This window comes from Pelmatolapia mariae, linkage group LG18 (genome assembly GCF_036321145.2).
Source record: "Pelmatolapia mariae isolate MD_Pm_ZW linkage group LG18, Pm_UMD_F_2, whole genome shotgun sequence".
NCBI lineage: Eukaryota > Metazoa > Chordata > Actinopteri > Cichliformes > Cichlidae > Pelmatolapia > Pelmatolapia mariae.
Genome location: NC_086243.1, coordinates 4,512,493 through 5,665,925, shown reverse-complemented (window position 1 = coordinate 5,665,925; position 1,153,433 = coordinate 4,512,493). Strand labels below are relative to the sequence as shown.

Below are 1,153,433 nucleotides of genomic sequence, written 5' to 3'. Positions count from 1 at the left end.
CCAAGACAGTGCGTTCCTCGCTATTACATGCATTTGAATGGAGTTCTCGCTTGAAACAAAGTATAGGTTTTCATTTTGTGAATAACTTGAAAATCTTAGCTCAAACAGCTGCAAAACCTATTTCCCCAGCACAGAAATGCTGAATTCTATAAGGCAAAGCCTTAAATATCTGTGTCCGAGTCTTCTATCAAAAGTTACAGCTGTCTTTATGAAGTTAATGAAAAGAGCTTTATTTCGCCAAGACAGTGCGTTTGTCCTTATTACATGCATTTGAATGGAGTTCTCGCCTGAAACAAATTATAGGTTTTCATTTTGTGAATAACTTGAAAATCTTAGCTCAAGCACCTGCAAAACCTATTTCCCCAGCACAGAAATGCTGAATTCTATAAGGCAAAGCCTTAAATATCTGTGTCCGAGTCTTCTATCAAAAGTTACAGCTGTCTTCATCTAGTAAATGAAAATCGCTTTATTTCGCCAAGATAGTGCGTTCCTCGCTATTACATGCATTTGAATGGAGTTCTGCCTGAAACAAAGTATAGGTTTTCATTTTGTGAATAACTTGAAAATTTTAGCTCAAGCACCTGCAAAACCTATTTCCCCAGCACAGAAATGCTGAATTCTATAAGGCAAAGCCTTAAATATCTGTGTCCGAGTCTTCTATCAAAAGTTACAGCTGTCTTTATGAAGTTAATGAAAAGAGCTTTCTTTCGCCAAGACAGTGCGTTTGGCGCTATTACATGCATTTGAATGGAGTTCTCGCCTGAAACAAATTATAGGTTTTCATTTTGTGAATAACTTGAAAATCTTAGCTCAAACAGCTGCAAAACCTATTTCCCCAGCACAGAAATGCTGAATTCTATAAGGCAAAGCCTTAAATATCTGTGTCCGAGTCTTCTATCAAAAGCTACAGCTGTCTTTATGAAGTTAATGAAAAGAGCTTTATTTCGCCAAGACAGTGCGTTTGGCGCTATTACATGCATTTGAATGGAGTTCTCGCCTGAAACAAATTAAAGGTTTTCATTTTGTGAATAACTTGAAAATCTTAGCTCAAACAGCTGCAAAACCTAGTTCCCCAGCACAGAAATGCTGAATTCTATAAGGCAAAGCCTTAAATATCTGTGTCCGAGTCTTCTATCAAAAGTTACAGCTGTCTTCATCTAGTAAATGAAAATCGCTTTATGTCGCCAAGGTAGTGCGTTCCTCGCTATTACATGCATTTGAATGGAGTTCTCGCCTGAAACAAAGTATAGGTTTTCATTTTGTGAATAACTTGAAAATCTTAGCTCAAACAGCTGCAAAACCTATTTCCCCAGCACAGAAATGCTGAATTCTATAAGGTAAAACCTTAAATATCTGTGTCCAGTCTTCTATCAAAAGTTACAGCTGTCTTCATCTAGGTAATGAAAATCGCTTTATGTCGCCAAGACAGTGCGTTCCTCGCTATTACATGCATTTGAATGGAGTTCTCGCCTGAAACAAAGTATAGGTTTTCATTTTGTGAATAACTTGAAAATCTTAGCTCAAGCACCTGCAAAACCTATTTCCCCAGCACAGAAATGCTGAATTCTATAAGGCAAAGCCTTAAATATCTGTGTCTGAGTCTTCTATCAAAAGTTACAGCTGTCTTCATCTAGTAAATGAAAATCGCTTTATTTCGCCAAGACAGTGCGTTCCTCGCTATTACATGCATTTGAATGGAGTTCTGCCTGAAACAAAGTATAGGTTTTCATTTTGTGAATAACTTGAAAATTTTAGCTCAAGCACCTGCAAAACCTATTTCCCCAGCACAGAAATGCTGAATTCTATAAGGCAAAGCCTTAAATATCTGTGTCCGAGACTTCTATCAAAAGTTACAGCTGTCTTTATGAAGTTAATGAAAATCGCTTTATTTCGCCAAGACAGTGCGTTCCTCGCTATTACATGCATTTGAATGGAGTTCTCGCCTGAAACAAAGTATAGGTTTTCATTTTGTGAATAACTTGAAAATCTTAGATCAAACAGCTGCAAAACCTATTTCCCCAGCACAGAAATGCTGAATTCTATAAGGCAAAGCCTTAAATATCTGTGTCCGAGTCTTCTATCAAAAGCTACAGCTGTCTTTATGAAGTTAATGAAAAGAGCTTTCTTTCGCCAAGACAGTGCGTTTGGCGCTATTACATGCATTTGAATGGAGTTCTCGCCTGAAACAAATTAAAGGTTTTCATTTTGTGAATAACTTGAAAATCTTAGATCAAACAGCTGCAAAACCTAGTTCCCCAGCACAGAAATGCTGAATTCTATAAGGCAAAGCCTTAAATATCTGTGTCCGAGTCTTCTATCAAAAGTTACAGCTGTCTTCATCTAGTAAATGAAAATCGCTTTATGTCGCCAAGGTAGTGCGTTCCTCGCTATTACATGCATTTGAATGGAGTTCTCGCCTGAAACAAAGTATAGGTTTTCATTTTGTGAATAACTTGAAAATCTTAGCTCAAACAGCTGCAAAACCTATTTCCCCAGCACAGAAATGCTGAATTCTATAAGGCAAAGCCTTAAATATCTGTGTCTGAGTCTTCTATCAAAAGTTACAGCTGTCTTCATCTAGTAAATGAAAATCGCTTTATTTCGCCAAGACAGTGCGTTCCTCGCTATTACATGCATTTGAATGGAGTTCTGCCTGAAACAAAGTATAGGTTTTCATTTTGTGAATAACTTGAAAATTTTAGCTCAAGCACCTGCAAAACCTATTTCCCCAGCACAGAAATGCTGAATTCTATAAGGCAAAGCCTTAAATATCTGTGTCCGAGTCTTCTATCAAAAGTTACAGCTGTCTTTATGAAGTTAATGAAAATCGCTTTATTTCGCCAAGACAGTGCGTTCCTCGCTATTACATGCATTTGAATGGAGTTCTCGCTTGAAACAAAGTATAGGTTTTCATTTTGTGAATAACTTGAAAATTTTAGCTCAAACAGCTGCAAAACCTATTTCCCCAGCACAGAAATGCTGAATTCTATAAGGCAAAGCCTTAAATATCTGTGTCCGAGTCTTCTATCAAAAGTTACAGCTGTCTTCATCTAGTAAATGAAAATCGCTTTATTTCGCCAAGACAGTGCGTTCCTCGCTATTACATGCATTTGAATGGAGTTCTGCCTGAAACAAAGTATAGGTTTTCAGTTTGTGAATAACTTGAAAATTTTAGCTCAAGCACCTGCAAAACCTATTTCCCCAGCACAGAAATGCTGAATTCTATAAGGCAAAGCCTTAAATATCTGTGTCCGAGTCTTCTATCAAAAGTTACAGCTGTCTTTATGAAGTTAATGAAAATCGCTTTATTTCGCCAAGACAGTGCGTTCCTCGCTATTACATGCATTTGAATGGAGTTCTCGCTTGAAACAAAGTATAGGTTTTCATTTTGTGAATAACTTGAAAATCTTAGCTCAAACAGCTGCAAAACCTATTTCCCCAGCACAGAAATGCTGAATTCTATAAGGCAAAGCCTTAAATATCTGTGTCCGAGTCTTCTATCAAAAGTTACAGCTGTCTTCATCTAGTAAATGAAAATCGCTTTATTTCGCCAAGACAGTGCGTTCCTCGCTATTACATGCATTTGAATGGAGTTCTCGCCTGAAACAAAGTATAGGTTTTCATTTTGTGAATAACTTGAAAATCTTAGATCAAACAGCTGCAAAACCTATTTCCCCAGCACAGAAATGCTGAATTCTATAAGGCAAAGCCTTAAATATCTGTGTCCGAGTCTTCTATCAAAAGTTACAGCTGTCTTTATGAAGTTAATGAAAATCGCTTTATTTCGCCAAGACAGTGCGTTCCTCGCTATTACATGAATTTGAATGGAGTTCTCGCCTGAAACAAATTAAAGGTTTTCATTTTGTGAATAACTTGAAAATTTTAGCTCAAGCAGCTGCAAAACCTATTTCCCCAGCACAGAAATGCTGAATTCTATAAGGCAAAGCCTTAAATATCTGTGTCCGAGTCTTCTATCAAAAGTTACAGCTGTCTTCATCTAGTAAATGAAAATCGCTTTATTTCGCCAAGACAGTGCGTTCCTCGCTATTACATGCATTTGAATGGAGTTCTCGCCTGAAACAAAGTATAGGTTTTCATTTTGTGAATAACTTGAAAATCTTAGATCAAACAGCTGCAAAACCTATTTCCCCAGCACAGAAATGCTGAATTCTATAAGGCAAAGCCTTAAATATCTGTGTCCGAGTCTTCTATCAAAAGCTACAGCTGTCTTTATGAAGTTAATGAAAATCGCTTTATTTCGCCAAGACAGTGCGTTTCTCGCTATTACATGCATTTGAATGGAGTTCTCGCTTGAAACAAAGTATAGGTTTTCATTTTGTGAATAACTTGAAAATCTTAGCTCAAACAGCTGCAAAACCTATTTCCCCAGCACAGAAATGCTGAATTCTATAAGGCAAAGCCTTAAATATCTGTGTCCGAGTCTTCTATCAAAAGTTACAGCTGTCTTCATCTAGTTAATGAAAAGAGCTTTCTTTCGCAAAGAGAGTGCGTTTGGTTTTATTACATGCATTTGAATGGAGTTCTGCCTGAAACAAAGTATAGGTTTTCATTTTGTGAATAACTTGAAAATCTTAGCTCAAACAGCTGCAAAACCTATTTCCCCAGCACAGAAATGTTGAATTCTATAAGGCAAAGCCTTAAATATCTGTGTCCGAGTCTTCTATCAAAAGTTACAGCTGTCTTCATCTAGTAAATGAAAATCGCTTTATTTCGCAAAGAGAGTGCGTTTGGTTTTATTACATGCATTTGAATGGAGTTCTCGCCTGAAACAAATTATAGGTTTTCATTTTGTGAATAACTTGAAAATCTTAGCTCAAACAGCTGCAAAACCTATTTCCCCAGCACAGAAATGCTGAATTCTATAAGGCAAAGCCTTAAATATCTGTGTCCGAGTCTTCTATCAAAAGTTACAGCTGTCTTCATCTAGTAAATGAAAATCGCTTTATGTCGCCAAGATAGTGCGTTCCTCGCTATTACATGCATTTGAATGGAGTTCTCGCCTGAAACAAAGTATAGGTTTTCATTTTGTGAATAACTTGAAAATCTTAGCTCAAACAGCTGCAAAACCTATTTCCCCAGCACAGAAATGCTGAATTCTATAAGGCAAAGCCTTAAATATCTGTGTCTGAGTCTTCTATCAAAAGTTACAGCTGTCTTCATCTAGTAAATGAAAATCGCTTTATTTCGCCAAGACAGTGCGTTCCTCGCTATTACATGCATTTGAATGGAGTTCTGCCTGAAACAAAGTATAGGTTTTCATTTTGTGAATAACTTGAAAATTTTAGCTCAAGCACCTGCAAAACCTATTTCCCCAGCACAGAAATGCTGAATTCTATAAGGCAAAGCCTTAAATATCTGTGTCCGAGTCTTCTATCAAAAGTTACAGCTGTCTTTATGAAGTTAATGAAAATCGCTTTATTTCGCCAAGACAGTGCGTTCCTCGCTATTACATGCATTTGAATGGAGTTCTCGCTTGAAACAAAGTATAGGTTTTCATTTTGTGAATAACTTGAAAATTTTAGCTCAAACAGCTGCAAAACCTATTTCCCCAGCACAGAAATGCTGAATTCTATAAGGCAAAGCCTTAAATATCTGTGTCCGAGTCTTCTATCAAAAGTTACAGCTGTCTTTATGAAGTTAATGAAAATCGCTTTATTTCGCCAAGACAGTGCGTTCCTCGCTATTACATGCATTTGAATGGAGTTCTGCCTGAAACAAAGTATAGGTTTTCAGTTTGTGAATAACTTGAAAATTTTAGCTCAAGCACCTGCAAAACCTATTTCCCCAGCACAGAAATGCTGAATTCTATAAGGCAAAGCCTTAAATATCTGTGTCCGAGTCTTCTATCAAAAGTTACAGCTGTCTTTATGAAGTTAATGAAAATCGCTTTATTTCGCCAAGACAGTGCGTTCCTCGCTATTACATGCATTTGAATGGAGTTCTCGCTTGAAACAAAGTATAGGTTTTCATTTTGTGAATAACTTGAAAATCTTAGCTCAAACAGCTGCAAAACCTATTTCCCCAGCACAGAAATGCTGAATTCTATAAGGCAAAGCCTTAAATATCTGTGTCCGAGTCTTCTATCAAAAGTTACAGCTGTCTTCATCTAGTAAATGAAAATCGCTTTATTTCGCCAAGACAGTGCGTTCCTCGCTATTACATGCATTTGAATGGAGTTCTCGCCTGAAACAAAGTATAGGTTTTCATTTTGTGAATAACTTGAAAATCTTAGATCAAACAGCTGCAAAACCTATTTCCCCAGCACAGAAATGCTGAATTCTATAAGGCAAAGCCTTAAATATCTGTGTCCGAGTCTTCTATCAAAAGCTACAGCTGTCTTTATGAAGTTAATGAAAATCGCTTTATTTCGCCAAGACAGTGCGTTTCTCGCTATTACATGCATTTGAATGGAGTTCTCGCTTGAAACAAAGTATAGGTTTTCATTTTGTGAATAACTTGAAAATCTTAGCTCAAACAGCTGCAAAACCTATTTCCCCAGCACAGAAATGCTGAATTCTATAAGGCAAAGCCTTAAATATCTGTGTCCGAGTCTTCTATCAAAAGTTACAGCTGTCTTCATCTAGTTAATGAAAAGAGCTTTCTTTCGCAAAGAGAGTGCGTTTGGTTTTATTACATGCATTTGAATGGAGTTCTGCCTGAAACAAAGTATAGGTTTTCATTTTGTGAATAACTTGAAAATCTTAGCTCAAACAGCTGCAAAACCTATTTCCCCAGCACAGAAATGTTGAATTCTATAAGGCAAAGCCTTAAATATCTGTGTCCGAGTCTTCTATCAAAAGTTACAGCTGTCTTCATCTAGTAAATGAAAATCGCTTTATTTCGCAAAGAGAGTGCGTTTGGTTTTATTACATGCATTTGAATGGAGTTCTCGCCTGAAACAAATTATAGGTTTTCATTTTGTGAATAACTTGAAAATCTTAGCTCAAACAGCTGCAAAACCTATTTCCCCAGCACAGAAATGCTGAATTCTATAAGGCAAAGCCTTAAATATCTGTGTCTGAGTCTTCTATCAAAAGTTACAGCTGTCTTCATCTAGTAAATGAAAATCGCTTTATTTCGCCAAGACAGTGCGTTCCTCGCTATTACATGCATTTGAATGGAGTTCTGCCTGAAACAAAGTATAGGTTTTCATTTTGTGAATAACTTGAAAATTTTAGCTCAAGCACCTGCAAAACCTATTTCCCCAGCACAGAAATGCTGAATTCTATAAGGCAAAGCCTTAAATATCTGTGTCCGAGTCTTCTATCAAAAGTTACAGCTGTCTTTATGAAGTTAATGAAAATCGCTTTATTTCGCCAAGACAGTGCGTTCCTCGCTATTACATGCATTTGAATGGAGTTCTCGCTTGAAACAAAGTATAGGTTTTCATTTTGTGAATAACTTGAAAATTTTAGCTCAAACAGCTGCAAAACCTATTTCCCCAGCACAGAAATGCTGAATTCTATAAGGCAAAGCCTTAAATATCTGTGTCCGAGTCTTCTATCAAAAGTTACAGCTGTCTTCATCTAGTAAATGAAAATCGCTTTATTTCGCCAAGACAGTGCGTTCCTCGCTATTACATGCATTTGAATGGAGTTCTGCCTGAAACAAAGTATAGGTTTTCAGTTTGTGAATAACTTGAAAATTTTAGCTCAAGCACCTGCAAAACCTATTTCCCCAGCACAGAAATGCTGAATTCTATAAGGCAAAGCCTTAAATATCTGTGTCCGAGTCTTCTATCAAAAGTTACAGCTGTCTTTATGAAGTTAATGAAAATCGCTTTATTTCGCCAAGACAGTGCGTTCCTCGCTATTACATGCATTTGAATGGAGTTCTCGCTTGAAACAAAGTATAGGTTTTCATTTTGTGAATAACTTGAAAATCTTAGCTCAAACAGCTGCAAAACCTATTTCCCCAGCACAGAAATGCTGAATTCTATAAGGCAAAGCCTTAAATATCTGTGTCTGAGTCTTCTATCAAAAGTTACAGCTGTCTTCATCTAGTAAATGAAAATCGCTTTATTTCGCCAAGACAGTGCGTTCCTCGCTATTACATGCATTTGAATGGAGTTCTGCCTGAAACAAAGTATAGGTTTTCATTTTGTGAATAACTTGAAAATCTTAGCTCAAACAGCTGCAAAACCTATTTCCCCAGCACAGAAATGCTGAATTCTATAAGGCAAAGCCTTAAATATCTGTGTCCGAGTCTTCTATCAAAAGTTACAGCTGTCTTCATCTAGTAAATGAAAATCGCTTTATGTCGCCAAGATAGTGCGTTCCTCGCTATTACATGCATTTGAATGGAGTTCTCGCCTGAAACAAAGTATAGGTTTTCATTTTGTGAATAACTTGAAAATCTTAGCTCAAACAGCTGCAAAACCTATTTCCCCAGCACAGAAATGCTGAATTCTATAAGGCAAAGCCTTAAATATCTGTGTCTGAGTCTTCTATCAAAAGTTACAGCTGTCTTCATCTAGTAAATGAAAATCGCTTTATTTCGCCAAGACAGTGCGTTCCTCGCTATTACATGCATTTGAATGGAGTTCTGCCTGAAACAAAGTATAGGTTTTCAGTTTGTGAATAACTTGAAAATTTTAGCTCAAGCACCTGCAAAACCTATTTCCCCAGCACAGAAATGCTGAATTCTATAAGGCAAAGCCTTAAATATCTGTGTCCGAGTCTTCTATCAAAAGTTACAGCTGTCTTTATGAAGTTAATGAAAATCGCTTTATTTCGCCAAGACAGTGCGTTCCTCGCTATTACATGCATTTGAATGGAGTTCTCGCTTGAAACAAAGTATAGGTTTTCATTTTGTGAATAACTTGAAAATCTTAGCTCAAACAGCTGCAAAACCTATTTCCCCAGCACAGAAATGCTGAATTCTATAAGGCAAAGCCTTAAATATCTGTGTCCGAGTCTTCTATCAAAAGTTACAGCTGTCTTCATCTAGTAAATGAAAATCGCTTTATTTCGCCAAGACAGTGCGTTCCTCGCTATTACATGCATTTGAATGGAGTTCTCGCTTGAAACAAAGTATAGGTTTTCATTTTGTGAATAACTTGAAAATCTTAGCTCAAACAGCTGCAAAACCTATTTCCCCAGCACAGAAATGCTGAATTCTATAAGGCAAAGCCTTAAATATCTGTGTCCGAGTCTTCTATCAAAAGTTACAGCTGTCTTTATGAAGTTAATGAAAATCGCTTTATTTCGCCAAGACAGTGCGTTCCTCGCTATTACATGCATTTGAATGGAGTTCTCGCCTGAAACAAATTAAAGGTTTTCATTTTGTGAATAACTTGAAAATTTTAGCTCAAGCAGCTGCAAAACCTATTTCCCCAGCACAGAAATGCTGAATTCTATAAGGCAAAGCCTTAAATATCTGTGTCCGAGTCTTCTATCAAAAGTTACAGCTGTCTTCATCTAGTAAATGAAAATCGCTTTATTTCGCCAAGACAGTGCGTTCCTCGCTATTACATGCATTTGAATGGAGTTCTCGCCTGAAACAAAGTATAGGTTTTCATTTTGTGAATAACTTGAAAATCTTAGATCAAACAGCTGCAAAACCTATTTCCCCAGCACAGAAATGCTGAATTCTATAAGGCAAAGCCTTAAATATCTGTGTCCGAGTCTTCTATCAAAAGCTACAGCTGTCTTTATGAAGTTAATGAAAATCGCTTTATTTCGCCAAGACAGTGCGTTTCTCGCTATTACATGCATTTGAATGGAGTTCTCGCTTGAAACAAAGTATAGGTTTTCATTTTGTGAATAACTTGAAAATCTTAGCTCAAACAGCTGCAAAACCTATTTCCCCAGCACAGAAATGCTGAATTCTATAAGGCAAAGCCTTAAATATCTGTGTCCGAGTCTTCTATCAAAAGTTACAGCTGTCTTCATCTAGTTAATGAAAAGAGCTTTCTTTCGCAAAGAGAGTGCGTTTGGTTTTATTACATGCATTTGAATGGAGTTCTGCCTGAAACAAAGTATAGGTTTTCATTTTGTGAATAACTTGAAAATCTTAGCTCAAACAGCTGCAAAACCTATTTCCCCAGCACAGAAATGTTGAATTCTATAAGGCAAAGCCTTAAATATCTGTGTCCGAGTCTTCTATCAAAAGTTACAGCTGTCTTCATCTAGTAAATGAAAATCGCTTTATTTCGCAAAGAGAGTGCGTTTGGTTTTATTACATGCATTTGAATGGAGTTCTCGCCTGAAACAAATTATAGGTTTTCATTTTGTGAATAACTTGAAAATCTTAGCTCAAACAGCTGCAAAACCTATTTCCCCAGCACAGAAATGCTGAATTCTATAAGGCAAAGCCTTAAATATCTGTGTCCGAGTCTTCTATCAAAAGTTACAGCTGTCTTCATCTAGTAAATGAAAATCGCTTTATGTCGCCAAGATAGTGCGTTCCTCGCTATTACATGCATTTGAATGGAGTTCTCGCCTGAAACAAAGTATAGGTTTTCATTTTGTGAATAACTTGAAAATCTTAGCTCAAACAGCTGCAAAACCTATTTCCCCAGCACAGAAATGCTGAATTCTATAAGGCAAAGCCTTAAATATCTGTGTCCGAGTCTTCTATCAAAAGTTACAGCTGTCTTCATCTAGTAAATGAAAATCGCTTTATGTCGCCAAAATAGTGCGTTCCTCGCTATTACATGCATTTGAATGGAGTTCTCGCCTGAAACAAAGTATAGGTTTTCATTTTGTGAATAACTTGAAAATCTTAGCTCAAACAGCTGCAAAACCTATTTCCCCAGCACAGAAATGCTGAATTCTATAAGGCAAAGCCTTGAATATCTGTGTCCGAGTCTTCTATCAAAAGCTACAGCTGTCTTTATGAAGTTAATGAAAAGAGCTTTATTTCGCGAAGACAGTGCGTTTGGCGCTATTACATGCATTTGAATGGAGTTCTCGCCTGAAACAAATTAAAGGTTTTCATTTTGTGAATAACTTGAAAATCTTAGCTCAAACAGCTGCAAAACCTATTTCCCCAGCACAGAAATGCTGAATTCTATAAGGCAAAGCCTTAAATATCTGTGTCCGAGTCTTCTATCAAAAGTTACAGCTGTCTTCATCTAGTAAATAAAAATCGCTTTATTTCGCCAAGACAGTGCGTTCCTCGCTATTACATGCATTTGAATGGAGTTCTGCCTGAAACAAAGTATAGGTTTTCATTTTGTGAATAACTTGAAAATCTTAGCTCAAGCACCTGCAAAACCTATTTCCCCAGCACAGAAATGCTGAATTCTATAAGGCAAAGCCTTAAATATCTGTGTCCGAGTCTTCTATCAAAAGTTACAGCTGTCTTCATCTAGTAAATGAAAATCGCTTTATTTCGCAAAGAGAGTGCGTTTGGTTTTATTACATGCATTTGAATGGAGTTCTGCCTGAAACAAATTATAGGTTTTCATTTTGTGAATAACTTGAAAATCTTAGCTCAAACAGCTGCAAAACCTATTTCCCCAGCACAGAAATGCTGAATTCTATAAGGCAAAGCCTTAAATATCTGTGTCCGAGTCTTCTATCAAAAGTTACAGCTGTCTTCATCTAGTAAATGAAAATCGCTTTATGTCGCCAAGATAGTGCGTTCCTCGCTATTACATGCATTTGAATGGAGTTCTCGCCTGAAACAAAGTATAGGTTTTCATTTTGTGAATAACTTGAAAATCTTAGCTCAAGCAGGGTCCGCTAGGGATAAACACGGTAATGCCGGGCCATGTTAGGGTCCGCTAGGGAAAAACACGGTAATGCCGGGCCATGTTAGGGTCCGCTAGGGAAAAACACGGTGATGTCGGTTCGGTTTATGTTAGGGTCCGCTAGGCTAGGGAGAAATATGGTTAGGTCGGGTCATGTTAGGGTCCGCTAGGGAAAAACACAGTGATGTCGGGTCATATTTTCCGCCCACCATGTCCTTTTATGTTCCTTATTTCCTAACCTAACCTGGCTCGTTTTTTTTATCTAACCAATCATGGGATTTTGTTTCTTTTTTTCTGTATGGGACCATCATAACCAGCAATGATTCATACACAGCACAGCTATTCAAACGGCATTCACTCCATAATGTAGCCGGATGGGCTACTCGCCTTTCTTTTTCTCTCTTTCTGGCTCGCTCTACCGCCCTCGCTCTCTCTTGCGCTGGCTCTCTCGGCTGCACAACTAGGTTAATTGGGAACCCACCTGCATATTGATTACAGGGTGGCACCAGCCCGTATAAAGTTAAGCCGGTGTTTCTCTGGATCATTCCTCCTGTGCGTTTGGTGCAAAGCAGCAGTAAATGCTGGCACAGTGTGACGGATTGATCAGCAAGCGAGTAGCTCATACAGCGCGGCCATCTCTGTTTAACTCCAGCATTGCGGAGAGAGGTGCTTGACTTATCCACACGAGTGAGAGTATAGCGCCTCTGGTCCTGGGGGTTTGATTGCTGCCTTCACATCTCCGTGGCAAACTGCCGGACCTTAATCGGAAGAATGAAACGCCTTTCCTGCCGCTGTTGTGAGGGCTCCTCGTTGGTGGAGCCTGCTGTCTTGTCTTGTCGTGAAACTGTTTTTATTAAGTGGGCTTACCTTTTTCTGGTTTGCCTGGTTTTGTTTTATTTTATTCTGGATTGTTGCTTGTACCCACGCCTCTGTGATCGGGCTGGAGCGATCCTCTGCCCGAGTGTCGTGCTGGGAACCTTAAACTGCCTCAGTTGCCGAACTCAGCCTGTGGAGAGCCAGACCGGCTCGTGATCGAGGCCTGGACAATTATCACCAGCACGAGTTGTAGTTGACTCTTGGGGCGTAAGCCTTCCAGTGGTGTGTGTGTGTGTGTGTGTGTGTGTGATTTCTTTTACTAAAGTTATTAAAGTTGTTTTTATTTTTTATGATCTGTAGCGAGCCTGACGCTCAGTGTCCTTTTATTCTTTTAACGTATTGCTCTATTTTATTTTAGTGAACGGAGGACATGCCAGTGGCCCTGGGACCTCAGGTGGTGGGTCGTTTTTACACTTTCCTTTGTACACCACTGGGTGGGCTGTAGTGATTTTTATTTTATTTTTTTCCTGTGTGATTTTCTTTTGGGTCCACGGCGGCTGGTAAGTCCAAGTTCCATGATTGTCTTATTTTAACTTTAGGACACTGTCAACAACGACACTACATTTTGTTTTCTAATATTTTATTTATTTTTACTATAAATAAAACTGTTTTAATATTGGAGCCAACCTGCCTCAGTGTGCATCCCTGAATCTTTGAGGCCTCTTTTTATTCCTTTTATCTATTTTTCTTAAATATATATTTCTTGGGGGTGAAACCCCATACACTGTAAATATATATACATACATGTGTGTATGTATATGTGTGTGTGTGTGTGTGTGTGTGTGTGTGTGTGTGTGTGTGTGTGTGTATATATGTATGTATGTATATATATATATATATATATATATATATATATATATATATATATATATATATATATATATATATATATATATATAAGATACTGCGCAGGACTGCGCTCTTCTGGACAGAGATCTCCGATGTTGTTCCCGGGATCTGCTGGAGCCACTCGCCTAGCTTGGGAGTCACCGCACCTAGTGCTCCGATTACCACGGGGACCACCGTTACCTTCACCCTCCACATCCTCTCGAGTTCTTCTCTGAGCCCTTGGTATTTCTCCAGCTTCTCGTGTTCCTTCTTCCTGATATTGCTGTCATTCGGAACCGCTACATCGATCACTACAGCCGTCTTCTTCTGTTTGTCTACCACCACTATGTCCGGTTGGTTAGCCACCACCATTTTGTCCGTCTGCATCTGGAAGTCCCACAGGATCTTAGCTCGGTCATTCTCCATCACCCTTGGGGGCGTCTCCCATTTTGACCTCGGGACTTCCAGGTTATACTCGGCACAGATGTTCCTGTACACTATGCCGGCCACTTGGTTATGGCGTTCCATGTATGCCTTGCCTGCATCTTGCACCCTGCTGTTATGTGCTGGATTGTCTCTGGGGCATCTTTACACAGCCTGCACCTGGGGTCTTGCCTGGTGTGATAGACCATATATATATATATATATATATATATATATATATATATATATATATATATATATATATATATATATATATATATATATATATATATGACTAAATTTAAAAATTAATTCATGTGAAAACAACAGACATTCCATTAACCTGATTACAGTTTTGCATTGTAAAATACAGTGAAACTGTATCAAATAAATATTAAAAAGTTAAATTTTACAGTAAAATATTGGCAGCTGTGGTCGCCAGAATTTCACCGTGGAAAATATAGTGATAATGCAGAATACATAACGGTATACTTGTTGATAAATGTAAAATTCACAGTGAACTTTGGTTTTTGTACAATTATTACATTGAAAAAAAAACTAATATAAAGTAAACCAGTTAAAATACATTTTATTAAGCTTGTTTACCGTCTTCTATTGACAGAGCACAGAAGAGCTGTATAATACAAAACATGCCTTTATTCAAAAGTTCATATTTACATGAAATTTTTGGCAGCCGTTGCAGCCAGAATATCGTCTAAAAATTTAGACGATTAAATTAAGGTCCAACAAATGAGGCAATAAACATAATAGGGCTAACTGGCACTTACATTCTTTGAATTTTTGTCGTAATTTGCTAGAAACATTAATAAAAACCAGTAGAGACAATGATTAAATTAAACAGTTAACATCCATCTGTTTCCACTTATCCTTTTTCAGGGTTGCGGGCGCTGCAGCCTATCCCAGCTTTCATAGGGCGAGAGGCGGGGTACACCCTGGAAAAGTCACCAGTCTGTCACAGGGCTAACACACAGGGACAGACAACCATTCACACTCAGATTTACACCTATGGGCAATTTGGATTAATCAATTAACCTATCCCCACAAACTGCATGTCTTTGGATGGTGGGAGGAAGCCGGAGTACCCGGAGGGAACCCACACAAACACCACACAGAAAGACCCCAGCCTGATGGTGGAATTGAACTCAGGACCTTCTTGCTGTGCAGCAACAGTGCTAACCACCGTGCTGCCCTAAACAGTTAATATTTAATAATCAAATTAATGACTAAAAAGACACTGATCTAATTAATATCAAACTTAATACAACCAAAAACAAATAAGTACATAATAAACAGTCAAACAAAATTTAAAACACTTGATACTTGGCAGTGGTTGGCAAAATTTCTTTTTCTCCAGATTGATAGTAGAGGGCTTTCAAAACAGTCTCTGATGGTGTCGGAGGATCTGGATCAGGTTTTGGATTCAATGTGCTGGAGGACTTGCATGTTGTTCTTCAGATACTCTGTGTAGATTAGCGTTGTTTCCTTGCAGTCTGAAAGCAAACTGCCCATTTCAAAAGCAAATATGCAATCTTACTTAATAGAGCTGACACAATTAATCTTATAATGATTTACAATTGTGATGCATTGCAATGCGGGAAAAAAAGCATTCTTAATCCATTCAGAAGAAACTAATCTATTATTAAATACAGTCCCAATCAAAAGTTTAAGACAACTTGAAAAATGGCAAAAAAAAAAAAAAAAACTTATAAGGTACAATATTCCTTACTAGTTATTAGTTCTTGGGGCTAAAGGCCCCCAGACTCCTTTTGATTACTTTGAAATAATAAAATAAATACTAAAAAGTAAATAGTAATCGAAACAGTCTTTTATCCATTATATCACCCATGTATGTGTTTACACCCTTGTGCTAAACAGGGATGAAGAGAGACTTTCTGCTGTGTGTGACTGCTGATTTTGCTGCTGCATTTTGTCTTTTTGTTATGTGTGAATGTTAGCGTAAGGTACAGATTTTGTTTTATGTATATGAGTTCATCATCTAAGGCTACATGTTAAATAGTATTTTCTTTTCTCAGATTTATTAGTTTTAATTGATGCTGCAGATCCTAAAAAATAATGTCCTCTCCATGCAGAGGAAATCCAAATGCGAAGTGTTGCTCACAATGAAGCACCCTGTGGTCAACTTCAGAACCAACAAACTGAACATCGTATAGAAATACCTTGCCAGTAGGAGCAGTTTCTCTGATATCACTCATAGTTTACTAATGATAATAAATCCAGTGATGTTTACATTTCATTGGAATAAACTAAATAACTAACTAATAACTAAACTTTCAGGTGCAGTTGTGGACGTTGTGACAAATTGTTCGTGTGCACAGTCCTCATTGCTGTTTCTGCAATCATTGCACTCTACGTGATCATTTTGCTCTTCCTTCATTACCACAACTAATTTTCATGACATAATCCACAAATGTTTAAGTAAAGTTCAATAAACGTTTTGTTGTTCAATGTCAAAGCACATTGTCTTCATTCTTACACGATGATGGATGATGAAAAAGAGAAATATGGGGCTGCATCAAGAGTTATGATATTCAAACTGTATGTAATGGAAAAAATAATGCACCTGAGTCAAAATGTGATGCCAGAAATATAATGTACTCATACATACATATATAGTGTTATTGTAGCCTTACCAATAAATTGAAACATTTTAGGGGACCACTTTATAAAAAGAATCCCCTTACAGATGGCCAAAAAACAGTTTATAGATATGTTATTAATTAAGCTATAAACACTTTATACATCATTAATATGTGATTATTATGCATCAATGAAGGGCGAGAAAAAGAAAAACCTGACTGGGTTTCTTGCCAAATAGTAATGTACATGATCAGGTCAATGAAATGAAAGCTATAACTTGACTGAACACAAGGCAAGACTTGCCCAAGACCCAGTCAGCTAAGCACCTTGTCCAGTGGACTAAAACTAGGGTCAGACTGAATTCATTCTCCCTCTTCACATAATACAGCATGGGAACACCTACAGTGGCTTGCAAAAGTATTCGGCCCCCTTAAACTTTCCCACATTTTGTCAAATTACAGCCACAAATATAAATCGATTTTATTGGAATTCCACGTAAAAGACCAATACAAAGTGGCGTACACTTGAGAAGTGTACACCACACAAGAGTATGGCACAACTGTATCCCTACCAAGACAAGGTCGTCCACCTAAACTCACAGGCCGAAAAAGGAGAGTGCTGATCAGAAATGCATCCAAGAGGCCCATGGTGACTCCAGACGAGCTGCGGAGATCTACAGCTCAAGTGGGGGGATCTGTCCATAGGACAAGTATTAGTCGTGCACTGCACAAAGTTGGCCTTTATGGAAGAGTGGCAAGAAGAAAGCCATTGTTAACAGAAAACCATAAGAAGTCCCATTTACAGTTTGCCACAAGCCATGTGGGGGACAGAGCAAACATGTGGAAGAAGGTGCTCTGGTCAGATGAGACCAAAATGGAACTTATTGGCCAAAATGCAAAATGCTATGTGTGGTGGAAAACTAACACTGCACATCACTCTGAACACACCATCCCCACTGTCAAATATGGTGGTGGCAGCATCATGCTCTGGGGGTGCTTCTCTTCAGCAGGGACAGGGAAGCTGGTCAGAGTTGATGGGAAGATGGATGAAGACAAATACAGGGCAATCTTGGAAGAAAACCTCTTGGAGTCTGCAAAAGACTTGAGGTTCACCTTCCAGCAGGACAACGACCCTAAACATAAAGCCAGGGCTTCAATGGAATGGTTTAAAACAAAACATATCCATGTGTTAGAATAGCCCAGTCAAAGTCTAGATATAAATCCAATCGAGAATCTGTGGCAAGATCTGAAAACTGCTGTTCACAAACACTGTCCATCTAATCTGACTGAGCTGGAGCTGTTTTGCAAAGAAGAATGGGCAAGGATTTCAGTCTCTAGATGTGCAAAGCTGGTAGAGACATACCCTAAAAGACGGGCAGGTGTAATTGCAGCAAAGGATGGTTCTACAAAGGATTGACTCAGGGGGCTGAATAATTACACACACCCCACTTTTCAGTTATTTATTTATAAAAAATGTTTGGAATCATGTATGATTTTCATTCCACTTCTCACGTATACACCACTTTGTATTGGTCTTTCACGTGGAATTCCAAAAAAATCGATTTATGTTTGTGGCTGTAATGTGACAAAATGTGGAAAAGTTCAAGGGGGCCGAATACTTTTGCAAGCCACTGTATATTGAGCTGAACAGGCCTTAGTCTTACACTTCGATATGGTGACTAAGTCAGTAAGTAAAATTTTCATTAAATAGCACCTTTCTAGATAAAAGATCACAAAGTGCTTCACACAGAGATTACAAAGTATAAAACAAAACATATAAAAGTTAACGAAATGCAGTTCTAAAAAAAAATGTGTTTTTAGTTGTCTTTTTTTTTAAAAAAAAGACCACTGAGTTCACAGATCTTAAGCTCACTGGGAGAGAGTTCCACAGACTGGGAGCTACAGTGGTAAATCTCTGTCTCCCTTAGTTCTTAGCCTTGTAAGCTGAATAACAAGTAGGCCTTGATCACATGACCTAGAGACATATGGTTGTAGAAGTTTAATGATGTAGGTTGGTGCTTGTCCATGATGAGCTTTAAAGGTCAGAACCAGAATCTTAAAATGGACTCTGAAGTCAAGTGATGTGATAAAAGCAAGACTGAACCAGAGATTTGACATGGACATCCAGATCAAAAATTACCCCTAGGTTCCTGATGTACGATTTCCCGAATGGAAGATTGTGTTGATTTCCTCCGGTACACTGCCATGCCTTTTGGGTTGCGAAATGGCCCCTGCCACATTCCAACGTCTTATTAATATTGTGCTGGAAAGCGTTCGCAATTGTGAAGTGTATTTATATGATATTGTCGTCTATTAAAACTCTTGGTCAGAGCATATGGAAAAGCTCACTGATGTATTTCATCGCTTGGAAAGGGCATCCCTCACCCTTAATCTAGCTAAGTGTGAGTTCAGCAAAGCCATTGTGACGTATCTAGGGAAACAGGTGGACCAGGGACAAGTGCGTCCTCTTTTGGGCAAATGCAGAATTTGAACCAAAGACTTATGAGATGTTTTCTCTTGGTGTGAGATTTTAATCTGTAAATTCGCCGTAAAAAGGGTACAGAGAATGTACTAGTGGATGCACTGTACCCAAGTTTCCTTTATTCCTAAATGTCAAAAAATCTACAAGGGAGATGCTTTGATCTTGGGAAGGGGGGTGTTACGGCCAGTGGCCATAAGAAGTCTGCGTTAGCTGTTGTTGTGTGTTTATGTACTGTTTCTTAAGAAGTGAGTGGTCCTGGGTTCAAATCCTGGACTAGCCCCCACTCTATGTTACGCAACCACTGAACTAAACATGGACCGCTTAATCCTCCAGCTAAATCCTTTCAACACTGTTCAGGCTACACCTCTTGAAACTGTTGTTGATGTTGCTTCACCCAAGTGCTGTGCTGCTTCCAGCCAGTTCATTCTGTGACTACCTGTGACAAATTTCATGTTCCTATAACCTCTCCTGAGTTAAAAATCACTAGCCCGGAGAATGCGAATTCAAAGTCTGTTTGTGTAACTCACTGTGAACTCTTTAACACTGTGCATTCTGTGACTGTCCAGGCTAAGAGCACCAAGGTGTCGTCTGCTAAGCTGGCAAAAGAACTTGGTTTAAATACTGCAGAGTTGGTTGCTCTATTTAAAGTCTTGGTTCCCCGATCTTGTCTGTACAACTCTGTGCGCCATGCCTTTCAGCCAGTAGCCCTGGACACTGTGTGTGCAACTTCCCAGGCTGCGTTTTGTAAGACTGTGTTTAATGTTGCTTCACACCCAGTTTCTTCAGATACCGCTTGTATGATTTCTCCAGCACCTGTGACTGCCCCTGAACTCATCTTTTCTACGACTGCTAATGTCAGCCTGGACGATTTAAGAATAGCAGTTTTACCAAGATCAGCCTGCCATAAGTCTCGGTTTTCTAGAACCATGTCTGAACTGCTTCTTCGTCGCCACCGTCTGCGCGGCCGGCCACCTGAACTGCTTCTTCGTCGCCGCCATCTGCGCGGCCGGCCACCTGAACTGCTGTGTGATGGGCTTTTGTGCCGTCGGCCTCCGGGCCGGCCTCCGGATCTAGGTGTTCTGATGTCTTGACGCCTATTCTGTTTGAGACTGTTACAGGATAGTAGCTCAGGTGAAGAGAACAGTTCAGATTAGGAAGAACATAATGATCCCTCACCAAGTAAAAAATTAGAGGTGTGGTGAAGGTGAAGGTGGCTTCAGCCAGCAGCACAGGCCATGGTGTGGTATAGGTAGTCTCAGCAAGAAGCACAGGCCCTGGTGTGGTGTAGTCGCCTCGGCCAGAAGCAGAGCACTGTTGTGGTGTAGATGGCCTCAGCCAAAGCCACAGGCCCTGGTGTGGTGTAGTTGGCCTCAGCCATAATCACAGGCCCTGGTGTGGTGAAGATGGCCACAGCCAGAGCCACAGGCCCTAGTGTGGTGTAGTTGGCCTCAACCAGCAGCACAGGCCCTGGTGTGGTGTAGTTGGCCTCAGCCATAATCACAGGCCCTGGTGTGGTGTAGATGGCCTCAGCCATAATCACAGGCCCTGGTGTGGTGAAGATGGCCACAGCCAGAGCCACAGGCCCTGGTGTGGTGTAGTTGGCCTCAACCAGAAGCACAGGCCCTGGTGTGGTGTAGTTGGCCTCAACCAGCAGCACAGGCCATGATGTGGTGTAGGCCTCAACCAGCAGCACAGGCCCTGGTGTGGTGTAGATGGCCTAGGCCAGAAGCACAGGCCCTGGTGTGGTGAAGATGGCCTCAGCCATAATCACAGGCCCTGGTGTGGTGAAGATGGCCACAGCCAGAGCCACAGGCCCTGGTGTGGTGTAGTTGGCCTCAACCAGCAGCACAGGCCCTAGTGTGGTGTAGTTGGCCTCAACCAGCAGCACAGGCCCTGGTGTGGTGAAGATGGCCTCAGCCATAATCACAGGCCCTAGTGTGGTGTAGTTGGCCTCAACCAGCAGAACAGGCCCTGGTGTGGTGTAGCTGCCCTCAGCAAGAATCACAGGCCCTGGTGTGGTGAAGATGTCCTCGGCCAGAAGCAAAGGCACTGGTGTGGTGTAGTTGGCCTAGGACAGAGCCACAGGCCATTGTCTGCAATGAAGGGTCTACATAGTCCATGTTGGGTTTTTACTCTTTGTATACGGCGAAGATGGCCTTCCAAAAGGCCCTGGTGTGGTGTAGTTGGCCTCAAACAGCAGCACAGGCCCTGTTGTGGTTTAGGTTGCCTCAGCCAGATCCACAGGCCCTGGTGTGGTGTAGTTGGCCTCAATCAGCAGCACAGGCCCTGGTGTGGTGAACTTGGCCTCAGCCATAATCACAGGCCCTGGTGTGGTGAAGATGGCCACAGCCAGAGCCACAGGCCCTAGTGTGGTGTACTTGGCCTCAACCAGCAGCACAGACCCTGGTGTGGTTTAGGTTGCATCAGCAAGAAGCACAGGCTATGGTGTGGAGTAGTGGGCTCAGCCAGAAGCACTGGCCTTGCTGTGGTGAAGGTGGCTTCAGCCAGCAGCACAGGCCATGGTGTGGTGTAGGTGGTCTCAGCAAGAAGCACAGGCCCTGGTGTGGTGTAGTTGCCTCGGCCAGAAGCAGAGCACTGTTGTGGTGTAGATGGCCTCAGCCAAAGCCACAAGCCCTGGTGTGGTGTAGTTGGCCTTAGCCATAATCACAGGCCCTGGTGTGGTGTAGTTGGCCTCAGCAAGAAGCACAGGCCCTGGTGTGGTGTAGTCGCCCCGGCCACAAGCAGAGCACTGTTGTGGTTTAGATGGCCTCAGCCAGAGCCACAGGCCCTGGTGTGGTGTAGTTGGCCTCAGCCATAATCACAGGCCCTGGTGTGGTGAAGATGGACACAGCCAGAGCCACAGGCCCTGGTGTGGTGTAGTTGGCCTCAACCAGAAGCACAGGCCCTGGTGTGGTGTAGTTGGCCTCAACCAGCAGCACAGGCCCTGATGTGGTGTAGTTGGCCTCAGCCAGAAGCAAAGGCCCTGGTGTGGTGTAGTTGGCCTCAGCCATAATCACAGGCCCTGGTGTGGTGAAGATGGCCACAGCCAGAGCCACAGGCCCTGGTGTGGTGTAGTTGGCCTCAACCAGCAGCACAGGCCCTGGTGTGGTGTAGTTGGCCTCAACCATAATCACTGGCCTTGGTGTGGTGAAGGTGGCTTCAGCCAGCAGCACAGGCCCTGGTGTGGTGTAGGTGGTCTCAGCAAGAAGCACAGGCCCTGGTGTGGTGAAGTCGCCTCGGCCACAAGCAGAGCACTGTTGTGGTGTAGATGGCCTCAGCCAAAGCCACAGGCCCTGGTGTGGTGTAGTTGGCCTCAGCCATAATCACAGGCCCTGGTGTGGTGTAGTTGGCCTCAGCAAGAAGCATAGGCCCTGGTGTGGTGTAGTCGCCCCGGCCACAAGCAGAGCACTGTTGTGGTTTAGATGGCCTCAGCCAGAGCCACAGGCCCTGGTGTGGTGTAGTTGGCCTCAGCCATAATCACAGGTCCTGGTGTGGTGAAGATGGCCACATCCAGAGCCATAGGCCCTAGTGTGGTGTAGTTGGCCTCAACCAGCAGCACAGGCCCTGGTGTGGTGTAGTTGGCCTCAGCCATAATCACAGGCCCTGGTGTGGTGAAGATGGCCTCAGCCATAATCACAGGCCCTGGTGTGGTGAAGATGGCCACAGCCAGAGCCACAGGCCCTGGTGTGGTGTAGTTGGCCTCAACCAGAAGCACAGGCCCTGGTGTGGTGTAGTTGGCCTCAACCAGCAGCACAGGCCCTGATGTGGTGTAGTTGGCCTCAGCCAGAAGCAAAGGTACTGGTGTGGTGAAGATGGCCTCAGCCATAATCACAGGCCCTGGTGTGGTGAAGATGGCCACAGCCAGAGCCACAGGCCCTGGTGTGGTGAAGATGGCCTCAGCCAGAAGCAAAGGCCCTGGTGTGGTGAAGATGGCCTCAGCCATAATCACAGGCCCTTTTGTTTTTTAGGTTGCCTCAGCCATAATCACAGGCCCTGGTGCGGAGTAGTGGGCTCAGCCAGAAGCACTGGCCTTGGTGTGGTGAAGGTGGCTTCAGCCAGCAGCACAGGCCATGGTGTGGTGTAGTTGGCCTCAACCAGCAGCACAGGCCCTGGTGTGGTGTAGATGGCCTAGGCCAGAAGCAAAGGCCCTGGTGTGGTGAAGATGTCCTCAGCCATAATCACAGGCCCTGGTGTGGTGACGATGGCCACAGCCAGAGCCACAGGCCCTGGTGTGGTGTAGTTGGCCTCAACCAGCAGCACAGGCCCTAGTGTGGTGTAGTTGGCCTCAACCAGCAGCACAGGCCCTGGTGTGGTGAAGATGGCCTCAGCCATAATCACAGGCCCTGGTGTGGTGAAGATGGCCTAGGACAGAGCCACAGGCCATTGTATGCAATGAATGGTCTACATAGTCGATGCTGGGTTTTTACTCTTTGTATACGGCGAAGATGGCCTTCCAAAAGGCCCTGGTGTGGTGTAGTTGGCCTCAAACAGCAGCACAGGCCCTGTTGTGGTTTAGGTTGCCTCAGCAAGAAGCACAGGCCCTGGTGTGGTGTAGTTGGCCTCAACCAGCAGCACAGGCCCTGGTGTGGTGTAGATGGCCTAGGCCAGAAGCAAAGGCCCTGGTGTGGTGAAGATGGCATCAGCCATAATCACAGGCCCTGGTGTGGTGAAGATGGCCACAGCCAGAGCCACAGGCCCTAGTGTGGTGTAGTTGGCCTCAACCAGCAGCACAGGCCCTGGTGTGGTGAAGATGGCCTCAGCCATAATCACAGGCCCTGGTGTGGTGAAGATGGACACAGCCAGTGCCATAATCACAGGCCCTGGTGTGGTGAAGATGGCCACAGCCAGAGCCACAGGCCCTGGTGTGGTGTAGTTGGCCTCAACCAGAACCACAGGCCCTGGTGTGGTGTAGTTGGCCTCAACCAGCAGCACAGGCCCTGGTGTGCTGTAGTTGGCCTCGGCCAGAAGCAAAGGCACTGGTGTGGTGTAGTTGGCCTAGGACAGAGCCACAGGCCATTGTCTGCAATGAAGGGTCTACATAGTCGATGCTGGGTTTTTACTCTTTGTATACGGCGAAGATGGCCTTCCAAAAAGCCCTGGTGTGGTGTAGTTGGCCTCAAACAGCAGCACAGGCCCTGTTGTGGTTTAGGTTGCCTCAGCAAGAAGCACAGGCCCTGGTGTGGAGTAGTGGGCTCAGCCAGAAGCACTGGCCTTGGTGTGTTGAAGGTGGCTTCAGCCAGCAGCACAGGCCATGGTGTGGTGAAGATGGCCACAGCCAGAGCCACAGGCCCTAGTGTGGTGTAGTTGGCCTCAACCAGCAGCACAGGCCCTGATGTGGTGTAGTTGGCCTCAGCCATAATCACAGGCCCTGGTGTGGTGAAGATGGCCTCAGCCATAATCACAGGCCCTGGTGTGGTGAAAATGGCCACAGCCAGAGCCACAGGCCCTGGTGTGGTGTAGTTGGCCTCAACCAGCAGCACAGGCCCTGGTGTGGTGTAGTTGGCCTCAACCAGCAGGACAGGCCCTGATGTGGTGTAGTTGGCCTCAGCCAGAAGCAAAGGCCCTGGTGTGGTGAAAATGGCCACAGCCAGAGCCACAGGCCCTGGTGTGGTGTAGTTGGCCTCAACCAGAAGCAAAGGCACTGGTGTGAGGAAGATGGCCTCAGCCATAATCACAGGCCCTGTTGTGGTTTAGGTTGCCTCAGCCATAATCACAGGCCCTGTTGTGGCGTAGTGGGCTCAGCCAGAAGCACTGGCCTTGGTGTGGTGAAGGTGGCTTCAGCCAGCAGCACAGGCCATGGTGTGGTGTAGTTGGCCTCAACCAGCAGCACAGGCCCTGGTGTGGTGTAGATGGCCTAGGCCAGAAGCAAAGGCCCTGGTGTGGTGAAGATGGCATCAGCCATAATCACAGGCCCTGGTGTGGTGAAGATGGCCACAGCCAGAGCCACAGGCCCTGGTGTGGTGTAGTTGGCCTCAACCAGCAGCACAGGCCCTGGTGTGGTGAAGATGGCCTCAGCCATAATCACAGGCCCTGGTGTGGTGAAGATGACCACAGCCAGTGCCACAGGCCCTAGTGTGGTGTAGTTGGCCTCTACCAGCAGCACAGGCCCTGGTGTGCTGTAGTTGGCCTCAGCAAGAATTACAGGCCCTGGTGTGGTGAAGATGGCCTCGGCCAGAAGCAAAGTCACTGGTGTGGTGCAGTTGGCCTAGGACAGAGCCACAGGCCATTGTCTGCAATGAAGGGTCTACATAGTCGATGCTGGGTTTTTACTCTTTGTATACGGCGAAGATGGCCTTCCAAAAGGCCCTGGTGTGGTGTAGTTGGCCTCAAACAGCAGCACAGGCCCTGTTGTGGTTTAGGTTGCCTCAGCAAGAAGCACAGGCCCTGGTGTGGAGTAGTGGGCTCAGCCAGAAGCACTGGCCTTGGTGTGTTGAAGGTGGCTTCAGCCAGCAGCACAGGCCATGGTGTGGTGTAGGTGGTCTCCGCAAGAAGCACAGGCCCTGATGTGGTGTAGTCGCCTCGGCCAGAAGCAGAGCACTGTTGTGGTGTAGATGGCCTCAGCAAAAGCCACAGGCCCTGGTGTGGTGTAGTTGGCCTCAGCCATAATCACAGGCCCTGGTGTGGTGAAGTTGGCCTCAGCAAGAAGCACAGGCCCTGGTGTGGTGTAGTCGCCCCGGCCACAAGCAGAGCACTGTTGTGGTTTAGATGGCCTCAGCCAGATCCACAGGCCCTGGTGTGGTGTAGTTGGCCTCAATCAGAGCCACAGGCCCTGGTGTGGTGTAGTTGGCCTCAGCCATAATCACAGGCCCTGGTGTGGTGAAGATGGCCACAGCCAGAGCCACAGGCCCTGGTGTGGTGTAGTTGGCCTCAACCAGCAGCACAGGCCCTGATGTGGTGTAGTTGGCCTCAGCAAGAATCACAGGCCCTGGTGTGGTGAAGATGGCCTCAGCCATAATCACAGGCCCTGGTGTGGTGAAGATGGCCACAGCCAGAGCCACAGGCCCTGGTGTGGTGTAGTTGGCCTCAACCAGCAGCACAGGCCCTAGTGTGGTGTAGTTGGCCTCAACCAGCAGCACAGGCCCTGGTGTGGTGAAGATGGCCTCAGCCATAATCACAGGCCCTGGTGTGGTGAAGATGGCCACAGCCAGTGCCACAGGCCCTAGTGTGGTGTAGTTGGCCTCAACCAGCAGCACAGGCCCTGGTGTGGTGTAGTTGGCCTCAATCAGAGCCACAGGCCCTGGTGTGGTGTAGTTGGCCTCAGCCATAATCACAGGCCCTGGTGTGGTGAAGATGGCCACAGCCAGAGCCACAGGCCCTAGTGTGGTGTAATTGGCCTCAACCAGCAGCACCGTCCCTGGTGTGGTGTAGTTGGCCTCAAACAGCAGCACAGACCCTGTTGTGGTTTAGGTTGACTCAGCAAGAAGCAAAGGCCCTGGTGTGGAGTAGTGGGCTCAGCCAGAAGCACTGGCCTTGGTGTGTTGAAGGTGGCTTCAGCCAGCAGCACAGGCCATGGTGTGGTGTAGGTGGTCTCAGCAAGAAGCACAGGCCCTGGTGTGGTGTAGTCGCCTCGGCCAGAAGCAGAGCACAGTTGTGGTGTAGATGGCCTCAGCAAAAGCCACAGGCCCTGGTGTGGTGTAGTTGGCCTCAGCCATAATCACAGGCCCTGGTGTGGTGAAGTTGGCCTCAGCAAGAAGCACAGGCCCTGGTGTGGTGTAGTCGCCCCGGCCACAAGCAGAGCACTGTTGTGGTTTAGATGGCCTAAGCCAGATCCACATTCCCTGGTGTGGTGTAGTTGGCCTCAATCAGAGCCACAGGCCCTGGTGTGGTGTAGTTGGCCTCAGCCATAATCACAGGCCCTGGTGTGGTGAAGATGGCCACAGCCAGAGCCACAGGCCCTGGTGTGGTGTAGTTGGCCTCAACCAGCAGCACAGGCCCTGATGTGGTGTAGTTGGCCTCAGCCATTATCACAGGCCCTGGTGTGGTGAAGATGGCCTCAGCCATAATCACAGGCCCTGTTGTGGCGTAGTGGGCTCAGCCAGAAGCACTGGCCTTGGTGTGGTGAAGGTGGCTTCAGCCAGCAGCACAGGCCATGGTGTGGTGTAGTTGGCCTCAACCAGCAGCACAGGCCCTGGTGTGGTGTAGATGGCCTAGGCCAGAAGCAAAGGCCCTGGTGTGGTGAAGATGGCATCAGCCATAATCACAGGCCCTGGTGTGGTGAAGATGGCCACAGCCAGAGCCACAGGCCCTGGTGTGGTGTAGTTGGCCTCAACCAGCAGCACAGGCCCTGGTGTGGTGAAGATGGCCTCAGCCATAATCACAGGCCCTGGTGTGGTGAAGATGACCACAGCCAGTGCCACAGGCCCTAGTGTGGTGTAGTTGGCCTCTACCAGCAGCACAGGCCCTGGTGTGCTGTAGTTGGCCTCAACAAGAATTACAGGCCCTGGTGTGGTGAAGATGGCCTCGGCCAGAAGCAAAGTCACTGGTGTGGTGCAGTTGGCCTAGGACAGAGCCACAGGCCATTGTCTGCAATGAAGGGTCTACATAGTCGATGCTGGGTTTTTACTCTTTGTATACGGCGAAGATGGCCTTCCAAAAGGCCCTGGTGTGGTGTAGTTGGCCTCAAACAGCAGCACAGGCCCTGTTGTGGTTTAGGTTGCCTCAGCAAGAAGCACAGGCCCTGGTGTGGAGTAGTGGGCTCAGCCAGAAGCACTGGCCTTGGTGTGTTGAAGGTGGCTTCAGCCAGCAGCACAGGCCATGGTGTGGTGTAGGTGGTCTCCGCAAGAAGCACAGGCCCTGATGTGGTGTAGTCGCCTCGGCCAGAAGCAGAGCACTGTTGTGGTGTAGATGGCCTCAGCAAAAGCCACAGGCCCTGGTGTGGTGTAGTTGGCCTCAGCCATAATCACAGGCCCTGGTGTGGTGAAGTTGGCCTCAGCAAGAAGCACAGGCCCTGTTGTGGTGTAGTCGCCCCGGCCACAAGCAGAGCACTGTTGTGGTTTAGATGGCCTAAGCCAGATCCACATTCCCTGGTGTGGTGAAGATGGCCACAGCCAGAGCCACAGGCCCTGGTGTGGTGTAGTTGGCCTCAACCAGCAGCACAGGCCCTGATGTGGTGTAGTTGGCCTCAGCCATAATCACAGGCCCTGGTGTGGTGAAGATGGCCTCAGCCATAATCACAGGCCCTGTTGTGGCGTAGTGGGCTCAGCCAGAAGCACTGGCCTTGGTGTGGTGAAGGTGGCTTCAGCCAGCAGCACAGGCCATGGTGTGGTGTAGTTGGCCTCAACCAGCAGCACAGGCCCTGGTGTGGTGTAGATGGCCTAGGCCAGAAGCAAAGGCCCTGGTGTGGTGAAGATGGCATCAGCCATAATCACAGGCCCTGGTGTGGTGAAGATGGCCACAGCCAGAGCCACAGGCCCTGGTGTGGTGTAGTTGGCCTCAACCAGCAGCACAGGCCCTGGTGTGGTGAAGATGGCCTCAGCCATAATCACAGGCCCTGGTGTGGTGAAGATGACCACAGCCAGTGCCACAGGCCCTAGTGTGGTGTAGTTGGCCTCTACCAGCAGCACAGGCCCTGGTGTGCTGTAGTTGGCCTCAGCAAGAATTACAGGCCCTGGTGTGGTGAAGATGGCCTCGGCCAGAAGCAAAGTCACTGGTGTGGTGCAGTTGGCCTAGGACAGAGCCACAGGCCATTGTCTGCAATGAAGGGTCTACATAGTCGATGCTGGGTTTTTACTCTTTGTATACGGCGAAGATGGCCTTCCAAAAGGCCCTGGTGTGGTGTAGTTGGCCTCAAACAGCAGCACAGGCCCTGTTGTGGTTTAGGTTGCCTCAGCAAGAAGCACAGGCCCTGGTGTGGAGTAGTGGGCTCAGCCAGAAGCACTGGCCTTGGTGTGTTGAAGGTGGCTTCAGCCAGCAGCACAGGCCATGGTGTGGTGTAGGTGGTCTCCGCAAGAAGCACAGGCCCTGATGTGGTGTAGTCGCCTCGGCCAGAAGCAGAGCACTGTTGTGGTGTAGATGGCCTCAGCAAAAGCCACAGGCCCTGGTGTGGTGTAGTTGGCCTCAGCCATAATCACAGGCCCTGGTGTGGTGAAGTTGGCCTCAGCAAGAAGCACAGGCCCTGGTGTGGTGTAGTCGCCCCGGCCACAAGCAGAGCACTGTTGTGGTTTAGATGGCCTCAGCCAGATCCACAGGCCCTGGTGTGGTGTAGTTGGCCTCAATCAGAGCCACAGGCCCTGGTGTGGTGTAGTTGGCCTCAGCCATAATCACAGGCCCTGGTGTGGTGAAGATGGCCACAGCCAGAGCCACAGGCCCTGGTGTGGTGTAGTTGGCCTCAACCAGCAGCACAGGCCCTGATGTGGTGTAGTTGGCCTCAGCAAGAATCACAGGCCCTGGTGTGGTGAAGATGGCCTCAGCCATAATCACAGGCCCTGGTGTGGTGAAGATGGCCACAGCCAGAGCCACAGGCCCTGGTGTGGTGTAGTTGGCCTCAACCAGCAGCACAGGCCCTAGTGTGGTGTAGTTGGCCTCAACCAGCAGCACAGGCCCTGGTGTGGTGAAGATGGCCTCAGCCATAATCACAGGCCCTGGTGTGGTGAAGATGGCCACAGCCAGTGCCACAGGCCCTAGTGTGGTGTAGTTGGCCTCAACCAGCAGCACAGGCCCTGGTGTGGTGTAGTTGGCCTCAATCAGAGCCACAGGCCCTGGTGTGGTGTAGTTGGCCTCAGCCATAATCACAGGCCCTGGTGTGGTGAAGATGGCCACAGCCAGAGCCACAGGCCCTAGTGTGGTGTAATTGGCCTCAACCAGCAGCACCGTCCCTGGTGTGGTGTAGTTGGCCTCAAACAGCAGCACAGACCCTGTTGTGGTTTAGGTTGACTCAGCAAGAAGCAAAGGCCCTGGTGTGGAGTAGTGGGCTCAGCCAGAAGCACTGGCCTTGGTGTGTTGAAGGTGGCTTCAGCCAGCAGCACAGGCCATGGTGTGGTGTAGGTGGTCTCAGCAAGAAGCACAGGCCCTGGTGTGGTGTAGTCGCCTCGGCCAGAAGCAGAGCACAGTTGTGGTGTAGATGGCCTCAGCAAAAGCCACAGGCCCTGGTGTGGTGTAGTTGGCCTCAGCCATAATCACAGGCCCTGGTGTGGTGAAGTTGGCCTCAGCAAGAAGCACAGGCCCTGGTGTGGTGTAGTCGCCCCGGCCACAAGCAGAGCACTGTTGTGGTTTAGATGGCCTAAGCCAGATCCACATTCCCTGGTGTGGTGTAGTTGGCCTCAATCAGAGCCACAGGCCCTGGTGTGGTGTAGTTGGCCTCAGCCATAATCACAGGCCCTGGTGTGGTGAAGATGGCCACAGCCAGAGCCACAGGCCCTGGTGTGGTGTAGTTGGCCTCAACCAGCAGCACAGGCCCTGATGTGGTGTAGTTGGCCTCAGCCATTATCACAGGCCCTGGTGTGGTGAAGATGGCCTCAGCCATAATCACAGGCCCTGTTGTGGCGTAGTGGGCTCAGCCAGAAGCACTGGCCTTGGTGTGGTGAAGGTGGCTTCAGCCAGCAGCACAGGCCATGGTGTGGTGTAGTTGGCCTCAACCAGCAGCACAGGCCCTGGTGTGGTGTAGATGGCCTAGGCCAGAAGCAAAGGCCCTGGTGTGGTGAAGATGGCATCAGCCATAATCACAGGCCCTGGTGTGGTGAAGATGGCCACAGCCAGAGCCACAGGCCCTGGTGTGGTGTAGTTGGCCTCAACCAGCAGCACAGGCCCTGGTGTGGTGAAGATGGCCTCAGCCATAATCACAGGCCCTGGTGTGGTGAAGATGACCACAGCCAGTGCCACAGGCCCTAGTGTGGTGTAGTTGGCCTCTACCAGCAGCACAGGCCCTGGTGTGCTGTAGTTGGCCTCAACAAGAATTACAGGCCCTGGTGTGGTGAAGATGGCCTCGGCCAGAAGCAAAGTCACTGGTGTGGTGCAGTTGGCCTAGGACAGAGCCACAGGCCATTGTCTGCAATGAAGGGTCTACATAGTCGATGCTGGGTTTTTACTCTTTGTATACGGCGAAGATGGCCTTCCAAAAGGCCCTGGTGTGGTGTAGTTGGCCTCAAACAGCAGCACAGGCCCTGTTGTGGTTTAGGTTGCCTCAGCAAGAAGCACAGGCCCTGGTGTGGAGTAGTGGGCTCAGCCAGAAGCACTGGCCTTGGTGTGTTGAAGGTGGCTTCAGCCAGCAGCACAGGCCATGGTGTGGTGTAGGTGGTCTCCGCAAGAAGCACAGGCCCTGATGTGGTGTAGTCGCCTCGGCCAGAAGCAGAGCACTGTTGTGGTGTAGATGGCCTCAGCAAAAGCCACAGGCCCTGGTGTGGTGTAGTTGGCCTCAGCCATAATCACAGGCCCTGGTGTGGTGAAGTTGGCCTCAGCAAGAAGCACAGGCCCTGTTGTGGTGTAGTCGCCCCGGCCACAAGCAGAGCACTGTTGTGGTTTAGATGGCCTAAGCCAGATCCACATTCCCTGGTGTGGTGAAGATGGCCACAGCCAGAGCCACAGGCCCTGGTGTGGTGTAGTTGGCCTCAACCAGCAGCACAGGCCCTGATGTGGTGTAGTTGGCCTCAGCCATAATCACAGGCCCTGGTGTGGTGAAGATGGCCTCAGCCATAATCACAGGCCCTGTTGTGGCGTAGTGGGCTCAGCCAGAAGCACTGGCCTTGGTGTGGTGAAGGTGGCTTCAGCCAGCAGCACAGGCCATGGTGTGGTGTAGTTGGCCTCAACCAGCAGCACAGGCCCTGGTGTGGTGTAGATGGCCTAGGCCAGAAGCAAAGGCCCTGGTGTGGTGAAGATGGCATCAGCCATAATCACAGGCCCTGGTGTGGTGAAGATGGCCACAGCCAGAGCCACAGGCCCTGGTGTGGTGTAGTTGGCCTCAACCAGCAGCACAGGCCCTGGTGTGGTGAAGATGGCCTCAGCCATAATCACAGGCCCTGGTGTGGTGAAGATGACCACAGCCAGTGCCACAGGCCCTAGTGTGGTGTAGTTGGCCTCTACCAGCAGCACAGGCCCTGGTGTGCTGTAGTTGGCCTCAGCAAGAATTACAGGCCCTGGTGTGGTGAAGATGGCCTCGGCCAGAAGCAAAGTCACTGGTGTGGTGCAGTTGGCCTAGGACAGAGCCACAGGCCATTGTCTGCAATGAAGGGTCTACATAGTCGATGCTGGGTTTTTACTCTTTGTATACGGCGAAGATGGCCTTCCAAAAGGCCCTGGTGTGGTGTAGTTGGCCTCAAACAGCAGCACAGGCCCTGTTGTGGTTTAGGTTGCCTCAGCAAGAAGCACAGGCCCTGGTGTGGAGTAGTGGGCTCAGCCAGAAGCACTGGCCTTGGTGTGTTGAAGGTGGCTTCAGCCAGCAGCACAGGCCATGGTGTGGTGTAGGTGGTCTCCGCAAGAAGCACAGGCCCTGATGTGGTGTAGTCGCCTCGGCCAGAAGCAGAGCACTGTTGTGGTGTAGATGGCCTCAGCAAAAGCCACAGGCCCTGGTGTGGTGTAGTTGGCCTCAGCCATAATCACAGGCCCTGGTGTGGTGAAGTTGGCCTCAGCAAGAAGCACAGGCCCTGGTGTGGTGTAGTCGCCCCGGCCACAAGCAGAGCACTGTTGTGGTTTAGATGGCCTCAGCCAGATCCACAGGCCCTGGTGTGGTGTAGTTGGCCTCAATCAGAGCCACAGGCCCTGGTGTGGTGTAGTTGGCCTCAGCCATAATCACAGGCCCTGGTGTGGTGAAGATGGCCACAGCCAGAGCCACAGGCCCTGGTGTGGTGTAGTTGGCCTCAACCAGCAGCACAGGCCCTGATGTGGTGTAGTTGGCCTCAGCAAGAATCACAGGCCCTGGTGTGGTGAAGATGGCCTCAGCCATAATCACAGGCCCTGGTGTGGTGAAGATGGCCACAGCCAGAGCCACAGGCCCTGGTGTGGTGTAGTTGGCCTCAACCAGCAGCACAGGCCCTAGTGTGGTGTAGTTGGCCTCAACCAGCAGCACAGGCCCTGGTGTGGTGAAGATGGCCTCAGCCATAATCACAGGCCCTGGTGTGGTGAAGATGGCCACAGCCAGTGCCACAGGCCCTAGTGTGGTGTAGTTGGCCTCAACCAGCAGCACAGGCCCTGGTGTGGTGTAGTTGGCCTCAATCAGAGCCACAGGCCCTGGTGTGGTGTAGTTGGCCTCAGCCATAATCACAGGCCCTGGTGTGGTGAAGATGGCCACAGCCAGAGCCACAGGCCCTAGTGTGGTGTAATTGGCCTCAACCAGCAGCACCGTCCCTGGTGTGGTGTAGTTGGCCTCAAACAGCAGCACAGACCCTGTTGTGGTTTAGGTTGACTCAGCAAGAAGCAAAGGCCCTGGTGTGGAGTAGTGGGCTCAGCCAGAAGCACTGGCCTTGGTGTGTTGAAGGTGGCTTCAGCCAGCAGCACAGGCCATGGTGTGGTGTAGGTGGTCTCAGCAAGAAGCACAGGCCCTGGTGTGGTGTAGTCGCCTCGGCCAGAAGCAGAGCACAGTTGTGGTGTAGATGGCCTCAGCAAAAGCCACAGGCCCTGGTGTGGTGTAGTTGGCCTCAGCCATAATCACAGGCCCTGGTGTGGTGAAGTTGGCCTCAGCAAGAAGCACAGGCCCTGGTGTGGTGTAGTCGCCCCGGCCACAAGCAGAGCACTGTTGTGGTTTAGATGGCCTAAGCCAGATCCACATTCCCTGGTGTGGTGTAGTTGGCCTCAATCAGAGCCACAGGCCCTGGTGTGGTGTAGTTGGCCTCAGCCATAATCACAGGCCCTGGTGTGGTGAAGATGGCCACAGCCAGAGCCACAGGCCCTGATGTGGTGTAGTTGGCCTCAACCAGCAGCACAGGCCCTGATGTGGTGTAGTTGGCCTCAGCCATAATCACAGGCCCTGGTGTGGTGAAGATGGCCTCAGCCATAATCACAGGCCCTGGTGTGGTGAAGATGGCCACAGCCAGAGCCACAGGCCCTGGTGTGGTGTAGTTGGCCTCAAACAGAAGCACAGGCCCTGGTGTGGTGTAGTTGGCCTCAACCAGCAGGACAGGCCCTGATGTGGTGTAGTTGGCCTCAGCCAGAAGCAAAGGCCCTGGTGTGGTGAAGATGGCCACAGCCAGAGCCACAGGCCCTGGTGTGGTGTAGTTGGCCTCAACCAGAAGCAAAGGCCCTGGTGTGATGAAGATGGCCTCAGCAATAATCACAGGCCCTGTTGTGGTTTAGGTTGCCTCAGCCATAATCACAGGCCCTGTTGTGGGGTAGTGGGCTCAGCCAGAAGCACTGGCCTTGGTGTGGTGAAGGTGGCTTCAGCCAGCAGCACAGGCCATGGTGTGGTGTAGTTGGCCTCAACCAGCAGCACAGGCCCTGGTGTGGTGTAGATGGCCTAGGCCAGAAGCAAAGGCCCTGGTGTGGTGAAGATGGCATCAGCCATAATCACAGGCCCTGGTGTGGTGAAGATGGCCACAGCCAGAGCCACAGGCCCTGGTGTGGTGTAGTTGGCCTCAGCCATAATCACAGGCCCTGGTGTGGTGAAGATGGCCACAGCCAGAGCCACAGGCCCTAGTGTGGTGTAGTTGGCCTCAACCAGCAGCACAGGCCCTGGTTTGGTGTAGTTGGCCTCAAACAGCAGCACAGACCCTGTTGTGGTTTAGGTTGCCTCAGCAAGAAGCAAAGGCCCTGGTGTGGAGTAGTGGGCTCAGCCAGAAGCACTGGCCTTGGTGTGGTGAAGGTGGGTTCAGCCAGCAGCACAGGCCATGGTGTGGTGTAGGTGGTCTCAGCAAGAAGCACAGGCCCTGGTGTGGTGTAGTCGCCTCGGCCAGAAGCAGAACACTGTTGTTGTTTAGATAGCCTCAGCCAAAGCCACAAGCCCTGGTGTGGTGTAGTTGGCCTTAGCCATAATCACAGGCCCTGGTGTGGTGTAGTTGGCCTCAGCAAGAAGCACAGGCCCTGGTGTGGTGTAGTCGCCCCGGCCACAAGCAGAGCACTGTTGTGGTTTAGATGGCCTCAGCCAGAGCCACAGGCCCTGGTGTGGTGTAGTTGGCCTCAGCCATAATTACAGGCCCTGGTGTGGTGTAGTTGGCCTCTACCAGCAGCACAGGCCCTGGTGTGGTGTAGTTGGCCTCAGCCATAATCACAGGCCCTGGTGTGGTGAAGATGGCCTCAGCCATAATCACAGGCCCTGGTGTGGTGAAGATGGCCACAGCCAGAGCCACAGGCCCTAGTGTGGTGTAGTTGGCCTCTACCAGCAGCACAGGCCCTGGTGTGGTGTAGTTGGCCTCAGCAAGAATCACAGGCCCTGGTGTGGTGAAGATGGCCTCAGCCATAATCACAGGCCCTGGTGTGGTGAAGATGGCCACAGCCAGAGCCACAGGCCCTGGTGTGGTGTAGTTGGCCTCAACCAGCAGCACAGGCCCTAGTGTGGTGTAGTTGGCCTCAACCAGCAGCACAGGCCCTGGTGTGGTGAAGATGGCCTCAGCCATAATCACAGGCCCTGGTGTGGTGAAGATGGCCACAGCCAGTGCCACAGGCCCTAGTGTGGTGTAGTTGGCCTCAACCAGCAGCACAGGCCCTGGTGTGGTGTAGTTGGCCTCAATCAGAGCCACAGGCCCTGGTGTGGTGTAGTTGGCCTCAGCCATAATCACAGGCCCTGGTGTGGTGAAGATGGCCACAGCCAGAGCCACAGGCCCTAGTGTGGTGTAATTGGCCTCAACCAGCAGCACCGTCCCTGGTGTGGTGTAGTTGGCCTCAAACAGCAGCACAGACCCTGTTGTGGTTTAGGTTGACTCAGCAAGAAGCAAAGGCCCTGGTGTGGAGTAGTGGGCTCAGCCAGAAGCACTGGCCTTGGTGTGTTGAAGGTGGCTTCAGCCAGCAGCACAGGCCATGGTGTGGTGTAGGTGGTCTCAGCAAGAAGCACAGGCCCTGGTGTGGTGTAGTCGCCTCGGCCAGAAGCAGAGCACAGTTGTGGTGTAGATGGCCTCAGCAAAAGCCACAGGCCCTGGTGTGGTGTAGTTGGCCTCAGCCATAATCACAGGCCCTGGTGTGGTGAAGTTGGCCTCAGCAAGAAGCACAGGCCCTGGTGTGGTGTAGTCGCCCCGGCCACAAGCAGAGCACTGTTGTGGTTTAGATGGCCTAAGCCAGATCCACATTCCCTGGTGTGGTGTAGTTGGCCTCAATCAGAGCCACAGGCCCTGGTGTGGTGTAGTTGGCCTCAGCCATAATCACAGGCCCTGGTGTGGTGAAGATGGCCACAGCCAGAGCCACAGGCCCTGGTGTGGTGTAGTTGGCCTCAACCAGCAGCACAGGCCCTGATGTGGTGTAGTTGGCCTCAGCCATAATCACAGGCCCTGGTGTGGTGAAGATGGCCTCAGCCATAATCACAGGCCCTGGTGTGGTGAAGATGGCCACAGCCAGAGCCACAGGCCCTGGTGTGGTGTAGTTGGCCTCAAACAGAAGCACAGGCCCTGGTGTGGTGTAGTTGGCCTCAACCAGCAGGACAGGCCCTGATGTGGTGTAGATGGCCTCAGCCAGAAGCAAAGGCCCTGGTGTGGTGAAGATGGCCACAGCCAGAGCCACAGGCCCTGGTGTGGTGTAGTTGGCCTCAACCAGAAGCAAAGGCCCTGGTGTGATGAAGATGGCCTCAGCAATAATCACAGGCCCTGTTGTGGTTTAGGTTGCCTCAGCCATAATCACAGGCCCTGTTGTGGGGTAGTGGGCTCAGCCAGAAGCACTGGCCTTGGTGTGGTGAAGGTGGCTTCAGCCAGCAGCACAGGCCATGGTGTGGTGTAGTTGGCCTCAACCAGCAGCACAGGCCCTGGTGTGGTGTAGATGGCCTAGGCCAGAAGCAAAGGCCCTGGTGTGGTGAAGATGGCATCAGCCATAATCACAGGCCCTGGTGTGGTGAAGATGGCCACAGCCAGAGCCACAGGCCCTGGTGTGGTGTAGTTGGCCTCAACCAGCAGCACAGGCCCTGGTGTGGTGAAGATGGCCTCAGCCATAATCACAGGCCCTGGTGTGGTGAAGATGGCCACAGCCAGTGCCACAGGCCCTAGTGTGGTGTAGTTGGCCTCTACCAGCAGCACAGGCCCTGGTGTGCTGTAGTTGGCCTCAGCAAGAATCACAGGCCCTGGTGTGGTGAAGATGGCCTCGGCCAGAAGCAAAGGCACTGGTGTGGTGTAGTTGGCCTAGGACAGAGCCACAGGCCATTGTCTGCAATGAAGGGTCTACATAGTCGATGCTGGGTTTTTACTCTTTGCATACGGCGAAGATGGCCTTCCAAAAGGCCCTGGTGTGGTGTAGTTGGCCTCAAACAGCAGCACAGGCCCTGTTGTGGTTTAGGTTGCCTCAGCAAGAAGCAAAGGCCCTGGTGTGGAGTAGTGGGCTCAGCCAGAAGCACTGGCCTTGGTGTGTTGAAGGTGGCTTCAGCCAGCAGCACAGGCCATGGTGTGGTGTAGGTGGTCTCCGCAAGAAGCACAGGCCCTGGTGTGGTGTAGTCGCCTCGGCCAGAAGCAGAGCACTGTTGTGGTGTAGATGGCCTCAGCAAAAGCCACAGGCCCTGGTGTGGTGTAGTTGGCCTCAGCCATAATCACAGGCCCTGGTGTGGTGAAGTTGGCCTCAGCAAGAATCACAGGCCCTGGTGTGGTGTAGTCGCCCCGGCCACAAGCAGAGCACTGTTGTGGTTTAGATGGCCTCAGCCAGAGCCACAGGCCCTGGTGTGGTGTAGTTGGCCTCAATCAGAGCCACAGGCCCTGGTGTGGTGTAGTTGGCCTCAGCCATAATCACAGGCCCTGGTGTGGTGAAGATGGCCACAGCCAGAGCCACAGGCCCTAGTGTGGTGTAGTTGGCCTCAACCAGCAGCACAGGCCCTGGTTTGGTGTAGTTGGCCTCAAACAGCAGCACAGACCCTGTTGTGGTTTAGGTTGCCTCAGCAAGAAGCAAAGGCCCTGGTGTGGAGTAGTGGGCTCAGCCAGAAGCACTGGCCTTGGTGTGGTGAAGGTGGCTTCAGCCAGCAGCACAGGCCATGGTGTGGTGTAGGTGGTCTCAGCAAGAAGCACAGGCCCTGGTGTGGTGTATTCGCCTCGGCCAGAAGCAGAACACTGTTGTTGTTTAGATAGCCTCAGCCAAAGCCACAAGCCCTGGTGTGGTGTAGTTGGCCTTAGCCATAATCACAGGCCCTGGTGTGGTGTAGTTGGCCTCAGCAAGAAGCACAGGCCCTGGTGTGGTGTAGTCGCCCCGGCCACAAGCAGAGCACTGTTGTGGTTTAGATGGCCTCAGCCAGAGCCACAGGCCCTGGTGTGGTGTAGTTGGCCTCAGCCATAATTACAGGCCCTGGTGTGGTGAAGATGGCCACAGCCAGAGCCACAGGCCCTAGTGTGGTGTAGTTGGCCTCTACCAGCAGCACAGGCCCTGGTGTGCTGTAGTTGGCCTCAGCAAGAATCACAGGCCCTGGTGTGGTGAAGATGGCCTCGGCCAGAAGCAAAGGCCCTGGTGTGGTGCAGTTGGCCTAGGACAGAGCCACAGGCCATTGTCTGCAATGAAGGGTCTACATAGTCGATGCTGGGTTTTTACTCTTTGTATACGGCGAAGATGGCCTTCCAAAAGGCCCTGGTGTGGTGTAGTTGGCCTCAAACAGCAGCACAGGCCCTGTTGTGGTTTAGGTTGCCTCAGCAAGAAGCACAGGCCCTGGTGTGGAGTAGTGGGCTCAGCCAGAAGCACTGGCCTTGGTGTGTTGAAGGTGGCTTCAGCCAGCAGCACAGGCCATGGTGTGGTGTAGGTGGTCTCCGCAAGAAGCACAGACCCTGGTGTGGTGTAGTCGCCTCGGCCAGAAGCAGAGCACTGTTGTGGTGTAGATGGCCTCAGCAAAAGCCACAGGCCCTGGTGTGGTGTAGTTGGCCTCAGCCATAATCACAGGCCCTGGTGTGGTGAAGTTGGCCTCAGCAAGAAGCACAGGCCCTGGTGTGGTGTAGTCGCCCCGGCCACAAGCAGAGCACTGTTGTGGTTTAGATGGCCTCAGCCAGATCCACAGGCCCTGGTGTGGTGTAGTTGGCCTCAATCAGAGCCACAGGCCCTGGTGTGGTGTAGTTGGCCTCAGCCATAATCACAGGCCCTGGTGTGGTGAAGATGGCCACAGCCAGAGCCACAGGCCCTGGTGTGGTGTAGTTGGCCTCAACCAGCAGCACAGGCCCTGATGTGGTGTAGTTGGCCTCAGCAAGAATCACAGGCCCTGGTGTGGTGAAGATGGCCTCAGCCATAATCACAGGCCCTGGTGTGGTGAAGATGGCCACAGCCAGAGCCACAGGCCCTGGTGTGGTGTAGTTGGCCTCAACCAGAAGCACAGGCCCTGGTGTGGTGTAGTTGGCCTCAACCAGCAGGACAGGCCCTGATGTGGTGTAGTTGGCCTCAGCCAGAAGCAAAGGCCCTGGTGTGGTGAAGATGGCCACAGCCAGAGCCACAGGCCCTGGTGTGGTGTAGTTGGCCTCAACCAGAAGCAAAGGCCCTGGTGTGATGAAGATGGCCTCAGCAATAATCACAGGCCCTGTTGTGGTTTAGGTTGCCTCAGCCATAATCACAGGCCCTGTTGTGGGGTAGTGGGCTCAGCCAGAAGCACTGGCCTTGGTGTGGTGAAGGTGGCTTCAGCCAGCAGCACAGGCCATGGTGTGGTGTAGTTGGCCTCAACCAGCAGCACAGGCCCTGGTGTGGTGTAGATGGCCTAGGCCAGAAGCAAAGGCCCTGGTGTGGTGAAGATGGCATCAGCCATAATCACAGGCCCTGGTGTGGTGAAGATGGCCACAGCCAGAGCCACAGGCCCTGGTGTGGTGTAGTTGGCCTCAGCCATAATCACAGGCCCTGGTGTGGTGAAGATGGGCACAGCCAGAGCCACAGGCCCTAGTGTGGTGTAGTTGGCCTCAACCAGCAGCACAGGCCCTGGTTTGGTGTAGTTGGCCTCAAACAGCAGCACAGACCCTGTTGTGGTTTAGGTTGCCTCAGCAAGAAGCAAAGGCCCTGGTGTGGAGTAGTGGGCTCAGCCAGAAGCACTGGCCTTGGTGTGGTGAAGGTGGGTTCAGCCAGCAGCACAGGCCATGGTGTGGTGTAGGTGGTCTCAGCAAGAAGCACAGGCCCTGGTGTGGTGTAGTCGCCTCGGCCAGAAGCAGAACACTGTTGTTGTTTAGATAGCCTCAGCCAAAGCCACAAGCCCTGGTGTGGTGTAGTTGGCCTTAGCCATAATCACAGGCCCTGGTGTGGTGTAGTTGGCCTCAGCAAGAAGCACAGGCCCTGGTGTGGTGTAGTCGCCCCGGCCACAAGCAGAGCACTGTTTTTTTTTAGATGGCCTCAGCCAGAGCCACAGGCCCTGGTGTGGTGTAGTTGGCCTCAGCCATAATTACAGGCCCTGGTGTGGTGAAGATGGCCACAGCCAGAGCCACAGGCCCTAGTGTGGTGTAGTTGGCCTCTACCAGCAGCACAGGCCCTGGTGTGGTGTAGTTGGCCTCAGCAAGAATCACAGGCCCTGGTGTGGTGAAGATGGCCTCAGCCATAATCACAGGCCCTGGTGTGGTGAAGATGGCCACAGCCAGAGCCACAGGCCCTGGTGTGGTGTAGTTGGCCTCAACCAGCAGCACAGGCCCTAGTGTGGTGTAGTTGGCCTCAACCAGCAGCACAGGCCCTGGTGTGGTGAAGATGGCCTCAGCCATAATCACAGGCCCTGGTGTGGTGAAGATGGCCACAGCCAGTGCCACAGGCCCTAGTGTGGTGTAGTTGGCCTCAACCAGCAGCACAGGCCCTGGTGTGGTGTAGTTGGCCTCAATCAGAGCCACAGGCCCTGGTGTGGTGTAGTTGGCCTCAGCCATAATCACAGGCCCTGGTGTGGTGAAGATGGCCACAGCCAGAGCCACAGGCCCTAGTGTGGTGTAATTGGCCTCAACCAGCAGCACCGTCCCTGGTGTGGTGTAGTTGGCCTCAAACAGCAGCACAGACCCTGTTGTGGTTTAGGTTGACTCAGCAAGAAGCAAAGGCCCTGGTGTGGAGTAGTGGGCTCAGCCAGAAGCACTGGCCTTGGTGTGTTGAAGGTGGCTTCAGCCAGCAGCACAGGCCATGGTGTGGTGTAGGTGGTCTCAGCAAGAAGCACAGGCCCTGGTGTGGTGTAGTCGCCTCGGCCAGAAGCAGAGCACAGTTGTGGTGTAGATGGCCTCAGCAAAAGCCACAGGCCCTGGTGTGGTGTAGTTGGCCTCAGCCATAATCACAGGCCCTGGTGTGGTGAAGTTGGCCTCAGCAAGAAGCACAGGCCCTGGTGTGGTGTAGTCGCCCCGGCCACAAGCAGAGCACTGTTGTGGTTTAGATGGCCTAAGCCAGATCCACATTCCCTGGTGTGGTGTAGTTGGCCTCAATCAGAGCCACAGGCCCTGGTGTGGTGTAGTTGGCCTCAGCCATAATCACAGGCCCTGGTGTGGTGAAGATGGCCACAGCCAGAGCCACAGGCCCTGGTGTGGTGTAGTTGGCCTCAACCAGCAGCACAGGCCCTGATGTGGTGTAGTTGGCCTCAGCCATAATCACAGGCCCTGGTGTGGTGAAGATGGCCTCAGCCATAATCACAGGCCCTGGTGTGGTGAAGATGGCCACAGCCAGAGCCACAGGCCCTGGTGTGGTGTAGTTGGCCTCAAACAGAAGCACAGGCCCTGGTGTGGTGTAGTTGGCCTCAACCAGCAGGACAGGCCCTGATGTGGTGTAGTTGGCCTCAGCCAGAAGCAAAGGCCCTGGTGTGGTGAAGATGGCCACAGCCAGAGCCACAGGCCCTGGTGTGGTGTAGTTGGCCTCAACCAGAAGCAAAGGCCCTGGTGTGATGAAGATGGCCTCAGCAATAATCACAGGCCCTGTTGTGGTTTAGGTTGCCTCAGCCATAATCACAGGCCCTGTTGTGGGGTAGTGGGCTCAGCCAGAAGCACTGGCCTTGGTGTGGTGAAGGTGGCTTCAGCCAGCAGCACAGGCCATGGTGTGGTGTAGTTGGCCTCAACCAGCAGCACAGGCCCTGGTGTGGTGTAGATGGCCTAGGCCAGAAGCAAAGGCCCTGGTGTGGTGAAGATGGCATCAGCCATAATCACAGGCCCTGGTGTGGTGAAGATGGCCACAGCCAGAGCCACAGGCCCTGGTGTGGTGTAGTTGGCCTCAACCAGCAGCACAGGCCCTGGTGTGGTGAAGATGGCCTCAGCCATAATCACAGGCCCTGGTGTGGTGAAGATGGCCACAGCCAGTGCCACAGGCCCTAGTGTGGTGTAGTTGGCCTCTACCAGCAGCACAGGCCCTGGTGTGCTGTAGTTGGCCTCAGCAAGAATCACAGGCCCTGGTGTGGTGAAGATGGCCTCGGCCAGAAGCAAAGGCACTGGTGTGGTGTAGTTGGCCTAGGACAGAGCCACAGGCCATTGTCTGCAATGAAGGGTCTACATAGTCGATGCTGGGTTTTTACTCTTTGCATACGGCGAAGATGGCCTTCCAAAAGGCCCTGGTGTGGTGTAGTTGGCCTCAAACAGCAGCACAGGCCCTGTTGTGGTTTAGGTTGCCTCAGCAAGAAGCACAGGCCCTGGTGTGGAGTAGTGGGCTCAGCCAGAAGCACTGGCCTTGGTGTGTTGAAGGTGGCTTCAGCCAGCAGCACAGGCCATGGTGTGGTGTAGGTGGTCTCCGCAAGAAGCACAGGCCCTGGTGTGGTGTAGTCGCCTCGGCCAGAAGCAGAGCACTGTTGTGGTGTAGATGGCCTCAGCAAAAGCCACAGGCCCTGGTGTGGTGTAGTTGGCCTCAGCCATAATCACAGGCCCTGGTGTGGTGAAGTTGGCCTCAGCAAGAATCACAGGCCCTGGTGTGGTGTAGTCGCCCCGGCCACAAGCAGAGCACTGTTGTGGTTTAGATGGCCTCAGCCAGAGCCACAGGCCCTGGTGTGGTGTAGTTGGCCTCAATCAGAGCCACAGGCCCTGGTGTGGTGTAGTTGGCCTCAGCCATAATCACAGGCCCTGGTGTGGTGAAGATGGCCACAGCCAGAGCCACAGGCCCTAGTGTGGTGTAGTTGGCCTCAACCAGCAGCACAGGCCCTGGTTTGGTGTAGTTGGCCTCAAACAGCAGCACAGACCCTGTTGTGGTTTAGGTTGCCTCAGCAAGAAGCAAAGGCCCTGGTGTGGAGTAGTGGGCTCAGCCAGAAGCACTGGCCTTGGTGTGGTGAAGGTGGCTTCAGCCAGCAGCACAGGCCATGGTGTGGTGTAGGTGGTCTCAGCAAGAAGCACAGGCCCTGGTGTGGTGTATTCGCCTCGGCCAGAAGCAGAACACTGTTGTTGTTTAGATAGCCTCAGCCAAAGCCACAAGCCCTGGTGTGGTGTAGTTGGCCTTAGCCATAATCACAGGCCCTGGTGTGGTGTAGTTGGCCTCAGCAAGAAGCACAGGCCCTGGTGTGGTGTAGTCGCCCCGGCCACAAGCAGAGCACTGTTGTGGTTTAGATGGCCTCAGCCAGAGCCACAGGCCCTGGTGTGGTGTAGTTGGCCTCAGCCATAATTACAGGCCCTGGTGTGGTGAAGATGGCCACAGCCAGAGCCACAGGCCCTAGTGTGGTGTAGTTGGCCTCTACCAGCAGCACAGGCCCTGGTGTGCTGTAGTTGGCCTCAGCAAGAATCACAGGCCCTGGTGTGGTGAAGATGGCCTCGGCCAGAAGCAAAGGCCCTGGTGTGGTGCAGTTGGCCTAGGACAGAGCCACAGGCCATTGTCTGCAATGAAGGGTCTACATAGTCGATGCTGGGTTTTTACTCTTTGTATACGGCGAAGATGGCCTTCCAAAAGGCCCTGGTGTGGTGTAGTTGGCCTCAAACAGCAGCACAGGCCCTGTTGTGGTTTAGGTTGCCTCAGCAAGAAGCACAGGCCCTGGTGTGGAGTAGTGGGCTCAGCCAGAAGCACTGGCCTTGGTGTGTTGAAGGTGGCTTCAGCCAGCAGCACAGGCCATGGTGTGGTGTAGGTGGTCTCCGCAAGAAGCACAGACCCTGGTGTGGTGTAGTCGCCTCGGCCAGAAGCAGAGCACTGTTGTGGTGTAGATGGCCTCAGCAAAAGCCACAGGCCCTGGTGTGGTGTAGTTGGCCTCAGCCATAATCACAGGCCCTGGTGTGGTGAAGTTGGCCTCAGCAAGAAGCACAGGCCCTGGTGTGGTGTAGTCGCCCCGGCCACAAGCAGAGCACTGTTGTGGTTTAGATGGCCTCAGCCAGATCCACAGGCCCTGGTGTGGTGTAGTTGGCCTCAATCAGAGCCACAGGCCCTGGTGTGGTGTAGTTGGCCTCAGCCATAATCACAGGCCCTGGTGTGGTGAAGATGGCCACAGCCAGAGCCACAGGCCCTAGTGTGGTGTAGTTGGCCTCAACCAGCAGCACAGGCCCTGATGTGGTGTAGTTGGCCTCAGCAAGAATCACAGGCCCTGGTGTGGTGAAGATGGCCTCAGCCATAATCACAGGCCCTGGTGTGGTGAAGATGGCCACAGCCAGAGCCACAGGCCCTGGTGTGGTGTAGTTGGCCTCAACCAGCAGCACAGGCCCTAGTGTGGTGTAGTTGGCCTCAACCAGCAGCACAGGCCCTGGTGTGGTGAAGATGGCCTCAGCCATAATCACAGGCCCTGGTGTGGTGAAGATGGCCACAGCCAGTGCCACAGGCCCTAGTGTGGTGTAGTTGGCCTCAACCAGCAGCACAGGCCCTGGTGTGGTGTAGTTGGCCTCAATCAGAGCCACAGGCCCTGGTGTGGTGTAGTTGGCCTCAGCCATAATCACAGGCCCTGGTGTGGTGAAGATGGCCACAGCCAGAGCCACAGGCCCTAGTGTGGTGTAGTTGGCCTCAACCAGCAGCACCGTCCCTGGTGTGGTGTAGTTGGCCTCAAACAGCAGCACAGACCCTGTTGTGGTTTAGGTTGACTCAGCAAGAAGCAAAGGCCCTGGTGTGGAGTAGTGGGCTCAGCCAGAAGCACTGGCCTTGGTGTGTTGAAGGTGGCTTCAGCCAGCAGCACAGGCCATGGTGTGGTGTAGGTGGTCTCAGCAAGAAGCACAGGCCCTGGTGTGGTGTAGTCGCCTCGGCCAGAAGCAGAGCACAGTTGTGGTGTAGATGGCCTCAGCAAAAGCCACAGGCCCTGGTGTGGTGTAGTTGGCCTCAGCCATAATCACAGGCCCTGGTGTGGTGAAGTTGGCCTCAGCAAGAAGCACAGGCCCTGGTGTGGTGTAGTCGCCCCGGCCACAAGCAGAGCACTGTTGTGGTTTAGATGGCCTAAGCCAGATCCACATTCCCTGGTGTGGTGTAGTTGGCCTCAATCAGAGCCACAGGCCCTGGTGTGGTGTAGTTGGCCTCAGCCATAATCACAGGCCCTGGTGTGGTGAAGATGGCCACAGCCAGAGCCACAGGCCCTGGTGTGGTGTAGTTGGCCTCAACCAGCAGCACAGGCCCTGATGTGGTGTAGTTGGCCTCAGCCATAATCACAGGCCCTGGTGTGGTGAAGATGGCCTCAGCCATAATCACAGGCCCTGGTGTGGTGAAGATGGCCACAGCCAGAGCCACAGGCCCTGGTGTGGTGTAGTTGGCCTCAAACAGAAGCACAGGCCCCGGTGTGGTGTAGTTGGCCTCAACCAGCAGGACAGGCCCTGATGTGGTGTAGTTGGCCTCAGCCAGAAGCAAAGGCCCTGGTGTGGTGAAGATGGCCACAGCCAGAGCCACAGGCCCTGGTGTGGTGTAGTTGGCCTCAACCAGAAGCAAAGGCCCTGGTGTGATGAAGATGGCCTCAGCAATAATCACAGGCCCTGTTGTGGTTTAGGTTGCCTCAGCCATAATCACAGGCCCTGTTGTGGGGTAGTGGGCTCAGCCAGAAGCACTGGCCTTGGTGTGGTGAAGGTGGCTTCAGCCAGCAGCACAGGCCATGGTGTGGTGTAGTTGGCCTCAACCAGCAGCACAGGCCCTGGTGTGGTGTAGATGGCCTAGGCCAGAAGCAAAGGCCCTGGTGTGGTGAAGATGGCCTCAGCCATAATCACAGGCCCTGGTGTGGTGAAGATGGCCACAGCCAGAGCCACAGGCCCTGGTGTGGTGTAGTTGGCCTCAACCAGCAGCACAGGCCCTGGTGTGGTGAAGATGGCCTCAGCCATAATCACAGGCCCTGGTGTGGTGAAGATGGCCACAGCCAGTGCCACAGGCCCTAGTGTGGTGTAGTTGGCCTCTACCAGCAGCACAGGCCCTGGTGTGCTGTAGTTGGCCTCAGCAAGAATCACAGGCCCTGGTGTGGTGAAGATGGCCTCGGCCAGAAGCAAAGGCACTGGTGTGGTGTAGTTGGCCTAGGACAGAGCCACAGGCCATTGTCTGCAATGAAGGGTCTACATAGTCGATGCTGGGTTTTTACTCTTTGTATACGGCGAAGATGGCCTTCCAAAAGGCCCTGGTGTGGTGTAGTTGGCCTCAAACAGCAGCACAGGCCCTGTTGTGGTTTAGGTTGCCTCAGCAAGAAGCAAAGGCCCTGGTGTGGAGTAGTGGGCTCAGCCAGAAGCACTGGCCTTGGTGTGTTGAAGGTGGCTTCAGCCAGCAGCACAGGCCATGGTGTGGTGTAGGTGGTCTCAGCAAGAAGCACAGGCCCTGGTGTGGTGTAGTCGCCTCGGCCAGAAGCAGAGCACTGTTGTGGTGTAGATGGCCTCAGCAAAAGCCACAGGCCCTGGTGTGGTGTAGTTGGCCTCAGCCATAATCACAGGCCCTGGTGTGGTGAAGTTGGCCTCAGCAAGAATCACAGGCCCTGGTGTGGTGTAGTCGCCCCGGCCACAAGCAGAGCACTGTTGTGGTTTAGATGGCCTCAGCCAGATCCACAGGCCCTGGTGTGGTGTAGTTGGCCTCAATCAGAGCCACAGGCCCTGGTGTGGTGTAGTTGGCCTCAGCCATAATCACAGGCCCTGGTGTGGTGAAGATGGCCACAGCCAGAGCCACAGGCCCTAGTGTGGTGTAGTTGGCCTCAAACAGCAGCACAGGCCCTGGTGTGGTGTAGTTGGCCTCAAACAGCAGCACAGACCCTGTTGTGGTTTAGGTTGCCTCAGCAAGAAGCAAAGGCCCTGGTGTGGAGTAGTGGGCTCAGCCAGAAGCACTGGCCTTGGTGTGGTGAAGGTGGCTTCAGCCAGCAGCACAGGCCATGGTGTGGTGTAGGTGGTCTCAGCAAGAAGCACAGGCCCTGGTGTGGTGTAGTCGCCTCGGCCAGAAGCAGAACACTGTTGTTGTTTAGATAGCCTCAGCCAAAGCCACAAGCCCTGGTGTGTTGTAGTTGGCCTAAGCCATAATCACAGGCCCTGGTGTGGTGTAGTTGGCCTCAGCAAGAAGCACAGGCCCTGGTGTGGTGTAGTCGCCCCGGCCACAAGCAGAGCACTGTTGTGGTTTAGATGGCCTCAGCCAGAGCCACAGGCCCTGGTGTGGTGTAGTTGGCCTCAGCCATAATCACAGGCCCTGGTGTGGTGAAGATGGCCACAGCCAGAGCCACAGGCCCTAGTGTGGTGTAGTTGGCCTCTACCAGCAGCACAGGCCCTGGTGTGCTGTAGTTGGCCTCAGCAAGAATCACAGGCCCTGGTGTGGTGAAGATGGCCTCGGCCAGAAGCAAAGGCCCTGGTGTGGTGCAGTTGGCCTAGGACAGAGCCACAGGCCATTGTCTGCAATGAAGGGTCTACATAGTCGATGCTGGGTTTTTACTCTTTGTATACGGCGAAGATGGCCTTCCAAAAGGCCCTGGTGTGGTGTAGTGGGCCTCAAACAGCAGCACAGGCCCTGTTGTGGTTCAGGTTGCCTCAGCAAGAAGCACAGGCCCTGGTGTGGAGTAGTGGGCTCAGCCAGAAGCACTGGCCTTGGTGTGTTGAAGGTGGCTTCAGCCAGCAGCACAGGCCATGGTGTGGTGTAGGTGGTCTCCGCAAGAAGCACAGGCCCTGGTGTGGTGTAGTCGCCTCGGCCAGAAGCAGAGCACTGTTGTGGTGTAGATGGCCTCAGCAAAAGCCACAGGCCCTGGTGTGGTGTAGTTGGCCTTAGCCATAATCACAGGCCCTGGTGTGGTGAAGTTGGCCTCAGCAAGAATCACAGGCCCTGGTGTGGTGTAGTCGCCCCGGCCACAAGCAGAGCACTGTTGTGGTTTAGATGGCCTCAGCCAGATCCACAGGCCCTGGTGTGGTGTAGTTGGCCTCAAACAGCAGCACAGACCCTGTTGTGGTTTACGTTGACTCAGCAAGAAGCAAAGGCCCTGGTGTGGAGTAGTGGGCTCAGCCAGAAGCACTGGCCTTGGTGTGTTGAAGGTGGCTTCAGCCAGCAGCACAGGCCATGGTGTGGTGTAGGTGGTCTCAGCAAGAAGCACAGGCCCTGGTGTGGTGTAGTCGCCTCGGCCAGAAGCAGAGCACAGTTGTGGTGTAGATGGCCTCAGCAAAAGCCACAGGCCCTGGTGTGGTGTAGTTGGCCTCAGCCATAATCACAGGCCCTGGTGTGGTGAAGTTGGCCTCAGCAAGAAGCACAGGCCCTGGTGTGGTGTAGTCGCCCAGGCCACAAGCAGAGCACTGTTGTGGTTTAGATGGCCTAAGCCAGATCCACATTCCCTGGTGTGGTGTAGTTGGCCTCAATCAGAGCCACAGGCCCTGGTGTGGTGTAGTTGGCCTCAGCCATAATCACAGGCCCTGGTGTGGTGAAGATGGCCACAGCCAGAGCCACAGGCCCTAGTGTGGTGTAGTTGGCCTCAACCAGCAGCACAGGCCCTGATGTGGTGTAGTTGGCCTCAGCCATAATCACAGGCCCTGGTGTGGTGAAGATGGCCTCAGCCATAATCACAGGCCCTGGTGTGGTGAAGATGGCCACAGCCAGAGCCACAGGCCCTGGTGTGGTGTAGTTGGCCTCAACCAGCAGCACAGGCCCTGGTGTGGTGTAGTTGGCCTCAACCAGCAGGACAGGCCCTGATGTGGTGTAGTTGGCCTCAGCCAGAAGCAAAGGCCCTGGTGTGGTGAAGATGGCCACAGCCAGAGCAACAGGCCCTGGTGTGGTGTAGTTGGCCTCAACCAGAAGCAAAGGCCCTGGTGTGATGAAGATGGCCTCAGCCATAATCACAGGCCCTGTTGTGGTTTAGGTTGCCTCAGCCATAATCACAGGCCCTGTTGTGGGGTAGTGGGCTCAGCCAGAACCACTGGCCTTGGTGTGGTGAAGGTGGCTTCAGCCAGCAGCACAGGCTATGGTGTGGTGTAGTTGGCCTCAACCAGCAGCACAGGCCCTGGTGTGGTGTAGATGGCCTAGGCCAGAAGCAAAGGCCCTGGTGTGGTGAAGATGGCATCAGCCATAATCACAGGCCCTGGTGTGGTGAAGATGGCCACAGCCAGAGCCACAGGCCCTGGTGTGGTGTAGTTGGCCTCAACCAGCAGCACAGGCCCTGGTGTGGTGAAGATGGCCTCAGCCATAATCACAGGCCCTGGTGTGGTGAAGATGACCACAGCCAGTGCCACAGGCCCTAGTGTGGTGTAGTTGGCCTCTACCAGCAGCACAGGCCCTGGTGTGCTGTAGTTGGCCTCAGCAAGAATTACAGGCCCTGGTGTGGTGAAGATGGCCTCGGCCAGAAGCAAAGTCACTGGTGTGGTGCAGTTGGCCTAGGACAGAGCCACAGGCCATTGTCTGCAATGAAGGGTCTACATAGTCGATGCTGGGTTTTTACTCTTTGTATACTGCGAAGATGGCCTTCCAAAAGGCCCTGGTGTGGTGTAGTTGGCCTCAAACAGCAGCACAGGCCCTGTTGTGGTTTAGGTTGACTCAGCAAGAAGCAAAGGCCCTGGTGTGGAGTAGTGGGCTCAGCCAGAAGCACTGGCCTTGGTGTGTTGAAGGTGGCTTCAGCCAGCAGCACAGGCCATGGTGTGGTGTAGGTGGTCTCAGCAAGAAGCACAGGCCCTGGTGTGGTGTAGTCGCCTCGGCCAGAAGCAGAGCACAGTTGTGGTGTAGATGGCCTCAGCAAAAGCCACAGGCCCTGGTGTGGTGTAGTTGGCCTCAGCCATAATCACAGGCCCTGGTGTGGTGAAGTTGGCCTCAGCAAGAAGCACAGGCCCTGGTGTGGTGTAGTCGCCCCGGCCACAAGCAGAGCACTGTTGTGGTTTAGATGGCCTAAGCCAGATCCACATTCCCTGGTGTGGTGTAGTTGGCCTCAATCAGAGCCACAGGCCCTGGTGTGGTGTAGTTGGCCTCAGCCATAATCACAGGCCCTGGTGTGGTGAAGATGGCCACAGCCAGAGCCACAGGCCCTGGTGTGGTGTAGTTGGCCTCAACCAGCAGCACAGGCCCTGATGTGGTGTAGTTGGCCTCAGCCATAATCACAGGCCCTGGTGTGGTGAAGATGGCCTCAGCCATAATCACAGGCCCTGGTGTGGTGAAGATGGCCACAGCCAGAGCCACAGGCCCTGGTGTGGTGTAGTTGGCCTCAAACAGAAGCACAGGCCCTGGTGTGGTGTAGTTGGCCTCAACCAGCAGGACAGGCCCTGATGTGGTGTAGTTGGCCTCAGCCAGAAGCAAAGGCCCTGGTGTGGTGAAGATGGCCACAGCCAGAGCCACAGGCCCTGGTGTGGTGTAGTTGGCCTCAACCAGAAGCAAAGGCCCTGGTGTGATGAAGATGGCCTCAGCAATAATCACAGGCCCTGGTGTGGTTTAGGTTGCCTCAGCCATAATCACAGGCCCTGTTGTGGGGTAGTGTTCTCAGCCAGAAGCACTGGCCTTGGTGTGGTGAAGGTGGCTTCAGCCAGCAGCACAGGCCATGGTGTGGTGTAGTTGGCCTCAACCAGCAGCACAGGCCCTGGTGTGGTGTAGATGGCCTAGGCCAGAAGCAAAGGCCCTGGTGTGGTGAAGATGGCATCAGCCATAATCACAGGCCCTGGTGTGGTGAAGATGGCCACAGCCAGAGCCACAGGCCCTGGTGTGGTGTAGTTGGCCTCAGCAATAATCACAGGCCCTGTTGTGGTTTAGGTTGCCTCAGCCATAATCACAGGCCCTGTTGTGGGGTAGTGTTCTCAGCCAGAAGCACTGGCCTTGGTGTGGTGAAGGTGGCTTCAGCCAGCAGCACAGGCCATGGTGTGGTGTAGTTGGCCTCAACCAGCAGCACAGGCCCTGGTGTGGTGTAGATGGCCTAGGCCAGAAGCAAAGGCCCTGGTGTGGTGAAGATGGCATCAGCCATAATCACAGGCCCTGGTGTGGTGAAGATGGCCACAGCCAGAGCCACAGGCCCTGGTGTGGTGTAGTTGGCCTCTACCAGCAGCACAGGCCCTGGTGTGCTGTAGTTGGCCTCAGCAAGAATCACAGGCCCTGGTGTGGTGAAGATGGCCTCGGCCAGAAGCAAAGGCACTGGTGTGGTGTAGTTGGCCTAGGACAGAGCCACAGGCCATTGTCTGCAATGAAGGGTCTACATAGTCGATGCTGGGTTTTTACTCTTTGTATACGGCGAAGATGGCCTTCCAAAAGGCCCTGGTGTGGTGTAGTTGGCCTCAAACAGCAGCACAGGCCCTGTTGTGGATTAGGTTGCCTCAGCAAGAAGCAAAGGCCCTGGTGTGGAGTAGTGGGCTCAGCCAGAAGCACTGGCCTTGGTGTGTTGAAGGTGGCTTCAGCCAGCAGCACAGGCCATGGTGTGGTGTAGATGGCCTAGGCCAGAAGCAAAGGCCCTGGTGTGGTGAAGATGGCATCAGCCATAATCACAGGCCCTGGTGTGGTGAAGATGGCCACAGCCAGAGCCACAGGCCCTGGTGTGATGAAGATGGCCTCAGCAATAATCACAGGCCCTGTTGTGGTTTAGGTTGCCTCAGCCATAATCACAGGCCCTGTTGTGGGGTAGTGTTCTCAGCCAGAAGCACTGGCCTTGGTGTGGTGAAGGTGGCTTCAGCCAGCAGCACAGGCCATGGTGTGGTGTAGTTGGCCTCAACCAGCAGCACAGGCCCTGGTGTGGTGTAGATGGCCTAGGCCAGAAGCAAAGGCCCTGGTGTGGTGAAGATGGCATCAGCCATAATCACAGGCCCTGGTGTGGTGAAGATGGCCACAGCCAGAGCCACAGGCCCTGGTGTGGTGTAGTTGGCCTCTACCAGCAGCACAGGCCCTGGTGTGCTGTAGTTGGCCTCAGCAAGAATCACAGGCCCTGGTGTGGTGAAGATGGCCTCGGCCAGAAGCAAAGGCACTGGTGTGGTGTAGTTGGCCTAGGACAGAGCCACAGGCCATTGTCTGCAATGAAGGGTCTACATAGTCGATGCTGGGTTTTTACTCTTTGTATACGGCGAAGATGGCCTTCCAAAAGGCCCTGGTGTGGTGTAGTTGGCCTCAAACAGCAGCACAGGCCCTGTTGTGGTTTAGGTTGCCTCAGCAAGAAGCAAAGGCCCTGGTGTGGAGTAGTGGGCTCAGCCAGAAGCACTGGCCTTGGTGTGTTGAAGGTGGCTTCAGCCAGCAGCACAGGCCATGGTGTGGTGTAGGTGGTCTCAGCAAGAAGCACAGGCCCTGGTGTGGTGTAGTCGCCTCGGCCAGAAGCAGAGCACTGTTGTGGTGTAGATGGCCTCAGCAAAAGCCACAGGCCCTGGTGTGGTGTAGTTGGCCTCAGCCATAATCACAGGCCCTGGTGTGGTGAAGTTGGCCTCAGCAAGAATCACAGGCCCTGGTGTGGTGTAGTCGCCCCGGCCACAAGCAGAGCACTGTTGTGGTTTAGATGGCCTCAGCCAGATCCACAGGCCCTGGTGTGGTGTAGTTGGCCTCAATCAGAGCCACAGGCCCTGGTGTGGTGTAGTTGGCCTCAGCCATAATCACAGGCCCTGGTGTGGTGAAGATGGCCACAGCCAGAGCCACAGGCCCTAGTGTGGTGTAGTTGGCCTCAACCAGCAGCACAGGCCCTGGTGTGGTGTAGTTGGCCTCAAACAGCAGCACAGACCCTGTTGTGGTTTAGGTTGCCTCAGCAAGAAGCAAAGGCCCTGGTGTGGAGTAGTGGGCTCAGCCAGAAGCACTGGCCTTGGTGTGGTGAAGGTGGCTTCAGCCAGCAGCACAGGCCATGGTGTGGTGTAGGTGGTCTCAGCAAGAAGCACAGGCCCTGGTGTGGTGTAGTCGCCTCGGCCAGAAGCAGAACACTGTTGTTGTTTAGATAGCCTCAGCCAAAGCCACAAGCCCTGGTGTGGTGTAGTTAGCCTAAGCCATAATCACAGGCCCTGGTGTGGTGTAGTTGGCCTCAGCAAGAAGCACAGGCCCTGGTGTGGTGTAGTCGCCCCGGCCACAAGCAGAGCACTGTTGTGGTTTAGATGGCCTCAGCCAGAGCCACAGGCCCTGGTGTGGTGTAGTTGGCCTCAGCCATAATCACAGGCCCTGGTGTGGTGAAGATGGCCACAGCCAGAGCCACAGGCCCTAGTGTGGTGTAGTTGGCCTCTACCAGCAGCACAGGCCCTGGTGTGCTGTAGTTGGCCTCAGCAAGAATCACAGGCCCTGGTGTGGTGAAGATGGCCTCGGCCAGAAGCAAAGGCCCTGGTGTGGTGCAGTTGGCCTAGGACAGAGCCACAGGCCATTGTCTGCAATGAAGGGTCTACATAGTCGATGCTGGGTTTTTACTCTTTGTATACGGCGAAGATGGCCTTCCAAAAGGCCCTGGTGTGGTGTAGTGGGCCTCAAACAGCAGCACAGGCCCTGTTGTGGTTCAGGTTGCCTCAGCAAGAAGCACAGGCCCTGGTGTGGAGTAGTGGGCTCAGCCAGAAGCACTGGCCTTGGTGTGTTGAAGGTGGCTTCAGCCAGCAGCACAGGCCATGGTGTGGTGTAGGTGGTCTCCGCAAGAAGCACAGGCCCTGGTGTGGTGTAGTCGCCTCGGCCAGAAGCAGAGCACTGTTGTGGTGTAGATGGCCTCAGCAAAAGCCACAGGCCCTGGTGTGGTGTAGTTGGCCTTAGCCATAATCACAGGCCCTGGTGTGGTGAAGTTGGCCTCAGCAAGAATCACAGGCCCTGGTGTGGTGTAGTCGCCCCGGCCACAAGCAGAGCACTGTTGTGGTTTAGATGGCCTCAGCCAGATCCACAGGCCCTGGTGTGGTGTAGTTGGCCTCAAACAGCAGCACAGACCCTGTTGTGGTTTAGGTTGACTCAGCAAGAAGCAAAGGCCCTGGTGTGGAGTAGTGGGCTCAGCCAGAAGCACTGGCCTTGGTGTGTTGAAGGTGGCTTCAGCCAGCAGCACAGGCCATGGTGTGGTGTAGTTGGCCTCAAACAGAAGCACAGGCCCTGGTGTGGTGTAGTTGGCCTCAACCAGCAGGACAGGCCCTGATGTGGTGTAGTTGGCCTCAGCCAGAAGCAAAGGCCCTGGTGTGGTGAAGATGGCCACAGCCAGAGCCACAGGCCCTGGTGTGGTGTAGTTGGCCTCAACCAGAAGCAAAGGCCCTGGTGTGATGAAGATGGCCTCAGCAATAATCACAGGCCCTGGTGTGGTTTAGGTTGCCTCAGCCATAATCACAGGCCCTGTTGTGGGGTAGTGTTCTCAGCCAGAAGCACTGGCCTTGGTGTGGTGAAGGTGGCTTCAGCCAGCAGCACAGGCCATGGTGTGGTGTAGTTGGCCTCAACCAGCAGCACAGGCCCTGGTGTGGTGTAGATGGCCTAGGCCAGAAGCAAAGGCCCTGGTGTGGTGAAGATGGCATCAGCCATAATCACAGGCCCTGGTGTGGTGAAGATGGCCACAGCCAGAGCCACAGGCCCTGGTGTGGTGTAGTTGGCCTCAGCAATAATCACAGGCCCTGTTGTGGTTTAGGTTGCCTCAGCCATAATCACAGGCCCTGTTGTGGGGTAGTGTTCTCAGCCAGAAGCACTGGCCTTGGTGTGGTGAAGGTGGCTTCAGCCAGCAGCACAGGCCATGGTGTGGTGTAGTTGGCCTCAACCAGCAGCACAGGCCCTGGTGTGGTGTAGATGGCCTAGGCCAGAAGCAAAGGCCCTGGTGTGGTGAAGATGGCATCAGCCATAATCACAGGCCCTGGTGTGGTGAAGATGGCCACAGCCAGAGCCACAGGCCCTGGTGTGGTGTAGTTGGCCTCTACCAGCAGCACAGGCCCTGGTGTGCTGTAGTTGGCCTCAGCAAGAATCACAGGCCCTGGTGTGGTGAAGATGGCCTCGGCCAGAAGCAAAGGCACTGGTGTGGTGTAGTTGGCCTAGGACAGAGCCACAGGCCATTGTCTGCAATGAAGGGTCTACATAGTCGATGCTGGGTTTTTACTCTTTGTATACGGCGAAGATGGCCTTCCAAAAGGCCCTGGTGTGGTGTAGTTGGCCTCAAACAGCAGCACAGGCCCTGTTGTGGATTAGGTTGCCTCAGCAAGAAGCAAAGGCCCTGGTGTGGAGTAGTGGGCTCAGCCAGAAGCACTGGCCTTGGTGTGTTGAAGGTGGCTTCAGCCAGCAGCACAGGCCATGGTGTGGTGTAGATGGCCTAGGCCAGAAGCAAAGGCCCTGGTGTGGTGAAGATGGCATCAGCCATAATCACAGGCCCTGGTGTGGTGAAGATGGCCACAGCCAGAGCCACAGGCCCTGGTGTGATGAAGATGGCCTCAGCAATAATCACAGGCCCTGTTGTGGTTTAGGTTGCCTCAGCCATAATCACAGGCCCTGTTGTGGGGTAGTGTTCTCAGCCAGAAGCACTGGCCTTGGTGTGGTGAAGGTGGCTTCAGCCAGCAGCACAGGCCATGGTGTGGTGTAGTTGGCCTCAACCAGCAGCACAGGCCCTGGTGTGGTGTAGATGGCCTAGGCCAGAAGCAAAGGCCCTGGTGTGGTGAAGATGGCATCAGCCATAATCACAGGCCCTGGTGTGGTGAAGATGGCCACAGCCAGAGCCACAGGCCCTGGTGTGGTGTAGTTGGCCTCTACCAGCAGCACAGGCCCTGGTGTGCTGTAGTTGGCCTCAGCAAGAATCACAGGCCCTGGTGTGGTGAAGATGGCCTCGGCCAGAAGCAAAGGCACTGGTGTGGTGTAGTTGGCCTAGGACAGAGCCACAGGCCATTGTCTGCAATGAAGGGTCTACATAGTCGATGCTGGGTTTTTACTCTTTGTATACGGCGAAGATGGCCTTCCAAAAGGCCCTGGTGTGGTGTAGTTGGCCTCAAACAGCAGCACAGGCCCTGTTGTGGTTTAGGTTGCCTCAGCAAGAAGCAAAGGCCCTGGTGTGGAGTAGTGGGCTCAGCCAGAAGCACTGGCCTTGGTGTGTTGAAGGTGGCTTCAGCCAGCAGCACAGGCCATGGTGTGGTGTAGGTGGTCTCAGCAAGAAGCACAGGCCCTGGTGTGGTGTAGTCGCCTCGGCCAGAAGCAGAGCACTGTTGTGGTGTAGATGGCCTCAGCAAAAGCCACAGGCCCTGGTGTGGTGTAGTTGGCCTCAGCCATAATCACAGGCCCTGGTGTGGTGAAGTTGGCCTCAGCAAGAATCACAGGCCCTGGTGTGGTGTAGTCGCCCCGGCCACAAGCAGAGCACTGTTGTGGTTTAGATGGCCTCAGCCAGATCCACAGGCCCTGGTGTGGTGTAGTTGGCCTCAATCAGAGCCACAGGCCCTGGTGTGGTGTAGTTGGCCTCAGCCATAATCACAGGCCCTGGTGTGGTGAAGATGGCCACAGCCAGAGCCACAGGCCCTAGTGTGGTGTAGTTGGCCTCAACCAGCAGCACAGGCCCTGGTGTGGTGTAGTTGGCCTCAAACAGCAGCACAGACCCTGTTGTGGTTTAGGTTGCCTCAGCAAGAAGCAAAGGCCCTGGTGTGGAGTAGTGGGCTCAGCCAGAAGCACTGGCCTTGGTGTGGTGAAGGTGGCTTCAGCCAGCAGCACAGGCCATGGTGTGGTGTAGGTGGTCTCAGCAAGAAGCACAGGCCCTGGTGTGGTTGTAGTCGCCTCGGCCAGAAGCAGAACACTGTTGTTGTTTAGATAGCCTCAGCCAAAGCCACAAGCCCTGGTGTGGTGTAGTTAGCCTAAGCCATAATCACAGGCCCTGGTGTGGTGTAGTTGGCCTCAGCAAGAAGCACAGGCCCTGGTGTGGTGTAGTCGCCCCGGCCACAAGCAGAGCACTGTTGTGGTTTAGATGGCCTCAGCCAGAGCCACAGGCCCTGGTGTGGTGTAGTTGGCCTCAGCCATAATCACAGGCCCTGGTGTGGTGAAGATGGCCACAGCCAGAGCCACAGGCCCTAGTGTGGTGTAGTTGGCCTCTACCAGCAGCACAGGCCCTGGTGTGCTGTAGTTGGCCTCAGCAAGAATCACAGGCCCTGGTGTGGTGAAGATGGCCTCGGCCAGAAGCAAAGGCCCTGGTGTGGTGCAGTTGGCCTAGGACAGAGCCACAGGCCATTGTCTGCAATGAAGGGTCTACATAGTCGATGCTGGGTTTTTACTCTTTGTATACGGCGAAGATGGCCTTCCAAAAGGCCCTGGTGTGGTGTAGTGGGCCTCAAACAGCAGCACAGGCCCTGTTGTGGTTCAGGTTGCCTCAGCAAGAAGCACAGGCCCTGGTGTGGAGTAGTGGGCTCAGCCAGAAGCACTGGCCTTGGTGTGTTGAAGGTGGCTTCAGCCAGCAGCACAGGCCATGGTGTGGTGTAGGTGGTCTCCGCAAGAAGCACAGGCCCTGGTGTGGTGTAGTCGCCTCGGCCAGAAGCAGAGCACTGTTGTGGTGTAGATGGCCTCAGCAAAAGCCACAGGCCCTGGTGTGGTGTAGTTGGCCTTAGCCATAATCACAGGCCCTGGTGTGGTGAAGTTGGCCTCAGCAAGAATCACAGGCCCTGGTGTGGTGTAGTCGCCCCGGCCACAAGCAGAGCACTGTTGTGGTTTAGATGGCCTCAGCCAGATCCACAGGCCCTGGTGTGGTGTAGTTGGCCTCAAACAGCAGCACAGACCCTGTTGTGGTTTAGGTTGACTCAGCAAGAAGCAAAGGCCCTGGTGTGGAGTAGTGGGCTCAGCCAGAAGCACTGGCCTTGGTGTGTTGAAGGTGGCTTCAGCCAGCAGCACAGGCCATGGTGTGGTGTAGGTGGTCTCAGCAAGAAGCACAGGCCCTGGTGTGGTGTAGTCGCCTCGGCCAGAAGCAGAGCACAGTTGTGGTGTAGATGGCCTCAGCAAAAGCCACAGGCCCTGGTGTGGTGTAGTTGGCCTCAGCCATAATCACAGGCCCTGGTGTGGTGAAGTTGGCCTCAGCAAGAAGCACAGGCCCTGGTGTGGTGTAGTCGCACAGGCCACAAGCAGAGCACTGTTGTGGTTTAGATGGCCTAAGCCAGATCCACATTCCCTGGTGTGGTGTAGTTGGCCTCAATCAGAGCCACAGGCCCTGGTGTGGTGTAGTTGGCCTCAGCCATAATCACAGGCCCTGGTGTGGTGAAGATGGCCACAGCCAGAGCCACAGGCCCTAGTGTGGTGTAGTTGGCCTCAACCAGCAGCACAGGCCCTGATGTGGTGTAGTTGGCCTCAGCCATAATCACAGGCCCTGGTGTGGTGAAGATGGCCTCAGCCATAATCACAGGCCCTGGTGTGGTGAAGATGGCCACAGCCAGAGCCACAGGCCCTGGTGTGGTGTAGTTGGCCTCAACCAGCAGCACAGGCCCTGGTGTGGTGTAGTTGGCCTCAACCAGCAGGACAGGCCCTGATGTGGTGTAGTTGGCCTCAGCCAGAAGCAAAGGCCCTGGTGTGGTGAAGATGGCCACAGCCAGAGCCACAGGCCCTGGTGTGGTGTAGTTGGCCTCAACCAGAAGCAAAGGCCCTGGTGTGATGAAGATGGCCTCAGCCATAATCACAGGCCCTGTTGTGGTTTAGGTTGCCTCAGCCATAATCACAGGCCCTGTTGTGGGGTAGTGGGCTCAGCCAGAACCACTGGCCTTGGTGTGGTGAAGGTGGCTTCAGCCAGCAGCACAGGCCATGGTGTGGTGTAGTTGGCCTCAACCAGCAGCACAGGCCCTGGTGTGGTGTAGATGGCCTAGGCCAGAAGCAAAGGCCCTGGTGTGGTGAAGATGGCATCAGCCATAATCACAGGCCCTGGTGTGGTGAAGATGGCCACAGCCAGAGCCACAGGCCCTGGTGTGGTGTAGTTGGCCTCAACCAGCAGCACAGGCCCTGGTGTGGTGAAGATGTCCTCAGCCATAATCACAGGCCCTGGTGTGGTGAAGATGACCACAGCCAGTGCCACAGGCCCTAGTGTGGTGTAGTTGGCCTCTACCAGCAGCACAGGCCCTGGTGTGCTGTAGTTGGCCTCAGCAAGAATTACAGGCCCTGGTGTGGTGAAGATGGCCTCGGCCAGAAGCAAAGGCACTGGTGTGGTGTAGTTGGCCTAGGACAGAGCCACAGGCCATTGTCTGCAATGAAGGGTCTACATAGTCGATGCTGGGTTTTTACTCTTTGTATACGGCGAAGATGGCCTTCCAAAAGGCCCTGGTGTGGTGTATTTGGCCTCAAACAGCAGCACAGGCCCTGTTGTGGTTTAGGTTGCCTCAGCAAGAAGCACAGGCCCTGGTGTGGAGTAGTGGGCTCAGCCAGAAGCACTGGCCTTGGTGTGTTGAAGGTGGCTTCAGCCAGAAGCACAGGCCATGGTGTGGTGTAGGTGGTCTCCGCAAGAAGCAGAGGCCCTGGTGTGGTGTAGTCGCCTCGGCCAGAAGCAGAGCACTGTTGTGGTGTAGATGGCCTCAGCAAAAGCCACAGGCCCTGGTGTGGTGTAGATGGCCTCAGCCATAATCACAGGCCCTGGTGTTGTGAAGTTGGCCTCAGCAAGAAGCACAGGCCCTGGTGTGGTTTAGTCGCCCCGGCCACAAGCAGAGCACTGTTGTGGTTTAGATGGCCTCAGTCAGATCCACAGGCCCTGGTGTGGTGTAGTTGGCCTCAATCAGAGCCAAAGGCCCTGGTGTGGTGTAGTTGGCCTCAGCCATAATCACAGGCCCTGGTGTGGTGAAGATGGCCACAGCCAGAGCCACAGGCCCTAGAGTGGTGTAGTTGGCCTCAACCAGTAGCACAGGCCCTGGTGTGGTGTAGTTGGCCTCAAACAGCAGCACAGACCCTGTTGTGGTTTAGGTTGCCTCAGCAAGAAGCAAAGGCCCTGGTGTGGAGTAGTGGGCTCAGCAAGAAGCACTGGCCTTGGTGTGTTGAAGGTGGCTTCAGCCAGCAGCACAGGCCCTGGTGTGGTGTAGGTGGTCTCAGCAAGAAGCACAGGCCCTGGTGTGGTGTAGTCGCCTCGGCCAGAAGCAGAGCACTGTTGTGGTGTAGATGGCCTCAGCAAAAGCCACAGGCCCTGGTGTGGTGTAGTTGGCCTCAGCCATAATCACAGACCCTGGTGTGGTAAAGTTGGCCTCAGCAAGAAGCACAGGCCCTGGTGTGGTGTAGTCGCCCCGGCCACAAGCAGAGCACTGTTGTGGTTTAGATGGCCTCAGCCAGATCCACAGGCCCTGGTGTGGTGTAGTTGGCCTCAATCAGAGCCACAGGCCCTGGTGTGGTGTAGTTCCCCTCAGCCATAATCACAGGCCCTGGTGTGGTGAAGATGGCCACAGCCAGAGCCACAGGCCCTAGTGTGGTGTAGTTGGCCTCAACCAGCAGCACAGGCCCTGATGTGGTGTAGTTGGCCTCAGCCATAATCACAGGCCCTGGTGTGGTGAAGATGGCCTCAGCCATAATCACAGGCCCTGGTGTGGTGAAGATGGCCACAGCCAGAGCCACAGGCCCTGTTGTGGTGTAGTTGGCCTCAACCAGAAGCACAGGCCCTGGTGTGGTGTAGTTGGCCTCAACCAGCAGGACAGGCCCTGATGTGGTGTAGTTGGCCTCAGCCAGAAGCAAAGGCCCTGGTGTGGTGAAGATGGCCACAGCCAGAGCCACAGGCCCTGGTGTGGTGTAGTTGGCCTCAACCAGCAGCACAGGCCCTGGTGTGGTGAAGATGGCCTCAGCCAGAAGCAACGGCCCTGGTGTGATGAAGATGGCCTCAGCCATAATCACAGGCCCTGTTGTGGTTTAGGTTGCCTCAGCCATAATCACAGGCCCTGTTGTGGAGTAGTGGGCTCAGCCAGAAGCACTGGCCTTGGTGTGGTGAAGGTGGCTTCAGCCAGCAGCACAGGCCATGGTGTGGTGTAGCTGGCCTCAACCAGCAGCACAGGCCCTGGTGTGGTGTAGATGGCCTAGGCCAGAAGCAAAGGCCCTGGTGTGGTGAAGATGGCATCAGCCATAATCACAGGCCCTGGTGTGGTGAAGATGGCCACAGCCAGAGCCACAGGCCCTAGTGTGGTGTAGTTGGCCTCAACCAGCAGCACAGGCCCTGGTGTGGTGAAGATGGCCTCAGCCATAATCACAGGCCCTGGTGTGGTGAAGATGGCCACAGCCAGTGCCACAGGCCCTAGTGTGGTGTAGTTGGCCTCTACCAGCAGTACAGGCCCTGGTGTGCTGTAGTTGGCCTCAGCAAGAATCACAGGCCCTGGTGTGGTGAAGATGGCCTCGGCCAGAAGCAAAGGCACTGGTGTGGTGTAGTTGGCCTAGGACAGAGCCACAGGCCATTGTCTGCAATGAAGGGTCGACATAGTCGATGCTGGGTTTTTACTCTTTGTATACGGCGAAGATGGCCTTCCAAAAGGCCCTGGTGTGGTGTAGTTGGCCTCAAACAGCAGCACAGGCCCTGTTGTGGTTTAGGTTGCCTCAGCAAGAAGCACAGGCCCTGGTGTGGAGTAGTGGGCTCAGCCAGAAGCACTGGCCTTGGTGTGTTGAAGGTGGCTTCAGCCAGCAGCACAGGCCATGGTGTGGTGTAGGTGGTCTCCACAAGAAGCACAGGCCCTGGTGTGGTGTAGTCGCCTCGGCCAGAAGCAGAGCACTGTTGTGGTGTAGATGGCCTCAGCAAAAGCCACAGGCCCTGGTGTGGTGTAGTTGGCCTCAGCCATAATCACAGGCCCTGGTGTGGTGAAGATGGCCTCAGCCATAATCACAGGCCCTGGTGTGGTGAAGATGGCCACAGCCAGAGCCACAGGCCCTGGTGTGGTGTAGTTGGCCTCAACCAGAAGCACAGGCCCTGGTGTGGTGTAGTTGGCCTCAACCAGCAGCACAGGCCCTGATGTGGTGTAGGCCTCAGCCAGAAGCAAAGGCCCTGGTGTGGTGAAGATGGCCTCAGCCATAATCATAGGCCCTGGTGTGGTGAAGATGACCACAGCCAGAGCCTCAGGCCCTGGTGTGGTGTAGTTGGCCTCAACCAGCAGCACAGGCCCTGGTGTGGTGTAGTTGGCCTCAACCATAATCACTGGCCTTGGTGTGGTGAAGGTGGCTTCAGCCAGCAGCACAGGCCATGGTGTGGTGTAGGTGGTCTCAGCAAGAAGCACAGGCCCTGGTGTGGTGTAGTCGCCTCGGCCAGAAGCAGAGCACTGTTGTGGTGTAGATGGCCTCAGCCAAAGCCACAGGCCCTGGTGTGGTGTAGTTGGTCTCAGCTATAATCACAGGCCCTGGTGTGGTGAAGTTGGCCTCAGCCATAATCACAGGCCCTGGTGTGGTGTAGTCGCCCCGGCCACAAGCAGAGCACTGTTGTGGTTTAGATGGCCTCAGCCAGAGCCACAGGCCCTGTTGTCGTGTAGTTGGCCTCAATCAGCAGCACAGGCCCTGGTGTGGTGTAGTTGGCCTCAGCCATAATCACAGGCCCTAGTGTGGTGAAGATGGCCACAGCCAGAGCCACAGGCCCTAGTGTGGTGTAGTTGGCCTCAACCAGCAGCACAGGCCCTGGTGTGGTGTAGTTGGCCTCAAACAGCAGCACAGGCCCTGTTGTGGTTTAGGTTGCCTCAGCCATAATCACAGGCCCTGGTGTGGAGTAGTGGGCTCAGCCAGAAGCACTGACCTTGGTGTGGTGAAGGTGGCTTCAGCCAGCAGCACAGGCCATGGTGTGGCGTAGTTGGCCTCAACCAGCAGCACAGGCCCTGGTGTGGTGTAGATGGCCTAGGCCAGAAGCACAGGCCCTGGTGTGGTGAAGATGGCCTCATCCATAATCACAGGCCCTGGTGTGGTGAAGATGGCCACAGCCAGAGCCACAGGCCCTGGTGTGGTGTAGTTGGCCTCAACCAGCAGCACAGGCCCTAGTGTGGTGTAGTTGGCCTCAACCAGCAGCACAGGCCCTGGTGTGGTGAAGATGGCCTCAGCCATAATCACAGGCCCTGGTGTGGTGAAGATGGCCACAGCCAGTGCCACAGGCCCTAGTGTGGTGTAGTTGGCCTCAACCAGCAGAACAGGCCCTGGTGTGGTGTAGTTGCCCTCAGCAAGAATCACAGGCCCTGGTGTGGTGAAGATGTCCTCGGCCAGAAGCAAAGGCACTGGTGTGGTGTAGTTGGCCTAGGACAGAGCCACAGGCCATTGTCTGCAATGAAGGGTCTACATAGTCGATGTTGGGTTTTTACTCTTTGTATACGGCGAAGATGGCCTTCCAAAAGGCCCTGGTGTGGTGTAGTTGGCCTCAAACAGCAGCACAGGCCCTGTTGTGGTTTAGGTTGCCTCAGCCAGATCCACAGGCCCTGGTGTGGTGTAGTTGGCCTCAATCAGCAGCACAGGCCCTGGTGTGGTGAAGTTGGCCTCAGCCATAATCACAGGCCCTGGTGTGGTGAAGATGGCCACAGCCAGAGCCACAGGCCCTAGTGTGGTGTAGTTGGCCTCAACCAGCAGCACAGACCCTGGTGTGGTTTAGGTTGCCTCAGCAAGAAGCACAGGCTATGGTGTGGAGTAGTGGGCTCAGCCAGAAGCACTGGCCTTGGTGTGGTGAAGGTGGCTTCAGCCAGCAGCACAGGCCATGGTGTGGTGTAGGTGGTCTCAGCAAGAAGCACAGGCCCTGGTGTGGTGTAGTTGCCTCGGCCAGAAGCAGAGCACTGTTGTGGTGTAGATGGCCTCAGCCAAAGTCACAAGCCCTGGTGTGGTGTAGTTGGCCTTAGCCATAATCACAGGCCCTGGTGTGGTGTAGTCGCCCCGGCCACAAGCAGAGCACTGTTGTGGTTTAGATGGCCTCAGCCAGAGCCACAGGCCCTGGTGTGGTGTAGTTGGCCTCAGCCATAATCACAGGCCCTGGTGTGGTGAAGATGGCCACAGCCAGAGCCACAGGCCATGGTGTGGTGTAGTTGGCCTCAACCAGAAGCACAGGCCATGGTGTGGTGTAGTTGGCCTCAGCCAGAAGCAAAGGCCCTGGTGTGGTGAAGATGGCCTCAGCCATAATCACAGGCCCTGGTGTGGTGAAGATGGCCACAGCCAGAGCCACAGGCCCTGGTGTGGTGTAGTTGGCCTCAACCAGCAGCACAGGCCCTGGTGTGGTGTAGTTGGCCTCAACCATAATCACTGGCCTTGGTGTGGTGAAGGTGGCTTCAGCCAGCAGCACAGGCCCTGGTGTGGTGTAGGTGGTCTCCGCAAGAAGCACAGGCCCTGGTGTGGTGTAGTCGCCTCGGCCAGAAGCAGAGCACTGTTGTGGTGTAGATGGCCTCAGCCAAAGCCACAGGCCCTGGTGTGGTGTAGTTGGCCTCAGCTATAATCACAGGCCCTGGTGTGGTGTAGTTGGCCTCAGCAAGAAGCACAGGCCCTGGTGTGGTGTAGTCGCCCCGGCCCCAAGCAGAGCACTGTTCTGGTTTAGATGGCCTCAGCCAGAGCCACAGGCCCTGTTGTCGTGTAGTTGGCCTCAATCAGCAGCACAGGCCCTGGTGTGGTGTAGTTGGCCTCAGCCATAATCACAGGCCCTGGTGTGGTGAAGATGGCCACAGCCAGAGCCACAGGCCCTAGTGTGGTGTAGTTGGCCTCAAACAGCAGCACAGGCCCTGTTGTGGTTTAGGTTGCCTCAGCCATAATCACAGGCCCTGGTGTGGAGTAGTGGGCTCAGCCAGAAGCACTCGCCTTGGTGTGGTGAAGGTGGATTCAGCCAGCAGCACAGGCCATGGTGTGGTGTAGGTGGCCTCAGCAAGAAGCACAGGCCCTGGTGTGGTGAAGTCGCCTTGGCCACAAGCAGAGCATTGTTGTGGTGTAGATGGCCTCAGCCAAAGCCACAGGCCCTGGTGTGGTGTAGTTGGCCTCAGCCATAATCACAGGCCATGGTGTGGTGTAGTTGGCCTCAGCAAGAAGCATAGGCCCTAGTGTGGTGTAGTCGCCCCGGCCACAAGCAGAGCACTGTTGTGGTTTAGATGGCCTCAGCCAGAGCCACAGACCCTGGTGTGGTGTAGTTGGCCTCAGCCATAATCACAGGCCCTGGTGTGGTGAAGATGGCCACATCCAGAGCCACAGGCCCTAGTGTGGTGTAGTTGGCCTCAACCAGCAGCACAGGCCCTGGTGTGGTGTAGTTGGCCTCAGCCATAATCACAGGCCCTGGTGTGGTGAAGATGGCCTCAGCCATAATCACAGGCCCTGGTGTGGTGAAGATGGCCACAGCCAGAGCCACAGGCCCTGGTGTGGTGTAGTTGGCCTCAAACAGAAGCACAAGCCCTGGTGTGGTGTAGTTGGCCTCACTCAGCAGCACAGGCCCTGATGTGGTGTAGTTGGCCTCAGCCAGAAGCAAAGGCCCTGGTGTGGTGAAGATGGCCTCAGCCATAATCACAGGCCCTGGTGTGGTGAAGATGGCCACAGCCAGAGCCACAGGCCCTGGTGTGGTGAAGATGGCCTCGGCCAGAAGCAAAGGCCCTGGTGTGGTGAAGATGGCCTCAGCCATAATCACAGGCCCTTTTGTGGTTTAGGTTGCCTCAGCCATAATCACAGGCCCTGGTGCGGAGTAGTGGGCTCAGCCAGCAGCACAGGCCATGGTGTGGTGAAGGTGGCTTCAGCCAGCAGCACAGGCCATGGTGTGGTGAAGATGGCCACAGCCAGAGCCACAGGCCCTGGTGTGGTGTAGTTGGCCTCAACCAGCAGCACAGGCCCTAGTGTGGTGTAGTTGGCCTCAACCAGCAGCACAGGCCCTGGTGTGGTGAAGATGGCCTCAGCCATAATCACAGGCCCTGGTGTGGTGAAGATGGCCACAGCCAGTGCCACAGGCCCTAGTGTGGTGTAGTTGGCCTCAACCAGCAGCACAGGCCCTGGTGTGGTGTAGTTGGCCTCAATCAGAGCCACAGGCCCTGGTGTGGTGTAGTTGGCCTCAGCCATAATCACAGGCCCTGGTGTGGTGAAGATGGCCACAGCCAGAGCCACAGGCCCTAGTGTGGTGTAATTGGCCTCAACCAGCAGCACCGTCCCTGGTGTGGTGTAGTTGGCCTCAAACAGCAGCACAGACCCTGTTGTGGTTTAGGTTGACTCAGCAAGAAGCAAAGGCCCTGGTGTGGAGTAGTGGGCTCAGCCAGAAGCACTGGCCTTGGTGTGTTGAAGGTGGCTTCAGCCAGCAGCACAGGCCATGGTGTGGTGTAGGTGGTCTCAGCAAGAAGCACAGGCCCTGGTGTGGTGTAGTCGCCTCGGCCAGAAGCAGAGCACAGTTGTGGTGTAGATGGCCTCAGCAAAAGCCACAGGCCCTGGTGTGGTGTAGTTGGCCTCAGCCATAATCACAGGCCCTGGTGTGGTGAAGTTGGCCTCAGCAAGAAGCACAGGCCCTGGTGTGGTGTAGTCGCCCCGGCCACAAGCAGAGCACTGTTGTGGTTTAGATGGCCTAAGCCAGATCCACATTCCCTGGTGTGGTGTAGTTGGCCTCAATCAGAGCCACAGGCCCTGGTGTGGTGTAGTTGGCCTCAGCCATAATCACAGGCCCTGGTGTGGTGAAGATGGCCACAGCCAGAGCCACAGGCCCTGGTGTGGTGTAGTTGGCCTCAACCAGCAGCACAGGCCCTGATGTGGTGTAGTTGGCCTCAGCCATAATCACAGGCCCTGGTGTGGTGAAGATGGCCTCAGCCATAATCACAGGCCCTGGTGTGGTGAAGATGGCCACAGCCAGAGCCACAGGCCCTGGTGTGGTGTAGTTGGCCTCAAACAGAAGCACAGGCCCTGGTGTGGTGTAGTTGGCCTCAACCAGCAGGACAGGCCCTGATGTGGTGTAGTTGGCCTCAGCCAGAAGCAAAGGCCCTGGTGTGGTGAAGATGGCCACAGCCAGAGCCACAGGCCCTGGTGTGGTGTAGTTGGCCTCAACCAGAAGCAAAGGCCCTGGTGTGATGAAGATGGCCTCAGCAATAATCACAGGCCCTGTTGTGGTTTAGGTTGCCTCAGCCATAATCACAGGCCCTGTTGTGGGGTAGTGGGCTCAGCCAGAAGCACTGGCCTTGGTGTGGTGAAGGTGGCTTCAGCCAGCAGCACAGGCCATGGTGTGGTGTAGTTGGCCTCAACCAGCAGCACAGGCCCTGGTGTGGTGTAGATGGCCTAGGCCAGAAGCAAAGGCCCTGGTGTGGTGAAGATGGCATCAGCCATAATCACAGGCCCTGGTGTGGTGAAGATGGCCACAGCCAGAGCCACAGGCCCTGGTGTGGTGTAGTTGGCCTCAACCAGCAGCACAGGCCCTGGTGTGGTGAAGATGGCCTCAGCCATAATCACAGGCCCTGGTGTGGTGAAGATGGCCACAGCCAGTGCCACAGGCCCTAGTGTGGTGTAGTTGGCCTCTACCAGCAGCACAGGCCCTGGTGTGCTGTAGTTGGCCTCAGCAAGAATCACAGGCCCTGGTGTGGTGAAGATGGCCTCGGCCAGAAGCAAAGGCACTGGTGTGGTGTAGTTGGCCTAGGACAGAGCCACAGGCCATTGTCTGCAATGAAGGGTCTACATAGTCGATGCTGGGTTTTTACTCTTTGCATACGGCGAAGATGGCCTTCCAAAAGGCCCTGGTGTGGTGTAGTTGGCCTCAAACAGCAGCACAGGCCCTGTTGTGGTTTAGGTTGCCTCAGCAAGAAGCACAGGCCCTGGTGTGGAGTAGTGGGCTCAGCCAGAAGCACTGGCCTTGGTGTGTTGAAGGTGGCTTCAGCCAGCAGCACAGGCCATGGTGTGGTGTAGGTGGTCTCCGCAAGAAGCACAGGCCCTGGTGTGGTGTAGTCGCCTCGGCCAGAAGCAGAGCACTGTTGTGGTGTAGATGGCCTCAGCAAAAGCCACAGGCCCTGGTGTGGTGTAGTTGGCCTCAGCCATAATCACAGGCCCTGGTGTGGTGAAGTTGGCCTCAGCAAGAATCACAGGCCCTGGTGTGGTGTAGTCGCCCCGGCCACAAGCAGAGCACTGTTGTGGTTTAGATGGCCTCAGCCAGAGCCACAGGCCCTGGTGTGGTGTAGTTGGCCTCAATCAGAGCCACAGGCCCTGGTGTGGTGTAGTTGGCCTCAGCCATAATCACAGGCCCTGGTGTGGTGAAGATGGCCACAGCCAGAGCCACAGGCCCTAGTGTGGTGTAGTTGGCCTCAACCAGCAGCACAGGCCCTGGTTTGGTGTAGTTGGCCTCAAACAGCAGCACAGACCCTGTTGTGGTTTAGGTTGCCTCAGCAAGAAGCAAAGGCCCTGGTGTGGAGTAGTGGGCTCAGCCAGAAGCACTGGCCTTGGTGTGGTGAAGGTGGCTTCAGCCAGCAGCACAGGCCATGGTGTGGTGTAGGTGGTCTCAGCAAGAAGCACAGGCCCTGGTGTGGTGTATTCGCCTCGGCCAGAAGCAGAACACTGTTGTTGTTTAGATAGCCTCAGCCAAAGCCACAAGCCCTGGTGTGGTGTAGTTGGCCTTAGCCATAATCACAGGCCCTGGTGTGGTGTAGTTGGCCTCAGCAAGAAGCACAGGCCCTGGTGTGGTGTAGTCGCCCCGGCCACAAGCAGAGCACTGTTGTGGTTTAGATGGCCTCAGCCAGAGCCACAGGCCCTGGTGTGGTGTAGTTGGCCTCAGCCATAATTACAGGCCCTGGTGTGGTGAAGATGGCCACAGCCAGAGCCACAGGCCCTAGTGTGGTGTAGTTGGCCTCTACCAGCAGCACAGGCCCTGGTGTGCTGTAGTTGGCCTCAGCAAGAATCACAGGCCCTGGTGTGGTGAAGATGGCCTCGGCCAGAAGCAAAGGCCCTGGTGTGGTGCAGTTGGCCTAGGACAGAGCCACAGGCCATTGTCTGCAATGAAGGGTCTACATAGTCGATGCTGGGTTTTTACTCTTTGTATACGGCGAAGATGGCCTTCCAAAAGGCCCTGGTGTGGTGTAGTTGGCCTCAAACAGCAGCACAGGCCCTGTTGTGGTTTAGGTTGCCTCAGCAAGAAGCACAGGCCCTGGTGTGGAGTAGTGGGCTCAGCCAGAAGCACTGGCCTTGGTGTGTTGAAGGTGGCTTCAGCCAGCAGCACAGGCCATGGTGTGGTGTAGGTGGTCTCCGCAAGAAGCACAGACCCTGGTGTGGTGTAGTCGCCTCGGCCAGAAGCAGAGCACTGTTGTGGTGTAGATGGCCTCAGCAAAAGCCACAGGCCCTGGTGTGGTGTAGTTGGCCTCAGCCATAATCACAGGCCCTGGTGTGGTGAAGTTGGCCTCAGCAAGAAGCACAGGCCCTGGTGTGGTGTAGTCGCCCCGGCCACAAGCAGAGCACTGTTGTGGTTTAGATGGCCTCAGCCAGATCCACAGGCCCTGGTGTGGTGTAGTTGGCCTCAATCAGAGCCACAGGCCCTGGTGTGGTGTAGTTGGCCTCAGCCATAATCACAGGCCCTGGTGTGGTGAAGATGGCCACAGCCAGAGCCACAGGCCCTAGTGTGGTGTAGTTGGCCTCAACCAGCAGCACAGGCCCTGATGTGGTGTAGTTGGCCTCAGCAAGAATCACAGGCCCTGGTGTGGTGAAGATGGCCTCAGCCATAATCACAGGCCCTGGTGTGGTGAAGATGGCCACAGCCAGAGCCACAGGCCCTGGTGTGGTGTAGTTGGCCTCAACCAGCAGCACAGGCCCTAGTGTGGTGTAGTTGGCCTCAACCAGCAGCACAGGCCCTGGTGTGGTGAAGATGGCCTCAGCCATAATCACAGGCCCTGGTGTGGTGAAGATGGCCACAGCCAGTGCCACAGGCCCTAGTGTGGTGTAGTTGGCCTCAACCAGCAGCACAGGCCCTGGTGTGGTGTAGTTGGCCTCAATCAGAGCCACAGGCCCTGGTGTGGTGTAGTTGGCCTCAGCCATAATCACAGGCCCTGGTGTGGTGAAGATGGCCACAGCCAGAGCCACAGGCCCTAGTGTGGTGTAGTTGGCCTCAACCAGCAGCACCGTCCCTGGTGTGGTGTAGTTGGCCTCAAACAGCAGCACAGACCCTGTTGTGGTTTAGGTTGACTCAGCAAGAAGCAAAGGCCCTGGTGTGGAGTAGTGGGCTCAGCCAGAAGCACTGGCCTTGGTGTGTTGAAGGTGGCTTCAGCCAGCAGCACAGGCCATGGTGTGGTGTAGGTGGTCTCAGCAAGAAGCACAGGCCCTGGTGTGGTGTAGTCGCCTCGGCCAGAAGCAGAGCACAGTTGTGGTGTAGATGGCCTCAGCAAAAGCCACAGGCCCTGGTGTGGTGTAGTTGGCCTCAGCCATAATCACAGGCCCTGGTGTGGTGAAGTTGGCCTCAGCAAGAAGCACAGGCCCTGGTGTGGTGTAGTCGCCCCGGCCACAAGCAGAGCACTGTTGTGGTTTAGATGGCCTAAGCCAGATCCACATTCCCTGGTGTGGTGTAGTTGGCCTCAATCAGAGCCACAGGCCCTGGTGTGGTGTAGTTGGCCTCAGCCATAATCACAGGCCCTGGTGTGGTGAAGATGGCCACAGCCAGAGCCACAGGCCCTGGTGTGGTGTAGTTGGCCTCAACCAGCAGCACAGGCCCTGATGTGGTGTAGTTGGCCTCAGCCATAATCACAGGCCCTGGTGTGGTGAAGATGGCCTCAGCCATAATCACAGGCCCTGGTGTGGTGAAGATGGCCACAGCCAGAGCCACAGGCCCTGGTGTGGTGTAGTTGGCCTCAAACAGAAGCACAGGCCCCGGTGTGGTGTAGTTGGCCTCAACCAGCAGGACAGGCCCTGATGTGGTGTAGTTGGCCTCAGCCAGAAGCAAAGGCCCTGGTGTGGTGAAGATGGCCACAGCCAGAGCCACAGGCCCTGGTGTGGTGTAGTTGGCCTCAACCAGAAGCAAAGGCCCTGGTGTGATGAAGATGGCCTCAGCAATAATCACAGGCCCTGTTGTGGTTTAGGTTGCCTCAGCCATAATCACAGGCCCTGTTGTGGGGTAGTGGGCTCAGCCAGAAGCACTGGCCTTGGTGTGGTGAAGGTGGCTTCAGCCAGCAGCACAGGCCATGGTGTGGTGTAGTTGGCCTCAACCAGCAGCACAGGCCCTGGTGTGGTGTAGATGGCCTAGGCCAGAAGCAAAGGCCCTGGTGTGGTGAAGATGGCCTCAGCCATAATCACAGGCCCTGGTGTGGTGAAGATGGCCACAGCCAGAGCCACAGGCCCTGGTGTGGTGTAGTTGGCCTCAACCAGCAGCACAGGCCCTGGTGTGGTGAAGATGGCCTCAGCCATAATCACAGGCCCTGGTGTGGTGAAGATGGCCACAGCCAGTGCCACAGGCCCTAGTGTGGTGTAGTTGGCCTCTACCAGCAGCACAGGCCCTGGTGTGCTGTAGTTGGCCTCAGCAAGAATCACAGGCCCTGGTGTGGTGAAGATGGCCTCGGCCAGAAGCAAAGGCACTGGTGTGGTGTAGTTGGCCTAGGACAGAGCCACAGGCCATTGTCTGCAATGAAGGGTCTACATAGTCGATGCTGGGTTTTTACTCTTTGTATACGGCGAAGATGGCCTTCCAAAAGGCCCTGGTGTGGTGTAGTTGGCCTCAAACAGCAGCACAGGCCCTGTTGTGGTTTAGGTTGCCTCAGCAAGAAGCAAAGGCCCTGGTGTGGAGTAGTGGGCTCAGCCAGAAGCACTGGCCTTGGTGTGTTGAAGGTGGCTTCAGCCAGCAGCACAGGCCATGGTGTGGTGTAGGTGGTCTCAGCAAGAAGCACAGGCCCTGGTGTGGTGTAGTCGCCTCGGCCAGAAGCAGAGCACTGTTGTGGTGTAGATGGCCTCAGCAAAAGCCACAGGCCCTGGTGTGGTGTAGTTGGCCTCAGCCATAATCACAGGCCCTGGTGTGGTGAAGTTGGCCTCAGCAAGAATCACAGGCCCTGGTGTGGTGTAGTCGCCCCGGCCACAAGCAGAGCACTGTTGTGGTTTAGATGGCCTCAGCCAGATCCACAGGCCCTGGTGTGGTGTAGTTGGCCTCAATCAGAGCCACAGGCCCTGGTGTGGTGTAGTTGGCCTCAGCCATAATCACAGGCCCTGGTGTGGTGAAGATGGCCACAGCCAGAGCCACAGGCCCTAGTGTGGTGTAGTTGGCCTCAAACAGCAGCACAGGCCCTGGTGTGGTGTAGTTGGCCTCAAACAGCAGCACAGACCCTGTTGTGGTTTAGGTTGCCTCAGCAAGAAGCAAAGGCCCTGGTGTGGAGTAGTGGGCTCAGCCAGAAGCACTGGCCTTGGTGTGGTGAAGGTGGCTTCAGCCAGCAGCACAGGCCATGGTGTGGTGTAGGTGGTCTCAGCAAGAAGCACAGGCCCTGGTGTGGTGTAGTCGCCTCGGCCAGAAGCAGAACACTGTTGTTGTTTAGATAGCCTCAGCCAAAGCCACAAGCCCTGGTGTGTTGTAGTTGGCCTAAGCCATAATCACAGGCCCTGGTGTGGTGTAGTTGGCCTCAGCAAGAAGCACAGGCCCTGGTGTGGTGTAGTCGCCCCGGCCACAAGCAGAGCACTGTTGTGGTTTAGATGGCCTCAGCCAGAGCCACAGGCCCTGGTGTGGTGTAGTTGGCCTCAGCCATAATCACAGGCCCTGGTGTGGTGAAGATGGCCACAGCCAGAGCCACAGGCCCTAGTGTGGTGTAGTTGGCCTCTACCAGCAGCACAGGCCCTGGTGTGCTGTAGTTGGCCTCAGCAAGAATCACAGGCCCTGGTGTGGTGAAGATGGCCTCGGCCAGAAGCAAAGGCCCTGGTGTGGTGCAGTTGGCCTAGGACAGAGCCACAGGCCATTGTCTGCAATGAAGGGTCTACATAGTCGATGCTGGGTTTTTACTCTTTGTATACGGCGAAGATGGCCTTCCAAAAGGCCCTGGTGTGGTGTAGTGGGCCTCAAACAGCAGCACAGGCCCTGTTGTGGTTCAGGTTGCCTCAGCAAGAAGCACAGGCCCTGGTGTGGAGTAGTGGGCTCAGCCAGAAGCACTGGCCTTGGTGTGTTGAAGGTGGCTTCAGCCAGCAGCACAGGCCATGGTGTGGTGTAGGTGGTCTCCGCAAGAAGCACAGGCCCTGGTGTGGTGTAGTCGCCTCGGCCAGAAGCAGAGCACTGTTGTGGTGTAGATGGCCTCAGCAAAAGCCACAGGCCCTGGTGTGGTGTAGTTGGCCTTAGCCATAATCACAGGCCCTGGTGTGGTGAAGTTGGCCTCAGCAAGAATCACAGGCCCTGGTGTGGTGTAGTCGCCCCGGCCACAAGCAGAGCACTGTTGTGGTTTAGATGGCCTCAGCCAGATCCACAGGCCCTGGTGTGGTGTAGTTGGCCTCAAACAGCAGCACAGACCCTGTTGTGGTTTACGTTGACTCAGCAAGAAGCAAAGGCCCTGGTGTGGAGTAGTGGGCTCAGCCAGAAGCACTGGCCTTGGTGTGTTGAAGGTGGCTTCAGCCAGCAGCACAGGCCATGGTGTGGTGTAGGTGGTCTCAGCAAGAAGCACAGGCCCTGGTGTGGTGTAGTCGCCTCGGCCAGAAGCAGAGCACAGTTGTGGTGTAGATGGCCTCAGCAAAAGCCACAGGCCCTGGTGTGGTGTAGTTGGCCTCAGCCATAATCACAGGCCCTGGTGTGGTGAAGTTGGCCTCAGCAAGAAGCACAGGCCCTGGTGTGGTGTAGTCGCCCAGGCCACAAGCAGAGCACTGTTGTGGTTTAGATGGCCTAAGCCAGATCCACATTCCCTGGTGTGGTGTAGTTGGCCTCAATCAGAGCCACAGGCCCTGGTGTGGTGTAGTTGGCCTCAGCCATAATCACAGGCCCTGGTGTGGTGAAGATGGCCACAGCCAGAGCCACAGGCCCTAGTGTGGTGTAGTTGGCCTCAACCAGCAGCACAGGCCCTGATGTGGTGTAGTTGGCCTCAGCCATAATCACAGGCCCTGGTGTGGTGAAGATGGCCTCAGCCATAATCACAGGCCCTGGTGTGGTGAAGATGGCCACAGCCAGAGCCACAGGCCCTGGTGTGGTGTAGTTGGCCTCAACCAGCAGCACAGGCCCTGGTGTGGTGTAGTTGGCCTCAACCAGCAGGACAGGCCCTGATGTGGTGTAGTTGGCCTCAGCCAGAAGCAAAGGCCCTGGTGTGGTGAAGATGGCCACAGCCAGAGCAACAGGCCCTGGTGTGGTGTAGTTGGCCTCAACCAGAAGCAAAGGCCCTGGTGTGATGAAGATGGCCTCAGCCATAATCACAGGCCCTGTTGTGGTTTAGGTTGCCTCAGCCATAATCACAGGCCCTGTTGTGGGGTAGTGGGCTCAGCCAGAACCACTGGCCTTGGTGTGGTGAAGGTGGCTTCAGCCAGCAGCACAGGCCATGGTGTGGTGTAGTTGGCCTCAACCAGCAGCACAGGCCCTGGTGTGGTGTAGATGGCCTAGGCCAGAAGCAAAGGCCCTGGTGTGGTGAAGATGGCATCAGCCATAATCACAGGCCCTGGTGTGGTGAAGATGGCCACAGCCAGAGCCACAGGCCCTGGTGTGGTGTAGTTGGCCTCAACCAGCAGCACAGGCCCTGGTGTGGTGAAGATGGCCTCAGCCATAATCACAGGCCCTGGTGTGGTGAAGATGACCACAGCCAGTGCCACAGGCCCTAGTGTGGTGTAGTTGGCCTCTACCAGCAGCACAGGCCCTGGTGTGCTGTAGTTGGCCTCAGCAAGAATTACAGGCCCTGGTGTGGTGAAGATGGCCTCGGCCAGAAGCAAAGTCACTGGTGTGGTGCAGTTGGCCTAGGACAGAGCCACAGGCCATTGTCTGCAATGAAGGGTCTACATAGTCGATGCTGGGTTTTTACTCTTTGTATACTGCGAAGATGGCCTTCCAAAAGGCCCTGGTGTGGTGTAGTTGGCCTCAAACAGCAGCACAGGCCCTGTTGTGGTTTAGGTTGACTCAGCAAGAAGCAAAGGCCCTGGTGTGGAGTAGTGGGCTCAGCCAGAAGCACTGGCCTTGGTGTGTTGAAGGTGGCTTCAGCCAGCAGCACAGGCCATGGTGTGGTGTAGGTGGTCTCAGCAAGAAGCACAGGCCCTGGTGTGGTGTAGTCGCCTCGGCCAGAAGCAGAGCACAGTTGTGGTGTAGATGGCCTCAGCAAAAGCCACAGGCCCTGGTGTGGTGTAGTTGGCCTCAGCCATAATCACAGGCCCTGGTGTGGTGAAGTTGGCCTCAGCAAGAAGCACAGGCCCTGGTGTGGTGTAGTCGCCCCGGCCACAAGCAGAGCACTGTTGTGGTTTAGATGGCCTAAGCCAGATCCACATTCCCTGGTGTGGTGTAGTTGGCCTCAATCAGAGCCACAGGCCCTGGTGTGGTGTAGTTGGCCTCAGCCATAATCACAGGCCCTGGTGTGGTGAAGATGGCCACAGCCAGAGCCACAGGCCCTGGTGTGGTGTAGTTGGCCTCAACCAGCAGCACAGGCCCTGATGTGGTGTAGTTGGCCTCAGCCATAATCACAGGCCCTGGTGTGGTGAAGATGGCCTCAGCCATAATCACAGGCCCTGGTGTGGTGAAGATGGCCACAGCCAGAGCCACAGGCCCTGGTGTGGTGTAGTTGGCCTCAAACAGAAGCACAGGCCCTGGTGTGGTGTAGTTGGCCTCAACCAGCAGGACAGGCCCTGATGTGGTGTAGTTGGCCTCAGCCAGAAGCAAAGGCCCTGGTGTGGTGAAGATGGCCACAGCCAGAGCCACAGGCCCTGGTGTGGTGTAGTTGGCCTCAACCAGAAGCAAAGGCCCTGGTGTGATGAAGATGGCCTCAGCAATAATCACAGGCCCTGGTGTGGTTTAGGTTGCCTCAGCCATAATCACAGGCCCTGTTGTGGGGTAGTGTTCTCAGCCAGAAGCACTGGCCTTGGTGTGGTGAAGGTGGCTTCAGCCAGCAGCACAGGCCATGGTGTGGTGTAGTTGGCCTCAACCAGCAGCACAGGCCCTGGTGTGGTGTAGATGGCCTAGGCCAGAAGCAAAGGCCCTGGTGTGGTGAAGATGGCATCAGCCATAATCACAGGCCCTGGTGTGGTGAAGATGGCCACAGCCAGAGGCACAGGCCCTGGTGTGGTGTAGTTGGCCTCAGCAATAATCACAGGCCCTGTTGTGGTTTAGGTTGCCTCAGCCATAATCACAGGCCCTGTTGTGGGGTAGTGTTCTCAGCCAGAAGCACTGGCCTTGGTGTGGTGAAGGTGGCTTCAGCCAGCAGCACAGGCCATGGTGTGGTGTAGTTGGCCTCAACCAGCAGCACAGGCCCTGGTGTGGTGTAGATGGCCTAGGCCAGAAGCAAAGGCCCTGGTGTGGTGAAGATGGCATCAGCCATAATCACAGGCCCTGGTGTGGTGAAGATGGCCACAGCCAGAGCCACAGGCCCTGGTGTGGTGTAGTTGGCCTCTACCAGCAGCACAGGCCCTGGTGTGCTGTAGTTGGCCTCAGCAAGAATCACAGGCCCTGGTGTGGTGAAGATGGCCTCGGCCAGAAGCAAAGGCACTGGTGTGGTGTAGTTGGCCTAGGACAGAGCCACAGGCCATTGTCTGCAATGAAGGGTCTACATAGTCGATGCTGGGTTTTTACTCTTTGTATACGGCGAAGATGGCCTTCCAAAAGGCCCTGGTGTGGTGTAGTTGGCCTCAAACAGCAGCACAGGCCCTGTTGTGGATTAGGTTGCCTCAGCAAGAAGCAAAGGCCCTGGTGTGGAGTAGTGGGCTCAGCCAGAAGCACTGGCCTTGGTGTGTTGAAGGTGGCTTCAGCCAGCAGCACAGGCCATGGTGTGGTGTAGATGGCCTAGGCCAGAAGCAAAGGCCCTGGTGTGGTGAAGATGGCATCAGCCATAATCACAGGCCCTGGTGTGGTGAAGATGGCCACAGCCAGAGCCACAGGCCCTGGTGTGATGAAGATGGCCTCAGCAATAATCACAGGCCCTGTTGTGGTTTAGGTTGCCTCAGCCATAATCACAGGCCCTGTTGTGGGGTAGTGTTCTCAGCCAGAAGCACTGGCCTTGGTGTGGTGAAGGTGGCTTCAGCCAGCAGCACAGGCCATGGTGTGGTGTAGTTGGCCTCAACCAGCAGCACAGGCCCTGGTGTGGTGTAGATGGCCTAGGCCAGAAGCAAAGGCCCTGGTGTGGTGAAGATGGCATCAGCCATAATCACAGGCCCTGGTGTGGTGAAGATGGCCACAGCCAGAGCCACAGGCCCTGGTGTGGTGTAGTTGGCCTCTACCAGCAGCACAGGCCCTGGTGTGCTGTAGTTGGCCTCAGCAAGAATCACAGGCCCTGGTGTGGTGAAGATGGCCTCGGCCAGAAGCAAAGGCACTGGTGTGGTGTAGTTGGCCTAGGACAGAGCCACAGGCCATTGTCTGCAATGAAGGGTCTACATAGTCGATGCTGGGTTTTTACTCTTTGTATACGGCGAAGATGGCCTTCCAAAAGGCCCTGGTGTGGTGTAGTTGGCCTCAAACAGCAGCACAGGCCCTGTTGTGGTTTAGGTTGCCTCAGCAAGAAGCAAAGGCCCTGGTGTGGAGTAGTGGGCTCAGCCAGAAGCACTGGCCTTGGTGTGTTGAAGGTGGCTTCAGCCAGCAGCACAGGCCATGGTGTGGTGTAGGTGGTCTCAGCAAGAAGCACAGGCCCTGGTGTGGTGTAGTCGCCTCGGCCAGAAGCAGAGCACTGTTGTGGTGTAGATGGCCTCAGCAAAAGCCACAGGCCCTGGTGTGGTGTAGTTGGCCTCAGCCATAATCACAGGCCCTGGTGTGGTGAAGTTGGCCTCAGCAAGAATCACAGGCCCTGGTGTGGTGTAGTCGCCCCGGCCACAAGCAGAGCACTGTTGTGGTTTAGATGGCCTCAGCCAGATCCACAGGCCCTGGTGTGGTGTAGTTGGCCTCAATCAGAGCCACAGGCCCTGGTGTGGTGTAGTTGGCCTCAGCCATAATCACAGGCCCTGGTGTGGTGAAGATGGCCACAGCCAGAGCCACAGGCCCTAGTGTGGTGTAGTTGGCCTCAACCAGCAGCACAGGCCCTGGTGTGGTGTAGTTGGCCTCAAACAGCAGCACAGACCCTGTTGTGGTTTAGGTTGCCTCAGCAAGAAGCAAAGGCCCTGGTGTGGAGTAGTGGGCTCAGCCAGAAGCACTGGCCTTGGTGTGGTGAAGGTGGCTTCAGCCAGCAGCACAGGCCATGGTGTGGTGTAGGTGGTCTCAGCAAGAAGCACAGGCCCTGGTGTGGTGTAGTCGCCTCGGCCAGAAGCAGAACACTGTTGTTGTTTAGATAGCCTCAGCCAAAGCCACAAGCCCTGGTGTGGTGTAGTTAGCCTAAGCCATAATCACAGGCCCTGGTGTGGTGTAGTTGGCCTCAGCAAGAAGCACAGGCCCTGGTGTGGTGTAGTCGCCCCGGCCACAAGCAGAGCACTGTTGTGGTTTAGATGGCCTCAGCCAGAGCCACAGGCCCTGGTGTGGTGTAGTTGGCCTCAGCCATAATCACAGGCCCTGGTGTGGTGAAGATGGCCACAGCCAGAGCCACAGGCCCTAGTGTGGTGTAGTTGGCCTCTACCAGCAGCACAGGCCCTGGTGTGCTGTAGTTGGCCTCAGCAAGAATCACAGGCCCTGGTGTGGTGAAGATGGCCTCGGCCAGAAGCAAAGGCCCTGGTGTGGTGCAGTTGGCCTAGGACAGAGCCACAGGCCATTGTCTGCAATGAAGGGTCTACATAGTCGATGCTGGGTTTTTACTCTTTGTATACGGCGAAGATGGCCTTCCAAAAGGCCCTGGTGTGGTGTAGTGGGCCTCAAACAGCAGCACAGGCCCTGTTGTGGTTCAGGTTGCCTCAGCAAGAAGCACAGGCCCTGGTGTGGAGTAGTGGGCTCAGCCAGAAGCACTGGCCTTGGTGTGTTGAAGGTGGCTTCAGCCAGCAGCACAGGCCATGGTGTGGTGTAGGTGGTCTCCGCAAGAAGCACAGGCCCTGGTGTGGTGTAGTCGCCTCGGCCAGAAGCAGAGCACTGTTGTGGTGTAGATGGCCTCAGCAAAAGCCACAGGCCCTGGTGTGGTGTAGTTGGCCTTAGCCATAATCACAGGCCCTGGTGTGGTGAAGTTGGCCTCAGCAAGAATCACAGGCCCTGGTGTGGTGTAGTCGCCCCGGCCACAAGCAGAGCACTGTTGTGGTTTAGATGGCCTCAGCCAGATCCACAGGCCCTGGTGTGGTGTAGTTGGCCTCAAACAGCAGCACAGACCCTGTTGTGGTTTAGGTTGACTCAGCAAGAAGCAAAGGCCCTGGTGTGGAGTAGTGGGCTCAGCCAGAAGCACTGGCCTTGGTGTGTTGAAGGTGGCTTCAGCCAGCAGCACAGGCCATGGTGTGGTGTAGTTGGCCTCAAACAGAAGCACAGGCCCTGGTGTGGTGTAGTTGGCCTCAACCAGCAGGACAGGCCCTGATGTGGTGTAGTTGGCCTCAGCCAGAAGCAAAGGCCCTGGTGTGGTGAAGATGGCCACAGCCAGAGCCACAGGCCCTGGTGTGGTGTAGTTGGCCTCAACCAGAAGCAAAGGCCCTGGTGTGATGAAGATGGCCTCAGCAATAATCACAGGCCCTGGTGTGGTTTAGGTTGCCTCAGCCATAATCACAGGCCCTGTTGTGGGGTAGTGTTCTCAGCCAGAAGCACTGGCCTTGGTGTGGTGAAGGTGGCTTCAGCCAGCAGCACAGGCCATGGTGTGGTGTAGTTGGCCTCAACCAGCAGCACAGGCCCTGGTGTGGTGTAGATGGCCTAGGCCAGAAGCAAAGGCCCTGGTGTGGTGAAGATGGCATCAGCCATAATCACAGGCCCTGGTGTGGTGAAGATGGCCACAGCCAGAGCCACAGGCCCTGGTGTGGTGTAGTTGGCCTCAGCAATAATCACAGGCCCTGTTGTGGTTTAGGTTGCCTCAGCCATAATCACAGGCCCTGTTGTGGGGTAGTGTTCTCAGCCAGAAGCACTGGCCTTGGTGTGGTGAAGGTGGCTTCAGCCAGCAGCACAGGCCATGGTGTGGTGTAGTTGGCCTCAACCAGCAGCACAGGCCCTGGTGTGGTGTAGATGGCCTAGGCCAGAAGCAAAGGCCCTGGTGTGGTGAAGATGGCATCAGCCATAATCACAGGCCCTGGTGTGGTGAAGATGGCCACAGCCAGAGCCACAGGCCCTGGTGTGGTGTAGTTGGCCTCTACCAGCAGCACAGGCCCTGGTGTGCTGTAGTTGGCCTCAGCAAGAATCACAGGCCCTGGTGTGGTGAAGATGGCCTCGGCCAGAAGCAAAGGCACTGGTGTGGTGTAGTTGGCCTAGGACAGAGCCACAGGCCATTGTCTGCAATGAAGGGTCTACATAGTCGATGCTGGGTTTTTACTCTTTGTATACGGCGAAGATGGCCTTCCAAAAGGCCCTGGTGTGGTGTAGTTGGCCTCAAACAGCAGCACAGGCCCTGTTGTGGATTAGGTTGCCTCAGCAAGAAGCAAAGGCCCTGGTGTGGAGTAGTGGGCTCAGCCAGAAGCACTGGCCTTGGTGTGTTGAAGGTGGCTTCAGCCAGCAGCACAGGCCATGGTGTGGTGTAGATGGCCTAGGCCAGAAGCAAAGGCCCTGGTGTGGTGAAGATGGCATCAGCCATAATCACAGGCCCTGGTGTGGTGAAGATGGCCACAGCCAGAGCCACAGGCCCTGGTGTGATGAAGATGGCCTCAGCAATAATCACAGGCCCTGTTGTGGTTTAGGTTGCCTCAGCCATAATCACAGGCCCTGTTGTGGGGTAGTGTTCTCAGCCAGAAGCACTGGCCTTGGTGTGGTGAAGGTGGCTTCAGCCAGCAGCACAGGCCATGGTGTGGTGTAGTTGGCCTCAACCAGCAGCACAGGCCCTGGTGTGGTGTAGATGGCCTAGGCCAGAAGCAAAGGCCCTGGTGTGGTGAAGATGGCATCAGCCATAATCACAGGCCCTGGTGTGGTGAAGATGGCCACAGCCAGAGCCACAGGCCCTGGTGTGGTGTAGTTGGCCTCTACCAGCAGCACAGGCCCTGGTGTGCTGTAGTTGGCCTCAGCAAGAATCACAGGCCCTGGTGTGGTGAAGATGGCCTCGGCCAGAAGCAAAGGCACTGGTGTGGTGTAGTTGGCCTAGGACAGAGCCACAGGCCATTGTCTGCAATGAAGGGTCTACATAGTCGATGCTGGGTTTTTACTCTTTGTATACGGCGAAGATGGCCTTCCAAAAGGCCCTGGTGTGGTGTAGTTGGCCTCAAACAGCAGCACAGGCCCTGTTGTGGTTTAGGTTGCCTCAGCAAGAAGCAAAGGCCCTGGTGTGGAGTAGTGGGCTCAGCCAGAAGCACTGGCCTTGGTGTGTTGAAGGTGGCTTCAGCCAGCAGCACAGGCCATGGTGTGGTGTAGGTGGTCTCAGCAAGAAGCACAGGCCCTGGTGTGGTGTAGTCGCCTCGGCCAGAAGCAGAGCACTGTTGTGGTGTAGATGGCCTCAGCAAAAGCCACAGGCCCTGGTGTGGTGTAGTTGGCCTCAGCCATAATCACAGGCCCTGGTGTGGTGAAGTTGGCCTCAGCAAGAATCACAGGCCCTGGTGTGGTGTAGTCGCCCCGGCCACAAGCAGAGCACTGTTGTGGTTTAGATGGCCTCAGCCAGATCCACAGGCCCTGGTGTGGTGTAGTTGGCCTCAATCAGAGCCACAGGCCCTGGTGTGGTGTAGTTGGCCTCAGCCATAATCACAGGCCCTGGTGTGGTGAAGATGGCCACAGCCAGAGCCACAGGCCCTAGTGTGGTGTAGTTGGCCTCAACCAGCAGCACAGGCCCTGGTGTGGTGTAGTTGGCCTCAAACAGCAGCACAGACCCTGTTGTGGTTTAGGTTGCCTCAGCAAGAAGCAAAGGCCCTGGTGTGGAGTAGTGGGCTCAGCCAGAAGCACTGGCCTTGGTGTGGTGAAGGTGGCTTCAGCCAGCAGCACAGGCCATGGTGTGGTGTAGGTGGTCTCAGCAAGAAGCACAGGCCCTGGTGTGGTGTAGTCGCCTCGGCCAGAAGCAGAACACTGTTGTTGTTTAGATAGCCTCAGCCAAAGCCACAAGCCCTGGTGTGGTGTAGTTAGCCTAAGCCATAATCACAGGCCCTGGTGTGGTGTAGTTGGCCTCAGCAAGAAGCACAGGCCCTGGTGTGGTGTAGTCGCCCCGGCCACAAGCAGAGCACTGTTGTGGTTTAGATGGCCTCAGCCAGAGCCACAGGCCCTGGTGTGGTGTAGTTGGCCTCAGCCATAATCACAGGCCCTGGTGTGGTGAAGATGGCCACAGCCAGAGCCACAGGCCCTAGTGTGGTGTAGTTGGCCTCTACCAGCAGCACAGGCCCTGGTGTGCTGTAGTTGGCCTCAGCAAGAATCACAGGCCCTGGTGTGGTGAAGATGGCCTCGGCCAGAAGCAAAGGCCCTGGTGTGGTGCAGTTGGCCTAGGACAGAGCCACAGGCCATTGTCTGCAATGAAGGGTCTACATAGTCGATGCTGGGTTTTTACTCTTTGTATACGGCGAAGATGGCCTTCCAAAAGGCCCTGGTGTGGTGTAGTGGGCCTCAAACAGCAGCACAGGCCCTGTTGTGGTTCAGGTTGCCTCAGCAAGAAGCACAGGCCCTGGTGTGGAGTAGTGGGCTCAGCCAGAAGCACTGGCCTTGGTGTGTTGAAGGTGGCTTCAGCCAGCAGCACAGGCCATGGTGTGGTGTAGGTGGTCTCCGCAAGAAGCACAGGCCCTGGTGTGGTGTAGTCGCCTCGGCCAGAAGCAGAGCACTGTTGTGGTGTAGATGGCCTCAGCAAAAGCCACAGGCCCTGGTGTGGTGTAGTTGGCCTTAGCCATAATCACAGGCCCTGGTGTGGTGAAGTTGGCCTCAGCAAGAATCACAGGCCCTGGTGTGGTGTAGTCGCCCCGGCCACAAGCAGAGCACTGTTGTGGTTTAGATGGCCTCAGCCAGATCCACAGGCCCTGGTGTGGTGTAGTTGGCCTCAAACAGCAGCACAGACCCTGTTGTGGTTTAGGTTGACTCAGCAAGAAGCAAAGGCCCTGGTGTGGAGTAGTGGGCTCAGCCAGAAGCACTGGCCTTGGTGTGTTGAAGGTGGCTTCAGCCAGCAGCACAGGCCATGGTGTGGTGTAGGTGGTCTCAGCAAGAAGCACAGGCCCTGGTGTGGTGTAGTCGCCTCGGCCAGAAGCAGAGCACAGTTGTGGTGTAGATGGCCTCAGCAAAAGCCACAGGCCCTGGTGTGGTGTAGTTGGCCTCAGCCATAATCACAGGCCCTGGTGTGGTGAAGTTGGCCTCAGCAAGAAGCACAGGCCCTGGTGTGGTGTAGTCGCACAGGCCACAAGCAGAGCACTGTTGTGGTTTAGATGGCCTAAGCCAGATCCACATTCCCTGGTGTGGTGTAGTTGGCCTCAATCAGAGCCACAGGCCCTGGTGTGGTGTAGTTGGCCTCAGCCATAATCACAGGCCCTGGTGTGGTGAAGATGGCCACAGCCAGAGCCACAGGCCCTAGTGTGGTGTAGTTGGCCTCAACCAGCAGCACAGGCCCTGATGTGGTGTAGTTGGCCTCAGCCATAATCACAGGCCCTGGTGTGGTGAAGATGGCCTCAGCCATAATCACAGGCCCTGGTGTGGTGAAGATGGCCACAGCCAGAGCCACAGGCCCTGGTGTGGTGTAGTTGGCCTCAACCAGCAGCACAGGCCCTGGTGTGGTGTAGTTGGCCTCAACCAGCAGGACAGGCCCTGATGTGGTGTAGTTGGCCTCAGCCAGAAGCAAAGGCCCTGGTGTGGTGAAGATGGCCACAGCCAGAGCCACAGGCCCTGGTGTGGTGTAGTTGGCCTCAACCAGAAGCAAAGGCCCTGGTGTGATGAAGATGGCCTCAGCCATAATCACAGGCCCTGTTGTGGTTTAGGTTGCCTCAGCCATAATCACAGGCCCTGTTGTGGGGTAGTGGGCTCAGCCAGAACCACTGGCCTTGGTGTGGTGAAGGTGGCTTCAGCCAGCAGCACAGGCCATGGTGTGGTGTAGTTGGCCTCAACCAGCAGCACAGGCCCTGGTGTGGTGTAGATGGCCTAGGCCAGAAGCAAAGGCCCTGGTGTGGTGAAGATGGCATCAGCCATAATCACAGGCCCTGGTGTGGTGAAGATGGCCACAGCCAGAGCCACAGGCCCTGGTGTGGTGTAGTTGGCCTCAACCAGCAGCACAGGCCCTGGTGTGGTGAAGATGTCCTCAGCCATAATCACAGGCCCTGGTGTGGTGAAGATGACCACAGCCAGTGCCACAGGCCCTAGTGTGGTGTAGTTGGCCTCTACCAGCAGCACAGGCCCTGGTGTGCTGTAGTTGGCCTCAGCAAGAATTACAGGCCCTGGTGTGGTGAAGATGGCCTCGGCCAGAAGCAAAGGCACTGGTGTGGTGTAGTTGGCCTAGGACAGAGCCACAGGCCATTGTCTGCAATGAAGGGTCTACATAGTCGATGCTGGGTTTTTACTCTTTGTATACGGCGAAGATGGCCTTCCAAAAGGCCCTGGTGTGGTGTATTTGGCCTCAAACAGCAGCACAGGCCCTGTTGTGGTTTAGGTTGCCTCAGCAAGAAGCACAGGCCCTGGTGTGGAGTAGTGGGCTCAGCCAGAAGCACTGGCCTTGGTGTGTTGAAGGTGGCTTCAGCCAGAAGCACAGGCCATGGTGTGGTGTAGGTGGTCTCCGCAAGAAGCAGAGGCCCTGGTGTGGTGTAGTCGCCTCGGCCAGAAGCAGAGCACTGTTGTGGTGTAGATGGCCTCAGCAAAAGCCACAGGCCCTGGTGTGGTGTAGATGGCCTCAGCCATAATCACAGGCCCTGGTGTTGTGAAGTTGGCCTCAGCAAGAAGCACAGGCCCTGGTGTGGTTTAGTCGCCCCGGCCACAAGCAGAGCACTGTTGTGGTTTAGATGGCCTCAGTCAGATCCACAGGCCCTGGTGTGGTGTAGTTGGCCTCAATCAGAGCCAAAGGCCCTGGTGTGGTGTAGTTGGCCTCAGCCATAATCACAGGCCCTGGTGTGGTGAAGATGGCCACAGCCAGAGCCACAGGCCCTAGAGTGGTGTAGTTGGCCTCAACCAGTAGCACAGGCCCTGGTGTGGTGTAGTTGGCCTCAAACAGCAGCACAGACCCTGTTGTGGTTTAGGTTGCCTCAGCAAGAAGCAAAGGCCCTGGTGTGGAGTAGTGGGCTCAGCAAGAAGCACTGGCCTTGGTGTGTTGAAGGTGGCTTCAGCCAGCAGCACAGGCCATGGTGTGGTGTAGGTGGTCTCAGCAAGAAGCACAGGCCCTGGTGTGGTGTAGTCGCCTCGGCCAGAAGCAGAGCACTGTTGTGGTGTAGATGGCCTCAGCAAAAGCCACAGGCCCTGGTGTGGTGTAGTTGGCCTCAGCCATAATCACAGACCCTGGTGTGGTAAAGTTGGCCTCAGCAAGAAGCACAGGCCCTGGTGTGGTGTAGTCGCCCCGGCCACAAGCAGAGCACTGTTGTGGTTTAGATGGCCTCAGCCAGATCCACAGGCCCTGGTGTGGTGTAGTTGGCCTCAATCAGAGCCACAGGCCCTGGTGTGGTGTAGTTCCCCTCAGCCATAATCACAGGCCCTGGTGTGGTGAAGATGGCCACAGCCAGAGCCACAGGCCCTAGTGTGGTGTAGTTGGCCTCAACCAGCAGCACAGGCCCTGATGTGGTGTAGTTGGCCTCAGCCATAATCACAGGCCCTGGTGTGGTGAAGATGGCCTCAGCCATAATCACAGGCCCTGGTGTGGTGAAGATGGCCACAGCCAGAGCCACAGGCCCTGTTGTGGTGTAGTTGGCCTCAACCAGAAGCACAGGCCCTGGTGTGGTGTAGTTGGCCTCAACCAGCAGGACAGGCCCTGATGTGGTGTAGTTGGCCTCAGCCAGAAGCAAAGGCCCTGGTGTGGTGAAGATGGCCACAGCCAGAGCCACAGGCCCTGGTGTGGTGTAGTTGGCCTCAACCAGCAGCACAGGCCCTGGTGTGGTGAAGATGGCCTCAGCCAGAAGCAACGGCCCTGGTGTGATGAAGATGGCCTCAGCCATAATCACAGGCCCTGTTGTGGTTTAGGTTGCCTCAGCCATAATCACAGGCCCTGTTGTGGAGTAGTGGGCTCAGCCAGAAGCACTGGCCTTGGTGTGGTGAAGGTGGCTTCAGCCAGCAGCACAGGCCATGGTGTGGTGTAGCTGGCCTCAACCAGCAGCACAGGCCCTGGTGTGGTGTAGATGGCCTAGGCCAGAAGCAAAGGCCCTGGTGTGGTGAAGATGGCATCAGCCATAATCACAGGCCCTGGTGTGGTGAAGATGGCCACAGCCAGAGCCACAGGCCCTAGTGTGGTGTAGTTGGCCTCAACCAGCAGCACAGGCCCTGGTGTGGTGAAGATGGCCTCAGCCATAATCACAGGCCCTGGTGTGGTGAAGATGGCCACAGCCAGTGCCACAGGCCCTAGTGTGGTGTAGTTGGCCTCTACCAGCAGTACAGGCCCTGGTGTGCTGTAGTTGGCCTCAGCAAGAATCACAGGCCCTGGTGTGGTGAAGATGGCCTCGGCCAGAAGCAAAGGCACTGGTGTGGTGTAGTTGGCCTAGGACAGAGCCACAGGCCATTGTCTGCAATGAAGGGTCGACATAGTCGATGCTGGGTTTTTACTCTTTGTATACGGCGAAGATGGCCTTCCAAAAGGCCCTGGTGTGGTGTAGTTGGCCTCAAACAGCAGCACAGGCCCTGTTGTGGTTTAGGTTGCCTCAGCAAGAAGCACAGGCCCTGGTGTGGAGTAGTGGGCTCAGCCAGAAGCACTGGCCTTGGTGTGTTGAAGGTGGCTTCAGCCAGCAGCACAGGCCATGGTGTGGTGTAGGTGGTCTCCACAAGAAGCACAGGCCCTGGTGTGGTGTAGTCGCCTCGGCCAGAAGCAGAGCACTGTTGTGGTGTAGATGGCCTCAGCAAAAGCCACAGGCCCTGGTGTGGTGTAGTTGGCCTCAGCCATAATCACAGGCCCTGGTGTGGTGAAGATGGCCTCAGCCATAATCACAGGCCCTGGTGTGGTGAAGATGGCCACAGCCAGAGCCACAGGCCCTGGTGTGGTGTAGTTGGCCTCAACCAGAAGCACAGGCCCTGGTGTGGTGTAGTTGGCCTCAACCAGCAGCACAGGCCCTGATGTGGTGTAGGCCTCAGCCAGAAGCAAAGGCCCTGGTGTGGTGAAGATGGCCTCAGCCATAATCATAGGCCCTGGTGTGGTGAAGATGACCACAGCCAGAGCCTCAGGCCCTGGTGTGGTGTAGTTGGCCTCAACCAGCAGCACAGGCCCTGGTGTGGTGTAGTTGGCCTCAACCATAATCACTGGCCTTGGTGTGGTGAAGGTGGCTTCAGCCAGCAGCACAGGCCATGGTGTGGTGTAGGTGGTCTCAGCAAGAAGCACAGGCCCTGGTGTGGTGTAGTCGCCTCGGCCAGAAGCAGAGCACTGTTGTGGTGTAGATGGCCTCAGCCAAAGCCACAGGCCCTGGTGTGGTGTAGTTGGCCTCAGCTATAATCACAGGCCCTGGTGTGGTGAAGTTGGCCTCAGCCATAATCACAGGCCCTGGTGTGGTGTAGTCGCCCCGGCCACAAGCAGAGCACTGTTGTGGTTTAGATGGCCTCAGCCAGAGCCACAGGCCCTGTTGTCGTGTAGTTGGCCTCAATCAGCAGCACAGGCCCTGGTGTGGTGTAGTTGGCCTCAGCCATAATCACAGGCCCTAGTGTGGTGAAGATGGCCACAGCCAGAGCCACAGGCCCTAGTGTGGTGTAGTTGGCCTCAACCAGCAGCACAGGCCCTGGTGTGGTGTAGTTGGCCTCAAACAGCAGCACAGGCCCTGTTGTGGTTTAGGTTGCCTCAGCCATAATCACAGGCCCTGGTGTGGAGTAGTGGGCTCAGCCAGAAGCACTGACCTTGGTGTGGTGAAGGTGGCTTCAGCCAGCAGCACAGGCCATGGTGTGGCGTAGTTGGCCTCAACCAGCAGCACAGGCCCTGGTGTGGTGTAGATGGCCTAGGCCAGAAGCACAGGCCCTGGTGTGGTGAAGATGGCCTCATCCATAATCACAGGCCCTGGTGTGGTGAAGATGGCCACAGCCAGAGCCACAGGCCCTGGTGTGGTGTAGTTGGCCTCAACCAGCAGCACAGGCCCTAGTGTGGTGTAGTTGGCCTCAACCAGCAGCACAGGCCCTGGTGTGGTGAAGATGGCCTCAGCCATAATCACAGGCCCTGGTGTGGTGAAGATGGCCACAGCCAGTGCCACAGGCCCTAGTGTGGTGTAGTTGGCCTCAACCAGCAGAACAGGCCCTGGTGTGGTGTAGTTGCCCTCAGCAAGAATCACAGGCCCTGGTGTGGTGAAGATGTCCTCGGCCAGAAGCAAAGGCACTGGTGTGGTGTAGTTGGCCTAGGACAGAGCCACAGGCCATTGTCTGCAATGAAGGGTCTACATAGTCGATGTTGGGTTTTTACTCTTTGTATACGGCGAAGATGGCCTTCCAAAAGGCCCTGGTGTGGTGTAGTTGGCCTCAAACAGCAGCACAGGCCCTGTTGTGGTTTAGGTTGCCTCAGCCAGATCCACAGGCCCTGGTGTGGTGTAGTTGGCCTCAATCAGCAGCACAGGCCCTGGTGTGGTGAAGTTGGCCTCAGCCATAATCACAGGCCCTGGTGTGGTGAAGATGGCCACAGCCAGAGCCACAGGCCCTAGTGTGGTGTAGTTGGCCTCAACCAGCAGCACAGACCCTGGTGTGGTTTAGGTTGCCTCAGCAAGAAGCACAGGCTATGGTGTGGAGTAGTGGGCTCAGCCAGAAGCACTGGCCTTGGTGTGGTGAAGGTGGCTTCAGCCAGCAGCACAGGCCATGGTGTGGTGTAGGTGGTCTCAGCAAGAAGCACAGGCCCTGGTGTGGTGTAGTTGCCTCGGCCAGAAGCAGAGCACTGTTGTGGTGTAGATGGCCTCAGCCAAAGTCACAAGCCCTGGTGTGGTGTAGTTGGCCTTAGCCATAATCACAGGCCCTGGTGTGGTGTAGTCGCCCCGGCCACAAGCAGAGCACTGTTGTGGTTTAGATGGCCTCAGCCAGAGCCACAGGCCCTGGTGTGGTGTAGTTGGCCTCAGCCATAATCACAGGCCCTGGTGTGGTGAAGATGGCCACAGCCAGAGCCACAGGCCATGGTGTGGTGTAGTTGGCCTCAACCAGAAGCACAGGCCATGGTGTGGTGTAGTTGGCCTCAGCCAGAAGCAAAGGCCCTGGTGTGGTGAAGATGGCCTCAGCCATAATCACAGGCCCTGGTGTGGTGAAGATGGCCACAGCCAGAGCCACAGGCCCTGGTGTGGTGTAGTTGGCCTCAACCAGCAGCACAGGCCCTGGTGTGGTGTAGTTGGCCTCAACCATAATCACTGGCCTTGGTGTGGTGAAGGTGGCTTCAGCCAGCAGCACAGGCCCTGGTGTGGTGTAGGTGGTCTCCGCAAGAAGCACAGGCCCTGGTGTGGTGTAGTCGCCTCGGCCAGAAGCAGAGCACTGTTGTGGTGTAGATGGCCTCAGCCAAAGCCACAGGCCCTGGTGTGGTGTAGTTGGCCTCAGCTATAATCACAGGCCCTGGTGTGGTGTAGTTGGCCTCAGCAAGAAGCACAGGCCCTGGTGTGGTGTAGTCGCCCCGGCCCCAAGCAGAGCACTGTTCTGGTTTAGATGGCCTCAGCCAGAGCCACAGGCCCTGTTGTCGTGTAGTTGGCCTCAATCAGCAGCACAGGCCCTGGTGTGGTGTAGTTGGCCTCAGCCATAATCACAGGCCCTGGTGTGGTGAAGATGGCCACAGCCAGAGCCACAGGCCCTAGTGTGGTGTAGTTGGCCTCAAACAGCAGCACAGGCCCTGTTGTGGTTTAGGTTGCCTCAGCCATAATCACAGGCCCTGGTGTGGAGTAGTGGGCTCAGCCAGAAGCACTCGCCTTGGTGTGGTGAAGGTGGATTCAGCCAGCAGCACAGGCCATGGTGTGGTGTAGGTGGCCTCAGCAAGAAGCACAGGCCCTGGTGTGGTGAAGTCGCCTTGGCCACAAGCAGAGCATTGTTGTGGTGTAGATGGCCTCAGCCAAAGCCACAGGCCCTGGTGTGGTGTAGTTGGCCTCAGCCATAATCACAGGCCATGGTGTGGTGTAGTTGGCCTCAGCAAGAAGCATAGGCCCTAGTGTGGTGTAGTCGCCCCGGCCACAAGCAGAGCACTGTTGTGGTTTAGATGGCCTCAGCCAGAGCCACAGACCCTGGTGTGGTGTAGTTGGCCTCAGCCATAATCACAGGCCCTGGTGTGGTGAAGATGGCCACATCCAGAGCCACAGGCCCTAGTGTGGTGTAGTTGGCCTCAACCAGCAGCACAGGCCCTGGTGTGGTGTAGTTGGCCTCAGCCATAATCACAGGCCCTGGTGTGGTGAAGATGGCCTCAGCCATAATCACAGGCCCTGGTGTGGTGAAGATGGCCACAGCCAGAGCCACAGGCCCTGGTGTGGTGTAGTTGGCCTCAAACAGAAGCACAAGCCCTGGTGTGGTGTAGTTGGCCTCACTCAGCAGCACAGGCCCTGATGTGGTGTAGTTGGCCTCAGCCAGAAGCAAAGGCCCTGGTGTGGTGAAGATGGCCTCAGCCATAATCACAGGCCCTGGTGTGGTGAAGATGGCCACAGCCAGAGCCACAGGCCCTGGTGTGGTGAAGATGGCCTCGGCCAGAAGCAAAGGCCCTGGTGTGGTGAAGATGGCCTCAGCCATAATCACAGGCCCTTTTGTGGTTTAGGTTGCCTCAGCCATAATCACAGGCCCTGGTGCGGAGTAGTGGGCTCAGCCAGCAGCACAGGCCATGGTGTGGTGTAGTTGGCCTCAACCAGCAGCACAGGCCCTGGTGTGGTGTAGATGGCCTAGGCCAGAAGCAAAGGCCCTGGTGTGGTGAAGATGTCCTCAGCCATAATCACAGGCCCTGGTGTGGTGACGATGGCCACAGCCAGAGCCACAGGCCCTGGTGTGGTGTAGTTGGCCTCAACCAGCAGCACAGGCCCTAGTGTGGTGTAGTTGGCCTCAACCAGCAGCACAGGCCCTGGTGTGGTGAAGATGGCCTCAGCCATAATCACAGGCCCTGGTGTGGTGAAGATGGACACAGCCAGTGCCATAATCACAGGCCCTGGTGTGGTGAAGATGGCCACAGCCAGAGCCACAGGCCCTGGTGTGGTGTAGTTGGCCTCAACCAGAAGCACAGGCCCTGGTGTGGTGTAGTTGGCCTCAACCAGCAGCACAGGCCCTGGTGTGCTGTAGTTGGCCTCGGCCAGAAGCAAAGGCACTGGTGTGGTGTAGTTGGCCTAGGACAGAGCCACAGGCCATTGTCTGCAATGAAGGGTCTACATAGTCGATGCTGGGTTTTTACTCTTTGTATACGGCGAAGATGGCCTTCCAAAAAGCCCTGGTGTGGTGTAGTTGGCCTCAAACAGCAGCACAGGCCCTGTTGTGGTTTAGGTTGCCTCAGCAAGAAGCACAGGCCCTGGTGTGGAGTAGTGGGCTCAGCCATAATCACTGGCCTTGATGTGTTGAAGGTGGCTTCAGCCAGCAGCACAGGCCATGGTGTGGTGTAGGTGGTCTCCGCAAGAAGCACAGGCCCTGATGTGGTGTAGTCGCCTCGGCCAGAAGCAGAGCACTGTTGTGGTGTAGATGGCCTCAGCAAAAGCCACAGGCCCTGGTGTGGTGTAGTTGGCCTCAGCCATAATCACAGGCCCTGGTGTGGTGAAGTTGGCCTCAGCAAGAAGCACAGGCCCTGGTGTGGTTTAGTCGCCCCGGCCACAAGCAGAGCACTGTTGTGGTTTAGATGGCCTCAGCCAGATCCACAGGCCCTGGTGTGGTGTAGTTGGCCTCAATCAGAGCCACAGGCCCTGGTGTGGTGTAGTTGGCCTCAGCCATAATCACAGGCCCTGGTGTGGTGAAGATGGCCACAGCCAGAGCCACAGGCCCTAGTGTGGTGTAGTTGGCCTCAACCAGCAGCACAGGCCCTGATGTGGTGTAGTTGGCCTCAGCAAGAATCACAGGCCCTGGTGTGGTGAAGATGGCCTCAGCCATAATCACAGGCCCTGGTGTGGTGAAGATGGCCACAGCCAGAGCCACAGGCCCTGGTGTGGTGTAGTTGGCCTCAACCAGCAGCACAGGCCCTAGTGTGGTGTAGTTGGCCTCAACCAGCAGCACAGGCCCTGGTGTGGTGAAGATGGCCTCAGCCATAATCACAGGCCCTGGTGTGGTGAAGATGGCCACAGCCAGTGCCACAGGCCCTAGTGTGGTGTAGTTGGCCTCAACCAGCAGCACAGGCCCTGGTGTGGTGTAGTTGGCCTCAATCAGAGCCACAGGCCCTGGTGTGGTGTAGTTGGCCTTAGCCATAATCACAGGCCCTGGTGTGGTGAAGATGGCCACAGCCAGAGCCACAGGCCCTAGTGTGGTGTAGTTGGCCTCAACCAGCAGCACCGTCCCTGGTGTGGTGTAGTTGGCCTCAAACAGCAGCACAGACCCTGTTGTGGTTTAGGTTGACTCAGCAAGAAGCAAAGGCCCTGGTGTGGAGTAGTGGGCTCAGCCAGAAGCACTGGCCTTGGTGTGTTGAAGGTGGCTTCAGCCAGCAGCACAGGCCATGGTGTGGTGTAGGTGGTCTCAGCAAGAAGCACAGGCCCTGGTGTGGTGTAGTCGCCTCGGCCAGAAGCAGAGCACAGTTGTGGTGTAGATGGCCTCAGCAAAAGCCACAGGCCCTGGTGTGGTGTAGTTGGCCTCAGCCATAATCACAGGCCCTGGTGTGGTGAAGTTGGCCTCAGCAAGAAGCACAGGCCCTGGTGTGGTGTAGTCGCCCCGGCCACAAGCAGAGCACTGTTGTGGTTTAGATGGCCTAAGCCAGATCCACAGGCCCTGGTGTGGTGTAGTTGGCCTCAGCAAGAAGCAAAGGCCCTGGTGTGGTGAAGATGGCCACAGCCAGAGCCACAGGCCCTGGTGTGGTGTAGTTGGCCTCAACCAGAAGCAAAGGCCCTGGTGTGATGAAGATGGCCTCAGCCATAATCACAGGCCCTGTTGTGGGGTAGTGGGCTCAGCCAGAAGCACTGGCCTTGGTGTGGTGAAGGTGGCTTCAGCCAGCAGCACAGGCCCTGGTGTGGTTTAGTCGCCCCGGCCACAAGCAGAGCACTGTTGTGGTTTAGATGGCATCAGCCAGATCCACAGGCCCTGGTGTGGTGTAGTTGGCCTCAATCAGAGCCACAGGCCCTGGTGTGGTGAAGATGGCCACAGCCAGAGCCACAGGCCCTAGTGTGGTGTAGTTGGCCTCAACCAGCAGCACAGGCCCTGATGTGGTGTAGTTGGCCTCAGCCATAATCACAGGCCCTGGTGTGGTGTAGTCGCCCCGGCCACAAGCAGAGCACTGTTGTGGTTTAGATGGCCTCAGCCAGAGCCACAGGCCCTGGTGTGGTGTAGTTGGCCTCAGCCATAATCACAGGCCCTGGTGTGGTGAAGATGGCCTCGGCCAGAAGCAAAGGCACTGGTGTGGTGTAGTTGGCCTAGGACAGAGCCACAGGCCATTGTCTGCAATGAAGTGTCTACATAGTCGATGCTGGGTTTTTACTCTTTGTATACGGCGAAGATGGCCTTCCAAAAGGCCCTGGTGTGGTGTAGTTGGCCTCAAACAGCAGCACAGGCCCTGTTGTGGTTTAGGTTGCCTCAGCAAGAAGCACAGGCCCTGGTGTGGAGTAGTGGGCTCAGCCAGAAGCACTGGCCTTGGTGTGTTGAAGGTGGCTTCAGCCAGAAGCACAGGCCATGGTGTGGTGTAGGTGGTCTCCGCAAGAAGCAGAGGCTCTGGTGTGGTGTAGTCGCCTCGGCCAGAAGCAGAGCACTGTTGTGGTGTAGATGGCCTCAGCAAAAGCCACAGGCCCTGGTGTGGTGTAGTTGGCCTCAGCCATAATCACAGGCCCTGGTGTTGTGAAGTTGGCCTCAGCAAGAAGCACAGGCCCTGGTGTGGTTTAGTCGCCCAGGCCACAAGCAGAGCACTGTTGTGGTTTAGATGGCCTCAGTCAGATCCACAGGCCCTGGTGTGGTGTAGTTGGCCTCAATCAGAGCCAAAGGCCCTGGTGTGGTGTAGTTGGCCTCAGCCATAATCACAGGCCCTGGTGTGGTGAAGATGGCCACAGCCAGAGCCACAGGCCCTAGAGTGGTGTAGTTGGCCTCAACCAGCAGCACAGGCCCTGGTGTGGTGTAGTTGGCCTCAAACAGCAGCACAGACCCTGTTGTGGTTTAGGTTGCCTCAGCAAGAAGCAAAGGCCCTGGTGTGGAGTAGTGGGCTCAGCAAGAAGCACTGGCCTTGGTGTGTTGAAGGTGGCTTCAGCCAGCAGCACAGGTCATGGTGTGGTGTAGGTGGTCTCAGCAAGAAGCACAGGCCCTGGTGTGGTGTAGTCGCCTCGGCCAGAAGGAGAGCACTGTTGTGGTGTAGATGGCCTCAGCAAAAGCCACAGGCCCTGGTGTGGTGTAGTTGGCCTCAGCCATAATCACAGACCCTGGTGTGGTAAAGTTGGCCTCAGCAAGAAGCACAGGCCCTGGTGTGGTGTAGTCGCCCCGGCCACAAGCAGAGCACTGTTGTGGTTTAGATGGCCTCAGCCAGATCCACAGGCCCTGGTGTGGTGTAGTTGGCCTCAATCAGAGCCACAGGCCCTGGTGTGGTGTAGTTGGCCTCAGCCATAATCACAGGCCCTGGTGTGGTGAAGATAGCCACAGCCAGAGCCACAGGCCCTAGTGTGGTGTAGTTGGCCTCAACCAGCAGCACAGGCCCTGATGTGGTGTAGTTGGCCTCAGCCATAATCACAGGCCCTGGTGTGGTGAAGATGGCCTCAGCCATAATCACAGGCCCTGGTGTGGTGAAGATGGCCACAGCCAGAGCCACAGGCCCTGTTGTGGTGTAGTTGGCCTCAACCAGAAGCACAGGCCCTGGTGTGGTGTAGTTGGCCTCAACCAGCAGGACAGGCCCTGATGTGGTGTAGTTGGCCTCAGCCAGAAGCAAAGGCCCTGGTGTGGTGAAGATGGCCACAGCCAGAGCCACAGGCCCTGGTGTGGTGTAGTTGGCCTCAACCAGCAGCACAGGCCCTGGTGTGGTGAAGATGGCCTCAGCCAGAAGCAACGGCCCTGGTGTGATGAAGATGGCCTCAGCCATAATCACAGGCCCTGTTGTGGTTTAGGTTGCCTCAGCCATAATCACAGGCCCTGTTGTGGAGTAGTGGGCTCAGCCAGAAGCACTGGCCTTGGTGTGGTGAAGGTGGCTTCAGCCAGCAGCACAGGCCATGGTGTGGTGTAGCTGGCCTCAACCAGCAGCACAGGCCCTGGTGTGGTGTAGATGGCCTAGGCCAGAAGCAAAGGCCCTGGTGTGGTGAAGATGGCATCAGCCATAATCACAGGCCCTGGTGTGGTGAAGATGGCCACAGCCAGAGCCACAGGCCCTAGTGTGGTGTAGTTGGCCTCAACCAGCAGCACAGGCCCTGGTGTGGTGAAGATGGCCTCAGCCATAATCACAGGCCCTGGTGTGGTGAAGATGGCCACAGCCAGTGCCACAGGCCCTAGTGTGGTGTAGTTGGCCTCTACCAGCAGTACAGGCCCTGGTGTGCTGTAGTTGGCCTCAGCAAGAATCACAGGCCCTGGTGTGGTGAAGATGGCCTCGGCCAGAAGCAAAGGCACTGGTGTGGTGTAGTTGGCCTAGGACAGAGCCACAGGCCATTGTCTGCAATGAAGGGTCTACATAGTCGATGCTGGGTTTTTACTCTTTGTATACGGCGAAGATGGCCTTCCAAAAGGCCCTGGTGTGGTGTAGTTGGCCTCAAACAGCAGCACAGGCTCTGTTGTGGTTTAGGTTGCCTCAGCAAGAAGCACAGGCCCTGGTGTGGTGTAGTCGCCTCGGCCAGAAGCAGAGCACTGTTGTGGTGTAGATGGCCTCAGCAAAAGCCACAGGCCCTGGTGTGGTGTAGTTGGCCTCAGCCATAATCACAGGCCCTGGTGTGGTGAAGATGGCCTCAGCCATAATCACAGGCCCTGGTGTGGTGTAGTTGGCCTCAACCAGAAGCACAGGCCCTGGTGTGGTGTAGTTGGCCTCAACCAGCAGCACAGGCCCTGATGTGGTGTAGGCCTCAGCCAGAAGCAAAGGCCCTGGTGTGGTGAAGATGGCCTCAGCCATAATCATAGGCCCTGGTGTGGTGAAGTTGGCCACAGCCAGAGCCTCAGGCCCTGGTGTGGTGTAGTTGGCCTCAACCAGCAGCACAGGCCCTGGTGTGGTGTAGTTGGCCTCAACCATAATCACTGGCCTTGGTGTGGTGAAGATGGCCACAGCCAGAGCCACAGGCCCTAGTGTGGTGTAGTTGGCCTCAACCAGCAGCACCGTCCCTGGTGTGGTGTAGTTGGCCTCAAACAGCAGCACAGACCCTGTTGTGGTTTAGGTTGACTCAGCAAGAAGCAAAGGCCCTGGTGTGGAGTAGTGGGCTCAGCCAGAAGCACTGGCCTTGGTGTGTTGAAGGTGGCTTCAGCCAGCAGCACAGGCCATGGTGTGGTGTAGGTGGTCTCAGCAAGAAGCACAGGCCCTGGTGTGGTGTAGTCGCCTCGGCCAGAAGCAGAGCACAGTTGTGGTGTAGATGGCCTCAGCAAAAGCCACAGGCCCTGGTGTGGTGTAGTTGGCCTCAGCCATAATCACAGGCCCTGGTGTGGTGAAGTTGGCCTCAGCAAGAAGCACAGGCCCTGGTGTGGTGTAGTCGCCCCGGCCACAAGCAGAGCACTGTTGTGGTTTAGATGGCCTAAGCCAGATCCACAGGCCCTGGTGTGGTGTAGTTGGCCTCAGCAAGAAGCAAAGGCCCTGGTGTGGTGAAGATGGCCACAGCCAGAGCCACAGGCCCTGGTGTGGTGTAGTTGGCCTCAACCAGAAGCAAAGGCCCTGGTGTGATGAAGATGGCCTCAGCCATAATCACAGGCCCTGTTGTGGGGTAGTGGGCTCAGCCAGAAGCACTGGCCTTGGTGTGGTGAAGGTGGCTTCAGCCAGCAGCACAGGCCCTGGTGTGGTTTAGTCGCCCCGGCCACAAGCAGAGCACTGTTGTGGTTTAGATGGCATCAGCCAGATCCACAGGCCCTGGTGTGGTGTAGTTGGCCTCAATCAGAGCCACAGGCCCTGGTGTGGTGAAGATGGCCACAGCCAGAGCCACAGGCCCTAGTGTGGTGTAGTTGGCCTCAACCAGCAGCACAGGCCCTGATGTGGTGTAGTTGGCCTCAGCCATAATCACAGGCCCTGGTGTGGTGAAGATGGCCTCAGCCATAATCACAGGCCCTGGTGTGGTGAAGATGGCCACAGCCAGAGCCACATGCCCTGGTGTGGTGTAGTTGGCCTCAACCAGAAGCACAGGCCCTGGTGTGGTGTAGTTGGCCTCAACCAGCAGGACAGGCCCTAGTGTGGTGTAGTTGGCCTCAGCCAGAAGCAAAGGCCCTGGTGTGGTGAAGATGGCCACAGCCAGAGCCACAGGCCCTGGTGTGGTGTAGTTGGCCTCAACCAGCAGCACAGGCCCTGGTGTGGTGAATATGGCCTCAGCCAGAAGCAAAGGCCCTGGTGTGATGAAGATGGCCTCAGCCATAATCACAGGCCCTGTTGTGGTTTAGGTTGCCTCAGCCATAATCACAGGCCCTGTTGTGGAGTAGTGGGCTCAGCCAGAAGCACTGGCCCTGGTGTGGTGAAGGTGGCTTCAGCCAGCAGCACAGGCCATGGTGTGGTGTAGTTGGCCTCAACCAGCAGCACAGGCCCTGGTGTGGTGTAGATGGCCTAGGCCAGAAGCAAAGGCCCTGGTGTGGTGAAGATGGCATCAGCCATAATCACAGCCCCTGGTGTGGTGAAGATGGCCACAGCCAGAGCCACAGGCCCTAGTGTGGTGTAGTTGGCCTCAACCAGCAGCACAGGCCCTGGTGTGGTGAAGATGGCCTCAGCCATAATCACAGGCCCTGGTGTGGTGAAGATGGCCACAGCCAGTGCCACAGGCCCTAGTGTGGTGTAGTTGGCCTCTACCAGCAGCACAGGCCCTGGTGTGCTGTAGTTGGCCTCAGCAAGAATCACAGGCCCTGGTGTGGTGAAGATGGCCTCGGCCAGAAGCAAAGGCACTGGTGTGGTGTAGTTGGCCTAGGACAGAGCCACAGGCCATTGTCTGCAATGAAGGGTCTACATAGTCGATGCTGGGTTTTTACTCTTTGTATACGGCGAAGATGGCCTTCCAAAAGGCCCTGGTGTGGTGTAGTTGGCCTCAAACAGCAGCACAGGCCCTGTTGTGGTTTAGGTTGCCTCAGCAAGAAGCACAGGCCCTGGTGTGGAGTAGTGGGCTCAGCCAGAAGCACTGGCCTTGGTGTGTTGAAGGTGGCTTCAGCCAGAAGCACAGGCCATGGTGTGGTGTAGGTGGTCTCCGCAAGAAGCAGAGGCTCTGGTGTGGTGTAGTCGCCTCGGCCAGAAGCAGAGCACTGTTGTGGTGTAGATGGCCTCAGCAAAAGCCACAGGCCCTGGTGTGGTGTAGTTGGCCTCAGCCATAATCACAGGCCCTGGTGTTGTGAAGTTGGCCTCAGCAAGAAGCACAGGCCCTGGTGTGGTTTAGTCGCCCAGGCCACAAGCAGAGCACTGTTGTGGTTTAGATGGCCTCAGTCAGATCCACAGGCCCTGGTGTGGTGTAGTTGGCCTCAATCAGAGCCAAAGGCCCTGGTGTGGTGTAGTTGGCCTCAGCCATAATCACAGGCCCTGGTGTGGTGAAGATGGCCACAGCCAGAGCCACAGGCCCTAGAGTGGTGTAGTTGGCCTCAACCAGCAGCACAGGCCCTGGTGTGGTGTAGTTGGCCTCAAACAGCAGCACAGACCCTGTTGTGGTTTAGGTTGCCTCAGCAAGAAGCAAAGGCCCTGGTGTGGAGTAGTGGGCTCAGCAAGAAGCACTGGCCTTGGTGTGTTGAAGGTGGCTTCAGCCAGCAGCACAGGTCATGGTGTGGTGTAGGTGGTCTCAGCAAGAAGCACAGGCCCTGGTGTGGTGTAGTCGCCTCGGCCAGAAGGAGAGCACTGTTGTGGTGTAGATGGCCTCAGCAAAAGCCACAGGCCCTGGTGTGGTGTAGTTGGCCTCAGCCATAATCACAGACCCTGGTGTGGTAAAGTTGGCCTCAGCAAGAAGCACAGGCCCTGGTGTGGTGTAGTCGCCCCGGCCACAAGCAGAGCACTGTTGTGGTTTAGATGGCCTCAGCCAGATCCACAGGCCCTGGTGTGGTGTAGTTGGCCTCAATCAGAGCCACAGGCCCTGGTGTGGTGTAGTTGGCCTCAGCCATAATCACAGGCCCTGGTGTGGTGAAGATAGCCACAGCCAGAGCCACAGGCCCTAGTGTGGTGTAGTTGGCCTCAACCAGCAGCACAGGCCCTGATGTGGTGTAGTTGGCCTCAGCCATAATCACAGGCCCTGGTGTGGTGAAGATGGCCTCAGCCATAATCACAGGCCCTGGTGTGGTGAAGATGGCCACAGCCAGAGCCACAGGCCCTGTTGTGGTGTAGTTGGCCTCAACCAGAAGCACAGGCCCTGGTGTGGTGTAGTTGGCCTCAACCAGCAGGACAGGCCCTGATGTGGTGTAGTTGGCCTCAGCCAGAAGCAAAGGCCCTGGTGTGGTGAAGATGGCCACAGCCAGAGCCACAGGCCCTGGTGTGGTGTAGTTGGCCTCAACCAGCAGCACAGGCCCTGGTGTGGTGAAGATGGCCTCAGCCAGAAGCAACGGCCCTGGTGTGATGAAGATGGCCTCAGCCATAATCACAGGCCCTGTTGTGGTTTAGGTTGCCTCAGCCATAATCACAGGCCCTGTTGTGGAGTAGTGGGCTCAGCCAGAAGCACTGGCCTTGGTGTGGTGAAGGTGGCTTCAGCCAGCAGCACAGGCCATGGTGTGGTGTAGCTGGCCTCAACCAGCAGCACAGGCCCTGGTGTGGTGTAGATGGCCTAGGCCAGAAGCAAAGGCCCTGGTGTGGTGAAGATGGCATCAGCCATAATCACAGGCCCTGGTGTGGTGAAGATGGCCACAGCCAGAGCCACAGGCCCTAGTGTGGTGTAGTTGGCCTCAACCAGCAGCACAGGCCCTGGTGTGGTGAAGATGGCCTCAGCCATAATCACAGGCCCTGGTGTGGTGAAGATGGCCACAGCCAGTGCCACAGGCCCTAGTGTGGTGTAGTTGGCCTCTACCAGCAGTACAGGCCCTGGTGTGCTGTAGTTGGCCTCAGCAAGAATCACAGGCCCTGGTGTGGTGAAGATGGCCTCGGCCAGAAGCAAAGGCACTGGTGTGGTGTAGTTGGCCTAGGACAGAGCCACAGGCCATTGTCTGCAATGAAGGGTCTACATAGTCGATGCTGGGTTTTTACTCTTTGTATACGGCGAAGATGGCCTTCCAAAAGGCCCTGGTGTGGTGTAGTTGGCCTCAAACAGCAGCACAGGCTCTGTTGTGGTTTAGGTTGCCTCAGCAAGAAGCACAGGCCCTGGTGTGGTGTAGTCGCCTCGGCCAGAAGCAGAGCACTGTTGTGGTGTAGATGGCCTCAGCAAAAGCCACAGGCCCTGGTGTGGTGTAGTTGGCCTCAGCCATAATCACAGGCCCTGGTGTGGTGAAGATGGCCTCAGCCATAATCACAGGCCCTGGTGTGGTGTAGTTGGCCTCAACCAGAAGCACAGGCCCTGGTGTGGTGTAGTTGGCCTCAACCAGCAGCACAGGCCCTGATGTGGTGTAGGCCTCAGCCAGAAGCAAAGGCCCTGGTGTGGTGAAGATGGCCTCAGCCATAATCATAGGCCCTGGTGTGGTGAAGTTGGCCACAGCCAGAGCCTCAGGCCCTGGTGTGGTGTAGTTGGCCTCAACCAGCAGCACAGGCCCTGGTGTGGTGTAGTTGGCCTCAACCATAATCACTGGCCTTGGTGTGGTGAAGGTGGCTTCAGCCAGCAGCACAGGCCATGGTGTGGTGTAGGTGGTCTCAGCAAGAAGCACAGGCCCTGGTGTGGTGTAGTTGGGCTCGGCCAGAAGCAGAGCACTGTTGTGGTGTAGATGGCCTCAGCCAAAGCCACAGGCCCTGGTGTGGTGTAGTTGGCCTCAGCTATAATCACAGGCCCTGGTGTGGTGAAGTTGGCCTCAGCCATAATCACAGGCCCTGGTGTGGTGTAGTCGCCCCGGCCACAAGCAGAGCACTGTTGTGGTTTAGATGGCCTCAGCCAGAGCCACAGGCCCTGGTGTGGTGTAGTTGGCCTCAATCAGCAGCACAGGCCGTGGTGTGGTGTAGTTGGCCTCAGCCATAATCACAGGCCCTAGTGTGGTGAAGATGGCCACAGCCAGAGCCACAGGCCCTAGTGTGGTGTAGTTGGCCTAAACCAGCAGCACAGGCCCTGGTGTGGTGTAGTTGGCCTCAAACAGCAGCACAGGCCCTGTTGTGGTTTAGGTTGCCTCAGCAAGAAGCACAGGCCCTGGTGTGGAGTAGTGGGCTCAGCCAGAAGCACTGACCTTGGTGTGGTGAAGGTGGATTCAGCCAGCAGCACAGGCCATGGTGTGGCGTAGTTGGCCTCAACCAGCAGCACAGGCCCTGGTGTGGTGTAGATGGCCTAGGCCAGAAGCACAGGCCCTGGTGTGGTGAAGATGGCCTCAGCCATAATCACAGGCCCTGGTGTGGTGAAGATGGCCACAGCCAGAGCCACAGGCCCTGGTGTGGTGTAGTTGGCCTCAACCAGCAGCACAGGCCCTAGTGTGGTGTAGTTGGCCTCAACCAGCAGCACAGGCCCTGGTGTGGTGAAGATGGCCTCAGCCATAATCACAGGCCCTGGTGTGGTGAAGATGGCCACAGCCAGTGCCACAGGCCCTAGTGTGGTGTAGTTGGCCTCTACCAGCAGCACAGGCCCTGGTGTGCTGTAGTTGGCCTCAGCAAGAATCACAGGCCCTGGTGTGGTGAAGATGGCCTCGGCCAGAAGCAAAGGCACTGGTGTGGTTTAGTTGGCCTAGGACAGAGCCACAGGCCATTGTCTGCAATGAAGGGTCTACATAGTCGATGCTGGGTTTTTACTCTTTGTATACGGCGAAGATGGCCTTCCAAAAGGCCCTGGTGTGATGTAGTTGGCCTCAAACAGCAGCACAGGCCCTGTTGTCGTTTAGGTTGCCTCAGCCAGATCCACAGGCCCTGGTGTGGTGTAGTTGGCCTCAATCAGCAGCACAGGCCCTGGTGTGGTGAAGTTGGACTCAGCCATAATTACAGGCCCTGGTGTGGTGAAGATGGCCACAGCCAGAGCCACAGGCCCTAGTGTGGTGTAGTTGGCCTCAACCAGCAGCACAGACCCTGGTGTGGTTTAGGTTGCCTCAGCAAGAAGCACAGGCTATGGTGTGGAGTAGTGGGCTCAGCCAGAAGCACTGGCCTTGGTGTGTTGAAGGTGGCTTCAGCCAGCAGCACAGGCCATGGTGTGGCGTAGTTGGCCTCAACCAGCAGCACAGGCCCTGGTGTGGTGTAGATGGCCTAGGCCAGAAGCACAGGCCCTGGTGTGGTGAAGATGGCCTCAGCCATAATCACAGGCCCTGGTGTGGTGAAGATGGCCACAGCCAGAGCCACAGGCCCTGGTGTGGTGTAGTTGGCCTCAACCAGCAGCACAGGCCCTAGTGTGGTGTAGTTGGCCTCAACCAGCAGCACAGGCCCTGGTGTGGTGAAGATGGCCTCAGCCATAATCACAGGCCCTGGTGTGGTGAAGATGGCCACAGCCAGTGCCACAGGCCCTAGTGTGGTGTAGTTGGCCTCTACCAGCAGCACAGGCCCTGGTGTGCTGTAGTTGGCCTCAGCAAGAATCACAGGCCCTGGTGTGGTGAAGATGGCCTCGGCCAGAAGCAAAGGCACTGGTGTGGTTTAGTTGGCCTAGGACAGAGCCACAGGCCATTGTCTGCAATGAAGGGTCTACATAGTCGATGCTGGGTTTTTACTCTTTGTATACGGCGAAGATGGCCTTCCAAAAGGCCCTGGTGTGGTGTAGTTGGCCTCAAACAGCAGCACAGGCCCTGTTGTGGTTTAGGTTGCCTCAGCCAGATCCACAGGCCCTGGTGTGGTGTAGTTGGCCTCAATCAGCAGCACAGGCCCTGGTGTGGTGAAGTTGGACTCAGCCATAATTACAGGCCCTGGTGTGGTGAAGATGGCCACAGCCAGAGCCACAGGCCCTAGTGTGGTGTAGTTGGCCTCAACCAGCAGCACAGACCCTGGTGTGGTTTAGGTTGCCTCAGCAAGAAGCACAGGCTATGGTGTGGAGTAGTGGGCTCAGCCAGAAGCACTGGCCTTGGTGTGGTGAAGGTGGCTTCAGCCAGCAGCACAGGCCCTGGTGTGGTGTAGGTGGTCTCCGCAAGAAGCACAGGCCCTGGTGTGGTGTAGTCGCCTCGGCCAGAAGCAGAGCACTGTTGTGGTGTAGATGGCCTCAGCCAAAGCCACAGGCCCTGGTGTGGTGTAGTTGGCCTCAGCTATAATCACAGGCCCTGGTGTGGTGTAGTTGCCCTCAGCAAGAAGCACAGGCCCTGGTGTGGTGTAGTCGCCCCGGCCCCAAGCAGAGCACTGTTGTGGTTTAGATGGCCTCAGCCAGAGCCACAGGCCCTGTTGTCGTGTAGTTGGCCTCAATCAGCAGCACAGGCCCTGGTGTGGTGTAGTTGGCCTCAGCCATAATCACAGGCCCTGGTGTGGTGAAGATGGCCACAGCCAGAGCCACAGGCCCTAGTGTGGTGTAGTTGGCCTCAAACAGCAGCACAGGCCCTGTTGTGGTTTAGGTTGCCTCAGCCATAATCACAGGCCCTGGTGTGGAGTAGTGGGCTCAGCCAGAAGCACTCGCCTTGGTGTGGTGAAGGTGGATTCAGCCAGCAGCACAGGCCATGGTGTGGTGTAGGTGGCCTCAGCAAGAAGCACAGGCCCTGGTGTGGTGAAGTCGCCTTGGCCACAAGCAGAGCATTTTTGTGGTGTAGATGGCCTCAGCCAAAGCCACAGGCCCTGGTGTGGTGTAGTTGGCCTCAGCCATAATCACAGGCCATGGTGTGGTGTAGTTGGCCTCAGCAAGAAGCATAGGCCCTAGTGTGGTGTAGTCGCCCCGGCCACAAGCAGAGCACTGTTGTGGTTTAGATGGCCTCAGCCAGAGCCACAGGCCCTGGTGTGGTGTAGTTGGCCTCAGCCATAATCACAGGCCCTGGTGTGGTGAAGATGGCCACATCCAGAGCCACAGACCCTGTTGTGGTTTAGGTTGACTCAGCAAGAAGCAAAGGCCCTGGTGTGGAGTAGTGGGCTCAGCCAGAAGCACTGGCCTTGGTGTGTTGAAGGTGGCTTCAGCCAGCAGCACAGGCCATGGTGTGGTGTAGGTGGTCTCAGCAAGAAGCACAGGCCCTGGTGTGGTGTAGTCGCCTCGGCCAGAAGCAGAGCACAGTTGTGGTGTAGATGGCCTCAGCAAAAGCCACAGGCCCTGGTGTGGTGTAGTTGGCCTCAATCAGAGCCACAGGCCCTGGTGTGGTGTAGTTGGCCTCAGCCATAATCACAGGCCCTGGTGTGGTGAAGATGGCCACAGCCAGAGCCACAGGCCCTAGTGTGGTGTAGTTGGCCTCAACCAGCAGCACAGGCCCTGGTGTGGTGTAGTTGGCCTCAAACAGCAGCACAGACCCTGTTGTGGTTTAGGTTGCCTCAGCAAGAAGCAAAGGCCCTGGTGTGGAGTAGTGGGCTCAGCCAGAAGCACTGGCCTTGGTGTGGTGAAGGTGGCTTCAGCCAGCAGCACAAGCCGTGGTGTGGTGTAGTTGGCCTTAGCCATAATCACAGGCCCTGGTGTGGTGAAGATGGCCACAGCCAGAGCCACAGGCCCTAGTGTGGTGTAGTTTGCCTCAACCAGCAGCACAGGCCCTGGTGTGGTGTAGTTGGCCTCAAACAGCAGCACAGACCCTGTTGTGGTTTAGGTTGCCTCAGCAAGAAGCAAAGGCCCTGGTGTGGAGTAGTGGGCTCAGCCAGAAGCACTGGCCTTGGTGTGGTGAAGGTGGCTTCAGCCAGCAGCACAGGCCATGGTGTGGTGTAGGTGGTCTCAGCAAGAAGCACAGGCCCTGGTGTGGTGTAGTCGCCTCGGCCAGAAGCAGAACACTGTTGTTGTTTAGATAGCCTCAGCCAAAGCCACAAGCCCTGGTGTGGTGTAGTTGGCCTTAGCCATAATCACAGGCCCTGGTGTGGTGTAGTTGGCCTCAGCAAGAAGCACAGGCCCTGGTGTGGTGTAGTCGCCCCGGCCACAAGCAGAGCACTGTTGTGGTTTAGATGGCCTCAGCCAGAGCCACAGGCCCTGGTGTGGTGTAGTTGGCCTCAATCAGAGCCACAGGCCCTGGTGTGGTGAAGATGGCCACAGCCAGAGCCACAGGCCCTAGTGTGGTGTAGTTGGCCTCAACCAGCAGCACAGGCCCTGAAGTGGTGTAGTTGGCCTCAGCCATAATCACAGGCCCTGGTGTGGTGAAGATGGCCTCAGCCATAATCACAGGCCCTGGTGTGGTGAAGATGGCCACAGCCAGAGCCACATGCCCTGGTGTGGTGTAGTTGGCCTCAACCAGAAGCACAGGCCCTGGTGTGGTGTAGTTGGCCTCAACCAGCAGGACAGGCCCTGATGTGGTGTAGTTGGCCTCAGCCAGAAGCAAAGGCCCTGGTGTGGTGAAGATGGCCACAGCCAGAGCCACAGGCCCTGGTGTGGTGTAGTTGGCCTCAACCAGCAGCACAGGCCCTGGTGTGGTGAAGATGGCCTCAGCCAGAAGCAAAGGCCCTGGTGTGATGAAGATGGCCTCAGCCATAATCACAGGCCCTGTTGTGGTTTAGGTTGCCTCAGCCATAATCACAGGCCCTGTTGTGGAGTAGTGGGCTCAGCCAGAAGCAATGGCCTTGGTGTGGTGAAGGTGGCTTCAGCCAGCAGCACAGGCCATGGTGTGGTGTAGTTGGCCTCAACCAGCAGCACAGGCCCTGGTGTGGTGTAGATGGCCTAGGCCAGAAGCAAAGGCCCTGGTGTGGTGAAGATGGCATCAGCCATAATCACAGGCCCTGGTGTGGTGAAGATGGCCACAGCCAGAGCCACAGGCCCTGGTGTGGTGTAGTTGGCCTCAACCAGCAGCACAGGCCCTGGTGTGGTGAAGATGGCCTCAGCCATAATCACAGGCCCTGGTGTGGTGAAGATGACCACAGCCAGTGCCACAGGCCCTAGTGTGGTGTAGTTGGCCTCTACCAGCAGCACAGGCCCTGGTGTGCTGTAGTTGGCCTCAGCAAGAATCACAGGCCCTGGTGTGGTGAAGATGGCCTCGGCCAGAAGCAAAGGCACTGGTGTGGTGTACTTGGCCTAGGACAGAGCCACAGGCCATTGTCTGCAATGAAGGGTCTACATAGTCGATGCTGGGTTTTTACTCTTTGTATACGGCGAAGATGGCCTTCCAAAAGGCCCTGGTGTGGTGTAGTTGGCCTCAAACAGCAGCACAGGCCCTGTTGTGGTTTAGGTTGCCTCAGCAAGAAGCAAAGGCCCTGGTGTGGAGTAGTGGGCTCAGCCAGAAGCACTGGCCTTGGTGTGTTGAAGGTGGCTTCAGCCAGCAGCACAGGCCATGGTGTGGTGTAGGTGGTCTCCGCAAGAAGCACAGGCCCTGGTGTGGTGTAGTCGCCTCGGCCAGAAGCAGAGCACTGTTGTGGTGTAGATGGCCTCAGCAAAAGCCACAGGCCCTGGTGTGGTGTAGTTGGCCTCAGCCATAATCACAGGCCCTGGTGTGGTGAAGTTGGCCTCAGCAAGAATCACAGGCCCTGGTGTGGTGTAGTCGCCCCGGCCACAAGCAGAGCACTGTTGTGGTTTAGATGGCCTCAGCCAGATCCACAGGCCCTGGTGTGGTGTAGTTGGCCTCAATCAGAGCCACAGGCCCTGGTGTGGTGTAGTTGGCCTCAGCCATAATCACAGGCCCTGGTGTGGTGAAGATGGCCACAGCCAGAGCCACAGGCCCTAGTGTGGTGTAGTTGGCCTCAACCAGCAGCACAGGCCCTGGTGTGGTGTAGTTGGCCTCAAACAGCAGCACAGACCCTGTTGTGGTTTAGGTTGCCTCAGCAAGAAGCAAAGGCCCTGGTGTGGAGTAGTGGGCTCAGCCAGAAGCACTGGCCTTGGTGTGGTGAAGGTGGCTTCAGCCAGCAGCACAGGCCATGGTGTGGTGTAGGTGGTCTCAGCAAGAAGCACAGGCCCTGGTGTGGTGTAGTCGCCTCGGCCAGAAGCAGAACACTGTTGTTGTTTAGATAGCCTCAGCCAAAGCCACAAGCCCTGGTGTGGTGTAGTTGGCCTTAGCCATAATCACAGGCCCTGGTGTGGTGTAGTTGGCCTCAGCAAGAAGCACAGGCCCTGGTGTGGTGTAGTCGCCCCGGCCACAAGCAGAGCACTGTTGTGGTTTAGATGGCCTCAGCCAGAGCCACAGGCCCTGGTGTGGTGTAGTTGGCCTCAATCAGAGCCACAGGCCCTGGTGTGGTGTAGTTGGCCTCAGCCATAATCACAGGCCCTGGTGTGGTGAAGATGGCCACAGCCAGAGCCACAGGCCCTAGTGTGGTGTAGTTGGCCTCAACCAGCAGCACAGGCCCTGGTGTGGTGTAGTTGGCCTCAAACAGCAGCACAGACCCTGTTGTGGTTTAGGTTGCCTCAGCAAGAAGCAAAGGCCCTGGTGTGGAGTAGTGGGCTCAGCCAGAAGCACTGGCCTTGGTGTGGTGAAGGTGGCTTCAGCCAGCAGCACAGGCCATGGTGTGGTGTAGGTGGTCTCAGCAAGAAGCACAGGCCCTGGTGTGGTGTAGTCGCCTCGGCCAGAAGCAGAACACTGTTGTTGTTTAGATAGCCTCAGCAAAAGCCACAAGCCCTGGTGTGGTGTAGTTGGCCTTAGCCATAATGACAGGCCCTGGTGTGGTGTAGTTGGCCTCAGCAAGAAGCACAGGCCCTGGTGTGGTGTAGTCGCCCCGGCCACAAGCAGAGCACTGTTGTGGTTTAGATGGCCTCAGCCAGAGCCACAGGCCCTGGTGTTGTGTAGTTGGCCTCAATCAGAGCCACAGGCCCTGGTGTGGTGAAGATGGCCACAGCCAGAGCCACAGGCCCTAGTGTGGTGTAGTTGGCCTCAACCAGCAGCACAGGCCCTGATGTGGTGTAGTTGGCCTCAGCCATAATCACAGGCCCTGGTGTGGTGAAGATGGCCTCAGCCATAATCACAGGCCCTGGTGTGGTGAAGATGGCCACAGCCAGAGCCACATGCCCTGGTGTGGTGTACTTGGCCTCAACCAGAAGCACAGGCCCTGGTGTGGTGTAGTTGGCCTCAACCAGCAGGACAGGCCCTGATGTGGTGTAGTTAGCCTCAGCCAGAAGCAAAGGCCCTGGTGTGGTGAAGATGGCCACAGCCAGAGCCACAGGCCCTGGTGTGGTGTAGTTGGCCTCAACCAGCAGCACAGGCCCTGGTGTGGTGAAGATGGCCTCAGCCAGAAGCAAAGGCCCTGGTGTGATGAAGATGGCCTCAGCCATAATCACAGGCCCTGTTGTGGTTTAGGTTGCCTCAGCCATAATCACAGGCCCTGTTGTGGAGTAGTGGGCTCAGCCAGAAGCACTGGCCTTGGTGTGGTGAAGGTGGCTTCAGCCAGCAGCACAGGCCATGGTGTGGTGTAGTTGGCCTCAACCAGCAGCACAGGCCCTGGTGTGGTGTAGATGGCCTAGGCCAGAAGCAAAGGCCCTGGTGTGGTGAAGATGGCCTCAGCCATAATCACAGGCCCTGGTGTGGTGAAGATGGCCACAGCCAGAGCCACAGGCCCTAGTGTGGTGTAGTTGGCCTCAACCAGCAGCACAGGCCCTGGTGTGGTGAAGATGGCCTCAGCCATAATCACAGGCCCTGGTGTGGTGAAGATGGCCACAGCCAGTGGCACAGGCCCTAGTGTGGTGTAGTTGGCCTCTACCAGCAGCACAGGCCCTGGTGTGCTGTAGTTGGCCTCAGCAAGAATCACAGGCCCTGGTGTGGTGAAGATGGCCTCGGCCAGAAGCAAAGGCACTGGTGTGGTGTAGTTGGCCTAGGACAGAGCCACAGGCCATTGTCTGCAATGAAGGGTCTGCATAGTCGATGCTGGGTTTTTACTCTTTGTATACTGCGAAGATGGCCTTCCAAAAGGCCCTGGTGTGGTGTAGTTGGCCTCAAACAGCAGCACAGGCCCTGTTGTGGTTTAGGTTGCCTCAGCAAGAAGCACAGGCCCTGGTGTGGAGTAGTGGGCTCAGCCAGAAGCACTGGCCTTGGTGTGTTGAAGGTGGCTTCAGCCAGAAGCACAGGCCATGGTGTGGTGTAGGTGGTCTCCGCAAGAAGCACAGGCCCTGGTGTGGTGTAGTCGCCTCGGCCAGAAGCAGAGCACTGTTGTGGTGTAGATGGCCTCAGCAAAAGCCACAGGCCCTGGTGTGGTGTAGTTGGCCTCAGCCATAATCACAGGCCCTGGTGTTGTGAAGTTGGCCTCAGCAAGAAGCACAGGCCCTGGTGTGGTTTAGTCGCCCCGGCCACAAGCAGAGCACTGTTGTGGTTTAGATGGCCTCAGTCAGATCCACAGGCATTGGTGTGGTGTAGTTGGCCTCAATCAGAGCCAAAGTCCCTGGTGTGGTGTAGTTGGCCTCAGCCATAATCACAGGCCCTGGTGTGGTGAAGATGGCCACAGCCAGAGCCACAGGCCCTAGTGTGGTGTAGTTGGCCTCAACCAGCAGCACAGGCCCTGGTGTGGTGTAGTTGGCCTCAAACAGCAGCACAGACCCTGTTGTGGTTTAGGTTGCCTCAGCAAGAAGCAAAGGCCCTGGTGTGGAGTAGTGGGCTCAGCAAGAAGCACTGGCCTTGGTGTGTTGAAGGTGGCTTCAGCCAGCAGCACAGGCCATGGTGTGGTGTAGGTGGTCTCAGCAAGAAGCACAGGCCCTGGTGTGGTGTAATCGCCTCGGCCAGAAGCAGAGCACTGTTGTGGTGTAGATGGCCTCAGCAAAAGCCACAGGCCCTGGTGTGGTGTAGTTGGCCTCAGCCATAATCACAGACCCTGGTGTGGTAAAGTTGGCCTCAGCAAGAAGCACAGGCCCTGGTGTGGTGTAGTCGCCCCGGCCACAAGCAGAGCACTGTTGTGGTTTAGATGGCCTCAGCCAGATCCACAGGCCCTGGTGTGGTGTAGTTGGCCTCAATCAGAGCCACAGGCCCTGGTGTGGTGTAGTTGGCCTCAGCCATAATCACAGGCCCTGGTGTGGTGAAGATGGCCACAGCCAGAGCCACAGGCCCTAGTGTGGTGTAGTTGGCCTCAACCAGCAGCACAGGCCCTGATGTGGTGTAGTTGGCCTCAGCCATAATCACAGGCCCTGGTGTGGTGAAGATGGCCTCAGCCATAATCACAGGCCCTGGTGTGGTGAAGATGGCCACAGCCAGAGCCACAGGCCCTGTTGTGGTGTAGTTGGCCTCAACCAGAAGCACAGGCCCTGGTGTGGTGTAGTTGGCCTCAACCAGCAGGACAGGCCCTGATGTGGTGTAGTTGGCCTCAGCCAGAAGCAAAGGCCCTGGTGTGGTGAAGATGGCCACAGCCAGAGCCACAGGCCCTGGTGTGGTGTAGTTGGCCTCAACCAGCAGCACAGGCCCTGGTGTGGTGAAGATGGCCTCAGCCAGAAGCAACGGCCCTGGTGTGATGAAGATGGCCTCAGCCATAATCACAGGCCCTGTTGTGGTTTAGGTTGCCTCAGCCATAATCACAGGCCCTGTTGTGGAGTAGTGGGCTCAGCCAGAAGCACTGGCCTTGGTGTGGTGAAGGTGGCTTCAGCCAGCAGCACAGGCCATGGTGTGGTGTAGTTGGCCTCAACCAGCAGCACAGGCCCTGGTGTGGTGTAGATGGCCTAGGCCAGAAGCAAAGGCCCTGGTGTGGTGAAGATGGCATCAGCCATAATCACAGGCCCTGGTGTGGTGAAGATGGCCACAGCCAGAGCCACAGGCCCTAGTGTGGTGTAGTTGGCCTCAACCAGCAGCACAGGCCCTGGTGTGGTGAAGATGGCCTCAGCCATAATCACAGGCCCTGGTGTGGTGAAGATGGCCACAGCCAGTGCCACAGGCCTTAGTGTGGTGTAGTTGGCCTCTACCAGCAGTACAGGCCCTGGTGTGCTGTAGTTGGCCTCAGCAAGAATCACAGGCCCTGGTGTGGTGAAGATGGCCTCGGCCAGAAGCAAAGGCACTGGTGTGGTGTAGTTGGCCTAGGACAGAGCCACAGGCCATTGTCTGCAATGAAGGGTCTACATAGTCGATGCTGGGTTTTTACTCTTTGTATACGGCGAAGATGGCCTTCCAAAAGGCCCTGGTGTGGTGTAGTTGGCCTCAAACAGCAGCACAGGCCCTGTTGTGGTTTAGGTTGCCTCAGCAAGAAGCACAGGCCCTGGTGTGGAGTAGTGGGCTCAGCCAGAAGCACTGGCCTTGGTGTGTTGAAGGTGGCTTCAGCCAGCAGCACAGGCCATGGTGTGGTGTAGGTGGTCTCCGCAAGAAGCACAGGCCCTGGTGTGGTGTAGTCGCCTCGGCCAGAAGCAGAGCACTGTTGTGGTGTAGATGGCCTCAGCAAAAGCCACAGGCCCTGGTGTGGTGTAGTTGGCCTCAGCCATAATCACAGGCCCTGGTGTGGTGAAGATGTCCTCAGCCATAATCACAGGCCCTGGTGTGGTGAAGATGGCCACAGCCAGAGCCACAGGCCCTGGTGTGGTGTAGTTGGCCTCAACCAGAAGCACAGGCCCTGGTGTGGTGTAGTTGGCCTCAACCAGCAGCACAGGCCCTGATGTGGTGTAGGCCTCAGCCAGAAGCAAAGGCCCTGGTGTGGTGAAGATGGCCTCAGCCATAATCATAGGCCCTGGTGTGGTGAAGATGGCCACAGCCAGAGCCTCAGGCCCTGGTGTGGTGCAGATGGCCTCAACCAGCAGCACAGGCCCTGGTGTGGTGTAGTTGGCCTCAACCATAATCACTGGCCTTGGTGTGGTGAAGGTGGCTTCAGCCAGCAGCACAGGCCATGGTGTGGTGTAGGTGGTCTCAGCAAGAAGCACAGGCCCTGGTGTGGTGTAGTCGCCTCGGCCAGAAGCAGAGCACTGTTGTGGTGTAGATGGCCTCAGCCAAAGCCACAGGCCCTGGTGTGGTGTAGTTGGCCTCAGCTATAATCACAGTCCCTGGTGTGGTGAAGTTGGCCTCAGCCATAATCACAGGCCCTGGTGTGGTGTAGTCGCCCCGGCCACAAGCAGAGCACTGTTGTGGTTTAGATGGCCTCAGCCAGAGCCACAGGCCCTGGTGTGGTGTAGTTGGCCTCAATCAGCAGCACAGGCCCTGGTGTGGTGTAGTTGGCCTCAGCCATAATCACAGGCCCTAGTGTGGTGAAGATGGCCACAGCCAGAGCCACAGGCCCTAGTGTGGTGTAGTTGGCCTCAACCAGCAGCACAGGCCCTGGTGTGGTGTAGTTGGCCTCAAACAGCAGCACAGGCCCTGTTGTGGTTTAGGTTGCCTCAGCCATAATCACAGGCCCTGGTGTGGAGTAGTGGGCTCAGCCAGAAGCACTGACCTTGGTGTGGTGAAGGTGGCTTCAGCCAGCAGCACAGGCCATGGTGTGGCGTAGTTGGCCTCAACCAGCAGCACAGGCCCTGGTGTGGTGTAGATGGCCTAGGCCAGAAGCACAGGCCCTAGTGTGGTGAAGATGGCCTCAGCCATAATCACAAGCCCTGGTGTGGTGAAGATGGCCACAGCCAGAGCCACAGGCCCTGGTGTGGTGTAGTTGGCCTCAACCAGCAGCACAGGCCCTAGTGTGGTGTAGTTGGCCTCAACCAGCAGCACAGGCCCTGGTGTGGTGAAGATGGCCTCAGCCATAATCACAGGCCCTGGTGTGGTGAAGATGGCCACAGCCAGTGCCACAGGCCCTAGTGTGGTGTAGTTGGCCTCAACCAGCAGAACAGGCCCTGGTGTGGTGTAGTTGCCCTCAGCAAGAATCACAGGCCCTGGTGTGGTGAAGATGTCCTCGGCCAGAAGCAAAGGCACTGGTGTGGTGTAGTTGGCCTAGGACAGAGCCACAGGCCATTGTCTGCAATGAAGGGTCTACATAGTCGATGTTGGGTTTTTACTCTTTGTATACGGCGAAGATGGCCTTCCAAAAGGCCCTGGTGTGGTGTAGTTGGCCTCAAACAGCAGCACAGGCCCTGTTGTGGTTTAGGTTGCCTCAGCCAGATCCACAGGCCCTGGTGTGGTGTAGTTAGCCTCAATCAGCAGCACAGGCCCTGGTGTGGTGAAGTTGGCCTCAGCCATAATCACAGGCCCTGGTGTGGTGAAGATGGCCACAGCCAGAGCCACAGGCCCTGGTGTGGTGTACTTGGCCTCAACCAGCAGCACAGACCCTGGTGTGGTTTAGGTTGCCTCAGCAAGAAGCACAGGCTATGGTGTGGAGTAGTGGGCTCAGCCAGAAGCACTGGCCTTGGTGTGGTGAAGGTGGCTTCAGCCAGCAGCACAGGCCATGGTGTGGTGTAGGTGGTCTCAGCAAGAAGCACAGGCCCTGGTGTGGTGAAGTTGCCTCGGTCAGAAGCAGAGCACTGTTGTGGTGTAGATGGCCTCAGCCAAAGCCACAAGCCCTGGTGTGGTGTAGTTGGTCTTAGCCATAATCACAGGCCCTGGTGTGGTGTAGTCGCCCCGGCCACAAGCAGAGCACTGTTGTGGTTTAGATGGCCTCAGCCAGAGCCACAGGCCCTAGTGTGGTGTAGTTGGCCTCAGCCATAATCACAGGCCCTGGTGTGGTGAAGATGGCCACAGCCAGAGCCACAGGCCCTGGTGTGGTGTAGTTGGCCTCAACCAGAAGCACAGGCCATGGTGTGGTGTAGTTGGCCTCAACCAGCAGCACAGGCCCTGATGTGGTGTAGTTGGCCTCAGCCAGAAGCAAAGGCCCTGGTGTGGTGAAGATGGCCTCAGCCATAATCACAGGCCCTGGTGTGGTGAAGATGGCCACAGCGAGAGGCACAGGCCCTGGTGTGGTGTAGTTGGCCTCAACCAGCAGCACAGGCCCTGGTGTGGTGTAGTTGGCCTCAACCATAATCACTGGCCTTGGTGTGGTGAAGGTGGCTTCAGCCAGCAGCACAGGCCCTGGTGTGGTGTAGGTGGTCTCCGCAAGAAGCACAGGCCGTGGTGTGGTGTAGTCGCCTCGGCCAGAAGCAGAGCACTGTTGTGGTGTAGATGGCCTCAGCCAAAGCCACAGGCCATGGTGTGGTGTAGTTGGCCTTAGCTATAATCACAGGCCCTGCTGTGGTGTAGTTGGCCTCAGCAAGAAGCACAGGCCCTGGTGTGGTGTAGTCGCCCCGGCCCCAAGCAGAGCACTGTTGTGGTTTAGATGGCCTCAGCCAGAGCCACAGGCCCTGTTGTCGTGTAGTTGGCCTCAATCAGCAGCACAGGCCCTGGTGTGGTGTAGTTGGCCTCAGCCAGAAGCAAAGGCCCTGGTGTGGTGAAGATGGCCACAGCCAGAGCCACAGGCCCTGGTGTGGTGTAGTTGGCCTCAACCAGAAGCAAAGGCCCTGGTGTGATGAAGATGGCCTCAGCCATAATCACAGGCCCTGTTGTGGTTTAGGTTGCCTCAGCCATAATCACAGGCCCTGTTGTGGGGTAGTGGGCTCAGCCAGAAGCACTGGCCTTGGTGTGGTGAAGGTGGCTTCAGCCAGCAGCACAGGCCATGGTGTGGTGTAGTTGGCCTCAACCAGCAGCACAGGCCCTGGTGTGGTGTAGATGGCCTAGGCCAGAAGCAAAGGCCCTGGTGTGGTGAAGATGGCATCAGCCATAATCACAGGCCCTGGTGTGGTGAAGATGGTGACAGCCAGAGCCACAGGCCCTGGTGTGGTGTAGTTGGCCTCAACCAGCAGCACAGGCCCTGGTGTGGTGAAGATGGCCTCAGCCATAATCACAGGCCCTGGTGTGGTGAAGATGACCACAGCCAGTGCCACAGGCCCTAGTGTGGTGTAGTTGGCCTCTACCAGCAGCACAGGCCCTGGTGTGCTGTAGTTGGCCTCAGCAAGAATCACAGGCCCTGGTGTGGTGAAGATGGCCTCGGCCAGAAGCAAAGGCACTGGTGTGGTGCAGTTGGCCTAGGACAGAGCCACAGGCCATTGTTTGCAATGAAGGGTCTACATAGTCGATGCTGGGTTTTTACTCTTTGTATACGGCGAAGATGGCCTTCCAAAAGGCCCTGGTGTGGTGTAGTTGGCCTCAAACAGCAGCACAGGCCCTGTTGTGGTTTAGGTTGCCTCAGCAAGAAGCAAAGGCCCTGGTGTGGAGTAGTGGGCTCAGCCAGAAGCACTGGCCTTGGTGTGTTGAAGGTGGCTTCAGCCAGCAGCACAGGCCATGGTGTGGTGTAGGTGGTCTCCGCAAGAAGCACAGGCCCTGGTGTGGTGTAGTCGCCTCGGCCAGAAGCAGAGCACTGTTGTGGTGTAGATGGCCTCAGCAAAAGCCACAGGCCCTGGTGTGGTGTAGTTGGCCTCAGCCATAATCACAGGCCCTGGTGTGGTGAAGTTGGCCTCAGCAAGAATCACAGGCCCTGGTGTGGTGTAGTCGCCCCGGCCACAAGCAGAGCACTGTTGTGGTTTAGATGGCCTCAGCCAGATCCACAGGCCCTGGTGTGGTGTAGTTGGCCTCAATCAGAGCCACAGGCCCTGGTGTGGTGTAGTTGGCCTCAGCCATAATCACAGGCCCTGGTGTGGTGAAGATGGCCACAGCCAGAGCCACAGGCCCTAGTGTGGTGTAGTTGGCCTCAACCAGCAGCACAGGCCCTGGTGTGGTGTAGTTGGCCTCAAACAGCAGCACAGACCCTGGTGTGGTTTAGGTTGCCTCAGCAAGAAGCAAAGGCCCTGGTGTGGAGTAGTGGGCTCAGCCAGAAGCACTGGCCTTGGTGTGGTGAAGGTGGCTTCAGCCAGCAGCACAGGCCATGGTGTGGTGTAGGTGGTCTCAGCAAGAAGCACAGGCCCTGGTGTGGTGTAGTCGCCTCGGCCAGAAGCAGAACACTGTTGTTGTTTAGATAGCCTCAGCCAAAGCCACAAGCCCTGGTGTGGTGTAGTTGGCCTTAGCCATAATCACAGGCCCTGGTGTGGTGTAGTTGGCCTCAGCAAGAAGCACAGGCCCTGGTGTGGTGTAGTCGCCCCGGCCACAAGCAGAGCACTGTTGTGGTTTAGATGGCCTCAGCCAGAGCCACAGGCCCTGGTGTGGTGTAGTTGGCCTCAATCAGAGCCACAGGCCCTGGTGTGGTGTAGTTGGCCTCAGCCATAATCACAGGCCCTGGTGTGGTGAAGATGGCCACAGCCAGAGCCACAGGCCCTAGTGTGGTGTAGTTGGCCTCAACCAGCAGCACAGGCCCTGGTGTGGTGTAGTTGGCCTCAAACAGCAGCACAGACCCTGTTGTGGTTTAGGTTGCCTCAGCAAGAAGCAAAGGCCCTGGTGTGGAGTAGTGGGCTCAGCCAGAAGCACTGGCCTTGGTGTGGTGAAGGTGGCTTCAGCCAGAAGCACAGGCCATGGTGTGGTGTAGGTGGTCTCAGCAAGAAGCACAGGCCCTGGTGTGGTGTAGTCGCCTCGGCCAGAAGCAGAACACTGTTGTTGTTTAGATAGCCTCAGCCAAAGCCACAAGCCCTGGTGTGGTGTAGTTGGCCTTAGCCATAATCACAGGCCCTGGTGTGGTGTAGTTGGCCTCAATCAGAGCCACAGGCCCTGGTGTGGTGTAGTCGCCCCGGCCACAAGCAGAGCACTGTTGTGGTTTAGATGGCCTCAGCCAGAGCCACAGGCCCTGGTGTGGTGTAGTTGGCCTCAATCAGAGCCACAGGCCCTGGTGTGGTGAAGATGGCCACAGCCAGAGCCACAGGCCCTAGTGTGGTGTAGTTGGCCTCAACCAGCAGCACAGGCCCTGGTGTGGTGTAGTTGGACTCAGCCATAATCACAGGCCCTGGTGTGGTGAAGATGGCCTCAGCCATAATCACAGGCCCTGGTGTGGTGAAGATGGCCACAGCCAGAGCCACATGCCCTGGTGTGGTGTAGTTGGCCTCAACCAGAAGCACAGGCCCTGGTGTGGTGTAGTTGGCCTCAACCAGCAGGACAGGCCCTGATGTGGTGTAGTTGGCCTCAGCCAGAAGCAAAGGCCCTGGTGTGGTGAAGATGGCCACAGCCAGAGCCACAGGCCCTGGTGTGGTGTAGTTGGCCTCAACCAGCAGCACAGGCCCTGGTGTGGTGAAGATGGCCTCAGCCAGAAGCAAAGGCCCTGGTGTGATGAAGATGGCCTCAGCCATAATCACAGGCCCTGTTGTGGTTTAGGTTGCCTCAGCCATAATCACAGGCCCTGTTGTGGAGTAGTGGGCTCAGCCAGAAGCACTGGCCTTGGTGTGGTGAAGGTGGCTTCAGCCAGCAGCACAGGCCATGGTGTGGTGTAGTTGGCCTCAACCAGCAGCACAGGCCCTGGTGTGGTGTAGATGGCCTAGGCCAGAAGCACAGGCCCTGGTGTGGTGTAGTCGCCCCGGCCACAAGCAGAGCACTGTTGTGGTTTAGATGGCCTCAGCCAGATCCACAGGCCCTGGTGTGGTGTAGTTGGCCTCAATCAGAGCCACAGGCCCTGGTGTGGTGTAGTTGGCCTCAGCCATAATCACAGGCCCTGGTGTGGTGAAGATGGCCACAGCCAGAGCCACAGGCCCTAGTGTGGTGTAGTTGGCCTCAACCAGCAGCACAGGCCCTGATGTGGTGTAGTTGGCCTCAGCCATAATCACAGGCCCTGGTGTGGTGAAGATGGCCTCAGCCATAATCACAGGCCCTGGTGTGGTGAAGATGGCCACAGCCAGAGCCACAGGCCCTGTTGTGGTGTAGTTGGCCTCAACCAGAAGCACAGGCCCTGGTGTGGTGTAGTTGGCCTCAACCAGCAGGACAGGCCCTGATGTGGTGTAGTTGGCCTCAGCCAGAAGCAAAGGCCCTGGTGTGGTGAAGATGGCCACAGCCAGAGCCACAGGCCCTGGTGTGGTGTAGTTGGCCTCAACCAGCAGCACAGGCCCTGGTGTGGTGAAGATGGCCTCAGCCAGAAGCAACGGCCCTGGTGTGATGAAGATGGCCTCAGCCATAATCACAGGCCCTGTTGTGGTTTAGGTTGCCTCAGCCATAATCACAGGCCCTGTTGTGGGGTAGTGGGCTCAGCCAGAAGCACTGGCCTTGGTGTGGTGAAGGTGGCTTCAGCCAGCAGCACAGGCCATGGTGTGGTGTAGTTGGCCTCAACCAGCAGCACAGGCCCTGGTGTGGTGTAGATGGCCTAGGCCAGAAGCAAAGGCCCTGGTGTGGTGAAGATGGCATCAGCCATAATCACATGCCCTGGTGTGGTGAAGATGGCCACAGCCAGAGCCACAGGCCCTGGTGTGGTGTAGTTGGCCTCAACCAGCAGCACAGGCCCTGGTGTGGTGAAGATGGCCTCAGCCATAATCACAGGCCCTGGTGTGGTGAAGATGACCACAGCCAGTGCCACAGGCCCTAGTGTGGTGTAGTTGGCCTCTACCAGCAGCACAGGCCCTGGTGTGCTGTAGTTGGCCTCAGCAAGAATCACAGGCCCTGGTGTGGTGAAGATGGCCTCGGCCAGAAGCAAAGGCACTGGTGTGGTGCAGTTGGCCTAGGACAGAGCCACAGGCCATTGTCTGCAATGAAGGGTCTACATAGTCGATGCTGGGTTTTTACTCTTTGTATACGGCGAAGATGGCCTTCCAAAAAGCCCTGGTGTGGTGTAGTTGGCCTCAAACAGCAGCACAGGCCCTGTTGTGGTTTAGGTTGCCTCAGCAAGAAGCAAAGGCCCTGGTGTGGAGTAGTGGGCTCAGCCAGAAGCACTGGCCTTGGTGTGTTGAAGGTGGCTTCAGCCAGCAGCACAGGCCATGGTGTGGTGTAGGTGGTCTCCGCAAGAAGCACAGGCCCTGGTGTGGTGTAGTCGCCTCGGCCAGAAGCAGAGCACTGTTGTGGTGTAGATGGCCTCAGCAAAAGCCACAGGCCCTGGTGTGGTGTAGTTGGCCTCAGCCATAATCACAGGCCCTGGTGTGGTGAAGTTGGCCTCAGCAAGAATCACAGGCCCTGGTGTGGTGTAGTCGCCCCGGCCACAAGCAGAGCACTGTTGTGGTTTAGATGGCCTCAGCCAGATCCACAGGCCCTGGTGTGGTGTAGTTGGCATCAATCAGAGCCACAGGCCCTGGTGTGGTGTAGTTGGCCTTAGCCATAATCACAGGCCCTGGTGTGGTGAAGATGGCCACAGCCAGAGCCACAGGCCCTGGTGTGGTGTAGTTGGCCTCAACCAGCAGCACAGGCCCTGGTGTGGTGTAGTTGGCCTCAAACAGCAGCACAGACCCTGTTGTGGTTTAGGTTGCCTCAGCAAGAAGCAAAGGCCCTGGTGTGGAGTAGTGGGCTCAGCCAGAAGCACTGGCCTTGGTGTGGTGAAGGTGGCTTCAGCCAGCAGCACAGGCCATGGTGTGGTGTAGGTGGTCTCAGCAAGAAGCACAGGCCCTGGTGTGGTGTAGTCGCCTCGGCCAGAAGCAGAACACTGTTGTTGTTTAGATAGCCTCAGCCAAAGCCACAAGCCCTGGTGTGGTGTAGTTGGCCTTAGCCATAATCACAGGCCCTGGTGTGGTGTAGTTGGCCTCAGCAAGAAGCACAGGCCCTGGTGTGGTGTAGTCGCCCCGGCCACAAGCAGAGCACTGTTGTGGTTTAGATGGCCTCAGCCAGAGCCACAGGCCCTGGTGTGGTGTAGTTGGCCTCAATCAGAGCCACAGGCCCTGGTGTGGTGTAGTTGGCCTCAGCCATAATCACAGGCCCTGGTGTGGTGAAGATGGCCACAGCCAGAGCCACAGGCCCTGGTGTGGTGTAGTTGGCCTCAACCAGCAGCACAGGCCCTGGTGTGGTGAAGATGGCCTCAGCCATAATCACAGGCCCTAGTGTGGTGAAGATGACCACAGCCAGTGCCACAGGCCCTAGTGTGGTGTAGTTGGCCTCTACCAGCAGCACAGGCCCTGGTGTGCTGTAGTTGGCCTCAGCAAGAATCACAGGCCCTGGTGTGGTGAAGATGGCCTCGGCCAGAAGCAAAGGCACTGGTGTGGTGCAGTTGGCCTAGGACAGAGCCACAGGCCATTGTCTGCAATGAAGGGTCTACATAGTCGATGCTGGGTTTTTACTCTTTGTATACGGCGAAGATGGCCTTCCAAAAGGCCCTGGTGTGGTGTAGTTGGCCTCAAACAGCAGCACAGGCCCTGTTGTGGTTTAGGTTGCCTCAGCAAGAAGCAAAGGCCCTGGTGTGGAGTAGTGGGCTCAGCCAGAAGCACTGGCCTTGGTGTGTTGAAGGTGGCTTCAGCCAGCAGCACAGGCCATGGTGTGGTGTAGGTGGTCTCCGCAAGAAGCACAGGCCCTGGTGTGGTGTAGTCGCCTCGGCCAGAAGCAGAGCACTGTTGTGGTGTAGATGGCCTCAGCAAAAGCCACAGGCCCTGGTGTGGTGTAGTTGGCCTTAGCCATAATCACAGGCCCTGGTGTTGTGTAGTTGGCCTCAGCAAGAAGCACAGGCCCTGGTGTGGTGTAGTCGCCCCGGCCACAAGCAGAGCACTGTTGTGGTTTAGATGGCCTCAGCCAGAGCCACAGGCCCTGGTGTGGTGTAGTTGGCCTCAATCAGAGCCACAGGCCCTGGTGTGGTGTAGTTGGCCTCAACCAGCAGCACAGGCCCTGGTGTGGTGAAGATGGCCTCAGCCAGAAGCAAAGGCCCTGGTGTGATGAAGATGGCCTCAGCCATAATCACAGGCCCTGTTGTGGTTTAGGTTGCCTCAGCCATAATCACAGGCCCTGTTGTGGAGTAGTGGGCTCAGCCAGAAGCACTGGCCTTGGTGTGGTGAAGGTGGCTTCAGCCAGCAGCACAGGCCATGGTGTGGTGTAGTTGGCCTCAACCAGCAGCACAGGCCCTGGTGTGGTGTAGATGGCCTAGGCCAGAAGCACAGGCCCTGGTGTGGTGTAGTCGCCCCGGCCACAAGCAGAGCACTGTTGTGGTTTAGATGGCCTCAGCCAGATCCACAGGCCCTGGTGTGGTGTAGTTGGCCTCAATCAGAGCCACAGGCCCTGGTGTGGTGTAGTTGGCCTCAGCCATAATCACAGGCCCTGGTGTGGTGAAGATGGCCACAGCCAGAGCCACAGGCCCTAGTGTGGTGTAGTTGGCCTCAACCAGCAGCACAGGCCCTGATGTGGTGTAGTTGGCCTCAGCCATAATCACAGGCCCTGGTGTGGTGAAGATGGCCTCAGCCATAATCACAGGCCCTGGTGTGGTGAAGATGGCCACAGCCAGAGCCACAGGCCCTGTTGTGGTGTAGTTGGCCTCAACCAGAAGCACAGGCCCTGGTGTGGTGTAGTTGGCCTCAACCAGCAGGACAGGCCCTGATGTGGTGTAGTTGGCCTCAGCCAGAAGCAAAGGCCCTGGTGTGGTGAAGATGGCCACAGCCAGAGCCACAGGCCCTGGTGTGGTGTAGTTGGCCTCAACCAGCAGCACAGGCCCTGGTGTGGTGAAGATGGCCTCAGCCAGAAGCAACGGCCCTGGTGTGATGAAGATGGCCTCAGCCATAATCACAGGCCCTGTTGTGGTTTAGGTTGCCTCAGCCATAATCACAGGCCCTGTTGTGGGGTAGTGGGCTCAGCCAGAAGCACTGGCCTTGGTGTGGTGAAGGTGGCTTCAGCCAGCAGCACAGGCCATGGTGTGGTGTAGTTGGCCTCAACCAGCAGCACAGGCCCTGGTGTGGTGTAGATGGCCTAGGCCAGAAGCAAAGGCCCTGGTGTGGTGAAGATGGCATCAGCCATAATCACATGCCCTGGTGTGGTGAAGATGGCCACAGCCAGAGCCACAGGCCCTGGTGTGGTGTAGTTGGCCTCAACCAGCAGCACAGGCCCTGGTGTGGTGAAGATGGCCTCAGCCATAATCACAGGCCCTGGTGTGGTGAAGATGACCACAGCCAGTGCCACAGGCCCTAGTGTGGTGTAGTTGGCCTCTACCAGCAGCACAGGCCCTGGTGTGCTGTAGTTGGCCTCAGCAAGAATCACAGGCCCTGGTGTGGTGAAGATGGCTTCGGCCAGAAGCAAAGGCATTGGTGTGGTGCAGTTGGCCTAGGACAGAGCCACAGGCCATTGTCTGCAATGAAGGGTCTACATAGTCGATGCTGGGTTTTTACTCTTTGTATACGGCGAAGATGGCCTTCCAAAAAGCCCTGGTGTGGTGTAGTTGGCCTCAAACAGCAGCACAGGCCCTGTTGTGGTTTAGGTTGCCTCAGCAAGAAGCAAAGGCCCTGGTGTGGAGTAGTGGGCTCAGCCAGAAGCACTGGCCTTGGTGTGTTGAAGGTGGCTTCAGCCAGCAGCACAGGCCATGGTGTGGTGTAGGTGGTCTCCGCAAGAAGCACAGGCCCTGGTGTGGTGTAGTCGCCTCGGCCAGAAGCAGAGCACTGTTGTGGTGTAGATGGCCTCAGCAAAAGCCACAGGCCCTGGTGTGGTGTAGTTGGCCTCAGCCATAATCACAGGCCCTGGTGTGGTGAAGTTGGCCTCAGCAAGAATCACAGGCCCTGGTGTGGTGTAGTCGCCCCGGCCACAAGCAGAGCACTGTTGTGGTTTAGATGGCCTCAGCCAGATCCACAGGCCCTGGTGTGGTGTAGTTGGCATCAATCAGAGCCACAGGCCCTGGTGTGGTGTAGTTGGCATTAGCCATAATCACAGGCCCTGGTGTGGTGAAGATGGCCACAGCCAGAGCCACAGGCCCTGGTGTGGTGTAGTTGGCCTCAACCAGCAGCACAGGCCCTGGTGTGGTGTAGTTGGCCTCAAACAGCAGCACAGACCCTGTTGTGGTTTAGGTTGCCTCAGCAAGAAGCAAAGGCCCTGGTGTGGAGTAGTGGGCTCAGCCAGAAGCACTGGCCTTGGTGTGGTGAAGGTGGCTTCAGCCAGCAGCACAGGCCATGGTGTGGTGTAGGTGGTCTCAGCAAGAAGCACAGGCCCTGGTGTGGTGTAGTCGCCTCGGCCAGAAGCAGAACACTGTTGTTGTTTAGATAGCCTCAGCCAAAGCCACAAGCCCTGGTGTGGTGTAGTTGGCCTTAGCCATAATCACAGGCCCTGGTGTGGTGTAGTTGGCCTCAGCAAGAAGCACAGGCCCTGGTGTGGTGTAGTCGCCCCGGCCACAAGCAGAGCACTGTTGTGGTTTAGATGGCCTCAGCCAGAGCCACAGGCCCTGGTGTGGTGTAGTTGGCCTCAATCAGAGCCACAGGCCCTGGTGTGGTGTAGTTGGCCTCAGCCATAATCACAGGCCCTGGTGTGGTGAAGATGGCCACAGCCAGAGCCACAGGCCCTGGTGTGGTGTAGTTGGCCTCAACCAGCAGCACAGGCCCTGGTGTGGTGAAGATGGCCTCAGCCATAATCACAGGCCCTAGCGTGGTGAAGATGACCACAGCCAGTGCCACAGGCCCTAGTGTGGTGTAGTTGGCCTCTACCAGCAGCACAGGCCCTGGTGTGCTGTAGTTGGCCTCAGCAAGAATCACAGGCCCTGGTGTGGTGAAGATGGCCTCGGCCAGAAGCAAAGGCACTGGTGTGGTGCAGTTGGCCTAGGACAGAGCCACAGGCCATTGTCTGCAATGAAGGGTCTACATAGTCGATGCTGGGTTTTTACTCTTTGTATACGGCGAAGATGGCCTTCCAAAAGGCCCTGGTGTGGTGTAGTTGGCCTCAAACAGCAGCACAGGCCCTGTTGTGGTTTAGGTTGCCTCAGCAAGAAGCAAAGGCCCTGGTGTGGAGTAGTGGGCTCAGCCAGAAGCACTGGCCTTGGTGTGTTGAAGGTGGCTTCAGCCAGCAGCACAGGCCATGGTGTGGTGTAGGTGGTCTCCGCAAGAAGCACAGGCCCTGGTGTGGTGTAGTCGCCTCGGCCAGAAGCAGAGCACTGTTGTGGTGTAGATGGCCTCAGCAAAAGCCACAGGCCCTGGTGTGGTGTAGTTGGCCTTAGCCATAATCACAGGCCCTGGTGTTGTGTAGTTGGCCTCAGCAAGAAGCACAGGCCCTGGTGTGGTGTAGTCGCCCCGGCCACAAGCAGAGCACTGTTGTGGTTTAGATGGCCTCAGCCAGAGCCACAGGCCCTGGTGTGGTGTAGTTGGCCTCAATCAGAGCCACAGGCCCTGGTGTGGTGAAGATGGCCACAGCCAGAGCCACAGGCCCTAGTGTGGTGTAGTTGGCCTCAACCAGCAGCACAGGCCCTGATGTGGTGTAGTTGGCCTCAGCCATAATCACAGGCCCTGGTGTGGTGAAGATGGCCTCAGCCATAATCACAGGCCCTGGTGTGGTGAAGATGGCCACAGCCAGAGCCACATGCCCTGGTGTGGTGTAGTTGGCCTCAACCAGAAGCACAGGCCCTGGTGTGGTGTAGTTGGCCTCAACCAGCAGGACAGGCCCTGATGTGGTGTAGTTGGCCTCAGCCAGAAGCAAAGGCCCTGGTGTGGTGAAGATGGCCACAGCCAGAGCCACAGGCCCTGGTGTGGTGTAGTTGGCCTCAACCAGCAGCACAGGCCCTGGTGTGGTGAAGATGGCCTCGGCCAGAAGCAAAGGCCCTGGTGTGATGAAGATGGCCTCAGCCATAATCACAGGCCCTGGTGTGGTGAAGATGGCCTCAGCCATAATCACAGGCCCTGGTGTGGTGAAGATGGCCACAGCCAGAGCCACAGGCCCTGTTGTGGTGTAGTTGGCCTCAACCAGAAGCACAGGCCCTGGTGTGGTGTAGTTGGCCTCAACCAGCAGGACAGGCCCTGATGTGGTGTAGTTGGCCTCAGCCAGAAGCAAAGGCCCTGGTGTGGTGAAGATGGCCACAGCCAGAGCCACAGGCCCTGGTGTGGTGTAGTTGGCCTCAACCAGCAGCACAGGCCCTGGTGTGGTGAAGATGGCCTCAGCCAGAAGCAACGGCCCTGGTGTGATGAAGATGGCCTCAGCCATAATCACAGGCCCTGTTGTGGTTTAGGTTGCCTCAGCCATAATCACAGGCCCTGTTGTGGGGTAGTGGGCTCAGCCAGAAGCACTGGCCTTGGTGTGGTGAAGGTGGCTTCAGCCAGCAGCACAGGCCATGGTGTGGTGTAGTTGGCCTCAACCAGCAGCACAGGCCCTGGTGTGGTGTAGATGGCCTAGGCCAGAAGCAAAGGCCCTGGTGTGGTGAAGATGGCATCAGCCATAATCACAGGCCCTGGTGTGGTGAAGATGGCCACAGCCAGAGCCACAGGCCCTGGTGTGGTGTAGTTGGCCTCAACCAGCAGCACAGGCCCTGGTGTGGTGAAGATGTCCTCAGCCATAATCACAGGCCCTGGTGTGGTGAAGATGACCACAGCCAGTGCCACAGGCCCTAGTGTGGTGTAGTTGGCCTCTACCAGCAGCACAGGCCCTGGTGTGCTGTAGTTGGCCTCAGCAAGAATCACAGGCCCTGGTGTGGTGAAGATGGCCTCGGCCAGAAGCAAAGGCACTGGTGTGGTGCAGTTGGCCTAGGACAGAGCCACAGGCCATTGTCTGCAATGAAGGGTCTACATAGTCGATGCTGGGTTTTTACTCTTTGTATACGGCGAAGATGGCCTTCCAAAAGGCCCTGGTGTGGTGTAGTTGGCCTCAAACAGCAGCACAGGCCCTGTTGTGGTTTAGGTTGCCTCAGCAAGAAGCACAGGCCCTGGTGTGGAGTAGTGGGCTCAGCCAGAAGCACTGGCCTTGGTGTGTTGAAGGTGGCTTCAGCCAGAAGCACAGGCCATGGTGTGGTGTAGGTGGTCTCCGCAAGTAGCACAGGCCCTGGTGTGGTATAGTCGCCTCGGCCAGAAGCAGAGCACTGTTGTGGTGTAGATGGCCTCAGCAAAAGCCACAGGCCCTGGTGTGGTGTAGTTGGCCTCAGCCATAATCACAGGCCCTGGTGTTGTGAAGTTGGCCTCAGCAAGAAGCACAGGCCCTGGTGTGGTTTAGTCGCCCCGGCCACAAGCAGAGCACTGTTGTGGTTTAGATGGCCTCAGTCAGATCCACAGGCCCTGGTGTGGTGTAGTTGGCCTCAATCAGAGCCAAAGGCCCTGGTGTGGTGTAGTTGGCCTCAGCCATAATCACAGGCCCTGCTGTGGTGAAGATGGCCACAGCCAGAGCCAAAGGCCCTAGTGTGGTGTAGTTGGCCTCAACCAGCAGCACAGGCCCTGGTGTGGTGTAGTTGGCCTCAAACAGCAGCACAGACCCTGTTGTGGTTTAGGTTGCCTCAGCAAGAAGCAAAGTCCCTGGTGTGGAGTAGTGGGCTCAGCAAGAAGCACTGGCCTTGGTGTGTTGAAGGTGGCTTCAGCCAGCAGCACAGGCCATGGTGTGGTGTAGGTGGTCTCAGCAAGAAGCACAGGCCCTGGTGTGGTGTAGTCGCCTCGGCCAGAAGCAGAGCACTGTTGTGGTGTAGATGGCCTCAGCAAAAACCACAGGCCCTGGTGTGGTGTAGTTGGCCTCAGCCATAATCACAGACCCTGGTGTGGTAAAGTTGGCCTCAGCAAGAAGCACAGGCCCTGGTGTGGTGTAGTCGCCCCGGCCACAAGCAGAGCACTGTTGTGGTTTAGATGGCCTCAGCCAGATCCACAGGCCCTGGTGTGGTGTAGTTGGCCTCAATCAAAGCCACAGGCCCTGGTGTGGTGTAGTTGGCCTCAGCCATAATCACAGGCCCTGGTGTGGTGAAGATGGCCACAGCCAGAGCCACAGGCCCTAGTGTGGTGAAGTTGGCCTCAACCAGCAGCACAGGCCCTAGTGTGGTGTAGTTGGCCTCAGCCATAATCACAGGCCCTGGTGTGGTGAAGATGGCCTCAGCCATAATCACAGGCCCTGGTGTGGTGAAGATGGCCACAGCCAGAGCCACAGGCCCTGTTGTGGTGTAGTTGGCCTCAACCAGAAGCACAGGCCCTGGTGTGGTGTAGTTGGCCTCAACCAGCAGGACAGGCCCTGATGTGGTGTAGTTGGCCTCAGCCAGAAGCAAAGGCCCTGGTGTGGTGAAGATGGCCACAGCCAGAGCCACAGGCCCTGGTGTGGTGTAGTTGGCCTCAACCAGCAGCACAGGCCCTGGTGTGGTGAAGATGGCCTCAGCCAGAAGCAACGGCCCTGGTGTGATGAAGATGGCCTCAGCCATAATCACAGGCCCTGTTGTGGTTTAGGTTGCCTCAGCCATAATCACAGGCCCTGTTGTGGAGTAGTGGGCTCAGCCAGAAGCACTGGCCTTGGTGTGGTGAAGGTGGCTTCAGCCAGCAGCACAGGCCATGGTGTGGTGTAGTTGGCCTCAACCAGCAGCACAGGCCCTGGTGTGGTGTAGTTGGCCTCAACCAGCAGCACAGGCCCTGGTGTGGTGAAGATGGCCTCAGCCATAATCACAGGCCCTGGTGTGGTGAAGATGGCCACAGCCAGTGCCACAGGCCCTAGTGTGGTGTAGTTGGCCTCTACCAGCAGCACAGGCCCTGGTGTGCTGTAGTTGGCCTCAGCAAGAATCACAGGCCCTGGTGTGGTGAAGATGGCCTCGGCGAGAAGCAAAGGCACTGGTGTGGTGTAGTTGGCCTAGGACAGAGCCACAGGCCATTGTCTGCAATGAAGGGTCTACATAGACGATGCTGGGTTTTTACTCTTTGTATACGGCGAAGATGGCCTTCCAAAAGGCCCTGGTGTGGTGTAGTTGGCCTCAAACAGCAGCACAGGCCCTGTTGTGGTTTAGGTTGCCTCAGCAAGAAGCACAGGCCCTGGTGTGGAGTAGTGGGCTCAGCCAGAAGCACTGGCCTTGGTGTGTTGAAGGTGGCTTCAGCCAGCAGCACAGGCCATGGTGTGGTGTAGGTGGTCTCCGCAAGAAGCACAGGCCCTGGTGTGGTGTAGTCGCCTCGGCCAGAAGCAGAGCACTGTTGTGGTGTAGATGGCCTGAGCAAAAGCCACAGGCCCTGGTGTGGTGTAGTTGGCCTTAGCCATAATCACAGGCCCTGGTGTGGTGAAGATGTCCTCAACCATAATCACAGGCCCTGGTGTGGTGAAGATGGCCACAGCCAGAGCCACAGGCCCTGGTGTGGTGTAGTTGGCCTCAACCAGAAGCACAGGCCCAGGTGTGGTGTAGTTGGCCTCAACCAGCAGCACAGGCCCTGATGTGGTGTAGGCCTCAGCCAGAAGCAAAGGCCCTGGTGTGGTGAAGATGGCCTCAGCCATAATCATAGGCCCTGGTGTGGTGAAGATGGCCACAGCCAGAGCCTCAGGCCCTGGTGTGGTGCAGTTGGCCTCAACCAGCAGCACAGGCCCTGGTGTGGTGTAGTTGGCCTCAACCATAATCACTGGCCTTGGTGTGGTGAAGGTGGCTTCAGCCAGCAGCACAGGCCATGGTGTGGTGTAGGTGGTCTCAGCAAGAAGCACAGGCCCTGGTGTGGTGTAGTCGCCTCGGCCAGAAGCAGAGCACTGTTGTGGTGTAGATGGCCTCAGCCAAAGCCACAGGCCCTGGTGTGGTGTAGTTGGCCTCAGCTATAATCACAGTCCCTGGTGTGGTGAAGTTGGCCTCAGCCATAATCACAGGCCCTGGTGTGGTGTAGTCGCCCCGGCCACAAGCAGAGCACTGTTGTGGTTTAGATGGCCTCAGCCAGAGCCACAGGCCCTGGTGTGGTGTAGTTGGCCTCAATCAGCAGCACAGGCCCTGGTGTGGTGTAGTTGGCCTCAGCCATAATCACAGGCCCTAGTGTGGTGAAGATGGCCACAGCCAGAGCCACAGGCCCTAGTGTGGTGTAGTTGGCATCAATCAGAGCCACAGGCCCTGGTGTGGTGTAGTTGGCATTAGCCATAATCACAGGCCCTGGTGTGGTGAAGATGGCCACAGCCAGAGCCACAGGCCCTGGTGTGGTGTAGTTGGCCTCAACCAGCAGCACAGGCCCTGGTGTGGTGTAGTTGGCCTCAAACAGCAGCACAGACCCTGTTGTGGTTTAGGTTGCCTCAGCAAGAAGCAAAGGCCCTGGTGTGGAGTAGTGGGCTCAGCCAGAAGCACTGGCCTTGGTGTGGTGAAGGTGGCTTCAGCCAGCAGCACAGGCCATGGTGTGGTGTAGGTGGTCTCAGCAAGAAGCACAGGCCCTGGTGTGGTGTAGTCGCCTCGGCCAGAAGCAGAACACTGTTGTTGTTTAGATAGCCTCAGCCAAAGCCACAAGCCCTGGTGTGGTGTAGTTGGCCTTAGCCATAATCACAGGCCCTGGTGTGGTGTAGTTGGCCTCAGCAAGAAGCACAGGCCCTGGTGTGGTGTAGTCGCCCCGGCCACAAGCAGAGCACTGTTGTGGTTTAGATGGCCTCAGCCAGAGCCACAGGCCCTGGTGTGGTGTAGTTGGCCTCAATCAGAGCCACAGGCCCTGGTGTGGTGTAGTTGGCCTCAGCCATAATCACAGGCCCTGGTGTGGTGAAGATGGCCACAGCCAGAGCCACAGGCCCTGGTGTGGTGTAGTTGGCCTCAACCAGCAGCACAGGCCCTGGTGTGGTGAAGATGGCCTCAGCCATAATCACAGGCCCTAGCGTGGTGAAGATGACCACAGCCAGTGCCACAGGCCCTAGTGTGGTGTAGTTGGCCTCTACCAGCAGCACAGGCCCTGGTGTGCTGTAGTTGGCCTCAGCAAGAATCACAGGCCCTGGTGTGGTGAAGATGGCCTCGGCCAGAAGCAAAGGCACTGGTGTGGTGCAGTTGGCCTAGGACAGAGCCACAGGCCATTGTCTGCAATGAAGGGTCTACATAGTCGATGCTGGGTTTTTACTCTTTGTATACGGCGAAGATGGCCTTCCAAAAGGCCCTGGTGTGGTGTAGTTGGCCTCAAACAGCAGCACAGGCCCTGTTGTGGTTTAGGTTGCCTCAGCAAGAAGCAAAGGCCCTGGTGTGGAGTAGTGGGCTCAGCCAGAAGCACTGGCCTTGGTGTGTTGAAGGTGGCTTCAGCCAGCAGCACAGGCCATGGTGTGGTGTAGGTGGTCTCCGCAAGAAGCACAGGCCCTGGTGTGGTGTAGTCGCCTCGGCCAGAAGCAGAGCACTGTTGTGGTGTAGATGGCCTCAGCAAAAGCCACAGGCCCTGGTGTGGTGTAGTTGGCCTTAGCCATAATCACAGGCCCTGGTGTTGTGTAGTTGGCCTCAGCAAGAAGCACAGGCCCTGGTGTGGTGTAGTCGCCCCGGCCACAAGCAGAGCACTGTTGTGGTTTAGATGGCCTCAGCCAGAGCCACAGGCCCTGGTGTGGTGTAGTTGGCCTCAATCAGAGCCACAGGCCCTGGTGTGGTGAAGATGGCCACAGCCAGAGCCACAGGCCCTAGTGTGGTGTAGTTGGCCTCAACCAGCAGCACAGGCCCTGATGTGGTGTAGTTGGCCTCAGCCATAATCACAGGCCCTGGTGTGGTGAAGATGGCCTCAGCCATAATCACAGGCCCTGGTGTGGTGAAGATGGCCACAGCCAGAGCCACATGCCCTGGTGTGGTGTAGTTGGCCTCAACCAGAAGCACAGGCCCTGGTGTGGTGTAGTTGGCCTCAACCAGCAGGACAGGCCCTGATGTGGTGTAGTTGGCCTCAGCCAGAAGCAAAGGCCCTGGTGTGGTGAAGATGGCCACAGCCAGAGCCACAGGCCCTGGTGTGGTGTAGTTGGCCTCAACCAGCAGCACAGGCCCTGGTGTGGTGAAGATGGCCTCGGCCAGAAGCAAAGGCCCTGGTGTGATGAAGATGGCCTCAGCCATAATCACAGGCCCTGGTGTGGTGAAGATGGCCTCAGCCATAATCACAGGCCCTGGTGTGGTGAAGATGGCCACAGCCAGAGCCACAGGCCCTGTTGTGGTGTAGTTGGCCTCAACCAGAAGCACAGGCCCTGGTGTGGTGTAGTTGGCCTCAACCAGCAGGACAGGCCCTGATGTGGTGTAGTTGGCCTCAGCCAGAAGCAAAGGCCCTGGTGTGGTGAAGATGGCCACAGCCAGAGCCACAGGCCCTGGTGTGGTGTAGTTGGCCTCAACCAGCAGCACAGGCCCTGGTGTGGTGAAGATGGCCTCAGCCAGAAGCAACGGCCCTGGTGTGATGAAGATGGCCTCAGCCATAATCACAGGCCCTGTTGTGGTTTAGGTTGCCTCAGCCATAATCACAGGCCCTGTTGTGGGGTAGTGGGCTCAGCCAGAAGCACTGGCCTTGGTGTGGTGAAGGTGGCTTCAGCCAGCAGCACAGGCCATGGTGTGGTGTAGTTGGCCTCAACCAGCAGCACAGGCCCTGGTGTGGTGTAGATGGCCTAGGCCAGAAGCAAAGGCCCTGGTGTGGTGAAGATGGCATCAGCCATAATCACAGGCCCTGGTGTGGTGAAGATGGCCACAGCCAGAGCCACAGGCCCTGGTGTGGTGTAGTTGGCCTCAACCAGCAGCACAGGCCCTGGTGTGGTGAAGATGTCCTCAGCCATAATCACAGGCCCTGGTGTGGTGAAGATGACCACAGCCAGTGCCACAGGCCCTAGTGTGGTGTAGTTGGCCTCTACCAGCAGCACAGGCCCTGGTGTGCTGTAGTTGGCCTCAGCAAGAATCACAGGCCCTGGTGTGGTGAAGATGGCCTCGGCCAGAAGCAAAGGCACTGGTGTGGTGCAGTTGGCCTAGGACAGAGCCACAGGCCATTGTCTGCAATGAAGGGTCTACATAGTCGATGCTGGGTTTTTACTCTTTGTATACGGCGAAGATGGCCTTCCAAAAGGCCCTGGTGTGGTGTAGTTGGCCTCAAACAGCAGCACAGGCCCTGTTGTGGTTTAGGTTGCCTCAGCAAGAAGCACAGGCCCTGGTGTGGAGTAGTGGGCTCAGCCAGAAGCACTGGCCTTGGTGTGTTGAAGGTGGCTTCAGCCAGAAGCACAGGCCATGGTGTGGTGTAGGTGGTCTCCGCAAGTAGCACAGGCCCTGGTGTGGTATAGTCGCCTCGGCCAGAAGCAGAGCACTGTTGTGGTGTAGATGGCCTCAGCAAAAGCCACAGGCCCTGGTGTGGTGTAGTTGGCCTCAGCCATAATCACAGGCCCTGGTGTTGTGAAGTTGGCCTCAGCAAGAAGCACAGGCCCTGGTGTGGTTTAGTCGCCCCGGCCACAAGCAGAGCACTGTTGTGGTTTAGATGGCCTCAGTCAGATCCACAGGCCCTGGTGTGGTGTAGTTGGCCTCAATCAGAGCCAAAGGCCCTGGTGTGGTGTAGTTGGCCTCAGCCATAATCACAGGCCCTGCTGTGGTGAAGATGGCCACAGCCAGAGCCAAAGGCCCTAGTGTGGTGTAGTTGGCCTCAACCAGCAGCACAGGCCCTGGTGTGGTGTAGTTGGCCTCAAACAGCAGCACAGACCCTGTTGTGGTTTAGGTTGCCTCAGCAAGAAGCAAAGTCCCTGGTGTGGAGTAGTGGGCTCAGCAAGAAGCACTGGCCTTGGTGTGTTGAAGGTGGCTTCAGCCAGCAGCACAGGCCATGGTGTGGTGTAGGTGGTCTCAGCAAGAAGCACAGGCCCTGGTGTGGTGTAGTCGCCTCGGCCAGAAGCAGAGCACTGTTGTGGTGTAGATGGCCTCAGCAAAAGCCACAGGCCCTGGTGTGGTGTAGTTGGCCTCAGCCATAATCACAGACCCTGGTGTGGTAAAGTTGGCCTCAGCAAGAAGCACAGGCCCTGGTGTGGTGTAGTCGCCCCGGCCACAAGCAGAGCACTGTTGTGGTTTAGATGGCCTCAGCCAGATCCACAGGCCCTGGTGTGGTGTAGTTGGCCTCAATCAAAGCCACAGGCCCTGGTGTGGTGTAGTTGGCCTCAGCCATAATCACAGGCCCTGGTGTGGTGAAGATGGCCACAGCCAGAGCCACAGGCCCTAGTGTGGTGAAGTTGGCCTCAACCAGCAGCACAGGCCCTAGTGTGGTGTAGTTGGCCTCAGCCATAATCACAGGCCCTGGTGTGGTGAAGATGGCCTCAGCCATAATCACAGGCCCTGGTGTGGTGAAGATGGCCACAGCCAGAGCCACAGGCCCTGTTGTGGTGTAGTTGGCCTCAACCAGAAGCACAGGCCCTGGTGTGGTGTAGTTGGCCTCAACCAGCAGGACAGGCCCTGATGTGGTGTAGTTGGCCTCAGCCAGAAGCAAAGGCCCTGGTGTGGTGAAGATGGCCACAGCCAGAGCCACAGGCCCTGGTGTGGTGTAGTTGGCCTCAACCAGCAGCACAGGCCCTGGTGTGGTGAAGATGGCCTCAGCCAGAAGCAACGGCCCTGGTGTGATGAAGATGGCCTCAGCCATAATCACAGGCCCTGTTGTGGTTTAGGTTGCCTCAGCCATAATCACAGGCCCTGTTGTGGAGTAGTGGGCTCAGCCAGAAGCACTGGCCTTGGTGTGGTGAAGGTGGCTTCAGCCAGCAGCACAGGCCATGGTGTGGTGTAGTTGGCCTCAACCAGCAGCACAGGCCCTGGTGTGGTGTAGTTGGCCTCAACCAGCAGCACAGGCCCTGGTGTGGTGAAGATGGCCTCAGCCATAATCACAGGCCCTGGTGTGGTGAAGATGGCCACAGCCAGTGCCACAGGCCCTAGTGTGGTGTAGTTGGCCTCTACCAGCAGCACAGGCCCTGGTGTGCTGTAGTTGGCCTCAGCAAGAATCACAGGCCCTGGTGTGGTGAAGATGGCCTCGGCGAGAAGCAAAGGCACTGGTGTGGTGTAGTTGGCCTAGGACAGAGCCACAGGCCATTGTCTGCAATGAAGGGTCTACATAGACGATGCTGGGTTTTTACTCTTTGTATACGGCGAAGATGGCCTTCCAAAAGGCCCTGGTGTGGTGTAGTTGGCCTCAAACAGCAGCACAGGCCCTGTTGTGGTTTAGGTTGCCTCAGCAAGAAGCACAGGCCCTGGTGTGGAGTAGTGGGCTCAGCCAGAAGCACTGGCCTTGGTGTGTTGAAGGTGGCTTCAGCCAGCAGCACAGGCCATGGTGTGGTGTAGGTGGTCTCCGCAAGAAGCACAGGCCCTGGTGTGGTGTAGTCGCCTCGGCCAGAAGCAGAGCACTGTTGTGGTGTAGATGGCCTGAGCAAAAGCCACAGGCCCTGGTGTGGTGTAGTTGGCCTTAGCCATAATCACAGGCCCTGGTGTGGTGAAGATGTCCTCAACCATAATCACAGGCCCTGGTGTGGTGAAGATGGCCACAGCCAGAGCCACAGGCCCTGGTGTGGTGTAGTTGGCCTCAACCAGAAGCACAGGCCCAGGTGTGGTGTAGTTGGCCTCAACCAGCAGCACAGGCCCTGATGTGGTGTAGGCCTCAGCCAGAAGCAAAGGCCCTGGTGTGGTGAAGATGGCCTCAGCCATAATCATAGGCCCTGGTGTGGTGAAGATGGCCACAGCCAGAGCCTCAGGCCCTGGTGTGGTGCAGTTGGCCTCAACCAGCAGCACAGGCCCTGGTGTGGTGTAGTTGGCCTCAACCATAATCACTGGCCTTGGTGTGGTGAAGGTGGCTTCAGCCAGCAGCACAGGCCATGGTGTGGTGTAGGTGGTCTCAGCAAGAAGCACAGGCCCTGGTGTGGTGTAGTCGCCTCGGCCAGAAGCAGAGCACTGTTGTGGTGTAGATGGCCTCAGCCAAAGCCACAGGCCCTGGTGTGGTGTAGTTGGCCTCAGCTATAATCACAGTCCCTGGTGTGGTGAAGTTGGCCTCAGCCATAATCACAGGCCCTGGTGTGGTGTAGTCGCCCCGGCCACAAGCAGAGCACTGTTGTGGTTTAGATGGCCTCAGCCAGAGCCACAGGCCCTGGTGTGGTGTAGTTGGCCTCAATCAGCAGCACAGGCCCTGGTGTGGTGTAGTTGGCCTCAGCCATAATCACAGGCCCTAGTGTGGTGAAGATGGCCACAGCCAGAGCCACAGGCCCTAGTGTGGTGTAGTTGGCCTCAACCAGCAGCACAGGCCCTGGTGTGGTGTAGTTGGCCTCAAACAGCAGCACAGGCCCTGTTGTGGTTTAGGTTGCCTCAGCAAGAAGCAAAGGCCCTGGTGTGGAGTAGTGGGCTCAGCAAGAAGCACTGGCCTTGGTGTGTTGAAGGTGGCTTCAGCCAGCAGCACAGGCCATGGTGTGGTGTAGGTGGTCTCAGCAAGAAGCACAGGCCCTGGTGTGGTGTAGTCGCCTCGGCCAGAAGCAGAGCACTGTTGTGGTGTAGATGGCCTCAGCAAAAGCCACAGGCCCTGGTGTGGTGTAGTTGGCCTCAGCCATAATCACAGACCCTGGTGTGGTAAAGTTGGCCTCAGCAAGAAGCACAGGCCCTGGTGTGGTGTAGTCGCCCCGGCCACAAGCAGAGCACTGTTGTGGTTTAGATGGCCTCAGCCACATCCACAGGCCCTGGTGTGGTGTAGTTGGCCTCAATCAGAGCCACAGGCCCTGGTGTGGTGTAGTTGGCCTCAGCCATAATCACAGGCCCTGGTGTGGTGAAGATGGCCACAGCCAGAGCCACAGGCCCTAGTGTGGTGTAGTTGGCCTCAACCAGCAGCACAGGCCCTGATGTGGTGTAGTTGGCCTCAGCCATAATCACAGGCCCTGGTGTGGTGAAGATGGCCTCAGCCATAATCACAGGCCCTGGTGTGGTGAAGATGGCATCAGCCATAATCACAGGCCCTGGTGTGGTGAAGATGGCCACAGCCAGAGCCACAGGCCCTGGTGTGGTGTAGTTGGCCTCAGCAATAATCACAGGCCCTGTTGTGGTTTAGGTTGCCTCAGCCATAATCACAGGCCCTGTTGTGGGGTAGTGTTCTCAGCCAGAAGCACTGGCCTTGGTGTGGTGAAGGTGGCTTCAGCCAGCAGCACAGGCCATGGTGTGGTGTAGTTGGCCTCAACCAGCAGCACAGGCCCTGGTGTGGTGTAGATGGCCTAGGCCAGAAGCAAAGGCCCTGGTGTGGTGAAGATGGCATCAGCCATAATCACAGGCCCTGGTGTGGTGAAGATGGCCACAGCCAGAGCCACAGGCCCTGGTGTGGTGTAGTTGGCCTCTACCAGCAGCACAGGCCCTGGTGTGCTGTAGTTGGCCTCAGCAAGAATCACAGGCCCTGGTGTGGTGAAGATGGCCTCGGCCAGAAGCAAAGGCACTGGTGTGGTGTAGTTGGCCTAGGACAGAGCCACAGGCCATTGTCTGCAATGAAGGGTCTACATAGTCGATGCTGGGTTTTTACTCTTTGTATACGGCGAAGATGGCCTTCCAAAAGGCCCTGGTGTGGTGTAGTTGGCCTCAAACAGCAGCACAGGCCCTGTTGTGGATTAGGTTGCCTCAGCAAGAAGCAAAGGCCCTGGTGTGGAGTAGTGGGCTCAGCCAGAAGCACTGGCCTTGGTGTGTTGAAGGTGGCTTCAGCCAGCAGCACAGGCCATGGTGTGGTGTAGATGGCCTAGGCCAGAAGCAAAGGCCCTGGTGTGGTGAAGATGGCATCAGCCATAATCACAGGCCCTGGTGTGGTGAAGATGGCCACAGCCAGAGCCACAGGCCTTGGTGTGATGAAGATGGCCTCAGCAATAATCACAGGCCCTGTTGTGGTTTTGGTTGCCTCAGCCATAATCACAGGCCCTGTTGTGGGGTAGTGTTCTCAGCCAGAAGCACTGGCCTTGGTGTGGTGAAGGTGGCTTCAGCCAGCAGCACAGGCCATGGTGTGGTGTAGTTGGCCTCAACCAGCAGCACAGGCCCTGGTGTGGTGTAGATGGCCTAGGCCAGAAGCAAAGGCCCTGGTGTGGTGAAGATGGCATCAGCCATAATCACAGGCCCTGGTGTGGTGAAGATGGCCACAGCCAGAGCCACAGGCCCTGGTGTGGTGTAGTTGGCCTCTACCAGCAGCACAGGCCCTGGTGTGCTGTAGTTGGCCTCAGCAAGAATCACAGGCCCTGGTGTGGTGAAGATGGCCTCGGCCAGAAGCAAAGGCACTGGTGTGGTGTAGTTGGCCTAGGACAGAGCCACAGGCCATTGTCTGCAATGAAGGGTCTACATAGTCGATGCTGGGTTTTTACTCTTTGTATACGGCGAAGATGGCCTTCCAAAAGGCCCTGGTGTGGTGTAGTTGGCCTCAAACAGCAGCACAGGCCCTGTTGTGGTTTAGGTTGCCTCAGCAAGAAGCAAAGGCCCTGGTGTGGAGTAGTGGGCTCAGCCAGAAGCACTGGCCTTGGTGTGTTGAAGGTGGCTTCAGCCAGCAGCACAGGCCATGGTGTGGTGTAGGTGGTCTCAGCAAGAAGCACAGGCCCTGGTGTGGTGTAGTCGCCTCGGCCAGAAGCAGAGCACTGTTGTGGTGTAGATGGCCTCAGCAAAAGCCACAGGCCCTGGTGTGGTGTAGTTGGCCTCAGCCATAATCACAGGCCCTGGTGTGGTGAAGTTGGCCTCAGCAAGAATCACAGGCCCTGGTGTGGTGTAGTCGCCCCGGCCACAAGCAGAGCACTGTTGTGGTTTAGATGGCCTCAGCCAGATCCACTGGCCCTGGTGTGGTGTAGTTGGCCTCAATCAGAGCCACAGGCCATGGTGTGGTGTAGTTGGCCTCAGCCATAATCACAGGCCCTGGTGTGGTGAAGATGGCCACAGCCAGAGCCACAGGCCCTAGTGTGGTGTAGTTGGCCTCAACCAGCAGCACAGGCCCTGGTGTGGTGTAGTTGGCCTCAAACAGCAGCACAGACCCTGTTGTGGTTTAGGTTGCCTCAGCAAGAAGCAAAGGCCCTGGTGTGGAGTAGTGGGCTCAGCCAGAAGCACTGGCCTTGGTGTGGTGAAGGTGGCTTCAGCCAGCAGCACAGGCCATGGTGTGGTGTAGGTGGTCTCAGCAAGAAGCACAGGCCCTGGTGTGGTGTAGTCGCCTCGGCCAGAAGCAGAACACTGTTGTTGTTTAGATAGCCTCAGCCAAAGCCACAAGCCCTGGTGTGGTGTAGTTAGCCTAAGCCATAATCACAGGCCCTGGTGTGGTGTAGTTGGCCTCAGCAAGAAGCACAGGCCCTGGTGTGGTGTAGTCGCCCCGGCCACAAGCAGAGCACTGTTGTGGTTTAGATGGCCTCAGCCAGAGCCACAGGCCCTGGTGTGGTGTAGTTGGCCTCAGCCATAATCACAGGCCCTGGTGTGGTGAAGATGGCCACAGCCAGAGCCACAGGCCCTAGTGTGGTGTAGTTGGCCTCTACCAGCAGCACAGGCCCTGGTGTGCTGTAGTTGGCCTCAGCAAGAATCACAGGCCCTGGTGTGGTGAAGATGGCCTCGGCCAGAAGCAAAGGCCCTGGTGTGGTGCAGTTGGCCTAGGACAGAGCCACAGGCCATTGTCTGCAATGAAGGGTCTACATAGTCGATGCTGGGTTTTTACTCTTTGTATACGGCGAAGATGGCCTTCCAAAAGGCCCTGGTGTGGTGTAGTGGGCCTCAAACAGCAGCACAGGCCCTGTTGTGGTTCAGGTTGCCTCAGCAAGAAGCACAGGCCCTGGTGTGGAGTAGTGGGCTCAGCCAGAAGCACTGGCCTTGGTGTGTTGAAGGTGGCTTCAGCCAGCAGCACAGGCCATGGTGTGGTGTAGGTGGTCTCCGCAAGAAGCACAGGCCCTGGTGTGGTGTAGTCGCCTCGGCCAGAAGCAGAGCACTGTTGTGGTGTAGATGGCCTCAGCAAAAGCCACAGGCCCTGGTGTGGTGTAGTTGGCCTTAGCCATAATCACAGGCCCTGGTGTGGTGAAGTTGGCCTCAGCAAGAATCACAGGCCCTGGTGTGGTGTAGTCGCCCCGGCCACAAGCAGAGCACTGTTGTGGTTTAGATGGCCTCAGCCAGATCCACAGGCCCTGGTGTGGTGTAGTTGGCCTCAAACAGCAGCACAGACCCTGTTGTGGTTTAGGTTGACTCAGCAAGAAGCAAAGGCCCTGGTGTGGAGTAGTGGGCTCAGCCAGAAGCACTGGCCTTGGTGTGTTGAAGGTGGCTTCAGCCAGCAGCACAGGCCATGGTGTGGTGTAGGTGGTCTCAGCAAGAAGCACAGGCCCTGGTGTGGTGTAGTCGCCTCGGCCAGAAGCAGAGCACAGTTGTGGTGTAGATGGCCTCAGCAAAAGCCACAGGCCCTGGTGTGGTGTAGTTGGCCTCAGCCATAATCACAGGCCCTGGTGTGGTGAAGTTGGCCTCAGCAAGAAGCACAGGCCCTGGTGTGGTGTAGTCGCACAGGCCACAAGCAGAGCACTGTTGTGGTTTAGATGGCCTAAGCCAGATCCACATTCCCTGGTGTGGTGTAGTTGGCCTCAATCAGAGCCACAGGCCCTGGTGTGGTGTAGTTGGCCTCAGCCATAATCACAGGCCCTGGTGTGGTGAAGATGGCCACAGCCAGAGCCACAGGCCCTAGTGTGGTGTAGTTGGCCTCAACCAGCAGCACAGGCCCTGATGTGGTGTAGTTGGCCTCAGCCATAATCACAGGCCCTGGTGTGGTGAAGATGGCCTCAGCCATAATCACAGGCCCTGGTGTGGTGAAGATGGCCACAGCCAGAGCCACAGGCCCTGGTGTGGTGTAGTTGGCCTCAACCAGCAGCACAGGCCCTGGTGTGGTGTAGTTGGCCTCAACCAGCAGGACAGGCCCTGATGTGGTGTAGTTGGCCTCAGCCAGAAGCAAAGGCCCTGGTGTGGTGAAGATGGCCACAGCCAGAGCCACAGGCCCTGGTGTGGTGTAGTTGGCCTCAACCAGAAGCAAAGGCCCTGGTGTGATGAAGATGGCCTCAGCCATAATCACAGGCCCTGTTGTGGTTTAGGTTGCCTCAGCCATAATCACAGGCCCTGTTGTGGGGTAGTGGGCTCAGCCAGAACCACTGGCCTTGGTGTGGTGAAGGTGGCTTCAGCCAGCAGCACAGGCCATGGTGTGGTGTAGTTGGCCTCAACCAGCAGCACAGGCCCTGGTGTGGTGTAGATGGCCTAGGCCAGAAGCAAAGGCCCTGGTGTGGTGAAGATGGCATCAGCCATAATCACAGGCCCTGGTGTGGTGAAGATGGCCACAGCCAGAGCCACAGGCCCTGGTGTGGTGTAGTTGGCCTCAACCAGCAGCACAGGCCCTGGTGTGGTGAAGATGTCCTCAGCCATAATCACAGGCCCTGGTGTGGTGAAGATGACCACAGCCAGTGCCACAGGCCCTAGTGTGGTGTAGTTGGCCTCTACCAGCAGCACAGGCCCTGGTGTGCTGTAGTTGGCCTCAGCAAGAATTACAGGCCCTGGTGTGGTGAAGATGGCCTCGGCCAGAAGCAAAGGCACTGGTGTGGTGTAGTTGGCCTAGGACAGAGCCACAGGCCATTGTCTGCAATGAAGGGTCTACATAGTCGATGCTGGGTTTTTACTCTTTGTATACGGCGAAGATGGCCTTCCAAAAGGCCCTGGTGTGGTGTATTTGGCCTCAAACAGCAGCACAGGCCCTGTTGTGGTTTAGGTTGCCTCAGCAAGAAGCACAGGCCCTGGTGTGGAGTAGTGGGCTCAGCCAGAAGCACTGGCCTTGGTGTGTTGAAGGTGGCTTCAGCCAGCAGCACAGGCCATGGTGTGGTGTAGGTGGTCTCCGCAAGAAGCAGAGGCCCTGGTGTGGTGTAGTCGCCTCGGCCAGAAGCAGAGCACTGTTGTGGTGTAGATGGCCTCAGCAAAAGCCACAGGCCCTGGTGTGGTGTAGATGGCCTCAGCCATAATCACAGGCCCTGGTGTTGTGAAGTTGGCCTCAGCAAGAAGCACAGGCCCTGGTGTGGTTTAGTCGCCCAGGCCACAAGCAGAGCACTGTTGTGGTTTAGATGGCCTCAGTCAGATCCACAGGCCCTGGTGTGGTGTAGTTGGCCTCAATCAGAGCCAAAGGCCCTGGTGTGGTGTAGTTGGCCTCAGCCATAATCACAGGCCCTGGTGTGGTGAAGATGGCCACAGCCAGAGCCACAGGCCCTAGAGTGGTGTAGTTGGCCTCAACCAGTAGCACAGGCCCTGGTGTGGTGTAGTTGGCCTCAAACAGCAGCACAGACCCTGTTGTGGTTTAGGTTGCCTCAGCAAGAAGCAAAGGCCCTGGTGTGGAGTAGTGGGCTCAGCAAGAAGCACTGGCCTTGGTGTGTTGAAGGTGGCTTCAGCCAGCAGCACAGGCCATGGTGTGGTGTAGGTGGTCTCAGCAAGAAGCACAGGCCCTGGTGTGGTGTAGTCGCCTCGGCCAGAAGCAGAGCACTGTTGTGGTGTAGATGGCCTCAGCAAAAGCCACAGGCCCTGGTGTGGTGTAGTTGGCCTCAGCCATAATCACAGACCCTGGTGTGGTAAAGTTGGCCTCAGCAAGAAGCACAGGCCCTGGTGTGGTGTAGTCGCCCCGGCCACAAGCAGAGCACTGTTGTGGTTTAGATGGCCTCAGCCAGATCCACAGGCCCTGGTGTGGTGTAGTTGGCCTCAATCAGAGCCACAGGCCCTGGTGTGGTGTAGTTCCCCTCAGCCATAATCACAGGCCCTGGTGTGGTGAAGATGGCCACAGCCAGAGCCACAGGCCCTAGTGTGGTGTAGTTGGCCTCAACCAGCAGCACAGGCCCTGATGTGGTGTAGTTGGCCTCAGCCATAATCACAGGCCCTGGTGTGGTGAAGATGGCCACAGCCAGAGCCACAGGCCCTGTTGTGGTGTAGTTGGCCTCAACCAGAAGCACAGGCCCTGGTGTGGTGTAGTTGGCCTCAACCAGCAGGACAGGCCCTGATGTGGTGTAGTTGGCCTCAGCCAGAAGCAAAGGCCCTGGTGTGGTGAAGATGGCCACAGCCAGAGCCACAGGCCCTGGTGTGGTGTAGTTGGCCTCAACCAGCAGCACAGGCCCTGGTGTGGTGAAGATGGCCTCAGCCAGAAGCAACGGCCCTGGTGTGATGAAGATAGCCTCAGCCATAATCACAGGCCCTGTTGTGGTTTAGGTTGCCTCAGCCATAATCACAGGCCCTGTTGTGGAGTAGTGGGCTCAGCCAGAAGCACTGGCCTTGGTGTGGTGAAGGTGGCTTCAGCCAGCAGCACAGGCCATGGTGTGGTGTAGCTGGCCTCAACCAGCAGCACAGGCCCTGGTGTGGTGTAGATGGCCTAGGCCAGAAGCAAAGGCCCTGGTGTGGTGAAGATGGCATCAGCCATAATCACAGGCCCTGGTGTGGTGAAGATGGCCACAGCCAGAGCCACAGGCCCTAGTGTGGTGTAGTTGGCCTCAACCAGCAGCACAGGCCCTGGTGTGGTGAAGATGGCCTCAGCCATAATCACAGGCCCTGGTGTGGTGAAGATGGCCACAGCCAGTGCCACAGGCCCTAGTGTGGTGTAGTTGGCCTCTACCAGCAGTACAGGCCCTGGTGTGCTGTAGTTGGCCTCAGCAAGAATCACAGGCCCTGGTGTGGTGAAGATGGCCTCGGCCAGAAGCAAAGGCACTGGTGTGGTGTAGTTGGCCTAGGACAGAGCCACAGGCCATTGTCTGCAATGAAGGGTCGACATAGTCGATGCTGGGTTTTTACTCTTTGTATACGGCGAAGATGGCCTTCCAAAAGGCCCTGGTGTGGTGTAGTTGGCCTCAAACAGCAGCACAGGCCCTGTTGTGGTTTAGGTTGCCTCAGCAAGAAGCACAGGCCCTGGTGTGGAGTAGTGGGCTCAGCCAGAAGCACTGGCCTTGGTGTGTTGAAGGTGGCTTCAGCCAGCAGCACAGGCCATGGTGTGGTGTAGGTGGTCTCCACAAGAAGCACAGGCCCTGGTGTGGTGTAGTCGCCTCGGCCAGAAGCAGAGCACTGTTGTGGTGTAGATGGCCTCAGCAAAAGCCACAGGCCCTGGTGTGGTGTAGTTGGCCTCAGCCATAATCACAGGCCCTGGTGTGGTGAAGATGGCCTCAGCCATAATCACAGGCCCTGGTGTGGTGAAGATGGCCACAGCCAGAGCCACAGGCCCTGGTGTGGTGTAGTTGGCCTCAACCAGAAGCACAGGCCCTGGTGTGGTGTAGTTGGCCTCAACCAGCAGCACAGGCCCTGATGTGGTGTAGGCCTCAGCCAGAAGCAAAGGCCCTGGTGTGGTGAAGATGGCCTCAGCCATAATCATAGGCCCTGGTGTGGTGAAGATGGCCACAGCCAGAGCCTCAGGCCCTGGTGTGGTGTAGTTGGCCTCAACCAGCAGCACAGGCCCTGGTGTGGTGTAGTTGGCCTCAACCATAATCACTGGCCTTGGTGTGGTGAAGGTGGCTTCAGCCAGCAGCACAGGCCATGGTGTGGTGTAGGTGGTCTCAGCAAGAAGCACAGGCCCTGGTGTGGTGTAGTCGCCTCGGCCAGAAGCAGAGCACTGTTGTGGTGTAGATGGCCTCAGCCAAAGCCACAGGCCCTGGTGTGGTGTAGTTGGCCTCAGCTATAATCACAGGCCCTGGTGTGGTGAAGTTGGCCTCAGCCATAATCACAGGCCCTGGTGTGGTGTAGTCGCCCCGGCCACAAGCAGAGCACTGTTGTGGTTTAGATGGCCTCAGCCAGAGCCACAGGCCCTGGTGTGGTGTAGTTGGCCTCGGCCAGCAGCACAGGCCCTGGTGTGGTGTAGTTGGCCTCAGCCATAATCACAGGCCCTAGTGTGGTGAAGATGGCCACAGCCAGAGCCACAGGCCCTAGTGTGGTGTAGTTGGCCTCAACCAGCAGCACAGGCCCTGGTGTGGTGTAGTTGGCCTCAAACAGCAGCACAGGCCCTGTTGTGGTTTAGGTTGCCTCAGCCATAATCACAGGCCCTGGTGTGGAGTAGTGGGCTCAGCCAGAAGCACTGACCTTGGTGTGGTGAAGGTGGCTTCAGCCAGCAGCACAGGCCATGGTGTGGCGTAGTTGGCCTCAACCAGCAGCACAGGCCCTGGTGTGGTGTAGATGGCCTAGGCCAGAAGCACAGGCCCTGGTGTGGTGAAGATGGCCTCATCCATAATCACAGGCCCTGGTGTGGTGAAGATGGCCACAGCCAGAGCCACAGGCCCTGGTGTGGTGTAGTTGGCCTCAACCAGCAGCACAGGCCCTAGTGTGGTGTAGTTGGCCTCAACCAGCAGCACAGGCCCTGGTGTGGTGAAGATGGCCTCAGCCATAATCACAGGCCCTGGTGTGGTGAAGATGGCCACAGCCAGTGCCACAGGCCCTAGTGTGGTGTAGTTGGCCTCAACCAGCAGAACAGGCCCTGGTGTGGTGTAGTTGCCCTCAGCAAGAATCACAGGCCCTGGTGTGGTGAAGATGTCCTCGGCCAGAAGCAAAGGCACTGGTGTGGTGTAGTTGGCCTAGGACAGAGCCACAGGCCATTGTCTGCAATGAAGGGTCTACATAGTCGATGTTGGGTTTTTACTCTTTGTATACGGCGAAGATGGCCTTCCAAAAGGCCCTGGTGTGGTGTAGTTGGCCTCAAACAGCAGCACAGGCCCTGTTGTGGTTTAGGTTGCCTCAGCCAGATCCACAGGCCCTGGTGTGGTGTAGTTGGCCTCAATCAGCAGCACAGGCCCTGGTGTGGTGAAGTTGGCCTCAGCCATAATCACAGGCCCTGGTGTGGTGAAGATGGCCACAGCCAGAGCCACAGGCCCTAGTGTGGTGTAGTTGGCCTCAACCAGCAGCACAGACCCTGGTGTGGTTTAGGTTGCCTCAGCAAGAAGCACAGGCTATGGTGTGGAGTAGTGGGCTCAGCCAGAAGCACTGGCCTTGGTGTGGTGAAGGTGGCTTCAGCCAGCAGCACAGGCCATGGTGTGGTGTAGGTGGTCTCAGCAAGAAGCACAGGCCCTGGTGTGGTGTAGTTGCCTCGGCCAGAAGCAGAGCACTGTTGTGGTGTAGATGGCCTCAGCCAAAGCCACAAGCCCTGGTGTGGTGTAGTTGGCCTTAGCCATAATCACAGGCCCTGGTGTGGTGTAGTCGCCCCGGCCACAAGCAGAGCACTGTTGTGGTTTAGATGGCCTCAGCCAGAGCCACAGGCCCTGGTGTGGTGTAGTTGGCCTCAGCCATAATCACAGGCCCTGGTGTGGTGAAGATGGCCACAGCCAGAGCCACAGGCCCTGGTGTGGTGTAGTTGGCCTCAACCAGAAGCACAGGCCATGGTGTGGTGTAGTTGGCCTCAGCCAGAAGCAAAGGCCCTGGTGTGGTGAAGATGGCCTCAGCCATAATCACAGGCCCTGGTGTGGTGAAGATGGCCACAGCCAGAGCCACAGGCCCTGGTGTGGTGTAGTTGGCCTCAACCAGCAGCACAGGCCCTGGTGTGGTGTAGTTGGCCTCAACCATAATCACTGGCCTTGGTGTGGTGAAGGTGGCTTCAGCCAGCAGCACAGGCCCTGGTGTGGTGTAGGTGGTCTCCGCAAGAAGCACAGGCCCTGGTGTGGTGTAGTCGCCTCGGCCAGAAGCAGAGCACTGTTGTGGTGTAGATGGCCTCAGCCAAAGCCACAGGCCCTGGTGTGGTGTAGTTGGCCTCAGCTATAATCACAGGCCCTGGTGTGGTGTAGTTGGCCTCAGCAAGAAGCACAGGCCCTGGTGTGGTGTAGTCGCCCCGGCCCCAAGCAGAGCACTGTTCTGGTTTAGATGGCCTCAGCCAGAGCCACAGGCCCTGTTGTCGTGTAGTTGGCCTCAATCAGCAGCACAGGCCCTGGTGTGGTGTAGTTGGCCTCAGCCATAATCACAGGCCCTGGTGTGGTGAAGATGGCCACAGCCAGAGCCACAGGCCCTAGTGTGGTGTAGTTGGCCTCAAACAGCAGCACAGGCCCTGTTGTGGTTTAGGTTGCCTCAGCCATAATCACAGGCCCTGGTGTGGAGTAGTGGGCTCAGCCAGAAGCACTCGCCTTGGTGTGGTGAAGGTGGATTCAGCCAGCAGCACAGGCCATGGTGTGGTGTAGGTGGCCTCAGCAAGAAGCACAGGCCCTGGTGTGGTGAAGTCGCCTTGGCCACAAGCAGAGCATTGTTGTGGTGTAGATGGCCTCAGCCAAAGCCACAGGCCCTGGTGTGGTGTAGTTGGCCTCAGCCATAATCACAGGCCATGGTGTGGTGTAGTTGGCCTCAGCAAGAAGCATAGGCCCTAGTGTGGTGTAGTCGCCCCGGCCACAAGCAGAGCACTGTTGTGGTTTAGATGGCCTCAGCCAGAGCCACAGACCCTGGTGTGGTGTAGTTGGCCTCAGCCATAATCACAGGCCCTGGTGTGGTGAAGATGGCCACATCCAGAGCCACAGGCCCTAGTGTGGTGTAGTTGGCCTCAACCAGCAGCACAGGCCCTGGTGTGGTGTAGTTGGCCTCAGCCATAATCACAGGCCCTGGTGTGGTGAAGATGGCCTCAGCCATAATCACAGGCCCTGGTGTGGTGAAGATGGCCACAGCCAGAGCCACAGGCCCTGGTGTGGTGTAGTTGGCCTCAAACAGAAGCACAAGCCCTGGTGTGGTGTAGTTGGCCTCACTCAGCAGCACAGGCCCTGATGTGGTGTAGTTGGCCTCAGCCAGAAGCAAAGGCCCTGGTGTGGTGAAGATGGCCTCAGCCATAATCACAGGCCCTGGTGTGGTGAAGATGGCCACAGCCAGAGCCACAGGCCCTGGTGTGGTGAAGATGGCCTCGGCCAGAAGCAAAGGCCCTGGTGTGGTGAAGATGGCCTCAGCCATAATCACAGGCCCTTTTGTGGTTTAGGTTGCCTCAGCCATAATCACAGGCCCTGTTGTGGTTTAGGTTGCCTCAGCCATAATCACAGGCCCTGGTGTGGAGTAGTGGGCTCAGCCAGAAGCACTCGCCTTGGTGTGGTGAAGGTGGATTCAGCCAGCAGCACAGGCCATGGTGTGGTGTAGGTGGCCTCAGCAAGAAGCACAGGCCCTGGTGTGGTGAAGTCGCCTTGGCCACAAGCAGAGCATTGTTGTGGTGTAGATGGCCTCAGCCAAAGCCACAGGCCCTGGTGTGGTGTAGTTGGCCTCAGCCATAATCACAGGCCATGGTGTGGTGTAGTTGGCCTCAGCAAGAAGCATAGGCCCTAGTGTGGTGTAGTCGCCCCGGCCACAAGCAGAGCACTGTTGTGGTTTAGATGGCCTCAGCCAGAGCCACAGACCCTGGTGTGGTGTAGTTGGCCTCAGCCATAATCACAGGCCCTGGTGTGGTGAAGATGGCCACATCCAGAGCCACAGGCCCTAGTGTGGTGTAGTTGGCCTCAACCAGCAGCACAGGCCCTGGTGTGGTGTAGTTGGCCTCAGCCATAATCACAGGCCCTGGTGTGGTGAAGATGGCCTCAGCCATAATCACAGGCCCTGGTGTGGTGAAGATGGCCACAGCCAGAGCCACAGGCCCTGGTGTGGTGTAGTTGGCCTCAAACAGAAGCACAAGCCCTGGTGTGGTGTAGTTGGCCTCACTCAGCAGCACAGGCCCTGATGTGGTGTAGTTGGCCTCAGCCAGAAGCAAAGGCCCTGGTGTGGTGAAGATGGCCTCAGCCATAATCACAGGCCCTGGTGTGGTGAAGATGGCCACAGCCAGAGCCACAGGCCCTGGTGTGGTGAAGATGGCCTCGGCCAGAAGCAAAGGCCCTGGTGTGGTGAAGATGGCCTCAGCCATAATCACAGGCCCTTTTGTGGTTTAGGTTGCCTCAGCCATAATCACAGGCCCTGGTGCGGAGTAGTGGGCTCAGCCAGCAGCACAGGCCATGGTGTGGTGTAGTTGGCCTCAACCAGCAGCACAGGCCCTGGTGTGGTGTAGATGGCCTAGGCCAGAAGCAAAGGCCCTGGTGTGGTGAAGATGTCCTCAGCCATAATCACAGGCCCTGGTGTGGTGACGATGGCCACAGCCAGAGCCACAGGCCCTGGTGTGGTGTAGTTGGCCTCAACCAGCAGCACAGGCCCTAGTGTGGTGTAGTTGGCCTCAACCAGCAGCACAGGCCCTGGTGTGGTGAAGATGGCCTCAGCCATAATCACAGGCCCTGGTGTGGTGAAGATGGACACAGCCAGTGCCATAATCACAGGCCCTGGTGTGGTGAAGATGGCCACAGCCAGAGCCACAGGCCCTGGTGTGGTGTAGTTGGCCTCAACCAGAAGCACAGGCCCTGGTGTGGTGTAGTTGGCCTCAACCAGCAGCACAGGCCCTGGTGTGCTGTAGTTGGCCTCGGCCAGAAGCAAAGGCACTGGTGTGGTGTAGTTGGCCTAGGACAGAGCCACAGGCCATTGTCTGCAATGAAGGGTCTACATAGTCGATGCTGGGTTTTTACTCTTTGTATACGGCGAAGATGGCCTTCCAAAAAGCCCTGGTGTGGTGTAGTTGGCCTCAAACAGCAGCACAGGCCCTGTTGTGGTTTAGGTTGCCTCAGCAAGAAGCACAGGCCCTGGTGTGGAGTAGTGGGCTCAGCCATAATCACTGGCCTTGGTGTGTTGAAGGTGGCTTCAGCCAGCAGCACAGGCCATGGTGTGGTGTAGGTGGTCTCCGCAAGAAGCACAGGCCCTGATGTGGTGTAGTCGCCTCGGCCAGAAGCAGAGCACTGTTGTGGTGTAGATGGCCTCAGCAAAAGCCACAGGCCCTGGTGTGGTGTAGTTGGCCTCAGCCATAATCACAGTCCCTGGTGTGGTGAAGTTGGCCTCAGCAAGAAGCACAGGCCCTGGTGTGGTTTAGTCGCCCCGGCCACAAGCAGAGCACTGTTGTGGTTTAGATGGCCTCAGCCAGATCCACAGGCCCTGGTGTGGTGTAGTTGGCCTCAATCAGAGCCACAGGCCCTGGTGTGGTGTAGTTGGCCTCAGCCATAATCACAGGCCCTGGTGTGGTGAAGATGGCCACAGCCAGAGCCACAGGCCCTAGTGTGGTGTAGTTGGCCTCAACCAGCAGCACAGGCCCTGATGTGGTGTAGTTGGCCTCAGCAAGAATCACAGGCCCTGGTGTGGTGAAGATGGCCTCAGCCATAATCACAGGCCCTGGTGTGGTGAAGATGGCCACAGCCAGAGCCACAGGCCCTGGTGTGGTGTAGTTGGCCTCAACCAGCAGCACAGGCCCTAGTGTGGTGTAGTTGGCCTCAACCAGCAGCACAGGCCCTGGTGTGGTGAAGATGGCCTCAGCCATAATCACAGGCCCTGGTGTGGTGAAGATGGCCACAGCCAGTGCCACAGGCCCTAGTGTGGTGTAGTTGGCCTCAACCAGCAGCACAGGCCCTGGTGTGGTGTAGTTGGCCTCAATCAGAGCCACAGGCCCTGGTGTGGTGTAGTTGGCCTTAGCCATAATCACAGGCCCTGGTGTGGTGAAGATGGCCACAGCCAGAGCCACAGGCCCTAGTGTGGTGTAGTTGGCCTCAACCAGCAGCACCGTCCCTGGTGTGGTGTAGTTGGCCTCAAACAGCAGCACAGACCCTGTTGTGGTTTAGGTTGACTCAGCAAGAAGCAAAGGCCCTGGTGTGGAGTAGTGGGCTCAGCCAGAAGCACTGGCCTTGGTGTGTTGAAGGTGGCTTCAGCCAGCAGCACAGGCCATGGTGTGGTGTAGGTGGTCTCAGCAAGAAGCACAGGCCCTGGTGTGGTGTAGTCGCCTCGGCCAGAAGCAGAGCACAGTTGTGGTGTAGATGGCCTCAGCAAAAGCCACAGGCCCTGGTGTGGTGTAGTTGGCCTCAGCCATAATCACAGGCCCTGGTGTGGTGAAGTTGGCCTCAGCAAGAAGCACAGGCCCTGGTGTGGTGTAGTCGCCCCGGCCACAAGCAGAGCACTGTTGTGGTTTAGATGGCCTAAGCCAGATCCACAGGCCCTGGTGTGGTGTAGTTGGCCTCAGCAAGAAGCAAAGGCCCTGGTGTGGTGAAGATGGCCACAGCCAGAGCCACAGGCCCTGGTGTGGTGTAGTTGGCCTCAACCAGAAGCAAAGGCCCTGGTGTGATGAAGATGGCCTCAGCCATAATCACAGGCCCTGTTGTGGGGTAGTTGGCCTCAATCAGAGCCACAGGCCCTGGTGTGGTGTAGTTGGCCTCAGCCATAATCACAGGCCCTGGTGTGGTGAAGATAGCCACAGCCAGAGCCACAGGCCCTAGTGTGGTGTAGTTGGCCTCAACCAGCAGCACAGGCCCTGATGTGGTGTAGTTGGCCTCAGCCATAATCACAGGCCCTGGTGTGGTGAAGATGGCCTCAGCCATAATCACAGGCCCTGGTGTGGTGAAGATGGCCACAGCCAGAGCCACAGGCCCTGTTGTGGTGTAGTTGGCCTCAACCAGAAGCACAGGCCCTGGTGTGGTGTAGTTGGCCTCAACCAGCAGGACAGGCCCTGATGTGGTGTAGTTGGCCTCAGCCAGAAGCAAAGGCCCTGGTGTGGTGAAGATGGCCACAGCCAGAGCCACAGGCCCTGGTGTGGTGTAGTTGGCCTCAACCAGCAGCACAGGCCCTGGTGTGGTGAAGATGGCCTCAGCCAGAAGCAACGGCCCTGGTGTGATGAAGATGGCCTCAGCCATAATCACAGGCCCTGTTGTGGTTTAGGTTGCCTCAGCCATAATCACAGGCCCTGTTGTGGAGTAGTGGGCTCAGCCAGAAGCACTGGCCTTGGTGTGGAGAAGGTGGCTTCAGCCAGCAGCACAGGCCATGGTGTGGTGTAGCTGGCCTCAACCAGCAGCACAGGCCCTGGTGTGGTGTAGATGGCCTAGGCCAGAAGCAAAGGCCCTGGTGTGGTGAAGATGGCATCAGCCATAATCACAGGCCCTGGTGTGGTGAAGATGGCCACAGCCAGAGCCACAGGCCCTAGTGTGGTGTAGTTGGCCTCAACCAGCAGCACAGGCCCTGGTGTGGTGAAGATGGCCTCAGCCATAATCACAGGCCCTGGTGTGGTGAAGATGGCCACAGCCAGTGCCACAGGCCCTAGTGTGGTGTAGTTGGCCTCTACCAGCAGTACAGGCCCTGGTGTGCTGTAGTTGGCCTCAGCAAGAATCACAGGCCCTGGTGTGGTGAAGATGGCCTCGGCCAGAAGCAAAGGCACTGGTGTGGTGTAGTTGGCCTAGGACAGAGCCACAGGCCATTGTCTGCAATGAAGGGTCTACATAGTCGATGCTGGGTTTTTACTCTTTGTATACGGCGAAGATGGCCTTCCAAAAGGCCCTGGTGTGGTGTAGTTGGCCTCAAACAGCAGCACAGGCCCTGTTGTGGTTTAGGTTGCCTCAGCAAGAAGCACAGGCCCTGGTGTGGTGTAGTCGCCTCGGCCAGAAGCAGAGCACTGTTGTGGTGTAGATGGCCTCAGCAAAAGCCACAGGCCCTGGTGTGGTGTAGTTGGCCTCAGCCATAATCACAGGCCCTGGTGTGGTGAAGATGGCCTCAGCCATAATCACAGGCCCTGGTGTGGTGTAGTTGGCCTCAACCAGAAGCACAGGCCCTGGTGTGGTGTAGTTGGCCTCAACCAGCAGCACAGGCCCTGATGTGGTGTAGGCCTCAGCCAGAAGCAAAGGCCCTGGTGTGGTGAAGATGGCCTCAGCCATAATCATAGGCCCTGGTGTGGTGAAGTTGGCCACAGCCAGAGCCTCAGGCCCTGGTGTGGTGTAGTTGGCCTCAACCAGCAGCACAGGCCCTGGTGTGGTGTAGTTGGCCTCAACCATAATCACTGGCCTTGGTGTGGTGAAGGTGGCTTCAGCCATAATCACAGGCCCTAGTGTGGTGAAGATGGCCACAGCCAGAGCCACAGGCCCTGTTGTGGTGTAGTTGGCCTCAACCAGAAGCACAGGCCCTGGTGTGGTGTAGATGGCCTAGGCCAGAAGCACAGGCCCTGGTGTGGTGAAGATGGCCTCAGCCATAATCACAGGCCCTGGTGTGGTGAAGATGGCCACAGCCAGAGCCACAGGCCCTGGTGTGGTGTAGTTGGCCTCAACCAGCAGCACAGGCCCTAGTGTGGTGTAGTTGGCCTCAACCAGCAGCACAGGCCCTGGTGTGGTGAAGATGGCCTCAGCCATAATCACAGGCCCTGGTGTGGTGAAGATGGCCACAGCCAGTGCCACAGGCCCTAGTGTGGTGTAGTTGGCCTCTACCAGCAGCACAGGCCCTGGTGTGCTGTAGTTGGCCTCAGCAAGAATCACAGGCCCTGGTGTGGTGAAGATGGCCTCGGCCAGAAGCAAAGGCACTGGTGTGGTTTAGTTGGCCTAGGACAGAGCCACAGGCCATTGTCTGCAATGAAGGGTCTACATAGTCGATGCTGGGTTTTTACTCTTTGTATACGGCGAAGATGGCCTTCCAAAAGGCCCTGGTGTGGTGTAGTTGGCCTCAAACAGCAGCACAGGCCCTGTTGTGGTTTAGGTTGCCTCAGCCAGATCCACAGGCCCTGGTGTGGTGTAGTTGGCCTCAATCAGCAGCACAGGCCCTGGTGTGGTGAAGTTGGACTCAGCCATAATTACAGGCCCTGGTGTGGTGAAGATGGCCACAGCCAGAGCCACAGGCCCTAGTGTGGTGTACTTGGCCTCAACCAGCAGCACAGACCCTGGTGTGGTTTAGGTTGCCTCAGCAAGAAGCACAGGCTATGGTGTGGAGTAGTGGGCTCAGCCAGAAGCACTGGCCTTGGTGTGGTGAAGGTGGCTTCAGCCAGCAGCACAGGCCCTGGTGTGGTGTAGGTGGTCTCCGCAAGAAGCACAGGCCCTGGTGTGGTGTAGTCGCCTCGGCCAGAAGCAGAGCACTGTTGTGGTGTAGATGGCCTCAGCCAAAGCCACAGGCCCTGGTGTGGTGTAGTTGGCCTCAGCTATAATCACAGGCCCTGGTGTGGTGTAGTTGCCCTCAGCAAGAAGCACAGGCCCTGGTGTGGTGTAGTCGCCCCGGCCCCAAGCAGAGCACTGTTGTGGTTTAGATGGCCTCAGCCAGAGCCACAGGCCCTGTTGTCGTGTAGTTGGCCTCAATCAGCAGCACAGGCCCTGGTGTGGTGTAGTTGGCCTCAGCCATAATCACAGGCCCTGGTGTGGTGAAGATGGCCACAGCCAGAGCCACAGGCCCTAGTGTGGTGTAGTTGGCCTCAAACAGCAGCACAGGCCCTGTTGTGGTTTAGGTTGCCTCAGCCATAATCACAGGCCCTGGTGTGGAGTAGTGGGCTCAGCCAGAAGCACTCGCCTTGGTGTGGTGAAGGTGGATTCAGCCAGCAGCACAGGCCATGGTGTGGTGTAGGTGGCCTCAGCAAGAAGCACAGGCCCTGGTGTGGTGAAGTCGCCTTGGCCACAAGCAGAGCATTTTTGTGGTGTAGATGGCCTCAGCCAAAGCCACAGGCCCTGGTGTGGTGTAGTTGGCCTCAGCCATAATCACAGGCCATGGTGTGGTGTAGTTGGCCTCAGCAAGAAGCATAGGCCCTAGTGTGGTGTAGTCGCCCCGGCCACAAGCAGAGCACTGTTGTGGTTTAGATGGCCTCAGCCAGAGCCACAGGCCCTGGTGTGGTGTAGTTGGCCTCAGCCATAATCACAGGCCCTGGTGTGGTGAAGATGGCCACATCCAGAGCCACAGACCCTGTTGTGGTTTAGGTTGACTCAGCAAGAAGCAAAGGCCCTGGTGTGGAGTAGTGGGCTCAGCCAGAAGCACTGGCCTTGGTGTGTTGAAGGTGGCTTCAGCCAGCAGCACAGGCCATGGTGTGGTGTAGGTGGTCTCAGCAAGAAGCACAGGCCCTGGTGTGGTGTAGTCGCCTCGGCCAGAAGCAGAGCACAGTTGTGGTGTAGATGGCCTCAGCAAAAGCCACAGGCCCTGGTGTGGTGTAGTTGGCCTCAATCAGAGCCACAGGCCCTGGTGTGGTGTAGTTGGCCTCAGCCATAATCACAGGCCCTGGTGTGGTGAAGATGGCCACAGCCAGAGCCACAGGCCCTAGTGTGGTGTAGTTGGCCTCAACCAGCAGCACAGGCCCTGGTGTGGTGTAGTTGGCCTCAAACAGCAGCACAGACCCTGTTGTGGTTTAGGTTGCCTCAGCAAGAAGCAAAGGCCCTGGTGTGGAGTAGTGGGCTCAGCCAGAAGCACTGGCCTTGGTGTGGTGAAGGTGGCTTCAGCCAGCAGCACAAGCCGTGGTGTGGTGTAGTTGGCCTTAGCCATAATCACAGGCCCTGGTGTGGTGAAGATGGCCACAGCCAGAGCCACAGGCCCTAGTGTGGTGTAGTTTGCCTCAACCAGCAGCACAGGCCCTGGTGTGGTGTAGTTGGCCTCAAACAGCAGCACAGACCCTGTTGTGGTTTAGGTTGCCTCAGCAAGAAGCAAAGGCCCTGGTGTGGAGTAGTGGGCTCAGCCAGAAGCACTGGCCTTGGTGTGGTGAAGGTGGCTTCAGCCAGCAGCACAGGCCATGGTGTGGTGTAGGTGGTCTCAGCAAGAAGCACAGGCCCTGGTGTGGTGTAGTCGCCTCGGCCAGAAGCAGAACACTGTTGTTGTTTAGATAGCCTCAGCCAAAGCCACAACCCCTGGTGTGGTGTAGTTGGCCTTAGCCATAATCACAGGCCCTGGTGTGGTGTAGTTGGCCTCAGCAAGAAGCACAGGCCCTGGTGTGGTGTAGTCGCCCCGGCCACAAGCAGAGCACTGTTGTGGTTTAGATGGCCTCAGCCAGAGCCACAGGCCCTGGTGTGGTGTAGTTGGCCTCAATCAGAGCCACAGGCCCTGGTGTGGTGAAGATGGCCACAGCCAGAGCCACAGGCCCTAGTGTGGTGTAGTTGGCCTCAACCAGCAGCACAGGCCCTGAAGTGGTGTAGTTGGCCTCAGCCATAATCACAGGCCCTGGTGTGGTGAAGATGGCCTCAGCCATAATCACAGGCCCTGGTGTGGTGAAGATGGCCACAGCCAGAGCCACATGCCCTGGTGTGGTGTAGTTGGCCTCAACCAGAAGCACAGGCCCTGGTGTGGTGTAGTTGGCCTCAACCAGCAGGACAGGCCCTGATGTGGTGTAGTTGGCCTCAGCCAGAAGCAAAGGCCCTGGTGTGGTGAAGATGGCCACAGCCAGAGCCACAGGCCCTGGTGTGGTGTAGTTGGCCTCAACCAGCAGCACAGGCCCTGGTGTGGTGAAGATGGCCTCAGCCAGAAGCAAAGGCCCTGGTGTGATGAAGATGGCCTCAGCCATAATCACAGGCCCTGTTGTGGTTTAGGTTGCCTCAGCCATAATCACAGGCCCTGTTGTGGAGTAGTGGGCTCAGCCAGAAGCAATGGCCTTGGTGTGGTGAAGGTGGCTTCAGCCAGCAGCACAGGCCATGGTGTGGTGTAGTTGGCCTCAACCAGCAGCACAGGCCCTGGTGTGGTGTAGATGGCCTAGGCCAGAAGCAAAGGCCCTGGTGTGGTGAAGATGGCATCAGCCATAATCACAGGCCCTGGTGTGGTGAAGATGGCCACAGCCAGAGCCACAGGCCCTGGTGTGGTGTAGTTGGCCTCAACCAGCAGCACAGGCCCTGGTGTGGTGAAGATGGCCTCAGCCATAATCACAGGCCCTGGTGTGGTGAAGATGACCACAGCCAGTGCCACAGGCCCTAGTGTGGTGTAGTTGGCCTCTACCAGCAGCACAGGCCCTGGTGTGCTGTAGTTGGCCTCAGCAAGAATCACAGGCCCTGGTGTGGTGAAGATGGCCTCGGCCAGAAGCAAAGGCACTGGTGTGGTGTACTTGGCCTAGGACAGAGCCACAGGCCATTGTCTGCAATGAAGGGTCTACATAGTCGATGCTGGGTTTTTACTCTTTGTATACGGCGAAGATGGCCTTCCAAAAGGCCCTGGTGTGGTGTAGTTGGCCTCAAACAGCAGCACAGGCCCTGTTGTGGTTTAGGTTGCCTCAGCAAGAAGCAAAGGCCCTGGTGTGGAGTAGTGGGCTCAGCCAGAAGCACTGGCCTTGGTGTGTTGAAGGTGGCTTCAGCCAGCAGCACAGGCCATGGTGTGGTGTAGGTGGTCTCCGCAAGAAGCACAGGCCCTGGTGTGGTGTAGTCGCCTCGGCCAGAAGCAGAGCACTGTTGTGGTGTAGATGGCCTCAGCAAAAGCCACAGGCCCTGGTGTGGTGTAGTTGGCCTCAGCCATAATCACAGGCCCTGGTGTGGTGAAGTTGGCCTCAGCAAGAATCACAGGCCCTGGTGTGGTGTAGTCGCCCCGGCCACAAGCAGAGCACTGTTGTGGTTTAGATGGCCTCAGCCAGATCCACAGGCCCTGGTGTGGTGTAGTTGGCCTCAATCAGAGCCACAGGCCCTGGTGTGGTGTAGTTGGCCTCAGCCATAATCACAGGCCCTGGTGTGGTGAAGATGGCCACAGCCAGAGCAACAGGCCCTAGTGTGGTGTAGTTGGCCTCAACCAGCAGCACAGGCCCTGGTGTGGTGTAGTTGGCCTCAAACAGCAGCACAGACCCTGTTGTGGTTTAGGTTGCCTCAGCAAGAAGCAAAGGCCCTGGTGTGGAGTAGTGGGCTCAGCCAGAAGCACTGGCCTTGGTGTGGTGAAGGTGGCTTCAGCCAGCAGCACAGGCCATGGTGTGGTGTAGGTGGTCTCAGCAAGAAGCACAGGCCCTGGTGTGGTGTAGTCGCCTCGGCCAGAAGCAGAACACTGTTGTTGTTTAGATAGCCTCAGCAAAAGCCACAAGCCCTGGTGTGGTGTAGTTGGCCTTAGCCATAATCACAGGCCCTGGTGTGGTGTAGTTGGCCTCAGCAAGAAGCACAGGCCCTGGTGTGGTGTAGTCGCCCCGGCCACAAGCAGAGCACTGTTGTGGTTTAGATGGCCTCAGCCAGAGCCACAGGCCCTGGTGTTGTGTAGTTGGCCTCAATCAGAGCCACAGGCCCTGGTGTGGTGAAGATGGCCACAGCCAGAGCCACAGGCCCTAGTGTGGTGTAGTTGGCCTCAACCAGCAGCACAGGCCCTGATGTGGTGTAGTTGGCCTCAGCCATAATCACAGGCCCTGGTGTGGTGAAGATGGCCTCAGCCATAATCACAGGCCCTGGTGTGGTGAAGATGGCCACAGCCAGAGCCACATGCCCTGGTGTGGTGTACTTGGCCTCAACCAGAAGCACAGGCCCTGGTGTGGTGTAGTTGGCCTCAACCAGCAGGACAGGCCCTGATGTGGTGTAGTTAGCCTCAGCCAGAAGCAAAGGCCCTGGTGTGGTGAAGATGGCCACAGCCAGAGCCACAGGCCCTGGTGTGGTGTAGTTGGCCTCAACCAGCAGCACAGGCCCTGGTGTGGTGAAGATGGCCTCAGCCAGAAGCAAAGGCCCTGGTGTGATGAAGATGGCCTCAGCCATAATCACAGGCCCTGTTGTGGTTTAGGTTGCCTCAGCCATAATCACAGGCCCTGTTGTGGAGTAGTGGGCTCAGCCAGAAGCACTGGCCTTGGTGTGGTGAAGGTGGCTTCAGCCAGCAGCACAGGCCATGGTGTGGTGTAGTTGGCCTCAACCAGCAGCACAGGCCCTGGTGTGGTGTAGATGGCCTAGGCCAGAAGCAAAGGCCCTGGTGTGGTGAAGATGGCCTCAGCCATAATCACAGGCCCTGGTGTGGTGAAGATGGCCACAGCCAGAGCCACAGGCCCTAGTGTGGTGTAGTTGGCCTCAACCAGCAGCACAGGCCCTGGTGTGGTGAAGATGGCCTCAGCCATAATCACAGGCCCTGGTGTGGTGAAGATGGCCACAGCCAGTGGCACAGGCCCTAGTGTGGTGTAGTTGGCCTCTACCAGCAGCACAGGCCCTGGTGTGCTGTAGTTGGCCTCAGCAAGAATCACAGGCCCTGGTGTGGTGAAGATGGCCTCGGCCAGAAGCAAAGGCACTGGTGTGGTGTAGTTGGCCTAGGACAGAGCCACAGGCCATTGTCTGCAATGAAGGGTCTGCATAGTCGATGCTGGGTTTTTACTCTTTGTATACTGCGAAGATGGCCTTCCAAAAGGCCCTGGTGTGGTGTAGTTGGCCTCAAACAGCAGCACAGGCCCTGTTGTGGTTTAGGTTGCCTCAGCCAGAAGCACAGGCCCTGGTGTGGAGTAGTGGGCTCAGCCAGAAGCACTGGCCTTGGTGTGTTGAAGGTGGCTTCAGCCAGAAGCACAGGCCATGGTGTGGTGTAGGTGGTCTCCGCAAGAAGCACAGGCCCTGGTGTGGTGTAGTCGCCTCGGCCAGAAGCAGAGCACTGTTGTGGTGTAGATGGCCTCAGCAAAAGCCACAGGCCCTGGTGTGGTGTAGTTGGCCTCAGCCATAATCACAGGCCCTGGTGTTGTGAAGTTGGCCTCAGCAAGAAGCACAGGCCCTGGTGTGGTTTAGTCGCCCCGGCCACAAGCAGAGCACTGTTGTGGTTTAGATGGCCTCAGTCAGATCCACAGGCATTGGTGTGGTGTAGTTGGCCTCAATCAGAGCCAAAGGCCCTGGTGTGGTGTAGTTGGCCTCAGCCATAATCACAGGCCCTGGTGTGGTGAAGATGGCCACAGCCAGAGCCACAGGCCCTAGTGTGGTGTAGTTGGCCTCAACCAGCAGCACAGGCCCTGGTGTGGTGTAGTTGGCCTCAAACAGCAGCACAGACCCTGTTGTGGTTTAGGTTGCCTCAGCAAGAAGCAAAGGCCCTGGTGTGGAGTAGTGGGCTCAGCAAGAAGCACTGGCCTTGGTGTGTTGAAGGTGGCTTCAGCCAGCAGCACAGGCCATGGTGTGGTGTAGGTGGTCTCAGCAAGAAGCACAGGCCCTGGTGTGGTGTAATCGCCTCGGCCAGAAGCAGAGCACTGTTGTGGTGTAGATGGCCTCAGCAAAAGCCACAGGCCCTGGTGTGGTGTAGTTGGCCTCAGCCATAATCACAGACCCTGTTGTGGTAAAGTTGGCCTCAGCAAGAAGCACAGGCCCTGGTGTGGTGTAGTCGCCCCGGCCACAAGCAGAGCACTGTTGTGGTTTAGATGGCCTCAGCCAGATCCACAGGCCCTGGTGTGGTGTAGTTGGCCTCAATCAGAGCCACAGGCCCTGGTGTGGTGTAGTTGGCCTCAGCCATAATCACAGGCCCTGGTGTGGTGAAGATGGCCACAGCCAGAGCCACAGGCCCTAGTGTGGTGTAGTTGGCCTCAACCAGCAGCACAGGCCCTGATGTGGTGTAGTTGGCCTCGCCATAATCACAGGCCCTGGTGTGGTGAAGATGGCCTCAGCCATAATCACAGGCCCTGGTGTGGTGAAGATGGCCACAGCCAGAGCCACAGGCCCTGTTGTGGTGTAGTTGGCCTCAACCAGAAGCACAGGCCCTGGTGTGGTGTAGTTGGCCTCAACCAGCAGGACAGGCCCTGATGTGGTGTAGTTGGCCTCAGCCAGAAGCAAAGGCCCTGGTGTGGTGAAGATGGCCACAGCCAGAGCCACAGGCCCTGGTGTGGTGTAGTTGGCCTCAACCAGCAGCACAGGCCCTGGTGTGGTGAAGATGGCCTCAGCCAGAAGCAACGGCCCTGGTGTGATGAAGATGGCCTCAGCCATAATCACAGGCCCTGTTGTGGTTTAGGTTGCCTCAGCCATAATCACAGGCCCTGTTGTGGAGTAGTGGGCTCAGCCAGAAGCACTGGCCTTGGTGTGGTGAAGGTGGCTTCAGCCAGCAGCACAGGCCATGGTGTGGTGTAGTTGGCCTCAACCAGCAGCACAGGCCCTGGTGTGGTGTAGATGGCCTAGGCCAGAAGCAAAGGCCCTGGTGTGGTGAAGATGGCATCAGCCATAATCACAGGCCCTGGTGTGGTGAAGATGGCCACAGCCAGAGCCACAGGCCCTAGTGTGGTGTAGTTGGCCTCAACCAGCAGCACAGGCCCTGGTGTGGTGAAGATGGCCTCAGCCATAATCACAGGCCCTGGTGTGGTGAAGATGGCCACAGCCAGTGCCACAGGCCTTAGTGTGGTGTAGTTGGCCTCTACCAGCAGTACAGGCCCTGGTGTGCTGTAGTTGGCCTCAGCAAGAATCACAGGCCCTGGTGTGGTGAAGATGGCCTCGGCCAGAAGCAAAGGCACTGGTGTGGTGTAGTTGGCCTAGGACAGAGCCACAGGCCATTGTCTGCAATGAAGGGTCTACATAGTCGATGCTGGGTTTTTACTCTTTGTATACGGCGAAGATGGCCTTCCAAAAGGCCCTGGTGTGGTGTAGTTGGCCTCAAACAGCAGCACAGGCCCTGTTGTGGTTTAGGTTGCCTCAGCAAGAAGCACAGGCCCTGGTGTGGAGTAGTGGGCTCAGCCAGAAGCACTGGCCTTGGTGTGTTGAAGGTGGCTTCAGCCAGCAGCACAGGCCATGGTGTGGTGTAGGTGGTCTCCGCAAGAAGCACAGGCCCTGGTGTGGTGTAGTCGCCTCGGCCAGAAGCAGAGCACTGTTGTGGTGTAGATGGCCTCAGCAAAAGCCACAGGCCCTGGTGTGGTGTAGTTGGCCTCAGCCATAATCACAGGCCCTGGTGTGGTGAAGATGTCCTCAGCCATAATCACAGGCCCTGGTGTGGTGAAGATGGCCACAGCCAGAGCCACAGGCCCTGGTGTGGTGTAGTTGGCCTCAACCAGAAGCACAGGCCCTGGTGTGGTGTAGTTGGCCTCAACCAGCAGCACAGGCCCTGATGTGGTGTAGGCCTCAGCCAGAAGCAAAGGCCCTGGTGTGGTGAAGATGGCCTCAGCCATAATCATAGGCCCTGGTGTGGTGAAGATGGCCACAGCCAGAGCCTCAGGCCCTGGTGTGGTGCAGATGGCCTCAACCAGCAGCACAGGCCCTGGTGTGGTGTAGTTGGCCTCAACCATAATCACTGGCCTTGGTGTGGTGAAGGTGGCTTCAGCCAGCAGCACAGGCCATGGTGTGGTGTAGGTGGTCTCAGCAAGAAGCACAGGCCCTGGTGTGGTGTAGTCGCCTCGGCCAGAAGCAGAGCACTGTTGTGGTGTAGATGGCCTCAGCCAAAGCCACAGGCCCTGGTGTGGTGTAGTTGGCCTCAGCTATAATCACAGTCCCTGGTGTGGTGAAGTTGGCCTCAGCCATAATCACAGGCCCTGGTGTGGTGTAGTCGCCCCGGCCACAAGCAGAGCACTGTTGTGGTTTAGATGGCCTCAGCCAGAGCCACAGGCCCTGGTGTGGTGTAGTTGGCCTCAATCAGCAGCACAGGCCCTGGTGTGGTGTAGTTGGCCTCAGCCATAATCACAGGCCCTAGTGTGGTGAAGATGGCCACAGCCAGAGCCACAGGCCCTAGTGTGGTGTAGTTGGCCTCAACCAGCAGCACAGGCCCTGGTGTGGTGTAGTTGGCCTCAAACAGCAGCACAGGCCCTGTTGTGGTTTAGGTTGCCTCAGCCATAATCACAGGCCCTGGTGTGGAGTAGTGGGCTCAGCCAGAAGCACTGACCTTGGTGTGGTGAAGGTGGCTTCAGCCAGCAGCACAGGCCATGGTGTGGCGTAGTTGGCCTCAACCAGCAGCACAGGCCCTGGTGTGGTGTAGATGGCCTAGGCCAGAAGCACAGGCCCTAGTGTGGTGAAGATGGCCTCAGCCATAATCACAAGCCCTGGTGTGGTGAAGATGGCCACAGCCAGAGCCACAGGCCCTGGTGTGGTGTAGTTGGCCTCAACCAGCAGCACAGGCCCTAGTGTGGTGTAGTTGGCCTCAACCAGCAGCACAGGCCCTGGTGTGGTGAAGATGGCCTCAGCCATAATCACAGGCCCTGGTGTGGTGAAGATGGCCACAGCCAGTGCCACAGGCCCTAGTGTGGTGTAGTTGGCCTCAACCAGCAGAACAGGCCCTGGTGTGGTGTAGTTGCCCTCAGCAAGAATCACAGGCCCTGGTGTGGTGAAGATGTCCTCGGCCAGAAGCAAAGGCACTGGTGTGGTGTAGTTGGCCTAGGACAGAGCCACAGGCCATTGTCTGCAATGAAGGGTCTACATAGTCGATGTTGGGTTTTTACTCTTTGTATACGGCGAAGATGGCCTTCCAAAAGGCCCTGGTGTGGTGTAGTTGGCCTCAAACAGCAGCACAGGCCCTGTTGTGGTTTAGGTTGCCTCAGCCAGATCCACAGGCCCTGGTGTGGTGTAGTTAGCCTCAATCAGCAGCACAGGCCCTGGTGTGGTGAAGTTGGCCTCAGCCATAATCACAGGCCCTGGTGTGGTGAAGATGGCCACAGCCAGAGCCACAGGCCCTGGTGTGGTGTACTTGGCCTCAACCAGCAGCACAGACCCTGGTGTGGTTTAGGTTGCCTCAGCAAGAAGCACAGGCTATGGTGTGGAGTAGTGGGCTCAGCCAGAAGCACTGGCCTTGGTGTGGTGAAGGTGGCTTCAGCCAGCAGCACAGGCCATGGTGTGGTGTAGGTGGTCTCAGCAAGAAGCACAGGCCCTGGTGTGGTGAAGTTGCCTCGGTCAGAAGCAGAGCACTGTTGTGGTGTAGATGGCCTCAGCCAAAGCCACAAGCCCTGGTGTGGTGTAGTTGGTCTTAGCCATAATCACAGGCCCTGGTGTGGTGTAGTCGCCCCGGCCACAAGCAGAGCACTGTTGTGGTTTAGATGGCCTCAGCCAGAGCCACAGGCCCTAGTGTGGTGTAGTTGGCCTCAGCCATAATCACAGGCCCTGGTGTGGTGAAGATGGCCACAGCCAGAGCCACAGGCCCTGGTGTGGTGTAGTTGGCCTCAACCAGAAGCACAGGCCATGGTGTGGTGTAGTTGGCCTCAACCAGCAGCACAGGCCCTGATGTGGTGTAGTTGGCCTCAGCCAGAAGCAAAGGCCCTGGTGTGGTGAAGATGGCCTCAGCCATAATCACAGGCCCTGGTGTGGTGAAGATGGCCACAGCGAGAGGCACAGGCCCTGGTGTGGTGTAGTTGGCCTCAACCAGCAGCACAGGCCCTGGTGTGGTGTAGTTGGCCTCAACCATAATCACTGGCCTTGGTGTGGTGAAGGTGGCTTCAGCCAGCAGCACAGGCCCTGGTGTGGTGTAGGTGGTCTCCGCAAGAAGCACAGGCCGTGGTGTGGTGTAGTCGCCTCGGCCAGAAGCAGAGCACTGTTGTGGTGTAGATGGCCTCAGCCAAAGCCACAGGCCCTGGTGTGGTGTAGTTGGCCTTAGCTATAATCACAGGCCCTGCTGTGGTGTAGTTGGCCTCAGCAAGAAGCACAGGCCCTGGTGTGGTGTAGTCGCCCCGGCCCCAAGCAGAGCACTGTTGTGGTTTAGATGGCCTCAGCCAGAGCCACAGGCCCTGTTGTCGTGTAGTTGGCCTCAATCAGCAGCACAGGCCCTGGTGTGGTGTAGTTGGCCTCAGCCAGAAGCAAAGGCCCTGGTGTGGTGAAGATGGCCACAGCCAGAGCCACAGGCCCTGGTGTGGTGTAGTTGGCCTCAACCAGAAGCAAAGGCCCTGGTGTGATGAAGATGGCCTCAGCCATAATCACAGGCCCTGTTGTGGTTTAGGTTGCCTCAGCCATAATCACAGGCCCTGTTGTGGGGTAGTGGGCTCAGCCAGAAGCACTGGCCTTGGTGTGGTGAAGGTGGCTTCAGCCAGCAGCACAGGCCATGGTGTGGTGTAGTTGGCCTCAACCAGCAGCACAGGCCCTGGTGTGGTGTAGATGGCCTAGGCCAGAAGCAAAGGCCCTGGTGTGGTGAAGATGGCATCAGCCATAATCACAGGCCCTGGTGTGGTGAAGATGGTGACAGCCAGAGCCACAGGCCCTGGTGTGGTGTAGTTGGCCTCAACCAGCAGCACAGGCCCTGGTGTGGTGAAGATGGCCTCAGCCATAATCACAGGCCCTGGTGTGGTGAAGATGACCACAGCCAGTGCCACAGGCCCTAGTGTGGTGTAGTTGGCCTCTACCAGCAGCACAGGCCCTGGTGTGCTGTAGTTGGCCTCAGCAAGAATCACAGGCCCTGGTGTGGTGAAGATGGCCTCGGCCAGAAGCAAAGGCACTGGTGTGGTGCAGTTGGCCTAGGACAGAGCCACAGGCCATTGTTTGCAATGAAGGGTCTACATAGTCGATGCTGGGTTTTTACTCTTTGTATACGGCGAAGATGGCCTTCCAAAAGGCCCTGGTGTGGTGTAGTTGGCCTCAAACAGCAGCACAGGCCCTGTTGTGGTTTAGGTTGCCTCAGCAAGAAGCAAAGGCCCTGGTGTGGAGTAGTGGGCTCAGCCAGAAGCACTGGCCTTGGTGTGTTGAAGGTGGCTTCAGCCAGCAGCACAGGCCATGGTGTGGTGTAGGTGGTCTCCGCAAGAAGCACAGGCCCTGGTGTGGTGTAGTCGCCTCGGCCAGAAGCAGAGCACTGTTGTGGTGTAGATGGCCTCAGCAAAAGCCACAGGCCCTGGTGTGGTGTAGTTGGCCTCAGCCATAATCACAGGCCCTGGTGTGGTGAAGTTGGCCTCAGCAAGAATCACAGGCCCTGGTGTGGTGTAGTCGCCCCGGCCACAAGCAGAGCACTGTTGTGGTTTAGATGGCCTCAGCCAGATCCACAGGCCCTGGTGTGGTGTAGTTGGCCTCAATCAGAGCCACAGGCCCTGGTGTGGTGTAGTTGGCCTCAGCCATAATCACAGGCCCTGGTGTGGTGAAGATGGCCACAGCCAGAGCCACAGGCCCTAGTGTGGTGTAGTTGGCCTCAACCAGCAGCACAGGCCCTGGTGTGGTGTAGTTGGCCTCAAACAGCAGCACAGACCCTGGTGTGGTTTAGGTTGCCTCAGCAAGAAGCAAAGGCCCTGGTGTGGAGTAGTGGGCTCAGCCAGAAGCACTGGCCTTGGTGTGGTGAAGGTGGCTTCAGCCAGCAGCACAGGCCATGGTGTGGTGTAGGTGGTCTCCGCAAGAAGCACAGGCCCTGGTGTGGTGTAGTCGCCTCGGCCAGAAGCAGAACACTGTTGTTGTTTAGATAGCCTCAGCCAAAGCCACAAGCCCTGGTGTGGTGTAGTTGGCCTTAGCCATAATCACAGGCCCTGGTGTGGTGTAGTTGGCCTCAGCAAGAAGCACAGGCCCTGGTGTGGTGTAGTCGCCCCGGCCACAAGCAGAGCACTGTTGTGGTTTAGATGGCCTCAGCCAGAGCCACAGGCCCTGGTGTGGTGTAGTTGGCCTCAATCAGAGCCACAGGCCCTGGTGTGGTGTAGTTGGCCTCAGCCATAATCACAGGCCCTGGTGTGGTGAAGATGGCCACAGCCAGAGCCACAGGCCCTAGTGTGGTGTAGTTGGCCTCAACCAGCAGCACAGGCCCTGGTGTGGTGTAGTTGGCCTCAAACAGCAGCACAGACCCTGTTGTGGTTTAGGTTGCCTCAGCAAGAAGCAAAGGCCCTGGTGTGGAGTAGTGGGCTCAGCCAGAAGCACTGGCCTTGGTGTGGTGAAGGTGGCTTCAGCCAGAAGCACAGGCCATGGTGTGGTGTAGGTGGTCTCAGCAAGAAGCACAGGCCCTGGTGTGGTGTAGTCGCCTCGGCCAGAAGCAGAACACTGTTGTTGTTTAGATAGCCTCAGCCAAAGCCACAAGCCCTGGTGTGGTGTAGTTGGCCTTAGCCATAATCACAGGCCCTGGTGTGGTGTAGTTGGCCTCAATCAGAGCCACAGGCCCTGGTGTGGTGTAGTCGCCCCGGCCACAAGCAGAGCACTGTTGTGGTTTAGATGGCCTCAGCCAGAGCCACAGGCCCTGGTGTGGTGTAGTTGGCCTCAATCAGAGCCACAGGCCCTGGTGTGGTGAAGATGGCCACAGCCAGAGCCACAGGCCCTAGTGTGGTGTAGTTGGCCTCAACCAGCAGCACAGGCCCTGGTGTGGTGTAGTTGGCCTCAGCCATAATCACAGGCCCTGGTGTGGTGAAGATGGCCTCAGCCATAATCACAGGCCCTGGTGTGGTGAAGATGGCCACAGCCAGAGCCACATGCCCTGGTGTGGTGTAGTTGGCCTCAACCAGAAGCACAGGCCCTGGTGTGGTGTAGTTGGCCTCAACCAGCAGGACAGGCCCTGATGTGGTGTAGTTGGCCTCAGCCAGAAGCAAAGGCCCTGGTGTGGTGAAGATGGCCACAGCCAGAGCCACAGGCCCTGGTGTGGTGTAGTTGGCCTCAACCAGCAGCACAGGCCCTGGTGTGGTGAAGATGGCCTCAGCCAGAAGCAAAGGCCCTGGTGTGATGAAGATGGCCTCAGCCATAATCACAGGCCCTGTTGTGGTTTAGGTTGCCTCAGCCATAATCACAGGCCCTGTTGTGGAGTAGTGGGCTCAGCCAGAAGCACTGGCCTTGGTGTGGTGAAGGTGGCTTCAGCCAGCAGCACAGGCCATGGTGTGGTGTAGTTGGCCTCAACCAGCAGCACAGGCCCTGGTGTGGTGTAGATGGCCTAGGCCAGAAGCACAGGCCCTGGTGTGGTGTAGTCGCCCCGGCCACAAGCAGAGCACTGTTGTGGTTTAGATGGCCTCAGCCAGATCCACAGGCCCTGGTGTGGTGTAGTTGGCCTCAATCAGAGCCACAGGCCCTGGTGTGGTGTAGTTGGCCTCAGCCATAATCACAGGCCCTGGTGTGGTGAAGATGGCCACAGCCAGAGCCACAGGCCCTAGTGTGGTGTAGTTGGCCTCAACCAGCAGCACAGGCCCTGATGTGGTGTAGTTGGCCTCAGCCATAATCACAGGCCCTGGTGTGGTGAAGATGGCCTCAGCCATAATCACAGGCCCTGGTGTGGTGAAGATGGCCACAGCCAGAGCCACAGGCCCTGTTGTGGTGTAGTTGGCCTCAACCAGAAGCACAGGCCCTGGTGTGGTGTAGTTGGCCTCAACCAGCAGGACAGGCCCTGATGTGGTGTAGTTGGCCTCAGCCAGAAGCAAAGGCCCTGGTGTGGTGAAGATGGCCACAGCCAGAGCCACAGGCCCTGGTGTGGTGTAGTTGGCCTCAACCAGCAGCACAGGCCCTGGTGTGGTGAAGATGGCCTCAGCCAGAAGCAACGGCCCTGGTGTGATGAAGATGGCCTCAGCCATAATCACAGGCCCTGTTGTGGTTTAGGTTGCCTCAGCCATAATCACAGGCCCTGTTGTGGGGTAGTGGGCTCAGCCAGAAGCACTGGCCTTGGTGTGGTGAAGGTGGCTTCAGCCAGCAGCACAGGCCATGGTGTGGTGTAGTTGGCCTCAACCAGCAGCACAGGCCCTGGTGTGGTGTAGATGGCCTAGGCCAGAAGCAAAGGCCCTGGTGTGGTGAAGATGGCATCAGCCATAATCACATGCCCTGGTGTGGTGAAGATGGCCACAGCCAGAGCCACAGGCCCTGGTGTGGTGTAGTTGGCCTCAACCAGCAGCACAGGCCCTGGTGTGGTGAAGATGGCCTCAGCCATAATCACAGGCCCTGGTGTGGTGAAGATGACCACAGCCAGTGCCACAGGCCCTAGTGTGGTGTAGTTGGCCTCTACCAGCAGCACAGGCCCTGGTGTGCTGTAGTTGGCCTCAGCAAGAATCACAGGCCCTGGTGTGGTGAAGATGGCCTCGGCCAGAAGCAAAGGCACTGGTGTGGTGCAGTTGGCCTAGGACAGAGCCACAGGCCATTGTCTGCAATGAAGGGTCTACATAGTCGATGCTGGGTTTTTACTCTTTGTATACGGCGAAGATGGCCTTCCAAAAAGCCCTGGTGTGGTGTAGTTGGCCTCAAACAGCAGCACAGGCCCTGTTGTGGTTTAGGTTGCCTCAGCAAGAAGCAAAGGCCCTGGTGTGGAGTAGTGGGCTCAGCCAGAAGCACTGGCCTTGGTGTGTTGAAGGTGGCTTCAGCCAGCAGCACAGGCCATGGTGTGGTGTAGGTGGTCTCCGCAAGAAGCACAGGCCCTGGTGTGGTGTAGTCGCCTCGGCCAGAAGCAGAGCACTGTTGTGGTGTAGATGGCCTCAGCAAAAGCCACAGGCCCTGGTGTGGTGTAGTTGGCCTCAGCCATAATCACAGGCCCTGGTGTGGTGAAGTTGGCCTCAGCAAGAATCACAGGCCCTGGTGTGGTGTAGTCGCCCCGGCCACAAGCAGAGCACTGTTGTGGTTTAGATGGCCTCAGCCAGATCCACAGGCCCTGGTGTGGTGTAGTTGGCATCAATCAGAGCCACAGGCCCTGGTGTGGTGTAGTTGGCCTTAGCCATAATCACAGGCCCTGGTGTGGTGAAGATGGCCACAGCCAGAGCCACAGGCCCTGGTGTGGTGTAGTTGGCCTCAACCAGCAGCACAGGCCCTGGTGTGGTGTAGTTGGCCTCAAACAGCAGCACAGACCCTGTTGTGGTTTAGGTTGCCTCAGCAAGAAGCAAAGGCCCTGGTGTGGAGTAGTGGGCTCAGCCAGAAGCACTGGCCTTGGTGTGGTGAAGGTGGCTTCAGCCAGCAGCACAGGCCATGGTGTGGTGTAGGTGGTCTCAGCAAGAAGCACAGGCCCTGGTGTGGTGTAGTCGCCTCGGCCAGAAGCAGAACACTGTTGTTGTTTAGATAGCCTCAGCCAAAGCCACAAGCCCTGGTGTGGTGTAGTTGGCCTTAGCCATAATCACAGGCCCTGGTGTGGTGTAGTTGGCCTCAGCAAGAAGCACAGGCCCTGGTGTGGTGTAGTCGCCCCGGCCACAAGCAGAGCACTGTTGTGGTTTAGATGGCCTCAGCCAGAGCCACAGGCCCTGGTGTGGTGTAGTTGGCCTCAATCAGAGCCACAGGCCCTGGTGTGGTGTAGTTGGCCTCAGCCATAATCACAGGCCCTGGTGTGGTGAAGATGGCCACAGCCAGAGCCACAGGCCCTGGTGTGGTGTAGTTGGCCTCAACCAGCAGCACAGGCCCTGGTGTGGTGAAGATGGCCTCAGCCATAATCACAGGCCCTAGTGTGGTGAAGATGACCACAGCCAGTGCCACAGGCCCTAGTGTGGTGTAGTTGGCCTCTACCAGCAGCACAGGCCCTGGTGTGCTGTAGTTGGCCTCAGCAAGAATCACAGGCCCTGGTGTGGTGAAGATGGCCTCGGCCAGAAGCAAAGGCACTGGTGTGGTGCAGTTGGCCTAGGACAGAGCCACAGGCCATTGTCTGCAATGAAGGGTCTACATAGTCGATGCTGGGTTTTTACTCTTTGTATACGGCGAAGATGGCCTTCCAAAAGGCCCTGGTGTGGTGTAGTTGGCCTCAAACAGCAGCACAGGCCCTGTTGTGGTTTAGGTTGCCTCAGCAAGAAGCAAAGGCCCTGGTGTGGAGTAGTGGGCTCAGCCAGAAGCACTGGCCTTGGTGTGTTGAAGGTGGCTTCAGCCAGCAGCACAGGCCATGGTGTGGTGTAGGTGGTCTCCGCAAGAAGCACAGGCCCTGGTGTGGTGTAGTCGCCTCGGCCAGAAGCAGAGCACTGTTGTGGTGTAGATGGCCTCAGCAAAAGCCACAGGCCCTGGTGTGGTGTAGTTGGCCTTAGCCATAATCACAGGCCCTGGTGTTGTGTAGTTGGCCTCAGCAAGAAGCACAGGCCCTGGTGTGGTGTAGTCGCCCCGGCCACAAGCAGAGCACTGTTGTGGTTTAGATGGCCTCAGCCAGAGCCACAGGCCCTGGTGTGGTGTAGTTGGCCTCAATCAGAGCCACAGGCCCTGGTGTGGTGTAGTTGGCCTCAACCAGCAGCACAGGCCCTGGTGTGGTGAAGATGGCCTCAGCCAGAAGCAAAGGCCCTGGTGTGATGAAGATGGCCTCAGCCATAATCACAGGCCCTGTTGTGGTTTAGGTTGCCTCAGCCATAATCACAGGCCCTGTTGTGGAGTAGTGGGCTCAGCCAGAAGCACTGGCCTTGGTGTGGTGAAGGTGGCTTCAGCCAGCAGCACAGGCCATGGTGTGGTGTAGTTGGCCTCAACCAGCAGCACAGGCCCTGGTGTGGTGTAGATGGCCTAGGCCAGAAGCACAGGCCCTGGTGTGGTGTAGTCGCCCCGGCCACAAGCAGAGCACTGTTGTGGTTTAGATGGCCTCAGCCAGATCCACAGGCCCTGGTGTGGTGTAGTTGGCCTCAATCAGAGCCACAGGCCCTGGTGTGGTGTAGTTGGCCTCAGCCATAATCACAGGCCCTGGTGTGGTGAAGATGGCCACAGCCAGAGCCACAGGCCCTAGTGTGGTGTAGTTGGCCTCAACCAGCAGCACAGGCCCTGATGTGGTGTAGTTGGCCTCAGCCATAATCACAGGCCCTGGTGTGGTGAAGATGGCCTCAGCCATAATCACAGGCCCTGGTGTGGTGAAGATGGCCACAGCCAGAGCCACAGGCCCTGTTGTGGTGTAGTTGGCCTCAACCAGAAGCACAGGCCCTGGTGTGGTGTAGTTGGCCTCAACCAGCAGGACAGGCCCTGATGTGGTGTAGTTGGCCTCAGCCAGAAGCAAAGGCCCTGGTGTGGTGAAGATGGCCACAGCCAGAGCCACAGGCCCTGGTGTGGTGTAGTTGGCCTCAACCAGCAGCACAGGCCCTGGTGTGGTGAAGATGGCCTCAGCCAGAAGCAACGGCCCTGGTGTGATGAAGATGGCCTCAGCCATAATCACAGGCCCTGTTGTGGTTTAGGTTGCCTCAGCCATAATCACAGGCCCTGTTGTGGGGTAGTGGGCTCAGCCAGAAGCACTGGCCTTGGTGTGGTGAAGGTGGCTTCAGCCAGCAGCACAGGCCATGGTGTGGTGTAGTTGGCCTCAACCAGCAGCACAGGCCCTGGTGTGGTGTAGATGGCCTAGGCCAGAAGCAAAGGCCCTGGTGTGGTGAAGATGGCATCAGCCATAATCACATGCCCTGGTGTGGTGAAGATGGCCACAGCCAGAGCCACAGGCCCTGGTGTGGTGTAGTTGGCCTCAACCAGCAGCACAGGCCCTGGTGTGGTGAAGATGGCCTCAGCCATAATCACAGGCCCTGGTGTGGTGAAGATGACCACAGCCAGTGCCACAGGCCCTAGTGTGGTGTAGTTGGCCTCTACCAGCAGCACAGGCCCTGGTGTGCTGTAGTTGGCCTCAGCAAGAATCACAGGCCCTGGTGTGGTGAAGATGGCCTCGGCCAGAAGCAAAGGCACTGGTGTGGTGCAGTTGGCCTAGGACAGAGCCACAGGCCATTGTCTGCAATGAAGGGTCTACATAGTCGATGCTGGGTTTTTACTCTTTGTATACGGCGAAGATGGCCTTCCAAAAAGCCCTGGTGTGGTGTAGTTGGCCTCAAACAGCAGCACAGGCCCTGTTGTGGTTTAGGTTGCCTCAGCAAGAAGCAAAGGCCCTGGTGTGGAGTAGTGGGCTCAGCCAGAAGCACTGGCCTTGGTGTGTTGAAGGTGGCTTCAGCCAGCAGCACAGGCCATGGTGTGGTGTAGGTGGTCTCCGCAAGAAGCACAGGCCCTGGTGTGGTGTAGTCGCCTCGGCCAGAAGCAGAGCACTGTTGTGGTGTAGATGGCCTCAGCAAAAGCCACAGGCCCTGGTGTGGTGTAGTTGGCCTCAGCCATAATCACAGGCCCTGGTGTGGTGAAGTTGGCCTCAGCAAGAATCACAGGCCCTGGTGTGGTGTAGTCGCCCCGGCCACAAGCAGAGCACTGTTGTGGTTTAGATGGCCTCAGCCAGATCCACAGGCCCTGGTGTGGTGTAGTTGGCATCAATCAGAGCCACAGGCCCTGGTGTGGTGTAGTTGGCCTTAGCCATAATCACAGGCCCTGGTGTGGTGAAGATGGCCACAGCCAGAGCCACAGGCCCTGGTGTGGTGTAGTTGGCCTCAACCAGCAGCACAGGCCCTGGTGTGGTGTAGTTGGCCTCAAACAGCAGCACAGACCCTGTTGTGGTTTAGGTTGCCTCAGCAAGAAGCAAAGGCCCTGGTGTGGAGTAGTGGGCTCAGCCAGAAGCACTGGCCTTGGTGTGGTGAAGGTGGCTTCAGCCAGCAGCACAGGCCATGGTGTGGTGTAGGTGGTCTCAGCAAGAAGCACAGGCCCTGGTGTGGTGTAGTCGCCTCGGCCAGAAGCAGAACACTGTTGTTGTTTAGATAGCCTCAGCCAAAGCCACAAGCCCTGGTGTGGTGTAGTTGGCCTTAGCCATAATCACAGGCCCTGGTGTGGTGTAGTTGGCCTCAGCAAGAAGCACAGGCCCTGGTGTGGTGTAGTCGCCCCGGCCACAAGCAGAGCACTGTTGTGGTTTAGATGGCCTCAGCCAGAGCCACAGGCCCTGGTGTGGTGTAGTTGGCCTCAATCAGAGCCACAGGCCCTGGTGTGGTGTAGTTGGCCTCAGCCATAATCACAGGCCCTGGTGTGGTGAAGATGGCCACAGCCAGAGCCACAGGCCCTGGTGTGGTGTAGTTGGCCTCAACCAGCAGCACAGGCCCTGGTGTGGTGAAGATGGCCTCAGCCATAATCACAGGCCCTAGCGTGGTGAAGATGACCACAGCCAGTGCCACAGGCCCTAGTGTGGTGTAGTTGGCCTCTACCAGCAGCACAGGCCCTGGTGTGCTGTAGTTGGCCTCAGCAAGAATCACAGGCCCTGGTGTGGTGAAGATGGCCTCGGCCAGAAGCAAAGGCACTGGTGTGGTGCAGTTGGCCTAGGACAGAGCCACAGGCCATTGTCTGCAATGAAGGGTCTACATAGTCGATGCTGGGTTTTTACTCTTTGTATACGGCGAAGATGGCCTTCCAAAAGGCCCTGGTGTGGTGTAGTTGGCCTCAAACAGCAGCACAGGCCCTGTTGTGGTTTAGGTTGCCTCAGCAAGAAGCAAAGGCCCTGGTGTGGAGTAGTGGGCTCAGCCAGAAGCACTGGCCTTGGTGTGTTGAAGGTGGCTTCAGCCAGCAGCACAGGCCATGGTGTGGTGTAGGTGGTCTCCGCAAGAAGCACAGGCCCTGGTGTGGTGTAGTCGCCTCGGCCAGAAGCAGAGCACTGTTGTGGTGTAGATGGCCTCAGCAAAAGCCACAGGCCCTGGTGTGGTGTAGTTGGCCTTAGCCATAATCACAGGCCCTGGTGTTGTGTAGTTGGCCTCAGCAAGAAGCACAGGCCCTGGTGTGGTGTAGTCGCCCCGGCCACAAGCAGAGCACTGTTGTGGTTTAGATGGCCTCAGCCAGAGCCACAGGCCCTGGTGTGGTGTAGTTGGCCTCAATCAGAGCCACAGGCCCTGGTGTGGTGAAGATGGCCACAGCCAGAGCCACAGGCCCTAGTGTGGTGTAGTTGGCCTCAACCAGCAGCACAGGCCCTGATGTGGTGTAGTTGGCCTCAGCCATAATCACAGGCCCTGGTGTGGTGAAGATGGCCTCAGCCATAATCACAGGCCCTGGTGTGGTGAAGATGGCCACAGCCAGAGCCACATGCCCTGGTGTGGTGTAGTTGGCCTCAACCAGAAGCACAGGCCCTGGTGTGGTGTAGTTGGCCTCAACCAGCAGGACAGGCCCTGATGTGGTGTAGTTGGCCTCAGCCAGAAGCAAAGGCCCTGGTGTGGTGAAGATGGCCACAGCCAGAGCCACAGGCCCTGGTGTGGTGTAGTTGGCCTCAACCAGCAGCACAGGCCCTGGTGTGGTGAAGATGGCCTCGGCCAGAAGCAAAGGCCCTGGTGTGATGAAGATGGCCTCAGCCATAATCACAGGCCCTGGTGTGGTGAAGATGGCCTCAGCCATAATCACAGGCCCTGGTGTGGTGAAGATGGCCACAGCCAGAGCCACAGGCCCTGTTGTGGTGTAGTTGGCCTCAACCAGAAGCACAGGCCCTGGTGTGGTGCAGTTGGCCTCAACCAGCAGGACAGGCCCTGATGTGGTGTAGTTGGCCTCAGCCAGAAGCAAAGGCCCTGGTGTGGTGAAGATGGCCACAGCCAGAGCCACAGGCCCTGGTGTGGTGTAGTTGGCCTCAACCAGCAGCACAGGCCCTGGTGTGGTGAAGATGGCCTCAGCCAGAAGCAACGGCCCTGGTGTGATGAAGATGGCCTCAGCCATAATCACAGGCCCTGTTGTGGTTTAGGTTGCCTCAGCCATAATCACAGGCCCTGTTGTGGGGTAGTGGGCTCAGCCAGAAGCACTGGCCTTGGTGTGGTGAAGGTGGCTTCAGCCAGCAGCACAGGCCATGGTGTGGTGTAGTTGGCCTCAACCAGCAGCACAGGCCCTGGTGTGGTGTAGATGGCCTAGGCCAGAAGCAAAGGCCCTGGTGTGGTGAAGATGGCATCAGCCATAATCACAGGCCCTGGTGTGGTGAAGATGGCCACAGCCAGAGCCACAGGCCCTGGTGTGGTGTAGTTGGCCTCAACCAGCAGCACAGGCCCTGGTGTGGTGAAGATGGCCTCAGCCATAATCACAGGCCCTGGTGTGGTGAAGATGACCACAGCCAGTGCCACAGGCCCTAGTGTGGTGTAGTTGGCCTCTACCAGCAGCACAGGCCCTGGTGTGCTGTAGTTGGCCTCAGCAAGAATCACAGGCCCTGGTGTGGTGAAGATGGCCTCGGCCAGAAGCAAAGGCACTGGTGTGGTGCAGTTGGCCTAGGACAGAGCCACAGGCCATTGTCTGCAATGAAGGGTCTACATAGTCGATGCTGGGTTTTTACTCTTTGTATACGGCGAAGATGGCCTTCCAAAAGGCCCTGGTGTGGTGTAGTTGGCCTCAAACAGCAGCACAGGCCCTGTTGTGGTTTAGGTTGCCTCAGCAAGAAGCACAGGCCCTGGTGTGGAGTAGTGGGCTCAGCCAGAAGCACTGGCCTTGGTGTGTTGAAGGTGGCTTCAGCCAGAAGCACAGGCCATGGTGTGGTGTAGGTGGTCTCCGCAAGTAGCACAGGCCCTGGTGTGGTATAGTCGCCTCGGCCAGAAGCAGAGCACTGTTGTGGTGTAGATGGCCTCAGCAAAAGCCACAGGCCCTGGTGTGGTGTAGTTGGCCTCAGCCATAATCACAGGCCCTGGTGTTGTGAAGTTGGCCTCAGCAAGAAGCACAGGCCCTGGTGTGGTTTAGTCGCCCCGGCCACAAGCAGAGCACTGTTGTGGTTTAGATGGCCTCAGTCAGATCCACAGGCCCTGGTGTGGTGTAGTTGGCCTCAATCAGAGCCAAAGGCCCTGGTGTGGTGTAGTTGGCCTCAGCCATAATCACAGGCCCTGGTGTGGTGAAGATGGCCACAGCCAGAGCCAAAGGCCCTAGTGTGGTGTAGTTGGCCTCAACCAGCAGCACAGGCCCTGGTGTGGTGTAGTTGGCCTCAAACAGCAGCACAGACCCTGTTGTGGTTTAGGTTGCCTCAGCAAGAAGCAAAGTCCCTGGTGTGGAGTAGTGGGCTCAGCAAGAAGCACTGGCCTTGGTGTGTTGAAGGTGGCTTCAGCCAGCAGCACAGGCCATGGTGTGGTGTAGGTGGTCTCAGCAAGAAGCACAGGCCCTGGTGTGGTGTAGTCGCCTCGGCCAGAAGCAGAGCACTGTTGTGGTGTAGATGGCCTCAGCAAAAGCCACAGGCCCTGGTGTGGTGTAGTTGGCCTCAGCCATAATCACAGACCCTGGTGTGGTAAAGTTGGCCTCAGCAAGAAGCACAGGCCCTGGTGTGGTGTAGTCGCCCCGGCCACAAGCAGAGCACTGTTGTGGTTTAGATGGCCTCAGCCAGATCCACAGGCCCTGGTGTGGTGTAGTTGGCCTCAATCAAAGCCACAGGCCCTGGTGTGGTGTAGTTGGCCTCAGCCATAATCACAGGCCCTGGTGTGGTGAAGATGGCCACAGCCAGAGCCACAGGCCCTAGTGTGGTGAAGTTGGCCTCAACCAGCAGCACAGGCCCTGATGTGGTGTAGTTGGCCTCAGCCATAATCACAGGCCCTGGTGTGGTGAAGATGGCCTCAGCCATAATCACAGGCCCTGGTGTGGTGAAGATGGCCACAGCCAGAGCCACAGGCCCTGTTGTGGTGTAGTTGGCCTCAACCAGAAGCACAGGCCCTGGTGTGGTGTAGTTGGCCTCAACCAGCAGGACAGGCCCTGATGTGGTGTAGTTGGCCTCAGCCAGAAGCAAAGGCCCTGGTGTGGTGAAGATGGCCACAGCCAGAGCCACAGGCCCTGGTGTGGTGTAGTTGGCCTCAACCAGCAGCACAGGCCCTGGTGTGGTGAAGATGGCCTCAGCCAGAAGCAACGGCCCTGGTGTGATGAAGATGGCCTCAGCCATAATCACAGGCCCTGTTGTGGTTTAGGTTGCCTCAGCCATAATCACAGGCCCTGTTGTGGAGTAGTGGGCTCAGCCAGAAGCACTGGCCTTGGTGTGGTGAAGGTGGCTTCAGCCAGCAGCACAGGCCATGGTGTGGTGTAGTTGGCCTCAACCAGCAGCACAGGCCCTGGTGTGGTGTAGTTGGCCTCAACCAGCAGCACAGGCCCTGGTGTGGTGAAGATGGCCTCAGCCATAATCACAGGCCCTGGTGTGGTGAAGATGGCCACAGCCAGTGCCACAGGCCCTGGTGTGGTGTAGTTGGCCTCTACCAGCAGCACAGGCCCTGGTGTGCTGTAGTTGGCCTCAGCAAGAATCACAGGCCCTTGTGTGGTGAAGATGGCCTCGGCGAGAAGCAAAGGCACTGGTGTGGTGTAGTTGGCCTAGGACAGAGCCACAGGCCATTGTCTGCAATGAAGGGTCTACATAGACGATGCTGGGTTTTTACTCTTTGTATACGGCGAAGATGGCCTTCCAAAAGGCCCTGGTGTGGTGTAGTTGGCCTCAAACAGCAGCACAGGCCCTGTTGTGGTTTAGGTTGCCTCAGCAAGAAGCACAGGCCCTGGTGTGGAGTAGTGGGCTCAGCCAGAAGCACTGGCCTTGGTGTGTTGAAGGTGGCTTCAGCCAGCAGCACAGGCCATGGTGTGGTGTAGGTGGTCTCCGCAAGAAGCACAGGCCCTGGTGTGGTGTAGTCGCCTCGGCCAGAAGCAGAGCACTGTTGTGGTGTAGATGGCCTGAGCAAAAGCCACAGGCCCTGGTGTGGTGTAGTTGGCCTTAGCCATAATCACAGGCCCTGGTGTGGTGAAGATGTCCTCAACCATAATCACAGGCCCTGGTGTGGTGAAGATGGCCACAGCCAGAGCCACAGGCCCTGGTGTGGTGTAGTTGGCCTCAACCAGAAGCACAGGCCCAGGTGTGGTGTAGTTGGCCTCAACCAGCAGCACAGGCCCTGATGTGGTGTAGGCCTCAGCCAGAAGCAAAGGCCCTGGTGTGGTGAAGATGGCCTCAGCCATAATCATAGGCCCTGGTGTGGTGAAGATGGCCACAGCCAGAGCCTCAGGCCCTGGTGTGGTGCAGTTGGCCTCAACCAGCAGCACAGGCCCTGGTGTGGTGTAGTTGGCCTCAACCATAATCACTGGCCTTGGTGTGGTGAAGGTGGCTTCAGCCAGCAGCACAGGCCATGGTGTGGTGTAGGTGGTCTCAGCAAGAAGCACAGGCCCTGGTGTGGTGTAGTCGCCTCGGCCAGAAGCAGAGCACTGTTGTGGTGTAGATGGCCTCAGCCAAAGCCACAGGCCCTGGTGTGGTGTAGTTGGCCTCAGCTATAATCACAGTCCCTGGTGTGGTGAAGTTGGCCTCAGCCATAATCACAGGCCCTGGTGTGGTGTAGTCGCCCCGGCCACAAGCAGAGCACTGTTGTGGTTTAGATGGCCTCAGCCAGAGCCACAGGCCCTGGTGTGGTGTAGTTGGCCTCAATCAGCAGCACAGGCCCTGGTGTGGTGTAGTTGGCCTCAGCCATAATCACAGGCCCTAGTGTGGTGAAGATGGCCACAGCCAGAGCCACAGGCCCTAGTGTGGTGTAGTTGGCCTCAACCAGCAGCACAGGCCCTGGTGTGGTGTAGTTGGCCTCAAACAGCAGCACAGGCCCTGTTGTGGTTTAGGTTGCCTCAGCAAGAAGCAAAGGCCCTGGTGTGGAGTAGTGGGCTCAGCAAGAAGCACTGGCCTTGGTGTGTTGAAGGTGGCTTCAGCCAGCAGCACAGGCCATGGTGTGGTGTAGGTGGTCTCAGCAAGAAGCACAGGCCCTGGTGTGGTGTAGTCGCCTCGGCCAGAAGCAGAGCACTGTTGTGGTGTAGATGGCCTCAGCAAAAGCCACAGGCCCTGGTGTGGTGTAGTTGGCCTCAGCCATAATCACAGACCCTGGTGTGGTAAAGTTGGCCTCAGCAAGAAGCACAGGCCCTGGTGTGGTGTAGTCGCCCCGGCCACAAGCAGAGCACTGTTGTGGTTTAGATGGCCTCAGCCAGATCCACAGGCCCTGGTGTGGTGTAGTTGGCCTCAATCAGAGCCACAGGCCCTGGTGTGGTGTAGTTGGCCTCAGCCATAATCACAGGCCCTGGTGTGGTGAAGATGGCCACAGCCAGAGCCACAGGCCCTAGTGTGGTGTAGTTGGCCTCAACCAGCAGCACAGGCCCTGATGTGGTGTAGTTGGCCTCAGCCATAATCACAGGCCCTGGTGTGGTGAAGATGGCCTCAGCCATAATCACAGGCCCTGGTGTGGTGAAGATGGCCACAGCCAGAGCCACAGGCCCTGTTGTGGTGTAGTTGGCCTCAACCAGAAGCACAGGCCCTGGTGTGGTGTAGTTGGCCTCAACCAGCAGGACAGGCCCTGATGTGGTGTAGTTGGCCTCAGCCAGAAGCAAAGGCCCTGGTGTGGTGAAGATGGCCACAGCCAGAGCCACAGGCCCTGGTGTGGTGTAGTTGGCCTCAACCAGCAGCACAGGCCCTGGTGTGGTGAAGATGGCCTCAGCCAGAAGCAACGGCCCTGGTGTGATGAAGATGGCCTCAGCCATAATCACAGGCCCTGTTGTGGTTTAGGTTGCCTCAGCCATAATCACAGGCCCTGTTGTGGGGTAGTGGGCTCAGCCAGAAGCACTGGCCTTGGTGTGGTGAAGGTGGCTTCAGCCAGCAGCACAGGCCATGGTGTGGTGTAGTTGGCCTCAACCAGCAGCACAGGCCCTGGTGTGGTGTAGATGGCCTAGGCCAGAAGCAAAGGCCCTGGTGTGGTGAAGATGGCATCAGCCATAATCACAGGCCCTGGTGTGGTGAAGATGGCCACAGCCAGAGCCACAGGCCCTGGTGTGGTGTAGTTGGCCTCAACCAGCAGCACAGGCCCTGGTGTGGTGAAGATGGCCTCAGCCATAATCACAGGCCCTGGTGTGGTGAAGATGACCACAGCCAGTGCCACAGGCCCTAGTGTGGTGTAGTTGGCCTCTACCAGCAGCACAGGCCCTGGTGTGCTGTAGTTGGCCTCAGCAAGAATCACAGGCCCTGGTGTGGTGAAGATGGCCTCGGCCAGAAGCAAAGGCACTGGTGTGGTGCAGTTGGCCTAGGACAGAGCCACAGGCCATTGTCTGCAATGAAGGGTCTACATAGTCGATGCTGGGTTTTTACTCTTTGTATACGGCGAAGATGGCCTTCCAAAAGGCCCTGGTGTGGTGTAGTTGGCCTCAAACAGCAGCACAGGCCCTGTTGTGGTTTAGGTTGCCTCAGCAAGAAGCAAAGGCCCTGGTGTGGAGTAGTGGGCTCAGCCAGAAGCACTGGCCTTGGTGTGTTGAAGGTGGCTTCAGCCAGCAGCACAGGCCATGGTGTGGTGTAGGTGGTCTCCGCAAGAAGCACAGGCCCTGGTGTGGTGTAGTCGCCTCGGCCAGAAGCAGAGCACTGTTGTGGTGTAGATGGCCTCAGCAAAAGCCACAGGCCCTGGTGTGGTGTAGTTGGCCTCAGCCATAATCACAGGCCATGGTGTGGTGAAGTTGGCCTCAGCAAGAATCACAGGCCCTGGTGTGGTGTAGTCGCCCCGGCCACAAGCAGAGCACTGTTGTGGTTTAGATGGCCTCAGCCAGATCCACAGGCCCTGGTGTGGTGTAGTTGGCCTCAATCAGAGCCACAGGCCCTGGTGTGGTGTAGTTGGCCTCAGCCATAATCACAGGCCCTGGTGTGGTGAAGATGGCCACAGCCAGAGCCACAGGCCCTAGTGTGGTGTAGTTGGCCTCAACCAGCAGCACAGGCCCTGGTGTGGTGTAGTTGGCCTCAAACAGCAGCACAGACCCTGTTGTGGTTTAGGTTGCCTCAGCAAGAAGCAAAGGCCCTGGTGTGGAGTAGTGGGCTCAGCCAGAAGCACTGGCCTTGGTGTGGTGAAGGTGGCTTCAGCCAGCAGCACAGGCCATGGTGTGGTGTAGGTGGTCTCAGCAAGAAGCACAGGCCCTGGTGTGGTGTAGTCGCCTCGGCCAGAAGCAGAACACTGTTGTTGTTTAGATAGCCTCAGCCAAAGCCACAAGCCCTGGTGTGGTGTAGTTGGCCTTAGCCAAAATCACAGGCCCTGGTGTGGTGTAGTTGGCCTCAGCAAGAATCACAGGCCCTGGTGTGGTGTAGTCGCCCCGGCCACAAGCAGAGCACTGTTGTGGTTTAGATGGCCTCAGCCAGAGCCACAGGCCCTGGTGTGGTGTAGTTGGCCTCAATCAGAGCCACAGGCCCTGGTGTGGTGTAGTTGGCCTCAGCCATAATCACAGGCCCTGGTGTGGTGAAGATGGCCACAGCCAGAGCCACAGGCCCTAGTGTGGTGTAGTTGGCCTCAACCAGCAGCACAGGCCCTGGTGTGGTGTAGTTGGCCTCAAACAGCAGCACAGACCCTGTTGTGGTTTAGGTTGCCTCAGCAAGAAGCAAAGGCCCTGGTGTGGAGTAGTGGGCTCAGCCAGAAGCACTGGCCTTGGTGTGTTGAAGGTGGCTTCAGCCAGCAGCACAGGCCATGGTGTGGTGTAGGTGGTCTCCGCAAGAAGCACAGGCCCTGGTGTGGTGTAGTCGCCTCGGCCAGAAGCAGAGCACTGTTGTGGTGTAGATGGCCTCAGCAAAAGCCACAGGCCCTGGTGTGGTGTAGTTGGCCTCAGCCATAATCACAGGCCATGGTGTGGTGAAGTTGGCCTCAGCAAGAATCACAGGCCCTGGTGTGGTGTAGTCGCCCCGGCCACAAGCAGAGCACTGTTGTGGTTTAGATGGCCTCAGCCAGATCCACAGGCCCTGGTGTGGTGTAGTTGGCCTCAATCAGAGCCACAGGCCCTGGTGTGGTGTAGTTGGCCTCAGCCATAATCACAGGCCCTGGTGTGGTGAAGATGGCCACAGCCAGAGCCACAGGCCCTAGTGTGGTGTAGTTGGCCTCAACCAGCAGCACAGGCCCTGGTGTGGTGTAGTTGGCCTCAAACAGCAGCACAGACCCTGTTGTGGTTTAGGTTGCCTCAGCAAGAAGCAAAGGCCCTGGTGTGGAGTAGTGGGCTCAGCCAGAAGCACTGGCCTTGGTGTGGTGAAGGTGGCTTCAGCCAGCAGCACAGGCCATGGTGTGGTGTAGGTGGTCTCAGCAAGAAGCACAGGCCCTGGTGTGGTGTAGTCGCCTCGGCCAGAAGCAGAACACTGTTGTTGTTTAGATAGCCTCAGCCAAAGCCACAAGCCCTGGTGTGGTGTAGTTGGCCTTAGCCATAATCACAGGCCCTGGTGTGGTGTAGTTGGCCTCAGCAAGAATCACAGGCCCTGGTGTGGTGTAGTCGCCCCGGCCACAAGCAGAGCACTGTTGTGGTTTAGATGGCCTCAGCCAGAGCCACAGGCCCTGGTGTGGTGTAGTTGGCCTCAATCAGAGCCACAGGCCCTGGTGTGGTGTAGTTGGCCTCAGCCATAATCACAGGCCCTGGTGTGGTGAAGATGGCCACAGCCAGAGCCACAGGCCCTAGTGTGGTGTAGTTGGCCTCAACCAGCAGCACAGGCCCTGGTGTGGTGTAGTTGGCCTCAAACAGCAGCACAGACCCTGTTGTGGTTTAGGTTGCCTCAGCAAGAAGCAAAGGCCCTGGTGTGGAGTAGTGGGCTCAGCCAGAAGCACTGGCCTTGGTGTGTTGAAGGTGGCTTCAGCCAGCAGCACAGGCCATGGTGTGGTGTAGGTGGTCTCCGCAAGAAGCACAGGCCCTGGTGTGGTGTAGTCGCCTCGGCCAGAAGCAGAGCACTGTTGTGGTGTAGATGGCCTCAGCAAAAGCCACAGGCCCTGGTGTGGTGTAGTTGGCCTCAGCCATAATCACAGGCCATGGTGTGGTGAAGTTGGCCTCAGCAAGAATCACAGGCCCTGGTGTGGTGTAGTCGCCCCGGCCACAAGCAGAGCACTGTTGTGGTTTAGATGGCCTCAGCCAGATCCACAGGCCCTGGTGTGGTGTAGTTGGCCTCAATCAGAGCCACAGGCCCTGGTGTGGTGTAGTTGGCCTCAGCCATAATCACAGGCCCTGGTGTGGTGAAGATGGCCACAGCCAGAGCCACAGGCCCTAGTGTGGTGTAGTTGGCCTCAACCAGCAGCACAGGCCCTGGTGTGGTGTAGTTGGCCTCAAACAGCAGCACAGACCCTGTTGTGGTTTAGGTTGCCTCAGCAAGAAGCAAAGGCCCTGGTGTGGAGTAGTGGGCTCAGCCAGAAGCACTGGCCTTGGTGTGGTGAAGGTGGCTTCAGCCAGCAGCACAGGCCATGGTGTGGTGTAGGTGGTCTCAGCAAGAAGCACAGGCCCTGGTGTGGTGTAGTCGCCTCGGCCAGAAGCAGAACACTGTTGTTGTTTAGATAGCCTCAGCCAAAGCCACAAGCCCTGGTGTGGTGTAGTTGGCCTTAGCCATAATCACAGGCCCTGGTGTGGTGTAGTTGGCCTCAGCAAGAATCACAGGCCCTGGTGTGGTGTAGTCGCCCCGGCCACAAGCAGAGCACTGTTGTGGTTTAGATGGCCTCAGCCAGAGCCACAGGCCCTGGTGTGGTGTAGTTGGCCTCAATCAGAGCCACAGGCCCTGGTGTGGTGTAGTTGGCCTCAGCCATAATCACAGGCCCTGGTGTGGTGAAGATGGCCACAGCCAGAGCCACAGGCCCTAGTGTGGTGTAGTTGGCCTCAACCAGCAGCACAGGCCCTGGTGTGGTGTAGTTGGCCTCAAACAGCAGCACAGACCCTGTTGTGGTTTAGGTTGCCTCAGCAAGAAGCAAAGGCCCTGGTGTGGAGTAGTGGGCTCAGCCAGAAACACTGGCCTTGGTGTGGTGAAGGTGGCTTCAGCCAGCAGCACAGGCCATGGTGTGGTGTAGGTGGTCTCAGCAAGAAGCACAGGCCCTGGTGTGGTGTAGTCGCCTCGGCCACAAGCAGAACACTGTTGTTGTTTAGATAGCCTCAACCAAAGCCACAAGCCCTGGTGTGGTGTAGTTGGCCTTAGCCATAATCACAGGCCCTGGTGTGGTGTAGTTGGCCTCAGCAAGAAGCACAGGCCCTGGTGTGGTGTAGTCGCCCAGGCCACAAGCAGAGCACTGTTGTGGTTTAGATGGCCTCAGCCAGAGCCACAGGCCCTGGTGTGGTGTAGTTGGCCTCAATCAGAGCCACAGGCCCTGGTGTGGTGAAGATGGCCACAGCCAGAGCCACAGGCCCTAGTGTGGTGTAGTTGGCCTCAACCAGCAGCACAGGCCCTGATGTGGTGTAGTTGGCCTCAGCCATAATCACAGGCCCTGGTGTGGTGAAGATGGCCTCAGCCATAATCACAGGCCCTGGTGTGGTGAAGATGGCCACAGCCAGAGCCACAGGCCCTGGTGTGGTGTAGTTGGCCTCAACCAGAAGCACAGGCCCTGGTGTGGTGTAGTTGGCCTCAACCAGCAGGACAGGCCCTGATGTGGTGTAGTTGGCCTCAGCCAGAAGCAAAGGCCCTGGTGTGGTGAAGATGGCCACAGCCAGAGCCACAGGCCCTGGTGTGGTGTAGTTGGCCTCAACCAGCAGCACAGGCCCTGGTGTGGTGAAGATGGCCTCAGCCAGAAGCAAAGGCCCTGGTGTGATGAAGATGGCCTCAGCCATAATCACAGGCCCTGTTGTGGTTTAGGTTGCCTCAGCCATAATCACAGGCCCTGTTGTGGAGTAGTGGGCTCAGCCAGAAGCACTGGCTTTGGTGTGGTGAAGGTGGCTTCAGCCAGCAGCACAGGCCATGGTGTGGTGTAGTTGGCCTCAACCAGCAGCACAGGCCCTGGTGTGGTGTAGATGGCCTAGGCCAGAAGCAAAGGCCCTGGTGTGGTGAAGATGGCATCAGCCATAATCACAGGCCCTGGTGTGGTGAAGATGGCCACAGCCAGAGCCACAGGCCCTAGTGTGGTGTAGTTGGCCTCAACCAGCAGCACAGGCCCTGGTGTGGTGAAGATGGCCTCAGCCATAATCACAGGCCCTGGTGTGGTGAAGATGGCCACAGCCAGTGCCACAGGCCCTAGTGTGGTGTAGTTGGCCTCTACCAGCAGCACAGGCCCTGGTGTGCTGTAGTTGGCCTCAGCAAGAATCACAGGCCCTGGTGTGGTGAAGATGGCCTCGGCCAGAAGCAAAGGCACTGGTGTGGTGTAGTTGGCCTAGGACAGAGCCACAGGCCATTGTCTGCAATGAAGGGTCTACATAGTCGATGCTGGGTTTTTACTCTTTGTATACGGCGAAGATGGCCTTCCAAAAGGCCCTGGTGTGGTGTAGTTGGCCTCAAACCGCAGCACAGGCCCTGTTGTGGTTTAGGTTGCCTCAGCAAGAAGCACAGGCCCTGGTGTGGAGTAGTGGGCTCAGCCAGAAGCACTGGCCTTGGTGTGTTGAAGGTGGCTTCAGCCAGAAGCACAGGCCATGGTGTGGTGTAGGTGGTCTCCGCAAGAAGCACAGGCCCTGGTGTGGTGTAGTCACCTCGGCCAGAAGCAGAGCACTGTTGTGGTGTAGATGGCCTCAGCAAAAGCCACAGGCCCTGGTGTGGTGTAGTTGGCCTCAGCCACAATCACAGGCCCTGGTGTTGTGAAGTTGGCCTCAGCAAGAAGCACAGGCCCTGGTGTGGTTTAGTCGCCCCGGCCACAAGCAGAGCACTGTTGTGGTTTAGATGGCCTCAGTCAGATCCACAGGCCCTGGTGTGGTGTAGTTGGCCTCAATCAGAGCCAAAGGCCCTGGTGTGGTGTAGTTGGCCTCAGCCATAATCACAGGCCCTGGTGTGGTGAAGATGGCCACAGCCAGAGCCACAGGCCCTAGTGTGGTGTAGTTGGCCTCAACCAGCAGCACAGGCCCTGGTGTGGTGTAGTTGGCCTCAAACAGCAGCACAGACCCTGTTGTGGTTTAGGTTGCCTCAGCAAGAAGCAAAGGCCCTGGTGTGGAGTAGTGGGCTCAGCAAGAAGCACTGGCCTTGGTGTTTTGAAGGTGGCTTCAGCCAGCAGCACAGGCCATGGTGTGGTGTAGGTGGTCTCAGCAAGAAGCACAGGCCCTGGTGTGGTGTAGTCGCCTCGGCCAGAAGCAGAGCACTGTTGTGGTGTAGATGGCCTCAGCAAAAGCCACAGGCCCTGGTGTGGTGTAGTTGGCCTCAGCCATAATCACAGACCCTGGTGTGGTAAAGTTGGCCTCAGCAAGAAGCACAGGCCCTGGTGTGGTGTAGTCGCCCCGGCCACAAGCAGAGCACTGTTGTGGTTTAGATGGCCTCAGCCAGATCCACAGGCCCTGGTGTGGTGTAGTTGGCCTCAATCAGAGCACAGGCCCTGGTGTGGTGTAGTTGGCCTCAGCCATAATCACAGGCCCTGGTGTGGTGAAGATGGCCACAGCCAGAGCCACAGGCCCTAGTGTGGTGTAGTTGGCCTCAACCAGCAGCACAGGCCCTGATGTGGTGTAGTTGGCCTCAGCCATAATCACAGGCCCTGGTGTGGTGAAGATGGCCTCAGCCATAATCACAGGCCCTGGTGTGGTGAAGATGGCCACAGCCAGAGCCACAGGCCCTGTTGTGGTGTAGTTGGCCTCAACCAGAAGCACAGGCCCTGGTGTGGTGTAGTTGGCCTCAACCAGCAGGACAGGCCCTGATGTGGTGTAGTTGGCCTCGGCCAGAAGCAAAGGCCCTGGTGTGGTGAAGATGGCCACAGCCAGAGCCACAGGCCCTGGTGTGGTGTAGTTGGCCTCAACCAGCAGCACAGGCCCTGGTGTGGTGAAGATGGCCTCAGCCAGAAGCAACGGCCCTGGTGTGATGAAGATGGCCTCAGCCATAATCACAGGCCCTGTTGTGGTTTAGGTTGCCTCAGCCATAATCACAGGCCCTGTTGTGGAGTAGTGGGCTCAGCCAGAAGCACTGGCCTTGGTGTGGTGAAGGTGGCTTCAGCCAGCAGCACAGGCCATGGTGTGGTGTAGTTGGCCTCAACGAGCAGCACAGGCCCTGGTGTGGTGTAGATGGCCTAGGCCAGAAGCAAAGGCCCTGGTGTGGTGAAGATGGCATCAGCCATAATCACAGGCCCTGGTGTGGTGAAGATGGCCACAGCCAGAGCCACAGGCCCTAGTGTGGTGTAGTTGGCCTCAACCAGCAGCACAGGCCCTGGTGTGGTGAAGATGGCCTCAGCCATAATCACAGGCCCTGGTGTGGTGAAGATGGCCACAGCCAGTGCCACAGGCCCTAGTGTGGTGTAGTTGGCCTCTACCAGCAGTACAGGCCCTGGTGTGCTGTAGTTGGCCTCAGCAAGAATCACAGGCCCTGGTGTGGTGAAGATGGCCTCGGCCAGAAGCAAAGGCACTGGTGTGGTGTAGTTGGCCTAGGACAGAGCCACAGGCCATTGTCTGCAATGAAGGGTCTACATAGTCGATGCTGGGTTTTTACTCTTTGTATACGGCGAAGATGGCCTTCCAAAAGGCCCTGGTGTGGTGTAGTTGGCCTCAAACAGCAGCACAGGCCCTGTTGTGGTTTAGGTTGCCTCAGCAAGAAGCACAGGCCCTGGTGTGGAGTAGTGGGCTCAGCCAGAAGCACTGGCCTTGGTGTGTTGAAGGTGGCTTCAGCCAGCAGCACAGGCCATGGTGTGGTGTAGGTGGTCTCCGCAAGAAGCACAGGCCCTGGTGTGGTGTAGTCGCCTCGGCCAGAAGCAGAGCACTGTTGTGGTGTAGATGGCCTCAGCAAAAGCCACAGGCCCTGGTGTGGTGTAGTTGGCCTCAATAAGAGCCACAGGCCCTGGTGTGGTGTAGTAGGCCTCAGCCATAATCACAGGCCCTGGTGTGGTGAAGATGGCCACAGCCAGAGCCACAGGCCCTGGTGTGGTGTAGTTGGCCTCAACCAGAAGCACAGGCCCTGGTGTGGTGTAGTTGGCCTCAACCAGCAGCACAGGCCCTGGTGTGGTGTAGTTGGCCTCAACCATAATCACTGGCCTTGGTGTGGTGAAGGTGGCTTCAGCCAGCAGCACAGGCCATGGTGTGGTGTAGGTGGTCTCAGCAAGAAGCACAGGCCCTGGTGTGGTGTAGTCGCCTCGGCCAGAAGCAGAGCACTGTTGTGGTGTAGATGGCCTCAGCCAAAGCCACAGGCCCTGGTGTGGTGTAGTTGGCCTCAGCTATAATCACAGTCCCTGGTGTGGTGAAGTTGGCCTCAGCCATAATCACAGGCCCTGGTGTGGTGTAGTCGCCCCGGCCACAAGCAGAGCACTGTTGTGGTTTAGATGGCCTCAGCCAGAGCCACAGGCCCTGGTGTGGTGTAGTTGGCCTCAATCAGCAGCACAGGCCCTGGTGTGGTGTAGTTGGCCTCATCCATAATCACAGGCCCTAGTGTGGTGAAGATGGCCACAGCCAGAGCCACAGGCCCTAGTGTGGTGTAGTTGGCCTCAACCAGCAGCACAGGCCCTGGTGTGGTGTAGTTGGCCTCAAACAGCAGCACAGGCCCTGTTGTGGTTTAGGTTGCCTCAGCCATAATCACAGGCCCTGGTGTGGAGTAGTGGGCTCAGCCAGAAGCACTGACCTTGGTGTGGTGAAGGTGGCTTCAGCCAGCAGCACAGGCCATGGTGTGGCGTAGTTGGCCTCAACCAGCAGCACAGGCCCTGGTGTGGTGTAGATGGCCTAGGCCAGAAGCACAGGCCCTGGTGTGGTGAAGATGGCCTCAGCCATAATCACAGGCCCTGGTGTGGTGAAGATGGCCACAGCCAGAGCCACAGGCCCTGGTGTGGTGTAGTTGGCCTCAACCAGCAGCACAGGCCCTAGTGTGGTGTAGTTGGCCTCAACCAGCAGCACAGGCCCTGGTGTGGTGAAGATGGCCTCAGCCATAATCACAGGCCCTGGTGTGGTGAAGATGGCCACAGCCAGTGCCACAGGCCCTGGTGTGGTGTAGTTGGCCTCAACCAGCAGAACAGGCCCTGGTGTGGTGTAGTTGCCCTCAGCAAGAATCACAGGCCCTGGTGTGGTGAAGATGTCCTCGGCCAGAAGCAAAGGCACTGGTGTGGTGTAGTTGGCCTAGGACAGAGCCACAGGCCATTGTCTGCAATGAAGGGTCTACATAGTCGATGTTGGGTTTTTACTCTTTGTATACGGCGAAGATGGCCTTCCAAAAGGCCCTGGTGTGGTGTAGTTGTCCTCAAACAGCAGCACAGGCCCTGTTGTGGTTTAGGTTGCCTCAGCCAGATCCACAGGCCCTGGTGTGGTGTAGTTGGCCTCAATCAGCAGCACAGGCCCTGGTGTGGTGAAGTTGGCCTCAGCCATAATCACAGGCCCTGGTGTGGTGAAGATGGCCACAGCCAGAGCCACAGGCCCTAGTGTGGTGTACTTGGCCTCAACCAGCAGCACAGACCCTGGTGTGGTTTAGGTTGCCTCAGCAAGAAGCACAGGCTATGGTGTGGAGTAGTGGGCTCAGCCAGAAGCACTGGCCTTGGTGTGGTGAAGGTGGCTTCAGCCAGCAGCACAGGCCATGGTGTGGTGTAGGTGGTCTCAGCAAGAAGCACAGGCCCTGGTGTGGTGTAGTTGCCTCGGCCAGAAGCAGAGCACTGTTGTGGTGTAGATGGCCTCAGCCAAAGCCACAAGCCCTGGTGTGGTGTAGTTGGCCTTAGCCATAATCACAGGCCCTGGTGTGGTGTAGTCGCCCCGGCCACAAGCAGAGCACTGTTGTGGTTTAGATGGCCTCAGCCAGAGCCACAGGCCCTGGTGTGGTGTAGTTGGCCTCAGCCATAATCACAGGCCCTGGTGTGGTGAAGATGGCCACAGCCAGAGCCACAGGCCCTGGTGTGGTGTAGTTGGCCTCAACCAGAAGCACAGGCCCTGGTGTGGTGTAGTTGGCCTCAACCAGCAGCACAGGCCCTGATGTGGTGTAGTTGGCCTCAGCCAGAAGCAAAGGCCCTGGTGTGGTGAAGATGGCCTCAGCCATAATCACAGGCCCTGGTGTGGTGAAGATGGCCACAGCCAGAGGCACAGGCCCTGGTGTGGTGTAGTTGGCCTCAACCAGCAGCACAGGCCCTGGTGTGGTGTAGTTGGCCTCAACCATAATCACTGGCCTTGGTGTGGTGAAGGTGGCTTCAGCCAGCAGCACAGGCCCTGGTGTGGTGTAGGTGGTCTCCGCAAGAAGCACAGGCCCTGGTGTGGTGTAGTCGCCTCGGCCAGAAGCAGAGCACTGTTGTGGTGTAGATGGCCTCAGCCAAAGCCACAGGCCCTGGTGTGGTGTAGTTGGCCTCAGCTATAATCACAGGCCCTGGTGTGGTGTAGTTGGCCTCAGCAAGATGCACAGGCCCTGGTGTGGTGTAGTCGCCCCGGCCCCAAGCAGAGCACTGTTGTGGTTTAGATGGCCTCAGCCAGAGCCACAGGCCCTGTTGTCGTGTAGTTGGCCTCAATCAGCAGCACAGGCCCTGGTGTGGTGTAGTTGGCCTCAGCCATAATCACAGGCCCTGGTGTGGTGAAGATGGCCACAGCCAGAGCCACAGGCCCTAGTGTGGTGTAGTTGGCCTCAAACAGCAGCACAGGCCCTGTTGTGGTTTAGGTTGCCTCAGCCATAATCACAGGCCCTGGTGTGGAGTAGTGGGCTCAGCCAGAAGCACTCGCCTTGGTGTGGTGAAGGTGGATTCAGCCAGCAGTACAGGCCATGGTGTGGTGTAGGTGGCCTCAGCAAGAAGCACAGGCCCTGGTGTGGTGAAGTCGCCTTGGCCACAAGCAGAGCATTGTTGTGGTGTAGATGGCCTCAGCCAAAGCCACAAGCCCTGGTGTGGTGTAGTTGGCCTCAGCCATAATCACAGGCCATGGTGTGGTGTAGTTGGCCTCAGCAAGAAGCATAGGCCCTAGTGTGGTGTAGTCGCCCCGGCCACAAGCAGAGCACTGTTGTGGTTTAGATGGCCTTAGCCAGAGCCACAGGCCCTGGTGTGGTGTAGTTGGCCTCAGCCATAATCACAGGCCCTGGTGTGGTGAAGATGGCCACATCCAGAGCCACAGGCCCTAGTGTGGTGTTGTTGGCCTCAACCAGCAGCACAGGCCCTGGTGTGGTGTAGTTGGCCTCAGCCATAATCACAGGCCCTGGTGTGGTGAAGATGGCCTCAGCCATAATCACAGGCCCTGGTGTGGTGAAGATGGCCACAGCCAGAGCCACAGGCCCTGGTGTGGTGTAGTTGGCCTCAAACAGAAGCACAAGCCCTGGTGTGGTGTAGTTGGCCTCACTCAGCAGCACAGGCCCTGATGTGGTGTAGTTGGCCTCAGCCAGAAGCAAAGGCCCTGGTGTGGTGAAGATGGCCTCAGCCATAATCACAGACCCTGGTGTGGTGAAGATGGCCACAGCCAGAGCCACAGGCCCTGGTGTGGTGAAGATGGCCTCAGCCAGAAGCAAAGGCCCTGGTGTGGTGAAGATGGCCTCAGCCATAATCACAGGCCCTTTTGTGGTTTAGGTTGCCTCAGCCATAATCACAGGCCCTGGTGCGGAGTAGTGGGCTCAGCCAGAAGCACTGGCCTTGGTGTGGTGAAGGTGGCTTCAGCCAGCAGCACAGGCCATGGTGTGGTGTAGTTGGCCTCAACCAGCAGCACAGGCCCTGGTGTGGTGTAGATGGCCTAGGCCAGAAGCAAAGGCCCTGGTGTGGTGAAGATGGCCACAGCCAGAGCCACAGGCCCTGGTGTGGTGTAGTTGGCCTCAACCAGCAGCACAGGCCCTGGTGTGGTGAAGATGGCCTCAGCCATAATCACAGGCCCTGGTGTGGTGAAGATGGCCTAGGACAGAGCCACAGGCCATTGTATGCAATGAATGGTCTACATAGTCGATGCTGGTTTTTTACTCTTTGTATACGGCGAAGATGGCCTTCCAAAAGGCCCTGGTGTGGTATAGTTGGCCTCAAACAGCAGCACAGGCCCTGTTGTGGTTTACGTTGCCTCAGCAAGAAGCACAGGCCCTGGTGTGGAGTAGTGGGCTCAGCCAGAAGCACTGGCCTTGGTGTGTTGAAGGTGGCTTCAGCCAGCAGCACAGGCCATGGTGTGGTGTAGGTGGTCTCAGCAAGAAGCACAGGCCCTGGTGTGGTGTAGTCGCCTCGGCCACAAGCAGAGCACTGTTGTGGTGTATATGGCCTCAGCAAAAGCCACAGGCCCTGGTGTGGTGTAGTTGGCCTCAGCCATAATCACAGGCCCTGGTGTGGTGTAGTTGGCCTCAACCAGCAGCACAGGCCCTGGTGTGGTGTAGATGGCCTAGGCCAGAAGCAAAGGCCCTGGTGTGGTGAAGATGGCATCAGCCATAATTACAGGCCCTGGTGTGGTGAAGATGGCCACAGCCAGAGCCACAGGCCCTGATGTGGTGTAGTTGGCCTCAACCAGCAGCACAGGCCCTGGTGTGGTGAAGATGGCCTCAGCCATAATCACAGGCCCTGGTGTGGTGAAGATGGCCTCAGCCATAATCACAGGCCCTGGTGTGGTGAAGATGGCCACAGCCAGAGCCACAGGCCCTGGTGTGGTGTAGTTGGCCTCAAACAGAAGCACAGGCCATGGTGTGGTGTAGTTGGCCTCAACCAGCAGGACAGGCCCTGATGTGGTGTAGTTGGCCTCAGCCAGAAGCAAAGGCCCTGGTGTGTTGAAGATGGCCACAGCCAGAGCCACAGGCCCTGGTGTGGTGTAGTTGGCCTCAACCAGAAGCAAAGGCCCTGGTGTGATGAAGATGGCCTCAGCCATAATCACAGGCCCTGTTGTGGTTTAGGTTGCCTCAGCCATAATCACAGGCCCTGTTGTGGGGTAGTGGGCTCAGCCAGAAGCACTGGCCTTGGTGTGGTGAAGGTGGCTTCAGCCAGCAGCACAGGCCATGGAGTGGTGTAGTTGGCCTCAACCAGCAGCACAGGCCCTGGTGTGGTGTAGATGGCCTAGGTCAGAAGCAAAGGCCCTGGTGTGGTGAAGATGGCATCAGCCATAATCACAGGCCCTGGTGTGGTGAAGATGGCCACAGCCAGAGCCACAGGCCCTGGTGTGGTGTAGTTGGCCTCAACCAGCAGCACAGGCCCTGGTGTGGTGAAGATGGCCTCAGCCATAATCACAGGCCCTGGTGTGGTGAAGATGGCCACAGCCAGTGCCACAGGCCCTAGTGTGGTGTAGTTGGCCTCTACCAGCAGCACAGGCCCTGGTGTGCTGTAGTTGGCCTCAGCAAGAATCACAGGCCCTGGTGTGGTGAAGATGGCCTCGGCCAGAAGCAAAGGCACTAGTGTGGTGCAGTTGGCCTAGGACAGAGCCACAGGCCATTGTCTGCAATGAAGGGTCTACATAGTCGATGCTGGGTTTTTACTCTTTGTATACGGCGAAGATGGCCTTCCAAAAGGCCCTGGTGTGGTGTAGTTGGCCTCAAACAGCAGCACAGGCCCTGTTGTGGTTTAGGTTGCCTCAGCAAGAAGCACAGGCCCTGGTGTGGAGTAGTGGGCTCAGCCAGAAGCACTGGCCTTGGTGTGTTGAAGGTGGCTTCAGCCAGCAGCACAGGCCATGGTGTGGTGTAGGTGGTCTCCGCAAGAAGCACAGGCCCTGGTGTGGTGTAGTCGCCTCGGCCAGAAGCAGAGCACTGTTGTGGTGTAGATGGCCTCAGCAAAAGCCACAGGCCCTGGTGTGGTGTAGTTGGCCTCAGCCATAATCGCAGGCCCTGGTGTGGTGAAGTTGGCCTCAGCAAGAATCACAGGCCCTGGTGTGGTGTAGTCGCCCCGGCCACAAGCAGAGCACTGTTGTGGTTTAGATGGCCTCAGCCAGATCCACAGGCCCTGGTGTGGTGTAGTTGGCCTCAATCAGAGCCACAGGCCCTGGTGTGGTGTAGTTGGCCTCAGCCATAATCACAGGCCCTGGTGTGGTGAAGATGGCCACAGCCAGAGCCACAGGCCCTAGTGTGGTGTAGTTTGCCTCAACCAGCAGCACAGGCCCTGGTGTGGTGTAGTTGGCCTCAAACAGCAGCACAGACCCTGTTGTGGTTTAGGTTGCCTCAGCAAGAAGCAAAGGCCCTGGTGTGGAGTAGTGGGCTCAGCCAGAAGCACTGGCCTTGGTGTGGTGAAGGTGGCTTCAGCCAGCAGCACAGGCCATGGTGTGGTGTAGGTGGTCTCAGCAAGAAGCACAGGCCCTGGTGTGGTGTAGTCGCCTCGGCCAGAAGCAGAACACTGTTGTTGTTTAGATAGCCTCAGCCAAAGCCACAAGCCCTGGTGTGGTGTAGTTGGCCTTAGCCATAATCACAGGCCCTGGTGTGGTGTAGTTGGCTTCAGCAAGAAGCACAGGCCCTGGTCTGGTGTAGTCGCCCCGGCCACAAGCAGAGCACTGTTGTGGTTTAGATGGCCTCAGCCAGAGCCACAGGCCCTGGTGTGGTGTAGTTGGCCTCAGCCATAATCACAGGCCCTGGTGTGGTGAAGATGGCCACAGCCAGAGCCACAGGCCCTAGTGTGGTGTAGTTGGCCTCAACCAGCAGCACAGGCCCTGATGTGGTGTAGTTGGCCTCAGCCATAATCACAGGCCCTGGTGTGGTGAAGATGGCCTCAGCCATAATCACAGGCCCTGGTGTGGTGAAGATGGCCACAGCCAGAGCCACAGGCCCTGGTGTGGTGTAGTTGGCCTCAAACAGAAGCACAGGCCCTGGTGTGGTGTAGTTGGCCTCAACCAGCAGGACAGGCCCTGATGTGGTGTAGTTGGCCTCAGCCAGAAGCAAAGGCCCTGGTGTGGTGAAGATGGCCACAGCCAGAGCCACAGGCCCTGGTGTGGTGTAGTTGGCCTCAACCAGCAGCACAGGCCCTGGTGTGGTGAAGATGGCCTCAGCCAGAAGCAAAGGCCCTGGTGTGATGAAGATGGCCTCAGCCATAATCACAGGCCCTGTTGTGGTTTAGGTTGCCTCAGCCATAATCACAGGCCCTGTTGTGGAGTAGTGGGCTCAGCCAGAAGCACTGGCCTTGGTGTGGTGAAGGTGGCTTCAGCCAGCAGCACAGGCCATGGTGTGGTGTAGTTGGCCTCAACCAGCAGCACAGGCCCTGGTGTGGTGTAGATGGCCTAGGCCAGAAGCAAAGGCCCTGGTGTGGTGAAGATGGCATCAGCCATAATCACAGGCCCTGGTGTGGTGAAGATGGCCACAGCCAGAGCCACAGGCCCTAGTGTGGTGTAGTTGGCCTCAACCAGCAGCACAGGCCCTGGTGTGGTGAAGATGGCCTCAGCCATAATCACAGGCAATGGTGTGGTGAAGATGGCCACAGCCAGCGCCACAGGCCCTAGTGTGGTGTAGTTGGCCTCTACCAGCAGCACAGGCCCTGGTGTGCTGTAGTTGGCCTCAGCAAGAATCACAGGCCCTGGTGTGGTGAAGATGGCCTCGGCCAGAAGCAAAGGCACTGGTGTGGTGTAGTTGGCCTAGGACAGAGCCACAGGCCATTGTCTGCAATGAAGGGTCTACATATTCGATGCTGGGTTTTTACTCTTTGTATACGGCGAAGATGGCCTTCCAAAAGGCCCTGGTGTGGTGTAGTTGGCCTCAAACAGCAGCACAGGCCCTGTTGTGGTTTAGGTTGCCTCAGCAAGAAGCACAGGCCCTGGTGTGGAGTAGTGGGCTCAGCCAGAAGCACTGGCCTTGGTGTGTTGAAGGTGGCTTCAGCCAGCAGCACAGGCCATGGTGTGGTGTAGGTGGTCTCCGCAAGAAGCACAGGCCCTGGTGTGGTGTAGTCACCTCGGCCAGAAGCAGAGCACTGTTGTGGTGTAGATGGCCTCAGCAAAAGCCACAGGCCCTGGTGTGGTGTAGTTGGCCTCAGCCATAATCACAGGCCCTGGTGTTGTGAAGTTGGCCTCAGCAAGAAGCACAGGCCCTGGTGTGGTTTAGTCGCCCCGGCCACAAGCAGAGCACTGTTGTGGTTTAGATGCCCTCAGTCAGATCCACAGGCCCTGGTGTGGTGTAGTTGGCCTCAATCAGAGCCACAGGCCCTGGTGTGGTGTAGTTGGCCTCAGCCATAATCACAGGCCCTGGTGTGGTGAAGATGGCCACAGCCAGAGCCACAGGCCCTAGTGTGGTGTAGTTGGCCTCAACCAGCAGCACAGGCCCTGGTGTGGTGTAGTTGGCCTCAAACAGCAGCACAGACCCTGTTGTGGTTTAGGTTGCCTCAGCAAGAAGCAAAGGCCCTGGTGTGGAGTAGTGGGCTCAGCCAGAAGCACTGGCCTTGGTGTGGTGAAGGTGGCTTCAGCCAGCAGCACAGGCCATGGTGTGGTGTAGGTGGTCTCAGCAAGAAGCACAGGCCCTGGTGTGGTGTAGTCGCCTCGGCCACAAGCAGAACACTGTTGTTGTTTAGATAGCCTCAGCCAAAGCCACAAGCCCTGGTGTGGTGTAGTTGGCCTTAGCCATAATCACAGGCCCTGGTGTGGTGTAGTTGGCCTCAGCAAGAAGCACAGGCCCTGGTGTGGTGTAGTCGCCCAGGCCACAAGCAGAGCACTGTTGTGGTGTAGATGGCCTCAGCCAGAGCCACAGGCCCTGGTGTGGTGTAGTTGGCCTCAATCAGAGCCACAGGCCCTGGTGTGGTGAAGATGGCCACAGCCAGAGCCACAGGCCCTAGTGTGGTGCAGTTGGCCTCAACCAGCAGCACAGGCCCTGATGTGGTGTAGTTGGCCTCAGCCATAATCACAGGCCCTGGTGTGGTGAAGATGGCCTCAGCCATAATCACAGGCCCTGGTGTGGTGAAGATGGCCACAGCCAGAGCCACAGGCCCTAGTGTGGTGTAGTTGGCCTCAACCAGCAGCACAGGCCCTGGTGTGGTGTAGTTGGCCTCAAACAGCAGCACAGACCCTGTTGTGGTTTAGGTTGCCTCAGCAAGAAGCAAAGGCCCTGGTGTGGAGTAGTGGGCTCAGCAAGAAGCACTGGCCTTGGTGTGTTGAAGGTGGCTTCAGCCAGCAGCACAGGCCATGGTGTGGTGTAGGTGGTCTCAGCAAGAAGCACAGGCCCTGGTGTGGTGTAGTCGCCTCGGCCAGAAGCAGAGCACTGTTGTGGTGTAGATGGCCTCAGCAAAAGCCACAGGCCCTGGTGTGGTGTAGTTGGCCTCAGCCATAATCACAGACCCTGGTGTGGTAAAGTTGGCCTCAGCAAGAAGCACAGGCCCTGGTGTGGTGTAAGTCGCCCCGGCCACAAGCAGAGCACTGTTGTGGTTTAGATGGCCTCAGCCAGATCCACAGGCCCTGGTGTGGTGTAGTTGGCCTCAATCAGAGCACAGGCCCTGGTGTGGTGTAGTTGGCCTCAGCCATAATCACAGGCCCTGGTGTGGTGAAGATGGCCACAGCCAGAGCCACAGGCCCTAGTGTGGTGTAGTTGGCCTCAACCAGCAGCACAGGCCCTGATGTGGTGTAGTTGGCCTCAGCCATAATCACAGGCCCTGGTGTGGTGAAGATGGCCTCAGCCATAATCACAGGCCCTGGTGTGGTGAAGATGGCCACAGCCAGAGCCACAGGCCCTGTTGTGGTGTAGTTGGCCTCAACCAGAAGCACAGGCCCTGGTGTGGTGTAGTTGGCCTCAACCAGCAGGACAGGCCCTGATGTGGTGTAGTTGGCCTCGGCCAGAAGCAAAGGCCCTGGTGTGGTGAAGATGGCCACAGCCAGAGCCACAGGCCCTGGTGTGGTGTAGTTGGCCTCAACCAGCAGCACAGGCCCTGGTGTGGTGAAGATGGCCTCAGCCGGAAGCAACGGCCCTGGTGTGATGAAGATGGCCTCAGCCATAATCACAGGCCCTGTTGTGGTTTAGGTTGCCTCAGCCATAATCACAGGCCCTGTTGTGGAGTAGTGGGCTCAGCCAGAAGCACTGGCCTTGGTGTGGTGAAGGTGGCTTCAGCCAGCAGCACAGGCCATGGTGTGGTGTAGTTGGCCTCAACGAGCAGCACAGGCCCTGGTGTGGTGTAGATGGCCTAGGCCAGAAGCAAAGGCCCTGGTGTGGTGAAGATGGCATCAGCCATAATCACAGGCCCTGGTGTGGTGAAGATGGCCACAGCCAGAGCCACAGGCCCTAGTGTGGTGTAGTTGGCCTCAACCAGCAGCACAGGCCCTGGTGTGGTGAAGATGGCCTCAGCCATAATCACAGGCCCTGGTGTGGTGAAGATGGCCACAGCCAGTGCCACAGGCCCTAGTGTGGTGTAGTTGGCCTCTACCAGCAGTACAGGCCCTGGTGTGCTGTAGTTGGCCTCAGCAAGAATCACAGGCCCTGGTGTGGTGAAGATGGCCTCGGCCAGAAGCAAAGGCACTGGTGTGGTGTAGTTGGCCTAGGACAGAGCCACAGGCCATTGTCTGCAATGAAGGGTCTACATAGTCGATGCTGGGTTTTTACTCTTTGTATACGGCGAAGATGGCCTTCCAAAAGGCCCTGGTGTGGTGTAGTTGGCCTCAAACAGCAGCACAGGCCCTGTTGTGGTTTAGGTTGCCTCAGCAAGAAGCACAGGCCCTGGTGTGGAGTAGTGGGCTCAGCCAGAAGCACTGGCCTTGGTGTGTTGAAGGTGGCTTCAGCCAGCAGCACAGGCCATGGTGTGGTGTAGGTGGTCTCCGCAAGAAGCACAGGCCCTGGTGTGGTGTAGTCGCCTCGGCCAGAAGCAGAGCACTGTTGTGGTGTAGATGGCCTCAGCAAAAGCCACAGGCCCTGGTGTGGTGTAGTTGGCCTCAATAAGAGCCACAGGCCCTGGTGTGGTGTAGTAGGCCTCAGCCATAATCACAGGCCCTGGTGTGGTGAAGATGGCCACAGCCAGAGCCACAGGCCCTGGTGTGGTGTAGTTGGCCTCAACCAGAAGCACAGGCCCTGGTGTGGTGTAGTTGGCCTCAACCAGCAGCACAGGCCCTGATGTGGTGTAGGCCTCAGCCAGAAGCAAAGGCCCTGGTGTGGTGAAGATGGCCTCAGCCATAATCATAGGCCCTGGTGTGGTGAAGATGGCCACAGCCAGAGCCTCAGGCCCTGGTGTGGTGCAGTTGGCCTCAACCAGCAGCACAGGCCCTGGTGTGGTGTAGTTGGCCTCAACCATAATCACTGGCCTTGGTGTGGTGAAGGTGGCTTCAGCCAGCAGCACAGGCCATGGTGTGGTGTAGGTGGTCTCAGCAAGAAGCACAGGCCCTGGTGTGGTGTAGTCGCCTCGGCCAGAAGCAGAGCACTGTTGTGGTGTAGATGGCCTCAGCCAAAGCCACAGGCCCTGGTGTGGTGTAGTTGGCCTCAGCTATAATCACAGTCCCTGGTGTGGTGAAGTTGGCCTCAGCCATAATCACAGGCCCTGGTGTGGTGTAGTCGCCCCGGCCACAAGCAGAGCACTGTTGTGGTTTAGATGGCCTCAGCCAGAGCCACAGGCCCTGGTGTGGTGTAGTTGGCCTCATCCATAATCACAGGCCCTAGTGTGGTGAAGATGGCCACAGCCAGAGCCACAGGCCCTAGTGTGGTGTAGTTGGCCTCAACCAGCAGCACAGGCCCTGGTGTGGTGTAGTTGGCCTCAAACAGCAGCACAGGCCCTGTTGTGGTTTAGGTTGCCTCAGCCATAATCACAGGCCCTGGTGTGGAGTAGTGGGCTCAGCCAGAAGCACTGACCTTGGTGTGGTGAAGGTGGCTTCAGCCAGCAGCACAGGCCATGGTGTGGCGTAGTTGGCCTCAACCAGCAGCACAGGCCCTGGTGTGGTGTAGATGGCCTAGGCCAGAAGCACAGGCCCTGGTGTGGTGAAGATGGCCTCAGCCATAATCACAGGCCCTGGTGTGGTGAAGATGGCCACAGCCAGAGCCACAGGCCCTGGTGTGGTGTAGTTGGCCTCAACCAGCAGCACAGGCCCTAGTGTGGTGTAGTTGGCCTCAACCAGCAGCACAGGCCCTGGTGTGGTGAAGATGGCCTCAGCCATAATCACAGGCCCTGGTGTGGTGAAGATGGCCACAGCCAGTGCCACAGGCCCTGGTGTGGTGTAGTTGGCCTCAACCAGCAGAACAGGCCCTGGTGTGGTGTAGTTGCCCTCAGCAAGAATCACAGGCCCTGGTGTGGTGAAGATGTCCTCGGCCAGAAGCAAAGGCACTGGTGTGGTGTAGTTGGCCTAGGACAGAGCCACAGGCCATTGTCTGCAATGAAGGGTCTACATAGTCGATGTTGGGTTTTTACTCTTTGTATACGGCGAAGATGGCCTTCCAAAAGGCCCTGGTGTGGTGTAGTTGGCCTCAATCAGCAGCACAGGCCCTGGTGTGGTGAAGTTGGCCTCAGCCATAATCACAGGCCCTGGTGTGGTGAAGATGGCCACAGCCAGAGCCACAGGCCCTAGTGTGGTGTACTTGGCCTCAACCAGCAGCACAGACCCTGGTGTGGTTTAGGTTGCCTCAGCAAGAAGCACAGGCTATGGTGTGGAGTAGTGGGCTCAGCCAGAAGCACTGGCCTTGGTGTGGTGAAGGTGGCTTCAGCCAGCAGCACAGGCCATGGTGTGGTGTAGGTGGTCTCAGCAAGAAGCACAGGCCCTGGTGTGGTGTAGTTGCCTCGGCCAGAAGCAGAGCACTGTTGTGGTGTAGATGGCCTCAGCCAAAGCCACAAGCCCTGGTGTGGTGTAGTTGGCCTTAGCCATAATCACAGGCCCTGGTGTGGTGTAGTCGCCCCGGCCACAAGCAGAGCACTGTTGTGGTTTAGATGGCCTCAGCCAGAGCCACAGGCCCTGGTGTGGTGTAGTTGGCCTCAGCCATAATCACAGGCCCTGGTGTGGTGAAGATGGCCACAGCCAGAGCCACAGGCCCTGGTGTGGTGTAGTTGGCCTCAACCAGAAGCACAGGCCATGGTGTGGTGTAGTTGGCCTCAACCAGCAGCACAGGCCCTGATGTGGTGTAGTTGGCCTCAGCCAGAAGCAAAGGCCCTGGTGTGGTGAAGATGGCCTCAGCCATAATCACAGGCCCTGGTGTGGTGAAGATGGCCACAGCCAGAGGCACAGGCCCTGGTGTGGTGTAGTTGGCCTCAACCAGCAGCACAGGCCCTGGTGTGGTGTAGTTGGCCTCAACCATAATCACTGGCCTTGGTGTGGTGAAGGTGGCTTCAGCCAGCAGCACAGGCCCTGGTGTGGTGTAGGTGGTCTCCGCAAGAAGCACAGGCCCTGGTGTGGTGTAGTCGCCTCGGCCAGAAGCAGAGCACTGTTGTGGTGTAGATGGCCTCAGCCAAAGCCACAGGCCCTGGTGTGGTGTAGTTGGCCTCAGCTGTAATCACAGGCCCTGGTGTGGTGTAGTTGGCCTCAGCAAGATGCACAGGCCCTGGTGTGGTGTAGTCGCCCCGGCCCCAAGCAGAGCACTGTTGTGGTTTAGATGGCCTCAGCCAGAGCCACAGGCCCTGTTGTCGTGTAGTTGGCCTCAATCAGCAGCACAGGCCCTGGTGTGGTGTAGTTGGCCTCAGCCATAATCACAGGCCCTGGTGTGGTGAAGATGGCCACAGCCAGAGCCACAGGCCCTGGTGTGGTGTAGTTGGCCTCAACCAGCAGCACAGGCCCTGTTGTGGTTTAGGTTGCCTCAGCCATAATCACAGGCCCTGGTGTGGAGTAGTGGGCTCAGCCAGAAGCACTCGCCTTGGTGTGGTGAAGGTGGATTCAGCCAGCAGCACAGGCCCTGGTGTGGTGTAGTTGGCCTCATCCATAATCACAGGCCCTAGTGTGGTGAAGATGGCCACAGCCAGAGCCACAGGCCCTAGTGTGGTGTAGTTGGCCTCAACCAGCAGCACAGGCCCTGGTGTGGTGTAGTTGGCCTCAAACAGCAGCACAGGCCCTGTTGTGGTTTAGGTTGCCTCAGCCATAATCACAGGCCCTGGTGTGGAGTAGTGGGCTCAGCCAGAAGCACTGACCTTGGTGTGGTGAAGGTGGCTTCAGCCAGCAGCACAGGCCATGGTGTGGCGTAGTTGGCCTCAACCAGCAGCACAGGCCCTGGTGTGGTGTAGATGGCCTAGGCCAGAAGCACAGGCCCTGGTGTGGTGAAGATGGCCTCAGCCATAATCACAGGCCCTGGTGTGGTGAAGATGGCCACAGCCAGAGCCACAGGCCCTGGTGTGGTGTAGTTGGCCTCAACCAGCAGCACAGGCCCTAGTGTGGTGTAGTTGGCCTCAACCAGCAGCACAGGCCCTGGTGTGGTGAAGATGGCCTCAGCCATAATCACAGGCCCTGGTGTGGTGAAGATGGCCACAGCCAGTGCCACAGGCCCTGGTGTGGTGTAGTTGGCCTCAACCAGCAGAACAGGCCCTGGTGTGGTGTAGTTGCCCTCAGCAAGAATCACAGGCCCTGGTGTGGTGAAGATGTCCTCGGCCAGAAGCAAAGGCACTGGTGTGGTGTAGTTGGCCTAGGACAGAGCCACAGGCCATTGTCTGCAATGAAGGGTCTACATAGTCGATGTTGGGTTTTTACTCTTTGTATACGGCGAAGATGGCCTTCCAAAAGGCCCTGGTGTGGTGTAGTTGGCCTCAATCAGCAGCACAGGCCCTGGTGTGGTGAAGTTGGCCTCAGCCATAATCACAGGCCCTGGTGTGGTGAAGATGGCCACAGCCAGAGCCACAGGCCCTAGTGTGGTGTACTTGGCCTCAACCAGCAGCACAGACCCTGGTGTGGTTTAGGTTGCCTCAGCAAGAAGCACAGGCTATGGTGTGGAGTAGTGGGCTCAGCCAGAAGCACTGGCCTTGGTGTGGTGAAGGTGGCTTCAGCCAGCAGCACAGGCCCTGGTGTGGTGTAGGTGGTCTCAGCAAGAAGCACAGGCCCTGGTGTGGTGTAGTTGCCTCGGCCAGAAGCAGAGCACTGTTGTGGTGTAGATGGCCTCAGCCAAAGCCACAAGCCCTGGTGTGGTGTAGTTGGCCTTAGCCATAATCACAGGCCCTGGTGTGGTGTAGTCGCCCCGGCCACAAGCAGAGCACTGTTGTGGTTTAGATGGCCTCAGCCAGAGCCACAGGCCCTGGTGTGGTGTAGTTGGCCTCAGCCATAATCACAGGCCCTGGTGTGGTGAAGATGGCCACAGCCAGAGCCACAGGCCCTGGTGTGGTGTAGTTGGCCTCAACCAGAAGCACAGGCCATGGTGTGGTGTAGTTGGCCTCAACCAGCAGCACAGGCCCTGATGTGGTGTAGTTGGCCTCAGCCAGAAGCAAAGGCCCTGGTGTGGTGAAGATGGCCTCAGCCATAATCACAGGCCCTGGTGTGGTGAAGATGGCCACAGCCAGAGGCACAGGCCCTGGTGTGGTGTAGTTGGCCTCAACCAGCAGCACAGGCCCTGGTGTGGTGTAGTTGGCCTCAACCATAATCACTGGCCTTGGTGTGGTGAAGGTGGCTTCAGCCAGCAGCACAGGCCCTGGTGTGGTGTAGGTGGTCTCCGCAAGAAGCACAGGCCCTGGTGTGGTGTAGTCGCCTCGGCCAGAAGCAGAGCACTGTTGTGGTGTAGATGGCCTCAGCCAAAGCCACAGGCCCTGGTGTGGTGTAGTTGGCCTCAGCTGTAATCACAGGCCCTGGTGTGGTGTAGTTGGCCTCAGCAAGATGCACAGGCCCTGGTGTGGTGTAGTCGCCCCGGCCCCAAGCAGAGCACTGTTGTGGTTTAGATGGCCTCAGCCAGAGCCACAGGCCCTGTTGTCGTGTAGTTGGCCTCAATCAGCAGCACAGGCCCTGGTGTGGTGTAGTTGGCCTCAGCCATAATCACAGGCCCTGGTGTGGTGAAGATGGCCACAGCCAGAGCCACAGGCCCTAGTGTGGTGTAGTTGGCCTCAACCAGCAGCACAGGCCCTGTTGTGGTTTAGGTTGCCTCAGCCATAATCACAGGCCCTGGTGTGGAGTAGTGGGCTCAGCCAGAAGCACTCGCCTTGGTGTGGTGAAGGTGGATTCAGCCAGCAGTACAGGCCATGGTGTGGTGTAGGTGGCCTCAGCAAGAAGCACAGGCCCTGGTGTGGTGAAGTCGCCTTGGCCACAAGCAGAGCATTGTTGTGGTGTAGATGGCCTCAGCCAAAGCCACAGGCCCTGGTGTGGTGTAGTTGGCCTCAGCCATAATCACAGGCCATGGTGTGGTGTAGTTGGCCTCAGCAAGAAGCATAGGCCCTAGTGTGGTGTAGTCGCCCCGGCCACAAGCAGAGCACTGTTGTGGTTTAGATGGCCTCAGCCAGAGCCACAGGCCCTGGTGTGGTGTAGTTGGCCTCAGCCATAATCACAGGCCCTGGTGTGGTGAAGATGGCCACATCCAGAGCCACAGGCCCTAGTGTGGTGTAGTTGGCCTCAACCAGCAGCACAGGCCCTGGTGTGGTGTAGTTGGCCTCAGCCATAATCACAGGCCCTGGTGTGGTGAAGATGGCCTCAGCCATAATCACAGGCCCTGGTGTGGTGAAGATGGCCACAGCCAGAGCCACAGGCCCTGGTGTGGTGTAGTTGGCCTCAAACAGAAGCACAAGCCCTGTTGTGGAGTAGTTGGCCTCACTCAGCAGCACAGGCCCTGATGTGGTGTAGTTGGCCTCAGCCAGAAGCAAAGGCCCTGGTGTGGTGAAGATGGCCTCAGCCATAATCACAGGCCCTGGTGTGGTGAAGATGGCCACAGCCAGAGCCACAGGCCCTGGTGTGGTGAAGATGGCCTCAGCCAGAAGCAAAGGCCCTGGTGTGGTGAAGATGGCCTCAGCCATAATCACAGGCCCTTTTGTGGTTTAGGTTGCCTCAGCCATAATCACAGGCCCTGGTGCGGAGTAGTGGGCTCAGCCAGAAGCACTGGCCTTGGTGTGGTGAAGGTGGCTTCAGCCAGCAGCACAGGCCATGGTGTGGTGTAGTTGGCCTCAACCAGCAGCACAGGCCCTGGTGTGGTGTAGATGGCCTAGGCCAGAAGCAAAGGCCCTGGTGTGGTGAAGATGGCCACAGCCAGAGCCACAGGCCCTGGTGTGGTGTAGTTGGCCTCAACCAGCAGCACAGGCCCTGGTGTGGTGAAGATGGCCTCAGCCATAATCACAGGCCCTGGTGTGGTGAAGATGGCCTAGGACAGAGCCACAGGCCATTGTATGCAATGAATGGTCTACATAGTCGATGCTGGTTTTTTACTCTTTGTATACGGCGAAGATGGCCTTCCAAAAGGCCCTGGTGTGGTATAGTTGGCCTCAAACAGCAGCACAGGCCCTGTTGTGGTTTACGTTGCCTCAGCAAGAAGCACAGGCCCTGGTGTGGAGTAGTGGGCTCAGCCAGAAGCACTGGCCTTGGTGTGTTGAAGGTGGCTTCAGCCAGCAGCACAGGCCATGGTGTGGTGTAGGTGGTCTCAGCAAGAAGCACAGGCCCTGGTGTGGTGTAGTCGCCTCGGCCACAAGCAGAGCACTGTTGTGGTGTATATGGCCTCAGCAAAAGCCACAGGCCCTGGTGTGGTGTAGTTGGCCTCAGCCATAATCACAGGCCCTGGTGTGGTGTAGTTGGCCTCAACCAGCAGCACAGGCCCTGGTGTGGTGTAGATGGCCTAGGCCAGAAGCAAAGGCCCTGGTGTGGTGAAGATGGCATCAGCCATAATTACAGGCCCTGGTGTGGTGAAGATGGCCACAGCCAGAGCCACAGGCCCTGATGTGGTGTAGTTGGCCTCAACCAGCAGCACAGGCCCTGGTGTGGTGAAGATGGCCTCAGCCATAATCACAGGCCCTGGGGTGGTGAAGATGGACACAGCCAGTGCCATAATCACAGGCCCTGGTGTGGTGAAGATGGCCACAGCCAGAGCCACAGGCCCTGGTGTGGTGTAGTTGGCCTCAACCAGAAGCACAGGCCCTGGTGTGGTGTAGTTGGCCTCAACCAGCAGCACAGGCCCTGGTGTGCTGTAGTTGGCCTCGGCCAGAAGCAAAGGCACTGGTGTGGTGTAGTTGGCCTAGGACAGAGCCACAGGCCATTGTCTGCAATGAAGGGTCTACATAGTCGATGCTGGGTTTTTACTCTTTGTATACGGCGAAGATGGCCTTCCAAAAAGCCCTGGTGTGGTGTAGTTGGCCTCAAACAGCAGCACAGGCCCTGTTGTGGTTTAGGTTGCCTCAGCAAGAAGCACAGGCCCTGGTGTGGAGTAGTGGGCTCAGCCAGAAGCACTGGCCTTGGTGTGTTGAAGGTGGCTTCAGCCAGCAGCACAGGCCATGGTGTGGTGTAGGTGGTCTCAGCAAGAAGCACAGGCCCTGGTGTGGTGTAGTCGCCTCGGCCAGAAGCAGATCACTGTTGTGGTGTAGATGGCCTCAGCAAAAGCCACAGGCCCTGGTGTGGTGTAGTTGGCCTCAGCCATAATCACAGGCCCTGGTGTTGTGAAGTTGGCCTCAGCAAGAAGCACAGGCCCTGGTGTGGTGTAGATGGCCCGGCCACAAGCAGAGCACTGTTGTGGTTTAGATGGCCTCAGCCAGATCCACAGGCCCTGGTGTGGTGTAGTTGGCCTCAATAAGAGCCACAGGCCCTGGTGTGGTGTAGTAGGCCTCAGCCATAATCACAGGCCCTAGTGTGGTGAAGATGGCCACAGCCAGAGCCACAGGCCCTAGTGTGGTGTAGTTGGCCTCAACCAGCAGCACAGGCCCTGATGTGGTGTAGTTGGCCTCAGCAAGAATCACAGGCCCTAGTGTGGTGAAGATGGCCTCAGCCATAATCACAGGCCCTGGTGTGGTGAAGATGGCCTCAACCAGCAGCACAGGCCCTGGTGTGGTGTAGTTGGCCTCAACCAGCAGCACAGACCCTGTTGTGGTTTAGGTTGACTCAGCAAGAAGCAAAGGCCCTGGTGTGGAGTAGTGGGCTCAGCCAGAAGCACTGGCCTTGGTGTGTTGAAGGTGGCTTCAGCCAGCAGCACAGGCCATGGTGTGGTGTAGGTGGTCTCAGCAAGAAGCACAGGCCCTGGTGTGGTGTAGTCGCCTCGGCCAGAAGCAGAGCACTGTTGTGGTGTAGATGGCCTCAGCAAAAGCCACAGGCCCTGGTGTGGTGTAGTTGGCCTCAGCCATAATCACAGGCCCTGGTGTGGTGAAGTTGGCCTCAGCAAGAAGCACAGGCCCTGGTGTGGTGTAGTCGCCCCGGCCACAAGCAGAGCACTGTTGTGGTTTAGATGGCCTAAGCCAGATCCACATTCCCTGGTGTAGTGTAGTTGGCCTCAATCAGAGCCACAGGCCCTGGTGTGGTGTAGTTGGCCTCAGCCATAATCACAGGCCCTGGTGTGGTGAAGATGGCCACAGCCAGAGTCACAGGCCCTAGTGTGGTGTAGTTGGCCTCAACCAGCAGCACAGGCCCTGATGTGGTGTAGTTGGCCTCAGCCATAATCACAGGCCCTGGTGTGGTGAAGATGGCCTCAGCCATAATCACAGGCCCTGGTGTGGTGAAGATGGCCACAGCCAGAGCCACAGGCCCTAGTGTGGTGTAGTTGGCCTCAACCAGCAGCACAGGCCCTGATGTGGTGTAGTTGGCCTCAGCCAGAAGCAAAGGCCCTGGTGTGTTGAAGATGGCCACAGCCAGAGCCACAGGCCCTGGTGTGGTGTAGTTGGCCTCAACCAGAAGCAAAGGCCCTGGTGTGATGAAGATGGCCTCAGCCATAATCACAGGCCCTGGTGTGGTGAAGATGGCCACAGCCAGAGCCACAGGCCCTGGTGTGGTGTAGTTGGCCTCAACCAGAAGCACAGGCCCTGGTGTGGTGTAGTTGGCCTCAACCAGCAGGACAGGCCCTGATGTGGTGTAGTTGGCCTCAGCCAGAAGCAAAGGCCCTGGTGTGGTGAAGATGGCCACAGCCAGAGCCACAGGCCCTGGTGTGGTGTAGTTGGCCTCAACCAGCAGCACAGGCCCTGGTGTGGTGAAGATGGCCTCAGCCAGAAGCAAAGGCCCTGGTGTGATGAAGATGGCCTCAGCCATAATCACAGGCCCTGTTGTGGTTTAGGTTGCCTCAGCCATAATCACAGGCCCTGTTGTGGAGTAGTGGGCTCAGCCAGAAGCACTGGCCTTGGTGTGGTGAAGGTGGCTTCAGCCAGCAGCACAGGCCATGGTGTGGTGTAGTTGGCCTCAACCAGCAGCACAGGCCCTGGTGTGGTGTAGATGGCCTAGGCCAGAAGCAAAGGCCCTGGTGTGGTGAAGATGGCATCAGCCATAATCACAGGCCCTGGTGTGGTGAAGATGGCCACAGCCAGAGCCACAGGCCCTAGTGTGGTGTAGTTGGCCTCAACCAGCAGCACAGGCCCTGGTGTGGTGAAGATGGCCTCAGCCATAATCACAGGCCCTGGTGTGGTGAAGATGGCCACAGCCAGCGCCACAGGCCCTAGTGTGGTGTAGTTGGCCTCTACCAGCAGCACAGGCCCTGGTGTGCTGTAGTTGGCCTCAGCAAGAATCACAGGCCCTGGTGTGGTGAAGATGGCCTCGGCCAGAAGCAAAGGCACTGGTGTGGTGTAGTTGGCCTAGGACAGAGCCACAGGCCATTGTCTGCAATGAAGGGTCTACATATTCGATGCTGGGTTTTTACTCTTTGTATACGGCGAAGATGGCCTTCCAAAAGGCCCTGGTGTGGTGTAGTTGGCCTCAAACAGCAGCACAGGCCCTGTTGTGGTTTAGGTTGCCTCAGCAAGAAGCACAGGCCCTGGTGTGGAGTAGTGGGCTCAGCCAGAAGCACTGGCCTTGGTGTGTTGAAGGTGGCTTCAGCCAGCAGCACAGGCCATGGTGTGGTGTAGGTGGTCTCCGCAAGAAGCACAGGCCCTGGTGTGGTGTAGTCACCTCGGCCAGAAGCAGAGCACTGTTGTGGTGTAGATGGCCTCAGCAAAAGCCACAGGCCCTGGTGTGGTGTAGTTGGCCTCAGCCATAATCACAGGCCCTGGTGTTGTGAAGTTGGCCTCAGCAAGAAGCACAGGCCCTGGTGTGGTTTAGTCGCCCCGGCCACAAGCAGAGCACTGTTGTGGTTTAGATGCCCTCAGTCAGATCCACAGGCCCTGGTGTGGTGTAGTTGGCCTCAATCAGAGCCACAGGCCCTGGTGTGGTGTAGTTGGCCTCAGCCATAATCACAGGCCCTGGTGTGGTGAAGATGGCCACAGCCAGAGCCACAGGCCCTAGTGTGGTGTAGTTGGCCTCAACCAGCAGCACAGGCCCTGGTGTGGTGTAGTTGGCCTCAAACAGCAGCACAGACCCTGTTGTGGTTTAGGTTGCCTCAGCAAGAAGCAAAGGCCCTGGTGTGGAGTAGTGGGCTCAGCAAGAAGCACTGGCCTTGGTGTGTTGAAGGTGGCTTCAGCCAGCAGCACAGGCCATGGTGTGGTGTAGGTGGTCTCAACCAGCAGCACAGGCCCTGGTGTGGTGTAGATGGCCTAGGCCAGAAGCAAAGGCCCTGGTGTGGTGAAGATGGCATCAGCCATAATCACAGGCCCTGGTGTGGTGAAGATGGCCACAGCCAGAGCCACAGGCCCTAGTGTGGTGTAGTTGGCCTCAACCAGCAGCACAGGCCCTGGTGTGGTGAAGATGGCCTCAGCCATAATCACAGGCCCTGGTGTGGTGAAGATGGACACAGCCAGTGCCATAATCACAGGCCCTGGTGTGGTGAAGATGGCCACAGCCAGAGCCACAGGCCCTGGTGTGGTGTAGTTGGCCTCAACCAGAAGCACAGGCCCTGGTGTGGTGTAGTTGGCCTCAACCAGCAGCACAGGCCCTGGTGTGCTGTAGTTGGCCTCGGCCAGAAGCAAAGGCACTGGTGTGGTGTAGTTGGCCTAGGACAGAGCCACAGGCCATTGTCTGCAATGAAGGGTCTACATAGTCGATGCTGGGTTTTTACTCTTTGTATACGGCGAAGATGGCCTTCCAAAAAGCCCTGGTGTGGTGTAGTTGGCCTCAAACAGCAGCACAGGCCCTGTTGTGGTTTCGGTTGCCTCAGCAAGAAGCACAGGCCCTGGTGTGGAGTAGTGGGCTCAGCCAGAAGCACTGGCCTTGGTGTGTTGAAGGTGGCTTCAGCCAGCAGCACAGGCCATGGTGTGGTGTAGGTGGTCTCCGCAAGAAGCACAGGCCCTGGTGTGGTGTAGTCGCCTCGGCCAGAAGCAGATCACTCTTGTGGTGTAGATGGCCTCAGCAAAAGCCACAGGCCCTGGTGTGGTGTAGTTGGCCTCAGCCATAATCACAGGCCCTGGTGTGGTGAAGTTGGCCTCAGCAAGAATCACAGGCCCTGGTGTGGTGTAGTCGCCCCGGCCACAAGCAGAGCACTGTTGTGGTTTAGATGGCCTCAGCCAGATCCACAGGCCCTGGTGTGGTGTAGTTGGCCTCAATCAGAGCCACAGGCCCTGGTGTGGTGTAGTTGGCCTCAGCCATAATCACAGGCCCTGGTGTGGTGAAGATGGCCACAGCCAGAGCCACAGGCCCTAGTGTGGTGTAGTTGGCCTCAACCAGCAGCACAGGCCCTGATGTGGTGTAGTTGGCCTCAGCAAGAATCACAGGCCCTAGTGTGGTGAAGATGGCCTCAGCCATAATCACAGGCCCTGGTGTGGTGAAGATGGCCTCAGCCATAATCACAGGCCCTGGTGTTGTGAAGTTGGCCTCAGCAAGAAGCACAGGCCCTGGTGTGGTTTAGTCGCCCCGGCCACAAGCAGAGCACTGTTGTGGTTTAGATGCCCTCAGTCAGATCCACAGGCCCTGGTGTGGTGTAGTTGGCCTCAATCAGAGCCACAGGCCCTGGTGTGGTGTAGTTGGCCTCAGCCATAATCACAGGCCCTGGTGTGGTGAAGATGGCCACAGCCAGAGCCACAGGCCCTAGTGTGGTGTAGTTGGCCTCAACCAGCAGCACAGGCCCTGGTGTGGTGTAGTTGGCCTCAAACAGCAGCACAGACCCTGTTGTGGTTTAGGTTGCCTCAGCAAGAAGCAAAGGCCCTGGTGTGGAGTAGTGGGCTCAGCAAGAAGCACTGGCCTTGGTGTGTTGAAGGTGGCTTCAGCCAGCAGCACAGGCCATGGTGTGGTGTAGGTGGTCTCAACCAGCAGCACAGGCCCTGGTGTGGTGTAGATGGCCTCGGCCAGAAGCAAAGGCCCTGGTGTGGTGAAGATGGCATCAGCCATAATCACAGGCCCTGGTGTGGTGAAGATGGCCACAGCCAGAGCCACAGGCCCTAGTGTGGTGTAGTTGGCCTCAACCAGCAGCACAGGCCCTGGTGTGGTGAAGATGGCCTCAGCCATAATCACAGGCCCTGGTGTGGTGAAGATGGACACAGCCAGTGCCATAATCACAGGCCCTGGTGTGGTGAAGATGGCCACAGCCAGAGCCACAGGCCCTGGTGTGGTGTAGTTGGCCTCAACCAGAAGCACAGGCCCTGGTGTGCTGTAGTTGGCCTCAACCAGCAGCACAGGCCCTGGTGTGCTGTAGTTGGCCTCGGCCAGAAGCAAAGGCACTGGTGTGGTGTAGTTGGCCTAGGACAGAGCCACAGGCCATTGTCTGCAATGAAGGGTCTACATAGTCGATGCTGGGTTTTTACTCTTTGTATACGGCGAAGATGGCCTTCCAAAAAGCCCTGGTGTGGTGTAGTTGGCCTCAAACAGCAGCACAGGCCCTGTTGTGGTTTTGGTTGCCTCAGCAAGAAGCACAGGCCCTGGTGTGGAGTAGTGGGCTCAGCCAGAAGCACTGGCCTTGGTGTGTTGAAGGTGGCTTCAGCCAGCAGCACAGGCCATGGTGTGGTGTAGGTGGTCTCCGCAAGAAGCACAGGCCCTGGTGTGGTGTAGTCGCCTCGGCCAGAAGCAGATCACTCTTGTGGTGTAGATGGCCTCAGCAAAAGCCACAGGCCCTGGTGTGGTGTAGTTGGCCTCAGCCATAATCACAGGCCCTGGTGTGGTGAAGTTGGCCTCAGCAAGAATCACAGGCCCTGGTGTGGTGTAGTCGCCCCGGCCACAAGCAGAGCACTGTTGTGGTTTAGATGGCCTCAGCCAGATCCACAGGCCCTGGTGTGGTGTAGTTGGCCTCAATCAGAGCCACAGGCCCTAGTGTGGTGAAGATGGCCTCAGCCATAATCACAGGCCCTGGTGTGGTGAAGATGGCCTCAACCAGCAGCACAGGCCCTGGTGTGGTGTAGTTGGCCGCAAACAGCAGCACAGACCCTGTTGTGGTTTAGGTTGACTCAGCAAGAAGCAAAGGCCCTGGTGTGGAGTAGTGGGCTCAGCCAGAAGCACTGGCCTTGGTGTGTTGAAGGTGGCTTCAGCCAGCAGCACAGGCCATGGTGTGGTGTAGGTGGTCTCAGCAAGAAGCACAGGCCCTGGTGTGGTGTAGTCGCCTCGGCCAGAAGCAGAGCACTGTTGTGGTGTAGATGGCCTCAGCAAAAGCCACAGGCCCTGGTGTGGTGTAGTTGGCCTCAGCCGTAATCACAGGCCCTGGTGTGGTGAAGTTGGCCTCAGCAAGAAGCACAGTCCCTGGTGTGGTGTAGTCGCCCCGGCCACAAGCAGAGCACTGTTGTGGTTTAGATGGCCTAAGCCAGATCCACATTCCCTGGTGTAGTGTAGTTGGCCTCAATCAGAGCCACAGGCCCTGGTGTGGTGTAGTTGGCCTCAGCCATAATCACAGGCCCTGGTGTGGTGAAGATGGCCACAGCCAGAGCCACAGGCCCTAGTGTGGTGTAGTTGGCCTCAACCAGCAGCACAGGCCCTGATGTGGTGTAGTTGGCCTCAGCCATAATCACAGGCCCTGGTGTGGTGAAGATGGCCTCAGCCATAATCACAGGCCCTGGTGTGGTGAACATGGCCACAGCCAGAGCCACAGGCCCTGGTGTGGTGTAGTTGGCCTCAAACAGAAGCACAGGCCATGGTGTGGTGTAGTTGGCCTCAACCAGCAGGACAGGCCCTGATGTGGTGTAGTTGGCCTCAGCCAGAAGCAAAGGCCCTGGTGTGGTGAAGATGGCCACAGCCAGAGCCACAGGCCCTGGTGTGGTGTAGTTGGCCTCAACCAGAAGCAAAGGCCCTGGTGTGATGAAGATGGCCTCAGCCATAATCACAGGCCCTGTTGTGGTTTAGGTTGCCTCAGCCATAATCACAGGCCCTGTTGTGGGGTAGTGGGCTCAGCCAGAAGCACTGGCCTTGGTGTGGTGAAGGTGGCTTCAGCCAGCAGCACAGGCCATGGTGTGGTGTAGTTGGCCTCAACCAGCAGCACAGGCCCTGGTGTGGTGTAGATGGCCTAGGCCAGAAGCAAAGGCCCTGGTGTGGTGAAGATGGCATCAGCCATAATCACAGGCCCTGGTGTGGTGAAGATGGCCACAGCCAGAGCCACAGGCCCTGGTGTGGTGTAGTTGGCCTCAACCAGCAGCACAGGCCCTGGTGTGGTGAAGATGGCCTCAGCCATAATCACAGGCCCTGGTGTGGTGAAGATGGCCACAGCCAGTGCCACAGGCCCTAGTGTGGTGTAGTTGGCCTCTACCAGCAGCACAGGCCCTGGTGTGCTGTAGTTGGCCTCAGCAAGAATCACAGGCCCTGGTGTGGTGAAGATGGCCTCGGCCAGAAGCAAAGGCACTGGTGTGGTGCAGTTGGCCTAGGACAGAGCCACAGGCCATTGTCTGCAATGAAGGGTCTACATAGTCGATGCTGGGTTTTTACTCTTTGTATACGGCGAAGATGGCCTTCCAAAAGGCCCTGGTGTGGTGTAGTTGTCCTCAAACAGCAGCACAGGCCCTGTTGTGGTTTAGGTTGCCTCAGCAAGAAGCACAGGCCCTGGTGTGGAGTAGTGGGCTCAGCCAGAAGCACTGGCCTTGGTGTGTTGAAGGTGGCTTCAGCCAGCAGCACAGGCCATGGTGTGGTGTAGGTGGTCTCCGCAAGAAGCACAGGCCCTGGTGTGGTGTAGTCGCCTCGGCCAGAAGCAGAGCACTGTTGTGGTGTAGATGGCCTCAGCAAAAGCCACAGGCCCTGGTGTGGTGTAGTTGGCCTCAGCCATAATCACAGGCCCTGGTGTGGTGAAGTTGGCCTCAGCAAGAATCACAGGCCCTGGTGTGGTGTAGTCGCCCCGGCCACAAGCAGAGCACTGTTGTGGTTTAGATGGCCTCAGCCAGATCCACAGGCCCTGGTGTGGTGTAGTTGGCCTCAATCAGAGCCACAGGCCCTGGTGTGGTGTAGTTGGCCTCAGCCATAATCACAGGCCCTGGTGTGGTGAAGATGGCCACAGCCAGAGCCACAGGCCCTAGTGTGGTGTAGTTGGCCTCAACCAGCAGCACAGGCCCTGGTGTGGTGTAGTTGGCCTCAAACAGCAGCACAGACCCTGTTGTGGTTTAGGTTGCCTCAGCAAGAAGCAAAGGCCCTGGTGTGGAGTAGTGGGCTCAGCCAGAAGCACTGGCCTTAGTGTGGTGAAGGTGGCTTCAGCCAGCAGCACAGGCCATGGTGTGGTGTAGGTGGTCTCAGCAAGAAGCACAGGCCCTGGTGTGGTGTAGTCGCCTCGGCCAGAAGCAGAACACTGTTGTTGTTTAGATAGCCTCAGCCAAAGCCACAAGCCCTGGTGTGGTGTAGTTGGCCTTAGCCATAATCACAGGCCCTGGTGTGGTGTAGTTGGCCTCAGCAAGAAGCACAGGCCCTGGTGTGGTGTAGTCGCCCCGGCCACAAGCAGAGCACTGTTGTGGTTTAGATGGCCTCAGCCAGAGCCACAGGCCCTGGTGTGGTGTAGTTGGCCTCAGCCATAATCACAGGCCCTGGTGTGGTGAAGATGGCCACAGCCAGAGCCACAGGCCCTAGTGTGGTGTAGTTGGCCTCAACCAGCAGCACAGGCCCTGGTGTGGTGAAGATGGCCTCAGCCAGAAGCAACGGGCCTGGTGTGATGAAGATGGCCTCAGCCATAATCACAGGCCCTGTTGTGGTTTAGGTTGCCTCAGCCATAATCACAGGCCCTGTTGTGGAGTAGTGGGCTCAGCCAGAAGCACTGGCCTTGGTGTGGTGAAGGTGGCTTCAGCCAGCAGCACAGGCCATGATGTGGTGAAGTTGGCCTCAACCAGCAGCACAGGTCCTGGTGTGGTGTAGATGGCCTAGGCCAGAAGCAAAGGCCCTGGTGTGGTGAAGATGGCATCAGCCATAATCACAGGCCCTGGTGTGGTGAAGATGGCCACAGCCAGAGCCACAGGCCCTAGTGTGGTGTAGTTGGCCTCAACCAGCAGCACAGGCCCTGGTGTGGTGAAGATGGCCTCAGCCATAATCACAGGCCCTGGTGTGGTGAAGATGGCCACAGCCAGCGCCACAGGCCCTAGTGTGGTGTAGTTGGCCTCTACCAGCAGCACAGGCCCTGGTGTGCTGTAGTTGGCCTCAGCAAGAATCACAGGCCCTGGTGTGGTGTAGATGGCCTCGGCCAGAAGCAAAGGCACTGGTGTGGTGTAGTTGGCCTAGGACAGAGCCACAGGCCATTGTCTGCAATGAAGGGTCTACATAGTCGATGCTGGGTTTTTACTCTTTGTATACGGCGAAGATGGCCTTCCAAAAGGCCCTGGTGTGGTGTAGTTGGCCTCAAACAGCAGCACAGGCCCTGTTGTGGTTTAGGTTGCCTCAGCAAGAAGCACAGGCCCTGGTGTGGAGTAGTGGGCTCAGCCAGAAGCACTGGCCTTGGTGTGTTGAAGGTGGCTTCAGCCAGCAGCACAGGCCATGGTGTGGTGTAGGTGGTCTCCGCAAGAAGCACAGGCCCTGGTGTGGTGTAGTCGCCTCGGCCAGAAGCAGAGCACTGTTGTGGTGTAGATGGCCTCAGCAAAAGCCACAGGCCCTGGTGTGGTGTAGTTGGCCTCAGCCATAATCACAGGCCCTGGTGTGGTGTAGTTGGCCTCAGCCATAATCACAGGCCCTGGTGTGGTGAAGATGGCCACAGCCAGAGCCACAGGCCCTGGTGTGGTGTAGTCGCCTCGGCCAGAAGCAGAGCACTGTTGTGGTGTAGATGGCCTCAGCAAAAGCCACAGGCCCTGGTGTGGTGTAGTTGGCCTCAGCCATAATCACAGGCCCTGGTGTGGTGAAGTTGGCCTCAGCAAGAATCACAGGCCCTGGTGTGGTGTAGTCGCCCCGGCCACAAGCAGAGCACTGTTGTGGTTTAGATGGCCTCAGCCAGATCCACAGGCCCTGGTGTGGTGTAGTTGGCCTCAATCAGAGCCACAGGCCCTGGTGTGGTGTAGTTGGCCTCAGCCATAATCACAGGCCCTGGTGTGGTGAAGATGGCCACAGCCAGAGCCACAGGCCCTAGTGTGGTGTAGTTGGCCTCAACCAGCAGCACAGGCCCTGGTGTGGTGTAGTTGGCCTCAAACAGCAGCACAGACCCTGTTGTGGTTTAGGTTGCCTCAGCAAGAAGCAAAGGCCCTGGTGTGGAGTAGTGGGCTCAGCCAGAAGCACTGGCCTTAGTGTGGTGAAGGTGGCTTCAGCCAGCAGCACAGGCCATGGTGTGGTGTAGGTGGTCTCAGCAAGAAGCACAGGCCCTGGTGTGGTGTAGTCGCCTCGGCCAGAAGCAGAACACTGTTGTTGTTTAGATAGCCTCAGCCAAAGCCACAAGCCCTGGTGTGGTGTAGTTGGCCTTAGCCATAATCACAGGCCCTGGTGTGGTGTAGTTGGCCTCAGCAAGAAGCACAGGCCCTGGTGTGGTGTAGTCGCCCCGGCCACAAGCAGAGCACTGTTGTGGTTTAGATGGCCTCAGCCAGAGCCACAGGCCCTGGTGTGGTGTAGTTGGCCTCAGCCATAATCACAGGCCCTGGTGTGGTGAAGATGGCCACAGCCAGAGCCACAGGCCCTAGTGTGGTGTAGTTGGCCTCAACCAGCAGCACAGGCCCTGGTGTGGTGAAGATGGCCTCAGCCAGAAGCAACGGGCCTGGTGTGATGAAGATGGCCTCAGCCATAATCACAGGCCCTGTTGTGGTTTAGGTTGCCTCAGCCATAATCACAGGCCCTGTTGTGGAGTAGTGGGCTCAGCCAGAAGCACTGGCCTTGGTGTGGTGAAGGTGGCTTCAGCCAGCAGCACAGGCCATGATGTGGTGAAGTTGGCCTCAACCAGCAGCACAGGTCCTGGTGTGGTGTAGATGGCCTAGGCCAGAAGCAAAGGCCCTGGTGTGGTGAAGATGGCATCAGCCATAATCACAGGCCCTGGTGTGGTGAAGATGGCCACAGCCAGAGCCACAGGCCCTAGTGTGGTGTAGTTGGCCTCAACCAGCAGCACAGGCCCTGGTGTGGTGAAGATGGCCTCAGCCATAATCACAGGCCCTGGTGTGGTGAAGATGGCCACAGCCAGCGCCACAGGCCCTAGTGTGGTGTAGTTGGCCTCTACCAGCAGCACAGGCCCTGGTGTGCTGTAGTTGGCCTCAGCAAGAATCACAGGCCCTGGTGTGGTGTAGATGGCCTCGGCCAGAAGCAAAGGCACTGGTGTGGTGTAGTTGGCCTAGGACAGAGCCACAGGCCATTGTCTGCAATGAAGGGTCTACATAGTCGATGCTGGGTTTTTACTCTTTGTATACGGCGAAGATGGCCTTCCAAAAGGCCCTGGTGTGGTGTAGTTGGCCTCAAACAGCAGCACAGGCCCTGTTGTGGTTTAGGTTGCCTCAGCAAGAAGCACAGGCCCTGGTGTGGAGTAGTGGGCTCAGCCAGAAGCACTGGCCTTGGTGTGTTGAAGGTGGCTTCAGCCAGCAGCACAGGCCATGGTGTGGTGTAGGTGGTCTCCGCAAGAAGCACAGGCCCTGGTGTAGTCGCCTCGGCCAGAAGCAGAGCACTGTTGTGGTGTAGATGGCCTCAGCAAAAGCCACAGGCCCTGGTGTGGTGTAGTTGGCCTCAGCCATAATCACAGGCCCTGGTGTGGTGTAGTTGGCCTCAGCCATAATCACAGGCCCTGGTGTGGTGAAGATGGCCACAGCCAGAGCCACAGGCCCTAGTGTGGTGTAGTTGGCCTCAACCAGCAGCCCAGGCCCTGGTGTGGTGTAGTTGGCCTCAAACAGCAGCACAGACCCTGTTGTGGTTTAGGTTGCCTCAGCAAGAAGCAAAGGCCCTGGTGTGGAGTAGTGGGCTCAGCCAGAAGCACTGGCCTTAGTGTGGTGAAGGTGGCTTCAGCCAGCAGCACAGGCCATGGTGTGGTGTAGGTGGTCTCAGCAAGAAGCACAGGCCCTGGTGTGGTGTAGTCGCCTCGGCCAGAATCAGAACACTGTTGTTGTTTAGATAGCCTCAGCCAAAGCCACAAGCCCTGGTGTGGTGTAGTTGGCCTTAGCCATAATCACAGGCCCTGGTGTGGTGTAGTTGGCCTCAGCAAGAAGCACAGGCCCTGGTGTGGTGTAGTCGCCCCGGCCACAAGCAGAGCACTGTTGTGGTTTAGATGGCCTCAGCCAGAGCCACAGGCCCTGGTGTGGTGTAGTTGGCCTCAGCCATAATCACAGGCCCTGGTGTGGTGAAGATGGCCACAGCCAGAGCCACAGGCCCTAGTGTGGTGTAGTTGGCCTCAACCAGCAGCACAGGCCCTGAAGTGGTGTAGTTGGCCTCAGCCATAATCACAGGCCCTGGTGTGGTGAAGATGGCCTCAGCCATAATCAGAGGCCCTGGTGTGGTGAAGATGGCCACAGCCAGAGCCACAGGCCCTGGTGTGGTGTAGTTGGCCTCAACCAGAAGCACAGGCCCTGGTGTGGTGTAGTTGGCCTCAACCAGCAGGACAGGCCCTGATGTGGTGTAGTTGGCCTCAGCCAGAAGCAAAGGCCCTGGTGTGGTGAAGATGGCCACAGCCAGAGCCACAGGCCCTGGTGTGGTGTAGTTGGCCTCAACCAGCAGCACAGGCCCTGGTGTGGTGAAGATGGCCTCAGCCAGAAGCAACGGCCCTGGTGTGATGAAGATGGCCTCAGCCATAATCACAGGCCCTGTTGTGGTTTAGGTTGCCTCAGCCATAATCACAGGCCCTGTTGTGGAGTAGTGGGCTCAGCCAGAAGCACTGGCCTTGGTGTGGTGAAGGTGGCTACAGCCAGCAGCACAGGCCATGATGTGGTGAAGTTGGCCTCAACCAGCAGCACAGGTCCTGGTGTGGTGTAGATGGCCTAGGCCAGAAGCAAAGGCCCTGGTGTGGTGAAGATGGCATCAGCCATAATCACAGGCCCTGGTGTGGTGAAGATGGCCACAGCCAGAGCCACAGGCCCTAGTGTGGTGTAGTTGGCCTCAACCAGCAGCACAGGCCCTGGTGTGGTGAAGATGGCCTCAGCCATAATCACAGGCCCTGGTGTGGTGAAGATGGCCACAGCCAGCGCCACAGGCCCTAGTGTGGTGTAGTTGGCCTCTACCAGCAGCACAGGCCCTGGTGTGCTGTAGTTGGCCTCAGCAAGAATCACAGGCCCTGGTGTGGTGTAGATGGCCTCGGCCAGAAGCAAAGGCACTGGTGTGGTGTAGTTGGCCTAGGACAGAGCCACAGGCCATTGTCTGCAATGAAGGGTCTACATAGTCGATGCTGGGTTTTTACTCTTTGTATACGGCGAAGATGGCCTTCCAAAAGGCCCTGGTGTGGTGTAGTTGGCCTCAAACAGCAGCACACGCCCTGTTGTGGTTTAGGTTGCCTCAGCAAGAAGCACAGGCCCTGGTGTGGAGTAGTGGGCTCAGCCAGAAGCACTGGCCTTGGTGTGTTGAAGGTGGCTTCAGCCAGCAGCACAGGCCATGGTGTGGTGTAGGTGGTTTCCGCAAAAAGCACAGGCCCTGGTGTGGTGTAGTCGCCTCGGCCAGAAGCAGAGCACTGTTGTGGTGTAGATGGCCTCAGCAAAAGCCACAGGCCCTGGTGTGGTGTAGTTGGCCTCAGCCATAATCACAGGCCCTGGTGTGGTGTAGTTGGCCTCAGCAAGAAGCACAGGCCCTGGTGTGGTGTAGTCGCCCCGGCCACAAGCAGAGCACTGTTGTGGTTTAGATGGACTCAGCCAGATCCACAGGCCCTGGTGTGGTGTAGTTGGCCACAATCAGAGCCACAGGCACTGGTGTGGTGTAGTTGGCCTCAGCCATAATCACAGGCCCTGGTGTGGTGAAGATGGCCACAGCCAGAGCCACAGGCCCTAGTGTGGTGTAGTTGGCCTCAACCAGCAGCACAGGCCCTGGTGTGGTGTAGTTGGCCTTAAACAGCAGCACAGACCCTGTTGTGGTTTAGGTTGCCTCAGCAAGAAGCAAAGGCCCTGGTGTGGAGTAGTGGGCTCAGCCAGAAGCACTGGCCTTGGTGTGGTGAAGGTGGCTTCAGCCAGCAGCACAGGCCATGGTGTGGTGTAGGTGGTCTCAGCAAGAAGCACAGGCCCTGGTGTGGTGTAGTCGCCCCGGCCACAAGCAGAGCACTGTTGTGGTTTAGATGGCCTCAGCCAGAGTCACAGTCCCTAGTGTGGAGTAGTGGGCTCAGCCAGAAGCACTGGCCTTGGTGTGGTGTAGTTTGCCTCAACCAGCAGCACAGGCCCTGGTGTGGTGTAGTTGGCCTCAAACAGCAGCACAGACCCTGTTGTGGTTTAGGTTGCCTCAGCAAGAAGCAAAGGCCCTGGTGTGGAGTAGTGGGCTCAGCCAGAAGCACTGGCCTTGGTGTGGTGAAGGTGGCTTCAGCCAGCAGCACAGGCCATGGTGTGGTGTAGTTGGCCTCAGCCATAATCACAGGCCCTGGTGTGGTGAAGATGGCCTCAGCCATAATCACAGGCCCTAGTGTGGTGGAGATGGCCATAGCCAGAGCCACAGGCCCTGGTGTGGTGTAGTTGGCCTCAACCAGAAGCACAGGCCCTGGTGTGGTGTAGTTGGCCTCAACCAGCAGCACAGGCCCTGATGTGGTGTAGTTGGCCTCAGCCAGAAGCAAAGGTCCTGGTGTGGTGTAGTTGGCCTCAGCCATAATCACAGGCCCTGGTGTGGTGAAGATGGCCACAGCCAGAGCCACAGGCCCTAGTGTGGTGTAGTTGGCCTCAACCAGCAGCACAGGCCCTGGTGTGGTGTAGTTGGCCTCAGCCATAATCACAGGCCCTGGTGTGGTGAAGATGGCCACAGCCAGAGCCACAGGCCCTAGTGTGGTGTAGTTGGCCTCAACCAGCAGCACAGGCCCTGGTGTGGTGTAGTTGGCCTCAAACAGCAGCACAGACCCTGTTGTGGTTTAGGTTGCCTCAGCAAGAAGCAAAGGCCCTGGTGTGGAGTAGTGGGCTCAGCCAGAAGCACTGGCCTTGGTGTGGTGAAGGTGGCTTCAGCCAGCAGCACAGGCCATGGTGTGGTGTAGGTGGTCTCAGCAAGAAGCACAGGCCCTGGTGTGGTGTAGTCGCCTCGGCCAGAAGCAGAGCACTGTTGTGGTTTAGATAGCCTCAGCCAAAGCCACAAGCCCTGATGTGGTGTAGTTGGCCTTAGCCATAATCACAGACCCTGGTGTGGTGTAGTTGGCCTCAGCCATAATCACAGGCCCTGGTGTGGTGAAGATGGCCACAGCCAGAGCCACAGGCCCTAGTGTGGTGTAGTTGGCCTCAACCAGCAGCACAGGCCCTCTTGTGGTGTAGTTGGCCTCAGCCATAATCACAGGCCATGGTGTGGTGAAGATGGCCTCAGCCATAATCACAGGCCCTGGTGTGGTGAAGATGGCCACAGCCAGAGCCACAGGCCCTGGTGTGGTGTAGTTGGCCTCAACCAGAAGCACAGGCCCTGGTGTGGTGTAGTTGGCCTCAGCCATAATCACAGGCCCTGGTGTGGTGAAGATGGCCTCAGCCATAATCACAGGCCCTGGTGTGGTGAAGATGGCCACAGCCAGAGCCACAGGCCCTGGTGTGGTGTAGTTGGCCTCAACCAGAAGCACAGGCCCTGGTGTGGTGTAGTTGGCCTCAGCCATAATCACAGGCCCTGGTGTGGTGTACTTGGCCTCAGCAAGAAGCATAGGCCCTGGTGTGCTGTAGTCGCCCCTGCCACAAGCAGAGCACTGTTGTGGTTTAGATGGCCTCAACCAGAGCCACAGGCCCTGGTGTGATGTAGTTGGCCTCAGCCATAATCACAGGCCCTGGTGTGGTGAAGACGGCCACAGCCAGAGCCACAGGCCCTAATGTGGTGTAGTTGGCCTTAACCAGCAGCACAGGCCCTGGTGTGGTGTAGTTGGCCTCAGCCATAATCACAGGCCCTGGTGTGGTGAAGATGGCCTCAGCCATAATCACAGGCCCTAGTGTGGTGGAGATGGCCATAGCCAGAGCCACAGGCCCTGGTGTGGTGTAGTTGGCCTCAACCAGAAGCACAGGCCCTGGTGTGGTGTAGTTGGCCTCAACCAGCAGCACAGGCCCTGATGTGGTGTAGTTGGCCTCAGCCAGAAGCAAAGGCCCTGGTGTGGTGAAGATGGCCTCAGCCATAATCACAGGCCCTGGTGTGGTGAAGCTGGCCACAGCCAGAGCCACAGGCCCTGGTGTGGTGTAGTTGGCCTCAACCAGCAGCACAGGCCCTGGTGTGGTGAAGATGGCCTCAGCCAGAAGCAAAGGCCCTGGTGTGGTGAAGATGGCCTCAGCCATAATCACAGCCCCTGTTGTGGTTTAGGTGGCCTCAGCCATAATCACAGGCCCTGGTGTGGAGTAGTGGGCTCAGCCAGAAGCACTGACCTTGGTGTGGTGAAGGTGGCTTCAGCCAGCAGAACAGGCCATGGTGTGGTGTAGTTGGCCTCAACCAGCAGCACAGGCCCTGGTGTGGTGTAGATGGCCTAGGCCAGAAGCAAAGGCCCTGGTGTGGTGAAGATGGCCTCAGCCATAATCACAGGCCCTGGTGTGGTGAAGGTGGCCACAGCCAGAGCCACAGGCCCTGGTGTGGTGTAGTTGGCCTCAACCAGCAGCACAGGCCCTAGTGTGGTGTAGTTGGCCTCAACCAGCAGCACAGGCCCTGGTGTGGTGAAGATGTCCTCAGCCATAATCACAGGCCCTGGTGTGGTGAAGATGGCCACAGCCAGTGCCACAGGCCCTAGTGTTGTGTAGTTGGCCTCAACCAGCAGCACAGGCCCTGGTGTGGTGTAGTTGGCCTCAGCAAGAATCACAGGCCCTGGTGTGGTGAAGATGGCCTCAGCCATAATCACAGGCCCTGGTGTGGTGAAGATGGCCACAGCCAGAGCCACAGTCCCTAGTGTGGTGTAGCTGGCCTCAAGCAGCAGCACAGGCCCTGGTGTGGTGTAGGTGGTCTCCGCAAGAAGCACAGGCCCTGGTGTGGTGTAGTCGCCTCGGCCAGAAGCAGAGCACTGTTGTGGTGTAGATGGCCTCACCAAAGCCACAGGCCCTGGTGTGCTGTAGTTGGCCTCAGCCATAATCACAGGCCCTGGTGTTGTGAAGTTGGCCTCAGCAAGAAGCACAGGCCCTGGTGTGGTTTAGTCGCCCCGGCCACAAGCAGAGCACTGTTGTGGTTTAGATGGCCTCAGTCAGATCCACAGGCCCTGGTGTGGTGTAGTTGGCCTCAATCAGAGCCACAGGCCCTGGTGTGGTGTAGTTGGCCTCAGCCATAATCACAGGCCCTGGTGTGGTGAAGATGGCCACAGCCAGAGCCACAGGCCCTAGTGTGGTGTAGTTGGCCTCAACCAGCAGCACAGGCCCTGGTGTGGTGTAGTTGGCCTCAAACAGCAGCACAGACCCTGTTATGGTTTAGGTTGCCTCAGCAAGAAGCAAAGGCCCTGGTGTGGTGAAGATGGCCTCAGCCATAATCACAGCCCCTGTTGTGGTTTAGGTGGCCTCAGCCATAATCACAGGCCCTGGTGTGGAGTAGTGGGCTCAGCCAGAAGCACTGGCCTTGGTGTGTTGAAGGTGGCTTCAGCCAGCAGCACAGGCCATGGTGTGGTGTAGGTGGTCTCAGCAAGAAGCACAGGCCCTGGTGTGGTGTAGTCGCCTCGGCCAGAAGCAGAGCACTGTTGTGGTGTAGATGGCCTCAGCAAAAGCCACTGGCCCTGGTGTGGTGTAGTTGGCCTCAGCCATAATCACAGACCCTGGTGTGGTAAAGTTGGCCTCAGCAAGAAGCACAGGCCCTGGTGTGGTGTAGTCGCCCCGGCCACAAGCAGAGCACTGTTGTGGTTTAGATGGCCTCAGCCAGATCCACAGGCCCTGGTGTGGTGTAGTTGGCCTCAATCAGAGCCACAGGCCCTGGTGTGGTGTAGTTGGCCTCAGCCATAATCACAGGCCCTGGTGTGGTGAAGATGGCCACAGCCAGAGCCACAGGCCCTAGTGTGGTGTAGTTGGCCTCAACCAGAAGCACAGGCCCTGGTGTGGTGTAGTTGGCCTCAACCAGCAGCACAGGCCCTGATGTGGTGTAGTTGGCCTCAGCCATAATCACAGGCCGTGGTGTGGTGAAGATGGCCACAGCCAGAGCCACAGGCCCTGGTGTGGTGTAGTTGGCCTCAACCAGAAGCACAGGCCCTGGTGTGGTGTAGTTGGCCTCAACCAGCAGCACAGGCCCTGATGTGGTGTAGTTGGCCTCAGCCAGAAGCAAAGGCCCTGGTGTGGTGAAGATGGCCACAGCCAGAGCCACAGGCCCTGGTGTGGTGTAGTTGGCCTCAACCAGCAGCACAGGCCCTGGTGTGGTGAAGATGGCCTCAGCCAGAAGCAAAGGCCCTGGTGTGATGAAGATGGCCTCAGCCATAATCACAGGCCCTGTTGTGGTTTAGGTTGCCTCAGCCATAATCACAGGCCCTGTTGTGGAGTAGTGGGCTCAGCCAGAAGCACTGGCCTTGGTGTGGTGAAGGTGGCTTCAGCCAGCAGCACAGGCCATGGTGTGGTGTAGTTGGCCTCAACCAGCAGCACAGGCCCTGGTGTGGTGTAGATGGCCTAGGCCAGAAGCAAAGGCCCTGGTGTGGTGAAGATGGCATCAGCCATAATCACAGGCCCTGGTGTGGTGAAGATGGCCACAGCCAGAGCCACAGGCCCTAGTGTGGTGTAGTTGGCCTCAACCAGCAGCACAGGCCCTGGGGTGGTGAAGATGGCATCAGCCATAATCACAGGCCCTGGTGTGGTGAAGATGGCCACAGCCAGTGCCACAGGCCCTAGTGTGGTGTAGTTGGCCTCTACCAGCAGCACAGGCCCTGGTGTGCTGTAGTTGGCCTCAGCAAGAATCACAGGCCCTGGTGTGGTGAAGATGGCCTCGGCCAGAAGCAAAGGCACTGGTGTGGTGTAGTTGGCCTAGGACAGAGCCACAGGCCATTGTCTGCAATGAAGGGTCTACATAGTCGATGCTGGGTTTTTACTCTTTGTATACGGCGAAGATGGCCTTCCAAAAGGCCCTGGTGTGGTGTAGTTGGCCTCAAACAGCAGCACAGGCCCTGTTGTGGTTTAGGTTGCCTCAGCAAGAAGCACAGGCCCTGGTGTGGAGTAGTGGGCTCAGCCAGAAGCACTGGCCTTGGTGTGTTGAAGGTGGCTTCAGCCAGCAGCACAGGCCATGGTGTGGTGTAGGTGGTCTCCGCAAGAAGCACAGGCCCTGGTGTGGTGTAGTCGCCCCGGCCACAAGCAGAGCACTGTTGTGGTTTAGATGGACTCAGCCAGATCCACAGGCCCTGGTGTGGTGTAGTTGGCCACAATCAGAGCCACAGGCCCTGGTGTGGTGTAGTTGGCCTCAGCCATAATCACAGGCCCTGGTGTGGTGAAGATGGCCACAGCCAGAGCCACAGGACCTAGTGTGGTGTAGTTGGCCTCAACCAGCAGCACAGGCCCTGGTGTGGTGTAGATGGCCTCGGCCAGAAGCAAAGGCACTGGTGTGGTGTAGTTGGCCTAGGACAGAGCCACAGGCCATTGTCTGCAATGAAGGGTCTACATAGTCGATGCTGGGTTTTTACTCTTTGTATACGGCGAAGATGGCCTTCCAAAAGGCCCTGGTGTGGTGTAGTTGGCCTCAAACAGCAGCACAGGCCCTGTTGTGGTTTAGGTTGCCTCAGCAAGAAGCACAGGCCCTGGTGTGGAGTAGTGGGCTCAGCCAGAAGCACTGGCCTTGGTGTGGTGAAGGTGGCTTCAGCCAGCAGCACAGGCCATGGTGTGGTGTAGGTGGCCTCATCAAGAAGCACAGGCCCTGGTGTGGTGTAGTCGCCCCGGCCACAAGCAGAGCACTGTTGTGGTTTAGATGGCCTCAGCCAGAGCCACAGGCCCTGGTGTGGTGTAGTTGGCCTCAGCCATAATCACAGGCCCTGGTGTGGTGAAGATGGCCACAGCCAGAGCCACAGGCCCTAGTGTGGTGTAGTTTGCCTGAACCAGCAGCACAGGCCCTGGTGTGGTGTAGTTGGCCTCAAACAGCAGCACAGACCCTGTTGTGGTTTAGGTTGCCTCAGCAAGAAGCAAAGGCCCTGGTGTGGAGTAGTGGGCTCAGCCAGAAGCACTGGCCTTGGTGTGGTGAAGGTGGCTTCAGCCAGCAGCACAGGCCATGGTGTGGTGTAGGTGGTCTCAGCAAGAAGCACAGGCCCTGGTGTGGTGTAGTCGCCTCGGCCAGAAGCAGAGCACTGTTGTGGTTTAGATAGCCTCAGCCAAAGCCACAAGCCCTGGTGTGGTGTAGTTGGCCTTAGCCATAATCACAGGCCCTGGTGTGGTGTAGTTGGCCTCAGCAAGAAGCACAGGCCCTGGTATGGTGTAGTCGCCCCGGCCACAAGCAGAGCACTGTTGTGGTTTAGATGGCCTCAGCCAGAGCCACAGGCCCTGGTGTGGTGTAGTTGGCCTCAGCCAGAATCACAGGCCCTGGTGTGGTGAAGATGGCCACAGCCAGAGCCACAGGCCCTAGTGTGGTGTAGTTGGCCTCAACCAGCAGCACAGGCCCTGGTGTGGTGTAGTTGGCCTCAGCCATAATCACAGGCCCTGGTGTGGTGAAGATGGCCACAGCCAGAGCCACAGGCCCTAGTGTGGTGTAGTTGGCCTCAACCAGCAGCACTGGCCTTGGTGTGGTGAAGGTGGCTTCAGCCAGCAGCACAGGCCATGGTGTGGTGTAGGTGGTCTCCGCAAGAAGCACAGGCCCTGGTGTGGTGTAGTCGCCTCGGCCAGAAGCAGAGCACTGTTGTGGTTTAGATAGCCTCAGCCAAAGCCACAAGCCCTGGTGTGGTGTAGTTGGCCTTAGCCATAATCACAGGCCCTGGTGTGGTGTAGTTGGCCTCAGCAAGAAGCACAGGCCCTGGTGTGGTGTAGTCGCCCCGGCCACAAGCAGAGCACTGGTGTGGTTTAGATGGCCTCAGCCAGAGCCACAGGCCCTGGTGTGGTGTAGTTGGCCTCAGCCATAATCACAGGCCCTGGTGTGGTGAAGATGGCCACAGCCAGAGCCACAGGCCCTAGTGTGGTGTAGTTGGCCTCAACCAGAAGCACAGGCCCTGGTGTGGTGTAGTTGGCCTCAACCAGCAGCACAGGCCCTGATGTGGTGTAGTTGGCCTCAGCCATAATCACAGGCCGTGGTGTGGTGAAGATGGCCACAGCCAGAGCCACAGGCCCTGGTGTGGTGTAGTTGGCCTCAACCAGAAGCACAGGCCCTGGTGTGGTGTAGTTGGCCTCAACCAGCAGCACAGGCCCTGATGTGGTGTAGTTGGCCTCAGCCAGAAGCAAAGGCCCTGGTGTGGTGAAGATGGCCACAGCCAGAGCCACAGGCCCTGGTGTGGTGTAGTTGGCCTCAACCAGCAGCACAGGCCCTGGTGTGGTGAAGATGGCCTCAGCCAGAAGCAAAGGCCCTGGTGTGATGAAGATGGCCTCAGCCATAATCACAGGCCCTGTTGTGGTTTAGGTTGCCTCAGCCATAATCACAGGCCCTGTTGTGGAGTAGTGGGCTCAGCCAGAAGCACTGGCCTTGGTGTGGTGAAGGTGGCTTCAGCCAGCAGCACAGGCCATGGTGTGGTGTAGTTGGCCTCAACCAGCAGCACAGGCCCTGGTGTGGTGTAGATGGCCTAGGCCAGAAGCAAAGGCCCTGGTGTGGTGAAGATGGCATCAGCCATAATCACAGGCCCTGGTGTGGTGAAGATGGCCACAGCCAGAGCCACAGGCCCTAGTGTGGTGTAGTTGGCCTCAACCAGCAGCACAGGCCCTGGGGTGGTGAAGATGGCATCAGCCATAATCACAGGCCCTGGTGTGGTGAAGATGGCCACAGCCAGTGCCACAGGCCCTAGTGTGGTGTAGTTGGCCTCTACCAGCAGCACAGGCCCTGGTGTGCTGTAGTTGGCCTCAGCAAGAATCACAGGCCCTGGTGTGGTGAAGATGGCCTCGGCCAGAAGCAAAGGCACTGGTGTGGTGTAGTTGGCCTAGGACAGAGCCACAGGCCATTGTCTGCAATGAAGGGTCTACATAGTCGATGCTGGGTTTTTACTCTTTGTATACGGCGAAGATGGCCTTCCAAAAGGCCCTGGTGTGGTGTAGTTGGCCTCAAACAGCAGCACAGGCCCTGTTGTGGTTTAGGTTGCCTCAGCAAGAAGCACAGGCCCTGGTGTGGAGTAGTGGGCTCAGCCAGAAGCACTGGCCTTGGTGTGTTGAAGGTGGCTTCAGCCAGCAGCACAGGCCATAGTGTGGTGTAGGTGGTCTCCGCAAGAAGCACAGGCCCTGGTGTGGTGTAGTCGCCCCGGCCACAAGCAGAGCACTGTTGTGGTTTAGATGGACTCAGCCAGATCCACAGGCCCTGGTGTGGTGTAGTTGGCCACAATCAGAGCCACAGGCCCTGGTGTGGTGTAGTTGGCCTCAGCCATAATCACAGGCCCTGGTGTGGTGAAGATGGCCACAGCCAGAGCCACAGGACCTAGTGTGGTGTAGTTGGCCTCAACCAGCAGCACAGGCCCTGGTGTGGTGTAGATGGCCTCGGCCAGAAGCAAAGGCACTGGTGTGGTGTAGTTGGCCTAGGACAGAGCCACAGGCCATTGTCTGCAATGAAGGGTCTACATAGTCGATGCTGGGTTTTTACTCTTTGTATACGGCGAAGATGGCCTTCCAAAAGGCCCTGGTGTGGTGTAGTTGGCCTCAAACAGCAGCACAGGCCCTGTTGTGGTTTAGGTTGCCTCAGCAAGAAGCACAGGCCCTGGTGTGGAGTAGTGGGCTCAGCCAGAAGCACTGGCCTTGGTGTGGTGAAGGTGGCTTCAGCCAGCAGCACAGGCCATGGTGTGGTGTAGGTGGCCTCATCAAGAAGCACAGGCCCTGGTGTGGTGTAGTCGCCCCGGCCACAAGCAGAGCACTGTTGTGGTTTAGATGGCCTCAGCCAGAGCCACAGGCCCTGGTGTGGTGTAGTTGGCCTCAGCCATAATCACAGGCCCTGGTGTGGTGAAGATGGCCACAGCCAGAGCCACAGGCCCTAGTGTGGTGTAGTTTGCCTGAACCAGCAGCACAGGCCCTGGTGTGGTGTAGTTGGCCTCAAACAGCAGCACAGACCCTGTTGTGGTTTAGGTTGCCTCAGCAAGAAGCAAAGGCCCTGGTGTGGAGTAGTGGGCTCAGCCAGAAGCACTGGCCTTGGTGTGGTGAAGGTGGCTTCAGCCAGCAGCACAGGCCATGGTGTGGTGTAGGTGGTCTCAGCAAGAAGCACAGGCCCTGGTGTGGTGTAGTCGCCTCGGCCAGAAGCAGAGCACTGTTGTGGTTTAGATAGCCTCAGCCAAAGCCACAAGCCCTGGTGTGGTGTAGTTGGCCTTAGCCATAATCACAGGCCCTGGTGTGGTGTAGTTGGCCTCAGCAAGAAGCACAGGCCCTGGTATGGTGTAGTCGCCCCGGCCACAAGCAGAGCACTGTTGTGGTTTAGATGGCCTCAGCCAGAGCCACAGGCCCTGGTGTGGTGTAGTTGGCCTCAGCCAGAATCACAGGCCCTGGTGTGGTGAAGATGGCCACAGCCAGAGCCACAGGCCCTAGTGTGGTGTAGTTGGCCTCAACCAGCAGCACAGGCCCTGGTGTGGTGTAGTTGGCCTCAGCCATAATCACAGGCCCTGGTGTGGTGAAGATGGCCACAGCCAGAGCCACAGGCCCTAGTGTGGTGTAGTTGGCCTCAACCAGCAGCACTGGCCTTGGTGTGGTGAAGGTGGCTTCAGCCAGCAGCACAGGCCATGGTGTGGTGTAGGTGGTCTCCGCAAGAAGCACAGGCCCTGGTGTGGTGTAGTCGCCTCGGCCAGAAGCAGAGCACTGTTGTGGTTTAGATAGCCTCAGCCAAAGCCACAAGCCCTGGTGTGGTGTAGTTGGCCTTAGCCATAATCACAGGCCCTGGTGTGGTGTAGTTGGCCTCAGCAAGAAGCACAGGCCCTGGTGTGGTGTAGTCGCCCCGGCCACAAGCAGAGCACTGGTGTGGTTTAGATGGCCTCAGCCAGAGCCACAGGCCCTGGTGTGGTGTAGTTGGCCTCAGCCATAATCACAGGCCCTGGTGTGGTGAAGATGGCCACAGCCAGAGCCACAGGCCCTAGTGTGGTGTAGTTGGCCTCAACCAGCGCCACAGGCCCTGGTGTGGTGTAGTTGGCCTCAGCCATAATCACAGGCCCTGGTGTGGTGAAGATGGCCACAGCCAGAGCCACAGGCCCTAGTGTGGTGTAGTTGGACTCAACCAGCAGCACAGGCCCTGGTGTGGTGTAGTTGGCCTCAAACAGCAGCACAGACCCTGTTGTGGTTTAGGTTGCCTCAGCAAGAAGCAAAGGCCCTGGTGTGGAGTAGTGGGCTCAGCCAGAAGCACTGGCCTTGGTGTGGTGAAGGTGGCTTCAGCCAGCAGCACAGGCCATGGTGTGGTGTAGGTGGTCTCAGCAAGAAGCACAGGCCCTGGTGTGGTGTAGTCGCCTCGGCCAGAAGCAGAGCACTGTTGTGGTTTAGATAGCCTCAGCCAAAGCCACAAGCCCTGATGTGGTGTAGTTGGCCTTAGCCATAATCACAGGCCCTGGTGTGGTGTAGTTGGCCTCAGCCATAATCACAAGGCCCTGGTGTGGTGAAGATGGCCACAGCCAGAGCCACAGGCCCTAGTGTGGTGTAGTTGGCCTCAACCAGCAGCACAGGCCCTGGTGTGGTGTAGTTGGCCTCAGCCATAATCACAGGCCCTGGTGTGGTGAAGATGGCCTCAGCCATAATCACAGGCCCTGGTGTGGTGAAGATGGCCACAGCCAGAGCCACAGGCCCTGGTGTGGTGTAGTTGGCCTCAACCAGAAGCACAGGCCCTGGTGTGGTGTAGTTGGCCTCAGCCATAATCACATTCCCTGGTGTGGTGAAGATGGCCTCAGCCATAATCACAGGCCCTGGTGTGGTGAAGATGGCCACAGCCAGAGCCACAGGCCCTGGTGTGGTGTAGTTGGCCTCAACCAGAAGCACAGGCCCTGGTGTGGTGTAGTTGGCCTCAGCCATAATCACAGGCCCTGGTGTGGTGTAGTTGGCCTCAGCAAGAAGCACAGGCCCTGGTGTGCTGTAGTCGCCCCTGCCACAAGCAGAGCACTGTTGTGGTTTAGATGGCCTCAGCCAGAGCCACAGGCCCTGGTGTGATGTAGTTGGCCTCAGCCATAATCACAGGCCCTGGTGTGGTGAAGACGGCCACAGCCAGACCCACAGGCCCTAGTGTGGTGTAGTTGGCCTCAACCAGCAGCACAGGCCCTGGTGTGGTGTAGTTGGCCTCAGCCATAATCACAGGCCCTGGTGTGGTGAAGATGGCCTCAGCCATAATCACAGGCCCTAGTGTGGTGGAGATGGCCATAGCCAGAGCCACAGGCCCTGGTGTGGTGTAGTTGGCCTCAATCAGAAGCACAGGCCCTGGTGTGGTGTAGTTGGCCTCAACCAGCAGCACAGGCCCTGATGTGGTGTAGTTGGCCTCAGCCAGAAGCAAAGGCCCTGGTGTGGTGAACATGGCCTCAGCCATAATCACAGGCCCTGGTGTGGTGAAGCTGGCCACAGCCAGAGCCACAGGCCCTGGTGTGGTGTAGTTGGCCTCAACCAGCAGCACAGGCCCTGGTGTGGTGAAGATGGCCTCAGCCAGATGCAAAGGCCCTGGTGTGGTGAAGATGGCCTCAGCCATAATCACAGGCCCTGTTGTGGTTTAGGTGGCCTCAGCCATAATCACAGGCCCTGGTGTGGAGTAGTGGGCTCAGCCAGAAGCACTGACCTTGGTGTGGTGAAGGTGGCTTCAGCCAGCAGAACAGGCCCTGGTGTGGTGTAGTTGGCCTCAACCAGCAGCACAGGCCCTGGTGTGGTGTAGATGGCCTAGGCCAGAAGCAAAGGCCCTGGTGTGGTGAAGATGGCCTCAGCCATAATCACAGGCACTGGTGTGGTGAAGGTGGCCACAGCCAGAGCCACAGGCCCTGGTGTGGTGTAGTTGGCCTCAGCCATAATCACAGGCCCTGGTGTGGTGAAGTTGGCCTCAGCAAGAATCACAGGCCCTGGTGTGGTGTAGTCGCCCCGGCCACAAGCAGAGCACTGTTGTGGTTTAGATGGCCTCAGCCAGATCCACAGGCCCTGGTGTGGTGTAGTTGGCCTCAATCAGAGCCACAGGCCCTGGTGTGGTGTAGTTGGCCTCAACCAGCAGCACAGGCCCTAGTGTGGTGTAGTTGGCCTCAACCAGCAGCACAGGCCCTGGTGTGGTGAAGATGTCCTCAGCCATAATCACAGGCCCTGGTGTGGTGAAGATGGCCACAGCCAGTGCCACAGGCCCTAGTGTGGTGTAGTTGGCCTCAACCAGCAGCACAGGCCCTGGTGTGGTGTAGATGGCCTAAGCAAGAATCACAGGCCCTGGTGTGGTGAAGATGGCCTCAGCCATAATCACAGGCCATGGTGTGGTGAAGATGGCCACAGCCAGAGCCACAGGCCCTAGTGTGGTGTAGTTGGCCTCAACCAGCAGCACAGGCCCTGGTGTGGTGAAGATGGCCTCAGCCATAATCACAGGCCCTGGTGTGGTGAAGATGGCCACAGCCAGTGCCACAGGCCCTAGTGTGGTGTAGTTGGCCTCTACCAGCAGCACAGGCCCTGGTGTGCTGTAGTTGGCCTCAGCAAGAATCACAGGCCCTGGTGTGGTGAAGATGGCCTCGGCCAGAAGCAAAGGCAGTGGTGTGGTGTAGTTGGCCTGGGACAGAGCCACAGGCCATTGTCTGCAATGAAGGGTCGACATAGTCGATGCTGGGTTTTTACTCTTTGTATACGGCGAAGATGGCCTTCCAAAAGGCCCTGGTGTGGTGTAGTTGGCCTCAAACAGCAGCACAGGCCCTGTTGTGGTTTCGGTTGCCTCAGCAAGAAGCACAGGGCCTGGTGTGGAGTAGTGGGCTCAGCAAGAAGCACTGGCCTTGGTGTGTTGAAGGTGGCTTCAGCCAGCAGCACAGGCCATGGTGTGGTGTAGGTGGTCTCCGCAAGAAGCACAGGCCCTGGTGTGGTGTAGTCGCCTCGGCCAGAAGCAGAGCACTGTTGTGGTGTAGATGGCCTCAGCAAAAGCCACAGGCCCTGGTGTGGTGTAGTTGGCCTCAGCCATAATCACAGGCCCTGGTGTGGTGTAGTAGGCCTCAGCAAGAAGCACAGGCCCTGGTGTGGTGTAGTCGCCCCGGCCACAAGCAGAGCACTGTTGTGGTTTAGATGGACTCAGCCAGATCCACAGGCCCTGGTGTGGTGTAGTTGGCCACAATCAGAGCCACAGGCCCTGGTGTGGTGTAGTTGGCCTCAGCCATAATCACAGGCCGTGGTGTGGTGAAGATGGCCACAGCCAGAGCCACAGGCCCTAGTGTGGTGTAGTTGGCCTCAACCAGCAGCACAGGCCCTGATGTGGTGTAGTTGGCCTTAAACAGCAGCACAGACCCTGTTGTGGTTTAGGTTGCCTCAGCAAGAAGCAAAGGCCCTGGTGTGGAGTAGTGGGCTCAGCCAGAAGCACTGGCCTTGGTGTGGTGAAGGTGGCTTCAGCCAGCAGCACAGGCCATGGTGTGGTGTAGGTGGTCTCAGCAAGAAGCACAGGCCCTGGTGTGGTGTAGTCGCCCCGGCCACAAGCAGAGCACTGTTGTGGTTTAGATGGCCTCAGTCAGATCCACAGGCCCTGGTGTGGTGTAGTTGGCCTCAATCAGAGCCACAGGCCCTGGTGTGGTGTAGTTGGCCTCAGCCATAATCACAGGCCCTGGTGTGGTGAAGATGGCCACAGCCAGAGCCACAGGCCCTAGTGTGGTGTAGTTGGCCTCAACCAGCAGCACAGGCCCTAGTGTGGTGTAGTTGGCCTCAACCAGCAGCACAGGCCCTGGTGTGGTGAAGATGTCCTCAGCCATAATCACAGGCCCTGGTGTGGTGAAGATGGCCACAGCCAGTGCCACAGGCCCTAGTGTGGTGTAGTTGGCCTCAACCAGCAGCACAGGCCCTGGTGTGGTGTAGTTGGCCTCAGCAAGAATCACAGGCCCTGGTGTGGTGAAGATGGCCTCAGCCATAATCACAGGCCCTGGTGTGGTGAAGATGGCCACAGCCAGAGCCACAGTCCCTAGTGTGGTGTAGTTGGCCTCAAGCAGCAGCACAGGCCCTGGTGTGGTGTAGTTGGCCTCAGCAAGAATCACAGGCCCTGGTGTGGTGAAGATGGCCTCAGCCAGATCCACAGGCCCTGGTGTGGTGTAGTTGGCCTAGGACAGAGCCACAGGCCATTGTCTGCAATGAAGGGTCTACATAGTCGATGCTGGGTTTTTACTCTTTGTATACGGCGAAGATGGCCTTCCAAAAGGCCCTGGTGTGGTGTAGTTGGCCTCAAACAGCAGCACAGGCCCTGTTGTGGTTTAGGTTGCCTCAGCAAGAAGCACAGGCCCTGGTGTGGAGTAGTGGGCTCAGCCAGAAGCACTGGCCTTGGTGTGTTTAAGGTGGCTTCAGCCAGCAGCACAGGCCATGGTGTGGTGTAGGTGGTCTCCGCAAGAAGCACAGGCCCTGGTGTGGTGTAGTCGCCTCGGCCAGAAGCAGAGCACTGCTGTGGTGTAGATGGCCTCAGCAAAAGCCACAGGCCCTGGTGTGGTGTAGTTGGCCTCAGCCATAATCACAGGCCCTGGTGTTGTGAAGTTGGCATCAGCAAGAAGCACAGGCCCTGGTGTGGTTTAGTCGCCCCGGCCACAAGCAGAGCACTGTTGTGGTTTAGATGGCCTCAGCCAGATCCACAGGCCCTGGTGTGGTGTAGTTGGCCTCAATCAGAGCCACAGGCCCTGGTGTGGTGTAGTTGGCCACAGCCAGAGCCACAGGCCCTAGTGTGGTGTAGTTGGCCTCAACCAGCAGCACAGGCCCTGGTGTGGTGTAGTTGGCCTCAAACAGCAGCACAGACCCTGTTATGGTTTAGGTTGCCTCAGCAAGAAGCAAAGGCCCTGGTGTGGAGTAGTGGGCTCAGCAAGAAGCACTGGCCTTGGTGTGTTGAAGGTGGCTTCAGCCAGCAGCACAGGCCATGGTGTGGTGAAGGTGGTCTCAGCAAGAAGCACAGGCCCTGGTGTGGTGTAGTCGCCTCGGCCAGCAGCAGAGCACTGTTGTGGTGTAGATGGCCTCAGCAAAAGCCACAGGCCCTGGTGTGGTGTAGTTGGCCTCAGCCATAATCACAGACCCTGGTGTGGTAAAGTTGGCCTCAGCAAGAAGCACAGGCCCTGGTGTGGTGTAGTCGCCCCGGCCACAAGCAGAGCACTGGTGTGGTTTAGATGGCCTCAGCCAGATCCACAGGCCCTGGTGTGGTGTAGTTGGCCTCAATCAGAGCCACAGGCCCTGGTGTGGTGTAGTTGGCCTCAGCCATAATCACAGGCCCTGGTGTGGTGAAGATGGCCACAGCCAGAGCCACAGGCCCTAGTGTGGTGTAGTTGGCCTCAACCAGCAGCACAGGCCCTGATGTGGTGTAGTTGGCCTCAGCCATAATCACAGGCCCTGGTGTGGTGAAGATGGCCTCAGCCATAATCACAGGCCCTGGTGTGGTGAAGATGGCCACAGCCAGAGCCACAGGCCCTGGTGTGGTGTAGTTGGCCTCAACCAGAAGCACAGGCCCTGGTGTGGTGTAGTTGGCCTCAACCAGCAGGACAGGCCCTGATGTGGTGTAGTTGGCCTCAGCCAGAAGCAAAGGCCCTGGTGTGGTGAAGATGGCCACAGCCAGAGCCACAGGCCCTGGTGTGGTGTAGTTGGCCTCAACCAGCAGCACTGGCCCTGGTGTGGTGAAGATGGCCTCAGCCAGAAGCAAAGGCCCTGGTGTGATGAAGATGGCCTCAGCCATAATCACAGGCCCTGTTGTGGTTTAGGTTGCCTCAGCCATAATCACAGGCCCTGTTGTGGAGTAGTGGGCTCAGCCAGAAGCACTGGCCTTGGTGTGGTGAAGGTGGCTTCAGCCAGCAGCACAGGCCCTGGTGTGGTGTAGTTGGCCTCAACCAGCAGCACAGGCCCTGGTGTGGTGTAGATGGCCTAGGCCAGAAGCAAAGGCCCTGGTGTGGTGAAGATGGCATCAGCCATAATCACAGGCCCTGGTGTGGTGAAGATGGCCACAGCCAGAGCCACAGGCCCTAGTGTGGTGTAGTTGGCCTCAACCAGCAGCACAGGCCCTGGTGTGGTGAAGATGGCCTCAGCCATAATCACAGGCCCTGGAGTGGTGAAGATGGCCACAGCCAGTGCCACAGGCCCTAGTGTGGTGTAGTTGGCCTCTACCAGCAGCACAGGCCCTGGTGTGGTGTAGTTGGCCTCAGCAAGAATCACAGGCCCTGGTATGGTGAAGATGGCCTCGGCCAGAAGCAAAGGCACTGGTGTGGTGTAGTTGGCCTAGGACAGAGCCACAGGCCCTGGTCTGCAATGAAGGGTCTACATAGTCGATGCTGGGTTTTTACTCTTTGTATACGGCGAAGATGGCCTTCCAAAAGGCCGTGGTGTGGTGTACTTGGCCTCAAACAGCAGCACAGGCCCTGTTGTGGTTTAGGTTGCCTCAGCAAGAAGCACAGGCCCTGGTGTGGAGTAGTGGGCTCAGCCAGAAGCACTGGCCTTGGTGTGTTGAAGGTGGCTTCAGCCAGTAGCACAGGCCATGGTGTGGTGTAGGTGGTCTCCGCAAGAAGCACAGGCCCTGGTGTGGTGTAGTCGCCTCGGCCAGAAGCAGAGCACTGTTGTGGTGTAGATGGCCTCAGCAAAAGCCACAGGCCCTGGTGTGGTGTAGTTGGCCTCAGCCATAATCACAGGCCCTGGTGTGGTGTAGTTGGCCTCAGCAAGAAGCACAGGCCCTGGTGTGGTGTAGTCGCCCCGGCCACAAGCAGAGCACTGTTGTGGTTTAGATGGACTCAGCCAGATCCACAGGCCCTGGTGTGGTGTAGCTGGCCACAATCAGAGCACAGGCCCTGGTGTGGTGTAGTTGGCCTCAACCAGCAGCACAGGCCCTGGTGTGGTGTAGTTGGCCTCAAACAGCAGCACAGACCCTGTTGTGGTTTAGGTTGCCTCAGCAAGAAGCAAAGGCCCTGGTGTGGAGTAGTGGGCTCAGCCAGAAGCACTGGCCTTGGTGTGGTGAAGGTGGCTTCAGCCAGCAGCACAGGCCATGGTGTGGTGTAGGTGGTCTCAGCAAGAAGCACAGGCCCTGGTGTGGTGTAGTCGCCCCGGCCACAAGCAGAGCACTGTTGTGGTTTAGATGGCCTCAGCCAGAGCCACAGGCCCTGGTGTGGTGTAGTTGGCCTCAGCCATAATCACAGGCCCTGGTGTGGTGAAGATGGCCACAGCCAGAGCCACAGGCCCTAGTGTGGTGTAGTTTGCCTCAACCAGCAGCACAGGCCCTGGTGTGGTGTAGTTGGCCTCAAACAGCATCACAGACCCTGTTGTGGTTTAGGTTGCCTCAGCAAGAAGCAAAGGCCCTGGTGTGGAGTAGTGGGCTCAGCCAGCAGCACTGGCCTTGGTGTGGTGTAGTTGGTCTCAGCAAGAAGCACAGGCCCTGGTGTGGTGTAGTCGCCTCGGCCAGAAGCAGAGCACTGTTGTGTTTTAGATAGCCTCAGCCAAAGCCACAAGCCCTGGTGTGGTGTAGTTGGCCTTAGCCATAATCACAGGCCCTGGTGTGGTGTAGTTGGCCTCAGCAAGAAGCACAGGCCCTGGTGTGGTGTAGTCGCCCCGGCAACAAGCAGAGCACTGTTGTGGTTTAGATGGCCTCAGCCAGAGCCACAGGCCCTGGTGTGGTGTAGTTGGCCTCAGCCAGAATCACAGGCCCTGGTGTGGTGAAGATGGCCACAGCCAGAGCCACAGGCCCTAGTGTGGTGTAGTTGGCCTCAACCAGCAGCACAGGCCCTGGTGTGGTGTAGTTGGCCTCAAACAGCAGCACAGACCCTGTTGTGGTTTAGGTTGCCTCAGCAAGAAGCAAAGGCCCTGGTGTGGAGTAGTGGGCTCAGCCAGAAGCACTGGCCCTGGTGTGGTGAAGGTGGCTTCAGCCAGCAGCACAGGCCATGGTGTGGTGTAGGTGGTCTCAGCAAGAAGCACAGGCCCTGGTGTGGTGTAGTCGCCTCGGCCAGAAGCAGAGCACTGTTGTGGTTTAGATAGCCTCAGCCAAAGCCACAAGCCCTGATGAGGTGTAGTTGGCCTCAGCCATAATCACAGGCCCTGGTGTGGTGTAGTTGGCCTCAGCCATAATCACAGGCCCTGGTGTGGTGAAAATGGCCACAGCCAGAGCCACAGGCACTAGTGTGGTGTAGTTGGCCTCAACCAGCAGCACAGGCCCTGGTGTGGTGTAGTTGGCCTCAGCCATAATCACAGGCCCTAGTGTGGTGAAGATGGCCACAGCCAGAGCCACAGGCCCTAGTGTGGTGTAGTTGGCCTCAACCAGCAGCACAGGCCCTGGTGTGGTGTAGTTGGCCTCAGCCATAATCACAGGCCCTGGTGTGGTGAAGATGGCCACAGCCAGAGCCACAGGCCCTAGTGTGGTGTAGTTGGCCTCAACCAGCAGCACAGGCCCTGGTGTGGTGTAGTTGGCCTCAAACAGCAGCACAGACCCTGTTGTGGTTTAGGTTGCCTCAGCAAGAAGCAAAGGCCCTGGTGTGGAGTAGTGGGCTCAGCCAGAAGCACTGGCCTTGGTGTGGTGAAGGTGGCTTCAGCCAGCAGCACAGGCCATGGTGTGGTGTAGGTGGTCTCAGCACGAAGCACAGGCCCTGGTGTGGTGTAGTTGGCCTCAGCCATAATCACAGGCCCTGGTGTGGTGAAGATGGCCACAGCCAGAGCCACAGGCCCTAGTGTGGTGTAGTTGGCCTCAACCAGCAGCACAGGCCCTGATGTGGTGTAGTTGGCCTCAGCCATAATCACAGGCCCTGGTGTGGTGAAGATGGCCTCAGCCATAATCACAGGCCCTGGTGTGGTGAAGATGGCCACAGCCAGAGCCACAGGCCCTGGTGTGGTGTAGTTGGCCTCAACCAGAAGCACAGGCCCTGGTGTGGTGTAGTTGGCCTCAACCAGCAGGACAGGCCCTGATGTGGTGTAGTTGGCCTCAGCCAGAAGCAAAGGCCCTGGTGTGGTGAAGATGGCCACAGCCAGAGCCACAGGCCCTGGTGTGGTGTAGTTGGCCTCAACCAGCAGCACTGGCCCTGGTGTGGTGAAGATGGCCTCAGCCAGAAGCAAAGGCCCTGGTGTGATGAAGATGGCCTCAGCCATAATCACAGGCCCTGTTGTGGTTTAGGTTGCCTCAGCCATAATCACAGGCCCTGTTGTGGAGTAGTGGGCTCAGCCAGAAGCACTGGCCTTGGTGTGGTGAAGGTGGCTTCAGCCAGCAGCACAGGCCCTGGTGTGGTGTAGTTGGCCTCAACCAGCAGCACAGGCCCTGGTGTGGTGTAGATGGCCTAGGCCAGAAGCAAAGGCCCTGGTGTGGTGAAGATGGCATCAGCCATAATCACAGGCCCTGGTGTGGTGAAGATGGCCACAGCCAGAGCCACAGGCCCTAGTGTGGTGTAGTTGGCCTCAACCAGCAGCACAGGCCCTGGTGTGGTGAAGATGGCCTCAGCCATAATCACAGGCCCTGGAGTGGTGAAGATGGCCACAGCCAGTGCCACAGGCCCTAGTGTGGTGTAGTTGGCCTCTACCAGCAGCACAGGCCCTGGTGTGGTGTAGTTGGCCTCAGCAAGAATCACAGGCCCTGGTATGGTGAAGATGGCCTCGGCCAGAAGCAAAGGCACTGGTGTGGTGTAGTTGGCCTAGGACAGAGCCACAGGCCCTGGTCTGCAATGAAGGGTCTACATAGTCGATGCTGGGTTTTTACTCTTTGTATACGGCGAAGATGGCCTTCCAAAAGGCCCTGGTGTGGTGTACTTGGCCTCAAACAGCAGCACAGGCCCTGTTGTGGTTTAGGTTGCCTCAGCAAGAAGCACAGGCCCTGGTGTGGAGTAGTGGGCTCAGCCAGAAGCACTGGCCTTGGTGTGTTGAAGGTGGCTTCAGCCAGTAGCACAGGCCATGGTGTGGTGTAGGTGGTCTCCGCAAGAAGCACAGGCCCTGGTGTGGTGTAGTCGCCTCGGCCAGAAGCAGAGCACTGTTGTGGTGTAGATGGCCTCAGCAAAAGCCACAGGCCCTGGTGTGGTGTAGTTGGCCTCAGCCATAATCACAGGCCCTGGTGTGGTGTAGTTGGCCTCAGCAAGAAGCACAGGCCCTGGTGTGGTGTAGTCGCCCCGGCCACAAGCAGAGCACTGTTGTGGTTTAGATGGACTCAGCCAGATCCACAGGCCCTGGTGTGGTGTAGCTGGCCACAATCAGAGCACAGGCCCTGGTGTGGTGTAGTTGGCCTCAACCAGCAGCACAGGCCCTGGTGTGGTGTAGTTGGCCTCAAACAGCAGCACAGACCCTGTTGTGGTTTAGGTTGCCTCAGCAAGAAGCAAAGGCCCTGGTGTGGAGTAGTGGGCTCAGCCAGAAGCACTGGCCTTGGTGTGGTGAAGGTGGCTTCAGCCAGCAGCACAGGCCATGGTGTGGTGTAGGTGGTCTCAGCAAGAAGCACAGGCCCTGGTGTGGTGTAGTCGCCCCGGCCACAAGCAGAGCACTGTTGTGGTTTAGATGGCCTCAGCCAGAGCCACAGGCCCTGGTGTGGTGTAGTTGGCCTCAGCCATAATCACAGGCCCTGGTGTGGTGAAGATGGCCACAGCCAGAGCCACAGGCCCTAGTGTGGTGTAGTTTGCCTCAACCAGCAGCACAGGCCCTGGTGTGGTGTAGTTGGCCTCAAACAGCATCACAGACCCTGTTGTGGTTTAGGTTGCCTCAGCAAGAAGCAAAGGCCCTGGTGTGGAGTAGTGGGCTCAGCCAGCAGCACTGGCCTTGGTGTGGTGTAGTTGGTCTCAGCAAGAAGCACAGGCCCTGGTGTGGTGTAGTCGCCTCGGCCAGAAGCAGAGCACTGTTGTGTTTTAGATAGCCTCAGCCAAAGCCACAAGCCCTGGTGTGGTGTAGTTGGCCTTAGCCATAATCACAGGCCCTGGTGTGGTGTAGTTGGCCTCAGCAAGAAGCACAGGCCCTGGTGTGGTGTAGTCGCCCCGGCAACAAGCAGAGCACTGTTGTGGTTTAGATGGCCTCAGCCAGAGCCACAGGCCCTGGTGTGGTGTAGTTGGCCTCAGCCAGAATCACAGGCCCTGGTGTGGTGAAGATGGCCACAGCCAGAGCCACAGGCCCTAGTGTGGTGTAGTTGGCCTCAACCAGCAGCACAGGCCCTGGTGTGGTGTAGTTGGCCTCAAACAGCAGCACAGACCCTGTTGTGGTTTAGGTTGCCTCAGCAAGAAGCAAAGGCCCTGGTGTGGAGTAGTGGGCTCAGCCAGAAGCACTGGCCCTGGTGTGGTGAAGGTGGCTTCAGCCAGCAGCACAGGCCATGGTGTGGTGTAGGTGGTCTCAGCAAGAAGCACAGGCCCTGGTGTGGTGTAGTCGCCTCGGCCAGAAGCAGAGCACTGTTGTGGTTTAGATAGCCTCAGCCAAAGCCACAAGCCCTGATGAGGTGTAGTTGGCCTCAGCCATAATCACAGGCCCTGGTGTGGTGTAGTTGGCCTCAGCCATAATCACAGGCCCTGGTGTGGTGAAAATGGCCACAGCCAGAGCCACAGGCACTAGTGTGGTGTAGTTGGCCTCAACCAGCAGCACAGGCCCTGGTGTGGTGTAGTTGGCCTCAGCCATAATGACAGGCCCTAGTGTGGTGAAGATGGCCACAGCCAGAGCCACAGGCCCTAGTGTGGTGTAGTTGGCCTCAACCAGCAGCACAGGCCCTGGTGTGGTGTAGTTGGCCTCAGCCATAATCACAGGCCCTGGTGTGGTGAAGATGGCCACAGCCAGAGCCACAGGCCCTAGTGTGGTGTAGTTGGCCTCAACCAGCAGCACAGGCCCTGGTGTGGTGTAGTTGGCCTCAAACAGCAGCACAGACCCTGTTGTGGTTTAGGTTGCCTCAGCAAGAAGCAAAGGCCCTGGTGTGGAGTAGTGGGCTCAGCCAGAAGCACTGGCCTTGGTGTGGTGAAGGTGGCTTCAGCCAGCAGCACAGGCCATGGTGTGGTGTAGGTGGTCTCAGCACGAAGCACAGGCCCTGGTGTGGTGTAGTCGCCTCGGCCAGAAGCAGAGCACTGTTGTGGTTTAGATAGCCTCAGCCAAAGCCACAAGCCCTGATGTGGTGTAGTTGGCCTCAGCCATAATCACAGGCCCTGGTGTGGTGTAGTTGGCCTCAGCCATAATCACAGGCCCTGGTGTGGTGAAGATGGCCACAGCCAGAGCCACAGGCACTAGTGTGGTGTAGTTGGCCTCAACCAGCAGCACAGGCCCTGGTGTGGTGTAGTTGGCCTCAGCCATAATCACAGGCCCTGGTGTGGTGAAGATGGCCTCAGCCATAATCACAGGCCCTGGTGTGGTGAAGATGGCCACAGCCAGAGCCACAGGCCCTGGTGTGGTGTAGTTGGCCTCAGCCATAATCACAGGCCCTGGTGTGGTGAAGATGGCCTCAGCCATAATCACAGGCCCTGGTGTGGTGAAGATGGCCACAGCCAGAGCCACAGGCCCTGGTGTGGTGTAGTTGGCCTCAGCCATAATCACAGGCCCTGGTGTGGTGAAGATGGCCTCAGCCATAATCACAGGCCCTGGTGTGGTGAAGATGGCCACAGCCAGAGCCACAGGCCCTGGTGTGGTGTAGTTGGCCTCAACCAGAAGCACAGGCCCTGGTGTGGTGTAGTTGGCCTCAGCCATAATCACAGGCCCTGGTGTGGTGTAGTTGGCCTCAGCAAGAATCATAGGCCCTGGTGTGCTGTAGTCGTCCCTGCCACAAGTAGAGCACTGTTGTGGTTTAGATGGCCTCAGCCAGAGCCACAGGCCATGGTGTGATGTAGTTGGCCTCAGCCATAATCACAGGCCCTGGTGTGGTGAAGACGGCCACAGCCAGACCCACAGGCCCTAGTGTGGTGTAGTTGGCCTCAACCAGCAGCACAGGCCCTGGTGTGGTGTAGTTGGCCTCAGCCATAATCACAGGCCCTGGTGTGGTGAAGATGGCCTCAGCCATAATCACAGGCCCTAGTGTGGTGGAGATGGCCATAGCCAGAGCCACAGGCCCTGGTGTGGTATAGTTGGCCTCAATCAGAAGCACAGGCCCTGGTGTGGTGTAGTTGGCCTCAACCAGCAGCACAGGCCCTGATGTGGTGTAGTTGGCCTCAGCCAGAAGCAAAGGCCCTGGTGTGGTGAAGATGGCCTCAGCCATAATCACAGGCCCTGGTGTGGTGAAGCTGGCCACAGCCAGAGCCACAGGCCCTGGTGTGGTGTAGTTGGCCTCAACCAGCAGCACAAGCCCTGGTGTGGTGAAGATGGCCTCAGCCAGATGCAAAGGCCCTGGTGTGGTGAAGATGGCCTCAGCCATAATCACAGGCCCTGGTGTGGTTTAGGTGGCCTCAGCCATAATCACAGGCCCTGGTGTGGAGTAGTGGGCTCAGCCAGAAGCACTGACCTTGGTGTGGTGAAGGTGGCTTCAGCCAGCAGAACAGGCCATGGTGTGGTGTAGTTGGAATCAACCAGCAGCACAGGCCCTGGTGTGGTGTAGATGGCCTAGGCCAGAAGCAAAGGCCCTGGTGTGGTGAAGATGGCCTCAGCCATAATCACAGGCCCTGGTGTGGTGAAGGTGGCCACAGCCAGAGCCACAGGCCCTGGTGTGGTGTAGTTGGCCTCAGCCATAATCACAGGCCCTGGTGTGGTGAAGTTGGCCTCAGCAAGAATCACAGGCCCTGGTGTGGTGTAGTCGCCCCGGCCACAAGCAGAGCACTGTTGTGGTTTAGATGGCCTCAGCCAGATCCACAGGCCCTGGTGTGGTGTAGTTGGCCTCAATCAGAGCCACAGGCCCTGGTGTGGTGTAGTTGGCCTCAACCAGCAGCACAGGCCCTAGTGTGGTGTAGTTGGCCTAGACCAGCAGCACAGGCCCTGGTGTGGTGAAGATGTCCTCAGCCATAATCACAGGCCCTGGTGTGGTGAAGATGGCCACAGCCAGTGCCACAGGCCCTAGTGTGGTGTAGTTGGCCTCAACCAGCAGCACAGGCCCTGGTGTGGTGTAGTTGGCCTCAGCAAGAATCACAGGCCCTGGTGTGGTGAAGATGGCCTCAGCCATAATCACAGGCCCTGGTGTGGTGAAGATGGCCACAGCCAGAGCCACAGGCCCTAGTGTGGTGCAGTTGGCCTCAAGCAGCAGCACAGGCCCTGGTGTGGTGTAGTTGGGCTCAGCAAGAATCACAGGCCCTGGTGTGGTGAAGATGGCCTCAGCCAGATCCACAGGCCCTGGTGTGGTGTAGTTGGCCTAGGACAGAGCCACAGGCCATTGTCTGCAATGAAGGGTCTACATAGTCGATGCTGGGTTTTTACTCTTTGTATACGGCGAAGATGGCCTTCCAAAAGGCCCTGGTGTGGTGTAGTTGGCCTCAAACAGCAGCACAGGCCCTGTTGTGGTTTAGGTTGCCTCAGCAAGAAGCACAGGCCCTGGTGTGGAGTAGTGGGCTCAGCCAGAAGCACTGGCCTTGGTGTGTTGAAGGTGGCTTCAGCCAGCAGCACAGGCCATGGTGTGGTGTAGGTGGTCTCCGCAAGAAGCACAGGCCCTGGTGTGGTGTAGTCGCCTCGGCCAGAAGCAGAGCACTGTTGTGGTGTAGATGGCCTCAGTAAAAGCCACAGGCCCTGGTGTGGTGTAGTTGGCCTCAGCCATAATCACAGGTCCTGGTGTTGTGAAGTTGGCCTCAGCAAGAAGCACAGGCCCTGGTGTGGTTTAGTCGCCCCGGCCACAAGCAGAGCACTGTTGTGGTTTAGATGGCCTCAGTCAGATCCACAGGCCCTGGTGTGGTGTAGTTGGCCTCAATCAGAGCCACAGGCCCTGGTGTGGTGTAGTTGGCCTCAGCCATAATCACAGGCCCTGGTGTGGTGAAGATGGCCACAGCCAGAGCCACAGGCCCTAGTGTGGTGTAGTTGGCCTCAACCAGCAGCACAGGCCCTGGTGTGGTGTAGTTGGCCTCAAACAGCAGCACAGACCCTGTTGTGGTTTAGGTTGCCTCAGCAAGAAGCAAAGGCCCTGGTGTGGAGTAGTGGGCTCAGCCAGAAGCACTGGCCTTGGTGTGGTGAAGGTGGCTTCAGCCAGCAGCACAGGCCATGGTGTGGTGTAGGTGGTCTCAGCAAGAAGCACAGGCCCTGGTGTGGTGTAGTCGCCTCGGCCAGAAGCAGAGCACTGTTGTGGTTTAGATAGCCTCAGCCAAAGCCACAAGCCCTGATGTGGTGTAGTTGGCCTCAGCCATAATCACAGGCCCTGGTGTGGTGTAGTTGGCCTCAGCCATAATCACAGGCCCTGGTGTGGTGAAGATGGCCACAGCCAGAGCCACAGGCACTAGTGTGGTGTAGTTGGCCTCAACCAGCAGCACAGGCCCTGGTGTGGTGTAGTTGGCCTCAGCCATAATCACAGGCCCTGGTGTGGTGAAGATGGCCACAGCCAGAGCCACAGGCCCTAGTGTGGTGTAGTTGGCCTCAACCAGCAGCACAGGCCCTGGTGTGGTGTAGTTGGCCTCAGCCATAATCACAGGCCCTGGTGTGGTGAAGATGGCCACAGCCAGAGCCACAGGCCCTAGTGTGGTGTAGTTGGCCTCAACCAGCAGCACAGGCCCTGGTGTGGTGTAGTTGGCCTCAAACAGCAGCACAGACCCTGTTGTGGTTTAGGTTGCCTCAGCAAGAAGCAAAGGCCCTGGTGTGGAGTAGTGGGCTCAGCCAGAAGCACTGGCCTTGGTGTGGTGAAGGTGGCTTCAGCCAGCAGCACAGGCCATGGTGTGGTGTAGGTGGTCTCAGCAAGAAGCACAGGCCCTGGTGTGGTGTAGTCGCCTCGGCCAGAAGCAGAGCACTGTTGTGGTTTAGATAGCCTCAGCCAAAGCCACAAGCCCTGATGTGGTGTAGTTGGCCTCAGCCATAATCACAGGCCCTGGTGTGGTGTAGTTGGCCTCAGCCATAATCACAGGCCCTGGTGTGGTGAAGATGGCCACAGCCAGAGCCACAGGCACTAGTGTGGTGTAGTTGGCCTCTACCAGCAGCACAGGCCCTGGTGTGGTGTAGTTGGCCTCAGCCATAATCACAGGCCCTGGTGTGGTGAAGATGGCCTCAGCCATAATCACAGGCCCTGGTGTGGTGAAGATGGCCACAGCCAGAGCCACAGGCCCTGGTGTGGTGTAGTTGGCCTCAGCCATAATCACAGGCCCTGGTGTGGTGAAGATGGCCTCAGCCATAATCACAGGCCCTGGTGTGGTGAAGATGGCCACAGCCAGAGCCACAGGCCCTGGTGTGGTGTAGTTGGCCTCAGCCATAATCACAGGCCCTGGTGTGGTGAAGATGGCCTCAGCCATAATCACAGGCCCTGGTGTGGTGAAGATGGCCACAGCCAGAGCCACAGGCCCTGGTGTGGTGTAGTTGGCCTCAACCAGAAGCACAGGCCCTGGTGTGGTGTAGTTGGCCTCAGCCATAATCACAGGCCCTGGTGTGGTGTAGTTGGCCTCAGCAAGAATCATAGGCCCTGGTGTGCTGTAGTCGCCCCTGCCACAAGCAGAGCACTGTTGTGGTTTAGATGGCCTCAGCCAGAGCCACAGGCCATGGTGTGATGTAGTTGGCCTCAGCCATAATCACAGGCCCTGGTGTGGTGAAGACGGCCACAGCCAGACCCACAGGCCCTAGTGTGGTGTAGTTGGCCTCAACCAGCAGCACAGGCCCTGGTGTGGTGTAGTTGGCCTCAGCCATAATCACAGGCCCTGGTGTGGTGAAGATGGCCTCAGCCATAATCACAGGCCCTAGTGTGGTGGAGATGGCCATAGCCAGAGCCACAGGCCCTGGTGTGGTATAGTTGGCCTCAATCAGAAGCACAGGCCCTGGTGTGGTGTAGTTGGCCTCAACCAGCAGCACAGGCCCTGATGTGGTGTAGTTGGCCTCAGCCAGAAGCAAAGGCCCTGGTGTGGTGAAGATGGCCACAGCCATAATCACAGGCCCTGGTGTGGTGAAGGTGGCCACAGCCAGAGCCACAGGCCCTGGTGTGGTGTAGTTGGCCTCAACCAGCAGCACAGGCCCTGGTGTGGTGAAGATGGCCTCAGCCAGATGCAAAGGCCCTGGTGTGGTGAAGATGGCCTCAGCCATAATCACAGGCCCTGTTGTGGTTTAGGTGGCCTCAGCCATAATCACAGGCCCTGGTGTGGAGTAGTGGGCTCAGCCAGAAGCACTGACCTTGGTGTGGTGAAGGTGGCTTCAGCCAGCAGAACAGGCCATGGTGTGGTGTAGTTGGCCTCAACCAGCAGCACAGGCCCTGGTGTGGTGTAGATGGCCTAGGCCAGAATCAAAGGCCCTGGTGTGGTGAAGATGGCCTCAGCCATAATCACAGGCCCTGGTGTGGTGAAGGTGGCCACAGCCAGAGCCACAGGCCCTGGTGTGGTGTAGTTGGCCTCAACCATAATCACAGGCCCTGGTGTGGTGAAGTTGGCCTCAGCAAGAATCACAGGCCCTGGTGTGGTGTAGTCGCCCCGGCCACAAGCAGAGCACTGTTGTGGTTTAGATGGCCTCAGCCAGATCCACAGGCCCTGGTGTGGTGTAGTTGGCCTCAATCAGAGCCACAGGCCCTGGTGTGGTGTAGTTGGCCTCAACCAGCAGCACAGGCCCTAGTGTGGTGTAGTTGGCCTCAACCAGCAGCACAGGCCCTGGTGTGGTGAAGATGTCCTCAGCCATAATCACAGGCCCTGGTGTGGTTTAGGTTGCCACAGCCAGTGCCACAGGCCCTAGTGTGGTGTAGTTGGCCTCAACCAGCAGCACAGGCCCTGGTGTGGTGTAGTTGGCCTCAGCAAGAATCACAGGCCCTGGTGTGTGGTGAAGATGGCCTCAGCCATAATCACAGGCCCTGGTGTGGTGAAGATGGCCACAGCCAGAGCCACAGGCCCTAGTGTGGTGCAGTTGGCCTCAAGCAGCAGCACAGACCCTGGTGTGGTGTAGTTGGCCTCAGCAAGAATCACAGGCCCTGGTGTGGTGAAGATGGCCTCAGCCAGATCCACAGGCCCTGGTGTGGTGTAGTTGGCCTAGGACAGAGCCACAGGCCATTGTCTGCAATGAAGGGTCTACATAGTCGATGCTGGGTTTTTACTCTTTGTATACGGCGAAGATGGCCTTCCAAAAGGCCCTGGTGTGGTGTAGTTGGCCTCAAACAGCAGCACAGGCCCTGTTGTGGTTTAGGTTGCCTCAGCAAGAAGCAAAGGCCCTGGTGTGGAGTAGTGGGCTCAGCCAGAAGCACTGGCCTTGGTGTGTTGAAGGTGGCTTCAGCCAGCAGCACAGGCCATGGTGTGGTGTAGGTGGTCTCCGCAAGAAGCACAGGCCCTGGTGTGGTGTAGTCGCCTCGGCCAGAAGCAGAGCACTGTTGTGGTGTAGATGGCCTCAGTAAAAGCCACAGGCCCTGGTGTGGTGTAGTTGGCCTCAGCCATAATCACAGGCCCTGGTGTTGTGAAGTTGGCCTCAGCAAGAAGCACAGGCCCTGGTGTGGTTTAGTCGCCCCGGCCACAAGCAGAGCACTGTTGTGGTTTAGATGGCCTCAGTCAGATCCACAGGCCCTGGTGTGGTGTAGTTGGCCTCAATCAGAGCCACAGGCCCTGGTGTGGTGTAGTTGGCCTCAGCCATAATCACAGGCCCTGGTGTGGTGAAGATGGCCACAGCCAGAGCCACAGGCCCTAGTGTGGTGTAGTTGGCCTCAACCAGCAGCACAGGCCCTCGTGTGGTGTAGTTGGCCTCAAACAGCAGCACAGACCCTGTTGTGGTTTAGATTGCCTCAGCAAGAAGCACTGGCCTTGGTGTGTTGAAGGTGGCTTCAGCCAGCAGCACAGGCCATGGTGTGGTGAAGGTGGTCTCAGCAAGAAGCACAGGCCCTGGTGTGGTGTAGTCGCCTCGGCCAGAAGCAGAGCACTGTTGTGGTGTAGATGGCCTCAGCAAAAGCCACATGCCCTGTTGTGGTGTAGTTGGCCTCAGCCATAATCACAGACCCTGGTGTGGTAAAGTTGGCCTCAGCAAGAAGCACAGGCCCTGGTGTGGTGTAGTCGCCCCGGCCACAAGCAGATCACTGTTGTGGTTTAGATGGCCTCAGCCAGATCCACAGGCCCTGGTGTGGTGTAGTTGGCCTCAATCAGAGCCACAGGCCCTGGTGTGGTGTAGTTGGCCTCAGCCATAATCACAGGCCCTGGTGTGGTGAAGATGGCCACAGCCAGAGCCACAGGCCCTAGTGTGGTGTAGTTGGCCTCAACCAGCAGCACAGGCCCTGGTGTGGTGTAGTTGGCCTCAGCCATAATCACAGGCCCTGGTGTGGTGAAGATGGCCTCAGCCATAATCACAGGCCCTGGTGTGGTGAAGATGGCCACAGCCAGAGCCACAGGCCCTGGTGTGGTGTAGTTGGCCTCAACCAGAAGCACAGGCCCTGGTGTGGTGTAGTTGGCCTCAACCAGCAGGACAGGCCCTGATGTGGTGTAGTTGGCCTGAGCCAGAAGCAAAGGCCCTGGTGTGGTGAAGATGGCCACAGCCAGAGCCACAGGCCCTGGTGTGGTGTAGTTGGCCTCAACCAGCAGCACAGGCCCTGGTGTGGTGAAGATGGCCTCAGCCAGAAGCAAAGGCCCTGGTGTGATGAAGATGGCCTCAGCCATAATCACAGGCCCTGTTGTGGTTTAGGTTGCCTCAGCCATAATCACAGGCCCTGTTGTGGAGTAGTGGGCTCAGCCAGAAGCACTGGCCTTGGTGTGGTGAAGGTGGCTTCAGCCAGCAGCACAGGCCATGGTGTGGTGTAGTTGGCCTCAACCAGCAGCACAGGCCCTGGTGTGGTGTAGATGGCCTAGGCCAGAAGCAAAGGCCCTGGTGTGGTGAAGATGGCATCAGCCATAATCACAGGCCCTGGTGTGGTGAAGATGGCCACAGCCAGAGCCACAGGCCCTAGTGTGGTGTAGTTGGCCTCAACCAGCAGCATAGGCCCTGGTGTGGTGAAGATGGCCTCAGCCATAATCACAGGCCCTGGTGTGGTGAAGATGGCCACAGCCAGTGCCACAGGCCCTAGTGTGGTGTAGTTGGCCTCTACCAGCAGCACAGGCCCTGGTGTGCTGTAGTTGGCCTCAGCAAGAATCACAGGCCCTGGTGTGGTGAAGATGGCCTCGGCCAGAAGCAAAGGCACTGGTGTGGTGTAGTTGGCCTAGGACAGAGCCACAGGCCATTGTCTGCAATGAAGGGTCTACATAGTCGATGCTGGGTTTTTACTCTTTGTATACAGCGAAGATGGCCTTCCAAAAGGCCCTGGTGTGGTGTAGTTGGCCTCAAACAGCAGCACAGGCCCTGTTGTGGTTTAGGTTGCCTCAGCAAGAAGCACAGGCCCTGGTGTGGAGTAGTGGGCTCAGCCAGAAGCACTGGCCTTGGTGTGTTGAAGGTGGCTTCAGCCAGCAGCACAGGCCATGGTGTGGTGTAGGTGGTCTCCGCAAGAAGCACAGGCCCTGGTGTGGTGTTGTCGCCTCGGCCAGAAGCAGAGCACTGTTGTGGTGTAGATGGCCTCAGCAAAAGCCACAGGCCCTGGTGTGGTGTAGTTGGCCTCAGCCATAATCACAGGCCCTGGTGTGGTGTAGTTGGCCTCAGCAAGAAGCACAGGCCCTGGTGTGGTGTAGTCGCCCCGGCCACAAGCAGAGCACTGTTGTGTTTTAGATGGACTCAGCCAGATCCACAGGCCCTGGTGTGGTGTAGTTGGCCACAATCAGAGCCACAGGCCCTGGTGTGGTGTAGTTGGCCTCAGCCATAATCACAGGCCCTGGTGTGGTGAAGATGGCCACAGCCAGAGCCACAGGCCCTAGTGTGGTGTAGTTGGCCTCAACCAGCAGCACAGGCCCTGGTGTGGTGTAGTTGGCCTTAAACAGCAGCACAGACCCTGTTGTGGTTTAGGTTGCCTCAGCAAGAAGCAAAGGCCCTGGTGTGGAGTAGTGGGCTCAGCCAGAAGCACTGGCCTTGGTGTGTTGAAGGTGGCTTCAGCCAGCAGCACAGGCCATGGTGTGGTGTAGGTGGTCTCAGCAAGAAGCACAGGCCCTGGTGTGGTGTAGTCGCCCCGGCCACAAGCAGAACACTGTTGTGGTTTAGATGGCCTCAGTCAGATCCACAGGCCCTGGTGTGGTGTAGTTGGCCTCAATCAGAGCCACAGGCCCTGGTGTGGTGTAGTTGGCCTCAGCCATAATCACAGGCCCTGGTGTGGTGAAGATGGCCACAGCCAGAGCCACAGGCCCTAGTGTGGTGTAGTTGGCCTCAACCAGCAGCACAGGCCCTGGTGTGGTGTAGTTGGCCTCAAACAGCAGCACAGACCCTGTTGTGGTTTAGGTTGCCTCAGCAAGAAGCAAAGGCCGTGGTGTGGAGTAGTGGGCTCAGCAAGAAGCACTGGCCTTGGTGTGTTGAAGGTGGCTTCAGCCAGCAGCACAGGCCATGGTGTGGTGAAGGTGGTCTCAGCAAGAAGCACAGGCCCTGGTGTGGTGTAGTCGCCTCGGCCAGAAGCAGAGCACTGTTGTGGTGTAGATGGCCTCAGCAACAGCCACAGGCCCTGGTGTGGTGTAGTTGGCCTCAGCCATAATCACAGACCCTGGTGTGGTAAAGTTGGCCTCAGCAAGAAGCACAGGCCCTGGTGTGGTGTAGTCGCCCCGGCCACAAGCAGATCACTGTTGTGGTTTAGATGGCCTCAGCCAGATCCACAGGCCCTGGTGTGGTGTAGTTGGCCTCAATCAGAGCCACAGGCCCTGGTGTGGTGTAGTTGGCCTCAGCCATAATCACAGGCCCTGGTGTGGTGAAGATGGCCACAGCCAGAGCCACAGGCCCTGGTGTGGTGTAGTTGGCCTCAACCAGCAGCACAGGAACTGATGTGGTGTAGTTGGCCTCAGCCATAATCACAGGCCCTGGTGTGGTGAAGATGGCCTCAGCCATAATCACAGGCCCTGGTGTGGTGAAGATGGCCACAGCCAGAGCCACAGGCCCTGGTGTGGTGTAGTTGGCCTCAACCAGCAGCACTGGCCCTGGTGTGGTGTAGTTGGCCTCAACCAGCAGGACAGGCCCTGATGTGGTGTAGTTGGCCTCAGCCAGAAGCAAAGGCCCTGGTGTGGTGAAGATGGCCACAGCCAGAGCCACAGGCCCTGGTGTGGTGTAGTTGGCCTCAACCAGCAGCACAGGCCCTGGTGTGGTGAAGATGGCCTCAGCCAGAAGCAAAGGCCCTGGTGTGATGAAGATGGCCTCAGCCATAATCACAGGCCCTGTTGTGGTTTAGGTTGCCTCAGCCATAATCACAGGCCCTGTTGTGGAGTAGTGGGCTCAGCCAGAAGCACTGGCCTTGGTGTGGTGAAGGTGGCTTCAGCCAGCAGCACAGGCCATGGTGTGGTGTAGTTGGCCTCAACCAGCAGCACAGGCACTGGTGTGGTGTAGATGGCCTAGGCCAGAAGCAAAGGCCCTGGTGTGGTGAAGATGGCATCAGCCATAATCACAGGCCCTGGTGTGGTGAAGATGGCCACAGCCAGAGCCACAGGCCCTAGTGTGGTGTAGTTGGCCTCAACCAGCAGCACAGGCCCTGGTGTGGTGAAGATGGCCTCAGCCATAATCACAAGCCCTGGTGTGGTGAAGATGGCCACAGCCAGTGCCACAGGCCCTAGTGTGGTGTAGTTGGCCTCTACCAGCAGCACAGGCCCTGGTGTGCTGTAGTTGGCCTCAGCAAGAATCACAGGCCCTGGTGTGGTGAAGATGGCCTCGGCCAGAAGCAAAGGCACTGGTGTGGTGTAGTTGGCCTAGGACAGAGCCACAGGCCATTGTCTGAAATGAAGGGTCTACATAGTCGATGCTGGGTTTTTACTCTTTGTATACGGCGAAGATGGCCTTCCAAAAGGCCCTGGTGTGGTGTAGTTGGCCTCAAACAGCAGCACAGGCCCCGTTGTGGTTTAGGTTGCCTCAGCAAGAAGCACAGGCCCTGGTGTGGAGTAGTGGGCTCAGCCAGAAGCACTGGCCTTGGTGTGTTGAAGGTGGCTTCAGCCAGCAGCACAGGCCATGGTGTGGTGTAGGTGGTCTCCGCAAGAAGCACAGGCCCTGGTGTGGTGTAGTCGCCTCGGCCAGAAGCAGAGCACTGTTGTGGTGTAGATGGCCTCAGCAAAAGCCACAGGCCCTGGTGTGGTGTAGTTGGCCTCAGCCATAATCACAGGCCCTGGTGTGGTGTAGTTGGCCTCAGCAAGAATCACAGGCCCTGGTGTGGTGTAGTCGCCCCGGCCACAAGCAGAGCACTGTTGTGGTTTAGATGGCCTCAGCCAGATCCACAGGCCCTGGTGTGGTGTAGTTGGCCTCAATCAGAGCCACAGGCCCTGGTGTGGTGTAGTTGGCCTCAGCCATAATCACAGGCCCTGGTGTGGTGAAGATGGCCTCAGCCAGAGCCACAGGGCCTGGTGTGGTGTATTTGGCCTCAACCAGCAGCACAGGCCCTGGTGTGGTGTAGTTGGCCTTAAACAGCAGCACAGACCCTGTTGTGGTTTAGGTTGCCTCAGCAAGAAGCAAAGGACCTGGTGTGGAGTAGTGGGCTCAGCCAGAAGCACTGGCCTTGGTGTGGTGAAGGTGGCTTCAGCCAGCAGCACAGGCCATGGTGTGGTGTAGGTGGTCTCAGCAAGAAGCACAGGCCCTGGTGTGGTGTAGTCGCCTCGGCCAGAAGCAGAGCACTGTTGTGGTTTAGATAGCCTCAGCCAAAGCCACAAGCCCTGATGTGGTGTAGTTGGCCTCAGCCATAATCACAGGCCCTGGTGTGGTGTAGTTGGCCTCAGCCATAATCACAGGCCCTGGTGTGGTGAAGATGGCCACAGCCAGAGCCACAGGCACTAGTGTGGTGTAGTTGGCCTCAACCAGCAGCACAGGCCCTGGTGTGGTGTAGTTGGCCTCAGCCATAATCACAGGCCCTGGTGTGGTGAAGATGGCCTCAGCCAGAGCCACAGGCCCTAGTGTGGTGTAGTTGGCCTCAACCAGCAGCACAGGCCCTGGTGTGGTGTAGTTGGCCTCAGCCATAATCACAGGCCCTGGTGTGGTGAAGATGGCCACAGCCAGAGCCACAGGCCCTAGTGTGGTGTAGTTGGCCTCAACCAGCAGCACAGGCCCTGGTGTGGTGTAGTTGGCCTCAAACAGCAGCACAGACCCTGTTGTGGTTTAGGTTGCCTCAGCAAGAAGCAAAGGCCCTGGTGTGGAGTAGTGGGCTCAGCCAGAAGCACTGGCCTTGGTGTGGTGAAGGTGGCTTCAGCCAGCAGCACAGGCCATGGTGTGGTGTAGGTGGTCTCAGCACGAAGCACAGGCCCTGGTGTGGTGTAGTCGCCTCGGCCAGAAGCAGAGCACTGTTGTGGTTTAGATAGCCTCAGCCAAAGCCACAAGCCCTGATGTGGTGTAGTTGGCCTCAGCCATAATCACAGGCCCTGGTGTGGTGTAGTTGGCCTCAGCCATAATCACAGGCCCTGGTGTGGTGAAGATGGCCACAGCCAGAGCCACAGGCACTAGTGTGGTGTAGTTGGCCTCAACCAGCAGCACAGGCCCTGGTGTGGTGTAGTTGGCCTCAGCCATAATCACAGGCCCTGGTGTGGTGAAGATGGCCTCAGCCATAATCACAGGCCCTGGTGTGGTGAAGATGGCCACAGCCAGAGCCACAGGCCCTGGTGTGGTGTAGTTGGCCTCAGCCATAATCACAGGCCCTGGTGTGGTGAAGATGGCCTCAGCCATAATCACAGGCCCTGGTGTGGTGAAGATGGCCACAGCCAGAGCCACAGGCCCTGGTGTGGTGTAGTTGGCCTCAGCCATAATCACAGGCCCTGGTGTGGTGAAGATGGCCTCAGCCATAATCACAGGCCCTGGTGTGGTGAAGATGGCCACAGCCAGAGCCACAGGCCCTGGTGTGGTGTAGTTGGCCTCAACCAGAAGCACAGGCCCTGGTGTGGTGTAGTTGGCCTCAGCCATAATCACAGGCCCTGGTGTGGTGTAGTTGGCCTCAGCAAGAATCATAGGCCCTGGTGTGCTGTAGTCGCCCCTGCCACAAGCAGAGCACTGTTGTGGTTTAGATGGCCTCAGCCAGAGCCACAGGCCATGGTGTGATGTAGTTGGCCTCAGCCATAATCACAGGCCCTGGTGTGGTGAAGACGGCCACAGCCAGACCCACAGGCCCTAGTGTGGTGTAGTTGGCCTCAACCAGCAGCACAGGCCCTGGTGTGGTGTAGTTGGCCTCAGCCATAATCACAGGCCCTGGTGTGGTGTAGATGGCCTCAGCCATAATCACAGGCCCTAGTGTGGTGGAGATGGCCATAGCCAGAGCCACAGGCCCTGGTGTGGTATAGTTGGCCTCAATCAGAAGCACAGGCCCTGGTGTGGTGTAGTTGGCCTCAACCAGCAGCACAGGCCCTGATGTGGTGTAGTTGGCCTCAGCCAGAAGCAAAGGCCCTGGTGTGGTGAAGATGGCCTCAGCCATAATCACAGGCCCTGGTGTGGTGAAGCTGGCCACAGCCAGAGCCACAGGCCCTGGTGTGGTGTAGTTGGCCTCAACCAGCAGCACAGGCCCTGGTGTGGTGAAGATGGCCTCAGCCAGATGCAAAGGCCCTGGTGTGGTGAAGATGGCCTCAGCCATAATCACAGGCCCTGTTGTGGTTTAGGTGGCCTCAGCCATAATCACAGGCCCTGGTGTGGAGTAGTGGGCTCAGCCAGAAGCACTGACCTTGGTGTGGTGAAGGTGGCTTCAGCCAGCAGAACAGGCCATGGTGTGGTGTAGTTGGCCTCAACCAGCAGCACAGGCCCTGGTGTGGTGTAGATGGCCTAGGCCAGAAGCAAAGGCCCTGGTGTGGTGAAGATGGCCTCAGCCATAATCACAGGCCCTGGTGTGGTGAAGGTGGCCACAGCCAGAGCCACAGGCCCTGGTGTGGTGTAGTTGGCCTCAGCCATAAACACAGGCCCTGGTGTGGTGAAGTTGGCCTCAGCAAGAATCACAGGCCCTGGTGTGGTGTAGTCGCCCCGGCCACAAGCAGAGCACTGTTGTGGTTTAGATGGCCTCAGCCAGATCCACAGGCCCTGGTGTGGTGTAGTTGGCCTCAATCAGAGCCACAGGCCCTGGTGTGGTGTAGTTGGCCTCAACCAGCAGCACAGGCCCTAGTGTGGTGTAGTTGGCCTCAACCAGCAGCACAGGCCCTGGTGTGGTGAAGATGTCCTCAGCCATAATCACAGGCCCTGGTGTGGTTTAGGTTGCCACAGCCAGTGCCACAGGCCCTAGTGTGGTGTAGTTGGCCTCAACCAGCAGCACAGGCCCTGGTGTGGTGTAGTTGGCCTCAGCAAGAATCACAGGCCCTGGTGTGTGGTGAAGATGGCCTCAGCCATAATCACAGGCCCTGGTGTGGTGAAGATGGCCACAGCCAGAGCCACAGGCCCTAGTGTGGTGCAGTTGGCCTCAAGCAGCAGCACAGGCCCTGGTGTGGTGTAGTTGGCCTCAGCAAGAATCACAGGCCCTGGTGTGGTGAAGATGGCCTCAGCCAGATCCACAGGCCCTGGTGTGGTGTAGTTGGCCTAGGACAGAGCCACAGGCCATTGTCTGCAATGAAGGGTCTACATAGTCGATGCTGGGTTTTTACTCTTTGTATACGGCGAAGATGGCCTTCCAAAAGGCCCTGGTGTGGTGTAGTTGGCCTCAAACAGCAGCACAGGCCCTGTTGTGGTTTAGGTTGCCTCAGCAAGAAGCAAAGGCCCTGGTGTGGAGTAGTGGGCTCAGCCAGAAGCACTGGCCTTGGTGTGTTGAAGGTGGCTTCAGCCAGCAGCACAGGCCATGGTGTGGTGAAGGTGGTCTCAGCAAGAAGCACAGGCCCTGGTGTGGTGTAGTCGCCTCGGCCAGAAGCAGAGCACTGTTGTGGTGTAGATGGCCTCAGTAAAAGCCACAGGCCCTGGTGTGGTGTAGTTGGCCTCAGCCATAATCACAGGCCCTGGTGTTGTGAAGTTGGCCTCAGCAAGAAGCACAGGCCCTGGTGTGGTTTAGTCGCCCCGGCCACAAGCAGAGCACTGTTGTGGTTTAGATGGCCTCAGTCAGATCCACAGGCCCTGGTGTGGTGTAGTTGGCCTCAATCAGAGCCACAGGCCCTGGTGTGGTGTAGTTGGCCTCAGCCATAATCACAGGCCCTGGTGTGGTGAAGATGGCCACAGCCAGAGCCACAGGCCCTAGTGTGGTGTAGTTGGCCTCAACCAGCAGCACAGGCCCTGGTGTGGTGTAGTTGGCCTCAAACAGCAGCACAGACCCTGTTGTGGTTTAGGTTGCCTCAGCAAGAAGCAAAGGCCCTGGTGTGGAGTAGTGGGCTCAGCCAGAAGCACTGGCCTTGGTGTGGTGAAGGTGGCTTCAGCCAGCAGCACAGGCCATGGTGTGGTGTAGGTGGTCTCAGCAAGAAGCACAGGCCCTGGTGTGGTGTAGTCGCCCCGGCCACAAGCAGAGCACTGTTGTGGTTTAGATGGCCTCAGTCAGATCCACAGGCCCTGGTGCGGTGTAGTTGGCCTCAATCAGAGCCACAGGCCCTGGTGTGGTGTAGTTGGCCTCAGCCATAATCACAGGCCCTGGTGTGGTGAAGATGGCCACAGCCAGAGCCACAGGCCCTAGTGTGGTGTAGTTGGCCTCAACCAGCAGCACAGGCCCTGGTGTGGTGTAGTTGGCCTCAAACAGCAGCACAGACCCTGTTGTGGTTTAGGTTGCCTCAGCAAGAAGCAAAGGCCCTGGTGTGGAGTAGTGGGCTCAGCCAGAAGCACTGGCCTTGGTGTGTTGAAGGTGGCTTCAGCCAGCAGCACAGGCCATGGTGTGGTGAAGGTGGTCTCAGCAAGAAGCACAGGCCCTGGTGTGGTGTAGTCGCCTCGGCCAGAAGCAGAGCACTGTTGTGGTGTAGATGGCCTCAGCAAAAGCCACAGGCCCTGGTGTGGTGTAGTTGGCCTCAGCCATAATCACAGACCCTGGTGTGGTAAAGTTGGCCTCAGCAAGAAGCACAGGCCCTGGTGTGGTGTAGTCGCCCCGGCCACAAGCAGATCACTGTTGTGGTTTAGATGGCCTCAGCCAGATGCACAGGCCCTGGTGTGGTGTAGTTGGCCTCAATCAGAGCCACAGGCCCTGGTGTGGTGTAGTTGGCCTCAGCCATAATCACAGGCCCTGGTGTGGTGAAGATGGCCACAGCCAGAGCCACAGGCCCTGGTGTGGTGTAGTTGGCCTCAACCAGCAGCACAGGACCTGATGTGGTGTAGTTGGCCTCAGCCATAATCACAGGCCCTGGTGTGGTGAAGATGGCCTCAGCCATAATCACAGGCCCTGGTGTGGTGAAGATGGCCACAGCCAGAGCCACAGGCCCTGGTGTGGTGTAGTTGGCCTCAACCAGCAGCACTGGCCCTGGTGTGGTGTAGTTGGCCTCAACCAGCAGGACAGGCCCTGATGTGGTGTAGTTGGCCTCAGCCAGAAGCAAAGGCCCTGGTGTGGTGAAGATGGCCACAGCCAGAGCCACAGGCCCTGGTGTGGTGTAGTTGGCCTCAACCAGCAGCACAGGCCCTGGTGTGGTGAAGATGGCCTCAGCCAGAAGCAAAGGCCCTGGTGTGATGAAGATGGCCTCAGCCATAATCACAGGCCCTGTTGTGGTTTAGGTTGCCTCAGCCATAATCACAGGCCCTGTTGTGGAGTAGTGGGCTCAGCCAGAAGCACTGGCCTTGGTGTGGTGAAGGTGGCTTCAGCCAGCAGCACAGGCCATGGTGTGGTGTAGTTGGCCTCAACCAGCAGCACAGGCCCTGGTGTGGTGTAGATGGCCTAGGCCAGAAGCAAAGGCCCTGGTGTGGTGAAGATGGCATCAGCCATAATCACAGGCCCTGGTGTGGTGAAGATGGCCACAGCCAGAGCCACAGGCCCTAGTGTGGTGTAGTTGGCCTCAACCAGCAGCACAGGCCCTGGTGTGGTGAAGATGGCCTCAGCCATAATCACAAGCCCTGGTGTGGTGAAGATGGCCACAGCCAGTGCCACAGGCCCTAGTGTGGTGTAGTTGGCCTCTACCAGCAGCACAGGCCCTGGTGTGCTGTAGTTGGCCTCAGCAAGAATCACAGGCCCTGGTGTGGTGAAGATGGCCTCGGCCAGAAGCAAAGGCACTGGTGTGGTGTAGTTGGCCTAGGACAGAGCCACAGGCCATTGTCTGCAATGAAGGGTCTACATAGTCGATGCTGGGTTTTTACTCTTTGTATACGGCGAAGATGGCCTTCCAAAAGGCCCTGGTGTGGTGTAGTTGGCCTCAAACAGCAGCACAGGCCCCGTTGTGGTTTAGGTTGCCTCAGCAAGAAGCACAGGCCCTGGTGTGGAGTAGTGGGCTCAGCCAGAAGCACTGGCCTTGGTGTGTTGAAGGTGGCTTCAGCCAGCAGCACAGGCCATGGTGTGGTGTAGGTGGTCTCCGCAAGAAGCACAGGCCCTGGTGTGGTGTAGTCGCCTCGGCCAGAAGCAGAGCACTGTTGTGGTGTAGATGGCCTCAGCAAAAGCCACAGGCCCTGGTGTGGTGTAGTTGGCCTCAGCCATAATCACAGGCCCTGGTGTGGTGTAGTTGGCCTCAGCAAGAATCACAGGCCCTGGTGTGGTGTAGTCGCCCCGGCCACAAGCAGAGCACTGTTGTGGTTTAGATGGCCTCAGCCAGATCCACAGGCCCTGGTGTGGTGTAGTTGGCCTCAATCAGAGCCACAGGCCCTGGTGTGGTGTAGTTGGCCTCAGCCATAATCACAGGCCCTGGTGTGGTGAAGATGGCCTCAGCCAGAGCCACAGGGCCTGGTGTGGTGTAGTTGGCCTCAACCAGCAGCACAGGCCCTGGTGTGGTGTAGTTGGCCTCAGCCATAATCACAGGCCCTGGTGTGGTGAAGATGGCCTCAGCCATAATCACAGGCCCTGGTGTGGTGAAGATGGCCACAGCCAGAGCCACAGGCCCTGGTGTGGTGTAGTTGGCCTCAGCCATAATCACAGGCCCTGGTGTGGTGAAGATGGCCTCAGCCATAATCACAGGCCCTGGTGTGGTGAAGATGGCCACAGCCAGAGCCACAGGCCCTGGTGTGGTGTAGTTGGCCTCAACCAGAAGCACAGGCCCTGGTGTGGTGTAGTTGGCCTCAGCCATAATCACAGGCCCTGGTGTGGTGTAGTTGGCCTCAGCAAGAATCATAGGCCCTGGTGTGCTGTAGTCGTCCCTGCCACAAGTAGAGCACTGTTGTGGTTTAGATGGCCTCAGCCAGAGCCACAGGCCATGGTGTGATGTAGTTGGCCTCAGCCATAATCACAGGCCCTGGTGTGGTGAAGACGGCCACAGCCAGACCCACAGGCCCTAGTGTGGTGTAGTTGGCCTCAACCAGCAGCACAGGCCCTGGTGTGGTGTAGTTGGCCTCAGCCATAATCACAGGCCCTGGTGTGGTGAAGATGGCCTCAGCCATAATCACAGGCCCTAGTGTGGTGGAGATGGCCATAGCCAGAGCCACAGGCCCTGGTGTGGTATAGTTGGCCTCAATCAGAAGCACAGGCCCTGGTGTGGTGTAGTTGGCCTCAACCAGCAGCACAGGCCCTGATGTGGTGTAGTTGGCCTCAGCCAGAAGCAAAGGCCCTGGTGTGGTGAAGATGGCCTCAGCCATAATCACAGGCCCTGGTGTGGTGAAGCTGGCCACAGCCAGAGCCACAGGCCCTGGTGTGGTGTAGTTGGCCTCAACCAGCAGCACAAGCCCTGGTGTGGTGAAGATGGCCTCAGCCAGATGCAAAGGCCCTGGTGTGGTGAAGATGGCCTCAGCCATAATCACAGGCCCTGGTGTGGTTTAGGTGGCCTCAGCCATAATCACAGGCCCTGGTGTGGAGTAGTGGGCTCAGCCAGAAGCACTGACCTTGGTGTGGTGAAGGTGGCTTCAGCCAGCAGAACAGGCCATGGTGTGGTGTAGTTGGAATCAACCAGCAGCACAGGCCCTGGTGTGGTGTAGATGGCCTAGGCCAGAAGCAAAGGCCCTGGTGTGGTGAAGATGGCCTCAGCCATAATCACAGGCCCTGGTGTGGTGAAGGTGGCCACAGCCAGAGCCACAGGCCCTGGTGTGGTGTAGTTGGCCTCAGCCATAATCACAGGCCCTGGTGTGGTGAAGTTGGCCTCAGCAAGAATCACAGGCCCTGGTGTGGTGTAGTCGCCCCGGCCACAAGCAGAGCACTGTTGTGGTTTAGATGGCCTCAGCCAGATCCACAGGCCCTGGTGTGGTGTAGTTGGCCTCAATCAGAGCCACAGGCCCTGGTGTGGTATAGTTGGCCTCAACCAGCAGCACAGGCCCTAGTGTGGTGTAGTTGGCCTCAACCAGCAGCACAGGCCCTGGTGTGGTGAAGATGTCCTCAGCCATAATCACAGGCCCTGGTGTGGTGAAGATGGCCACAGCCAGTGCCACAGGCCCTAGTGTGGTGTAGTTGGCCTCAACCAGCAGCACAGGCCCTGGTGTGGTGTAGTTGGCCTCAGCAAGAATCACAGGCCCTGGTGTGGTGAAGATGGCCTCAGCCATAATCACAGGCCCTGGTGTGGTGAAGATGGCCACAGCCAGAGCCACAGGCCCTAGTGTGGTGCAGTTGGCCTCAAGCAGCAGCACAGGCCCTGGTGTGGTGTAGTTGGGCTCAGCAAGAATCACAGGCCCTGGTGTGGTGAAGATGGCCTCAGCCAGATCCACAGGCCCTGGTGTGGTGTAGTTGGCCTAGGACAGAGCCACAGGCCATTGTCTGCAATGAAGGGTCTACATAGTCGATGCTGGGTTTTTACTCTTTGTATACGGCGAAGATGGCCTTCCAAAAGGCCCTGGTGTGGTGTAGTTGGCCTCAAACAGCAGCACAGGCCCTGTTGTGGTTTAGGTTGCCTCAGCAAGAAGCACAGGCCCTGGTGTGGAGTAGTGGGCTCAGCCAGAAGCACTGGCCTTGGTGTGTTGAAGGTGGCTTCAGCCAGCAGCACAGGCCATGGTGTGGTGTAGGTGGTCTCCGCAAGAAGCACAGGCCCTGGTGTGGTGTAGTCGCCTCGGCCAGAAGCAGAGCACTGTTGTGGTGTAGATGGCCTCAGTAAAAGCCACAGGCCCTGGTGTGGTGTAGTTGGCCTCAGCCATAATCACAGGTCCTGGTGTTGTGAAGTTGGCCTCAGCAAGAAGCACAGGCCCTGGTGTGGTTTAGTCGCCCCGGCCACAAGCAGAGCACTGTTGTGGTTTAGATGGCCTCAGTCAGATCCACAGGCCCTGGTGTGGTGTAGTTGGCCTCAATCAGAGCCACAGGCCCTGGTGTGGTGTAGTTGGCCTCAGCCATAATCACAGGCCCTGGTGTGGTGAAGATGGCCACAGCCAGAGCCACAGGCCCTAGTGTGGTGTAGTTGGCCTCAACCAGCAGCACAGGCCCTGGTGTGGTGTAGTTGGCCTCAAACAGCAGCACAGACCCTGTTGTGGTTTAGGTTGCCTCAGCAAGAAGCACAGGCCCTGGTGTGGAGTAGTGGGCTCAGCCAGAAGCACTGGCCTTGGTGTGGTGAAGGTGGCTTCAGCCAGCAGCACAGGCCATGGTGTGGTGTAGGTGGTCTCAGCAAGAAGCACAGGCCCTGGTGTGGTGTAGTCGCCTCGGCCAGAAGCAGAGCACTGTTGTGGTTTAGATAGCCTCAGCCAAAGCCACAAGCCCTGATGTGGTGTAGTTGGCCTCAGCCATAATCACAGGCCCTGGTGTGGTGTAGTTGGCCTCAGCCATAATCACAGGCCCTCGTGTGGTGAAGATGGCCACAGCCAGAGCCACAGGCACTAGTGTGGTGTAGTTGGCCTCAACCAGCAGCACAGGCCCTGGTGTGGTGTAGTTGGCCTCAGCCATAATCACAGGCCCTGGTGTGGTGAAGATGGCCACAGCCAGAGCCACAGGCCCTAGTGTGGTGTAGTTGGCCTCAACCAGCAGCACAGGCCCTGGTGTGGTGTAGTTGGCCTCAGCCATAATCACAGGCCCTGGTGTGGTGAAGATGGCCACAGCCAGAGCCACAGGCCCTAGTGTGGTGTAGTTGGCCTCAACCAGCAGCACAGGCCCTGGTGTGGTGTAGTTGGCCTCAAACAGCAGCACAGACCCTGTTGTGGTTTAGGTTGCCTCAGCAAGAAGCAAAGGCCCTGGTGTGGAGTAGTGGGCTCAGCCAGAAGCACTGGCCTTGGTGTGGTGAAGGTGGCTTCAGCCAGCAGCACAGGCCATGGTGTGGTGTAGGTGGTCTCAGCAAGAAGCACAGGCCCTGGTGTGGTGTAGTCGCCTCGGCCAGAAGCAGAGCACTGTTGTGGTTTAGATAGCCTCAGCCAAAGCCACAAGCCCTGATGTGGTGTAGTTGGCCTCAGCCATAATCACAGGCCCTGGTGTGGTGTAGTTGGCCTCAGCCATAATCACAGGCCCTGGTGTGGTGAAGATGGCCACAGCCAGAGCCACAGGCACTAGTGTGGTGTAGTTGGCCTCTACCAGCAGCACAGGCCCTGGTGTGGTGTAGTTGGCCTCAGCCATAATCACAGGCCCTGGTGTGGTGAAGATGGCCTCAGCCATAATCACAGGCCCTGGTGTGGTGAAGATGGCCACAGCCAGAGCCACAGGCCCTGGTGTGGTGTAGTTGGCCTCAGCCATAATCACAGGCCCTGGTGTGGTGAAGATGGCCTCAGCCATAATCACAGGCCCTGGTGTGGTGAAGATGGCCACAGCCAGAGCCACAGGCCCTGGTGTGGTGTAGTTGGCCTCAGCCATAATCACAGGCCCTGGTGTGGTGAAGATGGCCTCAGCCATAATCACAGGCCCTGGTGTGGTGAAGATGGCCACAGCCAGAGCCACAGGCCCTGGTGTGGTGTAGTTGGCCTCAACCAGAAGCACAGGCCCTGGTGTGGTGTAGTTGGCCTCAGCCATAATCACAGGCCCTGGTGTGGTGTAGTTGGCCTCAGCAAGAATCATAGGCCCTGGTGTGCTGTAGTCGCCCCTGCCACAAGCAGAGCACTGTTGTGGTTTAGATGGCCTCAGCCAGAGCCACAGGCCATGGTGTGATGTAGTTGGCCTCAGCCATAATCACAGGCCCTGGTGTGGTGAAGACGGCCACAGCCAGACCCACAGGCCCTAGTGTGGTGTAGTTGGCCTCAACCAGCAGCACAGGCCCTGGTGTGGTGTAGTTGGCCTCAGCCATAATCACAGGCCCTGGTGTGGTGAAGATGGCCTCAGCCATAATCACAGGCCCTAGTGTGGTGGAGATGGCCATAGCCAGAGCCACAGGCCCTGGTGTGGTATAGTTGGCCTCAATCAGAAGCACAGGCCCTGGTGTGGTGTAGTTGGCCTCAACCAGCAGCACAGGCCCTGATGTGGTGTAGTTGGCCTCAGCCAGAAGCAAAGGCCCTGGTGTGGTGAAGATGGCCTCAGCCATAATCACAGGCCCTGGTGTGGTGAAGGTGGCCACAGCCAGAGCCACAGGCCCTGGTGTGGTGTAGTTGGCCTCAACCAGCAGCACAGGCCCTGGTGTGGTGAAGATGGCCTCAGCCAGATGCAAAGGCCCTGGTGTGGTGAAGATGGCCTCAGCCATAATCACAGGCCCTGTTGTGGTTTAGGTGGCCTCAGCCATAATCACAGGCCCTGGTGTGGAGTAGTGGGCTCAGCCAGAAGCACTGACCTTGGTGTGGTGAAGGTGGCTTCAGCCAGCAGAACAGGCCATGGTGTGGTGTAGTTGGCCTCAACCAGCAGCACAGGCCCTGGTGTGGTGTAGATGGCCTAGGCCAGAATCAAAGGCCCTGGTGTGGTGAAGATGGCCTCAGCCATAATCACAGGCCCTGGTGTGGTGAAGGTGGCCACAGCCAGAGCCACAGGCCCTGGTGTGGTGTAGTTGGCCTCAACCATAATCACAGGCCCTGGTGTGGTGAAGTTGGCCTCAGCAAGAATCACAGGCCCTGGTGTGGTGTAGTCGCCCCGGCCACAAGCAGAGCACTGTTGTGGTTTAGATGGCCTCAGCCAGATCCACAGGCCCTGGTGTGGTGTAGTTGGCCTCAATCAGAGCCACAGGCCCTGGTGTGGTGTAGTTGGCCTCAACCAGCAGCACAGGCCCTAGTGTGGTGTAGTTGGCCTCAACCAGCAGCACAGGCCCTGGTGTGGTGAAGATGTCCTCAGCCATAATCACAGGCCCTGGTGTGGTTTAGGTTGCCACAGCCAGTGCCACAGGCCCTAGTGTGGTGTAGTTGGCCTCAACCAGCAGCACAGGCCCTGGTGTGGTGTAGTTGGCCTCAGCAAGAATCACAGGCCCTGGTGTGTGGTGAAGATGGCCTCAGCCATAATCACAGGCCCTGGTGTGGTGAAGATGGCCACAGCCAGAGCCACAGGCCCTAGTGTGGTGCAGTTGGCCTCAAGCAGCAGCACAGACCCTGGTGTGGTGTAGTTGGCCTCAGCAAGAATCACAGGCCCTGGTGTGGTGAAGATGGCCTCAGCCAGATCCACAGGCCCTGGTGTGGTGTAGTTGGCCTAGGACAGAGCCACAGGCCATTGTCTGCAATGAAGGGTCTACATAGTCGATGCTGGGTTTTTACTCTTTGTATACGGCGAAGATGGCCTTCCAAAAGGCCCTGGTGTGGTGTAGTTGGCCTCAAACAGCAGCACAGGCCCTGTTGTGGTTTAGGTTGCCTCAGCAAGAAGCAAAGGCCCTGGTGTGGAGTAGTGGGCTCAGCCAGAAGCACTGGCCTTGGTGTGTTGAAGGTGGCTTCAGCCAGCAGCACAGGCCATGGTGTGGTGTAGGTGGTCTCCGCAAGAAGCACAGGCCCTGGTGTGGTGTAGTCGCCTCGGCCAGAAGCAGAGCACTGTTGTGGTGTAGATGGCCTCAGTAAAAGCCACAGGCCCTGGTGTGGTGTAGTTGGCCTCAGCCATAATCACAGGCCCTGGTGTTGTGAAGTTGGCCTCAGCAAGAAGCACAGGCCCTGGTGTGGTTTAGTCGCCCCGGCCACAAGCAGAGCACTGTTGTGGTTTAGATGGCCTCAGTCAGATCCACAGGCCCTGGTGTGGTGTAGTTGGCCTCAATCAGAGCCACAGGCCCTGGTGTGGTGTAGTTGGCCTCAGCCATAATCACAGGCCCTGGTGTGGTGAAGATGGCCACAGCCAGAGCCACAGGCCCTAGTGTGGTGTAGTTGGCCTCAACCAGCAGCACAGGCCCTGGTGTGGTGTAGTTGGCCTCAATCAGAGCCACAGGCCCTGGTGTGGTGTAGTTGGCCTCAGCCATAATCACAGGCCCTGGTGTGGTGAAGATGGCCACAGCCAGAGCCACAGGCCCTAGTGTGGTGTAGTTGGCCTCAACCAGCAGCACAGGCCCTGGTGTGGTGTAGTTGGCCTCAGCCATAATCACAGGCCCTGGTGTGGTGAAGATGGCCTCAGCCAGCAGCACTGGGCCTGGTGTGGTGTAGTTGGCCTCAACCAGCAGGACAGGCCCTGATGTGGTGTAGTTGGCCTGAGCCAGAAGCAAAGGCCCTGGTGTGGTGAAGATGGCCACAGCCAGAGCCACAGGCCCTGGTGTGGTGTAGTTGGCCTCAACCAGCAGCACAGGCCCTGGTGTGGTGAAGATGGCCTCAGCCAGAAGCAAAGGCCCTGGTGTGATGAAGATGGCCTCAGCCATAATCACAGGCCCTGTTGTGGTTTAGGTTGCCTCAGCCATAATCACAGGCCCTGTTGTGGAGTAGTGGGCTCAGCCAGAAGCACTGGCCTTGGTGTGGTGAAGGTGGCTTCAGCCAGCAGCACAGGCCATGGTGTGGTGTAGTTGGCCTCAACCAGCAGCACAGGCCCTGGTGTGGTGTAGATGGCCTAGGCCAGAAGCAAAGGCCCTGGTGTGGTGAAGATGGCATCAGCCATAATCACAGGCCCTGGTGTGGTGAAGATGGCCACAGCCAGAGCCACAGGCCCTAGTGTGGTGTAGTTGGCCTCAACCAGCAGCATAGGCCCTGGTGTGGTGAAGATGGCCTCAGCCATAATCACAGGCCCTGGTGTGGTGAAGATGGCCACAGCCAGTGCCACAGGCCCTAGTGTGGTGTAGTTGGCCTCTACCAGCAGCACAGGCCCTGGTGTGCTGTAGTTGGCCTCAGCAAGAATCACAGGCCCTGGTGTGGTGAAGATGGCCTCGGCCAGAAGCAAAGGCACTGGTGTGGTGTAGTTGGCCTAGGACAGAGCCACAGGCCATTGTCTGCAATGAAGGGTCTACATAGTCGATGCTGGGTTTTTACTCTTTGTATACAGCGAAGATGGCCTTCCAAAAGGCCCTGGTGTGGTGTAGTTGGCCTCAAACAGCAGCACAGGCCCTGTTGTGGTTTAGGTTGCCTCAGCAAGAAGCACAGGCCCTGGTGTGGAGTAGTGGGCTCAGCCAGAAGCACTGGCCTTGGTGTGTTGAAGGTGGCTTCAGCCAGCAGCACAGGCCATGGTGTGGTGTAGGTGGTCTCCGCAAGAAGCACAGGCCCTGGTGTGGTGTAGTCGCCTCGGCCAGAAGCAGAGCACTGTTGTGGTGTAGATGGCCTCAGCAAAAGCCACAGGCCCTGGTGTGGTGTAGTTGGCCTCAGCCATAATCACAGGCCCTGGTGTGGTGTAGTTGGCCTCAGCAAGAAGCACAGGCCCTGGTGTGGTGTAGTCGCCCCGGCCACAAGCAGAGCACTGTTGTGGTTTAGATGGACTCAGCCAGATCCACAGGCCCTGGTGTGGTGTAGTTGGCCACAATCAGAGCCACAGGCCCTGGTGTGGTGTAGTTGGCCTCAGCCATAATCACAGGCCCTGGTGTGGTGAAGATGGCCACAGCCAGAGCCACAGGCCCTAGTGTGGTGTAGTTGGCCTCAACCAGCAGCACAGGCCCTGGTGTGGTGTAGTTGGCCTTAAACAGCAGCACAGACCCTGTTGTGGTTTAGGTTGCCTCAGCAAGAAGCAAAGGCCCTGGTGTGGAGTAGTGGGCTCAGCCAGAAGCACTGGCCTTGGTGTGTTGAAGGTGGCTTCAGCCAGCAGCACAGGCCATGGTGTGGTGTAGGTGGTCTCAGCAAGAAGCACAGGCCCTGGTGTGGTGTAGTCGCCCCGGCCACAAGCAGAACACTGTTGTGGTTTAGATGGCCTCAGTCAGATCCACAGGCCCTGGTGTGGTGTAGTTGGCCTCAATCAGAGCCACAGGCCCTGGTGTGGTGTAGTTGGCCTCAGCCATAATCACAGGCCCTGGTGTGGTGAAGATGGCCACAGCCAGAGCCACAGGCCCTAGTGTGGTGTAGTTGGCCTCAACCAGCAGCACAGGCCCTGGTGTGGTGTAGTTGGCCTCAAACAGCAGCACAGACCCTGTTGTGGTTTAGGTTGCCTCAGCAAGAAGCAAAGGCCCTGGTGTGGAGTAGTGGGCTCAGCAAGAAGCACTGGCCTTGGTGTGTTGAAGGTGGCTTCAGCCAGCAGCACAGGCCATGGTGTGGTGAAGGTGGTCTCAGCAAGAAGCACAGGCCCTGGTGTGGTGTAGTCGCCTCGGCCAGAAGCAGAGCACTGTTGTGGTGTAGATGGCCTCAGCAACAGCCACAGGCCCTGGTGTGGTGTAGTTGGCCTCAGCCATAATCACAGACCCTGGTGTGGTAAAGTTGGCCTCAGCAAGAAGCACAGGCCCTGGTGTGGTGTAGTCGCCCCGGCCACAAGCAGATCACTGTTGTGGTTTAGATGGCCTCAGCCAGATCCACAGGCCCTGGTGTGGTGTAGTTGGCCTCAATCAGAGCCACAGGCCCTGGTGTGGTGTAGTTGGCCTCAGCCATAATCACAGGCCCTGGTGTGGTGAAGATGGCCACAGCCAGAGCCACAGGCCCTGGTGTGGTGTAGTTGGCCTCAACCAGCAGCACAGGAACTGATGTGGTGTAGTTGGCCTCAGCCATAATCACAGGCCCTGGTGTGGTGAAGATGGCCTCAGCCATAATCACAGGCCCTGGTGTGGTGAAGATGGCCACAGCCAGAGCCACAGGCCCTGGTGTGGTGTAGTTGGCCTCAACCAGCAGCACTGGCCCTGGTGTGGTGTAGTTGGCCTCAACCAGTAGGACAGGCCCTGATGTGGTGTAGTTGGCCTCAGCCAGAAGCAAAGGCCCTGGTGTGGTGAAGATGGCCACAGCCAGAGCCACAGGCCCTGGTGTGGTGTAGTTGGCCTCAACCAGCAGCACAGGCCCTGGTGTGGTGAAGATGGCCTCAGCCAGAAGCAAAGGCCCTGGTGTGATGAAGATGGCCTCAGCCATAATCACAGGCCCTGTTGTGGTTTAGGTTGCCTCAGCCATAATCACAGGCCCTGTTGTGGAGTAGTGGGCTCAGCCAGAAGCACTGGCCTTGGTGTGGTGAAGGTGGCTTCAGCCAGCAGCACAGGCCATGGTGTGGTGTAGTTGGCCTCAACCAGCAGCACAGGCACTGGTGTGGTGTAGATGGCCTAGGCCAGAAGCAAAGGCCCTGGTGTGGTGAAGATGGCATCAGCCATAATCACAGGCCCTGGTGTGGTGAAGATGGCCACAGCCAGAGCCACAGGCCCTAGTGTGGTGTAGTTGGCCTCAACCAGCAGCACAGGCCCTGGTGTGGTGAAGATGGCCTCAGCCATAATCACAAGCCCTGGTGTGGTGAAGATGGCCACTGCCAGTGCCACAGGCCCTAGTGTGGTGTAGTTGGCCTCTACCAGCAGCACAGGCCCTGGTGTGCTGTAGTTGGCCTCAGCAAGAATCACAGGCCCTGGTGTGGTGAAGATGGCCTCGGCCAGAAGCAAAGGCACTGGTGTGGTGTAGTTGGCCTAGGACAGAGCCACAGGCCATTGTCTGAAATGAAGGGTCTACATAGTCAATGCTGGGTTTTTACTCTTTGTATACGGCGAAGATGGCCTTCCAAAAGGCCCTGGTGTGGTGTAGTTGGCCTCAAACAGCAGCACAGGCCCCGTTGTGGTTTAGGTTGCCTCAGCAAGAAGCACAGGCCCTGGTGTGGAGTAGTGGGCTCAGCCAGAAGCACTGGCCTTGGTGTGTTGAAGGTGGCTTCAGCCAGCAGCACAGGCCATGGTGTGGTGTAGGTGGTCTCCGCAAGAAGCACAGGCCCTGGTGTGGTGTAGTCGCCTCGGCCAGAAGCAGAGCACTGTTGTGGTGTAGATGGCCTCAGCAAAAGCCACAGGCCCTGGTGTGGTGTAGTTGGCCTCAGCCATAATCACAGGCCCTGGTGTGGTGTAGTTGGCCTCAGCAAGAATCACAGGCCCTGGTGTGGTGTAGTCGCCCCGGCCACAAGCAGAGCACTGTTGTGGTTTAGATGGCCTCAGCCAGATCCACAGGCCCTGGTGTGGTGTAGTTGGCCTCAATCAGAGCCACAGGCCCTGGTGTGGTGTAGTTGGCCTCAGCCATAATCACAGGCCCTGGTGTGGTGAAGATGGCCTCAGCCAGAGCCACAGGGCCTGGTGTGGTGTAGTTGGCCTCAACCAGCAGCACAGGCCCTGGTGTGGTGTAGTTGGCCTTAAACAGCAGCACAGACCCTGTTGTGGTTTAGGTTGCCTCAGCAAGAAGCAAAGGACCTGGTGTGGAGTAGTGGGCTCAGCCAGAAGCACTGGCCTTGGTGTGGTGAAGGTGGCTTCAGCCAGCAGCACAGGCCATGGTGTGGTGTAGGTGGTCTCAGCAAGAAGCACAGGCCCTGGTGTGGTGTAGTCGCCTCGGCCAGAAGCAGAGCACTGTTGTGGTTTAGATAGCCTCAGCCAAAGCCACAAGCCCTGATGTGGTGTAGTTGGCCTCAGCCATAATCACAGGCCCTGGTGTGGTGTAGTTGGCCTCAGCCATAATCACAGGCCCTGGTGTGGTGAAGATGGCCACAGCCAGAGCCACAGGCACTAGTGTGGTGTAGTTGGCCTCAACCAGCAGCACAGGCCCTGGTGTGGTGTAGTTGGCCTCAGCCATAATCACAGGCCCTGGTGTGGTGAAGATGGCCTCAGCCAGAGCCACAGGCCCTAGTGTGGTGTAGTTGGCCTCAACCAGCAGCACAGGCCCTGGTGTGGTGTAGTTGGCCTCAGCCATAATCACAGGCCCTGGTGTGGTGTAGATGGCCACAGCCAGAGCCACAGGCCCTAGTGTGGTGTAGTTGGCCTCAACCAGCAGCACAGGCCCTGGTGTGGTGTAGTTGGCCTCAAACAGCAGCACAGACCCTGTTGTGGTTTAGGTTGCCTCAGCAAGAAGCAAAGGCCCTGGTGTGGAGTAGTGGGCTCAGCCAGAAGCACTGGCCTTGGTGTGGTGAAGGTGGCTTCAGCCAGCAGCACAGGCCATGGTGTGGTGTAGGTGGTCTCAGCACGAAGCACAGGCCCTGGTGTGGTGTAGTCGCCTCGGCCAGAAGCAGAGCACTGTTGTGGTTTAGATAGCCTCAGCCAAAGCCACAAGCCCTGATGTGGTGTAGTTGGCCTCAGCCATAATCACAGGCCCTGGTGTGGTGTAGTTGGCCTCAGCCATAATCACAGGCCCTGGTGTGGTGAAGATGGCCACAGCCAGAGCCACAGGCACTAGTGTGGTGTAGTTGGCCTCAACCAGCAGCACAGGCCCTGGTGTGGTGTAGTTGGCCTCAGCCATAATCACAGGCCCTGGTGTGGTGAAGATGGCCTCAGCCATAATCACAGGCCCTGGTGTGGTGAAGATGGCCACAGCCAGAGCCACAGGCCCTGGTGTGGTGTAGTTGGCCTCAGCCATAATCACAGGCCCTGGTGTGGTGAAGATGGCCTCAGCCATAATCACAGGCCCTGGTGTGGTGAAGATGGCCACAGCCAGAGCCACAGGCCCTGGTGTGGTGTAGTTGGCCTCAGCCATAATCACAGGCCCTGGTGTGGTGAAGATGGCCTCAGCCATAATCACAGGCCCTGGTGTGGTGAAGATGGCCACAGCCAGAGCCACAGGCCCTGGTGTGGTGTAGTTGGCCTCAACCAGAAGCACAGGCCCTGGTGTGGTGTAGTTGGCCTCAGCCATAATCACAGGCCCTGGTGTGGTGTAGTTGGCCTCAGCAAGAATCATAGGCCCTGGTGTGCTGTAGTCGCCCCTGCCACAAGCAGAGCACTGTTGTGGTTTAGATGGCCTCAGCCAGAGCCACAGGCCATGGTGTGATGTAGTTGGCCTCAGCCATAATCACAGGCCCTGGTGTGGTGAAGACGGCCACAGCCAGACCCACAGGCCCTAGTGTGGTGTAGTTGGCCTCAACCAGCAGCACAGGCCCTGGTGTGGTGTAGTTGGCCTCAGCCATAATCACAGGCCCTGGTGTGGTGTAGATGGCCTCAGCCATAATCACAGGCCCTAGTGTGGTGGAGATGGCCATAGCCAGAGCCACAGGCCCTGGTGTGGTATAGTTGGCCTCAATCAGAAGCACAGGCCCTGGTGTGGTGTAGTTGGCCTCAACCAGCAGCACAGGCCCTGATGTGGTGTAGTTGGCCTCAGCCAGAAGCAAAGGCCCTGGTGTGGTGAAGATGGCCTCAACCATAATCACAGGCCCTGGTGTGGTGAAGCTGGCCACAGCCAGAGCCACAGGCCCTGGTGTGGTGTAGTTGGCCTCAACCAGCAGCACAGGCCCTGGTGTGGTGAAGATGGCCTCAGCCAGATGCAAAGGCCCTGGTGTGGTGAAGATGGCCTCAGCCATAATCACAGGCCCTGTTGTGGTTTAGGTGGCCTCAGCCATAATCACAGGCCCTGGTGTGGAGTAGTGGGCTCAGCCAGAAGCACTGACCTTGGTGTGGTGAAGGTGGCTTCAGCCAGCAGAACAGGCCATGGTGTGGTGTAGTTGGCCTCAACCAGCAGCACAGGCCCTGGTGTGGTGTAGATGGCCTAGGCCAGAAGCAAAGGCCCTGGTGTGGTGAAGATGGCCTCAGCCATAATCACAGGCCCTGGTGTGGTGAAGGTGGCCACAGCCAGAGCCACAGGCCCTGGTGTGGTGTAGTTGGCCTCAGCCATAAACACAGGCCCTGGTGTGGTGAAGTTGGCCTCAGCAAGAATCACAGGCCCTGGTGTGGTGTAGTCGCCCCGGCCACAAGCAGAGCACTGTTGTGGTTTAGATGTCCTCAGCCAGATCCACAGGCCCTGGTGTGGTGTAGTTGGCCTCAATCAGAGCCACAGGCCCTGGTGTGGTGTAGTTGGCCTCAACCAGCAGCACAGGCCCTAGTGTGGTGTAGTTGGCCTCAACCAGCAGCACAGGCCCTGGTGTGGTGAAGATGTCCTCAGCCATAATCACAGGCCCTGGTGTGGTTTAGGTTGCCACAGCCAGTGCCACAGGCCCTAGTGTGGTGTAGTTGGCCTCAACCAGCAGCACAGGCCCTGGTGTGGTGTAGTTGGCCTCAGCAAGAATCACAGGCCCTGGTTTGTGTTGAAGATGGCCTCAGCCATAATCACAGGCCCTGGTGTGGTGAAGATGGCCACAGCCAGAGCCACAGGCCCTAGTGTGGTGCAGTTGGCCTCAAGCAGCAGCACAGGCCCTGGTGTGGTGTAGTTGGCCTCAGCAAGAATCACAGGCCCTGGTGTGGTGAAGATGGCCTCAGCCAGATCCACAGGCCCTGGTGTGGTGTAGTTGGCCTAGGACAGAGCCACAGGCCATTGTCTGCAATGAAGGGTCTACATAGTCGATGCTGGGTTTTTACTCTTTGTATACGGCGAAGATGGCCTTCCAAAAGGCCCTGGTGTGGTGTAGTTGGCCTCAAACAGCAGCACAGGCCCTGTTGTGGTTTAGGTTGCCTCAGCAAGAAGCAAAGGCCCTGGTGTGGAGTAGTGGGCTCAGCCAGAAGCACTGGCCTTGGTGTGTTGAAGGTGGCTTCAGCCAGCAGCACAGGCCATGGTGTGGTGTAGGTGGTCTCCGCAAGAAGCACAGGCCCTGGTGTGGTGTAGTCGCCTCGGCCAGAAGCAGAGCACTGTTGTGGTGTAGATGGCCTCAGTAAAAGCCACAGGCCCTGGTGTGGTGTAGTTGGCCTCAGCCATAATCACAGGCCCTGGTGTTGTGAAGTTGGCCTCAGCAAGAAGCACAGGCCCTGGTGTGGTTTAGTCGCCCCGGCCACAAGCAGAGCACTGTTGTGGTTTAGATGGCCTCAGTCAGATCCACAGGCCCTGGTGTGGTGTAGTTGGCCTCAATCAGAGCCACAGGCCCTGGTGTGGTGTAGTTGGCCTCAGCCATAATCACAGGCCCTGGTGTGGTGAAGATGGCCACAGCCAGAGCCACAGGCCCTAGTGTGGTGTAGTTGGCCTCAACCAGCAGCACAGGCCCTCGTGTGGTGTAGTTGGCCTCAAACAGCAGCACAGACCCTGTTGTGGTTTAGAATGCCTCAGCAAGAAGCACTGGCCTTGGTGTGTTGAAGGTGGCTTCAGCCAGCAGCACAGGCCATGGTGTGGTGAAGGTGGTCTCAGCAAGAAGCACAGGCCCTGGTGTGGTGTAGTCGCCTCGGCCAGAAGCAGAGCACTGTTGTGGTGTAGATGGCCTCAGCAAAAGCCACAGGCCCTGTTGTGGTGTAGTTGGCCTCAGCCATAATCACAGACCCTGGTGTGGTAAAGTTGGCCTCAGCAAGAAGCACAGGCCCTGGTGTGGTGTAGTCGCCCCGGCCACAAGCAGATCACTGTTGTGGTTTAGATGGCCTCAGCCAGATCCACAGGCCCTGGTGTGGTGTAGTTGGCCTCAATCAGAGCCACAGGCCCTGGTGTGGTGTAGTTGGCCTCAGCCATAATCACAGGCCCTGGTGTGGTGAAGATGGCCACAGCCAGAGCCACAGGCCCTAGTGTGGTGTAGTTGGCCTCAACCAGCAGCACAGGCCCTGGTGTGGTGTAGTTGGCCTCAGCCATAATCACAGGCCCTGGTGTGGTGAAGATGGCCTCAGCCATAATCACAGGCCCTGGTGTGGTGAAGATGGCCACAGCCAGAGCCACAGGCCCTGGTGTGGTGTAGTTGGCCTCAACCAGAAGCACAGGCCCTGGTGTGGTGTAGTTGGCCTCAACCAGCAGGACAGGCCCTGATGTGGTGTAGTTGGCCTGAGCCAGAAGCAAAGGCCCTGGTGTGGTGAAGATGGCCACAGCCAGAGCCACAGGCCCTGGTGTGGTGTAGTTGGCCTCAACCAGCATCACAGGCCCTGGTGTGGTGAAGATGGCCTCAGCCAGAAGCAAAGGCCCTGGTGTGATGAAGATGGCCTCAGCCATAATCACAGGCCCTGTTGTGGTTTAGATTGCCTCAGCCATAATCACAGGCCCTGTTGTGGAGTAGTGGGCTCAGCCAGAAGCACTGGCCTTGGTGTGGTGAAGGTGGCTTCAGCCAGCAGCACAGGCCATGGTGTGGTGTAGTTGGCCTCAACCAGCAGCACAGGCCCTGGTGTGGTGTAGATGGCCTAGGCCAGAAGCAAAGGCCCTGGTGTGGTGAAGATGGCATCAGCCATAATCACAGGCCCTGGTGTGGTGAAGATGGCCACAGCCAGAGCCACAGGCCCTAGTGTGGTGTAGTTGGCCTCAACCAGCAGCACAGGCCCTGGTGTGGTGAAGATGGCCTCAGCCATAATCACAGGCCCTGGTGTGGTGAAGATGGCCACAGCCAGTGCCACAGGCCCTAGTGTGGTGTAGTTGGCCTCTACCAGCAGCACAGGCCCTGGTGTGCTGTAGTTGGCCTCAGCAAGAATCACAGGCCCTGGTGTGGTGAAGATGGCCTCAGCCAGAAGCAAAGGCACTGGTGTGGTGTAGTTGGCCTAGGACAGAGCCACAGGCCATTGTCTGCAATGAAGGGTCTACATAGTCGATGCTGGGTTTTTACTCTTTGTATACAGCGAAGATGGCCTTCCAAAAGGCCCTGGTGTGGTGTAGTTGGCCTCAAACAGCAGCACAGGCCCTGTTGTGGTTTAGGTTGCCTCAGCAAGAAGCACAGGCCCTGGTGTGGAGTAGTGGGCTCAGCCAGAAGCACTGGCCTTGGTGTGTTGAAGGTGGCTTCAGCCAGCAGCACAGGCCATGGTGTGGTGTAGGTGGTCTCCGCAAGAAGCACAGGCCCTGGTGTGGTGTAGTCGCCTCGGCCAGAAGCAGAGCACTGTTGTGGTGTAGATGGCCTCAGCAAAAGCCACAGGCCCTGGTGTGGTGTAGTTGGCCTCAGCCATAATCACAGGCCCTGGTGTGGTGTAGTTGGCCTCAGCAAGAAGCACAGGCCCTGGTGTGGTGTAGTCGCCCCGGCCACAAGCAGAGCACTGTTGTGGTTTAGATGGCCTCAGCCAGATCCACAGGCCCTGGTGTGGTGTAGTTGGCCACAATCAGAGCCACAGGCCCTGGTGTGGTGTAGTTGGCCTCAGCCATAATCACAGGCCCTGGTGTGGTGAAGATGGCCACAGCCAGAGCCACAGGCCCTAGTGTGGTGTAGTTGGCCTCAACCAGCAGCACAGGCCCTGGTGTGGTGTAGTTGGCCTTAAACAGCAGCACAGACCCTGTTGTGGTTTAGGTTGCCTCAGCAAGAAGCAAAGGCCCTGGTGTGGAGTAGTGGGCTCAGCCAGAAGCACTGGCCTTGGTGTGTTGAAGGTGGCTTCAGCCAGCAGCACAGGCCATGGTGTGGTGTAGGTGGTCTCAGCAAGAAGCACAGGCCCTGGTGTGGTGTAGTCGCCCCGGCCACAAGCAGAACACTGTTGTGGTTTAGATGGCCTCAGTCAGATCCACAGGCCCTGGTGTGGTGTAGTTGGCCTCAATCAGAGCCACAGGCCCTGGTGTGGTGTAGTTGGCCTCAGCCATAATCACAGGCCCTGGTGTGGTGAAGATGGCCACAGCCAGAGCCACAGGCCCTAGTGTGGTGTAGTTGGCCTCAACCAGCAGCACAGGCCCTGGTGTGGTGTAGTTGGCCTCAAACAGCAGCACAGACCCTGTTGTGGTTTAGGTTGCCTCAGCAAGAAGCAAAGGCCCTGGTGTGGAGTAGTGGGCTCAGCAAGAAGCACTGGCCTTGGTGTGTTGAAGGTGGCTTCAGCCAGCAGCACAGGCCATGGTGTGGTGAAGGTGGTCTCAGCAAGAAGCACAGGCCCTGGTGTGGTGTAGTCGCCTCGGCCAGAAGCAGAGCACTGTTGTGGTGTAGATGGCCTCAGCAACAGCCACAGGCCCTGGTGTGGTGTAGTTGGCCTCAGCCATAATCACAGACCCTGGTGTGGTGTAGTTGGCCTCAGCCATAATCACAGGCCCTGGTGTGGTGAAGATGGCCACAGCCAGAGCCACAGGCACTAGTGTGGTGTAGTTGGCCTCAACCAGCAGCACAGGCCCTGGTGTGGTGTAGTTGGCCTCAGCCATAATCACAGGCCCTGGTGTGGTGAAGATGGCCTCAGCCATAATCACAGGCCCTGGTGTGGTGAAGATGGCCACAGCCAGAGCCACAGGCCCTGGTGTGGTGTAGTTGGCCTCAGCCATAATCACAGGCCCTGGTGTGGTGAAGATGGCCTCAGCCATAATCACAGGCCCTGGTGTGGTGAAGATGGCCACAGCCAGAGCCACAGGCCCTGGTGTGGTGTAGTTGGCCTCAGCCATAATCACAGGCCCTGGTGTGGTGAAGATGGCCTCAGCCATAATCACAGGCCCTGGTGTGGTGAAGATGGCCACAGCCAGAGCCACAGGCCCTGGTGTGGTGTAGTTGGCCTCAACCAGAAGCACAGGCCCTGGTGTGGTGTAGTTGGCCTCAGCCATAATCACAGGCCCTGGTGTGGTGTAGTTGGCCTCAGCAAGAATCATAGGCCCTGGTGTGCTGTAGTCGCCCCTGCCACAAGCAGAGCACTGTTGTGGTTTAGATGGCCTCAGCCAGAGCCACAGGCCATGGTGTGATGTAGTTGGCCTCAGCCATAATCACAGGCCCTGGTGTGGTGAAGACGGCCACAGCCAGACCCACAGGCCCTAGTGTGGTGTAGTTGGCCTCAGCCATAATCACAGGCCCTGGTGTGGTGAAGATGGCCTCAGCCATAATCACAGGCCCTAGTGTGGTGGAGATGGCCATAGCCAGAGCCACAGGCCCTGGTGTGGTATAGTTGGCCTCAATCAGAAGCACAGGCCCTGGTGTGGTGTAGTTGGCCTCAACCAGCAGCACAGGCCCTGATGTGGTGTAGTTGGCCTCAGCCAGAAGCAAAGGCCCTGGTGTGGTGAAGATGGCCTCAGCCATAATCACAGGCCCTGGTGTGGTGAAGCTGGCCACAGCCAGAGCCACAGGCCCTGGTGTGGTGTAGTTGGCCTCAACCAGCAGCACAGGCCCTGGTGTGGTGAAGATGGCCTCAGCCAGATGCAAAGGCCCTGGTGTGGTGAAGATGGCCTCAGCCATAATCACAGGCCCTGTTGTGGTTTAGGTGGCCTCAGCCATAATCACAGGCCCTGGTGTGGAGTAGTGGGCTCAGCCAGAAGCACTGACCTTGGTGTGGTGTAGGTGGCTTCAGCCAGCAGAACAGGCCATGGTGTGGTGTAGTTGGCCTCAACCAGCAGCACAGGCCCTGGTGTGGTGTAGATGGCCTAGGCCAGAAGCAAAGGCCCTGGTGTGGTGAAGATGGCCTCAGCCATAATCACAGGCCCTGGTGTGGTGAAGGTGGCCAGAGCCAGAGCCACAGGCCCTGGTGTGGTGTAGTTGGCCTCAGCCATAAACACAGGCCCTGGTGTGGTGAAGTTGGCCTCAGCAAGAATCACAGGCCCTGGTGTGGTGTAGTCGCCCCGGCCACAAGCAGAGCACTGTTGTGGTTTAGATGGCCTCAGCCAGATCCACAGGCCCTGGTGTGGTGTAGTTGGCCTCAATCAGAGCCACAGGCCCTGGTGTGGTGTAGTTGGCCTCAACCAGCAGCACAGGCCCTAGTGTGGTGTAGTTGGCCTCAACCAGCAGCACAGGCCCTGGTGTGGTGAAGATGTCCTCAGCCATAATCACAGGCCCTGGTGTGGTTTAGGTTGCCACAGCCAGTGCCACAGGCCCTAGTGTGGTGTAGTTGGCCTCAACCAGCAGCACAGGCCCTGGTGTGGTGTAGTTGGCCTCAGCAAGAATCACAGGCCCTGGTGTGTGGTGAAGATGGCCTCAGCCATAATCACAGGCCCTGGTGTGGTGAAGATGGCCACAGCCAGAGCCACAGGCCCTAGTGTGGTGCAGTTGGCCTCAAGCAGCAGCACAGGCCCTGGTGTGGTGTAGTTGGCCTCAGCAAGAATCACAGGCCCTGGTGTGGTGAAGATGGCCTCAGCCAGATCCACAGGCCCTGGTGTGGTGTAGTTGGCCTAGGACAGAGCCACAGGCCATTGTCTGCAATGAAGGGTCTACATAGTCGATGCTGGGTTTTTACTCTTTGTATACGGCGAAGATGGCCTTCCAAAAGGCCCTGGTGTGGTGTAGTTGGCCTCAAACAGCAGCACAGGCCCTGTTGTGGTTTAGGTTGCCTCAGCAAGAAGCAAAGGCCCTGGTGTGGAGTAGTGGGCTCAGCCAGAAGCACTGGCCTTGGTGTGTTGAAGGTGGCTTCAGCCAGCAGCACAGGCCATGGTGTGGTGAAGGTGGTCTCAGCAAGAAGCACAGGCCCTGGTGTGGTGTAGTCGCCTCGGCCAGAAGCAGAGCACTGTTGTGGTGTAGATGGCCTCAGTAAAAGCCACAGGCCCTGGTGTGGTGTAGTTGGCCTCAGCCATAATCACAGGCCCTGGTGTTGTGAAGTTGGCCTCAGCAAGAAGCACAGGCCCTGGTGTGGTTTAGTCGCCCCGACCACAAGCAGAGCACTGTTGTGGTTTAGATGGCCTCAGTCAGATCCACAGGCCCTGGTGTGGTGTAGTTGGCCTCAATCAGAGCCACAGGCCCTGGTGTGGTGTAGTTGGCCTCAGCCATAATCACAGGCCCTGGTGTGGTGAAGATGGCCACAGCCAGAGCCACAGGCCCTAGTGTGGTGTAGTTGGCCTCAACCAGCAGCACAGGCCCTGGTGTGGTGTAGTTGGCCTCAAACAGCAGCACAGACCCTGTTGTGGTTTAGGTTGCCTCAGCAAGAAGCAAAGGCCCTGGTGTGGAGTAGTGGGCTCAGCCAGAAGCACTGGCCTTGGTGTGGTGAAGGTGGCTTCAACCAGCAGCACAGGCCATGGTGTGGTGTAGGTGGTCTCAGCAAGAAGCACAGGCCCTGGTGTGGTGTAGTCGCCCCGGCCACAAGCAGAGCACTGTTGTGGTTTAGATGGCCTCAGTCAGATCCACAGGCCCTGGTGCGGTGTAGTTGGCCTCAATCAGAGCCACAGGCCCTGGTGTGGTGTAGTTGGCCTCAGCCATAATCACAGGCCCTGGTGTGGTGAAGATGGCCACAGCCAGAGCCACAGGCCCTAGTGTGGTGTAGTTGGCCTCAACCAGCAGCACAGGCCCTGGTGTGGTGTAGTTGGCCTCAAACAGCAGCACAGACCCTGTTGTGGTTTAGGTTGCCTCAGCAAGAAGCAAAGGCCCTGGTGTGGAGTAGTGGGCTCAGCAAGAAGCACTGGCCTTGGTGTGTTGAAGGTGGCTTCAGCCAGCAGCACAGGCCATGGTGTGGTGAAGGTGGTCTCAGCAAGAAGCACAGGCCCTGGTGTGGTGTAGTCGCCTCGGCCAGAAGCAGAGCACTGTTGTGGTGTAGATGGCCTCAGCAAAAGCCACAGGCCCTGGTGTGGTGTAGTTGGCCTCAGCCATAATCACAGACCCTGGTGTGGTAAAGTTGGCCTCAGCAAGAAGCACAGGCCCTGGTGTGGTGTAGTCGCCCCGGCCACAAGCAGATCACTGTTGTGGTTTAGATGGCCTCAGCCAGATGCACAGGCCCTGGTGTGGTGTAGTTGGCCTCAATCAGAGCCACAGGCCCTGGTGTGGTGTAGTTGGCCTCAGCCATAATCACAGGCCCTGGTGTGGTGAAGATGGCCACAGCCAGAGCCACAGGCCCTGGTGTGGTGTAGTTGGCCTCAACCAGCAGCACAGGACCTGATGTGGTGTAGTTGGCCTCAGCCATAATCACAGGCCCTGGTGTGGTGAAGATGGCCTCAGCCATAATCACAGGCCCTGGTGTGGTGAAGATGGCCACAGCCAGAGCACAGGCCCTGGTGTGGTGTAGTTGGCCTCAACCAGCAGCACTGGCCCTGGTGTGGTGTAGTTGGCCTCAACCAGCAGGACAGGCCCTGATGTGGTGTAGTTGGCCTCAGCCAGAAGCAAAGGCCCTGGTGTGGTGAAGATGGCCACAGCCAGAGCCACAGGCCCTGGTGTGGTGTAGTTGGCCTCAACCAGCAGCACAGGCCCTGGTGTGGTGAAGATGGCCTCAGCCAGAAGCAAAGGCCCTGGTGTGATGAAGATGGCCTCAGCCATAATCACAGGCCCTGTTGTGGTTTAGGTTGCCTCAGCCATAATCACAGGCCCTGTTGTGGAGTAGTGGGCTCAGCCAGAAGCACTGGCCTTGGTGTGGTGAAGGTGGCTTCAGCCAGCAGCACAGGCCATGGTGTGGTGTAGTTGGCCTCAACCAGCAGCACAGGCCCTGGTGTGGTGTAGATGGCCTAGGCCAGAAGCAAAGGCCCTGGTGTGGTGAAGATGGCATCAGCCATAATCACAGGCCCTGGTGTGGTGAAGATGGCCACAGCCAGAGCCACAGGCCCTAGTGTGGTGTAGTTGGCCTCAACCAGCAGCACAGGCCCTGGTGTGGTGAAGATGGCCTCAGCCATAATCACAAGCCCTGGTGTGGTGAAGATGGCCACAGCCAGTGCCACAGGCCCTAGTGTGGTGTAGTTGGCCTCTACCAGCAGCACAGGCCCTGGTGTGCTGTAGTTGGCCTCAGCAAGAATCACAGGCCCTGGTGTGGTGAAGATGGCCTCGGCCAGAAGCAAACGCACTGGTGTGGTGTAGTTGGCCTAGGACAGAGCCACAGGCCATTGTCTGCAATGAAGGGTCTACATAGTCGATGCTGGGTTTTTACTCTTTGTATACGGCGAAGATGGCCTTCCAAAAGGCCCTGGTGTGGTGTAGTGGGCTCAGCCATAATCACAGGCCCTGTTGTGGAGTAGTGGGCTCAGCCATAATCACAGGCCCTGGTGTGGTGTAGTTGGCCTCAGCAAGAAGCACAGGCCCTGGTGTGGTGTAGTCGCCCCGGCCACAAGCAGAGCACTGTTGTGGTTTAGATGGCCTCAGCCAGATCCACAGGCCCTGGTGTGGTGTAGTTGGCCTCAATCAGAGCCACAGGCCCTGGTGTGGTGTAGTTGGCCTCAGCCATAATCACAGGCCCTGGTGTGGTGAAGATGGCCACAGCCAGAGCCACAGGCCCTAGTATGGTGTAGTTGGCCTAAACCAGCAGCACAGGCCCTGGTGTGGTGTAGTTGGCCTTAAACAGCAGCACAGACCCTGTTGTGGTTTAGGTTGCCTCAGCAAGAAGCAAAGGCCCTGGTGTGGAGTAGTGGGCTCAGCCAGAAGCACTGGCCTTGGTGTGGTGAAGGTGGCTTCAGCCAGCAGCACAGGCCATGGTGTGGTGTAGGTGGTCTCAGGAAGAAGCACAGGCCCTGGTGTGGTGTAGTCGCCTCAGCCAGAAGCAGAGCACTGTTGTGGTTTAGATAGCCTCAGCCAAAGCCACAAGCCCTGGTGTGGTGTAGTTGGCCTTAGCCATAATCACAGGCCCTGGTGTGGTGTAGTTGGCCTCAGCAAGAAGCACAGGCCCTGGTGTGGTGTATTCGCCCCGGCCACAAGCAGAGCACGGTTGTGGTTTAGATGGCCTCAGCCAGAGCCACAGGCCCTGGTGTGGTGTAGTTGGCCTCAGCCATAATCACAGGCCCTGGTGTGGTGAAGATGGCCACAGCCAGAGCCACAGGCCCTAGTGTGGTGTAGTTGGCCTCAACCAGCAGCACAGGCCCTGGTGTGGTGTAGTTGGCCTCAAACAGCAGCACAGACCCTGTTGTGGTTTAGGTTGCCTCAGCAAGAAGCAAAGGCCCTGGTGTGGAGTAGTGGGCTCAGCCAGAAGCACTGGCCTTGGTGTGGTGAAGGTGGCTTCAGCCAGCAGCACAGCCCATGGTGTGGTGTAGGTGGTCTCAGCAAGAAGCACAGGCCCTGGTGTGGTGTAGTCGCCTCGGCCAGAAGCAGAGCACTGTTGTGGTTTAGATAGCCTCAGCCAAAGCCACAAGCCCTTGTGTGGTGTAGTTGGCCTTAGCCATAATCACAGGCCCTGGTGTGGTGTAGTTGGCCTCAGCAAGAAGCACAGGCCCTGGTGCGGTGTAGTCGCCCCGGCCACAAGCAGAGCACTGGTGTGGTTTAGATGGCCTCAGCCAGAGCCACAGGCCCTGGTGTGGTGTAGTTGGCCTCAGTTATAATCACAGGCCCTGGTGTGGTGAAGATGGCCACAGCCAGAGCCACAGGCCCTAGTGTGGTGTAGTTGGCCTCAACCAGCAGCACAGGCCCTGGTGTGGTGTAGTTGGCCTCAGCCATAATCACATGCCCTGGTGTGGTGAAGATGGCCACAGCCAGAGCCACAGGCCCTAGTGTGGTGTAGTTGGCCTCAACCAGCAGCACAGGCCCTGGTGTGGTGTAGTTGGCCTCAAACAGCAGCACAGACCCTGTTGTGGTTTAGGCTGCCTCAGCAAGAAGCAAAGGCCCTGGTGTGGAGTAGTGGGCTCAGCCAGAAGCACTGGCCTTGGTGTGGTGAAGGTGGCTTCAGCCAGCAGCACAGGCCATGGTGTGGTGTAGGTGGTCTCAGCAAGAAGCACAGGCCCTGGTGTGGTGTAGTCGCCTCGGCCAGAAGCAGAGCACTGTTGTGGTTTAGATAGCCTCAGCCAAAGCCACAAGCCCTGGTGTGGTGTAGTTGGCCTTAGCCATAATCACAGGCCCTGGTGTGGTGTAGTTGGCCTCAGCAAGATGCACAGGCCCTGGTGTGGTGTAGTCGCCCCGGCCACAAGCAGAGCACTGTTGTGGTTTAGATGGCCTCAGCCAGAGCCACAGGCCCTGGTGTGGTGTAGTTGGCCTCAGCCATAATCACAGGCCCTGGTGTGGTGAAGATGGCCACAGCCAGAGCCACAGGCCCTAGTGTGGTGTAGTTGGCCTCAACCAGCAGCACAGGCCCTGGTGTGGTGTAGTTGGCCTCAGCCATAATCACAGGCCCTGGTGTGGTGAAGATGGCCTCAGCCATAATCACAGGCCCTGGTGTGGTGAAGATGGCCACAGCCAGAGCCACAGGCCCTGGTGTGGTGTAGTTGGCCTCAACCAGAAGCACAGGCCCTGGTGTGGTGTAGTTGGCCTCAGCCATAATCACAGGCCCTGGTGTGGTGAAGATGGCCTCAGCCAGAGCCACAGGCCCTGGTGTGGTGTAGTTGGCCTCAACCAGAAGCACAGGCCCTGGTGTGGTGTAGTTGGCCTCAGCCATAATCACAGGCCCTGGTGTGGTGTAGTTGGCCTCAGCCATAATCACAGGCCCTGGTGTGCTGTAGTCGCCCCTGCCACAAGCAGAGCACTGTTGTGGTTTAGATGGCCTCAGCCAGAGCCACAGGCCCTGGTGTGATGTAGTTGGCCTCAGCCATAATCACAGGCCCTGGTGTGGTGAAGACGGCCACAGCCAGAGCCACAGGCCCTAGTGTGGTGCAGTTGGCCTCAACCAGCAGCACAGGCCCTGGTGTGGTGTAGTTGGCCTCAGCCATAATCACAGGCCCTGGTGTGGTGAAGATGGCCTCAGCCATAATCACAGGCCCTAGTGTGGTGGAGATGGCCATAGCCAGAGCCACAGGCCCTGGTGTGGTGTAGTTGGCCTCAACCAGAAGCACAGGCCCTGGTGTGGTGTAGTTGTCCTCAATCAGCAGCACAGGCCCTGATGTGGTGTAGTTGGCCTCAGCCAGAAGCAAAGGCCCTGGTGTGGTGAAGATGGCCTCAGCCATAATCACAGGCCCTGGTGTGGTGAAGCTGGCCACAGCCAGAGCCACAGGCCCTGGTGTGGTGTAGTTGGCCTCAACCAGCAGCACAGGCCCTGGTGTGGTGAAGATGGCCTCAGCCAGAAGCAAAGGCCCTGGTGTGGGGAAGATGGCCTCAGCCATAATCACAGGCCCTGTTGTGGTTTAGGTGGCCTCAGCCATAATCACAGGCCCTGGTGTGGAGTAGTGGGCTCAGCCAGAAGCACTGACCTTGGTGTGGTGAAGGTGGCTTCAGCCAGCAGAACAGGCCATGGTGTGGTGTAGTTGGCCTCAACCAGCAGCACAGGCCCTGGTGTGGTGTAGATGGCCTAGGCCAGAAGCAAAGGCCCTGGTGTGGTGAAGATGGCCTCAGCCATAATCACAGGCCCTGGTGTGGTGAAGGTGGCCACAGCCAGAGCCACAGGCCCTGGTGTGGTGTAGTTGGCCTCAACCAGCAGCAAAGGCCCTAGTGTGGTGTAGTTGGCCTCAACCAGCAGCACAGGCCCTGGTGTGGTGAAGATGTCCTCAGCCATAATCACAGGCCCTGGTGTGGTGAAGATGGCCACAGCCAGTGCCACAGGCCCAAGTGTGGTGTAGTTGGCCTCAACCAGCAGCACAGGCCCTGGTGTGGTGTAGTTGGCCTCAGCAAGAATCACAGGCCCTGGTGTGGTGAAGATGGCCTCAGCCATAATCACAGGCCCTGGTGTGGTGAACATGGCCACAGCCAGAGCCACAGGCCCTAGTGTGGTGTAGTTGGCCTCAACCAGCAGCACAGGCCCTGGTGTGGTGTAGTTGGCCTCAAACAGCAGCACAGACCCTGTTGTGGTTTAGGCTGCCTCAGCAAGAAGCAATGGCCCTGGTGTGGAGTAGTGGGCTCAGCCAGAAGCACTGGCCTTGGTGTGGTGAAGGTGGCTTCAGCCAGCAGCACAGGCCATGGTGTGGTGTAGGTGGTCTCAGCAAGAAGCACAGGCCCTGGTGTGGTGTAGTCGCCTCGGCCAGAAGCAGAGCACTGTTGTGGTTTAGATAGCCTCAGCCAAAGCCACAAGCCCTGGTGTGGTGTAGTTGGCCTTAGCCATAATCACAGGCCCTGGTGTGGTGTAGTTGGCCTCAGCAAGATGCACAGGCCCTGGTGTGGTGTAGTCGCCCCGGCCACAAGCAGAGCACTGTTGTGGTTTAGATGGCCTCAGCCAGAGCCACAGGCCCTGGTGTGGTGTAGTTGGCCTCAGCCATAATCACAGGCCCTGGTGTGGTGAAGATGGCCACAGCCAGAGCCACAGGCCCTAGTGTGGTGTAGTTGGCCTCAACCAGCAGCACAGGCCCTGGTGTGGTGTAGTTGGCCTCAGCCATAATCACAGGCCCTGGTGTGGTGAAGATGGCCTCAGCCATAATCACAGGCCCTGGTGTGGTGAAGATGGCCACAGCCAGAGCCACAGGCCCTGGTGTGGTGTAGTTGGCCTCAACCAGAAGCACAGGCCCTGGTGTGGTGTAGTTGGCCTCAGCCATAATCACAGGCCCTGGTGTGGTGAAGATGGCCTCAGCCAGAGCCACAGGCCCTGGTGTGGTGTAGTTGGCCTCAACCAGAAGCACAGGCCCTGGTGTGGTGTAGTTGGCCTCAGCCATAATCACAGGCCCTGGTGTGGTGTAGTTGGCCTCAGCCATAATCACAGGCCCTGGTGTGCTGTAGTCGCCCCTGCCACAAGCAGAGCACTGTTGTGGTTTAGATGGCCTCAGCCAGAGCCACAGGCCCTGGTGTGATGTAGTTGGCCTCAACCAGCAGCACAGGCCCTGGTGTGGTGTAGATGGCCTAGGCCAGAAGCAAAGGCCCTGGTGTGGTGAAGATGGCCTCAGCCATAATCACAGGCCCTGGTGTGGTGAAGGTGGCCACAGCCAGAGCCACAGGCCCTGGTGTGGTGTAGTTGGCCTCAACCAGCAGCAAAGGCCCTAGTGTGGTGTAGTTGGCCTCAACCAGCAGCACAGGCCCTGGTGTGGTGAAGATGTCCTCAGCCATAATCACAGGCCCTGGTGTGGTGAAGATGGCCACAGCCAGTGCCACAGGCCCAAGTGTGGTGTAGTTGGCCTCAACCAGCAGCACAGGCCCTGGTGTGGTGTAGTTGGCCTCAGCAAGAATCACAGACCCTGGTGTGGTGAAGATGGCCTCAGCCATAATCACAGGCCCTGGTGTGGTGAAGATGGCCACAGCCAGAGCCACAGGCCCTAGTGTGGTGTAGTTGGCCTCAACCAGCAGCACAGGCCCTGGTGTGGTGTAGTTGGCCTCAGCAAGAATCACAGGCCCTGGTGTGGTGAAGATGGCCTCAGCCAGATCCACAGGCCCTGGTGTGGTGTAGTTGGCCTCAATCAGAGCCACAGGCCCTGGTGTGGTGTAGTTGGCCTCAGCCATAATCACAGGCCCTCTTGTGGTGAAGATGGTCACAGCCAGAGCCACATGCCCTAGTGTGGTGTAGTTGGCCTCAACCAGCAGCACAGGCCCTGATGTGGTGTAGTTGGCCTCAGCCATAATCACAGGCCCTGGTGTGGTGAAGATGGCCTCAGCCATAATCACAGGCCCTGGTGTGGTGAAGATGGCCACAGCCAGAGCCACAGGCCCTGGTGTGGTGTAGTTGGCCTCAACCAGAAGCACAGGACCTGGTGTGGTGTAGTTGGCCTCAACCAGCAGGACAGGCCCTGATGTGGTGTAGTTGGCCTCAGCCAGAAGCAAAGGCCCTGGTGTGGTGAAGATGGCCACAGCCAGAGCCACAGACCCTAGTGTGGTGTAGTTGGCCTCAACCAGCAGCACAGACCCTGGTGTGGTGAAGATGTCCTCAGCCAGAAGCAAAGGCCCTGGTGTGATGAAGATGGCCTCAGCCATAATCACAGGCCCTGTTGTGGTTTAGGTTGCCTCAGCCATAATCACAGGCCCTGTTGTGGAGTAGTGGGCTCAGCCAGAAGCACTGGCCTTGGTGTGTTGAAGGTGGCTTCAGCCAGCAGCACAGGCCATGGTGTGGTGTAGGTGGTCTCAGCAAGAAGCACAGGCCCTGGTGTGGTGTAGTCGCCCCGGCCACAAGCAGAGCACTGTTGTGGTGTAGATGGCCTCAGCAAAAGCCACAGGCCCTGGTGTGGTGTAGTTGGCCTCAGCCATAATCACAGACCCTGGTGTGGTGAAGTTGGCCTCAGCAAGAAGCACAGGCCCTGGTGTGGTGTAGTCCCCCCGGCCACAAGCAGAGCACTGTTGTGGTTTAGATGGCCTCAGCCAGATCCACACGCCCTGGTGTGGTGTAGTTGGCCTCAATCAGAGCCACAGGCCCTGGTGTGGTGTAGTTGGCCTCAGCCATAATCACAGGCCCTGGTGTGGTGAAGATGGCCACAGTCAGAGCCACAGGCACTAGTGTGGTGTAGTTGGCCTCAACCAGCAGCACAGGCCCTGATGTGGTGTAGTTGGCCTCAGCCATAATCACAGGCCCTGGTGTGGTGAAGATGGCCTCAGCCATAATCACAGGCCCTGGTGTGGTGAAGATGGCCACAGCCACAGCCACAGGCCCTGGTGTGGTGTAGTTGGCCTCAACCAGAAGCACAGGCCCTGGTGTGGTGTAGTTGGCCTCAACCAGCAGGACAGGCCCTGATGTGGTGTAGTTGGCCTCAGCCAGAAGCAAAGGCCCTGGTGTGGTGAAGATGGCCACAGCCAGAGCCACAGGCCCTGGTGTGGTGTAGTTGGCCTCAACCAGCAGCACAGGCCCTGGTGTGGTGAAGATGGCCTCAGCCAGAAGCAAAGGCCCTGGTGTGATGAAGATGGCCTCAGCCATAATCACAGGCCCTGTTGTGGTTTAGGTTGCCTCAGCCATAATCACAGGCCCTGTTGTGGAGTAGTGGGCTCAGCCAGAAGCACTGGCCCTGGTGTGGTGAAGGTGGCGTCAGCCAGCAGCACAGGCCATGGTGTGGTGTAGTTGGCCTCAACCAGCAGCACAGGCCCTGGTGTGGTGTAGATGGCCTAGGCCAGAAGCAAAGGCCCTGGTGTGGTGAAGATGGCATCAGACATAATCACAGGCCCTGGTGTGGTGAAGATGGCCACAGCCAGAGCCACAGGCCCTAGTGTGGTGTAGTTGGCCTCAACCAGCAGCACAGGCCCTGGTGTGGTGAAGATGGCCTCAGCCATAATCACAGGCCCTGGTGTGGTGAAGATGGCCACAGCCAGTGCCACAGGCCCTAGTGTGGTGTAGTTGGCCTCTACCAGCAGCACAGGCCCTGGTGTGCTGTAGTTGGCCTCAACAAGAATCACAGGCCCTGGTGTGGTGAAGATGGCCTCGGCCAGAAGCAAAGGCACTGGTGTGGTGTAGGTTGCCTCAGCAAGAAGCACAGGCCCTGGTGTGGAGTAGTGGGCTCAGCCAGAAGCACTGGCCTTGGTGTGTTGAAGGTGGCTTCAGCCAGCAGCACAGGCCATGGTGTGGTGTAGGTGGTCTCCGCAAGAAGCACAGGCCCTGGTGTGGTGTAGTCGCCTCGGCCAGAAGCAGAGCACTGTTGTGGTGTAGATGGCCTTAGCAAAAGCCACAGGCCCTGGTGTGGTGTAGTTGGCCTCAGCCATAATCACAGGCCCTGGTGTGGTGAAGTTGGCCTCAGCAAGAAGCACAGGCCCTGGTGTGGTGTAGTCGCCCCGGCCACAAGCAGAGCACTGTTGTGGTTTAGATGGCCTCAGCCAGATCCACAGGCCCTGGTGTGGTGTAGTTGGCCTCAATCAGAGCCACAGGCCCTGGTGTGGTGTAGTTGGCCTCAGCCATAATCACAGGCCCTGGTGTGGTGAAGATGGCCACAGCCAGAGCCACAGGCCCTAGTGTGGTGTAGTTGGCCTCAACCAGCAGCACAGGCCCTGGTGTGGTGTAGTTGGCCTCAGCCATAATCACAGGCCCTGGTGTGGTGAAGATGGCCTCAGCCATAATCACAGGCCCTGGTGTGGTGAAGATGGCCACAGCCAGAGCCACAGGCCCTAGTGTGGTGTAGTTGGCCTCAACCAGAAGCACAGGCCCTGGTGTGGTGTAGTTGGCCTCAGCCATAATCACAGGCCCTGGTGTGGTGTAGTTGGCCTCAGCAAGAAGCATAGGCCCTGGTGTGCTGTAGTCGCGCCTGCCACAAGCAGAGCACTGTTGTGGTTTAGATGGCCTCAGCCAGAGCCACAGGCCCTGGTGTGGTGTAGTTGGCCTCAGCCATAATCACAGGCCCTGGTGTGGTGTAGTTGGCCTCAACCAGCAGGACAGGCCCTGATGTGGTGTAGTTGGCCTCAGCCAGAAGCAAAGGCCCTGGTGTGGTGAAGATGGCCTCAGCCATAATCACAGGCCCTGTTGTGGTTTAGGTTGCCTCAGCCATAATCACAGGCCCTGTTGTGGAGTAGTGGGCTCAGCCAGAAGCACTGGCCTTGGTGTGTTGAAGGTGGCTTCAGCCAGCAGCACAGGCCATGGTGTGGTGTAGGTGGTCTCAGCAAGAAGCACAGGCCCTGGTGTGGTGTAGTCGCCTCGGCCAGAAGCAGAGCACTGTTGTGGTGTAGATGGCCTCAGCAAAAGCCACAGGCCCTGGTGTGGTGTAGTTGGCCTCAGCCATAATCACAGGCCCTGGTGTGGTGAAGTTGGCCTCAGCAAGAAGCACAGGCCCTGGTGTGGTGTAGTCCCCCCGGCCACAAGCAGAGCACTGTTGTGGTTTAGATGGCCTCAGCCAGATCCACAGGCCCTGGTGTGGTGTAGTTGGCCTCAATCAGAGCCACAGGCCCTGGTGTGGTGTAGTTGGCCTCAGCCATAATCACAGGCCCTGGTGTGGTGAAGATGGCCACAGTCAGAGCCACAGGCCCTAGTGTGGTGTAGTTGGCCTCAACCAGCAGCACAGGCCCTGATGTGGTGTAGTTGGCCTCAGCCATAATCACAGGCCCTGGTGTGGTTAAGATGGCCTCAGCCATAATCACAGGCCCTGGTGTGGTGAAGATGGCCACAGCCAGAGCCACAGGCCCTGGTGTGGTGTAGTTGGCCTCAACCAGCAGCACAGGCCCTGGTGTGGTGTAGTTGGCCTCAACCAGCAGGACAGGCCCTGATGTGGTGTAGTTGGCCTCAGCCAGAAGCAAAGGCCCTGGTGTGGTGAAGATGGCCACAGCCAGAGCCACAGGCCCTGGTGTGGTGTAGTTGGCCTCAACCAGCAGCACAGGCCCTGGTGTGGTGAAGATGGCCTCAACCAGAAGCAAAGGCCCTGGTGTGATGAAGATGGCCTCAGCCATAATCACAGGCCCTGTTGTGGTTTAGGTTGCCTCAGCCATAATCACAGGCCCTGTTGTGGAGTAGTGGGCTCAGCCAGACGCACTGGCCTTGGTGTGGTGAAGGTGGCTTCAGCCAGCAGCACAGGCCATGGTGTGGTGTAGTTGGCCTCAACCAGCAGCACAGGCCCTGGTGTGGTGTAGATGGCCTAGGCCAGAAGCAAAGGCCCTGGTGTGGTGAAGATGGCATCAGCCATAATCACAGGCCCTGGTGTGGTGAAGATGGCCACAGCCAGAGCCACAGGCCCTAGTGTGGTGTAGTTGGCCTCAACCAGCAGCACAGGCCCTGGTGTGGTGAAGATGGCCTCAGCCATAATCACAGGCCCTGGTGTGGTGAAGATGGCCACAGCCAGTGCCACAGGCCCTAGTGTGGTGTAGTTGGCCTCTACCAGCAGCACAGGCCCTGGTGTGCTGTAGTTGGCCTCAACAAGAATCACAGGCCCTGGTGTGGTGAAGATGGCCTCGGCCAGAAGCAAAGGCACTGGTGTGGTGTAGGTTGCCTCAGCAAGAAGCACAGGCCCTGGTGTGGAGTAGTGGGCTCAGCCAGAAGCACTGGCCTTGGTGTGTTGAAGGTGGCTTCAGCCAGCAGCACAGGCCATGGTGTGGTGTAGGTGGTCTCCGCAAGAAGCACAGGCCCTGGTGTGGTGTAGTTGCCTCGGCCAGAAGCAGAGCACTGTTGTGGTGTAGATGGCCTTAGCAAAAGCCACAGGCCCTGTTGTGGTGTAGTTGGCCTCAGCCATAATCACAGGCCCTGGTGTGGTGAAGTTGGCCTCAGCAAGAAGCACAGGCCCTGGTGTGGTGTAGTCGCCCCGGCCACAAGCAGAGCACTGTTGTGGTTTAGATGGCCTCAGCCAGATCCACAGGCCCTGGTGTGGTGTAGTTGGCCTCAATCAGAGCCACAGGCCCTGGTGTGGTGTAGTTGGCCTCAGCCATAATCACAGGCCCTGGTGTGGTGAAGATGGCCACAGCCAGAGCCACAGGCCCTAGTGTGGTGTAGTTGGCCTCAACCAGCAACACAGGCCCTGGTGTGGTGTAGTTGGCCTCAGCCATAATCACAGGCCCTGGTGTGGTGAAGATGGCCTCAGCCATAATCACAGGCCCTGGTGTGGTGAAGATGGCCACAGCCAGAGCCACAGGCCCTAGTGTGGTGTAGTTGGCCTCAACCAGAAGCACAGGCCCTGGTGTGGTGTAGTTGGCCTCAGCAAGAAGCACAGGCCCTGGTGTGGTGTAGTTGGCCTCAGCAAGAAGCATAGGCCCTGGTGTGCTGTAGTCGCGCCTGCCACAAGCAGAGCACTGTTGTGGTTTAGATGGCCTCAGCCAGAGCCACAGGCCCTGGTGTGGTGTAGTTGGCCTCAGCCATAATCACAGGCCCTGGTGTGGTGTAGTTGGCCTCAACCAGCAGGACAGGCCCTGATGTGGTGTAGTTGGCATCAGCCAGAAGCAAAGGCCCTGGTGTGGTGAAGATGGCCACAGCCAGAGCCACAGGCCCTGGTGTGGTGTAGTTGGCCTCAACCAGCAGCACAGGCCCTGGTGTGGTGAAGATGGCCTCAGCCAGAAGCAAAGGCCCTGGTGTGATGAAGACAGCCTCAGCCATAATCACAGGCCCTGTTGTGGTTTAGGTTGCCTCAGCCATAATCACACGCCCTGTTGTGGAGTAGTGGGCTCAGCCAGAAGCACTGGCCTTGGTGTGGTGAAGGTGGCTTCAGCCAGCAGCACTGGCCCTAGTGTGGTGTAGTTGGCCTCAACCAGCAGCACAGGCCCTGGTGTGGTGTAGATGGCCTAGGCCAGAAGCAAAGGCCCTGGTGTGGTGAAGATGGCATCAGCCATAATCACAGGCCCTGGTGTGGTGAAGATGGCCACAGCCTGAGCCACAGGCCCTAGTGTGGTGTAGTTGGCCTCAACCAGCAGCACAGGCCCTGGTGTGGTGAAGATGGCCTCAGCCATAATCACAGGCCCTGGTGTGGTGAAGATGGCCACAGCCAGTGCCACAGGCCCTAGTGTGGTGTAGTTGGCCTCTACCAGCAGCACAGGCCCTGGTGTGCTGTAGTTGGCCTCAGCAAGAATCACAGGCCCTGGTGTGGTGAAGATGGCCTCGGCCAGAAGCAAAGGCACTGGTGTGGTGCAGTTGGCCTAGGACAGAGCCACAGGCCATTGTCTGCAATGAAGGGTCTACATAGTCGATGCTGGGTTTTTACTCTTTGTATACGGCGAAGATGGCCTTCCAAATGGCCCTGGTGTGGTGTAGTTGGCCTCAAACAGCAGCACAGGCCCTGTTGTGGTTTAGGTTGCCTCAGCAAGAAGCACAGGCCCTGGTGTGGAGTAGTGGGCTCAGCCAGAAGCACTGGCCTTGGTGTGTTGAAGGTGGCTTCAGCCAGCAGCACAGGCCATGGTGTGGTGTAGGTGGTCTCCGCAAGAAGCACAGGCCCTGGTGTGGTGTAGTCGCCTCGGCCAGAAGCAGAGCACTGTTGTGGTGTAGATGGCCTCAGCAAAAGCCACAGGCCCTGGTGTGGTGTAGTTGGCCTCAGCCATAATCACAGGCCCTGGTGTGGTGATGTTGGCCTCAGCAAGAAGCACGGGCCCTGGTGTGGTGTAGTCGCCCCGGCCACAAGCAGAGCACTGTTGTGGTTTAGATGGCCTCAGCCAGATCCACAGGCCCTGGTGTGGTGTAGTTGGCCTCAATCAGAAACACAGGCCCTGGTGTGGTGTAGTTGGCCTCAGCCATAAGCACAGGCCGTGGTGTGGTGGAGATGGCCACAGCCAGAACCACAGGCCCTACTGTGGTGTAGTTGGCCTCAACCAGCAGCACAGGCCCTGGTGTGGTGTAGTTGGCCTCAACCAGCAGCACAGACCCTGTTGTGGTTTAGGTTGCCTCAGCAAGAAGCAAAGGCCCTGGTGTGGAGTAGTGGGCTCAGCCAGAAGCACTGGCCTTGGTGTGTTGAAGGTGGCTTCAGCCAGCAGCACAGGCCATGGTGTGGTGTAGGTGGTCTCAGCAAGAAGCACAGGCCCTGGTGTGGTGTAGTCGCCTCAGCCAGAAGCAGAGCACTGTTGTGGTGTAGATGGCCTCAGCAAAAGCCACAGGCCCTGGTGTGGTGTAGTTGGCCTCAGCCATAATCACAGGCCCTGGTGTGGTGAAGTTGGCCTCAGCAAGAAGAACAGGCCCTGGTGTGGTGTAGTCGCCCTGGCCACAAGCAGAGCACTGTTGTGGTTTAGATGTCCTCAGCCAGATCCACAGGCCCTGTTGTGGTGTAGTTGGCCTCAATCAGAGCCACAGGCCCTGTTGTTTTGTAGTTGGCCTCAGCTATAATCACAGGCCCTGGTGTGGTGAAGATGGCCACAGCCAGAGCCACAGGCCCTAGTGTGGTGTAGTTGGCCTCAACCAGCAGCACAGGCCCTGATGTGGTGTAGTTGGCCTCAGCCATAATCACAGGCCCTGGTGTGGTGAAGATGGCCTCAGCCATAATCACAGGCCTGGTGTGGTGAAGATGGCCACAGCCAGAGCCACAGGCCCTGGTGTGGTGTAGTTGGCCTCAAACAGAAGCACAGGCCCTGGTGTGGTGTAGTTGGCCTCAACCAGCAGGACAGGCCCTGATGTGGTGTAGTTGGCCTCAGCCAGAAGCAAAGGCCCTGGTGTGGTGAAGATGGCCACAGCCAGAGCCACAGGCCCTGGTGTGATGTAGTTGGCCTCAACCAGCAGCACAGGCCCTGGTGCGGTGAAGATGGCCTCAGCCAGAAGCAAAGGCCCTGGTGTGATGAAGATGGCCTCAGCCATAATCACAGGCCCTGTTGTGGTTTAGGTTTCCTCAGCCATAATCACAGGCCCTGGTGTGGAGTAGTGGGCTCAGCCAGAAGCACTGGCCTTGGTGTGGTGAAGGTGGCTTCAGCCAGCAGCACAGGCCATGGTGTGGTGTAGTTGGCCTCAACCAGCAGCACAGGCCCTGGTGTGGTGTAGATGGCCTAGGCCAGAAGCAATGGCCCTGGTGTGGTGAAGATGGCATCAGCCATAATCACAGGCCCTGGTGTGGTGAAGATGGCCACAGCCAGTGCCACAGGCCCTAGTGTGGTGTAGTTGGCCTCTACCAGCAGCACAGGCCCTGGTGTGCTGTAGTTGGCCTCAGCAAGAATCACAGGCCCTGGTGTGGTGAAGATGGCCTCGGCCAGAAGCAAAGGCACTGGTGTGGTGTAGTTGGCCTAGGACAGAGCCACAGGCCATTGTCTGCAATGAAGGGTCTACATAGTCGATGCTGGGTTTTTACTCTTTGTATACGGCGAAGATGGCCTTCCAAAAGGCCCTGGTGTGGTGTAGTTGGCCTCAAACAGCAGCACAGGCCCTGTTGTGGTTTAGGTTGGCTCAGCAAGAAGCACAGGCCCTGGTGTGGAGTAGTGGGCTCAGCCAGAAGCACTGGCCTTGGTGTGTTGAAGGTGGCTTCAGCCAGCAGCACAGGCCATGGTGTGGTGTAGGTGGTCTCCGCAAGAAGCACAGGCCCTGGTGTGGTGTAGTCGCCTCGGCCAGAAGCAGAGCACTGTTGTGGTGTAGATGGCCTCAGCAAAAGCCACAGGCCCTGGTGTGGTGTAGTTGGCCTCCGCCATAATCACAGGCCCTGGTGTGGTGAAGTTGGCCTCAGCAAGAAGCACAGGCCCTGGTGTGGTGTAGTCGCCCCGGCCACAAGCAGAGCACTGTTGTGGTTTAGGTTGCCTCAGCCATAATCACAGGCCCTGGTGTGGAGTAGTGGGCTCAGCCAGAAGCACTGACCTTGGTGTGGTGAAGGTGGCTTCAGCCAGCAGAACAGGCCATGGTGTGGTGTAGTTGGCCTCAACCAGCAGCACAGGCCCTGGTGTGTTGTAGATGGCCTAGGCCAGAAGCAAAGGCCCTGGTGTGGTGAAGATGGCCTCAGCCATAATCACAGGCCCTGGTGTGGTGAAGATGGCCACAGCCAGAGCCACAGGCCCTGGTGTGGTGTAGTTGGCCTCAACCAGCAGCAAAGGCCCTAGTGTGGTGTAGTTGGCCTCAACCAGCAGCACAGGCCCTGGTGTGGTGAAGATGTCCTCAGCCATAATCACAGGCCCTGGTGTGGTGAAGATGGCCACAGCCAGTGCCACAGGACCTAGTGTGGTGTAGTTGGCCTCAACCAGCAGCACAGGCCCTGGTGTGGTGTAGTTGGCCTCAGCAAGAATCACAGGCCCTGGTGTGGTGAAGATGGCCTCAGCCATAATCACAGGCCCTGGTGTGGTGAAGATGGTCACAGCCAGAGCCACAGGCCCTAGTGTGGTGTAGTTGGCCTCAACCAGCAGCACAGTCCCTGGTGTGGTGTAGTTGGTCTCAGCAAGAAGCACAGGCCCTGGTGTGGTGAAGATGGCCTCAGCCAGATCCACAGGCCCTGGTGTGGTGTAGTTGGCCTCAATCAGAGCCACAGGCCCTGGTGTGGTGTAGTTGGCCTCAGCCATAATCACAGGCCCTGGTGTGGTGAAGATGGCCACAGCCAGAGCCACAGGCCCTAGTGTGGTGTAGTTGGCCTCTACCAGCAGCACAGGCCCTGGTGTGCTGTAGTTGGCCTCAGCAAGAATCACAGGCCCTGGTGTGGTGAAGATGGCCTCAACCAGCAGCACAGGCCCTGATGTGGTGTAGTTGGCCTCAGCCATAATCACAGGCCCTGGTGTGGTGAAGATGGCCTCAGCCATAATCACAGGCCCTGGTGTGGTGTAGTTGACCTCAACCAGAAGCACAGGCCCTGGTGTGGTGTAGTTGGCCTCAACCAGCAGGACAGGCCCTGATGTGGTGTAGTTGGCCTCAGCCAGAAGCAAAGGCCCTGGTGTGGTGAAGATGGCCACAGGCAGAGCCACAGGCCCTGGTGTGGTGTAGTTGGCCTCAACCCGCAGCACAGGCCCTGGTGTGGTGAAGATGTCCTCAGCCATAATCACAGGCCCTGGTGTGGTGAAGATGGCCACAGCCAGTGCCACAGGCCCTAGTGTGGTGTAGTTGGCCTCAACCAGCAGCACAGGCCCTGGTGTGCTGTAGTTGGCCTCAGCAAGAATCACAGGCCCTGGTGTGGTGAAGATGGCCTCGGCCAGAAGCAAAGGCACTGGTGTGGTGTAGTTGGCCTAGGATAGAGCCACAGGCCATTGTCTGCAATGAAGGGTCTACATAGTCGATGTTGGGTTTTTACTCTTTGTATGCGGCGAAGATGGCCTTCCAAAAGGCCCTGGTGTGGTGTAGTTGGCCTCAAACAGCAGCACAGGCCCTGTTGTGGTTTAGGTTGCCTCAGCAAGAAGCACAGGCCCTGGTGTGGAGTAGTGGGCTCAGCCAGAAGCACTGGCCTTGGTGTGTTGAAGGTGGCTTCAGCCAGCAGCACAGGCCATGGTGTGGTGTAGGTGGTCTCCGCCAGAAGCACAGGCCCTGGTGTGGTGTAGTCGCCTCGGCCAGAAGCAGAGCACTGTTGTGGTGTAGATGGCCTCAGCAAAAGCCACAGGCCCTGGTGTGGTGTAGTTGGCCTCAGCCATAATCACAGGCCCTGGTGTGGTGAAGTTGGCCTCAGCAAGAAGCACAGGCCCTGGTGTGGTGTAGTCGCCCCGGCCACAAGCAGAGCACTGTTGTGGTTTAGATGGCCTCAGCCAGATCCACAGGCCCTGGTGTGGTGTAGTTGGCCTCATTCAGAGCCACAGGCCCTGGTGTGGTGTAGTTGGCCTCAACCAGCAGCACAGGCCCTGGTGTGGTGTAGTTGGCCTCAGCCAGAAGCAAAGGCCCTGGTGTGGTGAAGATGGCCTCAGCCATAATCCCAGGCCCTGGTGTGGTGAAGATGGCCACAGCCAGAGCCACAGGCCCTGGTGTGGTGTAGTTGGCCTCAACCAGCACCACAGGGCCTGGTGTGGTGAAGATGGCCTCGGCAAATGGTAAATGGTAAATGGACTGATTCTTATATAGCGCTTTTCTACTCTCCCGGAGTACTCAAAGCGCTGCATACAACATGCCTCATTCACCCATTCACACCCACTCATGCAAGCACTTCTAAACACAAGTGCAAATTATAACTACATTCACACACATTCACACTCCGATGAATGCATCGGAGGGCAATTTGGGGTTAGTATCTTGCCCAAGGACACTTGACATGCAGACTGGGGAAGCCTAGGATCGAACCACCAACCTTCCGATCAGCAGCTGATCTGCTCTACCACCTGAGCCACAGCCACCCTATGGCTGTGGCTCGGCCAGAAGCAAAGGCCCAGGTGTGGTTAAGATGGCCTCAGCCATAATCACAGGCCCTGGTGTGGTGAAGATGGCCACAGCCAGAGCCACAGGCCCTGGTGTGGTGTAGTTTGCCTCACCCAGGAGCACAGGCCCTGGTGTGGTGAAGATGGCCTCAGCCATAATCACAGGCCCTGGTGTGGTGAAGATGGCCACAGCCAGAGCCACAGGCCCTGGTGTGGTGTAGTTGGCCTCAACCAGCAGCACAGGGCCTGCCCGTTCTGCTGCTCCTCGAAGGCAAGCACCTTGTCGGATGAGCCCCGGGTTATGCGTAAACCGGTCTAAGTGAGGACCTTGGACTCTCTCTGCCTCCCTCTCCTTTTTCCTCCTTCTGCTCCGTTCTTCTGCACCTCGCAGGCCAGCGCTTAGCCGGATGGGCCCCGAGTTACACGTAAACAGGCCTAAGTCGGGACCTCGGGTGCTCTGTGTTCCGTGGGTAATGTGTGACCCTTTAGGAATCGCGATGGGGTATTTCGCAACCCAAATGCACATTCGTAAGTTACAATGGCAAGCACTGGGGTCTGGAGGGACCCCGAACGGCCGGAGGAAACAACTCTCAACTTCACATCATCATCATCATCATCATCATCATCGTCTCCTTCTCGGCAGTGTTCGCGTAAACGGACCTAAGTGAGGACCGGGGGTGCTTTCTACTCCGCGATTACTAAGGGGTCAAAGTGTTCCCATGATGGGGTATTTCACAACCCCAATGCACATTCGTAAGTTACGATGGCAAACCTTTGGGTCTGGCGGACCCCCAAAACACCATGGCAACATTTCTCAACTTCACATCATCATCATCATCATCATCATCATCGTCTCCTTCTCGAGAGTGTTCGCGTAAACCAGCCTAAGTGAGGACCTCGGACTCTCCCTGCCTCCCCGTCCTCCTTCCTCCTTCTGCTCTGTTCTCCTGCTCCTCACAGACGAGCGCTTAGCTGAATGGGCCCCGGGTTACGCGTAAACCGTTGTAAGTGAGGACCTCGGACTCTCTCTGACTCCCTGTCCTCTTTCCTTCTTCTGCTCCGTTCTCCTGCGCCTCGCAGGTGAGCGCTTAGCCAGATGGCCCCAAGTTACGCGTAAATAGGCCTAAGCGGGGACCTCAGGCGCTCTGTGTTCCATGGGTAATGTGTGACCCTTTAGGAATCGCGATGGGGTATTTCGCAACCCCAATGCACATTCGTAAGTTACAATGGCAAACACTGGGGTCTGGAGGGACCCCGAACGGCCGGAGGAAACAACTCTCAACTTCACATCATCATCATCATCATCATCATCATCGTCTCCTTCTCGGCAGTGTTCGCGTAAACGGGCCTAAGTGAGGACCGGGGGTGCTTTCTACTCCGCGATTACTAAGTGGTCAAAGTGTACCCACCATGGGGTATTTCGCAACCTCAATGCACATTCGTAAGTTACGATGGCAAACACTGCGGTCTGGAGGGACCCCGAACGGCCGAAGGAAACAACTCTCAACTTCACATCATCATCATCATCATCATCATCATCTTCTCCTTCTCGGTTGTGTTCGCGTAAACCGACCTAAGCAAGGACCTCGGACTCCCCCTGCCTCAGCATCCTCCTTTCTCCTTCTCCTCGGTTCTCCTGCGCCTCGCTGTCCGACGCTTAGCTTTGCAGAGGGCAGTGTTCGCGTAAACCGGCTTCCATGAGGACCTCGGACTCCCCCTGCATCCTTATCCTCCTACATCCTGCTGCTCTGTTCTCCTGCTCCTCGAAGGCGAGCACTTAGCTGGATGGGCCCCGGGTTACGCGTAAACCGGCCTAAGCGGGGAACTTGAACTCTCCCTGCCTCCTGGTCCTCCTACCTCCTTCTGTTCCGTTCTCCTGCTCCTCGCAGGCAAGCGCCTAGCTGGTGGGCCCCGGGTTACGCGTAAACCGGCCTTCGCGAGGACTGGGGGTGCTTTAAACTCCGTGGGTACACTGTGACCCCTTTGTAATCGCGATGGGGTATTTCGCAACCCCCAATGCACATTAGTAAGTTACGATGGCAAACACTGGGGTCTGGAGGGACCCCGAACCGCCGGAGGAAACAACTCTCAACTTCACATCATCATCATCATCATCATCATCATCATCATCGTCTCGTTTTCGACAGTGTTCGCGTAAACGGATCTCAGTGAGGACCTCGGACTCTCCCTGCCTCAGCGTCCTCCTTCCTCCTTCTGCTCCGTTCTCCTCCTCCTCGCAGGCGAGCGCCTAGCCGGATGGGTTCAAGGTTACGCGAAAACGGCCCTAAGTGAGGACCTCGGACTCTCCCTGCCTCCAAGTCCTCCTTCCTCCTGCTGCTCCGTTCTCCTGCTCCTCACAGGCGAGCGCTTAGCGTGATGGGCCTCGGGTTAGGCGTCAACCGGCCTTCGAGAGGAGCAGGGATGTTCTCTACTCCACGTTTACTATGGGGTCAAAGCGTACCCACCATGGGGTATTTCGCAACCTCAATGCACATTCGTAAGTTACGATGGCAAACACTGCGGTCTGGAGGGACCCCGAACGGCCGAAGGAAACAACTCTCAACTTCACATCATCATCATCATCATCATCATCATCTTCTCCTTCTCGGTTGTGTTCGCGTAAACCGACCTAAGCAAGGACCTCGGACTCCCCCTGCCTCAGCATCCTCCTTTCTCCTTCTCCTCGGTTCTCCTGCGCCTCGCTGTCCGACGCTTAGCTTTGCAGAGGGCAGTGTTCGCGTAAACCGGCTTCCATGAGGACCTCGGACTCCCCCTGCATCCTTATCCTCCTACATCCTGCTGCTCTGTTCTCCTGCTCCTCGAAGGCGAGCACTTAGCTGGATGGGCCCCGGGTTACGCGTAAACCGGCCTAAGCGGGGAACTTGAACTCTCCCTGCCTCCTGGTCCTCCTACCTCCTTCTGTTCCGTTCTCCTGCTCCTCGCAGGCAAGCGCCTAGCTGGTGGGCCCCGGGTTACGCGTAAACCGGCCTTCGCGAGGACTGGGGGTGCTTTAAACTCCGTGGGTACACTGTGACCCCTTTGTAATCGCGATGGGGTATTTCGCAACCCCCAATGCACATTAGTAAGTTACGATGGCAAACACTGGGGTCTGGAGGGACCCCGAACCGCCGGAGGAAACAACTCTCAACTTCACATCATCATCATCATCATCATCATCATCATCGTCTCGTTTTCGACAGTGTTCGCGTAAACGGATCTCAGTGAGGACCTCGGACTCTCCCTGCCTCAGCGTCCTCCTTCCTCCTTCTGCTCCGTTCTCCTCCTCCTCGCAGGCGAGCGCCTAGCCGGATGGGTTCAAGGTTACGCGAAAACGGCCCTAAGTGAGGACCTCGGACTCTCCCTGCCTCCAAGTCCTCCTTCCTCCTGCTGCTCCGTTCTCCTGCTCCTCACAGGCGAGCGCTTAGCGTGATGGGCCTCGGGTTAGGCGTCAACCGGCCTTCGAGAGGAGCAGGGATGTTCTCTACTCCACGTTTACTATGGGGTCAAAGCGTACCCACGATGGGGTATTTCGCAACCCCAATACACATTCGTAAGTTACGATTGCAAACACTGGGGTCCGGAGGGACCCCGAACCGCCGGAGGAAACAACTCTCAACTTCACATCATCATCATCATCATCATCGTCGTCTCCTTCTCGGCAGTGTTCGCGTAAACGGGCCTAAGTGAGGACCTCGGACTCTCCCTGCCTCCAAGTCCTCCTTCCTCCTTCTGTTCCGTTCTCCTGCTCCACACAGGCGAGCGCTTGGCGTGATGGGCCTCGGGTTACGCGTAAACCGGCCTTCGAGAGGAGCAGGGATGTTCTCTACTCCACGTTTACTATGGGGTCAAAGCGTACCCACAATGGGGTATTTCGCAACCCCAATACACATTCGTAAGTTACGATTGCAAACACTGGGGTCCGGAGGGACCCCGAACCGCCGGAGGAAACAACTCTCAACTTCACATCATCATCATCATCATCATCATCATCATCATTGTCGTCTCCTTCTCGGCAGTGTTCGCGTAAACGGGCCTAAGTGAGGACCTCGGACTCTCCCTGCCTCCAAGTCCTCCTTCCTCCTTCTGTTTCGTTCTCCTGCTCATCACAGGGGAGCGTTTAGCCGGATGGGCCTCGGGTTACGCGTAAACCGGCCTTCGAGAGGAGCAGGGATGTTCTCTACTCCACGATTACTATGGGGTCAAAGCGTACCCACGATGGGGTATTTTGCAACCCCAATACACATTCGTAAGTTACGATTGCAAACACTGGGGTCTGGAGGGACCCCGAACCGCCATTCGTAAGTTACGATGGCAAACACTGGCGTCCGGAGGGACCCCGAACCGCCGGGGGAAACAACTCTCAACTTCACATCATCATCATCATCATCGTCATTATCGTCGTCTCCTTCTCGGCAGTGTTCGCGTAAATGGCCCTAAGTGACGACCTCGGACTCTCCCTGCCTCCAAGTCCTCCTTCCTCCTTCTGTTCCGTTCTCCTGCTCCTCACAGGCGAGCGCTTAGCGTGATGGGCCTCGGGTTACGCGTAAACCGGCCTTCGAGAGGAGCAGGGATGTTCTCTACTCCACGATTACTATGGGGTCAAAGCATACCCACGATGGGGTATTTCGCAACCCCAATACACATTCGTAAGTTACGATGGCAAACACGGGGGTCTGGAGGGACCCCGAACCGCCATTCGTAAGTTACGATGGCAAACACTGGCGTCCGGAGGGACCCCGAACCTCCGGAGGAAACAACTCTCAACTTCACATCATCATCATCATCGTCATCATCATCATCATCATCGTCGTCGTCTCCTTCTCGGCAGTGTTCGCGTAAACGGGCCTAAGTGAGGACCTCGGACTCTCCCTGCCTCCAAGTCCTCCTTCCTCCTTCTGTTCCGTTCTCCTGCTCATCACAGGGGAGCGTTTAGCCGGATGGGCCTCGGGTTACGCGTAAACCGGCCTTCGAGAGGAGCAGGGATGTTCTCTACTCCACGTTTACTATGGGGTCAAAGCGTACCCACGATGGGGTATTTCGCAACCCCAATACACATTCGTAAGTTACGATTGCAAACACTGGGGTCTGGAGGGACCCCGAACCGCCATTCGTAAGTTACGATGGCAAACACTGGCGTCCGGAGGGACCCCGAACCGCCGGGGGAAACAACTCTCAACTTCACATCATCATCATCATCATCGTCATTATCGTCGTCTCCTTCTCGGCAGTGTTCGCGTAAACGGGCCTAAGTGAGGACCTCGGACTCTCCCTGCCTCCAAGTCCTCATTCCTCCTTCTGTTCCGTTCTCCTGCTCCTCACAGGGGAGCGTTTAGCCGGATGGGCCTCGGGTTACGCGTAAAACGGCCTTCGAGAGGAGCAGGGATGTTCTCTACTCCACGATTACTATGGGGTCAAAGCGTACCCACGATGGGGTATTTCGCAACCCCAATACACATTCGTAAGTTACGATGGCAAACACGGGGGTATGGAGGGACCCCGAACCGCCATTCGTAAGTTACGATGGCAAACACTGGCGTCCGGAGGGACCCCAAACCGCCGGAGGAAACAACTCTCAACTTCACATCATCATCATCGTCATTATCGTCGTCTCCTTCTCGGCAGTGTTCGCGTAAACCGGCCTAAGTGAGGACCTCAGACTCTCTTTGTCTCCTAGTCCTGCTTCCTCCTTCTGTTCCGTTCTCCTGCTCCTCACAGGCGAGCGCTTAGCGTGATGGGCTTCGGGTTACGCGTAAACCGGCCTTCGAGAGGAGCAGGGATGTTCTCTACTCCACGATTACTATGGGGTCAAAGCGTACCCACGATGGGGTATTTCGCAACCCCAATACACATTCGTGAGTTACGATGGCAAACACTGGGGTCTGGAGGGACCCCGAACCGCCATTCGTAAGTTACGATGGCAAACACTGGGGTCCGGAGGGACCCCGAACCGCCGGAGGAAACAACTCTCAAATTTAGATCGTCATCATCATCATCATCATCATCATCATCATCGTCGTCGTCTCCTTCTCGGCAGTGTTTGCGTAAACCGGCCTAAGTGAGGACCTCGGACTCTCTTTGCCTCCTCGTCCTGCGACCTCCTTCTGTTCCATTCTCCTGCTCCTCGCAGGTGAGCGCTTTGCCGCTTGAGTGAGGACCTCGGGCTCGCCGTTGCTCCTCGTCTGCCTTGCTCCTTCTCCATCGTTCTCCTGCGCGTCGCTAGTGAAAGAGCAGCTGTTTGGTCTGCCTATTACGCGAACACCGCCCTCCGTTTGGACCTCGGGCTCTCCATGCCTCCTCGTCCTCCTTGCTCCCTCCACATCCTTGTCCCGCTCCTCGCTAGAGTACGCTTAGGTTTGCAGAGGGTGGGTTTCGCGAACACCCTCTTCGGTGAAGACCTAGGGATCTCCGTTGCTCCCCGTCTTCCTTGCCCCTTCTACATTACTCTCAAGTGCCTCGCTAGTGAAAGAGCAGCTGTTTGGCCTGCCTATTACGCGAACACCATCCTCCATTTGGACTTCAGACACTCCTTGCCTCCTCCTCATCCTTGCTCCCTCTACATCATTCAGATGCTCCTCGCTAGCGTACGCTTAGGTCTCCGGAGGGCCGGTTTCGCGAACACCCCCCTTCAGTGAGGACCTCGGGCTTTCCGTGCCTCCGTGTCCTCCTTGCTTTCTCTCCATCATTCTCAAGTGCCTCGCTAGTGAAAGTGCAGCTGTTTGGCCTGCCCATTACGCGAACACCGCCCTCTGTTTATGCTCCTCGCTAGCATACGCTTATGTCTGCGGAGGGCCGGTTTCGCGAACACCGCCTTCGGTGAGGACCTCGGGATCTCCGTTGCTCTGCGTCCTCCTTGCTCCTTCTCCTTCGTTCTCATGCGCCTCGCTAGTGAAAGAGAAGCTGTTTGGCCTGCCTAGTACACGAACACCGCCCTCGGTTTATGCTCCTCGCGAGAGTAGGCTGAGGTCTGCGGAGGGCCTATTACGCGAACACCGCCCTCCAGTTGGACCTCGGGCTCTCCGTTGCTCCTCGTCCTCCTTGCTCCCTCTACATCCTTCTCAAGCGCCTCGCTAGTGAAAGCGCAGCTGTTTGGCCTGCCCATTACGCGAACACCGCCCTCCGTTTATGCTCCTCGCGAGCGTACGCTTAGGTCTGCGGATGGCCGGTTTCGCGAACACCGCCCTCCAGTTGGAACTCGGGCTCTCCGTTGCTCCTCGTCCTCCTCGCTCCCTCTACATCGTTCTCAAGCGCCTCGCTAGTAAAAGAGAAGCTGTTTGGCCTTCCTATTACGCGAACACCGCCCTCCAGTTGGATCTCGGGCTCTCCGTTGCTCCTCGTCCTCCTCGCTCCCTCTACATCGTTCTCAAGCGCCTCGCTAGTAAAAGAGAAGCTGTTTGGCCTGCCCATTACGCGAACACCGCCCTCCGTTTATGCTCTTCGCTAGCGTACGCTTATGTCTGCGGAGGGCCGGTTTCTCGAACACCGCCTTCGGTGAGGACTTCTGGATCTCCTTTGCTCCTCGTCCTCCCTGCTCCCTCTCCTTTGTTCTCATGCGCCTCGCTAGTGAAAGAGAAGCTGTTTGGCCTGCCTATTACGCGAACACTGCCCTCCAGTTGGACCTCGGGCTCTCCATGCCTCCTCGTCCTCCTTGCTCCCTCTACATCGTTCCCCTGCGCCTCGCTAGTGAAAGAGCAGCTGTTTGGCCTGCCTATTACGCGAACACCGCCCTCCATTTGGACCTCGGGCTCTCCGTGCCTCCGTGTCCTCCTTGCTTTCTCTCCATCATTCTCAAGTGCCTCGCTAGTGAAAGCGCAGCTGTTTGGCCTGCCCATTACGCGAACACCGCCCTCCATTTATGCTCCTCGCTAGCGTACGCTTATGTCTGCGGAGGGCCGGTTTCGCGAACACCCCCTTCGGTGAGGACCTCGGGATCTCCGTTGCTCCTCGTCCTCCTTGCTCCTTCTCCTTCGTTCTCATGCGCCTCGCTAGTGAAAGAGAAGCTGTTTGGCCTTCCTATTACGCGAACACTGCCCTCCAGTTGGACCTCGGGCTCTCCGTTGCTCCTCGTCCTCGTTGCTCCCTCTACATCGTTCTCAAGTGCCTCGCTAGTGAAAGCGAAGCTGTTTTGCCTGCCTATTACGTGAACACCGCCCTCCAGTTGGACCTCAGGCTCTCCGTGTCTCCTCCTCCTCTTTGCTCCCTCTCATTGTTCTCAAGTGCCTCGCTAGTGAAAGAGCAGCCGTTTGGCCTACCCATTACGTGAACATGGCCCTCCGTTTATGCTCCTCGCGAGCGTACGCTTAGGCCTGCGGATGGCCGGTTTCGCGAACACCGCCCTCTAGTTGGACCTCGGGCTCTCCGTTGCTCCTCGTACTCCTTACTCCCTCTACATCTTTCTCAAGCGCCTCGCTAGTGAAAGAGCAGCTCTGTGGCCTGCCTACTACGCGAACACCACCCTCCGTTTGGACTTCAGACACTCCTTACCTCCTCCTCATCCTTGCTCCCTCTACATCGTTCTCAAGTGCCTCGGTAGCGTACGCTTAGGTCTGCGGAGGGCGGGTTACGCGAACACCACCGTCTTTGAGGAACCCAGTACCTCCTACACACACACACACACACACACACACACACACACACACACCCACAGGAGGCAGTGAGGAGGAGAAGGAGGTTGTTGCTACGCCTGCGTCGCGAAACCAGGGCTCATTGTGTGCGCGCCCGGAGCAGCTACGGGGAAACACGTGGGACAACCGACCAGTTTGGGGTCATGGTTTATTCAACGCGTATTTTCAGTGTGGTTTAACTTTAATCTGATCTGAAAGACTTTCCCTGAATGTGCCTTAATTTCACCTCTTTTTCCTTTCTCCTTTTCTTAGCTTACTGAAAATGTTGGCGACCAAAGGCCGGATTCAGGGACGTGTGCTGCTTGTGCTACTCGCGTTACGTGGGCAAACTGCTCGCTGTCATCATCGATACAAAGGTAAAGTGCAATCCCAGGGTTGTGTGCTGCTTGTGGTACTCGCTTTATGTAGACAAACTGCTTGCTGTCAACATCGATACAAAGATAACAAAAGAATAGCCTAGTGTAACGTAGTGTTTCATGTTTTGTTTTGTTTTTTTCTAGAATGATTCAAATGTAACCATCGTTTCCCCAACCCCGCAGGCTCTGCGACCCGTGAAGAACTGAGACTCCTTCTGGTCGGTAAAACAGGCTCGAGAAAGAGTGCGTCCGGAAACACCATCCTGGGGGATGCGTACGCTTTCAAAGAGGACGTTTCGCCCGAGTCTCTCACCGACAGCTGTCTCAGAAAAGAGGCAGAGGGCGACAAACTGGTGGGAGAGGATGTGGTGAAAATCGGCCAGCTGCGGCTGGTCACAGAGTGTTGCAAAGGAGATTACTGAGATTCGTTTGTAACAAAAGGCTGATTCTTTCAATGCACGCATCCTATGGTGAGATTTATATCATGTATTCACAGCCACCAGAGGCGCTGTACAGCACCGAGCGCCTGAAACACGGACAGTTTGTTGATATTGTAATCAAAAATACAGCCCTGGGGGGGGGGGGGGGGGGGGGGGGCGTTTTAAAAACGCACCCCCCCATTGCGCATGTCCCTAAAATGGTATGCCGTTGTTGTGCCAAAAAGTGATTTCCTGCCAAAAACTGATTTCCAGTGTTTCTGTGTATTTTTTATGTGTAATATCTTTACGTATGTTCGTAAACACACTTCGGTGAACAGGGTTTACAAAGGGGTTATATATAGAATTAAAGAATAATCTGTTTTTCAAGTATCTTTATAATTCTGTGTTATTGTACTTACATTATAACCTATCCGGTCCTTTATCCCCACTTAAAATATTTTTACAGAACTATTGTAATATTTGCTGCCATTTCTGCTGTCCTCTTGGCCAACTTACTCTTACAAAAGACATTTTTAATGTTAATGAGATTTTTTTAACTGCATAAATAAAGGTTACATAAAAGTCACTGCCAAAAACTGATTGCGGCTTCTACTTTGTTACACGAATGTTGTTTGTGGCTCAAGATGACTTTATGTCATCCATAAGGGATGCATTTGACATATGTTTCACATATTATAGGCCAACAAGTTACTTATAGCAGTTTAAATACGAGCAATCAGTTTTTGGCAAATAGCGGAAATCACTTTTTGGCAGACAATCACTTTTTGGCACAACACCGTCATTTCCCTCTGTGGCTGCCACTCCCATTTCAATTTTTCTCCTAGTTTCGGGCAGGCTCTATGACGTTCGTCCACAGGAGGCGCTGTACAGCACCGAGCGCCTGAAACACGGACAGTTTGTTGATATTTTTTTAATGTAAACCTTCTTTTTTTTTCATGTAAACCTGTTCTTGACATATCTACTGAGATTCGTTTGTCTTGAAAGGCTGATTCAACCCCGTTGTTGACTTTTATTTTGCCTTCCAGATTGCCTCAGTTGTATCGTGAGTGTAATTTCAAATAAAATAAAATAAAACTCAGAAGCATCTGTGTGTTGTATTCTTCTTCTTCTTCTTCTTCTTCTTCTTCTCATTATTATTATTATTATTATTATTATTATTATTATCATTATTATTATTATTATTGTGATTATGCTTAATTTTCATGTACTGGGGTATCAATGACCCCCATGGTGCCGCAGCAGCTTCTGTGCGTGGTCCCCAAGTGCTACGTTTTCTTTCCCGATCCCCTGACGAACCCATTAGAATCGCTCTGGGGCACTCTTCGACCCCAAATGATCGTTCTGTTTTTTTTTAACATTTTCATTCACCGGTCTCTACTGAGGGTGGGGTACTCTGGGACCCCCGGGGTCTGGGGCTGCCCCGAAGGGGAGCACGAGGGTTAACATTTTCATTCACCGGTCCCTACTGAGGGTGGGGTACTCTGAGACCCCCGGGGTCTGGGGCTGCCCCGAAGGGGAGCATGAGGGTTAAAGTATGGAGCTGGCAAGTTTAAAATGTTTTAATGTTTGTTCAGAACAATTCGGACACGTGCTTCATCTCATGCACAGAGTTCGAGACGACAGTGTATGTTTCTCATGGTGTTTTTTTGTGAAGTCAACAAGTCACAGTCTAGCACTAAGCTGTTTATTTTTGGCGCTGCCTTTCAAATTCTCCACAAAGCCCTCACAAAGCCTGCGTGAGCTGGCTTCTCAGCTCAGCTATCAAGTACTGCTCGTAAGCTCTCCACTTCCATGAAAATTCCTGTTGTACTATGTATTGATGTAAAATGGCTTGCTGGCTTCCTCCTGAATGTTCAGCTGTCCTTGTCTGCAGCTATCATCTGTGACAGCCAGTCACCAATCATCATTTGGCCGCGTCGGAGCTCTTCTCTCCATCCTGTTAAAATCCCTCCAACTGGCTGTCACCTTCCTGCTCTTTAAAGCCCCATTCCCGCCCTCTTGGTATTCCTCTCCAGTAAATGTGTATGTCAGTTTCCAATACGTTGTGCCCTTTCGCCAAGGCTTTTACCCTTTTTTCTTCTAAGGTAAACAGGACCCATGGACTGTAAAAGATGGACACAGCTTCCAAAACTGAAAAATCAGTGGGGAACTTTGTTTTAATTTAAAAAAAAATTGTGTTACATTTAGAGTAAATAGATGATAAAAAAGGGTCTGACAGACCTAACCGAGTTCTTCAGTTTAAGGAAGCAGCTGGCATAAAGTAATCTATGACCCCAAAACACCCTTTCCTGGTAAGATTAGAGTCTCAGTTTTGATCCCCTTGAGTAGAACATGATGTCCAAATGTTCTGTTTGATAAGTTGCTGTCATGTGAGCATACAGGGTCTCTCGGTTCTCAGCCAGAATCACCCCTCGCTCATCGGTCAAAATACCAAGATGAAATATGAGACATGAGGCTTCAAAACAGACCCTTGCTAACCCATAGTGTCTCTGTGATTTCTGTATGTCTGCATTCCTCTCTTACACCTCTCATCCTGTTGCAATTCTTTGTCTCCATCCAAACCATTCTGTCCTGTGATATAATCTCACTTCTGTCTTATCTTACAACTTTCAGTGTGCTTAATCCTCTCAATATGACATTATCTACACCATCCCCAGCTTTAACCGAGCACTAACCCTAGAAAATCAGAATGTGCCATTTTTGGTATTAATATATTGCTTGTAAGTCTATATTGGCTTTCTCCAAAATACACAGTTAGGGTAGATTTATGGTTCCTACGTATGATGGCTTAGACCTCAGAAGGTCAACCATTAACAATGGCTGGTGTGTTAAACCTGGATTGTTTCCAAGCAACAAGGTCAGTAGTGTGTGGTTTTCGCCTATAGGTGGGTTATGGTGTTGGGTGTTAACCCATCCCAAAGTAACACGTAACTGTAATCCCATTACATTTTTAAATAACACAGTAATGTAACACGTTATTGTACTAAATTGAGCAATCATATCATGAACTCATTACATGAGTTACAAAGGTTCTTAAATTATGTGCACAATGGGCAGGTAGAAGGAAAAAAACTATCAATTATGACTTCCTCCTGATGTGCACTTGCACTGTAATCCGCTTATTTTAGTTAAGGGAGGAGGAAAATTTAAAAAAAGGTCTACAACTTTTATTTTTATTGCACGAGAGAACAAGACTGCAAAGTGCAAACTGCATTCAGGACAGACACATGTGTTATACTGCTAACACAACATCAGCTCTTCAGAGGCATCTGCATAGATAGCATGCTATTGCTAACACAAAGCTAGCAAATAGCTAGCGAATAGCTAGCTGAGGGGTATAGCTGGGCGGATGAAGAGCCCACCCCAGCAGGTAGAGCCTGGTTTTAGATAGGTAACAAAGGCAGTGATGAGGTTTTTTTTCCTATAATCCCTTTAAATTCTCTTTGTCCTGATTTCATTTTTGTGTTTTGTTGTAGGTTTTGTGTTTAAAGCTAACGCTGTGCCCTCATCAGGATAGGGATTTGTGTCAGCGTGTGGGACTGTAGCCTCACGTTTATAGTTAATGTGACAATGCATTTCAGGACTTATTATAGAGTAACATGTAAGTAATGTAACCAGTAGTGTCCACAGATTACTTTCTATGATGAGTAATTAAGTACTGGGTTACTTTTAAGAAAAGTAATGAGTAATGTGTGATGTTTTCCTTTTTTTGAGTAAGCACCTCACCACTCTCTGCCACATTCAATAGAATGCATAATAATACACAATGAATGTTGTCAGCATACCAACAGAAATAAGAGATATTATGTTACATGTACATGATATTTTTCTTGTGCTCCCATATCTGCCACATTCCAGCACAAAGTGCACCTTAAAAAGTAAGAGTGGTTTCAAGTAGAAAAAAGGCAACATTGCAGGAAACCCTAACAAAGAAGACGATGAGCAGTTTGGTCTACATTAACAAAGTGTCTTTTTCTGCAAGAATATGCATTTTGAGAGCCATGTCAAGATTTACACTGAGCACTTTGAAGCTGCAGTAAGCCACGTCTCCTTTAGCTTTCTTTGGTCCTTCATCGTCTCCTAATCAGGGGTAGCAGTCGTTGGCGCTCCTCCTCCTGCATTCGCTCTATTTTCTTCATCTTATAATCCCACTTGGGTATCTGGAGCTGGTTCTGGTTACTGTTCCTTCTGAGTTTTTCTGGTTTGTAGCTTGGAGCTGGGGCCTTGCAGAGCCTCACCTTGGGAACCACTAGGCCCGGCCTCACACTGCTTCTCCTCAGCATATGGAGTGGCAGCAGGCTGGCTCGTCTTATGGCCACTGTGGACGCCGCTGCCATATTGCTTAGCAGCTGAGGCTGGAGACTGGCCCTCCGATCCTTCTCCCTGGGGATGAGGAGGATCCGTGAGTTCTGGAAAAGTTTCTTGTAGTTGTTTAGCCTCTCTGGGCCCAGGCGCTTCAGCTCCGCCAGACGTTGCCTCTTTAGGATCTCCTGCACCGCGTGACGACGTTTTCCGATGCACGGCGGGCTGCTCGGACACACCGTGCGGCAAGCTGTGGCGATAAGCGGACTGGACAGTCCCGTGGTGATCCGGACCATGTGTTCAAGGACACCATCTTCCATAGGTTTTACCTTGTTGTTGATGTAAAATCTATAAGGGCAGCAGGAAAGAAGGTTGATCAAACGCTGCTTACAGGTCTTTGGCTCTTGGGCCTGGGCCACCAACTCCTGTAGAAGACCAAATATTTCATTTAAAAAAGAAATATTTAACTTGAAAATTGGATTATATTTTAAATGCGGTGCCTTCAACAGTTGACCCAAAATTAAGAAACGTGTATTAACCTCCAGCAGTGGCCACTCCAGGGAGAAGGAGTCACAGAACTGCTCAGGACAAGGGTTGGACATCAGCCGACTCATCAGGCGGGCTGTTTCATACCGACCGGTGAAGAGTGCCCACTCCTTGGGTGTCATTTTCCGGCCAAAGTCCCGAGCCTGGATATCACCTCCTGTATGGATATTTGGGGGTGATTTTTTTGAAAATCACAATAATTTTTAGAAATATTTTCTTTGTTTCCTCTCAGTGTTGGGGCTTTCATGATCTTTATTGCATTTATATACCTGCCAACATGATCGCTCTAGCACACTCAGCCCTGCCCTGCATGGCAGCCTTCATCAAAGCTGTGAAGCCGTGACAGTTCCTCCTCTCGATGTCCAGACCAGGAAAGTAGTTCAGTAGGTAGTTGGAGATGATGGCATGACCTGCACAAGAAAAAACACATGTTATGAAAGGACTGCATTTGTATATTCCAGCAGCCGCTTTCTCCTTCTTCTTTCTACGTCACTTCTATGACATTTTTCTGAAAACACAGTGGACATTAAGTTGCAGTCTCCAGTGGCTGAAACACGAAGCCATTTCTAAAATGTCAAAAGAACTGCGTTTCCTCTAGTGGCTACTTGAGTCTGGCTTCAAAAGTGAGTCGTTCCCCATAGACTCCAGTGTTGAAATGCCCAACGTCATCCATGAAAATAGCACGTTTACTGCCTGAGAGAAAAATCACTTTCAGTCCAGAGCAAATTTCCTCCTCCATAACAAATGTGCTGAACCTGAATCTTTTTTATAATTCACCTTTCATGACTTTGTTTGGTCTTAAAGTTTGCAGCATGACTGCTATGACTGACAGGTGTGCCAACACAGGCAGGTGCTCCTGCAGGGCCTCACCTCTGCTAATTCCAGTCATTAAATCAGACCTTTTTGTGGTGCTGTTGAAGTTTGTGCTCCTGTTTTGGTGAGTAAAATTATATTTTATTTGTTTATTTATTTATGTTTGTTGCTCCCATACAGTGCATGGATGCAACTTGCTAACCAAGGTTGCTAGCGTTAGCTGATAACACGATTTTATGTGAAAGCATTTTAATTAAAAAAACAACGCTAAACCTACTCATTCTAACTTCTGAATTGTCTCTTTCAGGTTTATTTGAGACAACACTTTGAAAAGTATAGCCATGCAGAATCTAAAAATACGTCTATCACATTTGTGTTACACATATTTTGTAAAAATCTTAGTTATGATCTTATTATTTTTAAAACACTTACACACTTTCATCTTTACTGTCATTACTTTGCATATCTTCCTCTTTCACTTGTTGTTTTGCAGGATGAAACCACACTAGTACTACAAACCCCAAATAATGCCAAAACCCATGTCAGATCGGTTAGCACTGAGTCATCAAGCAAAACTGTTTAGTGTGCATTAAGATCAGGATGTAGTAATTATGAGATTTTTAAATATATTTTCTTAGAAATGCTGAGCAATTGGCTGCAACATTCCTAAATGAGCAAAACCAGGCTAAGGCTAAGGATGTGAGCGCGATACAGTTTTAGCATTGGGCTGGACATGAATTCATTACTGCCTTGATTCCCAAACTAAGTCTAGAGTTTAGTCTAGAGTTTAGTAAAGGGTCAGGAAGCACTTTTGTGATGGTGCAGTGTGTCGTGGTGGTCCCCTGAGTCATCTGAGGTGCTGCTGAAGATTTTTGTGTGAAAAAGGATCGATACTTTTTTAATGAAGCAGAAAATGAAGAGCAGCCTACAGCTATTCATCATTGGCCGCAGTGAGCCATTCATCATTGTTAGCAGATGAGAGGCCAGGGCGCCATGTCTGATACATGTGGCTGCATCACTATGAAATTACTTATGATGGTGCGGATTAATGTGAGCAAATAACGGTGATTCTCGCAATGGGAACCACCAGACCCCATTATACAACACAAATCATAATTTGGATCTATTAAAATCGGTGTGACTCTTTTCTATGCGGTAGATTTTCTTCCACCGTATAGAACTGTGCAAAAGTCTTGAGCCACCCCCCATTTCTTTCTGGTTTGCTTCTAAGGAACGAGACGTTCTTGTCACGTTTAAAGTGGTCTCAAGCAATAGTTCTGTCGTCTTTCTGAAGAGTTTTTCTTTAGACTGAAAATCAGCAGCAACAGGTTTTATGGAGAGATGAAGTCAAACTTAAAAATTTGGGTTCAAATCATTGTCAGCATTGTGAACAGAGGAGTAACAGGGAGTGTCTGACGCTCTGTGATGGTGTGATGGATGCATTTCAGCCAGTGCTGGTGAGGATCTTGTCAGAATTTGTTTCACTGCACAGTACTATCAGGAAAGTATCTGATTGTCAACAGCTTCATTTCGCAGTGTGACAATCATCCCAAACACGCTTCCAGGCCGTGGATTGGCCTCCCAGTGAATAAGCTGCTGAAATCGGCAAGTTACCCTGGAAACAAACTTAAAAGAAACATTTTAAATAAAAGCAGCGTGTGATGCTACTCATGCCTTCAGTACGTAATCACCTGCTTCGATTAGTATTTCAATTAAATATTTGGCTTTTGAGGGTTTACAGATCTCCATATTAAAAAAAAAATAATAATTTAAATGTGTGGAAGGGAGCTGACTGTATTTACATAGTCCATCACTGCATGACTACACAGTGATGGATGGATGAACTGAAGTAAACAGACTTTGTGTGCCTTTATGTGCAGTTTAAGCCAAATATAGCTTCTTGTAATTTGCCTTTTGTTTTTGTGATAATGAATCAACGCATACTGCATGGACAGCCCAAGTTTATAAATTCACCTGATCTCATGCTTTTCATTTAGACACACAAGAAAGCTGCAAATGAAGATGTTGCAGTAAAAAAGGCCCAACAGAGCATCTCAGGGAGGAAACTGAATTAAGTCATGTCCATGGGCCCCGTTAGCTAACTGAAGCACATTTATGATACCTGATGATTTCCTCTAATACACAGTGATGGCCTTTGGAAGGTGCAGTTTGCCCACTACATTTCAGATGCTTGTTGATGTCATGGAGAAATAAAAATGAGCTTTGAAACGTAACTTAATTACAGTCTTCATACCAACACGGATACACAAAAGATTGTTGTTGGGTCTAAACTCAGACCCCGCTGTATCCAGGACTTATTCCCATGAAAGAAAAACAAGGCAACAGTGTTCGATCGATTACTTGCGCAAGGGAGGCCTCTCATCTGTGTCCAGCACGACAATGAACCCCGATGATGGCCTCCTCTCGCTGGCTTTTATTGAGAGACAGTTCACACAAAACACAGCAAAGCAACGCCCACATGCTTCTAAGGCATTGTATGTATATGTGTGAACTTCTATATGTAAGTAGGAATGTGTGTGTGTGTGTGTGTGTGTGTGTGTGTGTGTGTGTGTGTGTGTGTGTGTGTGTGTGTGTGTTAGACCTCCTGCTGACCAAAGGGTCGTAACCGCAGGAAGCTTACATCAAAAGAAGTAGATCCTCCAGATAGGATGTATCTGCAATAAAACACTACAGCCCCCTACCCAGAACACCGAGAATCTGGGGGGAAGGACAGTGGAATCCCTATCATCAGAGTTGGCAAGCATAAAAATGACAAACATTTAACAATCCACTCTAACAATTGTCCCCTTTCTTAATCAGCTCAGCCACTTTATTTGCTTCCTTCTGGAGGTGAGCAAGCTTTTCAGAATTTTTCAGAACGGACAAGAAGTTGTCCTTTGGCGCAGCTTGGCTGGTTTTTCATTCTTCTTTTGTCTTGCTGGCTTCTTCCGACTCTCACATTCTCTCCTGATCAGATCAGCCACCTTGAAGGCTTCGTGTTGGATGTGGGCACACAGGACTTCGTTTTCCATGATGGTCCAGAAGCGTTCTTCAAAAACTATCTGCTCTATCTGTAGCACAGATAATTTTTCATCCTCCCAGAATTTTGGGATCCAGTTACCCACTGTGTAAATTTCCATCTTAAGATGGCCGTAGGTGGTCACGTCTTTCAATTTAAACCAAAAGGTTTCATCGGAAAGACATTCCAACGTATTCTGGGATCTTTGGGCTTCACAGAGTCGCATGTTTTTCTGCATTTGTTGATGGAACATTTGCAAGGTTGGAAGAAAATCACAGTTACAGATCAACAACTAGCAATCTGTAACATAACTGAAGTCGTGTGTTTGTGGAGAAAACACAGCTCTGAAGCTGTGACATCATCACATTCTATATGATGTATCAATGACATCATTATAGAATGTGATTACCATGGAGGGCTTTTACACACACACACACACACACACACAAGCCCGTTCAGCTATCTTAGTGAGGACCTTCATTGACATAATGCTTTCCCTAGCCCCTTACCCTAAACCTAACCATTAAAAATGAATGCCTAACCCTAACCCTTACCCTAAACCTAACCATAACCTAATTGTAACCCTGACACTAAAACCACATTTTGAACCTCAAAAAGGCCTTCAAATTTGTGAGGAACGGTGTGTGTGTCCTCACAAGTGACTGTTGGTTCTCACAAGTATAGTAGAATGCAGATTTCGAGCCTCATAAAGATAGCTAGACAGGAACACATGCACACACACATGTGTTCCTGTCTAGCTATCTGTGTGTGTTTTACAAATTACATTCTGGAGTCCTTTACGCTACACATACAACTGTGCATCAGATTGTGAAATATAGCATGACAGGTAGGAACTCCAACACTAACAAACATATGGCTTGCACTGCTCCACCTTTGCAACTTGAGCATCAGCCTAAATCCATCATTATATGCTACAGTGAGTTTCTGCACACCGCTCTCTCTGTAGCTCTTCCACAAAGGAGCAGCGTACATTGGAGTGCAGAGAGAGTCCAGCCTTCACTGGAACAGTGCACATACCAAACTTACGGCTCAACATATTAGCTTGTGCATACATTAAGCGGCATTATGTATTTTATATTTTACTTCATTATCTGACTGTTTATGTTACTGTTGGAGTTTTGTATATAAAACATACAAATCAGCCACCCAGCTTTTTAAATAACATATAGAAGAAACTTGTTATGACATTTTTACTAAACATTGTATGATCTGAGTAAGTTTGACTGTTCTTAGAAAAACAAGAACAATTTAAGATATGTAAGATGAAATATTTGTTATTATTTCAAGAAAAAAATCATTTGCAAGCTGTCATAACAAGAAACATTCTGTAAAAGAATAACAAGAAAGAATTTAAATGATTAGACTATTGAATTTAAAAAGTATACTCAGTTTCAAAACCTCTGTTTTTAAAACATTTTTTAAATTTTTGTGTGCAAGTATGGACTGTGGTTACCTGCTTGAGCTGCAGTTATAAGAGCGGTGTTCCCCTCGTTGTCCTGCCAGTTAACATCCAGATACGGGCATTGAGAAAGAGCGATGACCACGTCCACATAGCCGTTATAGCACGCCACAATCAAGCCAGACTGAAACACAAAAACAAGACGCCTTGAGATCCAACGTTTTCTTTTTCTGTGATTTATTTCAGCTCCTAAAACACACACACACAAAATCATTCTTATTTACAGTGAAGCTTGTTGTTATATTCTCTTTTTATGGCTCTATAAAAATATTCACCTCCAGGACAAAAAGCAATGTGGTGATTGCCATAAAAAAATAAATCTTACTGGTCTGCCTGCTTACATGTGAATAACAGGGTGGTGTTCTGTTTTGTTTTTGTCACAGTGAGTGGGAACACAGACTGGTAAAGGTTTCGGGCTGGACAATCTTTTTTTGCACTAAACAAAGTTGCTTTGAGCAGATTTGCATTTGTTTTAAAAGGTCATTGCTGTTAAATCGTTTAGTGTATCTGGTCAGCAAAGTGGCACACTGCAGGTTCAGTTTGTAGATGACATTAGTGTTAGTGTAGTCAATACTGTGTGTGCGTGTATTCCTGCAATGAACATACGTTAAACCACAATGGATAAAAGCACACCTGCCATCTTCCATGACAGCTGTGATAGCACTTCTGAAAGTCCAGGCAAGCAAATAACTCTCGTCTGGATATATTACTTAAAAACTCAAAGATGCTCCTGATTGTAAGGTTCGCAGAACACTTAAAGATCCCAGATCACTGATTGCTACATTCCTGTTTCAGTCATTCCAGTCAACTTCATCGCTCCTGAAGTCAAAATCATATAACTGATAACCCTAACCCTACCTTAAGCCTTACTTTTTTGGAAAAACACATATTTCCTGCGCAGACTTGGTAGAACAACTTAATTTTTTTTAAAAAAACAAACATAATCTTATTACCTGGGTTTACAGTTATGGTTAGGCTTGGAAGCTTTGACGATGTAGACCTAAACTTAAATGTTACAGACGTGATTACCAAGATACAAATGAGTCCACAGTTTACAGGAAATCCCTCAGCTTACAGCTAAATTGGTATTTTCTTTGTAGTGCTGCTTCATTTTATAGAAAAACCTTGTAGATTACATACATACAGTCGTTGTGAAACGCATTGATATTCTACAGATAGTTTGTAGATCTGATTTCAATATTTTTGTTTTCTTTTTGAAATCATTTTGATAGAAAAGGCACTTGCAATATGTAATTACATTTTATTTACAGTGTTAAATATCTGTCCTATCAGCACCAATTAGAAGGGAGTAATCCACAGACACTGACTATATCGAATGGTTTATTTTTAATAATTTCACTGAGATTTGGACAGCCTATAAACAAATCATGTGATCTAATAGAGTTTAGCTGTACTGTTACACCACATGTAATAGTAGGTTTGTGTCCAGTCAAGACAACGAGACATTTTGTGCACATCAGTCTTCCATAATCTTGTAGTACAACAATGAAAAAATATCATACATGTTTTTGCTTTAGAAGAAGCTTTTATTGCTCAACCTGAACTTGATTGCAAGGCAAGTAATGGCAGTTATTCAACTTTAAGACAATAGCAGTGCCATGAAGTTAAACTATTAAGATTGCAACTATTATTTTTGGTGTTGATTATTCACAAAACATGTCCTTGATTATTGGTCTCATTTAAATTTGTTTTTGTCTGATTAACAGTACAAAACCCAAAGAGGTTTAGATTTGCATGATTTTTATTTAAAAGTTTAAGGATCTAGAATCAGAATGAGTGATTTTTCCTTGTAAATATGTCTTATCTGTACAAAGAAAAACAAAATCCACTGGTCATTGCTTTCTTTATCCATTTGTAGTGTGCACACATTTTCAGTTTGCTTTTGTTAGAAAATGCCAAAGTTTATGAATTGGGCATGCTGCTGGTAGATGCACAAGAAGACTGAGATGGGTTTTGAGGTTTCTGCTGCAGTCTCGGGCCAGTCTGCTTCCAACACAACACATATTAAAGATGACATCCAGTTTGCAGTCATATACTAATAATTGGGTCTTTTGTGCTTCACAAAGAGTGCAAACAGTGAGTGGGTTGACTCCACAGTGCTGTGATTCCAAGAAGAATTTCCCATAGAGACAGCAGATCTAAAGGGCATTGGGTCATCGTTTTTCAAACAGCTGGAATAATACTCAGTTTTGGTAAAAAAGCAAGCTGTTGATAGAGATGATGTCAGCCAATTCGATAGCAACACCTCGCTCACTTCCATGACAACACATTCATAATCAAGGCGACCCTAAGGACGCTACTGTCACATTAATCCAGAACTACTCTCCTCTGTGTGTTCCAGCTCAACAGACATACAGAATCTCCTACCCAGTGCCATAGGGTCAGTGTGCAGAAATGTTCGGAAATAAGTTCACTTTCAAATTTATCTTCAGATTAACAACAAAACACAGCTTTCTTAACTTTGTTAAGAACAAAAACGTGCCAAAAGCGCCAAGAACTGTGCTTCCTTTAGTGGTCAGCTGCAGCTGGTTTCAAAGTGAGCTATCCCATTGACTACCATGTTATAAAATGTCCAACTTTAAAGCATTAATGTGCTGTAAATGTGCCTTTTAACAGCCTGGTACACAAAGAGATTTTTTTAACCAGCTGGAAACTAGAGTTAGATTTGTGACTCAGACTTTGGCTACGTTCACACTGCAGGCGAAAGCGCATCAAATCCGATTTTTTTGACCCTATGCGACCCATATCCGATCATGGTATGACAGTGTGAACGGCACAAATCCGATATTTTCAAATCCGATCTGGGTCACTTTCGTATGTGGTACTGAATCCGATACATATCCGATGTTTTAGAAAGCAACTGCTGTTTGAATGGTCATGTCGCATTAAATCCGTCTTTTACGTCACTGACACAAGACAGACGCCAATTATCAGCGCCCGAGAAGACATCGCAAACGCTTCCTGGCCATCCATTGTAGATGTTAGTGAAACTGTTGGGAAGACAATGTTGGACAAACGTGAACATTTTATTTGTACTGTATTTTCTGCAGATTCTGACAGAAATCTGCAACTATCCTTTGAAGCACCGCTCCTCTCTAAAACAGCAATAAGGATCATTATTAGGTTATTTACATTATTATGTAAATAACAAAATAACTTAAAGCAAAAATTGGGAAACGTAAAGTCCGAAGTCTTTATATTAAGGGCCATCAGTCAAACAATACTGTTTGCTCTGGGTCTAAGCAGAGCGCGTTGTGTGTGACGTCTTCTTTTGCGCATCATAACTGTAACTGCACTGGCCCATCTGTCACTGAAGGCTTAACCAACTGCTCTGAACCTCCTTTAGGATCTGACCTTCAGTGTCTTACTGGGTTTTAAGAGCTGGACCATGCTCAGCTGACCTGACAGAAAAACCAGATATCAGTGATAGAGCAGGATGATGATAACATTCTTTTACTCAATTTACAACTACTAATAAAAGAAGCAGGCATAAAGGGTGTCATAAGAAAATCACAGGTGTGTAATATTTTGTTTTGCACTTTCAAATTATTTAAATGTAAAATTGCTTTTGAGGTGTGTAATCTGACACAGTGAATGGTGTGTTTGCATAAATGTCTGTCAAAGTTCTATCATATCTGTATACGACTGAATTATGACCGAACCCTCAGTGCTGCACAGCTGTCACGAGTCATCGTATATCTTGTAAGCATATTCTTATATGTCCTTTTGAAGACTATGTGCTGATAGCCACCTAGGCACTTTTATTAGATGCTTTTTTTTTTTATCAAGCAGTCTACCTTAATATGGTTTTGTTATTGTTTGTAAAGTTAAGTCGAGACCAAGGTAAGACCTACTGACACATTACATGTACAGAAGCAAAGGTACTTATGAACACAACTGTACTGATGACGTTGAAAGACAGCAGCGCAGTTTTGTATTTGTACTGCTATTAATTTCTTCATAAAAAAAACATTATTTATGAATAAAAAGGTGCGTGAGACTTTGTCAAAGACGTTATTCTAATAAATGCACAGATACCAACTCTTCTGTTTCTGTCCGTCTCCTTCACTTCCTCTTCAGTCACTCCTTGTCTGATCATGATCTTGACAATGACGGCATTGTTGTTGCAGCAGGCCTTGAAGAAGGAGATGGGCTCTGGACTGTCAGAGCTAAACGAGTAGCGCATGTGAGAGGTGACTGAATTGTCGAGGGGATAGAAGGAGTCATCTGAGGCAATGCTCTGTGTGTCTGAGCGATCGGGCAAGGTCTCAAAGTCCAACTCTTCAAATTCCTGGTAGATATCGTCCTCATCCTCCCAGTAATTTCGAGTGTAATCGATTTCAAGTTCCTCATTATCTGCCTCGCTTGATTCCTCGCTCTCATCGTCGTCTTTGCCAGCCTTGGTGATGGACATGACAGGAATATCCATATCCACTTTATTGGTTCTATACTCAGTCTTACTAATTCTGACTCCTCCAGCCACTCCATTCTCTTGAACCTTTGAACCTTTACCTTGTTCCTCCGTTATTAGCACCATTTAAATCCTCCTCCGTCCAAAACACTCTTGGAAAATCCTTGTGGGAGCCAGAAGAAGTCTAGGAATTCTCAATTACCTTGGAGTCCATTGGCTCTCTGAAATATGATGATTCCTTCTACCCCCCAGGAAACTCAATCCTGCCAGTTTCCCGACTTCCATCAGTTTTTTGCTGTGTTGAATTTCCCAAACGAACAAGGACAATCCTTTATCACTACTGATAAGTCTTTGTCGGTGCCAAAGAGGTTAGGATTCCTGAAGACTCCAAAACGCAGTGTCATCAAAGGCTTAATCGTGTGCATGGTCAGTCGCTCTGGGCTGTTAAAGTGATGGGAAAAAAGAGTAAAGCAGAATAAAGCATCCTAATCTTTCTCTGATGATAGTGTCAAATTTCCATTTTCAAAAAAAGTCAGAGAGAATTTTGAAATGCACGAAAGCCACTGCGCTTCTCCGTGTGACTCTTTGCAAAGGCACCACCAGCCCCGTTCATCAGATTGTATGATCATTGCATTGGAAATCCAACATGCAGCTTGAATTTTCCAAGTCTCGGTTAGAAGTTAAAGCTGAAGTTGTCTTTTTGAAAGCAGAAGAACCAGCGCGGTCGTATTGGTTCAAAACTGACACGACTGAGCAGTTAATCCCGTGTTTGCTCACGGGGGAACACTGGGTTTTCTTTGATGATCGCCAGCAGTGGGATCGGGAGAGAGATTCTGTTGAAGTACTGCGTGGTAATCCAATTAGAGTTCTCTCTAGCTCTAGCCATTTGGTTACATTCACCTCCCCAGAAACGTTCAAACGAAGACGTTTGAACGTCTTCTGCTTCAACACAATAAACTAAAACTGACAAGCACAAGTAGAAAGGACTGTTGAAACTCAATAATTTTAACAATTAGGTTTCTTCTTAATAGAACAAAATAAGCATTAGTCTTTTATTTCCACAAGAAAAGCTATTGAAAGCACGTAAGACAAACCATGTGGAAAATAAATGTAGCAGATGTTGTACTTAAAATAAAACACCCCAGTGTCACAAGTGCAGCTGGTCAAGCTGACGCCATCTCCCCCACCTCTGCTCTCAACGTCTTCTGCACTTAACACTGCCAGCTTAAATTGGATTTCTCAGCCACATGATCTCATTTGTATACAGGGCACTTTGGAAGGACTGGAATCACTCAGGCCTAAGAGAGTTTACGAATGTCACCTTCAACAACAACTAAGCTACAGCCTAGTTTGTTACAATACACTTTATTCACATCACCTTGTGATACCAGCATTCCCTGGATAAATACATTATCTCTGACAAAGGACAAAAGTGTATCAAAAATAGCATTACAGGAGGTAAGTTAAAGAAAATCTCAAGGTCTAGAGGTGGTTGTTAAGTTATAGGCTTGGTTTTGTAAGTCATGTGATCCAAGCCATTTCTATTTTAAAAAATCAGATTTTGAATAAATGGATCTGATTAACTAGATTTTTCAACTTTAATATTTCAACTGACATTAAAAACCTCCCAAAGAGTCAATATGAACTCATTTTGGTGAGACTGTTACTTTCGGTTTTGCACCACCATGGCCATATCATTTTACAAGAATGCAAAATAACATGCTAAATAACTACAATAACATTTTGTGCACATATTTCTATGCAGTGTGTTGTAGTAACGTTGACCTTCACTACTAACTGTATACTAACATGATACACCTGTTTACTAAGCATACTGATTAGCATGCATTTTGGTATGGCTGTGAACTTTTTTTTAAATTTTGTTAATCCAAAACTTTTCTTATCAGCAGTTGTAAGTGGCTGGAAATATCAACGAGTTAACGGCTGAAAAATTGCCATTTAGCTAGCTCTTGTACACTTATAGTAACCTCTTCCACAGCATGTCTTTATCCTGTCTTCCTTCTCTCTCCCCAACCGGTCGCAGCAGATGGCCGCCCCTCCCTGAGCCTGGTTCTGCCAGAGGTTTCTTCCTGTTAAAAGGGAGTTTTTCCTTCCCACTGTCGCCAAAGTGCTTGCTCATAGGGGGTCATATGATTGTTGGGTTTTTCTCTGTATGTATTATTGTAGGGTCTACCTTACAATATAAAGTGCTGTATAATTAAAATTGAATTGAATTGAATTGATAAACAAAGAAATAAACACAAAATTATACCACACAGTGAAACGTCTTTTGTTAAATTTTGTTTATTTGCTCCCATTACCAGTTTGTAGATCAGTATACTTGGTTACAATCTGGGCATCTGTATCAGACAGCTTGGGATTAATTCCAAGTAGTCCAATCTTTGACAAGTAGGTTACAGTACCTCAGGCAGGTAACATTATTAGCTATTATTAGGATAAAGTTTAGGCAGCTGAAATTCTTTCAGGCACAGGAACATTAATCTGTAGCTGTTAAATCCATCTGTTAACTGTTGTTAATTTCCAATGAGCATAATACTTTTTTTTTCTCAAAGTCTGAAATTATTGTTATGCAAAGTAGAAATCTGTCAGAGAAACCTAACACTTGTTTTCTGCCTGAAGTCTGAAGGTTTTACAATAGAGCAGAAAAGGAAATGCTTTTTTTGACAGTGCTAATCTCTTCTGAACCACAGCCGCTTACTCCATGATTTAATCGGCATGAAAACGTTGATCCCATTGTGCTTGTTAAAAAATGAAGCACAGGTTGGGAAAATCAGATTTAGCTTGACAGCAGAGATCAGGTTTCCGCTGCATATGCTCCTAATCTGTATTTGGGCTACCTGTTAAGACTGTGCATTAGCACAAAGGTAATTGGATTTGGCAGAAATAACCCCATATCCTATTTTGTAGCTGTTTTTTTCCTTAGACATCATTCCAGTTTGGAATTAGACTGCTCTGAACCGCTGACACTCACATATATGATTGATGTAGTTTTAATTATGAAATAAATTTATGTGAATAAATATTTAGAACACCTGCATGTTTCCACAAAGTAGCAACATGAAACATGCAGGGTACTTATTTAAAAAACTCATATAACATGACTTAGCCATCCCTCTGATTGGAACAAGGGTTTCTTCAGCAATGAGTCTTCGTACTTCCAAAACATGAATATGAATTCTAACATAACATTACCATATGGGAGGCCACAAGCCTGTATACTCCTAGTGCCCAGATAAATGGGGAGGGTTGTGTTAGGGAGGGCATCTGGCATAAAATCTTTGCCAAACCAAACATGCGGATGAAGAAGAATGAGATTTCCATACCAGATCGGTTGGGGCTCGGGTTAACGATCATCACTAGGGTGCCGTTGGAAACTGTTGGCCAAAGACAAAGGAAGAGGGGAGGTGAAGGTGTGTTTGGAGGCAACACGAGAGAAGGAAAAGCAGGAGTGAGGAGGTGATTGTGGGGCCTGGTTCTGCCAGAAGTTTCTAACTGTTAAAGGTTTTTCCTTCCCACTGTCACCAAGTCTCATCTGATTGTTGGGGTTTGTCTCTGGATATTTGTAAGGCTCTTTAAATTGCAATTTAAAGTGCTTTGAGGTGACTGTTGTGAGTTGGCACTAAAAAAATCTAAATGAAATTGTTTTTTCCAGTGCCTTTAACACCATCCAATCACTTTTGCTAAATGAGAAGCTCCTCGGGATCAGTGACAGCACTTCAGCTGTCTCCTGTTTCACAAGGCTGAAACCATCATTGGTCAGAATTTGGATGCGTTTGAGTCTTTGAGGGACAGGAGGTCACTGAACAAACCGCTCTCCATCATGGACAACCCATCTCTCCCACTCGACACTGCTGAGGCAGCACAGCTCACTGCCATAAAGAACCCTTCAGGAAATCATTCCTACTGTTCTCCAAGAAACTGTACAGTAACTCTTCTGTCTGCGACGGGTGAAGACACCTGTTAGGTATCAGATTCCACACATATTTCTGTATTATACCTTCGACTCCACCACATGGCCTGGCCGTTCTGTGTGGAGTTTGCTTGTTCACCCTGGATTTGCACGAGTTCTCTCTGGTGCTCTGTCTTCCTCCCAGTGTTTAAAGACATGCAGTTAGTGGGTTAAGTTCAATGGTAAATCTAAATTGGCTGTGAGTGTGAATGGGTGTCTTTCTCTCTGTGTAAGCCCTGTGTTTGGTTGGCGATCTGTCCAAGGTGTATCCAGCCTCTCACCCTATGGTAGCTGGGATACACTCCAGCGACCCTGAGAAGTGGACGAAAATAGACGGATATTATTTAAAAATGCAATTTGCAAAACCTCAGTCTTTGTTTTTAATCTGAAGTTTAAAAAAAAAATACAAAATGTTAAAGTTTAATAACACAGACTTTAGACTGTGTGGTGTCTCACACAGGCTCTCACATTTGGCTTTGGCACTTAAAACCGTTTATGCTACTGCTGTAAAACCAATAATTGCCCTTGTGGGATCTCTTTCTCTCCATTTATGAAGGACAGCACAGGTTGAAGAGGCAAGTCTGAGATAATCTGGACACCCGAGGAGGGATAGTGGAAAGCAGATAGTCGGACAATAGGAGTTAAATATGGATTGGCCACACGGGAGGAAAAGGAAAAACAAAAAACAAACTAGTATTTATACAGTAAATATGAAGGAGGGCAGGAAGAGGGTTGGTATGACAGGATGATGCTAAGGATAGTGTGCCCATATGTGATTCTTCAAATTTCAATATCGATCTGATACAAATGAAATCAAATATCAGTGTTGGTACTGATACAATTTGGGCCTAAGGGTACATCTGTCACCATCTTACAATGCTGTGATTGCAGCCAATCCCCAACTCTCTGTGAATGGTACTCATGGCCATTGATCAGTGGTTGTTGATCAATGGTCATGAGAATTTGCATAATCATGATGAAGGAACTTACCTCCCAGCCCATTGTTCCTGCACTGGGCTGGTTTCAGTCATTATGCAAATGTACCGTTTATAAGACTGGGGAAACCTGCAGTCAGCTAAGACTGAAGAAGTCACTTGGATGAGTGACGAAACGTTTCTCCCACTGAAAATGCTACGTCCAGATGAACAGAATCAACCTTTGGTCCAAATATCAATCGTATCAGTATCTCTCCAATCTGCCCACTTCAAATATCTACATGTGTATTAAGATGTACTGGTAGGTCCTCATTACTCCAGATCACGGCAGTCCATAGCTGGACTTCTTTTAGGTTCTCAAACATATTTCACCTCACATCTAGAAGGGTTACTCGGCTTTTAACTGCCATTCACACCTTGACCCCTGTGATCTCTAGAACTCAAACACATCCCGGCCTGTCTTGGCCTGTTGGCAGTGCGACAAGTTTAACACCTATTGGAAAAAGAGGTTAAGTGTCTTTGAGGACTTCACATGTAGTTTGGATCCCAGACTAAACATTTGTTTAAAGGAGACATTGGTCACAACTTGAAGAAACAGCAGTCTTGAGGAATCTTTTCAAGCATTTATTATGTTTCATATGACTGAACCAACAATCAGAGCTTTAAGTATATACCTTTATGTTACAGTACATGCCACTGCCTTTTTCCACATATAAAAATAGAAATAATTTCTTCTAAAAATTCAACACTAAAATTCAAAGTGTCCAGCTCAGTTGAAAGACTAAAAAGGTCACTTTATAGCATCATATATTTATATAAGTTGAGCACTCCACACAGCAGTAGCACTACAGCTAAAGTAGCACTAAAGTTAATGTCATTCACAATCGATAGAAAAGCAGTTTGTACTCATTACACTAATAATTCAGTGTGTTGGGGAAAACCTATGATTTAAGTAAAAGCCACTGTATACAGTCAGTTAGATACAGACACATTTCAGTCTCATTGGGGCTAAAATAAATGGAGCTAGCATGACTGTGTTACAGTGGATTCTGAAATGACTGTAAAGTGTGGTACAAGGTGCAAAACATTAAAACATTTGCATAAAAAATAAGTAGTTAGCAAATCAAGTCGCTTAAAACGGTAAAAATGATTCTTTTGAGATTTTAAACATCAGAATTCGTTTTATGTTCTCATTAGTAACAAAAATGATTCAGAAAATAGCCGGAGCTCGTTTCACTCAGTGAAAATAAATCTTTTCTAAAACCCAATTGTCTGCTTTCGTTCCGGACTGGATCTACACATACGACACATCACAACTCTGTCATGTGAAAGGAGAAACGCTGGGCAGCATAGCAAACAATGTTGTCACACAAGTAAGACAGTGGGAGGACAAATCTCAGACAATGACTTTTCCACATGCACAGTGAGTATAGCTATTTGTAGAAAGTGAAATGTGACTCTGGGGAAACGATTCTTCACATTTAGGCCACATGTTACATGAGAATACCTCCTACAGTCTTCAGACGTCACTGCACTCAGTCAACACGTATAGTGATCTTAAGAAAATACAAGGAGATTACATGGAACAGGTTGGCTTTTTCATAAAAGGGTCATTTTTGTGACTTGTTCCAGTTTGTGAAACTGAAAAATTGTACAATTAATTTATTAATCAGTCATTAACTACAGGTGCAGTGGGTGGCGTCTGTTGCCATTTGACTTAAAGCTAGCAGTCTTACTACTCTCTGACTTTACTGTGGTATCAATGTTCTCATGAAACCAGCCCATCAAAGAATGTTCAACTATTCCTTAAAATTGTAAAATTGCAAACTAGTTTCACAGATACAAAAATCAGCATCATGCAGGTGTCATTCAAACTTCTCATTTCTATTTAAGACAGTTTCTTTGCAGTACTTATGCTGGTTTACAGATACAGTCTGCTCATTTCATGCATGCCTATGCTAAGTATGCAGGACACAAGAACAACCAGAGGTGAATGTTAGTGTTACATAATCAAGGACGAGCCACCTTCTTCCAGCTTCCTGCTATTCAAGGCTTATTTTCAATTAACAGTGAATTTCTTACATGAGAATGCAGAGAATAAACCATTCACCCTCTGAAATCACCTGAAGGACCTGTGAGCAGGTGAAGACGTGAATGCGGGTCAGTTTCAGCTCATTTGTTCTCTCCTCTTCTGCCAGAGAAGCTAGCATATTTATCATGTTCCCGGAACCCCCCCCAAAAAAAAACCCCTCTTTTACTTCACCACAAACTGCTCTACCTAATGTTAGCTATGCAACAGTAACACCTGGAAGTCCTAATAATATTTAGTAACAGCTAAGCTAAAAACTACTTTGTAGGTTAACTCCTTTAAAATCAGGGATGCAGAAAACTCTCAGCTCCGTCAAAGCTCGTCTCAGTAACCTAAAAGATGTGGTACCCTACACCCTCAGTTGTGCTGTGAAGAGTTTTTCCATAAACAGACGACACTGTCTTTAACCAATTGTCTCACTCCGCGGTACACTAACCAACAGGAGCATGGAGCACAATTGTAGGGACGCTGCAGTGATGGGCAAAAAAAAACTAAGAATCTATGGATACACCATTCAGCAATTTCTGCTTTGCAGGTCCGTTGGGCAAGCTGCACCTGTCTGTCAGTGGAGACACGAAACACATCAGACATCGCAACGAGCCCATCTCCATCTACCCTACAAATATAGACAAAAGTTTAATGTGAAGCCAGCATTAGGGTGTTACTTGGTAACTAAATTGATTAGATGTGCTACGTCTTGGCCTGACTGAGCTTAGCAAGTCACAGCAATTACATGATTAATCAGAGCAAGTAAATCAGGAAGTAAATAAAGCACCGACACAAGCTGGCTCTGTGTGAGGGGTGCTCGAGTTTTCCAGTTCAGTTCATTAGTCATGTTTCTTATTTTATACAGCTGATTTTCAGGTTAGTGTGAGTAGCTGATTAGCAGCACTGCCAGCTCTGTCATCTCTAAGTCCCTCTAAGAGTGGTGTACTAAAAACAAACAAACAAACAAAAACACAACAGCCAGTCCACATTAAGCTGGGAAGAACATTTTGCCTCCAGTTATGTCCCACTTTCTCTGCTGAAACCTTTTCCTCCAATCAGGCTGCAGGGTGTGTAAATGTAAAAAAGCCCAGTCCAGGGATTTAGCATAAAGAAATGCAGTCACGTCACTTGCAAAGCAGCCGGTGGCAGCCATAGTGTAAACAGTTTGCCCGCATGTCATCCTCTGCTCATCGATGGAGGCATTTGCAGAAATGAGCTCAACCACCTGCTGTGCTCCCCCGCCGTTTGGGTGTGAAAAACATTTAAAATTTAATGGAGAGAGCTGAAAACTCATTTGTTCTGTGCTGTGACTTTTTCTATTCTCAGGTTTAGACCCTCTCCTTTGTAGAAGGTGAATTTGCTTCATTTTAAAAATCAGACTGATGTCCGAACTTACAGGCCCATGCCTCAAAAAAGAAAAAAAAAAAAAAAGAAGAAAAAAAGAAAAGGAGCCCGTCCTTGGCGAGTGTGGCCATAAAGAAATGCAATTTTCATTTTTTCTAATTCTCAAAGGGTCATCTACCAGCTCACTCAAGAAATACACAAGACTAAAAATCTATGAACGCACACATCTAATAAAAACCACTAAAAAAAAAAAAAAAAAAAAATTACAATCACATTGCTACGTCATTCATGTCTCTCCTCATCACTGACTACTTCATTCTGATAAAGGGAGGTGAGGAAAACTTGTTGATGCACACAGGAACAGAGAGGCATTCTTGTTGTGGTTATGCACAGGTCTAAACAAAGTGTGACCCAGACACTATTTTACAACATTCACTCAAAGGGAAGCACAGTCTGAGGTAAAAAAATCTGACTTCAACACAAAGCCTTTTAAAAACAAGTGAAATACAAATGAAAACTTCAGCTGCGTTGGACATGAACGTTTACCAGGATGGACAGTTGACGAGTTTCAGTCACGCTGACAGCTTCTGCAGGTTTGGTGATCAGGATCCGTCTGCCTTCCCTCTCTAACCTGTCCCTGCGACTGCGGTGTGTGGGGCCGAATTAAAGGACTCGGCTGCACTGTTTACAGGCTGCGTTTGAAGCAGACAGCCGAGCAGGAAGAAAACAAAAGAGGTTTCACCGCAATACGTTGATGGTGGCTACTGGTGGTGGGCTAGTGTGAGTGTGCTCCACTGATCCCACAGCACGGTTCAGTCTATGAGGAGGTGCTGTAGGAGGACACGCTCCTGCCCGCCTTACGTTCATAGTTCACCAGTCGCTGTCCAACCAGGTACCTGCAGGAGGGATGGGAACAGTTAGCTAGTCAGTGGTGTGCCCTTCCATGCTGCCCTTTAAATTGTTTGCAAAGCTAACAAATAAGCTAAGATCTTTCCTCGTATTCCCACTGCAGAGCTACAACTGCACTAACACGCTAGTAGGGACAGCCCTGGAAGTCGTGCAGACATTTTACACTGTTTAATTTTATGTTGAAATATTTTAGGCAAAATAAAAAAAATGAACCACTATAAAAATATTTTTTCATGGCGACTTTAAAGTAAAAGGTTTGACCTGAAGACCGACGGCCTCCATTTGTGGTTCGTGTAAGATTGTTTGCAGACAGGTGGCATGCAGAACAGCAGAAATCTGCTCACAACAAAAGCCATCGCAGGGAGGTTTTATGTGCAGTCCTGTGTACGTCTTTGAGACCGATTTCATCTAACGACAGCAAGCAACGTCCCTCGACCACTTGCCAATGTTCATTTTTCTGTAGCAAACAGTGGTTGCTATGGTTACCAGTGGTAACCAGTCTCCAAGCCAATGTGACTGAGGCCTTAAAAGTTGTCTTCTTGGAAAATAAACTTCTCAGTGTCGCTCACACCTCCCTCCTCTCTCCTTCAGAATTACTGATCAGCTTTTTAGTGCGTGAACATACATCAATGAATTTAAACATGACCCTAACCAAACCTTTTTCCTGTCAATGTTTGACAAACTTGAATGAAATCGTGTTTCCACACCAAGGTTTCGCTACTGGAATTTCTCTGAATCCTACTAGAACACCGAGCCCCCCCGTGTAAAAAATAGTATCACCACTACTCACTTGTCATTTTTGATGTGTTCGTAGAGGCGTTTGAACTGTCGTATCTGAAACGACAGGATGGCCAACAGGATGAAGACCATCAGCAGGAACGGATAGATTCTCCTCTCCACAAGTGTCTGCATCTCTGGCTGTACTCCTACATACAGAGAGAGAGAACAAGCAGTGAAACAGGAGCTGCTCTGTTTGGGTCGTCTTCAGGAACTGATGGGCTATAACAGAGAGGGTGAGCGCAGGTAAGTGCCAGAGAGCACATTTGTAAGAAAGAGTAAACGTTGAGGAAAGACTAAACCAATCAGCTGCTTAGAGAACAGCTAACAGTTTATTCCCAGGAGAGGGCTGGGAATTCTTAATTGACAGGTTGTTTAAATGCATGTGTTGTCTGTGTGAACATCAGAAATCCCTGTTTAAACCACAGCTACCTTTAATAGGCTTTGCATAAAAAGCAGATTTTAAATGCACCCTGTTTAAATTAGTGAGGCTCTGCCAGTACCCTGGCCTCTGTGCCTGAATTTTGATCAGTTTCTAATTTAATCAACAACCAACAAGATTCATTTTCATTCTCTAACCCCCAACACACACACGTCTGGTTTGCTATCCTCGTGGGGACATCCCATTGACATAATGCTTTCCCTAGCCCCTTACCCTAACCATTAAAAATGAATGCCTAACCCTAACCCTTACCCTAAACCTAACCATAACCTAATTGTAACCCTGACAGTAAAACCGCATTTTGAGTGTGAAAATTGCTTTCAACCCCGAGGGGACCTGGATTTTGGTCCCCACGGTGCAGAAAGTCCCCACCAGGATAGTAAAAGTCAGATTTTGGTCCCCACCAGGATAGTACGAACCCACACACACACACACACACACACACACACACACACACACACACACACACACAGGATTGTTAAACAAAACCAAAGTTGCAGAGTCTCAGTCTGCTCTAAATTATCAGTATCAACAAAAGTTGTGTTAAAGGGAGAGGCCTTAAAGAAAGAGTTAGAAGGGCTCATTTAGACTAGAGGATGAACTGAGGGGCTACACCACTCCCTTTCACTCTTGCTGCCATCCTTCTGTCACAAATCACCCCTCACATTCGTCTGCACCCTCTCCACCCTGCCTGCAGTCTTCTGCACCTTCCACTGCTTTGTATTGACTTCAGTTATTCTGAAATCTTCTACCTTCACATTTTCACCTTCTATGCATTTTGCACCTCTCTCCCTCCACCTGTTCCCTACTCTCAGTACAGATCACAAACATAGTCCCTCAAATCCATCTCTAACTCCTACTTTACCACTGAATTGCTGTCCTCATGTACTGCACCACCCTCATGCAGTCCCACAGTTCCTCTCTTGGCACCTTATCATATGCTTTCTCCGGATACACAAAGACACAGTGTAACTTCTGACCTTCTCTGTACTTCTCCAGCAGCGCCTTCAAAGCAAACAGCACACCTGTAATGCTCTTTCTCAGCATGAAGCCATACTCCTGCTTCTTAACCCAGCTTCAGCATCTCTTTCCCACAGCCTCACGGTGTGGCTCATCAACTTGATTCCTCTTTAGTTACTACAGCTGTGCACATCAGCCTTGTTCTTGAAAAACAAAACAAAACAAAACAAAACAAAAAAAAAAAAAAAAAAAAAAAAAAAAAAAAAATCAGGACAAGTACACTTCTCCATTCTTCAGGGTTCCTCTCACTCTCCAAGATTGTGTTAATCTGTTTTTGTTTTTTAAAAGAAACCCCTCCAGTGGTTTTGGGCTCCCTCTCCCTGTACTCTTTCCATCTGCATCCCGAATTATCCTGACCTGCTGCTTGATTGATCTAGCTTGCTCCCTCTGACTAGCCAGTCGATGCAAGTACTGTTCTCTTTCCTTAGTGTCCAGCTTGACATATAACTCACTATAAGCCTTTTCCTGTGTCACCTCATTCTCAACGAATGAGGTGACACACTTTATTCATCACGAACCACTTCCTTTGAACACGTTTGTGTAGTAGATTCTCACCACACACACACACACACCATCTTGCAGTCTCCCAACACAGTTGATATTAAAATCTTAGATGAGGGGGTATTATTTTTTCATTAGGCCATCTCCGACTCCAATTACAGAAGGAAAACTTGACCAGAAACATGAATACACCAGAAATCAGTCCTCTAACCACTAAAAAGTGATCTTTGTTGTGTACAAGAATATCCATACATCCCTGAGAGACATACCTAACAGTGGTGTAACACCTTTAGAGACTGTGTAGGGCAAACAGAGACACAGCAGCAGCACACAGATGACTGGGGCAGCCAGCCTACGCACAATGAAATGGAGGTCAATATTTCTGATACCGTTAGCATACACCTGCAGGAAGGAAGGAGAGACAGAGGGAGATTAGTTCCTTCATTCCAGTGTGGGAAAAACAGGATTTTATCAGTTTGATGATACTGACATTTTTTGCACATTTCTCATTTGCATTGTTTAAGTGTTTATTTGTTATTTTGACTGCAACTTTGAAGAATGCAAGACTGACCTGCTCAATAACGGTTTTAAGCCACCATTGAGGGCCCATCAGTGTTATAGCAGCGATGATTTTAGCATGAAGCACACCCAACGCCCAGTCCTGTCACACAAAGAGAAGCAGTCAGTACATAACCAGGACACAAAGACACCATCGCAGAATGTCATCGTGTGAATGCTTCTAATGTTGACATGCCAGCATCCTCAAAACGGACACAAGGTGTTGATTTGTTGAAGTGATTAGATCAATTCATTTAACATCACATGCAGCATTAACAAGAAAATAAAATGGTTGAGAAGAATAAAAATAATGCAGTGACTAAATCCAAGAAGTAACAATTTAGTTCACCATTTAGAAGTTAATTCACATTTTCTTAGGTAAGTGTTCCTACCTGCCAGGGGTAGAAGAGAGGCGTCTGGTCTAGTGGCACTCTGAGAGGAGCAACAATGACCAGCTCAAACAGCAGACCCAACAGCAGAGGAATTACTGCAGCTAACAGCAGGGCTACCACCACCGTCTTAAGGATCTGTTCCCATCAGGACATCACACCCAATCCATAAATCAGAATACAACTTGCCACAGAACAGCTGAGAAATGATATATTTGCAGTCGGCTGGATGGAAATCCACATTACCATGAGCGTCCACTCGTGGACTTTGAGCATGATGACCGTCCGTCCCTGTGGCATCCAAGACAGCAACACCGTGGCAGCTCGAATGGACAGCCAGCAGACGTATAGACCGCTGGCTGCTGTGTACAGCTCATGAACCATGGCGCTGCCCATCCAGAAGGACATCAGCCAACGACCCACAAACACTGAGAGAGGAGGAGGAGAAGGTGGAAAAAATGACTAGCAGAAAACTAGGGCCAGGAGAGATCATGTACACGAGATAATTTGCCTGCTTGTGTCTTACCTGGCAGTGTGAGGCAGATCAGACTTGCTAATAACAGTGTGACACACATGAAGACAACCAACAGAATGATCTGAACAAGAGGAAACACAAACAGTTAACATTCAATATGAGCAGAGGCTTCAAAAGTGACAGGACTCTTGCGATGAGCACCCACCTTTAGGGGGAAGTTGATGGGCCGGTGGTACGGCTGGAAACCAACGGGGCCACCCTGCTGCAGAATGGCCTGATGGGCAGCGTGAAGCCCTTCCCCGAGGCCCGGGATCCGGTTGTTGTTAACGCGACCGGGATGGTTATTTTGTTGGTTGTCATCTTCTTCATGGTCTCCCAGCAGGTAGGAGTGAAGATCACTGTGGGAGAGCCATTTGAGCAAATGCAGTCTTTTATTACTGTGTATGAGACTGAAGACAAAAACTAACACACACAGTGGTCTCTTTGTTTCATTTCTCCAAATTACCACAGCCGAAGGTCATCATAAAAAGTCAAATTGGTGCTTAAATGCTTCAGATTTAAATTGACAGTGTGTGCGAGTGTGTGCATCTCCAGCCTACAGCACATATCCAGCTGTGAATGTCCAGGCGTGGATGAGGCGCTTGAGCCACTGGCGAGTGTGGCCCTGCTCCAACAGTGCTGGCAGAACCACCTGAAGCAGCAGCAGCTCCAACGACAGCTCGCTGACCGGGGCGTCACTGCAGAGGAAGAACGCAAACCAAACTCATTTCACTTCACAATGTACACATCACGACCTATGAGCAGTTCATTTTCTACAGATTTCCCCATTTCCACATTTTAAGTGCTTTAAAGACAAAGATAGTGTATTTTAAATTATGTCAAGCGCTAGATCCTAAATCATGTTCTTGAAAATGTAACTGGATTATACAGTTTCTTTAATATAGTTAATCAAAGTAGGAACCACAGTTAAAACTAAACTCTACAGTTTTCATCACAGACGTCCAACATAACATGAAAACTAAGACACTGCTCCTCAATTCAGACTGACTCATGATTATTGTATCCATTATGATTAGACTCATTTAGATCACAGTACATTTTAAATGATGACATTTATCAGATCAAAAGCGTTATTGTAATAAAATTTTATCCAACATTTAGCTGTTAGAATATTTGGTATGCAGAAGAGAGCATGGTTGACTGCAAGTAGCACCCAGGGGTATTTTTACAGTGACTTAGAAAAAAAACAACAACAAAAAAAAAAAAAACAACCCCCCCCCCCCCCCCCCCAAAAAAAAACCCCCCAAACAAACACAGGTAAACTCTGCAGTTTTGCACTGTGTTTAGTTCAATAGTTTTCAGAATTTCAAATGTTTACTCTGTGTACCTATAAAGCATGACGTTGTAGGGAAGAAAGTTTGGGAAGAACAGCTTGATGATTCTTATAGGAAGCCAAAGCATCAGGAGAACAATGGAGCCAAACACCACCTGAAAATGTGCACACACACAGATTTACATATCATTTTGCTGGTGTTTGTAAGTCAACAACACCGTTAAATCATCAAATTTCAGAATGGAAGATGGATCATTTAACGAAAAAAAGAAAGAAGTGCATTCAAGTGTGCACAAATGTCTTATGAGAAAACATCTTATGACAGTTTGATTGCAGGGTCAGTTCAACCAAACATTAGGAGTGTTGAGATGAATGGATACAGTAAACAGATTTAAAAGTCAGGCATTCAACCGACTACACTTTAAACTCAAAAATAATGTCAAACTCTGAATCTCAGTTCCTGTGAGTCTCTTACTAATTTGTACCATTCCAACAGAGAGAAATGTCAGGACTACTGTGTACAACACTGCCTGACATGTTTACACGACATTAGCAGCTTACAAAATGTGCTCCGATAACAAATGCCTGCAACGCCACACACTTTCCTAATATTTTAACCAGTTGATGTGTGTTAACAGTAAAAGAAGAGCAGCTCTCTATAAATGAAGTCATGTTGTGTGTCATAACCAGGTGTATGTGCCTATACACATTCATTAAAAGTGGCATTAGAATTAATATGATGCTGTAGTAAGCAATGCCCGGTCTGTGTCATCTCAGTAAAAAGATTATCCTCTTTGAGGTAAAGCCAAGAAGTATGCCACAGCTTCATCGCTGCATTAGTTATGCTTTTCTGGGATAAACCTTTTTGTGAAATAGTGGAAATAATCAACCTTGTATTGTAATTTTTTTTAAATTGCCACGCTTCCTAAACCCTGAAAGGTTTGAAAACTTTGAGAATGCAGAATGGCTGGTTTATTTATGCAGATCAATAGAATATTTCCATAAATGCAACGGAAATAAATCCAAATTTAATTTGCTCAAAGCACTGAGAAAAGAAACAATCTGCTAACTTGAATGAATTAGTCTGAAATTGATCTAAAGAGCTGAACTGAATGTAACTGTGTGTGCATTGGAGCTGTGGCAGTAAAGAAGAGTGAATATTCAAAAACAGATGGAGAGAGAGACTTGCTTCTGATAAGTACAACGTCAACTGACAGAATAGACAGGAGTTAAAAATAACACCTCTGATGTTGGTTATTTTTCCATGTAATCTGTGTGTTGAGAGGGGTGAAGTTAAAAGCAAAAGAACATCTTGTCCAACAAACAAGAGTCCACTCAACTTCACTGTATTAAGATGACAAGGAGGCAGAAATCTCAAAAACTTAAAAATGCACAAAGCACTTTGTTTTCATTTCCCTACAGCAAATATTTATCTAGCCTTCCCTATGGTTGTATATACACTCATACACATTTCTTCTTTTTTTCCAGAGACTAAATGTAAATCTGATTGTTGTTCAATTCAATTTAAATAGCGCCAAATCACAACAATAGTCGCCTCAAGGCGCTTTATATTATAAAGCAGACCCTACAATAATACATACAGAGAAACACCCAACAAACGTATGACCCCCAATGAGCAAGCACTTTGGCGACAGTGGGAAGGAAAAACTCCCTTTTAACAGGAAGAAACCTCCAGCAGAACCAGGCTCAGGGAGGGGCGGGGCCATCTGCTGCGACCGGTTGGTGTTCAGTCACGCTTCAGGTTAAACGTAAACTGGAGAATGTTTGACTGACCACAGAGAGTATGAACCTCCGCAGGTGTCTATAGATGGGCAGGTGGATCATCTCTTGGACTGGGTTAAAGTCTGGATCGTTCAGGTTCCTTAAGAACCACAGCACACCTGGCCGGAGCACCTGCACACAGCATGAGGGAAATCTCTAATTTTTTCAGAAAACATTGTTTGAGAGTTTTCCACGTCACTGTCTGTAACAGCCCACTTGCCTCTCTGAGCAAAAGGATGAAGGAGGCAAAGTAGAAGACGTAGACCATACCGACCAGCCAGTGGAGGAACATGGTGGTGCCAGGAGCAGAGTCAAAGCTCTGTTCCCTGTCCTTCAGAGTGGCATCAAACATCTCCTGCAATAGATAAAGACAAAGGTGTTTAAAATGTGACCAGCTATAAAGCAGTTTTTAGGAATTGTAGCATTTCACAATTTAACATTGTTTTTCCTTCTTGATCAAGTTGCTGCACATGCCGTCATTGTGAGTGCAATCAGTGTGTTTGGCTAGTCATTAAAAGCCAGCATGCGGCTGTATCAACAGGATGAGCTGAGCTAACTCTGCATGTTTGTCTTACCAGTGAACAAATGTCGAGCCACCAGCCGCAAATAAGTGGGAACAAGCCTATCTCCATGGCAACCAGCAGGGACACCTGCAACATAGAAAACACTTGCAATTTAGCTTCTGTTTACATGTAATCATAATTTCACTAATTATTGTTTCAGCTGAAAGCTTTGCTATTTAGACAAACAGAAAACCAAAACCAACACAGAGTGCTGCAGCGCTCTAGTTTACCTTGACAACAATGTAGCAGACACCCAGCAGGCGTCTGGACCTCTGGAACTTCACTAATGAAGCCAGGGCCTAAAAGAGGGGCAGTTAAGGACTCACAGAAAGTTTGACAACCTGCACTTCTTAATCAGCACTATGAAACAAAGCCTCATCTGAGATACAAACAGCTGTTATGCCTTCAAGCTAAAGAAGATCAATAGTTTCTCTTAAGGTTTTTTGGGACCATGCTTAAAAGATGGCCTTAAGACCAAAAACCTCTCCAGATATTCACAGAAGTCCTACTGTAGCTAAATAATACCCTCCCCCCCTCCCCATTTTAGGTCGCATATATCCAAAAATATACGACGTTCATCAGGATTTGTAGTTACCCTATAACATGTAGAAGTTAAATGTATTGTCCTATAACATGAATATAATCTGATGATGATTTAAATAAGTGGATAAGTTAAGAACTTATAGCAAAAATATTTAATAAAAACTGGACAAATTGTCCTTGTAGCAAACATTACCAAGTGATAAATCAACTACACTCTTAGTGTGTAAGATTCAAATACTTGTATTAGGTCAAGGATACATGGCAGACAATAAGGGCTCCAGCTAGGAGGATGTACCCCAGTATGGTGGTGATAAGGCCGTCAAAGTGTGAGGCTTTGATCTACAACCAAACACAAGAAATTCCATTAGTGTAGGTCAAACTCATAGTACAGTACAGTGTTCAAAGTGTAGACGTGTGTCCTCAGCACTTACATAGTCTTCAAAACCAAGTCCAACCACTGAGAAGTGACCAATGTGATATGGGCAAAATGCTAGAGGGAAATACAGAGGCTGTATTAGAAGTGTTAAGAATGAAAGAAAGAACCCATGACTCTCTCATAATGTACTCCTCATATCATCATCATCATCAAGTTACTCAAACATACTGGGACTCACCAAAGACCAGAATGAAGAGTGTGTTGAGAGACACCACCCAAAACACATGTTCCTATAGAGGACACACAACAGAACTCCAGCTTTCACTTTATGAAAAAGTTCATTTTGAAATTCAGTTACACTATTATTTCAAACTTTTAAAAGCAACTGCTACAGATCAAGTCAGCTCTATCATCCTCAACACTTTCCAACAAGATCAGGTGGCTACGCATTATTCTGTATTATTTTTAGTGATTTTAAAGGCTTTAAAGTGGTTTGAAAAACAAACAATGAATCAATCATTAATCTACACTGAATGACTAATTTTGGCAGACAACATTTTAAACAGTGTGTGAAATAGTGTCAGAAATGTAAATATGAAAGAAAGATTTAGAATTACCAAGAAAACTAGGGAACCATCCAGCCCCAGCATCTGGAACATAAACAAAGTACTCGTTAGAGTCACCATTTGAGACCATTCAACACATGAATTCATCCTAATAATAATAATAATAATAATAATGATCTAAAACAGCCCTTAACAGGTGCAGTTTCAGTCACATGGCTTTACAGAGCAGAAAAGAGAAGAAGGAAAATAGATTCCTACTCTCTCCCAGGTCAGCTCCTCTGCTGCACGGTCCCACTCCAGTGCATTCCAGTTCAAATCTTCTGCAAAGGAGAACACAGACCAGAGAAAGACTAAGAAACAACAGCAGCAGTGAACCCTCTTCCTTCCCTTATTACACAAGTACATAGTACTGAAGGGCTGGACTTTATCTTTAAAGTCATACCCAGACACTTTTGGAAACCCCTCCAGTGTGCATCATCATGTGTAGTAAAGGTAGTCCACACACTTCATGTATTAAAAATATGATGAAGATAAAAAGGTGGTTACGAGGCACTCGGGATACTGAACAGAATTCAGCTGGAGAAGTAGTTAAAGTGCTGACTTGTCCTCAAAGAGCAAACATGCAGCTGAAAAAGGAAACAGCAAATCATGTTGTTTCTCTGACACACATGAACAGTAGAGGTTGGCACATCTAGTCCCCATTGTAGTTAACATGTAAACAAATACATTTTTTAAAAACTTTCCTAGTTTACTGTAAATCTAATGCAAATTAGCTTTGCATTTATTCAGTGCAGAGATGCTGAATGTGCTGACACCCTGGATTTAGTGGTTACTGAAGCTGTGAGGATCTGTATCAGAAGTATAACCTGCAGAGAAAAAACAAAACAAACCCATTTTGAAGCTTTAGGGCAAAGACAAATATCTAAAGCTGGTTTTATTAGATCTAGCCTGCGGCTTTTGTGTCCCTGTGACCACAAAAATCAATACTGAGGCTCTCTCCATTTATTTAGATAAGAGCTTACAAAAAACAACAAAAAAACCCAAACCAAAACCCAAAGGCCTTCCAAGGACTTTGTAAGACTTAGTACATGTCGGGCTTCTTACTGAAGGCTTTTCAAACATTACTGATTCAAAGCCACAAATGTCCAGAACCACTCATCTGTCAAGAAATAGTAACGGTGCCACAGCAGAACAGCGAGTGTTTAAAGCAAACACATTAAAAATAACGTTCCGAAAAATGCTCGCCTACCTTGTCCTCCATTATTGGCATCAGCAGCATCCTCCTCCCTCCCTCCCTCATCTTCTTCTTCCTCGTCATCATCCTCCCCTTCATCATCATCATCATCATCTTCATCATCATCCAGTTCTGCCTCATCATGGTTGCCAGCTTCGTGCGCATTAGCAGGCGCCAGCCCATCTGGACCAAGCTCTGCAGGATTCTGGGCAGCTTCAGCATCTGCAGGATCCTGAGCATTGGCTGCAGCGTTACCGCCCACACCCTGTGAATATAATGAAAGACATGACAGTTCATTAATAAAACCAGCTGAAAGTTAATAAAGTAATTTTGTGCTTATGTAAGCTCAGTATTTGAAAAACAGAAAGAGTATTTTAATCAAACTCCTGCCTTGGGGTCACTTTGGAGTTTATATCCACATTGTCCAGATGTGACCACTAATGTTTGGGATGCAAAATGTAATTCATCACTCCATCGTTATCACATTAAATATTCACAGGGAGCTTTGAACACCATTAACGGGCTGCTGTGTTAGAATGGGACACATGTACAACCCGAAAACACAACACCTCTGGCAAAATCAGTCTGCTGCTGTCAGAGATTATAAAATGTCTGATTTTAAATAGAAACTGTTTGGAGAGTTAACTAGCAAACCTGAGGCAAACTTTTACAGATATGAGTCTGTTGCTATGCCAACCATGTCAGAGTAATGGTAAACTGTAGCAGGAAGCTAACAGAATTTAGGAAGTCTTTATCAGCCCCACTCTTGCTCCGATTTAAAGAGGAGGGAAAAATGAATTAAAACAAATAAAACTCACCTGATTAGCTGGTGCAGGGCCGTTGGGCTGATTAGGAACCAGTGGGGGCTGATTTTGCTCTAACCACTGAGGAGCGCCTCCATGCACAATCTGCTCTCTGAGCCACACCAGGCTGATGAAGGCACACAGTGTGCATGTGACCACAAAACAGCCTTGGAGGCAGTCAGCAAGCAGGTTTTGCCTGTGAGAAAGAGACACAGCATCATTTTTCAAAAAACACTCAGATTATTTAAGTAACACTATTTCTGCCACTGATGAGATTTTGCAACCATTACAAAGAAGCATTTGACCGTCACTGACGAGATATTGTGTTGTTGGGATGTTGAGGACTGCAGAGCAGCATGTTTGCATTGGACAAAACCAGTTCCATGTTTGCTGTCTGTTCATGGACATGTAGATGGACACATTTGGAGGATGAAAATTACACATGAGTTTGAAAACAAGCAAAGATGCAGCACTGTGAACAGAGAGGAAAAGAGCAGCACTGCACCACACAACAGAGCTAATTAGCATGCACCCTACAAAGCAGAGAAAATGTCAGTGCCCACGAAGAGGTCATCACAAGCCAAAATAGGATTTTGCCTTGTGATGGTGCTTAGACCAACTGAGACTGATTTAGTGGAAAATATATTGAGGTTCAGAATCTGCACCTTAAAAATGTTGTTGACATCATTTAACGACTGAATCTTTGAATGCATTTCAACAAGAAATCTAACAGACTGTCTGCAGCCTGCATTTAAAGAGCGACTTTATGAATGAGGAAAAGAAATAGTGTAAATCAGCTGGTTCTGGTGCAGTGGGAGGGAAGGAGTCTGAGATAAACTCAGAAGTAACAGTCTTTCTGGAGCAGAAATGTATAGTTTCCCATGATCTCTGGGTTATTCAGAGTTGCTAGTGACAGTAGTTCAGCTTGATTGAGAGAGAGGAGAAATAAAAGAAAAGAGTACGTTTTATGAACAACATTTGGGTCACAACTAATCCAAATGACAAAATGTGAAACATGCCATGCACTCTTCTGATAGGGCTGTGAGGAACATGAGAAGAACACAAAATAAATAAAAATGTTGGGATGCACCGATTTAAACAGCAACACTGTGCAAGCCATAAAGAAAACAAAGTACACGACAGGACAAACGCAGCTTGACTTTGTGAGAGAGGAGGCACAAAACCAAAAGCAGACACTTACGTTGAAAGCATATCTAATGGCAGGGTAAGGAGAGAGCTCACGGAGCCGGTAAATAAACACTTGTAGATACGACCTGTTGGGAACACAGAATAAAAGCAAAACTGACGGTAAAAAAACATACAAAAACCCAACATGGCGATCACTTCTCAACTAAAACCAAACTGCTTCAAATTTGTACATTTATGGAGTTACATTTCATGCTGAGCTGAACTAAAACATCTAATTACAGCACATGTGATTTATTTATGCTAGTCAAACATTAGTTCTCTGGACCCAAAGGGGCTATTTGTTTTCAAGCATCTTTTTTTTTTTTTTTTTAAACTATACTAAACTGGTTGCAAGTTCAGTCAATTAACCAATTCAAATGTTTTACCTCCACTTAAAACATAAAATTTCCCCAAATCTGTGTTTCACATTTGATAATGCGGTTTCATATGTAAACACTGGGAAGTGTGTTAGGACGTGTTCAGCTGATGGAAAGCTTAATACATTTTTTAAATCCTCTTATGTTTAGAGTAAAATTATTATTTAAATATACTGACAAACTGACAAATAATGAAAGTAATCATTAGTTGCAATTCCAAGATGTGGCTTACATGCTGTGAGCGGTACCACACCTAGCCAGGCAAAGGCCACCAGTGTGTAGTGGAACCAGTATCTGATGGCTGTTCCAATACTGGTGACCAGCCCTGCAAAGATGTCCTGCACAGGCAGGCGAGACGGCATGTCTGGAGAATAGACTGATGAGAAGAGCAATACAGAAATAAATTGTCAGACAATAATTGGGCATTTGAAGGCACTAACAACAAATGAATGCAGTCTTAAGACACCGAATGATTTAATGAAAACAACTTACTTGGTGTAAATGCAAACCTGTGTTTGCATAATTCACAGTATTCTTTTCTACTGTGTTTCAGCCACTGCAGTAAGCTGTGAAAACAAAACGAAACAGTGAATTTACCCATGTCTCACAGAGAATTGCACAAGAATCTTCCTCAGTGGTCTCTGAACGTGTCCAGTGGTATCAAGGAACAAGATGTTAGCACACATCCTTAAGTCCTTAAGCAAGGTGGGTCCTCTGTGGATCACATTTGTTTTTCCAGCAAATCCTACATTAACCTTGGTAGGATTGCGATCTGGGGAATTCTGAGACCAAGTCAACACACTGAAACCTTTTTTTCATACTTTTAAAGCGTTCCTGAACAACTTTTGCAGTATGGCAGGGCAAATTACCCCTTTTGAAAGAGGCAGCTCTAGATTTATTTATTTATTATTTATTTATTTTAAATAGATGGCCAAAGCAACATCCACATGAAAGGCAGATCTTGCAGCATCACAGTGCGACTGCCCCCCCTCCAAAAAAGAGAAGGTCTGCAAGAGAAATCCAACTCTTTGCAAATTTTAATTGGAAATTCACATCTAGTAATTTCTGTGGACTGCACAACCACGTGCACTTGCATGTGACCAAAACCCAAAAAGAAAGGCATGTCTGCAGCACCTGCAAGCTGCACATACGGCCATGAAAAGCAAGAGAAAAGAGAAAACAATTAAGTTTGTACATGAACATCTTGCTCACTCGCATACCATTCCTGATGGATGAACTTGATGCTGCCGGTGCAAACACAAGGGTGGTAAAGGGGCTTGTCCTGGGTCCCCTCTGACCGACATACCCGGCAGATATCGGCTGTACAAAAGGCACACAGTGATAAGAATCTGCATAGCTAATGACAGTCTGGCAGTGCTTTTTTTTTTTTTTTTTTTTTTTTAAACATATCCTGAGCCACACTAATAAACACATGTGAGCCGTAATACAAAACTACTAATACCTTTCTACAAAACGCTAACATTGTACATGTGTCAGCACTGAACCGGTGCATTGGATTCGTATTTACAGTGACTGTAACAGTATAGGTCAGACTAGGGCAAACTGTAAATCCTTGGATTATCAGTGTCACTGCATGACAAAAATAAATTGACTATAATTAGCCCAGGAAGTAGGAGCATGACACCAGTTAGGATACCACCCTTAGCTATATATATTTATGGTATATCCTTTAGATATATGCTAGTGGCTAAAAACAATTTCATTCTCGCTCAGGGAAAATATAATGGGCTTGTTGTCTGGAAGTCCAAATATACTATAAAATGCAGGCTTTTGGAGTATGTCGAGAGCATTCGTCATAATAACAATTTCTCTTTAGCTGAACTCGCAAAGTTGTGAATGAGCCTTGTCAAATGGTAGCCTAAACGCGCTAACCTGCCAACCTTACCAACGTACCGCTAGCTTATTATGTCATACTGTACGGTACGCTCCCATAACGGTTTCAATGGCTCAACTTATTAAAGGTTAACTCATAACTAGATAATTTTGCGTGTGGCTTCACTGTTAATTGGACTCCCTCTATAATTTCTACGTTGTAACCACTATCCAGTGCCCATGTAATGCGTTCTCGGATTTCTGGCTCCACATAGACCTGACAGCTTATAGGGTGTAAGCTAATGCCAGCTAGCTGGCTGGCTGGCTAACGCTAATTGGCTAGCGGTTTCTTTAATTCTGGCGAACCTTTGCCGAAGTTTAAGACAACGGAGCCGTGGACGTTGCTACCAACAACAGTTAAGGGCCAGTTAGGTCACATGCAAAACATGCAAAGTCAGCATGAATGGCTTTACCATTTAGCGCTAATAATTAAGGTAATCAAGTTTGGGCATTAGCTACCTTCCTCAGCGGTGTCCATCTTGGCTGGCTGCTAAAGCAGCCCTGCTCCACAGCAGTCCGGGTTTAAGCAGTCCGTGCAGCAGCGATGACCGCCGGCTATCTACATGTAAACATTTCTAGGAAGACTTTTTATTTCAGTGCCCTGTTAAGTTTGACGTCATCATGCGTTTCAAATTAAATTCAGCTTGTTTTACTTCATGGCTCATCAGCTAGCGGTACACAAAACAACAAGTGTTAATGCGATAGTTTCACCACTAGATGGCAGCTAAGCGCAACAAGCCAGTTTCCCAGTTGCTCGTTTTTATTAATGCAAACATTATAAGAGAAACTAAACTTCCTTGGGAAAAACCCCCCAAACTTTTTAGAACTATTTTTGGTATAAACATGTTGACTTGATTTTTAAATAAGACAATTAAAGCTAATGTATGTAGCAGTTCATAATAATTGCCAAGATGTGTGTTCGCTCTTCAGCTTCCTCCTAGGACTGGTATAATCCCCGCAACTTGCACTGAAACCTCTGGGCAACGTTATACAACAATTAATAAACAGTAATACTTATTCTTAATCATCATTTTTTATTGTCATGGTCATTTCACAAGGTCACACATTTCAAATGTACAGCACTGGTCGTTTCCTTTTTTCATGTTTTTGTAGTTTTAAATGTTAAGAGATATATGTAACTATTTCCAGTTACTTTTTATCAAAATTTTTACAAAAGTTTTTAAAATAATCTGAGAGTAGAATGGTGTTCTAGACTTGATCTTCTTATGTTACAGGTGTGATTTAAATGTCTTTGCATCATACACCCATACAGTGTCTATGCCCTCCCCCGCGGTACTTTCAGGAATCCACGTAGGGAAGGGGAAGCGACAGGCCACCACCTTGGCTGTGCTAGGCAGCTCGCTTGCCAATTTCAGCTCAAGCTTCTCCATCTGAAGATAAAAGCAGCAAACAAACATGATGAGCATGACGATTTGAACTCCACAAGTTTCTGCATTTTTGTGAGACACAGAGGTACTCACCATCTGAGGGACTCCAAAAATGACAACATTGGAGTATTGAGCAAAGCTGACCTAAGAAAGGAAAAAGGAAGTAACATGCTAAATGACTAACTTCGTTACAGCAGATGTCTGTAAAACAAAGGTTTGTTTTCAGAAACCACTGACCTTCCACAAGTCTGAGATGTGGAATGAGGTGGAGCAGTAGACTCCCTCCCTCCAGGCCCTGTAGCGAGAATACCACACCAACCAGGGGTTCAGCTCAAACCCTGACGCACGAAAACCATGTTTGGCTGCTGCAATCACCTGCAAGAAGCAAGGGGAAACAGTATAGTTCACTGTAATACCCCCCACCCCCCCCCCACACGTTTGTAAATCATGTTAGATTGGTTGGTACTGAAATTCAATTTTCACCCTTTAAGGCTGTTTGCAAAAACAGTTTCAATTTTTTTAACCCTCTGGCCTTCATGCGTGGTAACCTTCAAGCCTAACACTGCACTAGCCCTGGATTTTTTTTAAGCCTAGCCCAGCTGTCATAAGACCAGGACTATTTCAAAACTGTATAAAGAACAGAAGATATCAGGACAACAGTTATGACCTGACCTGAAGCTTAGGAGAGGATGGCTAAAGGTGTAAGACACGATCCAAAGCACAAAAGTAAACCAACAACATAACAGTTGTTCAGCCACATGACATCCCAGATACTCATAAACTAAACCAGGGGTCACCAACACGGTGCCCGCGGGCACCAGGTCGCCCGCAAGTACCACATGAGTCGCCCGCGGGCCTGTTCTAAAAATAGCTCACCATAACAACTTACCAGTAAGCTGCATCTATTTTTATTTTTTCTTGCTATTTTCTTAAATCACAATTGCATTGGTGTCAATTTGTTAGAGATAATTTATATATAAAAAAAAATATTATTAAATATTAGATCAGCGTTAGCTGGTCTCCACGGAAACAGTTGCCGTGAAGACCAGCAAAGGTGAGGAGAGGAGGAAAACATGGCGGAAAAAAGAAAGAAAACATATCATTTTCACAGTGAATGGGAGGAAGAGTTCTTTTTTACCACTGTGAAAGATTCGTGCGTGTGTCTCATTTGCGGGGCGACTGTGGCAACGGCAAAGCGGCACAACGTGGAGAGACATTTCCTAGAGCTACCATGCTAACTACCCAAAGGGCAGCACACTGCGAGCGGAAAAGGCCCGCGAGTTAAAGGCAGGTTTGAGCAAACAGCAGTCTTTTTTTCACGAGACCGGTGAAAAACTCCCAAAAAGCAACCGAAGCCTCATTTAGAGCTACACATTTCATGATTAAGAAAAAGAAGGCATTTTTAGACGGAGAGGTTTTCAAAGAAGCAATGATGATAATTGCAAAAACTGTGCTTAAAGACGAGAAATATGGAAACGATGTAATCTCCACTCTCTCCGATGTCCAGCTGGGGGCAACTACAATTGTTAGAAGAGTGTCGGCTATGTCCGGGAACCTGGCCGATCAGTTGGATCAGGATCTGGCAAAGTGCAGGTGGTTTAGCATCCAGTGTGACGAGTCCGTGGACAGCAGCAGTACAGCACAGCTGATGGTCTTTATCCGGATGGTATTTGATGGTTTCTCCACAAAAGAAGAACTTCTGACACTACTGCCGCTAAAGACAACTACGAAGGGAGTTGACATCTATAACGCGGTGAAGGAGTTTTTCGCGAAGAAAAAGGTACCGTTGGAAAAGCTGGTATCAGTGACTACTGACGGGGCTCCTGCTATGATCGGCCGACATACAGGATTCATTGCTCACTGTAAAGATGACACAGAGTTCCCAAACTTCATGCATTGCCACTGCATCATTCACCAGCAGGCGTTATGCGCAAAGGTGATCGGCTTCGAGCACGTCATGACTCCCGTCGTGAAGATCATAAACAGCATCCGCTCGAGAGCTAAACAGCACGGAACATTCAAGGTGCTATTGGAGGAGCTGTCAGCTGAATATGGTGACCTGCTACTACATACGGAAATCCGATGGCTCAGCAGGGGACGGATTTTGTTTCGTTTTTTGTCACTTTTGGGTGAAATCAAAGAGTTCATGCAATCCAAAAGGGAAGACACATCTCTGCTGGAGGACACTGAGTGGACACTTGACCTTGCGTTTTTAACGGACATTACTGGGAAACTGAACCATTTGAACTGTGAGCTGCAAGGCAAAGGTAAGACTGTTGCTGACATGATAAGTGCTTTAAATGGATTTAAAGCCCAGATGAGCATCTTCTCTGTGCATTTACAGAGAAAAAAGGTGCTGCACTTTCCCTCTGTGCAGATGGTGCTGAAAGACAATGCTTCTGCATCTGAGACTTTTGACAAAGTTGCAGAAAAGTACACTCAAGTCATAAACCGACTTGGTCAAGCGTTTGAGAACAGGTTTTGTGACCTTGATCAGCTTGAGCCATGTGTCTCATTCGTTTCCAATCCTTTCATGAATGTGGACACAACATGCATTGCTGAGCAACTAAGTTCAATGTTCAGCTTGGATGCTGGACAGGTGGAAATCGAAATTGTAACATTGCAAAATGACGTCCACCTCAAAGCGTATCAGGGTGCACCAAACCTTTGGTGCCTTGTTGACACAGAAAAGTACAGTGGTGTATGCACAACAGCTATGAAGGTTGCCAGCCTGTTTGGTTCAACCTATCTTTGTGAATCAGCCTTTTCTGACATGAACTTCATCAAGAACAAACACAGAACACGCCTCTCTGATGCACATCTGCAAGACTCACTCAGAGTTGCAGTGTCAAGTTATACCCCAGATTACAACACACTGGTGAACGGCATGCAATGCCAGGTTTCCCACTAACAGACAAAGAAAGCCATATTAGATGTTCTCAGTGGCAACATTACAGTGTCATGTCAAAGTTGAATTTAATTATTGAAAAACAAATGTGTTTGTTAAGTGTGACATGTGATAATTTGTTTTAAAATGCTGCCAATTTGGTGAAAAGTTCTGTAAAATTTGAAAGTTGATTTTTGTATGTTACATACATACAAAAATAATGTATGTAACATTGCATAATTTCCTAAAATTTGTTAGTGGTAAGTGAAAATGTCGTAGAAGTGATCACTTCAAAATGTAAATACTTGCAAAGATATATAGAAATAAAGCGTTGCATATTGATATTTATCTGTTTCCTACCTTGATTCCTACTTGCATTCTTTATAATTATGGTGAAAAATAATTAAAATAATTAGTGTCTTTACATAGATGAATATTATTAATTATTAATGATAACACATAATTAAAGTTAAATTGAGGAAATTTGTTATTTGTTTATTTGTATGTCAAACTGGTAGCCCTTCACATTAATCGGTACCCAAGAAGTAGCTCTCACTTTCAAAAAGGTTGGTGACCCCTGAACTAAACAGTCTGTAGGGTGGAACTGGTCCCCTGTTCTCCTGAACAGTTACGGGAAACACCTGCTGGAGCTTGTAGGTGATAAAGAAGCCTTTTGCGATCACTAAGACATGATTTACGAGCTTTTTTTTTTTTTTTAAGTTTGATTATATTTTGTTACTCTATAACTGCGCCTTGCATAAAATCATGGTTTCTCTAAAGGCTTTCCATACCTTTTTATTTTTCTTGCAACTATAACTTTATAGTTCCTGAGGGGGCTCAGAGGGCAGAACAGTACTTACTATCCTTCCATCTCCGCTCCCTATGTCCACCAGGGTTCCCGACCTTGCCCTTAACGCCTTGAGGACGTTTTCCACCTGAGTCGTGGTGGCCGGGACAAACGGGAGGCAGACTTTCCTCAGGGCAGGGGCTACAAACGGAGCAGCCACTGCGTACAGAGCAACCAGCGACCCTCCCACTAAACCTGTTACAACGAGCCCAATGCGGCTCCTGCCCTTTCTGTCCCTGTTATCCTCATTAGGCTGTCCCGAGTCCAGCAGGAGCTCCTCTTGTGACATGACGCTAGTTTAACGCAACGTATGCAATCGTTCGCTGAACTCCATGAATGACAGCGGGGACTGTGTTTCAGCTAGCAAGCTCTTACTTATTCGAGCTCACGTTTCCATAAATGAAATTAAATATTGTTCGAACAAATTGCAAGTCTATGTTGTCCTTAGTTACGAAAAAAGAGATTATCATAGTTCAAAGTCCTGCTATATGTTATTGTAACATGTAAGCGTTGTAATACACGACCTGTGCAAGGCTATAATCGGCCCGAGTGGATAACAAAGAGGAACTACAAACCGTTCCTCCCCGCTTTCGTTCCCATTCAAGCTAGCTTTCATTATATTTCGAGCGTGGTTAAAAATAAATAAATAAAATATATATATAAAAAATAACAAATAATAATAAACACCAATTTCCAATTGCAAACATAAAAGTAACTAGATAATGAATATATTTCGTGAGATATTTTATGAAAATCACTGATAAACTTTGTGTGAAATGCCAGAATTCTGTGAATAATGTTCTGGTGGCTAAATTCTGACCTTTTATTCAAATGTATACTTAATGTTTTTCATTTGTGATGAACTGGCTTTTACACACACACACACACACACACACACACACACACACACACACACACACACACACACACACACACACACACAAATTAATATGCTGTGCCATGGTCAAATTCAAGCAGAGGGTAAATATTTAATTCAGTAGATAAACATGAAATAAATCAGCCACAATATGACCTGACATACATGTAAATTGGATGATAAATAACACTTATAATTGCATTTTTCTTGCTTTGGTGTTGTAGGCATGTTCATCCATATAGGAAACACTTTAAACATCAAAATAATTAATGAATAATATTATTTTAAATATGATTTGATCCATGTGATATATTCTAGCCTAGAGTGGAATCATTAAACAAACAAGGAACCCAAAACGGAAAAAATGGAACTGTGATCCAGCAAAATAGGCCTACTCATCCTTGGAACCATCTCTCATGAATTACATTGACAGAGCAGTGTACCATTCAAGATAGCTCCTAAACTCTTTGGTTTTGGGGAATTACTATTAAAAAGACTTTTGGATTGTATTCTTGGAAATTACTTGGAATGTTTGAGAAAAAGGAACTCTACTGACCATATTAGGTAAAAAAATAAATAAAAATTGGCCACCTCTATTTGCAATATTAATTTTTACTGCAGTTTCATTTGGGACCTTTTGTTGTTCTTTTAATTAGAAGTCATTAGACAGTGTACGATGGACCGTGTGGTCAAGCCCTGATGGGCCGTGGTGGATTGGATGATGGTACATGTGGTGCTGACTGGTAGTGGGACCATCATCCATCATTAAATCCTCCTCCTCCTCTGCTCTGTACCCTCCTGCAGCGTCCTGTGAGTAGCTGTGCTTCATCACCACAATGTTCCGTCGACTCGTCGGCGTGTTGTGGTGAGAGAGTCGGGGCGACTGCTGGTTCACCATCACTGGCTGCAACTGGGGCACAAGAGCCCCCCCATCAGGTACAATGGTGGCGTCCCTCACGCTCAAGTTGCTGCGGCTACCGTGGACACTGCCCTGGTGAGAGCCACAGTGGTGGTCGCGGATGCATTTGCTTTCGGAGCGTCTCAGCTTGTGGAACTTGTCAAAGTCCTCGGCCAGGGCAGGATCGGTCAGTTCACCAGAGGGGGCACGGCGCAGAGTACAGAGTTCATAGTGAGGAGGCTCAAAACCAGGGTGGAGGAGGGCAGGATCAAAATCATCTCTGTGGATCCAAAGAAGGAAAGAGAGTACATGCACAGACATCCAGACCTACAGTTCCAGAGTACAGATACAATAAATGTTTAGGAATGTGCAACAGAAACTTTGAATGTAGCTACACAGACAATGATAAATGTGTATAAATTCCCATTAATGTGAATAAATTGTAAGATAAAAGTAGAAAGAACAAAATGCCAACACGTGGTTTTTCAACATGCCTGGCTGCTCGTGTGCAATTTGAAACTAAAGGTCTGAAATTCAAGCATTTATACATATGCACATTTCTAAACTGCAGTCAAAAAGCTAAAAAAAAAAATTGAAAACCAGACAAACCCTTTCACGGACATCATCATTATCATCATACTGTAATGATCGTAGCATATCTATATATGTTTGTTAGAACTTAATGAAACGTATTGCCTATAATCTGTCAAACGTATCTCTTATGAATGATATCAAGTCACTTTGAGCCACAAACAACATTGCTGTTACAAGGTAGGTGCTGCAATCTGTTATTTATCCAGGTAAAATTGTCACTGACAATAAAAATGACTTTTTCAACAGAGATATGGCCAAGATTGCAGCAGAAATTGCAACAAATGTAACATTAGAGTTCTATTAAAAGATATTAAGTTTCCATAAAGGACTGAATTGATTATAATGTAGGTACAATAACACAGAGTCATAGAGACAAAGCAGCTTATTCCTTCATTTTATAACCTCTGTGGGAATCCAGCTGACTACAGTTTATTTAAGAATATAGGCAAAGGTGTTATGGGTAGAAAACATATAGAAACATCAGAAATCACTTTCTGGCAGAACACAGGTTTGTGAATGTACGCCTAGCACGTAAATTGAGTGTAACATTTGCAAATACATATGCACGTTACATGTACATTTTAACAGTAACCAGAAGGTTTAAGTATGAATAACTGGCAGTTTTTATTTCCTATCTGGCGCGACTTCATCATTCTACACCATTAACTAAGGATGCAAGATGGTCACAACACATGGAAAAGAGTGGGGGAGTCTTCTTTTGGTCATTTGGACGCCATCTTCAAAGGACAGTGATTGACAAAAAAGTCCACAATTCCTCGGAGATAAAGTATTGCCTTACCTTTTCCAATCTTCATTTTTATGTTTACAATTAAAAGCCCCTGTTATTGATATTAATGTGAGGGTTAAAATGTCTGACCTGTAACAGAATTTTGAAAGTCGTGCCCTTTACTCTTTTACAACTACGTAAATGTGCAGTTTTAAACACTGCTCAAATCAAGCGATTTTGGCTAATGAGTAAAGATAGATCAAGATCTACAAATTGATCAAATCGATAGTTAAAGGTATATCTCAGTCCCAGCAAAGCACACATAAAGCAGCATCAGCATTTATTAGGAACTGTACACTTGCGATTTTGGGCTATATTCTGATGTACACAGGTGTTTTGTTTATTATTTAAAAATCTGTTCATATAAAAACACATCACACATCAACCAAGACAAAATCTTTGTTCACATGTAAATACTTTTGAAAATGTTCACTCTGAAAGGAAGTTTTGGATATGTGGAAGTCAAAAAGTACAGAGAAAGCTACTATTACCAAAAAATACCCGCGTACGTGAACAGAGCCTTGATGTCTACAAAGTTCTATAGTTCTGAATGCTTTGGTTTATTTAACCACTAAAGTCTTTCATTCCCCTTGTTCTCTTTTTGACAATACTACTAAATAACAATTTACCGAGACTTTACCTGCGGATGATGTATTTCTTGCGAGGCTGTTTGACCTGGATGATGACAGAGATGATGAGCAGGATGATGACCAGACCACAGGTTACTCCAATGATAGTGAGGTTAGTGTTATCTAGCGTATCCAGGATGCTCGGTTTCCTCTTCTCTGGTTGAGGGGATGACACAGACAGAAATCACAGGCGTGTTTTGTGAAAACAGCACGTGCCTGGTGGTTGGAATTTCAACATACCTTTGCAGTGATTCTCATCCCATGGGTAAACACAGTTCTGGATGCCGTTGCACACCAGAGTGTGGTTGATGCACATGTTGCTATGGCAAAAGAAAGTGTCTCTCTCACACGGAGCTGAAACGGGACAGGAAGGAAAGATACGGCTGCAGCAATATGTTCTATGTCAAAGTCAGACTTTAACTATACTCACTTTTTGCTCCATTTCTGCCTAAACAGGCAACATTAGCTATGGGCTTGCTAAGGAACAGCACCACTCCCATCCCTAAAAGCCAACAGCCAACACAGATAGCCTTCTGCTAGCTGCTCCTCCCTGAGCCTCGTTCTGCCAGAGGTTTCTTCCTGTTAAACAGGAGTTTTTCCTTCCCACTGTTACCAAGTGCTTGCTCACTGGCAGATGATGTATAGATGTATATACTTCATAAACTGTTGCAATGCCCTGAACACTTGTTATCCAAATTCTACTCATTATTTATAATTTTCCTATAAATCTTGATCTTTAAAAGATGTTTAAACAAATCTCAGGCAGACGGATTTACTCACGTTCATGGAAGGTTGTAAAGAGGATTTTGAATCTGCTCTTCCTGCTGCCCTCGTCTGCCCACAGTCTCACCACCCCCACAGAGGTAACCAGCATGACATCGTTGGCCACAGTGGAGCAGAACTTATTCTTCAAGTGCTCAACGGAACTGCTGCCGTCATAGATGCCAACAAAGTTACGCTTACACTCATTGGAGTTATGCATCTCATACTCAAGAAAACGCATGTAGATCTGTGAGGAGACAAATGGATGAGAAGAAAGAGTGCTGTGAATGGACCAGAGTTTAAAAACACTGGGACATCTTTATGTTTTTCTCCTTTCATTTTTTTCATGACTTGAAAACCTTCACTATTTACCACATGAAAATTCCTCTTTGAAATGGCTCAAATATGTAACAGTGAAAAAATAAATGTAGATGTGTAAATACTAACAGCAATACTGTTTAATTGGCAAGATTTTGTTGACCTGTAGTCATTTATTGAGCTCTGAAAGGCTGACATCTCTGGACGTTTTAAAGATGGTTTTAAAAAAATTCTGCAGTGTTTGTCTGAAAACAACCAACTTCAACATCATTAAATGAGAACTGTTTAAGCAGTTTCACTGAAGTGGTGTTCTTAAACTCCAGTTTCACATCAGTCATTGCTGAGCAGAATACTGTAAAAATGTGATGTTCACATTATGTTACAGGTAGAACACCGGCCTACTGTCTCAACAAGCAGACAATCAATCATCACAATTCCAGGTATCTGAAGTTTGTAGTAGAGTCAAATTCCATCTGTGAGTAGCAGAGATTGTTTAAATAAGAAAGAAAGAAATGGCACACAGTATGCAGACCTTGGCTCTTGGTGGAGCCCTGATGTACCATCTGCAGTCCACGGCTTCAGTCTGCTGCGCCCGGCCTTCCTTAGCTATCTGCGTTGAATCTACGTAGCCTTCTGGACCATTCATCTCAAACTCACAAACTGTGGAGAGTAGCGGTTTTACGTAACAGTTAAAGCAATGCTGTTGTAACAATGAGGCCCGTTTCAGTTGTTGAGACAAGTTTTCTGTAGTACTTGACGCTTGATTTGAAGATTTATGCAACCTCGACTGCTGCGTAAAATGTAAAATAAAATGGAATCCAGTGGTCTGCAAGCCTCATAAACTCATATATTATTGACAGTAAAACACAGGGAAAATATCAAATGCTTAAACTGAGAAAATACAATTTAAGAAGAAAAAAGATCATTTTGAATTTGATGCCAGCCACACGTCTCAAAAAGTTGGGCCATGCCATGTTTACTGTTGTGTAGCGTCCACTCTTCTTTTAACAACAGTCTGTTAACGTTGGGAACTGAGGAGACCAGAATGTTGCCTCATTCTTGTCTGATGTAGGATTCTAGCTGTACTACAGTGCAGGGCCTTCTTTTATGTATTTTTCATTCCATGATGTGCAAAATGTTTTCAACTGGTGTAAAGTCTGGACTATAGGCAGGCCAGTTCAGTCCTGCAAAGTTATGCTGTTCTAATAGATGCAGTATGCGGTTTGGTATTGTCTTGGTAAAATATTAAATGGTGTCTTTTTCCGTGAAAACACGCTTTTCAACACTGATGATGCCTTTCTAGATGTGCAAGCCCAGAGAAGACGGCAGTGTTTCTGGATCATATGGCTTCTTCTTTACATCCTATAGCTCTAACCCGTGTTCATGGACGGCACAGTGAACTGTGTTCATGGACAATGACTTCTGGAAGTGTTCCTGAGACCGGGCACTGATTTCCATGACAGAATCATGCTTTTTTTTTTTTTTCACGATTTCCAGCCTTGTCCCTTTGTGCACAGAGATTCTTCCAGATTCTCTGAATATTTTGATTCACCCAATTAGCTGCAAAATGTTTCTTTTTACCACCACTTACTTTTCTAGACCTCGTATTTTTTCAGATATGCTGTTGCCATCAATTTCAAAATGAACTAATATGTTTCATAATGTAAAAGGTTTGTGAGATCTCCAAAAGCAAGAATTATGTTTTATTGACATTTTCCCAGCATCCCATCCTATGTGAAAATGTTAAACAGCACTTTATCTCATCATCTTATTACCTCTCAGAATGTTAAAGACAAGATATCTTTGAATAGATAAATGTGCAAACATTTTTATTTTACATAGGCTAACTATGTGTCACCGAACACTTGTGTGAGTTTCCCCTTTGACAGAAACGGTTCAAAACTGGTTGTGATGTCACAAATTAAGTTTCCAAATTCACATTTTAGACTCTATTTAAATTTTCACATCTTGTAGCATCGAGTATGAAGGGTTTTCTAGTACTGTTATTAACAAAATTCTGAGGAAAATAACATGTATGTGTGGAGATGTACCTAAGTCAAAAATTTAAATACACCTCATTACATTTTTAGTTTTTTTAAAACTCCAACATTGGTTCTCATGGCAGATTGGGAAACTGATACATTAATTTGGAAAGGTTAAAACTAGCAGTTAAAAACCTCCATTACTGTATGCACATTCCAGTTTCCAGTAATCACTAGTAACACCGCAGTAATGCTAACTTAGGATTTTGCCTCCATATAACATTATAATCATACTTGCTAACCTCTAGCTCACAGATTTATGTACTGTGAGCTCAGACTAATGTGTAACAAAGTCACCATGTACAAACGTCTCAGTTATTAAAACATGACACATGTAATGTACTGCAGTTTTCCAACAACATGAAATCTTTCCTGCAGTATGCAAATTTGATTTAACAACTCGTTTCCTACTTTGATGTTAACACATATCAATTTAATCAAGCACTACACTGACTTTCTGCTTTGTGTCTAATATTATGTTGTATCATGATCACACACAGGTTTAATACTCACATGGTAGAGCTGGCAGTTCCCCAAGCCCTTTAAACTCGGGATCTAAAAGCAGAACATAACAGCGGTCTTGTAAGAGGCAAATAAATCTTTATAACATGATGTACTCCACGTATGTGATACACACATGCATTTACAATTGTGTACACATAAGGTGTTTAAAGATGTTTGTGTGGCAGATGTTTTGTGTCAAAGTGCCAGAGCTGTTATTGCAGAACAAGAAGGCTCACACAACATTTGCAGGTGGTCTTATTGTCGTGGATGATCGGTGTATAATGTTTAAATACATTTGCATGTGCTCAGTAAATGCAGTACAGTTGGAAGAAATGTCGAAACATGCAGACGCATGGCAAACTAACCAATACAGTCAAGAGCCTGGGTGACTCTGTTTAATCAGTGGGTCCATTTTACTCACATGGTTTTTCGCCACTTGTTCCCTAAAGACGTAAGAGTCACTGCTAATGAATGCAAAGTTTTTCTCAGTGATAACCTTTCTCCTAAATTTTTATCTAACATTTCTATCCTTACTGGAGTGATTACTCACAGGATGAAAACACACCCATCCATAGGGCACAAGAGTTCACTGTATGGTGTGATTGATGCAGATGATAATGATGTGAATCATTAGCCATGTCTCAACTGAACATCTAGGGGAGATTTTTTGGCCAGACTGTCCATTAGACCCTCGACCACCATCGTCAAAAAACCAAATGCAAGAGTGCTGCATCCGTTTAACAGAGTTCCAGAGAATAGGAGAATCATTTGGTGCACATACTGACAAAAAGGAGCAGCGTAGAACTAAGAAGAGATTAGCAATGATGTGACCATGGACCATGAAATGTTAGTTAATTATGCAACTTGCACTGATCAATTAATAGCGACACAAAGTGGCTACGTACCAAGTAAACTGACAGCCAAAGGGAGGGAGGAATACCATTAGCTGACAATAGCCAGGATTAGGACAGAAATGTTCCCACCTGACCACTTCAAATTCAGCTGATTTCATTTCTTTCTATTTTTTTGAACAATAAAGTTTGTCTAGTTAATGAAGGCTTACAAAATCTTTATAGAATAAACACCTTGATAGTCCAAAATACAACAGTTTGGTGCTTTTTAGTTTATCTAGTTTTTTCCAGTGTTTCTGAGCTGTCATACCTTCATATAGGAAACAGCAAGATGAAATTTTCAAGGCTGAAAAACCGCCAAATCAATTTTACACTCAGTCTAAGTACCTTTAAGTCCCTTTCTATAACCCACTTTGAACATTAATCAACAAAACTGCACCAGTTTAACACTCTGAGGTCTAAGTCATCGTATGTGCTCAAACTGAACCAAATCTCTCAATCCCAAATATCTGTAAAGGGGATCTAAAATAAAACACTAAATGTGACACAGAAAATTTTTAATTCTGTATGTTTAATTTTGTATAGTTTAACAGTAACTTTATCATGTAAATATCTGAAAAGCTTTTGATTTATTTACGGTTAGATGTGTCCACAGCATAGGTATGGTTATTTTGTCAGCTTCAATCTATTTTTATGGTGCAGAACTTACATGCACCAAACTGTTAGGATTAAAAGCTGCTACATAGTTTGAATTCCACACTTTGGACACAAGTGGAGACGGAGACTTAGTGAGGCTGCAACGTGCTGAGGCGTTCGTTGGCTCCAGAGGGATAACGTCTGTGAATCAGTGTGATGCCATATTAACTAAGTCTACATTTCAATACAGGCTCATCTTGGATATCCTCAATTCCTTCTGTGCCAAAATTATTTTCTACTAAAGTCTTATTTTACGCTCAAAAATGTGTTAGTTACAAATGGGTTACTTAAATGCGTTTTAAAGCCCTGAGTGTCAGGATCCTGGATCTCCTGACCCAGTGTTTTGAGTTTCTTGTGTCTCAGGGTTTTTGTATTATGATGTATGTTCTAAGTTCTCTTTGTTGCCCCACTTTATTCTATAGTCTAGTGTCTTAGTTTGGGTTTCTTGTATTCTGTTTAGTATTTAGTAGCTGCCCTCTGTGCCTCCTTTTTGTTGGTCTCTGTGTTTCTTAGTTGCTCTGTCTCCCCTAGTCAAGTCCGCGTCTGTGTTACATTTCCTGTTTTACTTTGAAGGTCTGTGCCTGTGTCCCTTGGGTCTCGTTATGTCAGATTTCTCACAGCTGTATGTGTGTGTGTGTGTGTGTGTGTGTGTGTGTGTGTGTGTGTGTGTGTGTGTGTGTGTGTGTGTTGTTAGATTCTTCCCAGTTTAGGTTTTGTAGAGTTTTCTGGTCAGCAATAAAAGCTGCCATTTTGAGTTCAGTTCTGTTTCCAGTGAGTTCACGTTTGGGTCCAATTCTTGCCTGCACACAGCCGGATCATGACACTGAGATTGTATTTTTTATTTCCTAGACTTAAGCCAACCCTTCTGTGCCACCGATATTTAGGGGTCAGATTGATTGTTCATGGCTTGACCCGCATATATTTTGTAGTTACATGTGGTCAGGGCTTAAGGCTCTTCATTTTGTTTTGTTTTGTTTTTTTTTTCACAAATAAAGGTCAACCTCTATTCTGTAATACACGAGATATGTCCACCAATTTTGTCAAGAAAAACAGATTAAACAAAATCTCTGAGCTTCAGTCGTTGGATAAAGTAAGCGCAAAATAACACAGACTACAAATGACAACGTTAAAGATATACTGCAAAATAAAATAAAAACACGGCTGGCCTAAGCTTACGTAATCTATGTGCCAGTTCATTTCCTCTGCCCTTATTTAAACCCACCATCCCCCCTCTACAAAAAGAAAACCCTGATGCTCCTCATCAAAAACAGAGAAACACATTTAGCACGAGGAAGGGAGCAGACAGATATTTTGTTCTAAACCTTTGTGCTGATGAATCTACTCGCTAGGTGGATTATAAATCCTGACGTACCAGCTTAGTTGTTGAGGTCAGATTAGACTCCAGCAAAAATAAAACAAACGGTTTATTTTCCAAGCATAAATTCTCACATTTTCCAATATTTTTCCATAACCAGTAAAGTAGCCCAGTGGTCAGGGGTTGTGATGTAGGAAGACCAGGTGATGGACGCAACTCGGCCTCAAATCAACAAGGACTCTCATTAATTCTCTCATGATTCTAATCTATTTCCTCTCCAAGCTCAGCCAGATTAATCACGTTCATTCCTGTGTGTTTGTGTGTGTTTGTGCGTTTGTGATGCAACAATACCTTACCAGAGGTTTTACGCCTAATGTAAGATGGAAAAAAGGGGAATACAAAGCCTGATTTATGAAAATTACTTGTATATTCATCTCATTCAGCGAATGAGTGAAAACTTTTGCAGAATTATTTATGTGCATACATCTATATGTGACTGTGTATATTTAGTTAGTTAAACTGTGGCACTGCTCTCAGCTACACAAACACGTCACAGATCATAGACTGTATATTAAGATGGACACAGCCACTCTGACATCATCAATTAGTTTACAAAGACTATTGTGAAACATCAGCATTGTGCAGCATTTTTGGCCATCTCTGCTTTAGCTTTTGTTTGTTTGTTTGTTTCTTTGCTTGTTTTTGTACCACAACTGACCAGATTAAGTCATGAAGGTGAAGTGCTAAGTTATTAGCTAAAGCTTAGTTAGCAAAGCATCCACAGACTGAGTGCAAACACACGGAGCGACAGAGCTAATCAGCCATTAATAACATACAAATAAAGTGCTATATAGTACAATATAAACATGGAAATGTACTGCATGGGCTTTTAGTGAAGCTAACTAGTGTCCATCAATAATTTTATTAACCAAAAACTTGTGCATTATCAATAAATACTTGACCAAAAACCGCCTGTGGCCATAATATGCTTAAATAGAAATGACTCTAGAGTCAGTCTAGAGTGTGCACTCTTGTTAAATATTCTTTGCAAGCTTGTGTGCATATGGGTGAATTTATTCTCTCCTGCCAACCCTGACGGGTGGAATTAGATGGGAGATTAACATTTGGTATTAAGGACTCATTACATTTGATGTAAACACACAGAAAACAGCTTCTCCTGATCTGCTAATAATGCAAAGCATCTTCTTAAAGGGACAGTATATGTTAGGAGGCTGTTTGGGAAAAAAAAGTGCTTCGGTGTACAAAATATATTGTCAAATCACCCTAATTAGCTGTAAAAACTGAAAGGGCATGTTTTTTATCTGAAAAATGTTTGTGGAATAACTCATATTGCCATGACATACACATCTGGCAAACAATTTTGGATAAAACAAAGAAAGAAGAAGAAGAAAGAGCACAGGATAGACTCTTAGGGCCGGAGAGTCAAAAAGTGGAACGTTCCTTTGTGGAATAATGTATTATGTACTGAGACGCAATCAAATTAAAAAAGAAGAAGGAAAGACGGATAGATGACAGACAGACAAAGAGATGCAGATTAGGCTTTGCCCCGTCAGTGTAGGTGGCCTATAAAATCTGCAGTTAATAAAGCATCTGCCTCGGACTCCCTTAAGCTGCTGCTGCGGCTCAGCGCTGACAAGCTGTATTCCCCTGAAGACAAGCTTTCATTAACTGTCCTGTGGGAAGGACTGCGGGAACAAGCCCCTCTGTGTGCGTGTGTGCATGAGTGCATATGCGTGCATTCCCCTCCTCGTCTCTTGTTAGCTGCAGCTGGTGTGCCTGCACTGCAAATGGAAATGTGAGCACATTCCCAGCAGCATGCTGCCAGACTACTATTAAAGTTGCAACAGAATGCGACTTTTTTGACATCGTGCTGTCAATTAGCACGAGGATGTGGTGTATATTGTTCCGCATCCTTTAATGCAATCTGGGGATTGAAAAGGCTTCTGATGAGTTGAACTTGCAATTTAAGTGCACTGAAAAATACAAGCGTTGATTTGTTTTAACTGCACTCTCAATGACCAGGCAAACAAAAAGGTGGGGGTCAGAAGGGGTAAAAGAGGTGGCTGACTATGCTTTGGGTAGACAACAATGCCAAAGTCACAGCAGTGAAGACTGAGAGCGTGCCAAGGAAAGGAGACACAGGCTTAGAGCTGTGGTGATATTCTGAACAGCCAGTGGCCGCGACAGATGGAGCTACAGCCAGTATGATGTAAGAACAGCAAGATGGCAGAAAGACACGTTTTCCACTATTTTGTCATGCTCTCCAAAGAGGGTGAGTTCTGTTACAGGTTATTTAGTGAGTCTCCTTATTCACCGTTCGATCAGCTGCATAGAAACTCGCTTCACTTCACTCATCAGTTTCTTATGCTTTTATAAGAAACACACAGAACTACAGCACAGAACTACAGGCAAAGGTCAACACTTAGTTTGGATAAAACCAGCCTATTAAAGTGGTTCCAGAGCTAAAAACAGCATGTCTTTTATCCAGTCTCCCTCATCTCACCCCCAACCAATTGCAGCAGATGGCTCTCTGATCCTGGTTATGCCTGAGGTTACTTCCTGTTAAAAGGGAATTTTTCCCTCCCGCTGTCGCCAAGTGTTTGCTCATAGGGGTTTTATGACTGTTGGAGTTTTCTCTGCATTATTGTAGGTCTTTACCTTACAATATAAAGTGCCCGGAGGCAACTGTTGTTGTGATTTGGAGCTACATAGATAAACGTAAATTGAATTACATTGAATTAAATTGAAACTTTACAGCCAGTTGTCGGACTCTTTTTATTAAGTCATTACTAAATTAAATAAATGATTAATAAAATACATGCAATAAATGATTAATACACTCATTACACTCGCAAATTATCCCTGATTTGATTGATTACCTTCCTCAATAAATTAGATTATACAGAGCAATCTGCATTTTTCTTTTATTTTTCCTTCCTTTTTTGCAACCATGTTAGCATTCAGTCACATTTCTATTTAAACATACAAGTAAATGCAATCATATCTGTTTTGTCGATGTCAAGCAACGTTTTACTCTGCGCTGAACCATTTGCCTTTGGCAAACAGTGTCTGTTTGCCAAATGCTGAGTTATATTCTCCACCTAGCTATGCATTTGACTGCGGGGAAGGTAATGTGCTTCAAATTTATTTAAACATTTTAATGCTTTGTTGATGGAGGACACTTGAGTACACCCTGACCTTAAAACTGAAAGAATGAGCAAGGCAATGCTCAAACTGAAGAGAACTTGTTGGGCTACAGTTCTACAAGGGTTTGTCTCTTTGAGTGACTGATTTAAAAAATGATGTTTAGTGTAAAATACAGCTTTTATGAAGACGAAACTTGCTCACGGCTTCATTCACTCACCTTTTGTGAAGTTATACCGTGCTGAGAAACCAATGGCCTCCAGTTCACTATCAGCCACAAATTTGATGTACAAGTACCTCCCACTGGAGCGGACATATGACGGGCTTTCCTGCCCGCAGTAGCGACCAATTATGGGAGAGAAACCAAAGGGACCATCGCGGACTTCAATGTGGTCGAACTTACACTCCCAGGAGGGCTCGATGGAATACTTTTCATCAAAGAACAGGTCGATGCACTGCCGAGGAGAGGCTACAACAGGCCAAGAGGTTGAGAGAAGGTGAAGTTAACAGCAGGAGGAGTGGGAAGTGGTACTGTAAGGATGCTAAAAAACAAAACAAGATAAGGTCTCACCTTCTATAATATAGATGCATTCCCTCTCAGGTGGGTATTTCTCAGGGTAATTCGGTGATGTGAAATACCCTCCATCAGGCTCCTTTACCCAGGTCCCACACTCCCCAGCTGGTGTCACACCCGAGTTGTTCTTTCCTAGAAGCGGGTACACAGGCAATATAAAGTACACAGTTTACTGTATCTTTAGTTTTAAAACATACATATTTTTGTAGCACAAATTGGATTTGTCAAATTTTTCCATCTTTTGAGAAGATACTGCCAGAAACAATGGAAAAAGGTTAAAATAGAAGACTTTCAGCATTACAGGTTATATTCTTATATTAACACTACAAAGCAAATGCAAAGATTATTATTTACTATCTAATTAAAGACTCTCCAGAGAGATGAGCAATCAGGTGGAGCACTTTGATCCAGGAATACACCCATCTTTCCCATTTGACTACTTTCAACGGAATCTAATATATAAAATACTTTGGATTAAGCATTTCTCCTCAAAAATTATTGTTATAATGTAAGTATGAACCAGGAATTATGAATGATCATGGTTAACTTTGTGTGTGGGTTGTCTTTTTTGACAAGTTCTACAAGCCTGTGCAAATCATGAGAGATTCTGGAAAAGTAACTGTAGAAAAGAATTCCAGAAGCTGAGTTAGCTAATTATTTACTATACTGTGCTACGGTAATTTTTGGCACTATATTGATATTTTATTAGTTTAATATTATTACTGCACTTTTCTCATGAGATCATTATCACAAACTATCACTCAATCTAATAATTAGTTTTATTATTTTTCGTGATAGATTAATATTCATACATTTCACTACATTTTAGGTTAAAACCCAGAGAAGTATTCGAGTATCAGACCACCTGCCCTGTGCATGAATGATATGGCAGGATGTGATGGATTACCTTGAGCTTTTGTTTTAGTAGCTGTGGCACTTGATAGCTCAGGTGAGAGGAGGCTTGCTGCTAAAGCTGACAGGACACAAAAAAGAAGACGTTAAAGATGACGTTGTTCGTCGGGAGTTGCTTGTATTTACTTTGAAAAAGCAACAACAGATAACTAAACCAGCATAAACACCGGTTAGACTAGGAGACTGTAAATCGGTGGCTGCTGTTTTTACTTTCTTATAGATGAAAGCTATTTGATATCTTATTTTAAAATCACATGCACGAACAACAAGGGTCGCTTACTTACTGAACTATGTTCAATAAGTGAACATGTTTCAGGGAACTTACCGATTTGCAGCACAAGTTTGTGCAGCATGTCTGTTCCCTGAGGATGTGTAGTTCAGTTCCTGTGCCCCCTTTTGCTGTGGGTTAAAGAGTGTCGATCAACCCACCAATTCCTCAGAGAATTCGCCAAATCCGAGAGCTGGCTTGTCCATCTCTCCCGCCGTGCGTCCCCGTCGGCTCAAAAGATTACACTCTCGTCCGCCACCAACCTTCACAATTTTTGCTCCACCTTTAGGCTGCATTAATCCTCTGAAAAGATACAGCCTCCGGTCATTCACAAGGCTGCGCTGTCCCGAGGCTTGGTGCCTTAATCCAGCCTCCAGTAACGCAGTCAGCGCAGTTATCAATACAGTTCACTGGAATCAATTCAATAATATTAATAATAGTAACAATTTTTACTATAACAAAAATGCAGTTGTACCCATTAAATGGTTTCATGTTTAATTGGATGAAATAAAAATGTTCAGCACTTATCAAACAGGCAAATTTATGTCTGTTTTCATGAAATCTGACGCAAAAACCGAAGGTAATATCTGTAATACAATTCCATTATAAAATTAAAAAAAAAAAAAATTCATTTAAAAAAAAACTGCAAAGGTGTCACCGCTAAGTTCTAAAGCGGACCGCACGGGGCTTAAAAAACAAAGCATTATGTTGCAGCAGCTGCTATTGATAATAACAGGGTAACAATGATGTAAAAGGGCCTCTTTTGCTGGAGGCATTTGACTTAAAGGCACTATATAAAAAAAACCACTTTGGTAAGTATGAGGTAGAATTTTGCAGACCCACGTTCACACAGGTATTGTAGCTGTAGCTGTTCCCATATTGCATGGTCACAAATGCAATGTGACATGTTGCAAGGAAGCAAAGTCCTTGTGTTGCAAATGAGTGTTAAAAACAAAGAATGCTGTCCACTGCAGCCCGTTTGTGCTTTTCATACATTCTTTATAATCTTATAATGTTTTTTCATGTTTCTTGTCTTTGTGTTGCTCACCACTGTTGTACTCACTCCTCATCCTGTTTAAATTACTCTCTCACCTAGCCCCACAGCAGGCTAAAACCTCAGGCTAAAGGCAAACTTAGATAAGTAGGAGCCAGGGATTTAAATCAGGTCTAGCCACAACATTTGACATAACTCTAATGCCAGTTATTGGTGGTGACAAGTATACTGTACTATGCTCTTTGCAAGCGTCTGCACAGATAGCATGCTAACACAAAGCTAGCCAATGACCCAGGTTGATGTAAAATGTTGTTTGCAGATCACAGACTATAGGTTTATATTGTATACTGTATTTATGCAATGTGTTTCATGTCATTTTACTGAATAATGAGATTGTCTGGCGAATAATTACACTATTATTATTATTGACACCATCTTCAGCCTGGGTGTTGCGCAGGACCTACTGAGACTGAGGTGGTCTGGGGCATTAGAGCAAAAGAAATGAACTGCCATTGGCACAGGTTTCATGACATGATTGAATCTGAGATTTATTTTAAATAGAAAATCTGCTGGTGAATTGTGCATGTGAAGTTTAATAGCATTGCCTACTCCTTCACTTTGTTAGTCAGTGTGGCCAGTTCACTTCATGAGTCACTGAAAGCATGCCATTGGTAATAATTAAAAAAAACAAAAACAAAACAACTTAAATACATATTAGTTTCATATCATAAACAGCTGAGCAAGCAGAAAACAAACAAACCAGTTCATCTTGTTATTCCTTAAAGGCTCCTCGGCTTCCAAAATCAGTAACTGAGCAGTGTCACATGAATCTGTGCTTTCATTGTAGGTGAAAAAAATGATTATAAGCTAGGCAAACATAAGCAAACACTTTCCTCCTCTCAAGGCAAATGTTCTCCACCATTTCCTGACTAAGTCTTTCATAAATTTAGTCCTTGCCGCGCTCCTTGCATCTTCTCTGTGATTGGTGCAATGCCCAGCCGCTTTCAGATGTTGATGTTCGTGACGTGGTCCCATCGTGTCAGGCCCAGGCACCATCCCAGCATCCACATTTCCATTGTGTGAAGCTTTGCGGTGGCTGGCCAACACTGATCTGTAAAGGGCCACAGGGTGCACTATGCTGTTGTAGATCTTTGACTTGAGGCGGTCGGGCATTCGTCGGTCGCACAGGACACCAGTGACTTGGCGCCACTTTGTCCAAGCCGCATTAATCCTTGCTCGTACGTTTGGCAGGATGTCGCCGTCATTGATGATCATCGATCCGAGGTACTTGAAGTGAGATACCTTCGCCAGGTCTTCTCCATCAACGCTGATGGTGCCGTCGGTTTGGGGGCCGGCTTCTAAGTACTCGGTCTTGTTGTTGTTTAACCTCAGCTCATACTCACTCAGGCATGTCTTCCATTGCTGCGTTTGGCATTGCAGCTCCATTCGGGATTCATCTGCAAGGAAGACATCATCAGCATAGAGAAGTGTCCAAGGGTGGGGAGCTTGGAGGTCAGCAGTCATGGTGTCCACGCAGAGGATGAAGAGAAGCGGGGACAGCGTGGTGATGTTGAAAGGTGGTAATGTTCCCACTGGGTTTCTGACTGTGCTGGTCACGTTTCCGTACAAGAGCTTGTTCCAGTCGATGTAGGCCTCAGGTACCCCGTGTGATCGCAGAGCGTGCCAGATCAGGTCATGAGGGACTCGGTCGAAAGCCTTTTCCAGGTTGAGGAAGGCCATATGGATGGTCTTGGTGTTCTCATGGTCCCCATGATTTCTCGCAGCCTGGCATTAATGATCTGCTCGAACATTTTCATGGTGTGGCACAGGAGTCGGATTGGGCGGTAATTGGAGCAGTCGGCCACATCGCCTTTGCCTTTCCAGATGGGCACTGTGGTGCTGGTTGACCAGGCTGCTGGGGCAGCCTCATCTCTGATAATGTTGTTGAAAAGGTCGGTGAGGACTGAGGCACCCTGGTGGCCGAGTAGCTTCCAAACTTCGGCTGGGATATCGTCTGGTCCAGTTGCTTTTCCATTTTTCATTTTCTTGGAAATGAAAAATGGCTTAATGTACTTGAGTTGGACCAACTTAATTAATTACTGATGTGTCAACTTATTAACTGCAGTTGAGTTTAACTTAATTTAATTGAGCTGATCCAGTCCATGCAGATTCTGTTAGTCCAACAAAAATAGTAAATGCTAATAGAAAGCCATTTATTAACATGGAAATCATTTGCATAATTATTTTATGTTCATTTAAAGAGTTATTTTTTGGATTGTTCAACAAAGTCTGTTAACATCAAACTTTTCATGCTCATCTTTTTCCCTCCAATTTAATGGATTTATAACTACATAAATCCGTAAGAAAAAGCTGTGAAGCATACAGTGACACTCAGCTACTACACTCAAAAAAATAACTCTTTGAATGAACATAGAAAAATCATGGAGAGAATTTCCACGAAATTAAATTGCTTTATTTTAGCATTATGCAATTCTGTTATTCCAACTTGATGTACTTGAGTTGGACTAACTGGATTAATTAATGATGAATCAACTGTTTTACTAGATGAGTCCAACTTAATTTAATTGAGTTGATCCAACCCATGCAAAATACGTTAGTGCGTCAAAAATGCTTAATCATAATGGAAAGCCATTTATTAATGTGGAAATCCTTTCCATGATTATTTTAAGTTCATTTAAAGAGTTATTTTTTTGGAGTGTTCAACAAAGTCTAGAGTCTGGTTAACATAAAATGTTAATGGATTTATAATAACTTCCACTCCATCCATCTTCTTATCTTTACCAGGGTTGCAGTGAGGCTGGGGCCTCTCCCAGATGTGATAGGGTGAGAGTCAGAGTACTGGACAGGTCACCAGTCTATCACAGAGAGACAGACAACCATTTGCATTCATGTTCACAGATATTTTAGAAACATGACTTTTAACTGTGGCAGGAAAACAGAGTCCCCAGAGGGAACCCACTGCAAACTTGGCCAGATTGCAGCAAGACCTTCTTGCTGCGAGGTGATAGTGCTAACCACTGTGCCACCGAGCTGTCAGTCCAGACTTCAAAAAAATAGGGAAGCTATGATTACAAGGCTTGATATAGAATTTTCTGTATGTTTTTGTCCTTTACAGGTTAAACCACAATAAAGAGCGAAGGCATACACGTAATGTGTGTATGTTTGTCTGTCTCTTCTAACCCCAGTGATTTTCCTGTGGTTTGAACTCTTGTGTGATCTGTGAATTTTGTGAGTCCAGGCAACTAACCACTCTTACTAAATTGTATCATGTCATCTCAACAAGAATAAATTAAGTTGCTGGATTTCATGCAGATCCTACATGATTTAATTAAGTTCACCACAGAAATATTAAATTATTTTGTTCACATTGCAAGTTTGAATTTTGTAAATGTAACAACCACCCGATTTCATTTTTTGAGTGTACTGTGAACCAAATAATTAAAGATCATATTGATAAGTTCTAAGGTGTAAAATGTATGTAGTATTCCATTTGCCTTGTCACAGTCTAATAGAAGCTACAAAGTATTTCAGCTTTGCAACTACCAGACCCAGGTGCACACAGCAGACAACAATAAAAAGCCACAAGTGAACTGAACTGGTCAGCACAGGTGAGGAAAATCTACCAGCTTACGGGATATTTCACTACAGTTGCGCCAATAATTAAACCTCTGAGTGCACAAGTCAGGCAGGTGAGGAAATTCATTATGAAACCTTTAAAAGTATGTACGTTTTCTAACTACAAGGTCTCTTAAGACACAGGAGTCAAGACTATAGAATATAATAAGCCTATTTGTGCACAGCTGGTCAGAACCTGTGCAAATATGAATAATATTTTACCCGGCCCTAAAGTCAGATTTGCACAGCATACAACATAGTCAAGTATCCTTTTGCAGCAAACTTATGACTGTGAAATTACTGCATAAATATAATGTTAAACTGCTCAGCAGCAGTTCACAATGAGTCAAAGTGTTCCCAAAGAATGTCAGTAGGTGGCACTATGACACTGTGTAGTGCTTGTGAACTTGAGTTGCTATACTCTGAGCAACTAAGCAGGAGGACACTTTTTGCTTTGACGCCTATATACTTCCAGTGAGTTGACTAACTGAATTAACACTGTAAACCAGCCATTAGCTAAGTGTAAAGAAAATTCTCTGTGCTTCCTTTAAGTTGCTGTATTATCTTCTTTTAGTTTCTTCACTTGTGAGTACTGCAAACCATTGGGAAATGTTTTTTCTTGAATACAGGAAATACGTTTTAAGTTTTATTTGCTGCAAAGAGATGATAAATATGAAACGTGGTCTTTGGATAAGTAGCACCGCAGACCATATTTCATATTTCCTTCACGTAGCAATGAGGTACAGTCTCACAATTTAGCGAGAACTGGATTAATGTGGCTGTTGTTCATGAAAGAGAAGATATGGGTTAACTTTGTGTTGATATTTGCATACGGAGTTTATAAGCTTCTTCAGTTCTGTTTATTACTGATTGCATGAAGTTGTTCCATATGAAAAGTGCAACAACTCAATGCTCTTCATATGCAACAACTATAAATATAGTCACTAACAGTGACTATATTTCTAAGTAATTATGTAATACTAATGCAAAATGTAATCACTGTCCTGTGCAAATTGGGTTTTTGTTTTTTGTTTTTTAGTTTTTTAGTAAAGAACTAAGAAAATTAATCCATGTGGCGAGCCAGGATTCACGACTCGCAGCCGTGATGCAGGGATGCGACAGTTACGTTGCCTCTGGACAGATAAGCTTATGAGACTTCGCAATACACAATACACTACTAAGAATAACACTGTACACACACCACACACCTGAACTCAAGAGACTGAAAAGAACTCTGAACTATGAAGCTTTGAGTATACAGAGTGACAAACAGAACTACTGGAACCACTTATTGTTGAAGTGTTGGTTTTATGGTTTTGGTTCAATAAATGTTTTAACTTTTTTTTTTTTTAGCTGTGTGTCATATACTCCTTATTTGAGTTGATACATATGGAAGATAAGCCCAAAGATCCTAACTTACTCTACATTCTGTTGCAGTTATTTAAATTGTTACATTTGGTTTTAGTATTTGTTAGTTTGGGGAAGAAGGAAAACAAATTGGATCAAAACCTGGCTTTTGAGGCTTTAATGGACTAAACTAAAACTAAACATTTTCCAGAAAATCAAAACAAATTGGTAAACTGAAATAAGCAAACTCACTCTAAAAACTAAATGAAACTAAACTGAACGTAAAGCAAACGGTCAAAATGAAACATAAAAACTAATTAGACATTACAGAACTATTTCTTCATTATGTTCAATCACACAATCAAGGAGGCAGCTGAAGATACAACACCCGGTTCTACAGAGGAGGAAACTTAAAAAGCTTCAGAATACGAGAAAGAAGGAATTTGCTCCAGGATACCACCAAGAGCCGACTGGCATCCTCGAGGTGTGTGGAAAGGGTAAGATCGTAGCTTGGAAACAGAAATTTCTTGGATGTTCTAACTTCTTCAGAGATGCGTTTAAATTTGTGAAATCCCTCTTCAATACTAAGAAAATGGGTATACTGGCGACAACAAAAAGAGACTTGTGCAACAAAAATGCACTCTGACCCACAGAAGCATGAATTGGCTGAGATTCCATTTGACAGCTAAATCTGTCTCATTTCTGATGCAGAGGAGATGAAGCTAAGCTGAATAAGCACTGCCAAGAGCACGTTCAGTTCACCCACCTGGAGGTCAGGTCCACCATGCTTTGCGTAACTTGCACCAAATGGAGCACCCACATACCGGGGAGGTCATCGCCCACTGCATTGATCAGACATATAAGTGGGCTCTAGCGGATGAGAAGGTGCTGCTCGTTGGAACAAATAACAGGGCCGACATCGTCAAGTGTACGGCTTCTTCAGAATCGCAGGCGAACAGATGATACCAACGCTTCTCAAGATGAGCAAATAGCTCCTGTAGAGGGCCAATATGAAATACGGAGCCCCTCTGATGACATGGTCCAAAAAATAAATAAATTGTGGCCACGAAATACTATTTCGAGGCCACGAAATAGGTATAACGTGCGCACGAAGTACGTATTTGTGGCCACGAAATAGTATTTCGAGGCCACGAAATAGGTATAACGTGCGCACGAAATGCTAATTTGTGGGCACGAATTGGGTATAACGTGGCAACAAATTACGCATTTGTGGCCACGAAATAGATAACGTGGGCGCATCATATTGATACAATTCCTGGACAGCTGCATAGAGACACAAGCATAAGAGTAGGCTAAACCTATACACCATGGACAGAGACAGTATGATTGAGTTTTATTTTAGGCTGGGAATGAGCTACAAATGCATTTTGAAAAGCCTGGCAATGCAAGGAACCATCGTTACGGAGAGACATTTAAATCGGATATTGAGAGCCAAGTCACTTTACAGACGTAAGTACGACCTGGACGCCGGGATAGATTTTATTGTAAACCAACTGCAAGGGCCTGGGAAGGATCACGGTTATCGGTGGATGTTTACAAAGTGCAAACAACACGGCATTGCGATCAGGAAAGAAGATGTCAGGATCCTCATCTCTTTGCTGGACCCAGTAGGTTCCCAGGTTCGCCAGACCAGACGTCTCAGAAGGAGGCAATATTTTGCTCAGGGCCCTAACTTTGTGTGGCACATAGACTCTTATGACAAACTGAAGCCATATGGGATATGTATTAATGGATGCATCGACGGTTTCTCACGCAACATCATTTGGCTGCGGGCCGCACACACTAACAGTGACCCAAAGGTTATCGGAGGTTACTTTGTGGAAGCAGTGGAGAGCCGGGGGGGATTCCCCAGGCTCGTACGAACTGACATGGGCACTGAGAACGTGTTGGTCAGAGACCTCCAGCGTTATTTACGGAGAAATGACGGGGATGATAGAGCAGGAGACAGAAGCTACGTCACAGGAGCAAGTACCGCAAACCAGAGAATTGAGAGCTGGTGGGGAGTGATGAGAAAAGAAGGAGTCGAGACATGGATCACGCTTCTAGGAGAACTGAAGGACGAAGGATTCTTCTCTGGGGATTTCATTGACAAAGCTCTGTCACAGTTCTGCTTCATGCCAATCATTCAGGTAAATGTTCCATATTATGATAACCAGTGGTGGTAATTAATTACATTAAATTACGCTGTTTTAGCAGAAAGGGTAACAAAATTACCGTTTACATTGTTAAAACGACGTTACCTTTACCGAACGGTAAATGCAATGTATTCCTAACGTTGTGGAAGTAGGTCAGCTGCGCTCTGTATGTGCGTAATGGAGGCTGAAGCATCAACCCAGCCAAAGTTTTGAAATCAGGGAACACTTCGCCAATTGAACTGATCAGAAGTCAGCACAACTTAAATGTTGTTGTTGTTGTTGTTTTTTGGGGGGGGGGTTTGGCTTGTCTGCGCTCATTCTGCATCAGCAGTTATGCTGCAGCTACCGATCTGTCACTGCCAGTCTGTCAAAAGCAGTCAGAGGCTTCACGCATCAGTAACTCTTCAGCGCTCTATCATTGGTACATTCAGGTCTGAGATGATATTGGATCCCCTCATGGGATTGAAAAATATTGATTTTGTTACCTGTATTATGCGTATAAAGTTGAAAAGCTTTGCGCATCCGCCCCAAGATTAGTATTAGTATTAGTATTAGTATTAGTATTAGTATAAAGCCCAGATCCCACAACTCAGTGGTTTGCCTGGTGTGGTTCTTTCTTTTCTTTTTTTGACATCACTCCCTCTTCCTTTGGTTTTCATTAAACTGCATCCAAAACATTGCTGCTTTACAATTCATTTAAGGATGCACCACACTTATTTTATGCCATAATGACATTTTAAAAAGGCCTTGCATTACAGCTCTGACCTAATTCTTGTTTCTTTATCAGGAGGTATTGAATGACATCCGGAGTGTTTGGAATGCTCACCGTATAAGGCCCTCAAAGAATAACAACGTGCCCTGTGGGATACCTGATGTCATGCACATGGCCCCTCACCTTTGGGGTGCAGAAGACTGTCTCGTTCCACTGACAGAAGATTTGACCTTGTGTAAAAATAGCTGCACTTTTGTTAGTTCCGTCCCATGTGATGTGCAAGTGTTTGATTTGTGCACAATAATAATGGAGGAATCAAGCTTGGAATTCCCATCTACCATGTCCCAGGCCCTTGATTTATATTTTCATCTCAGGGATACACTTCGTTCACAGTTATTTGAGGCTACTTAAATGGACACAAACATACAAATGTAGTACATTTTGTACTTTAGTACGTATTGTTACAGCTTAATGTACTTATTATTAAGTAATTATTTTTCTCCAGTGTGTAGTTATCTTGTCTTTGTATCAAAATTATCAGAAAAGACTGTATAACATAATTTTCATGTTATCCATGTCAGTAAATGAACTCATCATGAACTGTTGCTTGCTCTTGGTAGCTACAAAGCGTGGAGTATTAAACTAAAATATGATATAGGTTAGAAAAAAATAAATCCTTTTGGGATTGAGTTAAACTTATCACACTGTTAAAGCATCAAAAGTTGTTCATAATATTTTTTTGGTAGCAAAAATGTGTTCATTTCTAACAAAAACAATAGCACCTTGGAGAACAACAACATAGACTGGCAATATTTCTAATGTTGTGATCAATTAGACAAGAAGACCAAGTAGGCTAAAGTGTGGAATCATAGTTGTGTAACCAATGCTCCAAATGTTAGCCTATAATTTTGTTATTGTGGAATAGATTAAAGCAATCCCATGTTTGATAAAGAGCGGTTTCTTTTCTTACAAAGCACAGCAGGTGTATGACATAGAATGAGTAGTTAAATAACTTTCAGGGGTGTCATTAGACATGTTCATGTTTAAAGATGTATAGAATGTAACAGAGAGGACAATGTTTGTACAAATGAGAATGGTTTACTGGTGTCTTTCAAAATACACCATACTCAAAAACAGGTTGTATTTTGCATATAATAACAGGATAAAATAACAGTTATTTCTAAAATGTTATACAAACCTCTTTACAATCAGTCTCTGTAATTGACAACTTTTCTTCTAAACCCATTAGGAACATAAAGGTTCACATTCTTGTTTCTATTAAGATTTCTGCAAACGTCTGAAATACTTTAATATAGAACATGCTTAATCAGTTGGAATATGGTATTTGTAATGGTGTTGTACTTATCTTTTCATATACAGTAGACAGCACTCAGCAATCTTCCAGCTTGTAGAACTGTTACTGTATGCTATATCGGAAATATTTGTTACTCTTCCTGTAGTAAAAAAGTATTAGAATGTTAAAATTAGTAATTGATTTTGGCACTAGCCAAAAACACAGTAACAATGTGTGCAGCAGGAACAAATGCACTTCTACGTTTAGTGTACGGATTCCCACCAGGTGAAGCACTGAAAATATTATTTAAATATGTATATGTATTTTTCTGATTCATCAAGCAATTTGTTGCCTTATTTTGTCCCCAACACTCACTACTGCTTCTGCAAAGTCAGAGTGCTCAGTGCTGTCTACTACAAGTAACTCCACTTCAAAAAACCTGAACATTCCCTTTAGCTTAATATTTTAATTTGGGGGAGAAACTAAGAAAGCACATACTGACCAGGTGAAAAAAGGTTGCACATGAAAAAGGCACAACGGGCTACACTGTTAAGAGAACTTAACCACCCAGTCTATTGAACATTGACAATCATTCCTTCATGTTACTGTTAACTACACCCGTGTTTCTATGAACTGTTAGGGTGGAAAACCTAAAACGTGTAGGGCAGAGTGCCTTGAGGACCAAGGTTGGGTTACACTGACCTACACCACATCCATCACCCACATAGAGCTTGCGAGAATGCTGTTAAATTCACTGCGAAAGTCTGGATAGCTGTGATAACCAAGGGGCAGCTTTAGTACACATCCACATGTGTGGGATTGTGGTCTGCGGAGGAAATCTGTAGTTTCTATGAACTCAATTAGTATGGCTTTATCCAACAGATTGGATCCTGTACAGAACCGCAGGAACAGCTGAAGATAATTGAAATCAATTTCTCCAATGTACCTTTTCAGGTAACGAGAAACTGTTGACTGGGCAGCTGTCATCTGCTCTGGAAAGATTAGAAGCTCCTTCACTGTTTTTACAGTTGGCTTTTTTTCTGCAATGAAATGATGCAGTCCTTCTGGTGGGAGTAAACCAGCTACAGAACCCACAACGGGACGCCAGCACTTGATTACAAACATTGGGGCCTGAATAAGTACTTTGTGTCCTATCTGTGCCAAAACAGGGAGCAGTGTGTCCTTAGTAGGAACCTGCTTGCACTCATGTGCATCAAGTACTTCCAGCAATTCATCTGTATCCACTGAATTGAAGTCATCCAAAGCCTTCAGGAGAACAGATCGCTCTTCTTGTGAGACGTACAAAAGAAAGGAATCTTTTAAACTACTGGTTGTCGAGCCATACAATATCTCCTCCAGAAAGGGTATTGCAAGCTTCACTGGGAAGTAACCAGCTTGTTTCCACCCTACAACAAACACTCTAGCTATAGCCTGCCATTCTTCACACTGAAAGTCATGCCGGATGAATGGGACTTTCACCTCAACTCCCAATGTGCAGCTGTCATAGAAATCCATCCAAAATTCTGTCAGGCAGTCCCGCAAAACACCACTTCCTTCCCCCTGTTCAAGCTCTCCATTTGGTAACAACATTTTGATATTGACCTCAGATGAAATAATGTTTGAGTCCTTAAAGGCACTGATCAAATCAGTAAGACAATGACCTCTTCTAACAGTCAGTACCACAGGACAAGATCGTGGTTCAGGGGGTGCTTGGTCAGGAATATTGGCCTCTCCTGTCAGCCCCGCTGAGAGAGACGATGTGTGATGAGGTGGATCAGACTCTTTTTCTGTAAACGGTGTTTCAGGGTTCAGTTCAACCACACTAATATCCACCCTGTTATCCCCACTAATAATAACAACTGCATCAGAATCTTCACTTTCACCTACAATTGGCAGACCATCCCATGGTAATGTGTCATTCAGTTCCAAATATCCACTTATGGAAGCTCCATCATTAATTACAAAGTGGTTTGATGGTTCTGAATTTATGTTTTCCACCAACAGATCATCAGCAGCATGATTAGGTTCATTGTCAGTGAGATCTACCACAGAGGGCTGGGTTATTGCATGATCGGCCTCTAAGTCTTGGGGCTGCTGTTGTGTTTTCTTTCTGGTACACAGATAAAGTCGCAGAATTTTGACCTTACTTTGCTTATACAACTCATCAACTGTACTGGAAGCATCCACATGCATCTGTGAGCTCTCAATATGAGTTGAATAGTGTGAAAGACTTTTGTTTTTTTTTGAGATGCCATTGGGGAAAAAAAGATTTTCAGCCATAAGTTTGATATTTGACACTGTTTCATTTTTATCTACAGATAAATGCCTTGTTCCACCACCACTTACAGACTTCATCTGTTTGAACCCACCCTTCTCTTCATCAAAATCCATCCAGCCAAGCTCAATTCGTCTCACTGTTCGTTTTGCATTTTTATTTTCTGCCCACTGAGACAATCTCTTTTTAGGAGGCATTCCCTCAGCTCCTGTCAGTCTTTGTCGTAGCCTTGAGAGTATAGATTCTTTCCTGGATGGTGACGTCCGTGACAGTGTTGCTTGTCTGCAGAAGGCCACAGTGGAGACTCTATCGCCAACTTTGGGGATGTACTTTGCCAGGTCACTGTCTGTCATTAAGGGAATGACAGTTTCATCAATCTGAAAAATATAAACAACAAATTAATAAAATTGTCAATATTAAAAAAACAATGAATACATACAACTGCATATTTTAGAGTTGTTTTTTGCTATCTACTTTTGATAACAGATACTTTTGGTAATGTGGTACACATTTGTCCAACATAAGATGAACAAAGATTACTTTTTAAATTACTCTTTAAACATATCATGTCACTGATTAAACAAAAATATGAAATACAATAAATAAAAATTTAGAATGTGCATAGTAAATTATGGATTGCGGCTCTCCGTTCAAAAATAAACACACAGACACACACACACAGCAACAGCTGCAGTGGCTTACATTCTCATCTTCAAGTTTCTTGATCACATCTTCTTCAATTTTGCGCTCTGTTAAAAATTCTCGCAGCCGAGTATCCATAGCTGACCTCTAAACCACATGAAAATGAAATTAGTATTTTGACACTCAGTTATAAATTTTATGTAGCAGATTTAAACATGATAGCCTACCTATAAAATCACTTTATCTATGGCAAATCAGAATTTGATAATGATTGTTTTATTACTTAGATATTATCTATGGTAATAAGGAATGGAGCGATTGTCAATATTGGAGTTTAAGTTGTTCAGTATGAGCAATGACAACCTGCATCAATACAAAATCATTCCGATCTCTGTATGCTTTATTAGTTCCCTTGGCAACGTGATACCAGAACTGAGCTACTGTAACTGCAAGGGTTCATCCGGTGATGCATTGAAAGCTACGGCTCATTTAGCATGTATTACCTTAACAAGTGTGACTCACATGATGCTACTTTCAAAGGAGATGTTCAGCAAAAAAAAGAGGCAATTTTAAGATGCTTTCCATCTAAAACTGTTATTATTGTCCAGACCAGATTAGTTGCACCAGCTAGCATGGTGATGTGGCCAGGGTAAAAGAGAGACACCTTAATGACACAGAGAACTCAGGTTTTATGTTGAACATACCTCGTTTATTAGTAGCCTTCAGCCTTGCTCTACTTTGAAAGTGTGCTGCGGGGCCGCCGCACGTCCTACAGTTAAAAATGAGTTTACGGCTACATATTAGCACAACAAAACAACGTGTAGTAACAACATGAGGATACAACGTTTGAAACGTCAGCAGATACCATTTAGAACATAGTAACAAAGATAGGTCTGAATAAATAACTGCCGAAATGCGGGAGAACAATATAAAATAAATAAAAAATATAATACACTCACCTTAGGACATCAGCAACAGCAAGGACTCCGTACTATGGCTGACGCAGGTTCTAGTGAATGTGCCCTGGGATTATATACATATATATATCGTCAAGTGTTTCGTGGCCTCGAAATAGTATTTTGTGGCCACAAATAAGTATTTCGTGCGCACGTTATACTTATTTGTGGCCTCGAAATAGTATTTCGTGGCCACAAATAAGCATTTCGTGGGCACGTTATACCTATTTCGTGCGCACGTTATACTATTTCGAGGCCACAAATAAGTATTTCGTGCGCACGTTATACTTATTTGTGGCCTCGAAATAGTATTTCGTGGCCACAATTTATTTATCTTTTGGACCATGTCATCAGAGGGGCTCCGTAATGAAATGTGGATGGAGTCTGAGTCGGAGGATTCAGACACAGAGTATGAGGAAAGTGGAGCTCTCTGTGAGTGTTTTTATAGGAGCAAACATATTGTTGTTTTTATCTTTTTACTTATGTGAACCGTTTACAGAGTAAAAGCTTTAATCAGTGCTTCTGCTGTGATCATTCGATCAGGGCTTCCTGACCTGCTGTCCATCTACACCAAGCGGTGCAAGACTAAAGCCAGGAAGACTATGATGGACCTCTCCCATGCCAACAATGGACTCTTCTCACTGGTGAGGTCTGGGAAGTGCTTCCGCTCCCTTAAGGCAAAGCAGAGAGAATGGGGAGGAGCTTCTTCCCCCAGGCTATTCGGGTCCTGAACCAGGTGTGGGACTGGACTCTCTTACACACATCACATCACTGCACGCACTCTGTTTATTTGCACACTTCTTATGATTTCTTTTGTAAATCGTTATTTGCACATTCTTTTTACTGTAAATTTCTAAGTTAAAATCTGAACTTTTTCTACTAATGTGTAAAAATGTCAATTCTGACTGTCATTTAATGGTCAGGCATTGCACTGCAATAAGTGTTATACCACATGTTGTACTGCGTATGGTTGTGTGTGTGACAAATAAACTTTGAATTTGAATCCTGTACGAGCCTGGTCAACATTTGTATGCTGGGTCACATTATGTAGCCTACTTTGCATAACTTGACTTTTAGTCTACTCTTTGACAACTTATTTTGATGATATAATTCTTTTTATTTATAAATGTTTTGAATAATTTCTATTCCAATACTAACCACTGATTATGTTTCACTCAAGGGTATGTGGATCACACTATTAACAAAAAAAATGTATTGAAACAGTTCAGTTTACTTAAGAGGCCTACAGCATAATCTGGAATTAACTGGAGAAAATCAAACACAGCACAAACACCTCAAACCGACTGTCAAGCATGCTGGTTCAAGGGTGGTGATTTGAGCTTGTTCTGCAGCCACAAGAGATGGGCACCTTGCAGTTGACAAACTCCTCTGTATGCCAGCGTTTTCTAGTGTCAAATGTTAGGCCGTCTGTGTGACAGCTAAAGCTTCTCTTAAATTAGTCCATGCAACAGGATAATGACCCCAAGCACAGCAGCAAATCTACAGCATTCCAGTCCAGACCTCAACCTGACTTAAATGCTGTGTATAAAGGAATGCTTGTAAACGTCAATGAATTGAAGCAGCTGAAGTTATTGCTGCTAACTGCTGGTTCTGTAAACTACGAACGATTGTGATTTCGAACTAAAACAAACGCCTGAATCCTAAATTGTGGATATCCTATTGTGGTGATCTAAAATGTAACACTAAATGTGATTCAGAAATGTTTCTTTTGTATATATTATTTTAAATCCGGGGGTTAATATACACTAAAGAGTATATATTTTCATTATGGTCAACAATAACAGGGACTAAAATCTGGATTTAGATACATGAAAGCCACCAGTTCATTTTGTGCCTGGCGCTTGCATTTATGTACCATCACATACGCTAAGCCTAATTACACAATGATTGCCTGACACTATTCTGGTTAAATGATGAAAAACTCAAAGGCACGTTTCATCCACAGCAGTGGATCAGTGTGAAATCAGCAACTTGCAAAACTAAATCAAAGTTCAACATTTAATACAACTGCAATGAAATCACCTGAGCAGCTTTACTCATGAAATTATAACAGCTGAATTTATATGCAGTGAGATTTACTGATCAATGATCAAAGGGGAGATTTATGCCATAAAGTAGATTGTCATGAAAAGTAGGTGGCATCTGATCTACTGAAGCCTGTTGACCAAAGCTGTCTTTCCAACTCTGCTCTCTGATTTTTCTTTTTCTTTCTTAAAAAAAACAAACACATGTTGTCAAAGTTATTTGGTTGCAAATGTACTTTGGAAATATCGCCATACATTTTTCAATTAGCAGAAACTTTATGTGAGCGGTGTGAAAACCTGCACTGATCTGACCTAATTTCTTCCTCATCCTGATTCCTGCACAGTAAAAAATCTAGTGTCAATATTTCAGAGTAAACCTATTTTAATCTAGATAGAGTATTTACAACTCTATGAGGAGTAAACCAGCTCTAACATCAGAGTTAAAAGTCAGTGTAAAGTTTGTTAGACACGCAGTGAAGACTTAACGCCACACAGTGTTGATTAGTACCAGTCCACAGGTGTGTGCGGTCTCACAGCTCTGATGCGCATAGAATTTTCTCCGGAGAGTTGCCGCAGTCAGGTAAGTGAAGTTACCTTCTTGCTCAGGGATCCACAAGAAGCACCATTTACACCTTCAATGTGATTGACAAGCATGCACTTCCATGTAAAGCGACAGGTTCAGTAGGAGCCCTTGATGAAGTCTTTAGGGCCCATTATGTCTTTGGTACATCATACAGTTCATCGCTGACCAACTTTTTTCACTTTTCTGCAAACAACTATGACATTGGGGAAACGCCGTGTTGCTTTCTCTAGTGAGCATCATAGAACTGTATGCTCAAGAGTTGGGAGTTCGCCTTGTAATCGGAAGGTTGCCGGTTCGAGCCCCCGGCTTGGACAGTCTCGGTCGTTGTGTCCTTGGGAAGACACTTCACCCGTTTGGCAGCCTCGCCTCTGTCAGTGCGCCCCAGGGTGCTCACAGTATCATATAGCATCATAAGATGAATATGAAAAATTAACACTACAGAGAAATGGTATGATATATTATTACACATCAGTGTTATTATTAAACTAAATTTGGAGTAATAGCTCTATAAAGTGTAATCAAATTACTCTGAACAGTGTGTATAACCCTCAGTGTTAAATATTTTTACACATTTTGTTGTTAATTTTGACACTAAATTGAGTACAATTAACACTGAAAAGTTAACACTGGTCATAGAGTAAATTTAACTCTAATTTTGAGTGGGACCAAATGTTATCTGAAGCAGAGTTAAAATCAACTCTCTAAGTGTAAAATTGACACTTGGTTTTTTACTGTGTGACCTGGGAAGGGAGAGAAATATAGTTTTTGTTTTGTTTTTGTTCCTCTTCTTGTTTTATTGAATTCCTTCTGGGATTTGGATCCAACAAGTAAAGTATGCATATTATGCACACACACAAACACACATGCAGCTATTACCCATTTCTTCTTTTTATACTTAAGACAACTTATTCTTGAATGAAGACACTGATCTGTCACATGTAAAATGTAGCCAATTGTGTTTATTGTTCCACCCCATCTCCTTAACCTGTGTTCAGGTTAGGGAGATGATGGAGGAAATGGTGGGGGTTGTAAAGAAAAGGGTGAAGAGGAAAAAAGAGGTAAAAAGGGGGATGGAAAGGAGGAAAGAGATAGAGGAGAGAAAACCCCAACAATCTCCTCTTAGCAAGCATGAGGCGACAGTGGATAGGAAAAACTCCCTTTAAAGGAAGAAACCTATGGCAGAACCAGGCTAAAGAGGAAGCAGTCAACTGCCAGGACTGGTTGGGGGCTGAGGCTGAAAAAAAGAGAGAGAGAAGGAGAGAGGGGAGCGAGATGGGAGAGGTGTTAGGAGTTAAAGAGAGGGAGATGGGGGAGAGGAGAGGATTAAGATGGAACCGAGGTGGAGGAACACAAAGTAAGTTCAAGTGAGAAAAAAGTAGTGTCCCTCCTCCGGAAACATCAACGTGATGTTGAGACCGATTAGTTGAAAAGCCGAAGCAGCCAGTTCTGCTTCTTCTTCTTCTTCTTACTTGGCGGAATCTCTGGCAGGCTCTTAACCTCAGTCTCGAGTTCAGCCACCTTCACAGTGAACATTTTCTGCTTGTCTCGTAGACTTTGCAAAGATTCCTGCACAGACAATGCAGGCGAGTCCTCTTTTTCTTCTTTTTCTTGTTGTCTGGTGTCTTTTTCTTTCAGAGGCTCCTGCAGAGACATTGCAGTGGATGGCAGTGAGTCCTCTTTTTCCATCTTCTCTCCTCCAGCGTGTTTTTCTTTCAGAGGCTCAGATGTTTTTTCTTCTGGCTCCTGTGCAATTTTAAGTGAGGAAGCTTTGGCTTCTTTCAGCTCTTGTTCAAGAGACTCAACCTTCAAATCATGAAGGGCCTTGTTGGAGCAGAGCTGGGATTTCAGGTCACTGATTTCCAGGTTGAGTGTCTCCTGCTCCTGCCTATGTTTAACGGCCTGCTCTTCAAGCTGATTTTGAGCTGCTAGGAGCTGTTTCTGGAGCATCTCAATCTGCTCTTGTTGATTCCTACATTGGACCTCAAATTCAGCCTCCTTAGAGGACATCAGTCCTACAGAATCTGTGTGTGAAGCCTCTTTGGTTTGAGTGGCAGACTCCACACACTGCTCTGTGGTAGGGTGGCTGATTTAGTCCTGCAGGGTAACCATCACCTCATCCAGTGTGACAATAGCTTCATTATCATTTGTGAGAGCCTCTGTCTCACTGTTGTTATTGGGCTTATTACTAGAAGCCTCCTCCAGCTGCTCTATGAGGTCTTTAATTCCTCGTGATTTCGTCTGTTGTCGTGCATCTGTGAACAAAGTTTGATCAGCTGAAAATTTTAATAAGAGGCCCTCTTGTTAGCAGCTACCATTTTCCAAAAAGGTTCTAAACGTTAACATACCCTTCCAGTTCAATATCTTTGTGTTGGGAAACACTGATTTTCATTTAAATAGAAATGTATATTTCAACAAGTATCTATTTGGTGTCCTGATATCAGCTGAGAGGAAAGATTCTGCAAGACACTTGTTTCAACCAGATCCCGCAACACAAAAGAAGAATGGACAGAGGTTGTTGATGGTATATATCTAATGGAAAGAATCACACCGATTACAGATGGACAAGTTTGTGTCAGTCCATAGTTTGACAAAGAACACAAACACTGGAAGGATAGTCACACTGACTCCTCCAACTTGTAATACTGAGACATATGTATTATGTTAGTGTAACTATTAAAATTTTTTGGTACTAATTGAGGTGTGGCGAATGCTTCTACAGTATATTGCTAACTATAACTTCCACATCCCTTGTTCCTGTCAAATAGTTCTGAATTGTTTGTAAAAATTTAAAATGAAAATAAAAATAAGGGCATGGGGGGAAAAAGAAGAAGAAGTACCTTGTAAAACTGGTTTATGAATATGCAATATCCCCATTGTCCAATAAATGAAGAATTTCAAAAAAAAAAAAAAAAAAAAAAGCATCAACAAGACTGACAGCATGATTATAGCTCCTCCTGAACTATGTCCTAAAATCAGTCAGGCTCTTGCTTCTCTTTGTTCAACTAATAAGTCCAGCATTCGAAATGAGGAGGAGACTGCTGTGATTTGGCACTATATAAATAACATTTGATTGAACTGAATGTACCTTTGGATGTCATATGCAGCCTATTCCATTCATAGGCTTCCCCAGAGCACTATGGAGTCCTTATATACAGTGGTGTGGTCTCTTGTTTAATTAAAGAAAAAGGTCTAGCCAATTAATCCAAACCACACAGCAACCATTTCAGCATCTTCATGCTTGCATTGCATTTGTCTCACACCAGGGACGCCTCACACTTAGGCCTCAGGGTGACATTACTTACAGCCATACCACCTGAGAATACCAGGTGCTGTAAGCTTGGAGCAGCTGTAGCTCAGGAGGTAGTGCAGGTCAAGCACTAATCGGAAGTCTGGTAGTTTAACCCCTGACTGCTCCTGTCTGCATGCCAAATATCCTTGGACAACATACTAACCCCAAGTCTGATGCATCCATTAGAGTATAAAAATTAGACAGAAAGCTTAAGCATAGAAAAAAAGTGAATGAATCCTTCTGTATAAAATGCTTTGAGTGCTCAGGTAAAGTAGAAAAGTGCTGTGTGTGTGTGTGTGTGTGTGTGTGTGTGTGTGTGTGTGTGTGTGTGTGTGTGTGTGTGTGTGTGTGTGTGTGTGTGTGTAATGTATCGAACATTCTACTTTATGTTACGCTGTCTCAGCTGGAAAAAGAAAACCTTGACTTTTACCAGTATAATTAGTTAAGCAACATAAATTTCATTTAAATGACATGTACAAAATAAATTCCAGTAATTTGAAAACTTCAGATCAGTAGTTACATTTAAACACCCATTAAATGTTTTGACACACACAGTGTACATATGTATAGCAAGTGGCAACACCCGGGCTGTCTGTTCCCAGACTACAAAGGTTTTCTGTTTTTTTACATTTACAGTGGCCACACAAATCTTCATTCTCATACACACGCTACAACAGTGATCTTACTGATTTTTGCACATCAACAGCTTTGATGTTAATAAAGTACTTTCTTACTGCTGAACAGTGCATCCTCCCTTTGTCATGGTCTTGTGAGCCAGGTTGTGACAATATAACACAAATGACATACACAGACCACATTATAATGGTAGTTCAATTAAACTAAGTAGCAGCAGTGATACAAGCTGGGATTGCATTGTTGTATAAGTTTAGGAAATTAATAAACTAACCATTGTTTAAAACACATTGGTATCAAAGACAAATAAGCAGAAAAAAACATGCAAGGAAAAAAAAGTCAGTATCAAAACTTTATGACTGATCATGGATTTCATTCTGGTGTATTTGTTAAAAATGCTTGCATGTTTATAGTGAATGTATCACTTGAGGTGAATGTTGTGATTTGGCACTATATAAAAAATAATTAACCTGAATGATTTCTTTTTTCTGTCTTTAGAGGGCTATATTTGAGTCCCTTGCTATAACGCGGTTCACCTTTTGCGGTCTCGCTGTTTCGCTGATTTTTTTTGTGCAATTTTGCATGCTTGTTTTTTTTTTTTGTTGTTGTTGTTGGGTTTTTTTTACAGCACATTGTGTTCTGATTGGCTGTAGACCATTGTCAATCAATCTCGTGCCGTGTACAGTACAGTTCAGCTTGTCAAATGTATCTAAATCTTCTATCGCTAGCAGTGTGACTCTCAAGTGCTGTACTGTATGTTTGTACGTTTTCTCCAACAAACACAAAAATGTCGATGAAACGTTTTGCACCGTCAAAGGCAACCGTGGGTGCCTTTGGTTTCATTCTATAATACTGGACTTATTTTTCTACAAAGGTTTGAACCTTTAGAGTGTTTAAACAAGAGAGAAAAGTGTGAAAAAGTTCATGCCTGTTGGAGAAAAGTGTATAAAGTGTGTAGTGAGGGGTTTTACAGCCATAAAACATCTATAATAATTGTAAAAAATAAAGTTAGCTACTTTGCGGATTTCACGTATCGCGGGTAACTTTTAGAACGTAACTACCTCCATAAACGAGGGACCATCTTTCTTTAACCTCCTAAGACCTGAACTCGAACATGCATTTTTTATTTCTCTTTGATATTTGGGCATATTGGGACCCGATGAATATAAAAACAAAGAATCACCAGATTTATTATGTTTTTAACCTGATTTTTGTTTCTAAGAAAAATGAGAGCCACATATGAGGACATTCGTTTTAAATTTTGATAAAACAGAGGCAGTATAATATCCTTGTTAGTGGACATCAGGCCCTTGTAGAGCAAAATTTAGTATTTTGGTCTAGACAACCAAAAATGTGATGTCCACATATGTGGGCGCCAGGTCCTAGGAGATAAACAAATGTGTGTGCCAATAAGTTACTTGGCCCGTAAGCTGTTCTTCCCATTTTCCCAAAGCATTGGTCTTTAGATCAAAATCATCTTTTTGAGCTATTATTTCATCCTTTGTAGTATTTAAAAATGTAAAAACAGCATGGAATTGTGTATATTGCCATTCCAAATTAGCAACATATTGAAGCAATGATGTTGATAAAGTTCCATTCTCTAGCTTGCATTTTTGAAAAGCTTCTTGGGTGCGGTTGTCAGATTTTTCAATTGCAGCCAAAAAATCTTTGTCGGCCACCTCTGGGTCACAGTTGAGATTGAAGATGGGGCTCCTTTGGATTGTGACATCTGCAGACGGAAAGTCTTTAGCAGTGCTATTTTTGATACGGAGGAGATGAATCTCCAAGCAGGTCTCAAAAAATAGTGACAAGTACATGTTCAGTAAAGTGACGTCTTCCTCTAATGGTAATGTGTGATGTTCACCCAGGTTTTTAATAGCTTGGAGATCAGCTTTCAACTGAAGAATGCACCTTGGTAAGAAAGATAGAAATAGCAGTCATATAAGATCACATATTCTGCAACATTCAATAAATGTTAACAGTGAAGATGCAATCAGCAGAGGTAATGAAAACAGACAAGTTATTCATTCAAAACAACAGACAGTGAGGGCAGGGTGAAGACGAATGTCAGGTAGGATTTGTAAAGAAGGATAGCAGCAAGAGTAAAAAGAAAGGTTTACAAGATGGTGTTCTACTGTGATGTGTGGCTTGGAGACAGTGGCACTAACGCAAACATAGTAGTTAGAGCTGGGAGCTCTAACTACAGATTTGAAATGAGTGTACACTATATTGCCTAAAGTATTTAGTAATCCGCAAATCATTGAATTCGGGTGTTCCAATCACTTCCATGGCCACAGCACCCAGGCATTCAGACTGCTTCTACAAACATTTTTGAAAGAATGAGTTGTTCCCAGCTGTGCGTGGGTCCCTGCAATGTTCCCTCTAAGCTGCGCACGTGCGCAATTGCGCACTGCTGGCACGGTCTCTGCGCACAGAAAATATGTGTTGCGCACAAAAAAAATCTAACCTGATTTGAAATTAAAATTAATACTTTAACAATTCTGTTTTGCAGTGTTAGTCAGTGAGTGACTGGCTGCTCCTGTATGGGATTAGAACAATGCCACCTTATCCCATAGTCCAGCCAATGATGCGATTTACATTCGTATATACGCAGCTAATCAACGTCGCTGACAGGCTATGACAGCGTCCTTATGTGCCGACACCGGTGTTTTAGCTAGCAAAGCGGCGTGGCTGATGTGGAGTGAAGCCACGTTAATGACAACGTGTACAACCATTGGAGATGTGAGCAGGTCAGATGGAACAATTGAGGGAAACAGTGTGGACTTTATACCAGTTTTTAAATTGTGTTGGTAGGCCACGTAAAACCAGAGTTATGATTAAAAATATATGCAATGTTTGGTTTTCTTCCTGAATACTATCGTTGTTTATATTTACTGCGGGAAGAAACGGTAAAAACGGCGTTTTATAAGAAAAAAGGCTCGAAAGCACTCTCCGCCTGTGAGCAAAAACAAACACGTCCAAAAAAGTACCATGTCGACCAATCAAAAAAATGATATGGCAACGTGGCATCTAGTTGTTAAGACACGGGGGGAAGTTTTAGGAGTGACGGCGGTGCTTTGAGATGTGAGAGATTTGAGACGTTTAGCGCAAATCTTGTGTAGTTAGTGTGTAGTGTAGTTTTTGTTGTGTGTGTCAGAACAATGAGGCAACTGCTGAATGTTACAGGTGTTACAGGAGTGATACATCTCCTGTTGTCAGGCCTGCAGGTATCAGGCTGTTGTTCTCCTTTATCTCACAGTGGACAGAAATTAATTTTTGGAGTGGCACAAATAATTTGTGTGGCATCAGACTTGATGCAGAACAGCTGATTGTTCTGTAAATAGTTTGAAATGTTTATTTAAAAACACCTTGGCTGCATTTAAGAAAATAGCTGCAAAAAACTTTGTTGTTTGCAAAACTCAGTTACTTTTTTTTAAAGAAGTAACTATATAATTAATTGCCCAGCATTGGTCATTATATACTATATTTTGCAGACAGAGAGTTACAGGACTCTCTCCCAGACCATACTCATAATACAAGTCAGAGCTTTATTTAAAAAAAAATAAAATAAAGTTGTGTTTTCAAAATTGGAGTTCAAGTTATTTTTTACTTCCAATAGTGTTAACATACTACACAGGTCATGAACAAGATTTTTTTTTTTTTTACATTTTCATTGTAAGTGGGCTAAAGCAGTTAATTAAAAGTAGTCTAACATAAATGTAAATGCTGTAATTTGATTATCTTAATAAACCATGTAACTTGGATGGATTCAGTGCTGGCGTGACCACATTGCACAGGTCTGATGTCGCTCACAGTGGTCCAAGGGCTCGCTCAGGGCGCTTGTGTGTTCGCTCAGACACGTGAAAAATTAGAGGGAACATTGGGTCCCTGCTCGCCCGGACCACCACTGCAGCGGGCAGTCTGTCTCGCTGATGGTGGATTCTGCACACATGGTTTCCTCATCTGAATCTGTAGCACATTTTCTAACCCCCTATCTGTCTGTTTGACCAGCCTTAGCCACTTGCTATTGCTAAAAAATTGCCACCAAAGGCAATGCTTAATGGAGCTGACCTAATGAAGTAAGAAAAAAAAAAAAGTGAATAAAAGAAGGATAACGAAGCTTTTCTCGTGGTTACTTAGTGGAACCCAGTTAAATTCTCCAAGTAAATAACACATCTTATTTCAAGAAAATTGCACAATTGAATAAAAAGTTTCACTCAGTATAATGGCTTACTTCCAGGTGCCTCTTCAGTTAGCATGACACAATGTTATCATACGATCACTCCTCCTGACAGAAGAAGCACTAGAGTTGATGGATGTCTGTTGCATGCCCACTCTACAAGGCCTTGGAGGTAGCTGAAGTAATAGGTAATATGTATGATTTCTTTTTTCTACAGCCAAGAAAGTAAATCCTCACAAATGTTGTTGTCCTCCATCCTTTTATTATATGTATCAGTATGTGATATTAACCACAAAGTGTGCAACTGAATTTGGGTTACCTTGATAAATAAACAAACAAACAATATATTAGGTCACTTCCCATATGGAAAAGATATACATAAATCTTATAAAGATTGTATCTGTCTTGTGTGACACTTGTATGAAAAGCATACAAGAGTGAAAACAGATATAAGATCCCTTGAAAAATTATATAAGTGAAACTTGTATGTTTTGGGTACTTACTAAAACAATATATTTTGGGTTCTTTTTAAGAGCTGATAAAGTAGCAACACTTTTTTAAATGTGTTGCTAACATGAAATAATTTTTATATATTTTTCAGTTTTGATATGTTGTTTTCGTTCTATCTTTAGGTAAACATCGGCTTTCAATGCATATCATCGCATTCTGGTTTTTGACACGAAGTACCCACTGTTCTGGAAGTGGTTTTGTACACAAATACTCATTTTGATACCTACCTTTCTGTCACCTCTCTCATCCTGGAGGGGTTGTTAGCAATGTGGGGTACCAGTCTCAAGTATCTGCTGATCGTGTAAACTTGTGGTGGGTAGTATCCAGTGGGATCCTTGAGAAACAAACCAGAAATGGGCCCCGACTCTGCCACTGGTTCTCCCCTGGCCTGCTTGGCAAGAGTGTCAAACAACACGGCCAGAGACAAAGCCACTACTCCAACCCCACCTAGAGTAACCTTGCCTTCCCTACCAAACGTTGTCCTCAGGCTCCTGGTGAAGTCCTCCAGTTGCTCGGGGGTCAGGGAAGTCTGCACTGATTTGTAGTGGTTCTTCAGGTAAAAGGAAGAGTTGATGGACAGTATTTGGCTGAAATGAGGGCTGGGGTTGTAGCTTGGAAATGAGCAGATGCCTCGAGCAAAGGAGGCCAGCTGGGATGCGTCTGCAGGTGGACAGTGCATGTTCCCCATACTGATATGAATCTCAGATATTTGAGTAGGGATCTCAACAAAACTGCTAAAGCTGCAAAACCTCACTCTGCCCGTGTCTGACAGACTGTCTCTGGGCATCACCTATAAAGACATCATCATCTTTAGTTAATTATTCACCTGATTCCAAACGGTATGTAACTGTTTGCTTTGCTCTAATGTTTGATCTAGTTTACATCCTGTTGCAGTCCAGAGTCAGTGAATGAGTGCTCAGAGTGATAGGCAAAGGCTAAAAGTGAATTAGGCCCAGCATGTTTAAGGTTAATGCCAACCTGTAGATCCACTTGTTAAACTTAGTTAATGTCAGCACGCGCTTGGTGTGAGCATCACTCTGAGTACACAGGTTTCAAATAAAGTAACTTAAACCACTGATTAACAGCTACCTTTGAATAAATGGTCTGTTTGTAGCTAATAGTTATATAGCATCAAATGTGTTGTTTCTTCACAGAAGAACAGTAAGTATAAATCTACTAAAAACAAATTTGTATTACTTTTGATATGTGTTATCTGTTTCTTTAACCAGAGCCAAAACCAATGTATTTACTCAGCAGTTTTCCAATTTTTGCCTTTTGACCAGGATTACATGGGGCAATGTCCACAACTTCACTGTTTACCAGGATAGGGCAAAGGAGGTAAAGCTCATATTATTGTCCAGGGATGTGCACACATAAAGATATCAGACTATCATTAAAGCTTACCCAAGTAGGGTGAACTGAGGACAACAAACACTGCTGATTTACTGTCAGTGAGTTAAGTACAAATTACTGGAAGAAGTTCTACACAGTGCCAGAGTCTCACAAGATTGATGAGATGTGCAACATTGTCAGTTCTTACATTATGTGGGGTTAAGTTTCAATCAATTTTAAGCTGAACCGCTGCAGCAAAACTACAATAATGAAAAAAGTTCAGAGCTTGTGAGATTGCAGCTCTATCAGAGAACCTCTGACTTGCATCACACTTGGTTGCACATTGCCCAATTGTACGGTGTACATTTTAGGACATCCTGAGGTCTCAGGAAAAAAGCCATCAGGTCTCAGAAAAAAAATGTCAGGTCTCATGAAAATAGCTGTCAGGTCTCAGAAGTAGGGATGGGTATTGATAAGATTTTCACGATTCCGATTCCATTTTCGATTCTGTTTAACGATTCGATTCTTTATCGATTCTCTTAACGATTATTTTTTAAAAAAGGGAACACTAAGGTCGATTAGCTTAGAACTTTGTTTTATATCTTCTCTTTGAACAAGATAGAAATTTAGGAGTAGCATGGCCTTACAAACCCAACAGTGAGATCTTAAGAGATCCACAGCCTACGACTCTTCAATGGGGTGTCACAGGGTCCCCGGGAGAAAAAATTGTGAATGTAAAATAATAAAATAAATATTCTTCTGTAGCAATAACAAAGTATAACATAAATTATTCTGTAGCAATTGCACAGAATTTCCAGTAATGTCCCTGCGTACAATTAAACACATTCACTTACCGAAAATCGGGGGCATCTGCTGTGGCAAATGGGTGCAAGTCTTTTACCACAAACTTAGTCACTGCTCGGTGACATTCGTCTATCCTGGCCTGAAAGGAGACGCTAACGGTAGACTGCAGCGAGAACTGCCAGCGAGCGCCAGCCAGACTATGTCTGTCTCTCTCATCATGGTCACCTAAATGCACAGTAATGGCAGGTTTTGTAATAAGGCAGATCGCGCTAACATAATATGCACTGTTAGTTGATTATTTACCTGCCACATTAATGGGAGAGGACGTGCAAACGTTACCGCTGCTGCTGGGTTGAGATTCACGAGTCCGGAGCAGAATTAAAAACACGACATTCATTTAAGGTCATCGTGTGTTTTGTGAGCAAATGCTTTTGCATATTCGTAGTGTTTCCTCCCTTAAATGAAATATCTACTTTGCAAGTTGCCCTGTTGTCTTCCGTTCTCGTAAAGTATAACCAAACTTTTTAGCGTTTGAGCCGCCATGTTTCCTGCCAGGTAAATGACGCTCCGCAACGTGGTGACGTCATTCGGGGGCGACTGGAATCGATAAGGGAATCGTTTGTAAAAATGGCAAACAATTCCAAGGAATCGAAACAGTGGGAACCGGTTCTCAACAAGAACCAGTTTTCGATACCCATCCCTACTCAGAAGCCTCCTTGTCAGGGACCAAGCAGTAAGACATGAAGGACACGGGTGTTTAATTCAAAAAAGGGGTTTTATTGACCCAAAAATATGAAAATATATTTAACAAAGCCAAAAAACATAAACCGGCAGACCAATAAAAGAGGTCAACTCAATAAACTAACTTCAAGATAACAATTAACAAAACCACAAACAAACATAAGACAAAGTGACCTCCTGAAATGACACACAGGGAACTTAAATACTAGTTTAGCTAAAACAAATAACACACAAAGGGGGAAACAAAATGGCTGCTATATAACGAACTAATACAAAACAATGAAACAAACTTGAAACACCCCTCCAGGCAATGAAGCATGTGGTTTCATCCAATGAGGCTGTCAGTGGTACTTCAGCTCTCCCAGCCCTTTGCCAGACAGGAAGAAGAAGCCAAACCGGGGCTGTGTTTTTTTTCCCTTGTATAAGGACCGGTGCAGGCAATTGATGATTTTCTTGAGTGAATCTGGAGCTGTGTGCCTGGTCCAAGCTGTGCTATTTGGCACTTTTTATAACTGCTTGATGTGAGTCCCATAACCTTCTTTTGAAGTGGTAGGTCACAGAAAATGTTCCACTTGAGTTTTGATAGTTTGGCAGAGGTTTAAAGTTATTTGTACCCCTGTAAGTGTAAAACATTGTTTTATTCCTGCGGAGAAACTTGTAGTGGACTCCGCCACCACTTGCCGATACTTATTAGGGTGTGACCCTAACTTGTGTACAGTAGAGACCCCGCTTCGTCTCGAGACCAGTAATGATGCCCACGTCAAACAAATGAACAAACAAACCCCCCAGGAATTATGTTCATACTCAGCAGTCACAAAGTCTAACTGGTCATTGAGCTTACAACCTCAGTAAGTTTTCATTCAGCTACTCTCCATATTCATTTTTCAGACATACCTGGTCTTCTCCGGCAGACTGGACTTTCAAAGTCACGATCAGAAAGCTCCTCTGGTTCCTCCTGAGAGAAAAAAAAGCATTTTCTACATAAAATCTAATCCAGTTGCACCAAGTCACCGGTAACACACAGCCACGTGGCTGCACTAAAAACTGTTTACACCTGATAAAAGTGCAATATATTAATTAAGAAAAATAAAGGAACAGACTCATTTCTTAGAGAATAAATGCTGCCCAAAAATATCTCTGCATAATAAAATGTTTACCTGTGCAGGTTTGTGTATCCGTGCCATTATTTAAAGGCAGGTGGTGGAACAAATCGAGGCCTGTCTAATCTCTAAAGGCAGATCATTCCACAGTTTTGGAGCTGCTACAGCACAAGCACGATCTCCTCCAAGTATGGAGAAGGCATGGAACGGCTCATGATCCAAAGCATACCACATCATCTGCACAACATGTTCAACAGATTTCACATTTTTTGTGACATGTGTGACATGTACAATGACCCAAAACATACAGCCAAAGCACCACATTAGTTTATTAAAGCAAAGAAGTGGAATATTTTTCAATGGGCAAGTCAGCCACCGGATCTTAACCCAGTTGAGCATGCACTTCACTGGTTGAAGACTAAACTTAGGACAGAAAGGCCCACAAACAAACAGCAACAGAAAGCCAGTGCAGTAAAGGCCTGGCACAGCATTAAAAGGAGAAAACCCAGCATCTGATGATGTCCGTCAGTTCAAGACTTGAGGCTGCCATTGCCAGCAAAGGGTTTTGAATAAAGTCATAGAAATGATCATTTTATTTTCAGTTATTTCAGTTGTGAATTTTTTGAGCCTCTGAGATGAAGGGAGTGTGCTAAAAATACTTTATTTTGTCACATTTTTATGCAATCATTTTGTACAACCCACTGATGTATGAAGCCTTTATTTGTCAGTTACAATTTACAAAAAACAGTCAGTGAAATTACATGTGTAAGAAAGCCTACCAAGCGGTATGATATCCCAGTGGAGACGGCAGGTGTTGTTGGTCCAGGTGCATTGCTGGATTCCTAAGGAAATATTTACATCAAGAATGTCTGCTGCCTACCAAATTTAAAAAGAAAAACTGAGGACTAGCTAAGTAATTTAGTTATGCTAGTTTAGCTAACACTGCTATCAAGCCGTCCAACATGCGATACAATAAACTCACCAAGTGCTGCGGCGATTGTGAAGTGGAGACTGCAGCTGCTGAGGGTGTACTACTGCTGAACGTTTGGATGGCCGACAAAACGGCTCTTCCGATGTATTACATAGGTTTACAGGAACCATAACGTTTACAAGGATGTTTTACATGGAAGCCATGTCCACGGTTAATCACGTGACCTTTTGAATGCGCCTCATGTCTGTCTCCCTGTTCCACGGTGTATAAGCCTTTAAGCACACACACAGTGAGGAAGAGAATGTCAGTTTTTACATTTAAATATGCTAAATTTGCTAACTCTCCAAAAGTTGATTCTGTTCATCTGGACGTAGCGTTTTCAGTGGGAGAAACGTTTCGTCACTCATCCAAGTGACTTCTTCAGTCTCAGCTGACTGCAGGTTTCCCCAATCTTATAAACAGTACATTTGCATAATGACTGAAACCAGCCCACTGAAGGAACAATGGGCTGGGAGGTCAGTTCCTTCATCATGAATATGAATATTCTCATGACCACTGATCAAAGCCCACTGATCATGGGCCATGAGTACCATTCACAGAGAGTTGGGGAATGGCTGCAATCACAGCATTGTAAGATGGCGAAAGATGTACCCTTAGGCCCCCTCCTCGATTCAGAGATGGTCTTTCCCTTTTCACGTAAATGGCCTCCTTAACTCCGCGCTCAAACCAGCGTTCCTCCCTGTCCAGGATGTGTACATCCTCATCATTGAAAGAGTGTCCACTGGCCTGTAGGTGTAAATAGACTGCAGAGTCCTGGCCTGACGAGGTAGCTCTTCTGTGTTGTGCCATCCGCTTTGCCAGAGGTTGTTTGGTTTCCCCGATGTATAAATCCTGGCAATCCTCCTGGCACTTAACAGCGTACACTATGTTACTCTGTTTGTGTCGGGGGACCCGATCCTTGGGGTGGACCAGTTTTTGGCGCAGCGTGTTTTGGGGTTTAAAGGCCACAGAGACGCGATGTTTAGAAAAAATGCGTCTCAACTGCTCTGATACTCCTGACACCTACAGGATCACTACAGGCTTTCACTTAGGCACCCATTGTCCTTCTCTCCTGGATCAGCTGGAGTTTTTTTTTGGTGCCTTCCCGGCTTTGACAAAAGTCCAGCTGGGATAACCACATTTACTCAGGACCTTCTTGATGTGATGTTCTTCTGCTTCCTAGGGCTGGGCTATATCATACCGTTCATGGTAATACCGGTGTAATATTGGGCAATGATAGGAAAATGAAATATCGCGATAGAATCTGGGTAAAACGCGCATGCGCAGTGCCTATGTTTACATACGCACATGGCGGCAATGCAGAATGAGAAGAGCGAAAGCGGATCGTTAAATGAAACGGATGAACCAGAATTGGTTTGTAAAAATGCTGCAACTTCAGTGGTGTGGAACTGGTTTAGCGTTCGTCTGTCAGATACACAACAAAGCACTATTTTTGGTAGAGCATGCTAGCGGGCCGTCGTTATTACCGTGTTGTTTGGAAAATACACTTAAAATCAATCCTTCAATTTTTCTGAAAATCGACAGTGCCCCTTATAATCCCGTGTGCCTTATGTATGAATTCTGGTTGTGTTTACTGACCTCGAAACGATTTTATGTGGTACACGGCGCTCGAAAATCTGTCAAATGTTTCAATATGACTTTGCTAAGCTACGAACCCGCACTGCTTGATGGATTGTCGGAGCGTTACGGCTATTGTAGGCAGGAGCCTCGCGGAGTGATACGTACTGTGCTTCAACATAATATTACCGTATTGTGTGTGTATAACCTCTTTTTAAGTTTTGTGGATATTATACATGGTTATGCTGAGGATATGTCAGCCAGTTTCCACTGGAAATGCCTTTTGGTTAAACTGTCAGCAAGGAATTTGCATTTGCACTGTTAAATTTTTATATAACTTTAATGCACATAAAAAACAGCTGCTTGTTTAAGTGAAAGTACATTGATGGGATTTTTTGCACTAATAAAGTTGTGGAGTTGTAAAGTATTTTGTCTAGTATCAATTATATCGTCACTTATATATCATTATCGCAAATTTTCAAATATATATCGTGATAAATATTTTTGGTCATATCGCCCTGCTCTACTGCCTCCCTGGCCGCTGTGTCTGTGGGGATGGTGTTCGCTCTGTGTTGTAGCGTCCTGATGACACCCAGTTTATGCTCCAGTGGATGATGAGAGTTAAACCTTAAATAATGATCCGTATGCGTAGGTTTACGGTACACATCAGCTTTTAGATGTCTCCCATTACTGATGGAAATCTCACAGTCTAAGAAGGCTAACCTGCCACTTTTATATCCTCGCTGGTGAATTTGATGTGTTGGTCCACCGAGTTAATGTGATCCGTGAAATGTAGTACGTCCTGAGATTTGATTTTCACCCAGGTATCATCCACATATCTGAACCAATGGCTTGGTGGTGTTCCAGGGTAGGATAGCAAAGCCCTCTTTTCCACTTCTTCCATGTACAAATTGGCCACGATGGGTGAAACTGGGGAGCCCATGGCACACCCATGTTTCTGCCTGTAGAACTGACCCTTGTATGTGAAGTAGGTGGAATGAAGACACAGTTCCAAAAGCAAACACACTTGGTGGATGCTGAGAGTGGTCCTGTTGCTGAGGTTGGGGTCATCCTGTAATCTCTTACGGACTACCTCAAACGCTTCCGTGACTGGGATGCAAGTGAAGAGAGATGTAACGTCGTACGAAACCACGGTTTCATCTGCCTCCATAATGACATCTCTCACCTTCTCAACAAAATCCAAAGTGTTCTGGATGTGGTGTTCAGAGCTGCCCACCAGCGGGTTGAGGATCGAAGCCAGAAACTTAGAGACGTTATAGGTGACAGAGTTGATCATACAGACAATCGGTCTTAAAGGTGCACCCTGTTTATGTATCTTCGGTGAACCATACAGACTTGGTGTAGATTCCCCTGAGTATAGCCTGTGATATGAGGTCCGGTCAACAGCATCGTCTTGTTGTAACCGCTTCAGACAGTCTATCACCGTCTTCCTGTAACAACTTCCTGGGTCACATTTCAGGGGCTCAAAAGCAGTGACAAAATTTTCTCATGATAGTCTTTCTTTGGGCTACGGAGGGGGGAGAGCCCCCTCTGGAGGGCATCAGCCCGTAGTAGCTGCTCACACATGCTCCGGGCCAGGGAGGGGAGGGAAGCCCGTAAAACAAAACGTATATCCTTCTACCTTGCTTCACATATTTACTGCTGCTTGGCTAGCTTTAGTCATGCTAGCATCAGCACAGGTAGAAACAGATACACATCAGACATCACATGTAGCTTGTGTTTATGTTCAGAGTGACATCTGATAAAAGCAGGGAGCAAAGCACTGAGCAGCATATCAGTCAGCATAGAAAAAATGCCATGAATTTCATCAGTTAGGCTGGAATAATTTGTTTCTAGTGGCTTCTATTGTAAGTGCTCTATATTTCAACATGACATCCTGTATGTGTCCTACACTGAGGACACTTGAAGCCGGTCATTTTCTTAGAATGGAGCTAAAGATAAAACCAAAACTAGGGATGCACCGATACCGTTACCGGTATCTGGTATCGGCCTCGATACCACATTTTCTAAAGTACTCGTACTCGTTAAAAGTCCCCCGATACCGGGGACTGATACCACGGTCTGAGAAATGTCTATGTTTGAGCGGCATGTAAGGGGTTAATCACAGGCGCCGAGTGCCCGCCCCCAGGCCCCGGCTACAGCTCAGAGCGGGGAAACGGCGAGGCGAGACATGTCAGCCGTGTGGAACTATTTCAAAGTGAACGAAGATGACAAAACAAAGGCGGACTGCAAATTGTGCTCAGCGAAATTGTCCAAAGGAGGCTCAAAAGGTAGCTCATTTAACACAAGCAATTGAATCAAGCACCTAAAATCCCAACAAGACAAGGAGTACAAAGAGTTTACCCACGCTTCTAAACCAACACAACCCACGCTGCAGCAAACTCTTGCAAGACGAGAGAAAATGTCCAGAGACAATCCACGTGCTGTGAAAATAACACAGGCAATTATAGAGTACATTGCATTGAGTGACCAGCCACTCTCGGAGGTAGAAAATGTTGCATTCCTGCATCTCCTCCATGTTCTGGAGCCCAGATATGATGTCCCAAGCCGCCACTACATGACTGACACGGAGCTGCCTAAACTACACGAGTCCTTGAAAAAACATATCCACAGCCTACTGCAAACCTCCTCTGCGTTTAGTTTCACCACGGATATTTGGACAAGCAGTGTTAGCCCCGTGTCGCTAATTAGCCTAACCTCCCAGTGGATAGACGAGTTTCACGCCGCAACGAGCCATATTACATGCCTAACAATTCCGCGGCTCGCACACCAGCCAGGCTATAGCGCATGTGTCTGAGGAAATGCTCCAGACATGGGGTATACATAAAACATCAGTACATGTTGTGCTTCGTGACAATACCAAAAACATGATTAAAGCCATGAATGACGCAGGGCTCCCAAGTCTGCCGTGTGTCGCGCACACGCTCCAACTGGCTGTTCATGAGGGCTTATTAGCACAGAGGAGCATAGCTGATGCTATAGCAGTGGGGCGGAAAATAGTTGGGCATTTTAAACATTCCGCCTTAGCCTACTCCCGCCTCGAGGACATTCAGGGACAGCTCAACCTGCCAATAAAGAGACTGCAGCAGGACGTACAGACGCGCTGGAACAGCACATATTACATGCTCCAGTCCCTCATAGAGCAAAAGCGAGTGCTGGGGGTGTATGTGTCCGAGCATGAACTCCCTGACTATCTCACCGCTCACCAGTGGGCTCTTATGGAGAAGACTGTTGCCATCCTCGGCCCTTTTGAGGAACTAAAACTAAAAAGGTGAGCAGCTATGACGAACTAGCCTCTGATGTCATCCGAGCTGTGACTGTGCTAGTGAGACTTCTAAACAGAAAAAACAGACAAACAAATTTAAAATTAAATTTTGTTTTTTTATAATTATTTATTCTGTAATATGTTGCATACAACATGCTTTTCATTTTAAATAAATGTTCTTAATTCCAAACTAGTCCCTTGTTGTTTGTTTTTTGTTAAATTATATGACTAATGCTGTTACCTGTAAATTTAAATCATGTTTTTATTAAGTACTCGGTATCGGTATCGGCGAGTACTGAAATGCAAGTACTTGTACTCATTTTCAAAAAAGTGGTATCGGTGCATCCCTAGTTGAAACCAAACAAACTTTCATAAGAGATCTTCATTCTGCAATAAGGGACATTAAAACCCTAATAATATTATCATTAAAAATATTAAAATGTGAAATAATCATCAATTTTGAACAAAATCCAAATAATCTGTTTATGCAATACCAGGTGCTGTAATCTTCTACACACAAACATCAGAGGGCGCTGCTGCTCACTCAGTGGAGACAGCATCAACACAAATATCAATTAGATCTTAACAGTTGGGGATTTTGCTTAGAAAAACTACAAATGACAGTTTAAATATTGAAACTAGTCTTTTAGACAGTTTTCTAGTACAGGTTTGGGTTGTGAGTTTTACACAATGAACACTTTCATAGATGCTGCAATGTCAAATTCTTCATGTGTGTACATGCACAGACCACATGTGCATACTGTTGTGCACATAAACTCACAGATGTATATGACAACTCAGGTTTGTGGCATGAAATTTGTATTCTAATTTTTAAAAATGTAATACATATACATTTAATACAGATTTTCATAGACACTTTTCAAAACACAGCCTATGCCTGATTCTCATACATGCATTTGTTTACTCAAAATGTGGAAATTGTGTGGAAAAATGCTAAATATAGACAGATTTTTCCACAATGGATATGATAGTAAGAGTTAATAAACCTCTATTAAAGTCTCCCTCTGCAACCTGTTGTTTCTTAGATTCAGCAATGAAACTGAATTTAAAACAAAACATAGATGACATTCTGTCGCCTCGGCAACCACCAAGATCTCACTGCCTACAGACATTCAGTAACTCTCATTGGATAGTGTCAATAAATATCTTTCACTAAATATGAATGTTTTCTACCTGTCCTTGTTTAAATTATGAAAGAAGTTATTATGCGTGAGAATCTGTCGAATGTTGAATACTTTCCACTAAAACGTCGTCTTTTACTTTGGTTAGGTTTTTTTTAAACAACCATTTAAAAAACATATTTTGCTTTTGTTTCATTTTTTACTGCAATTCCTGTAGAGTAGCTTTTATAGTGTTAATTCAGTATGTGCTACAAAATAAAAGCCTTTCCTTTACAGTAGGTTTGTAGGCATTTTATTTTGAATTGTTGCAATCATGGCACTTCAGAGGAACAGCACATCAAAGGAACAGCCTGTGATGTCACAGTGCACATTCTACTGGCAAAGTCCTTAAATAGGGGAGAGACGTTCAACAAACTGTAGTGGATCTCGGATGGCAGAAACACAAAACAACCTGGTTGTTAAAACAAAGACAAGGCAGACGCAGAGAAACGCAGACGCAAACGCTGACGCATCTACAATGGCAGAAGCAAAAATAGAAATGGTTATTACACCAGAAATAACGATCTTACAAAGACCAAAACCTGAGCTTGAAAAAGCCGCACAACCAAATCCTGAAAAGTCTCCTGTTGCACAACCACAAAAGGAAATGGTTGTGAAAGCAAAGAAACAAAAAAAGCAAAAACAGAAAAGAGTGGCTGAAGAACCAAGAAGACCAATTACTCGGGCATATGCTCGGGCTCTTCTTGAAGCTCAAAACAGCATGGGTGATGGAGCAAACCCGAAAAATGAAGAAAAGCAAAAAAACACTGAAGCCACTTCTGAAAGGGAAAAAGCTGAATCCCTCCCCATTTCAAATGCAAAGGAGGACATGAAGAGAAAGGGAAATGTGAAGAACCCCAGCAGACCAAACCCTGGGCCCAATGGAGGGACTTGGCAATATCAACCCAATCCCACATTTAGACCCCATCAGGGCAGTGTCCAGTTTAATCCCTGGCACGAGATTGCTTATCTCAGACAGCAACTTGAAGCCTCCCAATACCATCAGAATAACCTTTACTTGAACATGGTAGCTGCAAACAAGAGGGCCTCTTATCACCAGTTTCAGGTGAACAAACTTCATGAACAAATGCATGAGACCAAGAGAAATCAGGAGGAAACAATTAAAGACCTCATAGAGCAGCTAGAGGAGGCTTCTAGTAATAAGCCCAATGACATCAGTGAGACTGACACTCTCACAAATGACAATGAAGCTATTGTCATACTGGATGAGGTGATGGTTGCCCTGCAGGACCAAATCAGCCACCCTACCACAGAGCAGTGTGTGGAGTCTGCCACTCCAACCACAGAGGCTTCACACACTGACTCTGTAGGACTGATGTCCTCTAAGGAGGCTGAATTTGAGGTCCAATGTAGAATTCAGCAAGAGCAGATTGAGATGCTCCAGAAACAGCTCCTAGCAGCTCAAAATCAGCTTGAAGAGCAGGCCGTTAAACATAGGCAGGAGCAGGAGACACTCAACCTGGAAATCAGTGACCTGAAATCACAGCTTTGCTCCAACAAGGCCCTTCATGATTTGAAGGTTGAGTCTCTTGAACAAGAGCTGAAAGAGGCCAAAGCCTCCTCACTTAAAATCGCACAGGAGCCGGAAGAACAAAATGCAAATGAAATGCCTCTGAAAGAAAAACACGCTGGAGGAGAGAAGATGGAAAAAGAGGACTCACTGCCATCCACTGCAATGTCTCTGCAGGAGCCTCTGAAAGAAAAAGACACCAGACAACAAGAAAAAGAAGAAAAAGAGGACTCGCCTGCATTGTCTGTGCAGGAGTCTTTGCAAAGTCTACGAGACAAACAGAAAATGTTCAATGTCAAGGTGGCTGAACTCGAGACTGAGGTTAAGAGCCTGCCAGAGGTTCCGCCAAGTAAGAAGAAGAAGAAGAAGCGGAACTGCCTGCGTCCCCAATTTCACCTAATTGGTCTCAACATCAAGTCCTAAACATCATATTCATATACAACTAAATTGTCAGTGAACATTTGAACCCCACTCGGTCGAGACAGAAGGCCACCCCTTCCTGAGCCCGGTTCTGTCAGAGGTTTCTCCCTATTAAGAGGGAGTTTTTCCTCTCCACTGTCGCCAAGTGCTTGCTCATAGGGGATTTGGGGGCTTTTTTTAACACCAACCACTGATAAGCTCACTGACATCAAATTTAGGACTCAGCAAATATATAAATGGATGAGGAATCATCCATTTAAAACATGTCTGCTGAGTCATATTTAGTTGTATATAAATATGATTTCTGGGACACTAAGGCCAATCACAGACTAATTTGGACAATTGGTAAAAAAAATAAATAAATTGGAAAAATTGAAAAAAGTAGTTGTGTCAATGTTTCATGTAGATTTCAAATAACATGCCATTTTATGTCAACATCTTTTTGTTACATTTGTTAGTGCTCGTGGTCTTATATTCTTATGATCCTGTTCATTTGATGAGTATATCCTTCTGCCTTGCTTCACATATTTACTGCTGCTTGGCTAGCTTTAGTCATGCTAGCATCAGCACGGGTAGAAACAGATACACATCAGAGTCATTGCATGTAGCTTGTGTTTATGTTCAGAGTGACATCTGATTTAAAAGCAGGCAGCAAAGGACACTGAGCAGCATATTAGATAGCATAGAATTCAGCATTCTGACTATTTTCTTAATATTCTTACAAAGAACATAAAATTAAATGCAACAGATCTGAGACTTTGGTGGTTGATCCAAAGGAAAAAAATCCCCCTCAATAGATGGTTCACAGACGCAGGTCCAGTGGAACCCACTTTCACAAGGGAGGAAGCATCAATTACATAACACCTTTTTGTCAGCTCCATCACCCAGAAACCTGTCACTGCCAAACAATCCGTTTCTAAAAGTTTTCTAGAGTCAAATGTGAGGCCATCTGTGTGACAGCTAAAGCTTCTTCTAAATTAGTCCATGCAAAAGGATAATGACCCCAAGCACAGCAGCAAATCTACAGCATTCCAGTCCAGACCTCAACCTGACTTAAATGCTGTGTATAAAGGAATGCTTGCAAATGTCAATGAATTGAAGCAGCTGAAGTTATTGCTGCTAACTGCTGGTTCTGTAAACTACTCATTAGTGATGGGATTTCCGGCTCTTTTTAGAGAACCGGCTCTTTCGGCTCGGCTCACTAAAAAGAGCCGGCTCTTTCGGCTCTTCAGGTTGTTTTGTTGCTTTAATTAATTTATTATTAACAATAATATAAAATTATGCACAAAAGGAATTACTAATGTAAAAGAATAAAACCCAGTGGTTTTATTTATATATGTTTATATATAAACATATATATAGAGAGACAAAGCACGTACAAACTCCAAAACACGTAAAAACTCCATAGCACGTACAAAACACAACAGAAGTGCTCCAGGATGCTAGGCGCAGTGTTGAGCTTTTGTTACCTAGTGGCTACACAAGCCAGCAAGTACCAACGACCGGATTTGGTGTGTGGTAGTAACAGGTAAATGAACATTTTTTTAAAATTATCTGAATATATATGAGTGCTTGTGTATAAATACACAAACAATACACATATGCTTTCAGTTGTGTAATTTAAGTGATCTAGGTAGCTGTTTTGGAAGTTCAGTTCATGCTAGAAATGTGTTTTGGAGTTTGTACGTGCTTTGTCTCTAGGGGCCACCGTAAATATGCTTTTATTCAAATTCAAATTCAGATTTTATTTGTCACATACACAGTCATACACAGTACGATATGCAGTGAAATGCTTACACAACTGCTCGTGACCTAAAGAAAAAAGAAAAGGCTATGAATAAGATAGGAAATAAACATGAAAATTAAAAAGGGTAAATTTAACTAGGAAGGAATAAAATAAAATATATATGAATTAAAGTTGAAAATAAAATAACTGTACAACACAATTTAGAATGAAGGGTAAATTTAACTGGGAAAGAATAAGATAAAATATATATGAATTAAAGTTGAAAAATAAAATAACTGTACAACAAAATACACAATACACAGTATATAAATATATAAGAATGTATGAAGAAATATAAATATTTATACAATAACAGCAGCTGTACAAGTATTAAATGGAAATGAAGAAATATAATGTCCAGTGTTGTGCAAACCACATTGTAGGTGTCTTGTGCAGTGCAAATATGCTTAAAGTGATTTAGTGATGGAGTGATTAGATGACCACGCATCTAATCAAATTAGTGTAAACAAGGTCCAGAATGTCCAGTGTGTGTGTAAGAACCATATGTGTGGGTCAGTACTATGTGGTGGTGTGATTGAGAGACCGTATCGCCTGCGGGAAGAAGCTCCTCCTCAGTCTCTCTGTGTTGGTCTTCAGGGACCGGAATCGCTTTCCTGACCTCAACAGAGAGAACAGTCCGTTGTTGGGATGGCTGAGGTCTTTCACGATCTTCCTGGCCTTGGTCCAGCACCGCCTGCTGTAGATTGAGTGCAGGTCAGGGAGCTCGGAGCGGATGGTGCGCTCAGCTGATCGCACAACCCTCTGTAGAGCTCGTCTGTCCTGTATGGTGCTGTTCCCGAACCAGGTTAAGATGTTTCCCGTCAGGATGCTCTCTATGGTGCACAAGTAAAAGTTCCTAAGCACCTTGGAGGGCAGTTGGAAGTCTCTCAAGCGTCTGAGGTGGTAGAGACGCTGTCGGGCCTTTTTCACCACGGTGTTGATGTGACAGGACCATGACAGGTCCTGTGTGATGTGAACTCCGAGGTATTTGAAGCTGTCCACTCTCTCCACTGGGCACTCGTTGATGACGGGGGTCTGGTAGTTCCTCTCCTACTTAGTGCTGAAGTCCACTATCAACTCCTTTGTTTTACTGACGTTTAGAAGGAGGTTGTTCCTCTGGCACCAGTTCTCCAGATTCCTAACCTCCTTCAGGTAGGCCGTCTCGTTGTTGTCAGAGATCAGGCCCACCACGACGGTGTCGTCAGCAAACTTGATGATGGTGGTGGAACTGGTAGTGGCCACACAGTCATATGTGTACAAAGAGTACAGCAGGGGGCTCAGAACACACCCCTGGGGGGCTCCAGTGCTGAGAGTGGTGGAGGCTGAGACATGTCCGCCCATCCTTACTGCCTGTGGTCTGCCAGTTAGGAAGTTGGAGATCCACTGACACATAGATGAGCTGAGTCCCAGGTGCTCCAGTTTGGTGGTGAGTGTGGAGGGAATTATGGTATTAAATGCAGAGCTGTAGTCGATGAAGAGCATTTTAACATAATTCCCCCTTCTGGTGTCCAAGTGAGTGAGTGATGTGTGGAGGAGATGAGAGATGGCATCGTCTGTGGAACGATTTGGACGGTAAGCGAACTGTAGTGGGTCCAGTGTGTCTGGTAGTGAAGAAATGATGAAGTCTCTGACCAGGCGTTCAAAGCACTTCGTCACTACTGAAGTGAGGGCTACAGGGCGATAGTCATTGAGAGAAGCAGGGTGGGGTTTCTTCGGGACAGGAACAATGATGGACTCCTTGAAGCATGTAGGGATCACCGACTGAGATAAAGAGATGTTGAATATCTCAGTGAACACAGGAGCTAGCTGGTATGCGCAGTCTCTGAGGATACGACCTGGGATGCCGTCTGGTCCTGCTGCTTTCCTGGTGTTCACTCTCTTGAAGGCTCTCCTCACGTCATGCTCGGAGATGACGAGCACGTTTCCGGTGTTGGCAGTATCTTCCCTTCTGCAGCCGTTAGCGCCGCTAGCGCTAGCATCGTTGGAGTCCTTAGCTGCAGCCTTGAAGCGAGCATAGAAAGTGTTCAGCTCGTCTGCCAGAGTCGCGTCCGCGTTCGTCATACCGGTTGTTGGTGCTTTATAATCCGTTATTGTCTTTAGTCCCCGCCGCAGGCTCCTAGAGTCACTCTGTTGGAGTTGTGACTCTAGTTTCCTCCTGTAGCGCTGCTTCGCCTCTTTCACCGCCTTCCGCATGTCATATGACGTGGCTTTGTACGGGTCCATGTCCCCCGTCGCGAGTCCCGTGTTGTAGGCAGCGGTGCGGGATCTCAGAGCGTCGCGGATGGTTTTATCCACCCACGGCTTCTGGTTGGGAAACGTTGTGATAGTCTTTGTCTCCACGGTATCATCCGCTAGTTTCCCGATGAATCCCACCACTGCTTCCGTAAACACGTTGACGTCATCATTGGAGCTGTTTCTGAACATGTCCCAGTCTGCGTCGTCGAGTGCGTCCTGTAATGCGGCCACCGATTGGTCCGTCCAGCGCGCGACCTTCCTCTGAACCGGAACTTCCTGTTTCAGCCTTTGTTTGTATTTTGGCATGAGGAAGATGGCGGCATGATCGGATTTGCCAAACGGAGGGCGAGATTGTGCCTTGTAGCCGTCCTTGACCGTAGTGTAGCAGTGGTCCAGTGTCCTTTCACCTCTGGTGGGGCAGGTGATATGTTGATGAAAGTTCGGCGCTGCGCGTTTAAGGTTGGCACTATTAAAGTCCCCTGTCACAATAAGCGCGGCGTCCCGGTGTTGTGTCTGGTGCTGGGTGAGAGCCTCATGCAGCTCGCATAAGGCAGTGTCCGTGTCCGCTTGTGGTGGTATATAAACGGCACTTATAATGACCGATGTAAACTCTCGAGGTAGATAGAAAGGACGACACATGATGGACAGTAGTTCCAGATTTAGTGTGCAGGAGCGTGTGAGAGGAACAACGTTCGCACTGTTGCACCAATTGTTGTTCACCATTAAACACACGCCGCCTCCCCTTGACTTCCCCGAGTCCCGTGTCCTGTCCATGCGGTGAACCGAGAAGAACTCGGCCGGCTGGATGGCGTGGTCCGGCACCGCAGGGTTCAGCCATGTCTCGGTGAAGCAGAGGAGATTGCAGTCCCGAATGTCTCTCTGGAACTTTATCCTGGCCCTGAGGTCATCAAGCTTGTTCTCCAGTGACTGGACGTTGGCGAGCAGGATGCTAGGCAGAGGTGTGCGGTGTGCACGAGCCCTCAGCCTGTTCCTGACGCCGGCTCGTTTCCCTCGAGGCCGCCGCTTCGCGTCGCGTCCTTTGTTCTCCCTCAAGATCTCACTCGGCCAGCTCGGATCGGGAGTTAAAAACTTTGAATTGTGAGTACATTGTATACCAATAGAAACAAGAGTGTCACTGTCATACCTAATGTACCCAATGGTGATGAATTTGATGATTTAAGAACGCTGAAAACTAACTTAAAAAACAAAAACAAAGAAAAGGTGGTCGGAGCAGTCGTGACGGCAGCCGACCTCACCGGCGCCATCTTAGACTATTTATTCACTCCACATAAAATGTAATAAATAAATCATATAATACAAAAACCAACTATTCACATTTCAACTTTTAAGTATTTAAATTTTCAGCATATTCCTTTTAAAAAAATTTAAAATGAAACAACACAAAACGCTGCAAACCACAACACAATTAAATATAAATTAAAATATGAAAACAAAAAGAAGATGTATATTCTCTGTCATATGGGTCTGCATGAATAAACTTTCTGAATCCTTTATCATCTGCAACTGAAAATAGTTGTGGATGATTACTCTACCTTTCTAATGTAACGTTGTTGTCCCTGGCTCTCTTTCTCTCTCTCTCCCTCCCGCTCTGTTCCTGTGCTACTGCGAGTGGAACTACCGCCCCTCCCCCCTCTTCCCAGCGCAAAGCACAAGGCTCGCGTGCGGAGTGAAGCGGAAAAAAGTGCAAGAGAGAGGGTGAGAGAAGGAAAAAAAAACCCACGGCTCGCAATAAGGAGCCGGCTTGCGTCGTTCACGTCAAAGATCCGGCTCTAAGAGCCATTTCGTTTGCGACCGACACATCACTACTACTCATAGAATGATTGTGATATCGAACTAAAACAAACGCCTGAATTCTAAATTGTGGATATCCTATTGTGGTGATCTAAAATGTAACACTAAATGTGATTCAAAATTCCTTTTGTATATATTATTTTACATCCAGGAGTGAATATATACTAAAGAGTATATATTTTCATTATGGTCAACAATAACAGGGACTAAAATCTGGATTTAGATACATGAAAGTCATTTTGTGCTGTCGCTTGCATTTATGTACTGTCGCATACATTAAGCCTAATTATTGCCTGAGACTATTCTTGTTAAATGATGAAAAACTCAAAGGCACGTTTCAGCAGTGGATCTGTGTGAAATCAGCAACTTGCAAAAATAAATCAGAATGTGGGCTATTGATTCTAAAAACAGAAATTGCAAAGAAAGTTCAACACTTACTAAAAGTGCAATTAAATCATCTCAGCAGCTTTACTCATGAAATTATTGCAGTTAGCTGAATTCATATGTTGCATCTTTATATACATCTATCTACCTCTAAGTTGCTCTTGTTAAAGGCTCTATTTTCCAGTTACACTTTCTTTCCTCTACATTTCACTAAAGGCTTCCCCTGCCAAATTGAGAGATTTCTTCCCATGACTGAATCATCTTTGCTTATTTATTATCAGAAATGAACTGTTGGCTGTACATTCGTGTCCTCCTACATGTATACTCTATCTGCTGTGGGCCCACACTCTAGAACGTTGAGGAAAAATTATCCAGGCGATGCTAGACAGAGATGAGATCTCTGGTGCTTTGTGAAAGCTTGTAGTTGATCTGAGGTTTTCCTCTTTAATTGTGGAGTTGTAGCACTTTAACCTGTGAGGCACTGTTTGAGTCTCAAGACATCACTGGCACTTGACTGGGCTTTACTGTACTAATGGGCATCTGCCAATCATGTAATCTCTTTACTCTGTGGATCTGCCCTAACAATGATTCAGCAGTTTACTCTTTATTGTTCTGTTTCAGTAGAATTTGAATCTGTTTGATTTGTTTTAGTGATCACAGGGCGGCGGTCTCTCTCTGCTGGTCCTCTTGTAAGCCCAGATACAAACGAGCACATGGTTTAGAGTTGAATGGAGGCGATACATCTGTCAATACAACTGTAAGGAATTTTTATTACACCAAATTTAACATGTAATCTCCCCAATTGAAAGCTCTGTACTCCATGGTAAAGTTGTGTGGGGTACTTTCTTCAGGGGAACAAAACGGTTCATGATGCACACACTGTTCATTCAGATGAACATCATGTTTTCAGTGTGTGAATCTGTTCATTGGTAGGACTGTGAGACACAGATGGCAATACAAACGTGGGGTTTGCCCAAGTCTGCTCATACTTCTGGTACTCTGCCTCCATGTTTTTGCATTCTCTCTTATGGATCACCAGTCTTGTACATCATTGAACAAATAATAAATCATAGATTAAAGATGTGAAACTAGTTAATTTTGTCCCTTTACTTCACATTTACCCACTACATCATGCTCAGACAACCTACATCTTATCCCAAGTGATGGATTATTGCACTGAGGTCCAGGGCAGTTTCCTCACTCTTTGTTAGCTATGATAGGCTAAACTTGTATATAATGATCTTGACTTGCATAAGCACAAACAAAAGTACAGAGGGCTCTGACTTATGCATTTGATTAAAAAATGGCTGTGGCTGCATTTTCATTGGTCTTGAAGTTTCTGATATTTTCTTGGATAATAGTTTACCCATGTAAGAAATGGTTACATGTGCCCTTTGTTCTCTTTTATTTACAGATAACAGCCCTGTACAGCAATGAACAAATTTAATAGACCACCTGTCATAAACATGATACAAACACCTTTAAACTAAAAATGATTTTAGGCAAAACGGAATTCATGTTCTTATAACCAGTTTGAACCAGCACACTGGATTCCTCTGAGAAGTCAGAAATGAACAACATAGAGCATACACATATATTATAGAAACACAAAAATCGGTCTTTACCAATATTTTAATTTAAAGCATAAAATGTACAGTAGTATATTTATAGCAAAAACAAAGGTTAAGTTAAAAAATTGGATTGAAAAAAGACAGGTTGTGCAAAAGAGTACGTTATATGTACGCCATAAGTTTAAGAAACAGCGGCATATAGGGAAGGGTAGAAACAATTTCCTGATTATGTCAAGAGTGGAGGCCTCGGGTAATCCCACAGGGTTTAAGAAAACGACCGGGGGGCGGGAACTACAATACCCACAATTCTATTGTACCGCATGTGACTTGCTCGTCACGGTTACGGTCAAAACACTGAGGTCTCTCATTTCCAGCGGTGGCAGCATAAGGTAGGATACGAGCACTTTAGTCTTACACGAAACAGAGACGACTCTTTAATCCTTATTGTGAGTAACGCGGAGGCAGTGTTGCCAACTTAGCGACTTTGTCGCTATATTTAGCGAGTTTTTAGACCCCCTTAGCGACTTTTTTTCTAAAAAGCGACTAGCGACAAATCTGGCGACTTTTTCTGGTGTTATTGGAGACTTATTTATGACGACTTTTTGATGTGAAAGCGCGTATCGCTCTTACTCTCAACAAGCAGCGGGTGCTGCCGTGTGCACCTCGCCCGTGCCAAAGCGCTCACGGGCGGAGGATAGTCCTCCCCCAGCTGCTATCAGGGCAGGAGATGTTCACACCTATGCGTCCGAACTGCAAGTGAATCGCGCATGAGCGAAGCCGCTGCTCCCGCACTGACTGTAACCAGTGTTGCCAACTTAGCGACTTTGTCGCTATATTTAGCGAGTTTTCAGACCCCCTAGCGACTTTTTTTCTAAAAAAAAAAGTCGCTAAAAAAAGACGTGAAAGCGCGTATCGCTTTTACTCTCAACAAGCAGCGGGTGCTGTAACGCAGTCAGTTCTTCTTTTACTCTTTTACTCTTATGCTGTTTTGTGGATCACAAGGTTTAAAACTACTTATAAACACACACACACAAAGTAACTCCACCAGAGTGCCTATTTCGGGTCACTTTTGCCGGTCCAAGCCCGGATAAAGGAGCAGGGTTGGAATTGTGACATTTAAAAAAAACAATAATTGCTAAAAAAAAAATTAATTTGTAGTTCTAAATAAATTCTAAATGTATTTAGGACGTTTTTTACTCACTTTATGTCTCTTCCACGATGTTATTTCTCCAACAACGTAGGTTACAATTATATTAGCATGACCAATTATGCAAATTAGGCGATGATGTCATTTAGTGACTTCTAGCGACTTTTAGGACAGCCAATAGCGATTTTCCTTACTGAGGAGTTGGCAACACTGGTTGGAAGTGATAGCAGAGCTGTACGTTTGAATTTTTTCAGAAATCTCTCAGTCAGAACATGCTATATCATGCTTAGGTAACTAGCGAAACTAGCGAGCTAACCTCCGCTAGCTTCCTGCTAACTTCTAACTCCGTTAAATGTAATAAATTCTGTTTTCATGGATGCCTGGAAGTTAAACTTCATAGTTACACCTGGTAAAGCAGCAATGCTGATCGTTTTATTAAAGATGAAAGAATTTAGACAGTTTTTAACTCTCAGTGATGGTGCAGTGTTAGTTTGACTTTGGGACCGGAAAATTCGGAGTTTAGGACCCAGATTACTCCCAGATTTAAGAGCATCTTAGTCCGACAAATACGGCAATAACGACGGCCCGCTTGCATGTTCTGCAAAAAATATGTGCTTTGTTGTGTATCTGACCGACAAACACCAAACCAGTTCCACATCACTGAAGCTGCGCCATTTTTACAAACCAATTCTGGTTCATCCGTTTCACTCTACAATCGGCCATGTGCCTATGAAAAAAAAGGCACTGCGCATGCGCGTTTTACCCATATTCTATCGAGATATTTCATTTTCTTATCGTTGCCTAACATTGTACCGGTATTACCGTGAACGGTATAATATGGCCCAGCCCTAATATGAACATATTTAGAACTTACCGGAATGAAAATGTCTGGGGCACACCAACAGATATTTGGAGATGGAAGAGAACTGGCTATCAGCTCGTCTCACAGCTGCTATCCAGGTTAGACGCCTTCGTTTGGTAACATCGATACACGAGCTCCCTCATGTTGCTTCCAGGTTTGGAAAGAATGAAAAGATGAACCATTTCCAAGCTTATTCTCTTGCCGGTCGTGCGATCGAACATTGCAGCTGACCACACAGCAAATACGAACCATGGCTGTTGTGTGTGCCTTTGCTCCTTTCTTCTTCTTCTTTTACGTATTATTGGCGGTTGGCAAACAACTGCATGGTGCAGTACTACCACCACTAGTATGGAGTGTGGACAGAAATCACGCTAAAAAAAAACCACTCTTCATATCCTCCCAAACAACCTTCCTTCTCTCAAAAACTGAAACAATGCCAGATGACATTTATCCCCCGACTCCTTCTGTAGCAACCCTACAAGATCAAGTTTCATAGCAATGCTACTGAGATTTTGGACCAACCGTCTCTTCGCTCCTTTTTTCGCTTATGCTTTGGCCGTTTATCAATGCCCAAGTACGCGAGTACGTACTCGCGTTCTCGGTGAGTACGTACCCGCCGAGAACGCACGGGAGTACGTACCCGCCGAGAACGCGAGCACAGACTCGTGGGCCGTTTCTCAATTCTCAAGTACGCGAGCACGGACTCGTGATTTGTACAGTCGGAACACCAGCGTACGTGATGATGTCACAGGTCCGGAGTTTTTACTGCCGTCCCCTCTTAATTTAACTGTAAGTAACATGTTATGAAGCTTAACTTTAATCACAGCCAAACCAGTTTACTCAGGAACAAATAAAACACTGAAATAAACCAAACATTAACATTTAGAAGTGATCTAAGTGACTTATATATCATTGTTAACCTCAGTAGTGAAACCTCTATTAATAAAAATAGTGTACATGTACATACGTGTACATACCTTAATAAAAACAAGCAGGTGAGATGTTAGAACGCTTTTATTTCTATTCTAGTGGCCACTCAATACTATAGACAGCTGCTGGGGTTTCTTTAACCTGAGTAGTGAGAAGTCTGCGAGCGGTTTGGGGGGGGGGGTTGGAAACGATGTGCCGGGAGTCTGCTGTTGAGTTTTGGACGAAATGCATTCTGGGATATTTAGCTGTCCCAAGTCTACACCGATGCATGCTCGATAAAACGGGCGGATCGAGAACACATCCGGGACTTTTTCGCGTTCTCGGCGTGATGCGTACTTCGAATTGGAACAGTACTTGGTCTCCGACTGATGACGTATCACGAGTACACGAGAACGCAAGTACGCACAAGTACGCATATTGAGAAACGCCCTTTGTTTTGACCCCGAAAATGGCGCATCAGGCCAAAATCCTTTCCACGCCCACCCCCGTGACATCACGCTCCAAAGCCCTTTAGTTGTATATTATTCATAGTAAAAAATTATATTCATTAGTCATTTACACTTCCGGCGCCCCCCGTGTGCGGCAGCCTGTTACAGCAGCTCTGCTCATTCCGAGTTTCTTTCTTTCTTATCTTTTCTTCTCGTAATTTTTCTATAACTAACGTATTAGTAATTAGACTCTGCAACCATGTTCTACCGTTTTGTGCTAGTTCTGGTCGTTTTTCTTAGTTTTTTTCTACTTTTTTCACCCGTGTGTGGGGACCCAGAGCAGGGATCCTTTGTTTACAGTAAGGATCAGCTGTTAGCGCTGCGTCCCACAGCAGTACTGCCGGCGGACAGACCCGACATTCCCAGCGAGCTGAGGAGGAAAAGACGGGGGTGTCGTGCTGGGAAGGAGCGCCGTCGCCCGAGAAGGAGACGTTATCGACCATCTCTTCCTTCTGTAATTATTGGAAATGTACGGTCTTTGCACAATAAATTGGATGAGCTCACGTCGCTAACCTGGTCACAGAGGGAGTACCGGCAATGTAGCATCATGATGCTAACGGAGTCGTGGCTAACACCGCTAACTCCGGACACGAGTGTGACACTACCGGGATTCCAGCTGCTTCGAGCGGACAGGACAAGAGACAGCGGTAAGAGGAAAGGAGGGGGACTGGCAGTGTTTGTGAATGACAGATGGTGTAACCCTGGGCACATCACTGTAAAAGAACAACTCTGCACCAGAGACATTGAGCTGTTAGCCGTTAGCATGCGTCCGTACTACCTGCCCCGGGAATTCTCGCATGTTATCGCGATAACAGCGTATGTCCCCCCCTCGGCCAACGCGGATGCAGCCTGTGACACTCTCCACTCAGTGGTCAGCAGACTGCAAACACAATCTCCGAGAGCCCTCCTCATAATATCAGGGGACTTCAATCATGCCTCACTGGACTCCACACTGCCCACCTTCACCCAGTATGTGACCTGCCCAACCAGAGACAATAAAACACTGGACTTACTGTATGCCAATGCTGAAGAGGCATACAGTTCATCACCTCTCCCACAACCTGGTGCACCTTGTCCCTGTGTATGAGCCCTTAGTGCGCAGGGAGCCACCAGCCACCCGCACAGTACAGAGATGGTCGCAGGAGAGCGAGGAGGCTCTTAAGGATTGTTTTGAGTCGACTGTGTGGGAGGTGATCTGTGACGACCACGGAGAGGACATCGACAGCCTTACTACATGCATTACGGACTATATTAATTTCTGTGTGGATAACACCGTACCTACCAGGACTGTACGGTGTTTCTCCAACAACAAACCTTGGATTACCCCGGAAATTAAAGCTGTCCTCAAGCAGAAGAGGAGGGCCTTCAAATCCAAAGACAAAGAGGAGTTGAAAAGGGTGCAGAGAGAGTTGAGGGGACTGATAAGGAATGGGAAGGATAGCTACAGGCAGAAGATGGAGAACCAGCTTCAGCAAAATAACGTTGGTGAAGTCTGGAGAGGCCTCAGAACCATCTCGGGCCACAAACATCAGAACTCTCTGCCTGGGAGGGATGTGAGGTGGGCAAATGAACTGAATCATTTCTTCAACAGATTTGATTCAGCCATGAGGCAGTCTCCAACATCGGCTGCAGACTCAACCACCCCCACTGCTGCTGTTCCACCTCTGACACCTCAGACACTTCACACCTCCTCTATTCACCCTGCTCACTCCTCCCCACCCCCAACAACAGCATCCAATACACAATCAACACAAGGCTCCAGACTGTCTCTCTCAACCACCCAGGTTAGGAGGGAACTGAGGAGGATTAATGGCAAGAAGGCAGCGGGTCCAGATGGCATCAGTTCGAGGGTCGTCAGGTCCTGCGCAGACCAACTGTGTGGTGTGATGGAGCACCTCTTCAACCTGAGCCTGAGGCTGGGAAGAGTCCCACAGCTCTGGAAAACCTCCTGTGTTGTACCAGTGCCAAAGACTTCACGCCCCAAGGACCTCAACAGCTACAGGCCAGTGGCTCTGACATCCCACCTGATGAAGACCCTGGAGCGGCTGGTCCTGGCTCAGCTTCGGCGCCTTGTGAGCTCATCACTGGACCCACTTCAGTTTGCCTACCAGCCTGGCATTGGAGCGGATGATGCCGTCATTCACCTCCTACATCGCTCCCTCGCTCACCTGGAGACCGCTGGGAGCACTGTGAGAATCATGTTCTTTGATTTCTCCAGTGCCTTTAACACCATTCTTCCCTCGGTTCTGAAGGACAAGCTGGAGAACTCTGGAGTGGACCATCACCTCACTACCTGGATTTTGGACTACCTCACCGACCGACCACAGTATGTGAGGACTCAGGGCTGTGTGTCGGACAGGGTCGTCTGCAGTACGGGGGCCCCACAGGGAACGGTTCTGGCTCCGTTCCTCTTCACCATCTACACTGCAGACTTCTCCCACAACTCCACCCAGTGCTTCCTGCAGAAGTTCTCTGATGACTCTGCTATAGTCGGCCTCATCACTGATGGGGACGACAAGGAGTACAGAGGACTGACTCAGGACTTTGTGGACTGGTGCCAGCTGAACTACCTCCAGATCAATGCCAGTAAAACCAAGGAGCTGGTGGTAGACTTCCGCAGGCACAAACATCCTCCACTGCAACCACTGAACATCCAAGGTATGGACATTGAGACTGTGGACAGCTACAGGTACCTTGGTGTTCATCTGAACAACAAACTGGACTGGACTCATAACTCAGACGCCCTCTACAGGAAAGGGCAGAGCAGGCTGTACCTGCTGCGGAGACTCAGGTCGTTTGGAGTGGAGGGCCCACTCCTGAAGACCTTCTATGACTCTGTGGTGGCCTCAGCCATCTTTTATGGTGTGGTCTGCTGGGGTGGCAGCATCTCTGCTGGGGACAGGAAGAGACTGAACAGGCTGATCCGAAGGGCCAGCTCTGTTCTAGGATGCCCTCTGGACCCAGTGGAGGTTGTGAGTGACAGGAGAATGGTGGCTAAGCTGTCATCCCTGCTGGACAACATCTCCCACCCCATGCATGAGTCTGTGACAGCACTGAGCAGCTCCTTCAGTGGGAGACTGCGGCACCCACGGTGTGGGACGGAGAGATTTCGCAGGTCTTTCCTCCCCACTGCTGTCAGACTCCACAACAAAGACTTTAACTGATCAAACACACACATCCACAAATGTGCAATAACACAAATGTGCAATAATCTTTCTGGCACCGTTGTATTTTTCACTCTGTTGTATATAGCATTTGTATTCTATTTTTATCCTATTGTATATTTTATTCTATTTTATTCTACTGTATATAGTATTCTATTTTTATTCTATTCTGTACAGTTGTGTACTGTATTTATTCTTATTTTATTTTATTCTAATTGTCCTTCATAACTTTTGCACTGTCCACTTCCTGCTGTGACAAAACAAATTTCCCACGTGTGGGACTAATAAAGGTCATCTTATCTTATCTTATCTCATCTTAATTAGGAGATAGGTCAAGCTGCTAAACATTCACAGATAGAGCACACACAGAGTTGGGAGAATAGGTCACAGGTGTATGTGAAAAGCAGAAGCGATATTAAGCTGCTGTTAGTGGGATAAAGTGTTGGTAAGCCAAAGCAAGGAGAACACAGAGTGCGAAGAAGTGGGCAGCAAGGACTTGAAATAGGGAGGCTGGGGATAGAGAGGAATCAGCAGGCACCTACTTTTGAGAGACAGTGGTTGTTGATCTCTGTGTTGTAGAATCATTACCCTATTTTATGTTGCATTATACTTCTTTTTTTCCCCCATATATTTTTACTGAAATTTTCTGTTGTACAATACAAACAAATATTTGAACACCCTCACATTCACACACCCATCCATACATCAAACCTGCCGACATCATATTCAAATGTAGAAATTGGCATAGTTTTCACAGTAATACAAAAATACAAGGAATTAGGATAAACAAGAATCTCCCCTCCTTCCCTTCTTCTTTTCCTTCTTTTTCATAAACGTCCTTCACCTCCACTCCCTAAAATATCCATATATGGCTTCCACATATTCACAAAGTCCCATTGTGTGCCCTTGGCAATATATGTTAGTCTTTCCAGGCCTAGAGAGTCTGCAATTTCCTTCTTCCAGAGTCCCATGGAGGGAGCATCCATTCTCTTCCAACATAGTGGAATGGCTCTTCTGGCTTGAAGTAATCCATAGTCCAGTAATTTATTTATTTTTTTCCGATTGCTTAAATTCCCTTGGGTATATTCCAAGTACACAGAGTTTACCTTTTAAAGGGATTTTTACCTTAAACACTTCAGACAGACATTTGATGTCTTTCCAAAATTCCTGGATTTTAGGACATTCCAGACAATGAAGAAGAGTTTCTTCTTCAACTAAACATTTAGTACAGATGTCTGCAAAATCATTGGACATTTGATGAAGCTTGACAGGTGTTATATAGGTTCTCATGAGCCATTTATATTGCAGTAGTTTAAAGTGTGTGTTTATTGTTTGTTTTTGTGATTTTAAGCAAGCCTGGTTCCAGTCATTTTCATCTATGTCCTCTTGGATCTCCCTTCTCCAAGCATCTTGCATTATACTTCTGATTTAGAAGTTGTGAAATTAGTACACTGATTTGTATTACACTATACTGCTGATTTATTATTGCGAATGAATTACACTGTTTTATGTTTTATGATACCTTATATTGCTGATTTATAAAGAAATACTGTTTGCATAGAATCATGGCCTTGCTTTTCTGATTACAAAGAGAAAAGAACATACTGCACGGGAGATTCTCCCTCATTTGACACAGGAGGAGAAAAAACAGGAAGCCAAGGTTGTAACTTAGGCTCACTGGGAGAGAGAAAGAATGTGAATGTTTGTGACTTTTGTGGGGCCGAGGCTATAAAGAGTTTGTGTAACGGTCCGACATTTTGAGATCTGCCGGACCCCCTCCCGTGCATATCTCCCGTCCGGACGTTTGTAATGCTCAAAGTGTTGTATGGAATAAAGAGAATTGTATTGATTAAAGTGATAGTTGATTGAGCAATAAACACCGAGTGTTGTTCTTCCTTCAGCCCGAAGATCAAAGAATTGGGGTTTTTAACAGATCCAACAAGTAAAGTATGCATATTATGCACGCACACAAACACACATGCAGCTATTACCCATTTCTTCTTTTTATACTTAAGACAACTTTTTCTTGAATGAAGACACTGATCTGTCACATGTAAAATGTAGCCAATTGTGTTTATTGTTCCACCCCATCTCCTTAACCTGTGTTCAGGTTAGGGAGATGATGGAGGAAATGGTGGGGTGGGGGTTGTAAAGAAAAGGGTAAAGAAGAAAAATAAATAGGTAAAAGGGGGATGGAAAGGAGGAAAGAGATGGAGGAGAGAAAACCCTAACAATCTCCTCTTGGATAGGAGAAACTCCCTTTAAAGGAAGAAACCTATGGCAGAACCAGACTAAAGAGGGAGCAGTCAACTGTCGGGACTGGTTGGGGGGTGAGGCTGAAAGAGAGAGAGAAGGAGAGAGGGGAGGGAGATGGGAGAGGTGTTAGGAGTTAAAGAGAGGGAGATGGGGGAGAGGAGAGGATTAAGATGGAACCGAGGTGGAGGAACACAAAGTAAGTTCAAGTGAGGAAAAAGTAGTGTCCCTCCTCCGGAAACATCAAAGGGATGTTGAGACCGATTAGTTGAAAAGCCGAAGCAGCCAGTTCTTCTTCTTCTTCTTCTTTTTTTTTTTTTTTTTTGCGCCTGTCCCGTTTGGCCCTTTTGCCATCAGAATTATTGTCTAAAGGCGAACAAAGGTGCCCAACGGATTTACTTTACCAAATGGACCATCCCAGCCTTGCCGTAATGGTCTATTTGATTCACCTTTTATTGTTTATTTTATTTTCACTTGTTAAATACGGGACAGACTTGAATGAGGAAAAGAAAGGGGAGAAAGAAAGGGAAAGAAAAACAGCGGGGAAGAGGGACGGGGATAAAGGGCAAAAAACAAAAACCAACAAAATAAGCAGACAAAAAATACATATATCAATCACCTGGATCACCTGTTGAGAAAGAAAAAAGAGAAAACAAGCAGAATAAAAAGAGCAACATAATAAACAACATCACGATGATCTATGGGAATGTAACAGTAAAAACTAAATATTAAACATTATTGTGCAGCACGTAAGATCGACAGCGCACAGTGTGCTTTGAGGTAGGAGCCAAAAAGGGTGTAGTTAGTGTGTGTGAGTCCCCGTGTGTACACCTGTGAGCATGAGCGCGCTTGTGTTTAAAAGGTTCCTTCATGTGATGATCTGCTAGAGGGTGTGGGGAGCCACAGTCCCGTCTTTCAGGGCATGAAGCAGGTATGGAGGAGATCAAGACTCCAGACATCCAGAGGCCCTCAGAACACAAGAGACCAAGGAAGACCAACACAGAGGGGCAGCTGCGCCACCATCCCAGAAAGAGCTGAGGAAAGCCTCAGATGAGGGGTCACTCAGTAGCCGCGGAGCAGAAGCCAAGGGGGGTTGCAGTGACGTGCCCGTGAGCTCGGCCGGCAGCCAGCTGTGCCAGAGTGACCGAGCCCCAGGCCGAGAGGCCGAGGGCACCCCACCCCCGAAGTCTTCTTCTTCTGGCCTTCTGTCTCGACCGAGTGGGGTCAAATGTTCACTGACAATTTAGTTGTATATAACTATGATTTTTAGGACGTGATGTTGAGACGAATTAGGTGAAATTGGGGACGCAGGCAGTTCCGCTTCTTCTTCTTCTTCTTAATTGTCGGTATCTCTGGCAGGCTCTTAACTTCTGTCTCGAGTTCAGCCACCTTCACAGTGAACATTTTCTGCTTGTCTCGTAGACTTTGCAAAGACTCCTGCACAGACAATGCAGGCGAGTCCTCTTTTTCTTCTTTTTCTTGTTGTCTGGTGTCTTTTTCTTTCAGAGGCTCCTGCAGAGACATTGCAGTGGATGGCAGCGAGTCCTCTTTTTCCATCTTCTTCTGTTCTCCAGTGACTTTTTCTTTCAGAGGCTCAGATGTTTGCATTTCATTTGCATCGGTGGAATTTTGTTCTTTTGACTCCTGTGTGATTTTAAGTGAGGAAGCTTTGGCCTCTTTCAGCTCTTGGTTAAGAGACTCAACCTTCAAATCATGAAGGGCCTTGTTGGAGCAGAGCTGGGATTTCAGGTCACTGATTTCCAGGTTGAGTGTCTCCTGCCCCTGCCTATGTTTAATAAACTTGATTTATTGATCACACTTGCTTGTGCTGTGAGGTCCTCCCTCCACATACTCATACCTGTGTCAAGCTGTCCAGTTACATGTTTATAAATAATATATTGGCCAAATTTTCATATGTTTTTGACCTGGGGGTAGAACTGATTATAAACAGGTAAGACGTTCTTATGAACTTATGACATAAACTCATAATGCATTTAAGGTTATCCTGTTTGTTTTTTATTTAAGAAGAGAAGTTGTTCCACTGTGCCAACATCGAGGGCCGTGTCTGTTTCTGTTCTGAAGAGGCTGGAGTGCATAGAAACTGCACTGCAAGTTGGTAGAGGTGTGGGTATATGGTCTTTAAAAGCCATTAGTTGTCCTGGAGTGGAGTGGATCCTCTGTCCAGGGAATTAAAGGATGTGCCATGTATCTCTGTACTTCCACTGTGGCAGTCCTCACTCACATGGCTATCCAGCAGATCCCACAGACCATCACCAAAAGGAATAAACAAATTAAATGGCTGCACATTTTGTAGAATACCATTTTTGGAGGGGGGGTTCTAACAAAGGGATGGTGGCTTTTAGTGTGGCTTTACTGGAAGTTCAACATAGTGTAAATCTCAGTAACAGGATGTGCAGTTCTTAGCTCACATGTAGTTGAGCTTGCATCCATTAAGATTGAACCAAAGCAGCAAAACTACAAAAAAATATATCAAGATTTAAGCGTGTTAATTCATTATGTATACTAGATATATACAAAAAGTAAAACTTGTTGTCAATAGTGAGGTGTACAAAGTAACAATTTATCTATGATAGTTTTTTCTACTATCAGATAATGACCCAAAGCAAAGCAACTGGATGTAGAAAGGCTTAGCAGTAAGGAAACAAAGCGTGTAGTGATGCCCACGGGTTCTAGACTTCAGGCGGTCATTAACTGCAAAGGATTTCCATCAAAGTATTTAAAAGAATCATAATATTAATACAGTCATATTAGTTTATTTACTTTTGAGCAGCTCAAAATGTGGGGCTGTGTTTAAAAATGGCTCAACTACTGAAACAGTCAATGCAATACTTTTGCCAGATCCCTCAAAGTAAAGCTGAAAATCTGCACTTCAATCACATGTTGATTATTTGATTTAAAACCCACAACAGTAACTGCTGTAGAGGCAAAATTACAAAAAATGTATCATCCAAAATCTTGTAAATTCAGGTTGCATCAATGTTCTCTCGTTCTCTGAATCTTTAGTATAGGACCAAAGAGAGCTGCTCGGAGAGTTACTTCACAAGAACCACATAAGGAGTTTGTTTAAACTAATGGCAAGAAACCTGAAGTTCTCAATAAGTCACTACATACTGTGACAGAGGCTTTTCAAGATTCAAGATTCACAGCGTTTATTGTCATGTGTACAAAGAAAAGCATTTCTCTGTACAATGAAATTATTTTTCTGCTGTCCTCACACAGATGCCGGTTAATATGTACAAATAGATAAATACAAATAACATGAATAAATAAATGGAGACAAAAAAATGTAACTATTAAATAGATTTATGTGCACAAGAGCTATGAGCTTAATGTGCGTGTTTGATATGTGAGATGACCTGATGTGCAAAAATTATTATCGCTGTTAAAATAGGTCAGCTGTTCGAGATCTCTGGATCTTTTGCAGGTCTTAAACGCTCCGCTGTATCCAGGAGGGGGCAGCAGATACAAGCAGAGGATAACAAAATGCCTGAAAGCTCAGCGAAACTTAAACTGTAAACTTGTTGATATAAATCTTTGTAGTGATGTCATCTTTATTTTTGGCTAGATTTAACTGAAGTAAAAGCCCTGTTTACACAATATATAGTGTTTGTATAATAGGAAATGAATCATTTTATAGGTGGTAACAACTTCAGATAGACTTATGAGAATGACGGGTAATGGCCAATAAACAGAAAAGTCATTAGATCCTATTTTCTTTGGCCTGGCATGTGGGCAATTTTAAATAAACCAACTACAGTCCTCATGTTGCATCGACATGTGCTGCAGTATATCATGTAGCACGTAATATAAAAAAGCGATACATCAAAAATAGTGAATCCTGGGTCTTCTAGTTGCAATGTGGGTACCATATTTCAAGCTTAATGCCTAAATAATTAGCATCATTTTACCCGTCTATCAACTCCACTCCAGCCTCATCAGACATACCAACGAAGGAGGCATGGCCTTTGTTGCCTCATTATTGCCACATTTTAAAAATTGTAATAATTTGTCAAATGATGAACATCGGGAACAGAGAATGTCTGCTTAAAGGAAGCGCGCGCACACATACACAGCGCACAAGCTTTCACAGCTGTTCTAGTGTGTGTGTTCAGGCAGATGAATCAGTGCTTTGTGGTCGTGTCGCAGGGGAATAGAGGCCACCCTGCTGGCTGCTACTGCCGATGCCGTTCTTAAACATAGCAGTGAAGCCTCCCGCTCAAACACCGCTCACTTCAAAGTTTATGCAAACAGTGCACATGATCAGCATCTATTTTTCTTTGCTGGACACAGATACAAAGGATGGTCGGTATCTTCTTATATAGGAAGCCATGACTGAAAATCCTTAAATGCCTCACAGCATATTTTTACCACATGATAATTATTGTTTTTCATCGATACAGTTTCAAAATGTGCATAATATGTGAGTGGGCCGTTCTCCTAACGTCCTTCGTGTCACCTTCACGTCACTGCTGATACGATCAGGTGCCTCCTCAAATAGATCTTTCCTGGAGTTCCAACACACCCCTCCCGGCGTGTGGATGTGTAAGTGAGGGTCTGTGTGAGTGTGAGCGAGTGGGTGCGCAGAGGCGTGGTCCGTTGCGTTGCACGTTGCTAAGAGCAAATTTGGCATATAAGCGCAAAATGCGCAGCAGTCCCGTGCAGCCCGCTGCTAACGGTATTCAACAGGTACCTGAACACACTTGTGAGCTCTCTGTCCTGAGTGCATGTTGCAGAGTTGTAGACCGGACTGCTTGCGCTCAATCCGTGTGATGGATGGATTTAAAGGCTCCTTGGATTGGAAAACTGTCATTATCCAGTGAACGACAGACGGCTTAACTCCAGGAATATTACACCTGGGAGAAAGGTTGGCGCAATTTAGAGGTACACTGGCACTATACTTAGCTATTTATTTATATTCCCATGGCAGAGAATACCTAGAGAATATTTGTTTATTATTCTTTAGTACTTTTCTTCTTGTGTTAAAATATATTATGTTATCTAAATAAACAGTTAATAATTTTTTTCTTTGGGGTATATTAGCACATGCAGTAGTACTGTAACTTTTTAGTAATGGGAATCCCATTAATAAGTAAAGGAATGTTATTAATAGGAGCTGTGATATAAGAGCTAAAACAAACATTTTGATTGAGCCCTCAGGCTTTGCTCTTACAGTCTGAGGCAGGCTAATAACCTGCTCTGTCTGTCCTGCAGTATTCCTCGCAGCATCAGTGTTTTCCCCATCATGAGGAGGTGCATTGTTTTCCCTGGCTTGCTGAGAGTAGCGATCTTGTTCCTTTGCTTGAACACAACCATCCAGGCCCTGGCCCTCACCAACTCCACCCGGCTCGAGTCCATCCTGAACAAGTATACAAACAAAGATGAGGAGTGGTGGAGGGCCAAGCCTAGAGGGAGGAGGGCCATCAGCGAAGGAGACATGCACCTCATCCTGGACCTGCACAACAAACTGCGGGGTCAGGTCTACCCTCCTGCTTCCAACATGGAGTACATGGTGAGCACCGAGGACACAGCTATCTGTAGGCCAAGTGCACTGCGGAATATTTAACAGTTCTTTCTACTGCTTAAAAGGATAAATAGTACCAATATTAATTACGCTTTGAAGTTAGAACTCTGTCATGAATATGGGGTCGTGATTAAATTTAGTACTGATAACAAGCCTGCTGTCCCTCCTTACAGTAATCGCTAATGAAAGAAATGTGGTTACGTTTTGGATTTGTAAATGTGTCAATATGCTGTGTGATGTATGACAGGACATTAAGGTAGATTGCAATTAAACTTTTCATTGTTGCTTTTCTGAAACTAAAAACTCCACAGCTCTATAGCTTACGTTTATAGCTTGATACAAAAACATTTTTGGTCTATGTAGATTTATTTCTTACCTTCTTGATAAGTGCAGTGGTTCAATTCAATTTTATTTAAATCCCAACAACAGTTGCCTCAAGGCTCTTTTTATTGTAAAGTAGACCGTGCAATAATGCATATAGAAAAAACCCTAACAATGAGGCCCTATGAGCAGGCACCTTGGCGACAGTGGGAAGGAAAAACTCCTGTTTAACAGGAAGAAACCTCCAGCAGAACCAGGCTCAGGAGGTGCAGCCATCTGCTGCGACTGGTTGAGAGAAGACAGGACGAAGACACTCTGTGGAAGAGAAGCAGAGATTAATAACACCTAATGATTAAATGCAGAGGGCTGTAGTGGTGATTATCTCTATCTGTTAAGTATTAAGGCTTTGTTGACCTTTCAGATAACTTCCTACTTGTCTGAAAGGTCAGCTTTCAGCTAGTTTTAGTCACTTAACTCTACAACATAACTGTTCAACCTGATATGATGGCAAAGCGTGTAATAGACGCACCAGTCCACCATGTAGATTTCATGCTTTGGCTCTCCAAAACATGAAATGAATGCAGAAGTTGCAGTAACAGCAGAGGGAGATATTTTATTTCAAGCCAACATGAAAATATATGTATATACATTTATATGTATATACATGTTAGCCACCCAGCTTTATAGTAAGGACTCTGGAATGTACATCATACATTTTTACTCAGTACCGACTTTGTGGCTTTAAATATATTATCTCTCCCTGCTGGTAATGCAATTTCTGCATGCATGTATATTTCACGTTTTGAAGAAGCATAGTGTGAATTGGACACAGTGGATTGGCGTGTCTATTATACGTTTTGCCGTGATACCGAGTCGAAGTGTTTTTGGTCTTCATAGTCCATAAGTTGTCTTTGGTCTTTCCCATAAGTCTCTGACAAATGATATGGATTGCTGTGTGATTACTTTTACTAACAGCCACTTCTAGAATTCTGTGCATCAGTTTTGTTGAGTGATATTCTAGTGCAGATTTGCAGGTATGTGGGTGTGTGTGACGCACCTGTACAGTTAGTCTGTGGATGGACATCACTAAGCAAGCTTGCTAAAGTTACATATAGTCTGTATTTACAAGTAGCACACCATATAAATGATGCATCTTTATAGAATAGATTAGAAGCAAGTTCTTTTTCCAGCTATTCTTTCTAGTTACACTAAAGTGTTTTTCATAAAAAGGCACTTTCTTGACTCTGCCAGCTAAAGACATCAGATTAGAGAATGAAAGAGAGAAAACGAGCTCTGCAGGCCAAAGCCACCGTCTGGCTTGCTCCACCTCCTGTCTCCTGTTTGCCCGCCCTTGCTGACCCTGGCCCAGGTCCAGCTCTCACCCCCGCAGTGTTTTCCTGCCCTCTACCTCAACTATCCTGCCCTCCCTCCCTCCCTCCTCTTCCTACTGAGCCTCTCCTTGCTCTATCCCTCCATTTCTCCTCTTGCTGAGTCTTTTTCTCACAGTCCTACTCACTTGATCGTCAGCCTCACAAGTTTTCTCTCAGGCTTTTCTTTAGCATCCTCCACTTTGTCTCACAAACTCATCACCTCCTCTTTCTTTCATCGCGCCTCACGCAATCCCAAGCCAGTATTAGCTTTTATTTGAGCCTCCGCATATCTCATAGTGCATGATGGTGCCAGTGTACACTATTTTGCCAAAAGTATTTACTCATCCGTCTTCACACGCTTTCGAAGGGTTAAGGTTAGGGTTTAATATCATGTCGGCCCACCCTTTGCAGCTATAAATGCTTCAACTCTTCTTGGAAGGCTTCATCTCAATCCATCTCAAAGGTGTTCTATCAGGTTGAGGTCAAAATTCTGTGCAGGCCAGTCAGGTTCTTCCACACCAAACCCACTCATCCATGTCTTTATGGACCTTGTTTTGTGCACTGATGTGCAGTCATGTTGGAACAGGACAGGGTCATCCCCAAGCTGTTCCCATGAAGCTAGGAGCAAAATGTCTTGGTACGCTGAAGCATTAAGAGTTTCTTTAAGGAGGTGAGCCCACCTTCTGAAAAACAACCCCACACCATAATCCCTGTCCACCAAACTCTCAACTTGACTCAGTTCGCTTAGACAAGTATTGTCACCTGGCAACCACCAAACTGAGACTCATCCATCAAATTGCCAGATGGACGAGCATGTTTTGCCACTCCAGAGAACAAGATTCCACTGCTCTAGAGTCCAGTAGCGACATGCTTTACATCACTGCATCAAACACTTTGTATTGTGCTTGGTCATGTAAGGCTTGGACGCTGCTGCTTGGCCATGGTGACCCATTCCATGAAGCTCTCCATGCACTGTTGGTGAGTTAATCTGAAGGCCACATTAAGTTTGGAGGTTTGTAGCGATTGACTGCAGAAAGTTGGCGACCCCTGCACCCTGTGCCTCAACATCCACTGGACCTGCTCTGTGTCTTTTAGTTGGCCTACCACTTAGAGAGTGATTGGAATATCTGAATTCAGTGAATGTGATGAGTGAGTGGAAACTTTTGGCGATACAGTGAACGTTCTATGTGGACTAATCCAATGTCCCTTTAGGAGTGGATATTGTTACTTGTGGTGATGTAAGAAAGAGGACTGATGAAAGCCAAGTATTTAGTTTTTTTAACTGCAGGATTTTGGTGCTTTTATGAAACTTCCTAAACGTTCCCCCAATCAAAGAGACTTTATATAGAGTAGGTTGTATTACAAGCATTTATACATACTGCTACACATACTTTTAAATAGAATTGAGATTTGTGCATTGTTGATGTCTAGGATCAATGCAGGACAGAAGTGCCTGATAGTCAAAACTTCCCAGACCTCCTACAGCTTGTCTCATTCAGTGTTATGTGTTTGTTAACCATTAAATAAAAGTATTTATTTTTTATGTTTAAATGATCTAAGAGAAGCATTTCATTTTTGTAAATTAGTACCTTATTTCCATCTGTGCACTGTGGCTGTGAGGAGATAACAATGTGGCACTGGCAATAGCAGCCAAATATGTGCAGACTGCGTAGAAGACTGGGCAAAACTACCTGTTAAGAATTGAAGATGCCTTGTTAAACTGAAAACTGTAGTCTATCTTTAAGGTAAGGTACTGATAATTTTGGCCTGGTCTCTCTAGTCTGATAAAAGAATGCTTCAGTTAAATTCTGTTTTATTTATACAGCGCCAAATCACAACAACAGTCTCCTCAAGGCGCTTTATATTATAAGTTAAAGACCTACAATAATGTACAATGTATAATGTACAATAAATACAGAGAAAAACCCAACAATCATACAACCCCCTATGAGCAAGCACTTTGGCGACAGTGGGAAGGAAAAACTCCCTTTTAACAGGAAGAAACCTCCAGCAGAACCAGGCTCAGGGAGGGGCGGGGCCATCTGCTGCGACCAGATGGGGTGAGACTTGCCACTACATCCACTCAGTGACACTCCCCTTTGTATTATAAGCATATTGTACTGATGATGCCTCAACACTGACGTTTTGGTTTATTTGGAGCCAGAAGTCAGCATATTCAGGCATGAGGCTTGAGTTCTAAGTTATCACCTAAGGCTGAGCAAATATATTTATTTTCACTCGCCATAACTGAAGCACCAGAAAAGCAAGTCTCAGTGCTCCAAGAAGTACAAACAGCTCTTGATTCAGTTTCTGGAAAACTTCAAGGATAACAGTTGATAACAAGGTGATTCCCAGAGAGCTATTAGCAATAAACTTGCCGGACATCAGCATGGTGTGCATTGTGTCCTTTGAGGAATTTAAATTTGAGGAAGCTGTACAAGCGGAGGATAAAAGAATGTCATGGTTTGAGCTGCATTTCAGCCACTTCTGTGTTCATAATTCCATCAATTTTAGCAACAACATCAAAGTACTGTCAGATTTTGATCTACCATATAATACCATCTGGAAATAATTTGATTAGCAGCAGTTTAAAATACACACAGTGTCCCCCTGTGTGTTCTATCAGTCATGGATTGGCCTCACAAAAATCCAGACATCAGCATTAATGAAGCATTGTGGGATCATTTTGACAGAATGGAACAAAAGGTAGACAACCTTCAAAGAAGAGCTTTATAATCTCCTTCAAGCCTAGTAAACTATTCCAAAAAACTATTTGAAGGAATTACAAGAAAAGCATTGAAGCCCGGTTTAAAGAATAAAAGGGCAAACCGAATATTGATTTTTCAAGTTTGTACAATTCTGAAAAGCCAGTCAAATGAAGATTCTTGCCTTATATATTGTATTTCTATTTGTTTTTGCACATTTCAGTAAATCACTGGGTTTATCCCCGGGGCCTTATCAGGACATGGAGAGATTATATTTGTCAACTGGCTTGCAAATGATTAGGTGTCCCACCCCTCCACCCCGATTATATCTGCAGGAGGTGGTCAGGTTAGGGAAGTGTGGGCTTCTCTGCTGGTTGGCTGGGTGGATAGATGGTGCTGCATCTATTTCTCATTTTCTAGTTAAAAAAACAAAATGAGGTGGCTAACAACTTTTGTGCATTATTGCATATCATGTCTTATCACACATTATTGCAACATGCTCTCAACATGGAGTTTTAATATTGTATGAATACAATATGAATACTTAATTTGAACTGAAAATACTTGAGAATTCTAACATTTACAACATCATGTTAAGAAAACTTTGAAAACGATACCACATGGGTAATATTAAAGAATTCTCTATATTGTATATCTATCAGCCAAAGCTGGACTGTGGCCAAAAATCTCCAGTCCAAATATCACTTTTCCACTCAGGCATGAACAACAACTAGCACTACAATGTGCAACAGTGTGTTAGCCTTAGTCTAAACATATGGAACGTATTATGGTGGTCAAAGCAGTTACAACTCAACACTTAAACATTATCCTATTAGTTTTGACGCGCGATAGCTCTAATGCAACTAAACAGTACGCCAACAGACTGCACACTGCACCTATTCTTCTCCCTCCCCAACAGAGTCAACAGTAAATTAACTTTGCCGCGACATTAAAATTGCGCAGCCCCCAGTCTGCTCTCTTTAAAATAAGAGGTATGGGAGTAAGTTTCAGGTATTTTCAACTGATTTTCTTAAGCTTCTCTGGAAAAGATGGCATCAGTCCTTAAAACAGAAAGTCTCTGTGCTCCTGTGTTTGTTAGTTACTTTTTTTTTGGGGGGGGGGGGGGGGGGGGTGTAAATCTCAGATTGTTTTATGAGGCCAGAAGTTACTGGAAACAAGCTGAAACAACCGCACTGAATAGTAGCAGAAAGCTGTCAGTTGATGTGGTGGTCTCTCATGTATGTGTCTGTGTGTGTTAGAGAGTGTATTGGCCTCGTTTTGGCCATATGGTGTCAAATTTGCAAGAGGCATGCATACAGTCACAGTGCTTTCAAGTAAAGACCAGGTCGATTTTTGAGGTGGAATGAAATAACACTTCACATCAAGTTTGTGTGGTTACTTTCAGATCTTTTTTTTTTTCATGGCAGCCTCAAATCTCAAAAATGGGCCCTTTTGGAAAGTGTAAATAAATTTAATGCAATGATTTACAAATGTCATAAAGCCGTATTTTATTCACAATTGAGCATAGAAAACATATCAAATGGTTGAACTGAAGAAAGAAGTATTTGATCATTTTTAATTTGATGACAGCAACACATCTCCAAAAAGTTGGGAAAGGTCAAGAAAAGGCTGGAAAAATTAAGTGGTACTTAAGAAAACTGCTGGAGAACATTGTGTAACTAATTATGTCATGAAACTGCTGTGTGGCAAGCACTGTGTCCACCCAAATGCAAGACTTGGAAGGCAGGAATGAATTAAAAAAGCACCTTTACTGCTGTTACGTGCAAGACTACATAGTATTCCTGACTGCAGAGCAGCAGCAGGGACACAGAAAACTAGAAAACATGAATCAGGGAAACATACAGCCAGAATGCAAGAGTAGAATCAGGACAATAGAAATCGAGAGGAAACGGGTGGGAAACACAGCAGAAACAAATCAGGACTAACAAGAGAGGGGAAGGCAGACAAGACAAGAGACTATCAAAATAAAACAGGAAATACAATTAAGTCTGAGACAGAATTAAACGTGCAAACTTGACAAACACAAAAGACAGACACAGATACAAGACTGGAGGAAGAGAAGGGAACTCAAAATGGAACTTAGAAACATGTCATCAACAAAACAAGGGGCTAAAGGCATGAAATAACAAAAAGTCATAAATACAGGGGACTTTAAAATCAAACCACTAACAGGAGACTATAAACCCTGAACATAATTTCCTTCTCAAATCCCCCCCAAAATGTAAATCCATGTAAGTTAGGCTGGGGGAAATGGAAAACCTCTGTGGTCAGATGAAACAAATATTACATTATTTCTTTCAAATCATAATAGCAATAAAATATTAGCTGCCCTAACTTTAAAAGGCAAACTTCTAAGTACATTTTTTTCAAATGTGGTAACGTTTTTATCCAAGAACCTGTGTGTGTGTGTGTGTGTGTGCGCGCGCGCGCGCGTGTGTGTGTGTGCGCGCGCGCGCGCGCGTGTGTGTGTTTCATGAAATCTTTGTGGTGAAAAATGTGTGTGCTCCTTAGGTATGGGATTACGAGTTGGAGAGAAGTGCAGAGCACTGGGCTCACACCTGCAGATGGGAACATGGACCAAGTCACATGCTGACACAAATAGGCCAAAACCTCGGAGCACACTGGGGCAGGTGCGTGCGTACAAAGAAGTGCAGGGAAGTGTAGCAATTAAAATATTCTGTGTCCTTTCTGTGTCACATGTTTGACAGCTCTGAATTGACGTATCTTGGTCTCCAATACAGTGCATTTAAAGTTAAATGTACACTTTTAAATGTCTCAGCAGTTTAACAGCTAACATCTTTAACCCTCCAGTGCTAAAAATTGGTAAAGTAGAGTCAGTTCTGTCTTGACATCTGTAAACAATTTCCTACTCAGTTTAATCAGTCATTTATTTTGGGTCATAATGAATAAAAATTTAAATCTGTTTGTAAACCTCTGTAAATTTTATTTAAGACAGGAGGATGTTCATTAGCTAATGACTTGGGATTGACCAGCTTTAAGCCAATGAGCAGGTGGTTTCACAGTCAGACCCCCAATGTCAAACCAAGACAATGTCTCAAGTTCAGAACAGACTTCAGGAGTGGATGATGTGACAGTAGTTACATCCATCTATTATACTTTTAACACTTTTTCTACCACATCAGGGACCGGCCCCCAACCTACCATGTCCAGGCCTGGTATGATGAGGTGAGGTATTATAGCTATCCCTACGCCCAGGAGTGCAACCCACACTGTCCATTCAGGTGTTCGGGACCTGTTTGTACTCATTATACTCAGGTAATTATCTTAAAAGTTATACAGTCACTAGTGATCATATGTTTCTTTCATTTAACAAAATCATATTTACTGGTATAAAAATATCTGGGATATCAAAAGTTCTTCTATTTAATTGCAATTACAATTTGAGGAATGAGCTAAATTTAGCCAAGAAAATTTGTGCAACTAGGTTGTTTATTTGCTTTAAAATGAATATTTAATGATAACCACTCACAAAACTGAGTAAAATATGAAATTATATAACTGTGAATGCGTACTACAACCCATAATTTCCACTGCCTTTTTGAAATTCTGTTACATGATACAACTCTGTTCACATCGTCTGTTTTTTTGTGTGTGTGTGTTTTGTTTTTTGTTTAGTTGGTGTGGGCGACCAGTAATCGCATTGGCTGTGCCATCAACGTGTGTTACAACATGAATGTGTGGGGAATGATCTGGGCCAAAGCAGTCTATCTGGTCTGCAACTACTCCCCGCCGTAAGTTTTCACCCAGGACATGAACACATTATGTTCCCATACTGTCTTCAGTGAAAGAAGAGAGGAGTCAGAGGTAAACATCATCATTTTTAATGAGTGAGTAGCTCACGACACAGGTCTGTCATCAGCAATCACAAAAATGATTTAGCAATAACAGAAATTTACAAAGGCCAAAAGGAATGCAGTAACTTTATTTAATTTTTGTTCCTACTGCTTACATATTTTAATTTCTTTACATTGAAGAAAAGGTAAGAAATATAAAACAAAAGGTTCTGCACTTCCTGGCAGGTTACAACTGTGATAAAAAAATCAGTATTATCATTTCTTTTGTTTGTTTTCTTGTTGTTGTTTTTTCCAGAGGCAACTGGTGGGGTCATGCTCCATACAAATATGGGACTCCCTGCTCTGCTTGTCCAGCGAGCTATGGTGGGGGATGCAGGGACAACCTCTGCTATAAACGTGGGTTATTGCCTACTTATTTTTGTACATAACTCATGTGTTGTTCACATGTTTATTATTATCTTTATTGTATTTTAGTCATTTATATCACTGTGGAGGTTTCCCATGATTTTGACCATTTATACTGAGCCAATGTACTGTTTGCACAGTTAAATCAAGAAGAACTAGATAGATAGATTAGAGATTAGATAAAACTTTATTAATCCCTCGGGTGGGTTCCTCCGGGAAATTCGGTTTCCAATAGCACAGCACCGACAGAAGTTACAGAATGTGAGCAGAAATATACCATATATACACATATATAAATACAGAGACATATAAATACAGAGTATACAAAAGGGATAAATAGAATAAATAGGAATAAGAATACAAGGGAATTGCACATTTCAAGTATTGTGAGTCTATTGCACCGTTGGATATTAACAAAAAGTATTGCACAGTGAAAAGGCACTATAGCTTAGTTGTCTCTCTCTCCCCCCCCCCCCCTTTGTCCTCCTGTTTCCCCTCCCCCTCCCGATCCAGAGAGGAATTAAACAGTCTGATGGCGTGTGGGACAAAGGAGTTTTTAAGTCTGTTGGTTCTTGGCTTTGGGAGAAGCAACCTGTCACTGAACAGACTCCTCTGGTTGTTTATGGCCGTGTGCAGAGGATGCCCAGCATTGTCCATAATGTCCAGCAATTTCTTTAGTGTCCTTTTCTTTGCCACTGTCACCAGAGTGTCCAGCTTCATGCCGACCACAGAGCCAGTCTTCCTGATCAGTTTTTCCAGCCTGGATGAGTCCTTCTTTGCTGTGCTGCTCCCCCAGCACACCACAGCATAGAAAAGTACTCCTGCGACCACCGACTGGTAAAACATCCTCAGGAGCTTCCTGCAGATGTTAAAAGACCTCAGCCTCATGAGGAAGTACAGTTGGCTTTGGCCTTTTTTATACAGATGCTCTGTGTTGCATGACCAGTCCAGTTTGTTGTCCACCCACAGCCCAAGGTACTTGTACTTGTTGACCACCTCCACCTCCTCTCCCTCTATCTGAACTGGCAGTGGACCTGCTCTGGACCTCCCGAAATCCACAACCAGTTCCTTGGTCTTTGAGGTGTTGAGTTGCAGGTGGTTTGTGTGACTCCATGTGACGAAGTTCCTCACCAGACTTCTGTACTCCTCTTCCTGATCATCCCAGATACACCCCATGATGGCTGTGTCGTCTGCAAACTTCTGAATATGGCATAATTCAGCTTGTTTCCAGTAAGTTCTGGCTTCAGTTGTAGCAGAAGTCAGAGGTGTACAGGGTGAAGAGAAGAGGGGACAGCACAGTTCCCTGTGGTGCTCCTGTGCTGCTGACCACAGTGTCAGACATAATGTCCTTCAGCCTGACGTACTGTGGTCTGTCAGTGAGGTAGTTTAAGATCCAAGCGACCAGGCAGGGGTCCACCTGCATCCTGCTTAGTTTCTCCTGGAGCAGACAGGGCCGGATGGTATTAAAGGCACTGGAAAAGTCAAGAAACAGGATCCTGACCGTGCCTTTTCTCCCCAAGTTCAGCAGCACACGCCTTTAGCATCCTACTACTACTAATACAATCAGAAAAATGCACAGAAAAATGTATTCAGCTCTTAAAAATTGAATACGGACTGTGTTTTCAGACGGAGGTGTTGACAGGCGTCCGGCTCCTGAGATTGAGGAGACCAATTACATTGAACCCGAACCAGAGCCAGTAAGAGACGGAGAGCCCCGACCCAGGGCTCAGGCACCAAGCACCTCGCCCAATGACAACCTGGAAAGAGACATGGTTCTCAGTACAGAGCAGATGTGTAAGGATGAACTCCTATTACTATAGCTCCCTGAGTAACAGATATGAATACAATATTAATACTGACGAGTTTGTGTACTTAAGGCCAACAGGTGGACTGTGAGACCAAGCTGAGGGATCAGTGCAAGGGAACAACCTGTAACAGGTAGAAGATGATGTGTATAGATGAACTTATTATCATTAACATAGTTCAGTACCACTATGATCTTCACTTTACTGTGGTTTCTGTCCATAGATATGAGTGCCCACCCGGTTGCCTTGAAAGGCCTGGAAAAGTAGTTGGGACTGGATATTATGATATGGTAAAAACTCACAAGTAACAGCACTCGATGTATTCTTTCATTTATTATTATTTTGTATAAACCAATCTTTGCTTGATTGATCCAGCAATCCAGTGTGTGTGGAGCTGCGCTACACTTTGGTGTTATTGACAATGATGGAGGATGGATCGATGTGACCAGACTGGGCAGAAAACAACATTTCACCAAGTCATACAAGAATGGTGTTCAGTCCATTGGGTACGACTCTGTCTCTGTATTTATGTCTATTTATTAAGCATTATACTTTGGCTGTTTAATTGTGATGGATGGCTATAATACATCAGGCTTACTGCCATTTTTGTCAACTTTACAGGAAAAACAGAAGTGCAAATTCTTTTAAAGTTGAGTCTGTGCCTGGTAAGAAGTTCATTTCTCATAGCCACAGAAATACTGTAGCATATTTTTTTTTTGCTGTGCTTTGTCAACTGTTTTTTTTTTCCAGTCAAGGCAGTAAGATGTGATACCACAGTGGCGCTTTTCTGTCCTTTCAAGAAACCTGTACGACACTGTCCCAGGTAACGTGTGTTGATCACAGCTATGACCTTTATGACCACCAAAGGTAAAAGTAGTGTCACTACTGTCACCTGTATACATACATTTTTGTGCATCTTTGAATTTCTGTCTTAACAACTGGTGTGTACTTTATCATTTATAGTTTTCTTCCGCTTTTCTTTTTTTTTTTTTTTCAAAAACTGGTTTAAATTTGAGCTGATTAGTCAAGTTTTGTCTGGAAACAACGGGCTCTTTGACCTTACCTTAGCTCTGGCTTTTTCCCAGGTTGTATTGTCCTAGGAACTGTTTGCATGAGAGCCAAGCACGAGTTATTGGGACAAAATACTACTCAGATGTAAGTTTTTGCATTATTGTCCTCACTTTGGGTAACAATAGTAATTTGTTACTTAACTTATAAGATAAAACCAGAAGACGTCACACTCAGATATCAAATGCATTGCATCTGTAAGGCCTGAAGTTAATGCAGCCTTAATTACTGTTGTAATTCAAACCTCTGCTCAGTTTTTAACAACACAAGCAGCTGCATTTGATAATGTGAACACATAGAGTGCCACAGTTCCCACAGTTAGGTTAGAGGTGCTTTTCTGCCTAACGACTCATTCTCTTGGCCCATCCAGAAGTCGAGTATCTGCAGAGCGGGCATTCATGCTGGAGTGATCAAGAACGAGTCAGGAGGTTACCTTGATGTGATGCCAGTGGACAAGAAGAGGCATTATAGCGGCAGCTATCAGAATGGCATCACCTCAGAAAGGTAACATCTCATTCCAGTTAATGTAATTGTCCTGAATAATGCAGCGTGGAATTTTATTGTGCGTATTTGATTGGCATCTAGAGAGATGTTTTGTTTTAAAGGTCCATGCTTTTCATGTAACATGTGTCCTTTTTGCTTTTCCTCTTCCAGCCTACCAAACCCCACAGGAGGAAAAGCCTTCAGAGTGTTTGCAGTCATCTGAAAACCACTCAAAAGACAAAGTACCCTCAAATCCAGCTTCATCCGCTTCAAATCCAGCAAACCTACTCATTATCAATTTACAACCTATAATTATGTAAATTCCTACAGTGAGCACATCAGTGTTACTGATACTGTCACTAAAAGTGTAACTCAAGGCTTTCCTTCTATCTTTGGCCATGACTGAATCACTGTCCAGTAATAATGTAGCAAAGGATGTTTGGCAAATGATGTCTTCTGTCTCATATCTTTCCCTAAATATCTTGAGCTGACCATAGACATGATACCACGACAATCTGTTTTTAGCTTTCAAAGTTGTGTTTAAAGCACCAGATTTATTACCTTTCCAGCCGCTTCATGTCATTTTAAAAAGACTAAAATCAGCTGTGTTTGCTGACTAATTTAAAAAGTGCACGCATCACATCTATATAGAAAAAAGGAAGGTAAAACACTGTTTCAATTTAGTCAGTCCTAGGTGTGTCTATGGAGGAACAAATTGGCCATATTAACATAAGATAATGAAGTATAAAATGACAAAAAAAAATCCAAAACATATATATGTTATTACACATACTGGCTACAAATCTGAAATACAGATTCCTTCAAATATGCAAAGTGGGTTCCTCATGGCATAAATGTATCAATTTATCACAATGCTGAAGTCATATTGTCAGTTTAACATGCACAGAAAGGAATTTTAAATAAGAACACAATTTTTAATTAACATCAGAGAATCCTAGAGTTTACATGAAGACACAATACTTTGAGCGGCATTCATCACTGGCACAGAAATTATTATTAGTTTCGGTTTTCTGATACGTCTGGTCGGGGTCTCCAAATATTCTATGTCTGGTTATAGTGTTAATATACACACTTAACATGCATATTACATATTTTTGTATATAATGTTGTAAATAATACTGAAAACATGCTTGCTATTCTCCTCTTTTTAATGTACAATTTAACAGCCATGCAAGTCAATACACAGTAAATGCCACAACAGCTTCTGAATGCAGAACATGCATCTGCCCCTCAAGCTTTTATTGTCGTTTTTGATGACCGCCATAGAGTGAATATGTTGATATGACTGTAAATATTGTATGTGTGCATGTATAACAGATATTTTTATATTTTATTCTGCATTCCTAGCTCTTGGTTTTGTTTTGTTTTTTTACATTTTTATAAGTGGACCTGGCTGGCCAGGAATGCGCATGGCATAATCTTAATTCCCAAAAATTCTTAAAAAGTATTAAAAATGTACAAAAGTATATATTGTGTCATTCTCTGACTTTATTAGAGACTTTTGTGCTTGAAAAACATTCAACTTGAATGACTCAGCAACCTTATAGTGTGTAAATCCTGCAAACCCCAAGTTAAATCTGCTCCTGGGTTTACATTGTATTACATTACACGTTTTCAGTTCTTGCGCACATATGGTTGTGAACATATGGCTGAGTGGCCACATTATTTTAATATCAGTCCCTTCAGCTTCCTGATAGCCTGAGGAATGCAGGCATTAACATTTCAACATCATCTCAAATTCAGCTGCTGAAAAAACTTGAGAGAAGTTTCTTTCTCGCAAATTGTTGATGTTTCCAGGAACTGAAGGGAACACGGAGGAAGAGAAAAGTGCTTGTTTCAGTTCCAGGCAGTAGATCTTATCCACCAGTTGGCTTTTGCATGTTTTAAACATAAGAAAAGCACTTACTGAAATACAGAATTAAAAACAACCTGTCAATCTGACTTGTTTTGGTGAAAGAGGGTGTGTGTAAAACAGAATAAATACATAAAATAAACAATAATTGTTATTATTTTTGTTGATACTTTAATTTATTTTTTTTAACTTAATTTTGGATTCATTTGAAGAATGAAAAGAGAAATCAAAAATATCCCATTTCCAAACGCCATAGAGGAAGTCTGGCATTTAGCTCATGTTAAAGGTTTTATCTTTCGCTCGCTTTATCACTTCTGCTTTTTAGAGTGTTTGATCTCAGCTCTGTGATGTCAATGTACTCAGGCCCCCTCGCTGTGCTAGCAGCCACATGCACAAAGACCAACTTTGTGTTTTGTTGATCTCGATCAGTTCACTTCCCAGAGTGCATTTCCGCTCCTTCCTCTGGACTGGCGCTGGGTTTTAAGGCTCCGGCTAAAAAGTCTCGGTCAGCAACCTCTTAAAACTCCTGAAAAGCCACACACACTGCACTCATATAGACAAAGATGCAGAATTATATGAGGAAAACACGCAAAACACTGCTTTACAACAAAAAATTTAAATCATGCACACAGACTGGGTACAACAGAATCTCCTAACATAACACCAAAGACAGCTCTGCAGAACTGCTGCGAGCTGCGCCTGGAAGTAGACATGACCTCTTTCAGAATGTATAATTACATGAAACAGCTATGAAGCAAGATTATAACCTGCTTACTGGGTTTGGTCCAGGTATCCTGGAGAGAAAAGCCAAGCATCACAGTGCTGTTAAAATTCACAGGACTCTGTTGCAGAGGTGGCCGCTGGTGTAGGACCTCAGTGAACTGCTCGAGTCAGTTACTCAGCCTGTCAGTCAAAAACAGGCCATTCAGTCAGTCATCCACTGTGCCAGTCAAATAGATGCTTATTTTGGGTCAGACAAATAGCCACCCGTTTAGCCAAACAGTCTATTAAGCAGTAGAGAGGCTTTTTAGACAGTCAACCAGACTGTCAATTAAGCAAAGGTTGGACATCTGGTTCTTTAACGCCAAGTGCATCATATTTGAAATATTTTTGAGATTTCAGACTCCTGCATCAGCGATGTGATACCCCCACAAAAAAGGAAAGAAACTGAACAAAAAAAACATTACCCCCAAAAAATTAAATGATATGGGGGGTTTTTTTACCAATTTTTTTTATTCAATAAATGGTTCAATAAACACTCAAGTTTCCCCCAAAAAATTTAATTTTCCGGCTATTACATCATGGGTCAGCCTTTAAAGGGCTACTATACTGAACAATTTCCCATTTTTATGTGGGTGTGTCAACACAGGAAGCATCCAGGCAGTGTTCAGAAATGTTTAGGGAGCATTCAGTATGAAGTGGCAAACATTTCAGCCAACTCACACACATTAACTTCACTGCATTTGTACATGTCTAACATAATATGTAGAGTACCAATATATAAAGAAGGATCATTTTGCTTTCTCAGTGTAATTAGAACCAATCGGTGTTTGAGTTACTGCCAAAAACAAACAAAAACTGTCTGACTGCTTCTGCCTGCATGTTGAGGACACATTTTATTTGTGCATGTCTGTACTTGTGCAAAATATGCTTTAAAAACACTCATTGATCCTGTTGCTGTATTAAAGTGCAAATATTTAAAAAGGCCAGAGGAAAGTTTGCTGAACAGCTAAAAGTGACAGATAAAACTTCAGCTCCTTGATGCATAATTTGATTGATAAACATTCAGTCAAGTTAAGTATGACAAGTTTGCTGCCATACCGCAGCAAATATGACTATGCTCCACTCATAATGTATGCATATGAGATTACACTTACATGCAGGTGTGATGTATGTGGCACTAAATCACGTCCTCTGTCGGTTTGTGTTGAAGCCACAACTAAATAAAACCACCACCACCAGCGTGACACTTGTTTTCAGTGGTTTCCATTGTGAGTCTATCAAAATTGTTGGAGTGGATTTACAGTTTTGCTTAGATCTCAGACATTGTCATGAGGTATTGTTGGGGCAGTTCTCAGTCTACATGTAGGCAATGCACACCTTGAAAACAAGTTATGTTTGATTTGAGATGTTTTCAGCCCTGATGCCACAGGCGTATAAAATCAAGCACCTAACCATACAGCAGTCATGGCAGCTGGCTGCACATCCCTGAGCCTGGGTCTGCTGGAGGTTTCTTCTTGTTAAAAGAGAGTTTTCCTTCCCACTGTTACCAAGTGCTGGCCACACACTGAAAAAAAGAGAATGGCCATCTCTTGGATTTATGTAAGCATTTTGCGTGTATTCAACACAATTGCCTCATGCTTTAAAGTTAAGTGTAACTACTATATAGTGTAGAAACTACATGATATGCAGAGAGGGTAGATTAAATTGTTCATATCATGTTTGAGTGAAGTAAGTCAATAATATAGCAATGTTAAATCTTGCAACACTGCACGTGATTTCATCTTGCGCACTTTGGATCGTGGTTTGAGGAAGGCATCCATCTCAGTCAAGTCAAGCAGCCGCCTCTACTTTTTTCGGTATACCGAAAAAAGGACATTGGATGGGTGTTACATTTACAAAAGTCTAACTTGTAATTTGAACAAAATAATTTCATGTTTCTGTGGTGAACATAATTAAATCATGTAGGATCTATAAGAAATTCAACAAATTAATTTGTTCTTGTTGAGATGACATGATACAATCTAGTAAGAGTGGTTAGTTGCTGGACTCATGATATTCACAAGATCGCACGAGATTTCAAACTGCAGGAAAATCACACAATCTCGCTAGTTTGCAGTGGGTTCTCTCTGGGTATTCTGGTTTCCTCCTACAGTTAGAACTCATGCAATTAGAGTTAGATTAATTGGTGATTCTAAATGGCCCATGAATGTGAGTGCAAATGGTTGTTTGTCTGTATGTGATAGACTGGTAAACTGTCCAGGGTGTACCCTGCCTCTTACGTATTACTTTGGAGATATGCCCCAGCCCCTCTGCAACCCGGATAAAGACAGGATGGTAGTTGTTGTCAATCCATTCACTTTTTATGTTAACCACACTCTACACTTTGTTGAATATTATGTAATATGAAGACAACATGAAGTATTAAAGTGACCAAGTAGTACCGGGGTAAAAGTTATTGAATACTGTTGAAATAAAATTACAAAATTGTGAAGGATTAAAATATTCCAAGAGCTCAACTTACTTCATCTAAACATGTTTCAATCACGTTTCATCAACAAGAAATGCACAGATTTATTTAATATGAATAATTTGTGTTTATTTAACTAAGTTGTTTAAGTTTCTGCCAAAGCAAAGCAATTGTGTGCAAGCAATGTCCACTACTTATTGAATTAAGTAAATCCAACATGCTCTTTTTTCAGTGCAGGGGGTGGCCTGATTGTCGGGGTCTTCTCTGCATTATTGTAGGGTCTTACTTTATAAACCAACTTGAGGTAACTGTTGTGATTTGGTGCTATATAAATTGAATTGAATTAGACTGACCCTACCTTTACTAATATTTGAAAGTGAATCATTCTAAACACCTTGCTGAAATTGAGTGTGGTGCTGTAATGTGATGCCATTGTTACAGCAAGTATGTAATGACCATGTAAAGTTTCAAAGCAGGCTCACTGAGTGCTTAGGTGCAAGTCACCAACACTGCTGAGTTTCAGACCTCCTCTGGCATTAACATCAGCACCAAAACTTAGCAGCAGGAGCTTTGTGGCATGAGTTTCCTTGGCTACTTTTGCATATATGACCTAAAATGTAGATGACCTAAAAATAATCCTAAACATTTACACCCGAAACCACGTTTATATGTCAAGAAGAACTTTGGAACCCAGCTATTAAGAAAACACCTTTTGATCAAAAAGCTTCCATGGGTTCCTTATTAGCAAGTGTGCAGCGACTGACAGTGACATGTATTTATAAAACTTACATGCTTATTAACCTGTATGTGGGGTGGCTGTAGCTCCACAGATAGAGCAGCTCACCTACTAATCGGTAGGTTGGTTTGATCCCCGTCTGCTCCAGTCTGCATGCCAAATATCTTTGGGCAACATACCCAAGAACCCCAAATGCTCTCCAATACATCCACCCGAATATGAATGTGTGTGAATGTTAGATAGAAAGCACTTACACAGAAAGAGAAAAAAGTGCTTTTGTAAATGCATAAAGCACTTCGAGTCCTCAGTTAGAGTAGAAGAGCGCTTTTATATAAGAACCAGTCCATTTACCATTTACCATGCTTCCAGCATATCTCCATAAAACATGGCGACTTTGCAGCATTTAAATGGACCCAGGTGCACTGGTAAGAAATCTAGGTTCTTGACTAGGATATGCTGAGCTTAGCACAATCTAACCTGGCCCCCATTGAGAAGGGCCCCACAGACATGGAGGACATATTCTCCACTCCATGTGCCACACTTCTCAGCAAGGAACTGCGTACGTCAAATGCTTCAGTCAATCTGCATCAGACTCAAAGCCTTCACAGTGTTCATTCTCCCCTCATGCTAAACTTAGTTACCCCTTGTAATCATAACTGCCATCTCATGAATCTTTAAATAATGATAGACAGAGGCCTGGAACATTTAATCCACAAAACTGAACTGTAAAGAAAAGTATGAGTCTTTTCATGGCAAATGAATAAATAGTCCCAGCTTGTATTTGTGTAAGTCTAACAACATACTCCTGTGTTGCCCGTTTTAGCAATAAAACCTTTTTGATTGTGTGTGTTGGTCAAAAAAATACAGAAACATCAAATAGACATAGCAATTATGAGGCTTTGTGAGATATGTTTGAAATTTGCACACATCTGGTCATGCCTGAAAAACACTGAAGTGCATGGGTAAAATGTGTGTGTGTGTGTTTGTGTGTGTCCACCTCTACGTACAAATGTGTAACTGTGCGTGTGTAAAAGTGAGGCACTTTCTAAATATGACTCGTGCAATCACTCGCATGCTTTATAGCCCGTCGCTGCTGGCGGTTGACTCCTGGGTGGACACACACCAAGCATGTGGGCTAACAATCACTGCGTGACAGGATGAGAGGCACTTGTGTGTGTGTGCGTGCGTGTGCGTGTGCGTGTGTGTGTGTGTGTGTGTGTGTGCGTGTGTGTGTGCGTGCGAGTGCGCATGCTGCCGTGTGAGTGTGCGGTTGGACGTCCTCCTCTCAGCCCTCCACCACTCATAGATTTAGACGTTGTTATTATTTTAACATAGTTAGCAGCTGTGTTTTGGTGGCGAAACATGGTAATCATCTCACGGCCGCAGGGCTTTCTGATGGCTGAGGTGTATTTATAACGGTGGGGAGTTTCAGTCTTCTTTCTCATGACACAACACAGATCTGGAAGCTTCTCAAAGTCATACTCGGTTAGCCTTTGTGTCAATCTATTTAGCCTGAAAGAATCATTTGGGGCAAATCATTAAACTACATTAATATGTCGGTTATGCTTCATTTTCAGTGTAAATGTACAGGAAGAGTTGGTCCTGGAAAAAAGAACTTTTAATGTTCATCAGTCACAGAGATGTGTATGTTTCTTGTGCCAAAAATAATGCATTGTGTCACGGCCCGGTGGATCAGCAGGTAGCTGATCTGCATTATTGTTCTCTCTCTTGCGCCGGGGTGGAACTCATTGCAGTTTCACGCCCCCGGCCCTTGGCACCCGTGAAATGGAAACACCTGAGTCTCACTGACGCAGCCAGCATTTAAGCAGAGGGATGGCAGCCATTCATCACTGGATCGTTGCGTGACTCGCATCAGTGTATCTCAGCTCGAGCGAGTGTTTTCCCCTGTCCTCCCCACCTTGGATTCCCTGGAGCCCGGACCCCTGTCACATTTGTATATAGCACAATTACCTTCACTGTCTGTACACCTGGTGAATGTGAAATAAACCCCACTGGTCTCCTCAAACCAAAGAGTCCTGCATGTGAGTCCTCAGTGAACTGTGACACACTGAACTCAGCATTCTTTTAATAGTTATTCTCACTTAGGTTTTTTTTTGTTTTTTTTTAATTTTGCCATCATCACAAAATTAATTATATTTCTGTTATGTTTTGGTGACTTTTCTTTTTACTCGTTAACTCCAAAGGACAACCTCCAGAGTGAAGTGACCACTCAAGGTAAGCTTCAGAAGTCAGTAAATCCCCTTAGACTCCCATGTTAAAATCTCCATCAGTTTTGGTCTCTATAGATAGTATCCTCCCTGGTAACGAGTCATAACTCATCCACCTGTACCCATCCATCCACCTTGTTGATTGCCAAGTATCCTGATACAGGCAGCTGGAGCTGACTGGTGTCATTGTCATTTTCATCAGTTTAACTGCGTGTCTGGCTAATATTGTGGTTTGTTGCATGGTACAAATCAACCCAGATATTAAACTTAAGTTTTGGTAGCCTACCAACTAGCCCGATATACTGCTAATTAGCTATGCATCAAAGTTTATGGATGCAGGTTGCTAGTCAAGCTTGCTAGCATAGCTGATAACTTTGCACTCCATGCTTTCATCCAAACAAGGTACCTTCTGGTTCCATAAACAACGTGGCTGCAGGAAGAACACTAACACCGAAGCCTCAAAATGCAGGCTCTTGAAACCAATGGGTGACATCAAGATGGCTAGGTTCATTGTTTATGCTGTTGGTTCCTGACTTTGGTAGCATCCTCCTCTCAGGTCATCTACTTTACAGAATTAGAAAATGAATTTTCCCCAGAACCATGCCTATAAGAAATTTTACCAATGGACAGCTTCTCGGGCACTGACCAGGGTCCCCAGCCCAAAGGGTACGGTGAGCAGCTGTGTTTTTACAAGCTCTTCGTATTTCCTGTTACTTCATTGTTTGTTACATCTCTCAGTTTTGGGGTTAGTGTCGCGTTAACTACTTTTTTAGTCACGCTTTCCATTTTTAGTTGGACCCTTGCTCTTTGTCTGGCACTGGCACCTAGAGAGTCTGTTCAGGAAGCCTCTTGTGCCCTTGTGTAAGAGAACACATTCTGAGGATGTTGGATGCTGAATGTATTTTGCTAGAAACAAGTAAGTGATTAGTAAATGGACTGGTTCTCACTCACACAAACACTTTTTTCTATGCTTCTTCTACCTAAGCGCTTTTCTGTTTAACATTCACAGATCATAAACACACTGAACAGCAGCTTGGGGTTAGTCTCTTACCGAAGGATACTTTGGCATGTGGACTGGAGCAGCCAGAGATCGAACCACCAACCTTCCAGTTTGTTAATGACCTGTTCTACCTCCTCAGCTACAATGTGGCAAAGCCTTCCCCACAAAGCCTTTACCATTTTCAGTTTATTTGGGATACATCTTGCGTACATCAAAGAGGCACTCTCGGGATACCAAATTATATTTTAAATCCTGATTTACAGATTATATGAATTTTCATTTTGTTTGTTTTTATGTTCTATATTTTCTATTTGAGTTGCTGACATATCTATTTATTTTAGCTAAATCAGTGGCCAAAAACACCATGAGTGGTTTCGAATGTACAGCCTACAGGTTGCACCAGCTGGAAAGAGGGTTGGTGCCAATGCTCTGCCCACTCTGGAGGAAAGGGAGTGGGTGATGACAAGTGGCAGAAATATGGGCGAGAGCGATATATCACTCAGTCAGACTGTTTCTAAACTCCCTTAAAAAAACATGTCTACTGGACTATGTACAGTAGGGAGTCACACTTCAAAGAAATTAATTGGTCTGAAATCTTGCCTCATGTTTGGCAAGATTCTCCTTGTCCTGCTTTTACTGCTTGAAACTACAACTGCTCTTGGCCTCCTGTGCTAAAGTCCCTCCAAAAATTCAGCGGATTTCAGACCAGATTCCAGACCCACATTTTGTTGCTAGTCTGTCAGTTTTAGTTATCATCCACTCATTTAATCATTCCCCTTTTTCTCGTTTCTCCACATTTCACATTTTCCTCCCACCGGTTTCCTCGGCAGTGTTTCTAGCTTAAGGAGTGGTTCACCTCGTCTGTTTTCGTGTAAAATGCTGACACAAAGAAGAAAACTGACTTGATTTCGGTCCTTGGAAGTTTTACTACTTTTTTTTTCATCTGCAGGTGGAAAGCATTTTAAGGATGATGAATTCTGGCTCCGCACCTCCCACCAGCCAAACACACTCGCACACACATACTGATCCCAAAGTCAAATTATGGGCTTGGCAACCCTCCCTCTCCTGCTGTTTTGTTGGTAACCCACATGCAGAATTTCAGCGCCAGCAGAGTGTTGCAGAGGGTCACTGTTTCCCACAGTCCCCCAAGAGTCACAGACTTTCTCCTGATCCTTTGCTGTTGGTCCCCATTCAAAAACAAAATTTTCCACTTATACCAAAAATAGTTGTCTGACTGCTGCCCATGCTTGCCTGGAGCCCCCCGTTGGTTACGGTAGACTGAGTACACACAGTGAATCCTAATAGTTAAGATATTCATTTTTGGTTTTTTCCATAACGAAGGAGAACTCAGTGTTTAAGTTAAAGTGTGAAGAAGGACCGAGTGGGTTATTCTTGGGTGTTCTGGAGATTGCTGCATGTTGAGCAAGTGGTCATGTCTCTAAAAGGAGAAGAGTGATGCGGACAAGGGAGGCATTATATGATCTTCAATGCTACTATACAGTATAGCAGTTCCAAAAAGATTTTTGGTTCAGAAACTTTAGTTGAGTTTATTTAATAGTATAATTCAAAGTTAGGCATCACTATGATGTGTGGTTGTTTCTTTAACAGTTTACAGTCTAAGTCACTGTTGGTGGTAACCCTATCCTAACCTTACATGTTAGAGAAAGATAAACTTTTTTGGAAAAAATGTCAATGGTTTTTTATGTTTGTCAGTTGGAATTATTATTTTCTTTGTTCCTCAAGTATGAAGACATTAGAGAAGGGTTTATGGAGAATGGTCCAAACAATAGAAAATCTGTATGCACCACTGGCAGTTCCCTTGTTGAAAATGCTCTATTCATGCCAGAGATCAGAGAAGAAACAGCAGACGACCACATCGGGTGCTTAAACCTGGTAAAAACAAGAAAATGAGGCAACAATTAGCACAGGCTCAAACTGGACAATAAAAGATTGGAAGAGTGTTGACTGGTCTGATGAGTCTCAGTTTCTGCTCTGACATTTGCATGATAGAGTGCACACTTGAACATGACAATGAGTTCACTGTACTCTGCCTCCGCAGGCGGATCTCAATCTAATAGAGCACCTTTGGGATGTGGTGCAATAGGAGATTTACATCATGGATGTGCAACCAACAACTCTGCAGCAACCGAGTGATGCTGTCATGTCAATATAGACCTGAATCTCTGATTAATGTTTCCAATGTCTTATTGAATCTATGCTGCAAAGAATTAAGACAGTTCTGGTACTTACAAGATCTACCTAATAAAATAACTGCTGAGTGTATTTAGCATTTAACACAATCTCAGCAACACTTTTGTTTAATATAGAAGGAATTACTTTTCATTCGGTGTCTGTGTATATAATTAGAAGCATTGTTCTTATATTCAATATCTCTGGATTTCGACAAATACTCTGACTAAATGAAAACTTTGACAAACACGAGTTCTGTTGCTCTTGATGTTGCATTTGTGGTCTGACAGCACAGTGCAGGCAATTGAAATTTATACCTTGTGTGATGTCACAAGAGGTCATCCAAACCCTGCAGTATGTTTGTGCAGCTACCTGGTTTTGGAGTGGGGGAGTCAGTAAACAGGTAAAATGCTACAAATAGAATCTATAGCCACTTAAGAATATAGTCTTGAGGGAGGACAGCCTGCTCCCAGGTCTGCGTCAGCACTGACCTTTTTACTGTTTGCTAAAGGGATTTGATTTCACCTCTACTTCTCTAGGTTTTACCTTTTTTTTCAACATTCACACATGAGCCATCTGAGGATAAAATGGCAGTTTTGTCCAGGAAGGAGAATCTGTGGTGGTTCAGGCATAGGCCAAGCAATATCACACACAAATGATATGAGGGAAAAAATGGGTTTTTGTAGATACAAAATTTGCATCTCACCTCATTAAACAAGCATGACTAATCTTAAATCATATAGCTAGTATATCATTTTCTACAGCTCTGTTCAGATTCAGGTGCTCTTTGCGCCATCCTCCTGTGAACCAAAGCATATATGCAGCTAGTCCACCACTGGCTGCTTGCAAATTATAAATGTCCTTCCCTGTGACTTGGACACTGAGTTGCCATCTCTTCGCACTTCACTGTCAGCGCTGCAGGTTCAAGGCCTCATGAACCTGCAGCACCCTCTGCTGGCATTATATGGTGCAACCTTAGTACTTATCATTTGATGACTTTGAAGAGACTAACAATGGCACCAATTCAATTAAATTGTATTTATATAGCAACAAATAACAATAATTGCCTCAAGGCAACTGTTGTTGTAAAGGCTTTATATTCTAAGGAAATAACCCTACAATAATACAAACAAAATCCCAACAATCAGATGAACCCCTATGAGAAAGTGCTTTGGCAACAGTGGGAAGGTATTGCATTAGGCCCATTAGTTATTGCACCATAACTTATGGAGGATTCAGTATCAAGTGATTCAGCCCTAACTATAAGCTTTATCAAAAAGGAACGTTTTAGGCCTAATCTTAATAACAGAGATAGTGTCTGATCCTGAATCCAAACTGGGAGCTGGCTCCACAGAAAAGGGGCCTGAAAGCTGAAGGCTCTGCCTCCCATTCTACTTTTAAATACCCAAGGAACCACAAGTAAACCAGCGATCTGAGAGCGATGTGCTTATTGTGATGGTAAGGTACGTGGTCTTTGAGATAAGATGGGGACTGATTATTCAAGATCTTGTATGTGATAAGAAGGATTTTAAATTCAATACCAGTAAGAGTAAGCATGTGGTTAGAAACTATATTTCTAAGATTATTAGGGCCAAGTACAATAACCTCAGTTTTATATGAATTAAGAAGCAGGAAATTAGAGGTTATCCAGGTCTTTGTATCTTGAAGGCATTTCTGTAGTTTAAGTGTGTTTGTTATCTGGTCTCATGGATAGAGAAAGCTGGGTATCATCTGCATAGCAGTCAAAAAATACATGCTATGCCTTCTAGTGATTCTGCCTGGGGGAAGCATGACTTTGGACGATGAGGTCAATTTCATTCATATTGTCATTAATATGAAAATTGTCATGACCAGTGACAAATAGCCATGAGTACCATGGCTGGTCACAGCATTGTAAGATGAAAAGATGTACTCTCCGGTCCCCTCTTCGATTCTGAGATGGTGTTCCCCTTTCACCTTTTTGAATCCACAGGAGTGGATTTCAAAACATAATTTTATTTAATTTTGTTCCTTAATGATGTTACTGTGTTGATTTACATTTTTACTACTTTATTTTGACATATATTATGCTCACTGGCAATCCAGCTACAACATTTAGTGGGTTAATTATAATTCCCATGAGTGGAGCTCGCGCAGGCACTGGGTAGGGCAGCTTGGGGGTCCTTAGATCTTGTTGGCAGACGCGCGCGGCGCGAGCGGCTTCCAGAGTGAATTCCCGCTGAACGGAAGTGCTTGTGTTTCTGTGTCTGCAGGTGAGCACACGTGATGTAAGCAGAGTGAAGCTGTACAAGAAGTGTGTTCGAGAAATGTTCTGTTATCAACATAAACACAGCGTGAATGTTGGCGTTTGCAGTTTAAATCTCGTACATGAACTTGTGCGAAACTGTGTTTCACCTCGCAAATGGTAAATAAGGGGATCGGAGTAATCCACAGCAGCCTGCTACATTATAAGTTGTGTAAACATACATAGGGGTGCACAATATTGTAAGTGTGAACAATACTGAGTATCTGGTTATTTTGTCAGCACAAGTTCTGAAATAACATAAGGAGCTGGTTGCAGTGGTCCTGTATCATTCAGTGCACAGACGGCCTGCAGAGTGCAGCCTCTGAGTTGAAGTGCTTTTGTTTCTGTGTTTGCAGAACAAAAGACAAGTAACGGAAAACTATTAGAACAACATGCTTTCTTGACATGATGTTCTTCTGCTTCCCTGGCTGCTGTGTCTGTGGCGATGTTGTTCACTCTGTGTTGTTGTAGCCTCCTCATGATACTCAGTTTGTGCTCCAATAGATTATGAGAGACAAACATAAAATCCTGGTCTGTGGCACTTATTGGTTAACCCTACACATCGACTTCTAAATTCATTATTGACAGGAATTTTACAGTCTAAGAGATCTAGCTCACGACCCACTGTTAGTCAGTGGTGCTAGTTTTGTACTTTGTGCAAATGTGTTGTCAGCCAAGACTGAAGAAGTCGCTTGGATAAGTTACAAAATATTTCTTGCACTGAAAACGTCACATACAGATGAACAGAATCAACTTTCTGAGATGATTTGTCTAATTAATCTATTACGTGATTCTAATGGATTCATTAGAAATGTTACAAAAAGGCATTCGTGTAGTTAATGTCCAAATTAATAATGCTATGTAGTGGATGAGGTCCAGGATTGGCAATGTAATATTAGAAAAACTAACAAATAGCACAAAAATGATACCATCCTCCTGGAGAGCATAGAGCAAAACTTGAACTACCAAAATAATGCAGAAAACAGTAGCAGCAAAGCTACTTGTTCATACTGTCTTGCATTTCAGGGTGTAAATGGCATTTTTCCATGTGTCTCGGGTTTATGTTAGAATAACTTAACAATGTGTTAAACTTTAAATACAAGTGGTATAAAATACATTAGATGAATACAGACATGTATAATTTCAGACCATAGTATATTTTACTATAGTTTTAAACCTCAAAAGCCAAAATGGCATTCTCAAGTAAGATATGTATTTTAGCTTCCTTTTAAACACCTAACAGACGTGCTGCAAAATATACTGACTGACACAGACACTTTCAAAAACAGACACTTATATAGTTTCTCAGTACTCAGACTTCACAGTACTGACACAAAGATATGAGGTCCCAGGTAGTTTATAGTTGAGTAAGACAGGCCCTGCCCAGCCTTTTAAAGAGAAAGATGGGTAATAAAATAATTGTTCCCACAAACTAAAAACAATGCATGTTTACTTGTGGCCGATGTTATTCAAAGCTCACTCCTTTCCGCCTGTGACTGTCCATTGTAATCGTGGAACTCACAACAGACAGGAAATACAGAGAAATAAAGAGGAAAGTCACTGTTCAAGATTTCCAAGGTGTTTCCTTTGCTGTTACAATGTGTGCGGACGTCAGAGAGCAAGAATATTCGGAATAGCTGTTCTTCCTCATTACCCATCATGCAATGTGGGAAAAGGAACACCCCTCTCGTTTACCTGGAAAAACACAGAGACGACAACTATTAGCCCGAAGGGAGAGGAACAAACGAAAGCAGAGTTAACAGAAAGAAACAGACTTAGGTTTGTCCTGCTAAGCATGACTCGGGTGTACCGCTTCATGTGGATTTCATAGATGAGTCAGATCCTTTTTATATGTACTTCTGGATTTTGCTTCCCTGCCGTCTTGCATTTCTAAGGTGTGTGCGAGAGAAGTGGGACGTCAGAGTGGGAGGGGCTGCAGGGCTTCCTCTGTGTGGACTAACTGTTCATATGGTAAACAGGGTCACGTGGGCCAACAGTGCTGAAGCAGTTAGGAGAAAAGGGAGGGAAAGAAACAAGGAGAGGGCGTAACTTGATACACAGGAGGACTTTGGCCTGCTTCATGTGCAGGAGGCGGTACTTTCACCCTGAGTTTAGAGGACATTGGATTACACACCAAAAAGAAGGGAAACAAAAGATCTGAGTGCCATGTTGTGGTTAAAGTGAAGTTTGGCCTGCCTCATCGGGTTCAGTCCTTTTATTTAGATTTATCTGGACACTTTTTAAAATCTCTTCTCTGTGGGAAAAGCCAGTGTCTTCCTAGTTTGTAATCTCTTCATAGTTTCTTCCGGGTAAAAGAAGAATCAAGATGCCCACCTTCACTGTGGTGCCAGTGGAGGATGTGGAAGATGGCAGCAACAGTGGAGCTGCAGCTGGAGGGAACAGACCTATCAGTTTGGGCAAAATCTTTTCAGAGGAGCAAGAGGCAGACAGTTCAGAGGATCCTTTTTCAGGTAGGAGTAAACAGTTCTTTGCTTCGCTGATGTGCTCATACACAAGCCTGCTTTTTGGGGGTTTTGTGGTTGCTATCCCAGCATGCACTGCGGGAAGTATAGGTGTGCAATTTTGATAAACTGCATGCGTCATTGTGAGATTAAATATGACATTGGAAGCGCGCTGACACAAACAGATGCATGTTTTGACAGGCACATGCTTAACACATATAGACACCCACAAGAAAAAATGCAAATTCACAGATGAACTAGCTAAAACTTGCACTTGGATTAGTCAGGCAGGAAGGAGGGCCTTGGTGTTGGTATGTGTGCCTTAGCAGCCCTGAATGATGGTTAAGGCTCCTTGCCTCATTGCATGTGTTTTTGTATGTCAGTTCTTGAACAAAGCAACTAAATATACAGTAAACTAAACTAACCTAAAACAGCAGAGAAGTTGTGTAAAAGAGGCCTAACTGTTTTACGGTGACAAAGTACAAAGTCTATATCCTTACATGACATATTATTATACCATTTAAAATTACTGCCTGGTTTTCTTTCACCTTTATAACACTTAGTTTAACCATTTTTCTTTGTGCACATGTTGTACCTCTTTACATCCATCAGTTTCCCAGTCAACTGCTCTGGGGGTTGGGTCAGGTTGTTTGTGCTACACGTTCCAGATACCTTGAAGTCGTATTTTGAAGCTTAGGAGCGACGTGACTTCAAATAGTAGTCTTTGTTTAATATTCAGCAGTGGGATTGTATGCAACAGGTGAAACTTTTGGTTGTTTTCTCATTTTACTGCAAAAACCTACATTCTGATCCTGTACTGTCTGAAATCTATCAAACTCCTCTTGTGCATTTCTGGCTACTTTTTTGACACAGTTTTTAAATGGATCAGTAAGAGAATTTTATAAGGAGCAAGTCCTCAACATAAGGACTTGTAGATGTTAGAAAATTACTGGATGTAGGTTGCAGAAACAGAACAGACACGGGGCAATGCTCGAAGAAGCGGAGAAGCTTGAAGGACAAATGTGTTTGTTTTCTGGAAAGACAAAAAATAGCTTCAAGATTTTTAAGTGATAAAGAAAGTCGTAATGTCAGCTGATATCTTTATTGTAATCTAGGTGTGCTGGTTCTTTTTATTACTTTAGACTCAAAAGTCTGCAGAGATGGCTTCGAATGAAATCCAATTACAAGACACTGCCTTGTTTAAATATTTTGATGAACTAACTCTACTGCACAAGTGTCATGTTTATGAACAGGCATACTTTCCGTTTAGGGAAAATTCCTGCAATAAATGTAGGTTTATCTTTAGCTAAGGCATATCTGGTCATTTTGCCTTGAACTCTGGTTGTCTTGCTTCTCTGAACTTCTTTTATGTCTCCTCTTTTGCTCGTCTTTCAGATGTGGGCCTTTTTTATCTGTTTTTTGTTTTCTGACTTTGATCAGTTAGATTTCAGAGTGAGCCCGAGTCACCCATGGTCATCATTCTGGATCCACCACAGTTTGGACATAATCCCCCAAAGCATTTGTGAGATTAGAGGCAGATTTGAAGTATCAGTATCAGTAAAACAAGCATAACAGGTTAGCAAAGTTTTCAATCAGTTTTTTTTATATTCTAACCCTCACTATAATAATGTTAAAAACAGAGCAGACCCTCTTTAAACTCTAAGGTTTTATATATGAGTACCACATTAAAAATTAACCTGCTTCTTAGTAGGTCTTAAAATGAGGTAAATACAGTCTGAGAAGAACTACAAACCATGACACGTTACTTTGTTATTTATTTGACAGAAATTAAGTGTACATGGTTATCTGTTTCAGAAAGAGAGTCAACGGTTAAACTTAAGAGCTCACAGACTGTGATCCGACATGCTTACTGGCAGGTTTTCTTCAACAAACCCAGTTTCTTTCCTTTTCCTCTCCTGTGATCCCAGTTTGGTGTTTTTAATGTTTAACGTGCGTTTTTGTGCTTAATCCACCATCAGTTTAAGGACAAAGACAGTGACTAAATGCATTTATTTTCAGTGATCAGTCATATGTTGTACTCAGTCTTGTTGATGGACATTGTCTGTCACAATTTGGATAGCGCTAAATAAAATTACTCTCTTTTTAATCTAAATGTTAGACTCCACATTGACGCACATGATTTGTAGAACCAAATCACATAACGTTGGGGTGACTGTAGCTCAGGAGGTAGCCCAGGTTGGAATGTTGATGGTTTGATCCCTGGCTGCTCCAGGCATGACAAATATCCTTGGGCAAGATACTAACCCCAAGTTGCTCTCTGAATGTGAATGTTAGATAGAAAGCACTTACACAGAAAAAAAGTGCTTGTATGAATGGGTGAATGAGGCAAGTTGTGTAAAGCGCTTGTGGTCAGAGTAGAAAAGCGCTATATAAGAACCAGTCCATTTACTATAACTGAAAACTTAGTAAAGAACCAATTTTTAATTTCTTGAATCTTTGAAAAACACCAAAGGTAACACGATTTGAAGGAGATGGAGCAAAGTGATTACCAAAGAACTATTGGCTGTGGACTTGACATGTGTTGGCATGATAAGTATCATATTCTTAAAAAACAATTTGAGGTCTAAAACTGTATGCAGAATATGGATGGTATTTAAAAGCCATGCTGTTAAGAAATAGAAAAAGGACCTGAGAGCTGTATCTGGCATTTCAGTTGATCTTCTACTGTTTACAGAAGCTTCATCAAAAATGGTCTCAGTGGACGGCTGCCTCCCAAGAAGTCATTTTTAAGACGGGGATAAAAGACTGAAGTATGCCAAATTATAGAAGAACTAAAGTGAGAACGAGTGGCAACAGGTCTTATGAAGAGATGAATTCAAAGTTGACATTTTTGGTTCAAATTATTGTCAATACAGAAGAGGTCAGGAGAGACGTCCAACATCCTTACAGCCATCTGTAAAACACGTTGGAGGCTCTGTCATGGTTTTGGGCCGTATTTCAGCTGGTGGTGTTGGGGATCTTGTCAAAATTGATGGAATTATGAACACAGAAAATATTTGGAACCACCACAGAATAATATCTGGAAAACGTAGGATTTACAATACAGTTGGGCGATATGTAAAAATTTTCCAACCGACAATCGTAAGTCCAGTAATCGACGATGTGCAATATATTCACACATGCGCAGACTTTTTGATGGGTGGAGCAATGTAATCATGTACGGACTGATTTGCGTGTTTACAACACAAAAGAATTGCCCCAAAAAATATAAAGTTGCCGATTTGGGATTTCTTTGGCTTTAAACCGGATGAAAGAGGTAAACCTAAGGATGTAACCAAAGCGGTGTGCCGCTTGTGCAGACAAAAAGGACTCAAACACCACTAACTTGCATGAGCATGTATGTGTCCACCATCCGAATGTTTTTTTCTGAACATAGGTTACTGGCTTTCTTTCTTTCTGTTATGAGTTTGCGTAAATGCATCGCTACATTTGGGCGCACTCTGAGGAGGGTGCATTTGCTCGCAGATGAAAGAGTGTGCTGTTAAAACAGTGCTATTATTATTATTTTTTTCTGTTTACTGCTTCTATTAATTCCATCATTATTAACTTACTCATGGCCAAATAAATTAAAAAATCGCCCTTGTAAAAATGATCGACAATAGGCTCAGCCTATCGTCGATAGTCGATATATTCGTCCAATTGCCCAACCCTAATTGACAACATGTTTCAGTATGACAGTGATTCCAATGCAGTAAAAACATACCTGCATAGAAAAACACACAATGGAATCAGTCATGGATTGGCCTCCCTAGAGCCCAGACCTCAACATTATTAAAGCAGTGTGGGATCATCTTACCAGAAAACTGAACAAAAAACAGACAAATCCAAAGAAGAGCTTTGGAATATCTTTCAAGAAAACTGGAGAATTATTCCTGAAGACTACTTAAAGAATACCAGGAAAACTGTGTGAAAGAATCAAGGGGCTGATACCAAATATTGACTTTCAAGCTTTTTAGAATTGTACAGACTCAGCTTTAGCTTTATATATAGTGTTGTCATATGTGTTTGCAAAATGAATAGTTTTAATAAATTGGTGCTGGTGTGTGTATATGTATATATAATACAGAGTGACGTGATATAAAAGTAGTAATTTTACACATTTACATAGTTTTTGTTCTTCATATTATTAAACTTAGTTTTAATTTATTCATTCTTTATTTTTATATTCTATTTTATTTTTCTATTTGAGTGAGCTTCATTCTTTTTGTGTGTGGGCGTTTTTTTTTTTTTTTTTTTTACCTCATTTAATGACTTTGGGTGTTTTTTGGTAGTGGTTTATTTTCAGTGCTTTTGCTCTTTTAAGATTACATTATGTCAACATATAGGACAAGGAAACTATTTAAAATTGCTTGGAGCCTGGGGGGGGATGAACAGGAAATCCTCCCCTGAAAACCTGTATCTCTTACTGATGCTAATGAGGGAAAAATAGAAAGGTTTCCAAACAATGTAGACCCCTTTGTCTGTGTATCAAGGTCCAACAGATCCTTTAGAGAGTGGTGACCCTATAAGAACTCATAATGTAATGTAAAGACATTTTACTACAACTTTACTCCTTACAATATGTCCTTTCTGGAGAAGACAAAAGTCACAGATTGCTCTGCATTCGGACAGACGAGCACACACGCACACACAGATTTATACACAGTGCCGAACAGACAAGATGCAATCTGTATAAACAACTCGGTATCATCATTTTCCAAAGAAGTATCCGGTGTCATGTGTACAGTGTCCTGTTCCATATTGTCCCTCTTTTTCCTTGTCAAGTTTTAGCACGTAGTTTTGAGACATGCTGAAGTTATTTGTTTGCTTCTGAATGAACCTTACTGATGAAACTCAAAAAGCAGGGCATCTCTATGAAAATGAATATAGAGAAGGAGACTGGAGTAGAAGAAATCATAACCGGTCATGTGGGCCTAGAGACACACCCAAACTACTTGCCAAGCAGTAGACAAACTGGAGTGTGTTGATTGCTACTGTAAGGCAGAAATTTCACTTTTAATTCAATTCAATTTTATTTTATTTACAGCACAACAAATCACATTAACAGCTGCCTCAAGGCGCTTTTTATTATAAAGTGAAGTAAGGTTGTAAGGTTTGCGTTGCATTTTTTTTTCCAAGTTTCATGCATCTCAGAAAATCTACAGGAAATGTTTCCAGGCAAGTTGGCATCTTCCATACAAATTACAGCCAACAGAGGCAATCTACTAGCAACCAATGCAATCACAAGGAGGTATTTAGTACACACCTTCATTGCATCCAGTTTCACCCAGACAGCAACCTTGAGCAACCACTCACCAATTGTTGGAATATACACCAACTGGTTGGGTCACTGCCTGGCTTATGTGACTGATACCTTAGATAGAAAGAAGAATACCACAGTCAGGATCTACAGACTCTAGATTTAAATATAAATCTAGGGCTTTGTTAGCTGAACAGTTTCCTCCCTTAGAGCTATGCCAAGCAAATTGGTTGATCACATTCACATAGACCACCTAACTGGTGAGTTGGTGTACCAACCTTTGCAGCTGATCCTGTCGCACATTTTTGAAACTATTATTTAAGAAGTTTAATATTGTATTTAAACATTTGCCTAACAAGGGAATTAAAATTACATGTCAAAACTGGTTTTTAACATCCTTGTTTACAGTGAATTGGAAATGGAGATTTTCACCCGTGGTTTATCCGGTCAGTTTTATACCACTGTTGCTCTTTACACCTTAGATACTCCTCTTGTAATTTAATCAGTCCAGCAGATTTCCTAAACTCAGCATTAAATGTCTTCATTGCATTTGTCTGTTTCATTTCGAGGTGGTTCTCATGTCCTTCTTCTTTTTCCAACGCAAAGGACATAAATCATCATGTGTAGCTCTGTTTTCCATATGTTAGCCCTTTGGGGTTGGAGAACTGCCAAAAGCAGCTGCCACCCTGTTTCCTGTTTAAAGGAAGTCTATTTTGGGTAAAACTGTCACTAGCTAAATTGTACAGGGAGTGTTCACAGGGCATGGGTTTGTGTTTTTGTTTGTTTGTCATTCTAACCCAGGGTCTCTCAAATCACATGCCACAGATAACCTGGTGGGCTGGTCCTGCAGGTGTGCTCCGAGATGTCATTTATAATACCTGTTTATTTTGTTTTTTTAAATGATTAAAAAAAAAGTCTAGTTTTGAGTTTTATACTTGTTTCCCAAAAATCATGTGAGCAACACATGCATGTAACATATATTTCCGTAAACAAAAAAAATATTTGTGCCAAATGTCAGATTGCAAAAATATTTTTTATATATATTTTTTTATGCTCACCTTAGCAAACATATCATTTTTTGCAGATTAACTGACACTTAATAACAACATACATGTGCCAAATGTATTTTAGTGTGTTTTAGTAATTTAAATGGATTAAACATTTATTGTACATAGACAAAGTCTATGTGGCATTTTGTACACGTTGAAATGGAGACCTCTGCTGGTTAACATGATTACTGCATCAAACTGTCAGAGTCCTTTACGCTCACTCAATGAACTTTCAGAGGACATTTAGAACTCAGCCCATTTTAGAAGTCTTTTGATTTTTACCTGATAATATGATGATTTGCAAATTGTCTGACATGACTATATGATGACAGACCATGTTCACCATCAAACAGTTCTGACAAGATCTGTACAGATAATGAATGCAATCTGACTTTGTTTTCCTAAGTAAACTGTTAGAAAAATTAAACACTGGCACGTGAGGTTTAGATCATAAAAAAATTGGGGTACTGTACACCAACAGATGTGCCTTGAAATTAACGTTGCTTTGTGCAGCTATGTACAGCAGTCCCTTTCAAATGTTTGTTTCATAGATGGTGTGCCCTGAGACTCCATTGGAGGAAAAACCAAATTTTAACAGGGCAGCCATCTGCCGCGGCTGCTTATGTAGTGAGGGGAAAGAGAAAAAAGTAGCTCATAAGGACACTGGACAGTGACACACACATAGGACTCCAAGCTAACCCATTTGTGCTATTGATCAACAGTATATCATGTTTGGTGGATTTTACCATGAAATTCAGCTAATAAATAGTTGATTCTATATAGACCTTGAAGTGTAGTGTGTGTGCTTGTGTATCTTTCTAGATTTCACACATCACATTTTTATCTAAAACTTGCACCACTGGTGAAATAGGCTCTGTTTCACCAGTGGTTCTGTTAAAAAGTATTCACATATGAACTTTAGATATATTTAATCCCATTAAGAAGCTTTGAATTTACCCAGGATGTCATTTTACTATGACTGTGTTTTTAATGACTTCTGAGGTTACATTGGCCCGCCACTACATCTACGACATCTTGTGGAACAAATTGCTATCACATGAAAGTATAGCCCGGCTCTAATTCAACCTTACTTGATATCTCTTTGGCAGAATACAAAAGCATTTTAGACATTAAGTCACAGCAGTTTTTACTTCACATTCTTTTGATAACTCTATTTCACTTTGCAATATTCAAAACCAATTTACATGTGCTGGTTCTTATATAGCGCATTCTTACACTTGAGGACTCAGACTCACCCACCCCCACTGCTGCTGTTCCACCTCTGACACCTCAGACACTTCACACCTCCTCTATTCACCCTGCTCACTCCTCCCCACCCCCAACAACAGCATCCAATACACAATCAACACAAGGCTCCAGCCTGTCTCTCTCAACCACCCAGGTTAGGAGGGAACTGAGGAGGATTAATGGCAAGAAGGCAGCGGGTCCAGATGGCATCAGCTCGAGGGTCGTCAGGTCCTGCGCGGACCAACTGTGTGGTGTGATGGAGCACCTCTTCAACCTGAGCCTGAGGCTGGGAAGAGTCCCACAGCTCTGGAAAACCTCCTGTGTTGTACCAGTGCCAAAGACTTCACGCCCCAACGACCTCAACAGCTACAGGCCGGTGGCTCTGACATCCCACCTGATGAAGACCCTGGAGCGGCTGGTCCTGGCTCAGCTTCGGCGCCTTGTGAGCTCATCACTGGACCCACTTCAGTTTGCCTACCAGCCTGGCATTGGAGCGGATGATGCCGTCATTCACCTCCTACATCGCTCCCTAGCTCACCTGGAGACCGCTGGGAGCACTGTGAGAATCATGTTCTTTGATTTCTCCAGTGCCTTCAACACTATTCTTCCCTCGGTTCTGAAGGACAAGCTGGAGAACTCTGGAGTGGACCATCACCTCACTACCTGGATTTTGGACTACCTCACCGACCGACCACAGTATGTGAGGACTCAGGGCTGTGTGTCGGACAGGGTCGTCTGCAGTATGGGGGCCCCACAGGGAACGGTTCTGGCTCCGTTCCTCTTCACCATCTACACTGCAGACTTCTCCCACAACTCCACCCAGTGCTTCCTGCAGAAGTTCTCTGATGACTCTGCTATAGTCGGCCTCATCACTGATGGGGACGACAAGGAGTACAGAGGACTGACTCAGGACTTTGTGGACTGGTGCCAGCTGAACTACCTCCAGATCAATGCCAGTAAAACCAAGGAGCTGGTGGTAGACTTCCGCAGGCACAAACATCCTCCACTGCAACCACTGAACATCCAAGGTATGGACATTGAGACTGTGGACAGCTACAGGTACCTTGGTGTTCATCTGAACAACAAACTGGACTGGACTCATAACTCAGACGCCCTCTACAGGAAAGGGCAGAGCAGGCTGTACCTGCTGCGGAGACTCAGGTCGTTTGGAGTGGAGGGCCCACTCCTGAAGACCTTCTATGACTCTGTGGTGGCCTCAGCCATCTTTTATGGTGTGGTCTGCTGGGGTGGCAGCATCTCTGCTGGGGACAGGAAGAGACTGAACAGGCTGATCCGAAGGGCCAGCTCTGTTCTAGGATGCCCTCTGGACCCAGTGGAGGTTGTGAGTGACAGGAGAATGGTGGCTAAGCTGTCATCCCTGCTGGACAACATCTCCCACCCCATGCATGAGACTGTGACAGCACTGAGCAGCTCCTTCAGTGGGAGACTGCGGCACCCACGGTGTGGGACGGAGAGATTTCGCAGGTCTTTCCTCCCCACTGCTGTCAGACTCCACAACAAAGACTTTAACTGATCAAACACATCCACAAATGTGCAATAACACAAATGTGCAATAATCTTTCTGGCACCGTTGTATTTTTCACTCTGTTGTATATAGCATTTGTATTCTATTTTTATCCTATTGTATATTTTATTCTATTTTATTCTACTGTATATAGTATTCTATTTTTATTCTATTCTGTACAGTTGTGTACTGTATTTATTCTTATTTTATTCTAATTGTCCTTCATAACTTTTGCACTGTCCACTTCCTGCTGTGACAAAACAAATTTCCCACGTGTGGGACTAATAAAGGTTATCTTATCTTATCTTATCATAGCATTGTACAACTTGCCTCATTCACCCAAGCACTTTTTTCTACGTATCTAACGTTCACACTCTAATGGATGCATTAGAGACTTGGGGTTAGTAGCTTTCCCAAGGATAATTGGCAGCCTGGGATTGAAACACTAACCGTCCAATTAGTAAATGACCTGCTCTACCTCCAGAGTTATAGCCACTCTAATTCAGACACAAGGATTTGCAAAAACAAAATTTTAGGGATCAGTAACATTGAATCAAAGGTTAGTGAATATGATTAGAGTTAGAGTTTGCTGGTCAGGTGTGTTGACCCAGGGTGATATCTAAAACCTGCAGGACACCGGCCTTTGAGGCCTGGAGTTCCCCAACCTTGAGTTAAGAGAGTGGAAGGGTGGACGTATAATTAAAAAAGATGCAGAAAGAAAAAGGCTGAAAAGAAAAAGGAGCAACTAATGACCCAAAGCAAACAACCTTATGTGCAGTATCAAACATGGCATTTCCTCTGTTCTGGTGTGGTCACTAAAACTGTATTAATGCTTACACACACAATTCATCACTCTTTGGACAACACCTAACAACAGTTGTAAAGCGGGACAATCAAGAGCTTCTCTGTGTAGAAGTGGAATGTCTTTCTGGATGTGTGTTTATGAGCGACCTCATCCTACGATACGCCATTGGACTTAAACAGCTGTTAGTGGCAGGCTTACAGTACATAATCACTATCTCATTGTTGTTTTCCGATGATATCCTGCCTCTTGGTGGGTTGCATCACTGAGATGAACATTTGAAAGCTGTTTATTGCATCTCAGAATATACCAACCACCCCATATATATATATATATATATATATATATATATATATATATATATATATATCACAAAATGTACTAGTCACACACTATCTTTGATATGATCTCCCTAGATAATAGTACTGAATATTGAGCAATAGTCCCAGCTTAGAAGAGGCTATCTGAGCAAAGCTGTTGCCCCGACTCTATAACCCTGGGTATATAACCCTTTTGTAATCTTATTTTAAAAGCCAGAGAGGCTTGCTGTATATTTTTATATTTTTTGTTGCATGAATGTTGAAAAAGCAGCTTTCATACCAATATTCTTTCTCACGCAATACCACATGCGATATTTTCTTACAATCTTCACTATGTCATGTGCATCTACGGTACACCATCCTCATTAATTTATCTTCAACAATCACTAAATCCATGTAAGGCCCTGGGCTCTTCAAGGCGACAGAGTAGCCTACAACACTGTGATGTGAGTGTGACAATATGCCATATCTAACAGTCATAGACCACTGCATGACAACCAGGGGCAAAAGAAGCCAGTCTGAACAGGCCAGTCATAATGTTAATCTAAGCCACTGTGTCTTTAAGTGGCGTACAAAAGCTGTTAGCAAAACTAAAAGCTTAAAGTGTGGCCAAAGCCTTCATTTGTCTGCAGGGGATCAAACCTTTGACCCCTGATTCTCTATAAATGGTACTGGACACAGTTGTCACAGAGTACAGCTATATCAAATACAGCCTGGACCATGTAATGTAGTCTCGTGCTGTTTTTACAAAGGCAGTGGTTGCAGCTCTGGCCCAGTAGTTTGATGTACAGGTCCAACAAAACCCATACTTAAGAATCCTTGGGACGACATTAAACCACAGTTACTGCCCCTGATGTGTCATCAGTCTTTCGTGGTCAGTAAGAGTAGTAGCTATGCAGGTCATTTGCATTAACTATTAGAGAGACTTTGGACAGCAGACTATCATTGGTTCTGGTAATGTTGCTAACATAATACTGACAAAGATCTATCAATAGGATCACGCCAGCCGTGACACATTTATTTGCGTGCTAACAATAAAAAAAACATGGAATATTCATGGGGATGAGTATGGGTGATGCTGGCTGCTCACTAGGATTACCATGCTGAAAATGAGACAAGTAGCCTACCACCAGCACCCATTAATTTCACTAAGAACTGATGACACTGTCGGTCCAGGTAGACTCCCACCTTTTTGAAGTCTTCTACAACTCTGTCCTTATTTAAGAGCAACAAGTTATAACATCAACATACAAGAGGTGGTCAGTAAGCTAATTCTACAGTGACAATTTAGTTAAATTCAAATGAAAATACACATCTAATGATTCTGTCAACCTCTTGCCTGTTTATTCATTGGTTCTTTCTTTTTTTTCTCCTTTTTTACCTCAAAAGGAGATGACAACCGGAGAGAGTCCTCTGCATTCATCAACCCAGACATGGACACAGAGACCTACTATGAAGGCAAGAATATGGCCTTGTTTGAGGTAAGATAAATTAAAAATGAATGATTTGTCTGTTTTTAATACGTATAGTCCAAAACATGCTGCTAACGATTTAAACGGTATCTAAGATATAGTAAGTTTTTGTTATTATGTAACATTAATAGAAAAGCAGCGTCACAAAAGTTAAAGACGGGACTGTGTGACCAGATGGTTGCAATTTTTAAATCTTTGCAATAGGAAGAAAGTCAGACTGGGGTCATTGAGTGCTTCTGTTTAGTTTGTCCCAAATCTCTCATATACAAAATCAATCTGAGATGGTCTCAGTTATCTTAAAGTCTGTTCACTCACTGGCCTTAAAAAAGTCATTCATACATGGAAAATGTGCTACATACATACACAATAAAGATCTTGGAGTCAATAAAGGGAGTCTGTAAGGAACATACAATAGGAAATATTTCTTGGTCATGCTTGAAAGGCCTGAATTAGTCTTTATTTTTATATGTTCTCTGTCTGTTTACAGGAAGAAATGGACAGTACCCCCATGGTTTCATCTTTTCTCAACAAACTGGCTAATTACACCAACCTAACCCAGGGTGTTCGTGAGCATGAGGAAGCCGAGGATGGAGTCAGGAGGGCTGCAGTCATGGTACGTGACTCCTGTTTTTGAGCCAGCAGAACTTTGATTAATGAAAGCATGCATGCTTTGCGCCAACATAATCGTTAGTGTAGTCCTCAACACTCAGAGTGCTTTCTCCTGAAATCTGTTCTGGTGGGATTTTTAGCGTCTGCAATAAAATTTCAGCACAGATTACATCTGTACACAAGAAGGCCTTTCTTTTCGTCTGGAATATCTGCTTATCTCTTTCATCTACCATCCTGTTTTTATTTTTCGATATACAAGCACATTCTGTTTCAGTACCAGCAGCTCATTAACATATCTAAAGACTGGATTGTATTATGTGAAAGAGATGTTCAAGAAAAAAACAGATTTGGGTAAAACAAGTGAAATTTCAGCAGAATATCAGTTTCTCCACATTAAGCCACCCTAACATCACTATGGACATATCCTTCTTTACAACATTGCTTCAGTTCATTGAGATTTGTGAGCATTTAACTCAGTGACTGCAGTGTGTCCTGGTCCTGTCTTCTTACCAAGGACAAGATAACTTTTATTATGTCTTGATGTTGATGATTTTTTTTTTTTACTAGTGTAAAGGCCACCATAAGGTCCCAGTGGACAAGCATGTTTTTTTATGATACAGTTCCATGAAACATGCTCTAAAAGGCAGCACAAACAAAAAAGGAGGTTTAGTGTTTCATTCAGTTCACTGAATTGAATTAGCAGCACAGCAGCTGTGTAAACATCCTAATTTTGATCCTCAAGTTCAAAGGGTTGAGTTAATATGAAAAATAACCCCAAGAAGTTGTTGTGAAGGAGTAATTATCTATAGAGACTAGACGTTTTATGCTAAACAGTGCAGTTACAAAGTGTTTGGATACAGACACAGACCCACAATTTTAAGGATCAGACTGTAAAGTTACTCTATGTTAGTTAAGTTACTGTTACTGCATCCTTATACTAAATAAGAAGATATTTAATCCTTACATTTAGTTTATTTTGTTTCCATGTTTTGAAACCAGCCTTTTAAAGTACCCTATGGTGTTGTTTATTTCAAGATGAAAGCCTTAATTATCTTTTTATCCATCCATCCAACCATTTTCTTGCACTTCTCCGGTTCAGGATCAGCGGGGCCTGGCCTATCCCAGCTGTCAAAGGACATCCTTCTGTCACAGGCCTAATGTAGAGAGACAGACAGCCATTTGCACTCACATTCAAACCTACAGGCAATTTAGAATCACTAATTAACCTCACCAAACTAACTGCATGTCTTTAAACTGCAGCACGAAGACAGAGTACGAAGAGAAAAGCCACAAATACATGGGGAGAACATCCAAACAACACCTTGCTGCCCTGTTGTTTTGTCCTTTAACTTGCGCACTAACTAGTACTAGCAGATTTTTAAAAACAGCTATTGTTAAAAACACCAGTAGATGTTATTGCAATGCAATTAATAAAGTGGGAAAATGTGGAAATTTTTCAATGGCTTCAAACACCTCGGATTCTATGCTTTCTCCACTTCCTCCAGACACTAGGACCCTCATTTCAAAAAGAAATACAAAACTTACATTCGATCGGGGCGATCGTGGCTCAAGAGTTAAGAGTTCGCCTTGTAATCGGAAGGTTGCCGGTTCGAGCCCTGGCTTGGACAGTCTTGGTCGTTGTGTCCTTGGGCAAGACACTTCACCCGTTGCCTACTGGTGGTGGTCAGAGGGACCGGTGGCGCCAGTGTCCGGCAGCCTCGCCTCTGTCAGTGCGCCCCAGGGTGGCTGTGGCTACAACGTAGCTTGCCATCACCAGTGTGTGAATGTGTGTGTGAATGGGTGGATGACTGGATATGTAAAGCGCTTTGGGGTCCTTAGGGACTAGAAAAGCGCTATATAAATACAGGCCATTTACCATTTACCATCAAAAAGAGGACTTTGGACTGCTGTGTATCAGTCCAGTTTCTTTTCTTCTTAGGCCAGGTGAAAAGCTTTTCATGTTTCCGTTACAGGAGTGCCTTGAAATTAGGTGTATGACAATAGTAGCGCCCTTCCTGAAGACGTTGGTACTTGATGGTTCTCGATGCAACCAGCGTCAGACCGTCGCTTGTAAAGTTCTCCAGAGCTCTTGAACATCATAATCGACATCAAAGCTGCAGTCATGCCTGTTACTTATGCACCTTTTTGTACCACACTTTTCCCTCCCAGTCAGCTTTCCATTAATATACTTTATTACAGCACCCTGCAAACAGCCAGCCTTTTCAGCAATGTGGTTTATCCTCATTGTGGGCGCTGTTGATGATCGTCATCTGAACAACTGCTGAGTCATCAGTCTTTCCCCAACCAAGCTAAAGGACTGACAGCAACACAAACATGAACAATAGGAGCCCAAAGGCCTGCTTGTTCCTTCTTCTGCACTGTGCACAATGACGACGATGGACTGCAATGATATTTTTTCACTTTGTTCACAGACTAGGCCCACATCAACCGGAGGTGGAAACTCATTCTGTGAACCGTTAGTCTGAATGTCTTACCATAATCCTCCTCAAGGGTCTCACACTCCTAAAATCTTTCAGTTGCTTTGAGAATATTACCAAAAACTGGTGAACAAAAACTCAGCCAAGAGCAAGTGAAAATAGGTCAAATGGTGCGACAAAGAGAGAAAACAGAAGAGTTTGAGGCAGAAAAGACTAAATGTTCAGATTTTTTTTTAAAATCTATCCATCTTTAATCACTTGAGCTTCATGTGATAGAGCTGGGGATTTTACAAATACAGTGCAGGCAGCCGGTTCAATACAACCAAACATACAGCACATTAACAGTTGTATCTTTTTATCAGGACTTAGATGAGGGATTGTTAACAACCACCTTCATTAAGTCATAAGATTGATTTCATCTCCTTTGTGCTTAAATAAACTGCCTGGTATGGAAATGTGATCAGGGAGACCAATTTTCTTCGACTCAAACTGAAGAGAAAAATGACAACATTTTTCCCGGTAAAACGTCTGTACAGATGTTACCTGGGTGGGTGACTTTGATAACTGTCAAGCTACTGCCAATAGTCTGTTAGAGTGGCTTATTAACCGGATACACCGAGAAACAGCTAGCCTTTGACCACAGGTCCACAGGTTTAACCAAAAAAAAAAAAAGCAGACACACAATAAAATATGTTTCAAAACTGCTGCTTTGTGGCAAAAGTTGTACATGCTGCAGAAAGCGGGCTTTTAACTGAGAAGGCGCTTTCATTCCAACAATTTCTCCCTTTTGTGGTTTTGCTGAAGTCAAAAACAACATTAGTCATTGACAAGACAGTGGGACCTTGGTCTGTTGCTCTATGTGGAAGCATTGATGATGTTTGACTAAAACCCGCCCCCTGAATGATAGCTGAGAGCTCTGTAGAGGATCTGGACCTTTAACTTAAACGGCTCAGACAGCATAGAGCCAGTGAAGGGAAGAAAACAGGCAGGAGAGCAAGGCAGTGTAACAGAAAGGAGAAGATGTGGGAGGTTTGGAAATCCACAGCAGGCACTTTGCAGCATTTTGACAAACAGCTGAGCGCAATGGAGAAAGCACAGGACAAAATGTTTGCATGTCGGAAAATGGTACGTACTCTTTGGTGTGCGTATGCAGTATGTATATGCTTGTCTGTTGTAATCTGCATTGCTAATGCTATACTGCACTTAAATCATTCAAGTTATGTGACCCTGCTGGTGTTTTTAATGAGCTTTGATGTTAGTCGGTAAATGACAGCTTCAGTGTGATTTAATTTTTCATATTTTCCATCTAATTTTTTTCATTTTCTGCAAGTTGTGTTAAGCACAAGGTTATCTCGAAAATAGCCTTATTCTCTTCAGTAAAACTGTTTAACCTATCGACAAGTTTTATACGCATGTAATTAAAATAAAAGTGAATAATGTAATATTTTGTGTTGATGATTTCGGTTTCTGCTGACCTTTGTCATACAGTGTAGTCAGTAACTTGATTTTTCGCCAATCAAGATAGGATGTATGATTTAGTTGTTCCCTTACTTTTTGGTGAGTATTTCATTTTGTGAAACGGCACGTGGCTAAAAGAAAACCTGCCAGTAACCCTGGGCTGGCTGCCCATGATCTGATGGGCATTAAGAGGACAACCACCAGAAAAAATCTGACTGTAGAGTCTTTGAAAACGCAAGAAATTATTTTTAGCTTTAACTAGAAGTAAGTGGCATTGAATTTGATGCATCTTAAACAGATGATAACATGCCGAAGCACTGTAAACATACAGTAATGTTAAATGCAGGATGTGCTTTGTAATTTAACACTTTGAATGAGAAGAAGTTTTTTAAGTGGCTTGGTGTGGCTGTGAGGAGGGACACATGTTGGATTTCCCCACACTGCAGCCTACTCTCATGTTTACAAAAAGAAAAAGAAGAATCTCCTCAGTAACAGTGCAATGAGGCATAATTCAAGATTCACTCTCACCTTTGTGCATGTCTGTTTGTCTGTCGGCAGGTCCCCCATATGGGAACATTCATTGGGGTCTACCTGCCCTGCATGCAGAACATTCTGGGGGTGATTCTCTTTCTGCGCCTCACCTGGATTGTCGGCACAGCAGGAATTCTCGGATCTTTCGCCATTGTCTCCATGTGCTGCATCTGCGTGAGTAATTGACAGCTTCAGATGACAAGCTGGCCTGCTTAATTAGTCTCAAAATGTGGCGGTGGTGCTAAACAAAATGTCCCTCTTGGCCAGCCATCAGTGACGTAGCTGTGATTAAGCGTGAGATTTACGGCACGCCAATCACAGCTCCTCTGAATTTATGGTGTGCTGAGCATTAATGTCTTTGTCTGAGTCCCCAAAACGAGCAGAAAACCAGTCTTATTTACAACCGCAGCACATACGTCAGTAGCTCCAGATGGCCAGACAGAGAAGTGCCTGTTTCAAAGTTTGAACTTGAATGCTCAGCACTCATGTGATGTGATGCGAACAATCTGCAAACTACAACCCCTTTACATTATAGACTCACCCTGCCACGCTCTCATGCTCCACACCAAAGAGATGACGGGCAATAGAGGTGATGATGCCAGTGGTGTCATTTTTCTTGTGTCTGTGTTTTACACTTAAAGTTCCTCCCCGTTAGCTGGGCAGCGGGCAGAATGTCAGTGAAGTGAAAAGACGCATCCTAACAGAAGGGCTCATTCAGTAAAACCTTGGAGAAACCTTCTAGAACAAATCTCCTGGAAACAGAGACTCTCTCGCTGTTTCAATTTCTCTGGAGAAACTACAAAGTTTACATGCGTTTTTTTATTTTATTTGTTGCTATTTGCAACCAGTTTCACTGCACAGAGCTTGGCTGTATGGTGCAGCAAAACTTTAGCTGTCATTTTTTTAAATGAATTTTCCAACAGTGTCTGAGTAAAACTCAAACATTGCAGAGTGAGACAATCAAGCTTATTTTTCTTGACTAAGTACAATAAATACAAAATACTTAAATATATGACTGTACTTCAGTGTTTCTGATTTTCAGCGTGGCCCTCAGTCACACTCAGTTTGACACTGGTGCTTTCACTGATTCTGCTAAATTTAGGCAACTTTGTGTTTGATGGAGTGGAAACAAAATGCTAGAATTTTTTTTTCACTGGCATATTGCACAAAACAACATAGTATTTAGTACTCTGCATGCTTTTTTGTTTCACATTATTGCATTCCTAATTCTAATCAGAGGCTTCAGTGACTGTTTTCAGGTATTTGCACTACTTACTTTGTATTTTAATGACACATTATACTTCCGCTCAGCTGCAATTCAAAGAACTATTATCTGAGCATGATGCTTGCACCTTGACAACTTATTTCTTTTTACAATGAAAACATAAGCTGGTCAATGTTATTTTCATTTATTTTTCTTTCTTTTATGTTGCTTTTACAAAACCATCCACTGGTGATCATCTGTCCTGTTTCTTTTGCTTTTTTCATGCAGACATTGCTCACAGCTATATCAATGAGTGCCATTGCAACAAATGGAGTTGTCCCAGGTACATAATGAATTATTTGATTTGCTTTTACGGTACAAGAGATGTATGTACATGCAGTCTGCAAAAATAGCTGCAATTGTGAGTGAGATTATACAGAGTTTGAATTTAGCTATGATTTGCACAGCATACAAAATATTTTTTAAACTTCATCATTGTGTGAGAGCAAGCTAATTCTGCACACTGTGTAGAGCACAACCAATTTTTTGGCATGCCAGTGTTATCAGCCGATATCTGCTATTTGCTGATTGATTGGTATTGGCATCTGATTTCGATTATAGAGAAGTAAAGAAGAGGCATTGATGTTATGAGTGTCAGTGTTGCATAGCTTGTCCAGAGGGACACTGCATCTTCCCTGTTGGCAACACACTTCTTTGTAATACCACAAACACAACAAGCACTTGATACATACATACAGTTTATACATTACTAAATGCACATAAACAGATTTGGCCACTGTTTGTTATGTTTTGTGTCTAAAAGGGAAAACATAGTTCGATATGTTGGAATATTGGATTTTTAAATCTCAGTAGAATATTCTCAGTAGCTAATATATGAAATCTAATGTAATGCACAAAAGCTGCAAATGGACAGAGCCCAATTTTAAAGGGGACCAATTATCCTTATTTTACGTTATTTTATGTTATGTAGATGCTGGTAAAATAATCGATGTTTATATCAAATATAGGCAACGTTTTCAAACAGCGAGGTCAGTATTATGCAAGTAATCCCTGTGAGCTAAAAGAAAACATTCTGAAACAGTTTTATGCCCAAAATGGTCTCTGAGCACAGGAACTCAGGCAACTATTAGTTTGTCAATGGAAACTTTATTTGCATTTTATTTACATTATTTATTTTTTTACATTTGTGTATGTGTAGATATGAAACTAGTAAAATGTATTTTTTTAATCACTTCTTGACAGCTGGTGGCTCGTATTACATGATCTCCAGATCTTTGGGTCCAGAGTTTGGAGGTGCTGTGGGACTTTGTTTGTACCTGGGAACCACCTTCGCTGGATCCTTGTACATTCTTGGAACCATAGAGATTCTTTTGGTTTGTAAACTCTATGTCATACAAGGAGGCAGCCATGTCAGTGCCCTTCTGATTGCACATTAATCCCTCGATCGATCTGATTTTTCTCTTTACTGTCTACCAGCTCTACATCATTCCACCAGAAAAAGTGGTCAAAGAAACAACGGCCAACGACATGCGAATCTATGGCACCTGCTGCCTGCTCCTGATGGCACTGGTTGTGTTTGTAGGGGTGAAGTAAGTTTCCATTCACCATCTGACACACACAAACAGAAGAACACACCACACAGGCTCACATTTGCCCCTCTCCTTCTGTCTGCAGGTATGTGAACAAGCTGGCTCTGGTGTTTCTGTCCTGTGTGGTTCTGTCTATCATGGCCACTTATGCAGGAGCCATCAAGACGGCCATCAAACCCTCAAACTTTAGGTGAGCGACTAATAACTGAGCAACCGCTTTTTATGAAGTGCTGGCATGTTTTCTCTGACAGTGAAAATCACGTACTGTCAGTGCTTACAGATACATTTTAAGCAATTTATTGTACTACAGCTGATTTATCCTTTTTTTAAGATAAGGAACTGGATTAGTTTGTTAGTTAGCTTGCAACCACTGCAAAGTTTGTTTTAAGTACTTGGGTAAGTGTATACGTGAGTGTGTGAAGCTGCAAGAAACAATCACATAACTTGAAACACCTTTTAGAGTCATTCGGTCAGATAGTCTTTTAAAATGTGTATTTTATCCTCTGATATGATTTGTCTTCATCTGGTGAATAGAAGGGAAAAAATATGAAACACAGCTTCTGTCTTTCTGCACACTGTACAGTCAGATTTCAGTTCATATGTGGGGGGAGGAAAATGGTGCAGTGATATACAGCTTTTGAAGAGTGGAGATTCAATTCAGTACATGTTTTATATTTATTTTAATAAGGTAGAACCTGAAATCAGATGACCCCCGTGAGAAAGCGTTTTGGCAATAGTAGGAAGAAAAAACTCCCTTTTAACAGGAAGAAACCTCTGGCAGAGCCAGGCTCGGGGAGGGGCGGCCATCTGCAATGATCAGCTGGGGGTGAGGTTAGGAAGTACAAGAGAGCCAGACTAATTAAGTGTAGAGTGGTGTATAAATACACAATGAAAGTATGAGTGTGAAAATGGGAGTGAAAACTAATAACTGCACCATAACTAATGGAGGATTCAGTGTCAAGTGATCCAGCCCTAACTCAAGCAATATCAAAAAGAAAAGTTTGAATCTAATCTTTAACTTAGAGATAGTGTCTGTCTCCTGAATCCAAACTGGGAACTGGTTCCACAGAAGAGGGGCCTGAAAGCTGAAGGCTCAGCGTCCCACTCTATTTTTAAATACCACAAGTGAACCCGCAGTCTGAGAACAAAGTGCACTGTTGGGTTGATATGGTACTATGAGGTCTTTAAGATAAGATGGTGCCTGATTATTCAAGACCTCGTAAGAGAGGAGAAGGATTTTAAATGTGATTCTAGATTTAACTGGGAGCCAATGAAAAGAAGCCAATATGGGAGAAACTGAAGACTTCAGGGAGTTTTTGGAAAACCTTAAAATAACGTCTTAGAGTAACTGTATGAGATCTGTTTTCCTTGCACAAAAGTAGAATTGTAGTTTGTAGTCTCTTTCAGCTGGTTTTCTTTGCTTTTTGTTAGATGCTAAATGTCTTAAATGTAAATACCAACTAAATTCTCTAATATTTAATACTTTTTTCCTCTCCTTTTTATTGTTAATATTATTATTATTATTATTATTTTATTACTACCACTGCTATTTTCTGTTATTTTCTTCTCATTATAACTGCACAATCTCTATATGCTCATGTAAAGCTGAGGAACACGAGCCAAAGAATTTCATTATGGATAAATGTGGCTACACTGTTTATCTGTACATGACAATAAAACTTGAAACTACTATAAAAAAAAAGATTGTATGTATTAGCATGGGTATTTGAAATTTACATAAGACATCCAAGAGACTGCGACTGTAACAATTTATGAAATGCTTAATCTCATTTTTCTCCTCTAGTGTCTGTCTGTTGGGGAATCGCACTCTGAAGAATGAAATGTTTGAAAAGTGCGCAAAAACAGATGTGGAGCTCTGGAACCTTTTTTGTGACAGTCCATATCCCAACGCAACCTGTGACGAGTACTTCGCCTTAAACAACCTGACCGAGATCCAGGCCACACCGGGAGTCCTGGGGGAAGTCATCAACGGTGCGTCACCGTCAAGCAAAAATCCACTGAGAGTTCCCCCTCTGTCACAGTCAGGCTAAATGAAACTTTTTTCCTGCAGTAAATTCTGATTATGCAGCCTGTGCTTGTCTTTCCTTTAGACAACCTGTGGGGAAATTATGGCCCAGACAACATGGTGATAGAGAAGAAAAACCTGTCTTCTGTACCAGCCGAGGCCAACAACGACAAACTTAAGAACTACGTCTTCAACGATTGGGCCACCTACTTCACTCTGCTGGTGGGAATATACTTCCCCTCTGTCACAGGTAGATGATTTATTGTGGTCACATTATACAAAGATGAGAAATCATTTAGGATAAAGGTTTCAAGGGACTTGAGCGTGAGGAATTATAGTTTTAATGCATTTACATGAGTAAAATTTGTGTTGCGTTTCAGGTATAATGGCTGGTTCTAACAGGTCAGGTGATCTCAGAGACGCCCAGAGATCCATCCCAATAGGAACCATACTGGCTATTCTCACCACATCCTTCATCTGTATCCTCGAGATTCTGAATGTGTTGATTGTGTCTGTGGAACTGCTACAGGAACACCCAGAAACTCTTCCACTGCCGCTGGTTCCCCAAGGAGCAAATCCAGAAAAGGCCCCTCTGGAGTCTTGTAGTTCTTGACCCTCCCAGACCTGAAAGACCAGTGAGGGAAAGTTGGACATCAGGTGTGGCAGTGCAAGACTCTCTTGGTGTTCCCAAGGGTTAATTGCTTATTCACACGAGTGTTCAAGTGTAAAGGCATGCTTGAGGTTTGGTTTGGGGGGACACCACTTCTTGTCTTCTTGGTCTCATTTTTAGCTGAGATGAAGAAGTCATTTAAAGTAAATCCACTGTTTCCACTAATAATCCCTGTTGGTCAGCATTAGGGAACCTATTTATCTCGAGGTGTAGTGGAGACAGAGGTGACACTGTTACATTACTACGTTACAAGAGCAGGGATATTCTGCGGCTGAAGACCAGGTTTCCTCAGGTGTGATGATAACTGAGATGTAATGGGTCATGCACTGTGACTTATTACTTTGACTAAAAAGTTGAGAAAGGTTTGACGTCAGTGATGACATCCAGCAAGGATCCAAACATCTCTTACTTTCATTATTATTCATTATTTTCATATATTTACTGTTTTTTAGATTTCTTTTGTTTCCGCATTGTTCTCTATTTTATTCTGTAAGCAGTTTTTGTTGACTTTATAATTACTTATTTGTTTCCAATAGTTGTCTTAACTGCTTACGCAATTCAGGGCATTCTTTTTCTTCTTATTATCATTATTAATGTTAAACGAATTGAGGGAAGAAAATGTTGATGAATCCCAGATTCACACTGCTTCTAAATTAGGTGATATTTATGCATCAGCTGTGGATGAAGAGCAGCAGATTGATATTGTCACAGGCTGTTGATGTAAAGTACATTGTCCCAGTATTTTCATCTTAACTTCCTGGTCAGATATCTCCTTTGTGGTCTTATTTGGAGCCTGTATTGAAGGGGTGGTCCTGAGAGATAAGTAAGACAATGTTTAAATGTTTGGAAAAGCAGGTGCTTTGTTTTTTCAGAACGTCTCATAATGCATTTTTATCATTGCGATTACTGTTTATTAAAGCGTATGTATTCTTCAGGTTTGGTTTCTCAGTAAAGACGAAACCTGTCATCAGCATTCTGGCCTGGCCATCACCGTGGGTGATTGTGATTGGCTCATTTTTTTCCTGCTGCGGGGCGGGACTGCAAAGCCTTACTGGTGCCCCCCGGCTGTTGCAGGCCATTGCTCGCGATGGCATCATTCCTTTCTTACAGGTTAGTGGAAGATAGATCCTTTCTTCACTTCTTTTGAAAAACACCTATTCCTTTTTCATTTTTATCTTGAAAGTGCACATGCAGCTTCCTTTCATGCTTCATTATTGTGCTTTTTTACCATTTACAAGCCAACAGCAGAGGTAGTAATAACTTATGAATGTGTACTGTAAAAAATGTTTGGTCTACTTTCTCATTTTTAAATGATTATTTAAAAGATTTCCTTATTTTTCACAAAGTCTTCTGAACTGATTGTTTCATTCATAAATTGTTAAAGGACTGGTTACATTATACACGTCGCAGCTTCCCAGAGTTTTAAGGAAGCATGTTTAGGTTGTGTATTTAATCTGTTTCCTTTTATGTGTTTCTCAAAATGTGTTTTCAGTTTCTAACATAATAAATTAGAGAAAAGCTGCAAATTCGCACACAGGAGTTAGAAAGGCGTGCCTTTTTGCCCTTGATAAAAATAAGTACTACATCAAACCTCTGTCCTTTGGATCTCTTTTTCTCAGGTCTTTGGTCATGGGAAGGCTAACGGTGAGCCCACCTGGGCTCTGTTGCTGACTGTCGGGATCTGCGAGATAGGAATCCTTATTGCCTCTCTGGATCATGTAGCCCCCATCCTCTCCATGTATGTGCTTTTTTCCCCATGATGTCAGCCTCTTTTTGTCACTGAATTTGTTAATGTCTTTACATTTTATACTAATCACTGGTCTTCTCAGGTTTTTCCTCATGTGCTATCTGTTTGTCAACCTGGCCTGTGCTGTTCAGACTTTGCTCTGCACCCCCAATTGGAGACCTCGCTTTAAGTTCTATCACTGGTAAGAGCATGTCCTAGAAATCTCTGTCTCTTATCTCTGAGTGTGACAGTAATGATGACACTGCTTGTTTCCTGTAGGACTCTGTCCTTCTTAGGGATGAGTCTTTGTCTCTCCCTCATGTTCATCTCCTCCTGGATCTACGCTCTGGTCGTCATAGTGATAGCCGGCTGTATCTACAAATACATTGAATACAAAGGGTAAGTTTCAGGTGATGAGATCAATTCAACGTTTAAAACAGGTGCAGGTAAGAAGGTATGGTCAGAAACAAACTGATACACAACAATCGTTTTAGAGCGGCTGAGCTTTTCAAAAGTAAAGAGAGGCAAAGGTTTGCCAGTCTTCAAAGAACTGTGACAAATTGACAAACTGTGGAACAATTTCAGAAATGCAAAATATCTTATCATATACAGTACATGATATCATTAAAAGATTCAGAGAATCTGGAGAAATCTCTGTGTGCACAAGACAAGGCCAAAAAGGGTCTGAGATGGCACTGCATGAAAAACAGACAATATTATGTCATGGAAAATCAGTGCATGGGCTCAGGAACCGCTCCAGAAAAAACAGTTTGCTTTGCCATCCACAAATGCAGGTTAAAGCTCTTTCTTGCAAAGAATATGACCGATAACCGCCATATTCACTGGGCCAAATATAAAATCTTCTGTGGCCAGATGAATAAAAATATTAAAATTGAAAAACACGGGCGCTGTACTCGGCAATTTAAAGAGGAGAGGAATGAGCTGGCCTGTTATCAGCACTCTTTTCAAAAGCCTGCATCTCTAATGTTATGCAGATGCATTAGTGTGCAAGGAATTGGCATCCTTCGACAACTGGAAGGATGCCATCAGGTGGTGAAAGGTTTCTACAAGTTTTAGAGCCACATACGCTCCCATCCCAACAACACCTTTTTCTGAAAATCAAAATGAGTTCTCGTTTGTTGAGATGTAGTAAAACAGTTTTAATGGTGGTGCAGGGCAGTGAAGGAATGGGGAGATGGAATCAGAGGTCTGTCCTTAAATGCAGCACGCTATGCTCTCATCCGGCTCGAGGAGGCACCGCTACACACCAAAAACTGGAGGTGAGTGCAATAACACTTCTCTCACAATAGAGTATTTTAATTAGAGGCAACAAATAATGATTGGTCTATATTTAATCACTTAGAAATCACAAACAAGTTCTTCTTAAACTCAGAGATTGGCAGAGAAATCTGCTGCTCTACATTTAATCTACTGAATATTCAGATTTGGGCTGTTGAACAAATGTTGAACAATATGACATCACCTTTACCTCGGCACAGTTATTTTTCTGAATCTGATATTTCAAATCTTAAACAGTTAAGTTGCAGCCTCATTGTCATTGACAGTCATTACATTTTTTATCATCTTGTCCTCTAAAGAATTACAGTTGTCTACAGACAGACTGTCATTCATTCAGAAAAATTACTTTGATTGTTTTTCGGTTGTTTGCTGCTAGACGTTTGTATTTTTGGCTCTGTCTTCAGGCCTCAGCTGCTGGTGTTGTGTAAACTGAACTCAGACCTGGAGGTGACACACCCTCGTCTCCTGTCCTTCGCCACGCAGCTCAAAGCGGGGAAGGGGCTGACCATCGTCTGCTCCGTCCTGGAGGGAACATACATGACCCGAGGGGACGACGCCAAGAAAGGAGAGCAGGTCTCTCAGTTTGTTCAATCGTTCGCTCTCATCGGCTAGCCATGACTTCACTGTACATGCTAATGTTTGCATTTAACCTTTTTCCATGTGTCTCTTATGTTTGTAATTACGTTTGTTTTCCTGCTCTATATGTTCACTCGAATATGAACCAACATGTTGCTGAAGCTGTGAATGAATCAAAATATTGCACACCATTCAGCACCTGAAACTGTTCCTTTCTTTTCCTTGCTTGCTTCTGGCAGAACTTGAAAGCAGCCATGGCTGCGGAGAAGACAAAGGGTTTCTCTCACGTCGTGGTGTCTTCCAGTCTGCGAGATGGTTTCTCCATACTCATTCAGTCAGCTGGACTGGGGGGAATGAAACACAACGCCGTGCTGATGGCCTGGCCAACAGGCTGGAAACAGAACCGGGACTCCTCCGCAAGGAGAAACTTTATAGGTAAACTCAACAGAAGGGTTTTGTGTGACAACACTCCAATACTGAGAAAATTACAAAAGGCTTTCTGTTGAGGCAACATTTCAAAAGGCTTGGTAAGCTGTAATGACTGAGATCAACCATTTGCTAATCCATAACTACTTAAATACTGTGGACAACAATTTACAGAACTGCATTTCTTTTAATGAGCCCTTCACTTCATTAAGAGGAGGACAAAACCCGTCCTTAATGTCGTGGTAATGTTATAGCAACATTCTTATTGTAAAGAAATAGAAAAGATATCATTACAAAAATATTAATGCCAAAAATATCAGCATTTGACATTTACTGTATTGTTTTTTACATTTTTTCTATTATGACCATATAGACATGTAATCACATATTACCGAGTAGATTACAGATGTTTTTAGTCCAGATGTCCTGCAGATGCAGATGACAAATGACTTTATGGTATTACAGATTAACGGTGGCCCTGAGAGTTCAAATGGACTGCAGTTTAAGAAAACCCCAACAAATAGAATATGCTGCAAAAGTACTTCACATATTTGGTTATGTGTCACTTCCACAGCTGTTTCGTCACAGTAATGTGTTCCCATAAACACTTCTCTGTGTTGTGAGATTTTGTTTTTTCTACTTCCTTTGTGTTTTATTCGTCTTCTTTTTCTTCCATGTTTTATGTGCCTTTGCTGCATCTTTCTGTTTGCTGGTGTTTTCATAATTTCCAGTGTTTTTGACCTTTTAGGGCCACCGTATTTACGCACAAGGTTAGAGATTTTGGACAGGACTCAGGCACATCTTTTTTCTCTCCCTGCAGAAACAGTAAGAGAGACGACTTCGGCACATCAGGCTCTGCTCGTAGCCAAGAACATCGACCATTTCCCTGGTAACCAGGAGCGTCTGAAGGAGGGAACCATTGATGTGTGGTGGATCGTACATGATGGTGGACTGCTCATGCTTCTGCCTTTCTTACTTAGTCAGCACAAGGTGTGTCTTTGTTTGTGTTGCCTAAATTATCTTTTTACTTTAAGATTCTTTAGTTGAATTTAAATATGAATGAGCACCATTCAAGAAAAAACACAGACTCCAAAGTAAGATAAAAATCAATAATTATATAAATTGCCACAGTAATGAGGACGAATAGAGTGCATTTATATCAATCAATTTTCCTGTCGACTCCTGGGGGAGCATAGGTCCGCAACAACACCACGCCAACGGACTCTGTTCTGGGCTGCTCTCTTCAGCTGGGTCCACGTCATTCCAGCGGCCTTCACTTCGCTCTCGACAGATCTTCTCCACGTTTGTTTGGGTCTCCCCACTTTCCTTTTCCCTTGTGGGTTCCAGTCCAGTGTTTGCCTTGCGACGTTGTCGAGTGGTTTTCGAAGTGTGTGGCCTATCCAGCCCCATTTTCTCTTCTTGATGTCTTGACCGGGTTCTTGCTGGTTCTCTTCCACAGGTCTGTGTTTGAGATCTTCTCAGGCCATCTGATGTTGAGGATGTGTCGCAAGCACTTGTTGATGAAAATCTGTATCTTGCTGGTAGTGGTCTTGGTCACCCGCCACGTCTCGGACCCATACAGAAGGACTGCTTTCACATTGCTGTTGAAGATGCAGATCTTGCTGCGCTGAGATAAGGCTTTGGAGTTCCAGATGGGTCGCAGGGTGTTGAATGCAAGCCTTGCTTTGTTGATCCGGCTCCTAACGTCTTCATCTGTTAATTTTCTGCTTCACCTCCTTCCTCTTCTCTATCTTCTCCCATGTCTCTTTTGTCATCCACCCTTTCTGCTCCCTTTCCTTCTTCCCCAGGACTTTGGTACAAACGGCCTTCCAGGTCTTCTTTATTTCTGTCCAGTGGTTCTCTATTGTCTCTTCGACCAGATCCCCCAACGCCTCAAACCTGTTCCTGACTTCACAGTTGAACTCTTTTACTTTCTTGCCGTCTTTCAAAAACTGTATGTTGAACTTATGGTGTGGTCTTCCTTTAGAGTCGCAGATGGATCTCAACTTGGTCTTCAGTGTTGCCACTAGCAGCTGATGGTCTGAGGCTGCATCTGCGCCACGCCTTACTCTGACGTCCAGCATACTTCGTCTCCACTTGCGGTCGATGGTGAAGTGGTCGATCTGGTTGTCAGTCTTCCCATCTGGTGAAGTCCAGGTGGTCTTATGGATCTTCCTGTGTGGGTAGATGGTGCCACCTATGACTAGGTCATTGAAGGAACAGAAGTCTGTGAACAGCTCTCCGTTCTCGTTGCAGGTGCCTATGCCGTGTCTGCCCATGATAAGTTCTCTGTCTGTGTTGTCGCCTCCCACCTTCGCGTTCAAGTCGCCCATGACGATCTTTATGTCTCTTTGTGGAGTCCGGTCGAAAAGGGATTGCAAGGAACTGTAAAAATCTTCTTTTTCTTTTGCTTGTGCTGCATTAGTGGGTGCATAGCATTGAATGATGGTGATGTTCCTGCCCTTGGAGTTGAACCTGGCTATCATTAGTCTTGGTGAGACGGGTTCCCATGCCATCAGCGCCCTCGTAGCCTCTGGCGCCAACAGTAGCGCGACTCCTTGGGTGTGATCGTGGTCCGCGTCCTCGTGCCCGGAGTAGATTATGGTTTCACCTGAAGACAGTCTGGTCTGGCCGCTTCCATTCCATCGGGTCTCACATAGTCCGAGAACCTTGATGCTGTATCTTCTCATCTCACTGGCCACCTGTGCTGACTTGCCACTTTCATACAGGGTTCTGATGTTCCAGGTCCCTATCCTGGTCTTGGCCTTGGTCGTAAGAAGACTTGTCGGCGAGCTGGCTTCCCGAAGGCTTTCACCAGCATGCGTCATGAGCCCCGCTGAAGAGGAGTCTTCCCATCCAGGCAGTTGTTGGGATGTATTTGTTGTTGTTGCAGTTTCTGTAGCATGGCTTATTTTTAAAAGGTGGGGTTGCTAGCCCCACGCCCAACCCTCCTCCTTTCTCATCCTGGACTTGGGACCAGGCAATGGCGGAGTTGTGCATTTATATACACAGTTAAAATTTGTCTCAATGTTCTCACCGTTAGCATTGTGGCTGCTGTCTTCCAGCCAGAAGTTTCCTTTTGAAATGAGCGTATGCTAACTTACTGGCTAGTACTAGCAAGCTTCATTATCAAGCTGCTTCCATGAACTGTAAGGGGGCAATGAGCAGACACAGTTATCTGCTAGTTATCTGCTAATTAATGCTAAGCAACATACAAACAAATACAAAAAGTGTCCTCATTAGACTTTTGTACATCCTTTATCACACAGCAGCGATACCAAGTGTTCTGAACACCACAAATAAAGCCTTGAGTTCAGTTCTTGAGGAAGCTGAACCTGTCAATCAAAACGGCCACACCCCTGACTTTAAGCCATAGGAATGCCCAAAAGGGGGAAATCTTACAAACAAATCACCACATGCATGTTGTCGTGAATGTGTTTTATTATTTTTGGAGACCAAAACCATGTTGGTACCGGGCTGTAAACACGTAAGTTACAAGGCTAAAGTTTGCATTTTAACATGAGAGTTAAAAAGATCATGATCAAGTCGCTTTTGGAATCAGCCTCAAGTGGTCATGTGAGGAACTGCGCCTCAAAGGTGGCTGCATTTCTCAGTCCCGTAGGTTCTGACTTGACAATTACCATATGGGACTACATTTAATCAACTTCAACCAAAATTAAAATTACTCTTCTTTTAACCTTTAAACATTTTCCCCACAGATTTGTAGTAAATAGCCATTGACCTGTTTGCAAATCAAGATCTCTTGCTAACAGCTAATGTCACACAGTTTAATATTGATGCAGAGCCTGCCGGTCTTCAGTCATAATAAAATAATAAAAGCAGATCTTTAATCTTTCGTGCTGCACTCAGGTGGCCTATTAATTGAGGTGGATAAAAGATGGGCGTGTTGCTCTGGGTGGTTGGTTATAATAACTTTTTCTGTTTAGGTATGGAGGAAGTGCAAAATGCGAATCTTCACTGTGGCACAGATGGATGACAACTCCATTCAGATGAAGAAAGATCTCCAGATGTTTCTCTACCAACTGCGTCTAAATGCAGTGGTGGAGGTAGTGGAGATGGTGAGACTGTCTACACTTTTAATTTACTTTTAAATCTGCAATCTGCATTATATTACTTAATGTAACACATAATATGATAATAGTTCTATACCTACTGATACTAAATTTGCAGATGCTCTCTCTCCCCCTGTAGCATGACAGTGATATCTCAGCTTTCACCTATGAGAAGACACTGGTGATGGAGCAGAGATCTCAAATGCTCAAACAGATGCAGCTGTCCCGCACAGAGAGGGAGAGAGAGGTAAAGGGACACATACTGGACATCCTTATCGTTTTTCAAATGATTGTAAAGCGATGTATAAGCTGGTTATTTTGGCATGTTTTAATGTTTTCCTGCAAGACTTTTATGATGATCATATGATGGATGTGTTAAAACAAACATATCAACAATAATTAATATTTTTATAATGACAGGATTTAGGAAAAACTGCTTAAATATTAAGGTGTCGCAAAAGTCTTCACGGTCTGTTCTGCTGTTCTTGACCTTTGACCTTTTCCCCCTAATCACTGCGTTGTGAATGGACGATGGGCTCAGATTCAGAGCATCACGGATGTATCGCGTGCCTCCATAAAGAGGAAGAAGTGTTCGAGTGCCGACGCCCCGCCCCTCTACTCTCAGTGCATTCCAGAGGATGAGGTAGCCATGGCAACTAGACCAAACAAACAACCCTGGAGCTATCGCTCTATCCCATTCATCATCTTTACCATCCTAATCCATTCATAACCGCCGGAATGCTTTAGACAGTGCTCTGAATTAACTCACTTGTTAAGTGTATGCATTAGCTTGTTTCATCTGTTCACCCTCCAGGATGTTGCTAACAGAGTGTCAGAAACCAAAAACAGCCACTAGGGGGACACAAAGTCCTCCCTGAGTGGCAGGCACCAAAATATCAGTCATACAACAGAGTATTGACTATTTCCTCCCAAATCTTCATCTTTTGATTTGTGCCCTTAGCACTACCATCTTCAGATTTTAAGATGTGGAACTCTCAATGAGCGGTCAGTTGCGTTATACATGTGCAGGTCTGACACAAAGAATAATGTCACTAGTTTTGCATCATGCACTATCATTTTTTCCCCCTATCATGCATGCATTTTTGCACTGGAGAGCTGGAACGACACATTTTACCTATAGGTAAGAGAGTGTGTCCAGGGTTCTGCATGAAGCTTATTTGTTTTAGCTTTTATCGGTCCTGTTTCTTGTCTCTTGCCAAGCGCTTGTACATAGGAGCAGTGATTGTTGAGGTTTTCTCTTTTTCTCTCTTATTGTAATTTTACCGTACAATATAAAGCACCTCGGGCCAGCTATTTTTGTAATTTAGTGCTATATAGATACAATTTACTACTACAATATAGATTTGTTCAGCACCTTTCAAGAAACTCAACAACACTTTATTAAAACAATAATAAAAAATCTAGAAATTAAAGAAGAGGTGAGTTTTGAAGAACTGATGGGAGTTTTAAAGAAGATATGGAGGTTGGTGCGAGGGACAGAAAAGAGCCCCATGGCTGAGGATCACATCATCCAAGGCTGCATGTATGGGTGGCCAGACAGGTACTGAGGGCCCAGGTCATTAACAGGATTTATAAATGAGCAGAAGCAACTTGTAAATGATGCGTGATGTGACCAGGAGCCAGTTGAGCTTTATGTGGAGTGATATGTTGGGGATCCCAAATGGGACTCCATTGCAGCCAGATAGCGCCAAAGGCACGGATGAGGCTCTGCGTTGTAGAGTCAGTGAGCGATGACCAAAGTCAAGAGATGTTCATTAGACGAAGAAAAGCTGCTTTGGTGACAGATTTATAATAACCCTGGAATAAAAGTGTAGAACATTATAACATTATAACATGCCACAACTGTTGTTGTGATTACGTGCTATATAAATAAAATTGAAATTAAATTGAGTCCAGGGGGTGGTGAGATGGGGGGATCATCCATGTCGATGAGAAGAGCTCCATTCTTCTGGAGCAGGGTCTTGATGGCCACAAGCAAAAGCACTGTGCTATTGCTTTTGAGCTAGTTAGTTAAAATCCATGTTGTAATTTCATGCAGACATTTGGTCAAGGAGCTTTGATTGTGGAGAGTTTAGCACTGACAGCTGTGTGTTGTCAGCATAAGAATGGAAGCAGAAACCATGGCACCACTGACCATGAGGGAGCATGTAGATGGTGAAGAGAAGGGGTCCAAGCACAGAGCCTTGAGGCACCCCATGGTTAACTGGAATAGAGGTGGAGCAAGAGTCTCCTAAGGTGACAAGCTGTGTTCAGTTGGAAAAGTAGGACTGAAACTGTGAGAGTGCAGTACCAGTGAGGCCAAGAAAGCCAGACAGAGGTGAGAGAGAAGAATGGTGTGAGAAACAGTGCCAAAGGCTGCAGAAAGGTCCACAGGGTCAGAGTCTGCCCTCTTAATGATGGGAATCATTGAGGCAGTTTGGAAGTGCGTGCCTAGTCCAAAGGTGTCTGCATGGGGTCCCAGATGCAGGTGGAGACTTGGGTCAAAGAGAACCACTTAACAAAACAAATCCATTTTATAGCCAGATAAGCTGAGTCAACAATAACATTTAAAAATGTAAAAACAAATCCTGCAAAAGAATATGCAGAAGGTTTTGCTATTGGTGGTTTTGCACATATGAATTTGCAGGTTTTTAATAATTTAGTCATATATAGAAGTGTTACCATCACATGAGGGAAGCTGAGGTTTTTCTTCATTCATGTGATTCTTTGAGCCTGCATGTACTTTAATGCTCTTAAACATATCGCTTAACTGCTGTCATGTCAGACATTTCTTCTCATCATTTTTTCTTTCCATATTATAATGTCTCCATTTCCTGAAAAGCTGTGGTATACAGTATCAGCTGTCCTAATGAAAGATTAAGGGTGAAGATAATGAAACTAATAAGACTTTATATCATGTCACCGTATGTTCAGGCTCAGCTGATTCACGACCGGAACACAGCATCTCATTCTGCAGCGAATGACAAGGCTGCTGGCGCCACTTCTGATCGTGTCCACATGACCTGGACCAAAGACAAACTGCAGAATGAGAGGAACAAACACAAAGAAAACATGGCAGTGAAAGACATGTTCAACATGAAACCGTAAGTAGAGCTAAGTATACTGCCTCACACTTTGTGAATTTTGACACATACATAAACATAATTTAGAATATATATTGCAAGAAAGTGGCATTGCAAATTTACTCAAAATTTTGCTGGAGTGATTCCTGGAGTGACAGCGTGATGATTTAAATACAATCTCTGAATATTTAGAGGCTATATTTTGCTATTAATGTTGGATGTGTGTCCCCCCATCCTCTATCCCCCATCCTCTATCCTCTAGTGAGTGGGAGAATCTGTAAGTAACTTTCACTTCTTGGCTGCATGTGCTTGAACTTTTTCACGTGTGAAATAATCTCTGTTGGCATGCTGGTAGAAAAGCGATTAACTAGTTCATGCATGCATACGTGATGAGAAAAAAATCCCACGCTTTTATCACAAGGAAACTGCATCCATCTGCATTTGCATCCTTCATTGTCATCCCCAATCTTTTATACTGCACTTGAGTGGACAGATGAATGATAGTATAGCATACTTTAGAAGATGATTGACTGTGTTACATGATTTTTTTGTCAAATTAAAGACCTTGTTAATGTCTCTGGTTAAACATAGCAACCACTCTAATGTGCGGAGGATGCACACAGCGGTGAAACTGAACGAGGTGGTGGTGAAGAAATCCTGTAACTCAGAGCTCGTCTTGCTGAACATGCCGGGCCCACCAAAGAACAAGAAAGGGGATGAGAACTGTATCCTTTTTCAAAGTACCAGCAGTATTAAGCCCTTAACTGGATTTTTCTTTCAGTCTGTGAGTTGTTCAGTCATTTAGTCAACCACAGTAGATAAACTGTTTGATATTTAGCCACCCACTTTCTTGCTATGAGTTAGATTAGTCATAGCACTGTCATGTTTGTATGCTGAAGCTAGAGTCAGCTAGCTTAACTAAGCATGGATAGATAATCAACAAGCGTGTCTTCTTCCAAAGGTTAAAAAAATCCTCCTAGAAGCATTTTAAAGCATATTGACTCAGTTAATGTCATTAATTAAACCACACTAAAACTGAACATAAAAACTAAGATGCTGTTTTGAAAACGTTTTAATAGGACTCTAAGCAGTCTTATAAAAAACAAAGTAAATCCTTAATGTTTCCATATCTTGGTAACTCCAGGTTGAATTATACATTATAAAACAGCTAGCCCAACTTCAGTAACCCTACAAACGTCACTGCTGTTTATTTTTTTTGCCTTCATTTATGTCGGAAGTGATAGCAGAGCTGTACTTTTTAATTTTTTCAGAAATCTCTCAGTCAGAACATGCTATATCATGTTTGGGTGGAAACTAGCGAGCTAACTTCCTGCTAACTTCTAACTCCATTAAATTTAATAAATTCTGTTTTCATGGATGCCTGGATGTTAAAATTAATTACTACACCTGGTAGAGCAGCAACGCTGATCAATTTATTAAAAATGAAAGAATTTAGACAGTTTTTAGCTCTCAGTGATGTCGCAGTGTTCGTTTGACTTTGGGACCTGAAGCGGAGTGTGGACCTGGAAACGGCTAATGACGTTAGACCTAAAAACCCGATACTTAGAATAAAGATATTGAAGTGGCATTTACTGATTCATCCTGGTAAGAAAATAATAAAGCATATTGAGTCTAATAGTAGTGCATAACCCCCTTAACCAGAATGTGTGTCTCAGATATGGAGTTCCTGGAAGTTTTAATGGAAGGTCTAGACCGTGTACTGTTGGTTCGGGGAGGAGGTCGGGAGGTCATTACTATCTACTCCTAGCACAAAGAGGTTCCTATTTTTTTGGATGTGTACTTTAAAGGAACCATGTTTGGACAATGCTAAAAGCTGAGGGACACAAAGGCTTTAAGGTGGGACAGTGACAACAGACTTTTTTAAAGAAGTCCAGTATTTCCAACCTCCTTAGATCACAATAACCTGGATGACTGACGAAGAGAAGAGTGCCACATTTGGACAACAAGGGACTCTGCATACAGCACAGCCTCAGCTTAGTGCAGAGTCTGAAAGTGAAGAGGATTTACTACAGACAGACCACCAGGGGCTCCACCACTCCAACTCCTCCAGATGAAAAAACATGAACTGCAGCTTGTTTTTGTTGCCTTTAGTGCAATCGTTGGTTTCACTGAGACATGCAGATATAGTGGAAACTGCCCTTTTACAGAGTACCCTAAAGATCACAGCAATGACTTTTATAGGAATACTTTTGCGTTTAGCAATAACATTCAATGATATTTCCTTTGTGATCTTTGTTATTTATTTCCATGCCAGTTATGACACTTCATCGTAACAAATGTTTTACTTTGGGATGATTAAATGAGTTGAACATGTTTTTTAGCCAATATTGTGAAAGAATATCAAATGTGGAATAATGTGTTGATGACCATGAACAAACGTATCAGTGCTGCTCGTAATCTGTAGGTTAGACACACTAGGCCATTACTGTTTTTGTTGCCACAGATGGGAATGTGCCAAGCATAATGAAGATGTAATAGAGTGAAAATGATACAGATGATTTGCTGGTTTCAGCGTTTCAGGACATTTTAATTATTGATGAGTTTGACTGAGTTTTTGTATGTTGTCAGAATGTTAGTCTGTGAGCTCTTTCCATAGATGCAATATGGAGTCTCTATAGTAGTGTTGTGTTGTTTTTTTGTCATAGGTTAGTACTGATTCGTCTCTTTTTAGCATGTTATTTAGCAAAAAACAAATATAACTTAAAGTCTGTATAATAATGAAGTTGTCGTGTCTGATTATTTATGGAAATGTGTTCTGTGCTAATTTTCTTTGGTAAAGGTAATAAGCATTAAGGTACCAGTACACTATAAAGGGGGGAAAAACAAGGCACAACAATGGATATGGACCTGAACAAAGTGATGTGTGACAGCAAAACAACAACAATAATTAATTTGTATCTAAATGTCAAAAAGCCTGTGCACTTCTGTAGTGAAAGGAACCAATTGAGATGTTTGGTTTCTTGATGCCTCCAAAGCTGAGGTGTTTTGTACATATCCTACTGACAGGAAACCCCAAGCCTAAGACAGACTGGAGGGATTATGCCGCTCGGCTGGCCCTGGAATGCCTCGGTATGCCCGCGTAGGGACCTGGGGACAGCGGCCAGCGAGAGGGAGGAGGGAAGACTTGAAATCTCTGCTTAGACTGCTACCCCCCCTGGGATTTGGTTTTATAAACTGTGACCCTCAAAATGAGCTTATCCTCAATGAGAAGTGTTTGTAAAGACTTGGAAGGAACCTCCCATAAAACATATCTATAAACACACAGAGACAAAGGGCAGGAAGCAGGAAGTTGGTATGTAAAGGAAACGGAACTAAAGTAGTAGTCAGCCAGATATAGGCCATTGTGATGTCTCTGATGACATTCTACTCCTCTCAATTTCTTCCTTTTGTTTCAAAACACTTGAAATGCATGCCAACGGTAAATATTTTATCCTCTTCAAAGTTTTATATTATTGTATCAAACTGAGTGGTGGTCTTTAGTCCAAATCTTTATAAACATATGTAAAGGGAAAGTGCTAAAAAAACAAATGTCTATGATATACTCAACAATATAAACAGAAAGGAAATTGTCTACCACCTATATTAAAATTAGATGGAAGAAAGAGGCCGGAATAGAGCCATCTGAAGATTGGTCTAATACAGTGGCTTGCAAAAGTATTCGGCCCCCTTGAACTTTTCCACATTTTGTCACATTACAGCCACAAACATGAATCAATTTTATTGGAATTCCACGTGAAAGACCAATACAAAGTGGTGTACACGTGAGAAGTGGAACAAAAATCATACATGATTCCAAACATTTTTTACAAATAAATAACTGAAAAGTGGGGTGTGTGTAATTATTCAGCCCCTTGAGTCAATACTTTGTAGAACCACCTTTTGCTGCAATTACAGCTGCCAGTCTTTTAGGGTATGTCTCTACCAGCTTTGCACATCTAGAGACTGAAATCCTTGCCCATTCTTCTTTGCAAAACAGCTCCAGCTCAGTCAGATTAGATGGACAGTGTTTGTGAACAGCAGTTTTCAGATCTTGCCTTGATTCTCGATTGGATTTAGATCTGGACTTTGACTGGGCCATTCTAACACATGGATGTGTTTTGTTTTAAACCATTCCATTGTTGCCCTGGCTTTATGTTTAGAGTCGTTGTCCTGCTGGAAGGTGAACCTCCGCCCCAGTCTCAAGACTTTTGCAGCCTCCAAGAGGTTTTCTTCCAAGATTGCCCTGTATTTGGCTCCATCCATCTTCCCATCAACTCTGACCAGCTTCCCTGTCCCTGCTGAAGAGAAGCACCCCCAGAGCATGATGCTGCCACCACCATATTTGACAGTGGGGATGGTGTGTTCAGAGTGATGTGCAGTGTTAGTTTTCCGCCACACATAGCATTTTGCATTTTGGCCTCATCTGACCAGAGCACCTTCTTCCACATGTTTGCTGTGTCCCCCACATGGCTTGTGGCAAACTGCAAACGGGACTTCTTATGGTTTTCTGTTAACAATGGCTTTCTTCTTGCCACTCTTCCATAAAGGCCAACTTTGTGCAGTGCACGACTAATAGTTGTCCTATGGACAGATTCCCCCACCTGAGCTGTAGATCTCTGCAGCTCGTCCAGAGTCACCATTGGCCTCTTGGCTGCATTTCTGATCAGCGCTCTCCTTGTTCGGCCCGTGAGTTTAGGTGGACGGCCTTGTCTTGGTAGGTTTACAGTTGTGCCATACTCCTTCCATTTCTGAATGATCGCTTGAACAGTGCTCCGTGGGATGTTCAAGGCTTGGGAAATCTTTTTGTAGCCTAAGCCTGCTTTAAATTTCTCAATAACTTTATCCCTGACCTGTCTGGTGTGTTCTTTGGACTTCATGGTGTTGTTGCTCCCAATATTCTCTTAGACAACCTCTGAGGCCGTCACAGAGCAGCTGTATTTGTACTGACATTAGATTACACACAGGTGCACTCTATTTAGTCATTAGCACTCATCAGGCAATGTCTATGGGCAACTGACTGCACTCAGACCAAAGGGGGCTGAATAATTACGCACACCCCACTTTGCAGTTATTTATTTGTAAAAAATGTTTGGAATCATGTATGATTTTCGTTCCACTTCTCACGTGTACACCACTTTGTATTGGTCTTTCACGTGGAATTCCAATAAAATTGATTCATGTTTGTGGCTGTAATGTGACAAAATGTGGGAAAGTTCAAGGGGGCCGAATACTTTTGCAAGCCACTGTATATGTAAAACTATAGCCACTACTTCCAGCTCCGAACTATGGAGAGAATTCACTTGGAAGAACATTATGAGGTTTTTTATTACACCTAAGATTAAAGAACACCAAAGCAAAAATGTTGACCAAGGGAAATGTTGGAGGAGATGTGGATATACTTCAGCAGGCCACTTCCATATCTTTTGGGAATGTCCTAAAATCTCTCCCTACTTGTCAGCTGTGATTGCACACACTAAGCAGATAATTGGGTCACAGCTTGAAGGGAGTTTCGGTGTTTTTTATTTAGGCAATATACCAAACAGACTAAAGAAATAGGATAGATACCGGCTGCAGATACTACTGGCTGCCAGCAAGAAAGCTACTACACGCAAATGGCTGAATGAGGAACCACCAAATGTTTCGGACTGGACAGAAATAATACATGAAATTCACACTATGGAACAACTAACCTTCTCTTTGAGACTATTTTCAGAAAAATATGAACAATATTGGGAGAAATGGAAATGCTTTCACAGAGAAATGAGTCTAGACTCCTGTGTTATTTCTTTATAACATTTGTATTAATAAGATATTCTTTTTGTGTATATATAACTCTGAATTGGTAACCAAATATCAAAATTTTCTCCCCGATGATATAACTTTTTTTTTCTAATATATTTTCTTATTTATGTTGACCCTGTCTGTGTTACTTCATGTTTAAATGGAAAAAAAAAACAAAAAAAAACAAAACAATAAATATATAGTTAAAAAAAAACCTGAGTGGTGACCAAGGTGATATTCTCTGGCCAGATGGATTGAGTTCTTGTCTGACCCAGATGAGAGTAGAACTGAGAGTCTCTTACGTAAGCCTCTCAGGCTCAGTTTCCAAAAATTAATTTAGTTCTAAAATCATCACTGTCTCTTGGCTCACAAAACAACAAAGACCATCTTGGAGCTGCTGTAAGAAGGCTGTTGGGAAACTTGGCCCTGGATAAATGGCTTCCTGTTTGTCCCAGAGAGTGGTTAGCTGGGTCAGCACGCACAGAGCAACAATAACGACCTGCCCAGTCTGATGCTCTGATCACCATGTGAATTACAACTCTGTTACACAGTCTGCTGTCCATAACCCTTGCTCCTTTTAAAGTGCAGGCTGTCCCTTCAGAACCGTTAACCTAATTTGACACTTTATTGTTTCCCCAATGAGAGTCTTGTCCGCTGGCCAGAATCCACATAAAACCATGATGACCTCAAGTGTCAGTGTGTGAAACAATCCCCAAAGCTCATAAAATACTAAAATGGGTAAACGATGGGTTCACAGAGGATTTTATTTTTGCAAATCTAGGACTTTCAACATCTCCTTTTTTCGTTAAGATTACATGGACTGCAGTCTACAGTAATGAACCCACATATGAGACATATAATAAATGAAAAATTAGACTTCATTCCATCATTTTCTTCTGTTTATCCATATCAGGACTGCTGCTGGGCTAGAGTCTATTCCAACTGTTACTGAATGAGAGGTAGGGTATACTCCAGGCAGCTGTAAGGTACCTGAAAAGAGACTTACAGCTGGTGATCAAAAATAGTCTTTGGTTATCACCATACTGGTTTTCTGGAACTGAGGGAATCAATATAAAAGGAAAAGCTGCTGAGTCATCAGCTAACGCTACTGCTAGCTAGCATGCGTAACAAGGTGCATTCATATTTCACTGATATTACATCAAATACTGATTTTGGCACTTAATAATAGTGTCTGTTTGTATAAAATGAGATGAAATGCCACCTATCTGTCGCTCAGCATAGACATTATTTATTAAGCTTTTGTACAAGTTGAGTGAGCATTGAAAATTGACCCCCTCCTACAGCTGTCTCACTGCACTTCTAAGCATCATTTTCTGCCTCAGCGAGCTATTGTTTTCAGGAGAAAAAAGTTCTTAAAACACATGATATACTTCCTGCCCAGTACCATCCGACAGGAAAGGCTAGCAACTAGCTAGAAGGCATAACAGACCTTTTCGCCGATATTAAACTTGACATTTCTCTCAGATGCTTGTGGAAAGCAATCCAAAGCTCATATGGGTTTACATTCAAGTGACAGAGCCCTCTGTGTGCCATTCAAACTCTGAGAAAAAGAATGAAAAAGTGTGTTGTGATTGTACAGCAGAGTGACACCTTCTGAGAGTGGAAAAATTAGTTTTAAAAATGCACATCTGATACAAGAAATTTATGACCTTTACTACATGCTAATTTGTACAACCTGGACCCACCCGACCATCTCAAATGAATAATTTAACCCAAACATTACCGGTTTCCACCCAAGCAGCCTTTATTAAACTTGAAAGGCAGAAATAACAGATTTCTCCTACCTAGGAGTCTAGATAGATATATAGATAGACAGAAAGAGAGTATAAATAGCACAAGTGTCTTAGGAAGGGCATTTTCTCAGTATAAGGGGATGCAGTGAGCAGGAATGTAACTTTTCTTGTTCTCACAGACATTATCATTCCAGAATCTGGTGATGCCAGGGTGTTAACATCATGACATGATTATTCCACAGATTCCCTCTGACCTTGTTGACCCGTTATCCTTTCATTCTGCTAGCTTGAGAAAGAATGTCTAAGAGGAGATTAAAACTGTCAAGGTCTGCTATTTTAAACTACTGCACTTGATCGAATATTGATTTGTTCTTTTTTAATATATCAATTCTGTGGTTAAATCCTCTATGTCTTCTTTATTTAAACATTAAACATGTTCTTTGTTTTCTTTTTATTTAGAAATTAGGCTTTATCTCATTTAGCCTAAGGCTGCACAGGTTAATCTCATAATTGGTACCTTTTTAGAGGTGCAAACATCTGCTCATTGTTAAGCAGAATCCTGTTCTTTTTTTCATTTTAATTAAACTATCTGATTGGATGATGAAGCCTCTCCATGAGCCATGGAGTGACCAACAACAAATCTTTGACCCAGGCCAAAAAGGAAGCTCCGGCCATGTTCTTTGATTTTGTCATTGTGTCACTCTTTCATTAGGAAGCATTACTGGATTTCTTTCACTTCAATGATACAAATATCCCTGCAGAATGAATTAAAGCACTCTAAACAGTATTGTACATAGAAAGTCGATTCACTGGTAGATGCGTTTAACTTTAAATAACAGCCCATCACGTTATTATCAATCAAAGGAAATTGTCTCAACCAGCAGGTTAACAAAGAAGGTCTAAAGAGTGAGTTTTTTTTCCTTCAAGGGAGTCAAATTTCCCAACTGTGTGGGTCCTAAGAGTCAGAGACAGAACTGAGGGAGTCTTTGTGCTGAGAGAGAGAGAGGGAGAGAGAGAGGGAGAGAGAGAGCAGCACTGTGACTTCAGGTCTGCACAGTCAGGCAGAGGCACCACAAAGTTTGCCTCACACATGTACTTGGAGTTTACTTCCAAAGCTGGATTTGCGTATTTACTGAAATGTCTCAGCGGTAAGAAGCTGTTTTTTTATATCTTACCTCAACATTTTCTACATAAAAGAACTGTTTTTATTATTATTATTATTATTATTATTATTATTATTATTGAAATTATAAAAGCATTTCTCAGAGCAGACCTGTTCATTTCTTCTGCTAGATTTCTGCTGTTACATTTCAGCTGGAATTTTAAATTGATGTCATGAACTTTTTTGCAGTGTGTTTTAACTTTTTTTTTTTTTAAGTCTATGCAGAATTTCTCCAAATGCAACTTTCATTATGTGTCTGATGTCTTCTTAGATGGTGTCTTACCATGCTGCTGTGCTGGCTGGCAGCAGCTCTGCAGGTTACAGAAGGTAAGGTTCACGCAGCTGCAGCTCAGCATGGCCTGTATAAAGAAAGTAACAGCTGGGACGGGTCTGTGATTGCAAAAAGAAAATGGGACAGTGACCCCAGAGATGTTTGATCTAAGGAGGGATATGTTTCCTAGTGTCGATGATTAATCCCACTGAACTATGGACAGCAAAAGTGTTTTAAAGCGATCGACACATAATAAGTAAGCATTTAAGTTAACTATGATGCTAAATTATTGATCTACGGTTGTAGAAGTTTCTATATTTCTCAAGCGACTTCTTTTGCAAAGTACATATCTAAGTGAGAGTCATTGTCGTTTAGGGATTTTAAGTGAACTTTCCATAGGTGAGAGATGCTTGATGAAATTTCTCAGGGTAATGTTGAAACTTTACAAAAAAACCAAACTATTGACAAATCCTAGTTCTTAAAAATGACTTTTAACAACTAGGATTTTCCTCTCAAAGACTAAAATCACAAGAATAAATCTTTCAGGAATGGACAATTCAGTGTCTGGTCTGCTAGCATGTCAACTAACTTACTAGTTTTTCCACAGTTAGATGCATTTTATGCTGCACTCTCCTTTAGCTCAAATTATCATCTGATAAATTTACATCAAAAAATCAAATTTTTGCTAGGGATTCATGCACAATTATGTGCTTATTCTCCAGCTAGATAACATCTGGTAATCATACATGATCTAGTAAAATAATTTAAGACTGGTCATTCTGATTTGCCTCATGTAAAACACTCAGACCTCACAGGCTTTTCTCTAAAACGCATGTCTTTCTACCCTGTCCTCACTAATTCCCAAATAATTTGCAGAGTTTAAACTGGTGGAGAGTTCTTATAAAACAAATGGCTTAAAACTTCCTCAAAATAGCAGTTAACTGTCTTTAATGCCAACAAAAGAGTCTGGACTTGAATCCACTGCTCTCACACAGATCCATTATGAGTCACACAATATGGTTCAGCCCCCTTCCCATTTCCATTATCACACCTCTGCCTGCTGTGGTGCTTTTCATTCAGCGGCTGCCTGCTGTGGGGCTCGGCTCACAGCTCAGCAGGAGGGTGATAGTTTATTTGTTTGTTTGGGAATGGGCCAGGCTTCCTCTGTCCCCTTTATCATTTAGTATGATGATGTAGGTAAAAGTGGCAGATAAGTCAAACTCTGCACAAGGGTGAGAAGTGAAGTGTTTGTATGGTAATGCTGTGAGGGGGTTTCCTCTGCGTGTGTGTGTGTGTGTGTGTGTGTGTGTGTGTGTGTGTGTGTGTGTGTGTGTGTGTGTGTGTGTGTGTGTGTGTGTGTTGAGGTTTTGAAAAGGGGGTGCAGTGAGTTATGGAGGAGAGTTCTGGCAGAGCTTTGAAGTGGTATGTTTTGATCCTGTGCCAGTTTGATGTCAGCGGTGTGTAGGTGATGTTTGACGATGGATGATAAAAATAATGTCAGAACATCTGGTTAGAACTCATGTTCTTGATATGTCTCAGAAAGACTTGTCAACACTGAGATATTGATTATTCACACAGCTCGTGACACTGTGCACTCCCACAGTACCCACAGAAAGCAGCAACCTGTGGGTTGAGACTTGAGGCAAAAAACTACAGCTCCTCCGATAGCAGCTCGAGGCTAAGAAAATGAGTCAGTGCCTTTAGATCTCGTCTTAAAATGCAGAAATCCAGCAATGACCTTAACACGTTTACAGTCTAGAGTGTACAGCACCCCACAACTGTTTTAACCCAAAAATAAAACAACTGTGTGGGTTGATTTGGTCCTAGAAGCTTGTGGTGGTTATTTGGCACGGTTAAGGAAGCATTATTCTGTCTGAAGACTTGGAAGTGGGCAAGGTTCCCTCACCCCTAACCAGTCACCACAGATGGCTGTGCCCCTTAGTTCTAGTCAAAGAAATTCATAATACTTGAGCATACCAAGACATTTTGGACAATGTCATGCTTCCAGCTTTGTGGGAAAAGTTTAAGGATCCACACATTAGTGCACAAAGCGTGGGCCATAATGACATGGAGTCTGGTGTAGAAGATCTCGACTGACCTGTGCAGAGTTCTGACCTCAACCCGACAGAAAACCTTTGGGATGAATTTAAGTGGAAGGCAGACGAGTGAATATTTTTGATAATACAGTGTGGGCCTGAAATGTAAACAAACTTGGGTCTACACTGATACAACCTAAAGATTGAAAGAGCTGTTATCGGGGATGGGCTGTCTTTACCTGTGTACAGAATTACAGCCTAATTATAGTTGTCCCATTGGTCATGTTGTGCGACATTGAGCATTAAATAAACATAAGCGGTCTTGGAGTTTGTTTTTTTTAATTACGTTTTTCCAGTCTCACTTTTATGACATTGCAGCGTCTCCCTCTGTATATTTATATCATTAAAAGAATATCATTAAATCATTAAAGGCACTTAAAACTCACTTGCATTAAACAGTACCAGCCACCTAGACAAGTTTACAAGGTTACAAAGTACATCAGCAATAACAAAGCATAACCCACCCCAGTGGATGTGACATCACTTTTGTTGTGCACCATCAGCAGAAGGGCCCTTTAGTCTGCAAGAGCTGTGTGATTCTTTTGTTTGGTCAACGGGAAATCAATCAGCTCACCCTGAACAAGGATAGGTTTCACCTATGAACTCCTGATAGTGTCAAAAGAATCACATCTGGGCATTTCACAAAGATGTCCTTTCTTACATGTAGCACAACAGGAAATTCTTCATGTCAGATACATTCTTACAACGTGAGCATGTTATGTAGCGGTCCTTGGTGGAAGCAAAGACAAACGAAGCCCACTTCCTCACTGTGCATTCTTCTCACATTTACCAACTCTTCACGAATGTCCCATTGGTCACTACTGTTGACCTGGCAGTTTAAAATCAGTTTAATGTCCACTGGATGCATGTCTAGAATATATGAGTGCTCTGTCCAAACGAGCCAGTGAAAAAAAAACCACTCTCCTGAGTTTAGAAACTTGAAATCAGATAACTTCTTTTAGGTATGCTTTTAAGGGCTGAAATCAGAAATTTAGTGATTAGAGTGGACTTCATCATCATTCATGATTTACACATTTGTAGACTAGACTGCAATTTCAGCTGAAAACTGTTTTCCATACTTCAGACCCCCACCCCCCCCACCCCCCCCCCCACCCCACCCCACCCCACCGAAAAAAATGCCCCAGCTCCAGGAACCTTCACTTTCCATTTACTGTTGGTTGAATTGCCCTGAAAGGATTCAATGTTTAGCCAATATAAATGATTGTGAGGTGATCCCAGTAGGAGTCTTGTTTCTGACGTGTGTCCTCTGTACAGTAAAACCAAGTCATATTATTGTACTGCTGACAACGTCAGTCCTGTTAGTGTAAAAATCTCAGTTATAGCCACATGTCAACTCAATTCTCTCTGCTGCCCACAACATAATTTTCCCCATTTACTAGCACTTGCCAGTTGCCCGCCTTTCTTTTTAACAGTTTTACCAAAGACTTCACATCACTTTTACTCCTGACCTTATTCAGTCTCTGATCTTACTGGAATAAAACTCCCTCCAAGCTCCCTTTGGTGTTTTATGACTAAAACCTGGAAAGCAAGCATGTTATAGAGGTGTATCAAAGACCCTTTACCTAAATGTCTTCAGTATATTACAGTACTGAGAGCCCTCGCTGCAGTCCCACGTCCTGCCTGGAATGTGCTCATTCAGCCAGAGTGACTTTGATTTGAACACAGTTGGGCACAATGGGCCAACTGTAAAAGGTGCCATTGGTTTATGAGTGTAACGGTCAGCTCTATTTTTAATGGGAAAAAAAATTCTCAGCATAATGGGTGTTTCTTTGAGGGTCCTTTCAATTTCCAGTCAAAATGGCCTTTCTTTCATATTTTCCATGATGTGATGCTCAAAGAGGTGATGTAGTGCTCTAACTTTGGGACCCTTTAGCATTTTCAGAAAAACTGCGTGTGCCTGGGTTCAAAATGAGGAAAGAAGGGGGATTTGTGCTGCTGCAGAGGAAATGAAAGGAATATCAGAAGCATTTATTGGTTTGACCTGATGATTTTTTTGAAGATAAATATTCAGATTTACAGCTTGAAGTAATGGCTTTAAAAAAAACAAATGTAACATTGAAGAGTAGCTGTTTGTTTTTGCTGTTTGAGTACACTGTTTCCATGGTTTCTTTAGAAAAAGCTGGCCATGAATCACTATCATTGTGTGTCTCTTCCACTCTATCTGTGCTTTGGGGCATCAAGCATATAAAGACGGTATTTTTCCAGCTGAAAAAAAGTCTGAAACTTCATGAATTTATGTGAGTTAAGCTTCTGTGTTTGCAAAATTAATCGCAATTGTTTTAAGCTTTATTTTGATTGGCTGTGACTTTTGGCTTTTGTCCCATCTTCCTCCAGAACCTGGTTCTGTCAGAGGTTTCTTCCTCTTAAAGGGGAGTTTTTCCTTCCCACTGTCACCAAGTAGGGTTTTCTCTGTATTATTGTAGGGTTTTACCTTATCTGCTTTTCACATTGATGAAAAAGTAGAAAAAGCTTTGCAACTGGGCGTTTAGAGCTTTTAGCACATTAAGTGAAACTTGTACATACACTAATCTTGTTCTAAGGAGCTTGGAAAGAAAAGCGTCTGGACTTCTTTAAACTCAAAGAACTCAAAGAAGTCCAGATGCTTTTCTGTCCAAGCTCCTTAGACTACGATGACCTGGATGACTGAGAACCTTCACAGACTAATCTTGTTGTAAGAATCTTTGGTCATGTTGAATATGAGCATCAATCACTATAACATAATACAGTATATTATAAAGATAGGGACACACATGATACCATGGGGGGGAAACCCACTGAGCTTCATCTGAATTGTTTGCATTGTGTTTATCACTCCTGCAAATGTCTCTGCATAGCCTCACAGCTCAATGTTAAACCAGTGTTTTATGCCACATTTAAAACCTTGAGAGTTCAGGTGGACATCAGCGTGGTTTGTTTTTTGTATATGTAAGGAAAATGTGTGTTAGTGTGTATGGCACTGTGCCTCAAATGTCAGGCTTTACTCCATTTATGTAACTGTCAGAAAAGAAGTCAGAAATGAGTATAAGCCAGGTGTTCCATCTTCTCACTCTTGCTGCTTTAGTCAATTCAATTCAATTCAACATTATTTATACAGCGCCAAATCACAACAACTGTCTTTGTATTGTAAGGTAGAACCTACAATAATACATACAGAGAAAAACCCAATCCTCCTATGAGCAAGCATTTTGGCGACAGTGGGAAGGAAAAACTCCCTTTTAACAGGAAGAAACCTCTGGCAGAATGAGGCTGGGGGGGAGGGGGGGGGGCATCTGCTGCGACTGGTTGGAGTGATAGAAGGAAGACAGGATAAAGACATGCTGTGGAAGAGCCAGAGATTAATAACAAGATGATTAAGTGCAGAGAAGTCTATTAACACATAGTGAGTGAGAAAGGTGACTAAAGAGGAAATACTCAATGTGAATCAAAGGACTCCCCCAGCAGTCTACACCTATTGCAGCACAACTAAGGGAGGATTCAGGGTGGTGTGAAGTGTGGTGTTTCAGTTTGACAGCTTGAGAGACATACCACAAACCTCTATTTTCCTTTTATACACTAGCAAGCCCATGATTTTAGATGTATACACCCATTTGGACTCCTTTTGTGGGAAAATAACCCAATGACACGGTCTCAGCTGTCCCTGCTAGATATAGCTAGATAGATATCCTAGCTGCAGACTGCTTCAAGGAATTATGGATTTTTTTTCCCCCAGCATACATTTTCACTAACTGCAGGAGGGAAAGTACCAGTGGAATAAATGATGCTTCAACTCTATTATGTTTCTCTGTAAGTCCTGCTTGTGAACAAGCAATCAAAACAGCATAGCCTCAGCCAAATGGAATGCAGCCATCATGAATGTGCTACCCCTTCTATGACAAGTCCAAGTTTTCTGCAGTTAAAAACATGTGCAGAGACAGGCTGTAGGTGTGACTATGACTGCCGCAATGACATAGCTTTAACTGCCACTGTGCTTGTAGCTGTAGCCCGGCCCCATTGAGAGCTTCTCATGTTTAGGCATACATTCAGGTCTTAGAGGATAATTGGCTCTCTCTGGATAGAAAAGAAAAAAAAAGAAAAATACTGTATTCTGGATGATAGTAAAGGTTTTATTGTCATATGGGTTAAAACATAACAGTATCTCTTTGTACTTTAGTGTTTATTGTGGGTCAGCTTGCCTACATGTGTGAGTGAGCCGGACTATCTGTATATATCCTTTGACTGTTGGGGCTTTCTCTGTGTTATTGTAGGATCTTTACCTTACAATATAAAACTCCTTGAGGCGACTGCTGTCGTGATTTGGCACTATATAAATAAAACTGAATTGAACTGTATACCCGAGGTCAGTGGTGACCAGCTGTTTATCTTATGGAAGACTTGTGGCTGCTCAGTTCACAATCATCTGCAACATCGACACTGTTGGAAGCCACAGAGCTTTGAAAATGAGTTTAAAGCTACTGAGATCACATCAGACAGCAACTGCCTATGAGAGGAGCCCAGTTTGTTTGAAGATATTTCTTCTCATTGTTAGCTCCGCTCACATTTTCCTAACCTTAAATACATCTTAATTTAAACTGAATGCAGTATAACAATCGGGCTAAAATACTCTGCATCCCAAAACCAGCTTGTCTTTCAGAAGTTTCCCCTGGAAAAGAAGCTTATTGCAAGTGTTCATTTTTAATATCTATGTGTTTTATATCCAATTTGTTTGAATTCTCTGGTTAATTACCTGGTCTGTTTTCACAAGCACCATCAGACATTCAACTGACCTCGTACTAGGGAGACAGGGAGAAGTTAAACACTGTTAAATGTCTGATCTGACTAGTCCTTGCCTGCAGCTTTACTAGGTAATATTGATGATGACTGACCGTGACGCAGATCATTCTGTCACAATTAGAATACAATTATTGTAGCATCTTTACCTTACAACATAAAGCTCCCTGAGGCAACTATTGTTGTGATTTGCTACTATATAAATAAAGTTGAATTGAATTGAACAATGGCGTTCCCTTTGTTAAAGCCCCCCCCCCAAGTCTATCCACAACACTGCTTCATACAGATTTACAGATATAAGTGTCTAAATCTTCCCAAATTTCTTTCATGTTCCTGTCTGTCTGACTTTATATGACAAACTGTTGCACTCACTCATTTACCTCTGCTAAACAGGCCATTAAATTTCCAAGTTTAAGGGAAATGTTGACAGTACACAGTTCTTCTGCGTCTGTGTTTATGCTTGGGTATGGTTTTGCATATTTGGGTCTGACTCTGTGGGCACAGAAATTATGCCCATTTTTTCCTGTTTGCAGATAGAGAGTGTTACATAGACACACACTCAGTTTGTTAAAACTCTAAATCCCAAGCAATGCAAACTTGATTTTCATGATGCTGTACTCCAAGCTTAAAGGGAAGTTATGGCACAGCAAATCCCACATTTTCAATCCAGGAGAGAGTTCATACACAATATACATGTAGCAATTTAACTTCCTCACAACAAGCTTTTGTCCTAGAGCACACCAGGATCTTCCAAGTTCTGTGTTGTGACATTCTGCGGTACGGTTCACTGTCAACTGTTTTACATCAGCTCAGACATTTCTCTTTCCCTTAGCCCTTATCGTTCCCTGAGGAACAGTGAATGTGCACTCGGTTCTTCAGTACCTATTTTGGCTTTCCGCGCTTTCAATGAATGAGAGACTCAATTGATTTTGTGAATCCTGGCTGGTCATCTGCCAGAGAATGACCAGTTGCCCCTCGATTTGTGGCACTTAGAAGGCCAACACCTAGAACTGACTAGTCTTACTTACACTGATCCAGTTTATTCGGTTCTAAAGCCACACGTGAATTAGAATAGCCAAGCCGAATTCAGCCCTCTGAGATGATAATAGTCAAACATTTACATAGCAACTGTATCAGAGAGGAAATATCCAACAGTCAGACGATTACCTATGAGCAAGCACTTGGCAACCGGGAAAACTCCATTTTAACAGGCACAAACATGCTTAGGGAGGAGGAGCTATCTCCAACAACTAGGGGTTGTTATAAAGAGAAGCACAGAAAAACAGAGGGAAGCAGGACAAACAAGAGCTTCTGTTAGAGGACTATGATGAATTTAACTGAGATAATTCACATTAAATCTAAAAGCACAAAAACAACAACAAGCAGATGGAAGAGCAGGCTTTCACACTTGCAGCAACCTTTTGCTGCAACATCAGCTTCTCCTCTATTTTACCTCACCTAGCTGCAGCTACCTGAATGTCTCCTTTCTGTTAGGTGCATAGGCTGCGAAGCACAGGTTTCAGAGACCTTTAACAAGTCAGGAGACAACAAAGCATCTCAACACACAACACAACACTCTCTTTAATTGATATGCCGCTCTTATTATTAACGATTTGATTTGATTGATATGTTGCTTTGAGAACAAATATAAGATATGCCTCATGCTATAGTAACACTATGAAAAACAGAATTACAAAGATTGTGTGCAATGAACTTTCAGTTTTTGCAGTGATTGAATGAAGTCAAGTTGGCTATTAGAACGTGCAAAATGTTTGTCATAATCTGGTGTTTAACTATGATAAATTGGTGGAAACTGCAAGTCTGTTGCTCTGTACAGACACATAAATAGGTTGCTGAAAAATATAGAATTAGTATCAATAAAAAAATGCCATCTTTGCCTCCTCTAGCCGACGGCACCACTGCTGACCTGGAGGCAGACAGCCTCTCCCCACTATCAGATGAAGTAGCTGATGTTCAAAACACTGAACAACACTTTAGAAGGAGGTCATTAAAGTTCCTGTTTCAACAACACTGATGTATTGAACAGTTATCAGAAATGTTAATCTGGCTGGACCACTTGTTAGCCTTTTAACTATTAGCCCAATAACTACAAACCCAGCTGCAGGGGGTCACAAGCCCTGTGTCAGGAGGTGTATGTAGGATAAAATCTCTGCCAAACATGTGGATCTGTCTGCTGTGGAAATCCACGTGAAAAGAAATCAAAAGTGGTCACCCAGAGGTTGAGGGATTTGCAAATTCAACCACTGTTTATCACAACCAGTTTGTCACCACAATTACTTGCAATTGGTCTAAGTGTCAGTGTCTAAAAATTCATGAAATCACTGTACAACCTAATCACAAGGTGACTGCCATCCTATTTTAACCTTAGCGTCACTGAGCCTTTAAAGATCGATAGTTTCTGGTATCTTTTTGAGTGTCAGGTAATTTCAAATGCAGCGTTTCTATCAGCTCAAACATAAACTGTTTGTGTGCAGTTTGTCTCACAGTGTGTTGCTAGCTAAAGGGCCAGCTGCTGTATTTCACAGGGAGAGAAAGGAAAGAGAGCTAACTTCACTCAGAGATGGAGAAAGATAAGAAAGACAAGAAAGGAAGAAGACAGGTTAGATTTAAAGGTAAGAACTGCTCAGTGGTGTTTGATTAGCTGGAAATTTAAAGCTTACATGTAAGTGCTCATGTTTTTAAATCAGATACTGGGTCTGATTGGATATTTTTCATACTGTGAAACATGCAAAACAAACTGAGGTAAACTCACTGTGTTATTTAAAGGTTGCATGACAATCCTCTGCAGGATAAACAGCTACGTTTGTACTGTAATGGAGTAAAGAACAGTGTGTGACTGCTGCACAGTGGCTGTGGTTTCATGGTCAGATTTCGGTTACATCAGCTGTAGCACACATTCATGTGAATCTTTAGCTGATCCCATATGGAAAAGATATATATAAATCTTATAAAGTTTGTATCTGTCTTGTGTGAAACTTGTATGAAAAGCATACAAGAGTGAAAACAGATATAAGATCCCTAGAAAAATTATATAAATGAAACTTGTATGTTTTGGATACTTACTAAAACAATATATGAAAGTAATGAGAAAGTGGCCACTTTCATGAGTAAATCATATAAGTTTTTACTATTTCTTTTCCATATGGGATGATGCTGACATCCATTGACTGAATTCCACCCTCATACCAACTTTATACCTTGTAGAAAAAAGACAGTAGAAATAGTGTGCTTTCAGTGTAGAGGATGGAAATCAGCCAGGACAACTCATGACACATCTGCATGAAACATTACAAACAATTTTAGGGTTTCCCACCAGATGAATCCACTTTAACCTCTGACTGTACTCATTTTACTTTTTAAACACAAAGCCGCCCTCTACAATGTAGGCAACAGAAAATAGACCAAATCCTTTATCATCCTTCTTTTTCTTCAGATTCAGTTTGAGTATAATTAGATTTTTTTTAATAAAAAAGTTAAAGTTTGTATTCCCATCTACTGATATTATTTTATCATTATGCTAATACAGCACAAGGTTCAGTTAGCGTTGCACAAAAATGGAAACGTCCTCCAAAGAGCTACTTTTTACTTTCCTATTTGGGTACATTTCAGAGGCTGAACTTTTTCATTTTTACTTGAGTAAAGAAGTTGAATCAGTACTTTTACTGGAGTATTTTTTAACAGTTGTATTTGTACTTCTACTTAAGTACAGAATGTCTGTACTTTTGCCAACTCTGGTATAAAAAAAACCCTGGGTCACAGGTTGGTGATCACTTTTTTCCCATCAGTCCCATCAGCTGCATGACTTTGGTGAAAAGAGAAGCTGAGCAGTCAACTGGTCACCCACTTGGTGGTGAGTTGGATCAGGTGGCAAGGAAGGGATACTGGACAGGCCTGTCCAAAACATATATCATTTGGAGGTGAAGAGAGCAGTCACGCTAAAGAAAGAGTCCCATCAGCCTTGGTTAGTCTATGGGACTCTGAAGCTGACAGGTACCAGCAGTCCAACCGGCTCTGGCAATAACTTTGGTGTGGGAGGAGTTTGGTAACTAGACTTTTGGTCAGCCTTCAAGTAACCACGAGGCTACTTAAGTGGGGAACCTGGTGGGGTGATGGCAGGGTCCTGAGATTCTTCGATGTTAGGTCTGTCTTTTACAGTTGTAAAAGAACTGCAGAGATGGCCAAACCTTTTTGATTCTTCAGATCATTCATTAGGAAAAATCCACATTTTATTCCAGCTTTAAAGACAAAGCCTGCGCCAGGTGTAAATGAATACTATCAAACTTTAACTACTTGTTAAACTATTTGATGAAGGAATTTCTCCTGAAGTCACACCTATCTGTTAGCCGATGCACAGAAAAAGCATAATTAAATTGACACTATCTAGCATTTTACTGGAATTCTGAACAATAGCGATTTCTGTGGTGCACAGTGGGTGGCTGCCAATAGATGGTCCTTTGCCAGAGGGACATGTGGAGCAAACATGAGATAATATTTTCCTGTCGCATTTCTCTAAAGGTTGCCTTTCATTCCGGACAGTTCACAGCAAAAATCTGTCACAATGCACAATGGCGAGGCCTTCCAAAACACAAACAGGAATGAGATCATTGGCGTGAAGGATCCAAATTGTCTTATAGTCCTGGACTGCTGCCCAGTGGGATACACACCTTCTATACTGTAACTGTGATAATGTGACAGTTTTTACAGGATCATATGTGCTAAAGAATCACCTCCTTACACTGCCTTCCTTGTGTTTCATTAGCATTCGCGTTGGAGCAAGACAAGAGGCTCTGAGAACAACACTTGCAGCTGAGCAAACATCCGAACACAGACACACACACGCCGAATATCTCACATTCAGTTCCCTGTGCCCTACTAATGCATAAGCAGGACATAGGCTGATGTAAACAGCTCAACAGAATTTACAGCATTTTTAGAAAATAAACTTTGGAAAATAGATTTCGCTGTTGCCGTCAGCTTATGTCTGCCCATCTGCATGTCTGTTATATGCAGACAGGTAGACTACAGTCTACCTCAGTATACATTCATGCACTGAGGCAAAAACATCACTGAGCTTCACAGCGACGACCTCTTTTTCTCCCTGTGTGTGTCTCACTCTGTTTCTTTGTGTGTCTGCGTGATTGCGTGTTTCTAGAGGTGAAGTAAGGGTGAGATGAGGAAAAAGGGACTTTAGGCTGACTGGGTGATAGTTATGAATACTTGATGTAATGGAAACTGTCCTTCTGCAGATGTTCACCTCTGACCTCCTAACAACAATGCAGTCCTCTATCTGAAATATTCTGTAGGCTTTACAGTGTGCCATTGATTGAACTTGTGTGTTTGTGTTTTTGTGTGTGTGTGCGTCCAATATCAGGGCACGAGTGTGTTCAAGGTGAGAAGTTCATCTGTAGCATTAACCCTGTAAGACCCAACACATCAGAAAATAGCCAGAAAATTCAGATTTTTTCGAACTGAGATGTTTATTAACCCTTATAACAAAATCCACAAAAAATGTTTTGCTATATCATGTTGTGTATGATATGTTTTTATTATATATTTTTTGTATTGCATTTGATACATTGGGCGTTTTTGGCAAATTTTTGTTAACAACAATGTTAATTTCAGACAAAAAAAGAGTTTTGCCCATAACATTTTGAAATTATGGCAAGTATTGATCGTGTTGATGAGATAGAGGTCTCAGAAACTCATGTATCAAATATGATACAAAGGGAATTATAGGGTTAAGCCAAGTCAGTTTGTTTATGTCTTAATAAACTGCCTGTAAACCATTAAAATCAACCAGTTTCCTTGTTCATGCTGTAATCACATTTGACTTCATATCTTAAATGAAAATGACCTTTGTTGTTTTCTACAAATCTCTATACCCTAAAGATACAGTAACCTATACATTTATGTTAAAATCATCAAATAACTACATTACATGTACAATGCAATGTAAAGTGTGTTTCTCATAGTGACAAAGCAAGAGAGAATGACCATCTTTCATCTCATGTTTTCGTTTTAAATCCTGCAATATAAAAATATATAGAAAAGTGCTTTGTAAGAGTGAGTCCATTTACCATTTACCATTCACTAATTACATTTTTGTACAACACTCCCATTAATGTTTGCTTGACCAACATAAAACACGCCAACAACCAATGATTAGCATGAAGCTTAAAATAGCTAAAGTGTCTGTTGTTTGTGCCGGAGACTGAAAGCAAAGCTAACAGGACTATGAATATTATCATACATACTTCAAGTTGATTTTGACAGCACTGCAGTATTTAATGTTAGCAAATGTTTTATTGCTATGTAACTGTGTAATTGATGCTAATGGGCCCTATTTGATAGCTTAATGTTATGTGATGCTAATCAGGAGATGCAAAAAGCTCAAAATGCAGCGTTAACATGCTATCACACTGTAAAATTAATATGGCGAGTTGGATGTGGTGGGCACATCTACAGGTTGGTCAGCTTACAACACTGGAACTTTTAACCTTTGAGTGATCTTGTTAAAGCTCCCAGTCTGTATACTGTGTAAGATTTAGATCACTGAGACATGGGGAGACCTTATATAATAATAAAAATAAACAAATTTACTGTGATGCACGTTCTTGATTTGTCTAGATAACTGTTCCTGAGACTGTTTTGTGTAGCCCTATGACTTCTCCATTGTGCGATGCAGGCCTTCATAAAGGGGACACAAATTTGAAAGCGATTTAACTGATCTGAGTTTGGTTCTGAGTGAGATCTGGGACTCAAAATGAGACATTCAGATATATGTGGTGTATGTGTGCCCTCAAACATAAGAATCAGTATTGCTGAAACCCAACTTTTGGACTGTAGGTTGTCTTCACTCAGTGTTTGTGTCTGTGTGAGCAGGTCATTTGTTTGGGTTAATCCTGCCCTGAGGCTCGACTCTCCTTCTGCTAACCTCTCTGACTCATACTTTTCTTGTCTTTTATTTTTATCTTGTTTTTTAACCTCTTTCTGTGTCTGCTTCTATTCTTTTGTCCCTCCTCTGCTCATTCTCCCCCTCTTTTTCCATGCCAAGAAAAAGAAGATTTTAATATTCGTACTGTACATTAAAATAGTAACTTTTCCTTTGCTATTCTCTATTTATAATTTCTGCATTCTTCTATTTTTGTGCACATGATTCCCAGTTCTATTTCTTAAATAACTCATGAGCTATTATTTACATTTAATTAAGCTCATTTGAATCTTAGTGTTAATATCTGACAACTTTTCATAACTATTATAATTATTATAGGGTCCTTACATTATAAAGCTCCTTGAGGTGACTGTGACTTGGTGCCATTTAAATTAATTAAATCTTGTAAGAGGATCCACATAATGGCAATTAATGTCCCTAGACTGTAGGTGTTAATTTAATTTAATTTTCAAATTTTAAAATCTATCCCTTACACACCTGAACACTCCTAAACTCTCTAGCAGAGCTGTTTAGGGACCATGACTGTGGAACAACTTGCTGAAGTAGATCAGGCAGGGTTACTTGATTTTTACTTGTCTTCTATCACTGTATAGAAGAAACCTTTCTGCACTTGTCATCATTTTGTGGGTAAGCATTGTATAAACAAGTTACCTTACTTGTTTTGGGTGTTTGTTTGGGGTTTTTTTTTACCTCAGATTGTAGGATTTTGTAAAGCACTTCTTCGTTTGTCTGAAACGACTGATTTCTCGGGCACCCTCACCCCAGCCTGAGGCGTTCTGGCAACCTGTTGTTTGAACTTACGCAGAAGACATCTAATAGAGACTGATAGATTTTAACTCATTCCCAGGCCACAATGCCCCTTCCCTCTGCAGGTGGTCCCCCTTTTGTCTTCACTGTGGCAGTAGGTTGAGCCAGCAGATCAAAGAGCCCACAAAAAGTGTGACCGTTTCTCTGTGTGTGTACGTGTGTGCCCCTGTGTATGAGTGTGTTTGTGCACGTCTCCCATCATCTCTCACATTCCAGGAATTCTTTGTGTCCCGACTGTCATCCTGGTCACAAAGGAGATCCAATCAGAAGGACAGATGCTGCTGTCTGTCTTTCTGATCATACAGTCACCACTTAACCTTTACTTTGTGCAGGCGCACATCCAGAAACGTTGCTGTCCCTCTGTTATGTAACGCCCATGTTGTCTCCATTACACTGTCCACCAGTTTGTCAACATACATATACATATTTCAACTTTAACTTATTTTATTCCCTTCTGAATTTTTCGCTCCACTTGCCTTTATTTTTTTCCGTTGCCATCACATATGACGCTCGAATGTCCTAAAGGAGCATAGCAACCAAATTATTCTTGCTAAGTTTTACTTTTAGCCATGGAGCTGACTTTTAGTGTTGTCACTGATTCTTTTCTGTGGTTTTCTTGGCCACTCATAAGCTGATGACAGTGTTAGTTTTTAGTGTGTGAGCAGCCTTTCTTGGACACTCTTTCAAATAGAAAGGCCTAGAAATATAAAATGAAAATACATACATAGGAAAAGTGGAAGAGGAGTGAGGGAGGGATGGGAAAACAGCTTCTCAACACAGGCTTCATTGACTGCTTGGCTGGTTGGTGCAGCGTCTGCACATGTTCGGGAGTCTGAAAGTGTGTGTGTGAGGTATACCTATACCTGAAAACAGGTCCTCTCTGTTGACAGCTGTGCAGCCCACCCACCCAGCTAAAGGCTTTAGGGTTGGTTAAGAGGAGGCGTCAGTCAAACTTACTGGGGTCAAATATACAGCAACACAAACACACAAATTTAAAAGAACAAAAAAACAAATAAATTCCTTGTGAGTTGCACAATTTTGTGCTTGTAAAATGCCTCGAGATAAGTGTCCAAGAATGTTGTATGAACAGTTTCAAAAGATGACATGTCATTTTCCTTTAAAAAAGGTTACAGTCTGCAGTGCCTCGTAAATGAGTTCTTTTGTTGTTCTAACCCTGAGAACCAAAACCTCTTTCGCTCTAATTGGCAAAGTACTTGTACATTCAAGCACACAAAACCAAGAGCGCATGCAGACACACACTTCAGGCTTATGAACACACACACAAAGAGCAAAAGTGACACCAAATTCCAATTTTTTATCTACTACATTTTAGTAGTAGATAAAAGTGTTTTTGTGCGCACTATCACAGCTCCCATTAGCTCAGCTCAAGTGCTTCTTGATCACTATTCGTGCTGTGATTGTGTCATTTGGACGGCATTGCATTATTACACAATGTGGCAAAAGTTCAGTCAGTGGTTAATGTTGCTGTTACAGATCACAACACATTCACCTCATACCAATACGTAATGCTTGTGTCGCCAACTGCTGCTCATAGGAGATCTCCTGCTTGTTGGTGTTGTCTCTGATATTGTAGAACATTCACCTTACAAAAAACGTGCTTCTCTTCTCTAAACTCTAGCCAATTTACAGTTTTTGACCACAAGGTGGTGGCAGAGTGCTAGCATGTGTGAACAAAGCACAGTATGATTTTAATTGCAGCGTCTTAATGTGTGGTCAATATAGTGTTTCATTGATTTTATTGATTCTGAATATACTGATATTAGAAATCACATCATGTGCCCATGTGTCATAGTTATACTTGTACAGCTTGTTTATCTTAACACATTTATGTACATAAATCTATGTCACTGTTTTCTGATTATTAATCAAAAGCAGGACACATTTTAGTTTAAAATTGGCATCTTTTGTCATCTAAAGAAATTCTATAACTAAAACTGTTAAATATCAAAATATCCACACAGACACACGCCTCTGTGATTTTCCTTTGTCTTTCCAGGAGACACTTAAATGTTTGTTTGTTTTTTGCAAATAAATTCCTAGTTTCATCCATGGGATTGGCTGTGACAGTAAACCAATTAGCATTTATTGTTGTAGCAGTTGCTAGGTAGAGCAGGAAGTGAAAGAGAGGTGAAGGGTGAAGGGGTTACTCCTCCTGGAATCCAGGGGCCCTAAATGGGGTCAGCATGTATAGAAAAAAAGAGGGTCTGTAAATACTCATAAGAATGTGGAGCAGTTCACCACGTTCGCCTTCGCATATAAGAGCTCAGCTTTCTTTCTGTTACTTTTTGACACCATAAAGCCTGACTGGGGTCATTTTTGCAAAAAATCACTTCTTTTTTTTTCATTTACTGTTTGAATGTGGCCAAAAGGCTCCATTTGGCATCAGCTCATTGACTTCTATTTCTGATGCAGTTGCAACACTTACATTCTTATTACAACCACTAAGAGATAATAGTCTAATTTATAACAATTTCTGATAAATTTGCAGATTTGTACAAGTCCTATTTTACAAGCTAGAAAACCTTATTCAAATCTACAAACCAAGAGTTCAGGTGCTGGTTAATTTCAGGCTAGTTTAGGCATTTTTATTACATTGTTTATTACATAAAAGTCTCATTCACATGATGGAGCCCTACTCAGAAAACTGTCAGATTTAACACTCTCTGTGAAACTGGATTAAGGAAATAAGTGTTTAAAGTTCAAGTTTTTAGAGCATGTTCAGCAACACCTTGTGCCATTACACACAAGGTCTGGAATATTCAGGCCCCATCTTATCTTAATGAGTAACATAAGTAACATAGGGCTGGATCAGGTGACCCCGAAACCTCCCTTAGTTATGCTGCAATAGGTGTAGACTGCTGGGGAATCCCGTGTTCAGTCCCATCTTCAGTCACCTTTCTCACTCACTATGTGTTAATAGACTTCTCTGCACTGAATCACACTTGTTATTGATCTCTGGCTCTTCCACAGCATGTCTTTCATCCTGTCTTCCTTCTATCACTCCAAACGATCACAGCAGATGGCCCCGCCCCTCCCTGAGCCTGGTTCTGCAGGAGGTTTCTTCCTGTTAAAAGGGAGTTTTTCCTTCCCAATGTCGCCAAAGTGCTTGCTCATAGGAGATCATATGATTGTTGGGTTTTTCTCTGAATGCATTATTATAGGGTCTACCTTACAATACAAAGCGCCTTGAGGCGACTGTTGTTGTGATGTGGCGCTGTATAAATAAAGTTGAATTGCAGAACATGAAATCAGTGGGTTAGGTAGTTGGTTGGATTCTGCTAACAGGCTTAGCAGACTTAGCATAGACATGAGTTTATGTTAACATATAAGTGGAAAACAAGGAAACAGAAGAAAGAAGTTTATAATATTAATAAAAACAGGACATTCAACTATGAGTTCAAATGAAGTATTCTGCTCTTTGCTACACAATGCATTGAACAATACTGTAATTCTTAGGCGTTTCTTTTTTCCCCCTTGGGTGGCCTTTTTGCTGTGACCAGCCAGACATCCAACCAGTAGGAGAATAGCTAAGAAAAAATTGATTTGATTGACAGTTACTGGTTGTCATCTTTCATTTTAATTAGTTCAACTACATAACAAAGTCTATGATTGATGTAGCTATGGTAAAAGCTACTTGTTGATAGCCAGTGATACTTGGATAAAACACTGAATAACAGAATTAGGTTCTTGTTCAACTCTGTAAGTAAATCACAGAACACATGGCCGAGACTTGAGGTATTTTTTTTAGTTGAGTTTTGTTACGTTGTGCTGTAGTAACTGGTTGGCAAGTGGTTTCTTTATCCTCAATAAAAATGTGACTGAAATATACAGAATCAAATGTTTATTTAGTTCAAATAAATAATCACTTCCATTCTAAAAAAAAAAAAAAAAAAAGCAAACAGTACAAGTAAATTCAAACCTAAACAAACATCTCAATCCAGTCATTACCACCAATCCAGCCTTTGTCCTGGACCTCACCAAACATTTACAGAGACACAACACAAGAGAACAGGCATGCCTTTGTCATCAGCAACGTGGGGCCCCTGTCCTCGCTCTGTGATCAGTGAGCGGCAGCAGAGGGAAGTCCAAACTTTTTTATCGTGCAATTAAGAAACAATCATCATAATTTTGCGTCAGGAAGCTAATGAGCGCTTGCTATTAAAAGTAAAGCCATTTTCCTGTTTTTACCTAACAAGCTTTTAAGGAATGTTATGACTGGTCAACAGCACCATTCTCTGGCAATGGTAATGGAAATTTGTAGAGAGCTTTTCTAGTTCTAGACACATACATGAGAGCACAAGTCAAAAACTAAGAATGAGATATAACTGCAATCAAAAACATTAGTATTACATGAATAACTCATTGTTTTTGAATAAAAATTACACGTTCAATCTCTAAACCGCAGTCTTCTCACATGTTATCTAATGTCACATAATATGAATAGAGCAAATTTGATAATTTTCTTACTTTTTTATTCAATTTCTATGTTACAGTGTCTTCTATGTAGAAAGTGACCGAAAAACTATGTCCCAAAGGACACACTGAAGCAAAGCTTTCCCTCTGTGCTCTTAAAAGAAACCTCCCTTCTAATGCCTGTGCAATGTTTTCCCTCCTGATTCACTGTAGTTTCATTTAGTATGATGATCAACAAAATCGGGGCCAGCGTAGCACCAGATATGGCAGGGCTAAGTTGCAAGAGACTCTCTTTAAAATAGTGGTGAAATGTGAAATTTTGAAAAAATGAATTCTTAACCGAATAAAATAGTTATTAATGTTAGCCTGTTGGACTACTACTTGCATCCTAAACAGTATTAAAGCTTTCTTGGGATGTTCTCCCCCCTCTAAGAGCTGCTAGTGGTTTGGTCCACCCCAAAGCAGCACGGACAAAAATAGTTTCAAACTTGATAGCGATGGTGAGGACTTAGATAACCACTGATCATGCTCCAAGACAGAACAGGGAACTATTATGGCGTGTAAAGTAACTAAGTAAAAAGTTCTTCTTATGCCTGTATAGCTGTTGATATATCATAAAATATTTTTTTATATAATATATAATAATAGTAGGCTATCCCAAAATAGTGAAAAACAGAGACTGATTCAGCTGCAGCTCCAACTTATCTATTTATGTCAGTGAGAATGTAGAACAAGCTGAGCCTTAAAAGGCATCCCTCAAAGCTTTATTAGAGGTGTTTTTGTAGGTTTACACAAATATAAATCTGGCAACAACAATGCAATATTTCTGTGGGTGATATTTATGGAGTCTGTGGGGTCCAAATGCTTCGCCCCTGCTCTGGACTCTGACTACACCACCCAACTAATGACGAAACATGTTACGGTTACATCCACTAACAAATTTCAGCCTTCTAAATAGTTTTGTTTTGTAAAATGTCTCAATAATTAAAGAGAAAAACATTATTAATAACATTATGAACTTGACAGATAATTGAGGTTCACATTAGAAAAGCCTGCATGTAAGTCAGTCTTCATGGTGCACTTTCATGCTACTTTAGGAAGGCAAGTCTTCATAAGCAAATGATAAGAACGAAGTTTCTGAGTCCCTCTGAAAACAGTCTGGTTACTCCACTTGTCCATAGTATGATGTATCCTAACCTCAGTCTGATGCTGATGATGGAGACCTGAACACCTGAGTGCTTACACAGACATGCAGCACAGTATGTAATTATATTTCATTAAAGGCATGTCAAACACTTCATTACTGATACATGTACTTTTTTGTCACACACATGCGGCCATGGGGATGATATTTGTGTGTAGACCACATTGTTGTGCCCCACTCCCACTGTGTTTCTGCTTTATAACAGTCAGTGTGCGTCATGATTTTTAGACCACATGTGTGATCACAGAAATGGCAGTAGATGCACGAAAGGAGGTGGAGGATTGAGGCCATTTTAACGAACGCTCTAATCTTCTTGTCTGCAAGGCAACGGGAGAGAAAAATCAAGTCACGTCAGCTGTGGTGTAGAGTGCCCCCTCCAAAGTAGGGGGAGTCAATAATTACACAGAGAAAAAGGAGGGTGGGGGTGTGCAGAGAGGAGATGTCAGGGAGGTTGGAAACAGGGCAGGAGAGAGAGGTCATAACGAAGAGGAAAAGAGACAAGAGAGGCAGCAGGAGACAAACGGCTTGTTTTTTCAGTCTTTTTATTTTGTTTTGTTTCGTTTCGTCCCTCTGGATCACCTGGATTACTTCTACTCTCTGCAGAAAGTAACTTCTCATAATTGGACCCTCAGCATCTTCCTTGCCTATATGTTTGCATGTGTGCAATATCTGCACTTATACAGATCAGAGAGCATCCACCTGAGAGAGACGCAGGCAGATGATGGAACCTGCACACCTCTCCCTTGCACTCTCCTTCCTCGTCTTCTCTCCTGTGAGTGGCCAGTGGTGGAGTTTGTTCTGGGGAAATCCTAAAACCACCACCATTCCTCCTTCAGTTACCTCTCCAACCGTGACTTACCCAAGATTTTCTGACACCCCGGGCACAACACCAGTGTGGTCAGTAAAAGTGGACGAGGTGCTGGTGAATGCTGTGGAGGGTGTTCACACAGAAGGGTCTGTTTTGACACCCACTCAGCCCAGCTCAGCAGTGTCACCATCTGGTTTCACTACTGCAGATCACTGGACATTTCCTACAGGGAAGACTGCAGGTGGAGACAGTAAAAGTGGGTCTTCGGACAAACCCCTGAAACACTGGAGAAATGGTGAGTTTAACGGGTGTTCTAACTTCTGGGAGGCTCCATTGTGCTCCATACATTTGGGACTAGCCATTAGAGAAATCCGAATTGGTTAGTGGTTAGACTAAAGATCCAGAGCTGCTTGGCTTGTGACTTTTTAAGAAAAGTTCTCTTAAGTTGTCTTAGTTGTCTTGTGAATGAGCAGTTGCTCATTCACAAACTGGCAGGTTGGTGCTTTGATCCCCAGCTCCTCTGATCTTCAGTATACTTGGGGGAGGATATTGAACTTGTAATTGCCCCAGATGTATCTATTGGTGGGTGTGTGATTGATAAACTACACAAAATTAAACACAGAAAGACTGTGAAAAATGTTTCAGTGTTACTTGTGCTGTAGCATTAACAGTGGTCAGTAAATGCTACATGTGGCAATATTTCATAAAAAAGCAAAGATCTCATTTATCATCTCTTAGACTGGAAACAAATTGAAACTGTTACATGATATATCCTTGTAAAGGCTGGTTTATTTGTAAAACAGAAATTAAAATGTCTAAGTTATGCTGTGACAGTCATTAGCTTTGGTTTGGTTTTTGCTAACAATGAAGTGTGTAATAGACGGGATTTAACCAATGAGGAACTCAGTACTCCTGAGAAAGCTGGGTGATCAATATATCCTCCAGCTAACTGTTCATAAAATTTGTACTGTTATATATTACTACATACGTGACTAGTATCTAATAACAACAGCACCAGGTAACCATTTTCTGCTTCTGAGTGACTGCAGTTATATTTCAAAGCATCAAGCGGGTAATTATGCATAAATGTGACAGGATTACACCTGTTCACACCTCAGATTCTCTTTATTTGTTTAGTGGGTCATGTTGATGGTTCAGTGGTTGCACAGGCTTACACAGTCTTTCTATCCTGTCTTAGTGTATCTCATAAAGGAGAACAGAATCCCTGGTTATTGTGTGCTGACCAGTATGTGATCTAGTCCTAGTCTATAGTCTGAGACGTCTGGAAAGAGTGGGCCAAGCCACAGGAAGCTTTTGTGTGGCATGCGAAGGCTGAGGTGGGTTTAAAAGGTTATGCATGGTTAATATTGGTTTTTATAAGTCTGCAAGCTGATTAGGCATTCATGTGGCCAAGATGATGAGGATTAGGTTTGAGAAGCAGGAATAAAAAAAATAATATATAACCATGATTAAGTTTTGAAGTTCACAATAATAATAATAATAATAATAATAATAATAATAATAATAATAATAATAATAATAATAATAATGATTATCTAAATGATAATGATTGTCTAAAATGCTAGCTGAGACCTGAGAGGCTCAATCATCGGCCTGCGTATTAGGTGAATTAATCCGTTTATTAATGATGACACTTTGATGAAAATATTAAATTAGTGAAATGAGGAGTAGTAATATAAGCCACAGAAAAACAATAAAACGCATAAATCTAATTTTAAGAATCATAAGTCTGAATGTATTGTTCTAACTTATAAACCAGAACCACCATGGGCGAGGATCATTCTGACCGTGTCCTGTTAAATAGTTAAATACTTAATTTACATTTACAAATTTGTTTGATAATAACTCAGATTTAACAAGATATATAAAAAAAGAAGGTATAAAAACACACTGAAACAGATTGAAGAGCTTGTTTTCAATTTAAGCTCACAGCTGGCTCCAGTAAAACAAGAAACATAATAAATGAACTATTGTAAAAGTACAACAGTAAATGTTTATCACACGTCCACAAGTACCTCTGCTTCACAGGACCTGCAGCTTCAGTCTCATTCACCATCCACACTGCTCCACCTCAGTCTGCAGTCAAAATGAGCCTCTTGCTGGTTCTAGTGTTAATCAGTTTCATGTGATTAACACAGGATTTGTTCATGGGCACTCTGGGAGTTATTGTTACACAGGTATATACTCACGTTCATGTGTGAGCCTGTCGTGAAAATTAGGCATATTACTATAAAAATGAACACGCATATTTTAAGATTTTACAAATAAGTAGGCCTAGTACAACACCTTTAAAACCAAACTGTAATAAAGTGTTGGTCTTCCACATCACTGCAATCAGCATTTTTAACTTTCTCTCTTACAGTTCACATAAAACTGCATTATCCTGATGTCTCCTGGTACAGGCTGATAAACGGCATTAACTGAAATACTTTATACAACTTTTAGCAAATGGGTTACTATTTATACATGCAGCAGACATACAGGAACAAATGTAATGGCCAGTTTTTGTCGGTCCGACATTTTTTTAAATTTAGATGTTTGTTTGTTTTTCACTAGCTGGTTAAAGCTCTGATTCACATGAGATTTTCCTCCTGCTAAAGTTTTATGCTGAGGTTAAAATAACAAAACTGTATTTATTTGTTTCTTATGCAAAACTCAGATGTCCAGTGACCATTGCTCAATTACAGCCATTGCTAAACTGAAACTGAATGACTCTCCATCACCTGCCTGTGAGTTTTATTTCAGTTATCAGTTTTAATCCATCATAATTCTGTTTGTTTGTAGAAGGGGATTCTGTTTTTATGCTATAAACAGTATTTTGTCCTGGTGTAGAGACCATGAGTAAATCTGGTCTTAAGAGGGCCCCGATCATGAAAATACTAATTAGAATCAATTCTATACCTTACAATATAGGAAATTAAGTCATTATATTAACTGTTGATATAGCACCTTATTGTGAAGAAACTGACTGTGTGTAATGGACAGAGAAGTAGCTTTACACATGGACAGCACTAATCACTTGGAACCGCTCGGCCTGTCAAGCAAGTACATTTTAATTTGCAGCGCTATACCATCATGATAACCTGCTGAAGTTCATCAAAACTGGTGCAGAGGTAAAATTAAATTGCAAAATAGACAAGATGGCTATAGCGACTATGACATTACCCATTGGTTTAGGAGTCTGCTTTAGAAGTCTGAGTATCTGCGTCTTTGCTGTCACCACTGAAAAGCCTTAACTGACCTGTGAAGCTTAGTTAGCAAGCTGTATTCATAAACTATACAGACACAAACCCAAGAACCTGCTGCCATTTTCATTCACCAACACTAAAACCTTTTGGACTGGCTGTACCACACAGCAGGCTGTTTTATCTTTCAGATTCCAGTCCATAAAACGCGTAAGGCAATAAAAGTAGCCACGCATCTTATCTGCCCAGTATTGAAATTGATTCATTTTGTCTTTTTTGAGTGACTTTTTTATAGTTGTTATGAAGTGGGAAGCCACCCATGGAGACCAAAATAGTTTTTTGAACTAGTCTGCAAATATGTATTTTAACAATGAAGACTGGCTCTAAGTAGCCATTACTGCATTATTTTTGCTACACCCCAGATGTCGTCACTGGGACGTCTAGTTGTAACTTCAGTTCTCCCATAGCAGGATACTAATGATTGCACATCTGGACTGGAGGTGTGTGGGCTTGGGTGTGTGTATTTGTTTGCAGGAAGAAAAGTGTAAATGTGCAGGGGTGAGTGGTGCACTGAGTGATGCATACACACAGTGGCACACATACTAAACCCTCTAATCAGGTATGTTTCCCGTTGGCCAGGCTGATGAATTAGAGACCCCTAAATGTTAATCTGTCTGATCTGGTGTTTGTGTGCGTTCACATGGGTGACCTGTATGTTTGATCTTAAGCTTATACAGATCTTTATACACGTGCATGTAAGTGACAAAGATTTAGATAACGGGGACGAGCACGCCTGGAATGCTGAGGTGAGTGTCGCCACGGGAGACAGGCTTCACAGTGAGAGGAATCAAGGGAATGTGAAACCGTCTCTTCACATATGCACTAAGTACTCTAATTGCCGGTTATTCTGTTTCTGAGGATTATGTCCATACGAGGCAGAGCAGTGAGCCGTGGTGGGCAGAGTCTGGATCAAATCAAGTCAAATTAACACCGTGTTAGGATCACAAGTACCTCTCCTCCTCATTTTAAGTGGCGAATTAACCAGCAACACACAGGGCAGACAAATGGGATGAAGATGGAGGTTGAGACATTAAAACAAGATAACTGCAATTTGGATCAGATTTATCTGCACTTAAGGCTAAATATTGCAGTGTGTGTTCAGAACACTTGCCTTTAAATATAATATACTACACATTTAGGATTTTTAGTGTCTCTGGGAAGGATTTGAAAGAATAAAACTTGAATGAAAAATGCAGCAGTGCGTTTTGTATTGTTGTCTTGTTTTCTATCTCTCTCACTCTCCACATACAGTGTTTATTAATATACTATTCCTGTTTGTCTCTGTCAGAGCAAGGCTCAGGAAGTTATCTGAACCTAACGGACTTAATTGGCTTCCCCCTCCCTCCCTCTGTGTCCTTCACTGCTGGCTTTGAGGGTCATCCAGCCTACAAATTTGGGTCTCAAGCCAATGTCGGCCGACTCACCAAAACCTTTGTGCCGGGATCGTTCTACCGGGACTTTGCTATCATCGTCACGGTAAGGCTATGGAGTTCAACCCTATAATCTTTTAACCTCCTTGATTGTCAACATGCTTAGTTGTCATAACTAAAGATATGAAGGTTTATGAGGGTAAATGCCTTCTTGTGTCATCACCGTGTGAAATGTCGACATTAAAGCAAGACTCATATGTTTGTCCCTGTTTAAAAACTGTAAATAAAGAAAAATATCTCTTTAATGCTTTCATATACTCACTTATGACTGAATTTCGTGTGAAAAGGATGTGGAAGCAAAAGCTTAAAGTCTTTTTTTTCCTCATACCATCGTATTATTCCAGGTGCGCCCAGCTAGCCAGAGAGGAGGCATGCTCTTTGCCATCACAGATGCCCAACGGAAGGTGGTGAAGCTGGGTTTGGCCCTCACTCCAGTTCGCGAGGGCCTCCAGAGCATCTTACTGTACTACACTGACCAGGAGCAGGCCTCCCACAGCCACAAAGCGGCTGCCTTTAGCGTCCCGGATATGACTGACCAGTGGACACGATTCACGGTGAGCTTCATCCAGGTTAACGACAAAAGATAAAAAGACTCTTCCATTTAGATGAGTGGTTTAACTTTGTCTGTTAAACAATCCAAAGACATCCAAGTCATTGTGGACTGATCCTGGTCACGTCTGTTGTCTCTGCCTGTCAGGTGGTGGTGGAGCATAATGAGGTCCGTCTCTACTTGGACTGTGGAGAGGCCGAGAGTAAGGACTTCCATCGTGGGCCAGAGAAACTCACCTTTTCACACAATTCAGGCATTTTTGTAGCTAACGCAGGAAGCACGGGGCTTGACAAGTTTGTGGTAAGTGAAAGAAAAAGTTTAATATTAATGTGGTAACCGAAAATAAGAGAAAGAACGAGAGAAAGCACTATATATTTTCTTCTTTTTTCACATTTAACTAGCCAGTACTCAAAAAATCTGTCTCTAAATAAAGACCCCATATCGATTTTGATGGTAAGAAAGGGAAGCAAAAACTTCCACTGCTCAAACAAAAAATGTTTGAAAAATTTGCCTGATTTGAGATGGAATGACCTATAATTGTAAATTTATTGTTGTAATTTTATGCAGTTTTTCATTGATTTGGTTGAACCGTTTGCTCACACACTCTTTTATAGAGTGAACTGTTCTTGTCTCTCTTTTGGAGACTTTTCTTAATCATAACGTCAAGATGTTTGGCCAGTTTTTTATTTATTTAGGACAGTTTCCACATCCTAATGCAAAATGAATACATGTTTTTCAAAAAGTATCATTTCTCAGTATGTTTTTAAATTAATTTTACTAATTTAACTGAGTAATTTTATTTAAAATACAGTGACTAGCTTTTCGAGTCTAATCTAACATGGACTGGATAAGAATACAGCCAGGGCTACAGATCAGACACAGAGAGGAAGTGAGAGGGGAGGATACATGGGGGAGTAAATCAATTGCAGATGAGGAAGTTGAAGATATCAACATGGCTTGGTTGTGGTGTGATCAAAGGCAGACCGTGGAGTGCTGCATCGTGATAGGGCACAAATGTAAACTTGATGTAATTTTCCATTCAGGAAAAAACCAAAACAAAAATGTTTGTGTGCTTGTCATTAAAACAAATGTCTGTGCAATGTCAACTCAGACGTTTCCAGAATGAATACATGACGTTCTTTGGCCAAAAGGAATGAAAATATATTACAAAAGCCACTTTGACACCCAGAATCACTTCTTTTCCATCTCAACTATCTCCACAAAAAAAGAAAAGGAAAAAAAATAAAAGAAATACGAGCTGGGAGCAAATTGCTGTTGCTGTTGTGAGACACCCTTGTCACCTCATTCTGCTTTGTTCAGTGTAGGTTGACTTTCTGAACGGGTTATCTGAAGCATGATGGCAAAATATGTGCATGCTCAGCAGCAGTACGTGCACTCGTGCCCATCCGGGCCACTGAGTGTGTATGTGTATGTGTATGCGTATGCGTGCATGTGTGTGTGAGTGAGTGTGTGTGTGTGTGTGTGTGTGTGTGTGTGTGTGTGTGTGTGTGTGTGCGTGTGTGTGTGTGTGTGTGTGTGTGTGTGCCTATTGCCTCACATTTTACTGTGATACAGTGTGTTTGGTATCACTGTCAGACTTTCTAAGAGAGATCCACAGTCCTGAATAGAAGTGCTGTGACAGAAGAATAACTTCAAAGTAGAAAAAAAGCTTCTTCTTTTTTTTAAATATTCCAAACACTGATCACTGAAATTTAAGTTACTTTTTTTTAATGCTTCAAAATAACTTCCCAATTATATTTCGGAGGTATTTCAAGATGGCTGCTGAGTGGCAAGACTTGCTTCTAGAAGAGTTTTTCCTCTGTCTATTCTAATTACAGCAACTGCATGTAAATATGTCCCCACCTTTTAGACTGAGGATAGTCCATAAAACATTTTAATGGGGAATAAAGGTGTTTAAACAGATAGCTCTGGATGATTCACAGTTCAGAATAATCTCCGCTGATTTCTGCACAGTCCATCATTTCCTCCACTGTTTGAAACGAGCAACATTCCCTTTTAGCTAACTTTCCTCTCACTGGCTCTTTCATACAAAGAACATAATTTATTGCCAGGTGGGCGGAGCTTTTATGCCCACAATCAGAGCTCTGTGTTTGAAATGACCATATGAGGAATATGCATTCTCAGTGAGACTGTAAAGTAGAAAAAATCGGACTGCTTTCGGACACACGTGGATTACATCACTATTGAAACATAAAAAAATACTGCTTCATGAGTAAAGTATTTGTTTACATAATACCTGATAAATGATATAATAATAATTAGCATTAACAGCACACTACACTTTAAAGAATTCAAAGAGAGTAGGAATGCAAGCGTTATGCAGTGTTGTGCATAATGTACATATGTTGTGTACAGACACAAAATTACAAAAGAATATCATTTCCAAATAGTTATGGACCTAACTGCATGTACAATGTAATCAGATGACAGTTATTATGTTGCCAACAAATCACACAAAGAAGTCTGTAGACCAGTAACTAGATGGACACTTGGAGTGCCTGCATCACAATTTTAAAGAAAGTGATCCAGTTCACACCAAAATGTGATGTGTTATCTCTTTGCCCTCATCTCAACTAAGATTCATCAATCTTAAGGCATAAGCCAGTGATTCCATGACCCATTTTTAATTAAATTATTAGTCTGTCTCTTAAATGTAGCTTGAGTTACCACCTATGATGAATTATGAGAACACAGAGAAATGAGACTGAAAACATATCTAATGTTTGGTGGAGGAACTCTAATATGACTGGAGGAGTGCACACCTCCACAAAGGATCACTGCTTTGTTGTTTCATTTGTGTTATTATTTGGTCTTACCAGACTGATACTGAGGACACAACGGAAGAACTAATTCTAGCACTGCTCAGACAGACAGAAGCCCAACAGTCACAGCAGTCACTGAACTCCCGTCAGTCCCTACAGCCAGCACAAGCCTTCCTCTCCATGTAGTGACATGTTTCACATTTCCTTTGTTTTTTCCTCTGCAGGGTTCGATTCAGCAGCTGGTCATAAAAGATGATCCAAGAGTGGCTGAGGAGCAGTGTGAAGACGATGATCCTTATGTGAGACACTCCGTAACTTGTTGCTGAAATGCAAACCTTTCTAACACAAAGCCACAGTCTGCCTAGCGATATTTTAAAATGTTGTAAAAACTTACATGTCAATCCACAGCTCCCCCTTGTGGTTAAAATTACTGGTTGTAAGGATTTGTGCTAAAAGGGTTTTTTTTCACCAATGAATGTATAATATGACGTTTGATAAAGGCCTCGGGGTACGCCAGTGGAGACGAGGCTTTGGATGACAGAGAGACAGAGAAAGACCCGAGGAAGACCACACAGGTGAGAACGCCTGGTTCAGCACGGGTTGGTTGGTGATGGCAGGATGGATTACTTTAGTCTTCTCTGTCCATCAGTATGTGTGTGTGTGTGTGTGTGTGTGTGTGTGTGTGTGTGTGTGTGTGTGTGTGTGTGTGTGTGTGTGTGTGTGTGTGTGTGTGTGTGTGTGTGTACATGTTTAGACATCTTTGTGAGGAAAGAAAATTGGCATGCTACGATACTTGTGGGGACCAACAGTCACTGATGGGGACAAAATGCCCATCCCCACGGGTTTGAAGGCATTTCTGAGGCTCAAAATGTGATTTTAGTGTCAGGGTTACAATTAGGTTATGGTTAGGTTTAGGGTAAGGGTTAGGGTTAGGCATTCATTTTTAATGGTTAGGGTTGGGGTAAGCGGATAGGGAAAGCATTATGTCAATGAGATGCCCTCACTAAGTGCACGCGCGCGTGTGTGTGTGTGTGTGTGTGTGTACGTGTGTGTGTGTGTGTGTGTGTGTACGTGTGTGTGTGTGTGTGTGTGTGTGTGTGTGTGTGTGTGTATGTGTGTACGTGTGTGTGTGTGTGTGTGTGTGTGTCCACTTGTTATGTCTGGAGCTTAAAACTAAAACTACACTCCATGTCTATTTGCATATGTAAGAGTTCAACCCTATGCGTTTGTTTGGGTACTGTCTTTCATCCTCCCACAACCTAAAAGTCAGTTTGACCCCAAACATCTCTGAATTAAAACTGACTTTGATGCTTCAAAGAAAACTGGCCTTAATAACCTGTTACTACAGAGTGGTGGAGGCATGGTAGACCCTTTTAGTCGGATCTGGAGACCTCTATCAGCAGCAGAGTAGAAAAAGAGCATAACACGATGTTGGTCTTTTATTGTGTTGATGTTTAGTAATGCTCTTGTTTTGAAAAAAAAATTCATCAGAAGTATACTAAATGAAAAATCAAAGTGCTTTCTATTAATAGTCTCATTCATCCAATTCAACCCCATTCACCATCCCTAAATACAATCATACACTTCTTTCATCTATACCAAAGCCCTTTATCTAACTTTCACACGCATTCACACTTTTGCCTGAGGACACTTCAACACATGCACAGGAGGAACCAGAGGAAGGAGGACCTTCTAAGCTAATGTGGAAGAGCAGGTTGTCACACTTACAATGGTGGGACAAAGACATGGTGTACACAGGAGGCACATGAAAAAGGAAGATACTGTGCACACACGAGACAGAATCACAGCCATTTTTGTCTCTTGCAAGGAGGAGGGTGTTCCCGTTAGTGCTCCGCCCACTGATGCTCCAGAGGAGTTTGAGGACTTTTCTCCTCACATGGGTCCAACAGAAGTCCGAGGGGACCTGATGACAGGTCTGTAGTACAAAGTTTTGTTCCTGTTTATTCTATGAAAGCTTCAGTATTTGAATTATGAACTAAACCTTTATTATATTTACTTTTCTAAATGTCCTCTCTCTGTGATAATGTAAGCATACACTGTCTGAAGTAAAACTGATACACGTCATATGCTGTTTGCAGGGCTACACCGAACAGAGGAAGCGGGAGAGCAGCCACAGGGTGTAAGTTGGAGCGTGGGCTTTCTTGCCTAGTTGTCTTATTTTGAAGACAGTGTTGGTCAGAAGATAACAATGTAGCTCCAGTGTTTCAGTTTATTTTCCCTACAGACACAATAACTTAAAGACTTCTTGATTTCAATTTTAAAGGGTGATGTCAGGTTAAAAGGAGAGCGCGGTGATCCTGGCCCGCCTGGCCCACCTGGTCCACCAGGTCCTCCCAGTGTATTCAGAGAGACTAACCTTGGAACATCTGGCCCACAGGGACCACCAGGATCTCCTGGGCTGCCAGGGAAAGATGGACACAAGGTTTGTGTGTCAAAAAGAGGGTTTGTGTGTTTTTGTTTCACCATCTTTCGAAGAACATCTGAGATTTTTTAAGTGAACTTTAAACTCACGAAGTAATAAGTCTTCTTGCACCACTGACTTTCATGCTTCCTCGTGCTTCTGCTTTCAGGGAAGCAAAGGTGATAAAGGAGATCCAGTAAGTTAAACAGCACTATGTCTGCTTATTTTTTTTCTGTTTCAGTTGCTACACTCACTAATTGTATTTTCATCGTCAGGGCCAAAAAGGGTCTCAAGGATTTCCAGGCTTGAACGGAGAAGTTGGAGCTAAAGGAGAGAAGGTCCAGCTAATGCATCCATGTTGCATTTAATTAACTGTTACTCTTTATTCCAAATGTAGTTTTATTTTATGATACCAAATGAAAAGAAAAAGTTCTGTCTTTTTCTTCTGTACTTTACTCCTCCCTGCCTCCTTACAGGGAGACCCGGGAGTTGGTTTACCAGGCCCCCCTGGCCTTCCTGGACCCCCTGGACCCCCCAGATCACGCAGTGTACCTGTGCGTAACAGTTTATGGTTTCGCTACTTCCTCCCAATGTGTGTCTGCTCAGATAATCTGTATTGTCTTGCATTTTAGCAATGATATCAAATGTAGGCAGCATAAATGAGACATGAATACAAAGAAAAACATCTTGATGAATGTGTTTTAGTATGGACCAGATGCCCTGGGTTCTGGGTTTGAAGACCTGGACAGCGATGCAGAACTCATCCAGGTAAGAGAAAGGACTAGTTAACAGATGCAAGAGACTGACAGTCAATTATGGCAGTGAAAAAAAAATCTAGCATCTCCTTCCATTAGGGTCCTCCCGGTCCACCGGGCCCTCCAGGACCTCCTGGTCCCCCTGGACCCCACCTGTCCTCATCTGCCACCACTGAAGGACTTTCTCCTGGGCATGCTGGACCACCTGGTTCACCTGGCAGTGATGGCCTTCCAGGCAAACAAGGAGTACCAGTAAGTTAACCTTCAATTTAAGTGAAAAATAGATGATTTGTTTTAAATACAAAAATCTATGTAATATACACCGATGGGATTCTGCAGACTTATGCAACTGTCCAAACCTGCATGGTCCTGTGTGGAAAAAGTAATGCAGTGAAGACGTGTTGTCTGTAGTGACACATCACACTTCTCCATCTAACAAACCAATGGACAAATCCAGGTTTGGCAGTTGCAAGGATGGCGGTACTTGTCTGGGGCTGCTTTGATTTCCTGGACGACTTGCTGTGAGTTGATGAACCATGAATTCTGCTCTGCACCAGAAAATCCTGAAGGAGAAATTTCTGGCCATCAGTTTATTCCCTGAAGCTCAAGCTCACTTAGGTTATGCAGCAGGTCAGTTAACCAGAACACACCAGCAAGTCCACCTCTGAATTGCTCCAGAAAAAAAAGTTTCTGGAGTGGCCTAGTCAAAGTCCAAAGTTAAATGTGATTGAGATGCTTTGGCATGACCTCACACTCGGAAATCCTCCAGTGTGGATGAATTAAAATAATTCTACAAAGAAGGGTGTGCCAAAGAAAGAAATGCTCTATGGCAGTAACTGCAAACACTTGATTGCAGTTCTTGCTGCCAAGAGTGGCACAACCAGTTGTTAGGTTTAGGGGGAAATTACTTTAACACACAGGACCTGGAAGACTTGGATAGCTGTTTACATTTAGTAAAGAAAGTAATTTAAAGCTGCATTTTGTATTTACTTAGGTTATCTTTGTCTAATTTTAAAATTTGTCTGATGATCTGAAGAATTTAAGAGTGACAAATATACAAAAAATTAAGAAATCAGAACTATAGATGCTGTATAGACACTGGACAGACACCTCTGTTAGTATAACAGTGCTACATCATGATACATTATTGACTTTTTTCTTCTTTTCCACCTTCCAGTCTTTGCTCTGATTTTATGTAGTGCATTTCTCAAACAATTAGATTCCACCTTTGTTTTATTTCTTAAATATTGTCATATTGTAGTGATTTGCATTTCTGTGTTTATATAAGCCAATGACCCATGTATACCAGCCGTTCTTTAACTGTCTCTCTCCATTTCATTGTCCTTTATCTCCATAACCAATCTTTATTCGTACCTTTATTGTTCCTCCTTCTTATTCCTACCTGGAATCTCTCCTATTTGTTTCAGATGGTTGAGGATTGGTTTAGTGGTTCTGGGCCTGACGGTTCAGGTTTGAGCTCAGAGTTCTCCGCTGTCCTCACCTCAGACTTCGACTCTAGTTTTGGTTCTGATTCTGACTTTGAGTCAGCATGGGGTTCAGGCGAGGTATACTGCCCAGTTTGCCTGGAAAACCAGCAAACAAAGAAAGGCAGAATTTCAGTCAGAGCTAGAGCATTGAGGTAGACAACATTCAGCTTTCACCGTGATAAAACGGTGTCAAAGCAATAAAGATGAACCTTAGCTAACTACCCTAATGCTCAGGCACAAATGACTGCACATTATCTCTAACTACGTTATCTTAACTGCTGGCTTGCTTGTGCCAAAGCTGAAGGTGATAATCGCTGTGCCATAAAACCCAAAGTGGTTCTTTTACTTTCAGTTCCAAAATTGTCATTGCCAAGGAAAAAAAATCAGCATGACATTTTACTCTATATGATGACAAGCAACTGAACTGAAAGGATCTGGCCACACTCTTATTGCTTATAACCTCATGCTTCTCTCAATGCACATGGTAAAGGAACTGCTCTGCCTTTTGCACCAGTCACATTAATTTTCCCTTTTTTGTATTTTTTTTTACTTCTGTTGGCTGATTTTACTCAGGGATATCAGGGATATATAAACTACTGTATATATATATCCCTGCGTCTGCTACTAAAGTTACAAATGGGCACTTTCTACATGGACCAAACAGTTGGTTAAGTAAAGATTTGTATGTGACAGTGCCACCAAGGTCACATGACAAAAAGCTCTCAATATTATCAGTTAAACAAAATATCCTGGACTAGATTAATGTGCTGGATTGATGAACAAACAGAAATACATATTATAGCTTTAGTAGTAACCAGTCTTCTCTTGGATCAGCTGTAAATACTCTATTGGCAGTGAGTGTTTTACCAATGAAGTCTGAGGTTTTATGGGTTCCATCAGTAGATTGGCACAGAAACACTGCTCTGAGTGGTGCTGCTTGATTAAAGGAATATACTGAATGTATCATCACTTCAGCTTGCTGTTAGGTGATGAAAAAAGAGACGATAAAATCATCCTCGCCTGTATGGTTGATGACATCGATCCTTCACGCTACAGCACATTTAGCTAAATGGCAAACAGTCACAAATACCTTGATCTTTGGCATAAGAGCCAAAATTTGAAAATTGTTCAATTTATTTGTATGTTGCTGCTTTGAATTGTTTGTGCCAGTTGGACAAATAAGAGGCAATGATATAAACAGCCATTTACCATTGTCTGCATTAAAGCACAACGTTTTGTATTGAGGTTAAAATCATCATTTAGTGCAGAGCAATGTTGGCATGGATGATATTATCATTTAAGGAAGCTGAATAATCGAACAGCTTCCAAACATTCATCTATTCCTTTAAGGTGACGAGGGTCACAGTTGCACTCTGGATTGTTCCTGTTGGAACAGCCAAAGTGTCAACACACAGCTACAGTATGCTCCCATACTAGCATACCTATGACCTACCACAGCTTTATTTCTCTACACTCTGCATGTGTCTTTCTATATTTCCAGGGTCCAGCAGGAAAAGATGGTCCTCCAGGTTCACCTGGGGCTGCAGGCGAGAAGGTATGAACACCAAGAGCTAAAAAAAAAAGAAAGACATCTAACCTTATTGCCAAACTTCTGCACATTTTTAGTATAGACAGTCTTTATTAGTAATGATAGGTAACTAAAGTATATTAACTCCTTTACTTCCTTTAGGGTGAGCAAGGCCTACCTGGGCCTCCTGGGCCAAAGGTAATTTATACTACTCAAAACAGAGTCATACCCGTAAATGGCATCCTGTTCACATTATTTGGTAGCCCACAAATAAATACATTTCTTGTTCTTGTTGTTACTAATGAAAGTCTCCTGTTTGTCTGAGAAGGGTGAAAGTGGGTCAATGGGTGTCCAAGGAATTCCAGGGCCTCAAGGGCCTATTGGTCCAGAAGGAAAGAGAGGCCTTCCAGGCCCACCAGGACCTCCTGGCCCACCAGGGCCTCCAGGAACCAAATTCTTTGCAGAGGTGACCCAACCCAGTTTATTAATCACCTGTCCTCCACATATCACTGCTACTATATAGCCTCATATTGATTAACGTGAGGAAAATGAGAATTGCAGTAGAAAACATTAAAAAAGGTCATGTCTTTTTCATCACATTGAAGCTCAATAACTATAGACCGTGGCTTCGTTTTCAGGATATGGAGGGATCTGGCATGACTGATCAGATTACTGGAGCTGGAGTCAGAGGCCCACAGGTCAGTGTGAGGGAATATATGAGTTTATGTACAGTATATCTATTGATTCATATAAAGTAGCGTATCCTTTTTGTTCTTTTAAGGGTCCACCTGGCCCTCCAGGACCACAGGTAATCTGTTTATGAATTTTCAACAAATTTACAGATAGCTGCAATTACATGTTTAACAACTAATACTCGACGTCTGGTTACTCTTTGAGTAGGGTGCTCTTGTTGAAGATACTTGTTTGTGTTTTCTGTAGGGTAAGGATGGAGCACCAGGAGCTCCAGGGCTCTCTGTCAAGGTAAATTCATTTTGGAATGACACAACTTATATGTTTCTGATATGCAATATCAATTATCATTCACTTATTGTTTATATTTAGTGGCCAACAGGTTGTGTATTTTATGACCTATTTGAGAACTATTGAGCTAAAGTGTTTTCGGTCATTGATGAAACAGTCTAGTTCATCTATGTGAACTTAGCTTTCTCTAATCATTGGAATGCACATTATATTTCATGTGAGCCACACATTACGTTAGAGTGAAATCACCATCACTCTTTGCAGCTTTTTTATTACCTCATTTTCTGCTGTGTCTGATGGCAGGGTGAACCAGGAGAACCAGGACCAGAGGGTCTTCGGGGTCCTGCTGGACTACCAGGTCCTAGGGTAAGTAGCAGGTGTTAGATCGCTGAGGTGGTTGGCAGTTCAAAAGTAGTTAGCAGCAAAAAAACAAATACTGCACACTGCAAAAATGATAAAGACAAAAAAAGGTTCTAGTCTAAAATCTTCCAGAATAGGCACCTTGTCAAAATATTGCAAAAAGCTATGTTATATATCTATAATTAATTTATTTGCCAAAATTTTAGGCAACATTTTTTTTACAGATAAAATGTCTGAATGGTCCATTCTCCTTGGTAAAAACCCAATTGCGAAAAAGTTGGGATTCTGTGTAAAATGTAAATAAAAAGTGAATCCATATGAAATGCTAAACTGAGAAATTGTTACATTTCAGCAACAATATTAGCTCGTTTTCAATTTCATGGCTGCAACTCATCTGAAAAAAGCTGGGACAGTGCCATGTTTACAGCTGTGTGCCATCCCCTTTTCTTGTGATGTCCGAGGAGACCATTTGCAGCTCGTTTGGGTGGAGGTTGTTGTTCAGGACTGATGTGGGATTTTAGCTGCTATTTGTTGTATTTTTCTTTTTCTGAGGCACAAAATGTTTTCAGTTGGTGAAAGGTCTGGATTGCAGACAGTACGGTTCAGCATCTGGACTCTGCTACTATGAAACCAAGCTGCTGTAATAGCTGCAGTATGGTATTTAGCATTGTCTTTGCTGAAATGTTCAAGGACCTCCCTGAGAAAGATGACTTGGAAGTTGCTCTAAAGCCTCTATGTATTTCAGCATTGATGATGTACAAAAATGTACAAACCACCAATTCCATAGCAACCGATGCACCCTTGTACCAGACATGCAAGCTTTGTGTGGCGACAATAACTAAGACGATCCCTCTCCTCTTTAGCCTGGAGGACATGGTGTCTATGTTTTCCAACAACCCTCACCCCCAACCGGTCACAGTTGGTGACCGAGGTTTCGTCCTGTTAAAAGGGGGGTTTTCCTTCCCACTTTCATGAAGTGCTTGCTCACAGGGTGTCATCTGAGTGGCGGGGTATTATTGTAGGGTCACTGTTGTTGTGATTTATATAAATAAAATCGAATGCATTGAAATTAATTCGCACTATTCACTTATTCACTGTACAACATTTTTTTCCTCTTTACAAACAGGGGGCCAAAGGAGAAAAAGGCAGTCCAGGACTCAAGGTAGGATTGGAAAAACTTTGTTTTTTTCTGACTACAGCGTGGTCTAACTCAGTACTTAAGATTTGTTTCACATTGTCAAGCTTCTTTTATCCTAGATGTGATTTGTTGTGTCATTTTCATTTCATCTTTCTGTTTTGTTGCTTCCTCTCATGTCTTCCAAATACCATGTTTGTTTCTAAATGTCTCTTTTTGGTAAGGGACTAATGACTCTGTATTATGTGAATTGCAGGGTGAAAGAGGAGCTGATGGCCTCAGTATCCAAGGACCACCTGGGCCTCCTGGGGCTCCTGGACCTGTCATTAATGTACATGATGTACGCACATACACAAAATGACATTTAATTGAATGAAGAGTTAAGATGGAGGCAGATCAACAAACAACTGTGTGATCGTAGTTGTAGTTGTGCAGAGATGCTGCTTTTTGCATATCTCTGAATATGCTAAAGGTGCCCTGATGTGATCATTATATGTTCTGTCTACAGCTGCTCTATAATGTTACAGAGGGTATCTTCAACGTCACAGAGATCAGAGGACCACCCGGGCCTACGGTGCGTAGCTTAAAGTAAACTACAGTCTGTTTTAGGTTCTTTTTTGTTCCGCTCTGTCATGGAGTATGGATGAAGGGGGTCGTAAATGAACTGATATTAAGATTTTTGCTGCAGCTGCAGGTGTGTTTGGTGAGCTTTTGCTTATGTGTGTGCTTTTCTCTGTATGTGTGTGTGTGTGTCTGCATGCTGCAGGGTCCTGAGGGATTGCCTGGCAGAGCTGGATTTCCCGTAAGAACATTTTGCTACACCGCTTTTTGTCCCAAATGATTAAATTCATGAAAACTGGATGTAAATATTTGTGTGATTATTCTGGATTTTTTTCTTTTGCTGTCTTTTGGCTAAATGGGGTAGGTACCTGAGAAATCTTTAAACACACAGTTTCATTACAACCTTTTCTTAATCTTCCAACTTTCATCTCTTCCTAGGGCCCCAGGGGACCAAAGGGAGACATAGGACCTACAGGTATCCAGGGCCCCCCAGGGCTTAAGGTAAGAACTGAATGTGAAGATTCATAAAGCATGTTCATATACATTTTGATACCTATGAAACAACCTTAAACACCTCTCCTCAACATAAACATACATTTAATTTTGACAGGGAGAGAAAGGAGAACCAGGGGTGACAATTGCTGCTGATGGATCTCTCCTGTCTGCACCAAGAGGCCCTCAAGGGCCCAAAGGCACAAAGGTAGCCAACAAGTGACCTTATTACCCCTAAAAGACTTTCTATATATTTAGTTACTTTGTGGTGAAAGAGTTTAATGTGGTTAATAATCTGTATCTAATGCTGGAGCCAAATAATGTTTGGTCCCTGCACTAGTTTAACTGAATTCCTGTTTATGTAGTTCCTATGCAAGAAACATCTCCTGGATGCATTGGTACGCATCTTCGGTGATGTATCCTGGGGTCATCAGGTGTTTCAGGTCTCGCAACATTATACACCCGCGCCCAGGCGACCCAGCAGAGGGTGATCAGGCTCCGACTTGCGTACCAATAGCTACCCGTGGATCAGCCCTTTTAATCCGCAGCCACCTTGTGGCTTTCTCTGCCGCTTCACTCACAGCATGGATGGCCCTCTTCTTGGCTGCCTCAGCCACAGCCAGCTGGCCGAGGACTTTGCAGAGTGATCGTCCTGCAAAGCCCCTGCATCCCACTTCTATGGGCTCATAGAATGTCTCCCAGCCTCTTCCCCTGCACTCCTGCACTAGTTCCTGGTACTTGGCACATTTCCTCTCATTGGTCTCCTCGATCCGCTCTTCCCAGGGCACTGTGAGTTCCAGCATGATCAGATGTTTTGAGGCCTCAGAAGTGATGATCATGTCTGGCCAAAGGGATGTCTTTACTTAGAGACTTAGAGCTTTTTATTGTCATTGTGCAGTTTCTTGCACAGCGAAATTGGGTAGCTGGACCACAAAGGTGCAAAAGTAAGAAGAAGAGAAACTAATATACAACGGGGGGGGGGGGGGGGGGGGGGGGGGGGGAATAAATAAATAAATAAAATAAAATGCAATGTATATGTATACATTTATGTGAGTGAAACTATATACATGGTGTATGTGTAAGAAACATTGAAACACAAACATTGTGGGTCTGTAGACAAGGGCAGTTATATAATATAATAAATAAATAAGGGTGGAGGGGCTATGGTCATTTAGGGTGGAGATGGTAGTTCTACTGGGACCAAAATTATTGCACAGGACCAAAAAATATTGCACATACCAAGGATATTGCACATGAGCCAAAAATATTGCACAGAACATGGAAAGACTGAGATATTGCACATAGATGATCAACAGCAGTGTCAGAGTGGATGTGTTGGGGAAGTCTTTACACACTCTTAGTTTGCATTAAGAGTTCTGACAGCCCACGGGAAGAAGCTGTTCTTTAGTCTGTTAGTTTTGCACCTGATGTATCTGAACCTTTTTCCAGAGGGCAGGATGTTGAAGAGGTGGTGGTTAGGATGGAGGTGGTCCTTTATAATTGCCCTGGCTCTGGAGAGACATCTTGAGCTGGCAATTAAGTCCAGGGAGGGGAGTGGACAGCCGATCACCTTCTCTGCAGTTCTGATGACCCTCTGTGGTCTCTTCTTGTCAGCTGTTGTGCAACCAGCGTACCACACAGGGATGGCGTGCACCAGCACACTCTCGATAGTAGCACGGTAGTAGGACACTAGGAGTTCAGTCTGCAGCCTGTTCCATCTCAAAACCCTCAAGAAATGGAGGCGCTGCTGGGTTTTCTTTACTAGGGCTGATGTGTTTGTGGACCAAGATAGGTCCTCAGATATGTGGGTGCCGAGGAACTTAAAGGAGGACACCCTCTCCACACAGTCACCTTTTATGGATAGGGGAGGGGGATCAGTTCTTGTTTTGCGGAAGTCCATGACCACTTCCTTTGTTTTCTTGGTGTTTAGGGTGAGGTTATTGTAGTTACACCATTCTGACAGTCGCTGGACCTCATCCCTGTAGGCGGTGTCATCATCGTTGGTGATGAGCCCCATCAGAGTGGTGTCGTCTGCAAATTTGATGATGATGTTGCAGGGGTGCATAGGGGTGCAGTCACTGGTGTAGATGGTGTATAAGAGTGGACTCAGCACACATCCCTGTGGTGAGCCAATGCTGACTGACAGGGTGGATGGTCTCTGGTTGCCAACCTTGACTGATTGTGAACGGTCTGTGAGGAGGATTTGATCCATGCACATGTGGAGGGGGGAAAGTCCAAGTTTACCAGCTTGTCTATAAGAATGTCTGGGATGATGGTATTGAAGGCCGAGCTGAAATCAATGAAGAGCATCCTTACTGATGTCCCAGGATTCTCCAGCTGATGCAGAGTGGAGTGGAGGGCGGTGGAAATTGCATCCTCTGTGGTTCTATTTGCCTTATAGGCAAACTGGTGGGGGTCGAAGCTGGGTGGGAGGCAGTCCTTTATGTGTTTTAGGACCAGCTTCTCGAAGCACTTTGCAACCACTGGAGTCAGTGCGATGGGTCTGTAGTCACTGAGGCTACTGATGGTGGTGGACTTGGGGACTGGGACTATTGTTGATGATTTCAGGCAGTGAGGGACAGTGGCATGTGTCAGGGAGAGGTTGAATAGTCTGGTGAACACAGGAGCCAGCTGGTCGGCACAGGCTTTGAGCACTCTAACAGGTATTCCGGCAGGGCCAGCAGCTTTTCCTCTGATTTACTGCTCTGAACACATTGCGGACCTGATGTTGCTGGAGGCTAAATGTGTGGGGGCTGTGCTCAGAGGACGCTGTTCCTCTGCTAACGAGATGTCCATATTATCTATATTTGTCCCATTGCCTTTGTAATTGGTGATGTGTTTCAGGCCCTCCCATACCTTCCTGGAGTTGTTATCAGAGAGGTGATCTGATAGCTTGTTTGAATAGCCCAGTTTTGCTGCTCTGATGCCTTTTTTAAGGTCTGCTCTTGCTCTGCTGTACATGTCCTGGTCCCCAGATTTGTATGCAGAGTTGCATGCCTTTAACAGTGCCTGAACCTTGCTTGTCATCCAGGATTTACGGTTGGGGTAGACCCGGACCCGCTTTTCCGTGGTGACAGTGTCCATGCAGTGTTTGATGTAACCCAGCACTGCGGTTGTGTGAGTCTCTAGGTCATCCTGTTCAAAGACACTCCACTCTGTGAGAGCAAAACAGTCCTGCAATTGAGCGAGAGCTTCCTAAGAAATGGTGTTAATGGTTCTGATGGTGGGCTTTGTCCTTTTCCTGAGTGGTGTGTATGCCGGGACAACGAGTAGGGAGAGGTGGTCGGACATGCTCAGGTGGGGGAGGGGAACACATCTATAGGCTTGCTTAATATTTGAGTAAACATGATCCAGGGTGTTATTTTCACTTGTAGGGCATTTCACGTTGTACAAATTTAGGCAGCACAGTTCTTAAGCATGCTCTGTTGAAATCCCCTGCAATGACGTGTACTCCCTCTGGGTATGTCTGTTGCTGTTCGGAGATCATGTTGTGCAGGTATGCAAGGGCTGAGCTAGCATTAGCGTCTGGTGGTATGTAGACTGCTGTTATTAGCACTGCAGGCAGTTCTCTGGGCAAGTAGAAAGGTCTGCACATGACAGACATTGCCTCTAGCAGACTGTGGTGATGATCTTGGTGTTTGTGCACCAGTTGTTATGTGTGTAAATGCACAAACCTCCTCCTCTGCTTTTCCCCGCTGTAGACTTTCTGTCGCTCCGGTGCATTGTGCGGCCTGCTAGCTGCATCGAGGCGTCGGGAATTCCCTCTCGTAGCCATGTCTCCGTGAAGACCAGGACACAACAGTCGCAGACAATTGGCTGTGCGGTGAGAAGTAGGTTCAGTTCGTCTATTTTGTTGACGACCGACCGTGCATTGGTCAGGAAGATGCTCGGGAGCGGTGGTTTGAAAGGCTGCTTCTTGAGCCTGGCTAGCAGGCCCGACCGGCATCCCCGCTTTTGTTTGCGTTCCTTCCGCCGCCTGCGTTTCTTGGCAGAGCCGATAACAATCCACGGAGCGCCCGAAGTTCTTGCTATCTCCGGGGGGATGTTGTGCATCCTCTGATAATCACTGGTAATGGGGATCTGGCTGTTATATCCGATCTTGCATGATTCCAGATGGTTGTAGGAAAATTTGGCTTTACAATAAGAAAAACAAAAGAAGAAGAAAAAGAGGAGAAACGAAAAAGAAAGGCACCTAAGTGGAGAGCATAGAGCCGCTGCATCTGTGCGCGCCGCCATCTTGTCCTATGTGCTGGAGGAACTTTAGCTGTTTACCCAGGTCAGCCCGTAGCTGCCAATCAGAGGCTGTGTTGAGGAGGCCGGTTGTTAACCGTGGACATGCCTGGGGTTTCTCTCCAGCCTTAATGAAAGAGATTGCCTTCTTCGGAGCGTGATGGTGCTTGCTGGTGCTGATTGCTGAGGCAATCTGCTCAGCAACTACTCTGAGCACCTGGTCATGATGCTAATGATACCGAACATCAGCCAGGGCCTTCGGGCAGCTGCTGAGGAGGTGTTCTAGGGTGCCTTTTCCAGAGCACAGGGGACAGGCATATGTCTCGCTCTTCCCCCACACAAGGAGGTTTACTGGGCTTGGCAGGGTGTCGTATACTGCCTGCACGAGGAATCAGACACGGTGGAAGTCTGCCTGCATGATGTTTGCCCAGGTGACCTTGCGCTGCAAGGTACTCTCTCACCTTGTCCACACTCCCTGCCGCCTGAGTCCTACGGCCCTGCTTACTCGTTCATCCTCCTCACCTGCTCTGACCTCTTCCTGGAGTAGCTGGTGTCTCTCCTTTCCCTGTGCCCTGCAGACCTGGGCCTTCAGAAGTACACCAAGCCTGTTCTCCCTGTTGCTAAGACCCCCACCAGTGTCTTCTGTCTTACACGTGACTCTGCCACTTCAACTGCCTTCTCTGCCTTCCACTTTCCTTAACTGAACTATTAAAATAGAATACTAACCTTGGTCCCTAAATAATGCAAGTCCTAGTTTTTGTTAACAAGGGTGCCATGAAGGTTGAAACTGAAATTCGCTCAAGGTATAAATAGGTCTAAGTGCTTTTAAGGACCTTTCATGGTGACCACATTGGGTTTTTTTAATGAAAAAGAATGACCTAGAACAGGGGTGCCCAATCCCAGTCCTCGAGAGCTACTGTCCTGCAGCTTTTAGATGCATCCCTACTCCAACACAGCTGAATCAAATGGTTTGATTGCCTCTTCAGCATGCCATCAAGTTTGGCAAATGCCTGATAACAAGCCATTCATTTGATTCAGGTGTGTCGGAACAAGGATCCATCTAAAAGCTGCAGGACGGTAGCTCTCGAGGACTGGGATTGGGCACCCCTGACCTAGAATAACCTCTTTGTTATTTTACAGAAAGAACTAGTCTGAAACTATGAAAGCAATGCACCACTGTCATTACTTCCACCTATGTAATTCTCACATTTTGCTGCTTTACTGTGCACAGGGTGACCATGGCTTCCCAGGACCTGCTGGACTTACGGTGAGTTTTATGAGAACATCACAGTAAGGAAATTCCTGCTACACATTCATCCTTTATGTATGTTATTACACTGAATATAAGTGTGTGTTTGTTTATTTCAGGGTCCAATAGGACCTCCTGGACAAAAAGGAGAATATGGTTTCCCCGGGCGACCAGTGAGTAATTTTGTTTGTTTGATTATTAGGATATGAACGCCTCATCTATAGGTTAAAAGTGTTCTGAACTTGCACATGAAAGTCAAGGAAAACACAGAACCACTGAGTGGAATATATTTGTCAGTGATTAGCAGAACAATGTGTCATGTTTTTCAGCATACTGATTTTTTCCCTAACTAGTCATAATGGGAAATGACAAGCTGCTTGGTGGTTTTCTCCTTTCGAGGCACTTTTAAATATAAGAACTACATTCATAACGCTCTTGTTTCTGTGCCTTCAAACACTTTTCTCCCTATCATGAATGCACTCACAGTCCAATGGATTCTGTTCAGTGCTTGGGAAAACCTCTTGAGCCACAAGTACTGAGCTTTTCCGTTCTTTGCTCTATGTAGGGGCGACCTGGTATCCCGGGGAGAAAAGGTGACAGAGGAGATTCTGTTGGCCTACCGGTAAGAGAATTAAGGCATGAAGGGATTGCAGAGAGAGAGAGCATTATTTTACACTTAAATCATCCATCAGTTGCATTTAATCATCATATGAATCATTCTTCAGCCAGTTATTTTACAGCTAATACATCTGACTATAGTGTGTGGCACAACTGTTGAAACTTCCCCATGTAATCATTGAATGGGTAGAGCACATCTCAGCAGCAAAACCCCAGCGCCAAACATCAGTGACAAGAAATTACATTGACTGAGTCAGATAAAGCTTATTTTTTTTAATGATTGATCAATTGATCAAAAAAGGAGCTGTGGTCAAAGTGGGTTGCTAATTCACTTGCAGCCTCACCGCTGCTGTGATCAATTCAATTCAAGGCGCTTTATATCGTAAGGCAGACCCTACAATAATACATACGGAGAAAAACCCAACAATCATATGACCCCCTATGAGCAAGCACTTTGGCAACAGTGGGAAGGAAAAACTCCCTTTTAAGAGGAAGCAGCAGGCTGGAGGAGCTTCAATAAATGCCATATATGAAACTGATCTGATGTGTCGAAGTTGATGTTGTGGCCCGTCTAAATTAATCCTCAATATACATTCACACACCAAGACTCAGACATAAGCACAGACACTGGCAGGCCGTTTTTGACATGTAATCATTGTAATAATTTTGTAATAATTTTTTTTGAATAGTCATTACCATTCTTGTATGTGTGTTTGTAGTTAGAATAAATAGTTTTATTCTCTCTGTCTCAGGGACCCCCAGGTCCTCCCGGCCCACCTGGACTTCCAGGAAGAATTATTGGTCTGAATGGAGTAAGTATGACTCAGAGATGCAAAACATCAGTCACTAGTATATTTACTGGCCAGTTTATAAGGCAGTTGCACTTCCTTTATTAATTACATCTCAAAATCCAGAGAATAGGTGGGGAGTGGCAACATCAGCGAGGACCTGGTTCTGAATGATGACTGATCATTTTTGTCCCTGTGTGTTACTGTTGTCACATCTCACACATGTGCAAAGGAGACAGGGACAGCATAGAAGAGAGTGCACGATGACATCAGCGGACAGCAAAAGTATTAGTTCTGATTAGGTCTCCATTTTTCAAGTCTTTTTATGTTTAATACCAGTTTATATAACCAGCAAGAACTGACAATATTGCAAGCCAGAACTACCAAATCTTAGATGGTTTTTGCCACAATTCATAATTCAAGATTTACTCACTGGCTTTAACTCACCACCTTAAAGTACCTTAAAAATATGTCTGGCTGAATTTTCATGACTAGTTACGAGTTTTATCCTGCTTGTTGAAGAGTGTTGACATTTTTATTAAATGCTGCCAAAATGTGTATTTCAGTAAGTTATAAGCAGCCGATTAGTCTCTCTATATAAAATTTTATACATAAAAAGCGGTAAACATGGAAAAACATGACTAATGCTTGTGTGCAGGTTATGATCGTGACTCATTTAACATGGTGGGTGATTGACTTGTAGTTTGATTCCGCTGCTCTTCTTTGAATCTTAAAGACAGTGTTCCCGGTGCGCCCCAGACCGCATTGCAAAATGGGACGAGTAAGTCTGAGTCTGACCATCTGATTGGTTCATTTCAGTTGGAAATCAGACCATCTGGTGGTTCTGTTGGTGTGAGGGTGTCACAGCATGGCAGCTCTCTGGTGTGGGCCTCAACCCATTCCCCATTTCCTCTCCGTGTTTTTCTTCCCTTCATTTTGTCCTTCTTTGCTCTCCTAATGGTTTTTGAAAAGGCAACATGAATGTGGAACTGGCCCTAATTCCTCTGGCTTTAACATATGGTTATTTTGTATTCTGTATATGATTCATATCTAGATTACCAATGTGGAGATAAAAAAAACTCAACATTTTCTTCAAATTACCCAAAGACCAATTCATATATTTTGGTACCATCAGTACCTTTTAGTTCACTTATACTTTAATCCAATCTTTCCACTCAGTATAAATACTGATATGCCAGATGTTAAAGGGGGGACGGGGTCTAAATTCTGCTTGCCTTCTCTGTTTCTTCCCCTAATCATCGTCTCAGGAAGAGGATGCTGTGTAAACCTTTGAAAAGAAGAAGGAAATAGACATCCTTTTACTACATGTAGATCAGAATTGGTTCAATCAATCGAAAAAAAAAAAAACAGTCTGTGTGGAATCCCTTTTGTTTTTCAAAATGTGGTTTATAATAGGTGGTCACTTGTATTTTTAACAACCTTTTTTCTTATTGTAATGAAATAATGATAAACCCATCTCTGATCTACATGTTCTCAGATAAACAAGGTTCATGACCTGTTCAGTACCTTCTGTCATGGTGCTGAGTGTTTGGTTTGGTTTAGCCTTCTCTTAGAAGTTTCTTCTGTGGAGACATGGTGGGCTGAAAACACCACGATGACTGCTTGGCTAAACTTACTTGGAATTAAAAATGGTTTTTAGGTAGTTAATGAAGTGCAGTAGCAGGACATTCTCGGTGTAAATGGCCTTTTTGCCATCTGTCAGAGGGCTTTGGGAGGTCTTCAAGTCGACTTTTGGTAAAAGTCATCCTTCAATGAAAAGCTTAAATCCACCATAATTTTTTCATCAGCCTTTTATAACACGTTGCTTGCTTGAACCTTAATCCTACATTTTAACCCAGGATGAGTGCTGCAGTCTGTAGCATGCATCCCTTGTATTTAACAGGTGTTTATGTAATCCTGACAATAATTTTTAGCTTTGATCTTCTTGTCTTTTTTACAATAATCCATTGTTTTTACTATAGTCTCTGATTGTGACTTTTGACTTTGCAAATTAACTTTCTGATGTTCACTTGTTTGTTCTGTTGTGTAACCCGACTGTAAATGTGTATAAGGGCCAGCTTCCCAACACAAATGTTATCTTAATGACGATGTATTTGTGCATAGGAGTCAATGACAAGGGGACATTCAGCTGGACCTAAAGGAGACAAAGGAGATGAGGGATTACCTGGGGAGCCAGGAACTCCTGGTGAGATCTTAAGATGACATGATAGTGGACACATGATACTTTTCCTTATTATCTGTCATACAAATATAGTGACAGTGGTGGAAGCTCATTTTAAATATGGTCAATGTATCATGAGGCCAAAGTATATGGAAGTTATGTCTGTCAGCCCACAGCTGACATTTCACACCAAATTTTCTGCTGCTTGCTCTGTGTGATTTGATATGTGTAATTTTTCTTCTTAGGGCTCACATTTCCAGATGTGGTGAGTACTCACTTACAACACATAATACACAGTCGTGGTAAAAAAAATAAAAATAAAAAAAATAAAAAGTACATCTCCTTTAAATTCTATGGTTTTGTGTATCAGGACAAATTATTAAAATAATCTGATCCTTAGCAGAACTTGAAATTTTTGATTAGATGATTAGATTTGGTTAGGAAGTAATAACTTTTCAAAGTACGGTAGTTTAAATGTATAACTTCTCAGATGTAACAACTTTAAACTATAAATTGAAGCTAACGCACAAACAAAACATTAAAATTGACAAACTGGCACTTGTTAAGCATTTAAGACTGAATATATGCTAATACACTAGAAATGCACCTTGATGCTCTTTCGGTGGCAGAGTGGTGAATCCTGAGTACTCTTTTGATCTCTCAGGGGACTAAAGGTGATCAGGGATACAAAGGTCAGAAGGGAGAAAAAGGGGATGCGGGCCTGCCTGGTCCTCCGGGGATCCCAGGGAGGTCAGGACTTGTGGTAAGTTAAGCTATGTGGTAAAAATACTATTCTAGAACAGGAGGTTATTTAAAAAATATTTTAAAATGATTGATGCAAATTATACCACCCTTTTACAATGAATTTAATTATTCTGTTGTTTCTCAAGGGTCCGAAAGGCGAATCCATTGTTGGTCCAATGGGTCCTACTGGTTCTCCTGGTCAGCCTGGACCTCCAGGATTTGGACGGCCTGGACCTCGAGGTCCGTCTGGCCCTCCTGGGCCCCCAGGACCACCCCCTCCATACGGATCAAGTATGTGTGTCTATAAAGTTAAAACAAGTACCAAGTCACAGCCTGTACTATATGTGTATTGATTTTATGAGTTTAAAGTAATTGTGTTGTCATCAGCTGTCAGTGTCCCCGGCCCTCCCGGTCCTCCTGGTCCACCAGGCTCTCCAGGATATGCAAACTTTGTAAGAAACTGCTGAGGTGTAACCATACTTGGAATAAATGGAGAATCAAATGATTAGCTAACATTTTAAAGTGTCATCACTGATGCTCTGATGGTTTGTGTTCAGGTTACCAGCTATAAGACAATCCACGCCCTCACCCAAGAGGCACACCATGCTGCTGAAGGTACCTTGGCATATGTGTCTGAAAGGGGAGGCGAGCTGTACATCCGAGCACGCAATGGTTGGCACAAGATCCAGGTGTGTAGGACGAGACCAGAAAGATTCAATATCTTTCAGGATACAATATCCTCTATAAGATCATCGTCCGCTGCATCTTCCTGTGAAGCTTCTATTTTCAAATCACTGTCCAAAAGAATCGATTTGTCCTCTTGTACTGTAGAGTTTCACCACACGTCTCAAACATGTGCAAACAGCAACATTATATTCTCCTTCAAACTGACCAAAGCTTTATGTAAAGTGATCCAGCAGCTTTTAGCGGTATAGCATAGAGCAGGGTTGTCCAACACCAGTCCTCGAGAGCTACTGTCCTGCAGCTTTTAGACGCATCCTTGTTCCGACACACCTGAATCAAATTAATGGCTTGTTATCAGGCCTTTGCCAAACTTGATGGCATGCTGAAGAGGTAATCCCACCATTTGATTGAGCTGTGTTGGAATAGGGATGCATCTAAAAGCCACAGGGACAATAGCTCTCGAGGACTGGAGTTTCCAAACCTGAAGGAGGCATTTTAGGCCAAGAATGTGAACAGAAAGTTCCTAATGGTTCCTCTGGATTACCGACAGCCAGAGATGATGGGCATCAATTATCAACTTTGACCCAAGATGCTTCAGATTGTGTGTGTTCAGTATTACATATATGTGTTTTGCTTTGATTATTCAATTAATTTATTATTTTTTTTAAACTTGTCTTGTGTTTTCACTTGTCTGTTATTTGTTCCGATTATTTGCTCAAATATTTATTGAAAGGACTTTGCAATAATTGATTTAAATGAATAACCGAAGTGCTATGTGCAAAAATGCTGGACTGGACATCATTTTATATCAAACACTATAAAAATACAAATATTACTGTATTCTTCTCTTTGGATTTTGCCAGCGTGTCCTATTAATGCTGGTGGTAGTTTGTGCCTCACTGACATCAACAGTAAACTGCAGTGTGTGTGTGTGTGTGTGTTCTGTGTCAGCTCGGAGAGTTGATCCATTATGAACCTTCATCAGACACATCTCAGTCCCTCAGCAGACCCGGAGAATGGAGTAGAGCCCACAGGATACACAGCCAGGTCCAAACACAAATGCGCACACACTGGAACCTGATTGAACAGAACTTTGAAAGCAACTTTAAACATTTTTTTTATTCAAAGTTGTTGTTTTCTTTTTTTAAAAACACACTTATCCAACTTTTTTGTTGAACAGGAGCTGCAGGAGGGAAGCAGAGGATACCAGCACAGTTATAACCTGCTACCACAGCATTTCAATGCAGTCTCTGGGGTGAGTCCAAACACATATTAGGCATACTTATCGCAAATGAAACCCAATTCCAAACCCAGAGGGTGAAAATGAATTGGCTCACCGGAGGCCTTTCAGATTTTATATTTCATCTGCAATGAAGAGCACGTCAGGTGTGAATGAGAATACTTTCTCCTAATCTTTGTGCTCCATTTCTCTTTCGTCTAGCTTCATCTCGTAGCACTGAATGCCCCGCTCAAAGGAGATATGCGTGGCATCCGCGGAGCAGACTTCCAGTGTTACCAACAGGCACGCGCCGTGGGGCTCACCTCCACATACAGAGCCTTCCTGTCATCACACCTTCAGGACCTGGCAACCATTGTCAGAAAGGCTGACCGCAATGATATGCCCGTGGTTAATCTGAGGGTGAGCAGAAGTTTTCATAGCACTACACAATACATGATGCAACACTTGGGTTCCTTTTCCAGCAGGAATATTTTCAGTATCAAATAATACTTCAAAGTTCTCAGTGAATCTTAAAATAAAGAGAGTAAAAGGGAGTGGCACATTTAAAAGATAGAAAACAAAAAAATATGTCTCGTAAGTAGTGTAAGAAGAGAAATTTAAGATACTCTATAATACAGCCTGCATCCTAAAGGAGCTCACACTAGTAACACTGTGAAATAAAATTGTAAGAAGGGGAAGTTAGTATGCTCTATAGGACATACTATAATAACAGTTGTGATAATCTAAGAAGGGGAAATATTGTTTCTTCTTTCCTTTAATATTGCCCGTTCCTTCCTTGTTCCACTGCACCTACATTTTTACAGTAGTATTTTTAGGTATCAGAAATTAGACCCAAATTCAAAGGAATTACATGGATATCAAACCTTAACCCTGAGTGCATTATGTGGTTTTCTTCAAACAAAGAACAGATTATTCCACAAAGTAGAAGTGATATATTTTCCGGGGTTTTGTTTTTCTCATTTAAAACACATTATTTTTAACAGTTGGCATCTTCTTAAGCAAGTTCTTTTCCCCTGTCCTGCCCTCAGGGTCAAGTGTTGTTCAATAGTTGGATGTCCATCTTCTCTGGGAACGGAGGCGTGTTTGATCCATCCACACCCATCTACTCCTTTGATGGACGCAATATAATGAGTGACTCGGCTTGGTAAGTGGGTGGGGGCAAGTAGGGGAAAGCATGTGTAGCAAAGGAATGAAAAATGATGCCATTTGCCAAAATGATGAATTTAGGAGTTCCAGTTGGGCTAAAATGCTGAATAGAAAAATTTTTTATGATGGACAGGCCATAAATTTTATCTTCATGTGGACAGCAGCTCTCACTCAGATGAACAGTGGTACTGGCAAATGCATTTACGAGCACTTTTTAAGCTTTTATGATAACATGATGGAAGATGGAGAGTTTTTTGTTGTCTTTTTTTTGAGAGTGAAAAAACAGTTTTCTCAGTCAGTTGGCAAATTGATCAGAAATACCAAAATCCTGCTCCATTCCTCAACTCACAGAAGGTTCTGGTAATACATAGCTTCTTTGTCAGCCTGCATAAATTCTCCTGTTTCTTGAAAAGTGCTGCGGGGGCCTGAGATTTTCTAACATAGATATTATTCTAGGAAATCAAAACTGGTGACAGACAGGATTTATCTCAGATGTATGCATGCCAGGGGTAGGAGTGCTGCAGTTTATCATTTTAAGGCCATCTACTGCAGTTGTTCTGGTAGCTTAGTCAAAATGGTCCTGATGAGTTTATAGTCTCAGTCACAAGCCTCTAGTCGCTTTTAACACATCGTGATTTCAGTTTTGTAAATTATAGTCTTATTTAGAGTTATGAAAGGGTAATAAATCCAGATAAGCTTTAGGTTGGACTTGACTATTGATGAATAATGTCATCAATAGTCACATCCATCTCCCATATATAGTCACAGGCATTTTTAATTAAAGGTACAGTCAGGCATTTGAGTTTGTTCTGATAAACATACAGTGATTAGCGTGTCTTCAAACAAATGAATCCATTCTCATGAACTTAGAAATAATCCGCGAAAAACACATAGTGGGTTTGTAAAAGCAGCCATGTTGCCCCATCTCCTTAAACACAACGGCCAAGATGGACATTGCCATTACACCTGATTGTGTTTTATGTATGTGATTAGTGACCAGCCACATATGTAGTATGCCAGTCAAGAGGAAAGAACTGATGGACATTCGGGTTTCATAAAGGCAAATTTGAATTGCTTATTTACACCCAATATTTTCAGAATTACTTAGACAGCTGACCCTCCTGTCTTCAGGCAGCTGCAAAGAACCAGCTAAACACCCAGTTATGAATGTTATGAAGAATGTTAGCCTCGAATGTCCTAAAAATCAGTTCTCCCTGATAAACAGTTTGGTTACATTTTCACATCATATACGGGTTTATTCAATAAGTGTCAGAGGCCAACAGTGTTAGAGCCACTTAAAGGAAAGTTTCACTAATGTCGACTAACAGCAGCTAACTGCAGCTAACAGCTGCAAACTCACCTCAGTTTCCCATCATTGGTCAGAAATGAGCTTGCATCAGACTCCTTTGACAAAGTTTTATAGCCTCCTCCAGCCTAAATAGTCGTGGATGTTTCTCAACCGGCATTGACAGCTGAGGTAAACGGTCTAAATTTTATGTTTTTGGCTGACTTTGTCCTACAGCAGCCACCATAGCTAGGATTATGCACTTGAATTGAGAAGGGTAAAAAAGAAGAATTCATTTGACTGCAATCTACTGACATCTAGTGGTCAGATTTTTCACACTTTAACAAGCGTTCTTAAACCGATAAACTCAGGCCGCAGTGAGCAGATTTGATGAATTCATAAACCAAAGAAATATTTTATTTTTCCCTACTGTCACTAATCTCTGCCAGTGTATGCCATGCGATGAACTAAGAAGCACAGAAAAGTAAAGGCATGTGTTGCATTAGCCTGACATTTTTAACAATCAGCTAAGAGTGATATTCAAAATTATAGTTTTAGTTGTAGAGTTATGAGCTCATAAAGAGTAACTCTTGGATTCAGTTTGGTTCTAATAACACACGAATGGGAAGCTTCTTACCTCAAGGCACCAGGAGATGATGCACCTGTCTAATTTTAGATAATGAGGAGACAGGAGTAGCAAAAAGTTGAATTGTTGTATAGCAGTGCATCTTAAAGTACAAAGAAAATATTAACCAAAGCTGCCCAGTAAGTTAAGTTCAATATTTCCTTGTAAAGAAAAATACTGGTCAGTCTTCCAGCTGGACAGGCAAAACCATGTGGAGAACTCAGACACAAGAATGTACAAACTTCACACACACAGGCTCTTTCTGCTGTGAACTGCCTTCAAAGAAGTAGCTGCAGTCGACCTCAGTGCCCTTGTCTTCCATTCGTCCGTCTTTACCTAAACTGCTATAGCACAGGGACAGTCTGTGTAAAATCCACACCAAGTCTCTCTCCGTTTTCCCACAGGCCAGAGAAGCTGGTTTGGCATGGCTCCAGCACCACGGGCATCCGCCTGACCACTAACTACTGCGAGGCCTGGAGGACAGCGGACATGGCGGTGACGGGTCAGGTTGCCCTGCTGCAGACGGGACGACTGTTAGGGCAGCACGTGCGCTCCTGCTCCAACCACTATGTAGTGCTGTGTATAGAGAACACATATGTGGGCAACATGCATCAGAGGAGGAACTGAGCAAACAAACACACACACATAAACACATGCAGGCATGATCTAAGTAGAAGATGTGACACATGAATGGGAAACATATGCGGGCACATACGCACATAATGATGTACTTCAGCTCCCACATGCAAACATACCGAGAAACACTCCCACACTAACATGCATTCACATTTAAAGAGGACTTATCATACTCATTTCCAGCTCCATATTTTTATTTTTGGACTGTGCTAGAGTAACTTTGCTTTATTCACAATTCAAAATAATCCTTATTTATCTTATACTGAGGAAGCACTTCAGTGCAGCCACGTCCCTTCTAAGAAGTTTCTTCTGATTGGCTGCCACTCATAAACACCGAATTCAGAATTCAGTAGCAGGTGGGCGGGACTTTTACACTCACAGTCTGAACTGTGATATGACGAGATCCTCTCAAATTCATTAAAAGGCCCAGAGACTGAACCTTTGGCCTCATTATTTGAAACTTTGGTCATCCTTGTAACACTGTAACAACAAATATATGATAGAATTAGGCTTAAAAATAAGACAAAAAAGGAAGAGCAGTAGGTCCTCTTTAAGTTTTCTTTGTATTGGTTTCATGTTTAGTTCCCACTCGAAGCCGGATTTAAGCCTGCGGGTCTTACATGTCTGTCCGTGTCTAGATTTTTCTTAGCCGTCTGCATCAAACAGGCTACAGTTATGTAGCAAGGAAAACTTCAGGTGTTCCTGCTACTGATGATGGAATTTTGCCATTTCTATTACTGTTACTAGTCCCATAAAAAAACTAAAACTAACCATGCATAAATTTGTCTGCAAGACCTAGTGAGAATGAAGGGCTTCAAATTAAAATGAGGTCATAATCATATATGTACTTTATTGGAGATTAAAAAAACATGTCAGTATTTTTTTTAAACAGCAGGGGCTGTCAATTCAAATATTAGTCATATTGAAACCGTGCTTTCATTGTGCGCTACGTCTGATGCTTTTAGTGAGCCTGTGCGTCAGCAGCAGGGCAGTGTATGCGACAGTGAGTCAAAATGAACCAATGTGTGTTTGAGTTCACTGGTACCAAAGTTTCCCAGTACGACTCATTTTTAAATTTTCAAGACATGTTTTATATATAATTGATCAACTATTCAAAAGTAGACAATAACACATGAGCACATTTGAAGCATGTGGAAACAGCTGTACACACATCTCTTAGACTTTAGTCACTAACTAATGACTGATGTGTCACCAGAAAATGGCACGAGTGTTAATTTCTTACATCCGGGGATGAATAACGGATGAATGGGGGATTTGGCAAGGAGGGGAAAAACACTCAACAGACACTTCATTAGATATACTGATTAAACTAGTCATCAATCTCATGGCATTAACTCAGTGCCTTTAGGCATGTAGACATGGTCAACTGGACTTGAAGTTTAAAACAAACACCAAAATGTGGAAGAAAGGTGAAAAAAGAAAGGTTTAAGTCTGAATGTGGCACGGTTGTTGGTATTTCAGAAACTGCTGATTTACTGGATTTTCAGGGTTTAGAGAGACAAGGGTTTATAGAAAATTATGATAGGTAGACACCAGTAACTCAAATAGCTATTTGTTACAAACAAAGGATGTAGAAGAGCATCTCTGAACACATGACATTAAAGCAGATTGGCTACAGCAGCAGAAGACCACACCCTCTGCTACTCCTATTGGCTAAGAACAGGAATCTGAGGCTACAGTTCACACAGGCTCACAGTAGCAGGCTGGAAAAATGTTGCCTTGTCTGATGAGTTTTGATTTCTGCTTCAACATTCAGATGATAGGTAATCTCAAACTGATTTCTTGAACATGACTATGAGTTCACCTGATCCCAATCTAGTAGAGCACCTTAGACATGTAGAATGGGAGATTCACATCATGGAAATTTGCAGCAGCTCTGGAAAACAGGGTCCAAACTTGTATTGGCGAAGTGTAACTAATGACGTGGATTTGTTTTCCTTTTGATCAACTGACTTCCACTGCTGCTGGGACTGAGGTTTACAGCTCTTTGAGGATTTAGCCGACTGCACTCTACGATATATAAAAGCAGTGATACTAACAAGGACAATCTTTTTTAAATTCGTCCTTGATCTGTCACAGTGTAGCCTGTTGGATAGCCTTTGTCCTTGTGTTTTCTTCCTTTTTTTAAAATTAAATTTTAATCTGATATTGAAAACATTAATCTTTTTTTTAAAGCATGATAAGACTACAACAATAAAAAAGTACAGGTGATACTGAAGGCTTCAGTATAGGCTAACTGCACTATGATGCCCCCTGCTGTAAAACCACCAGTTTTGTTTACGCCATTTTTTTTCAAAGCTTAGTCCTACAAATTCGATTTCTTTTGTTCTGCGTCCTTTAATAAAACTTCACCATTAACACATCTCTTTTGAAGTGACAATATTAGAGTGGACATCAACATTAATATGTACTGTAGCAGGACCTAGCGTGAAAACAGTCAGCTCACATTCAGATTTGGTTGTATGAGGTTGGAACATGTATGTATATAAATATATATATGTATGTGTGTTGTTCAGGTGTTGTTTATTTTTTATTCTGTAGGTTTTGTATGAAGCACACTAAAAGACTGAAGGCCTCCTCTCACCGCGTTTTTCTGCTGTCTGACTTTAATGTCGCTGTTCAAACAAAACTTGAGGTTCTGAGGAAAAAACTGACGGTTTGTACTGACTGACTGGTGCTCACTGAATAAAATGTCACGTGGTGGTTTTTTTGCTTTTTTTTTAAGTTGTGGCTCATTTATGTCCTCCAACATGTGTTCAACAAAATCTTCAAATGTCATGCAGAAGAATCAACGAGAACATAGGTAAGCTAGCAAAAAAAACGCTTTTTATGTAAACTGCTGCATTGTCATTTAGCTTTGAAGAAGTGCATTTTATATTCGGAATCGTAAATTTGACCAATTTCTTTCCCCCACAATTAGCAGTTTGCAGATGCATCACGTATCAGAAGTAGTTCTCAATGAGAGGCTAAAACATGTTGTAATAGTCACAGTAATTAGTAATCAGGAATTTTTTAAATATTAGCTAATATTACCCTATTAGTCCAGTGTTGCCAACTTAGCGACTTTGTCGCTATATTTAGCGACTTTTTTTCTAAAAAGCAACTAGCGACAAATCTGGCGACTTTTTCTGGTGTTATTGGAGACTTATTTATGACGACTTTTTGACGTGAAAACGCGTATCGTTCTTACTCTCAACAAGCAGCGGTGCTGCCGTGGGCAGTAGCGGTTTTTGATACGGGCGACACGGGCGGTTGCCCGGGGCGGCATCGTGGGCATCGGCCAAAAAAAAAAAAAAAAAATGCTCATGCTGCCCCGACATCAGCAAGCGCATATTGGGAATGGCATAGGCACCGATCGGTTTTCTATTGCCCATTTGCTGGGAGTAAGGGCACCCTCTGTTTGCGAGGTGCGCCTGCTGCTTGTGGCACAGGAAGGAGAGGGCGGGGCGGCGGGGGATTCTCTGGCTGGCTGGAGCAGCATCTAAAAACCAACTCGCAAAATAAAAGAAAATAAAAACAAATCAACAAACATGAAAACACCAGACATCATGATACAGACTTATAATTTGCACCGATGTTTTTTCGAAATTCTATACGCGAAAAGTGAGCGCGAGAGCCCTCGGTGCTTGCTGCTGTGCTGAAGTCAAAGTAAACTTTGTCATCTTCGCTACATACAGTCCAGTATATAGAGGGACGAGACGACGAGGCTCCAGTTACAGCAGTGCAAGTAAACAAACAATAAATATAAGAAGAGTAAGAAAATAAATATACACTTTAGGACTAGGGGTAAAGGGATCAATAACAATTTAAAATTTATGATTTACAGTTTGATGATTTAAAGTCACACACACAACCTGTCGACAGGGGAGGGGGCCGGCTGCTTCCAAATAGAGCACATTTCATTCATAATGATGTAAATCCAAGCCCATTATGTATTCGTGATTTGAATCCTGGGTTGTGCGAAATCCCAGAAATAAACCCTAGACAAAGTGAATATGTGAACTAAGGTGTAGGTCTATTAGATTATGTTGTGGTGATCCTCGAGTTGGGTTTTATGTTAATGTACAATCCTTAATGTGTGTGTGTGTGTGTGTGTGTGTGTGTGTTTGGGGGCGGGGGGAGGGCGCCAGAGGGAATGTTCGCCCAGGGCGCCAAACAGGCTAGGACCGCCACTGGCCGTGGGCACCTCGCCCGTTCCAAAGCGCTCACAGGCGGAGAATAGTCCTCCCCCAGCTGCTATCAGGGCAGGAGATGTTCACACCTATGCGTCCAAACTGCAAATGAATCGCGCATGAGCGAAGCCACTGCTCCCGCACTGACTGTAACGCAGTCAGTTCTTTTACTCTTATGCTGTTTTGTGGATCACAAGGTTTAAAACTACTTATAAACACACACACACAAAGTAACTCCACCAGAGTGCCTATTTCGGGTCACTTTTGCCGGTCCAAGCCCGGGTAAAGGAGCAGGGTTGGAATTGTGACAATAAAAAAACAATAATTGCTAAAAGAAATTTAATTTGTAGTTCTAAATAAACTCTAAATGCATTTAGGACGTTTTTTACTCACTTTATGTCTCTTCCACGATGTTATTTCTCTCTCTCCAACAATGTAGGTTACAATTACATTAGCATGACCAATTATGCAAATTAGGCGATGACGTCATTTAGCGACTTTTAGGACAGCCAATAGCGATTTTCCTTACTGAGGAGTTGGCAACATTGTTAGCTAACATTGTTAGCTAATAGGGTAATGGGTCACACCAGTTCAAAAGGCTTGCTGCAGCAAAGCCCCTGAAAGCACCAGACTTGTGTGAACATGAATTCATATTTAATCTTTCATTTATATGAAGTTTAGATAAGAAAAAGGATGGATGTGCAATTTTTTTCTGTTTTGCTAGGAAAACAGGAAATGGGCGCAGCAATGTACTAAAGCATCCAAATGTACATCGAAATAACGCAAAAGTAGAGCTTGTGAACACAAGCAGTGCAGCCTGATCTCTCTTAGGCAAGCTTTCTTGTCATTTCAGAAATAGTTCTCTGTGTTTTGAAGGACATACCGAAGATCTTTGGATGTTGGCTGACTTTAGTTGGGTTTTCTCTTAGAACCTTGAACGCTGGGTTCTACCCAGCAGTGTGTTTGGGATAACTGTCATGTTGGATCAAAATCTGACCGCATTTTCAGTGTTTATAGTTCCATCAGTTTTAGCAAGATCCCCAGCTCCAAATCATGATATAGCCTCCACCATGTTTTACAGATGGTTCTACACAGTCACAGTTGTACCTCTCTCCTAACCTCCTCCACACAGATTGATATCCACCAAAAATTTCAAATCTGGAATAATCACTTCATAAGACATGTTGCCACTTATTTTCAGTTAAGTTTTGGTCTAATTTGACATACCACAGGCTCTTCTGTTTTCTTCAATGCTGTTTTATTTATATAGCCACAAATCACAACAACAGTTACATCAGAGCACTTTATATTGTAAGGTAAAGACCGGACAATGTAAGAGAAAACCCTATATCAGACAAACCCCTATGAGCAAGCACTTGGCAAGAGTGGGAAGGAAAAACTACCTTTTAACAGGAAGAAACCCTCGCAGGAGGCAGGGTGGCACATACCTCTTCAGTGAAGTATATGAAAATCCCCTATATGTAAACAGAGTCAACAAAATAGTCACAAAAACAGGATGGGGGTGTCGAGACATCGCCGGTCTCTCTGATCCTTTTGTCTTGGTAGAGATCACGCAGAGATGTTTCAGAGTTTCAAACAATCCTTTTATTACCCATTTCCTGGCAGCAGAGGGGCAGTTGCCCCCCTGTAGATGTGCCCCCCTGGTCTACACATAACAGTCTCAAGTTGTTACTCATTAAGAATGTCCTGGATAATCTCCCCATCTTAAACTTGACATTGAATGACATTTACAAAATGAGAGTGAGTCCTTACTGTGGGTCACATCTGAGGGCTTCTATAGGACTGAGTCAAAGCCTTCTTGCAACTATAGGTACGACCCTGGTGGCCATTAAGAAAAAAGCAAGTTTCAGGCATTGCCTTCTTTCAATTTAACGAAAAAATAAAATCAAAAAGGAAAAAAAAGCCACCGTCACAGCCATGTCGTAACAAAAGATTCATTTTATTAAATGGTTATGTACAAGACATTCCTGAATCAAAACAGCAAGTCCATAACGTTTCATCTTCTGTTACCTTTACATCTTCTCATAATCTTTGTACCCCCCACAAAAAAACAATAACAAAGGACAAAAAGAAAAAACAAACAAACAAACAGGTGTGCTTCAATTTTCAAAAAGAGTTTTAAACCCCCCCTTATTGCACCAGACCCTTACACACTTCAGTCCCAAGGTGGCTATGAGGGTGTCAGTCTTAAAGAAAAAAGGGGAAAAAAATTACTGTAAGCCTGCATCCCTCAAAACAAGGACCGGTTAAATACAAAACATGGTCTGGGTAAGTACAATTTAATTTGTCTCTACAGTGGCTTTACCACAAACATTACTGAAGCGATAGTCGAATTACTTACAAAAAAAATTCCAAGATCGTCTATAAAAAGGATGTCCGTAAAATCCATAGTTCAAAAAAGAAAAACCTTTTTAAAAATGGTGAGATTATTTATGTATGTGTGACAATGTAGTGATGCGTGGAAGTGGCTAACTCAGCTGAGAATTTATACCAGATTTAGAAAAGCACCGACCAGGACCTGAGACATGTTTCCAAAAGCATCTTAGACACGTGGTTCACTCCACGGACGAGTATGTTTCCTATTAAAACTCTACTGCTGTCTTATATTTGGGCTGCGCTGACAGATATAAAGCCGCTCTGAAATGAGACTACATCAGGTCCGACACCTGATCAGGATTCTGAAGCTTAGCAGTCACCAGCTGTGTGAGGCCTGTGCTCTACACAGTTGATAGCAAGCTACTACAATAATAACACGACTATCACAGTGAAATAAACCTTGAAATAAAACAATCACTGCATACAATGTGGGTCAAACAGATATTTGATGAAGACATCGATAAATTTCAAGAGATTCCATATTCACAAGAGGTGGAAAATTAACACTGTGCACAGATAATTATTAAAGTTGGATAAAAAGGCGACTGTAAACAAAACAAATTCCAATAGTGACTGGCACAGGAATGAGCAGGCTCCTTATTATAAACAAGAGATGCAGCCCTAATCAAATAAACATCTTCAGTAGATCACTCCAAAACAATTTAATTTCGACTCAAAAAGTTAAGATCTTTTTTTTTTTTTTTAAACCTGGATAAAATCCACCCATAATAAGCATAAGATGCTTTTGGAAACTCTTGACTGTGGCAGTGTGAACGTTCCTGCAGGTCCAGCAGAGCCGAAGAGAAAAATCAGACCATTTTCCAACAGCAAAAAGGAACCTCTCTGTAGGTGTGTGAAACTATCTGTGCTGGTGTTAAACAGCTCTGCAGTGGCGTGTGTGTGTGTGTGTGTGTGTGTGTGTGTGTGTGTGTGTGTGTGTGTGTGTGTGTGTGTGTGGACTCAAATAATTTGGGAACTCCACATAGTTCTGCATTTGTGCAGGTGGTGTGAATTTAGTCGTCTTGTTTCTAGGTGCTGTTAACAAAGCATAAAAAGTCTTTAAAAAAAGAAAAAAACCTATGAGCCTGAAGTAAATAAAAGGCGGTGTGTGAACAATGATGACCAAACCCCAGAAACAATAAAACATCACCAGTCCAAACAGGATAGAGCTGATCTATGATGGCATGAATGGCTGTAGCAACAATAGGAGGCCCAGATTTCTGCATAAACTTGTTTAAAAATGTGATGGTATGCAATGGGGGCTTCTACCACAGCTACATGTCCCTGAGAACAAGGTCCACATCGCATGTTATTGGGACCTGCACACCATGCTAACAGAGGAGGGTTGATGTGAACCTGCTGCACTCAGATGTCTTTTCTCAGTACATGAAGTCTCATCCAGCAACACCTGGAGTCTGAAAACCTCTCAGCTGGGAAGGAAGACTGAGACCGTCAGAGGAGTCCAACTCTACAGGCTGTTCACTGTTAATGCCCACTCAAGGAAATATGAAATGCTCTCAGTGATGCATGTTTTTAGAGTTATGTCAAAGGTCCTCTTAATCCAAAAAAAAAAAAAAAGAAAGAAAGAAAGAAAGAAATCATTCCCTTACTCAGTGGTTGTTTTCACCATGCTGGCTTCAGTTTCTCCACAAAGCATTCTGAATGAAGAAAATGCACTTTTTAAGGCAGCGTCTCACTTCAGCACGAGGTTTTCTTAACCACTCAAAATAAAATGTAGTCACAAGACTGCTTCCAAATCTGCTCCTGTGGAGACACTAATGTTCTCTGGCAAAGCTGGCGGTTTATTACTATTGGGGGTTCGTGTGTATGACTTTAGGCATTTCTTTTTGTCTAACATAACACTGTAGTCGCCACAATCACTGCTGAGAGCAATGTCCAACAAAAGCAACAAACACAAGTAGTTAGAAAAGGCCCCAGCCATGAAGATGTGTCAGGGAGCTGACGGTTGCTCGGAGAAAGTGTGTATTCTGCAGCCTCTTGGTGAGTGGTTGCTGGCAGTTGCCAGAGTGAAACTGGCTGCAAACAGGCATACAGATCACTGGCAGGCTGCTGTGACTTTCCCCGAGCTAACCAGTCTGTAGGCCTGCATGACTGAGGTCCAAGACAGATGGACACAGAGCTGTGGTTACACTGTATCATGGATAAAACCAGTTAATTTTAGTATAATAAATGATCATGAAAATCAGTACTTCGCTTGCGGTCTGTAGTCTGAGTGGATGGCTTTGGAATGTTTTGTGGCCTCAGCACTGACTGGGCGAGTACAAAGTTAGCACTACAAAGAAAAGACGAGCTGTAATAAACCTCTTTTAGTAGGGAACTACGATAATCTGGCACAGACCTCATCTCCTGAGGAGGAATCTGCGAGTTGAGCAGTGAAGCAGATTAACATGTTTCACTGCTGAAAAATAAAAAGGCTCGTCTGAAGCTGCTCTCGGCTCTGTAATGCTGTGTGAACACAGACTTTCACATCGATGAGATTTTGATCAGAAATGCTGAGTCAGCCATTCTCTCTCACACACACACGCACACGCACACGCGCACACACACACGCACACGCACACACCTCAGCTCATGATTCTGAGACTTTAGCTGCCTCAAAGTTGACTGCTAGCTTCCTCTGCCGTCTCTTGGAGGCAGAGCTGGGGGTGTGGCCTGTTGCTGGCATGGTTTGCCTAGGTGATGTATGCAGTGCCGCCCCCGTCATCGTAGAGTCACCAGAGGAGAGGTCGCAGTTAACAGCTTGTTGGTGGATTTTACCGCTCTGTGGTTCAGTCTGACCTTGCAATTGGCCAGTCGGCTGGTTCTGGGATTTCTGTGCTTGGTTCTTAGCAACAGTTTGGGCAGCACTGTAAAACTCTCGAGTTTCCTGGTTCCTTTTATTTGCCGACACTCGTTTCTTAGTCACCTGACAAGGTGAAAGATAAACAGAAAGCTGAGTTACCAACCTGGCCTACGTCTGGCACAGGAAAAGATAAATGGGAATGCTATATTAACCTTTTTCCATTAGTACCTCCTCTGGTCGGCTCGACACAGTTTTCAGGGTTTTCTGTTAGTTGGTAGTATCTGGTACCTGGTACTACCAACTAATAGGCTGCATGCTACCAATTGGCTACTCAGCACGTCCTTCACAAATATCAAATCCGCAATTTTTGAAAGCCGACAACGGGAGAAATGGCTACACAGAAACAACACTGTGGTCCCTGAGTCTGACGAAAAGCCACAAATCGAGCAGCAGGTACAACATCGCCTAGACGCCCACCTTTGTTGTATCACCCATGTTGCATACAAATGGCATTACAGGACGCTCCGCCATGTTGCTATAATGACCCTAAGCACACTAGGTAGTACTCAATTGTAATGGTAAAACGAGTCGAGCCGATCCAAGTAGGTCCTTATGGAAAAAGGGCTTATGTGTTACCTGTAAGGGGATGAACTGGTTGTGTGAGCCAATGGGCAGTGTCGTTGCAGGCTGGGGGCGTGCAGCGCCAGGGAAAGTCCCCGGTGGTCCGTAGAATGGCTGGTTTTGGTGGTGTTGAGGAGGCACCGTCATTCCCCAGAGAGGAGCAGGACCGTAACCCTGTGGGGGCAACAGCACACCACCTGGAAAACAAGAGCATACTCCTAAGATTAAAATAGATAATTTTTAAGGCTTAAAAAAAAAAAATGGTGAGCAAAAAATGTGATATGAATGCTGCTACTATTAATTCATCCCCTGTCACAAGGGTTCACCACACTGAGGAGCTCTGTATAGGGCTGTGCAATAATCAAAATCTCATATCCGGTATAAGACATTTATCGTCCCGACAACGATATATATCACAAAAATGTTACATTTTCTGTAAATTCTGTGAATCTCGGGCAACTCGACTTGCATGAAGTGTTTTCAGCTGGGCGTCGTGTACTTGGAGTCGAGTACATAAGTTGAAACAGCCGCAGTTTTCTTTGTGAGTATTTATTACACGGCGTGCTGCGAGAAAAAGCCTGTTCTAAGGTTTATTTTTGAGCACCTGACGGCTCTTTTTGGCCACTTGTCCGTAAACACTCTGCATACCATTTCACGTGATTCAGTTTATTTTGAAAAATCTCAACAGGATCTTCAGCTTTACTGTGAAATGTTTATGTGGAAAGTAAATAAGCGGATGTCGTTGTTGCTAACGACAACGCATAAAAGCAGTTGCTTGTCCCTCCGTAGTGTGGTTATATTAAATATAAGAGAAAGAGAGAACTTTAAGAAATTCTACAGTGACCATCAAAACGATGAAAAAAATATTGCCGTAAACAGTTTATTTTGCGACACCATGAAACAAACGATAGCGTAATATGAAACGATAGACGTTTTTATATCATTATCCAATATATATCGTTATATTGAACAGCTCTGTATGTTTAATTTGGCAGAATTTTACACCAGGTGACCTCGACCCACTACACTATGGAACACCTTAAACTGATGTTTCTAAATTCATTGATGAAACCTTAAAGAAAGACAGACTCACCTTGTTGGTTGAAGACAGCTCCCATGTGGGGAGGTCGTATCTGACCCACTCCTGTGTACAGAGGAGGTGGGAGGGGGAAGCCTGACCCGAGTGAGTTCTACAGATACACAGAGGGACAGAGGGGAGGCCTGGTCAGTAACACATTTCATGTTTATCTCATTGGTTACAAAGTTCTCTCAGCCTCTCACACTTGTGAATCAAATGTCTGTGTTTGTGTGTGTATACCAGTCTTTGAAGTGCGAAGAAAGCAGCTTTCTCCTTGGCATCGTGTTCTGACTGGCACTGTGGGCCATGGACCATCAACCCGTTGGACAGTTTCACCTGACACACCACTAGACCCTGCATCGGTGTTAATGGAAATGATTCAGAGTGGGGCACTTGTGAAAGTGGGAAACGCAGAGTAGAAAAAAAGTGTGATGTAACAGAAACAGAAAATAGAGCGTGTTACCTGTCTGTTGCGTATGAAGCTGAAGTCAGGTGGCGCCATACCTAAAGCCCCACAGATGCAGGCCAGCTCTGACACCTTACTGCCCAGCAGGGTGTTGGCAGAGGCAGCAGGTGCCGGAGAAGGCAACACAGGCGCGTCGCCGTGTGGGACGTTTATTTTTGCAGCTGGAGGGAGAAAGTAATGATCATAAGGAGGAGAGAACAGAAGAAATTTGCCTGGGATTTAGAAATCACTAAGGTACCGAGTTTCTTTGACGATCGTCTCCTGTTCTGCTGCTGGCCAGCAGGGGGGGTGCTGTTTGACGTCTCTTGAGGAGATTGACTTCCTGTTCCAGTGCTGTCAATTTTAAGCATCTCCTTCAGCACCAGGGTTCCCTTCTATAGCGACAAACCACACATGATCATTCACATTAGGCTTTTTATGCTAAGTGGTTCTTCTAAAACTCAGAGGTTCCTCTCATTTTGGCTTCACCACATATTTACCATGGCAAAAGACTGGGGGGATAATGGGCCATCTGGCTGGCTGTCACCTTCTTGTGGAGGGGCAGGAGGGGGTGGGGTTTGCTGGTTACCCTTGGAGATTTTTAGATTGGCAATGAGGTCCTCAAATTCTGTTGCAGCCTGAGTAAGGAAAAGTAAAGAAACTGTAAATCATCATCTTGTTCAGGGTACGAGATTCTGACCAGAGATAACTCTGAAAAACCAAAAACAACAAAAAACCAAAAACAGGCAGAAGTCAAAAGAAGGATTTGTGTTTCTGCACCTTATTGGCTGTATTCTGTGAGGGAATAAGGGAGCTGACATCCTCATTTTTCTTCAACAGCCTGATGCCAGCAGGTGGGGTCTGTGAACGATACACACATCATCAATTCTAATCCAGTCCACGCAAATACAACACAGAGCAATTCATGCAAACACACGTCGCTGTCAATATGAACGTGTGAAAACCAATAACAAACCTCTGCTACACAAAAATAAAAACTGATGAATTTAACATCATAAACTTAACCAATTGTGCGCAACAGAAACACAGCTGTTCTGCTGATGTGTCTACTCACAGATTTGTTGGCGGGTTGGTTCTTCCCCTGCTGGGAATGTCCTTCCTAGAATCCGAAACACTTTTTTAAACTATTGTTTTAAAAGCGTAATTCAAGAATTAGTAATGAAATAAGGAACATCACCAGAGCGCTCTTTGTATTCTGGTTACATTCCTATATAAAAACAAAGTTCCTAAGCGCCTATGTCACCTCACTGTTAAATCCTGAAGCAATTACATCAGTATTCATGGAGGAATTTCTGTATCAAATCTATAAGGTTCAGTCTGGTTTGCAAAAGTATGTGGTTATTTACTTGAAACCATTACAAGTTCACTTGAACTAAAATAAGGATAATACAGTAAATATTTCTCAGCATTACTAGTTTTGTTTTCCTCAAAATTCCTGCTGGACTCCTAGGAAAGTGAGAGAGAATTTTTAGAGGAATTGCAGCACTGCTGTGGTACTGGTTCTCTGCAGCTGGTGTCTGTTTCACTGAAAACTTACATTGTTGTGCCAGTGAGCAGGAGGTTTGTTAGGAGGCCCTGTGTTCTGCAGAGACTGCCATATATTACTGTACTCTTCTTTGTTCTGGATGGAGAGAATGACGTATGTATAAACAAGTCATATTACACACATTGTTGAGAGGCTATAACAGTTAGGCCAAATGGAGCAAAACCTGCTCTTACCCTGACCTGGTGCTTTTGGATGGGACCTTTTGAGGGAGAGCTCCTGTTGCCCTGTGAGGCAGCCTTCGCCACACAATGTTTGTTGTTATGCTACAAATAAAAAGGAGTTGGAACAGTGAAAGAGGAGAAAGAGGAGGGATTTAGGTAAAACTATGGAAATTCCAAATCATTTCCACTATTCCAAACTGGGGAATAATTTGTGCATGACTCTATTGTGTGCATATTCCACCCTCCTACCTGTGTGGGGACAAAAGGTGAACGAGGAGAGTGGTTTAGGCCTGCCAGCTGCCGGTGCGAGCTGAAGTTGCAGCCAGTGGCAGGCTGCGGTTTGACTATGGCGGTGAGTTTGTGGCCAGTGTGATCCACCCGGGCTCCGTGGGAAAGGTTGATCAGGGCGCAGGGAGGGAGGCGGTAACAACGAGAAGATGTACACCTGAGGAAGCACATGAAGAGGCAGAGCAGCTGTTACAGTCTGCTGTAAAGAGGAACACGTTTACTCCAACAGCATCCTGTAATGTACATCGTGTGTATTCTGTTATAGACTGACTGTATGATTTTGTGTTTTACCCTCTTCTTGTGCTTTATGTAACAGTTTTTGTACAAGACTGTGCACTCTGCAGCTTTTTCTGTCTGGTGTAAAGAAACTGAACACTGAAGCTGAAGGTATGACGTAGTAATTCAGTCAAAGAAGAAAAAAATCTTATCAATTATTGTCAAAGTAACAGTAGGTTTTAATTAAGTAAGTTTAGTTAGCTATCTAACACTGATCCATGAGCAATTAGTTTCAGGGTGACTGTAGTCAGTGTGCAGGACAGCAAACAAAGTTACTTTGAGGGCAGCGTATAAGACAAACTAACACTTTTATCCATTCAGAGTTGCTTTGGAGGAGGACCGACTGATGTGATCTGGCCAATGCCTGTGACATGCTTACACATGTGTTTGTGTGCAGTGAACAAACTACTTGGGGAATCTGTTTGAACAACCATCTAGAATTTTTGCTTAACAAATCTGCTTTAAACAACTGCTGGGAACCATCAACGGATGATTACTCCTGCCATCCAGGTGAGCGTTCATGTGAAAGCTATGACTAATTTTTTTTTTAAAAAACAAAAACATTACAACTAACATTAACAACAGGCAGCAAAGACCTCTCTGCTCTTCCCCTGCCCAATGCAGCTCAGTGGGTAATGGATTAAAGTATGTAATCTGGCACTAGAAGCAAAATCGAATGCCCTCCCGTTTCATGTTTGTAAATTGGGAATTGTTTAGAACCGACCATTCCCAAAATTAATTACATACAGCAGCACACTCATGGTTACCTGATGTTGAGACCTCCAGCAAATTCTTCATCAAACAGCACTTCATAGAGAACCTCTGCCTCGCGCTCCGCTAAAGAAACAGACATAGGTATACTGTTAATCACACTCTTGTATGTTACCCTTGATATGTGCAGACTTTGCATATGAGGACAATGACGGATGACGGGTGTCCTCACCTCCTTTAATGCCAATGATTGTCCCTCTGAGTCCCAGCAGGACGGTGAAGCTCTCTCTGATGTTGATGACTCTGTCAAACAGACGATATTCCGCGTCTGGGTCTGGAACTACACCCTGCTGCTGTTCCAAGGGCTGCACACATATTTTTATTAATGTCGTTATCAACTAATCTGCCATTGATCTTTTAAATTAAAAAAATTAAAAAAGAGACCGTGTGGCAAACATCCTTAAACACACTGCATGAAAATGACAGGGGTTCAAAAGTAATAGGACATTTGGCTGCTGGCTGTTTAGGTGTCATTTCAAATATTAGCTGACAAACAATCAGGGTGAATTGAGAATGCATGCACACACATATAACCATAAACCATACAGAATGAGTCTGAAATTTGACCTGCAACCCCTGTCATGATTGCGTGGAGCACAGCACACCAAGCATCATCTCTGTGACCACTGCACATTTGTAATTCATCACTGAACATCAGTTTCATCCAATCAGCCAAAGTCCACAGTTGCTTCTCTTAAGCCCACTGCAACAGCCTTTTCTTCCAAACACAAGAAATGAGGCTGGAAATGCTTAAATCTGTTACAGATCACAATGTGTTGCATATGCACCTTTGGTCTGATCCATCCTGACTTCACAGGTGTTGCAGTCTGATGACAGATGCAGGACATCCCCACCCACTCCCTTGCTCTCTCTTTTGCTGCCCAGCCTTTGGGCTTAATCTCTTCTTTTGTTAATGAACAACATTTATCAGAGGCTAAACGGGTGACGTGTTCCTCCTTGTGTCGCAGCCTTACAAGCCAGCTGTAGCCTGTTTCCCAATGCTTCGTCATAAACACTCTTGTTTGTGCCATTTTCTTTCCATTTCTTTTTGTTATGCATTTTCTTTTTCCAGGGCATGATGCCTTGAATTTTCTGATGTTGGTCATCTTCTTGGTCCACAGCATGTTTTCCTTTCATAACCTTCCCATCTGGTTTGTACTTGTTCTGAGTCAGCTGTGTGTAAAATGTTAAGCAACTATGTTGGATTCCTCCTTGAAGCAGCTGCATAATCTTTTTTATTGCTACACAGGAATTTCCAAAAGATATTACATATGATGATTGTTGTTTGATGTTAGTCAACTGCTTTAAATCATCTAAACTTTGGCTGACAGGCCTTTATGGGGTTACCAGTCCTACGGGTTTTTTTATAACACAACCACAGCCCCCTTTCTTTACAGACACAATGTACGATGCTGATACGTGCATGCCAAAGGTACTCACCCTGAAGAGGAGATGAGGCTTGACTGTGACGCGGACTTTCTTAGTGCTCTTCTTCACCTAAGTCGGTGAGAGCGAGGCAGGAATGGAGAAGGTACAGAGGGAGAGGCGTGTGAATGGAAATACAGTGAATACACAAAGAATTTCTGACTTCTGAAGTCTGTAGCTGTCACCTTGGTCTTCTCCACTGCTTCCTCGATCCTCTCCACGATTGCAGCATCCAGCACTTGGAGGTCACAGGATGCCCTGCTGATGGAGCTGACTGGGTGACTTTTTAACCATGAAGTGATTTCTGCCACCTTCTCTGCCCTGTTGGGTTTAAAAAAAAAAAAAAAAGTCATTTAGTCATTCATTTATTTAATCTAAATTCGCTACTAAATAAGGCCAGTGCCCACATGGTGCCCACAAGCGTATAGTATATGCCGTCCGTTTTACCCATTCTGGTCTTCTCCAGGCCAAATGTCGTCTTCATAGAAAACATCATCGTGACTGTTTCTGGACACTGTGTTGAATACCTCTGAAAATCTACAAAACAAAAACACAACCGCACCATCATTTGTAAAAGCTTCATTCAATTCATAGGATAACTGAACATTAATACATAAGTTAAAGAACAGCAGTTTTCAAAATGACTCATTTGTTTTACCTGTCCAGGTATTCAGCCAGCAGTTCCTCCACAGCAGCAGAGTAGAGCCACTCTTTTTCAGTTCTCTTGGTGTATCCAGGAACTTCCTCGTTCTTCTTGTTGAACTTCAGGTTCAGGCCAACGTTAGCTCTTTGTTCCCCACAGGGACTGGACACAGTGAAGAAGACTGAAAGCTTAGACAAGTACTGTATCTGAATACATGACGTGATGCCAACAACAGCTCAACTCACTGCAGATATCCTTTTGGCATTTCTACATAAACACTCACTTCTTCTTAGAGCCTCTACCAATGAAGATGCTTCCAGAGAAGCGGGAGACGAGGTAACCGGTGATGCCGAGACGAGAGGCCAGAACGTATCCAGGACTGTATTTCACGCTGTATTTCTACACGACACACAAAAACGTATAAGGCGAGGGGAGAAAACTCGCAAAACTAAACATACATATCCACAGAATGACTCCACAAGCTCGTCTTACGTGTTGGTTCTGGATTAAGGGCTCCAGCTGTGGCTCATGTGGCACACTGAAGACCACTCGAATCCGCCCATCTTTGATGACATCTTGGGAATCTTGCACCTGAAAATTTATATAAATATTAATATGGCGATATGGAGCATTAATTGGATAGACTTTTTAAATAATGGCTAGATTTCTATACCTGCCATGGTAATTAAGAGACAGTGTGTTTCAGGTCAATTTACAGAGTAACATGAAAGTAAAGTAATGAGTAGTGTAAGAAATTACATTCTCCTGGGAGAAATTAAGTAACATAATGCATTACCTGTAAGAAAACAGTTCTGTGTAATGTGTATAATGAGTAATGGCCCCAACACTGATCACAGCAAAGAGGGGAAATACCTCCAACATGCACAAACATTTGACCCACAGCACGCAATTAATATGCATGGATGCAACACCTTTGATATGCTGCTTCGTGATGATGGTGACTCTCTAAGCGCAGTCAATGAGAATCGATATGAGAACCAATAAGGAATCGAATTGATAATGGAATCACTAAATTCTTATCAATGTTATGTTCATATTTTTTTGCATTACATCATTAAGCTTAAAAAAGAAAGTGTTTTTCACAGATCTTTGCATTGTTCTAAACTATATAAATAAGCCTCTTAATTTTTTTGTCTTTTTCCCCTCAGAGTATCGAAAAAATGAGTGTGGAAATCAAGCTTATCCGACAGTTGCCAATGATATTAATGCACAGGTGACAGCTCGGGGTACAGTGTTTTGTTTCTTCACTTTTATTGAATGTGACAGTGTGAAAACACGGACATTATACTCAGATTCTTGGTTTAAATTAATAAAAAGAATTTTGAAAACTAGCAGGGGTAGTAACTTGGGTAACGAGGGAGTAATCCCCAGACTAAGAGAGCAAACAGTGGATAACATACCTCTCCCATGGCACCGTAGTACGGGTTTCCCACCATGAAGACGGTTGTTGTTGGAGGAAAGAGCTCATCTAAGCTCTTGAAGCAGGCCAGAGATGAGTAAAAGGCTTTGATATCCTGAGACCATGAAGATAAGGAAGAAGTGTCTTTAAGATTATCTGTCCATCAATATTGTCACAATATTATCTATAAACACTTAAAAAAAAAAAAAAGGTGATAAAATCAAAACCATGTGCAGTAAACCTAAATTTGCCTAAAACTACTCTCACAACAAACAGAAAGAAACTGAAAGCATGTGTTGGGTTTATTTCAGGGTTTAGTTTCATTAATATGGCTGCACTCCTCAGCTTAAGCAGGTTTTCTTTTATTTTCCTGCAGCATGAAGACCCTGCTGAAAAAACACCACAGCCTCAGTGACATATACACTGCTATAAGATAAGATAAGATAAGATAACCTTTATTAGTTCCACACGTGGGAAATTTGTTAAAAAAGTAGAAAGAAACTAAGAAAAACGACCAGAACTAGCACAAAACGGTAGAACATGGTTGCAGAGTCTAATTACTAATACGTTAGTTATAAAAAAATTACGAGAAGAAAAGATAAGAAAGAAATAAACTCAGAATGAGCAGAGCTGCTGTAACAGGCTGCCGCACACGGGGGGCGCTGGAAGTAGTCTTTCACCGATTATTCTCAGTTTTCTCTATATCATGTTTGTGTGCAGGTACCTTAACAACCGCCTGGTAGGCAAAGGGGAGGACCTGTTTGGCCCACTGTTTCTCCAGTTCCACCACACCATTGGCTTTGGGAACGTATTTTCTTCCAGTCAGCAGTTGGCCGTATAAAACCACCTCTGTCTCATTTATCACGATGCCTTTCCTCTTCAAATAACTAAGAGAAAGAAAAGCATAAATAACTAAAGAAGCCAAAGAATATGATGGTTCTGGCAAAGAACAGAAGTAAAGGATTGTTTCAATAATATGACAGAGTAGAAATGACTGAAGATGCATACAAACACAAACACTTGCAGCATTTTGCTTGATTGTTTTGAGTTTCTTACTATTCAGTGATTCCTTGGACATCCTTAATCCATTCTTTCTGCTCCTTGTCAGACAGACAGGTGACTTTGGCGGGAGGAGGAGTACTCGGCCTGTCATACACTCTCTGGACACCCGGTGGTTCCTCAAGATAAAATCTTCAGAACAAGTTGCAAAATTTCACTTGTAAAGTCACTAAAGTCTCAATATAATATTTTCAGATTTTTCAGTTTTATTTTCAGTTTCAGATTTTTCTACACATCTACCAGAAAAGACAGCAGTCATAACAAAGCCAGCTCTTACTTAGTTTCTCCATCTGACACTGCAATGATGCGAGCTTCCTCTAGATGAGGCCAGTTGACAAACACAGACTTTCCCAGAACTTGTGCAGCAACATCATCACATGTCTGAAGATAATGACAAGAAAGAAAGAGAGAGGCAGAGACACAGAGGATAAGGCAACTGCCAACGCTTGCTAGAATAAGATTATTTATACAGACCAAGAGGTGACTGGGTGTAAAAAATATTTTATGCAGTTCTTTTAATTGTATAGACAGTGATTCAAAGACTTCCAAGGGACAATTGATCAGTTCTAAATAATAAAATGTTGAAGCTTTATTAAACTAGACCTAAAAACATAAACAAAACCTCACCGTTTCCCCTTCCTGATTGGGAAGGATATCCAGCAACATGTTCTCCCCTCTGCTGCTCTGCTGGAACACGACCACCCCGCCTTTCTTCTTGTAAAACTGAAAAGACAGTGAAGGAGCCAGAGCATGAGAGTTTGAGAAAGGGAGATCATCTTATAAAGACGGCTGAATTTATTAAACTTACTATACTTCTTTTTTCTTCTTCTTAAATTGGCAGAATTAATTTCAGATTCATACGTTGGTTGTGAGTTAAAACGTATTTAACCAGGTTCGCTCCAACTTTGAACAGTTTAGTAGTAGTTCAGTTATGCACATGCCCACCTTATGTTTGATGTGTTGTAAGGTGGGAAAGCCACAGAAGTACAGAGCTGAGCGGTCAACGGGCTTGCTGACGTGATCTAATGAAACTTGCCAAGCATCCATGGGGATGTGCGCTGTCCTGTGACGATCAACCACAAAAGGCAATCAGCCACAGACAAATATGACTGTTGAATTTCACCTTAATAAGACCAAACGCATGAGTTTTTTTCAGAAATAATGAGGATCATTAAATGCATCTACCTGACGTGGCAGTGGACGATGTCGGGGAACAGTTGAGGCAGGGGGGAGGCGTAGGCGAAGTCCATTTCCCTGTCGTACGAGTAGACTGCACACTCTGTGTGGCAATTCCTGGCCTTCTCTTCTTTTGTCAGCTTCCTGTTGCAGGGCTCCATGGCTGCTAATAAGCACCTCTGTTCGATACACACACAACACAAAGTTACACACAGTTACAAGTTGTCAAATTTGATTTCGACAACAGACCTGTGGCATTTCTTCATTTCGAATTGTGTGTTTACCTCATCTATGAATGGAATGAGCACCACAGCCTCCCATTCCTGCTGCTTGCCATTCAGGTCAGTTTTAAAGTCAAGAGGGTAGTACTCAATAATAGGTGAACTTTCACTAGTCATCAGATGCTGAAACATAACAAAATACAGTATTACAATCCCCTGTATACTTCCTGTCCTAATGTTAAAACAATTTCTATATTAAATTATAATTTTTTTATTTCTTAGAGCAGATCTTGTGCATTTTATATGCGTGAACTTGGATTTGCATTTGTTACCCTGTAACACTCGGGCAGCAGTTCCATGCTGGCTGCAGGCAGGACTGCCAACAGCTGCTGGAAGGGCATGAAGGGCCGTCCATGCTCAAAGGTCAGCTTTAACCCAGATACATTCCTGATGTCAGACAGGTAGGGAGCGTAGTGATAGGGGTAGTACCTGCAGAGATAACACATAATATTCAATGACTGCTTTAAAAATGGAGCGCCTTAAATATAGAGGTTTAAAGAAGGAAATCATTTACTTATTGTCCTTCTCCTCTAAAGCAAATCAATCAATCCACTTTTTCTGTGAAATAACTTTTATTAGACAGTAAAGGTTCTGAAACCCTGCAGCCCTCATTAAAGCCTGCTGTGTAGAAATATGTCAAAATTTGAGCCTCTCTTTCAATGCTCCCACATTTCTGTGAGACTGTTAATGAGCTGAATTCTCCAAGAACAGAAAGAGAAAGATCAGGGAGTAAATTACACAGAAGAAAGAAGCACTCACCAGCTCCAGGACTGAACTCCATGGTAATAGTAGTGGAGAATCCACTGGATACCTTCCACATAACACTTGGCTTGGTTGGCTAGAAACTCACTGCAAATGGAAGAGTGAAAACATAGTTACAAAGTGCAAGCTGCTGTGATGAAGGGCACTGTTAACATTTAACATTTAGCCAAGTCACTTCCCTACCAATGGGATCATTAAAAAAGGAAACTAGTAAAAGGGCATCACACTGCTGGGAAACAGCAACACACACGCACACACACAGACAGACATACAAGCATGTCTATTCTAACTGCTGATAAGGGAGAAAAACAGATTTCGTCAGTCTTAATAGTTTTACCCTTTAAAAAGGTATGACGAGGTAAAGGCTGCTGTATAACATCTTAAAGTGCACCTATTATGATGTTGATTTTTCGGTCATAGATAAGCATTGTTCCAATGGTGGATGCTTGAACCCTGTGAGCCAAAAGCTCCAAGTCCAAGAACAATGTTTACCCTTCAATATTTGATGGACCCGTTTCCAACAGTTATGATCACTATATTATTTGTGGTTAAACTAAATGATCTGCTGCAGCTTTGTGGTTCTGTGTGTTCATCTTTAAGTCAAGAGCACAGTGTTTCGCTATACTCGGATGCTGAATTCATTACATAAGTGATGTGACTAACACACAATGTGTTTATGAATACATTCCATTTCACCCAGCCTGTTGCCACTTGGTCTTGCTGCTCCTACAGCAAAACACAATAGCAGGTGCACTTAGAGACACCCATACAACCTTGTGCCAAGCCCTACTCCTTTGCATGATAAAACAGAGCCCATTATCTTTGTTCCTAACCTGCTGAGCGTCACATGACTAATTCAAAATACTTTTTAGTGCATGAAATACAAGAATTTTAAAAGACTGACATGAAAATTTCAGTCTCAAATTTTTGTTTTTGTGCTGGTGAACACTTTTCAAAAAAAACAAAAAAAAAGGGGGGGGGGGGGGGGGGGAGTGATGACCAATAATTTATCTGCGTTATTGAACACTGGTCATTATAACTTCATTCTGTCTCAGCCAGTCACTGAACGAAGATACAACAAACAAAGAGGTGAAGTGAAACTAAGAGTTAAAACAATGAAACGTGTCAAACTTCTTCCAACTCAAACATGTCCTAAACATTTTTAGGTTTCTTCTTCCCATAGTTTGCATTTTGTATGCGTTTGTATAAGTTCACTCACTCAGACACCACGTCCACGCCGATCTTGTTCATGTAGTATGTGCGTTTGTACTGTCTGAACTCTGTTTCAAAGATATCATCCTCCTCCTCTTCATCATCTGCTGCCGCTGCTTTTTCCTCTCCGGTGACTTTCTCTGATGTAGTCAGGGAAGCCAGACAGAGAGCAGAATCCTACAGATATTTTTTTTTAAAAGTCAATCACTGGAAAGATAAACAGACATGAAAACAATGCTGAAAGACAACGCATATTTTCAGTGCTGCATCCCTACCTCATTCTTTCTGGCGTCTTTGCTGGCAGCTTCCTTCTCAGCTGCCAGTCCAGCAGCTTCATTCAGATATTTGTTACCAACTTTGCTTTCAAACCACTTCAAATCCACAAAGACCTCATTAAAATGTTCCCGGTCAAACTGGCAAGACATGGGGAAAAAATAAAAATAAAAATTTACATTTTGGCAAAATACATTTGTTTCATAGCAAACTACATCAATCAGTATACGGGATTTGATCTTAAAATGAATAGAAACCTAGTGTCTCACCTCAGCAAGCTTCTCCAGGTATTTCTCAAAGTTTCTGAGGTTTAAGTGACCGTTCACATTCAGATAACCTAAAACAAACACGGCGACATTATTTTATATACGTGATTGACAATAAACAAGTGGGACATGAATGTTTTTCTATATTGTACTGGTTGACAATTTTAAACTATCTGGGCCAGCTGGACAAGCACAGCACATGAAACAAACAAAAAAACCCAACATATTTTGTGTATGAGAGGCTTTCAAACTCTGAATAAATGCTAAAAAAATACATCCCTGCTGCATCAGTTCTTTTTTTTTTGGGGGGGGGGGGGACTTTGTCACATGATAAAGTTGGAGCCGCCAGAACCAGGCTCAGGGTAATTCTGCCAGCTTCACGTTTAAAAGGTTTCTTCCTGTTCAAAGGGAGTTTTTCCTTCCCACTTGGTCATAGGGGGTCAGCTGATTGTTGGGCTTTTCTCTGTATAATTGTTGGGTCTTTAGCTTACAGTATAAAGTGCACCTTAATCCAACTGTGGTGCTATAGGCAAGGCAAGGCAAGTTTATTTATATAGCACAATTCAACAACAAGGTGATTCAAAGTGCTTTACAGAGACATTAAAAAACAAAAACAAATAAAAAGCATGATTTAAAATTGATTAAAAAAAACAGTAGATAAAATCAGTAGTTAAAATTTAAGTTTTGAAATTTAAGCTTAAAAGTGTGGATTTGGTGTTTTATTCAAATGCAGCTGAGAACAGGTGAGTCTTCAACCTGGATTTAAATAAACTGAGTGTTTCAGCTGATCTGAGGCTTTCTGGGAGTTTGTTCCAGATATATGGAGCATAAAAGCTGAATGCAGCTTCTCCGTGTTTGGTTCTGACTCTGGGAACTGATAAAAAACCGGATCCAGATGACCTGAGGGATCTGGAAGGTTCATACTGGGTCAGGAGGTCACTGATGTATTTTGGTCCTAAACCATTCAGAGCTTTATAGACCAGCATCAGAACTTTAAAGTCTATCCTCTGGCGGACAGGCAGCCAGTGTAAAGACCTCAGAGCTGGACTGATGTGGTCCACTTTATTGGTCTTAGTGAGGACTCGAGCAGCAGATTTCTGGATGAGCTGTAGTTGTCTGACTGATTTTTTAGGTAGACCTGTAAAGATGCTGTTACACTAATCAAGCCTGCTAAAGATGAATGCATGGACTAGTTTTTCCAGGTCCTGTTGAGACATCAGATCTTTTATCCTTGATATGTTCTTGAGGTGATAGTAAGCTGATTTTGTTATTCTCCTAATGTGTTTTTCTAAGTTTAGGTCTGCGTCCATCACTACACCCAAATTTCTTGCCTGGTTGGTGGTTTTTAGGTGTATAGACTGAAGTTCTCTGGTGATCTGTAATCGTAGGGCACCAAAGACTTACTTCAGTTTTGTTTTTGTTTAGCTGTAGAAAATTGTGGCACAACGTTCAATTAAATTATAGAGATACAATTTAATTGAACTCAATAGAATATACATGAATACAGCATGGTGGCTTTCTTTTTTTATATATATTTTTTTATTTTGTTTTGTTCGCATTTCTGCTGTATTTCATCTTTTACGAGTGTGTGTTCAAAAATAAATAAATATTTTTCATGCTTTTGAAATCCAAATTTGTTTAGACTACAGTTCATTACAGGGGACAGAGCAAGTCCTAAAAACGTAAACCACTAAAAGGTAGAGTATGGCTAAGGATACAGTGTATGCATCTGTCTCACCAATAGATGATTTCGTCAGATGTTGCAACACAACAAGCATGAAGAAACCTCACTGCACATGTTGCAATCCACTATAATTATTATGGAATCAAATGAGCCTAAGCTAAACACTTTAAAACATTTAAAACTGAATTGAAATGCTTGGTTTCAACAGAAATGACATTGAAAACCAAACTGAAAGAAGAAACTAAAACTAAAAACTAAGGAAAAACACAAAATATGACTCTGGTCTTACCCCCCAGGCTTGGTAGTACACTGATGTACGTCTTGTACAGCAATGGTAGAGCGTCATGATTGATGTGAAGGTTGGGGAGGTGAGGGATGAAATCGTTTCCTACCAGGAAACCCATTAGAATCCAGTCATCTATTACTCGCTCCAGGTCATAATCGGAACCCATCTTATTCTGAAAAAAGAGGCACAAACATTTAAACGTCATACAATACAATTTAAAAAGCATATAATAAAAATTTATCATAATATGAAATCTCGCCTGGCATTTAAAAACTGCCCACTTTAGGCACGCTTGTCTCACCTTGAGCCCAGAGAACTCGTAGTCTATATACTCTCTCATCAGAGACAAGTGAAGCAAGTGAAAAGTGGTCTCCTCTGGAGCCGTTATCCTGAAAGAGAACAAAAGAGCAGGGTTCACAAAACAATGCAGCAAAACAAAGAAAGCCAAAATAGACTGAAGAGAAGAACCTTTTCTGGGATTTCTTCCCTCCAAAGCGGACTTCCTCCCTGAGCAGAGAGAAATTTGGCTCGTGGCTGGTCAAACCCAACATAATCTACAACACAGAGTGAAGGACAGACTGAACCTTCAGGCACTGATTTGAGCAAAATGTTCATCAATGACCTGTTTAAACGTACCAGGTCAGCATCCAGGCCGTACAGGCAGTGTCGCGTGTTGGGGTCATGATTGGGCTTGGTGTTCTCTGACCGAATAAACTCCATGATTTTGTGTTCCCCCTCCCCTGGTGTCTGTAAGGATAAGAAACACAAACTTAATACATTCATTACTGACTCAGAAACAGTACAAATGTACATACAACAGTTACACATAGACCACTCACACCCACCTCGTGACCGGACAAGTAGACTTTGACATTCTGCCATAGCTTGTCATTGGAGAGCTTGTTGTGGACGAAATACTTGAGCTGTTCCTGAAGTCGCGCCATGAACTCAGTGCCTGGAAGAAGGATTTGAGATTAAAAGAACTGCTAACATTTTCAGAGACCTATTCTCTGTATATCTCTTAAGGATCCAAGAAGAACTGAACAACCCAAGTGTTTTTAGCTGCTCAGTTCTGCTTTCCCAAGGGGTCGCTACACCAGACAGATCTGCATATGCAGAGTTTGAAACAGGACCCTTACAGTTAATCCAGGCTCAAGACTAACAAAAGAGGTACATAGGCTGGGTTTTGTCCTCCTTGTGTTGAAATGGGAAATCTGTCTTATATAACGCCTGATTTAAACTTCTGCAGGGAATCTTCATAGAGCCTACAAAGTAGGTAGGTAGGCTACGTAACTTGCCGGTGTAGTTGTCAGTATGCCGTTCCACACATTTATACCTGTCCTGGTTCGTCATGTGTTAAACACCGTCTGGTAGTATCCTGGTGTTTTAAATGCAGTGCCAATCGATAGAAACAAATAAGATTCTGGATTTTGTTTTCCCCCCCCGGGTCTCAACTCTTTGCTTCGGGCACATTTTTCTTTTTTCTTTGTATCCTGGGATAAATATATTTGTCCCTTAAGGTTTTCCACTTCTTTGTACATTCCCTCACATCCACTCCTTGGGAAAATATCACACCTCTGCGATGACCTATTCGCTAATGATTCTAGGTAAATACCAACATTGTGCTCTGGCTAAAATGTCAATCCACATGTTGAAAAACGAGTCACTGGATGTTTACCGACATCCGACATGCAAACATGTTTTTAATAAAAATTATCAGATACAGTATACATATAAAAAACACAGTGACACAAAAATAAATTCAGGTGCTAAACTGTATCAGGTGGTTCTGATCTGTGTCTGTGTGATGAGCATCTTTGCAAGAAGCTTTAGATCTTCCTTACCAGGAGTGATACAGTTGGAGTCGAAGCGAGCCTCTGTGGGAAGCACCTCTCCTTTATCCAAAGCTTTTTTGATCTTTTCCTCTGCTTCTTTGGCGGACCTAGACACACAGACACCCACACACAAGCGCACACACACCCAAGTAGATATAAAAGAGAGACGGTCAAATTCAAAGTCTCAGGCTGTGTCTCTGCCTGCAGTCTGTTTTTTTTCCCCCTGTCTGTAACACTGAAGCACAAAATGTTGTATTTTAGCTCAAGCCTGTTTGCTGCTCATTCTTCCTTATAAGGTAACTCACATAGGGCTCAGGTTTACAGCTGCAGCCTCAGAAACATCACATAATTATACCAAACATCTCTAAATATATCTGAGAACAGACATGACACTTTAATCAGATAACTAAGAGAGAACGTGGCATTATTTATAGTTTGGATTCAACATCAGGGTACAGGCATGCTAATAAAATTCCATCTCTTTATTTGGTCAGCTCAAGAAAAGCTACTCCCAATATCCTAAATTTAGTGATTCTCAACAAGTATTATGATAGGATTAGCATTTATTCATTTAAATTTATTTATCCATCACAACCTGAATCTACGTCCTCTCTGCTGGTTCATCTTCGCCCTTGGCGCCACACCATCCACCGCCATGAAGAAAACCTTGCGAGGCTTGATGATCCTGAAGAGCACCTCCAGGTAATGGAAGATGTCCGCAAAAATCTTTTCCTCAGAGATGCGAAAGTGGACATCCTCATCGTTTGGGTGAGAACACTGGTGGATGATGCCGTTCATGTCCAGATAGAAGTTGTCAAACTCTGGAATCTGAGGACAGAAAGAAACGAATGCAAAGACAAACTGATCACATACCTAGTACATTCAGGAAAATGACTTATCTGTAAACGCTCACTATGACGAGATCTTTCAGGTGTGGCAGATGTTTTTAGGAGGCTGATGAGTTAAAGGAGGGTATATTTGACAGTCAAAAAACATCATAGTAAGCTCCTTTCACCTGACACATTAAAAACACTCATGAGTATGCCATCCACCTTTCATAACATCAGACCTTTATGTTTTGTTCCGTTTTATTTAAACCGGTACCGACATGAAACATAATTCCCATATTTACTGTTACCAATTTTCTGCTAAAGGCGGTTTTTTACTGCTTTAATACAAATGCAAAGCTGTCTGAGGTAAGGAGGGTGACACTGAACAATGTGCGCTGATGAAACTACTGCTGGCGGAGTGAAATAGCAGCTTCCTTTCTGCTCAGAGTGTAGAAAGTGGTTCAAGTGCCCCCGCAGTTACTCAAGTAGCCTAAACTCTCACGTTATTCGAGCTGTGGCCCACAGGCTGAGCTCATACTTCTGACATTTCAAACAAGTTCATTGTAAAGCGCAGTTACTGTTAACCAGCTGGTAACAATAACTACCCGAGCCCCTATAGATCTCTTGTTATCATAAAATCAGTTAGTTAGCCAACTGTAAAACCTATTGTTGTTTAGAATGTTCCTGACCAACAAAGGCCAAAATTACCCAGTGGTAACTCATTAACATTTTACTTGTTTAGTGCGAATAAGCACACAATGGAGACCAAAATAGCACATTAGTGATGGGATTTGGTTAATAACGTCATGCCTATCCTGTGTTTAACAAAAGGATAAAGTGAAGAATGTGTGCTAAAAGCAGAGTTGTCCATTCGCCAGAAAACCATTGGTAAGCTACGTGGAATTTTAGTTCCGCGGCCCGCTATAGCTCTCTGATAGCGAACAGCTAGCTACGCTAGCACTGTGGCTACCAATGACAGCGGTCTGTGAAGCTAACCAGTCACCGCTGTTTTCCTACCTGATGTTCCTTGACAACTTCACTGAGACAAGGGTAGCGTTCCGAAATCCAGCGGTAAAATTTTGGTACTCCCATCTTCACCACAAACCTCTTCAGCCTCTAGGTCAAAACAGTAAACAGCAAAAACTGGATGGAGGTGTTCGCCTATGTGAGGAACTACAATGTAGCTGGGGTTTAACCTGGTAACATGAGAACTTGCTTTAGACTCAGGTTTTGTTTCCAACGGCTGCTAAGTAGCTGGTTGTCCGTTGTCCGCCGGAAAAATCGTTCCGCCGCTTTTTGAGAAAACATTTGTTCCGTTTTTTGTATTTTTTTTGTGTTTGTTTACTCGCTTTCTTTTTGACATCTCATAAGTACATAGTACAACGTAATGCATATTTCTACGTAGAAAATATTTAAAATAAATAAGCCAAAACATTTTTACAAAATGTTGTATTAAACTTAAATTTGTTGTTTGCTAGAAAATAACTTTGTAATAAATGTTATATAATATTTATTACAAAGGTAAGTGAGCAAATGGTTGTTTTTTGTTTGTTTTGTAAAAAAAAGAGGTTGAGTTACCCCAAAACATAAAGTTTATGAAAACAGCCTACTTAACATCTGAATCCAGAAATATCAGGAATCTTATTTCCAAGATAACCAAGGGTGCCCATTATAAATATGAGCTCCCAAGGCTGGGAAGTAGGAACAGTGTGTGCTATGTCATTCTGAATCTAATAGGAACTGAAAAATCAGATCAACTGATATGAAAGAAAGAACACACTGTTACAGGGCCCGTCTAGCCTGCAAGGCCCACTGCAAAACCTGAAATGAAGAACTAGTTTCCCCTCAGCAAGACAGTTCCACATTTCCACCTAATGTACAACTTTGTCTTTTCTATAATGCTGAATATAACTTTTATAAGTCTTGCAGAGGTAGATTAGACCTACTTAAAATTTGTTTACTCAAAACCTCAAATGTGAATGTATGCTGCCCAAACTGAGCAGTCAGTTTTTGAGTTTTAACAGATAAAAACGCAGGCCAGCACAGTATACACTATACGAAACCATGAAATCTGAACAGACAGTTCCACCTGACGGCTGTAGCTCAGGAGGTAGAGAGGGTCAACTATTAATTGGAAGGCTGGTGGTTCAATCTCTGGCTGCATCCTTGGGCAAAATACTAACCCCAAGGTGCATGTAAATTTTACATAGAATAAAGTATTTGTATGAATGAGGCAGGTTGTACAAAGCACTTTGAGTGCTCAGATAGAATAGAAAAAGTGCTATATAAGAACCAGTCTATTTACCCGAGCCTCTTTGAAACACTTTTTTCTTTTGTCGCCCTAATTTATTAAAAGAAACATGCAAAGCCCCATGCTGTAAATGCTTATTTTATAGGACACCAAGTGAAAACCATGAAGTGAACCCAAGGAGAGCACAATTTGTCAAGGGAATTTAAACAAGAGTTTAAGGGTGCCATTGCATCGATGGCATCTGGTGACACTGTAATCCTCCTCCAGAGTCCCAGCATTGACTGAAAAAACACCTTGTCCATAACCAAGAACGTTTCTTGCAATTCCGATCAACTAACCCATCACAGTTTTATACACAGATCACCTAAAAGAATACAATTATGTCATCATATGGAGAAAAAAAGAACCAACATGCCAAGTGTTTCGAAATAATTTATTCAGTAATACAAATACAAAACACCTCTCTCACTTATCATAAAATAGGCAGGTCTTGCTCCACAGAAACTGACAGCAGTTCGCCTAAAGTTACAATGCAGCTCAGCTCAGATGATACCTACAGTATGTGAAGAACGATTCCATTGCTACTTTAAAAGAACAGATTCTGCAAGGTTTTATTTCCAACAAGCAACAAATAGTTCACCAAAAAAAAAAAAAAAAAAAGTCCAGTTCTGCACGACACTGCAGACCAGTGCCGGAAGTTACATGAGAGTTGTGATTGCAGACAAAAGCTTTGAGTTTCGTTTTGTTCTGGCGGTAAACAGAAATATCAGCACAGAGAGGGGCTCCTCATTTCAGTTCACTCAACTTCTCACGTTCTGCACTCGCAAGCCAGAAAAGAAACCAGTGATACGTCTGACAGGATGGAATTCAAGTCAGGTTTATTAAAAATGTTTTTCCCCCCTCAAATCTGAGAAAACACAAAAGCTACACAAAAAAGAAAGGTGCAGGGGGCTGGACACTGACAAACGAAAGGAGATTTAAAAGCTTCATTTGAAGATTTTCGCATGTCACTTCGTCTTGTGCTTTGGCCTTTAAAAGGAGAAAATGCATCGCACTTTTAGCGTTTGGCTGGATGTATTCCGGAGAACAGCAGCTTAATTAAAAAGTAAAGGTTTTGATTTGACCTAAAACCATAAAGAGGTGTTCTATTGTAGCCAATAAAACCTCGCTCAAAAGAAACAAAACTGCTTTCTAAAGTCTCTTGTTTCACTTTGTGCCCAATAAAACAGCAGCACATCTTCTCCTGCTGGTCCAGAGTCTTTGCTGCTGTCCAAAAACATAAGCTCATTAAAAAAAAAAAAAAAAAAAGTAAAGAAAAAGAGGAAAAAAATAATAAGACAGACAATTTCAGTTGCTCCTCAGCCTGGCAGCCTCCCTGCATCACGAGTCAAAGCTCCAACACCTGCTGAAGAAACTGCACGTCTTCAGACGAGCTCGAGTACCTGTGCAGAGAGAACGCACACCTGTGACCTCTTGTTGTTACGGGAAACAAAAATCTATGTGCAATGAATTAAAGCAGACTCCTCTCCAACAGCTAAATAATAATAAAACGACAAAAGGCAGAAACCACAAAAATAATTAACATATAGCAGTTGGACTATATAACGAGGCATTTTTAAAAGGGTCAAAAATTCACCCAGACTAGCGTGGCACCCAACAATGCACATCACTAATGCAGTGAGGATCTGAAATCACTGCTACCACACTGAACAGTTCATGAAAATATTACAAAAATAATTACTTTAGATATATTTTGTGTGTGTATTTTGACTCCAAACAGAAGCCAGTGAGGTGACATTTGGACTTCAAGAGTGGAAGATTAAACACGATTACACAGCAGACAAAAGCAGGCTTGAATTTGATCAGATGCACAAGGATTTATCTTTATTTGTGAGCGTGTTTAAACAGTTATTCCTAATTCATTCCTGGGATATTGCCAGGAATGTGTCTTATGGAGAATCTCATAAAGAAATCTGACATTTCTGGTTCAAATTGTCAGTGAGCGTCTACAGCCATCTGCAGAGCACAGTGGAGGCTATCATGGTCTCAACCTGTGGTGTTTTTGTCAAAATGAATGCAACAACGAACACAGCAAAACACGACAATATAAATATCAGATCTATATATCCAGTTGTATTTTTGGTTTTATTCATGTCTTATTTGTATTTGGCTTCACACTTTTGTATCCTGATCGCGCTCTTACAAAAGTTTTTTTCTTCAACAGACGGCCTCATTAAAATACCAGAAATGAGTCAACTAAAAGGACAGAACATGAATTGGCTACAGCCGAGATTACCATGTAAATGTCATGTTTTCAAACAGAAATGTCCAGTACCCTCTATGACAACAGTCTGAGTGCTGCAGTAGGCCTGTGCTTGTTGGCGTGTTTTGTACAGATGATACAAACCTTGATTGTTCCTTGACTGTTGGCAGCGATTAACACATTTGACTCCTGAAAAACAAAAGATAACACTTAGAGCACAGATAGTTAATTACCTGTAGATTAATACTCAACACTTGAACAATATTCTGTATGATCTGAAAACAACAATCCTTCGCAAGAAAGCGTGAGAAACTCCAGATGTTTCCTTTCCCAAAGTGTCAGGATTTTAAGGTGTGACTGACACCGTCTCAGTTGTATGACCGCAAACTATGAGTGTGGTGTCCCAACAAAGCAGGCTATCTTTGGGTTAGCTGGCTCAACAAAACCTAAAACTACACTCACAGATGAAGGCGGTCATCGACCTCCTCTATGAACCCAGGTTTTTTGCCTAGGGCAGGGGTAGGCAACTCCAGGCCTCGAGGGCTGGTGTCCTGCAGGTTTTAGATGTGTCCTTGATCCAACACAGCTGATTCAAATGGCTAAATTACCTCATCAACATGTCTTGGCCTGGTAATGAACTAATCATTTGATTCAGGTGTGTTGACCCAGGGTGATATCTAAAACCTGCAGGACACCAGCCTTCAAAGGCCTGGAGTTGCCCACCCCTGGCCTAAGGGTACAACCCCAACTAGGTTTTGCAACCTTTGGTTTTAGAACTGAAGAAGGCTCTTGGACGAGAGGTGAAATGTCTTCAAAACCTTAAAAAAAGCATTCTCTTTTCAAGCTCCTAGGACATTTGTTACCATGGTGATCTAACTAAGGAAAAAGAAAGCTACCTTTTTACCTGACTTGACAGACCTCACTAACCCATTAATATTGCTTTGTAGTGCACCCTTCAAAGTGTAGTCAATGACAATGTTACTGAGTATAGAGGTGAGCTCACCCCATCAGGCAGGGCCCTCCAGCAGACAGCACTGACAAACTCGTTGGTGTCGTCCTCCTTCTTATCCTTGTCCAGAACGCTCTTCACTGTGTCAAACTTGAATGTTAACAGTGTCTTGGAAAGTCCTTTGTAGTACAGATACAGGGAGTTGTTCTCACTGCCTGTATACACACACAAACACAAGTATTTATGGAATTTAAGCATGTTATCGTTTCTCCCATTGAGGGAGTGATGCAACACAGACAATTTGACAATAATGTCTTCTTTGAAGTAACTGCTCACCACAGGCAACGTAGTCTCCGTTTGACGCCAGGCCCACAAAGTTCTTCTCGTTGATGTGACCCTTGAAGGAGCGCAGGCAGTGAGGTTTGTTGACATTCCACAGCTTCAGCTGACTGTCTGTCGAACTGAAGACAATAGTGCAGAAAGAAATGATCAATATGGAAGCGGTGGGCCTTAGATGATATGGCGTGATAACCCACTGGGGCCAAGTCCAGCATTTTCATTTTATCAGGATTCAAGATTACTCTCTGTGTGTAGAAAAATTCTCCATTGTTCGTCAGTGGTGCTAGTTTCAGTAATTATGCAAATGCAATTTTTATAACTTATTTCTTAAATCCAGCTTCACAGACAGAGTTACATCCATGCCAGTTTTTGAGAGCAGGGCTCCACAATGTAAATTAGCCTTTATACATTTAGAGTTTCATGCTCTCTTTAACCCAGTTTAAATTAGACAGCTTCTTTATGATATTATAAGCAGAAAGTACACAGTAACAGGTTTTACAGAATATTTTCTTTTGCAGGAAAAAGAAACCTTTCAGATATTAAATGAAAATGCAAAGCCTACAGATGTACTTACGCAGAAACAATTTCCTCTCCGTTGACGAACTTGGCATAGGAGACTGCCTTCCTGTGGCCTTTGAACACCATGATTGGCTGCTTAGTGTTGCGGAGATCATAGTAGTGAACACAGTGGTCTAAGAGAAGAAAGCAAAGTTTAGCATGTGTTCAGATGGGAAACTATTGTAGATTAAAACAAGTCTTAGATCAGCTCCATTTAGGAGCCACCACAGCATTTAGAAAGGTGCAGTTAAATTTGGACTTAGTGCTGTTTAAATTCAAATGCAGAATGGCTTTCCATGTCTGCTTGCTTACTTTGATAACCCAGTGCTACTCCAGACACTAAACCATCTACAAGGCCGAGGAGCAGTTTCCTTCTCTAAGCTGAGAAGGCTTTGTCGTTGAGACACAGGAAGTTGGATAAAGCCACAGCAAGATACTTCTGGATAACGCTTGTACGCTCTGCTCATCCAGTGTTACAGTGTTTCTGTGTATAACCAAATATTTCTTACAACTTTATATCTCCTTTGGGGGATTAATGAATAAGGTATTCAGAAGTTTTTCTGGACCACGAGAGTCAGTGCCGGGTGAAGAAATGTAGCTGACAACAAAGAAACCACAGTGATGTGAGAGAAAAATCAAAAACAATACTCCAGGTTTGTCTGGCTGAAGGGAGACAGCTGGGTAGAGTAAAATCTGTTTCCCCCTTATTTAGTCTGGACTTAACTTCTCATAGTAAATACCAACCAAATGCAGGCGGACGTCAGACACTGCACCTTCACATTTAAACCTGCTGATACACCAGCTTCAAAGACACTTGAAGTGTCCTTAGATGCAAGGTTTACACAGTTACAAGGTTTTGGTTACAACCTATGCGGTGTAATCAAAAGCTTCTGAGCTGCTTTCGCCCAATGAAAGTCCAGTTCTATGTTTGCACTTGATTTTGGCATTTTGGCAGAGCTTTTTGACATCACCCTGGCTTAAGATTTAAGACAATTTTATCTCAAAATCTTTGTTTTTCCACAACCAAGACTAAAGTAACAACAAACAAGATAAATCACACATGAAAATCTTTAATTTCCATCTCACCTGCACAACCGAAGGCCAGATGATATCTGGAGGTTGGGCTGAATTTAACACAGCAGACGTTAGCCTTAGCCTCAATGCTAGCCACTGAATTGTCAAGATTAGTTGACCACAACTTGACTGAAGAAGAAGAAGAAAAGAGCATGCATTAAAAAAATAAGGGCTGATACATGGTGGGAACATTATTTTTAGATAATGCATCCCTCTCTTACCTTTAGCATCATCAGAACCTGAGGCTAAAAGCTTTGGGTCCATGAGATTGAAGTCTACACTCCAACACCTTTTTTCATGTTCCTGGAAAGGAAGCAGAGGAAACCTTAAAAAGCCATCATTACTAACGTAATGCCTAACGTAATGAAGCTGCGCTCCAAGCATCACACCTGGTAGACTTTGGACCTCTGGCCTGTGAATCCATCCCACAAAATAACAGTTCCCTCATAGTCACTGCTGGCCAGGAGGTTTTTGTGATAACTGCTCCAGCTGATACAGCTGCAACAGACAACAGGTACTTGAAATATTCGAGTTTGGCGCTGCTTATTTCACTACAAACTAAGTTATCATTTCTTTTCATGAACTGTGTGATTCGTTTTTTTACAGTCACAATTTTGGAAAAAAAGCATCATGTAGATTTTGCATCCATACACGTGACTCAATATGTGTTCACATGGATTACTAAGAGATCAGCATTACAGGAAATGCATTTATCAGTTTCCTTCACCTGATTTTGGAATTGCAAGTCATTTCGTTGACAGGGTAGTGGATGTCCACTGCATCCTGGATCACAGTGCCATACTCAAACACCTTGATCTTTTTGGTTACGCCAGCGATGGCAAAGTAGTCACAGTCTCGGTCAAACTCAATACTGAAACAAAGGAAAATATGGTCAAAGACAGTGATTGGGCTCATCACACACACGGTAAAATGTCATGAAACAACTAAAAGATGATGTCCAATCATACGCAAATCAAACTTTTCTTTTTTTTATACCTAGACACGATACTGGAGCCATTATAGAGGTCACTGGCGTATGACAGGGTGGCCAGCGGCCGCACAGAGTTATAGCGAGTGAACTTTGACAAACACTCCATAAAATCATCCAGCTGATTCAGGTTCCTGCCCTCATCTGAAAACACAACACGCACACAGTTAACATAGTATTTGTGAATTATACACATTGTGGAAAAAAACCAAATGCAGTCGTTGCCCATAACTAAGAGCTCAAGCACCGATGTGTGCAGTAAGGTGAGACACATGATGCCCTGCTTTAAGAAATAATACCAGTTTTTCCAACTGTGTGCAAATGAAAACGCCATAAAAATGATCTGACCACAGCAGTTTAAACCCTCAACAACAGCACCTGTGATGCGGGACATTTTGCTGGAGAAGTAGCACTGCTCTAGATCCTCAAAATGGGCTGTGAGCCTCTTTCTTCTTGACGCCAGGGTGCTGTTGTACCAGGTCTGACGTTTTCCCTGAGGAAACAGTCCCAAGAGCAAAGTGAAGGCAGTGCCAGAAACCTCAGAGTGTATTTATAATTTTCCTCCAAATACATTTGTGTTAAAAAGCTACATCTAAACTTGACAGGCCCCCTTATTAAAATGCACCAGCCATTTCCAGCTCCAGATATTAAAGCTTTGCTGGATTTACGGTTATAACCCCGGTAAAATGATCTTTTACTGGGCCTTGGTGCAGCCCGTTACTTCATCCTGTCTGAAACAGTTTTTACTCCAAGCTAATTTGGGTTTTTTTTTTTAAATAAATAAATCTCTCCGCTGTACCTGGGCTGCTCCACCAAATCCTGGAGGCTGGTTGTAGTCGGGTTGGTCAATAATACTACTGCAACTGCTCAACATAGAAACAAACACACAAGACGTGGAGTAAGTCACACCACACAGCGACTGCTGAAGCCTCTGGCATCTCGACTGTATGCACTGGCTTTGTTCCATACAGACAAAGCAGCTGTTATAGAGCAAAAGGCAAAACATTTTCATGAGCAAGCACACATCTGTGCTCGTAACGAGCTTCTATTTTGGTAAACAAACAAGGTGAATATGGTGTTATTATGTTCTGCATAGACACATTTATTATGCGGCAGACATCAGCATTACCTGGGTGCTGGAGAGGGAGCTTCAACATTAGGCACAGTACACTCAGCCTCCATCACAGGAGAGTACAGCCCACTCATTTCCTGGAAAATGACACCAACATAACTTGTTTGTCCATCTCAAGCTGTGATGATGAGTGGCCCCAGGGTTTTGTGATTTCACAGCATAATATGTTTTTATAATCATGCATTCTGTTCCCCCGTATTTTCACAAGAGAACATCATGTGAATGAGGGCACAGTAATCCATCTTTGGACTGCGCCACGTCAGTTTACCTACCTCAACACGTTTGATGTCTTCTTCGAGGAAGTTGAGCTCTTTCTGCAGTTGCTCTAGTTGCTGCCAACAAAACCAAAAACACAACTGAACACGGTTGCCTTTGTTAACACCTACAAACACTTTACGAGTTCTGGTGGACTGACACAAAGCTGGGTGTCAGCCATTACAAATACTGCTCTTTGCTCAGCACTGTGTCAGCTTTGTGTGGGAAATTTGTGCAGCCGTACCTCTCTCTTGTTTCTCCTGGCTTCTTTAAGGAACTCCATGAGGATCTGTCTCTGAGCTGCCTGGGATTCCTAGTGGAGATATGGACAGCTTACATAATCAAGTATTACTTGAAATCACAGAATAGTTTTGCTGATCTGCTGAAAAGACACTCGAGATATCATTTGTTCTCAGTTCAACACTAGCTTTCATCGTCAGAAAAGCACAAAATAATAACAGTAGTTCTAAAGCTTGTGATTTATCATTTTAGTTGTACTTTTGTCTTTGGCTTTACTTCCATCCCAGCTACAGGAAATGAATGCAGTGCTGTGCAGAACGGGGAAAGATCCTGTCATGAAAAGGTTCACACACAAACAACTCAGGCCAGTGAATGTAGCTTGTTTTGGTGAATATGCCATCATTCAACTAAATTCTCACCCGTGTTTTCACAACTGTGGACTAGCCCAAAGCTAATGTTTACATTTACTTAACTTTAACTTGGCGTTAGCAACAAATTACCTGATCTACCCCTCCCCCTCCCAAAAAACCCCCCACAGTCACACTGAGCATTTCTTTTCCTTCTTTAAGTGCACTGCAAAAAAAAAAGACTCCACACTATGCAGCAGGTTGCACATCACACCTCAGCAACCAACAATGTTCGACTGGCAGTCACACTGTCACTGTGTGTTTTAGTATATTATAAGCTGTGCTTTAACTTCAATTTTAACTTTGGCTCATCTTGTCACTGAAACAACATAAACAACACAACTTCAGTGCCAGAATCTTTTTTGCAGTAATTCCCTTACTTTGGCTTTCAGCACATTTTCCTTATTTTTAGCTTCTTATCAAAATTCAGTGTGGATGACTTAGTTCAATCATTTACTTTCTATAATTAAAAGAAAATGTGCTTAAATAAAATATAAGTCTGTTATATCTTAGACTTTAACCAATTTTAACCAATATTTTACCAAGTGATCCTGTTAAATATCTGTCATTTCACCAACTAACAATATATATATATATATAGTAAAGAAATAATAGCATTTTCAAAAAAAGTAAGCTGACACATCTGTGATAGAATATTCTAACAACTTTAAACACTTCAGGCTTCGAGTGTGAACATATCAGAATTGGAAAATGTATCAGTTTTATATTCATTTTCATATTTAACCATTGTTGGTCCAATCACTGTGGTAAACTCTTTCCTCTGGTTAAACCTTCAACCGAACCATGAAAATGCTCAAGAACACCAAACCTAAGGGTCTCTGGCTGTTAGGCAAATACTGATGACAACTGTGTTCTTTGAAAGCATGTCATAGGTTTCAGATGGAGATAATATCTGACTATTTCTATTCAATTCTACTTAATCTTCAATGAAAACCAAAGAGTAGCTCCAAAGCAAACATCTCAAGGACTGAAAAGCACCACCACACCCACACTGACTGATGCTGACATTTAAGACGGAGACTAAGATTCGCTGACGATTAAATCTAAAATGTTGATGTTTTTTGGATTATATTTAAGGTTTGGATAGCTGAGCAACAACCGTAAATACAGGAGGAATACTAACAAAACATCAAAAATACACAGTTAAGTGGCAGGGACCTAAATTTGACTGATATGAAATATCTACATGGAATCCAAAACTGGCAAATCAGAACTGATTAAATAAGAAGAATGACAGGCTAAACAAAAACAAGCCCAATCAGATATGAAATATGAAATATGTCCAGAGGCAAATTATCACACACATGCTAACAATCAATCAGCAATGAGTCCTGTATACAGAATAAGTAGCAAGGCAAAGGAAGACCATTAACTATATACAATATCACAGCTAACTATGGAGCCCTTATTTCTGAACTAGCTTGGACATTCTATTAACATACTGACAGATACCAATACATAAGCCTAAACTTAGATGAATTACTGGGCTAGCTCTTGTGTGAGTCTGTCTGTTTGTATGACAGTCAAACAGTGACACACTGCATGTGTTTGTGTGAAAAAGAAACAGAAAGACGAGCATGTGCTTGACAGCGAGAAAGCTCACGGCGTCATGTAGCGCCATCTGAAAATCTGAAAGACGTGTTTGTAGCATCCATACTTGCAATTCAAAAGCAAAGACTCCCATTTCAAAACTGGTTTGGATTTTAGATGTCATTATCAATGCAAGTCTTAGATAGTGCTGATTAAATCTAAGGTTGTAAAGTCCTACTTCTCTTTTTATGTCACGTAAACTGACAAAAAAAAAAGAAAAAAAAAAAAAGGGATGTGTGAAACTGCCCAGAAACCTTCTGACAAAAGCAGCATATTTACCATTGCTACCAGTACTATATACACATATAATGCCTAATTTATTATCAACATCTGAAGTCTAACGCAACCCAAAAGAACTTCCTTCTGCCAGGAAGTCTGACAGAGTGACGTATTTAATGTAATGGACATCCTGCTGTATTGGAGTGCATTATACCATGAAATGTTTGTCACATTCTGTAAAAGGGAACACCTCAATAGTGCGGTCCGATATAATTATGACCTCGATAGCAAACACATTATTGCACTAGACGTCGATCAGTGTCATCAGAAACTCAGAATATTACACAACTTCTGTTTGTTTCAGATTAAACAGATCAGAACCCACTGCCTCCAAAACAACAAGGTCTTAACTGGACGTCATAAATTTCATTTGTTGTCTTTCCAGAACAAAAAGTGGACATTCAGTGGATATTAAAACATTTCCATTATGTTTTATATTACTGATTGTATTCCACTGCGACAACCTTGTGATAACATTTAAAGAATAAATTTAGAAAACTTGTAAAAGGATTAACAAGTCATCAGCAAAAATTCACTTTGACTTTTTGCTGAAATAATTATCCATCCATCCATCCATTTTCTTCCACTTATCCAGGGCCGGGTCGCAGGGGCAGCAGCCCAAGCAGAGAAGCCCAGACCTCCCTCTCCCCAGCCACCTCCTCCAGCTTGTCCGTGGCAACACCAAGGCGTTTCTAGGCCAGCCGAGAGATATAATCTCTCCAGCGTGTCCTGGGTCTGCCCCGGGGACTCCTCCCAGTGGGACATGCCTGGAAAACCTCACCCAGGAGGCATCCTTGTCAGATGCCCGAACCACCTCAACTAGCTCCTTTCGATGTGGAGGAGCAGTGGCTCTACTCTGAGCCCCTCCCGACTGGCCGAACCTCTCACCCTATCTCTAAGGGAGGCCAGCCACCCTTTGGAGGAAGCCCATTTCCGCTGCTTGTATTCGCGATCTTGTTCTTTCGGTCACAATCCACAGCTTGTGACCATAGGTGAGGGTAGGGGCGTAGATTGATCGGTAAATTGAGAGCTTCGCTTTTACACTCAGCTCTCTCTTCACCACAACAGACCGGTACAGTGCTGAAATAATTAACCCTTTGTAATTCTGTCTCTTCACTGCATCTTGTGCATTTTTCACTGAAACCTACAAGCTCTATATCTACAAGCTCTGATCATGTGATCAGTTTCATGATAAGACTCAATAGCCATTAATTATGAACCTCCTTGGTTTGCACGGATTGCATTAACAAACTTTACATCATTTTAAAGAAAAAAAAACCCTCCACTGTAACCCATGAAAAGCTAAAGAGCTAAAAAAGTGAAACAAAAACAAAGAAATGCACAGATCAGCCTCTCACTTACCGCTTCCAGCTGCTTCTTCTTCTGAAGCAGCAGCTCGAGCATCAGGTTGACATTTGCCAGGTCCAAGTTCTCCTGATCAGGACTCAAAACATCCTGGAAGACCTGCCATCGAGACCCATTCTGAAGGTCAGAGACACTGATCAGCTACAAGTAACAAAACATATTTTTAAGATGCTTGACATCTTAACAAGGAGAGAAAAAAATGAAATCAGTTTCAGAACATGCTGTACTCACTGGATGATCTAACTTTAGCCTCTTCTCTTCTGACCTCTGTTTTTGTTTAAGGATCAGTTCATTTACTGGGATGTGGTGAGGTGGGACAGAGGAAGTTGTGGACAAGGGATAAATAAGAGAGGAGAACCGGTGGAGTAAGTATATGACAAAGAAAAAGACATTGTCACAGCTAAGGAACAACACATCTGCAGAGACATTTTACTTGTGATGAATAAAAGAAAAGTGGCAGCGACATCTTTATCATCATGCATTTAAATACCTACACAAAGTGTTTCATTAGATTTTTGTTTGGCCCATTTATGACACAAAACTTTCCATTTTGACTTCATTCAAATACGAAAGTCTCATTTTAGTACTGATTATGAGCTAAAGACAAATCAATTCAAATATTGTGATTTTAAAAATCATGTAGTGCAAAACTGACATAACAGCTATATTTTAATGTCCAAGTTAAAATGAAAAGCTCTGAGAAAAATGATTAGTTTAGGAGCTGATCATCTGGCTGTTAGAAAAAACCCAAAACATAACAAAACAAAAAACCCCTCCAATTCAAAATACCCACCAAGAAAGTTTGGGTAGACCTGATCCACATTATCGATAATATAGTTACACTTGGGACATCTGTTGCTGTCCTCCAGACTCTGGCGGATACACTTGAAACTGCAGGATGGAGAGAGAGAGAATATATAAATATTATGGATATATCCAGCTAGGGCTGCTCAATTAATCGAATTTTAATCGTGATTACGATCTGGGCTTTCAACGATCATTAAAAATGACTGAGCCGATTATTAGCTCCTCCTCTCGCGCTGCTCCGTGTGGCAAATCAAGCGCACCTCTCTGCGTTTCGAACACGCGTCACAACAATTAAGAGGACCCGAGGAAAGCTCGGAAAGCTAAGCAGAAGTTATTTGGTGAGGAGAGGATAATAGCTGCTGAAGAAAGAATGCCGTTGGTTGAAAAGAGAGGTAAAACGACTTAAGTGGTGTGGAAACATTATGGGTTCGCGGAGTCAGACGTGGATCAAGTAGACATAGTGTGGAAACTTTGCTACGGTGTCGTAGCTGCACCACAGAGCAACACTACAAATTTATTCAATCATTTGAAGACCGCTCACAAAGTGAGCATAGCAACCCAAAGGAACATAGAGAAAAAACTCTTGACAACACCTGCTTCATCCTCACAGACTTCCATTCACGCTACCCTGTACAACGCGACTAAATATCCCACCAGCTCCCAGAGACACAAGGAGATAACAAACGCGGTAACGTTTTTCCTCGCCAAAGACCACTGCTCAATTAACACAGTGAACAACCAGTATTATGCAGTATTTTGAAGTTCACTAAACATAGATGTTTACATTTTTCATTTATTTTTTATATTGCAAACATTTGCACTGTTTTCAGTATTTGCACACTATTTTATATTATTTTTTGACATCTTTAAAGCCATTATTCAATACATTATTGTTAAATAAATATCGTCAAATAATCGAGATCTCAATTTCAGTGAAAATAATCGTGATTATCATTTTTGCCATAATCGAGCAGCCCTATATCCAGCTCCACATTTCAATCCAAGATCTTACAAGATTAGCTTTAAACGATTCATAGTCAAAATAATCTTTATTCATCCCATACTGGGTCGTCTTCTGATTATATGTGACCTTCAAAAACAGGTTTGCTCAAAGCCAGCGCTCTGATCCTGTTAAGCATATCTTCTCGCACCGACATCACCAGAGAGTAGACAAACTATCTCAAACTGAGGCATAACTTGCTAATGCGCTGATCTCATTACTTGGATCTTTGGTCATGTTTATTATGAGCATTGAAAAACAAGCCCATTAACAGAAATGAGAATTACTGCAAGCAAACACAACGGGCATAAAGAACACTGAGCCAACTGTGGATTACCAGTAATCATGTTAAGCTTTCCCATAACTTTGCTGAAGAGTCTACAGGCTTATAATCAGCTTTAGACCATTTACTGTCATTAAAAACTATTTCATATTTTTGCTGGGGGTTTTTTTTTTTGGGGGGGGGGGGTAGATTACTACAACCAACTTTGCAGTTCAACACTGGCAGTCACACGGTCACTGTGTTTTAGTATATTATAGAGCTGCGCTTTAAATTCAATTTTGGCTCATCTTGTCATTGAAACAACATAACCGAGATGAAATGACTTCTGTGCCAGAATCTGTTGTGCAGTAATTCCCTTACTTTGACTTTCAGCACAACCTTTTCCTTTTTGCTTCTTATCAAAATGCAGTGTGGATGACTTAGTTCAATCCTTTACTTTCTATAATTAAAAGAAAATGTGCTTAAATAAAATATAAGTCTCTTCTATTTTAGACTAAATTAAATATCCGTCATTTCATTATCGATCAAAATAACTGGGATTTTTGCCAAAAATAACACACTCTTTCCAGTAGATTTTACTGATTCCGGTGGCAATAGCCATTGTGCTTACTTTTTTGATGTTAGCCTAATGAATCCTGATTAATTCTCTGTGCAAAACAAACAGCAAGCCTTTACAGGCTTTCCGCATTAGTGAAAAGTTGAATTCAGGGTTCTTTTTCGCCTTGAATACAAAACAATATTGGTGGCCTCCTCTAAAGGAAAATTACCAGGATTATAAATTAGTTGGACATGTTTTAACCCTGAGCTTGCTTTTACTTATTAAACTCCCAAACTAAAATGCAGAAATGTACACCAAACAGACTCACTGCTTTAACCAATCTTGCCTTTGCAGTGTCACCCCTATTTTGAGTCAGAAAAACTCTTGGGTCTGACCAGAGCAGAAGTGAGGCTTGCCTGGTGTGCAAAACTTGCATTGTCATGGGTTTGATGTTGTTATTGTCATTAAAATATGGCAACACTGATGTGATGGACAGGGCTATTTGGAACTTCCTCTAGAAGCCCATCTGTAACATTAAAACATGCCCAAACAATAAAACAAAATGCAAGAACAAAAATACTAAAAAAAAAAAACCAACCCAAAAAAAAAAAAAAAAAAACTGTCAAAACTTTTTTAAAGTACACCGTAATCAGCTGTAAGTATGAATGCCCGCAGAGTGCATGGCTTTTCTTAAAGATAACTTCGTTCCTTCAGTCTGTGACATTTGTTGCTCTACAGCATTTGTGACACTGTCGAATACTTTGCGGTGCATAATTCTCTCTACAACACAAACACTCACCAAAAACTGTGCCCGCACTTCGTCATGTGTGCCTCGTCTATCATTTCGAAGCAAATGGGACTGAAAAACAAGCAGAAGCCCGGGTCATCGTGCAGCTCTCAAACTTTTACGGAACTCACCCCAAAGCTCGATTGCAATACAAAACTAACCAGACGAAGTCGTTGCTTTTATCTTCGTATGAATTCAAGAGACCGTTGTACAGTGGTGCCTGATGCAGGGATCTCTTTCTGTTACCAGAGGACGCAGACGGTCTGCTGAGAGAAGCTAAGCCGCCCCGGGCTGACGGCACGGCGGCCAGAGTTGGCACTGACAGGCCGCCCTCTCCGGCCGCTGCAAGGGTCCGTGAGGGCACAACATTTCCAGAAGTGCTCCCATTACTTGTGGGAGCGCTGCTGCCACCGCCACCGTTTGTATTCCCAGTGCCTCCTGTACTACTACTGCTGCTGCTACTTGTGCTGGGCACTGAACTCGCCCCAGCAGCGCTTTGCTGTGGCCGGTTGCTTGACATCATACAAGGCCGACTAGAAACTCCCCAAATCCGCTGCGTTGCTATTCAAAGCATCCGGAAAGAGCAGCTATTTGGCTACTTTAGCAGATTTGCTAGCTAGCTGGTTTGCTTATGTGCTAACATCCTGGGAGAAATACAAGAGTGGCCAAACATCCAGCGGAGAGGAAAAAAAAGGTTGGCCGTCGTTGTCTGGTTCAACGTTTGTCACTAGCGGCGAATTCCAAGAGCGCTGGAATCTAACGAGAAAAATAGACACGAACACTGTAAAGGCCAACAAAATAAGAACGGCTGCACTGTTCAGGAGATTATCCGGCTAGCTACTGTTAGCAACAGAGAGAAATCTCTTGAGTTTCCTACATTACTCGGGTAGCCGCAATCCTCCTGGTTTTAAACTATCGCCCCCTAGCGAGAAGGAGTTAAACCGCGCTGGTGGAAAGGTAGACTTCAGGGTATTATCGACTCAGGAAAAAAAGAGCACAGCTTTTAATTTGTCTTTCAGTGTACCAATCCTAGTCTCTATAACTGTTTTAATGCTTACATCATTTAATTATCCCGTTCAAGTAGTATCATAAAGGATGTAATCCTGTGACACATGCCATGAAAAACAGACAGCAATGTTTATTGGAGTGCAATGTAGCAGTGCTAAATTAAATACTATCCACGTATTTAACACAGGGACTTTTCTCAGTGTTAATAACAACACTGGGAAAAGGAGTTTGTTTATTTCACTTCATGCTATGTTATGTTACTCTGTAAAATACTTTTTGCGATGTGATTATATTATTATTATTATTATTATTACATGTTCTGTACTACGTCTAAGTCTAGTTATAGTAATTCAACAGAATAACTTTGGTTATGGACTTTTAAACATGTGTGCTGTTTTATTTCCTTGTTTTCTTTCTATTTTTGTAACCCCTTGAAACAGTGTGTGTGAAACACAGTTATCTCAGCTGAAGCTAGAATTACTAGCTTTTTTATAACTCAAATAGCTCAAATCACGCAAGGAGGTTGTGAGATAATGTCCACGGAAGATTTGAAGAAAATTAGATGAACAGGTGGACATGTTTACAGAGATTCATTGATTTATTGGAGAAATATAATAAGATGACAACGTCCAGTTCATAAACTCAACTAACAACATGTAGCCATGAAAGTTAGTGGGGCAGCTAGTTAACACACAAACAACAAAAGAACGTCAGGCATGGACACATATTGCATGTATGCATTTTTGTCATCTGCAGTTCTAGATTCAAGATTAAAGACTCTTTTTTTTGTTTTTTATCATGATATTTAATGACACAAATCTTGAAAATACATATACTATAAGACTGGGATTTAAAAATATCGCACACTTGGACTGAATATGACTTATTTACAGGCTATGTGCATCTATAAGTAATCTGTATACCTGAGGGATGTAATAGTGTGGAGTGGTATAAAAGTGTACTTTACAAACAGTTTCCACAGCATATCTTTATCCTGTCTTCCTTCTCTCACCCCAACCAATCACAGCAGATGGCCCCGCCCCTCCCTGAGCCTGGTTCTGTTGGAGGTTTCTTCCTGTTAAAAGGGAGTTTTTCCTTCCCACTGTCACCAAAGTGCTTCCTCATAGGGTGTCGTATGATTGTTGGGTTTTTCTCTGTATGTATACTTTAAAGTCTACCTTACACTATAAAGCGCCTTGAGGCGACTGTTGTTGTAATTTGGCGCTGTATAAGCAAAATTTATAATTGAAAAAGATTTTTACATTTTTTTTCTAAAATGTACTGCATATGCAGGTGTTAGCTTCCCTCAGAGGACACTGACATTTTCAGTGCAAAAATCCAGTTGAAATGATAAACACATCTAAAAATGTTGCCACATATAAAAATCCATAACAAAAGGACCAAATGAAGAGTTTTGTGTAATCAGCATCCACTACTGAATAAAAGTCGGTAACTGTGATAGAACACAGATTCAGTTGTTTAACACATGAATACTGCCTCAGAATTCACTTTTAAGTTAAGAGGTAAGTACATCTCAAGAATCAGACGTGTATCTGCGGCACCACAGATGTCTCTATTTAAGAAATACCTCCAAATATTACAGAGATTTCTGTCCACCACACAAATGCACAGTGGCTCCCATGCTTGTCATTCTTTCCAGATTGCCTTTTTACATAAAAAAAAAAAAAAAAAAAAAAAAATCAAGCAGGTAGGTCACATCCACAAAGTGCAGCTAGGGGCCGAGCCAACACAAACAGCATCGTGTCATTCAGGCATCCACCTGCAGCTTTGCAAATAGAACCCGAGGAGCACTAACATATTCACGCTCACAGTTTGTCCAGCCTGCTACTTGATTTTTCCATTTTTACCTCCATGTGAGCAAATAAGGGGTCCTCCACGTAGGCACGCACGACATTGGATTTTCCCATGTTTTTGTTTGCGGAAAGAAGTTTATATGTTTCATTATGGAGCTCAGTTAGGATGGAGAGTAAGTTTCTTTTTCAGCTAGAGGAAAGTTACTGAGTACGCCGAAGAGCAAATGAGTTTCTCTGAGAGGGGACCACCATGTTAACGGGCTTCCTCTGTGCTGCATGCAGGCGGTGAATCATGCTGAGTTTAGAAGAAGCCAATGGAAAGTCACTGTGCTAATATGAGCAGCGATGCAGTTTTCACAAAAGCTCCAAAAAGAGGAAACTTGTGTCACTTTTTTCATATTTCAACAAAAGGCTTTACAGATCGGTAGAAAATATAATTTGAAAGAAAAAAAAGGGCAATGAAAGTGTGAAGCTTCCAAGCAATGAAGCAAATGTTGCCCAAATGTCGCAGCTATTGATTTGAACACCCTCATCACTGAATCCTGAATCCTTGGAGTGAAACACCTGCAGCACTGTCCACACACCGTGCTTCATGTGTCTTCCCCCTCGGCCCACCTCCCTGCCCCACTTCTATTTCACACCAGTGGTGGTGAAAAGCACTCTTTTCTTCATTCTTCCCCCTTCTCATTTGTCCTCCGCATCAGCCTGGATTTTCTCCCATTGGGCCCCCCCCTCTTCCTTTTTCTTTTTTTTTTGCATGAGGATCCAGGTTGTGTGTGTGTGTGTGTGTGTAGAAAAGAGAGCACAAGGGGAAGGGGACATGGAGCTGGCCTCGGGGTCGGTGGGGTCAAGACGGACAAGCTGAGATGAAGGATAATCGGTGGAGGTCCCTTACAGTGGGGGGTGAGGCCCCGGAGGAGCACCCCCTTTCAGACTCTCTACCAGACACCCCACTCCCTTCTTTGGCTCTCTTCCTCTCTTTCTCTTCTGCCTCTTCTCCTCCATCCTCTGTTTTTGTTGGAAATTTAAAGACCCCCTCCCCCCCTCCTCCTCTGATTTCTCTTGTCCCCCTCTTCCTCCAAATGCAGTTGCAGCTGGATTTCAAAGGGCACTTCTGCAGCAGAGAAAGCTGAATGTTTAGCAGGCTGCGTTTGTGGAATTCCTGCCTCCCACTCTTTAGGACCGTTTTTTGCCCCTTCAGGGGCCCCTGCCATAACTGCCGGTGGCCTCCCCCTCCTCCTCCTCCTCCTCCATTTCCATCTCCAACCTTGAGCCAGGGCCCTGTTGGCAAATTGAGCCTCACAAAAAAGTAAAATAGCAGGGCCTGAAAGCAGGAGGCAACACTTTAGAAGGTGTGGAACAACAAAAAAGTGGACTACAGGAGGCCTTTTTTTTGTGGATTTATTATTAAAGATTTAATTACTACTTAAAAGATAAATAATGACTTATTCATAAAAAACACAGTGTGCAGTTTCAAGACTTTAAACTCATCTGGTGGAATATCACTTCTTAGTGATTTTGGAGGATCAGTATAGATTTTGTTTGCAGCTTCTGGAAACATTTCAGTGAGGACACCTGTCTTTTGACTTAGACGGCCTGCACAAGATGCCAAAAGCTATTTTCCCATTTGCAAGGTATTCATCATGGCTTGAGATATTCATCAATGTACGATAAGCTTCAGAGCTGGCTCGGAAACTACAAAGAATTTAAGGAGACCTGCAACACTTTAAATGCATGTTTTCTGTTTGTTTGCTTTCGAATGCAAAAGTAGTAGAATTACTGAGTTTCTGCCCGAAACACGCTTACATGCACAAGCTCTAAAGGCAGGGAAAAAAACAAACAGGGTGAATATTGAGGTTGAAAGAAAATGAGTTGACCATTAAAGGGGCCTTTCATTTGCTTTTGTGAGAGACTTCAACCACAGCCCTTCCTTCCTTCAGAGGACAGACTGCTCCTGATAATGGAAATTACAAAAAAAAAAAAAAAAACAATCCGCTGGACCTTCAGTAATTTTTTGTCATTTTTGCATAAAAACAGTATCAAAAGATAGTAAAATGTATTTTTTTGCTGTTGTAACACTTCACTATGCAAGTATATGTCTGCGTGTATGCAGATGCACACAGCTTTTCATAGAATCTGTTCACTGGGCACCTACAAACGGACAAATCTGTGTGCATTGCATTATTTCGCCATCATCCACCTTGGTTTAATTTCTTCCTCTCTGCCTAACCCCCTTTTTTCAGCCTTGGCCCACACGAGCACAAGAGTTCAGCACAAAGCAGGTAGCATATTTGGATGGTAAAAAAAAGAAAAAAAAAAGACAAAAAAAAAAAACCCTTTTTCACGTGCAGGACAGATGTTGTGCCTGTCTGTGCTGTACCAGTGAAGAGAGCCAGAGTGTGAGTGTGTGAGTGAGACTGCAGGAGAATGGGCAAGGGAGAGAGAATACGGGAGGGAGGGAGGGAGGGAGGGACGGCGGGAGAGAAGAAGGAAAAGGAAAAGGAAGAGAGAAGGTTACTCAAACTTTACCTATTTCATTTAGGGGTAATGCATGTGTGTGAGAGAGAGAGGGGAAAAGAAAGAGAGCGAGGGAGGGTCATAGGGAGAAAACACTTCTCCTCCCCCATCCCAGCCACCATCATTCATCCTTTGCCAGGTTAGAGAGTCCCATTAAGAAGACATGGACAACAAAACCTATACTGTAGCTTATGCTGCGATTGTTTTCTACTCAATCTGACACCAGTTTACACAGTAATTCGCTGTGTGACTTATGAATATCATAATATAAATATACATTATGTAATATTATAGCATAAGAGAGTATAATATAACGTATTAAAACTTGCAGGTTGCGCTTGTGCACTTGCCCACGCACAAGTGCACTTTTTTCCTGGACCATTCTCCACATTACCAGATGCACAAATGTTTGAAGATAGAGAAGGACGTCAGACCTCACTTTAAGCTCACTTTAACTCTCTGAGTTCAAAGCCATCATCGGTGATGACCCCAGTTCCAACCCCTACCACTGACTATAACACTAACCCCATGCAATCAAGCCAAGTCATTTTTTTTCATTGCTCTCCTTGGGACTTCCAAGTCCCAAGTTGAAGTAAATCACCATGGAGGTGGCATTTGAAGGATGAGAGCCTAATTTTACTCACATGTAGCAGAACAAATTTTTACAAGCTGGTTCCTCTACCTCCGCAAATACACCCGGTGTCAAACAAATGCAGTGGATTCATAAGCTTCCTGTAAGGTTAGAAGGACATCACATGAACTATATTTGCTTTCTGGTTTGGATTTCTCCGGCCTATTTGCATGTTTAGCAGCAGTCTTGCACTGCCACCTTTACTAGAGTAAAAGGGCCAGGATACTCCTCCCACCGCCAGTGATGATGGATGGATGGGTGGATGGATGAGGTCAGGACAAGAATAATAAATGTATAAATAAACTTTACAGCCTTTTTCCTCTCTCAACTCTGGATCAGAGTGATGCACAGTGCAGCAGCAGAAGAGAGGAGAGGATTTCCCTTGTAAAACTCAAGTGTGAGAGAGAGGGTAGGACGCCTCCCCCTCCTCCTCCATCACCACCACCACCACCACACTTCCCCTACCGGTGATGTCAGGGCGGGTAGGGGCTCCCTGATAAAAACCTTTGGACTCGGGAGAATGGGAGAGAGAGAGAGAGAGAGAGAGAGAGAGGTGAAGGAGTGAATGGAGGAGGATATTACTACAATTGCATAAACCGGTGGAGAGGAGCAGCAGCAGCAGCAAAGAGCGCACAGAGACGCACAAGAAAAAAAGAGGAGTTCGAGCGCAGACGCAGAACTCTGATTGACTCTGATGGACTAACACATTCGTCCTCTTACAGAATTTATAGGGACGCTCAACAAGTGGGGCTTTTGCTATTTTAGGGCTGGCACTTTGCACTGCGCTTTATTTTTTCCGCTCTTTTGCAGTGCTTACTCCGATCCACCTTGCGGTCAGATTTTTCTTTTTCTTTTTCTTTTTTTGGAACAGGACGCACTAAACTAATGCCGCAGTGGTCAGGTAAACAGAAACAGCAGGTCTTGAGCAAAGAGGGAAACCAGATATCAGATGATTTTATGATTTAGACAAATTTGCCAATGTACCCATATTTTACTTCTTCATAAAACAAACATTTGCGCTGATAATTATTTCTAACATACTAAATCAGACCGGTGTTTCTTTACCTCGTGGGCTTTGTGAAAGGCTTGCACAGATAGTTAGGTGTATGCTCTTTTCCCTCTAAGCTGAAATAAAGAGTCAGAGGCTGCACATATACTGCGGACACGCACGGGAAAGGGGGCAACGCGTCCCCACTAAGTGTCTGCGCAAAGTGCACACGTGTGCCAAGCAGCTATTTAGGTTCACTTCGCGAAAACTCTGAATTTTTACTGTGATTCTTTAGCAACATTGAACACCTGCTTTTATTCCAAATCTACAGCTTCTAAAAATCCTCAAGTTTGAGTGAGAAACTTTAAATGTCCCCTCGAACTCTTTGGGATGCACTGATGTATGTTTTCATCTGATTGCTTTTTTTGTTTTTGTTTTTTAAGTAGGTTCATTACAGTTTAAAAAAAATCAAAACAAAACAAAAAAGACAGAAAAAACAGCTATTTCTCTGTTGCTTGTGAAAACGTGCGCAGATTTCTCTAATCTCAGCCTGTGTGAGATTCCTTTGTTAAAAATAATAAAAATAAAAAACCCCTGAAATCTCCTTTTATACATCGGCCATACGCTTAACCCGAGAAAATGCTGTTGATCAGACTACTGGCTGTCTTCCTCGTCTTCATCGCTAACACGTGGCTGCTTCGCTCCGATGCGCTGAGCCTCTACAAACGTTCCTTGGCCCGGCAGGCAGACCGTGAGCTGTCCAGGCTGGCAGGTGAACCCTGCACCGTCTCCGGCGTGTGGAGGTCCCGGCGGCAGCCCAGCTCTCACTCCCCGACCCAACAACGCCCTCCAGCGGCCCGTACGAGGACGAACACGAGCCGGAGAGAGCTGTACACTGTTAAGAGCGCTCGTGCGGTCTGTGCAGGAGGGTGCGGGTTGGAAGCCGGGGCGCGAGGGTTCGCTCCTGCGGGGGAGGAGGAGAAGGGAGGCCGGGGAGACGCCGAGATAGTGGCGGGGAGAGAGGGGGGCTCCACGGACAACCAGAGGGAGCAGAATGAAGTCGTCGCAAGCGGCGGGCAGTCTGTCCTCAAAGACGCCGTGTCTCCCTCGCGCGCTCCTCGCGACCCCCGCTCCAGGTTCACCCGCAGCCTCCACGCGACGTTTCGCTACGAAGAAGAGGGCAACTCCAGCTGGGAGAAAGTCGCCCCGTTCAGCTCCACGGATTCCAGGGGGCTCCAGGTCCTCCAAAGGCTCCAGCAGGGAGATGAAGACCAGTCCTCCACAGCAACCCCCGAAAGCGTCACGGAGGACTACTCTGACGAGGTGCAAGAGGGAGACTGGCTTCCCGCGGGCACCTGGGGGAGCCCTGTACCAAGAGTGCCCCCGTCCTGGATGACAGCCCTGTACTTCAACGGGCGTCGGGAACAACTGAAGGTGAAGTTGCCGGCGGGAGTGGAGCTTCCGAGGGCCACGTTCAGCCTGGAGCTTTGGGTGAAGGCAGAGGGAGGGCAGAGCAATCCCGCGGTCATAGCAGGTGGGTGTAAACTCTTCTTTACAACATCAAAGGTACCACTGTTATCTAGATAACACCCATGTACATGTCACAAAAAATTTGCCATAGCTCCCTTTTAACGACAGTCTTCCGTTATGTGTTGCACGAAATTCTCTGAAACTGAAGCGAGGTTTTTACTGTTTCATCTAGACATCACATGCTGATCAGGCAAATCCAGGCGCTGAAATCATCCGATTATTAATCTGTCAGATGAACTAAACTAACAAGCAAATATCTACAAATCTGTGCACGGCTTATTCTGTAAATCACCTGGACTGAAATATTATCTTTCATAAAAAGTCACATCATTAAAATGCCAAACCTTGTGGTGACTGCGGTCATTCATAAACACGCTCACTGATTCAAAGTGTTTCCGTAACTCCGCAAGGTTCACAGAGCTAAATAAAAAAAGGGGAAATGCCTGTCTTAGATTTCTTTTTCTTAAGTTAGTGAACTAATTAAATTAGTTAATGAAGTCAACTGTTTCCAAAATTAAAATCTGCTACTTATGCCCTTAATTATACCAACCAGTCTCTTACATATTTCAATATTTAGAACGAAAACAGACAAAAAGAATCCACACATTACACGTTATTTAAGGTAACTCATATGTATATATATATATATATATATATATATATACATATATATATATATATATATATACATATATATATTCATCACATTGGTCCATGTTGTAAATTTAATTAAAATTGCAATTTTATTTAGCACATTTCATTACAGTAAAGTCACTGTGCTTAACATATTAGATTGCAAAACACGACAAAACAAGCTTCACAGAAAAATAAAATACAAGTCAGCATAGACAGACACGCACCGACGCACACGCACACACAGTTATTAAGTGTGAGCCTGTGTGAATAAAAAGGTTTTAAGTTTGTTTTTTAATGTAGACACGGCTTTAATCAGCCTCAGGTCAGCTTGTTCCAAATAACTCATAGATTTAATTCTGGGAACAGCTAAAAGATCGGCACCTGATGATGAGACTGAGAAAGCCAAACCAATCAAAGGATTCCAAAGTTAATTCTATGTTGAACTGGAGCCAATGAAATGATTTCAACACTGGAGTAATATGTTCAAAATGCTGTGTACATATAAGGACTGCTGCATTCTGAGGAAGTTGAAGTCATCCTACTGATAATTTGGATAATCCTGCAAATACAGGATGACAGCTTGATAAGACCTGCATGGAGCAATTTCTTAGTCAGTTTGATTTTCTAAGTTTTGAGACGTTTTTAAGTGGTAGAAAGCTCTGGTGACCTTTTTAATAATGATCAAAACTGAGGTCACTGAGAAAGGGATGACGATGGTGATAAATATGTAATATAAATATGTCTCTGACTGAAAGTGGTCTTATGTGGATAAATAAAAGTATTTCAGTTATTGTGTAAAAGTATTGTTTTGCCTTACATTAAGTATTTATGACCTTCAGCTGGCCATCTGAGATGAGCATCAGCAAGGTTCACCTCCACTGCACTCATGGTGTCACAGCTTTGCAAAACTATCTTCAACTAATACACAAATTCAGTAACTACACTGTAAACACAATGAAACAAACATAGAACAACTCAGCACTACAGAACACATGTATTATTTTAGTTAATGTCTATATTAAAAAATAGGCTTCCAGATGAACTCCAAAAACACAGTTCAGTGCTATCACATAAATCCCTTCCCTTCATAACCTCAGGGCGATTGCTTGCTTTCTTTGAAAGGATGAAAATAGCATTCTTCTGGTGTACTCATTTAGGCTAGTGTGTCAAAATGTGCAGCATAAGAAACTAAGCAAACAAAATATTTTAATATTAATACATTTCTGATCAGATTGTATCATTTGCTCATTGTCATTACTATTTTCTCAAGCTTATCCTTGGGTTGTCCTAAAAATAATTACAACCAGAAAAATGCAAGCTTAATAGAATTATCTTATGAATGAGTACAGCTTGTTTTGAATACATACCCCAAACTAGACCGTGGAAGTTTTAGGGTCTAGTTACATCCCTGCTGACAACAATAATGAGTGTGATTGGACATAATTGGACACTGACAGCAATTATCATTGCTGCCACTGGATGCTGACAAAGATAATGTGACAGGATCATTTCCATTTCTGAAGAATAGGCTATTATAAAGAGGACGATGAATATATTGATAGCTGGTATTGATAACTGTGTGATGAGTGATGACACTCGACACAGCCTCTTGGAAGAATTTTACAATTACAATGTAAACCAGGAAGCAAATGTTGCTTTCAAGATTGTTAGATTGTAGCCTTAAAATGTTATAAGCTAAGCTAAAAAATTCCACAAAAATCTATACAGAGCAACTTACCTGGTTAAATACGGCTTATGTTAACTTGCTGCACCATTTTGTGCTAAAAATTTACATTACAAGAAAGTGCAGGCCAGCCTGACGCGGTGTAGTTTAACGTCAGTTCATAAAAGATTGTACAAAGTCTTGAACGACTTCTCACTTCTTTATATTTTGCCAGACGTTCTTGTTATTTTTTAAAATTGTCTTGAGCAGTAGTTCTCCCATTGTTCTAAAAGTCTTTCAAAGTTCTTCTTTGAACATTGGCTTGTTTTCAGTCCAGTCCTTGTACTGTAAGATAAGATAAGATAAGATAAGATAAGATAAGATAAGTTGACCTTTATTAGTCCCACAGGTGGGAAATTTGTTTTGTTACTGCAAAGTTATGTAGCAGAAATTAGAAAACACTGGAATGCAATAAAATAGAATAAAATACTATATACAATAGAATAAAATAGAATAATATATACAATAGAATAAAATAAAATACAAATACTATATACAACTGAGTAAGAAAATACAAAAGTACAACTTGTCAGAAAAAGAATTGCACATATAACAGTCTTACCTGTACAGTACAAAGAAAATGGTCCAGTACCTGACTATTTTCGGGGAAATGTTTTTTGCTTGTTAAGTCAATTAATTATGACCTATGAATCATTCAAATATTCTGCATGCCTGAAATGTTTAGCCATGCCTGTCACAACTATATAACTTTAGTTGAATCTATAAAAAATTACAAAGATAACAGTTTAACAAGTATAAAATAGTGATTCCCAAACTTGACAGCATGGTGTGCAGTGTGTCCTTAAAAAAATCAGAGGAAACGGGACAAGTGGAGGCTGTCAAGAAGCCATTCTTTATGAAGGGAAACAAACCGGAAAGGGTGACGCATAAAAAATTATGCACAAACTGGACTGAAGATTACAACAGGTGTTATACACTGATGAATCCAGATTTCAAATTTTTGGTTCAAATTGTCGTCAATAAGTACAAAACAGAGAAAAACAACAGTGAGTGTCTATAGCCATCAGTGAAACATAGTGTCATGGTTTGGGGCTGCATTTGAGCCAGTGGTGTTGGGGATCTTGTCAAATTTGATGGAACTATGAATGTAGCAAGTTATGGTCAGATTGTGATTCGGCAACCGAAAGCGGTTGATTGATAAAAGCTTAATTTTTTTAGCATGACCATGATCCCAAATACACTGCCAGTAAAAGTAAAAGCATACCTGAAAGAAGAAGAAGACCTGTGGGCCGACCTTCAACGAGACTGGGGAACCTGAAGGTTACTAAAAGGAATTATACAAAAAGTTCAGGCTGTGTCACAGAATAATGGTGGTCATATCAAATACTGATTTTCGATTTTCTTTGCTTTCTATAATGCGTTCCCATGAATGTTTTGCTCATGTTTCAATAAATCACTGCATCCTTTCCAAACACTGCAAAATATAAACAAAAGATGTTGGTTCTAGATTTTTCCACAGTGTTGTATCTCTTCAGTGCAACACATCGACACTTTGGACACAAAGTCACAGCGTTTGCTTTTTCACTTTTTGTTTTTAATTACAATTAATTTTAGTTGGTTTTCATCAATTTAATGAAATAACACTGAAATTTTGAAAAACTAAAAATAACCTCCTTTCAAGATCAGTTACCATCAATACACAGTTATCGTGGCACCCCTAAAGCTAAAGTGAGTTATAACATTAAAAGATTGGTTTAACCAAGTAAATTGCATTCTAATTCAGGATATAGAATCTGTTAAAAAAAACAAGATGGATTTCACTCAGCTTCTCATCAAGAGTTAGCTTCCCTGTGGATTTCCACTGATTTTAAGTGCCAGCTGTACTACACAACCTGCATTGTTTTGCAGGCTCTTCTCGTGAAGACAAACATGGCTATTTTTCCAATACTGAGAATGTTGCATTTGAAAAGCTGCACACTTGACAGAACAACACATACATCAAGCAAATTGAAGAGGATAAAAGCGCTATGGTGTAGCACTGCAGCTGTCCAGATAGTGAGGGAGACCACAAACTGTTATGTCCGCTCACATTTACTCTGATCAAAGATCCGACTCCATTACTCAACTTTTCTTTCCCCTCATTGCTTCCTTATGTGAGGGCGGCATTTTGTGGCATGGGCCTTTCTCTTTGTAGTGTCCAGAAGGAATTTGACCAATTCAGTGAAAAACAAACTCCTATTGTTTCTGCTAGACATGACATTGACATTGGTTTGACTTCTAATGGTCACTGATGATCTTTTAAATCTGTTTGCACATTTCAACCCTTTATTCTTGTGTGACTGTATGCGTTGCAGAATGTTGTAAACAGTCCAGTCCTGAGTGGGCTGCTGGACAAACACTGTAATGATGACGCCATTTGTAAATTTGACAAGCCCTGCATTAATATATAATACAGATAATAAGATGCATTATTGCATGATTCCATGCATGTTGCACAACATATACAGCAATAGTACTAAAGTAAAAAAAAAAAATCAACACTGTATAAAATATTCATCAATGATAGAGTGACATGTGAAAAGATTCTCTAAATGTTAGTAATGTTTTTAAAGTCTTTGATAAAAGTCTTAAATTATTCAAGTTTCATTTTCTTGTTACTTTAGTGTCATATGTTTTGATTTCAATATTAGATTGGATCATGTATCCTACTCTGCTATATGTAGCATTTTTAAAGCTGAACTCTAACAGTAAATCAAATGATTGAGTAATTCAATAGAGTTGTCTGGCAGCAGTAGTAGTGAGCTGAAAAAAAGTCATCAACAGTGTCTCACTGCTCTGCAGGGCATAATTCAGCCCACTGTTTGGGTTTCCTGGCCTGGATATTTCACTGTCCTCAGTAACCTTGTTAGAGGAAGCTTTTTTATAGTATCTCTGATACTGTACACTACCTACCCAACAAGCACACAGCAGACAGAAGAAGTCAGCAGTTTGATAGATGGAGCATTTAGAGTTGAGGATACAAAGTATTTCCCTTTAAAATTGCTGCATAGGGACATTTCTGTCCTTGCTAGTTTGCAGCAACAAAATAAGTTGGTTAAAATAATTATCTTGTGTTTAGTCCAACACCAGTTGCCTGTTGTTTCAAAGATGTTAGTTGAGTAATGCTAACTGCTTATATGGAGCAGCGGAGCTTGTTCTTTACGTTCTGCACAGACATATGGGCAAGGAAAAAATGGCTTCTAGTGCTGACACTGCTAAGTTTAGCCACACTTGCCAAACTAATGTGACATTGTTAGTGCCGTCTTGTGCAAATGGCAATGTGCTGACATTTCATTTGTATTTAAAATTTAGCTCTTGAGGAATATGATTAACAACGCTTAAATGCAGATGCAGTATTTTTATGATCAATGTTTAAATCAGTTTGCCACCAGGAACATTCCTAGAGTTGATCTCAAATTGTTTGCAAATATGTTTGACTATACAAATCTATAGTATATCAGTGTTATATTGCCAGCTGGTTCTGCTTCCCTCCAAAGGCCAAAATAGCTGCAGAGTTTGATTGGTCGTCCTGAAACATTGCGTGTAATGCAGGTGAAATACCATTTTGAAGTTACCACACTAAGCTACAAATCTATAGTCTTATCTCAACTACTGAATTACATGCTTAGCCATGAAACTGGCTCAACTCCATGAGGATGTTTTGCCCCTTTTAGATACACAAGTAAGCCTACACACACACACACACACACACACACACACACACACACACACACACACACATACACACACACACACAGAATTGAGGAGGGTGAGGGGGTTCCCTGACCCTTCTCTGTCCTAGTATTTGACATCTGGGGAGCAGATGTGCGTCTGTGTGTGTCTGTTGCAACAGCAGATGGAAACATCAGGGCCTTGCCTTTGCTTAGTGAAATACCTCCGTCCTTCTTCCCCTCTCTGTTCTGTCCTGCTGTTTCTGGCTCTGTCTACTCTCTCTGTCTTACTTTCTCTAACTGTGTCTCAGCCTCTATGCACTGCTCTCTCTCTTTTAGTTTCTCCTCCTGTAATCATAGGAGTATAATCACTTGGAAAGGTTGCTTGTTGGCGTGATTGTTCAATTTCTCAAGGGTGCTGACTCTTTGTAAATTGTGAATATTCATTTTTTTCCACCACTTTTCTCCCCTAGGTGTCTTTGACAACTGTTCCCACTCACTAAGTGAGAAGGGTTGGTCAGTAGGCATTCGCACTGTGGAAACTGCTGGCACCAGAGATGCACGCTTCTACTTCACACTTCGTACAGACCGAGCTGTGAAATCCACCACTGTCCACAGCCACCAGCGGTACCGAGCCAATGTCTGGACTCACCTGATGGCTGCTTACAATGGTCATAACATGACTTTGTATGTTGATGGAGCTAAGGTGTGTGATTGAACATTGGTTGAGTTTGGTCATTTACCAGAGATACAAATCAATGGTCCATTTCATGATATTTTCCAGGCATTTCACCCATGGCTATATATCATACTTACCAGCTCTATTACAATATCCTCTTAGGGTTTGTTTTTGCTTTTTGTCAGATTATAGGGCACCCAATTAATATGTTGGCAATAGAAGTTATTGCCAATGAGAGCATCCATGGAGCAGAGTGAATATATTACATGCCAACCAGATGGAAAGCTTCTTAAAAAGCTAATTGCCACAGCACTCTAACCCTGGAGAACCCATGGGGTCAAATTTGACCCCATGGTTTCCCTAGAAAACCAATGGGGTCGGCTCTGACCCCATGGGTTCTCCAGGGCTAATGCTGTAACATTTGGATGACTTACTGCTTGTATGTTCTTTTTAAAAAGAATAATTAGGCAATTAATCTTAAAGTATATTCAGAACATGATAAAATGAAGAAAAAAAAATTCCCCAATTTTTTCCCTCTTAGGTAGGAGAAAGCAGCCACCAGTCAGGGAATCTCTACAGCCCCTTCATGAAGGCCTGCAGAACCCTCTTTCTTGGCAGCAATCAGTCCGATCAGGGGCAAAGCTTTAGAGGCCACGTAGGAGGTGTGGTCTTGTGGGGCTATGTCCGCTCCCATGCGGACTTGCTCAAACGGCCACTCCAAATTGACATGAGTGAGCCGGTCCTGGCGATGTGGGCTGACTTTACTAATGTAAGTGGTCATTTCAAATTTCTACATTGTTAGTTGTTGATTTGTGTTCTTCCAATAGTCTTAATCTTAGCTAAAATACAACTGTAGTTTTATTAAGTAATTTTATATTTATTTAGTATTGCTTTTCTGCCTTTTAGGTGGAACAGCTATGGACTCCATATAAAGACCATCATCCAACCATCATCACCAGTCCTGTCCCTGAGCCAGAACTTGTCTCTTCCTTCTCGCCACCACCCTGTGGCCTTACACCCTGTGACAATATAGATATCATCTCTGGGTACAACGACAACTGGCAGCTCCGAACACCCAAGCGAATTCGCTACCGGATTGTCAACCTCTCCAACGATGATGGTGGAAACCCCACCGTGACGGAAGCCCAAATTCAGCTCCAGCACCAGGCTCTAACTCAGGCCTTCCGCCCTTACAACATTACTCTGGATCTGAGTGTCTACACAGTGAAAAACTCTAGCCTCCGGGAGAGATTCATCCTCAGCAACTGCCGTATTGCAAAGATTGGGAACCGCCAGTGTGACCCAGAATGTGACCATCCGAGGACGGGTCATGATGGAGGGGACTGTCTCAGGGTGGGGCCCTGTTACAACTGGAAGAGGCAGGATGGGGTTTGTAACATGGAGTGCAACAGTATACACTACGACTATGATGATGGAGACTGCTGTGACCCAGATGTTACAGATGTGCTCAAGACCTGTTTTGATCCTGAATCTCCTGACAGGTAAGGTTGTTGGACAAATGTTATCTACTAAAATGGCTCTCTATGTAGAAAACGTACTTGTGGGAATGAGACATGTTGTATAAAGCTCTGTGAGTCCTCACATAGAGTAGAAAAGTACTATGAGAACAAGTCCATTTAGTATAATCTAAAATGCAACCTAACCCTACTCCTGTACTGTATTTTTAACTTTAAAGGCCTTCCTTTAAGGCCCCCCCAAAAACTAACAGAAGATTTTTAATCTGAAATATTTTTGAACCAGGTGTTGTGTAGTTTTTACGAGAACAATGGCCATTCAATTTTACACTGTGCATATCGTTAAGCAGGAATATGTAAAAGGCTACATTGTTGAGGAGACATAGCATAGAAAGTACCAGGAGGATTACATTTTAAGCCAGTAAAGGCAAGATATTTTTCCAGAGAGAAGATTTCTATGGGCATGAATGGGCACTAGTAAGAGTACCTCTCCCTGTGAGGCAGTGAAGTGTCCCTATTTCCAATGCTGCAGTACTTCAGCAGGGCTGTGCAGTCAGTAGCTCATAATATTGCATGAACAAATTGGGACTCTCACTTTCCCCAGTGGTCTTAGAGGGAGCTCTGTGAAGTAGAAATGGTGGGTTAAGTGGCCAAAGTACACACTTATTTTTGCTAAACAACATGAGCGGCAGCCCACTGCCTTCCATTTGGTCTGACAGTCAGGCTCACGCAGCGTTCTAAATAGCTCGCATGAAGTCTCCCCATGAGGTCGTCGGCCGAAGTTCTTAAAGGATCCTTAATCCAAATTTCAACCACAAGCTTTACACTGAGCCACTGGGAAACAGAACATGGGAACCAAAACTGCTTTTTAAACCATGAGATTTAGCTTTTGATGTCTTGAGCTGACAGAGTGTGACAGCTTAACACAAGGGTGAATAAATGTTTTTTCAAACAGTTTTTTCCCCATGATATATTTCCATTTCTTTATTTTTTTTAGTGTAATGGACCTTTCTTTACCACTGTGGAAGTTAAGTAACTAAGTAACTCTAAAAGCCTCTGTTGGTGTAATAATTATATTCTGCTCTCAGTGTAAAGCAGTTTTTAATATAAATGGGATATTTATGTAGTATGACAACATTCATGTGGATTACATTCAGTAGATCAGCAAAAGAATTTGAGAAACACTGAAGTAATGGTCAATAAAAAGTCAGTTTTAAATATTACTGTTACAAGTCACTTTGCTATTTCTTTGGGCTGTCACATGGTACAGCCCAAATGGTTTTTCAGGGAGTGTCTTGCTGTAGCTACAAACTGTGGTGCTACCCACTGCTGCTAGTTAGCATTCATAACCATCTCACAGACATGTGCATCTACTTTCAATGCCATTGATATTTATTTAGACTTTTTCTCTCCAACTGATTTTTCCGTGTTACATTCAATAATAACTTCTTCAAACCATCAACGTGTCTATTAGACCCATTCCTTGTTTTGAGCTAATTAAAGGCCAATCTTCAACCTTCCTGTTATCTCAAAAACACTTGAAAGAGTAGTGGTAAAGGAGCTAATTGATCATCTGCAGAGGAATGGTTTATTTGAGGGTGTCACTCAATTTTCAGAATTCGTCACAGTACAGAGACAGCATTAGTGAAGGTTACAAGTGACTTTCTTGTGGCCTCTGACAATGCTTCTGTGTCCTGCTAGACTCCACTGCAGTGTTTGGTACTGTTGATCGTAATATTTTATCACAGAGGTTAGAGCATGCCAGGCATTAAAAGTAGAGTGCTGCAGTAATTGTAATCATATCTATCTAATAGACTCTATCTATCTAATAAATAGGGAGTCTTGTACATGATTCACTTAGCCTGCATTATTAGAAGGCATAGCATACATTTTCATTACCATGCAGAAAACACCCAGCTTTATGTATCTGTGCTTTCCCTAGCCACTTACCCTAACCCTAACCATCAAAAATCAATGCCTAATAGTAACCTTTAGCCTAAACCTAACCAAAACCCAATTGTAACCCTGATACTAAAATCTCAACCACAAAAATCCCTTCAAACTCATTCACTTATGAGGACAGGCATTTTGTCCCCATAAGTGACTGTTGGTCCTCACCAGTATAGCGGCATGACACACACACACACACACACACACACACACACACACACACACACACACACACACTGAGCCGGGATAAGATATAAGAGGTTTAAGTGGTATAAGAGGTTTCTTCCTTTTAAAAGGGAGTTTTTCCTTCCCACTGTTGCCAAGTTGTTGGTGTTTAGCTTACAATATAAAGTACCTTGTGGCAACTGCTGTTGTGTTTTGGCACTGTTTACACTACCAGTCAAAAGTTTGGACACACCTTCTCATTTAATGGACTTGTCTTTATTTTAATACTTTTGACGTTGTAGATCCATACTGAATACATCAAATATATGAACCAAGATAAATGGAATAACGTAGCAAAGAAAAATTTGATAAATAACTCTAAGTATGTCTTACATTTTAGCTTCTTGCCGCCCTTTGCTTTGTTGACAGCGCTGCAAACCCTTGGCCTTCTCTCAGTGAGCTTCATGATGTAGTCACCTGAAATGATTTTCACTTCACAGATGTGACTTGTCAGGGTTTATTTGTGGAATTTCTTGCCTTCAAATGGGGTTAGGACCATCAGTTGTGCTGTGCAGAAGTCAGGTTGGTACACAGCTGACAGCCTTATTTGTCAACTGTTAGAATTCATATTATGGCAAGAACCAATCAGCTAAGTAAAGAGAAACGACAGTCTATCATTACGTTAAGAACTGAAGGTCAGTCAGTCTGGAAAATTGTTAAAACTTTGAATGTGTCCACAAGTGCAGACGCAAAAACCATCAAGTGCTATGACAAAGCTGGCTCACATGAGGACCGCCCCAGGAAAGGAAGACCAAGAATCACCTCTGCTGCTGAGGATAAATTCATCCAAGTCATCAGCCTCAGAAATAGCAAGTTAACATCACTTAGGATTGCCACACAGAGTTCTAGTAGCAGACACATCACTATATCGACTGTTGAGAAGAGACTGCGCGAATCAGGCCTTTATGGTCAAATAGCTGCTAAGAAAACACTTCTAAGGAAAAGCAACAAGCAGAAGAGATTTGTTTGGGCCAAGAAACACAAGGAATGGACAATTAGACCAGTGGAAATCTGTGCTTTGGTCTGATGAGTCCAAATTAGAGATCTTTGGTTCCACCTCATCCCAACACAATCGGTTTGGGATGAGATGGACCGCAGAGTAAAGGCAAAAATGCAAACAAGTGCTCAGCATCTCTGGGAACTTCCTCAAGACAAGAAAACCATTTCAGGTGACGACCTCATAAGGCTCATCGAGACCAAGAGTGTGCAAAGCAGTAATCAAAGCAAAGGGTGGCTATTTTGAAGAATTAAATATAAAACATGTTTTGAACTATTTCACACATTTTTTTTACTACATAATTACATATGTGTTCATTCATAGTTTTGATGCCTTCAGTGAAAATCTACAATGTAAAATAGTCACGAAAATAAAGAAAAGTTGTGTCCAAACTTTTGACTGGTATAAAATTGAATTGAAGTGAATTGAACTGAACTCCCATTTTAGCCCCAGGGGCACTGGTCATGTGTTATTCCTGGAATCTTTAATTTCTGGCTTTTTGTTCTTTGTTCTGAAGAAGTGTCAGTAAACTAACTGGCAACGAAATCTGGGGTATAGACACCAGGGAAGTCTGAACTTTCCTTAATATAAAAACAGTGCCTGTGAGCAAGGTGATTAACCTTCAGCATTTTCAGCGGCCAATAGAAGAAGATATGTTTAACTGGACAGCTCCCAGTGGCCAAGAGATGGAGACTGTAACTGTACTGTGCAGCCAGCAGGTGTGCATATTTGCAGCTGTACAAATGTGCAACATCCTGTCGCTGGAAAAGGACATACTGCAGCAACCTGTTTTCCCTTGAAGACCAAGGTTAAAGTTCAGTAGAAGTAAAAAAGAAAAAAGCTGGGTTGCGTGTGTGTGGTCTCATTGCTTGGCCATATGGAGGAAGCCCTTTGGGTGTGTCAAAAGTAAATGTAAATTTATGTTGTCCCATCATGAGCTTGCTGGGATAAACTCACAGAGGCAGAGGGGAAAAAATGAGGTTGGTAGTTGTAATGGTCAAATGTTCCCTATCGCAGCCTGAGCTTTCTACCCTGCAGAGAGGAGATGGACTCTAATGAAGAACCCTGGACAGCAGAGAGCACTCCACTCGGTTGTTTTGCACCAACACAGTTTTATTCAGAGGTCTGGTCCTTGGCCTTAGTTATATAAAAAAACTCTTTGAGTTATTCTAGATTTAATATGACCATATTTATACTTAAATAAATTAACTGGGCAATTACAACATGTTTGATTTTAATATATCTTTTAAAATTATGGATCTGGATTTGTTTTTTGGTTTTGTTTTTTTGGTTTGCTTTCCTAAAGAAATCTTCTGCAGTTTAGATAATGAAAGCAAAACTCACCAGTCATGGTATGTGTGTAATTCAGTGCATCAAGTTTACTTTTGCAGGGACTATTGCCAAAATTTCTGTCTATAAGCGTCTGACCCTCCAGTAAAATCAACATGGACAGCCAATACACAAGCGACCAGGGTGTCATAAAAACTGGTCCCAGCAGAGTAACAGTAATGTAGGTCTTTTAGAAAGGTCCTGACCTCAGCATGTTGAAAATCCTTGTGTGTGAGTGGGAGCATGTGTGTGTGCATCTGTGTACCTGGATCCCAATTCAAGCTTTCTCAGGCAGGAGAGAGAATTAATGCAAGGATGACATTTTGCTGGCATTTGCAGAACACTGAAGCATTTTTATGTTTGGGATCTGGGTTTTTGATATCCCTTCACTGCAGCCCCCCCACCCCTCTCTCTCTGAGCTGTTGGCCAGGTATTCAGATTTTGGGACCCTATATGAGTGCAGCTGCTGCTGGCCAGTACAAGGCCTGAGGTTTTTGAAGCCAGCTGCTGTCACGACACAAATTTGCGGTCAAGAGCCAGTTCTAGAGCAATAGCCAGGTACGCTGGAGATTCTGGCATCGCAAAAAAGGAAAGTGAGTGCAAGAGGGGAAAAATGGAGAGAGAAAGGCAAGGATGGAGGGAGTGATGGGGTGGCGGGGGACATCATGTATATTTACGCTAAGACAAATGTCCTGGATTAGCTAACAGTCTTTGGTTAGTTAATCCTGGCCAGAGCCCTTATGTGCAACGAGTTCCAGGCAGCTCCTCTGAAACATCCGTCACAGCCTCGTTAATGCTTAACATGCGTGTGAATTCTGTGCGTGACATGATGTTAGGTCAAGTTTAAATGTGCTTGTGTTTTATTCACTAGTAAAAGTATAGTGGCAATATTTCTTAGAGCAGCAGTTCTACATGTGAATGACATCAACATCAACTCAGTTAAACTTCTGGGATGCTGATCTGATCAGTTAAGTATCAGAGAGCGTTGTTAATCAGTTTCAGCTGCTCTGGTGTTAATGAAATTAACAACATGTGCGCTAGTGGGGCAACAATGAAACAACCCCTAAAACAGAAATGGTTTCACAGGTGGTGGCCACTTTATTCCAGTAGAAAAATCCAATAGACTCCTCTGGGGCATTCTGTCTCGGTCCATCTGACACAAAGAGGTTCTAACTGAAACTGTCCAGGAGCTTTGTGATGTTGTGGTCCAGATCTGGGTGGAGATCCCCCAGGACACCATCCGTCATCTCTTTAGAAGTATGTCCCAGTGTTGTCAGGCATGCATACAAGCACGCGGGGGCCTTGCAAACTACTGAGTACTATTTTGAGTTTCTGTAATGAAATTTCAGCAAAGTGGACTAGCCTGCCGCATCATTTTTTCATTTTAATTTTCAGGGTGTCTTTGAATAAGATCATTTTCATTTTTTGTTAAACAATGTGGCATCTTTTCATACTGAAAACATTACCCAGTCCATATCAGGATAGATATCAGCAGGATTATTCAAAGTGTTTCTGCTTTGACCTGGTGACTGACCGGACAGCTTTCCATATGACTGATTACAACCTGGGCTGTTTCATGCATGTGCAACACATGCACAGCGGTGTAGGGAAATAGTCTTATATACACTCACAGCCACACACCAGTTTTTAGCTTGGAAAATCCTCACTGTGAATGAAGTTTGCAAAAGTAAACTGTGGGGAACCACCACAAAAATGTTTGTTACAGCAAAATGAATCAGACATTTAAATCGCTATCACCCTGCTGAATATGTATATTTTAAAGAAGCTAACAGTGTCACAGTGGCTAAAGCTAAAGCTATCCAGAGCTCAGAGCCAGACACAAGCCAGCATCCTTGGTATGAGCCTCTGTTGGAGCTAAACATCAAATAAGTTCCAGGAAAATTGTTTGAAGAAGTGACACATGAACAATCAGAATCAGTCAGAATACTTTAATAATCCCTAAGGAAATTATGTGGGTTACAGTTGTTCCAAGACAATAACAGTAACAGACTAAACGAATTAAATAATACAATAAGTTTACAAAATATGAGAAATAGCTCCAATATACTTACAACTAGCTCAATTTAGATGTCAAGAATATTACAGAGGTGAAATATGTATGACTGACATTTAACTCTTACCTGTGACACGAGAGAAAATGGTCAATGTCCCGTCATCAGGTGGAGTTAAAAATATGCTGGAAAATGATGTACGTACCTGACATTTGTTTTGCTATCTAAATGTTTTGCACCTTCTTTTGTCTGGTGAGGTAAAATATGTAAGGTAAAGATGTGTGCACAGCAACTCTGTTCAGACTTACTGCAATTTGGTACGATATTGTATAGACGTTGTAAAGTTTATGAACTTCTTGACAACTGGGATAGGCTCCACCTCCTTTGTTTGTGTACACTGTCAGTCATAGGTCTTAAAAGGAAAACTAGCAAAAAAAAAGGGAAATGAGCAAATGCATTGCATTGCATGTGCTTTTTATTGACCTTAGTTAAAAGACAAAACTGTTGAAAGACAAGCGAGGTGCACAGTAAAGTGTGCAACATGTTAAAATGTTTGCCTGCTGCTGCCGTGACATTTTCACAGTCTGTCTTCTGGTTCCTGGGGGTTCAAAGTAACTGACTTGTCAACAGTAATATTTTGAATGGATGCACATCTACAGCTTTACATGGTAACTGCGCTGGTGCTGACTCTGCTGTTGATTCATGCTGCGCTTGACTTAGCCGCAAATTTTGTTAATGCATAACCAGGGTTTTCATTTCAATCATGTAGAGCCATTTATTATTTGCCAGGTTGGCCGTAGTCTTCCACTGAGGCATCCTCTGAGTCTGAGAAGTTGAAGAGTCAACTCTTTAGTGATCAACTTTCTGTCACTTGTAATTGCATCGCCCTAGGGTGATGAATACTGCACGCAGCCTCAACTGAACTCTGCTTCAGTAATGTAGTGTGAGCAGGGTTTCCCTGAAGCATCTTAAATCTTAAACCCTATTTAGTCAGGCAAAGTGCCTGAGGAAACACATTCTTATTTACTGTACAACACATGCACTGAAGGAGGGATTGCATTAGGAGTACTTGCCAGATGTATGGTTCTTGGCTGCTGAGCAACTTTGGACCAATTTGAAGTGCCTTACTTAATGGTGCATTGGCAGTGGCGTGTGAGAGGATGGGGATTACTGTTTTCTCATTTCATCCATCTAGATTTATCCCAGCTGAAAGCTGATGTCTTACAGTCACAAGCTCACCTGTCTATCCTTCAGGTTCTTGGAACAATGTAAGGAGCACTAAGCCAAACCTCAATCCTGTAATGAGCAAATATATAATGATATTTCTAATGCTTTTTAACCTTTTAAGACTTAAGCATGGTTGGGTACTATTAATAAATGTAAACCTGCTTCTGAGCCTAATCAAAAGCATAAACTTTTTTTGACAAACTTACAAGAAGTAAAACACGAGAATTCAAATGAGGTAAATTTAGATTATGGTTTAGAATTCTTTAACAAAGTAAGCCCTACAGCTGAAATTGATCACCCACATAAAACCTTAACTCCTGGCTCAAAACATACAACATGAAACAACAATCCATTACGTTATAATAATAAAAAAAGAAAAACACTCTGAAAGCATGGCCTGTGCGTGATGAAAAAAAACAAAAAACAAGACTTCACAAACAAAGTTATGCATGATTCATGCACTTACCAGAATATATTCTTATAAATATGAAGTAATCTGACCTACCTCTGTGCTAGTGCATGAGTAGAAGACTCCACATGCAGTCTCAAACAGCCAGATTTTTTTCCTTCCAGTTGCTCTAAAAAAACAGACCTGGATAAAAGCCTAAACTGTCTGGCATGGAGGCACTGGGCAGTCACACTGCATGACTTTCAGACCCAGCAATGGTAATAGGTGAAATAGCTTTCAAGCTATGAAACCAAAGGAGAAAAATGACATGTGACCTCACAGCAGCCGAGGAAAAACAACCTTAGCGTCACACATGAAAGTGTCCTAGGGTCATTTTTGTAGGCAGAGAGAGATCTGAGAGGATGATGGATTTAAGTAAAGAGATACTCTACACTGACCATCTTTATCTGTCTTTAAACAGATTCTAATGAGACTAATTTGCTTACCCCAATCAGGATGTACACTCATCAATGCTTCAGGGTGCTGGTGGAGTTGTAATAGTGCAGGGGATATTTTCATGGCATACTTTTAGCCTCTTAGTATCAGCTGAGCATTGTATCGATTGAGGCCTACATGAGTATTGCTGCTTTACGACCACGGTCTGCACCCAGCCTATATTTTGATGGCTGGTTCCAGCAGGATAAAATCCACATGACAAAGATGTTCTCAACAAGGTCTGTTGAACATGACAATGATATCACTGTATTCAAACAGCCTCCACAGTCACCAGATCGCAAACCAATAGAGCACCTTTGCAGCCGACAAATCTGCAGCAACTGTGTGATGTCAATATGCATCAAAATCTCTGAGGAATGTTTCCAGCACCTTGTTAAATCTTTGTAATGAAAAACCAAGAAAGTTCTCAAGATAAATACAGACCCAAAACCATACTAGCAAGGTATACCTTAAAATTATCTGGTGAATGCTTGTCCCCTTGCTTGCAAAGATATTATGTGAAATTTACTTGTTTTCTTTCATGCTGTGAGTTGGGTGAGAAGAGATATCTACTGGAGATAAGCCGTATGTGTTCTTAGCCTTAGTTAGCACAAAACTAGAAGCCTGCTTTTTTTTTTCTTTCTTTCTTTTACCACTTAGCTGGGCTAACGCTAATTCATCTGAGGTGCTATAATTTTAATATATGATAGACTACATTTACTGTACAAATCAATTGAGCTAAGGTTTATTTCACTCTTACACAATACCTGCTGCAACTGTAGGTTGTAACGGGCACATCAAAGAGAAAAAAAGTAGATGCTAATCAAGTGTAACACAAAGAGGAACACTAATCAGCCAACTTAACTGAAAACAACTGTGTAAGTGGTCTTTGACTATGCCAGTCTTTAACTTCTAATAAGGAACTCTGACTGTTATTGTGTCACTTATTCTAGTTTGAGGGTAAGCTGACTACTCAGACTGGAGCACACTGACTACGCATATGTCTCTAAGGATAAACTATGTTTAATTAAGGATGTTTGTTAGGTTGTTGTGTATTTTTAGTTATTATTTATTTATTTTTTACTTTCTGCTACCAATGCTAAATGTTAGAATATCCTAGCACCACACTCAACGATACACAGCTTGTGAGATAACTCTTCCCGAATTATAATAAGCCAGACAACAAATATTTTCCTCCAGAATTTCCCCTCCTGAGGCTATCTTTTCTTTCTTTTTTTCTTGTTCAGTTGGGTTTTGTTACCATATACAGATGCCATATTACCATACATAGGAGCATGTTACAGAAAGTTTTGTGTTCACCTCCTGGACCTTACGGTAACATGCAAAACTTTGTGGTTTTGCTCACTTTTTGATCTTTATGCTACACTATTGATACCGAAATGTAAAAAACAAAATTCAGTGTTTGTCCTGTGTGCAGAAACAGCCCATTTAGCCTTTTTTTTTGTTTTAAAAAAATGACTTTCCTCATTTAGATGATTTGTCAATTTGTCACCTGGCATGCTACTAAAGTGTTGACCTGTAGTCCAAAAGACTATCCTAGGGTCCCAACAATGAGTTACCAGGGATACCTGTAACTGACAGTTATACAACAATATAACTGCCTAATAAAACCAAACCATTCCCAAACCATTTTTTGCTTTGTGGCAGAGCTGAAAGCGGACACAGCCATCAGGAAATACCATTTCCGTGAAGGGGTGTACATGGTTTACAACAGTTCTTGGGTAGATGGTACATGTCAAAGTAACATCCATATGGATGGCAGGACCCAAAGTTTCCCAGCAAAACAATGGCCAAAGCATTACACTGCCTCTGCTGGCTTGCATTTTTCCCATAATGCATCATAGTACCAAGAAATCTCCAGGTATACGATCCAGCCAGCTGCAAGATTCATCAGACCAGGCCACCCTCTTCCATTCCTCTTTGGTCCAGTTCAGCATGGGCACCCTAACTGGTCTGTAACCCTATCTGCAACAAACTGTGATGCACTGGGTAATGTGAGTATCAGTAGCTCGTCTGTGGGATTGGACCGCATGGACCAGCCTTCACTCCCCATTTGCATCAGTGATCTTTGGCCATCCATGACCATGTCCCTGGTTCACCACTGTGCCTTCCTTGGACCACCTTTGATCAATACTGACCACTGCAGACTGGGTACACCCCACAAGAGCTGCAGTTTTGGAGACACTCTACCCAGTCGTCTAGCCTTCACAATTTGACCCTCGTCAAACTGACTCAAATCCTTACACTTGCCCATTTTTCCTGCTTCTAATACATTAAATTTCAGAAAAAAATGTTCAGTTGGTCCCTAATGTATCCCACCCAATAACTGGTGTCATGATATACAGATAATCAGTGTTATTCACTTCACCGGTCAGAGGTCATACTGTTATGGATGATAGGTGTACATTTAGCTTTTTTGGCTACTAAATCAATCTTTGAACTACAAAACATTCTGATGTTTGCATGTTTTCTCTTCTTTAAATATATACAGGGCTTATATAAGTGTGAAAGAACTAAAGGAGGAACTACAGCTGAGCAGCACAGACACACTCAATGTCTTCTTTGCAAGCAACTCAATGCGTGAAGAGCTGGCAGGAGCTGCAACCTGGCCGTGGGCAAAGGAAGCTCTTACACACCAAGGTGAGTGGATTTATATTGAGTTTTATTAATGTGACATATTTTGTTTTTCATGTTGCACTTTTTTCAGCTTTCTCTGTCTGTCATCTATTTTCTAACTTCCTGTTTGTGCGTCTCACCCTATCTGCTTTTCTCTTTAGCTATAGCTTTGCCCTTTCTCTCCATGCTTTGTTTAGGGTTAGGGGCCCTTTCAAATTACATGGGAAGAGCAGCTGGAGCTGGTAGAGATTTTCCTGACACATTACACTCCCTCTTTTTTCTTTCAAATCTTTATTCCCCTTTCCACTGGAAGGATAATCAACCCAACAACCACCAAACAAACAAACAGCAGTGTGGGCTCTGTACCATTGTTGCCAGCCATGCCTACTTAACAGCTGTTCTTTATTAATTTGTACTTCTCTTCATGTGTCACAACACAATAGTAAATTGACTCAAAAGCAGTATAAATGGAATGAATACATCTTGATGAAGTGGTTATGATATAAATATTAGGTAAATACTAGATATATAAAATATATACCCAGTTCAAAAATGAAAGTCAAGTTATTTCTAACATAATGTTACATAATGTAACATGTTAATAAAATAATCAACTGACATAAACAATAATGAAGTAGTACTATGGTTAAATTGTAAATCAGTATCATCTGATAGTCTTTATTGTGTGCATGCTGCACGGGTGGTTCAACTCCTGTCTCCACTATCTCTCTGTGTTTGAAACACATTTTACCTGTGCAACCGTCAAAATATGTCAGAAAATATGGAAAAGCTATGTCTAATGGCAATTTTGGCCAGGTTATTGGAGGAAGATGCACAGAATTCATTAGAATAAATATGGTTTTTAATTTTTTTTTATATTTTGATGTGGTTTTTTGTAATGTTATAGTATAGAGTGAGCTGGTTATTGAGACATCATAAACATAACAGGTTCATTTCAAGTCTCATGTTCGTCACTAACCATCAGTTTGACTGGCAAATAATATTACACGACTCACTTGAAGCAAATGCATTCCTTAAAAAAATTCAAAAAATTCAAAATCAAAGTTTGACCAGCAGTTAGGGGAAAATCAATAAAGTGTATTTATCACTGACCATTCCCCATCTCAGCCTTTTGTTTTTCCTTTTCTCAGCCCTTAGCCATATTTGCTTGGAGTTGTTTAATGTTGGGTAATATTCGCTGAAGTCACTGGACAAAGTAAAGAACGTGCACACTATCCAGCTATGGGACTAATGAACACAGTCAAATCCGTCCAACCATTTTTTATCTCTCTGATGTTTCGTATCAAAGAGAATACAGTATATTGCTGTTGCTGAGGAAAGAAAAACACTTTATGGTGTCATTATTCTGTGGTTATTAATTGTATTAAAATTTGGAGTATTGCATTGATACTAATGGTCAAAGCCACAATTATATTTTTGAATTAAAGCAGCAAATTAAGTTCAGACATTTATTTCAGCTGCACGGCATCTGTCTCTGTTTAAACCAACAAGTTAGAGGATGACAAATTGTCTCTGGAGGCCCTGCTGTTTAGTGTCTACGTATTTAATGTCTTCATTGCTTAATGTCTTTACCCAGTGTTTCTAATTAGAAAACCAATAACCCATGTCTGCTGTTAATCCTGTGATTATAAGGATGCTGCAAAAAAACCTGCCTCCCACTTAGTTGGCTTTTTTTTTTGGAGTTCCCAAATTGTGTCTGTTGTCTTTTTAAACTGCTATCTCTCGCATGCTTCGTTAGTGGTTTCAGATATTTATGTAGCCTTAATTTTTTTCCATTTAACCCTCACCATGACATTTCCCAGCTGTGACCTAACTTTTACCAAATTTAACAATTATTTATTGTCTGTCACATGGATACTGAACCACAGTTACAATCAGAAATCACAAATCACTACGTCCTGTCAGAGTGGGTAATCGCAAATCATTTTTCTCTCTTTTCACGTTGCCACTTAAAAAACATTGCATTTTCTATCTGGCTGGCTTTTCAAGAACCACAGCTTTCTAGACGGTAATAATGTTGTAACCAATACTGCGATTTTTACTGCTTATATCCAGGTGGGATGGTCCTGAATCCCTCCTACTTTGGCACCACGGGCCACTCCAACACAATGATCCATGAGATGGGACACATATTTGGACTGTACCATGTCTTCAAGGGCGTGAGTGAACGGGACTCCTGTGATGATCCGTGTCAGGTAGGACTTTTAAATTCTGCTATTTGTGATGATGCTAATTTATGGAATTATTTCTGATTGGAAAAACCTACATAAGTAATAAACTAATAATAGCATCTTTAAATGTGTTTGTTGAGTCTGTGCTTCCACAGGCCCCGCTAGTTTAGAAACGTATTCTCGTGAAGGACGAAGACAAGACAGAATCTTCAACTGGTCTTTTACTTGCTAGCGAGGGAAGGCTAGTCGGAACCAGGCCCACGGAGCTTAACGCTCCTCACCTGTCTCCAGCCCAACTCCTTCAAAGAGCAGCCCTCCTCGTAGCTTTTTATTCCCATGACAGTTACAGTTTACACAACACAAGCACCTCCCCTCGTAAAACCCCCCTATGGTTCTAAAAGACAAGGCACTATGTGTGTGTATGTGTAAGCACCTGTATGCATGTGTATGCATGTGCAAGAACGTGTGTGTGTGTGTGTGTGTGTGTGTGTGTGTGTGTGTGTGTGTGTGTGTGTGTGTGTGTGTGTGTGTGTGAGAATGTGTGTGTCATGGGGGTGCGTTTGTGTGACCTCCTGCTCACCAAAAGGATCATAAAAGCAGGAAGCTTACCACACAACAAACAGATCTTTCAGATAGGATGTGCCTATAATAAAACCTTTTCAGCCTCCCCCAGCAGTAGGGGGGAGTAGCTGGAGAGGTGGTCAGAGACAAAGGGATGTCTTTGATCATGCTGCTCGAACTAAGACTTTACAAATTTAAGAAACACAATGACAACATTCAACAATTTGACTCCAACAGTGTTACATCACTCTCTTACCATGCATACCATACATATTTTGTGCAGGAGACCACCCCATCCATGGAGACAGGTGATCTGTGTGCTGACACTGCCCCAACACCTAAATCCAAAGCCTGCCATGACCCCGGAGCTGTCAACGATACATGTGGCGTCACCACCTACTTGAACACTCCTTACAGCAATTACATGAGTTACACAGGTGAAATAGATGAACAAAATGCTCTTACTTTAATGCTCAAAAGAAATTATCTCAGGTGTTACAATGTATATGTAATATATACAGTAATATTATTAACAGTATGGCAGTTGTTAAAAGTGCATTATTGAGAATTACCATCCACTCTGAAGTAAAGTATAATCAATCAATCAATCAATGTGAGTGTGTTTTACATAGAACTGAGAAATTATACAATTATGTTATGGTTTAGTAATTTCTGTCCATATTCTCAAGCTGTTACCACCCAGTGTACTTAAAAATCCAACAAAAGCTTATTAACCTGTTAAGCCTCCAGTGGTTTCTGATCTCTGTGATCTCCTCCCTTTTTTCGCCCATCTTCTGGTGCGTGGGTGCTTAAGAGGTTAAGGACTGGCATGTGTAATTGCGTCTCCTCTCAGCACATGTCTGCTGTAATTATTTCTAGCCATGTGTTTAGTACTTTGGTTATTTAAAGGCTAGTGTGTTAATTTGACCCTCAAAGATTTACTGGATTCTTCTTTCTTCACAGATGATAACTGCACCAACCATTTCACTCCAAACCAAATGGCCAGGATGCACTGCTATCTAGACTTGGTGTACCAGAAGTGGCTGATGGACCGTCAACCTTCCCCCATCCCACTGGCCCCCATAGTGACTGACCAGAGCACAGATTCTGTCTCGATTTATTGGCTCCCACCTATCAGGGGGTCACTTTATCAAAGGTATGATTGCAGGAGTTCTTTTGTTATCTATATTTCTATCCATTCAAAACTGTTTTTAACCATCCATACATGTCTGGTTGTCCAAGAGGCAGGGTAAATGCTGGGCAGGTCTCTTGCAGGGTTAAAACTATTAACAAAGAACTGCAATTTTCATCACTTGTGCACATAAATCACTCTATGAACACTGCAATTGATAAAATGTGCATAATTTAACTGCATTAGTGAGCCATGAGCACATTGCTTCCACTGGACAAGTCTCTTTATATGTCATGTATGGTGATTAAAAACGTTCTGGATGCAATCAAAACCAGGCATTGGAGTTAATATTTGATTACACTTTCCAGTAATTGTTTTATTGGTCTTTTTTATTTTGTATTCACCACTGCACTGAGACCATCTGGATGAAAACACCTGTGGAAAAATTGGAATAAACAACTCACAAGTGTGAAGTGTATTATGGAATTCTCAGCTGGTGGTATCACCAGATGTGGGCAAAAGAAAGCCAGCATTTCAACCTTGGAGAGTTTGAAATTTCCTTGTTGACTTACTGCAGTGCATGTAGGTACTAGTGTGACTGTGCCTGAAATAACCTCCTCCACAGGTCGCCAAACTAGTGGCCACTTTGTGTTTGCGAACTATGTTTAATTTTCTCGTGTGTCTTCTAGGTCAGTTTCAGCTTTCTTGTTTTGTTTATATAGAATAAAAATGCCATATTTAGTGGGCCTGTTTCCTTTCGCCTCAGCTCCTCATTGCGTGTATCTGATATCAATTGTGGAGATTGTGAGAAAGATGGCATCTTCCACCAGTATGCTTATGAGGCTTCCTCGACTCGCATATGTGACACATCAGGCTACTGGACACCGGAGGAAGCAACAGGTCAGTCAAAAAATGCTTTTTGTGATTTTCTACAAATGCACAAAAGGATAGAATTTCCTTTTTTTATATCTGCATTTTGAAAACAAGCTAGATTTCAGGGATAGTAAATGGTTCAGAATTGTAGACTTTTACTTTTGTTGTTAACAGCTGCACACAGAAATATATAAATCCTTTTCCTTAGGTCAGTTTGAATATAAACACTGGTGAATATGGGACTTTGCTGAAGCCTCATGTAAAGTTTTTGGTAATAAAAAATTGCAGGTTAACTGAGGAATATATTTATTTTACACATCGGTCCGCATGTTGACTAAGCTGAATATACGCCAAATACATTTTTGGCGTATATTCAGCCCCCCCCCTCTCGCCTTTTACCCCCAGACGCACACACAGAAACACACACATCTGTAAATTTTAGGTGCGTGCAAGGCTAATGGCTGCTGGTAAAAGAAAAAGCAGAAAATCATTAAATGATAATTACCTCAGCTACAGACCTCTCTATGTCTGTCTTGTTTTAGCCAAAGCGAGAACAAGGATTATTAACGTAAGCGTCTACTCTGGGTAATGTTTTGGTGCTCTTCAAACATTCAACCTCCGTCATAAACCAAAAAAAGTGCATCCTGTAGCACTGTACATTGAAACATTAACTTCGTGCAAGCACATGGTCCTTGTTATTCCAATCATAAATCCTTGAGAAGTACGATTTCCTTTGACATGATGTATAGGGTGGGGAGGAAAGAAACAAGAAGGAACATAAGGAAACAAGAAAGCAAAGTGAATGAAAAGGGACAAGAAACAAAAAAGGCAAATACTGAAAGAGCAAATGCATGAACACAATAACACTTTTCCATCTCTTTCATGAAAACTCTGACCAAATATGTGGAAATCCTCTGCTGGAATTTATGCTTTGAAAACAAGCGGCTAGGAAGAACAGGGGGATTACTGCTCCCTCATTCGCTGCGGGATCATAATGATGATAAAGGGTCAATTACAGTCTTACTCTAAACAGTGGATGCACACAGCTGAGGAGACAGCCAGTCTGCTGGCTTCCCTTGCTCCCTTTTCACTCTGTCCCACTTCTAAGGACCATGATGTGTGGGTCACTTTGTCAGCCAACAGAGATGGGCAATAACATATTCAGTGTGGAGAGGCAGAGGGGAAGTTGGACAAACTCGTTGCGGACACCATAGCTGGCAACCCAAAACACAAGTTTAAAGGCAAAAACACTATTGGCTCAAATTGTTGGCAAAATTGACCATATACATCTCCTCAGAACGCTGCCTGTGCCAGTATTGACTGGTTTAAGTCCATTTTCAGGCTGAGGGAAAACACGGAATTGTTTGGAAGCATGCACTGCCGCTGTCAGAGATTAAACTGCTTAATGTGCTAAAGTTTGCCCAAAGTGTAAAGTTTGCTTTTAAGGCTGCCTTGTGTTAACTGTGCTGTAGAGATCAGAAAAAAGATGGATGTTTGAAGTTCTGTAAAAAATCTTTTCACACGGTAGAAATGTGCAAGGAAAAAAAACTATGTCGAGAAATAATAGGGATCTCAAAATAATAATTGAGCGCACAAATGTCTTGATGCATGCTCAATCATCCAGGTAAGTAAATCCCCAAAAGTTGATTCTGTTAATCTGGACGTAGCGTCTTCAGTGGGAGAAACGTTTCGTCACTCATCCAAGTGACTTCTTCAGTCTCAGCTGACTGCAGGTTTCCCCAGTCTTATAAACAGTACATTTGAGTAATGATTGAAACTAGCGGGGAATCAAGGAGGCCATTTATGTGAAAAGGGAAAGACCATCTCTGAATCGAGGAGGGGGCCTAAGGGTACATCTTTCACCATCTTACAATGCTATGATTGCAGCCATTCCTCAACTCTCTGTGAATGGTACTCATGGCCATTGATCAGTGGGCTTTGATCAGTGGTTGTTGATCGATGGTCATGAGAATTTGCATAATTAAGATTAAGGAACTGACCTCCCAGCCCATTGTTCATTCAGTGGGCTGGTTTCAGTCATTGTGCAAATGTTGGTGAAACTGCAGTCAGCTGAGACTGAAGAAGTCACTTAGATAAGTGATGAAACGTTTCTTCTGCTGTAAATGAAATGCTACATCCAAATGAACAGAATCAACCTTTGAGGAGTGCACATTTTCTTTGTTTCTTTAAAAGAAAATATCTAGTTACAAACATACTATTTGTAAAGGGTGAAAGGTTTACTACCCATTCTGCTTCAAAGTGGTTTATTAGCTGAATGCTTACATTCAATTATGTATTCCCATTAAAGCTGCTAGCGTGAGAGAAGAACAGATGAGTGAGAGGAAGCCTTTAGGAAGGAAAACCAAAAAACAAGGACAAGTCTGAAGGAAAGAGTGGAGCCGTTGGATGGTAATTCTATCTGGGTTTGTCAACATGACAGACAGAGTCTTTGCTCATGTCATTTACTCAGTCAGTCAGTGGAAAACTAAATAGATGGTATGCTAACTGCATCAAAAGCTTAAAAGACTTAGATTCAGGTAATGCTCATCCTGTATCAGAATGTAGTAGTTTCATATTCTCTTCTTTAATGCTTATCATAAGCTGTTTATTGAAGCAGTTTCCGTGGTAAGTACACCTGTTCCACACAGGTAGTAGCTCCACTTCTCTCTTAGTATTAAAGATGGTTCCCATTTGCTTACTTTTACTCTGGACTGTAAGATTATGACAAAGTAGTATGTTGGTAGCTCGGAAAATGTGGTAAGCCCCCAAAAATGTCCATTTCCATTTCCATTTTATGGGTCTTTACACACTCATTTAGAGACCAATCTTCACATCATTTAACTGGCGTTAATTGTCCTTCTGACTGTGCTTCTACATGGTTAATCATAGTGGGTGTGAAATATGTAACACCTCTTCAGCATGTTGATTTTATTTGGATTTCACCTGAGACAGCTCATAATAACTTTGCCATGCTGTGATTCCATTGTGCTAATCACTAACGCTCTAACAATTAACAACTCATTTCGCCTGGTGTAATGATGTTACTTCCTGCGTTCTTGAATGAACGCCATCTTTAAGTGAATGGCTTGTAACTTTGTCAGCAGGAAAATTCCACTTTCCGTTCCAAAAGAAAGTCAGCTTGCTTGTAGTTTTTAGAAGTAACATTAGGAAATGTATTTTCAGTTACTTATAAATAGAGATGAAGACGCCATATTGCGGAAAAGGCAGGACTAAACAAGGCTAAATTAAAATCACTGCTATGTTAATCAGAGTAGATTAATCTGCTTCCTTTGGACAGGGTATGGTTTGATCTGATTTGCTTGACAATGACATTTCACTGGTAGCATTACCTAAACATGAAATTTACCCACTATAGTATATCTGACACGTCACTATTTTCCTCCTTTGTCTCTACTTCAAACCAACAGGAAGAGCACTGACAGATTCCCATTTCAATGTCATCCCAGCTTATGTTGATCTAATGTTGCTAGCTACTACACATAATGTTAATAATTTAATTCCCTAAAGCTATATAGATATTGATAATCCTGGTACCCTTAGCAGTGTATATAGTAAGTTTAATCCAGATTGATCAATGCATCTAGGAGGAGTTAGAGGACAGGCATACATACATATGCAATGATCATTGTAGTAAGATGTAGCTGAACAGGTTTGCTTCAGCTTTCTGGGTAAGGCAGAAACTGAGGGCCCCGGGGTGCAAAGTCCATTTATCTTTAGAGAATCTGTCTCCCTCCCTCTCCCTTTCACCCTCTCTCTCTCTGTAGGCAGAATCCAGACTAATCAAGGCTGAAAGGCACTAAAATCTTAAAAATCAATTTTTGAAACTCACAGATTGCCAGTGGCTGGTGTAATCTGGTCACTTCTCTTTGGAAGTGTTAAAAGCCTGGCTGCAGTGTTGTTGACAGCAGTCTCTGGATGTTTCTCTGCTGCAGCAGATATGTCCGCAGGAAAAAATATGGAGGACTTTGTGACAGACAGATACAGAAATACACAAAGAACTTTATCACTGTTGCAGTTTGTATCTTTGGTGATTGGTTCAGTGTAACAGCTTGCATGGCATGCCTCATTTTGCCTTGTATAAATTCCCTCATTTGGAGAAGCATGCATGCAATGTATTCCTAGAAATATGCTTTGTCTGGATCTTTGTGCTGCTGTCGAGTTTGCCAGTGAGACACAGACCCTTTTTGCAACCACAGTCCTTCACTGAAGGTAAATAGAAATTCAGTTTATTTATGTGTGAGTATGGGTCTAAAAATCTATTTTTCAACTCAGACACTCAGTCTATTGAGTCTCCATGGTGTACTTTTGTATTTTCTGGAGTCAACTGAATGCTCACTACACTGTTTCTAATCATCATCATATATCAGTTAGGATTAATTCCTGCATACATGGGGTGTTCTGTGCTTTAGAGTAAAATGAATGAAGTCATTGGGAACACTTGTAACACAACAGCACCAACATGTGTGTCTGTGTGATGTTTCAACAGGACCACCTGATGTGGAACAGCCATGTGATCCCAGTCTCCAAGCATGGAGTCCTGAGCTTAGCCTGTATGACACCAATGTGACGTCACCATGTCCGGACACAGAGGGCTGCACCCTTACACTGAGATTCCTACACCCTATTGTTCCACACGCCCTTACGCTCTGGGTCACGTATATCTCTGCGAGTAAGTGTCACTCCATAATAAATACTCGTCAGTTTTGAATAATAGGCACAGTGGGGAAATTAATTATTTGATCCCCTGCTGAAATTGTACGTTTTGCTCACTTACAAAGAAGTAGACAGTCTTGGGTGGTTTTGATACTTTTATGATAGACAGAATATCAACCAAAAATCCAGAAAAAGAACACTTAACATAAACTTTACATTTGCTTCTCATAGAGTGAAATAAGACATTATTTAGTACTTGGTAGAAAAAGCCTTGTTGGCAAGCACAGCAGTAAGACTTTTCTTGTAGTTGGTCACCAGATTTGCGCAGATCTCAGGAGGGATTTCAGCAGACTTCTCTTTGCAGAAACTCTCAAAATCCTTTAGATTTCTTGGCTGCCACTTGGCAATTTGAAGCTTCAGCTCCATTCACAGATTTTCTATAGGACTACATTTCTGGAGACTGGCTAGGTCACTTCTGGCCAGACCACAATGTGCTTCTTCATTAGCCACTCCTTTGTTGCCTTCGTGGTATGTTTTGGGTCTTTGTCATTCTGGATAACCTGTCCCTGTCTCAACCAAGATTTTATGATAGAGGGCCCTGTCAATGGTCCTTCAGTGTGGTGAAATTGTCCTCTGTCCTTAGCAGAAAAGCAATGCCAAAGCATATTTCCACCTCCATGCTTGACTCTGGAGATGGTTTTCTTTGGGTCACATTCAGCATTTCCCTTCCTTCAAACACATTGGGTCAAATTGATGCCAACGAGCTTGATTTTGGTTTCATCTGACCACAGCACTCTCTCCCAAGTGAAAATCATGAAGATGCTCATGAAGATGCAAAAATGAGGCTCGCATGTACATGTGCTTTCTCGAGCTGGGGAACCTTGTGGGCGCTGCAAGATTTCAATCCATTGTGGTGTGGTGTTCTTGGTGTTCTTCTGTGGTCCCAACTGCATTCAGATAATTAACAAGCTCCTCCACTGTACTTTTGGACTGATCCACCACTTTTCTCATGGTCATCCTAACCCCAGGCAATGGTAAATGGACTGGTTCTTTTCTACTGTCATTGAGCACTCAATACAACTCATGCATTCACCCCAATCGTATGATTGTTTTTAGTGCTTCTATCTAACATTGACTCACACTCACACTCCGATGGATGCATCGGAGGGCAACATGGGGTTAATATCTTGCCCCAGATATGACATGTAGACTGGAGGAGCATGGGATCGAACCACCAACCTTCGGGTCTCCTTGAGTATGTGACCCGCTCTACCACCTGAGCTACAGCCACCCCAACAATAGGCAAGATCTTCCATGGACCTCCAGACTCAGCATAATTGATGACTGTCACTTTTGCACTGAGCTTCTTGCTGATGGTCTTGTAGTCCAGTCCAGTCTTGCCCAGGTCTACAATCTTGTCCCTGATGTCCTTTGAAAGCTTTTGGTCTTACCCAGTGAAGAGGTTGGAAGGGAAGAAATTGACTCTGTGGACAGATGTGCTTTATGCATGTTACTAATTGAGATCTGATTGATTGATTGTAATCTGTAATATTTTTGGTTGATGTACCATATCTCTTCATTAAAATGAGAGACTGTTCATTTCTTTGTTAGTGAGCAAACGTAGCCAGGGATCAGGTGCAAGTTAATCACATCAGGTGGGGCGCGGTCTTCCTTTTCTGGATGGTGGCAGACAAATACATTTACTCAAGAAAATACAGAAAAGAATTCCATTAAAGAAACCTCATTCCATGCAGCCATACATTATGTATACCTAAATGGGAAAATGTCTTTGTTGGAGATGTGCTGCATAACTCACCAACATTTTACCCTGTTGCAGAAAGCCCAGCAATAGCCAACATCGAGCTGATCTCAGACACAGGGAAAAGTATTAACCTGGGACCACAGCATGTGTTCTGTGACTTACCCCTAACCATGCGCCTCGACACCCACAACGTTGCCATTGCTGCCATAAAACTCTGCACCTTTGATGAGAAAATGGAGATTGACGCAGCCATGCTGTCTTCAGGCCCTGGCAGCCCTCTGTGCTCCAGCTGCCAGCCTCTACTCTACCACATTCGCCGTCAGCCACCTTTCACCAGTAAAGCCCCCTTACCACAGACCCAGCAGACATTCACGGACAGGTAAAGGCTACCTGACCCATCTGATTTACATGCAGATAAGCTTACGACAGAATTTTACTATGTTTCACTCACAGGTAACAAGATGGCTTTTTGTTTTTTTCTCAGACCACACAAAACTCCTTTGACATTCTTGGTTCTCTGAATATCTATACTATCTATATCTATACTTCTGTTACATTGTGGATGAAGTAGCAACAGCTAATGCTGTACAGCTCTGAGGAAAATAAGGTGAAGGTTATTTAAGGCCGGCATTGACTGCAGATTGTACAGCACAGCATGTGTGTGTCCTCAGATCCACTAATCCACAGATATCTGTCTCTTTAAAGTGTTTGGGCCTTGTTTTGTTTGAAAAACTTCGAACACAAATGTTTCCAACATGGGGATGCCGAGTGTGGATACTGATCCAAATCTGTTTCAACAACCATATACTTAATCAAAAGCTTGCTGAAGTTTCAGGGTTAAGATGAATCAGTTTGTATCCTGTCTTGTAGTGTGGGGTGTCCAAATGATTACTGGAATCCAAATGTAAATCCACAAGCCAGTTTTTCTTTTCTTTTCTTTTTTAAGTCTCAGCAAATAACAGCCCTCAGTATAAAAATACCCCGTCTCTAATGCTTTTCTTATACACACAAAAAGCTGATAAGTACCTGCCAGGACATGACAGCAGTGTCGCATGATTGGAGATAATTTGGGAATGATTTCAAATGCAGTGGCACTTTGATTTTCTGGGAAGCTGTTGTTGTTTTACAAAGCAAGGGGGTATGGGGATGTTAGGTGGACACAGCTTCAAAAACAGTTTATTTTTCACGGAACACGTCTCCTATGTTACACAAGCTGTGTCTAAGTGCAAAAAGATGTAAGAACCATGGGGAATTGAGTTATGTGGGACTGAGGAGGGCAAAGAGGGGTTGATGTGAGGAGAGGGGAGAGTTTAAGAGCAATGAGTTTGGAAAGGAGGGAGAAGCGAGGAAGGGCGGGTGGGATAATGGAGAGTAGGGGAGATGAAAAAGAGGCGAGGGGAGGAGGGACAGCGGCAATTGAAAAAGATATACAGGCATACAGAGAGACACAAATGAGAGGTGTGGACAGAGTAGAGGTTTGAGGCAAAGAAATGAAACTTAAAGTGAAGCACATTGTTGGTGAGGGAAGGAGAAGGGAGAGTGAACTGTGGTAACAGGGGGCTGATGGAGGCAAAAGCACACCAGAGGTGAAGCAAAGTAAGCAGATTAAGATCTCTTTCTTTTTTGGAATATGAACCAAATGTGAGCCAGAGAGGCCATAAACACCAGTGACTGCTTGGATCAGATCCTTGGCCATTTCCTACTGCTGAACTTGCAGTATAAGCTGAAAGGATGAGTGCGTAAGGACTATATGACTGGTTAATTAATCAAAAAACCCCACAATGTTAATATCCAATGTGATTTTTTTGTAAATCAGTGAATGAACAAAACAGAAGCTACAGAAATAGTTCATGCTTTATGCTGTCGTACATGCAGCATATTGTCTGGCCACACTGGACTACATTGGAAACTAAAAGTGTTCCAAAAAGCCTGTTTCAAAGGCTATGTTGCTCCACTGATGTGTTTCCCTTTGCTCTAAGCTGAACCCAACCTCATCACTAACCCCAATCAGTTATCTGTTGTGTATAACCATAGCCCATCCTAAAACAATAAAAAAAAGCGAGTGAGCGAGAGAAAGTTAAAACTCTGGCTTCTTTTCACCTCGACACAGCTGGACAAATTAAAGTGGGTGTGAATAACAGAGGACTTCTTCAGATATCCAACAATTCTTTTGTGAAATGGACAAACAGGAATTTCCCTGCCTGTACCTTTGCAACGTTGGAATAGATGGCATGTGTCTGACTATTCTAGCACTTTCAGAAAGTGACAGTCAGTCATGTCCTTTTCATGCGTTCACCAGGTTTATACAAAAGTGCAAGTCTGATGATTTGAACTTCTTGTTCCATGTCTTTTTTTCATTATTCATAAAAAATTCTTTAATCACGTTTGGCGTCTATGAACGTGAGTTTTCCCATTTCCCAGATTAATGCTTACCCCTATTTTATAAGACCATACTTTTACAAACCCCATGCAGAACTGCTTCTCCTATAGTCAGGGTTGAATAGTTTATTTCACCTTCTGCCTTTTGTCACTTGCACTGAATTTTTTATATAAGCAGTTGTGCTTGTTTGTAGAATGTAGATCTAAGAGAAATCGCCATGGCAACTACATATGTTGAGTTCATTCTGAAAAATGGTTTATGATGAATGAATTTTTACTTGTTGTTTACTAGAGAGAACACTGATTATCTTATCATCCTGGCACCTGTTAGTTTGTAGGATATATTAGGGAGCAAGTGAACATTATGTCCTTAAATTTGATGTATTAAAAGCAGGAAAATGTGCAAGTGTGAGAATTTGAGCGAGTTTGACAAGGACCAATTTGCGATGGCTAGATGACTGAGTCAAAGCATCTCCAAAGCTCTTGTAAATGGTAAATGGGCTGATTCTTTTCTACTGTCCTGGAGTACTCAAAGCGCTTAATACAACATGCCACATTCACCCATTCACACCCATTCACACCTATTCACACAAGCACTGTTTTCTATGCTTTTTAAGTGCTTACTATCTGACATTCACACGCATTCATACTCCAATGGATGCATCAGAGGGCAACTTAGGGTTAGTATCTTGCCCAAGGATATTTGGCATGTAGACTAGGGAGAGCCAGGGATCGAACCACCAACCTTCCAGTCAGTAGCTGCAGTCTGCAGTGATCAGTATCCATCAAAAGTGGTTCAGGAAAAAAAACAGCGGGGAATCAGCGACAGGGTCAAGGATCACTGATGCACTTGGGGGGTGAAGGCTGATCCGACAGACAAACTACCGAAGCTCAAAATGCAGAAGAATTGCTCATTCTGATGGAAAGATGTCAGAATACACAGTGCATCGCAGTTTATTGTGTATGTCGTTGCATACCTGCAGACCAGTCATGGTGCCCATGCTGACCAATACAACCAGAACAATGGGGCCCGTGAGCATCAGAACTAGACCACAAAGCAATGGAAAAAGGTGGCCTGGTCTGATGATTATGTCCTTTTTCACATCATGTGACTAGCCGACTTAATGTCTATTGTAGTAGGGGAAGAAGGCAAGCTGGAGGAAGCAGTGCAATGCACACTGGCACAAAGAAAAATGGTTCAGAAATGGATTGAGGAGTACGATAACGAGTTTGAAGTGTTGTCATGGTCTTCGTTCAAGAATCTGTGGGACATACTGGACAAACAAGTCCAATCCATAAAGGCCCCGCCTTGCAACGACTTAAAGGATCTGTTGGGAACATCTTGGTGCAGATACCACAGCACACATTCAGGGGTCTAGAGGACTCCATGCCCCGGTGGGACAGGACTGTTTTGACAGAAAAAGGTGGGACCAACACATTATTGGGCAGATGGTCATAGTGTTATGCCCGATTGATGTATATCATCAAGTAATGTCAGGCCTCTAAGAACAAAGAAGAGAGAGGATATAGCTGACTATAGATACAGTTTAGATCAACAGGAAATGAGGGCGTTTTTCACAACCTTCATTTCATTCACTTATACATAATTAATAAAGGAAATTTCTAGAGTCTGGTGAAATTGGACACACCTTAGATAATGCAGTTGTGTGATACTCCTGGTCTACCCCAGGTGGATGCAGGGGCAGTTTATTTGTGCTAAGAAAACAGGGAGGATAGTCTTTTTATAGCCTCAGCACACCAAAACAGATCAATAGTCCAGACACATTAGCTGTGGTATTGTTACACATACTTCCTGCTATGAGGCTTTAAGGTCACTGGATAATACAAGGTTACAGGGAGAGCAAATTCCACTTTTTTGGCGATTGCTTACAGAATCCAACAGGATTAAAGCATAATGAATCTGTTTGGAAACATAATAAATACAATGCTTCCTTCCTACATAGCACAACAGTATTTCTTTTTTTAAAGTACAGCAAACTGGCACCATTATGCACAAAATTCTTATTTTATTAAGTATCGACTGACTCAAAGCCATTTATAATCAAGCCTATAAACATTATATGATCAGTTCATAACACAATGCAGTAAAAATGTGGGTAAATGCTCCTTTGAAGACTGGAACAATCTTCTGTTATAATTTTATAATGCCAAAGGAAACATTACACAACAGTTTCTTGTCTCTGTTCTTGTTCTTCTCAGGTCTGTTACACAGGGAGTTAAGTACAAGTACACAATCCAGGTGGAAGCTGATGGTCAGCTCAGTGATGCTTCGCCACCGCTTCTCTACACACATGGACAGTCTTACTGTGGAGATGGCCTCATACAGGGGTATATTGCACATTAACATGCTGATAACAATGGTGACTAATTACACAGGGCATTGATAATGATGGTCCTCCCTCTGTAGGACAGAAGAGTGTGATGACAGTAATCTGCTGGATGGCGATGGCTGCTCTAAGAGATGCGGCAAGGAGATGGGCTTTAAATGCAATGGTGAGTGCCATTCACTGTCTCTGCTGTTTCTCGAGTTTACACACAGTTTAAAATTGGAAGCCTGTCAAACTGTTTGAGGTTTTTTTTTTTTAATTACCAGACATAACACCCACCAACTCTGTCTTATATGCAAAACACGAATACTATGTGAACTTTTAGTGTGAAGGAGTGGTCACTAAGTGGCCAGAAATCTCACATTTGTGCATGCAGCAGCATTAAGAGACAGAGAAAAATTCAACCCAATCAAATTTAATTTACAAGACATAAAAGCTTCTGGCTTGAATGAATTCCACAAACCATTAATGTAACATCACAGCAACATAAGCGAAAACAGATGAGCTGAGGGGTGAAAAGTAGTCACAAGTCTTTTGCAGAAAAGTATTTTGACATGAGGCTGGCAACGAAACATCCGGAAAACACTTTTCAGCAGTAAAGTACATGGTTTAGTCTGAAAACATGTGTCAGGCATGTTTCTCTGGTAATTTAGTGTTGGCCTTTATAAAACATAGGCCTTGGAATATTGATAAATGAAGTTTATTGATTTTTATCAGAGATCATGCTTTGGTTTTGAATTGCAAAAATCAGCTTACAATAACACTTGCGTTTTGGACATAGTGTCCATTTTTCATTTTGTTTGATATCCTTCAGCTAAAATAAGTCATACATTTTTTTGTTATCAAGTCACATCTGCAGCAGTGAGCCAGCTCCCTTCAGTCAGGGATCATAAACACAGTCAAAGGCTTTATTCTGGTATTTTTTGTACAGTGACCCCACAGTTAGGTGATTGAAGGGCCACCTTGTAGCTCTGACTGCCCGAAGCGAATCAAGTGCAAGCAAGAGGGGTGATGAGGTTCATTATTTCTAGTTTTTATACCCAATAAGAAGGCTCGAATTAGGTAAGAGCTGCTGTGGTTATGCTTTTTGGGGGGAGGGGTTAAGCTTTGGTGAAATTTATACAAGAACAATTTGTTCCTGTAATATATACAATAAACAACTGAAGATTTGTAGTAAGATGAGAAACCTTAACAAAAAGTCGTTTGTGGCTCAGTGGCTTGTGCGGTTGCCATAAAGCAGCTTTGTCCAAGATTTAGTCACAGACAAAAAAGATTCACCTGTTAATCCTCTTAAACTTTGAAAATGTGGCCTTGGTGTTCTGTTAAAGGTCCTTTAAATACTCTGATCTGTTTCCAAGTGAACAAAAATTAAAACTGACTACTTTCCTTTCTTACAAGCAGTCTTCCTCAGTCTAGGACTAGGCTTAATGGAATGCTGCAAAACAGGCCGACTATGTTTCTATGACTAAAACCTTTTTTTTAGGATTATAGAGCAATAGTCCTGATCCAAAAGCCATCCTTTGCACCAAAGTTTTTAAAAACACCGTGATTTTTATATCAATCTGGCACCTAGTTTATAAAATAGGCCTAATCCAATTTTAGTCTGTGGAGTTTTAGTCCATGTCTGGGAATTTAGTTCATTCATCAATAACAATAGACCAGGTGGTTAAAAAACAGTAAAAAGTACCAAAATCATAGTAAAGCTAAACAAAGAAGCCGCAGAGAGCGCCCCCATCATTTGCAATTCCGCTGCAAGACAACAATACTTTGTGTCCGCACCTCACCCAATCTGAAGCATGCAGACAGGCCACAAAACAACACAACATGGAAGGGGTTTTACCCAAAACACTCCATTGTAAGAACAAAGTTGAGAACCGTGCCTCTGTCATTGTGTGTTTTTCTCCTTTGAAGTTAAGTAAACACGTTCATAAAGTGCAACATGGAAGAGCTGAGCCAATCAGAGGGCACAAAGAAGGTGAACGCCATGCACGATTTCATTATGTCACGTCACAGGCTTGTCAACAAGTCGCTGCTTCTCATAGAAAGACTGGCTGGATGAGAGCACGCAGTACTGTCAATAATAAATGAATCAGCTGCACTGTTGTGGTATGCGGTGTTCCTCCACAGCCTCAGAGTTCATACTCTAACTGACTGTTTGCTCGACACACCTCAGCTGATAAAAGAAATATTCCATATGAAGGTGTGATAGGTCAGCTGAGATGAGACAGTTTGACCATTGCTTTCATTTCAGGCAGTGTATTGTTTCTTCTGGCAGCTGGATGGTAGTTATTCAAGTGTTTAAGCTTGTTATAGGGCTAGAATTTCCATCATCCAGTCAATTTATTTGTCAGGGGGAAACGGCCCCCTCCCCCCGCCCCCCCACCCCACCAGGGCTTGCTATGCCGTGACTGAAGTTATTACATCTCTTGTTTTACAATAAAAGACATCATGACTAGGAAGGAAAACCATTTGGCAAAAACAGGTTTTTACAAATTGCAACACTTAAAACCAATTATTCAGTTGTACTTCTTAGTCATAGACAGAATATTTGTTTGGGTTTTCTTGCCACATTTGCTTGACCCAGTTAACTCCCACTATGCCGCATCTGTGTCTCTGTTCTGTTTGCGCCAACTACTTCTAAGTCCATCCTGTCACAGATTGGTTGTGGACAAGCTGGATTTTTTTAATGGCTTTAAAAAGGACTGTTTTTATTTTCCTTTTTTTTTATTGAGGTTACAGATTTTTAATTGTTTCTTTTAAATGCCTGATTAAATAAAGGTTGCACAGTATGGTTGCAGCATGCAGACCTAAATGAAAAACAGATGGCCTTAATAGTGACATCAAAGGTTGTCAATCAGTTCCTTTTTTGTCAAGCCTGATAAATATAACATTTGGAATTAAAATGACTTAATCATTTTCCACAGGTGTAGCCACAACAGGGGTGGGGTGAATGTTGAGTTCATTTAGTCTAATATTGCCAAAGAGGACAATATGGCTTTGAATTGTCTAGGCCTAATTTGCTTTTTTATCAGAACCATGTTTCCATTGATTAATTGAAGCCAATTGTGCTTCATTGTTTTTCTGTCTGTGTGACCTCTGCAGCTGTCCGCATGTTCATGAGGCCAAACGTCTGAAGTGTGTAACGTCTACCGCCCTTTTTATGAATACCTGCTGCATTATATGCTTTCCACTTTTTCTGTGAGACACTGCTGTAGCTTGTTATATTCACTTCTCCACTCTACATATGCTTGTGGTCTGTTATACTAAAAGAGAAATCATTTACATGTAGTTAGGTTAAAACTATGTGTTAAATTTTTTTTTAACACATATCGCTGTTGTTGCCTTGTAAGACTTTACTTCTGTTTCTTATTTGGCAATGCCCTTTTGTGCCCACAGCATCCATGAACCTTCCTTGTGGTTTTCCTCTTTTCTTCTATGAACAGTTAGTTCCATTAGTATCCTTTACCCAGTATAACTACTATGCCTCCTCTGTACTTGTCTAAACCGTCTAAACCATCTTAGCGTCGCCTCTTTATCTTTGTCTCCAAATCACTCAACCTGAGCTGTCCTTCTAATATACTAATTTCTTATCCTCGTGGTCACTCCAAACAATATATAAAAGTATCTTCAACTCCACTTTGAAATTGTACATTACAGAACGTCTCACTACCAGCTTGTAAATCTTCCCTTTTAATCTTCTTCTGTCACAGATCACTCATCCACTCCACCTTGCCTTCACTCTCTTCTTCACATCCGTTTCTCTGAATCGTTGAGCCTGGGTATTTAAACTCATCCACCTTCACTACCTCTTCTCCTTGCAGCTTCAGTGTCACACCTGTCTCCCTCTCATTTACACCAGTCTATTCTGTCTCTCTACTACTAATTTTCATTCTTTTCTCTCTAGAGCATACCACTTCTCCAGGCTCGCTCCCTACTAAAACTACAGATCACAATGTCGTCTGCATCATCTATTAATCTGTCCATCACGATTTTAAAGGCCTTTACTCTACTTTGTGTCATTGAAATCCCTAAGCATCTTTGAGTTTATTCCATAGCACAGCAATAAAAAGTCAAGTTAAGGACATGGAACTTGATGACCTATGCTAAATGGAAAAAAAATAGGCCACACATGACACAATGTGGAACTTTCAGTCTCACTTCTCATTTTGTTGAAATGTTTTAATTGATAAAGACCAGCATTAAATGAAGTTTACATTAAACTACATATAATCAATTCACTAATGCTTTGGATCTGATGGAACATATCTTTCTGCAGGCCTAAAATGTTGCTGAAAAGTGTTGGTGTGTCATTTCTTTTTATACCCTTTATATTTTCCCATGCACATCTCAATGAGCGCATATTTGTCCGTCAAGAGTGTCAGAATCAATGGGTCAGCCCTAGTTCACAGAAATTCTGCCATAAAAGCTCTGCTGCTACTTTAATTCTTGGTGGAAAGTTTTATTTCCCTTATCTTATTGTCACTGATTAATTTTTAGAGTTATTAAAAGTTCAGTTCATGTGGAAAAAAATCTAAATATAGCAAGAGAGACAATAAAATACAAAAAGGCAGCATATTTTTGTCTGTATTTTTGTCTTGTCTGACACTGCTTTGACAGTTTTTTGTAATTCATGCTGTTACACTGCTGCTGCTGTGACTTGCTTATCCGCAGATACCAAGTCACATATTAGGTTTCTCCTCGTTAATATCACCAAATTACTTTAATCTTTAATAATTAATTGAAGTCAGAGTTCATTTCTCAGCGTAATTTACAGTCTGTTGACAGTGCAGAGAGTCAGATATGGTTGAGCTGACGTGGCTATCATTAACAGTGGCCAACGAAAATACAGAATAGATTTGCTCAGATTTGGTTCACTGACAAATAGATTTGGATGACAGTCTAGCAGTGGGGGATGATTGGATACCCTGCCAGATTAAGAAACCAGGCTTTATATTCTTTCATAAATCCTCCTTTCTCATTCTTTTCCCTGTCTCCCAAGGTGAACCCAGTCAGTGTTATGTTTTTGACGGTGACGGTGTGTGTGAGGAATTTGAGAGGAGTTCCAGTGTTCAGGACTGTGGTTACTTTACACCTTTGGGTTACACTGACCAGTGGGCAACCACTGCCACAGCTTCTCACCAGGACCGGAACCGTTGCCCGGCCCATGCTGCCACTGGGGAACCATCACTTACAAAGGTATGAAATACCAACCACAGAGCACGTAAAAGACTTCCAGATGACAATAAAGTCAGCATGGAGGCCACTTTGAAAATCCTCACCGCTGCTCGATGCATTTTTGGACAATGCTGTTTTTTAGTATAAATTCTTTAGATTCACCACCAAAGACAATTTCCAGAATCTCAAAGTTGGATGATTGAAATATTTCTTGTTTATAGATTTTAAAGCCAAACTTGTCAGTCATCAAGTTAAAATCAAATCAAACAACAACAAAAATCATTTTGATGATTACAAAATAATCTGCCTTGAGTGCATCTTTATAAAAACGGGAGTTATCACAGCGTAGGGTAATTTCACAGCTTATGTGTATTGTTTTATGTTTGCAATCTTTTCATTCTAATGCTGTTGGACACTAAGGAGATGCATGAAGAAAAGTGATTATATTTTATAAAAATGTGCATTGAAACAAGAACCTGCATTCATGGAGTTTCACATATTGCAGCACTTAGGTACACCTTGCTACTACCAGGTTAGAACCCCTTTTGCCCTCAGACCTAATTCTTCATGGGCTCATAGATCCAACAAGATGGGGGGAAAATTCCTCAGAGATTTTGGTCCGTAATGACATGACATCAGCATCACATAGAAATATTTACAGAGAACAGCCAAAAAAAGAGACATTATTTCAGTCAGTGGTGGTTCTTTGGTGAAAATGCCTTGTTGATGATATGTGACCTCACAACAGCTGAGGAAAAACAAACTTGGCTTCACAAAGTTTGGTGGCTTCACCAAGTTTGCCTATACCTGTTTCACTCCTTGTTAATGGAAATCAGCTAATGACATGACATCAATTCGATGCATTTACTAACCGGCGTTAATAACCGGCCAGCCCCAAGAACGACCCCATCTTTTATGGTCTTGGAACGTGGGCAGAATGAGATGGCTGTTGTTTTGTCCATATGAGGACTCAGCTGCCCGCCTCCCAAGTGGTACCCCAGGAACTATACCTCCTGCCCTCTAACTGCAAGCTTCTTTGGGTTGGTCGTGAGCCTCGCTCGTCTCAGGGACATATGAATCATTTCATTGGGTCATGACTGACACAAAAGAGTACCCTAATAAAAAATAAACTGATCTGAATAAGTTGTGTTGTCTGAGATTAATTTTGCTTCTTTTTTTCTAGCTTTCCCTGACTTTTTGCGTACATAGCATGCATTTCCTTAGTAAGGTAAATGAACACTTTCAGTAACTCTTTATTTTTTGCTCTGCTTGCCCCTCTTTGGTGCGCAGCTCTGCACGTACCATCACCTGCAGGTGAGTGAGAATTCGCCCCCTGATGCCTGGTTCCCCTGCACAGCCCAGTCTGACATAAACAACGACCTGGAACATTCACTTTGGCTAAAGGCAAGTGTGTTTATGCACGTGTGAATATGGGTGATTTCTCTTTATTGAGCAGCTGCCAGTGCTCTCTGGGACTTCTTCAAATGGCATTCAAGGGTCACTCAAACAGGCTGCTGTCTCACACACACACACACACACACACACACACACACACACACACACACACACACACACACACACACACACACACACACACACACACACACACACATTCTTTACTTTCTACAGCAAGAACTTCATGATTCATGGCATGTATTGGTAACTATATTTAGTTATTTTCTAGGTCAACTATTAATTATGACTTCTAATGATCTGTAGATGATTACCAAATCATGAGTAACCTTCTGCTCATTCTTTATTGAGATTTGATGCTTATTTTTTCCACCCGACGGGCACTAATCATCAAAATTATAATTACCATTGTTTTATTAGTGGAAAACTAAGTGTTATATAATTAACTCATCATTCATAATTAAATACTTAAAGGGTTCACAAGTTATTAAAATACTGGCATCTAATGGAATAATACTAATTTGCAATCACAAATAGTGCTTTTAGTCATTCTGAATTCATATTTTATAATTAGAATTCATTAAAGCTCCATTAAAAAAAAGAACTACAGCAACAAAAAGCATTACTTTGTTACTCTGTTCGTAATCATTTCAAAATGAGTCACAAACATAATATGTCATTTACTAAGTGTTTATTTGTAAGAAACCTTCATTGTTTGTTTGGGGGTTTTTTTGTGGTATGATGTTAGTGCCACCCAGTATCTAAAATAAATATCTAAAATAAATAATAATAATAAATATATTATCTCCCCCTGCTGATAATGCAATTTCTGCATGCATGTACATTTCATATTTTGGAGAGGCAAAGCATGAAATGGACATGCTGGTCACGTTTTGTGATATTGGGTTGTATAGTGATATATTGAGCCCTGCTTTCCCTGTAGCGCTTCACACTGATGTCCTGATTGTGTTCGGGACAGCGCACACACCTGCCTTTCAATTCCAGACTTAGTGGTGTGAAAAAGTGTTTGTCCTTTCCTGATTTCCTATTTTTTGTACGTTTGTCACACTTAAATGTTTCCAGTCAGCAAACAAATTTAAATATTAACAAAGATAACAGAAGTAAAGACAAAATGCAGTTTCTAAATTAAGGGGTTTATTATTAAGATGAAAAAATAAAACCTCAAATCTGCATGGCCCTGTGTGAAAAAGTGATTGATCCCTAAACCTTAACATCCATAGCAGCAACAATTGCAATTAAGCGTTTGCGATAACGGGCAATGAGTCTTTTACTCAGTGCTGTGGAAGAATTTTGGCCAACTCATCTTTATAGAATTGTTATAGTTCAGCCACACTGGAAGGTTTCGGGCTTGAATCTTTTTAAGGTCATGTCACAGCATCTCAATTAGATTCAAGTCAGGACTTTGACTAGACCACTCCAAAGTCTTCATTTTGTTTTTCTTAAGCAATTCATAGGTGGACTTGGTGTGTTTTGGATCATTGTCCTGCCGTACAACCCAAGTGCGCTTTCAGCTTGAGGTCACGAACAGCTGGCCGGACATTCTCCATCAGGATGCTTTGGTAGATGGCAGAATTCATGGTTCCATTTACCACAAGTCCTAAAGCAGCAAAACAGCCCCTGACAATCACACTACCACCGCCATATTTTACTATCGGTAATAATGCTCCTTTTCTGAAATGATGGGTTACTTTTACACCAGATGTAAAAGGTCACGCACCTTCCAAAAAGTTCAACGCTCTCATCAGTCCACAGAGTATTTTCCCAAAAGTCTTGGACATCTTCAAGATGTTTTCTGGCAAAACTGAGACAAGCGTTTATGTTCCTTTTGCTTAGCAGTGCTTTTTGTCTCTGAACTCTGCCATGCAGACCATTTTTGCCCAGTCTCTTTCTTATGGTGGAGTCATGAACGCTGACCTTAACTGAGGTAAGGGAGGCCTGCAGTTCTTTGGATGTTGTTCTGGGGTCTTTTGTGACCTCTTGGATGAGTTGTTGCTGCGCTCTTGGGGTAATTTTGGTCAGGCAGCCAGTCGTGGGAAGGCTCACAACTGTTCAATGTTTTCGCCATTTGTGGATAATGCCTCTCACTGTGGTTTGCTGGACTCCCACAGCTTTAGAAATGGCTTTATAACCTTTTTGAGACTGAGAGATCTCAATTCCTTGGTTTATCATTTGTTCCTTAATTTCCTTGGATCGCTGCATGATGTCAGGCTTTTGAGGATCTTTAGGTCTAGCCCACTTTGTCAGGCAGGTCCTCTTTAAGTGATTTCTTGAATGAGAACAGGTGTTACAGTAATTAGGCCTGGGTGTTGCTAGAGACATTTAACTCAGCTTTCCAAAGAAGTGATACACCAGTTAATTTATGTTATAACAGGGGTTGTTCGGGGGTGGGGATAATCACTTCACACAAGGCCATGCTGGTTTGGATTTTTTCCCCCTTATTTAGAAACACCTTCATTTAAAAACTGCATTTTGCGTTTACTTGTGTTATCTTTGTTTAGTATTTAAAGTTGCTTGATGATGTGAAACATTAAAGTATGATAAACAAAAATCAGGAAGGGGGCAAACGCTTTTTCATACTATTGTATTTCAGGTTCTCATATTTATTATTTAATGTTTCCACCGCCACAGTTCCCACAGTCAACTCTGTGGGTAGCGACAAAGTGTAGACTAGCTGTGGATTTGACTGATAGCTGTTCACCTTGTCTGTCACTCTCTGGATTAAAGGCTCCGTTACAGTTGGGAACCTGCCTTTTCCCTTTTGCATATGCTTGTTTATCTCTTTCTCTCTCATATCCACTTCTTTGTTGAATGACTCATCTTTCCATCCCCTGCTTCTTTTATGGATGTCCTCTTTATCAGATACGTCTTTGCAAATGCTCTGGAAGGCCGCCTTAAAGACTCTTTTACAGTCTGAAAAGCCTTCATTATGACCGGCATATCTGCTAGCTTTCCCAGGAACACCGTTTTTTCTTTGAAATGGTCTGCTTCTGAAAAGCGACCTTTTCCCTAAATATCTGTTCTTGTGCTGTCTGAAAAGCATAACTCTGCCATTCCATCATCCCCATCTCTACCTGCTCTGTAATTTAACAGTCTTGCACTTTCATTTGGAATCCCATTCTCATTTCTCCTTTAATGTTTCTTTAAAGTGATACTGAACCCAGAATCTATTGCTTAAGTATGAAACACCCAGATTCTGCATGCTTTACAGGTGGCTGCAAAAGCATTACAGAAAGTGTGCAACAAAAATCAGTTTAGATTCTAGCTTGATCAGGCAGAGAAAAAAGTAGACCACAGCTTAGAGATGCTCCAAGTGTCAAGGGTTGAGAAATGGTAATGGGTTTGCATGCTATTCAGTATGTCTCAAGCACCCGTACACTTTTCTTTTGCTTTCTATGTAACATTTGCACTCTGATGAACATGCAAAGAGGAACTCAGTGTTCAGAATGTTGCCCAAGGACACTTTGGCACAAAGATTGGAGCAGCCATAGATAAAAACACTAACATGCCGATTAGTAGATACCTTGCTCAAGCTCCTTGAGCCATAGCCACACTTTGCAGTTGCTGGCAAAAGGAACACAAACACAGACTCATAGACAGGCAGATGAAAACAAACAGGGCTAATTAGGGAAAGTGGACACAGCTGGGGAAAAATAAAACAGGTGCAGTTAACAGGTGATAAATCTGTGATCTATCAATATTTTCTTACGTGATTTTGTTTATAATTAAAGAAGAAATTTAGAAGACCTGGCTGTCTTGAGAAAGTTAATAGTATGCAGTATGCACATTGCAGGCATGATTTAGAATGAGTCTGATTTACTAACTTTTACACCGTGGTAAGAACAAAGTTGGCTGGTGTGCACATGTCATGCAGTGATTTTACATGCTGGATAAGAATATTATCACATATTTGTAAACGAGGTCCAGTGGCTAGCAACTCAGAGATCTTGTCTCCCTAAAACTACATTCTGTTCATAGTATGTTGTTTTTCTTTCTTTGAGCCTTTTACCTGATATTATCAATGCAACAGGTGGGTTTTGCCCATCCTGGAGTGGCAGCCTCTGTGATGGTGTACCTGGCGTCAGATGGATCATGGTCTAGGGAGCAGTGTCGAAGGACAGTCACCATTCTCCTCTCTGACACTGCTGGCAAGAACCACACATTAGGTACTTCATTTGTAATCTTTCAAACAAAGTTAAAACGCAACAGACAATTCAGCAAAAACTAAGGTCTGTATCTTTGAAACCTTTCCATTTCTTCAGGCACGCATGACCTCTCATGCCATCGAAACCCATTGGTGGTGAACGTGACCCATGACCTCTCTCAGCCATTCTTCCTCACGTCCTCTGTTATCCTCCTCCTTTCCTCCCCCACTGTGGCAGTGGGAGGGGTAGCTCTGAGGACCTCCTGCCACTTCAGCACCTTCGCCCTGACCGGGTGCGCATCAGAGGGTGGGCTCTCCCACAACTATCTACTTAACACACACACACACACACACACACACACACACACACACACACACACGTAGTCTGGTTTGCTATCCTCGTGGGGACATCCCATTGACATAATGCTTTCCCTAGCCCCTTACCCTAACCCTAACCATTAAAAATGAATGCCTAACCCTAACCCTTACCCTAAACCTAACCATAACCTAATTGTAACCCTGACAGTAAAACCGCATTTTGAGTGTGAAAATTGCTTTCAACCCCAAGGGGACCTGGATTTTGGTCCCCACGGTGCAGAAAGTCCCCACCAGGATAGTAAAAGTCAGATTTTGGTCCCCACCAGGATAGTACGAACCCGTACACACACACACACACACACACACACACACACACACACACACACACACACACACACACACACACACACACACACACATAGCAAAGAAGGGAAAATTATAATACTGCACATTTTTTTGCACCCATTCCATAATACTTAATCGAGATATTCATTCAGATTTAAAACATTTTAAAAAGCCAAATAAGCCACTACTTTGGTAGTGCATTCCTACATTTTTGGATCAGGATGAGCAGCTAAATTATCAACAAAACTGGAGATATCTTTTTGGCACAATTTTTTTTTTGCTACAGACAAATAGCCAAAATGAGACCTTCCAAAAGTTACCATCTGGGACACAAGTATTGATCAGAGGACGTTGGGACAGCTTTTTGTTTCTTCTGCATGTCTCCCTGCCTCTTATCCATCTACTTTTCTCCTTTCCCCCCTCCACCCCTGCAATAGCTGTCTGAGGCAGCCATGTCAGGTTGACAGCTGTAGTCCTCCTCATATAGAACACGCCTCTGTCAGGTAGGTCATTTGGAATGAAACTGAATAATTAGAGAGCTGAATCAACAAAAAAAAGAACTATCTATATATCAGTGTGTCTCTGTAGGTGTACAGGAGGAGGCGAGGCCTATCGCTGCACTGTTCAGTGCCACAGAGGTTTCAGTATTACAGTCCTCAATGGCAGATGGATCCCACCCCACCAGGTAAACTGGATATTGTGTTGCTTTATGACCAAATGTTGAATGTTAACTTATCATCTTGATCTTATCATTTAAAAAAAAACCTTTTTTGCTCTACATTTATCCTACACTGGGAACTGGATCTGAAATAAGCCTATCCATTTATGACAGAATTGGCCCAACAAATGCTCCAATCTGACCCACTGGATGGCTTTTGAAGATGTGAAGGAGGCAATACATGTTTGGACTTAAATATATTTTAATAAGTGTAATACATTTAATACGTTTTATAGCTTTTCCTGCTGATATAGACCTCCCTGTGGCCGTTCATACTACATCAAAGTAGTTAAATAATAGATAAACAATTAAATAACAAAAATGTTCATGTGTTTTCACTGCTGACTATAGAAATGTATGGGTTTTTTTACAATTGGTTCACAAAAAATGACATTTTCTGTTTTATAATTACATAATAATCTAGGAAATTGGTTACAAAAACTGTTTTGAAAATGTTACACATTTATTTCTTACAATTTGCTGTTGAAATTGTTTGTCTATTTCTTATATTAAGATATCTCAGTTAAACGTTTTTCACTGACAGAGAGCGGAGTTTCACTCATCTGGCTCACTTAAGATCAAAGTGTGCCCACAATGTAAAATGGTTTTGACAGCCCTGATTTATGATTGGCTGTCCCTTGAAAACAAAAGGTTTGTATGTCAGGTGGGTGGGGCTGCTCTGGTCACATCTCGAGAAATGAGAGGCCTGAGATGGACATGTTATGGATATTCACTCTCAGTGAGGTCATACAGAGACATGGGTACAAAAGACGAACTTGTACCCGCACTAACCTCATCAGATGGGACTTTGGCCATGTTTAATATGAGCATCTATCTCTGCAACAGTATGTAAGGACCACTTACACAACTTGCTGTCCAAAAAGTAGAAGATTGTTGATGGTATTTTACTCAGCATGGAAAATGTAGAAAATAATACATCCATTATTCTACAATAGTAAAATACTCTCATCACCTGCTTCACAGATTTATTGTCTTGTCTTTTTTCCTGTCGCACCTTCCTGTTTTAATTTCAGAGAAAGGCAGAACTGGAGTGTTTCCATGGTTCATGGGATCGTGTCGTTAGCTGTCAGCCCGTAGACTGTGGCTTTCCTGATCAGTCTCATGTCTACCACGCCATATTCAGTTGTCCTTGGGGAACCACGTTTGGCAAACAGTGCTCCTTCACCTGTGGATCACCAGCCATTTTACAAGGTAGCTCATGGCTTTACATTTCATACTTTAACTATCCTGCACACTAATTTTGCATTACCTCACAAGCAGTCAGTTTTGCAGTACCTTGCAAAACTGTCATTATTACCTCTGATCCTAGGACTTTTTTCACACACTTCATAACAGGGCAAACAGAGGTGAAATTTACAGTGTTTCAGTTTGACTAAGGTCTTTCCTTTTCATAACTGAACTTTGCATTGAAGCAACTGTTTCTGATCCCATGTGGTGTATAAATGGTAAATGGACTCATTCTTTCATAGCGCTTTTCTACTCTCCTGGATCATTAAAACGCTTTATACAGCATGCCTCATTCACCCATTCATACAAGCACTTTTTTTCCTGTGCTTTTTTAATTGCTTTCTATGTAACATTCACACTCCAATGAATGTATCATTCATGTAGCAGGCCGAGCAGCTGCATCTGTGCTCGCACCCAACAGTTGGATTCTGCTGAAGTTGGTTGTGCATTTGAAATTGAATAATGAACCCTAAACAAATCATGTAATATGTAACGTCACTTCTGGGGCGCTATACTTTCCTGCCTCAAAAATGTGGCTCGACTAAGTATTTGGCTGTAAACTATGTAAACTATCCTGAGCTGAAGCTTAATTACTTGGCAGCATGATAAGAAATAAAACTAGAAGTGACAGTCTCAAATGTATTACTGCTTGCTGTTCCCAGTAAGAAGCAAAAGAGTAATGAGTTCATAATGAGACATTTTTAATGTGGAAAACATTTTGTGATTTAGCAACTTTTTTCCCTATTTATTCATATTACTGTCTGGGAAAATTAGGTACCTATTCTGTTGTCTTTGGGCAATTCTTGTAGATAACAAATTCAATTGAATTCATTCATTTTTATATTGTAAGGCAGGGGTGGGCAACTCCAGGCCTCAAGGGCTGGTGTCCTGCAGGTTTTAGATCTCACCTTGGGTCAACACACCTGAATCACATGATTAGTTCATTCCCAGGCCTCTGGAGAACTTCAAGACATGTTGAGGAGGTCATTTAGCCATTTGAATCAGCTGTGTTGGATCAAGGACACATCTAAAACCTGCAGGACACCGGCCCTTAAGGCCTGGAGTTGCCCACCCCTGTTGTAAGGTAAAGACTCTTCAAAAATACCAACCAATAATTAAACATAGATGAAACCTTATGAGGAAGCTCTAGCTAAAAGCTTCATCAAAAAGGAAAGTTTTAAGCCTAATCTTTAAAGTAGAAAGGGTGTCACCACAGTTCCTGAAAGCTGAAGGCTCTGTCTCCCATTATACTTTTAGATACCGAAGAAAGGAACCAAAGAAATCTTAAACACTTAAAGTAGCTAAAAAACTGATGAATAGAATGAATCTCTTTCCAATGGCAAGGACAGACATCCTGCGTAAATCATGCTTTGTTTCTGTAATTTCTATTATTTTGATGACTTTTGCTAATAATCTTTTAAACCGCTTTATGACTGAGCTGCTGGAGTTACAACAGTCTACGGATCACAGCAAAATGCTTTCACCAACTAAACTCCAGAAGATGAAGTGGTTTTAGCTACTGACAGTCAGATATAGCTGTTTATTTAAAGCACATTTGTTCACAAGAGCAGCTCAGAAAGGAGCATCTAATCTGCATGGTTGATTGAAATCACTTTGGAATGTTATTTACAAACTTATGCTCTCAGTTAGGATTGCTCTTCCCGCTGATGTTCCATGAAGCTTTACGGCCAATTAAATATTAGGTGGTTTCTTGAAACATTGCTAGCTCGGGCAGGCCAAAGTGTCAAGTTCAGCCAGCTCTCCTGGCAGATACCCTTCTGTCTGTCCTATTGTCAAATCTCTTGTCGCACATTTCATTTGCTGGCTTATCTGCAGTTTGCTTTGCAGCCCACGTCAAGCCCACAGTTTTCTGACTTAAGTGTTATGTCCATTGTCATACCTGTTTTGTTGTGTGAACGGGTCCTGCTGCTTCTCTCACTTTCTATTAACTTTCCGTGCACATGAGGAGGTTTCAGAATAGAACCATGCCGCCAAATATAAACTGCAGATGGAATAAGAGTCCTATTTTGACTAAAGTGTTCTTGACAGAATTGTTATTGAAATTCAGGATGAACTCTAAGAGAAACATCTATATGGCATGTTCCTGTCCCCTTTGCACGCACACATAGACACCACACAACTTTCTCGTACTTAGATGCCCACAGTGTTTTTATAAAGCTCACGTGCATCAAGACCATAGAGAACAAATATTGCCTGTGGCACCCACAATTAGGACACAAGCATAGAATAACCAGTAGGGATTATTTAGTAAGGTTATGCAATGCAGCAGCCGCTTCTTGAAGTGATTAAATGAAATGAGCGTGATGTCCACACACTTGTGTTTGCGGTTGGAAAGCCACAGTGAAATGTTGTAGTAGAGTCAGCAGTAAGACCCATGGATTCCTGATCTAAATACAGATTGTGCTGAAATAATTCTGTTTGTGGCTTTTGGTTCTGTGGAGTATGTTTGAAGGCCATCGTGTATTACTCAGCACTGAAAGCACACTATGAAGTTCACAAAAATATATTCAGGGTGCACCAGTACAGCTGTAATGCATTTTTCATTATTCCAAAACTTGAAAAATGAGATTCCATGTTAAAGATTCATTACATTTTATGGACCTAATAAAAGTTGTGAAAGGTTTAGAGTGTTACCATTCTCCACACATAACAATACTCATGCTTCATGTGGGGCCATTCAGCCTTGAAAAATATCAGCTATGGGCAACAGTGAAGTTTCAATCTGCTCATAACTGTACAAGACAGAGCTATGAAACTTTTACGTACTTGTTTTTCCCCCCTGTGTTTTATTGTATATTATATTCTACTTTTATGGCTGTGCAGCACAGTTCCAGCATTACAGGCGCTTAAGATGTTTATATATATATATATATATATATATATTAGGGGTGCAACGATACACAAAATTCACGGTTCGGTTCGGTTCGATACTTTGGTGTCACGGTTCGATATTATTTCGATACAAAAAAATGTTCATGCCTTTTTAATTTGTCATTTATTAAAATTATAAATATATATTTTAACTCAAAGGTACAGTTTTTAAATTTAATGTTGCTGAAACAACAAAATAATAAAAAAAATAAATCTATCTGATCGAGAAATCACTCATCTTTAGAAAAGAGTTTATTACAGAGAAATGGCTCTTTCCAAAATAAAAGCTATACTATATGCTTCTTCTGGGGCATACTCTCAGCAGCATATTAAACATATCAGGTCCCCATAAGGAGAATCATGTGCTAAGGGCCGTCTAAATGACTCGGGTAAAGTTTGTAGCATGCGTGCTTGTTGTTTTTGTCTGCTTCCACTTGTCTTTGCACTAGGATGATGTCGGCGTAAATGTGCAATCATATTCGTTGTGTTCCCACTAGTGCTGTCAGCGTTAATCTCGTTAAAATGACGTTAATGCCATAACGCGGCAAATCTCCGTTAACGAGTTACCGCGGATCGCCCCGTGTGTGGGGCTGGACGGCGTCAACACGTTAACGAGCAAACTGCGCTAACGCAGTAGTTCCCACCAATGAGCATTGCGTGGCACATCCGACATGCTGTTTTACTTTTGTCCATGACGCTCTTACCATCAGGGTCATGCTTCACATGAAAACCAAGATAGTTCCAAACGCCAGATCTGAATGAGGGTGGGGGAGGTTCAATTTCGGCTAGCGTTGAGGCAGTTGCCATGTTGCAACGAGCTTAGCTTCTGTCTTGCTAGCTTGCGCTGCGCTCAGTAGATCTGCACTCGACAGTGCAGCCTAGGCGGAGTAGTCGAACGCAGATCCACTGAGCGCTCAACACAGACAGCATCGTCAGAAGAAAAGTTGATAAAATAAATTAAAAATTTTGTATTGTTCGATATATATACGTACCGAACCGAAAGCACTGTATCGAACGGTTCAATATCGATACATGTATTGTTGCACCCCTAATATATATATATATATATACATCATATACACCAGGCAAGACCCCAGGTGCAGGCTATGTAAAGATGCCCCAGAGACAATCCAGCACATAACAGCAGGGTGCAAGATGCTAGCAGGCAAGGCATACATGGAACGCCATAACCAAGTGGCCGGCATAGTGTACAGGAACATCTGTGCCGAGTATAACCTGGAAGTCCCGAGGTCAAAATGGGAGATGCCCCCAAGGGTGATGGAGAATGACCGAGCTAAGATCCTGTGGGACTTCCAGATACAGACGGACAAAATGGTGGTGGCTAACCAACCGGACATAGTGGTGGTAGACAAACAGGAGAAGACGGCCGTAGTGATCGATGTAGCGCTTCCGAATGACAGCAACATCAGGAAGAAGGAACATGAGAAGCTGGAAAAATACCAAGGGCTCAGAGAAGAGCTCGAGAGGATGTGGAGGGTGAAGGTAACGGTGGTCCCCGTGGTAATCGGAGCACTAGGTGCGGTGACTCCCAAGCTAGGCGAGTGGCTCCAGCAGATCCCGGGAACAACATCGGAGATCTCTGTCCAGAAGAGCGCAGTCCTGGGAACAGCTAAGATACTGCGCAGGACCCTCAAGCTCCCAGGCCTCTGGTAGAGGACCCGAGCTTGAAGGATAAACCGCCCGCAGGGGCGAGATGGGTGTTTTTTTTATATATATATATATAAAATCCTTCATATATACATCAACTTGTCAGTATCTTAAACCCTTAGAATACTAGATATATGACACTATTTATCACATTTATAACATGCAGTCTACTAATTATTATAAAGCAGCACTTGTTAAGCCCTAGCACTAGCTGTTACGCTATAATAGCATTTCTTACCCCTGTGAGAGGTTATGAAATTGTCTTTTGAAAGTTTTAAGTTCCTCAAATATGATGCTTCTCTACAGTGACTTGTTTTGATATCTTAATGTATATGTGTATATATATATATATATATGTATATATGTGTGTGTGTATATATGTATATATATATATATATATATATATATGTATATATATATATATATATATATATATATATATATATTTATATATATATATATATATATATATATATATATATATATATATATATATTTAATATATACACATATATACATACATGGAGGAGATTCCAGGCAGGAGAGCTGGACAGGGCTGTAGAAGGTCTTTATCCCATCAGCAGGGCTGGTATCTGCTCCTTTGTGCAAGGAGGAACACTGCCAGTGTCATACAAACTGACCTCCAAACAGGAAACTGCTGGGCACTGTGGAGCCCAACTTTTCATTTGCTGTAGAATACCGGAATTGGCACATCCACCGTGCCACTGATAGTCTGAGGAGACATATCCATGGAGGGATGCACAGCATACGCAGTGTGTGAACATAGCACCCAGTCCATGAGCTGCTGGAAAGTGGCTGGGCTCCAAACAAGCCGATTGGAAGTGTGGGAAATTTGTGCAAACCATACAGAGTAGAGAAAGCCATTTTTTCCTTGGACTCTAGAGACAAGGGAATTTGCCAGTAACCCTTGGTTAAATCCAGCTTCGTGAAAAAGCCAGCAGTGCCTAACCAGTCCAGGTAGCTCTCTGACCTGGGTAATTGGGTAGGCATCATACTGCAACACCTCATTCACTTTGTGGTAGTCGACACAGGAATATACTGACCCATCTTTTGTCACTATGGGACACTATGGGGCTACATTTTGCACTGTGTGTCTCTTCTGTTATTTCCAGCTTTAGTATTTCAGCCAGTTCGTTCTGAACAATTTGTCTTTTATGTTCAGATAACCTGTAGGGCTCTGAACGCATCGTCACACCAGGGCGTGTTTCAAAATGGTGCTCTATGAGTGTGACCAGGCAGGGGGGGGATATCTGCAAAACATTATTGCAATGTAGCAATATCCGTTCTTTTGGCCTGTGTGAGATAGTTATCACAACGGAGGAAGGATGGTATGGCGGAATTTGGCACCTCCGGCCCCAACTCATCTCTTTCCTTCACCAATCTGTGTGTGGCTCCTCACTTGTCTGACTGTACCACTTCATAGTCTTCATAGTCTTTTTGAATGGCCGGGTGGTTCACCAGCTGACATTCCGGGCAGAACACACGCCATTGGCGCACATCTGCCTGGATGCCTGGCCAATAACATCGGGCCATTATTTGCTCCAGAGTTTTATCATACCCCATATGCCCCATCATAGGATAATAGTGAGCTGTTTGGAAAATCATTTTTCCAGCAGCTTTTTGGCACCAACAACTAGGCGTGTTCCTTTTCTGTGCAAGTGTCACGACTCACTCAATACAGCCTATCTTTAAATAATACAAAATGTGAGCAGGTTAGTGCTGCGTCATGGTGCACCATGTGACCACCAGTTCTTATCACTTCGTCGAATGCTGAGCATAAGGTGTCATCATGAGACTGCTCTAGTGGGAAATCTGGCAGGAGCTGGCAGAAAGTCAGCGTTGAATGGCGCCGCATCACCGCTGAGTGTAACACAGACACAACATGCCGTCATAGGTCGTGAACGCATCCCCACATACTACCCCAACCGATTATTAAACCCCGCCCAATCTGTCCAGAGAATTAAGGGATGCGTCAGGCATGAATTAAACGCAGTATTCTCTCTATGCATTTTGCCCATTTCTAGCAGCACTATGGGATATTTGTGTGTGTCCCCATGCACACACCTAACTTCCACCCACTCTGCCTCTATCAGTGCCACGGACCAGGGTCTGCATCCAGCCCGAGTTCACCATAGCCTGGCGTATACACCCTTGGCAACTTACCGCTACGCTATACATCCCATCTCAGATCGAGGGAGGGTGTTTGAGGGCCAGTGACATAGAACACCTGATCCACCTCCATCCGTGGGCACTCTCAGCTGATGTATCCCGGTCGCCTGCACTTCCAGCACTCCTGCCCCAGCGTTCGTGTGGTTTCCGGTGGGTGGGGCGCAGCGTCTACAGCTGCCAGGACATGTGGAGAGACCAGCAAGAGAGACAGAGTTAGGGTCCCATGGCCGCAGATGGAAAGATGACTGCCCCGCAGCTTCCAAAGCTATAGCAGAGGTGGGGAACCTCCTCGGGGCCGGAACCGGGCGACTCTCCACTGCTGGTTGCATGTGGCCCACTGCCTCCTCTGGCCGTGCTGCCACGTGGTCTTCAGCTAGTGTGACCGCTGCATGCAGGCTTGCGGGCTGATGGCAACTGACACACTGTGCTGTCTCCCCTGGAAACCCCTCAACAAACTGCTCCTGGACCACCGCATCCAGCAGCTGTGCCTCCTCTGGTGACGGTCCCAGCTGAAGCCATCGGACCGCTGCATCATGGAGCCGCGGAGCAAACGCAAAGGTCTGATCTTTCACCCCCATTCCACTGCCGCAAAATTGCTGCCAGTGAGAGGACAAGTAGGTCCAGGATGGCTCTACGCACATCTTCGAAGCTACATCTAGACGCCAGTGGCAAGCTTGAGCCTCCCCCAACAGCAGTGGCAACAGTGCCCATTCCGCTGCCGGCCGATGGGCCACTGCCCCACCCCTCTCCTGCAGCTGAGCCACAAACCACACTCCGCATTGAGCACAAATTCAATACAACAGTCATTTGGAACTGCTTTTATTATAGTGTAAAGGCCTACAATATTAGAGCGAGAATACCAGTGATCTCTGAACCTTAAGGTTTTTCTTCTCATTTTCATTAAGCATTATTATCATTCAATTAAAATCAGAAGTTCTGCTATATTCATGCAGTCAAATAAACGTGAACATGTCTCTGTAACATAACAAAGCTAAGTACACAACTAACCTAGCTGTTTGGCTCTACTTTAAAATTCTCTGGAAATCTTAAAATCCTTCACCTCCCCGCTGCCTTCCTCTCCCTCTCTCCTCCCTAGGTGACAGTGACAGATTGGTGTGTTTGGAGGACGGGCTGTGGTCTTTCCCGGAGGCCTACTGCAAGATAGAATGTCCAGAGGTGCCAAGCATATCCAATGCCAAGCTGCTAACAGCAGACTGTCTGGCTTCAGGGCACGATGTTGGCTCTGTCTGCAGTTACAAATGCAACCCAGGCTTCTATGTGTTAGGGAGCCTCAAAAAGAAGATACGACGGTGAGTTGGGCGGAAATGCTGGCAATACAGTCAACAGAGTAGCATTAGACAAAGTTCATTCACTATTTAAGTATTAATTGCAGCATAAAGCTTGAAACACGCACAAAAATTTTTCTTCTTATTCTAATTCCAGGCGTTTTGTCTTCTGAATGATTCCTTAAATTATCAATGGGAAAAGTTTTTATTTCAGGCGTTTATTTGTTATATCCAAATGGGACACTAGTCAGCATAGACAAACCAAATTAAACACAGTGTTTAATTACACATGCCTCCATGCGTAATGGAGGAAATTCTCTCTTTTCCTTTACTTTACAAGATTCCCATTACGCACTAGTTCATAAAATTAGGATCTTTGTTTAGATTTTTTTCTTAATCACTGTTGTAACAATGCATCCCATGAACACCCAGAACCCAAAGGGTAAAGTTTTAAATATCAATGAGTATACAGCTATTAAGAGGTATTCTTTGGCCCATCATCCACGTAACTATATTCAGTTTGGGAGCAAACTCACATTAGGGTCCAATAAAATATGTACTGCTGCTAACTGGGCCTCGCCATTCCTTTGCCGGTTGTATTCCCCAAGTAACTGCTCATTACTGAAAACAGATCCCATGTTTATAATGAAATGAGGGTTTCCTAACAGGAGATGCAGCCTGTGGCGTAAGTTTATATCCTCTTTCAGGAGTCGGCTTTCTTCACACATTTTAGACGGCGTTGGAGGATTCAGGATGGTCTTGTATTTGAAAGCAGATTAATAAATACCATACAAAAAGGCTATTTGATATCATAGAAAGCTTGTATTTTAAACATTTTTTCTCTCACCTAAATTAGTGATTCTAAATTTACCACAGATATGAATGTGAGTGGGATCCGTTAGCCTGTCCAGGATGTGCCCTGCCTCTCGCTCTATGACATTTAGATTGGATCAGTACAAGAAAATGGATGGATGGGTAGATGAATGGATGGATATTACCCTAAATTTCTTTGCAATCCAATGAACAACTTTTTATTTCGAAGTTCCATTTGCAGCTGGGTGTCTTTATGAGTTATGCTTCCTCCGACATGAGTAAACATTTTAATAACCCCTGATGCTTTATTAGTTCAGCATGTGAAAGTAAAAGGCAGCCGCTATTAAAGAGCTTTAAACAGGCTTTTTACTTTTACCTTTGACAGATGTACCCATATAAATATTATAACACACACTGTTGCATTTACACCCAACATGCAGCACACAGGAAATATTGTTTACTGTAGAACGGACACTCTTGTGTGTTCAGCGTTTCTTACAACACATGCTTCAGTACATCCCAACATTTTTCCATGTAATGTGTTCAGTTGTCTGGTCAATGTCTTATTTGTAAACCTTCCTTATGGCTTCACGCAAAACAGCAGTGTGTGTCAAACTGGATGAGGTCTTGTGATAATTCGGGTCATTGAGAGATGTGTGTATTTACTGTTGTCTCTAGGAAGCACTTCAAGTTAGAGTGTCTGGAAGGAGGGCAGTGGGAGGAAACTGGCTGCGAGCCGATATCGTGCCCGGCCCCACCTGATCTATTCCAGTACATGTACACCTGCACCAATGGCCTGTACTATGACACCGTTTGCACCCTTCAGTGCTCGGACACAACAAAAAATGTAAGGTTTCAACAGCTATTAATTTATTTAACACCTCAAAGTGCTTGTACTTGTACAGAAGTGTTCTGAGCACAATCATGACTATCAAAACACTTTTAGATCGATCACAAGGAGAGTGATTCAGTTGAGTTCACTAAGCTGCATGTTATTAAATGTTTTGTCAAAAAGCCGAAGAAAAAAGTGGTCTAACACCTCTACTCCAAGTCATGCTGTACAAGTCAGTTTCACAAATCACACAATGCCTGACTCCTAACATAGTACAGTAACTGCAATGCCAGTGTTCATGGCTAATGCATTAGTTACACCTTGACATATACCTATTGCCCCAGACTTCTAGAGGAATCATTTTGGGGTCATCCAGGAGCTCTTATGCAGGGTAAGTGAAGTGTGACAAAACCTCAACAATGGCTGTCATGTTTAAAAATGTGTCATGCCAACAGGATTCCAGACTGTGGACAGCATCATGGTCAAACCAACTCTACTATATAATCATTTTATAAAGGCCAGAGAAAACAATGCTCTGAACAAACAATGCTTTTTTAAATAGAAAACACACTTAACACAAAATAATTATTCTAAAAAGCAATTAAAGTTTTTCATATAGGAAGGTGCAGATTCACACAGGAGATTAAAAAAGATCCACTTTGGTGATGACTAAGAGAAAGACAGGACTGTATCTACACAAAGGATTAAGTGCATGTAATCTACACGGGCATAAACAATGAGAAAGACAGCAAATAACAAATATAAAACACAACAGACAAGAAGACTCATATCTTGCAGAGAAAAACGGATACTGCCCCAACATTAATATTAAAATCTAATAATACTGTTGGTTCACGTTTTTTGCAATATTGACCTGTGCTAATTCCATATAACACAAATGATACAGAAGATTTACTTTGTCTTGATTATGAAATATGTACACAGAGTTCACATATTAACTTGGAAAAACCTGATCAGCATTAATTAACAATACTGGCTGTCAATTAACAATTTATTAACAATAGTTGAAAGGCAATAAATAAACATTACGTATTAAAAGAGTCAAAATGGTCACAAAGTGAATTACAAATAAAATCAGCAAATTAAATTTTAATACTGACTCTTATCTTTTTAAAGGTAAATCTTTTAGATCAGCGGTCCCCAACCACCAGGCCATGGACCGGTACCGGTCTGTGAGTCATTTGGTACCGGGCCGCGAGAGTTGAGGCTCGGGTGTGAAATTCATGGTTTTCAGGTTTTTTATCATTGGGGTTTTTTCGGTTTCCCTGGGTCTTTTCCCGTGTGTTATGAATAAATCTTCTTTTTTGGGGGGGAGCGGTACTGCTTTTATTTTGTTGTATTTATCCGAGACACCTGAAAGGTCCGTGAAAATATTGTCGGACATAAACCGGTCCGTGGCGCAAAAAAAGGTTGGGGACCGCTGTTTTATGGTAAATGGCCTGTATTTGTATAGCGCTTTACTAAGTCCCTAAGGACCCCAAAGCGCTTTACACGTTCAGTCATCCACCCATTCACACACTGGTGATGGCAAGCTACATTATAGCCACAGCCGCCCTGGGGCGCACTGACAGAGGCGAGGCTGCCGGACACTGGCGCCACCGGGCCCTCTGACCACCACCAGTAGGCAACGGGTGAAGTGTCTTGCCCAAGGACACAACGACCGAGACTATCCGAGCTGGGGCTCGAACCGGCAACCTACCGAATAAAGACGAACTGCCAACTCTTGAGCCACGATCGCCCACTAGATCACTACAACATCCTGATTTGGATTGGTGAAGCTCACATCATTTTCGCTTACATGTGACATCGCTCCTAGGATTCGGCTCTGTGCAATAACTGAAATTCAGATTTCACATACAGTTTTGTTTCTTCTACAAATTCCTACAAACAGCCATGAACCTGTATTTCCACCAAGTATTTTGTTGCTATAGTGAGATTCATGTGTATACATGCAAAAATGCCCAAACTGGGACAAGTGTAGACTTTCCATTGTGGATTTTAATGCCTGTATTTGTTTCCAGATTGAAATTCGCTGCACTAAGGATGGAGAATGGACAGCAGAATTTGTCATGTGTCCCAATCTCCAGGGATCTTGTTCTGCTCCTCCAGATCTCAACTCTGTAGAGTACAGCTGTGACCATGGGATGGCTGTTGGTGAGTGTGACCTTTAGATTTTCATTCTTTCTGTGAAACTAAATGAAACCATATATATCCGTTTCGGCTTATCTGGATGGACACTACATTTTTTCTACTTTATTATCATTCTTAAACCTCTACATTATTGTGTTTCTCATTTAAAAAAATGCTGACAAAATTAAGAGTATAGATTAGATAAATATGTGGAACACATACAATTTCTTTAAGTCAGACAATACATGAAAGAAAGAAAATGTTCTAAATTAGGATTATTGTTATTTGATTTGTGTGGGGTCTTTTTCTTTTAGGTGCTGAATGCTACCCAACATGCATTATGGCTGTAGACATGGACCTACATGACCCGGCGGTTCTGCCCAATGGTACTACAGTCAAGTCTTTGAAACACTGGATGGTTCCCAAAAAAGTTCAGGTGAGATACCTTTGGAGTAGAGTATCGGTATACTGGGGGAATGTTTTTTAATTAAAGTTCAACACATACCCAAACATGGAGTGGACACATCCTTAAACAGGAGATCTTCTGGTCTTGTCCTCTATGTACTGAAATGTTGTGATGAATGACGAAATGCTGAATTGAAAAAAGTTGTTTGTACTTTACTTTGCATGTCATCATTTTCCAAACCAAAGCAACCCAGATCCAAACCATAGATTTCTAGGATCGTAGATTTACCTACTGCCTCTTAGAGAACCACTCGATCCCAAGTGACGTCCCAGATTACATAACTTGACTAGTGTGACTAGATTTTTTTGGTTTTTCCAAGCTCAGCAAAACAATATATGGTAACATGCACAATGTTGGGTTAAAAATAGTTCCTTTCCATCATATTTCAGACATTGTGTTTATTTTCTCAAGAAAAAGTAGAAACTTTGGCACGATGTTGTCACAAACTGGCTCAAGGTATGTGACAAAGAGGGAGTCCACACAAGAAGTTTACTCAAATAAGAAAATTTGTTGTTACTGGAAGGTTGATGCCAGGTAAAGTGGAAGTTAGTAGTTCTTCCAAACCAGCTTTTATAGCCTGGAAGGCCAAGGTGAGCTGGATCAGCTGACAACCCCTTCCTTAGCCAGCCAAGAACCACCGAGTGTAGGCCAGGAGGTCCTTTGTAAATGACACCCCTCTTGCTGTCTCAATGTCACAACAGTATTTTTTTACAGCGTAGCTATTGTTTCTTAAATGCTGGTTTGAGCTACAGTTTACCTGACTCACTCTTGATGCATATATAATATTCATACTTTCAAGGTCCATTGATTAATGTTGAACTGTGATACTTGCATAACTGGGTGCAGCTGTTTCTAGGTTTTTTTGATAAACGATGAGCTTGGATGTGGTGAAAAATAACATGTCGTGACTGGTAAAAAATAACCACAACTGAGAAAGACATTGTGGTTTTTGCTACCATTTGGAAGTGCATGGTAGGTGTTACAAAACTGCTGTTGTTTTGCTCACTTGCTGCCATGCAACTAGTCCAGAGCACTGTGAAAGCTGATACATTGACAAACAGTGCAGAGATTTTTACACAAAAACACCCATCAGGATGAATAATGTGTCCAAACATCTGGTGCTCTGAACAAAAGCATGAAGTAAACTGAGCTACTGCTCCAGACTGATTCACCTTTGCTGATAAGCACAAAGCTAAGATTGTTCACAGTTTGAAGCCAAGGAAAATAAAATGCTGAGCACTTGCTGCCATACATTTTGCATCAGAAGTCGCATGTCTTCTCTTTCTCACTTGTTAGTCACTTGTCCAGAGATAATATTATATCTCTGATTCCTCAGAGAGTCTTTTGCTACCTAAATATTTGAAATCACACTCTTGCAACCCAAATTTTCGATCGGCTTTTTTGACAATAGTCTTCCCTATTAGCCATTAATCAATCAAATCTTTATTTTGAACTTTTAAGTAAGTAAGTGTTAATACACATACAAAACCAAAAAAACAAAACGAAACATGAAATCAAAGAACGCCAGCATGCTAAACACATAAAGGCTGATATACACCATTGAGCCCTGCTCTCAAAAACTAACAGATATAACTGATATAATTGATTTAAGAAGTTAGTGCTGAAAGTTAAAAAATTTTAAGACATGTTTAGCACCATCTTTTGTCAGTAAGGGAAATGACATCGTGTGGTTGGTTAGTTACGGCTAATAGACTTATATTAGTTTATGTTAGGTAACTAGTGACAGAATTGGTAACTCAGAGGAAATATTTGAATATTACCTCTGGACCAAACATACCCATCAGTGGAGGAGACTGATGGGTATGCTGAGAAAATGATATTCTTAGACAACTATTCAGTTCAATTCTATTTTATTTATATAGCGCCAAATCATAACAGTAGTTGCCTCAAGGCGCTTTATATTGTAAGGTAGACCCTACAATAATACATACAGAGAAAAACCCAACAATCATATGACCCCCTATGAGATTAATAACAAGTATGATTCAGTGCAGAGAGGTCTATTAACACATAGTGAGTGAGAAAGGTGACTGAAGAAGAAACACTTAATGCATCATGGGAATCCTACAGCCTACACCTATTGTAGCATAACTAAGGGAGGATTCAGGGTCACCTGATCCAGCCCAGCTTTAGCAAAAAGGAAAGTTTTAAGCCTAATCTTAAAAGTATTAAAAAGAAATACATGTTCTGTGATTTATAAGCGTATATATATGAGAGTTTATTCATCCAACCATTCTCTTAACCACTTGTCCAGTTCAGGGTGAGTATACAAGCTGTCACTTTACAACAAATGTGGTACACGCTGGAGATCGTCAGTCCAGAGCAAACACTGAGTGATGTTTGGGTTGCTAGGTTAGGTGTAAACCTAACCTAGCAACATGAATGCCTTTGGATTTTGGGTGGAAACTACAGTACCCAGAGAGAACCCACACAGCCGCAACGAGGCCCCACACAGAGTTACAGTAGCTAAAAAGCAATGCAGCCACCATAAGCAAGAAATTTGTATACATTTTTGCATTTTTAAATAATAACAGTTGAAGAGGAATTACCCTTTTTTTTCTACAGTCAGGTTTCAGCTCCTCAGTCATGAAATTTTAGATTTGAGATCTTTTCTGTGACTTTAAGTGTTCATTTGAAGTCCTGAATTGAGACCATAACATGTGCTCAAAAGTAATATGTTGCAGTGTGTTTAGTTAGTAAAGAAAACACAGAAATATCAGTTTAATTTTCAACAGAAACCATTTCAAGTGGTCTGTAAGTAACTGAGAGTGTCTAAAAATTAATCTCTCTGTCAAACTGCAGCTGACATTTTCCAAATTCATCATAGAATGAGCTAATGTGTTTCATATCAGGTATCTGATTGAATCACTGGCAAGATAGTATCTTTAGGAGTTTTTTAGAAAACATTTTTATTCCCAGCTGCATCAGCTAATCACCCAGCAAAATTCACTACATGTGTATGCGACTGTGTCCGTTATCATTCAGGACTTGTTGGATTACTGGAAATTGCAGGCAGATAGTGAGAGTAAAGGTTCCAGTTGACGTCAAGCCTTTTAGGAATTACACACATTTCTCATAGTGTATACACAGTGTATACAAGTCGCCATGAAAAAAAAAAAACTTGGAATGTCAGCTCATGGGTCTGAGTTACAGGGTTGTTTTGCTTCAAAGGCAGGTCATGTTACTCAATCTTAGGAGTCGCTTCTACGTTAATGCTGTTGCAAACAGTGCTCCAGTTTCGTCTTACTTTTGGGTGGTCAGTCAGCCCACCAGCCAGTTTTTCCGCCCTTGCCAAGGTCAAATAGTTGGATTGAGGTCTGGTTTCTTACGCCATATCTCTGACACTGCCTTGTGATTTCGAGGGATTGTGTTATCTCAAATACTTCGGAATCAGGTCTCCGTTGCTGGGTCAGGCTGCACAGAAAGTCACAGGGGAGGATCCACTTTCTCTGTCCATATTTGTTAGTCAGTCTGCTGTCTACTAACCACCTTGTAAATTCTTTGGGTCAAAAAATGGCAGAAGACCACAGCCTCACCCAAAATTAACCGCAAAATATTGACTTTTGCATTTCCTTAAGTTGTACAAAAACATGATTTTTCTTGCATGACAAATACTTCAAAAAGACAACAAATATTCATAATGTACTGCACATGTCTGTGAAAACAATAGGATATCTATGGCTTCCAGTCAGAATAAATGCAAGATGTAGTTTATTCATTTTTATACGGTTCAAGGCAAGCGAGGGAAATTGACTTGCTGCGAAGACAGTAACTGTAATCTGACTACAATATTAGGAATGGAATTTCATTGTAAGCACACAGGGGACAGGTTTTACACACTGTGCTGTTTTCTTGTGCTTTCTTTAAGTCATCCATAGGTGAAACGCAAAATTTTGCACACAAGACACTAAAATAATATTAACGAGTAGGATTCCTTTCATCATGCTTTAGATAATTACTGGTCATTCTAAAACGGATTAATTCTCATCTAACCCCAACTTTTTAGACAGCATCCAATAATAATCTAATAGTCGCAGTGACATGCGGTCAGTTTTACAGAAAGGGAAGCCGAGACGATGACTGACTTCATGTCAGAACATGCTGTAAAGCTCTATGCTCTAGTGTAAGAGTCTTAGCTAAGAGACAGTTCTTAACATAATAACGCTGATAACACAACAGTCATGTTACCAAGCCCGATACAATATCAATGAAAAATAAAGGTGGTGTATTAGTGAAACAGCTGGTCAACCATGGGATTAACGTGACAGTGCTGGTGAGGTTCTCCACAAATTCAATTTGATAGTTTTATTAAACTGAGCATGACAGGCACTGACGCCTGCTCTCCATCATGAAGGCTTTCTTTGCTAATGTGCTTCTCTACATTACACATTGGCTTCGGTGGTTAGTAAGAGAAAACTGATAAAATTACTAATCACACGGTGCTTTTTTACTTGCTGATACTTACTCTTACTCCCGACAATATGAAGAGTAACTGATCTCAGAACAGTGAAAGCAGAGCCAGCAGCAGGTTGTCTAGCATGCTAGTCACCCCTTAGCTTTCCCTGAAATTACATAGGCTTATCTAAAATGCACATGAACAAACAACAAGAAAAAAGGTCTTGCAGTTTATGAGGCATTGTTAACGGGGCATGGATACTGATATGAAATAAACCAGTTATGCTATAAATTTCAATAGAGTCACAGGGAAGCAGAGTTAAGTGTGCTTAAGAGACAGTAACCACCTACAGCTACAAGATAGCAGTAATGTAAAGGATGGTGCAAAGATGCCAGTAGCATTGTGACAGAGTTGTATTTGAGGTAAAAGCAGAGAGACACTCTAACTTGGGTCTGGTTAAATTTATGTCCAAGTATTGCCTGCCCTGCTTACCCTAATGGAATGCCGCTGAATAGTAGTAGTCTCAAAAAATCACTGTTAAATAGTCATTCCACAAGATCCATCAAATTCAGTCATAGAAGTCGCACTTCTCAACAGACAACAAAGTGGTTTTCATATTCAAAATGTATATCAGACACTCACTGACGCCCTTCCTTTGGAGGTCAACTGAAACTCAAAAAAATTGCTATAAAAATGTTTTTGTGTCTAAGTGTAGTATTATTTTCTATGGCAAAGACTGCAGCGATCTATTTCCTGTGGCTGCATTGCTTCACTAGTGTTGTTGTGTGCTTTGTTTCCCAGAGCATAGTCTGCACAGGGATGATGAAGTGGTACCCTGACCCTCAACACATCCATTGCATCCAGTCCTGTGAGGTAAGCTTGGAAGCAGCCAAGCAGTTCTGAAATAAACTTGGACATTTGAAGTAACTCTTTTCTTTTTCCTCCAATCTACTGTGCGTAATTCTATTACACACAGTTGTCTTTGGGAAAGTATCAGTGTAATTCTATCTGAACATAGTGTGTCTCAAATGTGCTTTCACATGCTACGAAAGTGTAAATATCAGAAGGATCTCATTTGGTTTTGCCCATATCTCAGCACTCCGTTAGTGCTGAGATATGGGCTAATTAATCCTAAAAACAATTGCACATTTTTGGGCATAACCACATTAAATTTACTGTCTCAGACGGAGCTTTCCAGTAATACTAAACATGAAGCAAAACATGCCGTATCCCTGTTGTCATCACTACTCAAGATACTAGAGCCAGTGTGTGATGTGCTTCATTTTCATGATGACAAATCACAAACAGAAACTGATGTTCTCACACTTTACAAGAATCCCTTTCAAATCTGGCCAAAGAAGCTTGTTTTTCCAAGGGGTCCTGGCATTGCCAAATGGTGGATTGCCTGCCAAGCCTAATGGATTATCTGAAAAAGGAAAATAAATTAATCACTGGCTTATGCTAGATTTAGAGTCATTATTTAGGCAGACTCAAAGCTTAGTTTACAACAAAGATTTTAAAACAAAGACAATTTTCCAATAAATCTACGTATATTTGCAAAACATTAGTCAGAATTATTTAATTGGATACCTTTAATATTTCACTGTACATTATTTAGCGGGCTTTGTCATATGCTGGTGGCTTGGAATTCAATACAATAAAAAGGCTAAGCATTGTGCACAAATAGTTCAATTCAATTCAGTTCAATTCAATTCAATTTAATTTTATTTATACAGCGCCAAATCACAACAACAGTTGCCTCAGGGCGCTTTATATTGTAAGGTAGACCCTACAATAATACATTCAGAGAAAAACCCAACAATCATATGACCCCCTATGAGCAAGCACTTTGGCGACAGTGGGAAGGAAAAACTCCCTTTTAACAGGAAGAAACCTCCAGCAGAACCAGGCTCAGGGAGGGGCGGGGCCATCTGCTGCGACCGGTTGGAGTGAGAGAAGGAAGACAGGATAAAGACATGCTGTGGAAGAGATACAGAGATTAATAACAAGTATTGTAATCGTGTCAAACTGAAACGGAATCAGCAACACAAATATAGTCCCCATGGTGTTATGCCCTTGGTAAAAATATAGAGATTTTCTCCAAACTACACCACTTAGAAACCATTTTAAATATTCCCTAAAGTAACAGTCTTCTTCCTTTTGATTATTCACGTTCTTTCATTTGGTTTTTAATATGTTAATTACAAAGAATTTTTTTTTACTTGTTGCATCTATTTTGCCTTTAATTTCAAGAGGCTGCTACTAATGTGACTGCTTTGACCTTAATGTGACAAATTAATAAAACCAGAACTTTTCTGGCTCTGTAAATGTCCAAGTCAACAAAAAGTAAAATTTACATGTGGTAGTTCGTTTAAGCTAGCTATACAGCACTTATTTTTGCAACTAGTAGGATTATTTCCCCATCCAGATCAGAACTTACTGAATGGCTACTATTAGCCATCCTGATGGAGTAGTATTTTGGCCATTTAAATTATGTAGAACCAAACGTTATTATTTTTTAATTCTCATGGTTTTTACTTGTGCTCTACCTTTCAAACTGGTTAGTATTTAGTAGTAGTTTATTTGTTCTGACATAATCAACACAGTTGATTAGGTAATGCCATGTGTCTAAGGCCACTGTAGCATAACTATAGCAAGACTTGTGACCTGTAGTTTGTATTCTAATTGAAAGGTGGTTTAATGTGCAATTTAGCATTCATTTCAGTTCACGAATACTGTAGCAATGACAGTAAATCACCTAAATTCATAAAACCAGAGAGTTTTTATTTGGCATTCGCCTTCTTGGTTCAGAAAAGGCTGGAACTACTGATGGAACACATAAACTGTTGATGTCTCATGGTATTAAAATATTCTTCCCACCTGCCAGCACTTCATTTTCCCCTTCCACTTTCCCGTGAATGTTGCTAGGCAAAACAGTTGCTTATAGCTCACTCCTCCATGACAACACTGTAAATTATACCAGACCACATGTGCTGCATATGCTCTATGCTCTCATCCAGATGCCATTGCACCCTCTTTGCACCTTGCCTCTGTTTCCACTCTTTCTTAAAATCAACATAGACATCTCGTCAGCCCCCCGTGCAACTGCCATACCAAAACTGTTTTATGTAATGTTTTATCTGCCTTTCAGTCCCATAAAAGGATTGCACCACAGAAAAAGACATGTCTTCACCGAGATCATAAGAACAAAAAATGTAGTAAGAGTGTGTAACAGCAAGCCAGAGAAATGCATTGACTTATGCATGACTTCATATAAGGCATTTAGGCATGGAGGATAGAATCCATTTGCTGAAAACATTTGGTAGATGGTCACAGTGCTCCCCTTCATCTCATCATAAAATGCTGTACAGTATCTTTAAAATCAGTAGTAAGGTACAGCTAATGAAGAATTAAATGATTAAGCAAAACGTGGATTAGGTATATCTGTGTTTTTGTCATTTAACAATAGTTCTGCACAGACAGACAGAACTACTGTGAATGAGTGTTGTGATCTACCTGTGCAAGATGCAAGCTATACTATAAGTGTGACAGTGGAATATACAGGCTTCTTTACAGTTGCCAGGTAATAGCTAAAAATGTGGTAATGATGTGATTATAAATGGACTGCATGTAAACTTATCTTTCAGAATAATCTACGTTCTGCTCAAAATACTTTTTTTATTGAACATATCAAATACCCGTTGCACTACATAGAATTATTTATCCATCCATCCATTGTCTGCCACTTACCCAGGTTTGGGTCATGGGGGCAGGAGTCTAAGTGGAGAAACTCAGACTTCCCTGATCCTGGGCTCCTCTTCCAGCTGGGCACCGAGTCATTCCCAGGCCAGCCAATAGTATAATCTCGCCTGTGACTCCTGAGTCTGCCCTGGGTTCTCCTCCCGGTAGGACATGCCCGAAATACTTCCCCTAGGAGATGTCTAGAAGGCAATCTAATCAGATGTTTGAACCACCTCAACTGGTTCCTGTCAATGTGGAGGAGCAGCAGCTCTACTATGAGCCATCTAAACGGACCAAGCTCCTCATCCTGTCTCTAAAAGAGAGCCCAGGAAGCTGATTTCAGGTGCTTGTATCTGCATTTTCGTTCTTTGGTCACTACCCAGAGCTTGTGACCATAGGTGAGGGTAGGGACATAGATTGACCGATAAATCAATAACTTTCCTTTTATGCTTTTTTTTTTTAAAGCAAAGCTGTATAAAAGAAGTTTTACAATGTTAACATCAAAAAAACAGCCACCTCCCAAATATACATACCTTTACAACAAAGACCCAAAGAAGCATCAAACAAAGAGTACAACTCCTTGAACTGTCCTACCTGGCAGAAGAAATCTTTTCTTTTCTTCTCTCCTCTGTAAGTGAGTCATATGGAGAAGAGAAAGGGGGAAACAGTTTTCAGAAAAATGTGCACTGAGTGGCTATGCAAAGAATGATACAAATTCCTGGTAGGAAATAAAAAAACTATAAGTATAAATAATATACTGCTGCTTGACAGCAGAGTGTTTTCTAGAATTCATACCTGTGTTATATAAACTTGGGATGAAGAGCTTGGCAGGTGTGGATGACTACTCAGAATATTCGTGTAAGTGAGGTGTGGGATTGGCTGCTTCTGCTTTTTATGCCTGTTTCTTTTACACTGATTGGAGTGGAGTTAAAGATAATACACAAACCAGCTGACCTTTTAATTACCCGTACGGGACTGAAGTGGATAGCCAGTTCTTGCTGTTTTAATATTATTCCTGGGTCTGTGTGTTTCTTGTGATCACAAGATATTTTCTGCCTGGAAGGGAATGTAAATACTAATTAACCTCAACATGAGCCCTGGCCTCCAAATTAACCTCATCTGGGCAAAGTGTGGGGTCTGCTCATTTAAACAGTTTTCAGCAAGGAAGGACAAGCATGGGAATGCTGACAAAATCCAGAATAAAGGTCAGAGCTGGAAATTTCAAATTAAACTTGCCATTAGGCTAAGCAACTTTGTGTCATGCATGACTGTCTTAGATTATGAAGGTTATTCAGAGATTTACATACAAGCTGTGATTTTAGTGAAACATCTGGTGCAATTACTGGTAAAGTATTTACTTAGAGACAGAACAATTAAATAGATTTATTTTTGTCCATGGCCATTTAGTCAGAAAAGGCAAGGGGATTTGTCAAGTAGGGAGTTCTTTGAAGTGAAGAGAAATATCCAGAAATCTTCTCAGCAGCTGCTCTCTCCCCCTGCGCAGGTTAGGTAAAAGTCTACTGTTAGTCTTTGAAATATCTCCATCAGCTCATCAGAGGAAACCAAAAGTATCTTTGGCACTCGGCACTTATTTTCATATTGTTGGCACGTCAGGCCCTTCAAGCCCTTAAGGTTCAGTGGAAAACATTAAAAAGGCTTTCATCATGACGCGTTTAAGATTCTGTGTAACTTTCATTCCAGAAAATTGCGTGCCACTCCAAAGTTTCTCCAGCAGGACTCCCACACTGGCCAAGGCATTGCAAAAAACTGTTTACACTAAAAGGTATTCTAAGTAACTTAAAGCATATCAGTCATCAAATTATGTCCATCTACTTTATTTATCCTAGGTCAATAATGTCAAACCAAACCTAGATTGCTAAATTGCTTTGAAGAATCTTTGTAGTCATCATTTTTACTTCATCACAGTGATTCAGCAGGACTGTAAACTGCATATAACACTTTACTCACCTCTGCCACATTCACACCTTATGTACTCTAAGGCTATATTGCTGTGTTTATCATGTTGGCATATATCTCAAAAAGGCTCTCAGAAAATAATGTATCCCTATTTGCCGTAGTGTAACTTTAGGACCGCACAACTCTCTCAAACTTGCTTAAACTGAGATCAAGCTTTCCCCCCCATATAGTTACAATTATTTAATTGCTATGACATGCCAGTGCAGGGTTTGCTGTTTAGCAAAATAACAGTTAATGCAAGGTGAGTTTATATAAGAGTTTATTTGTAGTAATCAACACAAGAATGGTCATCTTGAGAAATTATGCCAATGGACCAAGGTAGAGCTAGGGTTTCTACCAAGATATGCAAAAGGTTGCACTCTAATGAAACAGCAACCACATCTAACAACAAGGGCTTGAATTCACCATCCATAGAAAACAGAAATGGGAGCCTGGAGATAACTGAAGATGACTGCACTCATATTTGGGAAGGCCAGGCTAACGCCGAAATGATGTTATTGTGTTCTGCCTGAAGAACAAACTTATTTTTGGAGTCTGCAACTTTATAAGGCAGGCTTTTCAGGGATCGGATAAATGTTGAAGCCAGAGTGGTAGATCAAGGGCAGACTGCTTTAATACAATATTAATATGCTATTCAATAATTTTCACAGGGCAAAGAGGCGACAGAAGATCACAGAGATCACAGCTTTTTTGTCACTTTATAAAATCTCTGACAAACTCACAGCTGAGCATGCTTTACTATAGTGGTTTTACAGTTATTGCGCACTCTAAACACTCCTAAGAGTGAGACAAAATTTCAACACAACTGTTTTCCCGTCTGTGTGAAACAGCCTGTGGCATCTCATAAGTTTTTTTTATTGTATTGTAAGAGGCAAGGACATTTACCAACCAATTTGTAGCATTGCAGCATTTGCTTATGCTGTGTGAGATTTCTTTTACTTTACAGTGTCCTCCACAAGCATCTAACATGCATCCATACCCTTTCCAGATACTTTCACAAAATTCAATTTTCTTGCTCTCTTTGGTTCAGATCTCTTTTTAGCATCTTCAGCTCCGCCCCTGTCCAGGTTATGCTTTTAGAAAAGGTTGCTTTGCTGTACTCTCTACAGCTCCCATTTCTTGAGCCAGTGGGTTGTACTTCTAGTTAGTGGTTTGGTTTATGTGTTATTGTATCCTTGCTGTTCTAAAGAGCTTGGAAAGAAAAGCGTCTGGACCTCTTTAAGACGCTTGAAGACGTTTCACCTCTCATCCGAGAAGCTTCTTCAGTTCTAAGGTCAAATGGTGGAAAGTCCTAGATTTAAGTCCTGGGGGAGTGTCCCCCAAGAGGGTCATGAACCCCCTGTTGATCCTCTACCTAATCACACGAGTCAATGTGTGATAACGGGTGTAGGTCACAATTAGCCCAGGTTTTTGGGTGAACCCGCTGTGAAACCTGGCCCCACCTTATCATGTGATTTCCTGAGGTCAAATCGCCCAGGATGTGAGTGGGCGTTAAGGCGTCTGGGAAGGGATCTCAAAACTGGATTATAGATGGCAGACAGTTGGTGTCGTAAACCACCGCCTCTGTTCAAAGATGGTCGTTCACAGTGGACATAGATGGCTTCTTTCACTCCTCTTTCAAACCATCTGTCTCCTCTGTCCAAAATGTGAACATCCTCGATGCAGATGGACAGCCGAGTCTTGTCCTGTGGAGGTGGCTCTTCTATGTTGTGCCATGTGCTTGTGAAGTAGCTGTTTGGTCTCTCCAATGTAGAGGTCTGAGCATTCCTCGCTGTGCTGTACAGCATACACTACGTTGTTAAGTTTGTGTTTAGGAGTTCTGTCTTTGGGATGAACCAGTTTTTGTCTGAGTGTGTGGCTGGGTCTGAAGTACACTGGGATGTCGTGCTTGGAGAAAACTCTCCTGAGTTTTCTGATAAACCGGCTACATAGGGGATGACAATGTTGTTGCATTTGTCTTTCTGATCCTCCCTAGTTGGTGTCTGATCTTCTTTTCCGTGCATCTTTGCTGACTTGATGAAAGCCCAATTAGGATATCCACATGTTTTAAGAGCCTCCTTTGCATGTGTGTGTTCCCTCTTTTTCCCTTCATTCAGGCTTAGAGGGAACATTTTCTGCCCGGTGTTGTAAGGTCTTGATTACTCCAAGTTTGTGTTCCAGAGGGTGGTGGGAGTCAAAGAGGAGGTAGAAAGACAAACCCAGCCAAGGAAATCACATGATAGGGTGGGGCTAGGTTTTACAGCGGGTTTACCCGAAACCTTGGCTGATTGTGACCTAGACCCGTTTTCACACCTTGACTCGTGTGATTAGGCAGAGGATCAACAGGGGGTTCATGACCCTTTTGGGGGACACTCCCCCAGGACTTAAATCTGGGACTCTCCACCTTTTGACCTTAGAACTGAAGAAGCTTCTCGGATGAGAGGTTAAACGTCTTCAAGCAACCTAAAGAAGTCCAGACGCTTTTCTTTCCAAGCTCTTTAGACTACGATGACCTGGATGACTGAGAACCTTCACAGACATATCCTTGCTGTTAATCAGAGACTTTGTTGTATACACTCTCATAATTCCCACCATTCCCAACTGTTAGAATGGACTGAGGTTCTGTTTGACAGAAACTCTGGGTTATTTTTAGTGGAATTGAGTGCCTACAAAGTATTGAGACGGTAAAAGAGCAATTCATCATTATATATATGGTTGTAACAAAGTCTCATGGCACGCCTGAACCTTAATTGTTGGACGCCACCACCAACACTATGTTCAGTCTAATTTTGATTTTCTGTTATTCAGATATGCAGGCAGACCATTCTAACCTGCGACCAGCTGACTGCTTACTCAAGGCCCAGCTAAAAGTCACCTACCTAAGCTAGCTAATAATGTTTGCACATGGCATATTCCATAGCAGCAAAGCCAAGAAGTCATGCATCTGTTAAATCAACAGAACTTTAGCTGTTGTATTCAGTAACCACAGATGTAATCATCTTTGACGTAAGAAGCTATCTTTAACTGTGATTGAGATTTCTTTATGTTTTGTGTGACTGTGGTTTATTTAACCTACCTTGGGAAGTGCTTTGCTGGTACAATCACATGCCCACTTGTCCACTGAGCTGAACACCCAGACCTATCTCGGTCAGTAGACAGCAATCATCCTCTTTCATTAGTTACCCGGTTTCGTGAGCTCTGCCAGAGCTGCCAGTGACCACAAGATGGATTTCCTGGTATGCCTGAATATACAAGTTGAATTGGCCTCTGATTATTCAGCACAAGTGTTTATTTTGATTCCTTGATATTTTGTTTCATGGAAATATGTCCCAAACAACTTAATTGTGTGACAGTGTGTGCCACTAAGTAAAATTCTGTTTTCTGGGAAGATGCTGAGTCATTTTTTTTGGCATTCCCGGTGTTTCATGTTGTGCAAGGTAAAATTCACATTTGGGGAAGGATTATTTCTCCAACCATAACAGTGTTTCTTGTTTGTAACTTGTGTCTAGCCTTTTGGAGGGGACGGCTGGTGTGACACCATAAACAACAGGGCCTACTGCCAGTATGATGGAGGAGACTGCTGCCCATCTACACTCTCCACCAGGAAGGTACACAAACAGACTTTTCCAGAGCCACACAAGGAGACACACATCGATTTCAATTGCTTTGATACAATCAGGTTTAATTTGTTTATGCTATTTATTATTGTTATCATTATTATTATTATTTGTTGGGTCATTTTTAATAAACAGAACCTTCAATCTACTGTAAAAAAAAAGTGTTATTTGGCTTCCTCAGGCATTTTTCAATGAAGATGGAGCTTAGAAGAAGCTGAAGCTCGATTCAAAGGCAGATTCTTCCTGTTTACAGTAGTAGAAATCTGTCTCTTTTGGCATGAGCACTGTGCAGGAGACTTCTGCTAAGCAAACAAACACAGATCCCTGCTACTTTCCCCTTGCTCCTGTTAACGACTGCGCCTATTTAGTCTCCCTCATCTGTATTTTAAACAACGGAGGAGACTAGCACCGCTAGCTTTTCCAGTCAAATTGTAAATAAGCAGGTTTTCATCATGCTGCTACGCTGTTTTCACACCTTCGACATGAAGCGATGGACGTCGGCACAGACTTGGGCATGAACATAACATGCCAAGTGCAAATCTCACCGTATTATTTAAGCTGTGTTCCAAAATAAGCTCTAAATGTAAACGTCTCTGGTTTCAGTTTTAATGTGTGATGCAGGCATGTAACATAGATGGCATTTTAAAATGGAATTTTCTGTTGGGCTTGCAAAGGATCCCCAGCACGTCCCTCTATTTGAGGAACATGCTGGCTGTCTTTGTGTTTATTCATCCTAACATACTTTCCCTGGTGACAGCTCGCTCATGCTCGTTATGAGATGCAAACGTATCGCATTACACTAATTGCGCTAAATGATTGCTGTATATATTAAGTGGCTAAGAGGAATGGTATGAATAATAATGAGTTAGCCCAGGTCAGCCTGTGGTGGAAACCAGGCCACATAAACACATGTTTTTCCCCTTATTTTTCTGTGCTTTCATGAGAACTTCTCTCCCCTGTTGACATTTAGGAAGTCGCTTACTCCCCAGCTCTCCCACCACCGTCAAATATACGCTGTTTGGCTACTGTAAAGCCACATATTCCTGACACTCACTGAGGTGTCCCTGCCTGTTAATTCCTATGGCCTACAGTTGGCTGAACCTCCGCTGTCTCCTTTATGTCCGCAGCACACCATGACTCACTGGCAGCTCCTTCTTAAATGGAGGAGTTCAGCGAGTCTGCAGCTGCCGTCATAATAAATGAGCTGCCAGACTGCCACTAACTGCTCTTTTACAGGGGAAGGGAGAGGTGGAGGGTATAAGTGTGGGAGCAGCGAGGTGTCTGACGGTCTGCGGTTTCCTCGGCCACTGTAAAACAGCAACTCAGCAAGCGGGGGTCGTTTCAAGGAAGTGAACTAAACAGCCGTGAGAGTGTGCATCCTGACTGCCGCGGCTCCAGCAGGGTGATGGAGCAAGAGGGGGGGTAATGAAGGCTCAGCCTTTTTCCAGAACTCTCTGTTTCTAGGGGGCTCGATGTATGCAGGTGTAGACAATTACAGGTTTTTAACACAGCGTGACCCACATTGCTTATTTTCACTGCCGCCACACACAAAAAGCCTGGACGTTCATGACATTTCAGTATTATTAATCATTAAACATAAACAGATAATGTTGATAATGTTTAGATTGTTCTGCAACTGTGGCCACTGTGCATATCTGAAATACTTTGTATATTTTGAGTCAATAGTCATATGTGATATTGTTTGGTTTTACACGAAACGTTTTCGTCACACGGGTTTTGTTCGCGAATAGGTTTCGGCAAACAGCAGGAGGCATCTCTCAAACACAGACTTGGCTTTTGTTTGTGTGGATGAAGTGAAAACAGGCTCATTCTCTCCATCCAGAGCTTGTTAGGCTTTCTTTCTGTCAAGATGAAGCTGTTAGGGAAACATTTAATGGCCGTGCCAGCCCGTCTTAAATGCGAGTGCTGGCATTTGAAGTGAAGCTTGCTCTTGTGCAGCACTTTGAGAGCCCTCAGCGAAAGTATCACCCTGCCGTCAGGGTCCAGAAATAGGTGCAGTCAGCAGTGAAGGCTGACAAACTGCTACCTACAACTCTCCTTCTTACCTTTGCTCATTTTCTCCCTCTGTCTTCTACACTTTTCTTTCCCCTGCCTTTCTTTTGCTCAGTCTTCCTCTCACTCCTCCTCTCTGAGAGCGAATGTTTACATTTCTTGCAACAGACTGCTTCACGGGGCACCAGAGTTTATTTTGCAACCTGTGGTGATGGCTCGCTTCCTAGACAAGAGCTGGCAGCCTCTCGTTGTTGATTCTTAACATGTGTTCATCCGTTCACCTCCACGGCGGTGCGTTCTGCCCTCCTTTCCCTCCCTCCCCCCCCAAAGACCCTCAAGGTTTTTCTTGCCGTTCAAAGGCCACGTTGAACCATTTGACATGCGCTTTATCGGCCTCAGGGGGGCTGTTGGAGCTCTCCTCGAAACTGTGAAGAAATGCAGCAAGTACTAAGGGGTGCTTAGCTTTCAGCACAAACACAATGCTGCTAGGTCAGTTCAAGCAAATTTATACTTTATTGTCTGTTTTTGCCATTCACAGTTGTGCTCTTTGCTACAGTTGAAATGTAACAACCCTACCGGGAGGCCTTCTCAATGACTCTGCTTTTACTCAAAGTTCTGATGTAATATTTCTTCCTATCCCACTGCTTTTTCGGAATGTGTTTCTATGCTTTTTGTTTCACTTACAATGGAATAGGTTTAGATTGAATTAAAGCTAAGCAAGAACCGGGCTTTGATGAGAAAACCAAACTCACCGGATGTTTGCTTTCTTGATTTAGTCATCTTTTAAGAACTGGAATGCGCACAACACAAACTGAGAAGTCACATGTCGTGTGTTTCAGCCACAGACTGAAAGATGTATAGCAGTTTTGGGAAGCCACGCACTGAATGCTGTGTTTATTTACTGACAGGTCATTCAATTTGGAGCTGACTGCAATCAGGATGAATGCACTTGCCGGGATCCGGATGCAGAAGAGAACAAGAGCAAAGCCAAGCACTTGGAGGGAGGAGGGACGCAATAAGATGGAGGGATGATATAAGTTGAACTTTAGTTAAATGGAGTCAAACCACAAAATATACACCACAATAAACACAGAATATCCAGTTTTTAAGATTTTATAACGCAGCGATTGTGATTGAAGTCGGACTTTGTACAATAAAAGGACATTTTACTGTTAAAGCTGCATTAAATATGAGTCATGGTGGTTTGAAACTCGAATTCCTGTGTTCAGTCCAGCAAAACAATATCCACACATGAATATGTTTTCTCTCCCTGTTAAGAAGTTAAAGGTTATCTTCACTATTGGATTTGTGAAGATAATTCTGTTTTCAACATCAGAGCCTGGCTGAACAGTTTATCGTCCCCTCTAAAATTCAAACCATGATAATTGGATCAAATCACTTTTGTAAATGGACTCGAGTACTGTTCTGGACATGATTAGTCTCGGGATAGTGAACAACTAAAACAACTGGATGTGCCTGAAACTGTCCAGTACAGGCACAGTCCTCACAGGAAGAGCTACTGAGGGAAAAACACAATTACAGTGACTGTATTTAAAAAATGCCGAGGCAAAATCTCCTGTTTCCTCATGGAATCCGCCCAAATGCTGTCATTGTACCTGAACGGGCTTCGGATCCTTGTAGTCGTTAGGAATTTAAGTGGATACATGTATGTAAAGACTAACATATATAGACTAATATATTTGGATCACCTAACACATGTATTAGATCACCTATTAGCCACACAGGTCAGTAATATTTCTACTACAAACGTGTATCAGTAGGTTACAATTTGTGCATAGGGCTTCCCAAAAAAAGAAGAACCCCAAAAGAGAATGTTCACTTATATAAATACAACATTAGCAGCATCAAACATTACTGGCGCAAGGGTTCACTGAAACATATCGGCACATAAAGATGTATATTGAAAAGAAAAAAAGGGAGACTTCTTTGGGAAACCTGGTCACATCATCCACTCAGCACAGACATCTGCTTGCATGTGTTTACGTCAGACAGCTTTTGGTGTCCATTATCTAGAAATAATAAACTACCCCAGTACTATATTGGATCTATAGTAAGTATAATCATGTTTGTTTGTCATATTTTACAAAACTGTACTTTATATTCTATGAAATAAATAGCAACTTTATATTGACCCTTACAACTGTGGATTTGTATTCTGTCAATTACGTGTTGGATCGATGAGATGCTTTTCCCCCGGTGTGAGACCTGCTCACAAATAACCTTATTCTTAAATAATCACTGCCTTTCATACTGGCACATAGATACTGTATTTGTCTGTGTGTGTACTTGCACAGCCTAACATGTAAAGTGAGAAGAAGGAAAGAGTGCATGGTGAGATCTGATGTTTAAGTTCTCTTTGCAGGCTTTTTGCTTTTTCACTAAGCTCTGGAGATTACAGTAAGTACCAGAAGCTGCAGGGAGCCCACGATAGACATGGTTTGGTTAGGTATCAGTCAGGCTCTCTGTGTAAATTATCATGCAAGTGTTTATCTCAAACATGCATTAATTTTAAATTGTGCCTTCACACTCACTAAAATCGTTATCTGTCCACTCAGCTTCCTGATGACATGTCCTTTAGAAAGTATATAGGCCCTGTTTTTTTAGAATAGTATCTACCAGATGGTCATATGTAGAAATGTGGATGTTCATTATAACACCAACCTGGAAATGAAAATGAAAAATTTACATCTGCAGTTCTACTACTTAAGTCCTTCTACTTAAGGTTGGCTCCCCACCCAACTTTACACCACTGGAAAGCATATTTACAGCCTGGTTCGACAGCAGTGTTGGGCTCTATGGATAATTTCCTACTTCATAACAGCATAAAGAGATTTTTTTATAACTCATCCTAATTGATTGACAAACAACACAGGCAGCTTCACTTTCACTAATTCAAGTACTCAACTGGACACCTTCATTGTGTTTATGCTATTGTAGCATTTATATTTCTTGTTGTATGGTTCTGCCTGTGTAAGAGGCATGTTTTCGGTTTGGTGAGTGGAATTCCAGTATTTTATTAGTCTGTTGATAATTAGCTAGTTCTCTCTGCAATGCACATGTACAGTGCGGTAATGCAGCTAGATAACCTAGCTTGCTAGCTTTAGCTCAGGGGTCCCCAATCTCAGTCCACAAGTGCCGGTGTCCCTGCAGGTTTTAGATCTCACCCTAGGTCAACACACCTGAATCACATGATTAGCTCATTACCAGGCCTCTGGAGAACTTCAAGACATGTTGAGAAGGTAATTTATCCATTTAAATCAGCTGTGATGGATCAAGGACACATCTAAAACCTGCAGGACACTGGCCCTCGTGGACTGAGATTGGGGACCCCTGCTTTAGCTGATAAATTGCCATTTCACCCTCTTGTCCAAATGTCTGGCTCCAAAAATTCTGAATAGTTAAGTAGCACCAACAGTTTGTATAACAGTTTGTGAGCACTTGCTGAGAACAACTTGCAAGTAATTATATGAATTTCAATCAGTGTGCACATGCAAAATCTCTTTAGTAAGCTCTGAAAAATATCTATACAGCCACTTTTTGTAGTATATTCTTTTATTGTTCTCAGAAGTAGCAAAGATCAAAGTGAAAAAGTCGACTTTATGATGCCACATACAATATAGCATGCAGATAGTAGATGGTTGTTTCATATGTTTCTGAAATGCTCAAATGGGTCCCCATATCTTTTTTTTTTATTTCGTTGGTTATTTCGTTTTCAGTTTAGCTCAGCACAAAAGTTCAGCTGAATTCCAGGAATCATCTACAGATCACAGAAGATTAAGAACCCTATGCTCGTCATTTTACAACTGGCATCAGTGTATTAATGTGCAGAGACTGAGATACACAGCAGATATTACAGTACATCATTGGATCTAGTAAAGCACATGTAAATGTAAAATACCAATTGTTGTACATTTATATACAGAAGTCAAACACCGTACTGTGCTCTAATGTGAAGCATTTATGAAATATTTTGCTGCCTATACAAAAATCTACAAGCGCTCATTTTAGTATTCACATACGAGAACTGTTAAAAATCATCTGCTCGTTTATATCTTTTTTCTTTGACATCAACCTTTGACTTGGCAACTACAGTTAAAGTAACAGTAACACCTAAAAATAACTGTAATTAATAAATGATAAATTAATAGAGGATAAAACTGTAGCTAGTAGCTTTTTCCTGTTAACAGACAATGTCATGATATCAAATCAAAACTAGAGTACATTCTGACACAAAGTGTGTCATCTTATTATATCTGATCTGTGTTAAATCTAATATATATGATCTGTTACAACATTAGTAAGTTATTAGATATATCACTAGAACTGACACTTAATGGTACCTTTTGATAACAAAATTCTAAAAAAATATGATGTTGCCTGATACTAAAAATAACTATCAGATGAACTCATTTACAGCAGTACTGATACTAACAAAGCAGTTAGGACAGAACTTCATACAGTGTTACTGTTAGCCACACAGCTCGTCCCCTCACTAGTACCTGAACATGTCAACAGTAGTACAACAACCATGGTTAAGTGTCTTAAAGATGAACAATAACACATCTTTGTAAAGATTTCGTTGAGGTCAATAAAACTGTTGTTTTGAAACATTAAATTATTAATGAATTATCATAAATGTTCAATCTGGACTACCTGTTAATGTTAGCTGGTTAACTTTTATCAATGACCAATATTAGCCGTCTGGGTTATCATTAGGTTATCATTAAAGTAGTGAGTAATAATAAAACATTAATGTGAGAGCTAGGCATTTGTAACTTGTAACTAGACGCTATTCATTCAGTCCACCCTTACAATTAGGTGATTAGCTACAAATATGCCAAGTCACGAGAAGCACAAAATCAGTACAGAATAAGTATTTAAGTATTCATTTTGCCCGTTAACAGTAAAAGAACTATTTGCTAAAGTTGAATAAACTATTAATTTATAACTTACTAGCAACAGTTAATACAATGCAAACCAAAATACCATATCATAATAACATGAGTCAATTCAAATAAAATAAGAATAAGCTGGCAAGAAACACACCAGATTAGTGCACGTAAAATTAAGATTATTAAATTGCTGTTAAACTACAGCTTAAGTACAGAATGATCATTTTGAAAGTATTCACTGGATTAAATCACATTAAAACTTGAAAATAATGAAGAAGGATAGTTTTGACAGTTTTTTATTGGATTTGTACAGATTTTAAATCATGTGTTTTTGATGCCTGTTACACCTTCTGTACTACAGCTTAAATGCAAATAACACTACATTGAGCAGGTTATATCACTAAAACTTTGAATGTTATGTACAGGGCTTTCTGTTGAATGTCTATACTACTAAAATAATTCCGACTATTATCTACATAATTAACCTTTCTAAGTTTTGCTTTTCTAGTAAATCTCTATTTGCCTACATGCAACCTCTCCTTTTTTATAGAAACAGAACTTTATAAGGTACTGCCTTTTTCCCAGTATCATGTATGACACATCCTGAAGTATATTGCATGTCTTGAACTCTTCGGCATGTTGGAAAGACAAGAAAACAGACAAAAGGTCTGTAACTACATACTGTGAAGCTGACTTCATCCAAAATCCATACATGGAGGAGTAGCAGCTAAAAGCAGAATGCCCCAGATGAATAAGGAACTACACGCAGCTAAGCAGCCAATACCAGAACTATTCACATCATCAGATACTTGATGTCTAGCACAACTGTTCACTTGCTGCAGTTGCTGCATTCATTCATAATACATTTGGATGAAAACCACTAAAAACTGAAGCAGAAAAATATTCCTTTATAACAATTGCTGGAATGTGCCAGTGAAGGTGAGGCTACAGTGAACTGGACAGACTCTGTTAAGCCAACTTTATATGTAAACTTCATATGAAGTTGACTCCAGATTACAAATCAGGTCCAAGAATCAACTAACTGTATCTAGGCTTCCTATAGCCACCGATGGTTGGCGGACAACTTTCCTGTGTTTTCCCTAAACATCTAAAGATGTGGGTACTTTTGGATTTAAGTAGGCACAAAGTAGCTGTTTAAATCTGAAAATGTCCAATCAGAATGAAACCACTTTTTTTTTCTTTCTAGGTGACTCTGTGGATGAAATTAATGCTTTAAAGAGAAAAAAATCACTTTCCTTCTCTTTGTTGGCGGTGGCCAACAAAGAGTGGAAAAAAACAAATTGTCTTGTAATTCCATATCTATGAGCCATGATCAAACAAAACACAAGTAAGTATCATTTACACCATCATTGTTAGATTTTCGCCTGACGTCCTACACTCAAATGATTCAATCTGGATAACCCTGGGGTTAGTTGGATTTGAGAGCTGGAGTTGTGTGGATTCTGATGCCTTCTTTTTTTGTTGGTCCACACATTCCTCCCTCACAATATTTCATGATGAATGCCCACTAAGTTAAACACACCGGCCTTGATTTGAATATAAAGCTTGTGTTGATGCTAAATTATCCACTTCACCTAAAATGATGCTTCAGGCCATAAGATCACAATGTATAGTAAAGAAAATACTTATTACAACAAAGTCTTATATGCAGTGAAGAATGACCAGTGAGAACTGATCAACTTCAAGAAGAAAGATGCTTCTGGTGAAAGCATCAACGACTGCATTATGTTTACTAACTTAAAGGGAGGAACAGTCTTTAAGGTCTAACAAAGGACAGCAAAGAGACGTGGATTAATTTAGGACCTTTTTCTTAACTGATCTTTAGAGCTGACTTTAGAGACCACTGGATACCGTAATACATTAAATATTCAGGAGCCATTTAAGTTTAAAAAGTTAATGGCTTTTTCAAATAATGTGGAGCATTTGAGACAACAAATACAAATACTGCAATTTGCAATAGTAAACTGCTGTCGTCTAAATCAAATCTGAAACCTTCAGAGCTCCCTGGGCTCGCCATAGTCGTTATACATGACAGTGAGCATCTGCTCATCACATGCCTTTTGTACATCCTGGCCCATGTCTGACCAGTTAAGCCCAAAGACCTTGGTGTCTGTGTAACGGCAGGACAGGAACTTGAGGGACATCCTGCGAAGACCAATCTTTGGCTCCTGAAGGAGACCCTTACACCATGGGGAGAGCTCATCGAGCTGCGAGAGGATGAGGCCAGCCTTCCTGTTGTGACAAAGAAGATAAAGGATTAAAGTGTGGTTGTGGATGATTTCAAGACATGGACACAAAAAATATATACTTGACATATGTCAGTAGCCTGCATGTGACGGATGCAACACTAAAAACATGGAGCCACAAGACTGCAGTCCAGTTGGTTGTTTTTTTAATATCATTTTTTTCATTTTCCACCTAAAAAACCCCAAAAAATCAGCAAGCGCACATGCACATCAGCAAAATTATAAATGAACCAAGTATTGCTTAACTTACAGAGCTTCTTACTGGCATATTTAGAATGACAAACAGATGAATGATGATTCCTAAACTGATGGTCAGATGAGAAAATGGGACACAGAAATGTTAGCTCATTTAGGAAGTTTTATAGGGCTTGTAGCACTAAGTGGTGGTAGCATGCTAGCCTTTAAAATGCTAAAAGCTTTACTCCAAAATGGTAGGGGTGGAAAGAAAATCAGATAAAATACACTGTACATGAATATTTATTTTACAATAATAATAATACATTTTATTTATAGGCGCCTTTAAGACCCTCAAGGTCACCTTACAATAAAACAAGAACAATAGCAGCAATAAAATATAATAAACATGGCAAATAAAATTTAGACATAAGGTTAAAAAAACCCCCAAACAAACAAAAAAACCCACACAAGCATAAAAGTATAAAAGTTAAGCAAGGTAAAAATGGACTAAGACAGACAGATCAGGTGTATGCAGTTCTGAATAGATGGGTTTTGAGACGTGATTTAAAAGTGGTGAGGGAGTTTGTGGTCCAGAGATCTGGTGGAAGTGCATTCCAAAGTCTTGGGGCAGAACAACTAAAGGCTCTGAGTCCCATGGTAGTCAGGCGAGCAGGTGGAACAGACAAGAGGGAAGCTGAAGAAGAGCGGAGTGTACGATGGGGTGAGTATGTATGGAGAAGATCAGATAAATATGGAGGAGCGAGGTTATCCTGCTTCTCACTTATGAAAGTGAGAAGCAGGATCTTGAAATTGACACGGAGGTGAACTGGAAGCCGTGGAGCTGTTTAAGAACAGGTGTTATATGTTCAGTGGATCTAGTTCTGGAAATAAAACGAGCAGCTGTATTTTGAACTAAATGAAAGTTTAGACTTTATTTGAGATATTTGTATTTGTCAACTGGTAATGAACTGTGTAGGAATGCAGTCGGTCAGTCACATTAAAAATAAATAAGCATACATTACTCTCACTCAGTGATGTTTGAAGACATCTCTAAGGCTACAAAGGGGACAGGTGAGGAAAACCAACCTATAATTACAGAGGTCGGGCACAAGACTGTTAGCCACCTGCCTAATATTGTCCAGGGTTAAGGTGTCCTATGGTGCACTGGATTCTGCATATTGGGGGAAAGGTCTCAACGGACCAGACTTCAGCAGATCCTGCAGATGCTCAGTCAGATTTTGATTTGGGGAGTTTCAAGACTGAACCAACATACTGGGGTCTTGTCATTGTTTTTGAGACTAACATGGATGGCTTTGCACAGGTCATCGTTCTGTTGTGGGAGGCTGCTCCCTTTGGGGAGAATCGTTACTATGGGGAGAAGTATGTTCTTGGTTTTGCAACAATTTTTAGGGAGGTGGTTTGTGTCAAAGCAACATCCGCATGTATGCCAAGAGCCAAAGTTTCCCAGCAGAGCATTGCTTGTAATGAAATTAGCGTTATTTTCTTCACCTGTTACTGATTTTAATATTGGGGCTGATTGATACTGCCTGAAATTGTTTTCAACAGATTACTGCAGCAGCATTCAACCAGAGCTCGAGGCGGCCCAGTCTTTTGCACTGGTTGTTTTCAAGGGTCTTTTACAAACTCAAGAAGATAGTCAGCAACCAGGATTGTGGGAACAGCTTGCTGCCAAGTAGCTGAAGGGAAGTGGAACCTTAGTGTTGATGTTCAATCGCCATGAGATACATTTGACTGTCTGCAGTCCATAAATCACAGTGTGGCTTTGCTGTTATTGTAGAGTGACATCACTGTATCACAGAACCTAAAACCAAAGTCATCCACTGCTGCTTCCTGTCTGAAGCAGCACACAGGGTAAGGTGCACTGTTACTGACACATTCCAGATCTGACCCAAAGCACACAGTGGCTTCTGAAGGTCTGGGTAGAACTGATGATGGTAAAGCTGTGGAAAAATGAATGAATGAAGAAATAAGGGGTAACTAAAGCACCGGTCCTGTTGAAGAAATGCAGTTGATGGACTGCTCTAATACCGTCAAGAGACCAAGGAGAGACTATGAAATGCTTGATCTTGTCCTTTGGCCAAACCAGGCCAGCTGAATAATCATCTTCACAAGTAACATGATGCACAGAGTTCACATAAATACATCTCATTGGGACACAGTGCAATAAATAACCATTAAGCCTGATCAGCCCATTTGGCTGCTGAAGTGGAACCTTGTCAAGTGTTTGTCTAAGGTCAGAAAATGGCAGCGGGAGAAGATTTTGTTCATTCCACACACAGTTTCTGCTCATTCTTTAGCCAAGGAACCACTTCCATGGCAGATGGTCCCATTATACCAAATCACAAGTCTGCTGGACGTATCAGAGCCACAGCATCACCAGAGTCACCAGAGCCACAGTGCATTACACTAGCGAACTATACTATTATTGCAGGGTCTTTACCTTACAACATAAAGTACCTTGAGGTGATTACTGTTGTGATTTGGTGCTATATAAATAAAGCTGAATTGAAAATTGAACTGAACTGCTTACACATGAGAGCTGCCAGGTCAAACAGTCAATGTGATGAACAAGCACACTTAGAGAGTGTACAAAGAGCAAGAGACAACCAGTCAGAAGTAAGGTCCGGTATAAAATAAATAAGGATTATTTTGAATTGTGGATCATATAAAGCTGCTCTAGTATGGAGTGCAAGAAAAAAAAGTTAAGCTGGATATGTGCCTATAAGACTTCACCAATGAAAAGAATCTCAGGAAACCTTTCTTGCTAAGTTAAAAAAATTAAGGATGAATCGACATGAGCCATCAGCCAGACACTGAACCAAAAAGCTGGATCAGACATTAGGCACGATGCTCCAATCCTCACTCTGTCCATTCAGCTCAGTTCATCAGCACCAGTTTTACACCAACAGCTTTCATTTCTGAAATAGTTTTTAAATTGACTGCAAACTGCAGTCAAGCGAGTTGACATAGCAGAAAAACTGCTGATGATGCTTTCTCTCTTCCTTGCTTCTGTCACTGCTGTTATGTCCAGTCTAATATTGATTTGCAAGCTGTAACAGGGTGTGGTTTGTGGCTCAGCTGCAGGGGAAGGGTGGAGCAGTGGATTCAGGGTGTGGTGTCAGGGGAGGCTGACCCACACAGCTGTTCTTCATCACCTGATCATGGCTTCCCTGTTTCAGTAGGTTGCCAGGATCTGACGGGAGTGGTGTGGAGTGAAGAAGGCAGCTGGAAAGCTGCTCCTAGAAAAGCACGAAAACACTGAAAATAAAGATCACTGGACCTGCAATGCTGTGTGCTTTGGGTCCTTTTGTTTCAGTGGTGCCGAAACACAGCAGTGGGAGAATGGACCCATTACCAACACAGACAATAGTGGAACTGGTGAAAATGGTGGCACAGTTGGCCACCCTGTATCGGGAGCAGGCGGTGGTGCAGCAACAACAACTCGATCAGCTGCAGGACGCTCCACTGGATGGAAGAAGGAGATGACCCCTAGGGCGTGGTTTAGCAGTGGCCTGCTGAGGAGTGGTCCCTGTGGCAACTCCCTTTGCTGTGTGGGGAGGCCCAGGTGGACCGGCTGGGGCTCACCCCGTGAAGACCCGTGCCATAATTTCTGGGGAGATAAGATTGTGCCAGGGGATTGGCCCTTCGCCTACGCCAGACGCCAGCACAATGTGGCGGCTAGGTGACGCCAAAGGGAGAGCCTCGGGTGCTGGATATGATTGTTCTCGAGCAGTTCGTGGAGGGACTTCCAGCAGACACCACAGAGTGGGCTTGCTGCTGCCGGCCGGCCGGCCTGGACATCACTGTGATGCGGTCAGAGGATCACCTATTGGCCAAAAGAGTCTGAGAGGCAGCCGCAACTGGCAGTGGTAAGTCGACCGGTCCCTACTACACAAACGCGGCTCCGGGCCCCATGACCACCATGGCCTGTTGCTGCAGAGCAGCACCCACCAGCATTGAGTAATTTGGTACTGAGTAGTGTGTTGTTTCTCCGCAGTTCCCAGAGTCCCATGGACACTGCCCCTTACTCACTGGGAGCCACACCAGTGTCGGGGCAGGAGTGCTGGAGGTGAAAGTGCCCACGGATGGAAGTGGGACAGGTGTTCTGTGTTGCTGGCCCTTCAACACCCTCCATCAGTCTCAGAGGGACGTACAGCGTGCCAGTAAGGTGCTAAGGGGGTATACACCAGGATATGGTGGACTCGGGCTGCACACAGACCCTGGTCCACCAAACCCTGGTTCAGCCCAGGGCTTTGCTGGAGGCAGAGTGAAAGCATAATAAAAGCCTTTATTAATCATTATACACAGTATAACAAGATTAAAAAGCAGCTCCATAAAAGTGCATATATACTAGCACATTTTAAGAAACTATGTAATAAAATAACCATATGAATAATATAAATACACAGTACAAGAGTGACACAGACAGACAGTTTGAGCACTGACAATTTATACACGAGTTCATGCTAGAGTCCAAGGAGCAACAGAATGAGCAGTAGGGGTGGTTTATGTCTAGAGGTGCAGTGGTCAATGCAGATGTTTCAGTGCAAATTACTTTTGTGCAAAGTTGAGAATGGTGATAGCTTTAGGGAAAAAGCTGTCCCTGAGTCTGTTTGTTCTGGCCCATATGGATCTGAAACGCCTCCCAGAGGGCAGGGTGAGGAAAGACGGTTCTGTGTTGTACCAATTTTTCTCACTTCCTTTTGGCTTGTTTTCAGCCCCAGGCACCTTCCAAAGCCTCATGGCCCAGATGCTGTGCCTGCACACTGTGTATGCTGCCACCTATTTGGATCACGTTATCATCCACAGTGAAACCTGGGCAGAGCATGTGCAGTGGGTGGCTGCGGTCCTGGAGTCCCTGAGGCAGGCCGGGGTTATGGCCAACCAGAAGAAGTGTACTGTTGGGCGGAGGGAGATATAGTATTTGGGCTACCACTTGGGAGGCAGGCAGGCGCGCCCTAAGGATGGATGGATCAAACAGCAGCCATCGCATCCCACCGCCTGTTCGGATCAGGCCCCGCTGCAGTGGCTCCATCACATAAAGGATGCCATCGCCTGGATCACCCGGTGGTATCTGGGTCTCCAGCCTTTTAAGTTCAAAGTGGTCTATAGTCTTCTTCTGCTTGCAGGGTGGAGGGAATAGGAGGCTAGGCCTGATGGCCCCTAAGTCATTGGTGCATCACTGGACTTGCAACGCTGTGTGCTTTGGGTCCTTTTGTTGCACAAGTGTTTATTTCGCTTACATTCCACACTGATGTGTGTGTGCGTGAGGAGCTGTAAAGGTAAGATGAACTTAGACTGAGAAGAGAAAAGAAAGGAAATGGAAGCAGGAGAGCAGTAGTGTCAGATCGGTACTCAGTATCTGCAGGTGCATGAAAACAAGGTATTGGCGTCAAAAAATGTAATTAGTGCATTGCTTTCAGAAATAATCTTGGAACCTAAGATTTTGGAGGCAGAGGCATAAGCAGAGGAAACAAAACATTTAGTGTTAAAAGTGAACTATTTGGACAAATGGTGGACAAACCAAACACCCTTTTTACTGCCCTGATTTTTTTTATTTTTTAATTATACATGCATTTCTTCCAGTTCACTGAGAGTAAAGGCACCATCCTGAAAACAAGAGGGAAAATTTTACTAAAAATATTTCAATATTTTGATATGAGGTTAATTAATTCAACTTTGAGAAGGCTTGATATGAAAATTCCCTGGAACACATGTACTATACAATGTATGTAAAGATCCAACAAAAGAAAATTTGAAGGTTTTGTAAGGTCCATTAAGTAGCTGACCCCACTCTGCCCACCTGGTTATTCTTCATTGTTTGGTTATAGTTAAAGATAGATGGCTGGTTAGAGGCAGCTAGACAAATGTCAGACTTTGAGTCAGGTTTTCAGACTAGCTCACCCCTAGCGGGATAAATGTAATGCGCTGTGTTTTTGTGTCTGGTGAGGTAAATGACAGAAATAGTATAGACCAGGCATGTCCAAAGTCCGGCCCGCGGGCCAATTGCGGCCCGCGGTCCAGTTTTAATTGGCCCGCAAGTAATTTTATAAATTGAATAGAATATGGCCCGCACTTCAACTTTTGCTTGAGTGTATTGCACTTCTTAGTTTTAACACCAGGGGGAGCTGCTGTTGATCAAGGCAGTTGCTCCACCAAAAAGTACAATCACAGAAGAAATTTACCCCCAAGTTACTAAACATGGCAGAACCGAAGAAGCGAAAGGTAGAAAGTGAGTGCAGAAAATTTCAGACAAGGTGGGAGAGTGAATATTTCTTCAAAGAATTCATGGGGACGTGTATCTGTTTGATCTGCACTGAAACTGTGGCAGTTTTGAAAGAGTATAATGTACGACATCATTATCAAACCAAACATCAGGCCTATGCATCCTACACTGGTGCTGAGCGAGATCAGAAATTAAAGCAAATGGTAGCTCTCCTGCAGGGTGAGCAACAGTATTTTTTTCGTGCTCAAATTGTCCAGGAAAAGGCTCCAATATGAGGTCGGGATGGAGACCTCATAAAACACGGCCTCGTTAAAGTCACCGAAATAACATGCCCGGAAAAAGTGCAGGACTTCAACAAAGTCAGCATGTCCAGAAATCCAGTTGTGCGACGCATTGAAGACTCGTCAGCCAACATTAAACTGCAGCTGTCTGATAAAGCTGTGCTCTTGATTTTTACTCCATTGCATGCGATGAGAGCGCTGATGCCACAGACGCCGCACAGCTGCTAATTTTTTGCGGGGAGTGGACGAGAGCACGAGCACTTTAGGTGAGTAAAAATGTATTCCACAGTACCCGTGTGTTAACGTGCAGGTACACGTGCTTCAAATATCAATAATGCGCATCGATTCTGTCACTACCCTGCTTTTGCGCACCACTTTCTTATATGCGTTTTTCTTGTTAACACACAGAGTACACACCGCTGTGCACAGCGCACGCACATGCAAAGTCAGCTGATCTCATCTGATGCAGATTTCCTCCTTGATCAAGTGACATTTGTCCGGATTTTTTGGCACGAGTGGCGTCGGATCAGCACCGCAGCTGGATGGCCCGATTTACATACCCAGCGCAGCTGATACTCACCAGAATAATTTACTAAAATTATATGGACTCCTGTTATTAAGTCCAGTTCAGTCTGTTAATGTTGATAACGGTTTCAAACGAACGTTAATAGGTGTGTTGCTAAGCCTAATAACTTAAATAACAAACTTGAAATGTACCCGTCCCATTTTCCCCTTTGTTTTTTTCTCTGTACTGTAAATCTTCTGTCTAAGAAGAAATCTGAGGCTGCTGTTCTGAGAATGAGCTACCAAAGCTTTTTCTGCATAAATCAATAAAGATCCATTTATGGAAAGCTGTGATGAAGGCAGTTTTGTCTTTAATTATATTCAACAATATAACACATTTGACCATTTTTAAGTGATTTTTAAAACAGTAAAGGTTATATACCTAATTTCTAGTAAGTGGCCCAGCCCGTCCTATATTTTTATGTATGTGGCCCTCAGCGAAAAAAGTTTGGACACCCCTGGTATAGACTCTTAGCATAAGACTATTTTGTCACAAACATTTGCCCTCCAGTCTGGTGGTTAGCCTTCCAACGTTACTGGCCAAGGGCAAAATCTACTCACGCATGGCTAGTTTTTGATTCAGGCCCTTTGTATTGATGGTCTTGGATTAAATTATTCAATTTTTGTAGTATCTAAGAAATCGGCACAGGTGGCGTGTAGGACCAAAAGAAGCATGAAAACATTGCATTATAGTAGAAGAAGCAGACAGGAATCATCAAGAAAAAAAAACACACTTTGTTATGTTAGTTCCACTGTTGTACAGTTCTAAAGTTCGCTAACATTAGCTAGCATGAGCTGGTTCCACCAGACCAATTAAAGCAGTGAAAGTCCTGAGGGCCCTGAAAAGATTAATGATGTGTTTGTGGTTTCAGTGTTTCATTAGTGAGAGGAAGAATGTGCTCTTTGTTCTTCGAGAAGTCACCTGGTCTCACTTTAAAGATAAAAATATCTATTTGCAATAAACCAAAGGTCCCATGTAAACAAAAGTTAACTGCCATCTGGGTCAGATATCAAATTTCCTACTTTCTACTAACGTGATGAACAATGCTTTTCTTTACCCTTCGTGAAAACATCTAGATGTCAGTCACTACACTTCCTGTGGCTGAGGTGTGCCACACACTGCTACCTACTGACCCATGCACCAATAAGTGCATGTAGCCTAATGGTGCTTTCATTTGTACAGGCAATGCTCAGTTTTTAATGCTTTATGTTGAAGTTTTTAATGCTTTTTATGTTGTAAAAAGTGTTCATAGTTGGTAATGAAGCCTTTTTATCCTTAGAAAAGTCTTATCAAAACAAAGGTAGTTGTTGTTGTGTGTCATTTTTAATGATCATGTTCTTTGTTCCCTGATTACCAAGACTTGAGCGAACAATGATTGCCTGATTCCCTAGCATAATTAGGATTACGAAGGTTTGACTATAACTAATTTGCCTATTTTGTAATTTTTATTTATTTTTCACAAATATTAGTCTATAATATAATAGTCAAATAATGAAAGTCTCTTCAATGACAAGATTGATGTTGTTGTTATATGTGATCATGGCAGACCGCCCTGTCGAAGGCCTTGATCACATGACCTCTGAAGCCTGCCCGTTCTTCAGCAATGAGATTCTGCTTTGGGCTTTAGCCTGGTAAACCTCCACGCGCCCGGTTCCTGGGGTACCTGGAACATTTGGTTTCATACGATGCTCAGTTTGGATAGAATTTGTAGTCTGATCTGGATTTGAACTTTGAATAAAACCAGCCATTAGGAGCAAACAAGAAAGATGTTTTTTTATTTGTAACTTTTTTCTTCCAGTCTCTGCGGGAAGCTAATATCCGCTTGTCAAACTCCCATTCAAATGATAACCAACAAGTCCTTTTTTTTCACCATTTGATTTTGCTGTTAGGCTGCAGTTCACTGCTGTTTTGAACGGACTTGCACGCTGCAATAATACCGATGCGGTGGCCTGTGGATTCTGCTGCATTTAATCTCCCGCCTTATGCCAACACCGCATTAACTGCTGTTCTGTAAACATACAGCTCATCACCCTATTTCCTAGTGTGTGTGTGTTCATGTTATTTCTGGAAAAGCAGTGCTCTCTTTACACCACAGCTCCCTTTAAACGGGCAAGACACCATCAGTGTCTGTGTTATTTTTGGCAGATTTTGCAAATCACTTCACATGTAAAGATACATGAGAAGCAACATCTTGCGCTTATACTTGTACTTTGTATACACTACTGGACTGTCTTTAAAACCTAATGTCGACAGAGACGTAACAACAACTTTAGCAGCCTTAGTGATGTTGTCTGCAGCTGCAGAGAAATTGTTACTTTAATGATGCCAGCCTTGTTGCACTGCCTCTCAGTAGACAGGCAGCTCTGTGTTGTGCTGGTAGTCCGCAGTTAGACTGCCATTCATAAAGTTTTTCTGAAACCTCTTTATATTCCCAATATTTTGACACACATGTCAGTGGTCTGGGGAAATAGGGGATATTTATTTCAATATTCATAAATGTGGTTTGTTGTGCTTTCATTTTTCAGGAAAGCTGAGGAACATTCCACAGGTTCCAAATAGCAACGGCTGTCACCATAAACTCTTGTGCATCTATAGGGATGGAAAATGGTTTCCACAATACAACGTGAGAGCTGCAAAAAAACGATGCAAACCCCAAACATTTGTGTGGTTTTGACCGTGCATATCCAAGCAGGCATACAGACATACACAAATTAGCCACTGGCCTAATATTTGTAAGTCTTTTATTGTGAAAAGGGGGAGGGGGAGGGGACTAAAAACCAGTACTGGGATTGGGGTTGAAGGGCGTCAAAGGGCATAGTAGAAATAAAGAAAAATTTTAAAATCTGTACCAAAGAAAGAAGGGAAATATAATCGCCTTTTTTATAGAATTAGCCAGAGCTTAATTGCTCCCTGGAAGTCCTGTAATGACCATACGCATTGTGCTTTTTCATCACAAGCCTCAAACTTTCAAACTGAACCTGACTTTTCTTTTCTGTGGGATAGATGCTGGTGATGAGAGCTTGCTCTCCGGCTTAAACCCAGCACTTTTCAGCAGTTTTGCGATGAAGAGTCTTGCCCCACAGTCTGACTGTCAACACAGCGGTTATCCATCCTGATGCGTTTAAAGGAAAACATTCAGCACAAAAGACCTGAACTGTGCTGCAACTGTGTGCCATTGGGTGCTGGTATACACACACACACACACACACACAGTGCATAAAAACCCCACAAAACACAAAAACAAAAGAGGTTATTGACACCAACACCATCTTTCCTTAGAATCAGCCCCACTTTCCAGAAGTGCCTCCCTGCAACTTCTTCCACAATAAAATAAAATAAATAAATTAAAAAAGCCATGTTCATGAATCACTGATCTGACACTAGAGGGAAATCCAGCACACATCGTAGAGCCATTGGTACAAGGACACAGAATGGTCCAGTGAGTCATCTAATAGTAGCAGCCCTGCGTGAAGTCAACTGGACTTGCAAAAGACTACGAAGACCAAATTTAGGTCAGATAGGATTTTGACTTTTTGGGGCTAATTCATACTTTTTAAAGTCAATTCTCATAGATTTAGGCTTTAAATTATATCTAACTATCAAGCAGCAAACTTGAAAAAGTGTTGCAACCCCTCATTTCTATAAAAATTTCTAGTAAAATGTGAATTAGCGATTTATGAAAACATTTGCAAACATATGTGGAAATAGACCATCTTGAGTTTACACAATTCTAATCTAAGTTAATATTTCATATGACCATGTTTATCCTTCGACACAGTCTGAACTCTCTTCGGACGTTTTCATCATAATTTCTTGAAGTAGTCTTCAGGAAACCATCTCCGGGCTTCTTAAAAGACACTGAAAGCTCTTCTTTGGATGGTGGCTACCTGTTGTTCCATTCTCTGTCTAGATGATCCCGCACTGCTTCAGTCCCACTTTATTCTTGTTCTTTTGTGCAATAAAAATAAAAGCCCTGTCCATATCATCTCTACCCAAAAGCTGTAGACCAGTTCAAAACTCTGAAAACAGCTGATTGTAGCAAGTGCATTAGTTGAATGTTTTTTTTCTCCTTTCTCTTTGGCTGGCCTGTAGGTAACTGAAGAGCCTTTGTAACAAGATATAATTGTAACTATAATTTAATAAACGAAGTCAGTGAAGTAACGCGTCACATTTAAAATCTAATGTACACATGGAACAAAAAAGTTTTCTCATTGGATTTCTCATTGATCTGGCAGAACGTTTTATCTTTAATACTGAACAACATCAGTATACATTATACATTTAGGGAACATAATGGTCTATTTTTTATTACATTACAGTATCACGTATTACAATGTGAGCAGGCTACAAATGGGAAAAAAAGGTGAAAATGCTGTCACAAACTGCTAAAAATACTCTAACTGTAGTGGAACCAGTCAATATGGCCCCCTGGGTTGCCTCTGATGCTGCTGATAAGGTCCATGTAATAAGCAAACTCATAACAATGTGTACTGATACTGATAATACAATTTTCTATTAAAAGTCTATACCAGAGTATGTAAATATTTATATATTTCTGTTCATTCTTCAGTATCACAGAAACCAATAAATCACCAGCAGACAAACAGCAAAAAGGCACTTCTGCTTCAAGTGTGTGTGTATTTTCGTCCTTGTCTCAACTATAAAAAGTCAGCGAGCAAAGTAAACAGTCTGCGGTGATTATGATTATGATTTCCTGAGAGAAATTCCAACTATAACAATAGTTATTATCGCAAGCGCTCTGATTAGAGAGACTGTCCAAGGAAAAACAGAAACTCAACAAAAAGGATCAAATATTTTTCAGTTCATCAAAGGGCACCGAGTCCAACCAAGGACACAGTCAGGACGGAAGGATCGAGGATTTCTTTCTTTTCAGCCAAGCCAAAACATCTAGCGTTTCGAAGTCAATAGCCAGGCGGCGTGCCTAACATGATGGGTGCTCCCCCGGCGATGACAAGGTCTGGCCCTCGGGAGGAGAATTGTCGAGCCTTGGAGAGACAGTCTTTCGGTGAGTTTATGGTTTGAGTTAAAGCATCACGCGATGTTGCATGAAAAAGGCAATACAAATGTCCCGTGGAGAATGCCAAAGGTTCTCGTCAGTGAGATCCGATACGTTTCTAAAAACAGCAGATCTGAATATCTGCCGCCACAAGAAAGATAAAGCCACATTTGTTCATTCATTTGTTTCCAGATATTGCTTACTTGGCTGATACAAGTTTACATTGAGTCAGAGCCTGAGCGGGGCTCTTGTTATCTGTATTTTGACTAGCTAATGAAAATCTCGTTTATTCTGTCCTCATTGTTTGTGACAGGGAAACTGGGGAATTCTCTTCATAACAAGTCGAGCTGATCTGGGAAGATGAAAATGTGCGTGGGTATGCATTTGTGGTCTGAGTGTGTGTGAGTTTGTGTCCACCCCGCTGTTTACTCTCAGCAGCCCAACAGACCTGAGGTGTTTGGATGGGAGAGGTATATTGTCTCTCGAGTACCACAAAACTGTTGATTTAAGACCAAACCACAACTAAAGAGACTTACAGCAAGGCTTTAGGACAGCAAGGACTAATTTCATGGATGTTTATGAGAAATGCCTCCTACCAATTTCTTACCAAGTACCAGGTCAATGCATACAGTGTTAGCTATGCCAATTATTCTGGCATTTTACAGCTTTACAGCTTTTTTACTGTAAAGCGTCCCGATATTAGTTAGAATATAGGCAATACAATGCCATTCTATGAGGCAGACACATAGGTGCTCAAAAAAATAAAAAAAAATAAAAGGAACACTTTTCTGGGATATTGATGTTGTCGCTTTAGAGTGTATCCAGTTCAAGTATCAGTTTCAGCTGCTTTGATGTTAATATAATTAACAACAGGTGCACTAGAGGGGCAACAATAAGACAGCCCAAAAATGAAAGCTTTTAGAGGTGGAGGCTTGCTGACATTTTTTTCCTCCCCGTCTTTTCTGACTGAATTTTTGCTAGTTTTGCATTTGGTTAGGGGCAACGCCACTACTGGTACCATGAAGCGATACTTGGACCCTGCAGAGGTTGCACAGGTAGTCCAATTTGTCCAGGTAGTCCAACACATGCCATTGCCAAAAGGTTTTATGTTTTTCCCAGCACAGTCTCAAGACCATGGGGGAGATTCCAGGAGACAGGAAGTTACTCTAGGGTACTCTACTCTAAGGTCTTTAACCCATCAGCAGGACTGGTATCTGCTCCTTTGTGCAATGAGGAAGAGCATGAGCACTGCCAGAGCTACAAAATGACCTCTAGCAGGACACTGGTGTGAATGTCTCTGACCAAACAATCAGAAACAGACTTCTTGAAGGTGGCCTGAGTGCCTGATGTCCTTTAGTGGGCCCTGAGCTCCTTGCCCGGCATAGTCTGGAGGAGGTAAATCCATGGAGGGACGCATAGACCTCTACAGGCTAGGCAACGACAACATGACTGCCATTAAGTACCAGGATCCACTGTAAAAAGTGGATCCTGGTACTTTTTACAGTACCAGGATCCTACACTGGTGCAGTGGGTCCTGGGTTCATCCTGGAGCACAACAATGCCTGGCTTCATATGGTAAGTATGCAGGCAGTTCACAGGATGAAGAAATTGATACCACTGACTGGCTCCCACGCTCGTACCACTGGCAAATTATGGTTTAGTCTATCCGATGCCACCAGGCTGCACCTCGGACTGTCCAAGAGGTCTGTGATGCCCTGGTCAACATCTGGTAGGAGATCCCTCGGGACACCATCCACTGTCTAATTAGAAGCATGCCCCAGTATTGTCAGGCTAACTGATTACCATTTTGAATTGCTGCAATGAAATTTCAGATAAATTGACTAGGCTGCTGCATCATTTTTTCACTTTGATTATTGATTACTATTTTCATTTCCATCAAATGTGGCACCAAGAACTGAATGTAGCCACCGTGATGCCACTAATTGGTTAGTAAAGCCCAGCAGCATTTTTGCAGTTGCCCTCTTGATGTTTTGAAACCTAACGCGACGAGCGAGAGATAAATCTAACTGTGAAACCAAGGAAAACTGCACTCTTGTACGGTATTGACTTAATAATTACAAGGCAGGCCTACCCAAAAGCATATGGTGCTTTAGTCCTCTTTTTGACTCCACTGGGAACCGATGTTTACAAAAGGAACACGTTGTTTTCAATAGGACTTTAAGTTCCATTGGGGCGAGCGCTGTTTCCCCTATACAGTAATACTGAAGCACTGCTTAATAGAAAGTATGCAGGTGCAGTTTCCTTGATAGATTAGTACAAACAGACAATCTGGTACTTAAGTAGGAGCAACTAGAACATGTAAACAGCTGCTTTTTTCTTGATTTTGTGACTTCCAAGTTTACTTTTCTGTAAAAAGCAAACGAAATGCAAGGAGAACAATCAGAACAAAGAGACAGTTTCATCAAAGAAGTAGTAGCAGCTCTGCCCCAACCCTAATGTTTAGTTTAGTTTTTTTTTAGCTTTTTTATTTCTACAGTCATCTGCTTAGAAAAATATGCAGTAAGCCACAGATTAAAAATTCTGTCTGGAATTAAACAGAAATACAATCTTTATCCTAATATGTCCATAATGAGTCTAGTCTAGATTAGAAAAATGTTTTCCTGGTTCAGCTGAATGACAATGATCATGATGATCTTAGGTGTTTTTGCAGCATTGGGCCAACATCAACACGGGATGCCTGAAAAGCCAGAAAGTATGCATGACAGTTATTTTGGTTTGATAAAAATGATATCAGTAGTATTTTTGTCCTGGCATAGGTGCGGCCATTTATCTGCTGCATTTGTTTTCCCCAACGGTCAAATAACGTCAGAGAAACAAACTGCTTGACGCCACAGGGAAGCTTGTCAGCGCACTTAGACACATGGCGGTGGAGCTGTGAGGCCATTAACCTCGCTGCCTGCACGCTCGCCTGGTAACAATTGACAGCATACAGCTCAGGTCTTTCCTCACTCTAAACTAGATACATAGGAAAGTCTAATGTTCATTTGATGACTTGGCTAAACAAAACATGTTTATACTTCCTTCCCCTGTTGCCAGCTCTCACCTCAAATGCACTTCTCTGCCACTTTTCCAGCTCTGAGGTGCCTTTATTAACATTAATCACCCCTCCCTTTAACTAAATTGGGAGGCTGTTAATGTAAGTGTATTTTAATGGAACACTTCAGAAGCAACTCCCTCAATTACATCAACTCTTTCCAGCATGGTCCCTATTAAAAACAACCTTTCATTTAGGGCGGGGGAACCCACAGACAGAGGGAGAAACACAGAATTAAGGGAGCCTTTGCTAATCAGTTTCACCTGCCAAAGCGAAAGCGTGTAACACAGACTGCTGTTTATAAGTAGGTTTTATATCAGACACATGGCTCTGTTTATAAAACATTAAGCTACAGTTTTACATTATGGGTACTTATCCGTAGTTTGGGCGGAAATTTGGGGCCCTCCATGGTTGCGAGTTACTAAATGGCCCCGGTGATGTCACAGAGGTTAAAAGCACTCGGCTTCCCAGTCAGTTTGACTGACTTTCTCCTGTAACTCTAATTCACACAAACAACCGCTTTGCAATCAGAGACAGCGCTTTGGAAACTGTGAGCGGCACATCTGCCCACCTTTGAGAGTCGAAACAACAGTGTGCTGAGCTTTTGAAAGAGCTGATATAATGGAGACCTGGCCCCTATAAATGTGTTTGTAATAACGGTGGAACAAATTAGCGCTTGCACCGAAAAGTGTACGAAGCACAGTTTTGGTTTTATTTAGAGCTGTTTTCTGTTCAAGCTGTAACTGTTGTTATGCACAAGAACAGATCACGTCGGATAACTTGTGCAGATTGTTGTGGGAATAGATGCTCAGGCCAAATGTAAGTGCAGTGCAAAAGAAATTGCTTGCAGCGCATGTTGGGCAAAAAACACAGCTAGGGTACCAAAGATGAGATGTTTTTTCCAGAGAGCAGTTAAATGCAAAGACAATGTGTAGGCTAAAGTTAGCCCGTTCTGGACAACATAGCATCACTCAGCGATGTCAGCTTTGTGGAAACCCGGTTTTGGTTTTTGGGGCCAAACGTTAACGCATGTGCATGAAAGGTTGAGTGCTACGTCATTAGCTAACACAAGCTAACTCAAGGAGTTGCAAAAAAAAAAAAAAAATCACCTCACTCAGAGTTGTTTTGAAGGGAGGGAAGAATCCATAAAGACTATAACATTTATTTGTAGGAAAGTGTTGGAAAGTTTTCAGTTTTAACATAATCTAAGGGGATTGACTCGCCAACGTCAAGTGGCAGCTAGCTTACTTTTTCAGCTCCAGAGATTAGCCCTCTGTATATTTCAATGTCAACTGAGGCATCCGCAGATTAGGATTTTTTTTTTTTGTGTGTGTGTTATGAGTTGCATTAAATAGACTAATACTTAAATATCAAAAATTCACATAAATGCCTACACTACACTGGTAAAAAAAATTTATCAAACTCTGGATACGCACAGTACTCGTTCGATGAACTAGCTAATAATGTACTATTGGTGTAATCTTGAGATATGTAGACAGTGAGAATATTATAATGCACATGTTTATATATGACACAATTTGTTGATGCCAGTGTCCGGCAGCCTCGCCTCTGTCAGTGCGCCCCAGGGCAGCTGTGGCTACAATGTAGCTTGCCATTGCCAGTGTGTGAATGTGTGTGTGAATGGGTGAATGACTGAATGTAGTGTAAAGCGCTTTGGGGTCCTTAGGGACTGAGTAAAGCGCTATACAAATGCAGGCCATTTACCATTTATTCATCACACCTGTTAGTAGCTGTCTAGATCTGTGTCAGAATGGGAACAAATTCTTATAAGCTGTTGGGGGTGCAGTAATCACTAATAGAGCACATCTATGTCTTGTAATTCAGTCCTAGCTTTCTGGGTTTTACAGGATTGCTGGTGAATGTTTCATTTATGAAAGGCCTATCTGCTCAAATTGCACTTTAAAGTGTTGTTCTGACAAACTGTGATCCAATCCAGACTCTTGTCTAGTTGCCACTTTCTTCAGTCTCACACTGTTATTGTTTGAAGATGTCAGTGTCAATTGCACAAGCTCAGTATGAGAGATTGCACTTTGTTGGTGGGAGGGCAACTCATGAATGGATTACACACACTCCCACACACACGCATATCTGGAAGACTGATTACAGTGAACGCAGTCTACACGTTATTAAGATGGCTCAGACTTTCGGTATTCTGTAAAAGTCTGACTCAAGACAGACCTACAGGGCTTTGTATATTGTTGGGTTCTGCTGATAAATTGGCGATCAAGTTAAAGTTGATGATCAATTTGCTGGAAGGAATGCATTTTTCTGATCTGAGGTTACACGTCAGAGCTGTGGGCACTTTTGAAATACAAGCTGAGTCCCAATTGTCTGACAGAAAAGTCACTTTTTCCTGTCGTTTCCAGCGGTAGTAAAACTAAACTGCCTGTGGTGTTCAATAAATGTGCATTTTCCAGTGCGGCATCTTTTGTTCTTGTTGACTCGTTAGGGAAGAAAAGAAACAGTCAAATAACCATACCTGGGTCCCAACTCGTCCTCACACCTCCAGGTGAATTCGCCAAAGCTCTCGTAGCGCTGGTTGTAGTGGTAAAGCACACGGTGCAGTGTAGGAGCGCCCAGGTCCATCAGAGTGTTGTAAGCTGTCTGCTGCTCCTTCCCACTGGTGTAGCCGTTAAACAGGTTATATATCTTATCTGCGATTTCTGAAAGTATATAGACAATCGGGGGTTAACTTGCAGCTTTAATAGGAGCAGGAAATGAGTGTTAACTATGCCCAACAATAAAGAACAATACCAGTGATCAGTTCAAACCCTTTTTTATGTTTACTGAACAGGCTGACTGGGGCTACTTGATATTAAATGATCCAGGCAAGATGTTCTAATGACAAACTCATCTTTCTCTGGAATCCATGCTAGCCTCGCTGCTGTTTTGGATACGCTGTTGAGGTTTGGGTGGGGAGCTTCGCTGAGTTCACACTCAATCACACTTTCTGTAGACAGACGGGGCAGATCGCTCATAGCAAGAGAAGAATGTTTGTCTGGGGCAGGTCTTATCTGTTTTTGCATTCATTTTAAACAATGTTGTTAACAGTGATCCTGACAGGCTGACGAATGCATTCTTAATTTCAATTACTGTAGGACACTACAGGAAACCATGTGGAATTATGTCAGTTGCTAAGGTATGGGCGAGGCAGAGTAATAAATAAATAATATTAAGAAGTCTAATCCCAAATTAGGATGTTGGTTACTGGATAGTGATCAGCACCCCTTTCTTCCCAGTGATGTCAGAGGCCACATGTTTGTGTGAAATACCCAAGGATGGAGGATCAGCGACAGAGTAACTGTAATATGCGTTTGTTTATGGGGTCATTGGAAGAGATTCTTTGATGTTGACAAAGATGTTGGACATATTGCAGTTTTTTCCCTCAGTTATTGGGTACTGTTAAATATAACGGCCTCATAAGCGGAGAAGATGTGTTCTTTCCTGTTTCTTCTGCAGCTCCAATTTTAGATGAATAAAGCAGATGTCATTTTACATGAATATTTTGGTCTCACTACCATTACCGATCATTTTAAAAGGGATAAATCATCAACAACAAAGTTGAAGAATTCACTGAAGAAACTAAAACCTTGGAGCGTAAGTCCTCTCGGAAGTGATAATGCCAAGAAAATCAGTAAAAGCAACTACATGGCATGTACTGCATTTCACACCATGCATAGATTTCCAGTAATTAAAACCAACTGCATTAAGTGGTACATCTTTTCTTATACAATTAGACAATTACATTGGAAATTGTTTTCACAGTCAAGCACAGTAAATTAAGTAGCCCCTTAATAGGGTTCAAATAGGAATTGGACAAATTAAAAAAAAAAAAATCATTATTGAACTTTAATATTTTGCTGAAGTCCTTCCATGTAATGATGGCTTGAAGTCTGCAGAGTGTTTTGCCAGTCCCTTACTGCAGATGTTTGTGATGTGTCTCCCTTTGGTTTTGTTCTCCGCTAGTGAAATTCAACCTGACTGATCACGTGGCTTATTCCTGTTTGGCCCGATTTTTTAGACCTTCGTCCACTATTGTAGACAATATCAAGTTTGCAAGTTCTGCTTGGCCCTGCATCAGACCAGCGTGTACCCTGCCTCTCACCCTGCGGTAGCTGGGATAGGCTTCAGGGTGCCTGCGACCCTAAATTGTTTAAGCGGAAGAGAATGGATGGCTGGATGGATCACAGTACACTTCAGAATTCATCTGGCTGCTTCTGTCTTCTGTCACATCATTAATAAAGATTAGTGACCCAAGTACAATTTGAAACCACTCATGCCCATACATCACACAGCCTTCACTGTGCTCAGATCATGAGCTGTTCCAAGCCTTCTCCATTTTTTCTTACTCCTGTCCTTCTGTTACAGGTTGATGTTACTTTCATCCGTTCAAAGAATGCTGTTTGAGAGTTAGTCTCTAACCTGGCCTTTCTGTTCATGAGGTTGAATCTTCTGTCAAAGCGTCTTCCACAAAGCCTCTTTATGGTAGACTTCAATAATGGATAGCTACCTTATGGGGGAGTGTTTTTCCCCTCTGGGGACCGTCGTAAAAGGGTTTTTCTTCACCATGAAAAGGATCCCATGATCATTCATCACTTGAAATGAACTCTTGAATATTTGCCTGCTTAATTTAGGAATGAAGAAATATCCCACACCTATCACTGAAACAGCTTTTGTGTAACTTTTTTAATCAGCCCACCCTTAGCACCAGGAAATATGGTACTAGGGCAGAAAAAAAGACAGTTAAGGTAATACTTTTGGCCAGGGCCTTTAATTAAAGCCATACTTCAATTGTAGTGGCAAAAAGGTGAAAACTGTGACACTACCCAAATGTCTACGGCCCTGTCTCCAACTCAGCAGCAGGATCTATAAAGTCTTTGGTATGAAGCTTCACTAGTGCACAGGGTGACAAATGATTTCAGCTCGTTAATTTCTGACATGAAATAGCACACTTTATAACCAATATTCTCGTGAGATCTTAGTGTACAGTGTCCATAAACAGTTCTACTCCAGAGAGGAAAACTATCTGCCTGTGTCTTTATGACTCGCTCGATGAACTCATCTAACATCTGTTTTGTGCGGTTTTGAGACATGACTGCAAATAGAAAGAGCAAATGTCTGTCCGGTAAATTTAAAAAAAAAAAAAAAACTGCACCAAATATAATATTTTCCCCCGTATTTTTCTGACATCATATAACAATCATATTTACTACACAAATAATGATGTACAGTCTGGGGCTTTTCCCCTCACCTTGTGCTTTGACGTCATCCACAGTTGGACATGGAGTTTTGATGGTGACTTCACTTGGAGTCGAACGGCGCCCCGTGTTGTCTACTGCCCATAGCCGGAACCTGCACACACACACACACACACACACACACACACACACACACACACACACACACACACACACACACACTGTGAAATATAAAGTCCATTTTTCCATTTTGTTAGTGAAAATCTATAAAACCTAAAGTAATAAAATGGATTTCCTGCAGTGTATTCTCATGAAAGTGCTGAACAAAAAACATATGAGCAGCAGCAAACATGTCACAGCTGATGCATTTCCTGCAGCTGTTAATCCAATCGAAAGACTCCCTGCTTTGCAGATCAGGGCCTGCATTATCAATACAGGAACAGTGCCAGACTCCCAATTTGCCTTTCTCTGCAGAGCTAGTTTCACTGAATGAATATCTCCACCTAGTGGCCAATTATTGCAGTAACAAAGAAAGATGTAGCAATACGAACACTCAAAAGGCAAAGAGGTGTAAAGAAATGGATGAGTGAATGACATATCTTCTCGATTAGAAGAAAGCCATTTGAATCTTTCCATCATATACTCAAAGACTGAACTTTTGCTTTTAATGCAACTGGAAAGTATCTTTTTTGTTTTGCTGTCTTTGAGTTTCTAACATGCCTTTCTTGGGCATATTTTATCTGACAGAGCGTATTTTGCTTCTACAAAGTGCCATTCATGAGCATTGTATGGAATCTATCTTTATAGAAAATATAAAGAGCTGATGGGAGAGACAAGGCCTCGGTGCAGAGGCTCTTCCCAAGCTAAGAGCTCAGGGAGATGAATGAGCTGTCAGACAGGATAGAAAGAGCAGGAATCTCGCTGATACTAGAATTAAAAGAGCATGTGTAGCTGTTCACCGAACCCACATACGTCAAAATTGTTTGAAGAAGCTCTGTCCATGGGCCTTTTGCCCTTTTTTTCTTTACTTCTCTTTGCCTCTACACACTGCTATTTATCTTTTTCTCACTCTTTCCTCCCTTGCTTTCTCAGCCCCAAATGTTACCTCTGCCTTTTTGGCTCTTTTTTTCTCTCTTCTCCCTCTTTTTCCCCTCTCCACCCTGTTCTTCTGCTCTGCAATGTCTGTGTGTGTGTGTGTGTGTGTGTTTGCATGTGGCTTCCCACCTGGCAAGCTTTCTGTGAGATAAGTGTGAGCATGCTTATGAGAGCATCTGAGCATCCGGTGCTTGTGCATCTGTGTGTGTGTGTGTGTGTGTGTGTTTTTAATTTTGCACTGGAAGCATATACATACACTGACAGACCACTGAGGTTTTTAAATCTAACACGGACCTGTTCAACTGCTCATTAGCACAAAAATCTAATCAGTCACATGGGAGCTCAATATACTTAGGCATGTTCAAAACAACTTTTTGAAGTTCAAACTGAGAATCTGAAGTTAAAGAAGGAGTGCCAACGTGGCATGGTTGTTAATACCAGATAAACTGGTCTGAGTATTTCAGAAACTGTTGATCTGCAAGGATTTTACTTCACAACCATCTCTATGGTTTATAAAAAAAAAAGAGGAAATAGTCAGTGAGTGGCAATGCCTTGTTAATCCCAGCGGTCAAAGGTGAATGGCCAAACTGCTTTGCACTGATAGGAAGGCAACAGTAACTCAAGCCACCATCTTACAAGAGCATCTCTGTCAAACAGTGAAGCGGGTGAGCTACAGCAGCAGACCGAGAATCTGAGGATACAGTTTGTGCTGGCTCGATTTCTGCTGCTTGGATGGCAGGTCAGAATTTGCATAAAAAACATGAAAGCATGGAAGTAATGTTCATCCTGTGCTGTATTAATGGTTCAGGCTGGTGTTGGTGATGTAATGTGTTGGGGGATATTTTCTTGGCACACCTTGGGCCCATTAGTACCAACTGAACATTGTTAAATCCCATAGCCTACCTGAGTAATGTTGGAGACCATGTCCATCCATTTATGACCACAATCTATCTGCTACCAGCTACATAACGTACCAAAAAGTTAAAATCATCTCAGGCTGGTTTCTTTGAATATGAGAATGAGTTCACTTGACTCAAATAGCCTCAGAATTGATTAGATCTCAATCCAATAGACCACCTTTATGGTGGAAGGGGAGATTCCCATTATGGATGTGCAACCGAAAATATGAAGGAACTGCGTGACACCATCATGCCAATATGGGAAAAAATATAAAAAAAATAAACATAATCCACCTACACTGCACAAATATTTAGGAAAATGTGTTCTGACTGTATTACCCGACACAAGGTACGGTGGCTTATAATAGACAAATGGTGCACAATGATCATTTAACCAAATGATCTACAGTTTGTTACTTAGTAAGAGAAGTACATAAAAGGTACATTATAGAGGATTTGAAAGACTGTAAAACCACAAAAACAAGCTGCATTGACATTTCTCTGATAGTGCTGCATGTGATGTCAAAAAACAAAACAAAAATCAAAAGAATTAAATTATTTGCTGTTGCTAATATACTAGCTTAGTAGCAGCTAGTACTTCATAACATTTGAAGAAGAAACAAAGAAGCAAAACATAGTGTGAACGACAGTGCTAACTTCAAAAGTATCAATTGATTTAAAATCAAAAATATGTAAAATTTGCAATAATAATACTGATAAATAAAATTGAACTTAAAAGAGGCCACATTCAGTCTGGAGCTAACAAATTAGCTCTTTATTAGCTAAAGAGTTAGCTATTTCGTTTTTGCCGTAAGCAGTTTTTTTTAAGCCTATTTTTCTACAGCCAGTGTTGCCAACTTAGCGACTTTGTCGGTATATATAGCGAGTTTTCAGACCCCCTTAGCGACTTTTTTTCTAAATAGTGACTAGAGACAAATCTGGATTGTTGGAGACTCATTTATAACGACTTTTTGACGTGAAAGCGTGTATCGCTCTTACTCTTAACAAGCAATCGGTGCTGCCGTGGGCACCTCGCTCGTGCCAAAGCGCTCACGGCGGAGGATAGTCCGCCCCCAGCTGCAATCAGGCTGGGGGAGGACTAGGGGATACAATCACATCTATGCTCCAAACTGCAAAATAATCGTGCATGAGCGAAGCCGCTGCTCCCGCACTGACTGTAACGCAGTCAGTTCTTCTTTAACTATTATGTTGTTTTGTGGCTCACAAGATTTAAAACTACTTATAAACACACACACAAAGTAACTCCACCAGAGTGCCTATTTCGGGTCACTTTTGCCGGTCCAAGCCCGGATAAAGGAGTAGGGTTGGAATTGTGAAATTAAAAAAAACCAATAATTGCTAAAAGAAATTTAATTTGTAGTTCTAAATAAATTCTAAATGCATTTAGGACGTTTTTAACTCACTTTATGTCTCTTCCACGATGTTATTTTTCTCTCTTACAACATAGGTTATAATTACATTAGCATGGCCAATTATGCAAATTAGGCAACTTCTAGCGACTTTTAGGACAGCCAATAGCGATTTTCCTTACTGAGGAGTTGGCAACACTGTCTACAGCCACAATTAATGTGATATTTGTTGTCAAAGTGTATCATGCATGCACTTTGCGTTTCTTGGGCTTTGTTTTCAGTATGATCATGTCTGGGGTAAAAATTAAAAATACAAGAACTATTAGCATAAAAATGTTAAACATAAGTGGAGTCATATTGGCTACATCCAAAATTACACTACTATTACTTAAACTAAACACAAGTTATATTTAATACTAGATAACAGAAAAATTGTGAAATTTGTGCAAGGGCAGACATTAATCAGAATAAAACTTAAGTCTCCTTAGTAAAAAGCTAATTATTTTTCTGAAGATACTTTTGTCATTCATTTTCCTTCGAGTCTCAGCAACAGTATCACCACATTCACAATTATTGCAAGGGAAAATACTGTCTCTCGAGTAAAGCCTCGATTTCTCTTGAATGAACTTGTGACTGTTTCTTATTCTGTCACTTATTACATGACACGTTCAGAACAGACTCCATACTTACATGTATGTGGTGTCGGGCTCCAGGCAGCGAATAATCATACTGATGGAGGAGGACAGTAGGTCAGGGATGTCACCTAACATCACACATGGAGACCTGGCTCCAGACAAGATGTCATCCACAAAGCTTAAAAGGGTTTCTGCAACAAAGGTAAGTCAGGAGATTCCCCTGGATTAATTTATCCAAGTATTTCATACAGTTCAGACAATTCTTCAAATTTAAGAATGATTTGCTTATGATTTATTTACAGCAATTAACCCGCCATTAACCCTCTAAAATTTGTGTCAGAATACTACTTTTTGTGTTAGTTTCTCTACTGCTGCAATTTTGCCATTATTTTTTTAAGGCAGCAAATAATTCGTTTAAATTCACTCAAAATAAATACTGAGTTCTGATTTGAAACTGTCAAAATCCAATTATTGTTGACCCATTGTTTATTTTTAATCTCAGGGCAGTTGTGTTTTTTTAATTGTGAACTTTTAAACTGTTTTGTGGTAAATCTGCTGCTACTTTCGATGGTTAAATTAATTTATACAGCAAAAGAATTGACCTGTTCTCTTTTTAAAGGGCCAAATTATGCATCTTCATATCAGCTTCAGCTGCGTCTTCCCAAAATGTAAAACAGATGAGCATTTTACTGTTACACTGCAATATACACGTGAAGTACAATATGTATATATATAAGAGAGAGCTAGATTTTATGAAGTGAAAAATAGGCATGTTCACTAACATTTGAATGCAGTTACTGGGATTTGTGTCCCCCCTTTTTACAGAAAGGCAAAAAGAACACGGTGTTCCTTATGACGCCAATACTTCTGTAAACATGCAGTCCATTCAGTCGCTGACTTTACTGTTGCAGATGGGTGTCCAAGGGCACCTTGACACTGCATGCTGCGAAGGGAGTATTATTCATTCAGCGTCCACCCACTTTTTTCAGCACATTCAACACTAACATTTTAGATAAAAGTTTTCTTTTACCACCTCTACCTCCCACTTTTTTGTGTAAGCCCTTTCTGCGCTCTCCTGAAAAAAAAGTCTCACAATCAGGTCTCAAAATTAGGTAACATACAACCTCTGATAAACAACAACACATGACAGATTACATCATGCCATCATTTATTTAACAAAAAGTAAGCCGAAATGCTGAAGCAGTCTGTGATAAACTAAGTACAGTCTTATTGATTCCATTTAAGAGGTAGTAGCAACCTCTTAGCAGGTACTGCTAATCAAACACTGTATTAACTGATCATCAGCAAGTGTTAACACTTCTAAAAGCAGAGGCAGTTTGCAGGTTTGGAGCATTCAGGTGTTGTGTTAACACAATGCCAAGGAGAAAAGACATCAGCGAGTATCTTAGAGAAGCAACAGTTGCTACCTATCAAATTTATAAGGCCACTTCCAAACAATTGAAATCTATCGCTTTACAGTAAGATGTATTATTCACAAGGTGAAAAAAATCCAACATATAGTCAGTCTTCTCTGGAGTGGACATGCTCTGAGTAAATATTAAAAACCCCAAGACCTACATCTTGGGTTCTAAGTCTCAGTTCATGAAAAACCTGAATAGGTATGGTTTGTTTGGAAGGGTTGCGAGGAGTGTGTTTTCTCTCTAAAATGAACATGGCAGCACTGATTAGGTTTGCAAAGTTGTAGCTGAACAAAGCCCAAGACTTCTGGAACAATGTCTTTTGGTTAGATGGAGACAAAGTGCAGATGTTTAGCCAAAATGCACAATGGTAAAGCACAAACACAACATATCAACACAAACACCTCATACCAACTGCCAAGCATGTTGATGGGCACCTTGAACTTGTTGAGTCGACCATGAGTTCTTCTGTATACCAAAGTATTCTAGAGTGAACTGTGAGGCCATCTGTCTAATAGCTTAGGTTTTGCCAAAACTGTGTCATACTACAGGATAATGATCTCAAGCAGAGCAGCAAAAAACAACAGAATGGCTGAAAAAGAAAAGAATCAAGGTTTTGCAGTGATCTAGTCAAAGTCTAAATCTCAACCCTATTAAATGAATGAATAAATGAAAACCTCAAAGAACTCAAGAATCGTAAAGAAGAGTGGTCCACAATGATGTGTTGAATCAAGCTGATGACTAATGGGATGTACTTGGTGCTTCACACACTGCTTCTGAATTTTGGCCCCCTGCTCCTCCTCCACCTCCATCACCTCTTCTTCAGCACCTCATCTCCTACTGCCTAGGTTGGTGGTCATACATGCAGCTAGCTATGTTTACCCAGCTGGCAGTGCGTACATTAATGGTGCACCTTGGCCTCTGGGATGTGTTTCACTCTACAGAGGAAAAACCCTCTCTTTGGAAAACCCAAATCTGTGTGTATGCACAGGCGTGTAAAGCAATGGGTGCTCTGAGGTGGTCACTGGTGACCCTCCTCGGCACAAGCACTCCCTGTCTGTGTTTATTTATGCAATATTTGTGTGTGAAGTGATGGACACCCTGAAGTGGTCACCTGTGTGTACTTTACACAGGAGCCTCACCTCTGCGTGTGAAAATACGTGTATGTGTGAATGACAGGTGCTCAAAGGTGGCCATCTATGTCAACCTCCTCTGTGTCACCAGCTAGTAAACAAGTGAGACTGAGACAGAGCAGGAGGGAAAAAAGGTGTTTACTGAACGAAAGACATAACCGCTGCTTGAGATGTAAATGAAAAGTGACATTGTGGGTCTTGGCACCACTTAGCATATTAATTGCGAAGCCGGTTGGAATATCTGTCTCCTCCGTAAGGAGGCATATAAAAAGGAAACAGTGTTTGAACCTTCTCTGGAGGATGCAGCTCGAGAATATGTGAAGTAATTCTCTCAATCTCTGTGCGAGTAATGCTCTAAATGGGAAACTGCATCCAACATCAATCTTCATGTACAGTTACTGTCTGTCTAAACATTATAATTCAGTGGAGATTTACTACTGTGCTACAAACAGGCTGTGTTTACCACAGCTGTCTAATACTGCAGGCATTTATGAGGATAACTGAAATGTATTTCATTCAAATTAAAAAATACTGAATGTGACTTTCACTTTTATCCATGTTTGCCTTTTAGTGGCTGGAGAAATGGAAAAAAAATATCACTGGAGGTACTGTTTATGTCCCCTTTTAGTTGCTTTGCTTTTTACAGCAAGAAAAAAACATAGCAAAGACATTTTAGACACATTAAAAGAGGTTCTATCTTAAAAGTGCTAAATATATGGATCAAATACTGAAAGAAGATTTCTGATATAGCCAGACAATACCATATTAATATGAATTCTCAAAATCTTACTTATTATAGCATCCACTATAACAAGTCTGTACTCCCACAGAAAACAACCCCATAGATCATTGTGCAAGATGTTATTTATAACCAATAGTCACCTGTTAAGGTCAACACCCGAGTCAGAATCACAGGCTGAGGAGGAGGAGTAGCAGCAATCTTCCACTCTAGCTTATTAATCAACCAAGGACCAAGACAGCATTTTAATTAATCTGAAAGTCTTCTGTCAGACTCCAACTGCAGACTCAGACTTCTTATTTATCATCCACCTGGTGATAGATAGTGGTCAGTTCAGATAATATAATTCTACTTGTTTATCTTAACATCCATGTAGATGCTAAAAAGGAGAGACTCAACACTGCATTTAATCTGTTATTGGAATCAAATGAGCCTACCCACCACCTGAATCACATTCTGGATCTTGTTCTGACATTTGGCGTACAAACCAAAAATTTTACTGTATTCATTTCAAATCCTCTTTTGTCCAATCTTTAGTTCTGTTTTCTCTCTGTTATTGTTGGGTCTTTGCCTTAGACTATAAAAAGTCTTGAGGTGACTGTTGTTGATATTTGGTGCTTTATAAATAAAATTTCATTCATATTCTAGAACATGTAGCTTTCAAATACAACTAAACTTAACTAAACTTAACAAACACGATGAAAGCAAAACTTCAAATTGTGGAAGAACACAGCAGTCAAACTCAGCCACCGGTGTTCTTCGAGCAGTTTGTTTCCCCAAATTAATTTCCTACCTTAAATCCTGTTAGCTTGGCAAAGTTATTAAAGTTGTGTTGAACTGAGAACCTGTTGCTTGTGACAGTTCCCCAGCTGTTAAAAGTGCTTACAAAATGTTACGTCGGTGTAGAAAACAGCTGTTATTGTTTGTATCAAGTTCACCACTTGAAACCAAGTCCAGACATGATAAATTTCAGCACTTCAGCCAATCATACCTCCAGTGTTTCAGTTTGGATGTCTGAATTAGAGTAGATAAACAGAGCTACAGAGTTGTAGGTTTATAGCAGGTGCACCATCCCGAAAATGCAGATAACAGGATATATCCCACCGCTGTGGTCCACCAAGGAAATCCTATCCAGGGAAAACACAAATGAGAATTTCTTAAAAAGTCTCCTTAATAAATCTTAAAAGCCAATTTGGAAAATAAAAATTACACAATATTCTCTTTACAAACAAAACAAAACATATAAACCAGTACTTATTTAGTTGAGATAATTACATTGAGAAATAATGTGATCATGACAGGATACATAATTCAAAAATCCCTGTCACAATATAACAATGTTCTCCTTTTTATCCACAAGAAGTTCTTCAGAAAAATGTCAGTATCTGTCAAATGCTCGTCTGTAAGAGCAGTCTCATTAAAAAGAAAGAAATCGATAAGACAGACAAGTTGTGAGAAGCTGTTGCATGGGTTTTTCTCTGTGTATGGGCTAGTTGTAATTTTAGCCCCAAATAAAGTGATACACTGGCTATACTGACTGATACTTTACAACCCATCTGAAACATCACACTGCTCATGTTTCTTGTACTTTTTGGACTCTGCTCAGAGCAAAGTTGAACAAAGGTATTTCCAAAACTCTAGGACCCCACGTTGTGATAAATAGGAATGATTCTAGTCTAGAAAACATAGTGTTCCTTTGAACCATGTTGCACATTTGGCCTAAACTCAATCACTGATCTCAAGGTGCCTTTGGCAGTGTCAGTCTCCTGTGATTGGAAAATTACTAGCCAAGTGCGTACTGGTGATCCATTCTCACGTCCTCAGATCCCTGTCTACTCTTACTCCCAAACTGCCTTTCTCACATGTTGTAAAGTTGTGCAGAAGGAGGAGAAGACCTGATCCGAGCCAACAGTTCATGAATCCTTTAACACGCCTTTGCTCACACAAAAGACAAAAGCTCATTAAAACTCAGAGCTGGTGGTGACATGAACGTTTGAAAGTATGAAAATACCATAGAAACTTTGAATTACCTTTGGACTGAGACACACAAGATGTGGGTTTAAGCACTGCCATTTACTTTTTACCCAATCTTTCCCTCTCAGTTGTATCGGTCCTGCCAGTATACCACCTGAAGCAGCAGAACTGCAGCCCAATAGATACAGCCCAGTTTTTGGGAACCCCACGGTGCACTGTCATGATGACAGCAATGCATGAAGTGGGTGGCCTGCAGGCCAAAAGAACAAAACGTGCACCTAATTCGACTATAACAAATGCCTCAGTCAAAGGAGAGCGGTAACACTGTGAACACTGTGTGCTGCCATGGCATTTATGGACATGACTCAACACAATAGGAATAAAAATCTACACAGAAACAAAATGATTGCTGACAGATGAAGATGAAACTGATTCTGGATGCCAGAGAGCTGCTGGCTCGGCCACTATGAAACTAACTACGAGAAAGTGTACATGAAAACCTTTGCATTTTACATGATATTAGCTCATTATCTGATCTATTAGCGTGAGTCCTGAGCGATTTCATTAAAGTTTCCTCCTAGGCTGCAAACCTGTTCGCTCCAGGGTTATTATGATTCAACATTCTCCGAATAGCTGCACAATACTCCCCGAGTTCAAGACAGCAAAGATATCTTTGATTTACTATGAGGCACAGTACATAAAGAAGAGCCAATTTCCACTGTGGAACACTTTCCAAAGCAGTTGTCAATCAGAGTCCTTAAAGTCTGCATTGCTCAACATTTGGTGCAATAAAAACTGGAATAAAGAGAAATATGCCTTCACTATAAGGAATAGGTTACAAATTGTGCCAAAACAGGAGGTGAATGATGCTTCAAATAAAAATTGGAACATGGATATACAAAGATTTACGGCTGTCACAGAAATATAAAATAAAAGAAGCTTGCTGGCAAGAAGAGAAATCGCGCACATTTGTGTCAACTCTGATTTTTCACAATGCATTGATGCATTGTCTCTCAACAGCGTTTATTTCCCAGTATCTGAGAAACATGAGCCTGCATTTTATTTGTAGAGCGAAGGCCAACCGGCTTATCCTAGGATGACATTGGTAGACTGTTTAAGGTTCAGCTGGGAAGTGCTGTAAATCTGTCTATTTAGCAAAATCACTAAATCAGCCTGAAACAGGAAATTCTAGCCCGGTAGTTCCTGAATACACAGCAAAGGTTGCAAACAGACACTGCGGGAGAGTTTCTCAGTAGTGAGTATGCAAGTATATATAAATGGAATATTATCATTATTATTAGTAGTAGTTGTACAACTGTGAAGGAAGACTTCTGTGGCCCTGACACTTCATCCACATTACTTACTGTTCCTTTGCTGTATCCATCAGAAGCCACAGAGGTGACTCAAACGACCGTGGCTGTGGTGAATGGCGATGGATAATAAGTGGATTATCCATAGCCAACCGTGCGCCACCCTCTGCAGGTGGGTCTGCAACATTCTTAGAGTATGATGACTAGAGCTGAATACTTTCTATAACATCTGCTTCAGCTTGGCTGCCACATGATGCCGTGGTTATTTGTTTGATTTTTGCATATTAAACTTCATATTATATTGTATTACATCTGATTTATTGACTTTTTTTTTTTTTTACCTTCCTGAGCTATTTTGTTTGTATTCTTAGATCTGATTTTCTTTGGCTACATAGTTTTTCATGTGCTAGCTACTTCTGTAATACAGTAATCTCACAAATCTTTGGATAAAATATATCTTCTGTTTTATTGCTGATTATTTCACATATACACCCAGGGACATGGATCCGCTTGAATGGATGGATGAAACATGAATGGAACACTACCGTCATGGCTAAAGGTTTTGGCAGTGGCACAAATTTTGTGTTTGCTGTCTTTTCAAATACGTTTCTATGATCGCAGTGATCATTTGAGTAATGTTGGATTTTTTTGTTTTTTTTGGTAGATCTTCCGCTCAAGTGCAAATTTACAGCACGCATTAGAACATCCACATGGAGAGCCATCGACACAGGACCCTTTAGGTGCGGCTTCGTAGGTCAAGTAGAGTCACTGTGCACACTGCATGCAGATTCCAGGGAACCAGTTTTAGATCTAATCAAGGTGCTCTGAGAAACTTGTCATTCAGCTGGAATTGTTTACTCAGCATTCTTAGAGTATGATTGGCTGGAAAAATCAAGGATTGCCAGGAGAATGATGTGAGTTATGGGATGTCTCACCTTTTGAAGTCATGCCTGCTGTCATCAGTTCGGTTCTGCAGGCCTGGACCCTTAGTGTGCAAGTGTGTGTATGTGTATGTGCATGTGTGTGTAGACCTATGCAGCCAATCCACGGCTGTTTTTCTCTGCTTCTTAATGGAAAGGACAGGTGCTTGATAATTTTTTCACTGTGGAAACTTAATGTCTGTCAAACATCAGATAGTTTGATCTGAAAACTAGAAGGGCACCTGGCAGCAAATAGCAACGACTGACTTATTTGGCAGTCTTAATGAAAGTGAACCAGATTTGCACCAAGATTTAACTGGGTCTCTCTTTAACCCTGCTAAACCTCTCTGCCACGTTTCATGAAATTCTGCATGTTAGGTTTTGTTAAATTTTGCATCATATACTGCTGCACTGACTCCAAAATAAATAAAACAGCCTGCTTATGACTTAGAACATTAGCTTAATTCAACCTGATATTTCATATCAGTTTGATCCAGTGAGAAAGAAATATGTATAAAAAGTATGTTGCAGCTTTCACTGCCTATCTGGATTTAGTAGCTCCGAATCGCACATATGGCTAAAGGAGCAGCAGCTAGATTGAGTCTGTGCTAACAGATTTTGGCTTTGAGCAAGTAAAGTGGAACAAAGCCAACCCACCTTGTCATGACATCACGATTAGGCTTGATCAAATCTAGGACTACTATTTCAACCATTGCAACTCTGCAGTACTAAGTGTATTACTGAAGGTAATACCAATTACCTCAATTTATAAGCAAAAAGATGCAAGTGTATTTTCAACAGTAATACTTCTTTATAAGCCAAAAAGTGTAGATTTCTTATGGGATGCTTCATTCACAAGTCGAAGTAGAACCAGTGACTAATGCGGCATGTGACTGTGGAGCTGTGGAAGCAACTTGCTTCAACTCAAATGATATTTAAAATGTGCCGTGATAGTTAATGTCAAGTCAGGTTTATAGAGAGACACGTGAGACCCTGAAGCCCATGGAAAGAACACATATGTGCACACAAACACACACAGGTTCTGCCTGTAAAGGTAAAGACTTCAGCTCAAATGAGATCCTTTCTCCATCCTATAACAGGTTTCACTAACGGCTGTCTGGAATTTCATCCACTTCTGTTAATGCAGACAGCTTCCTTGTAACTAGCTGTAATTGGCAGCTGGCAGCCACACCAACACAACTGGCAGCAACACCCTTAACAAATAACATCTGGACTCGGTCATCTACCTTTCCGTTGGATAAAAGGAAAAGCGGCCGACAACACAACAAAATCTGATCTTTGACAGGCCCTTCATTTTTATTTTTTGGCACTCCAGCAGTGGTCACAACCACTACCAGACCGTGGAGATTGGCTGGATGGACGGGACTGTTTGTAACTTCTAAAGACCAGCATTTCATTGAAGATAAAGGGGTAATTGTTAAATAAACAGAACAGAAAGAGGAAGATGAGGTTGAAGAGTATGGGACCGGCTGAAGGTATAATTATATAAACTGCCTCATGTTGAAGAAAAAAAAGGAGGAAAACAGCTCTCCAAATTGTTTCTGCCTTCTCTCAATTTGTGTTTGATATGTATGCTGCAAAGCTGCATTTGCGTCACAGCGGTGTAATTTGTATCTACAAAGGGGTGATAAATTGTTTTATAATTTGATAGAAGTGAGGTTGACCAAATTGATAGCAGTTACCGTGAGAGGGCTTTGCACGCTAAAACTCGATTTGGCCGAATACGTCAATAAAAGAATGGAACACCTTGGACTAGGGCGGATGCGCCTAGCAACAACACAACAGGAGTTCTTAAGTAAAGGCTCCATGCGTGTCATTCCTGTCACTGCATGTTCACTCATCAGTGCTTTATATGTGGTTTATGTGGAGGTTTTTTTTTGGCTTGTTTAGCTTCTCCAAGTCCAAATCCAAATCTTTCTCTTTCCAGTTTGTCTCGAGAGAACTGCCGTCTCTTATGGACAGTTCGTGCTGACGACATTTTTAAGTGCTTCAGTATCCAGGCTGTCCATCAGGTGTTTGTCTCACGCAACGGATATGCTTCTATGTTGACGAATGTGTCAATCCACGGCGATTTGCGCCAAATGCTTTACTTCCTTGCGTGTTTAGCGAAGCTCAATCCTGATACTGTGTCATCCAGATCACGCAGATTTCCCACTTTTTATGAACTTGCCAAAAATTAAGAAATAAATAAAAGTACATAATTCATCAAGCGCAACATTTGCTTTTTGGTGTGAACTTTTTTCATTTCACTGAGGCTTCAGAACACCGACTGTTTTCTGCCTTAATGATTGTTTTATGTGACTGCTAGGTTCAGTTACATTAGACAGTGAAGACCCCGCTGCTGATTAAAATGCAGCTAGTTCTGTAAACAGGAGAAATTTACAGAAGCAAAGCAGAGAATGTTTTTACTTTCTATCCATGCTATTTTCATTTCCATCCATCTTCTTCCAGTTATCCAATTCAGGGTTGCAGTGTGGCTTCAGCTTGTCTCTACTGTCAAAGGTGGGATAGGCTCAAAATATTTCAGTTACCTCACTTTCCTCACACACAGTCGGTGTTTCAGATCTACAACTCAAGCAGTTGTAGATCTGTTGTAACCCAATGGTTGAGCATAAAACACCCTCAAACTTTGGGCGACCAATGTAGTTGGCAACCTGTCTCCAAACAATTGCAGTCTGATACTGACTGACTGCATTCTCTCTGAGAATTGCAAAAGTTTGCAAATAACTGCTTTAAAATTTATAAACACAGTTTGCTGACAAGTTGCGTTGCTGGGTGCAAGTCATTTGTATCACGTCTCTTTGCAATAGGGAACTTGACTCAGCTGGTTGCCATCTTGCTGCTTTCTGATTATTTGTCTATAAAAGCAAGGTTAACATAACATAAAGGTTAAATCAGTGTCCTGCAGTTTCATGATCATTTTCATCATACTGTGGTCTTCAATCATTGATTTTTCTGGGGTGACTGCAGAAAACTGGTAGAATAAAAAAAATGGACAATGATTACATTATGCATTACAATAGTTGTAAAGAAAATAATTTTTAAAAACCTGTAAAAAAGGCACTGAAGTCCAGCATCTAATCCTCTTATGTTACAAATACGGTTACGAGGTTACAATACCTGGAACTTCACTTGCAAAACTAACAATTAGGTAGCAAGACCATTGAGAAAATAATCAAGTGTTATGAAACATTGTTGACAGACACTGATGGGACATCTTGAGTTTATCTTATTCTAGTTTAATAATTTAATTAACACAATTAATGCATTTGATTCTTATTAAATCATTAACTATTATAAATCTCCAGCTCCCTTAGTCACGTTGTAACAGGATTAGGGTGCTGGGGGATTTCCCATGATGGCTTTCTTCCACAGTGTGTCTTGTGTCCTGTCTCCTTCCCCTCACCCCCAGTGGGTTGTGGCAGATGGCTGCTCCTCCCAGGTTCCTTCTTGTTAAAAGGGAGTTTTTCCTTCCCACTGTTGCCAAGTGCTTGCTCATAGTGAGTCTCTGATTGTTGGGCTTTTCTCTATTATTGTAGGGTCTTGTTTTTGTTATTTGTCACTATAAAAACCGTATACACCTTGTTTTTAACAACTATCTGCTAACACAGAGATCTTTATTGAACCAGCCAGTAACGCACTATGGTAAGAGAGTAAGCAATGCCAATCACACTACTGTAATGAAACAAAATAACAGAAAATAACAGAAAATCCATCAATCTCCTCTGAGGTCTTCCTCATTTCCTCCAGGCAGCTTCATATTCAACACTCTTTGTCCAATATATCCACCATCTCTCCTTTGCATATGCCCAAACCATCTCAGCCTCACCTCTCTTTGTCTCAAAACTGCTGTCCGTCTGATATACTCACTTCTAAGAATATCTTCAGACTTTTAATTGACTCACTTTAGTTGTGCTAAATGGAGTTACTGGTGAAAAAAACAAGCAATGTGACTGTGTAGACATGTAAATCTGCAGCAATTGAGTCCATTCAAACTGTGGCATCACTTGAGATAAATGCACTAAAAGGCCTTATTTTTCCAAACCACACAAGCACAGTGCACTCTGCTGTCCATTTGCATGTACTGTAGGTATTAACTCTGCATCAGCTTCTCTTGTTTGCGGTTGCCATACACACTCGGCACTTTTGCACTCTATAATTACACGAAGAACCACAAATCCACATGGAAAATGAAATGAACACAATCACCAAACTGTCTATCATTAATCCCATGTCAGTTTGGCAGAGACTCTGACTTATCAGTAGAGCTTCTGACATTAAAAATGTGCTTCTCTATAACGCCTCTAGAATTGCATATGCTTTTTAATCACGTGTATCTAATGAAATCTTGTACAGCAACTCTCCTTAAGGTTCAATCAGTAGGACACTGTGACTGGTTAGTTCAGCAATGACTTTATGAAAAGAAGCGTATGGCCCAACATCCTAATACAGCATACGAAACAAGATTCTGGTGAGAGAGCGCTAGTCAGAGATTAGATAGTGTGTCTTTTATCCCACAGAAGGCTTTTTAAATTCATTTCATTCTCACAGTAAAGCTGTTTTTAAACACGTCAGTAGTAATCTGCTGCTGTGATGATGCAGAGTGGTTTTAACACTGCATCGTGTTGAACAGTTGAGCCACAGCTTTTGCTAATTATCAACTAAACATTTACTTCTCCAACTTTGTGACTCTGCGGTTAAGAAGGAAACTCTTTATGGTCCTTTACAGATGACGTCAGGAAAGCAAGATTAGCATAAAAGATTCTACAGATTGTGTTATTTCATCTCTTTATAGGGTCTGAAATCTCTCCATCCCACCTTTTATCCAAGGTAAGAAGCTGTTTTATAATGTTTGGATGTTTGCTCTTGAGCACTATACTTGCTTGTTTTAGAGCAGAAAGCTCCAAGTCCCATCTGTTTTTATGTTGAACATGAATTCAGAGAAGCCAGCCTTGTTGGAATCCCTGGGTGGGGTTCAATTTGGAACCCATAGGGAGACACTGATGCTTATGTTGGAAAAGATTAAAAAAAAAATAAAGTGAATGGAATTTTAAAATCAAATGGTATTTATTATTGATCCAGATGCCAGGCGCGGACTTACCAACACCGTTTTCACTTATGTGGTGTTTCACAAGTGTGCGTGCTAGGAAGTTGCCAGATCAAAGACCGATGAGGAGCTTTGCAGTTAATATCAAGCCTCAAGTGTTTTTATGCCAGGCACCCAAATACGGAGAAATGTAGAGCTGCCAAGTGATGACCATCTGCGGTAAGTTGGATCAAATCATTGGGTAAACTGTAAGACTCAACCTTCATGTGGAGTGAGGGTGAAGTGGGCTCTTTTTCAAAACATCCTCAAATTATTATTTTTTTTTGTTTGTTTGTCCTTCTGCGCTCAAGCTTTTCCAAGGCAAGTTTTGGACATACAGTTAAAGGAGTGTGGTGTTGGGTAAAATTTTACCCAAGCATGCAAACTACATTAAACATGTTGACGACTGGATTGTAATTTACACCCAGCTACCCAGAAATGACAGTCCTGACTTGGATGGTGCTGTGCTGCAGTGTTATCAGTAAAGAGAAAGCAGGTGGGAAAGGTCAAGCAGTGGCAGCTCTGAGGAAATTGCCAGCGCTAAGAGGAAGCTCTTCCCAATTTAGGCCTGGGGATAAGGCACACACGTTCCGGTCGGCCTATTTGTCTGTGTGTAAGTGTATGATGTAAACAGGTGAGTAATGTGTTTGCTGAGGGGATACCGAGTTCCACTGACCCTAAGCAAACCTCTCATTCGCCGGGTGATCAAAGCCGTTACATCATTGGATTGCTTCCAGCTCAGGGGATGTTTGTTTTCACAGCGAGACCGATCCAGCCGAGTGGTGCTCTGACTTAAAGCAGACTTCCTGTTTGCAAACATCTGCTTGGGACCGTGCATATGCGTGAGCGTATGTGTGCGCTTTCGCTATGATCTCACCTTGTGTGCCTGAAGCTTGTTAAGAAAGAGATTACCGCACAAACAATGTGTTGTCAGCTCAACATCGAGTCGAGACCTGGACTCTCTTGATCATAAGCTGTATGTACTGTGTGTAGATTTATCGGTATTACAGGACAGCAAATGCAACCGTGCATCTGTCAGCGGGTCTGTGCTCTTCATATATAAAGACCGCAGCTTAAAAGATGTTTTGTAGCAAACATCTGTTTCTGCTGTGCATTCGGAGAAAGCAAGTGGTCATCTTTTTTGTTTCCAGCACAGATGAGCAGTACTGTCTTTGCAGATCTTTTCCCATAAATGGATGTTCTGCTTTCACCGTCCTTCTGGAATTTATCATGCAAGACATTTGAGGATTAACTTCAGGGATGAAATATTATTACATCCATTGAAGTAGCATGAAACGGTTTTCCAAGAGCAACATTACCAGTGTGAAAACAAATGACTCATATCGTGTTAACATGCAAATCCAATATGCGAGCAATTGGTTAATACCTTTTAAAAGAATTCTCTCTTTCATGTAGCAATTTAACTTTCCTTGTCCACCACCCACAGGAGGTGATGTGTTTGTCAGAGTAACAGGGACAGGCAGGAATAGAGAGAAAATTCCCAAAACACATTATCTATGTCAAGATAGCCACTGCCTTCTTGTTCATTAGATTCTCTTACTCCAACATTTGGTCCTGATTTGATAATATCTTATTTAGTTTTAACAGGGAAACCTGGGAAAACAGGAAAGATGGCAGAAAAACAGCAAAATTAGCAAACTACTGGAACATAGCAGATCCATTTGTCTCCAGAGGGCTGATGGTGTTCATTTAAGCTGTACAGTATTAAAATTTTGAGCATCATTACATTCACCAGAACTGGCAAGCCATTTATTTATTAAACTATATTCTGCTGATATACGCCCACGACTGCGAAAAACAAGTCCCTGTATTACCATTGATGGATTTCCCTTGTCACTTATTTAGGACAGGGATTCAATATGATCTATATTGCCATATTACACAGTTATATCAAAGCCTGTTAAAGTATCATTAAAGATGGTGCAAAGATACTGTAATGCATCCATCATAACTCCTAATTTATCATGCTGTAAAACCTATCGCCGTAAATACAGCCTGCACGTGATGAGGAGCTGTTTTACTATTCCTTTGTCATAAAAGAACTGTGACTTAGACATTATGGTACATTATAGTACAGTAGGTTAACTATGGTTGCTTGAAAAGGTTTTACTAATGAGATATAGTTGGCTGTCTTTTTTGTACAAGCTTAGTTTGACCCATGGTTTACCCTATCTGGATGCTTTTTGAAAAAAACAAAGACTAAGGAGGAGAAGATTATAAAGATAAAATAAAAGCAAGAAATATGAGTCTGGTATAAAAAAAGTGAGAGGAGGCCCCATCCCTGGCCTCCTCTGATCTCTTTTTTCCCCCTGGAAACCTGAAAGCAAAGAGGCAAGGATAAGAAAAAAGGTAGTGGTTAGAATAAAGATTAAATGAGAAGAGTTAAGAAGAGAAAAGTAATGGAACAGGAGGGGTCAGGAGATGAGAGGAAAGATGAGGGAGCTGGTAGGAAAAAACAGAAGAGGAAAGTAGAGGCAGCCAAGAAGAGATCTGTGAAGAATTGAACATCAGATCATGTGAGATGTATTCTCGGAGATGACAGAAGACTGACAGCTGAAATAAAAACCACGCTGTGCAGAGAGGGCTCTCCAGATCTCTCCATCTTTCAGTTTGCCTGTCTCCCCTGCTCTCACTCGCCCCTCTGCTCTCCTGAACTCCACACAACATCCATACCCAGGCACCCTTTTCAGTCGTGTTCGCATCAGAGTGTGTCCTCCCAAGCAATCAATCATCCATTAAAGATGAGATGCATAGGTGGCAAGCTGTGATAAAACTCTGCATTATGTATGTGTTTTTCTTAACACAGCCAAGCCACAACAACCAGATCTGGATAGCTTTCATTTAGTGCAATTAGAGCAGCGCGGGGCAATTTCACACATCGGAGAGTCCAAATGGCAGCGAGAGGGAGCTGTTAAAAGTTTTGACAACTTAAATGCCCAGAAGATATGGAATTTGATCTCAGTAAACTCTGTAATCCCCTGACCCTATACGTTAGCTTCTATGCGCCTGCTGAGTGTGAAGGAGGTGAAAGGGTTCAAATATGTTGAGGAGTCAAACCGCTTTTGAGTTTTGCCGTTGAGATTTAGCGCTTCTTTTCCAGTGGGAGGAGAAGCCGGCATAGCTCCCGGCAGCTTATTTTAATATGAAATTACAGTCTCTCTTTGCATCCTCCTCCTATCTATACGGCATCAGAGAGGATTTCAGCTTTTCTCTTCCTGTTTAACTTTGCCATTGGGTTAAAACTTCTCATGCACTTCAGTGTTAGGCAAAAATCAAAACAAGTTTAGGCTTAGAGCTGTCACAATATAAGTTTTTCACTATGCATTGATCAACATCAACAAATTAGAAAAAATAAATATGGTGGTTACAAATGAAGAAACTATATGGCAGGGTTTGGTTGCAGGGGAGGGGTGGAGTAGTGGGTTCAGGGGCTGACTGACACACCCGACCTCCATCGTCTAATTGTGTCTCCCTTTTTGAGGATGTTGCTGGGACCAGTGGGGGAGAGCGGTGTGCTGTGCTGAGCAGGGAACGCAGCTGAAAAGCTGCCAGGGTAAAATGTGTCCAAAAATGCTTAGCCATAAACAAATGTGTGAGTGGGTCCTTCTCTGCCACACAACTCAGTCAGTCCGACTGGAAACTATACACACACCTGTGGACTGAGGGGCAACTTCAGGAGTTGAGAAGTGAAGCCAGTGCTGAGGAAGCCACGCAGTGCCTCCAGTAGTCACTTGAGGAAGGCTCCAGAAGTCTATCAGCTCCCCACAGAATCTCATGTTAATTTTAAAGGAAATCATTTTTGTGTTACATCTTATCCTCCTGGATCTGACTAACATGGCTTGCTAGTTTGTGCCTCGGTTTTGGCAATTTAAACTATTTTAATAGACTTTTACTTAGCACTAATTGGTCGATAAGTGCAGTGTTGGGGTTGTTACTGTTAAAAAAATTAATTCCACTGCTCGTTACCTTACTTTCTTGACACTCATGACGTGAAACATGCTGTCACATAATTACAAAACAACATAAACCTTAGGATATACTCCGAATCTCTGTGCAGCTTGCTAATTAGCTAGCCTTTGCTAATAACTTGACACTCCATATAAGGCTCTAAAAAACCAACATGGCAGTGGCCAAAACACTAATACTGAAGATTTAAAATATGGAGTCTAGTATGGCCACATGTATCTTTATACTTTAACGGAGCAGCTCTTCAGGGTTCTTGGAAATCAGAGAAAAAGCAAAAGAGCAACGACCAAAGCCAACAACAAATTAGTAATGAAATTAACTCAACACCAAAGCTACAGCCTGTCTCCCAGGACAAGTATCTGCAATAATAGAAAAGTTAATGGTGTTAATGGGAGTCACTTTAGTACGGGCTCAATTGTGGCCATAAATATTTTGTACTTGTAAATCAAATGCGTATTTGTGAACTGAGTTTTGTAACCTTGTAAACCAAAATATCTGAAAATTTTATGTTTGTGCATCTATAGATGAGCTCAGTAAAGCACCCCACCGACAGACCCATCTGTTCTCTAATTGGATTGTTAAATTTGTGATTGACATGACATTGACCAATCAGCTAAAAGAAAGACAAATTGGGTCAAAATTTGTACTTGCAAGTTAAAAGTCACACACAGCCAGGGAAGTTGAACGCAGAGTTTTACACGTAGTTTTTTTGCTTTGTATCTGTAACCAGACCTTAACAAAAAAAATTGTAACATGTGTAAATATTTTTTACAAACACAAATTCTCATTGCACAAACATAACATATTCAGATATTTTGGTTTACAAGGTTACAAAACTCAGTTCACAAATACGCATTTGATTTACAAGTACAAAATATTTATGACCACAATTTGAGCCCACACTTTAGCTTAGTTTGCCATAAACTGTGTAGACACTTTAAGCTGAAGCTCCAGTTAAGCAGTTAATTGTGTAACTTATGCTTCAGTCACATTAAGGAGACCATGGCATGACCAAAATTACTGCTACAGTGTCCTAGGAAATTATAATCCCATTGACTTTGCTATGAAAATGGGGACCAGGTCTGCAACTGCTCACAGTCAGTGGCCATCTTCAAAGTGACTTTTAATGCAATCAGACAATCACAATCTGAGTTTGTGATTGAATGGGGTCAGCCTGGTAATTATATGCAATCTGTTTATGATGATACAATGATTAACTGTGATGAATAGACATAAACTGGAAATCTATTACTGACCACAGAAATCTATGTTAAACAGAAATTCAGTCCAGCCAGAACCTCACAGAATTGAAACTGAAATTCCTTCACAAATAGTGACGTAGATGCAGGGCAGTGATTTAGCTGCAAAAAGGCACAGAATACAAACATTTGGCAACCAGTTTAGTCAAGTTTCCTACTGCAAAGAAAGGCTTTGCTGACAGGTTGCAGTCTTGAGTGCAAACTGACTCCAACTGATTGCAATTTGTTAGCAATCTCTCAGTGTTTATAAATTAGTTGGCAATTATAAGTAACAGCCGAGTTGTTTGAGAGTAGCAATTGCATAGGTCACCACCTGCCTTCCAACCACAGGTGGTAATGGAGAGCTTGGGTTTCTTATACACTCACATCTGGATGGCTAATTGTTTGCCACAACTGTTTGGGTTGCTGAAAAATTCACTTTTATCATGAGTAACCACAAAGTTTTCCAAGTCACAAGGATGTTATCCTACTTTAACTGTAGCAGGACCAAGCCATACATGGGATGGGAGCCTTCATACACTTGAAAGGGAGTTTGAAACTATGGCTTGTCATATCAATACTTGTATAACTCAACACCTCTATTGTGAATGTTAATTGGTAGAAGCAGTATGTTATACAGGTACTGAGTTAATGTGTTCATGAACTACTTCTGCTTGTTCATAAGTAAGTCCAACATTTTCAAATAGAGAATAACTGTTTCTGACAGGATTTTATAACATACCAACTTTATTAAATCTGCAGGACTCAAAATATTCAGTAAATAGAAATTCATTTATGAGTGTTATTCAGCTCAAAAATGTAAACCATATTCCCCTAAAACAGTCCAAAACACCCACATGCAAAATATGCGCTTATACTTTCTAAATCACACTGATAAAGATACACCATTTCTTAATAAAATAAAGATACCTGAAGGAAAGAGACTTTCACATAACTGCTGACAATTAAAAAAAGAGAAGAAAAAAAAACCCTAGGAGGCTAAAAAAACAAACTGCAACAATCTTAAGGCCGACATTAAAGTGCATATTAGACATAGGAAGTACCCTCAAAGACTGCTCCAGTGGTTTAAGCGGAGTATTTGTAAACTCAGCTCTTTTAACAGTGCAGTGTCATGCTTTTCTGCAAGCAGACACTAAACAAAATGGGACTTCAGGCAGCAAGCAAGAAAGTCTGATAAATTTATTTTCTGCTTCAGGTTTGCAGTGATGGATTAAACCTCCTGGGCAAATGCTGTTTGTGAGTTTGTTTTGAAGCAATTAATGAGAGACTAGAGTCTGTTACACCAGCGAGAACAAAGCATATTATCTATGCCATCCTTAAGGGTCTAGACAGTGCCACTGATTAGCTATGGAACTGGCTGGAAAACCTGAAGAAATTATCCCCATGTGGTGCTAGTGGAGCTGAATGGATACAAAAGATATTTTCCTGTGTGAAAAAGGTAATCTCTATTACTTTAATGAGAATGGCTGACATTACACCACAGAAACAAGCATCAATTTATTTAGAAAGAGCAAGATAAACTATAAACTGGAAAACCTGAGCATGACTGTAATAATCCAAAGAGTGAAACATTCCTGTGGCACAGGTTCTGTGTTACACCGCTAACTTCCATAAGAAACATTGCCATAAGTCAGATGCTAGATTAGCATCTTGTTTGGGGTATGATCTCTCTTCTTTATCTCTGTATCAGCCAATGTCTGAACTGAATTCACGGACATCAGCAGTTTGTTTCAGCTGCACTGACTCAATCTATACTTCAGCTTGAAGCAGGGAAGTGCTGTAAAAGTAGTTTTTCATACAAGTACAAACCCTGACCCTGACCCGGATAAGTGGAAGAAAATAGATGGATGAATGGAAATATACAAAACTCAAAAGAAAATTCATGATTACGTGGTACAAATATAACTACAGAAAACAACTGAGGCACTGAAAAAGTAAAATGACATTTTCAGTCTGTTTATTGAGGATATTGGAATAGATTTATGATTTCCTGTCCCTGTATATTTGAATTTCTTTATATGTAGTTGGGGCACTGATATGCATTTTCTTGATTGCTGTTTATTGTTGTGTTTTTTCATGAGCGCTCGAGCCACCAACCGCTGGGATTTAATTCAGACTGCTGGACCTGTCTCTGCTGCAGTACACAAATTATCATCCCTTGACAACAGAGTGTAGCTGCTGTTATGAATGCGTGTCTCGTCCTCAGCTAAACTAATTTTAATTTCCCACAATCTTCATCTGCCCAGAATGTACACCTCTGCTGTCTTTGGTGCTGCTGCATCTGCTGCCTGATGACTTCTACGTTCAACCTCAAAACTAATCTAAACTCACAGCAGGTTGTACATTTGCACGGATGAAAAGAGTCTCTATATTTTCATGCTTAACATGGTAAATTGTGCAAACTAGTAAAGTAATAGCATTAAGTATTAGCTGCAATAATGCAGCTACAGCAACTATGTTTTTCCGATAGCGCTAAAGAAAATCTTCTGTGATCAAAGTCCATCGCGATTCACCGATCAATAAAAAGATGCAGCATTGTAACGTTCCAATACGAGAGAGCAGGACAGACAGACACAAGCACCTCTCTCTACCTTCAATAAACTGTAAAATGTACAGAGCGCTCACATTAGATCGACCGTGCTGCAAAACTGAGTTGCAGTCTAAAGAAGAAGCCTTGAAATAGAGACTAAATACAATCTTTTATAGCCACGAACCATTAGTGCCGAAACTATAGCTCACATTCTCTTTAATACCACTAATAAAGAAAACGCTTTCCACTCCCTTCTGAACCCGCAGTATTGATTAATGATCCTCTCTGGTCTGACAAATACAGTTTATTCTCTCATTAAGCTACAACAAACTTTGGTGCTCACAGGGAACCCTAACAGTCTCTGTTATGGATTGGGTCATTACTGCTTAAATAAACCGCCCCTGTTTTGCCAGCTTCTACTCATATAGGGCCAGCCAAATAAGCTGTGCTCTCTGTTATGGATGACAGAGCCACACACACTCCTGCTGCTCATGTAGCTGCTTCACTGACTTCCTCTGAAGTAAATCACTGAATCCTTATGGATTAAACAGTGAAAACAAACAGAAATCATTTTAAGGGACTAATGAAACCTGCTTGGAGAAAGAGGCGACTAACCTTTGTTGTAAAGCTTAAGTGTGTGTACTGTAGTTTCATTCTAATGTAGCATGTTGATGTTGATATATTCTCAGTATACGTGAGAGGTAAAGTAGACTGAAGCAGCTTTAATGCCTCTAGCTGCCATCTGGCTAGTTAAACAACAGCGTGTCCAAAACAGCCACAGCTGTGTAGACACAAGTAAATGTCCTGAAATCAGGCTTCTGAACAAATTACACATAATTCCATTGTTATTACTAGTGTACACCATCTTGTGGTGGCATTATAAATTACAAGTCAATTATTTGTATAACAACTAAGAGTGATTTTTAAGTCTGCACAAAGGTAGAGCGCTCAAAAGGATATCTTTGTACTGTTAGTGCTGACAAACCTAAATAGACTTTGACTTAGATTTTTAAAATTATTATTAATAGTTAAAGCATTTTTGAATGGAACATTTTTGTCAAACTGTTTAACAGGATAAACTTTTGCCATGGCAAGCACCTTTTTCAGGAAATAGTGCAGCTTGATGATATTTCTTTTTTTTGATCTCTAAACCAGGATTTCTTCCACACTGCATAAAACAAATTAGACAGTTATGGCCATATGATGCAGCCAAATTGGTGGACTTATGGTTAGGTTCACATTTCACAGTCTTTAATATTGCTGTGGAGGAATTTTGGCCCAAACATTGTTTGAAAAATTGTTATGATTCAGCCATGTTGGACAGTTTTCAGGCAACGAACGGCCTGTTTAAGATCATGCCAAAGGATCTCAATCAGATTTCAGTCCAGACTTTGACTAGTCCACTCAACCACCTTTATTTTTTAGTTTTTTGAACCGAACCGAAGTGCATTCGAACCTCAGGGCATCAACTGATGGCCGGACATTGACCTTTAGGATTTTTTGGTACAGCAGAATTTATGCTTCCATCAATTATGACAAGTCGTCCAAATGCTGAAGCAGCAAAAAAGCCCCAGACCAGATGTCTGACTGTTGGTATGGTGTTGTTTTTATGAAAAGCTGTGTTAGTTTTACAGAAGATATAACGGGGCTCACACCTTCCAAAAAGATTAACATTAGTCTCGTCAGTCAACAAAATATTTTCTAAAAGGTTCTGGGGATAATCAAGATGTTCTTTGGAGACGAGCCTTTGTGTTGTCTTTGCTCAGCGATGGTTTTCACCTTTGAATTCTCCCATGGATGCCATTTTTGCCCAGTCTCTTTGTTATTGTTGAATCATGAACTCTGGGATCTTTTGTGACCTCCTGGATGAGTTGTCGATATGTTCTTGGAGTAATTTTGGTAGATCGGCCACTCCTGGGAAGGTTCACCACTGTTCAAAGTTTTCTCCATTTGTGGATAATGGCTCTCATCATAGTTTACTGGAGTCCCAAAGCCTAAAAAGTGGCTTTGTAACTCTTTCCAGACTGACAGATGTCAGTGGCTTTGTTTCCCACCTGTTTCTTTAGGCCAGTGGTTCTCAAAGTGTGTGGCGGGACGCAGAGTTCTGACAGGTGGGGCGCAAGTCACCTGGCAGAAAAGTCATGTGGAACTAATGTTTAACATCTGAATCACTTTTATGGCAGAACCAAGAAATTTGCGGCAGTTCGCTAATAATATGCACATCTGCTCTGCATCCGCTGAAAAGCTGCAGCCGCGTGTGTAAGTCCAGAGCCGCAATAAAGAAGTGTACTGAAAACTGCGAACATGTGTCGTGCCAACGTAGGTACCCCCCGACGGAATTTGTTTCCCCTGCGTCGGGAGCAAACACTGGGCTATCCAAATCACGGAAAAACAGTATCCCACATTCTTGATTTTTAGTTCACAAACATTTCTTACAATGACTAACTACTGAAATTTTGGAAATGTTAGCTCTTTATACAATGAAGTTATAGTGGGATAGAAATAATATCAGGCTGATCCTGCCACAATTTGTTTCCCATCTAAATCATAGACAACTGGATCCGCTCTCCCTGCCCAGCGAATGCTCCCGGCGCAAGGAAACAAATTCTGTTGGGGATACCTACTTTGGCACGCTGGCGAGGCATGATTGCGGATACCAGGTCCGTCCAAATCCCCCGCAGCCGCGCCGCAGTCCACGCCCCACCACAGCTCTGCAGTCAAAATAGGCTGACTGCAGCTACTAAGAGTGAAACGCATTAAACTCTCACTAAATTATATATTTTTCATCTCTGTTCACAAGTTTCTGGATTTCTTTTTTTTTTTTAAATAAGACTAAGACAGAACTTTATTTTTCCATGTCTGGCAAATGTTCACATTCTGTTTAACTTGTTGCTTTTTTGAAGAGGTGGTGCAGACTAATGAAGCAGTCTAGTAACAAAAGTTACAAATAGTTGTTTGAAATGAAAGTTGTTTGTTTAAAACAAAAATTACTGAAGGATTCATTGCTTCATTCATTTACTTCAGTTTGTCATTTTGTCCTTGATTCAACTGGCCTGGGTTCGGCAAGTGACGATAAATTCAGCTTTCCAAAAAATATTAATTCATGATTTAGCAAAGGGCAAATCTTCATTTAAATACTGCATTTTGTGTTTACTCAGGTTAACTTTCAGGAAGGTGCCAAATACATTTTCACTGCAGTGTACTATTAATTCACCTGCGGGGTGGTAAACCTTTGTATCTATAAAAGTAAAGCAGGGAATATTAGGATGAATATCTTTTTGATTCATGTTACCTAAAGGTGTTTGCTAACTAGCACCATAGCACATTGTGCAATTTCCCATCTCGTAGGCTTTGCTATTCATGGTCAAACTCTTGACATATGTAGTGTTCGACTGACGCACCTGTCTCAACTTTAGAGTGGTCGGTTCTCTCTGTCACCTTCTCCTGGCTGATGAGGTAATCAACAATCCTCACACCGATTGGGGGCTCCGTGTGGTTCCACTCCATGATGACCAATGAGCTGCTGGGTTCGTAGGCGTAAGACAGTTTAAGCCTGGCAACAGAATGACAGAGATATACAAGCGCACCACTTACTGAAAGATGTTTTCAGCACACTGGCCTCATTACTGTAATTGACAGCTAACATTATCCTTCTTGTTCTGTCAACTGCAACCCAACTGAAAACATGTTCTGCGCTGTCACAAACACTTCTGTCAACAGAAAATATAGTCATTTATCCGCTAATGTCTGACTACTCTGGTGCTCTCTTCTGCAGTTATAGGTCACTGAAAACATTGTGCACACAAGTTTTATGCCAAGAAATCAATGAATGGCAGCTCAGCGGATTGATTAGAGCACCCAAACCAAACCGGAGAACAAACGCACTGACCACAGTAATGTTGCAATAAAACACTGCATGCACACAAATCCGATGAAGCAGGAGAACGATTTCTGCCTGTGAAACAATTGATTGTATTTACCACAATCCATGTAAGGGGAAGAATACAGGTTTTACTAACATGGGCTGAGGAAGTGGGGCGCAGGTGGGCAGTCCGTCTGTGCCAAAAGCGCTGGAATCACATCGACACCAGTCATCGATAACATCGCCTTTGCCTGAGCACCACAGCATGCTCATCATTGCCTCCTGAAGAGCCTATGATAAGAAACAGCGAGAGGTGAGAGGGCAGAGATAAACACACATGAACACCTGTAATTTTACAGCTGTTTTCTCACATACACTTTTCTACTTCACGACTTTTAAGGCCAGAAACTGTAAGTTAAAAACCCCTGTGTATTTCTTTTTCCATGCAATGGTCAATTTTTAGGCAAATTTGATTACCTAAGTGGGCGTCTTTAACTAATACAAGAAAATGTATCAAATATGCATTAAGTTATTTAATTTACTACACTTTCTCCACTGGACATTGCAAATTATTGCAAATTGGTGTATGTCTAATGAGGTAAAACATAAAAACATGTAAAAAACATGAAACACTGCATAAAAAAGTAATCAGGAAGGGGAAGTTCCACGGTTATATCTATTAGATCCCAATAAAACATGCAACATTTTGTTCTACATAAATTTAAAGACTTTTCTCTTTGATCCGCCTGTTTCTACTTCAGTAACACACAATTTTTCACTTTTTATTCTGTCTGCATTCTGAGGGGGTGTTTGTATATCATTCACAGCCCGAGTTACAGAAAACGTTTTGTGATTGTTGACAGTATTTTCTGGTTTATAGGCTGACAAAGAGATAGAGCTATCCAGAGTACTCGCAGCAAAACCTCAATTTATCTCTCCACCTCTAAGGCGCCAAAAACAATGAAATAAGAATTTTGAACCTGCGTTTATTCAACATTCAGATCAGGTCAAAGTAATGGGCATAAACAACATTTTTTTTCACACTCCTCTTAAGAAAAATTCTGCTACCCCCCCACATCAATCGGCAGACAAATCTGCACGATCAGAAACAGAATTTAAGAGTGTTTTATTAATTTCCTCCCCTACAATCATGTCCCTCTGTGATGAACTGAATTCACTGGACATTAGGAAAAGCAAGCACCTGTTTATATAATGTGCCACAATAAATGAGAGAGTGCAAACCAATCCATGTGGCTGACAGAGCTGTCAATATTCAGTGAGACACAACAAGGTTCAAAGCCCCAACACTCTTCATGTGGGCGCAAAGCCAAACATGAACAATCAGAGACAAACAGGCTTTGGTCAGACAGGTAATCAAGAACCCAGTGTTCACTGGTGAGCATGGAAGAACCTTACAGGAGGATAACCATGGATACAGAACTCTGTGCTTTTAGGAATGGTGGACTGGAGTGGTTACTACTTAATGAAACATCCCACTGAGATTTTATCAAAAGACAGCTGAACCACTGTCAGACTTCCAGATGTCTCACAGTGTTGGGGATATTTTCTCGGGAGAGTTTGGAGAACCCAGGCAGGGACAATGTTTCACATTTTAACATTACATAAAAAACTGGTATTACGTAAGTTGCCAGAATGCTGTAGAAAATGTGGAAAACCTGAAAGGCTCATAAAACTTTCAGAGTAAAAATGCAAAAGGTGGAGGTGGATAGATCTAAATATTGGTACAATGCTCTTAATGGTATCAGATTAATACTAGCACAATAGAATTCTTTTCATTCTGCACGTTCAGCATGTGTTAATAATTTTTTGGTAATTAAAAAAAGCACCTCAACCATGCATTATGAAAAACGTCTGAATCTTTTTGTGTTGATTGTCACGTCCATATTATTTATAGCATCAGGATATTTAAACAACAGAAGCTGACCTAAAGTCCTGCAGAGACAGGAGCATTTATATTCCAGGTCACAAAAAAACCCCAGTTTTAAGCTGAAAGGTATGTTTTGTTAATTCATTATCTCAAGTCACGACACACTGCTCTCCCCTACATAAGCAGCCTTTATAGGTTAAAAGTATTGGCAATACCGGCCCAGTATTTACTTGATATTGGATCAATACCAAAATTTGCAATATTGCATAGCACTAGAGTAAAGGCAGTATTGGTAACTACAGGGAAGAGTTAAAAAGTACTTTTACAATTGAACTTTGGGAACTTTTCTGCACACATACCTGCACAGTCAAGCTGTAGCAGATTCTAACCAGACTCTTTCAATAACAGCAGCTGTAGCTGTCTGACTGAGCTTAAGGATAAAGGCCTGACACCGCAGGAGTAGCACTGTATTGACCCTGCTGGAACAGTAGAAGCACTATTGATGTACAGTATTGATGGAGGCACAGCGCAATAAGGCAGTTTATGGCACAGCATGCTTCAAGCAAAGAAAGGTGTTACATCCTGGAAGGGAAATGCTTCTTTCTGAGGATTTCTGTTTCCATAACCTGTTTCCTAATGAGGCCTTTAGGATCACAAGGACACTGCATAATAAATGTGTTCTTGAATGCTGCACAGGGAATGTATTTCAAGAAGGCACCGCCTTCAATTTAGAGGGTGTGAAGAATAAATTTGTGTAGTTTAAATATTAAAGACCAAAGCACCAAAAACACCGTACACACCTGGTAGGTCTCATTGTTGGATACCAGCTCATAAATAGGTGTAGCCTTGGTAATCTGCAGCAGGACCGGCTCAGACTGCTGCCGCCCTTGTGCTGCCCTTGGGCTCATGTGGCAGAGGTGGCAGGACCGTGGGCACTGGCCTTGGCTGCTGCAGTCCATCCGGACTCCGGCTGCCATGCGCTTTGCTCCACTGTCCAGCAGACTGGCAATGTACGCAGGGTAGGTCAGCGTCCGGGGCTCCTTGTCGCGCTCCTTGTCGCGCTCCTCGGACTCCTCTGAAGGTGAGTTACCTGAATATACAGAAAGAAGGGAACTGTGTCACTAATTAACTGTCGTTTCTCCAGAGCTTAACAAAATCAAAAGAAGGTTAATAATGCCAAAATCAAATCAGAAAAACACAAAAGTCATTCCAAAGAATTTTTATTCATAATATTATTAAAAATAGCCGTGTGCATAAGATAGATAGATGGTGATGTCACATGTTTACGGTAATGAGATTAGGGATTAAGGGAATGAAAAAAGCTGAACTGGGAGATTTTTTTTCTTCTGCGGCAGCAGGCAAAGGCACAAAGCAGTAATGTGTTCCCACATTCCCATACTGCCCTTCTAGAGAGTCTGTAGTTTTTCTGCATCACACGCACAATGCATGAGCAGGAGTGTAAATATTTGAGCTACAAATGCAGCTACAAGAGTTTTATGTTTCATAGCAAGTAAACACTGACCACGGTTATATCAAAGGATGACGTGTTGACATTGTAATAATATGACTATTATTGACTTAATTTCCCTACTTAGTCTATGGCATTGGAGAAAAAACTCTTAAACGCATCATTATCATCAGATAACATAAGAGTCTAAATGAGTGCTCTTTATCTTTGGGCTGAACTTTGCTACTCAACCCACAATTGTAGCATCATTTAAGGTGAAGTCAACAGGCTTTCCAACGGTATAAGATTTATTGCCCAGAAGCATTTTTATAACAAAGAAATAAACAACCAAACACACATTTCCTTACTCTTTCTATCTACAGATGGAGACTTTACAACATTATTTTAGAATTTGGATACACTGAGATGAAAAGCCGGTGGACCTAATTCTCCAGCTGGTTCCCAGCAAAGGAGAATACAACATCATTAAGTAAATAAGAATAGAAGAATAGAATAGAATAATCCTTTAATTGTCCCACAAGGGGAAATTTGGTTGTAACAGCAGCAAAAGACACATATACAAACAAACAGTACACAGGACACAGAACAGAAACAGAACAAAAACATACACATTTTTCTTAAATATTTACATTAAGGACAATGGTTACTATATACAGAGTATTGTACAGTTATTAAATTAAATAAAAATAACTACAGATAAGAGGCAAACCAGGTTGTAGTGCAACTCGGTTAATTAACTTATTGCAGTTACAGTGCTGATGTAAACATCTATGTTTGTTGGGAGCAGTTCTGATTGTACAGTCTGACAGCTGCAGGGAGGAAGGACCGGCGGAAACGCTCCTTCATGCATCTAGGATGCAGCAGTCTGTCACTGAAGGAGCTCTGCAGTTCAGCAACATTTACATGCATGGGGTGGGAGACTCTGTCCATCAGAGATGTTATTTTGGCCAGAGTCCTTCTGTCTCCCACCACCTGCACTGGGTCCAGGGTGCATCCCAGAACAGAGCTGGCCTTCCTGATGAGTTTATCCAACCTCTTCCTCTCAGCTGCCGATAAACCGCTGCTCCAACATACCACACTGTAAAAAATGACAGATGCCACCACAGAGTCGTAGAAGGTCTTTAAAAGCGCTCCCTGGACTCCAAATGACCTCAGCCGCCTCAGCAGGTAGAGTCTGCTCTGACCCTTCCTGTAAAGAGCATCAGTGTTGTGGCTCCAGTCCAGTTTATTATTCAGGTGAACACCCAGGTACCTATACGAGTCCACTATCTCAATGTCCACTCCCTGGATGTTCACCGGTGTCAGTGTGGTGGGTCTGCGTCTCCGGAAGTCCACCACCAACTCCTTGGTTTTCCCGGCGTTGATCAGCAGCTGGTTCTGCTGACACCAGTCCACAAAGTCCAGAGTCCACTGTCTGTACTCTGAGTCGTCCTCACCTGTGATGAGGCCGACTATGGCAGAGTCGTCAGAGAACTTCTGTAGGTGGCAGCGTGGGGAGTTGATGGAGAAGTCTGCAGTGTAGAGGGTGAAGAGGAACGGTGCCAACACAGTTCCCTGTGGGGCCCCCGTACTGCAGACCAGCGTGTCAGAGACACAGCCCTGTGACCTCACATACTGTGGACGTTCTGTGAGGTAGTCCAGTATCCACTGGGACATGTGGTGGTCCACTCCCGATAGCTCCAGCTTGTCCCTCAGAAGTCGTGGCTGGATGGTGTTGAAAGCACTGGAGAAATCAAAGAACATGATCCTCACAGTGCTTCCAGGCTTCTCCAGGTGAGTCAGAGCTCGGTGCAGGAGGTAGATGATGGCGTCCTCCACCCCAATGCCAGGCTGGTAAGCAAACTGCAGCGGATCCAATGAAGACCTCACCAGGGGGCGCAGATGGTTTAGAACCAACCTCTCGAGGGTCTTCATCAGATGCGATGTGAGGGCTACCGGCCTGTAGCTGCTGAGGTCCTTGGGATGGGAGGTCTTTGGTACCGGTACCACACAGGAGGTCTTCCACAGCTGTGGTACTTTCCCCAGTGACAGGCTCAGGTTGAACAGATAACCTAGGATGCCACACAGTTCATCTGCGCAGCACCTCAGGAGCCTGGAGCTGACGCCATCTGGACCTGCAGCCTTCCGCACCTTGATCTTGCGAAGCTCGTTCCTCACTTGAAGTGCTGAGATGGAGAGAGGGGGTTTTGGGGGAGGGGTGTGTATGTTGGAGTCCACAGAAGCCGGGGGTGGGTGTAATGACTGGGAGCTGGGAGGTGTGAAGCTGAGAGGTGTGAAGTCCTGAGATGAGGGACAATCAGTCCCTGAAGATGAAGGAGATTGCAGCAGGGGGGACGATGCTGTGGGAGGGGTGGGTGGTTGATCAAACCTATTAAAATATTTATTTAGGTCATTCACCCACCCCAAGTCTCCTGCAGCCTGGGGGGTTGGTTTTTGTCCTGAGATTGTCTTCAGGCTGTTCCAAACCCCTCTGATGTTGTCCTGTTGCAGCTGCTCTTCCATCTTCCTCCTGTAGTTTTCCTTCCCCTGCCTTATCTTCCATTTCAGCTTCTTCTGAACAACTCTCAGCTCCTGTTTGTCTCCAGCTCTAAAGACTCTCTTCTTCTCCTTGAGGAGAGCCTTAATTTCAGGATTTATCCATGGCTTGTTGTTAGAAAAACAAGAGTTTGAAGAGCATCCCAGCATCAAATGATAATATGGAATAATTGAGGGAAAATCTAAAAATCATATTTATTTCACCTGATCATTAGAGAAAGATTTATATTTCCACCTAGGCTTCTAGATTCCTTCTAACATTTTGTTGTCATTCTTTTGAAATGAGACACAAACCTCTGAGACAAATAGACACTATCCACCCTGATCCCAGAGTTCAGATTGAAACACTGACCCGAGAGCTAGTACAGATCTCCGAAAGTGAATAATGCAAGATAATGAAGCTGAGTTAAGTCCAGTAGTGATGCTGCTTTAGGGCAGATGGTCTTTCTGGGAAATTTACTGAAAAAATCATGACAAAAACGTGATTTGTCAACCTTAGAAGCCACATTGCTTTTACTCCTTTTAAGCAGAACAAAAGATTTCATGTCCAAATGGAAGTCCTTCCTCCTTTTGTGTACCTTGATGTGTAACATTAGTTAACTTGGCTAACAGAGCAGCCTACTGTGGCCAGCTCTGCTGTCTGTGACGTGACCGTGTTAATGTGCACGGTCAAGAGTCACTTTTGGGACAGTGGCAGTCAACTAACAGTAGGGCACAGTTACTGAAATAAACTTGGGCTCAGGATGAATGTTTTACCTGTCGTTTTATGCAACTGTTTTTTAATTAATTTTTTGGCATGAGATTATTTATGACATAAATTTATAACGTTGCGACGAATGCTGGCCCAAGGAGCCCTCTGTGATTTTGTTTGCCTGGGTTCCCAACAGACTCGAGAACTGCCACTGACTATGATTAAGATTGTAATAGGGTTTTATTTGTGTAAATGAGAAAAATACACATCCAGCAGATTATAGCAAAAGTTTACTGAATGAAATTTCTGTATTATGCAAATATATGAATCAATTACTCCCCATTAAATGTTATTTCCTCTCAGACAGAGTGGGTTATCTGCTTGCAAAGGAAATAGGAAAGCAGTGAGAGAGGGAGACATGCTTAATGCAGAACTTTGACAATATTTTTGTTCTTTAAAAGGCTGAATTTTTCATATTAGCATTTTGGGGACTGCTTGGATGTGAGCAAACGCAGGCAATTTAAAAGCTCAAGCACCAATTAGGGAATAAGCTTGTTGTGCGAGCTGCCTTTGATGGAATGCAACCCATTTTATGAGCCATGGGAAGATGGGAAAAAGTGTGCACACAAGCTCGGGGACCAGCACACATGCAAAACAAGAAGGAAGACCATTTTCTGATTGTCTAATATGAATAATTTCCCCCCCTTAGTGTTTACTTTTTGTTTCACCAATTCCATTCCATTAAAATAGTCTTTTACAAAAACATCTCTCACTTTCAGTTAACAGAACAAAAAACAGTCAAATACGAAAAGCAGAATTAGACTGATTGTGTTTGAATGCGCTTATGCAAATAGACTTCTATGTGTGTGCACCTGAGTCGAAATACAAAGAGATTAAGAATGAAAGTGCAACAGTAACAAACCAGTGGTTGCTTTTTTATGGATGCAGTTCTCATCTAGTTGATAACATTGTCCCACACATCTGTGAAATATATACAGTGCACACTTCATTTTGTCTGAAACCATCTGAATTGTTGAGATTTAAGGAGGAAAAAACCACAGACAGGAACGTTTCCACAGGACTGCAACGTCCTGTGGAAAACAAAATACACACCTTGATTCACTAATATTTGAAGTCATATGTTATGGTTATACCTCTCTGACCTGTCTACCCCATGTGATGCTGTGTAATGTGTATATGGTCGGAAGGGTAAGATGGCGTTGGCAAAGGTCGGCAGCCTTAACCCAATTTCCTTCGGGGTCAACCTTCAGGATCAATAAAGTTTTATTGAATTGAATTGAACTGAATGTTTCTTAATGACTTTATCAGCCTCGCACGTCATTATGGAGGAGTTTGAATGCACTCTTTACAAAGATGCCTCAGTTCAATCAGGTTGAGGTCTGGACTTTAACTGGAGCATTGCAACAGTTTTTTTCAGGCATTCTGCTGTAGATTTGCAGGTGTGCTTGGGATCATTGTCCTGTTGCATGACCCAGTTTCAGCTAAGCTTTAACTGTTAGACAGATGGCCTCACATTTGACTCTAGAATATTTTTTTATAGAAACGGTCAACTCAGTGACTGCAAGCTGCCAGGTCCTGTGACTAAAAGTCAAGTCCAAATTACCTCTCCAACACCATGCTGACAGTTGGTGTGAGGTATTTGTGCTCATATGCTGTGTTTGGTTTTCTCCATATGTGGTGCTATGCATTATAGCCAAGTCTGAGATGTAATTTTGGGGCTTTTTGAGGTTCCTCTCAGTATTACACGGTCTGACCTTTGAGTAACAGTCAACATACGGAAAAACATCAAAAGATTCAACGATTCAAGATTCAAGAAAACCTTTCTTGTCTTATTGCAAGTCTTCTTCTTTGATCTTGAACAACAAGGTGCTGCTGTTGAGACAGGAAAACAGACCATGGCACACCTTGGCCCTTTAACTATGAGACAAAACTGTATACATGTGAAGAAAAACATCAAAATTGTAATAAGTGTCAAACAGAAGCAGTGGGACCAACAACCTACAAATACATACTATGCCAGTTTAAAGACAAATGTTTTATCTCTACTTTCAGATCAGGTCGTTCCATGTTCAGCATTAATTGCAGCTCTGTTACTTAGCTAGATCTGTCAAGGTCTGGTTGTACGTTTGTGAATCTTATGTCAGTGGCAATGCTAACATACAGCTCTGATGCCTTGTAACTGGGTCAATGACGTAAATCTTACTAATCAGAGGCTTGTGTAGGTAAATGAGGTCTGATTTAGGACCGAGTTGGAGGAATACAAAATCAAACTTTGAATGTTCACATATGCCGGCTCCTGACAGGCATGTCTGCATGGTGTGCGTGTATGAATAAAAAATAGAGGCATCCTGTTCCCCTGACTAATCAAAGGCAATATAGAAGATCAGGCTTTTGTTTGTACTGTGGACAAGTACGTGGGTAGAAGTAAATCAATACAAAAATAGAGAGATAAGGGAAAACGAATGGAGGCAGTACTTTGAGGAAAAATCAAACATTGCATGTTTACGTATGTGAATAATACCACGGACATCGATGTCCTTGCGCTCCTAATCTGCCAAACTTTAATCCATCCCCGTCAAACGGCCTTACTAATCAGCTCCCATCACTCTATCTTCACTTGCCACCTCCTGGCAGACGGATATTAAATGTGGCAGTTAAATTAGGGCAGGCGGGTGGCTTTTAGGGCAAAGAAAATTGGCAATGATTAGTTCCGTTTAGTTCTGGTTCACTTCAGAAGTGTTCACTGTCAGCTGAGACCAAGGGGGATATTAAAATGGATGAGCAGCCTGGCCTGAAGACACCTGATGGACAAGATAAACAGCATATTATCACCCCAAGACCTTTCTACATCGTTACAGATTTCATAAGAAATAAAAATATAGAACAGTAAGTGTAGTACATATAGTATGTGCTTGATGAATTGTTCTAAGTATTTTATGGTTTTTCAAAGAATTCTGTAGAAAAATTCAAGTTTACCATAAAAACAACACAGAGTAATAACACAGAGTCTGTCGGCAGCTCCAAAGGTTTCCCCTTGGCGAGGGGAAGCTCAGCTGCAGGTGGTGAACATTGAGGTGAACTCAATGTTAGGCCACAGATGATGACTCAGCTGGTAAATAGGGCATACTATTTACTGTAACCTGCTTCAGCCTGCCCACTGTCGCTGCACATCTACAAGCTGCTTTGCAACCCACCTCCTCCCCAGCTCCTCTTTTCAAGATACTTCCGACTTAATCAATTTCATATTGGTCACCAGACATACCTGCTCTTTATTATAAATCTGGAGATAGGAAGAGCTTCTTCGTCCCTCCAGATTTACGCAAGTCCACATAGACGACTGAAGAAGCTGCAGAATACTGCCATGCTGCCTAAAATTACTGCAGCAGGAAGTATTAATCGCTCTTTTTAAATTTTTTTTTAAAGCTAACAGCTTTAAGAACATGTCAGATATGAAGTTAGCAGTTGAACTTGTTAGCAGCTGAAGATCAGCCTCTGGCTGCTGGGCTGGGGTGGCACACTGTGACCGTGCGTTCTTTGCGGGCGTTTTGATAGCATGCTACTTGTGCAAACACCTGCAAAGGGTCAGTGTTATGTTATGCAGTTGTTTTTGTTGTAGAAGTAGTTTACACTTTATCATTGCATTATTTTCATTTTTTATAATAAAAATAAAAGGAATGTCCATATCTCCAATCCACAAAAGTTGCAGACTGCTCCAACATTTTCCTTCTCCCTCCACATGAACGATATCACCAAGTGCGTTAGGGGAAAAAGGCATGTTTCATGCTTTTTCTCTTTCTGTCCACCCATCGTGCAGATAACTGAACAACCCGAGTAACATAACGAACAACATAATTCTAACTATAATGTAATAAATCTATTTATTGATGTAATTTGTTACATTGCTTAAAAATGTAACGTGATTAAAGTAGCATGTTATTTTGGGATGCATTAAACCCAACACTGTGGCTAGTAAGGAAAAAGTAGCGCTTCCCAGAGATCATATTTTCCTTTATACTGCATATGATTTACATCACTTTAAGCTCATGTAGTCAGTAAATGAAACAGTAAATGCAAAAATGGCTAAGGTTTGTGGCAAGCAACCGTTGGAGAGAAGGGTTAATCATTAGCTGAACGACAAGACTTTTGTGCTAAAAAACAAACCCCAGCACCACTTGGAACTATTGCGTTTTTCTCATAAACGGACATCACTGCTAATGACTTGCATATGAAACGATCACAATATTACTGCAACACAGAGACACAACCTGGCTTGTTTGTTTAGTGAGTCTCTGGCATGCATACTGTTAGACTCTCCAACCCAGCTTCCCTGCTGGAGAGCTGGTGGAAGGTTAAACTCCTTGAGTTGATAACCACACAGTAAGTGTTTACTTGTGTCTTGATGGGCTGCTTTACTGTTTTGTGAATTCCAATTTGTGTGCTAAAGCTTGTCTGATGCATAGCATAGACGCCCTATTTGATAAGTGGCCTTGCTCTCCACAATCACACCAAGAGTCACAAAGGCTCGAATCTAATTAACATGAGAAAATGAATGCCTGACCTTCAAATGCATGTATTTTAGAGATGTGTGTGCATTAATCTACTTGTACACAAAAGTGCAAGGATAGTCTTGATATGTTGAGAGGCACAGAATGTTGTATCTTTTGTATGAACATCTCTAAAATGCTCAAGTTTGAAAGGTAAGTTACAGCTCGCAGCTGTGAGAAATGGATGTTATTCCATCTGATATGCATGCTGTATTTTTCAGTCGCACAGACAAAAACAAGACAGCAGAGTGCTCTGCTTTGAACTTTGCCTAATGTTTCTTGCTGTTTCAGTGTCTCTTTGTCTCGTCTTGCCATATCTCCTCTGTGTGGTTTCCCTTTTACTCTCTTACCCGACAAAATGCCATAATCACACCTCTTTTTCACAACGTGCGGTAGGTGTGAGGGAAAAGCTGTAAGCACTGTATTCCTGCTCTGCATCTCTCTGCTAAAACAAGAAAACGGATAACATTTTCCTCACACATTTTCTGGCACCTCCTCTACATTTCCATTTCCACTACTGCTTTTGTTCTGGCAGTCTTTAGCTGAAGCTCACAATCTAGAAAATACCTTCACACACATGAATCTAAACTGCTGTCAACTTCAACCAATGCACATGAACACACATATGCTTTAAACTGTTTTACAAGCAGTGTATTTCTTTGAAGAGAATACATCTTGGGGAAAAGACACACACACACACACACACACACACACACACACACACACACACACACACACACACACACACACACACACACACACACACACATGTCTGGTTTGCTATCCTCGTGGGGACATCCCATTGACATAATGCTTTCCCTAGCCCCTTACCCTAACCCTAACCATTAAAAATAAATGCCTAACCCTTACCCTAAACCTAACCATAACCTAATTGTAACCCTGACAGTAAAACCGCATTTTGAGTGTGAAAATTGCTTTCAACCCCGAGGGGACCTGGATTTTGGTCCCCACGGTGCAGAAAGTCCCCACCAGGATAGTAAAAGTCAGATTTTGGTCCCCACCAGGATAGTACGAACCCGTACACACACACACACGAACACACACACACACACACACAGCTCATTAAAAGTAATCCATGTTTAACTGAGTCAGATGTCTCACAAAGGAAAGTGATGACGAGACAGAATAGAGAAAAAGTGCCTTCACATCCTCCTCCTTTACTGCGCCTCTACAGAAATACAATTTTGGGTGTAAATTTTGGAGGTCACTACCTAATGTGGTCTACTTCTGACCACAGTGGTATAGAACACAGTACCTTTGCGAGCCTATGTGCGTCTGACTTTTTGATAGCTTGATATTTGTTTTCTTCAGTGTTGGGAGCACATACAGGAAACTACGTGTGGTACCATTTTTGATTATATTTCTATTATATTTTCGAATGCAGTTTAAAGTAAAAACTTTAGGTAGCCAAATAAAGTTTGTGTGAAGAAACTGATGGATTGCAACTGTCCTTTTGAATGATCCATCATCTGGTTTAGCACTGACATTAGTGTGAGTGTTACGTGGAGGTAAGGATTAGTCCGTTTTTATTTTTATAATGGCATACCTGATCTTGTCAGCATCAGTGTTAAAGCGATAAAATACACATTTGCAGTTCCTCTTTGATTTTGTAGAGCAGTCATAGCAGCTATATGAAGCAATGTATCAGGTGTGTGTTTTTAGTTTGAAGGTGAGGGACGGTTTGAAGGTGGGTTTTCTTTCTTTTTTTAATCTGGGAGTGGTAAAGGAAAAAAAGAAGTTCTAAGTAAATGGGACCTATAGTGTTTTATATTCCACATTGTCCTAGTGGAGCGCCTCACTCTCAGGCTTACTTGTGACTTCCGCTTTCAGGCCCTTCTCCTGTGGAACAAGCTCCCAGTTTGGATTTGGGAGACAGACACCCTCTTTACTCTTAAGAAAATGTTTAGATTTTGATTTTTATGGATCAGGTGAACCCTGAACCCTGCCTTAGTTAAGCTGCAATAGCCTTAGGGTGCTGGGGAATTTCTCCTTCACTCTTTTCACTCTCTATGTGTTCATACACCACCATTGCATTGACTCTTACCTATAGTTCACCCACTGTTGCCAAGGGCTTGTTCATGCATGGTTGTCTGATCATTGAGGTTCTCTTTACATTAACGCACCTTGAGGTGTGGTTGTTGTGAATATATATATAAAACTGAACAGAAGTGTTTCAGACAAAGTATGAATAAATGGGTTGCACCAAGATGCAGTAAAGGATAAAAAGGATCATTTTGAACTCTACTAGATTCCCCGAATAAGAATTTTGAGCTGAAAAATGAGCATAACACTGTAAGTCTCCTTTAACACTTTAATGTTTGAGTTTTCTTTTATTACTGCATATTATCAGAAGCATTGTTCATTTCAGAATGTTTGTCCCAAACATCGATGTGGTCTGAAAACCAATCTCTGATACCAGCTGAGGCTTAATAGGCTTGACTAAACTGTAGACACAGTCTAAATGCACGATGGCAGACTCACTCAATCATGTATTAGTGTACGTGTTTATTTGTGGGTCTGTGTTTGTATGTGTGTGACTATGAAGCTGGAGATTTCAGGCTGCTTTGACCCGTGCTGTACTAGGCGGAATGACTCATCTCTATAGTACACAACAGATGGAGCTCAGAGCTATTCAGATTCATATAATACCTCTCCATCCACCCCTTCCTCCTACACTCTCTGATGAGATATAATTCTTGTTCATCTGCGACTAACTGACTCAAGTCAGTCGTCTTGTTTACAAAAATATACTTTCAAGTTTATAAATGTTTATGGCTATGAGACAGAAGACAAGAAAGAGCGACACGAGAAGAGAAAGGGATGAAGAGCTGTTTAAGGATGTAATCTTCAGACGTTGTTTGGGTGAATATTTTTCAGAATTTTGGATTGAAAGCCTTAATTTCCTGTCTCTCGCGGGCCCACAGATCCTCTCCATTATATCTCCTTTCATCAGCCCTCTTTGTGGAAGGATGACTCATTAAATCACCATTCATCTTTGTGATCAAAGTGCCGTGATTTTAGCTCCTGACACCATCAACCTCATTTTTAACAGAGGCTTTTAAACTAAATGTCTGACTTGACACCTCTGTGGCTCGGGCATTTCCCAGTCTGAACTCTTCTCTCCTCCATCCTGTGTGGAATAATACCACTCGGTGTGACTCCACTAACTTCAGTAACTGAGAAGTACTAGCTTTCAGCCACTAGATGATGCAAGCGGATCACTCACTTGGCAAATTCTGCAAATGGGAGACACCAATGTGCATGCTCCACTGTTCAGCAGACAAAAAGAGGGCAAATCATACCCAACCTTTTAAATGCGTCTGGCCGAGATGAACGTTACATGGTTATGGAACGTAATCATGAGCGCTTCTGCCGATCCGAGAATGTTGGAAATTAAAGCTGGCAGTAGCTTAGTAAATGGGAAAGCCGTGAGATGGAGAAAAAAAAGGAAAAAGCATTAAACATGGGGGAGTTTTGGAGGGATCATGCCTCTTGTATGGAGAAAAATGATAAATGGAATTAGAGGCGGCAAAGAGGAAACTGAATGAGACGCAGATAAACAATACAGTAGATATTCTGTGTGTCTGTCTGCGTGATACATTCTAAACTCCAAACCTGTGAAGTGGAATACATCAGAGCGCTTAGCCAAATCTGTGTGACAGACAAATCTTCTCTGATGTGCATATGCGCGTGCACACGCTCAAACACTGTCCCTGGTACCCGCGTGCAGCTTGTACCTGATAATTCACGGTAACAGGGTGACGCTCCGCCAGTATCCAAACTAAAGCGAATTGCAAATAAAAAGTGTGGAAGGTTTCCTCGGCTGCGGAGCCACGCTGAGAGAGATCCAGTGCGATTGTTTCTGCACGGAGGATATGAGCAAAAGAGGGTGGCAGAGGGAAGGCATTTGTTTGTCAGTGCGTTTACCAGAAAAGGGATGGATGAGTGCAAACAGTGCGAATTTGGAGGATGGGAAAGTGATACGTTGAAATGAGTGACACAAATAGAGATGCGAGTGCAAGTAGCGTGGGTGGACGTGCGTTATCGTCATGCGTACGTGTGCTGTGCAGCGTTGCAACACTTGAACTCCCATGTGAATTCGTGTCAGCAGAGCAATCACCCACGCCGCATGGAATCAACTCAAAGCATCACACGGTGTGTTATTTTACATGTGCGCACGTATATGATCCTTCAAATTCTGGAAGTAACTCCATGACTTGACAATTAGAGAGGTCACCATTAATGTGAAGCAAACCACTGCAAGATGCTGAATTCCTGCTGCTAACTCGCTGACCTGCAGACAGTCACATTTCCCTGTTGTATCAGTTTACAAATCATTCATTTGCTGTGGTAAAAGCCCATCAACCTGGAATTCATCTCTACTCACATTAAACACTCAGTAATAGAGAATGAATGCGGCTGAAGAAACAGCCTATAGTAATTTCCTCAATCATCTGCCTGCAATTATTAACCTGTTTACTGGTGCGCAATGGACACTCAAATAGCAGTAACAGTTCTGTACGCTGCATAATGTAACTTGTTTATAATTCTAAAACCGCACCATAAGGAGTCATATAGAGTTGCTATTTATCCTGATAGGCTGTAACTATATTAGTTCCCAGATGTATTCGTGTTAGAATATATACAATATACCAGGAAGAAGAAAACACAGACAAAACTAAAATGATTATTCTTTTCCTGCAGTGTAACATTTCTTGAATGTTTTCAAGTTTCCATCAGATTTTCTCACGAGGATGCACTCGGCATTTGGCAGGGGCTTTATATGTGAGCGGAGCTGACTGATGCGTTGCACACCATCAGGAGGTCCAGTGTGTTTGCTGCAGGCCGAATATGCTAAACGATCTTCTGAGCTCATCGCTGTGGCATCTGAACTGGCAGAGCTACTCTTAAAGAAAGGAATGATCCTGTTTTACAGTTCTCTGTTGTGCTACACACACACATAAAACCAGCTGTAAAACCAGGCACAATTAAAAAAAAACAATTCTGATATCATCAGTTTTTCAGTTCAGGATCATACGAGAGCACTTCTTTTTCTGGCTGGGAAAAGGTGATGTAATTTGTGGCTGCCTGTTTTTAAAGCTACATGAGTTAAATCTAATCAGGCCTTTGAAACAAAGTTTTCAGGATCTTAAATTTCAGTTTCTCCCTGTTGTTGTCATTCTTTTCAAATACTCTTGGAATTTAAACAAACGAATAAACAAAGTGGTCTACCTTTATTTTTTTAATATGCCTTTGTAAGGCAAAGAGATAATATTTCTTCCAGTTAAATGAGTTAGCTTCCCAAAACACACTTGCATTGTTTCACTGTGTAATCTTCACATGCATTACAGTCCATCTAACTGTCAAACTCTACCGAGCACACAGGTACAAATCATGAGTGAAACCTTTTTTAGCACATAAACACAGCAGAGTTGCAGCAATCTGTGAACATGAAGAAGCTGCTCAGTTAAACACCTCAGCTAGAAGAGTAAGGACAGTGTTGCAGTGCAGAAGCCAGAAGAGTGCACAGAATGGATGGTCCCATATGCTACTTTTGTTCCTGTTACATTGCAATAGAGGGCATTATGTGTGAAGTTGATGGGAACCTTTGGCCAAACAGAGTGAGAGGCTCGGCAGTAATTCGCAGCACTGTTTTGTTACTGTAGTAAATGTTCACACAGCAGCCCCATGCTTTTTGGTTCTGTTCTATGTAGCGTTGTGTAAATTCACATTTGTTTGATGTTACTGTAGCTGCCGTTTACCCTTTTGTGGAAACATCGGAAGAAAACTACTCTTCAACTGCAAATGCATGCAAAAAAAAATAAATATCTGAAACATATTCACTCTGATACACGATACCAGTTATCCTCAGAATAATAAAAGTCTGCAGATATTCAGCATCAGTGAGAAAATGTAGGGCGAGATTGTCAGGAAACTAGAAGCATTTATAAAATCTGCTGTGAGGCTGACAGAAGAGCTAAATATTCAGCACAAAAAACATCAACTAGGATTAAACAATGTCAAAGGAATAGTGGCAGTGACTTATTCACTGATGTAAAAACTTCATTTTGACAAATAAAGGAATGGTTTTGTCTTAGTTACAGACTTTATGTGGTGATTATACTAACCTGTTTTAGTAATAGATCATTAGATGGGTAAGACTTTACATTAACAACACTATTAAGCTTCAGTACGTTAATAAGTTAATACTTGATTCATCATTTACAAAGGATTGCTCTTCCTTACTATGTCATTTATAAATATGGATTTAAATGGTTTAGTGTTGGTTAAATGATAAATGATGGATTAACAATCTCTAAATAAACTATTAAATCAACTACACACATGTTAGCATAATGTTAGCATTAAGAAAGTCTGTGTAAATGATTAACAACACATTTAAACATATGCAGATTATGAAATTATTTAATTTAGACAGTGTGGGGGTGGATCGGTTGGTGTTTCGATTCTGAAGCTTGACTTTCGTAATTCGTTAATCAGAGAGTGAGTGTGTGTCTGTGTGTCGGTGTGAAAGTTAGAAAGAAAGCAACAGATCAACAGAAAGTAACAGACAGAGCACAGTGTGACACTGAACATACAAATATTTATTGTAAGATGAGACACATGGAGCTTAATTCATAGGTTACTTTAACTTCAATATATTGAAAATTCAATAGTTTCAACCCATCATTCATAAAGTATAAAAATGTTGCCATTAAACATGTTATCTATGAGCCTATTAAGCGAGATTAAGCCAAGTTATATTAATGGTTATAAATAACATACTAAGAAGGAATAATGCTTTATAACTGACGAATCAACTAATACCTTATGAATGCTTAACAGTGTGTAGTTATTCTAAAGTGTTGCCAAAAATGTTGCGAGAAATGAGAAAGCAACTCTGTCGATCTGAAATTGATGGATGGCTCGACGACAACTTATCTAACTCTATATTACGCAACACTGTTATGGAACCAGGTGGTTCAGGTAACTGCAAAAAATAGATCCTCAGTTCACCTCCACATCCCTTATTACTCCTTTGTACTGAAGCAGGATGAATTTGGTTCCTCTCTTTATCATGTTCAATAGGAAAATCAGTGTCAAACATCTGTGTCCACATCAAAGGACAAAATATTCCATTAAACGTATTTATGATTATGGCTTTTCAGACACACATTATTGGAAAATGACCCTCAGATCTCAGGCTTTTATTCACACAGTGTAAAGGAAGGTATGAAAATGTTAGTGATTCTGTCATCATAGAAAAAGCGGTGTCCTAGTTTCTGTGATGACTTTAAGATTGTACCTGGTGAAGAAAAAAAAAGGACTTTATCACTCTCTGGATGTGAGATTTTCCCCACCACCTGCACTTACAGCTATTTTAATACTATGCAAAAACTAAACTGAAGTGGAGGAAAATATATCACAAACACAATTTTTGCTTTTGGTAGCAACGCTGGCATATCGACTTGTGATAAAGACCGGTCTAAAGGGTATTTCAAATAAACATAAGACCTATTTTGGCATGGATGAGTGAATGGCTTGCAAAAAAACCTCTATTCCCTACGCTCAGGCATGGATCAATGGATAAAGAAGATGGAAATATCTGTTTTCACGTGATAGTTAGGAAAGCTCACAAAGTAAAGTCATCCTAAAGTTCAGTATCTCTTTAATGCGACAACACATCTGCAGCATTACCTCGCCCCGGCACCCTTTTTACCTTTGCAGGCTTTTATAGTCAAGCTTAGCTGGGCAAGGCCTTTGGTCAGCACTATCCTGCTCATCCAGCTTACATAACCATATATTCAAACGCACACATAGATGTTATCTACAAGGTATCTGACGAGGCTTACTGAGCCTTTATGTTTAAAGCAGTATGCGCTGCGTCTGTCTGAGAGTGCACTGAGGCTGCTGACCGTGGCCTGACAGACCCATTAGTGACACCTCCTTCATGAATGCTGAAATCCAAAGTATGCTGTCTTAATTAGTTCATCAGCTTCACTTTCTTAAACCTCTCAGGTCTAAGTCGTCATTAGTGATGGCCCTAACCCTAATCGAATGTTTTAGAATAAAGCAAAAAGTTCTTTTATTAAAAATAAAGTGAATCATTTTTTTGGGGTGTGTTAGATTATCATTAAAAATAAAAATAGATCACAGTGGATTAAAGGTAGTGCAGCCAGTATCACTGTTCCTACTGGATGCACATAAGTTACAATGTTGGAACATCAAAAAACAATCTTTATTCAACATGCCTACATTTCCAACTTGCATCTTGTATGAGGACAGCGACTCTGCAGTGAATTTAAACACACAACTTGGCATCTGACAATGATCAGCCAAAAGCAGCAGGGGTAGTCTCATATGTCTAAAAAGAGTGTATAAAAACAATGTACAAAAAGTATTTAAGCAAATACTCACCAATCAATTTTAAAGCTATTATACGTCCCAGAGAAAGTGCCCTTTAATAACTGGGTGAGACTAGAGACATTGTCAGTTCAATTCAATTTGAATTTGATTTATATGGTGCCAAATCACAACAACAGTCGCCTCAGGGTGCTTTAAATCCTCATCATGCTGCTCAGTGGTGAATCAACTACATTCATGCTTCAAAAGACAAAAGTATCATATATGTTTGAATATTATGTTGCTGATTATGCTGCTAAAGTCTCACAAGCTTTCTGTACTATAAGCATGTTTTAAATGATTTTAATGCTTAAATGAAAACAAAAAGAAAAATGAAAAGTCTGTCGTAAAAGGCTAATATTCACTGTATGTGCATACAGGCTTACTTGATTAACATTTAAACAAAGGTAATTCTATCCGGTCTTTAAGTGATGACGTATGAACTCAGCTTCGGGGTCCAAACTACTCTGCGTTTAAGAAGGCTGTTGTGCTTTAAACATGTTTTAGTGCTTTGTATCTTGTTCTATTTAATCTGAACAAGTCCCTAAAAAAAGTCAGGGATCACTGTCGGCCTCTCTCGGTTTTTATTACCACTATTCATTTTACAGCTCAGTTTTTAAAACCTTACGATGTAACTACAGCCGAGCCCATACAGCAGTAAATTAATGACTAACCTTGTATTGTGGATGGATTATCTCAGTTGTTCTCCTGACTGTAGTTTGGTCCATTTACAGCTTCCTGACAGGCAATTGCATTTGTCCCTAACCATCGGAACCCTCACATTAACTTTTATCTAAAAAAAGTTTTAAAAGTTAGCGTTCATCCTTCAGCTTCACTGTGTTTATGTTATGCTAACATAGCTGTGTCGCTAGCCACCACATAGCACATCATTATATACCAGCTACCCCAACTTCAGTAACCCAACAAACTTCTGTTTTCATGGATGCCTGGATGTTAAACTTAATTGTTTCACCTGGTAGAGCAGCCACACTGATCATTTTATTAGAGATGAAATAATTTAGACAGTTTTTAACTCTCAGTGATGCCGCAGTGTTCGTTTGACTTTGGGACCTGAAGCGGAGATTGGACCCAGAAACGGCTAATGACGTCAGACTTAAAGACCGGATAGCCCTAATGCAAAGTACTTTTGTTCCCAAAAGTGAATCTCACATAAAACCAAGATCAAATTCACTTATTTATCACTAACAAAGCCTTTCTGAAAGTGTAATATGTAAAAATGTGTTTTAAATACACAACTTAAAGGACAAATGCTGGCCATGAAACTATAGCTAAAAATACTAATATGTTTTGTTGATTCTGTCATTAGCGCTATCATTACGTGTTACTCCCAAGATTTGCAGGTCTCTGTCCCATTTGTGGTTGTGGTCTGCACTATAATGATGCCGGGCACCATTGCTGGTGCAGGATGCAAGTAGATAAATCATCAATTTCAAAGTGACCCTCTATCAACAATTACTGCCTTACTTATTTGTATGTTAGATAAATGGGAGTCATAAACATCCATTCTGACTGTATATTTGAATATATGGCTGTGTCCACCCTGCTGTGAACATAAGTCTTCTGTATAATTTTTTTTAACCCCTTGCAGCTCTTCTTTCATTGTCTTTATCTCTAGAATCTCTCCTTATCTGCCCCATCTGCTGTTCAGCCGACAGCGCTGTGGGTTTGTTGAGACATGTTGAGCGCCAAGAGCAATTTATTACTTTTACCTCCTGCTTGCCCCATCGTCAAACATTACACCAACACCTCTTTTTTCCCCTCACAGATCTTTGACTTGTTGGGAGCTATAATTCTGAACTGTGTGAGTTCGTCTACTTCTGAAGACTGGAGTAATGTAGTGTAGCAAAATGCTTCTCCACTGATGGTGGTCTCATGTCTGTTTCTGTTGCATCTCAGTATGAAAGAAGCTCTTGGACGCTTTAATGAACCTGAAATCCAGGAGAGAGACAACTGAATGAGGTGTAATGATGTTAAAAACGGCTGGTGGTTGAGAAACAACATGAAGCATGACAAGAAAAGGTCAGGTTTGCATTAGTGAAGCAGCACTCCCTAAGACCTTGCAAGCCTGCATATCTGTCACCAGCTACAAAACAACTCTTCTTTGACTGAGGACCTTTTCTTTGTACATACTTTTACACGGAACGTCAGACTCAATGTGGGTGTTTAATTTAAGATTTCTGTTGTACTGCACTTATATGCATCCCCCCCAAACTTTTTATCCAGGATTTTAATTTGATATACTTCCTGCAAACCTGGCTCTGAACGCAGAGAACTGAGGCTGAGGCTATGGTTCACTTTCAGAACAACACTGACCAAAGGCATCCAGCCAAGACAATGCTCGCGCGGCTTCAGAACAAGTCTCAGACTGTCCTTGAATGGCCCATGTAAAGCACAAACTTAACCAACACAGGACATCTGAGAAGAGACCTCAACATGGCAGTTCAGACACGTCCCATTCACTTTGACAGAGATGAAAATATCCGTCACGACTAATGAGATTAACTACCTGAATCCAGATGTGCAAAGCTTGTAGAGACTTGCCAACAGTGCCTCTTCAAAACGATGAATCAAGGATTAGACTTTTCTAACTGAGAAATTCAATTCTTAAATTTTAATACATTTGTCAAAAACAAAAACATATTATATGCATAGACTGTACATTGCATATAATATATAAATATTATAGTCATTAAATTATTGCAACATTTCCTGTCAAATACAAATTATACAAATACAAAGTCTGAAGCCACAGAGTTCAACCACTTTAAGAAAGGACAAAGAGGGAGGAGCGCTTTATGACTTTCCCTACAACACTAACAACCAAGATGTAAAAGCTCTGAGCTTTTGTTATGAAAACTGCTGCTGTTGGAGTTGTACTGGAAACACCAACATATATCAGAAAATGAATATATGGACATCTGATTTTAGACTGGTGACCTGTCCCCGCCTCTTACAGCTGGGATAAGCACCATTTGTTTAACAGACGGTGAATAATAAATCCCCATCCAAATGCTGAAGCTCTCTGACATTTACAGTTTTGATAAGATAAAGGTTTGTCTTGAAGAAAACTTTAAAATCAATTTTTTATATTATGGTATTTCTGAACCGAAGGAATCACGATTTTAAACCCTATATACATCTACACAAGACTGCAATTTTATGTACAACCTCCAAAGGTTCTGACTCTCTGGGGAAAGTTTGTGCGATGGCTAACCAGAACAAAGAAGCACACATGTTCAGCTTGAACGAGTTACCTTTTGGTGCCTGTGGCACAAAGAATTTGAATAAAAGAATATGAGGAAAGAATGAAAGTCATTTTCTAGTACAAGTAGCAGAAAATGCTACTTGTACTACAAAATTGTTTGAGTGATGACGCAGAAAATACAGAATATACAAGAGACATTTAAAAAAAAGTGCTATTTCCATAATGACTTATAATGGCCATTTACCACAGGTGGCTGATCTTATCAGACTCTCTTAAAGGGATAATTTCCCTTTAACATTTGCACAGTAGTTTAGACTTAAGACTCATCAACTGTCAACTGAAAGATAAGAGAAAAGATTAAGGCAAAGCAGCTCGTGTGGAAGAGAAGAGATGATGACCAAGGATTAAACAAATGAGTCAAATATTAATATATGGACACTTTAGTTTACAGAGACAACAGGTTTTATGAGCGTGACCTCCAGTTTTCAAATCTGCATTAGAAAAACTAAAGACTAATTTGCAGGTTTACTTCATATCTATTTTAATGGTCTAAAACTAGGCGCTTTTTTTTTTTTTTTTTTTAGCTAAAAAGAGATTATCCAGCTTTGACATATTCTTGTTTCCGAGTGGTCAGAGTTGTGGCATAGCAGGAGGTGAAATTTTGAGTCTATTTGAGTCTAGCTGTTATTATTAATGATCTGTATTTACTCTGTACTCTTTGGTACTTGAGTGCATTCTAAGAATAGTGTGGAAAATTTCAATTAAAAAAAGAAAATTTTTTAAAAAGATCTTAAAAAATCAAGTAAAAGAAGTGACAGCATTTCACGCTCCATATAAGCAGCTGAGTGTTTACTGCTTTCGCATCTTCCTGCTTTTTATGAAAATGACAGACAATGTTCTGAGTGCTTGCCGAGGTGATCTGTCAGTGCTGAATAACTCTGTGCTTCAGCTGGTGAAAGAAACGTCTCTCGCACTCATCCCCATTCCACCAAAATAATTTGACTGTCAACAGAAGTACAATTTCTTCTCTTTAGCGACAAAAAGCCTGTGGCACTGACAACTTATTTATGCTAATGGAAGTTTTCAGGAGGCAGATTAGCCTTATACAGCAACAGCAGAGACTACTGGCTGGATTTTGGATTTAAAAAATGTCTCATTCCTGTCCAGTCTAAGTACAACTTTAAGATTTTCAGCTTGGATATGCTTACTGACAGGGCTGCTCTGGAAATTCCTCCAGTGAGTCCTTCGGTGTGTCTCCTAGAATTTCCACTTGCATGGGACACAAACACACACAACGCTTAAAAAAAAAATCACCATTGAAAGGTGAGAACCATAAAGGTCGACTATGCCATGGGGGATTTCTTTTTTCACACCGATAAAGATCAATTTGAGTGTCTGAGGCTGTTGGTAATAAGATATAAGACGGTTGTAGGGGGACGTGTCTGCCAAAAATCTATAGCAGAGGCCATCCATTTTACCCTGCCAACTGGGAGTTAACAGTGAAGACTCGACAGCCAGCACACACACATACGCGCTACAATAAAATGGTTTACACCTGGTTCTGTTTTCTCTGGGATCTGCCGGTGTGGAGCTGTGCTCTGGGATCGTTTTATTTTAAACCTTTATTCCATTTTTTTATCATCTACATATTTATTCTTTCACTCTATTCAGCTGTGGGTGGCCAGACAGGTGCATTTGGGGCTAGGCCCTTATCTCTCCAAATGAGACTGGCAGCTGGCATTTTCTTCACTCAGAGATTACAGAGGGGAGTGAGGGGGGGAGGGAAAGTTTTCTTCGCACTACTTTTATCGGACACGGCGCTGACCTTCACAGCAGGGTCTGACACTGCTCCAACCACTAAACTCTTCCCTCATCCAAACAAGCTAAGGGAAAAATTGAAAACGGAGAATAAAAGTCACATGAAGGGCATCTGAAACGTCTGCTCCTTGGTGCCATCAGCTGGGATTCTCTCACACAACCAACTCAAATGTCATAGTATTGATATTTCACATCACTCTTAGATTTAAAATTCAGTCTGACTATGTTTGAATATGGATCAGATTAAAAAGTGTGTGTGTGTGTTTGTATAGAGGGTATTTGATGTAACTGGGGTACAGTAAAAGGGTTCTGGTTAGCTGGATAAAAGGGGGTTTTATCCTCTAAAAACAGTTTAATTCTACATGAAGCTATCCAAAGTCTCATGGTAGTTTCCTTTTTTTCATTTCATTAACATTGCCATGAAAAACAAGTACTGCAGTTTAAAAGTATGACAAAAACGATTATATTTTCCACTAGGGTCCGCTTGGGTCTGAATGACTTAAATTGGTAAGTGTGAGGATCTGTGCAGACATCAAAGACTTCAACAAAGTATTGCAAGAATGACTGCTTAGCTCTTGGGCCTACTTATTTAATCAAGGTTTTAGGAGGAAGCCTGGAAGCTGGCACAATGAATCACTGGTGCTTAAAATTTTTTAAAAAGTACATACATAATTAAACAAAAAATTTTGTACTATGCTTTATCAGATTGCTAATAGGTGTTTGCTAATTAAGTTAGCTAGCATTAGCTGATAACTTAGCACTCTTTTGAGGTCTGTCCCAAAACCTAGGCCACATCCTTCGGAGGACCCGGCCTTTGTGGTCTACGTGGGCCGGGTCCTTCGAAGACTCAGAAGGGCGGAAGTGCGAGGCTGTGAAATTGGACGGTCTAGCCTTCAGATTTGCTTCACCAGCTGTCTCGGTGGAGTGTAATAAACTCAGCCGTCTGCTCCTCGCTCGCTAATATAAAACACAATATTGGAGTAAATTTTCTGCCATCTCACACTTCTGTTTAATCAGTTTTTCTGTTTGAAGATGTTTATTCAGCTGTGTGAAAGCTAACTTTAATCAGCCAAACCTATTTACTCTGGAAACAAATAAAACGCTGAAAAAAGTCAAACACTAATATTTTTAAGTTATCTAAGTGACTTATATATCATGTTTAACCTGAGTAGCGAAAGACCGCAGGGGGTTTGAAAACGATGTTCTGGGAGTCCGGTGGTGAGCCTTGAACCCCCCGGCTAGTTATCGAGCTGGTGGGTAACAGACGTCTCAGAAAACGTTGGAGCTCTTTTGCAAATATGTGGTGTCTTGATAAACAGAGCAGATATTTGAAGTTTACACAGCTACATTCTCACCTGAAAATATGTTAAAAGTTTATTTTGTGACCCAGAAAAAGTAATAAGAGTAATATTAAAACTAAGTAGCTGCCGCCATTGTTGGAAAATGGAATAGGCTGGTCCGTGCTCTGATTTCTGGGATAGGTTGGGCCACGAAGGATACACCCGACCCATCCTTCAAATTCGGGGAAATGAAGGACGCATTTGTCGGCCGCATCTGGAGAAGCCTTTGAATTGGGACAGCCTTCGCCGCCTGGCTGTGACGTAATCGTTCTTCAAATGCGGCCTCCGAAGAACGCGGCCTATGAATTGGGACATACCTGTGGTTTATCCTGGCTCCAAAAAACCATGAAGGCTATGGTTCATAAGTTCAGCTGTTAAGGCTGAACTGGAGGCTTCAAAATCCGCAAATTACAAACCAACAATGCCACACTGGCTAATTTTATATACAGTCTATGGTGATATTTACTTGTAGAACAAAGAGCTAGTACATCAGTTGAGGACAAAGCAAATGATGTGTGTTTTATGCTGGTTGATGAAATAAGTTCAGTGGTTTTGTTTAGCAGCAATGTAGAATTCTTTAAAAGGAGTTACTGCAAGCATGTCTGGTATCATGGCATTCTGACAGGTTTGTTGTCATTCTGATAACAAATCTGATCATTTAAAAATAGCTTACATCACAGGCAGACAAAACTTTTCCAAGAAAAAGAATGCCCATATCTAAAATGTCAATCTAATTTTATAGGTCACTTTTGCAGGTGGCATTAGATAAGTTGGCAGTATGTGAAAAAGAAAGTGTGCTGTGGTTGAAAATACGGAATTATCAAGAGTGTCATCTCGTGGCTTACATAGAGAAAACTTTGTAAAGTTCACAGTAGTACAATGGGAGAACGGCTTTTTATCCTGGGTGTGTTTCAATCACTTTTCATTACAGAGGCTCAGAAGCAGAGGCTTGCTGAAAGCTGTTGACAAGCTATAGGGTTTAACATAAAATCTCTTGCTGTGTTGGTAGAATCAAAGTAACAAGAAAACACATCTCCCTGGGGAAAGCACTTCTCCAGCAATTATCCTCCAACAGCTCCTGTCAGCTCACATATTGTACAAATTTAGAATAATGGTTTCATGCTCTGCCACTGTTAATTTGTGCAGAGCCGCTGTACACTGAATCAAATCAATTATTAGAGTTTAATGTCAGATGTAATTTATAGGCTTGGTTGTATGCGCTAATAATGAATGCAGCAAAAGCACAGTTTGCACCGCTTTATTGGTTGCAGTGACGGTCATGTGACGTTTTTCCATCTCTAGTTTAGTCTAATTTTCCCAGCTCATCCTGTTAATGATTCTTTCATTTTCCATCTTGCGAGAGACCCCATATGAAGAAGCTGTGATCAAGTCTATGAATACAGTTGAAAGCAATTCATCATGGTGTTACAGAGCATTTTAGCTATTGATCCAACACATTAGAAGTAGCACAGTGTGATTTCTCTGCTGCATAGGTGGGGGAGTGATTAAAATAAAGACTAATAAATGTTTGACAGATAAAAACTAAAACATTTGCCATTTCTTTCGCTGTGGGGCCTCATCAGTGTCGGTGAATCAGTGAATCGCTGTCAAGATACTTAAACTGTTATTTTTGATTATTCTGAATTCCAGCTTTAGTAGGTTTTAGCTGGAAAATAATACATAATCAGAACGCGAAGGAGGAAAATGCTACGTATATGCTAATGCTTTCACAGCCACTTTACAGCAAAGACAAAGTAATGCAGCAATTCAAAGCGCATGTATTAGTAGCTATATGAGAGATGAAATGAAATGAAACCCTGCCGTCTGACAGGAAAGTGGCATGGAATAACATGGTACTACGAGATCTTTAGGATACAATGGAATCTGATCAGTCGGAAGTTTGTATGTAAGGATAAGGATTTTCAACCCTGTGCTAGATTTAAAAGGAAACAAGTAAAAAATAAATATGGCCTCCTCTTCTTGTAGTCTGGTAGTACTCTTGCATTTAGCTTTTTCACAGAACTTGTCTGGACAACCTCATAATGATGAATTACAATAGTGAAGAGGGAGTGACAAATTCTTGAGCGAGCTGTTTGGCATTTTAATGTGTGAGTTAATCATGTTAAGAGTTTTTCAGATTTCATTTAGATATGTCTAACTTTGTCTTTGTTGCTTTACTTAAATTTGCATCTCACACAGAATTTTCAACTTTGCACTAAATGCATAAAATCTGAAAAAGCATCACATTGGCAGGATTTAAAAACACTGACATGATGATCTAAAATGAATTGAATAAATAAAGAAGAAATGAATGCTAGAGAAAGAAAGAAAGAAAAGAAAGTGTGTTCTTAGGTGAAGAAAAGCAAGTTTCAAAATCTTAATCTGCTGAACTCTTGCAGATTTGAGGTTTTTTTTGTTATTTAAAAGGATTTGGCATCATGGGTACTAGTGAAGAACAGGAAACAACTGAAACGTCACGCCTCATATCAAAATATGTCAAAAATTTAATCTAATTGTTTCTGTATTTGAACAATTCTCCTTTCTTTGTGACAGTCTGCATGACTTTTAAAGCCACTGTATTTCAATTGGATGCAGATTTGGTGTCTAGACCTCAGGAAACAGAAAAGAAAGAAAGTGATGTCTTTGAGAAATGAAAGCTTCTCACTTTTTCTCAAAGAGACTGAGAAAATTGTTCGTCTTACAGAGTAGCTTATGCCACCAGCTTCTCCTGCATCTTACCACGTGTGTCCATGAACACATAAAATACAACATACAATTTCTGTTTAAGGTCAAATTATTGTATTTTAAGCACATTGCATTGTTCAACATAAACTTATATCAATTAAATACATTTCATCGCTATTCCCCAAAATGCAGAGACTCTATAGCCTGTGATGAGAGGAAATGATGTCAGTGGGACGAATATATTAGAGATACAAGCTAAAACAAAAATACACTGTCCAAAAAGAGACATTCGCTAACACAGGCTCATTAATAGCAAATGCAATAATCAGGAAATGAGACAATGAAACAAGAGATGAAAGAAGAACAAGAAGAAAAAAAGCATACAGTAAACAGACACTGATCTAAACGTGTGAAAGGTTAACAGAGGACAAGTTCACACATTCCTTTTTCTAGCTTTCACTCGCGCACAGAAACTTTCACCATCCTCTTAAACCCCGACACTGTACGCTGCACAGCAGCTTTATTCTTCCTGCCTCTCCTCTGTTGCTGCTTTTCTTCTCTCAGTTCAAATTTTTTTTTCTCTTTCTACCGCTCCAGCTCAGCCTCTCTCTAACATTTCCTAGTGATTATAAATAACTTATAGAAGACATTTCAGAGAGAACAGCTTTGCCGCAGGAGCTGTCCCAGCAAATGGAATATAATAACCCACCTCACCCATTCTCCATCTCTCCCCACCTCCACCTTCCCTGCATGCTGCAGGTCCAATCGGTGCAGCAAGAAATATCAGTAATTAGGCAGAGAGCACATCTTCCTGCAATTATAGCCTGATATCTGAGACATTCGTTATGCTTGTTAGTGGGGACTGCTGGCTTCATTAGGAGAGGAGTGAACGATAGTAACCGCAATAAAAATGATTTATAGCCACAGTGCTGTTGACCTTTGTCGCGCATCACCCCGCCATCTACTTTTTCTTATTCTTCTAGTTTCTGTCATCAAGTGGAATAATAATATAATATATTATAATAGAAGCAGTCTTCAACAATAACAGATCTGTTTTTGGTTGAGGTACAAGGTACAGTGAAATGAGGAAATACCAGGCTTCATTCAAGTGGAGATGGATGTAGAGGAATCTGTGACTGGAGGTGACAACATGGCAGCACAGCACTGTCCAGTGACTCAAAATGCCAACTCTTTTATTTCAGATCTGTACAAATGGGAAAAAAAGCACAGGATGAATCTGCCATTTAAAAAAATACAAGAGAAAAGGCCGAGGTATGCCAGATTACACAAGAATTGAATTGAAAACAAATCTTATGGTGTGATGAATCCAAATTTGAACTGGAGAGAGGTACAACAAAGCTGTCTGTAACACACGGTGCAGGCTCTGTTGCGGTTAGGGGCTTCATTTTGGTCAGTGGTGTTAGGGGTCTTATCAACACTGGAAATGGAACTGTGAATGTAGAAAAAGTCCTGTCAAATGAAATGAAATGAAGAATGAAAAATGAAGCTGTTTCCAGTCAGACTCTTCTGACTGGAAACAGCTTCATTTTTCAGTATGACAATGACCACAAACACATTGGCAGTGCAGTAAAAGCACGGATAGAAAAGCAAACAATGGGACACTGCGGACTGTCTCCTCAGAGCCTGGATCTCAACATTATTTGTCTTGTCAGAGAATGTAACATGAGACAGCTAACATCTAGAGAAGATCTCTGAGATGTCGTTCAAGAAGTCTGGAGAACTATTCCTGCAGACTACTTCAAGAAAACACGAGACAGAGAGTTCACACTGTGTTGAAAAATAAATGTGGTCACACCAACTGTTGACTTTCAAGCTTTCAAACTTTAAGTTTAAGGTCGAATTGTAGGAACTCTGGTTTTGCCTTATACACTTATATTTGCATTCAGTAACTGTATTTCCCATTTTCTGAGCTAAAATAAAAAGAAATTAGGTTTTGCTGAAGACTGTTGTTCATTACTGCATGTTAATGTACATTGAAAATTATAGCTCAGTCATACGTTATTAGCATAGTTTTAGATTAAAAATGGTTCTTATTCAGTAAAAGAAAATACATCAAATCAGTAATAAAATTAATATGCAGCTTTTCAAAATACTCTGCATAAAGGTTTCCATTCAAATGGAAATCATTTTCACTACATTGTCATCATTAAACTTTGAGTTTATTTCTGTTGGAAACAGGGCTGTAACATATGCTACTCCACTGCTAAAGTTGTTGTGAGAGCTGAATATGTAGAATTTGTCTGTCAGTATCTAAATGTTTGTGTTTGGCTGTCTACAAATGTTTTCATGGAGTCGAAGTTTGTTGAAGTTTCTTGCGCCATCAAACTGAAATCTATTTTTGCTGTTTCACTCTGTTGACAAACCATATGAATGTTTTCTAATAGGCTGAGAAACACAACTTAAGTGGAAGTGCCACATAATGAAAGGCCCCGCCAGTCCTACTGCAAATGTCAGGAAAGGAAGTAGGCAAAAAAAGTATTCCAGGAGAAGAAAACTCACTTTTATAAAGCCAACAGTGAATGATGTGATTTTTCAGAAGTCACATTTTCAAGCACTGATTAAGTCTTTGAAAGTTTTCCATACAAATGCAAATACAGAGAGCACGGATGATAAGTCGTGTTGAAATGAAAGTTGTGCAAAAATTGAGGTGATGACATTTTTGTTTTGTTTGGTGTTCTTTCAAGAAGCAGGCAAATATTCAATATACGCCCTTCTTTGATTTTTTTCCTTTTATCTTTTTAAGGTGTTATTACTTCTAAAAATAGTCCAACCTTAAAAAGGTTCAGAAATCAACATAGAGAAGAAAAGACGCGGCATTTTTTTTCTTGTAGTGTGCTAATTAACTGCAAACCTTTCAGCGAGAAAGAGTTTATATACATACACTCATCAGGGTCATAAGTGTCACGGTAAGTTTGGGCTTTTAATGATTTATTTGAATTGTTCTAGAGTGGAATGATTGTACAGCAAATCAAGAACTGTCTGCACAAGATTCAAATTATTTTGGATTTCTCTGTTCAGGGTCAAAAGTATACACACGCCTAACAGCACTAAATTCCTGCCATAATTCTGGGTGGATATTTGACCACTCTTCTTGGGAGATCATTTAAATTAATTGTTTTCCTGGCACAGACGTAGCTTTAAGACAAAGTCCACAAATTTTCAATAGGTTTGGAAAATGTGTTTGTTTGTCAGAAATATATACTTTTGACCCTGTGTGGATTAGACATCATCCAAAATAAATTCAAACTCATGTTTCTTTTGAAGTCGTTAAAGATGCATAAAGAAAAGCCCAAAATGACCATGACATCCATGCCCATGATGAGTGTATGTAAACTTTTGACCACACAAGCTGTGCAAAATATGTTGGTTATAATTTTTAAAAGAGAAATATATTTAATTTTTAAATAAATGTAATAAATTTAAATAAATGCAGGCTGCATGACGACGGTCTTCGGTGTGTGTTACAGAATGTTTTTCCATAATTTAGACAGTTGGTCTCTTCAATTCTCTATGAATGAGATTTTCCACAATGGGTCTCTCATTTATGGTTCCAGAGCGCAACGACATCATTGTTTATTTTTAGGAGAGCGGATCTCACTGCTTTTGTTTTTTTGTTTTTCTCAGCTCTCGGTCACTGTAAACCACCTGCCGATTCCTCTGTGTTCCAGCATTTTGTCAAACATTTTGTACTGTGACTGCAACGAGAAGAAAAGACACAGTTTCTAAGGCCAGGATGACAGCTCTCCAATATTTTGCAAGTAAACACTGCAGCAATACTCGGCATAGAAACAGCATACATGAACAGCCAAGCACAATTTGACACTAAGTCTGTCTCGTTGCTTGTCCTTCCTTATACAGCTCATTGTCTGTGATTATGTATAGATCAATAACATTAACAAGCCTGTGTCCTCCAAAAGAGGTTTCCAGATGCGTATATAGTTTAAATTCAAGGACTGTACTCATTATGTTTTCCTGATTTATGGTTAAGGCCTTCTGAATGCAATCAGCTGGCAGAGGCAAACATGCTTCTTTGTGTTCCTTATTCAACATCTGGAATATATTACTGAATATAATATATTACCCCCACCAATCAATACATCAGAACAATGTTTGTGGGCATGTGCCAAAAAAGCTGACATCAGTGTGATGGAGAGATACAAGTAAATATTTCTGAATCCAGAACCTCCTTGCTGTGAGGCAACAGTGCCATGCTTCTATATCTGTGTTTCTGTCTGTGTTATTTTGTACACATGAAATGCAGTGTGCTGTAATTCCATTTACCTTTCAGAATCTCACGGTATTGGAATCAAAATATAACGAGAATTGTGGGGAATTTTATTTAGATTGCTAAGCTTCTAATAGTAAAACCACACCTGTTGATGGAATCCAGAAACTGGTAGTTAAGTTAAAGTTAACATCAGGTTGTTTCTCTTTGTTGCCAATGTGTTGCTAATGAAAGGTTTCTGGAAAATGACCATCTGATTTGGTAAGTTTTCATAACACGCACCCAAGAAGCCTCTGAAAATTCTGACCATGATGTGTTTGAAACAATTCAGTAAATAGTATTAAACAGTCTTTTTTTTCATATAAACTTCCAAATATGGATATTTTAAATCTCTCTTCCCACTCCCAGGAATACAAATGTATTTATTCATTGTTCCTTTGGACTTAAAGCGCTTTAAATCAAACAAAATAAGACTAAACATACCCGACAACTATGAAGAATGAACTCTCTGTTGTTAAATTCATGGACTTCCAGTTTATATTCTCATGAAAGACATATTTTTCTTCCTTTTTAGTGCTATTTCAGCTCCATAAATTGAATCTGGAATGGTTTAAAAGCTGTTTTCACTGCTAACAATAAAAACACACAGTGCCTCTTTCAGCTATATCAGGAGCAGTAATGACCAACAGATTTATGAGCCCTTGTTTTTTTTGGTCTCCCAGTAAATTTTCAGAGCTTTAACCAATGAGGTGACTCGATTCTAGTTTTGCGTTTTGTGTCAAAGATGTACTTTTAGCATATGAGAAACATTTTTCTCGCAGAATAAATGGATGCGCTTCCTAAATGAAATGAATATTAAAGAGACAGCTGGAAAAATATAAGTTATATCATTTCTATGTAACTTTTAAAAGCATAACTTGGCGGCAAAGAACAGCATGCATGATGTTGCTGATACCACAGTTGGTACACAGTCATTTCTGAAATATGGTGGGATGTTAATATTTTGTAGATAGAAGATAGAATCTGAGTCACACTTGTGTCCAACTGTGGGCTCATTTCTCATCTTTTCTCAGCTCTTGTTTCTGCTCAGTTTCCATGTAAATATATATTTAGCCTCCGTGTTTACAGCTACGTCATTAGCAGCTATTGCTCTCAATGTTTTAGACATTAGGGTGTTCAATCACTTTTCAATTTCTATATATAAAAAGATTCCTAATCAAATCTTTTCAACCAAGATGTGCACACAATGAGCCTGCCACTTAAACTGAAAATATCTTCATCTGAAACTCCCACAAAAACTCCTCTCCGCTCGTTTTCTGTATAATGAAATGCAAATGTCAAAACGTGTTATTTAAGAATATTTATCCCAAAATGATTACAATTGACTATTTCTGCTAGATAAATTGAGAACTTCTCCAGTTATTAGATGTTTTTTACTAAATTGAGGGAGGATTACATGTAGTTGAGGTTTTTCTCCCCACTTTTATTTTCTCCTTTATTCGACTGCAGCAAATTCCTTACTTCTGTCTTGGAATATTTTCCGGACAATGGCAGATTTATTTGTTTTAAGAAAACAAGATTTAGAGTTCTGTTCCAAAAGAAAACAACTTGACAAATGGGCATTTTATTAGGGTGGAAGTTGTAATTTGGACAGAGGTACATGTTGGCCTTTTGTTTTCCCCCCTCTCTAGGCAGGTGCCCTAACAAGCTATTTGGAGAAGAAGTCATTAGTGCAGAATTAACAATGTGATACCTCAACAGCTTTCCACTCACAAAGACGTCAATATGTTGTCCCAGTGCCAAACTAAAGGTAGTGTAGCAGGATGTGATACTGTTACTTCAGCCAGGACTACTATAGCTAAAAGAGGATTCACTAGCTGGGACCACATCCTTAGTTACTATGAGTGATGATGGATGGGGGACCGTGTACTGGTGCTGCGGCTTGAGGAATGCCTCAAGGGGACTGGGAGAGGCTCCCGGGCCGGACAGATCCCCATGTACTAACGAGACGTGAGTGAAAGGAAGAAGAGAAGAAAAGAGGAAAAAGGGGGGCCATGAAAATGAGAACAGCAGGTATTGGTGATAGCCTGATGCTCGAAGGGGCGTGAATGAGGTGTGGTCCTGCTCCTGAAATTCAGATAATATCTCCACTTATTATTTCCCTTCACAGTAATTGATCTTTGCAGGCACTACTCTCTTCTGGGACTGCTGAGACCCCAGAACAAATCAGAGCAGGCATTAATGATACTAGAGTTGACACTACTCACTGAGTCATCCAGGCCTAGAGACAGGTTGGCAACCAATATGGCAACCACCAGCAGTTGCTGGACATTACAGTGAGTTGCTGTAAAGTTGACTGCCAAAGCCAGAGTCACGCATGCTTAGAGATCTGTCTGGAACCTTCTGGAAACCAAAGGTTGGTGGGGAAAAGTATACCGTGACAGGTTGAAGAGTGGTTGCTGGCAGTTGCTAGGCGAAATTGGTTGCAAATGGTACTGGACCAAGAACCTCCTTGTGAATGCTTTGGTTGCTAGCAGTCATGGAACAGCAACCACTAGTGAAACTGTTAAAAGTGTATTGCAACCCAAAAATAGAGACCGACTAGTCACCTTTAAAGTAAAAGTTTATCTTTTGAAATGTTTTGGTTGCAGCAGTAAGACGCAACATTTACTGTAAAGGTAAACAGTCTCAGTTTCCTGATCGGAGAATAAATAGAAAGCATTTGCAGAGAATTCATCTTTCATTCAATCTATTGGTGACCGCAGCAATCTGCTGGTGAACAAAATGGTAATAAAGTGGATTTGGGTGCAACACCCTCTTTGTTTTCACCTGGCAACAGCTAGTGATCTGGCCAACTGATTGGGGAATACGGACTTTTACTTAGCTAATGGAGATTCCCAGTGGGTCAGTCGATCAGTCTCTAAAGCTGTGCGAGTGAAAGGAGGATCTCATGGAATTGGGTTGCAAATGGTCCCTGTACAAATGCAAGCATGCTAAAAATGACTTAAATAGTTCACCCTGTATACAACTTACCAGTCAGAAGGGTTTGTAGGTTGACAGTAGGTTTGATTTACTCATCAACTTGCATTCAAGTGGGACATGAAGATAAAAATGGATGCCCAAAAAACACAAAAATCCCCTCAAACTTTAAGCGAATAATTTTTTCTGTTTTCAACAATAGATTACAGATAACTGTGTGTCCTGTTTACACCTTAGCAGTCTTACACCACAGCACAACACCCCATTCAAGTGAAGAACCATGGCTGAGCCATTATATCCACAATATTTTATTTTTAAATTTTACACTCAGCTTCTACTTCTATCCTATTACATGCTCTATTTGGCATCTTCAGTGATGATGTTACACTGGTGCAAAGACAGGACAATAATCAGTCTAAACGGCCATTTGGTCAACAGCTCTATTTCACTGCTCTCTCAAATTACCAGTGTAGTACTTCAGTGTGTATAATGCCAAGTAATTAACTGAGCTCAGTGACTCAGTTGCTGTTGCTACTCAGTTTAAACAATACAATCGCTTTACCACCGTCAAGTAATTTGAATTATGCAAATCTAAGTTTTCAGCTGTTTTCTTTAACTTGTAGTTTACAGAATAATGTCTTTGAATAGCCTCACGAGCCTGATAATCCTAAAAACCTTCCTCAGCAGCAAAAGGGAACAGGGTCACTCCTGTCTCAGTTTTAGAAGTGCAGCCATGCAACACAAACAGAATCGGATGTAGTGGGAACAGATGTCACAGTGGCATAGGAAAATACACTCAATCTCCTGTTTTCAGAGTATATTAGGCCAAAATCAACAGAATCAGTCATTATCAAAATCATTTTGTCTGTATAATGGTTAATTCGCTAGTATGTGTAATCTTTTTAATCGAAGAGATATTTGTAATGCTAGAATATAATTATTGTTATCCATTTTTCAAAAAAGCTGAAAAAAAAGACTTATTTTTAATTAAGCTGACAAACGTGAGCTAATTCCTGCATTCCCAGACAGAAAAGATTCTGACAAAGTCCAGAAATGTGAATTTAGTTTGTTATTTGCCCAGTAAATATTATTTTGTATTGCAATTAAAATTTTGTTTAAAACTAAAATATAATTTGTAGTTAATGAAATTAGGATGAAATGACATGAAGATGTTTCTAACTGTAGCCAAAAATGGTGTATGTTATGTACACATGTAATAATTAGCTAAGTGGCTGTAAACTATATAAAATATATCCAAAATGAGTGATGATCTGTGTTAGTCAAAGGAAAGAAGTCCTTCTAAATATCCAGCCTGGTGTTTAATCTTCCATGAAACTCATATCTGAATTGACATGGGTGGGCCTGTCCACTGGAAATGAAGCCACCATTTATTTAGCCAGATCTATTAGCAGAATGGGAATATAGCATTCATAATTAAGTCATCATTAGTGTAATCACCTGTAGCTACGAATCAATCTGCAACCTCACTGCTAAATGTCACTAAATCCTATACACCGGCCCATTAATGAAATATATGACTGAAATGCCCTGCAGAGGACACACAGAGCCAGGAGGCAACAACTGGTCAGGCTCATAAAAGAAAATTGATGAAAATTAAGGTTGCTAATAAGTATAAATCCAAACCAACCCATAGGCTTCACAAAACAGATATCTGAGCTAGATAAAAGGATCAGTTATGCACATTTTTGGAAGGATATGCCTGAAATAAGTTTCTTTACCTGCCGCCTATGGACAGAAGTGATGGCTTTGCTCATCCAGACTTATTCAGACATGATAGATTTAAGATGGCTTGATCTAAATTAAAACTCTACGTTATTACATGACAAGAAAACATAGATTAGTGGTAAGGGGCAGCTATGAGTCAACAGCTTATCCACAAATTCCAGAGTTGGTGTCTTGATGGCAGGCAAGTACCGTGCAAAGCAGCACTAACCAGCATGTGTGGAGTTTTTGGAGAACTACTAGTCAAAAAGTGCAACACGAGATCTTTTACCATGAGAAGCCAGGACCAGACTAAACTTCCAGATGAGTAATTTCGTGCATTTTCATTATGTTTCAAAAACTAATGCTGAACACTCACAATAATTAATTTAAGCAAAGAAATCTGAGGACAAAGCAAAGACAAGATTAATATGCTGGACATCCACTCTGATTGTTGCACTGTGGACAGTGTTTCTATGCTCGAATGTTACCTGGAAAACAGAAAGTCTTTGAAAGACAAAGTCTCAGAGTAAAGGATAAATACAGTGGCTTGCAAAAGTATTCGGCCCCCTTGAACTTTTCAACATTTTGTCACATTACAGCGACAAACATGAATCAATTTTATTGGAATTCCACGTGAAAGACCAATACAAAGTGGTGTAGACGTGAGAAGTGGAACGAAAATCATACATGATTCTAAACATTTTTTACAAATAAATAACTGCAAAGTGGGATGTGCGTAATTATTCAGCCCCCTGAGTCAATACTTTGTAGAACTACCTTTTGCTGCAATTACAGCTGCCAGTCTTTCAGGGTATGTCTCTACCAGCTTTGCACATCTAGAGACTGAAATCCTTGCCCATTCTTCTTTGCAAAACAGCTCCAGCTCAGTCAGATTAGATGGACAGCGTTTGTGAACAGCAGTTTTCAGATCTTGCCACAGATTCTCGATTGGATTTAGATCTGGACTTTGACTGAGCCATTCTAACACATGGATATGTTTTGTGTTAAACCATTCCATTGTTGCCCTGGCTTTATGTTTAGGGTCGTTGTCCTGCTGGAAGGTGAACCTCCGCCCCAGTCTCAAGTCTTTTGCAGACTCCAAGAGGTTTTCTTCCAAGATTGCCCTGTATTTGGCTCCATCCATCTTCCCATCAACTCTGACCAGCTTCCCTGTCCCTGCTGAAGAGAAGCACCCGCAGAGCATGATGCTGCCACCACCATATTTGACAGTGAGGATGGTGTGTTCAGAGTGATGTGCAGTGTTAGTTTTCCGCCACACATAGCGTTTTGCATTTTGGCCAAAAAGTTCCATTTTGGTCTCATCTGACCAGAGCACCTTCTTCCACATGTTTGCTGTGTCCCCCACATGGCTTGTGGCAAACTGCAAATGGGACTTCTTATGGTTTTCTGTTAACAATGGCTTTCTTCTTGCCACTCTTCCATAAAGGCCAACTTTGTGCAGTGCACGACTAACAGTTGTCCTATGGACAGATTCCCCCACCTGAGCTGTAGATCTCTGCAGCTCGTCCAGAGTCACCATGGGCCTCTTGGCTGCATTTCTGATCAGCCCTCTCCTTGTTCGGCCTGTGAGTTTAGGTCAATGGCCTTGTCTTGGTAGGTTTACAGTTGCGCCATACTCCTTCCATTTCTGAATGATCGCTTGAACAGTGCTCCGTGGGATGTTCAAGGCTTGGGAAATCTTTTTGTAGCCTAAGCCTACTTTAAATTTCTCAATAACTTTATCCCTGGCCTGTCTGGTGTGTTTTTTGGACTTCATGGTGTTGTTGCCCCCAATATTCTCTTAGACAACCTCTGAGGCCGTCACAGGACAGTTGTGAAGCTGTTTCGCAAAGAAGAATGGGCAAGAATTTCAGTCTCTGGTAGAGACATACCCTAAAAGACTGGCAGCTGTAATTGCAGCAAAAGGTGGTTCTACAAAGTATTGACTCAGGGGGCTGAATAATTACGCACACCCCACTTTTCAGTTATTTATTTGTAAAAAATGTTTGGAATCATGTATGATTTTCGTTCCACTTCTCACGTGTACACCACTTTGTATTGGTCTTTCACGTGGAATTCCAATAAAATTGATTCATGTTTGTGGCTGTAATATGACAAAATGTGGAAAAGTTCAAGGGGGCCGGATACTTTTGCAAGCCACTGTAGTTTACACAGGAGACATTTTTGTGATACTATTTCTTTGAAAACTATTACGTTTATTTTATTATATTTGCACAAATTGGACCCCATATATGGAAGTCATACACATGGTAATCTGGCCATCACTGCTCCATGAGAATGACTGAATAGACCACTGGTATTGATTGCACAGCCACTTGTAGTAACAAGATATGCCCCGTTTGTCTGCACAACACATTTGTAGCTCTTTGATCGCCCATTGTCACGGTCTTTAGCCTTCAGTGGAATGCCGGAGTTTGTAAAGGGCAGGTGTTGAGCATGAATTTGATGAGAGGACGCTGGGATCTGGCAGTGGTTTAGTAAGCACACATCTAATTTGGTAATCACCTGTGTACTTGAGGAATAGCTGCATCTATCACGCCACTTGCCGACACAGCTGGATGATGGAAGTGCATGCTGGGTTTTGGTGGCCTCTTGAGAAAACTGGAGGGAAAAAATCCTGGCTACTCGGTTCAATTGGCTCTTGAAAGTTTTTAGTACTTGATTCCACATGACTAGCATTGACAGTCAAATCAGCCCATATCTGTGGTATCTCCAGCCACATGGCAGAAATCCAACTGAGCATGTGTGAGATGAGATAGAAAAAGAGGTACTCCAGGTAGAGATGCACTAAAAGCCAAGGTGGTCAGAGGAGCGAAAACATCTGAATAAACATGGACTGCCATTCGATGAGAGGCTGTTGCATCCCCGCTAGGGAATCAAAACAAGCAAACAGCCGCCCTGCCCTGCAGTACAGGATGAAACTCAGTACTGGGCAGTTTGTGAGGAGTCCACGAACCTTCATATTTCATCACATACTGTAATCTGTTTTCATTTTCTGTATTTCCCTTGACTAGCAGTCAAACTTTTATCAAATTCTATATATTTTCCCCTGTGCAGTATATCGACTTTTCAAGGTGTCCACTTTTGTGATGCGTTAAATTTCCTGGCTGTCACTATCAGCTGTAAACTACTGTTGGCTGGAACAGGAGCAAGAGCCTCTGGGGTTATCTCGAGCACGCACATGCACATTTATACACACATGGTTGGCAGGCAAACCAGGAGTGAGTGACTATAGCTGTTATCTTAGACATATCTCCAGACAGCGGTTATCCAAATCTGTGCACTCGCCTTGGCACAGCACACCACCGCGAGCCTTTTAGACACACTAGTCTGGACAGATGCATAGGAGAGAGGGAGGGAGGGAGAGAGCAAGCGAGAGAGGGGAGAGTCACTTTCGATGCATTACCAAAGAGAGATGGATGGAATGAAGGCTTAGGGCGAGAAATTGTAAGGGGGGGAGGGAGACTATTTGGATGTGCCACGATGGCGAGAAAGCGAGCCAGGCCAAATGAAAGGAAATAGACTGATGTGGGTGATGGAGGAGCAGATAGAGAACAAGCAGAGAGGGCGAGAGAGATGATGACCTGTCTGTATTAAGCTGCTCCGTGTCAGGAAATTGGCCGACTGACCCAACGTACGCTGACAAGCCATGAAACCGTCTGTCACAACAGCCACCCCGAACAAGTCATTTAGTGTAGTGCTGAGTCTCAGAATACGTATTTATGCAATAAATGCAAAACACACAGCTGATGCCACTGAGTGAACTGCCTCAATTTGTTTCCACTTTTCCTGAAGGTTGATGTGTGTGTGTGTGAAGCGCTGTCACTCATTTTCCTGGACCCTCACAAAGAAAAACAAAAATTGAGGAAAAAAAGGCAAGCTGATCGTTTTCTAAAAAGTCTAAAAAGTATGATAATTAATATTTGATTTGGTTGACAAAGCTGTCTACTGATTTATTTTGTATCAAGTTCATTTTTGAACTTGTGTGAAAGACCTAGAATCAGTGGCTCTATGTGAAAGTGGGATTTCATTCTGGCATGTTAAATAACATTTAACCTTTGGTGTTGTGTTTGCATCCTCTGTGACCACATGAGGAAAGGCCAAAACAGGACACTGAGAAAACTGTGCAGATTTTTCAAAAACAGCACACTGACAGCAACTATATATGTATTGTACTAGTATAATAACAGGCCCCATAGCCCATAGGCCCTGCGATTCCTTAACATTTTCCATACAAATCTAAGTTTTGCCTCAAATATTAGTGTTGTGATAAGGTCACTAAGAAAAAGAAATTGCAACTCAGAGGCAGTATGACAGCGTGGCTGATGTATTATGGTAAGTGCCGCAGCTGTGAAATATCACTGCATTAAGCCTGCTCGCTACTGTAAACAGCTGTCATAACATGCCAGTCATTTGTCTCAAGCTACCAAGTAAGCTGACGTGTTGAGAGTGACAAAGATCAAGCGTAATACTTCACACAACCAAACATATACACGTACATTTCAAACATACATTTAAAGTAATAACTTTACCTTCAAAAAAGGGCAACAGCAGCAGACTATATACGACCCCTATGCTGAAAATATTGCGTAAAATGCAAATAAATGAACAATAATTTGCCCATAATTCACAATTTCATCACAAAGTGAGAAAATACCATGTTAGCTCATTTTAAATTTCATTGCAGCAACACATCTCAAAAAAATAGAGAATGTCAACAAAATGCTGGAAAAATCAAGTGTTACTTAAAAAAAATGTCTGGAGAAACATTTTGGAGATAATAGATCAGTAACATGATTGGTATGAAAACTGCATCTTAGAGAGGCAGTTTCTCAGACCTAATGGTGGGCGGAGCTTCACTAATCTACAAAAAAACTTTCATCATCTGCAATACATAATATCAAAACATTGTGAGAATCTGGAGAAAACTGTGTAGAAGGCACAGGCCTGAAAATCAGTCAATAATCATCAATAAAGCCAGATACAAACATGAGCCAGAAACAACTCTTTCTTTTCTGAGCCATTGGATTTAAAATGGACCGAGTCAAAGTGGAAAACTGTCCTGTGGTTGAATCAAAATTTGAAATGTCGGCTCGTCTAAAGAACTAAAATAAACTAGGACTAAAGCAGAGAAGGCCCATCTGACTTGTTATCAGTTCTCAGTCCAGAAGCCTACATCTCTGATGCATTAGTGCCTATGGAACTGGGACATGAACATCACAAAAAACTGTTTTTTGCGCTGAAAACTATCTGGTTAGGGTTGGAAAATGATCACATTCCAGTGTCTTTCTGTTGCTATAAAACAAAGAAAATTTAAATTATATTTTATTATAACAAATTATTCTTGTTAAGTTTGGTATAAAAAGGACATTTCACAATTTTAAACAAATGTTAGATAGCTCAGTTGTTTTTTGTGGGGGGTTTTTATTACCATTGTAGCTTCTGTAACCCAGAGGTGATGACATCAGCGCACATTTTCCATGCACTTATTCTTACAACTTCTACAAATTGCTTAACTTTAAAGTGTAACTCTACGTCACAGTAACAGCTTGCACGTACGACCTATGGAGCTGTTAGCTTGGGCAGGGCAGTCTCTGCGTTCAAGTATCTCTGCACAGAGTGGTTTCAGCTCCACAGTGTTGGAATTGTCTGTCCATTTCTGCCATTTTCAAGAGAGCTGAAAATTCTACCTGTTCCTTAAAAGTCTATCAAGTGGTCTATCTGTCTGCCCTCAAAGCAATACAATTCTTATGTCTGAATGATTTTGAACCCTTCTCGAGCTCACAACTTCAGCCACGACCTTTCTTTTCTAACGTTTTGTCAAACCATAGTCATTTGTTGTTGTCTCTCCATCATTAGTTTGACTCATTTTCATTCCTATTCTCTTCTGCACTTTGTGTCTCTTGCCTTCCTGTTCTTGGTTCTTTTTATGATCATTTCCACCTCACCGTCATTGGAGGGCTCATCCTCTTTCTCGTACATTTCTTTCCCGTCAGTCACCAATCAATTGTCTCTCTCTTTCTGTCCCTCTCTCCATCACACACACTCAAATTTGTGCAGAGATGAAAGGCTTGCAGGAGAGAGCTCTATTATAAATCTTGGGAAGTTGGTCAGAAACTTTCCACTTTGTAGGGCGAAGCAGATGGACATCAGCATGGTAATGACTACACACCCTGACAACTAGGCCCACTAGCACACACGTGAGAACATCTTCAAGCCTAGCCACACACAGCCTCCTATAGCAGTAATGATGCAGCTGTCATTGTGGTTCAGTATAGAAGGAGAAGAGCTGGCTGACAGACAGTTTCAGAGCCCTGTCGGAGTCGGCTGGGCTCTGTGACACCTGTAGCTTGTGTGACTGTGTGTGAGAGAGAGAGAAGAATGACTGAGCAAGGAAGACAAAACACGACAGAGACAGTAAGAGGGGGAAAAATATGTGACATGTGGGTTCCTGTGCATACTGTATGCTCAACTTTGAATTAGGTAAATACTTATGTGCTGTCTTACACATACACCATACACTAAACACATATGTGTGCTGACCGACACGGTGTGTGTAATGCTTCCTTACACTCACCTCTTATCAGGCCAGCACTTCTGCCATTCTCAGAGCATGCACATACACACACATAGACACATAGTGATCTTATACACACCATGCACACATAGATGCATGCACAAGGCAGAAAGCAGGAGGTGGTGTACATGCTTGGACTTCGAAAATCCATTTTCAGTTTTCATCTTCTTCTCCTTCCCATCATCTATCTGTCCTGTCTGTCCTGTCACTATGACTCACTGAAAATCCACTCACTGATTTACTCCACTCTCCCAGAGGAACGGAGCATGTGTGTGTGCACCTATGTGTACATTTGAAGATGAGGAATGGATGTGCGAGTAAGGGTGAATGTGTACGAGAGAGAAAGAGAAGAAAACCCTGCATACGCAAATACACATTTGTCTGGGAAACACGCACTTTTGCATTCATATAAACTGATTACATGTCTTTGTTTCAGAGTGTGTGTGAGTGTGTGCCTCTTCAAGGCCTTCAGATTAAAAAGGTGAACATCAGATGCAAGCAGGGCCATTGGTGACAAGGTGCTGCCACACCATCATTTCTGGTCCTGTCTGAATGTCTGGGTGCAGTGATGAAATGAACTTTAGGCAGTTTAAAGGTTGCATTCTTTAATTTTTCACATCGTATTGGGCCAGGGAGTCAGAGCATGAAGAATGCAGACAGCCAAATGTGCACCTATACATAAAAATACACTAATATTTCAATATCCTTAAGTCTATAGAAGGACAAGCTATGGAGTAAGGAACCACTAGCCACTAATCCCAATCAAAATCTCTGCCTGCACATTAAGACATAACCTAACTGTTGATGAGCGTTTTCTTCTGAAATATAGCATCTAAAATGAGTACTGCTCAAAATGTACTTGGCAAAAGCATCCATGCTTTGAACAAAACTTAATTGCTGTTTAAGAAGAAATAGAGTGTTTAATCTGCAGAAAAATAAGCAATAACAATGGCTCTCATTATGCATTCAAATACATTATTGTGTTGGAAATGTGCTGATTATGTAAAAATATAACATAATGGATAAATACATTTTTGAAATAATTATATTCTGTTTTCTTTTGAGGACCTCTGAGGCATATCATGCAAATTAAGTGGGGATCATACATGTAGCTTTGGTTCCTGGGCCACAGTTCCTGCTCCCCAAATACTGATCCACATATACAATATGCAGAAAGCTAACTTCATTATAGCACAGCGTTGTTCTGTTCTTAATTCAAGTCTGCAACAAACATGAGCTTCTGAGCGCTTAGCGTATGTATATATTTAGTCGTTTGCACCCGCAGTAATGAATTCTCAGTGGACGTGTGAATCAAGCTGCTCCTCTGGGGCTGAGAGATAAGCTTCTGGGTGTATGAGAGATCATCAGCCTCAAAGGTTAACCAGCAGAGTGATAAAAGCTTTGTTATTTGGGTCATTCAGGGACAATACCAAAGTGAAGACTGCCAAAGAATTGCAGCAGGTTCAGGAATAGTGCAAGCTTGTGCAGTGATTTTCACGGATCCCTCAGAGAGAGTCATGACTTTATTGTTTCTGCGAGATTTTTACATTTAGTCTTGTATAATCATTGCATCAAATGCCGTGTGGGTGGTTTAGTGTGTTGTACAGTACATGGACAAAAAAGGAACATGTTTCTCCATCTGCCAGTCTGATGGATGAGTATGGGTTTGGCAACTACCAGGAGAACAGTACCTGTCTGATTGCACTGTGCTAACTGTAAAGTTTGGTGGAGGAGCGATAATGCTGTGGTGTTGTTTTTCTGGGATTGGCCTGGGCCTCTTAGTTCCACTTAAGGGAAATCTTAAGACTTTAGCTCATGCCCAGACATTTTGACATTTATATTCTTCCAGCTTTGTGGGAACTGTTTGGGGAAAGCCTGACTGTCCCCCTGTGCACAAAGCAATGCCCATAAAGGCATGGTTGTATGAGTTTGGTGTGAAAGAACTTGACTGGCCCACAGAGAGCTTTGACCTCAACCCCATCGAACACCTTTGGGATGAACTAGAAGGGAGAACATCAGTGTCTGACCTCACAAATGCTTTTCTAGTTGAACGGACAGAAAATCCCATAGAAACTCTTCAAAATCTTGTAAAAAGCTTTCTCAGAAGAGCACACGCTCCTATAACTGCAAAGGAGAGACCGACTACATATTAATGTCTATGGATTTACACCCGGGTTTCATGAAAGCTCCTGTAGGTGTAATGTTTAGAGGGACCAATATGTTTGCTCATACTGTATAGTGTATTGACAATATGCAGAGCTCTTTATGGAGCTCAGCTTTGGTGCTTTTCCAACTTCCACCAGAGGAACTTCACATAGGCAGCAACATCATTGCGGGGTTCTAATGTAAATATTGAGGCTGTGCTTAAAAAAAACACGGTCAAGAGACAGTTATAGTGTACGAATTGGATACCTTTCAAAAATAATTTATTATCATTATGGTGCCAGGATCAGTCTCATTACTTCTGCCTGATTGGTCCCACTAAGAACTAACAAACTTTCAGAGTCAGTCTGTGTTTAGTTCCAGTTATTTATGAAAAAAATGTTTTGTGAGAATGTTTTTTTGTGAGAAAAGTTGGTTCTTTCCACATAATTTCTTCCCAAAAGCTGTTACTGTATACCTGAAGTCACACATGTAGTTTGAATTAATATATGCAAATGGTTTTTGGTCTAGGTAGGAGCGTAAACAACTGAATGATGATATGTGCTTTTTTTTCTGAGTCTGTTGTGAGAATGTTTATTAAACAGAATCTCATTACTTAAAACTAAATGCGTGAATTGTTTTTTCTTAAACCTCCCCTCAGTATCCATGCACAGAGTCCCTCTCCCTCTGTTGCCAGTAAAGGTCACAGCCATCTAACTAAACAACAGTAACACTCACCAAAGGTCACCTATTTGCTGTGTACATACCTGGATAATTAAAAGGTCTCTGATTTGAACATATTAAAATTTACTTTGTAAAGACGCAAACCAGGGAAGGTTATCACCACAGCAACCCTGTCATTTAGATTACATGCATTCTTTATAAATGCTAGAGCTAGGAGTTCTGACAACTTATTCTCGGGCATGTGCACCAATGGGAGCGAGCTGCCGTCCTTTAACCCCATGGGTTACTCTTTTTGTTCCTGATCTTTTGAAGTGTGAAAATTGACTAATGCCTAACATCATCAAAAAGAATCTCCATGCCACCCACTCTTGCTAAATGCTGAAGAGATCTTTAGAGAATAAGACACTCTGGAAAACTCTTCCGATTTAACCTTTCATCTGCATGTGGAAGTTTGACTGAGTGCCCTTGCTGTTTTTCAGCTGCCTTTCTATTCACACTTAGTCACAGGTGGGAGCCCACAATAACTGCCTGCCATCTCCTGCCATTGGTCAGAGCTCTTTCAGGGTAATTGCCTTACTTGAAGGTGCAGAAGCGGTGTTTCTAAATGGAAGGTCATTTTAGCGGTACTACAATTGCCAGTTCGTACTGATTCCCTAACCCCTGTTATAATGATTGGATTTAAAGCTCTCAGGACCTCAAGTATTTTTCCCTCAACATCTGTCCATACTGACCCTTGAAATCACATCCAATGATTACTGTACCTGCATATTAAGAAATATATGGAACTTCTGCGTTTTAGTCATTTCACAGCTTTAGACTAAGAATGGAATAGAATTTATCACTCTGTCCCTCGATGAATGGTGAAAAGTATCTTTAATAACTGCTTGGTCATTCACAAATGTACAAGTGCTCCATTTGAAAGCTATTTAAAAAAAATCCAGCTCAGTTTGGTCAAGACTGTTACTACATATTCCAAGCACCTGGAAGTCTTCCATTACGGTCCTCAAAGAATTTTAGACTCACTCCTACCTACTGATCCAAGCAATGCCTGGAAAATGTCCACAGATACCTGCACGCCTTCCAGAAGTAGGATCACTTTCTGCATTTACTCAGTACATGTCAGAAGAGCCCTTTTATTTAACTGCATGGAAACGTGTGCATACATAATGCAGAAAACTTTGAAGCTGACATTGTTAGGATGCCTGGGTCGTTGACCCAGGGTTTTGAGTTTATTATATTATTTATCATTTCTAGTCTTTGGTTTCTTTGTTAGAGTTCTGTCTTATGGTTTATGTGTATGTGTTCCATAGTTGCTGTCTCCCCTGTCTGCTGTATCCCCACGTCCAGTCAGTGTCTGTGTCTGCCCTGGTCCCACGTCTCTGTTCCCTTTGTTATAGTGCCTGCCTGTGAGTCTGTGTTATGTTTCCTGTTTTACTTTGAAAGTCCATGTCTGATGTTAATGTATCTGGTTTTGCTTCCCCTTGTCTCGTTAGGCCTGATTTGCCCCAGCTGTGGTTCCCTCCTGTTATGTATTCCCTGATTGCTCCCTCTGTGTATTTAAGCCCTGTGTTTCTCTGTGTCCGTGTCGCGATCTACCCTTATCTACCCTCATCTAGCTGTGTGTTCTGTCCTCCTGCCTGCGTTTATTGTTTGTATTTTGGAAATTGGTTATTTTGAGTTCAGTATTAAAGCTGTTTTTTGAGTTTACACTTGTCTCCGGAGTCTGCACCTTGGGTCCTTTTCCTACCTCCACACAGCCGTTCCATAACAGACATTCCTCTTAAGTCAGCAGAAACTTAAAAAAAAATTGAAATATACTTGGTTTTTCAAACATTGTAACAGTAATCTTGCCTGTCAAGGTCAGGCACCTCTTTGACCCATCCATCTATCCAAACCTCCTTGTTATTTTATGTCTTTTATGAGCTAATCTCATATATACATACTGTAGATATGATACAGCTTTGTGTATGAGTTTTGAGACACATTCTGGTCAAAGACTTTGTCCAACTCTGGATTATAAGAAGTGTTGGTGACTACTTTTTTGTTTCTTTTTCAGATAAACAACAATGTGCAACAAGAATGACCTGTAATGGTGAACAGTAGCTTTCCAGTTTGAAATCAGTAACATTTCTCCAACCAAAGTTAACAAGTGCAATATTGAGGAAAAAGCTTCATTGCAGTGCTTGTGTTACAGCTGTGGCTACAGAGAGTTGTAAAAAAAGAGTAACAAAAGACGACATGGAATAAAAGCTGAAGAACAAGACAACCTGACCTCTACCTGAAACTGAACCAGCTACTCAATTCACAAAATCCCACACATGCATTTTAAAGTGTAGCAGAAATGACTGAGGAAGTTCGATCTACACATTTTCAACTCCCAACACATTTTCAAGCTTAGTGCTAGTGACTTACATAGCAGAGTGTCTCATTTTAAACAGAGCTACAAGCATTCTAGTAGAAAAATCAAAGCAGGATCACATAAAGCAAGTGGTTTCCATTTTTAAAACTTCCATTTGCTCTCAGTCTGGGCAACAAGGTACATCATTCACCGCAGGCCAGAAACAGAAATGATGCCTGCCACCTCGTGGCATTTCATTTTCTTCCTGATGGCTGTCTCGCGTGCCTATAGATACTTTATCTATCAAGTACTATAAGTCAGAGACGAGAGGATGCGGGCAGGCTTTAATGTACATTTCGCTGTCAAGGTGGGATGTGATGGTAAAGACGGTGGGAATAACAAAGCAGGAAGGAAGGTGGAAGACAGTGTAAAGTAGTAGGGCAAAAAAAAAAAAATCACTGTAGTGTAGAAATGAGATAAGGAGTATTTTAAAGCAAGAAAAGATTTGAAACAGATGTATAACGTGCACGTGAGGAAAGATGAAAATGGAAAAGTGGTGGCAAGGCTAATGGGAATCCCAGGCAGGTCTCCAAAACAAAAAAAGAGGGAGGGAGGAACAAGTTAATAGGCAGGGGGAGGAGCGTTACGTGGAGTGGAAATGACTGTCTCCCCAAAGCAGGCCAGTGTGTAAGTGTGGCAGACTTAGTTACCCGTGGGCTTCTTTTACTCTCATGCCTCCCCAGAGAAGCAATTAACAAAGAAATTATGGCGGAACAATTCACCCAGAGGCTCTGGGTGTCTCTCATGCCGTTTAAGTGTGCTAATCACTTTTTCCATTGCTGTACAAAGAGAAAGAGAAATGAAAACGAGGGAGAGAGTGAGAGAGATAAGGGGGTGACCAATATGACAGCAACAAAGATAAAGAGCACGATGGAAAGAGAAGGATAACATGTAGACATTTTGTACATTCCCAAGGCAAATTTAGAGTGATGACATGCAGCCAGATTAGCACTTTATTGTGATCTAAATAGTTAAATAGTGGCTCATATCTGTGGAGGACAGAGGTTTGTTAGAATACTTAGCTTGCTAATTGTTAACAACTGAACTGCTGGTTAGCATACCTCAGATGACACAAATCGATTAGTTAAATTACAGGCAGGCCTGGGCAACCTCTAAAATTTAGACAAACTTATGGTTACTGCGTTTGGCACTAAAAATCTCAGAAACACACCTTGATATGTTTCTCTGGTAATAATGTGCGGACTTTTGGAGTCATTTTTGACTGCGACATGTCCTTCAGTACATACATTCAATAATCTTCATTCATTCAGTATCTAATGTCTAGGTAAAAATAATGGTTTCTATATGTGGGGTCAAAGTAGTGTTTTTGGGGTTTTTTGTTTTGTTATCTTTTTGATTTGTTTTGTGGATTTTTTTGTAGAAATTTCAGGCCTGTTTCTGTGCTAAAAAGTGAGTTTGTGCATTCATTACTTCTGCATGACTGCAATTCATTTTGATCAGGTTGTTCTAAAAGTCCCCTGAAAAACCTTGAGATGGTCCAAAACACTGATTGCTAGCAAGGACTGTGAAGAAAAGTCATTTTTCTTGTAATTGGCTTCTCTTCTTTGGGTCTCTATAAAATCAGGAAAGGAATTTAAAACCCTTGTGCTCGCTAAAGACCTTTTGGTGTCATGCTGACCCAATAGTGCAAGCCATTAAGTGACTGTTGGAATTTGCTCTATAATATTATAGGGTCTTTATGTTGCAGTACAAAGCACTTTGAGGTTACTGTTGTTATGAATTTTAACTGTAATTCAGTCTTGACTGCCAGTTTAATGGGAATCAAAGTGCCAACCCGGGAATAGGTCAGTGACAAACTGTATCAACATCTACTGTAAGCCACGACTGACCACCAAATCAAATTTGACTTACTGGGTAGTACTTCTCCAAATGGGCTTTTGGGATTACAGATAATTTCAGTTTAACAAGTAACTGAGCTGTAAAATGCAACGTGTGTGATAATTGAGAAAATAAACCAGAAAAGATTTTGTTTGTACATACATTCAAAGCCAAATAATTTTTATATGAAAAACATGTAAAATTGCTGCCTAAATGAAAATCTTAATCAATTATGTACGATTAAGATTTATGTACTGCTCTCTTTTAACAGCTACAGTAGCTACTAGTTAAAAGAATAGTGAATTGATTTGGATAAATTCACCCGGTTGGCTCTGTCTTCTTTAACGAGGAATGCTTCCGTTAATCTAATACTGCTAATATCTGCGGAGTGATCTCTGGTTCTTCAAACAATCTGGATTAACTTTTACCCCACCTTGAAAAATACACGGACAAATAAAAGACACACTTGTACTGTAAATTAAACTGAATGTGCCTCACAACCACAGTACTGGGCAGAGATATTTCTGCAGTGCACAACATTGGCAGAAATACCTCAAACTGCTGCTATCCCACATTACACTTGACTATATAACCCGAGGTAGCAGCCTCCATCTCTCCTACCCCACCAAAACCTCCTCAAGACCAAATGTCTGCATTCTAATTAAACCCAATCAAACTGAGCACATCTAACATTTACACTAAACGGGTCTCTATAAATAAATGGATCTCTTCTAATTTAAGCACTCGGGCATGAAAGGCTTCTCAGCAGCGCCTGAACTCTTTTCCACCTTGCTAGAAGAAAAAAACAAATTAGCCAACTTAGATTAAAGCATGCCTGCTGTGCACGACAGGTAGCTATTTTGAGGTCGAATTTTTGTCTCAGATCTTAACTTGGAGATGGCCCCTCTCAAAGAAGTCATGTACTTTTTGCTTGACTTTTGGTGAATGTTGGTTTTGCTCTTTGTTATTTAATGTTTTCACAAAGTTTGAGGAGTAGAAAAATGTTTGGGGGATTTCTTCTTCTTGTCTAATTCAAAAAATATCATTATATTGTGTAATTCTGCATCAACATATAGCTAAGGGTAAGCTGCTATTATCAATCCGCAATATAATTTCAACGTTTTAGCCAAGAAGAGAGGGAATGGAATAAGATCTATTTCTATTTGTTAGTGCTGAATGCTGGGTGGGCATTTCTTTCTGAATACAGAATGCACAAAGAAACAACATGATAATTATCTGTGTGTAGCTGACTTACTTGCAAGTCCCAGTTTGTGACAGCGCCTATGATAAAATCTCAGGTTTTCATTTGTATGAATGTACTGTGTGTGTTTGTTTCCCCAGTGTACCCCCAGGAGACTTGTGGAGTGTGAAATGACTGAATGCAGCCTGGCAGCCAGCACTCCTGAGACACCCGCAAACATAGAGACACAAACAAGTCTGCAGTTGGATTGACAAAATCATAATTAGTGTTTTTAAGAGGTAAATGTGAAAGACACTATGTGTCTGAAAGTCCACAAAAACACTCAGTTTACACATACATATTTGGTATAGTTAGTTAATTGCTAAAACAGTATAAATGAATAAATGAGGAGATTTCTCTCTCTCTCTCTCTGTCTTTCTCTCTCAAAAATCTCCCTCTCACCGCCTGGGGGGTGGTGTGTGTGAAATCTTTAAGCTCAAGTCTTCAAGTCCTCCACCAGAGACCTGGGAGTTTGAGGGTCCAGTATGTTAGCTGTTCCTAGGACTGCACTCTTCTGCAGAGATCACTGATGTTGCGTCTGGAATCTGTTGGAACTGCTCTTCCAGTTTGAAGGTTAGCTTCTAATTACTACTGGGACCTATTGTCTCTGGGTACACTTTGGACATCTTCTCTTCCACATCTGGAGCCAGTTGTTCCTTCCGTCTTTGGTACTTCTGTATTTTTAATGTTCCTTCTTTCTGATGTTGCTGTCTGTTGGGATTCCCACATCGATCACAACTGCAGTCTTCTGCTCCTTGTAAACCAGCACTAAGTGTGGTTGATTGGTCAGCAGCTGGATGTCTGTGTGGAACTCAAAGTCCCAGAGGACCTTAGCCCTGTTGTTCTCAAGCACCTTTGGTGGTGTCTCCCATCGGGACTTGTTGGCTTATAGTCCATATGTGGGGCAGATGTTCCTCTGCACTATTCCATCCATTTGGTTGTTCATTTCAGTATACACTGTCACAGAGTACATCCTGATGGATTGTCTCTATACAGTCTGCAACTTGGGTCATGTTGGCTGTGGTACAATGCTGCCTCTATGAATCTGGTCCTTAGGGCCTGTTATGCTCCCATGATCAGACCCTCTGTGTTCTTTAGTGCCGGAATTTTCTAGCAACTGTTAGGATTTCTCGATGTCAGCTCTTTCTGTCAATGCTACATCCCATGCACTGGTTTGGTTGATAGTTCCTCCTCCTAGTCATCATCACCATCTGTCTTCAGCTGCCTGAGGCATTTTTTGAGCAGCTCATCTCAGTGGGACATCTTCCTGATGTATTCATGGATGCTCTGTGTTTCATCCTGCATTGTGGGACTGTGTCATGCATTAATCCTAACCCAACCTCCTTCCATTGCTCATAGCGCTTCAGGGTGCTGGACCTTGGGTTAAGACCATCGTGTATTGTGAGGAGTTTTTGTGTCTTGACACCAGTGACATCCAACTCCTCCTGTGGTCAGCTTATTATTTCAGCTGGGTATTATATTGGATCTTATTCCTACCATTTAGCTGGCTTCTCAGAACCTTTCTTGTCTTCTGTAAGTATGTTCATCTTTGCCATATTTGCTGCTTGCCTGCCAGATATCCAGGTACGTGTAGCTGTCTTGCAAATGTGATATTCAGCTTTCTGGCAACTTTACCCCTGCCGTCTTGATCATCTTTCCCCTTTTTCAACTGTTTGACCACAGAAGAGTGCAGTTCTAGGAACAGCTAAGATACAGTGCAAGACCCTAAGCTCCCAGGCCTCTTGTAGAGGACCCAAGCTTGAAGGACAAACAAAGACCACCCGCAGGGCTGAAAAGCAATGACAAAGTGTCTTGAAAATCTGATGGAAGGCTGAGACAAGACGGGCATGTTTTTCTGCTACTCTAGTTTTGTGTAATGTTAAGATATCCGCATAGATTATCATGCATGTCGCATGCTCCCCCCAATACTAAAATAGCACTGTATATGGCAGATTACCTTCCACATTTGGTGCTAATCCCTCTCTGACTACAATTGCTGCTTCATAAATACAGACTAATCCAATAAACGCTAACTGAATGACCACAAATTGAAGGATGCATTTAGAATAATTAGAGTAAAACTGTGTTCTTTTGTGCTACTGGTTAATTTTACAACAAATACACTGCAGCTACTTTTTTGTATCAAGCAAGATCAAAAACTTTTCTACACTTAGGTCTTTTTTGTGTGCCTATGTTTGTCGTCCTGCACATTTAGAAATTAAGATCTAGGAAGCCATGTACTTCATCTTACTTTGTATCTGAAATTAGCCATTGCATTTGATTTATTTTGCTTTATAATCCCCAAACTGGAAAACTACTGAGCTCCCTCAAGGGCACAACACCCTGAAAACCTTTGAGCTCAGTTCCATTGTAAAGGTACAACACTTTTCAAACTTTAATTCTAGCCTCGGCTAGGGACTCAACAGTTAAATCACAAGTCTCTAAACCACGGTGTCTTTTGATTGAAACGGGTTGTTTCCAAATGAGAGTGGAGAGCAGTTTTCCCTCCATCCGTCTTGTCCATCCATCTTCGTTACAAAGGGCTCTCTTGTCTCTCTGGCGTCCCCCACCCTGACACTACTCCACTCCTGAAACCAGCTAGTATTAAGACTGACTCTTCAATCCCAGACAATCGATGCCGTCACTTACCAACCGAGTCACACCACTGATTACCGCGTCCCTCAATTTACACTGCTGGTGGTGAAAGGTGGAAGGGTGTGTGTGTGTGTGTGTGTGTGTGTGTGTGTGTGCTGCTACATGAGGTGGACTCCCTGCTGGGCTGGTGTGCGTATAATAAGACTCTGCTGCCTTCAGGTGTAGATGTTTGCGAGGAAATAGCTTCATTGCTTATAGTAGATGCAATGAATGTTTTTTCTAAATCATTTTATCCTTAGATGACTTGGAAAATAACACTGCCAGGAGGGCTCTGCAGTCTGCTTTTTCACAAAGCAGCTGACACCGTGTGAGCAGATGTTGCATCGCGGCAACAGAAAGCATGTTGATCAGTCTCCCGCTTGCTCGTAATTATGAATACACGAGCTTTTATGCTTGCAAACTCAAGAGTCACACCATTTGAATATGTGTATTTACTTTATGACATCACTCTGCATTGAATTCCAGAAAATTACACTTCCTGCAGAGTCTCCAGGTCACACACACTTGGACCATTACCTGCTGCAGCTGAAAGAAAATCAAACTAAATTTTCCTCAAAATAACATTTTCTGCACTTTAAAAAGAGAAAACAGGAAGTTTCAAGACAAAGCGAAGCCTTTTTTCCTGTCAGCTCTCATGTTAGATTACAGAACAAAGTACAGAATCTATCTATCTATCTATCTATCTATCTATCTATCTATCTATCTATCTATCTATCTATCTATCTATCTATCTATCTATCTATCTATCTATCTATCTATCTATCTATCTATCTATCTATCTATCTATCTATCTATCTATCTATCTATCTATCTATCTATCTATCTATCTATCTATCTATCTATCTATCTATCTATCTATCTATCTATCTATCTATCTATCTCTCTCCTTCACCACATGCTCTCTTATTGTCTGGGCCCTTCATCAGCCGTCTTAATGAGTTCCATTGGAACTCATTTGAGTCTGTGATTAGATTCCTGCTAATAAATTATGTGTGTTCTCAGCAGGTTGCTATCTCTGTGTCGGCTACCACTCAGTGTGTGTCTTCATGTGTAAATGTGTGTGTTGGAATGGGATGGGACGGAACAGAATCAAAACCTACTGAATACTAATTTTCACTGTCTTCTAATCATTTCATGTAAATTGCACATTTTTGAGTATGTCTGTGTGTGTGTGTATGACGTCTGATAGCTACCAGATAACAGACACAGGACATCTTGTGTCCTCCTGATGCATAAAATGTTAATAATCGTAATCTAATAATCATTAAAAATGCAGACCACCTATTAACTACTAATGAACCAATGAAGGCAAAATGTAGTAAAGGCCTAATGGATTCTTTTCTGTTGGCAGCTGATACTAATTTTAACGGCAAGGTGAAATTTCATCCCCCATACGCGAAGGCTAAAGGGTTGGCATTATGCAAATCTTTTTATTACTGTATAAACCCATCAGGCAACCAATAGTTTAACATCAAATAAGTTTTACAGTCTGGCAGTCTGTCTGAAGTATTGTGGTGAGCCAGAAGTCTGGTTGTGGCTCAGAAACTTCACACTCTTCCCATCCACTGCACTGATACAGCAAAATGAGGTGTTGCACAAATGTGGGGCAAGCTGCTCGCTGACTTAATCACTGCTGTTTTCATCTGGCTTATTTTGGCGATTTCTGTTTAGTGGTTGGTCATATTAGAGAAGAAATAGCCAACCAGATAAAATTGTTTATATCTGAATGCTTCCATTTTACTGGACAAGAGTTATTTTTTGCTTGTATTGTTTGCTGTAACTTGTATTTCTCTATGTACAGAAGTGAGTAGACCTGTTTGCATTTTAATTGCTCTAATGATTTTTTTTTCACCTTTTCACTTTAAGAAGACTAAACTTAAAATAACATACACATAGTTATAAAATGGCCTCTGAATACCAGAACTTTCTCAGTTCTGGACCTATGGTCTTTGCCTATTTTCCAAAGGAACTAAAAAATATTAAAGATTTCACAAAGATGACAAAACAAAATACCCTCCTTGTAATTGCATTGGATGCTAGCAGATGACAGCAGTCGGCCCTGTGCATAGTTTACATGGAAGACGGCGATTTGTCATTGACCATACCATAGCCAATGGACCAGGAGGTAAGTGAGTAATAGTTACAAAGAGTAATAGTTAATGCATAATCTTTGTGAAGAAAACTGAAGCGAGCGGTAGGAGTGTAATGACATGAGGCTGGAGGAGTGCAAATGATGTTGTAGAGATGACATTGATATGATTGATATTGATATCACCATGAATCCATGTGGATATACCAAAAATACTGGCTGACAAAATAAATTCCAATTTCTAGAAGTTTTGAGGTAGAGGAATGTTCCAGCATGATAATGATCCAAAAGCACACTGCAAAAGATCCCACAAGACTTGAAACCTGTGTATGACCTGCCCAAGTTTCAGCAAGATATAAATCCAGTAGGTAAGTCGAGTCACACAAACCCAGTATTAGAAGATTGCTTGAAACATATCTTAAAATGGAATACGTCCAACTATGAAGGAATTCACAAGCAAGCAATCTTACTTCTTCTCCTTCTTCTCTTAAAAAAATGTCATCATGCTGAGGAAGTGCATACGAATGCAGAAATGCAGCACTGGGACCAGGACGCTCAAGGCTGGGACCCGTTTTCATTGAAACATCAAAGAAACATTAAAGAAAGACAGACTCACACTCACACACTCACACACACAGAGACGGAGTGAGAGAGAGTATCCTACAGAAGCTGCTGAATTCCATCATACCTGACTCAACTTGTGAGTACTTATTTAGCATACAATACCCCCCAAAACCAAAAGACATGACAGCGCTGCGTGCTCTGCAGTTCTGGCCGTTTGAAGAAGAGATTTAAAAAGTCCACTACAAAATGGTCAGTGATCAAAGGATGTAAAAGAAAGGTATGGAGCAAATACAGTGTTTCTGTATAAGCCTGGACACAGAAGTGGACAATAGCACCACTATAAAATGCATTGAGGTGTGGAGATGTAGCTACAGGTCAGTGGAAGAAAAAAATGGCTTACTGGACTCCAAGATACTGCACAGCAGTTTGTCTTCCTTTCAGTCGAGATGCCTCTGAGGTAGAACTAGCACAATGCTGCAAAGTATTCAGCTCGACACTGATGCTTGCTCATACAGCATTTGTATGGCCCACAAACACTGCTGCTACCACAGTGGAGTACCAAGAAGGGAGGATTTTTTTGTGTCTTCAGCAGTAACACTGAATGCTTGTAGACCGAGGTCAGGCCCGGCGTATCTTGTGGCTCGTCTGCCTTGTGATTTCCTGATGTTTTTCTGTGTTGGTGATAATTCAAAGTTAAAGTATTAAATTAAATGTTAAAGTTGAGTTATACTACACTTTTACAAAGTTGTTTCTGTTACTTCTAAACCAAACCACATTGATATAAATAGGGTGGACAAAATTTTTAAAAATCACTAAAATGAAGTCAATTTAACAGCCTCCAAAACGATCACGTTAAACCAACGTCTCTCTGAGGCAATTTAAAACAAACTGAAAATTACAACAGTCCAAATTTGCACTTTTGTACTGTTGTTGGATGTCTTTTAGCTTCGTATATATAAATTGACAAATTAGTTCATTTTACAAACCTTCTTGGAAGCAAATCTATAAAGTTTTATTTTGTTGGCACAACTACAGTTAGATGTTTCCATCTTGCAATATTTATATTTGACAGTGTGAATGTGCGCAATGACAGAGCTGTGGATGACAAAAGCAGCCTTGATTCAGAAAGATGGAGGCAGGGAGAGGAAGACAGAATACGTGTCAGGGATGACATGACATGATCTGGGGAAGTTTGGTGGGTTCCAAAGTGGCTTGCAGATGCACAACAATTGATTGCACTATAGGGACTGTATTTGGGCTTGACTTCATGGCCTGCCTGATCTATGCCATGCTTGATTTTAATTGAAAATCGTTCAGTGTAATATTATGTTGAGATGAACTTTCTCACAAGTAGTTCCTTTCACTATCCCGAGCCCGTCTCTTGGACAGTCTCAGTTCACCTTTTGCTTTGCGCCCATTTGCATTTCTTTATCAATACTGAATTAGAAAGAAGGCAGTAGATGCACTCACCTTGAGTCCATATAAAAGATTTGGTGGGTGATCCCGATCACCAGTACTGACAGAATCAAGTTGACCAGTAAGCACTGTCTAAGATTCTTTATTTAATAACGACACTGGGCTAGAACTACAGGGTTAGAGCTGAGCAAAGGGATTTGTTGAAAGTAAATGAATTAAGAATAAAAAGAACTTACACTGTTTATTTGCCCACGTTCTTATCTGCACGCTTCCAAAATTCTGAAGTATCCCTGGTGGTGATATGCATACTGTATTCCTATGCACATATGCACATCACCATTATCAATATTTAATACCTACAGGGACCGCTCCACAGTTGGTGTGGAAGTTCAAAATGTGTGCCCTGCAGGGCCTGAGACAGCATGAGTAACTATTCAGGAGAGCTTCTTATTTATTTATTCAATAAGATGAGAATTTTTATTTTGTTTTGATCAGTTTGCATTAGTTTCTTCCCAGCAAGCGACACAAAAAATGAAAGATAATGCTGGCTCCAATATGAAATGTAAGCCTTGCTCATATCAGTGGTGTCACTGCAACACAATGTGGCCTAATCTCTGGAGCCACCCAGAAGCTCCAGATATAATTTCTGAACCACAATAGCGGTCCTGATACTGACAACAGTACATTAGTAGATGGTATATTATTCTTCAATGAAACACCTTCTGCAGTATGATTATCTTCTCTATATTGTGTTTGTTCACAAAACCATTGTAATGAACAAGTGTTTCTTTGTGGAGGTTTTTTTTTCGTTAGCTTGATTCAACACAATACAGAGACGTTAGAATAAAAACCCTGCTTTTACACTGAAGAGTCCGACTGAGGCCACTTATAATCCCAGTTGGCTATTTATATGTGCCATTGTGTTATTTTTAATCATAAAAGTGTTTCCTACAATGGATTTGTCAATCTGCTTCTCCTACAGCGTTTCAGGAATTGTTGTGGCGAAGATATCGTAAAGACCCCCCAAAACAAGTTTTTCAAAACTCTGTGCACTAGAAAAAAGAACCTGTATAGGTAACAAACACAAACAGAGCCATTAAAAAAGTATTCTAGTACAAAATGAAATGACATCACAAGTGATGAGTTCCACGTATTATTGGCAGAATGTACTTAAAGTGTCAGAAAACAGATGATCCCACTAAGTATTGCATTATATATAGGGATTTAATCTTAATCCATTATAATAATAGTTAATAATGAATAAAAATGCAATTTATTAAAATAATAAGTCCAATTTTACTATCAGAGATGTTGTAGTCGCTGTCACAAAAGTTCACTCTAAAGAGGATAAAATGGGCCACCCTTGTATCATCACTTGACAACAGAAAACTTTTCTGAGGATTTGAATTAAGAGGTTGAGAAAATTTATTTTTTCAGTCTTTTGGTGCTTTATTTTTCATTGTTTTCATTTTCAAGTTACTAGCTGTCCCCTTTGTTAGTGCTGTAACCAGCTTTGGTGATGTTCTCATCGTAATTTTATTGCTTGAACCACATGAAAACAGTTTTTATAAAAACCAGTGTGGCCCATTTGTGTATTGTCATACAAAATACAGACCTATATAATTATATTGTGTTATAATATATATATCTGTATATGCATTCACATGCCTGTGAAGGTTCTCTGTCATGCAGGTTATAGTAATCTAAGGCAGTGTTTCCCAACCTTTTGGAGTCATGGCACATATTTCACATTAGAAAAATCACACAGCACACCACCAAACAAAAATGTCACAAAAAGCATTTTGATAATTTTTCCCCGCACGCCAGGTATAGCGGAATTGGCTCGGTTTGCTAGGGCCTTCATCTGGGTCAAAATTTGCTCCAGGACTCAGGTCAGATTGACTACTTTTTCTTTTCAAATATTTATCTATTGCTATAATGCGCTGCATTGTCTCATAGCATGACTATTATTTAATTTCTTCTTCTTCTTCTTCTGTTTTACAGTTGGCAACCCATTTATTTAGAGCAGGTAGTCATACTGCCCTCTAGTGGAAGAGAATGTATATGTTCTGCCGGTTACTCACGGCGATCGCTTATAAATCTCTTGTGTGGCACACCCATGTGCCACAGCACAGTGGTTAAGAAACACTGATCTAAGGAGCTTGGAAAGAAAAGCGCCCGGATTTCTTTAAGTTTCATCCGAGAAACTTCTTCAGTTCTAAGAGCAAGTGGTGGAGAGTCCCAGATTTTTAAGCCCTGTTGGGAGTGTCTCTAAGAGGGTAATGAACCCACTACTGACCTTCTGCCAAGGTGTAAAAACAGCTGTGGGTCACTGTTAGCCAAGGTTTCGGGTGAACCCATTGTGAGACCTTGCCCCACCCTGTCATGTGACTTGCTCAGATCAAATGACCCAAAATGTAAATGGGCGTTAAGGTGTCTGGGATCTCAAAACTGTGATCTTAAAGCTTCTCGGATAAGAGGCGATACGTATCTGCACAAATCCAAAACTTCCTGTCCTCAGTCTGTCCCATAACAAATTTGATTCAGTCGATCATGTATGGGAATGTAAGCCTGAATATCATGAAGCAAGTTTCAGTGACAACAAACAACTGATCAATGTATGCGTGAGCATGTGCATTAACACACCAACACACACGCACACACTTACTGACAGTTTCTATGCGAGTTTCAAAATTAGCTGTCACAACCATTAATCATGATGTGCTAATCAGGTCTGTTTGTGTTAGTTTGTGTCTCCCTCTGAGAATCATGCTGTTTCTAACAAATTAATCCCCCCCAACAGAGTGTACGTGTGTACGTGTGTAAATAAACCAAATGGTCTATGTTTTGCAAGGTGTTGCTCTGCATGCTTTCTCCACTTTCTTCTGAAATTTGAAAATATGCCAGTATTTTGCTAATGATTACTAATAGAAAGGCAAACAAACAGGGCGCTCTACAGTACTGCCTATTGTTTGCTTCAAATTTCATCACGCATGTTGTTCTTTGTGTCTCAGTGGTACTGAATAAGAAGAGCTGAGAAACACACTGAAAAAATGCACATTGAAAATCCTCTCTTCACTGAGAAGCATCTGTTATCCTTCCAGCATAACAACGAACACCGATCCTAGATAAGCGTTAGCTGTTTTGTTGTTTAATTCTGAATTTCATGTATTATGCAGATCTCAGATAGTTGTAAATATCGCCTGGTTACCAGACAAAACCATAGTAAACTGAATGCATCTACCAAGGATTGAAGCTGAAGCCACTGTGAATGCACCCAAAAGCACACTGCAGTGTGCAGCCAACTTTTCTTTAGGCTCTTTAGATCTACCAGGATTCCAGTAACCTGTTTAGTGTTGGAATTATAGTTAGGTTCATATCTACCCTTTTATAAGAAAGTTTCACCTTCTTGGTGCACAACCATGAAATCTTCTAACAGAATACTATCAAGTCAAAAACATAATTGATTTGGCAGGCAGTTCAATTCAATTTTAGTTATATAGCACCACAACAACAGTTGCCTCAAGGCACTTTATATTCCAAGGTTAAGACCCTACAATAATATAGAGAAAACCCCAACAGTCAAACAGCCTCCTATGAACAATGGCGGAAGTGGGAAGGAAAAACTCCTTTTTAAAGGGAAGAAACATGTAGCAGAGGAAGGTAATATCTGTTTCTGACACCATGATTCTTTCACATATGGCTCTAATTCTATATAACTCTAAATGTCTATTTCTTCATTATAGACTCAGTCTCTAAATTTTGGACCTCAGTTGCTGGAGGTAGTGCAGCAACTAAGGTACTCAGCTGAAAATTTAATTTTGTTGTTCACTCACAAAAACACGACATGGATTCAAATCTTTCAAAGAGTCTATTACAAGAAAGCACACAGTAGAGTCAGAAGTATAACTATAGTATAACTGTTTAGGTACATGTATTTCAGTGTACACCTTGTTTAAAAGATCTACATATCAATACATTAGAAAATGTGCAAAAATAAGTTACACAGAATGAAAGACTGACAGTCTGCTATAAAAATCAACAATGGGACAACCATTATCTTGTTCTAACCAAAAAATCTATTCATCACAAAACTGTGGAGTATGGAGTATGTATCACATCATATGGCTTTTTAAAGAATATCTATTTGATGACTGCATTTAAGGATCTACCTGTCATGATCCTGGGCCATGTTGGCCCAGCATTCTTAGTTTTCATGTGTTTTGTATTTTGTTCTTTATTTATGCTTTGGTTCCTAGGTGGTTCTGTTAAGATGTTCCTTATTTGATTTCCCCATGTGACTTTACCCCCCGTGTGCCCCATCGGTGTATCGGTGAGTCCTCGTCTCCCCTCCTTGTGTTTTATTCCATGTTTCCCCAGCCCGTTATGTCTGTGCTCTCCCCGTGCTCTCTCTCTCTCCTCCTGTCTGCACCTCTGTGTACTTCCTGTTTTACTTTGACAGTCTCCCGTCAGTGTTGTGTTACTCCTGCCGTGTCTCGTTATGATTATCAGTGTCACCTGTGTCCTCCCACTTCCCTCGTTAACCCTCTGTGTATTTATGTCCACGTCTCTCTCAGTTCTGTGTCGCGCTCTCCCTCATTCATGGCCGTGTGTTTCTCTGTGTAATACTTTATAGTTTCCAGTTTAGTTTGTATTGTTTTGCTCTCCAGCAATAAAGCTGTGAATTTCGAGTTCATTCCTGCCTCCGTGAGTTTGCGATTGGATCCATTCCTGCCTGCCACACAGCCGAATCATGACACTACCTTTGGTCACAGCCTCTGAGTTTTGTCAAATATGGCACAGACTGTAAATCAGGCAGACACCACTTACAAAGTAAAAAAAAATAAGAACATTCAGATGTTTGTCTGACACCTGTGCACTCCATGTTTGTTATTCATGGCAGGATTTTATTCAGCACTCCCTCTCTATCTCTTTGTCCTTGTACTACGACTAGTAATGGATCTGAAGCCACATAGTATGTGGTATTTTGCATGATAGTACTGCATTTACTCCCCATTTGTAGAATCTCAGATCTCAGATCTGTGCAAGGACGCAGACAGCTACTGGTAGTTCTGTGCTGCTCTGTTATGAACCTGCTGTTGGTTTGTTGGCCACACTAATAATTTTATGCTATGACTGCATTGCATGGTTCATAGGCTTCATGCAAATAAAAATCTCACCATTTAAAGTTTTTGTTGTCCCATCCACTGAGACAAACAGACCACTTGCAGTAAGAATTGTCTTCTCAAAGAGAACAACTGAGGCACTTTCTGACACAGATAGTGGCACCTAGATGAAAAGCCAGGGGAACATCAAAATTATTCTCTGGTGAAAACATGGCCCAACATTCATCCCAAGAGACATGCTGCAAGCCTGGCATAAACTTTGAACTTGTGATGACTGGCGCCATTGAGCATAAAGTACTTTTATTTTGGTGTCAGAGAAGAAGCCTGACCAAAAGGTTCAGATTGCTTATTTATCCTTGTTAATAGAGACTCAATCAGGCGTACAAGGTCGGAACAGAAGTGGATTTTTGACATCTGTTCTTATTATGTGTGGGAGGTTCCAGAGGTCATGGAAGTAAACTGCAGTTTAACGGTTCAATGCCGAGCCTGCCGTTATGAGACACATTGTTGAGAATTGAGTTATAATTAGGTAAGACTGACAGTGTCTTTGAGGTAATTAAGCAGAAAAGGCTGATGAAATTCCCTTAGGTAGGCAGGGAGGGAGCAGTGGCAGGAAGGAAGTGCTTTCGAGTCTGGAATTAAAAATGATTATTGGGACCTGATGTGTGAGAACAAAAGATTGAAAGAGGTCACACAGACAGAGTGAGACAAAGCACGCCATTAGGCCTCCAGGATCCTCCCTGTCTTATTTGTCATGCCTGTTTGCTCCCATGTTAGTGCTGCTTATGCAACCTCAGAGAAGTGCCACCTTCTTCAGCTCAGATGCTTTATGATGCTATAACAGTTAGCCATGACAATATGCATCCAATTAACAGGGTTTATGCTATTAGTCAGCCAATCCATTCATCTAATGTGATTCACATCATTGCCAGATGACTTCATAAGGAAGATGATCTGACTGCAGATACACACCGACAAAGACAAGAGGGAGGGGTGTGTGAAGGAGATGATGAAAGCTCATTTAATCAGAGAGCCAATTCCATATGATGAGGGAACCAATGTTTCCTCCTCTCAATGATAATGATTTGAAAGGACAAAGCCATTTAGACTGATAATGCAGAATGTGAAAAGCCGGTTTTAATGGATGAAATATATGATATTGTCAGTTCATGTAAGGATGGACTGTAAAGACTGCCGCAGTGGAGAGTCTCAAAGCGGTAAAAGCCAGGACACGATCATTTATTTCAGCTTTTGAGGAGCTTTTAGGATTGACAAGCTAAGTAAGCCAGGAGCAGCCTGAGGATTAGGAGCTGGAATTTTGATTAAAAGAATGAACTCTATGATACCTTGTCTGCACTTCAGATAGGATTTTAAAGGAAAGTAGAAAGAGACTGCTTGCTCTGTCAGCAGCCCTTGGATGAATAAAACAAAGTGATATTGTGTGCATCTAGACAATCTTTAGCAATGGGGCACAAGCTACATGCAAGGGTGGGACTAAAGGGCGCGGAAGGTGATGGTGGTAACCAGCGTTGATTGTAATGTGTTGCAAAGTAACACATCACTGTAATCACATGACCATTTTTTTAGTAATGTAGTAATGTGACACATTAAGGGTACTAAAATCAGTACTGACATTACAGTTACAATTATGCCGCTACTTGCATTACAGAGGTTCATCAGCTCATCTGCATGACGGGCAGATAGAAAGAAGCGATGCACTACAATCCACTGATTTCAGTTCATGTGAAACAGGAGGAAAATAGTAGAGCCTTTGAGGAGTAAATGAGGACATTATTTTTAATGCATGAAAGGACAAAAGTGTAATGGTGAAATGCAAACTGCATCTGGGACAGAAACATTTGCATTATGCTGCCGACGCAACTTAGGCTCTTTTCAAGCTTCTGCACAGACAGGACAGCTAAGGGAAAGATGATCTTTAACAGGGAATACAAGCAGTGGTGAGTAGTCAGGCTTGCAGCACAGTAGTCTCCATTTCCACCTGTACATGTTTCTACAGTAGAATCACCATGGCGACTGCTTTGAAGTCTCTTTGGGCTGGTTTTTAGCTTTGCTTTATGTTGTAGCTTTGCATTCATACATGAAATCTAAAAGAAACATCATATGTATGTCCTCATAAGAATAGGGAACTCTATTATGTTAAGTTGTTAACTGATAATTTTGTGACAATGCATACTTTTAGGACTTTTATGACTACGTCTTTTTACATTGCCATGGAGAACCTTTGTCCCTCTGCTTCAGTTCTTTGAGTTTCATCACTGGATTGTGCACAGCTTTCTTAAGGTGTCACGGTGTGTGTTTTTTCCTGTCTTCCTCCCCTCACCCACAGCCAGTCGTGTTAGATGGCCCCCCCTCCCTGAACCTGATTCGGCCAGAGGTTTCTTCCTGTTAAAATGGAGTTCTTCCTTCCCACTGTCATCAAGTGCTTGCTCAATGGCGGTCATTTGATTGCTGGGGTTTTATTTGTATTACTGTAGGGTCTTTGCCTTACAGTATAAAGTGACTTGAGGTTACTGTTGTGATTTGGTGCTACATAAATAAAATTGAACAAAACTGAAATGAAACAAACTGAAGGTCCCACCACAGCATTTCAATCAGTGGCTTATCTCAGTGCTGAACACACAAGCTTCATCAGAACTGTGGGATATGAAACAAGACTGATTTTTGGAATACAAAAGCATACAAAGCAAAACAGTGAAACATAGAGACATTGGACTTTGGCACATGCCATCATCCACGAGAGCTGCACATGCAAAACCACTGGCAAGCAGAAACTAAATGTGCTGAAATGAGCTTGTAGCAGATGGTAACCTTGGCTCCTTAAACAACAGTATCACAATGGACAGAAGACACAGAGATTAGTGGAAAGGAAGAATTTAGACATTGAACTTATTATAACTGACACAATCAGTACTGTTACAAGCAGGGGTGATGTTTTTTTTACCCAGCAGACTCTTTTGCATCTATTTTGTCAAACCTCTGCCTTTACCTCTGATAGTCACCAGTTTAGTGTTTATAGAACAGTACTCAGCTTCAGCAGTAGCTGCATCCCTGTCGCATCTATCAGCTTATTTTGGGCTAGGTGGGAATTAACTGGAATACTAGTCAGCAAAAAACAGGCATCTTAAGGTCTAAAGGTCATTTCTTCTGATATGAAAGCAAAGAGTATTTAAAGACACTTCCCTATGGGGAGAAAAAAAACAGCAGAGTGGCAAATCACTGTGTCAAAAAAGTGAATGTTCCACTTTTGCAATAGCTCTGACCTTTGTTAGCACACTTGTGAATGTGAACATTATTTCACTTCTAAAAGGCGAGACGGGAAGAAGAAAAACAGCCTCTAACAATAGAGCTTCAAAGAAAGACAAATGTCTGAAGATGCAGTGGCATCTCGGAGTAGGTAAAGTCAGCTTTAGTTAAAACAATACCATAAACAGTTTGAATTTTTAATTTACTTTCAGAAAATAAAAAGAACCCTCCCCGAAACAAACAACAGTGTTTGGTATGACATATCAGGTAGAGAAGACGCGAAATGAGAAAGTTCTCTCAGTTGTGGAAGTCCTCGACTAAAGAAAGTGGTGGCCTGAAAATGACTAGATATTTTTATAAAAGAAAAACCCAGTTTTGGGCTGCACACTACCTCAAATATTTAGACATAGAAATGCATATACAAAGTCATATTATATACCTAAAAGTGAAAACATAGCAAACAAAAGGAAGGAAAGAAAAAATGTTTTACAATTACCACTTACATAAACTTTAAATTAACATTTGTTCCACTTCCTTAAAGTAAATAGCAAGTTTTTTGTAATGCTTTGACATCACAAATATAGTATGCATATGGCAGACTGTGACATTATGACACAAATGTTATTGCAACCAAGAAATATGCTAGGGCAGAGGTTTGTGAATAAGCTATTAAAATTACACACACCCTTAGGGGATACTTTAATTTCTTAGTTAGTGAAAAACTGTTTTTTTTAAAGTACTTTAAAAAACTGCTATAGCTGTTGATTGTGTGTATCTTTGCATGTGATGACTGTCAGAATGCTTTTTAAAGAGTTTGTAGAATACAAACTAGAGACGTTTCTCAGCTGGTAGAGATGTGCAGGGAGGTGCTGGGAGTGGGGCTGCACAACAAGACTGCGGGGGATCAAAACCTGAGATAAAGCAGCTTTATTGCAAAAATAATAACACATGGGGTAAAAAAAATAATGCTGCGTTTTCCTGGAGTTGAAAAAAAAAAGCAATGCAACAGCAGCTATAAACTGTCAGATTTACCACCAACATCAGGCCTGGGTAAGATGAATGGCTTGTTTTGAACCACTTTCTTTTCTTCATCTGACCAATTAAATACATATTTTGCGAGTGCAATATAAACAATCATTGTTTCTATACATAAATACAAAAAGCAGACAATGTCAGAGCTAGAGCAGAGACTGGGGACAGGTATGAGCGCTCTGGTTGTTGCCATCTAGTCACGTGCCACAGAATCCCGTTAATTAATGCAAGGACACACCCCGGGGATAGAGCTAAGGAAAAATACAACAAAACATCCCTGGGCAAGGTGAAAGTAATAAACGCACACATAAACCCATCCACAGAGCTAGGAGACATGCTGTGCGGTTGAGTCAGTAGCAGCCCGTATCTGTTCGACAAGCAGTGTGAAAGCAGCAGTGGAGGAAGCCTGTGGAAGTGTTAAGCAGAGTGGCGCCCTCGGCTCTGCCCGTCGCTCGGTGTCACTCACTCTCCCGGCCCTGTGTCTCCAACACTTGTCTTTTCCTCTCTGTGTCTCTGGCCTCTCTGCACGTGTTTCTCTCTCGCACGCGTTCTTTCCAGAGCCTTCGGGCATGTCTTTTTGCCAGCCATTGGAAGCCATTTTCTGATAAATATTCACCCACACCAATGCCCCTCTCCACACACAACCATCACTACCACACACACCCACCCCCTGCAGCCTGCTGTGTCTGTTTGAATGCTAATCAATTTCTCTGAAATTTCCACTGGCCTACTTATAGTTTCAGAGCCCCTTATAGTTTCCTTTCCCCTCCCTCGCTCTGCTCCCCTCATCTTATTTTCCTGGCGCGTTCGTTCCCTTTCGTCTTCTTATTGTACCTCCTTTGTGACTTTTATTTCGATTGATTGGATTTTGTTTGATTTCCTTCCTTTTAATTTCCTACCTTTTCCTCTGGTCTCCTCTTCTTGTCTTTCCTTCCCTCTTGTTCATCCACTAATGTCTTCCATTCTATTGTATTTTCTCCTCTGTGTCTCCTCTCTTTTTCTCGGTTTCATGGGCTACAGCTCCTTCCTTGTCCTCTACTTCTTTTTTACTCTTTCCATTTCACCCCGTCGTCTCATTTCTTGTTCACCACAATCCCCGGCCCTACCCTCCCTTTATCTTCTCTCGTTTCGCCACACCAGTGCATTTGTTTTTTGTGCCGTCTAGTCTTTCCTCTGCTCTGAACTTGCATCCAAAGACAGGTGAAAGAAGATGTAATCTTCCACCTTTCTCACACACTCTCTTTCTTGGCAGTGGCATACAGATGTAATCACTCAGTGGACAGGAGGAGCAGGTGGGAGTAGGGCGAGTGTTCAGAGGTAAGAGCAACTCTGAAAGGTTCTGAGGGAGTTTTGGTGCAATGAAGAAAGGAAGGGAAGTGAGAGGATGTGGCGTTAAAGCCTTCAGTGTGAATCAGCGGTGTGGGATAGTGTTTTCCACACCCTGTGAGTAGGAAGTGCTAGTAGCATCTCATCATCTCTCGCAGCCTCTCAGGGCCCCAAGACGCACCCCCTTGGGAGCAGCAGCATATGGAGGGCCGAGAAAAAAGGGGGAGGGAAGTAAGAACATGCACAGTACAGAAATTTAGAAATTCAGGATGTGGGACAAGGCAAAAACAAGGCAAAGGTTACAAAAAAAAACTCCAGGGGGTGGAAGGAAGGGAAGTGAGTTGCAGTGTGGGAGTTTTCTTTAAACACTCAACAGGATACACAGAGACAAAAAAAAGGACATTTAGAGAAGTAACAGAAAAAATGAGTACATCTATCAAATGAGCCAACACACCTGGGATATGCAAATAAAGAAAAGGGGGGGGGGGGGGTCTGAACAAGAGAAGGAAGGATGCAGGTTGAATAAAAGTGTGAGGCAAGGAGAATAAAACCTTTGAGGGAGTAAACAGCACTGACTTGTATGTGGAAAGAAATGAGGTCGGAGGGAGATCCAGAGACAAACAGATTCTTAAGGCTGTACAGGGTCAGTATGAGGGGAGTATGCAAATGGAGATGGGTAAAGAAGGTTGGAGGGAAAGACTAACGGGGTGAGCGAAACAGCAGTGGAGGGAATTTGAGAGCGTGAGCATTATTAACAAAGGAATTTAATGGTCTGACTTGTTGCACTACAATCAGCTGATTTCAGTTGCGATGCTGGGAGGAGGAAAATAAGGAGTGATTTACAGATTTTGAAGAGTGAACTTTGGAGACACTGCTAACCCTATTGCACAGACGGACAATAGCGTGATGGTGAAATGCAAGCATCTGTACAGACAGGATGCTAATGCAAAGCTAGCCAAGAGCTCACAATGATGTTGAAGCAGCCCAGCAGCTAAACCCTGAAGTTCAGCCAGTGATGGGCAGCACTTCTATTTCTACCTGTACATGTTTCTACTGTAGGATTACTGTGGCCATTGCTTTAAAGTGTGGTTTTCATCTTTGCTTTGTTTTATTGGGTAAAATCCTTTAATTTTCTCAAAAATCGACAGTGCGCCCTATAATCCAGTGCGCCTTATGTATGAATTCTGGTTGTGCTTACTGACCTCAAACTGATTTTATGTGGTACACGGCGCTCCAAAATCTGTCAAAAAATGTTTTAGTACAACTTTGGTAAGCTACGAAGCCGCACCGCTTGATGGATTGTCGGAGCATTACGGCTATCGTAGTCAGGAGCCTTGCGGACTCGGAGTAAACTGGGTCCAAAACTCCGTCTGCTTCAGGCAGTGTTGCCAACTTAGCGACTTTGTTGCTATATTTAGCGAGTTTTCAGACCCCCTTAGTGACTTTTTCTCTGAAAAGCGACTAGCGACAAATCTGCCGACTTTTTCTGGTGTTATAGGAGACTTATTTATGACGACTTTTTGACGTGAACGCGCGTATTGCTCCTACTCTCAACAAGCAGCGGTTGCTGCCGTTGGCACCTCACCCGTGCCAAAGCGCTCACAGGCGGAGGATGGTCCTCACACAGCTGCTATCAGGGCAGGAGATGTTCACCCCTATGCGTCCAAACTGCAAATGAATCGCGCATGAGCGAAGCCGCTGCTCTCGCACTGACTGTAACGCAGTCAGTTCTTCACTGTTATGTTGTTTTGTGGATCACAAGGTTTAAAACTGCTCATAAACACACACACACAAAGTAACTCCACCAGAGTGCCTATTTTGGGTCACTTTTGCCGGTCCAAGCCCGGATAAAAGTGCAGGGTTGGAATTGTGACATTAAAAAAAACAATAATTGCTAAAAGAAATTTAATTTGTAGTTCTATGTAAATTCTAAATGCATTTAGGACGTTTTTTACTCACTTTATGTCTCTTCCACGATGTTATTTCTCTCCCTAACAACATAGGTTACAATTACATTAGCATGACCAATTATGCAAATTAGGCGATGATGTCATTTAGCGACTTCTAGCGACTTTTAGGACAGCCAATAGCGATTTTCCTTACTGAGGAGTTGGCAACACTGGCTTCAGGTCCCAAAGACAAACGAACACTGCGGCATCACTGAGAGTTAAAAACTGTCTAAATTCTTTCATCTTTAATAAAATGATCAGAGTTGCTGCTTTACCAAGTGTAACAAGTTTAACATCCAGGCATCCATGAAAACAGAATTTATTAAATTTAACGGAGTAAGAAGTCAGCAGGAAGTTAGCTCGCTAGTTTTGACCTAAACATGATATAGCATGTTCTGACTGGGAGATTTCTGAAAAAATTAAAACATACAGCTCTGCTATCACTTCCAACATAAATGAAGACAGAAAACTAAACAGCAGTGACTTTTGTAGGGTTACTGAAGTTGGACTAGCTGGTATTTAATGATGTGCTACGTGATCACTAGCTACACAGCTATGTTAGCATAACATAAACACAGTGAAGCTGGAGGATGAACGTAACTTTTTTTCACTCGATAAAAGTTAACGTCAGGGTTCCTGATGATTAGGGACAAATGCAATCACATGGCAGGATGCTGTAAACGGACTAGACCTCAGTGAGGAGAACAACTGAGATAATCCATCCACAATACGAGGTTAGTCATTAATATACTGCAACAACATGGGAATAGAGCAGCTGCGAGGGAATTCAACATTAATGGTACGGAAGTGGAGGAAGCAAGAAGAATGAGTTGAGTAAAGCTTGACTTATCTGACTGTTTTGTTTCACGTAATGCGCCTTATAAGCCGGTGCGCCTTATGTATGAAAACAGACCTGTTCATCGACAGTGTGCCTTATAATCCGAAAAATACAGTGGTCTAATCAGAGATCGTAGTATGTTCGAGAACTGGCCACTGTGCCAGGAGGCTATCTGAGCAGGTTCCCAGAGTCCCAGTTGAAAAAATGAAAGTGGATAAAATTCCAGTCCTACCCCAAATCTTTAACTTTTCAGAGGCTTTAGGGTGAAATCACTAAATGGCTAAAATTGTTCATTAGTTTTTGTTCATTAGTTTGAAAATGAGGTCCTCATTTTTAAATATCACAAGTGTTACAGTACAGAAGATCAATAGGCTATATGTACGTGATGGCCTTGTAAAGATCCTGTCTATAGTTACATTCATTAGTCTTATTTAATGAAGACTCATTAAATATTTATGTCTCTATTCATTTACATACCTGACAATTTTGTTTAATTACTCAACATCCACTGCCCTTTGACTTCCAGCATCTCTCACAGCAGACTATGTTACCTACAGCCTTTAGATGGGGTCATTACACACCAGCTCTAACTCTGTTTGTTCATGCAAATCATATCCCAGTGCACACAGCTTAATATCACACACCAGGCAATGCAAACGCAGGGAAAGAAGGTTAATAAAGGAGCTTGAGCTTAACTATCACAATATGACTGAAGCCTGGTGTTTGTTCATGAAAAGAAAAGAAAATGGAGATTGTGGATCTCATACTTATCTCTGCCAAGATAAGCATTAAGACAAAGGAGAAGAAAAAGTCAAGTCATAGATGCAGTGTGGATGTGGAACAAGAAGGGGGAAAACCCCGCAAAACATTCTTTTAATTTAGGGGGAAAAAAGCTTACTGCAGCAAACAGCTATAATATCCCCAACAAGCCAACCATTTACAAACCACAAGTTAATGCATACATTGCTGCTCACGTGCTGCTGTATTTAGTTTTTATTTGTCATCATCTCATTTTTATTCGTCTCATCAGTGGCTAGATAGCAAGGCTGGCTGCTCATTAACATTCTCATCTATCCTCTTCTAGTGTTTGTCCAATCTGTGGCCCTGATCTGACTCAGAGGCTGGCACATTGGTTTGAGAAGGCAATTAATCACACTACTTAATAGGCGAGATGTGGTAGATGAGCACAAGGTGTAGGTCTCCATGTTACACCGACAGACGATTAGATAATTTAAGAGTTTGATGTACTGCCTCATGCCGGGCTGAAATCTGCATCGATGAAGGCACAATGTTGACTTTATTTTTTCCAAAAGAACACTCCGTTTCCTCTGGAGCTTTCGTGATCATTTAACCAGCTTTAGCTATGGTGTTCGGTTTGTTCTCAACTTTTGTTTTTACTGAAAGCTGGGAGAGAAATATTCACAATTGATTTGATAAGAAAGAGACAGGAAAACTCCGCTCAGCTGCGTTCCCCTAAAAAAGCAGGTGTTCTTTAGAAAAAGTTAACTTTTGGAGTAATAAACAGTGACAACTTTGGCTGCGCTGAGAGCAGGCGGTCACGTTTTTTTAGACAGCTTCATTACAAAAAAAGAGCGTCGTGCCTCTCACAGGCCAATTCTAGGTGAAGGGGTTGACAGCAACCGCAGCTTCAAAGTCCACTGCACGCCTACTCGACACTCCTGAGGGTTTTGTCAAAAGCAACTACTTTTAATGTAAAGTCCTAGGCTCCATTGATAAAAGGATATATGAATTTTGTTGCTACCTTATTTTGCCTGAATTGAAAGATTGTGCAGAGTTTGAAGAGGTGAACTTTTCAACCTTTGTTTTCAACTTAGTCTTGACCTCTGAAGTGGGTCTGCTGATCTTTAGCTTCCATGAATTCAGAAATGACAACCTATGGCATGTACGCTTATGCATCCATCCATCTATAAGTGGAAGATGCTTATCTAATTCAGGGTGCAGACAGCATGAAAGCATGACAGTGTAAATAAATAACTACCCTTATGAATAAAAAATAAAGTGCAGTAATGTCTTGCGTCTAACCACCTGCCATGGTGCAGCGAGCAGTATTTACAGTTTATAAGAACCTCCTACTGAACTGTCACTAAACATGAGCAACAAAAAGACAAACAAGGGCAAAGTTCGCAATGAAGATCATCCACATACAGGATTATCCTTCAGCTCACAAACTCAACTGTACGTCCTGTTAGGGTAAGAAAAGTTTAGAGCACTGTCATCCAGAGTGAGGAGGGTATTAGCTTGTTTTTCTCACTTGTCATGCTGTACTTTAATTTACTGATTCTTGTATAGGACTTTTCTACGGCTAAGTGCATTGCCAAACAATACTTTGGCAGCTGGAGTAGCCAGGAGTCAAACCTCAGAACTTCCACTTAGTAGATCACCTGCTCTGCCTCCTGAGCTACAGTCACGCATACACAAGAAAGACATGAGCAACAAAAAAAGTTCTGCCATTTAATTTTCACTTTATTATCTGGACTGTCTTTGTATCCTATTAGGGTTAGTCCTTCTGTCCTAATCAGCTAGTAGTAAGTGATATTAGGAGTAGTTGTGCAGAACATTGGAGAACTTTCAAGGTAAATAAAGGAAGATTTAAATTTCAGATGTAAGTTATCTAATCCTGTCATCATTTTGGCAACAATCAATGTTGTTTGTTGGAACACTACATTTTTAAATCCACCTACAAAGCTCTGATTTGATTCCAACCTGGAAAAATTGTGTATATATCAAAAAACTACATTAAACAGCTCCAAAAAACACCTCTGGAAGAACAACATGCAGGAAATAGCCAAGGGCACAATCAAGCCTAGGCCTCTGCAGCAGCCTTGTGGTATATGTATTGTCATGTATGAGTGAGTCCAGCAGAGCACACTGGAATCCACTACTGTGCATGACTGTGACTAAAGCAGTTCTCTTCAATCTGCCCTTTCATATTCCCATAGGTATAACATAGTTTCAGCTTGAAAAAAACATTTGGCTAATATACCGAATAACTAAAAAAATCTATAAATAAAAAAACAAGCACATGCCTGTACACTCTATATCAGCAACACATTTGTGGAACGTTCTCAGGCCACTGGCAATATTTATAATTTGGTGTTTCAAATTTTCCTGCCCTTATACTATCAAAACTCTACGACACAAGCTGACAGTCAACTCAAAAGCAAAGGTACAGACACTTTCAACACTGCAGCGGAGGCTGTGTGACACAGCTCATAGGGGCAATTAAGGAACTTTATAACCCTCTGTAATTGCTTTCTCCAAACTTGTGGAAGTTAAAAAAAATCACATTCTTTTGAAGCAGTGATAACTGAGTGAAATATGAACACACAGGACCCTGTCAAGTGCAAAGCAGCAGGCTTTTAGGCTGTGTGGGCATCTTCAAGCACACCTGCTATTTTGGTCTGTGTAGGTGCAGCGGTGCAACAGGCAAAAGGCCTGGCTACAGTTAAGTGTGAGGAATGACAAAAAAAGCCCTTAGCCCTTCACTTTGTGGATATATTTGCTCTGCAATAATTCTGCTAATCGCTAGACCAGCTTAATGTCATTTGCACATTATTTAATAAAAGGTAATAACAGCTATGATACAGCAGGTATTATACGAATAATTCATACACATTACATTATGTATTATAGAAATGGCCACACAGCATTTCAAGCAACTGAAATTTACAGGAAGAAAAAAGTCTACGAGAATTTTCTCAAAAACTTTGGTTTGACTTTTTTATTAAATGCTGGTTTCAAAACACCTGCTGTCAGTTAAATAAATAAAGAAATAAATAAAGAAATCAAACGCTCATTTTGTACCAAAAAATAGCAGCAACTCATTCTGTTCTGCTTTATTTGAACCACCTTTGTTTGTTCTGCTTTAACAGACACCAAAAATACACCACGCATGAACAAAGAAAATGTCAAGGTGTGCAAATGAAAAGTCAGACTGCTGGTGTTTGAGCCACCTACATGTATGATACATACACTTTTTCATTCCAAGGGACAGATCTATTTAACCTCCTAGGACCTGGCGTCCACATATGTGGACATCACATTTTGGGATGTCTAGACCAAAATACTTAATTTTTCTCTACAAGGGCCTGATATCCACTTACGAGAACATTATACTGCCACTGTTCTATCAAAATTTGAAACGAATGTCCTCATATGTGGATCTCATTTTTCTCAAAAACAAAAATTAGGTTAAAAAAAAATCTGGTAATTCTTTGTTTTTACATTCTTTAGGTCCCAATCAACCCAAATAGCAAAGAAAAATTAAAAATGCATGCCATGAAAGAGCTCGGGTCTTAGGAGGTTAATCTCACTTTCAAACTTGAATAAATACTCATCATAAAAAAGAAACGTTCTTCAGAGTGGCAGGATCTGGCTGAGACCCTTTGGACCTTCAGTGCTCATCACAAGTCTGACGGTATGAAGTAACCTCCTGAAATCCCTCTGTTGTTGATATTAAAGAAATCCTCACAAATATCAGTTAGAATCCTAATATTTGCCAAATAGTCGTGACAGGGATTTTAGTGATTGTCATTCATGTGCATTGTCTTCTCAGTTTACTCAGAACCAATACAGACATTACACTGTCATTGTTTTTTCTAATCTCCATTCATTACTTCATACGCATTTGTGCAAGAAGCATTTAAAAATGTCCATAACTCTGTCCATAAATACCATAACACATACCTGCCATTTCAGTGCAGCTCTGCAATTTCACATCTGCAATTTCACTGTGGAGCTCCGGCCTATGCAGAAAGCAAATATCAACTATTGTGTCATACTGATGGGAGTTTTCTGTCAAGGATCAAAGCATCCAAGCTTGAAGGCAGCATGTTAGATCTGGAGTGTGGGCTGGAACTTGCTAGTTGTATTATTTTCTTCCCTATTCACGAAATTGTGCCTCACAAATTCATCCCCTAGGTTCAGACAACATCCTGATGTGACTGAGGTAGGATGATGAGCCTAAATGAACTGACATGTGGTGCAGGGAAGTGTCTTGGCCACACTAACACAATTGGCCTGTGTCATCCACCCTTGGTATGTCTCCCTCTAACCTTTTCTTCTTCCCCAAAATGAAACTCGGGCTGTTTTTACACAATTGGTGAGATCCAGCATAAACTGCAGGTGCATGAGTGCAATCAAATCACTTTTGGGTGGAGTGAAAGAAATTTTCCATTGCAACTTGCATTCCCTGCGTTTTATGAATTAACTAAGGTTTTTTTTTTTTACTAAAACCCGCCTTGATCGTGTGACGATTGAAGATGTTCGAAAACGACTCGAAGTTGCCCCAGACGAAAAGAAGAAGTGGGAAGCGCGCCTACGGTGGTATGGACACGTCACGCGAACAGCCCTTCGACTCGACCCTGGAGGCCACCGATCGCGAGGAAGACCGAAGAAGCGGTGGATGGACGCAATCACTGAAGACATGCGTGCAGTGGATCTTGCCCCAGAGGACACCCAAGACCGATTCCAAATGTAGAAAACAGAGCCATGCAGGAAGACGCTAGGAAAGAGAGATTTTTTTTACTGAAACTCTAAATACACTAAATAAACTTTCAAACGTTCCTAAAATATCTATAAAGCTATATTTAAAAATGTTTCTGTGTTGAAAACATTTATTTTATTATGACTTTGTTATGGGCGTTACATATATAACAGGTTTAAATGCATAACATGTAAAATATCCCTGTATACATATTATTTTTTGTTGGGAAAAAAACTTGTTTCATTTGATATTTATTACTAATCAGTAATGAAATGAAAGTTATGCTGTACTGTACCCGCTTAAATAAGAAGTAAGAAAGCGGGTTTCAACAGTGCAAATAGGAAAACCCTGAACGTTGCACTTGTTTTTACTGCACTACAAACTTTTTAAAGTAAGTTTAAAAGGAACAAAGAAAACAAAATGAATATATAAAAAAATGCAATACTGTTTCCTTAGAATTGAATGCTGCCATGATGGCGTTTTGTGTTCTTGAGTGCTTCTTGTTCATTATTATTTTCCAGGTGGAGGCTGTTCATTGATGTGTAAATCATTGTAATTACTCTAATGGATCCTACCACTATATTTGTATATTCCCGTGTTTTGTCACCAAAAAGCATCATGGAAATTGGTCCATATTCATTTTAAATCTTTGTCAAAACAAAACAAAAAAGGCTCAACAAAAAGAGCAAAGTAGCTTGAGGAGGTTTAATCATACACTAATATTCCCCATGCAAACTGAATTTTTCCCTGTAGGTCATATAATCATATAAAAGAGCTGATAAAGACAAAAGTGTGTCGTGGCTTATTAAAAAAGATCAAACTTCTGCAGTGTAGGTAAAAGAAGTTTGAGTAAAACACACACACAAAAAATCAATGTATAAAAGCCTTTGAAGAATGTGCATTCTTTTGCAAGGAGAGACACAATCAAGTTGGCAAGATGAATTTGATTTTGTCAATACAGGTGCTATTTTAATCATAGTAAAACCACAGTCCTATTTGTCATACTTGACAGTTGTTTTTCACATCCAAGGTTGGTGCATGTGAAGAAAAAAAAAAAGACATGACGCTCCACAGCTTGACTCAGAACAAAATCTACTTTCTTATTACTGACTCGTTACATCAAATTATCTTCTCCGGTGCTTCTGGGGGAAACAGCATTCTTTTGTATGCGTTTAGCTCCGGCCAAATCCGGCTCTCTGTTCAAGCAGCTGCAAGCAGAGGCTTTGTCTCTGGTTTCTTTTGATTATAATGATCACCACGACTGAATGGAAGTGAAAGCATCTGCCCACAAGTTTTGAGTAAATGGAAAACTTCAAACTTAATCAAAACTCAGCTCACACCCACTCACTCACCCTGCTTCACACACGCGCACGTAAACATACATCTCGGCTGCCATCTCTGTGCTCACAGTTTGAGTATTCTGTCCAAGGCCAAACAGCTTGTTGGAATTCAGCAGGGAGGCGCTTATCTAAAACAGATTGAAAGCATGCTGATAGACACCTTGGCTAGAGTAGAAACCACTTTAGACTGACAACCGTCAGACTTACACAAGGTGCAACAATGTCTTCCCTTTGCATACTTAAAAACCCCCATACAAATAAAAGCATTTTTATTTTATTCAGAGACTAGTTAGTGCTTTTGTCATAACACAACTGCAGTACTTCATGAACATTATGGGTCTTGGATTATTGCAACAATAACTCAAGGCTCTGTTGGATTTCTGTCAGATTAACTATGTCTTGTACGCAGCATAAAATACCTTCTAAACCAAAGACACATTATTAACACAGATTAGAGACTTAGCTTCAGTAACCCTTACAGTTGTTCTGACTTGTTTTTTTTAACTTCTCCAAACATGTTTTCAAAAGAAAAATAGACGCAGAGAGTGATGTCATGGCTGGACGGAGGTACGAACACTTCTGTGATGTTCAAAGTGAATTCCAGTCTAGCTGTTTGTATGTCTCGATGAGGAAACCGTTGCATCAGATCCTGTTTTCAAGCAGCTGCTTTTTGCTACGCAGCATGTGGTAGAGATCCGTTCTCAGGATGCAAACTACAGATTCCTAAAGTAGTAAATTGCAGCCAATCTCCTGAGATCATTTGTGTTAGCTGTTATCGTATTATGCTCAATACAAGGGGGTTGCTACTGTCTTCAAACAGATGTCAGAACTACTAGAGGGTTGTGTCACTGATGCAACATAACCGTTTAAAAATGACTGTTAAAGCAAGTGAACATATGAGCCTGGAGGAGCATTTCAGCCATGTGACTTGCCTTTTTTCCCCTCCAAATAGGATGTTTGTCGTGATCTGCAGGTTTCTTGCCTCAGTTTTGATTCATGTTTTTCTGTCCTTGTTCCCTTTAAAGGTTAATTAGGGTCATTCACTTGTGGTCCCTTGAGTTCTGTGTTATTTAACCTCCCTGTGTGCTTGTGTGTGTCATTTTTTAATGTCTGTTATTTGGAGTTTTGAGTTCTCAGTCATGTTTAGGTGAGTCTATATTCTTTTGTTTATTTGTCTAAAGTTTTGAACTTTTGGACTTTTGCATTTAAGTTCTAGTTACCGTCCATGTTTATTATTGTTTCTTTTATTCAGTGTAGCTCTCTCTGTGGTTATCCTCTAAGGTACTTCTTGTTCTACCTTGCTAGTTAGTTGTCACCTGTTTCTTGTGCCTAGTTTGTCTTTGCACCTTTGTCCAAAACTTAGCAATAATACACTTTGTGGGTCCTCCCTCCTTTTACTCTCCAGACTGTGATAATGTTAGTCTTAAGCAAGGTTCTTTACACCTATTTGCACTGGAAGCTTCACAACATCTTTGAAGTAATAATCTTCTCATGTAATGTGAGGGATCTGAACAATTTCATGAGCACATTTAACACTGTAAAGTCTAAGTACCTTAGCTAAGTATTCCTAACACTGTGCAACCAGGTAACATTATGAGAAAATTGTATTTTTTCTTTTTTTTTTTCTTTTTTATTATGACTTTGTTCTGTTTCTAAAAGCTAAAAAACACATTCATTCAGATGCAGTAAGGCCAAAGGTCAGGGTAACTGTCATTGATGGCGACCTCACAGGGTTAACTTCGTGAGAGTATAAATTAAAGACATATAAAGTCTAAACATTTTCTAGGATTTGATTTCTAAGATCTGGTTACCTCCTGTTGTTTCATTTGAGTTTTGTGTTTTTTTTAATGTTCAGACTATCTGTAATAACTTGATAATGTTAGGTGGGTGCAAAGGCAGAACACCGCTGAGCAGCACAAATGGGAATGGTTGATGGTGATGAACAAGTGAGGGAACAAGTTGTTTTTACCGGCTGAGCATTTTATATCAGCTCTTCGAGGGAACAAGCCAGCAGGAAGCTGCGCTGAGTGAGCCGATTAAACAAATATTCTAAAAATTTTAATATGCAGCTCTTCTGCATCTGTCTGTTACACTCAGCGGGTAAAATTTGGAACTAGTTCAGGGTCCAATTCATTTAATATGTAAGTGGAAAGGGTGCATCAATGGTAATATACACATGTGCATATGCATACATAGCTGATGGTGTGTTACTGATGGAAAAGTCATTTCCATTTTACTGTGCTTACCTTCTATGTTGATGAGAGAAATTACTCATCAACATAGATGCTTTGAAGTGTCAACATCCAACAGTGTAGATGCTGCATACACACATAATTATTCTACTTCTTGTTCATTTCTTGTTTTTGAAAATGATTTTTCTTCATTTTCTTCCTCCATGTTCATATCAAACAAAGGTCAAAACGCCACCATCATAACAGGCGCTCTTATAGAAGCGCTGCACTGAAACTTAAGAAAACAACAGCAAATATAAAAATGCTAAAAAGGCACGTAAAATACAACAGAATTGGAATAAAACACAATGGAAGCAGAAAAAAGTTAGGGTTAGACGTTAGGGTTGCCAACTTTTTAACTATCAACACTCTGGAGGGTCAGAAGCACAATGCACAGCCAGCTGGACAAAGTGCCATATTTTTATAATAAAAATGTAGTAAAATGTTGGTATTCAGTGTAATCAATACCTCATTTTAAACAATAATAAAAATACAGTAAATGATAGCAGAAATCAAAAATAAGCAAAAAAGAAAAACTATTAAAATAAAATAGTGTAAATAAGGGTTTCAATTACCCAGTTATTATGCTACGCAGACCAAACGGCACTTATTTTTATGACTCATGCAAAACTCCTCACATCTGGTGTGCGTGACGGGCCGTCACTGACTGGACACGAGTGCTCGTGCAGCTGCAGAAGCGATTCATCGGTGTTGTGAAGGAAAAAACTGCGCAGGTGATGTTTGTTTTAACCACCTCATATAAGCAGATATAAGCTGTTTGCTATTAGTTGCTTATTGTGTAGCTGTCACCTCTGCAGCTGTTCTGTCACATGATTGTCCCCCCAAAAACATTTCCGTTGTGTTTTAAGAGGGGTTTTTTTTCACTAAGCTATTGCTGTGGTTTTTTTTTCTGTTTGCTGGTGTTTTCTTAAGTTGCAGTGCGTTGGACCTCTCAAGGTCACTGTACGTGCTTCCTTTAGTTACTGTTCTCTCTTTGCTCTCTTACTCTGTGAGCCAAGTCTTTATGTCAATCATTAAACTTTGAATACATTTTAAAAAAAGAACAACTAACTCAAATCTAACAAAAAAAGAAAAGGCAAAGTTTTGACTGATTTTTATTCAGGTTATTAAAATTGTTACATTATAGTTTCATAAAAAACAGACTTGTCCAAAATTCTGAAATATATAAAAGAATCTTTTTTTTTCACCCAGAAATAAAAAGGTATGCAAATTGTCTCTGCGTCCCATACCACTTTGACTACACTGCTGTGAAAAGAAAGCTAAAAGCCATAATTTCAGATGCCTGAGGTTTTGTGCAGGTACTGACTTTGTTCAAGATACAACGAGATGGATTCAGAAAAGCAGCAAACAAACAGAAAAGAACCAGACTGTGCTCGACTCAGAGAGCGTGTGCTTTGCGCTTCCTGGAAACTGGAAAGCTCTGTAAAGTCAAAAGCCCTTCTTTAGATGAGTTCCCCCCCCCCACCCATCTTCAAATGTAATTAAACAAAAGAATAGAATGGAGAGCCTCCCACTCTTACTGCATTCTGGAGGAATAATTAGACATGAGAATAAACTATGAGGAATGATACAGCTCAGTTAGCAAATAAAAAGAGGGAGGGAGGCAGGCGACGGGGAGATCTCAGACCGCTACAATGTTTAATATTCATAATTCCACTGAACAGAATTGGCTTTGGCTCCGGTTTGTTACATTTCCTCACTCTTTCTTTCACTAAAAGTGCTGTGGCGGTGTAGGCCTGTAGGGGGCAATTTAGCAGCATGACATCGCTAGTAAAGGTACATCCTGCTCAGTGTGTGTGTGTGTGTGTGTGTGTGTCTACGGGTTCTTACTATCTTGGTGGGGACCAAAATCTGAAATTTACTATACTTTTGGAGTCCGAAATCCACATCCCCACAGCGGTGAAGGCATTTTTCACACTCAAAATGTGGTTTTAGTGTCAGGGTTACAATTGAGTTATGGTTAGGTTTAGGGTAAGGGTTAGGATTAGGCATTCATTTTTGATGGTTAGGGTTAGGGTAAGCAGCTAGGGAAAGTATTACGTCAATGGGATGTCCCCACGAGGATAGCAAACCAGACGTGTGTGTGTGTGTGTCATGGTGATATGGGTGCATGCGAGCTTTTGGGTTCAATTCAAAATCAATTCAGTTTAAGTTGGTTTTAAAATCCAAATGCTCGACAGCATCTAACAAGAGGAGGTTGATGCATCCAACCTAGCATGAAATAATTAAAGATGAATGGCTTTTCATCAACAAATTAATTGCTGCCTCAATTTACACTTGGAAGGGAAAGTTAATTTACCACCGTGTGTGTGCGTGCCTGTGTGTGTAAGTGCATGAATAAATGGTTTTCTTCTTTTCAATGCCACCATGTGGTGAGGATTAGCAGAGGTGGTTTTATTTGGTATTTTAATTGAAAAAACTAAGTGCTCTGTATCCCAATCACTCAGACTTAACCCCATGAAATGGAACTCGGGGCTCGTGTTTGCTTTGATGAAATAGAAATAAGAGTGGGAGTTACTGTAACAGACTACAGCATCTCAATGGCAATGCTGGCGCAGCTGCAGGAACAAAGAAGCAATGATGAAATGCTACTAGTCAAACAGATTTTATCATCATGCCTGCTCGATCCCACTGGGGAGCTTTGAGAGCTTTTTTTGTTTTTTTTTCTTTCTTGCATGTTTATGTGTGGTAAAGATGAACTAACAGAATTATGTATACACTTTACCTAGAAAACACAACCTCAGCTTGGGACCCTGACTCTGCTAAGATATGTTAATCAAGACGCTTTGCTTCCACACGCTGGCTGAAGCAGTCATCCTCCGCAGTGTGCTGATAAGCGAGCGTGGAGAGAAAGGATTTTGTGCTGGTTTGAGCACAGTTATCTCCTCTCCTTAGCATTATCTTTTATCTGCATCAGCTTTTACATTAAGATTAAGGAAGGCACCAAGGTAATTTCCCACTTCAGTTATTTCATAAACCCCACAGTTTAGATCACTTGACAGAGTGTCGAGCTGCGCCACTGACAGAGCCATGAGTGGTTTCTTATGTTTTTAATAACGGCAAAAGGGAGGAAACCATAACGGCCATCCTTAAAATTTTCTGTCTTAAGGACTTGATCTGCTGTTAACATATAGGATTTCCTAGCTGCAGCGCTGAGAGCTATAAAAAACATAATTTAGTAAGATAGGGGATACCCACTGCCTGAATGTGTCAGGAGTATCGGAACAGTTGAGATGCATTTTTCTAAACACCACGTCTCTGTGGCTTTTAAACCCTAAAACATGCTGTGCCAAAAATTGGTCCATCCCAATTATCAGGTCTCCCGACACAAAAAAAGTACTATAGTGTACGCTTCTAAGTGCCAGGAGGATTGCCAGGATATCCATCGGGGAAGCCAAACAACCTCTGGCAAAGCGGATGGAACAACACAGAAGAGCCAGGACTCTGCAGTCTATTTACACCTACAGGCCAGTGGACACTCTTTCAATGATGAGGATGTACACATCCTGGACAGGGAAGAACGCTGGTTTGAGCACAGAGTCAAGGAGGCCATTTACGTGAAAAGGGAAAGACCATCTCTGAATCGAGGAGGGGGCCTAAGGGTACATCTTTCACCATCTTACTTACTTGCTGTGATTGCAGCCATTCCCCAACTCTCTATGAATGGTACTCATGGCCAATGATCAGTGTTCTTTGATCAGTGGTTGTTGAGAATTTGCATAATTATGATGAAGGTGACCTCCCAGCCCACACTGTTCCTTCAGTGGTGCTAGTTTCAGTCATTATGCAAATGTACTGTTTATAAGATTGGGGAAAGCTGCAGTCAGCTGAGACTGAAGAAGTCACTTGGATGAGTGACGAAACGTTTCTCCCACAAAACGCTACGTCCAGATGAACAGAATCAACTTTTGGGGATTTACTTACCTGGATGATTGAGCAAGAATCAAGACAAGATAGAGGATAGTTTGTTCTAATGGATTAAGAATCGACATCTTTATTATACAAATACAAATAAATATTACTTTGGAAAATATAAAATAAAATAAAGAAAATAAAGTATTTTTAATGGTAGAAATCTTCCTCCCTTTCTTCCAAATTATGTTACACATGGCCTAAAAATGATCAAGGCTAGAATAATATTCAATGTTCAAGGACCCAAAATTGAAAAGCTTATAGAATTTAAATATCTTGGTGTTTGAATAGATGATGAAATTGCATTCAAATTTATAGAAAATCTGGTTTGGAAATTCCAACATAAACTTGGCTTCTTGAAAATACAGCAATAACTTTACTTTTTTTTTTTTGCATAAAAACATAATTACTTACCATGTATCTTACATTGTTTTGTATACTTTTAAATTACTTGAAAATACAGCAAATGAGCATGAGCAATCAGTCATAATTGGTTTTTATTTTCACAAATTCCATTAAATACCAAGACAAAGTTAACTGTGTGATGATATGTATGATTAGGCCTTCTTGTGTCCTTGAAGCAATTTACTCTGAATCACACATTGCCATACTTGTGTACTTGGGACAGAAGATACAACATGCAACGGATTTCCATATTATAAGTTTATTAAAACATATGTACATATACTGTGCAGTTATGCAACACCTAGAGATCGGCATAATATTCCATATTCCCTCTGAACTCTGATTTTTGCTGCCCATTAAATTTGTGAGCAATAGAGATAAAACAGTTCAAGTCTGTTAAATTAAGATGATTATTCCTATGGGGGTAAGGGATAGGATAATTATAAGCCACAAGGCTTCAGCCTATTCCTTTTTCGGTTACTGTTTGATTGAGTACTTTTATGTAAAATTATAATCTGTTGTTGTTGTTGTTGTTGACCGAAAATAAATTTCATTTCAAGATTGTGAAACTGCGCGATGTCTCCTGACTGGTAAGAGAATCCCCAGTTTTAATCGTTAAAATCACAGAACCGATCTTTTCCCTTCCTATTACAGACCAATATCTATGAAAAGTAAACATAATCGCACATTATGTGCCTTTTTCATGGGGATAGGAGTGTGGCATCAAACACTGACTGCATTTAATTTGTTGTCTCACAAGTCAAAAAGCCAGCTGTGAAAAAACCCTACTCCAGTGTGAAATAGCACCTGGATGTGGCAATCATACTACTTTGGTCAGTCAATAAGTTTGCTCTTGCAGGTAGCAAGAGATAAGCAGCACGCAGCTGTGTAGCTAATCTGCAGCACCAATTATGAACAGAAAAACAACAAACAAAACCAAAAGACACATTCACCATATGCAAAGGAAAAAAATAGTAAAGTGAAATTATTTTTCAGCCACAGGGGAACAAAAAAATGATTAATTTGTCTCACAGAAATGTCATTACATTTTCACAGCCCCTCTCTTTTATTAAACCTCAGCTATGACTGCCTGGCAGCTGTTGCACACAGTTGAAACTTTACATGGACCAAGAGATCGTAAAGACTTAAAAACTGAAGCCATATATAAAGAACTTTTTGTAACCGATGCCTTGAGCTTCCTTCCAGTTTCCCAGGTGCCAACATGTTATTAGAGTCCACAGATTTGGCCAGATAAAGATTTAACTATCACAGTATGAGGATATGACACATCTATGAGTCATCTTGGCTCTTTATTTCTTCCTCGGGAGCTTAAAATCTTTTTCTATTTTACCTTCACCCACCGCAGGGATGATGGTGCTAAACGCACATGTCGTGCACTTACATTTTGTGGGACGGTCAAAATGATTGTGACTGTATTCTATGATCTTTGAAATGGTTCCTTTGAAGAATCAGTTTCCATCTTCAAAGTGACTTTAGTGCATCAAGAATACAATACCACAGCAAAACAAACATGATTCACTGTGATAAAGTAGTGAAAACTGCAAATTTGTTCTTATCTGTTGCCGTCTACATACACAGAAATTAGAATAAAATAGAATTTAAATTAAACACTTACATTCAGGGTCCAGCCAGAACCTCACAGATGTTTAGGCAAAGTGTGCTCAATGGCAGAGACTTACTCTTTAATGCTTTAAAACAGAAATCCAGCTGCCATTATTTTTAATGATCAGCATGTTACACAGTCTGGCTGCCCTTTTCCTAACTTAGTACGTTCATATGGCCGTAGCATATCACTGAAATCTGTCGTTGGAGTTTAAAACAATATTCTTATTGTTTTCTATTGCTTTGTATAGTAGCACCGCTGTTAACAATACCCATGTTGCTAACCATCTGCAGGTACCTGTAGCCCCCCAAAATATATTTGTGATCTTAAAAAACCCCATAAAATAAAGAAGAAGTTTCAGAATACAGTAGGTAAAAAGCAGCAGATATGAAAATGAAGGAGTGTGTCTAGATGTGTTCATGGCTACATGTGATGTACTGAACACTGAGGCGTACTCTAGCTGTAGTTGGCTCATCAGTTTGAATCTCTCTGATCACACACACACACACACACGTGTGCGCACACACATACACACCACAGTAGCAGTTACAGTCCCCAGGGCAGAAAGCTAATTCTTCCACTTTATTTAATACTGCAGGAAGAGGGGGGTGGTGGGTGGGGGGGATTTGTCCTTTATTTTGCGGAAACAGGAAACTATCGATTTGCAGCAGTGGCAAAAAGGAACAAAGCAATTAGACTCAGTGGGGTGAGTTTAAATAAAGTCTTTTAAATACAGAAATACAGGCCTGCTGTAATCTGTTCAAGTTTGAACAAAGGAAGAGGAGAGACCTATGGGTGAAGTGCAACACTCATAGATGATGAGGTCTTTGAATGATGGAGGTGGGAATGGCCTAAAGCAGACACACACACACACACACACACACACACACACACACACACACACACACACACACACACACACACACACACACACACACACACACACACACACACACACACACACCATCAAACCCTCCTGAGGAGCACTGTCATCACTCTTCATTTACTCTGTGGAACAGCAGAACCAGCTTAATGTACCACTGCAGGTTCACAAACACACACACACACACACACACACACACACACATGAGCACACCCACAGACAGCTGCAAACACACACATCATCATAATCTACTATCTCATCGTATTTCCATGTGACTCATCCATTATACTGCATTCTATAACTTGAGCGATTTCTCATCCGTGACCATCTCAATCTTCAGCGACAAAAGCGCTGCTGGAGCGTGAAGCCTTTGCCATATGAGCGGTAATTAAAATACTTAAAGAGCCAATCTGTAGTCCCACACTTACTTAAAATGTGGGCAAAAGGGTTTCATTTTGAGTTTAATTAGCAGGCCTCATGCAACACAGCTAAAGTTTTGACAGTTCAACATAAGTTTTCGGCATATTTAGCTACTGTCAAGTCGATATTTAAAGATTTAAGTATTCACATTGCCAGTGGGAACATGTCAGATGCATGCATTGGATGCTCAGTGTGGTGAAGACCACGTGAAGACAGCCTTGTACATTTTCAGTTTTCAATTTTAATTAAAATCAACATGCAAGGGAGGAAGTTTAATGTTTTCACCTTTTTAAGCAGTTTTTTTACATGTAACCACAAGAATATATTTTTGTATTTCCATTATGGAGAAGTTTATGGATGTGTTAATTATGTGCAGATTGAATTCCCACATGAGGAAGGAGTATAGTGACAGATATGTGTAGCATCTAGTTTATTGCTTGTTTTGTGAACTTCATGCACAGTATGCATGGAGTCTATTTGAAAGCTGTTTCACAGCTAGTTACTTAAATTAGGAAATGCACCATTTTTAATTCTTTCAGGCTGGTAAACACAGTTTGCTGGTTATTGTCCTTTAAGTAGTCCCAGAAGCTGACAACAGACAGAAAAAGCATTAAAAGGAATGTTTTTTATTGCTTATTAGTTGTTGGAAACTATATTAAATGGCATCATATTCTCAGAAAGCTTAAAATAACATGCTAATTTAAACTGGATGATGCATAGCCATCATGATCATTATACTTTACCGTATTTTCTGTCATACAGTGAGGTCCTATAAATTTGGACACTGACACAAGTTGTTTTTTGTTTTTTTTTACCTGTTTTACATCAAGCATATTCCAATTACAGTTATATTATGGACATGGACAGTGTAGTGGTTTGGGCGTGCATGACTGCCAGTGGCACGGGGACACTAGTGTTTATTAATGATGTGACACAGGATAGAAGCAGCTGAATTCATTCTTAGCTGTTCAGTGACATACTGTCCGCTCAAATCTAGCTAAATGCAGTCAAATTGATTGGGCGGCATTTCATAATACACATGGACAATGACCCAAAACATACAGAAGTTTATTAAAGCAAAGAAGTGAAACATTCTTGAATGGCCAAGTCACTCACCTGATCTTAAGCCAACTGAGGATGTATTTCACTTGTTGAAAACTAAAGTTTTTCTCAAGACTGTATTATTGTAGGGTCTACCTTACAATATAAAGCACCTTGAGGCGACTGTTGCTGTGATTTGGCGCTGTATAAATGCAATTGAATTGAACTGAAGACTTTCAGGCTGTCATTGTCAGCAAAGGGTTTTCAACCAAGTGAACATTTTATTTTTCAGTTTATTTAATTTTTCCAATTACTCTTGAGCCTCTGAAATGAAGGGATTGTGTTAAAAATGCTTTAGTTCTCACATTTCTATCCAATCTTTTTGTTCAGCCACTGAACTAAAGCTGGAAGTCTGCACTTCAACTGCACACGAGTTGTTTCACTTGAAATTCATTGTAGTAATGTACAGGACCAAAATTAGAAAAAAGTTGTCTCTCTACAAATATTTATGGACTTAACTGTAAATACAATGTTACAATATTGGATGCTCATATTAAACCAATGTTCCAGATACTGAGGTCAGTGTATGTAGAAGTACTGTGAGTCAAAACCTCAGGCTTCAGACTGTAACACTCTCCCAAATGTATTCTCTGTATTGTCAGTGAGTGTAGACTTTGTTGTTATGATCATCTGACTAAGGTGTCTGTGAGCACAAATGCCCCACCTTCCTGCTATGCAAATGTTTTGTGACCAAAATTTGAAGTAAACTGGCAGCTTCACTTTTGCACTCTGCTCGGTGCAGCGTTTGCAGCACTGCGGCCCCATCCGTCTATCAATCTCCCGTTAACTTGTGAACCAGACCGTGAGATTCTTGAACTCCTTCACTTGGGACAGCGATTTATCCCTTCCATGGCTTCAGACTTAGCAGTGGCAATTCTCATCCTGACCGTTTCACACTACTGTGAATTGCTGTAGCACGAGCTTGAGGCCACCGCCTGATGAAGCCAACAGAACCACATCATCTGTAAAAAGATGACATGAGATTCTGAGGCCACCAAGGTGGAAGGCTTGTGCCTAGAAATTCTGTTCTTCTCCAGGTCCACAAAGCACATGTAGACTGATTGGACAAACCTCTGACGAACACTCGAACAGCCTCGAGAGGATAAAGAGCCGGTGCAGCGTTCAAGCTCCTCCTGAATGCTGGCATAGGCATTCCCAAGGAGATTGAGTAGTGTGATTCCCCCTAGTAGTTTCACTATATATAAGTGAAGTGTAAAAACAAACAAATAAATAAAACATTAAAAGATGATCATTAGGGATTGCAGTAGCAAGTATTTAATGACCACACAGTCACAGTCCAGCTTTTGTTTTGAACTCACACAGTGTACCGCCTCCACACAAATTATGGTTCTATAGAAAACAAGCTAATTAATTTTTTTTCCTTCACCCACCATCCTTTGCCATACCTACACATAATCACCTAAAAAGTTTCACAAACACAAAACCAAGTCACCCTCGCTGTATGTGAACTCCTCTTAAATGGGGAATGCACGCAATGTCTGCAAATCATAGAAACAGTCTGCACTATCAGGATGTGCTTAAAAAACAATGGCAACCACTATATTTGATCAAAGCCTTAGATTACTTGAAGTGACCTGAGGTCCAATAACGAAACTCCCTCTGCAGACATTAAAAGAAACTGAAAACAATCGACTGCAGGGTCTCGGGTTTGACGCTTAACGAGACCCTCTAATTTTATTCTTCAGCTGGGTTGAAATAGGATGACAGATTGGAGTTTAAGCAAATTGCCAGACTAGATGTGCTGCATGGCAAGAATGCATGCACAGAGCCCTGACTTGGCAGTATATTCGAATATGAAACACACCAAGTATGCTGATTATGAAAAGGACTGCAGAAATCTAATTATATTATGCAAAATAGGCTGAAAGGCTGTGAAATGATGTAATACATCTGAAGTGCAACGGCTGATGAATTTGCTCAAGGAAATGTTTCTTCAGTTGTATGAGGTATATTGTCTACTGGGTGCTTCCAGGAACAAGAACTTCCAGCTCCATTGGTTAATCACCTTGTTCAAACACATTTAACAGTCATGTTTACATACACCCAGTCCACAGATTTCAAACCAGACAGAAGAGAGCGTCTCCTGTTACCTATCTGCTAAGCAATTCCTCCGATCCACAAGCACCACGTGGAGCACATTCTAATTAATTCCTGTTGCCAATTTGTCCGCATTTCAGCACCTATGTGAGGTGTTCTGTCTAATCACTGCCAGGTTTAAAGCATAAAATCAATAATGAGCTGAACAGCAGGTCAAGTCATCATACATGCTGCATGCTGGGAAGGAAAAGAACCCAGAATACTAAAGCAGGTTATCCACAGCTTCATGCTATGTGCAGATCAGGTGTGTGTTGATGAACTGGAAGCTGCAGTAAAAGCATCAACATTTTAACAGATTAAATTCAAAGTGCTCCTGCAGCTGTCAATATCCCTGTGAAAAAAATGGTTTTCCATTATATGGCAATTTCGCGTAGCTTGTTGTGGTGTTGAAACATTTTAAATTTGCAGCATAAACACTTGCAGGAGTTCTTTGAAAAATGCTGCTCAGTGAGAAATACACAGATGCATTTGCGTCATGTTTGTCTACCCTAGAAATCTTTATATGGCAGTGTTTGGGAAGCCCTATTGTTTTCTGATGTGCTTCCATTTGTTGACATTTATGAGCATAAGATAAAGGGCTTTCATGTGTTCTGTGTGATTTATTCGTATTTGTAGCTTACGGCTGTTTGTTAAGATTTTCATATTGCTCGAGGTAAGGTCATGTTTTTCCATATCTTGATACAGAAAGCCTCACCTGACAGGTAACAGCAGAGAATGCTGGTCTGAAATCATGACGTCCTACTTTTATGTGTCTGTATTATATTCATGAAACTTTTATAGCAGAAGAGAAAAACTGAATGTTGGCCGTTTTGGAAAATGCACTGCACAAGAAAACATCACTGCTTCATTACTGTTTATGAAACAGCTCCATCTCCCTCCTTCTTTTGCAGTTCATCTCTTGTTTGGAGTGAAAATGAAAGTAAAATGGTGTCACAGTTTTACACTATCTGCCTGTTTGCTTTGTAAAATCCACTTGCTAGTAATTTGTCACTTGGCATGTTTTGTGGAAACAAAGTTATAATATATTTATGAACTTTTAAGTTAATCTGAAGTCACAGTCAGTCATCCATTTTTATTGTCACAGCTTAGATGTTGGGCACAGAGATACAGGAAAGAGAAATTTGCAGGAAACCTGGATGAAAAGTGACTCTGAGATTTAATAAAGTGAATGTTAGAAGGAAGGTAATGTGGAAACCCAAGATGCAAATTGTTGTTTAAATCTAATTTTCACATTATTACGTCTCATTATCAAACCAGAGGCATTGGACAAAAGGGGCTAAGGCACTGAAATGATTCCATCCATTTTTTTGCACTTATATAATCCAGGGTTTCAGTGGGGCTGGAGCCTATCCCAGCTGTCATAGGGCCAAAGGTAGGGACACCCTGGACAGGTTGCCAGCCTATTAGAGGGGTGACACAGAGAAGCAACCATTCAAACTCACATTAACACCTGCACATGCATATCTTTGGACTGCAGGAGGAAACCCACAAAGGAGAGCATAGGATACAATCTACAATACACATCTAAAACAGCCACCAGATTGCTGAGTGCTGACCACCTAACAAGGAATAAAATAAAAATAAAATAAACTATAGCTTAGCAGTAGCACTTAGAGAAAAGCCTGCCTGTCTAGAGCAGTGTTTCCCAACCACTGTGCCGCCACACATAGGTGTGCCATGGAAGATTCACCTGATTGGTACCGGAGTAACGGACAGAACAATTACATTTTCTTCCACTAGAGGGCAGTACAACTTCTTGCTCTAATTAAATGTATGCTAACTGCCAGTAAAACAGGAGAAGACGAAGAAGAAATTATATAGTCATGCTGCGAGTGAGACAACGCAGCGTGAAATAGCAATCGATAAATATATATTTTTTAAAAAGTATTCAACCTGATCTGTGTCCTGGAGAAAATTTGGAGCCAGATAAAGGCCCTAGCATGAGTAGTAGCCAGAAGAAAGCAAAAAAGGTATGTTGGGGACAAACCGAGCCGAAATCCACCATACCTTGTGCGCGAGGAAAAATTATCAATATGCCTTTTGTGGCATTTTTGTTTGGTGGTGTGATTTTTCTAATGTGAAATATGTGCGGTGGCTCCAAAAGGTTGGGAGACACTGGTCTAGAGTTTGCTAATATTAGCTCCCATGATCTGAGAAAACCATACTGCTTACAGATTGACCATTCCAGTGAGTATAAGGAAGCTTATCATCGAATCTTAATATTATTGTCCTGTTAAAAGTTACAATTGGCAACCCCATATCTCTTATATGAGTATGTTTAGTTGACTTTTTATAAGGCATTACCATTACAGTGACAACTAAAAGAAAAATAATATTACCAGTGTTCATTTGAAAACACACACACGTACATACGCACACATGAGCGCACACAAATCTCATGCTGAAAGATACAATTAGCAGCATGAAAACAAACGCCGATCGATTATGAGCTTGAATTGGAAATTAAAATGGACTTGCAGCAGGAGATTATAAAGCTGGCAAAGTTACGGCTTTTAGACATTTGGGAAGACACTTGGGGACAGTCATGGGTTTGCCACTAAGACGTCCCAGCTGACTTTAGAGACGTGTCTCCAACTCTCCTTGATATCTTTTGCTTCCTGGTTTCTGTCTCCCTATGGAGCTGATATTTCTGTCACACATCCTCATTAAATAATACACCAGCTAGACATTGTAAGTTGGGGAAATGCCTTCAAAGCACACATATACACACACCCTATTATAAAAACACACACACACACACACATATACTACCCAGCACAGTACAAGAAAGGGTTTGCCTAATCCCAAGTTAATGAAAAGAAGAAGGCTGAGACCAATAATCTCTTGCAATTTGTCAGTCTGTACAAATCCACTGTGGAATTAAAGATAATAATAGCAAATGCCAATTCTGTGATCAATATCTGTTTAAAAGTACACTTTTCAATATTCTGAAATATTCTGCGAAAAAACAACAACACAGCACAGCAGATGATTTAACAAAGAAGGGGTTTTGTTTTTGTTTGAAAGAAGTAGATTCAATGAACTGCAATGAGGTTCCAATGATCAGCTTCCAGCTGTGATGGGACCAATAAAACAGAGAAAACACCATTGATTTATTTTTCCCTCTGCTCATTAGAGGAACACAGGCTTTTCTACTGTAAATAGAAGTACTGAGAGACAACGATGGAAACAGAATGGGGTGGTTTAAAAATGACGAAAGAAATCATAAATACTGCAGTTGCTTTTCACAGCAGCAGAGAGGCAGGACAAATGGCTCATTTATACAGGAAGAAGAAATTGGGTTGGCTCATGTTGTAGGATTAGTTGTCGGACAGTGTAACTGTTGTTCTGTCCCAACCTTCTCCACCTCCCACCAAAGTTTCATTCTGTATTTAATTTCATGGTGCGGGGCGTCAAAGTGTAGGAATGTTAAAAATTTCAATATCTAGGCGTGGGTGCAGATTGTACTTTCTCTGCTGCGTCACTGAAACGGCTTTATCCCAGTGAGTGAAAGACTACGTTTACGACAGTTTCTCTTTAATTAGTTTGTGTCAGGGCAGAGGCAGCACGGCCCACGGGGGGAAGCAGCTGTGTGACAGCGAGCACCTGCTCAGTGAAGAACTCTCAGTCAGCGTTACAGACACGTTTGTAATGTCTGGAAGCATTTAGCCTAAAACTCAAGCGATCATGTAGAGTAATGGAAACACGGATGGAAATGTAATGTCAAACTACATTCAACACATAACAGCATTTAAGATTTTCAAAATAAATGTATTCCATATTAAAACACTATCTTTTAAACAGGACATACATAATAAAAAATATCTATATTTTTTAGTATTTAATACATTTTTATGGCATATAAGTGGAATGGTTTTTTTTTTTGTGAGTTAGGGGAGTTGGTGGATATCAGAACAGAGCTGGAAAGACATTGGCCTTGCTGTAAACACAGCTTTAAAAACTTTAGTTTACACAATACCATTATAGAGGAACGTCCTATCTCACTTTAGTACAAAGTACAGCTGACAGCTGAGTTGAGATTAGTTGATATGTTTGTAGTTTTCCTGCTTTATTAGTTTTTTTTCTTGTAACATTTTGTCCTTTAGTTGTGTATTATATGCTTCAGTAGAATTGTGTACCATGACTGTGTATGGTTCTTCACTCCTGAGGCTACAGTGTCAATCATAAAAACAGTGTGACTGATCACTCACTCAAGCTTCTTCTCATAAAAAGCAGGCAAGGTCTTCTGCTGAGCAGGGATCCTAAATAAGTACTTACTACAACGTCTCACTAAATCAATATGTTATTTACTGCATTTGTGACTATATGACTGTATATTCATATAACTGGCAACAAAGTTTCATTTTTTTTCTGAGATTTCTGATATCTAAGCATTTGGCCACTTGTTTCCTTGTTTATGTTATTGAGAATATTTCTTTAATTAAATGCATCAGGCAGGAAAAGTACAAAAACAGAATCCCATACCTTCATTCAAACTTCAAAGTTATCCAAATACACTATTCTATTCTCATCATTGTGGATCAGCTGCCATTTAGAGTCTAAATTTTGGACCACGTGTAGACATCTGCCCAAAGGGTCCACGTGGACCATTGCGCTTGTGCCAAATGAGAAAATCGAGCTCAAACAGACCCAGGCGGCAACAGAGACGCTTAAATGAAGAACTGGCCTTCACACCTCCTCTGAGCGTTCTGCGGGTGCCAGACGCACAGTGATTGACATCTCTCTCTGTCATGATTGTACTTTGAGTTCGGTGGCATCTCACAACTTTCCAAACTTTAACTCCACCCAGGTCTAATAAACCAAAAATAACTGCAGCTATATAACTTTGCATAAGATGTTTATTTCCTCTGATTCTTCATTTGGGTATTGAGGTGTTAATTATCTGTGTGTATCTTTTAAACCAACTGCTTGTTTGGTTTGTGTGTAACTACAAAATGTGTTAGTGTTTGCTCCCCCCTGTGGGCTTGAGCCAGAGTTTTGGCACAAAACTGGAGTTAATTTCTGTTTATTTCACTTCTTCTAAGGGCCCAGAACTACAATCTCATTTTTTGGTAAAACTGTTTTGGTGATATTTGGATTTTTACAACTTTTTGGGGGGATAAAATAAAACTCCTACTGTGACAGTAACTGTGTTCCTCATCTGCACCCAGCTCAGTCCTTCACTTCACACAAACAAATCACTGTAGGCCAGCCCTGTATATTCTAATACAGTACAACATATCAAAGGCCCACACAGTATAAATTATTACAGCATGTACTACACAATATATCTTCTTGGATTACATCACTGCTAGTCTAGCAATGCTTCAAAGAACAATGACTATATTCTCTATATTGTCATGGGAAGTTCAGTGTACTAAGACTACTCTTAGTACAAAGCAATGGAAAGAAGAGAAAGTAAAGGTGGAAACAGAGCTGACAGAGATGGAGAGAGAAAAGATAAGAAAACAGAGAAAAAATAAAACAAGAAATAGCAAAAGGTTGACTCCTTGGAAAAGGAAAAACCACGTAGATGGGTCCAGCTGTGCTTTGTGTGGTGATAAGAAAAACCAGGAAAAAGAGAGAGAGTGATGAAGGGAGAATGGTGATGATGCCAGGCTGGCTGCTCCTCCACTCCTCTCGCCTCCTCTGTGCGTTCCCACAAAGGAGAATAAAATGTTTAAATTTCATCTGTGGGACGACCTTGACTAGAAGAGAGTGGAATTAAATTTCTGTGGAGAAGAGAGGATGTTCGAGTGGCTAGACTGAAACAGATCATGTAAGACATGATTAGAAAATACTGAATAACACCGGGAGGGCCACGATACATAATGGATCACAAGTAGCTTGCCGCCTGCACTTTACTGAGCAGTGCATTTCAGACAGGAGGTGAAGGTGAAGGGACGCGAGGCTTTCAAAGGGTGGTTTGCTTGAGTTGAAGAAAAAGTGCGCGCGCACGGCTCCTTGTATGCACTGCTAATACTACAAATATGCTTTTCACTTTTTCTTATTCACTCATTTGAATTTTTGTGAAATTTAATGTGTTTAAACCAACAATGAGAATCACAGGGACAAAGATTCAACGCTGCTCGTTTCAGAGAGACCGACGAGCTTTAGCAGTATGAGCCTGGGTTTGTTTCTCATTCCAGACTTGAACTGGAGACCTTTTGACTATAAGGTGAACATTTCAAGCGCTCTACCGTGGATTGAACATATTGTAAACTATAGGGTAAAGGTTAATGGATTGTGGATTTCCTTACTTATCAGTGGAAAGCATTTTAAATATCACTGCTTGGGTACAGCTGCTGGCATTTGTCCTGTGATGCATGTGCCATTGCAATAGTAAGACCAGTCTAAATTGTAAGTCACTGTTATGTAACTCTAACTCCAATCCTCTCCTAAAGCTTTAACCTTAAAATTCAACAAAATAGTAAAAACAATTAAAAAAAAAACCAAATTAAATTTCAGCCAATTAATGTTTAGAGATGCACCACACAGTACACAGCACAACTACAAGCCAATCACTAACCAATGACTAATAACTCATTAGAATTTCATTATTTCTTTATAGTAAATAAGCTGAACTATCAGTATACCAGTTATTAGTGATGGTTACTATAGCTACTGACTTAACTGTCATTGTCCTGGCTGAGTCTGATAACTTAGTATTTAAGTTTTGATTATTAATATCCTTCTTTTTATATTTTCTGGAGTTTTCTAGTTCTTCGGTTCTGCCTTTACGCCTCCTCTGTGCTTCATGCCCCTTGTCTAGTTTCCTGTCTAGCGTCTCCTATGTCTCCCCTATCAGCCGTGTCCCCTGGTCTAGTCTGTGTCTTTGTAAATTGTCGTGCTTCCTGTTTTACTTTGAAGATTTCGGGGTTTTTTGCAAACCGTGACATTGTGGGACACCTACTGCCCAACTCATCGCCAATTATGAATGATTTGGAGATCAAGGCTCATCTGAATTCTTCCGAGTTGTTCGGTTGTGCCCGAACTTTCTTTCTTCGCATGTTTGATATTTGTGACTTACATCAGTAATCGATGATGTTTCAATAAGGTACACACAGCGGTAAATACAGGATTACCTAACATTGACCCGGTTTTACAAATTTCTTCAATTCCCTTTTCTAACCCTCTCTGTGGAATATACAGTAGCACGCAGGACCTCACCCAAACCCTGCACTTTCCCCCCTCCTTTTTTGGCCTTTTCAGCACAAATGTCACTGCATTTAAACAGTGCAAACTGATGGCTTCCAACCATATTTGCTCTGCTGCAAGAACGGGCAACTGTTTGCCTTCACACAGGATTTGCTGGCTTTAGCTTTTAGCTAGTCTCCAGGTTTGCCTCAGGCGTAAAAGGTTTGCTGTGTTCACAAAACATTAATGAACACCAATTATCCTACCTACATAATGTTCACATTTTTATCATGAACAAAGTGCTATATTTGTACCCTGATTAAGATAATATTAGGCACTGTATGTGGACTAATGTATATGTTAGAGCTGACAGTTTTGCCTCAAGTCTAGAATGTAGAATATATGTAGAAAGAGGTATGAAAACGGCATTTCTACCCTGTCATAAGAAACATTACCCCTATCCACCCAATCCCGTCTTTCAAAGCTGAAAATGCCCAGAGTTATCAAACCCTAAGCTGACTCAGACAGACTATTCATTCCCTATGATATCCTTTAGGCTTCCACTTTTGATGAAATAAACCTGTCTTAAATGAGCACTTTGCTGAGCAAAGAAAATGTCTCACAGCTGTCTCATAAACAGCAGATTTAAGGCTGCCTACCCTTCTCATTTGAGTGTGTGGCTGTGTATGCATCCATGTTTCTGTGTGAGCATCTTACTGGAAATCCATGATTGTCCTGCTTGAATATCACATCTTCACCTGCAGATCTCACAATGTGACTTAAAAATTGTATTTTATTTGAACTTGGAAAGAAATCCTGCTGCAAGACTTGTTCTCCTTCTTAGCAGAGTTCCTTGGACTATTATTCTGAATGCTATCTTCCTGCTATTGATGTATTATCTCGTGGTACGGATACCAAGTTTTGTATTGTACTGTGACTGCAAGTGACCAATCACAACTGGTCAGGGAACACCAATTTTTCTTTATTCTCACCGTTTTGGGCACAAAATTCTTTTGAGTGTAGATAAAGAGAGCTTACTTTTACCTCCTTTGCTTTTTAACATTTTCTTGCCCAGCAGGGTTACTCCTCATCATCTCTGAGAGTATCTGCAATTTGATTAGTGACCTCTCTGTGCCAGTAGCATGTTTCTTTGTCTTTATTTTCAGATAATCCTATGGTAATGCGATTTGTATAATCCTGTTGTACGTAAACTGATATCTGCTGGGCTCTGTGTTTTCTGGTGAGGTGAGTTGTCTGCAACTGTGCTGACAAAGCTTGAAATCAACCAATTTTGTGGCGGAGTAGCCGGACAATCTGTTTCTCATCTTCGACTTCAACTTTAGCTGCAGGAGCAGTTTCACTTCGTTAGACTCGACGAGTCGGATGAGACTTTTCTATATCCTTCTGCTGCTGAATCACACACTCTCTAACACACACACACACACACACACTGTGGCTCACATTCGCAGAAACCCACACACGTGCTTTAAGACGTGCGTGCATAAACAAATGCGCGCAGACAGAAAGAAACCCTTTGATACGAGTGAAAACAGCTGCATTGGAAAACACGCACGTGAGCGCACACTCACAGGAAGGAGTTAGCAGACATCTGCTCCACGGCTGTCTGTAATCGCCTGGTGACTGAACAAGCAGGAGACATTTATCACCCCACCCCCTCCTCAGAGAGGCAGACGACATCTCCTCCAACACCTCCACCCACACCTCCTCCGATCTGCTGCCTCTGTATCACAGCTGCGACAGTGTTCACCTCCTCTCCGCTGCATCTCCTCTGTCAAACCCATTCTTGGCTCTTTATAACCGCCTCCTCTCACCTTCCTCTCCTGTCATCTTTTCTTTACGTTTTTAAGACCTCTCCAAGCACGTTTTTGGGAAGCCAGCGCTTCATTTCTTCATAAGGCTCGACCGTTTGTCTTTTTTGTCTAATGGCTCCAACTTTCTCCTCACCTCTTTCACGTTCTCCTCTGCCCTTCCCGCTCTTCTTTTTTTATTCCTCTAAAGGCCGGACTGGCATCATGCTTTACTGTCACTCCCTGACCTTACCTGTCTCTCATAACTAGTAGGTTTGGCAGGAGAGTAAAAAGAGGTCACACATATATTGAGCTGAGACTAAGAAATGTTTCCAAGCATCCCTGAACAAAATATCCCTAACAGAAAGCTGCACTTTGACAGTATTTTAGACTTATTGCAGATGAAGTTTCACATCGTAAATCATGCCGCTTTCTATATCTACATGACACAACAAAACTTTTCCGGTATGTATTTCCAACTCTGCATCGGGTGGTATTACATCGATTTATCACCACTAAATGTTATATTATTTTCACTAGTTTATTTACTGAGAATATCTATTAATAAGTGTCATAAAACATTCAGTGCAGAAAGAACAAGTACACTGCAAATGACTGATGTAAGATTGCAGCTCATTATTTAAACTGTGCAGCTGAGCACGGTGAATCCAAACGAACACAACAGCATCACAATAAACAATGAGCAGTAAACTGTAATCACAGGTATCTTGTCAGTGTTCGCGCTGCATTGCCTGCTATGAAAAACTACGTATCAGATGATACAAAAATATGAAGCTTAATCTAGCCTGAAGGGTCAGTTACAGACGCTCTACAATTTGCATGCACACTAAAGCAATGTTATAAATATTGTTTTAGGTCCAACTAAGATATTAATGTTATTATCTACAGAAAATATTGCATTCAGTGAATAACTGTTTATAGATTATTTTTATTTTTAAAGATTTCCTTCGATTTTCAGATGGAGCAAACTGTTTTAAAAGAGGAATGTAAGCAAAGGGTCGACACGTGTGACGGTGCATCAAAGGCAAATGGTTTACTTGGCTCACAAGTCAGGTAGGAGAGCGTCTGAGCAGAATTTTGAACGAGTCCTCAAAGAGGTCAGCACCGAGGACAGCAGATCATATATTTGGGGTTTTTTCTCTTTTAGGTGTCCCACTGCCCAGAATCTCCCGACCAGTTGTCTCAAAGTGTCATTTGTTGTCAGAGGAAAAAAGTCAACGCTTAACTTTAGAGTGTTAAAGTTTAAATGCAAACTCCTTGTTCAGTACAGCTGGCTGTGATGCTCCCATCACCGCTCGTCAGCTTTCTGCCATAAAATGACTGACACATATAGTTCATGTTCTTACATCTGACAAAAGTGGTAATTACAGTGATAGCAGAATTACATTTCTCTGCTGAATATTAACGATGGGTTAATGCTTCCATCGTCTTTAAGATCGAGTAAAATAGCAATTTATTGCAGAAAAAAAATAAAGGTTATGTTTTCTCACAAACCTACACAAATGACTCACTTTTCCAGGAGTCATCTGTTCTGAAGATGCACATAAGGGGAATATTATTGCTGCAAAAAACACTCACACTGGAGAAGCAATGTCAGCTTTTTCAGTGTTTATCTGATAATGCTGTGGAGGGAAAAAAAAGTGTTTTTTTTGGGTTACCAGTATCTACAGGCAAACATGTTGAGGAAAGTATCTGCAGAGAACATCCTTTAAAAATCTGTTTATGACATTTTTTGTGAGCTCACTATAAGATACCAGGACCAAAATATTAGAGCAGCCTTGACAAAAAAAAGCATGACTCTAACCAACCTTTGGAGACCTAGCCCCAGAGCTGAACATGTAGAATATTTATAGACGTCTTTACAGCCTTGGGCTTAAGACTCGCTATGTGACAGTTCTCTGCAACACATTCACATTCTGTGTGTTATTTTCATCTTGACATGGGAACAGTATGAGCACTTTAAGACGAGTTGGTAAACAAGGTAGCACGCTAGATACATGTTGATAAATGTGCTATATATTTTCTGTAATTAATGCAATGCCCATGTTACAAACCTCTTAGAAACTGCAGAGATTGCAGATATATGTAAACACTGTATTAACGGATCAGGTTCTAGATCCCTGAATTTGCCCCGCCCACTGCAGATGAAACTGAAGGCTGTAATTCTGACTGAAAACACAAACTCAGGCAGTGCAGGAGGGATAATGAATGGGAACACCAACTTCTGGGATAAAATCAGAAGAAAACTGAGAAATTTAAAAAAGGGACCAAAAGGAATAATTTGCAAATCCAGCTATTTTTGTTGTTGTTCACTTAAAAATTATAATTAAAGATGATTGGTTTGAGCCTGCTGAACGAATTATTATAAGGCACCTATTTCAATTTCCATTAATGTCCCTCTTTATACATCCGCTACATCGAGCTCATCCTTTTATCTATGTAAGCTGGTCTGTAATTTCGCACTTTTGCAGCATACATTTATGGACAAAAGTCCCATCACGCACCCTGCTATTTGTGAAAGACGGGGTCAATCTGAGGAGTATGCTGAAATCGACTGTAGTGTTGCAACACGAGCAAGTTCATTAAGTTTCCTTCCTCCCAGATATTCCACAAACTGGAAGTAGCATTCCTGCAAAGTGGAAGATTTCAGGGACCACAGCAACTCAGCCATGAAGTGGCAGACTACATAAGGTTACAGAGCGGGTTCATTGAGTGCTGAGGTGCATAGTGCGTAAAAGTCAACAACAACACACACACACACACACACACACACACACACACACACACACACACACACACACACACACACACACACACACACACACACACACACACACAAATCAATCAACACAAACACCGTGTGCTGGGAGCTTCATGGCAGCAGTTTCCAAGGCAAAGCATCTCCTGTAGGTGTAATGCATAGCACATAGCACAGAAAGACCACCCACTTCTTTTTAGTGTTTCTTTTTAGTGTTTTTAGAAGGATATAAGTGTTTAAGCACAGCTTTAATTTGACACGTTTATGCAGTAAAATCAACACTGCTTATATACTGATGCACAAATTCTAAGACCCAGAAGATTAGAAGTATATATAGAGAAGGAAAGTGCCAGGAATCAGTGAGGTTTGCATAATTTCTAGGTGGTAACTAGACAGGGCAGGTGGTGCTAATCTAAGGTGTGTGTGCTGTGTGCGGGTGGAGAGGGGGTCACAGAGGTGAGAGCCAGTTCTGAATAATTTCTTCCATGTCTTTTCTACTCTTCCTCACCACTCTCCTCCCCCTCCTCTTGCAGTCCCTCCTGCCCTGGAGCCAGACTTTCTTGGCTGCTTCTTTGTTAAAATGACAGGTCCTAATAGAATAAATAAGGCACCTATTTTTACCTGGCTTCTGGCAGGGTGATCACACTTACACACATACCAGCACACGACACTGCACTGAAGAGGATGGTAAAAACCCAACACCTGATTTGGCGGAGAAGGGGGGGCTGTGGTTGAGGTCGTAGTGATTTAGTCGAGAGAGAAAGTGAGGGGAAAGGTGGAGAACACTAGTCGGAGGGAAAGAAGATAGAGAAAAGATTGATGGTGAAAACAATAGCAAAGACATTTAATCTCGTGCAGCACTTCTCACTGTGTGTTTACTGCAGGTACACCTTCACTGGTATCTGAAATTCCTGTCAGTATTCAATATTTTCAATTTGATCTGACATTTAACAATTTAACAAGCTCTATAATGTCACCTTTAGGTGGTTTTGAAGCATATTCCGTTTTTAATTGCTGCTGGAGTGTTTTGACAGAACTCCAAAGCATCTAATTATTTTGAAGCTGTTTTCAAGCAAACTAGTCCCCACATATTTTCCATGTAACAGGTCACTCAGTGAATGAGACACGAGGCAAACTAAATAAGGCTAATCATATTCACATCCACTCTGTGCTTAGACGGCTGCGGTACTGTCCTAATTTCAGGAGTGTTTAAAAGAAGTTCTTGAAATATTTTCTGAGCAACCCACACAATAGGTAGCGATTTTCCTCATTAGTATGGAAGCATATAACCTTGGGAGACTGGTCTAGAACTTCCTCTCATAAAGTTTGAAGTCAGAACCAAATTTTGCAACAAAATAGAAAATATGTGGTTAAAAACAGATTTCAAACTTTTTACATCTGCTGCATTTATCCTCAAATTTATAACATAACCTGTGATCAGCCACAACATTTAGGCCCTGATATCTCAAGTGAATGATATTGATCGTCTAGTGACAATTCTATGTGATACTTGGAAACTTTGGGTCCCAATCCTCTCGAAAATAGACATGAAATTGTAGGTCACAAGCACCAAAAAGTATCTCTTAAATCTGCACTGGTGGATTTTAGACACAGAAGTAAAACACAGAAATGCTAGAATGTCAAGGGTAGACAGAATAGGACCCAAACGCCAGCCTGACAAGAATAAACTAAAAACAAACCTTTATTTTGTGGGAAACCAAAGTCAAAGTCTTCAAACAGCAACAACAAACTAGAAAGAAAAACAGAGGGGAGACACGCAATGGGTGTTGGTTTCCACCACCTCTTATTTGGTTTCTCAGCTACTAAGCTTTGCTCACTCACTAGCCGTTAGCTTGGCCTGTCTGCAATGTGTTAGTGCTGCCAGTCACTGTATACAAAAGCAATGACACCAAACCAGTAAAACTGTCAGCTGGAAAAACAATGCAAAGGCCTAAAGGACACCACCTGCCAACTCTGGAGAGGTGGAGAAAACAGAAACTTTAAAGGCTCTTAACTTTCCAACACATGTTGTCACTGAAATAAATGTTTGTAACATGAAGAGAGCAGCACCAGCTTTGATGCTGTTCATGTCTGATCTCTCGTGTGGTAATTGAGGTCATGTGTCTGACAATAGGAAACTCCGATCACAACCTAGTGCAGGCAAGAAAGCGCCATTAATCACCCAGACAAGGCATCATGGCCAAACACATGGACGCGCACACACCGACTGACCATGGTTAATGAGCTATGGCAGCGTCTTCACAAACATAACAGATACAGCAGTGACAGTATCGCAATGTGTGTGTGTGTGTGTGTGTACATTTCTGTCAATGTGTGTTCTTTTCAGGTTCCTGGGTCATAAGAAACAACTTGCAAAAGTCTTCAATTAACTTTACACACCCTGGTACACTATGCGGTTCTTTAACCCTCTGAGCTCCAGTCTGCTGAGCTATAATTCACAGCTGATGCACAATCATCTCCAAATATCCCAAAGTTCTTTTTTATTAAATTTGTACTCATAATCCACACGGAAGGAGAGACTGTTTTGAGTACAAACTCAAAAGTTTCCCCTTATATTTCAAACAGCAGTATTTCATTATGTGGGAAAAATTTGATTTTTTATTTTTTGCATAAAAATGAAATTATAATGATGATATTATACAATCAGAGTATAAACTGCATATGCAGTTTATAAAGAAGAAGAGCTTGGAGCTACACCAACGCACAGATGAGAGGACCGCTGCACACTCGGAAAACTGTTTCTACCCTTAGAAGTCCATTATCTGAAGCCGAATTTCATTTCATGTAGTGAGAAAAACACAATAGCAATTTTTTTTCTCTTTAAATCATGTCATAACTGATTTCATGTTTTGCCATCTAAAAATAACGTAGAAGCAGCTCAAACGCAAGTAGCTAAGATGCAGAAAATGATCCGCCAAACTTCTCACTGAATTGGGCACATCTTGTATTTGGAGCAAGGGGTGAGGACATGGATCATCAAACCCTCCTGTGAGCTCATTACTCCCCTCCAAAAGGACAGGACGGTTCCAAGAAGTCAGGAAGAGATTAAGAAAGATGACTCTGATTTCAAGTTTTTTGCCAATGGAATCAATTTCTTTTCCTAGAAACGGATGGTCCCGGGCCAGACTGAAACGGTTAGCCCTCTTAGATTGAATCATTTCAGTACTTCACAGCACAGCACAATCATTGTGCTCCCATTTGACAGGAATAATAGATTCTGGATGGATTTTGCACGAGTTCAGACAATCGGATTTTCATTCCCACATGGACTAAATCAGATGTTGTTTCAACATGGCAGCTCATGACCACAGATGCAGCGGTAGTACTTTTAAAGAAAAGTAAATCATAATTAGAAATGAAAACTATTGCCTATTTGTCAGTGCACAAATAATGGGGAATGTTGCTATTTAAAATATTTATTGTTACTCTGTTATAAATATCACTAATTTTAACATTAATTAATGCAATATATTATTTAAAAGTTGTCAATATCTGCTATGTATTCATGCGTAAGAATAAATCTGACGATAATCAATCGTAAAGTCGTGAAAAAAAACCACGGACTACACGAGTCATTTAGCAGCGTCTGCAACTGGCCTGTCAGAAACTGTTAGAAAATGAAGAGTAATCCTCTTTTCCTGATGGCAGAAAAACCCAGTTATTTGATGCCATCTATCAGCGCACAGGTAACTGGGAGTGAACGGTGAAGCGCAGCAGGGGCGTCCTTGGACAAAACAAGGGAAAGGAAGAAAAGTGGCTGGATCAAACAGAGGAAATGACTGCAGACACTTTGAAGCCACTGGGGTGAAATGGTAAGGCGAGACGGACTATCAGTTATGTCTGCAGCGACTTACTGAAAAAACAAGCACGTATAACAAAGAGATGGATGGCTGACATATGCTAGCATTTTGAGTAATAAAACCAAAAGGAAAGTCATCGATTCGCTGATTGTTAGACCGTAAAGTAGCAGCGCTGTAAGTGCCTCTGGAGAGGGAAGAAATCACATGTGATAGAACAATGCTGCTTATAGTGCAAAGCCACACCTCAGTCTATATTTCACTCCTTTACAATTGTGGGCAAGAGAGCACAAAGCTCTAATCTGCATGGATGAATCTTCTCCCTTTGCACATGTGGACAGAAGACAAAGCCTGGAAACTGGTAATTGTACAAGTACTAGATCAACGGATTAAATTACATTAAACAAATTGAGGTACATAACAGCTAAGCCTTATTTTGTCCCTCCCTGTTCAATTTGGCAGCAAAGTTTGATTTAGCTTTAGTCATAATTTACATTTTTTGAGTTTTAGTCTAGACTCAGTAAACTAAATATCCAAAATATAATAATATATAGTTAAATAAAAATTTATTTAACTATAAATTTTAGTGTAATATTTGCCATGAGATTTGAATTGAATTCAAAATCCTGCTCCTCACATACAAGGTCTTAAATAATCAGGCCCAATCTTATCTTAATGACCTTATAGTACTATATCACCCCATTGGAGCACTAGGCAGATGGCCCCGCCCCTCCCTGAGCCTGGTTCTGCCAGAGGTTTCTTCCTGTTAAAAGGGAGTTTTTCCTTCCCACTGTCGCCAAAGTGCTTGCTCATGGGGGGTCATATGATTGTTGGGTTTTTCTCTGTATGTATTATTGTAGGGTCTACCCTACAATATAAAGCACCTTGAGGCGACTGTTGTTGTGATTTGCCACTGTATAAATAAAACTGAATTGATTTGAATAGATGTGCATGTTGTGTTGTTTAAAAAAGTGTGAAAAATACTAAAAATGAAGCTACAGTCTGTCAGTAGAGTCTAAAATTGGCTGTTGGTTTCTAACAGTTGTTTTATCAGTAATTCATTCAGCATTTAGTTTCCATGCATTCACTCTGTTTCAGAACTTGTCACGTCCACCTTCCAACATGGTTTTTCTCCCTAGTCCTGTCTCCTGAAATGTTCCAACCCTTCCTGATTGTACTCAGCTAATGATCCTGTACTGTCCTATACTCCCAGCCTGCTCCTAATCATGTGCCAGGTTTCTTTGTTTTTATGCCTGTATTTAGCATGTTGCCTCAGCCTGCTCTCAATATTTTTGTTGAACAAAAATATCAAAGATTGATGCCAAGTCCTAATGACATACTCTTATTTCTGTGTTTGCATGGTTTATAGGAAAAAGTGTGGCAATTCAAATCCCGTTAAAGACAAACCTAAACAATATTGAAGGGGCATTTCCATAAAACGGTGTGAGAAGATGAAGAAGGATAAAAAAAGACTGCCTTCCTGGAAGACTTACAGTTCTCTACAACCGGTTACGACCAACAAAGAAGCTAAGGCTTTGTTAGAAGAGGTCCCATGTGAGGCTCAAGTGTTTCTCCTGGCAAGCATTTAATGTGCAGCTGAAAGAAGATCAAGGGTTCTACACTTCTAAATTTGTAACATAAGCATCCTGTCCACCCCCCCACAGGCACCCACATATGCACACACACATACACACGTTTCGATGTATTTTGTGAAAGTGACATTTAAAACTATAATTTGACATGACAACAACAGTGTGTGAGTGTGTATCCCATACCTTTGCTTATGTCCTGGTACTCCAACCACAGCTGCCTCTGTACCTGTTTGTTGGGGTACCAGATGGTACAGGACTCCTGGAAGCCATACACTGCCTCCTGCACGTAGTGGTTCCCAAACTCCCTGAGGATGGAGACAAAGTCGCTCCGCTGTGTGGCTCCATCCAGAGAATGAATTGCGGAGCTGAAGGCTGGAAAAAATACGACGATGTTACAAAAAAACAAACAAACAGGGATGTCATATTTGCTACGCTACAGTACATCTTCTGCTCAAGCCTTAATAGTACATCTTGATAAGCTTCCTTAATGAAAATCCTGCATATTCTCAGAGGACATATGATATATACTGGGTAGTTTTTTCAGTTTATCATATTGTAAGTATTTGTATTCGACCTTGAGTTTGTTTTAATTTTGGTCTTTTGCTACTTTGTCAGGCACTGGGATAATCATTAGTCGCTAGACATTAGCATTTTTATACAAAATACTAACATACTTAAAGGTCAATGTTGGGCTGGTGGAGACATTAGCATAGGCAACTTGATGTATCAGCAAGCTAGTCACTAAAACCATTAAAAGTAAGTATAAACAGAGGTGATATAATTTACAATATTGTGCAAAAGTCTTGAGCAATTTATTGAAACTTCTAAAAACATACTTACAGTATAAAAGCAGTATATACGGTAAAAATAAAGGATATACAATTCTAGCAAGCTTGGAAGTCAGTACTTGGTGTGACCGCCTTTGTTCTTCAACAGAGCCTGAACTCTCCCAGGCAAACTCAGTGTGGAGCACCAGTGTGTTACGTATAAAGGTAGGCTGCAAGTGGAAAGTTGGAAAGTGGTAACAGGAAAAAGCAAGAATCAGGGAATTTGGAATTCTGACAGTCAATGCGACTTTAAAAAAATGTCCATATACATTGTGATATAAAGCCAAATTACCATGATAACCCTTATTATGTGATAGACTAGTTAAAGTCTTAAATTTAAAATATTCAAATTGTGGTTATAACAAGATCATGGCTATGTGATTTCTGGCAGCTACATTTTTTTAAGTTTCTATTTTTATCTTGAAGAAATTTTTGCCCTTTTTAATCCACGTTTGTCTCACTTATTTAACATCACAAACTATTTAAAATTACACTGGGTGAAGCTGGAGTTTCTGTCAGGTGTCTGGCACCAAATGTCTTAAAAGGGTTTAGTGAACTTCTGAGCCAGCTGCTTACTATTCATGAACCCTTTTAACCAAACAGTGCTGATTATCCACAGTGTCCTCACACGGATATGAGAGCCCTGCCTCACTTCCAACTTGTCACATATGGATGCTCGGTCTGGAGCAATTGACGCACGTTTGAATGCACTAGGTACCCTTCACAGTCATTTATCAACATGCAGAGTGGGCTTATTGGAAACCAAACCATGACATTTCCTAAACCTAACCTAGTGATTTTGGTGCCTGAAACTAACCAAACAGTGTGTAACAACACATCTCCCACACAAAGCCTGCAGTGTCCTGATAACCAGTCAGTATTAACACTGCAGCATGGGAGACAAAACTGTACACTTATTTAAGCTGTGAGCATGAACACATTCAAACAGAATACAGAATAAATGTTTAAAATTTGTCACCTTGAACTGCAACTCTGTCTTTATTTTTATATTTGCAGTGTTTTCTTGGGTGTGAATCCTTATATTGGTAACTATGGAAGTAAAGGTAGATGCTAACACATAAGTACAGAGTCGTTGTGAAACCGAAACAGCAGCTACACACAAGTATTTGTCTAAGCTTTGGTAATATTTGTAATTATTCAAGCTATTCATAGTATACATTTGTTATAGCAGCAAAGCTCCTGATTGCATTGACATTTTTTTGACATGTGTTATCTCTATTTCAGATTAAATAGTCTGTTTTAACAATAGAAATAATCAAGGCTTAGATATATTCACCTTGCAGAATTTAAGAAAGTAGTATGTTTCTGAACAAACTACAAATTAAGACTGAAAGCTATGTTTTGCCAGTTCCTCTGTGATCTACTGCTCAAAACAACAGTCAAGAATGAATGTGATCAAATTTAAATTCATTTTTTATCACAAAGAAACTGGCACATATCATGAGGTCTTTGGACCCTAGAGCAGTTCACAACTTTTACGGGTTAATTCAAAAACTGCTACTAAAAAAAAGTGAAAATCACAGCTATGACTAACTCAATTCAATTCAATTCAGTTTTATTTACACAGCGCCAAATCACAACAAAAGTCGCCTCAAGACGCTTTATATTGTAAGGTAGACCCTACAATAATACATACAGAGAAAAACCCAACAATCATATGACCCCCTATGAGCAAGCACTTTGGCAACAGTGGGAAGGAAAAACTCCCTTTTAACAGGAAGAAACCTCCGGCAGAACCAGGCTCAGGGAGGGGCGGGGCCATCTGCTGCGACTGGTTGGGGTGAGAGAAGAAAGACAGGATAAAGACATGCTGTGGAACAGAGCCTCCTACTTCTAATATAGTTTATGTGTTTTGTGTTTTGACAATAAGTCATCTAAGCAACCAACCGGTCTTGTTTTTATTTAAATGCTGGGTAAGACTGATTACTTGTGTTACCTTTAACCTAATTTTAAATAGAAAATATATCATTCTTTGATGTTCTACAGGAACTCATCACAAATCAGGCTGTGTTTCTCTTTTTTAAAAGTGCCATCATCCACACTAAAAAAAAAACCTCTGAGTTAATGGTTCTTTTCTTTTCCCCTAGAGTAACTGAATCTGTCTTGGAGGCTTTTGGTACTCGATCTTAAACTGGAATGACAGGTTCTTACCCAAAGTGATGGCGTCAAAGAACTACTAAAGAACTGCCGACTATAAATACAATCTAAATTCTAAATGAGCTGTTACAATGACTCTGTAGTTTTTGCTGATGAGTTAAATGCTAATGCTCTTATTTTAGTGATTTCACATTGGGTTAATGGTGACTGGTAAAAAGGAAAGCTTGAAATGACCATGTGTTTACTGAAATTCCCACTCATTAAAAACTGGAAAGTTTTATCATTATGATTTCTAGGAGAAGCAGTAATAATATCTCAGCAATCATGCTCCGCTCATTCTTACTTCTTCTCTAAAATTAAATTAGGAGCCCACTGAAGTGCGAGCCAGAGAACACAGTGAGGATGAGCGATGGGGGCTTTGCTATCAGATGTAAAAATCAGTACCCTCACCCCTCCAGTGGCTGTTGAAATATGATGAGCTAAAGAGGGAAATGGGAGTAAAAAAAGATGGAGGCTGTTGAGTCGCTTCTGAGTGAAGAGAAAATAGAAAGTGTATCCTCAGCAGAAGTGGCAGCCACTTTCAAACCACAGCAGCACCATTGGAAATGCATTAGAGGTGCTGTGGCTGTATTTACAGTGGGGTGCCTTCACTTATCAGAGGGGAAACTATTTATGATAGATCTATGAATAATGCATGCACTTAAAGCATGACAAAAATCCAAATTATCAAATGATCCTCCTGTTGGCTAGGCAGAAAGATTGAAGTCAATATTTAAATATTTACTTTACCCTTAAACGCACTGCCAACAAAACAACTAAAGTGATACAGGGTGGTAAAGACAAAAGACAGACACCGATTATATGTGTTTATTTTTAGTTATTTTTTTTATGTATACAGTTAGTGTTGAAAAACCCATCAGGACTTCAGTATAATCCCTGACGTGACAGCGAATAGGAGCAGCCTTCAGTGAAAGTATTGCTTGACTAAGTACCTATCCACAGTTATCTTACTCTATGAAGTTTGCATGGCAGGCGCTGTCAGGATGACTCGATCTTACTATGGCAGCAAAGCGGTTTGATATATGACAGACTATTAGAGAGACAGAGAAAAAGACAAGCACAATTCTAATTGCATGCATATGTCTGTATACTGACCTCCTTTCTGGGTACCCATCAAATCAGCCAGCTACAGTAGATCTTAATTAGTATTTAATAATAATATTAACTAATAATAGTCATATTTGAACGCGACATCCAGTTTTTAATTGAAGCTTTAACATCAAACCACAATTACCTTGTACCTCAAGAAACATCTGAGCTTTAAAATACGATCATGTGAGGAAATGAGTGAGAGAGAAAAAACAAAACAAATGCAGCGTTGGGTGTAATTTATTAAAAAGTAACACATTTCTATGGTTGTAGCTATTACTGTTACAAAATAAGTTATGACAACACAGTGTTCTTTTTCAAAATTACACTAATTTGTATAAGCTACAATTAAGCTATATCGGTTATATAAGCTACATTAATTGAAACTTTTTCCTTTGTTACAAGCTTGTATGTATTTATACCTCAAACTAGAGCTGGGCAATAAAACGATACTAATAATTATTATGCAAAATGTTTCCTGATGGTAAATATGAAACATGGTTAATATATGGCTGACAGAGCTGATGCTATCCCTGTTTGGATCAGGACCGTGAAACCCCGGCGAGTGCCACACCGAACCAGGCATGTGGTTGGAACAGAGTTAGAGCCATATATGGTTAGGTTGATGCATAGACTGCATATGGACTCCTAACACGAGTAGTGTGAGTGGGATAAAAGACAAATGAAAACAGAAATTGTTAATGGAAACCTGAGTGACAGTTTTGCTGAACATGGCGACCCAACGAGACTCGAACGACGGGCACGCTGTTGAGGAAAAGTATAACCAGACCTTTGAAAAATCTTGAATTTGTACTAGATATATGCAAAAATAGTTTCAATGTTTTTTTTGTCCCTACAGTAAAAAAAAAAGTATGTTTCTTTCGAAAAACTAGAATAGACTTAATTTTTTATATTAGGAACTCATTTTTTTCTTTGAAACTTTAGATTTCCAGTTTACTTGTTTTCTTATGTAACACTTGAGGCTTTTGGCTGTTGTGAATTAAGATTTTGGCTTATGACACATTACCATGTTATTATTATTATTATTATTATATTTTTATATTCTTTATTTAAAACACAGCCACACACTGTTAAAGTACATGTACAACTTGACAAACAATTTTGGTTTAAGCAATATTTGGACCAAAATTAACCTCACATGTTCACATTTAGGAGTGAAAAAGAACCTTTAAGCTTGACAGAAAAAGTCTTTTGATTTCTATCGTGACATATATCATTATCGACTGATATGACAATAAAGTTATCGCGATAAGAACTGTTTCTATATTGCCCTCAATGTGACGTCAGGTGCAAACTTTATTTATACAGCTAGATTTTGTGGGAAGTAGCTTTAATGTCACAGATGACAACAGACCTAAAAAGCTATTCTCAATGAGCTTGGATTTGCTTTTGCACAGCTGACGGTGTGTCTCATCAGACTTTAATCTTCACTTATCACACTGTGACATTCCAACCTCTCTCCTCCTACAATGAATAAAACTGTTTAACGTGTCTATTCCTTCGGGCTCTGCCGGTTATGTGATTTCATTTTCTCGGGCTATGAGGCATTAACCTCACCTTAAACTTTAGCACCCCATTATCAAGCCTGACTCTGCGTGCTCGTACAAAGGCCACCGTTTTATGTGAACTGTTACCAACCTTTGCTGTTGCTGCTAGAAAAACATGTTTACGCTGTTTTATTCGGATTTAGTTTGGACCCGTGCATTCGGCCTCTAGATATTACTCAATATTCAATTAGCTGCAAGTTTTTTTCAGCTGATCAAGAACTTGAGGTTGTAATTACATTTATATTTTCTAGTTGTGCTTTCTGAGTAGCTTGTTAGTTTGCACCCTTTTAAAAGTAACACTTTGTATCTAATTAGGTACTTAATTAAAAGGAACTCACCCCTCATTCATTTATTTTCTTCAAGCAGTGCGGCTGAACAGCTCTGCCACGATCAGCCAATAACTGACTGTTTTTAACTTTGCAACATGGGTTTCATGTTATATAATGGACACAACTTAAATCATATGATGCTACTTTGGTCTAAAAAATTCAACAATGACATGAGATATTTAGACCTCATTGTCATGGCAACGCAGTAAAGCCAAGTGTGCTTTTCTTGATGGATACTGGGACTGTGCTGTTGTGTTGAACTTTTTGTTACAGGAGATACACATATATAAAAATATATAAAAGTAAAAAAAATGTTAAACAAAAAAAGTGGCTTTTTAATATTGTTAATGAATGCCTTAAAGCACAAAAGCAGTGTTTACATAAATGGCTTAATTTGCATTGGGAATTCAAGACCCGAGGTGTGCAATATGAAGCTCAGCTTTAAATGCATCTAAAAATTACAGTAAAAAAGATGGCAGTCTGCCAGTTAATCGCATTTCTGGTTAAAAATTAAGTAACTGATAGATTACGATCTTGCTCCTCTCAGTGGAGACCGAAGCAAGGTTACTAACAATATAAATAAAGAATCAGTAATATAAGCTCGGTGTGATTTACCTTGAGAGAGGACCCATTGATTGAGTTTGACGTGATAGAGCACAGAGCGAAGATTCCAGTGCTGAACGAGCGGATAACCAGACACCTCGCTGTAGTTCACCATACCTGCAATTATACACACATAAAAAACACACTTCCTGTAAAACAAAATAAATAAAGCAAAGAAAACTATAATATTAATGTGTTATTTACTCCCACAAATCAGAGGAGATTGCAGTCTTCAGTGCAACATCAAAGGATGGCCCTATATTTCATTCTTGTTTACTTTACCTGAAAAATCAGGAAGGAAATGCAATAAATATGAATAATATCTTAGATGACGGGAGAACAGGCTCCAGTTTAAGATCAAGAGAAACACAATCTGCATCTGTAGCTAGCTGCTACTTAGAAAAAAAAGGAAATGGCAACATTAGCATTTATTCAGAAATATGTTAATATACTGAACTCCTTTAAGTATAAAACACATTAATTCTAAAGTAAGACTATGTTAGTATTAGTCACACAGCAAACTTTTACATCTTGGGGCCAAATATCAAACAAACATTGTGAGTTTCTAAAGCGCTTTATAATGTAAGTTCATGCAGTGAAAGTTAGGGTCACACAGTGTTAAAATTATATGAGAAATGTTATTTCTTGAAACCTGCCTGCTGTTTATCATAAAACAATCATAGCAGATTGAATATTTATTCATAAGACTAAATAGCTTCATCACAAATTCCTTTTTTATCCCAACTGTTCATTGATTCACTCTGAATTTGCACTAAACACTAAAAGTCTGTAATAACTCCTAATTAGCCTCGTACAAAAAGGGTAATTACCCATAATTCAGTGTATTCTCTTTTATGACCTGTGTCCTCTGTATGACAATGATAGGCTGTGGTTTATGCATAATTAGAAGTGATTAAAATAACTTCTCTTATACTCAGACACAACAATAATTTCTGTTCAAGTCAACCCCCCCAAAATTAATGAGATTACTTTTAGTTGATTTATTAATAAAATATATTAAGACAAAAGTATTACCATTTGAAAAAGAGATAAACGTCTCATGGTATAACAGAGAAAATAGTATACTGAGTGTGATTTGTAAATTGGTGGATGAAAGTTTCCTAATTAGTTAACTATTTATGTTGCTGAGTGTTTTTCATTAACCATTTTCCAGTCATTATTTAAACTTTAAGGCTTATTAGTCTATTTGCAAATCAAATAAACTTGTCCTTTGCATTAAAATCATGTAAAAAACAAAAGAAAAACCTAAACAAAAGGTAAAAAAAACTGGTGTCCTGTTATTTCTAGTCATCCACTTTAGTCTGCAGAGTTTTTAAACTCATTTTGTACAGCAACAGAATATTGCTTTTAAGAATTAATATGCCAGACATTCAAAGTTTTCTTCTGTGCTAACAAATAAACACAGGATTGATTGAGTTTGGTAATGTGCTAATTTCTTTATATGCTGCTAGGAAAACAGGAAATAGTTGTAGCAATTTAATGAAAGCTGCAAATATACATGTAAATACAGTTTTGTACAATTCTAACCAGCTTGCAAGAAAATATTTGGTATGGCCACTTTTGTTCTTCAGCATAGTATAAACTCTCTTAAATATGTTTTCCTCTTCTTCTTCAGGCTTCTTGAAGGCTATTCAAAGCTCTTCTTTGGATGTTGACTTATTTTTGTTTCATCCTCTGTCCAGATGATCGTATACTCCTTCAATGATGCTGAGGTCTGGGCTCTGGGGGGCCAGTCCATCATTGACAGTGTTCCATTGTGCATTTAGCTCTACCCAGTTATGACCTTGCTTTGGGATCATTGTCATGTTCAAAAAAATGGAGCTGTTGCCAACCAGATGCTTTCTAAATGGTTCTGCACAGTGGATCAAAATCTGACTGTACTTTTCTGTGTTTATAACCACAAAAAAACCACGACAGAGCGGAGACAGAATTTTACAGATGGCTGTAGACACTGTTGTACCTCCTGACCTCCTTCATATAAACCGATAGTGATTTCAAAAATTTCTGCATAAGACCTTTTCAGTCCAGTTCTCGTGTAATTTGGTATACCACAGCATTTTCTTCTTGTTTCCCTTCCTTGAATGACTGGCTTCTTGACAGCCACCCTTTCACTGAGACCATTTCTAATAAGACTATGGCAAACTGTAGATCGATCAAGTGAATGGTCAGACGGTTCTCTCCAGTCAGGTCTTTGCTCGATTTTTTTCCCCCTATTGTTTTATTTTGTATGTTTAAGGACATGACTTTCAGATACTTTACATTTGCTGTAGATAAGTTTAGGTCTGCCACGTCTTCTCTTGTCCTTCACTTTTCCACAGTTTCCTAAAAATGTCACACTGCACATCACGCTTATATATCCCAGTCGTCAGTTTCTCGTTGAGAATCAACTTGCTGATGCGGAAATGCTATTTTATGCCTGTCAAACTGTGTTATTTTTTCATATACACAAATAAGGACTCCAGCTTGTTGACTAACAAATTAATCAGGATAAATCAATACCCAATTTGAAGATTTTTCATTTATGCAGATCTGTGTGCATTTTGTCAGATACCTCAGAGTGCTTGAGCACCTCGGTGTAGTTATGTGACGGAGTGCCATCAGTTGATATTTTTCACGCTGCTTTTTTTTCACACAGCATTCATTTACAGGCCAGTACATTACATATACTGATAGTCTCATTTAGCTTTCCCTGCTGACATCAATAATGCCCACACCGTCTGCCCGAAAAAGTCACCCATGTGCAAATGTTTGTTTTTCCTTTGGTTTTTTTTTTTTTTTCATTTTGATCCACCGCACAGTTTATCAAATGCTATGCATGCTCTTTGCTCCCCTGACTGCCGACCTGCTGGCTTACCCAAGGCAAGAAATAGTTGGTGGCAGATAAAGCACAGCACATAGACATGGAAATGAGCCTGCAACGGCACACATGACAAAGTAGAAACATTTATCGAGTACCACAGTGGGAAAGACCTAGATGCAAGAGAACCAAAATTAAAGAATGAATCAACCTTTTTTTTACTGATCAATTATAAATTATATACAGTTTGTGATGGAGCACACATAATCTAAGGGAACAAGATGTTAAGTGAATATATAATCTTTGTCTTTTCTCTGTTGGGGATCGTTGTGAAAATGAAATAGTTTGATTACGCAAAAATTCTTTAACTCTCATCGTGAATAAAGCATCAGCCTGTTCAGTGGCAGGACACCCTTAGTTAAAGATAAGAGTGCCAGATCAGGCCTTTAACATCACTTATATCAGACCATAAACAGATCTGCTGAATATAAATCACCCAGTCTCCCATGGCAACTGACAGCCATGTCATGTTGCATCAGTGGGATTACGGCAATACATCACTGTGACTGCTCCCACGGTGTTCGCAAGCACATTCAGAAGGTATCTGAATAGTGCTGTGGACTGAGACGCATATCCTGCAACTGCAGACACCGTAGAGGCAAAGACATGGAGAGAGGCGAAAGAGAAGAACTGTGTGTCGGCGTGTGTGTGTGTGTGTGCATATGAGGTTTGCCTGTGTGCATTGGAGAGAAAAAGTGCACCTATTTTATGAAAAGGTGAGAGGGTAACAATAAGTGATGACTAAAGAAAAAGGATGTCTGCATTCGCCAGTGAAGGGTGGAGGTGTATGTGCACGGCAAAGAAATGAAGACGTATCAGTAACCAGCGTGAAGAATTTGTGATGCATATTGTGGAACTGAAATTGGCTGGGACACATCTATCACCTTTCTGAGGACAAACTTTTTTGTCCCTTATATGGAAGGCTAGCTAGAGATCATCATACTTCATTTCACCATTTAAAATGTAACAGCAGGTTTAGAAATTGGGGAAAAAGTACTGAAGGTGCAGATGTGTTAACTTTACAGAAATTGTGACAAATTTTAACAGAAAGAGCTTCTTAGAGGTGTCTAGAACAGCAGATGCAAGGCTTTTTCTGATCTGACATCCACAAAGACAACATCATGCGATCAAGACAGGTTGATCTGCACCTCTGACAGTTCAGTCCCCTCAAAATCTTTTAAAATGACACATACAAAAGCTTTGCTTTATTTAGAAGTGAATTTGGTTTTGTTTTTCCCCCCAAAATATCAGGATTACTTATCATGCACACTTTTTGTCCCTGAGTTTCAAAAGCCAAAATACGATCGAATACGTTAAAGGTTAGTAGTTAGGGTTAGGCCAACAAGTAGTTGTTGTGACACAAACTAGTTAAGGATCAGATAAATATTCATTTTTATGATAATAGAGTTTATATTTTTGTCTGATCCCAGATTATTTTTGATTCTGTGTCAGATTAAATGTTAATGAGGTATGAATTCTTGCACTGATAAATCCGAGGCATGTGATAAAGTACGCTCTGAATCATAGCTTTCTTTCTCAGTTATGCATGCTGTTTAGTGTGGAAATAACCTAAAAAGGAAGGAAAAAATACAGATATGTTGAATAAGGACACGTTAGTCTTTTTGTTGAAATGTTATCAACTCCACTACACTGAATAAAACGATTAAACTGTCATGCCCAGGGTCAATATTCAATTGTGATGTTTTACATCAGTTTTGTGTTGGTGTGATTGAGCTGAATTTAGTATAAAATAGCAATTTTAGTTTGGAAAACCATCCACAGCTCCAGAAAATATTCATTTTCAGCCAAGCTGTTCATTATTATAGGTATGGGTAAGGATCAGAACTTGGATGTAATTAGGGGTCCATTATACACATGTTCAGCAATAGCTTTGAGTCAGAATGGTTTTCATCTTCATCATGTTATATCATAATCATATTATCCTAAAAACTGCCACGTAAATACAAGTTACAGATAAATTTGTACCTTCTACTGTCTTGCATGTGTCATAAGAGATGTGTAAATCATTGCATTCAGTTTGCAAAATAAATTAAATATTATTAGAGGGCAATTGTTGTGAGGCTTTTACTTTGACTGCTGACTTGTACGTTTAAGAAAAGATCTACATGGAAGTGGTGGAAGCTGGACCTGTCTAAAAATTAACAGAGAAACTGAAGAGCGAATGCAACGGTGGCTGTTTCTTTTCAGAATAAACATCAATACATAAATTAGATATGAAGTATGACGATTGTTGTGGATGTGTACAAGGCCAGTAACAGTTCCTCTACAAGGGTGCTGTGAAAATGCAACATTTGGCAGAGGCTTGACACCACATATGAACTTGATGAATAAGCCTCTAAATGTGATGTTCCTGCATTGTCCTCACCTTCAGCTACATCCATTTATCCCCTCTTATGGGAAATGGCTCCCCGGAACGATAGATATATTCCCCGGCACCAAGAGAGCGAGAGCGCACTACTACATAACCTCCCCATCCCCATCTCCATCCCCCGCCTCCCTTAGTAAAAATGAATAACAAGCCTAAAACATATACTGTAGTGCAGCGTATTCTTCTTCTTGCTGAAAGGCCTTGTCTCCCTTTTAGCCCTGGGGTGCTCTGCTCTCATTGTCTGACAGAATGATTAATTTGACTGAACTTCACTTTGCAAACATCCCAAGTTCACAGTCTCTCTGCATGCAGCCTTTCACAGAAGCAGCTTGGTCAGGGCCGCGCTGTGTACAAAGGCTGATTTCCTTTGTAAAAATACAACGGGGGAAATTTTTCTTATTAAGACCACACTGGGAAAAATAATCTTAAAGAGTAAAAAACAAAAAAAACAAAACAAAAACGAAACAAAAAAACCTGCCGAAAAACAGCAAACCTCAGCTGAGGTTAAGGTCCAGCTCAGCACAAGTTAGCTGTGCATACATTTACTGCTGTAGTTAACTACACTCGGTCTGTAACTTGAGTGCTTTCTCTTCTGAGAGACACATTATATTTTTCAAACCACCACACTACACATCGAGATACTGCTGCCGTGGCAGTTTAAGCTCAAATAACATTTTGACACTTGAAGCATACAATAAATCATAAATGCGCTGCATTGTTTCGCTTACAACGAAAAACAAAAAAAGCTGAAAACTTTATATCCTCGGACATCTTCAAGTTTCCAAAACTGCATCCATACATTTCAGCACTAATCAGCACTCTGAGCTTTATGCTTTATGTAGTAGTTTGGGAGACAGGTGTACCAGAGGGCAACACAGATTTCTTGGATAGTAGAAATCATTAATCCCCCACTGTCAGAGGCTTAAATGTAATTGGACAAATTCATAATAATGGTTTTTGGGGAATTCTTTTCAAGCAACGACTGAAGTCTGGAACTCGTGGACAAAGACTGACTTCCCCCTCCTGTGAGGATTTTTTTATCCAACTTTCTTTGGGGTCTTTCTGTCTTCAGTTTTGTCTTTCTTGGTTGGGTTGATACAAAGTGAATGAATTGGACACTGCAGAACATATCCCTCTTTTATACCTCTGGAAACAGCTGGTTTGCTTTTGCAGTCCGCTTTGGGTCACTATCTATGTGAACCTTGAAGTGCTGTCCATCTGAGCAGAAAGTACAGCTCTTTACACTCCACAATTCATCTGTCTGCTTCTGTCTTCTGCCACATCATCAATAAACACCACTGACTCTGTGCCATCAGACGTCATGCATGCCCATGCATCACATTGCATACACTGTGCTTTACAGGTGTTGTATGCACTGGATGAATATGGTAGAGATGGATAATGATATGTATATCTCCTGGCGAGTGTTCCGTCTCTGCTGGATGCTGTGAAGACCACATGGACCACTGAATATCCATCCCTGCTGCCCTTAGTGAACGTCTCTACTCACCATTTCAGTCTTTTTCTTCTCAGAAGATTCTGAAGGGTTTACTTGACAGAAACTGCTGTTGCTTGCATTAGTCTGATGGACTTATTTAGTTTTTGCAGCCTAAAGATGTTTCCCGTTTCCTCGCACTGAAATCTGCTTTCACTGCTTACTGTGGATTCACACTAACAGATTCCACATGCAAATGCCCCAATTGTGTCATCAACTCCAGACCTTTAACCTATATATTACATTAAGAACTAACAAGGAAATAGTTCACGTCTCTCAGTGAAATCAGCCGTTGAGTAATTTGTCCAATTACATTTTTCCCTTGAAAGCAGGGGCATGGGAATGAAAATAGCAGTAATTTCCTGATGGAACTTGGTTGCAATTTGTTTTGTGTAACTGTTCTCAAATATCAGTTGAAATTCTGCACTTTTACTCCATATTCACCGTCCAACTGTAACTCGAATCATTGTTGGTACATAGATTAAATAGCAAAAATTGTCTCAGTGTCAAAAATTAGATGTTTATGTCTTTTAAATGATATATAAGCTTCAAAAGAGAAACTGAAAATACAGAAAATTGTGTGAGGAAGCCTTACACATTACCATCTTAATGACCAGCTGTCGCTTAGATGACTTCTTTCCTACTTTCTGTGTTGACTCATCTGAATGCTTTACATTAATCTCGTGTTTGACTGCATTATATTTAATGGCATTAGTTTTGTTCATTACAATGAAATAATGTAGGAGCAAATTATGGGATGTACCTTATAATACAATTCAATCCAATAAATCAAAAAGGAACCACAGGGTCTCAGTGTCACAGCGCCGATGCGATGATTGCAGTGCTGTTCACTATTAATAATATAAAGGCAGGAATGCTCATGCTTACTGCACCACACATGGAATTGAACAATGTGAAACGGGCCACTTTGTGTATCAAAATAATAATAAGTGAAATTGCAGGCTCATCTGGCTCCTGAAAGAGCAGATTTAGTCATTAGGTAGTCTTTGTGTGAAAATAAAAAGGAGCTGTCAACTTTGAACTCCTAAAGTAGAATACTATGTTTTTGTTGTTAGTGGTGGGCCCACCTTTTGAATATAACCAGATCACACATTGTGTCTGTCAATATTCCAGAGACTTCAGATTCAAGAATATTTAATGAAGTAGTCGAGTACTATCTTCAGTACTCTGTAATCTCCTCCTCAGTAACTGAAAGGACCGACACATTCCAGCATCACACAGGCTTATAATAGCTCTGTAGCCTTACATGTTGTTTCTTACAGTGTTACAGCTGGTGTACAAATTACTGCTACAATGAACAGCTCCCTGTCCATGATGAGAATGACCAGGACTGAGCCCTGAACAATCCTGCTCTTTAACACCAGCTGAGAATGAAACAGGTTTATGTGAACAGAGGGAAAAAAGGTTCTTTCAAACCTCCTTCAGCTGGATAAAGACGGGACTACATGGGTTGTATACTAAAGCAGATTAAATACACCATGGCCGGGGTGGTGGACGTGTCATGGCTAACTATGTGATTAACAGCAATATTAAACTTCAAACTGATGAAAGACTTACTAATACTTCAGTAGAACAGAATTTAAAAGTTCTTTCCCTCCAGTGACAGTGTTGGTACAGAATAAAGAGTCAAAGATAAAGCGGCTATTAAAGCATAAAGCAACGCAAAAGACAGGAGACATGAAAAAATGAGGTGAAGAAATGAAAAGAAAAAGCTTGGAGACTTTAAGAAGGGCTGCAAAGCTGAGCTGTAGCTTGACGCCAAAGATCTCTGAACAGAAATAGAACCAATTAGGACAGAAAATGGCTGATGTAGAAAGCAGCAACAAAACCAATATACTAGTTGCCAATTCTTGATCAGGACTTCAAGGCTGACCAATAGTCTAAAATTAGACATCGGGGCCAAAATCATGCTTGAGCTACGCTTTAACACAAATAAAGTCGAAAGACTTTACAATGCCTGAGCTCTTATTAGTTAGCTATAAGTAGGAAGGTGCATGTGGGAAGCACTTGTCTGGTCTCCTGCTGTTACTGTGCAGCTGCTATAAGAACCTTTAAAGCAGAAAAACAACACGCAGCCTAAAAATGATGAAGAACAGCGGGTACGTTACATCTTTAACAAAGCCATAGGTGATATTCTAACTATTTAACCCATAACATCCTGACTGCTGGTCAGTCTTAGTGAAGTCTCTCACTACACCACTGAAGGGAAGTCACTGTGAGAGTTATTATTACAGCCGACATCAGACAGAGTAAATCAATAATAAATAGAGTCCTTATATTTCCTCGGTGACAAAAATAAAATAGAAGGAAAAATTAATGAATGGTGTATCTGGTGCCAGGTGTATCATATTTGACAAGTGAATTTTTAAAACTTCTACATCATCTTTGTGACACCCCCACCCAAATAATCTGTACAATACAATGTTAAACAAGAAATTGAAAGGACAAATTAATATTTAACTAACTTTTCACAATGCTTAATAAACACTCCATTTACAAAAAACATGTGAACTTTCTGGCAATTATTTATTGGTTCAGGCTTTAAAGGGTTTAGGAAGCTTGAACATTTAATAATAAAGCAGAACGTTTCTGTCTAGCAGCGACTCTAGCATGAGTTTATATTTTAAACTCATAAAGACTGGACAGTGCTGGGCTCTGGCTGTGTAACATTACATAAATCAAAGTCAAAATCAAATGAATATTCTGTTCTATGAACAGACTACAGTATGTGTAGGAGCTCACTAGAAGGTGAATCCAACAAGCTCGGTTCCCGTCTACTGGACTTTCTTGCTGTGTCACCCATGTTTGCTCACCTGTCTGCTTTTGCATTATCCAAAGAGAAAGAGGCAAAGTAAGTTGCATGATGCAAAAATTCCTTCAATCGCCAAATGTTCCTGAAGTTTTAAACATTTTGAGAAACATATTCAAAAGCTGCAAAAACAAGCTCACATATATTTGAATTTATTAGATACTTGTTCCAATTACTTTTATGCAGATGGTGATTTTCTCTCATGTAAATCACCTTGTAACCTCATGGCCATAAGCGACATACACAACAATTAGGTCCCTTGTGTTGATATATGATCGGGCATTTAAATAATAATGTATACTTTATTAGTCCTGTAGAAAATTGCTTAGTTCTATGCATTTAACCCATTCACTCAGTGAATGGGTTAATTGGCAGCTACCAATCCAGCACCCATTGAGCAGTGTGTAGAGATAGTACCTTGCTCAAGGGTACCTTGAAATCATGGGGCAAATACTCTACCTACTGAGCTATACCTGCCAACAAAGATGTTGGAATAAAATGTGGGATAAAAACCTATCAGGGTGCACCATTACAATTACAATGTGCTCAAGAAACTAAAAATGTTTAAGTTCTGATGATTTTACCATAGTCACTCATCTAAAAATAATAGATAAGTGTATACATAATAAGCTCCCTATAAGTGTTCTGTCACCTTGTAGTTAGTAACTGTGCATATATTATATAGATGTATGTTGGCAATGATTTTGTTTGTGTGTGTGTGTGTGTGTGTGTGTGTGTGTGTTTTAAAGTCCCAAACAGGGACAGGGATTTTAAATTACCTTAGGCTGTAAATGCTGTGGTGTGTTTTATGTAGTTTATGTGGTTTATGTCACATGCAGTACTTGTCCCTATGTAAAAATAAAATCAAGTTTAAGTATTTTAGGACCTTATGACCCAAAATGACATTTTTGTGTAATAAAAGGTTAACATTTTTCTTTTTTTCAAGCTGAAATGTTTGCTTTTCTCTGTCAGTATAATATAAAACACAAGAAATTACTTTGTGCTCAGATCTTTATGGCTGCAGAGGTCTGAAGATAATATCTGTATTTTCTAAACCCTAAATTCATTTGATAGGTCAAAGATACACAGGTGTTTTTCCAGCTGCTATATATATATATATATATATATATATATATATATATATATATATATATATATATATATATATATATATATATACATATACATATATGTATATGAAGGCAAACAGAGTTCAGACATCAAACAGAGTTATGGCATCTACTACAGAATAAAAACGGATTAAAAACGAGCTTAAAGGGAGCTCGTACATTTTGCCACATAGTAAAACTATCCACAAAAAAATGTCCTTTGTTCTTTCTTTGGTTAAGCTAAAATTAAATGTTAATCCTACAGCTGACTGAGACTGACATTTTTGAAGCCAAATCTTGCTCAATATATTTCTCCTCAAAGTGTTCGCTTACATCTCATGAAGCTCGTCAGAGGATGGAAGTTGCTTGGCCATCATGGCAAAGAGATGAATTTGTAATCTGAAACTTATCTGTTTAATTATCTTGTCTACATAACTTTAAACAGAACAGACACATACCTAAACAGTAACTGTTTTAAAAACAAAGAAATTAATCATTTCAATTTTGAGAAATTTAACAATCCTTGTAACCCTGATCGAGAGAGTCCGATCATCAGGCTTAGTGTCATATTAAACAGCGAACTAGTCATTTATTGAAAATGATCTGAAATGTAACCATACCTCCTATTTAAATCCCCCTCAGTGCTATGGTTATATGATTTCACTTGTCTGTGATAATGAGCCATCACTGGTCAATACTGGTCTTCGTGGCTTTATCAAACAATAACATGGTTGTAGAAAAATAGCCACAGCATGAAAAAGTAGACTCAATTTTCATGAAGCTGCTAAACAAGTCTTGTCACTCGAGGAGCACGGGTAATGAGAGTTACAAATCCCAAAACACACTGCACTCAGAGAAATGGAGAGAAAAATGTCAGCAAAAAAGAAATAAATAAATCAACAAATCAATATAACCTGTGATTTCCACCGAGGAAAGGGAGACAAAAAGCCTCACCGTCTTTGTTCCACTTCCAATTAAACTGCTTAGGGAATCGAAATTGAGTTCTCTTGTTAACATGTGTGAGTCTGTCTCAAAGGGAAGCAGCGCAAAGAATATCAGACAAGTGCAGGGCTTGCTGATGCTTGACACCAAAAGTGCAAAGCTGATGGAAACCACATCCTGTCTAAACAGTCCTTCTGTAACTTTGGCTTATGGTGGGGTTTGTTATTTCAGTCGCTTCTCTAAGGAAGATTCATAGGAATGAGCGCAGGTGGGAAAGTAATCTTATGGCTCATAGAACCCCATTAACTAGCCTGGCCTGTGCTCCATTTCACTCTTGGATAAGTCTGGGAATGAATGATTTACTTGGGAAAAGAGAGGAAGGGGAGAGTGAAGACAGAGAAGTAAAAAAAAGAAAAGTGAGGGGTGAGTAGCAGACCTTATGCAGGACGGACTTTCTAATAGGAAACCAAATGTAATACACCACGATCCTGAATTCTTCAGCCATAAATTCAAATAAGAAAAAAAGAGACGGATGGAAGAAAAATCATGAGCAGAAGGCATGGGGTTGGTTACATTAGAGCTTAAGTCAAATATTTCAAGGACAGATTACTATCAAGAATTCTCATTGTTCTCGTCTTCCTTCAAGCAGGTAGCCTCTTCGAGTTACACTAATCCCAACATCACTGTTCATATAGCCCCTGTTCAAGCAGGAAATGTACTTGGCCCCTCTGAAGTAACATTTAGACCATGTCCAAAGCTAGCATTACTGCTGTGACCTACAGTGGGCACTACTTTGTAAATCCTCTTATTCCTCTAGGTACTGTGGTCTGTGTGAGCTGATTTTCTGTGACATTTTTTTTCTAGTTTCACAATAAGACATTTCAGTGAAAATGAGACAGCTTTTAAAGTGCCATTGCAGATATGGCTTAGTCTCTGGACTCTGGCCTGGCTCAGTATGATGGAGGGAACTAGGCCTGGATCAGCAGTTGAGGAAGGAGATGGATGGATAAAGTTGTGCTTTATGATTTTTGTTCAAAATCAAGATGAAAACTTGTAGTTATGCTGGCATTGTGGCATCAAAGATCACAGCAATGGCCAAAGACGTTGCAAGGATCACAAGAGAAATTATTTGCATTTCTTAAAATATCTCAGTATCTCCTTAAAAGACTAGCAGAAAAACATTATCACGATGCTATTTATGTTTTCAATGAATGAACTGAAATGCGTTTGGTATCATTGCTGTGGTCTTATGAATAAAATGTGTCAAAGCTAACTAAATCCCCATGACCCTGAGCTCTTGCACTTAGATCCCAGGCTCAAAACTTTAAAAAAATAAATAAATAAAAATGTGTGCATCTGACAAAAACACTCTGGGAACCCTTTCAGGCAATGAAGCATGCCATTGGCTTGACAAATATAGCTAAACTCTAACAAATCATACTGCCAAACACATTATCAATAAGCCTAAAAGATGGGATAATTAGGCTGGCAGATGTGGCTGGTGACATCTCAAGGTGACATGCTTTTCATTTCCGCTGTGTTGAAGGAAGGTTGAAGGGACCACTAAAGGGGCCGCCGTTGCCAGAGATTCAAAATAAGATGCCAGAAAAGTTCCGCTGATACTGCTGTGCTTGCGTGGTCACAAGGCCATATGCTTCGACTTTAATTATGAGGGACTTGGGGAGAGAGGGACTCTGGGTTGAACTATGAATCACTGCCACTCTGTATGCCCCAAAAGCCCTGTTCTACTGGATTTAAACTGCGCCCACGCAGGTCTGCCACCGTCTATAAATATACCCCATGCTGATGAATGTATTAAATAGACAGCTGATAACACGGTTCATTCCTATATACCTTTTTTCAGCTTAATAAAATCAATATATCCAGAATGTTTAGTGTTATGTGTTATGTGAAAAGGATTAAATGGTGATTGTTAATATAACCTGACCTAATGCATCCAGCCCTTTAAAATGTGGAAGCAGAAAAAAGCAAATGTCAAGCTACAACTCTGAAATAGATCGGTGCCGAATCTTCCAGTTAACAACTGGAAGCTTACTACTTGAATTCTGTGTGTGAAGGTGGGTGTAGCTGGGTGTTATGGGGAGCAAAAAGTCAAACTTAAATTAGTGATGTGCTCTTGTTGCCCTTCAGCTGCCTCCAAAGACAAACAACTCAAACTCCAAACCTTTTGATAGAGAGTCCTGCTCCACAGTAGATCACTGAGGTTATTACTTATCCACCCAGCATTGTCCTGCTGTAGCACACGAGTGGTACTGCGGTCTAAAGCTTTTACAAATATTGAAAACTAGGCCTTAAGTCGAGCATGTATACTGAAACTTTGAACCCTCGTGAGGTCTAAAGCAATCCTCCTGTTCGGTGACACAGACCTGCCTCTTACAAGTAGGGCAGGTCTGTGTCACCGGGACCCCCAGCCTCAGCTCTTTTCCCCTCAGGTAGAATGTTGTGACCCCCAGCTGTATTAATTATCCTGTCCAATGTTGTCAGCTAATTAACTGACGCTTAACACAGGAACCGGCTGGGGCAACTCAATGCAATTAATCAGTGTTGAGAAATAAATTAAAATCCTTCCTAAACATAATTACTATACAGGTTCTGCTTTCAAAATTGAATTTTAATTGAGCTTTAAATGTTATATCTGACTTCTAGTTGAAAAAAAAAGAAAGAATGAATTTTCATGTATTTACACTTGAAGTTTACACAAACAAAAATGCCTCACAGCTTTAGTTTAGACTCGCTAAAGTAGCCAACAGGAAATGTAATTAACTGAAATGTGCATGTAAAATGAAGAGCAACCAGTTAACCTAACCCCACGCAAGCTGGGGCACCTGGAGAGAACCTACACATGCACAGGAAACACATGCATGCATAGTCTGCACAGAAAGGGCCCGGGCAGCTGGTGGATTTAAACCCAGGAGCTTCTTCCTGTGGGGCAACAGTGCTCACTGCGGCACCACCGTGCTGCCACTGGCAGAAACATTCCTAATCCTGAAGATATTACAGTTGATACTGCAGTTCGAAAGGCTAATCATAAGCTTACACTCTAGAATGAGCTTTTCCAAAAACATAATATCATTCATTTTGATACTTTTTTTTAAACGTGTGTTTAAAGAAAAATCTATACAGCATATTCAGTAAATGATGCTGTAATATGACCTGTCATATGTTAAAGGACATATGACCTGGAACATGTCCTTTAACATTCCAATGTATCCCTCTTTACTACATTAAAGTTTATGCACTCTTTGCATTTATGACCATCATGACAAACTGGTTGAATGTCAACACACTCTAAAGGAACTGACAAAAAGAGAGCGAGGAGGAGGAGAAAGACAGAGAAGCACTTAGGAAACGAGACCCGTGGAGACTGACAAAGCATAAAACTAGTCCAGCACAGAGTGAAGTGACAGGGAGTGTTATACGGTTGCAACCCCCTTGGCGGGGGAAGCACGGCTAAAGTGCAGTAACATCACCAGGTCAAAGCACAGCACAGTCAAGGTGTGACTGCTACAGACTGCGTTGTAATTTTGCATGTGTGTGAAAAAAGTGTACGAAAGTGAGACTAACTGATCAGACTAGGATGACAAAATTATAGTAGCGACTGTGTGTCGTTAACTGTGTTTCTCCCACCAAACCCCATCCCCCCACCGTGGGGAAGGAGGGAAGGGGGAGGAGAAGGATATGATGACAAAGTTGGTGAAATGATGGGCTGCAGATGCCCTTCACCAACCTCTGAAGATGAACAACTCCATCCGGGAGCCACTGATAAAGAGACTTGTTCTGCAGAGGGTCGTGAAGGTATTTCATCGTTTATCCTCTGGCTGCCCTGAATTAGAGCCGCTGCTGCTACGGATCCATCCTGATCAGACATATTGACTTCCACAAGGAACACAGATTTCCTGTTACAACTGTATATGTGACGACTCGTACATGTGCGCTCGTCCTGAGAGTTATTTATTACGAAATGCTACCCTACACTTCTACTCTACTATAATACTGCTGGTGGTTGTATTGTTTACACTGTTTGTGTGTGAATGTTTGTTGTCATGGCTCCTGTACACACACACACACACACACACACACACACACACACACACACACACACACACACACACAGAAAATAGTGCAGGTACTTTGTACAAAGTGCTCGACTATATAAGAATCAGTCCATTTAGCACTAAGGCAGCGTGACGTAATCTGATTATTTTGGTTTCTTACCTCAGACTTTAGTAAAGCAATAATTTCCAAATCCACAAGCTAAAGTTCGAAACCTTCACAGGTGTGTTGAGGTGGGATGAAGCTTACAGCAGAATTTGAAGATGGGTGTGGTCCGACCCATGAGTATTAAGCAAAAGAAGTGATTAAAATTCAAAAGATTTCCACATGAATGCATGACGATCATTACAATTAATATATAATATATGAATGTGAAATGTGCCTCTGTGCAGTGCAACCAAGTGTCCTTCTTTCCGCTTCTCCATTAAAAACTAAAGTGCAAACGGAATTTAAATGTACGAGTTTTAAATGGATGAAGTATACTGCCTGACATGATCCCTTTTGTCTTGTATGACGAGGTTGGAGGGGTGTAATAGTGTTTGTTTGAGTGACAGCTGCTAGCAGGGGAACAAGAAAAAAAGCAGACAAACTTACAGTAACCTTACATGTCAGGGGCTGACAGTGTCAACAGTGTGCTGTTTAAGAGGAAGGCCCACAGCAACTTTGAAGTAGACTGAGGGGAATTCTCAAAGTGTGTTTGCATGGTTTACAAATGCAGACCAGCAGCTAATTAGCTGCTAACCTAGAGACTGAGCACATTCAAAAAGCCTGAAGTATAGAAGTTCAGATGTGTGTTGATAAGTTAGGTAAGGACACTTTAGCTGGAATGATACATGCAAAAGCCTAAGGGTGCCTGAATAATTTTAGGACAATCACATTAACGGTGGTTAGCACAGTCACCACACACCAATGCTGTCCTGGGTTTGAACCCGGTGGCTGGGGCGTTTTTGGGGAGTTTGCATGTTCTCCTTGTGCTTGTGTGGGTTCTTTCCAGGTATCCAGCTTCCTCTCACACTCTCACATGCAAGTCAGGCTAATTGGTGATTCTAAATTTGCTGTAGGTGTGAATGTGAGAGTGTATGGTGGCTCTTGCCCTGTAACAGCTGGAATAGGCTCCAGCTCTCACTGACACTGAATTGGACAGGCAGTTCAGAAAATTCACGGATGGATGGTGTGACCAAACATAACCAGCTGCTAAAACACTTTGTGTTCAGCTCGTACTTGTTATGAGATGTTTAAAAGAGGACTGCAGAGGTGAGAAAGTAAAAACAAGTTTTATTCAACAAGCTGATGAAGTTTAACAAAGACTGTGAACACAAACTGCAACAGTAGGATGGCAGGTGCACAGGCAGGGTGTCTGGTCACAGGAGGGTGAGCAGACAATGTGAAAAAGACTAGACTATATATACAAGGGAGACGCGAGTGCGAACAACACACAGGTTGTGCAGAGAATCAAAAACGAAGAGGAAAACAAAGAGAGCAAAGCAACCAGAAACAAGTCAAGAGCTTTATTACCAAACTAAAATAGACAAAGACAAGGAAACATGGGAGAACTTTGAAAAGGATATGAGAAAGTATATCAATAAAATCATAACAGGGAAAGCTGAACAAACCCCCAACAAGAAACCACTGTGTTTCACTACATCCAATACAATTAAATTTGAGTCATCTAAGTCTGTGTTTGAACCTCATATGATTTGATAATGGTCTAGTGCTGGCTCCATATGTGATTAAAAAAATGAAACTGGAACGACCACTGCGTTCGTTTTGTCGTTTCTCAAAAATTTCAGATCTTCATTTTATTATTGTAGCATCAGGATAAGTGATTGTACCACTTTAATGAATATGCTGTTAATGAGCACGAGCTTCATACTGTTGCATATAAACGGCTGATTACAGCATATTGATTTGATCCCATTATGCAAAGAAAATTCAAATTATCATTGGCTGTGGGATAAAAGATGACTTAAGTATAATTTGGTATCGAGCATGAATAAAAGACTGAGAGGAGAAAAACTAGTGGTCATTCAATAGAACTTCCCTGTAGGAAACTAAAATAATCCATTTCTCTGTTTTGAATTATACAACTTTATTATACCCCAAGGCTTTGGTAATGCTGTTTCATAAGATCCCTGTCAATAAATCTCATTAAAGCTGCTTTAGAATCAAGGGAAGCTAGGGACAGATGCTTAAGCAGGGGGTTTCCAATTTAACAAGTGAATGAATAAATGGGCAGAGAAAACTCAACTGTTGCGGTGATAACACACTCTGTGCACATAAGGGAGGAGTCGCTGCTCACTGATCGTTCTTCTTCCCATGTTCTTTGCATTTGGTGGGGCTATTTCTGGGGAGCTAAGTGAGAGTGTCGAGTTTATAATAAGCAGATCCGGAGAAATGCTAAACAATGGCAGGTCCCGCAGCGATTTGTCAACGTAATCAACGTCATTGATTATGACAGTGGCGCACTGCAAAGACGCTTGCACCTGGTGAAAGCATAGATTCCCCTGGAGAACAAATCTGTTGCAAGAAAACATCACCCACAATCATTTAACGTCATTTACCCTAGCTCGCTCTATTGAGGTTATCTGCATGCATATATATTCATCGTTTAACAGGTGGTGTATGCTTAAAAAAAACGAAGACGAAAGAAACGCAGAGGAGTTCTAAAATGCAAATGCGCGACTGTTGACACAAATTGCAAGAGTTATTCTCCTACATTTATCCTCCACACCACGTTACAAAAACGAACAACTCTCGAAAAACGGCTAACTCCTAATGTTAACAGTTTGTGATGGTCCGCTTGCTTTTTTGACTTGCCTCCTTTCTAACTCTAACATTTTCAATAAAGACTCTATATCCAAAACACAAATAACAGAAACAATATACTGTATATACTACTTAGCTTATTATCCTTTTGGCTCACAATAATCTCTAACAAGCTTCAAAATCATTTGAACTGCTATTTTATGCTAATGAATAGAAAAAGAACTTTTACCTTAAAAAAACCAAGACACTGCAGTTATTTTCACCATTCTGATAGCAACCATCAGCCCTGTCAGTCATGGCTCTCGTTGAGCTTAAGAATTCTCTCTCCCTCTCTGTCCCTGTGCTGAATAAATTATAGCCCACGCATGTTTTTCAAAGTAAATACATGCTGAATAATTGCTGCGCTCCAGCACACTCTGCATCTTCACTCCCCTTAAAACTGCACTCACTGCCTAATCTGCCTTATCGTGTCCAATCCACATTCATGACTAGAGGGCTGCTGTTTGAGGATTTTGTCTTAGAATCCAATGGGGGGGAAAGACGAGGGCCCCTGAAGGCATGACCTTCCCTCACTGCCACCAATTATATCAAGGCCTTATAAAATATAGATTATGTGCCATCTTGGTGCTGACATATCTAATGGCTTACAGCATGGGGAGAGTGCGCAGAGACCACGGGCAGAACCTGAGGGGCGGTGGAGTTGGACATGACAAGATGAAGGAAATAACACAAAGAATGACCTTGATGGGCCAAGCCTGGCCTGCTCTGAGAATGACTGAACAAATGAGCGAACAAACGAACGAACGATTGAATGGACAGGCTTATTTCCACAGGATTGTTTGATCGATTCAAATCTAATCAAGGCTCCAAAATGCACTGATTGCAATGAAATTCATTAGCCTAAAATGCAATCCAGGCCAATAAAAATGTATTATTAATGGATAGGAGCTGAATTTGGAACAATTGGCATTTAACTTTGTGTCTTAACCTTTCAGCATAAATGTCAAGTCAAATTTTAATAGAAAAAGTTTGAAGTTCACCCAACAGTGAACTCATACATTTTAGCCCAAGTGTCTTGTTGGACACATATATATTCAAATCAGAAATGAGATTTACAAACAATCTTGGCGGCAAGATTTCATATTTCATGGGAATGCATGATAACAAAGCATGAAAGCTTTGCAAGCCTCACCTATATGTTCCATCAGTCTTTCACACACATAGCAGATAGAATCATAATCACATATTCCAAGCATGCATGTTTGATATGATCAGCTGGACTGCAAGAAGATACATTTTGTCAACAAAATCTGGATTTTTGTGGTGGTTTTAATCAAATGTTGGTTGCTGCTATCAATGTCTTGTGTGAGCGTTCCTTTTACCTAGGCCTTTATTTTGCATCATACATAAATCTACAATTTATCATAAAACTGAATGATGGAATTATTAAGTGTAAGATGATGATGACAAACAGGCAGCATGTAAATAAAAAAAAGGAAAAGAAAACTTATTTTTACTTTACTTCTCACTGAAAAGTTACCGAACTCTTCATTAATTTTACAGCAACTCTATCACTATACAAGAATGTGTTCTTCCCACACGGCAGCGTCTGAGGCTGAAAAATCAGCTCAGTGTTTCTCACACATTTAGATTTTATTTGTGGTAGTGCTTCTTTGGAAATATTTTATTTGACAGGTACTTCATGAGAAATAAATAAGTGAGCAACATATTCACCTGCCTTCTGCAGAGATCCTGTGGTCAAACTTCAACTCCAGCATCTTAGACTGTAGCTTCTTCTCTACACTCTGATGGTGGACTAGTCAGCTCTACAACTGAGTTCTGGCTAAAAAACCAATGCAACTCACAACAGACCTTCAGAGTAGAACTACTGTCACCTGTCATCTGCATTCCAAGATGATGGAGTTGTAGTTCATCAAACATTTAAGAAACACTGAATGATATGAACAGTTGCCACAATAGCAAACTGACCAAACTTTCAATATAAGAGCAAGCTGATTGTCCACGAGGAAATCAGTTGTAGATGCTGTCATTCTCTCAGGTGGGTTAAAAAAAACAGCTGAAACAAAAAAATGCAAACTTAGAAATTCAGCCAGGGATCAAATAATTATTTCCCCCTCTGTAAATCCCCAAGCTTCCTGATTCACCTCAGCAAATGTGTTGGAGCAGGTGACAGCTCATTCATTTTTGATGATGTGTGTGTGTGATGCAATCATGAATCCTATAAATGGCTCTTTTTAATCAATTCTGCTGACATTGATTGATGGACTAGAACTTCATCTTCTTCTTTATCTTCATCTTTAAGGTGACCAGGTGGGTGTGTCTCTCTGTAAGTAGCGCTACTCAGATAGAGTAGAAAAGCATTATATAAGAAGCAGTCCATAGTTACTTGCTGGAGCTAACCAGAATTTCGCTTTTTAACTGGCAGAAGTATTGCAAAGTCGGCAGATTCTCAAGAATTGAAATGTCTTCATCTGGTGCTGATAGGCTTATTTAACATCGTGTGAACTCATCTGACAAGGGTTTAAATGTAACAGACCTTTATTTATATGTAAAATTACTACAACCACAGTATGTGTAGCAAGCAATGCAGAAAGTCATGTGCCCCCACCCACATCCCTAGTGACTGTGGTCCTAAACGACCGCATAGACTGTTTATGCCAGGGGTTCAGACTGCTAGTCTATTTTTTACATCACTTTCATTTTCCCACGCTGTCAAACTCAATCCTGACATTGTTGCTCTAGTCCAATCATTTTCTTGTCCGCCTTCTGTGAGCCAATCAGCCGCTGTTGTGTGTGCTTTAAATATCATCGTTCTTCAGTCTCACATTGGTACAGCCTACCTCCTCTCCATCTCTGTCTCACCCTGGTCACTCAGAGCCCCATCCGAGGTGCCATCTTTATTTTTACCAGGGGGTCCTGCCCTAATTTCCATTACTGCCGGGACTCTGTTCTGCTAAGATGTTTTCATTGGAGTCTAATCAGGAAACACCTTTGAAATGAATTGTATATCTTATAAACTCATGTCCAGTTCCTCCAAATGATTTCTCCTTATTGAACTCTTACATATACTGCATACGAAAAAATGTTGACACTTCCTCAAATATCCTCAGAAATCAAGATCCCTTTTATTTCTTTGGAAACTTCTCTTCTGAAAATAAAAACTGTCAAATCAGCCATTTCGCCAAAGCTATCAGCAAAAATCTGTGACTCTGATGACAAATGACAAGGGAGCTGCTGCAAAGCTGTGATGACTGGAAGGGACAACGCTTTCACCTTTGGCGCTCTCTGTTGCGTTACATCTTTCTGAGAATTCACACGGACAAAGATACAAATGTGACGTGTGTTGCAGAGGCAGTGTCATTATGACTGCTGGCAGAGGATGAGAGCAGGTCAAGACTGCTTCGCTGACCTTTTAACCTCCACCAATTGATTCCTTTGTCCCGGCTCTGCTCTTCTCCTGCCTGGAGGCAGCACAGAAAAATGGCTGTCATTCATTTACTTGTTGAGTCTTCTTCGAGGTTTTTGTTCTTTGCTTTCTTTCATCCTCTAAAATTTTCATGGGCTTTCCTTCCATCTTTCTTACACTCTATTGTCTCTTGTTCTCCTCAATTTTCTTTGTCCATCGTCTCTATTCTGGTCAGTTATCTCTAAAGCTCCATCTTGGGGGAAATCTGCTTAGCAGCCTTGAGCATACTTGCTTTCCAATTAAATCAAGATGTATTTGCCTTTCAAAAGCCTCTCTTTCCTCACTCTTTCTCCCATCGGAATAATTGATGGAGGTCTCTGGCCTCATGATGAATGGCTTCCAAGCCCGGAGATGAATAGGAAGATGAATGATTTCACCCCTGCGAGGGCTGGAGAGGGCTGGAACAAGGAGTGCTGACATTGTGACAAATACACTGACCATAGCAACGAAACCTGGTCGAATCAGCAAGGGACGGAGGGGTGGCGCCCATCGCACCTCAACAGACGTTCCTCTCACTTACACCGCCTCTGCACGTCTGTCTAACCGACGGACAATTACCTGAGCCTTGCAATTAACTGCAGGCGCTGTTATAATGCCCGTGGCCTGCCAGGAGACCAGCAGACGTGGCGTAGAGCCAGCAAGCTGGGGCTTGGAGAGCTTTGCATCTGATGCTTGTGTTTGTGCACTCAGTGGAATGGTGGAGGCCAAGTGAACAGGTGCAGTAAGGTAAGAAGATGCCCCAGGTGACTTCATGTGGATGGTGTCACCACAGCCCCAGCCAAGATTTCTAAACTGAAGCAAGTTTTCTCTCTGTCTTTCACACAACTTGCTGTCATACAGCTGAGACATAGCAAATGTTTATAGGAAAGAATTCAATGAGCATATGACGGACCATCTGTCTTAAAGGGCCAGTAAGTAAGACTGCTACTGGCCCACAGAACATAATGACCATAATATATCCACGTAGGGGGTGACAAGATTGTTGATCAGTACCACTGACTGAATGATTATGTTGCCAGCTGGTGAGCTGCTGGCTCTACAAAACTTTCTGTCCTGAACTGTTTTGGAATGAAAACTTTTCTCTGGTCGCAAACAGGCTCATTTAACTTTTGTTGGTCCTCTTGTGGTGTGCTGCTGATTTATCGTCACTTTTTCAACACTGTGGGTGACGTTCATTTTTATGTTATATATCACCTATATTCCGATTTTCAGAATTTCTGGAAATTAAAAAGAATTAAGCATTTTCCTCTCTCTTTGCTATACTCAGATCGGCTTCACTGAAAGTAATGAGGCGATTGGTTTAACTGACCTGATTTAGCTTCCTGTGGGTATAGCAAGAAAAACTGGGCTGTCATGGGCAGCAAAACGAGGCTTTTTTGTCAACAAAATAGTATCTGCACAGAAAAACATTAACAATTGCAGACACATGCCTGTTGGACACCAACACATGTTTAAAATCCATTTTGTGAAACATTAAAGCCCCTGACAGACTGTCCAGTCTATCACCCTACACTGAGGTGTCCAGGGTGTAGCCCACCTCTCGCCCTATAACAGCTGGTATAGACTGCAACCCCCTTGTAAGCCTTAATCGGATAAACAGAAGAAAATACACCGATAGATGGTTGGTAAAAGTGAATACCTACACCAATAAAAACCAAACAAAGCAGATCATAATAACATTTGTATTGCAAGTTCATATGCATTACTATAAGCTACAGTATGATTGCAGTTGTGAACAGATTTGACCTAAAGCATAACTTGTCTGGCAAAGTTTTAAAATCCTGAATCTCCTTTAATTAGGCAGATAGGAAGCTCCAGAAAGTCATGCCCTTAATTGAGTGTAGAGTTTGTGACAAGTCCAGTTATAAAAGCATTAAAATCAGTGGCACTACATAAAATATTACAATGCTGAAATCCCAATGGAAATTTGGCCAGAACTTTCATAGTCATATAAACTGGTTTTATAACAGAGGTTCATGCCTGAGTCAAAGTGGTTATACAGTATGACGTATCAGAGAAGTCAAATTGTCCATAAATTAGGGAATTATGAGCAGTTTCCAATTCTAGGAAGTTTGGGGATTGCTTCTAACAATTCTATTTAACTTCAGATTATTTTTTTGCTACCAATGATAGCCATCTATTTATTTTTTTAGAGTTTGATACCTACAAAAAATGTAGCTAAATACTCCACTATCTTGTCCAGTTTGTTGTCGCTTGACTGTTTGTGGGTGCTCTGCATGACCTTAGTATGATACAACTGCCTTCCCAAAAATCTAATAAATGGCTCATCAAATACTGCCATAGCATCTCTAGCTATGGGAATAACTGTTTGGATTTAAGTTAGCACACACACACAGCCATTAGATCACCCGCCGCCCAACAAAACAACCTCTACCCGAATCACAAACCCCTGAGTGCTACAGCAACTTCTTCCACATTTCTTTCTAAATTTTGAAATGAAAACAAAGCTTAGCATTTAAGTCATATTAAAAGAGTCTAACAGAAATGAATACAGTACCAAATATTATCATTATTGTTAAATAAATGTGTTTTTGTGCTCTGGATCTTTAGCTGATATTAGGCAAGTATACATGTGAGCCTTAGCAAAGTGAATCCAACTAATCAGTGTAAGTCAGCTATGGCAGAGATCCAAAAATAAGCATTTCATAAACAAGGTTTTAAGGCAGCATAAGGCAAGTTTCAGGAACACCCAGGCCAGATTTTTGCTGCCTGACTTACTGGCACATCAGTCATAAACAAAGTTATGTAACATGGCAAAGGGAAACGTTTAAAAAAATAATGACAATGTGTCAGCCAGAAAAAAAAAGGTCTGTGGTCACAGAGATTATGAGATCTCTCAACAGTGAATGAAACACACTTACTAACATGACAGGTAGAGCATTGCAAGACTACTGACTATTACACTGAACTGCACACTACTGTAAAATGTTTTCTGTACAAGCAAAAAGAAGTATAAGGCAAATATGTACTCTTCTGCGTAACACATTTGTTCTGCCTGAAGCTCCACAGAGTGCATTTATGGACCACGAGTGATTGCTTGTCAGCTTTCATGAGGCATTTATGTGATGCTTGCATCATTTGTGACAAGGCGATGGAAGAGTATGCCAGTTTATTTAGAAACATCTTAAATATAAAAGAGCTTGAGGGTTATGCCTTCTTTTCTTATGACATTCAACACAGCAGCTACAACAGTGTTTTGAAGATGCTGTAAGACACGTTGATAAGTTTGCCTGAGATATTGAGTCCATTCATTATGGAGGTAGTGTTTTCAAAAATGAACAACTGGTCATGGAAAGTGACCTGAAATTAAACTTTCTGTAATTTATGCAACTAAGGATAAAGTCAGTTCAGAAGGTACAACAGAACAAAATTAGGTTCATATTGACATGACAGCATCACACAGTTGCAGCATCACACAATTGCCTGCATATCCATGATACAAATGTCCCATTCTACCACCCAAAGGCGCTCTGTTGGATTGAGATCAGCTGGCTGTAAATTGGGGCTGGTCAAGACATGAATTTGAGATCATTTGAGCTTTAGACATGGCAAGGGGCAGAGATGGACATTGTCTGCAACATTACTCTGTGGCATTTAAATGGGTTAGTACTAAGGACCAGCATGAACTGTTGATACAAGGCAGGATGGTCAATGCTTTCATGGGGCTTAGACCAAGCTCTGACCCTATTCTGTGAATTTCACGGTGGACTTATCAGGCCAGGCAACATCCATCCATCCATCCATCTTCTTCCGCTTTATCCGGGGCCGGGTCGCGGGGGCAGCAGCCTAAGCAGAGAAGACCAGACCTCCCTCTCCCCAGCCACCTCCTCTAGCTTATCCGGGGGAACACCAAGGCGCTCCTCGGCCAGCCGAGAGATATAATCTCTCCAGCGTGTCCTGGGTCTGCCCCGGGGCCTCCTCCCGGTGGGACATGCCCAGAACACCTCACCCAGGAGGCGCCCAGGAGGCATCCTTGTCAGATTCCCGAACCACCTCAACTGGCTCCTTTCGATGTGGAGGAGCAGCGGCTCTACTCTGAGCCCCTCCCGGATGGCTGAACTTCTCACCCTATCTCTAAGGGAGAGGCCAGCCACCCTTCGGAGGAAGCTCATTTCCGCCGCTTGTATCTGCGATCTCGTTCTTTCAGTCACTACCCACAGCTCGTGGCCATAGGTGAGGGTAGGGACGTAGATCGACCGGTAAATTGAGAGCTTTGCTTTTACACTCAGCTCCCTCTTCACCACGACAGACCGATGCAGCGTCCGCATCACTGCGTCCACAGCACCAGTCTGTCTGTCGATCTCCGGCTCCCTTCTCCCATCACTCGAGAACAAGACCCTGAGATACTTGAACTCCTCCACTTGGGGCAGGAACTCATCCCCGACCCGGAGTGGGCACTCCACCCTTTTCCGGCTGAGAACCATGGCCTCAGATTTGGAGGTGCTGATCCTCATTCCCGCTGCTTCACACTCGGCTGCGAACCGTTCCAGTGCGAGCTGGAGGCCATCGCCCGATGAAGCCAACAGAACCACATCATCCGTGAAAAGCAGAGATGAGATTCTGAGGTCACCGAAGGGAAAGCCCTCCGCCACTTGGCCGCGCCTAAAAATCCTGTCCATAAAAATTATGAACAGAATCGGTGACAAAGGGCAGCCCTGGCGGAGCCCATCAACAGGCAACATTTTTTCAAAATTTCTAATCCCATTTTGGTGACTTGTGTGAATTGTTAGCTGACATGAATGGCAGCTGAGAATCAGGATACTATTTATTATTATCATCCGCTTCAAGGTTCAGTACATTGTGCATTCACAGATGCTCTTCTACATACCTTGGTTGTAAAAAGTTATCTGAGTTACTGTTTGCTTCCTATCAGCTTGAAGCAGTTTAGCCATTCTCCTCAGACCTCTGGAACCAAGAGAACTGCCATCACGGGACATAGTTTTATATGTATTTTTTTTCTCTGACCATTTACTGTAAACCCTTTTTCTTTTTCTTATTTTTGTCCCTAGCTGGCGGTCTGCAGGGGAGGTCAGCCACGAAGCCAATACGTCGCTGTGGGTGCCTTAGGGTTTCCATCTTGGTCAACGATGCACTTCTAGGCCTTGTGATCTCTGGCCTTGAGGGTTAGACATTGTTGTTTAAGATTGCAGTCGTTGCTTCTGGATCAGCACTTCCATCGAGTGTTGCTGGTGACATTGACTACATATCGTGCTGAGACGGGAAGGGAGGGACACTCGGAGAATCTGGTGCAAATGGCGCATTTGGAATACCTCGAGCTTGTTGAGGTCGTGCTTGAGGATGACCAAGGTCTCGGATCCATAGAGAAGAATGGGCAATACCAGTGTGCAGTACAGGCGGATTTTGGTGATGAGGGTGATGTTTGTCTTCTTCCAGACGCACCATCGGAGGGGCAACCTTCTCTGTAAATCCTAGAGAAGGTTGCCACTTAAAATGGAGCATCAGAATGGAAAAGAACGGTGATTTAACTTCAGAATGTCTACATGCCTAAATGCATTGAGCTGCTGCCATATGATTTCCACACATGAAGAGTTCAGCTCTCTCCATGATAGATTTTGACTTCTTTATACAGTAAATCTATATATGTGGACCACCATATTGTACTTTCCATATACCCCTAAGCATCAAGCATCAGTTCTTCTATCATTGGAGGAGAAAAGTGGGAAAATGGCTGCGCCCTAGAGTATACTGTGTGCTTCTAAAGCACCATGCCGGATGCTTTGAAATGATATCTCAATTCATGATATTACTCTTCAGTAAAGCCCACAGCCAAGGCCTAATACAAAGGTGGAGGTGGAGAGGAGAAGTGCTGCTACATCGGACTGTGTTCTGGGCTACGTGCACTGCAAACCCAGGAGCAATATAGGGATAAAAAGGTTTGAGCTGTGCAGGCAGAAAGGAAGGCACAAAGAGGAGAGTGAAGGGCTTGGGGACTTGACAGTAGGAGATCCATTTAGATTAGGCGGTTTTAATATCCTCTGAAGTTTCCAATAAATGCCAGTTGGAACCAGTGCTACACTGTTGTCATTTGATTGTCCATCACCTTTGCACATAACCTCAGTATGACGCAGTTTTGAATTGCTGCCCTGACTGGCCTTGTATCACTGCCGTTATATCAACAACAAGTGATAAAGCCATCCTGCAATCTGCTGCTTTCTACACTGTGAGGCAATTTAGAGACAGTTACCCAGGTGCCTGGAATAAGCTTAGCCAGCAAGCTGCCCAAATGAAGCATTCCTGGAAAAATATGCTGAAACATAATTATTAATTTCACACTGACTATTGTTGTAAAACATGAAGAAGAGAGTTATTACTTATACAGACAGGCAGATAGAGGATATCCCCTTCACTGCATCTGCCTACTCTTTACAAAATATCTGCAAGTTCTACAACTTAAATTCTAGCACCGAGGAAAAAAAAAAGAAAGGAAAAAATGTTTTTGCCAAAACAGAGTGGTGCTTTCGAGATAACTTTTCTGTCAAACTGCTGTTTGCTGTTTTCCTTTTAAATTAGTCAATAAAGAAGTCATGATTGCTCAGCACGATTTCAAAGATTTAAAGCTGTAAAGCTAAGCTGGGCGAGAAAAAAAAAAAGCAGTGAGGTCAAACTCTGTAGCTAATGAGGTGTCCAGATGGATGATACAAATTTTTGGCCTTCTGGAATTGCTTGATATACAGCAAGCCAAGGGGTTTTTTCTTCATGTTTTCTGTGTTCACGGCAGCTGTTTCACACTGGACGGCTGCGCGCTGTTCAAACATGGAGCCATGTGCTGCACTGGTAATGAAGAGAATAGAGCACGATGGCTTCTGGTACCGCTCACTAATGAATCACGGCAGTGGTGGCACAACCCACCAGCCTCCCGCCTCCTCCTCACAGTTGTCAAATGAAAAATTATTTTGCTAATGTTCTACCTATTTTTCCTTCACATTCATTACTGACTTGAATCATGAACCACAGATTCAGAGTTTTCCCTGAGAAGTAGCCAGAAAACTTTTTGGGAGTTTTGTACAAGCTTTTCCACTCATACTATATTTTCTTTGTGTGAATTTTGCAAGCCCATACTGCAGCTGACAGCTGTCAGTTTTAAAAAAATACAAATGATAAATATGTAAGTAATTATTTAAGGATTGTGTTCGTGCATTTAAAATATATATATATATTTTTTTTAAACCTGTCCCGTTTGGTTCTTTTGCCATCAGAATTGTTGTCTAAAGGCGAAGAAAGATGCCCAACAGATTTACTTTACCAAATGGACCATCCCAGCCTTGCCGTAATGGTCCATTTGATATACCTTTTATTGTTTATTTTATTTTATTTTATTTTATTTTTTTTACTTGCTAGATACGGGACAGGGGAAAAGAAAAGGGAGAAAGAAAGCGGGGGGAAAAAACAAAACAAAACAAAACAAAAAAAAAAAACAGCGGAGAAGAGGGACGGGGATAAAGGGCAAAAAACAAAAACCAACAAAATAAGCAGACAAAAAATACATATATCGATCACCTGGATCACCTGTTGAGAAAGAAAAAAGAAAACAAGCAGAAGAAAACGAGAGTAATAGAATAAACAACATCACAATGATATATGGGAATATAACACTAAATACTTAATATTAAACATTATTGTGCAGCACGTAAGATCGACAGCGCACAGTGTGCTTTGAGGTAGGAGCCAAAAAGGGTGTAGTTTGTGTGTGTGATCACCTGTGTGTACACCTGTGAGCATGAGCGCGCTTGTATTTAAAAGGTTCCTTAATGTAATGATCTGATAGAGGGTGTGAGGGGCCACAGTCCCATCCTCCAGGGCATGAAGCAGGTATGGAGGAGATCAAAACTCCAGACATCCAGAGGCCCCCAGAACACAAGAGACCAAGGAAGACCAACAGAGGGGCAGCCGCGCCACTGTCCCAGAAAGAGCTGAGGAGAGTCCCAGATGAGGGATCACTCAGCAGCCGCGGAGCAGAAGCCAGGGGGGGTTGCAGTGACGTGCCCGTGAGCTCCGCCGGCAGCCAGCTGTGCCTGAGTGACCGAGCCCCAGGCCGAGAGGCCGAGGGCACCCCACCCCCAAAGTGGCCCGAGCGAGCCCCAGGTTCCAGGCCCGGATAAGCAGCCACCAAGGACACAAAGAACCACCAACGCATCGATGTCTGAGGGCGTCTGCCACCGGCAGGGGAAGTGGTGGGGGGAGATAGGCCTCCAAACCTTGGAGGGCCTGAGATGTCCCCAGAGAGGTGGCGTCTGATACCCAACCTGACATATAGACACAGACATACAGGCACACTCAAATACAAACATCCATTCCCACCCTCATGCTCTCATAGGCAATTACTCCACACTCAACCAACGTGGAGACAGACATAAAGAGACGCTGTACACACAATCACACTCCCCAAGCGTACTCTAAGAACTGGGTCTAGGTACCCTTGCCCCTGGAGGGGGAAACTGCACCCAGACCCAGGTGGTGTTACCCTTTTCCCTGCAGTGGGGAGAAGCAGACTGCCCCGACTCCGCAGCAGCAGGGAGGCCCCACACACCAGACCCCAGTCGGACGGCCAACTTCTCCTCCTAGCCCCCCCGCTCCAGCAGGCCGCAGAGACCGGGGGTGTGAGAAGACTCCAAACCTCCCTCTACCCGCTCATATGTAGTGTTGATGTATATGTGTTCTAAGGTGCAATTAAAACCCAGGAGGGCATGGAGCTACCTGCCAGAGAGCAGCAGGTAAGCGCATAGCCCCTCCTGCTAGCCCTCAATGTCTACGTGTATTTAAAATTGAGAGGTGGGCAACGACGCCAGGGGTGCGGTGTACACCCTGATGGTAATTTGGAGTCCGTGTTGTGAGCCCACCCCCAAGATCCTATATGTATGTGTTATGAGAGTGTGAGTAATGTGAATGTCTAAGTTGTGAGATAAAATTGAGGCAGAGGCAGCCAGAAGGGGACAGAGGGGGGGGATGCCTCCTCTGCACCCTGGTGACACACCCCTACCCCAAGGCCCTGCATGTGTGGGTGATTGTGGTGGAGCGGGAAGAGGGAGGCAGCTGGAGATGGGGAGGGAAGAAAGGGAGGGGCAAGTGACCCCTCCCTGGGGCCAGCTCCCCCGCTGACCCCAGTAGGCACCCCCATGCTCTGCAACCCGCCAGGGAAAGGGGGCCCAGGCCCATCCGGACCAGGGCCCAGTGCAGCAGCGCCGCCCGGCCCCACAGAGCCCGGGACAGCCCACCCGACCCCACTACAGAGAAAACTGCACCCACCCCATCATCCACTCATCTTCCAGACTACACAAGACAATAGACGCCCAGGCTGAGATCTTCCTCCACCTCTCCTATATCTCCCCCTCCTGCAGAGAGAATTCCTGAGGAGAGGAAAGCTCCTGCAAGATGTGACAACCTCCCCCACCAGCTGAAGAGTCCCCCAGGTGGCTCGATGCACCGGCGGCGCCCTGCGCCAGGACTGGGCCCCCATATACCCACCCGCCCACAACCCCAGCAACACACCAACCAGGACCCGAGCCCCCGAGGCCCGGCCAGGGCCCCAGCCCAGAGACGGAGCGCCCCCAGAACCTCACGGCTGTCCCGGACCCACCCAGGGGCAGCCAGGCTACCAGGTCAGTAACCCACGTCCATCAGCACAGACCCTCCCCTAGCCCCGCAGCACGCAGCCACGAGGAAACCGTCACCTAAGAGCCAACAGAGCCCTTAATTGGCCATGACCGCTACCCCGGGTTGAGCCCCCCAAGGAAGATGCTCCTGGGGAACCCCCCGACGCCCTAAGCCTGTCCCTACCCCCACACCAATCACAACAGTGAAGGTGGGACCAAACTATGACCCCCCACCCCCACTAGGTGATGGAGCTGATCAAAGGAGCCCAGAGCAATTGATCTGATGTGGTGGCAGAGGCTGTATCAAGACTAATGTAATCTAATAGATAATTTCTATACTGGTTAGAATTAAGATTATTTTTATTTTTCCAGTTCATGAGGACTGTTTTCTTGGCTATGCATAGGGCAGTGAAAACCATGTGGGCTATATTCTTTTCTGAAGTGACATTATCTAAGCTGCCCAACAAACACACTAAAGGGGAAGTTGGAATGTTACATTTCAGACACTTCGATAAGTCTTCACATATCTCGCGCCAAAACTTCTGAACTGGTGGACAGAACCAAAGAGCGTGGATATAATTGTCCGGTGAATTGGTTTGGCAGTGTGAGCAGTTGTTGGTAGACGTAAAGCCCATCTTGAACATCCGATGACCTGTATAGTGCACTCTATGTAGTATTTTGTATTGAATTAATTGAAGACTGGGATTTCTAATTAGATGAAAGGTTTTTAAGCAAATCTGAGACCAAAAGTTTTGGTCTAAGTTAACTGATAAATCCGCTTCCCATTTTGCAATAGGAAGTGATATTGATTCATCTATTTTAGAAAGCATTCTGTATATTTTGGATAGTAATTTGGGGGTTTTAAGAGTAAGAAATTGAACCACACTTGGTGGTGTTTGTAGTTCAACTTGACCCGGTTTAAATTTCTTTTTTACTATGGATTTAATTTGTTGATATTCTAAAAATCTTTTCTTGTTGATCCCATATTGTGTAACTAGTCTGTCAAATGAAATAAATTCTGTTCCTTCTAGTATATGTTCTAAATATTTGATTCCTTTACCACTCCAATCTGAAAAGTTTATCATATTATTGTTTTGTAATATGTCAGGGTTGTTCCAGATAGGTGTACGTTTGCATGGGATTAATGAAGACTCTGTCAACTTCAGAAACTCCCACCATGCTGTCAGAGAGGAGCTAATGTTGACGCTTTTGAAGCATTCATGTCGTTGGATGTTTGAGCTGATAAATGGTAGATCTGAAATCTCTAGATTATTGCAAAGTGCTTGTTCTACATCTAGCCAAGGTTCATCTAAGAGGGTATGTTTTAGCCATCCTGAGATAAATTGGAGCCTGTTGGCTAAGAAGTAGTGCTGAAAGTTAGGTAGTTCTAATCCTCCGTGCATTTAAAATATAACAAGCTTGCTTTTGCTGGCAGTGTGTTTCCTGATAACTAAATATAATGCTGATGAGGGATAATAAAGCACAAGCTATGTTTTACATCGACAAATATGCAACATGGTAAATATCTCAGTTTAGTCCACAGAAAGAAAAACTTAAACCACTCTCCTGTCTTATATTATTCATGAGTTCAGATATATACAGGAACGTAAAGCAAGCAATACTTCAAAGAGTAAACACAGTTGGTCTGTTAAGTATTTGTACAATGTCTCTGTACACCACCACTGAAGTGACTGTAGTAAAGACCTGGCAGAGCTTCTAAAGAAGAAATACAGTGTTTTGTGATGGCCATTGGTTCTAGACTTCAGGCATGACTGCAGAGTATTTCCACCCAAGTATTAAAAATAATCTTCATATCTAAAATTGTTTCTTCTCCAACACATTTTGAGTCTTAGAAAATGCAGCAATATGTACAAACCAGCTGTAATTTCTAAACACTTAATGCAATACCTCTGCACTGCAATTCAAAATAGCACAACAAGCAAGGCTTCAGATCTCGAACTGGAGATCCACCAATCCATTCTAAGTTCTAATACTGATCCCTTGGCTAGTATTTATCGAATACAGAGGTAAATTAATAAGCTCTATTGCCTTTTCCTTACAGATTTCTAAAAACTGTTAAAACAAAAAATAAGGAGAGTGAGACAAAGCATCAAAGTAACCACAGTTAAAGTCAAAAATTATTGCAAACATACGCAGAAAAGCTGAGCCCAGAATATCAAAGGAATTATGGACAGTTCTGGAGGACATTATTTATGCCTAATGCATCCTAACTGTAGTTTTCTTGCCAAAACTGGTGACATTACAGACAGCTTTATAGCAGGGATTCAGTGTAATGAATAAAAAAAGCAATTGGCTGAACATAAACCATTGTTTACTTAATTTTTATGTGAGGTTTTTATCCGTTATTTTGTTTCTTTGTTTGATTGAGGAAGATTTTCAACAGACCGGTGATAACAATGCTTTCTCACAGCTGTGTGCTAAAGTATGAAATATGGTTTCATACCTGTGAGGTATTCTGGGTCGGGCACAGGGTCTGACAGCTCCTCGTGGCATTGAGCCTCCGTTGGCACTGATGCCACCACCATGCCATCTGGGAGCTGCTGTTCGATGCCTCGGGCAAAGTTCTTCTGCCTGGTGTAAAGAGAGATAATATAGAGAGCTCCAATTAAGAGACATCAGTGCTCAGTTGCCCAGCACGGGATGAAAAAGGGAAGAGGGAAAGGGAAGAAGCAGAAATTCAGGAAACAAGGACAAAGAATGATGTAAAGGAGGTAACGGCAGCTGTCATTGTCACATTTTGTGGTATTTAATGTATAAAAAAGGCAGTGAGTGAATCAGTTGGGAAAAGTCATGTTATCACAGGTGTTTTGTTCCAAATGTTCTTCTCTACCAACATTTTAACACACTGGACTAAACAAAGTATTGGGACATGCATCGTAGCTCTAATTTTAAAATGTGCAGCTCCATAATCATTCAAGGCAAACTTCATCCTTTCAGTATTTTCCAACCTCGGGCCATGATGGACCAAACATTTGCATTTATCATTTGAATTAATGTGTGTTAGTGAGAGCGTGTTCACCTGAAGCACACCTCAAACCAGGCAGACGGATACAATCTCAATCCTAAACTCTTAGTGAAAGTTGCTGATGGCCTTAACTGACTGATTATGGTGACTGTGTATGAATGCCATATGAAGTCAGACCAGTAATCTAGAACTGCTGCTGTTACTCAATAACACAATTAAGAGTGAGTTTTTGTGTTCTCACTATTAATATTATATTATATTGGGGCAGTAATCTTTTTTCACTGCAGTAATACTTTTATCCTCGTGAAATATTTTCTTTACTCTGTGTTAATCGGGTGCTGTGAACACTAACTAAGTCACTAATTACCCTTCTGAAGTTTGATGATGATGATTAAACTACTATTGCCAGAGGGTTTGCAGTTGCATGTGATGAATAATTAACATTATATAAGCTATAAATAGCCATAGAAGTGCTTAGCGGTTTTGTTTAAGACTTCTGTGAGTTTGCTGTGGAGCCATTGTGATGACTTGTGATGTTATTTGGTGCACTTTTTATTGATAGGTTTACAATGATAGCAAAGAAGGCTGGTCTATTAATAGGAAATAGTCGATGAAGGGTGTCAGTACATCCATCTTTAAATGTGGAGATAGACGTGTGTATGCTCACGCAGTTCCACTGCAATTTGAGATTTATACAACTTAGAGTGCACGCACATTGTGCGATAATAGCAAAAGTTCAATAAATCCACACTGTGTAAAGTTTGATGCATGCAGACCAGGGATGGCAGACTCATTTTACATCATGAACCACACACAGGTCACATTGATCTTAAGTGGGGCGGACAGTTTTTCAGGGTTTTTTTTATAAAGTAATGCTCCAATAGTAAATGAAAGAAATCTGTCAGCACGACTTGTGGACTCTTTGAGAGAAATAAAAAGTTCTGGTAGCTGATTGCCTCAGACTTTCTTGTAATTATAAAACAGAAAGCTCCTGTTAATTCACAGAAAATGCCCTTTGTTATGTGGATTGTAAATAACAGAAATTTGTATAGACAGGACATTACTTTGGTGTAATATGAATGGCCAAGGAGGAGCTCTTTATCAGCAGGAAAAGCTGCAAAAAATATTAACACATTTAAAAAATGTATTCCCTCTTTCCCATTTCCCAAAGCCATCCAGTGGGCTTTGGAAAGACTGGAATCTTTGTCAGGTCCATTCTGACCCCTGGGACTTATGTTTGACTGCCTTTGTCATGGCTAGTGCTGTGGCAGGCAAGATGAAGGACCCAAAATGTAGGAATCAGAAACAGGAAGTAACTTAGGCGCAGCTTTATTGATGGAAAATCTTAAAAGAATAACCGTTATAAAAACAACCCAAAACCTCAAATGCATAACTAGAACTAGACTAGGAACAGGAACCTAGAAACTAAGAAAACTCATACTAGGAAAAACCAACCGGGACACAACAAGAGAACACAGCAAAATGAGGGTACGATGCAATAACAAGGAGGGAATGACAGAGGACTAAAATACACGGAGGAATAATAAGGAAACAGGAGACAGAAGGGCAACACAGCTGGGTTTAATTAGGCAGGACGAGACAAGGAAAGCAAAACTGAATACACTGACATAAGACACGGACTTTCAAAGTAAAACAGGAAACACACCGACTAAACTTACAGACACAGACTCAAACACATGGTTTCACACAGAGACATGACTGACTTGGAACCAGAAGGAACAGAGAGACTAAACTTATGGACTAGAAATCACAGAACCATGAACCAAAAGACTAGTAATGATAAACCGTGATGTAATCAAAGCTTAATAAAAATCAAAAATCAAAACACTTGGTCACCGACCGAGGACCATGACACCTTTGATGTAGAAAGTTTTATTCTTTTGCCATTTCTTTTCATTACACGTCACACTTAGCTCAGTTGTAATAACTTCAGAGGGACCTGATACAAACCAGGCTTCTGCTGCCACAATCATACATTTTCTTTGTTGTTTGAATCCCAGGCTTTGTATTGTAACTTCCATCTATTCTTGATGTGTATCAGCCAGGATATGCTCCAGCACCCCCAATAATCCTAAATTGGTAGATGGATAATCTGTTATGATTTGTTTAGATTTTTTCACAAGTGCCGCTGTCGAGCTGATGGATTTGTCAGTTCATGCTGCGTTGTCATTGGTTCATTAGTGAACATGGGTCATAGCAGCAGTCACATTTTGAGAATTTTGTTGCAGGCTCTCTCTGACTACAAGACAAGAGACAGCCTTTAAAGAAGGACCTATGAACTTCACAGTTCAAAATGATCATTTCTGTTGCAGAGGCTCAACACCAGACAATATAAACTGGGCTTCAAGATTCTACACAACTGTGAAAAAGTATTAAACTCATTCATGAAACAGCAGTCCAACTTATTTTGAGCTGAAATGTGAATGATGCAAATAAAGGAGGAATATAGCTTATTAATTATTCATTTAACTCTAGTATCAGATCGGTACTCTGTATCAGCAGATACCCAAAGAGATCCCAAGGTACCGTACTGGAAATTGCAGTAGGATGAATCCTCATACAGAAAAAGATGAAGCACACAAGGATGGCGACTAGAAGGACAACTCAAAGATAGACAAGTGTTTTTCATAACTGGCAGATTGTAAGGCAATACTTTCTGGCAGATCATTAGAGACAAATCAATAAATACTAATAATTATGGGAGAGTATGGGTGTGTATTGAAGAGACAAAGAGTCACATTAAGCATGTCATTTTTCATTATGTTTATTGTTCTGCTGCGGAGTGACTCATATTCAGCCTGAGAATTGATGTCCTCATTTGTCTGATGCCGCGAGTGACTCTTGGTTGAACTCACTCATTTTGTCCACTCCATTATTCCTTGTCTCAGTGCCAGTTAGGTTCACAACAAGGTTTTGCAGCAGAATGACTTCAATAAATCAGTGACCCGGGTCAATTAGGTATCTCGGGTTGGATGCTGCAAAAAATAAACTAAAAACATCTTTGTTTTTACTCCTGCAGGAATCCGCAGCCAGGCTGACTTGGGCAACAAATCAGACAGTGTCTGTAATATGATTGGAGAAACTTGCCATCAAACAAAAACCTTTTATTAATCCAGCAAGCACGGACTCATTAGCAGCTAAATGTGCCACTGAGTTCGTCAGCTGGTGGTAAACTTTGTCTGTCTGCTGTTTGGTGTTGCACAGGTAGTGCACACTGGGTTTACCAGAGCTTGTTGCTGGAAAAGGCTGCCTGTTACCACGGTAAACAAGTTTAATGAGAGAGCTGACACTGAACCAAAACAGCTAAGCGTCAGACATAAAACTAACACTATGAGCCAGACGATAGTAATCAGTGTGAAGTTAAGTCGTTTAAATTACTTTTACTACAGGTACTACTTATAAAATACCAAATAGCGCAAGTTTAAATGACACTATAATTTAGCTTGTGTTCAGACTGTCTAACACTTTGGCTAGACTGTCTAAACCACTGTAGATGTAAAACCTAATGTGTCAGTTATCGCACCTCCCTGTACAGGTACAGTCTGTGTGTCAGCCCTTTCACATTCCCAGGGCATCAAGTAATGTCATTTTGTCAGAGCTGGCAGAGTGTCACACCTAGGCACAAGATGTCCTTTAGTAGCTGTGAGTGACAAATCGGGTTATGTTAAAAGAAGGACCAAGTCTGTCATTCCAACCTTGTCATTTATGAAACTGCCTGGTTTAAAAGTGTTTTTGCATGTTTGTTTCTTTGTTTTCCCCCAAATCACAATCTTTTATTTAACTGAGTGCTTTGACTAAACCTAACAAAGTTTTTAAGCTTAACCAAGTAGTTATCAGTGCTTAAACCCATCAGCAAATGGAAGTTAAAAAAACAAAACACAAAGAAACAAACAGAGCATGAACCATGGCTCAGGAATTTGCAACTAATGCCACTGCCTTCCCTGCCAGTTATTATCTGTGCAACCAATATTGCAGAGAATGTGAATGTTTCTGACAAAAGCTTCATTTTGTGAAACAACCACTAAAACTTTCATGTCCAGGGGTCTTACTTTCTTATTATATGCCACGTAGGCTTAATATTATTACCACCTGCCTAATATTGTGTTGGTCCCCCTTCTGATGTCGAAACAGTCCTGTCCCATCAAGGCATGGACTCCACTAGACCCCTGAAGGTGTGCTGTGGTATCTGCACCAAGATCTTCAAGTCTTGTAAGTTGCAGGCTGTGGGCTCCATGGATCGGACTTGCTTTTCCAGCAAATTCCACAGATGCTCGATTGGATTGAGATCTGGGGAATATGGAGGCCAAGTCAAACCTCAAACCCGCTATTGTGCTCCTCAAATCATTCCTGAACCATTTTTGCTTTATGGCAGGTGCATTATCCTGCTGAAATGGGCCACAGGCACCAGAGTTAATACTGCTAACATGAAAAGTGCACACCGTCAGCAATGCTTAGGTAGGTGGTACGTGCTAAAGTAACATCACGGATGGCAGGACCCAAAGTTTCCTAGTAAAACACTGCACAAAGCATCACACTACCTGTGTCGGCTTGCCTTTTCCCATAGTGTATCCTGGTTCCCCAGGTAAGTGACAGACACACACCCAGCCATTCCTATAATGTAAAACAAAACGTTATTCATCAGAGCAGGCCACCTTCTCCAGCATGGGCATCCTGACTGATCTGTGGCTATGCAGCCCCATATGCAACAAGCTGTGATGCTCTTTGTATTCTGACACATTTTTATTAGAACCAGCTTTCCACTTGGAGACGCTCTGACCAAGTCACTTATTCATCACGCTTTGGCACTTATCAAACTCGCTCATATTCTTACACTTGCCCATTTTTCCTGCTTCTAACACATAAACTCTGAGGACAAATGCTCCCTAATATATCCCACCCACTAACAGGTGCCATGATGAAGAGATAATCAGTGTTATTCACTTCACCTGTCAGTGGTCATAATGTTATGCCTGATCGGTGTAAGTACTTAGGAATTATAATTGATGACTTCCTCTCTTTTATAGTATGCATTCAGCAAGTGGTGAAGAAAGTAAAATCGATTTGGTTTTAACTTTCAAACAGAGACCTTTGAGGGAAGAAAGAGTTGCTTTCACTTTCATGTCAGTGCTGGATTATGGTGTTCCTATTTATATGCATCTGTTTTCACAGTGGTTACATATGCTGGATACTGTTTATCACTGAGGTTTTATTAGAAACCTTAAAGCTCTTTCCCACCACTCTATGTTGTACGCATTTGTCATTTCATAGACTCAACCAGTGCACATTGGTTTTTTTTAGGCTGATTTTGCTTTGCTCCTATCTTACTTACTCACATTCATTAATTAAGTTTGGAAAGTTATTGTTACTGGTCCCAAAACTCATTCCTTCTATCTGTCCTGAAGGTTTATTGTGAATTTGGAAAAAATGAGCGTTCAGATTTGTAACTGTCTCCTCTTGGAATCAACACAAACTTAAATTCATTATGATCTCCTCTTTAAGGAGATTTCAGTTAACCCGGAGGCAGTTACTTCAGGCTGAATATTAGTACCCGCCCCCTGTGTTTTTGCCCAAGAGCGGCGTTAAAATTAATAATTTTGGTTTATTTTTGGACTAATTCTTTTGTGCTTTTTAATGTGTGTATTTGCTTCTGTGATACTAGTCTACTCAACTACTGTATTCCTGTCTGTCTTGGCCAGGACATTCTTGAAAATGAGATGTTTCTTTAATCTAAAGACTTCATTTAAAGGGTTTTATTACCTTGGATAAATAATAAGGGTTAAATGCGAATAAATAAGTAAATAAATAACGTTTACGATGATGTTTTCAGCTGAGAGTTAAAGATTTGTTTAAAGAAAGCGTACTGTCAGGGAGATTTTAAACACTGCAGGTGATGATAAATGGAAACACTCTCTTACTTAACAGCACAGACATCCTGACTAACATGGTTGGTTTGCGAAGGAAAAAAAGTTACCATCGGACGTGAGAAGCAAAGCATTTACTGTCAGAGTGCAGATATCTCTGGATGAGAGGCTCATTTGCTGCTGTTTATCTTGCTCTCAAATTTCAAATTACCACTTCCTGTATACTCCAAATATTTCCTGCTAGTAACCATATCTGACACGAAATATTAAATTAAGCAAATAAGATAGAGAGCATCTCACTTACACTAAATGGATGCTCTTCTCAGTTGCAGCCCCCTTTTACATCAAGTGTAGATATATTAAAAAGAAGGGCGTAATAGCCTTGCGCCTTTAAAAGATTCATACCAGCAGCCATTAAAAAAAAACATGAAAGGTCCTCATGGTTCATACTGGTGACAGTTCTCCCATTAATATAAACTCTGCATAATGTACCATTTGATGCATGCGGAGATCTGGGCCTTAGTTGTCGAGGGGAAAAATGCACAAATATTTACAGATCACAAACTGCTGCCTTCGGGAAAGTCACAGCGTGAGAATAACAGAAGCCACCGGTTTTAGCGGAAACAGTGGTAGCTGCGTGGCCATGCCGAACACCAGCATCCATGAAGCATTTTATTACAGTGGTCATTGTTTGGCTAGGGGTGCAACAGTATTAAGTTAGCTGCTGGTGCACCACTAAACTAGATGCAAGTGGGACCTTTGAAACAGTAGAATAAGAAACAATAATCAGGAGTGAAACAAATTTCTTTATTATATATCCAGTACAATGCAAACGTTTTAGGAACATCAGATGTTTAGATCTTTAACCCTGCCTGAGTCAGAGCCCTCAACTGGGGATCTGACTCAGACAAGCACAATCTGTACTTACTGGTACTGGCATTTTAAAGAAACCTTTCAGTCAAATAAAATATGTACAGGAGAGTTTTACTTTACTACAGGTTATATGCTTTATTCAGTGCTTGTAGAAGCAAAGCCTGAAATCTTAAAGGGCTACATTCAGCAACTAGAAAGTCTAGTCCTGAAACCCATGGCATAACACTCATCATTCATTGATGTCAGCAATATGGAGAGATAGCCTAAATTCACAAAAGAATTATGATCTCCTGGACACTTAGAGCAACAGCTCTGCAAAAAGTACTTGACTACTGTGGACAAATGTACCTAGAAATAGCGTTGCTTTAAATGTATAATGAGGTCATGCTTTCTATTTACTCCACTATATCTTATTTTTTCAAGTAAAAAAGAAGGAAAAAAACAGGAATTGCCCTTTCAGTCCATTAGTCCAGTAAATATGTTTAACTTGTAAGTCCTACATCCACAATTAAAGACATCCCCCTTCAAACTACTCTGCTTGGGTACAGTGCCTCCCTACCACTGCCGGCATTCCTGCACCATTTGGAACGTGCCACTGTGACTCCTTTTTACTCCAGATTTAGAAGATGAAGGGTTCAGATACAACGAGCATGACAACTGGAAGAGTTCAAGAAGCTGGAATGCAAATTTTAGGAAATATAAGCGTAGCAGGGAGCACCTAAAAGGTGATGTACACTGCGTGGAAGTGAAAGCAGTGACTGAGAAACCAATCTGGTAAGTGGGGTGAACACTGAGGGATTGTTGGCATGTCCAAAATGCTCCAATGTTCCCAATGCACTTTGTGTCAACCTTTTGGGAGGAATTCATGTTGTAACACCTGGTGAATGATGGAAAAATACAAAATAAAGATGTGGATGCTTATCAATATATGATCCCAAATACTAAAGCTATTAGCGACTGTTCTATTAATGCCTTCTGGATGAAGTTATAGGATGCTTCTAGCTAGCAAAAAGGTGTATTACTGAATAATTTATATTTATATTCATATGTGTAATTGTGGGCTGATAACTATCAGTATTTTTATTGTGAAGTGAATTGTTACCTGGTGAACTGAAGACCATTTCCCACTTAAGTGGACAATAACCTTATTCTATTCTATTCTAGTCCATGCTCCTGGTCTTGGTCCTCACCTCCCACCCCGCTTTTGGTCTTTGAAACTCTCAACTCTGAAACTGCTCGGCTGTAGCTAGAAACCTAGCTCTCATCAGCACTGATGGTCGATGTTAAGTGCACAGGCAAGAGGCTAAAAATATAAGAAGAAATCTAAAAAATGTAGCTGTATTTAAAGAGGTGCGTGAGAAGATGACATTATAAGGGACGAGTTTAAGCCAGATTTTCGATTTTTACAAGCTCACTCCCGAAACACTTTGATCACACTCTTTAAAGCAGGAACATACAGAACGTTTACTTCTCTGTCTTTTCTTTATTGGTTTGCACAGTTCTTTATGGATCATCAGCGTGTACTAAAAACTAAAACACAGCTCATTATGCATTGCTGTATTTGTAGTTTCTACAAAACTATAGCAAACAAGGCTGTGATTTTACTGACACTGAGTCAAAAGCCTGTCATTTTCTGCTGAAAGTAATTACGCGTGATTTCAGCTGTCACTTTAACAAAACACACAAATTGGGAACGTAATGACTGAATCTCAGTTGCTTTGCTGACGACCGTGATTAGATTTTTCTCTCCCATAGATACACGTGAAGTGGAATATGTGGTTGCTATCGCTGCATTTGTGTTTGACAATTTTCACTGTTAATTTTGTTAGAGGATGGCATGTAACATTTAGCAGCCATCTGGCACTGTAAGGATGTCATTATTCATTTTCTCTCTTGAAGTTCAATGAACTCTTGCAAAACTGCCAAAACTTACTAAAGACTTTTTTTTTCTTCTTCTTTAGCAGGAGCTGTGGTGAAGCAGCCACCTGTTTGATGAATTATTAAAATGTGAAATGAGACAAAACACCAGGACACTTTTGATTTACGACAACAGTTCTTTCACTTTCTTTTCTGTTTTCCTCGCAACGATCCCCCTGACTATGTGACTCAATAAACTCGTGGCTTTCAATAAGAGACAATCAGGGCCACTAGCAACCCATTCCCAACCCACTGTCTCCATTAGTCTGCGGCGAGCATATTTCATATTTTAATTAACTGAGTCAATGAAGGTATTCCTCTTGAGGGCGTCATGTCGAGGGTGTGGTACAGCAGGCACAAATGAGCCCAAAAAACATAAGAGAGGGAGTTTGAGAAAAAAAAAAAGATTCTGACACAAAATAGTGGGGTGAGAGAGTGATGGGTTGTCAGGTGGGAGTGTGGTCTTAATCATTGATCCCAAGCAGGCAGCAGAATGAGAACAAAGGCCACTAAAATATTCATTAAAACCTGTTCTGAGCTCGTCGTGTGAGAAAGCAATAGAGAGAGGAGTTGAGAGAGAGAGGAGAGGGAGGATACTGTTAGGAGTAATGAGAGGAGGTTAGCTTTTTAACATCTCATTACTGGAGTCCACTGGCTCCCGCAGAGACGGGAAGATAGAGACTCTGTCACTGAGCTCTGTAATTTGAACCCAGATCATATCGCACCCCCGAGATGTCACCGTGATAGGATCTTCACACAGACGCACGTCTCACTCTGTAACCAAAATCACCGCGTGCCCCACTGGCCCTGCTGCCAATGACGATGCCATGACTGGATCTCTCCCATTAGGAAATCAAATAAAAAAAATCTTGTGTATTTGAAATGATAATACCGAGCTTTCTGTGCAACAAGGGGAAGGGTGTATTTTCCCCTTTCCAAAAAAACATGAGAAGCATTTCAGGGCTGGTGAGCTTGAAAGATGGACCACGCTGGGCAGAGAGAATCAAACAAGCGCTGCGTGTGTGTTGACGCTCTCGGGAGCAGAAAGAACCGTGCATTTACAGTATGTGCATACCTGAAAACCCAGGTTTGTGTACCAGTTAGTGTTATGTGTGTGTTGTGCTGCTGGCCACCTGCTCACTGTTATTGCTGCTTCCCTTTTATCTCCCCCACTTTTTCTCTATCCTTGACGGGGCCACAGAGCAGTTCCGTTTCTCTCCCCAGCACACGCATTTCTCCTCAAACAGCAGCCAAAATGTTGACTTGGACGAATGCTTACCATTTTTTCTTCTTACTTTCAGTGGATGAAAGTGGAAAAGTGGGCAAAAAAAAAGAAAAAGCAAAGAAGTGTATCGTTGACAGCGAAAAAGAATTCAGGCAGGTAAAAATGGTAGCATATATTTGGAGCGAGGAAAAAACAAACAAACGTATAAACCCACACCGGTGGTTAAACAATATTAAATTTTGACTTCTTCTTTCGACTGAATGAGGGAGACAGATGCTTTGTGCCACTCCTGAGCCGTGGGGTAAGGGCCTTTTGAAGAAGTGCCAGTGAACATCACACAGAGGTTCTCATTTTCCCTCCCCTTGCCTCTGCCTCGCGTGCTCGTGTTTACTCAAGGGCAAATATGTGAGGGAATATGTGAACTCACGGGCCGCACTGCTGTTTCGCTTACATGTTGTAGATGCTGATGAATAAGTCAATGGCTTCCGAAGGCTGGTCATTGCATCTTTGCACTTTTGCAGCCTCGAGTGTCTGTTAGAAATACTGTAATTGAATGTTCTGCAGTTTGAAAGGTGTCTTTGACTACAGGTCGTTTGGGTCGTGTCAGAGAGGTGCACACTACTTGACTCTTTGTGTCACTCGCTACAATGAGTGGAGGGTGTGGGAGTCAGCTAAAATCCACTGTTTGTGGCTTCAGAGAAGAATGACATTTGAGCAAATAAATCCACTGTACTGGCCTGTATTTAAAAGGAAAATGACACCCTACCTCCCCTGCTGTTCCTCCTTGGAGTAACCTTGCAATTTATTTCATGGCTCTCACAAACAACAGATTACGCATTCAGATTTTTTTCATCCATCGCTCTGGTCACACTCTGTAAAATGCTGGATTCTACATCCCAGTATTAGGCTTGAAATCTGTTCCCTTCAAAATAAATAAATAACTAAAATAACTAGATGTGCATCAGTGTCAGCAAATCTCTTATTAAACTGTGTATTAAGTAGAGAGTAATGTACCAAACATTCAGGTAATGCTAGCATCCCTTTTATTTTTAGCCTGAGCTGACTTTCATCGATTAAAATGACAAATATGGCTGGTTTCAGACTATATGAGCTCTAGTTAATTACCATGAAGTCCATTAGGAATGTTGCCTGGTAATGTTCTGTCTGTGTATCTGTGATTGAAAAAGGAAGAAGTAGAAGAAAAACACTGTCTGTAAGTGTCCATGATGAGTTCCAGCTGAAAGCTGAAGCTCATGGCATCCTATGGTTTACATAAGGCAGAATTTCCTGGTTACACTTTTATTCTTATTCATTCATTCATATTTGTTGTTTCACTTTCATAAAATCGGAAGCATTTAAACATTCAGTTTAAAATGTCCCAATTCTCAGTATGTGCATTTGTCATGGTTTATCATTTGTACATTTAAATGTTCAGCAAATGGACATAAGCGATGCTCAGTTGGCACTAAGAGGGTCAAAGTGTGCCAAGAAAATGCCCCTCAAACCATTACACCAATACCTGTCTGAACTGCAGGTGGGATCCATGCTTTCATGCCGTTCATGCCAAATTCCTTCCATCCAAATGTCACATGAGAACATTTTCATGGTAGGATAAGACCAGCTTCGGTTTTCTGTTGACTACATTTTGGTGAACACTTGCAAACTGTAACCTCAGTTTCCTGTTATTAGCTGACAGGATTAGCACCGTGACCATGTCATTGGCTGATATTTGCCTTAAGTAGACCTGCGGTGTATAATTTGCCCTTTTAACACAGAATTTGTTAAGATCCAAGATTTTCTGTCACTAAAATATATCGGAAGTTCTAAGGTGCTACATAAAATACAGCTTTGCAATGTTAATTACAGGAAGCTCTTTTGGCGCTCATTTGAAACTTGACCGCCAGCTAGTAATTCTTGCTATGTATCATTAAATTTGACATTCAGTTTCCTTGGTGACAGATACCATTGCAAGCTAAGCATGCATTTCCAAAGGCCAACATTCACTTGTGAAAAAACTGTTACACTTATGTTAATGTTACTGGTTTTGGAACAACTCCTGACACACATCTGTGGATGCAACGCTTTCTTCCTGCAACTTTGGCTTGAAAGTAAAATGAATCAATTTGTTCCTTAGATTCAATTTCAGCACACTGACTCCTGGTCAGTTTCAATCCATTTGGTGCTATCTCCAATAATTAGGCCTTGCATTAACCATGCCTCCCAACAGAGTCTTTCCTTCCTCTTCCACCACCTCATCTGAACAGGAAGCACAAGCGCTTTCAAATGAGATCAGAGCTTTTGAGATTTAGATTCTTGATGATATTAACTATTAACCTGGCTCGCGCGTCCCTTCCTCTCTACGACTCTAGCGGTCGATCCCTAAGTGGGTGATTGGCCTCCGGGCAGCAGAATCCATGCATCGCTGAAATTAAATTCGTGGGCCGCAGATGACTTTGCTGACCTTCCGGCTTCCTGAGTTTAGTGGAAATGATTGCCACATGCAGCGAGTGATAATTAACCACCCTCAAAGCACTCCACTAATCATTCTGATCTCTGTAGAAATTATGAGAGGGACAGTGCGTTGCTTTTCACCTGTACGGTTGGATATATACAGTAGGTCTCTCAAAAGAGGCAATGCATTTTATTTGTTTTAAATAATACGCAGCCAGGAGAAACATCCTGTTTTGTCATTTCCTTTTTCAGAAAGGGAAATGGCATAAAAACTAAAACAAAATCCTTACTCCACCATGAAATAACCTTTACAGATACTGATTTGATCTTTTTTTCCTACCAGTAGAGACACATTTGCCTCCAGATTATGTATGAACAGCTTCCATTTTGGCATTGTGTGACCTGAACCATATTCTACTCCAAGAAAAGCTGAAAGGTTGACAGCACTAATACCAATATCAGCGGAGTAGTTTCTTAAAAATGCTTTGGGCACAATGATTATTATCTGTGTGAATGAAGGTGGAATTAAATTTCCCTTTTTCTTATATTGTTTGTTGGTTCTCGAGTTTTGGAGTTTCAGTAAAGAAGAATATAAGAATTGCAGATAATAATGAAGTCATATTTGTACTGGCAACCCAGGTCAACATGGAATATAGGGCTTTGGAGTTGACACAGTCAAGGTATTGTGGGAGCATGGCGCCATTTTCCTGGGCCACGAATCAAAACAAACACACTGTGTCGGAAAGACGACTGCATGAAACATGCTTGAAAGCAGCTCAAAAGAAAAAGGACGGTATAGAGACCGATTGCGTCCGGAGGCGAAGCGCCGGTACTTGCAAAAAATAGAGTGCATCGCAAATGTGGACGCGTATGAAATACGCCATACAAAGCAAACGAGTTTCGTAATTACAAATCGCTGGAGGCGCACATCCAGTTTACTAATGGCTGGGTGCAAGATTTGGCTATTTTCAAGCCGACAAACTGTGAGTACGTCGTCATTCAAACCAAGGTAAGTCAGCTGGAGTGCGTCGAGTATAATAGCCATTGTCCACCCCCCACCACAATTAATGTTATACATTTATCAATGAATTGCAAAAATCTCGTTGTCATATTATGTCTCCGTAATTGTAAAGTAGATGCAAACTACTACATTGATAATAGGGCAAGATATTACTTAAAACCCTTTGGTTGGGGTGGGGGTGGTGTTTACCTCCGACTAGTGCTCTTTGTTGTTGTTGCGTTCGCCGTCTGTGACGGTCAGAATGTGAAGTTCGGATTTCGGAGTGCCCCATGTGTAGCGTTGGTACCCAGTCTGGATTTGTTTGATCCATTTCATAGGCAGGTTTTCCTACAGTTGTGCGAAAGAATTATCGAATCTTTACATAGCACATATGTCTGCAAAGTCACTCAATACGATGTTTGTTCGCAATTTCTATAACCTCCGAGCGCATCAACAATGACATTATTAAGCTATAAAGAGTGATATGAACATATATTGAACTTATTGGAATGAAAATGTCTGGAGCACACCAACAGATATTTGGAGATGGAAGAGAACTGGATATCAGCTCGTCTCACGGCGGCTATCCAGGCTAGACGCCTTCTTTTGGTAAGGTCCGCTACATGAGCTCCCTCATGTTGCTTCCAGGTTGGGAAAGAATAAAAAGATATACCATTCTCAAGCTTATTCCCTTGCCGGTCGTACAATCGAACATTACAGCCGACCACACAGCAAGTACGAACCGTAACTGATGTGTGTGCTTTCGCTCCTCTTTCGCTTGAGCTTTGTTTGGCCCAGGGAGATGGCGCCTCAACAAAAAATCCTGACCACGCCTCCCTCTCATGACATCACGCTCCAAAGCCCTATACAAAGTGTCAAAAAGAGCAAACAACACCGACTGTTGGTGCAGCTCTACATATGGAGATGGGGAGGTTAAATGCTGTTCCCTGATTTATTACTTTGAGGGAAAACAGAATTTTTATACCTAAAGGGAAAACCACATGAACATTTATTTGGTACCTCTTCAGATATATTAAATTATGTGTGTATGTTAAGCACAACAATTAAAAATAACAAGAAAAAAGAAACAAAGAAAAAAAAAAGAAAGAAAAAACTTTCGCGTCCTTTCAGTTTTGATGTGTTACCACGGCTTTATTTGTCCTTCTGTGCACCATTAAAGTGACTTAACTGTGTCCACTGAGAGCAAATGAAAATCTGTTGCTCCTGTGGTTTGACACAAACAAACATTATTGTTATAATTGTTGCATCTTTATTGTAAAGTAACACAAAGTCACCCGCTTATAAGCTTTATCGCTATGGATTCCTGGGTAGGTTCATATTTGCATCAATATACATTGCAAGTCTGCCTCTCTGCTAAAGGGTAAGCATTCAGACTAAACACTGTACTGCAAACGTAAATCTTGGCATTCAGTTCTATAATGAAGAAAAGCCTTTGAGGTGTGAGGGGCGGGGTCTGAGCTTGTCCACTGTGAAACCAATTAAAAAGCAAAACTGAAAAACATCAGTGCTTTATGATTATTTATAAAACTGATATCACTGCAGTAGATATAGAAATTTGGAGAGAGAAAAAAGCTAAAGCAGTAATCTTTGTTTATTGCAGTGTTTTGCAGATTAATATAATTTAACAGAGCATCAGTCTGACCTAGTAAGCAGGTAACTACCAGCAGCAGTGGTAGTTACCTTATTTTCAGCACTCATAAAGTGTGAAGTTAACCTCTTAACCTCTTAAGCCCCAAGCCTAACTGATCTCCTGCCTTTTGCCCCCGTATCAGGGGGCGTTGGTGCTTAAGAGGTTGAGTGTGGAGTAAAGTAGTTACCAAGTGTTTGTCCCTAAAGCAGTCAGGACCACATAATTATCCAGTTTTCTCTGAATCCTTTGCCCAGCCTGGTGAAGGTCCAGGCAGCAGTGGATGTCCCGTTGAATAAGTAACGTTTATTCACAGACACTCATTTTTCACAGAAAAGTCACAAAGTAAAACTAAAACTAAATAAAAAACAAAAGGAACATCAATAGAAGGCCTGATTAAACAGAAACATTTTAACACAGAGTCAGCTAAATGGAGCTGGAGTGGTGAACTGGTCCTGAGCCTTGGAGAATGAAAGGCTCTGTCTCCCCTGTTCTTCAGTCTTGTACGAGGGAAAACTAATAGATTTTGAGCTTGAGTGAAGACAGCAAGCAGCAGTGTTTAACAAGCAGTTGATATATATAATCTATGTTCAGCCTTGGATGGGATTTTGTTCTGTTAAGGGTGCCATCATTTTAACTGGGAACCTTAGTGCTGTTCTTAGTCTTTCTTTCAGCTCTCTGTTGTACTTCTACTCCCGTCAAAGGCTCATTGAGTTGGATCTATGAATCTGCTTTGTGTGTCAAACATATAGTCCAGTCATACCTGTATTGAGAAGACTTTTACCAAATATACATACATACATGCTCCTTAGAATTTTACTCCTAAAATGAATAAAGTTTAAAAAAAAGTGAGTAAGGAGGTTGTGCTGAGAACAAGCTAAAAGTCTCTCTCTTTCTCTCTCTCTCTCTCTCTTTAAATGAAGATAAACATTCACTGTGATATCGGCATTGTGGGAGCTGAAAGTCCTGTGCCAAGTGTTTCCCAGCTGAAATACAAATGGCAGAACAATGTCCCACACGCTCCATTTCACCAAAGTCTTATGTGCTTACCTGAATGTGGCCTTGAGGATCTGTCCAGAGGTGCTCTCTTTGGTGTGGTTGTTGTATCCGTAGAAAAGGTCTCCAAACACCGTTTGGTTGGCAGGGATATCAAGCACCTCTCCACAGTCTATTCCCTCAGTGCAAGCCTCAGACAGTGGCAGGCACGACCTCCCATCTGGACCGCGTTTGTAGTCTTCGATGCACCTACAGCAAACAGGGATTAAAGTCATTTACCCGATCCACGGATTTCTTCTTTCTTTTGTTTTCTTTTCAACACTGACTGTCAGTTTAATTACTTACTCGACTGTGTATTTGTTTTCAGGTTTTCTGCTCAGGCATTTTCCTTTTGATTCCTTATATTGTAGTTATTGAGCATATCAATCTTTAGTGTGCAGACAACAAATGTTTATTATTCTTGAAAATAAAAAAATGTTTACACTGAAAAACTGAACAAAGTTGAAGTAAACAACAACAACAACAATAATAATAATCTGACACATCTGTAGACAAAAGTTATCACAGACTTTTAATAACTACCTTTTAATTCTATTAAAAAGTAGATAAGTATATTAAATTAAAAACACATTAACTTTAATCAAATCAAATCAAATCAAATCACTTTTATTGTCACATCACATGTGCAGGTACACTGGTACAGTACATGTGAGTGAAATTCTTGTGTGCGAGCTTCACAAGCAACAGAGTTGTGCAAAATACAATAATGTAAAACAAGCAAAATATAAAAATGGCTAATCTAAAAAGTAATAAATATATGTACAATATGTAAAGGTATATACATTACTGAATGTGTATACTAAATATGTTTTTCTACGTGTGTGTGTTTGAGTGTGTATATAGTATGTATATACATGTTTTACAAATGAAATAAAGTACCTAAAGTCACCAACTTTGATCTATTAAAAAAATTCATTGGAGGCCTTTTTGATATTTACTTAGACGAGAGAACAATTCTCCACAATCTGTGTGCAATCTAACGGTCAACAAGTCAATATCTTACTTTACTCATATCAAAGAAGGTAAATGAAACACATGCAGACAAACATAGGACAACTTGATAGCTGGTAGCTGACACGCCATCCATTACATTTTAGGTAACATCCATAGTTTCTGCAGCAAACAAAGAATTTTACAGGCACATGTACTAACTACAGACTATCAGAAAGGTCCAGACTGAAGCTGACAACCAGATGTTGGTTGGTCCTCCCCCTTCGTGTCTTACTTGAGCACCCTTACTGCAGTCTATAAATGCATGCATAATCCTGTCTACAGCCTGACAGGGCTTATATTATATAACTACCCACAAACACTACTGTGATGATGTCAGGCAGATCTTGTCATGTTAAAAAATATGAGCCCTTCTCAAGTAATCTTCCAGGTCAAGTTAGTCAAAACCAACCAGTTTAATCTAACTAAAAATTGGGAAAATATCTGAAAGACACACCTATTGAAGTTAGTAGAGTATGTTATAAATATTTAGTTTATACCCACTGTAAAGCCAAAATGTCATTTTTACCTCGCAGTAGTTTCCACAACTTAATAAATGTAATTTCTTATGTTTTGGTTTCTGTGCAGTTGCCAAATTAAAAAAAAGTATGATTTCATGTATCACTATTCAGAAAAGTCTCTTTTTGCTAACTTCAAAGCATGAACAACTCATGACTTCACAACTCACTAGAATCAGCAAAATCATTTCTGCTCAACTGACACATAATCCCCCATTTCAAGAAAGGAGCTAGAATCCAAACACTGAGAGTCCTCTCAAGGTTCTTTCATATTGATGATGTTTTGACATCTCAGTATGTAATATACTCTGAAATGAATCAAAGGCAACACAAAGTGGAGACAGTGAAATGGGGGGTGGAGTGGGGTGGAAAGCAAAAAGATAATCTGTCAGGGATTTACACTATGAGAAGCTCTCTCCTGGATGCTAAATGTCACAAAGCTAATGCCAGTCTCCGATGGGAAAAGTGGAGGATTAGCCACATCTGCACTATGGGAAGAGACGACAACAAAATGCTGTTGTTGAGAATTCAATGAAGCAGCAGTCTGTATCACCCGCTTATGTAAATCTGACACAAATTCGTACGCCTGCGACATGATGTTTGCCCTAAAGATGACAGCAGCTTGTTGTGTTCAATTAGAAAAGTGTTGTTTATCGGAAAATGTGCCGTTTCTCAGCTGAGATGATCAAAAGTCATTGCTTTTGTTTTAATTACGTCTACTGAGAAAAGTAAGAAACAGATCTTGGCAGCTTTCTGCATTCAAACAGCGCAAAGGCTAAAAGGCCAAATGCTAGTATGACTTGTGAGCTGCAGATATTCTAAACACATCTTATGTTAAGACTCTCTTTAGATTAAAACTCTTCATATCCAGCATATCTTAGCAGAAGGTTCGTGGCCATCTCTAGTAACTCTAAATATTATGCTAGTTATTATTAGGCTTCATGTGACAGAATGAAAATGCCAACTTTGTTCAGTTTGCTTTTAATCTCTGTATATAAAGCTTTGTGGTTTCCATTTGTAGATCACCACTGACCACTGATATTTGAAGACACTTTAGTTACATGCATATGAAGAGATGATCTGATGATGATAGCAACCCAGCATCAGCGTGGTTCAAAATATTAGCAGGTCCAAATCTAGTCAAGCATAACATTCAAGTAGTCTTAATTGCTCAATATTTTAAAACTAATTAGCCTGTGACAACCTCCTCCATCATCATCTCATTCTCTTCCTCCGTCATCTTCGCCTCATTCATATCCATTTCCTATTAATCTAAGGGACAACTTACACTATGTTGCTCTGTCGGTTAACCACCATGAAAGAACAACCTCACATGAAGAAATACATCCCCATTCATTCATCTGTTCAATAAACATTACACTGATGTTTTTCTCCCAGACACAGCCAGACCAACTCTCCCCAAAGATGCAGTCTGTTTAATCAGTTGACTTTGTCCAGACCAGCATGATGCTGATGGATTGTGTACTTGGATGTTTAGTTTCAGGCTAGATTTGGGTTGCTCTGCTGTAACCAAGAAAATGTATTTCACTGATTTCTAAAGAACTAAGTGAGGAAAAGAGGCGAGTACATATTGAATCACATATGAACGGGGACTGAAAGTAGTACACAAAAAAGTTTAAAAAGCTGGTCTGATTAGTTTTTATTGGATTTGTATTAGTTTTTACATGTGGAAGTTATTATTAATTGCTATTATTAATTGCATTACAATGAAATGTCAAAGCCTTATCAGAATTATTCAAGAGTCTCTTTTCTCAAAAAACAGTCTCTCTTTTCTCTTTTTTTTTAAATTCAAAACATCTTTATGCTGTGTTCAAAATTTACACCAACCTCATCTAATCCAATCTAAAAGAACACCACACTATTTATGATCAAGCTTTCTATGACTAATGTTGAGCATCAGTATCATGGGATATTTACATAAGAACTAGCACCCTGGATGGTTTTTTCTGTTTTCTAACTGTTTTATGGAGAAATCTTAAAAACATTTTGGGTATACTTTAAAGGATTGTTGCATAGCTTGGTGAAAAGCCTCATTTCTAATCTACATGTTGATAGCAGGCTCATTTTGTAGCCCTTCTGGGTCAAAATGATTAAATATAGCCATGTCAAACAGGGGGTGACGGCCAGTTTCTTAGCCTGTGTGACTGAGGCCTTAACACAAGTAGAGTCTAGATGATTCTTATCAGAAAATAAACTGAGAGAAGGAATCTTGACCCTAACATTGAAATTTATTTATATAAAAATTGTTTTGACCAGTCACCTATCCCACGTGGTTATATGACTTTTTTAAAGTTGACCTTAAAGTACTTTATTGAAATGATTTATATTGAATTAAGAGAAAATGCATACAACGTCCAGGGCTCCAGTATTTGTTTCTGTCAATGTCATTAAATCAGCAGTGTTTTTCTATGATATAATTCATGTTAAACCTCTTAAATCAGCCTGTTCCTTTACTCAATATTTCAGAAGGCTTGTAAAAAAGCTGAAAAAAATAATGTGACTAAAAAGGACCAAATTTAAACCCATCTCTACTTACTTTGAGGGCTTGTAACTCATGCAGTTTTTATTGTGTGAAAGTAACATTTTCAATGGATTAATTTGATATGTTACAACTAAATAAATAATAAAAACCAATCAGCTGATTCCAAGGAGTCAATAATTAATTGCAAATGTGTAATTTTTACATGCAGTTCCAGTAAACCACATCACACTGTACTGTGTCGTTGTAGATGAGAAAGGTAAATATTCGGAATTATCCACGTCGTCAACCCAAAATTTACGCTTGAAACAACAAACTGTTGTACATTTGAACTAAGTGTTTTAATGGTTTGTTTGTTTGTGTGGTTTCCGTGCTGTTAATCTATCACTGCACAATTCAATGTGCAGATGATAACAATAAAATGACATAGACAAGCACCAGTATTAAGACATAGAGTCTAACTTGTGCTACTGTATAATTCATTGTATTCTAAACTGTTTCTGCAACTAGTAGTTAAGAACAGTAAAATGTGAAAGATGTACAAGAAAAACACACTGCAGATGACCCTGAGGTTCAAGAGTGGATTAGCCATTGATGTCAGTGAGTTAGTACAGCAATAACCCAGGGTGCACGTGGAAGTGAACACATAGGAAGTGCCTTATTACAGATTAAAATGGTTTCCCCTGCACTGTTAGACACTGATAGGATAGTTGTGACTGTATTACAGCTTATGAGGATATCTGTTTTGGAGACTTGCAGAAACTACTTTGGAAGGTAAAGAAGCTGTTCCAAGGCGTCATTTATATAACAATTTTCATCATAAAAAAATAAACTAGAATAACACACACACACACACACACACACACATGTCTGGTTTGCTATCCTCGTGGGGACATCCCATTGACATAATGCTTTCCCTAGCCCCTTACCCTAACCCTAACCATTAAAAATGAATGCCTAACCCTAACCCTTACCCTAAACCTAACCATAACCTAATTGTAACCCTGACAGTAAAACCGCATTTTGAGTGTGAAAATTGCTTTCAACCCCAAGGGGACCTGGATTTTGGTCCCCACGGTGCAGAAAGTCCCCACCAGGATAGTAAAAGTCAGATTTTGGTCCCCACCAGGATAGTACGAACCCGTACACACATACACACACACACACACACACACACACACACACACACACACACACACACACACACACACACACACACACACACACACACACACACATATACATGATATGATATGATATGATACTAGGGTACTGGAGTCAGAGTTTGGGCCTTAACTTTATATTATTTCTTGCCCAGCCTTGTGACACAATATTTACAACCCACTATACAGTCCACTGTGTGATATGTGTCACCGGGCTTAAATCACCCCGCTCTTATGTCCCAAAAGGTTTGCTTTTCTCATTTGGTCCATGGTCCAAGGCTATTCCTGAGTAAAGCCCCATTTGTGTTGGCATTATATAAGGAAAAGCAGCAAGGCAGGTTTCTCTAAATTTCAGTTGATTTGAGAGATATAAATCACAGGTGCATAAATTGCTTTACTTACTTTCATGCACCATATCTTCCAGAAATGAGCACACTGTTAGGTATTATCTTAAAACTAATTTCAGAGATAAACACTTTTATAAATCAGGCCCCAGGGGATCATAATGGAACTCATTAAAGCCCTTTTTTCTAGTTTTGGTATTTTTAATTCAACACTCACTTCAAAGTTTGCTTTAATAAATGTTAATGGTGGTATATTTAAGACTCCACAATCAGAGTCTTAAAGTGCCACCACCATACTGCTTTATGTTTTTTACTGGCTCATTTTGCACAAAATGTTATGAATACACATCTGTTTTTCATTTAAAAGCAAAAACTATATATATCACCTGAATCTGGGAACTTTTCTTCTCTTTCTGTCTCTCTGTCTCTCTCTCTCTGTATATATAGTGATGGCAGCATACCAAAGGGATTTATTTTGTTTTTGTTATTTACTGACCATAGACCATGTAAAATGTGACAAACTTAACATGACAGAATTGTGAAGTATATTGCTATAATAATTAAAAATAAAAAGCACAGAATGTGTTGTTTCTTACCCACAGAACATCTGGATGTTGTAGAGTGTCGGGTCATCCTCTAGAGGGGCCAACTGCTGGAGACACAGCTGCTCACATCCTCCATTGAAACCGTCAGAGCAGTCGATGCCGATGTGGTGGTCATAGCACCCGGTGCCATCCTTCATAGGACTTAGTCCTGGGGGGCACTGTGGGACGAACGCATGGTTTTAAATGACTAAAATTGGCAATTACACATTACTATTAAGAACACTTTCTTAGAGCTGCTTAAACTGTGTGAAGCTACCACATTAACACTAATCCCAAATGGGGCAGGTAGACAGATCCCATAACATCTGTGCCACAGAATGCAAACACTTAGATTTCTATTCCCATGTGCAGTGTGTGTGTGTAAGCACTGAGCCTTGTTTGTAAAACTGCACAAGTAACAGTATGAGGATAGCATTACAGAATCATTACTAAATTAATAACTTTAAACACCAAGTTTTAAATTGCCAGTAAATTTGTATTGTCTTAACTACCTTTAAAATGACAGGATTTTCAAATGAACTAATTGCTGTTGATATGAAGACATATGTGTCTTTTCACTTACACAACATGTGTAGGAGCAGACTGGGGGTCAGAACCCAGGTGGGGATCTGATTCATTATTAATCTCTGATGAAATATGATAAAGCAATTAAGAACAGTCACACTAAAACAGTCCCTCAAGATTTACTTTATGTTAGTTTTGACCTGTATGGACTGCTTGAACACCGGCACAACTACACCTATAAAAGTTTAAAAAAGCAATTTAGTTCATGGGAACAAAATGGGCTAGCTGAAGGAAAAATCTACAGTCAAAAGTGTAAGGGTGTCCTTTGTGAACGTATTCCATCAAGATGATTTCACAAAGTTAAAAGACAATGTTCACAAGACAGGAATGTTCACAGTACACTTTGACAAAGTCTAAGGTTGTTTTACTTTATGTATATATGGAATAACTTACATATATGTACAAATATATATATACATACATACATACATACATGTGTATATATATATATATATATATATATATATATATATATATATATATATATATATATATATATATATATATGTATATATATATAATCACTTAAATAAGTATATGTATAACTACTTAATTACATATATAACCTTGAAACATAGCAAATAGTTTACAGTGGGGCATTAAATATAAAATATATATTTATATCTTTATATTATATTCCTTCTCTCACCCCAACCGGTCGCAGCAGATGGCCCCGCCCCTCCCTGAGCCTGGTTCTGCTGGAGGTTTCTTCCTGTTAAAAGGGAGTTTTTCCTCCCCACTGTTGCCAAAGTGCTTGCTCATAGGGGGTCATGTGATTGCTGGATTTGTCTCTGTATGTATTATTGTAGGGTCTACCTTCAGGTGACTGTCGTTGTGATTTGGTGCTGTATAAATAAAATTGAATTGAATATTATATGCTATATAAAAAGTTCCTACCTGGCCCCCTCAGAGTTAGTATTTCATTTTATTTTTTTTGTAAAATAACTATTGCATATTTAATGAAGTCATTCCACCATCTCACCTCGGCGTCATTGGTCAAACCACAGTGAATAAAATATTCCCCTAAAGCACGACTTGTTCACAGGAGAGAATGTTGTGGTTTTTTGAGAAATTAATAGAGTTATGAATACTCAACAGAAGTAATATTAACTTATCTGCCACTGTTGCTTAGTAGTTGTACAAGTAGGATGTAATGGCCAGCTGATTCATGCTTTTGACCCCATACTTCTTTTTAAGGGTGTACATGCTGCAGGGTGCTGGCAAAATTTTTTGCATTGTTCGTTTGCCAGTTTTTTCCGTATTGATCAACACAAGCGATAGTTATTACATCTTCCTTCTTATGTTTATGTATTTTAAGATATTTTTTCTCCCATTGTGAAGATTTCACAGTTGTGAACATACTGCTGCCTTAGCACTCAGTGCAGAGATCATCAAGTTGGGCGAGTGGCTACACACACACACACACACACACACACACACACAAAAAAAAAACAACCATACAAATCTACTATCCCTTTAAAAGACATTTTCTGTTATGGTGAGGAAAATGAGACAATACTGCAGGTTTGATTTCAATTTCCATGCAGATGACATCAGAATTTCTTCATGTTTGAAGAATGAAATTAAATTCTTTAGTTTGTTAGATATACTTTAAGAAATTAATAAGAAAGACCCACAATACAATTTTTTACACAGCCTTGAACAACCTCTTAATGGAACCACACTCTGCACTGGGGTGAATTTACAAAAGAGCTATGAAAGACCTGACTTCACCCCGACTCATTCAGTGTTTCCCAAGCAGCTGTCAAGTGAAATTCACATTATGTTTTCTGTCAGTGATAACTTCAAAGGAAACTTTGATGGAGTGCATTTTAACAAGGCACCCCTGCCATCACAAGTGTGACCAGACAGTTTGTTTCCTCTCAGCATGGAAGAATCAGAAGCATATTATTTTATTATACAGGCCTATTTACAGTGCAGGTGGCTCAAGTGCCTGTCGATTGTGTTGATTTCAATTTACTTCACATTTTTGTGGAGTCTTCTGACTAGTGTCATCACATCCTTGCATTAATAGTTAACTTCTTCTATGTACATGCATCAAATGTAGGATGTTTTTCACCTTCCTCTTCTCTTCTGTCCTATATGAGCAGAAAAATAGTTCCACCATCATGAGGAATCCCTTCAGTGCACATGCCTCTACAGGAGGTATATAGAATCACAGAAACAAGCCTCATATATGGCACTGCAAAGCAATCCTTGAAGCACTTGGGTATAAGAATAAGGATACATCTCCCCCCCATGGAGAAGAAGGCTCGAATCCAGAGTCAGCAAAGTGGTTAACCTGCACATTAGAGTGTCATGAGCTAAGCGGTACTGGAAGAACATCTATTCAACACATAGTAGCAGGATGTAAGATTGGAGCAGGTGAAGCATACCCTGAAAGGCACAACCAAGTGGCTCCAATAGTGTACAGTAACATCTGGGCAGCATATGGACTAAAAGTCACCAAGACCCAATGGGAGACACCACCAAAGTCCTGTGGGACTTCAAATTCCAGACAGACAAGCAGCTGCTGGCCAATCAAGCAGACATAGTGGTGGTTGACAAGGAGCAGAATATGATAGATGTGACAATCTCAGTGGGCAGTAACATCACAAAGAAGGAGAACAAGAAAACAGAAAAGTACCAGGGGCTAAGAAAGCACTAGAGCAGATGTGGAAGGCATAGTCTGTTAATTCCAAACTTATTAAGAAATAACAAAACTGCATAATCACACACAGGATCACTTATCAACTCTACTGGCAGGTCCTGCCTGACCTTTCTGTGGCAAACTGTACATTGTTAATAGCATACTGCTATTAAACTGCTTATTTAAAAACAGCAAACTGTTGTATTACTAAAGGACTGCTTCACAGTAAAACTGGCGCAGATGTTGGAGATTTTTATTTTGTATTTTGTACATTTAATACATGTATTACATTGATGCATGTAAAATGTGCATCAAATTATTTCTGTATTACAAAGAAGAACCGTTGCCATTTGATCCAAGCTATTTAAAGTTGTTAAGTTATTTTATTCATGTCCTTTACTCTCGAAGAAATGTGACTGATATACATTTGCGGTTGTTATACATTTGTAGAAGTACCTGTACAGAATGAGGACACATGCTTGAATGAGTGGTCCCTGGTCTTGCTCCCTGAATAAACTGATATTGACTTTGTCACCCTGCAAAGGGCCGTGGCGACAAATGATTTATTACTTGTAAAGCAATGAGCACATGAAACATTGAATCTCCTAACACATCTGTGGCACAGAGTCTTTAAATCACTGGAACTCAGTGCAGTCAATGGATGTGTGGACATGCGGTGCAGGCTGAGAGGAATTTGTATTGATGAGTTGCTATACTGCAGCTTGCCAACCACAGATAGCTCTGGTTATTGACTGCCATAATAGGCTTCCGACACATTGGAATAGCGATAACTCTGAACTATTGTCCAGCTTTCCGTAGGATAATAATCATTAAGAATATGCGCCTGCCTGAGCCTTTGTCTGTGGATAGTTGTAACTTGAGATTTCAGTAAATCTGGTTTATAATCCTGGGTAAAACATATAATCCTCTGTATAAAACTTTCCCTGTATAAGCAATTGTCAAATCTTTCAAAAAAATTTAAATCTAATTTAATAACTTCTTTAGTTGTTGTCTTCAGAAAAGATGTGTTGCCATGAAAGATGGACTAATTCAACTTTATTTATATAGCGCCAAATCACAACAACAGTCGCCTCAAGGCTAGTTATGATTCTACATGAGAGGCATGTGTTAATTACTGCCATACAAAATTTTGTTGTTTTAAATTTCAGCTTGTAGTTGATTCAGTCACACAATGTTACTTCATCTTGCAGTCTTATATTATATTTTATGACATTTCCGATCCATGGATAATTAGGTCTCACTTGGAACTTGATGGCTCACACCATTTTAAAACATTCGAAAAGGTTGAGAACTCATTGTGGATTACACTGTGAAAAAAATCCCTGCAGAGTAATTAATGAATGAACTTTAAAGTCCTATTTTCTATATCATTTCGATTTCAGCAGATCTGTGAGCTTTACAAAGGAGAATTCATGGAGAATAAAGATTAGGATATAAATAAAGCTAAGTGCTAGACAATGAAGTTGTGACACTTATTAGCAAATTTTCAAACTGACAAACCTGTGGGTGAAGCGTTATGCCGCATAACTGAAAAGTCTTTTCAGGACTGCTGCAATGGAATTCACACAGCTGCACATCAACTACAACAACAGCAAGAAACTGGCTCTTGCTAAAATGTTGAATTTCATCTGAGAATGTCAGCTCTGACAGTGTTTTCAAATGTAGCAATCTTTCTACAAGATTCTGCCTTTATAAAATAGAAATTGCACTCTCTAATATGCTGATTCCTGCTACATTTTGGCAGGTTTGAAAAGTAGACTTACCACACTACATGAACAATAAGAATGACAAAAAAAATTGAAGAAAGTCAGTAGCCGTGTTGATTAGTGTGCTAGACCAACCCTGAAAGTATTCGCTGCAAACCAATGACAGCATTCTCAGTTATTGTGAAAGGCATTTACGGTATTTATTAGTAACTACCTGGAAAGGACATACTTCTTCTCCAAAGGAATACGCAGGTTACTAGATAATGACCATCCACTGACACAACCAAAATAGTCTTTGAAGGCAAAGTAATCACCATTTATCTTAGATCATTTAATAACCAGACAGTGAGTGAGAGTGCTGTCTGTTCTGTTGTAGAAAGAAAGCATGCAGTACAAAGGCTACTCTAGAAAACCTCTTGAACCACCACTTTTAATCCTGTTTCTTAATGGAGATAAATTCCTTCAGTGCTTTTGAGGCTTAAGGGAATCAGCCCTGTGCTATTACCAAACAGCAACAAATCCATGCAAGAGAAGTTGGATAAGCTATGCACTTTTAAAATTTGTCCAATAGGCAAACTGGTACAGAGATTCAGTGACTGAAGACTTAAACCGCGAGGAAATGTCTTCAGTGGAAAATGTTAATCAAGTCCTAATCAAGAAGGAAAATTGGAAATTTGACTTATTCAAAGAATTTGTTTCATTGTGAAGGAATTTCATATTCAACAAGTAGATATGATAGTAGTTAATCTACTTCACATGTGCAAAATATTTGAGGTGTGATTTTGCAAGATGTTCCCTCTTGGACATAAATTAAAGCATCCATCTATTTTCTTCCACTGATCCCGGGCAGGATTGTGGGGGCAGCAGCCTAAGCAGAGAAGCCCAGACCCCCCTCTCCCCAGCCACCTCCTTCAGTTTGTCCGGGGAAACACCAAGGTGTTCCCAGGCCAGCCGAGAGGTATAATCTCTCCAGCGTGTCCTGGGTCTGCCCCGGGGCCTCCTGCCCGGAACGCATCCTTGCAACGCAACCCAGGAGGCATCCTTGTCAGATGCCCGAACCACCTCAACTGGCTCCTTTCGATGTGAAGGAGCAGCGGCTCTACTCTGAGCCCCTCCCGGATGGCCGAACTTCTCACCCTATCTCTAAGGCTGAGGCCAGCTGCCCTTTGGAGGAAGCTCATTTCTGCTGCTTGTATCTGTGATTTTGTTCTTTCAGTTACTAAAAGCATTAACGTAATAACTGTGCCACTATTTGAAAAAAATCACTCCGAAGGCATGATAAATTTCCATCCTTTCAATTACTTATAATATTGTGATATTTGTGTGCAGAATTATATATTATAATTATACATCTGTCATGAAAGGGTCATGCATAGTAATAGGTTATTAGGCTCTATGCCTTCAAAACATTGTTTATTGTGTTTTATTTCTTTCATGTCATGTTTATTTTCATACTCTGTCAATTATTTATTTTTTTATCCTTATATTATTTTTCATTTTCATGTGAATAATTAATGGCAGCGATTGAAAACAATAGGAAAGTAAATTGATCCTGTTAAGCCAAAAGTACAGTCATGTGGAAAAGAACCTTTTCACTGGAAGTACACACCATGATTTAGTAGCTTGTTAAACCACCTTTAGCGGCAATAACTTGAACTAATGATTTGAGAGACTTTACCAGTCTCTCAAATCATTGTGAAGGAATTTTAGCTCACTCTTCTTCACATTGAGTTCATTGAGGTTTTTGGGCATTTATTTATGTACAGCTGTCTTAAATTCCCAGCACAAATTTTAATCAGGTTTAGTTGTAGACTTCTACAAATGAAAAGAATTTAGATGTTTTGCTGTGGCCCAGTCAATCTGTTGTAGATCTGCAGGTGATTGTGCTACTGTTGACCCAATGTGGGCCAAGTTTCAGCTGTCAGACAGATGCCCTCACACTTGACTCTGGAATACCTTGATATACCGATGAGCTCATGGTTTACTTAATAGGTGCAAAATACCTGAACAAGCTCAAATTATCACCCCTCCACCACCATGCTTGATAATAGGTATGAGGTGCTGATATGCTGTTTGGCTTTTTCGCCAAATGAAGCACTATGCATTGTGGCCAGACATCTCCACAATAGTCTTTCTGGCCAAAAGACATAGATCCACAATCTTGTGCTTATTTCAGGAGCAAATATGTAAACCTAAGCTTTACTCTGATGCTTTTTGTAGAGAGTACCCTTCGGACACATCTTTTTCTAATTGTACTATAATCATCTTTAACATTTAGCATGCCAATAGAGTCTAGGATGTAGCTCTTGGATTTCTTTGCAATTTCTCTGAGCATTGCACAGTCTGACCTTGGGGTGAATTTCCTGGGATGTTCACTTCTACCAAAATTGTGACATTGTGTTAACACACACCTGCTTTCATAGAATCAGCTGCATTTCATTAGCAGCACCTTGCTGCTTACCCTCTTCATTCCTCTGTAACTAATGATGCACTTTATTTTTCACCAGATTACACAGAAGTCCTTTGACAATGTTCTTTTCACACATACTTCAAATGATCTAAGTTACTTACTAACTTGACCTGGTAAAAATTTAAAATAACCACACATAGTGGTTATGCATCTTAATGTCCACCCAATCCCCAATTACCAAGAAATATTTTTCAAGAAATCCTTCAGTTGTTTTTTTTTTTGCAGTTTCAACAAACAAAACGTTTATACAAGATGCATTTTCATATTTTGTGTCTCTCAAGGCATTTATGGTGTTTTACTCAATATAAACAAGTAAGTAGCTGTTTAAGAGATAAAGAGAAAATAACATTTTCCTTTTAAAAAATTACGCAGGATGTGTAAAACCTAATTTTACACATCCTGGACAATTGCTAGGTCCTTTAAGCTCATTACTCAGCCACTTCATGTGGGGGTAGATGATCAGCAAAACAGTACCCACAATTTGTTTCCAACTGAGTACACCGAAAGGTCACTAGTTTAGAGACAAGATTTACTGCTTCATCAGGCCGATGAACATCTTTAATATGTGTCTGTGCATTGTACCCACACAGTTTATGAATACAGTTTCCTAAACAACTGTGCATGCATTAGCTGAAACTTAGCACATATAAGGTACAAAAAAGCTTCTTTCTGCGTTTATGAAATTGAATTGAAAAGATTACGTGTTAACCTTTGTTTTACTTGTTTGCATTTTCTTCTTATTATTATTCCTCTTCATTTGTAGTATGACATTATGGTTTTTCATACTGCTGTACTGTATGTTGATATATCGCTAAGGGAAATATTACCTTGGCACTTATTTGTATAACCACGTATATTAAGGTCATGCAAACCTTAAATATCTTAATCAAAAGACCAGTTAGAGAATTAAAATGCACATTGACTGATACATCAAACAGAGAACTGGGATGATATATTTGCCAAAAACTTAAAAGGTTTACAGAGAGAGAGAGAGAAGAAAGCCCACAGGAATGTTCGCAGAGTAACTTATCATTTCAGAAATGGTCTGTTAAAAACATCACATTTTCTTACCCTAAAACATTATTCCAACATTTCACTTTCCTTTCATGTTTCTTAGCAGAGAAAATTGTCTCGAGAGGGTTTTATTATAGCATGTGATTAGATTAACACTGTGAGTCAAAGGTCAGCTTATCACAGAGCACTAGGCTCCTCATTCCAGTCTCCTTTGGATGCAATGGTGAGGAAGTTTAGTGCAGGAACCTTGGCCTTCTAGTAACCCCTCTCACCTCCTTCACAGCAAAGTGCAAAAAGCACAATATGGATGAAGACTCAGGTCAAGTGGAGGCACTGCAACGATAGACCTGTCTATAAAGGAAAGGTCATGTTTCCTGACCATGGATGCTCTCCTTTATTGATTGCTGGAACTGTCAGCACTGTCGGTAATTCTAAAACAGCCATTTTCCATTCAGAAATGTAATGATCTTACAATCTGTAACGAATTGTAGAGGAACAGATATCCACATAGTATATTAAAACAAGTAATCTCTTTGCTAAACTTTATCGACTTGGAGAATGAGAGTGTGAGCTTCTCGTTTGGTAAATTAGAGGGAAAAAAAACTTTCTTTATCAACTTGAAAAAAAGAGCCTTGTTACTTTGGTCCAAATTGCTCACAAAAGAGAAACCGCATTCGCGCATTACTTTTGAATAGAGAAGGATTATTTATACCGTGTGGAACGTGTCTGCTGTAATCCGGCTTTAAGTTTGAAGGTGCCTGAACTAATGAGCAACTAAAAGCAGGTACAAGAAAAATTATGGAGACAAGTGAAACCGAGAATAGGGTCGATATCCTATTCAGGTGATGTAAGTACTGGACATTTCTTTTGTTATGAAACTTGTTTCATCTGCTTTTGGTTAGTAAGCTAAAAAACAACACTCATTTTCAGTTATTTAAGAGTACCTCTGTCCAGTAGCAGAGCACTTTATTTTCAGTTTTCTTAAGTGAGAGAAGAAACTGTAATGTTTAATCATTTACTGTATTATGCTGTCAGTTTTACTTCTTCGAAAAAAATCAGAATCTGTAACAATCTTTACCAACACGCCACAGTAAGAGAACAATCGGAAATTGAAATCAGTCAAGAAAATGCAATTGGTACATTTCTATATGCAATTATAGCAATGGTCCCACATCGCAAAATTGGTATGGCCCGGATATGGCCCACACACTGTGCTTACACTTGGCCCACATACCGCAAAGAATGACGGCCCTTTGGTGGCCCAGATTTAGTTTGCCAGAGGTGGCCCACACATGGGTCAGCACAAGGCCTGTTGTAGACACACTGCTGGCCCTGTGCTGGCCCAGAACAGTTTCAGCTCTGGCCCCAGATGTCAGCCTAATGTGTACCTTAATCAAGCCATGTAATAACAACATGTGCCGGAACACAATAGTGCAAAAATAACATGACGAAACTCTGTTCAGACAGTGAATGGAGAGATTCTTATATAGCACTTTTCTACTCTCCCAGATTACTGAAAGTGCTCTAAACAACATTCACCCAATAACACTTTCTCTAAACTGAGTGCTCCCTAACTACATTCATACACATTCACACTCTCGACACGCAGCATGGAGGAGCCAGGGATCAAACCACTAACCTTCCGATCAGTAGGTGACCAGCTCTACCGCCTGAGCTACAGCCACCCAGTGGGAAACATGAGTAAACCCTCAGTAGGTTTTGGATAAAGTGTACACTCACAAACCTGTCAAACCTGCATTTGAAACATTGGCAACCATAGCAATATAGTATTGCAACATGGCATTTGGGTCTTCTAACTAAAATAGGAAAATAGGAACATAAATAGTGCCATCATTGCCAGACCTGGCCAACATCAGGTTGACATACACCCTGCCATGACACCAGTCAGTCAGAAGTGCCAGTTTGATGCCGGATCAGGGGAAGACCTGTTTTCTATGAGCCTGGCCACATACACCAAACCATAATCAGGCCAGATGTGGCATGCCATCACATAAACTGTGCCATCTATGCCAGGCCTGGCCCAAATCTGGATGACATACCACTTACCATGCCAGAAGTCAGCCAGCAGTGCCGGGTTGACACCAGATCTGGGCCAGACCTGTCTGCTATGTGGGGTCCTGTTCTTTGATACCAAAACTTTGACTGATTTAACTGCCATAGGGTTCTGGCACAACACTGCAGAATCTGGGATAAAATGATTGTGAAGGGTTCTTTAATAAAAAGGATCCAATACACCAGTATTCACAGACATTTATACTGACTAGAAGAAAAAGACTATATGCTAATACTGGCATAATTATTTTTAGTGCTTAGGAACACCTCCTTCTGCAGCGAGAGAGAACTACATCAAGCCGTGACACAGATGAAGAAAGCATTATGAAGAATGATGAGGACATGTCCCATTTTTGCTGCTTCGTGAAAGCCCTGCTCCTACCAACTGCACTTATGCATCTGCGATGCAAGTTGGATCTCGTCCACTGTGTCAAATCACTAAGTCTTCACACTTGATTTCATTTGGAACAAGAGACATAGAGAGTTTAGTCTGGCTGATGAACAGGGTGGGAGTTACATTTGGACTGGAAGATTGTACATGACATCTTCCAAAGACATGTACCACTTCAAGTGGTTTATATGAAATGTTCTCCATCAGCACGTTAAAATATTACATCACGGCTCCACCCTGAGTCTGAGTGACAAATTCATGGTCTACACCTTTGTGAATATTGTAAAAGATAACAAACATGGCAGGCGTCATGCTTCTGACCTGACAGCGCAGGCTCATTCCTTAAAAACTGCTGTGTGGTCTCGGGAGTTATAAACCTAGACACCAAAATTAGATGGTTTGATGCAGGAGCTGATGTTTGGTCAGAAACAGAACAGGACACAGTGATCTGTTTCAAGTGATCTTTAAACCTGAAGGAGAGTTTTTCCAAATATAAATCACGTATGGTTTCTGATTGTTATGAGCAGAGGAACTACCTCATATTAAACCTACCTTTTACATCATATTAAAACTGTCACATTCAACTTGTGATTCTGGTTCAGGATGTGTATTTCTACTATTAGGATTATATTTCTTTATTATTATTAATGCGACAGAAGATTCATTTATGTTTGTGCCATTAATCTTTCCACCTTCATCTTCATCTATCTAACAATGTATTATTTTCAAATAACGTTAATACTGAACATCACATTCAACAACTTCACAGTTGACTGAGCAGTAGATGAGCGCCTTCTTTTATTAAACTTCTAATTTCAAACACATAAACACAGAAGTCCAGTGACCTGAGGAGAGAAAACATCAGAAGTGACAATCTAATGTGCTCCTATTCCTCCTCAGGGCTGCGATCTACCTACATCTCTGCCAGGTATTGACTCCACTCAGCACTGCTTAGTGTCCCAAAATGTGATCTGAGTCAAGATTGTTTTTTGCTGCCTAAGGGGAATAACACCAATACAGGAGAGAAGAAGTACTTTAGCCAGTTCCATACAGTATGGTGCCACTCAGAAATGTTATTAAAAGGCACCTGGCTGCAAGCCGTGTATTTGTTGGTCTTATGCGGTATTGTACATATTTTGTACAGTATACTGTACATATTTTGGATGAGTTTCATGTATATAGTTTGAGGCTGACCAGATTTAATGAAGAGGAGCAAAAGGGTTAGTTCTTTGTCACATGAAGCCTTTTTAGAGGTGATTTGTGCTGTGGTGAGTGCATGTCTGTAGAACTGTTTGGCCTTATAGACTGTTGTTTGTGGAGATAAACCAACAGTTATTGAGACGTAAAGCTATTACATTTTTGTTGTTTTGATTGTTTATACCTTCAGTCGACCAATGTTTCAACTCTGAATTAGGTTATATCATTATAAACTGAAAAGCATCAAAAATGAAAAGTGGTGTCTCTTTCAGATTCATTTAAAACTATTAAGTTGAGAGCATAGTATTGTACCCTCATCAAAGGGAAAGACTGCATATATTAAAAATATTATTCAGTTTACTAATATCTATGAGCAAGGACTCAAAATACATACGAGAGTACAGACGTTCTATTTTCCTTATGGGAATTATATATTCATATCATAATGGGGAATGTACAACATACTAATATAATATTACTGACCTACGTAGACTGGCTGGACACTTTGTTAGGAACACCTCAATAGTAATAAGCTCAACCCCAACTCTTTTGTCTTCAGAACCGCCTTAATTCCTCTTATCCTATTTATATGAACACACACTCAGTTGTCTAGCTTAGTGTTTCCCAACCACTGTGCCGTGGCACACAGGTGTGCCGTGAGAAATGATCAGGTGTGTCGTGGAAGATTCCACCTGATTAGTACTCTGAGCGCCCGGCGTGAGTAATGGGCAGAACATTTACATTCTCTACCACTAGAGGGCAGTACAACTACCTGCTCTAATTAAATGGGTTGCTAACTGCTAGTAAAACAGAAGAAGACGAAGAAGAATTACATAATAGTTATGCTGTGAGTGAGACGACGCAATATAAATAGATAAATATTTGAAAAGAAAAAGTAGTCAGTCTGACCTGGGTCCTGGAGAAAAGATGAAGATGATGATGAAGGCCCAACCTGAGTAGTGGTCAGAGGAAAGCAAAAAAAGGTATACTGGGGACAAACTGAGCCAATTGCGCTATACCTGGTGCGCCAGGGAAACTTATCAAAATGCTTTTGGTGATATTTTTGTTTGGTGGTGTGTCGAAACACTGGTCTAGCTACTGCCATTGTTTATCTTTACAGTAATAAATGCGTGTGGCTTCTGGGACTCGGAAGGTAGTTGACAGGTATCAGGAGGCCAAACATACACAGCGTTGGCAGTAGCTGAAATAAAATCTCAGATGTGGGAGGAGTTCAGTAAGGCCATGGAAGCTGTGTGACTCAAAGAAATTCTGCCAAAGCATCATGTGACTCAGAAGGAGGAAGTCATTTCCTTTGTTCCTGTAGAGTTCTGTTGCTTTTAACTGGGGATATAGTTAGATGGTGGAAGAACATGCCCTCCATAGAGAACACTTAGGATGGATGGATGCAACATTACCAATGCTACAAGTTACATCACAACCTACAGTCACTAAAAACAATATCTGATTGATCTGCTTGTTTCTACTTTGTACACAACATCTTCTTTACTTCATAAGCATGTTGTCTGTAGAACATTAAAAATTTGGACTGTTATAATATAAACAATAAATAATCAACATATCACTTTTATAAATACCACAGTCCTGGAGTATTTGACAAAGGATTTGCTGAAATAATTTGAAACTATTGCTACTTCAGTTTACTTTTTTAGTATCTAGTTTTATAAATTAGTACAGTTTGATACATTTGAGGGTTTTATTTGTTATTTCTTTTCTAATTTTCTGTTCTTTTATAATTATTCACACTTGTCAGTCTTATTAAACTACTACACACTTGACCCACATTTTCTGTACTTGTATTGAGAAAATATATAAAAGTTAGAGCTACGAAGTTTTGGCTGTTAGTCTAAAGACAGAACTTTATGAAGCTCTGTCTGTAGATGTGATTCATAGTCAGTGCTGATGACCGTTTTGTTTTCCATACTCTCTTTACATCCCCGATATAAACATTGTCCCGGTCACACACCACAAACAGTCCCAGTCAAGTCTTGTCTTATACCGTGTGCACAAAACGCCTAAGGTGGTTCTATAAAGTAGCTCTACACCAAAACACACAGAAGTAAGCAGCAGTAATGACTGGCATGTCCTGTGTACTGCAGGTTTATGTATCAAGCTACAAACACTCACTACACGGGCTGTTTGGATGGTGCCCAGCTATTCTAGTCATTCCATCTTGGTGGCAATCTGTTCTGTCAACAACTTCCTTGTTTTCCAACATTTTGCAGAGGAGACAAGTGACAAGAAGAAGCTAATTAATCTCACAATCATCTTGTGATTATTACGCTCTCACTTCCACAGGCGCCGCATGCTGCCTCTCCTCAGGAGAGCAATATATCAGCTAGATGGAGGAGGTCAGTCAGCACAGACCGCCAGCATCACTTGACTCTCTCGAAAGGAAAGATATTAAATGCACACAGGGCAGCTTCTGGCAGTGTGGACTGAGACAAGGTGTTAATTGATTAATGTGGAATCAGAGCGCTAGGGCCCAGCCAGTTTACCACCCTCATTAGACAGATGAAAGGCTTGTTTATTAGCTCAGCAGTCACGAGACAACTACTAAAAATCACAGTAATATATGCAATGGGAGCTGACAGTGGTCCTGTATGGTGATGGACAGGAGAGCAATGTGTGCCTGTGCGGTATACTGTATCGGAATATCAGTGGCTTTGCTTGTAAAGATAATAATAGGTGGTTGTTAAAAAAAATGGGACAATGATGGCATGTGTCATTCAGAAAGAATAAGAAACACTTATTATAAGCTACCTTTAAAGCACAAGAGATCAAAGACTGCAGAGTGAAGCAGCTAAAGTAGAAGAGATACCAACTGCCAACATTCCAACATTCCTCATGAGAGCTTATGCAAACATTAGAAAGGAAATGTTGGAAAACAGGTGGTATTAGAATTAATCAGGCAGGAAAAATGGTGTGAAAACAGATTGAACAGATAATGCATTTTAATAAATTATTAAATTAGTTATAATAATTAAATACGATAATGCGTTATTGTAAACGTAGAATAAAGAAGATGTAATATCTTGTCCATGTCTACCTCCTAAACCCCTCCCCAGCTCTGCTCTGGATTTCACCTTTGCTCAGATTAATACTCTGGACTCTCTGCTCAGTTCAGCAGTGTTTCCCTCTCTGCTCTGCTCCAGCACAACATCCCACCTGTCAATCTTTTAGCCCTGCAGTGATTATTTATCTTTGGTCTAACTACACTTCTCTACATACATGTCTATCAGCCACATCTAGCTAGCAGGCTCTTGTTGCAGCACACTGAATAGGGCAGTAATGTTGCACTATAAATTTGATGGGTTATGATCTATTGATGGATATCTTTTTTTTGAGGAATGAACATTTTATATATGGAAAAAAGGAACAATTATAGACCAGTGTCGTAGTGCATATTATGCATTGCAAGTACATCTATGTTCTTTTTTCAGTTCTAAAAGAAATTTACAGTAGAACATCCTCACAGGGATGAAAATACAGAGAACGGTAAATAATTAATAGACTTGAAAAAGGAGTTCCATGGAAACGAATATTTTAAGAGTTTTTCTTTGGATCCATCTGACACTAATTTCATCAAGAAGAAATTGTTTTTTTTTCCTGATGCTTTTGGCAAGGATTTGTAACACACTGCAACATAAAGCAGTCTTCTAGAACACGAGTTTTAGTTTAAAATCATCCGGTAATGTCTAAAGGAAGGTTATCACAACTAAATATTGATATTCCTTTTTGTGCTTTCCCACATGAGAGACCAGCATGAAAAAAATCTTATCTACACAACACATAATAAAATACCCACATGACTTCAAAGCTCTGACCCAAAATATCCATTCAGTCATCTCTTGGTGCATGATGGAAATTGGATAGATATCTCCCTTTCTTACATTTCAGTGCAATGCTGGTGCTACTTACAGGTCTTCTTTCACAGTGTTTATCATTTTTGATGGTGAACAGCACAGTACATACAATAAATACTTTTATTTATTGTAATACAGGTTTCTCTAGCTAAATAAGCTTGAACAACGTCACAATGTAAAAAATGTTTGAATAAACATTTTTTAAAAAATCAACACACTTTTAAGTTTTGTTTGCATTGTAGAAAAGGAAGGTTTTTTTGGCTAGCTGACCGTCCTCAATATTAGCATTTATGCTAATGCAAACCTCAGTGCAAACAGTGGCAAATATTTAGTTGCACTCATTCAGGGCTAGAAAGTATGACAGCTACAAGGGTCTTTCAACAACAAAAAAATAAAAAATCAGGGCATATTGCTTATAATGCACTATGATGTGGACTAATGTGTCCTGTGTTTGCAGCAAGGCACAGTTGACCATGCCCGGAACACCTCATTTCAGAGGCGTGCAGGAGAAGTCATTCCAACTGGCTCCTTTCTAAGTGGACTAGTGGCTCTAAGCTCAGCCATCCTCATTCGACGTCTAAAGGAGGGCCCAGAGACCCTTCGGAGGATGCTCATTTCCATGACTAGTATCCCATTCTTTCATTCGCTACCCACAGCTTGTGGCCATAGGTGCAGCTAAGAATGCAGATTGACCAGAAAATCAAAACCTTTGCTTACACTCAGACGGATACAGCCTCCAGAACACTGCAGATGTTTCACCAATCCATCTGATAAAATTCCCACTCCCCTTTTCCCCTCATTCATAAACAAAACCCCAAGATACTTGAACTCCTCCACTTTCACTGAATTAACATTTTAATTAGCACATTTCTCAGCTTAAAAAGAGACTAATAGACAATAACATTATGGATAAGATATATTAGCTCCTGAGACAGACTGATTGATCTGGTTTCGATATTCCTTCCACATTTTTGAAGCTCGTGCAATTTTAGCCTGCAGTCTCAAACTTAATGATTTAAACCAAATGAAGAAAGTCAATAAATGTACTCCTGCATGTGTTTTCCGTAATGCCTGAAGTAATATTTACTTGTCTGCGCAACTGTTTATCATGCATACTGTATATAATTGGCTGGAAATGCTTGCCTGTATATAAAAAGCATTTTCCCATTTAAAAAAACTCTCACAAACTCTTCTGCCTCTCGTTGAGATGCATTACAGGCAAGAAGAATACTGGATTGCATAAATAGCATCTTCCAAACCCACCTCAAAGGCTCTACTCAAGTGTATCAAAGTACTTGAAAAGAAATTAAATTGTTAGGACGGATGGTGCCTGACAGCTTATCAATAGAAGTGGGGGATTTAGCAGAAGCAAAACACTAGCAGCCGGTGCTAAGATTCTGCAAATAACAAGAATGCTATTGCTGAAACCCCCAACAGATGGAGAACAAAACAAACCTGGCTGCTACATTTCCTGGTTGCTAAGCACCACCTGGAGTTAATGAATGTGTTGTCAGGCTAAGAGGCATATGAGACAAGAGGCAAAGTCAAACTGTCTACTCAGAAGCATTAGAGAGTACCAATCTGCTGAGACTGCCGATCTGCTATTTGTCCTTGTGGGTCATTGTGGCATACAGTTGTGTTTATACTTACACTACACACACAAAAAGTTAAGTTAGAATATTAACTAGTAAAAAAATCCCAGGTGACCACAAGTCGAAAAATCCCTACTGTTTGGATCTGCTGACGGTACTAACTATGCTCTCATATCAGTCATAAAAAGCTATATGAAGGCTGTATGGTGCCCAGTAATACTTTTGATTTGATTTTCAGCAAAACCTAAGGTACTGCAGGCAGTTTTTTAACAGAAGAAAAGGACTCACCACACATCCAGTGGAATCAAGCTTGCGGTCTGATATACAGCGGAAATTGCGACTGCAGCCACCGTTGTCTTTGGTGCAGTCTCTGACAGGTCCAAAAGAGTCCAGGAGAACCTCCAAAGAGTCAAACGATGAACTGATCATCAACTCCTCTCTGCAAATACAAAAGTAATACACAATAAAGAGCCTTTACCTTCAGCCAGGTGTATCTGTGGGGCTTTCAAAAAGTATATTTTATGACTACATTTTTCTTTTTTCTTTTTCATCCCCCTGAAAGTGAAATTTACTCATTAACAGCCTTGTTTTGAAATTCCTGTCACTTCTAACCATCTAGCTCCAGCTCTTCCCATCCTGTGTTTTTCTGACCAGACTCTCTGCCTCTTCAGAGAATCTGGAACTAACTCCAGCTGCAGCAGGTGACAGCAGTCCTTGTTAGAGCTACTTTCAGTTGTTCCTTTATTCACAGGGGTCGCCACAGCGGGCAGCTCTGCATGTTTGATTTGGTACATTTTTTATACTGGATGCATTTCCTGACACAACCTTTACTGGGTTGCCTGCTGTCTGTTCTGTGTTTTTACAACTCTAAATTAACTTTCTTTAATGAATGGTAAAGTTACTTTCATACACATGTATAAAGTTACTTTGGCTCAGGACTGAAGTGAATTTATAGCAATGCCAAACTGCCACTTTTCTAGGACGCTGACTTCCTGGAAACAGCTGCCAAATGAATTTCATCACATGTCATCTCTGAGGTTGGTTTTTTGCGTGACTTAAACTTAGATTGGTTCTCTGACAGCTTGGATGCACTACACAAACTTTGCATCAATTGAGCAACTGAGCTCTAGTCCAACATAACTAAACAGTACAAACCTACTATGCCTAACTTTTAAAAAAATATTGCATTTAAGTGTCTACTACTCTTGTCTTAATGACCTTATAATACCATATCACCCTATTAGAGCACTTCACTCTCGGACTGCAGGCTTACTTGTTGTTCCTAGAGTATTTAAAAGTAGAATGGGAGGGAGAGCCTTCAGTTTTCAGGTCCCTCTTCTATGGAACCAGCTGCCAGTTTGGATTGGGGAGACAGACATCTCTACTTTTAAGATTAGGCTTAAAACTTTCCTTTTTGCTAAAGCATATAGTTACTGCTGGATCAGGTGACCCTGAATCCTCCCTTAGTTATGCTGCAATAGGTGTAGGCTGCTGGGGGATTCCCATGATGCATTGACTGAATATGTTTTAATAGGCCTCTCTGCATTGAATCATACTTGTTATTAATCTTTGGATCTCTTCCACAGCATGTCTTTTTTCCTGTCTTCCTTCTCTCATGCCAACCGGTCGCAGCAGATGGCCCCGCCCCTCCCGGAGCCTGGATCTGCTGGAGGTTTCTTCCTGTTAAAAGGGAGTTTTTCCTTCCCACTGTCGCAAGTGCTTGCTCATAGAGGGTCATATGATTGTTGGGTTTTTCTCTGTATGTATTATTGTAGGGTCTACCTTACAATATAAAGCACCTTGAGGCAACTGTTGTTGTGATTTGGTGCTGAACAAATAACATTGAATTGAATTGAATTGAATTGAATTGAATACTACTCCAATTTTTCCTCAAGATATGAGGAGCTACTGCCCAACAAAATGTGTAAGACAGTTTCCAGAACAACAATATTTCATAAAGGAAAGGAATTTAAAGATTTTAATGAGGATTTTTTTAACCGAACTTTGTTTTAAATAATAAAACTCTGTTATAGTACCTTTTTTATTGCCAGAGCTCTCATCACTAACGATGCTGCATGGAAGATGGCAAAAACCAGCAATAACCATCCATCTTCTTCTTCTGGCTGCTCCCTTTATGGGTTGCCTCCTTCTCACCCTTTCCCCAGCATCATCTTCCATCACACTGACCCTCTGCATCTCCACCTCCAGTCTTTTTGTTATAACCACCACCTTCCCCAAGTCATACATGATAGCAAGCATTCAGTATCCTTTGCTGTAAATCTGTCATAAATCACCCCTGACCCTCATCTCACCTACTCCACCCTGTCTGCACTCTCTTCTTCACTACTCTCATACTTTGTCCATTGCTTTGGATGGCTGATCCCAGGCATGTAAACTCATCCACCTTTACTACATCTACTCCTTGCACCTGTCTCCCTGTCAGTCACACACATGTATTCTGTCTGGCTTTGTTGACTTTCATTCGTCTTCATTCGTCTTCTCTCCAGTGCATACCTCCATGTCTCCAGAATGTTTTCCACCTGGTCTCTGCTCTCATTACAAATCACAATGTTGTCATCATGCACAGACACACCTGCCTGACTTCATCTGTCAGCCTGTCCATCACCATCACAAACAACACGTGCACTGTAACAAAAAAACTGTAATATAAAAGTATTTTACTGTGTATTTTACAGTTTTGTACTGTTCTTCCAGAATATCATTAAATTTACATAAATAGACTGTGATTTTACATTTCAAATGTAAATTAAGGTAAAATCACTGTAAATGTAATAAAACATAATTTTCTTGTTTTTTAAATGTATTTGTCAGTACATATGCATATTTAGATTGTTAAAATACATTCACAAATGTATCATAATTTCACAAATATTTGTCCGTTATTTGAAAGATTGAACTGTTAAATTCAAATGTAATGCTATGGAAAAATATATGAAATGATTCTTATAAACTTTTTTAACATCAAATAATTATTATTATTATTGCTATTTAGGGCGATCGTGGCTCAAGAGTTGGCAGTTCGCCTTGTAATCAGAAGGTTGCCAGTTCGAGCCCTGGCTCGGACACTCTCAGTCGTTGTGTCCTTGGGCAAGACACTTTACCTACCACCTACTGGTGATGGCCAGAGGGGAATTATAAAGTGGAATTGTAAAGCGCTTTGAGGGTCTCAAAAAGTGCTATATGAATGTAATCCATCATTATTTAAACCAACTGTATATTTCTGTACATTTAAGTATTATTATTCATATTGCATTCATTCACCTTGTTTATAGGTAATTTCATTGTTTAATCACATTAAAATGTTCCTAATTTAATGTTTAAAAGAACTTGAAAAAGGCAAAATCCCATGTAAAATTAGGGCAACAAACTGTATTGTCATTACTGAAAATAACCGTATTTTCATGTGAAAGTTATTTTCTGTTATTTTCTGGTATTATTTTGGCGCCCCAGCTGCCGGAATATTACTGTCTTTTTAGGATTTCTTTTTTTTACGGTGTGGTTCAGAGCTGATCCCTGATGTTATCCCACAGCCAGCTTGAAACCTTTGTCTCTCATACCACACCCCTCATCGCTGTGTTATTGTCCTCCAACCTCACATACTTCATCGCTCCTCCTGACTTCCTCATGCAGTCCTACAGTTCCTCTCTTGGCACCTTATCATATGCTTTCTCTGGCTCCACAAAGACACAGTGTAACTTCTGACCTTCTCTGTACTTCTCCAGCAAAGCTCCTCTTCCTCAGCATGAAGCCATACTCCTGCTTCTTAACCCAGCTTCATCTCTTTCCCACAGCCTCATGGTGTGGCTCACTTATTCCTCTCTAATTACTACAACTGTGCATATCAGCCTAGTTCTGGAAAATCAGTACCAGTACACTTCCATTCCCCAGGCATCCCACCATAGGTATGTCATCTGTCAATGATCTGTCAGCAACCTTTTATATGACTGGCAGCTTGTTCTGCACCAAATATTCCACATCAATAAGCTGTAAGGAAATCTACAGACAACCGGACATTTTTTTAGGGTGAGGACAATCTAATCTAGCGTTCCCTTCCACAAAGGTGGCAATCCTAGTGACTTAAATAATTACCATCCCTCTTAAAATGGCCTTACCTAGCAAAAATCCCTAATAAATTATTATCTAAAACTGTATTTGGAATCAAATAACATTTTACAACCAGAGCAGTCAGGATTTAGATCTTTTCCCAGCAGAGCTGTAGTATATATGCTTAATTATATTACTGCAGCTCTCCATAATTACCAGTAATGCACTGTACTTTTCATAGACCTATCAAAAGTATATGATTCAGTGGATAATGGCATTTTAGTAGATGAGCAGACCTTTAAATGGTTCTAAGACAATCACTCTGACAGAAAGTCCAAAACTACGTGCATTGTATTAACAGGTTCATAAAAACCATCATATGGTCCATATTCACTTACCACCTAACCCTAACACCTATGAAGAAAATGAAAGACACACATTGGATTTTTGTATAGACACAGATCCTGTTTCTCATTCATTAGTTGTACGATCACTGTACAATCCACAGTTTTGACTAAGCTTCATTATAGTCATATTCTTTACAATATGACCATAATGAAGCCTCTTGACTCATAAGAGCTTATCACAGGTGTTTCTTTCTTGCTCACCATGGTATCTTATATGAAAAAGTGAAATGGTCCTGAACACAGAACATGATACAAATTTAGAAAGCTCTCCTCTACAGATTCCTTGCTTACCTCTGCTCTTTGATTACAATAAAAGGCAGTGTCTGCAATGTAAGGTTGGAGGACTTTTTTAACACTAACTGCACAATAAATAAATAAATTCTTCACTCTCAATAAACATGAAGAAATAAACAAAGTAAAATGCAGCTGAAATATGTGATTGGTATAAACTGAATGCATACAAATGAAGTCAATTGTATTTTCACCACACTCTTTTACATAACATAATACACTTACATATAATTAAATTAATTCTTTTATTTTGTAAGTGTGTACATTTTTGTTCATACTGAACTGAAAAATGTCTTTGCTATCGATAAATCAACCAAGCCACATAAACAATGAAACTTCACATTTTTAAAACAGGCTCGTTACTTTAGGTTCATTTCTAGCGTTTCTACTCGGAGGTTACAGTAAGAGTGCATGTGTCTGTAAGTTGTGGTCGCGGTACTTCAGCATCTAGCTATTGCTACTGAAAAGGAGTGAGTATAAAACAGAGTGACACTTTTTAACTGGCAGGCATATAGAAATGCAACGTTTCTATTTGCCCAACAAACATCAGCACACAAACTATTTTTGCGCCCTGTGTGGCTGGCTAAAGGTCCAGCTGCTGGACACAATGAGAGCTAACTTTACTCAGAGATGGAGAAAGACTTGAGACAGAGAGGACAGAAGGAAGAAGAGAGGTTAGATTTAAAGGTAAAGGACGCTCAGTGACACTCGATAAACTGCAAATTTAAAGCTTACTTCTACTGTTGTCATTTATAATCACATACTGAATTTCCACATGATGTGTTTTGATAAATTATGTATTTTCATACTGTGATAGATCCTGCAAAACAAAATAAGCCTGTATTTTTTTTTACTTTTACTTGAGTAAAGAAGTAGATTTAGTACTTCAACTTCACTTGGAGTATTTTTTAAAACAGGTATTTGTACTTCTACTTAATTAAAAATGTCTGTACTTTTACCACCTCTGATTATTGAACATGTACTGTATAATGTGCCTGTCTGTATTTTTCTTTGCTTTTTTTGGACACTGTTCCCAATCTTAGTGAGACTGTTTGTTTAATTAAAGGATTTATTATAATATCCTTCTGAAGAATCAATACTGTTTTAAAAAGTACACGAAATGCTAACTTCAAACAAACTAATACTTCAACATCCAATTAGCGATGCCTCGATGTCAGGAATGTTCAATTCACTCTCATTATAACTGATTAGGTTATCACATTTCTTTAGATCATATTTCAGTCTGGCAGGAAAATGAGGAACTGTCAGAGCAGTGCTTCAACAGTCTGCTTTGCGAAACATGTTCTGACACTCTGCTCTCATTTTTCTCATAAAGAGATATCTTCTTTCATGAATTACAAACACCTGCATGTTTAATTCATTCTGTGTAATCATCATGAGAAAAGCAATGAGTTTTTACAGCACAGTTGTTATGCAAAATAGCAGACTTGTGAGATAAAACACACCATGAATTCATTGCTTTAACCTTGCTCAGAGCACTCACTTAGAGTAACTACGATTTCATTTATTTATTTATTTATTATTTTTGCCCGTAAACCTCTTGCAAGGTCAATGAGCAGATCATCCAGTAGAGGGGCACAAGTGTAACTACTTGAGATGGTTGAAGATGAAGAACAAAGCAGAGTGGACTGCTGCTTTTCCTCACAGAATCTAAATCAGTAGCTATTTTTTCAGAGGAATAGTGCTGCTGGTGATAAAGAAGAACTGGTGTAATAGCCTTGCCATGAACCTTGGCTTAGCAGGGAAATTGATGACTTCTGTGGAACTAAAAAAAATATTTAGTTTTCAACTTCCCTAACCCCCTCTGAATTCCCTGGTAGAAAAGGAAGCGAGTTTCCTTCCCTTTCACACTCAACTTGATGTTATCTTACAAACCAATTTTTCCATTATAATTGCCCACTGCTTTATTGTCATTTATTCAGAGGGAACCTATTGAAGAGAGCTTCAGCAGATGATGAAACTAACTGCAAGTTCGAATGCTAGGATATTTTAGAACCCTAATTAAAGTCAAATCACACCCAAAAACTGTGGGTGACACTACTGTGTTTACCATTAAACATCCCACAAGAAAAGAAAAAAAGGTTCAAAGCCTTGTTGGTGAGTCTTTGAGGCTACTACAACATTCATTATATCTCAAAGTATCAAAGCGCTGGAAAGAATGATCATCATAATGTCCATTTGGGAGGAAATATTTGGGCGTTTGGATGTCAAAACCAATTTGATGCAGACAGGACAAACATTTGGCTTTCCCAAATGTTTGTCCTGAGGGTTAGATTAAAGAAAAAACGATATGATTACAACTATCTGAAATGCTTTAGCCCAACTATGTCTGCAAAACTGAATTTAGGGTGAGGATAGCACAGGAGAAATGTTAAAGTGTAAAGGCTTTTTTATTTCAGGAAACTGTATCAGTATTACACAATTTTGTTGTACAATTTTGTTGTACAACAGTGGAACAGTCTATGAGCTTTCATTTTAAAGAAAAATTCTCAATTAATTAACGAAACATGCAATTGGTTTAGGTTTTCATCGGGGAATAAAATGATGATGTAGAGGTCTCAAAAACTAACACATCAAATGATACACTTATAAGACTCATGACTTTCCCTAACTCTTTAACATGTTTCATTACATCCCATGTGCAATGTTTCTGGTGCTCAACATTAAAAAGGAGTCATCCCCTCCAGGCATTAAACATGGAACAACACGATCACTAGATCTCTCTCTGTAAAACAAGGTGGTGTTTGATGGGAAGAAAGTCCTAAAAGTTTCAGCTTTTCTGATGGATTACAGTTTTCCAGATTCAGATCAGATTATAATCTTTTAATTGGCACTGACAATGAATCCAAACACACTTATCTAATTAGAACGACAGACGACAGACAATTAAAACGGTTATCTGACGTAACTGATGTTACAGTCAGTATCGGAGTACACCATCACTTTATTAAGTCATTGGAATGACTTACCTTGTTTAACTTAAAAACTAAAATTCTCACCAGAAAAGCAAAACAAAAAGGTTAAATTACAGTTAATTATCCTGATTTTATTAAAAGCATCATATGCTTCTGCTGAAGTAGTTCTGCATTATGTAACAAACACACTGGATTAAAAAAACAAAAAAGTCACACTGGTAATGTTGAACAAGGACATGTCATATATTTATAGAGACAGCTGCCTGCTTTTGAAATATAAACTGAATGTAAGCCTCAATTATTAGAACCATTAACATGAATGAAACAGTTATAAGTAAATGTGTGATTAAATGCCAAGTTATACCCTGCAGTGGACTTATTTTAGTTCAGACAGGGAGGTGAAACTCACCATTAACAAATAAAGGAAAAATATAGCATCTTTCTGAATATGACTTCCTAATATCATTGATACAATGACAATTACAATGACAGCTGATTGGCTCTCATACAACGCACATAGAAATACATACGTTTTTAGGAATAACATCTCAGAACAATGCAAACACATATAAATAATAAAGTATTTCCAAAATTCTTACTGATTTTTCATCCAGTCATTTTAACTGCTATGACGCGAGCTATTCAGTAGGGACTCATCCCTCAGCCAGTGAATATGACATATTGACAAATTTATAATCAAACACGTGTGAACACAGTTCAAAAGAGTGCAACAGCATGTTCAAGAAGGTGCTAACATTGTTCCCTTGGCCTCTGGGGAAAGCTGAGAGGAGCCTTCATCGGATCATGGATCACAGAGAAATGACACATTTACACAGCAATAAACTGCCAAATGAAAATAAAATGCTGAAGAGTGAGATATAATAAAAGAATGTAAACATAGCAAAGGGACGTAAAGAGGCTAAATATGAATACATTAATTGTAAATGTGAGTGGCTGAATGAAGAAAGATAACTGCTGAGCTGGTGACAAATAATTCCTTAGAGGTGTTCAGCGGTGTACAAAACTTTCCCATAGTTTCTGCTACTGCAGCCAGTTTGATGAGAAATGGTGGTTCCTACAATATTGCTTTAAATGAAAAATACTCAGAGTAACCTGGTGACAGAAGTTCTGGGCTCTATACCTACATCTCTGCACCTTATTCTTCTCTTTATCCATATTTTTCAGGCATTAAAAAAAACATTTTTAAACAAACAACTGTGTAAAATACTCCTGAAAGTACTTCTCAAAGTGCCAAAGAAATGTAGGAATATTGTGTCCCCCACATTTCTGCATTTCATCTCACTCCATATAGAGCATGCTACTTCCAGCGCTGACAATAAACTCTAACACTAAACAACACTGAACTCCGACATCATATCAATGGTTTCTGTCAGTAACAAGCTAAAAATATACATATGTCCACTTCAATTCCTGTTCTGATAACTAATCCTTCCAACCAGCTGTGGCTCAGGCAGCACTTTTAGTTAGTAAAACACACACAGCTGGAGTTCATAAGTGTCTATACGTCGCTTTCTTGAGTCACTTACATCAAACTGGTTTTGTATGCCTGCAACAAACACCCAAATATTTTCTCCCGATAATTAATCCTTTTTCTTGTTCAGTGTGAAATTCATTGAAACAATATTTGATAAATAATCACAACAATCCTCTCAGAGCCAAATCAGTATAATGAACCAAGTCAAATGACTTTGCTTCTATTTAAAAACAAAATCACTAAGCGTGAAAATTCATCAACCTCAGTGGCTGACAGATTTAATAAATGGCCTTTCCCCATTGGTATTCAAGGGATTCAGGCACATCAGGCAAGTGAGGTCTTTTGGGCATGTCCTACCAGGACCACAGAGGGAGACCCCAGAGGTGGCCCATGGCAGCCTGGAGAGTTTATATATGTCCGTTGTCTTGGGAACACCTTGGTGTCCCCCAGGTCGTTGCCTGCTTTAGTGGGAATCTGACAAATGTTGTTGGAACATAAGATTGTTCTTGTCACCTTGTCAAGGGTCCCTTCAACTCTGTCACCACTGTCCCATAAAATATCTACATGCCATGTAGAGCTTCACAGTTAAACATTTAAATATGTTAAATATTTGAAATTTTGTGTATTTTGGATCAAAGTCATTCAATTTCAGGCTAAAAAAATGACATTTCATTTGACAAAGAGCACTATAGACCAACTCTTGCAAGTAAGGATTGTGTTATAAATGGCCATCACATCGTCTTCTGTCATCTAAAGTTGTTATTCTCTTACTGTTTGACAGATGTATGGTTTTCCATTCACATGTATAGGAACGCAGAAGCTAAACTTTTTCACTGTATTCTTTTTAGTGACAGTAGACTAGCCCAGGGGTGTCAATTTATATCTGTCTTCCTGCCATTCAGCCTGCTGCTCAACCACTTTGATCCAGAAGGTAACTGAAACAACTGCTGTTAAACTGCAAAGCGATTCAGTACAGGCATTCATGGTCCTCGCAGAATAAAATCTACTGACATCTTCTGTTTTAACTCCAGATTGATACCTTTGTGATTTTTTTTCCTTTGGGAAGTGGCTTGACAGCTATCACAGATGACACATCATTCATTCAGCATGGGTCATCAGGTGGGCAGCTGCCTTCGTGGATGTCTCATTAATTTAAGAGCAGTATATCAGATGACTAAATCACCTGAGGGCTAATACATAAACCCTGTCATCTTAGATGAACACCCTTCATATCCAGCCACAATTTTATTTTATGCCAAAATCTAGTTGCCCCTGTTTATCAATAATGAGTTGATATTTTATGCAATCAATAACAAATGTACCCTATAACTATGATACACAGAAACATGTCTAAAGGTGTTTTCATAAATGAATTTAATCAGTTTTTTCTTTACAATTATGAACTCTTTGGGATTCAAATATAAAAAAAAAAGCTCCCTATGTGTTTATGAGGCTTCACAAAAATGCTGCTAATCACCTGGGTGAGTCTAACTTTACCTTGCATAATTTTTACAGGGAAAATGAGCATAAGCAAAACAGAGCAGAGCTTTACACTGTTACACACTAACTTGATGACACTGAATGTTTCAGCAGACACTAAAGGACAATACCTACTAATGACTACGTGGACCTACCTCTTCTCTACAAACTAATCCTGTTCCCACATATTTTTTCTAAAACATAATAAGTCATGTTAACTGTTAATCTGGGTGAATCTTAAAGCTTTCCACCAACAAGCAAAGTCGGTTCTGCATCAAACTAATTACTGGTCTGTCCTTCAAGTAGAAGCGAGCAGCAGTCTTTATGCTCAAGGTCTACAGAGATGATCTTACAGTGAACCTGATCAGTAATACTGTTGATATTACTGTTGATTAAGTCTTGTGTGGACATTTTTTATCCGTGCACCAAAAAAATTAAAATTATATTATTACCTAAACTCTTGTCTTTGTGTCATATGTCTAAGAGCACCAGGGATCTTTTAGAGTAAATATTTAGACTTTTGCATTATTTACAAAGCTTGCTGCCAAACACGTGCAAAAAGGTTACTGTGTTTTTGTTTTGGAATGTAAAGTGTGAATCTAAAGGGCTCATCCATAATATATCACTTATGACAAGCACTGCTTGTACTACAGTCTCTTTCTGTCTCTCACTTTCTTTCTTTCTCTGGAAAACACATTAAATAATTAAAAACAAAACAAGTGTTCCAGCAGAAAAGATTTTTCTTTGCCATTAACTGGTTTGAAATTACCAGACTAATCGGTGCTGCTCTGTTCTTTACACAATTATGACTCTCAGAAAATTAATCTGAAATTATTTTGAACATTTAAAGATTTCAGTCATTTTCATTTTCAGAGAAGAGAATGTGTTATGTTGGGGTCTTAAATGCACAATAAATTTTATTTGGACAAAACAGAGCACCAAAGGTCACTACCTTGGTCTTCAGGACACTGGTGGAAACTTTTCTCAGGTTCCATATTTATCCACCAAAAAACTAAATCAAACAAAGAAATGACCAAAAGAGTACACTAGATACTGAAACATGCTGTGAAACTCTGCCCTGTACTGGTCATATTTGAGCATACCCCTGACTAATTTAAGTAACTTAAATAAATGTAATTAAATGGGAAAGTTCCATGTAGAGCATTCTCATTCCCAATGCGTAACATACCGACGATTTGTCACGTCCCGAGGTGTCTCATAGTAATGCGAAAGGTAACCTTCCGTGTCCCTATGATATGCTCCGGATTGTGGATGGAATCCAATAGAATGACGCTCCCGGTGGTAACACACACTCCAGCCGTAGATTCGTAGACTCTCTTGTTTCTGAACGCACAACATATAGACGGGTTGGGTGCCCAAAAGTGTAACATACCGACGATTTGTCACGTTTTGGGATGAGAACGTGTTGAACAGTGAGCATCATATTTTGGCTGGTCAATGAAGCATAAACATAAATGCTGAAGGCTCAGGCATACGGAAAAGGCTGTTTGAAATTTGATAGTTGGATTTATTTTAATTAGTTAGACACACAGACTATAACAGAAATAGTCTGCTCCACTATATTCATTTTATTATAGGAGTCTAACTTCTGGTTTTTATAAACACATGGCTTTCTTGTTATGTAGACATCTCTTTCTGGACTAAACCTCTGATCCGAGCATCGTTACTTTTAGCTCCACCCCAAAGTTGCCTAACAAAAAGCACAGAATGACTGCACACACCCGTCCCATGTCTCCAGTGAAAATCTGTTTGCCAGTGAGCATTTTTAAACAGAACAGTACCCAACCTACACTACACACAAAATAAAAGCATATTTTAAATAAGCAATGAGTTATTTTCTTATCCACCTTATTCCATCAGTCTGGAAGTTAATGTGATTTTAAAGTGAAGCACAAACCACACTCTGAGAGAGAGATCTTTCAGATACGGTCATGTGTCTGTGCTCATTTGCACCACTAGCTAACTTGCTAAAAGCTAGCTAGAGCATATACTGGATTCAATGATTTGGTTTCTGCTTTGTGTCCCGGACAGATTACAATGCTGCACACATCTCCAGTGATCTGGACCAGAGTAGGATCATTGTGGTTGTTAATCCACAGTTGTTGTAGATGGTCAAGATAACAAGCCAGTGAGACATGTTTCCTGCTTGCCGTGTCAGTGACTGTCGAAATAACACAAATTCTTCAGCACTACCTTAAAAATCACCTTTTATGGGTTGGGTGGGTATGTTCTCGATTTAACCCCCAACCCCAACCCCAAGTCGCATATCTGTCCATTTCTCATTAGAAATAAAGAGAATGCTCAGGGGCATTGCTTCCACTGTGTAATACATGTCATCAGTTGAGCCCGGTTTAACTCTGCAGCATTGTTTTGGCTCATTTACAGCTCTCTCTGCAGCCCACAGTCACTGCACACAGAGTAGATTTTCTTTGGACTTATGAACCATTTAACAATTCAAATGCTCTCAGTGGCTTTGAACTGCCAAGCAATTCTTTCTTTTTAAACTTTGGCATTTTCTCCTTTATTCATAAATGTTTTTGTGTTAGACTGCAGAATTTCATTGCCCTCTGAATCACGACCACCTCGGCAAAATCCTAAGAGGCCTGATTAAAACTCACAGCAACAACAATGAATAAAAACAAATGCTGATTACGTGAGGATACAAAACAAGTCAGAGAGTTGATGAGAGATAATAATAAAAGTCTGTTTTTACTAGAGTCGACAGAAAGTCTTTGCAATCCTTCAAGTGCAGCATTAAGAAGAAACTCCTTCAGGTACTTTTCAGCTTGGTGCAGTGGTCAGCAAAATCCTGCCCTGCTTCACTGCTCGATGACTCCTTTTATTTCTTTAGTTGGACTGTCATGACTCCCAAAGTAACACTGAAGAAAATGGCAGTGCAGAAAATGTCTCTCACCTTACATCTACCGCATCTTCCATGACTGTCATGTCTGTCTTGCATTTGGCTGATGGGTTGATGGCGAGCTCAGCAGGGGGGATGACAAAGCTTTTACTTAATGGCAGCCACATCCCTTCTCCTAGGGTGTACGTGAATCTGCAAGAGGACAAGAAAAGTAGATGAGAGTGTAAGGTAGGGTTGTAGGTTTAGGCTTTTCAGGGAAAAATAGATCATTAAGGCCTTTGAGACTGTTGGCAACCCCTTTCAACTTCCAGCTGCTAGGCAATTACCCAACCAGTTGGCGAGAGGCTGCTGGAAGTTGCTGACTTTTGCTAGGTGAAACTGTTTGCAAAGAAACAAAATGTTCACTTGCTCCCTGATATATCCCGCCTATTAACAGATGCAATGATGAAGAGCTGATTAGTGTTCTTCACCTATGATAATTATCAGGCAGGCACAGCGTGTCCTTTAAAATGGGTTTATTTTGTCAACAAAAATAGAGTTTAGCAGGCATTCATTATGTTGGTTTTGCCCTGTAACAGGTTCTACTTACACATACAATGACATCATTATTTCAAATTTTGGCAAAAGAAACAGCAGTCTAATCATATATATGAGACAAAATACCTAAGAATAATAAAAATAAATAATAATAACAGTAATAATAATAATATGATGACGATCTCATAAATGTTGTTTCTTTACATAGAAAAAACAAATGTAGAGAATACTACTTTTTTTGAATTGTGACTAAAAGTCATCAGAGTTATTTGAACTTACAGCAGTTGAAATCCTGTTTCTGTGAAGTGTTGAATGGTGAAAGGTTACTACAGTTAAACATATTACTAAGTAGCTCATGAATGGCAACTGCAATGTCTTTTTTGATTTGTGTCTACGAAGGTGTGCAAGCCTTACTTTGCATATATGATCGTATTTGTAAGGTGTTATTTGGCTTTAGGCCTCTAGTCCTGCAAATGTGACTTTTACAACAACTGAGGGATAAATATTTACAGCATATGAAACTTCAGCAGCGCAAACGCCAATAGTGAATTTGAGTGCACTGTTATTTCCAAGCAAAGAACAAAATCACGTAGTTAAAGATCTACAGTCATGGTTCTGGGTCAGTTTGACCCAGCATTCTGAGTTTCTTGGGTTTTGGTATTATTCTGTATTATGGTTTATGATCCGATTCTCTAGTTGTGCTGTTTTGATTATTATTATCTGGTGTTTCGGTTTAATTCTTCTTAAGAGTTTTGTTCTTAGGTTTAGATTCTGTGCTCCCTCTGTTCAGTGTCCAGTCTGTGCCTCTGTGTCCTGGTCCCACCTCTCCATGTTCGCTCTACTGCCATGTCTGTGATGTCTTAGTGTTAAGCTTGTGTCTCTAAGTCCGTGACTGTACATACATGTCGTATTTCCTGTTTTACTTTGATAGTCTTTGTGCTATGTCAGCGTGTCTACTTTTGCTCCCCTCGCCTCATCATGTTTAATTAGCTTCAGCTGTGTCTCCCTCCTGTTTGCCATTCCTCGTTTCCCTCTTTGCTCGTCGTCGGATCGTCTGCGTTGCTTCGGCATCTCTCCTGTGTGTCATTCCCTCCATGTCTCAGGTTTTAGGCTAGTTTTCCCAGTATAGCTTTTGTTTGTTCTTTTCTAGTTATTCTTGCCGTTTATTTGTAACATCTGTTCAGCCATAAATAAAGGCTCATTCTCTGTTAACATCCACATTCATCTCTATTGTCTGCGTTTGGGTCCACTCCTTTCTAATCTCCACACGGTTTGCTTGGCAAACCATGACATCTACATTAGGCGATAATAACATGGTTTTATACTTTTAATAGTAATATTCCAATTATATATGTCTTTACTGACATGTTTATTGTCTAATGTTTAAAAGCTTAACACACAGCTTATGTGGTCATTTTTGGAATTGTCAAGTGATTCTTTATATTTTTATTTGGGTTCTTGCTGTTTTTTTTACCATTAAGCAGAAAAAACAGTTTTATTATTTATTTACATGGTTAGGCTGAACTCGATGTAGCAGTAGTCTTTTAAGTTCTGCATCAAAACGGTAAAGTTAGTGAATGTTAAAAGTATAAAGGCACAAAAAGTTAAAAAGAACTGCAGAAGTGAGGGCTGTGTTGGTTTATTAAAATCTGAATAGAAAACTAAAGATTAAATAGAGACATCGAGGATATAATGGTTATCCCAGTGACTTATTACTGCACAACTTTAAAGTTGAGGAATTTAAGGGAAACACGAAACAAAGGAGAATGCCCCAAACTGAAAATGCAGTGTCTAAAGACTTTCAGTGGATGATTAAACCTCTAAACTTTAGATCCTGAACTTTTAAACAACTCCCATTAAACCCTGCATGTCTTATTAATGCTGAGTTTTCAAACTTGTTCCCAAAGTTTGAAGTCTCAAAGGCAAATTGCAATAACCTTCGTATCATCATCAGGGCATTTCTCACAAACCTTGGAAAGCCACCAGTCAGTGTTTCTGACTAATGGCATCATGTTTGTTACAGGTTATTTATTTTACCTTTCAGCTAAGTTATCCTTTTTGCATAACTCTTACTTGAGCAGAAGGGCACCGAGTTAATGGACAGACTGCATAGCAAATGAGGCACCCCGGCAAAAAAGGGCCCATAAGAGTTTCCCCCAAGACAAAACAGGGCTATAAATCTGTAAACAACAGATGGTTGGAACAAGGGCTTTAAAACAATTCTTTATTTGTAAGTCAATGGACATCATCAATCTTTAAACACTCTGCAGATGAATTGTAATACTTCAAGTTTTAGTTAAACAGCGCATGCTGATTAACATCAAATGCATTATTAGTGCTGATGAATAATTCATGGATACTTGTAATACAAAAAGGGGGGACTTGTTGATTAAATAGTTAACAGGCATTTTTCTGCAGACTAAACATATTTCCTCATTTACAATTGTTCAATTTGCATTTAATAAAATGCTAACGTAGCATAAGGAAAGGGCAGTGAATTGTGGGCGCTGCATGCATTACCAGTCGCTTTTAGAACCGAAGGATTAAATCACTATAGAAATGGAACACTTCATTATATCCACCCAATTACTCCCTTTGTTCCAAAGTTTAAAACGATTTGAGTGGATCAAAGTGTTGTTGCCTGTTTACTGCAAAACACTTGGCTGTAGCAAGTTAGTATAACATGGAAGTCCATTAAAATAGTAATATTTCCATATTGCTTCTCAAGACACTGTTGCGCTGTTGCTACCTCACATTTCTCCTACGGGACTGTGTATAGCAGGAGTGCTGAAATTCCCTGTGATGCGGTATGACGTATATGGGTGACCGCAGGACAAATTAGCAGCCACTTAATGAGCGCAGCTTTATAATGGACAACTGGGGACTTGTGTGCTACTCTACGACTTATTTGGTCCAACCTAAGAGAAAGTGGTGGTGGAAAACACTAAGAGGCCCCAAGAGGAAACGGTTGTTGAGTGGAAAACATGTTTGCAGTCCGCAGAGGAACTCCCTGCGGTTAATACTGTGCAAATAGGAAACACTGTTTGCGAATGCTGACTCTCACCATTTAGCTCCTCCAACACACAAGAATTTTGTTTGTGTTGTTAGGTTTCCTTTGCTTTACTCTCTATAGCGCTTCAATTTCACTCAACTAATTAGCTTTTGTGTTGAACAGTAATATCTGTTCAAAGAAACAAGAGGATGGCTTCGCAGGTCAGCGAGTGCTTGCTCAAAATTCAAGGTCTCTTCTAATGTGTGGAGCAAACAGGGACGTTTGAGGAAGTTCAAAGCTAAAAATGTTTAAATTAGGATGGATGGCTGTGTTGAAGCCGCCAGAGGACAACGAGATTTTAAACTATTGTTGTAAAAAAGGTGGGGAGCCTACTGCAGAAAGCATGCTGGCAGGCAAGGAAATGCATCAAAGCATCTCCAGGAGATATTACTGTGATTCCAGCTTCGAATGTGTGTCCCAGCATAGGGACAATGCTAACAATGATAAGAATGGTTCACATCAACTGTGCAGTCACACAAACTTGTTCTTGCTGCTGTGCTGTCATGAAAGGAGTCAGAAACTTGTAATGAAGGCAGTGGCACATTCCTTCTTAGATCTGCTCTTTCTCAAGTCGGAGAACTTGGCAAGAAAAGCAGTTGAGAATATTGTTAGATACCTCGGTCTCAGACAAGTGGCCCGATACCCTGATGTGTTGTTGTGAATGTGAGAATGGAATGATTTTCTCTCAGCTATATGTTCTCTTCAAGGCAAAAGCCTAAAGCAATGATCTCTGTCATAAGACACAAGGGAAAAGATTAAATATATATTGTAACGCTGTGTTTGTAACAATAATCTGTTCTTAAAAGCATAAGAATTTATAAAAGCAGCTGTAAATTAGCTACCTTTATCTGACAAAAGGCCAGCATTCACTTGCTTTTTCAATCTGAACCGACATCTGTGAACTATATCTGATTCTTTAGAAACTTGGAGATATGTTTGGTGCTTAGCAAGTCATTTATCTTAGCTGTTTGTGCTGTCATATATGCTAAATAAAAGGTGAATATCGTCCATGCTCGAATTTGTTTGTCTTTCAGGTCTTCAAATCAACATGGCTGCAAAACCACTTTACAGTCAACTGTCTAATTACACTTGAGCCTGTATGAATGGAGACAATTTATAAAATAAAAATCTTTAACAGTTGATGCAATAATTTTGTTAAACTAAAGCTCAAAGTCTGCACTTCAATCACATCTTGTTGGTTTGATTTAAAATCCACTCTGTAATGGTGGTGTAAAATTACAAAAAAAACCCCAAAACACTATGCACTTACGGACCTGAGAACCAATATGGAGTCAGCATGGACAGAAACTGTTCTGTCACACCCTTGACTTGTTCAGTGTTTTCAATTTCAATTCAAATGAAACATCAGCCATTGTTCCGTTGTAACTTTTTTAAAGTGATTTTTTAACAGCAGGGAAAACATATGCATTATGCATTAATTTCCACGATACTGCAGAGGGAAAAAAATGTACTCATGTTATCACAGTTTCATAAAAGTAATTACTGCTTAATATCAACCCTTGTCTGAAGTGGTCAACTAAATTAACTTTTCCAATCAATTTCATGAATGTGTAGCATTCAAATTGTTTTAAAAATCAATTCTCAACAGCAGAGCAGACAGCTTATGTGATGTTTCTCCCATCTGAAAATCAAACCTCTTTCATAGTGCATTTAAAACTGACAGAGTTAGAAGGTATTCTGCAGCCGGAGCTCAAAATCCTCCCCTAATCATAAGGGAGAGACACAATCAAAGCTATTGTACCTGAATTCTAACAAGTTATTTGACTGCAGCACCACAGAAAATGCAGTCAGATAAAACAAAGTTTTGTGAAGTTCTCCTTACCTGAAAATGCGATCAGAGGGTTGTTCTCCCATCACAAGATCAAAACCACGCTGGAAGATGGTGTAAGGCCAGGGACTGGCATGAAAAAAAAGGAAAGAAAAAAGAATAGATCAGAGGAATAGAAAAAAGGTGAGAGAGAATAAAACTGTGTGTTAAAATCAAAGCCTGCGAAGTGTTAAATTTTTCATTGTACCACCCTCCTAATCTAAACCCCCTAGACATCGAAACACTAGCCATGTTTCCATGTCTGACTTTCAGTTTTTCCCGCCTCGCAGAGCCCAACAAATCACAACCAGCATTGCAATGTGCACTACGTGTAAACATAATGATTGAAAAATGTGTTTCTCCAGCAGCTGACATGCAATGTGACTTTGACTCATATCTATTTACCAGGGGAGGGGATAAGAGAGGATGACAGGGTGAGACAGAATGGGAGAAAGGGTCAAAGTGAAAGGAGAGAGAGACGGAAGGTGATGGAGAGGGCACACAAAGGAGCCAGTGAGGGTGGGGGCATCAAAGGGAGGAGACAGATGCCAAGAGGCAGAAGCGAGAGAGGGGGAATGATGGAGATTAATGGGGAGTGGCAGCTCCGGGACTAAACAGTCTGCAAAGTGAGAGTGTAAGGGGGAGAAGTGACAGGGGACCGATGTCATTCTGAGCAAACTCCACCACTACTGTAAGCAAAAAGAACATCGAGGAAGACTAGAGCTGCATCCACGCCATAGGCCGTGGTCATTAAACATTTAAGTCACCCCAGGGTGCTCACTCAGTTACACAGGTGTGACAGGGACTCAGGGAGAGCACCAGGGAAATGAGATAAAGAGGTGCAGAGTTACGTAGCTGGGCAAAGGGGGGAAATTTCTGACGTTTCATAAAATGCAGACAAAGAAGAAAACATTTCCGACGTGCACTGAGGCTGGCGTGTGATACAGAGAATACATGCCTGCCGGCGACGTGATAGATTAGGGATGTATGATTTGACTTGTTCAGGCCATCATCACATTCACTCTTCTCACTGTTTGGTAGAACAATTTCAAGGTGCAGCAGAATCTAGTACCAGTCCACAAGAACTAAAGAAGTCACAGTGGGGTACCTTTTCATTGTTACCATTTGTTAACAAGTTGTTGCCCAGACATATTGCTCTGGAGCTAAACTTTAGTGGGTCCCCTCGTTCTCACAATACATCTCCCTGTGGTCATTGCATTTCTTTCTTTTTTCTAAGAAAAGAAATGTCATGAGCACTCTAGTCAGTCAATATGGTTTGGTATAAAAACACACACAGAACAAACCAAGAAAACTCCACGAGACAGTTTAAATTCTGAAACAGTTCCATTACAAAGTACTTCATTATTGATGTTATTTTCATAAACATGTGACAGCCTGCTACATATAAAAGGGCTGGATCCCATATTATCTTTTGCAGGTATTTGTAGGTCAGGCAGCAAACTGCCCCGTAAATCAGCACAGTCCTCTCTGATGTAGCTTGCTTTTTTTTGTGTGACAGTAACACCTCACACGCACACGCACACTTACACACACAGCGGTCACCCAGTGGTCAGCACTGTGGCACCAGTGTTCGCCAAAGGTCAAGGACTTTTTAAAGAAGCAGATGTGAACTCAATTAAGTGTTAATATAACTTCCTGGAGAAGAGCCTGAAACAGCATTTTTAAAGCCAAAAAATATCGAGTCATCACTTGGAATCATTACAGAACTAGTGACTTTGAGGTCAAAAGATGAAGAGATCATAAACCACATTAAAGCCACTGAAAATTAACAAATCTACCTATGGCCGAAAATGATTTAAAGATAGTACTAAAAGTCACGCAGCTGTCATTGCAGCCACATTACTGGATATATTATGGGTTCGGAGGTACATACCAACTTAATACTAACAGTTAAAATACTCTTCACAGCAGGTACTTCACCGCCTGTGGCTGCATTGAGTCTGCAAGAAATTACACCTAATAACTAAACTGAACACAGAACAAACATGAATTTGCTTGGCTTTAGAAAACCATGTTGTACTTCAGTACAATTTATTATTGCAGTTGTGATTTTTGGTTGAGGTGCTAAAATCATGCTGTTCACTTCCACAGGTGGAAGCTGCTGGAGAGACCCTCGATTGATGTATTCCCAAGTCTGTAAGTGACCACTGAGAGCAGCCGACAACAGGTATACTATGGTATCTGTGTTCGCTGGGGGGTAATTGTTGGCTCTCTGTCTGCAATATTGTACGATTTTGACCCTGCTAGGGAAAGTGCCTATGAACAGCAGACTTTAGGATTTGTTGATACATAAACTCAGTGAATAGAGCTGTAGAAATGTAAATCTGAACATTCTGCATAATAACACATCTAATCTGTTTTACGCAGTGACATGACCTCGGGACAAGCGGAGGACTATAAAACTAGGAATTGTATCAGGCAGACGATGACATCGATTATAAACAAATACCCAAGCAACAAAGAAAAATGATCTCCCGAAGACTATTTACAGTACACGGCGATGTGCACAACTGCACAAAAATATCAGCTGTACTTGTCAACATTACTGTTCCTTTTGATTCTTGCAGGCAAATTAATACCACTTGGTTTGATGCGTAGGGTGATTCCTTTGTTGTTCCACTGTTCGACTTTGGGATGGTAATGAGCAATCACAAACCATTATGAGGTGATTATCATAACTTACCCCTGATTGGGCCCCCACTCACTGCGGATGCAGAGGTGCTTGTGGACCGGGTCCTTCATGTAGCCGTCTAAGCAAAGGCACTCTCCTGCAAGCAGAAAGCCAGTGATTCAATCATGTCTTCATTATAGTCAAGCCTTGTTTAATTCATTAGAAATTTCCCTCTGCCCCTCTCCTTCCATTTCACTGCAGGAGAGCTATTCTAAAGATGAATCCTCTGTAGAGAAGCACTCTTAATCATCTCTTATTTTTAATGATGTATTCATAGGTGGTCTTTTTTTTTATTATGTTTTTTAGCTATTTTTGTTTAAATCTCACAAAGAACAGAAAAATAAATTCCTCAGAGTGTTGCAGCAGGAGAATATTTAATCAGTTGTTTCAGTACAGTACAGCCAGTCTCCAAATGGCTACTAAAAAAAGCGATGGCGCTCACTGCTGTGCGTCATGTCAGTGGATGGGTTTCTGACACACTGATAAGGACACAGCGTGTAAAGCACCGGCTCGCTCCGACACTGTCAGCTCATTAAAACCTTGCGGCATGACTCATTTTGGATTGATTTTTGACTCCTTCTTGATGTGCATGATGCTTCCTGACCCTAAAGTTCTTTTCAACCCCAAGTTTTAAAAATGTCGTTTTTATTTGTTTTTCTTCTGGAAATTCTTATTTTGCAACAAGACAAACTGAAGAGGCCAACCAGTAACCTAAAGCTACTACTTTTAGACATAAGCCGAGGATATGGCAAATTATTTCATCAAAAGCATAAAGGATATAGTATTTGTTTGTTTGTATTAGTTTGATTTCTAATAAATGGTTACCATACTTAAAATTCAATCAGAATTTAATTGTTAGGTTTCATTCAAATAAATGTCTAAATGGATCAGCCAGACTGTGACAGAATACTTTTTAAATCAAGAACTTACTTTTATTTGTCAGTTTGCAAGACTGACACTTAGCTAGCACTTGCCTTAAAGAAGAAATACACTAAGAATATTTTACTGGTAAGACAATTAGCACATATGTAATTTGCCAGCTGCCAACAAAATGAAAGCAACCTGTGATGAACACTGTGGTTCAGTTCCATTTTAGTCTCAGATGTCATCAAATTCCAAGGAAAGAAATATGATGCCGTGAATGCAACCATAGGATAAAGTGTTGAAGCTCTCAATAAGTGATTGCTCCCTTATCATGTTTCCAATTTCTGCTTGTTTTATGAGTAAATAAGAGAAACAGACGGTACAGTTACCCAGCGAATTCTAACATCGAAGCCTCAACCCACAGAGACTGCTAACAACATCGTATTGCCAGATAGCACAAAGGTACCGTGTCCATACCCAGACAAGTTTGAGTTGTTTTGAGGACCAAAGAATATTAGTCTGTTTCTTTTATTCTTGTGGCTTATCAGTGTGGTTACACAGTGGAAAAGGACACCCTAGAAGTAAATACTGAAGTTAACTTTGAGTCATTACTCCAGATGTCTAGACTTAATAGATTCTGTTTATATTAGTGTTTTTCACACTTATCAGACTGGTCCCAATGACTGAATAACATCCCCTACCCAAATGAGAAGTGATTAGATTAGTGATTAGTCTAATGAATTGTCACTTGGCACTGCCATTATTTACTAAAGCAGGGAGTGTCTTGGGTTGTAATTTGCCCAAATCCACTTAGTCCTCAGGCCTAAGGCCACAATTTGGTGCAACTTCTAATAGCATCAAATGCAGCATTGCCCATCTGTGCTGTTTAAAGGTTGAATGTCTAAAGCCATCTGAAACAGTTTCTAAAGCCTCAGATGTAGGACTGTTTGATATGCAGACAAAGTCACTAGGCAATATTTTAGAGGTGCTAAACCGACTACTCGATACAAAAAATACCAGTGTCTTACATGAATATGAATGTCCAATACCTCAGCAGTGGGACTCGTACAATGCTCATGCTCTGTGTTGCCATTGTCCTGATAAGTGAGGCCTGTGTGCTTTTTGTGCTGCTATCAGCTCCTGGGAGAAATGTCGGCCTCGACTTTATCCAGTATGATTGATGGGGCCTCACCTTTGGTTTAGATGGTTACTCAGGGGTAACATGTACAACATGCTCTCCTCATGCTCAATAGGAGGCAAGTGAAGAGCACAGGCCCTGGGCGTATACACCACTGTTAATGGAAAAGGTCAACTGTCAGTACCTGCCAAGCTAAAGGAAATCGTTTACTGACTTTTCATGCTAGCTGAATAAAAAAGAAAAGAGTCAGGCATCCTCATGATTTCAAGTCTGTCTATATTTTATAACATATAGATGGGGGTTATTTTCTAATACTGATTCTGTACTCAAGAGAGCCTCTGTGTGCTCTAGAGTTAAAACAACTCTTAGACCGGGTTCAGTAATGCCCGTGATCCCAGCAAAGTTTTGAGAAAAGAACACAAAAACAAGGTGAAGAAAGAGATATACTCTGTGCCCTTTTCAAATAATAATCCTGCTCAAAGGCTGCACGGTACATCCTCTCACAGAGTTCCTAAATATTGAACTCCCAACTTGTTATTGGCCCATTAAGTGCTGCACATGGGGCTGCAATTTAAACTAACTTTACATTACATGATTAAAACACTGACACTGGTCACGATTAATCTGCTGTGTTCATCGAATTTCACTCAAGGAAACTTACATTTAAAATGACTGCTTTATCACAGCAGTAGAATACCATTAGAGTTTGGTGTATTTGAGCTCATTACTCCCCATTAACTTATTACTTGTGTAATTGGAGTGTAATAAAATAACAGCTGTGTGGAGGGGTTCGAAAGAGCAGTGCAAGATATCAGTAGCGCAGCATGTTAGGATAAAAGATGTGAAGATAGACCAGAAAGACCTCATCATCTTCTAGTCGCTTAGCTACATTACGGAAGTTCATGCTCTACTCCTCAAGCTTTGAGTAATTATTCTTTTAAAAAGAATCACCTGGATGTGCTCTTCACTAACACCAGCTTTTCCAAGACTTTCCTCGTCGGCACTCTTAACATGTACATCCTGTAGCTCTGAATATAATTGCTACTTTGCTGCTCTGTTAAATGTGCAATGAAAGAATTGAAATGTTTGACACTGGAAAGCCAGTTTTACATGTTCACTGATAATCTAAACTGCATCCAAAAACTAATAACAATAATGCTGGAGCGGCAATGAGCTTTGTTGCACAGCTCCTGATCATTGCTAAATGGCTCATCTTACTTTAATTGCCATTTCATTGCACTCTCAGGTCACGGCACTCTGCTCAAACTTGTTTTACACTTGCAAGGTGTTACTTTCCATAATTGCTCAACATACAGCCAGAGCCACAATCTAGGCTTCACGCTTTATTCTCACTGAATTTCACTCTGCGATTTGTCACCTTTAAAAACACATACTGAACCTATACAGTACAAATCACCCTCAAATAGCCTGAAACTTGATCTGTCCTGTGGATAGCAAAGACTGCACTGGACTAGTCATGTATTCACTTAAAACTTGTAAAAACTTTTTTCTTTTTGCCAACATAAAAGTATTTGTTTGACTGACAGAAGACAGAACAAAAGTCCACAGAACTCTGTGAAGATCTAAAAAGGAAAACTATATAAGTTTGAACGGTCTGCTGGAGCCATTTCTAAACAACTGCACATTCCAGGATCATCAGTTCAAGTTATTTGGGTGTGTCACATCTTTGCCAAGGTCTGGAGATAGACCCAAATTGTCATACACAGATGAGAGGAAATTGGTTAGGATGTTCAGGAATTACCCAGGAACCCACAAGGCTGAAGTCTGCCATCAACTGGAAACTGCTGGAACACAGCATAGAGAGGGTGCCAACCAAGAAAAGAAGACCTTCGAGCTTGACTGAAATTAGCAAAGACAAACCAAATTCCTCCTGGATAAAAGTTTTATGGTCAGATGAGACAAAGCTGTCAAGCATGGTGGTAGTAGCATCATGCTCTGGGGTTGTTTTACTGCTACTGGTACTCATACATTGCACAAAGTGCAGTACTGAGGAGTACTGGAGAAGGAGGACTACCTCCAGACTCTTCAACCTCATCGCAAATCAACAGCTAGACAGTTGGAACTTGGACACATTTGGGTGTTGCAACAAACATAAATCAAAAGTACTCTTAGAATGGATGAAGCAAGCTAACATTATGGAACGGCTTCACAAAGCCCCAACCTTTCCACAGGGGGAAAATAACATTTTAAAACATAATTAAAAGCCCAAATTACAATGGCATTCATGCCTATGACTACAGCTCTAATAAATTTGACTGTGTGAATGGTTAAATGATAAATAAGTGAATGTTAAGTGGTTTGACAAACAAAACATTCCTGTGAAAATGGTCAGGTACAAAGACTTGCCTGAAAATGAGTGAAAAATCAGTAGTATTATATGTGGTGAAAACACCACTTTTAAAGCATCCCCACCTCTTTTAGTGTCTCACAGGAGCAGCACAGAAATTGTCACAGCCCATCTCAGTTTTCATCAGTATATTCTCTCAGCAGAAAAGAGGATTGGATTTAAGCTATCTATAGCACCTTTGCAATCTCCTGGCAGCCTATACACACTTTCACTCATTGTCATGTGTGCTATCCCACTGATAAACCTGTATCTAACCTTACATGTGCACAATGGCTCCTTTACAAATTAATCACATAAAAAATATAATAAAATTGTTGAAGCCTGCGGCTGGTCCATATATCATTTTAAGAGTGGGGAGAGTGGAGGTTTGGGTGTGTGGGTGAACCTCAGAAATTATTCCAAGAAGAGCAGGCATGAGACACACTGGCCCAGCTTTTTGATTCATTTAAAGGTCTCAGAACTTACTCTGTATTGCCCAGGGGAGAGTTAGGCTGCTGAATAATGGATACAAAACAAGGAAGACACTTCCACCGCTTTAAATGTGAGACTTCTTCTTGCACTAATAATCAGAGTGATGCAGTGGCAGAGACTGTCTAAGAAAGCAAAAATTACACTGTTCTGTCTGCATTCTCCCTCGAGCCATTACAGATATAAGCATGTTTGAAAAAAATTTCTACATATGACAGTATGCATTTAATTGATTGGTGTATATCTGAAAGCTGACACAGTTTTCATAAAGAAATTTAGTTGTTTTTTGGAAGCTTTTTATGCATTGTAAAGCTTTATCTTGAAACTTGAAGCCAGAGCTATTTCTGTATGTGGGAAATTGCCCAGGGAAAAATTTACTGTCAACACCTCCATAGGAACAGGGACCACTTTATATTTAGCACTTTGATTTTAAAATACTCCCTGACAAAAAGGTTAGAACAGAAATTGAAGAAGTCATTTATAATAGGCAATTATTAAAATGATCTGATTGATACTCTTTGAATACAAAGACGTACAGGCATCTTTTTTAACACTAACAAAGAGAAGAGAAATTAAACACACCATTGTGTCTCCTATTAATAACATATGCTTGCAAGTATTGAGCAAATTTGAGGAATGAGATATAACTACATACACAAAGATCAAATGCTTCTAATTTATTAATTTATCAGAATGTACTGTATAAATCTGTTTAACACACTACATTTAGTCCCATACTGTAAGATCAAAATATATACAGGCAGTGAGACTGATAAAGATCTCACTAAACAGCAACATGTTTTGCTATTATTTTTATAAGCAAAATATTCTCATTTGAATTTATAGTTTTGTATGTGGTTTAAATATAAGAAGTAGTCTTGAATGATCAGGCTCGGTCACATCTTAGACCCCATACTATCCCAACTGAAGCCTTCTCCCTCAGACTGCAGGCTTACTTGTGCTTCCTAAAGTTTCCAAAAGCAGAAACGGAGGCAGAGCTTTCGGCTATCAGGCTCCACTCCTGTGTAGCCAGCTCTCACTTTGAGTTCATGAAACAGACACCATCTCTCCTTTTAAGATCAGGTTTAAAAGTTTCCTTTCAGATTAAGATTGTAGTGAAGGCTCCTTCAGGTGACCCTGAACCAAGCCTTAGTTATGCTGCTGCAACCTCAGGCTGCTGGGGAACCTCCCATGAAGCACCTTTTCCTCATGCAGCTATACGCCACTATTCCATCACATTAACTTGTGTCCACTTTCTCCTGTAGCTGTTTGTTATATCTCTATGCTCTTATTCCCATTAAGCCCAAAATCATGAGATGACTGCTGTTGTGAACTGGGAAAAAGTAATTTGTATGGAGGGAGGAAATGTTTGAAATCAGTCAGCTTAGTATGAATTAAACACAATGTTTATTTTTAGGTGTCTAATAAGATCATATTTGTATTCATATTTCAATTCAATTCAATATTATTTATACAGCGCCAAATCACAACAACAGTCGCCTCAAGGCGCTTTATATTGTAAGACAGACCGTACAACAATACACACAGAGAAAAACCAAACAATCACATGGTCCCCTATGAGCATGCACTCCCTTTTAACAGGAAGAAACCTCAAGCAGAACCAGGCTCAGGGAGGGGAGGGGCCATCTGCCGCAATCCGTTGGGGTGAGAAACACATATTTCAGAAACACGTTTAAGATTTCACAGTGAGCTCACTTATTTAACCAAAAGCCAAAAGTTTAAAATAAAACAGTCCACTATTGTGTTTGCATTGTTTACTTTTTGAGTTTTGTGTGTTTTATTTATACACTTTCCCATCAATCAGAACTTATTATCATGTTGCTTTTGCATTTATGATGTTGTTTCAAGAAAACAATCAGGTTCACTTTTATCACACTGCACTGTACATTGCACTGTTCGGGGCGGCACCGCGAGCTCAGCAACTTGTGTAGACACATGCAAGCAGACAAAACAGGAGGACATAAAGATCTTCACCAATTTTCTAAAAGAAGTAGAATAAAAAAAAACCCCAAAACAAAACACTGCGGATGAAGAATAATAAAAAAAACAAATCAAACTACATCAGAAGTATTTCCAGGGGGCACTATGACGGAGGAGGACGGAGCACGCTTGTTAATAGCATTAGAATTGTGACTCATGATGTTGCTAAAGTTGGCTATTTATTAGTAGTGTTAAGTTTTTTCTTTGTTTACAACAACTTTATGAGTCATAAACTGGTAATAAAAAGAATGTCCTCGCCATGTCCATTACATCATTTTTGTGTCATCAGGATGTTTTTCTTTTTTTTTAATACTCTTTATGTTTTGTCAAAATAGTGAAGCTGTTTCATATAATAAGGTTAGTGTTAAACAAGGTTGTTATGATTAGTATTTTTTAAAATTAGCTTTAGTTTATCTGAAGTAGACTTGTTACACAGTGTACACAGAAGATTTATTAGCCTTCCCCTCAGCAATAATCATTAGCACTTTGTGCAAGAAGAGAAATTTAAGAAATACATTAGATGTGGGCTATTTATCTATTTTAGATTAAAGAAGTAAATAAGATTATTATTATATGAGACTTAAGTTAAAATGAACAATAATAGGCGACTAATGAACAAGGTCTGCATATAAATGTGATTTTAGAGGGTAACCATCTAAAAACTTTCTCTGTTGAAGGCAGGTATGGTGAGATAGGCATTAGCTAAGACTGTAAGTGAAAGTTACAGATGCGACTTTTTCCTTTCTCTGTTTCTGGAGGCTCATTTTTTCTTGTTTTGCTGTAAAACATGCTTTTAGTTGTGAAATTAAAAAAATTGATGGCTGGTTACAAATTTCACTCTGTTCAGAGGGAACACCAAATATACCAGACGACTAAGGCTACGTCCACACTAGCCCGGATAGATTTATGTCTGAAAACGCTCCGTGTCCACATTAGCGTTTTCAGTCATTTTCACAGAGTTGTGCGTCCACATTGAAACGGCCGAAAACGCTTACGTTCCAGTACTGCGCATGTGTGAAACACAAGAAGATTCGGCCTGCCTCATTTCTGTCTGCCGCTTACTTACTTTCCGGCTCTCTGAAATGTCACGGCAAAATGTTGAGGAAAAGCACCGAGTTTTTTAAATGGACTAACAATGAGGTGGAGTTGTTGCTGTGAGTAACACAAAAGTACAAAATCGCAAAAGCGAGTGAGAGTTAAAGAATTTGAAGAAAAGCTATCTGGAGCATGTACAAACTGATATTAATCTTTAATAGGACTGTCAAAATTGAGAGCAAGCAAAACTGCTGTATAATGCCCTCCGCTATCTTGGTTTAATTGGTCACATGACTGCATCGCATGACTAAAATGTGTCATAATTTTGAAAAAGTCTCAGTTTTCGCTGTCAGTGCTTCCGCATCTTCAAATGTATGCGTTTTCGAGAGCGTTTTGCAAATGCTGCGTTTTCCTTGAGTGAAAACGCGTCTTAGTGTGGACGGGAGGCCAAAACGGAGAGAAACCAAGTGGACGTAGCCTAATGGATACAGCTACGACAAGCAGCTTCACATTGTGGCAAATTACTCCATAACTAAACTAAATCAGACTTCAAACGCCTCCAGTAAACCAGTGCGTTTCAAATACAGTTTTTTTCTTACAAAAAGCCTAAATTTACTGTAACTCAAAGAAAAAACAAAACAAAAAAAAGACTAGACTTAAACAAAATGTTGTGCTTACTCAATGAATTTAAACAGAAAATGTCCTTAATTAACCCGATTATCAACCTGTCACAAAATGTTGTTGTAGGCATATTCTGAAAAAAAAACCATGAAAACTAATTTAAAAATAAAAATAAACTATACTTTGTTGTTTTTTAGAATTTAATTGTAAAATACAATGATTTTCATATCATTTCAACCTTCTAATTAATCTGAAAGCTTTTATAGTAAAGCCTGCCATATCTCAAGAGCAGCAGCATTTTATGTAACAGGTCATAATTATAACTGTATTAATATCAGCTCTCTTCAGGACTTCACCCGTCCAATGGAAGTCATGAAGAGAGATGATCAATAAGTTCACTGCTAGTTAATGTTTCCACTCAAAGCTGTGAGAAGAGCTGGTAGTTCTGGCCTCGGCTCACCTGTCTCGGGGTCACACTGATGCTCGCAGGGATCCAGGAGGCGTCGTCCACACAGCTCGTTCACCCAGGGCCCGCTGGCATTCTGCTGATAGTACAACAAGATCTGGGCCGGGTTGAGCCAGTCTGAAGCATCCAACTGGCTCCCCTGGAGCAAAATGAACCTTGACCCTGGGTAGGACAGAGGAAATGGAAGACACGGAAGAGAAGGGAACAGGAAAGAAATGTGAAATGGATAAGATGGTTGAGGAGAAGGACAAAGGTAATTGAAGGGTAACAAAAAGATGGCAGGAATGGAGACAGGGGGAGGGTGAAAAAGCAGGGATGAATGAGAAGGAACGAAAAACAGAACAGGACACATAAAAAAGCCTGACTTTGAACAAAATCTTCAAAGCAAATTATCTTATTTATCATATTTTTTACCACTTATTTCTTTATATTTTCTATCATTTCTAAAACCGATTAACAACAACAACAACAAAAAAGACAAGGTCACAGCACATATTGGACCTTACAAGTAAAATATCTTCAGCTAAATATAATGACAGCAAGCACCACATTTTAGTGAGGCAGTTTCTATGAGAGAAAAACAAATTAGGAAACCTTCAAAATTAATGTTTTTTGAAAAGAAAATGTGATTAAAAAATACCAGATTTAAAATGAAGTGGATCTGGAAAAAACATGAAAACTTTATACGACATTACTTGTTATTTTTAGTGTGATTAAAGTATAAGAGCCATAGTGCAAACATGAAAGCTGCAAAATTGAAAAGCAAAACTTGTAAACACTCCGAAAGATTTAAACAGAGGAATATCCATAATCATACAAATAACAGTTTGTATGATCCTAACATGTGTAAGGCATGATCAGCTGGATTTCCAAATGTACCTTGATTAGGTTGATGGTCTTGGCTGACTGAAACACATAACTATAGCTGGGTGGGTAGCCACCTCGAAAAACATTTGATTCTTGCTGTTTTTGTTGTTGTTTTTTTCTACCAAATTCTATTATTACTGTGGAGAAAATAGAAGCAGTGAGGGCAGAACTGGCATCTTGACCAAAACAATACATTCTGAAATGTTTAATTGTAAGAAACATCTTTGCCTACTTCAAATCGTGGTGACTGTTGTTGTGATTTAGTGCTATAAAAAATTAATAGTTATTCATGACTATATATTTGCTTACAAACTGTATAGAGTAAATGCTGATACAATACAGCATTTACGGTGGATTATTATGTCAGTGAAAGCCAAATTGAAACAAAAAAGTCTACATTTTCTCCCAGAAAATTGTTTTTTGAACCAAGGTCTCAGGGTTTTTGTAAAACGATTGTTATATCTGTCAAATTCATAACGTTTAACATAATTCCGCGCTATGCATCTCATCTCTTTCACTTACATTGTTCAGTGTTTGGCCCTTCTTTTATTTTAACAAAGTATGGCTGTCTGTGAAACAAATGTTCCCCGACCCTGAGAAGTCCTCCGCAGTGCTCCTCTTTCTTATTAGTGGTTGTTATGACACAAACAAAGCATCAGCTCAACACTTTCTCTGTGATAATAAATGTATAATAATGATTATTGGCACGACTATGGGCCGACACATAATTCTGAAAAGGTTAAAGATGAGAGAGTACAGCTATAAATGAGTTACAACTGGCGCCACGGCGTTGTTTGTTTTCTATGTAAATTTCAAAGTTTGTGCATCTGATCAGTGGAGGTAAAACTGTTGAGCACTGGGCTAACATTCTGTTGCCATAATGCAGGATAATGAGGCGAGGACTGCCTGTGTTACTGCTGCTGTTTAATTTCAAACCTTTCTACTTATGCTTTAATTACCTCGTGGTTGAAAGCTGCAGCACACAACTTTCCTCTTAAAAGGTATAATCAATTAGTTCCATTGAATACACTTAAAGACTGAGGTCTCCGGGGGTTTACAGCTCAAATGCTGTAAACTAAAGGGAGCTCGTATGCAAAATGTTTTCTACTGAGTTTGTGACTGCCTGGGAAAACAAAAGCACTCTTCCATGTTCCAGGACACCTGACACAGGAGGTGTCTCTGGAACACTTGGTACTGAGAGTTATCCGCTGTGTGATCTCCGTAAATTAGCAACAACACTCACTAACCAAAGCACTGTCCATTTGCAAACACGGGATGCGCTGGGCATTTGCTAACCCAAGCATATTTAATGACTTGTTGGCAGGCTCTGTGTGCCCTAGTTAGTGCCGTCCTCTTTGATGATTCCCTTAGAACTAGAGCACACACTGCAAATGGCTGGACTCATCCTGTTAGCTTAATTGTGGAGAGTCATAAAACTGCCTGGAAAAACTTTGAAGACACCAGCAGTGTTTCTGTTTTTATGACACTTTTTATGTTCTATTTGAGTTTTCTGGCAACTATGTATGCACTTTTGAAAGATGAAATGGATTTCTGTGTGAAACATAAATGCTTTATATATGGTCTAATATACAATGAAGAATTCATTTATCAAAATAAGAAACTGTAGCCATCTTAACTGAGACATTCATCACATCGTGATGTTTGACTCTCACAGGAAGCCACGTAGGCCTGAAGGGACTCCGAGACCAGAATTATTAACGTGAGCACCAGACTTAAGAGCAGAATTAATCGCCTGTGTGCAGCTCTTTGGTCACGTTTTAAATAGAGCAGTTATGTTGCGTTACTTTGTGCAAGTACATCACAAGTACAACAAGCCCCCCCCCCCCCCCCCCAAAAGAAACATGGTGCTGGATTGCCATCCTCCAAAGCCTTGGAATTTCTATATAAAAAAAAATATTATAGAAACTGGAGCTCTGAAATACCAGGCGCATTAGCTCTGGTGCACTATGGTAGCATGTTTAAAGGCTAGCACACGTAACATCACATTAAAATTTCACTCATTTGTGCCTATGTGCACTTTCATTGCTAGAATGGCAATAGACTCTGGCTTTTTTTTGGTACTTTGCGCTTAACTTTTTGGATGCTTGCCTTCAAATTTCCCGAGGTTGACTCAAACGCCCAGGTTCTGACAGATAAACATCTATAATGGCAGCATAATGGCAGCAGAGGCATGACCGGTAACATGAATCCCCAGCCACTACTTGGATGGGACTCTAGGCCACAGCATCACTCCTTGAGATAGCTTCAGATGTAATTGGGAAACCTCTCACAGGAGGCACAGATGGTAAAAGTAAATCTATTTCCAGCAAATACAATCTGAGATGATAAACGTCAGCCACCTTTCTATTCCCGACTCTCCAAGTTAGTGATAGGAAAAAAAAAGTTGGCCCTGTTCTTTGTTATGTATCTTGAAAAGCAGTAGATATTGTTATCCCGCGTAACTACACAAACATCTTCAGATGATTACTTTCCCCGATGCGAAAGGCAAGGAGAAAGGTGTGACTCTTTATTTTGGTACTTTTCTTTCAGTATTTGAAGTCAGACACATGCGCAGCTGTTGGCATTAATAGCTTCTTTCCCCAGTGGTAGAATCCAGATTTTCATCTGATTCACCGTGACATCAAATCAAGTCTGATGAGACTGTGGAGACATTTATGGAAACATTCTAAATCGATCCCAGTTTTGTAATTCAACAGGCGAATTCGCCATCTTTCATCTCTCCTTTCAAAGTTCCCTCCCTTGATGCCTCCCTGGAATTTTAATATCGCTGGCAGGCCAGCGTGTACCACCGGAAAGCAGCAGCGTTCCGAATCAAATCAGACCTCTAGATGATAGATGAGCAAGCCTAGTCACAGTCTATAATATATCTGGACTGCCAGCTCACTTCAGTGACAGCTGAAAAATGCCAATGAGCCAACAGGAGCCAACACTTGGCTCCCGTGGTGCTATTTTTTTTTTTTTTTTTTTGCAGGTACTACATTGAAATTCATTAGCGAGGTGGTTCAACATATCAAAAAGTACCAGGGGAAGCGTGATGGAGGTTTGGCTGTGGGTGGTCATTGCGACCGAGCAACGATGTGCTCCGATGCTTTGAGGGCACATCTGTTATGCGCTGCGACATGGGAAACCCAGGCAGAGGGTGGTCGACCTGGCATTTACCTTTGTCTTCGAGAGAGCAAAGCAAATCAGCAGCTCGACCACAAAGCACAGGCACTCGGTTAGCGAGACATAGTGGGCCGAACTCCCCGGAGAGTGACGAGGAAATGCAAGCTCAGCGCTCCCTGGGGATGTGCTTGGGAAAAGGCTGCATCCATATTCCGTGGCTGGTGTAAGGCCTTACCATCAGCAATGAGGTGCTCCGGAACATGTAAGATTACCCGGACTGAGAGGCTGCAGGAGAGGTGAGAGGAGTAAACCAGGCCAATCACGCAGCTGATGACACTGATCAGAGTCAGGGTGGTCTTATTGATGGGGCTCCGTGGGGAACCTGCTGCTAGAAAGAAATGAGAGGGGGGGGGGACAGAAAGAGTAGAGAACTGTGAAGCAGATACCACACTTTTCCCCAAGAACCCCTCCATCAATACATGCACACTATCACACAAACATGTACACACATTGCCTACACAGGGAGTCATTTTACAGTTATTTTACAAACAAGCAAAAAAAAAAAAAGACAAAAAAACCCCAACAACATGGGTCTAAACCCATAAAAAGGTCCTTAGGATCAAAACCCTCAAGCCTCTGGGAAGTTGACACTAGGCACGGCTCAGTGGCACAGAAATACAGTTTACCTTTGAAGGGTTTTAACATCCACGCTGGAATGTGTGGAGGGAAAAAAGAGAGAGGTTGTTCTTCAAACCTTCCCTCTTTCCTCCACTTTCCTTTGCCCCCCACCCCCGCCCCCTCGAAAGTGAGAACTCTCCCCTTATCTCTTTTGCTCCCCAGTGCAATGCAGAAAGTGTCAAAACTGACCCCACACCCACGCATACATGCACATACACACAGAAAAATATCACAGTGACCTTGAATGTAGTCACGCAGGCTTTGTTTAAAGTGCCTCTTTTTTCACTAGCTGAATAACTCTAGATCCCATTGTCACTTTTAAATTACTCTGGCAGAACTTTTTCATTCAAAAAATGCCCAAGGCAATCCTTTAAACAAAAGCCAAAGTAGAAAGCTGACCTATCACTAAATGTTTAAAGCTAGTTTATTTAATCAAGTAACTTACCCAGAAACTGGATGCAGGGCAGAATTTCACCCCTTTGACTTCCTTTTCAGTTATTTTTCAGATTTTACAAAACCTCTCTTCAGCGCACATTTCTGCCTTCTATATAAAAGAGTGGAATGTCTCATTCTTCACATCCTTCTCTCAAAATTTTCTATACATGAAAAACCAACTTTTGTCATGCCACATGAATCATCCTCTCCTCTGCATCTAAACAACATAGTTTGTTCTATTCTTAAAGCTCAGTCTAATTAAAGGTGTTGGCTACACTTCTGGAGGCTTTGCTGTGTTTGTGACACCTGTGCACATGACGGGGGAATAATTGGCTTGGAGGCATCGTAACAGCTTGTAACGCCTTCCGACAGCAGCTATTATTTTGAGGCCAGTGTCACATTTTTTTACTTGAAAAAAAAAATCTTCTCTGTCTCTTTTCCACACCCCATTACTGTACATCAAAGTTGCAAGGACATGGCATGCTGACATATAAAGCATGCTGCACCACTTCACTATGACAGTATTTGCAGAGGATCCTGCTTAGAAATAATATTTGTGTGGAATATTATTTCAAAATAAGATGTTCTTTGGGTTGTAGATGCAACTAATGCCAAAATATTCTGTACTGAGGACCTCTGATCTCATCATCTTGTTTGATTTCCGTCAACAAGATTATATTCGGATGCACTGAGATCAGTTTCACATGCTCACAACCACTCTACACACACCTATGTATATACACAGCATGTGCTTCCCTTGGGAGTCAAAATGATGAGCACATACAACACCAGAGCCATCCGCTATATGCACTGTAAAGGTGACTTGTCATGCGTCGTGGCGATGGTAATACCATCAGACGGCGAGATTAACTGTCTGTAGGTGTATGAGTCCTCCTTACCCCCTGAGCCCCACGCGCTGTTGGCATTACCGTTTCTCATACCTCGACTCCGGCGGCGACTGCGGTTTGGGTCGGTGTAAAAGGCCAGCTGAGGCTCGCTGTCTGCCTCCGTCCCAGAGTCCCCGTCTGGGTTCAAGAATGTTGAACCCGCTGTTGGATTCACACAAAAAATACAAAAGAGTTCTGGACCAGTGGTGGGGAATTTGTCCTTAAGTTAGCTTCACAGAGATGGCAGGAAAAGGGCAGCCAAACCTCACGATCAACCCACTGCTGGACTTAGTGTAAAAAAAGAAAAATCTTCTTCTATCATCTACTGATGTGTCGGCTCATTTGTAATAAAAATCAAGCTGCAACTTTGAGCATTGTGTTTTCCAGTTATTCTTTAATATACTGTGTTTAGTTTTTATTTTTTTTTCCCCAACTGACACATTTTGAATTAGCCACATCCATGAAACAGCACATTAAAAAAAATGCATGCTGGCTTAACTGGACTCGATCTGAATAAAATACTGATGTCACCTGTGTTAAACAATCAGAAGTGCACGTTTGAGCCAGAGTTTGAGACTACTGACTACTGACATTTTTACTGTTATGCATCTGCAATCTTGATATTGTTGGTGCTTGTCAGATATTAAGATTTAAAAAGTACACACACGTATCAGGTGAGTTTCTAAAATTTCTAAAATCAGGTAAATCTAACTTCAGACAAACAACAACACATGACATATCAGACCACATCACTATTTATTTAACACCAATTAAGCCAAAATGTAGAAGCGGCACATGTGCAAATTTAAGGGTAACTAGCAGCCAAGAGCTGCAAATCAAATGAACTAGACTAACTGATCAGTGAGCATGAGCACCTCCATAAATGCAACATGACAGTTTTGGCCAGTTTGCAGGTATCTTAGAGAAGCAATTATTAATGGCCATAAATCTGGAAAATCTGGTTGTGAGGCCATTTTTAAACAATTTGAAGTCATTCTACTGTGGAAAACATAATGTGGTCATTATGTGCCTTATCGGTGTATCCATGATACACAAGGCTGGTTGTGTTCATGTTTTTTCCAAGGAAACATGAGGAACACATAAAAACATTGCGCAAAACTTCAGCGCTTTACTTTTTTGTGTGATTCTAAGATAGCACTACACTACAATTAAGACCTTGGAGATGTTTTAGAGAGATTAGGAGGAACCAGTCACTTGGAAGTAATAACAGCAAACTAAAATGCTTTTAGTAGAAACCATTGAATTTGTATCACACATATAACGCTAAACTTTGGTTAGCTTGACAAGATCAAATTAAGACCACTGATCAACTAGAAGCAAAAAAAAAAATCTTTCTTCTGTTTTTTTGCTAAGGACTGCTATTTAGTGGTACTCCTAAGCACTACTGTCCATGGGATTTATGGGTGTGTATTTAGTATAATGTAAAATGCCACCTGTTTCAAGGACCGCTCTGCATCAAAAGAGAAAAAAACTGGATGCACAAGCTTATGATTTTCTTTTTCTGACTTTGACTTTACAAAAAAACAAAGCACACTTCCTTACACCATCAGATACAAAGATGTACTACAAACCATTTACAGCACCCTGTTTTACTGTCTATATACACTCAATATATACTCATTTAATAAAAGCGAAGATGGCAACAAATGTCCACTTGTAAATATCTAAAGGTGAGCTATTGTGCTCACTTCCAGCATCATGATTTTACTCTTGTATTCTGCAGTAGCTGGGAATGATTCACAAATCAATAATCCTTAGTTATTTTATCCTGGGACTTTGGTTGGTCGTTGTCTGAAACAAGCTGTTTTAGTTCTTCTCCCTGTACGGGCATAATCGCTTCAGGCTAACTTTATACTCGCTGTCTGTTCCTGGTAAAGAAATGGTTTACCAGTAAATTAGAGGGTCTCCAGTGCTTACAATGTGAGCTGTGTGACTTGACCGTATGAAGGGTATCACATTTAGAACATCATACACAGCCAAAAGAAGGAGAAAATGTGTGAAACACGCTTTCACAAACATCTCACTTAAAGCAGGATGTGAAAATAAATGTGTCTAAAGATAATGTCAAAAAGCCACATAAATAAGATATTATGTGTTGGCTCAAGGCTCAAAGTCTGAGGGCTGAACTGTGTGACACTGTTTCCAATTTCATTAATTTCAAAGTATACATGAGGCAACAATGAGGCAGCAAGTAATATGAAAAACATAAACATTAAAAAAATACAAGAAAAACACACAACATATACTATAGCTAGACAATCCCAACATGACTCCTGTTTTTCTGTGCTACATATTTTTCCTACACTGGAGGGAAAAACACAATCCATAAGACTTTCTCTCTACAAAGAGGAAGAGTGCAAAATAAATGTTAAATAAAAAGAAGAATGTTCAGCTTTATCTGGGAGGATAATCCTTCTCATAACATCCAGTCATTAAAAAAATTACCCCGATTAGACTGTTATTTAAAGCTAATGCTCTTAAGTATGAGGGTTGATTATACAGTAGGTGCAACACTTAAAAATGAACAAACTCTTCTCACACCACAATATGCCCACAGTGCATTTCAGCTGAGTGTGTTTTAGCTGAGGCATTAGCTATATTTAGGGGGCATGTATTGAAGCTTGTCTTACAAGTGTTAGCGGATTGCGAATCAAAAAGTGAGGGGGAAAATCCATCAAAGCAGCAAAGATTTGCTGCCTCAGCGGGACGTGTGAGAATCGAAATAAAATTCATGCTAACGTTGCTCTGTGACAAGAGCTTTAAAAATCCCCAACCAAGAGGCGGTGTTTGATTAAACTGGAGACGATCCCTCAGAAACAATGGGGCAATGAAAACACAGTTGGCAGCGATGTCAATGTGGCAAACGCAGAAGGACTTTTTCATGACAGCGGCTTCATCAGCTTTTCATATTGTTGGGTTTTTTTGAACAATGCGCGCAAGATATGAATGTGCAGCGTAAATATTATTGGCAGCCATGACTATCTGACAGCACAGATGTTGGCGTTTCTTTACTTCACAAGAAGCGAGCCTTTTTAGATGACACCATTGTTTCTGCAGTGTTTTCCACGACTGATTTAATAATGAGGAATATTCACTGCACACTTTCCCCCCAGATATGTCTGCTGGCTGGAAACAGAGACCTCTGGAACATTATTCAGTGTGCGCAACTAAAACTCTGTGAAGACAAATTAAATCTCTATGCCCTAAAGTAGGAAGAAGGAGGTGGAAAAAAAAACATCAAGTACACAGGCATGCTTGAATTACAAGTGTCACCAAACAATATTAATAAAACTGAAATTTAAAATAACAAAACCAATCTACTGTGTTTTTTATCATGTATGTTTTTTTGGTTGCAACATCCTCCCAGACAGTCTTAGCAACAATGTTTGCACTACAGCCAGGGGATGAATTTAATTACATAACAAGAATCCACCATAATTCATATTAAGGGCATCACTGCTGCTTTATTCATGGTGGATATGTACATGCACTAATTTAAATGAATTATCTTAAAGGCTGCTGCAAAGTTGATGAATGCCTCAACAAAGATGGAACACATCAGAGCTTCAGCGCTGTTACCATGGGTGGACTTTAACTGTTACTGGCCAGTTTGAGCAGCATATTTTTAGATGTAAGAGCAAATTTACATTTAAATTAATATTAAAGACAACACAAAGGGAGTTGAAGACTTGAGGAAATGTATGTGCTTAAGCCAAAGCCAAATAGAGGCCTTTTGCTGAGCACTGATATCATCGTGACTGGATGAGAATAAACGTGGAGATTGACAGCAGCAAAAATTAAACAAAGAAGATCACCTTACTGTTACAGCAGAACAAACGCTAATCATATTTGACAGTAGTGATTGCTATCTCTATGTCAATATTGAACCATTAAATTATATATCCAGCAGAATACCAGTCACCTGACTTTGCAGTGCATACGGGAAACTTTACATTGCTGAGAAGAAAAAAAAGCTTGCCTACACAATTCCTGGTGTCTTAAATAAAAATAAAATCACTTGGGTTTTCTTAATTCTCAGTTTGGTTCCTGTTCATATTTTGCTGTTCTCTTCCCCCTTTCTCTAGTGTTTCCCTTTCATGTTTCCCTCCATGTGTTTGCTTCTTCCATATTTTTGTCTCTTTTTTTTACTAGTTTTTGTCTTTTCTCACCTTTATTACTGTCTGCTCTGCCTTAGTTGTATTCACCTGTTCATGTTACCTTGCTCTATTATGTCTGTATTTCTTTCTTTGAACTCTTTATCCCATGTATCATTTTGTTGTGCCATGGGTAATCCCTCATTTGTTTTTACCTTCTGCTATGCTTTGCTTTGTTTAGTATGTGTGTGCGTGTGCGTGTGTGTGTGTGTGTGAGCGCGCGCACATGTTTTTTTTTTCCATTTGTGTGTTGACTTTTGATTTGGTGAAATCATATTGTTCAGTAAAGCTTGCTCTTAGCTTTGCATAACTGTCTTGACAGTAAATAATAGCAGCGACTGCAGTACAGTAGCGTTTTGACAGCTTATGTAGTAGTAGACAGTAGTGCCATAGTGTAGTGGTTAACACGTTTGCCAGAATACATTTGGAGAATACAAAAAACCCAAGCAAAGACCAGGAGGAAATACAACTCTGTGGAAGGATTCAACCCAGTATCACAGCAAAGTGTGTAATAGTGTGTGTGTAATAGACATAGACACGCATGCTTAAGTAAGTAGTGCAGTAAGCTACAGCACCAGCAGAGGGAGATATTTTATTTCAAGCCAACATACAAATAGTCATAGGAAAACATTGCTAACACATTTACATGAAACTACATATCAGCCACCTAGCTTTATTGTGGCATAGACGGAGCCCGGATTGTACTTCATACCTTCCTTGGTCACTAGCGACTTGTTGGCTTTTAATTTCTTCACTCCTCCTGCTGGTACTGCGGATCTATATGCTGTGGCAATGAAAGAAAGACTCTTTGCAACCAGTTACAGTTGCCAGTTGCCTTATGTTGTTTTGTTTTGTTGCTCCCAGTAAAGTACTGAGAAAAAGTGTTTGAGAAAAAGCCATTTCTTTATATTTCGCTAGAAAAATTGGAAATAGGCAGAGTAAGTGACTGAGTATGGTAGTAAAACTTTAACAAGCTTGACTATATAATAAGAATATATCATTAATCCATGACTGATAGTGTTCCATTGTGTGGCTTTCTATCCAGGTATGCTTTATCCCTAGACTCCAGTTTCAGTGTGTTTGGCATCACCGTCATCCTGAAAAATGAAACCATTGCCACAAACCTTCCAGACGGTATTTCATGATGGAGAAATACTTCTGTTTTCATAATTCCATCAATTTGGACAGGCTGAAATGCATGACAGCACCTCCACTGTATTTTACAGATTACTATTGATACTTACGGTTGTAAATCTGTATTGACCTGCTCCGTACACGTTGATGACTTGAACCACAAATTTGGATTTATCACTCAATAGGACCCGCTGACACTGATTTTCAGTGTGTAATTTGGTGTTCCCTAGACTTTTTTCAGTCGCTTAAGAATGGCTTGTTGACAGCCATTGGGACCACTTCTGAAGAAGCTTCAGTGACTTGTAGATGGGTCAACTGAAGGGCCAGATACATCTCTCAGGTCCTGTGTCAGGTCTTTGCTGTATTTTCAGATACTGGTCATCTGCTGTATATTGTTTTTAGGCCTGGCACCTCTTTTTCTGTCTAATTGTCCAGTTTCCTAATTTTGTTGGTGGAAAAAAATACTATTTTCTTCCCGTCAAACTGGGTTACCTTCGGCATTTTTCTAGATTCAGCTGAGGAAATCATTTGTTTTTGTGACACGCCACTAGCAACAAAGACACAATTTAAAAGTTGTGTCTGTGCTGAATTGTCTGTTATGCATAGACACAAGTGGTTTATCTCTTGAGTTAGGTGCCTTTTTGGGTGCCTGAATGATTCATGGATGCACTTTTTTTGCAAAGACTAAAGTAAGTCTGAAAATGGAATTGAAATGATCAATAGCAAATATACAATGAAGCCTAGGCAAACATGAGAAGCAGTAAAAAAAAAAGAGTTGGTCCCACATCCCAGACTGTAGGGTAATGAGGGTCACAATGACCAGATGTGTATTTCAAATTCTGTCAAAAAGTAGATACAGCGCCTTGCCACATTCTGAATATCTAAAGTTAGGAAATGTGGCTTTAATTTGGGAGAGGGATAGTGTAAGTTATGGTCTAAGTCAGACAACAGTCTAAGGAGAAGGAATTAACTGAGCTGAAGAACAGTGAGGCAAAAATGTCAGGGAAACCATAACGGATCGTTAAAATTAGCAAGTATTGAGGAACTGTCACATCCAGGCAGAATCAATGACAGAAACTCAGAAAGATCATTTAGGAAAAGGGAACAGTTTGATAGAATAGACTTTAATCCCCGAAGGCATTAAGAAATACATTTATGTAGTTATTTTTTTGCTGTTTCTGGGTTACAGTGATTGTGTCTATTATTGCTGTTTGTAGAATGTTCCATATTCTTTCAGTACAATTTTAGTGAGTTTATGTAATTTATTAATTATTTGATTAACTGGGATTTATTGCATAATTTAATTAAGAAATATTAAAATATAAAGAGGGGAAAAAAGTGTCCCAAACTGCTTTGGAAACATTTTATGACAATCAAATAATTCATTCGTAGACACTGCTAAATAGCCTACAGTGTCAAGACTCCCAAAACACTTACTGTCTACATATGTAAACATTAGCACTAGCTAGGTATAATTTTCAGCCCATTCAATTTAGTTGTCACAGGTCAGGGAACAGCTTCTAACTTGGGCACACACAACAGATTTTATATTTATAAGGTTTTTATAAAGTGAGCAAACTCCCATCACATCAACCTTACTAGACCATAATTTACAGTATTACAAAAATATTTGAATTTTCAGGTTTACAAAAACTACAAATGGAGCCTTTGAGTTACTCTCTGAACACCTGAATAGTGCACAGCTGTCAAGGACTGCTTCAGGTTTCAGAGAGAAAAGAACATAAAAGAAGTGCTGGCTAGAGTGTAATAGTTCTACACTAGGGATAACTTAAAGTAGTTCAAAGTGCAACAGCATGTCTCTCTGTGAAGACGATCTAAGGCAGTTAGGAGAAAATGTACCTTACAGCATTTGCTAGGAGTTCATGCTGACTGATCAATGGCATAGAGTTAGAATTTACTAAAAGAAAAGGATCAGAGGGTTGCAGGAAAAACATGTGACATAAAATCATGGCCCAATGAAACTTGCTGAATGTAAAGAATGAGATTTCCATACTGGATTGGTTTGGGCCCAGGTTAACAATGACCAGCACCCTTTTAGCCTATGGTCAACGGTCAACAGGGCGGAAACTGTGCAACTGTTGGCTGAAGACAATGAAAAAAAAGGGGGAAAGGCGTGTTAGGAGGAAGCGAAAGAGAAGGAAAGGCAGGAGTTGGTGATGAGAGTAACGACTTGTATATGTAGAGACTACAGCTGATAAAGGGAAAAAGCTAGCTGTGTGCAGAAGACTGGGTGGAATGCAAACAAGATCAGAAGCACTGGAGGTGGATTCAAACCATACTACCGTGATACACATAGGAAGATAAATTTAGATGTAATCTTAAAGGAAGAGTATGTGAATAGTATTGTACAGGTGAAGAGCGTCAGACAGAGTTTAGCTCTGGAAGTCGAAGGGGTGATGTTGAGTGTTGTCTGTGCATGTGTCCCACAGTTTGGATGCCAGTTAGAAGAGAAAGAAGAACCAACAATAACTTGGATGAAGAGGTAGAGAGTGACATCAGGGAGAGGAGAGCAGTGATTGGATCAGACTTCAATGGACATGTAGCAGAAGGAAACAGAAGCCATAAGGAGGTCTTGGATAGGTAAGATGTTAAGCAGAGAAGGACAGAATCTGAAAGAGACAGAAGACTGCAAGGTGGTGTCAGGGGAGAATGTAGCTAAGCAATATCAGGTGTCCAAGGTAGGAGCAAGGATTAAATGGTGGAAGCTGAAGATGGAAGACTGTTACATAGAGTTCAGGGAGGAGTTGAGCAAGATCTTGAGTGGTAGGAAAGAGTTAGCAGCTAACTAGGAAAGTATAGCTGAGAAGCTAAGGGAACTGCCAAGAGCCGGTTTGGTTCCTCTAGACAGAGGAAAGAGGACAAAGACACTTGCTGTTGGAACGAGGAAGTACAGGAAAGAATTCAAAGGAAGAGGTTAGCAAAAATAAAGTGGGATAGTCAAGGAGATGAAGAAAATAGACAGGTATACATCAAAGAGAGAGGTGGCAACGGTAAAGGAAAAGGCCCTAAGTGAGTTGTATGTGAGGCTGGACACAAGAAAGGAGAAAAGAACTTATATCAGTATGCCAGGAAAATAGATTATGTTGGAAATAAAGTTAAAGTGGTTAAGGATAAAGATGGAATAACAAGTGAAGACAGTGCTTTTAGAAGATGGAAGGAGTACTTTGAGTAGCTGATGGATGTGGAAAATGAGACAGACGATGGATGGAGGAAAGTTAGTGAATCAGAATGTGCAGAGGATTAGTAAGGTTGAAGTGAGGGCAGCTACATGACAACGATGGGGGAGTGGAAAGGCGACTCATCATAATGACCTACCTCTTGAGATGTCTAAAAGAGTGGGCAGTGGATTTTTTTAACCAGATTGTTTAACCTAATGTTGCAGAGTGAGAGGAGGCCTGAGGAACGGAGACAAAGTGTACTGATGTTCAAGAATAAAGGTGCCGTGCAGAGCTGTTTTGTAGTCTAGTCAAAATGTCTGTGAAGGTTCTCAGTCATCCAGGTCATCGTAGTCTAAGGAGCTTGGAAAGAAAAGCGTCTGGACTTCTTAGGTTGCTTGAAGACGTTTCACCTCTCATCCGGGAAGCTTCTTCAGTTCTAGGATAAATGGACCGCAGATGGACTCAGCGGTCCATCTGCATCTAAAGGTCAAAGGTCACTCTTTCGAGGATGCCAATGTTCACATTTTGGACAGAGAAGACAGATGGTTTGAAAGAGGAGTGAAAGAATGTCTACTGTGAGCGACCATCTTTGAACAGAGGCGGTGGCTTACGACACCAACTGTCTGCCATCTATAATCCAGTTCTGAGATCCCTTCCCAGACGCCTTAATGGCCACTCACACCCTGGGCCATCTGACTCCGGAAATCACATGATAGGGTGGGGCTAGGTTTCACAACGAGCTCACCCGAAACCCTGGCTGATTGTGACCCACACCTGCTTTCACACCTTGGCTCTTGTGATTAGATAGAGGATCATCAGGGGGTCCTTTTGTCCCTCTTTGGGGGGATACTCCCACGAGGTTTAAATCTGGGACTCTCCACCATTTTACCCTAGAACTGAAGAAGCTTCTCGGACAAGAGGAGAAATGTCTTCAAGCAACCCAAGAAGTCCAGACGCTTTTCTTTCCAAGCTCCTTAGACTAGTCTAGTCAAAGTCTGGCCTTTAACCCAGGATAGACTGACCTTAAACAGGCCATTCATGCTTGAAAACTGTCTAATGTGGCTGAAGTAAAACAATTTTGGAAAGAAGAGTGAGCAAAAATTCCTCTGCCATGATGTGAAAGACTTATTGGCAGTTAGAACTTCTTGGAAAGAAGAATTGCTTGATTACAGTTCTTGGTGCACAACAGTTCTTAGCTTTAGGGGACAAAAATGAGAAAAGGGGGTAAATATTTTTTCACAGCACTGTACATTTGTTAAAAAGATGCCACTTAAAATGTAACGGTGTGACTCACAGAGGAGAAAAAAAGCAACTCCTGAAGAAGACTCATCCTTGCACAGCAGGCAACTTTATATCTTAAAACTGAGCTGAAGGTGTAGTGCTTAACACTGCTACAAACACAAGTTAGACTCCTTTAAATGTTCACTGCAGGATGTTCACCCACAACCCAGCATGCATAGCAGAGACAAGTACCTCTTATAAACCAAAATGATATCCAGTGCTAGAATCAGGCAGCTGAGAGAATAATGGCACCAGAATGACAATCTGCCCTGACAGAGGAAGTGGACATAAACAACCATATCCAGACGATAATAATATCACTGCAACTGGAACAAGAGTGCTCATCTCAAGAAATAACTATTTGCAACAACAATACAACCTATACAACCTATTACCAGTCCACATATAATTTGTTTTTCCTAAAAGAAGAAGCAAAATCATGATATTTGAGCAAGATCTGCCCAAATGTATATCCAAAGAATACTAAATCTTGCTTTCTGCTCTAGAAAGCCTTTTTTTAATCACTTATAATTAAAAAAAAGGGCAATTATGGACATGTGTTTTTAGTTATATGAAACCACCCCCCAAAAATATGACTCCAAATTAAAATGCCAAACTTTTCCAAAAGAAAAGCTAACAAAAAGCTAACCAAACAGTTTATAGCTCCCAACATAGATGACTTATTATTATAAAATTAAAAAAAATTGAATTCCTAACTATGATGCAGTTTTGCAAAAGCACTGTTCAGTAGAATGACAACTATATAAGGAAAAGAAGGATGTTGCAGGAGAGCAAATGCAGTGGATCCTATAATATATTAATAACAAGGGAGAAAAAAGTGATATTTGAAGGCATTGCAGTACCAAGGGACAGCTGCTAGCCTGTGGCTAACCCTCTGTACTTTTGTTATTGCCACAGTAACTTGGCAGGCAGTGTTAAAATAATAACTGGCAAACACACACACGCACACACACACATACACACACTTTGCACTTACATCCGTACAATTAAAATTGTAAATTCTATGTTCAATTAGCACTTACAAATTTACAGTGAAGTATAAATTGCATGTATTGAGAGTTTGGCTGTTATAACAAATAAACTGAATCTACAGAAATAGATTCATTTATTTATTATCATGCATTTATGTATTTTGTGTGGCAGATTTAATTTGGTATAGTCTGTTCATCCTTCCTCTGGTGGAACATTTGAGATTTTAAGACACTACTAAACATTTCAGCAGAAAAAACAATCAAGCCTAAACCCTGCAAAACCTTTATATGAGATCCTAGTCCCCAAAGAGCATAGACTAATGATTTAGCAGCTTCCTCTGCTCTTTTGTTGTAATTTAGTTGTGGCAATTTGAGAAGATTCTACAGCACAGTATGTGACAAGATAGTTTTTGTCAACTAGTAACCAAACGCAGCGAACAAAAAAACAACAACAACAAAATAAATAAATAAATGGAATTCCATTAGATGCTTGTGTCTGTAGAGCAGATCGTGTCAGGCCAAACAGCTTTCATATCAAAAAGTGTTTGACTAAGTTATACTTTCAATGTCACAATGATACCTCACTATTAATATCTGACATGTTATATGACAGGCTTTTAATTTAAGTCTCAAAATAACAATAATGAATGTCTCTATATAGGACATTTGCGGGTCTTACTATTTTCCTCTATCTTTCAGTCTCCATCTGTGAAATATTTGGAATCCGGTCTTTGGTCGTGTCCATATTCATGGGCTGCATCCTCCTGAGGACGAATTTGTAGGCCGATTACGTCACAGCGACGTGACGAAGGCTGTCCAAATTCGTAGACTCCTCCGAATGCAGCCGACAAATGTGTCCTCCTTTTCCCCGAATTTGAAGGATGGGTCGGGTGTGTCCTTCGTGGCCCACCACATCCCAGAATTCATAGCGCGGCCCAGCCAATTCCAGTTTTCAACAATGGCGGCCGTTTTTAATATTACTCTTATTACTCTTTTGGGTCACAAAATAAACTTTTAACATATTTTCAGGCGAGAAAGTAGCTGTGTAAACTTCAAATATCTGCTCGGTTTATCAAGATATCACATATTTGCAAAAGTGCTCCGACGTTTTCGGAGACGTCTCTTATCCACCAGCTTGATAGCTAGCCGAGAGCTCGAGGGTCACTGAAGCCGCCGAGAACGGCACAACTCCCGGCACATCATTTTCAGATCACCGCGGACTTTTGCTACTCAGGTTAAACGTAATATATAAGTCACTTAGATAACCTAAAAATTTTATTGTTTGGCTTTTTTCAGTGTTTTATTTATTCGTGAGTAAATCGGTTTGGCTGAGATTAAAGTTATTAGATTAGATTATATAAATACATCAATTTATAGTAAAACCAACAATGAACAGTTGGTCATCAAGGCTGATAACCCATATATGTATTCAGATGTAAACAAGAAGCACTCTGTAACAATCAGGTTCATTAGCTTAGTAGCTCTTTTCTCACGTTTGAATGCAACAGCATCATTGGTATCATTAGCCCTATCAGTGCTTTCACTGTCAAATCAAATGGCCTAAACTGCTAGACTAAGTCAAGCAATGCCATCCAATGAAAAGATACTGTCAAAATACTCATGTCTGTTATTATCCCCACGTTTCCCCTGTTATCCTGTGGGTAAGAGACAATGCTGAGGGCAAGCCTTGTTATGTATGCAGAAGTACAATAACTTTAATGAAACATTAACCTTATCCAACAATTTAGACAACATTAACTTAATTATGGTGTATGGTCCATAGCTAATTAGGAATAAATTATGCACCCACTCAGCAATAATAATCATGAAATACTGATGGGGGCCGCAGGCCTGGGCCCACTCCTTTCACTCACTCTGACATCCTTTTCTCCCATTTGGCAAATCTGGCACTTTTAGTTGCTGCAGAAGTAACTCTGGAGTCCATTAAATGTGCTGACATATGGAGTGAAGAGAGACACTGGGGCATCTTCAGCAAAAATTGAAAGAGTCCTTACCTTACCTGCCTCGCACATGCACCGAAGTTCTCCACTGAGGACAACAATAGCTCTGTCTGTGCATATTTTATGACAAAGATGAAAATAGTTGACTAGAAACACCAACAACAGCGACTCAAAACTGCATGAAGCACATCTAATTGCCTGCTTAGACAGCCTCATTCCTATGCAGCTGGCTTTGGAGAATACTAATCTCTACCTGGAAGCAGTAAAATTTTAAAATTGTGTATGTGTGTATGTATGTGTGTGTCTTGAGTGTATTAGGAAGCAGCAAATCCTTCTATTTCTTTACTAAGCTGATATTACCAATGCTGATACAACAAATATAATGTATGCAAAGGGATTTTTCATTTCTTTAGTTCATGTTTGCATATTCTTTTAGCTTTGCAACTAAATTGATCAGAATTAGTCCTTTCTTTTCTTTGTAGGAGCATTAAGTTCTGGTGTCAGTAGACAGGCTGACTCCGAATAAAGCAGAAGATCAATAGATAATCAGTGGGAGATGAGCTGACTATTTGGGATACATCAAAGATCTAGAGGGGTTAGATATATCTTTTGCCACAAGACACACTTTGAATATGTATATAGAACTCCAAAAATGTTAACATTATTTAGAAATTAGGTCTCCAGCCCCTGCAGGGCTTAAACAAAAATAAAAACCATTCACAGTCACACCTACAGCCAATTTAGTATCCCCTATTAATTTAGCTCATGCATTTCTGCGACAGAATGATTATGAAAGGAAGCTGAAGTACCTTCAGAGAGCCGAAGCAAGCAATGGGAGAGCATACAAACACCACAGAGAAAGACCTGGGTCGGCTGGTGTACTCAAATCCAAGATCTTCTTGTTGTGAGGCTTCAGTGCTAACATCAAACTGTGCATGGATAATAACTCCTAATTAAAAACTTAGGCAGTCACCGGTCACTTTAATATTTATATCTTGCTATTACTAGGTTTTAGCCCCTTTGTTTTAAATCTTTGTGGCACAGTCTTTGCACAGTCCTCAGAGTTTGGTCCACGGTGACATGATAGCATCACACAACTGCTGCAGATTTTTCTGCTACACATTCATCATGTGAATGTTTTATTCAACCAAATCCCAACCGTGCACTATTGGACTGAGATCTACTGACTGTAAAGACCATTTGAGTACAGTGAACTTATGTTCAAGACACCAGTTAGAGTTGATTTGAGCTTTGTCACATGGCAGCTGGGTACACTGCAGTCATAAAGGGATAAACAACAGCAACAATACCCATGTAGGCTGTGTCATTTAAATTATGGTCATATGTCACTAAGAGGCCCACGGTGTGCACAACTAAGCAGAAATTGAGACTCATCAGAACAGGCAACATTTTTCCAATCTTCTGTTGAAACAGCACAGAAATAACCCTTGTATGAGTGTTGAATGACCTGGTGCTGGCAGGTCTGCTTCCCTCATGCTTTTGGACTTGACTACGGCATTTGGCACTGTAGATTGTAGCATTTTTCTGACACGGCTTGAATTTCATGCAGGTATTAAAGATACTACCATTGGCTCCAGTCATATCTATCAGATATGATGGAGTTCTTATCTCCATTTAGGGCAGTATTCATCATCCGTGTTCCCACTTGTGGGGGACCTCAGGGTTCACTTTTGGGGCCCATTCTTCTCTCTTTCTATATGCTTCCTTTTCGGTCCATTTTGTAAAAAACATAACATCTCCTTTCATTGCTTTGCAGTTGACCTCAAGATAGAGTTGCCTATACAAACCAACAGCCATGTTTTTATTCAGGCACTAGTGAACTATCTTAGAGATGTACAATCATGAGTGGATATAAACTTAACTGAATAAAAGTAAAACACAATTTTCATTTGAGCGACCCAACCTGTTAGATGGATATGACAGCACCACTGGTCTTTTTACCCACTTACTGTCATATGGTTGCAAGGAACCTTGACTGAACCGTGACTTCTGGCAGTTCTTTATAATGTGATAAACAGATTAGCTCTGTTGTTAAGTTTCTTTCAACTCACATGACTTTGAGAGGGTAATTCACGCTTTTATTACCTCTTGTCTAGAGCATTGTAACTCTTTATATGTTAGCTCTGATTAGAGCTTAAAAAGTTCAAAATGCAGCAGCTCGCCTTTTGATGGTAAAGAAACAGTGTGATCACATTAAACCTACACTGACCTCCTTACACTGGGTTCCAATCCATTTCAGGATCCATTTTAAATATATATTAATTGATTATAAGAGTCTCAATGGTTTGGTACCACCTTTCTTAACAGACCTTTTGAAACCCTATAATCCTACAGTACCAGAGCAGTCCACAAACCACTGGGTTTGAGTGGCACTGGGTGTGGACTTTTGCTGCTGAAGCTCATCTACTCCAACTTTCAGTGTGTTGTGCATTTAGAGATGCTTTTCTGCATAGAAGTGGATATTTAAGTTACTGATCCTATCAGCTTGAAGCAGTCTGTCCATTCTGCTCAGACCTCTGGTATCAACAAGGCACATTTACTCACTGGATAGTTTCTATTTTTTGGACCATACTCTTGGACCTAAACTCTAGAGTTGGTTGTGGTAGAAAATTTCACTAGAATAGCCATTTTACTCAGACCAGCCCATCTGGCACAACCACCAAGTTTTTAATTTATATTAAATACTTTAAAAAAATGAATTCTAAAAGTGCCCCAGGAATCTTTATGCTTTTATTGAGTTGTTTGGCCCTACTGATGAGCAGCTGTTTGGAGTAATTCTTAGAACCATGTAGCACTACTTTTTTATATTTTTTTCTGCTGGAGTGTACTTCCTGTTACAATGGAGTTTTTCCTTCCCACTGTTGCCAAGTGCTTGCTCATAGGGTGTTGGGTGATTGTGGGGGTATCTTTCTAATATTGTTTATTCATTTATTAATTATATTATCTTATCTTATAAATGTAAATCCTCTTGAGGTGAAAGTTGTTGTGAATTGGCAGTATATAAATGAAACAGAATTTAACTGAATTGAATTCAACTGGCCTCTAAGGTGTGAGCAAAGAAGCTGCAGGTTATGGCTGTGAAGGAAGAGTAACAGAAGTCTCATACTAAACCAAATATTAAGTGAATATACAAATCCCTACAGCCTCATGTATACCCAAGAATCTTTTTGTTTTGAACTTTCTACCTTCAGTGTTTTCATTGTCCAAGCACCTTCTAACTGGTCAAAAGTTTATTGCAAATGTGATCAAATCCATTGACTCCTGCAATTCAACAAAACTGACATAAAGTCATAGTACCAGTATGCATGAAGAGTCTGTTTTTGACACAGATCTGCTGCTAGCCTGGACCTGTCCTGAGGCATATTTACTCTTTCACCATTTTTGTCATAAAGCTGCAAAGCATAGGTCTGAAAGTAAACATTTTTTGTTTGCAGTTCATTGCAACCATGTTACAGGAATTTTGGCCACTGGAGTTTCAACATTCCAACACTGCCATCTGGAGCTTCTAGCAATGTTGTATGCCACTCTGTGTTGGGTGGTGGGCATTTATTCTTTGTTTTAACTGTATTATTGATAAAAGGACTTGCTTAAATATTGTTCTTTTTTTCTATTTTGCTTCTCGGCTTTAGGCAATTGTTTGCCAAAGCCATGGTGGAAGCAGGTGAGTCCAAATCAGTCAAGGTAAAACCATGATAGAAAAACAGGACAAGACCAATTTGTTTCTTCTTTAACAATTAGAAATCAAGGTGTCCCAAGAGTCATGTTGGGTTGCCATGCAATGAATGATTTTATTTGGAATGATTATCTTCCAGGATAAATAAATAGAAGTGACTGCAAGTACATGCACATGTGAACATTTTTGTTTATGTTCCTCTGTTGTATCTTTTCATTTCCAATCCTTCCTCACTGTTTGGAAAAGATTTCTGGATTACTTTGTGTGGCTAAAAATGGGTATTTCTGGAGATTAATTTGCATCAACGAACATTACAGAATTGTTTTTAATTGGACTGAGAATAAAGCACTTGCAGTCGAGTGTGGAAGAAAGTGAGTTATGGTCTGAGGTTAACAGATTTAAGATTAAGATTTTCAAAACGACATTTTGAAAATGTCGCTGGCTTCTTCTCTTGTTTATGATAATGGGATAATGTCTCTCAGTTTCATCAACCGTATCCTCTCTCTCTCTGCATTTCCAATATTCTTCTGTCTTTTATTACACAGGACAAGGTCTGCAATATCACAGCTTGTCAAGGCACAGGTGAACATGGGAGGCATGGGTGTTTGTGGTGACGATGTGAGTGCAAAATTAAAAAATAAATAAATGTATGGCAGAAAAAGACAATAATAAGAGAGATCTGCATCGTTTTGAGATTTCACACGCTCCTGCTAACTTTGTTTTATTTATTGTTCGCAGTCCAATAATCTCCCAGGAAATGTTTATATCTATGACTCATTTTATGCTTTCTGTCCTGCTAAGGCCTCTTGTTTTCCAATGCTGCTTTTATAACACTGCTGTATTCTGTACTCTATTATTGATAACTTTTGTCCAACGAGGTGAAAATGTCTCGAGGTCCTCTAGAGTTTTCCAAAGGGCATTCATGATGTTGTCAATGATTAAACCTGTGGTGGCATTCAGTGACTCACTATGAATTCTTGTGAATACTAGAATTGTGAGAGATAAACATGTAGAGAGAAAAGATATTCACAGCAGGGAACTGAGCACACAGTGCTGCAATGACTTGAACACATAATGCCTCATTGTCAGACCTCATTTTTACTGAAGGATAAATCTGGCATATGCACTACCGGTCAAAAGTTTGGACTCACTTTCTCATTTAATAATTTTTCATTATTTTCATGAGTATTTACATTGTAGGCATCAAAACAATGAATGAACACATAAGGAATTATGTAGTAAACAAAAAAGTGTGCAATAACTCAAAACATGTTTTATATTTTAAATTCTTCAAAATAGCCACCCTTTGCTTTCATTAGTGCTTTGCACACTCTTGGCTTTTGACTACCACATGAAGCTCGATGAGCTTCTTGGTCAAATAGCCCTTACACAGCATGGAGGTGTGTTTGGGGTCATTGTCCTGTTGAAAGATAAATGATGGTCTAAGTAAACGCAAACCAGATGGGATGGCATGCCACTGCAGGATGCTACAGTAGCCATGCTGGTTTAGTGTGTCTTCAATTTTGAATAAATCCCCAACAGTGTCACCAGCAGCTGGTAGAGATGTGTCTGTTATTGGAACTCTGTGTGGCATTTATTTGGGCTCTGATTCAAGGTGATGTTAACTTGCGATTTCTGAGGCTGGGGACTCAGATGAATTTATCCTCAGCAGCAGAGGTGACTCTTGGTCTTCCTTTCCTGGGGTGGTCCTCATGTGAGCCGTTTCGTTGTAGCACTTGATGGTTTTGGCGCTATACTTGGGGACACATTCAACGTTTTAGCAATTTTACGGACTGACTGACATTCAGTTCAGGTAAAAATGGACTGTCATTAATCTTTACTTAGCTGATTGGTTCTTACCATAAAATGAATTCTAACAGTTGTCAAATAAGGCTGTCAGCTGTGTACCAACCTGATTTCTGCACAGCACAACTGATGGTCCTAACCCCATTAAGAAGGCAAGAAATTCCACAAATGAAGCCTGAAAAGGCACACCTGTGAAGTGAAAACCATTTCAGGTGACTACATCATGAACATCACTGAGAGAAGGCCAAGGGTTTGCAGCGCTGTCAACAAAGCAAAGGGTGGCTACTTTTTTGGAATCTAAAACATAGAACATATTTAGAGTTATTTATCCATTTTTTTCTTTGCTACATAATTGTATATATCTTCCTCCATATGTTTGATGTCTTCAGTATGTATCTACAATGTAGAAAGTAGTAAAAAATAAAGAAAAAAATATTAGATTAGAAGGTGTGCCCAAACCTTTGACTGGTAGTGTAAATATATGACTCAATCCCCCACATATGGATCCTGGAATGCCTAGATCAGGGGTCCCCAATCCCAGTCCATGAGGGCCAGTGTCCCTGCAGGTTTTAGATCTCACCCTGGGTCAACACACCTGAATCACATGATTAGTTCATTACCAAGCCTCTGGAGAACTTCAAGACATGTTGAGAAGGTCATTTATACATTTAAATCAGCTGTGATGGATCAAGGAAACATCTAAATCCTGCAAGGACACCGGTCCTCGTGGACTGGGATTGGGGACCCCTGGCCTAGATCTATACAAGTTTGTCAGGACCCTAAGAGCCTTCATCAGAAACTCAATAGAAATGTGGCGAACAACACTAGAGGCAGGACTTTGAGACAGTAGCACAAGTCACCATCAAGTCTGCCAAGTGGTCTGTCCCCACTGCTAGTCAGAAGTCAGAAATGAGGGGATTGCACTACCAGAAGGCAACATTGCAGACATCGAGGACAGCTACATGTACCAATCCCACAGCCAGATGGAAACCACGCTAGCTAGCGACCTTTCTAGGTCGCTAGGAAAGCCACAACCACCAAATACCTGCAAAGTGTCAGGCAAGTGCTGAGGAATCAGCTGAATAGAAAGAACAAGATCTGGGCAATCCTCACCTATGCCCTTCCACTGAACAGGTACCCTGCTGGGATTATAAGCTGGCCAACGGAGGAGACAGAAGCCACTGACATCAAGGCAAGGAAGCTCCTTACCATGCATGGAGGGGTTCACCCCAAATCTAGCACCCTGAGACTGGACACTAAGTGAAAGGAAAGGAGGCAGAGGAGTGGTGAGTGTCAGAAGCACTGCCCAGGATAAGACAACAAACATCAATCAGTACATTAGGAAGATGGCTAAAACTGACTGTGTGATTACTGAATACCTCAGGCAGCAGGAACCCAAGAAAGAGGAGCAAGGAGAAAAACCATCATTGACGGAGGTAGAGGAAGTGGCTGACATCCAAAACCGGTGGCTGGACAAAGCTGGACTGAAGGACAGCACAGAGGCACTAATCATGGCAGCACAGAAACAAGCTCTGAGCATAAGATCCATAAAAGTTGGGGTCTACCACACCAGACAAGACCCCAGGTGCAGGCTGTGTAAAGATGCCCCTGAGACAATCCAGCACATAACAGCAGGGTGTAAGATGCTAGTACGCAGGGCATACATGGAATGCCATAACCAAGTAGCTGGCATAGTATACGGGATCTGTGTCAAGTATGGCCTGGAAGTCACGAGGTCAAAACGGGACATGGCCCTCAAGGTGGTCAAGAATGACTGAGCTAAGATTCTGTGATACTTCCAGATACAGCCAGACAAACTGGTGATGGGTAACCAACCGGGTATAGTAGTGGTGGACAAGCAGAGGAAAACGGCTGTAGTGATAGATGTAGCTATACCGAATGACGGCAGTATCAGGAAGAAGGAACATGAGAAGCTGGAGAAGTGCCAATGGCTGAGAGAAGAACCTGAGAAGCATTCAGAGCACTCAGTGCAGTGATCTCCAAGGTAGGTGAGTGGCTCCAGCAGATCCCAGGAAAAACATACGAGACAACTGTCCAGAAGAGCGCAGTCCTAGAAACAGCAAAGATACTGGGCAGGACCCTCAAGGTCCCAGGCCTATATATCCTCCTTTACATTTTTAGTGAAATGCATTTTCGCTCCTACAAAACATCTTACAAAGATGTCCATATAATGACACAGAGTACTTGGAGAGAGCTTAGCCTTTTGGGTTCCAAGAGCATTTTCTGGTTACTAGTGTGGTGAACCAATATTCAGTCATTTGTCTGAAAAGAAGCAATGATGGGAAAACAAGAAAATAAATGAAAAAAACATGTTGATATGTTGTTTACAAATACAATTACCGTAGGTCACAAGTAAATGAGATCTCAGAGAAAATGTATTTTAGCTGATGCAGGTGTGATTGGTAAAAGACAGGGATTTTTTTCAATGCGAGTAACCACAAGCATATTAAAGTCAAATTGAAATTAAAATTCAAGTTTTACAAAAAAAATCATCAATGTTTTGTTAACTCCTTTTGTCAATTCCTTTTTATAACAAAGGTTTTATACTTTTATACTTATTGTGCTTTCATGCATGTTTTTGTGATACTGACTGACAAATCAGATCTTATTAAAAAACATCACTGTTAGGCCAGCATTGTTAGCAGCACCATGTTAGCAGCTACCATTTCTGTGGCTACTTGCATTAACATGTATTATGCTTTGAATGTTGAGGTTACATGAAAACATTTATTTGAACTTCCCAAGTCTGACATTAGCTTTTGTAGAGGAAACCATTAACAAAGGCAATCTGATACTAAATCTCTTTGCTTTCAATGAACAGGAGCGGCTGATCACTCTAATAACATTGAAACTGAACAACACTGAAAAAAACCCCATCTAATTGGAATCTAAGAAGCTTGGAAAGAAAAGTGACTGGACTTCTTTAAGTCACCTCTCATCCGAGAAGCTTCTTCACTTCTAAGACCAAATAGTGGGGAGTTCAGGGTTTTTTGTACTAGTGGGAGTTGTCGCTTAAGAGGGCTGTTTACCCACTATTGATCATTTGCCTCATCGCATGAGCCAAGGTGTAAAAAAGGGTGTAAGTGATTAGCAGCAGAGGTTTCGGGTGTGCGTGGGTGTTAAGACGTCTGGAAAGGGATCTCAAAACTTGGTGTCGTAAGCCACCACCTCTGTTCAAAGATGGTCGTTCACATACATTCATATGGACATAGATGGCTTCTTTCTCTCCTCTTTCAAACCATCTGTCTTCTCTGTCCAAAATGTGAACACTGGCATCCTCGACAGAGTGACCTGTGTCCTTTAGATGCAGATGTACAGCTGAGTCTTGTCCTGTTGAGGTGGCTCTTCTATGTTGTGCCATGTGTTTATGAAGTGGCTGTTTGCCGCTTTGCTTTCCAAGCTCCTTAAATTACTATGACCTGGATGACTGAAAACCTACACAGACATCTAATGGCAACCAATACTCATCTTAGCTAGCTAGGAAAACTTCATTTTTACAAAGTCCAATTGTAATGTAAAACAATTTGTCCTTCTATTCTCTATTATTGTTTATGTCCTATTACTTGTTATTAAAAAATAAAACATTTTTTACCCCTTGCCTTGCATCTGTAAGTGACTACTGCCTGGACTTAACAGAGCAGTATCATATTATCATATTGCATCAAGTGTGTTTGGATGTTATCTGGTAAAACTCAATAATATTGAAGTCTGTTTTATTCCTGTGAACACTGTGAGTGTGTAACACGGATGCATTGAGAAAAATTGGATAATGAAGTGAAAGTCAATAATTTATGTGATCACTTGAGTGAAGATTTTTTGCATTATGAATTACTAAAGCTCCGGGAACAGTGCTAGGCTGTGCAGCAATTTGGCAATTATATGCAAATTGCTACAGAATGAAAAAAATAAATAAAAACAACTATTGACCACTGAAAAATATTAGCAGCAAGTAGTGAGTAGTGGCACTTTCTCTGCTGATAAATCTACTCAAAATGTCTAGTCCGCTTACTCCACCACATTTAGGACTTGATTTCACTGCAACTAATAGCCAAACTGCACCGACAGATTCTGAAGATAGAAACCATTTGTGTTAATGCTCGTTTCCCTAAAACCTTCCCTAAAGCCTTCCCTAAAGCCTTGGTTTAAGGTTTTAAAGCCTCTGAACTGCGTTAACTAAGCTAGACACATAACTGCCATGCAGGACCTATCTTGTATAAAAAGCACAGATTACACCAACGTTTATGGTAATACTTTGTGTTCTGCTTCTTCTTTTCACAGAGATGTCCACACAGTATGTTATTAGAATAAGCAACAATTAAAAACTGTACATTCATTCTGTAGCTTATATTATCTTACACAAAAAGGGGAGAGAGGAGAAGAATTAAAGTTTCAGGTTGGCTTTACTGTCTGGAGGGCCATGTCAAGTATGTCAAGTCATGTGAAAACCTTTTCTTTCAAATGTAACTGCCTTCATAAAGTCCCCAGGCTGTCACCTGACAGGATCAGTATACACATGTAACGATACAACAATGTCCACCTAATGATCTGATGCTGCTAGTAGTCCTGGAGAGGACTCATGGATTGGTGGTGTTGATGTTATCTGCTGTCTGTGTCAAATCCATGGTAGAGATTGACTCACCGCGGGTGTTGCTGGAGAGACGTTTGCGTTGGCTGGTGGAGGTATTGTGGGGAAGCAGGGTGTTCTGCTGGTGGTTGCTATCGATGGGACTCGTGGCAATGATGTTGTCCTTGTATTTGTTCATTAGCGCCAACTTGGTGTTGTCACTCACTGCAGATAAGAAGAATGTTTTTTTTAATGTAAGCTAGGAGACTTACCAACTTTAAAGCTTCCTAAAGTCACGTGTTTTATATTTGACACATGAGTTTTTGAGAGATTGAGGTGGAAGGTTCAATAAACACTCTTTTTTTTTTGTTTGTTTAATTGAATTTTTGGGCGAAGAGTTAAAATGAGAAAGCACCCACTTGGAAAAACATTTTTGTTTCTTTGCTTTGGCTTGACGTGGCAAGCATAAAGTATTACCAATACTAAGAAAGAAAATCCAGGATGTTGTTTACTGTACCAGAAGTCAAACAGGCAAAATTAAAGACAGACAAAAGCTGGCATGAAATTAAAACTTATTAAGGCATTAGACAGAGCCCATTTAAGCCTCAGAGGGAAAAATGATCTATTTCTGTAAATATTAAGAGCTGAAGTTCCATGGAAACAATAAAAATCATATATTACTGCAGATATGTGACTGTCATGGTATTTAGTCACAGACACTGTTTGTCATGGTAGCTGTAATTTTCTGCCAATGTCAGTGTGTCCTCCACTTTGTTCCAGTTTTAAAAAAAAAACAAAAAAAACACACACATCTGTGTCATGGATTTGGATTAAATTTAATTCAGGATCTCAAGTGGATGATGTTTTCAGAGCCACTACTATGCCTTGTCTCACCATAATTTCTAAAATATGTGTGCATTGGCTTAGGCGAGAATTGCAAAATAGCAAAAAGAAATGAGCGAAAGCATGAATTATTAACAAAAATAAATAAATCCATCAGTATTTTAAAAGACGTCGCTTGCAGAGGTCTAGTATATATGCCATTGTATTCAATAATTAATAAGCCCAACTATTTTTTTCAGTATATTTTTCCATCTCAGTGTAATTCAAACTAATAAATAATGACACAAAATGTCTTAATAACAATAAACTATAGATAATTTAACATGTATTTCTCTATTATTAATGTCTTTTTTAAAAATATGGAAACAATAAAATGTTGCAATTGTGCAAAAGAAAAATCTTTATGAAAATTTTGATATTTTAAAGAAATAAAGTTTTATTTCAAAACATTTAAATGAGACATTTGGTAGAACAACAGTAGCCACACTACCAGGTACAGTAAACTGTAAGACAAGATTATTTTGAAGAAGCACAAAGTGCACAAGTGACAACAGACACGAAATGCCCCTGACATCTTGTTTTTCATTTGTTTATGTATGTGTACCTACTAAATTATACATAGAGCAGAGAAAAGGTCAGGGGAGCCAAAACACATTTACTGAAATTCATTATTTTAAGTCTAAATTCAAATGTTATTTTCTGAGTGACCTCTCTGATGTTCACACTATTTACTATTCCATGCATGAGCTGCTGTCTCCATTTTTTATTTCTCTAGTTCATTGCATTACACATCTTAAATGCATTATGCACAGGATTACTCTGCTCCATAAGCGCTGGGGTGGAGCGGTTTGGATTTTACAAGAGCACAGCTATAAGAGATCTCCTGATGAATCCGAGTGGTGACTCTCTCGTTAGTTGAAATTCAGAGGCTGTACCTTCATCACAACTGCTCCACTTCATGAAATAATTCTCATGGGAGTGGTGCTCAACTCCAAAGTCCACCAATTATGAAAAATGCTTTCTCTAAAACCTAAAATCCAGATTTCTTGGCAGGTACGTGGCTCTATAATTATGTCAGTGGTGACAAAAAATACTGTTTAAAGGAATATCTGCAGTTTTTATATTTATATGTCATCTGCATCCTACATGGGTCACACAGCTGATGTTATTCTACTAACTGTAGAAACAAGTGAACAGGATGCTTTATTTTTGTGGATTTTACACAGGCAAAACATTTCCACCATGCATGTTTGTGAAAATATTTTTTTATCCTCTATCATTCCCTCCAAATTCATTTAGATAATTACTTCTAACCTATGAGAGAAAATAAAACTTATGTGTTTTAATTAAAAATCCAATTAATTTTTCATTTATTTCACTCTGCAATTACTGCAACTGAGTTTGTGTAATACGCAAACATAACCCCCTTTGACACATTGTCTTGTAACGTCGTTCTTAGAAAACCGTATGGCTGAGGAGGAGGAAAAACAAATGCAATAATAAGATGGGTAGATGAACATCTGCAATAAAATGTAACTGCTTTATGACTATAAAAGACAACATTTCATAGTTATATGGAGTCTCAACCTTTATCATTACTTCGAAAAATGCATAGTGTAAGATGAAAACAAACACAGAAACATCTCCGGCTAGGAGCTACGCTTGTCTCTCGTTTGGTAGGACATGAAATTATCTGTGTTTTTCTGCTGAAAATGAGTAACAGCATAAGGTGAAATAAAACAATAAATACTCTTTAATGCTAAATACCAATAGCAGCCAATAAGCCGATGACCCTAAAGTCAAGGTAAATGATCTGTACCTCTAATTATCATGAGAAATATTGTTCAGTGCACTTGTTCTTTAAGTTGTGTGTCTTTTCTGACCTGGCTGTTTGTGCATCTTTCAGCTTACCAGGTGCGAGGTCCATATTATTCTTGTCATTACAGCCCTGGAGCGAGTCCAGGGTACGGGTGACTTGGCTGGCAAATTCCTCCCCACCATTCATGCACTCCCGCTGCAGATGGTGACGCAGGTCGGTAATGTCATACTCATACCTGGGGATGTAGTTGAAATCAATTAGCGAAATCATTATCAGACTTGTCTAAATTAGAATAAATGTCACAAGTGGCTAATGTGTGACGCAATGTACTGATAAAGGCATCAAAACACATTACAGCCTAATACAATAAAACCAAGTGTGTTGTGTACAGGCTGATTTGTGGAAGCAGCTGTCTATATTCAGGCAATATTAGGCTCTGCTTGTGTAGCATGGAATAAACAAGATACTATTATTCAACTCAGCAATGTGTACGCATGCTATGTGCTTATTTTTAGGGCTTGAGCTCTAACCATCCCACATCCAAACCCTGCTTGTACCCATCCAAAATTGGTGTCTCCCGGATACTGAGGGTACCGCTGGAGTTTGGACCCTGACCCCGGGAGTTCCTCAAGCTCTCGCGTGCCTGGCCTCCCATCAGCACTGATGGGATGTAGTGGATCTCATTAGCTGCCTCAGCGCTCGCGCTCTTCTGGGGCTGAGGGATGCGGCGGCGTTTACACCAGCGCCTGCGAGTGTAGAGGATCAGGACCAGGCAGAGGATGGACAGCAGAAGGGCAATCATCCCGCCCTGAGGGGAGGAGGGTGGCATTTGGAGGAGAGACAGAAAAAAAAAGGGAGAGAGGAGACAGAAGCGGAGAGAGAGAAAGCAGTGGGAGTCAAAGGCGAGAACAGAGTCAGAAAATCTTGCCAATAGAATACGGATCAAAGTCAAAGTCGCGATGCCAACAGCAACATTTGAAAAAGGTTGCAGCGACAGTTTACTGTCTTGAATAACGCCTACAGTGTTTTTAAATGACACCAGCTCTCTGAAACATTCCTCTACTTTGTTTCAAGGTGAAACGGTAGCATAATACGCCTTTTAACTTCATTTGTTTAAACTAATCTTAACTCATGGCAACATTTTAAGTGCTGAGATTTTTTCTTAAATTTAAAAAATGCACTTATTCATGTTGTTGCATGTGTCATACCTCAACACATTGTGTGGAGATAGGCACAACAGTTTGGCTCTGTGTAAGAATCCAACCCTCTAATTAAAATGTTCCATCTCATTAGGTCAACACAAAAGTCAGAAAGTCATACGCTGTGATTTTATGGAATACATGCCAAACAGTCTTGCCCAGGAGCAGCACCTTCAGCCCTCATATTGATGAAAAACATTACATTTTCCAATACAGGTTGCATTTGTTTGTACTGTATAAATTGCATACGCTGCAAAATGTACACTGCTTGTGCATGCTTATGTTTTCATATGATTAAGGTCTTTGACAATGAACTGAATTTTTTTAATAAAAATATAATACTTGTCTATGAAAGTATAGTAATCTTAGAAAACACACGCATATAGCAAGTGTAAGAGAATGAAAAAACAGTAACCACCAACGCTGTTATTTACATGTAAAGTTAAAGGGAAAACAATACTGAATACAGAATCACTCTTCAGTTTAACATCCACTGACACTGTTATAAAGCCTAAGCTGATCTGATGTGAAGCATATGCAAAGAAAAAAAGAAAAAAAAAAGAAATAACTATGAAGGCTGTTATGAAGTTTACACACATTTATGGGAATGAAGCTGATGGTAAATTTAGGCTTTAATGATTTGCATGTCTTCTATATTCTTTTTCCATGCTGACTAATTTCAGTGACTTTAAATACCAAGAATTAGGTGCACAGGTTTGAACCAGTTTTGTCTATTAACGGTCTATTACCCTTCAATTAGAGATCACACAAAAAGGACTGGTTTGTTCTGACCAATACTCAGAACGTTGGGAAAGTTGATGCAGATCTAAGACGGAGAATTATAGAATATATACAAATCTGTTAGGAAGTCAGTAAGTACAGTGTACGTGTGATGTTTTAGGATCAATGCTTTTAAAAACAATGTAATTCTGGTGACCACCTGTTGTATGAACTTGAAAATCGTTTCACTGTGAAGTGATCATATTCACAAGATTATCAGAAAACCTGACCTCTGACGTTGAGTTTGAGGTCACCAAGATTTAAACTTTTCCTACTTTTTAGCAGATGCAACTATGGCATCAATTTGACAGTGCAAAGGTACTTGCTTCTCAAGTTATGGCATTCACAAACTTGGGTGTCCATGCTGCCCGTCCGCTCTGCAGTGATATCAGTCTTTTAAATGAGGGTTAAAATCTGTTGTAGAATTGTTTGCATTAGCTCATAGCTCTATAACTGGCAGAGCTAGTCCTGGTAGTCAGGCAATCGTCACGCTGCCAGTTGTTGATTCTCACTATCCACTTTGCTCTTTGATAGATACATAAACCTGAAAACTACTTTTACACAGCCATTCTCATGTGCTGCTGTCTCTGTTTACATCAGGACTACTAAGGGAAAATAAGATCTACTATTAAGCATTTACTGCAAATAAAAATGGATTAAGGAATGTAACCAACACAATTTTGAGAAACCTGGTTATTCATTTCATATTTTGGAGTTTTGAAGGTCCTCTACCATCTGCCAGTGGGTTGTGGAGTACCCTCAGCACACCTGCTTTTCAAAACATGGTAGAGGTGCAGAGCTGCAGATAGTGACCAAAGTGTCATCATGTTTGTTTTAGTACCTGTCATATGCATTTGATGCTTCACACCAGTGAACTTGCATCATCACTCAGCTAGTCTGAGAAGAGAACAGGTAAGCTCAGCTGACATGGCATTCCCCTGTTAGGTGACTGATGTTGGCTGCGTAGTTTTGAATGGCCTCTCTTTCAGGTTTTCCCACATTTTCCATGAGCCATTCACCATCCACGGAGTGACATTTGAGACTCTCATTTCATTTCCACAGGTTTTGGATGTGTATCCATTCCCATCTCACATTTTATCTGCGGCTTCATAGCGTACTTGTTGAAATTTGTATCATTTTAATCTCTAGCAGTGAAACTCAAGCTACAACAAAAGAATTATCATTCGTTAGTTGCTTCCAGTGTTACTCTCTGCAGACACTGAAGCCGCAGTGTGATTAGCTCGGGCCCATTTCACATCACAACGCAGAGATGTGACAAAAGTCAAAAACAAATGTGCCCCGCTCGCGGCCTGTGGAAACGCAGAAGACAGAAGTCAATTGTGACATTCAACTCAGGAGGTACTGATCTCAGATGACTGGGTCAGGTCACATAACTGTTTTCATTTTCCTCTTTTTCCCTCTGATTTTAATGACTTATGAGGGAGCTGATGGTGTAAAAGCATGCAGTGGCATCTACACCCGCAGAGAAGGCACAAGATGGACAGATGAAGGGCGATGAGCCTACCCTGAGGACAGGTTAGCAGAGTGGATCGAGACAGAATCAGACAGAAACCGGAGAGAGAGAGAGCCAATGAAAGGGTTTACAGTCAAAGGGAGAGCAGAAAAAGCGAGAGCAGAGTCAGAGAATCCTGCCAAGAAGCAGGATATGGATCAAAGTCAAGGCAAGTCAAAAGCACACAGCCTGTGAAAACACAGGAGGGTGAGAGAGGGATTCTAAGTCTGAATATCAGCCCACAGCTCCTCTATAGATAAAGGCAATGATTGTTCATGGGCAGTTTTATGTTTTTGAGTGTGACTGTTTTGAATATTTAAAGTAATCGAAAAGATGATTTAATGAAAGACCGGGAATGATGAGATAACATTCAGACAAGACTGTAACACATAACACTGCATGCACTGTGCATGCAATTTATCACCTCCTTGTGACTAATCTGATACCAGCAGCTGAGCTCCATCAAAAAATCAAAATCAGATAAATTGTGCAATTTGCAAAAGGTCAAAAAGAGTTATGAAAATGTCAACTTGACAGTGCACATAGAGACAGACGGGAGGAATCTAACACACGAGATGTTTTTTTCTTTTAAGAATTAAACCCACCAGTCAGAAAATTTTACAGCAAACTGGATAATTTCTCCCTTCGGCTAGGTGTTCACGTGTTCGGTGTTTACTTAACTTGATACATAAAGATCCAAAATTATATTCGTTCTCCTGTTCATTCAAAATAATAAGTAAAGTAAACCAGTACCTAACTGATCCTCCCTGTAAGCGATACTCATTCACCACACTGTTACAACAAGGGTTAAGTGAAACTGATTCAAAAACAGTGACAGGAAAAAAAAATCAATTAGAAATAAACTGCGTCAGCTCAGTCAAACAAGTACAGTTATGCAAAGATAAGCAAAAATGATTAACTGAAAAATGGATTTCAATGAGTCATTTACATAAAATATCCCTTTTCAAACATATTAGGGAGTCTGTGGCTGAATAAAAATGGGATTTTGGTTGCTATTATTAATTTAAATCAGCAAATGTTGCGGCCTATTTGCATAAGTTGTTTGTTTAATCTGCACAGTCAAGGACATTAACAAATAGCACCATGATATGGGGTACTTGTGCAGTAAATCTGCATGTGCAGTGGATAGAAAGGAGATGAGGGTCATTTTGTTTGCGATGATTACATTTTTAGCTCTTTGAAAGTCACCCTTGCAAACCCCTTTTCACAGAAATGAAGCAGTGACTATACTCTAAATGCAACTGAACCAACTGAGGATCTGACATTTCTCTCTACCAGAACAGTCATGGACGCTGACAGCAGCAACACACTTAAAGTTGCACTAAACAATATTTTTACACTAACAAACGGTCAGATCACTTAATGAACTGTAAAAATGGGTCTCTGTGAACCATTTGCTGCCTGCTAAGCGAACAACATTAACAACTTGCGGCTGAAACTATTAAAGAATTTAGTAAGTAAACAGCCAGTCTCACACATTTGGTGGAGAGCAAAACAAGACCAAGACCTACAGTTTATATAAAACATGACAAATTAGCACCCAAGTAAATCTCAATTTGCTTGTAGCCTTCATTACAAGGAAATGGTTTTAACTGGGTTTTTATCTCAGTTTCTTTTTAGTCTTTTAATTATTGTGGAAAAAAAACTTTTTTGCATTTATTTTTACTATGATGCTTTTGTGACATCTCCTTTGCAGTGGTGATTTTGCCTCTCCCTTAAAGCCTCACTCCCTCTTTAGTGTGACTTGAGGGTGGTTGAGTGAAAGAGAGCCTTCAGTCAGCAGCATCTATCTGAAGAAAGTAAAACTTTCGAGGTTTTGTTGTTGAACCCGTGGATGCGGATCACATAGATTCTCTCACTTGGTGCCTTTCTATAGTATGCCTCCCATTGCTTTTAGCATTGGTTATCGCTTGCTTGCCCGGGGTAGTTGCTATGCAGATTCCCAAGGCATGTGAGTCTACTGCCACCTGGGGCTCTCTTCACCCCTGCCTGCACCCTCAGATATCCCACAGTGATGGCAGACAGTCTGTTGCCCTTGCAAGACAGGCTTTACAGTCAAAAACACTCCCTAGTCAGGACCCCGTGAACCAGTGTCCTCCACCACTTTGTCTTTTTTCCCTTTATGTGTTTTTCATTTTCATTTCAAGTTAAAGAAAGCGTACTCCAAAAGACATAATCCCGTTCACTCATACATATTTGTGTTAACTGATCAAAACTATGTGCTGACTATAACATCAGAATGACTTTTTTTTGTTTGTGCTCTACATCTACCTTTTTTCAGACATGCAACTAAAATGTCTAGATCCCTCTTTCTGTATGTACTGCATTTCTCAACGTGAATGATTCAAAGCATGCCGAAGCGTAAGTAAAAGTATATGCATGCAGATTAGGATGATGGAAAAATATGTCTACAATGAGCCTGTTTTACACAGTCAGGAAGAAGCTGGAGGGAATGGGACAATGATCTATCAGAGGTGTGAGAGAACGCCAGAGTCTTTGGGTTTGAGTTAATCATGCAGGAGAGTCGTTTGGTTTCTGCAAATCACAAAAATGAAAAGGAGTTCCAGCAGCTGGCTGAAAAAACAAACAAACAAACAAACAAAAAAACACTAATATTTATTTTAAACCTGCATGACTACCCTTGAACTTTCATATCTACTTTAGTTTGTTCAACATATTTTTATACTTATGTGTTTTCAAGTGATTTTTTTGTTATTAGAGTTACTCATTATTTTCTCAAACACTGCACAACAAATTGAAAAGCTGAGGATTTTTTCCATTTGATAAATAAACATATAGATTTATAAGTACTGAAGCACAAATGTATTTTTAAGCACCCCATTGTTTCATTCATCCCTGAGTAAACTTCAATAAGATGTCAAATGTCAAGTACTGATAATGGTCCTCAATCAAATCTACCTCAGTGACAAATGTAATTCAAGCCCATCAACCAGCATTAGTGCCCATACATGGAGGGGGCTAATACAGGCAATGCAGGGAAAAAACTGTTTAATGCCAGGCATTACTTGGAATCCAAGTGGAGACTAAGTGAACTGTGTTCTCTTATAGAGCCAATAAAACCAAACCACACATCAAAGCATGCCAGCGCTCCAGCCCCATAATCCACTTACTAACGGATGAGGATGATGTTATAATGGCACCAGTGCTCCTTATGACTTACACCCCTGTCATGTAACTCCTGAATGGAGGAAAGAAGACATGGCCTTTCTCAGGCTGACGGAGCAGGCATAGTATTAGAGCTGAGCTATCAATCTGTCACTTAGTCTCTGAATGCGAGGCATTAAGAATCAGGAAGGCGGAAAGATCGGGACTATCTGACAGCTACAAGATAGCAAAAGGAAGCTTCTTGCATGGAATATAATAAACTTTATCTCCACTAAAGGGCCGCTGATTGAATTTGATATCAGATTACAATATTAATGGCTGAAACTGATAGTTTTCTAACAATGAATCCTTTCAATGCATTTGTTATTACGCTAGCTCCTGAACCTGCAGTTAATGTTGTCAAAATATAACATTCGATACGTACAATGAAATGAAATGGAATGAAGAATGAAATGAAAGTTAAATTGAGAGGATTTTTAGCAATGGGCTTTATGATCCAGTGCAGATTTTGACATTGAACAAATGTGAAAGTCGCAACCCCATTTCACACGTGTCACACAAGGGCCTCTCCACTGGAAATGAATATTAATGACATAACTGGCTTCTATCATTTGATTCAATTTGGTGTATTTCATAAAAGCTAATATAGCATGAAGCCATGATAGTTTGACTCTGTGTGCTAATGGGGTATTAAAGTGAATTATGTTACAGTTGTAAGTTGTAGTTGTAATGGTAAAAGTTTTAAATGCTTGAAAGATGTTTTATGCTCGAGCTTTTTATTTTTTTCCATTTCCATTCCACTGCTTTGAAATCCACAGTGGATTTTGTATGAGATCACATAATTCATTTTATAATGGTGGAAAAATGAGTCAATAGTGTCAAAATGTTATCTTTTGATGTGTTATCTTCAGCCAGTTTATCTGAAACAAACTGGTATATTGACAAGAAAATATGTTTAGATGTAATTTGAAACACTAATTTCTGTTAACGTGACACACAGGGATTGTAATGTCAGGCTGTCACAGTGAGTCCAGCTCTCTGCTTCCGATAATATAATAATTCATAATTCATGCTTCCCACATCATTAGACTCCAGTCAGCCTATTGTTACTACAAAGTCTCTACAAGCCTGAATTACTGACTATTAGTCATGCTTATGCTCTGTATTTTAGTGGTGTGAAAAGTTCCTGTTTTTTTGTATGTTTCTTCACACTTAAATGTTTCAGATCATCAAACAAATTTAAATATTAGACAAAGATAACACAAGTAAACACAAAGTGCAGTTTCTAAATGAAGGTGTTTATTATTAAGGGGGAAGAAATCCAAACCTACACGGGCCTATGTGAAAAAGTGATTCACCCATTAACCTAATAACTGGTTGGGCCACCCTTAGCAGCAACAATTGCAATCAAGTGTTTATGATAACAAAGCAATGAGTCCTTTACAGCACTGTGGAGGAATTTTGTTTACTTGTGTTATCTTTGTTTGATGATCTGAAAGATTTAAGTGTGACAAACATAAAAAATAGGAAATCAGGGACCACCATAGACAGAGAAATTCACGCACAAGTATAACACAGCAAACCCTCTTCATTTAATGAGAGAGGTGACTGACTATCAGTTATCTAGTTCTATATTACAGTTTGAGATCCATCAGATTCACCCTAGCAGCTGATTGATGGACAATATACGCTAACCTTGCAGTAATTAAGCAACATATTTCTGTGCTGGGAAGAAAAAAAAGATGTTGTCCACTATGACTTTCTCATGTTACTGATGCAAATACATCAAATTCTTGGTTTGTTAGTTGTCTCTAAATGATTATGCAAAGTATTTAAATTCTAATATTTCTGTTTGAACTTTACTAAATAAACCAATCTGTGGCATCACAAATATAGAACTGTGTAAAAGTTTTGAGTCTTTATACTTTACTTCCAAGGATCCAGATCTTCTCATTATGGTGATCTCGGGCAATATCTCTCCAGGGTATCTGAGCATCTTTCACAGTTTTCTCTTTTGTCACTGGTTGCTTCTTCATGCATTTTCAATCCAGTCCTTGTTTTTTTAATCTTTTTCAGAACAATGCTTTCTTGTTAAGCCAATATACACTGACCTATAAATTACTATAAATTATACGAAGCGGTGGCAGGCCAAAAGAACTATGTATAACACATGAACATTATCTGAAAATCACATCATTAAGAAACAGGAAAAACCTGAGAAAACCCGAGAAATTCATCTGACCCTTCAGTTGACCGATCTACAATTCACTGAAGCCTCATCTGAAATGGTGTTAATGGCTGTCAAGAAGCCATTCTTAAGCAACTGAAAAAGTCTGAAAAACACCAAGTTACACACTGAAAATCAGTGTTAATGGGACCTATTTAGTGACTAATCCAAATTTGTTAATCAAGTCATCAATGTGTACGGAGCAGGTCAATACAGAGGTACAACCGTGAGTATCAACAAGCAGTCTGCAAAATACAGTGGCGGTCCTGTGATGGTTTAGGGCTGCATTTCAGCCAGTGGTGTTGGGTATCTTGTAAAATGGAAGAAATTGTGAATGCAAAAAAGTAAAAGAAGATTTTTATGCATCATCCAACTTTTGGGTTGCATGGTGCATAAAAAAGTTTTGGTCAGAGTCTTCAGCTTTCAGGCCCCTCTTCTGTGAAACCAACTTCTAATTTGGACAGACCCTGTTTACTTTTCAAGGCTAAAAAGTCTCCTTTCTGATAAAGCCTATAGTTAGACGTGGACCTGATGACCCTGAACTATTCATTAATGATTCTCTAATTATGCTGCTGGTGGTGCTTCCCCAAGTTTTTCTTCATTGAACTCTTTTTATTCTCGGTGTGTTTATAAACCACTACTATATTTAATCATTAGTTAAACTCTGGCTCTCACTCCTCTGTTGTCTTTCCCCTCGCCCCCAGCCGGTCACTGTTCATAGTTCTGCTTGAGGTTTCTCCTTTTTAAAAATTCATTTTTCCTCCCCACTGTTGCAAAGTGCTTCCTCACAGAGGAACTGAACTGAATTTAAATGAACTGAATTGAATTTAATGCAATACCTTTTATAAAGTGTTTGATTGGATCAGTATGATCCCAGTCTTGAGTGATCGCAAATACACTGTAGCAAAAAAAAATACCTGGACAGAAAAACACTCAATGAAACAATCACTATTGAGGCAGTGTTGGATCATCGCAACAAAGAATAGACCGAAAGGCAGTTAACGTCCACAGAAGAGCTTTGGAAACTTTTCCTAAATATGACTTAAAGAAAGTACAAGAAAGCTTGTCAAAAAGAATTCATTTTCATTTTTGAAGAATGAATTTGGTCATATCAAATACTGACTTTACAAACTCTAGTTTTTGCCTAATTTACTGCATTTCCATCTGTGTTTGCAAGAAACAGTTATTTATTCATGTAGTTTAAAAGGGCAGCCACTCACTGTCTCGCTAGATAAGGGAACATGAAGTAGTGACAGTATTTGCATGCACTGAATCAGTTATTGGCTATTCTGCCATTAAGGTCTTATTAGGGTTAAACTCGTGACATGCCCCTATGACACAATGTGATTGAGCATCCTTTCTGTGAAGAATTAGCCAACTAAAGAATACACCCATTAACAGCGCTTGGCAGAAAAATACTGGGAGTAAAAAGCTTGTCCTGAACAGCTTTGTCTTTCTCTCACAAGAAGAGACAAAAAAACAACAGGAAATGGAAAGCAGAGGCCAACGGGGCCAATTAATTCTCAGTACAGGAAATAAGGACCAATAACAATATTTAATAAAAACAAAAATAGCTTAATGTCAAACCAAGTGTTGCAAGACTTAAAACAGGCTTTCAGTCCTCTGTGCCATCATGTTAGAAATATTATAAATTTAGTGAATTCATATTTATTAGTAAAAAACAGAAAAATAAAGAACAATAGGACAAAAATAAATATAATAAAAAAAAATGAAACCTTGTATAAACCTTCTGTGTGAAATTGCATGAAATACCTCCTAACTGCTGATCTTTTACTGTCCTGCTACCAACCAGTGCACTGCTGCTGACGCGTGGTGTAATAAACATGGAACACTGAAGTAAACAAATCGGCTCCATCGAGCAGCCTGTTGTCCAATATACCTAATCTAACTTTTCGAGTCAGGATCAGATCGATATCAGTTTCATCTTTCCATAATCCAACCATCCCACCGTACAACCTAGAGGACACAAAGGATATGTTGCTAACCACATTTCAAAAGACACTCCCAGGTCCAGTATTCATGCCCTGATAGCTTAGACCAGGGGTCAGCAACCTTTCACACCCAAAGAGCCATTTGGACGCGATTTCCACGCAAAAGAAAACACTGGGAGCCGCAAATACTTTTTGACATCTAAAATGAAGATAACACTGTATATATTGTTTTTTTTACCTTTATGCTTTGTGTGAACAACTAAGGTGTGTTGCTTAAATCCATGAAGTGCTACAGAGAAAATTACATTTTATTTATGTAATTAACACATTTTGAACTCTTAAAGAAATATAACCAAAGGAAAGACACCCAGCTGAACTAAAATGATCCATGTAGCAAACAAAAACTGTTGTGAGCCGCCACCCTTATATCGCCTTTGGGCTTTTGGAGCCTTGACCTGACTTTTAAAAAATAATTGGAAAAAAAGCACTATGATGCTAAAAAATGAAAAATAGATGTTTGCAAAATTCTGCCTAAATATGTATTTTACCTGGTTAATGTGTGTGGCGGGGTGTGGTCTGCAGCGCCGCTGCAGGGGAGGCGGACGCACCTGAGCGGCACCCGCAATCACGTCTCACCGCCTTAACGTCTGTGCTATCTATGCTGTTGTGTTGGTATGTGTCGGGCTGTGAGCTTTAACACCGGCTGTATGCGTACAGCAACCGTGTGTGAAAAGTGGTCAATAAAGAGATGCTGAAAAGCATGTTCATGGAAACATCGTCGGGTCTGCCGTGGTATGTTTACAATGGGACTTCTGCTCCTGAACCTCTGCGCACAGCGTCTGCAAATCGGGGCTGTACAAAGTCACTTTCATCTTTACGCAGGACTGTAAGTTGTCATCTGTGAGGCGTGAGCGGTGTTTTTAACATAGTTCATGGTGGAGAACAGCTGCTGACATAATGTGGATCCGAAAATCCATAATTGGCCTACCTGGGGTTGAAAGTCTCGATAAATGCACGGCGTTTCGGCGGGTATACCGGCTTCCGCAAGTGTGACGCTTATTTTGAGCGATCAAAAAATAATAGAATATAATTTTATATTTATATTTCAATATCACAATAATCTTCCAATTTAGAACTACAAGTTAAAAAAGAACTAACATAAATAAAATACACTTCAGCTAATTACTTAAAAAAAAATAATTTATTTTCCCAAACCACGCGGAGCCGCACTAAAAGGACTAAAGAGCCGCATGCGGCTCCGGAGCCGCAGGTTGCCGACCCCTGGCTTAGACCTTTTAAAAAGGATACTTTAATTAGGGATTGGTCTAAATATAGGAAATATGATTTTCTGTATTCAGTTATAACTGATATATCAGCAAAACTACACACTGAGCCAAAATAATATGAACAATATTCATATATTTTTTAAAATCAACTGAAAAAAACTAAGCATTTATTTTATATCTAGTTTTCCCTTTTATCTTCAATGTACCAGATTTTTACATTTATTCATATGCTAAAAATTCATATTAAACAGGTTTCTGCTCACCTGTGTGTATATCGTTTCCAAAATGTCTGCACAAATCCAAAACTCATTTTTACACCTGCTCATGTGTGACTAATTCATTTGGTGGCACTGAATGACAGCTACCAGTTCACTGTGTTTCTACAAATACTCACAAAAATTAGAAGTGTACGGTAGAATGAAGGAAAAATAATAGTGTAGGTGTTCTGCATAAAACCTTGTGATATTCAGTTAATATTACTGTGGGGAAGTGTCACGATTACTAAATTCAGGGATGCGCCTGTCATGTCCCAACGAACAGAAAGTCATCCAGTGACAGTAGATAAGCACACTCACGGTATCAACTGCTTTTTGTTATTATTATTATTTTTATTTCAGTGTTTAAAAAAAACCCATATTACTTATGTTTTATTTGAGAACTTCCCTATACAGCCCTTGGACATTGCTAATTATGCCATCTAAAGAGTATCAGCAAAATCAAATATGATCAAGGTCAATGCTTTTAATCCCTAAATTGAATCTGTACATTTACAACTATACCACTGATAAATGTGTAGCAAGGTCTGGCACAAACTCTGTTTGGATTACTTTCGGGGTCAGTGCATGTCTCATTTAACCTGATTAACATTTATGGATTAAATCACAGCAGCAGTAAAAACATTTCCTTGTTCCCGTTGGCTCGAGTGGCCATGAAGCAAATATTACGGCAAATATACAGCAGCAGCTTGAAAAAGTGAAAAAAAAGTGAAAAGTAATTTTGCATTTTGTGGTTTTTTTTTTTTTCCTGTCTTTTCTTTCGGTCTGTATAGGAAATTAAATTGAGGCTAAAAGTCCACGGTTCATTTTCTGTCCCTGTAATGTCCTCTACACTTGCAAAGGGACAATAAACTGGTGAAGCAGCATGTAATGTTTCAGCTCCTATGCAAGTCTGATTTATTAAAAGCATGCTGTCTGCTTTATAAGGTACTGGCCCTGGATGAAATCCCAACAGACAGAGGAAATTATTTGATGCTGAAGCCATATCTAGTCTGACTGATTTCTCTTATGTGCGTGCTGAGACACAGCTTGATGGCACATGAGCGAAAAGAAGGAATACATATTAGAAAAATTCAATTAAACATAAACAGAGTTTGTGGTTTTCATGCACATAAAAGCTCAAAAAGTTGAACCAGCAGCTAACAGCTCAGAGGTCATTAATGCTTACATTCACAGTTAAATCTTTATGTTTACTCATAATAATTGGTCACTTGGGGATTTTCTACCACCTTACAAGAGCATGTTATCAGCAAGCATATTTACACATGAATAAGCAGCATCAACATGCATTTGAATTTTTGAGCCAAAGGAAACAAATTTTACATAGAGGTGAAGGAAACCACAGGATAATTGCTACAAAGTAGACCTCTTTATTACTGCAGACCTATCCATACAGTTATTGGTCATGTGTTCTGCCCCTTTAAAGCTGTACCAGACTGCTGCACAAGCAGCGAATCCGCCACATTTTTCTGCATGTGCAGCTAGCTTCGCAGTAATGTCACACTACATTTTTGTCCATTTTACATTCTTAATTGGAAAAGCTTTTAACTGAAACAGTATACGAACAAAATTCACAGAGGTATCTATCTGAAAAGTAACGTCTTCTGGTGTCCATGCACGTCTCTCAAGCTGCTGTATTTATTAATTTTTATCTATCCATCCATTTGCTTCCGCTGATCCTTTTCAGGGGGCTCTGTAGCCACGGCCAGTACTAGGGCAGGGCAATATGGCCAAAAATATTTTTGACGATATATATTTGAAAATTTGCGATAACGATATAACTGGCGATATCATTGACGCGAGACAAAATACTTTATAACTCCACAACTTTATTAGTGCAAAAAAAACCAAACATCAATGTATTTTCACTTAAACAAGCAGCTGTTTTTTATGTGCATTAAAGTTATATAAAAATTTAACAGTGCAAATGCAAATTCCTTGCTGACAATTTAACCAAAAGGCATTTCCAGTGGAAATTGGCCGACATGTCCTCAGCATAACCATGTATAATATCCACAAAACTTAAAAAGAGGTTATACACACACAATACGGTAATATTATGTTGAAGCACAGTACGTATCACTCCGCAAGGTTCCCGACTACGGTAGCCGTAATGCTCCGACAATCCATCAAGCAGTGCGGCTTCGTAGCTTAGCAAAGTCGTACTAAAACATTTTTTTACAGATTTTTGAGCGCCGTGTACTACATAAAATCGGTTCGAGGTCAGTAAGCACAACCAGAAAACAAAAAACACATTCAGTCAAGCATTCACACCTATGGGCAATTTAGAGTTTCCAATTGACCTATTCCCACTAACTGCATGTCTTTGGACTGTGGGAGGAAGCCGGAATACACGGAGAGAACCCACACAAACATGGGGAGAACAATTTCTTCCTAATTTCCTTACTTCTTTGTTTTATTTGTATCTTGCACTGCTGCAGTACTGTTCATATGTTTGATTTTACATATTCCCTAGAGGGTTTCTGAATCTTGAATCATCTTGTCATCCAAATCTGTGTGTAATTTTGGACATCTTGGGACGATCGTGGCTCAAGAGTTGGGAGCTCGCCTTGTAATCGGAAGATTGCCGGTTCGAGCCCCGGCTTGGACAGTCTCGGTCGTTGTGTCCTTGGGCAAGACACTTCACCCGTTGCCTACTGGTGGTGGTCAGAGGGCCCGGTGGCGCCAGTGTCCGGCAGCCTCGCCTCTGTCAGTGCGCCCCAGGGTGGCTGTGGCTACAACGTAGCTTGCCATCACCAGTGCGTGAATGGGTGGATGACTGGATGTGTAAAGCGCTTTGGGGTCCTTAGGGACTAGTAAAGCGCTATACAAATACAGGCCATTTACCATTTACCATCTATGGCCATGAGATGAGATTACATGAGAAGGAGAATTCTAAATTTGTGCTATCGCTGCTGTCCTTGTTCCTCTCCAACACATGCCCAGTAGGCCAAATTGTAGCAGTTGCTTTTACTTCTGTGACACTGAAAAACATACAGAAGAATTTTGATGACTATCAAACATTTTACTATCTTCCAAAACTAATGTTGTCTTAACTGTGCAGCTAATTATGGATGTTAGAAATGATCATCAAGTAATTATTTCATGAAAAAGCCATTTTATTCTTTTGATTGGTGGATGCTTAACGGCTGAAAGAAAATAATTAATAGAGGAATGGATGCAAAATCTGCCCCTAGAGCCACCTTAAAGGTAAGGAGTTTTTTGATCTTTTACAAACAGGTGTTTCAAAACTGTAAACACTTGTACAACTTTAAACTAGCTTAAAGGGCTCATCAGTGACCCCACAGTTATTTATCAGGGCAGCTATTAAACTGTTAAAAAACCCCACAAAAACAACAAAAATCGCTGCTCTTCACCACGTTAATGCTTCTGTCAGCGGCTAACAAAATTTAACATGATAAATAATGACTGATTTTTCTTTAACAAACTTATAAATGATTCACTTACTCACCCAGGCATATTATTAACTACTGTGCTTCAGCTTAAAAAGGCAAAACGTCGGCTTTTTTCTTTTAATTAGAACAATGATTTCCATTTTGCTGTTTTGCCTTTGTTGTAAAACCAACCCATGGCGCTCGTTGTCTGCATCAGAGATTCAGCAGCACTACAAATAGGCCAAGCATTTGGGCTGTGTGCCTTCCTGACAGCCCATAGGGAACCTATGGATTGGTTTGTCTCGCTCTGCAGGCTTTTCAAAAACACGCCATGCTGTGATGCACATAGAGCAGCTCTGGAGGCTGGGATCCAGCCGGGGATCCTGCTTTACAAGTGGTCAGGGCCACATTGATTTAAGGTTTATACGATCAATGCTATCAACATGGGTTTTAGGAGGGTCACCACATGAATGTCAATATCCCCAAGAGCTGAGCTGTGTCACAATGGCCGTCTCCTCACATAACCTGTTGGTGTGTGTGCACGCGTGTCTTCCCTTAACATTGAAGCTTGTACATTTTCAAAAACACTAACCACTTACTGTAAAGTGGAATGAACAGTGGTACAACATAAAGGGCTGCCACCGTGATTTCTCTACAATCATGAGAAAACACTTTATGATTTTGCAATAACATAAACAGAGATTTACCAATTACCATGTTAGCATGTCAAGAGATTCAGGTGGAACCCTGCCAGTTTAGTGTGCTACAATTACACTCAAATAAATAAAACATGAGATTTTCACTGGTTTGGGGAGTTTTGGACTTGGTTTAAATAAATTTGTCTGTTTCCCAGAAAAACAAACACATCATTGAGGGACATTTTAACATCATGTAAGGATTTTATCTTTTATCACGATTACTTTTTCCTTGGCAAAGTTAAACAGCATGAGGTAGGGTGATTATATAAACACTTACAAACGATATTCTCTCATGTGGTGATTTGATGTCGTTGGTTTATTAGTGACAGTGTAAAGCTAGTGTCAGCAGTGGTGGTGTGGTAGGGAATGTTTCCCTAGTGTAGAAAGTTCCTCACTCGAGGTTCTGGTGAATGCAGCCTTGACCCTGACCTCTCCTCTAGCTCCCCAACCACAGTTTGATTATAAGACACCTGGAGCCTCTTGTCACTTTGGTTGCAGATGACAGCAGTGGACACTGATCCCGAGGCCTGCACTACAAAGCAGGATTTGGGCCTATCTGGGTAACTATAGCGATAACCCTGGGTTACTTGTTCTTCGAAGGTGCCTTACTTCTTACCAGGGAACTTCGCTGTGGTAACTTAAATTCCAGACTAGAGTCCGACAGGTAATAACTGCCCACTAACCAATCAGTTCTCTAGAACATAGCATCACCATTCTTGGAAGATCTCTTAGGACACTACACAGACAGATGGAGGATCTAAAGGTTTTCAATAGTTTCTAATGTCTGATGAGCATTACTATTAAATATAGATTCTTAGATGCAGCTTTATTTATTTATTTATTGGCTTATTTGGACTCTAAAATTCGCACACAGCTTAGACTAAACCTAAATTTGAATCCTTTTTTTAAATCCTTACTCTGAGACTGTTAAACACTACTGAGGTTACAGTTGAAAGAATTAAAACTATCTTTGCTGTGTTGCTTATACTCTGTATTATGTTTAATATCTTTATCATTTTCTAACATTACAGTTTTGTCTTCCTTTGTAAATCAGTTGCTTCTGCTGCCAGTACACTTCTCCATAATGGTGATTGGTCAGATGCTGCCAACATTATCCCTTTCATGAGAATGCCAGGGGAAGCCTCATGTGGCTGCTTATTCTGACTGCCAATGTTAGTGTAAGTGAGTCTAGATAATGAAAAGATACCCTGGGTATGTTGGACATGCTTCGTAGTACAGTCCCTGTTGGGGCCACTGTGTTGCACCCCTCTCGACCCTGTGTTTTGCTGCCCAGTGCTCGATGGTGATCTTACTTAGGCCTTTTATTGCGATTCAGGTTAAGACTTTTGTATTTCTATGCATTTACCACAAATTTTCTCTATTGTATTTTCTCTAACTGAGTTGCTTGTGTGTTCCGGTATGCTATTTTCATTTGTGTTCTTTCAGAAGCGTTCTAGTTGTAGCCCTTTGTTTTCATTTAGACATTTTTCTCTCCTTAGTGAGGCAGAACATCATCTTGCTGGGAGGCATATTTGGTGAGGTCCCCTCCCCACAGATATACATGTGATTGATTTCATTGTGTTTGCAGTGAGGCACATGGCGAGTAGTCGGTAGCACCACTGGGTACTCCTCAGTGTAGCATGCCCCACAAGTGGGCTATTTCTTTTACCTATTATACTATAGTAAACCTTCTTTTTCATTTGATCATATTTGTGATTGTTTTTAACCCGTTTTCTCCATTCTAGCAGCTTCAACATTGTTCGTAATTGACTTCTGTTTTGTTGAATAAATTATTAGAATTAATCTGCCTCTCTGGTATGGGTCTGTGTGCCTTTATTATCCACTGATAATTAAGTTTTGTTAAAGCAATATTTCCTGTGGTGGAGTTCCTCAAGTGGCGTTGTTGTTCTCTCTCCTATTTCCACATTATTACCCTCACCACAGTAGGACCTGCAGTCTTATTTCCTTGAGGGTTAATGTCCATCATACAATGTGTTCAGGCTTGTATCAAGTGCTTCTTTCAGTTTATTCTGATGGAGCTCCCACATGACAGTTCATTTTTCCTAGTTAAAGTACATCTGGTGTGCTTTCCACCTTGCTCTTTTTAGAACATCATTTTTAGTCGCAGCTAAAAATGTCTGCTAGCTGACGCATTGCAGCCATCTCACCCATAGTGGAGAACCTGTCTACCCATAGACAGATTAAAGATCCTCATCAGCTGAGTTTAGATTTGCTTTACTCTAATTGCTGACTCATCAAAGCATTTTCAGCGCCCTGCGCCGTACAGATGTGGGCACCTTCACCCCAGAGGTGAACATTCCCATCGGAGAAGAAATGTAGAGTAAAGATGGCCACTTGGAACACCTTTGTACTGACTGGCTGTAACCCTTCACTCTCAAAGGGACAACTGACAAAAACCTCAAATCCTCAAATCCTTTTTTCCATTATTTTGGTGTGCAGGGTTTTCTTTGAGTTTTTTGCAGGTTTTTTCCTCCTCCAGCAGAACCTGACGTTCATGTTTGTTCATCTGCTTTTTGTTCAAGCGGGGCTGGATTTTTACTGGAAAAATAACAACCTCCTCCTCAGCTGTGGATTATGTATTATTAAAGTCATCTCTCATAGTGTAGTTCTGCATTAGAAAATTTTCAAGTGCTGAAACCCATTTTCTTAAAGGTCTTTGAATAATATGAAATATATAAAAGCTGAATTTTGTTGGGGTTTTTTTAATAGAGTCTCTCTTTGTGGGAAATTGTGAATTAATCTTCTCAGTTTCATATCTTAGCTGCATAACAAAACACAAATCTAAGTATGAAATAACTTCCCCCCCAGGCTACTTAACTCCCAAACATCCAGAACAAAATACCCAAAGACATGACCTCACACATAAGCTTGACACCAAAAACAATCATCATTACATTTTTTCTTTTTGAAAACAGATCTACCAATGCAATTTAGCAAAAGCGTTTAAGAATAAAAGTACTTTTCAGAGAAATAGTTGACCATCCTAATACTGATAATAATGTAAGCATGAAAACCTGCAATGTGTCCACTGGAGAGCCTATTTCAGCCAGACCCAAGCAAAGGTTTAGCCTGACAGTTGCTGCTGCCATTAACATAGAGCTCTGACACTCTGAATCTAATAAAAACCTCCTAATAACTCCAAAGAAAACTTGTTCCTTGAGGCCTTCAACACAGGTGAGGTAAACAAAATCTGTCTACACCTGCTGACCATCCAGCAGAACTAACCTCGTCAGTAACCTTCCCAACGATTTGCTTCTATCTGTGAAAGAAAACAAATTAATTCCACTTTATCTCATTACTAATTAACTTTTTGTCTTGATTTCTCCATTTTTTTTTCAGGCAGCACTATGATGCTTGCTCAAATTAAAAAGTTGTGTTATGGCCTCTGAGGAAAAACAATAGAGCCAAGAGAGATTCACGAGGGGAAAACATCAAATCTAACCTCTAAGCTTGAAAATATTAGGCATTTATACAATGTAATTGACTCAGTTTGTTCTGGATGCCTCTGTGCTGTATGTGATGATTGGATTGATCCACTGAGGCCCTGTGGCAAAATAGCAGCTTATTAGAATTTGGAAATTAAAAAGGGAGAAATGTGTATAGCAATGATACACTGGAGCTTAAGAGTCTTGACACATAAAACAATCATGCCACACTAAACACATCTTTTTTTAAATATATAGTGTATTTATTTGTCTTCATCTGAGTATCGCAGTTTACTTTGAAGCTGTCTGTGCCTGTAGGGTTCAAGCTGAAGTTGAGGACATGTGTTTGAACTGCCAGTGTCTCACCTGGTGTTGATACAGACATGCACAAGGTTAGTCATCTATTATGGATGACCAGCACACAGCCAGTGGAGGACACTGTGGTCACCTTGTTGGATGCGAATGCATGGGGAGAAGCTTTGAACCCTCCATGAGGAAAACCTCCAACTTTAGAACACAGCGACTGAAAAATAAACTGGCTAAACTACTGAAAATTCATTCGTGTTGTTCCATATAGTCAAAAATAATCCATAATATTATAGCTCACTTGGAGTCAGGGAAAAAAAATGTTCCTGTGGCTTCAGATCCCAACTTTGCTGCAGTCCATTGAACCCGATTGCCTTTTAGGATCAGACCCATAATAAGCCTGGCTTATCTTCAAGCTTTAAAATGATGGAGTCCCCCCCATCAACCACCCCATCCTCCTTCTTAGTTTATACCTAAGAAGGAGGATGGGGTGGTTGATGGTGTCTCACGGTGTAGTGTAGTGGCCAAGCAATGAACTGTGGCTAATTGGACATTCCTGGCTGAGCTGACCTGGCTAAATTGTGCAGACCTGGGACTAATTTCAACTAATTTCATGAGTCTGGTAAAAAGATAGCACTGTAAGACAAATATGAATTTTACAACCACAGGATACACTTTCTGCAGGCCTTTGGAAAGAATGCAGATTTGAGACGCTTCCAAAGTCGATCTTGTATATACTTATTATGAGATCATCAGGCTGTTGATTTTCTTTTACAACCTTGTTTGTCCACATGGAGATCAGACTTAAGACTGTCTGAGGTGAAAGTCTGCAGTCATTAGACTGCAAAATTATGAATTTCAAAAACCTACACCGCCTTGTTCTCAAGTTATCGCAATCACAAGATTTTCAGAAACCCTGACCTTTAGGTCGAGGTCACTGTTATTCGAACTCGAGATTTCTAGTAGATACACCCACGGTATCAAATTGAAACTCCTACGTCACTTCATTCTCGAGTTTTACAAGCCCGGGTGCAATGTTCCCTCTAAGCTGCGCGCGTGCGCAATTGCGCACTGCTGGCACGGTCTCTGCGCACAAATCTAACCTGAATTGAAATTAAAATAAAAACTTTAACAATTCTGTTTTGCAGTGTGAGTCAGTAAGTGTCTGGCTGCTCCCATATGGGATTAGAACGATGCCACCTTATCCCATAGTCCAGCCAATGATGCGATTCACATTCGTATATACGCAGCTAATCAACGTCGTTGACAGGCTATGACAGCGTCCTTATGTGCCGACACCGGTGTTTTAGCTAGCAAAGCGGCGTGGCTGATGTGGAGTGAAGCCACGTTAATGACAACGTGTACAACCATTGGAGATGTGAGCAGGACAGACGGAACAATTGACGGAAAAAGTGTGGACTTTATACCAGTTTTTAAATTGTGTTGATAGGCCACGTAAAACCAGAGTTATGATAAAAATGCAGGGTTTGGTTTTCTTCCTGAATACTATCGTTGTTTATATTTACTGCGGGAAGAAACGGTAAAAACGGCGTTTTATAAGGAAAACGCTCGAAAGCACTCTCCACCTGTGAGCAAAAACAAAACCAAAAAAACCCCACCCTTTCCTATTGGTCGAAAAATGTACCATGTCGACCAATCAAAAAATGATATGGCAACAGTTGTTTAGGAAGGGGGGAAGTTTTAGGAGTGACGTCGGTGTTTTGAGATGTGAGAGGTTTGCGACGTTTAGCGCAAATCTTGTGTAGTTAGTGTGTAGTGTAGTCAATAGTTTTGTTGTGTGTGTCAGAACAATGAGGCGACTGCTGAATGTTACAGGTGTTACAGGAGTGATACATCTCCCGTTGTCAGGCCTGCAGGTATCAGGCTGTTGTTCTCCTTTATCTCATAGTGGACAGAAATTATTTTTTGGAGTGGCACAAATAATTTGTGTGGCATCAAATTTGATGCAGAACACCTGCTTGTTCTGTAAATACTTTTAAAGGTTTATTTAAAAAAACCCTTGGCTGCATTTTTAGGTAAACAGCTGCAAAAAACTTTGTTGTTTGCATAACTCAGTTACTTTTTTGAAGAAGTAACTATATAATTAATTGCCCAACATTGGTCATTATATACTATATTTTGCAGACAGAGAGTTACAGGACTCTCTCCCAGACCACAGACTCATACTCATAAACAAGTCAGAGCTTTATTTAAAAAAAAGAAAGTTGTGTTTTCAAAATTGGAGTTCAAGTTATTTTTACTTCCAATAGTGTTAACACACTACACAGGTCATGAACAAGATTTTTTTTTAATTTTCATTGTAAGTGGGCTAAAGCAGTTAATTAAAAGTAGTCTAACATAAATGTTAATGCTGTAATTTGATTATTTTAATAAACCATGTAACTTGGATGGATTCGATGCCGGCGTGACCACAGTGCACACGTCTGCTGTTGCTCACAGTGGTCCAAGGGGCCGCTCAGGGAGTTTGTGTGTTCGCTCAGACACATGAAAAATTAGAGGGAACATTGCCCGGGTGTCCACGCCCACCCAGCAGGAGGACGACAATACCCCAACACTCTTTTACGGCTGAGGGGTAAAAAGCAAACAAGCACGTATGTATTATCTGCAGCTGGAAGGCACTATCTGAGGATGTCCCCCTACTCTCATAAATTTTTCTGTTTACACCTCTGTGAAACATTAATCCAACAGTCTGACATGCCTCTTATTGATGCTGGTCTGGCACAGATATACTCATCTTACCAAGTGAGACATGCAATAAAATGACATGATATCCTTTATACGGGTATTTGGAGTGTTCAATGTCACTAGATCCCAGCAACTGGTTTGGTAAGTCAAGCATTAAATGTGACACCAAGGTTGAGCTAAACTGTGAATCATTCTTCTTTTCATTGCTGCAGCCTCATTGCATCACCACAGAGTAGAATAGTTTCTAAACATTTGGCTGTGATCTAATGAAAGTGTCTTTTTTGCTGCTTTTATTTAGACATCATCTGCTCTGCGTACTGAGTGCTTCCAACCTGCAGTCTCCTGTGATATACAACAGGAGCAGGTCCAGTTACAGGTGTACAGTTGAGCTAAAAAGCCTGTAAAGCAGCCTTCACGGGATCTTTTCTGTATCCGTAAGGAGCTGAACGAATGACACAGCTTTGGATTTATAGGTCGAGGCCTCCAGCCGGGTGGCAAGCTGCAGCGGGGCCCGGGCAGCACAGTGGCAACACCACTTCCATCTGTTTCCATGGTCTGCTCATATCTGCATGCTAATCCTTCTCTGCCCACACCTTCATGAAAAACACCCCGGTGGCAGTGCTGCCGCTGCAGCTCGTTCAGGATGAGGAATGAGCGGAGCACGGAGCACAGAGACATGGACCTGAGGTTGATGGGATGTGAAATGCAGATAGAGCAGGGAGTAAAAATCTGAGATTAGTGGAAAATCAAAGGGGCAAGAAGCAGAACTGGCACCCTGGCTATCTAATTTCCTCATAAAAATGCTGTCATCACTGAAGCCTGCGCACCTTGTAGATGGATTTGATGTTTGCTAATACATGTAAAACATGCAGAGGAAAGTCAAAGTCAGTTATCCGTCATTATATTAAGGTCTGAAGGTCAATGACATTCAGCGGGTGTTGAAGCACAGCTCCGTGCCTCCGTTCAGCAGATATAGCTGCTGGCAAAAGTCTTCTCAAGCTGACTAATCATTTGTGTATGCAGCTATAATATGCTTTCAATGTCTGAAAATACATATCATCCATCAAAGCACGATTGTAATGTCTTTGGGCTGGAAAAGGGCACTGGGAGTAGGTGTGGCATATCTAAGATCTAATAAATATACATTTCCTCAGGCAAGAAGAGGAAGCTGTGAGATCTAAGGATTCATTTCCTTCTCTGCCGACAGAGCAGATAAGGCTTGATACAGTGTAAGCATGCAAAAATCTATATTTTGCAAGTGAAATGTAGAATTTCATAAATATATGTTTTGGTGCCATAGTTTATACAGCACTAAAATGGCTAACAGTAAATACCCTTTTTTCTTTATCATTAAAAGTCCACTTTGACCCCATCCATGCCTTTACAGTCATAAAACACATCCTTACCCTATAGCAGGCTGGATGCCATGCGCTTAATATATGTTTGATCTAAATAAATCTGGCAGGCATGTGACTGTGGTGGATATCACATACATTGGGTCAAAAAAACCCTCAACATACTACAGAGTGAACTGCAAGACAGAGGGAGGTTTGGGGGGGAAAAAAAGATTTGTTGCCTGTAAAACAGTCATCGTACCATGACAGAAATCTACAAGATCTGTCTGCTTTTTCAAAAAAGAAATATGCGGGTTGTGCTGTTTCATTTGGAAGCAAAAACAAAAAAAATATGCCATCGTATCTCAAAAAAGACAGATCTCAGAGTAGTTTTGTTTCAGCGAAGAAGAAAAAACAGTGAAGTCATTTCATCAATTTGATCTCATGTCAGTTTTAATTAAAGAAAGAAAAAAAATCTTCCACCAACATTTTTCATTTTGCTAAATTTTGCCCAATTAAAAAGTTCTTATATGTGTCAAAAGAAAAGGAACAGCAGTATAACATAGCACTTTCCAGTTTTAGCTCTTTTTAGCACTGAGGATTTACCATCACAGAGATGTGCAGGATGCGGAGCTCCTCCTTCGTAGAGACATTGGCTGGATCCTCGGTTGGTTCTGGGAGGCTCAGGCTGCCGTCTTGGTGATGGATGTGGAAGAGTAGAGTGCCATTCTCCAGCCACTGCTGCCTCCAGCGCACTAGAGGGATGTCCTCCGAGTTCCCGGAGATCTCTTTAAAAACATAAAAGACAAACACAAGGGCACTCAGTTAGAAGCTTTCTGCTATTGCACATAAAATATTACCACTATCTTGGAAGAGATCCATTTAAATGTGGACAGTTTACCAGCAAATCGCATCATCTGATACTGGAAGGTTCAATCGTGCGGATATCAAATATGATAGAAAGTTAGCGAGTGAGCAGTCAAAGGCACGTGCAGTTTTAACTACACAATAAAAAAAAAAACACACTACAAGTGTTTACGTAACTAACAAAATAAGACAGAAGGGATACATACTCAATTTAATTTAATTTATTTATAACAGTCCTCTGCTGTCAACAGTCATCTCATGGTGCTGTATATTGTAAGATAAAGATTCTACAATAATACAGAGAAATCCTCAACAACCAGACAACCCACTACAATCAAGTACTTGGTGATAGCTGAAAGAAAAAACTCTATTTTCACAGGAAGAAGCAACCCGATATCACAGCAAAGTGTGTAATAGACAGGCCGGTCCATCGTGTCCATTTAACACTTTGCCTCTCCAAAACGTGAAATGTACACACATGCAGTAAGTTGCAGTAACAGCAGAGGAAGATATTTTATTTCAGGCTAAAATGAAAATAATCACAGGAAAGTGTTTAAACAGACATTTTAACACATGTACATGTAGATACATATTAGCCACCTAGCTTAATAGTTTCTGGCGATTAAGGACTCTGGAATGTACTTTTTTTACGTTTTTTATATATACGTTTTTTACTCAGTACCGACTTCATGGCTTTAAATATGTTATTTAAAGGTTAAAATATCAATACTACAGTCTAAATATCAGGAGAGCAAATCAATATGCTTTCAGATGTGTGGCTACCTGCCAGTAATGTAATTTCTGCATGCATGTACATTTCACACTTTGGAGAGGCAAAGCGTAAAACGGACACAGTGGACCAGCGTGTCTATTACAGGTTTTGCCGTGATACTAAGTTGGAAGAAACCACCAGAAGATCCAGGCTCAGGGAGGGGCAGCCCCTTGTAAGACAATAACAATTATACAACTAAACTTCATTACCCAGAAACAGAAACATCTGACTTATTTTTTTAACCTCTACTGACAAAACAGTGAATGTTTGTTTTATGTCAGTTAGGTGACAACAGAGAAAACATGTGACAAGAGAGTGACTGAAATCATCAGCCTCTATATTCCACATGATTAAAGTTAACATATTTACACACATTTTCTGCATCTGCACAGACATTCATAGTCCCCAGGGGATGAATCCTCCCATGTCACTCGTGTTTTTCACATTCCACAACAGATCATTGCATACTGGGTGCTAGATGAAGAGTCAAGGTTAATCCCTTTACACTTCATCTAGCACCACCATCAGGTTGGAGTTTCAGAGCATTTAGCTCAAAATGCCACTTTTACTAAGTATAACCCCACAGAGATGCTATCATCTCTGTCACCTCTTGTTTGCATGGGTAACAAATTTTATTGGCATTGTCGACCAAGACGCCTGCAATCTGATGAGCAATTTCATATTTTCAGCGCTCGGCACCCGTAACCTGAGAGATTCAAGGACAGTCGTGACAGTTGTGACATGTTCTATTACAGTAATTCATTCATTCAGTCTGCATTGTCCGGAAATGATTTATGCAAATACGTTGAAATGGATTGCACTGTTTTAGCGTTTTTCTGATCCCTGCTTATACCACTCCCTCAGCTGCCAGCCGTTATATCCATGGAAGAACAAAAAAAAGAAAAAAAAATTAAACCCACGAGAAAGAAATGAGTAAACAGTGATTTTATGGAAGCAGTGGAGCATGAGAAACATTGTGCTTTGTGTCATACCTCAGTTCCCCAGACAATAAATTCCCCTCCTAGCTATTTGAAATATTAGTGATGTACGCCAAAACACACAGAGTGCAGAAATGGAAAACATTATGAATGCATGGCAGAGCGTTATGGGTGACTTTCTGTTATGTAAGTGTGAAGAGTAGCAAATGCATCAGGTTCATAAGTTAGCAGAAGTCCTGGAAGACATAAATCGAAACAGAGATAACTTAAATTGCAGCTGAAGTGGAATATAGTGTATGTTCCAGATGTGATTTTATGACTATCTGACTTTCAGCAGCACTAAGGAAAGCAAGGATTTGGTGATGTACAGATCAGGGTCTAGAATCAAACTGGTTAGGTATGTTGTACCTGAACACTATATTATATTGCAAAGCTTTTCCTCCTTGTACACTAAAATATAAAATAAAATATAAAAATCTAAGTGTGAGAGGCAAATGTATCCTAGTTTTCACCTAGGCTTTGAGATGACCTGCAAATCAACAGATCATTGCATAAGTGACTTGGACTGTGAGACCTAGATTCCGCCTCTAGATTAACACTTCATTCATTTATTCATGCATTCATTCAGTGAGTGACTTATAAGCCTATAGAGCATGGAAGACTCTTTGTCTTTATATCTCATACAGCTTCATGTTTCTGTTGCAAAAGCATCTTTAACTACTACCAGTTATTTTGTTTTAGACATATCTGTCCACCATCCAATTTCATATTCAGGAGTCTCATAAGTAAAGTAAGTAAAAACTCAACTGAGATCTTTTAACATGCATTTGTTACTTTGTAGCTGGGCTTCTGTAATTCCTTGTTATGACTGTCCTAAATGCTCCCTGAAAAGCCTTAAGTTGATCCCAAATAAAGCAGTAAGAGTCCTAACAGAGAAAAGAAAAAGGGATCACATTTCAGCTTACTGGCTAGTCTTCATTAGCTCCAAGAAATCAGTTTACAATCCACATTTACAACTGAATGACCTGACAACCATACATTAAAATCCCCGTATTCCCCATAATATCATACTGTATTCTAACAGAACACTTAACTCTCAGAAGATCTGTTGACTTATTTGTCGTATAAAGCGCTTTGAGTGCTGCAGGAGAGTAGAAAAGCGCTATATTAGAATCAGTCCATTTACTTATTTGTGGTACTTAAATTTACCAAAATAGAACAGGAGGCAGAGCTTGTGCTGAACTTGTGCAAGATAATAAAATGGGAATGACATGTAAATTCAGTTATATAAAAGAAATGAAATGTATATTTATATAACATTTACATGATATAGATTTTAACATAAATAAATAGAATTTAGAAATGAACAAACTCTGGATAAAACTGCAGAACCCCTTTGAATTGTAACCAAAATCCAGTGTCGGAAAACTAAAAACAAAACTCACAAAATCAAGAAAACTTGACAAGTGGAGAAATGTGAGACTTTCACTTGACAGAAACTGAGACTTCTGTACTTTTTGTCTTTGTATTACAGTTTTTATGATTGCTGGCTGGAGCCATTATTTCCATTTAAAATTCCTATTAGGAATTTGCACATCAAGTCCTCTTTACTGCCACCATTTAAAGTATGGTTCACAGTGCACATCCTCACCCTGTTTATGGATTACTTTGGAAACCAATGCCTCTGAAATAGACTATTACGCTAATTGCTAGCATGACCCAGTACAGTGCACAAATCTATTATCCAAATATATTACGCTTGCGCTACTGCTATACAAGCTATCAAATAATTTATACCATAAAGAACTTAACCGAGCAGCAAACACAATGGTAATGCATATCAGAAATAAAAAGTGAGGATGAACTGAAAGCACCCAGTCCATTAACAAACATTCCATAATTAATCAAAGTCCACACTGTTTGGTGCAGCGGAGGACTGATTGTTACAGGGAGAAATCACAATATGCAAATAATAAAGAGGATTAGGCCTGATCAAAAGAATAAGCCCAGGACTCGTTGATGAAAACAGTAAAGTAAAACACTCAAGTTAGCAAGGATGATGTGACAGTAGGACAGGAACAAGGACTGGGAAAGCATGGGGAGGCTACACAGCAGTGCACTGGCAAAACACGAAAGTGCTAGAAACACCCAGCGCTATCAGCACTAAATCTACTTAAAGCCATGTGTGGAGAGCTTTATATAAACACAGGCTAACCACATTCCACACTAGAGCATTACGCTGATAAGTGGCTGAGACGTAGCTGCAAGCCAGATTTTCCTGCTGATCACAGGCTTTTGCACAGTTTGCCAAACTTCAGGGACATGTATCACCTTACACAATTTTAGCACCTGCACATCATGGGACCTCACTGATTCAAGGCTTCAAATTCTGTATATGTATATATAAGTTCTATCTTTACACACACTTCATGTTTCAACATAAAGAGAAAAAAGCAGAGAACCAAAGGGTAAAATGGAAGAATAATTTTTACACATTAGCTAGTAATTAGGAGAGTTAGCAGCCTGCAAAGAGCAGTTGCAGACTGTGTCCCGCGGCACTGGAGCAGCTTTGCCAAGTCAGAGAAAATTTACTTAGGTGATGTCTTCAGGGTTATACAGGTTGATTTTTTACATAATTAGCATTATTGCTACGAGTTTTTACTTATTTAGGCTGTTAATCAGCCACAGAAGGTTGAACACATAAATTACTGCATTGTGCGAAAAGAGCAACCAGTGTTGCTTCTGAGGATATCAAACACAACTGGATTTGTTGAATAGGTCTCCAGCAAGTGCCAAGCTATAATAAACAGCATGCTTTAAGTATGTGAATGGATTCCATGCCATATATCAGACATCAACTACACAAATACAACAAGACAATCACATTGCTGTTCTGTTGTAGGGTCTTTTGCACCTTGAGGTGACGGATTTGGCAACAGATAAACAAAACAGAACTGAATTGAATTATTTTTTGCTAAATGGAAAAAACAGATTGTAACATTAAGTGTGGGTCTATCCATTTAACAATATGCTTATATGTTGTTTCAGAACATATAAGTGTATATTCTGGCACATCAATCTCTGAATGTGGGGCAAACACAAATAAATGATTTGTCTCTGCTTCCTACACAAATCCAGTTTTTTATTTTCATTTAATTTGGAGACTGTTTACTTTTCAGTTAGATTTGCACACTCTGTTTTATTTGTTGCTTGAAAATGTTTAGTTTTAATTTACTTTTTACAAGTTTTTATTTATTTATTTATTTTTTAGAGGGTATTTGTTATGGGTAAGATTTGAGGATCTGAGTGCCAATTTAGTAAGATAGACAACATCTCAATGTCATTTCAGTTAAAGTTTCCCATCTTTCTGTCTTTGGCTCTTTCTTGATATTCATTGTATTGTAATTGCTGTGCTTTGTGACTTAATGTCGCTGAAAAGCATTACATAAATACACTTTTCTTACTTACTTTCCATAGAAAAAAGCTGTGCAAACCCAGTCATTGTATTGATCTCTTGACTTTTCATCTGACCACAAATGAGGTTCACATTTTTTAGTGAAATGTGTTGATAGCTATGGAATGCATTACCATATCTGTACTCAAAACAAAAACACAACAGCACAAAACTGAGGATGAACAGTAACGGTCTTTGTTAACCTCTGACTTGTCAAGCAGCAGCAGTTAAACTAAAATAATATTTTGTTTTAGAAGTAATATAAGTAAGTAATATAAAATACAAATAAAAATGTCATATTCTTATTTGCAAGGATAATGGACAGGGTTAATCACTGATAATGATTTTAGGGTTAATTAGTCCCAATAAAGAGTAAAGTTCTTCTTCTATCACTGGAAGGATTTCATATGTATGCCTGAAAGGCTGGCTCTCTCTCTCTATAAACACTTACCTGCCTTAAACTATTCATTGGACGAGCTGACACCATTAATATTTTGTGCACACTCTGTACATGCATAAGATTACAATACAGCACTTCACCTTGTGCTCTGTGAGTGTGCACCTTCTTCGTCGGACAGCCCATTACACTGATTGCTGGCAAAGGACGCTCTTGCAAGCTTGATAATAGCCGCAACCCCTATATAGATTTTAACCTGTTTATAAACCAAAAACACTTAATGCTTTCACCATGACTCAGCTGTGTGTGTGTGAGTGTGTGTGTGTGCTTGCCTGCATTTGTGCGTTTGTAATTGTTTGGCCTGACAGTAACTGATGCCCTCATGTCGCAGTGAAGAGGGACTTCCCTCGGCTCATAAATAAGATTTAAGAGTCCCGACTGGTTTTAACCTAAATGCAAATCATGTGCCAGAGTGTGACAGGGCACTTTTTAAAAAGTGGGCTCTCTCTCCCTGGGGACTAGTTTGCCATGAGAGCTGGATTAATGAGACCACCACAGTACTCCCTCTAACCATACACAGTGCCACCCAGCAGAGATGAGGCAGGAGAACAAAAGAAAAAGGAAAAATGGAAGAAAGAAAAAAGAAAGGAAAAAAAGAGGAAACGGAGTAGGGAGGCAGGCTGAGACAGAAAATTGGAGAGGAGATGAAGGGAGTGGCGGAGAGGAAGAAAAGTAGCCACCTACCAGCATCAAAATGAATCAAAGTAATCTGATTAGGCCGCATTATTAGTTTACCTCCTCTGAATGCAGATTTGCAGTACCATTTAGTTTAAAGGAGTTTTAGTGCCTTTAGAATTTAATTTAAGTAGCCCTTATCTTAAGCATTTTGAAAGCAGTAACTTTCATGCCAGCATAAACTAATGGATAGCAGCACCACAGAGAATTACAACACAAAGCATTTTAACATTCCCTTGGTTACTGACAGAGCACAGACCACCCCAATGTTATTACCGACAATTCAGAGTGTGCTTTAGGGCTGTCACAGATTTCCCTTACATGTGTATCATTAGCACGTCGAGTATATTGCATTAAATTCAGTAAAATCTCACTCCACCTCAGGTCGCAATGATTTCTGCTTATTCAAGCACAACTGATGGAATTAGAAAATTCTTAAGGGGTATTTAAGAATTAAAAAATGAATTTGATATCAAGATTAATGAGACGTGACAGAAGCAAACAAATTTCAGTAAAGCAGTCTGTCTGGTGCAGTTCAAGGAACATGCGGGGAACCTTTTTTTAGAGAATTCAGCAATATAACACTGTCAGTTTTTAGCACCCAGCAGGGAGGTTTTGTTCTGTTCCAGGCAATAACATCGAAGCGAAGTGTCGGAGGTGGAATAAAATCATTCATCTTATTGGAGGATGCTTCTGGATAAGATGAGGGGCTGAGTGTTAAACTGGAGCTGCAATAGAGTCGCACGGGCCCTCCGGGACTTTTGAGGCTAGAGCTGCTGCTAACTGCATTACCAGTCTGTCGTTGTAGCTACTGCTGTGACAATAATATATTATCTGGTCAGTTTATCACTGTTACAAAACAATTTGATCTACTTTGTAGCATTGAACTATGCACATAGTTGATTTGTCCAGATTATAGAGTTTCTGTCTCTAAGCTTTCTGTCTAATATAATAAGAGGAAGGTTCTGAAATCATCTGCAGGCAGTGTTGCATACTGCAATCTTTCAAAACAACTCCTGTTATATTATTATTTGTAGGTGGCAATGTGGATATTTTTAAAGTGGGATCAAATCTTCGTTTTCATACTAACCAAATCCATAAACATAAAAAACAATTAATTTAATTAATAAAAAAACAGTAAGAGTAGAAAAGGCTTGCTCCTTGCCAGTTAAAAATGAGGATCTTATAATAACTGGTATGGAGTTAATTCAGAAAACATGGTACAAACTGTTGTTTTAGGTACTGGACATACTGCACATTGACAACATGAGGCATCATGGTGCACTCAAAGTCCTGCTCACATTCTGATTTAAAGATTCAGGCTTCAGGCAGCCTAGAGAAGTTTCAGTTTCTCATTTTGTGCTATCCTCATATCCTGAAAACTACAACCATTGTTTATTAATAGCAACACCGTGATATTTGATTTGACTTATATCTCATATTCCAAACTAGGTACTGGTAACTAAACCTTAGTAGTAGTTCCTGTGTGCGTAAATAATTTATACCTATCGGACATCTACAGTATGGGTAATTAATTGCTCTGTTCTAACTGTGCAACTTTGGTTGACTATAATCACCCACAACCAAATCTGACAACCACAGACATTCACTGTTGTCTCCAAAATGCACTCTTTTGATTATTTTCAAATAATAAGTTAATGTGCTTTGCACATTTTATGACCCAGTTCTCAAAGACCAGATTTTCTTTTTCTTTCAGATATGAAGGACCTATATATAATATAACCTCTGCACACTGTCCCGCTTAGCATTGTTTTTATTCTGTTCAACGTTTTGGTCTGTGCGACCTTGGTGAGGTACAGACAAGGACCTCCAATTCATAGGGTTAAAACTGAAATATGACTAAGGGCTACGTCTCTATTGGCACATCATATGGATTACTGTGATAAAAGAAAAAGCAATTAAAAGCAGAGAAAAAGTAGTAATACTAGTAATAATATGTAACAATAGTCTATCATCCCGTATATACATGGACAATGCATACATGCATGGAGATTATGATTTTGGTTGCCTTTTAAAAAAAGACAAAAAAATCTCAATGAGAAACAAAATCAACAACCACAGCCCATTCATGGTAGCAATTCATATATAAATAACAGCCATGGGCACCGGTTTACCTCAGTGTGTGAGCAGGCAACCACAGGCCGCGTGGCTCCAGGTTTGAGTCCGACCCTTTGCAGCGTGTCTTCCCCTCTCTTTCTCCCTGATTTCCTGTCCATCTCTACTTACTATCCAATAAAAAAAGGCAAAACCAAAATACAGTGGTCCCTCGCTATAATGCGGTTCACCTCTCGCAGCCTCGCCGTTTCGCGGATTTCGTGTTTTGCAATTTTGCATACTTTTTGTTTCTTTTACAGCGAATGGTGTTCTGCGTCCTGATTGGCTGTAGACCATTGTCAGCCAATCTCCTCCGTGCTATGTCTCCTGTACAAATTTACATAAATCTTCGATCGCTAGCAGTGTGACTCTGAAGTTGGTTTCATTTTATAATACTGGACTTATTTTTCTACAACGGTTTGAACTTGAGGGTGTTTACACACACACACACACACACATATACATACATATATATATATATATATATATATATATATATATATATATATATATATATATATATATATACATATAACAGCCACATCCACAGCACTATTTAAAAAAGGGTTAAAAACAAAATCCCAAATCTCACTGAAAAATGCAGCTTGTGTCTCAGATGACTCTCCCCGAGGTCACAATGCCGCAAGTGTATTCTCTCTCTCTAAACTGTGTTCCACTGAGACCATGATAACAATCATCGCACAGTTCGGGCACCAGAGGGCACGGCGATAAGCAGGAATTACTTTGGAGCTGTTGATTCTGAATTCCCCAAACTTAGCAGTAATAAACGACTGCTAAAGAGAACACGAGCTGACAGAGAAAGGGTATGAAGGAGAGACAGAGCGTTAATTTCCCGATCATTATTCCAGTATGAACACATGGAGGTTGTCCTTCATGCCTGTCCTCTAGCTACACCAAAGAGGGGCTGATTTCTGAGGAGGCCTTGAAGTATCCACTTTACAAAGTAAACAGAGCTTTTTAGCCTTGCCAGAATGTTAGAAGACAGCTTTCACATGATAATACATTTAAGTTTTAAAACTTTAGTGGGTTTAAAGTTATCTGAATATGTTTTATAACAATGAGATGGTTTGCATTATATCACCTGTATGTTATACAGTCCAGATCAAAAGTTTGAGACCACTTGAAAAATGGCACAAAATCATATTTTTTTCTTTTACAAGGTTTCAAGTAGAGTTTCAACATGAAACGAGAAGAAATGGGAGTCAGCCATTTTTCAAGTGGTCTTCAACTTTTGATCTGGACTGTATAACATACAGGTGATATAATACAAACCATCTCATTGTTATAAAACATATTTTGATCTGGGGGACTGTACTTTATTTTCCCAATAAAGTAAACACAGATGTAAAAGAGCTACTAAAAGATATGACTCAGGCATTAATTGGAATAAACTGTTCATATGAATCTTTTATCCCTGATGCATGTCTGTTTGAATGCATCGACTGAATGGAAACCATAGAAACCAAACTTAAATAGATCATAAAAACTGTCACTGCAAAAAGGCCAAAACATAAAAAAATACTTAGCTCTCATATTTCAGATTGTACTGAACATTATCTGACAATATATAGAATATGACAAAGTGGGGAATCATAGAGTATTTTTTTCTGTTACTTAAAAACCAGAGGCTGTCAAAAAGAGAAAACAAAAGTTAGTCTCCTCACGATGATTAAAGTATCCATAAAAACACTCTGAACAAATGAGACAACAAAAGATTTCGTTTTGGACAACAGTGAAGCACAAAATCTTCAACAACACAGGGATGTCACCATCAAGGGAAAGTACCAAAAACGTGTGGGGGCGTGATAGCGGTCGCTTACAACTGCCAAGAAAAAAAGAAATAAAATAAAAATTTCAGTGAGTTAAAACTCAGGATGAAAGACTTTGGAACACTCTATTAAATCTTTACGGAGTTGGAACTATTTTATTTTGTTCTCTTATTTTTATTACACTTTCTCTGTCTACTTACAAAAATGAAGAGGCAACCTTCAAAACAGAAAAATGAAGCCAGCTAAGACATGGTGAAAGCTGCAGTTCCTCTTTGTGCCACTTGATACTGGCTCCTAAAAGGAGAGACGGATTATGCTTGGCTGAGCTCAACCAGAAAGCAATACATGGCCCGGTCTCCTTGTGGGACGTCCACTCACCGTAGGGGTTAGGTGACGTGTGGATTGTGCAGTGGTTGGAAGCCGAGGCCCTGGTGGTCCGGTGGCCATTTGATAAATCTGGCTACAGGGACACAGAGTGTCAGAAAACAAATCCATTTATACTGAACTAATTCTATTTACTTTGAGCTAATTAAGATTAGACAAACTGAGAGCTGACTGAGATTAAAACAGAGATGGAAAGATTGGGGGGGTCAAAGATTATAAAGACACTCGAGCTTCCATTTCCGTCCACTGCTTTGAATGAAATGTTATCTTTTTCCTTCTAAGAGCTTATTAATGTTGAATTAATACTGAGAATTATATATGGCAGTTATTAGAATGTTTTTTGGAACACATCAGCTTTTAATGGCTGGAATGGTTTTACGTGATTATATAATAAAGCTCAACAGTTCCAGAATGTTCTTGCCATTTTCACTTTCAGTAAAATATATATAAATCAGTATGCCTGTTATGTTTTCACATCTAAAATATAAAACATGATAGTAGGTGTTTTTCTCCAAAAGTGAGTGCTGGAAAACCTAAAAGAAATACACTCTCCCTGCTCTTGAAACATTCATTAAGGATTAATCACCATTCATTAATTTCAGACAGGCTATTTAAACATTGTACACAGATCTGTAGACCTGATGAGCAAAAAGTGTTAGAACTGCAGTACACTCTGCTTCTCTTTCCTTTCAGACATAAAGTACAGCAATCAGGACTGTAAAACCAGCAAGCAGAGGGCATAGTTAAACTAGTTAATGATTTTAAGCCAGAATGCTTTGATTTTTGTAAAAAGCAAACAGCACAGTGTCTGGGATCGATTGGTGCTGACTGTCCAAAAGGCCTCCAGGAAACACATTGATAGTTTATTATTTTTTTTTTTTCATTAGTTTCAAAAGGTGGTTTAATAATATTAAAGGAATGTTGAACAGGAAAACTGAAATTTTATTGCTTTGCCATACCACTGACATCTGCAAATTACTAATTTCATTGTAGTTATTACAAGAAACAAACACCCAACTTTCTAGTTCCAGGGTGCCACCTAAAGGAGTGCACACACCTTAAATGCGCTTCATCTAAGAGCCACTAGAGGTCCCTTTGTTTTAATGTATTGCATCCTCATTTGCTAAAGCACATAATGTTCAAAAGGAGAAGAATTGCAACCCAAGCAACCCACTCCCACTTTTGGCAAGTCTTAAAAACAAACAGTATGGAGCTAAAGTAGGAGCGCTACTCTAGCTGGAGAGTAGAGGCCCAGGTTTGAGTCTGACCCACAGCCATTCGTTGCAAGTCTTCACACTTTCCTGTCTGTCTTCAGGCAGAAAACTAATCATAAAAAAATAAACATGCAGTACAGTGAGTCCTCTGGAAGATGCACAAAAAGATCATCTACACTCGCATGCTGATTCTTTCTCATGCTCGTACCAAGCTGCTAGCTAGCTTACAAGACTGCACACATCACATGAATGTGGTTTAGCCACAGAAAAACTATGTTCTGCTGTACGTTGTTCATGTTTGCTGTAACTTATCAAAGAAAGAAGTTAATAAGTTAAGTATGTCTAGATCAAATTTTGTATCAGTATCAGTAGTATAGCCATGTGAAGCCTGCATGGTGTGGTCTGAGCACATAACAGTGAAAAATATTATGTGATGGGTTTTTACGTGACCTGTATATTACTTGCAGCCTGCCTACCCTGCCTCTTGCCCTATGACAGATAGCTTAGGTTCCAGCCCTGAACTGAATAAGTGGTCAAGTAAATGGATGGATGGTTTCACCCTTTTACAGTAAGACTGCAGGAGTTATTTCTGACTGATGTTGATTAAAAGATCTTTCAGGTCTTTCAGCATGATCTCAATCTCAGCCAACACAGAGGAGAGATACATGCAGTGATTTATATGTCTCACTGTGTATTATCTTATGCTAAGTCATTACTCTGAAAAAAAAAAAAAAGTAACAATTTTCCCAGGACATGCTGGTCGGGGCCATCATGCACTGTGCTGCGAATTTTAATTTGGCCCCATCTGTAATCAGCATGAAGTCTGCTAGTCTGCTTTCAAAAAGATAAATCAACAAAAACAAATAAAAAGTTGTTTTTGGACTTCTAAGGCCTTTAAAGAGAACACATGTTGAGTAACTACTGAAGCCACGATATTGATTTTCACAGCCAAGAACTAAGCACAGAAACGGACTTCAGAGAAGCTGAGGAGGACAGAATGAAGATGATATACAGAGCAGGGGGAGGCACAAATCCCACTGGGCTTATTTGTAGCCTCCACCTTAAAAATAATAACCTTTCACACAAAATAAAGACCACGGTAATAGTGTATTCTTCATTTAAGTCATGTGTAAGTACTGCATAGTACTAGGATATCCTGAAAAAAGTCTTTCGCCAAAATACAACATGCCCTCATAATTAGCGAATTTAATGCTGATGACAACACACAGGAATGTTTTTGTTGGCCTGGCGAATGTTTTGATCTAGAAAGCTTTAAGAAGTCACAACATTTAGATGAGGCACAAGTGGTGGACAAACAATGCTTTTGACTTTAATGGTTTGATGATGATTACAGTGACTGTTATTATTCCAAAGTTCCTACAGAGCAGTGGTTCCCAAACTTTTTTTGCTAGGCCCCCCTTTGTTTTACAGGAAAAATGTGTAAGGTTTTACACACTTACATATACACGCAGTTACTGTCCCTCTATTTAGAAAGGCAGAGGCCTCACGGTGTAATTATTTTACATGTAGTTGTTTTTTTCCTGTGTAATAATATTCAACATTGCTATCAATACATTTTTCAAAAAATGTCTCTCTGTGAAAAATGGGTTTAAAAACATAAAAAAACTGTGGGATACTGTTTGTCCGTGATTTAGACAGGGGGAACAAATCGTGGCAGGATCAGCCTGATATTATTTGTATCCCACTGTAACTTTACTGTATAAAGAGCTAACATCTCCAAAATGTCAGTAGTAGTTAGTCATTACAACATGTGTTTGTGAACTAAAAATCAAGAATGTGGGATACTGTTTGTCCGTGATTTGAACAGCCCAGCGCGTGCTCCCCACGAAGGGAAAACCAATTATACAGGGGAGACCTACCTTGGCACTTGTGCAGGTGAAACCAAAGGGAAGATATGCTTCATCATATTCTCTAGTCTTTGGCTTAGAATGAAGTTGGTTTGGAAACATATTCAGCGATGCTTCATCTCCTGCTTTGCGTTTGTGTGGGAGCCCCGTGCTAGCAGTGTCCAAGAGTTGTTTTTTTTGTGTGGTTTTTTTTTTTCCCTTTTCATACCGCGCCCCCCCTGCAATGGCTCTGTGCCCCCCCTAGGGGGCGGGCCCCACACTTTGGGAAGGTCTGCTACAGAGAATTTCCTTGGGGACACCACCTGAGTATATTAATGGCAGCCAAAGTAGTTTGGGATTTATTTCAGCATTCCTTTTTTAACATTTTCCATCCACAGTCAATTCGGTAGTTGTTCATTTGGAATTCTATTAGCTGCTAACCAGCTAGCCCAAGTTTATTCAGCTCAGTTGATGAGCATTTGAGATGCCATTCAATCCCATACAGCCTCTCATCAGACAGACTCCAACTCCACAGTCATGGACTACAGCTAGCAACGGTAGTCGTTGCCCTGCTCTGGTAATCTGCTCCAAGCTATATGACTAATTCAAGCACAGCCTCGTTCAAATCCACCTACTCTGAGGTACTGCTGGTACCTGCAGTTCAAGACAGTGGGACGGGATGAATAACTGGCTTAAGAGACAGCTGATTCTTGCTGTGAAACTATAAGATATTTAGAACTTGAATTTGTGTTTATGCCTATTTTGTTTTTTTACGATACTTGGAAAAAATCAGTTTGTTAAACCAAAGCTACTCAACATTTGAAATAAGATTTTCCTAAAATATATAAATAGATAAACTCTCTCTCTGGACCAGCATCTCATGGTAGCTACTATTAAGCTGCATGTGAACAGGCTTTGTGTAATGGATCATTAGTGCTCTACTTTTCATCGTTACAGCTCTAAAGACTGTTCACAGCACAAGGATGCCAGTAGAATGCATGTAGAATTAGCTTTAAGTAAATCTGCCATCATAGAAAAAGAAGGAACGTGTCCCACAATACTTGCTAAGAGGATGCATTAATTTTTGGTTTGAGGTTTGCTTTGAGCTTTGGGTTTAGAAAGAACATAAAACGGCTTAGAGAAGCAAACGCCTGATTATGCCAAGTCCTGCTATCTAGGATACTCACGCACTCTATGGTGCTTTCTCTTCTCTGTTTCAATTTGTAATTTCTGAGTAGTTGATAAATGCCCACCGGAATGCAATTCAAGGATATACAAGGAATCTACAAAGCATCAGGGTTAGAGCTAATGGGTGCTTTATATTTCTAAAGGAGGGATAAACATGATTTTCTGTTGGCATGCAGGTGGTGTCTTATTAAAGCAGTATACAAGACATAGTGAGAGTAATCACAAAAGACGAACACTGTAAGGTCGCTTTCCGTTTAAAAATTTTACTGTGGCCAAGCAGCTGAGAGCGTAATGTGACGATATCGACAAAAGCATTCAGAACTAATGAGACAGGCGAAAAGATCTCTTTAGGGGAGATCAGGAGCTGAACAACAGTCTGAGAGGACTGCTGTTTTCTGAGGCCTGTTTCCCCAGTGGGATATGGGAGAAGGGAGGAGGAGGACCATATGGCTGCGAAGCTGTGCGCTTGTACTGGGATTTAACAGCAACAGAGTGAGGCGTGAGTGTGTGGTGGTAAGAGCTGGTGATTGCTGAAGCTATTCTGCTCACATCCTCATGCGGTGTCAGGGAAAGCTGCCCTCTCTTACTTCTCCTCACAGCAAGGGAAGGGGAGGTAGTAAAGAGGGACGGGGAGGACGGGGGGGGAGCATTAAAATCGAAGCTGGCGTAATGGGAAGAGTAGAGCGAGAATGGTGGAGTAGAGGTTGGATGGGAAAGAAAAACGAGAAAGATAAAGAGCTCGGTTTTTGATAGGAGGTCTAATCTAAATTCAAACTTCAGGGTATGAACCTGCCACCGCTGCTCCAACCCCTGCAGCCCCTCCACACACACGAGTTCCCAAACTGTGATCTAGACAGGCATGAATAAGCAGCAGTCCAAATAATTCTTGAATCCTTATCAAAGACATCCCTACCACCAACCACACAGTCACCCACAACACAATCAGCAAAGCAGGGACTGCCAATATAAAGCAATCCCAGAACATGTGAAAACAACTTCTGTGGCAGTTTCGCTGCACGATGACGCTGAAAAAGTAAACAGCACGAGCAAAAGAGCAAAAACCTTGATGTTAGTGGTGAAAAAAGAATCAAAAAGGTTAATAAATAACAGGCTTTAGTGGGCAAAACAACAAAAAAAGTTTTAAAAAAAACTAAACTAAACAGGAGCCTCTCATTATACATGCCTAACAGTGACGCCGCCCCATCGTTCAGCTTTTGTTTCAACATCTTACAACCTCTGAAAAGAAATGTAAAAACAAAAGCTATGAGCACTACAAAAGCTGGAAAAGTCATTCAGACATAAACTCTCCACTGTCCTCAGGGAACGCTTCTGGTCTCGTTTTAAGATGTCGTTCTGCCTTGCCAATTTTCTACATGAATGAGAATAGGAAACCGCGCAATCAATCAAAGTCGCTCTGTTTCCTAACTAGCTACCTAACACGGGACTCAACATATTAACCAAGACAGCCGGCAAATGGTAATTTGCGGTAGCTTGAGAAGTTCCTCTTTTAAAATTTCATGTTGGATGATTATGTATGGGACACGGAGCATAGAGGACAGAGGGAATGGTCGACTTCAAGGTGAGTTGAGATCACAGGAGGTTCTGCCAGCAGCTGCTGTAAAATACATGGAGCGATCAGTTTGATGAGATTCAACAAGACTGACCCCACTTGGCTGTGATTAGAAATTCCACTCGTGGAAAGTCACACACCCTGCAGAGTTTCTGCGAATGTGATCACACAGATGAATCCCATTAAAAGTGAGGCAGAGCAGATGGATCGTATTGTTGCCAAGACTGAGAGCTTCAAAACCACTTTCGACAGGTTGCTAAGCTGTTTAAATGAAAGGTGTTAAGGCGTAATGCATCACTGTATGTGGAGGCAATCAAAACAAAGCTGGTAATGCTAACTCTGCATTTCCAGCTTTGTTTGTTTCTTTTAAGCCGAACGGGAATAATTAACTGCGTACCACTGCAAAGATCCAGAATCCACTGATTTGTGCAGGTAGATGGCTTTGAGGAGACTTACATTAACGACACCAATAAGAATTACAAGTCTCCCTAATGTTTAGGTAGAAGATGCAATATGCCTCCTTCACACGGTAAAAAACACATTAACTTTCTCTTGATTCTAGATACTTTCCAAGAAGCAATGAGAACACAGCCAGCATGAATTACCAAGAAACTGAAATGACAAAGTAAAAGTCAGCCATCGTTCATTTTGTTAATTATTCCTGTGTTTTTCCTGAGGAGAAAATGCTTGTTTTTACCACATTCTTGTGATTTTCATTAACACACCATTTATCTTAAAAATGACTGCAAAAATATTTATATATTTGCACTTCCTGCAGAGAAAATGAATCATTTTGGACTTGCAAAAAAAAGAAGGGATTTGGAATGAATAAACCTACCTATAATATGGAACTGCAACTGCCTGCTGTGCAATCAACCATGTGTTTCATGAGGTGAAAAAGGTCAACTGAAGGAGTCTCATGGATTGCAATGACCTGCTTTCTGTTTGGCACCATTTGCTTTAATATTATGGTGGGTGTTAAGGACAGCCGAGCTGTTTGAGCATACAGATACCATGTTTCACATCTGGAGAGTAGAGCAGCAGGGTATTTCATTAAAAGTTCTGAATTAGATAACTATGGCTGCTGTAATGTGTGTTCAGCAGTTCATCTTGATGTTGACAACAAATCTATTCAAATAATATTCTATTTATAGGTACTATTATAGTTTTCTATTTTCTATTAGTTTTTTAGATTACTTTAAGTCAGGTTCCTCAGTTCTGCTGGCTTGAGTTTAGGTTTTACCATTTGAAATGTTTGCATTTGAGTTTAGATTGTATTAGTTTCATTCTTAGCTTTAGCCTTTTTAATTACTGATTGGTCCTGCCAGTGACAAGATATACAAAAGTTTCAGAACAAACATTAGAACACAGTCACTAGATTTTAGAATGATTGTGAATTAACAGCATTTAGACATCTCAGTCTCAATAAACAGATACACCAAAGCCTCATCAGGCTGACTGTGTTAATAAATCCAAAGACTAAAACTAACTACAACTTAATTTGGGGTTTTTTTGTGCCTACACAATATTGTGATATTGTTCTATATGGGCAAAAAACTGGTCTCATCCTAATTTCTATAATGTGTAATGGCAATTTAATAGAAAGCCAATGTTTCATGGATTGATGAATAGATTGCAGCTGGAATCAAAGAGTGTGGCTGAATGTAGTCCAGTGTAGTCCTTTCACTCTGTAAATCCTCCTTTTAGTGTCTAAAATTGCATCTGAGGGAGATCAACAAATCTCTGTAAGTCTCTCGCTCTGTATTTCTGCACCACTCTGCTACATCACCCATATTCACTCAGCCACGCCCACTCTGACTGGGATCTGCGTTAAATCCCTCTCACAGCTAAACCCAGTCAACATATTTGTTTTCCCACAGAAATAGAAAACATTCACAATTCAGTTTCTATTGAACTGGACTAAACACAAATCTCTAAGGCGTGTATAGGGCATCACCACAACAAAGTAAAACACCTTTTTCCCAGCACCCACAGATTTTAGAAAAAAAAACAATTCAACTACATTATTCAACCAAAAATGAAGATTCGAATAAAAAACATGCTCTCATATCCTAAAAACAAAGAACCCCACCGTCAACCTGTAGCACAAAACCAATCACTGCTTTCATATAGAAAGAATTTAACAAAGCAGTCATTCACACACGGACTGCCACTCTCTGTACAGCAGTCTCATTTGGATGTTGACTTAATTCAACATGCACATCAGCTCTCGCAAAGAAGGCACGCACTGTGCAATGAACCAAACAAACACCAAAGCCATTTGCTATTCTGCGACGAATAGCAATTACGATTTTTATGTCTCATTGGTTAACCCATTTGTTGTTCTGCAGAGCCATGGATATGGAAAACAACTTAATCTCCATGTGAAAGAAGTACATGTTGATGGAGGAAAAGATTTTAATCCCCATTTTAGTCACATCCTGGCACAATCAGCTTTCATATGTTGGTCATATTTCACTAGCTTCATTGTCATGCAGATGTGGTATTGTTTTTAGAGCTGGTAGCCAGTTGTTTCAAGTGCATTTCAGTAAAGTCTTTTATTCAAAACAGAGTGAATACAGATCTTCTTCTGAATTCTGTATTCTATACCAGTCCACTTGTTAAAGGACATTTATTTTCCAGGGGCTTACTCCACCAGTTTGTCTGTCCAGTTTTCGTCAGGTCCAACTACAAGTGCCCTGCAGTCCCACTTAAGAAGAAAAAAAGTTTAATGGCTAAAAGAAAACAGGTGAAGTGAGCCTGCTACTCAAGTCACCTTGAACACTTTAACATGGTGTTCATTGGAGATTGCTCAGCTCTCCCAAAAGGGACATTAGCATGCCTAGCAAGTAACACAAGTGCCTCAGCATTGCCTTAATAACTACTTGTTCTTGCTCATTTTGCAAAATATATCCAGTTTAAGAAAGAAGCCTGCCATGTGCAGTTTTCCCACTAAGGTACTGAATAAAGGAGTATGCATAATAAAAAGAACAAAAACACTCCAGACTTTGTTTTGTTTTTTTCAAGTTTTTCAGCCTCCAAATCCTTTTTCACCTGTAGCACAGCTAGAATCTGTACCAGAATACAACTGACCACAGGACAGGGTCATGGGCAGCTGGTTAAAAGTGACTGAACTTAATCTGTTCATTTGCTATTTTTAAGCTACCTAATCTATATAATCCTCCTTATGTGATCATTATTGTTTTTACACAGATAAAAACAACATAAAGACAGCTAGCAGCTGCTGCTAATAATATTAATGTTCACAACTGAATGTCCAAATGTTATTAAAAACATATGTATAGCTTTGATTACAACATTTCCCAAATCACTTTAAAATAAAGTGGAAATTAAACCACTAAGAAGAGTGGGCAACCTGCTTTACTACCTAAATCTGGAAGTGCCAGGTATTTCTTAGAACTATTTAATTTTCTAATTAGACGACTCTGCTTGAAAAGATTTTTTTGTGCTTAATTCTGCTTACAGGTTCAGTTCTTTATCTTTTAAGTTCCTGAAATATTTGTGTGAAAACAAAGTAGACCTGCACAGGTTTTCAGCTTTAATTGAACTGTATTACTACCACTGTGTTGTGTTGGCGCAGAATCAAAGTGTGAAAAGGCTTGTGTTGCAAAGGTGTCTGGGTCACAGGCAGAAGCAGCTAAAACCTGGAGAGAAAAGCATCACAACAACTTAACCACAGGCTGGGAAGAGACTCATAGCTTTCTTCCTTTTTTTCAGCTGTAGAAAGGCCTGATATAGAAAGTTGCAGAACACGTTTCTTTTTACTCTGATGTCTGCTTGTTAAACTTACACTCCCATAAAACTCAACAGTTTGGAGCAAAACAGTGTTGTAGATCATTTTTACTATACCCTTCTATGTCAAATATTGAGAATTACAGTGTGAAAACACAGTTACAGTTGGCTGCTCGAGCAGAATGAAGCCAGCAGGTAGCTCTGCATGTTTGATTTGGCAGATTTTTATGCCAGATGCCCTTTCTGACACAACCCCAGTGGGATTTGTGTTTCTTTCCGGGATCGAATGAGGGACAGTCACTTGTTAGGCAAATGTGTAAACCACTACACTATGGAGCCACTAATCTGAGAAATGTGCATGACGTGCAAAGGTCTGCAGGTGCTTCTTTCTCTTTCCATCTCCAACATCATGCTTTCATAACGCAGCATTTCTCTTGGCATGAAAAATAAACTGTGTTTTGATGTAAGTAATGTGAAAATGAAGGAAAAACAGAAACTGTCAAGGATGTTGTGATTGAGAGTTAGTGTAGTTACTTATAACCCGTGTGATGATTTACAATGTTGTTTATGCTGCTGTCTTCAAATTTGCTTCTGTACTAACTTTGAAGTAATTAATATGAATTTCTATAATTTTGTGATCCTGATCCAGTAAATTAGCTGCTTGCTGTGTACTTTGTTTTAACTTTTAAAGACAATTTTTGGCCATGCAGATTAATTAGAGCAAAGTAAACATACAGTACAGTGTGAATGACAGCTCATTTAGAAGAACCAGACAGATTGCGATGCATCTCCACCAATAATCAATTAAGATTAAGCAACTCCCACGCTCATTAAAAGAGCACTTTAGCAAATTAACACTACATTTTCATACATTTGGCCAACCACAAGAGAGGAAAAATTTTAAAAAAGTATCAGAGGTTGTGTTTTCAAGCCAAAATAAAAAAAGCAATGGATCCTAAAGTTCCAAAAACAGTGTTTTGTTCATGTGGTAAAGGCTTACAGTTCCTAGCCCTTTGCCATTGAAACAACAGCAGATATCCAGAAACAAAGATAACACTATAGTATTTTGACATGCTAGCCAGTTCTGTGAATAACAAGTAATTTAGTGTATAAAGTTACTTATTTTCTTTTAAATCTATTACCATCCTGAATTGTAAGAGCACCATAATAGAAAGGTAATTTTTGAATTTCAGAATTTGTGTACTCTGAATAACTTTATGCTGATGGTCAATAATCTTGGGAGCTGACAATATTTTCCCCATAAATGCATTAAATAACTGCAAAATTCATATTAACAGTGTCCTTGCCAGTGATGACACACAAAATCTGTGTTTTCAAATCATATGAAATCAGGTTCTTTCAGGGTACTCAGGCTTCCTCCCATAGTCCAAAGACATGCAGTTAGTGGGATTAGGTTAATTAATGATTCGGAATTACCCATAGGTGTGAATGTGAGTGTGAATGGTTGTTGGCCTCTTTGTGTTAGCTCTGTGTCAGACTGGGGACCTGTCCAGGGTGTACCCTGCCTCTCAACCTAAGGTAGTTGGGATAGGCACCAGCCGCCCCGTGACCCTGATAAAGATAAGCAGAAGAAAATGGATGGATATATACGTACTTTTCGGACCATAAGGCGCACCGGATTATAAGGCGCATTAAGCGAAACAAAACAGTCAGATAAGTCAAATTTTACTTATCTCATTCTTCTTGCTTCGGTACCACTGATTCATTAATGTTGAATTCTCTGGCAGCTGCTCTATTACCATGTTGTTGCTGTGTTAATGACTAACCTCATATTGTGGATGGATTATCTCAGTTGTTCTCCTGACTGAAGTTTGGTCCGTTTACAGCATCCTGCCATGCGATTGCATTTGTCCCTAACCATCAGGAACCCTCAGGTTAACTTTTATCGAGTGGAAATAAGTTAACGTTCATCCTCCAGCTTCACTGTGTTTATGTTATGCTAACATAGCTGTGTCGCTAGCAATCACTTAGCACATCATTATATACCCATACATGCCATCCCTCCCAATTTTTCCGGGACAATCCCGAATTTCAGTGGCCCTCCCGAAAATCTCCCGGAGCCACCGTTGTCCCGAATGTCTCCTGATTTTCCACCCGGACAACAAAAATGAAAAACCATATCCCAGAATTCATAGCCCGGCCCAGCCAATTCCTGTTTCCAACAATGGTGGCAGCTACTTAGTTTTAATATTACTCTTATTACTCTTTCTGGGCCGCAAAATAAACTTTTAGCATATTTTCAGGCGAGAATGTAGCTGTGTAAACTTCAGATATCTGAGCCGGCGAGAACAGCGAACTCCCGGCACATCGTTTTCAAACCCCAGCGGTCTTTCGCTACTAAGGTTAAACATGATATATAAGTCATTTAGATGAGCTAAAAATGTTATTGTTTGACTATTTTCAGTGTTTTATTTGTTTGTGAGTAAATCAGTTTGACTGAGATTAAAGTTATGAGATTAAATTAGATTAAATAAAACTTCATTAATCCCTTGGGAGGGTTCCTCTGGGGTTTTCACACAGCTGAATAAACGTCAAACAGAAAACTGATTAAACAGAAGTGTGAGATGGTCGAGAATTTACGCCAGCGTCCGGTTATATTTAGATAGCAAGGAGCAAGACGGCTTAGTTTCACTCCACCGAGAGAGCTCGTGACGTAATTCTGAAGGCGAGACCGTGACAGTCGCTCACTTCCGGCCTACCCGGCTTTCGGAGGACCCGGCCCACTTAGACCACGAAGGCCGGGTCTTCAGGTGGATGCAGCCTCTGAATTTGGACACCCCCAGCTGCGGGACAGTTATAATGGTGACATTTAACTTTAAATAAATAATTTTAAATAAATAAACACTGTAAAATTCAATCGCAATCTTTGAAATAAATGTCTGCTATCAGCTTGAAAAGGTAGTAGAACTAGAATTAATTGGAAAAAATATATAAATTAAAAGTAAATACATTTCATCTGTTCAGCTGATCAGTCCATAGATCACAGTCTGAATGTGAACGAGGTTCTCCTGCTGGTAAAACCTGCAGCCTACTCCCTCTTCATGCTTGAAGTGGGTAATAAATTCCCCAGTGTGCGTGTCTCTGTCTGCTCCCATCAGCAGCATTAGCACTGTTCTGTTTTTGCATTTGTGCCACACAGCATGCATTATAGTGGGTGGATGGATGGTGAAATGTTAACCGAGTGCTACATTACATGGAATGAGGCTTTTTTCCACATTGTCAGTAAACATCTGGTTATACTACTTTGTCAACCAACTTGTCACTTTTATTTTAAAGTAATTATGTTAAACACCTTTTGTAAAAACTGCTTTCTAATGCTCTGCAGAAACGTCACTGACAAAATTCAGTTAACTGAGCCCATTTTTCATTCTTAAAATAACCATTCAAAAGAAACACACAGAAGCATAGAAATTCAGGTTAATGCCAATACTTGTAGCAATAATGCAGAGCAGAAAGGCACTCCCCAGGAAAATGTGCTGCACCTTCTAAGGTTAGAGGACACAACATAATCTGGAAGAAAGTGTTAAACCTTTGACACCACAGCTGTACAATATAGATACCAAAAGTGGCAAAATAAGAAAAAAAACAGTCAAACTGATGTACTGTCCAATTAAGTTTATTGATTAAACATTTGTTGTCAGTTAAACTAAAACTTTGAAAGTACTGAATTATCCTCAAGTCTTCCTTTACACCTCTTGTTAGATATTCGCTCAAAAAGTGCTGAGGTTTCACAAAACTCAGTATAGATGATGCATGGTGCATGTTTTATTTATTCGTATGAAGGCAAGGTAGATATCTGACCCTGGAAAAGATAATACTATTCTCTATCCACAGAGAGAGAATAGAATCTCTAACCCTTGTACTGCTGCATTGTTCTATCCAAGTAGCTTCATTCTCTCCACCATGCGTTATCCCACTTCAGTGAAAAGCAAAGAGATACAAAAAGCATTGTGATTTGTATAATCCATGACTCTGGAGTCAGTTGAGCCCCCTCACTGAAGTTAGGCATGGCCATCCACTGGAAGGGTGGCTTTGGACAAAACATCAATGTTGTATAGATCGAATAACAATGTAAGCTTCTGAGTGTGTCTGAGGCTGTACACTCAAAACTAAAGGCCCGACATTCCTAATACCAATAAAAAAGAAGTGCAGGCTTTAACACATATTGATTGGATTACAGAAAAGAATGTTGCAGAATATTGCATTCCCGATGAAAGTTTGGTCCTTTTTAACTGAGAACTTTTTATCACTATGCAGGTAAGGCTGAGGTTAAACTCCTTTCAAGTGATAAACTGTTCCAAGTACTGAAAATCTCCTGAAAAAACAAGTTGGTCCAATTCAGTGCAGCCAAGGCTGAGGTGTCCTGACTTGCAGACCTCAAGCAGACCTGTCAATTTCATGCAAAATGTATGCAAATGTATGTTAATGGAAGTTGAAAACATGCATGCAGAATGCACTGTGATCCAAGTGTTATCAAATGTGCTAGATTGCTTGTTGAGGTTTTCGCCTCGCATTGTGATCAGATGCTGGGGTGATAGCAGATACATTAGAAAAGGTGGTCAACCTACCCTAATCATCAGTCAGGCTGGCTGGAAATTTGCCGTTTTGCTAATGTTTCACCCAAGTATACACTACCATTAGTCTTCTTTATGTTTCTTACTGACACTTCAACATCAGTGGAAATGCATCATCAGGGGACTAATCTATTATTAATTAAGGTTATCTTTCATACATAAATGCCAACTTTGACCCAATTTTCATTCTTTGTATGTGATGATTTGTTGGATATTTTTGAGACATTTTTGGGACTTTTTAATTTCATAATGACACATTGTATTTTATACAATATACAACATATACATGTCAATTGTGTTACAGGCATGGCCCTTTAAGGGTGAAGCCTGATGGGAAATGCATTCGGGATGTGTGTAGCGGGACTGCCCTGGTGTGTTTGTGTGGAGAGAGAGAGGAGAAGGGGAAAAGTAACGGTTAGTAACAGAAGAGACGGAAAGAAAATTAGTAAAAGGAATATAATAACTCCCTCGGCAGCCAGAGTTGTGTCAGCGATGCTCGCTGTGAGTAAACTGTTTCAGCCCACTGTACGCGGTGTTTGTGCCTTGGAGAAGAAATAAAGTTCGGTGAAGCAGTTTTTCTACGCCTCCTTCGATCTTTTTGCTAGCGGAGTTGACCTGTACAGTAAGCTAGTTGCCGGCTACGAGCCAGTCACGGAACCTTCAAGTAACTGCCAGAGGTTTCCTTACTACGGTTCGGGGCCGTGGATCTGGCGCGGTAACAATTGTTTTAAAAAAAATGACAGACTGAGTACTTAAAAAAACTTAAATATACGGCTTTAAAAACACACACAGACAAACACATGAAAGATTTCACTCCATGGTGCTTTAAACGTTCAAAATCTCCTCATCAAAACATTCACAGTCTTCAACATTTGGCTTGGTAAGTGATGTCAACATGTTCATAAGACTACCCAGCAATCACATTTTGCAGCATTTTTAAAGGCCGACAAAGACTTACCATGACAACTGCAGTTGCTGGAGTACCCTGTTAAGTGCCTTGCTTAAGAGAAGGCAGCATTTCTCTCCCCTTTGGTGATTTTCAGATCCACTCCAGGATTCTAACTGCTGCTTTTCTTCTTGTAAAAAGCTGTTTGTAGGGTGTGTAATTGGTGTATAAATACAGTGTGGATTCATTGTCTTTTGAGAATCCAAGCAGCGTGTGTTTCCAACGTGGCAAACTTGTACGCCTCTATAATCAGGCTGCTAAATTAGCACTAAACACCCTGAGAGGTGGGAATGACAGTCTGTCAGAACGCTGCGGTCTGACCAGCCGTAAACGGCTTACGATGCGGCTGCTGCCGCCGTTGTTGTGGCTGCGGCAGCAAACTCCCGACATGCTGGGGCTTATCTAGGGCACGCAGGAGGCACAACAATGAACTTATCACCATCCAGCCACTTGGCGGGATGTAGCTGCAACCCCACCATGCTGCTCCGACCGCAAGCCGGTTCTGGTTCACTGATCATACACACCAGCAGAACCTAATCTAGGGACAGTGAGCCTTTCAAACTGCAGGCTCCAGCTTCAGACTGAGAAAGGACTGAAAAAGGAGAAGCTTTGCCAGGTAATATAAAAAGCTGCTGGTAGGAGAAAAAAAAAGCCCAGAGAAACAAGTTCAATAACTTTGCGGGGACCTCCACGGCCTACATGTCAACTAGCTTCCAGGATTTTGATTGAAGCTCTGCACAAGCCCGCAGCAGGGCTTTTCTATTCCTTCTTTCGTCTTTGTTGCCGAATCGGTTACAGTGCCACAAGAATACATAGAAGTTTTAGTAAGAGTGCTACTGTGGGTCAGGCAAAAAAATCTCTTTTTGGGACAAAACTGTAATACAAACAAAGATGATTCTCAGTCTATTTGCTGGCTGTGAAGCTTTGAAGGCAGCAACAAAGGAGGTGTCAGAGTGAAAATGAAGAAGCACCATCCCATACAAGCAATTTCAAAAGCATGCAATGTGATTTTATGTGCAGAATAACAAAACGGGAGGGTTACCTTAATACCCAGACAGATGCATTACGATCTGACACAGTTACTGTCAGTGATATTAGATTTATCACGCCCACTGCAGAAAGTACAGAGAAGTCATTCAAGCTGTATATGAGAAACATCAGAGCCTTTTAAACCTAATCTGGTATGAGATTTGGGCAAAATATAGTCTCTCCCTCTCTCTATGTCTGTGTTTCTACAATCGAGCCACCCTGGATGCACAGCATGTGTAGGTGTGTACACACATTCCCAGTCGTGAAGCATTTTTTAAATATAGCCTGATAATCAGAAGCTTTTGTAGTTTCTTGCTCACTAATTCTGATTCCATCAGACCTGACGTCCTACATCCCATCTAAAGGAAGGATTGGATCAAACAGAACACGGTGACTTGCTCCCTTGCAGTCTCGAGGTCTGGAGTAAATTGAAGGTGATTTTCAATAACTGCACTGACGAGAGGCAACAGGCGGATCAGAGTCATTCTCTACACCTGAGAGCCTGTAATAAAAGAGACGATGCGATGTTCTTTGTGTTTCAAGTGGATCATAGCCTGGTTTAAGCTGCCTCCTTGAAGAGTTTTTTTTTTTACCTGCCAGAACATGACGGACATGGTGGCGCATGTGTAAAAAGTTTCCTGATTAAAAATCCTATAATACTGTTTCCCTTTTCTTTGAAAGGGAAACTGAATATGGCTCTTGTGAAACTTTAGAGTAAAGACAGAAAAAGCTTCATGTCTTCTATGATATTTATTTTTGCTTTCTGACAGGTTCTAGAGTGCTGTTGTAGAAAAAGTCCACAATTAGTTATCTGACCAAGAGATGCAGCAGTCAATGAGCAGATAACAAGAATTGGATGGAATTAAGACCACAGTTACAACTGTTCCACTTGATAGCAATACGCTGTGTAAGCATGTAAATCAATATGAACATGGCATATTGATTTACATAAAGATATGTCAAGTTTGATATGAAATCAGTGTGATAGTAAACAGTTTGCCTTACCTAAAAAATCACAGTCCATCCATCTATTTACTTAACCACTTAGCCAACTTAGAGTCCCAGAGTTCGGGTTAGGCAACACACAGGGTGCACCCTGGATGGCCTGTCAGTTCTTAACAATCCTCTGAATTATCCATAAATCTGTGTGTGTGCTGGGCTAGTTAAGACAAGTCTGCAGTCACTCATTTACATGGTTAGGTCACCGGTGTTTTATAGATCCCAAATCAGCAAATCTGAGACTGACAGTACAGAACGCTGACTGATATTGATGCAGTCAGAAACTAAATTTCAAACACTGATGAGTATAATTAATTCTGCGGTGAATTCAGGTATGATTGTGCTTGATAAAAACTGACTTTGTCTTTCTATATAAAATCATGATGTGGGAGGAATAGCTTCACTGCTGCACAGTGGAACAAAAAAAAACGATGCTCTCTTCTTATCAATGTAAGTTCCTTGCTAATGTCACAGTAGCTAGTAATCTTTAAATTTAGCATCTGTTATTTTATAGCTTTTCTGATCCCTGTGTAGTCCCAGTTGGGTCTGAAGTATCCTCTCTTTTCTGTGTTGAAGCAATAACAGTGAAAGTAAATGTGAAAGCTGCTAAAACTCGAACATAAACTACTCAGCTTAGCCTACTTAACTCCACCATCATTTTATCTATACCAACGTTGTAGGTGTAGATAAATGAAACACTGGTCAGCTGTTTTTTAGAAATCTAAAAAATTGTGCCAGTAACCTGAAACAGTTTATTTTGAGGGTTTTTCTTGCTTTGTTTTGTTTTTATTTGTTTGTTCTCTAGTCTGTTGCACTTTTACTGAAAATATATATTAGCTGATCAGTTATTGGATATAACATATTAGAAAGATACTGAATAGCCAATATTATGTTAAATAAAAAATTTCCATTAAAAGAAAAGTTACAAAAATGCCCATCAGTGCTTTCCATTATAGTTATATAGAAATCTATATTTAATCAAGCAGTGTCATTGAGACTGAAGGCAAGGCAAGTTTATTTATATAGCACAATTCAACAGCAAGGTGATTCAAAGTGCTTTATAGAGACATTAAAAAACAAAAACAAATAAAAAGCATAATTTAAAATGGAAAAAAAAGAGTAAGTTTTGAAATTTAAGCTTAAAAGTAAAACAGTGTGGATTTGGTGCTTTATTCAAATGCAGCTGAGAACAGGTGAGTCTTCAACCTGGATTTAAATAAACTGAGTGTTTCAGCTGATCTGAGGCTTTCTGGGAGTTTGTTCCAGATATATGGAGCATAAAAGCTGAATGCAGCTTCTCCATGTCTGGTTCTGACTCTGGGAACTGATAAAAAACCGGATCCGGATGACCTGAGGGATCTGGAAGGTTCATACTGGGTCAGGAGGTCACTGATATATTTTGGTCCTAAACCATTCAGAGCTTTATAGACCAGCATCAGAACTTTAAAGTCTATCCTCTGGCGGACAGGCAGCCAGTGTAAAGACCTCAGAGCTGGACTGATGTGGTCCACTTTTTTGGTCTTAGTGAGGACTCGAGCAGCAGAGTTCTGAATGGGCTGTAGTTGTCGGACTGATTTTTTAGGTAGACCTGTAAAGATGCTGTTACACTAATCAAGCCTACTAAAGATGAATGCATGGACTAGTTTTTCCAGGTCCTGTTGAGACATCAGATCTTTTATCCTTGAAATATTCTTGAGGTGATAGTAAGCTGATTTTGTTATTGTCTTAATGTGTTTTTCTAAGTTTAGGTCTGCGTCCATCACTACACCCAAATTTCTCGCCTGGTTGGTGGTTTTTAGGTGTATAGATTGAAGTTCTCTGGTGATCTGTAATCATTTTTCTTTGGCTCCAAAGACTATTACTTCAGTTTTGGTTTTGTTTAGCTGGAGAAAATTGTGGCACAACCAGTCATTAATTTCCTCAATGCATTTACCAAGAGCCTGTACAGGGCCTCGGTCTCCTGGTGACATTGTGATATATAGTTGTGTGTCATCTGCATAGCTGTGATAGTTTATTTTGTTGTTCTTTATAATCTGTGCCAGTGGGAGCATGTAAATGTTAAACAGAAGAGGTCCCAAGATGGAACCTTGGGGAACTCCACATGTGATACTTGTCTGCTCAGATGTGAAGTTACCTATTGATGCAAAGTATTTCCTGTTTTCTAAGTATGTTTTGAACCAGTTTAGTACAGTTCCTGAAAGACCTGCCCAGTTCTCCAGTCGTTTGAGTAATATGTTGTGGTCAACTGTATCAAATGCTGCACTGAGATCCAGTAAAACTAAGACTGACATTTTTCCACTGTCTGTATTCAGACATATGTCATTAAACACTTTGGTCAGAGCAGTTTCAGTGCTGTGGTTCTGTCTAAAACCTGACTGGACGGCATCATAGCAGTTATTCTGTGTTAAGAAGTGACTGAGCTGTTGAGAAACTGCTTTTTCAATGATCTTACTTAAAAAAAAAAAGAAATCTCTTTTACAACAGCAACACAGCAAAGAAGAACTCAACAACAACAGAAAAAGCTCCCCTGGACGCTAGAATGAAAATGAGTTGAAATTAATTCTACTTGAATGGGCGTAGTATCTGAGCATGTTACAGATAAAATAGGCCAAGAAAATTTTGACTGATGCATATCTAGCCCATGTAATTCAGTGTTTGACTGTACCTCGATGGCTACAAGTCAAAACAAAGCACACATGATTTAATAATACATCTTTTTTTTCATGATTATTAATATAGTGCCAGATCTTTGTGAATTTAAGTTGTCTGGAGACACGTTTTAATTGGATGATGCACCATTTTTGTGCTCCTGACAGGAACAAGAATGGATGGATAGTGACTGTAGCCTCTTTCCATACAAATTGTCTCACTCCCCTATCTTTTCCTCATTTGATTTTGCATCTTGAACATTTCTATATAACTCTTTCAAAATGTAAAAAAGAATCTTCCATTTTCACTGGCCTTCAGCTAAGGACGTTTCTGCACAATGATTATTCCACAGTACGATTTGCCATGAGAGGCTGTGCTCTTCAAGGTAGTTCTCAAAGAGAAAGAGCACAAGGTTGCTACTGGAAGAACTAATTGCCTATGACAAACACACAGCAACAGTAGATCTTTGATAAATTAATTACAACAAAACCACAAAAAGCAGAGGTTATGAGGTTGAGAGGGAGCTGCACCAAGAAACAATGTTGCATTCTGGGAGTTCTTCAGTTGGTCAGCTGGTAGCCTCACTGGTAATAAATAAGTAATTGATTCTAAAACAGTGGATGCGTTAATATAAGCATAACCCCAAGAAAAACACTAGATCCTTATATCACATATGCAGATTTTATACTAATGGCATTATCTTAAAAATAAATAATAAATACATTAATTGTAGTAATGTCTCCAAACATTTGAGTAATAGCTGGATGCCGGGTTTTTAGTAACTGTTAGTTAACAATGTAGAAACAGGGCTGTTTATGTGCACACTAAGACAGAAGGGCTTATGCTTGTATAAAAGTGTACGAGAAATTAGTCCCCTGTCTGTGTGATTGTGACTTAAATAAACTTGATAAGTTGTTGTTTTAAGTCTTGTGGAATACTAAATCATGTTTATGTGGTTAATTAAAGTCCTCAGCATGGTCACCATTTACCATGTGATTGACAAGTTAGGTTAGTCCTTCCGTATGTTTTAACTCCACACCTACTCATCTCAAAGACTGAGTACAGCCACCCTAGGGAGGGAATTCATTTCAGCCCTTGTATTTGCCATCTTACTCTTTTGGTCATCACCCACATTTCATAATCACAGGTGAACACTGGAACATAGATGAAGTGGTAAATTGAACGCTAACAATAACTGCATTATATCAAGCTCCAACTTGCTATTATTTGTGAATAAGATCCCAAGATATTTTAACATCCTTGCTTGGCAGCATCTCCCCCTTATCCAGCGTTTCACAATTTTCCAGCAGAGAACCATGGCCTCAGGAAACAATGCCAGTGGATGGTCCAATGCATGCTCTAGGTCACATTCAGATGAAGCTAACAGAACCACTTCATCTGCAAAGGAAGAAATGCTATTCTGAAGTTCCTAACACAAACCCTCCTCAACTTTTCTACACCTTGTGATCCTGTTACTGAATATCACCAACAGGATTTCACACAATGGGCAACCCTGATGGAGTCCAACACCTACTGAAATGTGCTTAACTTTGTGCAGAGAACATGGACACGGTTCTCACTATGATTACACAAGAACAGAATGAATCAATGGACTTGGAACCCCTGGAATCCCTAAAGGTGCCCATTTGGGACCTTCCCCAAGTCCACAAAACACATGTAGATTTCATGGTCAAGCTCCCATGAACCACTCAGAAGTTCTAATAGGGTGAAAATGTTGCCCACTGCTCCACAGCCAGTCAAGCATTGCTTCTCCTGAATCCCAGTTACGTCCTTTTCAGCATCATGGAATAGATTTTTTCAGAGCAGTGTGATATGCTGATAATTTGCCACACACCCTTTTAAAAATGGGAATGACCAACCCAGTATGCCTTTCAACAGACACTGTCCCAGACATCCACATGACATTAAAAAGATATGTCAACCAAAGACAGTCCCATATTGTCTCTCAGTTTCTCATTAATATCCACTTTTCACTTGTTCAATTTCAAAACACCAAAATAGAATAGAATAGAATAGAATAGAATAGAATAGAATAATCCTTTAATTGTCCCACAAGGGGAAATTTGGTTGTAACAGCAGCCAGAAAGACACATATACAACAAACAGTACACAGGACACAGAACAACACAGGACACAGAAATGCTGACAGCAAAACTGTTGATCTTAATAACATATTCCAGATACCTCGGACATATGTTATATGGCACATATGAATAACAAACAACTTGTTAAAAACACCAAGTATAATACAAACACTAACAAATACTGACATTTCCTGTTGATAATTTATTAATGTGTTACATACAATTATCATTACTTCCTAAAACTGAGATAAAAACTTGAGATGAGAAAAAATGTTTTATACTGAATGGACTGGAAAACACTTTGTGGCAACTCTAGGATTTTTGACTGTATAAGTGTAATCCATTTTATCAAGGCATCTCAGCTTGGCTGAGCATACAAGTCCATGTCAATCCTATCTTTACCTCTCGAGATAAGTTATATGTCAGTGTTTTTAAACAAGTCAGAAAGTCACCCTCAAAAAATAAATAAATAAGTAGAAATAATCACTGGAGCTGGCAGAGTGAATGAAGCCTTTCGGATAGTCTGAACTATATTTTTCTCCGGAAAATAGTGTTTCACGTTTCCCTGCAGACAGACTCACAAGGAGAAAACTGCTTTGTGGCAAGCTGAGTAGAAAAGTACCCATAAATCCACCAAAATGACACCAGGGCTAAACAATCTTCGCTCTGAAACAATCTTGCCTTGGTAAGAAATTGGAGGTGGGGGAGCACTTTGCCTACAACATCATGATCGTCTTCTTCTTCTTCTCATTCTGATCTGCTACCTCTAAATCTATTTTGCTGCTTAATCTAAATCAGACATATGACTAATTCACTAAGTAGTAATCAGCAGCCTTGTAATAATCTGTGCTGTGGCACACATACACTATGGACCTACCATGTCTAAACATATTAAGCAAACAAGCTAATCACATGCAAAGCTCTATCCCACGACAAATTGCCAACAAGCTTGTATTTGGTGTTTACCTTCTGTTTTGCTCAAATGGACTTGGCCAGAAGCGTGGCAGTCACAAAAGCTGCATGGTGGGATACTGCTACAATAATACCTTACTCACGGATGCCACCCATTGTGTCAAAGTCACACACTCAACATGCGTAACCATGATTAGAATCCAAAGAAAAAGCACCCTATTTTGTCAAGAGAGCAGGAAACAAATGGTTTATCAAATATAATGAAAGGATTAAATGAATGTACTGATTTGTGTTAGGTTGTGATCAACTTTCTAAAATTAACTACATGTGTAAAAAAAAAAAAAAAAGAAGAAGAAAAGAAAAGAAAAGAAAAAACAGTCTTTCTTCTTTAAAGGGTCAACCCATTGAGTTTACACATTGACCTGTTTAATTGTTATGAAATGTTCTCACTTTACAGTGTAAATTTCCTCTGAAAATTGTATGTAAGAAAATTATTACACATCGTTATTCTCTATAGGAGCCAGTTTCGCGCTGTTTTTGCAATTTTAGCCAGCAGGTGGCACTTCATGTAAAATTAGCAATAAGGAAAGTCTATTCTATCTACAGTATCTAATCTTCTACTATGCTTTGTGCAACACCGTTATCATATTTATGTGAGTGGACTATTGTGGTTTTCATATTGAAATTGTTATGTTTAAATTTACTTAATTTGGAAATTTTGCCTAAAAAATCTAAACAAATGGAACTGGAGCATGGGTGAATTGAGTTTTGTTATGGCAGTTCCTCGTTGGCACTTTAAATTTGCATTAAAATAGTCACTAAATTTATGGTATTTTTTAACAAACTCACAGAACTTTCAAAATGTGGTTTTAAATAAGAAAATGTATTTATCTGCTTTTATTAAAATCCTCAAAATTATATTATACCTATAAAATAAAAGGGTAGACAACGGGTGTTTTTGCTTATAAAACAGGTCCGGCAAGGCGTGAGTGTAGATGGAATGACATGAACTTGCATCACACTTGAGGAAAGGGGTTCAAAGTTAAGGATTCATTCAGCTTACTTTACTTTAATCAAGTCTGTTAAACAAATTTGAACTGTAGTTTTGGTACCCCAGTAACTAAGTAAGAGTATAGCTGTGCCAGTATTTCAGAGCAAAGCGTCAGGTTAATAACCTTTATTAATTGTGTTGCAGGATCTTCTTCTTGCTCACAAGTAGCTCATTTTACAGCAATAAAATAATAAATCATCAAAATATTAATATTAAGATGTGGTTTTTCCATCAGTATTCATTGGTGGAATGTGTGCATGTAGTTGATATGGTGAAGAAACGTTATGATATTCTATGTGCAAATTTGGCCCTCAGACATGGTTTGATAAAGTTAGTCTTATGCAAATGCTCTCCCTTTTTTCTGTCTGCAGGTAGACAGATTTACATGTAACCAGTGATTACCGTGATTCATCCACAAAACAAGCTGCTGATGAATTATGCAAATGCTACATCTGTTTCCCTACAAATTAATCTCTGAAGGAAAATGGCTTTGTCACTGCTTGATAAAATCCATCTTTAGATGACAGCAATGGTCAGATGCCAATGGAAGAAAAAATGTGATACATTTGATAAGTTCTTCTAGCAGACTTGTGGATAGTCAAGAATGATACTGGGCCATCTGCACCACAATATTCTGCTTCTACTCTACCATATACTGTTTTTCCTTTATAAGTCTTGAGCAAGACTTTCCAGCAATTTTTAAAGTGTTTTTGAGCAAGGATACTCCAGCCTTTCTGAAGGTGTTTCAAAGTTTTTCTGTATGACTATTTTCAGAGGAATACTTTAGTTTATTAAGCCACTTAATACTGACCTATGAATCATTCACAGATAAAAAAGGCACCAAACTCAAGGGATGTCTATGCATAACAGACAACTTGAAAAGAACCATTTTTAAGTCCTATCTTTATCCACTTTGTTACCAGCAGCCAGAAAATCTAAAATGCCAGAAACAACACAGTTTGACGGGTATAAAATTGTTTTCTTTTGGGATTTTTTGTGCTAACAAGGTGACTCCCAAAGAGCTTAAAAACCTATCTTGGCATGGTGAAGCTGTGTCATGACAAGATTTGAAGAAACTGGACAATTGGAAAACAAAAACAATAAAAATAGTGTAAGGCCAAAAAGTTATCTAGAGCAGTTGAAGAACATCTGAAAGTCATGTCTTAAAAAGCAGGGGAAAAAATCCAGACATGACCTGACATGGGACCTCAGACATCCATCTGGTTTATCAGTTGACTTATCTACAGTTCGCCAAAGCATCATAAAATAGTCTTAGTAGAAGGGTGGCTTTCAACAATTCATTCTCAAAGAGGGAAAACAGGGAGAAAAGGCAGAGGTACACCAAATTACACAAGTCTGAAAATCAGTTGTAACAGGTCTCATGTCAGAAATGAATCCAAATTTGAAATTTTTGGTTCAAATCATGCTGGATCAACAGTGAGTGTCTGCAGTATGGTTTGATACTAACTTTACAGCCACCTCACTGCATTTTAGCTAGTGGTGTTGGGGATCTGGTCAAAACTGATTTGAAAACTGATTTGTAAATACAAAAGAGTACTGTCAGATTCCGAGCCACTATGCAATACCATTAGAAACAGCCTCACTTTTCAGCATGACAATGATCATAAACACACCATTGATGCAAGAAAAGCATACCTGGACAGAAGAACATACAATGTAACACTATCAGCCATGGATTGGCCTCCCAAGAGCCCAAACCTCAGCATTACTGAATCTGTGTGGGATCATCTTCACAGAGAATGGCAGCCAAAATTCAATGAAGAGCTTTGGAATCTTCTTCAAGAAGTCCGGATAACTATGCCTGAAGACCACTTAAAGAAATTAGAAGAAGGCTGTCTAAGAGAGTTCAAGCTGTGTTGACGATTAAAACTGGTCATACCAAATATCGACTTTCAAGCTTATTAGAATTGTACCAACTAGTTTTTTCTGCTTTATATACTATATTTTCATTTATGTTTGCACATTTTTCAAAAAATTGTTGCACCTATGTCTCATTTCCTGGTTTACAATGTTTGTGCAGTACTGTATGATGATTTTCAAACACAGCACTGTCAATACTTTTACAAAAAGCACTTTTTAAAAATTATTAATTCAGTTCCTTTTGCTACTTCTCTGGTTTTGTTTTGACCAAAACAAAGCTCTTACAATTAGCACAAGTTAATGCTGTTGGTATATTTAAAGAGACTAAGTTGAGTTCATGCACAATACAGCTCTAATTTTCATCTATGAGTTTACTCACAATGTGCCCCAGGCTTGCAGTGTCAAAGCTGTCCTACCTTTACAACCACTACCCTATGAGTTCAGTGAAGTGTGAAAAGCTGTATGTAAGTATTTTTGGAGACCATCGTAAACACCTCCTGAGATGTTTATGATCGTCTTCAAGGATATGACCTTGCTGCTAGTTCAGACTTCTCCTCTAATGAGTATGATGGCCTCTGGTTTTAGAAATTCTGATGCACTACCTGCCAACTCTTGGTCATAGTGTTAATTAGTTTTGATTACTTTTAAATAAAAGTCAGACAATATAAGATTATTTTAAATCCTAACATGCTTTTCCTGTTTTTACCACCCTGAATAACATCCCCAAAATATTAAGCATAGGATAGAAGCTGCTTCTTATTTCCATACCACTGTCTACTTACCAACATTTTCTGTGCATCAACACTAAGCAAAGGACCTTCAAAATGGGTTCATCTAAAATTCTGTATAATGGCATAATTTGTAATCTTCTCATCCTAAGTCAGTTTTCAAATCAGCTAAAGGTACCCTGATATGCATTTACCAAACTGACCCTGTGCTTTATCCATCCCCAGCATTAATATTCCTTTGAACTAAATGTCAGGTTCATCTGTAAGGGGTCCAACCCTCAGCAAGGGGCCAAGGAGAATGTTAATTATTATGGGAGCAAATTGACTTTCAAGTTCAGAGGTTGCTTTAATTAAGCAAAAGCAACTTGATCTGCAGAAGCATAAACTGCCCTAAGACTCACCGCATGGCTCCTGGAACACCTGAGAGCACGACATTTGATTGTGACCGTTGCACAGTTTGTGTGGGTGTGTGCAGAAAAAAATGAAAGCAAAATCAAGCTCTTTGATTTTTTGTGTACATATATTTCAGACAGAGATTAAGCATCGACACCTTTCAGATATTACTGTGTTGATGCAATACGTTTTACTGCGAGAGTTTCAGCTTACTGGAATTATTGATGACAAAAACTCCTAAAAAACTCTTTGCAAAAAGGGAGTTTCTTTCTGGGGAAACCAGTGACTTTATGTCAATCAGATGGATTGAGCTTTGAAATAGCTAACCCTTTTGGATGGTTTAACTTTGACCAGTACTTTTTTGGTTTATGACGGAATACCTTCAGTCTTACTGGCAATTCTATGAATGTCAGAAAAACTGTACTACTTTCAAATTGATAGATGGCTAACCTTTTAATACTGAGGAGTTCATAAACATAAGAACTCCAACATATCAGCATCTTAACACTGCACTTCAACTGGCATAAAGGGCATTTCCAGTTGAATAATATGGTGTTCAGATCCAGTTTGCCCAGTTTCAAGTATCTTCAGCATAGCCTTTCATACGTATTTTTTCTCTGGCGTTTCTAGAGGTAATTATTCTGAGCAGCAGAATGAACAGAGAAACCCAAAACTGCACTCATAACTTTTCAGCAACACAGCTGACAACCCTGCATCACTGCTAACACCGGAGAAGCTGGCGCAAGAGCAAAGAAAAATGACACTTGGCAAGCTCACAGCATTCACATTTAGCTCAAAGTACCACTGTGCCTAAATGTAGCCCAACATTTAGACACAAATAAAGTGTCTACTTTATTTCACACTTTATTTGTGTCTAAATGTCTAAGCCAGGTGGTAGAGCATCTGGTGGCTGTGGCTCAGGTGGTAGAGCAGATCAGCTACTGATTGGAAGGTTGCTGGTTCAATCCTTGGCTTCCCCAGTCTGCATGCCAAATATCCTTGGGCAAGATACTAGTTGCCCTCCGAAGCGTTCATCGGAGTGTGAATGTGTGTGAATATCGATTAGTTTGCACTTGTGTTTAGAAGTGCTGGTATGAATGGGTGAGTGAGGCATGTTGTATACAGTGCTTTGAGTACTCCAGGAGAGTAGAAAAACGCTATATAAGAATCAGTCCATTTACCATAAACATCTCAGATTTATTCAAATTGATTTTTCATTTCAGCTTCAGAGTTTGTCAATATGGAAACAATTAAAGAGTTTCTGATCCTATGTCCTATAAACAGCTCTTTTTTTATTCAAAGAAATATGTTTAACCTGTTATCAAATACATTTTTTCCCTTTCTTGATTTGAATCAAAGTAAAACTATTGTACACAAACCTACCATGATGTGCAAGTAAGTTTAGCTTCACACACAAAATGGAAACAGGGGAGAGCACCTAACCTGAAACATGACCAACCTTCCAAGTTATTTAGAAAAATTGTGTCTTGTATTCTATATCATAACTTTGAATTTTGATTTAGTCTAAATTTAAACTATTTATGTCATACTTTGACATAAACAGGGCATGATCTCTTGCCTCACCTACAGGCATTCTCAAAATGTATTTTTTATTTTCATGATTGTTTTCACCCGTATAAATAAAAATAAGAAAAATAAAAGATATGTAAAAACAACATCTCTGCTCCAAGATATGGTGTGACTCTTTGCACCCAGACTTTGATGCTGATGTGTTAGATGTGGTTTGAAGATGTATCATGACAGTAAATCCTCCCGGCTCATAACCCTGTTTCCCAAGGGGGATTCTTAAACTGCTGTGGGAGAGCCGTCAGAAACGAGTCAGTAACAAAAATCCAAAAGTGAAACACTACTGTAGTTTGAGAATGACTTCTCACAGAGATGAATCAAACTAAAACAAATGTCCTTTAAATAAAACCTAATGTCATTAACCCTTTATGCATGAATTATGACAACCTCAATCAGGATTTTTTTCTTAAGTATTTTTATTCATCATGAAAAAAGATTTTTGAACTTCATTTATTTTAAACATGTACTTTTCAAAGAGTTTTTTACATGTCCACTTAGGTGGACAACTGATGACAACTAATGTGTCCACAATGTGTCCAGTGTAGTGGTTTATGTGCAAGTATATCATCAACTCTGACACAAATACAAGAAAACAGCCTTTGAATAGCTGTCCACTATAGTGACCACTATTCGTGAAAGGGATAAAACAAACAAACAAACAAAAAAATAAGTACAACATCCAACTTGGTAAAAAATGGTTATGGGTATTCAACCAAAATGTTTGATTTTAATTATTAGGTTTAACATGATGGCCACCCCTGCCTAATATACTGTTGGTAATTTTTTTGTGCCAATATATTAAGGCCTGCACTCAAAGACTCCCAACACATCCTCAATGGTGCTGTTTCACAGTTTCGCAGTTGCTCCAACCCAGTAATGTTGTCAAAATTACATTGGCAGAATGTTTCAGATAGATATGCTGATCTACCACACCAAGTAAGATGTGCAAAGACGTCCCTGAGACAATCCAACACATAACAGCAGGGTGCAGAATATATAGGACCATCTGTACTGAGTATGGTCTGGAAGTCCTGAAGTCAAAATGGGGTTGAGAATGACCAAATTAAGATTCTGTGTGACTTCCAGATAAAGACAGACAAATTGGTATGGAACGACATCTGAGATCTCTGTCCAGAAGAGCGTGTAGCACATGGGAATTTTATATATGTATATATATATATATATATATATATATATATATATATACATATATATATATAATATAGAATTTCTCATGTGGGCCCCTATAACAGGAGTGTTGGTTTTACTCGGATTCACAGCAGAATGACTAGACTCCTCAGACCCAGATAATCTTCAAAGACCCAGATATCCTTCAAAGAAAACCAGTTTTTGCCCCTTGTTTCTGCAGTCCAATTGTTTTGGTCATTACAAGAACTTTCACGCTCAGTTCTCTCCCCAACAACATACTGGACATATAAAAGCCTTCTTCAGACCTCCATCCTATGTTAACTTTGCCTCTTCATCTTACACCAGATACATCCAACAGACATGTGGAGTTAGTGTTCTCATGGAACTTTCAGTAACACATTCTGGCTTACCCCAGGGGTCAAGACTAATTTGGGAACAGCAGAAAAGATGTGTGGTGTCCCTCTGTGGGTTTACCAGATTGTGAATGAAGATGTGAGCAAAGAGAAGACAGAGCATAACTGCTGTTAAATGATGCTTTAATTCCCTCATTCTGCAAACAAAATATTTGCTGTGCTTTGAGTGTTTGAAGCTGAAGGTATCTCAAAGGTAATTTTAGGCTGGCACATGTTCAATTACAATACATCTAATTGCAGATTGGTTAACAGTGCTAATCAGCAAAGTCATTATGATAAACAAAACAGAAGACACGTGAAATACTAATACGGAGAGCTGTCTGATGAAAGAAAAAATCAAAATGAGAGTCATTTCATGGTATTCCTAGATCCTATTACAACAAGAAAATTTCAGATTCTTCTGTCCTATTCTGACTAAATTAGGTGGTATAAGCACACTGCTGGGGTTTAGCTACCTTGGTGTCCAAAGGCTATGTCATATAAGTAGTAGATATGAATTTTCAAAATTTAATCTGATTCTTCAATTTCATCATTCAACTGCAGTTTGCTGTAGGTTTATTGTCAAATAATGAGGTTTCCATATATATTTAGACACTGACACAAGTTGTTTTTTAACCCCTTTACTGAAACATAGTCCAATTAAAGTTATATAAGGGACATGGATATAATGTGTAGACTCTCAGTTTTCATTTAAGGGTATCCACATTCAAATTGGGTAAAGGGTTTATGAGTTTCAGCTCCTCAACATGTGGCACCCTCTTTTTAAAGGGACCAAAGGTAATTGGACAACTGACTCAAAGGCTATTTCATGAGCAGGTGTGGGCAATTTCTTTGTTATTTCATTAAAAATTAAGCAGATAAAAGCCCTGGAGTTTATTTGAGGTGTGATGCTTGCATTTGGAATATTTTACTGTGAACAGATAATATGTAGTCAAAGGAGCTCATGCAGGTGAAACAAGCCATCTTTAAGCTGCGAAAACAAAACAAAAAAAAACATCCAAAAAACTGTAGCAATATGAGGAGTAGTAAAATCTACAGTTTGGTACATCCTGAGAAAGAAAGAACGCACTGGTGAGCTCAGCAACACAAAAAGACCTGGATGTCACGGGGAAAACTGTGGTGGACGATTGCAGAATCATATCCATGATGAAGAGACATTGCTTTACAACATTAAACCAAGAAAACAACACTCTCCAGGAGGTAGGCGTACTGATATCCTTCCAAATCTACCATAAAGAGAAGACTTCATGAAAGTAAATACAGAGGGTTCACTGCAAGCCACTCATAAGCTTTAAGACTAGAAAGGCTAGATTAGACTTCACTTAAAAACATCTAAAAAAAAAGCCTGGACAGTTCTGGAAAAACATTCTTTGGACAGATGAAACTAAGATCAATCTCTACCAGAATGATGGCAAGAAAAAAGTATGGATATGATCCAAAGCACACCACATCATCTGTTAAACATGGCGGAGGTAGTGTGATGGTTTGGGTGTGCATGGCTGCCAGTGGCACTGGGATGCTAGCATTTATTGGTCATGTGACACAGGCTGCCAAATGAATTCTGAGTTGTTTAGAGACATACTGTCTGCTCAAATCTAGCTAAAGAAACTCAGGAGTTTAACAAAGCAAAGAAGTGAAACATTCTTTATGTCGATCTGACTCCAGCTTGTCAGGTGTCCAGTGAACCAACGGTCACCTGACTCAAACAGTCCTCATTTATTTGCTCTAAATCCCAAACATTACGGCTAACAGGTGGATCTTCCCGTTTCAGTGCAGCTAATCTAACAACGGGGAACCACCTACTGCTAAAGAGACAGACAGTGAAAGTGGATAGTATATCCTTGATTTCTTATAGGTCTGGGTATCATCACAGATTTCTAGAATCGATTCAATTCTGATTACCGTAAGTTAAGTTACTATGTTGTGTTGTGATGTGTCGTGTTGTACGTAGTGCTGACGTGGGACAGTTTTCCAATTTCATTGTACTACTGTACTATGTATGACTCTACAATGACAAGAAAGAGTTATCTTATCTTATGAGGTCCCGATTCGATTCGATCCGCAATTCGATTCAATTCGATTTAATTTTGACTCAGACAGTTAGAAATATTATAATTCTGGTCATTTATCAGTACTGACACTTGTGAGACTTCATCAGAGGTGTAAGCATCACAGCAGATGCCTTTGTGTCAAAGTAACTGAGGATAAAATACAGAAAAACATGAAGGAGATTTTCCTGGCCTGGGATTTTATAGCAGATAACCTTAAAAATAATCTGCAGTAGAACAAAAACTGAAGAAAACCATGAATCAACATATGAACATTACCTGATGCTGCTGAAGTGAAGCAGAGCAAAGTTCGGAGGTTTTATTAGAAACACAGCTAAGCGTTTTGCAATTTGGCATAATTTTAAAAAGTTTAAATTTCTTCAGTATTGAACAGCAGAAATGAGGCTTTCTAGTCGGAAGTCATTTAAAAACAAACAAACAAAAAAAACAGCGGCTGACAGCACTCAACACAATGGTAGACTGGTGCGTAATAAACAAGCGAATGATGCAGAAAACAGAAATTTGAGATGGGAAGCTGTTCTTGAAGTACACTGAGAGAGAGAGAGACAGAGCTGTGCAGGAAGTGTGATTTTATCGTGGTGGAAGCAAAACTCAATTCATGACAATGTTTATGTGAAGCGAAATGTGAACTGTAGGTTTGGTCTTCTTTTGCTGCTGGTTCAGTCAATTTTGGTTGGAGAGTGACAAAACCTGCAGCTTCAGGATCTGTGAGCTTCGGCTTTCAGCCCCAACGGCGTCTCTGTTTACGTGCCGTCGGGTGAGAAAGCATCTCACAGATTCTGATGCGTCGGGTCCGCGCTTTGTGTTTATGTCTTTGTGCAGAATCCGTTTACCCGCTCTCATTTACTGTTTTAGCTGTTTGGTGGTTGTTGAAATAGTTTTGTGAGGTTTAACCTGAGATTCTGGCATTTCTGGCAAAAAAACATTAATATATTAAAAAATCGGTTCAGGATTTAATGAATCCATATCACTATATTCAAGTTAAAATTGATTTTAATCGGAAAATCAATTATCAAAACCCACCCCTAATTTCTTAACATAAAACTCATTGTTGCAGACAGGGCCAGCACAGAAGTGATCCCCTTAAACTGATTTTTAGTGTCCTTATATTCCCCTGAGTTACTGTTTCTGAAACTAGTTAGCTAACATAAACTAATATAAGTCTATTAGCTGCAATCAACCAACCACATAGTGTCACATTCCATACTGACAGAAGATGGCACTAAACATGTTTTTAAAACTTTAACTTAAGCTCTTATTTCACAGACAGAGTTACATCTGTCAGTTTTTTACATCTGTCAGCCTTCATATGTTTAGTGTTTCATGTCCTGTTTAAGTAGCCCAGTTGAGATGATGGATATTTTAAGAACAAATCTGATCTTAAGTCTCTTTTATAATAGAGGCCTTGGGGTTTTTTTGGACAACACAAGAGTCGTTTTACTTGTTAGATCTAAACCTAATACAAATGCTCATGATGACATGTGCCAGTTCTGTTTTGTCAGGCATCCTAATAGCCTGAAGTTAAAGGCTTGAAGTCACCCTCAAGGAAACTTGATTTGAAAAAAAGAAAGCCAACATTGATTAAAGTATTCCTGACATAGCAGAAGACTGCATGTCACCAGTTTAGACCGATCAAGATCAGCGCACTCATTCGAAATGGTGTGAAATTTCCCATTGTGAGAGAATCACATATGTTCATGACTGTGTCCCACGATGTCAAACCCCAGAACCCTAATTTACTTTTCTGTTTTTAATAGCAGAGTAAGATGAAATAATAACCCTCAGAGTGATGAAATGTCAAGTCCAATTATGCTTATGACAAAAGAGCCATGACTCGTCTACTTTCATGAAATGAAACTTCATGAAACCATAAGCAAAGCACTGGAGACCACTTTATTTGGGATTTTTACATGTTTTCTACAATGAGAGCATGTTGCTACATGGTTTATATTAATAACCCTTAGAAATCACAAAATATCCAATGAATCAGTGGAAATACTGTTTTCATATACAACTGTGTAACAAAGAATATTAACAATACTCAATCCAGATAGTTATTTAGTTTCTAAATGACAAGATTCTGTGGTATGCTGGAGATATTAGGGTAAATGGTAGTTGCTTTATTTTTTAAGTTCCACTTGCCCCAGGATGAAACCATTTAGATCACAAACCAGATGACATGCCAAAGTCTCTGCAAAGCCAACTGTATAACTGAGTTTTATGGTACTGTGCAAAAGTCTTAAGCCACCCTGCTCTCTCTCTCTCTCTCTCTCTCACTGTCTCTTTTTGTAGAATTGTATAACTATGATTATTCAACGCAGCTTAAATTCTTAAGCTTTATTGCAATTTCTTGTAATCTATGTAAATATGGCTTCAGGAATAGTTTTCCAGGCTTCCTAAAGGACATTCAAAAGCTCTTCTTTGGATGTTGGCTGGCTTTTTCTCCATTCTCTGTCAAGGTGACCTCACACGCTTTTAATAATGTTGAGGTCAAAGATCTGGTGAGGCCAATCCAGCAACAATAGTGTTCCATTCTGTGTGTATGTGTATGTGTGTGCGTGTGTGTGTTTTCCAAGTATGCTTTTACTACACTGTGCACACGTTTACTACACACGTTATTATTGGGATCACTGTCATGCTGAAATATGAAGCTGCTGCCAATCAGCTCCTTTGCACGTGGTATTGCATGGTGGCTTCAAATTTAATGTTACTTTTCTGCATTCACAATTCTGTCAATTTTGACAAGATCCCCAGGACCACTAGCTGGAATGCAACCTCCCAACCATCCCCAAATCTCTACCATGTTTTACAAATGGCTGTATACACTCACTTATGTACCTCTCTCCTTTCCTCCTCTATACATTTTGTTGACTCAATCATGAGAGCTGTTGCCATTGAATGTCCAAAGAAAAACTTTGGAGCATCCTCGCAAAATGTGGAAAAGTATTGCACAAGACCATCTAACAAAACAAAACCAAAAAAAAAGATAAATAAATAAATTCTGGTTCCTTGAAAGTAAAATACAAAGAAATGAGGGGTGGCTCAAGACTTTTGCACAGTACTTTTAAAGTACAAAATCCCATTTTCATTCTGTTAGCTAAAAAAATGGCATTTTAAAATGACATCCACAGCCTATTCTGCACTGAGATTCAATCTAGTTATATTTCGCCTATATTTGTACCATGGACACACAAAGAAGACAGAAATGCCTACAGCAAAATGTTTTAACATGGCAACGTGTCCTATGAATTTGTGCTAAGGACCTTAGGATTACGTAACTCTCTCCATTTACTCATAACCATCAGGAGTGAGAGTGATGTATTGCACTGTAATAAGACATGCCACATATGATGAAGTCATATTACTAAAGAGCACTGAGAGCCTCAACTGAGAGCTTCACGACTTCACATTGTGTGTCCTTGATGTTTTGTGTTTTTTCCAGAGCTGCCTCCCTAGTTCACAAGTCCTTCACTCGGGCAAGTGACAGGAAACCAAGCTCGATTCCCTCTCAGCAACATAACTCAGTCTCCCCTCATCTTGTTGAATTAAAGGAGAGCTAATCTTAATTGATGCTAATGGAAGTCAATGACGACCATGAGGAACAAGTGCTAATGTGCTTGAGCAATTAACCTAATATTTACTGGCTGTGACTCTTGGGAGGTGCTAGCTTATGTCTGTCTGCTCACTCCTTTTGCTCTGACATGATGTGCAACTGCTCAGAGTCACAGATAGGAGGAAAAAAAGGTAGACTATTAGGGAATAATTAGAATTAGGGCGTTAAAGCTGAGTAAAGGAAAAACGAGTGATACAAGAAAGAGCAATTAGACTGATCAACTCAATTTATCTATAGTTAAGATGCTAGTAGACTTATTCAGGAGTAAAATATTCAGGAGTAGATATAGTGACACGTAGCACAGAGCAGGCATCAAAGACAAGTATTAAGTCAGATACAAAATGGAAGGAGAAGTTAGGGATGGAGATTGGTTGTAAAGTGGCTTGCAGATGTGGGTTAAACCAGCTAATACAAGGTCCTCTAGAAGCTAACAGGATATGTTGGTATCAGCTGATCTGAGATGAGCTAATCTGCAAAGATTGACTGAGCTTGACTTTGCGACCTACGTGAGATTATAGTATACTCAGTACGTGTACTTATGAATTCAGATCTGCACATCATGGTCAACAAAGGTCACAGATGTATACTGTGCTCATGAGATAACTTTTACTTTGTCAAACCTTGCTGACTGCAGCCATTAGAAGGTGACACACTGCCATCAAGGGATGCACATGTCAGTATCAACCCTCAGACTGCAGCATAGAGGTGATAGTGTTCAAGACAAAATGATTCCCCACATTATCAACCTGATCAACCTATCTTTAATAATCGGCTATGTACTACAGGCCTGCAAGTTGGCAGTAGTTAAACGGTTACTTAAAAAGCCATCTCTTGACCCGGCGGTCTTAGCTAATTTTAAGCCAATCTTCAACTTTCCTTTCATCTCAAGAATTCTTGAAAGAGTAGTTTCAGTCAGGTTGCAGAGCTCATCACAGCACAGAAACAGCTTTAGTGAAGATTACAAATTATCTTCTTATGGCCTCTGACAGTGGACTCATCTCTGTGCTTGTCCTGCTAGACCTCAGTGCAGTGTTTGATACTGTTGACCATAAGCAGTATGTAGGAATGCTTTCTTTCATTTGCGCAACATCTCTAAAGTTAGAAATATCCTGAACTCAGAGTGACGCTGAAAAACTAGTTCATGTATTTATTACTTCTAGGCTGGACTATTGTAATTCATTATTATCAGGATGTCCTAAAACTCCCTAAAAAGCCTTAAACCTTAATCCAAAATGCTGCAGCAAGAGTACTGACAGGGACTAGAAAGAGAGAGCAGATTTCTCCTATATTGGCTTCCCTTCATTGGCTCCCTGTTAAATCCAGAATCAATTCAAAATCCTGCTCCTCACATACAAGGTCTTAAATAATCAGGCCCCACCTTATCTTAATGACCTTGTAGTACCACATCACCCTATTAGAGCACTTCGCTCTCGCACTGCAGGCTTACTTGTTGTTCCTAGAGTATTTAAAAGTAGAATGGGAGGCAGAGCCTTCAGTTTTCAGGCCCCTCTTCTGTGGAATCAGCTTCCAGTTTGGATTAAGGAGACAGACACTATCTCTACTTTTAAGATTAGGCTTCAAACTTTCCTTTTTGCTAAAGCATATAGTTAGGGCTGGACCAGGTGACCCTGAATCCTCCTAGTTATGCTGCAATAGGCATAGGCTGCCGGGGGATTCCCATGATGCATTGAGCATTTCTTCTTCAGTCGCCTTTGTCACTCACTATGTGTTCATAGACCTCTCTGCATTGAATCATAATTGTTATTTATCTCTGGCTCTCTTCCACAGCATGTCTTTTATCCTGTCTTCCTTCTCTTACCCCAACCCCCACTCGTGGCAGATGGCCCCGCCCCTCCCTGAGCCTGGTTCTGCCAGAGGTTTCTTCCTGTTAAAAGGGAGTTTTTCCTTCCGACTGTCGCCATAGTGCTTGCTCATAGGGGGTCATATGATTGCTGAGTTTTTCTCTGTATGTATTATTGTAGGATCTACCTTACAGTACAAGCACCTTGAGGCAACTGTTGTTGTGATTTGGTGCTGTATAAATAGAATAGAATTTAATTGAATTATCACACCAGCAGCAGATGCTTAGATTCAGTAAGGTAGGTTTAATCTACAGATACATGCTCATGAAGCAAAATTCTGAGCTAACCATCTTAAAGTGCCACAGGAAGAGGTTAAGACTGTTTACAGTATTTGCTCCCACATCTGTCTTATTATAGACTCTAGAATAGGTTGCTACCTGTTTTAGAGCCTGTTACTTAACTTTCTGCCATCTGGTTCAGGTTTCAGTAATATCACCTGCTTTGACCAGATTCTGTGTAGGCTGAAAGTGTACATGCAGGTTTAAATTAAACTCTACTTTCCAGTCAGAAGATCAAAGGGATCAAACTGCCTAGCAGTGAGTAAGTAAGTAAGTCAATAAGATGTCGACAGAAACACAATTTGTAAGAAATTCATTCTTGAGTTGAGCTTCCTTACTTGTATGTAAACTCTGGGCTCCTGCTTTGCTAGTTATTCTGGTACACATTTGTCTCTTTACTGACAGTAATTATGTACTGGTTAAAAAAAAAACACATATACACTATGTGATGGCCATAACATGAAGCTATTTTATTGTTGATTTATCAGTGATGTTTTGATGTGTTTGTGTTGGAATGGATGGCTTGAGCCTCTGCTCTAAGCGTCTCTTACCGCTGCGAGCGGGTTTATATTGGACTATATAGAGATTGAAAATGTGACGTCATTGAGGGGTAAAACCGCAAAGGATTGTGGGTATCCGTGGCAAGAGGTACTAGCACAAGCGGGCTTTCAATTGAAATCAGTTACACAGCGATAAAAAGAAACAAAACATGCCAAGAAGCTGTTGTATTATTAACTGCACAAGCCGGGCGAACGACAGCCGCGTGAAGCCGACGGGTAAAGCGAATGGTTTTTATCAGATTCCGGCGTGGAAGAGAAATTGTCCAAGCCATGTCTCCGAAGTCACGAAGAGGCGACGGATGGCCTGGACAGTAAATATTCAGCTTTGAATAAATAGTGAATTGTCCTGACAGAATATTGAGTTTCGCTTCTGTTATTACCATGGTACATTGACAAAAACATATACTTTTATTCACAGGATAAAACAGTTTTTTGTATCACTAATTGCCCAGTACGGTTACAGCATACAATATTATTGTCACTGCTACATTTCTGTAATGCATACCAGAAATTATTTCCACTACTAATTAATTACCGTTGAGCTCAAAGTTCCTATTAATAAACGGTTAACGAATGTGTATTTATGAAGACGATTTGTGAGACTGGTAAACTTACCTTTGTTCGTACGATGGTCTTGTGTTCTACACGGTGCATTTCAAGGTCCTGTACCCATCCGTCGGTAAACTGTACCTGGGCTTGCTGCAGTGACCTGAAGTTACTAAAAACTTCATGAGTGTATGCACTCACTCCAAGAACCGTATAATTATCAATCTGAGCCTGGAGAAAGTTGGGCAGCACGCTGACGTCTTTTGTCCACTCTGTGTGCTCGTAAGAGTCTGACCCCTTCACTCCTTTGATTTTTTCCTCGTACCTTTTCTTTGCCTTTTCGTCGAGTCTGTCTTTGTACGGTCCGGCATTGTTCTCCTCCGTTTTGTACATTCCTCTTTTGGGGGGCAAAGAAAAAGCAAGAAGGTATTGAAACCGGCGAATGAACGTTTTGCGGTGCTGCAAATGCTTGCATTTGATGCGGTACTTTGATTGTTTTGCCACGGGTTCCCGGCATGCAATGCGCGAAAGTCACGTGGTCTGTCAATCTCTATTGAGAACCCAGAGTGTTTTATAAGGACGCAGAAAGGTACCTTTTGCGTCACTGTGAGACACCCTTGGGCCTGGACAAATTGTCGGTACGTTATGCGTTGGGAATGATAATGCTCTGTTAATTTTGGCTGTAAGTACTGAACTTGAACAAATAGGAAGGCATGTTGTGGATTTCCTTGTTAGACTAAATCTCTCTATTATCTTTTTTCCAACCCTGTAGATCAGCGGTCCCCAACCTTTTTTGCGCCACGGACCGATTTATGCCCGACAATATTTTCACGGACCGGCTAGTACTGGTACCGAAAAAAAGAAGATTTATTCATAACACACGTGAAAAGACCCAGGAAAACCGAGTTAACGATAAAAACGATAACAAAATAACGCTGAAAACCGATAAAAACCCTGAATACCATACATTTCACACCTGAGCCTCAACTCTCGCGGCCCGGTACCAAACGACTCACGGACCGGTACCGGTCCGAGGCCCGGGGGTTGGGGACCGCTGTTGTAGATGACCTCAGGGTCCCTGCTTGAGTTTCTCTCCTTCACCTCTGTGGAGGTTCCAAGGATAGGCCTGACTCTTTTCTCTAATCCTAAGGCAGGATCTCACTGTTCCTTTTTAGCAAAAGAGTTGTGTCCTCCTCATCAGGAAGAGACTAGACTGACAGAAATGTACTCCCTATAGGAGAAAGACTACAAGAACTGAGTGACCACTTCTGGTGGCAATTCTCCCAGACTCAACACTATTCTTGATATTAAGCATGCTACTTAAATTGTTTCTGCTTTACTATGCGACTCTCTTAAATGAATTCCCACATGAGAACAGTACTGGTTTCAAAAGATTTCCCCCAATATCCCGCAACTAAACCAATCAAGTGACTTTCATTGCGTGTATGAGTGAATTGCTCTCTCTGTTTTTCTGCTGTCAGTGTTTTCCTGCGATGAGAAAATTACAGCGCTCCATTAAAGGTTTTAGCCAGCACCAAATAAGATCACCAGAGCGAAAATAATAAGCAGTAAGAATAAAACATAGCTATTCAAATTCCCACACATTATTAAATGTTGAATATTCAAAACATATTTGAAGGAATCTGTTAAGCAAGAATTACATAAACTTAGATATGAAGTATTTGACTTCCAGCTGTTAGCTCTTCTCTCACTAAGATGCATTGTTTTGACATGATCGGAATGATCTGTGATAAAGCTAGCATGTACAGGATCTCTGGTACTGTTTAAATTCATGCTGTGCTGGTGGCTTCAAGAGATTTTAGCAGGACTTGGAGACTCTCTCTCAGCCTGTCTTAGCCTGCTTAACTACATTCTCCCCTGGGATCTCAAACTCGGTACTAAATGTTTTACTTTCACGGTTGTTTTTCTGTCCTTTTATTATATTAATAATAAAACAACACTGTGCTTTATCATTTAGAATCCATGCTTAATCCATTAAAGTCTTAGTCACAAATAACTAGAAAATGAATGTGTTTCTGGAGAACTGTATTTGTGTCATATTGTGTGTGTATGTTGATATGGTCACTGTATGGTCAGTGTATGATCACCACCCAAAGTCCCATTCTGAGCTAGAAAAACCCTGACTCTTCAAGTAGCTTGACAACTGGAATACCAAAACCAGCATTTTCTCCAGTATATGTACCCATAAGTACTGTAAATGAACTCTTATGGAGATCTTACTACAAAGAGCATTTCTGACCTGCTACGGGTCAAAATCTTGCTCAAGTCTTGTTGGAAATAATTTCTCCTTTTATAGTGATAAGGGCTAAAAACTCCCTTCAGCACTAAACAATGCTATTAGAATTCAAGTCCATGACCACAAATGCCTCAGACTTTCCGTTCCCTCTTTTTGAGCTATACAGGTTTGTGTTGGGTTGAAGTCGTTGGGCCTTAGTTTCTTTACAACACTGAGGCTATTTACGGAGCGATGTTTATCTGCATCCAACACAAGCAACTCTGTCACCCCGCTTTTCTGGATCGCGTTGGTTCAGATATGTGGATGACACCTGGGTGAAAATCAAATCTCAGGACGTACTACATTTCACGGATCACATTAACTTGGTGGACCGACACATCAAATTTACCAGGGAGGATATGAAAAGTGGCAGGTTAGCCTTCTTAGACTGTGAGATTTCCATCAGTAATGGGGGACATCTAAAAGCTGACGTGTACCGTAAACCTACACATACGGAGCAGTATTTAAGGTTTGACTGTCATCATCCACTGGAGCACAAACTGGGTGTCATCAGGACGCTACAACACAGAGCGAACACCATCCCCACTGACACAGCGGCCAGGGAAGCAGAAGAACAGCACATCAAGAAGGCCCTGAGTAAATGTGGTTATCCCAGCTGGACTTTTGTCAAAGCTGGAAAGACACCTAGAGAAAGGTCCAGCCGATCCAGGAGAGAAGGACAACCGCTGCCCAAGCGAAAACCTGTAGTGATCCCATATGTGTCAGGAGTATCGGAACAGTTGAGACGCATTTTTTCTAAACACCGGGTCTCCGTGGCTTTTAAACCCCAAAACACGCTGCGCCAAAAACTGGTCCACCCCAAGGATCGGGTCCCCCGACACAAACAGAGTAACATAGTGTACGCTGTTAAGTGCCAGGAGAATTGCCAGGATTTATACATTGGGGAAACCAAACAACCTCTGGCGAAGCGGATGGCACAACACAGAAGAGCTACCTCGTCAGGCCAGGACTCTGCAGTCTATTTACACCTACAGGCCAGTGGACACTCTTTCTATGATGAGGATGTACACACTGGACAGGGAAGAACGCTGGTTTGAGCGCGGAGTCAAGGAGGCCATTTACGTGAAAAGGGAAAGACCATCTCTGAATCGAGGAGGGGGCCTAAGGGTACATCTTTCGCCATCTTATAATGCTGTGATTGCAGCCATTCCCCAACTCTCTGTGAATGGTACTCATGGCCATTGATCAGTGGTCTTTGATCAGTGGGTTTTGGTCAGTGGTTGTTGATCAATGGTCATGATAATTTGCATAATTATGATTAAGGAACTGACCTCCCAGCCCATTGTTCCTTCGGTGGGCTGGTTTCAGTCATTATGCAAATGTACTGTTTATAAGATTGGGGAAACCTGCAGTCAGCTGAGACTGAAGAAGTCACTTGGATGAGTGACGAAACGTTTCTCCCACAAAACGCTACGTCCAGATGAACAGATTCAACTTTTGGAGATTTACTTTCCTGGATGATTGAGAATGCATCAAGACATCATTACATTGACATATCATCTTCAGATTACAAATGAGTACTCATTGTTTGTGTGCATTGCTTCAGTTCTATTGTCAGTTTTGACAGTTTTGGCATAATTCTATTTTCATAATGCTGTCAAACTATCTGCATACACTGAGGCGACTCTCATGCAGCTCTCACCCACTGGGGAATGGGCGAGGCACTTTGGAGGTGTCCTGTTGTGGCAGCACATCCAGTCAGTCCTTAGAGTTGCAAAGTGGGGTCTTTGAGCAAAAATCCCGTGGATCCTTAGATAGATTTAAAAAAAGCAACACACTGGTCTCTTTGTCATATTCCTGAATCACTCCTTCATAGTTTTTGCAGTCTGGTGGGGGACAGTGTCCAGTTGAAGAGGATGCTGTCTTAAGGGAGTGTAATTGATAAGTCTGGTTTGCAACACTGTTTTAGACACACTAGGTGTGGCTCCACAGTGTGGTGGTTTGCACATTAGCTTCGGAATTGAATGGTTCTTGGTTTGATTCTATCCAGGGTCACAATTTCAGGAAGAGCATGAGATGTAGCATGTTGTGAAATCAAAGCCCCATGTGCCAAGAAACAAGCTTCAGCTGCTCTCTTATGTGTTAAAAAGAACATTGCTGGCATTAAATTAAACTTGAGAAACCAAATACCCTAAGAAAGCCATTTAATTTGTTGTCTTTGCAGTATTTTCAACTCAGTGATAGTTTAAAATGACTCGCAGATTATTACAGCAACCCAACTTTTAATAGAAACAAGGATGCACTCCAAACAGTATTTTGACCTTACCCTGCTGTTTTATGAACTTCAGTAGAAGATTTTAATACCTATTTAAACACTGTCAATAACACTAACAAAATCCTTTTTACGCTGGTCTGGGTCCAATTTACACTCTGGTTTGAATTTTCCTCAATAATTCCCTGTCACTCTCACTGGTACTGTGTGCCGCTACATTGATTCCCACTCAAACTTTGAACTACTGGTTTATGGTTTATACAGCTGAATACACCGGCCTTGAACGTTTTACTGGACACACCAAGTAAGCTGCTCTAGCCACAGTAAGGTTCTAATAATTTCATTATTGCAAGCAAATAACAGTTGGTCAGTACAGGATCAGTTTGACAAATAGGTTGTTAAATAATCTGAATTCAGACAGGCTGTTGGCATTTTATCCTCATTAGGAGAGAACAGCAGACGCATCAAACATTAGCTACTTTATTCTAAAGAATGTGTTTGCCTTATGTCAACACTTATTAAGTTGTGATTTCATTAAAAAGGATTCCAAATTTTCACACACACACACACACACACACACACACACACACACACACACACACACACACACACACACATATATACATATACATATACATATATATGTATATACATATATATGTATATATTGACCAGTCAAAGTGCTTTAGACTATATATGTTGCTCATTCCCATTCTAAATATCCAAACTGTGAAATATATTATTTATTACAGATATAAAAGGGGCAGATTCAGATGACAAATTTAGTGTTCCAGCCCTTCTGGGCTGTCATTGAAATCCATCCTCTTCTTTATTATGAACAGAATCTGATAGCACACGATATATCTGAGAATCTAAGACAAGATGAGAGAAGTTAAGATATATTTGGTGCAGAGGGTGGTCAGGATTACCCATGATGTGCAGCCGTTTCTTCAGTGACCTCCACTCCACAACAGCTGTGTCCAGTTTGCAGTTAATCACAGGGTCTGTTGGTGTCACCAGCTCTGATGCTGCTCCCTCAGCAGACCACAGCAAAGTACAGTGCACTTGCCTGAACAGACTGATAGAAAACATTTTGCTGCATACACACACTGCCTGCCCAGCCTCTTCTTATATCCAGCCTCTTTGTCTGTCTTTCAGTTTAGAGTGTTGCCAGTGTGGGTCTCCAGGTACTCCTCCACCACACCAACCTCATGTTAGGTGGCAAGGAACTGAGCCTGGAGAGCTAACAAAAGAATATTAGCATTAGCTAGTATTCGAAGGTCTGGCTGCCCTCTGCTTATAGCTAGTTCCTGCTATTTCACAGCAAGCAATATTCTGATACCTGGTTCAGCTGCATCTCCATTGTGTAGGACAGCTAATGCATAAGCTCATTTATGCATGGATGTGTGTTTCCTCAGACGTTATGTTAGGTTTACGCAAAAGCTGAACTTCAGTTAGATAAAGTCTGTGAGCCTGTCTACTGAGATCAACAATTCCAGCAAAACAGTGTTTAGTTGGTTTTTTTAAATCCCAATTCAACAATTAAACTACTTTATAATAAGAATTTAAAGATGCCATTTCATTAAAGTATTTTTCAAATATGATTTAACTGGAATTCAAACTCACTAAATGTCAATGTGAAAATCTCACATTAGGCCTCAGCTTGAATAACAGTGGTCACAATAACATACACTGCTTCAACATACATAATATTAAATACTTTTTCATGCCTCAGGTAAAGGAGATGAGTTTTGTTGAAGAAAAATATAATGGAAAAAATATATATTTTAATGATCAATTCAAATCTATGAGAGAAAAATCTGGCTTCTAATAGAACTGCTGTAAGTTAGGCTGAACCTATGACTGGCAAAAAGTACACGCAGCTAATCCTTGTTAAATGTTTGACATTCAGTCTCCTAATTAATGTGTTTCATTCCTGACATATGTGTTATAAACCATAAAAAATGGAACAATTCAGAATAACTCACTTTGTCGTACTAACAATGCCTGAGCCTCAACAGTCATTACAGAGCCATACATTCACATGTGATGACTCACAATGAGTTTCTGGCAGAGCTGAGAGACAACAGTGGCACAGCGCCTTGAGCAATCAGCCTCATTTCCATTTGCTTTTGTGATTTTTCTTAACAAGCTACATGCACCAGCAGTATAGATTTTATACTAAGAAAAAAAAACGTGATCGTGCATTTTGTTTGCATCGTGGTGGCCCAGGTTTACACTGCCCTGATAGCTCTTCTTTTGTATGAATGCTATCTTGAGGGCCAGAGCATGACTCGAATCCAAAATGCTGATTACCATGCTGCAAGCTTTTTCCTGTGTGAGAAAGCTTGTTTTACAGTGACAGCCCAAGCTAAACTCACGCCACATCCACACCAATTACGTCTGCTAGTCATCATATTGCACATATAAATTGTAATTTGTCCGAGTCCTGGCCGGTGTTCAGGTGTAGTCGTCACTGAGCAAACAGAAACCGCACAGCCATTTTTAACCACACCACGTCAGTCTTTGCGTTATCTATTTGATGTGTTTTATTTTCAAAAAGGTAAAAAAAAAAAGCAGTGGTGCTGTTATTGTGTTAAAGATAACCTTTAATATGAACTTCTTGTTGCCAGTCTTTATTAGAGGAAATGAGCTTGTAGTTCTTAGATCTGAAGATAACTATGTACAGTAGATGGATTTATATTTCCCTTATCTAAAGACTTCCTTCATTAAAAAAAGAAAAAAAGTCCCCCCCCCTTTTGTCTGTTCAGCACATCTTAGTGGGCTTTAATCAAATGTCATTTTCAGAGCGCTTGGCCTTGTTGTTGCCTGACTTTCTGTTTCGCAGCTGAGTTCTAATTTTACTTCAGTCCTGCAGGATTACCTTCATCTACTTAATGGCTTCCTGATTGTGTGTCGAGTTCTTCTGTTAGCTTTATTAAAATTTCATTTCTGCGGTAATTAAGCAAAGCGGCACTTCTTTTCTTAAGGGGTGCTTGGGCTGTTGAATTGTAGGCACGTTAATTAAACGTGATGGTCTTGTAAATAAAGCAGGCTGTGGTTTAATTGCAATGTTGGCATAGTGTCCAGAAAAAAAAGTTGGAAGTTTGTGGCATATTAATACAGCTAGCTCCATAGAGACTCGGAGAAGTTCTTTCTTATGTTTGTTGATAATTTGATCCATAAAAAATAATTCTGTCATAGCTGCCTGGAGCAATATTCAATTTGACAATGTGTGGCGAGCTCAGCTTTCTGTGTACTTCTGGAGTGAAGGCGTATCCTTTCAGTAAGGACCTTCAGCCGACAGTCAGCTTACCTACAAAAACTTGAATTGTTCTTTCCCTCCCTAAAAACAAGCCTCCTGACAGTGAGGGAGAGTAAGCCATTGTTATGGTGCAGGCAGCTGGAGCAAAAAGGCTGGTGCAGAATGCAAATGTGAGAGCTTCTCCACCAACAGAAAAGGTGGAGAGCAAAAAAAAACAAACAATTTCTCAGCTTTAGTTGTGAAGACAGGTCGTCTTTCTTCCTCCTCTGGGCCAAGACGATAACATCTGTTAGCACATATGGCACATCAGGAAAGAGCAGGTTTGTAAATCTAACAAAAACAGTGACAACAGGGATGGTGAATGGAGGACAGAAATCATATGCTGATTAGAAGCGGATCTATATATCATTTTGTACTGTCACCGTGCATGCATATGCTCTGCGTATTCAGATGCATCTTTGTAAGTGTAATCACAACCTGACTGCTGCCCTGCCCAGCCCTGCTTTGAACATGTGTGTATAACACCTTCTTTAAAGGCAGGGTGTTAGATATCAGTCCTCTTGAATTAAAGATGCCTTCCTTTCTGTTTGATGAGACATTCATGCGAGAAATGGATGCACATGGATCTTTAAATCAAAGTGAGATTGGAATCAGAAGGTAGGTTCTCTAGTACTAAAACCAATCTATATGGAAACACCAACGCCTTTCCTGTCTGAAAGTGGATTCAATCAGGACCGCTTGTTCAAAAGCTTTTTATGAATTCTGTGGACAGGATGTGTTATGAGGTCCTGTTAGATAAATAGTAATGGCCTCCACCTGCCACCCTGCACTGGCATTCACACAGCCTAATGGCCATATGTTTTGAGACCAGCAGATGCTCATTTAACCTTCTACCGATGAGCCACAGATTCACAGAAAAGTCCATCATAGCCAAATACCTCATGTTCAGGGACGTGCCTTCAACCCACCACGGTGTTTAGACTTATCTTAAAAGAGGGCAAAGTTAGCCCACAGGAAATATTTAGAAAAATGCATTAAACCTTCATTAATGGTAAGCCCCCTAAAACAACTGAACTACATCAACAAAAAGAAAATAACTGTCACTAAAGAAAGCCCAAGCTCTGTACACAGACTTTTGTCTTTTAAAAGATAGTTTTAGCTTGCTCCCATTGTGCCAAACAAATTTCTAAACCTCAAGATGCATGTGTGCAGCTCCTGCTGTCGACTGCATTGTAATTTTACCTTAATTATAGCTATACATTGTCACAAATACTTGTGCACTGAAGTCCATAATCTGTCACTTTAAATAAAAGGGTTGCTGATTGCCCTTTTTTTGTACTGTAAGAGAATTTACAGTGTAAATGTGCAGCCCTGGATACTACATCGCTGGAGATCCTATGGTTAGGATCACTGGGAATCCCAGAATTGCTGGCTTTTTGTATTAACAAAAACTACCCCAACAGACATTTTCCACTGCAAGACCCTAGAATGTTGTGCGACTACAAATATCAGAGATCTTCACTAGATTTCAGATCATTTTGCATCCCCAGATCGCTGTCAACATGCATTCCTATTTATTATTACACCCCAAGGTTCTGTGCAGCCTCAGAGACCACTGTAAATCCTTAGATTCCTTATCACTCTGTATCTGTAGTCAACACTGTGCAGTCTTATTCTATTCCTCCAAGTTTTTCTATTGCTGCATTAGTAAACGCTGTATGAAAGTTGAAATATGAATAAAAATGAAATGATATGAAATAATTTATGGTACTCAAACCCCCCCACGGTCTTTTGTATTGCAGATTTGAGGGGCATTTTGCTTTCTGCTGTTTAAAAAAAATAGCTTCATGTCCTATGTAAAATAGACTGAACATTTCTCTGTGTTAGCCCTGCAACAGATTGGTGACTGTCCATGGTGTACGACACCCTCTTGCCCTATGGCAGCAGGGATAGGCTCCAGGCCCACCCCGGCAACCCTTAACTGGATAAGCAGAAGAGTGGTAATGTAATGGATGGATGGATGGACTGTATCCACTGCTTGAGCCCCTATAAGTCTAAAGACCAGGGGTGTCAAACATACGGCCTGTGGGCCAGAATCAGCACACCAAAACTCCAATCCTGTCCACTGGACAATGGAAAGTGTGAAGACGGCCATTTCCTACTGATAAAAACCTCATATATACTACATCAGAGAGAGTTCAGTAGGTAGCGTGTATACCCCGTGATCGGATGGTTGGGGGTTCAAGTCCATCGAAGGGCTACCCTGAGGTACCCCTGAGCAAGGTACTGGCTCTACATACTGCTCCCCTGACGCTGGATTGGTGGCTGCACACTGCTTCACTGAGTGAATGGGTTAAATGCAGAGGACTAATTTCCTACGGGATTAATAAAGTATACATTATTATTATCTAAGTAATAGATGAACACTTAAATTACAGAAACCTTTTCTAATTTTTTACTATATACAATCGAAATTTCAATTTTTGAAAATTGGTCCCCACACTGGACAAAAAACCCCAAAACAAAACAAAGTAAGAAAAAAAGACATCACAAACTTTGGGCAATGAGCTACTTTTTCAGTAATTTTACACATTTATTACTAACAATTTAGTCCCAAAGAGTCGTACTGACAGATTTCTTTTACTATAGAAGTATTTGATGAGACATGATGTTGAAATAGTACTTTTATCTTCTTTTATGAAGATACATGGAGGATTCAATGTGCAGTTAAATTTCTTTTCATTGACAGAGAGGGGAAATTCACTGGTCTGACCCACTTAAGGTCAAAGTGAGTTGTATGTGGCTCATGATGTAAAATGAGTTTGACATCCCTGCTCTAGACCCCGACTCTAGACCACTTTGTTCCATGGATCTCAGATGACTATATGTTTAACAGCCACTGTGAATTCTCATTCCACTTTAACAGCATCCTTTTAGCTTTCTAATGTTATGCTAGTAAAATAAAGAGCAATTAAAATGATGGTATACAGTTCTGCAGTTACCTGCAGTAATTTTTTTAATGTTCACAGACAATAGAAGTGAACCAGCAATGCAAATAGTGAGAGCTCATAAGTGTGGCAAATACTTGGTAGGTTTGAAACTCCGTAAGAAGAAACACTGACAGAAATAAAACTCTAGACTTTTTCTCTAGACTTATTCTGGATTAAAGGACGTTTCATTTGTTTACCACGATTACGCCCACTATTGATAATCGATGTAAACACAAAGGAGTGTGAGTATGAGGATTATGAGTTTGCATGGCTGAGTAAAAAAGAGATAAGAAGCTATAAAAGCGTTAAGGGAATCTGGGTGTCTTGTTATTGTCTCAACTTGCAGTGTAAGCGTTTCATTTTGGAGCCAATCAAAACACTTTGGTTTGTACATGCTGCATTTGAGAGTTTTCAAACTCCCGTAATCTCCATGTTACCTTGTTCATTTATATATTTATTTATTTTACACACTGAGACTTGCAATGCAAACCTTAGGTGTTTTGTTTTTCTGGAGTATGGAAATAAATACAGTATCTTTTATTAAAAAGGCTGCAGTGTTTTATCAGTTTGCATAAACTGTCACAGATTGTGTAGGCTCATGATAAAAAATTGTAACAGCATGATGAAGCTACTTTACAAGCCACTCCGTTTCACTGCCATTAGAGAAACTGAGGACATCAGTTCACTGCAGTTCATAGTCACCTCCTATAAACATTGTTTGCTTGTTACAAATGGCCAACACATGTGGGCATCTTACAATATACAGACTTCCACTGTACTGAACACAAAACTATAAAATATAATGAAATATATTTGAAATATATAATGAACTATGAAATATAAAGCCCATAGAAATCAGTCAAATCAAATGGAAATAACACTAGAGCGTCAAAGCACCAGCTCCTGGTTGATAGAGCAGTACTCCAGGATTCCAGACCAGACCAGCACCGCCTGGATTAACAATAAGAAACCCCACGACTTAATACCCCACATATGGGTACTGGAAGGTTTTGCACTATATAAGTCTAGTATTGTGCTAATAACACTCATTAAGACCTGAATCTGGAAGACAGCTTCCACAAGTTGTATGCCAGGAATGAGTGAGACGTCAACTCAGTGATCCACCTCACCAGAATTTAAAGCAAGGACGTCAGGATGTCATTCGGACTCAATAATTGTGGCTAAACGGTTGCAAAAAGAGTTAAGTTGACCTGGATTGAAGAGTAAGAGTTGTACAAAGGTAGAAAAGCAGATATACAGGACAGCCACAAATACCTGGGTATTACACAGGCCACCGGGGACCATGATAAAAATGCAGAGGTCACCCCCACCAAATAACTCCAGAAAAAAAAACAGCTTAATGGTAGAAAGCTTTCAATGCACACACACTACTGGTCAACTGATACACAACTGGAATAATAAGCTGACCAAAGGAGAAAATGGATGTCACTGATGTCAAGACACGAAAAATTCTGAACGAGGGAAAGAGGGAGGGCGACAAATAGTGACTACTAGAGCCACAATCCATGATCAAGCATGGAACATCTGCAAACACATCAGTAAGATGACCCTCTGAGATGAACTGCTCCAAGAATCCCTCAGGCAGCTGAAGACAGATGTTGATGAGGAACAGGAAGAGGATCTATCACCTACAATCAAGCCTCTGCATGGGATGTACAATCGACAGACAGAGGGACTGGCTGACATTAAGTAATCCTACCAATAGCTAGAAAAGTCCGCCCAAAAGGACCGCACAGCATAAGAACAGGCCCCACACACCAAGGGTCCTGAGCTCCTATGGGACTTCTAGACAGACAAGCAGCTGCAAGCCAACCAACCACACACAGTACTGGCTTACAAGAAGCAGAGGATCACAGTTGTGATAGATGTGGAATGATGTGAACAATATCAGGAAGGAGCATGAGAACAGAGTGAAGTACCTGGGGCTGAAGGAACAGCCAGTGAGGAGTACTCACGCATGCCCCGGTCAAAGTTCAAACCAGTTGAACTGTGATGTACCGACCAATAGAAACAAAGCCCACAGCTGCGCTAAGTTCAACCACATGATGAAGGAAAACATTCTGTACTTCTCTGAATTTGGTGAACTTTTTGACGCAGGTTTACACACATATATAGGGACCTCCAGAGTCTTTTCAACGGCTCTGTGGACCTCAGGAGGAAAGCAGTTTTATGGCAATGACACACTCTTTACTAGTCAGGACAGTTACAAAGTTCTTCTTTAGCAACACATTTTTTATTGAACATTTAAACATTATATAACAGAAACTCTAACAGCTTAGGAAGAATTAATAATTAGTATGGAATCAAAGGAACAGTACACCAACAGTTTTACTTGATGGGAAGGTTTGGGTTTTCCTAAATGTTTATGTACAGAATATGTACAATGCCATGAAAAGGCATTTGTTCCCTTCCTGATTTCTTAGCTTTTTGTCACATGTGTATTTCTCACACGTTTCAGATCATCATATAAATTTTAATAATAGACAAAGATAACCAGAGTAAATACAAAACACAATTTTAAAATGATGATTTCAGTTATTAAGGGAAAAGGCTATCCAAACCTACTCTCTGATACGTTCAGTGTGAATGTTAGTTTACATTCACAAAACATTTAGGTTTAGAAAAATGTACTTGTGTGAATGAGACATGTTGTATAAAGGGCTGTGAGTGTTCATATAAGAACAAGTCCATTTACCATTTAAATATCTCTTTTTAAAATACAGGTTAAGCGTGTTTGTTTTTTGGTTATTATCACAGACCATGCCAACACTAGTGTATTCCACAAAGTCATCAAAGACTTGCAGGTTAGGTTTTGTTAGTCTTCAAAACTGAGCAGGTGTCTATGTAGCTTGCAAAAAAGACTAAATATATATTTACAAATATGATTGTTACATGTATATATCATATACTTGATACATATCATACAACAAGTATTTATAAACAACCAATTTTTGTTATCTGACTATAACTGGTGGTATAATCAAGCTGTTCAGAATAACAAGATAAATTAACATGTATGTGTCATGCATTAAAGTGCCACAGGCCTGCCATAGGGTAAGTTTTTGCTAGTTTATTTAATTTTCCGAGTTATCAAAATTCAACTTTTTAAATAATCTGTGAAGCACAAATTAAAGATTAATAACTCATAAGAATTGAAAGTTGGAGAAGGCCTTATGCATTATGCACCATGATCTAATTTTTATTTTTTTTTCCTTCTTTCCTGTTGGTGATGAAATTCATAAATTGTATTTAAGAACTAGACTAAAAATTGCTGACATGTGGTTATGGCTGGCCATTTAGTACCATCTGTCATTTGCACAATGTTTGTTCGTGAAAACAAGCGGCCTTCTTCATCTGATCACACTTCCTTTTTTAGAACCAGTTCTTCTATAATCCCATATGCCCATATCTAAAGTCCATATGCTGAAAATGGCACATAGGACGTGGGGACTACCTCATACAACACAGAGACAACCCTACCTTTGCAAATATAATAACAATTTGCAGTTGTTGGACTGACAGCTGGAAAATGTTAACACGTTGCCCAACTCTAGTTTATATGAGTTTATTCATACACTCCTGTCTGTCTGCCTTTGCAGAACCATATTGAAAAAGCCACAGGGAAATGATTAACATTATATTGTTTGCTGGTGCAAATTTCCTATCTCAAAGTGAAAGCTGTGTACCCATCGTAAGCCGGGGAACGCCTTGGGTGAACAAATCATAAGATAAAGAAACTTGGAAGGGTGTGCAGAACCCAAAAGTATGTTTCACCAAGAAGGAAATTGAAATGTACACAAATCCACTGTAAGGCTCTGAAGTCTTCCATGCCTCTGACAGCTAAAGAAATATATTACACCTTTGAGTTTTTGCAAACCAAGTTCCTGCTATCCATGGCAAATAACTTCTTTTTCAGCTTTCTAAGCTCTGCAAGGCAGGGCCTTCTATTTCTGTGTGATTAAATGTGTGTAGTTTTAGGATGCCATAATTCACGTTTTAATTTAAGGTCAGCACAATCCTGTGGTGCTAAATAGTGTGTGCGCTGCATTATACCATCTTAGTTGTCTTTGGAATGCTTCAGTCAAATGGTCTATAATTCTGAAATGCAACAGTGTAGAGGCCTTGATGTAAACATTTCACCACAAGACAGCTGTTTAATGCTGTAGTCTGGTGTTTCTGCTCACTGACACACAGGCAATAAACAAGAAATGTTTTCAGCATTTGGATATTGAGCATTACTTAATCTTTAAGCTAATTGCATTACCAAAGACCAAACACAGCCAAGCTTCATCAGCAGCAGCTCCTGGGCACATACTCACTGACAATTACACCACTTACCAAATACATCAACTGGCTCATCTCTCACTTTTCCTGGTTGTCTTTCAGTCTCCTCCCAAAGCAAATCTTTCCTTTCACTAGCTCACCATTGTACTAACCTACTAACATCTCTTTCTGTTTTTGTCCTGTCTCCTTCTCTGTCACCTTTTTTCTTTCCCTCATGTCAGCTGTCTTTCATCTTGGAGTGTTGTCTCCTGCTTCCTTCACCTGTCACCCTCAAGCAGTTTAATCATCAGCCTAATGTCACACCCTGTTTAGAGAATGCTGGAAAACACGCATGTACATTTATATCACATCCCCTCTGGTAAGCGATCCCGCATTTGCCAGCCACTTTGCCTTTTTTTTGCAAGTAGTAAGCAACTTGAAAGCCATGCTTGACAAGATGGAACCCTCCCACATGGAGCTTGCTGAGCTCTGTTTGCATATGATTGCTTGCAATGGTTATATGCTTGATATAGTATGTGATAAATAAGCAAATATATATATATTTGAGTACACAGCCACTCGGGCTGCCAGGTTCATTTAAGTGGAGATGAGTGACAGACAACTGTAATGCTAACACTTGTATTTTAAGGCAGAAGAGTTAGGCAGCTGTGAGACAGGTTGGCTCAGGGACTGACAGACCAAAGGAGTAGAGATAATAGCTGCATCTCAGAGGTGGACATAAGTAAAAGGTGAAATCATCATTTTCAGTTAGATCTGCCTTGAAGGATGAAAATCATAACAGGGGGATCCAAAGAAATGACCAATTAGCTACATAGCTACATGGCATGCTTAAGTTATACAACACAAAAGATACACATAAAATATATAAAACAGAGTATTCTCATCATTTATAAATAACCATGTATTTATAAGTAAGTATAAGTAATGTATTTGTAAGAGGAGCTAATCTAATGAAATATGACACTTCTCAGTTTGAAGTAAACATGTCACAGTTATGATTCCACTTCTTGTTGCTATCTTAACAGTTTTACACCAAAAGGAAATTTACTGACTTCATGTTTACATGACTAATGTAATGACACATGACAGTCAGCACCCCCCAGACAGCAGTTATCTTTTCCAAAGGAAAATGGCTTTCTTTTAGTTTCTACTATTATATTTTAAATCATCTGCTTTCACTTATCAGTTGTTTCGACCGAGAGAAAGTACCACAAGCTACCAAAAATGTCTTCTGGCAAGATTACTGTGTAGGTTGTCAGTCATCCAGGTCATGGCCATCTTACATAATTTAATTCTTGTCAGTCTCCTGGCAAGAGTTACATTTTTATTGTCTGTACTGTAAGTCCTCTAGCCACACATGGTGGCTCAGCAACTTAACAAAGACACATGTAAGTTTTCCTTTATTTGGTCCCCTGTCGATCAAACTGAGAGCCCTAGTAAGCCTTGCTTTTTACCAGACCAAATATGACTGTTACTGTAAAACTAGATGCCTAAATGTAGGCAAAACGTTCAATTTCTTGTAAAATTGGAACTATGAGACCAAAACAATTAAAATTATTTGTAATTTGGGGGGGAAATGAATCATGGCTTTCTGACTATTAGAACTATGAAGCAATCCTTTCAAGTATTTGCTTTTGTTTGTGAGCCTAATGCCAAGACATGTAGTTCCAGTGTCTTCAGAATCGCTTTTTACAAACAAATTGCAGGAACTTTGATTTGCAGCAGCATTTTGTAATCTTGATATCGGCGTGCTGCAGGGAAATAGCTTTTCTGTCAAAACATTTTTAATGCTTTGCTGAGAACTTGGTCCTTTATTACCCCTAAATGTGGTAATAATAGCCATGTAGTTCCAGTGTTGAATACCTAAAAGTCAAAAAGGCATCCCTGACAAGTTTCAGTTTCAGCAATTTCTTCTTGTCATGAAATGAACATGCTAATGTTTTTGTTTTTCCTTGTTGATATTTCCAATACTATCAGCCCATATTAGCCATTTGCATACGTCTTGGTATGAGCATTTATAATGGCTAATAAATGAAAAATAAAAAGGAAAAATAGGAGAAACAACCTTCACGTTATGTGCCAGAAAGCTGTGAATGCAGGCAGCCTAGCTGCCTTCATCAGACCATGGGAAATACTGAAAGTCACATCATTTATACATGACAAGGATAGGTTATTTGCATTAGAGAAAAATTGCATTGATGTTGAGAAGCAGCCACACAAATCTATATGGACCAGTATCACTTGTACTGGTGTCCTCATAGGCGTTGAACATGAATTAATGTATTTGGGACAACTATTTAAAGTCATAAAAGTTGTAAATGTAGCCATAGTGAGGAAGCATTTATATTTAAACTATTTGTATAAAATATTAACACAAATTCATTGGAAAAAGTTGTTAAAAACTAGCCTACAGCAGTACATAACCTGTTCTTCAAAAAGGTCTTGTTAAACTTTTGGCACTTTTCATTCCAGCTCCCCGTGTCATTGTCTGTTTTATAATAAATAGGCTATATTTTTACCACCAGCATGGTTTATAGGTGATAAGTCCCCCAAGGGAGCAATCTCTGACAAACTGAAAATTCATGACCATGTGAATATTTCACCAACTTAGTATAGCTGGCATGCTTGCTACAGTCACAGCTGTCTGGCACAGCCCTAGTACTTACCTCTGGCCAGCCTTGACATTGTCTAAAAGAATAAATTTGCCATTAATCCATTTGGTTTAAACCTCCAGATGCCATATACACCTTTGACACTGTTGACCAGGTGACTTTATGAGACATCTCACTGGATATGTAGCTGTTCTGTGCTCATTAAAAAAAAAAAAAGAAGATAATAATAAAATAAATGAGCACCTTGGTGCAGTGGTTGCCTCACAACTAGAGGGTTCTGGTTTTGAATCCACCTGTCTGTGTGTCTGTGTGGAGCTTGCATGTCTTCCTATGCTTTTGTGGTTTGTCTCCCAGTACCCCGGCTTCCTCCCACAGTCCAGAGACATGCAGTGGGGTGAGGTCAACTGGCAATTCTAAAGTTCTAAAGTTTTACCCAGTTACATAAATTTCAATGTACTGTTAGTTTCTGCACTGCCAACATTCCAATCAAACTTTAAAAGATGGCTTTTTCATGGCTTAAGTGGAAAAATTATTACTTAAACTGCAAAACAGTTGATAAAGACAAAGTTAAAAGACACCCCTGTGGGAAAAATAGTTTTCACACACAACTTGTCAGGAGCTTACATAACAAACATATTTGACTTACAGCAGCATTTTGTAATCTTGATATAGAGGTGCTGAAGAGAAATAGCTTTTTTGTCAAAACATTTTTAATGCTTGGCTGAGAATTTGGTCATTTATTACCACTGAACGTGTATAATACGCTATGATCGATGTCATTAAGTTAACAATTAGGTTGCGGTCCCAATCAATGCTGCATTAAAGGGATGATAATGTTCAGTACATTAATTCTCATGCCATTATGTAAAATTCGTTTTTGGCAGGAGAACAATGCACTGAACCCTTGCCACAAAGTTTTTTCAGGCACTGGAATGGGTCAAATATTTTATATTCGAGAGAGACATCCCTCCACAATTCTGTACAACATTTGCTTTAATTCGCAGAACACGCCCTGTTTCTCACAGTGCTACGGTACAGTGGAAAGTTTTAGTCTTTCCCTTGACCTAGGCACAAGTGAACATATTTTACTTTCAGCTGCATGTGCTGAGAGCCAAGAGGAGAAAGCTTGCGTCCTATTTTGGGTTTGACTGATTGATCTTAAGCAATCATATTTCCCTTGGTTCAAGCTGAGAGGCTGACATAACAAGGTCAGGAAATGCCAAAGGGAGATTGAGATGTGCCAGTAGGTAGCTACAAATATCAAGCAAGTAAGCTATGCACGAAAGAAAAACAGAAATACTAAAGATCAGCATGATTTTTAAACATTTTATATTCTCTACATAGAAGTGAAAAAAACAAATAGTTTGACTACTTTTTTCCCACATGGTATTTTTGCCCACCTCTGGTGGCCTAACTGGTAGTATAGACACGTAATATATGGTCATTACATGTCACAAATTCAGAGGAAAAATATGCATTTCATATATGGTGACTACTGGTAAAAAATAAGGCCATTACTGCCACTTTTACTAATAAAACATCTTTTACTGAATAGTCTACACTTTTTTGAACTCACATGCAGGAGGACAGGGTTATTATACCTAGTTTCAACGTGACAACTCGTACAGCACAACCATTAGGCTGATACTGATACTGGATATTTGGTTGATATCACAAGGATGCATACTGTGTGTCTAATAAAAGAAATGATGACATGCTGCCTTTCTGAAATATTTTGCTGAGTGAGCTGATGATATAAGTCAGCTAGAAAATGGTTATCAAAGCATTTCTAACATCAAAGCTCAGTTTAGTGAAACAAAAAGAACTGTAACACCAAAAACATCCCAAAAACACCAGTAAAATCCAAAGTGGCTTTGCACGCTTCAATCCAACCCGAAACTAACCATCCCTTAGAATAAATGACTGCTAGGATGTCGTCTTGCCTTTGAGCTGATGTCCTTCTTGTGTGTAACACCTTTCCCCGAGGTTGAGAAACTGACAGATCGAGGCCAGCCTGTGATGACAGTAGCAAATTAAGATGTATTGCTTTTACCGGGTGATGAAATCAGGACATCAGAGCGGGAAACCAAGAAACTATAGTGCCGCTCTCAACACAAGAACATCGACACATGCTTCCTTTAATAGAAGCTAATCTGAAAACCTGTGAGGAGCATTTCTTTTTTACATGCGTAAATTTACAGGCACAGTGTGAACATGATAACAAGGTTCCTCAATCAATCCATTTACTTTCAGAACCATTGAAGGCAGCGTGCTCATGGAGGGCCATAAATTACTACACTCTAATCTTTAAAATAGCATGAAAAATATTTCTAGCCAGTGTCTCATTGTTTGTCCAGCTCCAAACCCTCTCCCACTGGCCTCTGTGAGCCTGCATACAGATTACAGTTTCTTTCTCCCTTGATCTCTCCTGGCCTGACAGCCTAATAAAACACATGTGGGCAGTAGTACCATTTTTGAAAACTCTATCAGCCGCCTGGCAAAAGTGGCTGTGAATCTGAGTTTGCCTTCTTCTGTTGCTGGTTGCTGATTTATTTGTTTACCTCTGTTTTCCTCTAAAAACTGTCTGTCCTACAAATTAGATTAATAATGGAATTTGTCTTTTCATTATTCATCACCACAGTAGTGCTGCGATCTAGAAGAATCTACTCTAACAGCGAGTTATCAAATATATATGTAGTATTCTTGTGACATCTTCCAAACACATTATAAATAATTCTACGGGTAAATTCTCGAACACAAAAACGTGGTGATTTCCCTCTCATTCTCACCCATGCTCCGCTCAGGCGTTCAAAAGTTGAACTGGGAAATGAATAAGCCAACTGTATTATTGCACACATGCAACTCCATTTGGTGGCGGTCCTGTCTGCTTGTTATTGTGTGCATATTTCTCTTAGCTTTCTGTGTTGATGATGTGATTCAGCATGGCACTTAATTCAAATACCCTGGTGGAATGACTCAGAGACAACGGCCATGTCCATGCACAGTATAACAGATGAATATAGCTTCTGGGTCTGAGAAGTGAAACTAACATGGAGGCCCCTTAAACCTGCATTCCTGCATTTGGGTCCTGTCTTCAAAACGTGATCATGACACTTCCACAGTTTCAATGAGTTCCTAATTGTTATTAGCATACTGTTAGTCTTCTATGGTGCCAAGCACTAATGTGGATACTAAATCACATAGGACGGAGAATGCTGGAGTGAATGACCTAAAATTTGCGTTGCGCTGGCCGCTGCGCTCTGCCTGTACATCACTTTTTTACGCCTGCTCTACGTATACTAGATGAGCCTGCTCCCTGTCATTTCAAAACATGTATCTCTCATCCATAAAGAAGCAAGCTTTGGCACTATCCATTCTAGTGAAGAGCGTGTCATTTCCACAACACTGCTTTCCTCCCGAGGTCCCTTCTTTAGCCATTAGGCATGCCAGGTCCTGGTGCTGTCCAAATTTTGAATCTGGAGTCTTCTTGTTGGATCTCTGCCTTTGTGATGTTGACTGCCTGTTGTTATGGGAGGTTGCTGTGGCTTTTGGCATAGGTGTTGTATGACACCTCTCTCTCCCGGAGGTTCTTCTTCTACTTTTGGTTGTTGCTTAGTCTCTACTCTGGGTGGGTCTGCCCTTGTGCTATTGTTCCCTTGCAGTTGAGGATACACACACCCTGGATGGATCTCTGGAGAAAAGGCCATTTATTCTTTTTGCAACGCTTTCATATACATAAGTGTGTGTGTGTGTGTGTGTGTGTGTGTGTGTGTGTGTGTGTGTGTGTGTGTGTGGTGTGTGTGTGTGTGTGTGTGTGTGTGTGTTTGCTCACCTATGTGAACCACCAGTCCCCCACCATGTAAAAATAGAAGATCAAATAAAGGCCAACTCTAATACCTACATATACAGTCAGGTCCATAAATATTGGGACATCGACACAATTCTAACATTTTTGGCTCCATACACCACCACAATGGATTCCAAATGAAACGAACAAGACATGCTTTAACTGCAGAGTGTCAGCTTTTATTTGAGGGTATTTACATCCAAATCAGGTGAACAGTGTAGGGATTACAACAGTTTGCAAATGTGCCTCCCACTTCTTGAGGGACCAAAAGTAATGGGACAGAATAAGAACCATAAATCAAACATTCATTTTTTAATACTTGGTTGCAAATCCTTTACAGTCAATCACAGCCTGAAGTCTGGAACACATAGACATCACCAGACGCCGGGTTTCATCCCTGGTGATGCTCTGCCAGGCCTCTACTGCAACAGTCTTCAGTTCCTGCTTGTTCTTGGAACATTTTCCCTTCAGTTTTGTCTTCAGCAAGTGAAATACATGCTCAATCGGATTCAGGTCAGGTGATTGACTTGGCCATTGCAAAACAGTCCACTTCTTTCCCTTCAAAAACTCTTTGGTTGCTTTTGCAGTATGCTTTGGGTTGTTGTCCACCTGCACTGTGAAGCGCCGTCCAATGAGTTTTGAAGCATTTGTCTGAATATGAGCAGATAATATTGCCCGAAACACTTCAGAATTCATTGTGCTGCTTTTGTCAGCAGTCACATCATCAATAAATACAAGAGAACCAGTTCCACTGGCAGCCATACATGCCCACGCCATGACACTTCCACCCCAGTGCTTCACTAATGAGGTGGTATGCTTAGGATCATGAGCAGTTCCTTTCCTTCTCCATACTCTTCTCTTCCCATCACTCTGGTACAAGTTGATGTTGGTCTCATCTGTCCATAGGATGTTGTTCCAGAACTGCGACGGCTTTTTCAGATGTCGTTTGGCAAACTCTAATCTGGCCTGCCTGTTTTTGGGGCTCACCAAAGGTTTACATCTTGTGGTGAACCCTCTGCATTCACACTGGTGGAGTCTTCTCTTGATTGTTGACTCTGACGCACATACACCTACCTCCTAGAGAGTGTTCTTGATCTGGCCAACTGTTGTGAAGGGTGTTTTCTTCACCAGGCAAAGGATTCTTTGGTCATCCACCACAGTTGTGTCCCGTGGTCTTCCTAGTCTTTTGGTGTTGCTGAGCTCACCAGTGCGTTCCTTCTTTTTGGGAATGTTCTAAACAGTTGTTTTGGCCACGCCTGATGTTTTTGCAATCTCTCTGATGGGTTTGTTTTGTTTTTTCAGCCTAATGATGGCTTGCTTCACTGGTAGTGACAGCTCTTTGGATCTCATCCTGGCAGTTGACAGCAACAGGTTCAAAAAGCAAACAGCACACTTGAAATGAACTCTGGACCTTTTATTTGTTTATTGTAATTGGGGTAATGAGGGAATAACACACACCTGGCCATGGAACAGCTGAGAAGCCAATTGTCCCATTACTTTTGGTCCCTTAAGAAGTGGGAGGCACATATACAGGGCTCGCAAAATTTCAAAATCCCTGGTAGCCCTTCGGGCAGGGACTCTTCAGTTTTTGGTAGCCCAAAATAAATTTAAGTAGCCCGAATAAAAAAGGGAGCAATTTTTTTTATGTTTTGTTTCCTGTTTTGTTTCCGTTACAATATTATACTTTAATGTATAATATTGTAACGGAAACAAAACATTAATCAAAAAATTGTTGAAACACAAATTACAATATTGTATACAAATTACAATCATCAACTCAAATACTTGGTTGTAATTGAACAGAAATTTCTATGTACTTGTAAGAACTGTACAACAGGAATCAGTCTGTGTCAGATCCTGAATTTGAAATTTCCACTGAAATCACAGGTAAGAGGCAAGTTGAACCAAGATCTAGGACATTTGCTTTTTGAAGTTTGCAAAGACTGCTAAATTTTGCCAGTGGTAGTTCACTCTTTCCAACATAGTAGGCTGTTCTAAACAGATTTTTCAGGTTGATTTTTAGTATGTTATTTGCAGACTGAGCAATAATCCATTTCTTGCATTTCTCATGGGTTCTAATGGGAGCCTTTCTTAAAATTACTGGTCCCAGTAACAAAGGCACTTGTCGACTCAGAAATCGAGGGAAACCAACAACACACCCGGCAGAACATTATGTTATTTACACGGGTGCACATGAGTGGTCCGCATGTGCGCATTCGCTGTCAAAATAAAAGACGCGCACCAGATAAGAAGTTGCAACGCGCGTTTGCGTCCATTTAAAAGGCACTGTTTTTGTCGGCTAGAGTGGGATTTTCATGGCACATTCTGCACCAAATCTCTGTGCATTCATCATTTGTTTAAAGCCAGCTCACCTCCTGCAACCACTTTTCCTAGAATACGCGCTTCTTTTGTGGTTCGGACTCCATCTGACATTTCTTTGGAGGTGGAGGAACACCAAAGTAATTGCTTAAAGGAGCTTCTTCGACATCTTTAAGAGTTCTAAACAAATGTCTGTCCTCCTCCAGAAAATCTTATGGACGCAAACACGCGTTGCAACTTCTTATCTTGTGCGCGTATTTTATTTTGACAGCGAATGCGCACCTGCGGACCTCTTATGTGCACCCCTGGTTATTTAGCTTGTCATATTCCAGCCACAGAAATTCTTTTGTCCATGAAACCATAAAGCTGCACTTTCTTTTTGCCTTATAGTCTGATTTGTCATAACTTTTCCGTTTTGTGGTAAGGTTTTCTTTGGCTGTCACTTCTTCACCCTGACCGGTCTTATTTGGCTCAGCAGAACTAAAATATATATCCTGCTGCCTTTACACACGCACTCACATAACACTGAGCGATTCTCTGCGCGATCAACCTCTCACATGTTTAAGCTTGCTGCGGGAGATTTCACTTGTCATGTTTGCATAGTAAACTAATGATTGATAAGATGATGTCAGAGGAATTGGTGCGCAAATTATCGTCACTCACCAATCAGCACTGTCGCTCTCTATACACAGTTCGCGCGATTGCAAAGTGAAAGCAAAAAACAAGCGCAAATTCAAATGCGATTTCAATATGTCACATAGAGGGCTGCTCGATTATGGCAAAAATGATAATCACGATTATTTTCACTGAAATTGAGATCTCGATTATTTGATGATATTTATTTAACAATAACAATGTATTGAATAATGGCTTTAAAGATTGTCAAAAAATAGTATAAAATAGTGTGCAAATACAGATAACAGTGCAAATGTTTGCAATAAAAATAAAATGTAAACATCTATGTTTAGTGAACTTTGCAGTGTTGCTCTGTGGTGCAGCTATGACACCAAAGTTTACACACTATGTCTACTTGATCCACGTCTGACTCCGCGAACCCATAATGTTTCCACACCACTGAAGGGGTTTTTTTACCTCTCTTTTCAGCCAACGGCAGTCACTCTCCTCTCCAAATAACTTCTGCTTAGCTTTCCGAGCTTCCCTCTGTTAGCTCCTCTTAATTGTTGTGCCGCGTGTTCGAAACGCAGAGAGGTGCGCTCGATTTGCCACACGGAGCAGCGCGAGAGTAAAGCACGAGGGAGGTGCTAATAATCGGCTCAGTCATTTTTAATGATCGTTGAAAGCCCAGATCGTAATTTAGATTAAAATTCGATTAATTGAGCAGCCCTAGTCACATATTGACAGTGGTTCACCGATGCCAATGACATATTTACCCAGCTACATTTCCGAAAGAATGCAAAAGCATTGACATATATTTTTCCTTCCTATGATAGCCCGACGGGCAGGGCAGGGATAGATTCTGGTAGCCCGACTGGAAAAATCGCTAGCCCCGGGACGTCGGGCTAGCGATTTTGCGAGCCCTGATATACAAACTGTCATAATTCCTATACTGTTCACCTGATTTGGATGTAAATACCCTCAAATAATAGCTGGCAGTCTGCAGTTAAAGCACATCTTGTTCGTTTCATTTGGAATCCATTGTGGTTGTGTATAGAGCCAAAAATGTTAGAATTGTGTCGATGTCCCAATATTTATGGACCTGACTGTATGTATTAACTTGAATCAGATGTAGATGCACTCTGTTCTCTTCTGCCTCCTCACCTGTGAGGCACGGACTACCATTACAGAGAAGAACCAGAGAACGGGAAAGTAAAAAGCTCAACCTGAGCACGTTGTACCTGAATTGAACAATATTTGATGATTTGATGGATAAATCATCAGTGTTTTTTTTATAGTTGCCATTATTCAGCTAGAGGCAGTGCGCAGAGTTCCAGGTGCCACGTCAAATGGCTCTCCTTCGTTCTTTCCTCTCTTCTCCTGCTGTGGCAATAAAAACACCACTATTCTTCAGAACTCCTGTCTAAGCACCCGATCACGTTGCCATGGAAACCGTTCACTAGTAGCGATATGCCTTACAATCTCTCTCTTTCTGCTTCACTCTCTCTTTATCCTCTGGCTGTCCTCCTGTCTAATTCCTTCTCTCGTGCTTTCCTCCATAGTTCTCAGCCGTTGCCTTGCAAAACAGCAAAACAATCCTCGATCTTTGCTTGGTGTTAATCACACACTTATATGTAACAAAGGAATCACAGAGCAACGAAGCGAAGTGACTGTGCAGTGGTGAATTCAACCTCTACACTAAACTGTGTCACAAGCAGATTTGGACAATATAAAGGAGGCAAAGTTCAGATAGGGGAGAAAGATGAAAATGGATGTACACATGAACAGGCTGTATTAAATAATTACTGTATGTTTCACAGGCTATTATAAGTTTAATTAGCTGGCCTGACATGTACTTCATGTAAATCCTCAGCTTGATATATTTCAGATGTACCTGAATATAGGCAGTCCTTGGCCCCAGACAAGGCTACACAAAAGCAGAGCAGTGGTGTGCATAGAAAATAGGAAATGTAAAGTACAAGTCTACAAAAGAGATACATTTCCATGCAACTACAGTGCACTTTTAATGTACTAATTTCAAGTAAGCGTTTCTTCAACACTCCAGATAATCATTTAACACGAATATGGACATGAACTATTAGTTCCAGTGTGAACTCCCTATAAACTCTGCAGAAATGTACCAGAAAAGATTCAGACTGTTTGAAATCCCGCTGGTATTTCTGCATGAGAATACAAAATAGGAATTAGGGTTGTAGAGGCCCCAGGGAGACTAAGAAAGCCAGAGAGAGACTCTCTGAAAGCTGCAAAAGGTCTTGCCACTTGTTTATGTGTATTGTCTCAAATACACATAAGTAAGTGGTAAGAATGGGATTTCGAAGGAGTGATCTAAAAGTAAAGGTGGCTGATGGAAACATTTTTATTTTAAAAACTACTTATTTTAAGAAAACCTGATACGTGACCATCTCCGGTACCTTATTGTGTTATAACTGTTCACAATAATTATAAGACAAAGAAACCCAGTAAATAAATGCAGCACAAGGTGGACTCACAGCCCCTTGCTGTTAGCCTATGTTAATCAGCCAGCACACTGGCATGGACAGTAACACAGCCTTGACACTACTTACTAGGGCTTACTAGAGCTCCTGTATGTCACATCATGGAGGAGATACTAGCAGCTGGTGACGTGCAACCCAAATGCAGAGTACTCACTAGTTGAATTCCATATGACAGGAAAAGAAACGGTAGATGGAAATTTGTGATGCAGTTACACGGTGAAAAAGCAGGGCTTTAAGCAGCTGGTTAAAAGGCTCAAGTCAAGATTCAAGATCTCAGGTAGAAAATATTTTTCAGTGTTATAATGTAGCAGATTGTGCAGTCTCCTGAAGACGTACAAGGTTAAGTTACTTTTGTTAAACTTAAAAAAGTTTAGGCAGTTATATTTCAAGTGAAAAGCACAACTTTGGTTACTTTTCTGCTTACACTTGACTTATGCTGTGTTACCAGTATTGCACTATAATGCTGATGCTGCTGGCACCTTGTTTTAATAAATTCTCGCTTTAAATTAGGAAATGTGTCATCAATGACAGTAGCTCATTAGAAATGAAGGCTAGAAAATGCTCTTTATTGTGTTAACATTTATAAATGCTGCTGTGTGGAACCATCAACAAAACATTCAGCATTTCTTTTCTACATAGAAATATTGTTATGGCAGATTTTCTTAAAATATAATCTTATAATGTTAAAACTACATTGTCCACCCTTAGCATTTGCACTGGAATAGGGAAAAGATGATTGTCATGCTCTATGACAGTACAAAGACATGTACAAGTGAATTCATCATGCAACCCATAATGACACAGTCTGTGTCTATCTGATCTCAAATACACTTTGTGGACAAAAGTACTGAGCCACCTACACTTACACCTACAGGGGCTTCTCGGCCATGGAAACCATGCCATGAAGCTTCCAGTGTACAGTTTTTGTGCTGATGTTAATGTCAGTTTGTTACTGAATCAGTTATTGAATCAGCAGACTCAGCACTCAGTGACCCTGCTATGTAACGTGGTCTGCTGAGTTACTGTGGTTTTAAATGCTTTCACTTTGTAGTACTTACAGTACCACACTCAAATTCATTGAGCTCTTTACAACTCACCATGCCATCATTCTAGAGGCTTGTTTGTAAAGGCAGAGTGCATGGGTAATAGGGTTTACAAAAAAATCAATACTCAGATACTAATCAATACTAAAAATTATGAGATTAGACACTTGTTTGTAATAGTATCAATACCAAAAGTGCTGTCGTCACGTTCACCTGTTGGCACACAGTTTCTCAAAGGACCTTGCAGGCACACAGCCCATCCCATCACTGGGAACTGAACACATGAACAGTAGCACAAAAAACATCACAACAAAGCATCTTAAAGAGTGAAACCACAGTCTTTATAAGGTCAGTAAAGCAACAACATTGAAGTTTTAAACAGTTGTAAACTTTAACCTCAACAGCACACATGTTGATGTTAGCCGATTAAAATGACCTACTTAGCCATGTTAGCCGTCTGTCAACATTAAGGTAGTGGTTAGTGGCTAATAATAAAATGATAGCATTAACGGCATAAACATTATCGCTCCTACCCATCTCTAATGTTAATAGACATGATTAACTTAACAAGATTAAGTTATTCTTCTTGTAAAGTCCCAGGTTTAAGATGGAAATGGTCTATCAGTAACTAGACAGAAACAGTGGGAGCCTGTTTGCTATTTGATCAGTTAATTCTGGTGCCAAGTGACCAGAAGCACAGGAAATACACAAGACTGTAGCTTTGCATGTACCAGTATTATCCTGTGTATTGGTATCATAACAGCCTTAACGACTAGACCAGGGGTCAGCAACCTGCGGCTCCGGAGCCGCATGCGGCTCTTTAGTCCTTATAGTGCGGCTCCGCGTGGTTTGGGAAGTATTTAGCTGAAGTGTATTTTATTTATGTTAGTTCTTTTTTTAACTTGTAGTTCTAAATTGGAAGATTATTGTGATATTGAAATATAAAAATACAATTATATTCTATTATTTTTTCCATCTCTCAAAATAAGCGTCACACTCACGGAGGCCGGTATACCCGCCGAAACGCCATGCATTTATCGAGACTTTCAACCCCAGGTAGGTCAATTATGGATCTTCGGATCCACATTATGTCAGCAGCTATTCTCCACCATGAACTATGTTAAAAACAAACACCGCTCACGCCTCACAGATGACAGCTTACAGTCCTGCGTAAAGATGAAAGTGACTTCGTACAGCCCCGATTTGCAGACGCCGTGCGCAGAGGTTCAGGAGCAGAAGTCCCATTGTAAACATATCACGGCAGACCCGACGTTTCCATGAACATGCTTTTTAGCATCTCTTTATTGACCACTTTTCACACACGGTTGCTGTACGCATACAGCCGGCTGTAGCTTTTCAGCTCACAGCCCGACACATACCAACAACAACACAACAGCATAGATAGCACAGACGTTAAGGCAGCGAGGCGTGATTGCAGGTGCCGCTCAGGTGTGTCCGCCTCCCCTGCAGCGGCGCTGCAGACCACGCCCCACCACACACATTAACCAGGTAAAATACATATTTAGGCAGAATTTTGCAAATATCTATTTTTAATTTTTTAGCATCATAGTGCTTTTTTTCCAGTTATTTTTTAAAAGCCAGGTCAAGGCTCCAAAAGCCCAAAGGAGATATAAGGGTGGCGGCTCACAACAGTTTTTGTTTGCTGGATCATTTTAGTTCAGCTGGGTGTCTTTCCTTTTGTTATATTTCTTTAAGAGTTCAAAATGTGTTAATTACATAAATAAAATGTAATTTTCTCTGTAGCACTTCATGGATTTCATAAGCAACACACCTTAGTTGTTCACACAAAGCATAAAGGTAAAAAACAATATATACAGTGTTATCTTCATTTTAGATGTCAAAAAGTATTTGCGGCTCCCTGTGTTTTCTTTTGCGTGGAAACCGGGTCCAAATGGCTCTTTGGGTGTGAAAGGTTGCTGACCCCTGGACTAGACGCTTGATTTTATACACTTGTGGCATTGGGCCTGAGTTATGGACCACTACTTTTGTCCATGCAGTGTATTCAAACAAACAAACAAACAAAACTCATAAATGGTTTGTAAGAAAAGATTCTTCTTTTTCACCACCACATGGGAAAAGAACACCACCTGGCTGCCCGTCATGTAAACACAGTGCACTTCTTTGTCAAACTGCAATAGTTCTGTTACTGGAAACAACATTGCTGATTGAGGATTTGTTCAGACAAGATGATGCATGTACACTGGCAAGAATATCAGCAAAGTCTCACGTTATTAGCCTGACCACATAAGCATTAACAATGTTAAGTGAGAGAAAGGGAGAGATGGGCTTTTGAAAGAGGTGATAACAATCATGAACTTTTAAGATGTGAAGAATTTCTTTTTGAGCCACACACATGTTCATCTAGGCCAGTGATACAATTTTTCCACTAACTGCTGCATATAGCCATCGATTACAGCTTAAAGACAGCTTAAAGACGTCACCTGTTCACACTGGTAAGAGCGGTAAACATCAGCTTCACACAAGCATAGCCTCACTCTTACATTAGCCACAAAGAGTGGAATAAGAAGCTGAAAGCACCTGGAGCAGTAGTTTATTCATGTAACTGCTAATTAGCACTTTTTATAGCTGGGGCTAAAAGTCTCTGGCTTTGTTAACATGCTTAGTATCTACTCGTTAATGACAGCGCATAAGTGGTGTGCATGTTAAGTTTCTTCTTCTGCTGCCACATTAAAAGCTACAAAAAAAGAAACAGACATACTGTTCGGTTGTTTCAAAAGCAACTCTTATCTCCCTTCTGCAGATTAAGCTCTGGTCGATATAATAATACTTGAGATCAGATTAGGTTTTTGAAATAATTCAAGTGGATGCATTTTAAAGTGATCGCTGAGGAATATTAACAGTAAACACATAATCCCTTACGATCCTCTAGTTTCAACACAGTCTGCTTTTTATATTTATACAACCCTTCACAGGCATCATATTATTACAACAATCACAGACACCTCACAGGAGACCTTCATGCCCTAAAAATTAAATGTTAAGCATTCTGTTTAAAGTATTAGTGCAACATTTTTGATGGAATGCATTTAAAAAAATGGCCTCCATCCATCCTCTTCCACTTAGTCTTTTCAGGGTCGAAGAGGGGATGGAGCCTATCCCACCTGTCTTAGCGCGAGAGGCAGGGTACACCCCGGACAGGTCACTAGTCTGTCGCAAGGCTAACACATAAACAACCATTCGCACTCACATTCACACCAATGGACAATTTAGAGTTTTCAAGTAACGTAACTGCATGTCTTTGGGCTGTGGGAGGAAGCCAGAGTACCTGGAGAGAACCCACGCAAACACGGGGTGAACATGCAAACTCCACACAGAAAGGCCCTGGCCTGTTGGTGGAATTTAACTCAGGACCTTCTTGCTGTGAGTCAACAGTGGTAACCACCGTGCCACCATGCTGCCGAGAGAAGACAACTTCCTGTCTTTTCTTTTATAATACTTTTTTCTTTTTTGTCGGGGGAGGGGCTTTTTTCCACATTTTTAAGTAAATGGTACTTTTACCAATAAACACGATGGACAAAACTAACATAAGTAAGCTTGAAGTAATAACCCTAATAATAAGCTTCAATAAGCTTCAAATCAAAAGCTTTCCTTTAGGTGCCACCCAGCTACATTTCTACAGTCAGGTATAGGTCGGCCATGATTATATAACTCACCTACGCTCAGAAAAAGCACTGTGTTCAGCACGAAAATCCAATTAATAAATGAGTTGTGTGCTCACCAAGCTCATCAAAGTGCCTCTGACACCCTACATGTACAGTAATTAGATGTCTCTGTAACATGCTCATTATGACGGGAGTATATGAAGGCAGCCTAATTGCTCTGGCGGACACAGCGTTGGCCCATTGTTTCACCCCACGGTCTCCTGCTGTAATTTCTCCTCAATAATAGAAGCTACTGATATTTAGCTGAGTTGTGGAGCTCTTCCCACCAATTATTGATGATTATGATGATTTCCCAACCATTTTTTTTCTGTAAAAGAAGTACAGCAAAATATGGGTTAAATACTTCCACACTGGTGCCATGTGCAATCAGTGATACAAAGGGGGAGAGAACACGAGTTTACCCTTTCCACCATGAGTGTTCCTATACACTTTGTAACTTATCAAAATGCAAACCGCCACAGTTTTCTTCACGTTCAGTGAAGATGCTACCTGACAAGGCTATAATTAAAATGAATGTCGCATTTGCTGACTTTAATTTCTGTGACAGAGTTGCAGTTGAGAATTTCCAGAACAGGTTGAATAAAATCAGTATTTACAGGCTCATTATTTACTTTCTAACTTCACTAGACAATAGGTAAAATGCCAATTTTTGCTGGAATTTAAAAAAAATATTTCTCTGTTAACAGAGACACAAAAAACTTATCATATTTGAAAGCCCTGCCAGGTCTCTCTTTTCTAAAGAGCTCAAGGTTGTTCGCTGTAGCCTTACAGTTGAGGAGCTGTTACCAACTGAAATTGGGGATGTTTTATCAGGTGGAGTTGTATAAAAAATGGCCTGGAGCTTAGCAGGCCTAGGAGGTTAAGGCAACTGTGACAAATAGACCTGGTTCAGATTACAGTTACTGGCCTAGTGTTCTGTGTAAGAAAGGCTTGAAATCACTTTCTGGTTATTCAAGGTGATACACACCGCTGGATGAGGATTAAAAAAGCAATATGAAAAATGGAGGTCAACACAGCTTTTTTGAAACAACTTTAGTTTTTGTCTAGCATTCACTGCAGTCAGAGGCCACACAGGAGCTGGCATTCTTTTAAGCAGACATCAGTCATTGCTCTGAGGTGCATTCTCTCATGGATAAACGCTTTAGCTGGATAAAATATTGACGATTTGATCCTGGATTTTTCTTTTTTTTCTTTCTTCAACTGTTGTTTTATTGGTTGTCACAGACATGTCATCATAAGGTGAAACCAGCTCTTCTACTCCACTACTGAGATTATATGACACACTTAAACGATGTGGCTTGCCGTGTAGATGTGCATGTGGTACTCTCAGGAGGAAGCAGTTGTCATTGGCATTTCAGAGACGTACCAGTTTAGTCGGGGGGGAATATTCACATATGTAATTATTTTCCCCACTTTACAATTCAAGTGTGATGGCATTCGCTGCTTCTGCCAATAATACAGTCTAATATGAACAACAACAACATCCAGTGAGCTTCAGTTACCTGACATGTATTGTACCTGTAGCTCATGTGGCTTCCAAGGAAGAGGTCCACCTTCTGCACTCTGCTGTTATTGTATTATTGCAGGGTCTACCTTACAATATAAAGCACCTTGAGGTGACTGTTGTTGTTATTTGGCGCTGTTTAAATAAAACTGAATTGAATTGAACTTTCTTAAATCCATTAACTAATTTTTTAACTAATATCCACTAATTTTATCTTTTTTTCTTCCTTTTTTCTATTTCTACACCATCCTTTAGGGCTACACAATTAATTGAATTTTAATCTTGTTGCACAATACTTAAAACGCCTCCCTGACCAATTAAAACACAAAGCAAAAGCAAATCAAGCGCTCCCTAAATCTGGACCTGACCACATGCATGGATGTATCCGTCACAGCTGTTCCCTGCACTATGCAGCTTGAAGTTTCCTGAACTAGTCTGCATGAGTAAAACCTTGTTAAAAGACAGATATACAACACAATTCAAATGTCTAGCACGCCTAAAGTCCCTGAGTTGTTCTCTTGTTCCCTGAGTCATCTGTTGTTGGGAACTAGGGCTGTGCCATATCATATTGTCATATTAACTACCCGTATACACTTTTACATGACAAAAAAGGTGTCATATGGTGATATAATTGCTATAGCAATGCCATGCATGTACATTCCCTAATGCACAACGAGACAAGCCCATACATGTCTGACAGCCAGAGCCGTGTGTCAGCCTCAAATGAAGATTTAGCTACATCAACATCCTCCAACAAATCACAATGCTTTACAAATATGCAAGAAAATTGTTCCTGTTACACGTAGAAAAAGCAAACTTGTTTTACCACTTAAGGCAAAAATACACTTGCAGAGTATAACCAGGTTAAGGAGGCAAGCAAGGAAGAGATAGGAGTGGCAGGTGATGTACAGCAAAACAGTAAACAAATGGCTCAACTGAGCATAACAGGAGCAATCACTAGTTAGACTAGTGACAGGAAGAACAAATGGTGAATGGAAATTACTAATACATATTGTTTGGCCAAGATATGATATATGACATGACAATATATGATGTGAATTCAAATGGTGGAAAGCAGGGCCTTTTAAGCAACTAGTTACAAAGTTCAACTCTAGTTACAACATGTTAGATAGATTTTTTTTTTTAATTTTAAATGTAAATTTCATTATATATACTGTGCTGGCTCCTGACGAGTTACAAGGTTAAGTAACCGCAACTCAGCACAACCAACTTACTCAAAAATAGTAAGGCACATTTTTACTTTTTGATTAAGATGCCAAACTACAGTTACTTACTGTTAATATATTGAAGAGAGTTGAACGTTATGATTTATTCATTTCTGACTCCTCAGAGAAGTCCAGTGTGGACGCTCATGTTTGGTTATCAAAATGTGAATTAAAGCTTGTTATTTGCTTAATAAATGACAAAATAAATGTTAGCTTTAAACAAGTTTTTGACATATTACTAATATATTTGTGTTTTCTTGTTTTATGGTTATAATTTGTACTGTGTGTGTCCAGTAAACACAGTGAATAACAAATGTTTCAAAGATATCTTATCCCAATTACTAAAGTGGCAAAACCTACGCAAAACATCAGCGGGAAAAGCAGAGAGTGATCTCACAGCTGTCGAGTACTTTGCTGGTTTGCTAGTTTTACTCACACCCATCATGCAGGTACAGTGAATGGAATCAAAGACTTTATATTATTATTTGTCTGCAGAGATTAATTCTGAAAATCAATTATCACGAATGCAGCACAATGTAAAAGGGAAAGCAGTGCCCTTGTTTATTTTATTTTGTGCTAGATTTCTATCAAATCTATTTTAATGAAAATATTACTAATTGGAAGATGTAAAAGCTTTCTACTTTCTTATATGACAGAACACTAAAACATTTTTTGAATAATTGTGACAAATAATAATGTTTTTAAAACTGAATAAAATTGTGTTTTGCGATAATTGTGCATCCCTAATGTCACTGATTCAGATTTAAAGGCAGACTTAAAGTGCTGTATTAGACTATAAGCTACCTTACAGTTGTAGTATTACACCAGCTTCATTTCCCAGTTTCAATATGATTTCTATGTTGTAGTAGAAGAGCACATGAGAATGAAATCATTTCTGGAGTAGGAGTATGCTTCCACATTTCATTTGTCTTTAACCTTTTGCCTCACCTCACCTCTTGTTATTTCTATTTTTGTGATATTACCTTTAATATAAAATATCTTGGTAAATTTCTCACAGCCCTCTCAAACACGTTCTTCCTCTGCTGGGGTGAAAACGTTTTTTCCCTCTTATTCATCATTTCTCCCGTTATCAGAGTTGCTGATGATAATCTCCAGTATCAAAATATTCCATGTAATCACCATTTCATTTTCTCAGTGGACTGAACTGAGTTTGACTAATCCAATTCTCACGTTGCTCTGAGAAACCAAAACACAGGATCCAGCTGATGCTGGATTACTCAGATGATCTCAGATCTTTAAAGCAATGTGCATAGAATAAGTCACTTGATGAGGCTAAAGGCTGGAAAGCCTTTTTAAATAGACCTTCATCTATCTATACATTCATAAATTTGAGAGGTTAAACACTGTCGGGTTGCTGCCTATACTCTGAAACAAACTAAGCAACTATTCTGAATCCAACATCTCAGACACTAAAATGGAAGAGTCTAACAACCTTTCAAAACCTCAACTCTCAATGGGAGCTTGAAACAGCTGAATGCCACCAGAAGCTCACCTGTAAGGAATCACTAGAAGCAAACCACCAGAGCTAACAGGTTAGCAAAATAAGGAAATGGATAATGTTGCTGTTTCAGATAAAACAATAAAAAAGAAACAGAAACATGCACTTCAGCACTCAATGTATACCATTGGCACCTGGTCCTTGTGTGGGAAACACTTGATTATGAAGAACTGTAGTTAATGTTACCTTTTGTGAGCTGGGAAATCAATCCAAATCAAACTACTTGCTGTAGTCTTCTTAGTATGATCACTGTTCAAGGTTGACGGGTTAAGAAGAATAAGAATAAATATATTTCTGATTAAAAGATTGCTTTATTCCTGACACAAAATGAGCCATACAACTAAAAGAATTCATTCTGAACTCTAATCTGAAAATGTATTTATAAAATACGGGTACAGCTATTTGTTGTATTGCACCAGCCTAACTAACCATATAATTACTGCTCAGCACAACAATGCAAGGCACTGAGGTCTATACACTCAGTAAGACGGAGCGAAATGCAGTCTCTGTGTCCTGTCAGCTTTGTTATGGTTTGAAAATGTACATAAATATACAAACAAGAGTTTTAATAAGGGCACAGTGCATTTAGGGCCCAAAGGAGACGTATAAGCACTGGTGGACTTTAATGTCTTATCCACTAGCAGCAGTATAAAACTTTCTATGGCATGGACCTGAATCTTACTAGCTAACTTATTATCCCAGAAAGGTGATTCAAATGGGAGGCAGTTAAGGGCTGACTACCCTCCCCGATCCTTCCAGCACAAATGTGTAAATCACTGCCAGAGCCAATACAGCAAGAGTGTCTCCCAGAGGGTAACTTTATTACCTCACCTCGGCACAATTTATGACACCACACCAAAAGGGTAAATTTCTAATAACATAGCTTCCCCGGCTTCTCCGACACTAACAAGTGGCTGCAGTCCCGAAGCTAGAATTTACTGTCAGTCACAGAATCTCCCCTTTGCAAAGTGTTTCTTAAATGGTCAACACAGAAGCAATTTGGGAAACGTAAGCTATTGTAAAAGGTGAAGAAAAAAAACTGTACCCAGTACCGCCCTCGCCACCACACACACACAAGTGTGTGCTTTCTTTAAACACTTTTCAAATGCTGTCACTGCAAAAAAAGGTTGACGTGCTAATGAAAATAAAAATCAAAAAATTTCTCCAAGGCCAAATAAAAGCTCACTGTTCCCTTCTCAAAATGAACCATACTACTATACAATTCATTGTGAACTAGACCACTGAGTCCATTCCTTAAAATTTTTTGATCTTCTTGTCTCCAAGGTCTTCAAAGCTCAAATCATTACTGTGGATTAGCTGAGTATAAGGTGTCCCTGTGAAACATAGAAGAGGATGGGGTACTGCAGTTGTCAGCAGGACTCTCTGCTGCTGCTGAGAGGGGTACTGTGTAATATTAAACTGACTGAAGTGTTCACGGTCTTAAGTCAAAGCCCCCAGCTGTCTTGCATTTAAAGTGACACTCAGTGTTTTTACCGTCAAACATTAACTACCAGTAAGCTTTAAAAGAAGGAGAAATTTATGTCAGCTCCATGTAAAATCTCTCCTAGCACCTTAAGGTGTATACTGCATGTTTCAGTGCTATATGATCGTGTCATGGCTGACTACCCTGCTTTAGAAGGTCTCATTTATTCCCATTTTCTAAGATGTCATCTACAACAAGAAATAATAATATAGGTATATATCGTTTTAGAGTAGCAACAAAAACATTACATGAGTTTAGTGATATTAAGGGAAAAAATGTAAATGTAAATTAAAAATATTCTCTATTTTTTTAAAGAATTAGCATTTTGACATCCTGTGACAGAATGGCAGCCTGCCCAGGCAAACCCTGCCCCTCACGTCAACCTATGACAGCTGGGATAGGCTCCAGCCCCCCACATAGATGGACAGATGGATGGATGGTAAATGCAGGTATTGCTGGTAGAGTATATGTACCATCAACCAGTAGCTTGGTAGTCTATGAGGCCTTTCACAAAGGCAAACCATCCAGCAGGTTACATGTTGCAAACAGATCCAGCAATGTTGACATAAGTCAGTTTTCCTCAAGTAGAAGTGTTTACTGCAAAAACTCATTACCCCAAAATCTCTTCCCAGTAAGGGTTTTTCAAAGTTAGTTTAACTGTTTTACTCAAAAGAGATATTGTTGGTTTTAATTAGGGGTGAGCGGTCTAAAGGGTATACGGTAGAAACGATATAAATTTGGCCAACGGTACAGATTTTGACTATACCGCTCTACCACGATAGCACATGTTGATGGTGTCATCAAGCTGCGCCTGTTTTGGTCGAAAGCATTGCAGCGGCTGCAAACTAGTGATGGGATTTTCGGCTCTTTTTAGAGAAAGATTTCCGGCTCGGCTCACTAAAAAGGCTCACTTTCGGCTCCCAACCAGCTCTTTAGGTTGTTTTGTTGCTTTAATTAATTTATTATTAACAACAATATAAAATTATGCACAAAAGGAATTACTAATGTAAAAAAAACGTGGTTTTATTTATATATGTTTATATATAAATATATGCGGTGGCCCCTAGAGACAAAACACGTACAAACTCCAAAACACATTTCTAGCGTTAACTGAACTTCCAAAACAGAGCTACCTAGATCACTTAAATTACACAACTGAAAGCATACGTGTATTGTTTGTGTATTTATACACAAGCACTCATATATATTCAAATAATTTGAAAAAAAGTTAATTTACCTGTTACTACCACACACCAAATCCAGTCGTTGGTACTTCCTGGCTTGTGAAGCCACTAGGTAACAAAAGCTCAACACTGCCCCTAGCACCCTGGAGCACTTCTGTTGTGTTTTGTACGTTTTGGAGTTTGTACGTGCTTCGGAGTTTGTGCGTGCTATGGAGTTTTTACGTGTTTTGGAGTTTTTACGTGTTTTGGAGTTTGTACGTGCTTCGGAGTTGGTACGTGTTTTGGAGTTTGTACATGTTTTGGAGTTTGTATGTGTTTTCAGGGCTGGACTGGGACAAACAATCGGCCCAGGAATTTTGACTAGAAACCAGCCCACCAGGTATTACAGGAAAAGCCATAAAGCCTTTTAATGAAAACAGACGCTGTTGTGACAGTGATGTACACTGTCTTGTTGGTATATGTATGATTTCTATACATTTTACATCAGATAAAAACTTTGGTTGTAAGATTCAGATAATTATTTAATCAAAGCTAGACATTTTAAATGAGAATAAGAAAGAAAAGTATTTCTTTGTGCCCCCCTCTCCCAGTTAATGCCCTACCTGGCCCCCTGGCGCAAAGTGGGCGATAAACAAACAAGAGAGAAATGCCGATCAGCTGATCATTGATTAGTTTCATGATTGAAATAGCAACAGGAGAGGGAGGGGAGAGAATGAGAGAAGAAGAGGCAGCTGTGCAGCGTAAACACACAGAATAAATCCAGCTTTGTGTCTTTTTTCATTATAGCTGAAGCACGGGACAAACTGCGTTCCTTCTCAGCTCAATACGAAACGCGTAATGTTTTCTTTGAATGAGGGAGCATTCCATTTTTTAAGGAGCGGTTGGCAACTCTACTAACTAACCTTATGAATAAAATAAAGTTCACTATCAGTAACATCATAGCACCCACCAAGCTGTATAGAAACCCCGTCATGCTAGCTAGCACGCAGTACGAGTTATTGTAACTGACTGTGAAAAGTCAGCACAACGAAAATAAACTCCACCTAAACTTGGTTTATATCTGACCCAGATAGACTGCAGGTCATAACTTCTTACCTGAAGTTCAGTTCACCTGACACTCGGACCGGTGCTGCCTCGGGTCTCTCCTCCTCCTGCCTCTCCTTCCCTCATCCGCCCGCTGGCCTCTGTGGAAGCTCCGCCATAGCCACCACCAAACAACTGAGTTATTTTACACATCGGCCAGCATCTGGCCAATCCACCACCTTTCAATGTTCATGCCGTTACAAAAAAAAAAAAATCATTGGCCCGTAAAAACGAAAAATCACTGGGGAGTTTGTACGTGCTTTGTCTCTAGGGGCCACCGTAAATATACTTTTATTTAGTCACTCCACATAAAATGTAATAAATAAATCATATAATACAAAAACCAACTATTTACATTTCAACTTTTAACTATTTAAATTTTCAGCTTTTTCCTTTTAAACAAATTTAAAGTGAAACAACACAAAACACTGCAAACCACAACACAATTAAATATAAATTAAAATATGAAAACAAAAAGAAGATGCACATTCTCTGTCATATGGGCCTGCATGAATAAACTTTCTGAATCCTTTATCATCCGCAACTGAAAATAGTTGTGGATGATTACTATACCTTTCTAATGTGACGTTGTTGTCCCTGGCTCTCTTTCTCTCTCTTTCCCTCCGGCTCTGTTCCTGTGCTACTGCGAGTGTAACTACCGCCCCTCCCCCCTCTTCTATGGCGTTATTTTTGTGCCACTATTCTGAGCACACGTAAAATAAATTTGAGCGCACGTAAAAAAAATTTGCAGGTGCAAGTGTTGCATTTTGAGGAGAAATTTATTTTGAGCGAAAAAAAGCTTAATTTGAGTGAACAATTCATTGCTGCGTGCAAAAAATGTATTTCAGTGTTTGCTATTATCCATACACACACACACAATAGCAGCCCCTCTCGCTCAGTTTTTGCATTTGCGCTTGCTCGCAATGTGTTGCTTGCGCTCTCAACATTTCTGCCCGTGCGCGCTCAACTCTTTCTGTACACCGTTATATTTGTGCCACAAAACCAGCCAATCACAGACTTGCAAAAAAATCTGATTGGCTGTTTTCGTCTCCAATCAGCTCGAAATGACGAAATGCAATATCCCAGAATCCATTTCGTCCAAAACTCAAACGAGGCAGTGGCGGAGGAACACAGAGTGGCGGAGTTTGTAATATTTCTCTTTCTGGGTCACAAAATAAACTTTTAAGATATTTTCATGCGATAATGGTGCTGTGTGAACTTCAAATATCTGCTCGATTTATCAAGACATCACATAAAACATCACATCGCAAAAGTGCTCTAACGTTTTCGGAGATGCCTGTTACCCACCAGCTGACCGCATAGCTCTACTGGCCATTGGGCATACCGGGCATTTGCCCGGTGGGCCGATGGTGATTTTTCATTTTTATGTTTGTTTTTGTAACGGTATAAACAATGAAAGGTGGTGGATTAGCCAATTGGTCATGATCAACTCTGGGCTGGACCAATTACAATACATCCGTATTGAGGGGAGAAGGAACGCGATTCGTCCCGTACTTCAGCTAAAATGAAAAAGACACAAAGCTGGAGTTATTCTGTCTTTACGCTGTCAGCTGCCTGTTCTTCTCTCATTCTCTCCCCTCCCTCTCCTGTTGCTACTTCAATCATGAAACTGATCAATGATCAGCTGATCGGCTTTTCTGCCACAAGTCCCGTCTCTCTTGTTTATTTATCGCCCACTTTGCGCCAGAAAGAGGAAACCAGTGGATGTTGCGCTAAACAACAGCAGCACGTTCAAGCTTGATAAGCTGTTGTTAGAATTTATTTAATATTACTTTCTAGTATCAGCTGATGTTTGCTGGAGCCACAGCTGTAAAAGCTGCTGGTCATGATATCGGTTTGGATATGTGGTGAGAGGGAAACATGAAGGTGATACAAATCATACATATATACCAACAAGACAGTGTACATCACTGTCACAACAGCGTTTGTTTTAGTTCAAAGGCTTTATGGTTTTTCCTATAATACCTGTTGGTGTAGTCGGTGATTTTTTTGTCAGTTCAGCCTTATATATTATGTTTAACCCTAGTGACCACCCGGTCAGCTGTTGGGTAACAGGCATCTCCGAAAACGTTAGAGCACTTATGCAAATATGTGATGTCTTGATAAATCGAGCAGATATTTGAAGTTCACACAGCACCATTATCGCATGAAAATATCTTAAAAGTTTACTTTGTGACCCAGAAAGAGTAATATTTCAAACTCCGCCACTCTGTGTTCCTCCGCCACTGCCTCGTTTGAGTTTTGGACGAAATGGATTCTGGGATATTGCATTTCGTCATTTCGAGCTGATTGCAGACAAAAACAGCCAATCAGATTTTTTTGCAAGTCTGTGATTGGCTGGTTTTGTGGCACAAATATAACGGTGTACAGAAAGAGTTGAGCGCGCACGGGCAGAAATGTTGAGAGCGCAAGCAACACATTGCGAGCAAGCGCAAATGCAAAAACTGAGCGAGAGGGGCTGCTACTGTGTGTGTGTGTATGGATAATAGCAAACACTGAAATACATTTTTTGCACGCAGCAATGAATTTTGTTCACTCAAATTTAGCTTTTCTTTGCTCAAAATAAATTTCTCCTCAAAATGCAACACTTGCACCTGTAAACTTTTTTTACGTGCGCTCAAATTTATTTTACGTGTGCTCAGAATAGTGGCACAAAAATAACGCCATACCCTTCCCAGCGCAAAGCACAAGGCTCGCGTGCGGAGTGAAGCGGAAAAAAAGTGTGAGAGAGAGAGGGTGAGAGAAAGGGAAAAAAAAAACACGGCTCCCAATAAGGAGCCGGCTCGCGTCGTTCACTTGAAAGAGTCGGCTCTAAGAGCCATTTCGTTCGCGACCGACACATCACTACTGCAAACAATCATCTGAAAATTATGCCTGGCAACAGTAATAGCAAAGAGACGAAGCACTTTTGGAATATGAGGAAAGCCAAAAACTGCACTTCCTTCCTCCACTTCCGTACCATTGATTCATTAATGAATGAATTCTGCTCTATTCCCATGTTGTTGCAGTATATTAATGACTAACCTCGTATTGTGGATGGATTATCTCAGTTGTTCTCCTGACTGAAGTTTGGTCCGTTTATAGTATCCTGCCATGCGATTGCATTTGTCCCTAACCACCAGAAACCCTCACGTTAACTTTTATCGAGTGGAAAAAAGTTAGCGTTCATCATTCAGCTTCACTGTGCTAATGTTATGCTAACATAGCTGTTTTGCTAGCAATCACGTAGCACATCATTATATACCAGCTAGCCCAACTTCAGTAACCCTACAAACGTCACTGCTGTTTAGCTTTCTGTCTTCATTTATGTTGGAAGTGATAGCAGAGCTGTACGTTTTAATTTTTTCAGAAATCTCTCAGTCAGAACATGGTATATCATGTTTAGGTGGAAGCTAGTGAGCTAACTTCCTGCTATCTTCTAACTCCGTTGAATTTAATAAATTCTGTTTTCATGGATGCCTGGATGTTAAACTTAATTGTTACACCTGGTAAAGCAGCAACGCTGATCATTTTATTAAAGATGAAAGAATTTAGACAGTTCCCTTTCAGTCGATTCACTCGGTACAACACATAAGTATGGGATATCACGCCCTCGCGTGTCCTGGCTGAAGAAACCTTTATTCACGCCTTTAAGGCAGATGACGTGTGATGACACGCGCACGGCCCCGCCTGCACATATAGCCGCTGTCATCACCGTCATCCCTCAGTTCTTACGCTCTTCACCTCGCTGAGAACACCTCTGCTGAGTTGGGCTAACTAGCTGCTGCTAGTTAGCTCCGTTGTCTGCCGACTTGAACTTAGCTTAACTGCCCCTGTTGGTGTTAGCCTCCACCGCGCTGTTGGTGTGTAGGCTGCCCGCGGAGCGCTAATTTCAAGTTTTCCTGTGCAGCGTTTCGCTTTGCGTTTTGGAATGGACTCCAAACCGAAGCGAGCAAAGCAGAAGTCTTCTGTTCGCCCCTGTCCTCAGGGATGCGGTTTCTCTTTGTACGACAGCGACTAGCACGATGCCTGCCCTGTCTGCCTGGGGATCGTCCACGCTAGGAGAGCGTTGACGGAGCCCGAAGCCTGTGCGTTTTGCCGCCAGCTCCGGCGCTCGACCCTGGAAAGACGCTGACGTTTGTGGAAAAAGTGCTGGGACGCTCGGCTGTTGCACGGCATGACCCTCTCCTTTCCGAGTCTGGAGCCCCGGCTTCGTCCGAGTCCGAAGACGAGAATTTTCCAGTCGATGTCCCCGCAATTAGCTGGGCTGACCACATGGAATATGTTGACGGGTTAGCCGATGACGAGCCGGAACCATGCAGGAGCGCTGACGGGCTTCAGCCTGGGTTGAAGCCCGCCAGCGCTCCCCAGGAAGACGATGACGTGCTGGACATCGGCCTGGACATCCATGGTTTGTCGGAGGATGAGCAGGAGAGCTCATTGTCGGCCCAATGTGCCGCCGCTGCTGCGCCGGTCGGCCACGATGACACCTCTCTTTTCTCCCTGTTTCGCCGTGCTGCTGAGAAGCTGCAGGTGGACTGGCCCTCTCCTCCGCCAGCTCAGAAGCCGTCGCGGTTCGCGGGTTTTTTCCTCCCACTGGAGCCCGCAACGGCCAAAAACTGCCTTGCCATGTTCCCAGACTTTCTCTGCGAGCTAACAGCATCATGGGACAAACCTCTGTCTACCCGCGTCACTGTGCCCGGCTATGGACAGTACATGAAATTGGACGGCGCCGAGGGGGCTGGCTTAGCTAACCCACCCCCTATGGAGCCGTCTCTGGCTGCTTATCTGGCCCCGTCCCATAACCATGGTGTCGGCGGCCCCGCAACTCTGCCGTCCAAGCACTGCAGATTCTCTGCTTTGCAGCTGGAGAAGATTTATCGGGCTCAGGCCGGCACTGCTCGCGCCATGAGCTCCGTCACCATGCTCCAGACGTACCAGGCAATGTGCCTGGCAGAGCTCGGATCGCTGGTTCCTGATGACAGCCCGCTGGCACCTCTTCTTAACGAGGTCAGAGTCGCCACAGATCACATCCTCCGTGCGTCTCGCTGTGCAGCGCTCTCCCTGGGCAGAGGGATGGCTTCGACAGCAGTGGCTCAGAGGCACCTGTGGCTGACCCTCCCTGACGTCCCGGATAGGGACAGAGCTGTATATCTGGACGCACCAGTGTCTGCGGCTGGGTTATTCGGACATTCACTTGAAGCCATTCAGGCTAGATTCGATCTGAGGAAGAAGCAGACGGAAGCTCTGCGTGACATCATCCCCAGACGTCAGCCGAAACCCAAGCCCGCAGCTAGCTCTCACAGGCCCGCCGCTCCTCTGCCGACTGGCAAGAGATCGGCGCCCACTGCTGAAGTGGGTGTGCCGCCAGCGAGAGCACATCCTCTGGCCCGAGCTCCACGCCAGTCGGCCTGGAGCAAAGGCCCACCCTCAGGCCCCCAGCGGGACCGACGCCCAGGAGGAAGAAGCCTCAGTCCTCCTAGCTGTGGTTTCGAGTGGAGAAGGGGTCCAGCAGCAGGGAGACGCTGCTTTTACCCCTCTGTTGCCGCACAAGAGGTGCCGCTTAAGTTCTGTTCAGGTTGTCAGCCCCAGAAGGCACTGCACTTTCCTAACACTGTCTCCCAAGCACAAAACCCCTGCACACAAAATGCCTCAGGTAAATCCCTGTTCAGGTGTGTTAAATGTTCAGGTGACCACATCGAGTGTTCCCGCTGTTTTTCATTGTTGTGCCCCAGAAAAGGTGCCTCCAACAAACTGTGTGAATGTACATGTTCCCATGTTACAATCAATAAAGAGTGTTGTTTATTCTCAAACAATCACAAATGCTCAGCCTGCGGGCAGAATGAGCCAGGTCAGGCAGGTGATGCAGTTCCCTGCAGACACACTGGGGGGCGACAACGCCCCGCCTACGGTGCTGCAGGTCAGCTGGCTGGCTGCTCACTTCCCTCAGTGGCGCGCTTGCGCCCCCTCTCCGTGGGTGCTGCGAACCGTCGCCATGGGTTACCGGTTGCAGTTCCGGGTCAAGCTGCCTCGTTTCCAAGGAGTCGTAAACACGACTGTCAACACCGAGGCGGGCATGATACTCAGAGAGGAAATAAAGGCGCTATTGCAGAAAAGAGCAATACGAGTGGTCCCCGCTTCGGAGACAAACAAAGGTTGGTACAGCCGCTATTTTGTTGTTCCGAAAAGAGGGGGAGGGCTTCGTCCCATCCTCGACCTGCGAGTCTTGAACACGTATCTACGTACGTACAGGTTAAAGATGCTAACACTCAGACAGCTCTTGAATGCAGTCGGCCCGGGAGATTGGTTTGTAACAATCGATCTAACAGATGCTTATTTTCATGTGGCTATACACCCGAAACACAGGCAGTTTCTGAGGTTTGCATTCGAGGGCGTAGCCTACGAATACCTAGTGCTGCCGTTCAGGTTGTCGCTCGCTCCTCGCACCTTTACGAAATGTGCCGAGGCAGCGCTAGCGCCCCTCAGAGAGAGAGGCATCCGCATCTTAGCCTACCTAGACGACTGGGCTCTCGTAGCTTGTACCAGAGAGCAGGCGGAGACACAGCTGTCACTGGTTCTGTCACACATTCAGACACTGGGGTTCTCTGTGAACTTTCAAAAGAGCTCGCTAATCCCGAGTCAGCAGATTTCTTTCCTCGGTTTGGAAATATGCTCGCTTTCCAGCCGCGCAAGTTTGTCGGATCACAGAGTGGCCGCGTTTCATCGCTGCCTCGCTCAGTTTCAGCTGGGACGCAGACTGCGTTTCCAGACGATATTACGCTTGTTGGGCATGGTGGCATCTATGATCGCCGTAGTGCCACTTGGACTGTTAAAAATGAGAGCGTTTCAACGCTGGACTCTCTCTCACCGCCTGTGTGCATCGCGTCATCCCCGGAGGAGGCTGCCGCTAACCGCGTCTTGCATGCTAGCTCTCCGTCCTTGGAGGGAGCCCAGGCTGCTGCATCAGGGCTCTCGGATTGGGAGGGTATTGTTTCGCAAGGTGGTGTCCACAGATGCTTCCCTAAGAGGGTGGGGAGCGCTGTGCAAGGGTGCATCAGTGAGAGGGATCTGGTCCGCAGCTCAGCGCCAGCTGCACATCAACCACTTAGAGCTGTTAGCAGTGTTCTTAGCTCTAAAGCATTTCCGTCCAGTCCTGGAGGGCCAGCATGTCTTAGTCAGGACGGACAATTCAACAGTGGTGTCTTACATAAACAGGCAGGGAGGAACACGCTCTCTTCCCCTGTTGAGGCTGTCTCGCTCTCTGCTGTTATGGTGCAGTGTTCATTTTCTGTCTCTGAGAGCCACCCATGTCCCAGGCCACCTGAACCTGGGGCCGGACCTTCTCTCCAGGGGGGGGTCCTCTGGTGAGAGAATGGAGGTTACACCCTTTAATAATCAGCCTGCTAGCAGCAAGTTCTTGGCAGCTTCCTCTCCGCAGGGATCTCCTCTCTCAGGCGGGAGGAGAAGTGTTTCATCCGCGCCCAGATCTGTGGCGCCTTCATGCTTACCTGCTGAGAGGCTAAACTTGATTGCTAAGGGTTTGCCACCTAGTGTGATAGCGACAATTCAGAGCGCTAGGGCCTCATCTACTAGAGGCTTGTACGCTTACAAATGGCGAGCCTTCGAGCAATGGTGCCAGGACCGCCACACCCTCCCATTTCAGTGCTCTACTGTGGATGTTTTGACATTCCTGCAGGAGCTGCTGGATAAGGGCCTTTCATTTTCGACAATTAAGGTTTATTAACAGCTATATCTGCTTGTCATATTGGCTTTGACGGGGTGACACCAGGTGCACATCCCCTCGCCATACGTTTTCTGAAAGGAGTTCGCCGGCTGAGACCCGTGCTTAAGTCCAGTGTCCCTGCTTGGGACTTGTCTTTGGTGCTGGAGGCCCTTTGTAGCCCCCCGTTTGAACCTATTGAGTCTGTGGATATGAAATTTCTTTCATATAAGACTGCATTACTTCTCGCTTTGGCTTCGGCAAAGCGAGTGGGTGACCTTCATGCGCTGTCTGTGCATCCCGCCTGCACACAGTTTTCTCCTGATGGCCACAAGGTCGTATTGCGTCCAAATGCTGCCTATTTTCCCAAGATCATGCCTGCATCTTATAGCTCAATGGAGTTTGAGTTGCTGAGCTTTTGCTCCCCTCCTTTTGCATCTGAGGAGCAGAGGAGGATGCATTCTCTTTGTCCAGTGCGTGTGCTACGCACCTACATTGAGCGCACTCAGAATGTGCGTTTATGTGACCAGCTGTTTGTCTGCTTCGCCAATCCAAATAGAGGTAGATCTCTGTCCAAACAGAGGCTGTCCCACTGGATTATAGAAGCTATCTCACTGGCATACAGCACCAGAGGTCTTGCTTTGCCCCACGGGGTGAGGGCTCATTCCACCAGGGGGATGGCAACCTCATGGGCTCTTTTTAAAGGGGGGTGCCTGTAGCTGATATTTGTGCGGCAGCTAGTTGGGCATCACCGCACACTTTTGTGCAGTTTTATCGGTTGGACGTTACAGCCCCTTTCGGTGGCTCATACTGTCCTTTCTGCTGGGTCTACCACTCACTAAGGAAGTGGTGGCCCGATTCCGGTTCGGTGGCTGCTCTGCGGGGCGTGTATATATGTCCCATACTTATGTGTTGTACCGAGTGAATCGACTGAAAGGGAACGAATAGTTATGTCTATAACTTCTGTTCCCTGAAGGATAGGAACGAGGTACAACACAAGGTGGCCCCACTGAGCAGTTTGGCTCGGTGAAGAGCGGCTATCGAACTGAGGGATGACGGTGATGACAGCGGCTATATGTGCAGGCGGGGCCGTGCGCGTGTCATCACACGTCATCTGCCTTAAAGGCGTGAATAAAGGTTTCTTCAGCCAGGACACGCGAGGGCGTGATATCCCATACTTATGTGTTGTACCTCGTTCCTCTCCTTCAGGGAACAGAAGTTATAGACATAACTATTTATTTTTAACTCTCAGTGATGCCGCAGTGTTCGTTTGACTTTGGGACCTGAAGCTAACGGAGTTTAGGACCCAGATTACTCCGCGAGGCTCCTGACTACGGTAGCCGTAATGCTCCAACAATCCATCAAGCGGTGCGCCTTCATAGCTTACCAAAGTCGTACTAAAACAATTTTGACAGGTTTTTAGCGCCGTGTACTACATAAAATGGTTCGAGGTCAGTAAGCACAACCAGAATTCATACATAAGACGCACTGTCGATTTTTGAGATAATTAAAGGATTTTAAGTGTACTTTATAGTGTGTAAAATACGTTATACAGAAGAAAAGAATATATATATATCGTTACCGCACATGCTTCAAATTATACCGTGATATGGATTTTAGGCCATATCGCCCAGCCCTAGTTTTAATCTTGTTATTAATGTTATCCAAGTTTCCCACATTGTATGCTTGCCCACAGCCAGCCTTGCACATGCCAACATCTGGCACAATGGCTCGCACGCATTCTGTAAAAATTTGCTGAGATGAGCTGTGCACCACCTTCAAATGGAAGACTCAACAGCATAACGAAGGCTGGTGTGACATGACAAATGGAAACCAGACAGCAGCTAGTCAAAAATTTAGAGGTTCCACTGAAACAGCATTCAGCCACACATGTTGTCCAGTCACTGTTATTTTTTATCAGCACAGCCACACAATGTTGGCTCAGCTTGCTTTTGTTTCCTGAGAAGACACGGATACAATGAGCGAGTGAGTGAGAATTGTGGTTTGTAGTTTAAAGTGGACACCCATCTTTTTCTACAAAGGGATGGGGAGGTTGTCAAACAGCAAAGAAAAAAAGCAACAAACAAAAGAAACATTAAACCAAAATATATAATAGAACCAGCAGCTCCAGCTGCTCCAGTCTGTTTGAGTAGCAGTGCCCCTACTTGCATAACAAATCTGGATTTGTGTGGGTTTCCCCAGTGTGAATTTTCATTAAAAGTTTTCTGTCCCACAGCAGAAAACTATGTCAGGAAATGTCACATAGAAATTAAGACTGATTAACATGCAGCAGCATTCCCGAGAGATCTGTTGTGCTGTGCATTTGTCTTAACCTTATTTAAATCATAAGTGTTGTATTAATTATTCCTTTCAATAGTCTAAATAGTTCATTTAAAGAGCCACGGCAGCCTCGTGGTGTAAATATCAATAATACCACCATTAGGGAGCTTCAAGAGCTATTCCCTATGTTCATATGTGTGCAGTAATTAAAACACCCATGGAATTTTTAGTAGTGCTTTCTGAGGCACTGATAAATACAACTGAGTCAGCCCACAGTGGTAATTCTAGTTGCACTATGCAGTTCTGATTTGCTAAAGATGCCAGATACCAGTTAAAGAGCCGCATTACCAGTTTTAAATTTAAAAGATGTAATCCACACTGTAAGGTTCTTAGGACTCGTTTTGTTATGTGTATGACGACGTCAGGGTAAATATAGACAACTTTGTAAAAAAATGTTTTTAAATAAATATATCTACAAATTTGTAGATGGGTGAGGTTACATACGATTAAAAAATAAAAGCTACATTGGTGTTGGTTATCTAAGTTAGAGGCACTAGTCTAATTTTTGTGAGAGCCATAGATGCTACATAGTGGTTTTTCTTTCTTCTTTCCCTTCCTCACGCACACCTTGTTTATGGAGCTGCCAAAGAGTTGGAGTAAAAAAAAGATTAATCCAGTTGAGGACAACACCATGCCATACAGTAAAAGCTTCCCAGCAAGTGGTAAACTAATTGAATGCCCTTCTAGCTTATCTTATATTAGCTTCCTTCATGCTACATTAGTTCTGCCAGTAGCTGCTGCTTTCATGTGACATAATAAACATCAATACCCAATCCAGCTTTTTTTGGGGTCAGTATCAGACCAATAGCCAATCCAAGTATCGGACTACTGCGTCCTTACTGAAGGAGAACTTGGGTGTCTTGAAAAGTTTGGGCAGTTTTTCTTTTGCTAAATCAGACACCTCAGGAGAAGCACAGCTTGCCTTATTGCAAATGATTCTATTACGTAAATCTAATATCTGTGTCTAATAAACACAAAAAAGTATCTACCGTCAGATTCTGATCCTTCCACGTGTTAATGAAGTTGTTATTATTATTTTACCACATACAGACATGTATCACCTATTGTTAGACTGAGCCAATAATCTTACAAAATTAAGACTGGAGCACGTAGCAGTAACAACTGCTGTCTTACAGAAATTGCAATATGGTATTTAATAGCTCTGAGAGAAGAGAAAAAAATACAAACAAAAGAAAAAAACCCATAAAACTCAATTTGTGATGCTCCAAAGGAGTGTGTCTACTACTCAGCAAAGACATGCAGAGGCTATTGTAGTCTTTGCAGTTTTGTTTAATGGACTGATCACTGTGTAGAAATGTGTATAAAAACCTGATACACTGCAAACCCATCACTCACTGAAAAGTAATTTGGCTGCATGTTATGCCCAATATAAGATGTATCCTCTTGCGTCCTGCATTGGGATTCTTCCCCTCTCTCCCCTTAATTAAGTTAATTTCAGTGCATTTAAGTTAAGTGCTGGTCTGTTAGATCAAACTATCACTATGAACAGAAATCTGCAGGGCTTGGCTCTCAATAACTGGGAACTCAGTGAGGAGCGACAGGACACAGCCAAAGCTTAGGCAACAAGCCATCCACCCATTAGAGCAGGGCGATATGACCAAAAATATTTATCACGATATACATTTGAAAATTTGCGATAACGATATAACTGACGATATAATTGATACTACACAAAATACTTTACAACTCCACAACTTTATAGCGCAATTCGCAGTAAACTTAAATCACACTGTATAACTCATTTAAATACTCTACTCTCCAAACTCTGCACTGTGCAAGGGAAACCTATGCAATAAGGCGGAAATGCTAGTACTACAGTAAATAGTCACATTAACTTTTGAGAAAAAAGAAAAAACTACTGCCCAAAAGTTTGCTTTTATATAATCTCACATATGTCATTGTGTTCTTTTTACTCTGTTTATGTCATTATAACAATCTCCAAAGTTTTAAACAATTGGTAGACCTCATCCTTGGACCCCTTGGCCATTTTCCACAATTTTGTGACAGACTAAAAGATCAGTGGATTTATGAAAAAAGTACACAGTGAAAATAGTCACTAATTAGCAACTGTCACATTCTTAGGGCTGTTTATTTGTTCTACTTTTAAGCTAAATCAAAGGAGCTTTCTGATTTTTTTGTCAGTTTTTTAAAAAACGGTCAGAAACACGTTTCTGTTTTACCAAAATTAAGATATCAAAACAAGTCACTGTAGAGAAGCATCATATTCGAGAAACTTAAAACTTTCAAAAGACAATTTCATAACCTCTCACAGGGGTAAGAAATGCTTTTATAGTGTAACAGCTAGTGCTAGGGCTTAACAAGTGCTGCTTTATAATAATTAGTAGACTGCATGTTATAAATGTGATAAAAAGTGTCATATATCTAGTATTCTAAGGGTTTAAGATACTGACAAGTTGATGTATATATGAAGGATTTTATATATATCTATATATATATATATATAGATATATATATATAGATATGAAGGATTTAATTAAGAAACTTAAAGATACAGTTTGTAAAATCTCACCAATAGATTTCAACAGATAGCATTTTTCATTCGGCTGAATTCTGTTTTCTTACCCCTCCCAAATTAAATGTATAATCCCAGCTATGGTGGCCAATATAGGACAAAAAACTCTGGTTGTTGTTTATCTGTAGTGAGTATAGGTTGTCAGTCCATTGTTTACCTCAGCTGTCAGTATGTGTCCTCATCTATTTACTCTGGAGGAGGCTGTAAAACTTTGTGAAAGGAATCTGATAGGAGTCGATGAGTCAGTGAGGCTCACTTCTGTCTGATGACAGCGATACCGAGGTAAGTTTTTGAGGCGATCCTGAACTTTTCTCCTGGTAAGTGCTGCTGTTTTTGCTGCTGTTAGCAGGTGTTAGCTAAACTTTTTTTTGAAGTGGCTGTGACTTCTGAAACTCTAGAAACTCTGAATGTAATAAAACTTTTTATCAGAGGGGAAGTGTGATTCTTGAGTCTAACATTAGCTGGCCCATTGTCAGCTATCTGGAGACATAGTGAGTAAGAGATATTGAAAATATACAAGTACAAATGTTAAATGGTCACATATACTTTAAAAGAGCAACTTGTGATCTTTAATTTAAAAGTAACTTATAGCACGTACTACGTACAGTATGTGGCTGATCGATAGCCAAATATATAAAATGTGATTAGAAAAACAGTCGACCACTGTGTAAAGATGGCAAGACAACATGTCAGCTTCCACAAAAGAGCAATCGCTCCTATGTATTTTAGTGGATTCATTAAAAAGATGGTTATGACAATAACTATTCTATTACATAATCTCAAAAAATACTTACTGTACCTTTATATTTTTGATCAAATGTAATTTATTTGTTTTAAACCATTTCTTGTTTTTCCCCACCAATCTATTTCTAGCTTAAATATGGTTAAATCAAGTTATAATTAATATTCATTCCTTTACCCTTTATGGTTTTCTAAGTTTATGCGTTGGTTCGCGAAGCATTACTGCGCTATTACTGCGCTATTACTACTAGTATCTCAAGAACTATTTAAATACTGTTAAAATGTGATTTATTCAAACAGTATAAATCTTGTTATTTTTGTTATTCTCTGTTTCTAGTAATACTGATAACTAGGGGTTGGCGGCATAAACGGTATTCGGTAAAAACAATATGAATTTGGCCAACGGTAGAGATTTTGACTATACCGCTCTACGGCATGTTGATGGCGTCATCAAGCTGCGCCTGTTTTGGTTGAAAGCATCGCAGCAGCTGCAAGCAATATCATCTGCAAATTATGCCGGGCGACAGTAATAGCGAAGTGACGAAGCACGTTTTGGAATATGATGAAAGCCAAAAACTGCGCTTCCTCCACTTCCGTACCATTGATTCGTTAATGAATGAATTCTGCTCTATTCCCATGTTGTTGCAGTATATTAATGACTAACCTAACCTGACTAACCTAAGGTGCACTGTCGATTTTTGAGAAAATTAAAGGATTTAATAGTGCGGAAAATACAGTATACAGAAGAACATAATATATCGCAATATATATCGTTACCACACATGCTTCAAATTATACCGCGGTATGGATTTTAGGCAATATCGCCCAGCCCTACTGGTAACAATTAAAAGCAAACCACACAAGTATTTAGAGATGATGGCATCCAGCAGCGTGAGTGCAAGTTTTGTTTTTACTTTTCATGTTGTGATATCTAAATATTTTAAGAATTAAAGTAATACAAATAAATAAACAGAGGCTTTACATAAATAACAAAACTAATTATAATATTAAAAAGGTTTTTCTTTTAAAATAAAAAAAATCAAATAAAAAGTCACACTTCAGTAGTGAGGATTTGTTGGTGATATAAAGATTTAAGATGCTAATCATGTAATCGTATCATGGTGTATCTGACAAAGCATGAAAATTATATCCAAAAATGACTCAACAGTAATATAAGTAACAGACAGAATAGCTGAGCTATGCTATGCCTGTTGTCCTATATAAGTTTTGTTGCAATTTTTTCTTAAATAAAATAGAGTGAGACTGCGATTTTAAGCTCAGGTGCACACCTCATATCAAAGTCTCACAGGCAAGAAAAAGCTCCACTGATCCAACAGTCACAACACTAAGGCGTATCTGACATGTTGTCTCACTGTTTCCTGTTGCTTTCTGACTTGGGACACATCAAAACCAGTTGAGACTCCAGTAACAACACCTAAACCCTCACCAAACAGAAACAGAGAACGCTGTGTAAATGTGACACTGCAGCTCACACAGAGCCCCTGAATATGCAGCGGGGGGATATGCTGGCTCCCAGCAGCCGCAGCAACAGACGCTGTAAAGAAGCGCTGAGATTCAGCACCATGGACAGCGGCCAGCAAACTTCACTGCAAACTTTGCCGCTCTCTGCCTAACCCAATGTTACTGAAACAAAGCATAATGTCCAGTTAACGTGAACTTGGGTTGGCCTAAATCTCGATGAAGCTTATTTAATAAAGTTTGAAAACTCACAAGACGGGCGTAAATTCTACTGTCTGTAACACAACATAAGAAATGGGCATAAAAAGTAACTACAAAAAAAAAAAGACACCAAATTAAAAGTTACAGCACACTGTAGTGTAAGAGGAGTTTGGCTGCACTGTTGCTAGTGTTTTAACTAGCAAGCAGTTTCCTACACATGTAGCTAACCGAACCACGTGCGCACACTCTGGGTAAAATACCCACAAGCAATAATACAGACAATTAAAATGATGCTCCCTAAACAACTCTAATGATGGTTTTTATTTATTACAAAAAAACCCCCCCAAAACTCAATTTTTATGCGCATGTGCTGTGCGGCCTAATATAATGCAAAAACAAGTGCTAAGTGTTGATTCACTACGCTATCAATAACAGACTAATTATCAACCACAGGCGGACTAATTATGACCCGTAAAACGGAGCTAATCGTATTAGCTACATATTTGGGCTGCTATGCTGCCTATAACATTTTCCCAAACCAGTGGAGCCATGGTATGTAGCCAAGCGCTAGCTAATAAACAGCTGCTCCGGTGTAGTAATAAAGAGCGAGCGGGGTTTTATCCGCTTAATTGGCGGCTAATGACACCACACAGCAGCGTGTTGTAAAAAGAAAAACTCACCTAAGACGAAAAAGGGGAGCTCAGTGTTTTCCAGGTCGTCCACCACCACCACGTCCCCGGGAAAATCGTTTCTAACAGAGAACAGAAGCTTGGGCTCGGAGGCCGAGGGACTGTGCATGATGCTCAGGTCGTTTTCTCTTAAAAACGGCAGCGCCGACACGGTGACGCTCTTCATCTTGCACTCGGTGTCCTGGCTCTGGTCCTCATCGCCGTTAAGACATCGGACGTAAACCGCTTGGAGGGCCAGGAGAGCCCACGCCAGCTCCAGCAGCAGCAGCGGTCTCGGCCCCATGTTGATGCTCGCCATATCGCTCCGTTTCCTCTCCCCTCCTCGCTGTTTCTCTCCCAGGCAGCTTCAGTCGCTCAACCCGGCGGATGACAGAGCGCCAGAGAGAGTGAATGGGGGGCGTGCTACACCGGCGGGCTCTCACAGTGTGGGAAACAAGCGCCTCTTCTTTCTCGCATATGATCAATCACAGGATTTTGTTGTACATGTGCTACTCCCGCTGAACACTGATAATGTAGCAGTGTTTTAATGCTGTTGACCCCCTTTGTTGTAATTGATCGACAAACTGTCCAAATGGCTGTAATGGCTACGCAAAGATTACTAACAGCAAACCACCCAGGGTGCCCTGAGGGTCCCATCAGCAAAAGAAACATCATTTGTAATTTAATTGTCTGCTTGCCCTGTCATAGAAACTTGCACATAATCTCCAAGGACACCACAGAGCATCCTTAGAAGCTTGCCTGACCTCAGTGTACATGCATAATTGCCTAATTGATGGTGCAGATGACTGTTAGGAGCGAGTGTCGTGTCTGCAGTGGCCCAGATATGAAGTACACTGTAGTGAAAAATCTCTCACCAAATTTTAGGAACCTTACAAATAAAATTAAACTATATGTTGTAAATGTTGGCAACCAGTACTGAGTAAAGAAATGCCACAAAGATAACAAGAGAGAGAAAAAAGTGTTTTGAGTGTATACAAATATACAAGTTTTTTCATTATTGCTAATTTTTAAACAGGGCATTTTGAGGAAGTGTGACATAATATATACAATATTAAGAGTACACTGAAATAAGACTGCATTTGGCACCATTACATTATGTTCTGCTATATCTGGTGAGGTTGCATAGAACCCCGAATATTGGTGTTATAAAGGTCAGCACTGAATTTTCATGATAATTGTGCATGTTTTAAAAATAAATAAATAAAATGGAATTGTTTCCAATACTCTGTCAGGTTTAATATGCTTAACATCTATTAGTTCAAGACCTGGCAGGAACCTTTAATGTGCATGTCCACAGTTAGTGGTGTATAAATGGCTGAAATGAGAAAATACAGCTATTCAGTTTGATTTCAGTTTATGTAAATGACACACTTTTAACCGACGCATTCCCCCCCCCCGTTTTTTCACACGTTAAAATTCTGTGAAATTCTCATTATCCATTTCTTTTGCTTCCTGGTACATCACTGTTCTGCCACTTTTGTGAACGAGGAGGGAAAAAACACACGTGTTTCTGTTCATATAATGGTGAAATAAAACATAATCAGTCAGTACAGAATTAGGTCCTCATTGTTCTCCATATTTGGCCACTTGTAAGAACAAGTTAAAGCAAACCAGTTAGGTCTTTTGTGATGACAGTTTTAGACCACCGTCAGGGATGTAAGAAAGACATGGCAACAGCGGCTATTTTCATGATGTGATATTTATTTTCAGATTTATGTAAATGAACAGAGGCAGTGCATAAAAATAAAAATGGCTCTGGACCACATTGTACCCTACTAATGTGGGCGACAGGGTACACTGTTCTCTTCAGTATTTGCAGGTGCACCACAAAAAGAGAAGCTAGGCATCACTGCAATAAGGCCTAATGGAAATGCACCGAATGGGCACTGTAAGAAACTTAAAATAATTCTGGTCTACAAAAAAAAGAGGTTTTGTTTGCTACTGGGAACCTCAGAGTAGCTCTTTAGCTCTAAGTTGTTGCACTGATTTCTGATACGAAATCTAATTTGAGCTACTCGTTAAGGTTTCTGAGATGCATATCACTGACGATTTGATACTTTTGAACATCAGTGTAAATATACCAACACAATGTCTGGAACTATTTCCTACCAATATGTTTGTTATATGTTTGTTATTCTGAAAACATACCAGAGCATATTGCTGTCAGTTTAGCTCAAAATAAAACAAGCATGCTCTAAAATGTTTGAGGCCATTTCTTTTGTGTTCATGCTACACATCCGTCTCTCTTTGCAAAAGCAAAGAGTAGTCAGCCATCATGCTCGGATTACATTTTCCCTGATATCTCTTTTCCATCACTATTACATCTTGATGAAATCTTTCCTCATTCTGGTTGCTGACATTGATCAGGTTTGATGGGGATAAAAGTCGAGGTGAGAATGTAAAAAGTGCATCTTCAGTGACATTCTGGTACCCATTAACTGATACGCTTTCAGCACATTATCTACAAGCTCAGCATAATCCTCTGTGATTGCCCAGAAAATTGTGGACATTCTGCACGAACGCTTCCCAAGCTGCTGATTCAGTTGGCTTCCGTTTTCTTTTGAAGTCAACAACAAATATACCTTCCTTAAATTTTGGGTTCACTTTAGATGCTGAAATGCATTGCAGTTACTGTCCGTTCATTCTATTTTTCCAGTGTTTGGAACATCGTAACTGAAAAAAAAACAGGACATGCTAGCAAAATGCTTGTTGACAAGTGAAATGGGTAAGTGCAAAGTCAGCCATTACTGACACATGGGGTACAACTTGGACTGGTGAACCAGTCTATCACAGGGCTAACACAGAGAGACAGACACTGATTGCATTATCCTAATAAAGCCTATGTACAATCAAACTTATAATAGTAATGAAAACATTATTATTATAGACTTCACTTAAAGTTAGCTACTTTTCAGTTAGTGATAACATCAAAGGTACTTGTATGTGTATTAGAGTTTCAGCTATTTAGAATTTGATTTTCACAATGAAATGAACTTTAAAATAATCAAATTAACAACAAATAATACACAGGAATACTCCAGTTGCACTCAGACTAAAATTTCCAGAGGGGCTTTCAGACTCTAAATCCCTTGACTGTTTTGTTGACCACACAATTGCCACTGGGATTTGGATATAAAGCCGTAGGAAAAGAAGATTGCGTTTTCTGTGTCACCACTGTCCATCCATTTAATATTTAAGCAGCTCTGTGGTCTCCAGTGAAGTGTCAGTTCTCTCTGTCTCTTCCCGTCCTCATCAGAAACAGTCTGAAAATCCAAAATAGGGCAATATTTGGGATCGAAGCTAAAAATAAAAACCGAGGAAGTAGATTGGCCTCGGCCACCCGCAGTGAAATATTAAAAGGTTAGCAGAGATTGAGGAGAATAACTGGACTAAATCGCATAAATGTGCATTAATTATTGATTGTGGGCTCATGGTTTCTCAAGACACTGTTAAAGAAAATCCATCAGCATTCAAACAATATTGAATTTTATGTGAAGGTTTCACTTCTGGATATGTGTGCACTTGAGGGCAGAGTGAAACTTTTCTAGTACATTGCCTTAAGGGTCAAATGAAACTTTTAAAACAATCGCTTGGAAAGTATACACTGTGTCAGCATTCAAATAATTATTTTTCCTGTTCTGTAAAATAAAAATAAATAAAGTCAAGAAATCACACAAAAAGACAGATTTTAGTTATTTAAACCAGACTGTTTTACTGGATTTGTTACATGATATTTTGTTGCCAAAACACACACTGTTGTTTATGTTGAAGCAATCGTGGATTCACTGTCCTGCTGCTGCAAATGATTTGTAAACCACCAAATCCACAATCAATAAAGAGTCTTCAACAAATATATTTTAATACATCTTCTTAAAAATGCAAGTGTTTTAAGAATTAAATCAACAAACCAACAACAAAAGTCAGAATTTATCCAAAAAAATCTCATGCACATCCTACAAAAATGAACAATGAACAAATCTGAAAATGCACATTTACATGTATTGCTTTTTAAAACATACACCTGTGTGCAATGAAGTATGAAGTAAATTTATGAAGTGATGCACTAACGTGTACTATATGTGACATTCATGTGTGAAACTGTAGGATGGTTTGGTGGTGGATTCCATCATATGGCTAATCGATAGATTTAATTTAGACTGCTACATTAATCTGTTGTGCGCAGGTGTCCAGTCCAATGCTAATAAAATGAAATGAAATATCAAGAATGATCAACCCTGTTAACTCCAATATTAAATGTTTTACTCTGCAGATCTGTTACAAACCTGAACTGTTGGCCAAAACGTGTCTTTCCATCCATTACTTGACTCACAAAAATTGCAAGCTATGTTTTCTACCTGTTAAATACATCTTTTTCCCCTCTTTTTCCTTTTTTTAAACTTACTGAATTCAAAATATTGACAAAATCAATTAAAAGGCATATAAGAGCAGTTGTGTAAAATTCTGTTGGATCTCCATTAACACATGCATGATTGTTAGCCATTGGAATGGTCTTTATTTACCCTCCACCAAGTGTTTTAGTTGCAACAACCCTTTCTCTGCCCCTCTGAAACCTTCTTATTTGGAGAGAAAACATAAATCTTTGACGACCTTGGCACAAAATCCTCCTATTCTGTCTCCAATCGAAGCAAATGAGCTTGGATTGGCACAGGATGTTATGAGAAAGACTCAGGAAAAGTGGTAACACAATTTTGGGATTTCCACAGTATTCAGAGCCAGCAAGAAAATACAAAATTGCCTCCCTTTGTTTATTTTTAACATCCTGAAAGAGCTTTGGTTGAAGGGCATTTTTTTCTGAAAGCAGAGGCTAAAGCAGTGTCGCTAAACATCCATCCTTCAGCGGCGTCCTTGATTGTTAACCTGCACTGTTCTGCACCTTAACATGGACCTCTGATCTTTCTGTTAGAAGTGCAGAGAGTTTCCCCACAGGAATCCATAAAAGAGCATTCTGTTTCTCTCCTGTTACTTTAGAGACATTTAGCATCCATTTAGTCATGAAGCTACGCCAAGCAACTCACCAAAAAAAAACTTCTTTAATTCAGTCCCAAAGATTGTAACGTCATCTCTCGCTGTGGAATTGGAAAAATGTCTTTCTCATTTATCACAGAGTGATAAACAGAGGAAATGAGTGAGCAGCTTGAGTCTAGTCTGGATTATGTACAGTCCCAGCATTTGTGATTAAAGTGTAGAGGGAAAGAATAACAAAATAGGTTTGTGCGAATGTGTGTGTGTGTCTGTGCAGATAGTGAGTGGGACACCATAGAACCTATGTATGTGCGAGTGTGCAAGTGAAAGTGATTGCAAGCCAGGCAGAGATGAAATTCCGATAGATTTGCTCGCATGAGTTCTGGGTCACAGTCGATAATCAAAAGCAAGGAAAAAGATGGAGGGTGGAGGAAGACCGGGGGAAGAAGAAAGACAGTCAGTGAAAGTTGAGAGGGAGAAAGAGAGAGCGAGAGTGGGAAGGGAAGCAGCGAGCACATACATCAGGGGCTGAGACTAGCAGGTGCAGGGATGGCGGGGAGGACAGACCGGGGGCCTGATCAAGAGAAAGATCTCACTGTTTAATCTTGAGACTCTTCCCGTTGCCAAACTAGCAAGGCTTTGGCCCACTGTATAGCTTGTTCTGTGATCAGGAGCAAACAGATTCATCTTTTCAGCTTGCTCGCCCCTCAGCCTCTGCGTGGGCTGCAAAGTTGATTATCGCCTAGAAAAGGCCTTTGTCGTCAGGCTGCTGGATCTCTGACAAACTGGCTCAAATCATCCTGCAGCAGTTACAGTTACAGCCTCTTCAAATCCTCAGTGTATGATGTAAATGTGCCACTTCAGACAAACTGGGCTGGATCATGAGGAGCCTTTTAAGCACTACTGGATAAACTGTAAAAGCCGAAAATTGTAGGTTGCCTGATGCTGTTCTTATATATGTGGGTACCTGCCCATGCTTATGTACTTGCTGTCCTCGGCAGAGGTCTGTGTGCATATAACCCATCATCTCACAGTCATCTCTTGCATGAAAGTGCAAAGATCTTTTAGCCCGGCATGTCAGTGTGCTCGGCTCTCTGAAACAACTGTGTCAACAACAGTAACACAACAATAGCTACTTAATAAATACAAATGGGCTTCTCCAGGAATTTACAGCATATAATTACCTTGCATCACCTAATCAGCACACCTCCAATCTGCAGCCGGAGGCAGATGGTGTGGGATTTCATTTAACGTGTCCAAAGATGACAGAAATAAATGTCCCGAAACTTTCCCCGGCTAAATAAAAACAAATCCCAACTAATTCAAAGTCTATATCCATATCCTCTGTGCAGAAGAGTCTTGGCTGCCTGTCTACGAATCAAGCCAGGAGCCAGAAATCTGGGTGTATTTTGGGACAATGAGCTCTTTTTTGGCAAACGAGCCGCAAGCGTTATCCAGCCACACTTCTCCAATTGAGGAGCATTTCAGAGCCCAGTTGCTCTGACGCCTGGACTGACCTCGGGAAGGTCAGTTTTTGCATTCATATAATCAAGCCTTGAGTCCATTAATTCATTTCACTGAGGGTAAAGCCATAAAACACTTTTACACCATCAGTTTGTTGTAGTGCAGCTGCTATTAAAACAAATTCAAAAAGACAGGAGCATATTAGCCCTGTTCCATTCTTCCAGCAGAGGTTAACACCGTGTTTTAGAACTGATTAACATATGTCACGTTTAAAGCACATCACGGTTTGGTCCTACAAGCCACAGTGAAGCCTCAGATTCTCTCTTCCAATTTAAGCCTAAGTAGTACAGTTTAATTCTTCTAAGTACTCTCGGTGGCACTGACTTTATTTTGTTAACTGTCCGAATTATTCTGTGAGCCATGGAACTTATAACTGTGAAAGCATAAAAAAAAATATCTCACAAAATTAATATTCAAACAACAGCATTTGCACCAGATAAAACATGAAATGCTGCTGTTGCTCTTCCCCTGAGCTCCAAAATAGCACACAGCTCAGATCAGCAAACTCCAAGGTCAGAAAACTCCAAAACTGTCATGTGGAAAATAGATAAGGCCTCATATGTTACACATGTATGTCTTGTGGAATTTTTTGGGGGGGTGGGAAAATTTAAACAGCAATAAACTGTGATATACTTTATTCTTAGTTCAGATTCACTCTTAGATTCTGTGTGACCGTTTTGTGTCATGTGGTTTTGAATTTGATTTTGCAGCTGTTATGCAACAGTGTGATGTTGCATAATAGTTTGCTTATTGCTTTATCATGAAAGTGATTAATGTCACACCACTAAATCATAATAATAAATGTGATAATAAAAATGTGGCCATTGTGGAAAACTTTGAGATACTAGTCTTTAAACCTAAATTGTCTAGCTCGGTTTAGCTCACTGGAATGAACAGGCGACCTTATGCTGCACGACTGAAAGCGACCCGGGTTTGGGTTTGAGTCTGACCTGTGGCCCTTTACCACATGTCTTTCCGTCTCTCTTTTCTGTCAGTCTTCACTGTCCCTATCAAAAAAGAAAAGCCATAAAAAGGCCCCCCAAAATAAATTGTCTGAAATCTTTATCTGAATCTCTGTCTTTAACCTAATGACATTCAGTACTGGACTCAGAGATAGCGCCCCATTTCAGAGACCTGCAATGTCTGTGACATGCTGCAGGGAAAAGGGTTGTTGGAGATTGCTGCAGCCATATCCAGTAAACTTGTGATCTTCTTGCCTTAAAATAAGCAGCGAACCAAGTCTGTGACCATTGGCAGTCAGCTGCCACCTTCAAAATAACTTTGGTGCAGAGTTGGGTGTAATACTTTCCAGTAAGTAACACGCTACTATAGTTACATCATCACATTTTCAATAAGAACGTGTTACGTGTTACTCTAAATTCAGTCATTACAGTTTCAACAAGAAGCACTCAGAGAGTGCAAACCTCCAACAAGGCAGTTCATCCTCCGAGGAGTATTTACTTTCAAGAAAATAGCATTATACTTTTTATAGATTCACTTTGTTTCCTTTGTTCTTTTTAAACTTACATTAAGAAGGTTTTAGTGCAGTAAAACTCAGATAAGAGTAGCATAAAAGATTGTTTACTCTGATGACACAAACGTCATGTCAGAGTAGCTAATGGATAAAAGGTACTGATTTATGTATAACTGGACATGAAAAACTTGAGCTCAGTATATAATATTACACTAGAGTGTATTTCTAACTAACTAGGCAGCTCATTCTCTTTCTTTTGACAACACTTTCTTTAAAGATATAGCACAATTTGGGGTCAGCTTGAAGGAAAGGCAGATGTGAAATGTAAAAGTGAGATCAGAGGTCATATTAGACATGATATTTGGATGCAAACTATAATGTGATATGTAAAATCTCCATATACAAGTATTGTTCCCCAAATGTTGCCAGTACAACCAAAGGCAGCAGAATATTAAGCACAGTTTTGTGCTTAATATGCAAATGATGCAAAAACTTAACCTTCTTGGGTGTGGCAATTATCCCAAACACACTTTTTTCTTCCAGCACTTTTTACAACCAGCTGATTTTAGGGTGAGGAGTAAAATAGTGAAGCAGTCTACAGCTTTTCAGGAATGGACATATGGATATTAATTTTTTCTTTATTGCAAATATAAATACAAACCACATCCAGGACAGAAACAGGCATATTACACTGCTAACACAACTTTGGCACTTTGCAAACATCTGCACAGACAGCATGCTAATACAAAGCTAGATGAGTGTATGCAACCCCAGCCCATGAGCCAGAGCCTGAACTTCAGCAGGTAACAAAGACAGTGATGGGGAGTCAGGCTTGCAACATTGTAGCCTCCAACAGTTTGTACATGTTTCTACAACAGCTGTGCTAATTTAATGAGTGAGTAACTAAGTAACATACTGCATTACATTAAAAAAAAGTAACCACTAATGTGTAATGCAATACTTCTTTGAGTACCAAACTGAGTGCTGAAGACAGAGTCAGTGTGCTATCCGTCTGCTATCAGTTTGTGACTGAATGGGGTTAAATTTCAATCTGTTTGTGATAATATGGTCATTAACTGTGATAAATTGGTGGAAATTAGATATCTGTCTACAGCCATAGAATCTCACATTAAACAGAAATTCACATGAACTACTTACATTCAGATTTCAACCAGAAACTTACAGATGGCAACCCTGCTTTTAAGGTATATAGGTATACAGGAATATAACCAGAATACAACCAGCTGAGTCAAGTCCCCTATTGCAAAGAGACATGTTGAAAATGAGTTGGCTCATTGGTGCAGACTAAATCAAACCGACTGCAATGTGTTGGCAGTCTCCTGCGTTTATAGATTGGAAAACAACTATTTTGCAAAGCACTCAGACTTGTATGGTTTAGCGACAGACTGCCTCCGAACAGGCAACCTGTGCAAATACATTGCCAGGTTGAGGTTGTTGCACTGTCAACCTCTGGGCAACTAGTGGGTCACTGCAACTACATACAATCAGTCACCAAAAGCCAAAAAAATTCATTCAGTCACTTTACGATTCCATCTTCACTCTAGTGAGCCATGGGGAGGTTGGAGTGTTCACTGTTCACTGGTGAGGTTTAGGGAAAAGTTAGGAAAAGGAAAATGTTGTTAAGGTTTAAATACAAACCAGTGACCCTTTCCACTGAAAAGTTGTCTCATTAATGCCAGACAGCGTGGCATGCATGACCACCAAAGGAGCATCATTGAGCATCATCAGTGGCTTTGTCAAAACTGCATTATTTTACTGCCTGGGTATTTTGAATGGATAGATTGACTCCTTGTCATAATTTGCATTAATAACCTGCTACATGATGTTTAGGTGAGCTGGATCAAGTGCTGTGGCATTGCTCATTCACTCCTTTGTTACGACTGCAGTGGGGCCCATTTCTGGCCAATTGATTTATATACGACTCTAACAAAAACAGTTTCTTTTATTCCTTTTTTGTAAATAAGAAGATGCCATTTCTAACACGGCGCCATCATATCAGCAGACAGACATAAAACAAGCAACGTCTGGAACACATCACTTACTGTGCTACTCCAGGACAGCACAGGCTGACGAGGGTGAGCAACATTTTCAACCACTGCTACATCACTGCTTCCTTTTATGTTCATCCCTTCGTGTTAAAAGCAGAGTTAGCTATTCTGTAAATAAACCAAAATAAAAGTGCTTTCTTTGATTAAACCAAAGCTTTCTGAAATAGGCTTCAGTCAGCAGATCTTTCACAATTAGAATGAAGTGTGACACTGCAGATGCGCATGTTATTGCTGCTCTCTGCAGTTTTGCAAAGCCACAGAATCAGAGGAGTTGATTTCATGAGAAACATAGTCCTCGATCTGGTTCATACTAAGGCTGTTTGTTGTTGACTAAATGGACGTTTGTGCAAAAGTACAAAAAGTACAAAAGTACTAACAGACTTAGAATACATTTTGTTGGTAGATGTTCATTAATAAACTTACCTCCTGTTTATAATTTAACATCTGAAATATTCACCTTTCATGTGGTTATTTATTACTTTGTATTTTGTATATATCTTTCCCCTTTTATTCATGCACTATAAGCCCTAAGCTCATCTCTTCTAACCAACAAAATACCTGCAGAGTGAGCAATTGCCATGGTAACCAGGGACTGGTTGACTGAATTACCATAAGGAATAGATACTGTGTAAACCCCTGGCTAGGGAAATATTTGGAGAGCTTTTCTTATCAATGACACTCTTGAACTGTTCATGCATAAAAGCACTTGCAACCTCAGCACCGCCGCTGCTGCTGATCTTGTTCCAGTGTTACAGCAAAGCCTCTTCCATCATGATTTCTTTATTATAACAACATCACTTTGCATTGAATGAGTCTAGTGAAGTTGAGTTTGAAAGGTGAACCACTGATACTACAGGATAGTGGATGCTCAATCACTTGTAATTTTGTCTGGCTATGTCAAGCCTGAACTCATGTACTGTAGGATTAAGTAAAGATTACAGCAAATTGACTACTCTTTAAGTGTAGAACTGCATATGCCTGCACTGCAAAAGGGCTTGCTGTATAAATCTCTTTAATCTTTAGAAGTGCAAGTATTGTTTTAACTGAACATAAAAGCAACTGCTCTTTGGATCTGGTTTTTAGCTTAAGTGTAAGAGAAATATGCTACCTTTAGATGGATGTAACATTGTAAACACAGGAAGTCAAAAATCCATATCTTCACTGCACAGACTGACACTGACAGGTCACTGACAGGTTGGCAGTCAGCTTAGAAAAATCTACAAAATTTAAAAAAGGGAAAAGAAAAAATCCAGGAATCAGGCAGAACAAGTCAAACACAAGAAAAACTACATGAAAGCAGGATGTTTACAAAAATATATGGTGGAAAAAATGAGCTCGTGGAACATGGAAATCTGTAAAAGGCTGGAGAGTTTGAAGGCAATCAGACAGTTAACAATACGAAACAAATGGATGCATGGCAACCATTTAGCAATGAGTTAAAAGGTAGCGTCTTAATATGTCCCCCCCCCCAAAAAAAAAAAAAAGTTTGCTGGGGTGGCTGTAGCTCAGGAAGTAGAGCTGGTCAGCTGCTGATCAGAAGGTTGGTGGTTTGATCCCTGGCTCCTAAATATGTCAAATATCCTTGGGCAAGATACTAACACCGACTTGCTCTCCGATGCATCTATCGGAGTATGAATGCGTATGAATGGTAGTTAGAAAGCACTCACCATATAGATAATAGTGCTTGTGTGAATGGGTGTGTATGGGGTGAATGCGGCATGTTGTATAGAGCGCTTTGAGTACTCCAGGAGACTAGAAAAGCGCTATATAAGAACCAGTCCATCTAACATCAAAAACAGGCCAACTAACATGATAGGATGAACATGTATTTCTTATAGTTCAAATTGTAATTGTAATTTTTGTCAAGGTGTCCTGTGTCAAAGAGAGTTTAATATTGAGGGACTTCCTGGTAAAATAAAATTGAAATTAAATTTAAAAAAAAGAAGAAGAATAAAATGTTGCTGCTAATAAGAGATTACCAAGATATGTCATTCAACCTGAAAAACAATAGAAACTACAAAACTAAATGTGCCCAAAGTGTGAAAGTAAATCTCAGCAACTGAAATAGTTGCTCAGCCCTGACACGCATAGAACATTTCTTTCCAGTAGAAAGTAACGTAACTGGCATCGGTGGATGTTAGAGGCTATGACAACTGCAAAACAATCATTGTCGATTTGCAGCTACAGTCCATAGATTTTTACCACTGTGTGCTTACTGTACCACTACTGTATGTAGGGTTTGGATCAGAACCTTTTGAAATGTAGGTGACTTTTCAGTACTGACACCATGATGTTGGAAAACAGATGATATTGGCCTGTGATTTACATTTAGTTTGGTTTAGGTTTGTTGTATGCACACATTAAGAATAGCACGAAGCTAACATGCCTTTAAACCATCACATCATTTAAAATCAGAAGTAAGAAAAATAAGAAATGTAAACTACTTCATTACCTTTTACTCCTCCAATCGTGCTGCTCCCTCAAACAAAGGGTATACAAAGGTCACAATCATACCAATATAGTGCCAGCTAAGAAACAATGGGCTCCATTCAACAGAAACAAAAATATATCCACTGGATCCCTAAGTTCAGGTAATACCATTTGGCCTTTGCAGAAAACATTTGGATGGGAGCAGAAAAGGTCACTTAAAAAAGGTTTATTCCATACTATTCCATATAGGATACCTTAAATACATTTATCATTAGCGTGATAAAACTGTGAAGAATGCCCTAAGCATGGTAAACAAAGCTGTTAGACAGATTAATGAAGCTGACATGAGCTCATGACAAAACAGGAAAAGACCCTGAGCACTCTGAATACTAAAGTTTGGTACGAAGTTCTTCTTTGTCAGAGGTTTGTCACAAGCTATTTCACGCCACACCAAACTCAGAATCCAGAACCAGAGAAACAATAAGAAGGACAGCAAGGCTCCAATTTATCCAAGGCATCTGCCAAGGCCCGTAAACTTGTTGTCAAGTGTTCAGGTTTCCTTTCACAGCTAAATTTAGACCCTCAGCTCCTCTGACAAGCAGTCTGGATCACCTCTAGGGGCCTCCTGTCATCCTAACTTATGCATCCTTGGTGGGGGGGCAAGTAGAGCGATGCTACCAGCTTCTATAATGGTGGTTATCCCATAGGAACCAGTCTTTGATGAAGACATGTGCTGGGAGGAGGAGAAACAGCAATATTAATAGCATTCTATGCCTGCTGAAAAAATAAAACCTACAGATACAAACTACCTGCTTTTTCAGCAGACTGACAGGTAAACCAAATAATACTAATGGAAATGAGTTCTATCAGAGAAATGTGTGTCCAGAGATTTTACTGATAATCATTCTGTCATGAATTGATTTGAATGGTAGGGACTTGAAACACACAAAAAAGGAATAACTTCAAAGTCACTGATTGAAACAATGTTACTATGTGACGGACCATCGGAACAATTTTTCCACCCCTTCACCTAAACCCAGTGTACACTAGTGTCTGCAAGGGCCTACATGATTTTTCCATATCCACATTAGTGCCTAAAACTACAGTGCTTAATACATTTATTAGAGCAACTGTCATAAAAACAAGAAAACGCTAATCTTTTCAAAAGCTATCAAAACATGTAAATTGGCATCAAAAATAACAATGTGCTATTTTTCACACTTTTTGCGAAAAAAATGTGCCAAAAGTATTCACTTGTCTGTCTTCACACGGATACAGTATGAACTTCAGTGACATCCCATTTTAATCCATAGGGTTTAATATGATGTTGACCAACCCTTTGCAGCCATAACACTTTCAAATCTTCTAGGAAGGCTTTCCACAAGGTTTAGCAGTGTGTTTATGGGAATTTTTGACCATTCTTCCAGAAGTGCATTTGTGAGGTCAGGCAAGGGTGTTCTATCCAGTTGAGGGCAGGACTATGTGTAGGCCAGTCAGGTTCTTCCCCATTAAACCTGCTCATCCAGGACTTTATAGACCTTGTTTTGTGCACTGGTGCACAGTCATGTTGGAACAGGAAACTGTCCAAAATGTCCTGGAATGCTGATGTATTACGTTCCTTCCACTGGAACTAAGGAGGTGTGCCCAACTCCTGAAAAAACCCCACCAAACTTTACTCTTGGAACAGTTGGCTTAGACAAGTACCGTTCTCCTGGCAAGAACCAAAGCAAGCGTCATCCATCAGATTGCCAGGTAGAGGAGCATCATTTGCCACTCCAGAGAACAAGCCTCCACTGCTCTAGAGCCCTGTAGTGACATGCTTTACATCACTGCAGCCAACACTTTGCAATGCGTGTGGTGATCTAAGGCTTGGATGGAGCTGCTTTGCCATGGTGACCCATTCCATGAAGCTCTCCATGCACTGTCGGTGAGTTAATCTGAAGGCACATGAAGTTTGGAGTTCTGCAGTGATTGACTCTACAGAAAGTTGGCGACCCCAGCACACTGTGTGCCTCAACATCCACTGACCATGCTCTATGATTTTACATGGCCTACCATTTTGTGATTAAGTTGCAGTTTTTCCCAATTGCGTCCACTTTGTTATAATACTACTAATAGGTGACTGTGGAATATTTAGTAGCGACTGGACGTGTTGCACAGGTGGCATCCTATAACGATACCACACTGGAATTCACTGAGCTCCTGAGAGCAACCCATTCTTTCAGAAATGATTGTAGAAGCAGTCTGCATACCTCTGTGCACATTTTATACACCTGTGGCCATGAAAGTGATTGGAACACCTGAATTCATGGATTTGTATGAGTGGGTGAATATTTTTGGTAATTTAGCGTACATGTATGCATGTGGTAGTATACAACAACTGTTCAGGTTTACTGATCTTGGAGTTACATTGGACTTTTCAATTTGCTACAGAAATGAGCTGTTTGAATTTAGCAGTAACTATGAGCCCAACCTTCATTTGTTGCTTTGAACTTTGAGTCCTGACAAGATGGATGTAGTCCTGGTTACAATTATTGAAAATTAGAGCTGGTGCTTACTATGAGTTTACTTCCCCTCCTACCCCAAACACTTTACCACAGAATTATGAATCCATTTGGGAAAACATCAGCTGTATAGCATCTTTGGGGACATCTTGGCATCACTTGGGAGGACTGGGAAAATATGAGTTGGAAGCTAGACATCTGGTCTGTTTTTTCCTGTCTTGCTTCCATCATGATTCAGACACAGTATAAAGATGGACAGATCCTTTTAGCTAAACTCATCACAGACTTTGTCAAGCTTAACTGGGGTTTTGTCTTGTGTATTGAAACAATAGTATTTCCTGACTCAAACATCTTCATTAATTAAAAAAGACGAAATCAGTATCTGTAAAACTGTAGTGTCATCACCTGAGTATTCTCTTGAGTTTAATAGTGTGATATTCTATTAGCCAGAGAGTTTGACCTTGTGAGCGTTTTTAGTTTAGCAGAATGGCATTTAAATTAGAATGTGAATATTTCTGCTGACTGGTAGCAAGAAAAATTCATTTATTTTTCTTAAAATACAATGATTCACTTTTTCACTGTGTGGCCTAGTCTACAGCCTACATTGTGAATTCATTTTGAATATTAATGTTGAGTCCACGTGACATCAAACCAACAAGGCTTCCACCATGTGACTCTTATTAAAGAGGATTTAGATATTAAAAGAGAGACCTTCATCAGGATAAAGAAGAAAACAGATGAAAAGGAAATCGTTCTTGGTATTGGCACAGCATGCTTTCTATACAGCGCTAATTTGATTTTCAACCCTGAAGCCACTGTTATGCAAACATATAGTCGGTTATCCTGCTTCCTGGTAAGTAGCATTTGTTAGAAAGCTTTGATCTCACAGGCCAATTAAATGAGCTTTGTGTTTTTTATGGTGCCAAATACAATAGGTGCATCTCTCTCCTCTTTGCACAGTCTTCAACAAGTATGTCGTTGCAACAAAAATCACTCATTGGAATCAGAGCTCTGTTGCTCAGGCAGGCAGTGTTATGAGCAAATCCACAACATGGTGTGATATGGTATTTGATAAATTTTTAAACAAATTCTGGTGATGGATAGTTTGTTAAAGGCATTAATCATTTATCAGCACATGCATAATGAGGCTTCTGCATCCAGAATGATATTATATCACCGTGATTTTGCATAACTAGGATGTGAGCACCTGAAGGCAAGGTTTCCGTATATCTGTCTAATCCCTCCAGAGCAAAAATTCTGCAAGGTTAAAGACGCACTTGAGCTCCCGTAAAATCTTTCTTTTTTTTGTGGCCCGACTTGAAAATAAACGAAGCATGAGGACGAGAAGTGAGCCACCTGGAGACTCCTGAGATTGATGGTGATTGCTGCAGAGATGTGATTATAATTAGCCTCTTGATAAGTCTTAGGATCAAATTTAGGTTCCGAGTTTCGGGATTTAAATAACTTTTTAATACATCAGTTCAATATTATTTTACCATTCCAGATTGTACCTGTAAATTGCACTGTCACTTTAGTGGTAGTGCAGGTAATTTTGCCAGCAGTCACCTTAAAAAACTCACTTGATTAGCTCAACAAATCAGATAAACCAATCAGGCTGATTTGATGATATTGTTTGACAGGTGAATGTTCAGTTCACAGCTGCCTGTTATACAGTTTGCATGCCAAGATTTCACACACACACACACACACACACACACACACACACACACACACACACACACACACACACACACACACACACACACACAGTCTGTACTTTTACATCTCTGAGGAGTGGCTACTAGCACCTAAAGAACCTTGAGTCAGACACAATGATGGCTAAGAACTGTAACTACAGATTAAATGCTTTATTTAATGCTTGCAGTAGCTAACGGCAAATTAGTGATAAATTGATTCAGCAGTAATAAATGCAGTATTATCTCAATGAATTAAAAGATGATTTAATCCTACATTGGATTAATTTATTGGTAAATGGACTGGTACTTATATAGTACCTTTCTACTCAATTGAGCACTCAAAGCGCTTTCTACTACAAGTGTCATACACCCAGTCACACACACAGACAGCTCTTTTAGCTATACCCAAGTGCTTCTAATACACACACACCAGTGATCCCTGACGCATGATGCACACACATGCATTAGGCATAACTCAGGGTTCAGTCTTGGCACGTGAACTGATTGTTAAATTCATTTGAATATGACCTTTTTCTGTAATGTTACACATTTAGTTATTTGTCCTTGCATTTACTACAGCAGCATTTCTTTATCGAGTAGAAACTTTGAGATGAAGTGTTGAAATTGCACTTTTGTTTCTTATATTAGATATGCAGTTTAACATCTTTACACTGTGTGGCTCCACAATGTAAAATGAATTGACATCCCTGAGTCTTGACCTGATGCAAGTATACATGCCCCCAAACATGTAATATCTTTAAAGCACAAAAAACCTATTGTGAATATTTAGATTTCTTTGTTCTACATCTTAAGAGAAAAAATAGCTTCTTGTTTATCGCACTTCCCTGCCAGTAAAAGTGGCAGAAACACCGTGGTTTCCTTCTGGCAACTTTTACAGAATTAAAGGCACAAATTAAATAAGCTGACATTGTTGTTCAGCAGAAGCACAAATTATGTGTTCCCACACTGATCATAAATGAGATTCAAGGATTTTTTTTCCCACACAAAATGCTTGTAAACTGGTTGTAAAATGCAGAAGCAGAGACTACTCGAATGTGCTCAGCTTCTGAAAGCTTTCCTACGGACCTCAATCAAACAACAACAGAGTGAAGCAGCTCAATCCAGCATATGCGAAAATGAGATACCGATTTAACTGAAAGCATTTTTGTAACAGCAGGGAGAGATGTGCACTTTTCAAGTAAGACAGTTATTACACTTATCTCATCTCACCATTATTCAGTGACACATTAAACAGAAGCCTATTTTGGACAGACAAATGAAACTGTACTTGCAAGCAATTAATCTTTCATGTATCAACCCGGTCTGACATATCAGTTATAATATATTTTCTAAGCAATTATTTCCTGATATGTCCCGTTTGACATATCGTGCTCTTTTATTTCATTTATTTGTCTGCCAGTTCTCAGGAATCGTTCTACTTCCTTTGTACTGTTTCGCCCTCTGCAAAAACTTGCTTACTCCCCAAAGAAACATTTTCCCATCTAATAGAGGTAGGAAGAACAAATAGCTAGGTTGAACTAATTACTGTCGGAAACCAGCCAAAACACCTCGCTCTCTGTCTGTACTCATGCTCTCTTCTCTCTGTGTGACTCACACACACAAGCTCTCCTTTCCTTGCGCTGACTTTCTCTCTCTTGAGATGCAACTGCAGGGAGCGTTTCTATAGGTCAGCTTTGCAAGACGGATGGTCGACATCTGCCACAAAGCCTCGCTGGACGTATTACCTGAGACACCAAACAATAACCTCTACACACACACACACACACACACACACACACACACACTGAAAACACACTGATGCCGAGCCTTGCCTGGCCTTAAACGGCCTGCCAAGACCTGACCTTCTAGTTACAACCATGATCACCCCCATGGGCACGGGTGGCATCTGGCTCAGTGATATGCGTGTGTGTGTGAGTGACTGAGTGCATACTGCGAGTGTTCTACATCACGCACGCATGTATGCCTGCTTCCCTGCATGGTAGTGCTGGCTAGCCTGTTTGCACGTGTTTATCTCTGTGTCCCTTTGCCTGTGCGTGTGTATGTGTTTGTGTATTGTTGGCATGAAGAGGAATGCCGCAAGGAGCCCAGGCAGCATCAGAAGGGCCGATGTGCCCCCAGAGTTTGACCATCTGTGCGTTATTGGTTGTCATTAAGGTTTCTAATTCGGAGGTGTCTTGGGGATTAGCCAAACGAGGGCAGAAAATGTCATTACGCTGTTCCCCCCGCTGAGCTGCCATGACCATATTTACATATTTATACACCTTAATTGTCTTTGCCTTGCTGCCGTGACATTGAGGCTGCCGGAGTTTAGCCTGAGCAGGAGGCAGGAAAAATGTGAGGAGAACAGAGTGGGAGACAGCATTACATACAGTCAAATCAAATTTAGCTCTTAAGTGGATTTGAATTAACGAAATCGCGGGTAAGCGGACTATAGAAGAAGATTAACAAAAGGCTAAAATACAAAAATGGAAAGATGCAAACAACCCAGAAAGAAGAGAAGCAAAGAAAATATGCATTTTTCATTTTTTTTTACAGCTTACATATGTTTATAATTGTAATATAAACAATGTACTGTTTGAACTTTATTAAATTAAATTGCAAATTTTGCATATGCGCCTCATTTAACAAAATAACATTAACCTTGCTATCCTTATCCTTTATATGGAGAAAAGGCGCACAGCACCAGCAACCAACCTGATCTGGTATGTATGTATCCGATCTATGATTTAAGTGTTGTTCCTACCTATAACCTAATGATCGATATGGAATGATACCAGTTTGAATCAGCACAGTGAACAGCTTGAAAAATGGTGTGATCCTTACAGACACTCGTTAGAGAGGCAAACAGAAATAGATCGAGCCTTCGAAATCTCACCAGTTTATGGCTGCGGTTAGATAACTAAACAGCTGGTTTCTTCCTTATATTTCTCTGTGTTTAATTACACCACTTTGTACTCTACTCTGTTTTATATGAGTTACATTATGTTCTTCTTATATGCAATATATGCTATGCTTCTCTAAAGTGTACTTACACTTATTTAAATGAGGTTTCTTGCTCACTTGCTTATAATAAAAAAAAAAGCTCGCACTGACTAATCTCAGTACTCCTGCTGGCACTGCTGTCATTCCAGCATGTATAGGAGAATTCCCACTGAGTTCTAGAGTCTAAAAGAGGACTTCTCAGCTTTTCGGCTTCCTCTCAGTAACAGGGACATTAATGAAAAAAGTCACTTAACACAGTCCATTATGAGGTTATGTGTTTGGGGCTATTGTAGCTGCCGCTGTTGGGTGCAGTCTCTGACCAGTCAGAAACCTTGCCGATTGTCTTGCATGATTGATTCAATTTTTAATATTTAAAGTGCCTTAAACATTTTCACAGTGCGGCATTTGAAATAGATCTTTTGTTAAATATATTTTTGAGCCCCTCTTTTGCTGGCCGTTTAGTTCTTTACGGACTGCTGCCTTTACAGAGGTTGGGGAATAAAGAGAGCAGGTGCACCAGCATGTTCTATTTCTGGTGTAATTAGAGAAGAAATGGCTTCAGCGCCTTTACTGACTATCCACTGTGGGAGAATCACACTTGTATTGTGTTGACACCCAGAAAGAAGCCCACAGAGGTGGTGGTGAAAACGAGGGATTACAGCCGCTAAGCAGTTTAACACATTCATTATACTACGCAGGTGATTATGTGTTCACTCCAGTTTCATAAGGCAACAGCATCTTATCTCTCTAAACAAAACCTAATTTGGGAGGTGAAAATGATAAAACAAAATGATAAAACTGTGAAGTTACTTTTGCTGTTCATCTGGCCTGGAGCCGGTTTCAGCTGCTATTTGTGCTTGTATGCACCATCTCACTGCTAGATTATGTTAATTGTGTATGATGCAAGAGGCTGTAGTCAGTGGTGCAATTCCAAATTAATGGAAGACTACCTTGTAATTGTGCCTACCAATCAAAATGAATAAAATATTAGCCTGTAGACAGTCCAAACAATGCCAGGAAATATAGTGGGGAACTCAAGTCAGTATTGTATGAAAAGAGTGTCCCCCATTTTATCCCCTGCCCCGCCTCTTCAGACTGATAGACTGTATTTAAAAGATGGACTTAGCCAGCATGCTGTCACTTTGGTTACTTTGTAGCCTCTACATTAGCAGTTTGGAGGTTGCCATGTTAATTTTTATTACATTTGGAGGACACAGTTGTAATGCTAAATCATCAGCTAATGCTAACTTGGTTAGCAGACTGCATCCATAAACTGTACAGGTGCAATGCACAGACACACGTCTGCCAATTAGTGCTAAGCAACTGGAAGTTCACTTAACAAAAATGAATCACAAAGCACTCAGTGGATGGGCTGTGTCACACGGAAAGTCATATTTAACGAGATCCAATCAAAATTTTCCAAATGGCACCATCAACAGAAACACAATGGAGAAGTCCAAGGACTTGTCATTTTAGCAATCTGATCACCAGCAGCTGTTGAGACAGCTGCCATTCAAAGTATGCTATCCTCTAAAACCTGTCTTTAGTTTTCAGCCCCAGGTGTTGCCACTTGCCCTGACTGTGGCCATTTTTAAACTCTCCATTTTGAGCTCAAGTATACATTTGTGAAGTTTGGTGACTTTATCTTCTACAGTTATATTGGTAGATTTTGCTACTGAAGCATCAGCAAAGGGATTCACATTCAAGTGCAAACACAAAGTTCCCAAATCCTGAAAAAGCTTATCTGATTTAAATTTGTCCTTGAGAAGTGCCTTTTAGTTGTTGTTTTTTTTTTTTTTTTTTTTTGATCCACAGAGCTCCACAGAACTGCTATTTTAACTTGAGCACTGAATGTGTCAAAGGTGAATAAATATTCTATTTTTATGGAAATAAAATCAATATTTTGTGTGCCAACAAATGTCACAGTTCAAGTGCTTGCAAATGTCCCAAGATCTTACAAAGCTTTGACAGTTTAACCCTGAGAAACTGTGCAGGTGCAGGTAAACTCAACAAAAATGAAGCACAAGCACATTAACTGTATGACACATCAAACCATATCATTTAAGGAGATAATCCCATTAAGATTCTTGAAATGGTGATCACAGGACAATGGGTATCAACTGGATAAACTGACCCTGGGTTTTTCAATTCAACTAGGAGTGTGTTCACATGAAAGAGATGATGCTAGCAGGCAAATGGAAGAACACATAATACAGACTGAAAACATTATAGCTGCTGCGGAAATTAGACAAATTTCCAGAGTAAGAGTGTGTGTGAGAGAGGAAAAAACCTGTACAGTATTAAAAGTGCTGTATAAATGTGTCTGCTATAAACACTTTCGGTAGTAAGGCTGGAAAAGTGCTACTATATTAATAAAGTTGAGCCTATTGGAAGCCAGGAAAACTGGCAGGAGAGCCAGTTGAGATGCCAGTCGTGTAAGTTAGCAGACTTATCAGCATCACAACTTTATCACTGAGACACAGGAGAATCTGACAAATCACAAGTGTTATTCTGGTAGATGAGACGGTTTTGTTCTTAATCTTTCAGCACATGCCCAGTGGTGTCTAACAGTATCAGAGCAGGTAAAGAACAGAATTGAAACATATGCTTAGGCTACATGCAGAGATCTTCCAGTCTGAGAAAACAGTCTGAGTCTGTTTTCCAGAGAATCAATTGGTCAGTAGGAGGTGATGTCATGCCTGCTGATCTCTTCGCATATATTACCTGGTCTGGAGTAGGTTAGGTCTGCACACAAGTTACCACTGTGATGTGTCCTGGTGAAAAATGAACTTTCAACTCTTAACCCAGGAATAATCTGAATAAGCCAAGTTTCTGGTTTTTATTAGGGCCCAGCAGAAGCTGAGAACCGAACCCAAATGTTGACTTTGGGGGGCTCTCTCCCTTCTTGAGTCTTGTTCTGCTTTAGATCTGTTCCTGCTGAAAGTGAGTTCTTCTTTCTCACTGTTGCCAAATACATGAACTATTAGGGTCTTACAATATAAAGCAACACAAGATACTATATGTTTAATTAACACTTTCTAATGCGGCCCACGATTAAGGGTGAAATTCCCCTGTATAAAACGGAATTTCAATGCATTTTATTTAAAATTACAATGCAATTATATTTACCTACAAATACTTAAAGATAGGCACACTAGAATAAGGGGGTAAAAAGTCAGATTTATACAGGAAACAGCAGAATAATTATACTGTGAGTAAAATTTAAGTAGTGTGGAAGTAATTTTAAGTAATCTTGTAGAAAAAAAATCAAAATAATTACCAAGAAGTTGATATCATGCCTATGTTTAATACATAAAATTTGATAAATAATTATTCCTGCATATAGGAGCAAATTGATGGCTACAGTGAAAACCCACGCTAAAGCAGCTTGCAACCTTGAGTATCTGCATTTGTATTATTGATGTAAACTTTGACTGAACTCAGTCTTTGGCTCAACGCTCAGAGCAATCTCGCTCTATTAATGCATGCTGTCAAACACACACACACACACAATGACAGGCAGGAACATACACACAGTCAACAAGGTAACAGACAACAACAGGATTGCCTGTTACCTTGAGTTGAGCATTCATTACATACAAAATGACTTGGACCTTGTCTAGTGGAGACATTGTTTTCACCAAAGCGACAGGCCATTGTTCACTCACTTTGTAAACCCTGTTCTGTTACAAAGAAAGGGGGCGCAAGATTGAGAGTGTGGCTCAGTGAATAACACTATATTGTATAGAAATTTGAGAAATATAGTTTTATTATTGCATGTCTGTGTCTGTTTTACTATTTCAAAGTTTTCACTGGTGATACTTAACGGCCTGCAGGTCCAGACTGCAAAGGTGACTTCACGGGTGTTTGCAATCAAAGCCTCAGGGTGAAACAATGATTTGCCTGAGGCTCAAAGATTCGCACAATCACTGAACTCTTTACATTTCAAAAGAGCTGACTTTCTGACTCTGTGCAAACAAAATTACTTTACATTTTCTCCTTATCATTTCCTTTGATGTCAGCACTTTGTTGCATTATGTATTTATGCAAGTGTCTGATGTGAATATCATGGGATACATGTAGTAAAACCAAAAATCACACCTTATTGGCAAAAGTTGCCAAAAACAACACAGTGAATTTCAACTTGGATTGTGTTTCTAGGGTTGCAATCTGTGGGATATTTTTCTTGTTTCTTTGAAAATCTTCCGAAAATAAAGATACTGAATTCACAAAGATCCCAAACAAATACAGCAAAACACATTCCGGAGAACAGAAGAAGAATCCAAAAGAAGAAGAAGAAAAATCTAAAATAAAGTGAAAAGCCATTGTAACTACCACCACGCAGCGAAATAACAAGAATGACTATTTAAATATTTATATTTGACTCGAGGATCATTGTGTCATATTAGACATAAACAGAATCATAAATGGAAAAAAAAGCAAAACAAACAGAAAGCAGTAGTGTATATTTTAAAGACTCTCTTGAAGAAGAACAGTCTAGAATCTAATGATTGTACGTCCCTGTCAACTACTCAGATTGTAGATTACTGCCGTGCCTGTCCTGAGAGGATGCTGAGGTGAAGTAAACATCAGAGATGCTTTGCGAGAACCAGAAACTGATGAAACAAGTGAATGTAGTGACCTTCTTATGACGGTCTGGTGGAAAGGTGGTCAGTTCTGCCTCATAACCTGCATGCCTTGCACTGTTAAAAAAAAACATCTTAAAAAACGGTAATATTCCGGCAGCTGGGGCGCCAAAATACTACCGTAAAATAACAGAAAATAACTTCCTCATAAAAATACGGTTATTTCCAGTAATGACAATACAGTTTGTTGCGCTAATTTTACATGGGATCTTGCCTTTTCAAGTGATTTTAAACATTAAATTAGGAACATGTTAATGTGATTAAACAATGAAATTATCTATAAATAGGAAAAAAAAATCCAAAAAAACAGTAATATTCCGGCAACTGGGGCGCCAAAATACTACCGTAAAATAACAGAAAATAACTTTCTCATAAAAATACAGTTATTTTCAGTAATGAAAATAGAGTTTGTTGCGCTAATTTTACATGGGATTCTGCCTTTTCCAAGTGCTTTTAGACATTAAATTAGGAACATTTTAACGTGATCAAACAATGAAATTACCTATAAACAAGGTCAATGAATGTGGCAATATGAATCATAATACTTAAATGTACAGAAATATACAGTTAACTTAAATAATAATGGATTGCATGCCCTGGAACAGACTGACAGAGGCGAGGCTGCCATATCGCACCATCGGCCCATCACCAGTAGGTGAAGCGTCTTGACCAAGGACACAATGACCGAGCGTGTCCGAGCCGAGGCTCAAACCGGCAACCTTCTGATTACAAGGCGAACTGCCAACTCTTAAGCCACGATCGCCCTAACTAGCAATGATAATAATACTTATGTGATGTAACACAAGCCTATAGGAATCATGTTATATACTTTTCCATAGCATTACATTTGAATTCAACAGATCATTCTCTCACATAACAGACAAATATTTGTGGAATTATGATACATTTGTGAAAGTATTTTAACAATCTAAATATGCAGATGTACAAAAAAATATATTTAAAAAACAAGTAAATTGTGTTTTACTATATTTGCGGTGATGTTATGTTATTTTACCTTTGACATGTAAAATCACAGTCTACTTATGTAAATTTAATGATATTCTGGAAAGACAGTACAAAACTGTAAAATATACAGTAAGATACTTTGACATTACTATTTGTGCCTGAGTGGAGCGGCAAAGACAAAGTTAGTCTTGATGTGCAGAAGGTTCCTCCCGTGAGCTCTCCTTATCTATAACTTTAGATAGTTTCTGCCACCAGTGAACTTCTTTTTGTAGTTCTTTGAGTTCCAAGCCGATCATAGAGCAGGAACACAAAACAGGGAAGGCTGACTTAGAGTTTGGATATCTAAAAGAAAAACTGAGGTTATTATGCCGTCATATTTGTGGCAAAACAGATGGCAGTAGCAGTCTACTCAATTCTAAAATAAAATAAAGATAGGAACAGGAAAACATTTGCCATTTTTATATGTTTTAGAAATCTAAACAACTTTAAATTCTTCTTGTGTGACAAAGCCATTATTTGAAACTGCATGTCCCTGAAATTGTTGTAATGTACTTGCAAAACACAACACAGATGGTAGGAAGCTACTGCTGAAACACAACCATAAACCACTTCTTCTTAGGAGGGTTTGTGTGCCTGGCTTCCTTATGTGCTTTTTGTAGATGTGAAAACCCACAAAGTCAAAGAGATCTCTGAAATAGTTTATGTTTGACCGTGTTGTCAAAGTTGAAATCTTTATATATTGATTGGTGAGTGTCAAAAATAGCTTCTCTTCAGCCTCTATCAGTCTTTGGAGACATTCTAAGATTTTCCCATTAAAAATGCATTTATCTACATCTCACATTTATTTGTGTTTAAATTTAGCTTGGCTTTGGTAAAAGAAGGGCATTTTTAAGATTCTTGACTGTGCGTTCAAGATGTATTAACACACATGAACATCCTTTAGCTGTGATTATTATTTAATACATGAAAAATGTCCCTTCTGTCCACTATTTAACATTACAGCCCACAGGAACAGGAACATAGCAAAAAAATAGAGATCAAGCTGAGCTGCTGTGCTCAAGTCTTGTACTTTTTAAGTCTTGAAGACAAAAGAAATCCATCCTGTGGTTTTCAGTGAGCTGTTGTCATCTTCTTGCTTCTCTCCCATCACGGTCTTCTGTTCCAGACGACTCTGTTTTAATCCCTCACTTGTTTCAAGAGAGGGGGAGGAATGGAGGTATGACAAGAGCAGGAATGAGCGATCCCACACTAAAAAGCCTGATGAGGAGGCATAAACAAAGCGCACTTAGCTTTCACAGTGACACGAAATGTAAATGCTTTCGCGCCAACAAAGCTCATTCTGCCAAAAAAATATTCTCATACAGCTGACAGTGACAAAGACCCTGTGTGGGCAAAAACTGAGGTGAGAGCTGCAGATTTGAAATTCTGTTACTGATGGGCAGAACACCACAATATTTCCCTTTCCACCGAATATTTACCGTTTATATACTGTACTGTGTGGCTTTTGTAAGATGGTGCTTGCATTAATGGAACTTGTTCAAAAGCACTATGCTGAAGAGAGTACAAGATTCAACTTGTAATCCAGAAAACCAGAGAGTAACATTTTGTTGACCCAGTAGACTCTAGTTTTTTTTGACACGTTGTAGAAATGACAAAAGTATAATTAATAACCTTTAGACTAACGGCCTTTTATTTAGTTATCCCAATGACATGAATGTATCCATGCTGGTCTGCTGAAATGGTTTTCTGGCGAACTTGACTTGGCTAAAATGAAAAGAAAAAAAAAACAACAGAACAAAAACTAAACAAACAAACAACAACAACAAAAAAACAACAAAAACCCAAAAATTATATCTATCTATCTATCTATCTATATATATATATATATATAAACACTTTTAAAACTAGCCATAAACCTTAAGATATGTATTGGCAAATGGACTGGTTCTTATATAGCGCTTTTCTACTCTATCGGAGCTTTACATAACTTGCACATTCACTTTTTTCTACAGTGTTCTTAAGTGCTTCCTATCTGACATTCACACTCTGATGGATGCACGGGAGAGCAACATGGGGTTATTATTTTGCCCAAGAATACTTGGCATGCAGACTGGGATCAAACCACCAAACCTCCAGTTAGTAGGGGACCTGCTCTACCACCTGAGCTACAGCCGGAACATTGCGTTCACATATAGAATATCTACCAGTTACCATTCATCTATTAAGATTTTGATATCCCTCCATCCTTACTGGACTTTAAAAAAAATTACTTAATTAATTAATTTTTTATAGTGGACATTTTTTTAAATCCCCATGAATGCCATTCAAAACAACAGAAAATGATGAACCTCACTCACTCATTCTGTGCAGGGGCTTAAAATGAAAACTCACTTTGTGCTAAAGCTAGCCAGCAAACACTCCAGGAGTTGTTTTAATGGGGCAGAGAGTTAAATCAGAGAGTAGCAGAAAGACATGAAATCTTAATCGACCTGCGAACTGAAAGAACAGAAAGAAAAGTCGGTCGCCAGAACTTTATCGGCTTTGTTACTTCAGTTTGGTCTAAGCAACTCCACAGCTCGTTACTGTATTTCCCACAATATCTGTTGCTACTGTAATGAAAGTACTGCTTACCACTATGTCAGATCTTTACAGTGGCAGCTTAGAAGTTTTTAAATTTTCAATAAAGAAAGAAAAAAGTAGTGATGGGAGAGAATGCAGGAGAGGAGGAACACCTGGCTCCAGCAGGAAGACCATCATGACTTAACCTACCCTCTGAGGTCTAACTCTAACCCCTAATCTGAACCTTGTTCTGTCAGAATGTATGATTTTTGACTTTCAAGACTTGTTCTTGTAGGTCGTTGCAATAGGTGGACAAAAAATAGACATTCCAACTGATGCATATCAAAAAGTTTTTATTGTCATCAAAATGTAGGGTTGTGGCTACTGAATTTAGGTCGACTCACAAGACTGTAAAGCAATATGACCAATCTTTTAATACAGGAGCTGACGCGCCATAAGAATTTGTTCTTCTGCCTCAAAATCATTTTTATATTTCACACTTTGAAACTTTGAAACCACACGTGACACACCCAGTCCTAAGACTCTCGAAACCTGATGAGCAACTTGAAGTAGCTGCAGTCACGTCGATACTTTGATTTGAGCAAATCTTGGAGATTTGTTGATGTGAGCCTTAAAATAGCTGTAAATAGGTACCTGCTACTCCAGTGAAGATGTTCCCCAGGTGCCTTTCTAAATAAAATGCTGCCTAGCTTGCAGTGAGCATCTCACTCCTGTATGGCAGCAAGTGATGAATGCTTCATGTGGCTCCAAGTTAACTAAGTTCATTTTGAAACACTCCCTGGAGCGTTGCCATCAATCAAAACCTCTCCCAGGAGGTGTCAAGCAACTTTGTCTGCCTTATTCTGCTACCATGTGCGGTTGCGCCACAACAATATCCAGCCCACCCCATTTGCTTCCATTTCAGGCAGCTCAGGCACTTACTTAGTTCCCTACTTTTGCCTCTGGGCTGGATATTTAACATGCAAGACACCCTCCAGCCTCCTTTTAACCCAAGAATGGCTTTTGGCATAGGCCAAAGAGAACAACACCTACTCCAAAGTGCTACCAACGGGAGTGGCGCCACAGAGAAGAAAAAAGATTTCCTCATTGCTGATAATTTTACCCTTAAAAGTCTGCCATTTTCATCCAGTGTGCCCATAAACAGTTATAACCACTACTCGAGCCACAGCCAACAGATGAACCTGAGAGGAGTCTACAGACAGACTGTAAGGAGATGCTCAGCAGGGGGAGGGCGACTGTCGTATAATCTGAGTGCATCTTTTTAATCTTATCAACTAAAAAAATTATCTGTATTGATAAAAAAAAAAACGACCAGCACATGGGATAGGAAATCCTGAACCAAACATGTGCTGTCCACATATCCTGGCACTAGGAAGCCCTGAAAATATTTCTGCCTGTGGTGTAGTGGGAGTAGCAGACTAGCTGATATGGAACGAGACTGATTTTAGGGGAATCTGTTATTTTTAAGCTTTTCCGCTTGTGCATTTATTTGCTCACAGCATTGAGCAACTACCGTGTATGCAGTGATGTTCTCAGTGTTCCCTGCCAATATTAGAACATGAGCATCACTGAAACAAACTCTTACATCGATAATGTAGACCCTGAAGTCTAGATGATAAAGTAAATCACACAAATCCAGATGTTTTATTGTCATTGGCCTCCAACTAAATAATCGTGCTGCTCATTTGTTCCAAAAAAAACCAAAAAAACAAGCCACATCAGCCTTCATCAAACCACATGTTGAAGTGTTTCCAATTTAAACTGGTAACAAATGCCATGTTAGAGGTAGTGATAGTTGCACAAACACATAAATTTCAACCAAGTGACTGCAGTTTCCAGCTGTTTACTTTTATTTTCACCTAAAAAAAATTGTAGTCTTAAGTTACCTTTAGGTTCCATGCTTAAGTCCTACATTTCAGGTTTGTTGAAACATTTCTTGCACATGTACTAAAACCGGTTCCCTTCTACACAAAGGACCAGGCCTGCTGTAGCCACCAATTCATCATAGACTCATCAAGGAAGCTACTTAGCTTTCAGCCACCATATTTTTTTTTTTTTTAAAAAGAAGTAGACAGACAGTCTGAAGTGTATGCTTAGCATTGGTGGATGCTGTCATTATGTGTTCCATTCTGCTGGGAGTCAAATATGGCTAAAGCACTGCCAGTGACTTAGTGGGTAAAAGAAATTAACTAAAGAAGAAAAAGACGAGGGACGCATTTTCACGTTCATTAGCCGGCCTGTCCCTCTGGGCTCAAACACAGAGCTCAGTGCATGAACTGCCCTCCCCGATGAACCCATCCATCCACACATAGCACACAAACTGCATTATCCTCATTTCCTGGGACACTCTCCTTCCCCTTTTACCTTTCTTGCATCCCACTTCTCCCATTTTCATCTCCGTCGTTTCCTTTCCATCTAAGTTTATCTAATGCCACCTCTCTCCACCCTGTCTTCTTTCCTGTCCCTTTCTCCCCCCCCCTTTCTTAGAACACATCATCAGCCTTCCTCACCATCCCCGTCTTCGGTCTCTCCGCTTTCCAGCCAATGGCTGCTGAGAGGGGCGTGGTTAAATAGAAAGCGGATGGACGGAGCTTGTTGGGGGAAAAGGGAGAGGGAGACACAGAGGAGAGCGCCGATGAATAGAGACGCTTTCCTTAGCTTCCTGGAGAAGCAACGCCAGGTTTGACACTGAGTGATGATTGTCACGCAGAGAGAGTCGGAATAATAACGCGGAATCAAATCGACAGAGAGAGGGGAGGAGGGGGCTCAGTCTGTGGATACCTGCGCGTCTCCATTCCGGCCGCAGGTGCGCTACGGTCCCTCTAAAGGGAGTTTGATCTGTGAGAGGCAAGTGCGAGAAGAACCAGTCCTGCAGGGATTATTTTTCATTTTCTCGCCAAGTGTCAGTTTTATTTATTTATTTTATTTATTCTTTTAGTTAAACTGAAAGCAAACTTTCTCTCCCCTTTGCGCCACCTGCAGTCATAGTTCAACTCCAGGTCTGACTCCAGCTTCATTCGGAGCTTTGTAAGTCTGTGGGCTGTTCTTTCAGACCTTTCCTGAGCTCGGATTACACTGGACAGCACCTCCAGTCTGAAAGGAAAATTCCTCAAAACTCCCAAGTTAACGAGAATCGGGAGTCCTTTCCAGTCCAGTCTTTACTTTAAAACGAGCTGATGAAGAGAACAATGTCTGGATTATTGCAGCCGCTGTTCAACCTGCCCCGGGAAAGAGGGGAGGAGTGAGGAAAGCAGTAAAAGAAGGGAGGAGGAAGAGGTGAAGAAGGGGGAAGTCGGCGGCGTTTAGCTGCCGTCCACCAGTTCTTTAACGCCTTTGCTGCCCGGGTTTTCCACTCTCTTTTTACGAGATACACGAACAAACATCAAGAGACGCGCGGGGAGGACCTGCGTTCACACCCTGGGTGAGTTTGTGTGTGTGTGTGTGTGTGTGTGTGTGTGTGTGTGTGTGTGTGTGTGTGTGTGTACACTGGGGGAATCAAATGGGGGGAATAGTAGAGGATCGCTGCCAGGTGCGTTTTTACGCACAGCTCACTCCGGGTTGATACGCACAAGACAATGTGGGTCCAGGAGGGTTAGTGACGCATGATCGATAAGAGATGAGAGAAAAATGAAGAGATTGCAATTCAGGTGAATGTGACAGGACGCTTGTTTTGCCCGTTTAAGCAACTTTACGCCCTGAAAAAATGCGTAAATAAATACTGGCGCTCACACGTGGGTCTTTATTTGTCCTTTTTTTCCCTAATACATTGCGCATGTTCCCAATAAAAATGTGCGCAATTGTGTTCCGCTTCAACCCGCAGAGTCTACATTCTCGTCATGCTTGGGAAACGCGTGTCTTTGGCAGCTTATGACAGCTAAATTGTAGTGTATGTATAACAACCTCACAATCGTGTGTGTGAGTGTGCGGACAGAAAAAAAAATCTCGCTGTTCTAACTAGTGAACACCTTCCTGCCTGCCTCTCTCCTCCCAGTGTGTCTTTCTCTGCCTCCGCGTGTGTGTGCGCGCGAGATTGTTGCTCCATCAGTCACCCTGAATGCCTGCCACGCACCGCACAATTTCTCACAAATTCGCTCAACCATGTAAGCACATTTACCTGTCAGCTACTTTGTCGAGACTACTGTAAGTAAGAAATCCTCAGAGAAGACGAGGTGCTGCCTCGGCAGCTGTGTGCTATATATATGTATATATATATATATATATATATATATATATATATATATATATATATATATATATGTATATTCCTTTCCCTCCGTATTGGGTCCAGTCAAACAAATAATGGGGGAGGAAGAAGAAGTGAAAAAGGTGAAAACCCAACTCTGGGAGCGGGACACTTGCTCACCGAAAGAGATCAGTTTTCCATCGTTAAATAATGCACCATTCAATCAGCGCACACACCCACACGCTCACACTCGTTCACCTGGAGAGAGGACAGCTCTTCCCGTTTTCCCTGCCTGCGTTTAAACAGCAGTGACGCGCTGACGAACGCTCGCTGGAAGAGCCTGCAGATGAAAGGGTGAGTGCAGGACACAGCGGGCTCATAATGACGTGTTTTGTAAAAAGAGCGTGAGCGCAGAGCCGTCCTAACTTCACAAAGTGAGAAGTGATATTGAACGCTCCGACCAGCGATGGGTGCGGGCGAAGTGGCCGTTTGAGAGAGTTGACACACGCACTAAACTGCAGCCATTTCTTATCGATATTGTTATGCTTTTGGGCTCCGATTCAATTATTCCGCTATAGTGCAGTACAGTAGATACCAATGTATGACTGAAATCAATAACACGACATTAAAACAATCACCATGAACTTCAGAGATTTTCCTGAGAGAGACCGAAAAGGAACCACTGAATTCTAGTTGAGGTAAATAATTTGCCATTTTTATCCTTTCTTGTGTCAAAATCCTCCATTTCCCATAATGCAACCAATTTGCAAGCCTTCTTTGCTGTTTGAGCTCCATATTTGTCAAACTTTGAGCACTCGGTCTGGAACACAGCCTTTATCAAAACTACGTTATAGAACATCATTGTAACAAAGAAATGCAGAAAGTATTTGTATGTAATGTATTTGAAACCGACAATAATATTGTCACTATGATTCACTGAAGTTGATACTGTCCAGATAATATTGAACAGTATAATCTAGAAAAACATCGCATCGCAATACCACAACTTTTCTCTCACAAAAGCATCCATATAAAGAATTCCATCCATCAATCCTTCCATTTATTTTTTCCGGTTATCCAATTCAGGGTCACAGGGGGGCTGGAGCCTATCCCAGCTGTCCTAGGGCGAGTGGCAGGGTTCATCCTGGATAGAGGAGAGGAAGTTACATAATGAGATGTTTAGAAAAACGGTTTATCAAAAAAAATATATTAAACAGCGATTATTAAGAAATTAGATGCAGAAAGTTTCCCACTAAAGTATTTAATTTTTCTCCTTTTTAGCCTTTCTGCCGTCTCAGGAGAAATGAATGTCCGAGTGCTCACATTAAGTCCGTGTGCATGTTTATTAAATCACTGCCTAAAGCCTTGCATTCGATCGCACATTTCACTGCTTCAGATGTGTAGAAGGGAGCTTGGTTTCACTTGTATTCTAATGCAGTGCTGTTGCTGTTTGTTTCTTTGGTTGAGAATCATACAGCCTCCGTAGGTGGAATGAAACCTGTGATTCATCAGATACCCTAATGCAGGCAGGCTTAAAGGGAAAAAAAACACCTTAATGCATTCTATCATTGTGGTAACATTCCAGTAGCAATATAAAATAGCAAAGACAAACAACTTTGCACTGTGTTTAGGACCTTGGAGAATCCTTTTAAAGGCTCCTGCTGGTCCCCACTTAAGAACCAGTGCACCCATGCAGGAGTACATCGCTCTGTAAAGAAGTTTATGTGCTTACAATAATCCTTTGTTGATATAAATTGGCTCCCACAACATCTTTCAGACCTTATGAGACCTTATACCAGATAAGATTAATTTAACATTTGGTATCATCCATGTCTGTGGATGTCTGCTTTCGGTGGTGCTCAGTTGTTCCACAGTCAGTGACAAGAGATAGAACACCTCCTAGTCCACTGACCCCCTTTCCATAAGGGAAATCAGCTTGGCTGTTGTTATTAGGTCCTATTGTTTCCACTGATTTCTCCTTACATTTTCTATTTACAGTATCACTTAGCCTGATCTCAGTCCCACTCATTAGCCTTCATCAGGACACCTAATTAATGCATTGGGCTCACTTTTGTGTCATTTCTTAAAGTGGAGCTTTAGTGTTACGATTGGAACCCAAACCAGGACCTCTCCTTAAAGCAGCAGCTGAAAACAAATTGGAACTAATTGCGAAAACAAAGCTTTCACTGGGGAAGTGAACAATGATATCCACGTCGTTTGCGTATCTCTGAAACACCAGTGGATTATTTCGGGATACTCCATCTGTGACCTTTCTTCTGCTTCATAAGTGACGTAAACGTCCGAGCTAAATCTAATGTTGCCTTTATTGTGAATTGCTTTTCAGAA

The 1,153,433-nt window shown here is 44.5% G+C and overlaps 13 protein-coding genes across 32 annotated transcripts in view; 6 read left to right on the top strand and 7 right to left on the bottom strand.

Moving 5' to 3' along the window:
• Window positions 1-308,375: 308,375 nt before the first annotated feature.
• ankrd33bb (ankyrin repeat domain 33Bb) lies at window positions 308,376-321,795 on the bottom strand. Its single transcript, XM_063462543.1, has 5 exons — window positions 320,607-321,795; window positions 316,538-316,667; window positions 311,501-311,641; window positions 311,225-311,388; window positions 308,376-311,110 (listed from the first exon to the last, which is right to left on the bottom strand). The coding sequence occupies exons 1-5, from the start codon at window positions 321,099-321,101 to the stop codon at window positions 310,454-310,456; spliced, it is 1,587 nt and encodes a 528-aa protein (XP_063318613.1). The 5' UTR covers window positions 321,102-321,795; the 3' UTR covers window positions 308,376-310,453.
• Window positions 321,796-326,491: 4,696 nt separating this feature from the next.
• LOC134616252 (E3 ubiquitin-protein ligase MARCHF6-like) lies at window positions 326,492-345,734 on the bottom strand. The gene is made up of 26 exons (XM_063460980.1): window positions 345,490-345,734; window positions 344,358-344,457; window positions 343,630-343,703; window positions 343,370-343,513; window positions 342,774-342,846; window positions 341,588-341,768; window positions 340,785-341,034; window positions 339,794-339,855; window positions 339,587-339,619; window positions 339,208-339,259; window positions 339,025-339,083; window positions 338,852-338,932; window positions 338,281-338,349; window positions 338,063-338,137; window positions 337,708-337,842; window positions 337,500-337,619; window positions 335,760-335,860; window positions 334,972-335,109; window positions 334,578-334,770; window positions 334,424-334,493; window positions 334,144-334,325; window positions 333,901-334,035; window positions 333,522-333,611; window positions 333,220-333,352; window positions 331,001-331,136; window positions 326,492-330,197 (listed from the first exon to the last, which is right to left on the bottom strand). The coding sequence occupies exons 1-26, from the start codon at window positions 345,506-345,508 to the stop codon at window positions 330,119-330,121; spliced, it is 2,784 nt and encodes a 927-aa protein (XP_063317050.1). The 5' UTR covers window positions 345,509-345,734; the 3' UTR covers window positions 326,492-330,118.
• Window positions 345,735-346,062: 328 nt separating this feature from the next.
• Window positions 346,063-350,694, bottom strand: atpsckmt (fATP synthase c subunit lysine N-methyltransferase). Its single transcript, XM_063461812.1, has 4 exons — window positions 350,166-350,694; window positions 346,656-346,793; window positions 346,512-346,562; window positions 346,063-346,421 (listed from the first exon to the last, which is right to left on the bottom strand). Exons 1-4 carry the CDS (start codon window positions 350,439-350,441, stop codon window positions 346,260-346,262), a joined length of 627 nt encoding a protein of 208 aa, XP_063317882.1. The 5' UTR covers window positions 350,442-350,694; the 3' UTR covers window positions 346,063-346,259.
• Window positions 350,695-351,121: 427 nt separating this feature from the next.
• LOC134616528 (neuropilin and tolloid-like protein 1) lies at window positions 351,122-365,631 on the bottom strand. Its single transcript, XM_063461382.1, has 10 exons — window positions 365,402-365,631; window positions 365,072-365,137; window positions 364,162-364,296; window positions 363,811-364,059; window positions 357,573-357,614; window positions 355,550-355,677; window positions 354,718-354,946; window positions 354,178-354,291; window positions 353,949-354,093; window positions 351,122-352,207 (listed from the first exon to the last, which is right to left on the bottom strand). Exons 1-10 carry the CDS (start codon window positions 365,427-365,429, stop codon window positions 351,682-351,684), a joined length of 1,662 nt encoding a protein of 553 aa, XP_063317452.1. The 5' UTR covers window positions 365,430-365,631; the 3' UTR covers window positions 351,122-351,681.
• Window positions 365,632-402,309: 36,678 nt separating this feature from the next.
• LOC135932207 (centrosome-associated protein CEP250-like) lies at window positions 402,310-403,542 on the top strand. Its single transcript, XM_065469573.1, has one exon. The coding sequence runs from the start codon at window positions 402,310-402,312 to the stop codon at window positions 403,540-403,542; it is 1,233 nt and encodes a 410-aa protein (XP_065325645.1).
• A 21,466-nt stretch (window positions 403,543-425,008) lies between these two features.
• On the top strand, window positions 425,009-438,158 carry LOC134617092 (cysteine-rich secretory protein LCCL domain-containing 1-like). Its single transcript, XM_063462269.1, has 15 exons — window positions 425,009-425,073; window positions 425,404-425,701; window positions 432,642-432,760; window positions 433,274-433,406; window positions 433,767-433,882; window positions 434,241-434,341; window positions 435,977-436,144; window positions 436,228-436,288; window positions 436,379-436,445; window positions 436,531-436,661; window positions 436,777-436,820; window positions 436,906-436,978; window positions 437,241-437,310; window positions 437,594-437,727; window positions 437,878-438,158. Exons 2-15 carry the CDS (start codon window positions 425,435-425,437, stop codon window positions 437,927-437,929), a joined length of 1,536 nt encoding a protein of 511 aa, XP_063318339.1. The 5' UTR covers window positions 425,009-425,073; window positions 425,404-425,434; the 3' UTR covers window positions 437,930-438,158.
• A 12,994-nt stretch (window positions 438,159-451,152) lies between these two features.
• LOC134616724 (solute carrier family 12 member 7-like) lies at window positions 451,153-489,777 on the top strand. Of its 4 annotated transcripts, XM_063461688.1 has the most exons (28): window positions 451,153-451,175; window positions 453,507-453,678; window positions 465,263-465,354; window positions 465,833-465,958; window positions 470,409-470,555; window positions 471,874-471,928; window positions 472,849-472,979; window positions 473,083-473,195; window positions 473,281-473,385; window positions 475,000-475,187; window positions 475,307-475,471; window positions 475,602-475,700; window positions 476,657-476,714; window positions 476,827-477,001; window positions 477,511-477,629; window positions 477,721-477,819; window positions 477,897-478,016; window positions 478,793-478,897; window positions 479,321-479,489; window positions 479,732-479,927; window positions 480,739-480,908; window positions 483,866-483,997; window positions 484,131-484,238; window positions 484,533-484,634; window positions 486,926-487,095; window positions 487,337-487,351; window positions 487,666-487,799; window positions 488,751-489,777. In XM_063461688.1, exons 2-28 carry the CDS (start codon window positions 453,534-453,536, stop codon window positions 488,840-488,842), a joined length of 3,330 nt encoding a protein of 1,109 aa, XP_063317758.1. In that variant the 5' UTR covers window positions 451,153-451,175; window positions 453,507-453,533; the 3' UTR covers window positions 488,843-489,777. The 4 variants fall into 4 exon arrangements, with proteins under 4 accessions (XP_063317758.1, XP_063317760.1, XP_063317759.1 ...); XM_063461690.1 differs by lacking the exons at window positions 451,153-451,175; window positions 484,533-484,634 and having other exon boundaries at window positions 453,240-453,678; XM_063461689.1 differs by lacking the exons at window positions 451,153-451,175; window positions 487,337-487,351 and having other exon boundaries at window positions 453,240-453,678.
• A 5,861-nt stretch (window positions 489,778-495,638) lies between these two features.
• On the top strand, window positions 495,639-553,057 carry col15a1b (collagen, type XV, alpha 1b). 4 transcript variants are annotated; one of them, XM_063460971.1, is made up of 43 exons: window positions 495,639-495,757; window positions 496,043-496,098; window positions 521,707-521,894; window positions 522,193-522,402; window positions 522,546-522,698; window positions 525,406-525,480; window positions 525,682-525,756; window positions 527,010-527,115; window positions 527,281-527,321; window positions 527,466-527,624; window positions 527,773-527,799; window positions 527,879-527,941; window positions 528,080-528,157; window positions 528,309-528,371; window positions 528,458-528,610; window positions 531,347-531,400; window positions 531,536-531,571; window positions 531,702-531,839; window positions 532,012-532,071; window positions 532,155-532,181; window positions 532,313-532,354; window positions 532,658-532,720; window positions 533,841-533,876; window positions 534,106-534,189; window positions 534,358-534,423; window positions 534,616-534,651; window positions 534,849-534,911; window positions 535,021-535,110; window positions 540,364-540,399; window positions 540,501-540,554; window positions 540,947-541,003; window positions 541,752-541,811; window positions 543,912-543,993; window positions 544,215-544,234; window positions 544,634-544,732; window positions 544,860-545,004; window positions 545,101-545,165; window positions 545,271-545,402; window positions 546,349-546,444; window positions 546,578-546,652; window positions 546,839-547,036; window positions 547,666-547,781; window positions 550,098-553,057. In XM_063460971.1, exons 1-43 carry the CDS (start codon window positions 495,747-495,749, stop codon window positions 550,318-550,320), a joined length of 3,711 nt encoding a protein of 1,236 aa, XP_063317041.1. In that variant the 5' UTR covers window positions 495,639-495,746; the 3' UTR covers window positions 550,321-553,057. The 4 variants fall into 4 exon arrangements, with proteins under 4 accessions (XP_063317041.1, XP_063317039.1, XP_063317040.1 ...); XM_063460969.1 differs by lacking the exons at window positions 495,639-495,757; window positions 496,043-496,098 and adding an exon at window positions 516,797-517,447 and having other exon boundaries at window positions 527,013-527,115; XM_063460970.1 differs by lacking the exons at window positions 495,639-495,757; window positions 496,043-496,098 and adding an exon at window positions 516,797-517,447 and having other exon boundaries at window positions 534,106-534,180.
• A 3,406-nt stretch (window positions 553,058-556,463) lies between these two features.
• xrn1 (5'-3' exoribonuclease 1) lies at window positions 556,464-579,340 on the bottom strand. Of its 2 annotated transcripts, none has more exons than XM_063461450.1 (41): window positions 579,099-579,340; window positions 577,847-578,079; window positions 577,261-577,358; window positions 576,262-576,371; window positions 576,053-576,163; window positions 575,885-575,970; window positions 575,718-575,805; window positions 575,420-575,588; window positions 573,450-573,517; window positions 573,183-573,320; window positions 572,915-573,084; window positions 571,693-571,782; window positions 571,206-571,362; window positions 570,937-571,056; window positions 570,662-570,831; window positions 570,422-570,539; window positions 570,104-570,199; window positions 569,754-569,857; window positions 569,474-569,608; window positions 569,142-569,304; window positions 568,419-568,532; window positions 567,490-567,588; window positions 567,281-567,396; window positions 567,013-567,159; window positions 566,802-566,891; window positions 566,540-566,675; window positions 566,370-566,426; window positions 565,102-565,234; window positions 564,926-564,995; window positions 563,844-564,039; window positions 563,607-563,696; window positions 563,425-563,508; window positions 562,942-562,986; window positions 562,647-562,727; window positions 562,367-562,504; window positions 562,126-562,261; window positions 561,885-562,048; window positions 561,662-561,775; window positions 561,437-561,533; window positions 560,359-560,540; window positions 556,464-559,845 (listed from the first exon to the last, which is right to left on the bottom strand). In XM_063461450.1, exons 1-41 carry the CDS (start codon window positions 579,171-579,173, stop codon window positions 559,510-559,512), a joined length of 5,124 nt encoding a protein of 1,707 aa, XP_063317520.1. In that variant the 5' UTR covers window positions 579,174-579,340; the 3' UTR covers window positions 556,464-559,509. The 2 variants fall into 2 exon arrangements, with proteins under 2 accessions (XP_063317520.1, XP_063317521.1); XM_063461451.1 differs by having other exon boundaries at window positions 563,613-563,696.
• A 1,411-nt stretch (window positions 579,341-580,751) lies between these two features.
• Window positions 580,752-596,193, bottom strand: cop1 (COP1 E3 ubiquitin ligase). 5 transcript variants are annotated; one of them, XM_063462318.1, is made up of 20 exons: window positions 595,369-596,193; window positions 595,220-595,279; window positions 592,586-592,683; window positions 592,024-592,088; window positions 591,790-591,933; window positions 588,135-588,203; window positions 587,908-587,967; window positions 587,633-587,712; window positions 587,303-587,369; window positions 586,882-586,996; window positions 586,512-586,647; window positions 586,243-586,386; window positions 585,905-586,013; window positions 585,737-585,818; window positions 585,528-585,644; window positions 584,458-584,575; window positions 583,881-584,005; window positions 583,599-583,759; window positions 582,740-582,784; window positions 580,752-581,774 (listed from the first exon to the last, which is right to left on the bottom strand). In XM_063462318.1, the coding sequence occupies exons 1-20, from the start codon at window positions 595,728-595,730 to the stop codon at window positions 581,757-581,759; spliced, it is 2,175 nt and encodes a 724-aa protein (XP_063318388.1). In that variant the 5' UTR covers window positions 595,731-596,193; the 3' UTR covers window positions 580,752-581,756. The 5 variants fall into 5 exon arrangements, with proteins under 5 accessions (XP_063318388.1, XP_063318392.1, XP_063318390.1 ...); XM_063462322.1 differs by having other exon boundaries at window positions 591,790-591,891; XM_063462320.1 differs by having other exon boundaries at window positions 591,790-591,909; window positions 595,369-596,192.
• A 6,513-nt stretch (window positions 596,194-602,706) lies between these two features.
• pappa2 (pappalysin 2) lies at window positions 602,707-682,629 on the top strand. The gene is made up of 27 exons (XM_063462610.1): window positions 602,707-603,699; window positions 610,199-610,431; window positions 610,946-611,173; window positions 611,311-611,906; window positions 623,015-623,163; window positions 625,216-625,355; window positions 626,176-626,329; window positions 626,856-627,048; window positions 627,791-627,924; window positions 632,405-632,587; window positions 634,409-634,712; window positions 638,933-639,061; window positions 639,141-639,226; window positions 644,060-644,256; window positions 645,526-645,639; window positions 649,697-649,832; window positions 649,929-650,103; window positions 650,911-650,976; window positions 651,062-651,158; window positions 652,226-652,403; window positions 660,286-660,499; window positions 661,967-662,135; window positions 664,163-664,295; window positions 664,586-664,707; window positions 669,956-670,027; window positions 678,361-678,459; window positions 681,390-682,629. The coding sequence occupies exons 1-27, from the start codon at window positions 602,805-602,807 to the stop codon at window positions 681,498-681,500; spliced, it is 5,307 nt and encodes a 1,768-aa protein (XP_063318680.1). The 5' UTR covers window positions 602,707-602,804; the 3' UTR covers window positions 681,501-682,629.
• Window positions 682,630-684,050: 1,421 nt separating this feature from the next.
• On the bottom strand, window positions 684,051-1,119,373 carry astn1 (astrotactin 1). Of its 9 annotated transcripts, none has more exons than XM_063461087.1 (24): window positions 1,119,020-1,119,373; window positions 1,013,778-1,013,959; window positions 989,438-989,715; window positions 989,000-989,142; window positions 986,321-986,470; window positions 963,451-963,600; window positions 961,674-961,826; window positions 957,440-957,607; window positions 948,497-948,581; window positions 945,808-945,882; window positions 940,430-940,567; window positions 927,110-927,260; window positions 909,251-909,417; window positions 903,134-903,328; window positions 886,566-886,693; window positions 852,512-852,616; window positions 846,089-846,277; window positions 739,149-739,438; window positions 736,618-736,751; window positions 736,000-736,151; window positions 712,277-712,412; window positions 708,276-708,376; window positions 705,504-705,687; window positions 684,051-687,647 (listed from the first exon to the last, which is right to left on the bottom strand). In XM_063461087.1, exons 1-24 carry the CDS (start codon window positions 1,119,324-1,119,326, stop codon window positions 687,410-687,412), a joined length of 3,999 nt encoding a protein of 1,332 aa, XP_063317157.1. In that variant the 5' UTR covers window positions 1,119,327-1,119,373; the 3' UTR covers window positions 684,051-687,409. The 9 variants fall into 9 exon arrangements, with proteins under 9 accessions (XP_063317157.1, XP_063317158.1, XP_063317161.1 ...); XM_063461088.1 differs by having other exon boundaries at window positions 961,674-961,823; XM_063461091.1 differs by having other exon boundaries at window positions 961,674-961,823; window positions 963,481-963,600.
• Window positions 1,119,374-1,149,538: 30,165 nt separating this feature from the next.
• The window catches only part of brinp2 (bone morphogenetic protein/retinoic acid inducible neural-specific 2), a 268,975-nt gene continuing 265,080 nt past the window's right edge, over window positions 1,149,539-1,153,433 (top strand). Inside the window, exon 1 of the mRNA XM_063462358.1 lies at window positions 1,149,539-1,150,325. The gene's annotated coding sequence lies outside the window, so the exon portion shown is untranslated. The remainder of the gene's footprint in view (window positions 1,150,326-1,153,433) is intronic.

Coding starts and splice junctions, on each gene's coding strand:
- LOC135932207 (XM_065469573.1), top strand. CDS start 402,310: ATGGGTGATGGAGCAAACCCGAAAAATGAAGAAAAGCAAAAAAACACT.
- atpsckmt (XM_063461812.1), bottom strand. CDS start 350,441: ATGTCACAAGAGGAGCTCCTGCTGGACTCGGGACAGCCTAATGAGGAT. Junction 346,794..350,165: donor GGAGCGGAGATGGAAGGATA/GTAAGTACTGTT, acceptor TGCTTCTTGCAG/GTGATTGCAGCAGCCAAACA. Junction 346,422..346,511: donor TTTTTGGAGTCCCTCAGATG/GTGAGTACCTCT, acceptor TTTTATCTTCAG/ATGGAGAAGCTTGAGCTGAA.
- cop1 (XM_063462318.1), bottom strand. CDS start 595,730: ATGATGTCAAGCAACCGGCCACAGCAAAGCGCTGCTGGGGCGAGTTCA. Junction 586,997..587,302: donor GATTTGGTGGAGCAGCCCAG/GTACAGCGGAGA, acceptor CTGTTTCCTCAG/GGAAAACGTCAGACCTGGTA. Junction 584,006..584,457: donor GGAGAGGAAATTGTTTCTGC/GTAAGTACATCT, acceptor TATTGTCTTCAG/TTCGACAGACAGTCAGCTGA.
- ankrd33bb (XM_063462543.1), bottom strand. CDS start 321,101: ATGGTGCTAATAACGGAGGAACAAGGTAAAGGTTCAAAGGTTCAAGAG. Junction 316,668..320,606: donor AGACGGACAGAAACAGAAGA/GTTGGTATCTGT, acceptor TTTGTGTTTCAG/TCTGGCTTGATTGTGGCGTG. Junction 311,642..316,537: donor TATAACTGCAGCTCAAGCAG/GTAACCACAGTC, acceptor TTTCTTGTGCAG/GTCATGCCATCATCTCCAAC.
- LOC134616252 (XM_063460980.1), bottom strand. Junction 334,494..334,577: donor CCATCAACTTCCCCCTAAAG/GTGGGTGCTCAT, acceptor CCTCTTGTTCAG/ATCATTCTGTTGGTTGTCTT. Junction 333,612..333,900: donor CTCTCTTCTACCCCTGGCAG/GTAGGAACACTT, acceptor TTTGTGTGACAG/GACTGGGCGTTGGGTGTGCT.
- astn1 (XM_063461087.1), bottom strand. CDS start 1,119,326: ATGGCGAGCATCAACATGGGGCCGAGACCGCTGCTGCTGCTGGAGCTG. Junction 989,716..1,013,777: donor TCCTGCACATCTCTGTGATG/GTAAATCCTCAG, acceptor TCCTCCCCTCAG/GGCGGGATGATTGCCCTTCT. Junction 909,418..927,109: donor TTGATTCCACTGGATGTGTG/GTGAGTCCTTTT, acceptor TTCGTCCCACAG/TGCCCCCCAGGACTAAGTCC.
- pappa2 (XM_063462610.1), top strand. CDS start 602,805: ATGCTGTTGATCAGACTACTGGCTGTCTTCCTCGTCTTCATCGCTAAC. Junction 650,977..651,061: donor ATAGAACACGCCTCTGTCAG/GTAGGTCATTTG, acceptor GTGTCTCTGTAG/GTGTACAGGAGGAGGCGAGG. Junction 664,708..669,955: donor TGGTTCCCAAAAAAGTTCAG/GTGAGATACCTT, acceptor TTTGTTTCCCAG/AGCATAGTCTGCACAGGGAT.
- xrn1 (XM_063461450.1), bottom strand. CDS start 579,173: ATGGGAGTACCAAAATTTTACCGCTGGATTTCGGAACGCTACCCTTGT. Junction 571,363..571,692: donor GGAGTTCAGTCCTGGAGCTG/GTGAGTGCTTCT, acceptor TTATCTCTGCAG/GTACTACCCCTATCACTACG. Junction 570,200..570,421: donor TACAACACATCAAACATAAG/GTGGGCATGTGC, acceptor CTGTCTTTTCAG/TTTTACAAGAAGAAAGGCGG.
- LOC134616528 (XM_063461382.1), bottom strand. CDS start 365,429: ATGCTGCACAAACTTGTGCTGCAAATCG. Junction 364,297..365,071: donor TACTAAAACAAAAGCTCAAG/GTAATCCATCAC, acceptor ACCCGCTTCTAG/GAAAGAACAACTCGGGTGTG. Junction 352,208..353,948: donor AAGAAATACATCATCCGCAG/GTAAAGTCTCGG, acceptor TTGGATCCACAG/AGATGATTTTGATCCTGCCC.
- LOC134616724 (XM_063461688.1), top strand. CDS start 453,534: ATGCCCACCTTCACTGTGGTGCCAGTGGAGGATGTGGAAGATGGCAGC. Junction 470,556..471,873: donor TCTCCATGTGCTGCATCTGC/GTGAGTAATTGA, acceptor TTTTTCATGCAG/ACATTGCTCACAGCTATATC. Junction 472,980..473,082: donor GAACCATAGAGATTCTTTTG/GTTTGTAAACTC, acceptor ACTGTCTACCAG/CTCTACATCATTCCACCAGA.
- col15a1b (XM_063460968.1), top strand. CDS start 517,063: ATGATGGAACCTGCACACCTCTCCCTTGCACTCTCCTTCCTCGTCTTC. Junction 527,116..527,280: donor CCGAGGGGACCTGATGACAG/GTCTGTAGTACA, acceptor TGCTGTTTGCAG/GGCTACACCGAACAGAGGAA. Junction 527,942..528,079: donor TTGGAGCTAAAGGAGAGAAG/GTCCAGCTAATG, acceptor GCCTCCTTACAG/GGAGACCCGGGAGTTGGTTT.
- LOC134617092 (XM_063462269.1), top strand. CDS start 425,435: ATGAGGAGGTGCATTGTTTTCCCTGGCTTGCTGAGAGTAGCGATCTTG. Junction 436,145..436,227: donor TCTCAGTACAGAGCAGATGT/GTAAGGATGAAC, acceptor TGTGTACTTAAG/GCCAACAGGTGGACTGTGAG. Junction 436,662..436,776: donor AATGGTGTTCAGTCCATTGG/GTACGACTCTGT, acceptor TCAACTTTACAG/GAAAAACAGAAGTGCAAATT.